General features: G+C 37.9%; 20 protein-coding genes across 33 annotated transcripts; 13 read left to right on the plus strand and 7 right to left on the minus strand.

Moving 5' to 3' along the window:
- Positions 1-1,041: 1,041 nt before the first annotated feature.
- On the plus strand, positions 1,042-7,098 carry LOC114145823 (zinc finger protein 709-like). Its single transcript, XM_028019450.1, has 7 exons — positions 1,042-1,198; positions 2,023-2,225; positions 2,309-2,401; positions 2,780-2,875; positions 3,329-3,439; positions 3,512-3,641; positions 3,725-7,098. The coding sequence occupies exons 1-7, from the start codon at positions 1,186-1,188 to the stop codon at positions 5,599-5,601; spliced, it is 2,523 nt and encodes an 840-aa protein (XP_027875251.1). The 5' UTR covers positions 1,042-1,185; the 3' UTR covers positions 5,602-7,098.
- A 2,308-nt stretch (positions 7,099-9,406) lies between these two features.
- col6a1 (collagen, type VI, alpha 1) lies at positions 9,407-44,478 on the plus strand. Its single transcript, XM_028019449.1, has 35 exons — positions 9,407-9,737; positions 10,551-10,680; positions 11,984-12,184; positions 12,271-12,430; positions 16,527-16,640; positions 16,725-16,745; positions 17,193-17,213; positions 17,304-17,348; positions 17,430-17,483; positions 17,610-17,654; positions 19,649-19,675; positions 19,756-19,782; positions 19,882-19,926; positions 20,016-20,069; positions 21,403-21,465; positions 21,550-21,612; positions 21,694-21,747; positions 22,447-22,482; positions 22,574-22,636; positions 22,881-22,943; positions 25,090-25,152; positions 27,494-27,556; positions 27,640-27,690; positions 27,785-27,820; positions 27,937-27,999; positions 34,450-34,515; positions 38,717-38,752; positions 39,095-39,131; positions 39,251-39,259; positions 39,348-39,481; positions 40,581-40,678; positions 41,600-41,786; positions 41,879-42,050; positions 42,158-42,187; positions 42,727-44,478. The coding sequence occupies exons 1-35, from the start codon at positions 9,653-9,655 to the stop codon at positions 43,344-43,346; spliced, it is 3,036 nt and encodes a 1,011-aa protein (XP_027875250.1). The 5' UTR covers positions 9,407-9,652; the 3' UTR covers positions 43,347-44,478.
- Positions 44,479-49,852: 5,374 nt separating this feature from the next.
- Positions 49,853-69,885, plus strand: col6a2 (collagen, type VI, alpha 2). 2 transcript variants are annotated; one of them, XM_028020460.1, is made up of 33 exons: positions 49,853-49,943; positions 50,021-50,091; positions 54,169-54,281; positions 54,365-54,486; positions 56,278-56,421; positions 58,062-58,430; positions 58,510-58,530; positions 58,620-58,685; positions 58,769-58,867; positions 58,957-58,983; positions 59,137-59,163; positions 59,258-59,302; positions 59,396-59,449; positions 59,528-59,590; positions 59,680-59,742; positions 59,820-59,873; positions 59,960-59,995; positions 60,090-60,152; positions 60,268-60,330; positions 60,437-60,499; positions 60,573-60,635; positions 60,716-60,766; positions 60,856-60,954; positions 61,033-61,095; positions 61,183-61,218; positions 61,306-61,351; positions 61,436-61,588; positions 61,675-61,769; positions 62,450-62,631; positions 62,740-62,918; positions 63,039-63,077; positions 66,180-66,514; positions 68,919-69,885. In XM_028020460.1, the coding sequence occupies exons 3-33, from the start codon at positions 54,206-54,208 to the stop codon at positions 69,183-69,185; spliced, it is 3,063 nt and encodes a 1,020-aa protein (XP_027876261.1). In that variant the 5' UTR covers positions 49,853-49,943; positions 50,021-50,091; positions 54,169-54,205; the 3' UTR covers positions 69,186-69,885. The 2 variants fall into 2 exon arrangements, with proteins under 2 accessions (XP_027876261.1, XP_027876262.1); XM_028020461.1 differs by lacking the exons at positions 66,180-66,514; positions 68,919-69,885 and adding an exon at positions 64,415-64,994 and having other exon boundaries at positions 49,880-50,091.
- A 729-nt stretch (positions 69,886-70,614) lies between these two features.
- On the plus strand, positions 70,615-75,951 carry LOC114147218 (D-threo-3-hydroxyaspartate dehydratase). 2 transcript variants are annotated; one of them, XM_028021818.1, is made up of 10 exons: positions 70,615-70,745; positions 71,089-71,235; positions 71,442-71,571; positions 72,790-72,940; positions 73,386-73,566; positions 74,065-74,183; positions 74,271-74,397; positions 74,505-74,567; positions 74,652-74,757; positions 75,616-75,951. In XM_028021818.1, exons 1-10 carry the CDS (start codon positions 70,630-70,632, stop codon positions 75,703-75,705), a joined length of 1,230 nt encoding a protein of 409 aa, XP_027877619.1. In that variant the 5' UTR covers positions 70,615-70,629; the 3' UTR covers positions 75,706-75,951. The 2 variants fall into 2 exon arrangements, with proteins under 2 accessions (XP_027877619.1, XP_027877621.1); XM_028021820.1 differs by having other exon boundaries at positions 70,682-70,745; positions 71,073-71,235.
- Positions 75,952-76,672: 721 nt separating this feature from the next.
- On the plus strand, positions 76,673-83,433 carry orc2 (origin recognition complex, subunit 2). 2 transcript variants are annotated; one of them, XM_028021503.1, is made up of 15 exons: positions 76,673-77,061; positions 78,545-78,703; positions 79,375-79,458; positions 79,583-79,663; positions 79,756-79,787; positions 79,875-79,935; positions 80,417-80,739; positions 80,832-80,941; positions 81,108-81,240; positions 81,314-81,410; positions 81,482-81,628; positions 81,710-81,881; positions 82,784-82,845; positions 82,958-83,076; positions 83,159-83,433. In XM_028021503.1, exons 1-15 carry the CDS (start codon positions 76,992-76,994, stop codon positions 83,240-83,242), a joined length of 1,734 nt encoding a protein of 577 aa, XP_027877304.1. In that variant the 5' UTR covers positions 76,673-76,991; the 3' UTR covers positions 83,243-83,433. The 2 variants fall into 2 exon arrangements, with proteins under 2 accessions (XP_027877304.1, XP_027877305.1); XM_028021504.1 differs by having other exon boundaries at positions 79,878-79,935.
- A 2-nt stretch (positions 83,434-83,435) lies between these two features.
- On the minus strand, positions 83,436-86,815 carry cfap410 (cilia and flagella associated protein 410). Of its 2 annotated transcripts, XM_028021505.1 has the most exons (7): positions 86,589-86,815; positions 86,450-86,468; positions 86,305-86,351; positions 85,769-85,998; positions 85,205-85,355; positions 85,030-85,126; positions 83,436-83,895 (listed from the first exon to the last, which is right to left on the minus strand). In XM_028021505.1, exons 1-7 carry the CDS (start codon positions 86,663-86,665, stop codon positions 83,734-83,736), a joined length of 783 nt encoding a protein of 260 aa, XP_027877306.1. In that variant the 5' UTR covers positions 86,666-86,815; the 3' UTR covers positions 83,436-83,733. The 2 variants fall into 2 exon arrangements, with proteins under 2 accessions (XP_027877306.1, XP_027877307.1); XM_028021506.1 differs by lacking the exon at positions 86,450-86,468 and having other exon boundaries at positions 83,724-83,895; positions 86,305-86,333; positions 86,589-86,814.
- A 122-nt stretch (positions 86,816-86,937) lies between these two features.
- rpl37a (ribosomal protein L37a) lies at positions 86,938-89,698 on the plus strand. The gene is made up of 4 exons (XM_028021507.1): positions 86,938-87,088; positions 87,711-87,839; positions 87,976-88,058; positions 89,536-89,698. The coding sequence occupies exons 1-4, from the start codon at positions 87,086-87,088 to the stop codon at positions 89,597-89,599; spliced, it is 279 nt and encodes a 92-aa protein (XP_027877308.1). The 5' UTR covers positions 86,938-87,085; the 3' UTR covers positions 89,600-89,698.
- An 888-nt stretch (positions 89,699-90,586) lies between these two features.
- Positions 90,587-94,081, plus strand: pecr (peroxisomal trans-2-enoyl-CoA reductase). Its single transcript, XM_028020919.1, has 8 exons — positions 90,587-90,727; positions 91,079-91,212; positions 91,320-91,485; positions 92,532-92,613; positions 92,703-92,799; positions 92,873-92,983; positions 93,245-93,356; positions 93,469-94,081. Exons 1-8 carry the CDS (start codon positions 90,616-90,618, stop codon positions 93,549-93,551), a joined length of 897 nt encoding a protein of 298 aa, XP_027876720.1. The 5' UTR covers positions 90,587-90,615; the 3' UTR covers positions 93,552-94,081.
- A 366-nt stretch (positions 94,082-94,447) lies between these two features.
- Positions 94,448-96,157, plus strand: ndufb3 (NADH:ubiquinone oxidoreductase subunit B3). The gene is made up of 3 exons (XM_028020920.1): positions 94,448-94,569; positions 95,343-95,471; positions 95,924-96,157. Exons 2-3 carry the CDS (start codon positions 95,344-95,346, stop codon positions 96,072-96,074), a joined length of 279 nt encoding a protein of 92 aa, XP_027876721.1. The 5' UTR covers positions 94,448-94,569; position 95,343; the 3' UTR covers positions 96,075-96,157.
- On the minus strand, positions 96,155-101,633 carry LOC114146640 (UDP-glucuronosyltransferase 1-1-like). The gene is made up of 9 exons (XM_028020912.1): positions 100,810-101,633; positions 99,917-99,980; positions 99,031-99,179; positions 98,617-98,744; positions 97,655-97,748; positions 97,424-97,549; positions 96,935-97,022; positions 96,619-96,838; positions 96,155-96,541 (listed from the first exon to the last, which is right to left on the minus strand). Exons 1-9 carry the CDS (start codon positions 101,350-101,352, stop codon positions 96,271-96,273), a joined length of 1,683 nt encoding a protein of 560 aa, XP_027876713.1. The 5' UTR covers positions 101,353-101,633; the 3' UTR covers positions 96,155-96,270.
- A 1,176-nt stretch (positions 101,634-102,809) lies between these two features.
- LOC114146642 (uncharacterized) lies at positions 102,810-108,531 on the plus strand. 3 transcript variants are annotated; one of them, XM_028020918.1, is made up of 6 exons: positions 102,810-103,064; positions 103,636-103,695; positions 103,811-104,250; positions 107,377-107,452; positions 107,529-107,624; positions 107,849-108,155. In XM_028020918.1, the coding sequence occupies exons 1-6, from the start codon at positions 103,027-103,029 to the stop codon at positions 107,979-107,981; spliced, it is 843 nt and encodes a 280-aa protein (XP_027876719.1). In that variant the 5' UTR covers positions 102,810-103,026; the 3' UTR covers positions 107,982-108,155. The 3 variants fall into 3 exon arrangements, with proteins under 3 accessions (XP_027876719.1, XP_027876717.1, XP_027876716.1); XM_028020916.1 differs by having other exon boundaries at positions 102,854-102,971; positions 107,910-108,531; XM_028020915.1 differs by having other exon boundaries at positions 102,865-103,064; positions 107,910-108,531.
- Positions 108,532-111,804: 3,273 nt separating this feature from the next.
- Positions 111,805-115,743, plus strand: LOC114146641 (C-X-C chemokine receptor type 4-like). Of its 2 annotated transcripts, none has more exons than XM_028020913.1 (4): positions 111,805-112,961; positions 113,054-113,256; positions 113,339-113,622; positions 114,780-115,743. In XM_028020913.1, exons 1-4 carry the CDS (start codon positions 112,923-112,925, stop codon positions 115,376-115,378), a joined length of 1,125 nt encoding a protein of 374 aa, XP_027876714.1. In that variant the 5' UTR covers positions 111,805-112,922; the 3' UTR covers positions 115,379-115,743. The 2 variants fall into 2 exon arrangements, with proteins under 2 accessions (XP_027876714.1, XP_027876715.1); XM_028020914.1 differs by having other exon boundaries at positions 111,806-112,961; positions 113,082-113,256.
- Positions 115,744-122,098: 6,355 nt separating this feature from the next.
- Positions 122,099-129,886, plus strand: mcm6 (minichromosome maintenance complex component 6). Its single transcript, XM_028021723.1, has 18 exons — positions 122,099-122,342; positions 122,482-122,628; positions 122,779-122,889; positions 122,962-123,049; positions 123,149-123,310; positions 123,386-123,551; positions 123,639-123,787; positions 124,772-124,922; positions 125,017-125,158; positions 125,246-125,387; positions 125,463-125,570; positions 126,828-126,983; positions 127,189-127,317; positions 127,605-127,769; positions 127,897-128,020; positions 128,963-129,130; positions 129,250-129,389; positions 129,498-129,886. The coding sequence occupies exons 1-18, from the start codon at positions 122,245-122,247 to the stop codon at positions 129,606-129,608; spliced, it is 2,457 nt and encodes an 818-aa protein (XP_027877524.1). The 5' UTR covers positions 122,099-122,244; the 3' UTR covers positions 129,609-129,886.
- A 1,075-nt stretch (positions 129,887-130,961) lies between these two features.
- Positions 130,962-155,656, minus strand: xrn1 (5'-3' exoribonuclease 1). Its single transcript, XM_028020850.1, has 40 exons — positions 155,398-155,656; positions 153,731-153,963; positions 153,357-153,454; positions 153,070-153,179; positions 152,881-152,991; positions 152,692-152,777; positions 152,490-152,577; positions 151,709-151,877; positions 151,410-151,477; positions 150,872-151,009; positions 150,576-150,760; positions 149,085-149,174; positions 148,781-148,937; positions 147,467-147,586; positions 147,204-147,373; positions 146,973-147,090; positions 146,662-146,757; positions 146,413-146,516; positions 146,159-146,293; positions 145,911-146,073; positions 145,470-145,583; positions 145,090-145,188; positions 144,896-145,011; positions 144,661-144,807; positions 144,346-144,435; positions 143,338-143,473; positions 143,187-143,243; positions 142,976-143,108; positions 142,819-142,888; positions 142,024-142,216; positions 141,873-141,944; positions 141,712-141,795; positions 141,429-141,509; positions 141,169-141,306; positions 140,539-140,674; positions 140,294-140,457; positions 140,089-140,202; positions 139,873-139,978; positions 134,378-134,559; positions 130,962-134,285 (listed from the first exon to the last, which is right to left on the minus strand). Exons 1-40 carry the CDS (start codon positions 155,470-155,472, stop codon positions 133,944-133,946), a joined length of 5,088 nt encoding a protein of 1,695 aa, XP_027876651.1. The 5' UTR covers positions 155,473-155,656; the 3' UTR covers positions 130,962-133,943.
- A 1,420-nt stretch (positions 155,657-157,076) lies between these two features.
- Positions 157,077-170,510, minus strand: cop1 (COP1 E3 ubiquitin ligase). Its single transcript, XM_028021599.1, has 20 exons — positions 169,815-170,510; positions 169,641-169,700; positions 167,860-167,957; positions 167,484-167,548; positions 167,272-167,391; positions 164,305-164,373; positions 164,123-164,182; positions 163,927-164,006; positions 163,709-163,766; positions 163,470-163,584; positions 162,360-162,495; positions 162,060-162,203; positions 161,248-161,356; positions 161,040-161,121; positions 160,528-160,644; positions 159,824-159,941; positions 158,878-159,002; positions 158,624-158,784; positions 158,433-158,477; positions 157,077-158,049 (listed from the first exon to the last, which is right to left on the minus strand). Exons 1-20 carry the CDS (start codon positions 170,117-170,119, stop codon positions 158,032-158,034), a joined length of 2,085 nt encoding a protein of 694 aa, XP_027877400.1. The 5' UTR covers positions 170,120-170,510; the 3' UTR covers positions 157,077-158,031.
- A 7,178-nt stretch (positions 170,511-177,688) lies between these two features.
- On the plus strand, positions 177,689-246,730 carry pappa2 (pappalysin 2). The gene is made up of 27 exons (XM_028020911.1): positions 177,689-179,754; positions 183,661-183,893; positions 184,731-184,958; positions 185,121-185,719; positions 194,778-194,926; positions 195,978-196,117; positions 197,345-197,498; positions 197,769-197,961; positions 198,805-198,938; positions 202,732-202,914; positions 203,670-203,973; positions 207,476-207,604; positions 207,706-207,791; positions 212,384-212,580; positions 214,928-215,038; positions 218,012-218,147; positions 218,311-218,485; positions 218,965-219,030; positions 219,106-219,202; positions 220,330-220,507; positions 221,859-222,072; positions 224,597-224,765; positions 224,853-224,985; positions 225,716-225,834; positions 228,755-228,826; positions 238,766-238,864; positions 245,717-246,730. The coding sequence occupies exons 1-27, from the start codon at positions 178,797-178,799 to the stop codon at positions 245,810-245,812; spliced, it is 5,352 nt and encodes a 1,783-aa protein (XP_027876712.1). The 5' UTR covers positions 177,689-178,796; the 3' UTR covers positions 245,813-246,730.
- A 909-nt stretch (positions 246,731-247,639) lies between these two features.
- On the minus strand, positions 247,640-595,741 carry astn1 (astrotactin 1). 6 transcript variants are annotated; one of them, XM_028020860.1, is made up of 25 exons: positions 595,297-595,741; positions 532,750-532,931; positions 512,792-513,042; positions 512,510-512,652; positions 509,245-509,394; positions 500,943-501,092; positions 499,099-499,248; positions 493,284-493,451; positions 481,676-481,760; positions 480,078-480,152; positions 476,282-476,419; positions 468,149-468,299; positions 444,549-444,715; positions 439,915-440,109; positions 426,088-426,215; positions 404,212-404,316; positions 395,356-395,544; positions 297,951-298,228; positions 296,812-296,945; positions 296,162-296,313; positions 271,865-272,000; positions 267,115-267,215; positions 260,818-261,001; positions 250,203-250,470; positions 247,640-249,673 (listed from the first exon to the last, which is right to left on the minus strand). In XM_028020860.1, the coding sequence occupies exons 1-24, from the start codon at positions 595,604-595,606 to the stop codon at positions 250,233-250,235; spliced, it is 3,960 nt and encodes a 1,319-aa protein (XP_027876661.1). In that variant the 5' UTR covers positions 595,607-595,741; the 3' UTR covers positions 247,640-249,673; positions 250,203-250,232. The 6 variants fall into 6 exon arrangements, with proteins under 6 accessions (XP_027876661.1, XP_027876663.1, XP_027876662.1 ...); XM_028020862.1 differs by having other exon boundaries at positions 247,640-250,470; positions 500,985-501,092; XM_028020861.1 differs by having other exon boundaries at positions 247,640-250,470; positions 499,099-499,245.
- Positions 595,742-621,476: 25,735 nt separating this feature from the next.
- brinp2 (bone morphogenetic protein/retinoic acid inducible neural-specific 2) lies at positions 621,477-826,569 on the plus strand. The gene is made up of 9 exons (XM_028021397.1): positions 621,477-622,234; positions 712,517-712,972; positions 744,449-744,639; positions 745,787-745,968; positions 754,989-755,094; positions 769,194-769,430; positions 819,783-820,005; positions 822,251-822,557; positions 824,217-826,569. Exons 2-9 carry the CDS (start codon positions 712,584-712,586, stop codon positions 825,036-825,038), a joined length of 2,457 nt encoding a protein of 818 aa, XP_027877198.1. The 5' UTR covers positions 621,477-622,234; positions 712,517-712,583; the 3' UTR covers positions 825,039-826,569.
- Positions 826,570-969,027: 142,458 nt separating this feature from the next.
- klhl20 (kelch-like family member 20) lies at positions 969,028-982,098 on the minus strand. The gene is made up of 14 exons (XM_028021285.1): positions 981,975-982,098; positions 979,817-979,871; positions 976,615-976,872; positions 976,377-976,485; positions 975,920-976,126; positions 974,812-974,970; positions 974,461-974,555; positions 973,940-974,055; positions 973,607-973,790; positions 973,342-973,485; positions 972,975-973,108; positions 972,592-972,800; positions 972,392-972,498; positions 969,028-971,601 (listed from the first exon to the last, which is right to left on the minus strand). The coding sequence occupies exons 2-14, from the start codon at positions 979,837-979,839 to the stop codon at positions 971,517-971,519; spliced, it is 1,830 nt and encodes a 609-aa protein (XP_027877086.1). The 5' UTR covers positions 979,840-979,871; positions 981,975-982,098; the 3' UTR covers positions 969,028-971,516.
- Positions 982,099-984,276: 2,178 nt separating this feature from the next.
- Positions 984,277-989,207, minus strand: lhx8a (LIM homeobox 8a). 2 transcript variants are annotated; one of them, XM_028019832.1, is made up of 8 exons: positions 988,900-989,207; positions 987,365-987,466; positions 986,983-987,104; positions 986,333-986,553; positions 986,088-986,191; positions 985,574-985,669; positions 985,084-985,264; positions 984,277-984,794 (listed from the first exon to the last, which is right to left on the minus strand). In XM_028019832.1, the coding sequence occupies exons 1-8, from the start codon at positions 988,972-988,974 to the stop codon at positions 984,718-984,720; spliced, it is 978 nt and encodes a 325-aa protein (XP_027875633.1). In that variant the 5' UTR covers positions 988,975-989,207; the 3' UTR covers positions 984,277-984,717. The 2 variants fall into 2 exon arrangements, with proteins under 2 accessions (XP_027875633.1, XP_027875632.1); XM_028019831.1 differs by having other exon boundaries at positions 987,308-987,466; positions 988,900-989,201.
- Between the last annotated feature and the right edge of the window lie 18,986 nt (positions 989,208-1,008,193).

Raw genomic sequence — 1,008,193 nt, forward strand, 5'->3', positions numbered from 1 at the left:
AAGCAAAAAACCTCCACAAGTGTAGTCACAAAGACGAGAGAATGGTTTCAGTGTACTGTGGAAATGTTTCTCTGTGTCAGCCAATTTGAACGCATACATAAGAACTAAAAGTTGTAGTTCTGGCATTAATCTTAGCCAGCTTTTATGGATTGCTCAGCCCAGAGAAAGGCCATGCAAGCTATTCACATTTTACAGTAGCCATAAAGTATAATACCAGTGAAGACCCGTTGAAGAAGGAATAAGAATTAAAACATGACAACAAGGAGAAAAACAACAACAGAAAAAATACGAATCAAGTCCTCAAATGAACTCTGATGTCACCAAATTCATGTGTATGTACAGCTTGTTTTCTGCAGGGTACATTTTAGCTTTATTCAATAATATTTCAAGCAAAACAAATAGAAAAACTGATCACGACATGTTTTGTGGATGAGAAACTATAGATAATGTGTGTTTTAAAATATCTGTTTGTTACAAATTGCTTGCTCACGCTACTGAAATTTGTGTTTAAAACTGAATTTTTAGCACTGAATAAATTAAAGCAAAACCCTTGGCAATATTTTCTGGATTCATTAACATGTAAATTATAAATGAAATATGCTACAGTATATTTCAGTCGTATATATTTCAGCTCAGGCTGCTACAACTGAATGCTCCTGAGCTGGGTCAGAGGCAACAGAAAACACAGGTTGGTGCGTACTGCGGCAAAGAACAAAAGCAAAAAACCTCCACAAACTATAAACAGTCCCTTGTAAACAGTATATACAGTCGTCCAATGTACCTTGAAATTATACAAATTTTATCTAGAAAATTGTACTCTGGTCATATTTTCTAAAGTGCCTGTACTATACTATTTAAATAGTGGCAATTTTCATTTATATCAATTCCAAACCTTTAGCATACATGAATAAAACATTTCATCCTGTTTCGCTCGGTGTTCTCTTTCGGTTGTCCCGGAGAGCTGTGTTTGTCATTTTGACCGTGAACGTGTTCTCCGCCGGACTGCCCTGTAAAGCAAAACAAGCGCCACTCCGCCAGCCAACGCTCTCTTTGATGAACTGCGCGTTTCAGGAAGAAGTTGGCGCCTGACGCTGCGTAATCGGGTAGCTAGCACGCTAACCGCAACTATGATAGATAATCGCTTGTGTTGATTTTTTCTCTTTGGCGTAACGAAATAAATACAAAATGAATGATATGGGTAAGTATTACCTTTTGCAATTTAGCAATATTAGCTGCTTTTGTCTCCGTTGTGTATAGCCGAGTTAGCTAAATCGCAGGATGAGGCGAGGTTTAGCAGGCCTCGACTAATCTCTGGAACAAAAATTGTTTTGCTCTGCAATGATCCGATTTGGCTAGAGCGCTCGTGGCCTTGAAGCTAGCATGTTAGCATTAGCTAATGCGTCATTCTGGGCACCAACCACCACTCTGCTTAACAAACTTAAATGTTTTTTTTGTCGCTTATGAAACTCTGCACAACTTTAGTACTTCAACGACCCTTTGAAATTATTTGTTAATTTCAGTGGCGTTGACAAACATTTAATGAACCAGTTAGCGGTCTGCAAATCGCACTTGAAACAGCTGGTACAGAGTTATGCAATTACAGAACCTACGAAGCCTGAGTTTAAACTGCGCAATGTTGCCTATGCAAAATCAGAGTGTTTGTTGCCTTTGAAAGTTTGCATTAAGTCAGATAGGAGGCTCGAAACTGCACGGAAACCTCAGAATAAAGTCACTATTTTTTAGAAAAGCTTAAATTTGGGTTGAGCGATAGTTTTAAAAAAAACAGTGTTGATTCACACTGTAACCTTCACTCAGCACATGTGACCATCCGACCTCCTCCAAAAACCCATCTTTTTAAAGCTGTAGCACAAGCTGCTATCTCTGTTGAATTAAGTGAACGTTTCCAAGCAGACACCCTTTAAATCCTTCTCAGACTTTAAAGATGCAACTTGGTGATCTATACATCTTAGTTCTAATCCTGTTTTTAAGTTTGTTTATATGAATCTACTTCTCCCCTTGAAGAGTTTAGTGTCCCCCTGTCCTCGCTGGCGCTCCTAGTCCCACCGCTCCGTCTGATGTCAGCAGTGATGTGGGAAGTTGTCCAGCAGCGAAACATAAAACACTATGGCAAACTGGAGGAATTTGTTTCCATGGTTACGGATGCGGTCCCTGAACTCATGAGCAAGCGAGAGGGGAGACTGTTGTCCTTGGGCCTCAGAGCAAGGGTAAGTGAAACGTTAGGCTGCACCTTACAATATATATCGAATAATACTCCCGACAGGCATCTCACAAACTGCATTGACTTTAGACAACTCTTGAGCTGTTGCGTTCTGAACACCCTGAAGATCTCAAGGCTGTAGAGACTCATCTTAACCGAATCCGATCCTCTTGCTTGGAAGAGGTAAGGGATGCCCATACATTTCTTCTTATTAGTTGACTTGTCTATTAGTTTAACACAGAAAGTAACTTATGTTTAGCTTTAAGGTATATTGCTTTCCTCTTAGTATTTCAGCCCTGCAGATGTTGTCTTAATATACTTTTTATTATTATAATGGAGATTATTGACAATTTCCTTACAAAACAACCGTAGAATAATTTGGCAAGATGGAAAAATTGATTTTAGACGAAGCACATACAGATATCGGTTGTTAAGTTTATGGATCGGACCAACACAGATATGTTAAACAATAACTACATTTCAACTGATACCGATGTTAATGCCAATATTTTGTGGATTACTAGTTTTTATAGCTGATCTGTGATCTGTTTTTTCCTCCAGACGAATGATCCTGTAATTGAAGCACCAGAAGCCAACTTCATGAAGCTTGTCCAAGGCCTTATTGAAGACACTGATGGCAGGGAACATTTTCTCAAGGTGATTTGTGTGTTGGAATAAAATTGTTACAAGATTTAAAACATTTGAAATGATTATAAGACTTATACGACAAGCCCCCTCGCCCCCTTTTTTTGTCATATTACAACCAGTATATTAGACCAAAATGTTTTGTACCCCTGGTAAATTTTGATTTAAATTTATTTTCATTCAGGGTGACAGCAAGGCCTCAGCAAAGCACTAAATTACAGGGATTTAATCCATACACCTTACTTACTTTTCAGATTTATAAAAAAAAATTTCAACTACATATCCTTGTTTTTTTTTGGCTGTACAATGATGAGCTACTTTGTGTTGGTCCATCATGTTATGTCCCTATGGCATGTGTTAAAGTTTGTGGCCATGTAACAAATGTGTAAAAGTTAAAGCAGTATTAGCGCTGTCAGTATTGTCCGTACATTAATATGGGAATGTCCTATATTTTCTTTGGAACAGAATGTGTTTCCTGTGGAATATGGCCCAGACTTTGACACAGCACTAGAGACTCTTGTTTGTGAGTTCTTCACAAGACTAGAGGAGCTTCTGCCAATACCAGATTTCAAACAGGTAAAAGATTGTCTTTAGAAGTTGATGGAGCAAATAAAAAATGCACCATAAACTTATCATTTCTATTTCTAGACTGCGACTTGGATCAGTGCCGCCCCTGCTGTCATAGAAGAATACATGCAGTGTGTTTCAAATGGAGATGACCTTAAATTTTTACTCCAGAGCAAACAGTGCCATGGAAAGTTGGCAAAGGCCACTGTTGGTGAGACTTCATGTTTTCTACATATAAGGTGTTATGTATGTCATCAGTACATAGTAAATTAAACGTTTTTATTCATTTTTCAGCTCCTTTTCAGTCAGAAGATCTCCTGATTCCGTCACTGTCTCTCCCTCCATCTCTGGAGGTGGCCATCGCTTCCCACCCAAGTGCTTGTGATGACGAAAACACAGATGTCCAACAGATCGTCATGTTCGACGAAGAACTTTCCACAAACCCTTCCACTTCCACAGACTTTTCTGAATCGCCTAAAAGGGCCGATGGCGCTTCATCTCCTCGCCGGAGGCATCAGCCAGGAGTCCACAAATGTCCTGAGTGTGACAAATGCTTTAAGCATCACTCTGTCCTCATCGAGCACCAGCGGCTCCACAGCGGCCTGCAGCCGTACAACTGCTCTGAGTGTGGGAGGGCGTTCCGAACAGCCACTCTGCTGGCTGGTCACCGGCTGCGGAAGTGTAAAAACGCGGCGTACCTTTGCATTAAATGCGGCAACAGCTTTCCCACTTCCCTGGAGAAGTTCCGACACCGCTGCCCGAAACGAAGGCGCAACCACGACTGCGTGCAATGCGGAAAGAGCTTTCCAAAGTCCAGCGGCCTGAAAGAACACCTTCTAACTCACGCCCAAAACCGACTTTTTAAGTGCAGCCACTGCGGTGCCGGCTTCTCAGGAATCGGCGACCTGAAATATCACCAGCAGGTGGATCACGATAAACCTTATCACTGCAAACAGTGTGGAAAGAGCTTTATCTCGTCCAAGTCTTTAACCAAGCACCAGCAGCGGCATGAAGAAGGCGGTGATATGGAAACGGTGAAATTAATGGGTGGAGGTAAACATAGCAAAATTGTCCCTGGTCACCGGACTTCGTCAGTGTCTCTTTCCTACAGGAAGATGTCTGTTAAAGCCATCTACGGCGGGGGAAGGGTCACTCATAATTGCCCGCTGTGTGGGCGGAGCTTTAAGTACCGCTTCGAGTTTCTGGAACATCAGCGGTTTCACACGGCAGTGAAGCCTTACAAGTGCTCCCAGTGCGGGAAAGCCTTCCGGACTGAAGCGCATCTGTCTGGCCACCGGAAGAGGAAGTGTAAAAATGCTGCCCACATCTGCACCAAATGCGGCTGTCAATTCAGATCCTTGCACGAACGCGTTCGACACCAGTGCGTGCAGCTGTTGACCAAATACGAGTGCTCCCATTGCGGCAAGACCTTCAAGATGGCCCACCTTCTCAGGAACCATCAGATGAGCGAGCACCAGCTCCCCTACAGCCCCAACCACCGCTTCAGGTGCCGGTACTGTGACGAAACCTTTCCCGGCATCAGCGAGCTCAAGTACCACCAGAGGGTGGACCATGAGAAACCCTATCAGTGCCAGGAATGCGGCAAGTGCTTCCTGTCCGAGAAGTGCCTGGCCAATCACGAGCTGCGGCACAATGACGACAGGCCCGAAAGTTGCCTGGTGTGTGGCCGCGGCTTCAGGAACCGCTACGACCTGAAGCAGCACATGCGCACGCACACAGGAGAGCGACCCTACCAGTGCACCCACTGCTCCCAGTGCTTCTCCACGGCGGGAGGGCTGCGCAGTCACACCAGGGTCCACACAGGAGAGAAGCCACATGTGTGCCCCGACTGCGGGAAGGCCTTCTCCCAGATGGGGGCGATGCGCACCCACAGACTCACTCATACCGGGGAGAGGCCTTTCAAATGCAGCATTTGTGGCAAGGGCTTCACAATGGCTCACAAGGTGACAGTCCACATGCGCGTGCACACAGGGGAGCGGCCGTACGTATGCTCGCAGTGCGGCAAAGCGTTTTCGGACGGCAGCGTATTGAAGCAGCACATGCTGAACCACTCGGGAGTCAGACCGTACCACTGCCAGATCTGCCCCAAGACCTACACATGTCTGAACCACCTGAGGAGGCACCTGAAGAGTCACTCAGGCATGAACTGAGGCCGGTATGAAGGCCAACAATGCTGAATTTGACATTACATTTCTGCACTTGTTCGGAAAAACGGTACACAAGTTTGTGACTAACTGAGCCAGCAATACATATTAAAGATTGAGACTTTATGGTTTTTGAGATTGAAGTGCAAATGTCATTTTTGTCTTTGTTGCCATGTAAATGTAAGCACAGACTATTACAACCAGCACAAACAAATGTTTTCACACCTTATAAGCTTTGTTTTTTCTGTCTGTACATTTTCCTAAGCTCTTCCAGAACTAAGGAGGGGGGGAGATACTTTTCTAAACTACTTCAGTGTCTGATTTGTAAAGAGAAACCTGATCTGTATTAACACAATTCTTATTTGTAACTATAGGAGTCCCAGTAACTCCGAATGTAGGTTTTCAGACGAGCATGAGGCTGTACGATAACCAGTGTAGCTAGGTAACCAGCCAGCAGAGTGATAGTTTTGCATGCATCCAATGAGTCGTCATCTGTCGTGATACTGCCAGATTATTTCATAGACATTGCAGTGCATTTTATTGTGGACCATCCAGCCACCATACTTTGGCTGATGTATATGTGCAGAAGTTGTAATATTGGCAGGAGTGTTTTTGTTTTTTTTCCTTTTGGGGAAAGGGCTTGTGAGACGGATGAAAGTTGTCCATTTCTAGTTATGTTAGATCATTAATACTGAAGGCATAATGTAAAAATGCTAGCTTTCTTTTGACAACTATGCTTTATCTGTTTGCTGTGGAGCTTTTTGTATTTGGTTGTTTTTGAGTTCCATATTAAATTAGTTTAATTGTTTTATGCTTGTTTTTTCTTTTCCTTTCTGATCTACTTTCGAGATGAGATGAAAGCTTGAGAATCACTGTATCCTGGTGCTATAGTAAACTGTTAGTCTGGTCGGGTATAACGCTGCAAAGTTTGCACATTTGGAGATGCAAATTCTTTCGCAAAGTAGCTCAAAGTCAGTAAGATTGGAAAGTTTAGGTCTTTTCACAGCTTTTAAACTTTGACTAGGCCATTCTAACACATCAATATACTTTGGTCTAAGGCATTCCAGTTTAACCCCTGCTGTATGTTTAGGGTTGTATCTCATAAACTAACCAAATTGCCTCTGCTATGCAAGCACATTCCCACAGCATAATGCTGCCACCACCAGTGACATACGTTACTTTCCGTTACGTATTGTGCTTTTTATCTTGCAACTTTTTAAAACCAAACAGTTTTTTTAAAATTTTTTTTTTAGATCAGCTAAATAAAACTTGTTTGGAGCCACTAATGTTATGACTTTTTGAAAAAGGAAAACTTATAATTTTTGATATCTTCTGATAAATGAGAAAAGAGTTCAGGGGTGTAAATATATACTTTTTCCAAGACTCTGCATGAGGTTTACTTACTGAATGCCATCAGTAGATGGCAGTATGTTGCCAAAAAGTATTTGGTTGACCTATGTTCTCTATGTTTATTTTTCTGCACAATAAAATAACTGTAATGAGTTTGTTTTGTTTTTTGGGGAAATTATTCTGGACAATTTCCTGTGATTAACATCTTTGGGTTTTGTTTTATTTTTCTTACCTGCAGTTTCCAACTCTGTGCCAGTAAGTGTTAATACTAACCTTTCATGTTTTGCAGTTTAGTTTCTCTGTCCAAGCTTGTACTTAGTTTCATCTGTGATCACTTCTGGAGGGCAACCTTTTGAGTCACTTCCCTTTGGCAGTACCAATCAACACGGGATTCACAGGGAAGTGCATCTGCAGACGATGAATGTGGCGGTGAGCTAAGTACTGCAAGATGTTTATATCTGCAGACTGGAGAGACTGGCTGCCCCAAACTGCATGCCTTTTCCCTGACGTGGAAGCGTTGCAAATCTTGTCAGAAGATGAGGGCCCACCGAAAAGGTTAGGCACACTTTTACAAGATATTGGTTTTTTTGCATTTATGGTATATCTTAATTCAGAGGTCATTTGTTGTGGATTAGTTTAAAGACAGGAAATGCAAAAATGGGGAGTATTCCTACAAGAAACTGCTGAAAACGGGGGTGAGGGGAACTGGCTCAAAGGTTTTGTGCATTCCTTTGGATTTTTATGGAATAACGGTCTCATGCGTTACGCGTTACTGCATATGAAGAGCCCCACAGCTGCTAGAAATCCTGCAGATTTACTACGAGAGCCTGCAAAGAGGGATGGATCATTACCAGATGTCCCCGTCTTCTCCCACCCCTCTTCCCGCTTTCCTTTCAGTGATCTCAGTGGAAAATCTGATTCCAAGCCAGACTTTTTCCTACAGTCCCACACTCAAGAGCACAAACATACGCACATATGGCAACAGCAATCATTCAGCATCCAAAGCCCTCCCCTCCACTTCAAACCTAACACGCCCACGCCTTTTTTTTCCCCCCTCCGCACATATATTCCAATTACTTCCCCCCAAACTAATTTCCAACATCAACACTTACAGAGCACTAGATGGCGCTGTGTCTCTTTCTGATTACTTGTTAAACATAGTACGGATTCCACACCCCTGTTGCGCTTACTGTTATGTTCAGGTCAAGCCTAGACTCCAAAGTGGGGAAAAAAGAAAAAAGTCTACACCCACTCCATCTTCCACAAGAAACCAGAGCGTTTCAGCAGAATGAGAAGACAAAATGACTCCTTGATGTTTTTCAGCTGTTTCTCGTTAAGCCTGATAGATCCTGTTCCAGTGAGCATCTCTCTTTTTCCCCCAGCTTTGCAGTTGGTGTTCTGCATAAGCCATCCATGTAAAGACATAGCTGTCATGTAAAAGTGGAATTAAACCCAAATTTCAGACTGACAAATTCAATTTTCCAAGTACATTAAAGCTTTTAACACTTTTTATATATACTTAGCTTCTGTGTTGAAACAGCTCCCTGAAAACTCGCATCATAGTCGCTGTTTGGTTTATTTTATGGCCTGGCTACCAATCCCAGTGAACTCCCATGTAAAGATGCCACCCAGTGTATTTTCTGTTCACTAATATTAAAAACTCTGCTGCTACAGGTTCCATCTCAGTTTTTTCTGCAGTACCTTTAGTTTTCTCACATATGTTTAGTTGCAGTATGTAGGTAAGCTCATTTTTGAAGGAATCTGATCAAAAACCTAAAACAAGAAAAAAAGGAATGTTCTCAGAATAACTCTTAGCAATTACTTCATGCCCTGTAATGTCGTCAGAGGTCTCTGTGGAAATTTGTTATTTGGAGGATTTATATTTATTAATAGCAACACATCAAATTGGATGATAAATTGTCCCACTAATTATTGCAATAAACGATAATATTATTTTGAAACCATTTTCAAATAATTTGTAAGACATAAAGGTAATGGCATATTAATCCAAGTTCTCCCCCTTTAATTAAAGAACAATAGACTTTAATTTTGTAAAGGACTCTAGAAGATATTTTACATATCCCAAATAAAACACAGCAATCAAAAACAGTACATAAAACAAAAATAGAAACACACACACACACAACCAAAACTATAAGTAAAATGATTTGTGAAGTGTCTGTAAACAAAATTGCCCTTCAAAAATTAATAATCAAAATGAAAATTGTCGAGCTAATTTGAATGGATCGTGCGATTAATTGCTTAAAATCTCTGTTATGTCACTCTACAAGTGACAAACTGTGTATAAAGGTCGATTTTACAGAAAAATCTGCCTGGCAGCTTCAATGAAGTTTGCTCATTTCTGAGGAAAGTGTAGACTTTTTCTCCCCCTGCGCGCTCTGGCGCATCCACACCCAGCCATCCTCCTCGCGGAAAGCCTGGGAACTCCTCCTCCTTATCCTCCCTCACCCACACCGTGCGCTCCTCTGGTCCTCTGCGCGCTCTGGCTCTTCGCCCCGGACAAACTGCGGCGGGGGGAGCGCTCGGTCTCCAAGAAAGTTGGCCTAATTCTGCGCTAAAGGAGTCCGAATCCCGGGTCGGGGAGGTTCGGTATTTGGTCGCTTTGTGGGGACTTACAAATATCCCTGGAGCGTACCGGAGCGTCGTATGATCGGGTTTTCGGGTTGATTTTGATTTCAGCTTAATCATGGAGACGCTCAGATGTCTCCTCGCGCTGCTGTGCGCTCTCCTGGCTGGAGCGCAAAATCAGATCCAAAGGTCCACCTTTGCGGGTAAGTCTGCTTGAAATCTGTTGCTCTGAACTCAAGATGTCCTGCTTGGTGTTTTAGACTGTCTGCTGCATGTGAAGTTTAGCTCACTATTGTCACGCTTGCTGCAAGGTTAGGTTTGCTAAACGTAACGGATTTTTTAAGATGCAACATTTAAAATTAGCTGCAGAGTCGCAAAAGCATCCGAGTGACCTTTCTGAGGGGGTCCGTAGAGTTTAGATCACGTGTCAAACTGAAGGCCCGGGGGCCAAATCCAGCCCGCCATATGTTGTCAGTTGTGGACTTGTATATTATTTTACCAATAAAATCAAAGAAGTTTTCATCTGTATGCTGCCACATTGCATAAATGTGAAAAGATGTTCAATATTATTTAAGTTTAGGATTAATTTTAATAACATTTTAACAGGGGCAGTTTTATCATTTTAACATTTTGCCAGAACCGTCCCATTGAGGACATTTGTGGTCTTGATATGGCCAAAGTTGGAACTGCAGATTTCAAGCCCTGCTTTAGATGTTTGATAGCAGAGTCACACCTGCTAAAAAACAAACAATGCTGAAAATCTGCTTCAGTTTCTAACGTGTGATGAAATCTTTCTAAATGTGACACAATAGCTCAATGAAACACAAAGGGATGCTACGCTATATAGGCTGTTGGCCTGCAGGCTTTCCGCGCTTCAGGCCATGTCTGGCCTCAATAAACAGCACAGAGAGAATTAATTACTGTTTTATTCCGTCTTCTAAACGTTCACATTTTTCTGCTTTTTAAAAAAATGTCTTCTTTTCATTGGGTGATATTTGTTTTGCCCTGTGAAACAGACTGTCCCGTTGATCTTTTCTTCGTGCTGGATACATCTGAGAGCGTCGCCCTCAGACAGAAGCCTCCCAACTTTTATATCGACCAGATCAAAGAATTCACCAAACGCTTCGTAGATGAGCTCAAGGAAATGTAAGACAAACACACAAACACACACACACACACACACACACACACAATGGGACCACAAGCAATACAGAAAACCAAAATGTCACCATGGAAACAAGGTGAAAATATGGCGAAATCCTTTGATCTTTGTATTGGACCTGATTAAAGGCCAATATTTGGCCACGCCCACCATCAGGAACTCTGGGCTCTATATGGTTGCAGTGTTTCTGCCCCTAAATTTTATAATAGCTTAGCAGCTTTATTCTAATTTATTTGGCTGTTTTAAGGCATCACATTATTTGTTATATGTTACATAGCAAGGTTAAATAAATTGTAAGCACCATGAGAGATGGATGGGGCAGCGGCTACCTCTAGCCCACTAGTCTGACACTCAAATGTTCTTAAGTTATAAATCTTGGTTTATTTGTCACTTTTTTTTTACACTCTCCAATGTTTTTGATGCCCTGCACACCACAGCCCCCTTCGTATATGATGACAGCATCTGTATCATGCTCTTAGATTTATTTCTACATTAACTGCATGTTTTATCTGTGAATAGTTTATATTCAAACAGTCGACATAATCTCACCTGCTGTTGGTACTTGTTTGTTTTTTGGGTTATTGTATGTAGATTTCACATTTAATTATTCAAACTCATGTTTATTATTATTATATAAATTGTTTTTATACATTTTCTCTTTGTTCCAATGCAAATACAGTTTCAAACAGGGCTGGTCATGTTGTTTGCTCTGCTTGCATTTATTTCTATTATGCCCAGCTAATACAAAAAATCATTTTCCTTCTTAGACTAATACCCAAGCTAATCTAATCTGATCTAATATAATCTACAGTGATATTTAATGAATTAAAACATCATTCAGAAGTTTGCTTTTTGCAGTAACTAAAAGATTATTTTAGTCTGACAAATAGGTCTCATAGGAGCAAATTCCAATTTATAGAAAATTACTGTAATCTAATCTAATTAGATGCATTTAATCTGAAAAACAAGCCTCATTGGAACACATATTCTAATTTACAGGATTGCACTCTAATCTAACCCAGTGTAATCTAGTCTAATCGAATCTAATCTGATCTGATCTAATCTAATCTAATCTATAGTCATATTCAAGAAATTACAACTTTATTGAATAGATCATTTATTTCAGTGACTTAAAAGATACATTTAATCTGAAAAACAAGCCTCATTGGAACACAAATTCTAATTTACAGAATAGCACTCTAATCTAATCTAATCTAATGTAATCTAACAAATGTATGTTCCCTCTCTACACTCAGTCTCACCTCAGTCTCCCCGTCTGTCTTCCAGGCGTCACCAATGTGACCGCACCCTGATGTGGAACTCAGGAGCTCTGCACTACAGCGACGACGTCATCCTCGTGCGAGAGCTGAGCGACATGCGCACCGATCGTCAGGCCCTGAAGAACGACATAGACCGCATCACCTACATCGGCAAGGGCACCTTTACCGACTGCGCCATCAAGAGGGGCCTGGCGGAGCTGCTCGTCGGGTAGAGGAGACATGACATGCACTACGCCTACGCTGGAGAAGATGACGCCTCTGGTCGTATCTGAGCGTGTGCTTGAACTGTTGCAGGGGCTCCCACTACCATGAGAACAAGTACATCGTGGTTGTGACGGACGGCCATCCCATCACCGGCTACAAAGAGCCATGCGGAGGTGTGCAGGAGGCCGCAAATGAAGCCCGGCAGCATGGAGTTAAAGTGTTCGCCGTGGCCATCTCACCTGACCAGGAGGTACGAAACACTCACACGCAGCCAGAGTCAGTTCTACACGAAACACTCCTTAACCTCCGTACTTTATCTCAATATCTAATTGAAATACACACCTCAAGTCAGATATTTACTCACACTGTATAAAAATAGATTTTTCTCTCACTGGTTGTAAATCAGACTAAACATTTCCTGTTGTAACGTAGTTAGAATACTCACAATTATTTCTGTTTCTGTCTACAGACGTTCAAATACACCAAGTTTCAGTTTCTTTGTATCCCAGAGGGAAATTAGTTTGCAACAAAATACAAAAAGCATAAAACATCCACAAAAGACATTGCTTTTATTCTGTTAAAACACTTAGAAGAAATAAATCATGCCGTAGTGCATTAAATGCGTGGCGCTCTCCAGATTCAGTTTAGCCTTAGCTCTCACACGCTTGGAGTGTATTTGTTGGAGCTGGTCTTGCTTCACTCCAATTATCTTTCTTGCCACATTAGTGAGCCTCATCAACCTGTTTTTACTACACAAGGTAACTAAACCAAGCCACACAGCAATAACGAAGAACAAATTCAATAAAATACAGTCAATAATAACTTTAAAAGAGTTCAGTTTAAAGAAGAAAAAAAAAAAGAAAATCTTTGCTCTGCTGAACCTTTTTACACACTGCATCCATGTGTGATTCAAAGTTCAGCTTACTATCAGTAATGGTCCCCAAGTATTTGTACTCTGTTCAATTTCGACTTGCAAGTCGTGAATGACTGTTCAATTGGGATTTCCGAAAGTCGATGGACATATCTTTGGTTTTAGATGCATTAATTGACAAGAACAAGGACTTGCACTAAGCTGTGAAGTCCTCTACTACAGCGCCATGCTCAGTTTCATCATCATTTAAGAGACTCATTGTCACAGATTATGCCTTATATGGGTTAGGAAAGACCTGAGGATGATGGCATGCCTCTGATTCACATTCACAACATTTGAGTTAAATGAAGGGATTTCTTGGCAGGTATTTTAAGGCAACACCTCAAACCTGCGTGACATCATAGGGAAAAACAAATAGCCAAGATATCAGGAAGTGTATTGTGTGTCTCGTCAGGTCAGGTCTAATGGCATGGAAAAATTCAGCAATCACAAAGTTCAGAAAGGAGGTGGATTTTGGATCCCAATGATGTAAATGTGTTTTTGTGTTCAATGTGTGCATCAGCGCCAGAACAAAAGCAAAAAAAAAAAAAAGTGTATCACTTAAATGCATCTGATTTATTTTGCCATAAGAGGAAGATTTTTAAGCTTATGTTGACATTTAAAACTATGCTTTGTGAACTTTCAGATGGTCTTATTTTGTATTTATTAAGTTTATAATTAAAACTACATAAAATAATGATTTATTTAGTTCATGTTTATGCATTTTGGAGAGAGACACTCAGTTTGTGCAAATACTGTGGAAAAATAGCCTAAAACATAAAGCGATATTAGACGTGGTATGGCTGTTTCAAAGCAGTTTTCCTCACAACATTGCGGTTGATTTAGGGTTTTTTCTGTGGCATGCATTCTGGATCAATGTGGTGAAATCTTCATGATAACCTGTTACTAGCTGTGATCAGTATAGAGGGATTAATGAATTTTTTCTATTTTATTTTTTGTTTGTTTGTTTATAGTTAGTTAGCGAAAGGAGTCCCGGGTCGGGGAGGTTCGACCAGTTATAGCCAGTTAGCAATTTGCAAAGCATATTTAACAAAATGATTCAAATAATTACAGAGATGAATAAAGAATTAACTCTTGATTAGTTTTTCTACAGATAGGATTTACATGTTTCTGGTACATTAAAGAACTAAAGTTCACACAATGTGGGAAACCTTTGCTTCTTGAGGCCATGTGAACTTTGCAAGGCCAGTATGCACATTAATGATAGGACCGTTTCACAAACTCATAAACATTTCCTCAATGAGGAGAACTGTGTTGTTTATCTGTCTGCAACTCCACTTACATTGTGAACTGAGCTATGTGGTGTACCAAAAACATTTTTCACTAAATCGTATTTGTCCATTACAAAGACGAAATGAAGATAAGAGTGAAGAAAAGATCTGAGAGGTCTGGAAGGCTGATAATACAGCAGAACTTTAATGTATTGTAGTACTGAGCTGTTCAGTTATCTATAAATTAACCTAAGTCTGTGAGCTACTGGGAGCCAGTTAAGGACTTTAGAACTGGTGTGATGTGCTCTAACTTCCTGGTTTTAGTGAGAACGCTTTCTGAATCAGTTACAGTTACAGTCTGCTTGTTGTTTTAGGCAGACCTGTGAGGACACTGTTGCAGTAATGAAGGCGACTAAATGTAAACGCATCAATTAGTTTCTCTAGGTCTTGCTGAGACATTAGTCCTTTAATCCTAGAGATATTGTTCAGGTGATAGAAGGCCGACTTTGTAACTGTCTTTATGTGGCTCTGAAGGTTCAGGTCTGAGTCCATCACCACACTCAGATTTCGGCCCTGAACGGTAGTTCCTAGTTGTCATAACTAAAGCTGTGTGCTGGCCTTAGATCGTTCCTCTTTAGGACCAAAATAATAACTTCAGTTCTGTTTCTGTTCAGCTGGAGAAAGTTGTTTCACATCCATACATTGATTTTCTTTTCTAAGCAATTGTTCAGTGCTTTAATGGGTTCATAAAACTTGGTGGTTGTAATGTAGCTGTGCATTATCTGCATTACTATGCTAACTAATCTCATAATTTGAGCTAGCGGGAGCATGTAGATAGTAAATAAGAGGGGCCCCAGTGTTGAACCTTGGGGTACCCACGAATGTGAGTTCTGCCAGCTCTGATGAAAAGTTACATATTGACATGAAAAAAATTCTTGTAAGATTCAAACTAATTGAGTATTGGACCAGAGAGTCCTACCCGACTCTCCATTCGTTTCAGTAGTACGTCATGGTTAACAGTATCCTTTGGCGCACTGAGGTCCAACAGAACCAACACTGTGGTTCTTCCACAGTCTGCATTTATGTTGATGTCACTGAACGCTTTAACGAGGTCCGTCTCAGTACCGTGGTGAGCCCGGAAACCAGACTGGAAGACGTCAGAGCGGTTGGTCTTTGTTAGGAAGTTGTTTAATTGTTGAATGGAAGACTGAAGATTGGCCTGTAATTCTGCAGGAGTGATCAGTCCAGATTGTTGTCTTTTGTTATCAGTGGTTTGATAACTGCTGTTTTTAAAACCTGGGGAGAAATACCTCAAAAGAGGGAAGAGTTTTCTGTCTGAATCAAATCTGGCGCAATGATAGGCAGAACTTTCTTAAGGAAAGCCGTAGGAATGATAGCAAGACAACAGGAGGAGCTGAATTGATTTATAATTTCTTTTAGTTGTTGTTTTGTTTGCTTGAGCCAGTAGAATTGTTTCATTTTTTCCAGATTGATCTGGAAAAAATCATGACATTGGTAATGGGGCTTGATATTGATGTACTGACAGATAGTATAATAAAAGTTAGCAAATTTATTCCAGGTCCTGGCAGAGTGGAGTTAAATAGATATTGTTAAGTGGACGATTAACACACATTTTTCTAACCATTTATTTCTTTTCCTCATCACAATGTTCCCATGGTTTTTTGAGAGCTTTAGAAACTAACCCACTAAAAATATTCATATATTATGGAGCTTGAAAGCAGAGAAATTTCATCCAACAGGTCCAATGTATTGTTAACATGTAGAATTTGCATGTATGGCACTTAAATTATAATATCCCACCAAAAATTTTATCCAGGCTGTCGATACACATGAAAGTGCATAGATTTGTCGATATGTTGGACAAATCTATATGCACTATATACTCCATTTCCCCTTACATATGCAATGATGTTTCATTTATTTGTATTGTGTGCCATATTGATTCTTCTCTGAGGACTACTTCAAATGCAAATCTTACTGGTGCAAACAAAGTACATTAATGAAATTTTGATCTAGATTGTACAAATTTGATCCAAACTTTCTTCCTGCTGTGTAAACTTTTCTACATAGAAGCTAACACCGGAAGAGTCTCATTATAGTTACTCTATAATCACAAGTACAGTTCTAGCAGCTCGTTTAGATGTAAAGGTAAATAAATGTCTTTGTCGTTTTGGTCTCACCAGGACACCAGACTGTCCCTCATCGCCACAGACCAGAACTACAGGCAGAACTTCACTGCTGCGGATGAAACCAGATCAACAAAGATGAAAACTATCCGAACCATCATCGACATGATTGTATGCTTTATTTGTCATTATTTCCTACCCTAATAAGCTGAATTTAAATCGAACTAATCAACTTCTATTTCTTTTTCTTCACAGACAAATGAGACAAAGGATGTGGTATGTTTTTCTGATAACATCTTGGTTTAGTATTTCTAAACATTAATGCTGTTCGTCTCTGTAGATTTAGATTGTAGTAGTCTAAAACCAGGCAGCCACTAAACACAACTAGCTCCTGAGGTTCATCCTTTAGCGTGCTAGCTTAAATCTGCCTGACACATTCTGTAGCCAGCGAGGTAAAGTAATCCATTTAAGGATTGTGGTGATTCTTGTCAGTGCCTGGACCCAGTCAGGCCTGCCCAACTCTGACACTGGCAGGAAGCAGGGAATGGTTGCTAAGGAAGTGTGTATAAAGCTGAAATGACTAAGAAAGGCTAATTAAGATGGCAGCGATAGCGACTGTTTTGGCTTCTTCTCTCCTTCCCTTAAAGTGACGGTTACATTGTAGACATCCAATGTTGTTTACCAGCCTCTTCCTGTTTTCACATTTCTCTTCTCTTTTTGCAGTGCTGCTCCTTTGACTGCAATGTAAGTATCCGTGCTTTAGTCTCCCCCCAATGTGAACTCTTATCTTTGTCCTGTGTTGTATTCAGCGAGTATCTTTGTTGATAATTGCAGGCTCCTGGGGGGCCAAAAGGACCTGATGGGGACACTGGCGCCAAGGTGGGTCGTCTGTCATTAGAACAGAAACCAGTCGAAGGCATAAAACGTGAAAACTCACAATTTCCTTTTCTCCTTCTTCAGGGAGAGATGGGGCGACCAGGAATGCCAGGAGAGAAAGGAGATGTTGGCGCTGTGGTAAGTCCCTTCCACCTTCTTTCATGACCTGCCAACGTGCCTGCCAGATGAGGGAGATGTCAGCACATTTTCCTGAATCTGTTTGACCCCTTTAGATGAGGTAATTTGTGTATCTCTTTGTCACAGGGAAACATTGGTGATTCTGGTCCAGTTGGTTACAGTGGGATGAAGGTAAAGTTCATGAAGGAGAGACTTCATAAAGACTGAAATAAACACTTTTAGCATTATGATATCAGCCTAAGAAACTTTTATTTTAACACCATTTCTTCCTCTTTTTTTTTTTTTTTTTTTACATTTCATAGTTTCTGAATCTATATGAGTGACTTGTTGGTAGATTTGGCTAATTCTATTGTCTGAAGCTGGATGAAAGTAAGAAGTCAATGTTTACCTTCAGATGCTTGTAGACAGCTAAAGATTGATGTGTTTTCATGGAATTGTGCAAACAAGGAACAGCAATTAACATAAACCATTAAAAAAAAATCATTAAAACCATTGCAAACAGCATCAGACAGGCTAGCTAGGCTAACAGCTAGCATTAGCACTGAGTCATGTTACAGCTAAGTACAACTAACAGTTTGCATTAAAAGATTTGTTTGTTGACAGTTAATGTAATTATATTCAGTTTTTCCTCCATAATGTAACTTCCTGTGACATCAGAATGTCAACAGTGATCATTTTATTTGGTTCAAATCAGTTTATGTATGAAGGTAACATCAGCTTGTTACATGGAAATGTAAGCAGGTCAACTTCATTTCAGTTCAATAACGTCCCATTATATTATAAATCAGTTCACAATAGTCAGATTCACTGTAATTACAAACATTTAACATTAGGGGTGTAAAAGTGCCTTCAGCTCTTTATACCGCCTGGCATTGGATCCAAAAGACAGAGACGAGACAAGGTTTTGGTAGAATATGTGGAAAAAAATAATTATCCGATTATTGGTTCTTAAAAAGAGACTTAAGGTTTTGCAAATGAAACTTTTGAGTTAAGTAATATGTAGAGTATTGCAGTCCAGGTTTGATATATAGTACTGCAGTTTTTACGACTGTCTAATTCAAAGGTGGCGGTGCTCCCAAAAAGAATTGAAAATGCTCCCGTCTGTGTTCGCCAATATTGGAAAGATGAGTATAGAGGCTCTGTTTTGACTACAGTTATCCACTTTAAGTTTGATCAGTGTGTTCCAAGTGTTTAAGATTTTGAACCAGATATGATCCAACACAGTCTAGACTCATTAAAGAACAGTAAAATTTAACTTAACCAGTAGAAAGCCTTGGAACCAACTTTAATATTGTTAAGCTAAAAGCTGAAATTCTGGGATAATTTATGTCCCAACATGCGACCCAAAATCACACCGCAGTTTTTATGATTGTCTAATTTAATAATTTAAAGGTGGCTGTGCTCCCAAAAAGAATTGAAAATGCTCCCTTCTGCACTATAAAAGAAAATGTTTTGTTGTGGCTAAAGTAAAAGTCAGATAAGTCAATTATTCAGCCAAACAGTAATAATCCTTAGTAGAATATGACAATTTCAACGCTTAGGAACTATTCTGCCTTGAAACAAAATGCCATTTGGCCTCCATTCTTTCTTAAAGAAAACTTTGTAGTTAAATTTTGAAATTAATCTAAAACGGTTAAAAAGTTTGGTTGGTAAAAAAAAAAAAGAAGTTTACTCGAACCAAAATGCTGCAGCTAATGGAAAAATTGAGTTAATGACAGTAGCCTTAGAAATCTTTGATTCTGTCTCATAATATTTTTGCAGGAAAGATGCAGCTTGTATTGCAGCTCCTGCTCAGCAGGAGCCACATCCTTTCAAACTTAGATAAACTGTAAAGCTTAAAGCACCACGCAACCATACTCGTATCTGTAGCTCATAATAACACATAATAACAGTAACTGGACAGCGCTTCATAAGAAAAGATTTGCTTTGATGTGGTGTTTTAATATGTAGAGCCGTAAACTATCCAAATCAAACACTTCATTTCTAGTGCAGGACAGTAACATCTGAATCCGGTTTTATTACGAAGAAATATGGTCCAGATCTGTTTTATTTAATGGCAAAACATTACTACATTTTGATTTAATTAGTTAGTTACAGGATGTTTATTCCTACACTTGGAGAAGACGGTATGATGGCAACACTGATGTGTGTTTCTGTGCTTGTAGGGAGACCGCGGTCCACGAGGAGACAAGGTACTGTCAGATATGATGACTCTCATCGTTTTACAACATCCTGAGCATGCTCAGTTCTGATTCATGGTGTTTTTCTGCAGGGCGAAAGGGGGCACAAAGGCTTCAAGGTAAGCTCATCCTGAGCGTCTTACCTTTGATCTGACGATGTTTTCTAGCTGTAAAACTCATTCTGATTTCCGTTTCTTTCATCTGTTCTACCTTTTCAGGGTGACAAAGGCCAAAGAGGCCTGGATGGAATCGATGGGCGTAAGGTAGGAGTGGGCACAAGCCGCCGCTCGTCCTTTTCCTGTCTCTTTGATGATTGCGTTCCAGCACGTATTTCTGTTTTCATTGTTATCAGGGTGAAGCTGGTTTCCCCGGCCTCCCCGGCTGTAAAGGCGCTCCCGGATCAGATGTGAGTTTAACGACTTGACCCCAGAGTAGTCCTGTTGTCATGGTTTTGACTTGTTCTCTCAACGCATTTGAGTCGCACGTACCAGATGGTTTGGATTGCAGCCAATAGGGAAGAAGCAGAAATTTCCCTGTACCATCGGCAGCCCATGGGTGTTGGCCAACAAAGGTTTTGAAATCTCTGAAATCAAGATAAGCTCAAAATAGTTGTGATTGTGATTAATAATTAGGAATTGGAGGATAAATGATACAGAGACTGAGATATGAAAAGTATGGTGTGGGTTTGTATTCGGGTTATTTTACTCTAGTAGCCCAAAATATAATTTAGTGGAACCAAATACCTTCAGAAGTGGCCTAATTATTAAGTGCACTCCACCAAAAGAGTAATATGATGTCAATATAAATCCAGCTGTTCCCCAAAGGACTCGGGGAACATCTGTGTTGTTTTAGGAACACAGCAGATAAACAGGACCGAAGTTTAACCTTTAACCTTACATGGTAAGGTTTTTGAGGTGACAATAAAGGGGTTAAAGCAGGGCTAGGTCATAAAACAACAACTAAGATTTGAGTCTCTCATTGAGCTCTGTTTAATTTTTCATCTGAACATGGAGAGAATATAACTTTGGCAGTTACTCTCCTAATTGCACTGACTGAACAAATTACTGTTTTTTTTTTTTTTTAGTTTTACATGTTTGACCAAGCTTGTGAAATTTAAGTTTGCTGTACTGGTGCAGAGTTATAAAATTAATTTATAATTCAGTACATTCATGTTTGTGTTTACAAAAAAAAAGAAAGACAAGAAACATTTTAAGTCAATTAGGCTCCGTTTTTTTTGTATTGGATCGGTATTGGTCGATACTACACCTCCGATATCGGAAGTGGAAAAAGTGGATCGGTGCATCCCTAATATCAGTATTAAATTAAGCTGGAAAACTTCATTAGATCAGACCTCATTCTGAGAGATTTGAAGGACTGCATGTGCAGTAGATGCCTGGGACACAAATACATAAACGCATGCAAGCAAACCGCTTCCGGATCCGCCCGAATCCCCTGCTGCTCCTTTTGTTTACCGATTTGCTACTAGCCACAGTTTCATGTTCAGGAATGTCCCTTGCGTCTGTCTCCCATACGGTCGACACGCGCAGAGGCCCTCGTCTCTTTGATCACGCCTCTGTTTACATTTTCTGCTGTCAGACTGAGTAAATGAAGCCATACGGTCTCGCTGTAAACAAACTTGCACGTGAGCTTATGTGATCATCCAAGTGCAGCGGACCACGACCTCGTTTTGGCTCTGTCTGCCGTTCCCTGAAACCGTCTCTGTGCTGTTGCATCTCCAGGGCCAGCAGGGAGAAACTGGACCGAAGGGGGACCCTGGCTCTTATGGAAGAAAGGGGGGAAAAGTGAGAGCTGGTTATTTCTCAATGATAAATGTCTCAGATTTCCTTTAGGTTGTCACTTTTAAGAATCTCGGGTTCCTCTTTTAGGGAGATCCAGGAAGAAACGGCGAACCGGGACGCCCCGGAAACTACGGATCTCAGGGACTTCCGGTGAGTCCAGAGAAACGCTGGAGCGTGACAAAACGCCGAGCTGCTGCTGTCACACTTATCCAAACGTATTCTCTGTGACAGGGCGAGCCGGGCGGCGCCGGACCTACAGGAGACAAAGGAGAGCGCGGTGACGACGTAGGTGACATCACTTCCTCCCAGGGCTATAATAGCTTTGGGTTTTAGTTTAGCAAAACTCGTTATAGTTTTGTCGTGACTTTTTGTTCAGTTGGCTTTTTTGAGTGTTTATTTCTTATTAGTTAAATAGCCTATTGTTTAGTTTTACTTTAGTTGTATTAGTTACAGTAGTCCTTTTAGTTTTTTCATAATTGGTAAATTTTTAGATGGAGTATTGTATTGTGATCATGTATACATCGATCAACAGAAGACACGATTTTCAAAAAATGTATTCAGTTGTTGAACAACCAACAGACTCTGGTGTTTTCTCCCAACTTTTGCCTTCGCCATTTTATGGACTAGCGTAGCGTAGCATAGTCCAAAAAATGGTGTGGCCACTCCTTACTCCCCCTTACTCCAGGAGGAGTAAGGAGTGTCGTAATTTGCCGACAGCTGACGTAAACTGCTTATGTGAGAGGGCAAGGGCAAGAATAGATTTATATCTATTATTTCAGTTTAGTTTAGTTAGTTTTGTAAACTCATGACGTAGTTCCAGTTAGTTATAATTTTCCTCCATTAACTGTCGTTTTTATTTATTTCAGTTAATGAAAAATGTTTTCTCAACTCCAGTTTTAGTTATTTCATTAGTTACCCACGACAGCCTTGCTTCTAACACAGCCTTCAAATTCAGTTAGTTTCCTGTATTTCTGTGTTTTTCAGGGATCACCCGGATCGGACGGCGCTGATGGAGAAGGCGTTAGTAGAATTAATATCGTCGTGAACTTGTGAGTTTTTGCGTTCCAGAGGACTCTGAAGTTTACCCGAACGTCTTTGAAATCCTCCACAGGGACAAATCGGAGAGAAGGGGGAGGAAGGTTCTCGAGGAAAACGAGGCCCGAGAGGAGAACCCGTAAGTTACTATGGCGACTGTAACGAGGCGGGCAAAGTAGCATCCTCGTTCCGGATCGATGTTTGTAATTTCTGAGAGACTCCTGCGAAACGCGGTTCGGCCACTGAGCCGAATCAACAGCGAGCGCGGCTGACCTCTACCGAACCGGTGTTTGTAGAGTTCCCTGCTGATGCATCTTGTGGAGATCGGATCTATGTGTTTTGTTTGCATTCAGGTCTTTTAAGGTTGTTCTCTTTCCTGCCAGGGGGAGCCGGGACCACGTGGAGAGCAGGGGAGAGAGGGCTCAACCGGTGCCAATGGAGAGCCTGTAAGACTCAAAAATAAGCACAAACAGAAGTCACATGCATCCTAGATGGGCCACCCTCTATTTCTTTGTTTTTTAGAATTTTTTGCTCACTTAATGGAGGTGGTTGCCTTCCTTACTTTGTAGAGCTGGAGCTCACGAGTTTTATGCTCACTCCTCCCGTTTCCCGTCCTCAGCGTTCATCTCCTCGCTCACTCTTTCCCCTCTGACTCAGTTCTTCTCCACCTCCTGGAGCCAAACCCTCACTACGGTTTTCTTAATAAGGCACCAGGCAGAGCAATAATAATAAGACATTACCAGCATTAGCCGTGGTAACTACCGTGATGTAAGAAACTCTTCAATGGCTCTTTTCACTGGGCCTCCTTCCCTCATTGGAGCTTAGTAACTACTTGGCACCTGAATGGTCTTAAAACATGGAACATCTGAGTAGCAGGGGCCGGCCTCCTCCTCCTCCTCCGCTGTAAAAAAAAAGAAAAGAAAAACTGAAACCGCATTTATGTTCACACCCAAATTGGTTTCTGCTCTGATTCAGGACATTCCTTGTGTTGAAGATACAAGGCGAGCGCTACTGAATGCTGACGCCTGTCGTAATGAATCAGTGAATCCCACGATAGATTAAAACGAGCTCCACAATTTCCATTTGCATGATTTAGTGTTTTTCTCTTTTCTCTCTCTTTCTACCAACAACTGGATGACAGATGTCTTCAGTCTGGTGCTTTGGCCTCAACTAGACCTTTTTTGAAGGGCAGTTAGTTTACATATACATTAGTGTCCATTTTATTTGTTGTTTTTATTTATTTATTTTGGATATTTAAATCATCTTCCAGTTCCAGTGTTAAACACTTGTTAGAATTTAAAGTCAATTAATTTTTGAGAGTTATTTTATTGTTATATCATTATCATTATATTACTTGAAAATGGTCTCAAAACAACAACGCTGCTGTTTATCTCAATAATGTCTGGGACAATTTGTTGTCCAGCAAAGTTTGTTACCGTGACAGCCAGATCATATGTGGAGTATATCCACATTAAAAACACAAGTCGGAAGAAACAACATAAACAAAACGGTTTATTCCTAAAGTCACCTCCTGGAGACTTTAGGAATCAAAAGAGAACATAAGTTGTATGATTATTCCAACGTCTCTCTGCCCGGATTTCTAACCAAACGGCCAGACAGATGTTTAAAGAGGAATGGCAAAAGCGATTGATTTTAATTGAATTGAGTTGAGTAAAGTATATTAGCAGTGGTTGCCAACAACTGCAGTCCATGCTACGGTGGAATATCAGCTCGGCTGCCAGGAGATTGAGCTGTTAGCAGTTAGCATGCTATGAGTCATGGGGTTCTCATACAGCAAGCCAATGAGTCAGAGGCCTAAACAGATTTGTTGCAGGACTGGCTGCTTCTGGAGAGCCTCCATGAACCACAGCAGCACCATTCACGAGATACTTTGCATTATTTGAGCTGCGTTTAATTTCCCCTTTGTGTCAAATAAAGTATTTTTTAATTGAGTTGAGTTGAATAAGGAGAGGAAAATGTACCAATGCTCCTAGTCATTACTGAGCACCGCAGGCCAACCACAACTGATGGTGCTAGACTAATTTACAGCATTGTGTTAATCCTGTATGTACTCTAACATTTTCAACAAAGATTCATTTGTTGTTGACGTCAAAAAGCTCAGTCTTAGTCCTAACTAAGAAGTGTATGCTAGCAGGGCAGAAAATGCTTTGTCCTGCCATCACTACACACCAGTTGGGATCAAATCGTTGCTATGGTGACCCCAAGATGCCACTCTCTGCTGCGGCTCTCTGGAGGTTTTTTTGTTTTACCTCCAGTTGTAAACACGACTTGTACTTAGAAGTTTTTCTATCTTGCTTAGAGTGCCAGATGAATATAGGTTAACTTCTCAGATCCGGTTGCCTCAAGACGTTTTCATTTCTCCCCCGGTTGCGCTGTAGTCGCGGGGAAGTTTAGATGAACAGCTAGTTTCTTGCAGCTATTTTTGGATTTATGAAAAGCACACATCTGCTCAGCATGAACAGGATGTTCTCCTGAGAAACGGGTCTGTGGGATCTTTATGTTAGCTCTCCTCGTTGTTGTACACAATTAAGCTGTTTTTCATTTGCTAAGTGTTTTCACTGTGGTTTCCAGGGTGAACCAGGAAGAGGCGGCCCTCCTGGCTACAGGGGAGACGAAGGTCCACCAGGACCAGAGGTGGGTCTCGTTTACTGTCGAATTCTTAAAAGACGCATCTTCTTCTTTCTCTTGGCTGAGCCTGCTTTAACCTATATTATTTATTTTGAGTATAGTTTTATAATCTGCAAATTTACTTCAGTAACTGTACTTAAAGAAAAGTTTAGATTTCAGAAGTGTCGTGTTGAAAGAAATTGATTTGGAAAAATGTTTCTTTGGCCTGATTTTACTTTGTAATTTATATGAATTATTTTCAGTTTGATCTTTTAAAATACCCAAATTTCTGTCAGATTATGTAATCTTTAAATATTAAATGATTGATGTTTTGGTTAGTTACTCCATACTTCAGTAGCCTTTTTACTGTTATAGCACTTTTTTACTCTTACTTGAGTAATTTCTTTTATGTCTACTTTTACTTAAGAAAAATATGTTTAAGTAGTTCTACTCTTACTTGACTCACCTCCCCACAATAACAAAATGAAATCTTGTTTTCCCAGGTTTTTGTTCATTTATTTAAAAATATATATATATAGACTTCCAAATAATAGATATATAAATATTCACACTTTGAGCTCCACTGATCAGCACTGAAACGCTTCTGCAGCTTGTTCACTACGGCAAATCCAGCCGCCTGAGGACGACTTGGAATTGAGCACTTTTGTCCATATAAGGTCTTGCAGCAGAGGGGGGTGAAAGAGCGCAGAAATCAAGCAATATAGTCAAAGGAATTGTGTCCAGAGCCCCCAGGTTGTTTCGAAGCTTAAATCTGTGGAAAAATACATAGAAAAATTGGCAGCATTGATTATCCCACAAAGCCATTTATTCCCCATTACTTGGAAATAAAAGTGTGGAACCACCAGGAACCTGACCAAGACCTGGCCGCCCAGACAAACTGAGTCATCGGGGAAGAAAGACCTTGATCAGAGAGATGACCAAGAATCCTCTGAAGCCTTAGGAAGGACTACAGTGGAGATAGGAAACCAATTAGAAGATCGATCATTACTAATGTCACGTCTTTATGGTAGCGTGGCCAGCTCTGAAGTATCCAAGGGAGCATTCACACCAGCCCTGGTTAGTCCGCTTTAATAGAACTCTAGCTTTGTTAACGTCACAGTCTGGCATTAGCGGGAGATATGGCTTGTGGTCTTTTACGAAATCCTATAACTGCTTAAATCTGACACCCCTCCATTTGTGTTTACATTTTGTGAAGAAGGATGTTGCATTCAGTGTCTTCTTCTGAGGTTTTTGTGTCATTTCCTTTAGTGGATCTTGGTGCAACGCCCCCACGGGTGAGGAGGTGAACATGTTTATCAAAGGGTTTGGTTCATTTGGCACAGTGCAGTGTGAAAGCGAACCGCACCAGCTGAAAATGTAACAAATCTTGCAATTTGGTCCCCAACTGAACCGCTCCTAGAGCAGTCTCCAGTGTAGCTTGTGCCTTATCTGTGCCTTCCCTACTGAGTTCCTCCAGACTAGCAGCAGCAGCAATTAGCAAACACCTGCGAGTATGCTGAGCTCATTATACTAACTACTGTACATCTCGGTGAAATGCTCCTAAGAGCAATTTCAACGGCTTAATGGAGAACTGTTGTTGTGATGACGTTCTGAAGGCAGAGTGTCGGAAAGAGAAGAAGCTTCTTAAAGAAACAGAGACCCAATTTCAGGGCTCAGATTAGAAAATGAAATTTCTTCATTTTCACTATATAGTAACCGAGGGTAACATAGTTACTGCTATAAAATGGCACCAAGTGCCTGGAAAATACATAATACCGCCCTTTTAAATGATATTAAAAGATGTTCTCTAAGTCAACAATCGTCTGAAAACAAGCTTTCACTTTCTCATTATGACCTAAACTAACTCACTTGTAAACTACTAAACAGCTTAATCATTTGCAATCTGACTCACTTTGACTGGAGTTTGAAAGAAAATTCCACTCAAACTGCTCTGAGGATCAGTCGGTCCGTAACGTCACAAAGTGTTGAAAAAGTGAAAGAGTGTGAATACCTTCTGAAGTGGCCAGAGCTCGGTTAATAAGGCTAACGCATAAAAACTCCAATTAAGCTAAGTAACCTTGCTAATGTCGCTGCAAACTCTCAACACTCCTTATCCCACAGCCTTACATGCCAGGACGTTTATCAGATTGCAGTTTCTGAATTTTGCAAAATGTTTCTCCACTTCAAAAACAGCATGCTAAAGATTAAAACAAGAAGAGCCCATCAGTGTTTGTGCTACTCTATTTTAAAAAGGCGGCTACAGGGTTTCCTTGTGTCACTTATGTGATGATTGTTGAGAACACATTTCAAGAACTACTCAAGATTTTTAACATCTAGATTTCACTCTACCTTTGGTTTTATCTCCCAGGGGCCCAAAGGACCGAGAGGAATCAAAGGTTCAGCAGGGGACAGAGGCCCAATAGGGGAGAGGGTGAGTCGGGGGAGATTGAGGCAGAGATTAAACGTCAGCCGTCCGTCGTGGATCGTGAAAATTTTCTGTTTGCTTTATTTCAGGGAGTGCCAGGTGAACGAGGAAATGGCACTAAAGGCTGTCATGGCTTCCAAGTAAAACTTTGCTCATTGATTTTGTGCAGCGCTCATCTGGTGTGTGCATGAGAACGTTATAAATATTTCTGATTCTCTGTATGTTTGTTTATAGGGCTACCCCGGGGCCCGTGGAGACGCTGGCGAGCCGGTGGGTCGACGTTTGCACTCGTGTTTTAGCTGAATAATTCAACAGTGTAATCCACACGGTGGTAGTTTGTGATTAAGTAAAGCATTTTAGCTAACCTCTGGAAAAATTCGCTTCAGGGTACCAAGGGAACTCCCGGACCCAAAGGGGATGATGGAGATCCTGGAGATTCAGGCCGAGATGTGAGTTAGCCTCATACTTTTTTTCCCTTTGTGGACTTTTTTCTTCACTCTGGCTCTCGTTTTATCTCGTTGGCCGCCGCTGCTGACAGAATGTGAGTCATGTTACTTGATTTATTAAAATAAATAATCCTTGTTAGCCTCCTTTATTACATATAGTGAAAATAAATAAATACTGGGGTTTTTTTGTATTTAACTTGCCATCTGGCTTTCAGCTTTTTACTCATACTTTGCATACTTCATAGTTATTGTTATTTTCGGTGTCCATCCGTCTTGTTTCCACACAGCCCTTCTGTTCTGCAGCTGGGAATCCTTTTTTAGGAACAACTGGACACTTTTTGTGTGAATCTGTGCGCCATTAGAGCCGACGGCTATGAGCTGATGCAGCTGTGTATATGCCGTCGTCAAGGACACCAGGAAATGAGCGGCGGCGATGGAGCGTCTGCATTTCTTTCCGAGTGTGTGTGTGTGTGTGTGTGTGTGTGTGTGTGTGTGTGTGTGTGTGTGTGTGTGGATCACGCAGCTTACATGTTCCAACGCTTCAACCCCTCGTTCAACTCAAGTGGGTTTACAATAAAATTACTGCATATCCCGGGTTTCAATGTTGCGACATGGAAACACTTCCGCATGTCTGTGTTTTTCTGTCATCTGTACCTTAGTGCTCCGCCCTGTGATTTACAACAATCACACAAAGTCAGCTTTAGATTTACAGGACTTCATCAGTTTACATTTTTCCCGATTCGAGAGCTCTCCTTGTAAGTCACCTCTTCTTCCTTGTAAATACCAGTCCGCTGCTGATTTTTTTTTTTTTTTTCATTTTTTTGTTTGTGAGACGGGAAAGCGTCCTCAGAACTTATAAGGAAATCTGTAAAGCTGTGGTTATGATCGTTGGTCTTTTCACACAGTGGAAGAACAAACTGTTGGCTTTTACGCTGACATTTTAGGCACCCTGCGGTCATTGCAGTTCACACTTTAAACAGTAGGTGTCACTGCGAAGAAAACTGGCCTGTGTTACAACTGGCAGCAGAACAAGAATCCAGCAAAGCTCCTGCCTATCGTTAGTATTCGTACAAATACATGAAATTATGCATAAAATTAAATTTACAAAAAAACCTAGATAAAAACTTCTCAATTTTTAAATGGGGTATAATCGTTGTGGTTACTCTTTCATCTAAAATAAGGGTCTTTGTTTACAAATACTAACATATTTAAAGATTTTGTCAGCTTTATTTCTATGGATGGAGAAACTGAGCAATCTTAAAAGTTATGGGGCATATCAGTTCTTCCGATTTAATCAACTATTCATGAGACCGTCAATGACAAATATCATGACTAGCATGATGATTAGCATGATTAGGTTTGTCTTTTACAAATGAAAAAGGCAAAAAATTATCAAGGGCTTAGAAAAAATGTTCACTTCTAAAATATTTTTTTTAAATGTTTTTCTTTTTTGCAGTGTTTCGTGTGGCCTGTAACAAATCTCACATTTATGCTGCACAAAGTGTCCCTTTTCATACGTGAGCATCCAGCCTCTGAAATGTCTGCGCCCGCCCCTGCTACTCATACTGAAGCTCCCTAATGTGCAGAAGCATGTTTCATGCACTTTCAGTCTCCAAGATTGTTTTTGTCATGTTTTTGCAATCAAAAAAAATCACAAAGAATGTTGTGGTGCTTCTTTACAAATTATGTATTTATTCATATATGTTCCTTATTAAACCCCTTCCAGAATCTAAATACAGAAGAAAAATATGAAAATTAACATAACAAGCAGACAGATTGCACGCACAAATATTAAATAGCTCGATTGTTGTTACTCGCCATATCGCTCACGGTCTACGACTTAACATCAGGTAAGGCTGAGTCAGCAGTGTAGTAGAAGTAAGAAATACTGCCACCTGCAGGTGGGAGTTACCAGTCACTTGAAGCCAAGGTGTTTGACTATTTTTGCAGAAAATTTGCAATAAACTCACAATTATGCATTGCCACAAAAAAAATGCGAGGATCTGTTGATTTTCCATGAATTTCCACGATTGCAGAATCACACAAAATGGAAAGGACTGTACGTATTTTAAACCAGTAACAAGCAGAAAAAAAAGCATGGCCTAAAATTTAACCAATCTGTTTCCACATGCTGAAATATCTAGAAATGAAAAACAAAACAGGAAACTTGTAAAATGACATAAAGTGCATCATCTTAACAGAAGTTTAGCATTTTAACAGGTTGGTCTAAGAAAGTCAGGTGTTTCTGAAGTTGAGGTTTCGGTTTAATAGAAACAAAATGTACAGTACAGGACTCTCTAGTTAAAGTTAAATACAACCAATTTAAGGGAGGAGTCGACGTTTCCTGTCTTAACTCTTCGTCAGCCGTTTCATCTCTCTTGCCGGTTATCAACTACCAAGCCGGTTCCTGACTGAGGAATCAGTTTGTTGCTTCAGGTCATCCGAATGCTTTATGACATCTTGTAACTTTTGTTTTGATTTTCCAACCGCTGCGTAATCACTTTCTGCTTTCAGCTCTCCAAACATCGAGATGCTGAGTCTGGATTGTTGGGAGCAGATTTATTTTGAGGACCTCTTGATCTTTATTCATGGCAAAGTTTACTTTGGGAATTCTAAGGAAACTCTTTTCTTTGCATCGGGAGCAACCTGACACATGGATCATATCAGGATTCACATTTACCATAGCGCGTAGGATCTCTTCTTCTCTCAACAGATGGTTTCCCAGATGTCCCAAACAATCAGAAGATTTTCTCAGATAAGAAAAACCTTTTCGAGAGCAGAAAGGGATTCTTTCCATGGCTGATGCTGAATGCCTCTCTTTGGAGTTAGCTACTGAAACAAGAGGATGATGATTTCATCATATCTGTTCTTGTCTTATAGCAACCAGTCTACACCTGTTCCGATGATGTGCTGGAATGAGGTCGTCTCATTTTGTGCCTTAATATATATATATACATATATATATTTAAAAAAATACTTTTTGCTTTTACACTTCAATAATAGAATATTTCACACTGCGAAATATTCTAAAAGCAATGCTAATTGAACCCCAAAAAAATCAAAACCACGTATTCTTTGAAAACAATATTTGCCCCAATCAGCTGCGGTTTTTGCCCCCTTAGTTGGTTCTATTGAAGTGGCTCGTCTGTTTTAGCGCATCAAGGCTTAATTGCTGTATCTTTAATCCTCAAACACCAGAGCGCTGACAGTTTTTTTTCTTTCAACAAAGGAAAAATAAAGTATAATTGCGATGATGATGAATAGGCCCCTTCAACTAGATACTTTGTTTCTTTGTCTGCTGCTGCAGATTTCCTAGTCGGCCTGTGAATGAGTTCTCAGTGGTGGCCATGTTTTCATTGTTTTCAAAGGAAAACTGTAACCGAGTACATTCAGTCAATTGTTTTATTTTTCTAAAAGATATTCTACTATTCACAGCTGTGAACTCTACAATAAAGGGTCTCATGAAATAGTTTTAAGATATGCTTCTGCTGCCACTTTGTACAAAGCTTTACACAAGCAAACCTATTCTCTGAACTTTTCCACATTTCACCATGTTACCGCCACAAGCTTCCATGTTCCCATTGAAAAATATTCACTTGTTAAAATGGTCTAGTGAAAGTCCAGACATAGATCCAACTGAGAGTCGAAACTTAATGAATGAATGTTCTCCAGCCAGGCTTCCAGTGAAACGTGGTTTGATAAAGTGTTGGCTCAGAAAGGCTGAATTTAAATGTGTTAATTTTAAAAACCACGCACAATTTTACTTCCACACAACAATTTTACACTCGTCTGCGTTGGTCGGTCACAAAAAATTCAAAACACAAAATAAAATCTGAGGTCATGTGACAAAACATTATAAAAAATTAAACACTTTTACGAAATATAGTGAATTGAAAGGGCAGTATTATGTAAAATCAACTTCTCTTGCTTTTTGCTTTACATCTTACAATGTTTTTACCAAATCAAACACATCTGGAGTGTTGCTTTGATTCTTTCATGTAAGTTTGAGAAATTCTTTAATCTCCCATGGCAACCATTCTGGGTTGCCTAAACGCTTGCTCTGACAGAACACAGCCTATTTTCTGTGTACAAGCTTTCGCATTACAGAGTACCACTCAGCTCCTTCAGACTAGCCAGCAGCATTTAGCAATCATCTGGTGGGACTGCACATCTGCTGCATTATATGAGCTACTTCTCTGTGAAACTGGTAAAAAATATTGCAAAGGGTCAAAAGAGGAGCAATGTTATGCTGAAGGCGCAGTTTCAGAAAGAGTATGAACTTCTTAAAGAGACAGAGGCGTTAAAATGCGAAATCAAATGTCTTTTGTTATCTAATTATAACAACTGAAGGTAACATAGTTGTTTGGTTGTGCTCTAAAATGCCACTACGTGCCTGGAAAATACACAATGCTGTCCATGTAAAGTACGTTTCTTCTGCAAGAGTAGATCGATGTTAACTTTCAGTTCGGGTACTTCGCTGCGAATCCGACCGCAGACACTTAGAGATGAAGGTCTGCCGGGCAGCCGATCATCCGGCTGTGAGTCAGCGAGCGTGACGTCATGAAAATCGAGGTCAGGAAGTGTGTGTGTGTGTTTGTAGCTGTGGATGATGTAGCCCATGTTCTTCACATCGCCGCGTTTGAAGTTCACAATCTGCAGCGATTGAAACCACATGTGATGTGTGAAGACCTGCGTTTTACTGTTCAAAGCTCATGCGCATCACGGAGGGGGTGTGTGTGGGTGTGTGTGTGTGTGTGTGTGTGTGTGCGGTTTGGTCGCCAGGTGATCGACATTACCTTCTCCGTCTCCTCTTTCTCGTATCTGTCTGTTGTAGTTGATGGTTGCAGTGTGGAGCAACAGATCTGCCCCCCTGTGGAGGGGGCGGTTGGAGGGGTTTAGCACAGATCAAAGAGCAGGAACGTCACATAAATATGTGACTTTGCAGAAATGGAACTGGGGGATTTGGTTAATTTGGTGGTCTTTAGTGCACAGACTCCCAGCCCTCATTTACCAAATCTCTAAATGAAAAGGCTGCATTCAACATCATGCGAAGTGAACCTTTCAAACAGACTACATCACTTTAAAGACGGCAAGCTGCGTTAACTCTGCAGATGTTTGGAGTCTTGGAAACCATTTGAAATTCAACAGGGCGATATGTTTTCGATTAGCACTTGTGCCTCGCTGCATAATTCCCAGCTTCTTTTGTAAAACCATATAAACACCAACATTTCTTCTATAATGTTCGAATATGGGGGATAATGCAATTAAAGGATGAATGTGTCTTCTTTCCGGAGCTTTTTATTCTGGTTGCAGTTTAGCAAAAAAAACAAAGAAAGATTAGCCGCTGCAGCAGCTGCAAATGATTTGACTAGTCCCTCCACCTGCAGCTGTTCTATATGAAACGCTTTTGCAGTTTTCAGATTGGCAGAACAAACTAAAAATGTTATTATATTACTCTCTCCTCCAAGAATAAAGCATTTTTAACAAATTTTCTGGACGGCCTGACCGGCTGCAGTGCGATTTGAATTTGTTCCACTGAATGCTAAAGCAGCCAAATTGATGTATTATCCTCTGTGAAACAAGCGGGTCTTTATGCTGTTTGGCAACTTTTCTCATTGCAGCGCCTTGTAAAAGTTTTAACACAATGGGAAAATATTTTCCATATATTATCACGCTGCAGCCACATACTTTGTTGTATTTGGACGAGATTTTTTTTGTGCTGTATTTAGCACATAACTCTGAAGGGAAAGGAAATTGATCAATTGGTTTTCTTTTTCTGGTTAGTGAGCCTGAACACACAGCCAGAAGAATTAGAAACATTCTACATCCGATCTGATGGAGATTGAAGCTGTTTTTTTAAAGAAGATGATTCACAATTCAGTTTTTTTATTATAGTTCTATGAATGCATTTGCAAGGCACTTCTTTATATTTGTAGAAAACATCATGTTTTATTGGATCGTCCTCTCTTATAGGAGGATCTTCACAGTGGCACAAATACCCACAACTAATTCTTAGCTTTCATGATTCATTTCCTTTCAACAAATGTTCTTCAGAATCATATCCAGTTTTTTGGGGGGGGGTTTGTTAAACTCTTAGCAGAGTAGTCTTTAAATCTACTGGGTTTTATTCTGTGGCATTGACTATGTCAAAGTGAAACATGTTTTCATGCTGGCAGTAGAGCCTGAACTTTAAGACTGCAATAAGTGGAACTTTGTATGATCTTGCAGATGATAAAATAATCCTGGTCAATCTTCTGCAAAAAGAAAAAAATCTACGGAACAAAACTGTCATCCTGCGATGAAAACTGTTTCACATTACTGCAGACCGCAACTGTTTTTTTAGCAACAGTTCATAACAAGACTGCATTCACTGGAGAAAAAAAAAAATCTGCTGCCAACTTTTGAATTGATGTCAAGTTTTGTTTTTTTTTTCTTTTCTTTCTTTCGTTACAGAACAACGAGCTAGGGCCTCCTGGACCCAAAGGGGCCAAAGGTCACCGAGGGTCTGAGGGGAATCCGGTAAGATTACGCTGAACACTGTTCTGTGTGCGTGAGTGTTCAGGAACTTTTTTCTTGATTCACGCATGGAAAAAATGGCAGTTTGTGTTTATCATTAATACACGATATTAAAATGTAAAACAATTTTTTTGATTTATGTGATTGACTGGAAACAGTCTGTCATGTTTTGCCGAAGTCTAATGAAAAATATTGTAAAATACACTCTTAAAAAATTCTGTTTTTACATTCACAATACAAATACAAATTTTAATTCCTAACTTCAAAACTTTTGACTTTATGCATTTAATACTTAATAAAGTTGATGTTTCATCCCTCACAATAATAAGACCAAATAAATTCATCTTTTTCATTTGCCAGCTTAAAAATTCAAAAAGTCCAAACATGAATTAGTTCACTTCTTCATCTAAGTGAAAGTCCTCTTAAAATGTTGACACTCATTAGAAAATATCACTATTCATCAGGGCCTGTTGAAAATTTGTAAATTTTGTGTACAAAATCACCAGAGATCCAAAACGATAAAATGGTGATGGGGAAAAGTAACCAGCACCATCATATTATCTTCATTAACAATGAATCGAGTTTATTTGTGTAGCTCATTTCAGCAACAAGGCAGATCATTATGAAAACATAAAATCATCATAAACACATCATACAGTCACCAATTGTCAAAACCAGGGACATTTTGCCGCATTTTGTTAATCGTCAAAATCATCAATATACCTCAAATAAGTCGGTCGATGTTCCAAAACCTACTCCAAGCTGGTGAGTTTTTAAGTTTTGATTCATAGGCCCTCAGTGTTTCAGCTGTTTTCCAGTTTTCTGGAAGTTTGTTCCAGATTTGAGGTACATAATGGCTCCGTCCTGTTGACTGCACTTACATATACAAAATGTTTCATTTGGCTGAATTTTAAATAGCCTCTTCTGCCTTAAATGCTCTTGTTCTCAACAGTTACGAACTTTTGATCTGAACCGCAACGTGAGCCGCCGTTTTTAACCGTAGTCTTTTTCAAGACAATACAAGCTGGGTGTTGTCCCTTAATAACATGGCTTCCTTTGAGCAAATTGTTACTTGGTAAAACCTCCTCTCGCAAAAATTAACAACACCATCTCTGTTATTTTTGACTGTTCTTACATGGATGACGGTCAGACATGAATGCCACAAAGTTTCTTTCCTCATTTGCACCACCTGCATGCCAAGATTGTGGAGCTCAGTCCTGCGGGGTACATATGTCTGCATCGCAGGTATCTTTAAGTTAAGAACAGAATTTTTTATTTCTTTTCCCCTGCTCTTTCACAAACCTCTATCATCAACCGTAAAGAAAATCCTGCTGACTTTAAACCAATTTGTGCCAAAATAATAAAAACAAAAACCTTCATCTTCCGACTGCTTCCTGTCGTCTTCTTTGTGGTTTTCGCCAGCAGTAACGCCCAGCTGTTGATTGCGTGACTCGTGTGACGCAAAAAAAGTGTTTCCATTGCAGTTCAGCAAAGTCAGTCTATTTAGTTACGGCTGAAAAACCTCCACATCTTAACACAAAACTTTTTACCAAAAAACAAGAGGTTTTTTTTTCCAAATTGTCGCTTCCATTGAGAGAATTTATTTTTATAATTTCAATTTTATAACTAACGGAAACGCAGCAAGTAAGGAGAGAATATTTATGCAAGAGGCATTCAGACTAACATCAAAAACATAGTTTTGAAGGAGAGCAGGGCATATTTTGAAAAAAAACCCCAAAAAACTATGATGACGTAAATTTGAGAAAGAGCAAAACATTACATTTGAGTGAAATAAATGAATCCTCTTGAAGTGAAAAGCTGTCAAGTAAAGTCATAATTCATGTAGATAGGCAGTGTGCTGGATGTGGCTAGCATGACCAGCAAGGCCTGGAGTTTTAGCAGGGAAGGAATCAGCCTTAAAAATATGTACTTGGGTTTCAAAGTTTAGGCTTAAAGCCGAGCATGTATTCTGACAGAAACAGACGTACACAGAGGTAACAGTACCAACATGTGGCACACACACAGCAGACAACAAGATCCCGTCCCAGAAGACAAATTAGGGACAGGACCCCAATTTTCTGCATGACGTATATAAAGCTGTTCCCTTTCTGAGCAGAACCCTGCTTTATGTTGCCAAAATGTGCTAAGCTCACTTTAAATTAGTCATAAATATAAAATATTCACGCATAAAACTGTTAGCAATAGTGTTAATGAACCAACAGTCAAACAATTAAACTCAAGTTTTGTGGCTGTATTAAACAAAATCACAATTTATACTGTTTCTAGCTGAACAATGAATAATTGCATAGAAACGGCTCCTAGAGTGGATCCTTGAGGGTGTCTTCAAAATACTGAATATTTCTGTGTTTAATTGGCCTTATCTACTAGCAGACATTTTCGTCAGAGACAGTTTTATGAACTGAAAATGACTTTCTCAATCACGATAGTAAACACAGTGAATTCCCGAGGAGCTGCTTGTCTTAAATCACACACAGGGTTAGAGTTGTGCAGCATTCAAGGCGTGTCCATGAGTTATGGCTCAGTGTAGCCCCATGAATTTGGCAATGTCCAAATATGAGGCTTGAAAATAGTACATTACAAACCAAAGGGGACGTCGGTGGATATAAACCCAAATTTAAGAGCCGTGGATTCCCGTGACCTCGATAAATGACCTGCGATGTATTCCTGCCCGTAGCCATGAACTCGGCAGCAACTGAAACGATGAGCTAACGTTAGCTAAAATAAGAATAATAACATCACATGGGATAGTACTGAAGGTTTATAAAATAAAAAGCACTTTCCCTGCTAGAGTTTTACTTTTCAGTGTAGCCCGACTAATCGATTTTTCTTTTACAGAAGAGAGAAGTTAGTAGTAAGTGGCATTTTAAACCCAATGTTTAAACTTACTGAAACTTAATGAGTTGAGTACAATATTTGGAAATGTATGTACAAAGCATATAATTCTTATTTTTTTGTTCCAAACATTATGCAAAACAGATTTGTAAAAACAGAAATAAAATAGAACTTAAAAGCATTTCAATTAAAGGTGTCTTCACAGTTAGGTAAAGCAATCTAAACATCTTTCTGCATTTAAAATACATTTTAAAATCCTTACGATGAAGCCGTCTGTCGTTGAATAAGCTGGTGTCTTTGAAAAAGCTCTTGAATTCAAGTTTTCTCAGTTGAATAGCCAATAGGTGGCAGATATTACAAGTTTATGCACCTTTCTGCTCCCTTGCATTTATGATTTCTTGTAGTTAAATGAAGTATTCATAAACTAATGAAATAAACTACAAAAAAAAAATCTGTTAAGTAGGAGGAGAAAAGTTATCCACCCTTGCTTGCAATAAATGCCATTACGTGTTTGCAATAATTCTCTGTAAATATTTAAAATTCCTCTGGAGGAATATTTGCCCAGTCTTCTCAGAAGAGGGTTGTCTTTTGTAATTTTGCCAAATTCAGATGTAGACCTGTTTCCTGCTGCACAAGCAAACTGTGACGTTTCCCTTCAGGATTTTCTGGTACAGAACTGATTTTATGAATCCGTCCATTACATCATGTCGTGATTTAGCGAACCAGAATGAATCTGTAAGAGGGAAAATAGCAATTCACATCCTTGCAGCGTAAAATGATGTAAAACGCCAAAACAACCCATAAGTGAACTCTACCCTTTCGCAATCCTCTCCCTCATTTTCCTGCCTCCTTTTTTCCTTCCTCCTCTCCGTTTAGTATCTATTCTACATGCTGCATCGGGCCGAAGTCTGCATCATGTCCTCGTTTGTTCCTGTTCCTGTTTGTTCCTGCGCGATGCGCTGGCGTCAGAAACGAATGCCCTCAAACTGAGTTTTAATAGCTGCTAAAGCAAAAACACATGGCTTTCCCCTGCAGCTGAGTGAAAAAGAAGAAACGCTGCCTGCCGTCGTAAACGTTTGGGAGATTCAAAGGTTGTTGCAGGACGACGGCGAATGCGTGGGCGTGGATGTGGCTTCGGAGATGGTGGGAATCTGGTTCGCAGTCACATGGTGCGGCGGTTTTCCGAAGAAACCCCGAAAATAAAAAAGATTTCTTGCAAAACTTGCTCCGTCATCCTAAGTCAATCCAGACACTTTTTTTTTTATTATTTGTTAAATAAACCCAGACATCTGTCGGGGGGTGTCTCTATCATTTTTCATTGCTCTTATTTTCTGTCTGTTTTTTTTCCCAGGGTCCTCCTGGGCCGCCTGGACCACCAGGAACTGATGTGAGTATCAAAAAGAAAAAAGCTCTGTTAACTTATTGTGAACTCTTGACCTCATTCTGGCCAGATGTGAGAGGACCTTTTGAATTAATTCCTCCTCCAGCCGGTGCTACTTTCGAATCAGAACCTGATATGATACGTTCAGTCCAAGCTCCACATTTAATTTCCTGAGCTCTAAAACCCGTCCAGGTCTCAGTCTTCCCAGCACAGCATCGTCATTGTCATGTCCTGTTTTTCTTTCGGAGGAGTTTGAAACTCTCTGGGATCTCTGCCTGTGTTTTGAATTTGAATGCAATGTGACGTGATACGGCCGTAGCCTAACCCGCTCTCCGTCTCTCCCCACAGGAATGTGAAATTCTGGATATCATCATGAAGCTTTGCTGTAAGTCGGAGGCTCGGCCTTCACGTTCGCTCGTCTCGGGTTGTTTCCTGCTTTCTTCTTCTACGGTGAATAACGTTGACCTTGTTTCTCCTTTCTTCCCGCTTCCAATCGCTTCCCAGCTTGTTGCGGTGAGTTTGGAAGTTGTACCTTACATCTTGTTCTCGGCGGGCACGTCGCAGCTTATTCTTTATGATTTTATGTGTGTGTGTTTTTCAGAGTGCAAGTGTGCCTCTGTGGACCTGGTGTTTGTCGTGGACAGTTCGGAGAGTATCGGTTCAACGAACTTTGCTCTTGCCAAAGATTTCATCATCGCAGTTATTGGCAGACTGATTAAAGACCATCAAGTGAAGGTAACACCTTTGACCACGCATTTGCAAATCCTCCGACATAAAGAAAAACAGCTTCTAAAGCCCCAAAAAATCAACTAGGCAGTGAAGCGGTGGCAGGTGTTAAATACTTTCAAAATAAAAGAACATCCCCTTTGATTCCATCCAAAAATTGTCCCATTTCTGTTGGCTTTGCTTTTCGCGTTAAGTAACATTTATGTTTTTAATGGGGTAAATATCCTTTATTAATACTTTTCTAAATGATGTACAGAATTTAGTAAAGTCTGTTTACATGTGGAATTGGATGATTTGGACCAGGACCTCAGAGATATCAGAATTAACTTGGACTTGCACTTCAATTACTTGACTTGTACTTGTCCTGAAGAGATTCAAGACTTGCTGTATTTCCCCCTCAGAGACTTTAATACTTTTAAAGACATTTAAAGACTTTAAACTTGCCTTGGATTTGGCACTTAAATACTTCAGATTTTACTTAGATTCACTCCTGGGAGGAGACTTGAGACTTGACATGGACTTACCTTATCAAGAGACTTTGAACGTTATTTGGATTTCCTCGTAAAAGACTCGAACCTGCCTATTAAACACTTGCGAGTTGATTTTCACTTTGAGATGGATTTGCCTTTTGAAAGAGTTGAGATTTCACTTTTAGTCTGCCCTGAAAGACTCGAGGCTCGACTCGGATTTGGTAAAAATGACACATTTGTGGATTTGACTCACATGACGGCATTGTTTTCATATTTTCCGTTTCATGCCAAGCCTCAGTGGGACACCCTGCATCTGACCTTTGTGGAATAAGTTGTTTACATAAGCCTTTTCAATGACTGTTTTTCTGGGGTTTTAAGAAAAAAACAAAAAACTCTGAGGTCAGATGCTGAAAATAGAAAGTAAGAATGAAACATTGTGCTGTTGTGTTTCTTTTCTTTTGAGAACACACTCTTATGTCTCTCCAGTGACTCTCCGCTTCCACTTTGGATGCAATTAGTCAGGAAGGGTGTGACGCTGAAATGTTGACAGAGCAAAATGAATGCTTGCAGACACGACACGCACACACACACAGAGTAGATCAAAACATTCATTCACACTTCAGTGTTTTCCTTTCCAGTTCGCGCTGAACGAGTCCACCGTCAGTGTTGTCCAGTACAGCGGGTCAGATTTCCAAGAGATCATAAAGCTAACGACCAGCCTCCACGAGTTCAAACAGTGAGTTCACAAACACACAACCAGATGCTTCCCGCCTTTTCTTATCACTCAATTTGTGGCTTTCTGTTTGACTCCGCGGTTTTTTGACTATTTTAATTTCCTGGCGTCTTTCCTAATGTGAAAATGAGCAATTTTAGCATGTCACACTATGTTTGTTTTCTTTCTGAGAACGGGATGAGTTAAGGTCTGTCCTCAGTTAGCTATGTTCTGCCTTGCTAAACATGCCTAGAAATTTGTGGAACTGGTCCTAGAGTATGGCTAGCTGTGCTGTGTGCAAACTTACATTCAAATCTTAGCATGTATATAATATACATCTCCAATGATCGAGCTACAATTTTTAACCTTCGAGGATTCACTGACGTTTTTTCCATAACTTTGGATGCATATATGTAACTAGAATAAAAGCATTTTTGCTTCATATTTTGCTTTGGAATTAAATTTGACATAGTTTTGCTTTCTGAAAGTTTTTGACAGGCATTTTGAATGAAATGGAGCAAGTTGTGCCAGTTTGGTGTATTATTTTGTGCTTCCAGCTGTGTTTCCATTGACCATAAAACTGCACAGATTGGAATTACGATCTGGATGAGGTTGTTTTTCAGCCGTATTGAAATTACAGGATTTTGCTAAACTGCAATGGAAACACGTTTTTCTCATCACACGAGTCACGTAATCTACAACGCCTTGTCTTATGAATCTTGTGTGCGGCTAAAATCAGGTCTCTTTCATTTCCTTGCCACAGTATCAGCTTGTCGTAAGCAGAAACCTGTAAAAGAGCAGTTTCGTGAGGACCGAACGTTACTTGAAACGGCTTCAAATAGCTTGACGTGTTTCGTCACGTCAAGCTGCCGTTGCTTTTGTGAAACGCCACTGATCTTGCTGATGAAGCTTCCTGGCGGAAATGCGTGCGTTTCTGATTTTCAGGGAGGTGAGAGACATGCCCTGGAAGGCTGAGGCCACTTCCACAGGCAAGGCCCTGGAAGTTACTATGAACACCATGGTCAGAGAGATGAAGAAAGAGAACAAAGTGGTTCTCGTCCTCACTGATGGACGCTCTGATATCATCAGAGACACGAGTCGCCTCGATGTGCTCTGCGGACACGGTATCATGGTGAGTGAAGTTAGGTGACACCTGCAAGGTGAATTTTGTACTTTCCTATGTTCTTATTTGGTTAACCGTATGTTTTCTTGCCTCAATGCTAGGTGGGCAGTTTAGGAATTAAGGACTACTCAGGTCGCGAGCCCAACCAGGAACAGCTTCAGTCTGTGAAGTGTGCCAACGACCCCCAACCAGACTTTCCCACTGTCCTGGATAATTTTGGTGTTCTGCTGGAGGACAGCTTCCTGCAGAATATCACGGCCAATATCTGTCAAAGTACAACACGGCTAAACATTTGCAGCCATTTATTTCATACGCTATATATATTCCGAAATGAGTTTTATTAAACGACTGTTGCTTTTTTGTGTGTTTGGTTTTTGCAGCAAAGAGATGCCCGGACTACAAATGTCCGAGTAAGTTTTTCTCATTTTTGTTATTTCCTTTGCAATACTTCCACAGTAGGGTTCAAAAGGCGAATTTATTTTTCTCCTCAAACTTAAAAGTATTAATGGAGATTTTATGATACAACACCACAAATTATTGTTTTATTGTGAAGCGGAAGGAAAGGGGGCCTTTTAAACGCTTTAACAAGTTTTGTTCTAATAAAGTGTGGTGCGCTTTTTGTGTTCTGTGCTCTTATGCAAGAAAATAAAACTCATTGAAATCTTGGTTCTACTTCTGCCCCAAGCAAACATGTGGATGAAATCAAAATTCAATTTTCTAGCATACTGTGTGGTGGTGGAGAAATTACTCTTATAATTACCCTTAACCCACTATACCTCTCATTCCGTAGCAGTTTCATGCTGTGGAAATACTTTTTCCTCAGCAGAGACAGGGATGCTGTCCGTTCAGTCAGTTATCTTTCTTTTCCGTCACGGCGCCACCGAAAGCATCCATTATCAAATGTTTTCCTGATCGTTTCCTCTCTTGTTTGTTCTGTTTTTCACTGCAGTCAACTTCTCTCAGAGCACCAACATTTTGATGTTGATGGACAGCTCAGCCAGTGTGGGCCAGAAGAACTTTGAGATAAGCAAGGCCTTCGTCAAGCGCCTGGCCGAACGTTTCCTCACCGCAGAGAGAGAGCGAGGCGTCGTGGTCAGAGTGGCCGTGGGCCAGTACAGCCAAAGAAGCCCCCGCTTGGAGCAGCCTCTGACCAACAACTACACCCAGCTGGCGTCTAAAATCGAAGAAGCCCAGTTCCAAAACGAAGGCACCGACGTTCTGCAGGCCATGCAGTTCGCCATTAGCTCTCTGCCTAGCCGCGGCGACGCGTCCGGATCCAGGAGGAAGCTGGTGCTGTTCTCTGACGGCCGGTCTCAAAGAGTCACCGGGGCTGTCCTGGAGAAGCGAGTCCGCGAGGTCGCGGACGCCGGTATCGAGGTCTTCGTCATCTCGGTGGGAAGCCAGGTCAACGAGGCCAACCTCCTCACTCTGGTGAGCAGAGGGCAGCAGCAAGACATCAGCTACGGTCAGCGCCACCTGTTCCGCGTTACCGACTACCCGTCCCTCCTCCGCGGGGTCTTCCACCAAACCGTCAGCCGCAGGGTCTCTTTGCCCCAGAGGGTGAACTAAAAAGGACGTACACGCTTTAGATCTTTTAGACCAATTATGAATATTCAGTCTCACTCATTTACAGTACACTGTGTTCAAGTATGTTTGAAATCAAGAGAAGGTAGTGTCGGATAAATGTAAATATGTTTTGAGAATGACTCTTTTACTTTGAGTTGACCCTCCAAGGCAGACTATCTTCGTCTCTATACACCACTATTCGATGAATCTGACAGTACACGGATGAAATCTTTCTGCCTTGAGTTAGAACTCAAAGTAGAACGGTCCAAATCCAAAGGAGTGTACTGTGATCCTGGAGAGTCGTCAATGATAGCCACATTTTTGCTTACTCTACTCTACGTCTGGACCGGTTTCTCCTCAGGTACTCTGTACTTCTCTAGCACTCTTAGCTTTGACTTGATTCAACCAATGAAACTTCAAACAGAGAGGCTTAATTGAACCCTCGCTTTGCTCTCCAGGACCGGAGCTACTGCTGGTTATGGTAAATGTTGGAGCCTCGTTCAAATGTGTTCTGCCACCATAACGCAAATTTAAAGAGAGCAGCCCTGGTTAGGTCTGGTTCCTGGCTGACGTATCGCTTTGTTTTTTTTTGTTTTAATTACATCTATTGGAAAGGTTCATAGGGAAAAATGATGAAACAGCACTGTGTTGGAAATTCAATCACCCACAAAACAGCAGGATGTGGCAGTAGACGGGCCCCTTTTTTTAACTGGTACTAGCGAAGACAGCTAGACTCAACATGTGTGTGTGCAAATTCTTGGCTGGTTGTTTCATCAACAGTTTTGCTGGAGTCGATGTGTTTTCTGGCCTTTTGGGACAAACAGCAGCCTAAACACACACACACACACACACACCAGTGAGATAGAAAACATCTGTCACACTTAAAAGTTGAGAAGAAACCTGAAGGGCCTCAAGAGGCCCCTGGAGGCCCGTCTCAGCTGGCCCTCATGCCTGCTGGTTTCATATGATTTACAGTGACCAGTGCTACTGAACTGTTGTTTTTATCCACGGTGCTATTACCCGCTGTGTATCAGCCTCTACACAAGCTGTCCAAAGAAGATATTTTTTAAACTGCAAACACAAAACCTCTGTGATGTTGCAAGATCTCTTCCAATAAAGGTTGTTTTACACCCAAGTCTTTCTGCTCGATTTGTTTCTGTACCACTATTGAAGGAAAACGGTAATTTAAGTAAAGCAGCTCTACCATCAAATCAGAAAAGGCAAGTAAAAAGCAGACTTTTAGTGCAATGTAGCACATTAGTTTAGCTCTTTCACATGGCGGTGATTTCTGCAAAGATTAGAAAATGCTGACAAAGTTATGATGGTGACTTTATGTGTGACCATTTTTACATAATCTAAATAAATGTCTGCATATGGAATATAAACATTGACCTGCCTGCATCGCGGAGAACAGGATTTCATCTTTACTGTAAAAAAAACTTCTGTTTAAGTAATTTTGTTTATTTACAAAATAACTTATTTATAAATGATAACACTGAAGTAAACTTAGAGATCATTAAAAAAAAAAAACATCTGTCCATTTTCCATCAAAAAAAAGACATGTAATTCCTATGATATGATCATGGATGGGTGGATGGATGGATGGATGGATGGATGGAGTGTGGGGGGTTAACATTTCTTCCATCATCTGATCCCAGTGGAGTAGTAATTTTCTACTTCTACAGATGCAGGTCAGCCACTTTTATAAGTCCACTCATCTCACTTTTCATTGTTGACCACCACATTATGATGATCGGAGTTTAGATTTGGTCAAGTTGTCTGCAATCTTTTTTAAAATGATTTCCACATCTTTCTTTCTAGAAGAGCACTTAGCATTTTGAGAGCTGAATCATGCAGTAAAAAATAGCTATGATGTGGTGGGTGATGCCCCAGGGTTCTGTCTTAGGGCCTGTTCTGTTCCTTGTGGGTGTATTTCCTTTGGGATGGATAATTATGCTTGTTAAAAAACATTTCCTACTTTGTGCTACCCACAGAATTTTATGAGTGTTTTTTCCCCTGATCAACTTCTTTACTAGCATAAAGCAGTGTGACAACCATCTACAACTCCAACAAGTAAAAGCCCCAAATCTTTACCCTTCATAGGAGCTTCCTCTCTGTCAAGCTCTATATTGAGTCTTCATATGGTGTTGAAATGTTCAGAACCCTGCTTTAAGGTTTTTATCTCACTCTCATAAAACGCATTCAGTGAACCAATTTTGGCATAACTGTACTGGTTAGTTTATTACAGTACAGGGAAGCTAATAAACTAACCATCCTAAATGCTTCATGTTGCATATATGAAGCAACATATGATAACTTAGCCCTGCTATAGTTGGTCTATCTTGGATATTAAACTTTGAGCTCATCCTTATTGGGTTTCCCACTGGGATATCAATGAATGTCTCCTTTAGGTAAAATGGAAAATCACGTCCACGTTTCACCTGCTGTCTTGGCCATTTTCAGCCTCGGACTCACAACAGCGGGTATCTGCCTGTTAATCTCCCTGCCTGCAGCCTCGTCTTAAAAGACCAATTTCAGGGTTTCTGCTTTGCATCACAGGTGACCTCTCTTAACTCTTGTACAAATGCCAAGAAGAAATTCCTCCCGCGGAGATAAAAGGTGTTTTACAACACAATTAGTACTCCTGCATCATTGTTTTTGCCATTCAGATTTATGTAACTGCAAATATAAATACAACATTTGATTCTCGGCAGGACACATGCTTCATATTACACATCAGACTGGAACAACAATCCTCAACTGCAGCTCTCGACTTTTCTCCCTTTGATCTCGACTTTTCACTCACTGCTTAATCTGGACGCCATGCAGATGGTTCGTCTGCACTCTCTTGATTCATGTCTTCCTGCGTCCGTGTTGTCCTTAAAAGCAGCTGACGGGGCCCCCAAATCCACTTACCGCATCGGCCTCTGCGTTATGTGTTTGCGTGACTGTGCACATACTCGCGCACGGGTGTGTCCGCCTCGAGCGCCGCATGTTTTCTGTGCGTGATTTACGCGCGTATAAATATAAGGTCCGCGTGCATGCGGCTCGGTTTCTGAACAGTGTGAGTTTGTTCTTTTTCAAATTTGCTTTGGCTCCGCCGCGGCTTTTCCTCGTAATTTCTGTTGAACGAAGCGGTTGCGGCGAAACTAAAATCTCTGAAATCTTACTCGACGTCCCAAAGTGCAACCCTTTTCCTGCAAGATTCTCTGGAAATCACATAAGCTTGCCATATGGATTTGATTTTAAATTTGCACGTTGCTGCGCACAGACTGATGTGAGTGCGTGCGTGTGTGTGTGTGTGTGTGTGCGTGTGTGCGTGCGTGCGTGCGTGCGTGTGTGTGTGTGTGTGTGTGTGTGTGTGCGTGCGTGTGTGTGTGTGTGTGTGTGTGTGTGGTGCACTGGAGATAACTTCTCCCAGCTGTCTTGTCTGAGCAGCATCCACATCTGGAGAAAGAAGCAGCAGAAAAACAGGGTCAGTGTTAACCTAACCGAATGTTTCGTTCAGCCATCTCGATGTTTTTAGGCTAAACGTAGATTCTCCGATTCAAATTTCACCCATCGCGTCCGTACAAAGCAAGCATCAGATGTACAAAGAACCGCAAGGTCGCGTTCAAAAGTTGTTGCTGTGACTTGATCTGTGTGTTAATTCTCGTTTGCTTGTGCAATTTTCTGCCTGAATCAAGTCAAGCTTTTGAACATCTTCAGTACAATAGGAAAAAAAAAAAAGAATGCTGTTCTGGCAATATGTGCAGAAACGAGATGTTTATATTTCTGGAGCTGGTTCTGCAGAAATCCCCCTGCTCGTCCTGGTTCTGCAGAAATCCCCCTCCTGGTCCAACTTCTTCCCGTCCTTCCTTGGACTGAAACACTATTTAGCTCCATGTGGAAGAAATTAATTTAAAAAAAAAGAGAAAAATTAAATTTAAAAAAAACTAATAATAAAGAGGCTGTGTGTGAGAGAGACAGAGGGAAGCAGAAGCAGAAACTGCTTTGGGAGGAAGGTCATTCCTATTCCGTGAGTCACCGCTCCCGGAGAGACCAGAACACCCCCTTCTTCTCTTTGCCCCCCCATCTCTCCACCTCCGCCACATCTCTCCATCCCACAGCGCTCAACTCGTCTATCCTTCTCTTTTTAAGGAAAAGCCCTTCCGCAGCACAGATAGAGAAAGGATCTTCACGGTAATAACTCTGGTTTGCATCTGGCCTTCTTCTTCTTATCCCCTTTCCTGTCTTAGCATTTCGTTCTTTCTTTCTTTTTTTTTTCCATCTCCGCATTTGGCAAAAAAGCTCTCTGAAACTCAAGGCTGAGTCAACCTAGTTCACACAAAGTTTTTGTTTCTTCAAGCATTACATACTATTTCCATTTGTATTTTAACCTTTGAGGCACACAAGTATTCACACCCCTTGAACTTTTTCAAATGCCATGCTGGGGAAAGCTGGTCATAGTTGCCCCCTGGCCCTCTGCCCCATTCACCCACCTTCTTCAGATTAAGCAAAATTGTGTCAAACAGTTTTGCTGAGTTTGTGCAGCAACATTTTTTGTTTGCGCCGCCATTTCTTAAAGAAATTGATAAATGTTTCCAGAGGTCGTCAAAGGTCAACCAGCCGGTCCACATTTACAAAATCAAACCATTTTGATGTCAACAGACTGTGCTGCAAAACATTTTAGCTGCACAAACGCAGCACAATTAATTTATATCAGCTTCGTTTGATTTTGTTAATGTCACCTCTGGACACTTTAAAAAAATATATTTAAAATTGTAACAGCACAAACAAAAAATGTTGCTGCACAAATATGAAGCAATTGATTGACACCTTATTTTTTGATTGATTTTGTAAACGTGGAGTGACTGGTTGACCTCTGATGACCTCTGGAAACATTTATCAAGATCTTTAAAATGATAGCGGCACAAACGGAAATGTTTGCTGCACAAACGTTTGACGCCAATTTCAATTAGTTTGATGAGGGCGACTTGATGGTACTGTGGGAAGCACAATAAGACATTTCTGAAAACAAAATTGTCTAAGGCTAAAAAGACATCAGTCCAATCAGATATTCAGCAAGATAGCGACTCTAAACCTATGGCCAGATCCACACAGCATGGTTTAGATCAGAATATCCTCATGTGTTGGAGTGGCCCAGTCAAAGTCCAGACTTGAAGATCTCTGAAGAGACTTGAAAATGATAATGTTCACAGATCATCTCTGTTCAGTCTGAGAAAATGCCAAACATTTCATTGTTTTTATTTATTTGTTGCTGCTGTGGAACAAAATCTGAAGACGGCTTGGTATAATCCAAAAGCTGTTTGAAGGAGCTCGTGTGTTTTCCAGCCACGTTGTCCTATTTTACAGTGCAATCAAGTAACTATATTACCTTCAGTTGTTGTAAAAATGCTGTATATATGTAAAATTTATTGAATTTGGGCCTCTGTCCCTTTAAAAAAAACTCTTGCTCTTTCTGACACTTCGTCGTCAAGAAGTCATAACAACGTCGCTCCTCTATTAACCCTTTAACAACGTTTTCACCAGCGTTGCATTGAGAAGTAGCTCCTACAATGAGCTCAGCAGATGCACAGCTCCTCCACCTGTTTGCTAATTGATGCTGGCTAGTCTGAAGGAGCTGACAGGGTACGGGCTGCTCTGTTGCTCTGTGAGGAGGAAGCTTGGAAACTGGAGCTTTGAGCCTGGTCTCATAAAGCAACAGCTGACTGGTTGCTATGGAGTTTAAAGAATCAAGGCGACAGTCCAAGTATGTGTTTGATGAGGGAACAACATTATAACATGATTTAAAGCTAAAAAAAAAAGCCCCTTTAGCCTTTTTGCTCTCTGGGCCAGATGGTTACGACCTTCGCATACATAATTAGCAAAAGTCAAGCTAAATAAAAGTTCAGCTGTTAAACTGTTCATTCCTCTGTGCAAATTCGCCAAATTTCCCAACGCAAACAGGAATACCTCCCACTATGGGCACAATCATTCAAAGACATGGTGGGGGGAGAGAACTGGTGCACCTACGAATGTATAAACATGATGAGAAGGCTCATGGTCGGGCTGTAAGTGTTTACTCCGGCTGTAAACTCCCCTTACTCTGCCTACTAATCACAAACAGGCCTCCAGACCCTCAGGCATTCATGCGCATGTGTGTCTTTATGAGTATTGAGGGCGTTCAGTCTGTTCTCTATCCTGTTCTATACGACTTCGATCCCTCCACATGTTTGAGATTAAATCATAATAACAACAATAACAACAACAATAAGTCCATCCTAAGCATTCTGCATCTGTCCCCCAGGCTGGTCATGTGTCCACGCCGTCTGATGCCAAACGGGCATCGTAACCCGGTTTGAAGTCAAATCCGCCCACGAGCGCAGACTGCAGCGAGCGAGCGGCCCTTTAAACTAGCTGACCATTGACGGTCCGCGTCCGCGCGTGCACGCGGGCTCCGACGGAGCCAGGGCGCCCCCGCGCGGACAGCGGCGCACACCGTCGTGTGTCGCGCGCGCTCCTCGGAGGAGGGATCGGGACTTTTTTTTTTTTTTTTTTTTTCTGGCTGGGGCTGGGACCGGGACGGCAGGGCGAAAGGACGGCTCTCTGCTGCGGGAAGTAAGCGCACATCTCGGAGCTTTTCTTTCCCGCGTTGTCCTCCAGAATTCCTCCCCTTTTGGTTTTCCCTCCATCAGCTTTTCCCTTCTGTGGAGATGAGGACATAACCAGCTTTGTGCGTAAAAGTTTGAAGTGCCCAACAGTCCAGGTAAGCTGCGCTCTTTTACGCACAACAAGCCCTCCAGATGGTGGTTGTCCTTACTCTTGCTGTATCTGAACTAATGTATATCTCATCTTCTTTTAATGAAATGTAACCCAAAACTTATGCTTGATTAAAGTTTGATCTGAGCATCCGCGGCCTCTGAAAACTTCCAAACTTTCTTGAAGCTCAGTGTCACGCTAGTTTGCATATTTGTTTTTGCGTGATTTTCGCTTGCGCAGTGAGGTGACTGGATTAGGCTCCTTGGAGAAGAGGGAAAACATTTGCAGGAGCGACTCCTCTCCACTGCGTGGTTTTCTGTCCGCGCGAGGGCGCCACAGAAATGCGCGTGGCCCCCCTAATCCGTTAGTCGACAGTTAAAACACAGTTAAAGGAGAGCTAAGAATGATGAGTAAGAAAACGTCCTTTGGAAAACGTGTCTAAAGTGATTATTTCTTTCCATGTGGGCTCAAATGTTTAGGATTAGTTGGTAGGTTGTTTAATTGCAGATCCTCGAAGCCGGATAGATAATTATCCTGTGTTTTCTCCCTCTAAAGTGGCAGACATTTTGTTTTTCGTGAGGGTTTTGAGGTTTTTGTAAATTGCATAAACTCAGTGACTGTCACTTACTTGCTGTAAGTTGCTCAGATTCGTGTATAGTGACAAATAACAGGGACACGGGAGGATAATTGTTTACATGTTATTTCTGCTCCCCATCTAGAGAGCAGCATTTAGTTTGGGCTTTTTGTGGTATTAAAGGACACTGCATGCGACGTTTCAACCTTTGGGTCACAGATGGTTCAGGATTTGGTAGGAAGCTAAGATACAAACACCTAAAGACACATCCGTTCACTCTTTCAACCGATACAGACTTTATCCAAGTCCAGCTGTCCAGGAAACAACCATCTGTCCAAAGTGAATCATTGTGTGGCTGCACCGCCATTTGATTTTGTGTGATTATCTGTGCAACGAGGCGATATTTCTTACATCTAGTGCAGGGGTGTCCAAAGTGCGGCCTGGGGGCCATTTGCGGCCCTCTGTGGGATTTTGCTCGAGACAAGAGCAAATCTGACCTGCAGTTATAGGTGGTTGATGCAGATGGACATTTTTTAGGACAACATTTTTGCATTCATTTTAATTTTGAGGCAACTAGAATCAAAAACAGCCGGCCTACTTTTTCCCAAAGGTAAATTTTACTTCTTTTCAAATTAAGAAAACAATCAACCTGCCAAAAATGTTAAACTGTGGACGTTTTTTTTAATATTTTATAGCTGCAATGATTCACAGATGAATTTTCTACAAAAATCCAACTATTTTCTTCTTTTTGATAAAATCGAAAGATTTTAGATTATTACCAAGCAGACAAGTACAAAAGGTTAGTTCTAAAAATCTTATGCAATATTTACAATCTTTAAGACCCCAAGCGCCTTCTATTTAACGACTTTGGCCCTCATGGCAAAAAGTTTGGACAGAAAACTTTTTGTTAATGGTCCAAACTGTTTTCCCCAGAGGCAGTGGAGGTTCCTTCAAGATTGTCACCTGGGAGAATAAAACTAACATCTAATCCAATGCAGGGCTCACGTTCCTCAGAGAAGGTCAGAGTTCATGATCCATGATAAAGTTCCAAGAGCAAAACCACTTTTGTTTTTTGGCCACATTTGCCACAAACCTCTCGATGATCCTCAAGACATTTGTGGAAAATATTCTGACGACTGATGAGAAAAAAGAAAAACTGGACCCTTTTGGAAACTGTGTGTTCAGTTACATCTGTTCTAAAACTTATACAGAATTTCAGAATAAGGTCGTACCTACAGTCAAAACATGGTGACGGCAGTGTGATGGTCTGGTGCTCATTTACTGCTTCTGGACCTGGATTACTGAGTTACTTCATGTAATTGTTGGAACTATGGATTGTACGTGAATACCTTGATCAAACTCATGGTATTCATGAGTTAACAGTAAACCAAGCAACCTTATGTCCACCTCTGATTGGCTAAACAAAAGCAAAAATGAAGGTTTGAGTGATCTAGCTGCTGCTGCACGGCCCACATTCATTCCAAGCTCCTCCCAATTGGGAATATTAAAACCTTTCTACATAGAAGAGTGGCCTAAAATTTGTCCAGTGCATGAAAAACTAGTTGCTCGTTAGCACAACGCTACGCTTTGTTTAGCTACTTTCCTTTTAATAAATAAAATAATGTAAAAACTGCCTTTTTATATTTACTCCGGTTGTCTTTGTCTCATATTGCAATTAGATTGATGATGTGAAATATTAAGAGTGGGGTGGGGGGGGGGAAAGTACAGATTCTATTTTTTTTATATTACAGCTCTTTCTATCTATACAAACTGTGTTTAAAGGAATTTGTGATCAGGGTATACTCATCCAGTCCAGTGCGTGAGTCCGCTTTAGTTTTGTGATTCTCCTGGCTGCCTCAATGTAAAGCCAGGGTTTCTGCAGGTTTCGCCAACTCAAATTCAAGACTTTTTAAGACCACTATGAATGAAATTTAAGACCTGTATCTCCACAGAAATGAACGAACTTCATCGAGCCAACTGGCAATAGATTTGCATTTGCCCTTTTTGGCTATAGACACAAGGAAGCCAGCTAGCTAGATAGCTAGCAGTGTATGTTAGCAGTGGATTATCGATAGCCTCGAGTTAAAGAATACAATGAAGATGTCTTCATGCAACTCAAACTTTTCCCAGACAGAAACGTCCCATGAGAAAAAAAATGAATATAAAATAGCTATATGAAATTAAATAGTTTTGCCACGATGAAACTTAAAACCTGTGAATAACGTATTTAAGGCCAGCTTATTTGTTTTTCAAAATCAGATTGCTTTTATTGTTGTATAGAAGCTTAACAAAATGTACTTCAGTACAACCCATCCAAAGAAAAACAAACAAAGATAAGGAAGACAGGTGACAAGGGCTGCAGTGAGGGAGGCGCTTAAAAAAATGAATTTAAGGCATTTTAAGGCTTTACTTTTAGATACATGAATTTAAGACTTTAGAACGTTCTGAAAGCGGCCCTGATGTAAAAAAAAAAAAAAAAGTTTCCAAATATATTGTAAATGTTTGAGTGATTTTAAAAATCTCAAAAACATCCAGCACACATTTTACCGGGTTACAGATTTTAGAGATTAATGGTCTTCCTTAAGAGAAATCCATGAAATAGATTTGGCAGAAACAAATTACATACCAACTTCAATGTGTACATCCATTACTGACTGGATATGCAGATAAGTAATACAAACTCTTTCTTTCAGCACTTGAGTGTTCCCCCCAGTGTTTCCCAAGCCTGCTCCTCAAGGCATGTTGCCCTTAATGTTTTAGGCGTTTCCTTGATTCAGCACACGTGATTTCAATTGATGGCTGGTGAACAGGTTTTTACTGAACTACAATAATCTGAATCAGGTGCGTTAGAGGAGAGATACATCTACAGTTAAGCATGCAGAGCAGTGTGCCTTGAGGACCAGGGTTGGGAAAACGCTGTCCAAGACCATAACGTACAGGTTAATCTGACTGTGACAGTGATGACATCCCCTAGGGGGCAGCAGACTTTAACTGACTAAAAACTAATTATGAGGCTGTTGGCTGCACACAGGATCAAATTCATCAAAAATATGTAGCTGTAATCAGTTTACTTTTGTGTAAACAGCCTGTAAATAATATTTTCCTACGCTGAAAGCAGGATGGCTGAGTGGATTTCTACAGTTTATAGCTGGAGTTTGGTAGTTGCTTCTCATTTAAGGCTTTAATTTAAACTCTGTTTTACTGGTGTGCAATGAAGTCATTAATATAACTAATTGTGTGACAGCCATTTTGTTCTCTCTGCCATTGTTTGCTGGATTTTTAATCTGAAACAGTTGACTCAGAGACTAGATGAAATCCTGTTCAGAATGTTATAGACAACAAACTAACGCTCCATGACTGAAACAAAGCAAGTTTCATTTGTATTTTAGCAGTTTGCTCCTAACACTTTACATTTTAACAATCTGCCAGCCTGGATAGAGCAGCAACGTTTGTGTCAACTCATGTGTGCCTCGTTTCTTTTTTTCTTTTTTTCCTTCTTCTACGTTTTAGACAGCAGGACAAGAAGAAGAAGAAGAAGACGAAGAAGATGCTGGCGTTTGAGACCGTCGTGCTCTGCCTTCTCCTCGGAGCCCTGACTCACGCCGAGAAAGTAGACTGCAACCGTGAGTGCCACCATCTCCGCGGCAACAGCAACAGTGCAACACCAAGCACGTTTTAACCACATCCGCTGGTGTGTTTCTTTCAGAGAGGAGAGCATCTAGTCAGGTCGCAGATGAATGTCCCATACACCTGTACTTCACCATAGACACATCTGAGACCATCGCGCTGCAGGAGTCGCCCCCTGGCGCGCTGGTGAAAAGCATCCGGGTGCGTCTTTTATCCACTTGTCTTATAGAGCGACTGAGAGGGCACGGTTCTGATGGTTAATAAAGTTTAGTCACAGATATAAAACATAGGAAGATGTTGCTGCTGTGGAGGCAGCACAGTTTAATATACTGCTTTATGCATAAGCTAATCCAGACTGTTATGTAGCTCAAACGGGGAGTTGGATCCTTGTGCAGAAATGTGGCATATTGATCATAGAGATAACAAGGTTGCCATGGTAAATATTTGATAAGTAATTTGTGCTAATTTGTTGTCAAAATGATCTTAACTTTTTTTCTGCTGAGGAATTAATTAGACCTGGCATTGAAAAATGATGGGCATTATTAGATAAATGAACACGGAATGTCATCTATGAAACACACAGAGGTCAAATTCCCTCTGCAGTTCTTCAAAACGGCAAAGACAAGAAAACATGCCGTTCCTTAAAAAAAGAAAAGAAAAAAAAAATGAACTGAAAATTCAAACTTGTCCATGTTTTCAGTCAGTGAAATGAAAAATCGTTTTCAAAAAATCCAAACTGTGACAAACAATCCTGAATGAGGAGCCAATTTTGCCATCAGGGAAAGTTAAGCAGGACCGTAAGGAAGGGAAAAAACTTCCCAAAACTGCCTTTCAGAGTGAAATTATGCAGCTACAGTCCAAATTAATTTGAAGGCTTTTGATACGTCTTGCAGTAGTGAATGTGCTGCATAGGAGAAAAACGACATCTAAAATTATAATACTGTAGAAAAGCATTAAGATACTATTGGATATTGACGTGGAATGAAATTAGATCCACAAAATAATACTGATTTTATTTTATTGTGAATCAAATGATGTAATGCATTCTTAGTTTAAATCACAAATAAAAGCTAAGTCAGTGAGAAAATGTAACTGGGATTTCAAAATCCTCATCAGAAGAGGTCGTGGTGATTTGATAAGTTGTTGAGAATCGGAATAAATTAAGTTGAGGAAATAAATTTAAAAAATGACAAAAATTGTTCGCAGGCTTTTTCTACTGTACCAGTGAGCAGTGCTGTCGACTCATGAATCAAAGTCAAATCAAACGTGGATGTTTGGAAGCCAAATTCTTGTTTGCGTCCTTATCTCTAAGTAATTTCATCTTTTCGTTCGTCTTTACAAAATCACAACTTTTAGTATCCTTGTTGATAAAGTGAAAGCCTCAGAGTAAATGCATCTTCCAGATGCAGTCCCGCACACTAAATATTGTCTCCAGATTTCTTAACAGTGAATAATAAAGGTTTGTTTGACCTCTGTGTCCGTCCTCCTCACAGCTGGCATTCCACGTTGTTCGCCACAGTTCCCGTTTTGCGATCTTTTTATGTATTACTCTCTCAGCAGACACAGCCGTGTGAACGTCATCACACATACTTGACAGGCATTTTGAAGGCAGGGTTAGGAAATAGGACAGATTTTCCAGTATAAATGTACAGTATGTTGAAAAGTAGACGCTGGAAAATGCCATCATGCTACAGTTGGTAGCATTGTTAGCTCGCAGCTTAATAATAGTTAACTAATTAATGATACACTTTCAGATTTCTGTTTTCAAGTGAGTAAATCCCCAACTGTTACATGTGAGTTTTCTGCTATATTGAACGCACTTGTTCCCAAAAGCAAGAAACTAAAATCCACATCGAGGCGGATCCTCGAAAGCCGCAGAAGTCGTGTTATGCGTTTCATTTTCACCCACTTTCTATGAGGCATGAAAAGAAACATTGTTTACTCTTTTCACCCTGTACTGCAGCATGATGTTCTGTCGCTCCTTCTCCGTAGTTGTTCACGGAGCAGTTTGTGCAGCGATTGAAAAATGAAGAGATCCGGGGCGGTGTTCGAATCAATTGGAGTATCGGTGGACTGCACTTCTCCCAGACTCAGGAGATTTTCAGCCCCATCCAAGGAAAGGACGGGTTCCTCTCCGTAAGACCCACATGCACACGAACTCACACAGGCCTGTTCCACAAGTCTCCATTCACATTTGTTTAAACGTTAGAAAGCCATGTTGTGTTAATGTGGCCTATTGACTGCATCCATGTTGAAACTTCACGTAAACACAGATGTTGCTGATGTCAACATTAAAAGTTATCTCTAGCTGCTGTATGTCAATGCAGCAGTTTGCTTGTCGTGTGTTTTAAGTTTGAATATTTATGGTCGCAAACAATAAATAATTTTGTTCATTAGCTTCGAGCCCTCTCGGACCTTATGTTCACATTCACGTTTGGGTGGTAAACACCTAAACATGATTTACATTTGTTTGATGTTCCATGTTCCAAAAGGCTCAAAGTTCTCAAACATCTGCACCGAGGTCAGGAACTTTTGAACATATTTGCGCACTACACTTACAACAACCTACAATTATATATACAGCTGGTGATTTAGAGCCAAACTCAGGAAAGGCTTCCTTTCACAAATCTGTGTATGGCCTAGCCAGGTTCTCCCTCACGAAAGGTATTTTATTGTTTTTAAGCACTTTGTTGTTTAAGTAAAGGTTAAATAATAGTAATGCGAATAATTATTCATTGGTGGCTGTTAGGGCTGCGTGACATTAGAAAATGTAGCGATAATATTGGTAAATATTGCAGTGATCAAATTAATTGTTTGTGCTTCCGTCACTTTGTGACCTTTGGCATTTTGGGCACTAACATTGGTGCCCAGTGTGTGCATCTATTGCCATATTGTTCAACTAGCTAAATACTACATTATAATACATGTAAAATTTGAGTTTGGGATATATTAGCCTACAATTATTACAGTTCCAAGCAGTCCTGTGCTTTATGAAATTTGCACGCACTGGTATTGTGATGACGTGATATTTGCGATATATTGTGCAGCCTTAGAGATTGCATGTTTGAAAGACGGCTTTATTGTTGAGGCTTCCTTGATTGTGCTTAAAAAAAGATATTTGAGATGAGTAGCATTAGCAGGAATGGAGGTTGTTGGAGTACATTGAACTTATTATCATGTTCAATGAGATGATTTAATGATTTCAGATGGACATGCTCAGCAGCAACAACTGAATAGTTTATGCTAACCGACCCAAAGTGGCATAATCTTTCACATCCAGCTGATATAACCCAGGATGAACCCCTGCTGTCATCCTGTTTACTCCACAGTCTGACCCTATCTACAGGAATGTTGCATTTAAAGCTAAGATTTTTAATTATTAGCTAATTTTAGTGAACCTGTGGACATTTTAACCCCAGTTTCCTGTTCTTAGCTGACAGGAAGGTCTCCTTTCAAGGCTTTCCATTGCCATGCCTTTCCGCTTCAAGGTTCAATGTGTTTTGCATTCTGAATTGGTAGTGAAAACTTCTTAGCTATAATGATTGACTATTTAAGCTCATTTTGAGCTCCAATCATTTGAAATCAGTCTGCCCATCCTTCTGCACCTCTGATATTTTCCTTTGCTTGTTCCCTTCTCTGTCAACACGAAAATCCCAGTCGATTAGTAGTTTCTGAAATACTCATGGCACAACCTGTCTTGCACCATGTATAACACTGAAAGTAGTTTTTAATAATGTTTTTCCACTTTGTGAGGATCCGCTTGTTTGTCTTACCAGGATCTCGTGAAAATTGAGAATTACCTTGGAGGAGGCACCTACATCGACTGCGCTCTCCGAAGAATGACCGAGGAGATGATGCGTGGATCCTCATCAAACGTCACACCCCTCCGGTTCGCCGTGGTCATCACTGACGGCCACGTGACCAGAAGCACGTGTCAAGGCATCAAGGTGAGGGCGGAAGAAGCGCGTGATAAGGGCATCAGGGTGTTTGCCGTGGCGTCATCGAATAAAATCGAGGAGACGGGACTGAAAGAGATTGCCAACTCCCCGGCGTCGGTCTTCAGGAGAGACTTTTTGGCTGTGAACCTTACCCAGGGCAGACCTATCATACATACCCCAACGATGGACCGCATTATCAAGACAATGGTAAAGCTCAAACATACGTAACACACAAATGTAATTGTTTGTAACTCTTGGGCTTACATTTTCTTCTTTTTCTTTACAGAGACATATGGCGTTCGTAGACGTAAGACTGGACTGTTACTAGTACTATCTTTCAAATATCTAAAGTAGGCAGTTATGTCCTTACTCACCGCTTTATTTTTGCATCATTAGTGTTATAATGTATCCTGCCTGGAGACAGAAGGGCAAGCTGGTCCAAAAGGCAACAGAGGACAGAAAGTGAGTTTTCCATATACACACTCATGATCTCGGCATATTTCAGCCGCTTTCCTTCGCTAATCATGTTGGACCTTGTTGACCAGGGAGCTAAAGGAGACAACGGTGAAGCAGGACAAAAAGGTGAAAGAGGTCGCCCAGGAGACCCCGGCATTGAAGGTCCCATCGGTCAGCCTGGTACTAAGGTGGGAGGGTCTCACCAACTGGATTTTAACTGAGCTTTGACTAGTACTAAAATTTTGTGAAGTGGTTTTCCTTTTTCTTCTGTTTATAGGGTGAATCTGGTCCAAAAGGCGAGAAGGTGAGACTTCAACTTGGTTTTGTTGGGATTCAAAAGATCCTCTTGCTCTGATAAAGATTTTCAGGATTCAGTCTGTTGATGCTGATGACATTTAAGGTTTGGCAATAATAATTATTGGTAACCATTTTTAAAAAAAAATCTGTCTCAATACAGGGAGAGATTGGAACTCAGGGCAAAAAGGTACGTTTTGCTGATGATTTTAAACTCGTTACCTATTAGTACTGGTTTTCAACCAGTCTCAATTTCTCTAACTGGGTCTGTTTATTGCCAATAGGGTGTGGCTGGTATTGCAGGACGTAACGGAACCGATGGACAAAAGGCAAAGCTTTTATCATACGGCTTGTCATCTTTTAAAACTACCTCTAGAGTTCTTTGGTGACACACATATTTCGCAACCTTTTCCTACTTTCAGGGCAAAATTGGACGGATTGGTGCCCCAGGTTGTAAAGGAGACCCAGGCGACAAAGTATGACATTTTTCATCATCTAAGATCAATTTGAGCATCTTTATAGTAAATTTATGATCAGAATCAAATGGTTTCCAGGGTCCCGATGGTCATCCAGGAGATGTCGGCGAACGTGGTCCTCCAGGAAGTGATGGGGAGAAGGTAACACATTTGGTTGTAAAAAAAAACAAAAAAAAACTTTACCTCTCACTCTTGCGGGTTACTGTTAAAAACTGCCTCATTGTTTCCAGGGTGACCCTGGGCGCCCAGGAAGAGCTGGTCCCCCTGGCCAGTCTGGAGAAGGTGGACCAGAGGTAAACCAGAGAAGTACAGAGAAAGCAGATGTTTCCTGTTGCAACTAATAGCTTAAACTCTGATGTTTCATTTGCAGGGAGAAAGAGGAAGCAATGGATCACCTGGCCTTCCTGGAACTAAAGGAACCCCTGTAAGATGATTAGGACAGATGAGTCAATTCAAACCCAATTTGTCCAACACAATGAATGGTTGATCTGTATATGTTTTGTTTTCTAGGGACTCCCTGGAAGTCCTGGAAAACGAGGCGAGGAAGTAAGAGCATCCAGAATATTCAGATTTGTGTGCATGTTCTGTCTTTGGAAAGCCTGATGGCCTTTCTTGGCTTTTGTTGTTTGTTTGTTTTTAGGGAAGAAGAGGAGACTATGGGCCCAAAGGCGAACCTGGACTAGATGGTACCAAGGGAGATAAGGTAGGTGTTCACGTGGCCATTTGTAAGAACTTTCTACAGAGTTTCTAAAGATTTTTGTAGAACTTTCCTCCCATATTGCAGCATCCAGATGAAGACCGATGTGATATCATTTCAGGGTGAAATGGGACCAGAGAGCTTGAGAGGAGTCCCCGGAGAATCAGGAAGCAAAGGTGCAAAGGTAGAAAGACCCATTTTATTAGATGAAGGATTGCCTGGTCAACGGTATATCCTCATTAATATACTTCAACTTTCAATGTAACTTCCATTGTGTTTTATCTAAACAGGGAGACACTGGCTTGCCAGGACCTAGGGGACCACCAGGAACTTCAGGGGAGCCTGGAAGAAACGTAGGTTAAAAGTCGCATTGACGAATCATCTCAAGAAATCCCGAGATGCCTTTTGACGCTGTTTGAACTTTAGGGCACCAGAGGAGACCCTGGTGATATGGGACCGAGAGGAGAGCCTGGGCAGCCTGGACCAAAGGTTACCAGCAGTAGATTTGTCTTCGTTCACAGTGATGTCATTCTCAGTTTACTTCATACGTGTTTTTACTTTCTTGGCAGGGAGATACTGGAAGACCTGGCTTTAGCTATCCTGGACCAAGAGGAGATCCAGTACGAGACATAGGCACTCAGAGATCTTCAGCCTTCCCTTTGTTGTCTGGTTGGTTCAGTTGACATGGATTGTCTCTGTTCATTGGTAGGGTGAAAGAGGGGACCCAGGCAAGCGTGGGCCCCCTGGCAGCAGAGGAGACTGTGGTCAAAAGGGAGAACCTGGAAATAAAGGAACTCCAGGAGAGTCGGTAAGTAGCTTCAAAGATGCAATTATAGATAATGTTGTACTTAACATCTCAGCTAAGTGAGTCCTCTGCCTTCATCAGGGTGAACCAGGGCCCACAGGGGAACCAGGGCCAAGAGGACCAAGAGGAGGTCCTGGTCGTGATGTAAGTCAACAAATAAAGTTAGGCACCTACAGTGGTATTCTTAACAAAACAGTTTCCAAAATTAATTTAAGTTGTCTTCCTCGACAGGGAGATCCAGGTCCAGAGGGGGATCCCGGGCTTAGTGTGAGAACACATCTAATCACAGTTTTATCAAAGAATGAAACACAAACTGAGCGGTTTTAAAGGTCATGATTGCATTTTCGCCTGCAGGAATGTGATGTCATGAACTACATCAGAGAGACGTGTGGCTGCTGTGGTGAGTTAATGACAAGGGTAGAAGCATCTAAAACCTCTGTTTTACGTATATTACTTATTGGTTGCATTATTTTTAAATCTCCAGACTGCGAGAAACGCTGCGGAGCCGTGGACATTGTCTTTGTTATTGACAGCTCGGAGTCTGTGGGACTCTCCAACTTCACCTTGGAAAAGAACTTTGTCATCAACACCATCAACAGGCTGGGATCTTTCGCCACAGACCCGCAGTCTGAAACAGGTTCAAATGTCAAAGTGCAATGCCAAAACTTCCAAAAGGGATTGTGAATTGAAGCACTCTAACAAGAAGGTCCCCTATTTTCACAGGCACAAGGGTTGGTGTGGTACAGTACAGCCACAACGGGACCTTCCAAGCAATCCATCTCAATGACAGCAACATCAACTCTTTGACGGCGTTTAAGGTTTCACCGACACTGGAACAGAATAAACACTGACGTACATTACAGAGAAGTTTATATTTAGCGTATAGAACAGATGGCTCTTCCATTCTGATGGCCATATGTTTGATTATGTAAAGCTGATCAGGTCTATTGTCACATGTAGCTGAAGGAAGTTCAACAGAGATCAGATCTGACACCAGATTCATGTATCTCTCTACTTTGTCTTCAAGGACGCCCTGCGTTGCTTTTTTGCTTTCGTGTTACTTATTCTTGATGCATTACTGAAAGCTCCAACAACACTTGAGGAGAAAACATCAACTTCAATTCTCCAACGACTTAGACAATATAATTAGAAGTCTGTTTTGATGGATCTACATCTTAAGAAGGAACAAACTGAGGGTAGGCCATGGATGGATTCTACTGAATTTGGGCTTTTTATTGGACTAAAAACTGCTGAAAAGATTTTAAGCTATTTCACAAACCATCTAAAATATTACGTAACGTTTGGAGGAGATGTTGTCTTAAGTATCACCCAGTATTCCCAAACATCTGGAACTGGATTCTACGCATCAAAACCTCTGAGGCCCCTTATGAGGCTGACAGGGATATAAGCACATGTTACTTTACTAAACAACGTGTAGCTTTTTGTGTCCATTTTTAACAAATCCATTGTCATTGTCCTCTTCCCCCTTCCTGTCCAGGAAGCTGTGAAGCGGTTAGAGTGGATCGCAGGAGGAACCTGGACTCCATCTGCTCTCAAGTTCGCCTACGACCACCTGATCAGGGACAGCCGCCGAGCCAAAGCCAACGTCACGGTTGTCGTGATTACGGATGGACGCTTTGACCCAAGAGACGACGACAGGCTGCTGCCTTATCTGTGCAAGTGCGACTGCTGTTCTGTGTTTTAAAATGTGGGACTGTGACTTTGCATAAAAAGAGTCTTATCGCAGAGCTTGTTTCTGCTTTTGTTTGTATCGATCCATGTGAGCAGTCACCCGGGTGTCGATGTGAGTGCCATCGGTATCGGAGACATGTTCGAGCAGGTCGAGGAGAACGAGAGTCTGCAGAGCATTGCCTGCCAGAAGGAAGGCAGAGTGATGGGAATGAGACGATTCGCAGACCTGGTGGCAGAGGAATTCATCGACAAGATCGAGACCGTGCTCTGCCCTGGTAAATCACACAGCAGATCAATACTACGTGTACTGCATGTCTACTTAGTGGAGAGTTTATAGATTATATTGTCAATGGTAAACTATAAACTGTTTGTTATTGTTTAATTTTTTTTCTCAGATCCTGCCATCATATGCCCTGACCTTCCATGTAAATCAGGTAAGACCAGTTTTATTCGATGCTTCTAGGTACGGGGAACCTTGTGGGGTTTTTTTGGGTTTTTTTTGCAGGATTGGATCAGTATTTCATTTGAAGGCTTGATTCCGGTTTGTTGCGTGGAATGCCAGTGTTTTAAAGATTGATTATGCAGAGTGATATATTACAAGTGTTTAATGTCTGTTAACATTTAGCATTATGGGAAACTCAATTTTTCAGAAATGTTAAATATTACACATAGCATAGAACTCTTGATCATAGGGAAGACTGCTTGTTTTCCTCTCTCCTCAAGCAAGGTAAACCAGAAAAGGCCATTGCTGAAGAGCCTACAGAGTGTTGTATCCAAGTACGGTAATGGAAAGTTAAGTGGAGGGAAAAGGCCTAGAAGAAGAAAAATAGTAAACCAATAGGGACAATCACAGCCTTTTTGTGTAATATACATGTCATCTAAGAAAAAAAGTTTTGCTTTAATTTAATATAAGCCATAATCATCTAAATTAAAACAAAAATATCACTCTGTTGTGTTTAATGAGTCAATATGTGTGAATTCTACGTTTTGAATTAATTTACAGGATTCTAATATGCACCTGCGCATGTGTATAGCTGTGTAGTTTGCCAATATGTCATTAAAGCTGCGGCTCGTAACTGTAATAAAGATATATGTTTTTTACATATTTCTTAAAACTGTCACCATGTCATGACAGTATAATATGAGACAGATAATCTGTGCAACGATCCAGCTCCTCCACCTCCTCGCAGTGCCGCTGTTGCTGTCTGAATAAAATACACAGTTCCCGAATGAAAACAACCAATCAGAGCCAGGAGGAAGGCCTTAGTGCAGTCAATCAACACGTGAACGCGCTCATGAATGTGCGAATGGTGGAGAAACAACTTATTGTTACAGAAAATCGTTTGTCTGCTGTCATCGGAGGCAGCTTTAAGAATTTTAATCTCTTTAGGGCCATTCAGGCCAGCAGAGGGCACTAAACAGTTGCAAAGTTTGTTTATACCTCTGCCTTCTTAGGCCTCAAAAGGCATAGGATGAAATAAAAAGGGTTTATTGTCAGAATTTGAAGGTATTTTATGTTTCTCAACTTTAAAACAGAAAATTGAACTCCTGCAAACGTTTAACTTCTGTTTTTTCAGCGTAACATTTGGAACGATGCTCATGTCTGCTTTCATTGCTCACATTGGTGACTGTTGCATTGTTCAGATGTGATTAACTCGTTGAGCTGTGAGTCCTTTTAGACCAACTCGGTGTGCCTCCAGCGTCATAACTGGCTCTGTTGATGCATTCGTGGGACCCCCGCCCACAATGTTGTTCCACCCACTCGTTGCAGGAGGGGGCGTCACTCTGGGGGAAGCCCCGCCCCTCTGGAAGCCACTGGCCGAAGAAGGCAGCCCCTCTTTAGTCCCCACCTCACTGGAGAGTGTGGCCGGCCTGCTGAGCAACCTGAAGAAGCAGCAGTATGGGGTTGGCATAGCAACCATGGCGTACACAGCCCAGAGAGCCAAACTCTCCCAGGGAGTGGACAGGGAGCAGTGGACCAAGCTGTTCATCGACTCATTTAAATATGTCTATGGCGACCTTATGGGAGACCCCGAGAAAGCCCTGGGGCTTTGTTAGTGCTACCGTGCTAACCATGCTACCTCGCCTCAATGACCTTAACTAATAATAAGCTTGCTAAAATGACTTGATTTGTGTTTAAATCATTTTTTTTATTCTGCAGGTGCAATATATGTACAGGCCAGTGAAATGAACTGCATGAAGCTTTGAGAGCAAACTTGTGTGTTTTTGTGCAAATGTGACGAAGGAAAATAATTCAAAATGTAGATTAGGCTCTCTCTCCTACGACGGCGTATTAGGGCCGTTGTAGATGGGGGGGGGAAGACATCAATTTCTGGCAAAAAAAAAAAAAACTGTGACATTTTCTAATACTTATTTTTTAAATCTAAACATTTCCTAAAGTAATTTTTTCCCCCTTTTGATACTCAGAAATTTCCAAGTTGTCTCTAGCAAAATTCTGAGATTAATCTCAAAATTTCTGATTTTTTTCAGGGAGTGAGAGGAATTTTTCACGTCAAAATCGGAAATTTAGTCGTTTTTTTCTAGAAATTGTCTGTGTTTTTTACAGCAAATTTTCGACTTCAATCTCAGAACTTTGCACACTTGAGACTAATCTGAAAATGTCTGACTTTTTAGCGAAAATGTCCTCCTCCTCCTTTTTTTCCATCTACAAGGACACTAATATGCAGTCATAATGCGTTTTTTGTCTCCCAGAGAAACATGTTCATCTCGTGCACATAATATTTTTTGTTTTTTGAGCATATTAGTTGAAAGCTTTTTTGAGTTAAAATGGAAAACAGATGTCATCCATTTGATGGTGTCGACTGTAGACCCGTTCATGTTACTTTTGCACAGTGGCCCTGTGATGAAGCCTCATTTCCACTGTGAATCATGAGCTTTATGAATCACTCGAAATGTTTCCCTACTTTTTTTTTCTTTCTTTTTTTTTTTGCTGTTTTGCACATATCCATAGTTACAGCCTTTACTTTTATTCCCTGTGAGTGTTTTATGGTGGCTACAAGTAATTACACCTGGAAAATATCAGATCTATAAATACATTTCACATTATTTTGTATATGAGTCAGAGGCTTTGTATGTGTATGTTTGGTTGATTTGCTTGGCTCGGACAGAGACGGAAATATTGTACATTATACTCCTGGCTGGTGCATGACTTTTACAGCATGTGGCTTGGTCTATGAAGTTTGATGACTAGAAAGAATTGACCACCTTGTAGCTTTAACCAAGTGTTACTTTACCAGCTCCTTGACTGCACCTATCAGATGTGAACTATGTTGTTTTGAATAAAATGGAATGTAATCAATCTTTATGTATTGGCAAGAAATAAAAAAAATAAAAAAATGGCAGAGCAAACTCAAACGGCACTGTTTTTGTTGAACGTTAATAGCCTTGATCGACGCTGGCGTGTAAAGAGTCGTTGCATGTTATTGTATTTTCTCAGCCTCAGCTTTTTGAACATCTGCGCTCCAGCTGTTGCTGACTGAACACTATGCTGTGTGTGTGTGTGTGGGTCTGTTCAGAGCCAGCTGTGGCTAGTTGTGTGCAGAGGCCGGTGGACGTGATCTTCATGTTGGACGGTTCGGAGAGGATGGGCCTGGAGAACCACCGCCGGGCCAAAGAGTTCATCGAGAACGTGGCCCGCCGCCTGACCCTGGCCGACGGCCCGACCGATGACACCAGGGCCCGTCTGGCTCTGCTGCAGTTCGGCAGCGCAGGAGACCACAAAGAAGAGTTCCCGCTCACGCATAATCTCACAGTCATCGCGGATTCGCTGGCATCTGTGAACTATTTGGATTCCTCATCCGCTTTGGGCAACGGCATCATCTACGCTGTAAACAATCTGGTGATCAGACAGGTACTGTACGATCTAACAGTAAATTTGGTCTAACAATCAATCATTTTCAGGAGAAATGTCTACCTACTAATGTCCACATTTATTGTCCTTTGTGATTCACTTACATGTTGCTTTCACAAAAGTTCCCGGTTTCACCTAAGAATAGGGACTCTATGCGTGAATTCACAACATCCCCGTTTGGTCCGCTTTCATCACAATCTGTTTTGCTTGCCTGGAAACTTTGGTTCGTTTGGGGAGGTGTAAACGCGCAATCGGACTCTGATGCGGATCAGAAAATTGAACTGTGGTCTGCCTACAAACCTGGGTCTCGGTTCGGTTGACCTAAACAGTAGCGTGGTACGAATGTGTGGATGCAAGTGGACCGGAGACCGCTCCAAAAGCAGGAGGAGGATGGTTGCGCAGGGCATTCTAGGTAAAAGCAATCAAAACAAACATGAGAGTCTCACACTCGTGGAAGAAATGGCTTGTGGCCTTTCATCAAAGTCAAACAAGAAATCCTACAACCGCTAAAATTTGACTACATTTTTGTTTACGAGCTCAGAAAATGTCCATGTTTTCTGAGATTAATCTCTAAATTTCTTAGTATTTTTTAACAAATTCTTGAATTTCGGATTTCAGAAATTTCCTTGTTTTGTCTAGTAAATTTCTAAGATTAATCTCAAGTTTTTTGGTAGAAACTTTCTACCATTGTAGACAGAAAAAAACTATTTTCTGTCTACAATGGTACTAATAGGCCAAGAAACCTGACTTGGACTTTGAAAAAAAGAATTTGTTTCTGCTACCAGCTAAAGGATCAGGGCCGGCCCAAGGCATAAGCAAACTAAGCAGCCGCTTAGTGGAGCTGATTTTTTTATTTTTTAGCAATAATTCTGTCATTATAATATCAAAAACGCACAATATCATCATGAATAATTTGATTTTACAGTAATATATATATTTGATAATGTATGTAGAAATGATTCTTTTATTGATAAAAAGAAAAATAATAAATTGCTCTTGGGGGCCCCTAGTGGTCGCAGTAGGTAACGCACGCTTCGCCGGTAACATGAGCTGCTGTCAGAGCGCATCCAAACGTCCAAAGCTCCGGTCAGAAGTTAAATAAGCAAAACAATGTCTCAAAAAAGGACTTATCCTTCAGGGAAGGAGAAAGGAAAGAAGAAGAATGGAAAAAAGCCAAGATAAAGGTTTGTTTTAATGTGCCTTGGTAATGTAATGTAATGTAAAAGATTTGTAAAGCTGCTAATAGTAAATTTGCTTGATAGCAGCCTGGAATGGTTCAACAGCCAAACATTTATGCTAGGGTCTTTGTGTTGGTGTGAAACTGAGTTTAAACTTTAAATGAGCTGATTCTCATGGTTGGCTGTGTATTTCTGAGGTATTTTGACTTCAAAACGACGTGTTTGATGACGTTTGATAACAATAATTAAAACTTCTCAATGTCTGACATTGTCTAGCAAAATGTTTTGACTACATAGCTGCTACATGGATGAGCTGCTCTAGGCTGTAGTTGGGGACATGTTGTTTGCTGCTGAGGATAATCATTTTGTGGCTAAAAACATTATTTTTACATCAACTTCTAAATTATGTGAAACTTCTGTTCAAATCATTTGAATGCACAGAACAGGCCAGTACCGGTACCGGTCCACATTCCAGGGGAGAAAGACTCACCTGGTATAAATTACATTTTTATCTATTAGAGTAACACTTAATAGAAATTTATTTAATCAAAGAATGTCATGAATATGTGTGTAGGGCTGCACCGATTGCAGTTTTCTGGCCGGTCCCTGGCTACCGATTTTGGCTGATATGAATTTTTTTGTCTGAAATATCGCTAAATGTAAGAAAGTTGGTGAATTGGCAACAGTGGGGTGAATGTTGTTAACTGCAAACGTGCAGACCTGACCTGGTGGGCTGGTCTGTCAGTCACAGCTCTCACTGCAGAGCAGATGGGCTTCACATCTAAGTATCAGCCAATCACGATCCCCCAAAATTAAGGAAATCGGCGCCCAGAAATCAACTGGTTGATGAATAACATCATGAACTGTATCCTATAATGGTAACAGCACTACCTAAGAGGCAATAGGTTTATAGCAGGTGTGTGAATGATCTAATGATCGGACTGCTCATTGCAGCCAGTCCACATTGTTAGCAGAGATGGAGGGCCCCAAAACCACATTTCGCATAGGGCCCCATGGAGGCTTGGGCCGGCCCTGTACAGGCTACATGATTTGCTAGCTGGTGAATCCTGTCATTGCTGCAGTAAATTGTCTTCTGTTTGGACCCAACATTTTTACAAATTGTGTGATCCATGAAAAGAAGTTACATTTATTTTCACCTGTGTTATCCCTTGCGGTATCACTTTCTCTCAAACACCAACCCCCCCCTTCCGCTTTTGCGTTTGCAGAGTCAACGGCTATCCCGACGCAACGCTGAGGTGGCCTTCGTCTTCATCACGGACGGAATAACCTCCACCGACCAGCTGGACGAGGGCGTGGACGCCATGAAGAGAGCGGAAGGCGTTCCCACGGTGATCGCTTTGGGAAGCGACACCGACGAAGAGGTGCTGCGCAAGGTGTCACTGGGAGACTCGTCTGCCGTCTTTAGGGGCGACGACTTCTCCGTGCTGGGCAAATCTGCTTTTTTTGAGCGCTTCATCCGCTGGATTTGCTAGTGAGAAACTGCAGTGCTCTGCACAATAGAGTTAGACGCCATTGAACGACAGAGGGACCAGCTCCTTCAGTGTACATGTAAAACCCATGCAGAGGCACCAGATGTAACTCTGTGACCATTATCATTCCTGGATAAAAAGCACTGAGGTGGCTCTATATTGTGTTGTGTTCGGGAAGAAAATTTGCTTGCAAAATTGAAAGGAGCCTATTCAGGTCCAACTCTTAACACACTTCCAGAAACAATGTGTCCATTTACATGTCTTGTCAGCACTGCTACAGTAGATGTGCCACAGGAGAAATTTGTGATTATTGAGTAGTAACCAAGCACACTATAGGTTTTACACAGTTTTTTTTTTTCTTTTTGGTTTTGTTTTTTTTTTTTTTGTATAATATTCAGCTTACAGGAACAAACTCTTATCTGTCATTTTCTCTTTGACCCGAACTTACACACACTATTTCTTAAAAGGTTAGTATTTACATTAATGGTGCTATCTGGGATGTTCTGAAAACATTGTCTTTAACTCACATTGTACTGTTATTTGTATCATTTATTCTGGAGATAAACAACAACAAAACTAAAAAAAAACACTAAATGTTGCTCTGACTAAGAACTGTTCCAGATGAATGCCAAGCAGGTACAGACCGAGAAACGATAACATCTGTCTGCAGAAAGTTCAAATAAAGACCAAAGTGTGACCCCAACACTGTGTTTTGTATTTGTAACATCATTATAATGTGTAATTTCACCATCGTTCCATTTCATATTTCATCCTGCCGAAGTGGTTCAGAGTATAAAATGAATGCAGTTAGGTTCTGATAAAGAGGCCTTGTTATGAGAGAGACAGGAGAACATACAATTTAATGCTTGCTGATGCTCGTAAAACTTAACAGCTTTAAAGTACTACAATAATCAGCTGGTCAAATTACAGACCTCCATCTCAAAAGCTGAATTATTTTATAATTCTGAAATATAGCAGGCATTCATGCAGGATGCATTGTTGTACCATTGTATTATTTTAAATATATTTGGATTTGTTTCGAAAGTTGTTTTATCTGTTTTATTGCGCAGCCTTAATTAACCCATCTCAGAGATGTTTGATGATTATTTGTCCACACGGGGGCAGCAAAGAGCAGACTGTGAAAGCAACACTTTTTCTGTCGATGTAAGTAATATGCAGCGCTAAGCCTAAGAAAGAGTTATGCAAATAATAAAAAAAAAATAATAAAGTACGAAAAGTATAATATACATGTATATATTTTTAAAATCTGTTTTAAAACTACATTTCAATTACTTTATTATATACAATTATTCAAACAGAAAGTTATTTAAAATAGAATACCAGAATTTTTATTTTTTTTTACTATTCAAAACATGCGGTCGTAATTATTTTTTATTTTATTCAATAATTGAAGTAACCTATAGGTGTATGGACACATGAACCCAAAATGAATGAACTACAAATGTTTCAGAGTCAAGTTAGCGCATTTTGGCCCCTAAAGGACGCCGTAGCCAAGTACACTTTCGTGACACAGCGGTGTAAAGAGATCTCTACTTCTGAAAGGTAAATCTTTTGTTTTCTGCACAGTTATTGGTCCGCCTTTGTTTTCGTGGTCAGACGCATTTTGTTCAAGTGTAGAGTTACCTAATGCCCACTGGCAGACTAATAAAAACTTCTGAAAATCATGAAAACAGAAGTTAGTTTCCAGGGAGCAAAGTTCTATATTACACAATCAAAGGCAGGAAAATGAGAACATAGAAAAATTTAAAAAGTTGCATGTCAGCATATTTCTTCTTGAAATACATAATTCATTTATTTTGTACCTAAACAAAGACACCCCTTCGACGTTACTTGGAGCAGCCATGCGTAATAATTAAATTGCATGCAAAGTCTCCAGTTCTTCCAGTATGGAGGGGGAGCCCCTTTCGGCCCTGTGCAGCCCTGCTTTGGTGGTGGATGTGGACAAAGTGAAGAGAAACGCGCAGAGGATGATGGAGCGCTGCCACCAGCTTGGAGTCCAACTCCGACCGCACATGAAGACCCACAAAACCCTGTATGGAAGCGCGCTCCCTGACACTGATGAAGCCGACGTTTCCATCAGGGATGCTATAATAGGTGTGTGTGTGTGTGTGTGTGTGTGTGCGTGTGTGTGCGTGTGTGTGTGTGTGCGCGTGTGTGTGTGTGTGTGTGTGTGTGTGTGTGTGCGTGCGTGTGTGTGTGTGTGTGTGTGTGTGCGCGCGCGCGCGCGCCTTTCTGCAGTGAGTGTGCTGACATCATGACAGGTGGATCCCGGAGGTGCATTGTGGTTTCCACCATGGCAGAGGCCACTTTCTATGCTGACCATGGCTTTGACGACATCCTCTATGCATACTCTCTTCCCTTTGACAAGGTACTCTCCAAAGAGGCCTCCACACGCCATTATACTGTAGTTGTTATTATCGGTATTGCAATATTTACATTCCCTTTCATTTTATTCCCTCTGTGGGTTTTAAACACACAGCATCACTTTCTAAAAATGACTTGTGAATACTGTGAACATTTATAGGGTCAACAAATCAATCATTTCATTAGCGATCTGAATATTTATGCCTTAAAAAATATTTGTTTTGGGATTTTTCTTCTTTTAAACGGCTGAAAATTCCTTATTATGTGCAAAAATCGTTAACCAGATGTTGAAAAGTCAAGTTTATCTACTTCGAAAAAGGGACCCGAACTCTCAGACTTTCATTTCCTGGTAATTTTATAGCCATAATACCAATATATGCCCAAATTGCAACTTTATGCTTGGCATAAAAATTGCTAATTTGCACATATCCCTGCTGAAAAATCAGATTTTGTAGCAAAAAATATCTTTCAAGTTATTCTTGTTCAGTTGAGAGGGCTCAATAACTCTGGTTTGAAGTTGAAGTTTTTAAAAATAAATCATTCATAATTTTCCGTCTTCTTCCCATTTAGACACTGTTGACTGTTGATCTGTCACATATAATTTCAATGAAACACGTTAAAATTTGTGCTTGTAAAGTGACAAAATGGGAAACGCTGTTTTGTCACAATAACAAATTTTGCAGGACGATAAATTGTCCTACAAGTCATTGCGATAAAAGGTAATAATATTGTTGTCTTGAGACCATTTCCAAGTAACGTAAAGCTTAATAATACCAAGTACATGCTGTCAGTGGATCAGTAAACTTCAGTTTCTAACACATATTTAACTCTGGAAATGGAAAAACACTTTAAATGTCCAAAATAAAGAAATAAAACACCAAAAACTTCAAATAAAATTAATTATGAAGTCACTGTAAACAAAACTGTCCTTCAAAAAAAAGGAGGCTGGTTGAGACCAATGCACCTGACTGAAGACTTTTGTCATCTAGTCTTTGGTAGAAAGAGAGAGAGACACAAGAGAAACAAACAATCACGCAAATGGAAATGATTGAGCTTGTTTCAGTTTATTATGCGACTAACTGATTTATTGCTTATTGCCACAGGTTTGGGTGTAAACACTTTTGCAAGTGCCTATGTTGCAGACAGACTTTTGCTGCATGAACAACCCAATGCCATACAGAGCCTCTCCAAGAAACACCTGGCTAAACATCTGTGTTGGTAGGTAGAGCGCTGTGCCGCTCTGTCAGAGAGACTGGACCTTTTCCAAGTTCTGCTCGACCATCCCGACGCTCTGGAGCGGCTCAGGAAGAGGCCACTGAAGGGCGGCCGGCGGTGGCACGTGTGGCTGAAGCTCGACTGTGGCAACGGGAGAGGTAAGCATGCTGGGAACGCTGCCAACACACAAAATCTTCTGAACTATTTTTACTCTGGTTTCTAGTGCAAATACCTTTGTACGCTCGAAATAAGACAACGCTATCTTACAAGTAACTTTTCAGCAAAACATAGTAAATAATTCCTTAATATTGATAGTAATAACTAGTTCCAATGGGAGATTATTTCACTTATAACATGAGAAAAATACCTCGTTAGACGTGTCATAATCTTCCGGTGGAACTAGCACTTGTTTTTAGTCAATATTAAGGAGTTATTTATTTAAAACAATCTCCTATATCTTGCTGAATAGTGACTTTTGTTTTATTTAAGATATTTGCACTATAAACTAGACCAAAAATACCTGATCAAATTTAGTGATTGTTCAGTGAAACAACCCCAACGCTCCTGATCGTTCGGCGGCTGTGAGTTTGCTCTTTGCTGCAGCTGGCGTCCTGCACTCGGAGCCCGAGGCGCTCCAACTGGCCCGGGCCATCGCTGAGGCGGACGGCGTGGAGCTAACTGGGGTGTATGCCCACTGTGGGAACACGTACAACTGCGAAGGGGTGGAGCAAATACAGGCCGTCGCCCAGGAAACCACCAGCTTTACGCTGCAGTTCATGGAAAAGTAAGGCAAGAGTTTAAAACGGAGGTTAAGACTGATTTGAATTTAGGAAGACTTGAATCCCCAGAGTGACAGGGGTGTGTGTGTGAGGCTGAATGTTAGAAAAAAAGAAAATATTGAATATTTATAAAAGATTGCTAGTTCCACTGGCAGAATATTTGACTTATAGAAAAAAAATCTTGCTACCAGCAAAATAATCACCCCGTGCAACTCGTACTTTTTAAAAATCATTAGTAAGCAGTTATTACCTTCAGTCAAGCTTCAATATATTGCTGAAAAGTAGTTTGAAACTAGTTTTGTTTTATTCCAAGTGTACTAAGACATTAGAGCTGGAAACTCTCTTTAATTTTTATGTTTTTGCTGTTTGAATTTTCTTTCAAAACTTACCACCACCAAATTGCTGCGCTTACAGCAGCAATTTGTTATTAAATGTATTTATAATGAAAGCTACTTTGACAAAATGTTATTTTTCTTTTCTTTCTTTTTTTCTTCACCTGGCAGATTGAAGGCTGTTGGCATCAGCTGCAGGTCCAGCATCGGCTCCACCCCCTCCTGCAGTCACCCCGTCCCGGACATGGGAAAACTGAGCGAGGTGCATCCTGGAAACTATGTCTTCTACGGTGGGTTAAGTTCATGTCGGTGCATGGTGGCTGGAAAAACAAACAAACAAAAATCATGGAGGATAAGTTGTTTTTGTTGGCTTTTAGACGTCCAGCAGTCTGTGATTGGCTCGTGCGCTCTGGAAGATGTGGCTGTGAGGGTTTTGACGAGGGTTGTAGGACACTGTCCCCATAGAAACCAGCTCCTGATCGACTGTGGATGGACGGGAATCAGGTGGCTTTACGAGATCCTATTCTGTGCTGCTTTCATTTGAAACTGCAAACTAGATCCCTTTTCTGGTGGAAACATGTCCTGTAACCTTCTGACATTGTTCCTCTCAGTTTGGACGGAGCTGGAAAGCTTCCCTCTGGATATGCTATGATCGAAGGCCATCCAGACCTCAAGTAAAACCTGTTTCCACTTTCTTTCTGGTCTCCAAACTAAACCAAAGTGTGACAGGTTAACTAATTAAATATGTTTTCTTTTAGGTTGCTGTCTATGACTCAAGAGCATGGGAGAGTGGAGCCCATCTCAGGTCCACTGGACTGCAGCAAATACCCCATAGGCTCTCTGCTCACATTGATCCCCTATCATGTTAGTGTTGTTACTCTGTTGTGACTGATAATCAAAATGGTTTCTTGTGTCTGTAAAGTAAAACTTCCTCAAAGGTTCTACACACTTTAGCTTCTCCTTCTGCAGTACTCCGACTAACTTAAACGCAAGCAATTATCTGTTTTTTATTTCTTTGGTTGTTTTTTTGTAGCAGAAAGCAGGTATTATGTATTATTATGTCTCCCAGCACTCAACAGCAACTAAGGAACATTTACTCCACTACACATGCATACAAGAAGTAGCACACCTGATCAGAGGGCTATTGACAGATAAAATATATTTTATTTTCTAGTTATTTGGTGCCCCGCCCCTTTCCGATGCCGCCACGGGCAACTGCCCATTTAGCCCATATCAAAAACCACCACTGCACTTAGCATTTAGCAAAGATGCGTTAAAAAAATAGCAATGTTTGCCTTCTTATACAGGACCACAAAACTTGTTTGACCCTTGAAAAACAGAGATTTTGTAATATTTTTAAAACCATTTACATAAAATTTTGTTTTATTGTAAAAGTTGAAGAATCAAAATAATAAATTTTATGATTAGTGCTTATTTTTATTCAGGTCCATTTTTATGTTTATTTTGGTTATTGATTTATTTTTTTTTTCACTTTGATTTGTATTGTCAATTGGTTGTTTTTGCTCTAGAATGCTTGATCATTGCATTGTTTTTCTTATTAGTTGTTTTGCTGGGGACTTATTCAAGCATACTTACATTATTATGTTAATCAGTATGCATTTCCCCTTTTAATAAATACATTTTTGAAAATAAATTTAAGCCACAAAACAGTTTTCACTTTGCACTATCTTCCTGTTTAATTGTCTTCTTCTCTCTTTGCAGTCGTGTGCAGCAGCCGCGATGCACCCCGTGTACCATGTGCACTCTGAGGGTCGCCTGATGGGAAAGTGGACACCCACCCGAGGGTGGTGAACATCTGTCCAGACTTTCATTCGAAGAAGCAGGAGATGAATCAACGTAAAGAAAACTACAATTATAAGAGAGGGAATATTGCATCATTCCTTATTACGTGGATAGATTGCACAAATAAAACTTGTGAGCTGAGCAGCAGTGGAAGCCCTGTTCACTACATGCTGCCTCTAAAAGAGCAGTGGAAATGTGGGGTTGAAGACTGTCTGATTTCTAATAAATCAAAATCAGAATGAGTTGTAAAAGTAAGTTGTTCTGTGATTATTTCATCAGTGCCATTACAGCTCTTGTAATGGCATTGTAAAAGCATGAATGTTATAATATACAGCATTGTGGAGACTCTTCTACTATCTGGAGGAACACAGTTATTTATTTGTTGCATTTCACTTAAAACGAGCATGACTTGCTGAATTTGTCAAACAAAAAAGTGGATGAGAATTATTTTTAATTTGGTTATAAGTAAGCATAATTCTGTGAGATTTAAAGACTCAAAAGACTTTAAAATTTTGGACATAAGTGATATTTAAAAAGAAGACCTTTCTCGTTTATTTATTTCATGTTTTAAATTCAATTTGTAAAATCTATTTAAAATTTAATTTGAAATAAATAGCATTCCGCTTTTAAAGCAGAATCTTAAAATTAGCTGAGCGTTTTTAAAATGTTGCTTGAGAAAATAAAAATTATTATCTAATTACTAGATATTTGAAGAAAAAGAAACTGTCGTGTCTCGTCATTTAGTGAGCATATTTTCGTTAAAGACAAAATAAATTGTGTTTATTGTTAAACTTTTAACTTGCAATAAAAACCATATCGATTAGTATTCTAACGCTGTATACTTTAAAATCAACCGAAACCACATTTAGGAGCGAAATATAGATATACAAGCTTTACTTTGAAGTGCAACTTGGGAAATGTAGTTTTGAGTGAACCCAGCGTTCTAATTGGCTACTGCCTGACCTTTCGCTTGTCACGTGGTTTAAAATCTTCAGCAGGATGGCGCGAGAACTTGTCGCACCGCAGCACAGCTAAAAATATTTATTTTCAGTTTAGGTTTTTTTTGTCTTTAGTTCAAACCCGTTCGCGTCTGTTTAGCAAACTCAAGTAAGTCGCGTTCGGTTGTCCGCATTCTCTCTAGGAGTTTTATTTCTCCGTGACACAGCAGCCAGAGAAAATGTGACTTTTTACTTGAAAACCCTCGTTAACGGCTAAACATATCCAGGACAGCTGTTTATAGCTGCGTGGCTGCCGACGCTCTCTTGGTGTGTTTTTGTTTGGTTTTATCCTAAACAATGAGTGTGTTGGAAGTGAAGTTCATCGGGGATGGAGATGTTCTGGAGCACATCGTGGACAAACAGGAGGGTGAGGAGCTCTATGTTTTTTGCACTCTAAGGAATATTTAATCAAACGCTTGAACGGCTTAAAAAACTTTTTGAATATGTTGTGGTGTTCCTCTAATAAAAAAAAAAGGCTAAAGAATATACATATACGCTCAGAAGTGTTGAATTATCTGCCCCTCAGCAACTTGCACTTTGATTCTGACATCATTTTTGCCCAATATTTAAACCAGTCTTCTTGGCACAACTGGTGCACTTTGTGTACATTTTGTGCATTCAGTCCAAAATCAATTAGCATGTGTGTTTGTGATTATTATCCTCATGGAAACAGCCACCTGATCCACATGTTCGTGATGAAGCTAGAAAAGGAGAAAAAAAGACGATTTGACAGGAAGTATCAAACCAGTACCACTGTTTTAGTGGTGGCAGCATTATACTGTGGAGATGTTTTGCAACCAGTGGCGAATGAAATGATGAATTTCCATAACTTGAACTCAAATCAACAGTTGGGCTGGGCGATATGGCTTAAAATTAAAATCTCAGATTTTTTCTTTTCATACCGGATTTTATTTCAATCTTCTTCTTTTTCTTAATTTTCTCCCTTTCTTTTCTATAAAAGAAATAAATTACAGAAAATATTTTCAAAAAGTAGCTTTTATTTCAATCAACTCGTCTTTGAGTTGCATGATGATATATTAGGGGCAAGCTACAATAACGTTTTAGTCATATTATCAGAAATAAATTCAATTTTATCACAGAAAACATATTAAAACTGAGAAAAACTGTGTTTTAATGAGAAAAAAGCTCAAATTTATTTATCAGGATCTGACGTAAACAACTAAGTTTGTGTTCTTTCTTCAAAATGGGCATTTTAAAATATTAAGTATTATGTGTAAAACTTCTACCAAAGAACGACTTTACAAGATGCTCAACATTCTATTATTTTTTTTATTTTTCTCATAGAAATCTCATAAAATTTGTACTTTATTCTTCTAACATTACAGCTTTATTCTCGTAACACTTTGTCGTACAACTTACAGAGAAAGTTATTGAAATAAAAGCTACTTTTTGAAAATATTTTCTGTCATTTGTAACTTCTTACTTATCAAAGAAAGCGAGAAAAATTGTGGAGTTGAGCCGAATTCAAAGTCCAAATCAATAGAAGCTGTAAAACAAGCTTGTTGAACAAGATGGCCGCCCTGGGCGTGTTGACATCACTTAAGTACGGAAACCCAAGGAGTGCATTGGTGGGGGAGATAAATCCAGATTTTTCCAAATACAAAATTTTCCAAAATTCAATTAATTTTGGTTGATCTGTCAGGAAAATGAACCCAAACAGGCTTCTGAACTCGGTTCAAAATCAACAAAGCTTCTGGAACAACCCATATTCAACCCAATTGAGAACTTGGGGGACTGTGTTCAAAGAGCCTTGAAAAGCCACCAATTCAAACGGGCTGCACCAGTTTTTGCCTCTGACCTTTTGTCTGTGTGCGCTGTGCCTCAACAAGGCGTGCAGAGCAGCGCCGGCGCCGTCCAGAGGATGGTGAAGTTTAAGAGCCCAGCTGGACGGAAGGGACACCTAAAGGATGAGCAACTGGATCAGGAGGAAAGCGGAGTCTACGATCAGCAGGGCTACATCCGATCTCTGGGAACAGAGAATAATGAAGGTATCGCACTCGGCTTCTTTTTCCAGACTTAACTGGCTCGTCTGATGACGACAGAGGCATAACTAGCTTTGTGTGCACAGAATTATTACTTTTAGGAATAATTGCTAGGGCTGATACGATTAATCAGATAATTGATTCATCATTAATCATTCTGAATCAATTATTTAAATAATTTAATAACCGATTACTCTAACACAGTTAGAGCAGTAATTAAGCCAAAACTGTACAACATCTTTTTAGTATCTTTTGCTAACTATTATTAATCAGTTTGTCGAAAAATAATCAGCAGATAATTTCTGCACTGTATTGATGAGTCAAGTTGAAACGACTGAGCTTTTCACATGTTAGAAGTATTCTTTTAGCTGTAGATGCATTCCTTGCTCCTAATGATCAAGCATTCACTAAAGAAATGTTATTATTGCATCTTAGGCAACTTGTTTATTTTCTGATTTAAATCAGGAATTGAATTATTTGTTTGTATTGATATTGTATGAAAAAGGCTTAAGTTAAAATCTGCAGAATGTGCTAGTTTTTTTTTTTGTTCGATTACTCACGAGAGTAATCCATAGATTAATTGATTACTAAAATAATAATTAGTTGCATCCCTAATAATAAAAAGAGAAATTCTTACGTAATGCAGTTCTGTTATTGTTTTTTTGGTTCTGCTGAAGATGAGGATAGCCTCTCCAGAGTGGCGGGAGCCTCCATTTTTACCTTCCAGAAAATCAGACGTGGCAACAGCATGGCCAACACTGGTAAGATCTGCTGGTTTCCAGTAAAAGTGATTACATTTTTATTCTAATGTTTTTGTTGAGCTGGATTTATCACGTTTCATAACGGACGCTTTGGGTTATACGTACGTCTTATTGGTGAACGCAGCAAGCGAGCTCGCTCAGACTCCGGGGAAAAGTGTGAGCTTCAATCCGGCTGAACCCGGCACCCCCAAACGGACGGGCCGACGTGAGTCCAGTACATCGTCCCATCACATTTGATCGACCAGATCCTGTGTTTATTTTAAGATGATACTTTTTTCTCTCTCACTCTTTGACTAGACCGCAAAGGCGAAGCCAGGACACCACAGAGGGTAGGGCCCTAAACTCAAGTCTTAATTTAACATACGCTTTGAGATTTATCTGGTCACTTAACCAGCTCTGGTTTATGGTTCTGAAAGCAGATCAAGAAGGTCCAGTTTGTCTCCACAACGCCACACAGGCTCAGAAAGAGACTAACAAGTAAGCACAGCGTGTTTTATTGAACTATATAATGGTGCCTTCTGAAGGTTTTCGCACAAAAACTGACATCTTTCATGATTGCCACGTGAAATTCAGACTTCAATTTGTTTCATTGATGATTTCTTGTGATCAACCAGCACTAAGTAATGTATAAATGGGACATTGAACAGAAAATAAAAGCTTATTTTTCCCTTCTGAACCACCACCACCACCACACATCCTTAAAAAGTCTTAAATTCATGTATATAAAATTAAATTCGTCTTTTAAAAACGTAAATTGACCTTAAGTACGTTAATCACAGGTCATTCATAATGTTTCTTCAACTTCACACTTGTACTCTGTGTTGTGTTGTTCCGTCTCATCAAATCCCAATAAAATACATTTAAGTTTGCAATTTGACGAAACCGTGAAAAAGTAAAAAGATGTGAATTATTTTTGCAAGCATAATATGTAAATATGCCACCATTTGGATGTTTTCAGCGCCGAGCCTTCAGTCGGACAGCGACAGCGAGCTCTCGCCGTCTGACTCTGAGGAGGATGGAGAGGAGGACGAGGAAGAGGATATTCTAAAGGAGAAACAGAAAATAAATAAAGAGGAAAAAGAGATCCAGAAAAACCACAGAACCCCTAGGAAAGGTTCATCTGCAGCTCTCTATAAGACTCCTGCCAAGAAAAACAAGAACACACCCGAACCCGTTAACCAGCCCGCCATGACCGAGGAGTACTTTGAGGCTCACGGCAGCTCCAAAGTTCTGACGTCAGACCGGACCCTCGAGCGCCTGCACACCCCTAAACTAGACAGGGTAGGTTGATCACATTCAGGGTTTTAAAACCTAATAAATGTTTAATTATGGCTAACGTGCAAACTGATTTTCTGTTTTGTATTTTTCTCCAGGAGTCTTTGGCTCGTCTTTTAGAAGGTAAACCGTCCTGTTACTCAAAGGAGATCCAGGAGCTGCACAACAAACACAGACAGCACTTTACCAAATGGATGTTCCAGTTACAGTGAGTGTGACTCTCATTTCTGACGTTTTTCCTCAAGGTCTGAGGGTTATCAATTTTTTATTTTATTTACTGTTATTGTTATTGTTGATCTTGTTTTCTACATATTGTTTTTAAAACTTTAAGAACAACTTTTGTGTTGAACCTTCATACCTTATTCTGTGTGCAGGTTGGGGTTCAGTGTGCTGGTTTACGGTTTGGGAAGCAAAAAGACTTTGTTGGAAGACTTCCGGGTGTCTCATCTGTCTCAGGAGATCCACCTTGTCGTCAACGGCTTCTTCCCCTCCATCACTCTCAAATCGGTCCGTATTCGAAAGAGAAAGAAAACACCTTATGACTTGTTTAAAAGTTTAATTGCAACGTGATCTCTTTTAGATATTAAACGCTTTGACCTGCGAGGTTCTGGAGCACCAGGGAACTTTCTGTACGCCCTCAGATCAGATCCACTTCATCGCTCAGATACTCAAAGACAGTAAGCGTGCTTGTTAAAGTGCTTTCCTCTCAAGTCGGACTCAACTCACATTTCCTCCCATGTCACCACAGGCCCGGATCTCCACATTTACCTGCTGATCCACAACATTGACGGGCCGATGCTGCGCGGAGAGAAGACCCAGAGTGCACTGGGGCAGCTGGCGGCGCTGCCAAACCTGCACTTAGTCGCCTCTATAGACCACATCAACGCTCCATTAGGTGGCTCTTAGGAGGAGTTTAGCTAGTAGCATTGATAAATGGGGTTTTCTTGTGGCTAAGTGGTTCCTGTAATGTTTCCAGTGTGGGACCAGTTCAAGCAGAGCCAGTTTAACTGGCTGTGGTGGGAGTGTGTGACGTTCCAGCACTACACCGAGGAGACGTCATATGAGAACTCTCTCCTGGTGCAGCAGACGGGCGCGCTGGCTCTGTCCTCCCTCACACACGTGCTGCGCAGCTTGACGCCCAACGCGAGGTAAACTGTTTTAAAGACCTGATAAGTTACTTATTTATTGAGTGTTTCCTGTGAAGTAGTGAACGGGGAATTTATCAGCAAGAATGTGAGGTTCAACTCAGTTTTGTGCCCCTAAATGTGCATTTGACCTGTTGTTCCAAATTCAAGTTTGGGTTTGCTTCAGATTTCTTCTTATTCAGTGAAATTTGCCATCATGCTTACAGCCGCAAATATGGAAAAAGACAATATTTGATTAAAAACTCCTGAGAAAGTAGAAAAACTATAGAAACTGTTCATTGTTTTATTTATTTTTTGGTTGAGGCATTGGATGTTTGGACAATTATTCACTCTGGTTTTAGATGCTGTGAAGCTAAAAAGAGTTTTGCTCATACTTTATTACTTTTGGACAGTTCTTGTCTGAAATTGTGTGCCATTGTGTGTAACCATGGCAACAAGTCGTTGATTTTACAACTTCTTTTTTAACTTTTGATAAAAGATCAAGGTCATAAATTCTATCAAATTTGGGAGCTTTTATTGTTTATGTAACACAATACATAAACATAAACAATACGTAAAAGGATTTGACTTATCATATATGATGGAAATCCCAACTAAAGGACAGTAACATTGATAATGTTACTAGAGAAAAATGAATTAATGAATTAAGACTAAAGTCATGTAGTGAATTCCCGACTTAGGGTGTAAATTAATTGCAAAGAGTAGGTGGAGAGGTTGGGGTGGAACTTTAAGTTTTTCTTGTTTATGTTTTAATACATAAGGTTTGAGGTTTTAGTTTTGTTCCATTTTGTTGTGAAAAACTTTAAGTTATGGGAGGAGGATATATATATATATATATATATATATTTTATTTTTAATCAATACTTTTATTAGAGTTCATCCACTCATTCCTTCTCTTTTTGCAGAGGAATCTTCAAGCTGTTGGCGAAATTCCAGCTGGAAAACAAAGACAATCCTTCCTACTCAGGTACGCACTCTGGTTCAAAAGCTCAAACTTGTGAGCAGTTATTTTTTGGGGGGGGGTGTAATTTTCACCTCACCATTTTGATGATTTAAACATTTCATTATGCCAAATGCAGGCTTGTCATTCCAAGACTTCTACCAGTGCTGTCGAGAGGCCTTCCTGGTGAACTCTGACCTCACGTTGAGGACTCAGCTGACAGAGTTCAGAGACCACAAGCTGATCCGGACACGCAAGGTTACTTTCCCCAACTTTACTCCTTGGAAAAACTCTGTTTTGTATTCCGTCTTTAATGTATTCTTTGTTTGCTTTCCAACAGGGCGGAGATGGAGTAGAATACCTGATCGTTGCTGTGGAAACGAACACGCTGATTGATTTCTTAGAAAATGAGGATGATGACTGAAAGGACAAGACTTCCAAATCATGATCTGCAATTTTCCTGCAGTTGACATGAACTCATTCTGATAAATGGCACTAGTTTAATAGTTGTAGCGTTAGCTCTGAATGCACCATTGCACTGTGACATTCACATTATGGTTAGATGTGCAAATTTTTTTCAGCGTTAATCTGAATCAATAAAAGCCACCGTGACTTAATTTATTGCTGAGCATTATTTTTAATTTCAAAATAGATATGCGCATTAAACAAAAAATACATTCTTATGTTCTTGCGAGGCGTGTAGTCATGCAGTGGAACAATAGAATTCCTTAATAATTTGGGAAACCAGGGCCACAAAAATGCGACGTGGCAGTGAAATGAAATCAGAAACTGTACACGTAAACGAGCAGAAGGTACCGGGAGGCGACGTGTGTGGGTTTAGAATCCTGAGATTGGTGCTGGATGTGGGAAAAGAGGGGAGTGGGATATCGTTCTGAGTGCATGCTGTGGATATAGTTAGTGCTGGATCTCTGCAGTTTTCTGAGATGACGATCTCTGACCGTCTCCTGAATCCAGTGTGTAGGTCTGCAGCCGGTTCTGCGTGGCGGTGTGCACCACGTGGAGCTCCTCTTCATCCAGGTCCCTCAGCAGAAGCAGGACCGCATCGAGGATGTGGGTCTGAAAAAAAAAAAAGCACAGTACCTCACTTTAACGGTGGCTTAATAAGCATCCCTGATCGGGTTAGGATAGGACTATATGTTATACAAAACATGTAAATTTTTTGTAACAAGACTTTAGTCAGGTCAATTCTACCTATTTTGAGCTTTCATAATGAGTTGTTTTAGGGCCTCTTGTCACTTTAAATCGAAGTAAGCTGTTGCTTAACTCAAAGTTTACACTCGAACATGAAAATGACTACAAACAGACATGCAATTATACAACTGTACATCTTTGGAAAGCAGAAGTGGAGCCTCCTTCACAACCAACAAGAATGCAAATAGTTTCTGGACGGTAAGTCAACAACAAAACACTTGTCTTTTCTAGCAGAAGTTACAATCCAGAGATTTTTAAAATAGCTTGTTTTCCAGACACCAAAAATCGTTGACTTATTACCAAAAACAGGCTGGTTTTTTTTTTTTTTGTTTAGTGCTAGGTGTTTTTTTTTAGAAGCAGTAGGAACCCAAATGGTAGTAAAAGAAATGTGCAAAGTGTGAATTTTGCGTTGTACGTCCTCTTTAATCTCCTGGGCTTCCAGGGTATCCACGCATCCTTAAAAAGTCTTAAATTCATGTATACAATGTCTTAAATGGACTTTTAAAGAAGCAAGTTGGCTTTAAATATGTTACAACTCTTAAAATTTGTTGTGGTGTGACTCGCACATTCTATGTAGTCTTGGTTTGAGTCTGTGACTCAAAGCGGTTGAGGCTACTGGTAACTAGCTGCTAATATACTCCTACTAGCTAGCAAACCACCTATATTAGGAGGAACCATTGCCCGGTTCCTGCAGTTGAGACAGAGAAGGAGAAAAAAATTAGCTAGCTAAAAAATGGAAGCTGGTGTAAGTGCAAATTTATTGCCAGTTTGGTGGACATCCTTCATCTTTGCTATTAGATCACTTCCATATTAGACTACTTTCATTCTGTGCAAAAAAGCTTGGCACTGCAGTGGTTAAGGCTGTTTCTTTTGTACATTTCTGGTGTGATACAAGTCTTAAATTTAATTCATAATGGTCTTAAATTTGAATTGGTGAAATGTACAGAAACCCTGGCTTCAGTCAACGGGTACTAGTGGGGTGATGCTTGCAGATGCTACCTTTTTCATCGTTGGTTTCTCCATGGTGGATGGAGAGGAAAGAGAGGAGAATTTGTCTCTGGAGAGAGGCTTCATTCCCAGCTCTTCTCTGATTTTGCTAACAGGAGAAAATTAATTTCAGAAACGTCTTCATTCGCAAAGGTTAAAACGGTTGTGAAAAGTCACAGAAACCTACTTGGTCTCCTCCATGTTGTAGTTGAGTGCATCGTTCTCCGTCTCTGCATCTGGAAGGCCGTTGTTGGGAAGCTGGTTGTGGATGTTGCCGGTGGGCGTGCTGACCTCGTCACCTTCCGTTAGAGCGAGTGCGATCTCTTCCTCGGTTACCACTGAACACACAAAAGGTCAGACAAGGGAAGTGCCCCGCATAAGTGTTCGCAACCTTTGAAACTTTTTTCTTTTTACCTCCATTTTGTCACATTACAGATGCAGGTTAAGCAAAAATCTGAAAAGTGTGGCTGTTCAATTTCTGAACTGCCTTCAGAAATTGTTTCGCCCAACTGTGTGTAATTTACACATTTACTCCTACTAGCAAGGAGCATACAAACAGTTTTAAACAATAACTGCAGAGAAAGGTCGATACAAAACTTTGATTTTGTCTTGTTTACAATGAAAAACCTTGAAGTTTTCTGTTGTAACCTAACAAAATGTTGAAAAGTTCAATGACTATTTTTACTTTTGCGAGAACTGTGTGCGACCCAGCTACTCATGTTTCTGTGCGCAGGAACATGACAAAAATCACCTTGATTGTCGAGCTTCTGGAGTCGAGGAAGGCAACGCAGCACGGTGAGCCGATACCGACTCGGATCGGTACCGCAACAGGGGTTCTCGGCCAACCACAGAACTCGGAGGCGCGTCAGCGGACGCAGATGACAGAGCTCTGACAGTGTAGGAATCATGTTCCTCCTCAGGTACAGTTCACTCAGAGACAGACAGCCAGCCAAAGCGGATAGAGACAAGATGTTGTTCACACTGCAGCGAGAGAAAGCACTGTAGTAAGCGGATCATAATAAATGGTTCTGGACATGTGATGGAACGAAAATGAAAACGGAGGTGTTCAAAAAGAACTGATCTGTCCCTCTATGTCTTATGATACCTTGAATAAATAACAATTTACAACAAAACAGTAAAACAAACTTTAAAAATTACCATGATGTGTTGTTTTAAATGTGACAAGTGATATTTAAAGTGAATTTGGTTGATTTAACAGAAAGGCCTGGTTCATAACTTTAACAAGAAGGTTGTGGAGAAAGAAAGCAAAGAGTTAACTTGACCAACCTGAGAGTCAACACTTCAATGCTGGGCATCTGAGAGAATATGGAAATCTGAAACGAGATACAATTCGATGGAGATGATTGTTTTTTTTAATTACGTAAAGATCAACATAATTTACTGAGGTATCCACACAACTTTGCGTACTCACGTCAGTCAGGTTGCATCCCCTGCAAAGCAACACAATGTTAGCACAGACTCAACACATGGAGCTAGTACATCTTAACCAACACGGGTGTTAACATGTAAAGAAGGTGTAAATTAAAGATGCGATCAGTTCAAGCTCCTACCAGCAGTTTAGTTTCTTCACGCTTTCCAAGTCTGAGGCCTTAGCCTTAGCAAGAACAAGTTTCCGTGTTAGCTTCATTGCCTATCGCCTAAACGCCTTAAAAATTAGAAATATTGTCAATGAAATGTATATTGACAAACAACACAGGTTGCTTCATGACAGCGTCAGCGAAACATCTCAACTCCGCTGTACAGGGAAAAGCTGGCGTCTTTAACATTAATGCGCATGCGCGTTACCAACAACGCGTCCTTGGTTACTACGGCTTAAAAGAAAAGAAAACTTTAACAATTTTTTTTGTCTCTTTTGTGAACCCCGCGTGCTATTAAATTCCGAAGTAAATTATTTTAAATAACCCTAGTTTTGTAAATATTAAAAGCGTAAAATTAGTATTTGTCTTGACTAAACACTCAAAATCCCACAATGCCGTTCGAGCAACTGCAGTAAATCGCGCTTGCGCATTAACCTCTCCCTCTTTGGACCTACGTCTCCGCTGAAACGATGGTGAGCCTAGCCTGCTCCTTTCATAATCTGAATCAATCTTATGATTCTAGGGGTGTAATCAACATTTTTGCCCCTGCTGAAGTTTTGTGGGGATCATGATTGCCCGTCCAGAATATTATTTGTGTTTGTTTGGTGGTTGTATCGACTGTAAACGCGATGTTTTTCGGAGCCATTGACACAGAAATGGCTGCCGCCTTAGCTTTGCTCATCAAACCAGGCCGGCTAGTTACATTCTATTTAGCGACAGCTTAACGTCAGTCCCTAGAAGATAGCTTCCTCATCTTTTCAGAGGTACAATAACACAATAAATTACGCGTCACTGTTTAAAACCCGGTCTGAAATGGCCGAGTTTAAATGAGTGGGTTAGCCCAGTTATGAGAGGCTCCTAGCCTGTATGAATAACCACTGCAGCCCGTTTAGTCCAGTTTCAGGGTGCTTTGACTTTTCTAGTCCTAGTATTAAGCTAATATATTGTATATTGCAATGTATCGAACTTGCATAGGATGAACTGAAAACGCGCGTTACCAACTAATCGCAGAAGTTGCATGAACCCTGCTTATCACATTGAAGATGGTACATTTCTCCCCAACAATCGTTTTGTTTCGTTGTCTCTTCCCCCCAGGCCAAGCGCACCAAGAAGGTGGGGATTGTTGGTAAATATGGCACGCGTTACGGCGCTTCGCTGAGGAAGATGGTGAAGAAGATTGAAATCTCTCAGCATGCTAAATACACTTGCTCTTTCTGCGGCAAGGTGAGTGTGTGGAATCACCGAAAGTCGGGGTTGTCAACAGAGTAAACGCCTCTGGGATGGCATCAGTATAAATTGTCCAAAGTGGGGATGGTGCACTTGGAGGACTTGAAAGCATTCTTGTGCTCTTTATTCACAGACCAAGATGAAGAGGAGGGCCGTTGGCATCTGGCACTGTGGGTCCTGCAGGAAGACTGTGGCTGGTGGTGCCTGGACGTACAAGTATGTAGTTTCTCTCTCTCGGCTCTTTGCACGTCTTAACTCAAGTGTCATTTGTTGGAACCTCACAGCCACGATCTGATTCTTTTAGATGGTTATTAAAAGAGAAAGCTTTTGGGTTTATTGGCATCAAGGATGGAAGGGAACTTTTTTTTTTTTGATTAATAAAGAAGTGAATGCATTTGAACTTTAAAGCCATGACAATATCACACATGTTGTTCATATTCCTCATATGAAGGGCGCTTAAATTATTCACACGCTGTCCTCAATTTTGACCGCATGCGCAGATTTAGCTGGATGTACTTGTGTGATGTAAATGACAAAGTTATCTTTATAGAGTGATTATGTTTATTGTAAAAAAACAAACGGGTGATTGTAGGGCCGGGCAATGAATCGATTTTTGATTGATTACATTTTACATATTAGGGCCAGAATGATATTCTGCTATTTTTAATTTAATGATGAGAATAAAGTCATACTAGTGCAAGAATGCCGTCTTGCAACGATTGTCAAAATAATACCAGAAATCCAACACAAAATTAACATGAGAAATGTTGAGCATCTTATGAAGTTATACTTTGGCATACGTTTCCCATATACCATATATAAATACTTGATCTTAATCAGCACCAAATGAATATCAGAACAGGGCATTATTTTGTAAATGAGTGTATTTCTAAGAAAACTACACGGACTGAGTTGCTCACATAAATCCTAATAATTCTAAGTATTTTTTTTGTCATTAAGACAACTCTTTTTTGTTTTGTAAAACTTTTTCTGCTTTTATTCTCGTAGTTAAAAATTCTCACAGAAGGAATGGTGGTAATAAAAGCTAGTTTTTGAAAGTTTTCATTTTTATATTTCATATTCTTTTGGGAAAAAAGTGAGGAAAAAATTAATTACAATCAGATCTGGTGTGAGAAAGTGTAAAAATTTTTCCTCTTGATGTTTTTTTTATCCATAAGGCCCAGCTTTAGTTGATTGGTTTTGTTTTTGCTATTTGACATCTTAATTGTTGAAAATTCACCCATTTGTTTGCAGAGCTCTCAGTTCGTACCCTTATGTGACCATTTCATGCCAATTTACCTCCATGTTGCCTCTTTAACCAGTTTTATACCAATAGGATTGAGCATTGCATTTGTTATGGAATATTATGTTTTTTAAAGATTTGATATTGACCTCAAGTTGTGTTTCTTATTATGTCACCCTTTTTTTATTATTTGTTTGTGTCACACGTAACTTCAACTCCTTGTAGATTAATTTTAAATCAGTTTAAAATATTCAAAACTTGGTATAAATAAAATTGTGGTTGGTACAAAATGTCCAAAATATAACAGTTTTAACAGCGAAACTGTAAAAATATCAGCAACAGTCACATCAGCGTTTCTTTACGCTGATGGACAATAACTGAACAAGATTCATAACCTGGATGCTGAAGGTGTTCAGCATTTTTAATATCCGTCTTTTCTGTTTCTCGCAGCACAACGTCCGCTGTCACAGTCAAGTCTGCAATCAGGAGACTGAAGGAACTGAAGGACCAGTAAACCAGAGCACAGCTGCTGGATTTGGGACTTTGTTTTCTATTATTTCAGCCGAACTAGACGTGGCCTCAACATCAAAAAAATAAAAGTCTGGAGCGGAGATCCTTGTGTCTTTGTAATGTTTGTGTTCTAATGAAAAACTTGTGATGGCTCCTCTTCATGAACAATGCTTCACTGATTAAGAAGAAGTGTGTTAGCACAGCAGATTTTAAATTGAAAGGTTGTTGTTTGAATTTTCAGGATTGAAATGATAGATGGTTTTGTCTTCAGTAGTCTTTTTTAACCAATAATGTTGGAGTAATTAAGACCCTAGTAGATGAACTGCTCAGGCTGCTGGATCAATTTAAAATCTGTCAAATGTAAATGGTAAAGTTGGTGAAGACAATCTGTGGTTCAGTTGTATTTTTTTCCCAGAGATTATCTCTTATAATATCACGATAAAGTGTCAGTTTTAACAAATATGTAAAAAAAAAAATAATTTCTTTAAAAGTTAGATTCTGCAGCTTTAAGGGATTTCAAGTGTACGGAATTAGTTTTTATATGATGAAGTTTGGAGGGGATCGATCAGCAGTATACTAGAAAGAAATTTAACTAATTTGATATTAGTGGGAAAGATCAATGTTAGTGAAGTCTGGCAGGACAAGTTGACCCAAAAACGTCCTAGTGAAATTCACTTTTTAGTGATCTCACCCGGTTTTTCTTTTTGTTCAACTGACCAGCAGGTCTGTCAGGTTTACCGATTCTGATGTTGGAAAAATGTTAATTGTGCTATTTTACTCTTTCACACACTTTGGTGAACTGCTTGCAAAACAATATTTAAATCGTGACACTATTAGCTTGCGGTGCTTCATTTAGTATGAAAAAAAATAATGTTCATTCAATTTAAAACCCTTTGAAAAGTTCATCCGAAGCCTTAAATGTCTTCAAAACGAAATGGATGGTTACGGAGTGTGTCCGGACGGGGGCGCTGTTACCCGGGTAAGAGCTGCCACTCCAGCTGAGTCCTAGCAGAAACCAGCATGGCGGCCTCCAGTGTTTTGCGACCGGGCTTGTTCAACCACAAAGTAGCGATAGTGACCGGCGGAGGAACCGGGATCGGTAAAGCCATCTCTGCGGAGCTGCTGGAGCTGGGTGAGACTAGTTCTGTTCTTTAAAAAAAAGTTAATTTTCTTTACTTTTAATAAACTCAGCTGATATTTCAACACCCATCTAGCGACCACCTCCAAATGAACTACACTACAGATACATGTTTTTAGGTAATAATTAACCTTGAATGTACCCTATCACTCTAAGTACGCACGTGCAGTGCCGTTGTTACGTAACACCTTGTTTTAGTCATATTTAACAGAAGAAGAGCACATTAATTTTAGATTCAGAGGCATATTTACATAAATATAAGGACTTGTCGTGACCTCGCGGTCACTTGCTGATCATCATGTCTCTGGTGACCCCTCTGACCTCCTGCTGCTGCTCTGTCTGCAGGCTGCAGCGTGGTGATCTCCAGCAGGAAGGCAGAAAGGCTGGAGGCAGCGGCTCAGCAGATGAGGCAGAAGATCCCCCCCAGTAGCCCTGCTAGTGTCACCACAGTTCCCTGTAACATCCGCAGTGAGGACGAGGCGAGAGAACATGTTCAGACCTCTCTGCTTGCTCATCTGCTTAGCAGCACGAGTGACTGCTTTAACTGGACTGTTGCATCTTGGTTTGTTTTGTTTTTTTGTGACAGGTGAAGGCTCTTGTGTCTTCGGTGCTGAAGCGGTATGGTAGGATAGACTACCTGGTGAACAACGGAGGGGGTCAGTTCAGCAGCCCGGTGGAGAAGATAGCCTCCAAAGGCTGGAAGGCTGTGATAGACACCAACCTGACTGGAACCTTTTACTGCTGCAAGGAGGGTAAGTTCAAGTCAGGCACCTACAGGATAAATATTATTGGGATTGTATGCCATTGGGGTGCACTGATGAATCGGCTCGATTTCCTTAATTTTGGAAGATCGGTGATCAGCCGAAACTTACGTGTGAAGATGATCTTAAACACCGATTTTATCTACTACCTCGGCAAATGTCTAAAAGTCAGCCAGTGTCCCCTTTTACTCTCCCATTAGAGCAGTTCGATTGACAGTCTGCAAGTTTGCAGTTGTCAATAGGCGCCTCACTGTTGCCAACTCATCAACTTACTTGCTATATTTAGCAACATTCAAGACAAAAAAAAAATCAGTATCGATCAAAATCGGAATCACAGGTCAAACTTTTTAAAGATCTGTAATTGGCGATCGTCCCAAAAACTGCAATTGGTGCACCCCTAGCTGCAATTATCAGTCTAATCAGATAAAATAAAATTTAACATTTTGCAGATTTTTCATCTCGTCACTTAAGTCATTTTTATACAATATTAGAATTCCATTAATAGATGCAAATAAACGAACAATTCAGTTCCTGTTGATTATTTTTTGGATTACCCGATTAATAATTGGTTAGCAAAAGGTGCTTAATATGAGATTTTTGTTTTATGTACAGAATTTGAACTAAGTGAAGAAAATTATGCCACTTGAAGAGTTCTATGTAGTACATTTAGACAAAGCTTAATTTTTTTTAAATCTTAAATGCAAAATCTATATATTTTTTGTACAGTTTTAGTTTAATCTTGCTCTTGTTTTTATAGTTTTTATACTCCATTTAACAATTGATTATTTACTAAATTAGTTGACGCTTATTTCAAAAATCAATTTATCCCGATTAATTCGATTAATCGTTCCTGCTCTTAATGTGACGGACCATGATAGAGTAGAGTGCAATTGCAAAGTAGATGAATAATTACAGATTTTTGAAATCTGACAGGCATGACAAACATTTGTTTTATTGTGAAAATGTGCAAGGCTTACAAATACTTGTGTCAAGACTCTTAAGTTCTCTACATCACCACCCCATGTCCTTTCTCTCAGTCTACACAGCCTGGATGAAGCAGCATGGAGGAGTGATCGTCAACATCATCGCTGACATGTGGAAAGGCTTCCCAGGCATGGCGTAAGACGCGTTCACCAACAAACTGACTAACGATGTGAAAAGTTTCTGCACGCTTCCTGTTACGTCCTGCCATTGCCTCTCGCTGACAGGCACACAGGAGCAGCGAGGTCAGCTGTGGATAACCTAACCAAGACGATGGCCGTCGAGTGGGCATCCTCAGGAGTCCGAGTCAACGCTGTGGCACCTGTACGTGAAGCTATGAGCTGAGCAGAGTCTATGTTTTTGTGCTGCAGTAACTGGGGTATTTGTTTGGCTTAAGGGAACAATCTTCTCCAAAACTGCGATGGAGAACTATAAGGAGCTTGGACCTCACCTCTTCAAGATGTCCGTCCCATTCAGCCCTGCAAAGAGACTAGGGGTGCCAGAAGAGGTGTGTTACTTTTTAAAATACAACCACAATCGTCAACAACTATTGCTTAGGGTAAAGACATGTATCAAAGATTGTGTTGGAATGCACAAAAAGTCCAATAAAACTGCTAATTGAAGACAGAAATCTATCAGCCCAGAAAGCTTGTATTATAACTCATGTTATAAAAACATCCATCCTACAATGTATTTAAATTAATTTGCAGAGATATTTAATTACAAAACCTTTAAAGCCATAACCTCCCCCGCCCTTTTCTCCACTCAGATCTCCTCTGCTGTTTGCTTCCTGCTGTCTCCTGGTGCCTCGTACATCTCTGGGGCTACCCTGAAAGTGGATGCAGGACAGAGTCTTTATCACTCCCTGTGGGAGATACCTGGTAAGTGCAGCTCGTTATCGCAGCCACACTTAGATTGTCAACCTTCTAAGATTGTTTTTCTACGATGCACTTTATAGTGCATCTGATTGTTTCTGTGTGTTTTTTTGTGCAGAGCACAGCTCGTGGCCCGAAGCTCCACAGGGGGAAAACCTGGACGCTCTGAAGGAACTGCTCAAGACACAAAGCAAACTTTAATACATTCCAGAACATGCAAAGAGCAAATGTTTAGATGGCAATTACCACAGAAGTATAGCCACAGCGGTAAAACACCAGACCCTTAAGGATTGAACCTAATTTTTTATATGTGGAATGTGAAAATTGTGTGCAAATTTGTATATAATTAAGTAGCAGCATGAGTGTAACTTTTTGTTGGGAAAGATATAGCAATAAGATTTGAAATGTGCTTAAAAATATTTTAATTACCATTTTCAGCTGTTTTGAAGGTAATGCCATACTTCTTTTTACTTAACACACAAGTGCTTTACAAATGGACGTTTCGTCACTAAACACTAAGAGATTGAAAAATGTAAACCATAAAATATGGGTAGTCTGCCCTTTTACCTGAGACTAAAAATTAGTAATGTAATCTGTAATGTAAGTATTTTCATGACCTAGATAAGGATGGGAAGAGGTAGGAAAAATGTAATTTCCTGATTTACTTGCTTATTCAGTTTTCTAGCTGTGACCATACATCCATCAATAATATAAATTTCATCCATATTTCAGCTTGACCTCATTATCAATTTTTGTTAGTTGGATTGTTATGGTATATTTACACATTGTAGTGAGAGCTAACTATATGGAGGGATTTTTAATATGTGTAATATAGTGACAGTATACAACAAAATCTATATTTATGTGTTAAATCATGAATGATAAGAATTTTACTTCTCATTTTATCCTAAACAAGAATAGTGGATATGTGGACATACAGTAAGTCTCTGTACAGATGCTACGTTGGTAACCAAGTAACATCGATATATTTTTGGTGGAGTATACTCTAATGAAGGTCAAATTCATTTTTCATAAGCAAAGTATTTATTATTCCAGTAAATATATGTAAACCTAATCACATATTACGTTATGCGTATGCTCGCGCTTTATGAAAACGTTGGGCTTTTTGTCCCCAACACTTCGCCGTAATTCTGCCGTCAAGTGTCGCTGATTGTCGCAGTCTTCACTTCAGCAGCAGAGGTCACAACAAACCGTTCAGGTACACCTATTTATCTTTTTTAAGCTTTACATTATACAGAGTTTTCTGTTGCCATATCTCGGGTTGCGGTTCCACATTATTATCGCAAACGAAGCAGTGAGCTAAAACAGGTCTCAGAGTGAATTTGTAACATCATAGACTAATCTAGCTAGCGTGCTAGCTGAGAAAACACCGACTTCTATCAGAAAGAGTCCAGCTATTAGGTTATCTAAAGAAAGACATATTAACGTAAATAAGTGTGTTGTATGCTGACATCGATGTACTTTGATACATTACAGTTGTGGTTCCTGTTGTATCACATTAAAATGGCCTCTTTTCAATTTTTCTGCTAAAAACCTGTAGCATCAATAATATGGCCAGATTTACACTGGTATAATAAAACATACATAATTAAGTGGAAAGGAAAAATAATTCAAACTGTAATTTAATTAGTTTTATTGACGTACATTTTAAGCTTCACTAAAACAGATTAAAAAGCATCTTCATAAATCATGTCTTGGAAGAACGTCACCATACGAAGAGTTTCTAATGAACGTAATGAAATTTGTGAATGTTGTACAGCTGCGGTCATAGAAGAGCACAAAACATGTATAAACCCAGCATTTTAACCATGTCTGTGAAGCTTTCTTCTCCTTGTTTTCATTATTTATCTTAGTTACGGTGAGTTGTACTAAACATTTACAACCGCAGATTTGATTTATTTTCTGAAAGAAAACACAAAGAGCATTTGAAGCACCAACAAGATGAGGACTGAGAAACATTTTTGCTTTCAGCATGGGAGGTGATCACGGCCACAGCAAGATGTCCATGCCGGACTGGCGGCAGTGGAAGGTGGAAGGAACCCCGCTGGAGTTCACGCAGCAGCGACTGGCAGCCAGGGGCCTCAAAGACCCGTGGGCACGGTCAGTATTTTTACACACATGCACAAATATCTGAGGGAAGTAAGTAAATTAATTACGGTTCAACAACTAAAGCAACAAATATGAAAAATAAAAAGTTTCAACAGCCCATTGAACCTTTAAACTAATATTTTAAGGCAACTTTTGATTCAGTTTCAGCATTAAGTTGTCTTGTGTTTACACCTGCCATTGATTGCGCTGACTGTGATTAAACAGAATTGACAAGGTGTCTGTGCATCCTTAGAAAGTCTTAAATTAATGTTTCTAAATTAAGGCCTTAAGTGTCTTAAATTAATTTAATATATTACAATTAGCCTGTAATATGGGCAGAGTTTCCAATCAATTTATCAAAGTCTGATTTTTATGCTGGATAAATCTGCCATATTAACAAGGTTGCGTTTGTATCCAAGGTGATGTCTGACTGTCTTCTCCCCTCTGTCTCTGTCTGCCTGCAGCAACGAGGCATGGAGGTATTCAGGCGGATTCGCGCGCGCGGTCACTCTGTCGGAAGTTCTGTTCCGAGGATTTAAATGGGGCTTCGCTGCGTTCACAGTCGCTCTGGCAATAGAGTACACCATGTTTCCTCCAAAGAAAGGCGGACACTGATTCTCCTCCCTGGAGCCAGTGTTATGTAATTTGATCTTATGATATTCTGCATTTTCAGTTTAATAAAGCTTCTTTTGATCACCTTTATGGATTTATTTTTATTCTTTACGGTGTTTAAAATCAAGATTTTACCACAATTTTAAAACTTCCTTTCACCACACTGATAAGGATGGAAACGGAGAATTTGCAGCTCCACCTACTCTTGCTTCCTCTTCCTGCTCAGTTTCCTGAGGCAGAGCTTCAGACATTTATACGTCAGTGCCACAAAAACCAACAGCACGGTAGCTAGTACGGCCATGACGTCCAGGCTGTGGTACTGGAACCAGTACAGGTCATGGAAAGCAGGTCTGAGGTGTTTCGCTCCTTTATGTTGCATCACAAATTCAGTCCAGAACACTGACAGATCCAGAGGGTCGATCGGCCGGTCGTTATGAAGAGCCGAAAGCTTCCCGATGTTCTCCTTGTACCTGAGCGCACACACGGGGATGGAACAGGTTGAACTCACAGCTGAGGTGAGGAATGTTTCAGCTGCGCCGCCTCCTACCTGGTGTCATTGATGACCTCGTTCAGCCCCTGCAGCAGGGATTCCGTGGTGAGAGCGGTGATATCCAGCACGACTCCGGCTTCTCTGCTCACTATCTTGTGTGCGTTGTCGGGCTGCTCTGCGCTCAGTGGTACCATCACCATGGGGACGGCGTGACACAAGCCCTCAAATGTCCCGTGTGAGCCGGCGTGAGTGATGAAAGCTCGAACTCCAGGGTGGGCTTGGAAAAGATATCAAATTATTTACGAAATTAGATGTTTTATATGCCTGAGCAGTGATATGTCCTCCTTCCAGATGTTTTAGATAGATTTCCTACCTAACAGGTCGTTCTGAGGCACCCATTTCATCATCTTCACGTTGTCTGGGATTCTGTTTGGAACCTTGCCAGTGTACCTCCATATCACCTATCAAAAGTGTTAATAGAGCTTTTAGTTTGGAAACCTTGAAATCACCTGCAGAAGTATTCACACCTACTGAACGTTTTCAAAATCAGTATTGCGTGATTCTGAAATGAAAGGAAAATTCTGAAAAGTGTGGCATGCATTTGCTTTTCAGTACAACTTGTTATCGTACCAGAGAACAGCTGGTATTAAATTACATTGAGTTAGACTCAAATAGATCATTGTAAAGTATGTGTAATGTTGTAAATAGTGTTTCCTTTTCCATTTACTTCACGGTTTTGCATTTTGTGTTGGTCTGTGTCTTTAAATTACAACATGACAAAATGCAAGCATATTTAAGGAGCATGAATGGTTTTACAAGGCACTGGATGGCTTTATATTGTTATCCACTAGTGTCCTTGTACCTTCTGAGGAATCTGGCTGAAGGCATCCAGGAAGGTAGAAGTGATGTCATCTGGCAGCTCTGAAACCATGGTGCCCAAAGTGAACACCACGAACCCATGCTCGCCTGATAACCATGACGCCAAATCCTGAAAACACACACATCAGAGCTTCTTAAGGTTTCTTCTCACCCAGAGGCGTTAAGTTAAGGAGGAATGTCTGAAAAGGTTTGAAATTTGGTAAAAATGTCTCACTTCAGGAAGAGGGTTCCTCACTTTGCAATTGATCCCACCGACCAGGACAACGTTAGGCATGAGAGGACGGGGAAACTCCAGCGTAAAGTCAATCCTTATGTGAATAGAATTACAAGAAAATTCACACACATTTCTTCATTGTTGTCTAAGCCTTGAGGCCTCAGGGAAGGATGACCTTATGTATTTTGGCTCAAAAAAACAAACAGCTTATCTTTGTTTTCTGAACAAATTATTGTTGTGAGCTCTAATAAGATGAAAGGAGACATCCAGATTTTTATGAGATATAAGTCCTAAAGTCAAGTTTATAGGAGAACCGGCCCGAAGGATGTTCAAGTTAAGCAGCTACATTTATGGCCTCAACACCACCAGAGGGCCTCCAAGAGCAACAAGCTAGCATGATAAATATATATGTTTAAAATAACATATATATTTATATGTTATTTATAAATAACACATAAGTGTTATTTATAAATAAATAACACACTAAATGCTGTTACACATGAAAACACAATTTCCATATAATTTTTCTAGATGTTACTCAAAAAATAGATTAATCTCTTCCTGCTATTGGCTGCTGCCACTGTTGGAGAAATATAAGATATTAAACTTGATGACTTGTTTACTGTAAATTTGCTGTTTATCCGCTGATGTTACTTTCAAATAATGTGGCAATCCGTATATCAAAATATATATATATATATTTTAGTTTGCTACTCCTGTAAGATTAAAATCAACAGTTGTAATAACACCGGCATGATGTAAGCTAATTACAAATGAGGCTAATAATAGTAGAGATGTTACAGATGTAGAGTGGCTTATGAAGAATAGACCACCTGGTGTCGACAGATGCTCAACATCAGGGAATCTGTATCCCCCTATATCATCACAACCATAGTAGTTGTGCTGATGAAAACAAAGTAGAGGAAAAAATAAGATAGAAAAATAATCTTATGACATCCTACCTGAGCAGCCAGATAGCGGACTCAGCAAAAAGCTCTGCCACGCTCACCTTCTCTTCCAGGAAGTCATAGGCTATTTGGTCAAAGTGCCAGTACATCAGCCGGCAAAACAACGGCTCCAGTAACGCCACCTGTGGGTCAGAAACGAAGCCGGACAATGGCTATGGTGTACAAACCCTGGCATCATAAAATCAAAATGAAAAATTGTGTTGTTTTTTTTTGTTGTTGTTTTTTGATCACAGAGTTGACACAAAACTTTTCAACGGACACATTTTTGGTCAATTATGAAATTGTGTCCAAACATTGCAAAACTACACAGCGTTAGCCTAAATTTGGAGGTTGTTTTTTTGCTTATACTAAACATTTTTGATTCAGAGCTGGAGGAGCCATCTTTTATTTTCCACTAGCTGTACTCACCAAAGTGTTGATGAGTCGCTCCTTAAAGCTCATCCTGTCTGTGAATCCGGTGAAGAATCGAGGCACAAAGGAAGGTGGGGAGGGACAGCCTGAAGCCTTCATATCCAGAGAGCAGGGAACCCCCCGCAGTAAGTTAATGGTGGGGATACCTGGAAGTGATTTAGCACAGACTGATGAGAGGGTACACACGATTCATACACTGCTCCCTGTGGTGGCTCACAGAAGAAAATGGCACTATTTCAATTCAATACTTTATTAATCCCAAAGGGAAATTAAATAATATTATTAATAATAATATGTACAAAATTAGAGATTAAAGTACAGATTTGAAAGAGTACCTTTTGAAAATAGGTACTCTAAAGTAAACATACTTTTCATTAAGCCTAGATTTATGTTTTTGACAATTTTTTTGGGTCTGAAGTAATATTCTAATCTTAAATGTGTTTTTATTAGCTGATAGCAGAAACTCATGATGCTTAAGAGAAATGAAGGAGCTAAAACATGAGGTTTTTATTTAACTAATCTATATATTGTGTTTCACTTGGTGACTGAGTGACTGAAACCAATGGAGCTTTACATATTATTCTGATTTAAGTAATCTAATCCATTAATTGTGAAGAAAATAATTTACTTTCATTAGGTACAGAAAGAAAGATGGAGGGTTATTGGGGATTGTTTTTTTTTTTCAAAATGATTGAACCATGACTTGCATTCAAAAAGTTTAGGCGCTTGTTAGAATCCTCGGCTGCCTCTTTATGTTGGCTTGTAGTTTTGTGATTTCATGTTAGTTCAAGTGGCTTTTTCTGTGGTGGAACTTGTTAAAAAGTGTGTGATCCATTGCATGGAAGAACAAATCCACCACCTAATCCAAAGAGGGGTAATTTACCTAGCTTGTGAGCAATTAGCAAGCCTGTTGGGACCATTGGGTCAGTCAGAACTGCATCGAAGTTCTATGAAGGAATTGAGACAGAAGGAGAGGAGAAAAATACTCAGTACTTTGTGTTGGATTTTCACATAAAATACCTTGACGTTTGTGGTTGCTGAGGCATAAATGCCTAAAAAATGTAATCGCAGAAAATAAATGGATAAAAAAAACAACTTGTTTTTTACTTGCCGTGAAAACAAGGAATCCCAAGCAACATACGGAAATATTCCTTGAAAATATTTGTTCTCATGCGCCTGCACTGCATTTTCAGAGGGTAGTTCAGGCAACATACCAGATAAAACTTAAGCAAAAACCATATCTTTTGTGTATAATTGTAATGGAAAATTTTATAATGTGCTCCTCACCCCTCTTCTGCTGTAGGTATTTCTACATAGTCTTATCATGAGATTGGTCAAGCTGCACTCACATAGACCTCTCCAGTGTCATATAACAACAGGGGATCTCCTTGATCCTGGAGACTATTCTAAGTGTTACTTCCCCAATGTAGAACTTATCTGCCCTCTTTAGCATGAAAGCACAACCCCCTCTCCTTAACAATGGACAAATGGCAAGACCATCTGTGTTGGGCTCCACAGAATCCCTGGTACATCACTATCAGGGATTCACACCTCTAGTCCAATCAAGTCTCTCTTCTCTGACCAGAACCTATAAAAGGAAGCCAGATCCACTGTTAGTCAGAGCAGACTTGACAGACTCCTTTGTCTCTATATTTCTGTTCTCACCTTACAAGGTTTTAATAAATTTCTTATTTCTTCTCATCCAGACTCCTGTTAAAGTATTTTTTTCCACAACAATAATCTAAAAATCTATCCCCGTGTTGTATATTCACTCACCTGCTGTGCCAGATGAGAAATGAGGCTGGAGTTGAACAGAAGACTCTCTGCTGTGGTGTGAATAAAGCTCATAATTTTCTGGATCTGACCGAATCGCTTCTTTATCTTCTCCATTAAAGGCTGTGCCGACTTCTCCAAGATGTCCTTGTGTGAGGCCATCACAAAATCCATGTAGTCCCGGCCATAGGGAACAGGATAGGTGATTGTATCATAGTACTTCCCTGGACCCATCCGTATGCTGAGCTCCGGAATCACCACGATGACCCTGTGTCCACGCCGACCCATTTCTTGTGCGATGGCTTTTATGCCCACCCAGTGGCTCCCATCCATAGGCACCACCAGCAGGTTACCTAGAAATCCTGAAGAAGAGACGCTTTTTTCTAGAATGGTGTCGGTTTCTTTGACTTTGCTTGTCTTGACAAGCTTGGGAGTCTCTGCAGAGTCCTTTACTTTCCCTGCAGCACCTCTTCCCTCCACAGCCATGCTCAGGAGGAATAATACCAAAAAATATGCTTTCCTCATTCTTCGACCTTCCTTCTTCATGTATCGCCAATGAAAAAAAATAAAAACAATAAAAAGATTTACCTTAAAACCCTTCTTTCCTCTCCTTTGAAAACAAGTGTGAACTTTTCACGCCCTTTGCTCCTCTTCCTACTGGAGCTCCTCTAGGAGTTACAGTTACAAGTGTTCAAAGTCCTTAACAAAAGAAAAACAATGATCTCAGTTTACTGTAGTCAGAGGTCAGAGTGTTGGTTCTTTAGGATTTAGATACTAAGTGATTACATTTCTCCTGTTGCTGATGTTTCCTCAGCCAAAGAACTGAGGTAAGGTTCAGTGGGCGTCAATAACGGGGTTCACGAGTGTTTACACAAACTTCAGTAATCTCAATCCGGAGAAAGTTGTGGAATTTGCACCATTGATACTGGACCAAGCCAGCCTTTCCTCTCATTGTGGAACAAACAAACAAACATGCTGGTGACCATTTGAAAGAGCAACCTGAGCAATTTTCCCCTACTTTAATGTTGTTTCTATGGTGATAAGATCCAGGTGAAAGATCAAATCAAATGTATTTACTGTATATATAGAAATCTGTGAATGACTGAAAGATCTTCAAAATGTTGATTTTAGTTTTTCATTTAGCAAAGGTAATTAGAAATGTTGTTTTTGCACACTTTTGATAATGTTATAGTAAAAACAACTACAATACATTGTAGAGAAATGGATCTTAGAGAATTAGTACTGTGAGACTTTTTGTTGATTAGGTTGCAGATACTTTAATAAATAGAGTAATAGATTTCTCTATCAGATAAATAATACTGACTAAAGGTTGACTTGTACCACGTGGTTCTGTGTTAGATACCGAACTGTTTATGTATGACTTAGTTTTTGCTTCCATTTCAACAAATTTTGAAATCTAGATGTTTAGTAATATATGTTCAGTTGAGAAGGAAATCAGAAGATTGCACATTCATTGCTCAGTTCTGTTTAGTCAGTCTTTTTTAAGTTTCTAGCCTCGTCAGTGACTATTTAGTAAAGATGTACACACCAAAAACACTTCCAAGGATACCTAGGAAAAACATGAGATAAACAATGCTATATCTGCCGATAGTGTGTAGTCAATTTATTATTCTATTGATCATTTACAAAACCAGTGCACAGCTACTACAACTACTACCAACGTAGGACAATTATTGAAGAATTTTGAATTAATCATGAAGTTAGAATGTGGCCAAATTCTGGGGGGGGGGGGGGGGGGGGGGTCGACTTGACAGAAGGAACCTTAAAAGTCTAATATTAGAATAGACTTATTATAGAATAATCTATATTTTGGTCTCATCCAATATAGGTAGAGACAAAAATGTGGCGATTGACGAATGTGAAATATAAGATAGCTTAAAAAAAAACCAATGACCCAGTTAGGTGCAGAGAAATATGTTTAAAATCCTTAAATCCTTCTTAAAAATATGAAATTACTTCACCGCTATCGCTCATGGCCAGCAGGTGGCGGTGTCATGGAATTCTTCTCTGCCATAGAGGAAGTCTGGATAGAAGTGATGGCTCGTGATTGGCTCATCGGAGTTCCTTGCATCGCCTCGCGCACCTTTCCTCCCGACTCCTAGTAGATGAGACGGAGAGCTGCACATTCCAGCGCGAGCCGGTGTGTAAGCGCGGTTATCTTCCTCTTAGTTTTAGCAGGCGAATGAAGCAGCTAGGAGCATGTCTGAAGATGACAGCTGTGAGGGAAGTGAGCCGACGTGAGTTTAAAATCCCAACACGGTTCAGTAGAGAGCGGCGAACCTGGCGCCGTGAATGTCCTGTTTGTTTTTAGCCTAGCCTGGTTTCCCCCTTGGTTCAAACTTTAGCTGGAACAAAAGTGTTTATTTTCTCCAGGAGTTGAACGTTTTCGATCAAGACACGGGAGACTTTGCGAGTCCCGCTTAGCTTTTTTGTCGTTTTGTTTTTCGTCGTTTTATAATATAAGTTAATTTCATGCTGTTTAGCTACAGTTTCTAACCGTGATCCTCCTGCTAATCGTTCATTGGATACATTGATACATTTGCCTGACAAAAATGTATCCTAAAACCTGATGCAACTTAGACGTCGCAGGTTGTGAATTTTATTTTCATTTAGTATCATAACATATCAAGAGTACATATTAAGTCAAGAAAATATTGATCTTTTCTGAAAACTAAATTTCACAGGCTGCCTATTATTGATGTGATGTCAACAATAAGGGAAAGGAACACCATGTTTTAGCTAATCTGCAGCTGTAATATTTCTATATCTGTCATGATTATTATTATTTTTTGTCTCCAAATATTGCAGGTATGATACAACTGACTTTGACGTGTCTCACTCACTGTCCATAAAAGTTGAATATTACAGGTAAGCTGGTAGGATTTTGAAAGGAAACACATAAAAGTCCTTACTTTTGATTGCTCATCCACAGGGAACAGCGTAACATGTGACCGTGTAATTAATCGCTGTTGCTCTTTCACAGATCATTTGAGTACACCCTGAATTGGACAACGGCCATGTCTCTCCGACGATCCTCCAGACTAAAGTTCCCCCAGAAAAGTCCTGCGCCGGACGAAGATGTCGCTCGGCCTCGCGGTAAGACCCGGAGAGGAAGGATGCGGTTGGAGGAGACCCATGCAGATGAGAGCGAGGGGAGAGACATCATCGACCTCATCGCCAGTAATCCTTTTGCCAAGGAAGGGGCTGCGAGGGAGGCTGTTGGCACGCTCAGTTATGGACTGGATCAGTCAAATGATGAAAGTGGCTCTGAAAGCAGCAACAACAGCATAGATTCCGGTCCGTCCAATCTGTGCTATGATTACAGAGGCGAGCTTTACAGTGACTTTTGCTCGGCTTGCCACAAGCTCTACGAGAAGGCTAAAAGGTTGAAGACGCCGATCAGAAGCAAACTTCTAGATAACGGTTAGTTTATTCGTGCAAGTCCTATGCTAAGAGAAATTAAAAAGTAAAATATGGTGTAAAAAGTTGTGGATGAGAAAATAGGAATGCATTCATGGTTTAATAGCATTACCAGGGTTTTCGACCTCCCCCCTGAAGTCCTGAAAGAGTCCAAACTGACGACTCTGATGGCTCAAATTAGCATCCCTTCTTCAATTGTAAATGTGGCCATTGACTGTTAGGCCAGAAGGTAGGAGTGTGAATAGTCCATGTTGGGGGTGGGTGCGATCTATGATGGAGGCAGCTCTACAGTAGACTCTCCTGTAGGTAGTGCTCTTCAGTTTAGTTTTGAAGCATACATGAAGTGTTTTTGGAGAGATGTTACCTTTTGCAGCTGATCCATGATGTTGTGCTGCATTATCCAGGTCATTTTGCCAAATGTACATAGAGTTTGCAAAACATACAATCTGTTTCAAAAAATATGCAAAGGTTTTTCTAAAAGAAATTAGTAATGTTTTTTTTTTAAATAAAGCTAAGTGGGTTTAAAATGACAGTTTAGAAATAAACTAACCAAATTAATTGTGTTGATCCACCTCAAAAAAATCATGCAAAAAGTGTAAGCAAAAGAGATCTGGGAGACTTTGCACATGCAAATTTGCATGCAGCCTTTTGTGCAGTGGAGGATAAATAGGTGACTGCTTCACCTATTTAGTTCACAAGAACTAATGGCATTTATTTCAGTCATTATCTTGCGGGGGGGGTGACCAAGGTTCCATCACTATGTGACAGCTGGTCAGCAAACCTGGCAAACCCAAGGATCATTGCAACTATGGACCGAAACCGCTTCCAAGGCATCATGCTTTGATGACATGCTTACACGCAGTGAGCGAGCGGAGACCGATAAGTTTGCTGCAATCTCCGATGTTTGGGGATTGTTTGTCACTAACTGCATCGCATCCTACAACCCTGGTTGACACATCACCATTGATGAACAGCTTTTTCCATCAAAGACTCGCTGCTGTTTCCTGCAATACATTGCAACAAAACCGGACAAGTTTGGCATCAAGTTTTGGGTGGCTTGTGACTTGAAATCAAAGTACATCTGTAATGTCTCCCCATATCTTGGCAAGGACCCCAGTCGTCCCAGCGGGGAGAGACTGTCCGAGACTGTAGTGATGAGGCTGATGGAACCGTTCATGGACAAGGGCAGAACTGTAACCACGGACAATTTCTTTACATCACTGTCACTTGCACAACGACTGCTTAGCCAGAAAACCACTATCCTCGGCACGGTCAACAAGAGACGCCGGGAAATTCCTCAATCCGCTAGACAGATGGATCGCACTAAATTCACCACTCAGGTGTTTTCAACCACTGGTGCCACGCTGACGGTGTATGCGCCCAAAAGGAAGAAGGCCGTTTACGTTCTCAGCAGCATGCACAGCGTGGTTGAGACTGAGGATACCACCAAAAGGAAGCCAAACACGGTCACACAATACAACAAAATAAAGTGCGGTGTGGATGTGATGGACCAAATGGTGCGGGAGTACAGCGTGCGTGCAGGAACACGGAGGTGGCCAGTTGCGGTGTTCTACAACATGATTGACATGGCAGCACTGAATGCACATGTGCTTTATCAGGCATGCATTGGGGTGCAGGAGAGACGGGTGGACTTCCTGGTTGAGCTTGCAAAAGAGTTGGGTAACTCTCATGTGAGTGAGAAGAAGGCACACAATGAGAAACTGCTTCGGCAACAACCTTCCACACCCAGCTCAGGCAAAAGGGCGAAGTGTCAGGTCAACCATCGATGCAGGAACAATTGTGCAACTGTGAGATGCGTTGAGGCCATTACCAGGGTAATGGCCTTATTTACAGAACAAAAGCGCCTGTTCACACCTGCTTATAGGATGCTAGCTAAAATCCTTCAGGTCAGTCGACCCGTCTCTGGGCTAGAATGTTAAATGACCCTTCTCTGGTAATGCTAGTTCAAACATAGGAACTCTAACACTGCTACAGAGTTTTTGGGGCGGTTTTTATGATTATCTGCTTACCGTCAGTGAAAACATGACATTTCAAATTTTAATATTACACCAGATAAATACAATTTTAAATACAGAAATCCTGGCTTAATGAAAAGCATGTTTAATACTTTATCTTAGATTAGATTAGAGAAGCGTTTCCTGAAATTAGGGAGGGAAACCGTTTCCGTGACGTGATTTACATAATCATAATCATTTACTGAAATGCGAATTTCCCCTCTGAGGATTAATAAAGTATTTTCGTTCATTCATAATCTCCAATAACTCCTGGAAAAAAACATCTCCAAGCAGAACAACATCCCCCCAAAGCGCCGCCTCCTTACACTCTTCCCACAATGCTTCAGGTTGTCTCGTCAGACTCGCTCACATCTTCAAGCTCGTCCAAATGCTATTTTTCTGATAAATTAACTTCCAGGTCAAAAAAGATCATCAGTATTGGTCATATTGTTGTGCCTACTCAATAGGGCTGCATTTAACAATTATGTTAGTTATTGATTAACTATATTAATTATGCTGGTAATTGATCCGATTTTTAAAAGTTGGCACATTCTAAAGTTTTTTTAATTTAATCACTTGTGCCTTTTTTTTTTTTTTACACAATATTAGCAATAAATCAAAAGATGAAAATAAACAAATAAGCCAATTTTTTAAAAATTAAAATTAAACAAAGCTAGGGTAACCCTAACCCTCTAGTGAATTAGAACCAGGTGAAGCCAACACTGCCACATATTTACTGACATGTATTTTTATCTTAAGTGCAAAATGTACATGTATGTTGTACAGTTCTGGCTTAATTATTGCTTGAATGTGTTGTTTCTTTCAGTAAATGCCCTTTTTCTGAGTCTTTGTAGTCCAGTAAGCGATTTAATTGATTACTAAATTAGTTGACAATTATTACAATGATAAATTAATCACAATTAATCGTTTCAGCCCTAGTGCGCACCGTTATTTATCTGAATAGCTATGGTCATGGTTCATCTCATCCTCTTTATTGTACATTTATTCACAAAAAAACTCTTATTCACCATAAACTTTTAAAGAAAGCCTCTGCAATAAGAAATATCTAATCCCCCATCTGACATGGACTCTTACGGTCAAGTTTCTCTTTCAGATCCCAAGTCTCTGACCTGTGACCAATGGGTTCTGATGAAAAGATGGAAGCCTAAAGGACAACCTGGTGCCAGACAGTAAGATACCTGTAGGTGTGTTTAATAATAGCTGCTGCTGTTCATATGCATGCTTATATTGCCTGTGTCCTGACAGGAAGTTGTTAAGTCACATTCAGCTGCATGATGGAATCGTTATGAGACGAGGAGACCAATCCTCACCTTGTTCGAGGCCGCACATTTTCCTCAAGAGGTAAACTGTGTGCTTACCTGTTTTCAGTTTTTGTCATTTTCATGTAAAAAAACAGTGACGTATTAGGGTCATTGTATTAAAAGGAACAGTAAATTTTAGCCCCCCAAAATTCTTGAAAGAACAAGGATAATGTTTAAAAAGAAATTTAATTTGCTAGAAAAGAATTTTCTTTAAAAAAGCGTGGAAGAATTTCAAAAGTTGAACAAAAATTTTTGTTTTTTTAGATATAGCAATTACATGCCGTCATATAAAACAGCTTCACATGTGATATTCCGTCCGTGCCAGGAACCTGAGACGGGCCAATTCCACGGCAGAAAATCAGAAGAAGAAAAAGAGGAGCAGGGGGACGAGGGGTAGTTCTCAAGGTTCCCGCGTTGCTAAGCAGAAGCGTCTCCAAAACAACAGTCTGCACCAGCACACAAATACAAAAGGCAAACTCGGCAACCCGAACAGGTTGTCGACCATGCCGAGTTTTTGCAGCGACAGCGACCCCGGAGCTCAAATAAGTCCAGAAACGGAGGGTTGTTCTAAGAACGGTGTGACTGAACTCGCTCCGTCATCAGCGGCCCTGAAGGCCCCAGCATCAGCGGCGGTCCGAGCCCCGAGGAGAGCACCGAAGAAGACGTGCGAGTTCAGAGATCTTCTCGTTCAGCTGCGGGGGAACAGCAGCATGATCGTCAGAGAAACATCCTAACAACATGGAGGCGTCCGTCTTTATCGAAGCAGATTATTTAAACTATTTTTTGAAGTGTTGGGTTTGCTACTCTAATTCTGTTGGATTTGTTTTCGTTAAATTGTTGTTGCAGTTTCATAAACTTTCACATTCATTTATTTTTTGTTTGCTTGTATTGAATTGAAATTCCCATGCAACTTAACTGTGAATAAATTAAACATTTTTACCAGTTTATCTTTTGCATCTGTCTCTGTAGTGCGACACCCGCCACATTTATTGCCACCTGTGATAAAGATGTTTAAAAAGTCTTTATTTAGATTAATCTTTTATTACTAATTTGAGCACAGTTGTGGAAGTGGATGGCTGTGGGCAGAAAGGATCCTGTAGCAGTCAGTGTTGCTGTTGCTGCATAACAGTTCTCACAAGGAAGATGTTTGGCATTGTTGGTAATTTTCTTGATTTTTATGAAGAATCCTTCTTTGCACAGTCATCTCCGCAGGCACCAGTCGGCTGCTTCTGTTCAAGAACAGAAGCAGCCTTTTCTTCTGCAAATCTTGAAGATTAATGGTATAAATATTGACACTTTGTCAATATTTTGTGTCATCTCTTTTTACTTTGGACGAATGAAGATTTTGTGTCTCGTGAATCTCAGTCAGACTTTGTCAGTGTTTTTTTGTCTTTTTGTTTAGCCTTTTTTTGAAATAATTTTCTACATCAACCTTTACCACCAGTAGATGTGGTACTTTTTTTTTTTTTTTAAAGGAAACTTATTTGTTAAATCCAGCATAAGATTACTTGCTAATGCAATAGATCTTTCATTTGAAGACTTCACACATCTTTACAAGGTGTGACCTCAAAATTAGGTACACCAAAAACAAGGTGTTTTTTTTTTTTGTTTGTGCAAAGTTATCTTGACAACAAAATTCAAGGAAATGCCAATCATAGAACAAACATGTTTATTGTGAATGCTTAAGAATAGCACAGTGAAGTATACTTGGATTTTGAAAGCATAAAGAGAAGTGTAAGACTATGTACATTAATACTAAAGCGTATACTTGTACTTTGGTATAGGCTGTTATTTTTTAACTTATTTCTGTCACAAAGTACTGATACTGTACTTAAAATATCTTGATCCACATACAACATAAGCTGATGCCATTGACTCATGTCAGAATAAGTTTTTCACTACAAACTGATTCCTTCAATTTCTTCCATATGATGTTTTTTGTATCTAACTATACGTCAAATGTTTAAGCACTTTCAGCCATTTAAATATAAATATTTACCTTTTTTAGGACATGCAGGCCACAGCTTTTCTTATAACTTTTTAAAAAGTGTCCTAACCATCACACTACCATCATGGTGTTATTGTTTTATATTTTATTTTCTGAAATGCTATGTTAGTGTTACACCAGATGTAACATAAACCAAAACTTTCATAACTTTCACAATCAACTGCTTCTCAATGATACTATTTTCCTAATGCTATTAGATTCAACATATTGCATTACCGAGAATGCAACGGCTCTAATTTTATTTTTTTTTTAACTAAGCTTTTCTTTTATCACATCAAACGGTAGTCTTGCTTCCAGCATTTCAGTCCACTAGGTGGCGCCACCTTCCAAATACTGATATGTTTAATTCTTTGTCTCACCAACACAGAGGTTCCCAAAGTGTGGGGCGCGTCCCCTGGGGGGCCCAGAAAATCTTTGGGAACCACTGCACTAACAGATAACAAGTAATTTGTTGTGTTGAAAGAAAACTGCAATTATTTTTTGGAAACTTCTGGGTTTAATCAAAACCAGCAATTTGCCCACTTCTCCAGTTGCTGTGATGGCCACAAAAAAAAAAAAAAAAAAAAAAAAAAAATCAGTAAGATGTTCCAAATAGTAGAAATATCCTTTATTGTCCCAGATTAGGGTGAATTCACAAGTTTATCTCCAAAAGGCAGTTTTTGTGGAAAAATAAGTAGGATCAAAAAAGTATATTTTTTATTAATTTGCATGTTTTTCCCAAACAGCCAAGCAGTGGTGTGTTTAGGGAGATATTTTGGAGCAGGGAACATTGAGGAAGGGTGGGGGGGAAAGTGAGAAGCAGATAAGAGGCCAGGGGGGAACGCTTATGACAGTTTTCTTAAAGTTTGTTTTGGAGTAGACTCACTGTTTACTTATGGGTTAAGTGAATTGTTAGAGGATGGAGATTTCCAGTCAAAGCAGAGTCAGGAAATGTGTCTGCAGAGACACTTGAGTCTACATCAGATGCAGATGGGAGATAGGAATGCAGTCCTTTATTCAAATAAGCCGTTTAAAGACACGATGTGGCTTCGGACATATCATTTAAAGGATGTTCTTTAAAATGCCTGTGATTTTTTTTACATTTTTTTTTAGAGTTTGAACGTCTAAAAGATCTATCCTGACCACAGCATCACCATCCACAATGACTGAACATACTTGGATGATACACAGAGCATTCAGAAAGTATTCACAATGCTTTAGTTTTCCCACATTTTGCTATGTTACAGCTTTATTCCCAATGTCATTAAATTAATCTCTTTCCTCAAAATTGTACTCACTAATATCTCATTATGACAACAGAAAAACAGACAACCAAAAACAAATACACATTTGCATTCGTATTCACAGCCTTTGCTTAATACTTTGTTTATGAAGTTCAAGACTGAGCTGTTTTCACTGATCTTCCTTGAGATGTTTCTAAAAGATGGAGTGAACCTGTGGTAAATTCAGTTGATTGGATTTGCCAAAGTACACTCCTGTCCATATGAGCTCCCACGGTTAACAGTGCAGGTCACAGGTCAAACACCAACCATGAAATCAAAGGAATTGCCTCAAGACCTCTGAGACATGATTCTCTTCAGGCACAAATCTGGGGAAGGATCTGGAGACATTTCTGCTGCTTTGAATGTTCCCATGAGCTCAGCTGCCTCCGTCTTTGGTCGATTTAAGAAGTGTGGAACCAGCATGACTCTTCCTAGAGCTGGCCGTCTAAATTCAGCAACCAGAGGGGGAAGAGCTTTAATCAGAGAGGTGACCAAGAGCCCAATGGTCACTCTGTGAAAGCTCCAGCATTCCACTGTGGAGAGAGGAGAACCTTCCAGAAGGATAATCATCTCTGGAGCAATACACCAATCGGGTCTGGATGGGAGAAAGGCCAGATGAAAGCCACTCCTTAATAAAACAAAAATGGCTGCCCATTGGGAGTTTAACAAACAGGCACCTGAAGGAATCTCTGACCAGGAGAAACAAAACAACACAAACTTCTGTGGCCGATAAGAGAAAGACTCAACTCTTCGGTGTGAATGCCAGGCATCATGTTTGGAGGAAACCAATTCTTACAGTGAAGCATGGTGATGCCACCATCATGCTATGGGAACTGGCAGACCAGTCGAATGCAGTGATATACAGAGCACATCCTGGATGAAAACCTGCTCCTTCTTGACCTCAGTCTGGGGAAACGGTTCAATGTCCCGCAGGACAACGACCCAAAGCACAAGGCCGAGATCTCAAAGACTTCAGAACCACTCTGGGAATGTTCTGGAGATGCCAAGCCAGCCCAGAGTCCAAACTTAATTAATTGAACATCTTTAGAGAGATCTGAAAATGCCTGCACAGATGTCTCCATCCAGCCTGAAGAAGAATGAACCAAACTGGCCGATGATGAGCTAAGCTGGAGGCATTATATTAAAAAAAAAAAAAAAATGTTGAGGCTGTTTTTGATGTCCAAGCTGGATGAACAAAGTCTTAGGCAACAGATGTGAATACTTGCATAAATGTGATTACTTGGCTTTCTATTTTTAATAAATTAGCAAAAGTCTCAAAAATCATTGTCATAATGAGGTTTTGGTGTGCAGAATTTTGAGGAAAGAGAATAATTTGATATGACTTAGAATGTGTGTGTGAATGCTCTTCGGATTGGACTGTATCTACCAAAACTTCATGGGAAAAGTGGTTAAGTGTTTTATACTTACAAATGTTAAATTAGATCAAATTCCCTTCAATTGAACTGTTCCCCCTTAAGTGAATCGGTTGGCACAGTCCGTCTTCATGAAGTCGGAGCTTAAAATCAGAGCGCTCCTTCACTTTTCTCTTGGAAAGGTGACAATCTGATGCCAGAGACACAATCGTGATGCTTCACTGGCAAAGATCAGAGCAGGTCCTGCAGCCTGCTGTTTACCAGAACGGACCAGAGGAAGTCTGATAGTCATCTCACAGGATGTAACACTATTTTTTCATCAGGGGTCTCAATATCTCTCTCCCTCTCATGCATGTTCATTTCTACATGCTTTCATGCATCGTGCAAGACAGTGACGCACGTAAGGTTGACTTGTCCTGCTGTAACCCAGCAACACACACACACACACACACATTTTGTCTGCTTCTCAGCAGCGGTCTTTCCTATTGCCAATTGACCCTGATGATTACAAGCCAGAGGTCTCAGGGGCTAAAACAATTCAGACACGCACATGGTATCCTGTGATAGATCCAGTATTAACACCTGACACCTCGAAAACAGGAAAAAAGCCAGCAGACAGATGCTTTGGGGTGTTTGGAGGTGGAGCATGAGCACGGCTATAAAAACCCTGAGAAGGAAGTGTTGGCTTCACTCTGATGAGAAGGGAGACCGCCTCCATTATGTCTTACTATGAGGTAAGCCTGGCTAAGCTGCACACCACAACTTTCAGAGAACTCTCACAAATCTGGGAATAAACCTTTCTTCATCTTTTATCATGTGCCTTCAGCATGTCTACCTTGACTTCAACGACACAGGCTCTGGTTCTGGCTTCTGGGACGACGGAGAGAACCTGGAAGAGTCTTGCAATGTGGAGCACGGGATGACCGCCGAGCTTCACCGGGTCTTCTTGCCCGTGGTCTACGCCATAATCTTCGTCTTGGGCATAACCGGAAATGGTCTGGTGGTCGTGGTGTTGGGCTGCCAGCGCAGGTGAGAGAGGACAGGAAAGCGGGAGCAGGTGCACTGGGAGATAAAAATGAGTGCATTGATCAGATTCTCTCCATGCCTACAGGTCAAAGTGCAGCCTGACAGACTGGTATCGCCTCCATCTCTCTGCTGCCGACCTCCTCTTTGTTCTGGCTCTTCCCTTCTGGGCAGTGGATGCAGCTTTGGATGACTGGCGCTTTGGAGGGGCCGCTTGCATCGGCGTGCACGTGATCTACACCGTCAACCTGTACGGCAGCGTGCTCATCCTGGCGTTCATCAGTCTGGACCGCTACCTGGCAGTGGTCCGAGCGACCGGCACAAACACCGGTGGGCTGAGGCAGCTGCTGGCACACAAGGCGGTGTATGTAGGTGAGTACCAAGAAGCAGATCGGCATTCTCCTTTTCACCCTACTGAAACCAGAAGAGACATCTGAGGTCATCGTCCAAAAGATAAGACAAGACAAAACGACAGACATTCATAAAAAGATTCCTTGACAGATTTTCTGACGTTTGACTTGTTAGATGAAAAAGTTTCTGTGGGATGCCATTTGTAAAGCTAAACTGTAAAAAAAAAAAAAAAAAAAAAAAAAAATCACTTAAATTAACTGAATATTTAGTTAGCAAAATAAATATTCAATTTGGAGCAAAATTTTTAGTCTGAAAACTAAATATTTAGTTTGAAATTTAAATTAATATTTAAGTGTTTAAATATTTAATTTGTATGTAAATATTTAGTTAGCAAAACGAATATTTAATCTGGAGCTAAATATCTATTTTGAAAAATACACATTTTGCTCAGACTTTAACATTTAGTTGGAAGCTAGATGTCTAGCTTCCTAACTAAATATTTAATCTGAAAATATTTAGTTTGGAACTCTGACATTTATTAATGTAGGAAATGAATAATATGGTGAAAGTATTACTTGGAAAAATAAACACCCACAATTTTTGTTCGTATGACCAGCTAAATAAACCAAATTATTGCTGTTATTTTTTTTCACTGTGCAACTTTACAAACGGCACCCCTTAGTGAATAAGCATGTTCACGTCATAAGCTATTAAAAATCTTGGCAGACACTGATGTAAACAGTTACATGACATGAGCATATATTCATATTTTACACATGGCGCTAGGGCTCACCATCTACCAACTATCAGAGGAGTTGAAAACAAAACTAAACAATACGAAGCTAATCAACATCCTCCTCCTACTTCCTGTCGTCTCCTTCGCTGTTTTCGCCAGTAGTAACATCCGGCTGTTGATTAGGATGCCAAGAAAGTGTTTCCATTGCAGTTTTACAGAATACATTTATTTCGACATGACTGAAAAACCAATTTTAAATTTTTTATGGAAAAGTGTGAGATTTCTCGGAAATGCTTTTTTCCATTAAGCAAATTAATTTGAGTAATTTCAATTTGCACACTTTCAGGGTTAATGGAAACGCAGCTACTGATGAGAATGGTGCGATGATCCACAAACCCAAACGAGGTTCTGAAGCCTAATTTTGTCCTCCTCTGCTCTACAGGTGCTTGGTTGCCTGCTACCCTGCTGGCTGTCCCGGATATGATATTTGCCCGGACTCAGGAAGGCGGAGAGGGCGCCACCGTGTGCCAGCGCTTCTACCCCGAAGAAAACGCTCCCGTCTGGGTGGCCGTCTTTCACCTTCAGCTGGTCCTGGTGGGGCTGGTGATCCCTGGTCTGGTCCTTCTTGTGTGCTACTGCGTCATCGTCTCCAGGCTGACCCGGCCAGGCCCGTTGGGGGGCCAGAGGCAGAAGCGGCGGGCGGTCAGGACCACGATCGCCTTGGTTCTGTGCTTCTTCATCTGCTGGCTCCCTTACGGAGCGGGAATCTCCGTGGACGCGCTGCTGCGTCTGGAGGTCCTGCCCCGGTGCTGCAGGCTGGAGGCGGCTTTGGGCGTGTGGTTGTCTGTGGCGGAGCCCATGGCGTTCGCGCACTGCTGCCTAAACCCGCTGCTTTACGCGTTTCTGGGGGCCGGGTTCAAGAGCTCGGCCCGCAGGGCCCTGACTCTGAGTCGGGCCTCCAGTTTGAAGATTTTACCCCGGAGACGCAACGGGACTTCAATGACACCTGAGACGGAATCCTCCAGTTTACATTCCAGCTAAGGTCTCTCCGAGCTGCGCTGTGTTCTGTACATATTATGTGATATATGTAAGAAAGTTTAAAGAAATTATGAGAATAATGAGGTGCAGTCTGCTGGTCCATGACTTCTCCTTCTCTGTAGAGTTTCACTTGTAAATATTATTCATATACCTGTGTTTAGTGGCGCAAAAAAAAAAAAAAGGACATGCACCATATCCCTTATGTAAAATGATTTCTAGTCAGTATTTTCTGTATTTAACAGCTGTTGGTGCATGATGTGATCTATTGCACATGCACTTTCTACACTTCAGAAAGTGCAAAGTTGCGCCCCTGTCTGTGTACACACTGTAGCTTTGTACATGTTTCTAATAAAATATACAAAACCAAGCAATGAAAGCGTGTCTTTTTTTTTCTTGTGTTTCTTTTTTGTTTGTGCTTCCTGGTTGAAACTGATTGAATTCCCAGTTGCCCATTCAGTCTTTCACAGATAACAAAAATTCTCATAATACCCATAAAAAGAGTCCCTGTCCTTCCAGAGTCGGGTAAAGTTATGAGGAAACACATTTATAAGAAATACCAAAAAGTAACAGGAAATGTGGAAATCAAAACTAAGCTTTTTTCCTGCCTGATCTCCCATTGATAGCTGCTCTTATCTCAAAGCTTCAAATCCCTAATTGCTCTTTGGAAAAAACTTACGTTGTGCTTTACATAACCTGTGCCGTGAGGCAGAACTGGAGAGTCACAGCCGGACATGCTAAGCTGGATAAAAGCGTGTTGCACTGATGATGTTGGATCTCATTGACCATCGTCCATCCCTTTATGTTACTTGGTTAGCACTGAGCTGCATGGCATCTGGATTCACTGAAGCAAGGCTTCGAGAATTGAAACCGTCCCGAGAGCGGGTGTGTGATAACCAGGTGTGTTTCAATCGCAGTGTGTGAAACCGAGCTCGGTTTGTTTTGATGATATAAACAGTTTGCCTGTTCTACGTGGGAGAGGAGGAAAAACGAGCAGGTCAAAGAGGTTGGCTTTTTCCAACACCCCAATGCGCACACATCAACAGGAGAGCTTCCCACATTTCTTACTTCCACTTGGAAGTGACAGAAACAGAAGCTGGAAGTTCCTGTTTCCTGATGAGACGAGGAGGAGGTGATGAAGAAGAGAGTTGTGTGAGAGAGGAAAGGAAAATAAACCACATCGTGTGGAGATGCTGAAGAGTCGGCTGTCGGAGCCGAGCCATGAATCACCGTCTACATCCAGGTCTGAAGTGGATCGTATATCTACAGAGCTGTATGTGAAAAATACACTTACCTGGTTTTTGGTTTGCCATCCTTCCCAACCCCCCGTCTCCCATCCGTCATTGGACACATTCACGAATGCATAGGCAGAAGCAAAAACACACACAATTCCCTTCTATTCATAGTGTATTCAAAACAGGAAAGACTTCCTGCTGCTCATTTTAGGAAAAACAAGCAGTTAAAACAATTAAAACGCTCCGAGCAGCTCTGCTCTCACCAACACAGAGAGTTGCTTCACTAAACACCAGTGACTCTGAAAGGTCCGAGGCAGCTTCGCCAATAATCAATGTTATAGTAGAAAGTTTTAATAAGTTGGATTTTTGCTTTTTAACTTGACTAAGAGGTCATCAGTCACCTTCTCGTTTAAAGAAAAATGTTTGATTAAAAAAAAAAAAAGAAAACAAAGATGCTACACAGTTTGAAAAAAACAACAACACAAAATACAGCAAATTATTAGTCAGTTTTACTATCACCTATTAGCTTTGGTCAACGAGCATCTGGAACGGGTTTCAATCAGCCTTACAGCCTTATTGCAAATTGTTCTTATTTCTTTGCTTCCTTACAAACTCCACACAATACTACATCATGACAAAGTAAACTTTTTCCCCCCATTTATTAAAACATGTTAAAACGACAAGAATAAGTGGCCTAATTGCCAACTTCCTACCAAAGAGAAACACTCACACAGAATTAAGCTCCCACTTCCATGCTGTACACTAAGGATAGCGTTAGCCAGGTGATGGGCCGTGTTTGCTTTCCTCTAGAAATAAGGTCATTAAGATCAAATTTTTACATTTAGCTTCTTTTGGTCTAACAATCTTGTGCGGTAAAATTCAAGTGGGTTGCTTGAAGAACCTGATTAGTGGATTAGGCGTGGAGCGTCTTCTGGAGGGTTCTTCAAACTTCATAAAGGAGCACTGCAACTCTGATTTGGTAATGATTCAGTTCTTGGTCAACATCTTTCACCAAAGTCCTTCTTCTTTAATGATGCAGTTTAACTAGGCAGCCAATTCATTTCTAATAAAGAAAGCAAAGTCCTTTTCAGGGCTGTTGGTAAAGCCAACGTTTTTCTTGCACCTTTTTTTTGTGCTTTCATACAAAGTATGAGCTGTAAGTACTTATTGAATGTGTTTAACTTCGTGTTTAATTGATGCTTTAATCTACTGCTGCATTTTGCATTTACTTTATGTTTGTGGTTTTATGAACACACTATAAGATATGTTTTTAAATCTCCCCCCCGCCCCCTCTCTTTTTTAAGTTTTTTACATAAGCAAGACTGCTGTAACTAAAACAAACCGTTTTTAATGAGTTCCAAGAAAAGAGCAAATGTTAGTACATTGGATTATTTGACAAACTACATACAGTATTTCTCCATAATATATTCAAATGACTTTGCTGTTATTACTTGGAAGCTAAAGTTGTTTTTCTTTAATTAGCAGGTCAAAATGAGGCCAAATGGCATTATCGGGTTTCTCCCTCAAACATTTCCCTCTTTCCTCCCTTCTGTTTTTCTGCCTTTGCTTTCCTACACCAGATTTGATGAACATTTTTAACCACATACAAAAATTAAGAAAGAAACTACGCTACAAGGCACAGGAGTTTTCAGAAAAGTCCTTGCAACTGTCCTATTTCAGGCAAGTAAACATGCTAACAAGCTAAGCTAGCAGTTTGGTAACACATAAACAGCAAGCTGAATAAGGAAAAAAAAAACAATGCTGAAAAGTTGACAACAAAAAGCAAGGAGATTTGACATGTTGTTTCATATTTAAAGAAAAAAATGAATGTAAGGAAGCCAATACTTCCATTAGCATCATGTTAGCATCCTGTTCTTTCGTATTATTCAGCAAAAGTACTGTAACCCTACTGACATGTTAAAGTACCATCATACAGCATAATGTATCACTGATACAATAGACAAATGATTTCCTTTCAGAAATTAATACAAATCACTCTTTTTGCATATTTAGAAAGAGGAACAAGACTTTGTATGTATTTATCAAACTTAAAATAATTTATCTCAAATAAAAATTAATTACACATAATCAAGAATGAGTTTGATATAATGTTAAATATATAAATACGTCTTGAAGAATTCTCAGTGGCATAAAATTGAGGACCAGAAAGACAGCGAAACAGTTCGTCTGTCGTCAATGTTACAACCCTTAATTTGACTGAGTTTGGTTTCAAATGTAGTGCAAAGAAGCACGTCACCAAAATAAAGACAATGTGTCACAGCCAGAACACAAACACATCAGGAAACAGCCTCCTTTAAACTTTTTTTTCCCCACTTCTTGTTCATATCCTGCCTTTCGTGCAACAGTTTCTTCCCATTGTTTTATTTTTCACCTGCTTGATCTGGCCCTGATGGCATCAAAAGTTCCATTTGTCTGGACAAGAAGGTTCAAGGTCTGTGTAAGTAGTCCACTATTTTATCTGTGCCTAAGTCTTGAACACTAAATGTTGCACTTTATCAGTATTTAGCACCGGATATAACTAGCTGGCGCTGGGTTCGGTCTATTTTACAATGCACCTAAAGAACTCTCCAAAAAATTGGTGATAAAACTCCTTTTTGGTTTCTTGATTTTTCTCAAACATTCTTCTCCCCACCACTGCAACAATCGTGGCAGTGCTGGGGAGTGTTTGTGGGCTTTTGTGTTTTGCCTTACAGATGGTTGGGTTCCCTCATATTCATATGAGCTGAGCTTCCTGTTGCTGAACAATTGTGGGAACACCAGAGGTCAAGACAAAAGAAGAAGTCAAAAAGGGGAGAGAAACTGGGCTGAATCCAAATGGTCTACAATAACTTCCTGCCTTGTTCCTGGCAGGTCCATACAATGTGACAGGTGAAACCAATAGCCTGGCAGGGGTGACTGAGTTGACCTCAGCAGGTGTAGGCATGAGAATTGTGTGAACACTAAAATAGAGATCAATGAGTTTCAGAGAAGAACTCATGTGGTGCAGGGACAGAAGGCTGCAGAGAGTGAACAGAGGCCAAGTGGGATATTTTTTCTTGTCCCTGAAATCTGTGCAAATATTCTTGAGCAAGGCACTGGTAGCTGCCTTTTTGGGAGGCTGAAAAGAAACTTGACACAGGATTGTTTTTCATCTTTCCATCCATTATCCACAGTATACCCCCTTATCCTTGCATAGGGGCTGTTGCCTATCACCAAGGGTCACTGGTTTTTGAGAAAAATTTGCCAGTCCTTCACAGAGCAACGTAAAGACATGCAGGACAGACAACTATCCATTGACACAGTTACCCCCAGGGACAATTTAGAGGGGCCAATTATACTACTATGCATATTTTTGGACAGTTCGAAAAACCAGAATACCCAGAGAGACTCATGTGTGCACAGGAAGAAGCAAACTCAATGCACAAAGGTTCTGATAGGAATTTAAATCCAAAACCTTCTTGTTACACCATCTACATCACACATCTACACCAGTAAGCAACCAATTTGCTTTTTATTTGCAGTTAATAATTAGTTCACTAATGGAGCTAGAAGAGCTCCAAATTTTCTTACTTTTTTATCAACTAATTGTTCAAGAGCACATTTCCTTTCTTATGTACTTCATGCCATGTTGCTGCCATAAATTTTTAAAGAAGCCTGTAGCGAAAAATTTTACAGTGAAAGGAGTTAAAGTCAGAAGGTATTTTATCTTAATGCAACTGACTATACTGTGTGTGTGTGAGAGACACAGGCAGCTAACCATTATGTGGAAACCAAAACGCTGCTTTGTGGGTTGTATTGCATCAAATACTCAAAAACTAACTAAAATAACTTTATAAAGTTTATCGGGATTTTTTATTTTCAACTGTAGTGGTTGCCTTAATATCGAACAGTCAGGAATTAGCTTAAATATCTCGTCACTCGTAACATGAGCTATCGACGCCATCAAGCGGCCGTTTGAGGCAATTGCAACAACAATATTTTTACGGTCCCTCAAAAACAGAATAGATTAAATTATTTTAAATTTTTGTCGTTTGTTTGCATAATAGTGCACATAAAAGAGTACAGTCATGAAACCTCACATCATTTATATAAATTCTGTTGTGGTATATCATAATTATTCAAATCTCATAAGGTCCATAAGTCTATTGTGCTATTGAAGTAGTTTGTTTGTGTGATTGTTGAGCAGCACCTTTCTTGTTTGCATCATGTCTAACTATTTTTACATGGGTGTGCACATCCACCCTGAACAGATTGGTAGGAAAAATATAAAGTGGGAAAATTAGTTTGTCAATTGGAGATTACAGGACAAGTTTTAAAGTTATTTTAGGACCAAACATTTCATGCTTCACAAGAAACTCAAGCATAGGGGCCTCCCACTGCAGCATGTCAGGCCCACATTTCTAACCAATCAATCACATGCACTGCACATATCACATGTGAAAAAACAAATGGTAATGTTTTCAAAAAACAAGCAGCAAGAACTCCCTTAAGAGGGAAAACATTTTCGGTCTTTTTATCGGTTCTGGAGAAACATCCATTTTCTCTAAAGCGTTTGTGTCGTGCCATAGTTTCTCAGAACTGCTGATGACTGTCTTCACTGTGCGACGGTGCAGTCCTGGCTGGTAGCTGCGTTTTTAAACTGTGCAACATTTCTGCAAGCCGTGGCTTCAGTCGAAATGTGTTTATATTAAATCAGTTTCTGTATAACTAATGGCAGCTTCTTGCACCCAAGAAGCTGGTGTGCCAAAATTTTAATTGGAAGGTTTTTCAATTAAAATACATTTCAAAAGCTAAAAGCAATGGCTTGATATGAGATCATTACTCTTTTTTTTTAAGATGTGACATATTATTCATTTCAAGCATGTCTTAATATTTTCAGATGGTTTCATATTACCACACATGTTAGGTGAAAAACCATTTTAATTATTACAAAAGTTGCTATTGTGTGTGTGTGTGTTTGTGTGTGTGTGTGTATTGTTCAAAATTCCTGACTACAAAGCAGTACATGTAGCTTTAATTTTATCTTCAGGGTCAGCAAAGTCTACTTTAAACATGCTCAATTTGTGAAACGCAGTTATTCACAGTAAATAGCATCACAATAGCTTTACTCTTGATCATTTAATGTTAATGCTGACATTTACTTTTTAATGGAAAATTAAAATAAATGGATGGATTTCCGTGTATTGCTTTTAAATGAATATTCTCCAAAGGCACTGGAAGCTAATTGCTAGTTTGTTCCTAAGCCATTCTGAAAGCTATTGTGTTAAATAAATATAATAAAACTTTAACACTCATTCACTTATTTTTTAACACGTTTTTTGTTTTTTTTTTCACCATTGAACACCAGCAGGAAACGCGCCGCGGTAAAAACGCAGAGGAACAACCCGTCATTTGACGTTTCCTCCTCTGTTTGGCTACAAACCTGGAAAAAAATTTTTTTTTACAAGGCGGCTCCGATTGGCCGATAGTGGCGCGCCAAACGTCACGTGGTCTGACTTTTCGCGCGAAACAGTCCTCTGTTGTCAGCAGGGGAGTGTGCTGAAGGAACGGAGGAAGAGACGAACCGTCCGCTGCGGAAACTTCCTCACATTGTGCTTCTTAAAGCCTTTTTGCCTACAGTTTTGAAGGTGTTGCGTCATGGACGTTGCCACAGCAACCGCGGAGAATGCCGGGACGACCGTGAAGGACGAGCTGGCTGAAAAATGCCAGAAGTTGTTCCAGGCCTTCTTAGAGGAGTAAGTGGAGGATAAGATGAGGAGTAGGCGCTGCATTGTGTGTGGGGCTCTCGCTTGGTCATAATAACACGTGGTGTTCGCATTTGCGACGACGGAGGCCTGGACGGCTGTATTGATGAGAGTTTTATGTTCTGAGCAGGTTTCAGACCGGGGATGGGGAGGTGAAGTATGTGCGGGAGGCCGAGGAGCTGATCAGGCCCGAGAGGAACACCCTGCTGGTGAGCTTCCTAGACCTGGAGGGCTTCAACCAGGAGCTGGCCACCACTATCCAGGAGGAGTACTACAGGTGAGCCAACATGGTAAAGCGTACATTCATTCACAAGCTACTGGATTGTAACACAACGGAAGCTGAAGGAGCTGGAACCACCCGCCCATCTGGAGCAGCGTCATCCACCATCACAACCCCAGACTGATCCAGGTCTTTAATTGCTTCCAGGGTGTATCCCTTCCTCTGCCGGGCTGTTCGCAACTTTGCCCGGGATCATGGGAATGTTCCTCTCAACAAAGAGTTCTACGTCGCTATTGAGGATCTGCCCACCAGACACAAGTGAGGCACCGTCCAGTCCTCAATCACCTGGTTTTGAGGTCAAAGTGTATTAATTAACTCTCTGTAATGTAGGATCCGTGAGCTGTCCTCCATGCGTATTGGCGCCCTGGTGAAGATCAGCGGTCAGGTGGTGAGGACGCACCCGGTCCACCCTGAGCTGGTAAGATGACTCGTATCACTTTGACATTTTTCACGCTTTGACCACTGACCTAAACGCATTTTCTGATTCCTGTGTGTGTTTTTGGGGGTTTTTTTGCAGGTGAGCGGCACCTTCCTGTGCATGGACTGCCAGGCGGTGATCAAAGACGTCCCCCAGCAGTTCAAATACTCCCCGCCGACCATCTGCAGGAACCCCGTCTGCAACAACCGCTCCCGCTTCCACCTTGACACGCACAAATCCAAGTTCATCGACTTCCAGAAGGTAGCGTGAAGGAGGTTTCGCATTCCCAAAACGATTCCCAGCCCGCAGGCGTCTGACACGTTCTCGCGCGTGCAGGTGCGGATCCAGGAGACGCAGGCGGAGCTGCCTCGAGGCTCCATCCCGCGCTCGCTGGAGATCATCCTGAGGGCGGAGGCCGTGGAGACGGCTCAGGCCGGAGACCGCTGCGACTTCACGGGGACCCTCATCGTCGTGCCGGACGTCTCCCAGCTCAGCACTCCTGGTATGGGTTAAAACCCAGGTGGTGAAGCACTTCTAATATCACCGTGTGGACTTTAGTGACCGCTTTTTATGGGTTTAATCTCTTTAGGCGTGCGAGCAGAGACCAGCACCCGTGTTCCTGGACGTCCTCAGGGGTTGGAGTCGGAGGGACTGAGAGGACTGAAGGCTCTGGGAGTGAGAGAGTTGTCATACAGACTGGCCTTCCTGGCCTGTAATGTGGCCCCGACTAACCCACGAGTAAGAAACACGCACTTCAACTAAAATCCTCACTAATAATGTATTGGTGTAGCTTCACCAGAGTGTCTGCACTTCCTTCAAAAAGTAGTTTTCAGTCTTAAATTTAGATATCTGAGCTACAAAATTTTAATAATAGATTTCATTATAAAATCTATTACTATTATTATGTATCTAAAATGAAGGGCATAAGATGAGTTAAATTCATAAAAAAGAAAACACAACTTGGCCTTAAATATGTCAATCACAGGTCTTAAATAAATGTTATCATTAAATAATGATTTAATCTTGTATATGTAGTTGTTTTTTTTCTCATTGGACTTTTGCCAGGCAAAAGTTTGTATTGTTCAGATATCTTAATTGCATTCTGATTCTTGAGGCGCCTGTTAAGTAGCTGCTAATATATTGTCGCTAATTAGCTAGCTAGCTTTTCTACATCTTTCAAATTCAACTCAGAGATGCTTCATTGATCCCAAAGAGAAATTAATTTTATGGGTGGTTGGTACGACACCCATTAACGAATGACAAAGCCGAATGTTTTTCAACTTTTGTCAAAATTTTACAACCACGAACGTCATTGGTCGCTTGACTGTTGGTGTCTTTCATAGCTTTACCAGGTTGTCCATGCGTCCTTAAGAAAATCTTAAATTAAGGCCTTAAGATTATTTTAAATAATAATAATAAAAACGTTGCCTGAAATACATTAATCACAGGTCTTAAATAAATTTTATCATAAAATTCCCAATCTTGTATATGTATTTTTTTCTTTCTCTCTCACGGGACTTTTTTGTCTAGCAAAAGTTTGTCTTGCTTAGACATCTTCAGGCTACTGGTAACTACCTGGTAGCATATCCATGCTAGCTAACTAGCTTTTATCTTTTTTGGGGGGTCTTAAATTTCATTCAAGGTGACATTCAAGGTCTTACAAAGTCTTAAATTTGACTTATGGAAATCTGCAAACACCCCGTTCACCTCTTGCTGTTGCAGTTCGGAGGGAAGGAGCTGCGTGACGAGGAGCAAACGGCCGAAAGTATCAAGAGCCAGATGACGGAGAAGGAGTGGGAGAAAGTGTTTGAGATGAGCCAGGACAAGAACCTGTACCACAACCTGTGCACCAGCCTCTTCCCCACCATCCACGGTCAGACCTCCAGCCTCCGCCGGGCCTTTTTTTTTTCCCCCCCCCCTTCCAGGCTTCTGACCTTTCAGCTGACTGCTTATGGTTGATGCTTAAGGGAACGACGAGGTGAAGCGCGGCATCCTGCTCATGCTGTTTGGAGGCGTTCCCAAGACGACCATGGAGGGAACCTCGCTGAGGGGAGATGTCAACGTCTGCGTCGTCGGAGACCCGAGTACCGCCAAGAGCCAGTTCCTCAAGTATGGAGCGTGCTCGGGTGAAAATACGTCGACTCGCCCTTATTCAGACTTTAACCGTCTTATGTGCCCGTTTGTGTGTTCGCTCAGGCACGTGGAGGAGTTCAGTCCCAGAGCGGTGTACACCAGCGGCAAGGCCAGCACCGCCGCAGGTCTGACCGCCGCGGTGGTTCGTGACGAGGAGTCGCACGAGTTTGTGATCGAGGCCGGAGCTCTGATGCTGGCCGACAACGTGAGTTGGCGGAGTTGGCACGCATCTCGTTGTCCTTCGGCGGGACGTTCTGTAACGGCCCGTGTTTGCTCTCAGGGCGTGTGCTGCATCGACGAGTTTGACAAGATGGACCTGAAGGATCAGGTGGCCATCCACGAAGCCATGGAGCAGCAGACCATCAGCATCACCAAGGCTGGAGTCAAGGTGACCCACCCCTCAGACGGTTCCACATTTTCTCGCAGTAGGCGATGAATTGAAATTAGATTGGTTTCCATTCTAATAAATATTTTTTTGAAGGGTTTATAATTTACCGTATTTATATAAAAAGTGTTTTTTGTAAAAATTTATTTCAGTTTTAGTTATTAATTTTGGTTGTGTTTTATTTTCCATATCTAAAATATCTTCCAGCTCCAGTTTTTTATTTTATTTTATTTTGTTCATTGAGAAAGTATACTTCCATTGTAGTGCCATTATCAATATATTACTTGAAAAAGGTCTCAAAACAACAACATTATCATTTATCGGAACAACGCATCGTCCACATAAATTTGTTTTTGTGACAGGCCAGGGCCCGGTACCACCGTTTGGCCAACATGTAAAACCTCACTGTCAAACAAGGCAGTGGGAGCATCATGCTGTGGGCCTCTCTTTTTTTTTTTTTTACTAATAGCAAGCACAGGAAATCTGGTCATACTTTTATGGGGAGATTAAGAATTTCTAAAAAAAAAAAAAAATTAAACTGAACACAAAACGTAAATCTGTTTTTAAATAGAAAAAAAATGTATTGCCTAAAAAAACTTATTTTAGTGAACGCTTGATCAGATGTAGCTTAAAAGAAATACTTCTAAGCTCAACATGAGAAAAGCTCAGCCATTTCGGCTCGACTTAACATCAGTAGTTAATTTTTGACTTTTTCGTCTAATTAGCCTTCTGAAAATGAGAGAGCAAAGATGCTAAATATGTTTGTTTTTTACAGAATTTGAACCAGGGTAAGCTAAAGCTAAAGCTAGGAAGAGTTCTGGGTAGAACATATTCAGAGAGACAAAGAAGGGATTTTGTCTTAAATGCAAAATTTAAGTTTGTATAGTGTATGCTAAATTACTGCTGCTTGTTTTTTTATTGTTTTTAAGCAAATGGCCTTTTTTTAGTCTGTATTCTCCAGTTAACAATTAACTGACAATTATTTCAATAATCGATTCTTCACAGTTAATTTGATTAAACCCTTCAGCCCTAGTGTGGAGCTACAATAGAGACTCAACGATTCAGATTAAGTGCTAAAAAACAAAACGGTTATTTTCCTTCCATTTTCAAGTTTGCATTTTTAGTCTCTCACCTAAAATACTTTGTGAACTGAAATGTTAAAAGTATCCCCCCCCCCAAAAAAAATAAAAACCTGACGTAGAGTAGAGGAGTTTGGCTGGAAGCGGTTTCACACTCGTCCTCGTCCTCTTCCCGCCGCAGGCCACCCTGAACGCCCGCACCTCCATCCTGGCCGCCGCCAACCCCGTCAGCGGGCGCTACGACCGCAGCAAGAGCCTGAAGCAGAACGTCAACCTGACGGCCCCCATCATGAGCCGCTTCGACCTCTTCTTCATCCTGGTGGACGAATGCAACGAGGTGCGCCCTCTGCTTTTTGCCCTCGGTTTCATCCTGTCCATGTTTTTTTTTTTTTCTTCTTTTTTAAATTGCCTGTTTGTTTTTCAAGCTGCGGTGTTTATCCCGTCTCTCTTGCATCCTGTTTCTTCTGTAGAAGAAGAAGAAGAAGAAGAAGAAGAAAAAAAGAAAAAGTCGTCTGATCTAATTGACTGTTGTGTATTCCCAGGTCACGGATTACGCCATCGCCAGACGCATTGTGGACCTGCACTCCCGCGTGGAGGAGTCTGTGGACAGGCTTTACTCTCTGGACGAGATCCGCAGATACCTGCTCTTCGCCCGGCAGTTCAAGCCCAAGGTGGGCGGAGCCTAGCTCCTTCCGTCATCGTTTACTTCTTGGCCAATTGTAGAAACTATACAAACTCCATGTATCATGATACATGGAGTTTGTATAGACGTTGAGTCTCTCTCTGTGTCTGGTGTAACAGTCTAGCAAACGTATTCAGGGAGAAGTTGCACTGCTAACTTAACAGCGGTCTAAAAAAAGTACTAAAATCTTACATTATGTAGGCTTGGGTCTATCGTTAAAGTCGGTCTAAACTCTACTAAAGATGCTCGTCGTCTCTGTGCCGCGTTCCAACGTAGATCTCCAGCGAATCGGAGGAGTTCATCGTGGAGCAGTACAAGCGTCTCCGTCAGCGCGACGGCTCCGGCAGCGTCTCCAAGTCCGCCTGGAGGATAACGGTGCGGCAGCTGGAGAGCATGATCCGCCTCTCGGAGGCCATGGCGCGCATGCACTGCTGCGACGAGGTAACGCGCGCAGACTCGCTCGAAATCTCTTCAGGAAACATTCCCACCCCCTTTTTTTTTTTTTTTTTCCGTGCGTTGTCTAATTTGCGTGAGCTCCGCGGTTGGCTCTGTCTCTTCGTGCAACCAGGTGCAGCCTAAACATGTGAAGGAAGCTTTCCGTCTTCTGAACAAGTCCATCATCAGGGTGGAGACGCCCGACATCAACCTGGAGCAGGAGGAAGACACGGAGGAAGAGCCCCAGCAGGAGGATGGTACGGTCAATAGTTCAATGTTTCTGTGGTGGGTACACGTTGTCCCCAATCTGCTGGTTGATTGAACAATTAGATTTGGTATTTTGTACTTTTTACCTCAGTTCAAAGCCTCTAAACAGGGATTTTTAAGGCAGAAATATTTAGCCACACTGCAAAACGGTCTTTGCTAAACAAGTGCAGACTGTTAAGTTTAGTGGAAGGAAAAAGTGTGGTGTAAAAAAAAAAAAACAACGTAGTATATTTAGGCCGATCACAATTCCAAATTTTACTGGACGATAAATTGTACCAGGAATTATTACGATAAACGATAATATTGTTTTGAGACCATTTCAGTATTAAATGTTTGAAATCTTTGAAAATGCTTGAATTTCACATGAAACCGATTTGTTCAAAGTGAGGAATATTTACTATTCCTAATGGTTCAATGACTTATTTAATATTATTAAAATTGGAGGATTTTTTTTTTTTTGTTAAATTAGTGTTTGGTTCTCAGACCAGTCAGGTATAGGGTGTGTGTGAGAGAATTTTCAAAATATACAATTAATATTATTATTATTACTTTTTAGCTCATCTTGTTCCTGCTATGTAGGAACAAGATAATATAATAGTAATAAATTATGTTATGTAGTAGTGAATTTAAACTCTTATCTCCAACGCGTGGTGCTGAGAAAGTTTGAAATCTTACCCTGAAAATTAATTAACTAATAAACGTACATTTTCTACAGAGCACATCTCACTGCAGCTGGAAGACGTCTCCAAAATAAAACAAAGACGATAAATAAAAGAAATATAAACCCACACATAAATAAAATCCATTAAGAAGTCTAAACAAAATTGCTCTTGGAAAAATTTTAAAAATAAACAGAATCGAAAGTATTGAGCTCATTTTAATTTATCGTGTGGCTAACTGCTGGAGTATCGTAACGTGTTTCCCCTCTGTAGGCGACAACGTCCCAAACGGAGTCAACGGCCACGTGAACGGAGACGTCGACGGCGTGAACGGACACGCGGACCTCGGCGCTCAGCCCAGGGCGTCTCTTCGTCTGTCTTTCGCCGAGTACAAGCGCATCTCCAACCTGCTGGTGCTGCATCTGCGCAGAGCAGAGGACGGTGAGGAGCGCTCTGTCATATTTAGAATAAATGATTTATTCTACCACGTCTACCTCCAACACACACACACACACGTTGCTCATCCCTATGTCTCTGCCATCTTTTAATTCATAATGTAGCTGAAGAAGAGGAGGAGCTGAAGAAGACTGCGGTGGTTAACTGGTACCTGAAGGAGATCGAGTCGGAGATCGACTCCGAGGAAGAACTCATCAACAGGAAGGGGCTGATAGAGAAGGTCATTCACCGGCTGGTCAACTACGTGAGTCAACTTCTTACTATTTTAAAAACATTTTTAAATCTTGTCTCAACTCTGAATTCTGGATGGATGACTTTTATTTTTGTTTTTTTGTTTCCCCCCCCCATTCAGGACCACATCCTGATCGAGTTGTCTCAGGCGGGGCTGAGGGGTTCAGAGTCCGAGAGCTCGGAAGGAGACGGGGTCCTGGTCGTCAACCCCAACTACATCCTGGAGGACTGAACGACGTCGGGCCTGTTTTGCTGACGCTTCTGGTCGGAGGCTTCCAGATGTTTGAGTTTGTCTCTGCTGTACAAAGATGAAGTTTTGACTCGTAGCAAAGTGAGATGTTGTAAATAAACGCTGCCCGTTGAGCTTTTCTGAACTTTGTAACGTCGAGTTGCGGAACTGTATGATAGACAAATACCGACACTTAAAACTTGTTTTCAAGCTGTATTATTATTACTATGGTATGAAGAGTGAGGAATATTGGTTCAACTAATAAAATTTTCTTAAACTGATCCGTCTTGGTGCATTTCAGTTGTCATTGGAGAGTTTATTTGTAATTGATTTGTGTTGCTGCGTCAGTGCAGCGTGGCATGGATTCTCCACTGACCGTTGTGGGTTTTGGTCAGATCAGTTCACTGGCAATAGTAGGAGACACTAGTTTCATTATGCTGTGTTCTGGTTGAGCTCGGAACTGGAAAAATCAACTGGAACGCCCTCCTAATTTTTGACTCAAACAAATTTTGGATGTTTCAAACTTTTTTTCTAGCAAATTTTGAACTTTTCAGACATTTATAAAGAAAAACTTTTCTAAAGAATTTTGACAAAAAAAATTTCAAGCAAGTTTTGGCCTGCTCACTTATTTTTTAGTTTTTTTGTCAAATTCTCAAATCTTTGTGAATTTTGTTTCTGAAAAAAAACCCAGTCAAAAACCCATTTTGTCAAATTTCTTTTCTGTAATAAATTTGATTTCTCAAACATAAATGTTAAGGGTAGAAAAAGATATACTTTAAAAAAGGTACGTTTCTCAAAACGAAATTTCTTTGAACACGTTTTCACTAATTTACTATTTGACTTCTCACTTAGAATTGACTTCTTAAAAAAAATTGTTTTGAGAATTTTTTTTTCAGTTCGAGCAAACGAAACTTAAAATTTTCTTTTGTAATTTTTTTTCATTAAAAATGCCAAGCAATTTTTTTGACAACCTTTGAGAAACTTCATAATGTGGTGTCTTGGTAAGTCCCACATGAAGATACCCTTTCTGTTATCTTCTGACCTCAGTTCCTCACCTTCAGCAGACTGAAGATCCTTCAATCTAAATCAACAACTGACCTTTGAACTTATGGAATCAGACGAGAGCCTCAGTGATTAGACAACCTTAAAAACTTAACACCTAACAGGGAAGTCACATTAGGAGTTCACTTTTTGTTTTTAATCAAACTGAGAATTTTCTACACTTATTTTTTTTCTTCCTCCCTTTTCTTCAGATTTGAAAAGCATTAGCAAATCAAATCACTCCTTAAAAATTATTTTTATTTTTTGGCCTCTATATGACATGACAAAGCAAAAAGAACATACAAACAAGCCATATTCTAACAAAAGTTTTGTTTTTATTAAATGGATATGTACAGCACATCTTAATCATGAGAATTCTCTACTTTGTTCCAAATCTGAAAAAAAAAAAAACCCACAAACACATAAACACGGGGTGTGCTTTCAGTTCCCGAAAAGTTTCCAACGTCCGCTTATTGCACCAGAACCTAAAGACTTCAGTCCCACGTTTGACGTTCAAACGTTACGAGAAAAAACGGGCAGAGAAAAACGAAGGGAAACCCTGGACCAACATCTCTGAACAAAGGCAACCCAAAACGAAGTTGCTCCACAAACGCTTTCGTCACAAACAACCCAAAGGCGGACTCTAAAAATCCTAATAAAATCCATGATTTAGAAAGGAAAAATCTTTAAAAACAGACTAAAGATTTTATTATGACTGCGTGACGTTTGATGTGCACCAGAGGGATAAAGCAGGAACTTCAACACGGCGTTACAGAAGCACAAGACCCTCGGGGGGAGGGGGGAACGTACGGTTACTGACGCGGTAAGCGGTGAGGCTCCATTGAAACCCATTCAACTTTACGTCTGGGTCAATTCCAATACCTGATCAGCAGAGCGGGTTCTTTTCCCCTGATCCACTAAAATGTCAACCCCCCCCCCAAAAAACTAACAAAAAAAACAAAATAGCAATTAAAGTGAAATTAAAACCTCTAGGGAAACAGATACTGTGTTCAGAAATGTTTCCCGTAAGAAGAATAAAATCCTTATGGAGCGATTCCTCAACAAATGTTGAAATGTAAAGAAAACAATTCTAACAAAGTTTGATTCTTTATCCATATGTTTTTTTTATGTTAACCCAATGCAGGGATAAAATCATCCTAAAGTGCACACCTTGATAAAAATAAATCGTCACTAGGCGACAATGCATGAACTGATCCATTTCAACAGGTTTTAGTTTGCAGCTGAGTAAAGCCAGATTAATAGTGAAACAATATTTTTGGTTTTGTAGTAAACAATTCCAACAAAGGCAAAAATGAAATGCCAAAAATTATTTTCAGTGCGACTCCTGATGGGAGCCTGTACTCCCAACAGGAGGATTCAGCTTCTTCTTAGATTTTTTTATTTTTTTCATATTTAGTTTTATTATTTGGCAGTGTTAAAATCATTTTTAAACCTTATAGTTTAAGAAACAGAAGAGTGTGGGACAGCAAAGCTTAAAAAAAACAACAACCTTAAGACAAATTTTGAAACATCTCCGTATGAAAGATCTAGAATGCTTATCCAACCTTAAGCTCCTCTACAGCCAGAAAGGAAAGAAAGAAAGAAAAAAAGAAAGCGAAGATCTCTGCAAAAATCAGGAAACCTAAACGACAGACGAGCAGACAGTGACGGGGAAAATTGCCGGAAAAAGCAAGCGACGGAGGCCGCAGCGGAGAAAATCTGAGCCAAGATTTGAGGTCCCTGAGAAAAACGATCCGGGTTTGTTTGCTGGAGATTTCCCTGAACCGACGGGATTAAAAGCGCGCTGTGACCTGCGGCAGGGCTAATGCGAATGACCCCTGACCCCCAACGATGCAGTACGGTGAGGAGGACTGAGTGGAAAAACCCTCGCTTCACTGCAGCACATTTAAGTCAGGCTCTCCCTATGGAAGCCCAAATGTGCCACAATTTCCAATCTAGATAAATCCTTAAATAATAGCATGTCCTTTAAAATTGAAATCATCTATAGAAATAACTTAATGAATGTAAATCCAACATGCCGTTAGTAAGAATATTTACAAAAAGGACGTAATATTGAATAATAATTTCTGGTTGCAAACTTTAACATTATGACTTTAAGGGCAGATGTGGAGCAACCACTGCTTTTCACAATATAATCTGACATGCTGTGAAGATGAACCAATCAAATGTTACATTAGCATTATATCAGATTGGAACAATTAACTAAAGAAATATTATAACTTTAAAATGAATTTCACATTTAAATATGCATTTTTCTTTACACATTTAAATAATTAGGAGCATATTTATTTGTTTATGAAATGCAACTTATTTCCCCAGACCTCCAATTATAAAACAAAATAAAAAATTATTTAAAGATTTATTTATTTAGTGTATTAAATTGTGGTGCTGGCCGATCAAAGCAGGTCGAATAAAAATCAGTGTCCTGCTAAAGAAATACGAAATTACAAAATGCCCAAATCTCAACAGGAAGAAAAAACTAGGAAAAATGACTTGTGTTGACTAAAATGCATATTTTTTTTGTTTTACGTTTTCAAGGCAGTGTTTTACCTTAGAGATCTTTCTGTAAATTTTCCCCCTGAGGGAAATTAATTAATTAATTAATTAATTGCAGTTACAGTGATAAAATTAAATGGGTTTTGTCACTTTAAAAATGCTTTTAAAAAAAAAGAAAAAACATTAAAGTGCACCTCTCCTTGAAAGAGCAAAACAAAAGATTTTAATGCCCTTTTAAAACTAGATCTTCAGGACGCTTTTTTAGACGAACCTCAAGTTTAAATGTCCCTTCAGATGTTTGCATGTGTATTTTGATAAACCCAAATCTGTTTGAAATATTTGTAATTTACTTTAAAAAAATCCTGTCTAATGATTCTTTCCTCTATAGTTGTGCCGTACATTCCTAATATGTTAATGAAAACAAATTCTGCCTGCTCAGTCCAATATGTGAGGTAAAACTGATCCTCAATGCTATCTTACTTTAGCAAAGATATACATATAAAAAGAAATCCTACAATTGCAATAAAAGATCTGCTCAGCTGCCTGTTAGCTTAAGACATGCTGGGCATATCTAAGCTTAAAAAGGCATCTCAGGGAGATTTGCTGATTTCATCTGGATCGAATTTTAAAAGGGAAAAAAAATGTAATTCCATCACCCGCTTTCTGTTCTAAAATGGCAGAGAGACGATGATGAGTTTTTGATTCAAAGAAACAACTTAAGAAAAAAAAAGATACGTTTTTTTTTCTCCCCCCTCCAGCATACAGAAACACAGACCCAGCTCACTCTGATACTTTAGTCGCCTCAAAGTTAACAGCTAACTTCCTGTGCTTCCTCTTGGAGGCGGAGCTAGGGGCGTGACCTGCAGCGGGCCCGCTCTGTCTGGGAGGCGCGTGTTGGACCGCCATCTTCGTGGAGACGGCGTCTGCCGGGCCGGGGCTGGACGAGGCGGGGTCGCTGTTGGCCTGGTGTGTGTGTGGCTGGTGTGGTTTGCTGCTCTGTGATTGCGACTGAGCAAACCTCTGGGCCTTCTGGGATTGGTTCTTGGCAACGGTTTGGGCGGCGCTGTAAAACTCTCTGGTTTCCTGGTTCTTCTTGTTGGCCGATGCTCGTTTTTTAGTCACCTGTATCAGTTTGGAGTAATGGAGGGAATGAACCGAGGATGAGGGTTATACTTAAACGACACAGAAATACTGAAGCTTTTCTTCCAGCTCACCTGTAAGGGGATGAACTGGTTGTGTGACCCAACGTGTAGAGGGTTGGGAGACGGTGTGTGGACGGCGCCGGGGAAGGTTCCGGGTGCTGCGTAGAACGGCTGGGTGGGGTGGCGGTGAGGAGGCAGGGTCATCCCCCACAGAGGGGAGGGGCCGAAGCCCTGAGAGGACAGCAGCAAACCACCTGGACAGAAACTACATTTCTCACTTATGTCTTAAGAGTTTTTTGGTTTTTTTTATAAACTGAGATTTTAAATGGCAGACCCACACAATGCTAGAAAACACAAGACTCTCACAAAGACCAAGTAGCACAGCAGACAGTTCAGGGAGAAAGTTATGGATTCGTTATTTGACAGCATTTTTCAAGAGGTTATTTTCAAGTCAGAGCTGTCTGAACATTCTTTCAGCCCAGGATCCAGCCATGGTCCCGGTCCCGGTTCTAGGCTTGGTCCCAGCCCCCAAAGAGCCCCTTCAGAAATTAAAAAAATCCAACTTGGCAACCAGTTTCACAACCTTGTCCGAGCCCTGGTTCTATGCCTGGTTCTAGGCATGGACCCAGGCGTGGTTCCAGACATGGACCCAGACCTGCTTCCAGCCTTGATCCTGATCCCCAAATAGCCACATCAGAAATTAAAAAATCCAAGATGGCAACCAGTTTTGCAACCTGGTCCCGGCCCCGGTTTTTGGCGTGGACCCAGCCCTGGTTCCAGACATGGACCCAGCCCTGTTTCTAGTCCTGCTTCCAGCCCTCTTCCCAGACATGGACCCAGCCCTGGTTCTAGGCCTGGTCCCAGACCTGGTTCCAGACATGGACCCAGCCCTGGATCCAGGCCTGGTCCCAGCCCTGGTCCCAGAGATGGACCCAGCGCTGGTCTCGGGCCTGGACCCAACCCTGGTTCCAGACATTTACCCAGGCCTGGTTCCAGTCACGGACCCAGCCCTGGTTCCAGGCCTGTTCTCAGCCCTGGTTATAGTCCTGCTTCCAGCCCTGGTCCCGCCCATTCTTCCAGCCCTGGTCCCAGCTCTCTTCCAGCCCTGGTCCCGGCCATTCTTCCAGCCCTGGTCCCGGCTCTCTTCCAGCCCTGGTCCCAGCTCTCTTCCAGCCCTGGTCCCAGCTCTCTTCCAGCCCTGGTCCCGGCCATTCTTCCAGCCCTGGTCCCGGCTCTCTTCCAGCCCAGGTCCCGCCCATTCTTCCAGCCCTGGTCCCGGCTCTCTTCCAGCCCTGGTCCCGGCCCTCTTCCAGCCAATATTCCAGCCCTGGTCCCGGCCCTCTTCCAGTCCTGGTCCCCGCAATTCTTCCAGCCCTGGTCCTGGCCATTCTTCCAGCCCTGGTCCCGCCACTCTTCCAGCCCTGGACCCGACCTCCGAACTTTTTAATTCAGAAATTAAAAAATGGAAAAAATGCAACAAGTTTTGCAACTTGGTCCCGGCCGTGGTCCCAGAGATGGACCCAGCACTGGTTCTAGTCCTGGTCCCAGAGATGGACCCAGGGATGGACCCAGCCCTGGACCCTGCCCTGATTCCAGTCCTGGATCCAGCCCTGGTCCCTGCCATGGCCTGGCTCCAGTAATGGTTCCAGTCCTGGTTCCAGCCCTGGTCCCGGCCATGGACCCATCCATGGTTCCGGAGATGGACCCAGCCCTGGTTCCGGAGATGGACCCAGCCCTGGTCCCCGGAGATGGACCCAGCCCTGGTTTCCGGAGATGGACCCAGCCCTGGACCCCGGAGATGGACCCAGCCCTGGTTTCCGGAGATGGACCCAGCCCTGGACCCTGCCCTGATTCCAGTCCTGGATCCAGCCCTGGTCCCTGCCATGGCCTGGCTCCAGTAATGGTTCCAGTCCTGGTTCCAGCCCTGGTCCCGGCCATGGACCCATCCATGGTTCCGGAGATGGACCCAGCCCTGGTTCCGGAGATGGACCCAGCCCTGGTCCCCGGAGATGGACCCAGCCCTGGTTTCCGGAGATGGACCCAGCCCTGGATCCGGCCCTGGTTCCAGACATGGATCCGGCCCAGGTTCCAAGCCTGGTCCCGGACATGGACCCAGCCCTGGTTCCGGAGATGGACCCAGCCCTGGTTCCGGACATGGACCCAGCTCTGGTTCAAGTCCTGGTCCCGGCCCTGGTTCCAGACATGGACCCAGCTCTGGTTCCAGACATGGACCCAGCCCTGGTTCAAGTCCTGGTCCCAGCCCTGGTTCAAGTCCTGGTCCCGGCCCTCTTTCAGCCCTGGTTCCGGCCATTCTTCCAGCCCTGGTCCCGGCCCTCTTCCAGCTCTGGTCCCCGCAATTCTTCCAGCCCTGGTCCTGGCCATTCTTCCAGCCCTGGTCCCGCCCATTCTTCCAGCCCTGGTCCCGGCCCTCTTCCAGCCCTGGTCCCAGCCATTATTCCAGCCCTGGTCCCGGCCCTCTTCCAGTCCTGGTCCCCGCAATTCTTCCAGCCCTGGTCCTGGCCATTCTTCCAGCCCTGGTCCCGCCACTCTTCCAGCCCTGGACCCGACCTCCGACCTTTTTAATTCAGAAATTAAAAAATGGAAAAAATGCAACAGGTTTCGCAACTTGGTCCCGGCCGTGGTCCCAGAGATGGACCCAGCACTGGTTCTAGTCCTGGTCCCAGAGATGGACCCAGGGATGGACCCAGCCCTGGACCCTGCCCTGATTCCAGTCCTGGATCCAGCCCTGGTCCCTGCCATGGCCTGGCTCCAGTAATGGTTCCAGTCCTGGTTCCAGCCCTGGTCCCGGCCATGGACCCATCCATGGTTCCGGAGATGGACCCAGCCCTGGTCCCCGGAGATGGACCCAGCCCTGGTTTCCGGAGATGGACCCAGCCCTGGATCCGGCCCTGGTTCCAGACATGGATCCGGCCCAGGTTCCAAGCCTGGTCCCAGACATGGACTCCACCCTGGTTCCAGTCCTGGTTCCAGCCCTGGTCCCGGACATGGACCCAGCCCTGGTTCCAGTCCTGGTTCCAGCCCTGGTTCCGGAGATGGACCCAGCCCTGGTTCCGGAGATGGACCCAGCCCTGGTTCCAGACATGGACCCAGCTCTGGTTCAAGTCCTGGTCCCGGCCCTGGTTCCAGACATGGACCCAGCTCTGGTTCCAGACATGGACCCAGCCCTAGTTCCAGCCCTGGTCCCAGAGATGGACCAAGAGATGGACCCAGCCCTGGTGCCCGGAGATGTACCCAGCCCTGGATCTGGAGATGGACCCAGCCCTGTTCTCGGACATGGACCCAGGCCTGGTTCCAAACATGGACCCAGCTCTGGTTCCAGACATGGACCCAGCCCCGGTTCCAGACATGGACCCAGCCGCGGTTCAAGTCCTGGTCCCGGCCCTCTTTCAGCCCTGGTCCCGGCCATTCTTCCAGCCCTGTTCCCGGCCGTCTTCCAGTCCTGGTCCTCGCAATTCTTCCAGCCCTGGTCCCGGCCCCCAAAGAGCCCCTTCAGAAATTAAAAAATTGAAAAAATGCAACAAGTTTCGCAACTTGGTCCCGGCTCTGGTTCCAGACATGGATTCAGCCCTGGTTCTAGTCCTGGTCCCAGTGATGGACCCAGCCCTGGTTCCAGTCCTGGTTCCAGATATGGATCCAGCACTTCCTCCAGTCCTCCTTCCAGTCTTGGTTCCGGCCCCCAATGAGCCCCTTTCAGAAATTAAAAAAATCCATGATGGTATCCAGTTTCGCCACGTTCCAGATTCGTAGATGTCCAGAAAGGCATGCCCAATTTTCTGAAAAATCGTTGTTGTAGGTGTCTCCTCCAACAACAGGGTCTCTTCTTGTGTGGCATTCTTTAAGTCTTGTGCCACCCTGGATTTCGTTCTGTCCATCTTTACTTTTAGAGCCACGATGTCCTTGTTGGAATCATTATTTTCTGCTTCCTGCCATTTAATTTTTTCTGTCCTCTCTCTCAACAAATTCATTGCCTTTTGTTTTGAAAGGTCGTACGTCCGAAGAAGGAGCACATTATTTCTCTCCATGGCCTCATGTTTGGTTTTCCATTGCTCTACTTTCTCTGTGTACTTTTTCCAGGTGGGTCAAAATTGTCAAATTGAAAATACTCCAAGGAAGACAATTAAAACTAAAAATATAAATGTTTTTTTTTTGTTTGTTTGTTTTACTTACAACTAACAATTATAAGTGTTCTATCGAGTATTCTGATAATTGAATCATTAGATTTTTTTTTTAAATGCCACATTCTGCACATTTTTCACTTAACAGTTAAAGGCTATTTTGTGCAACATTAAAAATGCAAATTGGGGCGTGTCATGGTGGCGCAGGGGATAGCGCAACCCACGTTTGGAGGCCTTGAGTCCTCGACGTGGTCATCGCGGGTTTGATTCCCGGACCCGGAAATATTTGCCGCATGTCTTCCCCCTTCTCTGTCCCACTTTCCTGTCAGCCCACTTTCATATAAGGGACACTAGAGCCCACAAAAGACCCCCTGGAGGGGAGAAAAAAAATTGCAAATAAACGAATTAATTCTCTTTACAAATGATAAAATAAACATTTTATTGCTAAAATGCACTACCAGCATTCCTTTAGTGTGCAAAGAATGAATATGCGCAACAAAATACTTCAGCTTTATTATGTGACAAGCTCAATGCTTTCTGCTCTACTTAGCTTCTATACAGTGTATGGCTGATTACTTTTATGGATTAACCAATCAATAATCGGATAGAAAAAGGTGCTTAAAAGGAGATTTGTGTTTACAGAATTAGAATCAGTTCTCCTCGTTAGTACAGTGGTGCGTATCCCCGCCTGTCACGCGGGAGACCGGGGTTCGATTCCCCGACCGGGAGTGAAGTTTGTTTCAGGTCCCTCTTGAAAATGAGATCTAGATCTCAACGGGGTTTACCTGATTAAATAAATAAAAAATAAAGGAATCAGGAAAAGTTAAAACAATGCCATTTGAGGAGTTCTGGGTAAAACATTTTACAGACAAAGTTTTTTTTAATTTTTTATCTTGAATGCAAAATGGATATTTTTTTGTACTGTTTGGCTTTTTGATGCTTTGAGGTGCTGTTCTTCCAGAGAACGGCCTCTTTATGAGATGACAATTATTCGATTACTACAATAGTTGACGATTATTTCAATAATCGGTTAATCCGATTAACTGGTTAAGCCCTAAGAAAAACAAAAACAAAAACATGCAGAACTTCAATTAAGTTCTCTGACTGTGGATAAAATTTGATTTCTAAATCATACTGATCTGAAAAAAAACATAGGAGTTCTCTCAATTCCTTTGTTGGGCTGATTTATTTATTTATTTTTAACTTTTGTCCAGATAAAAAAAAAATAAAATTTGTGGCAAAGCAACAACTGGATATGGGTAATTCTTTCTTCAAAATAATTGCTAAATTTAGCCAAGTTTGCCCAAGTGTGGCTGTGAGGATTTTCCTAGTATATCAGAATCTCTAACATTTAAACACATAAGCAGCTGTCTGTACCGAGGCTCCCTGCCTCGCACTCTAAGATGCAGATGATAAGAGCAACACACTGACCTTGCTGGCTGAAGACTGGCGGCATGGCTCCCATTGGCGGCGGCTGCATCTGAGCTATCCCCGGATATAGGTGAGGAGGGAGTGGGAACCCAGAGCCCAGAGAGTTCTACATGTAAACATGAAGTCAGACATATTGTATGTTAAGAGTATTAAAACATCCCGGCACGTAAAACACTGAAGTCTGAGATCTTCTTCAGTAAATTGTGAAGCATTTACCAGTCTTTGGAGGGCAAAGAAGGCAGCTTTCTCCTTGGCTTCATTTTCTGACTGACACTGAGGTCCGTGAATCATTAACCCATTGGACAGCTTCACCTGACACACTACCGGACCCTTTGGGGGACAAACAGTGAAGCACAACAAGTTAGATCCCAAAGTGAAACGAGTGCCGGATCTAAGATGGGGAGCTGTGAAACGGTGTTACCTGTCGGTTGTGGATAAAACTGAAGTCGGGCGGGGCCATGCCCACGCCCACGCAGAAACAAGCCAGCTCCGACACCTTCCCGCCCAGGGCAGCATGAGCAGAGGCAGCCGGCGCTGGAGAGGCCAGCGTGACTGATTCCCCAGGAGGGTTGTTTATTGTTGCAGCTGGAGGGGAGAAGCGTACGACGAGAAACGTGTCAACGTGGATTCCCCACTGCGCTGCCGTGGAGACGTGCAGCTACATACCCAGCTTCTTGCTTGATCGCCTTCTGTTCTGCTGCTGGCCAGCAGAGGGAGCTGCGTCTACAGACTCCTGGGATGTTGGACTTCCTTTTCCAGCGCCATCAATCTTCAGCATCTCCTTCAGAACCAGGGTTCCTTTCTACAAAACCCCACCCCAAAAAAAAAAAAACTTATTCAAACTCAGGCTTTTTAGTAAACTGCAAAAACAAAATCTTAAGTATTTTTTTGTCTAGTTTCTCATGCCAATGTCTTAGCAAACGTGACATAAGACAAAACTAAAGCAAGATGCAGAAGCTTGATTTAAGTAACTAATTCCTTAATATTGATGAAAAAGTGCCAGTTCCACTGGCAGATTAATTTATAACAAAACATTTTCCCCACGGTCTAAGTTAATTTGTCTACCAATAGAAGATGCACTTTTTCTTCAATTTTAAGGAATTAAAGGAATTATTTAATTAAAGCAAGCCTCTATACCTTGCTGAAAAGTTACTTTAAATTAGTTTGTCTTACTTGAAGTATAATAAGATATTTGCACTGGAAACTAGACTAAGATGACTAAGTATGATTTTGTGTTTTTGCAGTATATGACTATTTTTATCATAAGGTCATGCAATCACAACCTTCTGTACATACCATGGCGAAGGACTGGGGGGACAACGGACCATCTGACTGGTTGCTGGGTTCCTCCGGAGGGGCAGGAGGCGGTGGCGTTTGCTGGTTGCCCTGGGAGATCTTTAGGTTTGCAATGAGATCCTCAAACTCAGTGGTACCCTGTCGGAGCCAAACAGGAGAACGGTTAAGCAGAACGGATCGTTTTGGGTTTTTTAGTTGTTGGTTTTTTTTAAACATAATGGAAAATAAAGATGTCAATAGTAGTTTGTGTTCGTTTGAACCTTATTAGCTGTGTTCTTTGGAGGGAAGAAGGAGTTGACGTCTTCATTTTTCTTTAATAGTCTGATGCCACCGGCTGGAATCTGCATAAATAAACAACAGAGTGTGTTTCCTTCTTATAGAGCATGTGTGTCAAACTCAAGGCCTGAGGGCCCAAATCCAACCCACCATAACTTTGTATGTGGTACTAAAGCTCCTAAACAGAACAGTTGTGTGCTTAAGTATAATTTTATCCATCAAATCAAAGCAGTTTTATCTGTATTCTGGCAAAACAAAGGCACTAACATCATTGTGCCAGTGAGCTGGAGGTTGGCTGGGACAGCCGGTCTTCTGGAGCGATTGCCACACGTTGCTGTACTCCTCTTTAGACTGGATGGAGACACAAACACAAGGCTTTATGCTGTTTTAATCAAGCTGATGTACACGAAGCAACATGTGGTACTTACCTTAGCTTGTTGGTGCTGGTTGGGACCTTTAGATGGGGTTTTGTTACCCTGAGACGCCACGGGGTTCTTGTGCTGCAGACGAGGATGTGCAGCGGTTAAAATTGAGAATTACTTCATCTCGCATAATGTCTCCAGTCGTTCCCTCTCTCACCTGTGTGGGTACAAAGGGCGAGCGAGGCGAGTGATTCAGGCCCGCCAGGCGCTGCATGCTGAAGTTGGCGCTGGTGGCCGGTTGCGGTTTGACGATGGCGGTGAGTTTGTGAGAGCCGTGGTCCAGCCGGGTGCCGTGGGACAGGTTGATGAGAGCGCAGGGAGGGAGGCGGTAACCGCGGGGGGAGACACACCTGAGCAGAGAAACGGGACGCGTTTTGGTCTCATCTGACCAGAGCAACGCCTGCCTGCACAAGCCTGCTGGGAAACTTTATCACGTCTGGCTGAGAGTTTAAATGGCGTTCATTGAGACGCTCAAAACTTCGCATTCTGTTTGAAATGCCTCCATGTCTATTCCTGAACACGGTGCTTCGATTCTTGGTCTTCATGATGTTTCCTCACTAATTTCACTGGAAAATTAAACTAAACTAGGCACAGGTGTGCAAAAGAGTATTAGGGCCACACCAAGAAAATAAAAAAATAATTTATTACAATAAAGTCATAATATTACAACTTTTGTTTTAATTCTTGTAATATATAAACTTTTTTCTCATAATTTTATTTTGTACAATTTTTTCCTAGTACGACTAATACTCGTACAGTTGGACTTAATTTACTCATTATGATAGACGCATTATTAATAGACTTCATGAATTTGTGATCTCTGGTTTTCTCCTGCCTTTCATCTCTGCTGAGAAAAATTTTAGAGACCTGAACCAACTTGTTTTTTCTTAGCTTTACCAACATCTTTTGAAACAAAAAACCCCCTAAACAACCTAAAAGCACACCAACTCACCTGATGTTAAGACCTCCAGCAAATTCCTCATCAAACAGAACCTCATAGAGAACCTCAGCCTCACGGTCCGCTGAAAACACAATGATTGATGTTCTTGAAGTAATATCCTTTTTTTTGTGTCTATATCTAGATTATATGTAAAGTTGAGTGCTTCTACCTCCTTTAATGCCGATGATCGTCCCTCTGTGTCCCAGCGGGACGGTGAAGCTCTCCCTGATGTTGACGACTCTGTCAAACAGCCGGTACTCGGCGTCGGGGTCCGGTACCACGCCCTGCTGCTGCTCCAGGGGCTACACACAAGCAGCATCGCATTTTATTCACCGCATAACAACCAGCGACGCAACAAACTAGCAAGAGGCATCACTGACCCGAAACAGGAGATGAGGCTTGACCGTCACACGGACTTTCTTGGTGCTCTTCTTCACCTGAGGGAGGAGAAGTTACCGTGAGACAGATCCAGCCAGGACAAAGACAACGCTTTGTGATTAGAAGGAGCAAGTCACAGGATGAGACTCTCACCTTGGTCTTTTCCACGGCTTCCTCGATCTTCTCCACAATGGCGGAGTCCAGAACCTGGAGGTCACATGACGCCCTGCTGGTGGAGCTGACTGGATGACTTTTCAACCAGGAGGTGATTTCAGCCACCTTCTCCGCCCTGTAAAAGGAAAGCAAATAATGAATACCCTTACACACGTGAAGGAGTTAAGCAAGAAATGTTATTTATGGCGTGCATCAAGCGTTGAAAAGGAAAACACCTTGGGGAAAACAGATATTTCTACAGTGAAATCTCTACACTTCCTGCTGCAACATGAAGACAAGAGACCAAGAACCAATGTAGAAACGTTCCCAACAAAGAGACATCTAAGTCTTAGAATGAAAAATCTGAATCCATTTAAGACTTGTTCAAACGTATGTTTTCAGCAACCAGTGGGAATGCTGGTAAATTTCCTCAACAGAATTCCATTGTCTCTCTGTGGAGGCATCAGCTATTTGGACTTCAGAAACTGTTTGGTTACTGTGTGGTTGTTGGGTTTTGTTTTGGCAGCAGAATATAAGAAAAACAAACCACATGCAATAACTCAGGTGAATTAGTACAAATAAGTAAACAAAGACTTGAGTCTACAATGTTGTTGAGCTTTGGGGAAAAATTGAAACAAGTTGAATCCTTTCCATTCCGACGTTGTTTTATTGTAAAAACTTGAATCTGGATGAAAAACCTGTCTGCACGCAACTGTTTCTGTTCCACAACTTTAAACAAAAAATATATAAAATATATTAATGGCAAGTGGAGAATGAATGTGATGTATTTTTATTCACGGCTTATATTTTCTACTGTCCAAGAAATTCTTTGCGTTACTGAATTTGCTCACATTTTGAGATATCTGATCTAACATTTATTACAATGCATTGATCCAAACATGTAGCCTGGAGCTTAATTTAGCTCCTGGCTTCTTGGGAAAGAGAAGGGGGAAGTTCGACTCTCTAAACGTCTGGTTTGTTAGGTCTGAATGTTTTCTTTGTCCTCACCCGTTCTGATCCGCTGCCGGCCAGATGTCGTCTTCGTAGAACACGTCGTCGTGACTGTTTCTGGACACTGCATCAAAAACTTCAGAAAATCTATGACAATACAAAAAAAAAAAAAAAAAAGTTGAAGTCAAGAATGGGTATCTGTTCGCTTTTTGACACAATGAAAACAGATGCTTTATCCAGCATGACGGCACAGAATGGAGCCGGCCGATAAGTGGAGCCAATCTAAATGCGCCATAGAGTCAAAATCTGCAGCCAGGAGTTTGACAAAAGAAAACTTAGCAGCAGATTTAGCGTAGCAAAGAAAGATTGTACCTGTCCAGGTATTCAGCAAGCAGCTCCTCCACAGCAGCAGAGTACAGCCACTCTTTCTCCGTTCTCTTGGTGTACCCAGGAACCTCCTCGTTCTTCTTGTTGAACTTCAGGTTAAGCCCAACGTTAGCTCTTTGCTCTCCGCATGGACTGTACACATTGAAGACGTATAAAGTATGCTCAGCACAAGAACAAAGATCTGTATTTGAAGCAAACCAACAAACATTCAGACACAAACTTCTTCTTGGAGCCCCGACCGATGAAGATGCTTCCCGAGAAGCGGGAGACGAGGTAGCTGCTGACGCTGAGGCGGGAAGCCAGGACGTAGCCTGGGCAGTACTTGACCGAGTATTTCTGGAAAAATTCACATAAACAAATGAGGACGGACGCCCGTTCCGTGATTTAAAGCGACACGTCTTCACAGGGTCTTACATGCTGATTCTGGATTAAGTGTTCCAGCTGCGGCTCATGAGGCACGCTGAAAACCACCCGTATCCGACCGTCTTTGATTACATCTTGAGAGTCTTGAACCTGAAAGAAAAGTTTAAAGAGCGGCTGGTGTTAATTCGACTAATACAACCCAACTAGCATCATTAAAGGGAGTCTTAGAGATTAGAGAGATTGTGATTTAAACAAGCTGAACTTCAGTTTACAACAAAAATCTAAAGTAATGGAAAAAAAAATAGTAATTGGATTTTATGGTTTGTTTTTATAGGCTATTTGCTTTTTTTTCTTCCTTTTTTGTGGGCCAAGTACAGAAGCAGAACTTAGGGCAGATCAATGATCCAATCCCTTAGAAGTTGATGACTCACCTCTCCCATGGCACCATAGTAAGGGCTTCCCACCATGAAGACTGTCGTTGATGGAGGAAAAAGTTCATCCAAACTCTTAAAGCAGGTCAGATACGAATAAAAGGCCTCGATATCCTGAGAATGAGGGGAGAATTAACGTTATTTACAGGCTACATGAATTTGACGTCCATGTTCTATTTGAAAACTGAACAAAGAGTAACCCTAAATGATTGCTATCAAGAGCAAGAAGTGCTGAAAAGGATATCTCAACTTCTTATACGTAGAAAAGATATTTGTGGGGAGTTTAACATACGACGCCTTGCAGCATCGTCTGCTGAACAACTTTGGTCTGAACTAAATTCTTGCACAAGTAGGATAAAAAAATGTAAGTTGTGCTTTTGACTAGAACTGCTGCCTCAGTTCTGACTGGCGCGTTATTTCACTGTGTTTGTATGCAGGTACCTTAACCACAGTCTGGTAGGCGAATGGGAGAACCTGTTTGGCCCACTGTTTCTCCAGCTCCACCACTCCACTGGCTTTAGGGACATACTTCCTTCCTGTCAGCATCTGACCGTACAAAAGCACGGTTGTCTCGTTCACTGCGATGCCTTTCCTTTTGAAGAAACTGAGGAAAAAAAAGCAACTTTAATCTAAGACAGACAAAATGAATCAAAATGAATTGTTCTGCTTTATTGGTAAGCACGAATTACTGTTCAGTGATTCCCTGGACATCCTTCACCCAGTCCTTCTGCTCTTTGTCAGACAGATAAGATACTTTAGTGGGTGGAGGACTGGACGGCCTGTCATACACTTGTTGGACTCCAGGAGGCTCCTCTAGAGCAAATCTGAAAGATGGGTTGCAAAGTTTTGGTTGCTTTTACTAATTTTAATTTTAGATTTAACAAAAGATAAATGAGGAGGGGAGGCATCTAAAAATGCATTTTCAGAATGTCAATATTCTCACTTGGTTTCTCCATCCGATACTGCAATAACACGAGCTTCCTCTAGATGGGGCCAGTTGACAAACACAGGCTTCCCCAAAAGGTCTGCAGCAACATGATCACATATCTGCAGATATAGAGAAGGAAAAAATAAAATAAAACAGTGGTTGGATATGAAAACAAAGATCGTTGCACAATTCTCTAACACAGAGGATTTCTGTTCTTAGTAGTGACCAGTTCGGGATTTTTCAGACACAAAAACAAATGCTCACCGTTTCCCCATCCTGACTGGGAAGAATGTCCAGAATCATGTTTTCTCCTCTGCTGCTCTGCTGGAACACGACCACTCCGCTCTTCTTCTTATAAAACTACAGGCAGTGAATGAGAAAATATCAGAAATAACAGGAAATCGAAAGAAAAAGTATTCGAAACCTGGATCAAACATGTCATACTTGCAGAGTTTAAATATTTCTTTCAGAGCTGAGAGAAACTGAAACAAACCCTTCTTTATGGACCTCAGATAAATGCCAAATTTGAGCTGAAGTAACTCTAGATGGTGCTAAACGTCAACAGGCTCCCCCACCTTGTGCTTGATGTGGTGCAGAGTGGGGAAACCGCAGAAGTATAAAGTCGAGCGGTCGACGCGCTTGCTGACGTGGTCTGATGGCACATGCCAGGCATCCAGGGGGATCAGGACTTCCCTGGAACAGTCGAAGAAATTCCAAGTCACAGGGTCGACATTTTCTGAACACCCTCAAAAGGTATTCAGCTGTGGCCTTTTCAGAAACTGCAAGGATAAAATGTGTAAATGTACCTGGCATGACAATGGACGATGTTTGGGAAGAGCTGCGGCAGGGAGGAGGCGTATGTGAAGTCCATGTCTGAGTCGTAGGAGTACATGGCGCACTCTGAGTGCCGGTTCCTGGCCTTCTCTTCCTTCGTCAGTTCGGAACTGAAAGGCTCCATAGCTGCTAAAAGGCACGTCTTTTTCACAAACGGACAGACAAGTTAATAAGTTTGACTTATGGCCTCAAGTTCACTGTGTGTGTGCGTGTGTGTGTGTGTGTGTGTGCATACCTCGTCTATGAATGGAATGAGCACCACAGCTTCCCACTCCTGCTGCTTTCCATTGAGGTCAGTTTTGAAGTCAAGAGGATAGTATTCGATAATGGGAGAGTTTGGACTGGTCATCAAGTCCTAAAAAAATAAATAATAAGAACAGATTAACATCTGAATTTACTATTTTACTGTTCCATACTTTCTTTTGCCCATTTTTATACTATAATTACAAAAAAACACTTGAACTGCAAGCAGTTATCAACAGATTCTAAGCCCTTCCCAGCAAAATATTAGGCATTTCCTACAGGGTTCAGACTTCAAGCAACAAAGAACAACATCTGTAAAAGGCTTTCAGTAAGAAAAAATTTCAAAAATTAAAAATACGTTTTAAACGTCATTAATTGCTGAACCTGTAAATCCATCAAATGGGAGACATCTTCAAAGGACATAAAAACCTCTGTAAATCCACAATAATTTCAGTTCAGTTCTCTCCGTTACTGAGTGACATATGTTAAAATAATCGGTGTGAAACTGTAATAAATGAACAAGTAAATAAACAAACATAGCAAATAAAATGTTTTGTTCACATATTTTTTCATATATGATCCACTGAGCTAATTATTTGGAACACAAACCATCCTGGACTGAAAAAAGAAAAAGGCTGAGCCGTCTTTAAGCGAAACTTCAAAGTTTCCCGCAAGACGTTTCATTTATAGGCTGCATGAGAAAGTTTTGTGTTTCAGCCGTAACGAGAATGAGGACAAGGATTTCTCTGTGATTCATCGCCACACGCTGACAGCAGCATTTTTGGTGGAATATGCACCAGACCTGGGGGAGAATATGATGTAATATCCTGTTCTCTTGTTTCAGTATATACCAAGGCTGCATTATTTTGGGTCCAATGTTATTTCAAAGCACTTGTGAAGGAACTTTAAAGTGAAAAATCTCAAAAGGAAAACTTATGTCAGGGAGCTCTTTTTTTTTTCTATAAGGACTATTGCATGAGGCATTTCATGGGTGTGATGTTCTGTAAGTTTTGGGGGAAATGTTTGTGTCTGAACAGCTGGCACTTATTAATTATAGCATGCCCATCTGTGTCTAATTCAGAAAGCCGAGTTGTAAATGTTAGAATTATATTCTAAATATTATTATAGTCTCGCTTCAGTTTTATTAATGTTTCCCTGTGTCAACTCTGTGAAAACCTTTGTACTTCTCCTTGCCCCATAGCCAATCAGTGGGTGGAAAAGGCGAATAAGTGTAGTTCCTTTATACGTCCACACGGCGCGCCTCTGAGCATGCTGATAGACTTTGTGTTGGTGTTTGAGTAGTTACCCTGTAGCCCTCTGGGAGCAGCTCCTTGCTGGCAGCAGGCAGGACAGCCAATAGCTGTTGGAAAGGCATGAAGGGTTTCCCAAGGTCAAAGGTCAGCTTCAACTCTGATATGTTTCGGATGTCAGACAGAAACGGGGCGTAGTGGAAAGGATAGTACCTGCAGAGGTGTGCACATACATTTAAACCTTGATTTCAAAATGAAAGTGAGATCTGTTTCCAAAACGTGAAAGAATGTCAGTGAAACTCAAACTCAGATTAGAAATAGTTGCTGTAGCAACCCTCACTGGATGGGAGATGCACTCACCAGCTCCACGACTGAACACCATGGTAGTAGTAGTGAAGAATCCACTGGATGCCTTCCACATAGCATTTGGCTTGCTTGGCGAGAAATTCACTGCAAATAATTGGAATCAAAACGTAGCTCTACGTTACCAATAGGTGAGAACTGGTGAAGTGATCAGTGATTTGACGTTGAGTATGTCTGGTAACTATTGTTCTCTGAGCTTGGTTCATTCAGTTCTGTGCCAGTCAGAGATAGCATGCTGTGCTAGTTTAAGGCAGCACGCAGGTGGGCACGCATTTTGCCACGCTCAGGTGGGCAAATATAATCTGAACAAAGAAGAACTGCTGACAATCACCTATGCTCATGGTGTCACTGAACTGTCTTTGGTTAAATAGCGCCTCGTAATTTATTTTGTCAATAAGAGGAAACACAAAGCTGTTTGCTCCATTTAAAGGAAGCTGCCACACAGGAAGCTGTTGTATTTGGGTTTTATTACCAGTCTATTCCACAAATCATGAAAAAGCACAATGATGAAGGTGGCTTTCAATTCAGAATTAGTTTAAGATGTATTTTTTAAGTACAACTCAAATTTAAGACTTTGTAAGACCTCTTTAAGACCATTATCGACAGAATTTAAGACCTGCGATCAACATATTAATCACAAGTCTAAATTCAGGGCATATTAAAATGTCTTTAATTTATTTTTAAAACATTTCAAAGTCTTAATTTTGGATACATAAATTTAAGACTTATTAAGGATGTATGGCCACCCTGATTTTAGATCTGATTGATGTGCCACAAAGCTTTAAAATAGTCTGAAAAAGCCTGATGTATTCAACAATGAACAATTCTTTAATGCCATTTAGCATTTAAACCACACTCAACTAAAACCCTGGAGTAAGAAAGTCTCATTCACAAACAAGTAGTGAAATAGAACAAAGTTCAATTTGTATGTTTTTGTCATGAGAAACTAAAAAAAAATTTGTTTCTCATGACAAAACTCATAAGAACTCAATAATTTGAAACTCAATAATTTGCCCAAATTCTTGTTTTTATATCCATAATTAAGAATAATCTGTTTTAACTGGTTGCACAACCTTTCCTCCAAAACATTAGAGTGTAGGTCATGTGACTGGATACAGTTATCAAACGCTGCCACCTCTGATACATATTTTCACTCTGCTCAACCCTCTGGCACTTTGTGCTGCTGCGCCAGCATAAAAAAACAAAACAATAGCAGGTGTGTTTGGAGACACCTACACAAGACAAACCACTCTGTAATTTAGCTACAACCAACAAGCTCCTAAAGGTAAATAAACTGAAAGCTAAAACCAGGCAGAGGCCATTCGAATTCATTCTCACACTACTTTTAGAAGTAGGAAACATAACTATCATGTATCAGAACAAACACAGTTCTGATACATGATAACTATCAGTATCAGAAGTATGTTTCCAAAAAGAAAAATTGTGCTTGCCAACTATTAAATTGTGAATTATTTGAATGACACTCACTCAGACACCACATCCACGCCCATCTTGGTCATATAGTATGTCCGTTTGTATTGTCTGAACTCTGTTTCAAACATCTCATCTTTTTCTTCCTCCTCCTCTTCCTCATCATCATCTGCCATGTCTTCTTTTTCTTGTTCAGTCACCTTTTCCGATGAGGTCAAGGTGGTGAGATGAATAGAAGAGTCCTTTAATTTATTAGAAACAACAATTTGGAGTGAATATTACAAGACTTTTTTTTTAAATTACCCAAGCTAAGAATCAAACATGGCAGTTTCTTTAAATTGCTGCTTTCCTACCTTCGTCTTTCTCCCAGCTCGGATCGCCGCTTCCTGCTCGGCTGCCAGACCGGCCGACTCGTTCAGGTATTTGTTGCCGACTTTACTCTCGAACCACTTCAAGTCTACAAACACCTCGCTAAAGTGTTCCCGGTCAAACTAGAAGGATACAGAGGAGTGACGGGAAAAAAGCAAACTTTTTATTCAAGATTCCTTCACATTTTCATGAATAAAAAGGGAAAAAAGGACATGGAAAGAAAGGGAGGAAGAATAGAACGAAGGAAGGACGGAAGCAAAAACGGAGAAATAATTGAGGGGGAAGGAATACAGGAAAGGGAGGAAGCTAGGATAAAGCAAGGATGGAATGAAAACACAATGGAAGGACATTAAGAAAGACACAAATGCGCAACAAAGGGCACAAAAAATTTAAAGGTATGAGGGAGGAAAGAAGGACATAAGGGTAGGACTTAAGGAAGGAAGGAGAAAAAAAAATCAAGATAGGAGGAAGAAAAAAAAAAGGAAAAAAGGAATTAAAGGCAACTTTTTGATGACTGCTTACCTCAGAAAGTTTCTCCAGGTATTTCTCAAAATTTCTGAGGTTTAAGTAGCCATTCTCATTCAGGTAACCTACAATTACAAAGAGATTTCTGTTTTAATCAATGAACAGTCATCATGACGTACGAGATAAAGAAAGCATATTGCTACATTCTGATGTCAGTGTGAATGGAACATTCAGAAATTAAAGCTACACACACGTGAAGGGCATTATCAACAACCGGACAGACTCTGGCACATGCAATCAAACATGTATTATGTAATATAATTATGAGTGTGTGTGTTTGTGTGTTAGTGCCTCACCCCCCAGGCTGGGTAGTACACTGACGTAAGTTTTGTACAGCAACGGCAAAGCATCATGATTAATGTGAAGATGAGGGAGGTGAGGAATGAAATCATTTCCTACAAGGAACCCCATTAAAATCCAGTCGTCTATTATTCGCTCCAGATCATAATCAGAACCCATATGATGCTGAAAAACAGTCACAGACACAAGAGTATAGATTACAACGAGTATAGAGTGTACTTCAATAGATGACTTGGCCATCTTCCTCTCTATGCAGCACTGTTTGTAGCTCTGGAACATTTTCTACACTTAAATCATCTCTCAATGGTTTTCTAAAAGTTTTTTTTCCCTTCAACTAAAAATCAAAAATTGAAATGTGTCAAAGCATAATCATGTGATAAAATGGCCCAGTCAAAGTCAAGATTAGAAAGTCACTGTCCATCCAACCGGACTGAACATGAGCTATTTTCCCAATGGAAAATGTGCAAAAAATAAATGTCTACATGAAGACATAAATATATTTGAAAACTAATTATCCATCTCCTTTCTACTTTGTGTCAATCTATCACATGAAATTTAAAGAAAATAAAATTTGTGGTTGTAACAGAACAACAGAAAAAAGGTTGTCCTCTAAATAAATAACTTTATTTAGAGTCATTTATTTTAACTCTAAATAAAATGTTTCTTCTGTCACTGAGGGGACATAAGCTGTTTGCATTGCATTTGGGGTTAACCTCAGAATGTCACTTTTCATGTAAATGTACCATTTGGACAGCTTTGTGTTTAAGTGCATCACACCTTTAGCTCTGAGAACTCGTAGTCGATGTACTCCCTCATCAGAGACAGATGCAGCAGGTGAAAAGTCGTCTCCTCTGGAGCCGTTATTCTGGAAGAGAAGAGAAGAAACAAGCTGGGATTAAAACACTCGATCAAAACAGCCCAAAAGAACAGAAAATGAATACAGAAAGGAGAGAGAGAGAAAGAGAGGAAAAAAAGGAACCTTTTCTGGGATTTTTTTCCTCCAAAGCGGACTTCCTCTCTGAGCAGGGAGAAATTATGCTCATGACTGGTTAAACCCAACATGATCTACAAAGAAAAAAAAAAGGGACAAGATGAGCTTCAAAAGGGTTTGAGAAACAAAAGAGTTTGAGAAGCTACATCCTTGCTTTTACACCAATTGAAAGAGTACCAGGTCAGCATCCAGCCCATACAGGCAGTGTCGGGTGTTGGGATCATGATTCGGTTTGGCGTTCTCAGAACGGATAAACTCCATGATCTTATGTTCTCCTTCACCCGGTGTCTAGAAAAAACCCCCAGAAACTTTGATGTCAACTCAAGCCATTGCTAACCTTACATTTAAGCAGCAGCCAAAACGTACCTCATGACCCGACAAGAAGACTTTGACGTTTTGCCACAGCTTGTCTGTAGACACCTTGTTGTGGACAAAGTACTTGAGCTGTTCCTGTAGTCTCGCCATAAAATCGGTGCCTGGAAAAAGTTCGGAAGAAAAACTGTGTGAAAATTGTTCCGCTACGGGAGATTGGTAAGAATCACACAAGACAAAAGTCTTTAAAAAAGTCAAAATTAAGACAACAAGTTAGAAAATGACGTTTGTTTTTTAAATAAGTAATGTTTACAGTGAGGAGAGCTTTAGGCCAACCCTACCAGGAGTGATACAGTTGGAGTCGAAGCGAGCTTCTGTTGGAAGAACCTCTCCTTTGTCCAGAGCCTTTTTAATCTTCTCCTCTGCTTCTTTGGCGGACCTGGACGCAAACAAAAAAAAAAAAAGAGGGAGTGGTCAGACTAACAATAACAGGCTGAGTCTCTGCTTGTATCTAGATGGATTTCATCTTTATAATACAAGCGGTAATTGTTCTATTTAGGCTACTGTAGTTCATTTTTAATCTTATTCAGGTGAGATGAACTGAAAATAATCTATATTTGTATCAAAATAAAAAAAATGCAAACAAAACAAAAAAAAAAAAGAGAAAAACTACAAAAATATACAGATTACATGCATTGACCTCATCCATTTCTACCTGAATCTGCGTCCTCTCTGCTGGTTCATCTTTGCCCTTGGTGCCACACCATCCACAGCCATAAAGAAGACCTTGCGTGGCTTGATGATCCGAAACAGTACCTCCAGGTAATGGAAAATGTCCGCAAAGATCTTCTCCTCGGAGATGCGAAAATGGACATCTTCGTCATTTGGGTGAGAGCACTGGTGGATGATGCCATTCATGTCCAGATAAAGGTTGTCAAATTCTGGAATCTGCAGGTAGAAAGAAAATATTAAGTCAGTAGCTCATGGATTTTTAAAAACACTGTCAAAGTAAGTTGTATGAATATGTATTTTACTGGTGACATAATATCACACTGACATTTTTTTGAAAAATCCAGCCTTTTCAGTACATGTCTTTAAAATGAGAAATTATATATGTTTGGAATTGGTCATTTAGTTTGATTTTTTTCCAAGTTCATAAAAAATGTCTAGGAGTTTTCATGCAGTAATTTATAACATCGTATTTCCATTGGATGTGAATATAATCCTAACCCAAACAGTCGCTCTTCAATACTGCAAAAACAAGAGAACATGCAATTTAAGTAAAACTGACCTAATATCATATCTACAGGAGCAATTCAAAGAAAGATAATCGAGGACCAAAAGTTATTCCATTTAATTAAAGGAATGTGAATTCGGGGAATGCCAATAAATAAATAAATTTAAAAAAAGACAAAATCTGCAACATTTATTCTTATAGAAATCCACAAAGACTGGAATGTTGAGGAAGACAAGTCAACCTTTTGGAGCTTTCTGTATGGTTTTATATTTTCAGTCTATTGAACACTACTGGAATTTTAACCTAGACTGCATTTAACGTTGACATTTTTCGTGGGGGAAAATTCAATGGAACAATAAAACAATTTAAGTGCTTTTTGCACATCATTTAATGGGGTGTTTATAAGTGCAATACCCTGACGGTGTGTGTTATTTTTCCAGACTGTGTCCACTTTCTAACTATTTCATTTTCATTTTACAGTAGATGCTTTTCTTCAAGGCTCACCAGACAAATCATCATCCATAACAATCAGCAAAATTAGCGGGAAATGCTTTAAAGTATAAAATAAAGCTGTCAAGGTTTTTCTTTTTTACTTGCAGAAGACTATCTGATGCAATAAGAACAACACTGATGAAACGACAGTAGAAAAACTGAAATACTACGCCGAGTCACTGATGTGGAGCGATTTAAGTAGCCCCACTTCACCACGAAATGTGAGCTAAAACAATCAGTGCTGTTTACACAAATGCAACACAGCGCAGTGTTTCACTAAAAACTAAAGTTATTATTATGCTCTGCCCCTTGCCACAACTTTATGTTGCCCGCTGCTATCGCGATACTACGGTCAGACACGTCAAATGACTGAGTTGTTGTTTGGAATTGTCTTGCTCAACAATCATCCGAATTACAAGTTTTAAAATATTAATTTTAACATTAAGTCAAACCGTGCGAGGAAATAAACCAAACCAGCTCATAATTAGTGAAGGAATGTGGCTAATGACCTTGTGTCTGTAATGTGTTCAGATAATACATAAACTATGGATTGTTTGGAGAAATAAGAGCCGTTTAGTGACAAAGAAAACACAGAGGAGCTACGTGGATTAAAAAGTTTCGGGCCGCCGCAAACAGCTAAAAGCTTTGCCTACCTTGTGTTCTTTGACAACTTCACTGAGACAAGGATAGCGTTCAGAAATCCAGCGGTAAAATTTCGGCACCCCCATCTTTACTAGCAAACTTTGAGCTTTTGTATGAGCAAGGCAAACAGTCGAAACTGGAAACGAGCCGTTTGGGCACGAACCCGACCAAACAGAGTGAAGGTTTGATAAAGAATCGGTAAAACTCGCTCTGTTTTGTTTCCAACGGCCGCTAACTAGCTTGTTGTCCGTAGTCCGACAGCTAAACTATTCCGACTGTGCTCGGGAAACGAAAGTTCCGGGATCATTCGTCCTTACCTCGATTACAGAGAAATGAAACTTAAAATACAGCTTTAAAAAAATAGTCTTGCAAAAAACCTTGCAATTACAATCACATGTTGATGTCTTCTTCTATGTTTTTCGTTGGATCCAACTTATATACTTTGTGTTGAAGTCGTTCCGTTTTTAACTTCTTGGGAGTTTAATCATGCAAACATTTCCTGAAGATGTTAAGTTAATCATTTAATTAATTTACAATTTTTTATTAACAATAACCAGAGAAATTATTTACCCGCTTCCAGTGTTTTTTTTAAATCTAGTAAAAAAAAAAAAAACATTCTCAAAATAATCTAAAAATAAATACTATCTAATGTCAAAGTGAAAGGTTATGTTTAGACCCACTGTCACTTATTTAAAATGAGGTCAAATAAAAGATGAAGTTAATCATTGCATAAATACTCACTCCTTTCAAAGTGAGTAACTTAATTTAACAGAAATCCAGCTAATTGATATCAGTAGTGTAACAGTTAAGGAGATTGTCATTGCCTGAGATCAGCTGTTATGATTGTTGTATAAACCCACATCTGTATGGTAGGTCTGCTACAATTACAATATAACTCTTGGTGGAAAGAACATTACATGGAGATGGCCACAAAATATTTCCTACACACTGAGCATCCATAATGTTAATTTAATTAAAGGAACATGAATTTGCTTATAAGCACATATTAATGGGAAAAAAACCAATTCTGGTGCATGTGGAAAAAAAAATCATTTCCCAAAACAAAGAGCAATCTATCTGATTAAACTTACTTACCTATATAGATTTTAGATTAGAAAGCTGTGATCAAATAGATTTGTTTTAAAGGGCAACTGAAGAGAAAGTCAAAATCTAATTCTCTGCTCATTTTCAAGCTACTTTCCAAGTTATGTGTGAAATTGGCTTAGAGAAACATCCAACAGCTGGCACAAAATAAATTTCTTCCCAGCAGGTAACGAAAGCCCTGATCTCTGTGTGAAATGCCAAGGAGTACAGATAGAGGTGAAACTATTTTGGGGGTACTGCATAGAAATCTTCATTTGGGTAGTTATAGATCCAATATCTCAGCAGACCCTCCTCGTAATTACAAAAGCTAATGTTTGGATTAGAGAACTAGATTAGTCCATTCAGAAGCCACACATTAACTCTCAGTGTTTACTCACTATTATCACAGGAATCTTAAGAAATCTACAAACCCAGTGTGTACTTCAGATGTTTAGCCAATGCTCTCCCTTTGCAAGACATCTGCCGCGCTCTTCTTGACAGAGAGTTGCGCCAGGACTATGGTTAAGTCACAAACTGGGTGAAGGACCAGCTCCAGGGTGATCACTCACCATTAAAATAAAAATAAGCAAAGGAATTAAAGAAGAGGTTGTTCTGAAATAATTTATTCAGTTATACAAATACAAAAACACCTCTCATTCAGTCATAAAATAGGTCTTAGTGGTGCTTCTTCAATCCCCTCCATGTGACTTAATGGATTATCACACCACAAAAACCGACAGCAGTTCTCAAGTTACAGTGCCGCTCAGTTCAGGTGATAGGTTGTAAGCCTACAGTACGTGAAGAAAGTTTCTGTTGCTACTTTAAAAGAACTAAAACCGATTCTGCGAGGTTATTATTTTTCTTTTTTTTTAAAAAGCAACAAACAGCCCGAACACAACAAATATTCCAGTTCCACGTAGCCAAGCCGCCTTAGATAAAGGGGAGGCTTGCTGTGATTTTTGACAAACATGTGAATGAAATTCAAGTTATATTTATTAAAACTGCTTTTTCACCAATTTGGCAAACAGAAAAACTACATAAAACAAGAGACACAAAAAGTTAAACAATGATGGGTAATAGGGTAAAAGTTTTCTCTGAAGACATTTCTGCATGCCGTTCTGTTTTGTGCTTTGGCCTTAAAAGAAAATGCACCAAACGGGTAACATTTAGCTGGATGTGCTGCTGAAAAAAGAAGCTCAATTAAAAAGCAAAAATAGAAAGTTGGATTTGACCTAAAACAATAGAGGCGTTTTACTTAAGTAAATATAATGCTGATAAACGGGAAAAAAAAAAGCTTTCTTCAAAGTCTCCTTTGGCTTTGTGCCTCATATTCGGTCCCTGTTTTATTGCAAAAAAAAGGAATCACCCGCTTTACTGACGAACTGGTCCCGAGTTTGTCCTGCTGCCCGAGAAAAATAAACCAAACTAAAATTTAAAATTAAAATAAGAGCAGATCAGTTCACTGCTTTAGCTTGGCAGGCAGCCTGAGATCTTCCTACATCCATCTGGTCCTTCCGCCACACAGGGAAGCAGTTCTGAAGTCCATAGAGATGGTCAGATTTTCAGACGAGCTCAAGCACCTATGGGAAGAAAAGCAGTGCAGAGTTACTTATTTTATTTGTTACATAACATTTGTGAAAGTTGTACAATGCTAATACAGAGTAAAGACAGGAAATAAGTGAAGTTTTTATTAATTATTTTATATTAAAAATACAACAAAACACTTCAGATGGGGCAAATAGATCTCCAATTACACAAAACTAAAACAAATGCAATGTGAGAATGAGGATACATTCAATTCTGGTCAACGTCTGGTTTGCTTTGCACTTCCATTTGGGAATTATATGAAACTTTGTCTACAAACACAATTGAATGCTAAATCCTTGTACCCAGCTCCACTGAACTTCTCAAATTTCCCCAAGGTTGTAAAAAAGCAGAGCATGAAAACGCTCTGAACACAAACCTTGATTGTTCCTTGGCTGTTTGCAGCAATTAGAACATTTGATTCCTGTAAAAACAAACAAACAAAAGAAAAACTATTAGAGACAAGTTCAGTACGTTTCGAAAACATTTTCACTAAGAGATTAAATAGAACAACAAGTTTCACAAAAATCCCTGCAACTAAAAGATTCTTAAATGTTGTCAGTCACTCACTCCATCTGGCAGCGCCCTCCAGCAGACGGCACTGACAAACTCATTGGTGTCGTCTTCCTTCTTGTCCTTGTCCAGGACGCTCTTAACTGTGTCAAACTTGAATGTTAACAGCGTCTTGGAAAGTCCTTTGTAGTACAGATACAAAGAGTTGTTTTCGCTGCCTAGTAACGGAAACAAAACCACAAAAAGAAAATGTGATACTTAAATTTACATATTTTGCTCCGTAGAGAAATAGTCAATCGTTGAATCGTTACCACAGGCAACATAGTCTCCATTGGATGCCAAGCCAACAAAGTTCTTCTCGTTGATGTGACCCTTGAAGGAGCGCAGGCAGTGAGGTTTGTTGACATTCCATAACTTCAGCTGACTGTCTGTCGACCTGCAGAACACAACAAAATAATATGTGAAACGAGTCTAAACTGGAACATTTTTGGTAGTTAAAACACGTCAATTTGTGTTTTCTAAAATATTTTACTACTGGCTTGATTCTCATTCTACAACTGGTAACTCAATAGATTTCACTGTTTCCAGGTGATTTGTAATTGACTCACCGGGTACAACGAGCGACAAAATGGAGCTTAAAGTTAGTAAACTAAAGCCAAAATCGGCAGAAGTTACACTGCTTGCTCAAACTGTGGTCCAAAAACAAAAGCGGTAATATCTTAATTAAAATATGTCGGGTTTACTTTGGGCTCGGCCCTATAATTAAAGCTGATTAGTTGGGTCCGATCGGGCTCAGACACAATGTGTGCTGGTTTTTATAGGCTTGATCTAAACTAATGACGCTAACAGATGGAACTCAAATTAACTTGGGCTGTAAATGTTCAAATGTACGACATTTGTAGGCTAATAATTAACTGAAAATACATCATTAAAGAAATTAGCAGCCTTTCCAGTGTTTTGGGTTGATGTCATCAGTGAAGAAACCAAAAAGTGAGCCATAAATATATATGCCAGCAAAGAATTTTAATTATGTCTACTTAAAAACATACTAGAAGCATGACCACAGTCTCTAATTTGTGAATAGTGTTGGAGGAATTAGCAGCACCAAAAACACCAAGGTACCAAACATTGAGTAAAACATTTATCTTAGACATTACTGTAAAAATAAAATAAACATACTATATATATATATATATATATATATATATATATATATATATATACATATATATGTATCTGAAGATAATTCCAACTTACGCAGAAACTATCTCCTCTCCATTTACAAACTTGGCATAGGACACTGCTTTCCTGTGGCCTTTAAACACCATGATTGGCTGCTTAGTGTTGCGTAGATCATAGTAATGCACACAGTGATCTGTTGGGGAGAATAACACGAGGAGGGTAAAAAAAAGAAACATCCATGAGGCAGCGAGTGGTGTGTTGTTAAGTTCTATTCAAAAACCTCAGAGGTTTGTAGTCATAGTAAAGACGTGGTGCAATGTCCCGGTGGACCTGAATTGTAACAAGAAATGTTTTTCATCATTGAAATATGTTTCTTTTAATTGATTGGAGTTCAACTCCTGCTTGGGCAAGGTCAAGATTTTCTTCTTTTTTCTTAGTGGACCTCAGAGGCACATTTTCCATGCCGGTTGTTTTTGTTCTTTAATGCTAGTGAAAGCAAAGACACTCAATAAAAAACTGGATATTTATTATGATTTCTACTCTCATTTGAGGCTGGTATAAATGTTTGTCTGGACCACCAAGGAGTGTGTGACCACAGAAGAAATGTATCATTCTTACAGAGGAATTAATGTAGTGGGAGGTGAGAACCACAAAAAATAATACATCAAATCGAAAGAGAAACAAGTTTAAACTTGACAGCACAGAACAAACATGTGAAAGCAGAAAATTAACTGAATAAAAATTCATTCTGGTCCACAGCCGGCGCAGGATTCACTTACCTGCACAGCCGAAGGCCAGGTGATATCGGGAGGTTGGACTGAATTTAACACAGCACACGTTAGCTTTAGCCTCGATGCTAGCCACAGAGTTGTCAAGATTGGTTGACCACAACTTTACTGCAGAGGAAAATCAAAACATTACAAAACTCTGGAGGAATTCCTTTTTCCTGGAAGTCCAAATATTTGTTCCAACACAAAAATGAGTTTGAAAGGTGTGCCATTTTAATTCAATTCACCCATTTGTCATCTAAAATATGGATGGACTGGCAACCTGTGGATGTACCCCGCCTCTCACCCAATGACCACCTGAGATGGTCTGCGTGCCTGGAACCCCTCCAGGCACTGATTGAGCAGATCATTTCTGGGGCGTTTTCAAGGTCGCCATATTAAAAATTCACAATTTTGGCCACTCAATTGTGCTCAATTAAGACTCCAGGTTTGAAACTTATGCAAGAGAAGATGTAAATCAAACAGATGGCCACCTTACTATTATTATTTATGTTTTTTTTTACCTTTAGCGTCATCAGAACCGGAGGCTAAAAGCTTGGGGTCCATCAGATTGAAGTCGACACTCCAGCATCTTTTTTCATGTTCCTGAGAAAATAAAACATTAAACTTTATAAGATTGGCAAAAAGTGCATATCTACCATTCTAATGACGTGTAGAAATAAAAGTATGACGCCCACAGCTTGGCATAAGCAAGCAGTGGAGGTTTCACACCTGGTAGACTTTGGACCTCTGGCCGGTGAATCCGTCCCACAAAATGACGGTGCCCTCATAGTCGCTGCTGGCCAGAAGGTTCTTGTGATAACTGCTCCAGCTGATACAGCTGCAAAAATAAGAATAATATTAATAAAAATAATAATAATGCATCAAATTTAAATCACGCTTTTTAGGATCCTCAAATGATTTACAAAAAAAACACAAACACAGAACAACACAAACATGATTGAGAGCACCTTTCACATTGATATTCAGTTAATTGCTGATATGCTATTTGGTACTTGAGCCTTTTGTTTTGTTGTTTTTAGAACAAATTAAATCTGCTTTTAGTTTTGGCTCTTACTAGTAAACATGACAGCTCACAATTAGGTTACAATATTGTCTGATTAGTAATTAGGTCTAAAAAGAAAAAAAAAGGGGCATCATGTGATAGCCAGTTATTTTTATTACAGAAACAATACCTACAGCATGCATTTATATCCTAATCACATTTCTCACTTTAACTTGTGCATTTTATTGGGACTTGTAATTGATAGTAATTGATTAATCAATTTTATCAGTTAATCAAATTTTAGGGTTTTGAAAATTAAATTTTTGGAACGTTTTGGATTTTTTTCCACCATTAATACATTCCTTGTTTTTCCATAGTACAGAGGGATGTCAAGGCAGCCATCTTGTTTGACAAGCATGTTTTACAGCTTCTATCCATCTGGACTTTGAATTCAGGTCAACTCCACGACAGAGTATTAGAGTCGCATAAATTAAAATATATTTACATCAATTTAAGATAAAACCTGTGTGCCACTCACCTGATTTTGGAATTGCAGGTCATTTCATTGACGGGATAGTGGATGTCCACTGCATCCTGGATCACAGTTCCATACTCAAAAACCTTGATCTTTTTGGTCACACCAGCGATGGCGAAATAGTCACAGTCACGGTCAAACTCAATACTGAAACACACAGCATGCAGTCAGTGACAGCCAAGTTCGATTTGGTCAAATTTCTTTATGAAATCAGATCATTTTGGTGCAGAGTAAAAATTGAAATATTGAGAGATTCACTACAAAAATCATGAAAAAGTGTAGTAAAGGTTTTGTTTTCTGTACCTAGAGACAATACTGGAGCCGTTATAGAGGTCACTGGCGTAGGAGAGGGTGGCCAGCGGCCGCACAGTGTTGTAGCGAGTGAATTTGGACAAACACTCCATAAAATCCTCCAGCTGATTCAGGTTTCTGCCCTCATCTGAAGAAACCGACACCCAACTTCATATTATATTGCACTTATACATTGCATGTATTTATACATAATCCACTCGTGTATTAAGTATTAAGCAATTACACTGTGGCCGCCTAATCACTAAATGTGGTAAATTTTTAAAATTACATTTCCAAGATATGGAAAAAAAATGGATGTTTTGTTTTTAATTAAAAATGTGAATGATTTCTTCATAGATATAAATTCCATTGGCATCTCATTTTGTTTATGGCCTTTATATAATACACACAGACTGGATATTAGTTATATTTCTGGCGGATTTAAAGTAAATATTTGACCAGACATGTTTCTTCTGAATGCAAGCTAAAGAATCTGTGGCAGAATCCTAAGATTAGGGTGATGGTAAAGAGGTTTTTCAACCTGGAAGGCTTGAAGCTCATCCCAAAAGATTAATTGTCAAGAACCAAAATGGAAACATGGAAAAAAAGGTTGGCACCAACTGTCAGAAGAGCTTGATTACTGTCATGCTAAAAACAACTTTTCGATTGTTAAGTGCAATGGTAGTCTGGATCAGTCTTCCCTCCACTGTCTACAAACTACCCAGAATGCCCCAGTCCAGGCTTCTCTCCATTCTGTTTTTAGAATCAGCTTTAAGCTTTTTGTAGTTTTATATGGTCTCACTTCACCATATTTATTTTACCTACAAATCTTTAACCAACTAGGCTCCATGAAATGCTAGAGGATCTAAACAAAAACATTAAAGGCAATCTAGCCTTTGTGGTGTCTGTGGAACACTATAGCACCACAATCAATGCTGAAAAGTTATATTTGTTATTTGAAAATGTATAAAATATTAACTTAGCAACAGATGTGGCCTTAAAATGACCCCATGGATGTAGTTTGCTCTTCAGTGTCAGCAATGAGGCACAACCCTTAAGCATTTTATAGCTAACTGCAAGTATTTAACCTCTTTAGCTGCAACCTGCTGATTTTTCCCGTACCTGTGATGCGTGACATTTTGTTGGAGAAGTAGCACTGCTCCAGATCCTCAAAATGAGCAGTCAGCCTCTTTCTTCTAGATGCCAGTGTGCTGTTATACCAAGTCTGTCGCTTCACCTAAACACATCAGTCCAGCAGTTAGAGGTTACGCAGGAGGAAACTTGGGGTTATAAAAAAGACCCTGGCACAGCTTCCACTCACAACTCAGTGCTAATTAACAGACTGAGCGTGTGCTACATACTGGAGTTGTTGCACCAAATCCTGGCGTTTGGTTGTAATCTGGAGGTTCAATGATACTGCTACATAAGAAAAAGGAAAATCAAGGCTATAACACAGATACAAAAAACTCAATTTCATGATTATACCAAGAGAGTTTTAGTTATGATAAAACCAACATTTTATAGTAAAATAATTTCATTTTCTGTACGTATATTGACAGAATCCATATATCCGCAGTACCTGGGGGCTGGAGAAGGAGCCTCAACATTAGGCACTGTGCACTCTGCCTCCATCGTCGGGGAGGAAATCCCACTTACATCCTAAATAAACAAAAAATAATTATTTATCTCAAGTTTTTTAGTGATTTTGACGAGAGGGCTGTTTCTGAAAAACAATAAGGATGATTATTGATTGTAGAGAAGCTCTGTTTATTTACCTCAACACGCTTAATGTCTTCTTCAAGGAAGTTTAGCTCTTTCTGTAGCTGATCTAGTTGCTGTTGATGAAACCGAAAACACTAAACTATTCAGACTTTTTATATTTCGTGACATCTTTTTTTTTGTTGTTGGTAGACATGTAAGCTTTAATATATGTATATATTTTACAGAGCAGTCATACCTCTCTCTTGTTTCTTCTTGCTTCCTTAAGAAACTCCATGAGGATCTGCCTCTGAGCTGCTTGGGATTCCTAAAGCAGGTAAAGACATAAAGCGCAATCAAGTAAAAGCAGAAACACATCAGTTGATGCATAAACAAATTTTGACCTTTTCTTGTCAGAGTGGCAAATGGCGTAGAAAGTTAGATTAATATTTATAGCAAAGTAAATATTTTGGAAAAGTTCAAACTAGACATTACATGGTTTGTCATTGCCTGACAAGTTATTTTTAAATTTGTGGACGGTTTTTAAGTGTGAAACGAATCATATTTGTAATATAATTGTTTTTGTTTAAATTGTAACTAATGAGCAAAATAGGACAACAAAAAACAAACACACCATATATTATGTGACATATTAGACATTAATGCTATTTAACATTTCTTGGGGTTTTTAAGTGCCTTGTAATTTCAAACTATCCCATGCAGCCATCAGAGCTTCATTATGTTGCACAGCTATTTGTCTGAAGTGATTGTAGTGACTTAGTTTGCTCTCAAAGTGTCTCTTTGAAACCAAACATCTCCATGTTGATTTAATGTGAGGGACATCTATCCAGCCCCATTGTGACTAGTTCAGATTCAGGCTTGCAACAATAAAAAATCAACTACAATGTTTTCACGGAAATGAGTCTTTTGTAAGAAGATCCTCCCAAACAAGCAATGTTTTTCAGACTCTAATTTTAAACACCGAATGTTCATAATTATTTACGGTCTGATGGAAGAAGAAAAGCCCACTTCAAAACAACAACAGTAACAATCCCAACAATGATGTCAGTGTTTGGGGTTTGAAAACATCATCAATTAGAGGTTATCATCACAAGGTTAAATTATAATTCTTATGATCATCTAAACAAAATCCCAGTAATGATAGAAAACCTGCTTACACAACATAGTTTGTGTAAATCCAACTTACTGATTGTGAGACAGTGATGATGTGACCAAATATAAATCAACAGGATGCACGCAACTCCTACTTCCCTTTTTTCCCCCTCATACAGATTGAGAAAAAAAAAAATAGAAGGGGATGTAAAAGAGCTTTGGACCAAGGTTTAGTGGCACCACTAAGAATCAACCTCTGACCTTTTGATAAAACCACCATGTTGAACATTACACAGTAAAGAACTCACATGATTGAAAAACTCCTGACTTTTGACAACACAGCCTAACAATATTATAACTTTGAAGCAACTAAGAGCTTTTCATCTTTGGCTAGAATTGTTACTCGCCTCGATTCACCATCTGGATAAAAAATGGCTGCATCTCCGCTTTTCGACAGAAACCCCTAAAGAACTTTAAAAGGTAAGATCTGGACAAATTACACAAAAACTGACTCCTGTTCATGAATCTTCTTCCATCTCTTCTTATTAGTTACAGGGGCAACATGGTTAGCTGCAAGAAAGTTGGTCTTTGATCAAATGAGAACATTTTGATTGATTCCATCAAATTCTACTTTAAACATAATCTATGTTGAAGACATAAGGGGTTCTTCCAAAAATACATAAGAGAAAACATTTTGCCACTGAAGAACTAATTGGAAAAGGCTCTGAAAGTTAAATTTGGCTCAGTGCCGTTTTGAAAGGAAATGTACATAACTGTTTTAACTGTAATTTTTAACAACCTTTTCAACACAGAGCACCTAAAAGCTTTATTCATTTTTACTCAATGAATAAAGTGGCACCTTTACATGCCACTTTATTAGATATTATAGCAAACTACATAAAAAAAACTAATACCAGTGCAGCAGTCGTCGGGACCATCATGATCCATATTACTTAAACCGATTTCTTATCTCTGATTTTATAAAAAAAATTATTTCGATGGTTATTCTCTGGATCAGCGGTGTCCAAAGTGCAACCCGTGGTCCACTTTGTGTGGCCCACCGCCCCACTTCAAGATGAGATTTTATATGACAAATTTATATGTTCTTGAATGAATAACATTAGGAACACCAAGTATTTTTAGTTTTTTAGCCATGGCTTTGGCTTTTATAGTAATATTACAACATTTATTGCCACACACATCCAGCAACTTTTTACACAAAAAGAGATTTGGCTAAATGCAGCAAAAGTTTCCAAGTAAATTTCTTGTTTTTGTTGCCAGAAAAAGACTAAAAACATTGTGTAGATTGAACTAGATCTGTACATCTTTCTTTCATTCTTTATTATTGAGCAGGCAAAAAAATTAAATAATTTTAATCAATAGAATAATTCTAAATGAAGGGGGCAAAAATACTATGGCCCATGAAAACTTTCAATTTATTAATTTTGGACTGTGAAAAGTTTGGACACCACTGTTTTAGATGGCGAGCAGTGCTTGGTAATTTTAGCAACTCCAGTAGCAATGCTGAATCATGTTAGTTACATAAGTTGCAATTTAAAATATTCTGTGTAACAATGATGTTTATGCCTGAATTTTATTGAGCAAACATAAGTCTCTCTCTGTGTGTTAAGATCCTTTAGAGTCAATTTAATAGTTTGAAGCAGAAGTCTACAAAGTAAGCTGCAGTACCGGGATCCTGTGTGCTTTAGGCATTTCCCTGGGTTAACACACCTGAATTAAATTAATGCTTTTTTAACAGGCTTCTGTAGAACTTTATGACACACTGAGTAGTGATTTGAATCAGCTGGATGGGGCCTAGGACAGGAGACACCCTGGTTTAGACAATAAAAAAACAACACTTCTCTGCAGGTTTTATGTCTCTCAATAAAACTGAACATCCATTATGACACCATTATACAGCAGATGGAGCTGTACCCATAAAGAACCACTCCTGGATTAATTTAGAGATTTTTAAGACTCACATATACCTTATACTTAATATTTCTACGAGTAGTCAACAAATATTCTCCTGCTGCGGCCTTATAGCTACACCTATAACCCATTGATCTGTTTATGAATTCAGAAAGTCCTCCTCTTCAAAGATTTTACTTACTGCCTCCAGCTGCTTTTTCTTCTGAACCAAAAGCTCCAACATCAGATTGACATTTGCGAGGTCCAAGTTTTCTTGATCAGGACTCAGAATATCCTGGAAGACCTGCCACCGCGGCCAGTTCTGAGGACCAGAGGCGACGATCGGAAAGGAGAAAAGTGATATTTCAGAGGCAGTGAGAATTAAACTAACAAAAATAAAGACATTATACTCACAGGATGATCTAACTTTAGTCTTTTTTCCTCAGACCTTTGTTTCTGTTTAAGGATCAGTTCATTTACTGAAAAACGTGGGATAAAATGATAAGAAGAAAGGGGGTAAAAAGAGAAGAAATCAATTGTAAGAGCATTAAAAAAGAAAAAGTCATGATGTGAATTATCAATAATGCAAAGTAGGGCTGGTTAGTAGATGTAACATACTTCATCTAATTTGGTTATCATTTTTTTTAAGTTTTAGTATGAAGGTGACCTTATACACAAAATGATAATTGAACAATTGCACAGACTCACCCTATTATGCTTAAATTTTAAAACTACAAGTACACATTGTAACTTACAGCTTTTGCTAAAAATGGCAACTCAAAATACCTACCAAGAAAGTTAGGGTACAGCTGATCCACATTATCAACAATATAGTTACACTTGGGACATCTGTTGCTGTCTTCCAAGCTCTGACGAATACATTTGAAACTGCAGACAAGAGAGAGAAAAAAAGGGAATTAAAACAAAACCAAACAAGAAAACAGTGATCTGTCAGGTAGGGATGTAGCACATTATAAATTTTGTTTCTGTTGAGTACAGAAAATGTCAACAAATTTAAAGATAATATCGGGGGATATATTTTTTTTCTACTAACAAAAGGAAACAGGCAATGAAAAACACAGTAATACAGTAAAACTCCCTCAAAATGTGCTTTAAAAGCATAACAGTTCAAAAAAACTGCACCAAGTAAAATAAATTGCCCATTCTGTTTTATGTACATCTGGGTTGATGACATCATAAAAGGCACAAAGAATCAAGAGGATCAGCTGGGAAGGTTGGCAAACATTATGATAAACAAGTGACTTTTGACGGATTTAAAAATAGATTCTGAAATGACAGAGTTTCATTTGTGTTGCAAGGGCTTCAACCTTATATGAGCGAATCATAAGTCTAACTCATGTGATCCCAAAACCATAATGCATGCTGCTGTAGATGGCTGGAACATACTGTGGCATAACAGTGACCATTTTTGAATGCATACCTCTTGGGAATAAGTTTATACTCATAAGTTTATACTCCCAAGAGGAATATAAACTTACTCCAGATTGACTTTTTTTCAATCTGGTTGTTTTCAGTCTACATTTACCACTCAGAAATGTGAACTAATCCTCCTTTAGCTATCCCTGAACAAGTCCTAACTGCTCACCAATGTGACTTAAAACGTTTTCCTTCTGGTGTTGACTGGATTAACAGTGACGGTACAGGCTATTCTGCAGTCGCCTGCTTGATGGGGCTAACAGGTAGCACTGAGCTCATTATACGTCTGCCTTACTGATGGTCATTTTATTTTGATAGAAATACAAGATGATGCAGCAGTCCAGCAGCAAGCATTGTTGAGATGCTTTGCGCAGACCATATGGTTTTTCTAATAGCTTGGCTCAAAAGTGATGGCTGAAGATCTTTGGTAATAAAAACTTGATATTCCAGCCTGGATTTTTTTCACAAACAGCTTCTATGAGTTTGACTGCAGCCAAATCTTCCTAAAACCCGCACCATGCTCTCACATACACGTTACAGTGTAAAACTGCAGTTGTTACAATAAAATCGTGGACAGTCAAAACTTTTTGGATACAACATTTGGTAGGTTTATGCATTTCAAGCACCACAAATTTTCATTGTGCATGCTAAGAATACATCCGGCCACTTGGACGGACTTTCACACCTCGAATGGATTTTAGTGAAAATGTTGGCAAATGATAATCATTTGCCAACATTTTGCCAATGCAATATTCCAAATATGCCTACTGAAATACTGCATTGAGCACAATGTAATATTGTCAATGCTTCTGTGCTAGCTGGAAAGAATACTAGTAAACATCTTTAAAGGATTAGTTGATTAAAAAAAATCCCCCTATGCACTGAATGCATAGGGGGAATGAAAACTGCCACCAAATGGGATCCATCAATTTATCTGCCTAAGTATTAGGCACTGTGCTTTGGACGCACTGAGTTTAATAAAAAAAATTAATAAACGATAGATACATACTCTGATACACAGATTGGGATAATCTTGCATTTCTTCATTTAGTCTGAGTGAATTTGAAATGATTTTTAAAATGTTTGGAGAGTAGCTGAAAACCCTCCGACCTCAAATCAAACTTTAACACTTACCAAAAACTGTGTCCACACTTTGTCATGTGAGCCTCCTCTATCATTTCGAAGCAAATTGGACTGAAAAGAAAAAAAAAACCGGAGAAAAGTTTTATCAAAACTCAGATGTTAGACTTACTTTGGATGGCAGTCCCAAACAGAAGCTTCATGCTAACTTTTGAGATAAAAACTAACCACACAAAGTCGTTGCTTTTATCTTCGTATGAGTTCAAGAGGCCGTTGTATAGAGGTGCCTGATGGAGGGACTTCTTTCTGCTGCCTGAGGACGCTGAAGGTCTGCTTGTTAGGGAAGCGAAGCTGCCTGCCTCGTTTGTTGCACCCAGAGTCCGGGACGGCACAGCATTCCCAGTAGCGGGCCCATTGCTCGTAACGGCATTGCTTCCACTGCCTCCAGTGCTGCTGCTGCTGCTGCTACTACTGCTGGTGCCAGGCACTGAACTTGCCCCACCAGCGCTCTGCTGCGGCCGGCTGCCAGACATACTGAGAGGCCGTTTAAAGGAGAGAAAACAAACACGCCACCAAAATGCTCTGCGCTGCCGTTCAAAGCATTCGGACAGCGCTCCTTTTCGGTTGCTTTGGTAGGTCTGCAAGCTAGCTGGCTTGCTTCTTTGCTAGCATCCTGGGAAAAAGCAAACAGTGGCCAAACATGAAGCGCGTTTAATTCTTCTCCGCCGTTGTCTGGCTCCCGCTTTTCATTGACGACGTCTCACACAGTCAGTGGTTTATAAAAAAAAAAACAAAAACACACCAATACTGGGACGGACATTAAAATAAGCTCAACTGCGTTGTCCAGGAGATTACCCGGCTAGCTACTGTTAGCTGCAGAAAGTGATCTCTTGAGTATTTTCGACTTACCTAGATGGCCGTTGTGCGTCTGAGTTTTTCATTACCGCCCCCTGGTGGCCAGGAAGACTGCAATAAGTTTTCTCTCTGTACAGTGGTTCTCCGTGTATTGCTACACGGACTTACGTTGTAAAATAATAATCAAACAAAGCTTTTTCAATTTGGTGCGAGATTTTTTCCGAAGAAAGATAAAAATAAAATAATTGCCTCTATATGTTTGCCTGAGGATCTTATTAACCTATATATTCCAAGGTGACATGGATTTTGATCAGGCTTGACGGGGTGAAGTGGCACATATTGGTTCTCATGCATTAAACCTATGTAGATAAATTATATGGGGCAAATAAGGACAAACTCATACAAAGCCAGTTTTTCAGCTGATTTCCTACCAGTTAACAGGGTTTGATTCTCAGATTTTCTAATGCCAAGAAATGAATGAAAAAGCTATTTGTTCGTGCTGATCTTCATTATCGTTGCTGCTGTTTTGCTAGTAATGCTTTTGAAAATAATCTTTATGATTACTATTATCACTGTTACTCAACTCTATTAATCCCAGGCTAAAATAAATTGAATATATGCTGGATTTATTTTAGCCTGGACATTGCTACTACTGCTGCTGCTGCTACAACTGCTTTGTCTCTAAACATTCAGTCCTGTCTGTAAGTTTCATACTTTTTGTGTTGTCCTTCGCTGTTGTTTTTGTGTGCATTTTCAAATTCAGCAACTTTTATCTTCAAAGTTAACTTTGAGTTTTAAACAATGTCCACTCAGTGTAGAATTATGCATATAAGCTCTGAGCAATACGATAAAAATATCTCAACTGGATTCCTAAACAGGGATACTGAAATATAATCCCAACAAATTAGGCCTTTACATTAAGAATATGCTTCAAATCAGATACCAACTTCATCATCATCAGCAACATTTGGATGCTAATAGGAAACAATAAACTTTCATAACTTTTTTTTTTTTGCCTTGAGGCAGCCCTCAGCTATTGCTGCCCAGAGCACGATGCCATACAGACCATATCAAAAACAGCATTGGAATGTAGATAGGGACTTGTTGGGATCAGTATCAAATGTATTTTTACATTTCATACTTCTTTAATTGTCTGCATTTTTATAGTTTATTATAAAAAAAGTAAAAGAAATCTTAACAACAATGTAATAAAGCGAAGCCTAACTAATGACAAAATTTGAATAGGCCTAATGATTCTTTACAGATTGATGGCATTTGTTAAATTTGGTCATAAAGTCAACCAGTCATCTAAAGAATATGATTCCAGCAGAATATGCATGGAATCAGCTAATCTCTAACTACTCCCAAAATGCTCTGAAAAAACAATATTTATACTGTATTTCTAATCATCCAGGTTAAATGTTTGTTTTCTAATCCAGAATGGCATCTTTTTTTTTTACTGCTGTGAGATAAAGCACAAGGTGGTAGGTCTCCCTCTCAAAGTCCAGTGAGTCGTGCGCCAAGAAACACAGGGTTGTGTCTTTCAGGCATCCACCTGCAGCTCTGCAAATAAAACCTTAGAAGCGTGCAGTTTATCCCGCCCGCTTACTTGTTTTTCCATCATTACCTCCACTTGGACAAACAAGGGGGTACTCCACGACGGCCTGCGCAGCCTGGATTTTCCCATGTTTTTGTTTGTGGAAGAAGTTTATATGTATCAATATGGAGCTCAGTTGGGACATAAAATACAATTTTTTTTTTTTCAATAACAGGGAAAAAGCAAAGTGATTTTGTTGAAAAGGACCACCGTGCAAGACATTTTTCCTGATGCTTCTTTTTAAAAAATTTCAAAGGCAAGTCTTAGGAAGCAGGAAAAAACATAAAAAAGTGAAGTCTAAGTTCCATATAAATTCAAGCTTGTACAGCAAGTGTTCCTTGTTATTTGTATCCCTTGAATGCCCCACACATTCAGGAAACTGCCTCTGATTCCCTTAAGTATAACACCTGCAGCTCTATATGTATGCCGCATTGCATTTGTCCACTCCCTCCCTTTTATTTAATAGTTATGGTAACTGAAAAGACTACCCTCTTGCACAATTTTTTTCTTCTAATTTCTCCCCCCTCCTCATTTTTCCTGCACATCAGCCTGGATTTTCTTCCACCGGGTCCCCCCTCTCTTTTGTGTGGGAAACCAGGGTGCGTGTGCGTGTGTGTTTGATGAATTTGTGTGGCAATGTGAACATTGTGGAGCTGGAGGGTCAGCGGTCTCGGTGAGCTGGATATTACAGAGGTAAGAGAGAAATGTGTGTGTGTCTGTGTGTGTACGTGAAAAGGAAAGTGAGAGAAAAGGGGGAAGACAGAGAACAGGCCTCGGGGTTGTTGAGGTCATACGGACAAGCTGAGATGAAGGATAATCTGCGGAGGTCCCTTACAGTGGGTGGTGGGGCCCCATTGGAGTTCACCTATTCAGACTCTGCACCCCCTTCTATCTCTCTCCTTTTTTTTCTCTTCTAAACTTTCACCTTCAGCCCCCTATTTTTTTTTTTTTTGTCACCATCTCTTATTTATCCGCCACCCGGCACAGTTGCAGCTGGATTTCAAAGCTACGTTTAGCAGACAGATCCCTCCGTCAGGCAGGCTGGAATTGAGGAATTCCTGCCTCCCAGTCTTTAGGAACTGTTTTGCCCCTTCAGGGGCCCCTGCCATAACTGCCAGCGGCCTCCTCCTCCATCTCCATCTCCAACCAGGGGCCTGTTTGCAAATTGAGCCTGACAAAAAAAAAAAAAAAGAAGAGAAGCAGGGTCTGCGGGGGGAGAAAGAAGTGGCAACATTACAGAGGGTGTACAACAACAACCACCTACACTCTAGGAGCTGTGTTTTTGTCATTTAGCTATCACTAGATAGAAGAAGGATAGAACAGAAAGTGAGTATTGGATCACCAGATGAACTTATTCACATGACCAGAGAAGGAATTTGCAAACAAATAGGGCTCATGGGCAGAAGTTTTAAAATAAAATCCAGAGCACAAAAGTCTTTTGTGATTTATCATACAGGAGCCAGCTGATAAAAAGTAATTCATCTATTCAAAAATAGTCAAAATCATTAGTTTGTGTTTGACTTAGCATGCTGTCAATCTAGAAGAATGGGTTAAATGGGCTACCAAAGAGTGTGTTAGAAAGAATAACCCGTCATCTGGTTGAGTAAGAAAGTAATAACTGCTTTGTCATTTTGTACCTTTGTTTTATGGTTGATTTCCTGCACTTTGTTTTTGGTGCAAAGTGGTGCTGTTTGTAACTTCATGCTCGTGTCAACCTTTTATTAATTCACACCCCTCAGGGGGATGTTTTGTACCCACTTGTACAACCAAAGTATTTTTCTATATTTAAGTTTAAGTAAATGTGGGAATCTAGAAAGGGAATGTGGCTATTTGACATTCGCATACAAGGAAGAGGTTATTTAGGTTTCATCAAGGATCATAATCCATTTGTAAGGGTCAAAATAAATTCCCAAAATAAATGTCAAAGGTGTAAACAACAGCCTTCTAGATCATCTAAAATTGAATTATTGAGACTTGAGGATATGTCTTATTGTCTATCTTCATGATTCATTTAGACATTTATAATGAAAGGTCAAATGCGCCATAATTTAAGTATGTTCAAAATCGGTGCATTTCTGTTCAAAAACAAAAACTTCAGCCCCAGTCAGGATTCAAACTCAGAACCCCAGACCTTGTTGATGACTTAACAGCTAACAACTGTGTACTAACAGAGTTAAAAGAGTTAAGAGTTGAAAGTTTTAATTACAAACAATTAAACTTAATATTTGCTTGTTTATATCTAATACATGATTAATTCTTTGGTCATAGTACGAATGTTAGCTAGCACTAGTTAGCGTGAAACAACAGTAAACAATCATCTAAGGTAGGCCTAAGGAAATTTTTCTTATAGTTTTAACTAAACTCACTTACACAACTGATGTCATGAACACTGCTATAATAGCATCAGTGTTCATGACAATTTTATATTTGTTATATCACGGTCTGTTAATTGTGTTCAAAATGGAGCTATGTGAAAAATGAGAAACCTTCCAGTTTCTTCTTTTAGGCCACAGTGTTCCCCCTCAGTGTTTGGTTAAAACTGCCTAACTTCTGTCCCAACAACATAAACTCAGAAATACATCCAGCAGTCATTACTGGGTAAGTACACCTGTCTTTTGCGTTAGCATGTTGGAACTAGCAAGCTTATCTGTTTGCATTACTCAAAATACTGATAAATTGCAAACTGTCTGTCAGATGTTTTCCTCCTTAGTTCACGGTTTTCTTCAAGCATGAAAACTGCAGAAAAAAACCCAATGATCAAAGGCTGTCATTTCATTCTTTTGTGAAACCCCATTAAACATCTAACATGGACAGACTCCATGTCATGTTCCCTTTAGATCCTTTTATTTGATAGTTTCAGTGAATTTTATTTTACCGTTAAAGCCGTTTATTCCTCCATCTCACCCTGTGCTACCACTCTCCGCTCAGCTGGGTTTATTTTCATCCTGGATCGTCCACGAAAAAAATAAAAAAGGTCTGCTTAACTGGGGTAGCATATTTTGGAAGAAAGCTTTTCATGTGCAGGACAGATGTTGTATCTGCCTGAGTTGTACCGCCACAGAGAGGCAAACCAGGAGAGAGGGATAGAGTTAGATTAAGAGAACAGACAAACAGGAAGAAAAGACAAAAGGTAGAACAGGGTTTTGGGTGAAAGAAAATTGCAAGCCCCCTTCCATCTCTACTAGAGCCACCTCCAACAACATTCATCCATTACATGCCGACAGGGGAGCCTCGGATTACTCCACTCTGTGCTTAAATGCATTTTGAGAAGGTATTTTTCATTCCTTTCAAAGGTGTGTGACTTTATAAAACTAGGATCAATCATGGGAAACCTTTTGGGACCCCTAGAAGGTTTTGATCAAACAGCGAAACGGAATGCCAAGTATTTCAACCATCTGCACTTCGACTAACAACAGGAAAACAATGCGCACAGAAATAGAGTGATGCAAACAGGATGAAGTTCTACATAACTAAATATACCAGATCTAAGAGTCAGGTTTTTGGATTCAAATCCTTCCTATTGACTTCGAGCGTAAGTGAGGGCAGTGTTAAACGGCTTTAACTCAGAAGGAGACAGGAACCTACGGAAAAGCATTACAAAAGACGTATGTTTTTGTTTATTATGTAACTCAGACGCCGGTGAAATAGCATGAAGACAGTGAAGGAAATCAGTTATCATTTTTCAAAATTAAAGCACTAATATTGAATTGAAAGACACTAAATCCTGGTATACGTTTATCATTCAGATCTTATTTTGCTCATTGAATGAATTTCTACTACTAGCTACAGACCACTTTCACTTAACTTACCGGTATTTCAAAATCACCCTTTAAACAAAGTCATCCCATCTACCCGTGAGCATTACCATTGCGGAGATGTATCATGTTAAATTGTCAAGTTTAAAAGCCACATACTTCTTTTCACTGTGTTGTTCCACTGGTTTAAAATCCTCTGAATGAGCAGTCAGAAGAAGTGACCCAAGATTTTCAGTTTTTTATAAAGAATGGAGTAACATACCCTTGCCCCTGCCCCACTTGTTGCTGTGTGTTTCACTTTCCCTTCGGCTACAAGACAAACGAATTTGGAACCCACACATCACTCATCAAGCCGACAGACTGACTCATAAACCAGCTAAAATCAACTATTACACTGTATAAAAACAAAAGGTATTTTCTTTAAAAATGATTACAATTGCGCTTTTATCCCTATAGCGTCAATATAACCTATGCATCAAAATAACAATACATGTTTCATATGACATAATACTTAATATGTTATGCAATTTAAAGAATGTTGTATATTTTAGTTCAATATAATTATGTATTCACCCTAATTATGGGATATTATTACTTAAACTTAAACATCATATACTGGCACATGTCTAGTCCTATGCTACATTAAATTGGTCTTGGAACAAGCAATTATTAACCAGTTATTAGAACTGTGGCTATAACATACAAACATGCCCCTCTTAGTTTGAAAGCATGAAATTGAGAAAAGTACATTGTTGCCTCTTGATATTGCAAATGGTAGTTAGGACCAAAACCATAAGCAAATTGTACTAATTTTGCATATTTCAACTAGAACACTCTACTAGACTAGAGTGACAAGACTTGCAGTTCCAAGGTCATCATTGCTTGTTGAAAACTGGGAAACCAATGGGATTTGCTGTGTGTGCCTTTTAATGAACTGTAGCGTAATAAGCAGATTATACTGGTAGAGTTTATATATCAGGAGGTGAAACTGGATTTGTTTATTCCTACTTATTCTGATTCGGGATCGAAACTCAGAGAAACTGCCTCCCGAGCATCCTGTCTCTTTTGGTGCTTGTTCAATTTTATTTTTTTAACCCTATTTTGAATTTGTTGTTGTTGTTGTTGAAATAAACCCCATTTTAAACTTTCCTACCTTTGAGTCCAGGTCTGCTTGCTATCTCTAAAGGAAGAAAACAGTAGGTTTATGAGTGAATATACATTTAAGATCAGCTTCAGAGCAGGTCTCTTTCTTTTATAAGATCCTTTTATGATCATGCTTTATTTTCATGTCTTTATTCTGATTCCCTGTGAAGCACGCTGGTGTGACTTGTTTATGAATGGTGCTAAATAAATAAACTTCCCTGGTCTTATGGCTTGTTGCCTTCATCCCTTGCCTCATCAATTTAATTCTGTGTCCTAAACAAATCCAAGATGTTCAGCAAGTGTCAGAATCTCATTACATCACAAAAACAAAACAAAACAAAACCAAAAAAAAACAAAACACCCGGTGTACTGTGAAGGACTGCACGGTGGTGAAATCTGCGCGTCTGGATCTGAGAGGTCTGGATACTTCTACCACCGGATGATGATGGACGGATGGGTGGATGGATAAGGTCAAAGACAAGAATGATAACTACATAAATAAACTTTACAACCTCTTTCCTGTCTCCGCTCTGGATCAGAGGGATGCAGAGGCGGTTTAGCGCCGCATGGGCAGAGGAGAAAAGGAGAGAAGAGGATTTCCCTTGTAAAACTTACGTGAGAAGGCGAGGGCAGAACCCCCCCCCCCCTCCTCCCCCGATCCCACCTCCACCTCCTCCTCCTTCTCCACCACCACACTTCCCCTACCGGTGATGTCAGGACGGGTAGGGGCTCCCTGATAAAAACCTTTGGACTCGAATGAGGAAGGGTAAGTGAAAAAGAGAGAGAGGGAGAGACAGAGATGGAGTGAATGAAGGAGGATATTACTACTACTGCATGGACCGGTGCAGCAGCACTTAGACGCTCTTTGGGTCGCACACAGACGCACAGCAAAACCAAAAGAGGAGCTGACGCGCAGAAACCGAACTGTGATTTATTGGACGAATAATTTTTTTTTTTGGTATCCACTCTTTTAGAAATTAAATAGCGCTTTCTCAAAAAGTAGGGTGTCTATAATAGGGGCTGGCATTGCATCCCCCTCCCCCCTTTTGGAGTTTGTTACTCGGACTCACCTTGCAGGCATATTGTTGGAGCGGGACGCACAAAACGTTGGCATAATGGTCAGGTAAACGAGAAAGGGAGTAGCATATTTAAAAAGAAAAAAGAAAATAAAAGAGAGAGAGATCCAACTTTGAATGAAATAGAATTCAATCATTTGTCAGTGTAACTAGGATTTAAAAAAAAAAAAAAACAGCATCTGCAGCTACATTTTCCTCCGCAATAAAATTATCCTGTTGATTTTTTGGGACTCTAAATCAGCCCGGTGACGTCTTTATGGTGTGGTTTTACTTGTGGGGCTCACTGAACTGTTAAGACGTTTATTTCCCCTGACTACTTGTAAACAAATAGAGAATTAGAGGCTTCACATATTTTGCAGAGCGGGCTTTACACGAATAGGAAGGAGGCAAAGTGCGGTCTATTTTATGTAATGCAAAGTGCAGAATTGAGTTTCAGCATTTTACTTGGCTCACCTTACTGAACGATTTATTGTAAACTTGTAAACCTCTTAAACTTTCAAATTTCTAGTTTGCTGCTATTTGTAAGTATTTAGAGGACCTTTGATTTTTAAATCGTTTTAAATTAATTGGCAGCATTGGAATGCACTGATTCAATATACTTTATTTCTTTTTTTAAAATCGTAAATCTTTTTAAAGCAGATTAATTTTACTTACAAAAAAGAAAAAAAAAACCCGCAACTGTTTAATTCCTGAGGAAATGTGGACAAACGATCCACTGTGAGACCTCTTGGAAAGAGGTTTTAAACACTATTTCAAACAAATCCCTCTTTAACCTCGAGGCAAAATGTTGTTGATCAGACTACTGCCTATTTTCCTCGTCGTCATCACAAACACGTGGCTGCTCAGCCCGGTTCGCTCCGATACTCTCAGCCGGCACAAGCGCTCCTTGGCCCGCCGGGCAGACAGCGAGCTGTCCAGGATAGCAGCAGGTGAACCCTGTTTCGTCTCACCGTCCCGACTGAAACCGCGCGTCCTCTTCCCGACGCAACACCGCCCTCCAGCGGCCCTACCGAGGACGTCCACGAGTCGAAGAGCGCGCTTCACCGTTAAAGGCGCTCGAGAGGTTTGTCCCGGTGGGTGCGGGCTTGACACCGAGCTGCGAGAGGTCGCTCCGGCGCGGAGAGAGCACGAAGGCAGGGGTGATACCGGTGACCTGGCAGAGAGAGTGGGGGGATATCCGACATTATTCGACCGGTTTTATGAAAATAATATTCGAAACGACGAAAGGGAGTCAAATTATGTCAGGGAAGATGCCCCACACCCTCCCGGGAGGTTCGGTGTTAAAGACACCGAGGAGAGAGTTTCTTCTCGCTTTAGGGTTTCCCGCAGCGTCGACGTGAAGAAGCTTCGCTACGAGAAAGAGGACAACGTCAGGTGGGAGAAAGTTCCTCCCGAGAGCTCCACAGTTCACAGGGGGCTCCAGGTCCCCCACAGACTGAGGCAAGATGACCGAGATGGAGACAATCAGTCGTCCACAATGACCGTGGCGGATGCTGTCGCTACGGAGGACTACTCTGGGGAGGTGGAGGAGGCGGATGCAGCCGCGGACTCCCCCAATAACAGCTGGGGAACCACATTGCCAAGAGTGCCCCCTTCCTGGATGACAGCTCTGTACTTTAACGAGCACCGGGAGCAGCTGAAGGTGAAACTGGCCGAGGGAGTCGAGCTGCCGCGGGACAAGTTCGGCTTGGAGCTGTGGGTGAAGCCAGAAGGCGGGCAGAGCAACCCGGCGGTCATAGCAGGTGGGTGTAAATGATAGCCATCACTGCATCACTGCTCATCAGCTATGTAACACTGCAACGTTTTGAAAACGCTATGATTATTAATCTCCCCTCATCCAGCGTCTGGATGTTCAGTGACAGACGCATGTTACCAACAGCTTATAGAAACAATAAATATGTGGACTGATCCATTCAGATTGCTCCAGGAAAACAATCATGTGTTTGGTGTGCAAAATATTGGCAATATTGATGAAATAATTAGACTGTTTTTTTTTTTAACTTTGTTAATCTTTTTAATATAGTGATAAGTTGCCAAACATTTTCAGACTGTTGAATCTGCTGTGGGAGCCTGCCCAGTTTTATATGGGCTCATCAACTAGAAGTGATGACACAGAGTTGAATTGCAAGAAATATGAATTTACAAGGAGGCAAATTAGAGCCGCACTGATGCTGTGGTTCACATTGGATCGGAAACGCTGCTTTTTGTTTTGTCACATAGATGCTGTGACAAAACAGTTTAGAAATTCTTAATGGGTTTTGGAATATTTTAGAAGCAATTTGTATGTTAAAGTTTATCACAACTCTAAAGACTCAGCTAAGAAGACAGCATAAGCACTGTGTGGTGCCTATACTCGTAAACTATGAAAACACATAAAATTTGGTCATCCCTGCACTGAATGATCACTGCTGAAGGTGCTGAGTAACTCTACTTTGGTTGCTCAGCCCCTTCTGGTATGTCATTCTCACTGTACGAATACCACATGTGAACATATCCCAGTTTCACAGTATCTCTGTATTTATACAACATTAAAACATAAATGTGTAACATAATCCAAACAATAGCTAATTCTCCTCATGACAAATAATATAAAGTCATGATTTTACTGTCTCCTATTCATGTTAAGCAATTTTTTCCATTAACACCCTGCTAAATTTAACATTCAAATTAAAATAAACATACTAATTTAGTAAAATGTTTAACTTTTATGCTATTCTACTGTTGATTAAGTCGCATTGAAAATTTGGCATGTAACAGTATACAAAAATAGGTTCAATAGATGCCTTGGCTCTTAAGTCATGATTGGTATGTTTTTCTTACACTTTAATCAAGGGAAATCATATTGTTCTATTTCCAAATGAAATGTTAAATGACTTGGTCCCCTAAGCTCAAAAATTCAGTTTGTGTCTCACCTACACATCCTTTCCATACCTTCTTTTACTGAGCACATTAAAAGAATTTGACCAGCAGCTAGAAATACACTGATCCAATGATCGCATGACGACAAAATATCTGTTTTTTTCCCAGCATAAAGAATGTGCTGTATTTGAAAAGCTGCCCCGCTTGACAGACAAACACATACATCAACCAAATTAAAAAGGATAAAAGCGCTAGGGTGCAACACCACAGCTGTCTTGATAGGGAGGGAGACCACAAACTGTTACGTCCGCTCACATTTACTCTGATCAAAGATCCTGTTGCATTACTCAACTATTTTCCCCTCATTGCTTCCTTATGTTAGAGCAACATTTTACTGTGGCACGGGCTTTTCTCTTTGTAGTGTCCTAAAGGAATATAACAAATACAGTGAAAAACAAAGTCCTATTGTTTCTGGCAGACATGGCACTGACACCAGTTTGACTTCTGGTGAGCCTTTAATGATGAGCTTGTTTCGTTATTTTACTCGACTCCCTAGTTTCTTTATTGATCTCTTCATAAGTTGTACACAGAGCAATTCACAGCAGAAACCTGGGTAAACACTGAATTATTAATAGAGGTGCTCTAATCAGAATTTGTTGGGTGATGTCTGATCTCTGCTTTTTCTAAAGTTTTGTCAGATAATGATTTTAGCAGTCTAATTTCTATTTAATAACAAAAAAAAAACAATATTTAAAGAACAGCATCTATTTTTCTTTCATAAGAAGTCATTACTTACATGAAATAATACAAATGCCATGATAGATATTGCATATGTGAGAAAGCAGTAGTTTTAAAATAGGATTTTACTAATATTTTAAAACAAGGATTAAAAAGTTATAGTGTTGACACTACAGACCAGACAATCAGCCTGCTATGTTAGCAATACGAGGTGAGTGCAGCTAGCATAAGTACAACAGTGGTTCATATTTACAAGCAACTGTAGGGGTTTACTTCAGTGACTTCCAAAATCACGTTCAGCATTTTGAATGACAGAGATACAAAGCTCCAGAAGACAAAATGCAGTAACTTTGCTGTGTTCTCTTCAGCCTTCCTGTTATTTGCTGAAAGTCTTGCTCTCTCTTGCTTGCTCAAGTTCTAATTAAACCATAAAACTTGAACATGTCTTACCATTCAATTTCCTTCGAAATACCTTTCTATATATTTGACTATATTTTTCATTAAATGTGTAATATACCAACATTTCCAATTAATTTGACCCATTACGATATTTTAGTATTGATATGTCAGTCTTTTTCAGCTGTTAAACCTAAATACTGCTGGTTGTCATATTTAAATGGATAAAGGTCACCTGTGACAGGTATAAAAAGACTAGTTTATTTTTATTTGAAGCACAATTACATAAAAAATAAATATATTTCAAATCAAAACTTTAGACTTCACTTTACTATTAAGAAGCTTAAACAATTCTATGTGAGTAACTATTTTGAAACGAGCCAAAAACAGGCCAGAGCTGGCCTTCTCTGCACATCTTATTGGATGCCAAGGGTGAATTTCAGAGTATTGTTAAACTGCTAACAACGGCATATCATTGAGATAGTACAAACTAGATTAATATACCTAATACTGGAACTGAATATAAATATTACGAAACAATCCTTCTTAGCAAACATCTCAAACTGAACACTACAGACCTTGCAAGTAAACAGCTGTCAGACTCGGTTAGGATCAAGCTGGTGAACACAGCAGAACATTTAGCAGCAAAAGAACCTGGATTTCCTTTGAGAGTTGGAGCAAAGCTAATATTGGAGTTGCTACAAAAAAAATTAGCCCCAGCTGCAAAATGTGTAAATAGCCAACTGTTTTCTAACACGTTCGCCAGCGATTTGTGGCCCACATCCAAAATAAATACAGCTTTAAAACATCAGCATCTGATTTAGCTCAGTGTAATAATCATGATAATGCCTGGTAGTGCAAATGTCTCTCAAAATTAAGAACACATTTACCATAAACTCTGTTGTTTTTGCAAATAAAATGTTCTCATCTGGTGTTGCATGAACCACTTAAAAACAACACCCACTTCCTGTTTTGTGCTATTCGATATTACATCCACAACACTGTAAAACAGTTTAACGCATTTTTCCCAGGAGATGACCTAGATGTCTGGTCATGCAAGGCTAAAAGTGCTATTTGCTTAAAAGTGCCGTTTGTGGCACTGACCACCACATAGCAGCACTCTTTGGTTGAGTACACTGTAATTTAATGGATTTTATACATCTAATTAATTAAATTTATGGCAGCTTTCTAAACTAGCTCAGATTCATTGGAATATTTTACTGCAGTTTCCCCACTTCATACAATCACACATGCATACATGTTTAAGTTTATGCCCATGCGTGCACACGTACTGCACTGTGGAGGGTGAAGGGGTTCCCTGACCCTTCCCTGTCCCAGTTGTTTGACATCTGGGGAGCAGATGTGTGCCTGAGACTGTTGCAACAGCAGATGGAAACATCAAGGCCTTGGTTTGGCTTAGTTAGAAATCCCTGTCTCTCTCTCCCTTCCCTGCTGCCTTTGACTCTGTGTTTTCTATCTTTCCCTGTGACTATATCACTGCCACTGTGCAAGCACACTTTCATTCCCTCAGTCCCTAAGTGTAATCCACTGGAAGATGGTTGTTTGTTTGTGTTTACAGATTTTTCCTGTGGGAATGGTGCCATTTACTTTCTGAAGATTCTTATTAAGTCCAATTACTTTTCTCTGCATCTCAGGTGTATTTGACAACTGCTCACATTCACTGAGTGAGAAGGGCTGGTCCGTTGGCATTCGCACCATGGAGCCAGCTGGCACCAAAGACGCGCGGTTCTACTTCACGCTTCGCACAGACAGAGCTGTGAAATCCACCACCATCTCCAGCCACCACCGTTACCGAGCTAATGCTTGGACGCACCTGATGGCCACATACAATGGTCACAACATGACCCTGTATGTTGATGGGGCTAAGGTGTGTCACATATGGGTTTTGAGCATTTTGAAAGAATTATATAAATTTGATAATAAGTCCAAATTTGTGTTTTCAATTGTGCGTTTCACGCTTTACTAAATATCTCTCTACTTCTTTATCAGGGACAAGGAAAAACATTTTTAAAGTTCTTTAAGCTTCTGATCACTTAGAAATGTTCTTTTTTCTATTTTACCAATTATTTGTTATTTTTAGTCTTTGATGTAACAGTGAGTAGTTCTTTGCATAAACTATTGCAGTGTACAATGTTAAGTAGGGTTGGGCGATATGACTGAAAAACACAGCAAAATCATTTAATATTAGTTGATATCAACAATTATTGATTGGTGTTTTGTTTTAAATATTTGAAATCCAACCAAACTGCGGAAAGCCACAGGAAACTGTGACTTTCCTGTTTTAGTCACAGTTTTCATTCCACACTGTTGTTTATTTTTAAGCAGTTATGAGGCAAAGTGGAGAAACTATGCAAGTTACACAACACGTTGTTGTTAGGTAGCCAAACAGCAAGTGAGTTAGTTGATGCCACTCAAGAGAGGTTGAACAGCTAAAGTATTTCCTCTGTCCACATCCCTAGAATGCTGTGCAGTAACTGAAAGCCAAAAATTAGCACTTCCTTATGTATGATGAGTGTGCTTAAACTTCTGGCCAGAACTGTATGTAGCAAAGACAACAACATTTAATAAGTAAGATTACAGAGTGTAGTTCTAATGTGTTTCTCTAAAAATATGTAACCCAATGTTTCAGTATTTATGTGATGTGGAATTAAAAGATAATAATCCTCCACTTTTGGAATGTTTCCTTTTTCTTTATTTGTCTTAGATGGGAGAAAGCAGCCTCCAGTCTGGGGATCTCTACAGTCCCTTCATGCAGACCTGCAGAACTCTGTTTCTTGGGAGTAAACAATCTGATCTTGGTCAAAGCTTTAGAGGCCACATTGGAGGAGTGATCCTGTGGGGCTATGCTCGCTCTCATCAGGATCTACTAAAGCCACCGCTTCAAATCGATTTGAATGAGCCAGTTTTGGCAATGTGGGCGGATTTTACCAATGTAAATAGCTTATATTGTTGTATTTCAGTTGCAAACGGTCAAGTCTTTTCAGCAATCTAAGAAGCTAAAGCTAAATTTGAATTTGCGTTGAATTGATTTGAGAATTGTCTCATACAGCACTAAAGTTTTGGCAAAATGTTTACAATTGCATTTGTTTTCAAGGTGGAACGGCTTTGGAGCCCTTACAAAACTGCCCTGCATCCAACTGTCATCATTACTCCAGCACCAGAACAAGAACTTGTCTCATCCTTTCTCCCACCAGCATGTGGCCAGACACAGTGCGACAACACAGACATCATCTCTGGCTACAACAACAACTGGCAGCTCCGGACACCCAAACGCATTCGCTACCGGATTGTCAATCTCTCGGAAGATGACGGTGGGAATCCAACAGTGACACCAGAACAGATCCAAGTTCAGCATCAGGCTCTACGTGAGGCGTTTCAGCCTTACAACATCACCCTGGAGCTGAGCGTCCACACCGTGAAAAACTCCAGCCTTCGACAGAGATTCATCCTCAGCAACTGTCGAATTGGCAAGATTGGGAACCGGCAGTGCGATCCAGAGTGTGACCACCCAAGGACCGGCCACGATGGAGGCGACTGTCTCAGACTAGGGTACTGTTACAACTGGAAAAGGCAGGATGGGGTTTGTGACATGGAGTGCAACACCATAAAATTTGAATATGATGACGGAGACTGCTGTGATCCAGATGTCACGGACGTTTCTAAGACCTGCTTTGACCCTGAATCTCCTGACAGGTGAGGTTAATGAGCGCTTGATGGAACATAAGTATTGTAGGAAAGTGATCATTCCCTGTTTGTCACAAATAGGCAACAGACAAGTTAAAGCAAACCAAAGAAGAAACCTAAATCACTAAAAGCAACACAAGGATCATAAAATCCAACAGAATGTAAACTATTTTGGTGATATAGTTATACTCCTTAAACTTTACACATTTTGTCAAGACACATCAATATACTTACCTTGGAATTTATTTTGTAAAATGGTTTACAAAGGTTTTTAGAAATAAAAAAAAAAAATCACAAGTATTGTGTGCGTTTGCATTCAGCCCCCCTTTTCTCTAATGCTCCTAAAAAATCTAATGCTATTCTACTGTTTCTAGTAATCTAGTAAAAGTCACTATATCGACAAATAAAATCCTCCTATGTATAATTAAATCTCAGTACAAATAACTGCTGCACAATATTTTACAAGTGTATCATTATTGTATTATAGCCAGTAGTATATTAGGTGATGCTTTTTGTTTAGTGATGCAGAAAAGAGAGCATTAAAATGTTATGTTTAAGGTAATCACAAACTACAACTAATATGATTGACAGCAAAAATATGCAACTTAAAAAAAGCACTGTTGAGATGGAAATACTGAATTTGATATTCCAAGGGTATTAATACTTTTGCCAGTAGATAGTATGAACGAGTGTTAAAACTAAACAGACAGACAATCTGGCAGAAAGGAGAGGAGAGGAAACAAAAAAGCCTGTACACTTGGAGATGTAATCAGCTAAATGAAATCCAGCTGTAAACAATCAGTAAAATGAAACCTGGCAGAGTACTAGATTAAACAGAATGTGCAAACACTAGAGCTCCACAACATATAAAAACAGGAAATAAAGTTAAATACAATTCAGGACATGAACAAACTACAAAAACTGACAGAACACAGAACAGGAGTAAAATAAAAATAAAAAACACCCAAAAAGCCAGATTTGAAACCGGAACATATTGATTGAACATGACGACATCAGAATCCAAAACACAAAATTCAAACCAGAACACCAAGTCTATATACCATGACAATCTCCCCCTCGCCTTATCAATTCATTCTGACAACAAGAACATTAAAATAAATATGCACTTTATGGTGGAATTACCTAGAGATAAAAAAAAAAATCCAACTCAGAAAAAAACATTTTTCGCAGAGGTTTTCTTGTGACGCTGTTTCTCCTCTTCTTCGTTAGCTTACTTACTGCCTGCGTCATAAACAGCTCGACACGATACATTTACAAACTGGAACTTTCACCTTCTCAAGTGGTTGTAGAGAAAACCCTGTGGAGTGTGAATGGTGGATTAAGGTAGGCCAAAGTACACAGTTATTTTTGCTAAACAACTCCAGCAGCAGCCCTGCTGCCTTCCATTTGCTCTGACAGACAGACTCATGGAGAGATCCAAACAGCTTGCATGGAGTCTCAACATGAGGTCTCCAGCCTGGCGCTTTAAAGACCTTGATTCAGGTTCTTAATCCAAATTGTAACCACAGGTTTACTACGTGGCTCTGGGAACCAGCGACAGACTTTAAAAAGCGACATATTTACTCTTCAGTGTTTGAAGTTAACAGAAAGTGACATCCTTATGTACTGTTGGCTAATGTGTTTTGAATGAGGAAAAAATGAGTTATTTTCCTTAGTAAACTCTGGCTGAATTAACGTCCCAGTATCTACAAACAGTCATTATATACACTCATAAATTCTTTTAAACACTGAGCTGGTGTTGATTTACTACTTCAGGCTAATAAGTTAATATTATGCAAATATGATTTACAGACTCGCTGTCCAAATGGTTTAGGATGAACACAGTGGCTTTCAAAAGGATTCAATCACATAACTGTGTTACCTAAAGTTGTCTAAAAATGCTCTACATATCAAACATAACTTAAAAGAAATTTGTCTTTGCAATTTGACGCCTTGAAATTGGCCAGGCTTTTTAAGAAGCTCCTGAACGGCTGCCACGGGACATTCAAGGGTTCCTCAAACATGCATGAAATATCAAAGCAACAAAAACTCTTGTATCCAGTTATGTTTTTGATGACAGAATAACATTATAATCTGATATAAAGCTTAGAAAAAATAGGTCCCTTTTAACATTTTCACATTCTGTCAAACAAGATTCAATGTATTTTATTGTGATTTTATTTGAGTAACCAACACAGAGTAGCACATAGGTGTAAAATGGAATGAAAAAAAAACATGACTTTTAAAATTCTTAAGAAATAAACACAAGAGTGTGTTGTGCATTGTTTCAGTCCTTGTCAATACTACCATGTTAAATCGCTTAGGGTTAGTGAGATGGGATATATGGTCAATTGATTCCTACTTGGATATGTCTAGACATTGACTAGGCCATTTTAACACTTGAATTTACATCTCCACCTGTCTGCTGGGTTCTTAGTTTCTTTGGGATGCAATTTGTTCACTAATGTTCTCTAGAAAATCTTGAAGGCCTTCCCAGAACAATCTGGATTATTACTCAGATTAAATCACACAGACGAGGACTCTATATACTAATTACCTCATAAGATGGCTTTCTGTGTTGGATTTTATTTGTAGATATCAGAAAAAAGGACGCAGAATAAATTTCAGCGAACCATATTTTTTAGATTCTTATTTGTAAAAAGAAATGAAACCATTTATCATTTTCCTTGCACTTTGCATTTATGCACTACTTTGTATTAGTGTGTCACATAAAATGAAAAACAAAACACACACAATAAAAGCTTTAGCTGCATGGCACTCTGTGGTCCATTCATATCTATTTTCTCGATGATTAACATCGATATAAGATGTTCTGGCTTCTTCTTCCCTTTTCTTTGTTTCTCTTGACAGCAGCAGGAAGTATCAGGGAATATCTTGTCCTTTTCCTCAAAAGAAACACAGCATGCTTCTTAGTTTACCTAGCATTCAACTTTTTTAATTTCACCAATAGATAAATCTAAGTCTTAAGTGAGGAGAGCTACCTCTGGCCAACAGATGGAGACTGTGGCTGTACTGTGCAGTTTCCCAGGTTTGAATTTCTGTAGCTTTGTGAATGTAAAAAAAAAAAATCCTGGAAAAGAACACTGTGCTTACTTGTTCTGGAAGACCCAGGTTAAGGGTTTGGTGGAACTTGGATGTGTGTGGCCTCATTGCTTGGCCATATGCAGGAAGTTCTTTAGGCTTGTCCTAAGTAAATGTTAATTTATGTTTCTCTGTCATGCGTTTGGTGGATATAAGCAAAAGGACAGGGAAAGCACAGTTGGTAGTTGTAACGGTCAGATGTTCTCTATCGCAGCCTACGGTTTCTACCCTGTTAGGACATGGACGCTAATAAAGTAAGTTGGACAGCAGACAATACTGTGCTCTGGTGTTATGCACAAACTTTCAAATGTTCCTTGGCTGCAAAATTCTGAAATGTTGATTCATTCTTATTTTAATTTGAAGGTTTTAGCAAAAAACCCTGATGTTAAAACAATAATAGGAAAAACACAAGATCTGGATTACCGGATTACTGCTTCTGCTGTTCAGATAAGAAACGCAAATGTCAGAAGTTCCAGTATGTGTGCACTTCAATGAAGCGGTGAAGCTCCAGCTGAGTTCCTGTCTATAAGTTCCCAAACCTCCATTAAAAACAACATAAATGACAAATACTCAGGAGACCAAAGTGTCGTAAACGCTGCAGGTTAGCGGTAGTGTAGGTCTCCTTGAAAGGTTCTGAACCCAGCCGGTTGGAAATGCTTGTATGTGCGAGTCCCTCGACATGCCGGTGCGCATGTGTGCATTTGTGCTCCTGGATCACAAATCGAACTTTCTCAGGCAGAGGGAGATTTAATGTGAGGATGACATTTTGCTGGCATTTGAAGAGCAGTGCAAAGCATTTTTCATGTTTGGGATCTGCGTTTTTGATAACTCCCCTCCCTGCGTCCCCCCTGAGCTCCTAGCCGTCTGTTCTGATTGTGAGACCCAACTTGCTGTTGCTTCTGGAGGTGCCAGAGGATTCAAAAGCCAGCTCCTGTCACAACACAGATTTGTTGTTGTGAGCCAGTTCTACGGTAATGGCCAGGTACGCTGCAGCTTCTGGCAGCACTGTAAAGGAAAGGTGGTGGTTGGGGAATGGGAAGGGAAGAGAATAAGGCAAGAATGAAAAGGCAGGGCTGAGGATAAAGGGGTCATTGTGGTCATGTTTGTTAAAAACATGCCCAGGATTTGCTAATATTGTTCAATCAGCAATTGAAGCGTCATTGAAGGCAACTCACTTGCAACAAGATTTCTATTCTATTGATTTATATATTAATTCTGTTTCTGCTTGCTGTCACATTTACATATTTCAAATCATAAAACAATTCTCCAGACAAATACAATTTCATCAACGTCCGCACTTTTAAATATTTTTTCGATTTGAAAAATGCACAAACAATAAAAAATATACATCTTCATTACCTCATTTGTTTTTCCAATTTTTTAAAAAGAAAACAAACTAAATTAAATGTGGTGACAGGGATCATGCATGGTTCTGTGGATTTTAAACCCAGGAGGGGGCAACATAAGCAGAGCACAAACTGAATCAATGACTAAAAACAAAGACCAACATCCTCATCACAGATGCAGTCAGATCAGATCTGACATTTTCAGTCCCTTTAGTCCAAATTGAATACATTTATCTACTTTCACCTTGAGTGAATAGGACAGGTTTTCCTTTATGAATATATAATTCACTGTGTGAATCCAGCCATCAATGCTGAGTAGCTCAGTTATTAAACACTTTTTTTTTTTTTTTACTGTTCATTAACAAAATATAAAGTAATTTTTTATCATGTGCATCCCAGTGGTCCAGAGTCCAGTCTCCTATTTGATTTCATACTTAAAGCACATGTTTTGGCCAAATATATTCATAATATGTTTAATGTAGTTTGATCCAGTGATCTTGAATAACTTGACAACTCCAAAAAATATGGTAGTGATTGGCTTTTGTGGTACTTCAGCAATTTTCAAATGAAAATCTTGTTTAGTAAAGAGAAAAAAGCCATCCAATCCAGAATATGCCCTTTTGTGAAAACACAGTATCCATCCATCCATCCATCCATTTTCTAATGCCCTTGTCCCTCGTGGGGTCGGGAGGGGTGCTGGTGCCTACCTCCAGTGAACGTTTCGGGCGAGAGGCAGGATTCACCCTGGACAGGTCGCCAGTCCATTGCCGGAAAACACAGCACTCCTTTTAAATTAAAATGATTGACTGTGATGAATTTGTACTAAATCAGTTGAATAGTTGAATGAAGTAAGCCAAAACATCACATGACCCAGTCTAAAGAAATTCGGAGAATAGACGAGAAAAAAAGTCATTGACATCTATCTACCATTTGTAATTGTTTCAGACTCCCTCAAATCACAGGGAGTTGGAGTCCCAGAGCTATTATCCAAAAATGGAGATCATCTGAACTGTATTATGGCTCCTCCTAGGAATGGCCAGTCACATTTCAGCACAGCTCAGATCAAGGCTTTATTCATTATATGTAGAGTTTGAAGTGATTTTGGTATTGTTGTGCTGTTCCAACAACCAATTGCATCAAGTCTCATCCGATTTGGAGGTAGCCTTGTTTATGATGACATTCACTTAATTGGTGTCACAACTAAACTTAGCACCTTATTTAAATGACTCTTGGCATGTAAATGTGGACAGATTTGAGGAGACCTTGAATGTGTCAGTGTCAGAGCAAAAGCTGCTTCACTGGTGTTCCAGTAGCTTCCAGTTCAGGGTAGACTTTACCCTGTTGGGTCTCTGAATTATTCTTAAACATCCTGACAGATTTCCTTTCATCTGACAGACAGCTTAGGTTAGGGTGCACCAAGAATTTCAGAGTGGTCAGATATCCTGCCAATATTTATCTGGAAGCTTGTTGATAGCTACAACCACCACATTGTTATTCAAATCTCCAAAGGATATTTAACCAAATATTGGTAGATGTGTGGTGAACGGCTGCACTGTTGCCTTTCAGGAAGGAGACTGGGTTCAAATCCTGGCCAGACCTTTCTCCAAGCTCTTACAGATAAAAAAGTTAATCTTGTAGAACTTAAAATGAAGATTTGTTTTTGATGTTGGACTTTGTACAGGAGAAGAAGAATAAAAAATCATCTGGATGCAAATCAATCATGGACATGTCATGACAGACAGAACAGCTTTTTAGTTTGTAGAAATATAGCGTTGAAATTTTTGTTGAAGCTTTTATACAAGTTTATTTAAACAATGTCTCTTTCTTATTAATATTATGTTTTTGCCTTATTACAGCATTGTTTAAATGCAGATATAGTTAAACATTTAGGTATATAATATATAGTACAGTAGAAGGTACAACACGCTACATTTTTTCTTGTTTTTCCACAATGAATGGATTTTGATGCTTTACTTAGTGGCTGTGCTTTTGCTGACTTGTTTTTTATATTTATAGCTAGGGGTTTCACTTCACTCATGCAAACCTATTTATTTTTGTGACTTTGACAGTATTCTTCCTTTGAGACCTCCTTTCAGTCTCAGAAGCTGAGGAGTTGAGTCTTTAGTGGTCAACTTTCTGTTCTTTGTAATTGTGTGGCCTGCAGTGATGGATTCTGCACACAGCCTCAGCTAAGATCTGCTTCAGTAGTACTGTGAGAGCAGAGGTTCCCTGAAGCATCCTAAATCTTAAACCTTATTTATATAGGCTAGGTGCCAGAGAAAGCACATTCTTATTTACTGTGCACCATATACGCTGGAGGAAAGATAGTTTTAAAAGAAGGGCTACATGTGCAAAGGTCTTTGCTACTGAGAAACACTTTTGGTCCAGTTTGGAGGCGATGCACCTCATATAGCATTAAATTGTCAGTGTTTGGGAAGAAGAGGATTGTTCCTTATTTCATTCATTTACCTCTTTTATATATAAACTAACATTTCCTGCTGAAAGATTAACAGAAAAACAATAAAAAAGACTTCAGAAGAGTTTTGAAATATTTTGGTTACTGTTTTGTTCCTTCCAGATTGATACCCATAAACAAACCATTATGTACAGTGATACTATTTCAATTTCAGCATGATTCCTGCAGTATAACAACCTTGAATAAAAAAAAGGCCCGAGACGAACTCATTGAACCCAGGACAATCCCGTTGAGCACTTTTACCTCAGCCTGATGGTGCACATGTTCTACCAACTGAGCCACCCAGTGCTTTGATTTACAACAAAAATGTGAATGTAATTGTTTAAAATATATATCTATATTTTGATGCAGCAAAAATACACACATAATAAATATTTTAAGAGGGTGTAGAATATCTGAATATTTGTCATTCTTTTCTTTATACGGCTGCAGAAGTCTAACAAGTTGATATTAGCTTGTTAAATAATCGGGCCATTCCCAGTGGGGGATGGCAATTTCTGGTAAACTTCATAGCGTCAAGCTAGAGAACTGCATGGATCACGGCCAAACGTTAGTCGCTGGGTAATATTTAAAACTGAAACAGAGCCTACGCCTCCAGCAAGCAATCAATTTTTTATGGCCAGGAGTTCAGACCCTCTTAAAAACGAAGCGTAGAACAGGAAGCTGGTTTTTGCCAGGCTAGCATTGCTGCATCACTCTAGGTTTTAAATAACAGTCAAAAACAGTCATATATTTACTGTGAAATGTCATACCTTTGAAATCCTTGATAGCAGTAACTTAATCATGCCTATTTCACACTAGTTTATTTTCTCTGCAGTAAAGTGTTCTCATGAATTATCTCATGAGTTATTAAAAGTCACCCATTATCAATACAGACAGTTTTCATGCAGATGGTAGGTCCATCTACACCTACATATTAAAAAAAGAACTCATACAAACATTCAGTCATGTTTTTTTTCTCATATTTTTAAGCAATGTGACCTTGTGCCACACCAACACATCAGCCATGTGCATTAACACCCCTCCATTAAGTCAAATAGTTGTGTTTTAGCATGTGGTACTCTCTCTAGACATCCATGGGAGACTCAGCTAAAAGCCTTATCTCTCAGGTATGCAGGAACTGGGTCATTGGTGAGACTTTCTGCATGACTCTCAGACCAATTTTAGAGCCTTCTGGTGAAAGGTGCAAAAGCTTTCCAGCTATGAAAGCAAAGAAGAAAAATGACATGTGACATCACTCAGTTGAGGATAAACAAATTCAGCCTCACACATCAAAGTGCCGCTGGAGTAATTTATCACTGACATGAAGAGAAGGATGTGGGAACAGTGGGCGGTAGGGAGGAGATTGCAATGGTGTGAAATAAGCTGCCCAACTCAAAACATCTATAATTTGAAGTTATGCTGTGAAGAGAGATATATGCTGATGGATTGATGAAAACTATCATCTGCCATAAATCGCCCCTACATTAAGAGTACAACAAAAGTTTCTACATCCAAACTCAAAAGGCCAAATAAAATCCCCTTGAGCAAAAATGTATTTCAAACACTTGTATTTTGTTTTGTATCCATGTTTGCCTGTGGGTTTTAGTCAGTCTTTATACAGTGGAACTAAAAATTTTCTTATTTTTAGTTAGCACAATAATCAAAATGTTTTTTTTTAAATGTTTTTGATTAAACCTGGGTTTAATCCGGTAAAAGGCCCTTTAAGATGAAGACCTGGGTCACAAGGGTGACATCATTTTTTATTTTTTATTTTACAATAACAGGTAATATCTAAAAGTAGATGTGCTCCAAACTCAATTCAGATTTTTGATTTACAAAAACTACTGATTTTGTTTTCTGAAAATGATAACTCTTGACTTAACAAGATAGCAAAAATAACAAAAACACAGGAAAGAGTACAGAGTCTAAATCCACCACTACTGTCCTCAACATCAACATAAGCAGTGATTCTAGTCTAAGTACTTTTCCAAAACTTTGCCTCCCATATATTTTGTAGCCCAACATGTCTTTATTATTTATGTCTACAGAAAATTTACATATAATTGTCTTATTGTAGCTACAAAATATCTTTCTGTCACTCACCAAAATCCTTTAGTTGTGTTCTGATTATACAGGTTTTCTGATCTTTCCCTTTCTGCAGGGCTTATATGAGTGTGAAAGAACTGAAGGATGAGCTAAACCTGAGCGGCAGCGACACACTCAATGTGTTTTTTGCCAGCAACTCAATGCGAGAAGAGCTGGCAGGAGCAGCAACGTGGCCATGGGCGAAGGAGGCTCTTACACACCAAGGTCAGTTACATAAGTAAAACAAAATATCTTGAATGTGGCATTCATTTGCAGTTCTTCAGCTTTGCAGGTGTCTGTATTTGTTTTTCTCCTTCATAATTATGCTTTAGAAATGTTGTTTTTTATTTTGTTTGTTTCTTTTTTGTAATCGTTCATTAAACATGTTCATTACCCCTAACCCTTAATGTTGTTCTGACCATCTTTGAAAAAAGATGAGCACAATGAGCTTGAGTGGCATCATTTTCACTGAAATGTTAATTCACTCACTTCTGCATAAATATGCACAACATATTTATGCAGAAATACTTCTTTGTCGTCATTGCCTGCCATAACTATGCAGTACACGACACTCAATCGGGGGACCTTATAAAAATAGTTGGCCATTCAAGTTCAAATTAATCAAACAGTTTATATAATAAATTATTTCTGGCACGGCTGCAATCTCTATTCAAAACTTGTTGGTGAAATACAAAACAGGCCATCTGAGAAGGTTTTGTTGGCATGTTGGGAAAATCTGTGATTTCTGTGTTAATATAGGTATCAGAAGATTTGTTGATTTATTGATGGAATATATTTAGTTTCAGGTCTAATTCGAATCTTAATAAAACCTTTTTTGATTTATTGATTGTAGTACTCAGGTTTTGCATTATCCCTGATTGATCTAAAAACTCATTGTGTTAAGTGTTTTATGATGTGACACTCAGTTGAATGAAAGTTACAAAACATAGTTCACAATTGGAATCTGTACTCATCATAAATCAGCATTTTCTGTGATCATTTTGCTTGTTTGGCTCTCCGGTTATGGCAATTTATGAGTATTTTCCCATCCTCAACAATTTCTAAAGTCATGAAATGGTTTAATATATTTGTGGATTACCACAAAATTAAATTTATTCCATCTCCACAAATAGTTGATGTATATAATAAGATGTTGCACACTTGAAGCTTTATAGTCTTTTTTCTTGTAATTTTGCTGTATTTGAAATATGGAGTAGTTAGAAGAACTGGCTTTCCAAGAACTTTTTCAGTTCTACATTTCCTATCCCTTGCATAGGTGGGATGTTTCTCAACCCGTCCTACTTTGGTACAAAGGGCCACCAGAACACAATGATCCATGAGATGGGGCACATATTTGGGTTGTACCACGTTTTCAAGGGGGTGAGTGAGCGGGACTCCTGTGATGACCCATGTCAGGTAAGACAGATCAATCCTACTGTCTCTGATGACCCTAGATAGGCTATGCTGTAATTTTTTTTCATGGCATGTACTGTATAAGTCGATAATCAGCCTTCTTAATTTGTTCCTCCATTACTTTTTTACTTTCTTCACTCGTTCCTGTGTTCCTTCATTCCTTAATTTTGTACTTTCTTTGTTTGAAAAAATGAACTAACGAAGGAATTTTCCTCTTTCCTCCCTTAATTTGTGTATCCTGGAAAACATTGGGAATTTGACATAAAAAATATTTAAGAAGTAGGCATGCACCGATATGAACAATTGATTGGGATCAATATCTGATATTAATATTGCTGTTATTGCTGTTATGGCAGCACTGAAAAAAATTCAAAACCACTGAAACTGCTTCTCTGCTTCAGCTAAACATCCCACTATGAGGGAACAAGATGGAAGTAAATATTGGTTATATATATGTCAGACTTATCGAACCGATACTGATATGTAAAAGATTGCTTAACACTTATACAGATGTTACTACTAATATATTTAGTATGAACACTACAGTTTTTAAAAAAATCCTTAAAACTAGAGATGCACCGATCTGATAATATCTGTAACGGTCTTGATATTGAAAGAGATTCTGGATCAGGTATTGGTGACAATGTGCCTGATCCATAAAGGTAGATCTAGTCAGTGTAATTCTATACATTGTGCTCTGATTGACAAAAACAAAAGGTTGACTACCTTGATCAGACATGTGTGATAAATAATAAAGCATGACATCATTTTCAGTTCCTTTATTATTTATTTTATGCAAATAAAAAAAAGGAGTATTACTCCTATATCAGCACAGACTGAACAAATTGAAGTTGTTTCTACATGTCTGACTAAGCTTGTGAAGCTATTGGTGTATTTAAATGAGCTGTATTAGTGCAGCATTAACAAATGAAGTTGTAATTCAATAAATTAATGTCTGTTTAAAAAAAGAAAGATTTTAAGTCAATTCAGCACTGTTTCTCTGTATCAGATTGGTATGGACTGATACTAAGCCTCAAATATCTGTATCGGTATTGGAAGTGAAAAAAATGGATCGGTACTTCCCTAATTAAAACTGTAATTCTTATTTACCACAACTTGTTACACCCACTCTGTTGATAGTATCATTCTATAAATTCTTTGTTACTTAAGTCTATGTTTTTCATTTATTGCCACCACATGTTCATATTAATCTTTTATGTGTTCTGGCAGGAGACAGCTCCGTCTATGGAGACAGGAGATCTGTGTGCCGACACTGCACCAACCACCAAATCCAAAACCTGCCATGACCCTGAAGCTGTCAACGATACATGTGGATTCACCATCTACCATAACACGCCTTACAGCAATTACATGAGTTACACAGGTAGATGGAAGGAACAAATGCGTATAACAAAAAGCGCCTTATACGTAAATAACATGTGGGTTATGCATTTTTGCGCAACATTTCCTGCAGTCCAAAGTAATTTTTGAGCCTATTACATCTAAATAGAACCTGTTGTCATTTAGACCTGTTGTCTTTTTAACAAAGATTTAAAAAATGATAACATTTAGTTATTTAAAATGTGTGTTTGAATCCTATGTTGAATTTTATTCTTAAAAATGTACTAAGTCTCTTTCAATCTCCCCCCATCAGATGACAACTGCACCAACCACTTTACTCCCAATCAAGTGGCCAGAATGCATTGTTACCTTGATTTGATCTACCAAAAGTGGCTGATGGACAATCGCCCTGCTCCTGTCCCGCTTCCCCCCATGGTGACGGGCCAAAGCACCAACTCTGTGTCCATATACTGGCTCCCACCATTGAGAGGGTCACTTTTTCAAAGGTATGGAGACTTTATGTCATAGAATCATCATTTCTGAATCAAGCTTGTTGCTCACGTTCAGAAAGAATTTTTATGGATATGATAACTATGCATTTAAACAATTTGGGAAAGCTTAGATTGTATGGATATGTAATATTATGAGTGAATATTTGAGTTAAATAGAGGCCCACCTGTAGATGTATTTAAAGGCAACACCTCAAGCACACTTTTTTCCATATATGATATTGTTGAAAAAGCTAAAAGACTACATCTAAATATTTGATAGTCAAGATATTATAAAGGAAATTATAGACCTACACAAGTCTGAGTTATATTATGTTTATGATAAAGCAAGTTCATGATCCGTAAGATGATATCCAGAACAGTTTGAAAGGCGATTCTATCATAAACAAAGAACATACAGTATACTTTAATATTTGAATTTTAAGAATGTCTCTCATTATATTTTCATTTAGAAAATAGAAGCAACTTTGCTAATTCTTAGTCACATAAGAGGCTTAGTTTGATTTAATATCAGTTTAATAAAACTTGTATTTTTTAATGTAGTGTATGTAAATATTACATTTTTACTAATCTGGGGCCAAGAGAGCCATTTTAACCTGTGTCAGTTTTCAACAAAGTATTACCCACCACAAACTAAAAATGGATCATTTTTAAAAATATTTTAATTATAAAGGAGAAAATCTGTATACAATACTCTCAATTTGCCTTGTCAACTAGTAACTAAATTAATCTATTTATCATCTTCTAGTCAAATGACTATTGTATGGCTCAGGTCACTCCAACTGTATTGTTGGCCCAATATTCATGTAACACGTAATCAAAAAGTGTATGTCCTCTTAGCTCCTCGTTTCGTGTGCCTGGCATCGACTGTGGAGACTGCGAGAAAGACGGCGTCTTCCACCAGTACGCCTTCCAGGCCTCGTCACCGCGCATCTGTGACACGTCAGGCTACTGGACACCTGAAGAGGCAGTGGGTCAGTCAAAATGATGTGTTTGGGTCATGAGTGTCTGAGCAGCGGAGTCGTGTCTTTTGAACGTGTTTCAAATTCACGGGCTGATAGTTGTCATTAAAGGTTAATAGTCTTCACTTCACAGTAGGATTATAAACAATGCTGGAAATGAAAAATCACCAGAGCTTCATCAAAACAGATTGTATTTCCATTTTTCCTCGTCCAAACAATGCAGGGCTGAAAAGAAAGTTTATGTTGCTAATGAGGCTGATGGTTGTTTCTATTAATCTTTCCACTTTTAAACTACAGTTGACCAAGGTAAACACTTCCTCTGTTGTTTTTTTCACTGTAGGTAGGTATTAAAAAGCCAGGAATGTGATAACACCAGTTAAATTTCTGCTTCAGTCTCGTATTTCTGTAGAGCAGGTCAGTTTTTCCTCACATTCACACACTCTTACACAATCACACGCAGCCTTGTCCTTGTAAATTCTAGGTGCGTGCAAGGCTAATAGCTCCTGGAAGAGGAAAAAACATAAAATCATTAAATGATAATAACCCTCTGCTGCAGACCTCTTGCTCTATGTCTGTCTTGATTTGGCCAAAATGAGAACAAGGACTCTAAAAGGGCATTACCTTGCAAAAAGATTCAAATGTCTTGAACTTTTTCACATTTTACCACGTTAAAAACAGAAACTTAAAAAGTATTGTATTTCAGTTTTATGTGATAAAATTGACTCTGATTCCTCTAAATAGATCATAGTACAATCAATAATGTTTAGAAGTCATCTTCTTATTAAAGACAGTCTATTTGTGTGTAATTTAATCTTAGAACTTGAACAGCTTTTCTGAGAAGACCACAGAGGTCTGACAGAGAACATTAGTGTATAAGCAGCTCCCTGAAGACTGAGAAATACAGCCTACAGGTCAGAGACAACTGAAAATCTACCAAAAACATGACTGCCCACAAAAAAAAACTAACACACGGGGCAAGAAGAGGGATAATCAAAGAAGCAGCAGAGAGGCAATGATAATTCAGTAGGAGCTGCAGACATACATTCATGACCTGGATGTGGCCCGAAATGAAAATGAGTTTGACACTCCTGGTATAAAGCGTCCCAGTCAAAGTCCAGACCTAAAACATATTAAGAATTTGTAGCAAGACTTCAAATGCAACGTTTAAAGAGACTATTCCATTCCAGTTGGACTGAATCCATTAAAAAAGATGAATAGACAAAGCTCAAATTGCTAGAGTTGCAAAGCTGGTAGCGACATACCTCAAAAGGCTTGCAGGACGAGAGACCTCACGGAGTATGAATACTTTTGCAAGCCACTGTAAGCATCTAACTGGGATAATGTTTGCTTTTCAAACAAAAGGAGCTAATACAATGTGTCTGTACTTCTAACTATCACACATCTTGGATTTTATTGTCCCAATTATGATCTTTTCTTTTGTGGAAGTATGGTTTCTTTTAACATGACAAATAGGGTGAGAGAAAGGAAGGAAAAGGAAACACAATCAAATTAAAAAGACACAATAGGGAGATTGGAAAAATAAAATAAGCAGAGCAAAAAAGAAAAGAAATATAAAACCCAAAAAACTGAAAGTAGCCTACAAACACAATAACACTTTTCTTCTCTTCCATGGAAACTCTACCCAAATGTATGGAAATCCTCTTCTGGAATTTATGCCTTGAAAACAATCGGCAAAGAGAAGCAGGGGATTACGGCTACCTCTTTTGCTGCAGGATCATAATGATGATAAAGAGTCAATTAAAGTCTTACACTAAACAGAGGCATGCAGGTAACTGGAGACAGCCAGTCTGTCAGGTTTCCTCACTTCCTTTCTACTGTGTCTCATAAAGACAATGTCGCTTAAAGTACCCACTGGGATGGCTAACATGATCTGCAGTTTCAACTGTAAGAAAAGAGAATAGTATAAATATAACCCGTACAAAGTGTTGTCTGTGTTCTTGGCTCACTTGAGTCCATTTTATGCCTTTTATTTTAATGCCTGGTGTCCTGTTGTGATGGAGCATTGTGGTTTATGAAGTAAGTCGAGTTCCTCAGGGCTCTCAATAAAAAAAAAAAAAAAAAAAAAAAAGCCCTAAAAGGACACATAGCAGGCTGAGCTCAGGAAAACTGTAGTTACATAAAAGCTCGTTCAAACCCAAGATTGCTTATATATGTGTAATATAAATGTGGAAAAAAGCTGGGAAATTCATGTCTTCCAGTTTCTTGCCATTTTAGTAATGGTGTGGATACTTTTGAGATTCATTGTAGCTTTTTTTGGAAATGGAAATACTGTTTTTAGTCATTCTTTGGCTTGATATTGTAATCTTTGCTTAGATCCAAACTTTTCTTTTGAATAAAGTTTTCAGGTTGTTCATTTTCACAAGAACTTGATCCTATTTCCAGTTTAGGTTAGATTCCTCTCAAACCGCATGTTTACCTATTCTGAATTTGGAAATTCTGCAGACCACGAAGGTAGCAGAAAGCTCATTTACTTCAAACCAGCCCCTTTTAGTGTGGTTATGGAATAGTGGGTTTTATTATTAGCTAATTACTTTAGGAATTTTATTTAACCCGCTTTGGTTGAACTTGGCTGCTTCCAAATCAAGAAAATGGATAAAAACCTCAAAGGAACTTGACTTGACTTACATGCTGATATAGGAGTTTTGAAAAATAGGAGGTGTTAATTTTATCAATCAGTCAGACCAGCTTTATCACTGTTAGAATACAAGATAATAAATGCACAAAACCATAAACGTCCAAAAAGTGTGTTTACAGATCCAAATACTGCAAATTCATGTCTTCTCACTTCAATTTGTACTATTTTTATTACATAATTTACATAGAAACTTGATTTTCTTTTTAATTTATTTTGATTTTACAATTTATGCTCCATGTTATCTGGCATTCAGGCTGGGAAAGGAAATGAGATTCTCAACTGGATAATCTTAACTAAGAACACCGTGATTAACCAGTCCGCAATATTTATTAAAACACTGTTAAGCTGTATAACTTCATCTGACTGCTTTCATGTAAACCAGAAAACACTTACAAGTACAACCTTTATGGTTTTATGTGCATGAACATCTGTGTTTTTTGAAGAAAGCTTCATTGTTTTTCCTTGAAGTCAAAATATCTGTTGTTGTCTTGGGTTTACTGTGTTTGCAGTTCTGATGCTACAAATATGTAAATACGTTCAGACAGGATATAACTGAAAGACATATTGCCAGTAGCCTCATTTTATGTCAATATAGAAAGAATATTGGTCTATTTCCTGTATAATTTACTGTAGATTTTAATTTTGTGAAATAGCTTTATACTAGTACCTATTTCTAATGTCTTAGTATTTAAATTCCAATCACACGCTAGTCAGTTTTTATGGGACAAAGAGAAATTCCAGTTACAAAACCCATAAACGAATTCAGGTTAAGGTCTGACAAAGAAACTCTCTCTAAGCACTTTTGCATTTTAATGATGCAGAATGGACACAGTTATTGGAAATCTTCTTTTAGGTTGCATACACTATATTCATGTACCTTAAGCACTTCTTATACTTGTCACATCTACTTCAACTTGCTTGTCAAAGTTTTGACCTTTAACATTTTTGTGTTTTGGAAATGATGTTGTGAAAACTTTCAGATTAATAGACCAACAAATAAAACATGAATCATCTGAAATCCAAATAAAACCAAGGGTTTTGCTTGCAACAAAACAAAACCTAGAAAAACATCATTTGATTTGAAGACTTTTTGGGAGTTATTGTAAGCTGCATCTGCGTGTTTCTACATTACAATGTTTCTGACCTCAGGGCCGCCAGATGTGGAACAAGCTTGCGAACCCAGTCTCCAGGCCTGGAGTCCTGAGCTCAGCCTCTACGATGCCAACGTGACGTCGCCATGCCCTGAAACAGAGGGCTGCACCCTAACTCTACGATTCCTGCACCCTGTCATTCCACACAGACTCACACTATGGGTAACCTATACATCCACGAGTAAGTGTTAGCGGATAACTAGCATGTTCAATTTCTGTGGTATGTTGGCTCCACGTCTAGTGACTAATGGTCAATGAATTATTAATACCAATGAATCAGAGTTTAAAAATATACGCTCAAAGACAAGTAGGTTACATTTTCTGCAGTAAAGATTTTACATGAATACATGACATTTAAGAGTGATTTTACACAAACATGCTTGACGTTTTTTTCTGTGAAGTCAACAATCTTGACTTTACTTGCAAATCTGAATGTTTTTCAAAAACATGAACATAATGTGTGTAATTTCACTTATCTTTTAGTGTTTTTAGAAATTTCTTTTAGGATCTTGTAGTTTCCTTTCAGGGTGAACTTGCTTGTATAATGAGACCTAAGTATGCTGGTAGTTGGTTTGAATGTTGACATTTTAAGTGGAATCCATTACCAGATTTAATTTGTTGTAATTTTCTTTTCAAAGGAGATAGCAGTTTTATTCTTAACGTTTTTGCTCACTTGTACTTTAACAATCAGGAGCTCACCAACCAAACTGTCTAAGATTTGAACTGTCTAAGATTTTTTTTATTTCTTTACAGAAAATTTAATTTTCTTCTTCTATCTTTTATACTACTGGAAGTGGTCAGTCTTTAAAAAAATTCTCACACAAGCACATGGGTTTTCTAGTTTTACACATACCTGCAATAATAGTTTGTTGCTTAAGACAAATCAATGGCACCTAAATAGATGTGTTTGTCCCCTCTTCTCTTCATTCGCCCCAGACAACCCTTCCATATCCAACATTGAGCTGATTACAAATGCGGGGAATAGCATTCACCTCGGACCACAGCATGTCTTCTGTGACATGCCCCTAACATTGCGCCTCGACACCAACAACGCTGCAATATCGGCCGTCAAACTCTCCACGTTTGATGAGAAAATGGAAATCGATGCAGCCATGTTGTCTTCAGGCCCCAGCAGCTCTCTTTGCTCTGGCTGCCAGCCTGTGCAGTACCGAATTCAGCGCCAGCCGCCGTTTACCAGCAAATCCCCTCCGCCTCAGATGGGGCAAACATTCACAGACAGGTAACGGCTCAATGTTGGCTCATCCAGCAGGGTTTACCCAACCTGATTCACTAGAAATGTTTGTTATTTTATAATAAGTTCTATATTGGGTGTATCCAAAGATATGTGGAATAAAAAACGAGGACCTGCTGAAATCAGAAATTAAATGCATGAGTATATATTCCCCGTTTCTCACCTCTCATTCTAACCAAAGACTTCAGCATAATTTATTCGTCTGTTATGGGTGAGACCAGTCCAAAATAGTGTAATTTTGGAGCTGGAGCAGTTCTAGTATGATCCAGATGCAAAAAAGTGGTGAAATCAACCTTTATTGAAGTTTCACAAATCAGAAAAAGGTTTCACAAATCACAAACATGGTTATAAATATTCTTCTATTAGTTGAAAATAATCCAGTCCAGGTTTGAAGTGTCTAGGTGTTGTAGTTTTGGAATTACAGCAGATCTTGTGTGACCGACAGGAAAAAAAGGGTGAAAATTGCCCTTTCTACGACCTTCTCTCTGACCTGTCTGCTGTGTCCCTGTTCTTTTCATGACACTATTAATTTGCTAATGTTCTCCAACAAACTTCTTGGGTCTTTTCAGAACAGCTGGTTTGATACTGAGATTAAATTACACCCAGCTCACTCTATTTAGGGACTATTGATTGAGTGTATGTGGAAGGGCAATTTCTTGCTTTGGATTTTATTTAAGAGTATCAAAGTAAAGGGATCTGATTTTTTATTTGATTAAAAATTTAAAATTAAATCTTTTTAGGTCTTTAGGACATTTCACTACTTTTAATTTCTGTCCCATTAAAATCCCAATTGAAATAAATCGAAGTTTGTGGATACAATGTGTCAAAATGTGAAAGGGGTCAGGGAGGTTTGAATACTTTTGCAAGACAGCATATTTATAGAGTCTCTTGGATGAATGACTTGTTTTGCAAAAGATAGCCATGGTGCTTAACGGGAAATACCAAAATACTCTGTCTCCTGTTGCCAGTAATGACTAAGGTTATATGATTAGCTATGAAATATTAGCAAAAATGTGGAAGAAGTGCCAGCAGATAATCTCACACACACATTATAGTCTGACATGCAAGTAGCTCACGGGAAAATATGAAGAGAAAGGAAAAAGATATGGCCGTAAGCAAATTCCAGTACGTATCTGAGTGTATGTGTCCTCAGATCTACTAATCTGTAGACATGTCTTTTAAAAGTGTTTGGGTCTGGTTCTGTTTAAAAAGCTCAGAACACAAATGTTTCCAACACGGGGATGCCGTGTGTAGCTGATCCAAATCTGTTTCAACAGCCATATACTTAATCAAAAGCTTGCTGGAGTTTCAGGCTGACTTGAATCAGTTTGTATCCTGTCTCATATTGCGGGGTGTCCAAACGATTACTGGAATCCAACTACAACCACCGCAAGCTTTGCTATTTTTTGTTTTTTCAGGAAATACCCTTCACCCAAAAATATCTGACGTCTCAGCTGCAATACTTTTCCATGCATTCAAAGCTGGTATAAGTGTGTGGATATGGCATCTGTGTCACATGATTGCAGATCTGTCAATTTCAAATGTGTGTTCTGAATTTCTGAGAAGCTGTCACCGTTTTAAAGGGCAGGCGAGATGTTAGATGCACATGGCTTCAAAAACAGCTTATTTTTCACAGAACACGTCTCCTATGTTACACAAGCTGCATCTAAGTGCAAAAAGATGCAAGGACCGGTGGGAATTGAGTTATGTGGGACTGAAGAGGGCAGAGAGAGGTTGATGTGAGGAGAAGGGAGAGCAACAAGCTTGAAAAATAATGAGAGTGTGGGATAGTGGAAAGAGAGGGGAGGAAAACAATGGCAATTAGAAATGATACAGGGAGAAAGGAAGTTGTTAAAGAGACCTGTCGACAGAGTGCTGGGTATTTTTCCTTTTTTAATTCCTGCTCTGAGATCACTTTTTTTTTTTACATGTATTGCAAATTAAAGTATCAGAGGTCACTGAAAGAGTCATGTCTCGAGTCCAGCTAAAATTTATGAAGGAGTTTTATCCTTTATTAATGCAGGCAGTTAGCTCGTCGACACATTCAAAACATATTTTATTGCATATTCGAATCCAAGTTATTTAAATCTATGCTGTCTATATCTAGTCTTAATCCAATAATACATCAAGGTGGAAAAAAATCTCTGTTAAACACCCCATTAGAGTGCAGTAAAATAACACATTAAAATTGACCAGTATGACATGTTTTCTTAAGGGTTATTGCGTTACATTTCTGACTTGGATAGATGGGTAAAAGTGACTCTTGTGACTTACTTGCTAAGCTGTTGAATTTCTGTGTGTAACATAATTCAGTGCAGTTAGAGTTAATTGCAAAACTTGCTAAAAAAGTTGATTTCCTGCTGCAAAAACCTTGCTTTGAACTACTTATTTGTGATCACCTGCTTAGACAGCATTCTGGGAAGATCTGAGCACAGTTTGCAGATCATTTCACATGATTCAAATATGATGTCTGGTTATATTTCAGAGTGTTTGTTTGCTACAAACACCCTGAGTGAAAATGTTTTTTAGTTTATGTGTATTTTTCCTACAACCTCAGCCTGGTAGTTTGTCCCAAATCAAAAGCAAATTTAAACAATCCGTCTTTATTTGTTGAATAAACTAAATAATCACAGTGACTGAGGGAAAGTGGCATTAAAGAGAAGAAGAAAGATAAAACCCTGTGTAAAATAGTGTGAAGTAAATGTTTCAGTATTAGTCGTTTTGTTCTCATCCATTATTAATAAAGGAAACTTTTTAAAAGATGACAAACAGAACTCATCCTCAGATATTGGGGTTTGTGACTTCAAGTTGGTTTTAGATGCAGTGTATTTGTGTCAGACAAAACTCTCTTTATAGGCACTGCCCACCAAAACAGATCAATAATCATGAACTGGTGTCTCAGTACTGTTTGGCTTTAAGGACACTGTACACTGCAAGGTTACAGTAACTTTCACTTTTACTGCTGCGATACCAAAACCTTTTATAATCCAAATGACTCAGACAGACAGCATTCTTTGGGAATAGAAGAAAGTTTACTGCCTTCTTGTACAAAAACAAAATCTGGCACTGAAACCCACACATTGACATTCATTTTATATATTGCTCTGTAGATATGATCAGTTCATGCCTCGGTGCAGTTACAAGTCTTACTTGTTTAAAGAAAATAGCAGGTGTACACGTTTTGAAGATTAATCCAGCGCCATGCAAAAGTATTCACACCCCTAGAACTTAAATATTACAATCACAAACTGTAATGCGTTTTGCTGGGAATTTATGAGTATTTCAAAGTATTTCCTATTTGAAAAGGCTGGTGTCCTGCAACCTTTGGGTGCATCCTAACTCTTACTTCACCATTTAGCATTAAATATCATTGAAATTTGTGGTTGTCACATCACAAAATGAGGAAAATGTTCAAGGAGGACTAAATTTTTCAACAGGAATGTGCAATATTTCAATAGATAGTTTATTTGCTCATTCCTATGTTTTTCAGCTCTGTTATGCAGGGAGTGAAGTACCAGTACACAATCCAGGTGGAAACCGGCCGTCTCCTCAGCTTCCCCTCTGCACCTCTTGTCTATACACCTGGACAGACCTACTGTGGGGACGGAGCAATACAGGGGTCGGTGCTGTTCACTTGCACGAACTTTGGTGACCGGTTGAGTATTTCCAATAGAGAAACAGTTGGAAATGTTGTTGATGGTGTTGCTTCTCCCTCTGCAGGACAGAGGAGTGTGACGACAGCAATCTGTTAGATGGCGATGGCTGCACTAAGAAATGCATCAAAGAGATGGGCTTCAATTGTGTCGGTGTGTACACAATTCAGAAAACACATTATTTTGTATTGCGTCTTTCAAAGAAAGTGTAGCCCTTTTACGATGTCCCACATTAAAATTGCCAACCTCGGTCGTACATATTAAACTTAAGCAGCATATAAACTTTCAGTGTGAAAGAGTAGTCACTAATCTGCCAAAAATCTCTCATTTGTGCACGCAGCAGCGTTTAGTAAAAGCTATCCTGCCAATCAAATTGCATTTACAAGACATAAAAGCTTCTGGCTTGAGTGGATTCCACAAACCATTAATGCAACATCACAGCAACATAAGGGAAAACAGATGAGGCAAGGGGTAAAATAAGCAAGATTTTGGTTTAACTTTCCATGGTTTTCTTTGAAAAGCAATCTGACATTAGGTTGGCTAAGATACATCAGAGAAAAACACTGGTTAGCTTGAAAACACACAGCTCTGTCTACAGTCAAACGTCATGTTTCTTTATTAATGTTGGTGTTGGTGTCTCTTTACTTCAGATAAATGAAACTTATGTTTTCAAAGATCAACTAGTGAGTTTTATCAGTTTGTTGCATAAAACAGCTAAAAATAATAACTTTGTTTTCAACTTTCATGTCTTATCTATAAAGAATATTTTTTACATTTTTGTAAATTATGCAACTTTTTTACCCTCACCAGGTTGCAACTGAAATAAAAACCGAGGCTTTTGTCTGACATTAAAGTCAGGGCATGTCTCTATCAGCTTTTCACATCTGCAGACGGAGCTTTCAGGTCATTCTTTGAAAAATAGCTGCAAATTCTGAGGCAGAATCATTTACAGGATATAAAAATGAAAAGTTTAAACCAAGTTTCGAGGAGGTTCTGTCACAAGATTTTTTTTACACTATCTTGTATTATGAATTTGTTAACAATAATTCTCTCTGGCAAACTAAGGCAAACAAAAAACTCCATTCTTGATAAGATCAGACATTAGGCTGAGTGAAACAAGTCATCAGCCTCTCTGTCGTACCATTTTCCTTCTCAACAGATTTAAAATTTATCTTCCATATCAAGGTATGTCTGCCCAGATGCTCTCCTTTTGCCAGACGCTCTATCTCATAAATACTTCAAAATGTTACAGTCTATGCACAGATCAGCTGAGATCAAACAGCACATTGCTTTTATTTCAAACTTTGTGTTTGTTCCACTGGCAACTGGGCGATAGTTATTCATACATTTTGTAAGGCATTATTTTATGAGAGCTTGTTACAGGACTGAAAAAAGGAGTGAACAACACTGATCTGAGCTATTTTATTGCAGCTCTAGCTGAATGTTCAGAGCTGTTGTCATGTCGGAAGTTTAACCTCCTCCTACTGCATTGAGGGAAGTTTGCCGTGTTACTGTCTTGTCACCCGTATTTTGCTTGTAGGTCAAAAAGTTCAATATTGAACTAATCTGGTCACAGCTTTGTAACCTACATGGTTTGTGACATACTCCAAATGTATCGTCTTTGTGACTGGAGAGAAAAATTTCAGATTTTTGGCAGATTCTGCAATAGTCATTCGCACCGAAGGCAATATTCTTCTACATGTTTTAGCTGTATGACAGAAGGTGATGTCTTTAATACATAAATATTTATAAAAACCTATGATTTAGACTGACATTGATATTTTTGTAATGACCTCATAGTTAGGAAGTTCCTGATTGCAGGGATTAATCAATAATCTTTCTATGTATATATTTCTTTAAGCAGTTTTTAGTTATTGAAAACATGAACAGTAAAGGTTTAGTATGCCTATCTTTAAACATGTTTTTAAGCAATAATTCAATATCAAAATCTGGAACCCCTTATAAGTAGTTTGTTCTGGATTTGACTGTCCTATTGTCCAAAAACCAACTTGGTGCGTGTTCAAGATTGCATCTTATAAAGTTTGTTAACGACCACTTATTTTGTTGTTATATACGCAGAATAACAGTCTAATTTTAAGGGCTGTGTAAACCCCAGGTCAGGTGGTTGAAAAGCTGTAAAAAGTACCAAAAGCATGCAGCAAAACAAGTCAAAAGACAAACAAATATGCCACAAAGAGTGGTCCTGTCATCTGTGAATCCACCACAAGACAAAAATGCTTTGTCTCCACCCTCATGCATGCAAACAGACCACAACAGAAGCCTCACGACAAAACACAAAAGGGAATTTAGCCAGAATGCTTCGAAACCCCAAGGCGGAAAACGTTGTGTTTATTTTTTACATTAGGTCATATTTTGAGTTTGTCTGGAGTCATTGTTTCTGGCAAAGAAGCAGATATGAAAGATTACATTCCAGATAAGATCAGACATTAGGCTGAATGAAACAAGTCATCAATCCCTCCCTTGTATCATTTCCCTTCTCAACAGATTTAACATGTATCCTCCATATCAAGGTATGTTTGCCTAGACGCTCTCCTTTTGCCAGAAGCTCTTTCTCATAAATACTTCAAAATATTGCAAAGACTATGTACAGATCAGCTGAGATCAAAGAGCACATTGCTTTTATTTCAAGCCATGTATTGTTTCCACTGGCAGCTGGATGGTAGTTATTCATGTATTTTGTAAGGGCTTATGTTACGAGAGCTTGTTACAGGACTGAAATTTCCATCATCCAGTGAATTTATTTGTCAGGGGGAGAAAAAAAAAAAGCTGAGGCAGACCCACCAAACCTCCCCTCCCGTCGACCACCGTCTCACAACAAGCCCTGCCATGCCGTGACTGAAACTATTACATCTCCTGTTATACAATAAAAGACATGACTAGGAAGAGAAAAAATTGGCAACAACAGATTTTTGCAAATTGCAACTCTTAAAACCAATTATTCTGTTTAACATCTTAGTCATAGAAAGAATATTTGTTTGGGTTTTCCTTTACCACATTTGTTTGATGGCGTTAACTCTCACTATGCTAGTATCCGTTCGTAGATTAGAGAGCTTTCTTTGACTTGTGTCAAAGTATCTTCTCTGTACTGCATGCCTACATATCCCGAGGTATTAAGAGACACATTAGTGTTTTTGTCTCACTGTCTGACATTAAATTGGACTAATCCTTTTGTGGTTTTAATTTCTGTCAATAGGGTTTAGAGAATCCTTTGTTTTTTCTTTTTTTTTCTTTTTTATTCTGAACTTTGCAAACATTTCTTTAATGTTTAGCAGCACTATCTACAGTTGCTAAACTATAAATGCTCAGCTATAAATGCTAACCTGTTTGACTTGGGCGAGATGTTAAATGGTAAATTGCCTGTACTTGTGTAAATCTTTATCTAGTACTTTACACCACATTTAGTCATGCACAAATTCATCCCCTGATATTTTGAGTATTCCCCTTCTGACTGTAGTTTGGCCTATTCCCTCTGACATAGTTGGTGTAACTGAGTCAAGCTTGTTGGCTGCCTTGCTTGCCCACAAATGAAGAAAAGCTTTAAATAAAAATTATTTAATTAATCTTAGCTGACTTGTAACAGGAAAAGTTTAATCTGATTTAATGTGAGACATTAAGAAAAAACATGTTTAGTGACACACTGAAGTAAAATGTTTTATTTCAGCAGCTTACAGCTTCTCTCATACCATTTGTCCATTTGGGCTACCTTTAAGCTCTTCATTTCATAGCACCTTGAAGGTGCCTACGTTTCCAAGGGTTGAGCAGTATCTTAGCTGCTACAATTTTCTTTAAGACAGATCTCTGATCCCATTTCTGGGACTTCCTAGAATCGATTGTCTAGGAAACAACAGTTCCAGTGACCATTGGTAGCAATGAGACTTTTGTTTTTGTGTGCGTTTTCCCTAATATCTCTGTTGCTTAAGATTTCTAGATAGGTGTGTCTCCTATTTTTTGTGTCTAACAACACACAGTATTTTACTGGTTTTCCATCACGTGTTTATATGTCTGAATTTGGAGGACCTGAAAATTGTATCTCCATAATTCTCCACCATTCTTGGTCTACTGTGGTTAGTAAATATGTTGCTCAATATTCTAGCCACTGACACCTTGCCCAGATGTGGTACCCTCCAGACTCTTTTGCTCTTGCCCTACGGTTGTGGTATTTTACTGTCTCAATTAGTGCCTCTTTTCTGTCCTTGGTCCAGTTTACTCTAGGGAATTCTCAAAAACTCTGTAAAGAAATCAGGTAGATTTCTGTTTTAGACACAGAGGAATGTAGTTTCTTGTGACTCATTTTGGTTGTGAGTCCTTTCAGAGTACAATGCGTTTCTTTTAGCATTAATGAGTAGTTTCATTTCTTTTCCCACAGACACCCAAGGTCAACTGAGGCGCCTTCAAGATTAAAATAACAGGCTAGGTCACCGATTAAGTTTCCTTTTATTAATATCACTGGTTACTGTAATCTCTGATAAAGAACTGAAGTCAAAGTTCATGTCTTGCCGTAATTTGCAGTCTGTTGATACCAGAGGCACAGTTTAGTTGGTGTGGCTATCATGTGGAGTTGCCAAAGAAAATACCAAATAGATTTGCTCAGATTTGGTTCACTGACAAACAGATTTGGATGATAGTCCAACAGTGGGAGAGAAGCATACACCTTGCCAGATGAAAAGAACAGGCTGTGTATTCTTCCATAAATTGTCTTCGCTTTCTTTTCTCTGTTCCCTAAGGTGAACCTAGTCAGTGTTATGTCTTTGACGGCGACGGCGTGTGTGAAGAATTTGAGCGGGGATCAAGTGTGCAAGACTGTGGTTACTTCACACCTTTGGGCTACACAGATCAGTGGGCTTCCAGTGCCTCTGCTTCCCACCAGGACCCCAAACGCTGCCCTGCAGTCACTGCCACAGGGGAGCCATCCCTTCCCAAGGTATAAAATAGAAGGCAGAAATTGTTCAATTTCTGATGTGTGCAAATCCTTATGCAATGGAGGAGCTGCAATCGGAAATAAATAATCCTGAGAGTATCCTTTTTTATAAAAAACAAAACAAACTTTTTGTTTAGATATCAGTTTTCAAGAGAAAACACAGTGGATTTGTAAAATAAAAGATATTTTACTGCAAAGGAGTTGTCCTCATGTAGAAATAAAATCTATATAGAACAGCTTGACATGTTTTTCATTGTTGCTATGGAGCAACTGTGTTATTGTGATTTGAAAGGAAAATGTGTTTGTCAATTTGTGAAGGCAATTTGCATTTACAATCTGCTGCAATGAGTCAATTTTCACAAATCCATCTTTACATGCAGAGCGTCAGTGCATAGCAATGTTCAAGTCTTACTACAGATTCCTAGTTGAACTTATGATGGAGCCATTGCAACACAGGAAATGTGTTTTGCTGTCCTCTATTCCATTCGAACTCTGGGTGTACTGTTATTATCCTGATGGAAGTTGAACCCCTGTCCACATTTAGACGTTTGTTGAAATAGTAACAAGTTTTCCTTCTGGCTAGCCCTATATTTAGCTAAATTCATATTTCTGTCAGCTCTGAATAATTTCCTTAGTGCTGCTGATGTAAAGCCTCCCAAAAGGATGATATTGCCACTACCATGTTTAATGTATCGACAGTTATGTAAATATTGAAAAAACATAGTGTTTATAAGAGTTACATACATTTTTTTTTAACTTGCAGTTTTTTGCCAAAATGTCACACATAAAACAATGCACCTCCAAAATATTATTGAGGTTAGGTAAGTTTAACAGAGGTTCTGTTGAAGTAGCACACAAAAACAACCTCCAAGGTAGTTTTATCACAAAAGGATTATTGACCTCAGAGTTGGCAAAGAGGCAACGTTTTTGTACCACAGCGTTTGTAAAAGAAAAGAAATGCAATAAAGAACAGGAATCCAAGAGTTACGAATAAAGTCAGCGTGACCTATCAAATCCTACCTTATAATAAAATGCCAAACCCTTCTGAACTGTGATTTCTGTAATTGAGACTACTGACATGAAGAACATTATTCCATTAACAGCTGAATATGAAATATAAACAAACGTTATTTTGGGCCCGGTTTGGATGATGGATCAAATCTAGTAATATGAGCTCTGCAGCTAAATATCTGGCCAAGAATGTGAAACAAAAGTAGGCCCGCAGTAATTAAGAAGGTAACATTGTGAATGAAGCCTGGTTTAGCTGTGTTTGATAAAAAGTATTTGCTTATTTACAGAGCCTTGCAAAATCCTTTATGCCAGCGTTTCCCAATTCCGGTCCTCAGGCCTCCCTGCTCTGCATGTTTTAGATGTGCCTCTATTCCAGAGCAGCTGATTCAAATGATTGCATGACCATCAAGTGCTGCAGAAACCTGTTGATCACCCATATATTCAATCCAGGTGTGTGGCAGAAGGGAAACACCTAAAACATGCAGGGCAGGGGGGCCTGAGGACCGAAATTGAGAAACGCTGCTTTATGCCATTGGACCTTTACACATTTAGTCACTTAATCAATGTATTTTATTGGGACTTTATGGGATAAAGTGACTAAAAATTAGCACAAAATGGTGAGGTAGAAGGAAAATGATTAATTATTTTCTAAATTTCTTAAAAATAAACCTGAAATGTAACCTTAATCAACCCTAAGTATAACCCAGGAGAGTCATTTGGCTTCAGACGTCACACAATCATGTAGAGCCACTGTGTACAGTTGGACTCTACAGTGGTTTCATAGATTTGATAGAGGAAATGAGGGAACAAACTGTATCATGAAGATCAAGGAATATAGCGGACAGGCTATGGATAAAGTTGGGGAGAAGTTTAAATCTGGGTAAGAATAAATAACTCAAGCTTTGAACAACTTATAGAACTGGAGAAACTAGATATCCAAAGCTCAAATGAGAGAATGTGTCAGTAGGACAACAAACAAACAAACAATACTAAAGGGCCTTTTTCTGTTAAGATCAATCAAAGTCTAAACATTCATTTAAGATAGTTTTAATACTTCACTTCTGAGTGAAATACTTTAGTACAAATTTATATTTGTTAAAATGTGTGTCTATTTTCTCTCAATGTCACAATTCAAGAATACTTTGCTTAACATTGATGTTTTTGGTTGTAAAGTGGCAAAATGTGAAAACATTCTGCGGGTAATGAATATATATGTACAAAGATCCGGGCTTCCAGTCGCAGAGGTTTGCAAACATACTCATTGAGAATAAGGGCATTTTAAGGTGAGTGAATAATTTGCTTATTTTCTCTTGTGTCTTATTCTGTCTTTTGTGTGAAGCTTTGTAGTTTTCAGCACCTGGAGGTGAACGACAAACACGGTGATGCCTGGTTCCCATGCACCGCCCAGTCTGACACAAATAACGGCCTGGAGCACTCTTACTGGATAAAGGTATGAGCATGTTACATGATTACCCATCCACTGAATAACTGTGGGTGGCTAATCTACCTCTAACAGCTTTCCACTGTTACAATAGACTGAAGGAATTGTTGGCTCAAACTTCTGTGCACGCACATATTTTTACAGTTCTAACAATTACATGATTCATACCATGCCTTAGTAACAATAATTGCATATTTTTCAGGTCAATGGTAAATCGCGGGTTCTAATGATGTGTAGATAATTAGCAGTCATGACTAACTCCCTACTTATTCTCTATTTACATTGTGTCCTTGTATTTCTTTGCTCAGAGGACATTAATCATCTGAATCCCTTTAGTAGCAATCACTGGCTTTGTATTAATAGTAAAAAAAACCAAGTGTTATATAATTAACTCATTCTTCTTAATTAGAGAACAAAAAGTTTCCTCTGTTTTTCCAATATGGACAGATGAAAGAATAATTGTTACAAAAAGGATCAGAACTGGATCTTTAATCATAATATAGTTCGTCTTTATAATTCGAATCCTTTTATTAAATGCTGGGGGATAATAAATACATTACTAATGAATATGAATACTTCAAATATAATACAGATTTTTTTCTCATTAAAAAGGCATTAATGAATAAAAGGTACTTGTTATATAGACAGAAACTGATTGAACATCATGCTCAAGGTTTTATTCAGACAGTCCAGACCCTTGCAGACGTATTCCAACTCCTTGAAATTAAATTGAACAAACCTTGTTTTTCACTGTGCTAATGAGTCCAAAGCTTATTTTCTAGATGAGCCTCTGGCGTTAGTGTAGCTGCTGAGCTATCAGTTAGCTTTATGACGAAGCAGCAACAGAAAAGATGGAAATTTAAGCTTGTGAAATTGGCTAAAGGGGTTTGCAGTGGCTCAGATGTTCGGTTTAAATAGTAGTCCTCAGAGCTAACTCAAAGCTTTCTGAAAGTCCAGCACCTTCTTAATCAACAGTCATATATCAGACTGACTGAGGAAATGAGGAAAACAAGAAGCTACATGACTTGCTGTGATTCTAAGTACATCACAGGCAGGAGGAAAGACTGCAATTTGTGAAGGAAGTCATAAGAAGTCCTGTTTGTAGTTTGCCACAAGCCATGAGGGGACAAAGCAAGCAGTTGGACAGAGATGCAGTCGCTGGATGTAATGTGGCATATTTGAGTTGGTTCATGTAGATGAAATCGTTTATGAAACTATTTTCTAAATGATGGGGTGGACATATTTATTTTTATAAAGATCTGACTACGAGTATACAAGGCCTAAATCTTAGTCAACTGTAAGAATGAAAAGTCACAGTCAACATCTAAATGCAATTAAGAATCTATTACAAAACTTGAAATTTTATGTTCTTTTATCCTCTCCATTTAATATGGTCTATTTTGCAAGGAATTAGCAAAAATATGAGTTTGTAGTTGTCCAAATCTGACAGAGATACAAAGAGTTTAAGATGTTATTGCAGTAAAAGTTCCACAAATCTTTGATGCTGGGAGACTGAATGCAAATGAATGCAAAAACCTTTGAGATCTTATTTGTAAGGTAACAGTAAAATAAAACAAACAAACTGAAAACCATGTATCATGTTATCACTTTTCTTTCATTTCACAGTTTTGGATCACTGTGAACTCTCACGACTTTGTCTGCTCTTCTCTGGACTGCAGGGTCCAGAGAAGAGACTGTTTATCCATTGTCTCATCATTTCCACTACTTTGTTGAATGCCTCCTCTTTCCAAAAACTGCTCCTTTTATATGGAGGCCCTCTTTATCAGATACTACCCTGGAGGCTCAAGGCCATCTTGAAAATCCTTTATTAGAGCACCTGTGTCTGCCAGCAGCTCTCCATGAAATATCTCCTTTTCCTTTAAGTTCCTTCTGTCTGAAGGAGCTCCCTCGTCTAAAATTTCGGGTCTGGCTGTCTGAAGAGCATCCCTCAGCCTTTCACTCTCATCTTTCTCCACCAGCTCTATAAAAAGAAGCTGTCTCAATTAGCTGCGTTTGTTTGGAAGAACCTTTGCTTTTCTATGAGGCTCTTAACATTTTCTGAAAGTAATACGCTTACTGAATTCCTTTGAGGATGACACACAAAGTCTGTTGACTTCAAAAGGATGAAACTCCATGGTGTTTTCAGAAAGAGGAGGATTAAAGTCAGTTTTAAAGTATTTCTGCCATATTATCTTGTAACTCAAAGTAATCTATGCAGCTAGGAAACTTGATTTTGTTTGGCAAACCTCATTGTGTTGAAAGATCCAGTGATAACCTGCTCACACCAAACTGTCACGGCATAGTGACAGTTTCAACATATATGTAAAGAAAATATGTATTTTTTTTGCAAAAGTTACATACTGTAGCTTTAAAGCGAATACATATACAGATGCATTCACCATTCATAAACGGATACTTAAAACATACTTATTCTAAGTGTCAAGTTTTATCAACTTTCATAAGTCAAGTATCAATGAGAAACATCCCATATTTACATTTAATTTAAAGGTATTGCTAGTAGGGCTGCACAATATATCTGGACATTTCAGCTTAATATATGTTAAGAGTTTTGAAGTTGTATTTTTCTTTCTAAAGCGATATTTAGCCAGTTGGACATAATCTCACGGCAGCAAGAGCTCACATGGGACATAAATGACATTGCCAAAAAGTCTAGAGGACACATAGAGTAGGAAGCATAGATTAGAAGGAGAGGAAATAAAAAGACAAGCATATATCACCTGATATCGTCATTGACATATTTACCAATATTATCACCATCAGGATTTTCTAATATTGTGAATCCCTCATCGCCTTGTCAATAAGGCTTTACTTATCTTTACCAGCAGTGCCAATAAATACGTTAATTTCTGCATAAATAATGAACACTAGACCCACATCTGATATTTTAACCAACCAATCAATTGCTAATGACTTATCTCTACATGGTTTTCTCATCCTGTTGTGGTTGTACCATTGGACCAGGTGGGGTTCCTCCATCCTGGTGTGGCTGCTTCTGTTATGGTTTACTTGGCCTCGGATGGTTCGTGGTCTGGGGAGTCATGGAGGAGGACAGTCACCATTCTCCTATCTGATGCAAACGGCAAAAATCACTCATTAGGTGCAGATCTTTATTTTAATTTCTTTTTTTGCATGCTGCATGTTACAGTTGAGCTGTTGTGTAAGTCTCCAAAGAGAAACCTTAATTATATTGTATTCCTGGGATTAAAATCAAACCGAAGCATAAACCGGCACATTCATCTGAAATCCCTCCGTCTACCCAGGCACGCACGTCCCCTCATGCTACCGAAACCCACTTGTGGTGAATGTGACTCACGATCTCTCTCAGCCATTCTTCCTCACATCCACTGTTATCCTCCTCTTCTCGTCGCCCTCTGTGGCAGTGAGAGCGGTGGCTCTGAGGACCTCCTGCCACTTCAGCACCTTCGCCCTCACCGGGTGCGCATCAGAGGGTGGGCTCTCCCACTACTACCTACTTAACACACAAACACACACACAAAGAGTTGTTTCGTACACCTATTTGGAAAAAAAAAATCAAAACTGTTCTAAAATATTTGAAATGTACAAATCCAATAAATACAGATAATTTCGCTTTCTTATATGTGAAAGAAAGCAAGAAATACATTGTCAAAACATTGAAAACCAATAAATATAATTATAAAAAAAAAAAAAAAAAGATATGTGAATATGAATCCTGGCTACAAAAAAAATCCAAAGCAGAAAGGTTTATGTAATACAATGCATGTATATCACCCTGTAGATATACATATATCCTTTTTATAGATCTGTTGTCCAGAACCATGGAGTTTCTGACTGATCTAATTTAAAGAGACAGAAGCAGGGCTAGAATGTTTTGTGCTTTTTCTGCTTCTCATTTCTCCACTTCTCTCTATGTCTTCCCTTCACCTCTGCAACAGTTGTCTGCGGCAGCCTTGTCAGATTGACAGCTGCAGTCCTCCACAGATGAAGCATGCCTCCATCAGGTAAAACACTGAACCTTTAGCGAGCTAAAACAACAAACACAAGGACTACCAACATACCGGCGTTTGTCTCTGTAGGTGTACAGGTGGAGGGGAAGCCTCCAGTTGCTCGGTGAAGTGTCACCGTGGTTACAGCATCACTGTCCTCAGTGGCAGGGGCACTCCACCACATCAGGTAAAATCCTTTAAAGGTCTTCAGACTTCCAACTTATATATTCAGTCATCCATTTTGATACCAGCGACTATTAGCTAGACTTTATTTTGCATCTAAATGCTGAACTGACCTAAGCCTGAAGTAGATGACGAAGGTTTTTAATGATTTGTTTGCAATATTTTATTTCTTTTCAACAATTTATGGTGGATCATTTGTTACAAAGCAATTTTGTCACTGGAAATCTGTTCTGTATCATTCTTTACACCATTTTTTTTTACTTGACATTAAAGCGGGAATTCTCAAGAAAACAATTTATAAGAGGAAAAATATTATTTCTTGCTACTTCACATTGATTCCTCCAAACATATTTCTTGTTACTTAGTCTCAAACTCAATCTTTGTCTGCTCTGAGCAGAAAACTTGTCAACAGAAATCACTCATGACAGACGGTGTGTATTTTGGAATAGGGGTTTCTTTCATCATCAGTCAATGTTGATGTTAAACTCACTTCACTGTGGATGGTCACACTGGTGTTCAAACATCTTCTGGTCCTCAGCCTTTGAGGGTCCTAGAATCTTCTGGAACGTCTTACCCAGTTTCCTTTTTTTTGAGTTGACAGCTTGAGTCAGATGAATTAAACTTTAATACAGATTTGTGTTCCAAACCGCAATGATACCAAACACATATCAGACCTGGAATAGATAAAGCAGACTACTACTATACCTCAACTACACAGACTTAAAAGTAGTCTGTGCCGGGAAACCAACACACTTTATGTAAAGACGAGTGGTCAATATTTTGATCTCTTCAAATGTATTTGAAATTTTTCTGCAACTTCATAAGAAACATTTATCAACATATCGATGGGGGTTTATTTATGTAATTGAGCCTGAATGTATAATCCCTAGTGTGCCTAATTCATCTTTTTTATAATTCATCGAAGCTATTTATTATATAATTATTCCAACCTTTAAAAAGGAAATGGGTTTTTAAAAGCCCAAGATAAACAATCATTTGAATGATGAGTGAATAAACTTCTGCCTGAGACTGTGTTGCTTTTTCTGTACTTGGTTACTCGTTAGATGTTTTTTTTTTGTTTCTGAAGAGCAATTTTCTTCTTTCTTCATCGTTTTCTTTCTCCATTTCCAGAGAACCACAGAGCTGGAGTGTTTTCAGGGTTCCTGGGATCGTGTTGTCAGCTGTGAGCCTGTGGACTGTGGCCTTCCTGATCAGTCTCATGTTTATCATGCTATATTCAGCTGTCCTTGGGGAACAACCTTTGCCAAACAATGTTCCTTCACCTGTGGACCCCCAGCCATATTACAAGGTGACAGCAGGGTTTATTGCATGAATTCATAAATAGCCCTGAAATAGTTATTTTTATGATATTACAAGACATTTATTGTGATATATTGTAGTTAAAATTATGTCTTATATTACTAAAATTCAGGGTAACCCCTGACAGAAATATGTACACGAAAGAGTTGATGTTGCAGTTCATCATCATGCAAGTATGTCATATTTTTAGGTTGAAGACAACTGTTTGTTTGTCTACTTTGTACTGCAGCTTCCAAAAAGCTTGAGTATAATAAATATGCAAAGCCAAACCTGTCTGCTGCAGGGAAAAAGGTGTCATTTACAAACACTTTTAATTTATGGCTGGAAAGTCACTAGAACATGTTGCTCTTCAGAGCCATTTCTTACGTCAACAGAAGAACTTTATATTGCAATCCATAAATATGTAAAAATACTTACAATTTTGGCTTTTGGTTCAAGTAAACACATTTAAAGGTCATCATGCATCATTTAGCAGGAATGTTTTCCAGATCAGCTTCTTATCAACAAAACAACCGCATGACTTTTATGTAGTTTGTGAAGTATATGTTGCCATGTTAAAGATCGAGTACATTTTATAGAGCCCATAAAAGATTTTCAACTTTAGATGTGTTAAAACACTCATGATTAATAAGGGCGAGGAAACAGACCTGAGCAATTATAATTCTACACGAAGTTAGCACACTTTGTTGGGTCAGAAGTCAATGACTGATTTTATTTTCTGAACTTTATTGAGTTGTTAATGTATAGCTCAGGGTACGTATGGGGATTAACGTGCTACAAAGTGCCAATATTTTCAGCACACCTTGGATGGTTATGATGTTTTTCAGTTTTTCTAAGCAACAACATTATGCTTTTTTTTTTTCAAATAATGTAATGAAAGTCTCTTATTTTCTTTAATCTTAGTTAAAATAGCTGCTCTGATAGTCGAAAAACATCCCAGAAAACATGCAACGACTCCAACGGTTAAGAAAATTCCTTGTACTTGTACTGTATTTACATTTATTTTTCAGGTATTGAGGTAGTTCTGCGTGTAATTCTCTAAACTAAAATCAGTGAAGTTCAGTCTGTGACAGAAAGCATCAGGCAGGAAATTATTTTTGTCTACTTTACAAACAGATACGGTCATAAAATAGTGGGAAAATGAATATAATATGACTACACATATAAAAACCACAAAAAACTTTACCAACCTGTGACAAAGGTTTAGAGGGAAACGTAGAAATAATAATACAATCACGTCTTCTTCTTCTGAGATCTTCCTCCTTTGGACTACCCGTCTTGTTGAAATTATCCTCTTCCTGTTCCTCCTTCTCTCCATCTTTTCTTCTCCCACCCCCCAGGTGACAGTGATAGGTTGGTGTGTTTAGAAGATGGGCTGTGGTCTTTCCCAGAGGCCTACTGCAAGATTGAGTGTCCGGAAGCGCCTAACATTCCCAGTGCCAGACTTCTCACAGAGGACTGTCTGGCTTCAGGACACGATGTCGGGTCCTTCTGCCGATACCGATGCAGCCCGGGCTTCTACGTGGTTGGGAGTCTCAAAAAGAAGAAGCCAAAGTAGGTAGCTTGAGATGGAAGTCGGTTCAGGGTTTGGGGAGAATGCACTTTCACTTACGTGGGCTTTTTTTCTATACACTTCATAATTTGTCTGAGATATATTTATCAGTTTCAAAAGCTGTATATTTTGTTTCAGAATTTTGGTAAAATGAAATAGAGTTAAGGCTTAATGACACTAGCATTATTTTTGCAATATTCATTGCACACTGCATATTACAGTTATTGTTTTTGATTTACTGCTTCTAGGAGCAAACTTAAAACAAACAGTTCAAGGTATGGTACCTTTTTGAAGGTACGGTACAATTTAGTATTCTGTACTTGCCTAATAAGAAACATCCAACCAGATGTGCTTGCATGAAATTGCCATAAAACTATACATTTTATAGATTTTTTTTCATCACAGTTCTATTTAGCAATGTCAAAAGCCATTTCTTTATGTATCATTTAATTGGTTGGTGCTTTTATGAGTTACTCCTTGAGTAAACAATTTTACAACCCATGATGCTTATTAATCCAACATGTAACACTGAACATGAGCAATCATTAAACAGCCCTAAATGGCATTTTACATTTTTACTTTAAAAGGTAAACCATTATTAACGCATATTATAACACATATTTTTGCTTTGACACAGTGCAGACAGGAGATCTATTTTGCTGCTAAATGGGAACAGCCATGTTTTTGTTGTTAAATCACCAAAACTTTAATCCAACAGTCTTGACTTTGTTAAAATAAACCTCAAGGAATCTCAGCAGGCTTTTATTGCTGCATTTAATGGTGCGTTTCATATTCTATTTTGAACATGCGATGCAGCGTGGTGTTCATTCAGTCAACTTTTTCTCAGAATTTCACACACAACTTCAATTTATACTGAAAATTTAGAGCCTTGCAAAAGTATTTAACCCTTTCAGCCTTGAATTCTTGTGTAATTTATTGGAATTTCATGTGACAGACCAATACAGCATGGGGCTTAGTGGGTATCACTGTTGCCTTGCAGCCTGTGTTCAAATCCTGGCCGGGGTTCTTTCACCCCATTCATGCGTGGGTTTTCTCTGAGTTCTTTGGCTTCCTCTCTAAGTCCAAAACCATGACTGTTTCTTTAACTGGTCTCTATAAATTGCCCTTATGTAAGAGAGTGTTTGTGCATATTTGGCAGTCATGTGTTGCCCTGTGATGAACTGGCAACCTGGTCAGGGCAGACCTGGGTGACAATGGTTCATGAGGTTCATCCTTTAACTGGTGGGTTGCCAGTTCGAGCCCCCACTTTGTCTGTCTCAGGTAAACACAGTCAAAGCAGTAATTAAGTCAAAACTGTACTTAAATTATATACATTTTGCATTTAAGGTAAAAAAAGCCCTCATTGTTTGTAAATATATTCTACCCAGAACTTCTTTTGGGTCACCTAGTTCAAATTCTGTAAAGAAAATCTTCTATTAAGCACCTTTTGCTATCCAATTATTCATCAGTTAATCCAAAACAATTTATCTACATTGTATTGATAAATCGAGCAGAAAAACATGAGTGACAGTAAAGGAATGCTGCTATTGCATTTTAGGCAATAACATCGTCTATTTTCTTAACTTAAAAAAAGAATCAAATTATCTATTTGCATTTTTATGTATTTTTCATATTGTATAAAAAAAGGCTAAAATGTAAATCACAGTATGTGCCAACTTTGTATTTGATCGATCATCAAAATAATCGACAGAATAATTGATTACCAAATTAATCGTTAGTTACATCCCTACTCTGTACTTGATAAAGTGTTAATCACCTACTACCCAATTACCGCTGAAGTTAGGAACCAGTCCTTTGACGACAAGGATGGGTGGGTGGACCTTATTAATAGTCACTAATTTGGAAGAGTGAATATAATCCAGCACTGATAATTTGAAGGTAATTAGTTGTGCTGGATTATAGTTAGAAATTGTGTGGTCAAAGCTGAAGAGGTTTATGTGAGCAAGTCGACCTACAAACCTGACACAGTTACAGAAGTTCGGTTACATGGAATAGCCCAAAATGTCAGCAGACTGGTGTCTTAAGCTTGTGCAAGAATATCCTGGGTTTATTTGACTCTAATGATAAAGTTTAAAAGTGAATTCTGGCAAATACAAAGGATATGTTTGTAAACTTCTGAATTGGAAAAAGGAAAAAAAATAGCTAATGACTGATTCATTGGTCTGGCATTTAACTCCTAAAATAGCTTAGGTAATCCTAACTACCTAAGTGGTAGTTAAGTTTGTGGGTTGATGATGATATACAGGGCTGGTACTCTCCCAATCTGGTATAGACTAATTTTTAGATTTTCAGTGTATGTTTTTAAGCTTTTTGTCTACTCTTTTTTTCTTCTATACTTGCTATAACATTAATTACCCTTTGGAACCCAAATAAACCTGAACTGACCTAACCCAGGACAATTTTGGTTTGACTTCGAGTCAGACAGCAACAAAAATATATATGTGACTTTTTATAAAGTGCATGTAAATATTTAATTTCAAGAACATTTACTATTGCTCTCTGTAGAAAGTACTTCAAATTGGAGTGCTTGGAGGACGGACAGTGGGAGGAAAATGCCTGTGAGCCAATATCCTGCCCAGCTCTTCCGGATGTCTTCCAGGGCATGTACACCTGCACCAATGGCCTGCGCTACAACACCCGCTGCACCCTGCAGTGCCCAGATGCCACAGAAAATGTAAACTACTTGTCTAGTCAGATGAAAAGCAAATGTTGCTCTTTGTAGAGCATTAATTGTGTATTTTTGTGTCTTTGATTGTTCTAGAGTGAAATTCGGTGCACTAAGGATGGTAAGTGGACGGCAGAGTTTACTATGTGCTCCATGCTCCAGGGTTCATGCTCTGCTCCCCACAATCTCAACTACGTTGAGTACAGCTGTGACCAGGGGATGAATATTGGTGAGTCAAACCAGATCTTAAAGCTGCATGTGTTAATTATTACATAAATGCACCTAAACAAATTAATTCCCTTCAAACAAATGGTTTCTTACAAATCACTGTTTCCGGACTATATTTTTTGTTTTAGAACAGCATTTTGTCAATACTCAAGTACCTTTGTTCTGACACTTGAAGTACTTCCAGTTTCCTGAACAATTCCTGTTTCAGATTTTAAGTAATTAGCCAGTACATGCTATAAAAACTTCGTCCAGATTCCATTATAAATATCAGGAGAAAGAAAAAGAAAATCCATGAAACATCTGGAAAGATAACTGTTTTGATAGACTGGGAGACAAGAAATTTTGTGCAGAATCATAAATCAGACCTGACAAAATCTGATATTTAAAATCAGGCTGGATTTAGAATCTCATGGGCATCAAGAAGTCACTCCTCTTAGTGGGCCAGCAATAATAGTTGAGTTGAAGTTTGCTCTTTCAAGTGACCACAGAGTAAAACAAAAGGAAGGGCGATGGGGACGATGCCTCCTCCGGGTGGTAGGTCTTGTTGAGTTAAGTGAGATACTTAATTTTCTCTGAAGCATAGATTCATTGATATTTTTATTTAATTCATTTTTTACTCTATGAATTCTGATAATTTGTCAAGGTAACATACTTGGAGAATTACTACTTTTTTCGGCAGCATTATATGTTTTTGTACCTGAGGAGAACATGACCTGAAAAATGCTTTCCAGGCAATATGTGCTACCCTACATGTGTTGCTCTGGACATGGTTCTGAATGACCCGGTGGTTCTGTCCAATGGTACTACACCTGGCACCTTGAAGCACTGGATGCAGCCTACCACAGTACAGGTGAGTCAGTTTTACTACTGAATCTAATTTTGTTAGCCTGGTAAAAACTGGCCTCTTGTTCTACGCTTTTCTTCGTACAGAGGGTCTGTGCGCTTTGCTATTGAGTAATTACTGCTTGGTGGAGGCGTGGCGTACATAAAGTGCAATTTTGATGCTATGAAGCTAACTGGAAATCGCCTGCACTGTAAACAATCCTCCATTGTGAAGAGCAAAGTGCTGAGCTGAACAAATGTCTGGTAATGGTAATTCAATATGTTGGAAGCGTGACCAACACAAAACAAATGCTAACAATATCACTGTAACAATCAATACGAGCTAGGAATTGTTGCTCTTGATTTTCTTTTTTTTGATATGTTAAACTTTTACATTTTTATTTTAAGCCTAAAAACACAAACTGTGTTGTTCTTACTCGGTTAATCTCCCATGGCCTCAGTAGCTCAAGCTAGAATTGGTCCATCTCCATATTGTGATATTTCTGACTTAGGCTATGCAGAATTTACATCCAGTGCATTTGGAAATAGATTTGTCCCAATGTTTACTTCATTCTATTTATCTTGAGGTTAATGATTTTGTTTTAAAGCAGAGGAGGAGAGGGAACAAAATGCTGTAAAAATCAGTAAACAAATCTGACCTAATTTGTGTCCAAGTATATTTTTCTTTATTTCCTAATGAAGCTGGAGATGGTAAAACAGCAGAGCTAGTAGCTTTTTACTGGTTTAAACAGCAATTATGGGATTGTGGTTTTGCTACCATTTGGAAACTTGTGATAATTATTACTAAACTGTGGTTGTTTTTGCCTGCTTGCTGCCAAGCAACTTATCCTGGATGCCATGAAAGTTGATCCACTGACAAACAGGTCTGACTTTCAAAACACTCATCAGAATGAATAATTCATGCAAACATCTGGTGCTCTGAACAACATCAGCAGCGAGGAAACTGTGCTCAACCCTAACTTAACTTTACTGACAATTACCAAGTTTGTTCACAACATAGATAATGGAGGTGAGAGACAACAAACACAACATAAAATTATAAACTTTTTGTCCAACACAGAAAATGCATTTGATATCAACAACCACTGTGCACTTACGTTTAAGATGATTATTTTAATGTTGCAAGAGAAATCTATAAAGCCACTAGCAGATGTCTAACTAGTTTTCTCCCAGAATTAATTATTTAGCCCTGACTTCCTTATCTGTCCTTGTACCTGACCATACAGAGCTCTAGATGCTGCTTGAGGTCTACCCTCCTTCCACAACCCCCACTACTCCCAGGGCTCAAAAATTGGACGGGAGCAAATGGATACATGCAAATATGTTTTATATCAGATATTAGATTTAATCCTAAAGAGTTTTCTTGAAAATACTTTAATTCCCCAGTGTGCCGGCTAATCACATCATAAAATCCATCTCGTGTGTGTAAATGCTTGTTTGATTTAGTTCAAGTGTTTTTGTATTACTGGAAATCATAGGGAGATAGCGTGGGTAAACGTTTCAGTTGACGTCAAGTCTTTTAGGAACTGCACACATCTCCAAAACATACAGTGTATACAAGTGTGCGAGAGAATGGAATGTCAGGTCCCGGGTCTGAGTTGCTGCGCTTGTTTTGCTCGAAAGGAGGATCGTGTTACCCAATATCATATCTGAGAAATCACTTCTGCGTTGATGTTGTTGCATACACTGCTTCGCTTTTGCCTCACATTTGGGTGGTCAGTCAGCCAGCCAACCTGTTTGTCCTTCTGTGCCAAGGTTAAATACTTGCACTTGCACTTGAGGTCTGATTACTTACGCCATATCTTTGGCGCTGCTTAGCGATTTCAAGGCATTGTGTTATCTTGAAAACTTCAGAACCTGGTCTTTATTGCGATGTCAGGCTGCACAGGAAAGTCTCCGGGGAGGATCCAGTTTCCTTATCCATATTTACTAGTCAATCAATTGTCTACTAACCACCTTGTAATTTACTGGGGTCAAATAAATAACTCACATGACTGTATCCAGTCATGTGAGGTAAAATCTCTGCCTTACAAAAGTTCACAGCAAAAATGTGGGGTCTTTATTCAGTTGAATAATAACAATAATAATAATAAAAACATTGATCTTAATCAAGATTGTACCCAAGCTTTGTTAATTCCTCTGTGTTAAAGTCATATAACCAAGGCTGTGTTTGCTTACAACACCTTGCAAAACCATTCAAACACTTTGTGCTGCCATCAAGACATTTATCTGAATACATAACTTCATAGGTTTGAATAAATAATTCTAAAAATGTTTCTATGTTATTAAAATGATCACAAGTTGTTTTGTTTCGATAAACCAGCAATGCTTTATGTAAAATACTGAATATATGAAAAATGGATACTGGGAGTGGAGGTTCACATTCCAACAGAATAACCCTAAGCCTTTTGCCAGAGGGATTGTTTAGATCAAACCACATTCATGTGTTAGAACAGTCCAGTCCAAGTCAGGAATTTAACCCAATTTATAATTTTGCAGCAAAACTTCAAAATTGAATAAGGGGTGGTAAAAGTATGCACTCTGCACTTTTCAGATTTCTAAAAAAGGTTTGTTCTATATCTTATTTATACAGTACTTTGTGTCAGTCAATCAAAATGCAACATATTATGAAATATGTTGCATTTTGTGGTAGGAACATGACAAAATGTCAAAAGTGTAAAGGAGTTTGTGAGGCACCATATCTACCAATAGCTATTCCAATACAGATATTATAGTACTGCTTGTACTGTAGTAAATCCTTGTTCTTAGCTGTATGTCATTCCCTATTAATGCCTCTGGTTGTAACTGTGAGCATCAACATGACAGAAAATTATGTGGACATGTGCTGGTGATTAAATGTTGTGTTGTTCTCCATAGCGAACCCTTTTAACAAATACATTTATACGCATGTGGATTTTTTTTTTTAGAGCATAATCTGCACCGGGATGATGAAGTGGTATCCTGACCCTGAAAACATCCACTGTATCCAGTCATGTGAGGTAAGAGCAACAACAGAGGAGGTTTTGGACGAACAAAATCCTTTTTTTTTCTTTTAAACTATTCATTTGCCCACAAAGGCCAACACTGACAGAAAACAATGTTCCATCCAAATTTCAGTCTCACCGAGGTTTTAAGCTCAGAACAGTATCTGTTTTAGAATAGACTGATATTGTTTTGCCAAACACAATGATTCACTGGAGTGAAGTGTGCCTGAATTAGCATTTTTATCTTCTCCTTGTCAGAGATGGGATATTTATAGAGACCCGAAAAGTGGAAAACGAAAATGCAATAAAAAAAGAGACTACTTTTAATTTTTCTTGCGTCTATCCACAGTAATGTGGAATTTATTATTTAATAAGTTAGATTGTCAGTTTCTTTGTTTACCTTTTCCTGCTCTCTTCATACTGTTATGTAGAGTTTTTTCTCCTTTGTACAAATAAGCCACTTTTAGGAATAACCTCATTAGATGTTGTGGCTCAGCCAGGCTCTTCCAGTAATACCAAACATGAGGCAAAACACGCTCCATTCTTGTTGTCATCACTACTTAAAATACCGGAGCCAGTGTGCAACTTGGTTCATATTTCACAAAGAGAAATCTCATGCTGAAACCGATACCCTCGCACTGCACTTCGCAAAAATCCTTTTAAAATATATCCAAAGAGCCTTTCTTCCAGAGAGTCTAGCCTTTCCAAATGTTGCCTTTGCCTGCCAAGCCTAATGAGTTATCTGATAAAAGAAAATGAATCGATTACTGGATTAGGTTAGATTTAAATTAATCATTCATCATGACGCAATGTTTTTAAATCTCTATGTTTTGGTTTAGGTAGTGTCAGTGTTGTGCATGCTGGAGCTCCTCTATAGGGAAAAGGATAACCTCCTGTTGTGTGACTCTGGTTTCTAAGAAATGTTTGGATATTTCTAGGAAATTCATTTTTCAAAAGTCTGGGAAATGGGTGACAAAACTTGAGTACTTCGAGTAATCCAACTCTTTCTGTTGTTCGCCAATCTGTCCGTTCGTCCATCCACCCTTTTTTACATGTTCATTCGTCCTTCTACACGTCCACCTATTCGTCTCTATTTCAGTTCACCCAGCCTGTCCATCCATCCAGTTTACCTCCCCTCCATCAATCAATCCCTTTATTCATTAGTCCATCTGTCTATTAATCTGTTAATCTGCCCAGCTGTCCTTCCGTCTATCAGTCCTCACTATTTTGGGATTTTCTCCTAAAACTTGCACAGTAAAGTTGAAACTGGGTTTGAGAATAAATTAACTATTTGCTGGGGAAAAATAGTGTTACAGGAATATTTTTGTAAGAATAAAGGTACATAAAGCCAATTTGAATTCAGTATATCAAGTGACATCAGTGAACATTTGCCCAAGTTACTAAGCGAGAAAAGCCCCTCCATCCACTCTACTGCTGAACAAGGAGCTCACCAGGCTGCTCACTTCCTGGAATGAAGCACCAATCTATGTATTACTGGTCATTTTAAATATAGATCAGTAATTTTATGCTGTTATTTTATTTGTACTATATTGTTAAAATAAACTCATCAATAAATCAAACTACTCAGCTTCTTGAGTTGGAAAACATTTTTTATAGATACTTTATTAAATATAAAAGTTTTTTTTTGGGTTAGAAGTGAAATGAATTTAATGACACATAATTTTTTTCCTCTCAATATTTTCATGAGCAGGATAGAAATCACGCTTATGCAACATACTGACGTATATCACTGTTAGCAGATCCTTCTGTAGAAACAGCAGGTGTATAAGTAGTATTCTGAGTTAAGCGCTGAAATTAAATAAGGACATTTGACCCTGAAATCTGAATCAAAGCCTAAAATCAGAACGGTATTAAAGAACAAAAATATTTTAATTTTGAATGTTCTGTTGCCCATAAGTTTCACGTGAAGCCTTTGGCTTGTTTTTGACAGAATCTGTAACATTTGCTTATCACGCCTTTTAACAGTGACATTTTAGCAGTAAGTGTAAATCATCTGAAATCATAAATCCAGGTAGTTTTGATTTGACATTCATCGTCTGGGTTCAGAGAAGGCTGAAGCTATGAATGGAACACATAAACTGTTGATGTCTCACGGCATTAAAATATTCGTCATACCTGCCAGCTCTACATTTTCCCTTCAACCTTCCCATGAATGTTGCTAGGCAAAACAATTGCTTAAAACCCACTCCTCCTTTACAGCTCCGTAAATTATACCGGACCACATGTGTTGCATGTGATCTGTGCCAGATCTCATCCAGATGCCGTTGCTCCCTCTCCTTCTCTTGCTGTGTGTCTGGATCCACGTTGATAGTGTGAGTCAGCTCAGACTTCTTATCGGTCTTTGTGCGGCAGCCAGAATTTGAAAAAGCTCGACCTCTTAGAAACGGGCGTGTCAGAGAGAAAAACAACAAAAAAACCCAACAACATTTGTTTTGATCCAAGAAGTGTCTTTGAAAATGTGTCTCGACAATTGGAGCAAAACAGTGCAACACAAGAGAGTAACGGTGAGCCAATTAAATGCATCAGCTTCGGCATCATTTGACAAGAGGCATTTTGGCAGAAGAGGTGGATAGATGGTTGGTTGCCGCTCGGTTGATAGTCGCTGTGCTGACACCTTCATCACATCGTGGAGCCCTTTAAAGTGACACTGACATCTGAATTCAATTACAGCTAAGGAAATATTGAAGCACAGAGTGAAGCAGAATTACTCGCTTCTGAGATTGTCCGATTCACCTGGCAAACCTCGGCTCTGTATTTAAGTGTTTGTTTTAATTCTACTAACTTATTCAGATTCAAATCTGAATAAGTTAGTATTCAGTTTACTGTTTTTAAAAAAGGCTTATCTCAAAGCAGTCAGAATAATACATTTAATAAATAGTAGTGCTGTGTTCAGAGCATTTATTACAATAGAAGAAGCCCAGTACTTTGCTGGCTACTTCTGGCCACATTTTTTTTTCTTTGGACTACTATGATTATGTAAATACCTCACCAAAAAACTGCCAATGTGTGTTTTGTCCTGTTCCTCCCTGCGAAAAGAGATTTAACTGTAGTAACCACCATAAGTATAACACCAAAATGCTGCTGTTGTTTTTTTAAGTTGTGTTTCTTGAATAGGCTGTTTACGGATGGCACAGCATGTTTTAATACAAAGGTAGCAACTGCCAAAGGAGTAGTAGAGGGCAGTTACATACCTTTTTAAATTGTAACCACATATTTGCATCATCTGTTTAACCAGATTTTTGTTCCAATATGTGGCACGTTTTGGCAGTGTGATCTAGACTGTTTTCTTTTCCCGCCCGGAGCCTAATATCCCAAAATCGTCTATGTTAGTCTGTAGTGTGCATTTCAACTGTGGGCAACAACGCTGGGTTGTTTATATAAATCACATCTGCTGATGCTGAAAGGGGCTGTCCTACTGTAGGAGTGTTGCTGCTTCAGTAATAAAACAAAGTCCAACCTAGAAGTCCAATTATTTACAATACAACTTTCTAAATTGGTCTTGCATTCAGCTTCTGTCATCTGGATAGGATGGTGACTAATCACAGCAACAGCAGAGACCAGGATCAAAACTGTGAAATCAGACTAAAACAACATTATTCTGTGATTATTTCAGTCCGATTATTTGAGTTATGGTTTGAAAGCAAAATAAAATCAGTCCAAGCTTTGTAAAATGTGCAACTAGCATTGATTTTTATTGAACTCCACTAGTCCTGACCACCACGTGTCATAATGATTTTTTTTCCCATTGCAAAATGTATAAACTGTTACTCTGTCAGAGTGATTACACTTTTTAACATCTCTAGAGTAACTCCAAAAGAATTTGACTGACACAAACGTCCGTGTTTCTTTCCAGAGCGCAACAGTAATCGGAAATTATGTGGCTTTTTTCCAACCTAATATCCATTAATGATCCATGGAGATAATGGTGGATTTTATTTCCAAGCTCCAACTTAAAGAATTTAAAACCCTAAATTAATTCCTTTTAAGGATTTGTTCCACACCACAGATGTCCAAAAAAAAGTTGGCTGCTTAAAATCTACTAAAGTTAAATTAACAAAAAGTGTATGGAAGTTTAAAGTGATGACTGAAACAGGACACAGAGGAAAATTAAGCCATTCTGAAATGCTTATAGAGGGAAAACACTATAAAATTCCAACCCGATATCTCAGCCTGAATAAAAAGGAAAAAAAGCTCTTCCTCCCTGCCAGAGCCTTTTTCTGGGTAAATTCCTACCTGAATAATCTGATTATACCTTGGTAGATGCAGCAGAAAAGAAGGGAGGCAAAGAGGGATTCAAGAAAGTTATCCTGGCTCCCAGAAAAGATTCCTCCAGTCAAAGCATGTCTATAGATCATAAAGATTTCTAATTAAAGCCACAGATCACAAGTGAGTGAATTAGGTTTATAAGCCCTGATTTATTGTGTTAACTAAGGTTAATCTGGAATGTTCCTGTGCACAGAAAAGAGTTAGTGTGCATTTTATAATAAAGTTTGTAATAAAAAAAAACAATGCAGGTGTGGGATTACAACCAACAAAGAAAATAGGTTTAAGAGTGATCATCGTCATAGAGACAATCAACCATGCACACACTGAATAACCTAAACATAAATCCCACTCAGCATTTTTCTTAAGTGGTTTCCATGAAGTCTAGCATTTAATTTGATGTTTAGTTCTGTAGTTGTGCTAACACTCAACAAGCTCCTCAAGTTTCGCCTTAATTGCGCTTATCAAGCTGAGCTGCATGGTTCAAGTCTCAACTCCCCCTTTCAAAATTACTGATGCGTTGCAAAGGCGAGCAAAGCTTAATCTTTAACTTAAATGATATTTCTACATGTCTCTGTTCATTAAGTGTTTCATATATTTTAATCTTTTTAGCTTTCTTTCTATCCAGCAACCCAATGGGATCCTGTTTTGTTATGAATATCTAAGTTTAATAATGTGTAAGGTAGTTTGTTTAATATTTAATAAAAATTACACAAATACTGTTAAAATATTATGATGTGCTTTTTTTTAAAGCCCTTTGTGTTGTAGAATGGCTCGCTGAGAAAACTCAGGGTGTTTTTTATTATCAATTAATTGTTAGGCGATCGATAAAATCGGTCAACTTTAGATTAACTTATTAACCGGTAACCTGCATCTCTAATTTCTACAAATATATACAAACCTGTACTCATTGTCCTTGAAATGTGTTTAAGAGCTGTGAATACTTTTTTAAGATGGAAAATTCTCTCCGTCATAAGCGCACACACCTCTGCACACAGTTTAACAAAATAATAATAAAACATAGGCTCTTAATCATGTAGGGAATAGCAAAAGAGAAAACTATTTATTATTATTATTACGACAATGACACGTGATGGCTTGATTCCATTGCTGGAAGCAACTTGACAGAATGTCTGCTGCATAAAGAATGATAGCAATTCTTGGTAGGAAGAAACATATAGAATATATCACCGGTGGAGTGTTCAATAGAATTCCGATTAATGTTTTGCAATCTTTTGACAGGTGATGATGATAGAGCATATTCTTCTTGAAAGAAACGGCACTGAGAAGAGGACTACTTATGAAAACTAGATGTGAGGTTGGCTGCTGCTTTTGTCTCTGGTTGGAGGGGAGTTATTGTGAAAAGATCGCACAGAAACCAGCTGGCCTGCTGCGTGCAGTTCCCTGTAGCGGCATCACTCTTCACAGTTCTGTGCTTGCCTGTGTGATATGGAGGGCTGGAGGTGGCAAAATTACAGAAGTAAAAATATCATAAAACACACACACCTTAATTAATTAGCTAATCAATTAACTACATGTATAATAAAACGATTAGAAACATCATTGATTCACTACTAAATTCTTTACTACGGTACATTAAATGATCAAATACATCAATACATTACATTAAGAAAAATTCAATAAAATAATTAAATGAAATAATTAAATCCATCTTTTTAAATAATGAACTTAAACAACAAAATGTCCTTTTAAAGAAAACTTTTATTTTAAAATATATTTAATTATTTCGCCGTGTTTTTATTTATTTCATAGCTCCTGTGTGAGCGCAGTAATAAAATAATTTAAATGATCAAACCTAGTCATCAGAGTCAGTGGACTTAAGTTGATCCTGTGAAATTGATTGCTTTGGTTTGGTGTTGTGTTCATGTTGTGAACATGTTGTGTTCAAACGTGGCTTCTCTGACACTGCAGGACTTGAATGCGCTTTGTCCTGAACTGATGATGCGTTTTAGACCAAGCCATGGATTTAAAAGTTGGAGTTTGTAGTAGATGAATTAGAACAGTTTATCAAAGTCATTGGAATTATTTCTGCTCTCTGAAACCACCTCGAGCCCAGAGTGATTGCAAATTTACAAGAAGTACTTCAGCTGTTCTCCACCACACTACTTGAAACACTTTCCAGGTGTTGCATCAAATTCTGTGACCAATCCTCTTCTGTGATCGCAGAGAGCGATTGCATGCATTGATTTGCATGTAAGTATTAAAGAGGTCTGACTTTGTGGAGTTCGCCTCAAAGCTTCGTCAATAAAATGCCCTGCCTCTCATAGCAACTCTGGACAACTTTTTGAAGTTCTTCCGTCTTCGACTTTGAGATTCAGAAGGCGCATATTCTTCTTGTTTGCTGGAGTTTAAAAAACAACTAGATGCATTACTGCCATCCAGTTTAAGGAAGGTGGAACAAATTTCACCCAGAAAAAAAAGAGTAAAACTTCCTTTCAAACAAATAACTTTATGTCGAAAAGAAAAATCTAGTTTCTAGAATCTAATCTATTTTGTGAGAGATTATTTGTGGTAGTATCTTGATAGTGCTTAGCTGCTAATGCTAGCATTTAGTCAGAAACAGGGCGATTAAGTAGATTTATTTATGCAGTAGCTATTTATTTAGGAAAGGTAGGGGATTTACATCAAATCAGGAAATCTGCAGAAATCTTTTCAGCAGCAGCTTCTTTCCATCTTCACCAGTTGCCTCTTTAAAATGTCCCCATCTGCTCACTAAACACAACCAAAAGTATATTTTTCCTCTATCTTCTGCATTTATTTTAAAATTATTGTAGAAAGAAAAGTTTTTAAAAGCCTTTCATCATCGAAATACATGCACTTTGGGGGTTCTGTGGTGGCGCAGGGGGCAGAGGGCAACTCGTGTATATAGGCCTTAGTCCTCGTGCCTGTAGTTGCAGGTTCGATTCCCGGCTTGGCGATATTTGCCTCATGTCTTCCCCGTCTCTCATAACCCTCTTTCCTGTCAAACTACTTTCAAATAAAGGCCACTAAAGCCAACAAAACCTTAAAAAAAAATACATGCACTTTAAATATGTGTGCAACTGACGACAAAGCCAAGCACAGCACATCTACGAACTGCCAGTCACCAGAAATCATTGACAAAATGTAACAGATATTGAATGTATCTCTGCTTATTTATAAAGTGCTAGTATCAGGTCAGCTAAATAAGATGTGAAAAGGCTCCTGTACCTAATATACTCTGAGTAAATTGATTTATGATATTGCTCATGCAGGCTGGCTAAAACCAGAAAATATTCTGCATCTTCCCAAACACACAGACTGCAGTTTGAAGGCACTCAAGGTCTCACGTCATTAATCAGTTTACTCAATGTAATGTTTTCATGCACTTTAGATTTTTCATACATAACATCTCACTGTCTAAAGGACCACCACAGGAAGCATCGAGCTACATACTAATCAATCTTAAGCATTGCAGTTGGCAACTGTCTCCTCTTAAATACTCTGGGACCGCAGCTTTAGTTTATTCTTCCCTGCAGCAGCTTTAAGAGACCGGACAAAGTTAACAGTCTACCTGATTATTTGTTTCTGGAATTTCCTTCTGAAAAATGGGCCCTTGGACTATAAAGACAAAACATCAAGTTCTAACAGTTCTGTTTGAGAGCTTTACAGATACTTTATTCCAAGATAAACTCAACTCCTCTGAGGGAGTTTATAATATACATTTAATGAAATAATTTGCCCTAAAAGGTGGAAAAGACACAGTGCCTCTTAGTAGTCTTAGTGTTTACTTACACTAAGACTACTGCATTTAAACAATGTGGAAAAACCCAGATGATAAATACCTTTGTGTGGTTCTAATAGGTTAACTCCCAACTTTTTGAGTTAGATGGAGGCAAACGTGTTAGTCTAACACTTCAAACACGCTGCCGTCTTGAGTGATATCATAGGAAAATCTAAATAAATATGCCAAGGAATCATTAGAAGTCTGAGTCATCCGTAGGAACAATTCCCAGATGCCAGAAGGTGCCACATTCATCTGTTCAAATGTAAAATATGCAAGAACAAACACCACTGAAATGTCCACCGATCATACCGCTCAGGGAGGAGACAAGTTCTGTGCCAAAGATGTGCATGAGTTTTGGTGTTGAATGTATATTATATCAACCAAATACCCAAGCAATTCACAATAGTCCGTTTCTTACCACCTTCCATTTAAGGCTTGGCTTTTACGAATCACACATTAATCTTCAACTATCCCTGAGCCCTTTTTCCTCTTCAATAAAACCCTCAAAGACGATTATTAGCTAAAACATTTAGCGAAGAGCTTCTCCTTAATGGATTAAATCCACTTTCCCCTCTGTCTCTATTATATTGATGATCTCAGCTCGACCCGAATGTGTCCTGCTCAAACATTAAAAATGAAAAATGATAAGATTTTCAAATAGTCAACAATTTACAATGCAGATATACAAAATAAATATGGCATTGGTGTTTTTACAGCTCAAAATATAAACCATCTGGCCTGGATATTGACTTTACAGGGTACACAACGATCCACCAAGGTACTACACTACAATTCTGCTAACAAGCAGCCTTGACTGTTTTACTGAACGGCAAATAAGGCCAGGAGATATTGAAGGATGGCTGCAGAATATATGAGGAGGCCAAGCCAAAAATATCAACTCGAGATCCCGGCAGTTCTGCTGGAAGAATTTTATACAGACCTTTGTGGCCTGAAAGCTATAATTCATCCATGCTACCACTTTCCTTAAGATCTTCAGAGGACGGATAAATGTTGGAGATATACTTGGGATATAAGGGGTGACTATATTTCCTTTTACAACATCCTCCACTGTTATTGGCATCCCGGCAGAGGCCGTACCAAAGGTAAGTGGCTATGCTGGGTCTGGACATGATAAAGCAGTAGATGACATAACCTAAAATATCACTGACTTTTCAAAACCTCTCACTAGCCCTCAAGCAACTTGGAATCTGTGCTTTTTCACTCTTCCTCTAGACTTTGGGACCTTGATTTCCAAGTTGACCTGAACGTTTGGTTTATGAAAGGCAAAAAAAGGAAGATAAAGGAGCAAACATAAGCACTTACGTGACTCTGTGTAATCTGTATGCAGTAGGATCAAACCCAGTATTACCGATCAAAGAAAAATAATTTTGTAGAGTAATGCAACTTCAACATGCGGCACTTCTTTATTGTTTGTGACTACATCTACTGTTGCAGTGAAAAAAATGATTTTTTTGTTTTACTGCCAGACTTAAAGCTACTTTTATTGGATTTACGTCAATCGCTGCAACTTGGTTTACTTTGCTTAGGAAATCAGATTTTTTGTTGAACAAACATCCAGGTCTGGACAGAGGTCACTGTTTGTTTTTCATTGGCCACCCTGTTAAAGCCACCGTTAAACTCACAACAGATTTTCAGATATTTCTAATTATGCAGCTTGGATCAGACTTGAAATACTCTGCGTTTATTTTGATCTGTCTCGCTGACATTTTGTCCCAAACAACTTAATTGTATGACGATGTGAGCAACTTTGAGAAAATCTGTTTCCTTGTAAAGTCTTGAGTCATGGTTTCATCTTCTGCCCTCCCAGCTTTTTGTGCTGTGTGAGGGGAGAATGACAGTTTGCAGGAAGATTGTCTCCTGATTCTTGTTTTTCTCCTGTTTAGCCTTTCGGAGGGGACGGCTGGTGCGACACCATCAACAACCGGGCCTACTGCCAGTACGATGGAGGAGACTGCTGCTCGTCCACGCTCTCCACCCGAAAGGTATCAATTTCCCTCCCTTTGAACGCTGTCAGATGTGTTTTCCATCAGATTCTTTGGACGCAGTTTAGTATTCTGGAATCATTCTGAAGCTTAGATGCTTAAGCTGCATTCAGACTCAGATTCTTCCTGTTTACAGTTGTAGAAAAGAATTGGTTTTGGCAGGAGTGCTGTGCAGGAGACCTCTGCTAAGCAAATAAACACAGATTCATGTTAGTTTCCTTTCTCCTTTTAGTAGCTGTGGCTGTTTGGTCTGTTTAATGTGCTCAGAAACAACAGAGCAGACTTGCTCACATTGTAAAAACACAAGTTTGCACCTATATACAACTCCCTGCTTCTGATTTTTCTCTCATTAAAAGCTGCATAAGGAATCTAAGAGATATGAACTGACTGTAGAAGGTTTCCTTTATGGTTCTGGCATAATACGTTTTAGGAAATCACTGGATGTTTACTCACTAAAGAAAGTATCTCATTGCAGTAATTGTGCTAAATGGCTACTGCACCTATTGGGTGGCTAAGAGAAATGGTATGAATAATAATGAGTGAGTCCAGGTGAAGCAGCGCAGGAAACCACAAGCCATTTGTTCCTTCAGCTGCCCCTGGATAAACACATTTTTCTTCCTATTTTTCCATGCTTTCATGACAACGTCTCTCCCATGTGGACATTAGGGAAGTCCACCCTCCTCCCCCAATACTTCTTTTTAAATACACCCCCTCTTTGGCTAGTGTACAACCACATATTCCCTTATTCGGGGGGCCCTGGCCGTTAATTCGTACGGCCTACAGTTGGCCGAACCTCCGCTGTCTCCTTCATGTCCGCAGCACGCCATGACTCACTGGCAGCTCCTTCCTCAGCCGAGCAGGAGTTCACCGAGTCTGTAGCTGCCGTCATAATAAATGAGTTGCCAGACTGCCACTAACTGCTTTTATTTTACTGGAGTACAGAGCGGGAGGTGGTGGTATGAGGGGAGGAGGGTTCTAAGTGTGGGAGCAGCTAGAGGTGTCTGACGCTCTGCGGTTTTCTCGGCCACTGTTAAACAGTAGCTCAGCAAGCGGGGGTTGTATTTTGAGGAAGTAAGCTCAGTCGGCGGGAGAGTCAGCATCCTGACCATCACTGCAGCAGCGCTACAGAGCAGGGGTTGGGACCGGAGGGGGGGGGGGGGGTTGGTGGGTGTCTTTGCAAAAATTCACCGTTTCTATGAAGTCATGCAGGTTTCACTCCAGGTTGTGTCATTTTTGTTTCATATAAATCTCAAACACACAGATGAGGAATTAGAATTTCTACTACTGTGTCTTGGAAAATGATTCTGTCCATCAAACCCAAAAGAAAATTAAATGTACCTAAATGATGCAGTAAACCAACAAAGTGGTGAATGGATGCTTCAGTGGAATGAAATAACAGGGTGGTTTTGTGTACATATTTTAAATTCGTTCAAATCCATTTACTCTGATACCCCTAAATAAACACAAGTTTAATTATATGCGAATTAAGAAATAAAATCCAGCTTTTTGGTGATGAAACAAGATCACGAGACCAACAAACGAAGGATTTAAGTAAAAATTGTGGAGAATTTGAAAGCAGGGTTAGCTTATCAAAAATATCCTGAACTCTAAGCATCCCATTGAGCTCTGTTCAGTTTGATCATCTATGAATGGAAAAAGTATGGCAAAAAAAGACCTAGTTAAACATGGCCATAACCCTAAACTAAATGGGCGGACAAGGAGAGGAATAGTTAGAGGAACACTGAAGTTGCCCATGGAGGCTTTGGAGCTGCATAAATCCATAATTTGAAGGGGAAAATCTGCTGACAGTACAGTTATGAGTTGTGAAATCCACAAATCAGGCCTACAGATAACAGTATATGTGGAAAAAAACCTAGCATTGCACAAAATCTACACTGTGAAACTCAGTGATGATGGTAACGTGCGGTGGGAAGGTTTCTCTTCAGCAGGGAACAATGGAGCTTAATAGAGGACAGTCCTGAAAAATAGTTTGAAGCTGGAAAACACGTCTCCCTAGACAAAGACGGTAAAAATATGGGTGGAGTTACAGGGTTAGATTAAAGTACTAAAACGGTATAATGGCCAGGCCTCAAAACACGTTTCAATCTGCAATAGGTGGTTCTACGAAATATCAAATCAGTGGAACTGAACAGAAATTTTTATCTGTAAAAACCTCCATAAAACACACTAAAGTTTGATGTTGAAATCTGAAATGATGTGTAAAAGTTCAAGAAGTACAGTTTTTTTATTTTTCAAAAGGCATTGTGTGTGCTCCAAGTTCCATGTTCTTTGACTTGTTAATAGGAATCTGTGTGTGTGTCTACCAAAAGAGACAAAGCAGCAAGGTATGAGGGGCCGTTTAGGACAAAATTTACGTTTTGTCTCTCACACACTACCAAAAGGTCTCGCATACTCAAACAAATTACATTTTGTCTCTCACACACTACCAAAAACTCTCGCATACTCAAACAAATTACATTTTGTCTCTCACACACTACCAAAAGGTCTCGCATACTCCAAAAAAATAGCCACGCACACTCCAAAAAATTACGTTTTGTCTCTCACACACTACCAAAAACTCTCGCATACTCAAAAAAATTACATTTTGTCTCTCACACACTACCAAAAACTCTCGCATACTCAAACAAATTACATTTTGTCTCTCACACACTACCAAAAACTCACGCATACTCAAAAAAAATAGCCACGCACACTCAAAAATTACTCACGCACATTCAAAAAATACTCAAATTGCGTATACACACACTACTAAAATGTCACACACACATTCACAAACGTTAACTTTCTCGCTCACATACACTACTACCAGCTCGCGCACATACACTACTACCAGCTCGCGCACATACACTACTACCAGCTCGCGCACATACACTTACTACCAGCTCGCGCACATACACACAAACGTTAACTTTCTCGCTCACATACACTGCTAACAGCTCGCTCACATACACTACTACCAGCTCGCTCACATACACTACTACCAGCTCGCGCACATACACTACTACCAGCTCGCGCACATACACTACTACCAGCTCGCGCACATACACACAAACGTTAACTTTCTCGCTCACATACACTACTACCAGCTCGCGCACATACACTACTACCAGCTCGCTCACATACACTACTACCAGCTCGCGCACATACACTACTACCAGCTCGCGCACATACACACAAACGTTAACTTTCTCGCGCACATACACTGCTAACAGCTCGCTCACATACACTACTACCAGCTCGCGCACATACACTACTACCAGCTCGCGCACATACACACAAACGTTAACTTTCTCGCGCACATACACTGCTAACAGCTCGCTCACACAAAGACGTTTATCTCTCACATACACAAGACTAAAGTTGAACACACACACAGTACTAAGACTCGTTTTATGAATGTGTGAGAGCGAGACTCTTTATGAATGTGTGAGAGCGAGACTCTTTTTGAATGTGTGAGAGCGAGACTCTTTTTGAATGTGTGAGAGTTGTCACGGAAGAGGCGGGGCATAATTTTTGGATCAAACTGCGCATGCGTAGATCCTAAACTATAAGTTTCGATTGTTGACTCACTGTATGTTCTGTTACTTAGTATATTTGTGCTTTTAAATATATATAGAACGTTTAACTTTCTTGTAGATTAAATGTGCTATAGAAATAAATGAATCTGATTGATTGATTAAAAATAGCAAAATTGCTGTAGTACAATCTGTCCACTGGGTGCCAGTATTACAGGAATTATTAACCGGCGCCAACTAGTGCCGAAGAAGAAAGAGTTTGCTATACCGAACATGGCTAACTCTAATTGTTTAAAATGGCAGCTGCCTGACCAATTCTCTCTCGTTTCGAATTAGAGTTAGTTACTGGCACCCAGTGGACAGATTGTACTACAGCAATTTTGCTATTTTTAATCAATCAATCAGATTCATTTATTTCTATAGCACATTTAATCTACAAGAAAGTTAAACGTTCTATATATATTTAAAAGCACAAATATACTAAGTAACAGAACATACAGTGAGTCAACAATCGAAACTTATAGTTTAGGATCTACGCATGCGCAGTTTGATCCAAAAATTATGCCCCGCCTCTTCCGTGACAACTCACACATTCATAAAGAGTCTCGCTCTCACACATTCATAAAAAGTCTCGCTCTCACACATACATAAAACGAGTCTTAGTACTGTGTGTGTGTTCAACTTTAGTCTTGTGTATGTGAGAGATAAACGTATTTGTGTGTGCGAGCTGTTAGCAGTGTATGTGAGCGAGAAAGTTAACGTTTGTGTGTATGTGCGCGAGCTGGTAGTACTGTATGTGCGCGAGCTGGTAGTAGTGTATGTGCGCGAGCTGGTAGTAGTGTATGTGAGCGAGAAAGTTAACGTTTGTGAATGTGTGTGTGACATTTTAGTAGTGTGTGTATACGCAATTTGAGTATTTTTTGAATGTGCGTGAGTAATTTTTGAGTGTGCGTGGCTATTTTTTTTGAGTATGCGTGAGTTTTTGGTAGTGTGTGAGAGACAAAATGTAATTTGTTTGAGTATGCGAGAGTTTTTGGTAGTGTGTGAGAGACAAAACGTAAATTTTGTCCTAAACGGCCCCTCATAGCAAGGCTTGTTTGGTTCTCATTGCATGCAAGGCCGACTGCTTCTTATTGAAGCGCTCTCGTCATGTGTGCTCTATTTTTCAGTGTGTTGCAGTAAACAGTGGGAGGTAACTTTTACATGCTCAGAAACACTCAAAGGACTTGGCTTTTGTTTGTGTGCATGAAGCAACAGAACCCCATCCAACGATTGTTAGGAAGCTTCAAAAATGGAGTGCTCTTAGGCTCACTGCAAGTTGGCATCCCTGAATCAGAATGAAACCGTTAGAGAAATATTTAACAGGAGTGCCAACTCATCTTAGATGGCACTGCTGGTGCCTTCCTGCAGCTTGTTAAGAGCCCTCGGTGAAACCGCTCCACACCCGACCATCAACTCTCTCGCACTCTGCAAAGCGGGCGCAATTAGCAGCGACGTTCATTACCCTCCACCTCGTACTGCGCGCCGTCGTCATCGTTTTTTTCCTTCCTCTGCCTCCCACTCCCCTTTCCTTTTTCCCAGTCTTCCTTCCACTCCTTTTCTCCAGGAGCAAATGTTTATATTTCTTGCAACAGACTGCTTCACGGGGCACCAGAGTTTATTTTGCAACCTGTGGTGATGGCTCGCTTCCTAGACGAGAGTGGGCAGCCTCTTGTTGTTGATTCCTAACATGTGTTCATCCGTTCATCTCCACGGTGGTGCGCACGTCCCTCCTCCTCTCCCTCCTGAACGACCGACAAGGCTCTCTCGCCGCTCAACGGCCAACGTCTGATCATTTGATGTGCTCTTTATCTGCCTTCTGAGGGCCCTTTGAGCTCTCTTTGAAGCCGTGAGGAGAGGTGACGAGTACTGAGGTCGCTTACCTTTCAGCACCAGCACAATGCTGCGCAGTTGGTCCAAGCAAACGCGGTTTTTATTGTCTGGTTTTGCCATTCAGAGTTTTGCTCCTTGCAACAGTTGAAATGTAACAACTCAAGTGGGAGGCCCTCTTAAAGGCTAATCTTATTCTCCGTATTTCACAACACTTTCACTTGTTTTGTTTTGTTTCCCCCTATTTACAGGGCGTCCATGCATTCTTAAAAAGACTTAAATTCATTTATCTAAAATTACTGCCTTAAATTTTTTTAATTTCATTTAAGAAAATGTTGGTTGGCATTAAATATGTTAATCACAAGTCTTAAATTTTGTTGTGGTGGGACTATTTAATCTCATATTCTATGTTGGGTTTTGTTGTTCAGACGTCTGATCAGACATCTTCACTCACTGTGCCATGACTGAAGGTGATTAAGGCTACCTGTAACAAGCTGCTAATATTTGCTTGCTAGTATATGGCTCATTAGCAGCTAGCACATGGGTCTCTAGCTAGCTAAGTGGTTAGCTAGAGACCCATGTGCCAATTTCATTCTGAGAGAAGCACAAAGCTTTTGCCAAGAGCCATAAAAAGACCCCAGCAATTTCACAGTTTTGGTCCCCTGCATTTCTTTTGTACATCACTGTTGTGGTCTGGAATTTTATTCACAATAGTCTTAAAAAGTCTTAAATTCCAGTAGGTGAAAACTACATAGACCTTGTACGGAGTAAAAAAAAACAAGCATGGTGCTGTGTAAAGGTTTTTGCCCCCCATTTCTTAGCGATTTCAGTTCTTTTTAAAATCACATTTAATGCTCCATATCATCAGACAGGAATATACAGACAACCTGGGAAAATACAAAAAGCAATTTTTAAATAATTTATTTATTACGGAAAAAAAATCTATTCAAAACTCATCATGGCACAACCTAATAATTTACTAGTTATAATAATTTAGTTAATAATTTATAGTGCCACTATGACATTTTCTTGGCAGAATTGTTTTAATTCTGCTCCACTGAAGCATGAATGGCATATGCTTCAGTGACTGGCCTATTTTAAAGCTTTCAATTTTTATAAGTATTGAAATTTGGACTTGCCCTCTACTTCTCAGATTATCTGTTTTGCTGCATAACCCAATTTGAGCTGAACTAAAGATTGGTTTGGATAAAATTTTTCCCTTCGTGTAAACATTCAAAAACATCTATTCGGATTTAGTTGGGCTACCTTAGTCTGATATTTAAATCCGTTTGCTGATCTGAAACGCTCGAGTGTGACAAAAAGACAAAAAACAGGAGACATCTGTAAGGAGGCACGCACCTTTCCAGAGAACAAGAGTTACAGATCTGAATCTCTGAACCAGGACTGGGAATTCGATTAGCAGATCATTCTGTTTGTTTACCGACAGGTCATCCAGTTTGGAGCGGACTGCAGCGAGGACGAGTGCACTTGCCGTGATCCAGATGCCGAAGAAAACAAGAGCAAAGTAAAAACCTTGGACTGAAGAGGTGGAACCGGTGGAGGAATGCAATAAGATGCAGAGGTGAAAGGAAGCTGAAGTTGTCTAAAAAGTCGAACTGCATCACATTCACCACGAGTTAAAAAAAATAAACCAGATGTGTAACATTTCTCAATACAAAGATTGTGACTAAATGCCATTTGTATTTCATTTTCTTGCTAAGCTGCATCCAATGAGTCATTACATCGAATGACATCCAGACATGATACGTTTCCTTGCTCCTAGCTAAGACGTAAGAGATTAGAAAAGGTTGTTTTGGAGATCAGAACCCAACACACTGCAGCCCTCCTCCAGAAATAAAGTCATCATAATTGGATCAAATCACTTATGAATGAGCTCAAGTACGTTTCTGGATCTGATTAGAGTCGGGCCGCTCCTCACGGCTGAAGGCTACTGGAGAAACGCATGTAAAGACTAACGTGTATAGATCGTATATCTGCATCATCCAGTATATCCCACAAGGCCACCTATAAGCCAAACAGGTCATTGCTATATTTATATCACTGTTCACGTTATGTTATTGTGCTACTGTATTATGCAGCTGGGCTTCCCAAAGCAGCAGTGCATGGACGTGTGTCTAGTTGCTCAATTATGACAGTTATTAGGTCTAACTGAACATTGTGTAATTTCAGATATTGACTGTAAACACATTTATTATCCTCTCTATGCTCTTATCAGTACCACTGAAACAAATCTGCACATACGGTGAAGGTGAGATGAACTGAAGTGTAAGGCCGTCCATTCACTCAGCACAGACTTCATCCATATCCAGACACATTCTGGTCTCAGTCACCAACCAATACGAGGGAACACATCAGTACATAAGATCAATTAAAGTATATTGTGATATTTTACTGTACTTTGTACTCAATATAATAAATTCCAACTTTATACAGACCTGAATCATGTCCTGTTTGACTGATATCTCTGTTCATAAAGGGGTTTAGGTGATTCATGCAATCATATTAGAATACTTTACACTACTTATTAGAATACTTTGGGTTTCTTCTGACCCAGACAGTACGCATGTGAGCTGCTGAGAAATGTAATCTGCATAGAATGACAGTCTTTACATTCTTTTACATTTGTTTTGCTTGTACTTTAAAACATGCATAATTGTCTCAGGTATATATATATATATTTAAATATATATTTTATTAAATTCACTAATTGCTTACAGAAGCCACTTAAATAGTAAAAAAAAAAAAAGGTTGACATGTGAAGGCCTCTGAAGTTTGTTACAACACATTGAACGAACAAACGGCATCATGAAGACACAGGAACACAACAAACAGGTGAGGGATGCAATTGCAGAAATTGAAGCAGGATTGCCTTTTAAACCAGTGTTCACTCTTTGAACATCTCACTCTGCACCACTTAATCCAGCATCTGGAAATGTAACAACTGCAAACTAACGAAAAAAGGCCGGTCGAGAATAGCGATCATCATCATCATCATATTTGAAATGCCATTTGGAAAGCTGACATGCTATTGGCTGGCGTTTGATAAACAGCCAGACCAAGAGTGCTGATTGGCTGTAACCCAGTTTCCACTGGGTATATTAATGCATTTTATATCTGGTATGTAAACTATTAAAATAGGATGTTATCATAGTTTTTGGGATTTTAACTACGAACCCAACAAACACGATGGGTCCACTGTCTAAAATCTCTGCATTGCAAATTGGGGAGGGAGTAATGAATCATAAAATGCTTTGTAGAACCCAATCAAATTTGACATTAAATGTACAAAAATCTGGCAACAACGAACTCTCAGAACCTGGATAGTTATACATGACGCACACAAATCCTACGCATTTTTCAGGGGTTATTTTATTTCAATGAAACATTTGAGCTGCAGTCTGAGCACTGAGATCAGAACTGCAACAACAATTAGCAACACCAGTCTCAATTCTGTCACAGAAAGCTGACAGTTAAACAGGAGCAGGAATATCTGCAGAGCACAAATTAAAGATTTGATAGACAAACCATTAGTGCTGTGAAAAACTTCATTGGTAAGTGTTTTTTTGCTTAAAGTAGCAAAGGTCAACATGAAAACTCACTATGGGACACATATTATAAACAGGATTTCATGCAGATCAGAAACATTTTCAAAGATAAAAACAGATTTCTGATGTTTTTTATTTTCTTTTAATAGTCCTTAATTTCACCCCAAACTGCTCCAAAAGTCAGTGTTCCCAAACTACAATCATATCACTCACAGGGACAAAATCAGTGCATTAATCTTGCAAAAACTACAATACACAGCTTATATGTAGGTTCGTTAAGATATCGACTAAAGCACACATCAATGCCGTAAAATATCACAATGAGAATATTGTATATACAGGAGTAAAAGATTAAATCGTGATGTAATTATGTATTACTATCTATACAAAAATCTACAGGCATTTATTTTAGTATTCACACATTAGATTTGTTAAAAAGAAAAAAAAAATCTTTTTCTGACATCAATCATCGACATGGCCCTCAGACGTATTATTAAAATGAGAAACGAAGTCAAAGAAAAGCTTCAGTGTAGTTTTACTGCTGGTTAAAATTGATGTTTGAACATTAAAAGGATTAAGAAAATACAGTGTGAATTTTTTTTAAAGTTATTACTGAAGTAAGTCAACACGGCTTGGGTTTGAGTTATTTCAAACAAATAGTTTACAACGGTAAATAAGTATCAACACTACATTCAGGTTATATATATGTTGTTGCTAAAACTTCATGATAATGTTATGTACAGTGTAAACCTTTTTTTTAATCTCTAAAATAGCTTCACACTTCTTCCATTTACTTTGTTTACCTTTCTACCAGCATAGTTCAATACAGAGGCCCACCAAAGAAAGAAAATTCTGCCCAGCGACAAATCAGGACAGTATCAGAAATACTGATGCACCTCAGTGGATTAAGTCGTCATTAAAATGCCTAATTATGCACCTATTACACAAATGCAAAGATATTTTAAGTATTTATTTCCAATAATTTTGATTAGTTTCATAGCTTGAAGCGGCAATATCTAACTTTTACAAAAGCTGCATGTACATCAGAGTGATTGACAGCACTAAGACCCTCCTCCTCCTGGCTCTGATTGGTTGTTTCTGACCGAGCGGTGCATTTCTGCAGATAGCAGTACAACCACAGATTACCTGTCTTATACTGTCACAACATAGTGACAGTTTTAACAAACATATACAAAGCACATTTTTCATAAAAGTTACATGCTGCAGCTTTAAAGCTAATGAAATCTGAAGACGGGAAAATCGAACTATTATTTCATTTTAAAAAAGTTATATTGTGTCTTACATAATAACAGGGAAAACTGCTGACTTGAAAATAACCCAGCAAGAAGCTGCTGGATACAGCAACAAATCAGGACAGCATCAGACATACTGATGCATACAAGAGGCCATATTATTGGCGTAATGAGTGGATGAAAAAAATATGGTGATTAAAAGTGAAGAAAACAACGGGGGTAACAACAAGCGGATGATGAAGCAATGCCAAGCAGAAGCAGAAAGATGATGGGACAATTTAAAGACGCCCATTAGAGCAACCTGGACTTATTTAAACAGAGCCAAAGGCCGACTGCATCCATGTCACACCTGACCAACTATTGAATGCTTTCACTGTATGGTACATGGACACACATTTTTACATTTTGCTTTTAACACTCTGATTTTACTGCTCTTATGTCATTTTCGAATCTGCTAAGCAAAGAAATTTGGGAATTTCATCAGCTGTAAGCTATAATCATAAAAATGAACATCGAATTCATTTGTTTCAATTTTCAAATTGAATTACTGAAATAAAGAAACTTTTTGATGATGTCCTAATGTATTAAGATGCATATGTATAATACTCTACTCTATATTAACTTCTCAAGTGTGATAGCTCTAAGAAAAATGAACTTGTCTGTTTTGCAGCTAAAAGGAATGCCATAATATAAATAAAAGTTATCTCATTGTTTGGTAGGTGCTAGCCAACAGCAACACTTTAATTTGGATCAAAACTGTTGTCTTAGGAGGATTTAATATAAACCACATATCACAGTGTGGACCTATCTAAGTTCAAACTTGTAGAGGAATCTGTTGCTATTCCTTTAATTTAATCATAATAGATTTCTTTAATTTTAACTCTTCATTAGAATAAAGAAGTAAAGTTTACAGACTGACCAAAAGCTCAGGGACTGGCAGGTGCTACAGAGCATTGCTAATGACAGCTAATGTTATTAGTACTTTGTTTCTGAGTATCATTAAAGGTAAATGGACCAGATTTCATTTCAAATAATGTGCAGCACTTAGAAATAAGACATGAATCTCAGCAGCTTTTGTATGTAAAATTTGTGTTTTCTTGAGAAACTGTGAGGAAACTGTGCTGATCCTTTTGAAACCAAACCTCTAGAGCTCTTTGGGCTCTCCGTAGTCGTTGTACATGACAGTGAGTGTCTGTTCGTCACAGGCCTTGTGTACGTCCTGGCCCATCTCGGACCAGTTGAGCCCAAAGGCTTTGGTGTCGGTGTAACGGCAGGACAGGAACTTGAGGGACATCCGGCGAAGGCCAATCTTTGGCTCCTGCAGGAGGCCCTTACACCACAGAGAGAGCTCGTCCAGCTGGGAGAGGATGAGGCCCGCCTTCCTGTTGGGGCAAACAACATGGAGGCTTTAAAAGCACGTATGATTAAATACATGAAGATGATGCATGATTGTCTAAAAATACTTAAAAGTAAATGATTTAATCATTTCGTTCAACACAAACCAAAGGTTTTTGGTTTCACTAACCATTGATGTATTTACAGGAATTATGGGAAAGCTTGCAAATCTAAGCACACAATTTCAACTGGGAAAACGGGGATGGCAGCGTCCTGCTGTGTGGGTTCTCCACATGGCATCGTGACTAACGCAGGTTGTGTAGAAACATCCGAGCAAAATCTCCAGAAAGCAGCCAGGAAATTTTTCCTCGAGCGTAAATGAATCTTCCAAACGGACACTGACCTGAATCACAGCACCAGGTTAGTTACAAAGTGGCTTAATGACAACAAAGTCAATGTTTTTTTGAAAGGCCTATGTCTAAGTGTCATAGAAAATTACTGATCAGACTTTGAGCAGGTTTGCAGGCAACAACCAAGTTGACTTACAAACCTGTGGAAAGACAAAAATTGATTCAAACAAGTTCTGGTTTATAAAAGGAAATGTAAATGTCTGAGATTGAAAAGAAAAATTTAAAAACAATCTTATTTTTATTTATTCTGGCCTTCAGCTAATGGAATAAATGCAAATTTGAGGGCATTTGCCTTTTTATACAATGTAAGTTCCTGATTTTATCTGTATATGCAAGTTTGACTTTTTAAGCTAAATTACTGAAATAAACTTTATGATCTTCTACTGCATTGTGATAAAGCAGTAGAGTTTAATTAGACCTATGACTGGGCGTAACCTGGTAATCCCACACACATTACTAACCCGTTGGAAACACCAGATTGGATTTTATTTTCCATTTGTAGCCGAACGGCAATGACAAACGCAAAAACAAGTCAAACTGTCCCGGCAGGATATGGTGCCATAATTTGAATATGACAAACAGATACCACCATCGTCAAATTGTGAATTAAAAAAATAATAGCGGTTTCAAAAAAAGACAAATTGCTGAATTTTTGCTAGTGGTAAAGACATTAACAAGCGACTGGGACATACAAAAAAAAACAAAAGCCTTCTGGTTTCATGTGCTGCTAAGCTGCTGACAGGCTGAAACTCAAGTTGGTTCATCCATCAGACTGCGTCCCTGATGCTGGTTTATAAAGACATGGCTGTCTTTGTACAACCTGAGACTAGCTTCCAACCACCGCTGCTTCCTCCCTGACGCCGCTCACTGGGCAAGCTGTACAGTCGGGGACACTTTCCAACTTCCACCCTAAGCTCACAGCGGCGGGCTCAAGCTCTGGGTGGGAGTAACTGCAGCTAAATAGTGGAAAATGAATGAAAAGCTACATTTCTAATGGTAAGCGAAGAGCTGGCCGTGTGAAACCAAACGGCTCTAATGCCGAGGGGACTCTATGAAATGCTTGAAATTGTCGTTTGGCCAAACCAGGCCAGCTGTAAAATCATCTCCTGTGGAAACATGATACACAGAGTTCACATAAAGACATCTCACAAGACTCTGGGCGCAATAAATAACCATTAAACCTGATGCAGTCTTTTTTGGCCCGCATGGCGAACTCTTGTCAGGTGTTTGTCTAAGGTCAGGAAATGGCAGCGAGAGAAGATTTCAATCATTCCATGCACAGTTTCTTCTTTTTGTACAGCCAAATTACTAATTCCACATTGCAACATTTCCACTCTGTCATGCCACAAGTCTGCGGGGCGCGCCAGAGCCACCAGACGTGCAACACATCAAGTTACTGAGCAACGCATGCAGCTCGCAATGTGAAGATATGCACTGCAGTCACCTACAACGCTTTGGAAAATAAAACACATTCTCTCCACTTAAGTGTTTTCACATTTTCTCACATTACCACCAAAACTTAGTATTTTGTGATTACTTATAAAAAGGAAAGCGAAACATGGTTTATTCAGATATTTTAACTGAAAATTAAAGAAGGATGACATGCTGTGTGAAAGCTCTTTTGTTCATTCTTCCTTGCTACTCATCACATCATCGGTTAGATCAGATCACGTGTCCATGAACGTTTTAAGTCATGGCACAGATTCTGAAATGTACTTTCTTCTGGCCTTTGACTAGACAGTTCAATGATATAAATATTCTTTGACCCAAGTTGAAGGGTTAGGGTAACCCTAAACTTCTCTTCTTGCTGAAGAAAAAATCTCCACACACCATATTGCCAAAAAAATCTTCTCCAAAACCTTTGACTGAAATGGAAGTTTAGACATTCTTCTACAATTCTCTCTTTTTTTTTTGCCAAGAGGTTGACCTGCAACCTAAAGGGAAGATGGAACATATTCTGAAGCAAGCCGCTTATTCCTTTTTTAGAGCAAACACAGCTGATTTATTGAAGACATCTTTCAGAAAATGAGCAGGAGCGAAATCTGAAGGGCGATTTGTTGGCTGTAGCTTTTTAACTACCTCTGTGAGGGAAGAAAAGGACACTGGCTAAAGCTGGTCAAAACCAGTGATGCTTTTGAAAAGAGCAAGACCTGTATTGGTGGAAACAGGAACAAGTGAGTTTGGTCCGAGAGAGGAAAATTGCATCAATGACAAAGAAAAAACTTTACAGTGAAAGAGTGACGGTTATTTGCGGGGTTTCCTTTAGAGCTTTAAAAGCTAAACAGAACCTGAGGCTGGTGAATGTTATCAGAGACTAGAGAAGACATGAACTCCATTTTAGCAGCCTTAACAACTCTGATATGTAGAAAGGTATCAATGCTGGACTTCTTTAAGGTATGAAGCTCATCTTTTTTCCCACCTTTACTCAACCAGCAGACGGTCGAGACGCAGGGCACGGATGGAGTCATTCAACCATGGTTCTGAGTGGGTTTTTACGTGCCTGGATCTGAAAGGTGTAACGGAGTCCCAAATATTAGCACACAGCAAACTGAAAGGAGATGAAAACTCCTGGGCATTATAATCTCTAATGCTATCCACTGTGAGAGACGGCTAGAGGACGATGAACACAAACATCCAGACGAATGTGCGGTCGCATCAGTTCAAAACGAGCGTTTGGTACTGCTGTATCCGCTTGCTGCTAATGTTCAAAGTGGGCAGCCTAAGCACAAAAAAAAAAAAAAAAACCCCGACAACCTCAAACTGCATCACTCCGTACAATAATACGTGAGATATGTTCTGGTTTGGATGAACGCTTGATCTGGATCTGAACTCTGTTGTGGAATAAAAGCAGACATCAAAAGTGAGCGAGAAAAGATGGCTTTTATTTGTAACCGGTGTCTGCCAGTCACTGTGGCAAGCTAATATCCGCTTGTCAAACTCACACTCGCATGATAACCCGCAAATTTTTTTATTTTTTATTTTTTCCCTCCACTTTTGCATTTTGCTGAGGACTGCATGGTGGCGTGTTGGGTAACAGTGTTAAAAAAAAACAGTTTAGATCTCAGCTGGAGACTTTCTTTAAGTTTCTACAGGTACTCCAGCTTCCTCTTGCAGCACAAAACCATGATTAGTGACTGAATCTAAGCTGGATTTGTGTGAACAGCTATTTGCCTCGGTATGCCTGTGTTGACATGGTGCTCTATCCACGTGGTCAACTGTCTCTCTTGACTGCCGGGTGGAGTCTTCACTTCTGCTATTAAAACCTCACAATGTGTTATCGCTGCAAAAAAAAGTGCAACCTTTCCATCACTGTTTCAGTCACACAGGTAGCTTCAATCAAACCTACCAAGTTTCATTGTATCTGTTAGAAAACTGCAATTCATATTTGATCCAGTGAGTCACTTGAAATAACAACTGCAGATTATATTATGCTTTCGTAGCTGATTTTGCAGAATAAACAACTTTAAGTGTTGAAGTTTAATAGTGTTTAAATACATCTTTAGGTTTAGATGAGCTTTATGTCCCGGCAGATAAAGAAGTTGACGATGCCGTCCGGTTAGACGGCTTGCCAGCAGAAAAGAGCCCACGTTGAAACTGTCGTTCGTATCATTTTCCCTTCTTATAATCCCAATACTATACCACAGATTTCAGCGGTCTGAGGAAACTGAGATAATTATTTGCTTTAAATGAACAAAAAAAAAATTGTGGTTTGTTATGCTTTCATTTGTCAGGAAATCACAGAAACACTCAAAAATAGCAACGGTTGTCATCATAAATCCTGGTGCATGTATAGAAGCGGAAAATATTTGTGTGGCTGATAAAGCACGGACCTAAAAAGAAAAAAATGTAACCAGGCCTAAAATTTCATGCAATTTTGACTCCAGAAAATAATAGAGTAGGGATCTGTCCTCTGCGCAGTCCTCTCTGTACAAACAGCACGAATCCCCCGTTCCACCACATCCTAAAGGTGCTTGATTGCATAACGGTGGAGGTCGTCGGAGTACAAGCAACTCATTGTCGCGTTCAAGAAACCCGCTGGAGATCATGTCAGCTTTGCGACATGCTGCATTAATCTTCTGGAAGTAGCTGTCAGACTTATGAGCTGCTGCCATGAGATCGGTTCATTTATCATTTCTGTTAACAACCAATTGGACAAATGCAACGTTGACGCCGAGCGCGTTTCATGGATGCTGGACCTCCCGTCTGGATGCAGTACTGGTGGAGTAACCTCAACAGTATTCCTCGATATGAACGATGGGATATTTTTATTAGGCGGTCGAGTATATAAATAATTCTACATTCTCATCGACTCTTTTGTATCGTAGAAAACAATCAATCACAGCTGAACTAACAGCTAGGAGGCACTTGCACATTGACTATGTGGGCGTTTCTGTCCTTCATTTGGCTTAAAAAAGTCTAAAGGCAAAGCAAACAGTCCGCTGTGATTATGATTGGGATTTTTTTGAAACTGTTTCCAACCATAACAACATTTATTAACGCAAGTTTAGCTGATTAGAGAGATTGTAAACCAACAACAGAAAGAAAATAAGCAATAAAATATCAAGTATGTTTCAATTTATCAAGGCCAGAGAGTCCAACCAAGGACCTGGTCCGAGCTGAAAGAACCAGGGTTGAGGATTTTCTTTCAGCCCTCCCAAAAACATCTCGTATTTCTAAGTCAACAGCCAACTATAAAATGATACATGCTCCCTTGGCGATGACAAGCTCTGGCCCTCAGAGGAGCTTCAGAGACGCTATGGTTTGGGTTAAAAACACGTCTGGAAAAAAAAAAAAAAGAAGCAGCAAAATCGTACTGTGCAAAATGCCAAACAGTCTTGTCAGTGAGATTTGATTAGATTTTTCTTTTGGCATATTTAAATATCTGAAACAACAATGAAACAGCTCACATTTTTTATTCCTTTGTAAATAATTCTCAGTTTGCTTATAGCAATGTACATTGAGTCAGTCTGTGCTAAATCTCTGCTATCTATATTTGGACTTGCTGATGCAAAATCTGTTTTCCTTATCATTGTTCCTGACAGGAAACTTAGGATTTCTTTGAATAACACAGCGGTATTATTCAAATACCTTTGTGCATGAGGTCGTATTCCTGTTTACTCTCTGTAATACGTCAAATATTTGCTGGTTGAAAAAAGTGGTAATTTAAGAACTAAGCAAAAAGAAGTACAGTAGCTGAAGAAGATCTTCAGGAAAACATCCACTAATAATTAACAAAATTTGAAATTTTTAAAGTCAGATTCAACATAAAAATGATGACAAACCAGGATGAAAACTAATTACAAATATTTGCATTCTATACATACAGTATGTCCAGTACATCATGATTCACATCCTACTGAACTCAAACGATAAGCCTACATGCACTTAGGAAAACCGTTGCTTTACTCACATGTCTTAATCATTATTGAGTGCAAATGTGTTTAAGATAACAGCCAATATTTATTTATTTTTTTGCCAGATATACAAACATTTTGAAACTTTGGCTGTCTGGTGGCTCCTTTAGTACCTGTGTAACTTCCTCCTTCTCTACGCCTTCATAAAATTTTCAGTTTTTTATATCACTTTTTAATACCTGCTGCTACGTTGTTTATTCACTTTTCACTGAATCCACTTGACTTGTTTGAAATTTATCATACGTGGTGAGGTTTGCATTTGCGAACCTATGATGCTGAAAGGCGTGTTTTTTTTTATGATGACTGATAACAGAGCGCTGGAACCCCAGCGTGTCATCAATCTCCTCCCTTACGTGTCTGCCGTCAAACCGTGAGTTGTTTTCCTTCGTCTTCTTGGCAATCATACTTGGTGTTTGAGCATTCAGTTTATTAGTAATCTTCTCCTCTTTCCCCTGTAGGCAGACATGACCTAAAAATGAATAAGCAATGAGTCTACTGAGGAAAAAGAAGCTATTTTGTCTTAGCCTTCTCATCCTTTCCAGGTAAAAATGGCTGCCACGCTATCACTAAGGCGCTTTGCTGGGGAAAATGATGATGGGGTGTCGAAAGAATTTCTGAGGATTTACATCAGTTTGCCTTTCTTAACAATTGCTGTAAACAAGATAAGATAAAGTAAGATGGTAACTGCCTCAGGGATATTTCTAAATATGTGCACCTTTCTCTTCCACTTTATATTTTATTTTCCACACACATTTATTTCTAAAAAAACCACAAAAAACTAAAGGAAATAAACAGATTATTAGATCTTACGACAAAAAAACCCCAACATTTGGAAATCAGACAAATTTCTGTTTCCAGACAGGTCAGATCTGTAGGATGTGGTGGCGTAGATTTGGACCATATCCATCTAAAAAAAAATCTTGACACAGCTTCATCAAAGGTTGGGAAATTGATTTGTTTCGTATTGCATGAGGCGAAATGTTGCTAATTTAGGAATCTAGGTCCTTCGATGTTTGCAGTAAGATGTTGTGCATATTTTATAACCTTGTCGTGGCGAACGTAATCTCTTCTGCCATCATCTGTTCGGGTAGCGGCATCAGAACCAAGGGCACAAAATGGCTAAACAAGCTATTAAATAAGGTTGATTCTGCTGTGAAGCCGCAGGAGATTAGTGTGCAAAGAAGGAACCTTCATAAAAATCAAGAAAATTATGGACAACCCTGCGTCTGATCAGAGGCTTTTTCAGAACCGCTGTAATACAGACCACTACAGGAGACCCTTCCACAGCCATCACCATCTACAATAACTCTTTGAAGTGGTTTGGACAACACGAGTTTAATATGGGATTAATAAAGTTTTTATATTTTTTATTTTAATGTCTGAATTGAAGTTGCATAGCTTCACTTCCAGAGTTCAAGCTGATCTCAGGATTTCTTTTTTTTCAGAATGGGACACGCATCAGTTGCGGATGCTTTAGAAGCCAGAAACATTGCATGACTAATAAATTTGCTAAAAATGCTCTTGGCAGTATTTTGGTCCTGACTCGAGTCCAAACATTTATCTGCTGCATTTGTTTTTCACAGCAGTGAAATAATGTCAGAGTCATTAAGAGACTGACACCGTGGGGTGCTTGTACGCAGTGAAACTGTTAGGCCATTAACCTCTCATCTGGCCTGCCTGCTTGTTAAAAAATAACCATGTGTAGCATTAAGTCGTTTCTCCCAGCGAATAGGGAAAGTCTAATGCACATTTGATGACTTGGCTGAGCTGAAACATGTTTATGCTTCCTTAGTTTGTTGTCAGGCCTTACCTTGAATGCACTCCTCCGGGGTGCTTGTATTAACATTAATCACTGCTCCCTTTAACCAAATTGTGTGGTTGTTAATCTAAGTGCATTTTAATGGAACACATCAGAGGAAACTCCCTCTGCTACATTAACCTTTTCCAACATGGTTCCTATTAAAAAAACAAGCTTTCATTTTAGAGTGAGGGAACCCACAGAAGCAGAGAGAAACAAAAAATTAGGGGAGCTTTCGCTAATCAGATTCACCTGCCAAAGTCTGTTTATTAGTGGATTTTATGTCCAACACATGACTCTGTTTAGGAAGCATAACGCGGCGCTTTCACGTTCGCAGTGTTTGTTTGTGCTTTATGACTGAGGCGCTCTGAGGCTTGTCCTGGCTGGATGCTGCTTCGGTAAAAACGGTGATGTCACAGAATCTGTTTTCCAGCCCGTTTGACAGAGTTTCCTCCTTAAACGTCAATTTACACAGACAGCGGTCATGAAGACGCAGAGACATCTGCACAGTGTCGAGGATCAAAACAAAGAGTCGGACACAGCACGGCTTAGAATGAGCTGACGTAATGGAGATCTGACAGTCGGTGGGGTATGTTTGTAATAACGCTGGAACGAATTACAGCTTGCTTTGAAAAATGAAATGGAAATGCTTTGGTTCAGATAGGATTACCTCTGTTTTTGCTCTGTTTGGATCTTGCTCTTGATTTTGAAAAAAAAAAAAGCAAAAATAAAAAAAGCAAAGAAATCAGATTTTTGTTTGATACACACACTGGAGCTCGTGCGAGCTGATATTTAGCATTATGACACTTCTTAAAGTCCCTGATGAGTGTTCAGACGTAATGAACAAAAACAAAGTTGTGTACAACCGGGTTCCAGTAACCCTTAAACTCATTCCTGCTGTTAGGATCAGTCTTTTCTCGGCTTTTTATTGGGAATTTATGTGGTAGACCAACAGAGAGTAGCACACAGTTGTGTGGCAGAAGAAAAAGGATAATTTTCTTTTTTTTACAAATGAGAAATCTGAAAAATGTGGCATGCATTGGTATCCAGCCCCTTATGGTCAAATGTCAAATCGTTTTCTGGCATTAACAGGTTTTCCCTCCAATCATTGTCTCATAAACTCAGCTTCCTTGGCGATGGTGTGTTCAGATATTAATTTCACATGTAAGACAGAAAGTTCATTTTTGGTCCCATCTGTCAAATTACCTTCTTCTTGTACACATGGCTTGTGTCAAACTACAAACAAGAATTTATTCTTGCCAGGACGAGGATGTCTTGATTAATTTGTGGTTGTACTTACATTTCTTAACAACGGGGTGAATGTGAGATATTAGACATTCGGGATATTGTTTTAGAACGTAAACCCTACATTAGCCTCTCCACAACATCCCTGGTTTGCCTTGTGTGTTGCTTGGTTTATATGATGCCATTTGTCCATTTATGACTTGGGTGAGTTCGGAAAGCATTTGTTTTTATTTATGGGCATCAGGGAATCGAGGTTTGAGTACAAATCCATGCAAGACTTACTGTATTTTTGTGGAAATGAAAACTCTTAAATACCACAAGTAGTTTTTCTTCTGCTATTCAGATTTGTCATATCTCATAAAATCTCAATATAATATTTTGAAGTCAGTGATTCTAATGTGACACCACATTGTGACAATTCATTATTTAGGAGAACCTACTTCATGTATTAGCAGGACTTGTCATCCAGATTACATTGGAAAGCGCCCTTCAGCATCTGAACGTTACACTTAAAATAACTTTATTGTGTGACCAAGAGGCCTGGTGTTGTGCTGACCTTCCCCCAGATATCCAGAAGATGTTCTACCTGAATTGTGAGTTAGCTCAGTTAACTACTGTCAGGATAAAAAAATTAAATAAATATTTGTGGTGGGCAGAGTAGTTAGACTTCGATCAGATCTGCCAATGGCAGATGTCAAATCTGACGAAAGTTAATCAAAATCAATCAGTTGTTTAACTTCTGGAATCAGGTGATTCGGGGTTTAAGGTTTACACAGTTCTAGGATTCAATGGCTCATTACATTGTTTAAGGATCAGCGGCACTGAAACCTCACTTCAGAGCAGTGCTTTCACCAAACTGTGATCCAACACAGACGCTTGTCAAGTTGCCACATTTCTTGGCCAATCTCCTTGGCGAGTTATGCTGTTACTGTTCAAGGCATCGTTAGTGTCAACTGCACCACTCAGTGTGACAGTTTTGTTTGTGGGAGGGAAACTCATGGCTGAAAAAAAAACAACAAAACAGATTTTTCAACTATAATCTACGCATTAATACAATGGCTCAGTCTTTAGGTATTCTTCAAAAGTCTGGCTCAAGACAGATCCACACCACTTTGTATGGTTTCTGTTCTACTCGCATATCAGCGATCAAGTTGAAGTTGATGACCAATTTACTGGTGGGAATGCAGTATGTCTGATCTGTTTTGTGTCAGAGAAGAGGGCATTTAAGAAACGTAACATGGGGGCCCCACAATGGGCTGCCACCTTATTGTAGTGGAAAGGTTTGAGTGTCTTGATGATCCTAGAAGCTAAGTTGTCAGGTGGGTGGGTGGGTGGATGGATGGATGGAACAATGGGCTTTGTTTTTCAGTTACTTTTCCTATACATGTACAATAGCTATCCAGCATGAAAAGAAACAAAACAAATGAATGGGTTACTTCTTTAAAAAAAACTTCTTAAGTTTTTGTACAGCAGGGAAATAAAGAGAATCATGACTCAGGAAAAAAGGTAAGAAGAGAGCAGCAGTACCTCGGTCCCAGCTCATCCTCACACCTCCAGGTGAATTCTCCAAAGCTCTCGTAGCGCTGGTTGTAGTGGTAAAGCACGCGGTGGAGTGTGGGAGCGCCCAGGTCCATGAGAGTGTTGTAGGCAGTCTGCTGCTCTTTCCCGCTTGTGTAGCCGTTGAACAGATTGTAGATCTTGTCCGCAATTTCTAAAGGAACATATACAATCTGAAGTCAAAACAAACTCTAACTTACTTTGTCATCAACATGTGGGATGTCTAATCAAGACCTTAAACTGTCGGTATTAGATTCAAATGAATGAAATCAAATGATTTATTTTCCCCTAAACATTAAAATGATGAGAGAACATTTTAAATAGTTTATCTAAGCTAAGATTACTATACTTATAAACAATTATGGATAGGCAAGACAAAGATGTCATGGTAATGTTAAAACACAATATTTCAATCAAACGGAGGCACACCTGTGGATATGCTTTAAGGCAACCCCTCAAAACTTGCCGTTTCTTTGTCTATCTGATCATCTATCCAAACACAAAGAGCATAGCACAACTGCAAATCTACCAAAATATGGCTTCCCACTTAAACTAACCAGCTGAGTCAAATACCACCTTAATTAGAGAAGCAGCCAAGACTTTATAGAAGAGTTGCAAAAAGAAAGTCATAAGCGGATCCCTTTAAAGTTTGCAACAAGTGACGAGAAAAGCAAAAAACAAATCACCCAACATGTCAAGAAGAGAGTCATGCTTGTCAGATTATCCCAAAGCCCTAACCTCAGACTCATAAGCAAATTGCAGGCAGAGTTGAAAAACTGTGCAAAGCAACCAACAGTGTATTGAACCATTCGGTTTCAACTGTATAAAACACATCATCTTTGATGATAATGTGTTTGTATCAGGGGTGAGTCTCAGTATAGGCAAATGTCTATACTGAACAATGTAAATAAAGAGTTATAGAGTTTGTACGTTTTCTTTTATTAAATTAATGATGACAGTAATAACATCGACAGAGTTTCCCTCTGTGTATTATAAGCCTGGTGGGCCACCAGGATTTACTTGCGCCCCCACCAGGCTTAGCATTGCTTGTTTATTTATTTGAGTTTTTTTTTAAATGTTTAAGAATGTTAAGTTAGTGTTTAGATATTACTAATGTCTTCTAATTACACATAATAAACCAGTGATATTTTAAAATTTCCTGTCAACTTTAAACAGTTATCTCAAAAACATGGTGGACCACTGGATGACTGCCCTAGCGCCCCCACCACTGGGGTTAGCAAGATTTCTGGGGGAAACCCGGCATAGGGGTTGATTAAAACAACTTTAGACTTGTTTCCATTTAGCCTTAAAGGAATGGCAGTCTTTGGAAGTTTTGAGTAGTTTTGTAGCTCTGGGTCACTCAATATGTTGCATTACAAGTCATGCAATATTTTAGACAGCAATCAGAGTCTTCAAGAAAACCCAAATACAGGTGAAATCTTTACCCTGTTTTGGTGTTTTGAGTAACAGCCCTTTGAAATACTGAAATATTCACATACTTGTCCTATTGTCACATCCCAATCTTTATCTTTCTTGTCATATGTCAACATATTTTCTGAACCATTGCAGACAACTGCAAGACCATTGCCATTGGCCTTGTAGCCTATTCTCAGCAATCTGTTTTTTCGTAACAGAAACTACTATGCTTCTAATTAGTTTATTTTCCTTAAAGCAGTAATGAAGGTACTTTTAGACACTTAAACACTGAAAATGGACTAAGATGAGTAATATTCATCCCCATTTTCCAGACTTTGAAAACACCATATGTGGAAGGAAACTTGGTTTCTGATTACATGACTTTGATGTAAACTTTAAAGATTTAGTAATGTTTTGTTCTGTTTTAAACAGTTAATGTTAAGCATTGTTAGCAACTCAATGGCAAAAAGAAAAAACAATAAAGTTTAAGTTCTCAAATAGTGTTTATTCCAGTTTGTGATCCCTGGAGTAGCAGAGATCATTGCGAACACCCACAATTATGTTTAGTTTTCAAAAGCCTGTCTGGATTTTGTTTCTGTATTTCATTAGTGTTGCTGTGAAGCTCTTTCCTTTTCATACTTCAAGCCAACTTTTAGATCTTCAGATATGCAGCAGACTATTTTAACGTGCAACTTCCACTAAGAACACCATTTGAAAAAGCATAAATCATTGTTCAAGTTGAAGTTGGAAAGGCTTTTGCAACTCGCACAGATTTTTGAGCTTTTCATGGCCTGTCAGGCTAGCAACTTATCCCCTCTTCTGGATGGCAATAAAGTCACCCAGTACACTGGAAGTATTACGTTTCACACCATTTATACTTCTCCAGGCATTAGAATTAACAGCGTAAGCCCAGTAGGATCACACTTCAATGAGTAACGCATTTTTGTAATAGCTGATTAAAATCAGCAGCCGGATCCACAAAAACATCTTCGCTATGAAGCCGTTATTGCTGCAGAGGGTAGGCAAGGATTCCAGCTCTTTAATTTCTGAGATGGGATGATATATATATATTTTTTTATAGTCAATATCCTCACGGAATTGTAGGATACGGTGACCATAAACAGTCCTGATCCAGAGAGGAAAAACTATCTGCCTGTGACTTTATGACTCACTCTATGAACTCACATGACATCTACTTTGTGAGACACTGAGAAATAGCTCCAAACAGGCAGGAATTAATTCATCTAATAACATAACTTTTGAGAAGTATTTAGTGATGCATTTGGTCACTCTATTTTCATGCTCATTACAATAAAGGTTCAAGTGCCTTGCATAAGAGTTCATGCACCTTAAAGTTGGACAAAATTATGTCCCATTGCAGCTTTAAACTTAAATATGTCTTACTGGACATTTATGTGATATATCAACTGAATGTAGAACATATTTGTGAGATAGGGGTTTATATGTGTGTAATTTAATCTAGAAACAAAGCTGCTATGAGATATGAATATAAGAGAAAAACCAGTATTGAAAAGACACACTAGGGAGGGAGGCAGTCTGAAGCGGCTTTATGCTGTAATGCAACATCACAGAGCGTTGTTCAATCATCTATCCACACACATAAAGAGCATAGCACAACTGCAAATCTACCAAAGCATGACTTCCCACTTAAACTAACCAGCTGAGTCAAATACCACCTCAATTAGAGAAGCAGCCAAGACTTTATAGAAGAGTGGCGAAAAGAAAGTCATAGCTGTAAGGTGGTCTTAAGTGGATCCCTTTAAAGTCTGCAACAAGTGGTGTAGGAGAACAGCAACCATTGGTTGAAGAAGGTAAAAAAGTCAGCCTTAGTGTCGGCTGTGCTGAAGAGGTTCGTTTTCCAGAAGAAAAATTAACATTGAGCTCTCAATCGGTGGCCCCTAAGCACCGATTCTTTCATTATCCATACCGCTTTCTCATAATCACAAGAATACCACCAGATGTCCGTTTAAAAAAAAACAAAAATCACCACTTCTGGAAACTTTCTGCTTTCACTTTCGGAACAGCTTGCTAATTGTTACTTCCTCTACATTCAAAGCTTAGGTGAAAAGAAAATAACCCCTCCATACTGCAGTAGGGCAGAGCTCAAATCATGGCACCGGCAGCTACCGTAGCACTTTCGGTGACAGCTGCCACGGGTGCCACAGGCTGCCGAGACCTCATACTGGCACCTGCCTTGGGCTGCCACGCCACTTCCGGTGACCGCTGCCTTAGGTGCCATGGGTGCCGAGACCTCATACTGGATGTTGTGGATAGCCGTAGGGCTGGATCACATGGTGTTGGTAGTGATTGTAGATCACCTGTTGCTCAGGCCCGGCGGCATGGGTGAACATTGGGGGGCTGCTCAGCGACCTTGTTTGACAGTCGCTAATACTGGCACCTGCCAAGGGTTGCCGCGGCACTTCCGGTGACCGCTGCCTTAGGTGACACAGGCTGCAGCGATCTGCTACTGGCACCTGGGACGGGTGCCACGGCCCAGCAGCACAGGGTGCCAGACCAGCCAGTGGTCTGCCGCAACCCGGCACGGGGTGCCACGACCAGCTACAGCTTAATAAAGGCAACTTCTTGCTTCCTTGACGTATGCCACGGCTTTTGTGTTAGACTGAAAATTAATTATTTTGTTTTGAACCAAAAAAATCCAAATGCATGCATCCATCACGGATTTGGTGACATGTACCGCAGCTTCTGTGTCACATTGAATATGAATGAATTAATAAAAAAAAAAAAAAGAAAAAGAAAGAAAACATCGATTTTTCCTCACAAAAGTATCGCATTTCCTTTTAATTTTTGCATCCCCTCACAGTAAACAAATATGCCCTTGGTCTATTTTGGATACAGTCATAAATGTCAATTTAAAATTTCTAATATACACATTTAAAGAGCCTCAGTGAAAACATGTCTATACGTATATTAACTCTGTGGTGCAAAAGAAACTAATTGAAAATCATTTTATTTACTATGGAAGTGTATTGTACAAACATGACTGCATAAACATAATACTCATATTGTATGAACTTTTATGGACTTTATGGACCCGCAACTTTATCTCTATTATTTGGTTAAACACACACGCTGCAGCTTACAACCATGCTTGTGTGTGTCTGTCGCCTGTTATTCGTAAACAGACTGAAACTGATTAGACTACTCTTTGGGGTTGCGGAGAAAAGCTAAATTCGCGCTACAATCTCCTTCACTTGGTTCCTAAGGTTTGCTAAGTGTAGCCCAGCGCTAGACGGTGAATGTAACTCTGTGTCTGTTCCATTTGTATGACATGTATGGGTTGTAACATTTCATGATTTTCGGCATTAAAAAAAGTGCTTGTACACTTAACCAAATCTAATCGATTAGGTTAAGTGTAAAGCCAAGTGTACACTCGTCCCAAACTCAGGTTTTGGTCGCGTCCCAGAAACTTGTAAACAGACGTGGGTGATGCACAGAGATAAAAATGATTGAGCTACAACAGAACGTAATAGTCTGCGCATTCTGAGCATCCCCATCCTAAACAGAATGGGACTGCACAGAAGGAAACGTCTGTGCGGATGCGTGGGCGTCTCTAAATGTGTGTGACTGATCGTCTGGCACCCTGTGCTGCTGGGTCGTGGCACCCGTCCCAGGTGCCAGTAGCAGATCTCTGCAGCCTGAGTCAGGTCGCGGCAGCCCGTGGCACCTTATGGCAGCTGTCACCGGTAGTGCTGAGATAGCTGCTAGTGCCACGACTCGAGCCTGCTGTCTCTCTCAAACTGTGCTACAAAAGGGAAAGAGGGCAGTGTAAATCAGTAATTCAAAGATAAATGGACATAATTTGTCTTCATTCGCCCTTCGCCCTGTACAATAACAAAGTGTTTAATTTGCCAGGGGACTGCAGCTCTGATGGTTTCCAATTAGAAACTGCATTATGAAAGCAAGCATAAGCATTTTGAACAACAAAAATAATTGCACTAAGATCGTCTTACCAAGCTGCGAGCGGGATTCTTGATACGTCTATGACACAACAAAAAGCAACAGAGTGCTCACTCAGAGCCACATGAAATGTAAAAAAAATGCCCATGGCTGAGCTCTTGATATTTTTGTTTACCAAATAATTCTGTGGCGAGATTGATTATTTTTGTTACACATATAGACTTTCGACTCATCCAAAAAATTCTTTAAGATGTCCATTGGAGCCTCTCTGGTTTATATCAAATAATATTCTGATGTTACAATGACTCAATTAAAGGCCAGACCTCTATGGAATTGAGAACATTGGCAAGATTTGAAAACTGATGAATCTAAATTGTCTGAGCTAGATTTATTTTTCATATTTAGGTGTGCAATGCTGGTAAATTTATGCCCCAAATATCTTTTGCATCTTACCTGCAGTAGATCTTGATATTTTACTGCATTACCTTTAGTAAGCTCTTCTGTGTTCTGTGAAGTATTGACTCAAGTGGGATTGAAGACAAATATATATCACACTGCCTGAGATTTATATTGTAAAAGCTGTGAAAACCAGAAAAGTCCTTTCCTTCCGTTTTACAACAACAGGCTACTTTTTGCTTCATCGTGTAAAATTAAGATAAGGTAAATAAAATGTTGACGTTTCGAGTCAAAATGTGAAAAAGCCCCAGAGGTGAGAATATTTTTTTACAAGGCACTGGATATTCCTTGTAAATATCCTGTGTAACATATTGGATAATCAATATGTTACACAGACCCTAACTTTGACACACTGTAAAAAAGAGGGAAAAAAAAGCTTAATTGCCCAATAATTCACATGAAAAACAAATTCGTCTCGGCGAGCTGGTTGTGAACCCATTCGGCCTCATTTCTCACCCTGCGCTTTGACATCATCCACAGTCGGACACGGAGTCTTGATGGTGACCTCACTTGGACTGGAACGCCGTCCTGTGTTGTCTACAGCCCACAGACGGAACCTGAAGACATACAAACAAATTAGGTGCACGGAGATACGGAAGTACGCGTGCAATCAGCTGTTTTGCTTTATGGGTTTGGACGTTTTCTACAGAACAAATCCTGTCTTACGGGATTTACAGTGTAGACTTCTCTTGTTCTTTTCATTTTATTCTGTTAACAACAACAACAACATGGTTTCTTGGGGTTCACTGACAGACAGTGCCAGCTGGTAATCTAATAAGAGCCACATTTTGAGCCTGTATGGTTCCGTCGCAGCTTGCTCTTTCACTGGAGTGTTTCCTGATTGAATATCGCCACCTTGTAGCAAAAACGTAACTTGCACAGTAGAAGACTGAAAACAAAAACTACACATTCCTTTTATAATTTGACTGATTAAACATCCGTTCAACAAAGACAGAGGATCTTCTCTTGAAGCTTTCAGCTTTCATAAAAGCATTGCGCGTATTTCTCTTCACGTCATAATTTTGTTGAACCAGGCACCAGCTTGCTTCAAGCTTTTTTCAGGTTCCGTTTGTATAAGAAATATAAAGAGTCTGCAGCAGCCTGAGAGGGATAAGAGTAATAGTCTTGGAGAGATGAATGAGCTGTCAGCCAGGATAAAAGAGCAGGATACTTGCGGATGTTGAAAATAAGAGCATGTGTAGCGGCTAATTCAGCCCATATACATCCAAACTGTGTGCTCTCCCTGTTGGCCTCTTACCCCTTTTCTTCGAATTACTTTTCATGTTCAAAATGTTTCTCCCCGTGTTTCACCTTTGTGCTTTTTTTTTTCTCCCCTGTTTTCTTTCGTAACCCCAAAGTTTGATTTAAGATCTTTTGGCTAAACCTCTTATCCCCTTTTGCTATTCCCCAGTGTGTATTGCTCCCCTTTGCTGCAGTGTGTGTGGCTTCCTTTCTGGCAAGGATTGTGTGAGATAAGTGTGAACATACTTGAGAGAGAATCTAAGTATCCGGTCTTGATCATGGCATCACATGTTAAAGCTTTTTTTACTCTGCTGACAAACATATGTAGGAAGAATAAAGAGCCATTTGGGGAAAAAAATAGTAGTTTTCAGAATTTTTTCCTCAAGTTCCCCTTTCTTGTACTTTTATTATCTTGTTAAATAGTTAAAAACCAAAAATAAAGTCAATGCTAACGTATCTTACATCACAATTAACATAATATTTCAGATGCAAATCTTCATTTATTACATAGTGGATTGCGCTGAGAACAAAACAACATAAAAATGACCAATATAAATCTGAATTGTTATTCCAATAATGGTCTGGATTTAGAATCGTACTCAAAAGTGGAAAAATCACATCACTGACTGATTCAGGGTCAATGGAAATTCCTCAAGACAAGTCAGAATAGGGCTCAGTAGTGTGTGTGGCCTTTATGACTTCCCTACAACAACTGGACACGGTCCTGATGAGGCAACGGACAAAGTGGAGTTGTTGGATGGAAGAAAACATTACGTCCCAGATGCACTCTATTGGGTTAATGTCTCTGGGAATGAGCAGGCCCGTCTACAGCATCAATGCCTTCATCATGTAGGACCTGCTGACACTTCAGACAAATGAAACCCAGCATTGTCCTGCAGCAGAAGGAATCCCCGGCTCACTCCACTACATTATGGGTCTCACAAAAAAGTCTGAGGATCTCACCCCGGTACCTAATGTCAGTCAGGGCATCTCTGGGTAGCACGTGGAGGGCCATGGGGCCTTCCAAAGAAAAGCCTCCCCACACCATTACTGGACCACCGCCAAACCAGTCATGCTGAAGGATGTTGCAGGCAGCATAACGTTCTCCACAACGTCTCCAGACTGTCACGTCTGTCACATGAGCTCATTGTGAACCTACTCTCTTCTGTGAAGAGAAAGAGCCACCAGTGGTGAATTGGCCAATCTTGGGGTTCTCTGACAAATGCCAGTCGTTCCGCACAGCGTTGGCTTGTAAGCACAGGCCCCGCTCATTGACGTAGGGCCGTCGTGCCACCCTCATGGAGTCTGTTTCTGACTATTTGAGCAGAAACGCACACATTAGTGGCCTGCTGGAGGTCATATTGCAGGGCTCTGGCAGTGCTCCCCCTGTTCCTCCTTGGACAAAGAAAGAAGAGGTGGTCCTGCTGGGTTGTTCCCCTCCTACTGCGGCCTCTACATCTCCTGGTATACTGGCCTGTCTGCTGGTGTCTCTGTGCTCTGGACCCTGTGCTGACTGACAGCAAACCTTGTTACAACTTGCAATGATGTGTAATGCTGGATGAGCTCCACTGCCTGAGCAACTTTTGTGGGTTGTAGACTTCGTCTCATGCCATTTCTAGGTCAGAGAGTACTGATAACATGCAACAGTGACCAAGATGTCAGCCAGAAATGATGAGGACAGAGAAATGGTCTGGGTTCACCACCTGTAATGTATGTTTGAGGAATCCTTTGATTTTCCCTAGCAGCCATTCAGGGGTGCTGAAGCACGTGCACTCACAAAGGGCCACCTATTTCCAAAAAAATAAATAAATAAAAATAAATAGATAAAAAAAATCTGCTTCTCAGTGCAATGCTCCTAAGAAATGTTGTAAACAACATATTGGAGAAGCATTGCTGTGTCAGAAAGAGCAGGAGCTTCTTAAAAAGACAGGAGGTCCAATTTCAAGGCATCAAATTGCGAAGAGAAATATAACAAAGCAGTCAAACTGCTGCAATTAATGAGCCAGCATTTTTGACTTCTTCACATACAAATGGTATTTTTTCTGCAACCTTTAGTGAGTCATCATCTCTACAGTTAATGTATAGGCTGATCTATGGAGGGCATTAAAGAAGCTACTTTCAGCTACAGTGGTGACACACATGCTTTTCTGGCAAGTTACATGAAAGATGCTGAAGTTTCCTAGAAATGATGTGTCATAACTTAGAACTTTTTATTAAGAAACCTCTAGATATTCAGTGGTGCTGTATTGACATAGAGTCTCCTCTGCAACTGTTGACACCACTGATAAAGGTGTGTTAAAAATTAGACAAATTTGTCTTTTAAAGCAGATTCATCATCTCACTCAAATTTCACCTCCTATCTAATCAAATGTTTTTATTTTTTATAAATAAACAACTCAGTTTATTTTGTCACCCACACAATAACCACAATGGGATGGAAGGGAATAAAAAGGTTCAAAGGTCACTGCAGTCAGGAGGGGCAACATTAGGTCACCAAGTCTGCACCACAATCTTTTAAATTGCATCTGCATCTAGGTGTCATGTCAGAACCATTTCTGTCCTACCATTACAAACGTAAACATGGAACAAATATTGAAGTGCACCTTATACTTATTTTTGAGCATGAGGAAGAAAATGTGATGATGTGTTTCTGTTTCTCCTCTGAAACAAACCTTATTGGACAGCTTTAGCAGCAATAATTCTTTAAAATGTTACATTAATATCTACTGAGCTAACCAAACCCTGGGAAAACTTAACAAGGTAATGATGAAAACATAGTGATCAAGTCAAGGCAAAGATAGTTTACCAGATATAAAATAAATCTTTCTTCCCTGGTTATCTCAGTCCCCAGACCTAAATTTCATAAAGAAACTCTGTAGGATAAACTATAGAGATGAAAGTATAAAAGCAGATGCAGGACTCATGGTGAGCTAGAGAGATTGTGGAAGCAAGAATGGTCAATAAATTGCCTCTCTCAAATCTCGTAAAATGTTATGGAAGACCAAACAATGTCTTATTGGCTTAAAGAGTTTGCTAATAATTGTGGAACCAGTGATTTTTAGAGGAAAATGTTTTAAATGTTAGACTGCTTCCCTGTGTTTCATGGGTTCCTATGCCAACATAGCTGACTCAAATGGCTGAATTACCTTCTCAGCATGTCATCAAGTTTTCCAAAGTCCATTTACTTCAAGTGTGCTGACACAGGGAATGATCTAAAACATGCGAGATGGCATCCCTTGAGGACTAACTGAGGACTCTACTGGGCACTGAGTAAATGGTTGAGGCTACAATCTGCTTCTATTTCCATTTTTCAGAATTAGATTATCATATTGCAATTAAAGAGGCTTTACAATGATACTGGGGATACTGTGTCACCTGGATTTGCTTCAATATAGCCAGCATCTAACAAAAAGCAATCTTCACTTTTTCTCATGTGGACCAATTCAAAAATTAATTATTTAAATTTTATACTGTTAATTAAGATGAAAACCTTTTTTTTTTAAGTAAATGATACTTTTTAAAAAGCGAAGACTTTTCAAAACTCCCCATTTTACATTTTCCACATATTAAAGAAACCAAGCTGGTAAATAAGGCAAAGTGAAAGTATTTAAATATCTGTACTTCCTTTCTTACTTAAAGCTAAGATTAGTGGCAAACACAGAGAAACAAGTTCATTTATTGTACTGGCTAAAGCTAACTTCTGTCTGCTAAAGCAATTTTGTAGTCAAAATTGTTTTTATTACCAAATGAAATGATATTTGCAGTCCTGTGGGTTTATATTCACAGCAAATAATGGCAATAAAGACATCAGTAAGGCCTGATCAACTTCACCAGAGCATTTCTGAGACACTGCAGCACTTCATTTGTGAATTGCACTTTAAGCTTCCATCAATGGCAATTTATGACACTTTGAAAAGCAAGTGTGTATTTTTCTTCAGGCGTTGAGCATGGAGTGTCAACTCACATGTATGTTGCATCAGGTTCCAGGCAGCGAATGATCAGACTGATGGATGAAGACAGCAGGTTTGGGATGTCCCCCAGCATCACACACGGAGACCTGGCCCCAGACAGGATGTCATCCACAAAGCTCAAGAGGGTTTCTGTAGAACAGAGAATGAATGGGTTAATGCCTTTTTGGAAAGACTGCTGCTTAGACTGTGGTTTAGCACCTTTTGCTACAATATTAATAAACAATGTTGTGAACAGCTTTTTTTACCTGCTCTGATTCTACTTTTTGTTTAGAGTCAGTGTTTCAGATCATTAGACAAAGATAATTGAAGTAAATACAAAAGACGGTTTAATTTACTACGGAAAACATAGCTTTTCAAATTAACCTGTCTATGAGACGAAGTTATAGCCCCCCACCTAATACTTAGACAGCAACTACTGACACCAGACATTTGCAATTACCCGCAATTAGTTTTTATTTTCCATTTCCTATGGAGGAATTACGTATGTCCTACTTTTCTTTTTAGATTTTGAATAATGGCTCAGTGTGGCTGGAAATAGAGGAATAATCATTTGAAAACTGCTGTGCATCTACACAGGCTATCTTTCTTCATTTTGTTTGATGAGCTAAAATATTCAAGGGTGACAAAAATATTTTAAAAAGTAAGAATATGTAGTGAGGAAAATACATTCTCTTAACATCTTATAGTGCAGCTATGTTGGATTTTCTTGGTCCAGATTTAAAGACTAAAAAACGTGTTCATGTTCAGGCAGAATCATAGTTATAGTTAAAGACATTGTAAAGACAGGGGAACCATGCTTTGATATTGACAATTAAACAGGAAAGGCATTCATTCCAGTCTAAATCCTTTCATATTTTTTTTGTCAAAACGACAACATTTTCTTACACTCCTCTAATCTCTTACCGTTCAATTATGTCATAACTGGACATGTCACATACCAAGTGAACAAATAAAGAATATAAATACTCTGTAGATTTTGCAACCTCAATAATCTCAAAATAGAAATATGGATATTATGAAAAATACATACAAATATTAGCATTATATAAGCCCTTCATGTGCAGTGTGTACCAGTAAGGCATATTCCTGGAAAGCATAACGCTGTTTCATTGTGTAAAGGTGTAGATGACCAAGGTGACTGACTTTGATTTATTTTATGAGGGGAGAAGAAGTCCACCGTTACTGCAGCTTCTTTCTTCAAAGGACCTCAGGCCCGCTTTACATGAAGACTTTATGCACCGAATAACCCGATCCAGACACGGTCATTGTAAATCTGAGATCTGCAATGATCTGTGTCCCAGAAAAAACCCCCCAAAAGGAACATGGCGTTGAGGATCTCTCTTTATTGGGTTTAACTCGTACCTCCCATTCACACACTTTCAGTTTATTGTTGCACACTGGTGTCCAAGCAGATGGTGGATCCCACTTCCATTGACCCATTCAGGAGTTAAAAATAAAATCTCTGCTTCTGCTATGGCTACTACTCCTGTAATCATGTAACTATGTGTGGGGAAAAATATAAAATATTTCAATATTTTACTGAAAGTTTCTGCCATTTATTTCTATATCCAGACATGTTCAACCTATCTCTGTCCATCGTTGCAGTCACTGCATTTTAGGGCTAATGTGTTTTTAAATGCTCTATTTTTCCTAAAACCTCACCCTCCACTCTGAATGCTATGCAATTAACAAAAAGGCAGTTTCATGCTCCGCAGACACTTCCCGACGTCAGATTTGAAAGTCGGGGAGTTTTGAGGTTAAACATCTGCGACGTTTAACCTCAAAAGCACAGCTGAGCTTTACTTACACTCTGTCCAGCACTGTGTAATCGTATTACAGCCACTGCTGTAACCAAATACCTTTCCTGCTGATCTGTTATAGCACTGTACTGCAAAATGTTGTTTCCCTCCACGCTTAACAGCAGCTTTCCAACACTGTTCAACCAGTGTTGGAAAGCTAGGAAGGGGGATTGCTGCAGAGCTCAGCTCTTCCTGTGCTCTCATTTACTTGGACTTGAATATCTGTTATTTACAAATGAAAACACTACCTCACTCTGCATACCTGTTTATATTCCACCTTGTGAATAAATGCATAAATCGTTCTAATCCTCAATTTGTCTTTAATTAATTGACAATTATTTATTTATTTTAGTGTTTCAAACACTAAATAATATTAAACACTAATACACAGTTGAAATATTTATACTCCTTTAACTAATTTTGAACTCATATTACAACTACAAGGTTCATGTTGGGGCTGCACAGTGGGCGCAGCAGTGAGAAGGTCCTGGGTTCGATTCCCGGCCCGGGGTCTTTCCGCACGGAGTTTGCATGTTCTCCCTGTGCATGAGTGGGTTCTCTCCGGGTACTCCGTCTTCCTCCCACAGTCCAAAAACATGACTGTTAGGTAAATTGGTCTTTCTAAATTCTCCCTATGGGTGAGTGTGTGTGTGCGTGGTTGTGTGTCCTGTCTGTCTCTGTGTTGCCCTGACTGGCGACCTGTCCAGGGTGACCCCGCCTCTCGCCCGGACCGTTAGCTGGAGGTAGGCACCAGTACCTCCCGACCCCACTAGGGACAAGGGTATTAGAAAATGGATGGATGGATGGTTTATGTTGGTATTTTCTGAGATAAAGATTAAAAAGCGCATCATTTTTAAGTGGAAGAAAAACAAAAAAATTTACAATACTTTAGAGATCCACCAAAACAGCAGTGTGTGTGTGTTTGTGTCTGCTGGGTTTGGACAGCTAGAGACTGAAATATGTGTCACTTTTTCTTTGCCAAATACTCAGTTTCACTCATACTGTATGGACAGTAATAATCACCACCAAGCTTCACCATGTGGATAAAGTGTTTAGGTCTATGTGTAGTGTTTTTCTAGAGATACCGTGTTTTGCATGTAGGCAAAACATTTTCATGTATTTTCTGTGCTTTCTACATGGCTTGGGGTACACAAGATTTCTTGTGACCTTTTTTATAATTTCTTTCTTGCCCTAATTCTATAGAGACTAGACTTGAAGTTTGTGGTTGAAATGTAACAAAATGTAAAAAAAAGAAGTTAGAAGTTCAAGGTGTAAGATCATTTTCATCGCACACTATTATCTTAAAAATTAAAGATAAAAGAAACAATTTTTTGAATATCTGCTGCATTTAAAAAAAGATTTTGCATCACTACATATCCATCTCAACAAAGACGCATAAAGTTGCACGGATTCGGGGGAAATACTCTTAGAAACAGTGAAGTTTGTACTAAAACAATTGTACTAAAATTGTTTTAGTACAATTTTGTCAACGACCCAAAGGAAATTGCTCAAATCTAGTTTGATCAATAAAAATCAGGTAAATGCTTCTATGCAGTGTTGTAGACCATATTTTGTCTCGGACTTGACCGCATTTGGTCTCGGTCATAAAAATAGATTAATAGTAAATAAATAAATATTGTGAAGAAAAACCGTTTATTTTTTCAACATTAAAAACGTTTGTTAGGATTGTGTAGAAAAAATGTTGATATCTTTTATAACTACAGCGTTTTGTGGTCAATATTATTTCACCATTTTATTAATGTAGGTTATCAGTTTTCATAAGGCTTCCTATCAAGCTATAAGAATGATAGAAAACATGCTAACAAAATACCTCAGACCTGCAGCCCATAGGCGGTTCTAGACACAGGCTAACAGAAGTGGCTCTTTGGTTCACTTATATATTAAATGATGAAATATTGCCCTGTTTTTTGTTTCATTCTTTAATTGTCCTGTAGGCAGCAATTTATTTACATGTATGGACATTTATTATTATTGATACTTTAATTAAAGATGAGTTGTACAAGTTTATGTCATTGGGTGAGGTTCGGGGCGGGGCGCCGATGACATGTTCTCATACACCTCAGAAAGGATGTAGTTGTGCCCCTGCTACAGTAGCTATTATTATTTTATTTTATTATATACATTGATATAGCAAATAAATGTGCCAAATGACATTTGTCTTTGCCATGGGCTAACCTCTGTTGCCAACCCCCAATCTGTGCTAAAAAGCTTCTTTCTACTACTATATAAAATATACAATCTTATTTTGTACATTTCTGTTGTTATACAAGACTTAAATTTAATTAATAATGGTCTTAAAGAATTCTTTAAAAGCCATTTGTGTAACCACTTGTGCTAAAAATCTACATTTGCCAATTATTACTTTCAGCAGATGAACCTCCAGCATCTCTATTACCTTCTTTTCAGGGGTTTACAGATGCTGCTTTTGACACACACAGCTAGCTTTGTATCCCTTGCTGACACCCGTACATACATCAGAAGGCCAACTCGCCCCCACGGCGTGGATTTCACTGCATAGAGGAAAAACCAAACCTACGAGTATGAAAGGTGTGCAAAGTGAAGGTGGTTCTGAGGTGGCCATCCCTGAGTATGCTCTGCACAAGCAATGCTTGTCTCTGTGTATTTATACATATCTGTGGTGTATGTGTGTGTGTGTGTATGGACTGAGGTGGTCGGTTTTTCTTAAACAGGATATGCATACAAGCATCCGAGGGTTCAAGCAGTCATGTAGTATATGCGGTGAGTGATGGGAGCTTCGCGGTGGTCATCCTCTCGTGTCACCATCTGGTTAACAAGAGCCATGGAAACATAAAGAGTGGGAGAGTCTGTTAATAAAAAAAGTGTGTCCAAGCTGCCAGAGGAGGGTGTTTACTCAGTACTGAGGACTGTCAGAGGAGTGAAAGCCATAAACATGGCTGGAGATTTAAATGAAAAGTGGCATTGTGAAGCTTTGAACCACTTAGTATATTAATTGGAAAGCCTGATGGAATATCCTCTCTGTGGGTATGAAGGTGTATTTTAACCCTCATTGGAATATACCAATATGGAAACATGCTAAGAATTTATTTCAGTGTCTGAGTGAGAGCAGCTTGCAATGGACAAACATGGCCAACAGAATGCTGTTATGGTAGAGAAAATGCAACATCAGCAGTTGGGCTGTGATTTATTACTGTGTCACATATTGGCATTTATGGGGCAGAAATTAGTACACTTTTAACTCTAACATGAACAGGAGTTGATCTTAATTCTTCTGTTTAGATATTGTTGGTGGTTGCCCTTCTGAAAAGTAAACTGCCTTTCAGGTCTTAAACTGGACATATTATGTAAAATTGAGATTTAGTACATTTTTATATTTCTATTTGGGACTCAACTGCTTGTAAAAGCAGCCCAAGAACTTAAAAAAAACCCAGTCATTTTGAGGCAACAAGTAATTTTTTTGTGTGTCTGGAAAACAAGTAGCTTCAAAAACCTCCTGATTGTCACAAGCAGTGCACTGTTACCTAGCAACCCCAGCAAAGATAAAGTGTATTTTCTTCCGTACGTGGCGTTTGGGATATACGCAATAAAAGTCAAATTTTTATATAAATGAGTTTCATTCATTTGGATATGTCTCAAGACATGGGCTTTACTACAGTTTTCATTGTGCAAAAGCTTTCCCTAAGCAAGCATGTTTCACTTGTGTGATTTTACGACACTGGCTGTTAACCAGTGATAGCTAGGAAAGGTTCATGCCTCCCTGTAAATGTATATATTTTAAATGCTCAGTTGTATAAACTTTGACCAAAATGGTAGAATCCCTTCATTGGGGGTTAGATTTACTCCCAGCAGCTGCAAAGAGCAATAAAGATGCAGCATAGGGCGGGGTTAGTGATTTGATTTTTTATGCACTTAGTTGTTTCCTACTGTATGATCACTGTGTTGACAGAAAGGAAAACTAATATTGGCTGGCTATCAATAACTTTAATCAATGCCCTTTCTCTTAAAAGAGTGACTCAAGTTGCAGGAAGCACCGAACAGTTACCGCTCATTGTTGCCATGTGTCCACTAAATGATAACTCATGATAACATCTAGGCAATCTAGTGAATACATTGTTTTTGTCCAATTTATGGGATTTATTAAAAATATTTCACCAGACTTTTCTGTAAAAACCCAAAGTAACTTTAGACATATTTTTGTTGTCCATGGAATTATGTATTTTGTTGTAAATCATCATTTAATAACAATAAAATCGACACCCCCAAAACCAAAGTGTCTACATTCACATGCTTCTGGGGAAACCACAAATGGCCGTTTTTCACTGGTACAAACTCGGTGTGGATGGACTTGGTTATGGGCTTCCTCCTTTAGTGACGTTGACATGGTACCAGCCCCTTTTTCTGTCCCAACTCAACTGGGATTCCAAGTGTACCAATCAGGCTGAAAATACGATGTCAGAAGACTGCCGGCCACTGATTGACTGGGGGGAGTCAATGATTGTGTCACAGAAACGACTCCCTTACAAGAATCAGTCCTGGCATTTGTAAAAATTCCCAAAGACGACAGAGTGCATTTGGCGTTTTATTGAAAATGACAACATTGAAAACGACACAACGTCCAGATTATATGACTTTACTTTTCAGACTCTGAAGCTGCCCTGGTAGGACGAACCAAACACATAGAGGTGGTACTTGGCTATGAGGGAAAATGACTGGAACCATGTAGAGTCGAGTAAAACTAAGTTGAGCAGTGCTGGGACAGTACAAGGGGAAAAGGGGCAATAAAGGAAACAACTGATCGTGTCTTTGGTGTATGTTTGTTTGAATTTTCTTGTTTTTTTTTTACATTTCTTTTCCTCCTTGAAAGGGGTTTACTTGTATTCTGTACATCTGCAGCAAAACATTTGAGTCATATATTAGAGGACTTCATGGCAGAACATTTGGAAGAAATAAAACTCATAGAAGTTTGTTTAAAGAACCAGATAGACCTGTAATGACCAGATTTTATTATAAATGAGAGTCAAACGAGACTAATAACACTGTGAACACTGTGTGCTGCCATGGCATTTATGGACATGACTCACCCCAAGCGGGATAAAAAATGGACACGGACTGCATTGATTGTTGACAGACGAAGATGAAATCGATCCTGGAGGTAAATCAGAGCAAACCTTTCTCTCCCAAATTCTTGTCGACTAGACCAGCTTGAGATGGTTACTACGAATCTCAAAAGGGAGCGCTCCTTTTATTGTATTTTCCTCCCTAGGGTGGTGAGGTTCTCACAATCAGTCAGAGTTTTACTTGCAGTAGACAGTGGTCACAGCAACCTTAGTCTGGGAAGGCAGGGAGGAATTGTGTTTCAGGCATATAGAATGGCTCTTCATCAATTCTACAATCCATCCTCCCATTTTGTCCCCATGTGTTGCCGTCTTGTGTCTCTTTTCTACTGCCATTTTGTTATTGTAAATATATCATTTTGTACCCACGTACCACTGAATTTGTTTATTTCCTTTACTAATTAAGTATTCTTAATGAAATAGGGAGATAGTCATTACATTTTCAAATTACTTGTATAATTTAATTCAATTTAAAATGATTTTCAAAAGACTTCATATTAAGTCCTACTTGCATCATTCTTATTCCCATAATGGACCAGTTAATTCTCATGGATAATAACAGATTATGACCTCTTATCTAACCAAATAAAGTCAGACCTATTAGGGTTACCAGCAGAAACATAAATCCGCACCCATACCTCGGCCAGTTTTCCTTTACAGTTGTTTTATATCCAATTTCCATGTGTTCCCCAACCCTCAACATGATGAAAACACCAAGATTCCTCAGATTAGGCTACCTTCCTTCATTCCTCCATGGCCCACTTCTGATGCTAATGTTTCCAAAGCTGCTCCTTCCAGTAGTAGATGGGGGTCACCTTTCGAACCCTGACTGGTCTGCAGCCCCATATGCAACAAACTGTGATGCTCTGTGCACTCTGACACATATTTATCTTAACGAGCATTAGCTTAACCTAACTTTAGCAAATAAAGTGTAGGAACAATCAAAATTTAGATAGTTTTTTAATGCCATTACACATCTCCTGAATACTTAATAAATAAGCTTGTTGCGAACTATTCCACAAGAGTTATGGATTTATCCCTTCAGATTTTGTGCATCTTCTACCAAAAATGTAAGACGGAAAGAAAATTCTAGATTTATTGTCAGCCGAAGTGTAGAAAAAAAATATCAGTTTCAATATGTAAAATGAAATTCTCTTTCTGCAGGGTTTAGATTTTATGAAGATAGATATGAAATGACAGCAAGAGACTAACTTAGTGAACAGATGGCTTATATTCCCAAAACAGTTTCTGAGGCATAATTTAAATTAAAAAAAACAAACAAAAATACTTGGTTATGAAATTTTACTAATGTACACTATCAGACAGCTGAGCAGCTGGCAGAAAATGCCCATTTGATAAGAAAATGTAGCGAAACATTTTTGTGTAAAAGCATGCATTTCCCAGGTTCTGAAGCAAAAAGAAAAAAATGCATTTGATTTCTGGATTGCAAGCCAGCCAGCTTTCCTATGATGACACTGGTAGGATGTTAAAGGTTCAGCTGGGAAATGTTGTAAATCTGTCTAGTTAGCAAAATCAGTAAATCTGCCTAAGGCAGGAAATTCTGTCTTGATACTTCCTGAGTGAGGAGAAAATACTTTAAGTAGCCGCTGTAGGAGACATGGAGACTGTTGAATGTTATGGACACAAACAGGCACCAGGCAGCTTGTTTTGGACAAGAATTGTGATAGCAAGAAATATTCCATGTGCTGGATGTATTTTACAAAACTACTAATGTGTCATAATTTTTTTTACTGCTTACATGTACCGTGCTGAGTAAAAGCATCTACCCTGTTATGGACATCCTCTGTTTTTTGTTACGCTAGAATGTTTTCATGAATAATACTTTACAATCAAAAAAAAAAAGATAATTTGAAGAATATTCATGACGCAGTTTTGAGGGGATTTCAACTAAGGGGAAAAAGTAATCCAAAAAAGTAATGGGGCCCTGTGTAAAAAAGTAATTGGCCGATTGGCTATTGGTTTTGCCAATAACTGGTGGACAATTGGAGGGATTTTTGATATGAAAGTCAAAAGATAAGGATATGATTTTCTTTTCCTGAAACACTGTGTAAGTTTTACATTGGAATAAGACTTAGATCTTCCAGAAAGTTAAACTTTGTACGTGTTAGTCCACAAACTGTTTCCAGCGCCTCCTGTTTGGTTAGAGTCTTGCTGTGATTCATTAAAGTCCCAAAACTTGAGCTGTTCCTGAATTTTTTTTAATTCAGATTATGCCGTGTAGCTTTTTAACATCTTTTAGCTTTTTTTTATGTTGTTGCAATTGGGTGTAGTAAAAGAAATTCATGAGGGCTATTAACTTTTCCTATTGGGTCAAGTCAGTTTGAAAAGCTTCTTTCCCTCAATAAACAAAATCCTATTTTTAACATAAATGTGGTATTTACTCAGGCTATGTTTATTAATTAAAATATATTTTATGATCTGAGATGTTTAAGTGTGATAAAAAGCAAAACATCTAAGAAATCTGTTTCTCACAGGATTGTATCTCTTGCTTCCTTGTACACCACTATAATCATGTCCATAGATTTCAAACAATGCATAATTTAGGTTATAATAGGATTGTTTGGAGTGGAACATTTGTCAAATTCTGTTATTTAGGGCTGCCAATGATGCAAGTCAAAAACATTAACACAATAATCAATTTGTACCACGTTTTATAAAAATATTTTTTTCTGATCACAGGAAGGAATATTTTAAAGCCACACACAGCCTGTGAAGATCCAGTTTTACAGATGCTCAAGAACCATAACTCTCAGGAACTTGTCATTCAGCTGGAGTTGTTTACCCTTGGCATTCTTAAAGTATGATTGGCTGGAAAGAATCAACAACTGCCAGGAGACTGATTTGAGTTATGGAATAACTTTTGAAGTCGTCCCTGCTTTCGTCAGTTGCGTGTGTGTGCGTGTGTCCTAGACACTGCTGTTTTTCTCTACTCCTTAATGGAAAGGACAGGTGCTTTAAAGATGATCATGTTGGCATTGTGAAATCTCGACTTGTATTAGACATCAGGTTCTTTTATATGGAAATAAATTCACAGTGCACCGAGTCTCTTTCTTGCATGGTTTTGATTAAAGATTGTTTGTTTATGACGCAAGCAGTTATATATCCTACAAAATGGGCCACACCACTTTCTTATAAAAAAAAGAAAAAAAAAAAACACCCAGTTGATGTTGACCTGCGAAGAAAAACATACATCCATGCCAAAAATGGTAACACAATGTTCCCCAAAAATGTTGCGCTTATATTTCAAAATTTGTTGATCGAATTTGAGAACATTCGCTTGGGGGGAGCTACACTAACAGTATGGTAAATTTGATTAGTTCACTGTGTCAGAGCAGACATGCTCTACAACAGGAGGAGAATTGGATATTCCCCTCTTGCCATCATTGACGTCACAAAAAGGACCAAACATGCATATACGTATCAATTTGGAGGTGTGTGCGCTTCACCTGGTGGGGCTCTGTTGCGCAACGAGCGAATTAAGAGGCATTAGAAAAGTGTATTTTTTTTGGAGCATGTGGGTTGTTGGTTTTAGGCATTGAATGAAATCTTGCATGTTGCAGTCAGGGATGACAGGAACAATGACCACAACAGTTACTGTTCCAAAAGTGTTGCAATAAATCAAGTAACTCAAAAACTATCAGCTCTGTGTGTTTGTGAGTGGCTAAAGCATTAGCATAAGGTCAGTTCACCCACTCCTTCAAATTATTCATGGAGGTCCAAACCTGTACACAGCTGTACCTTTATCACCGCTACCAGGCTCCATCTTGGAGCAACCAGGACTCAGATATGCTGATATCATTAATATTAAACCCAGATGGAGATCTCCCATGCTCGATTGTTCATAGTTGAGTAAATGTAAGTGAGCAAAGTTTATTTATAAAGTGCTTTTTACAGACATAAAATCACAAAGCGCCGTACAATAAAAATCAACGTTAAATTATAGAGAGAATAAAACAACCAATAGGAGAACAATAAAATCATTTGTATCCAGTGGGAGCACATTGCACCCCAGAAGATCTCTTTATGGTCTGTCTACCTTTTTAATGTTTTCTTTTTGTTGCTAGGCTAGTAACCACCCCAATTTTCTGGATGCACTGCTGTAATATATTAATTTTTGAAAAATAAAAGAAAATGAGTGATGCCTCCTGAAAGAGGAGGCTTCATCTACAAACCACAACAGGTCCTTTGCTTTATGGCAGATGGTTATTGAGGACTGGAAGTGATTCAAACTGGAATAAAATATATATTTATTATCTCTGAAATATATCCAGTTAACACTTTATTGGCAACGAACATTCAAAGCAAACAGGGGAGTGTTGTGAACCTGATGAACTGAGTGGGATGAGCGGGTGGAGCGGGGAGAAAAAGAGCAACTGAGAAGTTTACGGACCGCACACACAAATGAACACATGGTTTATGCAGCAACACACATGTTTTGTCCATAAAAGTAAATGCCAACGCTTAAACTCTCGTTTGATTCTCCTTTTGTTTTTCTTCCAACAACAGGTTTCACAAAAGACAACCTGAGAATTTAACCACTTCTGCTGCAGCTAGTCCCAAGGAAACTGCTCACTTGATTAAAAGCCCCCTCAACCCATACACACCGCGATATGCCCAACTGGCAGCAAAGCTTTAACAAAACCCATCTGGACTTGTTGATCTTTATTTCACAGCGTCACAACATTCAATCATGGATAAAGTCTTGAATGCTACTTCTTGGCACGGCAGTACTGGTTATAACCACTAGCAGTCAATCATAATTGCCCACATGGGCAGGAGCGCTGGATACAAATAAGTCATTTTTGGATAGAGAGAAAAGAGGAAACAAAACAAACTGTCTTGTATTTTCTCTTGATGTCACATTTAACACGCAGGTTTCTGAGCTGTATTTGCGTCATCGCTGGGTGAGCTGCATCTTAGGAGGGCCGCTCAATTATTTCAGACTTTGACCAAAGCGCGTCTGATCGGTGGACAGGGTTACCATGAGAAACATTGCACGCTAAGCGCTCATGTAGCCAGATACATCAAAGCCCCTTGGAGCTAGCTGGATGCAATATTTGAGAGCAGAATGTCTAACTTAGCAGTCATACGCTGTAAACAATAACATAGTAACAAATACATTATTTTCTAATTAATCAACTGACCTCTGCTCCCAAAAGGACAATTCACACAAACAACTTCCTTAAATGCTTCTGGAGAGATGGAGATGTCAGTCAGCTGCTTTTCTCATATAAAAGATATGCTTACATGTCTACAAACGTGTCCACTTTACGCCGACCTGCTGCAGATGTATTATTTCCTTGTGTCAAACAAAATCTTGGAATCACTTCATTCAAATCACCTCATCTTTTTTCATTCTTTAGCAAACCTAAAATGATTCCTCACACGAACAATATCTTTGGAACAAAAAGCCTGTAACCCCTGTAAACTCCCTTCGTCTGTCTATGTAACAGTTTTGATTGTGTTCTTCGTGTTGGAGCAATGGTAAAGTCTTACGGTGCCCCCATCTTTTCAGCCCTAGCAATGCAAGTGCTCTTTACAAAAGGCACGTTTTTGCTTTTCTACAATTAGTTTTCTCAGTCAATTAAAAAATAATTGCGGACTTTAAATCTGAAGAGGTTAGAAAGTAAAACGGAGATTTCGGTTTTCTGTGGAGAAAAATTGTGTGAAAAATTGTCCGTCAAATGATAGTGTGCAGCTTGTAGAAAATCGGACCGGATTATTTTTACCTGTGAGAGCGAAAATTGTCAAGAAGCAAAGTTTACAAATAAATGTTTGTCAGCAGCAACCACAGAATCCTGGATACTCTTCAGACAGGTGATCTTTCTTCCTTCTCTATAAACCTCCGGTATAAGAAGGGTGCAGAAGTAACATAAAACAAACCGTTTTGATGCTCTCTAGGAGGTCGTCGCATTGGAAAAAAAAATCTTGATCATAATGTGGACTATTAGAACTGAACCAGACACAAGCTGCTTTAATGTAAAGGGTTTTAATTAGTTTAAAGAAACAGTGCAAGAGGGTTTGATTTATCAAAGCGGGTTTGCTTCTGAATCATACATTTTATCCTTGAAAATGCCTCACCGTTTTTTAATAAAGTTTTCAGCAAACATAAAACAAAAATATTTCTCCTCTCTTGAATTCACAGTGATATTTGAAACAGAGATGATCTGTGCCGGCTGCATCGTGTCAGTCAGCAGAGGTATTATAAGGACAAGAAAGGAGTACATTCACATATCTGTGCATTAGGTCATTCATGAGTCTCTAATGGAAAAAGCATTCTTTAAGAATGAAGCATCAAGTTTTTACCATGATAAACATCTGTCATGGAAACAATACTGAACATAATTGTGGTTGTTTTAGACAATTAAGATGCTATCTCTGTTTTGCAACAGAATTGCAATTTTAGCACCAGAGTGATTATATCCTTTGCTCTCTGCATAAACTATACACAGTTCTCCTAATCAGAAATTGGGTTATATAAAATAAAAGTCCTCCTGGAAGCTAAACTGATTTGGCAATTTTGTTAACAACACAGTAATAAAACAATGTTGTCTCTTTAGCTAATGAAATAAATAAATAGCTACCTCTTATTACCGGATGCTTACATCAGAGGAAAGCATCTTAAGAAGAACATGCTTGTGTATAAAACGTCTAACATTATACTGTAAAATTTCTGCATTCTCTGGCTGCCCACGACTGAAGCATGCAACAGTGATCCCTACATGAACTAGAAATATTTGCCTGGGAGCAGCGGCGCACACAGGATTTTCAACAAGCAATGCCCGCTGTAGAGAAGGGATCTGTCAGCCATCTGCTTAGGTTTTTACAGTGAGGTTTGGGAGTCCGGTTATTTGGAATCTCTACATGAAGCTCAATAAGATGAATGAATCCAAGAAAAAAATAAAATAAAATCACAATCTGTGACCAACTTTATAGGTCAGTGCAGCGTTTTCTTTTTTAAGCCAAAGATGTCACACTGACACGGAAATAGCCACACGCGGGCCAATGGTCGACGAGGGCCAGAGGTAAACAGTAGAATGATGGCTTCCTGGGATCAAGCTAGTGGGGATAAGAAATGGAGGAATTAAATGTGGAAAACACAAGGATTTATATAGAGACAGACATGCAGTGAACTGTTGTGATGACGGGCAGCAAAAGTACATGTATCAGCCACAACATAAGACAACTGGTTTGCTTACTGAGGTGCTGATTTGTTCATTTATATTTGTCTTAAGATGAAGGGCTATTTTGTTATTGACTGCAGGCATGGGATGGACCAATGAAATTTCAGGAAGCAACGGTAAAGGTATGCTTTAGCTGTTTGGTTGGCTAAAACATGGTTTATGTTTAAAACAAACTGCTGAGAAACAATTAAGTTTAAATGATGAAAATCATCAACCTGCCCTGGTCAATGGGAAAACCTGTCGTATTGGTGTCTCATCCTGAAATCAACTCCATTTCAAAACATAATACACACAGTGCACATTTCACATTCAACTTAGGGTTGTTCCCTAAAAATACAAAGGTCAAATGCACAAAGCTGTTATAGGTGCTACATGTTTGCTAAGAGTTTTTGGCGCCTCAAATTCTGAAAATAGACGCAGAAGCAGTGTACTTAGCTTTAACAAGTAAACAGTGTCTTTTGGTGCCAACACAGTTTGACAACCTGTAGTTCTGTAAATTTAAATAAGCCAAAGCAAACACAGGCCAAGTCTTTAGCTAAAATGTATTTGTGTGCTAAAATGATAAGTTTTAAAATAAGGGAGGACTAAGGAAAACAGCAGCCTGTTGGGTTGTTGAGTTTACAAAAAATAGATCAGGGATGTTACTCTTTTTGTTTGTTACATATTTAAACAAATCATGTAAAGCGTGTTTAATAACTGTGTTGCTTTTAAAAAAATTCCATACACAGAATATGATAAGAGCATAAAAAGCAACTTCTAATAAAAATCAAAGACAAGGCAGTTCTTTTTTTATCCTGATATTATTATACAAGTAATTACATTTACAGCATACTTTTACAGGCTGTAAATAATGATTTAATAGTCTGAGCCATGTTTAACAGCAATCCAAGCATTTCATATTTTATTAAATAGTTAAAGGAATGTAGCAATCTGCTGTATTCATTTGAACAAACTACTACATTATTGTTTTATTGAGATGTCAAGAAGGTTCTGAGGAATATGCTGTAAGGTCATGACCTAGACATCCTTGCAAAAGTAAATATAGGAGTAAATTCAAAAACTCCCTCCTGTATATCTGGTCTGCTTCATAAATCCAGTGCAGAAATAAAACTAAGAGTGACGGCAAAACTGTTGCAAAAACGCAAGTAAGATTACACTGCTTCACAAATCACCAAAACGAAAATCTATCCATATTTTAAATAGAGTTAACTGGTTCACTGCTTTGCTTCTGTTTGCCTCGGTGTTACTGAGAAAACCTGTTTGTGGTAAGTGTGGCAAGTTCAGCTATTCAACACAATAACTTGAATTATGATGTTTTGGTGTTGGTCAAAAACTAAAGCGCAATCCTACAGTTAACCTCTAAACTTTACCTTCCAAAAGAAATTTAGGGTCGTAAGAGAAGAATCACATTTGAGTACCCAAAATAAACAGACCACAGACTGTTGTTGCTTTCGCTGATCTCCAAAAATTTCAATTATAAGTGACCATTACCGTGTTTATTTCTTGAGCCGCATGGACATGAGCGTAGGGACTTTTGATCTCCAAAGTAAAGTAAGAACGGCTGTGAAAGGTGAAGCAGTGGCAGCTCATTAGACCCGTCTGCTACGACGAGGAACGCGGTTCAAGCTGGGCCGACAGAGCTGTCTGTGTATAGATAAGAGAGCGGGATGTAAACAGGTGGGCAACGTGTTTATTGACAGGATTTAGAGTACCACTGACCCCTGAGCAAACCTTGCCCTCATTTGGCAATGAAAGCACTTCCGTCGCTGGACAGCATCCAGCTCAGGGGGATGTTTGCTTTCACTGGCCGAGCTCAGTGGTGCCCGGACTTAAAGCAGACTTCCAACTCTCGATGGGTCCACACATCTGCTGGGGACCCTGCATATTCGTGAGGGAATGTCTGCGCTTTCGCTATGATCTCACCTTGTGTGCCTGAAGCTTGTTAAGGGAGGAATTACTGCGCAAACAAGCTGTTGTCGGCTCCAGACCCAGCAGAGTTCTGGACTCTGTGATGTTCAGCTGTATCTGTGCAGGCTTACCGAACGTTACTTAACCTCAGACAAGAGGCGAATATACAAAATGCAACTGTGCAGCTGTCAACAAGGATAAGCCCTGCATGGAAACACCGCACCTCTCAGGATGTTTTGTCTGAAACATCTGCTTTCGATGAGGCTTCAGAGAAAGTGAAGAGATATTTGCTATTTTATTCATTTATTTACGTTTTTTTTGCTTCCATCATTGGTGATTGCTGATGTCTCATTCCCATAAGTGGAGGCTTGAATTTGACTGACCTTCTGGAAATTAAATTTATACAAACGTTTATGGATTACCAGGACAAAAACATGATTTTTCAAAATCGAGGAAGATCAAACATTTTCCATGAGTCATGGCAGCAGAAACAAATAATTCATTCTGCACAATGAAACAATATCCTTGCTTTGTCATAAAGCCAATTGTGTTTTTCCCAGTACTGATGTGTAACATGGTAATAAGCCCTTAATTTAGATATTCATAGATTTATTTTATTTACTCAAAAGAATATTGGAAGTTTTTCTGTCTGACAGACAGTCTGTTTTCTCCCTTCATTCCTAATATGTCTTTAGTAGGATACATATTTACTCATTGTTGTTTATTTTTAGACACAAACACCAGTGAACTATTTATTCTTAGGCTTTAAATAAGGAACCTGCAAAAACAACTCAAATTCTAAGAAAAGAAACAAATGTGATTGGGATGTATTAATTGAAGGACAGATAAGTTAAGTTAAATGAATGGATCTGGACTACTCTGTAAGTTGCCCATTGTTATATGGGTATTTCTTCAGAATCTGGAATAAAATAAAAAAAACTGCAACTTTCCGGAGGATGAAGGGCCAGACTTAAGGATTGTTTCTGCTTGGAGATTATGATGAGGTTGCAGAGAAACAGCGTTTGTTTGTCAATGTTCTTGTTCAGGAGGGAGACGTGTGGGGAACACAATTTGGATGTTTTTGTGCAGAAGAGAAAGCATTGGTTTAAACTAACAGAGACAGAGCAGAATGGGTATGTGTAAAGTGGGTGTACACATGGTTTAAATGCTTTGTGGTGCAACAACACTTAAACTCCTCAGCGAAATCTGCAGCAACGTCACAATCAGCCACTTCAAGAACAATGAGTTGTAACAGCACCAAAAATCAAGATGCGAGTATGACATCAAAAACCATTCATCTAAAAGAAGTAAGAATGAAGTCAAATGGATTACCTGAGAGAGTGACAGTTACCAGATTCCCACATAAAACTAATTTCTAGACTTTCGCCATCTCAAACTCCTAGAGTTGTGAATTGTGGCAAAAAGGAGAACATATGATGGGTAGATGTATGTATGTATGTATGAATTAATATAGTGCTGCATTTTACTGAGCTGTAAAGCCTTCCAGCATATCTATCCATCTATTTTCTTACACCCTTATCCCATTGGGGTTGGGACGGGTGTTGGTGCCCATCTCCAGCTGTCAATGGGCGAGAGGTACAGGGGTACAGGGCAACACAGAGACAGACAGGACAAACAACCTGTCAACAGCACCCCCCCCCCTCCCCCCCACACACACCTAAGGAGAATTTAGATAATCAAATTCATCTGACAGTCATGTTTTTGGACTGTGGGAGGAAGCCGGAGTACCTGGCGAGAACCCACCATTGCTTAAATTTGTATTATGATGATCTTAATTTAAAAAAACAAGAGGATCACAAATGGCATGTTTCACTATTCCGAATCACTAATATTTATCTGAACACCTTCAATATGAGGAGAAGCCTCATACACATTTTAATGTCAGTAATAATTCAAACTTTTTAAAATTATTTTAACAAAATTCTAAAACATCAAAAGACTACATAACACTGATCTCAGAAATTGCTTAACTTTTTCTCTAGGTATTCCAGCATTAAAATTCAAAGCTGATCACATTCACCAGAGGGAAGCTGGCGAGTGATTGTTAAACAGAAGTCCATCTATTCCCGCTGATGGATTTTCTCTGTCACCTATCTTCATTGGGAATTCCATTTAATCTGTATCAGCGCACCGCACAGTTACAACAATGCCTGTTAAAGCATCATTAAAGACGACAGAGAGATACCACGACGCATCAATCATAGTTCTTACTCTTTCACGCTGCAAAACTCACCGTAAGTATAGCCTCTACTCTGAAAACGGAGGTTTCTAATAGCATGAGAGCTCCTAAAGAGCGCTATGTACAGCAGCTTCAAGTAGTCACGACTATATGTGTGCAAGCTGGGTGTATACATCATCCATTTGGTATCTGGTTTGACCGCTGATTCACCTTACCTAGATCTTTTTTAGAAAAATGGACAGCTGAGGAAGACAAGTATACAAAAAAGGTAAGAAAGAAGGTTTTTCCTTCTGTCAATGAACCTTAAAAAAAGAGAGGCACGGTTAAATAAAAATGAGTCGGTTTAAAACTAGATAACTTGCTTGAGGTAAGAACATCAGGTTGAGAAAAGCAGTAGAATAGAAAGGTAGAAATACGAGGGAAGGCGAAAGAGGATTATCTGCAAAGAACTGAGCGCTGGCTCATGCAAAACCGATTTTGTTAGATGACAGAAAACAGCTGAAATGAAAACCGTTGCGTGCGGCGGGCTTTGCAAGTCTTTCCATCTCTTTTGAACGCCGTTGCTGTCTCTCGGTCTCCTTCTTGTCTTTACTGTTGCTTAATACACCATACACACCCAGCCATCTTCGCCAGAGCGCGCCGTACAATTACAATTAATCATTAGCAAAAGAATAAAAAAAAATAAATCAATGTATAAATAAAAAGTTGTCGTAAAGTTTTCTGCTGTACGTTTATTTTTGTTTGCTATCCGGTTTGAAAATAGAGCTGAGCCACGCAAACCAGATGTGGACAGCTTTCGCTCAGCGCAATTAGACCTGCGCTGTGCAATTTCACACATCACAGACTCCAAATGGCAGTGAGAGGGAGCTGTTAAAAGTTTTGACAACCTCAATACCCCGAAGCTATGGAATGTTATTTTGTTAAACTGTGTAATTCTCCAAGCCTGTGCATTATATGCCTGTCTATTGGGTATGAAGGAGGGGGTGATTGGTTTCAAATGGTTTAGGGAGTGTAACTTTTCTCATGAGATTAGATGCATCTTCTCTAGAAGAGGAAAGCGTTTGGACACTGAGCAGCAAAATGAACAAGCCGATTTTTAAGCCTTGTTTGCACCAACTCAAATCGTTTCCCTCTCTTCGATTTTGGACAGCACTTTTCATTAAGGTATAACAACGTATTGACGGACAGAAAACAGAACTGAAACAACTTAAGGATCTTCGATTTTAAATGAGCCACACTGCCGAATGTATCTTCAAAATAAAGATCTAGGGAGCCAGAAACGGGGAAGAAGTAAATTGCTGCAGACCAAAAAGTAGGACTTTAAAGGTACGTTCCTGTTCAGAACGTACTTTGAGACAATGAGCTACATGCACATAGAAATTTCTATAAAAAGAATGCTTAAACAGCGTAAAGGGCTTTAAGAGTCAGCTGTTTTAGCTCCGTTATGCTTTTCTTGAAGTTAAGTTAAGAACTCACCAAACATGTCAAGTTTGATAAAATGCATCACCAACAAAAAAAAATTCCAAGCAATGGTTCAACAAGCGGTTTGCTTGTAAATTTCCTCTGATAGTTAAGATGCTAGAATGCCAATGTTCAGGGTGAGTTATAGCTAGAAAGTCATTTAAAATTGTTCCTGTTCCTAACAGGACAGCTGAATTATTTTTTTAGCAGGATGGCAGATTTGGAATCTGGCATATTTAACCAATACACAAACAAGTCTAAAGTAGAAAAGCTCAACTGCACTTACATGAGTATTTATTTGGTATGTTATATGTTGTGTAAAGTATGAAAATAAAACATTATTAGAAGAGAATGTTCTACAGAAGGTACAGAACGCATAAACTACGAGCCATTCAGGATAAAGTTTATCTCATTGACTTCTCGGTTTAGGCAGTGGTAGTGGTTGTATGCACTTTTTAAGTTTTCAATGGAGAAAGCTCTGATCCTGAGGATTGCAGACCCAGTTAACTTAGTGAGGACATATGCAATGTGCTTTAGGACCACAGCATAGCAGTCAGATGAGCATCATGACTTGGAGCTGACTTGCATAAAAAAGTACTACAGTTTGTTTTTTCGTCCTGGTGAAATTATAGATCCCATGAGTAACAGCTGGGGACATTTATAGCAGAAACTGTCCACACACTAATAATGCACTGATGCACTTTTGTTCTTTAACCAGCACCCCAACACTGCCCCTGACTTTTGTGGATAGTGGTCCAGGAGTCAACATCCTTCCATTTGAATAGCATAACATGCTGTGGTGCTGGTTGATCACCCAACATCTAAAGGAATATACTACTTCACCAATCCCATCCAGACAAAAGGAATGGAAATTTAGTTTTTTGTTTTTCACAGAGATGGCAAAATCTTCTTAGGTGCTTAGGGGACATCATATATTTGTATATAATGGAAACATTTCGGGGCAATAGTAATAGTAATAGTGTTTTTACCCAAGTCACTTAACTAAATTTTTCTAAGGATTTCACATGAATCTTTGATGCTTTCAGAGAATAGAGAAGAAATTATATTACGTAATTTGAATGTATCCTAAAAATTAATTTATGTCTTTGTTTTGTTGGCTCTTCTGGCCTTTATTTGAGAGTGGTCAGACAGGAAAGTGGGTAATGAGAGAGAGGGGAGACATGAGGCAAAGGTCATCAGGCCGGGAATTGAACCTGTGATGGCCGTGCCGAGGACTAAAGCCTCCTTATGTGGGTTGTGCTCTACCCCCGTGCCACCACAGCACCCCTTTATGTTTTTGTTTTTTTCCTGTTATTAGGTAATCACAGTCATTGATTTTGGACTAAAGATGTAACTTCAATGTGTTAATCAGCAAAATGGTTTACATTTTAATGCTAAGGGAGCTGAAGTTAGGTAGACCAGCCCATGATTGGCTGAATGGAAAATATTCTTTGACTTTTTCTGTACTCACTCTTGAGAATCGATTTTTTTATTTATTATTTTTTTATTATCTGAAAGCCACCAAGTTCACCTTTGCAGTCATTTGTAAAACATTCTGCAGGCTAGACATTTAGAGGTCAAACATTCATGATCTGTAGAACACATTAACATTGGTCAATGCAAATCATTTTGCACACAAAATACTCTTTATGGCCCAGAAAGGATTGCTCTTAACTTGAATTGAACATTATATCAGGGAACAACAGCTTGAACCTAGACCATCTGCTGCTTTCATCTCAGTGTTTATCATTCAGACAACAGAGATTAGAGGATGGGGGGAAAGAAAAACATTTCTATTATCAGGGAACCAAACGCAGAGTAATAGTGAGCTGACAGACAATTTATTCAAAGGGCACAAAAAAAAAAATCAGTTCCAAACTAAAGGTCTTATTTGCATTTAAAATGATATTTCATACTTACTCATCAAAACACCCCTCCCTCTGCTCTTTTGGATTCAGTGGCCCTCTAGAACTCATAACAAATCGCTTAGATGACAAATGTTTTAGTGTTTCTGGGCTTTCCTTCTATATGCATGAATTTACAAAGCAAAGGAATGAAAAGAAAGCTGATTTTCTAAAAGTAAAAATTAATTACACGATAGCAAAGAGAGCAGCAATTCAACTCGGCTGGCTATGTCAATATGTTTTTGTTTATTTTTAAATGTCTGGTTGTGCACAACTAGGGCATAAATTGCTGGTATATAATAAACGTCAGAGCATTTCTTTCATTAGAAATATATTTTAAACTCATTTTCTGTAAAGAATTTCTGTAAAAAAAAGCTTTGCTGGCCAAACAAGGAGAGTAAAAATATCCTGACAACACTTTTTGTTTTGCTGTATTAACACTGTTCACCACACTGGCTTCAATCTACATTTTTGATTACCATTTGAAAGACTAATCCTTATCAATAATGACATTAGATTGATAGGGCAATATATTGTGTAAAATGATTGGATAACCTCTACATATTTATGTACAACTTGATTCTAAGGACCATCACCCCATCCAATTTAGCATTAGAGGTTCCAATAATGTCACAAATAAAAAAATGCAACAAAAAGGAAAATTAAATTTGATGCAGCATATGTGCTTGTGATTCGCACATATGCTGCCAAATTTCAATTTTATATTAATACAGATTTATATATCGAGATATCCGACGTAAATTCTTTGTACTTAAAAAACTAGTGTCATGCTTTTTCTTTTCTTGCCATGTTTGTTGACGTGTCTGCAAATGTGAGACTAAACACCAGGAAACAAAACATATGTACAAAATACCAGGTCCGATTGCTTGTGATTCGCACGAGTTTTGTATATTGTGTGTCCATCATGATGTAGGGTTTAAATTGTCTGTTATGTACTTGCACACAATGAGCTAATTTTCCTGTTATGCCTATTTTGTTCCTTACTCCCAAGTGATTAAAGTTTTATTAGCTTAAATGATAAGAAAATAAGTAAGAACATCTGCATGGAGTGTCAGGGGAATTGTAATGTCATTCAACTTTTGATAGCAGAATTTCTTAAAGTCCAAAGACAATATGTTGCAGTGTGCCTTAGCGGGAAATCAAATTATGTTTTGTTACAGTTTTAGATGTGTAGAAAGGAGAAGATGGAACTGTATTTACCTTGTTTATCCTGAATATTTTAAAATCTAGAAGAGATTGTGCTATGGGCTTTTAAGTGCAAATATGTTGAATTAATCAAATATTGCCTTAATTATTGATAATACAAATATGTCAATGTGACATGAGAATTTTTTTTTATTGTTTTAAGTTTTCATCACAAAGAAAGTAGAGATCCTTGGAACCTTAACTGCTAAACCGTTCCTTTATTTTCTTAGGTTTTTGTCTAATACAGCATCCGATTTTCCTTTCTCTGCATTCTGAAGCAGCATTATTGATTAATAATCCTCACTGTTCTGACACGTACAGTTTATTCTCTCATTACGCTACAACAAACTCTGGTACTCAAGGGGAACTGCAGCACTGTGCATTATGGATAGGATCATTACGGCTAAAATAAACTGTCCCTGTTTTGCCAGTTTCTGCTCATTTAGGGCCGGCCAAGTATCTCTGCTCTCTGTCATGGGTAGTTACACACCCTGCTGCTGGTTCACTGGCTAGCCATACAGCTTCCTGTTTTCAGTGAAAACACGAGGGGGAAAAAACCCTCAATAGTTAAATCCATATAAATGAGCAAGAAAGTACATGTACCCCATTAAAAGAGAAATTTGGATTGTTTTTATAGTAATAATCAGAACACATTTGTTTCAAATTAGGTGGAATTTCATTGTTGGTCACAGATCTGTTATGTTGCCATTCCTCAACCCGTCCAAAAAGAATAAAATAAGAAAAAAAGCAAGATAATTCCTCCAGACACTAACAGCAAATATATACAAAAAATAAACGTGCAAACAGCTTTCAAAAAATGTTACGAAGTTGAACTCCTGTACTTACTGTATGTTATTTTTTTTATTATTATTGATGTACACCATCTTGTGGCAGCCTTCAAAATAACAATCTAAAACAAGGCCTAAAGCAGAGATCTATAACCCGTCACTCTTTAGCCACTCGAAAATGAAATAATTCAGAAATGAGAAACATTTGAAAAAACAGAAAGAGAGTGGAGGTTAGTTTTAGCATGTTAGTTTTAGCCTTTATATATACAGTATATATATAGGTCACAGGATGTGTTACAAACATTATATTTATTATCGACATAAGTGAAGTGTATAAACATATCCATCTTTTCATTAAAGCGTATTTATTCAATGAAAACAAAGTTATCCACTTTAAAAAGTAACTTTTAATTTTGAATTCAATTTTCTGTCAAAACACTTGGGCAGCAGGGGTTGATAAAAAGGTTGGTTTTGTAGGTTTTGCGGCTCTAGATGGATTTTATTTTGTAGGAGTAAGAATAAAAATGGATTATTGTATTGAAAAACTTGCGAACCCCTGTGCTAAAGCAAATGATGGTGCAATTTCTACTGGATTTCATGATTCGTGTCCCATAAATAACTCTCGCTGCATCCATGGAAATATCAATATACCTCACAATCGATCCGCTGGTGAGTTTTATTTATGGCCATTCTAATGCGACGTACCTGTCTCAAGTTTAGAGTGGTCCGTCCTCTCTGTCACCTTCTCCTGGCTGATGAGGTAATCAACGGTGCGTACCCCGATTGGTGGCTCTGTGTGGTTCCACTCCATGATGACCAATGAGCTGCTGGGCTCATAGGTGTAAGACAGCTTCAGCCTGGTGACAGAGGGACAAACACGGAAAACGGGCGCCGTCGTGAAGCATCCTGTCAACATGGCGACCTTTTACCGTAGCCGACAGCTAACATCATCCTTCCTGATTCACACACCTGCGAGCTAAATAAAAACACAATCATAAACACTGCTGTCGAAGAAGAAAGTCAGGGATTTTTCTCTCAACGTCTGATTCGCGCTAGAGTTGATGTTCGGCATTACTATACGAAGCACCAAGAATTTTGTATACACAGGTTGCCCTGGCAGCCAAACAATATACACCAGTTTGTTTAATTGAAAAGCACACCCTGAGCGGACAGGAGGAATAAACCATTGATCGCTGTAATGGTTGGCTGCAATTAAATATTGAGTATCCACAGAAGCTGATTGCTCGAGTCCACGCTGGAAGGAGATTGATTTCTGCTGGTAAAATGACAGATGGCATTTCTCACATCCCTTCCGAATGGGTTGAACTGAGGTAAGGTAATGTTATTTCACTAACATGGGTTGAGGAAGCGGGGCGCAGGTGGGCAGTCCATCTGTGCCAAACGCGCTGGAATCACATCGACACCAGTCATCAATAACGTCGCCTTTGCCTGAGCACCACAGCATGCTCATCATTGCGTCCTGGAGAGCCTACAAGGACGAAAAGCCCAGGATTAGTAGCAAGGCAAACACAGCTTTAACTACTTTGTGTTGGTCGATCACAAGAAAATGAATTTAGGTTTTCGGTTGCAATGTGAAAATATACGAATACAGCTTGTTTGGAGTCAAACGTTTACTTGTGTTGAAAAAAGCATAGCAGGTGATTGCAGGAGCAAATTTGAAGCCCAGTTGCACTTACTAAAAATCATGTGTAAATATGTGAGTAATTTAAGAACAAATGACACCTTTTCTTATAAATTGTGCTATCGTGGGCAGTAAAAGGAAAAAAAACATACAGAAATATTCAATCAAATTGGAGCTGTTGTGTTTTGTCTTGGTGAGTGTCTACACCAATAATTTCGGATGTTTCCATCAATAGCAGCTGTGTCTGTCCGACTGAGCTTGGCGATAAAGGCTCTTAGACATGTACAGCCCCATATCGACCGCCTCTTCATCCTGCAGGAGCAGAAGCTTTTTCGACGTACAATATTGATGGAATCAAATAAGTCACAGAACAGCATGGCGGCCCCGCGGCATGGCATGCTTTCCAAAGAGCAAGGTGTGAAACTGAAAGAGAAATACTTCCCTGGTAGGTTCTTTGTGTTTCATAATAAGGGCTTAAGGTTTTGGATGTCACACATACTGTTATCCACATAGAGAAGGCTGCGTAGCAGGGAGCCAGCTGACGGACTCTGTGCGGTTTTAATGATCATGCAGCCGTCCTCATGCCCGGATTATTAAATGCTGTCTTTAGGCATAAAGTTCCAGCTCAGATTCAAAGGCGTGGAAAAGCCTTTGCACATCAAAGTGGAAAATACAACAATTTGACAGAAGTAGGAGACCGTGAGGGCAATTTTCTTAGACTCTGGAAACACAAATCAATTTCTGGAGAGAATAAATTTGAACTTAGTGGAAAAATAAAAGTTGTGCAAAATAGGTCTTTTGAACATACGGCTCTGTGAAAAATCTGAAGAAAAAAAAAAACATTCCACAAACCTGATAGGTCTCGTTGTTGGACACTAATTCGTAGATGGGAGCAGCTTTGGTGATCTTCAGGAGGACGGGTTCAGACTGCTGCCGCCCCTGTGCCGCCCTGGGACTCATGTGGCAGAGGTGGCAGGAGCGTGGGCACTGGCCCTGGCTGTTGCAGTCCATCCTGACACCGGCTGCCATGCGCTTAGCGCCCGTGTCCAGAAGGCTGGCAATGTATGCTGGGTAAGTCAACGTCCTGGGCTCCTTGTCCCGCTCCTCGGACTCCTCTGAAGGGGAGTTACCTGAATGTGCAAACAACAAGGTGATATAGATTAAGGGCAGAATTTTCATGCAGAAGGCTGAGAAGAAAAGTTGGGGGCTAGGGGAATAAAATACAGCAGAACTGAGGAAATATTTTTTTTGTAGCACTGTGGCAAAACTACAAAGCATTTATATATATTCCTAAATTCCCATATCTTTCTTTTGGAGTGTTTTATTCTTTCTGCATCATAGACAGAATACATGAGTAGGGGTTTAAATAATTGGAGCTTTGTGTTGTGTCTGTGCTGAACAATGAAATGTTTACGCTGCGCTAGATGTGACTGCTTTATTGATTTTATTTCTTTTCCTTTCCTCTAGCTCTGAGTTTAGAGTTTGACACACACACACAAAAATACACCAGCAATAACGTCAAAGATAAAACATAAGCCACCAAAGCAAAAACCCTGGCTTTGCCTTCCAATTTATAACACATTAGAAAAAGCAACATTAAATTTAGCTCTTCTCCAACAGATAAGATGAAAATTAGATTAATAGGGACTTTGTTCTCTAGAAACTTTAATCAATTTCCTTTCAGCCCATTTTAATGCAGGAAACCTTAATTTGACATCCAAAATTGAAAAAAAGAAGATGTAGACATCAAGGAAATGTATGCATACTACTGAGGATATTCCATAAATGATGCAGCAATTGTAATAATTTGCCGAGAACCGTTCTAATCACAGTTTCTCTGCCAACAATAATAAATACAGCTGATGCTTCCTCTTTTTGTTTTTAACAATCCATTAACAGAGACCTATATTTCACTTACATTTTCACTTTTACAGTTAAGCCCACAATGAGATTGAATAATTTGAAATGTGCCCGATTTAAAAACAGGAAGCCAAGAAAATACAGAGGTGAACCAAATAAAGTGAGAGACATTTTCTCGTGTATATAGAGGGAAGGGAGGTATTTTATGGAGTCTTTTTAGCTTTACATGAATTTATTAAAATAAGAGTCATATCAAGGTGGGACTGGCTATGAATTATTGCAACCGCTGTGTTTTGCTGTGGAATGATTATGCAATATAAACTTCAAGGATTTGTTACTTACAATACACAAATATGAATTATGGTGAATTTGCTCCAATCCACTCAGGGTTAAAATGATAGAAATCCTTGATTATATCTGGTTCGTTGTCTGTTACTGAGATCCTTCGGGCTTGATTTTAAGAGGAATTTCAAGGTATTTTCTCTTCTACCATTATTTCATCCACTTTGTGCAATGTCAATAGTAGTAACAAAGACCTTAAGAATAATACTTGACTATGGACAAATGTTTGTTTGCTCAAGTCTCCAATAAAGCCTTTCTCCATTTCATTTGTCCATGTGAGCAGCTGAAATGTTCAGTCATGTTTGAAGGTGTGACTTTTTTTCTTAGCACCAGCTTCTTCCTTGGATGACACCCTTTAAAATGGCATTAAATAACTTTAATAAAAAATATGATTTGTATTATTTGTCAGAACTGTCACTATGTCCTGATAGAATATGAGCCACATGATCTGTGAAAAAAACTGAGCTTCTCCATGTTCTCTCAGTGGTCCTAGTGCCATCTGCAGAAATACATCGCTCCCAGAAACAACCAATCAGAGCCAGGAGGAGGGTCTTACCACAGTCAGTCATGCTTGTGTACACAGCGTGCTTGTACACAAAAAGAACTGTTTAAATACTTTGTTGAATATCAAGTATTTCAACAGCTGAAACTAAATTTCTTTTCAGAAAAACATCAAACCAAATACAACTTATATTCAATGTGTGAGTCAAAATAATACGGTCAAGTCTTTTAGGGATTCTTTGTTACTATAGATGTATTGGCATCATTCACATAAAATATTTCAATATGAACCAGTAATGACCACTTATATAGCAAATTATTAACTATTAATGTAGAAAAGAGCAGAGCTGCTTCATCTTTGTTTCAAATCCAACAAACATACAAACAAAAAAATAAGCTAAAGTTGGAAGCATTCTGGATTAAAATCTCAGAGGTTTTTCTGCATGGAGTTTGATTGTTCTTTCTGAATTCTGGCCTCCTGCCACAGTCCAAAAACTTGACGATCAGGGAAATGGATCTCTCTAAATTATCCTTATGGGTGTGTGTGTGTGTGTGTGTAGTGTTGTATGTCTTGTGTGTCTTCATGTTGCCCTGTGACAGATTGGTGATCTGTCCAGTGTGTACCTCGTCTCTCGACCAATCACTGTTGGAGATAGGGACCAGCCCCCCTAAGAAAATAACTGGATATATCCAACAGATAGATGGATGGGTTGGAACAGAGCAAACCTAACAACCAAGAACTGTGCTTTGCCATACTACATGGTCATAAGTTTTTTCTGCTGCCTTCAAAGTTATTAGGTGAGAAACTTTAAGTGAAAAACTCAAGTAAGCATATCCAGCCTTGAGAACAAGAACCGAGAGCAAAGCCAACCCTGACGAAACAGATCAGTCTGTGTGAAATCAGTAAAAGACACAGGAAATGGAAATGAAGGAGTAAACAGTCGGGACATTGAAAGAAGCTGCTGATACAAAAATGAACAAACAATCACACCCAGCTGTGGAACCGTGAGGGGAAATGAATGTTTCTGGGGATCGGCAGAAAAACATAACATCCTACAAATATATACCAACCTAAGAAAAACCACATTAGCTCTGCCAAATATAGCATAGAGGGAGAAAAATATCCATCTGGGATATTATCAAAACATCTTGTATCCAGTAATATTCTGCAAGAAGAGTCATTTCATTTAAAAGATACTGTATATATATATATATATATATATATATATATATATATATATATATAGTTCTGCTTTTGAGAAATGGAGGGTTGTGCCAATCACAGGGAAGGTAAAAAGATCTGACTGAAGTTAAAGAAAAAAACCTTTGCAATATTTTAGAAAACCTGTTTTGAACTTTTTGTTACGTTTAACAAAAAGTTAAACCGTTTAAAAATGTAAACAGCTGAAACATTGACATAAAAAAACTGTTTTGTGAGAGCTACAACGTTAATAACCCTTTGCATCCAAAGACTTGAACATTACCATGAATGTCTGCGCCCTTGCACCTCTGACCGACCAAACTTTAATCCATCCCTGTCAAGCTGGCTCACTTCTTACTAATCAGTTCTCATCATTCCATCTTTACTTGCCACCTTTTTGGCAGACGGAAATTAAATGTGGCAGTTTTATTAGACCAGGCGAGAGCCTTGTAGGGCAAGGAAAATTGGCAATGATTAGTTCAGTTTAGTTTTGGTTTGGTTCAGCAGTGCTCACTGTCAACTCAGACTGCTGGAGGATATTAAAATGGATGAGCGGCTTGGCTCGGCGACACCCGTTGACTCGACATACATAGCAAATAATCACATTAAGTTTGCTCCACCTCTGAGCAACTTGAGAAATTAGAAACTAAAGAAGAAAAGCAAAGATTAGTGCCTTTTAGAAAAGCTTCTACAGCGTTTTTTTAAACTTCTCACACTGCACCCACAAAAATCCATGGTTTAAAGGGTTTTTATGTGACATAGTAATGCAAAAATAGTGTAAAGATGTGAAGTGGAAGAAAAATGTTACATTGATTGCAAGGTTTAACTTCTTTATTCTTGCTGAGAAAAGCACCATGACGCTACCATCACAATTCCTCAAGATACAACAGATTGAATTATCATGTTGGTTTTTTGTGTTGATTCGGTCCATCACATAAAAAAAACACTAAATATTGAATTCTTTCATTGTGACAAGACATAAAAAAGTTGTGTTTTTAAGTTTAAGGGACATGAATAATTTTTCAAAGCATTGCGCTTTGGTCAAATTCACTTTGCTACAAATGGAAAATTGAGCTTTATATCTGATATATAAAGTACCTATATAAATGCTATTTAGTATTCTTTTTTATTTTTACCACAGAAGAACTTAGTAAGGATGTTGCTCCCAGAAATAACAAACAATTTGTTTTATTAATCCAATGCCAGCTCTATTTGATGCAATCAATAGGCTGTTTAAAAAGGGAAAACATCAGCCAAAAAGTATCTCAAGTTTTCTCGTTTGTGCTGAAGCTTTGATTTCAGGTTTTGGTCATGAGGTGTTCCAACTTTGGGCCGCAATGAGAAAATAATAAGGCACAGATAAGCTCTGAATTATTCATACTTTTAATGTGTATTTATATCCATTCAATCAAGAAGTTTGTTGCTGACACTAAATGAATAAAACAGGGATCCCTCAAAGGATAAAACTTTTTAAAAAAGGCATAAAAAGATTGGAAAAATATGTATTAGTTTATAGATGTTTAAATTTTTTAAAAATCACAAGCAATTTATAACTTTCTAACTAATTAACTGAGAAGTCTTTATTGGTGTTACAACATTAATTCTCTTCACATTTTTGGATTTCCACTGGTATTTTGACAGAGTTTATTTAGACCTCTAGAGTTTCTGCTAGAGGCTTGAATAAAGTCAAATTGAACTTTGGATCAACAGGACAGCAATGTGGATTGTAAACAACCAGGGAACAAGTAGAGTTTCTTTTTCAAGCCGTTGTTTTGCACATTAAAACTCACCAACACAGAGAAAAATCATTTCCAGCTATGCTACAAATGTAGATTATATTTAGGCTCAGTCATGTATCCCTTAGGGAATCAGTGGAGTAAAATAGTTTGAAGAGAGAGGCACAAAAAGAGCATTAAAGTTTCTCCTTACACACTGTGACTGCTTTATGAATTATAAATTGGGTGATAAAGCTTGTCGAAAATGAAACATTATCTAGATTCATTACCTGAAATATCACAAAAGCTAGAGAGTGGAATGATTATGAGAAAATGCATGCCTGACCTTTAAATGCAGGGATGAGCTCATCGCCAACAGGGAAAAACATAACTCTACTTGTGCCTGAAAGTGAAGGTTAAACCTGGTATTGTGCGGCGTAGGTGCATGAAGTATTGGCAGGACTACCAGTTCCTTTACACCGATATTTGTATAGGAGCGACTTAGCTTGTATAACTTAGATACAAGCCTCAGGAAGGAAACCTGCTGATATCAAAATGAAAGTTCATTTTTGAAATTGGCAGAATTGATTCAATTCTTATTTTTCACACCTTTATGAAGATCACATTCCTGAGAAAAAAATTATTTGCCTCCTTACAGATTTTGTATTTTTATGCTTCAGACAGTCATACAAATTTTAATATTAAAGATAACCCGAGCGAATACATAATTATTTTAAATTATTTCATTTCTTGATGGAATAACAATCTGCCCGCATGTGAAAATATGACTGTCCAGTTGTTAAAACTGTGTAATGTGGAGAATCATCCGTTCTCCATGCTACGTTCTTGACGTATGAGGTTGAATAAGAGTCAGTGAGTTGAATTCATGAATTCCATTTATTAATATCAAAACACAGCTGGTCCATTTCTCATGCTACCTTTAGGAGGTAACAGACAAAATGGCACCCAAGAAGAGTTTGTGATCTCCTTTGTTAGCCTTTATCTAAGCTACACCCCAAACAGGGTGTTCCCTTGTGTGTCATTTGCATTTCCTAACATGTCATTTCTTTCAGTTTTAGTATAGCAACTAGCTAAAAGAGATAGAAGGAAAACACAGAATTTATTTATTCTCAACAGTAATAAATGAAATAATCAAGGTCACAGAAAAACCCAGAACATCTAAAAGCACTGAAGGTGCCTCAGTTAAGGTAAGTATAGTTCATAGATGAATTATAAGAAGGCGACGTAACAAAATAGAATGCATTTCAGAAAAAAAAAAAATCTGCTTTTTTTTCTCTGAAATTTTAAATAGCTTTTTTTGCATTGCTGGGATTGCATTGTTGATTCAGGACCTGTGCCACTGAATTTGATTTAAATAATCTTGAAGGAAATCCATCAATTGGCAATGTTAAACTCAACCACTCATTGTCCTGTTGGTAGTGCAACAGGACAATGTAAGTATGCCTCTGAATAGCTTAAATGGTTTAGTCTAAGTATAGGCTCGACTTAAATACAATAGAGACAATTTTTCACAACTTTCTCTGCTTTTTGCATGCTAGAAAGTCTCTCTTCTTTGTTTGATGTCTTTCAGAAGAGCTTCAGGTCCTGGAAGCTGCATTCACACATGAATCAAAGCAACTAAACAGCTGTCAGCTTCAACACTACAAGAGCTGACGTGTGCTTTTTTTTTTTAAAGCTTTGGACAAGTTGTATATTGGTTTGAAGAGAAATGATAAGACAATAGCCCACAAAAAGGAAAAAAAAATGCATTTAAAGGACTGACAAAGTCAATGTCTCACCAAAAACGTGACAAAAGGAAATGGAAAGGAAAAAAACAACACCTCAATATAGTTCTCCTAGTTTGACCTATTAGTAATACAGTCAATGTTTGCTAAACAGTAGCTAATCTCATTCCTTTTCTGTGTGCTGCACAACAATTTTTAATATTTCTATTAGCCTCTGAAACATTCACTTGCCAGTTTCAAGGCAGTAAAATAAAAGATGCCCAACAGCACTTGGCCTATTGTTGCTTTTATTAAAAAAGAAAATCTCAATAATGCATTATGGTTTATATTTTCATTTTAAAGGGCTTTACTACAAATAAACAGTCATCAGTCTTTTGCCTCAGCCTGCTTGTCCTTGTAGAGTAACACAGTGATACACAGGACAAACAACCATGTAAATACACACATAATACCTCAGGGCAATTTAGAGAGACCAACCAACCAACAGAAAGGTTTTTGGACTTTGAGAGGAAGCCAGCCCAACCTTTCATTCAATTTCATGCAGAAAGACCAGGAATCAAACCGGCAACCTTCTTGAAGCAAAGCAACAGTGTTTACAACTGCACCACTGTGCATCCATCTGATAAGCATAATTAAAGGGAAAAAAAAGTTAAATCTCCAAACTAGGCAAGGCAAGGCAAGTTTATTTATATAGCACTGTAAAACAGTACCACTGACCAAAGTGCTGTACAATTACTAACAACTAATTGCTCACGCAATCTGTGTTAACCATTTATCTGTAATAGGTTAAACACTGACTACAGATAATCTGTTAGATGTTGTGACCAATTAGATTTTATCAGCATGTTGAAAAAGTTTGAGATTTTGTTGACCTTACAAGTTTAAACGTGAACTGATAGCTGTGGCTTGCCAGCAGCAATAACTTTAACTAATTCATGCCTAATCACAGTTTGCAGATGGTAGTATAGAAATGTAGGTTTATCCTGACAGAAGTGGTAAACATGACCTTTAAGACCATCTCATACCTGATGTGTGTCAGCAAACCAAACCCACAGAACTAACTCACATCGTGAGCAGGTTTTTGTTTATCTGTGTGGGTATAAAGTTGGGAATTCGGGGCTCTTTTGACCCAAGTTCTATCAGGCCAAATGACTCATCAGCTCTATGGTACACAACAGATGGAGCTCGGAGCTATTCAGATTCCTATAATACCACTCTATCCACCCATTCCACCCACACTCGGCGATGAGATCCATCTCCTGCTCATCCGCCACTCAGTGACTCAAGTCAGTCCTTCTGTTTACAAAAATATGCTTTCAAGTTACCATAAATTTGTATGAGAGAAGAGGAGAGAAGAGAAACACATGGAAGGAAGAGGATAAAGAGACGTTTAAGTACGTAATCCTCACTTGTTGTTTGTGCGAATATATTACCGCTTTTTGGAGCAAAAGCCCTCATTTCCTGCCTGTTGCAGCCTCGCAGAGCCTCGTTATACTGCATTTCATCAGGCCTCTTTGTGAAACATCGACTCCTTAAATCACTATTCATCTTTCAGATCAAAGCACCGTGACTTCAGCCCTTGACACCATCAAGCTCATTTTTAATGCCGGTTTTTTAAACTAAATGCCTCGCTTGACACCACTGAAGCTCCTTCTTTTTTCCCCGGGTGAACTCTGCTCTCCTCCGTCCTTTTGGGAGTACCATAAATGTAACCCCAATGAGCTCAGTCAATGAGAAATGCGTCGACATGCAGCCACTAGATGGTGCTAGTGGATCACTCATGCAGCCACAAAGAGGGGAGAGAGGGGACACCGACGTACACGCTCCATTATTTAGCAGACAAAAAAAGGAGGGCAAATCATGCCTAACCTTCTAAACGTGCCTGGCTGAGATGAACATTACATGGTTATGGAGCATAATCATGAGCTCCCACTGATCTGAGAATGTTGGAAATTAGGGCAGGCACTGGCTTAGTAAATGGGAAAGCAGTGAGATGGAAAGCTGCATATAAAAAAAAAGAAAAAAAAAAGAGAAAAGCTTTGGACAGATCGTTCCAATTGTAAGTATGAAGAGAGACGATAAACAGAATTAGAGGCAGTACAGAGCAAACTGAAAGAGACACAAGACAAACAATGTGCCTCTGCTGTTTGTCGGTCTGTGTGATACGTTCTTAACTCCCCAAACTACAAAATAGAATACAGCAGCATGCCTAAGCAAATCTGTGTGACAGGCATATCTTCTCAGATGTGCCGTGCAGTTGCACTCCGTTTGTGTGCATAAATGCATGTTCGTGCAACGACACTTTTCGTAGGAAACCAAACGCAGCTTGTACCCGATAATTCACAGCAGCGGGGTGACACTCTGCCAGCTTCCAGCTGGAGCAAATTGTGAATATATATACAGTATATATATATAAAAAAAGCTGTGCAACTTTCTGGGCGGATGAAGGGCCAGACTTAAATTCACCGGGATTGTTTCTGCTTGGAGGCTTTGAGAGGGAAGGAGGTGGCAGTAGAACAGCGTTTGTTTGTCAATGTGCTTGTTCAGGAGAGAGGGAGAGAGAGGTGCAGGAAACACAATTTGGATGTTTTTGTGTAGGTGAGAAAGCGGTGGCTTAAAACGGCTGAGACGGAAAGGAATGGGTACGTGTAAAGTGGGTGTAAGCATGATCTAAATGCTTTGTGGTGCAACAACACTTAAACTCCTCGGCGAAATTTGCGACAGCAACACAATCAACCTCTCCAAAGGCAACAATGAGCTGCAGTAGCCCAAGAATTAGGATGGAAATATGATATCAAAAAACATTCATCTAAAAGAAAGGAGTGCAGCCACTTGGATTTTATTGTTCGGATTCCCCACTTCAAGCTAAATTATACATTTAGATCCGCTTTAGAGACCCAACAGGTAGTAATTAACCTGAAGGCACCAACCTGAAGTAGTGACAGTTACCACGGCTACCATTCACCACACATTTTCAGACTTTCCCTGTCCCAACTTTCTGGGCATGAGAGTGCTTTTGGATGATTTAACAGGCAAATGGATGGATGTGTGTGTAGATGGAAATAATAGATGAACAATTTGAACTTTTGGACAGTAAGATATGAAATAAAATCAGTGCAATTAATTTTTTCAATCTTATCGAGATCTGGAAAATACCTAAATCCATGCTTCATTAGACTGAACTACTTAGCTAACCCTAAGCTAACCCTAAGCTGTACACCTGACCCCCTCAAAGTGCTTTGTTGTATCCTTCAATGCACCAAACTACTGTGCTAACAGCTAATGAAAGTGGAAATCATCTTTATCCTTTCAATGAGGATTTGGGTATACAGAATGAGTGAAAATAGGAGATCTGTTGACGGGGCAACATTGTCTGTTTTCCAGCCACGTAGAATCATTTTATAGCAAATCCAGTTACCTTATGTTGTTATACAAATGCTATATCAAATATGACTTAAAAGAAAATTGACTTTGTAATTTAAAGCCTTGAAATTGGACAGTCCTGCTCCTTCCAACACTCTGCCTTCAGGACGTCATCACAACATCGTTCCTCTATTAACTAGCGTTAAACTGAGAAGTAGCTCGTATAATGAGAACAGCAGAGGTGCAGTTCCACCTGGGGTTGGGTTGCTCTGTGAAACAAAATCTCAGAAGCCTGGAAACTGCAGCTCCGGGGAAGAGCTTCATCCTCGAAGGCGGCACTTTGTGCCACTAAGCATTTTGCGCAAAACTCAAGGTATGTTTTTGATGAGGGAATAACATTACAGCATGATATAAAGATAAAAAAGGCAATTTTACATCATACTGCCCCTTTAATATTTTCTTTATTCATATTTTTACAAAGAGGAAAAGACATGAAAGGATGTTCAAAAAAATTCAGTGTGTCTACTTTATTTTCAAATTTTAGTGACACGTCAGGCATCTAAATTATGTTCACAATTTTTAAATATGACGGTGTAAAGCAATTACTTTCCAGGTCTATTCTGCTGAGAATAAAAGAAGCGATCAGAAAAAAGAAGGATGGAAATGGATGCAGCTTAAAGTGCAACAGAGTATAAGGATTCTCCAGCCCCTGGCACATTGCAATATTACCGCCCCAGTTTAGCTGTAGAGTGTTTTCAATCATTTCCATCAAGACTGCTCACGAGGGTGCACAGCACTTGGCAGAGGTTCTGTGTCTGAACGCTGCTGACTGATGTGTAGCACAGCGTCAGGAGGTCCGGGGTGTATGCTGCAGGCCAGATAAGTTAAGTGATCTTCTGAGCCCACTGCAGTGCCACCTGAACTGATGGCGAAACACTCCAAGTGAGCAACGATGCTCCGGCTCACTGATGATCTGTGCTGTTCCATAAAGAAGGAAGGAGAGAATTTGGATCAGTTTTGCAGACCTTCGTTTCTATTTTTGATCTACAAGTGCCAGTATCTTATAGAGGACGCATCTAGATGAGTCTGTAATATCTGTGGTGGATTGTAAATGATTTAAGGAGAGTTGGCAGGTAACAGGAAACTGTTATACTGTGATCCCCACCACATTGCCTATTTGCTATATAAAGTAATAAGGTGCGAAATAACATAGATGAGCATTCGGATTTTCTGCCACACTTGCTCATCTCACTGGAAGAGTTGCGGTCCAACTAAAAAGTTAGACAACGTGAATCTGTTCAATAGTGGTTGTGTATTTAATTAAGTGGTCTCAACTCAACTCTGTCTGGAGTTCTACTTGATTGACTATTTCAGTGTATTGTTTATAATTCTTTGTTGCTTTTTGCAGCTATCATGACCCATGATAAGTTCATCTTATTGGCTTAATGAACTTAATGAGAATTAAAAATGGACACAAAAATAAAACACATCAAATTAAAAGAGAAACATAAACATAAAATCAAACAAACAGTGTTTCTCCAGTGTTTTAAAAGAAAACAGGAACTTTAAGGTGAATTCTGTATTGAATGGTGTCAATGTAAAGAGATCAGAGTAGGTGCAGCATGGGAAAATTTGGGGTTCCAGCTGAGCAGTTGCATTTTGGATTAGTTTCAAAGAAGTTTTAGTGCAGAAAGTAACAGCAGAATTACAATAACCTGAGAAACAGAAGCTTGAAATCCATCTCAGTATTAGATATTTTAGTATCTTGTTTAACAACCATTAATGGATGAAAGCAAGAACGACACACTTTTGACAAATAGGCCAAGAACAGAATCCCGCAGAACACCAAGCTTAAGGATGATTAAAAAGAAATTAAAATTAGGCGCAACAACCAAAACAGTTAAAGCATAAATAAAAGTTGACCCATGCAGAGATGTGCAAGAGATGCCTGACAACATTTCATCGTCTGAAGGAACACTTAATGATGTAATGGCATCATTACAGTAGACCATCTGCTGCGTCCGAGACTGATCTGGCCTGGGGTAAAACAACCATTAATTATTAAAGTACTTACATTTTTTTTTTTATGTTGGCATGAATTCAAAACTTCTTTCAGGTCTTTGCTTGAGACACACAGGGAAATGTGTAGCGATTCTGTTGTCACTAGAAATTTGATGCTGCAGGCTTAAAAGATCATGCCAGAATAAAACTGGGTGGTTTGTGGATTACTCATGAAAATAAGATTGTTAGAATTGATGTGCTTTTACCTGTTTAAGTTTACAGATAGTTCAGACACATAAAAAGATCCCAAAATTCAGTTTGACTGGAAAAGCTGATATTTCAATGAGAACAAGATAGAAATGGATGGAAAAGATTCTTCCAATAAGTGTGGGAAGATTTTTAAGATTCATTTTGGCATGTAAAAAAAAAACAACCTTCTCACTACCAGACATGGATTAACAGAAAAATGAGACAGAAAATATATTGGATTACATCATAGGCAGAAAACCAGCCAAAGCAAATCTCTCCTGAAGTTCTATATTTCTTTAATGTGACAACACATCTGCAGCTCCACAGAGGCCCTTTCAGCAGGGCAAAGCCCTTCAGTCTGCTCATCCAAACCGCCAACATAACCCGACATTTAAACACATGCACAGAAGTTATCTGAAACAGTATCTGACGAGGTTCACTAAGCCTTGATGAAAGCTTTATGTCTAAAGCAGTATGTGGCGCATGAAGTGCTGTTAGTAGAAGCTGTTTTTCTAAGTGCTGATTAGGGCTGCTGACCGCGGCCTGACAGTCCCATTAGTGACATCTCCTTCATGGGCCGGGAGGGGACCCGGCAACACTGTCTGTCCGTCTGTCTTTCAGCGCCGCTATCTGCGTTCATCGCTTTCACTTATTCTGCCTGCTTTCACCCCTTTCACACATACTTCCTCTGGGTTTCTCATGGCCTACAGTGAGCATGGAAATGTAGCCATTGTGTCAGATGTTACATTTCATCCTTTGTTCTCATTCTTTTTTTAAAGCTTTTGTTGGCTCTAGTGGCCTTTGTTTGATAGTGAATTGACAGGAAAGTGAGTAATGAGAGATGGAGGAAGGCATGCGGGCAAAGGTCATCAGGCTGGGATTCGAACATGTGACGTCCGTGTCTAGGACTAAAACCTCCATATGTGGATTGTGCTTAACCCCTGCGCCACCAGAGCACTCTGTTATTTCACATCCTAAAATCAAACATCAATAGTACTGCTGATAATTGGAACCATTTGCAAAACTGAAAAAACATGCTTTGATCAAGAGTATGTCGACATTCAGTGTGTTTTAGGCCTGCATCACACTATATTCAATACATTTTCTTTAAATGCATATCCTAATTGTGAAATCCTTGTTGAAAAAATCTGTGTTTTATTTTCTCTCAGACACAAACTTTATTTTATATTTTAAGTTTAATCAAATGTGAAGGAGCAGCAGCTCTACTCTGAGTCCCTCCCGGATGACTGAGCTTCTCACCCTATCTCTAAGGGAGAGTCCAGACACCCTGCAGAGAAAACCCATTTCGGCCGCTTGTATCCGTAATCTCGTTCTTTCGGTCATGACCCAAAACTCATGACCATAGATGAGGGTGGGAATGTAGATTGACTGGTAAATCGAGAGCCTCGCTTTTTGGCTCAGCTCTCTCTTCACCACGACGGACCGGTACAACGCCCGCTTGACGGCAGACGCTGCGCCAATCTGCCTGTCGATCTCCCGCTCCCTTCTTCCCCATTCGTGAACAAGATCCCGAGATACTTAAACTCCTCCACTTGGGGCAGGACACCCCCCCTGACCCGGAGAAGGCACTCTACCCTTTTCCGGCTCAAGACCATGGCCTCGGATTTGGAGGCACTGATCCTCATCCAGGCCGCTTCACACTCGGCTGCAAACCGCTCCAGCGAGAGCTGTAGATCACGACCTGATGAAGCCAGAAGGACCACATCGTCTGCAAAAAGCAGAGATGAGATCCTAAGGCCACCAAAACGGATCCCCTCAACACCTTGGCTGCGCCTAGAAATTCAACTAGGCGCAGCCAACTCTCACCGGAAATGAGCCCGACTTACTGCCGGTCATACAGGGACCTGACAGCCCGTATCAAAGGGCCCGGTACCCCATACTCCTGGAGGACCCCCTCAAGGCTCCCCGAGGGACACGGTCGAACGCCTTCTTCAAGTCCACAAAACACATGTAGACTGGTTGGGCGAACTCCCGTGCACCCTGCAGGACCCTGCCAAGGGTGTAGAACTGGTCCAGTGTTCCACGACCAGGACGAAAACCACACTGCTCTTCCTGAATCCGAGGTTCAACTATCCAATGGACCCTCCTCTCCAGGACCCCTGAATAGACCTTGCCAGGGAGGCTTAAGAATGTGCCCCCCCTATAATTGGAGCACACCCTCCAGTCCCCCTTTTTGAATGGGGGGACCACCACCCCAGTCTACCTATTCAGGGGAACTGCCAAAAACTTTTTGAGCTAAATGGAGTTATTTGAAACTGCAAAAGCTGCACTGTGAAAGAAGTGTGGGGTTTAATTTCTACCTTGTTTCTCCATCTAGCCTCATCCACTTCTTGTCTCTTTGCCTTTTTCTTCAGTATCTCTCCTCATCTCCCCCATCTGCTGTCAGCCTACAGCGCTGTGGGTTTGCTGAGAGATGTTAAGAGCCAGGAGTGATTTATTACTTTTTCCTCCTGCATGCTCCATCATCAAATATTACACCACTGGCTCCTTTTTTCCTCATAGATCTGAGAATCGTTGGAGGCTATAATTCAGAGCACTGTGAGCTTGCCTGCAACTAAAGACTAGTGTAATGTAGTGTAGCAAAAATGTCTCTTAGCTGATGGTGGTCTCATGTATGTTTCTGTTGCACTCTGTATGTAGGAACACCTGGAGGGCTTTAATGAACCCAAGATCCAGGAGAGAGACAACTGAATAAGGTGTAATGATGTTAAAAAAACTCCTGGTGGTGGAGGAATAACACAAAAGAAGGACTTGGGGAAAAACAAGCTTGTATTAGTGAAGCAGCTCTGCTTGACACTTTACAAGGCTGACGTGGTGTCACAAAGGAGCTCTTAGCCTCATTTCTCATTCTTCACAAGATAATTTCTTTCTTTGTGATTTGATTCAAGAAATATAATCTTATTTCCTCCATTATTGCCATCTCCTGTAAGGACCTGTCAATTTGATTTTAATTGACATACACTTAATTAATTCATCGTCCATGCCGTAGTTAACAGCATGGATGCTGTATGCTGTCACATACAGCATCTCTACACTGTATGTGACAGAGGCAGAAATGCCATAATAAGAAAAGATAATTTCCATTTTCTATGCTTCACATTAACCATGGGTCCGAACACTTTCCCATGGAACTAAAACAAAGTGATTCGCTCTTACATTATGCAAACACACCGACCTAACAAGGTGCTGTTAGATAATTACATTGGCATGGAGAGCTTGAACAAAAAAACTAACAGGAGAATCCTCTCTCTCTCTCAGGTGTGTGAAGAAGCAGAATAGTTGGAGTAGAAGTACAATTATAGGGAATACTTTTCATGCTGATGATCTCAATCATGTTCTTTTGTTGTGGCATTTAAAAAAAAAACTCTTGTAAAAGGAAAGGCATCTGTAAAAGTGACATCATTTTTATTTTTTCTTACTAAAGTTCCAACACTTGCGAGGATAAAATAACTAAGGAATCAAAATTTAATTTACAATACGTACACAAATGTGATTAAAAATGCATAAAAAGGGGGGCGCTAGTGAGCCAAGATGGAGTAAAGACGGATATTTCAGAGCTCCTGCAGGCTTATTAATATTTTCGCTTTAAAAACCACAACTGCTCACTAATTGCGACCTAAATCGGGTTGATAAAGGTGTTGGACTATAAAGAATTCCGTTCCAGTGAACGTTACTTGTTAAATGGCGGATAAACTTCGAAAGTTCAAGTACGACGGTAACACGGCAAAGCTAACGGCTAACACCAGAGCCACGAGGCAGCGTACTCCAGAAGGCGAAGACCCACAACCCAAGAGCCCTGGTATGAGTGAGGAGTTGAGAGCCGATATCCTAACCTCTATAGGAGGGGAAATCTCCAAAATTATAAGGGAGGAAATGAGGAGTGCGCTGTCTGAAGAGTTCACCGCTCTCAGAGCTGACATCAACGCAGTGAGGGCCGAAATAGCCAGCAACGCCACCGCCATCCATGCAGAAATTACCTCAATTAAAACGGACATTGAAGACGTGAAAGGTGGACTGTCTACATGGTCTGATGAGGTAAACACTCTGCAAACCACCGTCACCGAACTTCAGAGCGAGCTGGTTAAGATACGGGACAAGTGCGAGGACATGGAGGGGAGGATGAGGCGCGGAAATATCCGCATAGTTGGCGTTGAGGAACAGCCGAACTCCGCCGAACCTAAAGAGGTTTCAAAAATGATCAGAGAAGCGCTGCAGATGGACCGGGATGTAAAAGTCGATCGTTCACACCGAACAGCAGCTCGGACGAAACCAGGAGACGGAGAAAGACCCCGTGTGATCATCGCCAAGCTGCATTATGATGGAGACGCCGCTGACATCCTGAGGAGAGCCAGGGACAAAGCCCCGCTGACCTACCAGGGTAAAAGGATCGCCATCTTCCCGGATTACACCACCAGTGTCGCCAAGGCGCGCGCCGCCTTCTCCGATGCACGGAAAGCTTTACGGGGACGGAGCGATGTGCGCTTCGGATTACTTTATCCAGCAAGACTCAAAATCACATACAAAGAGGACAGTAAGGAGTTTCGGGATCCCGTGAAGGCCATGGACTACATACGGAAGACCATCCCCGCTACAATAACGGGATCTGAAACTGCTTAAATACTAACCGTGTTTATGTTCGGCAGTGCCACTTATCTAAACTGGTACGTTTGAAAGGTGCGTAACATTGTCACTTCTAACCTTGTTAAATTACTAAGTCATAATTAGTCATAATTAAGTTGTATTAATATTACTAGTAGATTTTACGTTGTGGTTAAAGTACACATACTTATGCTCTCCTGCAGGAGCCTGAACTTCCACACTCTTTTTTTTTTTTTGTTTTTGCACACATCCAACCCTTTTTCGGTTGTGTTTGTTGCCGCTTTTTACAGTGGCTAGGGACTTAAACCCACTACCTTGCATTTTGTTAGCAATGCGCATTTTTAATTGTGTTTTTTGCGTTTTGATCCTTCTGTTCCCCAAGGATCCTTTTGCATCAAAAAAAGCAGAGCATTTGAATCTTAGTTTTGACAATATTGTACAGCAAAGCCTTACTATTTTTAGTTTATTGCATCATCTTGGTGTTCAGCATCCATGTTACTCAAGTTTGGTTCCATCCGTCAAATGGCCGTCTCTGCCTCCAACACAATACTACCACATATATATTTTTAACTTAACTCAGTTATGAGTACACTAACAGTAACAAGTTATAATGTGAGGGGTTTGCATAGTCCAATCAAAAGAAAAAAAGTATTGCTGCAACTTAGACAATCAAAATGTCAAGTAGCACTGTTACAAGAAACACACCTATCAGATGTAGAACATACAAAATTAAATAAGTCTTGGGCTGATAAAGTTTACTATTCGTCACATTGCTCTGGCAGGAAAAGGGGTGTTGCTATATTAATACATAGGCAAATTAACTTTACTGAAACGTTAGTACATAAGGACAAGGAGGGTAGATTTATATTGGTAAATGGGATAATTGATGGAACATCAGTGTCCTTTGTAAATGTCTATGCCCCTAATGAAGATGTACCAGGGTTTATTAAGTCAGTTTTCAATATGATTGCAGAATACAGCTCTGGTCTACTGATTATGGGGGGGGATTTTAATTGCGTAATGTCAAATATAGATAGGCACCCAGCCTCTCGAACCCCTATATCTAAGATGGGTAAAATGCTTAAAAATATGTCTGTGGAAGCTGGATTAGTGGATGTATGGCGATCCAAATTCCCAAAGGACAGAAATTTCACATTTTACTCAAACCGGCATGCATCTTACTCACGAATAGATTACTTTTTTACTGCCAAGGCCGAGCTACACAGAATTGAGGATATCACAATATTGCCCATCACAATCTCTGACCATGCACCTGTTACCCTCAAGTGGAATATGGGATTGACACCATCATTTAAGCAATGGAGACTTAATGCCTCCCTTCTTAATGACAAAGAATTTGTTGAATTTGTTAAATTAGACCTCAAAAATTATTTGGACATAAACAATACCCCTGAAACATCTCCTATTATGTTGTGGGACTGTGCAAAGGCCTATTTAAGAGGTAGCATCATCTCCTACACGACAGCAAAAAAAAGACAAAAGGCAGCCAAACAGAAATATTTAGAAGATAGAATTCGGGAACTGGATCTTCAACATAAAAAGACTAGAGCATCCAGGATTCTGAATGATTTGAATACATCACGCAGAGAGCTCCAAGATTTACTTTCAGAAAAGATAGAAGGTAACCTTTGTTTTGCCAAGCAACAGTATTATGAAAATGGAAATAGAGCGAGTAGACTTTTGGCCTTTCGACTTAAAAAACAACAGTCCTCAAACGTAGTTCAAAAGCTGAAATCGGGCAATAAATCCATCTTAAAACCGAAAGATATTGCTGAAACATTTGCAGAATTTTACAAGGCTTTATACCGAGACACTGACACTTGCGGTGATGAGAGTAAGATAGCTGACTACTTACAAAATATAAATATTTCTGAATTATCCGATATTGTAGCTAAACAATTAGATAAGCCAATTCAAGAAGAAGAAATTAAAAACGTTATCTCATCCCTTAAAAATAATAAGAGTCCTGGTCCCGACGGTTTCATAAATGAATTCTATAAATGTTTCATAGACATCGTTACTCCACTTTTATTGGAAGCATACCACTTTTCTTTAGAAACTAAAACAATGGCGCCATCCTGGTCTGATGCCACAATAGTTGTTTTGCATAAAGAAGGTAAGGATCCCACTGATTGTGGGTCATATAGACCATTATCGATGCTTAATGGGGACGTACGCATTCTAACTGGTATTCTGGCGAGACGATTAAATGTTATAATAAATCAAATCATACATCCAGATCAAACTGGATTCATTGTCGGGAGGTACTATGGAAATAATCTGCGTCGTTTATTGAATATTATGTCTCACCAAAAAGAAAAGAAAACTATGACAGCTGTAATATCTTTAGATGCCCAAAAGGCTTTTGATCGCGTGTCATGGAAATACCTTACTCAAACATTAAAGAGATTTAAATTTGGGCCCAAGTTTATAGATTGGATACATACATTATATTCATCCCCACAAGCGGCTGTAAGAGTTAATGGTTTCAGGTCAGCAAGTTTCAAACTGGAGCGCGGATGCAGACAGGGCTGCCCTTTGTCACCTCTTTTGTTTGCAATTAGTATCGAGCCATTAGCCCAGCTTATTAGGGACAATAATGAAATTAAAGGGATTTTGATTGGCACAGAGGAACATAAAATATCTCTTTACGCAGATGATGTACTTCTGTATCTGTCTGATCCTACATCATCAATACCACGTCTGAGGGAAATGATTTCTGTTTATGGACATTTTTCTGGTTATAAAATAAATGTTGATAAGACTGAGGCAATGGATGTCAATAACAATATTCCACTGGGGGTTAAACAACAGAGCGGCTTCAGGTGGCCAAGGGAGGGCATTAAATACCTAGGCATCAATATTTCTCTCTCATTAAATGATTTGTATCATGCCAATTACAGCAAAACACTGGATATAATTAAAAATGACCTAGAGCGATGGTCAGCATTGCCTTTGTCCCTCCTAGGTCGCATTGAGACCATTCGTATGAATCTGTTACCCAGATTATTGTATTTATTCCAGATGTTACCAGTTGGCATACCAAAGTCCATGTTTGTTGAATTGGATAAAATTATATCAAAATTCATATGGCAAAGCAAGCGCCCTCGCATAAAATACAAAACACTACAAAGAAGTAAGACGGAAGGGGGCCTCAATCTTCCTGTTTTGAAATACTATTTCTGGGCAGCTCAGTTAAAGCCTCTAATTTCATGGATCCAACAGGATTCTCAAACAAGATGGCTGAGCATTGAGCAAGCAAAGTGCTCAGTACCATTAAAAGTATTGCCATTTTTAGATATCCTAGTAAAGGATCTGCCATTGTGGACTAAAACCACACTTAACATTTGGAACAAAGTGCGAATTTCTTTCAAGCTACCAAGAGGTTTGTCAATATTAACAAGCATTGGACATATTAAATCCTTCACACCCAATTTCTTAGACAAAAAGTTTTCTAAATGGGCTGAACAGGGGCTTACATTCCTTCATCAGTTGATTGACAGGAACAATCTTATGTCATTTGAAGAGTTATGTAGGAATTTTCATCTCCAGAAAAATGATTTCTTTAGATATTTACAGTTGCGTTCTTTTTTGTCTGCACACAGGGACTGGGAAAGAGTACTAAATCCCACACCAATAGAAAACCTCCTAATCCATTACCAGAAAGGGGGAGGAGATAAAAAATTGATAACAAAGTTATATAGTGTATTCCTGTCAATGAACCTTAACAAACCCACTTGGACAAAACAAAGATGGGAGGCAGAGACGGCCAAAAAAATCTCTGACGAAACATGGGAGGAAGTTTGGACTGAGGCACATAGAGTTACAAACTCAAATACGTGGCGGGAATATAAATGGAAAATTATTAGCAGATATTTCAGGACCCCAGATGTAGTTTCCAAGATGGATCCTAAAGTACCAAGCTTGTGTTGGAGAAACTGTGGCTCAGCGGTCCCCAATCATACACACATTTTTTGGTCATGCCCCAAACTTCAAAACTTTTGGGATGAGGTGTACAGGGCTATAAACCAAATCTTCCCGGAAGTTATACCAAAGGATGTTACAGTTGCGTTACTTGGTATTATACCAGATGGTTTGCAAGGACGGACCAAAGTATATCTGTTAAATATCCTTTTTACAGCAGCCCTGAAGTGCATTACAATCAGGTAGATGCAGTTGGAGCCACCTTCCTATGACTTATGGATCCAAAAAGTAAGGGAATTGTATAAAATGGAACAGATAACCTATTCATTAAGATTTCAAAAAACCACTTTTAGTTTGCGCTGGGGGCCAGCAGAAGCTCTGTTGATGTAAATAAGCCTAACAAGTTTGTCTCTTGGCATATGGTGTTTAGCTATCCTGCCCAAAATGTATCTTTATTTTAATGTTGTATGGTGAGGAGTCTACAAATGTGATGCTGAGGTTGTAAGATATCATGCCAAGATGTTTATTTTATTTTATGGAAGATTTCATATTGTCAACACTTGTGTTATGTACCATTGATGTACGGCTGTATTATTGCTCTGTAAAATAAAAATAAAAAATGTAAGTTCTAAAAAAAAAAAAAATGCATAAAAACACTGCCGTCAGCTGGGACCTTTGAAACAAGGCTGGGTGGATCCATGTTTTCATGTTTCAACTTCTGACCTTACTATCTGAATTTCATCTGTGAAACATGTGTTTTTAAGTATTTTTAGTTCAGCTGATTTCCTCTTAAGGGCTCAATTTGTTTGCAAGTTTAACTGTAGAATACTGCGCACATGCTCACCAGTGAATATTAACTGTAACTATACACTGTCCAGTTTCTTCACTTGTGGTGTAAAACCAACACAAAAGTCCAAAACAAAAGGAACCAAAACCAAAAAGAGAAAAGACAACAAAAGCTTTACTGTGATAACTTGTCTCACTTTTTTAAAACATATGTTAAAGTCCATTAGAAAATGTTTTATATTATTTGCCTTCTGTGTCTGTCTGTCTGTATTTATCTTCCAAGCCAACCAAACACTAAATAAAAGAGGAGTCAGGAGTTTTATCATGTCCACTCAAACTTTCTAAAAACCAACTCTAAAAAAAAGGAAAGAAATATTCTGTGGTCTGCTGTAGTTCTGTTGTTTCAGACATATAATTAACCAGTCAATCTGTTATATCTAAAAAAGGAGTTCTGAGTTGTAGCATTTTATTTTCAATTTAATATTAAGCACAAGAGAGATTCTGTTATTTTAGAATAAAATACTCTTGATAGCTTATGTGTTTTAAGGCTTAGTTGGGAAAAAAATTACTTTTTTACAATGTAACTTATTCAACTTTAAAATAAATTTCCACAACAGCTTGTGAAAATTAGTGTATGAAAGGACTATGGAAACGTTCCACCTTAAAAATACTTCAAATGGAGTATCTACTTAACATTTCTTTTCTCAATAAGTCCTGAACAAACTTAAAACTTAGTTCCATGTGGAAAAAAAATCTCTTTAAATTCAAGTATTCACACTTCTTTGTAGAGAATATTTTTTGCCCAAAAATGTAATTGTAGTTCATGCTCATTTTATTCATATGACATTCTCGTGCTTTTTATAAAATGACAATGTACTGAGTCCTTGTAGAGGTGATGTGCCAGCTCTCAATAATAACCGTGCACTTCAGCAGGTGAAAGAAACATTTCTCACTCTCCACTATTCCACCAAAATAAATTTCCTGCCAGCAGAAGTTCCATTTATTCCCCTAAAAGACAAAATGCCTCTGGCTTTGACAACTTATGTTTATGGCAGTTCATAGCAGGCAAATTAGCTTGATGCCGCAGGTGCAGCGGCATCATCAAGGTTCCTTCTCGATTCAAAAGAAAAAGAGAAGCGAGAGAGAGAAGAAAAAAACTCATTCCATTCCTATCCAAGTACAACTTGAGGCTATCACCTTGGACATGCTTACTGCACTAGAAATTCCTCTCAATCAAGCTTGTTGGTGTGTTTCAGAGAGTTTCCACTGGCTTGAGAGCGCCTAACACTCACATACACCCCCCCTCACGGGTGGAAAACATTCACCAATGAAAGGTGAGGACCATAAAGGTCGACCATGCCGTGGGGATTTCTCTTTTCACACCGATAAAGATCAATTTGAGCGTTCGAGGCGGTTGGTAATAAGATATAAGATGGTTGTAAGGGGACTTGTCTGCCAAAAATCTATAGCAGAGGCCATCCATTTTACCCTGCCAACTGGGAGTTGGAGTGAAGACTGGACAGCCTGAGCACGCGCACACACACACACCCATGCACACACACACACACACGTATGTTAACACAAGCAATGGAATATAAGAGCTTTACACCTGTTTCTATCTGCTCAGGGATTTCTTACTGTGGAGGTGTGAGTTTAATTTTATACATTTCCTCCATTTTTCCTTTTCTTTTTATCTCCTACATATTAATATTTTTGCTGTTATTCTACTGTGGGTGGCCAGACAGGTGCAATTTGGTTGGGCCCTTATCTCTTTAAATGAGACTGGCAGCTGGCATTTTTTCCCCCCACTAACAGATTACAAAAGAAGCGAGGCAGAAAAAGTTTCCTTCACACTGCTTTTATCAGACATGGCGCTGACCTTCACAGCAGGGTGTCAGACTGCTCCAATCACTAAAGTCTCACCACATCCAAACAAGCTATGGAAAAGATTGAAAATGGAGAGTAAAAGTCAAGTGAAAGTCGTCTGACACGCATGGAGTTTGGTGTTATCGTCAGAATATTCACTGCTGTTACTTCATTAGAGAAAATGTCAAGCTGTTGCAATGCACAGCCAAAATAAAACTAAAAAACTGATAGGACGGTATGAAATTCTCTCAGTATTTTTACACAGTAACCTTGAAAAGTACCACAATTTTATGACATCATGAGATCGACAGAAAGATTTATGAACAAATATTATAATGTGATCAGATTATTATTAAAAACAGAAAAATATAAACTGCTGCTTCGTTTAGCAGCAGTTTACTACTGCTAAATGAAAACATACCGATGATTACAGTTGTAATAATGCTGCCATCTCACACGCAAGCCTGGAATAGATAATACAAAAAAAGTTTCTTCAAAACAACTTAATGTGTAATTTTTTTTAAAGTTATTTCAAACAAATATTTGTTCAGTGTAGTAGATTCCTTTCAGCAAGCTGAGTGTTCAGCAAACAGGTGGGGGAGAGAGAGTTGCATTAGTCTTTGCTTCATTCACCCACTTGAATGACTTTCACTATATAGTATAACAAAACATACTAACATTTTAAAAACAACTTTTTTTAGATTTTTCATAGCTTGGTGTACTTTGATCCTGGAAACTGGCTTACTGACCAGTGCAGGAAGCTTTGAACAATGAACAATCTATCTGTGGACAGTTTTCATGTTTTCCTTGGGTAACCCATGGTTACAAAAGTTAGCTGGTTAGTATGAAATGTACCTTAGATAAAGCTACATGGTTTTACAATATCACGGTATTTTCACAAACATTTTAAAACTACATTTATAGTATGATTTATTTCTAAAAATATATATACTGCTCAAAAAAATAAAGGGAACACTTTAAGTGTTAAACACCTGTTTAAGTGTTCCCTTTATTTTTTTGAGCAGTCTATTATCTTTGGTGATGTTTTGATATTTTAGAAGATCTAACTAAACAACAGAGTATAGAAGAAACTTAGAAATACATTAAAAACTCTACAAAATTCTGCCAATGATGACATGAAAAAGCATAGATGTAAAACACAGCTGGAAAAAGAAAGACTGAACAACTTAAGACTGAAGGCTAACAAATGTCAAAAGCTGATTAGTGAAAGCACAATCATTACACAAGCATAATCATTGAATTCATGCAGTTAATCCATATAGCTCCAATTTACAACAAATGTCTTTCTCGAGGCACTTTGCAAAAACAAAGTTTTTATTTCAGGGAACCCAACAGACTGCATCGAGTCAACAACATAAGACAGATCACACATAAATACCCTGAAAACAATGGAGTAAAACATGTTTACATATAAAGCTTCATATTCCACAGATTATGACAGTCTGCTGCTAAATGATACAATGTATTAAAGACTAGGATATCATAATAACATCTTGATATTGATAACTAGTGAATGACTATTATAATTTTTTCCTACATTCTAAAAAGATGCATATTTGATTGGTGGGTTACCTTCAATTGTCTTAGGTTTCTGTGTGTGCTTGAAGTGTTTTCTGTCTTGTACAACTTTGCTGACCTAGTTAGAGTGGACCCTGCCTCTTGTCCAGTGACCGCTGAAAACAAACACCAGCTGCTCTCTCACAACCCTACAAGAATTAAGCAGGCATACAAAAATGAATGAATGGAGACTTATTCTATTAGATCTACAGATCACAAAATATGTGGCAGTCTCCAGACAAAATCAGCAAATCTTTATCATAAAGCATTAAAAGATCTATCATAGTAAATGTAATTATTTATGAGGTTTCTCTTTTTGAACAGTCTAAAGAGAGAAAAATTATAGAAAATAAAATAGAACATTTTGATCCCAATACTTCATAAATTTTACTTTGCAGGAAATTGCCCACAGCACTGGCAGCAACGTTTACTTTTCAAAGCACAGGTCTCCTTAAGAGAAAATTGCACTCAGTTTTATCCAAAACGCTGCAGCTGTGAAAATAAACTTCAAAGCTGTTAGGGAGGAGAGCCAATCATACCTGGTGTATGTTTTTATATTTTTATGAAAGATGTAGAAGCACTTTTGGATTTTATCAAAACTGTTCAATTTAAGAAATACTTTATTTACTCGTTTCAAAGCAGAAAATAGAACAATTGATTTATTGTTGTTCCGATTGAAAAAAAATAAAGTTTGTGTAAGTTAAAAGCTAGCAATTTACCTTAATATTTACATTACTGGATTTATTTTTTTCTGACTTTTCATATGTTTTATCCATTTCACTTTATACGATGTTCTCTGATTTTGCTGCAAACTATTTACAATTAAACTAAGGACAACCGATTAATTTAAATAAACTGAATTAATACCAAATATAATTTATATATTTGAATGTATGCACTCATTATACACTTACAGACCTCCATAGGTTATATTTATATTCAGCCATCCAAATTATTATTTAATTATGCATTTTGAGGATAGAAAGAGACTGTAGCAAAGGTTTCCATCTTTGCCAAAACAGTTTGTTAGCTTTCCTTACTATGTTTCTCCATCACATTAACATACTGATGGAAAAAAGTAATTAAAATTAAGTTGCTTTATGATTAGATAATAGAAAACATTGACTTCCCCTTTAGAAGTCTTTCATAAAACCAGACTATAAAGACTTAAAATAAAACACACACACCCCCACCATGTCAGGTATGTAAAATATCACTTGCATAATAATTTGAAACATGGTGTAAAGCATGTTATGACTCTTTCACAGTGCTATATGCAGTATATGGTATATAATTTGTTGTATAATGCAGCAAATTATACAGCAAATTATTTACTTAGTTGATGTCGAATTCCTGGTGATTTGCTGCGTGTCAGGAAATCACCAGGAAGATATTTTCTACCTTTTAAAACTTAGACAATACTCCCGATTGGCAAAGAATTCAAGTTTGCAAAATGGAAACGGTTACAGTAGGCATGATTTCTAAGGAGAGATTTGCAAACATGGGGGTGCTGAAATCCAGTCAATGTAATTATTCAACTTAGTACAAGATTTGTGTAGCTTTAAAGAACATAACCCAGTTGTCCTATCGTCACGCTGCTTAGCTACAATACCATTTCACCTGTTGTCCTTCCTTTGTCTAGTTTTGGTAGCTACTCACAGCTTTAAGCAGACTATATCACCAGTAATCTTGGTACCACAGTTTGCATGATCTTCTACAGGCTCAGACTTTTATAGTTGTCCATTTTTCCTTTTCCTATGACAGCAATTTCAAGACCTGACAGCTCAAGTACTACATAATAATTCCTGTACCCAGTGATTGGTACATTTTAACAACCTAATGAATGACATTCACTTCATTCCAGAAGTGGATTTAATTGAAGTTAATGGGTCTGTAGTCTTCCAGCACTTGAGAAAAAATAAATTTATTATGTCTATATGACCTATCTGAGAAATCCCCTGTCTTTTTAGCTGTCTTAAATCCTTCCAATCACCTCAATCAGACACTTGTGTTGGAATATTTTTCGTTTTTCAGTTTGACCTTTTTTGATTTCTATATTAAAAGAAATTAACTGAAACATCAGCCGACGATGAAAAGCTATACTGACTGATTATATTTTCAAGTCATGAACTATTACAGAATAAATCAAATTTTACTGAACAAAGTTCCCCATGAGAACAGTTTTATTTTCAAAAATAAAGAACTCAAAATGCACTGTTCCAAATTATTATGCACAGCAGATTTTCTAAACATTTTATGGATTATAAAGAACTGCAAACGGTCATTCTTTGAATGTGCAGCATTGAGTGGTCACATGTACTAAAATCAAAAGCTATTTCAATCAAAAACATCTTAACAGACCGAGTTACATGTTAACATAGAACCCCTTCTTTCATATCACCTGCACAATTCTTGCATCCATTGAACTTGTGAGTTTGTGGATAGTACAATATTTAATCTTTATGACACTTAAATCCAATTTGCATAATGATTTGGAACATGTTGTAAAGTGAAAATAGTGGCAAAAAAAGCCAAAAAAAAGCCCCTGTAAAAACACAACGAAAGAAACATTTCAAGTATAACTAACCTACCTGTGAAAGAATAACTAATTTTATTAGAAATAAAGGTAAGACGGGCTGTAGTCAGGATGAAAGAAACATTATTGCCAAGATACACTTTGTCACCACATATTTTTTTTTAACACCCTCTCCCATGTTTTGAGAATGTAAACTACCTAAGCAAGTTCATGTAAAAGTTTACATCTTAGGATCCCATTCATCAAAAAAAGTACTAGAAACCACAAACATGATAAAAAAAACCAAACATGTTCTTTGAGTTCCTGGGTTTTACATAGAGCACAGTAAAACTTATCTAGAGCTCACAAGGTTCTAACATTGGCTTCAGCCTTTCCACACACAAAGCCTCACAACCTCCATATGTCCAACTAACCAAGATCGAGATAAGAAATTAAATAATTTGTCCTACAACTGCAAGCCATGTTGGGTGGGATTAATCCTTAGAGGAGCAGTCTTCAGGAAAAAAGTTTATTGTGTGTTTGAAATCAAAATGGCAGACCTGCTACATAAAGAGTTTTAGTAGATTGCTTTAAGGTCCATCACATGTTTTCTGTATTTCTCCATCGGTGGTGAAATTTTTAGTTTTCCTCTGCTGAATATCAGTTTTTCAAGGAGTCCATTTTGGGAGGTGTGAAAATTCCCCATTGTCACTATCAGCTCAAGACTGTTGGTTTGGACCAGAGCAAGACGCTCCAGAGCTATCTTGAGCACACACACAAACATTTACACACTCGTGGATGGTAGCCAAACCAGGAGTGACTGACTGCAGCCGTTATCGCAGACATATCTCCAGACAGCGGTTATCCAAATCTGTGCACTCTGCTTGGCACAGCAACTTACCACAAGCCTTTTAGACACACTGCTCTGGACAGATGGATAGGAAAAGGGGAGAGGTGGGTAAAAAGAGAGAGAAAGAGCGAGAGGAAGAGCTAGATGCAATGCATTACCAAAGAGAGATGGATCGAGCAAGGTTTGGGGGTGAGAAATTGTGAAGAATTGGGGTGAGAAGACAGGAAGACTGGGAGACTTGAGCCATTTAGATGTGCCATGATGGAGGCTGGACTAATGAAAGTAGATGGATGTGGTTGATGGAGGAGCAGACATGCAGTGAGTGAAGAAGACCAGACAGATAATGACATGTCAGCGTTAACCTGCCCTACTTCAGGAAATTGGCCCTGACCCAATGTTACTAAGACGACATGAGATTGTTCATCATAACATGCAACGCAGTCACCAGGACAAGATTGTAATGCGATGCTTTCAAAAACATTTCTCCTAAAAAAAAATTGTTCATGCTACAAGAAGGCCAAGAATATTTAGTTTGGACCTATCAACAATGAAGATGTTGCAATAACACTTTTCAATAACAGATTTTGAATAAGAGATGATCAAATGCAGTTCTAATTAATTTAAACCATTTGACCATTTGGAGGCAAAGGTTTCAAATGACCCATCTCATTAAAATTTGTCAGTTGTTGTACAGTGGACACTGCCTTCTAGCACAATTTTCACAAATAATAACTAAATTATTTGTGAAAAATTACCCTACTTAATGTTTTATTTTTCCAAAAATATTCAAAAGAAAACTGCTGGGAAGCTGAAATACCTCGGCGCAGTGCAACTTATCACACTATTGGCTTGGAAAGCACCCAAAGGACCACAATTCCTTTTTCTTGGTGCTGATGTAGATAAGTAGATAAGTAGAAGCTTCATTTGAAGCAACTAAATGGGCTCTCATTTATATAGTCATGTGACAAAAATTGTATTATCTCGTTTGTAAGGAGGCTTCTTCCTCCCCTTCTTGACATGAGGTTCAGGTCAAACTATCTCGCACAGAAATCTGTGTGATATTTTGTCAAATTGGTCTAATGTTTGTGGGTTTCTACATTTTTTAGACATGGTGTGAAATTTTGTACATCTGTATGATGCTTTAGAAAATGCCTAAAAAAGATTGTCAAATTGGCCTGGATGGAAAATGCAAAGTTGTTGTCGACAGAGGAGACTGTCTGCAGGAAGGTGTGGTGCTGTCTCCATGACGATGCGGTTTACCTATATGTTTAGGGCGTGATGTATACTGAAGCGTGGTGTATGTAAAATACTAACAACTCGCAACCATGTGACCACACGTCGACTGTTTGACTTTGGATAAAGTATCAGATTATCCTTAAGACTGCAGATGCTAGCTTCTGCTGTGTGCTGAGACGTTTCCTAATGTGCCCATTAATGCGTGTTAAAATATATTTGGTGTTTAAACAATTGAAATGGGTAGCTGTAAAAATTTGTAGAAGGGTTCTCATGTACATGTGGATTTGCGTAATTTGCAGAAAGGTAGTGGTGACTAACCCCCGTGAATTTAGGGGGTTTATGGTACAACAATAAAATCCTCTATGATGCAACACGTGTGGTACCTCCTCCCCACTGACAGGGCATGCCAGTAAGCAATAATAATAATAAAAAAGATCAAACAACTGATAACTTTCCCCCCCAAAGCTCTTGGTGTCATTCCAACTTGTGGCCACCTGGGCAGTGAGGCATATCGGCCACATGAAAACTGCTATAAACCTGCTAATACTGCACAATGATCCCAATTTATTGGGATAATTTGTTGGTTATTGTCAGTTAATCTTTAATCTTAAGGTTGATGGTTGGTACATTTTACCATTTCATGTCCAATGTTATCAGAAAATACAGAAATTATCCAAAGAAAATATTAACAATTTGTCACAAATGCATCTTAAATGTTAAGAACTGAACTTAAAAAAGTTGACTTAATAGTAAACCTCAGTAACTCAACACAGTGGTGTGATCATGTCAGTGTGGATGGAACACTCCATGTCTATTTTCACCATTTTCAACTGAGCCAAGAGGTTCAACCATCATTTCAAAAGTCTATTAAGTGCTCTATCTGTCTGCCCTCTTAGTGCAGCAGTTCTTGTCTGAAATGTCCGTACCCATTCACAGACTTACAACCCTAGTCATCATCCTTCCTCCGCCACACTTTGTAAATCCATAGTGTTTTTGGCTTTCATTCCTATCTTCTCTCTCTCTCCACTCCTGTTCCACATCTCACCTTTTCTCACTCATTTTGTATTCCTTTTCTTTTTCGTACCATCATTTCATGGCCTCTGTCCTCTTTTCTTCCACATCTTTTCCTCCACAATCAACCAGCAATTGTCCATCTCTCTCGTCCTCTCTCTCTTTGTCTGTGCCATCCTCAGGCACATACACACACACTCACACCCCTCCACGCACACACCTGTGCAGCAATGAAAGTCTCGAGGACAGGTATATATATTTAATACATCTGTAGGGATTGGTCAAAAACTTTCCACTTTGTCAAACCGAAACAGAAGGACGTTGGGATGGTAATGACATGTCACATTTGCAAGTACACAGACACTTGAATGGAAGTAAACATCTTAAGCCTACACATGCACCGATCCCCAAGTAGTAGTGATGCAGCTGTCATTCTGTTCATTACGGAAGAGAACTAACTTTGTTGGAGACATGTTTTAAAGCAAATGACTGAACTCTGGCACCTACAGCCTGTGTGTTTTTTATTGAAAAGAAAGTTTCATAAACTGTAGAAGTTCTTTTCTCATGAATGCCAACAACAACTGTTCTAATTTCAGTGTGTCTTTTATGACAAAATTATGTGTAATATAAGCATGAGTACATATGAGGTGACAAACATTATTTCAAAGTTATTCCATTATAAAATGTCAACCTTAGAAATCAGTAATTTACACAAACATGCACTTTTATCTAGATATTTGTATTTAGAATAGTGCTTTACTGATTAATTTAATATTTTATTCTGTGTCATTGTGTTTTATCTGTGTATCCTCGTTTTATCTGTGAAGCAGTATAACATTTTATCTGTGAAAGGTATTATATAAATAAAATGTACTTACAACACCCCACACAAGGACAGATTTCACCCACACACATTCAGATGTCAGACAGGAAATCTAGCAAAACTTCTGGAGATCAAACATGAGTTTAGAGTAAACAAACATGGCCAACAAGGACGAAGTAATGGCAATAGTTTGCGGACTATTTTCGAAAATAAAAAGACATCTCAACCAGACTTTGCAGTTGTTTTGTCTTCTATATTTTGTTTTTTCCTCTGTTGTCTTTCAACTTTCTTTCTGATTGGCTACACATCACATTTAAAAAGTTGTGTTCGTTTGTCCTCGGAGGGTGCGATATCAGGCCAATACAGTCCCCATATTCTCAATTTGAGATCAGAGTTGTCCCAAGATGCTTCCAGTTAGAATGGATCGCTCTTAACACACCACATGTAGCATGAACATCTCATAATATTATCTTTAGAGCCATCATAGTCATCTGAGAGACCTTAAGGTTGTTGAAAGGGGAAAATCCAATCAAAAATTATCATTATCTCGCTGTGTGAACCAGGCTTCAGCCACAAAAAGCCATGGGTAAAGAAGAGGGCCTTTCACAGTGTTGCATCCTAGAATATTTGTGTGACTATGAGAGGAAGAAAAAAATTTTACAAGAAAAGGGGACAACACAAGTCTTGCAAAGCAAAGTCTTAAAAATTTGGGGAAGATACACAAGCTGTCTTATCGTGGGTCTTAAATATAGAATATTATTTAAGACCTATGACATTTTTTTTTCAGAGAATCCATATGTATGATCTTAAATGTCAAAACAGATTGATAGATCTAAATACTCAATATTTGTCACTTTATTTTAAGAGTACAGCATTGTAAGTTAAATTACTGAAATTATGGTACTTTTCCATGAAGGATTAACATTAAGACACACCTGGGCTCTTGGATACTGCTTGGCATCATCCTAGCAGCTCTTTTAAAATTCCTAAAGAAGAGAGCATACATGCTTGAAATTTTAAGATGTGATTTTTTTCAGTTTTCATCTTCTTCTTTCCTTCATCTATCTATCCTGTCATCAACGCTCCCTGAAAATCCACTCACTACAGTCCTGTGAGTTGGGGGAAGGTTTGTGAAGATGAGAAATGAACATCTCCTGTCGTTGAATTTGAATGAGAGACCCAGAGAAGACACACCTGTACTTGAAAACTGTACTTCTTGTGATGTATATGTGAATACCTGCTCTCATATAGTCAAGCTTTTTTAAAAATTATTATTATTACTACATGCTTTTGCATGAATGTGCACGTCTTTCAAGGACTTCAGATAAAAGGCGAACATCCCATGCTGCAGTGACCGCAGGTGACAAGGTGTTGACATGTCGTCATTACTTTCAGTCAGGCTGGGTGGATTCAGAACAATCAAATGATTCCTGGGTGGTTTAACAGTTGTCCTCTTTGTTTTTACTTCCTCTTCACAATGTAACAACACAAAAGGTAAGTGCATGAAGAAAACTTGCTCATGCTTGAAAACTGAATTCAATACCTGTTTTGCAGTAGAAATATTTCAGGGCTAGTAAGACTGCAGCTTAGCTGGAAAATAGGGTTTATTATTGGAGTTTCTTAAGTCCCCTCAAAATCAGATTAGCTGTTCACAAATAATGGGTTTTTAAATGTGTCGGTGAGTAAGCTTTGGTTTCCTTATGCTTGCATACTTCCCATTGACCGTCCAAACCTTTACTTGTGTAAGATATGAGGATCTAATTAGCCATGTAATAACTGCATGGTTCTGTAAGCATAGCGCACATTTTGGCCTTTGGAGGAAAGTTACTGCTCTCAAAAAGCAAAACAAAAAAAGTATATGTAAGGCAAATGGAAATTTGAGACATTAATTTTTAGTGGCCTGTATCAATTGGAATAGATTTGAAGGTGAAAGTGCTGTGGGAGAGAAAGTTTTTATTGATGTGGCTTTCACTTATTTTCCGTTTGTTTAACCAAGAAGCCTTGTCAGGTTGTCATGGTGCTAAAATGTGGAACTCAGCACCAGAGCAAAACTGTGTGCTCTGCTTTTCAACGTAAAACACTATAGAAGATTGAATAATTATAAGTTCAAGTCAATAGACAAAGTTCTTCTACTGTCCTTGGTGTTTTTTGAAAACATTGTGAACTCCTGTAAAAATACCATCATGATTGTAATAAATATAATTTCAGTAAATACCGTCAATCCATGGTGCCTTGAAACAGTTTTCATGCCCCCCCCTTTTCTTGTGCCACACCATAACGTCATCGGACCTCAGTTTTTGTGATGGAATTTAATTATGTGGTCATTTCATTTATGTTGTGGATGGAAAATGACACATGGCTTTCAAAATCCAGTTAAAAAAAACTACTAACAGAACTTAAAAAATGTTAAAGCTCATTTAGACTGAATAGATAGAAGCTGAAAGTAACTTTCAGATTGATTTAGGTATGAACTTTGAGCCACTCATTATCTAAACCTTATATCCACAGCTTTAGACATCTCACAGGACAAAAATGGACTCTGCAATACATCTCCCGAACGCTCTGACTTGATTCTGTTTGTTCACTAATCTATTCTAACAAATGTCTAAGCCCTTCACTGAAAAGATGTATTTGTACAGAGATTAAATTACACACTGATGGATTCTATTTAGTTTCTAAATGTATTATGTTGAAGGATATAAGAGAATATCAATGTGTGTCACTCTTCATATTTTTCTTTACTTTGAAAACCATCTAGGATTTACGGCTTTGTGTGTTATGACATAAACTAAACGAAATGAAGTTTGATGCAATAACGTGACAAAATGAGAAAGGGGGTATAAATATTTTGCAAGAGCATCTATATACATTACAAGTATATTTTTTCATATCAATATATTCATAGATCATCATAGATATATCACTGCAGGCAACCATTTACAGCTACTGAAAACTGAGCTTATAGCATTCCAAACAAATGATTGACTTTGCCATATTCTTCCTTGGATAGATTCACTACCTTTCTGTAATGGCAGCAGGCAGAATAAGCAAAAAAGTTTACTTCATTAAAAAAAAGGAGCAGGTAAGACAGCACTTTTTTTAAGCTTGCTGAGGTGTCATTTTTAAAAACGGCAACGGTTATCTAATGAACCGACAGTTATTCGAGTCTTCCACAAACTTTAGCCTTTGATTGATTGGGCTACATGTACTGTATGTGTTATAAATATAGTCGTTCTCAGATTAATGACATCTCAGTGGCAGTCTGGAACAGACTGTTCCACTGGGGCCCAGAGATAAGCTTCTGGGTGCATGAGAGATCATCAGCCTCAAAGGTTAACTAGGAGGGTGATGAAAGCTTTGTTATTTGGGTCATATCGAGGGTAGGGCCTAAAAACCAAAGTGCTGTCAGCCTGAGAGTTGCAGCAATTAAAAACATGGCACAAACTCTTAAAGTGTGTGTGGTGACAGATGGGAAAGGGGCAAGTACTAAGATCAATTAATGTAGCAAAATATCTACTGCTAAATCAACATTTTATGGATATTATGTATTTTTTTCTGAGGTATGAAATGATAAGAGTGTGTGTTATCTACAAGCACAAGAGCATATTAAGGAAGGCTTAAGAAAAAATGTAATGCTGGAAGAACAGTGTAAATCGTCTAATAGTTGTATATGATTATTCAAAAATAAGAAACAAACTAGATGTAGTATTCTGTAGTCAGTTTGTACCTGAGCAAGTTCAGCAATTTCAAATTTTTACAAGCTGGTAATAATTTTCATAATCAATTAAAGTCAATTATCCATTAAATAAATATTTTTCTGGATTGAAGGCAGGATTTTATCTCATCATTGTAATCGGCCACTCAAAAACAATCTGAAGCCGCTATTGTTTTCAATCATACTCTGTGCCATATTAACATTCAATTATTGATCATAGTGGTTAAAAAAAACCCCACCCGAAAGAGTTGGGTAAGAGAAGACAGAGGGATGTTGATAGAAGGAAGCAATTGCATCACAAATCTTTACAATACTTAAAATTTTATATCTGCATTGCATTTACATAGCCTAAGATGATGCATAGATTTATTGCAATAAATATAATAAATAGATTATGCACTGTAGACAGTGCGTACTGTCTGCATACTGTTCTTGTGAACTCACAGTAAAATTGACTAACTCATGTACAGCCGGCTTATGGTTTGGTTCATTATCTGGCAAGAAATGCGAAATATGTATTAACTTTCAAGCTTCAAAACTGATCTGTTACATTTAGGAATATTTGGATGAGCAGATATGTCTGTTTAACCCATAGCTTTTACCTTGCTAATAATAATTACATATACACATAAGAAATCATGCAAGGACCAATACTGACAAATTCCAAATGTCTTGTACGGTCAGATTTAAGGACTCATTCAATAATTGCCTGTCATGGTATTTTAACACATCTTACTAATCACATATAAATTAATTTCATTCTGCAACCAGTAAAGGACAACGCCATCAAACCCAACAGCATCTACACTTAACAAAGGTCACATATTTGTTATGTACATAATAGGTAGATCATTTGAATGTAGTAGAATTCATAGAAGACGACATGAAAGGTTAATATGACAGCATTTCTGTCTTATCAAATGGCTGCTTTCTTTTAAATGCCAGAGCTAATGGCTCTGGCAACTTTTTCTTGGGTATTTCCATCAGTGGGCGGGAGGCCTGCGGTTCACGCTTTTTGTTAAAGACCTTTTGAAGTGTGAAAATTGACTAGCACCAAATGGAGTCAGAAAGAATCCCCATCCCACCCACTGAACGTACGAAATGCTGCACAGAAATTTGGTGGCTAGGATATTGTGGAAAACGAACTTTTTTTTTTTTCCTCAACTGACTGAGCATGCTTACTGTTTCCCAGCAGCCCTTCTATTCACAATTACTGAACTGAGCCATTGCAGGGTAATTGCTTCACTCAAAAGTGCATCAGTGGATAGAAAGGGAAGGTCATTGTAATAGTTCTGATATTTCCACTACATAAGCTTAAAAACAGTAAGTAACAATGGTTATTTTAATCTCAGCTGACCTTAAGAATAAAATTGTCTCTTATCGTTTGGATATTTATCCTACTGTCATAGCTAAATGCCAATATTAGGAACTGAGTTGAAAAAATATGACAGATAATATGAGGTGGTGAGTCTATCTTGTAAAAATAAGAAAAAAAGAGCAAATTATACCATTGTACAATCTAGACTAGTCCAATAATTAAAAAATGTTTGTGGACATTTTTTAATTATTAAAAAATTAATGGATGTCAACTACATTAATTAATTAATATTAATGGATGTAGTTGACTGAAAATTATATTAGCATGCCATTATTTTAAAGGAGTTGCATTGTGGATTAGTAAATTAAGCAAAGTAATATCAGGCAAAGCTGTTCCAAGGTTATATTTCTCCTGACTACAATGAAACGGATGTATAATTTGTAGCAAGGTTAAAACAGAAATGAAACATGTAAACTTGATTTACTTTTTTTTCCTGAACTCTCTCTCATGTATCCAAAGATACTTTATCTGTAAAGTGCTATAAATTACACATGGCTTTGCTTCAACCTACAATTTTTATAACGGAAACACAAAAGAAAAGTACAGGTTAATAGGAGACAGACCACCAATGTAGAGACATGACACCGGGGATTGTTTAAAAAAAATCATAAGGTAAAATGGAATGGAGTGTGAAAAAGCTGAACGGCATGCGTAAAAGGAAAAGTGATAACTAAGGGGAGAGATGAGCCAGGGGTAGATGAACCAGGTTTCCCCAACAAAACAAAAAATGAGCAGGAAGCGGGAGGTTAATAAGCAGCGCGAGAGGGAATAAGAAGAGGAAAGCACTATAAGAGATGAGGAAGAGAGGGGAAATGAGCGTCTCCCTAAAGCATGCCAGTGTGTAAATGTGAAAGACTTAGATACCCTCGAGCTTCTTTTACTCTCAAGCCTCCCCAGAGAAGCAATTAAAGAAATTAAGGTAGAACAATTCACCCAAAGGCTCTGGGTGTCTCTCTTGCTGTTTAATCGTGCTAATCACTTTTTCCATTACAGCATAGAGACAGCAAGAAAGGAGAAGAGAGACAGCAAGGAGTGAAAACACAGGGCTAGTGTGTGAATGAAATGGACAGCAAGGCAAAGGCTATGACAGAAAAAAATAGATAAAGGAGAGATTTTAGAGCTTTACACAAATGCCATGATATGCAGAGTTGACGAACATATTACCCAGTTATTATATTAGGGGTAATATGTTGTTCTCCTCGAACAAAATCGAGGAGATTTTGTTCTGCTTTTGTAGTTTTTGAAGGGGTGATTTTATGTCAAATTTACTTTTTAGGAAATACCCGGTGGAACTGCGTTATACGAACTGCTTCTCCATTCAGTGCTCCTGAGAACGGTTGTTAATGGGATAACGACAAGCAGGGTTGTGATGACACACAGTGTCAGAAAGAGCAGGAGCCTCTTAAAGAGATAGAGCCTAATTTCAAGGTGTCAAATTGTGAAGTAACATTTCTTTTAAAGTATGTTTTATAAACAGCATATTTACAACAACAAATTACCTCTTGCCTTAGTCATTTAGCAGAGTGTAGCGTTAACCTGATAATTGTTTGTATAACAGTAGCAGCTAGGATAGGTAGCAAAACACAGGGCTAACCAATATACTGCTAGTTCTAGTGCGGGTTAATTTGTTTGCTTGCTAATTTTGCTATTGTTCAGTTGGTGCAAGAAAACTGTGTTTATATTTTTACCTTGTTAGCTCACGCTTCCCCTTACAATTACATCCTGGAAATTAACTTTAGCACAATTTGATTAAATCTCCCAAACTGACAAGTCCTGTGACTAACAAAGAAAATACCTTACAACCACAACAGAGGAGAATGAAAAAGAAAAAAAAGTAACAAAACAAAGACACAAATACCTTCCAGCTTCCAATCTACTGTAAAACCTGAGGAAGCAGCATTCAGCCTCCCCAGCCCTCTAACCACTCTCCTCGAGAACAAATATCTGAATTCTAATTAGGCCCAATCAAACCAAGTGCATCTAACACTTACACTAAACGAAGCTCTATAAATAGAATGGATCTTTTCTAATTTAGGTACTTGCTCATGAAAGGCTTAGTAGCAGTGGCTGAACTCCTTCCCACCGTGCTGGAAGAAACAAACAAATTAGCCAACTTATATTAAAGCAAGCCTGCTGTGCACGACAGGTAGCTATTTTCAGGTTGGATTTTTGTCTCTGATCTGAAGCTGGAGATGCATTTTCCTGAGGAAGTCATGCTGGTTTGTAAACTTAATATATATTTTTTTTGCCACTTTCGAGGAGATTTTGTTCTGCTTTTGAAAGTTTTGAGATTCTAAAGCAGGCTATAAAAAGTTACAGCTCAAAAAATGTGAATATTGCTTAAAAAGTGCAATCTTTCTCATCAGTCGTCTAAAAACTGTCAAATAGACAGTTATTACACAGAGTAAAATATTTCAACCTTTTATTTTTTGCTACTTAAATGAACATGGCTTGCTGGTTAATAAAATCAAAAATTCAGTGTCTCCGACAACTACCAAAGTCACAGTGGACCAACAAAAACGGATATTTAAATACAAATTTCAGGCTTCTGAAAATTATGTATATTTCTATACACACATACACACACACACCCCCACACACAATACTTGGTTGGGCCTCGTCTTGCATGAATTACTCCATCAATGAACTTTATGCGATCTGCTTGTGGCACTGCACAGCGCTCTCTAAACAGCTGGCTGCTTTGGAAAACAGCCTTTGTTGCTTACTCTCTATATGGAGGGTCTCGATGACGATTCGCTGCGAAGCTGTCAAGTCAGCAGTCTTCCCCATGTCTGTGCAGGCCATAAAACCCTCATAACATTTCTGTTTAAAACCGCCTTCTTAAATTGAATCATCAATGTATACATTACATTTTCAATCGTATTGTATTTCATATAAATGCATATGTACATTGTGTACACATAGAAACTACGTGTGTGCATTTGAAGTGCAAAATGGATATATTCAGCTTACTAAAGCCGCCTCTCTGATGTCAAGTCGGACTCTGACGGGTTAATGTCTTGTTTGGTTCTACAAAAGTTTGGAGCATCTCTATTACAGTCTGTTCCTCACTATTATGGGTGTAAATAAAGGCAGGAATGTCTGCGTGTTATGTTTGCAGAGACACTCGGCAATGGAGAACCTTGAGGCTGAGGTTTTAATTGATTTTTTTTTTTTTGTCCCATAGAAATTTCCTGCTGGCTCTAACATAATTAATACATTGCGCTAGATATATAAATATATCTATTTTCTAAACCTTTTGGATTTAGGTGATGTAGTCGAAAGATGTAAAGCAACATCCGTATATGTTGCTTTGTTTAGCAGAACATTTCAAACATGCATATCATGCCAAACTATTATCATGTAGTTCCGAAGTCTCACACCGGTCGCCACAAAACTATAGATCTAACACCGTTGACCGGAGCTGCGCCGTTTCTTCATTGCATTGCGTTCTGCGAAATCACAACCATTCCACTCCCAAAGTTGATGCTTATGCTGCTAGTGCTGCTTAAAATTAAACACATAATTGCACTTCTCCACACTGTGCAGCTCTCTGATTGCAGATGCCCTGTCCGTTGTTTGCAGTGACGTAACTCACTGGTCAGTCAGCGAATACAAAGGTAGTGAACACACACTTCACTATCCTTGAAGTCAGTACAAAAAACAAAGATGAGTCACACCAGGTCTGTTAATGTAGACCCTGAATTTGAGTGGGACGGACTGGGACATATGTGGTTAAAGTCTAGTGGAGGAGCGACTTAAAGGGACTTTGAAAAAACAAAAAGTTTAAAGAAGGTAAAACATTATGCTCAACGCCTTCAAACACAGCTTTTGTTATAAATACAAGGTATTATGTTACAGAAGCATTTTAGTTAATCACTCTCTGCGGAAAGACGGCTGAATCTTACTATGACAATAATGCATTAATCAGCTTAACTTTGTAGGACTATTTCCAGGAATTGTATATTGTGCATTGCTCTGATGTCCACTTATTTTAATATGATATATTTAGCAAACATTCTCGGTGCTTCATAAATAGATAGTAGTTTAATTAAGCAAATTAAATGCTTGCACACAGAAGCGTCCCTTTTTGAACAACTACTCTTCTCAAACAAAGACGCTAATCTGTGAATCTTGAGCTTGGGCTATTTTTTTTTTGTGTTATGTAACCGTAGTCTGTTAGGCCTTCACTTGTCTTTACGTTTATGCACATTTCAAAATTAGTTTCTAAATGGCCTCACACTCTATCTTCCTCTGCTCCTCAAAGAGCATGCTACTTTTGATTTGTTTTGTATTTATAAGCTCAGAATTGGAAAACCACTTGGCTCCCTCAAGGGCGAAGCACTCTGGAAACCTTTGAGCGCAGTTTCATTGTAAACGCACAACACTTTTCAAACCTTAATTCTCGCCCTGCGTCTGGGATTGAACAGTTGAATCACAAGTCTGTAAACCATGGCGTCGTTTGATTGAAGCAGGTTGTTACCAAATGAGCGCGGAGACCAGTTTTCCCTCCATTCGTCTTCTCCATCCATCCTCGTTTACGAACCCCTCACCCCCCGCGCTTTTGAGGCATCCCCCACCTCAACATTACTCCAACTCCTGAACCAAGCCAATATTAAGACTGACTCTTCAATCCCGGACGATCGATGCTGTCACTTACCGACAGAGTTACCCCGCTGATTACAGCGTCCCTCAATTTACAGTGCTGCTGGTAGAAGTGGAGTCAGAGGAGGAGGAGAGTTTGAGGGCTTATTGCTAGATGGGGTGGACTCCCTGCTTGGCCGGTGTGGGCATGTGATAAGCTTCTGTTGCCTTCAGGTGCAAATGAGCGTGAGAAAATAACTTCATTGCTTACTGTGCAATGATTTTTTTTTTTTTTTAATCATTTTATCCATGGATGACTTGGAAAATGACACGGACAGCAGGGCTTCACACATTGCTACTTCTTCACAAGCCGGCTGACACGGTAACTCAAGATTGTACCACAATGTCAAAGAGCATTCTGGGCAATCTCATGTGGGGTGATAATGAGAAATACACTTGGATTAATGCTACGAGACCTAAGAGTAAGATCTGCTAATTGTTTGAATTAATTAATTAAGAAAAAAAGAAAAGAAATTTGATTAAGTTTGGAGAAAAGAAAGCAACCGATCAAAAGAAAATATACTGCACATTGTAATTAAAACAACCCCACCGCAGTCTGTCTGTCTATCCATCCATCCGTCCATCCATCTGCTCATCCATCCATCCTCCTTCCTTTCTATCAGGGTTTGTTATTGTCTGAGTCTATCTTCATTAGCCATCTTAATGAGTTCCATTGGAACTCATTTGAAGCTGCTGATTAGATTCCTGCTAATAAATTATGTGTGTTCACAGCAGGTCGCTGTCTTTGTGCGAGGGCAGAGTGGGAGTCTTATTGTGCTCATGTTTGCTAGGATGTGGCACAAAAAAAGGGAGAAGAAAAGCAGGATTTATTGCCAGTTTCAGCGGTGAGAGTTTGACCAAACAGAAGTAATAATTGAATTAATGCTTTTTGTGCGCCCAGGGTGATCATGTCTGATACTGTTACTTCTGGACAGATGTAACGCATTACTTGTTCTTTTTTTTTGTCCTGCTGTACATTTTCAGAGCTGTCAAAATCATTTGTGGAGCCCTAAGCACAAATTGATTTGGGTCCCCACTTCCAGTTACATCACCACTCCTTTAAACCACCAAGACTGCAAGGACATATTTTGCAAACAGTATCTATAAATTTCTTGTAATAAACACAATGTCTCACTTTGTTAAATTTTATTTAAAAGAAATAAATAAATAGCAGTGATATATTTTTCCCCCCTCAGACTCTTATTTTGTCTAGCATTAGCATCATTGGTATATTTTACTGTATTTTCAGTGCCATTGGAGACAATTTATTTGGTTGCACTTAAAATCATACAAGCAAAACTGTTGTGAGTTAACTTGCAGCTACTGTGGCCATAAAATATGACGTCAGCACAGAGACAAACAGCAAAGATCAATAGCAAATAAGTTACATTAAGTTGTGATCCAATTTGAAATCCTAAAAAAATATTAAGAAATCTTAATCTGTCTAAATTTGCAATTAATAATCCTTTGCAAATATAAATGTAGCTTCTTTTGTCCCATTAATTAAATCAAAGTTCTCATGTCTGCATTGAGAGTGAATTTGAGTGATCATGGGGGACCCAAGCAGTGATCTGTATAAAATGATAGTGGCACTTGTTAATTTAAATATTCAACACATATGAACTTTGTCCTGGAAGCCAACCAATATGTCCAGGCTTGTTTGATATCTGGATAACAGATAATCATCAAGCATATCATAAGCGTTGTATTGCAGCAAAGAACAGCAATGTTGCATAATCCCTTTAATATATATTTTTTCTGCTGAGAACTAAAATCTGAATGCCCTCACAGATCAAGAATCCGTTTTCCCTCTTATTGATCCCTTTAATGTTAACTTTAAGATACATTGAACCTCAGCGTAGCAGCAGCCAGTTATTTGCAATATGAATTTGACAACTCCCTAGTTTGATATAAAGCATTGTCTCACTGCAATAGCACCTGGCAGTGGGTGGAATGTATTTGATATAAAGTGGGACTCTGTCATTCAAGTGTGGCGTATTCAAAGTAGACAAATGGGCAAGTGTAATAATACGAGTGTCTGGCACAAGGACAGAACTGTGATTTCTAGACAGCTGGGTCAGTACATCTCTATTTCTCAAGCTCTTGTCAGATGTGTGCAGACGTCATGCATTTCTTTGAGGAAGTCCATGGAAGCAAAACTGGTGAGCCACCTAAAGGACCAAGAGTGACTATGACTCACTAATGCATATAGGTTAGAGAACGGTGGTCCTAATAGAAATCTGTCAGAACACACGCTGCATCACAGCCTTTTTGTAGATCGGTCAGGGTACATGTACCGATATATGTTTACCACCAAAAGCTTCTAAAATGAGCATGTTTCAACTGCAATATGCCCCAGGGAGGAAGGTGACCTTTTATTTTAAAACATGTGGATGGTTGTATTCACGCAGAGTGAATGCAGGACATCGAGATGAACTATTGGGAGGAAAGCAAACTGGTTTGCTCATCAGTCCAGTCGTGGATGCTACTTTGACATTTGCCATATAAAACTCTCAATGGCATTGGCGTCTTTGAGTAGAATAATGATGACTGCATTCAGAAAAAAGTGCTTGAAAAGCTTTCCATGGAGTGCAGCAAAATGCTTGAGAAGTTAATTTGGTCTCTGTGTTCTGGAGATATAAATCTAATTCAGCATTTATGGGTTGCATGAAATAATTGTCAAAATCTGCTGCCACCTCTGGATGCCAGAATTTAAGGTTTAATATTCATACTGTGAATTATTTTCAAATTTAAAGTATTGTAGTTTTTCACAGAACATTATATATGCTGAAAATAAATTACACATAGGCGAACTCTACTAACTATCTAGGTAATTTCTGAAGGTTGTTGTAAATATTAAATCTTAGGTTGAGTTAGAGAAATGGATTGATCAAGAAAAATCCTCCCATTGTTTTTAATTTTTACAGCATAAAAAACCACATGTACAGTTTTGTAAAAGAAAAGTGATTTATGATTCTGGTGTTAGCAGATAGAAATAATACAGACCCAAAATTAAAAAATTTAGCCTGATTAGGAGAAGCATTTCCCTTCGTCTTTACATTTATACTTTACTTCACGTTATTTTGTTACATAAAATGCCAATAAATTCACCAAAGTTTGGGGTTGTGACAGTATGTGAAAATGTTCGTATTCCAAGGATATTTTTGCGAGACAATGTAAGCGCTGTTATTCATGCAAAAGAAGAACAGCTTGACATGACGGCCTTCTGGAACACATAAATACTGCTTGGGAGTGTGTACCCTTTAAAGATATGTGAGGGAGGATGGATCCAGTAGTGAGTTGCTGGATGACAGTGAATAACACTGCAGCAACAGCAGTGCCAGGATGAACTGCTGGGCTAAACTAAACTGGGTCGACAGCAAACACAGCAGCTCAAACAGCAGTCTCATCAGGGTTCATGAAGTTTTCATAAAGTTTTTTTTTCTTTCCCCTTCAGAGCCTTGGAGATTCTGGATACCTTTGTATTAGACCTCTACCCGGGTTCTGGTTTGCTCCGATGTACTTAAGCTGGCGTATAGTGATGCTGTTTCAACTGTACAGTATTTATTTTTATTTTACTGCTAATTTAAAAGGGAGGCTGACAGTATTTGTGTTGCAGTCTTTATGCATTGAAATGTCAAAATGTCTTTTTGGTTCCAACAAAAACTAGATTTTATTCCCTCCCTTGTTTTATAATCTATTCCATTCAATAATATTAGGAGACATTCGATTTGCCTGAAAATGCATTGCTAGGTATACTTTTCTTTTTAATGAGAAAAAATTAGAGTTTTGAAATTTACAGGTTTTTGTTGGTTAAACTGACAAAGCAGTCCAAAGACAACAACATTGTTTTCCTGGTAATAGAGTTAGATTCTCCTTCAATAATAAGGGGACAACAAATACAACTTTACTACAGATGATTTTACTATTATTTTTGAATTGTGCTAAATTACGGCTATCCAGAGTATTTCTTTTGAAAGTAGTGGAATTAATTAAAAAAGGAGCTCACACTGTTTATTTGCCCATATTCCAATATCTCAAAGCCACCCTGGTGGTGGTAAATACGTAGGGCACATCAGCATTATCAATATTTAATACCTATAGAGACCAGTGCACAGCTGGTTAGGAAGACCCTAATGTGGCTCTGCAGGGCCTGAGACACTACAAGTATTTCCAAAGCAGACTTGTTATTTATTTATTTCAATAGGACTAGAATTTTTATTTTGTTTTGAACAGCTTGCATTAGTTTGTTCCCAGCAAGTGACATAAAAATGAGAGATAGTGCTGCATGCAATATGAATGCGAGCGGCGCTCATATCAGTGGTGTCACCCCGGCAAAATGAGGCCTATTCTCTGGGGCCTCTGAGAAGCTCCAGATACAATTTTCAAGCCACAATAAGAGTCCTGATACGGGCCACGCTATGGTTGTAGATAATATGTTTTTCTTCAGTGTAAAATCTTTAGCAATATGTTTATCTGTCCCACGCTGGGTTGCTGCATCTACTCCTTTATAATAAACAAAATGCTTCTTTTGTGGACTGCTTTGACCTGTGTCAACACATAAATGAGACATGTCTTATTTTGTATTGAAATCATTTTTTTAACACACATATTAAAAAGGTAATAAATCCTCCTTATTGGATGAATTTCACAAACCGATCACAGTATTCCTGAAGATTATAATTTAACTTAATGAACCATATTTCTGGTGGCTTTCTTAAAAGATTATTATTTACATGTTTTTATTGTTTATTTTAAAGCAAATATTTGATATTGAGTGCAAAAAGGGGTTACGTTCATATGCCAAATAATTTTGCAGCTAGACAGATATTACATTTTCTCTGTCACCACTGGACTGTGCAGATCAAAGTAATTACTTAACTCGCTATATAGTTTTTTTTATAGAACTACCAGTAACTGTGAAAGCATATTGCCTTCTTTGTCATTTTAATGCCTTTTCAGCCTAATGAAAAAGGGTGGCTTCTATTCTGACCACAGGAGGTCTAAAGACTAAACAGTCTGCTGCACTGGTGGTCATACTTAAATGTTCACATTTACATACTTTCCTATCTCACACACACTTTTCCTAGTATGCCCAAATCATTCCTGATAGCGTGGAATAACATGAACTCACTTGTTATGAGTTAATAAAAAGGCTCATACATTGCTACAATTATTAATCCTCTTAGATTACTCTTGTCCATTACTGGGAAATATATCAAATATATTCGAGACGTGACAGTATTGTTCCATGTGTAATGTACAAAACCTACGGCAATACGGCAAAGCTTCTCAGTGGAGACTCATTTGGGCTTATCTCTTCAAATGCCATCAATCACCACCCACCCATAGGGAAATTGCTAGAGTGCAGAGTAACAAAACACAATATGTGTTAGCTCTTTTAATCACTGGTCACATAACAGTGACATTTATGCTTATATTTGCACTATACTGCTAGCTCTTATGAGTTGGATACAACCTGTGATGACCAAGTCAAACTTTGCCGTTAAAAAGTTATTTGAGTTATTAAACATTTTATTAGACATTTTTGTTAGTCACTCCAAGATATGTTGACATTTTAGAAAAGTTCAATAACTGTCAAAAAATAAATCAAAATGTTTTCTATGACCTAGTTCATTATCTTATACTTTGACTTTTTAAATCAATAAACTAATTAATGCTGATTGTGTTGCAGTAAAAATGATTACTATGCAGAACAGCAACATATGAATAGTATAACAACACTGATTAATTAAAAGACATTTTATTTTATGGTCAGAACACTAGAGTATCTATTCTGCCATAATTTGCTGCACAGGAAAACAATGTTTTCGCAATTCCTCTGAGAATTCAAACAATTTTGCAAACTTGTAAAAGTTTCCTCCTCTACCCTGGACCTGCTGGTGTTGCTCTTTTCCAAAGGGATTTGCTTCAATGCCTCCTTCTGCAGTTTTGCAGCTTTTTTTAATGCAGGGGTCAGGGGGCTGCACCATTGACTGGTTTCTAAGGTTATATATCCATACTTCCAACACTGGCAAGTTTATAGATATTCTGAGTATCTAGTAAAGTATTCTGTCCATTTTGCCTAGGTAAATTTATTGTTAAATATTTTCTTGACTGTTTAACAATGACTTGTTTATAGTATAGTAGAGAATGAATAGTAGAGAATGAAGGCATGTAGAAAAAATCTAGTTCTACGGAATGGCTCCAGTGGTTTCAATAAGTTATTTTCATATATAATTTTAACATTTTAAACACTGATTATACAGAGAGGATCGTTTCACTTGACTCAAGTGGAGAATAGGTAAACATTTACAACTCATCTATATATTTAACATTTGCAATAGTGGCATATTTAACTTTCCAGATGGATCATCATTCAATCTAACATAAATTGCAATGTACAGTATTATCTACAATTTTACTAAGTTCCAGCCTTCCCTGCTGGCTTTATGAATAGATTTTTAAATGATTAATCATGATGTGCTAATCAGAATGTTTTGTTTATTTGTGTCTCCTTCTAAGAACCATGCTGTTTCTAACAGATTAGTACCCACCAAGAGTGTGTAAATAAACTAAATGATCTCTGTTTCAGAATGCGACACGCTGCATGATTTCTCCACACTCCCTAAAACATGCACAAATATTTCTGATTACTTGCACTGTGGAAAACTAAACTGAGCTCTGTGTATTACCTCCTATTATTTGTATCAAATGTTTTCCCTTTCACATTTGCTGGAAAGAAAGAAAAAACAAACAAACAAAGCAACTGACTTGACTTTAATTGCTCAGATACAGATGGGAATTTCCCACGTGTACAACAAATGCTGAGCACAGATCACTGTAATCTAACAGGTAAAGAGGTTTTCTAACAGAAACAACATCAAACTAAGTGCAGGTGTGCAACATAAAACAATGTTGATGCGAAGCTACTTTTTGAGTGATGCTGACAAAGTGGAAAAAAGTTGACTTTGAAAAATGTTTAACTCAGACTCAACATATTTTACATGCTACATTGTTAAATGGAAAGGAAGACATCTTGCACAATTCTCTTACAGCATAATATCATCCAATACCATAGTTTTTTGTTCTACATTCTATATAGAACAAAACTACATAAAATAGATTGACAGAGGTAAAGGAGACTTCCTGAAGAGGTATATAGAACAAAAATAAGGTGCTCAACATTTATGTAAAAGGTCTCTCAAGGTTTCTCCCAACCCTTAGTGGATTGGGAGAAAATGAACAGTACAAGCCCCAAAAGAAGAAGATACTGAGGCAGAGTCGTCTGAGGTTGCAGAGAAAAACAAAACGTGGAGAAAAAAAAGTAAGACTTAAGCAACAGCCAAAGAAAACAAAGAGTACTTAGTAGCCAAGCTACTGCCTTCCTAAGCATTTCCATTTGATTCTCATCTCCCTTCACTGCTCCGGCTGAGATTTCTCCCATTGAGGTTAAGTTCTTGAATCTCAACCAGGCCAATCAGTAAATAGGACGAGAAGTTGTTTTAACCAGGCTAACTTACAAGTGAAACTCAAAAGATAATTGAGCTCCTTTACTGAATTGATCAGAGAGAAAGTGGCAGGATACAGTTTCTACTAGGGCTATTTCTTTTATGTACTGTGTTTCGTAGAGACATTGTGGAAATTCATTACCATACGTTCACTTTTTAAAGTTGGAGCATTTGACCCGTTATAGGTTTCTGCATATTCCAAGATTATATGACAAGATTTCATCCGTGCTGACTGTAGGGATTACAAGGTGAAAGAAGGTTCATCAGGTCACGCATTGCACATTAAGCTCACAATAATTGCGATTTTATGTCAGTCAATTTTCTGATTTATTGAGTTTTATTTCCGCTGTGCCTCTAAACACACACAGATGGCAAAAAGATGCTGTAAATGTTGTTCAACATATGTTGACTGCGTTGGACACTACCTAAACGCATCTGATAAAAAAAAAACAAAAAACTAATATACTGCCAAGTGCAGAAATCAGTAACGGCTTTTATGTTTAAGTGGGTGGATTTTTGATATATGGTCAATATGTGAACATTCCCTTGCATTGCAGGTGCATGGTAGCAGATGCAGATTGATTTAATGTTGATTCACAGCCGGATGTAATTCCATGAGTACATGGTGTAATGTGTTGGAGTGAGTGCTGAGAGCTGCAGATGCTGCAGGTCAGAGCATTAGCAGGCAAACTTCATGCTGATAAAGGAATGGAGGAGGAGGTTAAAGCATTACAGGTGTAGAAACAAACAAACATGTTAAGTCGATCATTTTCCATTCTGTACAGAAAAGTTCCGTGTAGAAAAGTTTATGCATACTCTTATGTTTAACATTTACAGAGCTAAAAGGTAAAGTGTAATTATAAATAGATGGAATTAAGTGAGTTTTGGAAGCCAAAACTCTTAATTTTCACTGCATTTTCACTGAAGATTTTATATACATTTTTTAAAATCAGATCAATTTATGATAGTTAAAGATGTACAAATCTGTCCGCCAGAGATTTGAATAAATTTTATTTGATTGGCTCTGAAATGACAGTTTCCCAGCCGCTGAATGCAACATCTCAAGTCAAACACACCAACCACTGTCATGCACTTTGATGCAGTTTTTTAAGTTTAGATAAAAGTTAAGAGCAAATGTTCTGAAGCAGAAATGAAGATTAATATCTGTTCCAACGCATCTCTTCCAAGTAACCTGCAGTACATTTTCAATTTCCTAAAAAAATCCAAATATGGAATTGAAAGTTCAGATCTCAAAGCAAACCAGAAATCTGTGTTGCACAGAAAAAACACAAATCTTTAACTCTAGCAGCTTCCAACAAAAAGTATTGTTGAGTTAAAAACGCATGAAAAATTTAAAAGTGAGCCACATGAGATATTTGTATCCTGTACCTGCTTCAAAATCTGAATGTGAAGCTGGCAGCAATTTTCCAACCTTTGACCTAAGCCTTTAAAGTCTGTCCAAACCCCAGAAACGTCAAGATACATTAGGTCAGCCTCATGTTTCTATTGATTTATAAACTTATGAAAGTGTGTATAAAACTTACATAAAAAACTTTATGCAGGCTTTCCATTAAACCTGTTTTATATTTACCATGAAATCATACTGATATATCAAGCTCTGCTTGAAAGTTTACAAAGCTGCCAATTTGCCAGTAGCATATTAACAGCATATTTAATCAACTTCATAATTTACTAAATGAGCTGACTGCTGATTGAGAGAAATCGTTTTGGTCCTTGGAAGAGATTCTTTAGTCAGGAGCTCTGTTGTAGCTCAACAATATGTTGACTGTTTCAATCTCATCTTTTTACACAAGCAATTATTTTCCACAAAATGTGTTTATATGTGTGGAATATTATCCCTCTTTATTCTGCTCTTACTAGAAACCCACAACATTCATGTAATGTAAAGTTTACATTACATGGTAAATTAGTCAGGCTTTCTGCTCGGGTAGTATGCTTCATCTTTTAGTCATGCTTGCCAACTGTAATTCTAAAACATTGCTACAAACATGAGTGATGGATGGTGTTTTACTTTTTACTTTCAATGCAGTGACTATTTTTTTAATGTTTTTTGTAACTCTGGTCAGATTTGTCTATCGAAAGTACTGAAAAAGGACAATAGCCTGATTGCAGCCAGCTGACAGGCTCTTTAAAGGCAAAAAAATATAAAATAAATAAAAATCCAGTAACGCCAGCCATTCTTCTGTCATCTCACGAAAAGGATTTTCAACTGTATGAGTGGTATAATCCAAAATGTGTGTGTAGTGTAGTGTGTGAATGTCCAAATGAATAAATCGCTTTGGATGTTTCTGACCTGACCTTTGCATCTCTTTACATAAAAGTGGTTTAACATATTACTGGACGGAAGAAAAACACAGGGTATGCCCTTAATCTAGTCATATTTATCCTTATTATTAGTGACTAAATGAGGCATTCAGGGTCGGAGCAAATGCTAATTTCTGACATCTGTTTGTATTGCACGATGGGAGCTCCAGAGGTCATGGAAATACACAAGATTCTTAATGGTTCAATTCAAAGCCCACCCTTCTGAGACTGGATGCAGGGAATTGAGTTATAATTAGGTAAGAGTGACAGCATCTTTGAGGTAATTAAGCAGAAAAGGCTGATGAAAATTCCCCCAGGTGGGCAGGGAGGAAGAAATGGCAGGAAGGAAGTGCTTTCGAGCCTGGGATTAAAAATGATTATTGGGAGCTAATGTGTGAGAGCGAAGAGTGAGGAGCGAAGCGACACCGACAGAGGCAGAGCACAACAACACGCCTGTGGGGTTCCTCCCTGTCTTATTTGTCATGCCTATTTGCTCTTCTGTTAGCGTTGCTCATGCAGCCTCAAAGCAGGGCCACCCACTTCAGCTCAGATACTTTATGAAGCCATAATAGCTAGCCATGACAATATGCATCCAATTAACAGGCTTTATGTGATTAGGAAGCCTATCCATTCATCTAATGTGATTCGCATCATTACCGGATGACTTCATTGGGAAGATGATCTGACTGCAGACAGGCGCAGGAGGGAGGGGTGTCTCATATGAGGGCATGTGTGTGAGAGATGATGAAAGCTCATTTAATCAGAGAGCCGAATCCATACGATGAAGGAACCAATGTTTCCTCCACCCAATGATAATGATTTGAAAGGATAAAACCATCTAGAGCTATAGCGCTGAATGAAGGAAGGCCATTTCAGTGTAAGGCATACACGATGCTGTCCGATCATAAAAGGGATAGGCTTTGAATAGCCTTTAAAAGCCTGTGAATGATGTTGCATTTCAGATTTGAGTAGCTTGTAAGACTGAGGAGCTAAGAGAGAAGCTTTCTAAAGATAACACTTTAAGGATTTATATTGGAAAAGAGAACCTTAAAAAATGGAAGAACCAAAGTGCAAAGTCTTTTAAAGTTTCCTACAACCTGGTGTTTGAGACTATATACACTGATCAGATTATGACCACTTACAGGGTAAGTGAAAAACACTGACTTTGTCTATATTACTGAACCCATTTGTGGGTTATATTAGGCAGCACCTTTTTACTCTCAAAGTTGATGAAAGAAACTGTGCAAAGTTTTGAGCAAGACTGACAACAGGGAAATATTGATTACCACTAAAGGTGAGAGCTTGATCACTGTAAATGTTCATTTGCTAAAATATCAACATGTATTAATTCAGTTTGTCTGGGGTGAACCTACAACAAATAGTTAAACTTTGTGAAATTGTTAACTTACACTCATTAATGTAAGGGCTGTGGCCTTTTTCAGCAAGACAAAGAACAGTTCAATGCCAAAAAAATAATTAAGATGTATTTTAAACTGAATTTAGACTTGTATATGCTAAACAAATACTTAAATATTACATCAATGTCTATTGTGTGTAGTCGTTATATAATGGAACAACAAAATATTGTATCTGTACCAAAATGTACAGGTTGTCTAAAGCAGGGGTATCAAACTCATTTTGGTTTTGGGCCAAATGAAGATCATGAATGCTCTTAAAGGGTCGGTTGTGCCAGAATGTATTGACAGAATCTGTCCACAAACTCTTAAAATATAAATAAATTCTTAAAATTAAATAATAATATTGAACATCTTTCCAGTCCCTCCAGGATTTTGTGTTTGTGGTACTAATTTGAAAATATTTGTGATATTTGTGCAAATATTTCCGCAAATATCACAAATGATGATAAATGCGACATTTTATTACTCTCTGTATCGATTATAGAGTATAATCTGACATCAGTTAAGGATGAGGCAGCTGTTTAGTACAAATCAGAAAGTTTTTGACAATTTTGGAGAAACATCTGCAATAAACTCCCAATTATGTATTGGTGCAAAAAGTGCAGGGATTTTGAAATTGGTTGAGTTTCCATAATAATTCTCAAGAAAATGGAGCGACTGATTGATTGAAGTTGGCAGTAAACAGGTAAAAACTGCATAGATTTGATTGATGATGTAATATTTAAGCACACTTGTGTTTAGTCTAGAATCTAGAGGGCCACATAAAATCTATGACGGGCTGGATTTGGCCCAAAGGCCTCGAGTTTGACACACCTGGTCTAAAGCATCCAACAGTTAATTTTGGGATATCACACATACAATATTTTTCCTTGTATAACTGCACTGAATTTGTAGGTTGGGACTATTTGAAATCACATGTTCATCAGTGTTAAGGTAATAAAACATTTTCTTTCTTTGTCAATTTTGTAAGCCATTTTCTGAGACATTGCAGTTGCTTCCCTGATTTGGTGCAGAATTTGCTTGGGAGCGTTAAACACACTCTCCACAGGTCAACAGGAATACACAAGGAGACTGACAAATGGAATATGATGACATACAAGGCAGCAAAATAGAAAGATGAATGACTTTCTTCCATCTAATCATCCACGTGGCCAGCACCCACATTCACTGCCAAACAGGCAATAAATTTACTGAAATGAGCTGCAGATGGTAACCTGAGCTCAGTTACCCGGCGAATCACACTGGAAAAGACAAGCTGAGGTCAACGCAGTCAGCAAAACTTCTTCAGAAAACACAGAAAGTGAACAGATATGACTTTTTGTTATTTAGCCTTAGAAAAATGATGCTTTTTAGTCCATATCAGGGTCCGGTTTCCATGCATTTTGTCTATTCTACATTCCTGCTGGACCGATCTTATTAGTGTGACGCTTTCTTTCAGTCAGATGGGATTTAATTGGTATATTGTTTCACAAAGGAAAAAAAAAAACATTCAAGCAGCAGGTCTGGAAGTCATTTCTTCTGATGTGTGAAAGCAAACAACATTTCAATAACAACTATTCTCAGGAGAAAACTATGCATTTACAGACCATGAGAAACAAAATGGCCTGTAGCTTTTGGACATAGATTCTAGTATTACATATATGGATGCACACATCATATCAAAACACAAATTAGAAACATATATATACAGTAAAAAAAAATTAATCCATTGCCTCATAAGCCAGGGAAAATTAATTTTAGAAAGAAAAACAAAAAAAAACCTTTAAAAGAAGTGGTGAAATTTGACTAGGCGCTGGGCCAGATTGACATTTTCAAGGTAAGATAATTTTAAATAAACACACCACAGCTTCATAGTATTTTTTAAGCTCTCATATAGAACATTATGCTTGTCTGCTTAAGCCATTATTTCGAAGTGCAAAGGAATGAATAATAAAATGCTGTATTGCTCTGGATAACACCCAGCCCCCTAGGTTAGTTGGCAAAAACTAAATATTATCACTTAAACTACTTTGATAAAGTGATTGCGGTTGCTACATCACCATTACATTTTAGAAAAAATAACTTGTAAGCGTCTGCAGGTTACACGTTTTAAATAAACACTGTTATTTAAAACTTTTAACTGCTATTTTGTTTTTGCCTTGAAAGAAACTGGTGTATTTCTTAATTTATTCATAATGGTAGGATGTAATGCATCCTACCATTATGATGCATTTTTTACAGCAGCTTAGCTGTAAAAAAAAACCTTGTCATCTACTAAAAAAATTCAAGACTCAACATTTTTTTAATTAATATTGACAAAATTTCTGTTTCATTCTGTTCATGTAAAGTTTTATGTGAAATCCATTGCTCTTAGATTAGATTTATACGGTTAACCCTCCCCCCCCCGACCATTTTAAATAGCAGGACATTTAGATTAAAAGCCTAACTAAAACATATTTATTTGTGAAATAATAAATGAAATGCTGCTGGAAAAGCAATATTAAAGAAGGTCACTGGTCTTTGGGTGTCGGAGAATGTGTTATTTTCACACAACGACCTGAGTGAAACAAGATCAATCCCTTGTTAAGGAAGGAAGTAATATGTTTTTGAGTTGTAGGACAATAACTAGATTCCATATGTGGGATTTGATTCAGCTACACCTACAGCTATTATAAACTAATAGCCATATATGTATAATACTTTGTAACCATGTCATGTTCCATGAAGTTCTACTCTTCTTTTTTCTTTTTAATACAGCATTTAAAAACATAGAATCACTGATGGAGAACTTGTGGCCTTGCTGTTGCCATATACGCACAGCAGCAGCTGCATCTTCCTGATTAATGCAAGGACACACCCCAGGGGTACCACCGAGGAAAAATATAACAAAATATCCCTGAGCAAGAGAAAAGTAATAAACACACATACACACGCATATCAACAGTGCTATGAAACACTGCGCGCAATCAAGCCAGTTAGAGCCTTTATCTGTTCCCCTTGTAGTGAGAGAGTACAGCCTGTGGATGTGTTAACAGAGCTCAGCCTTAAGCGCTACCTTTCACTCAGTGTCAGTCATTGTCTCGCCTCTTTTCTCTGTCTGTCTCCAACAACTGTCTTTTGCTCTCTGCCTCCCTTAGTGCTGCTGGATCTCTGTCCTGCTGCTTCAGTCTCTGTCACTTTTCTCTCTGTGTGGGTACTCATCTATTTCTGTCTATCAACAGCCTTTGGGTGTGGCTCCGTGCCAGCTGTTGGAAGACATTTTGTGAGAAATATTCAGCGCAGCCCCCAACCCTCGTAATCAACCACCCACCCATGCCCACGCACTTTTACACATCGCCAGCCCCCACTGCTAACGTCTGTTTAAATGTTAATCAATTTCTCTGAAATTGCCACTGTCCTACTTTTGATTTTTGTACTACTGCTCCTTACTCTGAAAACCCCAACTTCCCTGCTTTTTCTTTTAATTATTTGTTTTTTGACACGGACAACGAGGCCTGCTGCTCAGGGCGATCTTCCACCATGGGACACGTGTGAACCAAAAAAGAAAAGAAAAAAAATTTTGAAGAATTTTCAGCTGTGCTGCATGTCCTATCAACAGGAATTAGGCACCATGTTCTGTTGTGGATTCTGAAGGTTGGTGCCAAACTAATGGGTTAATCCACATCTTTACAGAATCTGTAATATCACTTATACTAAGGGGATGCTGCACTCTTCTAACAGTACCTCTAGAAGCCCCTAGAAGAGCAAGATAATTGTATTTTCCATGTAGCACCAGATCAGAGCAAAGGTCATTTGAGGTTGCCCTTCCTGAAGACAGCTTGTCCTTTTATTAAACAAACTAAAGAGGCTTATGTTACACGTCAGATTCCCACTGCAGCATATCATGTGTGTTTTGTGTCACTGAGAGCAGACTGCCGCTCCTGTGTCAAAACCTGAGTACTTTACATCATACTGTTTCTACAGCTTAAAGTGCTGTTATGCAGATGCAAGTGAAAATGTGAGCTTACTTTTCTGCAATGACAGAGCAGTCACTTGGCATTAAGTATGACAAACTGATTTATTATTTAATTGTGGGAGGATCTTTAAATCAAATATTCACAAAATCACTTTCTGTAAAAAAAAAAAAAAAAGAAACTAAAAAAGTCTAGTATAATCCATGGATTAAGTCAAAATTTCATTTCATTTTATCTCTTGACTTGGAACTGAGGTGAATCTATGAAACAGCTGGTTCACATTTTTAACAGACTGCCAGTGTGTGTGTCTATTAATCACAATTAAAATAAAAATGAATAAATGGCATAAATTACAACAATTATCAGTGTAATAATTGTTGTTTCTTAATACAAGATCCTACATTATGTTATACATTTAGTTTAGCATTCTTGTGTGTTACTGTGAAACTGAGAAGAAAGTTGATCACCTTGAAAACCACAATTGCTTGCAATGTTTCTGCATTGATCCATTTGCACAAGAAAAAAAAAATAAAATTCATTTTCAGTCCCATTCTTCCTACACTCAACTTGCAACTGTCTGGATTTTTCTCTGTCTCCACTTTTACACTCTGGACTAAACCTAATTTATGTCCACTTTTCAGCTTTATCATTTTGTCCAATCTCCCTCAATCCGTTCTTTTCTTGTTTACCAGAAGTTCTCTAAGTGCACTTTCTATTTTCTCTCATCCCTCCACCCTCCCTCAATTTAATGCGTTTGTTTTTTTGAATTGTCAAACCTCCCCTCTCCTGTGAACCTGCATACACGCACGGGTGAGGAACAACATAATCCTCTACCTTTTTTTTTTCTCCACACACCCTCACATACTGGCTCACGCCTGTGGCATACAGATGTAATCACCGAAAGGACCAGAAAAGGTGGACTGAGTGTGGATGTGGAGGCCAGTGGAACTCTGACAGATTTGGTGTCAGTGTGGAGAAAGGATGAGCGAGAAAAAAATGAAAGAGATTGTTTGGTTTGAATCCATGGTGTTGGGATATTTTTTTCCCCCCCAACTGTGAATGGGAGCAGCCAGTGGATTCTCATCACACCCAGTCAGACAGTCCTCCAAATTCCCAGAGTTGTGGCCACTTGGAGAAATATTAGCATATGGAGAAGAGGTACACACCGAGAGGAACAACAAGAGAAAAACTGAAAGGGATTTAAAAAGAGCGCAATGCAAAAGGATTAAAGAAGAAAAGAAAGGAAAAAAAAACAAACGATGGAGAGTAGGAGGGGAAGTCAGTTCCAGGATGAATGCCTTCTTGAAACATTAATAGCTGACAGAATACCATTAAAACAAAATGTTGACATATGGTATGGAACCAGGGAAAAAAAGAGAGAGCACAGCTATCAAAAGAGCCAACACACCTGGGATATGCAGATAAGGAGGCAGGGCGGATGGGATGAGAGGAGGAAGGATGTAATTTAGAGGAAAATATGAAATGAAAGCTTTAGAGGGAATCGTCTGTACCTAGATGCACGAACAGAGCAGAAAAAGCAGAGGTGTATTGAGATCTGCATATTTGACGGTAAAAGTCCTTCAGCAAGACTCAAATTGTTGGTAATTTAGAGGCAATTAACCTAATTACAGCACCCAGAGGATCGAGGCCCTAATGGAAAGATTTTTAATCACACAAATTCACATCCTCTTTAAAAAAATACAAAAATTAAACATGAGGCAGAGTTTTCATACAATTTATCAAGATCTTCGGAAAGTTAGGAGTGACTAATGAAGTTTGGATTTTGAGTTCAGAACCGTGCAAAAGTATTCACTTCCTCTGAATCTTTTTCACATTACAACTAAACTTTAACGTAAAATCTATTTAGATTTTATTTAACTGATCAACACAAAGTAGGACATGTTAAAAATATGAATATATTATGTTTGGTTTTGTTCTCTCATAACCAAACATAAAATATAGCATGACTGTTTATTTTTCTTGAAGTCTATAGATTATTTTTAGAGAACAAAAAAAAGGACGAAGACCATTGAACAAATCATAGCAGTCAGAGACAGAGATTATATTAAATCTTTTTTGTCATGGCAGTTTCCTAAGGATTAGTTTATTTGTACGCAGATTATATTTTCTTTTATGCAAGACACACCAACAGGGGATCAAACAAAAGATTGGATCAAAGTTTTTTGCTCGTACAAACTGTAAAAAAAAAAAAAAAAAAAATACTTGCACAAAAATAAAGTATGAACATCCGTTCCATTCATCTAACCTTTCGACACACAGAGACACATTAAATATTAATCAGGTCTCATTTAGATACCTGGTCATTTAGCTTAATTATTCAAGATCCAAGGCAGACAATCATTCCCACTGCTTTTTCAAAGGTCAATAAACAGCAGCTCTACCTCCGGTTACCCAGTTACTGATGCAAATCTTATTACAATGTACATCGTTTTAAACATAAAAGTTCACCATTGCGGAGTAAAGGTAAGTGTGGAGGTTAATTTAGCAGCTAGTGCTCGGAAACCTAAGACCATTATTGTGCATTTCAATGAAAAGAAATGATAGAAAAGTGAAATTCAAAGAGCAACTGATGAGAACATCCAGACTGGAAGGACGATGTTATAGGTCCAGTGTGGGAGGAATAATTGCAGAATGATTTTTCTCTACTTCCGGGGGGATTAATACATTTGGCTAAGCCTTAACTACAGAATGACTTAAATGCACCAAACTACTAGTCATTCCCCTAGGAAGCATATACAGTATTTACAAATCCAAGGCCGACTAATTAGTATTTAGCGTACTCAGTTGATTAGGTAATGTCTTTATTTGCTGTGTTTTCCATCTTATTTTCATTCCCATCATAACCAGGTAGGTACTGTTGTTGCGCAACACCCCCCCCCCTCCTTTCTGTCTCTACTCTCTCACTCTCGTACTTCCTCTTCTGAGAGGGGAGATGTGCTACCAGCTCTCCGTCTAACGGGTCCGTTGAGTTTCCTAAATCTGCTGGGATTTACCCTGTCCAGAACTGAAGTAAACTCTGTTTAAGCTGGTTTCGAGAAACGATTCGCCTGGTTATCTGACGGCCTACATCCAGGTGTCCCACCCTTCTTCCCCCTGTGAATTAGCCAGACTGAGCAGCCTACAGCCAACTAGTTTCACAGAGCACACCTGTTAACGGTCGCTCGTTCTCTATTTTACAACGTGCATTTGTTATTGAACCAGGTAGGTTTTAGTGACTCGGTCGAGTCCCAAGGATGAGGTTTTAAATATGGGCTACCAGCAACCTAAAAACATTTTCCACCTCTTCCTCTCCAGAATCAAACATCACAGCTATTTTACAACCATCAAAGAACTTTAAGGTGACTCATTAACTGAATGTCCACAACATCTTTAGATTTTCTTTATGCTAAATATTTTATTAGTAAGGCATTTTTGCAAGGGTCAGTACAGCTTAATTCAGTAGCAGAAATAATCAAATAAGTAAAATCAGTCATCTAGTCTATCTTTCCCTACTGCTGACACTGAGAACTAAAAAAGGGAACCTTTGAGAGAGACGGACGGAGTTTGGCGTCTCGAACCCCAGACCTGGCACGATGATGAAGAAGGTGTGGCAGCAGGAGGAAGATGTTGATCGGCGAAGGCCAGGATCTCCGCAGGTCTGATGAGCCTCCTCTCCGCATGGATGCTGAGGTCACACAGGACTTGGTGCTGGCAGGAAAAAAGGCACCAGTTCTTCTTCCTTGTCTTTGTCTTCATCTTTGTCTTTGGGGTCTGAACCCAGCCGATGAGAGAAGTGCGATTCGAAGCCACAGATTGTGGGCCAGACGGGTTGGTCTCCATGTGCAGGACAGTCTCCGGCTCCGTGGCCCCGGCTCTTCTTCAGCTGCAGAGTTCTTTGTCCATCTCGATCTTGGCTCGAAGCTGCCCGTAGGATCCAACGAACGGTTCCTCTTTTGCACCCACCTTATATAGGGTTTATCTGTCTGCTTAGACAGATGATCTCATATCCGTCACTGTCTTAAGAGACATCATGTCATGATGTCTGTGCCAATGTCTCAGGGCTGCTCAACCTCCTGTTTCCATATAAGGTGCTGATCATCTCTGCTCTCCTGTTAGTTCCCCTGTTTCCCTTCCTGTCACCTTTCACCTACCATCTACCTCCAACATATCAGTGATGTTTAATTGCAGTTTTATAACCTTTTACACCATTTCAAGTTCAATGTCAAAATCACATTTATATCACATTTATTTTCTTTAGCTTCTCTGATCTATCATTCATTTATGATTTTATAACCATAACTTATTAGTTACTCTTATTATGATCTTAATGTGAGTTATTACAGATGTTTTTCTGAAAAGAAACCAAGAATAATACATGATTCTAATTATTTACTACTAAAGTTACAGTTACTTGTTTTTCTTGTAAGTGTTCTCACAAATATAAGTGTAAGTATTATTACAAGTAAATCAATATTAATATAAGTATTTTACTTTGAATCTTATCAAATTACTCAAAATGTTTAGATTTAATTTTTTTAAACTTTCATGCTTTAAAATAGTCTCAGCTATTTTTATAAATCTGCAGGCTGGAAACTTCCTCTTTTTCCAGGAAACCTGCTTTTCCTGTTTAATGACTCTCTCTGACTGACTATGATTTCTTATGATTAGATAGAAAAAAGTAGAATTAAAGCAAAGTTTGCATGAGACAAAAACAACACACACAACTAGATTTATTTTATTGACACTTAAGTCTAATGTTGGGCCTTGATGTCACTTGAGTGATTCATTATAAAGATAACTTTATTTATTATTACTGTTAAGCTAACTTTATTGACACTTAAGTCTACTGTTGGGCCTTGATGTCACTTGAGTGATTCATTATAAAGATAACTTTATTTATTATTACTGTTAAGCTAACTTTATTGACACTTAAGTCTACTGCTGGGCCTTGATGTCACTTGAGTGATTCATTTTAAAGATAACTTTATTTATTATTACTGTTAAACTAAAATCTCCAGCATGGGGAAGTGGGATGAGCTCGGATTTTCTTGACAGTACCAAGTCTGGCTGGTGCTCTGCTCATTAACATTCCCATCTATCCTCCTCCAGCATTTGTCCGATCTGCGGCCCTCTAGCTGTGTTCTGTTCAGAAGCAGGCTCATTGGTGTGAGAAGGCAATTAATCAGACAACTTAATGGGCGATACATGGCTGATGAGGTCTAGGTGTAAGTTTCCATTTTACACTGACAAATGACTCGCTAACTTAAATTGGCTGTTGTGGATGTAGGGTTGCATACATGAAACAATATTGCTTATTTTTGGTCAGAAATAAATGTATGCTTTGAAAAAAAAGTCATGATTTTAGAATTGTAAGTTTAGGTCTCTTCATAAAATATTTAAGCAACACAAGTTGAGATATTGACAAAAACAATATTTCCAGTGACCCTTTTATTTACTTGCATATCTGTGAAATATGGAAGAATAAATATTTGTGATTTTAAACTTATTGCCACATATGATATTAAAAGTGCAGTTGGCCTTTGTACTAAGTAGGACAGACATTTTGGCCAATTTTTCTTTGGGATACATCTCAAGCTCAGCCAGTTTGAATCCACATAACACAGATTCACAAATCAATTTAAGTCTGTGCTTTGAGTCTTTAAATATTTTGATCTGAATCATTCCAATGTAGGTCTGGTTGTATATGTAGGGCCACTGTCCTTGTGAAAGGTGAACTTTTGCTTCAGTATCAAGTTTTTGCAGACTTTCATTACTTTGTATGCAGCTTCATCCTTGTTCTGACTAGATTTACGGCTGTAGATGACAAAGAATAACCACTGCTTGATGTTGTGACCACAAAGTATTAAGGTGACTGTGATGTGTCTAGGGTAATATGCAGATTTTGTTTTCCACCACTCAAGTAATTTTGCTTGTAGAGCAAAAAGTGCAGTATTGGTCTCATCTTACCGAAACACGCTCTTCCATATGTTTCTCCTACTGTCTCCTGGTTTTTGGCAAATCGCAATCAGAGTTTCGGTATTTTGTTGCATTAGATTTTATTAAAGAGGGCCAGAATGACGGGGGCTAAGAGTAAGTACACTCCAAATTTTTCTAATTTTTATTTCTAAAAATGTTAATATTTTACTTAATTTTCCTTTCACTTAATTATCTGCAACTTTGTGCTCTTGTATAACATGCAATTCCAATCGAGTAAACTTAAGTTTGTGATTGTAATCCCACAAAATATGTGGGTCAGGAATATGAATACTTTTACAAAGTACTTTAGATTTAGAGATCAGTTTATTTGCAAGTTGACCATAAACCACAGCTTCAAATTCCAATGAGAACAGACAGCTATGACTTTGCAGAGCTCTGTTTTAAATTATTTTTTTATTACAGGCTTATTACTGTTATTTTATTACATGCTTGTTTGTGTAATTTTAGCTTTTCCTAAACCTTCTTAGCCTAGTTCACAGTTCCTGTCGTTTCTGTTATGCTACAGCAACCAGAAAACATTGTCCTCTGCAGCATTCAGTCCTCATTTTTCACTCAAACAGCAAATATATTCTCACAAATGGTTAACAACAAAAAACAACTTGAATGGAAATATGAATGTTACATTGCGTCTTGTGCTATACATCATGGCCTCTTTTCATCAGAACCACAGAATATGTACATGCTGCCAACAGATTTAAAGTGAGCAGCCCAGTTGTCAGCGTTCAAAATCTTTGGCACACATGGTGCAATTTGTAGCATGTACAGTTCATCACAATTTCCTCCTAAGCTGTCATTGATCATGAAAAGTAGAACAAGAAACAGGAGCAAATGTCAAAAAGGGCCTCGCAGGGGAATAAAGAAATGGTGTCAAATTTTAGATCCTCGCGGCAAACGGATGAAGAGTGTCAGATCAAACTCCACTAGTCTGTAACAAGGGAGAAAAATGGGAAGCAAGGTGAGACAGAAAGATCTTTAAGATGCTGTTGCAATGCTTGACGTGGAACTGTTATCAGTAACGTAAGTTTATGTCCCCAAAAAACTGAAAGAAGAATTTAAAGTAAAAACTGTGTTGTGTAGTCTCATAGTGAGAACTCATTGAAATTTTCTTCTCAACTCTTTATTAATGCTGTGGGTTTTTATTAGACACCTTTTCTCAAAAGAACACAGCCTTTTCTTAAATACAAAGCTAAGTGAAATAGTGTTTACACAGATGATGTGAGGAATGATGTCATTTACATAGAGGAGCTCTATTTTGATTTCTAGGAGAAACTTCAATTCTTAGCAGCTTGGTAAATAATTTAACTTGAATGTCTGGATTTAACTGCTCTGGCTGAGATTCAGATAAAATGCTTTGGAAACTGATTTGAAAAGTCAACAATTTCTTTTTCTGTGGTCAACAAATGATCCTCCACCAACATTTGCTGTGCTGATTTTCATGAAAAAAAAAAAAAATCACAGAAAGGCTGTAACATCCACACAAGCGTCTCTTTTGGCTTTTTAAACGATTCACAGTTTATGGGTTAAGACATGGAGCCTCTGAGAATACATGTTTTTTTTCTTCCCTTTTTGATACCTACGCTGTTAAATAAATACCAATCTCACAATTGCCCCATGATTTACTGTATGTAGGTAAGATTAAGAACTAGACAGAAAATTAGAAGAGAAAAGCCAAAAACCTTCCCCATATACTCAACAGTTAAGCATACAAAAAAAATTCTGAGAATGAATGTGGATTGGAGGATGAAATCTTAGCATATCCCTTTACTGATGTCTTGCTCCAAAACAGATTATTCAATTGCAGTGGGAGAACAGGTAAGAAAATGGAGAACACTTTAGATATTGGACGGTAAGTTATTTAAAGCCTGTAGCAACAGCATTCCTGCAAATACAAAAGCAAAGCTTTGAAAAAACAAAACAAAACAAAAAAATAGGGTGTCTTTACAAGAATCCGATGTCAGAGCACAGAATTTAATAAAGGTAAAAATAGTTGACCATCAATGACTCACTCCGCTCTGGCATAAATGTTCTGCAGTTGCTTCCCGCAGAGAAAGGAAAGAAAAAATTAAAAAGGATCAGGCCAGGAAGTTTTTTGAACTTCTTATAATTCAGCAAGGCTAATGTTTATTGCCTGTCGGTATTCTCAGAGCAAAGTTAAAAACTTATTTTCAGTGAACACATGAAAAACAACACTGTGCACTCCTTTGAACAAAACTTCCCACACATGCAACAAAATATCCCACGTATGTATCACACGTATGAACAAAGTAAATTAAATTAGGAAATGGGCAACTGGTCAGACTGCTGCTCTCCACAACACCTACAGACATGATTCATATGTGTGAGGTGTGACTTTCCCTCCCTATATATAAATAAAGAATCAAAAACAGAACCTTTCAGAAAACCACGACTTTATTTTAATTTAGTGTTAACTATCAAATCAATATTTATGTTTGTTTCACAAATTAACATTTATCAACTTTTTCTATGCTTAAGTCAAAAATAAAGTTGAAGTCCACCGTGCAAATAGTGAGTGGCAACACTTCCTGTTTTTGAAGGAATTGTACATGCAGGTCATGCCATCTTTCATAATACCTTTGCTCCTGTGAGGTTTGCGTGTGTGGAAGTTTCTCAGACTGTGCAGACATGGAAAGGTTTGATCTTTAAAGCGGAACTGAACCCCGCGGATCTCGAGCACTCATCATAATTCCAGAGGTGGGGAAGAAACCCATTAAATATGTATGCATTGCTTGTTGATTTTGCACAGAAACCTTTGGAAATATCAAACAGACAGACTTTGGCTGTCAAAGAAGTCAGTTTACTGACATGCATTTCAGATCTGGACTTTGTGAACTTCCCAAGCATGCGCATGCTTCATACTGGGATTTGTTTGTTGCAGTTAAATTTAAATTCCTCACTTACTGCACCACATATTAGACATATAGTACATATTCATCGTATTTATTTAAAAAATTTATTAATTTTGTCTCGAGATACTTTGTGTGTGATTTTTTTTCTTTTTGCACATTAAATTTGGTAAGTTAGCTATGACAGAAATACTTAATCTGGTATGTATCCATTGTCTACGGTCACTGTTTTATGAAGGAAAGAAAGAATACCAGTCATAGAATACACTCACTCCTAAGGAAAACCTAAAGAAACAGTCACATTTGGGCCGGTGGGAAGAAGCTGGGGTATCTGAAGATACTCTTCTATGTATGGGGAGAATGTGCAAACTCCAAGTAGAAATAGCCGAGGGCAGGATTTGAACCCACAAGGTGCTAACTATTGCACCAACACGCTGCACAAAGTGTCTACACCCAGTTTTGTTAATCTCCACAGAGGTCTTCAGTAAAAGGTAGAAGACTTGAAGTAAAAAGAGAAACAAATTGATGGAAAATTACAAATGCAGACTGAAGTTTATGTTGTCTTATTTAAATCGAATCATCTTTAAAGATTGGACATTCTAGAAAATAGAAAAAATTCAGCATGTTTGAGAAAGCAGCTTCTACAAAACTTACAAAAACAACAATTGTATTCTCTGGAGGTAGTATACTCTTACCTTAGCCCTGAGATTTCCAAAGGGCTGTCAAGTTTTCCAAATGCAGCGAGATACAGGTTAAAAGTTCAAAATAAAAAAAAAAAACAGCCTAACTTTTCTTTCAGCCTTCCTGATATCTCTCTCTCCCTCTATCCCAGCCTGGATAGAATGCTCTAAATAAACGTTTCTATGTAAATACCATTGACATCTTTACAGCTCAGTCTAAACATACTGCTACTAAACAAGGCTAACTTTAACTGGTCTTCACTCAGTAACTGCATCCACACTAAAAATGCAGTTACTGAGTGAATTTGCAACCTGGTAGCACATCCGTACACAACAAACAAGCAAAAAAAAAAAACCCCAACAAAAAACAAAAGGAAGCAACAAGACATTAAAATCATGGTTTAGGTTAGATTAGATATTCAGTAGGTAGCAGTTGTTTCCCACACTAAAGGTTGGTGAGAGTCAAAAGCAATGAAGCAAAATTGTGCACAAAAATGTGAAAGAGCTCAGTTCAGTACCAAATCTCCCTGGGGGACAAAGAAGTTGTCCTCTGACTCTTATGTGCAAACAAGAATTTTTTTGTGTTAGTCTGAGTACAACAAATCCATTCCTCTGTTCAGCTACAAATAGGGTGCTTTGACTTTTTTTTTTTTTAAGCCGATCACAGCCAGAGGGTGGAAGTAAAAGTATAAGCCCCATGTTTGAGTCAATGACAAATGTCAAACTAAATCAAACAACATACTTTCAAAAAACTGTCGCCGTTTTTTCACACGCACACGCCCGCACGCCCTCCCACACACACAGATATTGAAAAAATACATTTCATCCACCATCTTAGAGCTCAGAGTTTGAGCATTCAGTCCAAGGCCAGACAGCTTGTTAGAATTCAGTGTGGCGAAGTCTTATCTAAAAGAGATTGAAAACATGTGGACAGACAGCAGGGCTTGGCAGAAAACATTTTAGATTGTCATAAGTCATGTGGCCACAAGGTGCCACAGGGTCTCTTTAATGTTTATCAGAAAAAAAAAACATTCAAGGGAACAACAGATTTGACATACCACATCAAGAATATACAGTCACGAAAAACCCATGGAAGGCAGCAGCATTTTTAGGTCTATATGGGGCCCAGACCATGTAGTTTAGAATTTGTATATTAAACTGGTTTTTTTTAAATGTAGATAATTTTTTTTCTGGCTGCAACAAATATTAGCTCCACTGGTAAAAATGCGTTTTTACAAAAAATTAAGTTCAGAATTGATTTAAATTGAAGTTATGGTAGGCAAGCCCCTCTTTTCATGCAGTAATTTAATAACAAATAACCAACCAAAAAATATGTTCCTACACAGGACTTTTCTATTCTTCACTTAATACACGTGTTTTGAATTAAATCGAGAATTATTCTCAGGTTGCATTAAAAGATGCATTTATATCAAAAAGGCTGCTAATTTTGAACTAATATTTATAGAAGGAAGTGTTCATCTGTCAAATTAAGCTGGTACATTACTGTTTATGTCACCATTTCATTTTTACTGTTACACACAATCATTAAATATGTAAGATGTTACATAAATATAAAGCTTGGTATCTGTCATGGCAGAGTAAGGGTCGAATAAGAGCTCTCTCTGTGATGTTGAAAGTGGGTTTTTCAGTGAAATGACAACTTGATGGGATGTTTCATGAATGTCTGTTTGTCTGAGAGAAAACCATTGCATCAGATCCTGTTTGCAAGCAGCTGGTTTTTGCTCCACAGCATATGGTGGGGGAGTCTTTCCCAGTTTGTCAGCAGCAGATTCGTAAAGAGATGAACGGCAGCATTCCCTGTGATGATTCAGAAAACTAATTTTAATGTGTTACACATTCTAACATTGACATCTTGTTTTTTTTTTAGAGAGAGAGCAAAGTTGGCAGCACTGTTTATCTTTTTGCCACATGTAGAATTCAGACTACTGAATATAATCATGTCTCAATACAATATATAAAGTTAAAGTAAATGTCCTTGACTACATCAAATCCTCAAATTAAACTAATATTGTGATAAAACTTAGCGGATGCATAGTAACAACGGCTCATATCGTCTCCAAAACCAGAGCATCTCAGAATGTCACGTTGATAAAAATTTTTTTAATGTAATATGCATACAGAAAGGTGCTGGAAACAAAAATGCAATGATTTCTGGTGGGACAGCAACAAATAATAGAATAAAATTCATCTTATTGAAAAAGCATTGTGTGTTTTCTTTAATTTTGTTCCATGTTGGTCTTATATTTTTCTAGAGCGAGGTGCTCAGTCATGCAGTGCATTCCAACTGTTCAGGTAATTGTTTTTAAGACGGCCAAAACCGATGGGCTTTACACTGTACCTTCTTGCTGCGTTCATCATTTTTTCCCCCCAAAAATGCAGCCTGGATTTCCCCCTTCACTTTGGCTCATTTTGAAATTTGACAGCCTGCTGTGCGGCACAGCGGAAACAACACAGAGAAATTTGTATCGAGGCTCATTGCTGGTCACACCCAGTGGGTGGGAAGTTTGGGTGGGAGTGGGGATTCTAGGTTGGCCGGAAACAACATTTTACAAGTTCTCTGTTTAATAATACCAGGTTGACCGAATTCTTCCAGTTCCTTTCAGCTGCACAACATCCAGCCGCTAAAGTTCGAAGCAGATCCAGAATCTTCTCTGTAAATTCTGTTTCATGTTATTAGCTCCGAACGCTAAAGTTAGGACACCTGTAAGTGAAACAGAAGTTCTTACTTTGGGAGCTAATAACATGATCTCAGCTCATGTTGTTGCAACTGTCTAGCTAATGCAGTGATTTTAAAGAATAATATAAATGATAAGAAAAACAAAATAATAATATAGTTTTAAAACACTTTTCAAATTGTTTCTTAACAGAGCTATCCATAGATTAGGGATTAGATTATAACCACCTGCCCCATAGCATGTTGGTCTCATTTTCTCTGCCAAGGCAGCCCTGACCAGTTGAAGCTGCGCGGCAGGCCCTCCATGGATTGAACTTGCTTGTTAAGCACATCTCACAGATGCATGCTGGGATAAAGATCTGGGTTTTGTAGGCCAAGTGAACACTGTAAACTTATTGCTGGGCTGCTCAAACCATTGCGCAGCCCATATATATTGCTTTGTGGCAGAGTTCATTATTCTGCTGCGAGAGGCATTGCTGACCCCCTGTCCTTCCTGCAACCCTATGAGACAAGCTGCAATGCACTGTGTATTATCACCTAGTTCTATTAAATCAACATTAAAAGGTGCAGTGTTTAACTTTTATAAAGAATTTTTTTTTTTACATATTTGTTAAAACATTACCATTTCGTGAGAGTATGTTATGAAACAGGCAATCTATGAAAAGATCTATCTCCTCCACCGCCCCCCTAAGCTAGCATTGCCATTTGAAGAACAGCATCGCTTCCGACCAAAAAGAACCAATCAGAGCCAGGAGGAAGGTCTTAGCGCTGTCACTCCACAACATTTACTCGCTGTTATGTAAATGTGCTAATGGCAAAGAAACAACTTACAGTCTGCTGTCATAAGTGGCTATGCTAACTAACCTGAGCGTTCACAACAAGATCTGCTGTTGGGGAAAAACTGTAGTGGCATCAGACAGCAAGAGGGCCTGGGGTTGAGGAGCGCCACATGAGGTTGTGACTGACAGAGCTAAGACCCGCCTCTGGGCTCTGATTGGCTGTTTCTAGCTAGCACCGAGAGGAGCTCAATTTTTTCACAGTTTATCTTTCTCATACCATGCTGTCACGACATGGTGACAGCCCCAACAAATATGTAAAAACATAAATAAAGTTACATACTGCAGCTTTAATGTCCACTTATTCCCAACCTGTGTACTTTTTTAGGATTTAAAATCCACCTTAAGCATTTTTAATGCTCTGTATTTCTTTTTTCCTGTTTGACAAAAACTAAATCTTAAATTTTTCAACATAATACACTTTTGCTGCAATATTTCACATTGAAACGATGAGCCAGAAACTGTCAGAAACAATCAGTATAATGCCAGAAGCAGATGTTGTGTGAAGCAGAAGTTGAACCCCAAAAGAAAAAAAACCCTAAAATATATGCATATATAAAAATGAAACAGGATGACTGATACAGCTTATGAAGCACACAGAAGGACAAAACAGAACAATGAGGAGTTCTCAGGCTACTCCAGTATTTAATATTCATAAATCAATTGAAATGGATTTTGGCTGCCCCCCTCCAGGCTCCACTGCAAAAATACAAACTCAAACTGCAGGTACTTAAATGTGCTTCAGTGCCTTTGGCCTGTAGGGGGCAATTTAGCAGCACAGCACCACAGTAAGAAGAACCACTCGTGTGGATGTGTGTGTATGGTGACCTAAGGCTGTGATATTAGAAGTGGCCGAACTGAATCCAGATTTAATTCAGTCCCTGCAACATGGAGATGAAAAATAACAAAGAGTGGTTTGGTTGATCCGGCCTACTAAACGAGAAATCATATAAATGAATGGATTTTCATCAACAAATTAATTGGTACCTCAAATGGAAGTGACATTTCATATACTGAGGGTCTTTCCGTCTATGTCTGCATGTGCATGTTAGGCTTTTGTTCTTGTCTTCAATGCTGCCATGCGGTGAAGATTAGTTTAGGTGGGTTTATTTAGTGTTTTCATCAAAAGACCAATGAATAACTAAAAGGCCCCTATCTTAATCACACAAACGTAATGGAATTTGGGTCTCAGTTGGGGATGCGTTTCCTTTGATGAAAAAGAAATATGGGTGGGAGTTACTGTAAGGCAGCGCAGAAGCTCCATGGAAGCTCTGGCGCAGCTGCAGGAACAAAGACATGATGATGAAAATGGAAGCAGTCAAAGAGATTCTTACCATGGTGCTCGGAGCTTCCTGCTGGGAAGCTTTGGGATTTCTTTTTTCCCTGCTAGCCTATATGTCCCTGGTAAAGACGAACTAACAGAATTATGCATACAAGTTACCTAGAAAATAAGCCCAAAGCACAGGACCTCGAGTTTGCCAAGTTATGTTAATCAAAATGTTTTTCCCCTCGTCCCAATATGAGGGAGCGAAACCCGCTACCCTCCACAGACTGCTGATAAATCTGAACGAGAAAGGCGTTAGTGCCGGCCTGAGCAAACTTATCTCCTCAACGTAATCTTCAGATATCAATTTTTGCCAGACCGTTATGCAAAGCACCCAGGTGATTTCCCACTTCAGCTCACAAACTCCAGTTTGTTATGACGATATGAAGAGTGGCAAGCTGCGCCGCTCATATGGTGTAGAATGATCTGTCACAACTCCTCATAAGCAAACAGACTGTAACTGTAACAGATCTAACTGATCAGCTGCCAACACATTCACGCTTTTGGCTCGTATGGTAAGTATGATGCAGAAAGCTACAAATAAGGAATTGAAAGCACAATGGTTGCTTTGCTCAAACAGAATTATGTTAAAAGCTTCTACTTTGTGTGCCTAACAAATGTAATAAAGAATCATTCATTTATTATGCAAACTTAAACGAGGTTAAGAGAAAAATAAGCACATTTTCAAAGTGTTGGTTTTAATATCTATCCACAGAAAGTGACTTCCAAAACACTTCAAAATATGGAAATTTGTCCCATTTTATTGTCTTATAACCTTAAACCTCAGTGTAAGCCATGCATAATTGTGAAGAGGAAGAAAAATGGGTTTCAAATAATCGGAAAAGTGGGGCGTACATTTGTATTCAGGTCGTTTGTGTCAATATTTTGTCCAACCAAATACGGCTGTAAGTGTCTGGGGTATTTCTCCAGCTGCCTCCAACCATGTGGCTGTTTCTCTGCTTAATGCTCTCTTTGCCTGGTCTGACAGTTTAGTTGGGCGACCAGATATTGGTGTGTTTGCAGTTGTTTTGTGCGTTTATGGAAGTTGGATCGAAGAATGATTTTTAGGATGTTCATTAACGACCAATGAATGTTTTAAACTTCTCATCTTTCCTAATCTGTTTAATAAAGCCGTTTATCCATTAATATTCTTTTCAAGAAAACCTTTGAGATTATCAATGAGTTTCATTCATACAAACATTAAATCACACACAGATAAACCTTATTTAGTAGTGACTTCTGAGGCCAAATGGATGTACAATTTGTTTTTGTTTTTTAGAGGTATCGGAGTAGAGGGAAAGGATGCAAATTATGAATCGGAAGAATGTTATTTGTAAAAATTTAAACCATGTGTCAGTGTCCTTCTCAATCCCACTTATGCACTACTTTGTGTTGTTTTCATAAAATCAAGAAAAAATACAAAATAGTTTGTGTTTTAAACAGATGGGAGTGTAAAAAAATGTCAAGGGATGAGAATACTTTTGTAATGCACTGTGTGTGCGTTGCCGCACATTTATTCGTAAGCAAAGTCGTCCACTAAATCGAGTTTATCACAACAAATGATCTGAATGAGCACTTCATGCTTCACTTTAGCATTTCAGTATAATCAAAGAGCTGGAAAAAGTGCTGCTACAGTGTTAAGCAAAATGCAATCGAGCAGATGTTCTCTTAGATCAGTTATTTAATTCTTTTTTTACATAAATGAATTTCATATTTCCTGTAAGATGGTACATCAGGAAGTATGTTTAAACTCAGCGTGGAATCTTTACTGATCGACTGGAAATATATCAGCTGTGATGAGATTAACTATAAATATCAGCAGATCTTTCACATCCTAACTGCTCTGTTAAAGTCTGATTGGCCAGCAGTGTAAACAGAAGACGGAATAAAGGAGGAAGAAGGGTAGACAAAACAAACTAAAGAAATCGAATGCAAAGAACAGAAAGTGGTATATTCTGTATATTTGCATCAATGCTCATAATTATAAGCTTTTATTGAATAATCAAAATATCTGTTATGTAAAAAAAGAGCAATAAACTCATCTTTTTTCAGATGAGCACTAAGATAATAAAAGAGGCTTTTTGTTCTGATTCAGAGCTTCTGTAGAATAGTTTCCTTTTTTTTTAAAAACATGATGGATAATACCTAACGTGCTTGTTCAATCCATGGCTTTGGCTTAGACATTCCTAGTAATCATCTGTCCTCAGGATTCAGTTTTGATTCAAATAAAGGAATATTTTAATGCAGTATAAAACAAAAGCAGAATAGCCCACTAACATTTACTGACATGTGACATAACTTGTTCAGCAGAGACATGTGACTGTAACTGTGGTTTTATTCTCTGGTACTACTGACCCTATGGTTTAAAGAAGTCATCAGTTGTAGACTTTTTGTAACTTGGATTTCATGCGTTACCAGTGTTTGCAGGTAAAGTTGCTCATTTTCAACTTTACACTGTGGAACAACGCCGGTACAATCTGGCCTTGAACAACTGCAGTTACTGGATTACTACTAGTGTTTTTTTTAAAAGCAGGAATTGAGTCAGTAGCTTTCTAGGATTCTGGAATGGCAACAGAATTCAATACACTCAAGTATATAGCAAAATAACCTACAATTTCAATGTTATATCTTATAATAAAAAGAAACTCGGAAAACTGCACCCCAGGTTAATTCTCACTGGTTCTGCCCAGATGAAAAAAAAATGGGCCAATGTGTTATGCCATTGTAATACCCCAGAGAAACAAAGTCCAGGATGAAACTCAGTTGAACTTACAATAAGTTTTAAATTATAAAGAAAAGGTTAAAAATATTCATATGTCTTATGATTTTTAATAGCTGTGCCACAATGATTTTTTTAAATTCAATATTTAAATTAAAATCCAGATTATTCTATGCCAATAAAAGTTTAGTTTCTTTTAAGCCTTTTTCACATGGAGAATCACCAACTGTGGATCTGTAATGACTTCAGCAAATTCAGTTTGAATGAAAGGTGCCAATAAAGTCTTGATTTAGGAGATTATCTCCTGTTACTTTAACAAAAGCTTCCATTTCTACTTATGCATAATTCCCAGCTTTACGTATGTTAATTTTACATCCCTCCTCCTAAGGTATGCCAATGGAAATGCCAAGGTAGATTAAGAAAAGGATCAAACAAAGTCAGCAAATGTTCTGCATCTCTGTTGGACTGATCCGTCCTTCCACCCTCACAACTACGGAGAAACTCACGCTCAGTTTATGAATACATTTGGATGCCTTTGCTGAATGTGCGTGTCGGACACGAAGGGCTACCTTTTCCCTTCCATCTGGTACAGAATCACAAAACCTGATGGTGTCGTGCTCAGCTTACTTTACAACTCGTCAAGGGATGGGATGAAACTGGCTTTATTTGTGTGTGCTGTGAAACATGTGAAATCTCCCAACTGTCACAGTCGTGCAGTCACATATGCAAACTCTCTCACAAGCTCAAGCATGTACCGGCTACATAGTCTGCGCCAGCTCCGAGGTTGGAAGTTTTCTTACTTGTATCACAGAAGCAGAAACTCAGCTGCTCGTTCCCCAGGGCAGAAGACTGATTCCCCTGCTTTATTTAATAATGCAAGAGGAGGAGACGAATTTTTATGTTTTTATTGTGGAAACAGGAAACAATCGACTTGCAGCAGCAGCAAAAAACGGAGCGGCTAAGTTTGACTCAGTCTAAGATTAAAATCTTTTAAATCCATGACAAAAAAACATCTGAGCAAGGAAGCAAGACCTTTTGAGTGAAGAGTTCTCAAAAGAGGTGAAGACGGTTTAAAATCAGCCACACACACACGGTTCTCTAACACACATGCATACAAACATAAACAAATCTCCCCGAGCGGCACTGTCATCACTCCTCATTTCCTCCAAGGCCCACAAGAATCAGTCGAATCTGCCACACGAGTACGGAGGCAGGCACATTTACACAAAGCTGCAGAAACACACATCATCATAATCTACTATCTCATCCCATTTTCCATGTGACTCATCCATTATCCCGCATTCTATACCTTCAGCAATTTCTCACCCGTGACCATCTCCATCTCGGGCAACAAAAACTCAGCTGGAGCGTGAAGCCGTTTCCATGTGAGCGGTAATTAAAAATACTTAGAAACTTGAAGTGAAGTCCCAGTCTTTGCTCCAAATGTAGGCAAAAAAAACAACCCCAAAACTTCCCAGTGAGCTTAATTAGCATGTTTCCAGGAACAGGGTGAAAGCTTTGACAATTCAGCAAAAATATTAAATCTATTCATAGTTTGTTAATGTCAGTGAAAGGGCCTGAGTGGTAACAGCAGAGTGTGAACAGGAGCCGTCCACACATGTACAATCTGAGGAAAGTCTTATTTATAAGCGGTTGGGCGCCATTTACCGCCTCTAAATAAATATTGAGAAAACTAATGCAAATAAGAATTTGATATTTCAGAAACGTCAAGGGTATAATTTTATAAGAGCCAAAAAAGAGTCAAAATATATATTTTTTCCCCTCTTTGCTGAAGGCATTATAAATAAGCATGTCGATATGTGTATGTACTGGATATTTCTTTTTCTCCTGAAAAAGCAGCATAAAGTTAATTGAACAAGCAAATGAAGGACCTTTGGCAGTAGACCATCAGAGTAAACGCAGCAGATGGAGTTCCTTGATGAGAGAGAAGTGTTGGGACTAATTGGCATGAATCAAGATCTGCTTCATTACGGATATGTGCCTTATTGATGTGTACAGAAATCATGTTAAAACCTGAAAACAGGGCAATTCAATCACAGATCCCATCTGTCAAACTGATACGTCCAAACTTTAATGTATAACACATTGCACTGTAAATCAGACAAAGGGGTGTTCATTGGCCTTGTCAACAAAACTCAAGAAAAACATGGTATTTTCTTTCCCTTTTAGGGAAATCGCTCAGCAAAAAGAGACTTTTTGAATTTCAGGCCTGGTTGGCTCATTCAACCAGGGTAACATTAATCAAGGTCTTGTTGTTGGGTTTTATTTTTCGCTTTTCAATCAAACCTACATCATATTTACGTAGATGGAAGGTAATGTTGTCTTTTCTATGCATTTTCAACAAGATTTGGTTGGACTTTTTTGTGTACAGTGCAGAAAAATCTCAACACCAAAGTATTTTAATAAGAAAGCCAGCAAACTCCAATACATTATAAAATAGAGTACACGTATGAGTCATTGTCCAACAGAGGAAAACCTTTATATTTACCCTTTAACACTCATTCTCACTTGCTTGAACACAAACTAGCTGTGATCAGTATCATCGAACAGTAAGTAGAAAGAAAAATAAACCTAAACATAACTACTTCAAACCTGTGACTGCTTTGTCCTTGACTTTACTACGTCAGCTAGAAAATCAGAAACAAACAACTCAGCTTCAAATCCATAGCAAAGGACAGACAAGAATGTGTCTGTCTTGTTCAAAACACAAAACCTCAGTGAGCTTCCAAAATAACAGTGTGAGATGAGAAAAACCACAGGTACAAAACATCTCAACACAAGCCAAGCTGGATGGTGTAAACAATCCAGTGGATTGAGCGAGGCTCAAGAAGTCATATATGGGAGACGAAACAACCACATAAAAAAAACACATTATACAACAAGTCAACTCTTGTTCTCTCCAATCAGATCTTTGAGAAAAGGCACACTCTGGGCTGTTATGTTGACGATTTGGACAGAAACAATGGATGTCTGCTGAAAATAGAACAATGCTAAAAACAAAACACTGAAAATGACCATTGGGCTCACCATGGCATGAAATTTTATTCTGCCATACCGAGTCACTTATTACAAACCTGCTACCACTGCAATTACAGCTGTGAGCCTTTTGAGGCATGTCTCTTCTAGCTTTGAATATTTAGAAACAACATGTTTTGCCAATTCTTTGCAAAATAGCCTAAGCTGAGTAGGAGGGTGTACGTTAATGTTCCATCATGAAAAAGAAAAACCTCCAGTCTTTTGGAGCCTGTAACAGGTTTTTCAAAGGATTAGCCATTATTTAGCTGCATCTTCCTACATATTTGCCGTGCCTCCTACATGGTTTGTGGTAAACTTTGAACAAAATTCCTGCAGTTATCATTTTCAAATAGCTGTCTTCTTGTCCATAAAGGCAATATTTTTTCATTGCATGACTACTGCTCCAGAGTCTCTGCAGCTCCTCCAAAGTTACTCTGGGCCCCTCAGCCCCTTGTCTGATTAATATTTCACGTGTTAGTTTTGATAAATGTTGTTGTCTTAGCAGATTTGTTGAATGCCATTTACATTTTGTCATCCATTTTTGGACAATTCTAGATTGAACAGTGCTATGTTCCGATATTTAGAACTTTATCTCAGCCTTTTTTCCCCTTGCACTATACACCTGAACATTATTTTGTTTTAATGTTGCTCTATCGCATACTTTCGCAAAGGACTGTACAAGTCAGTTCTTGATCCAAGCTTTAGGAAGGTTGATCAAATTATACCTAACAAACATACAGCTAAAGCATATAACATTTTGGACAAGTCGGTGAACTCTCAAAAGACAAAAAGCCACTTTCACAAAACATCTTATGGTGGGATTAAGGTGCCTTTTTCGCATCGCCTCGTGCTTTGCGAAAGGATTTCCAATTCGGCGAGGGGAGAGTAGACGTCAGCATGCCTCTGCAAGGCCCCTGACTCACCAAGCGAGGAAGACATAGGCCCTAATCGGCTGACTTGTACAAAGGCAATCTGGCTTTGTGGGTCAACAGAAGGATTAACAAGTGTAAACAAGTCTCAGAAATAATTACCGATGAGAAGAGTAAGAAGGTTAGGGACAGAATTTAAATTTGAAGCATTTTCCCTGCCAACAATAGGATCGCTACACCGCGTTCGTCAGCCGTTATTGTTTTGAACAAAATGATTGGAAGAGACTTGAGACAGATTTTATTTGTAATGCAGCACCTCATGTCATCACAGTATATTTGTTGTAAACTAACAACTATATGAGACTTTTTTATGAGTGTCCATTGGGAGCGCAGTGGTGGCTCATTTCTGTAGGTTTATAGCGGAAATGTTTTGTGAAAGTGGCCAACAACGCTCACAGGACGGGTAAGAGGGTCATTGAGCTACATCTGACTTGTGTGACAAAGAAAATAAGATTGTCAACATCAAAGAAAGCATTTTATATTAATTTGTAACATGATTAGTAGAAATAGTAGAATCTACTAGGTTGCTCAATGACAACCTGTGTAAATAGAGGCAATAAAAGCCTAATTTCTCTTCATAATTAACTGCAACAGGACAGTGAGCTAACTTGTAATTAGCTATATAAAATGATTTACTTCATCAGCCTTATTCTCTGAACACCACAACACGTGAGCAGCAGATAGCTGCAGCATGTTTGCTATCGGCATCAAATCTGAGAGGATTAGGAGAAGCTCCTGTTACCGAGTTGTGTAGAAGGTTTGTGTAATTAGCTGTAATCTTGTTTTCCACTGCTTGAAAACAGCATATGGGAAGGAAATGATTGTTTCAGGTATTAGTCAAATCCTCAGGTGTTGGAAAGAAGCCTCGGTGTTGTTAACAACAATAATAAAAGAACTTAGAGTACACATAATATACTGTCCATGACAAGAACTCAAAGCTTTTTCTAAAAAAAAACAAAAAAACATTTGTTTTGGGCTTTGATCCTAATGGTCCTTCTCAACTCTATCAAGGTTGGTTATTAATAAGCAACATTCTGTTCTGGTTATTTGTTTAAAATGAAAGAAAAACATCCATACTAGCACACATGTGAATAATAGGGGTTTTTCTATCTGAAACCAGGTAGCAGAACAAGTATTAAACATCTGAGTCTCTTTCCTGATGTCTTGCAATGACATTGACAGTGAAAGAGAGATTATATAGGCTGCATAACTCCTCCTTTACACTGATTTCCATTTAGGTAAGAGGAGGAAACACTAAAGTGCTTCATTCATGAAGCAGGAGAAATGTTTTTTTCTGTGCATTTTGACAATATGCAGTTCTAGTACTGCAAAGATTTCAGAGTAATTGAGATTATGCCCGGCATGATAACTTGAGTGATAATACCAAAGTTTCCAGGTATGAAAAAAAATCTATAACATGAACTCATTTTCTTTCAAAAAGAAAAGTAACAATTATTGTTCCTGTCAAGAAAAACAAAGATGACCTCATTCAAAATCTCTATTGCTGATTAAATTTTATTGCATTTTAAGCACATTTTAATGAAGTATTGCACAGATAATCAATATTGGCAAACGCAACTTTAATGTTTGACTGGCATCAGAGACTAAATAAATCCTGAGCGGCATATCTCTGGAAATTACACCCAAACAGCTGCTCACAAATTTATCAAATGTTATGTTCAAGTCCAGGTTAATTTTTGTTTTATTAAACTCATGCAGAATGCCATCTCTGCTTTAAGTGTATCTGAACATGGTTTTAGCATCTGAAAAACATGCATCTGCCCCCGTAAAATCCCACTGACTCTTCATTAGATCAACGTATTCACAACATCTTTTTGCCTCACAAACAGTGGGACACCCATGCATGCATGCACACTGTGTAAGTGAAAAGTAAAGTGAAATTTTAAAGCCATAAAGGTCAATAAAATCAGAAGTTGGAAAGCATTTTTTGGATTGATTTTATCATTGATTGAAAGTGGCTAGCACTTGACCTACACTTTCGCCTGGAATAAAGCCTAATTCTGGCTCTACCTACAATGTTGTCTTTTAAAAGCACAAGAGAAGACTGGCTGCGGAGTGCAAGTCGGAAAGCTGAAGGCTGCCAGTAACTTGATTTTTTCAAATGTGCTGAAAAAAGCTGACAGATTGGAGTTTAATCACACTGCCAGACTGGAAGTGCAGAATAGCAAGAATGTGTGAAAAGAGCCCAGACTTGGCAATATATTCTACTGTGAAGCACACCAAGTATGCTGATTATGAGGGGAAGAAAATCAAATTACAGTATGCAAATTAGATTAAAAGTAGGTAATTTATTTAGAGTAAGAGAGTTGATGGATTAGCTTAAAGATGCATTTGTGCAACTGTTCACTATTTTAAATTGAAATTTCCAGGGATTTGTTCTATAACTAGTCCTTGCACAAGCTCTATTTGTTAGGATCCTCTATCAAAAACCTTTTGACAGTCATGTTTACACACACTCCATCCACAGATTTTGGACCAGATGGAGGACAGCTCCTCCTGGCACCCCGTCTTACAAACAATCCCTGAAATCCACAAACAGGACATGGAATCCAGACTAATGAATTGCTGCTGCCAGTTGCATTTCGACACTGATGTGAGCTGTCCACTGAGTATGTGATTACACTACATCGAGTGACACAGAGATTTTTCCATACAATGTTGGTCATGTCTTTTATGATTTTCAGTTTAATTTAAAAAAACTTAAAGTGGGGGTTATGATTTCCCAGTTAATCCGTAAACTCGTCTAAATGTCTTTCCCAAATAATTTCTACTGTAAATAAATGATGAAGCCAACTTAGAGATGATTTCATACTTTGCTTCAAATCCATCTTTTTTACACATTGTCTATACTTTGGCCCTTATACCTCACTACACTTGTGTATTCGGATACACTGGCTTGTATTTGACATATCTGGATATGCTGCCTCAGGTAAATAACACTCTTGCGGTGTCGAAATGTCAGATGTCCAGAATACCAAGTAAGTTCACCCAACATAAATATGTTATGAAGAAGCTCCGGCTGCAGTGATGAAGATTTTCTCGCCTTGACATGTCAAAAAGTTAAGAGTGTCTCCATTTGATGGCAGTTAAACACATTTTCATCACTTGGAAGTTTTCATTCGCAGGTGGTTAGGAGATCAAAATCTACGGAAAGAAAATATTGGTAAAATGACCCAGCCCTGCGACAGTAGAAAAGTGTGTTTTTTTTTCATTGTGTCCTATATGCATGTACAGTCAAAAAAATAGCAGTACAGCAGCAAACGCAACACATACACTGCTATAATCGGGAGAGGTGATGATAGCTTGGTAGAATATTGTTTTTATCATTAACGTTCAACCGACTCAGTTTCAACAACAGAAAGATGCACAAACAAGGTATTTACTGGCTGTTTCTAAGTTTTTAAGTTCTTATTTTATTATAATTTTTCATTAAAATATCATCATCTACTTGGTTTTAGCCAAGTAGCCATCCTAATAAAATGTGCTTTCAGAATAAACAATATAGATGTTAAGATAAGAAAGTGTGAGGTTTAGGTTTTGGAAAGAAGGTTTTAAAGTACAAATAATTACCTGTAATCTGAAGTAATCAACATTGTGTGTATTGCTAAGAGATCATTTCACAACAGTCTTTTTTTTTTAGTTACCATAATCTTTAAATTCCTTTTTGACCATTGCAAAACAATATATAGCACTAATATAGCACTGATTTCTCAAATGGGATTGTTTTTTTTATAAGAAAAACCTAAAAGGAGCATGAAACTGAGGTACAATTGCCAGACTAGTACTAATCCTGCAAAAGAAAGATGAATCCTGGAGCATCAAAACACACATATCTCTGCACAGTGCCTTGATTGGTAATTAAAATAGCTCAAGACAGGCAGCAGATTACAGAGCTGGCAAAGCTGCTGCTTTTAGACATTTGTGAAGACACTGGGGTGTGATTGTGGATTTGCCACTAAGACTTCTCATCTGACTTTATAGATATTCTTCCAAATGTCCTTGATATCTCTCTCTCTTTCTCTCCAACTCCTTCCAGCTTCCCGTCTCTCTGTAGACAAGATATTTCTGTCACATGTCCTCATTAAATCATAGACCAGCTAGATTTTTTATTTTGAGAAAATGCCTTTAAAGGAAACCTATGCACAGAGACAGTGACAGGCACACGCACACACACTTTTGTTACTGAACGCATACACTACCCACTTAGTACACACAGAGGGTTTATTTAATCTCTTGTTAATAAAAAGAACATGGCGGAGTCCAGCCTACACAAATCCCTCGAGAAATTAATGTTATTTGAACAAAAAGCCAATTTAACAATAACACTGAATTTCCTCATCAATATCCCATAAAAGTCACTCTCATTATGACGAATGATTTTTGTTTGTGTACAAACTCAATAAAGCCGAACCGAGGATGAAATAACCTGTGTTTCCAGTTGTCGTAAGTCCAATAAAAACACCACGAATGTCTTTTCCTCGAGATCATCAACAGTAATTATATGTGATTAACCACCGGAAAACTCAGACAGGCGCTGAGAGGAGGCTTATAGATGGGAAATGGAGTCAGAGCAACAGATGGGCCATGTTGGCAGGACAAATGGTCCAATTCCTCATCAGTGTTAACAAATTTGATGGTGCTAGAGCAAGATGGTGGTCGTTAGAATCAGATTGACTAGTGCAGATGGGGGAAGGGCAGGGCAAGTGCTTTGTATGAAACTCACATTCAGAAATCTGGATATATGTGCTGATTCCTCCATGTAGTGTTCACTGGTTTGTTGAAGTTTAATTTTCTCAGACTAAAAAGCAACAGATTGAACCTTTCGACTGTATTTATTAAGGGTCAGCGCAGTCGCATTGTACCAGGACCAGTGATACCGAGCCGCGGGTAAGAACCTTGTATCAATGTTACATTGGTGTGTTATGTGTCGATGTAAGGAACATTTCAGAAAGACTTCCTTGGTGGTGAAAACTTTGGATGTTTAAATCTGTGGTCAGATTAAAACTAGCAATACAACATAATATTAGCTGGTAACAAAATTAAATAATCTGTAGCATGGTTGTACCCGACTAGTGGAACGCAGGTCAGAATCGTAGAATTTAAATATGTTTCCGACGAGCATGCACCATATGCAAGTGCTACAAGGTCAATCTAGCAACAAGTTGTTACTTTAAGATGTATCAGTGTTACCCACAAGAGATCTGCGATTTAAAATGTTACATGTTTAAACTGTTCAAACCTAATCAAAATCATACCAAACCAAACACAAGTCCAGTTTTAATAACCTTTTATTTTTTTATTCCTAATCTTTGTGATAGCTTTGAATAAAATAAAACATTTGTCTGTTTTTTTTTGTTAAATTAGCTTTATTGACATTTTTGCACGTCAAAAGCACCTTTCATTCAAGAACCTCCACTGGTTCAAATTAGAATAAGTTATGAGTGAACATACATAAAGTATCAATAAATTGATATTTGGTGGGCACTTAGTAATTTATTTGCCATATCATTTATATATCTAATCCAAAATATTGTTTAATTTTTTTATGTATATTGACATGTGGCATAGAATTAGAAATGCTCAAATCCCAAAAAATTTATACTTGAAGAGAAATACAACAAATGTGCTCACAAACCAAAAATATGTGTACATTTTTATATCCTGTAAATCATCTTAATCACAAAGGTATATGGTTGACCATTATGGGTAGGGAATGTATGAATAAAACTTATTGTGCACTAATTTTAAAAGCCTTTCTTGCTTAATGTTTCAGAAATATCGCAAATTACTGTAAAGACACTCAAAAATATATTTTTAAAAAACCTCAACATTTTAATAGATGAAGACTATGTTAAATTATTTTGAACAAAGAACATTAGCCATGGATTAGTACACATATAAAGGCACACAATGTGTAATTTGAATTAATAGTACAATATACTGTAAATCTGGCGATGATTTCAGTAAAAAAAAAAATGTTGTGAAAAATGTCAAAAAAGAGCTTAGTTTCGCACTTTTAAAAATGTACTTAGTAGATATAAAAAACAATTTTCATGTGGATCTGCTGATGAGCATGGCATGAACAAAACATTAAATAAAAAACAAAAAATAAAGTGGAGAACAGATTATAAAAAGACCAAATAAAGTGTGTGCGTGTGAAATACAAAATGTATCGCATGGAATCGTTTTGAAAAGTGGAAGGTAAACAAGCAGAGAAAAACAAAACAGAAGGACAAAAAAAACGCAAAAACACATAAAAATGAAAATGAGAGTCAATGTGTCATGATGTTCATTTCTGGCAAAACAAACGGTAGAAGAGAGCCTAGCAAAGTCTGGCTAACCTTCTGCTGCTCCCTCTCCTCCCTCTTCCCCCCCGCGTTCCCACCAAGGAGAATAAAATGCTTAAATCTCATCTGTGGGATGACCTTGACTGGCTGGGAGCTGAATTAAATTTCTGCGAAGAAGAGCGAGGTATTCAAGTGGCAAGAGTGAAAAGGATCATGTAAGGCATGATTGGAAAATTCAAAGCATCACTCGAAGGGCGCAGATACATAACGGATCACAACCGCCTTGACTGACGGTACCACAGCAAATGTCACTCCTTATCACTCATGGTAATTCTACTGGATGTTTTATTGCATTTGCTGTATGCATGAAAAACAACAAGAAATCTAAAAGGATCCAAATCAAAAACACTGGGCATTAAATCTTGATAAAATATCACAACTTTTATAGAATGTCAGTATTGAGAGACTTTTTTTTAAATGCAATTTATCGGCAATGCAAATGTTGAGGTCACTGAGACGATGATTTAGGGAAGACAGTTTCTGGGCCCAAGTTATCTCTATCAATAACCCGACTCTTACAAGATAAAGCTTTCCTATATTTAATATATTATGTTTCTATTGAATTATACTCTTCTAAACCTGCTGTTTTGCTGAACAAGTGAAAAAAACACCCATGCCCCATTGATAGCAGATTATAATATGCCCGTACTTCTTTTGTGTGCATGTGTGGGAAGGATTTATTCAAAGTCTCTCTGTCAGCACATGAGCAGAACTGCCTACAATTTTCTTTTGAGGATATCATATATAGTATTGAGTATTTTAGACTGTAGATAAATGGTGAAGCAATCATATCTTATATATTAAATTCTATACGTCTTGCTATATTTCATTCTTTTTGTCTTTCAGTCAGTTATTCTGAGATTATTCATGCCTCTAATTCCCAATGTCGTCATGCTTGACAGCTTATGAAAACCTTCAATCATCATTAGAGTAGTGTGTGGGAAATATTAGAAAGCTGGTGAACACTTTTGTCCTCACAGCGGAAGATTTTGAAGCAGGAACAAAAATGGGCAATTGTAAGGATTGAAGTGAAATTAATAAGAAGAAATTGTAATGACTAAATGACTTGGTCAGAGTATTTCTAGAACTGGAGCTCTTGTGGAGAGTTCCCAGATTGCAGTGCACAGTATCTATTAAAGGGGATCAAAAAGGAACAATTATGAACCAGCGACAGAGTTACGATCAGATAAGTTCAACAATTCATGTGCAGAGCAAGGTCGGTGCGATTTGATCCGACAGAAAACCTATTGTAGCTCACATTATTAAAGATCCTAATGCAGGTTCTGATGTAAAAATGACTACATATTGCGTTGAGATTTGTTGCAAATGGGGCTTTATAGCCTCAGACTAATTAAGTTGGAAATTAAATTCTCTAATGGCTGACAGAAATTGAAGGATGGGGATGTCTGTAACCTTGGAGGTTACAGACATCCCAAAAAAAGGCTACAGAACCGTCGAGCCAACACATAGTCGAAAAACAGCGCGATAATAATAATAATTAATAATAAATTTTTAATTGTCTAAGGAAGCTTAATTAAGGACTTTATGAATAGATGTATGTTTGGTGCTTATATTAAATTCTAAAAAACTAGATTGTACAGACTCATTTGATGAGGGAGAATATTATTGAATATCTTTCAGTACCTCCATCACTGAGTGAAAAACATTATACAGATTAAACAAAGACTGATGTTTTAACACTTTTATTTCTCTTTGTCATGATTTTCTGCTAACAGCTAAATGAAAACATTTAAAATAAGAATATCAAATCAATAAAAAAAAAAAATTTCCAACAGAAACGTGGGCTTTTAAAAGTAAGTTTCATACCAGCTGGAAAATTGTTATTTTCAAAAGGTACTATTAATCTAAAAAATAAAACTCATCTGGGCATGTATTCTAATTTGTTGAATATGACTGTAGTAAATCCAAATCAGAATTTGTTGTGTGTTTTCAGAATTGCTGTTTACATTTTATTTAAAAAGTACAAGATGCAACAACTTTTTCAATAACAAACTAAGAATAGTAAGTCATATCAATGAAATGGAAAATGGTTGTTTTTATAATTTAAACGGCGAGAGCAACAACAAAACACAACATTAAAAAACGAAGGCTGAGCTTGGGACTACATTGCCAAAATGACAACCTGCCTTTGATTTCGTCTACCAGAAACACTGTTTTTCTAGGCCAAAAATGCCTAGAAAATTATGCCATCCATCCATTTTCTGTTCACCCTTGTCCCTAATGGGGTCGGGAGGGTTGCTGGTGCCTATCTCCAGCTACGTTCCAGGCGGGAGGCGGGGTACACCCTGGACAGGTCGCCAGTCTGTCGCAGGGCAACACAGAGACATACAGGACAAACAACCATGCACACACACACTCACACCTAGGGAGAATTTAGAGAAACCAATTGACCTGACAGTCATGTTTTTGGACTGTGGGAGGAAGCCGGAGTACCCGGAGAGAACCCACGCATGCACAGGGAGAACATGCAAACTCCATGCAGAAAGACCCCGGCCGGGAATCGAACCCAGGACCTTCTTGCTGCAAGGCAACAGTGCTACCAACTGCGCCACTGTGCAGCCCTAGAAAATTATGTACGTAATTAATTTTTAATCCAATGTTCCAATCAAGTTTCCAAATATAAAAATACCAAATAATAATAAAAAAAACTCTAAGACTCTAAGCCACCGAGGTCTGTGAGGATGTAGCCCTGTGCACCATCCGTTCCCAAATGAAACTACATGCGTGGCATTATCTTTATCTCAAAGAGCTGTAATTGCAGGTGCAGGAAAAATCTGTGAAGAATGTAAATGAATTGCTGTTTCTCTGACTTCACACTGGCTCTTACAGCGTTGTTATTAGCTTCTGCAGCTGTTAATTAATTAATTGAAAGAGCATCCTGCTGGCATGCAGGTTGACGCTTTCTGTTAGGCTGACTGCATTTTTAATCAGGACTAATTATCCATGTGTGTGTTTGGGTTGTTTAATGGTTAAACATCAGGGTAGGTTAGTGTGTGAACAGGTCCAGAATAGTGCACCCATGCCTAAGCATTGGTCTGATACCGGAAGGTAACATTTGTTTGCGACATATGAACTTTTCCCCATTTTGAGATACTAAGTCCATGATCTTTTTTATGGGGTTGTATGAAACAAACCTACAGAAAGTATTTCACAATTTGGAAGTGGATAGAAAAGAATATGTTGTTTTTGAAATGTTCGGCAAAAAAAAGGATGGGATGATTTGTATTCAGGGCTGCATGGAGTTGCAGCTGTTTGCTTCGATTCTTTGCAGCAAGAGGATCCTGGCTTTAAATCCTGGCCTAAGGTCTGCATGACTTCTCCATCTTTTTCCCATGTACATGTGGGTTCTCTCTTAGTACTCCAGCTTCCTGGCCACAGCCTAAAAATATGACTTCTAGCTGAATTAGTCTCTCCAAATTGCCCTTAGGTATGAGTGTGTGAGTACATTGTTGTTTGTCCTGCATGTCGCTGTGATGACCTGTCAAACTGTTCGTGCTGCACTCCGTGTCTTGTCCTATAACCACTGCAGATAGGCACCAGCACCACTTATCCGTGAGAGGATTAGTGACTTTAGACAATGGACGGATGGATTTGTGCCCACATTCTTGAGTCAATACTTTAGAAAACTATTTTTTCTTCAACGATAGTATTAAGTTTATGGGATCTGGGGTATCTCTCCTATTGTTGCACTTCCACTGAAGTTTTGCCTTGTCTCAAAATAACTTAAGCTCAGTCACACTGGGTGGGCTTTAGGGAAATTAACAAGCATTTTAAACCGGTTTTACAGGTTGTTTAATATAATATTGTCAATAAAATCATGTAGAATTTATTTATGGATACTTGATTCTACTTTGTTTTTGTTATTTTAACTGTCTTGCTACATTTCCAACTTATTTCCTTTCAAAAATACTGTATCTCAGAATATAATTTAGTGCTTTGGATTGTCCAAATTACCTAGAAAAAAAACGCAGTCCAAAATCTTTTTGCAGCTGAATCAATGTTTCATTGTGGGGACGGGATCAGGGTTAGCTTTCCAACAACAAAGTGAACAGCTGTCTCTCTGTAGATGTGTCTGGTAGAGGCATACCTTGGAAAGATTTGAGGCTACTATTGCCATAGAAACCGATTCTGCAAATTAATTATCAATGGAGCATGAATAGAAATGCAACACATTTTCCTTCTTTAAAAGAAATATACAATTTTTCCTCTTAAACTTTAAAATTCTGCACCACTTTGTGTTGTTCTACCTAATGAAAATGAACATTACAAAATGTGGAAAAATATATATTTTTTCTCTCTAGGTAATGTAGATAGACGATACGATTTGAAAAATGACATCACTTGGTTGCTGCAATGTTGTACAGCTTGTACTTTGGTCAGATTTTGCTTTTCCCAATAAAAGTTTTTATTTACATGTTAACGTTCTTTTCTCATCATTTTGCAAGGTTAACATACACACCATACATCAAATTGTAAATTGTAATGTAAAGCCTATTTTGTAAATTCTAAAAGTAAAAACAAACAAAAGAACACGTTGCATTTTCTACTTTCATATACTGCTGTTGCAAATGAACAACACTATTCTTGGTTCTACTTTTTCGGTGTCCGATAACCAACACTTCCTGGAACAGCATTCAAACAATCTGCTTCTCATCTTCGCCTTCGAGTTAAGCTGCTGCTGCAGTTCCCCTTCGTTAAACGTGATGAGCTGGATGAGATTTCTCTCTATCTTTTTGCAGCAGAATTGCACAAGGAGGGAAACACAGATTTTTTCCAAATGGCCACATGGGCCAAAAACAAAAAAAAACAAAACTTTTGAATCTAAATAGATAACTAAATGCGCTAGGAAGGCTTTTTGTTTTTTGTTGGGGTTTTTTAAACAGCCATAAAAGTGGATACATTTCAGGACAGAATTTTCTGAGTTAGCAGACATCTGCTGCATGTCTGTCTGTAATTGTCTAGTGATTGAACAAGCAGAGGACATTTATCACCCTGTCTTCTCTTCAGGCAGACAGAGGACATCTCCTCCAACACCTTCACCCACACCTCCCCGGATCTTCTCTGTTGCCTTCGTATAACAACTTCTCTTGTGTTCACCTCCTCTCCACAGCTCCTTCGCTGTTGGTTCTCCTCCATGTCACACCCATTTTCCGCTATTTATAATCTGCTCTCCTCAGCTCTTTTTGCAGGTCTCTCCAGCCTTTTGTTCCCTCCCTTTTGGAAGTCTCCTTTCTTTCCAGCTCTCCAACAATCACCTAACAACTTTTCGTTTTACCCCTTCGCGTGCACCACTTCAGCTTCAAGTCTAACAAGCTATTTATCCAACAGCGTTTTGCTGACTTTTAAGGGGGATCTCACGACAAAAACTGTTATCTAAATTTATAAATCAAAGCTAATAATCTGCTTACTAGAAAATTTTATTGTGCTATATTTTCCATAGCTCATTACTTTACTGGCAGGTAGCAGAAATAAACTAATTAGCAACATTAAAGGTGGTAAAAAAGCATTTCCACACAACAAATTTGAATAAATTCACAAAGCCAAAAATTACACGCACACAAATACCTTACAAGATATTAAATGTGGACTTTTTAAAACACACGATTTATTATTGTGTTTAAAACTTTTGTGACACTAATTATATGGATTAGTGTTTGAACTATCTTAGTTCTGTTTCCCCTGATTGCTTTCCACAGTTGACACTAGAGACACACAACTCATTTTACTAGCCCAGCAGGAAGTCTTACAACCCCATTACACATAAGAAAGAAACAAAATATGTTTTCATCATTTAAGAAAAGTAGCTTGAGCAAGGAACCCTTAAAATAAAATTATATTTAGATTTCACTATTATTGGTAGAAAGGAGGAACATTTTACTCCAATCTGTAAACAAAAAACAAAGCAAAGTAAGTATGGTTGCCACTCTTCGATCTTTCTTTCATTACTGAGGTACTGATGTTATTTCACAGTTTGGCGGCTCCCTGCTTCATTTATCACTATAGATGTTTTTAAATGTTTCTGTTTGAAGTAGTCATCAGCTCTACTCCTAAAACTGGATTATACGGGGTGTAATGTTGCAGTGTATGTTTTTATTTTCTTTAATGCTTTATGATATCTAGGGGTTATGCTGATTTTCTAATTGTGCAATGCAGGGGTGAGTTTAGGTCACAGAATATGAATTAGCGTTGCTAGTAAAAGACCTCAATATATAAATATCAGGAGGGGTGAGAGTTACTCACCCTATTCTCCTCCGCTGTAACTCTAAGGTGTCCCACAATTTCAAACAGCTGGGTTTTTGTCCAACTCACATTACAATATCTATCTCAGGTCAGCACAGCTACATTGTTACAACAATTCTGAAAAGTAGTAAGTTTGTCTTCTTTAGAAAAAAGAAGTCACTATTAGAAAATAGTCCAATGTAGAACCATATACAACAAGCAATCAATACTATCCATTCATCCATCCATTTTTTAAACCTACTTAATCTTGTTCACACTCACAGCAGTGTTGAGGGTCATTCTAAGGGCGAGAGACGGAGTACAGCCCAAGTTGTCAATATATAACAGGGTCAAAATATTTTAGGTTCCATGTTCCCTTAAACAAATTACAGCAACATTACTATAGAAAGTGACCTTCTTTTTGGTCAAGGGATATTAAGATAACATATTAGCAGTTCAATAAAGAATATAATTATATAAATAAAAAAAAGGGTTTTGCTCCAATGTATAAAAATTATTATAGTGAAGCAATTCGGGCTTGGCATAAAAGTAAGAGGTTTCAGCCAGTTTCTGGGTCTATGCCTGAATATGTAGAATATTTATGTCAAACTTTATTGCCTAAGGCTAATGTTTTACATTTTCTAACTCTTTTTTTTTATTGGAAACACGAATCAGCAAACAGAAATAGGAGATTTATAAATCATACATAACATATTGTGTCACTTCAGTGTATTAGACACTACTTGCAAAATAGATTTGCAGATAAAAAAAAGTTTCAATCGAGATTTTTGTCCATCTGGGAAATGCAGTTATGTTAGAATGAAAAATCTAATTTATACTTAGTTTAATACTTAATTAATTCTTAGTTTGTAGATTTCTATTAAACGTGGGACACAATTAAAAATGGATTCTTTGTGCAATTTGTTTCTGTCTTTTCCAATTCTTCCACATTAAAAAATTCTGAAAAGCTTCAACTGGAATCCTTTAGAAACCTTAAATATTTATGTGCAAGCATTTCTGTTTACAAAAGTCTGAATGACCACAAATCAATAGTTTCATAAGGTGAAAATCGGTGAAAATCCTTGTTCAAGGCTGCTGCCCAAATTTTAATTTAAGCTCTCACAATGGACTGTCATTTCTGTTTAAAATACTAAACACAACTAAATTAAAAAGAACAGTCCAGGTTAACAGAAAAAAGGTAAACACATTCATTTTTTAGTTTCAGGTAGAGATGGCCTATGCAGTTTTGTATTGATTTTGTAAACGTTACGTTAATATGAGTGACGGGTGGCAATCCTTTAGTTTCCCAGTAGAGGTCTGTTTTCATCTCAGAAATATTTTCAATCAGCAACATTTGTCTTTCTTATAAACCCAGAAAAAGCGTTAGTCTTCTTCCAGCTATGGGTGGGGAGGAGGAGTGCTGCAATACGTTACGCTCCATACAAGCAGAGTGCTATATAATCAAAACATTCTTTAATTTCGCATTTCTCTGACAGTTTTACAATTAACCGAATTTATACTCTAAACGTACTAAACCAAAGGCTACCATGGTGAAATATTTATAACCGAGCATGCCGTCAGGAATTAGCAGCGTAATTCACCGCTGCACCTCGGCAGGGCGGGTGGTGTTGTTCCGAGGTGTTCGAGTTGTGTGTGAACTGTCTCACAGGTCAGGACCGCCACCATATAATTTCTGCCACGTCTTTTCAGCTCATCTTCAACACGTTCCCCACGGCCCTTCTTTTTGTGCTACTCTCTCTTTTCCTGAAGCAAAACTTTGTTGAGTGCTTTGCATTAAAGTGACAGGCCCTAATAGAATAAATAAGGCGTCTATTTTTACCTGGCTTCTGGCAGGATGATCGTTACACCACACACCAGCACGCAAAGCTGTAACGGAGGTTGGTAAAGAGCTGACACCTGGCTCAGTGGGGAAGGGCACTGAGGGGGTGGAAGGAGGCCATGCTGATTTAGTTAATATAAGTAGGGAGTACAACAACAAAACTGGGAGCTTCAACTCTGAGAGGCAGTGCTGACTGCTCTGTTTACTTCAAACTTTTTTGCTTGTTGAACAATGCGTATCAGCATTGTTTTTTTTCTTTTATTTTCTCTGACATTTAACAATTAGGCAAGCTTTATAATGTCACTATCTGCTCGCGAGAAATGTTCCAGTTTAAACTCCTGCTGGAGAGTTCTGACATATCTCCAAAGTATTTGGAGCTGTTCTGAGGCAACCGTGGTCTCTGCAAATGTTCAACGACAAGCCACTCAGTAAGCATGGGAAGAGGCAAAGTAAATTAGGCTAATCATATTCACATCCAAAGAGTTTGGAAAACCGAGTTGCCCTATTAAGTGGTACTTTCAAGAAGTCTGCAGAAATTTCCTGGTAGACTTTTATCTACCCACATAACCCTTAATGACTGGTCTCTATCTTACAAGTGAGAAAATTACCCTTTCAAAACTTTAAGTACTATGCCTATTATGACCCTGTTGCTTATTTGCCTTTATTTTCAATAGTGTATCAAGACACAATTAAAAAGGCAAAAATCTGTCTTTTATTTCACATATGCAGTTATACATTAAATTAAATATTTATACTTTGAAAGAGAAAAACAATACATAGAAGATCTATATATGTGCAACCACTATTGTTCAAATAAAATTGAGATTGGTTAGAATACTGTAAGTACCCATATTTTTATTTTACTGCAAAGTAGTTCGGTCTGGAATGTGTCTCATTTTGTTCATCAACGAGACAACCCAAGGGAAACAAGAAAGTGACCTCTTGGCAAAACTAAAACATCTTGTCCTAATGTAGCAGAAAGCGTTGGATTCCACACTCTTGATCCCAATAAACATTCACTATTTCAAACAAGACTCCATCAAAAGCAACAAAACACCAACATTGTCCTTTTCCCCTTCTCTTGAACTTTCCATTTAATCAAATGATCTGGAAATGTGTATGCTGCTTGGGAATCTCAAAATTATTTTTCCATATCATCTGTGAATTCCACTTAGTCATTCTTTTATTTCCCCATCACGTTTCACACCCCCACTACTGCACACCTGCAGACAGGGGGGAACAAGTGGGTCAGTTGGATGAAGGGCCCAGAGCTCGGCCCCTTCATCCATGAAATTATGGTGAGTATTTTTTTAAAGCCCTGTTTGTAAAGAAAAACAGAAACAGAAATCTACATATTTAACAGACATAAAACCTTTTCTTCCTAATTGTACTTGCAGTAGTGGGGAACAGCGCTCCCCTCCCAAACACAAAATGGTTCGGCTGTTGCTACAACTTCTGACTTTAAGTTCATTGAGCAGCTCTAGTAAAGTATAAAATGCTCTGTGAGCTGCAGGCAGAAAGAGGAAAACATGCAGCCTCAATCTGTCCCTCCGCTCTGGATCAGGCAGCTTCTCCATCACGTTGATATAAACAAACAGTATCAGGTCTGTCACCTGAGGAACATCCCTCAAACCGCAGATACAGCCTACCTCTGGCTCGCACTCCGATACACTGTCACCTACAGCGGCTGTTCTGTTGTCTCTCCTATCCTTTCTGTGTTGTCTGCTGTAATAGAGCTAACAAAATTTGCACTTTCTGTCAGGCACGTGTGTATTTGTGATCGAAAGTTATAATTAGACCAGGAAAATTTTGGGAGCCTGGGAAACAATGTTGGTTGCACTGTTTTGTAAGTTGCTCCGGATTGACATTCCTAGCAGACGAGTTCTCACTGCTCCACCTGTGACGAGGACCTGTGGCTGGAGGTGGACAGATGTGAATAAAATGAAGATACTGCTGCAGATGCAGAGCATCAACTGCTGAAACAAGAATCGGCCTCTGGCATTAGGAGCTCAAATCCAAACATGTCACTCAAGCAGAAGCCTAAAATATCAATGATTTGGACTGCAGCATGTAAAGCATGTAAAGCCACAACTACCACAATTCAATAATTTGAAAAGTCCCAAAACCTGTACTTACGTATGTAAAAGTTTTGATAAAGATGTAAGTTAAAGTACTTACTAACTTTAATGAAAAGAAGCAGTAATTTAGTAATTTACATTATTTCAGGTTCTTGTTCTGTAGCACAGGAATGAAGAAAATTTTTTTTTTTTTTTATTTTTTTAAATACATTATGTTTTCCTGTTTTGTTGATCATGCTGCCTGACATTTAATAATGTCAGGCAGCATGATTTAAACAACAGATTTAAATCTATATTTAAATTGACAGAATACAGTTTATTTGTATAAGGGAATCAGAACAACAACCCGGAACTGTAATTCTGGGTCATCTGAAGACAAGGCAGGGTTTTGATGAGAACGACGTAGTACCAAAGAACTTTCCGAACAGATTACAATAACTGAACCTCTAAACAGGAGCTGCCTACAACAGAAACAACTTTCACTTTAAGTGCAGTTTCTCAATGTAATAAATTGTCAAAACATGTAGGGAGCAGCAGCGGCTTTCATGCTATTCCTGTCTGATCTCTGGCGTGGTAATTGAGGTCATGTGTCTGACAATAGGAGACTTACATCAAACCCCAGAGCAAAGAACAAAGTGCCATTAATCACCAGGACAAGGCATCATGACCAAAAGTAGACGAGGACACACACTCACACACACGCCTACTACCTGACCGTGGTTAATGAGCTATGGTTGTGTCTACACAAACATGACTTCTACAGGAATTGTAGTGTGTGGTTTTCTGGTGCGTGGTTTTCTGGTTTATGGCTCATTAGGAAACAACAGATTTAAATCTTTATTTAAATTTACAGAATACAGTTTATTTGGGTTTTTTTGCCCCCACCAACCAATCTCCAATGCATCAACTAAGTTATAAACCATTGTTATTTCTAATAATGATTCTTGCAAATGTCACTTTTAACCATGAATTTAAAATGATTTGAGGTCGACAACCTCAGGTCAAACACATACATGGTTCAAAGTTGGGAAATCCTCTTTTTCTTGTTATGTTGAACACAAAATTGACAAGCAGGCCCACTCCAAAAAGGGACTGGTCATGTCGGTGACCCAATCAGAAAAGAATCAGACAAAGATCAGCCTGGCTGCCCCCTGAATATGGAGGCAGGAAGCTGCAGTCAGGCACATCTTGTATTTGGAGCAAAGGCTGGGGACATGGATCATCAAACTCTCCTGTGAGCTCATTACTCCCTGCAAAAGGGCAAGATATTTCCAAGATGAGGAGAAGAGATTAAGAAGGATGACTCTGATTTCAAGATTTTGCCAATGGAATCAATTTTGTTTTCCTCAAAACAGATGGTTCTGAGCCAAGCTGAAACACTTATCCACTTTGATTAAGCCACTTCGCATCTTCACAGCTCAGTGTAATCGCTATGCTACCATTTGACAGGACAAAGGGGGATTTTCGACAGATTTCTGCCAAAATCTTAGACTAGGAGACTCGCAGTATCGCATAGACAAAATCTGATGTTTTATGTTCTTTTAACATTTGACCTACTAAATACAAAAGATTAAAAACAAATTATTCTTTGTTTATTGCTTTTTTAAAACTTGTTTTACTTAGCAGGGTGAGAGCATCTACTTTTAACTTACCTCAATTCGAAAGGCATTGATTCTCTAAAGAAAACAGCCTTGTAAATAAGTTGCTGGAAACCAATGAGTGCATGTTTTTCAGCTGGTGTTTTCTCCTTCACCCACACGTCACAATTTAGAGATCCTAGACAAGTGCATTCTATTCAAAACCTAAATTTGAATATACTCCTTTTATTTTGAAGGAAACTGTTTGGGTAGCGACTTCAGCACCTTTGTGTGTCACAATTTTGGTTCGTGCTACAGAGGGATTTACAACAAATGTTTTAACAATGCTTCAACGTCTGTCTAAGCGCTGCACAATGTTATGATTGCAATATAGGCAGGCACATTGTTAATGCTGCAAATGACCTTCTGAAATGCTATGTTTGTTATTTCCAGTTCTGAATTCACACTTTGATGCCAGCAATTATTTAGCCTGGTGTATTGAGCCTCCCTTAGGCAATAGCGTTGTATATATCATAGGTCAAAAAGAGAACTGAACACGATTATTTTTATCCAATGTCCAATCATTAATTCTATCATTAATCTCATCATTAATGGTGCTAATCTGTTCATAAGAATATTAATTCTTGAAGTCAAAGGTAAAGTGTCACTGTTTGTGTAGAACAGACGGCAGAGATTACAACTCCTTCTTTTGACAAATGTTTTTTTTTTTTGAAAAAACTTTAAGTAAGATTTTATGAGGTTTAGTTGTCACTATTGTATGTTCAACCTTATTGTTCAACTGAAATCACTAGATATGACAAGCTAATGAGAATCTGTCAAACACAGTTTAGGAATATTTAAGAGAGAGAGAAAACTAAAGTTATATCTAACTGAGAAGGGAACTGTACACTTTTTTTACAATTAGTATGATTATTATTTTTAAATGAGGCTATTAGAATGGTTAGACTTACTCAATTGTTATTGTGAGCAGTTGAAGATAAATAGGCAGTGACATAAAGACTCTTTTTAGACAAAGAAAGCTAGAGGAGTAAAAGGGATACAACAAGAAATCCGCTGGCATCAATGAGGTAAAAATGGCTATAACTGTCTCTGCTCATAAGTGAGTTAGTTTAAAGAAAAAAAAACCCTCAAAAGAACAACAACCAACAGAAGGATACATCATATGGCTGACATGTACTCACAATACAAGGAAAGCGGAGACATTGATTCTTTGATTGGAAAAAAACTTCAAACCCAGTGCCCTTTAGTATGGCTTCTTCAGATGTAATAATGCAGAAATTACCTCAAAGCAACACTGATCAATGACCACGTTGTGGCATAACTGTTGTGTGTCGCAAACTGTATCTAGAGTAGACAGCACACCACAAAAACATGTTTTGATCATGTCAGATAAAAGAAGTGCTGACAGGCCTGGAGCTGCCGCCTACTGAACATAGATAAATCGTTACGTTAAGCGAGCCACAGTTAACAGAACTTCAAGCATCATAGCAGACAAGAAACGTGGACTCTGATCATTAAAGATAAGTTGTGTGCTTGGCTACGAAGTGTGATCAAAACCACAAGGTTTTTTTGTTTGGTTTGTCTTTTTAATCTAAAATAGTTGATACATAAAAAAAACTTAAATACATTGTTTGGTAGTAAAAGTTTTGTCTAAATGACAACAGTTTTGTCATTTAGAAAAGTTGTTAAGTCACACATACGGTGAATAATGAAAGAGTTCTAGAGGCAATATGGTAGCGAAAACCTCAATTACCTAAAGGAGCCAAGAGTTTTCAGCAGGCGTAGCATAGTTTCGGATATTTTCAGATGAAAATATCATGCAACATACAAGGCCAACTCCCTGTTTAATCACAAAACAACAGCTTAGCACTAGCTTTTCTATTCCTTTTAAATCACATGCCAACACAAACTTCATTGTCCTACCTTTGCTGATGTCCTGGTACTCCAGCCACAGCTGTCTCTGGACTTGTTTGTTGGGGTACCAGATGGTACAGGACTCCTGGAAGCCATAAACGGCCTCCTGCACATAGTGGTTCCCAAACTCCCTCAGGATCGAGACAAAGTCGCTCCTCTGCGTCGCCCCGTCTAGAGAATGGATGGCAGAGCTGAAAGCTGGGAAGATGGAAAGCAGATGTTCAGCAGCGGTTAATATAGTTACATTTATAGTTGGTTTGTACTTATTGAAAATATAGAACCAGGTCAGATTTTGTATTTCGAAATACTGATTACAATTTTTTTTTTAAAATAATGGTAAATCTTACAGGCTCAAATGAAATAATTATTTAACAACTTCAATAGGATACAGTAAAACAGAAAAATCAGAAGCAAAATATCTTGCCACAGATAGTTGTGTGACATAAATGTTTCACACAATGACACATTTCCACCAAGGTTGGATGCAAAAGCCTCTGGGCTTTGGGGCTAAACAGTCAAGTATTAAGCCAAAAGAAGTCACCTGTCCTGATTGAGAATATATGTTGCAGCTAAATTAACAGTAACTTACATCATTCTGACTTACTATGATAAAGCTAGAAGAACGGCATCTAGATCATCGAGGAACTAATCTCTAATAATATCGCCTACTTGAAGAACACCGCTAAGACCATGAAACAGATCTATTAAAGACTGCACTTAAACCAACAAACCCATCTATCAGCTGTGACTGTGACAAAGCAGCTGCAAAATGACAAACAGCAGAGCCCTGCAGTGGACAGTGAGGGAACCTTGGAGATCACTTAGATTCACTCTGTTCACACCTGCACTCTCCCCAGGATTTGTTTCAGAGCCACAGAAGGAACAGGGCACTGAACATTTTCAGATATTTCTCACAACCTCTACATTAACCTTTGACATTTGGTTTAACTGTTCATGCTGTCAGACAGTAGTGCAGCATGAAAAGCAGAACCAAACTGCTCCACAGCCTTGTGCCAAAAGCTGTTCTAATGCTCCTGTACTCTACTGCACCCATTTCATTTGATGGGTCTATGCTGTGTTTTTACCTATTTGTGTTTTATTTTTTTAATGTTTTTCTTTTTTTTTAATGCAATGCGATGGACCGGCGACCTGTCCAGGGTCTACCCTGCCTGTCGCCCAATGGCCACTGGAGATGGACACCAAGACCCTGCAAGGATATGTCTGTATGACATCTTGCATGTTATTGTTTACAGCTGGAAATTTTGCACATGCGCACAGCGCTGGAGAGCAAAAAGGCTATTCTTTTACATACTAACCATAGTATGTAAAATTGCTGCGGTAGAACAATTTTGTTAACTAAATGAAACCTGGAGATGTGGGTATTATTAATTTAGTGCAGTGCACCATTGCAAAGGGAAAATAACGCAGATAAAGCATTGAAGAACAACTCAAAACCACATTTTTCTCATCATAACTGACAACATTCAACACCAACAAACACTCATTTAACACACAAAGAACAAAACAAAACACCCAGTCCGTAACAATATTATGTTTTTATGCCTGGTGTTTATTTAATATGTGATCGCTGTGGTAGATTAGCTACCACTGCTAATCTTACACTGGTGGTTGATTAGCCAATCTAAACACCTGATCTACTGATGATCTGTCAGAGTTGGTGTTTAGGTCACTTTTTAAAAAATATATTTTTTAACTGAACCAAAACACAGTGAATTCCACGTCAAATCTACATGCTCAGGTCAAAATCAAACAAGAATAACTGAACTACCTCTCTCTCCCTTGCCACTTTTTTTCTAAAACATTTTCCTGAACCCATTATCTAGTTGTTGTAATTAGTAGCAAAGCACTGTGTTCCTTTTTCTTTTATACATCAGGTGTACATTTAAGATTTAGTGTGTCATATTGATAACTTAACAGCTAAAACCAATGGTAGTGATTGTCGGCGAGTAGCTATTTTGCCCTACAGCAAGGAGATGGGGCCGGGGTCTTGCACACGTGAAATCACACTTCAACGGATCCATAGGTAATAAAAAGATGGATCTGAAGATAGGCTTTCATCTTCTTTAATGCTGTTTGGCAAATTAAAAATATAAGTCAAATAATTACTTGATTTTATTTAAAGTTTTAATAGTCAACTACTTCAACATCACATCTTTCAATACTCAGTTACTGTTAATACAGGTAAACGGATGAAGACATGAGCAACAGTTTTTGTTTTTTTAACTCCAAGTACGTTTTAATGTATTCCTTTGATGTCATTAGATGAGGGATGAATTTTCCCATTTAATCCAGTTTGTCTCAGTTCAGCAACTGCAAAGAGGTATTTATTATCAGAGTGGTGATGTGGAAGCTGATGTCAGGTGTTTGACACCAAGCGTCTTACATGGATTTAAGTGGACATCTGAGTCATCTGCTTACTATTCATGAACTCTTTCAACCAAAGAGTGAGGATTATCCGCACTGTCCACTCATGGATATGGACAAGCTCGGGTTCACATTTAGAAGAAGATGGAAAAATAAGTAAAATGTCATACGTTTGAATCTGTTCAAAGCTGAAGCTGTTTCAGAAGCACTATGTGTATCACAACCTAGTTTTGGAACATGTATCCAAATCTAAAAATATATATATTCCATTCAATCTCACACAGAACATAAATCAAATGATATGGATCTGGTTCAATGCAGTTCAGATGTTTTTATCTACCTGTAGTATCATCAAGTTTTTAATAGGATACAGGAAATTTAATTTGTGGCTAGATTCTTTTTTGCACATTAGTTCTCTCCTGGCTAGAGCTATTAGCCCTAAAATAGGCCACAGTCTATTTTAGGAGAGGTGCACAGTTTACTTTTAATGACCCTTATGAAGACCAAGGGTTCAGATATAAACACTTTGCAAACCATAATTTAAAATCTAACATATGTTTTTTGAAAGAATAATACAAACCGAACACACAATATCCACAATAAATACTGAGCAGCTGAAAAGAACAACTTTAGGAATGCAAGTTAAATTGTACATCTTAAGTTAAAACAGCAATTGTCAACTTCATAATCAACAGCTTCAGTTTCTTAATTTTAGTTTGCCTTTGTCTGAGGTAGGCATCCATAGGACTAAAAGCCAGTTTAGCTCAAAAATTTTGAAGCTAAAGAATAAAGTAATTTTGTTTTCTATGAAAAATGTTAGAAGATAGAGGCAGACACCTTAACTTGTTCTTATCAAATTAAATATACCGGTAACTTAATTGGATGTTGAATGTTGATTCCAAACACCTCTTTTGAAGGAAAATAAAAATAAGTTTTTTTTTTTACAACTTAGTTAAAAAAAACTTTAATAATAAAATTAGATGACGATCTTCATACTTTTTAGATTATTATTATTACTATATTATTATTAGCAAATTATTTTATCTGGACTTTGAGGGCCATTTATAGTGAAAGTATAAAAATTGATATGAAGGCCTCTTAAAGTCCAAGTATTTATTCTTCAACCTTATAAAACTCAGGATCTTCATTTCCTCGGCTGACAGTCTTTAAGGCTCTTCTTCATCATCACCTTCCTCCACAATTGGACCTGTCTGCCCTCCAACGCACTTCTCTCCACTTCACTGGCTCCAGTCCTCATCGCTCAGCAGTTCCAAGCCTTAAACGCCTTCATTGCTCCATATCTATTGTATCAATACATCTTTTAAAAATTCTCTAGTCTCCTGGGAGTGCCTTGCATGTGGGTCAAAAAACTAACAAAAAATATCACATAAAAAGAAATGGATATTTTTTTAACGCAGACGAGCCCTCTTGGGTAAAGTATACATATATATTCGAATGAGATACCAACTCATCAATTTGAAAGTCTGTATCAGGTGCTAAAAGCTATCAAAACATTTGAATTCCATTATGAATATGGATTATCAATAATCATTGAGTAGTTAGTGACATCAATATGTACAAGTGCTTTAAAAAGTAACATCTTTTTAACTGGTAAAATTGTCTGTCATACCATTTCTCTGGTTTACACAGACCTTTACTGATATGGATACAAAAGAGCCAGAGTGTTAGAAGATTATTTTGATTGTGAATTACACAGTGTTTCCACTCCCCCACCAGTGACTGCACTCTGCTGGACAACTGAATAAAAGGCTTTAAGCAGTTTATTCCGGCTTAAAGGAAAGAGAAATGCATATAATTTTGAATATTTTCGGGGTAAAAATTTAAGTTGCACCACAGATCAATCTTATAAAGCTAACAGCAACTGGCAAACTACAAGCAGCACATATGCTAATCTCTACCCAAGCAGATAGCCCGACTAATTAAACAGCAAACTTAAGCCTCTTATACGCTCCGTGTTGCTCTCTAGAGAACAGAATGGCAAAGTAAGGATGACATTCTGAGCAGTAAAGACAGTAAGCACTAATTCTGCGAAAGTAAAGAACAATATGTAATATAAAGGGTCAACAAAACATTCTAATTTTAACAATACTTTATAAATAATAGAAATATTTCATGTTTTTGCCACTTCAAATTAAAACATCTAAATCTTATTCTTGTTTTTGTCTTAATATGTTTCAAAAATCATACTAGTGTAAAACAGTATTTTTTTTTCAAGGTATCATACCACAAGAATCTACCTGCACATGCATCAGGGCTAAAAACTACATTCTGACTTCTGCCTATAAAATCCCAAACAATTTTTTCCACAAACAAGAATTGAACACCATAACAATCTTCATAATGCTAGTTGGTTTACATCACTTTATCCCTCCCTGCTGAAAACAGGATATCACATGTTCTAAGAGGTTCTTTTTCTTTGACTCACTTAATCGTGGCCAGGTTGAAACCGTGATGACAGTTTGAGGTCATGTAGTCCTGACCTTACAGTATCCTAATCTTTCTAATCTCCCTCCATCAAACTGGACAATGGTGTAGCTCAGTGTCTCCCTGGTTCTCCAGGGTTAGGAAAAGTGCCCTGCATTTTTTTGCAGGGCTGCATGTTTTGGATGTTTGACTCCTTTGACACACTTTACTACAATTCTGGAAAAGCCTGTTAATCTGCCATCAATAGAAATCAGGTGAGCTGAAGCAAGAAATCATCTAAAATATGCAGGGAAATGTACCTTCAGGACCAGGGTTGGAAAAAACAAAACAAAACAAAACAAAAAAAAAACAAGTTCAGCTCCCAGGCATACTGCCCAATATTGGACCTAGTTTTTATTATAGAAACAAAATGAGTAAAAACATTTTTTAAAGAGTTTGAAAATGACAGCAAAATCAATCAAAAGAAATGATTGATTTAGTTTGAATGTATATGAACTAATTGCAAAATAACTAATCAAGAAATGTGTGTTTTCACAAGCTAAGAGTGTGCTATCATCTGATTAGAGATGAGTGAACTCAACGAGGGGGGTGGAACAAGGACATAAAAGGCATGCGGAGATATGTTTCAAACGCTACATTGATCAGACTATAACAGAACGTCCATATGCTCAGTGAAATTCTTGCTCAGCAAATATTGGAAAGCAAAACTGCAATAGCAGTTTATCATTGTGATTTTCAGGGGAAGCAGTATTAATATCTCACAGCTCACGCTTCACTCGCTCTAACTTCTCCTCCAAAATTAAATTAGGAGGCTGCTGAAGTGAGAGACAGAGAGCATAGTGAGGATGAGAGATGGGGGCTTTGCTATCAGATGTAAAAATCAGTAGGCTCACCCCTCCAGTGCCTGTTGAAATATGATGAGCTAAAGTGGGAAATGGGACTTAAAAGAGGAAGAAAGGATGGAGGCTTTTGAGTCGCTTCTGAGGGAGGAGAAAATAGAAAGTGTATCCTCGGCAGACATCACAGCCACTTTCAAACCAGAGCAACACCACTGGAAATGCATTAGAGGTGTCATGGCTGTATTTAAAGAGGAGTGGCTGCACTCATCAGGTGAGAAACTATTTATGAGGGATTTCAAGTTTAATTTTCCACATTAAACTCATGGAAAATTAGGATTATTGAAAGATATTTACAGTCAGTCTGAATGACTGAATGCAATATTTCAGAAGATCACATATTATCAAAAGTCGTACATTTTTTCTTCATAAAACAAGTTTAGCAGAAAGAGACGTGTAAGAAAATTGTCATCCCTGACATTTCAGCTGCTAAAAGAACTTACTAAAGTACTTTACTAAATCCCAGTCATAGTGACCATCTTTACTGACGGGATGATTCGATCTTACAGAGAAAAAGCTTTAAAATACATGGCAGGTGATCAGATACAGTGAAAAAACAAGAAAATAATGAATGTACAATTGTTTATAATTGCCTTTCAAAGTACACGTCATTCAAGTCAACGATCAATTTCCATTTTGACATGAAATACTGTACAGTATTTTTCTTTTTTTACCAACTTTATGTTGTTTTTTTCTAGCTTTATTTAAATAGACCTTCTGCTACAAGAACACTAATGTTTTTATAGTCATATGAAATTAACTGCGTCCCTAATTGTTTATACCATTTGGGGAGACATTTCAGGGAATCTGTGTCATGATTTTCTGTAGTTTTGTGGAGAGATCCATAAAAAAACAAAACAAAAAAAAAAAAAACAGTTAACTGCCAAGTCACTGAGCGCCCTCCTCTCAAAAGTTTTATTTCACAATTTATTTCAAATTTGTGAAATAAAAAAATTGACTTAAAGTTCATTCTTTTCTCACTATATTTCTGCCTTGAGAGTGTGGTTGTGGTAGCTGGTGTTACACTGTTATGCTGCTATGTCTCTAATCAGCTAGTCTCAGCATCGTGTCAACTCACATCTGAGATAAATATTTGATGTACATGCTTTCTACTTCTAAGAGCTCACTGGATGAGTATCACTAAAGTGCTCCAAGAAACAACAAATCAGCTGAGTATAGTTTAAGATTTTAAATAAAAAATTAAAGAGGTGTGATATGTGATGTGCTTAACTTTTCTTACACTTATGTGAAATGCATCGACTACTACAAATCTTTGGTTCTCTGATGCCATGTGGATTTTTAAAAGCTCACATAGGTGCAAGATATCACCAGGTTGACTTGTTTTTAATAGATGAATGGCCAGTGAGAGCACATCTTCTGTTTTGTGACATGAAACATGAAAATACCAATGACTATCCTGCATTTATTTAAAAGAAGAGTTAATTTAAGGAAACAGCTGAGCCCATACAAACGTAAATCCAGAGCAAAACCACATTGATTGTTTGTGCTTTTCTTTATAGAGAGACACACTGCATAATCAAAGCAGCAGGGAAGTGCAAAGGGAAACTTGAATAAAGAAGATAAACTTCAGTGTTCTGTGGGAAATCGCTTTAATGCCAGTAATGACAACTGATCTGGAAAAAAAAAAAGTCTTTAAGGGTGAATTTATTTTTGACACAGGAGATGGCAAATCCCATCCCACTTTAATCATCACTCATCCCACTCTGACACTTCCACAGCTCCCTTCTATTATACAGTGTATAAAGCTGTTTGAAGCACCCATTTCCCCAGGCACAGCCTGTTGTGTGTTTCTATTTGCTTTTCTTGTGAGGCAATAACCTTACTTTTAAACTTTAGCACCCCATTACCAAGCCCCGGGTTCAGCACATCATAAAAAGCACCTTTTTTATGTGAATCTTTGCTATTCAGAGCAGGCTTCCTCAGAGAAAGAACATGTTTATGTAGTTTAATTTTCATTTTGGTTAGACACATTACTCTTTTGCCTCTAGACAAGTCAGATATTAAAAGGTATTAAGACTTATTACACAGTCAGGTAAGGAGCTGCAATTGTAGCTGCAAGAGTAAACAGATGATGTGCTTGCAGCTTCATGTCCCTCCTGTTTGATTGTGCGCAATGAGAATATTGTGGTTTTCTTTTACACTGACGCATGCAGTATTTTCTTTTATTAACATACATTTACCCGCAGCCTGTTTCCACAATAACTGTGATAAGTGATTTCACAGCTACATTGAATATTTAGGGACAAAAGCAAGGCTAAGAAATGTTTAAATGTTGTAAACTGTGACCACGTATTTTATCGTTGTGCATTATAATTATGTTGCTCAGAACAGGTAATGTAATAGTTTGCTGGACCTACATTTAGATCTCAAGAGTTTATGTACATTTTTTCATTTAGCTGTGAAGAATTCATTTTAAAAACAGTCCAGAAATGCCATGTGTGATCAAAAGAAAGTGGTGTATGAGTTCCGTCATTAAAATGAAAAATAAAAGAGCCAAGCTTTTGTGTTCAGAGGCTAACCTTGACGTGGCTTTTTAGTTATGATGTGTTCAATAATTTATGACTGTATTCGTCTGTGCAGACTAAAGAACATTTTCCTTTAGCATTTAAGTACAGTAATTACATTTATGTTATTTCCTCCATCTCATTCTGCCTTTAAATGTATTACAATATTTAGATACTATGAATAAACAACACTCTATCACCGCCTTTAGGTCCATTTTATACTGTAGCACATGCAATTTGATCTCCAGCTAAAATCAATGGCAAGATTTTAATTTAAATCAATGCTATCTAAATGGCACAGTAGCAATCAAATGTAATGGTATTTAATATCATGCTGCACTATCCAAATGTTGTGTCTATACCAACAGAGAGTTCCTCACATCAGCATGCCAAACGCATGCTATATAATTATGCACAATATATAGTGCGCAACTGTTTAACCAACTGAAAACACTCGTAAATTGTAAATAGAGCATTGCAGATACATAATTTATGGATGAAACAGAACTTAATGTTACATAAAATGTTATTTTTCTCAATCTCAGAATGCTCATCTACATGGCAAAATAAACAGTGTGACATGAGCTTAGTAATAACCAAACTGAGTGATCTACCTTGAGACAGGACCCACTGGTTGAGTTTGACATGGTACAACACAGAGCGCAGACTCCAATGCTGGACAAGGGGATAGCCAGACACCTCACTGTAGTTCACCATACCTGTAGGATTGAAAAAAGAGCAACAGAGAACAAACATTAACATAGATACAGTTCCCTCAGAGCTATACAGTTGCAGGCTTTAAGGTGGTGTTCTTCCCCATGAGTAAATTCAGCCGGTAGGGTTGAGGGGGGAATAATTTTCAAACCTTCAGCTCAGGATTAATGTTTTATTTTCTGTTTGGTAGTAGTGGTGGAGGTTGCAGACTTCAGTGTTAGATCAAAGGTTGGACCCACATTTTATGTTTACTTTAAAAGATGACATGAGACATAAACACGCAATAACTTAAGAGTTGGATCATAGGGGAACGCCATCAGGAATTTAACTCAAGAAACAAAAATTTATAAGATTATAGTAAAATCTATTGAGAAATAACGATACAGACGACTGATTAGACGTAATGTTGTAAAGTTAGATATAAATGAAAGATCAATGTATAAATGCATTTAAATTACACTCATAAACAGTCGTACCCTTTGAACTTTTTCCAATTTTGTCAAGTTAAAACCATCAACTTTAGTTTTATTGGGATTTCATTTAATGTCAAGTTTTCAAATGATTTAAAACCTCTTTTCCATTTCCCTAATGACTGACCAGATTCCTTGTTGAAGTGCTCTGCACATAGTTCACAATTTTTCAATTTAGGCTTCACCTGATCTCATACTTTCTGCCAAGTTTGTCCCTATGTCTTATGGTAATCTGTAAAATGGACTTCTCATAACTTTCTTTCAACAGTGACTTTATTCTTGTGAATCTTCCATAAAATCTGTGCTTACCTAATCGTTTTTTGTCAACAGATTCTCACCCGAGCTACAGCTCCTGTGTTACCGTGGTTCTCTTGGCTGAATGCTCTGTAAGATTATCTAGAAAGCCACATGTTTGGAGTGTAAAAAAAAAAAGAAGTGTAAAAATAGTGCAGCAGTGTGTGAGGCATCTCTTGCCATTATTCCACAAATAATCTTGCTTTTAAATTTTCATCTCACTGCACTGGAGGAGCTTCATTAAATCCCATTTGGGTTTTGGCTTTCAATTCATTGTTTTTTTATCTTTTGTGTTATTGTTTTTGTAGCGTCCCCACTAAGACAAAAGTCTATAAAGACTAAAACTGACATTGCATTACCCGGTCCGAATAAAACAGCAGACGGCAAAAATTAATGATCCATAATCATGTGGAGGAGTTGGCAGCATAAGAGCTGCTGCGCATAACTCTCTGATGAGATGGTAAAGACCAAAAACAAAGCAAAACGAGCAAAAGCGTGGATATATTCTACTGTATGTTTTAAAGGGTGAGCTGCAGTCTTTTCTGAAATTTTTTGAAAAAAAAAAAAAAAAACATTTTATATGATCCGGAACAAAAATATGTCATTTTTATGTCATTGTCGACAAAACTTACTTATAATACAAAAACATACTGCTATACTTTTATAGGGAGAGCCACTATGCTTCCTTTTAAATAAGTTAGGATGGTCTATAGGCTAAACAAAGACTTCTGCACACTAATCAAGGATGCAGCAACAGTTTCTGAAAGCTAAATTGACAGAAAATACTTCCTGGAAAATACTTGTCTTTTCCAGCAGCCATTGTAAAGCGCATACAGTCATAAAACCAACTGATTGTCACGTCATCATAAGTCGACTTTTGAAACGGCTCATTGTCCAGACACCAAAAACCATCAACCTATTGCCAGAAAATGGCTGCATGGTTTTCCTAGAAGCAGTAAAGACTCAAATGCAAAAATGGGCCAAAAAGTGAATTTTGGATCATAGTTCCCCTTTAGCTTCAATAGATAGTTCAGGATGTATAAAAAAAAACTGATTTAGAAGCTTATTAAAAAATATTGTAAAGGGCTCACTATATTGTACTGTAGGTACTAAAGTTACAAAGAATAAAAACACTTCACAACACTCAGAAATAGTGTTATCTTATATTTGATGTTGCCTTTACACGGTGTTCTTTTACAACCCTGTATATTATCTGTATTGATTTGGTCTTATTTGACAATATTTTCCCTGCTGAAATCAATAATGCCTATCTCGTCAGCGCAAAGAGGTGACCCATGTATAAATGTTTTTTCATTTGGATGCACTGCTCAATCTTCAAATATTATACAAGCATTGTGCCACTTTGACCAACGACCTTATAAAAATCAAAGTCAACGGCGTATGAAACACACCCCGCAATGCCACACAGCAGAAACAGCAGCAGAAGGGAACTAAGAGTGTTTAATGACAAATAATTCAAAGTAAATACATAGAACATAGACCCTTATCAAACATTAAGAGTAGTTATTATAAAATACCAAACTTGTGGAGAATGCTGAAAATATATTTAAAAAATATATATATTTCAATGCAACATTTATTGTATGGCTTAGCGAATAATGATGCTGTCAGCTGCAGGAACAGGCCCTTAACATCACTTTTATCAAACCATAAGCACAGCAGCAGAGTATAAATCATGTAGTCTCCCATGGCAACTGACAGCCGTGTCATGCTGCAGCAGTGGGATTACGGCCATATATCACTCTGACTGCCCCCACCGTGTTCACAATCACATCCAGAAGGGATCTGAATGATGCTGGTGGTGGAGACAGCAATCCTCCAACCACAGAAACGGAAGAAGGGAAGGGAAAAATAGATGAAAGGAAGCAAAAGATAAGAACTTTGTGTGTATGTGCATTTTAGAGATTTCTTTTTTTTCTGGGTGTGAGTGAGTGAGATAAATCGATATGTGAGGCATACTGAAAAGCAGAGCTTTAAAGATACATGGGCCATGTGAAAAAGTGAGAGAGAAACGAATGATGATGAATAAAGAAAGGAAGATGTCTGCCATTTCCAGTGATGGGTGGTGGTTTGTGCGCGTGTCACAAAAATGAAGATGCATCAGTCGCCGGCAGAATGAGAAAGGAAGTATTAATGTTTATTTTTGGGAAATTAAATTTGCTGAATAGATGACCAGATAGATGAAAAAGTTTCTATATATTTATATATATATATATATATTAGTTATATATTTGAGTTATGAAGATCACAGAAAGTACAGAGAAAGAGAGAAAAAAACAGCAACATGTTTTGTTGATTTCCTTATTTTTTTCTGCAACTATCTGTAAAATGATAATATTTTAAAATATTTTATGCACTCCTTTGGTTATAGTTTTTGCAGATTTCAGGTCCCTTAAGAAAATGAAAGAATCCTTTTCATAGAATACATCGGGGAGGTCATGCTTCTTAAAAGTGTTGGACTGTTATCAAGAATTTGCATATATATAAAAAAAGTCAAATGTGTCCAAGTTCATATTTTTTCTTACAAAATTGCAGAGTATATTAAAGCTAAATAAATAATAAAAAACAATGACAATAAATGTACCCAAAAGACTTAGGAAAAACATTGTCTATTTGGTATTAACTCACAAATTTTAATTTTATTAATCATTTTATTTATTACCTGTATTTGAATCAAACCACATTTAAAAACATAACTACATATTTAGAGAATAATACAATTAATGGTTTACTTTATGGCCTTTATTTAAAGACACCCGAGTAGTGGTACATTTTTATTTTTTGATTTTGAAAAGTATATTTAATAATTTTTTAACAAGATAGAAATAAAGTAAAATGCTTTAGTTAATTTTGGAGAACTGCTGACATTGTTTAGAAGTATTTAATTAAAAGAGTTGTAAAATCTAATTTTATATTCCTAATACATCAACTGTGACAGAGATTTTAATGTTGAACTTCTTATAAGCTTGAGTTTGAACTGCATGACTGAAAGGACCTCATTAGGACAAAGACCTGATATGTAACCATTCAAGAAATGATTGACTCCTGGGAACAAGCTTATAATTACAGAACCAGTTATTAGCACAAACCTCGGAAAGAGTGTGTAATTATCTCAGACACTTATGTAAAGGTTTAGATTACCATTCTAAGTCAAATGAAAGTTGGACAAATTCTGTTAACACTGCTGCTGAGGAGCCAGATCTAGTGTGGCTCTCTCTGGAGGACACGCATGCTCTTAACAGACGCAAATCAGATGTGAACATACATGGGAAGCGCGTAACAGTTTCTCCGCAACACCGCTCTGAAAATGCAAGATTTGGCAGAGGCCTGACACCACCTATGAACTTGATGAATAAGGCTCTAAATGTGATGTTCCTGCATTGTCCTCACCTTCAGGTACATACATTTATCCCCTCTTATGGGAAATGGCTCCCCGGCCTGGTAGATCTATTCGCCAGTGTACAGAAACTGAAAGCACACCACTACATAAGCTTCCCATCCCCATCTCCGCCTCCTTTAGTGAAAATGAATAACAAGCCCCAAACACATACAGTAGCACAGCATATTCTTCTTCTTGCTGAAAGGCCTTGTCTCCCTTTTAGCCCTGGGGTACTCTGCTCTCATTGTCTGACAGAATGATTAATTTGACTGAACTTCACTTTGCAAACATCCCAAGTTCACTTTCTCTCCCTGTACAGCTGCTGGCCGAGCCTCAGACAGAAGCAGCGTTTTTAGGGCTGTGTCCTGCGTGACAACTGATTCCTTTTGTCGAAATGCAAGGCGTAGCAGTGTGAACCGTGTGAAGAAAATGATAACAGGCAACAAATGAACAAGTATTATTTTCTCTTAACTGGACAGAACAAATATGGTTGTCATACAACATCACCATAGCATCACTTCAGCATCTTCTCTGTTTTCACACCACAACATTCCAGTTGGAAATGTTTAGGGAGTCTCAGCTATTTTTATTAGTTTCACACAGTTTTGCACAATCACATTATTCTGTTAAGTTCTTTGACTTGTTGCGTAATTAAAGTAATGAGCGAGTGTCAAACAGGTCATTGCTTTAGGGTTTTTTCAACAGCTGGGGGACTGAATATGGCAATAATGTGTTAAACATGCCATCAAAAGCCAGCAAATACTTTAAACAACAAGGTTAAGTTAAATGTTACATGTTTTAATTTTCCAGGATACAGTTAATTTTTTTAAAGAACTTAAATGTAAAAAATAAATGTAAAATGTAATTTATAGTATTTGTAATACAGTCTTATCTGTTACAAGTTAGTTTAAACCTTTTCACAGACTGAAAACAGTATGGATCACAGAAGGTAAATAAAATATGTAATATGATTTTCAAAATCTGTTTAAATAGTGTATAATTCTTGCTTCTAGATTCTGTTTAACAAACTGTGGATAGACACACCAATCATTATAATGTTGCTTATTCCTTTTAGTCATAAGAGTTGAGGGGGCTTCAGTGTTTAGCCTGTAGCTGCAAATGTGTCACGCATCCTAGTTTTGAAGTAGCAAAAACACTTCTGATAAAATGTTCACCTTTGTGTGGCCAAAAGCTGAAAACTTGACATGCAGAGGCAAGCAAAGCAAATGCTACCGGTGACACAAAATATATGTCTGAAAAACAAATATCGATTAATATTACAGAAATATCAAGAAATTGTTCCTCTTAGTTTTCTTCTGTGAATAACAGCTGGTGTGTTATTTCTACTTTTTGATATTTTTCTTTGTATTTTCTCATAAGCCTGCTCTTGGTTTCCTCACATCTGCCATCATGCAAATAGCCAACTTTCTTTCAGATTGTCCTTAATTTTCAATTCAGATATATACAGTATATATATATATATATATATATTTACCAATTTTACATACATTATACTTAGTTTATTAATATTATTAGAGTAGGAAATTGAAAGTATGAACATAGCACATTTATAATTGGCCAACATAATCATTAGTAAAGTAAGATAAACATTGTGTGTGAAGCGTTTTGGATCGAATGCTACATTTGGACTTTAGCTAGTATCTGTGACATTTACGTTCAGCTCAATATTGTTTGATTAGTTGATTCATTCAGTTGAAAGCAGAAGCAATTACTGATGAAAATGTGTTTTTGTGTACACAGTTTTGGAGTCATCCACCTTTCCTTCTCCAATGTAGCTGTGTGAGAAACAGTGAAGTTCCCAAATGTCAAAGTTTAGCGGTAGCTGCGAGTCCTCCATTTTGTGCTGCGATCACTTGTTAATGTTCCACTTCTTCAGAATGTTGCATTGCACATTTAGTTCCCAAAACACACACACCCACATTAGGCATGTGTTCAGGATTAAAATAACACTATTTGTTTGGCATGTGCACGTACTAAACCGTACCGGATGTTTTTTTCTATGAAAATGTTGTGCATCGTTACAAGTTAAAGAATGTGTCCTTTGCTGATGCACTTAAAAGTAAAGAGTTTTCAGCTTTCATGCATTTAATAAATAGAGGGAAAAGCTGTTTGTAGCAGGAACTGCCACTGGTCAGAGCCAATCAATGGAATTGCAGCCAACTGGTTTTTGCATCAACAAAAGAAGTTCTTCATAAAAAAGGGAGTGTGGTCGAGGAACTACTATGTCCTCAAATATTCCCGTTACAAAGGGAATTTTTATTATTTACTGAAATAATTTCCTTAGAGATAGTTTATGGAAAACGAGTACGCTGTAAATCTAAACAATGAGGAAGGTTGGTCTGAGTTTTATCCTCATATCGATGGGACAGAGTCGGTCTTTGCATGCATAGAGTGTAGCAGTTACATAAATCAAAACAAATTCAAATCAATATTTTAGCTCTCTGAGAAGTAAGTCTGCTGGGAAGTGAATCCAGCCTTGAGGATCACAGCTCAGTTCTCAAGTAGAGTTTTTCCTGTTTGATCTTGCAGATGTCTGCTATTTGTTTTCATCTGAACCAAAATAGGATTAAGAAAAAAAAAAAAAAAAAAAAAAAAGAAAAAAACCAGCAAGATGTGGAGAGGATGAATTCCTTCAGTTGTTCGGCACATCTGAATTGTCACATATCTTAGCACTTTATCAGTTTTTAAACTTTACTGTGCAATTAGGGAAAAGCCTCATTCTCAACATTTCACCAGACGTATAAACCAAGGCTGAAACCTTGACATTTAATCACTATTCATGGAGCTGCAGTTTAAAATAAAGCATCTATTAGAAGCAAGAAGTCTCTCAGTGAACAAGGCTACCAGAAGGAAAACAACGTCAACAGACTTGATAATGACTTAATAGAAGAATTTGACTCAATAATTCCTAAATAAAGGTCAACAGTGATTGTAATAAACTTTGATACATTTAGTCTGCCCTTTATTGGCCCAGGTTTGGAGAAAATAATTGCATTTTTAAAACGTGGAAACATTTTTTAAATAATTAGTTATGGAGATTTATTTTCCGTTTTATAATTATAAAAATCAACTTGCTTACATTACCAAACTTTAGCTGATAAGTGCGTCCATTTCAATGTGAAACATTTACAAATCAGAGGGGATCCATTCAACAGTGTCAAACAGAATTATGACACCTACATTTATGTGGGGATGATAAACAGGATAGCAGCGTTTACATATTAAAGGCGACTGTGCAGGAAAAATAATCTAAGAAAAGAAAAAAAAAAGTCAATATTACTTGTGATTTCCACAGGGAGAAAAGAGCAGGAAACTTAAGTCTCAGTCTTACTGTGGCTGTTCAAAATAAACTGCTTGGGGAATGTAAATTGAGTTTTCTTGTTAACATTTGTGACTCGGTCCCATTGGGAAGCCGGGCACAGAATACTAGACAAATGCACGGCTTGCCGAATCTTGACAGTGACAACACGGAGGCGAAGGAAACCACAGCTTGTCTAAATAGTTCTGTCTGCAGGTTTGGTGGGAAGTGGCTTGTTATTTTAGTCAAGAAAGTAATCTTACGGCTCGTAGAACTCCATTAACTAGCCACGTCTGTGCTCCATTTCACTCCCGGATAAGTCTGGGAATGAATGATTAACTTAAGAAGAAGAGGGAAAGCAGAAATATGAGGGGTTAACAACGAGACTTATCTAGTAAACCCATACTTTAATCGAGCAAGGAAACCACCTATGTACCACTGTTCTGCTCTTCTTTTGACAAATCGAATCAAATTAAAACTAAAACGATAAACAAAATGCATCTCTGAAAGATGAACAGAAATTAACGGTAAAGGTTAGGTCACAACCCCAGAGGTAATCTTTGGGTGATTATCCACAAAGAAAAGATTATTGGGAAAAAAATTAATAAATTGAAGGATTTCCTCAATTGTTCATTTTATTTTAAGTAAGGGCTGTATGTAGAGGTTTCATAATAATCAAAACAAAAAAAGGGTTATGGTCAAATAAGGGTCAACCAAAGGCCATTGTTTTATTTTTCTGGTTGTGAGTAGAGCACTCATTTCTAGATCTCAGTCTCTAGAGGCAAAAGTTGTTTTTTTTTAGCATTTGAGTTGAACAATAATAATAAAAAAATACATTAATTTCACTTTCACTTTATTACATAATTCAGCATGTTCAAAACTAAAATAAAACTCCTTTTATATACGGGCATAACTCATTTACATAAAAAATAAAAAATCCTAATAATTTTCAGAAATGTAAAAGAAATAGCTCCCTATTAATGTCAAAGTGGAACATGCCAATACTGAGAATAAAAATCACACCTTCCAACCTCAGATTATGGCAAATTATTCATAATTCAGCTCTAAGTAAGCGTGTCCTCATCTGATCCCAGTCAGTTTTTGAGGGTCGTGATCAAGGCATCTTTTAAATGTTTAAAATCTCAGCCCGCAATAGCTGTTAAGGTCTACTGTTTCACATTTCATCAGCTACACCTCTAGCAATACACGCTGCCACATACATTTTGCACGATAAATTTTTAACAATGTCGGTCTATTTTCTTGTCCATAGCTTGCAAAACCACTAAATTGTACAGACATTTTACTTTGTCAACTGAATGGGAGGTTTTCTACGTAGAATCTGAATTCATTCCTTTCACCAGTAGCGTTTCCAGTGACACGGCAGCGACTTCCATAATGTTTCACATGTACGTCCCAGCCAGAGGAGCTCAGTTACACACAGAGAGCCGTCACTGTCGGAGAGAACTGCACAAAGAGCAGCCGAAACACTGGTCACGATATTTTAAGATGTCCAAAGTAAAACAATAAATCTATTAAACATGAAAAAAAAAATGGTTCTGTAAGTTTTTGTCCTTATAAAATTAAGTGGAACCAAATGGAAACATCTGCAAGGCAAATTCTTGTTAAGCCAGGAAAAATATGCAAACATTAGTACAGTACCTCAGCATACTGTTCCAGATGTAACATTGTAGCTATTTGCATCAAGCCAGATATCAGTTTCAGAGCGTTTTTTGATGCAACACTAGCAGCCCAAGAGTTAACATATATTAAAGTAGCATATTAAACCTTTAAATCCTAAACGGAGCGCAGGCAATCCAGCCAAATTTGCAGCGCTGTAATTGTGCCACACTTTGCGCTATCTAAAAAATTTCCAATGGTTTCTGTAAGGGGAGACTCCAATATTGGGTTATTACGGTAATTTCACTCCCTGCCGTACCAGGGAGTGAAATTAACCAGTTGGGGACTATTAATAGATGGTAAATTGCAAAAATAACTGGCTAGATATTGAAAGCTCCAGTTGTTATGAATAAATGGGCAAATATATTTACTCACAGGACATTTAAAGATCTGTGTACAATTAAAATAAGCAAAAATATCCAGGCAGAGACTTTAAATTTAGGACATCAAAGCCCTGCAGAAACTGCTCAGAAAAAAAAATACAGAAACTGCACAAATGCCTATCTTTAAATTACTTTAAACTGTCAGAGATTTTTTTTACCCTAAATTTATGAAGTTCAAGTTTGATCAAAAATAGGACATAGTGATACATTTTTATAGTCCTAATACTCCTTTATATTCAATTTACAACTTCACATTGCAACCACATATGTGTATTTAAAATGATCTTTATGTTACATTATAGGCAGAATCTTCATGATCTTACTTACATAAAGCTCCCTGTCAGCTGTCGATTTGCTGCATGATTGAAGAGACTGCAGTGAAGTTCATGCAACTTTCATTTGAAAAAATTGGCTGGATCCACAACTGGAGCACTCGTATATTCATGATTATGTAATGCAACGGAGCAAGCTCTTCTTTTTGTCAGCCTACAGCAAAAGGGGCCCCATATTTTAAAGTTGTGCAATATTTATTCACAAAGACCTTTCTCCTGAGAGCCTTGCTTATAAAAAGCAATGTTTTCTGTGACTAAGGTGCTCTGATGGAAAAAAAAAAGTACCTGTTTAAGACCTTCGACTGTTGCCAGTGAATAAAGGAACCGGTCATCACTGAAGGAAAAACATAGGAGGTGATTCACTCCAGCTGCAGCCTTTCTTGATTACTGGCACCGATGTATAACATGCCTTAAGATAAATTTATATTTTATTGCAGGCGCATGTCATTCTCTTAAGTTTTTTTTTCATCTTTTTCTCTGTGCATGGTTGCAATATAGATTTGTCCTAATTTGTTAGTGTTTCAACTGATTTAAATAATTGAATGTTCTAGAAATATTTGTTACTTTAACTTTTTTTTTGCTTCTGTAGTTTTTTAATGTGCATTCAGTTGACAAAAGGCAATTTCTGCTCTAACTTAGAAATCATTTCACTTATCTTCATAAGGTTTCTAAATGTATCAATTTTATGACTTATTTTTTACAGATGTCTACTAATCTAACACTTTTTTACACACATAGAAACATCTACAAAAGTCTACCGAAGATTGAAGGAAACATCTTGTAGTGATGTAGTGCCTGAAATATAAGACTTTGCTATTCAAATGTCTTTACAAATTTTATTATTTATATGACTTATCTTCATTTATTTTCCAAAGCTGTTTGATTTGATTTGTACACCCAAACTTTTTACACTGACAAAAACTTTGAAATGCACATAATTATAAGGTGTAATGCATTATTAAGTTCCAAAAAGGTAAGTTAAACTTGAACCTGACATCTTAGATTACAAAGTGCCATCATTTATTCATCACTGACTAAGCCTTATGGCTCTAAAAATAAAGAAAATGAAGCTGCGTTTTATTTTTTTTTTTTAACATTGCTTAAAATCCCAGTGGAAATGTTCAGTTTAGTGGTATAATCCAAATAGGGACTTTTCTCTATTATTGAGCTTAAGATTGAGATTGATTATTGAGAAGGGTTTAAGTAATTTAACAATCGTTTGAATTAATTGTAAACTAAATTCCTTTTTCTCCAACTGTATTTCTTTGAGTTGGTTGTCTCATTTCAAACACACTCTTTGTTTGACTGAAAGATTGCATCTACTTCACTGTTCGTGCTTAAAAATGCCAACATGATAAACTAGACAAATCAAACCTAACCTCTAGAAAACCACACAAATAGGTTATCAATAAGTCAAGATGACATGATGATGGCTTGCCAGATGTGGTTTATGACAGCTCAAGGTGACACATCTTTAATTTTAGCTTCACTAAGGGATGAGTTAACGGACGACCATTACTGGCGATTTGGAATAGGATGCCAGACAAGTTTAGCAGGTACCTCTGTGCTTACGTGGCCACAATGCCATATGCTTCAACTTTAATTATGAGGGACTTGGGGAGAGAGGGACTCTGGGCTGAACTATGAATCACTGCCTCTCTGTCAGCCTCGAAAGCCCCGTTCTGCTGGAATTAAGGGGGCAGAGATGTCCACTTTGATCTCCCCCATCTAAAAATAAACACAACTTAAACAGAGACGGCTTACACCACAGTTTGTTCTCATTTAGAGCTTTTTGAACTAATTTAAAGAATTTCACTAAAAGTGAGTGAACTAAATAAAAACTAAGAGGTGATCATCAAAATCAATCCATCTATGAAGACTTTCTTTAGCTATTAGCTCAGTTAAAATTCAATCAAGTAATTGAATATTACCTACTGCAAAGTCTTTTTCAAGGAGAAAATACTTATAATATGCAAACTTACTTAATTTCGTTAAGTAGGTTTTCATATGAGTGTTTTTCTATAGTGATCCTTTTAATTGTTTCACTGTAGAATCCCTAAACAATCTGAAATCACACCAGACATTTGATGTTTATGCAGAATAATGTCCAGAAAAAATAGCACGTGGTTCAGCACAATGTTCAATTAATTATGTTTCTGAAAAACGTCAGACTCAGACGTTTAAGTTAGCATTACATAGCACCTGATGGTAATAAAGAACTCCATACAAATGGATGCAGGGTAAAAACAGATCTCGAGTGCAACAATTGCATGCACTCGAGACAAAGTTGAACAATTAAATCTAGTGTAGCACATTATAAAGGAGCTTTGATCAGGTCAGGTATAAAGGGAAAAAAAGGCCCAGTAAGTGATGGGGTCCAGTCGACCTTAAACTACCTCTAAAGACAAACAACCCAAACTCCACAGCCTCTGACAGAGACGCTTGTGCTGCACTTGATCAAAGGAATCCTCATTTATCCACCCAAGGTTAGACTCCAACCCCCCAAGTTTTATTTGGTCTAAAACAAACCTTCTGGTCACCCTGACTTCAGGAGGCCACAAACCAGGCAGGGACTCTCACCAGGAACCTGCAGCCTGAGCCTCCCCCCTCCTTTGATAGCATGCCCCCCCCGGCTGTATCAATTATCTCATCCAATGTTGTCAGCCGATTAACTGACGTTGAACACAGGAAGTGGATAGAGCAATTCCATGCAATTAATCATTGTGGAGAAATAAATTAAAACCCTTCCGAAATGTGATTACTATTGGCGGTATGGACTGAGCATTGAATTATAATTGAGCCTGAATAGTTATCTTCAGTTCTGGCTGAAAACAGAAGTGGCTCTGTGAACAGTGTGGGGATTTACACTGCAAGGCTTTTAGACACAACTCATGGAAAGGAAAAGCCGATAAGACGCCAGATTCAAACCTCCTTAATGCAAATAGCATCTAAGCTGAAATCGGCAAGTATGATAAAGGGGCAACACATGAACACAAATAGTACAACAGGGATTTAGGATCTTTCTAGCAATAATAATAATAAAAATAATAATAATAATAAAAATGTACCCAAAAGTCAAACAAACATAATACATCCCATTTCTTAAATACTGTTAATATTATCTATACTCTTCTTTCTAGCATTTGTTTTATGAACAGACAATTCTTTGACACAGCAGTGAATTCTTAAAAATCAAGGCAGTGTTGCACGCTCTTTTCTTAAATGGCTTTCTTTGTGTATATTACATCAAAGTTTTACTATACGTCATGCATTTGAGAGCCTCGAGTCATGTCAGACTTGGTTGACATTCAATGAGTTCAATGCAAGCTGACACTCAAAAGAGAAAGGAGGAAGAGAGGAAAGCACTTAGGAAATGAGAGTCATGGACAATGACAAAGCTGAAAACTATTCAATACCAGAAAATGATGTGACAGGAAGGGCTACAAGGGTTTAGCCTTTTAGTTTGAGGAGCTCTGCTAAAGTGCAGGGACATCACCGGGTCAATGCTCAGGGCGAGTCGACGTGTGGCTGCTCGCTTGTTGTCATTTACATGCGTCTTCAAGTGTGAAATGTGAGCAAAATAAGAATGTCTACAAAATCTCGCAATAGATTGCAATTGGCTGAGCCTGATTGATGTCATTGAACAAAAGGACAAAGGTATAGGAGCCAACATGTCAGCATTAGCTGTTTATTTTGTCTCCCAGGAGGGAGACAAAATAAACAGCTAATGTTTTATTTTGTCGCCCGGAAGGGGGGCGATGACAAAGCTGGTGAAATGATGGGCTGTAGATGCCCTTCGCCAACCTCTGAGGATGAGCAGCTCGGACCAGGAACCGCTGATAAATAGGCTTGTGGGGCGCAGGATCTTAGATGTATTTTATCATCTGTTCTCCAAGCAGCATAAATTAATACTGCATCCTGATGCTGAAGCATCCTGATCATGTGGAAATACCAGGAGGAACTTGAGTATTGTAAGTGAATGTAAAAAATATATATATCTGAAAACAAGCATTTTTCCCAAACCAGTTGAAAGTTAAAGGTTTACTTTGATATTTTAAAAGTGTTAGTACTACGTGATTAAGTTATAATGATAAACATAATTTACAGAAAAATATTGTCATTAAACATTTCTAAAATGGTTGAAATCTTGTTAAATTTGTAGTTGGATTATGTTTGTTGGCTTCTTAATAGAATAGAATAGAATATATTTTATTGATCCCCAAGGGGAAATTGTTTATTTGTTGAAAGCTACTCCATCTTAGGTAATAAACACAAAGTTAGTTAAATGTATATATACCTAAGAGTTATAAGTTAAACTTAAACTTGACAAACTTAAACTGTTACTGAATATTTAAAACCTAACATGATGCTTTTTGTGTGTTTCTTTGTGTTTATTAGTTTAGTTTATTAAAAAAAAAAAAAACAGCAACATCAAGATACAGAGATCAATCTTTACAAGACACCAGACATAAAAATGTACATATGTGTTTTATAATTGTGTATGCAAATATACTTTGTTTGCTTTTTTGTTAGGAATGAAAAGCAGATATTTTACAGAACATTAGTACATGTTCATATATAATTAGGATTAGTTTCTAAGCTTCAACACATACGAGAAAGAAATTTAAAAGTAATCAACCCTCATTTCTGGCTTTCCCAGCATTGTTTTGGTTGATATATTTGAGATGAAGACAGTTTATGGTGCAAGTCAAATGTAATATGTCACATGAACATACAAAGCTAAATAGCTTTAAGCTAATAAAGCACCAGATTCATCTTTCTACATATCTGGTATGGAAGCTAAACCAAACTGCAAATATTTGATAAATTATGTTAAAAAATGTTTAATGTTGAGATGCCACATATAATTTACATATATCCATATATACAACCTAAACCTGAAGTCATGCTTGGTTCATGATACCTGCATAAGGTATTCTTTTGTTTTTAAATTAGACTACATTTTGTTTAACATTTATTATTTTTAAATCTAGCCATTATACAATGAATTTTGGTCATGGTTTGCATATGGGTTCATCTCCTGACAAGATCTTAATAGCAGGAACTAACTAAAAGATACATTTTTAATATTTTTAGTTAGCTTTAACTGCTGCTTTAATTAGTTAAACAGCTAATTAGAGTCCAAAGCCAAAGTGGAACAGAAAATGAAATTGCCAGTGATTGAGTCTGCATTCACATCATCTCTTTATTTTGCAATTTTAACACTAAGGCGAGTTTTTACTTCGTCTTAATTCATATTCAACATTAAAATTTATGAGACTTGCATGAAATACTACTGTGAATGTGCATTAAATCAATATCGACATTGCATTTTTTGTACCTGCAAAAAATACTGGAACAAAAAAACAAGCTTAAAGTAATTTAGTATAAAACATTGTATAAAACATAAATAATAAAAAACAGTGGCCATATAAAAACTTCCATTTAGATATAAAAAATGATCAGATTATTTCTGTTTTGGATTACATGGTTTTATTAGCTTTCAAGGCTTTGGTAATGCTATTTTACTAGATCTATGTCAATAAATTTCATTATAGCTGCTATAAAGTTGAAGTTGAAGAACTCAAGACACAGATGATGGGACAGCTTATTCCTGCGTATAGCACTGGGAGAAGAAAATGGCCTGAAATAAGAGGTTGTAAGAGTAAAACCGATGAGCATAGCCCTTATGCATAATCCAAAAAAGAAATATAAAAAAATGCAACATTTCACACTTAAAACAAGCTAATAAATTTAACATTTCATCATCTGAAGTTCCTGTTGCTTATGAGACAAAACGCGATTATATTTAAGTTGACTTGAAACATTTCACTATAAGATCTCTTCGTCGAACCAAAGCAAACTCAATGCAGGAGTTATTCCCACAAATCTGACACCGAAGATCAGTCCAATGAGCCAGACGGCTGTTGTGCTTAAGAACCAACTCAAGAACGCGTCTCAGTGCTGCATAAATCAAAACCCACGCACAAGTTTCAAAGTAAATACATGCTGAATAATTTCTACAATTCGGCACTCTCTGAATCTCCACTTGCTTTAAAACAGTGGCACTGTACCGACCGCCTAATCTGCCTCTTCAGTTCCAACCTACATTCCTGACTAGAGGGCTGTTGTTTGAGCAGTTCGTCTTGGAAACCAATGGGGGAAAGAAGAAGGCCCCTGAAGGCATGACCTTCCCTCACTGCCACCAATTATATCAAGGCCTTATAAAATATAGATTATGTGCCATCTCAGTGCTGACATATCTAAAGGCTGGAAGCGCGGGGAGTGTGCACAGAGGCCACAGGCAGAACCCAAGGGGAGAGCAAGTTGAAAATGACAAGATGAGGAGAATACAGTAATTCAAAAGATGACCTTGATGGGAAAAACTCAGTCTGCTCTGGCAGAAAGAAGAATAAATAAAAAAAGAAGCTTAGCATGCTTCCAAAATGATTGGTTGATCAATTTATATCCAATCAAGGCTCTAAATATTAAAATACACTGATTACGGTGATATTCATTAGCTTAAATTGCATTCTGGACCAATAACCATGTATTATTAATGGATAGGAGCTGAGTTTGGAACAATTGGCATTTAACTTTCAGCATAAATGTCAAGTCAAATTCTAATAGAAAAAAAGTCTGAAGTTCACCCAACAGTGATTTCATACATTTTAGCTCAAGTGTCTTTTTTTTTGTGGAGGATGGGGCGCACCTATATTCAACCCACAAAATCCACAAAATGCTTTGTGAAAGGCTATCAGGGATTTTTTTTTAAATAAACGTCGATGGCGAGAAATCATATTTCATGGTGCGGTATGACAGAAAAGCATGAAGAATCTGAAAGTCTGCCTTTTCTTTTTTCCTTGCACACATATCCACACACACACAAATAACGTATCAGTGAACGTTGCACATCTCAAGAAAGAAAAAACCAAAACGTGCCACTGGAAGAATGCTTGTGTGATATAATCAGCAAGAATGCAAGATAAATTTCTTACACAAGAGAGCCTTACTTCAGAGAATTGGATTTTTGTCTTCAAGTTTTAATCAGCCACAAGGTGCTGGTAATATTCTGGAGTGTTGCAATTTTTATGCAGCTGTGGCATTTTGTTTATTACAGGTCAAAATTAAGAGTTGTACCAGGCAATGAAAACAAATTACAGCCAACTATTTGCCGCAAACACACTTATGTGCTATACTTTCCTTGGTGAAAAAAACCCATAAAAACATTCTATACATGTTTCAGTATAGTTGACTTATTATTAGTTTGATCAGTGGTCAAGATAAGTAATAAAGAAAAAGACCTATGAAATCATCATTTCATACTACACTGTATACCTGTTTTCTCCAAGTCTGGCTCCTGTTTGGACCAACTGTTAAAAATAGTTTTAAAAAACAAAATTTTTTCACAGCACTCATGAAAAGACTTCAGAAAATTTAAATCTACCCACTACTGGGAAAAAACAAAATCCCTGCATTGTGCCACTGTGTGGGGAATAAATAACATGAGACTGAAAGAATACATACTAAAATATTTGACATCTTAAAAAAACGAGTTAAAAGAAACCCATTCTTTTACCACACTGAATGGACTGGGGAATCCTGCAAGAAAGGCAAAACAACAAAAAAAAACATGAAGACTTGTGAAAACAGCTGCATAAAACTTTGATTTGAAACACCTAAAAGTTTATGTCAGTCATTTCTCCAAAAGTATCAGTCTTGTTCTACGTCAAAAAGCGAACTGGAATGGTTACAGTGAGAGACGACAGTTTTACCTTTAGCCTTCCTTTTCTGAATCTCCTCACACTAGGATTTTAAAACAATCAATCAGAGGCAGAGATCAGCTCAAGATGTAAATAATGAACGTGGCATTATAAGGGGCTACCAGGAAGGGATGTCAATGGATTAAGCCTCCTTTGCTGCCCTTTTAACCTCCACCAATGGATTCCTTTGTCAGGACTGTTCTGTTTTTTTTTTTTTCCTGAAAGCTCACCCAAAAACCTTCCCACAGATTCTCCTTCTGGTTTTTATTCTTTTCAACCAGTCTTTCAAACAATAAAACTTTAATTTCCCTTCCTACTCTCCATTGTCTGTTTTTCTCCTAAATTTTCAGTGTATTATCTCTCTCCTCTGGTAAGTTATCTCTCAAGTTCCATCTTTGGGGAAATCTGCACCGCTGTGCTGGGATTACCTGTTTTCCAATTAAATCAAGATGTATTTGCCTTTCAAAAGACTCTCTTTTCTTAGTCTCCCTCCCATTGGAATAATTGACGGAGGTCTCTGGCCTTGTGATGAATGACTTGCAAGTGGAGAGATGAAAAGAAAGATGAATGATTTCACCCCTGTGTGGACTGTAGTGGGGAGGAACAAGGAGTGCTGACATTGAGACAAATACTCTGACCAAAGCAACAAAACCTGGATGAATCAGCAAGGGACAGAGAGGTGCCATGTGCTCATCGCGGCTCAACAGACGCTCATCCTGCCAGCACCACCTCTGCGCGTCTGTATACACCACAGACAATTACCTGAGCCTTGCAATTAACTTCAGGCTTGGTGATAATGCTGATGGCTTGCCAGGAGAGGAGTGGTGGTGGAAGGAAGCCAGCCAGATAGGACTGGGGAGGATTGTGTTTGTGCACGCTGTGGATATGGGAAGGCCAAGAGAACAGGTGCGGTAAAGTGAGAAGATGCCCCAGGTGACTTTATGTGGACGGTGCAACCACTTTCCTAGCCAAGATTGTGAAGATGAAATAAGTTTTTCCACTGCTGCTTGCACAGTTCACTGTCAATGAGCTTGGAGATAGCAAGTATTTTAAAGAAAGAATTCAATGAGCTTATGAAGGGCCATCTGTTTCCAAAGACCAGTAGGTAAGTGGGGCGTAGAACTTTATATGCATCATATGTCCCTTAAGGGTACGATAAGACTGATGGGCAGTAGCACTAACTCAATTATAAGCATGTGTTGCCAACACAAAACAAAGACAAACTAAGGTTATTGTGTGGCATTCTGGCTTTTTGTGTTGTGTTGATTCACAACTTTGTTCTTTTGCAGTTTTGGCCTTTTGCACCCAACTTTTTCCAGGAACAGAATAGCGCTCCCTACCATCAAACATTTTGTACTTTTCAGGTTTAGAGGGAAGTTGCTTCAATACAACAAATGTTTAAGGAATGGCTTTTTTCAACCATTTTACGTTTGGTTTAGATTAAAATTGCGCTTGATAAATAAAATACAAAGGTTCTCCTTTGGTGGTGTGGCTAAAAGTAAGCATGGAAGTCTGTTTTATGCTTGGTTCAGTTAAAGGTTTTAATGACAAAAATAAGGTCAAAGGCAAAAAGTTATGGTTCTACATTCTTGTAATGAGATGCAAGAGAAAGTGGTAACTGCTGCCTTCTCAGGCTGTTTGCAGTACGAGGTAAGACTGCACTGCAAACACTAATGGCAATACAAAGTAAAAAAAGAAAAAAGTATCGACTTAATTATAAAACTAATCAATTCAATGGACAAAATGATGCAACAGATTCAACTTAAATACAATAATTGTGACTCAACATGTTTGTTGAGGGACAGGTAGGTTAGAACCTACCTGTCCCTTTGACGCGCTGATCAGTTATTTGTTGCTGACTAAGGCAATATAAAATTTCAATTCAGCTAAAGTATGTACGTAATTGTGAAACCAGGTTTAACCAGTTTCAAGAAGTGAAAAACCTCATCTGTGTTCATAATAAGTCATCTTTCTTTTTGTTAAATTTTCCGTTAGACCAATACCAATGCCACACCAATGAAAGTTGGTGTCCTGCATGTTTTAGATGTGTCCCTTCTGGAACAAAGCTGGATTAATGATTTGATTACATTCTCAGTGTCTTACCATTTTCTATGGAGGCCTGTTAAGGAGCCCTTTATTTGATTCAAGTGCACTGAACCAGGGAAGCATCTAAAACATGCAGGATACAGGCTCTTGAGGACTGGATTTGGACAGCTCTGCACTATAGTTTCCACATACTCACAGGTGTCAAACTGAAGTGCAACGTTTAGATGCATCTTGGCTTCAACATGCCTGAATCACATAATGAAATCATTGTAGACCTGGAATGCAAGCTGTGGAGGTAATTTAACCATTTTATTCAGGAGTGTTGGACCATGGACACGTCTACAAGTTGCAGGACATCGGCCCCTCAAAGACTGGAGTTTGACACTCCTGCTGTAACATCAATAATCTGTTTTCTTCTACCATAATTTAATAGAAGAGTAAAAAAAAACAAAAATCACAGTGACCCAAAAGTATGCTGCTTGCTACTGTGCTGCACTGCTGGATGGGCTGGAAATATATCTCAATTCATGATATTACTTTTGAGTGAGGCCCACGGCTGTTACATCCAAAGCCCAGAAAAGAGTCACTAGAGGAGAAGTGCTGCTGTGCTGGGCTCTGTTCTGTGTGCACTTCACACCCAGGGGCGATGGATGGATAAAAAGGTTTGAACTGAGCAGGCAGAGCTAGGGACCGAGTGTGGAAGATGAGGGAAATGAGGGCTCAGGGGCATGACAAAGGCAGATCCATTTAGATTAGGCGGCTTTAATATCCTCAAATTTGTCCAAGAAAAGCAGTTTGAGCTGACGCTGTCCCGTCTTATTTGATTGTCCATCACAGTTCAGACAATCTCAAATGATGTGGCTTTAAATTGCTACTCTGACAAGAACTGCATCTCTGCTGTTATTTGAAAAACTACAAATTGTACTCTGGACTCAGGGATTTCTAAACTGAGGCACTTTACAGCCACTTAATCGGGTGTAGAAAGCAAATCTAGCAGCCAGTCCGAATAAAGCACTCCTACGAAAAATGCTGAATCACTTTCATTAAGTTTAAGTCTCCTGGTGAATGAAGACAAAATGATTGTACATGTATGGAGTCCTGAAGAATATACTTTATTTATGAGATTTCTTCTTTAAAGACTAAATTTGCTCCTTAACTGAAATGTCGCAGGAAAAACAAATTAAAACAATATATTGTTCAAACTAAATTCTCTAAATAAAACCATCATTGTAAGTTTAGACTGTAAGTTTATGCTCAACAGAAAACATGAGATATCCTTATGATTCATACAAAATTATGGTATTCTGGAAATGCATGGCAAGCCAAGGAATGGTTTTATGTTTTTATTGAATCTAATTACAATTTTAGAAATGTAATCATTCATTCAAATGTTTTGGGTTTTTTTCATATTAAATTTAGTACAGTTTAGTAAAGTTACAACATTACAAAAAAAAAGGAAACAAAATAATATAGTTCATTCATAAACCAATTCATTAAAGTGTTCCTCCCCCTTCAAACATTTTTGTTTGGCGTTTTGTCATTTTCAGTAGCTGTCCACAGCTGATACTCTTATGGTCACATTCGTCTTGCAACCTGTACAATCTACACTAAACCTGTAATTAAAAAAAACAAAAACATGCCCACCTGTTATTAGCTGCTAAAAATATTACGGTTCCTTAAAAGTCATAAAGTTGGCCTATGTTAAATCAAGAAAATGTGTTTTTATTAAAAAGCAGCATAATTTTTATCCTTATTGTGGTTAAAAATGATATACCTGCTGTAAAGCAAATTGTAAACTTTTGTCTGGGAACCACCTGAACTTACAGAGTTGTGTGGTTGACCTTTAGAAAGTTGTCAGCTTCCTTCATAACTTGCTGTTCAACTCAGTGACCAATCATCGCATTGTAAATGACGGCCTAAATGTCACCATAGTTGTTCAAACACCTTGGGATCTTAAACATCTAGTCACACTGATTATTAAGCTCTCAAATGCAGATAACTTTTGACATATTTGGATTTGGAGCAGCCAGTGATAAAACACTGCAGTGCAGGCGTGAGCCAAGAGAGGAAACTATGGAATATGGTTTCATACCCGTCAGGTATTCTGGGTCAGGCACAGGGTCTGACAGCTCCTCGTGGCACTGGACCTCCGTTGGCACCGATGCCACCACCATGCCATCTGGGAGCTGCTGCTCAATGCCTCGGGCAAAGTTCTTCTGCCTGGTGAAAAGACCGACAACAGGAGGTTACTTTTTTTTTTCTTTTTCAGTGGACCAAGATGACAAAGAAGAAAAGAGGGTACTGGAAGAGGAGCATGGTAAGACATTGATATAAGAGTGGTTATGGGATAGATGAGATGGGGGCAGAGAAAGAACATTTATACTATATACAAACACTTTTGTCGTGTGCACATTAGTAGCAAAGAAGGTTAAATACAGTATTTCTGGGGAAAAAATGTTATGTCCTTTAATCTGCTTTATAGGCATTTTGACAAATGATAACCAGGTGGCCAAGGTAGCACTGATTAAAAAAAATCTAATTAGTTATGTCCAAAGCATGGAAGTGACTGGTTCTGTCAGTGTAGACGGACAAATGATATGCATTATATGAATACATGTGCAAAGATGTGTGAAGCCCAATCTTGCTCCACAGACTGGGTGACAGACTGTATATATTATTTGTTCAGTCAGCTGCCAGTGGTGCTGCCTGAGTGTCAACGGTGTTAGACACTTTGAGGCATGTAGAGGATTATACAATCAAAAATGTCAACACTGAAAATAAAATGTGTGAAATATTAATGTGTTTGCTATTAAAGGATGATAAACTTACTGGTGCTATTTTATTTCCCCTTTATGTTTGAGTATACTTCTGTTCTCTTTTAAACTTGGAGTACCTTTTTAAATTACTATATGTTAATCCCAAATACTTGTTGGTGTTTCAGATCAACTTAAAATAATTTAGAACTCACCAATGTAACTAAATACTTATCTTGCTTATTTTAAAAGGGTGTTATGAATATTTTATGTATTTGAGAGAACAACGTTATAACATAATATAAAGCTCAAAAAAGTTGATTTTACATAATCCATCCTGATCAGCCCCTTTAACTGACTGATGCGTTATTTACCAAGATGTTAGGTTTACGCTGTCTCAACCATTGTAAACCATTTTCTTGGGTTAGTGGAGAGACTAGAGTCGCTTAGCAACACTGGTGCTTCATGTAATGAGTATTCATGACCCTCCAGTGACCCACTTTCAGATGCAACTTTCTCCACTGACTTTTCATATTCCATTTTCATTCAATAGAGCACATTTGAAAAAAACCCCAAAAAAAAACAACCTAATTTGCATCAAAGTGATATACATGCACAATAATAAAAAAATGCAACAAAATAGGATTGGTTAGATAATGTATAAAAGCAGTGAATAAAACCCCAACCAGTAAACAAGTAAACACTGTATGCAAGTGATTAAACCAGATAAAAGACAGTTCCAGTATCATCTTTAACCTCTGTAGCGTTTGGAGGCAGCAACTGAAAAGGACTTAAATGTAAGATTAATTGATAAGTCTGCAAGATGCTGAAGAACAATTTCATGAAGACAATATAGATAGAGTTCAAGTCAAAGCATTATTTAGCTCTAATAGGAAGATGAATTTTGAAGGCAATAAAGTTAACACAGGTCAAACCCTATTTACAAGGACTAGCAATAATCTAAGCATTAAAAGATAAATATTATGTGGGCATAATACTTGAGACCTTTAAAAAAAAGCCCATAACATCCAAACATGTCTGACGGAGATGCTGGTGCTGCTGTATGCCCCTCCCATGTTCATAGATCTAACACGCCACTAGTAGTGACAGATGCAATGTAGCATTTTTTATGTCTAAGGTAACTGACATGCAAGCTCCTAAATGGATTAAAATTCAAAAAGACTTTAACTAGACACCAGAAAACAAACAAAAAACAAAGTTTACAACAACAACATCAGTGTCCTATTTTAGTTATTTTTACTGGCTCCATGCCTGGATGTAGGAATAGGGTTGGAATAGTGGAAAAACAAAGAAAAAGAAATCCACATAGGAAAGTTTATTTGTACTGCTACAGTAAAAAGTATTAAGAGTGTCTTCACTCACTATGTCTATTTTCTTTTGCAGTGAATGACTCCTGGTTGAACTCCCTAACGGGGCCCATTTCATCACCCCCACTTACGGTGCCGCTTAGGGTCACAACAAGGTTTCAAAACATAACAACTTCAATAAATCAGTGGCTTAAGTCCTTCAGCCGTCACAAGACCACAGCTAATGAGGAAATATCTTCTTCTTTTCTCCTCTAGGAAACTGCAGTCATTATCTTCACTCCAGGCTCACAACTTACAAATGCCCTTTGGAACCTCGTACTGTACATTTTTTACAAGTAATGTTTTATTGAATATTTCAGTTCAATGCTGCGTGAATAAGGATGTTCTTTCTATTCACTATAGGGTGAGGGAGGCTAAGACTGTATAAAATACAATACATCTTAGGAAAGAAGATGTGCCATGCTTGCTGTAACATGATTTACATGATCACAGTTAAGTTTGTACATAATAATTTGTAGCCGATAAATGTGCCACAAAGTTGACCAGAGAGTGAATAACTTTATCTGACTACCGTTTCATGTAGGAGAGGTTCATCAGAGGTTTTTCTGCAGTGGAAAAAAAAAGTGACTGTTGCCATTGGAAACCAGCTTAATGAGAGTAGTGAGACCGAATACAGACCATTACAGCCATAAACCTGAAGCCATGGCTTATAAGACATTAAACTGCCTTGTAAAGCTAAAGGGCAAGAGCGGTATAATAACTTTTTGCTGATTTGTAATTGGAGGTAATCAGTCTTGCATATTAATTTGACCCAAGCTGCTTATAAAAGTACAGCCTTAAGATTGTGTGCCTCTTCTTAATTGGACATTTTGTAAGGAAACTGTAAACAGTTTAAACCAATTTGCAAGTCGGTACCACAATCAAATACAGATGTGCACACGGATTTTGCATTTTGAAACAAAATCATTGACATCTATCAGTCTGGAACCATTTACAAAGCCATGTGAAACCCATTCTGCACAAATGCAGAAAACATGGAAAAGTTGTGAACCTTCCCATCACTGGTTGACCAACCAAAATTACCCAATGAGTACATGGAGTACTGGAGCTTTCTCTTGCCTCATTTAAGGTTGGTGTTCATGATTTATGTACAGTACATAATAATCAAAGACAACATTTCAGAGAAATAGTTTCCTTTGCATTTTATACTAAGTGTATGTTAATTGTAGGTACTCCAAGTGATGATAGTATTATGTCTTTGAACATACATGAGTGGGCAATTAAAATGCATGAAAGATTTTTCAGCTTCACACTCCACCTACTTCTGTTGTTAATATGTACTCCATATAATGCTTCGCTTGATTCATGCAGTGTTTGACGGGGCTGAGCTGCAAAAACAGCGCACACAAATATTTACAAAGCACAAAGTGATGCCTTTGGGAAAGTCACAGCTTTGGAACAACAGAACCCACAGACTGAAGCGAAACGCTGGTAGAATGGCCGTGTGCAATGTAACATTAAAATGCCTTTGAGATTTTATAGACACGGTGTAGCTGAGGGAGAAATGGTAATTAGAGAAACAAAGCTGTGTGTTGATCAGCCAGACTCCTTTTCATGCAGCCCAAACATCTTGACTGAAATAAATGTAAAATTACAGAGAAACAGGGAAGTGGCATATCCAGAAACAAACGCAGTAAACTATTGTAAGCTTTATTTATCAGCTCAGCGTCACAGATGACTCTGCTGGTGTGCTCGATTCCATAAACGTCTACTGAAGCCCCAGTGTTTGCCTGAGGAGACTGTAGCTAGTGGAGATTGGCTATCGCCCATATGAGGTGGATTTAGTAGTTAATAAACAACTCCAAGTCTTTGATATCTCACATTTTAAGTTAGTTTAAGGAAATCCTTTGCTTAAGCCAAAAGCCAGATTTGGTCAAATCATTATGTAAAAATTCATCAGTATTGGAGCAAAACAAAAGGGAAAAATTTCACATTATGTAGTGAGATACATGTATGTCTATTTGGGAAAAGATTACCAAATGAACGCTGGCCATTTTGTCCCTTTGCTGAAACCTTCTTTTCCAGTTGTCATTTTGTGTGTAACTTTAAGGATGTAAGTAGGATCTATCAAATCACACTACCTTGAGGCATTTAAAACCCATTTAAAACCGATGATTTAAGTAATTTTTATAATCTACTGATTACTCCTTATGTGCTACATGGAAATGTGGTTATCTGACTCCAATAAATAAAATCTGGTAGCAAAGGTCTCAAATAGTTATTTTGGTTTTTGTCATCAGTCATGGCCTCTCATATTTTATGCAGTTGACTCTTCCAAATTAATATTTGAACCACATTCAATCATAAAATGTAGTGCAAATACATGAGTGTAATTTTATGACTTAATATCTCAGTGTTGCATTAAAAATACCTTGCCTATTACATTCTTTTATTTAGTTTATTGGCACTTAGTAGAAGTAGGCTACAATGAATGGTAATTAAATCAAGAAAAACTATTTAATATTTAATCAATGTATACTTGTGAAAAATTATGGGTAATTTTAGCCATTTAGCATTAGTAAAATGTAGGGAAATTCTTATACTTTGATCCATTTTAAGGCATCGTCTTTTTGACAGGCTGTGAATCCCCATCAATCAGTGAATCTGTATTATTTTAGTGGTTCAGTGAAGAAAACAAGCACTTCCTAGTTGGCACTGTTTATGTAAATTGTGCCGTTTGACACCAAAAAGCACAGTTTGACTTGTTCCTTCCGAGTCTGCTTTTTGCTCACAAATGCGGCAGAGAGGGTATGAGAAGAAAAGGAAAAAAATATGCTCTCCTGACAAAAATATAAAAGAAATTTTAACAATAACACTACTATACCTGATGCTTTTACAGTGGCTTCACTCTAAAACTCTGTTCAAAAGGTGAAACTGTAAATGTTCAAATGTTCTTCACAGATACTGACTTACAGTGCATCCGGAAGATATTCACAGCACTCCACCTTTACCTCGGCACTTTAAGTGGAAACACTGAGGTGTAAAGAAGAGGCACTGAAATCAACCACGACTCCAAGAAAATCTTCTTGAATATACCTTAGAAAACTGTGCCCACATGTGACAAGGAAAGGTGGAAGATGACGCTAGTTAGTTTAGCTGTCTAAACTTACGTTTTTTTCCTGTACTATGCTGTATGACTCATCAGCTTGCACTGAAATACAAGTTATGTGTTGCTAAATTTGCAGCCCAAAGCAATCATAAACAAGGCTGGCTGGGATTTGATCATGCTGGAGTCAAACACCTGTCACTTCCTGCTGAAAGTATTTCTGCATGATTTCAGCTGTCATTTTAACAAAGCACATAAAAAGGGACTGTAATGACTGGATCTGGGTTGTTTTGCTGAAGATGGTGATTTTTTTTTTCCTCTTAGTAGCATGCTAAGTGGGACACGAGCTTGGTTCCATTCAGTGCATTCATGTCTGACAATTTTCACTGTTAATTTTGTTAGAGGATGACATGTAACATTTAACAACCATCTGGCACTGTGAAGATGTCATCATTCATTTCTCTTTTGGATGTTCACAGAACTTTTTCTTTTTTTTGTTTTTTGCAAAACTGCCAGAAGGCAGTGAAGCTTTTTTTTTTTTCTTTCTAAACAGGACCGGCAGAAAAGCGGGCACCTGTTTGATAAATTATTTGAATGTAAAATTTGACAAAGCACTTAGATGGTTTAGATTCATATCAGTCGTCCTGTCGCTATTGTGTGCTTTTCTTACAGTGATTCCCTCGACAACGAAGCTCAATAAGAGACAATTAAAGCTACTAGCTAACCCCCCTCCACCTCTATTAGTCTACAGCAAACACATTTTATGTTTTGATTAAGTGAGAGTAAATGAAGGAATTCCTCGAGGGTGATATGCAGGGTGTGGTGCTGCAAGCTAAAAAAAGATTTTGGAGTAATAAAAAGAATGCTCTCGCAAAATAGTTTGGGGGTTGGGGAGCTGTGTCAGGTAGGAGCATTGACTTAATCATTGATCCCAAGCAGCAAGCAGAATGAGAACAAGGGGCACTAAAATATTCATTAAAACCTGCTCTGAGCTTGTCGAGAGAGAGAGGAATAGAGAGGAGAGGAAGGGGAGGACAGTTAGGAGTAATGAGAGGAGGTTAGCTTTTTAACATCTCATTACGGGGAGTCCACCGGCTCCCACTGAGACAGGAAGACAGAAACCCTGTCAAAGCATTCTGTAATTTGAAGCCGGAATCACATCGAGTCCGCCACTCCCGAGATGTCACCCTGGTAGGACCTTCTTTCAGGGGGAATGGCTGAGTTGCCTCTCAGGTTGCTTTGTAACCAAAGTCATCCTGTGCCCCCACTTCCCCACCTCACCATTCTGCTCGCCAATGTCAGAAAATCAAATAAATAACCCTTTTTTTTTAATGAAAACAACAACCTTTCTACAAAGGGAGGTTGGGATATATTTCCCTTAGCAAAGACAGAACAAACATGAGAAGCGTTTCCAGGGCTGGTGCGCTTCAAAGATGGACCATAAGGCCTACTTCCTGGGGAGGGAGAATCAAACCAGCTCTGTGTGCGCGAGTGCCAATGCTCTGGAGGGATGGTGCTGAAAGAACTGTGACTGCGTGTGTGTGTTTGTGACTATGCATTTATGTGCATAGTTCAACATTCTGGCTATTTTGTCTTTGTTGGTGTCATGTCAACGGCCACCTGCTCACACCACTTGCTGCTTCTCCGTCAATCCTCACCCATCTCACATTTGACGCTCCGGACAATCAAAGAGAAAAGCACACTAGGGGCACAGAGCTGATCCACTGCTACACACCCACATCCTAGTACTTCCATCCACACAGACGCGCAGACAAAGAGAGAGGGCTATGTCCCAAATAAATAAAACATTACAAGGAAAAACACTGACTTTGACTGTTTACATTTTTTGCAGCTTTCTGCAGATGGGAATGGGATTTTGTTTGAAAAGGAGTTGGGGTGAAGAAAAGAAAAGGTAGGAGAGTGTACAGAACCAAAACGAAAAAGGAGCGTAAACAACAAAAAAAAAGCAATCGAGACTATGGAACAAACCCAGAAAAGTAAATATTGTGATATTTTAGAAGTGAAAGAAAACCATAAGAAATGGGAAACCTCCATCCAGGGTTTAACAGTATAAAATGTTGACTTCTTTTGTGAATGATGGGAGGCAGATGCTTTGTGCCACTCTTGCTCAGTGGGGTAGGGGCTTTTGAAGAGATGCCAGTGAAGATCACATAAAGACTTTCTTTCTCTCCCTCCGTTTCTGCTTCCAGTTCTCAAGGACAAACAGGGTTTCTAATCAGAATGTGTGTGAATGCTGTTTCACTTGCTTTTTTGTAACTAATGAAAAGTTAATACCCGTCTGCAGCCTTGCATTTTTATTATATATAGTGGCTGCAAAAAAAGAAAAATAAACTTTTCAATAAGCTTCTCTTAAAAGCCATTTAACTTGACATATAATATAGGCAAATATTGTACAATCTAGATGGCATATCTTTTAATGGGAAAATACAGTGAAAACACAGTGAATGTAAAAGTCAATGAAGAATTCACTGAAGCAATGAAATTTATACTCTAGTTAGTGTTGCGGAAATTAGTCTGTTTATAAGATCGCATTACTGTAGGTTATAAAATTAAATCCACTGTTGTCTTTAGACTTATATTTAAATGTTTCAGAAAATATTATTTAACATTTAAAAACTATGAACTGTGACTTCTTTTAACAAGATGTTATGGGTTAGTGAAATGTATTTAATTTTGAAATAATTTCTTGCAGTTCGTTCACAGAGATCAGCTTTGTCATTATTCTAAACCTAAAGCCAAAATTGACATATTGTTAGACTAATAAGTCAAAGTATCTGGTTGATAAATGAAATGGATTTTGTTCTCAGTAGAGAATTACATAATGATTGTTCACGAGACTCAAGTTTGTTAATTTGATGCCAAGTCGAACTTTGAGTTTTTAAACCATGTAAGTTACAAACTTTATTGTCTTGAATCCAAACTCAACTGGCCATTTTTGTGAGATTGTCATATGATTTTCAAAGAGCACAACAGAATGCTACAAGATTTCTCGTTTCACACAATAATAAAAATGTGGTTATTTTCCATCTTTATGCTGTTTTCAAAGCATACGAGTAATTTTAAAAAGAAGTTTCTTACATAAAAGTCTATATGTCAGCACGTGCAGTAAGCATATGCTGACGTTCGTCTGACCCATCAGTGTACAAAGGAATATAGTTTTGTAGATTTAAGAAAGAAAACTTTTTTAAAGCGGACAAATTTAACTGATGTCTGGTCACCAAATGCCAAGACAGAAAACGGATGGAGTGAGTGTTTCAGCTACAAAAATCCAACGTGCAAAAAACATGCATAGTGTGTTAAAGCTTTCAAGCTACTGCTTCCAGACAACATTATTTCTCACATTATCCACTGATTTCAATAAAATCTTCAAAATAAAAATAAAAATTCAGGCTGTAGACTTTTTCTCAAATTTGACATTTCAAACTTCTTTACAACTTCGGCTTCTCGACTGGCTTTTTTTCCCCTCTTTCTTTTATTTTTGTGTTGCTTTTTTATTATTATTTTGGTAAATAAATATAACTATGGTCAATAACTTAAAAAGAAAACTTCTAAAAAGTATGATGTATGCCTTTCTAAGATGCAAAAATAGATCTTTTATTTAGTATTTTAGTCTTTTTATAAGAGCATAAAGAGAATGTGAGGTTTTTATTTTTTGTAGCTCATCCAAATGAAATTTGAACACATCAAAAACATGGTGTGCTGGTTGTCATATTTTAGGAGAGCACTGCTATTAGGATTAATTGACATAAGCAACACTTCAGTCTTCTCAGCAGGAACCACATTGTCTGGCTCTTCTGTCTAATGGCGGGATCATGCCTCTAACCTCAGCAGGAAGCAGCAAGGTGGTGGGATTCTAATTTGATTTCTTTTTTGTTTTTTTTCCCCTTTTTCAAGAAATGTTGCAGCCTCAATAACTCCTAATAAGAAACTAATTCCATTTTCTGCAAACAAGTTACTGTTAGTGAATTTTGAGATACACATTCTGGTTTCAAAAGCACTACAAATTAAAGCTTTCTTCTTTTTTTCCAGCAAAAATATTTAGTGAGGTTTTCTAAAAAAAAACAAAAACCTGCATTTATTTCTTCCTTTAAAGTACTTTGTATTTCCAAAGAAAGAAATTATACGTAAAGCAATTAACTTTGGTGATTTGAAAAACATATAATGTACATTGATACCCTGAAATATATATAATAGCCACGGATTCAATTCTTTTTGAAAGCAAAATTAACATCCATCATCAACACCAGCTGCTGAGGCATGCTTGTGCCATTTTCCATCATTGTACGAGAGGCGGGGGACAGCCTGGACAGTCCACCAATCCACTCAGGGCAAAATTAACAAATCACTTTGTTTCTAGCAGCAAATGTAAAAAATCTAGACTATCTAGTTATAAATCTGGGTTAAGATGTGACCAAACGCATCTTATTGATAAAAAAATTCAGGTCATACATCTACCTTGCTTGTCAAACCAAGCGACACAACTGTTTAAAGCCGTCAACCTCAATTTATGAGCACATGTGAGGTTACTCTTTTATGTTTTTTATATGCTGGAAAAATCTCTAGAGGCGACGAACACGTTTATAATTTGAACCAACATACTTTCCTTCAGTCATCTACAGCACCTTTTATTACTGATTCCATGTTCTATTCACTATTTAATGTTTACTACAATTTAGTCAGGCATCTGATTCAATAAGTGAGAGCAACTGTGCATATATTTAATAGATACTTCAGTTCAAAATGGCTTAAAATATATATTTGTAATGTCACATTTTTAATCCAGTTTTATGAGAAAATCATTCTCCCAGGTTACCTTTAATAATAATATTTAACTTCTTTAAAGGGAAATTGATTTTTTTTTTTGTGAAAATGTAATGTGCAGGGTTTGATTTCAAAATATGAACTGAAGTTTTAACAAACGTCAAACCTCAAATGGATCTCTGGTGTGCAGCTGCAGTGCTCACGTTACGTAACTGTTGTCCATTTTACACACAAGTGTATATCTAGCTCAGTAAAATTTAATTTCAGCACACTGGCTCCTGGTCAGCCTTAATTCGTTTGCTGCAATCTCTTATAATTAGGTCTTCCATTAACCATGCCTCCCGATAGAGTCTCCATTCCTCTTCCAGCACCTCATCCGCACAGGAAGCATTTGGTGTTTGTCGAAGTCTGGCTCGGATCACGCTTTCCATTCAGAAGGCTCTTTCAAATAAGATCAGAGCATTAGAGATTTAGATTACTGATGATATTAACTTTCCTGCCTCACCCAGCCCTCTCTCTCAGAGACTCTGGTGGTGGATCCCTAAGTGGGTGTGTTGCCTCCGGCGGCAAAATCCATGCACAGCCCAAATTAAATTCCTGGGCCACAGATGCCTTTGCTGACCTTCTGGCTTCCTGAGTTCAGTGGAGATGATTACAGCATGCAGACAGAGATAATTAACCACCCTCAAAATACTTTCCACGTCAAATCAAACCCTGTACAAATTAGAAAGGATGCGCAGTTCAACTTGCATGGGTGTTTAACATGAAGCCTCAAGATAAAAAGTGAGGGGATTATTTTTTTCCACTATTTTCTCATGTGAGTACTTTCCTGAATTTTATGTTGCACAGTTGTTGGATGAGGGCAAATTCTTATCAGTATTCTCAATTTTTGAAGAAGAGATCAGGGCAAATTTGTCAAAGAATCTTTGCCCCAACGTGAAACTACTTTTACAGATACCGATTCGATCTGATATGTTTCCACATCCTGTGAAACCATTTTGCTAATGTGCAACCTGAAACGCATTCCACCCCGAGAGAATCTCAAAGGCTGATCTGCAGCCCCTGGGAAACCAACACCACTGTCGGCGATGTAAAAATCACTCACCAACATGGTTCATATGATACGTATTGCAAACCTGTGTTAAAAGGTGTTGTGCTGGATCTGCTTTATTTCCCAGGTATAAAAAAGTATGTTCTGTATCCAGAGAAATGTACAAATGCTTTATTCATCACAAATTTATCCTAAAAACATGTTTTAAAAACCCTGTGATTTGGTGCTCCTTTCAAACATATCACTATTTAAAAAATTTCTTTCAGACCAGTTAATAAAACCTTTACATTTAAAAATGTAAAAAAGTGTGGGATGTGTACATCCTCTTTCAGTGAATACTTTCCCAAACGATCTTCCTCTACAAATACAACCACGAGTCATTTTCACAACGTCACACTGAAAATATTTGCTCATCTTTCTTCTTGGGAAAATTTAATTTCAGCAGGAATGTGATTTTACTTTGTAATTCAACTTTGCTGTGAACATTTCCACAACTTTCTCCCAGACCTGTCTGCTGTGTTCTTTGGTCTTCCTCACACTGTTTGCTCGCCAATATTCTCAAGCAAGTTTCAGCGGCCCACACATCACAGCAATGAGTTGAAATTAAACTTAAGTGGACTTTATTTAGTAATAAGATGAGATCTGAAGACCATTTTCACACTTCAGATTTTTCTTTATAAATAAAACCAAAAAAAACCCAACAACAATGAGTTATCTACCTTCTGCTAAATACTTATGCACTATTTTGTGTTGGCCTTACATATAAAATCCCAATACAAAAACATTGAAGTTCCTCACAACAACATGACAAAATCTGGAAAAGTTCAAGGGATATGAATACTTTTGAAAGGTGTTGTGTTGAAAAGGAGGAATCTGCCACAAAGGCACACTTTTATTTGATCATTAGTAAAGTTTAAAATCACCAGCTCAAAGCTTAGGCGCAATGGGTATCGTAGGTCTCTCTGAACTACTCAGATTTTATTGACTGATATAGTCTGCAGGCATTACTCTCTGAACGTATTTTGCAAAGAGCTTGTACTAAATACCCTACTGAGATCGACATTTTTGGCATGTAGTCCAAAGATGAAACAAATTGCTGTTAAGGGATGTTTCAACTGACGCATTTCAACTTGGTGATAAAGTCGGTGATTTTTATTTTTTGTGATGCTGTGTGTCAGTCCAGTATCTGTCTTGTGGCCAAGGCTCTCCCTCCTGAGGACCCAAACATCAGGATCTAAAATCATTCTTTATACATCCCGAGTCTGATGTTAGTGACAGAATGAGTCACACTGAGTTCAGCTGCTGTTCAGAATCTTAAAACAGACCGTCAGCACTCTACAACCGTTTCAATTCTAGGTCGCCTTATAGTGAACCACAGGCAGGAAGCCATTAAGAATCCAGGACAACCACTGGATTGTGGAATATCAAACATTTCTCTGAGATTTAAGATTTTAAGAGCTGACAAGTTTTTCAGTAACAAACTGGGGTTAGAGATGAAGGCAATCCACTCTAATATCAGTATCAGATCTGTACTGGCAATGAACCGCCAGCTAAGGCCAGAGACTGATCTGTTAGCCTGGCTTCCTGTTCTCCATTGTTTATTTATACAAACTCATGTTAGATGAAGAATTTAGAAATGACGGCAGTTTGTAGGAAGACTTTGAAACAAAAGGAACAAATGACAGAGAAGCTGCTTACAGCTAGCAATACTAATCGGTAATGAAAGTTGCTAAAAGCTAATTAAAATTGGTCCTGTGATATGTGCTTGACTGATGAATAGGAAATCACTATTGACTAAACTGCTTTGTGTGACTTTTCACTATTGTTCAGGTTAACACATGATTACAAGCCTGCTCATAAAGAATGACCTTTCATAGGACATAATCTTGTTATGGAAAAACTTTTGTGCTGAAAGTAGTGATGTTTAAGACCATTTCCACAACATTTGGACTCCAGTGGCGCAAAAGCTATTTTTTCAAACTTCTGTAATGTTCTGAAGTCCATTCTACCCCTCAATCCCACCTTTACCTCTGAAGTCTGCATATAAATCCAGCAGCTCTGCAGGATAATGTGAATAAATGCATAAAAGGCTTGTTCTGAGGTGTAGTATTATTTCACAAACAAAAAGACAACTGAAAGTAGGTGCACAACTCCTAGCTGTACAGCTGGTAGGATTTGATGTTTTATTTAGTTTTAGCTGACAAGAGGACAAGAACAAAACACATTTTTTAAATAAAAGCATAGCTGTCCAGATTAGACTCCAGAAATTTTAGACTGGAGCATCTCTTGTTGCAATCTGGTAGCCGCTATTATAAATACCTCTGTTAGCTTTCTGCCTCCCATCACAAAAATAGAGGAAAATGGCAGAGAGGTACAGACACACAGACCTGACAACAAAACAATAAAATACTGGCTTAGACTCAATTTAAAATGAAAACCAATCAGCTAGCACAAAAACATCACAAATTGAAATATGCGTTATTTCGTTTTATGTACAGTGACTCGTATGCAACTTTTGAACTGTATGAAGTTCAACAGTTTCATAATGTGTCTGTTAGATTTGATGTTTCTTTTCCTTTTATTTGAGAAATGCTGCTATATTTCACTCTGTCTAATTTCCTTAGCTATTTTCTTATGCAGTGGCACATAGCCCAAAATTACATTTCTTATAGGACAGCAAAGTTTATTTTATCCTTATTTTATCTTTCATATACAGCTGCCACAGCAACCTATATTATCCCAGCCACCGTAGAGAGTTTGTTATTTAAAAGCAATCCATCAGAAAGATGTCAGCACTGTGGGAACCTAAACCCTAACCCCCCCGACTGTTTCCCTGCTGAGGCACAAATGGCAGGCAGTCTACCACAGACCACATTTCACAAACAGCTTTTGTGTTTACCTGAACGTGGCCTTCAGTATCTGACCAGAGGTGCTTTCCTGGGTGTGGTTGTTGTAACCATAGAAGAGGTCTCCAAAGACGGCCTGGTTGGCAGGAATGTCTGTCGCTTCGCCGCAGTCCACACCCTCAATACAGGACTCAGACAGAGGCAAGCATGACCTCCCATCAGGACCGCGCTTATAGTCCTCGATGCACCTGGAATGATTTCAGGATTGCAGAAAAGGGTTATCATTTTTTTAAGAGATCGTTATTTTTCCTACCAATGTTTATAGTAAAGTATTGAAAATTTATTTCATCTGAAACTCATGTCTCTAAAAGTCTCAAAGGATCCTCAAATAATCTACATTTGATATCTAACTGATGTTGTTTCCACATATCATCGAGCAAGACCTGCCATAAAATGAACCACAGAAAGAATAAAGCATCTAAAATTAGGGGAGAGGAAGGGTGAAGAGGGAATAATCATGTTTACTATATGGAAAAAGTTTTCAACTAAATATTGAATTTGAAGAAAAAGCTATTCCTAAGCACCCACAAGAAGTTGAGTATTACCCTATTTATGAGAACAGACGAGAACCAAATGTTGTTGCAACGAATTAAATGAAACGGCAGTCTGAATCACCCCCTGATGTAACATTAGTGTTAAATACTGTGTCTGCTCTGCAGCATGACATTTAAGTGAGAGATGACAATAGCTTCTGGCTTTCGAATGTTAAAGGGAAGTCAATGAGAAATGCTGGCGGCTTATGTGTGTAGATATGAAAAAAAAAATCTGAAACTTGTTTTACTGAGCCTTGCAAAGGTTTTCATACCACATGACTTTTTCATGTTTTTTTGTTGTGTTCCAACTCAAAACAACATTGTGTTTTATTGGGATATTATTATATAGAACTGTCATGTTGAGTGCAGGACTTGGACCAAAGTGCAGACAAGACATAGCAGCTCTCAAAACACCAAAATAATCAACTTACAAACAACACATGAACAAAAACACAGCAGGCTTGCGGATCCACAGAGCATGAAAATAAATTCCAGGAAGTATGACAGAGAAACCAGTGAGAATCAAGTAAGAGAAAAGTGGTTAAATACTGAGAGAGTGAAGGCAGCAACAACAGAAGTGGGCTGATTAGTTAACAGGTTGCAGGTGTGAGGGCAGAGCAGACAGAAAGACGGAGAAAGAATGACACCAGGGGGCGAGAGAGAGTAAACAGGGGAGCTAGGAAAATGAATGCAACAGTAGCCTGAACAGAGAAACGTCTGATTTAACAAAAATAAGAAACTAAGGAACACAGAGCAACAAATTAACACAACTACAAACCCAAAAACTCCCAAAACAACTGAGGATACTGACAAGACTAGCAGAAGTTGGTGAACAACTGAGATATTTGTGTTTCTTTTACAAGTAAAAATCTAAAAGTTAAATGAATAAATCCTTTGCAAAAATTTAGCAAAATTGCTTAACCTCTGGCTGATTGGAAACAGCACATCTGTGAGCATCAATTTTCAAGTCATTCCACAGACCATCTTTTGGATCTGAACTTTGACTGGGCCATTCTAAATATGTACAGACATTAATTAACCTAATCCATTGCATCAATTCTGGTTGTATGTTATGAGCCATTGTCCTGCTGTAAAGTAATCCTCCACCATGTCTTTTTGTAGCCTCCAACTGTATAATCCTCCAGCATCAGCTCTGGCCAGCTTCCATGTCCCTGCTTAAAGCATTTTTTCCTAGTTTTAGTGAGAATGCGAGTAGCTTTCTTGATCACCTGTGTTCTGTTGTTTTGACCTGGACATCTTAAGACACTTGCAGTTATCAATTTGACTGAGGATAAACACAAAAGGAATCATATCCCCACAGCGTGATGCCTTCTCCACCATGGCTGAAGTGATGTTGTGTGTTCAGGTTGATGTGAAAAGTTCATTCTTGTCTCAAGTGACCAGAGCTCTTTTTTTTTTTTTTTTACATATTTGAAGTGTCTTCTCTATGGTTTGTGGCACATTTGTGGAAAGCACAACTAGTTGCTCTCTAGATAGATTCTTCCAGAAGAACTGTGGATCTTTGAAGCCCCTCAGAAGTTACCATGGGACTTGTGTCTGCTTCTCTGAATAATGCATGTCATCCCTGGCCTGTCGGTTTATGTGGGTGGTCATGTTTTGATTGGTTGTACTAATCTACACAGTGTAGATATCTCTTAACATATGTGACAGGCCACGGGAAAAGTAGAAACAGAAGAAAAGCGGAAAAAAAACACTTACATCTTGTAGAAAATAGTGATTTTCATTTTATTTTTAATTTTTTTTTTGCAAAAATATGCAAGTTGATATCCTATTGATTGCAATGTTTTCATTGCCATATCATCTTCCTTTTTTATATTTATGTGTTTGACATCATCAAAAAACTTAGAATTTACACTTTCTGAATTTGTAAATAACTCAAAATGCCGCTCACATTTGTTCTACTGTTGTTGATCAGCTGAAAAATATCAACCCTCACGGCTCATGACACAACAGTAGACACTGAATACCTAAGCTCAGTTTAATAAAATAGACATCAATATTATATTATTTCCCCGAAGTCAATATGAGAGAAAAAAGTAAAGCCAGACTGATTTTAGTTTGCTGTCACTACAAGGTGACTGACTCTCTATATCTCAAAATGTCAGGTATAAGGAATTACAGCTTGAGCTTGCCCTTCATAGCCACTCATCTGTTCCAAAAACCTTTCACCAGCACATCATGACGAATGATTTTCTTATACCAACCATACATTTCTTTTAGATGCTACCTCTCTTTCCTCCCTAACAGTCCTCTGTCTGATAATCACGTGGCTGTAGAGGGGAGAAAAGATCTGCTGTAGCACATCATAAATATATATTTCCCTCAACTAAATACTATCTTAGTTAAGCACAACAAAAGTAACATTTTGTGGAGATGAAACTGCATTTTGAAGTGACAACTAATGTTACAAGTTGAGGGAACCTTATTCAGTCTGTGGTGTTCATAATCAATTTCTGAATTATGAACCTTAAGTAAATACAACAGATGGAAGCTACCTAATTGGATTGATGGTGAAAATGGAAGACAAAGCATCTCAGTTTTGTTGCAGCACTCTAGTAAAGGTGACATTTTATCTCAAACACTGTTCAGAAATATATCCCTTCAGAAGTGACAGTTTGATTTGCATCTTTATGTATGAAATACATTCAGTTCAGAAATTACAGTAGTACTCACAAGATGTATTATTTTTGTATAAAGTGCCAACTTATCTTCTTCAACCACCTCAACCAGACTTAATTACCTTAATTAAACTCTTGTTTTTAAATAATCTACATTAAATGTTTATTGCAAGGATATCTAGTGCTAGGTTTAATGGTTGTAAATTGTATTTTTCTGAGATAATTTCTGTCTGTGAAGGAATCCTAAGAAAATAACAAAAGACCTCCAATTGAAAAAGAAAATGTAAGAAAAAAAAAAGATAACAGAACATCAAAGCACTGAAACAACCATACTGAAGGATCACATACTGTATATCCTCATAGTTTCTTATTTCTCAGTATTTACTGAGAGTTAAACATGTAATGATAACAAAAGGCACAGTCCCAACTTGGTTTATGCCATGTACTTAGTAATGACAAGTGTCTTTATGTAAACATTCGTAAAACAGCCAAGTACTTTGACACAGTTCTGTTACAATAACACAAAGGCCTTTATCACCATGTTTTGGCTTTAAAATGTAACAAATAACTTTTTATCTGTTGAACTTACTTTCTCAGAAATAAAATAATGAGATTTATATTTTTATAGCCAGCATAATGTCCAAACAATTCTTTAAATGTTCCCAGCTGATTGGTACAGTGACAAGTATGCTTGAGTTTGTTTTGTTTTTTTTCTAATAACTTCATGGGTTTTTTTTTTCAACTTTGCATAAAAAGCTTTAATAAAATTTTGATTAAGCTCAATGTACAGTTCTATATTCCACTCTGTCTAGAAGTAAAGCATTTTACATAGGTTTTTTAAGGAAGCTGAACTTTGAGTTATCTTTTCTCTTGTGGCATGTGGGTCCAGGAGCCAATCTTTAAATTTTAGACTAGATTTGAAGCTTTCTTTATGGGCTGGTATTTTCTTTTAGAATAATTCAGTACTTACAGCTGGTTATATAATATTTTCACACACCCCTTTAGATAGTGTTCACATTTTTCTACTTGACTGTATTTAAATTTGTATTATCTTCAAAGTCACTATGTGAATTGTACTTCATGCAATAATAAATCTGCACATTTATTAAAACAAAGTGTTTTTAGAGCGTTTCTAACTATATTAAAATAGTTTTTTTGAAGGGGGAGTTTTAACATTCAAACCCCAAAGGTCCAGCCAAGAACTGGGTTTACAAATAAGCCCGTGGCTAGAAAACCATTTCAATATTTCATTGTTACATATTGACAATGTTACAATTTGTAACAATTGAACTGAAATTAATTGAAATGTTTTCCCTGAGTTTATGAAAGGAAGGATAAAGATTTGTATGACACCCTGTCTCATTAGTGATGACAGGACTTAAGATGACAGGTTTATGAAACAAATTAATTAAGAGTAATTACATATATAAACCGCTGACTTGTGTTGTTGCTTACCCACAGAACATCTGGATGTTGTAGAGGGTTGGGTCATCCTCTAGAGGGGCCAGCTGTTGGAGGCACAGCTGCTCACATCCACCGTTGAAGCCGTCAGAGCAGTCGATGCCAATATGGTGGTCATAGCACCCGGTCCCATCTTTCATTGGACTAAGCCCTGGAGGGCACTGTAAAAGAAATAAGTGTTAGGAAATGGCTCAGGTTAATATTTTTAAATCCCTGTGTCATTCGAGCAAATGCTCTCCAGCTCCAATGGCGATAACGGAGTGGCACACCTGTTTTAAAACACATCCAGTCCTTTAAAGACTAGGCCCTTGGTGTTAAATTATTGGCAGACGTATAATAAACTGAAAGGCTGTTTTAATACCTCTCCATGCAGAATAAACGAATAACACAACAAACTGATTTACATTCGATATTTGCTGAAAGTACGTCAGTAATGATAGCAACACATCCAAAATTTTGTTTTGGAATATAATGATCATATGTTATTTTTTAAATGAGCTTATTTTAATGACAAAATATGAATAATTGTTCACTATGGCTCAATTTTAGTAAAAACGCAGAATTCAGACTTTTATTCTTCACTGTAATTAATTACACTTTGTAATCAAGAGCCAACTCATTTGAAAATTACTCTGGTTTATCAGGAAAACAAAAACAAATTTGCACAGTATTTGTACTTGTAATGACAAAAGGAGAGAGATGGATTCTTTCGTACACTTACAACTTTTCTCTCTAATGAAAATGAACTTTTTTTTAAACTCAGAAATTAGAAATGTTATTTGACATTTCCTTGTTTAAAAAACAATCGGCATCGGGGTGAATTTATAAAAGAGCTCCAAGACCTGAATTCACCCCGGCTTTCCTGTCTTCCACAGCTTTGTTCAGAAGTTCCCATGATGTTTTTTTATAGACCTGTCAAGTCGACTGCACATAATAGTTTCTGTCAGCTAATACTTCAAAGGCAACTTTGATGAAGTACACTTTAACAAGGTACCACTGCGTTCACAATGGAGACTCGGCAATAGAATTCCTTCAAGCAACAACGTATCTGTGCTGGCTCATTTTGTTATCTACAGTAGTCCTACTGAATTCAGAACAAAGTTCAGGTGCCTCATTTGGCTTAATGAAGCTCACAGGTCTGCTGCAAAATCTTGTCTAATTTGCATTTATGTCAAGGTGCAGTGTAATCTGTTCTTTTCACACCAAGTGGAGGAAGAGGTTGCAACTTAAGTGTGCCTTAAGTTTAAGGCAATGCAAGTGGCTCACCATAATATGCAAAACACAGGAAAAAAAGTCAGAGAAACTAACAGCAAAAATTGCAACTTCAGATGTTGAAATATAAGAAGTTGGTACAGAATATTTAGATGCAGGCTCTTACAATGAAACTAAATTGAATACTCTTTTGACAACTAAGCGATTATCATTGTTGTAGAATAATTTATAAAATCAACAACAAAGAAAACTCCAAAAAAATCACATATGGTTGTTAACTTCAAAGAGCTTTTACATGGAACAACATCATGTCTTGTCATTGTCTTGGCGCACCAGGGGCCCTACAATAGCAGTTTAATACTGTTTAAAAGCCACAGTTACTGTCAGTATAGTTAACAACCACGTCTGTCCTTTCAGACATGTTTCCACATTCTGATGGCTACTTCAAAAATGATAATGCACCATGCAGCAAAGATTAAATCATCTCTAACTGGTTTCTTGTACATGGCACTGTGTTCAGTGAAGGCCAGTGAAGCACATTTATGATGTGGTGGAAAGGGAGATTTGAATCATGAATGTGCAGCTGCCAAATATGCAGCAACTGTATACCATCATCATGTCAACATGGATCAAGACCTCTGAGAAATGTTTAAAAAGCCTTGACAAATCAATGTAATGCAGAATTAAGGCAGTTCTGAGGTCAAAAGGGTGTCCAATCCAGTACTAGGAAGGTTGTGCCTAAAATTGTATGCAGCTGGTGTATAATGTGTGTGTATAATGTGAATACACCCCAGTGTGCACGACAAAGCAAGTTACTTTTTGTCAAATCTCATTTTTATCTGGCCAAGTTCAAGGCTCTATGGATACAAATATGGGCTGATTTACCCAAAAGAAAGGCCAAGTGTCATACACTGGTGTCATGTGGACACAAGTATAAGATCATTAGTGATATCATGACGTCTGAATTCACAGCACAGAAAAAGATCACTACTGCAACATTTGTATACCATGAACACAGATCTTGCAGTAATGGAGCCCATGTGCAACGCATGTAGCATCTCTAATTCAGCACTTAGGTCCAAATACATCCTTTAAAAAAAAGGCAATCACTTTGACTAAACTGGAACTCAAATAACAATATTCTGTAACCTCACATGGCATCAAAGTGCAAGTCAGATATTATGATGGAGGGCATAATGAATAAATATCAAATCTGTTTGAATGAATTACACAGAAAATAATTAAGCTCAGGGTTTTCTGTATGAACTTTTAAGAAAGTATTGTAAAAGGCAAATCATCTTGCATCAGTATTGGGAAACTGTTCTCCACAAGCAAATACGTTTTATAATTCAGTTTGTAAATTAAAATTAAACTACAGGAATACTCCACAATATGATATGTGACAGTTGTAGTCACTAGATCATTGTCGTGTATTTTTTGTATTAAAACAAATGGAAATTAGGATGATTTATGTTCAGTGTGAAATATTTGAAGACATGTCTAGGCAGAATGAGGCTGCAAGCTAAATTAGTGTTCTTTTATTAATAAACTGTTATTGATTTTGTCACTAAGCAAGAGAACGTCATGGCCAATACTTTATTGTTGGTGATGTAAAGAGCATATGAGATGTTGAATCTCCAAATATATCTGTGGAACAGTTTTAAAATTACTGGAACTCCTGTACAGTAGTTGGTAGATTTGTGGATATGTTTCTTACATGTGTTGAATATATTGACGAGACACTGGCCTGCTGCTTGCAATCTCAGGTGATTTATTCGTAACAAGGTTCTGACATGCAGGGGCAGCAGTAGCTCTGGGTTATTATCCATTTATCCAATAGGTAATAATCGCAGGTGGATAACCTGTGGATTGCTATTAATTGAGATTTTTACAAATTTCGTCTGTAATCCTGGCTCGATCACTGGTAATCTTCTGCACACATCTTGTTTAATTTACAAAATCACTGAAAATATTATCAGTTAAACATCATTGCTTGGCTGTTAGGATAAATGAGAATTTGACTAAAATGTAATTTTGTATTTTAAGATTTTGCACTTTAAAACAATGTTATTCTAAGAATTAGGGTCAATAATCCACTGGTTGCTATAAGTTACAGAACAGGAAATTAACAAGTCTTTCAAAAACCCTTAAAAAATAAATACTAAACTTAAAACAAGTAAATCTGGTCTAATTTTTGTGTGTTGTAACACATAGTACTTCTAACCACACTAGTAGCATCATATAAGGCTTTTGAGGTCTGCTGTAAAGAACAGCTTCCAGACTGGTGTATAGTCTCTTTTAACAACAAGCTGCAATATCTGCATTTCAGCCTCAAATCATCAAGTCATTCATTCATGGCAAGAAGTAGTTCTGACATTGTTCAATAAAGTTAAATGCCTCTCATGAATGAAACATATACATTAAATTTGTTTGCTATATCTTTAGGTGGCCAACAGGGATGGAAAGGTTTGGTATCAAAGTAATATAGTGATATAAAAGCAGGCTTTACTAAACAAAATCATAAAAAAAAATTATTTTGTTGTTTTCTCTGCTCTTTCATCCATTTCAGAATTACAGAGGAAACGTTAGTGAACAAAATAATAGAAAAATGGAGGAAGGTTTCGTGAAATTGGCAGAATGTAGATTTGCAAGTACTTGGGACAGCATATTAACCATCCACTGACACAAACAACACCGACACCATTACTCTTGGATCATTTAATAAGCAGACAGTGAGTAAAAGTGCTGTCTGTTATTCTGTGGAACAAGCTACCAGTACAAAGCCTTCTCTTGAAAACCCCTTGAACCACCATGGCTTTTAATCCCGTTGCTTAATGGAGATAAATTCCTGCAGTGCTTTTTAGGCTTAACTGAATCAGCTCTATGCTATTGCCAAACAGCAACAAATCCCTTTGAGAGGAGTTGGATAATCTTTGCAATTTTCAAATTCAGCTGATAGCTGATAGGTACGAGCCAAGACTAAAACTGAAAGGCAATATTCTTCCAGAAAGAGAGGATGTAAATACCTAAGAGGCTTTAGTCAGTAAGTCACAAAAGGTTTAGGTTAAATATTTAAAAAGCAAATAAATAAATCTGGTTTTGTTCTCATTTGTATGGGTGTTTTATCTATATGCAAGCTGTTTCGCCCACTCTCCATATTTGCATTGTGCTAAGTCACCGGTGATGCCACTTCTGAAGTAGACATGTTTCTAAGATTAAGATTGCATTTCAAAGAACTGCAAACACATTTCATAACAAATGGAGATTAAACAAAAGTAGAAATATAGTACATTTCAAATTACACATAGTGGCCATCTAGTCTAACAAAAATAACTAATGATTCACAGCTGTCTTGTATTTTGCTTCACACTTGTATTTGCATTTTGTTCATTTTAGTATTATTGTCAGAGATTTTCCATAAAACTCATTTAGGTTAAATTCTAGTTGTTTTTTTCTTGTGTTCTATTCTGTGCATTTTGCCTTAGTCTCTAGAGTTAGTATTAGTCTTTACCTTTCACCATTCAGTATTTTCCCATGTCCATTATTCATTCTTCTCTCACTTCCCTGTTTAGATTCTTCACCAACATTTCCACAGGCTGCTGATTGTGCTCACTTGGTTACCGTGTCAGTCATTTTCTCCTTCTCAGTACTTCAGCTCCTTCATTTCCTCAGCTGTTTTCACACCTACTGTGTTTACTTTGGTCTGAATCAGTAGATGAGTTTGTTAAGTTGTAACTTTATTTTTTTTGGGTGGCTCAGTTTATTTCAAACAATGAAAACTCCAAGCAAACCATAACCTGCTAATTTAAGTCTTGTGAAAATGTTCATTGTGCTTATTGGTCAGATGCGTCAGGAGAGGAAGAACCAAAAGTAAATCCAAGATGAAAATACGGTGTTTTTCTTTATATAATTCATTTGTTTTTATATACTACGTTGTGCAAAATTGAAGAAGTGTGCCAAATTATTGAAGGAAGATTTTTTTAAAGTTAACAAAATGTTTCAAAAATACCTCTTAAAGTCTTCACAGCTGCATGGGGCTTTATGCTTTACAAAAAGAGTTGCCACCATTGTTTAGTGTGTTTATCTACTACATCCCCTAATGCAATGCAAACCTGGCCAAGGGAAAGCCTTTGGCTCAAGCTTGCACCATACACCTGGTAGCTGAGTCGGATCACTATAAACGAACCACTCCAGAATTCATTTGAAACTGCACTGAGAGCACCTCCTCTAAACGTTCTCGGTACAGTTGATTTGGTCTGCACTCTACTGTAAAAACTGTGTTCACATCTATGCAAATGAACTGCACCAAAGAGAGACACCAACCTGAGCTGGTTCTAAATTGACTGAACACCCTTTGTTTCACTGTTGGAGTTTGCCATTGCTTCCGCCTTGGTCCCTCTGTGTTTTCCTCAGGTGCTGCCTGTCCCTCAATTTCTTCATTAAAATCTAATTTCATCATGCGTTTGTCCTGTTTGCATTTGGATCCACGTCAACAGTCCACAAAGACAACAACAAATGTTGAGCTTGTTCCTAGCGCACGCTGGATTGCCGCTTGCCACAGATCTCATTTGTGGTGTTCGTGGACAGGATGTCAAGGCATAGTTGTGAAAACAGGGGTATAGATTTGGAAAATCCAGGTCTAGTCTTTGTCTTTTTCAGATTATGCCATTGTGTAGAGATCTTCTCACAACAACAACAACCATTGACATGTAGTGGAGCAGTTTGCACCTTAGCGTGAAGCAGTCAGAATAAGAGTCGGGTCAATTTTTCCAATTTGCAATTGGAAAAAGACTGCTCCCTCTAGGCTGGGAGTCAGTGTCTCTGGCAGGCAGAGCAGTAAAAGTGTCTGTGGGTTCTTGTTCGCGAGTGATGGTATGGTCGAGCAGGAGATGGTAAAACAAAGGCCTTGTCTGCAGTAATGCAGCATTGCTCCAGTCTTTCACACTGAAGATAGAGTCGAGCCAAGAAGCAAAGCTCTCAGATTGCAGATCTATCTGCACTCTTACTCCACCACTCACATGGTGATGATCATAAAAAAACTGAGATTAGTTTTTGGAGCTACATGGGCAAGTTCTATAGGGATCTAGAGGCAATGTTATCCATTCATCAATTAACCAAATTAGTCATGGATGGATAGGAAATGTTGGTAAGAAAAGTTGGTGCAGAAATGTGAAATTACAGTAGCTTAGATAAAACATACTTGCTTCAATATATTGGATTACAATTTTCTTTACAAATCTTTTTTTTTAAATAAAGGTGGAGAATGATTTTTATAATGTAACTTAAGTATCTTGTGAGGACAAATGACCAATTAATGTATCCATTATACTGTCCTCTCACTGACTTTGACTGAAAAATATGACCATGAAATGTGAGAGATCAGCAATGTAACACAGACGAGCTCTGTAACATTTATAGCAAAATAGCTGTAGAAATATTAGGTTTATTATACTGAATTGTTTCACATAATGTAAAGACAATGTTTTCCTGAATTGAGGAAGAAAAAAGATTTTAAAGTTAAAATAGCATGTTTGTGCTTGTCTAAAAAAGCACTCTTGAATATGTGAATAGTTGGCGTATACTGAAAGGGGAAATCATCACCAAGGCATATTGGATTATTAAAGTCCAGCATGCTTGAAGGGTTTTTAATTAATTAAGACAAGCAAGTCACAGAAGAAACTTAAAACTGGTTAAATAGTTTTACAAAAATCTTGCAACTTTTTAAAATTGCTCTCGCTTTCCTGGTCTTCATTTCATTTTAACAACAGCAGGAAACTTTCTAAATTGCAACAAAAACATGGATCTCTATTATGTTGACTAATTTAACATGGATATGAAGTGCTAAAATTAACAACAAATCTGAATCTATAATTGGAAATATCATACATTTCTGTATAATTTCTGCACCAGAACGTTTTTACAAAAACTGTAAGAACTATTTTATAGAATGGCACCATTTTAAAACTGTACAATGGTGCCATGAACCTATCCATTTTCATCTTCCTCACCTAATGAAGACAACAAAGAAAACTGGACACCAATGGGGAAAATACACACTACTTATAAAAATAAACACACCTAAAGATGCACCAACTCAAACAACAGAGGTTCAACTCCCACAAACAGCAGAAAACGTAGGAAAATTAGAACACACCCAAGCTTCAATAGGACATGTTTACAGTTTGATTATTATAATGGGCATAAAAGAAAAAAAACCAATTTGTTAAATTTGTAATAATCAATCCTGAAGCAGCACTGCTAGGAACACTGACGTTTAGTGAGAAAAACCTGTGGTGATTTTGTAAAATTTTGTTCTATATTTTAGTTCTTGCAATTTATGTTCAGTTTAGAGTTTTTGTCTATAGTTTCTCTCTCTTTGTGTACCTTAGTTATTTTTTTATTTTGGTAGTCTGGTTCTTTTTTTGTGAACATTGTTCTAATCAGTTCCTGGTCTTTGACATTCTTGTTTGATTGTCACATTTCAGCTTTGTTTTTTGTGACATTCTCTTGTTGGGATACGTTTTGTTTGGTGCTTTGTTGTCTCTGTGTAACCTTTGGTTTTCTCAGTCCAGAAATTTGGTTAATTACTCTCACCCTTTTCTTGTCCCAACGAGCTCCCTCCCATGTATACAGTATATTCCTCCCTGGCTCTTTCCATCATTGCAAAATGTTACTTTTATGTCAGGAAGCTTTTGGAAGTTTGCACTATTTTTTCCCCTCCTGCTTTGTTTATTCCATGGGTAAAACATAATTTAAAGGTTTAAGGTGTTGATTTGAATCTTTTGTTTAATAATGTCTGTAATTGTGTGATTTGGTAGATTTAGAAACATGCTACTGCATCCTCCTGGAAATGTTATAGTGAAATTTTCTAGTTATAGAACTAAAGAGGGAACTTAAAGGTATGCTGACTGATATGTCCAATTAAGAACTGCTAGATATTTTTTTCATAACCTTTAAAGATGTATCTAGCCGAGTGGGGAAATGTGCTCTGCTCTTTAATGTTTTTTTTTTCACAGAGAAACGTGTCTCAAGAATATATATATACTGTGAGATTAGACAATGTGCTTTGTCAAAGGTCATCTTAGAGAGCTACGTTTGTAATTCCACTCTTCTGAGGAAGGGTAAGCAAATCAAAGAGATGGACGGCAAATTTAAGTTTAGTTTTGCCATTTTTGTTCATAGTCCCTTATCCTAGATGCTTTCGTGCACCTGAATTTTACAGCTCAGATTCCACAAACCTAAAGCCAAAACACGTAGAATTGTCATTACTGGCTGAATTGGCACTAAACATTCTTTTGCAAAGGTTTAAAAGTAAGCCAGGTATGGAACTAAACAAAAAGTTATTTTTCAGAAAACAACTTCTGAATTTCCACTTTTACAGTCTGCTACACTAATGAGACAGTGTTATTTTTTTTCCTAGTGTTTCATGGTTTAAGTTGAAAACAACTGGAGATCGCACCTCGCTATTAAAGATCTTGCATGGCTGTTGTGTCCTGAAAACCAAGAAAAGCAGTCTCACAGCTGGCTGTGCCTAATTGAGGCAGCAACCGCAGAAGTACTGATTCTGATAATGAGATTGACTTAATTGCCACAGTGTCTAGTGTGGTGCCAATTCTACAAAATTATGCTCCACTAAATGATTGATCAAATATGTTTCCTAGTTCCTATCAGAGGATGAATCATCACCCTTGTTAAATTTTAAGTAAAAACAGCATGTTTAATTGAACATCCTCCTTTTTTAATCACATATTCTCTTCAATTCTTTGTTGCATTTAATTTTTGTAATTTTAAAATGCAACAATATAATAATCCCTCTCAAACATTTGGGAGCAACATTGGGATTCCATAGTATTGAAAATTGGTTTAAGACAAGCACGTTTTTATGGGTAAAACACTACATAAATAAGTTGTGTTAATGACAAAATATATATATAAAAAAAATCAAATTCAAGCCAAAAGGGGGAAAAGTACTTGATGAACCATCTATGTTTAAACACACAACACCCAGGAAAATCCTGTGACCCGAGGAGAGAAAACATCAGTAGTGGCAATCTAATGTGCTCCTCTGGTCTACTTTAGAGCTGAGCTCTAGTTGTACATTTGCCAAGTATTGACTCCCCTCAACAATGCTTAGTATCCCAAAGTGTGATCCCAGTCAAGATTGGTTTCTGCTGCCGAAGGGGAGGTTCAGCAACACAAAATTAAACGACAGAGTGCTTTAGCCAGCAGCACCAAGTCCGGTGCAGTTCAGAATCATTAAAAAGAACTGTGCTGTTCAGAGAGGCATAATGTGCATCTTGTCATCATTTAGTTCTATGAAATGTTAAATTTTGTGTCCATTTTGAACTTGAATCATGCAAGGTTACTGTGGGAGCCTTGCTGATGGCCATCACAGAGCAACAAAAAAAGCAGCCAGCCAATGGTGTTCCTCATTATGGGTTATATATACAAAAAGAAAAAAATGTTTCCTACAAGTGGAAAGAAGATTAACCTCACTTATAAAAAGAAAAAAAAAAACTTTTTGTGAAGTGAAGACCTTTGCAATGGTTGTTCTTTGTACAATTGTGACAAACATAAGGTTGTCATTTTAAGAAAAGTGTTTTGTTCCATGAAAAGTGAATTTTAGAAAAGGGCACAGTTTGTTATTTATTTATTTTTTAGAACGCCACAAATGCTCTACTGGCTCAAAGTTAGTGGGTTAGTAAAAGTAACTAAACAATAGTGCAAAAGAGGTCAAATGAGAGTTTTCATCATTAGAAGCACAATTTTATCTGGAGCACAAACAAGGAATGACCCCAAAGTGTCCAGCATGGTCAGGCTAACGTCGACTCTCATCTTCACAGCCGTGTGACAAAAATCATATCGCTTTGTTGTTATACTAATGTTGTCCAACCCTTGTTGTCACAACTGCCTGGAGAACTTTTCACCCCGTTCTGCACGCAAAACTATTATGTGATTGGTCACAATTTCTTCGTCATGTTTGTTAATGTGAAAAAGTGCTTTGACAGCAATGTCGTCTCCCACATCTGTTGGACCAAAACACTGATGCACATAAAAATTAAAATGAGATTTTACAGCTCGTCAATTATTATTTCCTCCTCCAAACTTGTGAATTCATAATTGTCATTACTCTCTGTCTCTCCTCTTACTGTTGTAAACTACACATATGACCACGCACCCCGACGTACACTGCAGCGGAAGGGGTTTCACAAGAGCTCGGCACAGTGTGTCTTGTTGCCCTTGAAGTGTGTGTGTGCAAAAACAAACATCCTGCAACAATGTAACCACAAGTCGACTATTTGAGTTCGGGCCGAACATTCTTGGCCCTTAAGAGTCCCTAAAGACTGGATTGAAACGGTGGTACAATGTTAACAGGAAACAAAACATAGCTGGTGTTTGCAGTGTCTTTTTGAGATTGTCTGGGGTGCAGCGGGCTCTTTGTTATGCATGAGATCTGGTTTTCTCAATCATGTGTTAAAGCTGTTGTATACAGAGGGTAAAATCACACATATAGGCACATAAATAGTACAAATGGATGAAGGTCATACAAACACACATTACTTATGCAGTTATGTAGCCTACCTACTTCGATGCTGGACTCAGTCTTAATTTATTAGGTGAGAAAATAAAGGATTAGATCAATTACATTGGTTAAAATTCAAATGCAATAACCTAGGGATTAGTAGAACTGAATTAGATTGTGTGTAGCTGAATGTTAGACTTAATCTTTTTGTTTGATTTCCAATGAAGTTGAGTGTGTCACATAAAGGTGGTTGAGGACAGAACCAAATGCAGGTAGGCTGACAGCCAGTAATCCAAGCTACAATTATTAAGCTGGAAATATAAGATACATAAATTCATCACACCAAAATTGTATCAGGTGTACCAATTAGAAGAAGAAGTAATAACCTTTATTTTTTCAGAGGGAATAATGAGGTGTAACAGCAACATTAAATATAGGTAAAATAACAGCAGAAATGTTATCAAAAATTAGCAAAAACAGTGCAAATGACCGTGCAAATGTCAGCAGGGAAGTAAACATTGATTTTGTTGGGAGCAGTGATGGTTATAGAGTCTGACAGCTGCTGGGAGGAAGTATCTGCAATAACGCTCCTTTGGGCATTTAGGATGCAGCAGTCTGTCACTGAAGGAGCTCTACAGTTCAGTAACAACTTCATATATGGGGTAGGAGACATTGTCCATTACTGATGTTATTTTAGTCAGGGCCCTTCTGTCTACCACCACCTGCACAATTACAGAATGAAGATAGATGTTGGGAGCTGGAAACTAAGAGGGATGAGAAGCATTATTTGTGAGAGAATGCATTACATTAAAAATCTTAGAGTGGCTTTGTCATTTCTGTCATCTCGTATGTATTCCCTTGGTATTGTCTTGTCAGATGCTCAAAATGCATCTATGCTGCTGCGGTATGCTAATAAACCTAACAATGTGCTTTAGCACTGCTTATTGTCATTTAATGCTCTCTCTTATCATTATCAATGGGTTGAAACGACACTTTGGACAATGTCTTCAGTCAAACTCCCCTAACATATGCAATGCATGAGCATGCACACCCCAACAAACACACCCACATGCTTTCCTCACAAATAGAAATAAGTAAAAAGTAGGAGTAAAAAGTTAATCTCTGCAAATATACATTTTAAAAATATGTACCCTAAAATATTCAGATAATTGTAATTTGCACATTAGTTTGTTTTGTAAAAATCAAATAGCAAAAACAAAAGTCTTCAATATCCTACAAATAGCATCTGTTGGAATTAAATTGTCTCAATATTTTTTGACAGTTAGGTAACTTTGGTTTTGCCTGGGAACTTCATCAAGAGTCATTCAAAGGCAACAAGTTGGTTGCATAAGACAGTTTTGCAAAATGCTATTTTATTTGACATAAATTAGCTCCTTTTAGTTTTATGTACTTTTAGCCTGCCTGGATTCTGTCAGCTCTGCTACCAGAACTACCAGTAAACACTAACTACTTGAGAGAGGATGAATAAAAAGGCCCTACAGACCTGATGTTGGCAGAATTTTCACATAAATTGTAAGCTGAGCCACAAATGGTCTCCCAACTGTAGCAGCATCCAAGTTAAATCTAGAGTAGCACAGAGAGACTTGTCTTAGAAGCAGAGTTTAAAAAGAACCTCCCTGTCTCAAAATCTGTTTATACATCTGGCTGCACAGTTCAGGTCAAACACCCCAAAGAAGTAAAACTGTGTTTTATTTCTTCTGCAGACTAGAAAAATGAATCAAGTGAACTGAAATGCACATCTATGAACAAAACAAGTTCACTTTGAGCATCTCAATGCTAACTCTGCAATTTAATTTGTTATAATCTGGAACACACAAATCTCACTGAGGGATTACATACAAGGATGGGGATCCTATTATCTTGTGTAAATGAAGCATAAAAAGATAACCCCTCCCTGTAGCTTTTGTTTGTACCTTTTCCCTCTGTGGGCCATTCATTTTGGCACTATTCACATGAAAAAGGGGATCATAGATCTGTGACTGTTTGAACTGACTTTGCATGTGAGGAGGGCCAGTTACTGATGCTTGAGATGGCTCTGCAGTAAAAGAGGGAAAAAAAGGCTTTATGCTCTCAGGATTAAGCAACCATCTGTGAGAAAACAATGAATTTGATTGGACATGTTATTCTGCTTTCATGGCCGCCTAAATCAGTCTGTACCATAGCGTTCACACGCGATTACTTCCAACAGCTCAAATATCACTGTCCAATCCATCTTCCAAGAACAGGAAAAGAATAACATAACTGCAAAGCTACCAAGAGACGACCATTCCCCTAAACTGACACACTGAGTGGGTAGAGCACTAATCAGAGAAGCAGCTAGAAGGTCCATGACAACACAAGAGGAGCTGCGCAAAGTCCCTGTTCAGGTGGGAAACATTGATGACAGGACAATTGTTAACCTTATACTTCATAAATCTGACCTTTATTGAAGCAAAAAGAAATTCATACCTGAAAGCTGGTCCTACACCTCGAAAAACCCTGGTTAGAGCTAAACTTATTCTCAGTCTTCTGTGGAGCATCATATTTTCTTCATAACCCAAACACTATTCATTGTGTCAATCTTCAAACTACATTGTCATAAAATGAACACAAAACTCAAAGATACTAATAAAACATGCTATTGCTAGCAATGATGTGGGTTTGCATGTTATGTTAAACACAGGCTCTTATACACAAACTTTATTCAAGGATCTTGGACGTGTACTCATATCCTCCATCTTCCATCTTGGTGGCAATCTGTTCTGTCAACATCATCCTTGTTTTCCACCATTTTGCAGGGGAGACAAGTGACAAGACGAAACTAATTAATCTCACAATCATCCCATGATTATTACACTCTCACTTCCACAGGCGTCACACGCTGCTTCTCCCCAGGAGTGCAATACATCAGGGTCCACTCTCACTGCCGCCATCAGCCGAATCTCTCACAAGAGAAGATATTAAAACACAGACAGGACAGCTACCGGCGGCACCGAATCAGACAAGGTGTTAATTGATTAGGGTGGAATCACATTGCTGGGGCGCAGCCAGTTTACCGCCCTGATTAGACAGATGAGAAGCTCATTTATAAGCTCAACAGTCACAGGATAATTAGTAAAGCCCACGCTAATGTATGCAACGGAGGCTGAAAGTGTGCTCAATGCGGTGTTGGACAGGAGTGGGATGTGTGTCTGTGGGTGAAGAGCAACGGTTTTGCTCACTTGGTGTTGTATAAGTAAATGAGAAAATAATGACGCATTTTACTCAAAGACAACACCAATAAATCCTCAAACTATGATAAGGACAGGGACTTAATATGCCAAAAGATATTCAAATGCTATACACACATCTCCAACTCTGATTGGTGCCTTATAAGTTACTGTTGAAAAATCATCTTTCAGACATTACCTGATCCCTCCATCTCATCCATGATATACATCTGCTTACACTGAAGGCCAGCTTTGCATAAACAACAGAGTGAGGGGGAATTTGTGCTGTGTCTTCTATTCAATCTGTTCTTGCAATCTCTGAGTAATTAGCATTTGATTTACAGCAACGGCAGGCCAGGAGCTGACTTCCGGACAAGTTTAGCAAATGAAGGCAAACTCAGAGGAATGTGGCTGAAATCGATAAGCCTTAAACGGGATAATGAGGATGTGCAACATAAAATATACAAAAGAAACTAAACAGAGAAACATTTTACTATTACGATAATTCAGTGCAAATACTGCTGTGTGGAAATGGTGATGTAGAGTAAATGTGCATTGCAGTATAGTGGAAAGTGGAGCTCAGACAACCTCGGCAATGATTGACCTTCTAAAGAGTCGTGAATAATATGGTTTTGGTTTGAGGTTGTTACTAGAAAAGAAAAATTACACTACCTCTGTTCTGCTTATGCTGCTGTCACACAGAGTCTGATCTTGCTTTGTATGCGAAACCATATAAAAACATGTTTTACTTGTATAAATGCAGTTAGTAAAACCAGCCTATGAAGCTTGTGTATCGTCCTATTTTGTGTAGTGTGTGTTTATTGGAATGAGGAGTGTACAATTAACAGTATTTCGGTCATGTTTGAGGCTAGTACGGACCCAAATGCAGAGAAAAACCATAGTTTAATGGATGGCTTAAATGAAATAATAAGACCTGGAGAATGAGAACTGCAGAGAGATCAGGTGGTGAACGGAAAAATTCAGCAATGCATAATGAAAAACCAGGAGCTGAAATCCTGAAGGACAAAAGAACCAGATTAACTAATCAGAGGAAATATACATCTGTGGCAGGGAGAAAGCAAGGAATCGAACATTAATCGAACGCTAGTTTGTTTGTCCTACGACCGCTAAAATCTGTCCCTACTCCATTTTTGTTTACAATTTGTGAAGAATAAAGTGCTTCAAAGTCTTTGGATGGTTTAACACAGTGCAGTGTGAATGCACACCAATACCTGCTGAAAATGTAACAAACATTGCAATTTTGGTCCCCGATCAAGCCAAGTCTACTGGACTACCAGGTGTGAAAACGCCATTACGGAGAAGATTAATTAACACAGAGGGAGCTGAACTAAGTCCCAAATAATCTTCAAATTAAAAAAGAAAATGTCTGAGAATAATGAGAAATAGAATTAAATGTACAGAAACAACATACACAAATAAGCTAAGAATCTAAACACAGAGGAATAAACTCATTTGGTAACACCTTTCTAACAATAATGAGCACAGATGAATTGAGTGAATGTGTCAAGAGGCGTAGGATATAAATAAAACAAGAAAATTATCAAAGCACAAACAATTAAAGTATACCCACAAACATCTGTTTGTATTGTGAAAGTTCTACAATATCAGCTAAGTTATTGTATTTCTTTTGTGGCATTATTTTTTATTTTTCTACACTTCAGGACTGCCAGGGAACACAAATTAAATGCTCTATGCCCATTCTATGAGAGCCCCCAAGTAACTCCCTCAAGAGCCCCAAATTATTTTTTGATTAATTAAGTAGCTGACTTACAGAAAAAAAGGTCTTTAACCTTCATATTGTACGTGTGCATAAGCGTGAGGATGTTAGTGCTGACGTAAGTGCTGCTAATTTGTAACTAATTTTGGCATCCAAGAGCAGCAAGGGGGTAGCCTTGGCTCCCAGAGGCAGCAGCAGCCTCTCCAAACAGACACCAGCCATCCCCACATATGCCTGACACAGCAGCTGGTCAACAACAAAAGATCAGGAGGCCAAAGAGGCATAAGGAGAGAAGCAGGGTACCAAACGCCCTTACCCAATCCTGGTACCATGTCTCCTAGTGCAGGCCAAGCCTACAAATTGGTAGCCCCAAAACCACCTCCTCAGCAGCAGAACAACTGCACTCTGAAGAGGAGAAACTCACTCAAGCAGCTCTCTATTCCCTGGGTGGGCATCACTCAGAAGTGCCAATGCTACTCCACCTGACTGGACAGCCCTGAAAGCTGAGTGGCCCACTTCTAGGCAGGAATGACATTAAGCAATTCCCCAAACCCTCCTCACCCTGCCCCAAAAATAAAAGGTATTAACAGCGTAGATTTAAATCTGGTGTTAAAGTAGATTTCACAGGCACATTACTTTTTTCTGTTTAACCAGAAAAAAATATAACCTTAAACTCCATTCCATGAATTGTGTTGTTTGACACAAGTTTAGGCATTGGATTGTCACTAATCTGTGTTTCCCTTAGAAGACTTGAATTACTGAGCAGTTTATATAAAGTCACCGGGTACAGCTTAAGCTGTGTTTTTCTTTCCACAAACTTTACTTTGAGGCAGTTTTGTTAATCTATTTTGAATTAGTTGGACTTGGGAGTTCCCAGGATTTGTGACTGGCAAAGATACAACCAGGCACAAGTTTCTCTAGGAGCATTTTGAGTTAATTAGAGCCAGAAAATGTGGATTACAAACTTTCTGATGTCAACACATAAAAATAATTTTAAAAAATGTTGTAGGAAATATGGGCATTGGAATGTTGGCACTCTGCAGACAAGTTCAAAGAGGAAACAGTCCTCAAAGTTGCCAAATTCCCCAAACTTGATAAGCTACCTGGGGGTGTTGTTACCAAAGACTGGTAATTTACATTGCTTAGCCATAACCCCACCTATTGACAGTATGGCTGGGTGGGCATACAGACAAAACTGAGCTTTTGTCTGGCTTACCTAGTAAGAAATCTATTTTTTTTTTTACAGGGTTTTAGTTTGTGTCCAATTTTTCAATACGCCTGAGAGCTTCTGTCTTTGAGCTGTTGTCCAGGAGTTGCCTATGAACTCTGAATTTTATTAGAATTATACCATTCCTAAATAAACGCTGGACAGAATATGTTTCTCTGCTTACCAAGGAATGCTTTGGGACTCCCCCAGAGAAGCTGGTTATACATCTTCATAAAACATAAGTCCTTACTTATATTGTATTTACTTGCTGATTGCAAGAATAACCTTTGATATGGGTGCAGGGCATTACAAGAGAGCAAAGTTGTATAAAAAACTTCAGGGTAAGGAGACTTTCAAAAGAATCTGTGTGTAAATGTTGTATCACTCCCCGATCCTGGATAAGTGGAAGATAAGACTCTTGTTCCAAGATGTACCATTAGATGTCTGTCATGTATGTTAAGAAATGTCTACATGTTGCACATTAAGTGCCTTTTTATACAACAGGACTTGAATCATGCCTTGTTCCTGCTTTTGGCAAGGTGCGTCACATTTATGTTGTTAATAATATGTTAATTAGTTTAGTTTATTTAGTTGAGGGAAGAGGCTTAAATTCAGCAACCAACAACAACCGGCTTGAAATTGTCTCGTTGTTTTTCTTTGCTTTAGCTTTTAAAAATAAATTCCTGAAACATTTTAAATAATTCAACTTTGTATGTATATAAATTCACATTCAAACATTAAAACATATCTTTCAGCTGGAAGGTAATAAATGATGTTTAAAGAAAATAGATAATTGCACAACAGTTTCTTTTTTGTCCCCAAGCAACAATGCCTTGAGCTTTATTGATGCAGAAAAATATATATATATATATTTAAAAGCCACAAAAATGGCTGATTACATCTTGTTGAATATGCAAGCTAGCCTCTTTCTCAAGAGGTCTTGGCTTGAGTGTAAATGTTGAATTATTGTCCAAGTCTAAACTTTGAATCAGTCAGGCTTCTAGTTGAGTTCAGTGAACATTCAAAATGATTTTGAGGTGAAAACAGAGACATCGGGAATAAGCACACAGACTCCCTAGTGTTATTTTTTGCAAAGGTTTCAGATATATTACAGACCCAAATGCACACATATTACAGGACAGTAAATAATTAACATACAAAAGAAAAGCTTCTTGACACCTCAAAGCGCTGGAAAGAAATCTTTTCACCACTTTTCTTTGGATCCTTGTGAGACTAATTTCAGAGGAAAGAAAATGGATTTTTTTCCCCCCCTGATGCTTTTGGCAGGGATTTGCAACACACTGCAACATAAAGAAGCTGTCTCTTAGATAGATGGATGGCAAATGTGAAATGTTTTTAAAAGTCACCCTGTAATTATGTATTAAGAAATAATGTCACAACAAAAATGTGAGGACTGTTTTATGCTTTCCCACACCAGGGAAAAGCATGAAAAAGTGTCTCAACCAGGCAAAACAGATTCAAGTGCCTCCAAGACTTCAAAGGCTTGGCTAAAAATATCCACTCAGTCATCTCCTTGTATAAGATGGAAATTGGATGGATATTGAACTGCCGACATTTAAGTTCAGTGGCGCTGTACTATACAGGATTTCTTTGGCCATATCTCTCTGATGCATTTAAACCCAAGTCAACCTCCAAATGTGTTTGCAGCTGGACTAAGACAGAGGCAGACAAATTTGTGCCACCCCTGGTGAATGTGTGTATAGCACTTTGATTGTTGTAAAACAATTCATGCTTTAAAAAAGGTATAAACTCCAACCTTTGGGGAACATTATAACGCTAAGAAAAATGTTTTTACAAAAATGCACATGGCACCACCAACTCTCTGTTAGAGATATATCTAACTTAAGGATTTTTATTTTATATAGACTTCTCGATCAAACAATTAAGATATCAAGGCCGGTTTCGATCGGCCAGTGGTCACTAAAATGAATTAGGAAGAATATTTATTTGATCAACAAAAATGTATAATAAGAATGATTAGATTAATTTATGAAGATTACACAGGAAATATTAATCTAACCAAATTAGTTAAATTTAACGCAGTTTTTTTTTTTTACTGTATTTTATTCCATTCAGAATTGTTGTTAAATTGCCCTTTCATGAGTGTTAAAGCTCTAACGGAAATTTGACACTAAATACAGACTATCACTGGTTATTATTAGATTAAATTAACGTTACAGGCTATATTTATATCTGGAATGTATACATATAAAGATGCTGCATATTTTTTTAACCATTAACAGCTATGGTGTCGATTCCTCCCTTTGCTCTTCCTAAGTGAAAATGTATATATAAAAAGGACAAAATCAGTTAGGATATACAAAGCATAAATGGATATATTGCTTAACACATAAATACAAAGAACTTTTCAAACGCAAAAAGTCTGTCTTCCTGAATAATTTCTAATAGCAGAAATTATGCAGGAGTCAATCTCCTGGCTGACTCTGCAGGAAACAACCAGGAGATTTACTCTTTCCCATAGGAGCAGGTTGTGACTTCTGAAAAGCATCAGGAAAAAAAAGGTGATTTACTAAGCCATTTTCATTCAATGTAACTGCAGCGCTAAGATATCAAAAAGCAGAAAAACATTCCTGTGGGTTGAAAAATATACAATGAGAAATACTTTGTTAATTTACAGATAAAACAGATAAACTGCTAAAAGTCAAAATAGAGTTATGAGCATTGTAATGCAATATGGAAAATGTGTTTTTAATTTCATTCCAAGAATTTTGAATCTAATCAGCTGTTATAAGAAGTCTTCAAAAGTAATTACCTTTTTTAATACACTATAAAGAATCATAAATATGTTTGACATGGCATTGTTTCTTATTAAAATGTAAATGAAAACAGAAAGTTGTTACTCATATCATATGGTTTTATTATCTTTTAAAATATGCACATCACGTTTTTTGTCAGACACAAACATTTTGATTTGATTAAAATGTGTTTAAATCTCAAGCCTTCTGGGGTATGGATATTTTTTGGTTTAACTAACGGCATGCTTTCTGTTTTCATGAACAACAACACAGGAAACCCAGTTCAGTTAATATTTGCAAATATGAACATCCTCCCAAGTTTTAGGAACAAATAAAGTGAAGTACTCAAAACAAAAGCAATTAGGGTCTAAATGTCATTTTGCTACAGTTTTAGAATTGCTATTTGTATGGCAGCAGTTAGAAACATCAGGGGCAGATACATTACAATATTTTTGCAGGAGCTAAAATTTGAAAACCTGAGTTTGACTCGGTTTCATATTCTGAAACTAGATACATAGACAGATCTGCTCCTGAAATAGATTCACCCTGAGAACAATCTCGCTCCGTTTCTCTGTTGACGCAGTTTGCTTACATTTAAACGATTCATTATGCATGCATTTCATGGAAAGCTCACCAAAAAAAACATGCTAATGTGAATCACAGCCAGTCATTTGCTTGTCATTTTAGAAAACAAAACCGATTTGATTGATGCAGATTTAGTGAGAAAGTTAGTATCTGCATAAAGCTCGAGATCATCTTCGCAGGAGAAGAAAAACAGAAAATACCAACAAATTTCTCTGATGCAGAGCAAAGCAGATCAGGGAAGAAAGTAGAATGTGTCCTGTCTTCTTGTGAAGATTTAAAAACGTGCTTATATTGTTCAGATGCATTCAAGAGATGTTTATATTTGTAGCATACTTGCATGACCTACATAAGATAATTTTGCAGTCTGACAGTTTTACTTCAGTGAATGCTTTTCACCCCAAAAATAATCAGATGATGAGATACATTATTCCACTATAAAAAACTGTGGGTGTAAAAGCTTAAGTTTGCTGGATTTGTTTTACTTGCTCTGCTGTTCAGGTACCAATACGAGTGAGCACAAAAATCACACCTCAGAGTATGACAAGAACCATAATCTTTTGACCATGATCTTCAGGCAGACTTACAGATATTTTAGTCCTCATTATGATCTCTAAATACTATGTCTTTCCAGTTGCAGAATATAGTCTCTCATGTAAAAAGATACATACTTTTATTATGCATTATCACTTTTTTTCTCTCTCCATTTTAATTTATGAATATAAAATTTGCCTGTCAGATTAACACTAGAATGGCTTGAGTTAGTCCACTTTGACATATACCTATTTCGGCTTAGATAGTCCAACTGGCCTGAAGGATTTTATCTAGTAGGTGCTTTTGTTCAGTAAATAGGGCCATTACCTTAGAAGTACCCTGGTAATGGCCTCAACGCATCTCACAGTTGCACAATTGTTCCTTAGACTTCGACTTAGACTTAGACTGACTTTGTTGTCATTTTCAATGCACAGGGTGTATACAGAACGAAATTTGGTTGCATACGGCTCAGGATAATGTTTGAGGTTCCAATGTTGTGAGTAAAATAAAATACAATATAAAATATGAATATAAATCTAAATATAAAATATAAAGTGCAGGACTGACAGTAAAATAGAAGTTATTTAGCTCTGTACATGTGCAAGGTATGAAGTGGAGACCAGTTTTTGAGTGCAGTCCAGTTAAGAGTTCAGCAGTCTGATGGCAAGTAGGAAAAAGCTGTTTCGGAAACAGGTGGGCCTGCACCGGATGCTGCAGAACCTCTTTCCAGAGGGCAGCAGGGAGAACAGTCCATGGTGGGGGTGTGAGGGGTCACTGATGATGTTTCGGCCTCAGGACACGCATCCTGCATCGATGGTTGACCTGACACTTCGCCCTTTTGCCTGAGCTGGGTGTGGAAGGTTGTTGCCGAAGCAGTTTCTCATTGTGTGCCTTCTTCTCACTCACATGAGAGTTACCGAACTCTTTTGCAAGCTCAACCAGGAAGTCCACCCGTCTCTCCTGCACCCCAATGCATGCCTGATAAAGCACATGTGCATTCAGTGCTGCCATGTCAATCATGTTTGCCAGGTTTGCTGACCAGCTGTCACATAGTGATGGAACCTTGGTCACCCCCCGCAAGATTATGACTGAAATAAATGCCATTAGTTCTTGTGAACTAAATAGGTGAAGCAGTCACCTATTTATCCTCCACTGCACAAAAGGCTGCATGCAAATTTGCATGTGCAAAGTCTCCCAGATTTCTTTTGCTTACACTTTTTGCATGATTTTTTTGAGGTGGATCAACACAATTAATTTGGTTAGTTTATTTCTAAACTGTCATGTTATACCCTCTTAGCTTTATTTCAAAGAGAAACATTACTAATTTCTTTTAGAAAAACCTTTGCATATTTTTTGAAACAGATTGTATGTTTTGCAAACTCTATGTACATTTGGCAAAATGACCTGGATAATGCAGCACAACATCATGGATCAGCTGCAAAAGGTAAAATCTCTCCAAAAACACTTCATGTATGCTTCAAAACTAAACTGAAGAGCACTACCTACAGGAGAGTCTACTGTACAGCTGCCTCCATCATAGATCGCACCCACCCCCAACATGGACTATTCACATTCCTACCCTCTGGCCTGACGGTCAACGGCCACATTTACAATTGAAGAAGGGATGCTAATTTGAGCCATCAGAGTCGTCAGGGTGGACTCCGGCCTTTTGGCCCTGTTGAGCCGATATGGGAAGGACTCGAAAACCGAGCCATCCTAAGGTACCACATTTCGAGAGGAAAGATATCTGGAAAGGGCAGTAGAAAAAGAAGTTTTAAAGCTTAAAGAGCCAATCAAATACTTTGAAATGGGCTTTTTACCTTCATATTCACTGCCTGGAGTTCACTTACTGTAAATCTATGACTTCAAAATAAAAGTAAGATGATGGAAGAGATTGATATTCATTAACAAATGCACTCAAATATTTGTTATAGGTGATATTGATATCGTAATATCACTGCAGAAGTGCGGAATAAACGTGGGTCTATGCTCCAGACTTTAAATTCCATATCCCCCCATTAAAATTTCCCACCAGCTGCTCCACCATGTTTGAGATGCATCGCGAGTGAGAGAGAGAGGCATACAGGATCACATCAACACCATCTTTCCAGACCACCTTAAAGCCTCGACTGAAGTGCATCAAAGCACTCGAAAAGAAATTAAATTGTTGCGGGGACGGTGTCTGACAGATCATTGATAGGAAGTGGGGTGAGGGGTGAGGGATTTAAGGGAAGCAAAACACCAGCAGAAGGCAATAAGATTCTGCAATGACAAAAACGCAAGCAGTAGGGTCCCCAGCAGATGGAGAAGAAAACAAACCTGGCTGCTACATTTCCTGGTTGCTAAGCACCACCTTGAGGTAATGAATGTGCTGCCGGCCTAAGAGGCATGAGAGACGACGGGGGAGAGTCAAATAGTCTATTCAGAAACGCTAGAGAATGCCGCTTCACTGTGTGTCCTTGATGTGGGTCGCCGTGGATATGTCCATGAATATTTATGCAAGCAAACAGACTTAAACAATGATGACCAAAACAGGATATTAATGAAAAAAAAGGGGATCTGGTTTATAACCTTTAGAAAAGTGGCCAGGTACGTTGGCAAAAGATCAAAACTCCTCAAGGTTTGGATCTGCTGGAGGTTAAGGCAATTTTATCCTCTTGTGCTGCATCAGTCATAAGATGGAGTGCGTAGATTGTATACCACTCTGTAATACTTTGAATTGGATTCTTTTCTCTGGGGAAAGGTCATTTTTTTTCTGTGGCGGAATCTACAGCCGCCTAAAGGTAGAGATTTATAAAGAAAGATGACTCACCACACAGCCGGTGGAATCGAGCTTTCGGTCAGATATGCAGCGAAAGTTGCGGCTGCAGCCGCCGTTGTCTTTCGAGCAATCTCTGACGGGTCCGAAAGAGTCCAGGAGGACCTCCAAAGAGTCGAACGACGAGCTGATCATCAGCTCCTCTCTGCAGAAACAACAAGGAGGGAGAAAGCAGAGGTAATGTGTGTTATGTGGGGTATTATTGTCAGTAATTGAGCCTGCAATCTGTTGCACATGAAAGGGCACTGAAATGTTTCTGTATTCACCCCTGCATAGAGTTGTTTTAAAAAGCAAAATATGTTTGCTTGAGAATTTATTAAAAAACTTAAACTAAACTTTGCCACATTTTGTCTATTGGGATTCAAAGTGATTCCCACCAGCAATAAACCAATGCTCTTTATTTTATAGTACAAATTAAAGCACTACACCAGAGCAATATCTGATCAACGACTACATAAAATGAACTCCCATTATCCATCTGAACAGAAGGAGACTAATGGTACAAGGGCAATGTTCTTCATCTTGCTCAGCCATTTTTATGTCATCAGGTGGGAAATTATTACCTCTTTGAGTTAGACGTCTTTTGGAAATATGGAAAAAAGACACTCTGTTGGTTATAACTGCAAGTTTTGTTATTGGGCTAATACTATTACAAGAATATTTGTTTCAATCTAAAAGCTAAAAAATACAAAAAATGTGGCTCTTTAGCTTTAGAACAAAACATTATCAACTATGTACTTATTTGTGAAATTTAAGTTCACTTTTATTTAAGCCTCATATATGTTTTCTGGCCCAATGTATGTTAAGTTATAGCAATGGCTAAAATGGATCTTTGGTAAATTTTGCTAACCCCTGATTTTGCAGGAGAGTCATGTTGAAGAAGCTTTGTAGTTGTGCAACACTCCTTCCTTATTCCTTATATGATGATTACCTGAACTGTCTTCTGAGGACTGTTCAAAGCTTGGGATATAATTTTATAAGCTAATCTGCCAAAATTTTCCTGCAACTTTATTCATAAAGTGTCTTGTGTGTTTATGTATGTCCTCTCATGCCTCTAAAACCTTAACACAATATATCTATTCTGTGAATAAATAATACACAGGTTTGATAATAACACTCAGATAACTTCTGAAGGAATTTTCTTCACTTAATTTGATTAAGATGAATCAAAGTAAAGGGGGATGGATGCACAAACACTTTTACAATTTTTGTTCTTTTTTTATTTTGATAAACTAATTATTTTCCTTCTTCATCACAATTATGTTCTACTTTGTGTTGGTCTGTCATGTAAAGTCCCACAGAAATTCACTGTAATTTGTCTTTTTGACTAGATTAAAATTTAAAAAAAAAAAATTAAGTGAGATTATTTTTGTAAGGCACTGTACAACATAAAAGAACAGAAAAAAACATTAGAACATTCCTGTTAGTGAAATACGTTTCCCACCGGATATAAGAACCTTTAAGATTATCAATAATTAGGTGCAGTTCGATAATACAATTGATAAGTAAACTGTGATGGGATCAAACCTGGTTTTACACTCAATTTGATTAAATAAAATTTATATAAATGTAAGAAGATCTGACATTAGTGTCAGCGGTGTTGATTCATCCAATTATCTCCAGTCTCACAACACTACTGTCAAGAAAATGCATTGTAATTTTATTAATAATGAGGATCAAATATTTTTTAATTGTTTCATAATGCGCCAAAAAAATAATACCACACTAATGAATAAATGTCAAAGCAATGTTTCAATATTCATCCATGGAAAGTGCTTTGCAAAACCATCTTTTAAAAAATTGCAGTATTCAAAGTAGACAGTATTAGAGCTAACACTAAATGAATTTGATACCTTAACCTTTCTGGGAGCTTTCATTTAATATGAATAATTTTTTTTTATCAAAAACTATAAAATTAATAACGGACCCAATTAGATGGACAAGTTAAGTATTTGACATTGTTAATAAATAATAAAATAGACTGAAATATTTTTGCAAAGAAGTAGGTTTTATTTATATGTTGACAATTGGAAGAAAAAAAAAAAGCTATTGGATTTCTTCCCTTTCAAACTCAAATTGATGTTATCTTACAAAACCAATTTCTCCGTTTTTAATTACCTGTTGCACTGCTGTCATTTATACTGTGGGGACCTGTTGAAAGGAACATCGGCAGATGATGAAACCAACAGCAAGTGTGAATACTAAATTACTGAGGAACCCTGATAATAGCCAGGGGACCTCCACAGAGAGTACAACACAATTTACCACAGCCGCCGACATAAATCATTGATTAAAAGTTTAAATGATGACGAAGTAAGGCAACATTTATTATTTGGTAAAATACCCTCACAATGAATTGGTATGTCGTCTGAAGATAATATTCCTATTCTCAGAGCATTATCAGTATGAACAGTGATAACAAAAACCTAAAACCAAAAGTCTGATTAAAGCTTCTTGCCAGACTTTTTTTTTGTCACTTCAATTCAACTTACCTTAAAAGTAAATTTTGTAAAAATAGAAAAGCATACTATAGTTGTTTTTTTGTCAATTATTAATTCCAGGTTCTGCTTAAGTGATTTTCTTTATTCAAAAGGTCTGAATCAAGCTTGGCTGTGACTAGTTAAACAGAAGATGTGGTTAGATAATGACTTGGATAGGAATTGATTATTTGTTCGCATAGGTTTATATTTGTTTGGATAGAATAAATGAAATCATCAATTGAAAAATGTTTATGTATTTGTGCAAGTTATCTTTGGCTGATATTTAAATCAGCTTAATAATCTAAAATATTTAACGGTGAGAAATATGCAAAAAAATCCAGAAAAAATATGTTGTTGATAAATATTTCACGGTACATCTCCCCTTGTGTAATTTAGCCACAGAGTTTAAATAATTTAACAGTATCTTGTAAAATAATAATCAGAATATCAAATAGAACATGAAAGAAATAAACCACAAAACAACCATTTCTTTAAGAATTACACCACAGAGAAATTTTGCTTCAAAAGTCCAAATGTAATTTTTTTTCTTTAAATTGTTGATGTCTTGATACTGGGAGATGTTGAAGTTATTTTACAGATGCTGTATTTAAAAAAAAAACTAGTTTCAAGCTAATACATCATCAAAAAAGTGCAAAGAATACTTCACAATGTTTTTTGTTTTTTTTCGTTTCCCAAATTGCTTGAACTTGTGTGACACCAGCTAAACAATGGAAAAAGATCAGCGTTTGTTGTCACTTATCTCTCTGCCAGGAAGCAACAAAGTTACAAATGACAATCAAACACATGGGAACGCAGCTCAGAAGAACAGTGAATCAGCATGTTTCAAGAAGGTGTTAACAGTGTTTTTGTGAAGCCCCTGAGGGATCGCTGAGGAGAGCATTCATTAGATCACAGATCAGAAGGAGATGAGCTATTTACACAGCGACTTGTAGAAAGCTGCCAAATCAAAATAGCATGTTAAAAAAAAAAGAAAAACAGATGAAAGTGTGTAAACACAACGCATCCTCACTGCAATTTCCCAACAGAGAGCTTAAAAATCTTGACATCATAAATATTCACAAAAGGAATGTTTAGACAACAAAAATAATTTGTAGGTGTGATAAAATAAGATAAAAATGCATATTTATATACTTTCTAAGCTTCCCACACTGTGAATTTAGTTGAACTGTGAATCATTTATGTGTTTGATGTAACACATTGTCATACAGAAATAAAGTACAAACTTGTGTAAAGATGATATAGCTACATACAGAAAGTGTCCAACATGAATTTAAGCAAAATGAACAGAGAATAGATCGTACATAACAAAACTTGAATCAACAACTATTGATGAACGTCAATAAGGCTGTGCATTATAAAAATCATATATTTATATTTTTTCTTTCAGTACTTTATGCCTTTACACTCCACAGTTTCTTTATTCAGACTTCCCCACAGCGAAGACATATGTAAGAAATATATTAATACCAGTAATAATAATATTAAACGGGCAGAATAAGACTACCAAAGGTTAAAGGTAAAATTTTGTTGATTGTCAGAATTTTGAGCCATATTTTATCCTGACGGTCACAGGAATTTGTTAGATCTTGTGTAAAAATAGGGGGAAAAAAAGTCAGATCTGGAAGTACTGGACCAAAAGGAAAGATTGGAAAAGCTGCGCCGTATGTTTCAATGAAAAAGCTGTAAGATTTTTTTTCCCCAATTGTAGCACCTCTTAAGTCTGGTTAGACACAGACTGCCGACAGAGCAGCAGGAGTGAGCCAATGCTGGGTTGCACTGTTTGAAATTGTTGGATGATGATCTGCATTTTGTTCATGTTATCTTGATGAGGGCTTCACAGAAGAACATGTAATCTTTCTGTGAGAGCCTACAGGAGGCACAATGGGCTACAAATTAGGGAAAAAAAATCTAAAATCTTGGACATTTTCTTGTGATAAACCTTCTTACATCTAGGGCATTAAACTACATGTTGTTTTTCCCCCTATTATTTGTAACTAGAGTTCATCTATGTTGAAGTTATTACCAGGTGCCAAACTTTGCACACATTTGTTAACTCAGCACTATCACTTTTTAACCACATTGCTCTATTTGCTTACTTAGAAAACATTTTTTTTTTTTTGCAAATATTTGTTAAATATTTAATAATTTATGTGAGCCAGATTAAGACCCCATGAAAATGAATGTGGGTCTACCCTCCCCTGCTAGAAGACTTTTTCAAATCTACTCCTCAAAAGTCACTGTTTTGCAACTTTTAGATGCATTTCTGGTTTGTCTATTCTGCATGCATTTTTCTTTGTTTTAATAATTGCATTATATTTTACAGCAACTGCTTTTTCACACATGTTGCGTGACATGTCGAAAAAATCGAATCACTGACTTTTTAAAAATATTTTCTTGTATTTTATTTTCCACATAGAAGTTGGAACTGGCTGATATCAGTATCAGATATCACCAATGATGCATGTTTGCGTAGGCGTGTCTTGTTTTTGGGCCAGCTACCTTGGGAATGTGATATCAGATAAGTTCCAGATAAGATGGATGGACGACTGAATGGCTTGAATAAATCAGACTGTTTTGGAAGCAAAATGACACAATTCAGTCGAAAGCAGTTGATTCACATATCCTTTGCAAACAGAAGTTGGTGATTGTGTATGAAGTGCATGAGTGCTACTCAAATTTTATCTGAAACTGTGTTTATAAAATGAAACGGTGGGGCTACGGAGGTCACCAGATAAACGATCAAGCACAATTCAGAACATAACAACCATAGCATAGACGTTTGACATCTCGTTATTTTATTCAGCAGTTTTAATACCTATATGTGGGGGAAGCAGCTACTCCACATCGCAGTCACAGATGTCCCTGCCCTCATATCACCGTTATGTTTGACTTCTGATAGTTTCAAACTGCAAATACAAACTCCTTCATTTCATATCTTGAGTTGTGGCTTACTCCTAACCATCTCTGGTTTGGACACCAGTTTGAATTAGTAACACACAGCTGGAGTATGCAGATGAAATTTCTATGCACATATCTCAGAAATCATTTGCATCACGCTGGTGATGTATGCCCATCAACAGGCCCATACATGTATTTTCTCTGTATAATGAAGCCATTTCTTGTTTATGTTTCACTGTGCAGCACTTAAAAGACACAACTTTATGAATTGCCACAAAGTCACTGGGTTCAGCTTAATGAGACAAGTTCAATGACTCCAAGACTATATAAAGAAAAATCATTGTGTGTGAAAATAATTCAGACTCAGTGAGTGACATATTTATTTAAATAAAGCTGTGCCCTTTTCCCCAGTAATGTTCAGCTCTTCCTTTTTTAATAGAGCAGTTCATATTGTAACTACTCGGTTAAAAAAAAAGGACAGTTCATATTTTTCTCTTTTAATTTGCCTGCCAACAGTCCAGCTCACTGTTGAAATATCTACAAAGCATACAGCATTATCACATAGTTTTAAATGTACCATTCACAAAACATTTACAATTTAAATCAGGAAAAATATGAGATGAAATCAAATTATATTAATCATTAGAATTTCAAGATGAATACAGATGGAAGGACCAAACGATTACACAGGAAACTAAATAATTATAATGCATCATGGCACAAAGCCAAAATTATCTCAAATTGGTTGAGTTTACTGCAACCCAATGATCGTTCCAGTTCCCAACTTTCAATTAAATATAACATTTATGTGATGTGGAACGGGAGACAAATGCACAATCAGGTGACAAAAGTGCAGCAGCTACGTTATGCTCTTGAGTTGTTCATAAACATCTTTAGCATTTTTTGTCATCTGAGGGTGGCATTCAGATTGTTGAACATTGGAAATTGGGAGTTTGAATTTAAAAATTATCGAAACTGGTTTGAGGATTGATAAAGAATGTTAATATTAAGTTTCTGGAATGGATTTGCAAAGGACCTACCCTCAAGCTGGTTGGATTTTGTAAACAATGTATAAAAGTTGGGACTGAGAGGAGAGTTAGATTATTTAAAAGTATTTCTGCTAATTTTACCGAGAAGTGTTGTCAAATATCCAGCCAAAATTATGCCTGCTGGTGGTTTTAAAACCCATGTAGTCAGAGTGCAACGTGAAAAGACGCATATAACCAGATGCAGGTGTGGAAATGTGAAAATCCACAGTACAATCAACCTTTATGGAGGTGATTCTTTATTACGTCTTTAATTTGAAAAATATTCTGTGTGTCCCAGTTTACAGAATACTTCAGAGTAGTTATATGATAAAAAATGGATCTGTTTTAATGAAGTGGCAATGCAAACCTGCAGACTAGTGAAAAGAATTGGATTCTGCTCAAGTAATAAACAATGCAAGTTAATGATGCATTACCAAATTTATTACTAGTCTATAGTTGCATATACTTGCTGGAGTTATGACTAGTCCATTAATTCTGTGTGGACCAATGTAAAAAACGTGGCCTAGTTAATCCCACAGTAGATAAGAGGGTTATTATGAACACTGAGTGGGTTAAACCTTCCCACATCCATAGCTAAGAGATGACGTCTACGCTACATAGTTCTATATTTAGTCCGACTTTCCTTTAAAGTGCACCCTGTGTCAATTATCTGCAGGGCATACACATTGTAGCACAACTTGTAATTTTTCCAATGAAACCTAATATGGTTTATTGTATTGTATTGATATGTACAGTATGTCAACTCCATGTCTCACACTATAAACCGGGATAAAAAGGTCATTATATATTGTGTTTTTATTTAATGTCTAGTTTTCAAATATCTACACATTCTTCTATTTCCTCCCAGCACTGGGAAGATAACAGAGAAGTGGAGAGGAGCAAAAATGTTTGTAAAAACAGAGAACATGTTATCGACTCAAACCTAAATTTAAAGAACCTGATTAAGAGCTCTGGTTACATTGGCGTCCTGATATGAACATTTCTTGGGTCAACTTATCCACCCACTGGTAGAAAAGCAAAGTGGCTAAATAATTCTGCTGCTTCCCTGATGTCGGCTGGGTCCAATTTAACACTGCAGCTTTGTTTTGGCTAAGTTACTGCTCTCTTTGCAGTCTAGACACAGACGCAGTCGTTGCATGCAGAGCGGATTGTCTTCGGAGTTATGAACCATTTAACAATCGAAACACTGCTTCTGGCTTCAAATCACCAGCCAGTTCTTAGTTTTATTTTCCTTTTTTTCCCCCTGCTGCTTCTCCATAATTGATTTTGTGTTTGAACTCAGAATTTTATTACCCTGTGAATCATGACCACTAAGACCTCTTCATCAACAACAGTGCGATGATTAAAACTCACAGAAACAATAGTTAATAAAAAAAACAAGTGCAGATGAAGTTAGAATACAGAGCAGCGCAAGTCTCCTGAAAAGGGTAGCTGTCAGAGTTGACATTTACTTTACTTTATGCAGGATGACATGAAAGTATGATAATATATGTCATCATTTAAAGCCAGCAAATGTCTTTGTTACATTTGAGTGTGGTGATGATAAACTTTTTGTTATAGTGTAATTAGCAATAAGATCATGATGCTTAATGAAACAATTGTTCTTCCCATTGAAGCTTCTTTTGTCTCAGTTCCTAAAGCTATACTTAAGAAAAGTGGCATCTTTAAATGTCTCTCACCTTACGTCTACCGCATCCTCCATTACTGTCATATCTGTCTTGCATTTGGCTGACGGGTTGATGGCGAGCTCAGCAGGAGGGATGACAAAGCTTTTGCTCAGAGGAAGCCACATTCCTTCTCCCAGGGTGTATGTAAATCTAGAAGAAGACACAGTCACAGAAGTGGGCTTTTTAAAAGTGAAAAGAATGACATGAAGGCAAAGTGAAATAAAATGTTGCTTATGCATGTACACCTTGTGAGTCTGCAACCTTTGCAATCTGAAGAGACAATGTTTTGCCCTCAGTCTAGCTAAATAAAACTAATTTTTATAGTCTGCTCCTCACCTCTCTTTTTGCTTGGATAATACAAATAGTCTTATCATAGGACTGGTCAGCTGGTCTCACACATACAAACCTACAGTGTCATAAAAGACCAGGTGATGAATCCTTGATGCCCACAAATAATATTTACTTTCCTGTGCCCAAAGCACAATCAAAGCTTTCCTCCTTAACATTGAACACAGCACACTTCTCTTGACAAAATGCAAATGGAAAGGGCAGCTATGCTGAGCTCCACAAAATCCTCCATGCATAACAATTCACAACTTCACACCTATAGTTCAATTAACCCTTTCTTCTCTTTGTGGGGAAACACAACTGGCAAATTGCTGTCACCAAACCAACCGACCACAATCTGGCGAGAGCAGAGTTGACAGACTCCTTTGACTTTCCATGACGCTTGTCAAATGTTACATGACCTTTTCAGAGACAACTTGATAATCTACTATAGAAAATGTGTTGTTATTTTTGAAAGTGCTAAAATTGTGTTTCCATTTTTAGGTTTCAAAACAAAGAAGAAACAAAATATTTGTAAAAAAAAATGAATGGATACATTTTTACCTACAGGGTGATGATATTTCTGGAAAAAATTCAAGCACATAGCTTCCAAACTAATGGCAAGAAAAATAGATCTGAAAATGTATTACTTTCTTGTGGATATGCAATTAAATTATTCTGTGTAAGAGCCGAAACACTGCTAAAATCTGAATTTGTTATTATATTAGACCAGTAAGTCGTTCGGTATATTTTTAGCCAATATCAATAAGAATCATTCTGGAAGATTTGGAGAGTCACCAAGTGTGAATAGGAGAATGTGGCTTTTGTGCAAAAAAACAGAATTTCTCCACAGAAAGAAAAGGAAGTTTGAAAAATATTGACAGATTTTCTTCACGGGTTTTTAGATAGATAGCATTTATTGTCATTGAACAGAATTCAACGAAATTTCCATTGCAGCTCCCGTGCAAAAGGTCAAATATATACAGTATAAATAAGCAAACACACAATAATAATAATAACAATATATACAACTAAATTAACTAAAGGCACTCAACCACACCAAAGAAGTAGCAGCAGGTCCAATTATGGCAAAGTACAGATGATGTGACAGTGCAAAGTGCAGAACAATATGGCTGTGTGGGGGTGGGGGATATGTATGTGTGACTGCGAGGTTATGATATGTGTGGGAGGGGGGGGCGGCAGGGAGTAATGGCTCTGACGGCTGTGGGGAAGAAACTGTTTCTCAGTCTATTTGTTGTAGTCCGTATATTCCTGTACCGCTTGCCTGATGGCAGCGGCACAAACAGTCTGTGGCCCGGGTGGCTGGAATCCATGGCTATGGATCCAGCTCTCTTCTTGACCCGGCCTGTGTAAATGGAGTCCAGGTCTGGGAGGGGGCATCCCACAATGCCTTGTGCTGTTCTCACCACCCGTGTCAGTTGTTTCCTCTCCAATGCTGTGCAGCTACCATACCACACAGTCATGTTGAGGCAGAGGATGCTCTCGATCATCGCCCTGCCCTTTTGGCTCTTCAGCTGTAATCATTGCCACCTTGTCACAGGCATCCAAGTAACCAACCACTTAAGGTCTAAGATTTTTGCTTTGTGTTTACCATAGACATCAATATGGAAACCCTGGCCAAATGCAAAATCATTCCTACACATTACCAATGGTTGACATACACACGGGGATATTCTATGTAAATTTTAAAAGCCACCAAAATTCATTCTTTGTGGAACCAAAAACAACAAGTTGCATTAAAAAAAGCAGATTTTTAAAGATGGATGTCTTAATTTCATGAATCATTTCATGTCACAAATTGAAGTAGATTCGGAGTTATTTAATTTGCCTTTAAGCAAAATCATAATTTACTGCATAAAATGGTCCCTTAACAGAGGGAACAAAACCCTGGTAAAATGGGGCCACTCAGAGTTTCCCCCTGAGACACCAAAACAACAATGAATCTGTAAAAAACAGATGCCTGGAACAAAAACATCAAATATTTTTTTTTGTGTAACAATGGTATCATCAACCTTTCCATTCATAGCAGGTATAACACAGTATTTTAAAGTTTAAGTTAAACATTGTGAGCTGATTAACTTGAAATGTTGTATTAGCCTTGATGAATAATGCATGCCGACTTGTGCTACAAAAGACAGTTTTTTTTCCCACAAAATAATCATTTTTATGCTGAATACCTGCATTTCAAAAATTTCAATTGGTCAATTTGCATTTAATAAAAATGCAACCTTAGCATCTGAAAAGGGCAGGGAAATCAGAGGATTGTGTGAACTACCACTCAGTGCGAACCCAGAGTGATTAAACCACTGCAGAAACAAAACATTTAATTACATGAAGCTAATTAATCATCTTGTTTCAAAGTTAAGATTTTAAGTGGATCAAAGTGCAGCTGTTTTTTTTATTTAAATAAGGCTTAATTTTAGGAGTTTGCTGTTGGAACTACGTTTCCTAAAAGTAGTATTATTTTCATGTTATTCCTCAGGAAACAGTTGCCACATCTTATTTCACTTGCTCCTTTGGGACCGTGTTTGGCGGTGGAGCCGAGGTTCCCTGTGATGCAGGATGACGTACAAGGGTGACCACAGGATAAATTAGCTGCCACCTAACGAGCCCTGCTTTATAATGGACAACTTGGGACTTGTGCACTGCCGTACGACGTATTTGCTTTGCTCCAACAGAAACTGGAGGTGGAAAACACTAAGAGTCCTCATGAGAAAACATGTTGGGAGGAAAACATGTTTTCCATCCTTAGAGGAACTCCCTGTGGTTATTACTGAGTGGAAGGCAAGTGTTGTGTGTCTGAATGCTTGCTCTCAGCATTTATCTTCAGTATTTGTTCTGCCTCATTTTACTTCCTGTAACAATAATTTTGGTAAATAATAATATATGCTTAAGCAAACAAAATTGTGGATGCACTGCTCATTAAAACCTGACTTCAAGTAAAGGTAAAGTGCTGGATTATTTTGATAAAATGAGCTAAAGATCCAAATTGGTCAAATTAGGATAACCAGCTGGTTGTGGACATTTTAAAACCTTCGGCTGACTCTGGTTGATATGCCAACAGGGAAGACAAACCTTTTAATTCAACTTTGGATCTTTGGGCCATGTTCTTCTACCTGTTCCTGACAAACAGTGCTATCAGTCAGAGTGGTCTAAATGAGCTGAAAAGTTTTTGTTGTCATGAAACAAAAAAAGAATGTTCTGTTTTTATTGCTGATCTGCAAAAAAATAAAAATAAATAATATTGCGAAAGGTTAAAAAAAGTTTAATCAATTTTTCCTGGTTTTCCATGGTAATTAGAGCTGTTTTTAAATTCACAGGCTGCATGAACCTGCAGGCTCATAACAATCATCAATAGAGAAACAGTCGTAGATATATAGCGATACATGTTATTTGATGGCAGCAAAGCAGAATGTATAATGCAGTCAGATAGAAGTAAGTTTTGTGAAGTTCTTCTTACCTGAAAATGCGATCAGAGGGTTGTTCTCCCATCACAAGATCAAAACCACGCTGGAAGATGGTGTAAGGCCAGGGACTTGCAGGAGGAAAAAATAGATCAGACACAAAGACAACAAAGAGAGGAGAGAGCAAAACTGATTATTAGAATCAAAGTTGGAGAAGTGCAAATTTTTTTTTTTTTTTTAGAATATCCATCCTTCTTGTCCAAACTTTCCAAAATCTCAAGCCCTGCTTCTCTGTCTACCAGAGCAACATTCCTTCACAATTCACTCGCAGCACCACAGTGTCTTATGTGTAAATCAGCAGACTGAAAATGTGTTTTGCAGCAGCTGACATAAAATGTGACTTTGGCTCATATCTATTTACCAGGGGAGTGGATAAGAGGCGATGACAGAATGAGACAGAGGAAGGAAGACGCACAGTAAAAGCAGGAGATACAGATGTAGATGGAAGCAGCAGAAGCTGGGGGGAAAAAAAATAAAAAGGGACAAGCGGTGAGAGTGAGAAAAACATTGTGGGAATGAGACAGATGCCAAGAGGCAGAAGTGAGAGAGGGAGAATGATAGAGATTAATGGGGAGTGGCAGCTCTGGGACTTAACAGTCTGCAAAGTGAAAGCGCAAGAAAGGGAAGTGACAGGGGCCCGATGTCGTTTGGAGCAAACTCCTTCACCACTGTAAGCAAAAAGAACATCAGTAAGGAGGGGGAGCGGCTTCCATGCCATGGGCTACGATCATTAAACATTTAAGTCACCCATGGGTGCCCACTCTGTTACACAGTGACAGGGACACAGGAAGAAGACCAGAGGAACAAGAAGCAGAGATGCACAGTTGGGTGAGCTGAAGGAAATTAGCAAAAAAAAAAAAATGTATAAAATAATACAAACTGTGGTATGAATATAGTCAGAACACAAACGAAAATGTCTGGTCTGCCTGCTGGAAGTCATTTAAGTGTAAGAAATTAGCACAAGCTATTCTTTTCATTGCCACATTTACCCTACAGAGAGATTTTAAGTGGCTCCAGAACTCAGTGGCAATCCACATTATTAAAAAAAAAGAAAGTGAGCCTAATGGGGTATTTAGTTAGTCTATTACATTTCTTAAAAGGTATCCTGTGGAGTTTAAGCCACAAGTGATTTTATTTTTACAAGTTAGTGTTACAATGCAAGTCCCTATAGGTTCTGTGTTTTCTCATAAAAAAAATCAAATAGAAAAAAATTAGAGTGCACTGTATGCATTTTCTTTCTTCTAATATGTGACATTCCAATAAGCAGTAATTAATAATGCTGTTCGATAGTTTTGCTTATTGAACTGCAACAGACAACTTTTCCTTATATAATAGAAATTCAAGCCTTGCCTGGCATGTTCATCAAATGTTTAGGTGTGTGTCCGGAGCAAAATGCTTTGGTGAACCTGGAGTTCTGTTTCCCACTCCTGACATCGTACGGCATGTGGTCACATCGCACTTTGTTTTGATTTATCAAACCAACATAATAACTCTTGGTTTGATGGGGAGTATGATTCCTTTGTTGTCCCAATGTTCCACCCTGACATGGTAATGAGCAATCACAAATCATCATGAGGCAATTATCATAACTTACCCCTGATTGGGCCCCCACTCACTGCGGATGCAAAGATGTTTGTGGACCGGGTCCTTCATGTAGCCGTCAAGGCAAAAGCATTCTCCTAAAAACACAAAGGCGGTTCTTCAATCATTGTGTTCATTATAGTCAAGCCCTTTTCAAATCACCAAAAAAAATTCCCACTGCTCCTCTTTTGTTTTACTCCAAATATGATCCTCTTGAGGCAATTAGAACACTCATGATCATCTCTTATTCTTAATGAGGTAGTCAACATTGTTAAAAAAAACCCAAAATGCTTTGCAGTTTTCTTGCAGGAGCATGTGCAATCAAATCTTTCTGTACAATGCGGCTGCTCTCAAGGTGCTGAAAAATAGCCTGTAGCAAATAACATGAGCATGCAGTTCAACCAGAAATAAAATCCCAGATGGTAGCCACACTTAAAAGCAACTTATGGTTTCCTCCTCTGCTTGTACACAATGCAACTGGACCCTCGGCACACCACATGAAGCCCAGTCTCTGGCAATAGTGCAAGATATTCGGGCAAGCTATGCGTTAGCTTGAATAAACCCACAGTTGAGATAAAAAAAAGGCAGAACAGAGCAGACAATGTTCAAAAGAACCACCCTAACACCTTTACTGAGGCTTCATGCTAGAAGCCTCAGTGCAGTCGAACTAGTATAGTTAAAGCTGCATGTTTATCAGGACAGGGCTGACAAGTTCTATGATGGGGACTGCAGCTATATGCAAAGTGTTTTACTGACTTGATTTGTTGTGTGACTGTTGCACATCTCATTTTGTAAGGTTCCAAGCAACCGTTTCTGCTACGGGGTCAAAGTCCGTCATTGGAGTTGTTCTGAGGATAGTGAACTCAAATAGCAAGGCCCTGTGTGTTTGTGTGTTCCCTGTACTGTGCACACCCACAGAAGAAGGTTTTATTTTGCCAAGATCCAAGTAAAGCTCTAAGGTCATTACAATGACTTGGATTATTAAGGACTTTTTATGAACTGGGGAATATAATATTTTTAGCCAAACAGTTTTGGCAGCAACATTTATTCTGCCTGCTCAGTTAGTAAACAAGTTTCCTCCACTCTATGTGACTTTAAATAGCATCGTAGACACTTGTTGCGTTGAAGAGGCACATGCAGCATGTTAAAAAATCCTATATGTTGCAATGTAGGGCAATGGATCAAAGTTGTATCACTAGGTTATGTTTGCAATTGGCTCGAAGCAATGCCTTGCACAGCACTTTGTTTTTATCCTTTCCTATCATCTACTTGTGTGTAATACAAATTAGCGGAAATGTTGCTTTCATTAGCATCATTTGAGTTTGACTGAAAAGTGTCAACGCAAAACATGAGAGCATGCTTTTAAAAAGCTTCCAAAATGTAGGATACGATTCTGGATATATTTTCATTTGCCACTTTGCCATTTACCATCTGCTAAATGACAAAGTGGCAGCTAAGTGATGCTGCTTCTTTCCCTCCCCCTTTTTTCACATTACCAGAGGTATTGTGAAAATCTCAAAAACAGCAGTAATCTACCAAATATCACTGATACTGAAAAGCAGCTTTACATACTAATAGCCAACAATGAAACAAATTTTTGGACATTAATTCATTTACTCATGCAACAACAGAGCAACATGTAAATAAATCAGAACATGGACATTCAGTGAAGTCTTCTGGGAAGAATTAAGAATCTGGTTTGTTCCCCATTATGCATGATATACAGTATAGTATGAGAAGCTCCTGTGTGTATTGAGGAGAATGCACAACACTTTAGTGGCAATGGCTGATTATCACAGTGGCACAGATATAGTAGTTCTAGGTAGAAAGTGAAGGAATAGCAGTATACTGTATGTAACACCTGGGACCAGCACATACTGCAGTGGCATAGTTATGAAGTACTGAAATGAAGACTTTCCACACTGGTCTCTGCTGACAGTGGTGCAATGAAGTTATTACAATGGTGTTGACGACACATTGATGTCTGGCACGACTCTTGCTGCATCCAAAAAGATCTAAACACATCTTTGCGATGACTAAACTTATAAAACACCAGAAAATTACACCACCGGTCAGCTGTGATGGTTTGAGTAAATGAAAGAAGGACCTTTTGCATGTACTTGGTGTGTACATGTCTGGTTGAAGGAGAGAGCACAAGCAGAAGCTCATTGGGGTTTATAATATTGTTGGTCCAAATAAAAAACTGCTTCAAGAAACAGTTTTTCTAACATTTAAGGAACCAATATTAAAATGTGTTCAGTTAATCATTGAGGCCAAAAAGTTGCAGTAAATAGTAAAGCTTTCAGTGTGATTTAAACTTTACTTTTTGTACAATGACGGTTTAAGAGTGTTTGTTCCTAATGCTAATTAGCATAGAAGCTAAATGCTACTTGAGTTATTTTTCTAAGGAATCTACTTACTTGTGAGGCCTTGGACACCATTTCAGTGGAATTGTATTAGGATGTCATGCACCACTGCACATGACTGATGCTCAAAAACATAAACCCAGCGAGTCACTGGCAACTGCTGCTGAATCCCTTTATTCATGACCCCATGTGGAATTGCTGGACTGGACATAGAGATCAAATGATGCTTGTTAAAAGAGAGAGAGAGAGAGAGAAAAAAAAAATCTTGACCATTCAATACCTCTCCAAAGGGGACAAACAAAATATTCATGCTCTGTGTTGGTTTTGTGCTGATAAGTGAAACCTGTTAACAGAGAATAGCATCACCTTATTGTTGCGCTGTCAGCTCCTGGGAGAAAGACACTGACTTAATGTAGTATGATTGATGGAGTCTCATTCCTGGTTTAGAAAGGTTATCCAGGGTAACAGGTTTTAACATGATATTTTCTTGCTCAATGGGAGGCACGTGAGAAGCAGGGCCTGGGGTTTTATATACCCATGCTAATGGAAAGGTCAACTGTCAGTTTATGCCAGGAATTCACTTTTAGTGTTTCTGCTACTTATGCTAGTGAATAAAAAGCAAGACATTTCATTATTCAGCCTTTTTTTATTCAACATTGGTGTTTAATAGGGAACAGTTGTGCTCAAAAGAATAACTTTTTCGCTCCTGTACTTTGCTGTTAGAACTTTTGGTAGGTGAATAGGGGAAAAAAAAGTCCCATTCAAGATGAGTCTGCAAATAAACTTTAAAGCATGATGTAAGAAGCCTGGCATCACAGGAGCTCCATCTACAAACAGCAAGCGGAGCAATACACTTTCTGCACTTTTAGGAATCTTTTTTTTTTTTCTTCCAGTGTTATTTTCCTCTCACTATGACAGCATATACCTGCTGTCTTTCTCTACCTTTTTATGTATTTGCTACATCAGGATTTACCGCAGCAGGATACGCAGTGGGGGGTAAGTAGAGGACTCTCCATTTCAAGTGACTGGTTCTGTACGTTCATTTTCAGACAAAAACAAATGAAGTTCATATCCAGTTGAAACCTCATTAAATTTGTTTCAAATTATTCTGGACTTTATGACAAACATTATTATGTAAGCTCTAGGGTTGAATGTTTCTCTTTTGAGTTATTCTTATAATGGTTTATTTTCCGTTTACTGTTTTCATAATTCTACTACTTTCTTCCCCCATCAGGTGGTTGCATCTTCTACAGTTTTTATTAATGTCTCTTGCACAGTAAGTGAGCATGAAGAGATATTTTAAATTCAGGTGAAGATTTGGGAACCTTGACATGTGATTAATGGTTACAAGTTGATTTCATTGCATCTTTCTTGACAAGAAAAAAAATCAGTTTTAAATATCATCTGGGTATTTTAATAGGTTTAATGTTCTTACAAATTGATAGTCGATTTCTTGAAACGTATACCTGAAAAAAATGTGAAAATATTTTAGAAACTGTGACTACTTACTTTTAACCCAGAAAAGGATTTAGAACAAACTTAGAATTTAGCTCATTTTTTAGAAACTGTGGAGTATTCACTTTTAACCCAGAAAAGGAATTAGATTAGTCACTCTTTAGTTTATTTTATCAGGAACTGTAGAGTACTCACTATTTAGATGCAGAGACCTGAAGCCCAGAGGAGACTTTTGGATCAACATTGTTAGACTATTTTTAGACTCCTGTTCTCCCAACCCAGAAATAGAATTAGACCAGAAGATACTTAGTAACCCTGAACAGGAGCACCTAGTTTACATACTTTAGATCAACATTAGATTATTTTTCTTCTTTTGTTCTTTCCTTTGGTTTGTTATTTTGTTTGTATTTCCTTTTAATTTCTGTAAAGCACTTTGTATTGCCTTGTTGCTGAAAATGTACTATATAAATAAAATTACCTTTACGCTACTCTGGTAAATGGGCATAAAGAAGCAAGTAAAAAAACAAGTACAATTTATTTGCACAGCACTTTGAAGCAACACACTGTTGCAGTTTCATGCAGGAAGAGAATCTCAAAGTATCCAAAAAAAGTTTGATTAAGCAAAGCAGTTTTTAAATTAGTCTTAACCGTATACACATAGTAAGTTAAACAAAGCTATATTGTAATAGTCAAGTGTCATAGGCAAAAAAGCCTGCAGTTAAAGACTATGGGCAGTGGTGGCTTTACTCTGAAAGCAGGATAGATGTTATAGAGCCGGGTCTTTCAAAACTATGTAGCTGAGTGGGTTTAGGATCCCTTTAAATCCTAAAGATCCCTTTAAATCTAAAGATCCCTTTAAATCTGGGAGCCAGAGTGAAGAATATAAAATGAGAGTAATTTCAGAACACTTTCTAGATTGTGTTAGTCTGGCAACAGCATAATGAATAGCTTACAGTTATGAAAGAGATGATTTACAAAGGCTGGTAAGCAAGACAAAGAATTTTAAACTGAATGGCCCAGCTCTGTTTTGTAAGCACAATCAAACTGTTTATTCAAAGTTGAAATTGTCTATATAACTCCATTGCATTGGATTGATTTGGAAATACATTTCTGTGCATAAAATGGATTTGTTTGTTTCAAAGTGCATTAAGAGGAGATTGAGCAATAACAAAATAAGTGTGTTCCCCAATGCCACCTGATAATCAGTATTGCATCTCAGATTACTGCCTCAGATAAAAGGGAAGAAGCTCAGGTTCAACAAAGGATCAGATGCATGACCAATAATGTTTCCATCTTTAGAGCTTTATTTAAATTTGCAACAACTGTCTCACCTTAATACTTGTCTTCTTAATATCAGTTACCAGGGAATTGAAATCAGTACACAAAGCCATCCAGAAAACCTTTCAGCAATGCAATCCCTTACAGTATATAAAACAATCGTACATATTAACCATAAACTAAAAATCTGAGCCTTTACTTTAAGAGATATGTTGAAGAAACCTTTCCTAACTTTATTAAAAACTAAGCATATACACAACCAGATACTTTTTTTAAAGATCATCCAGTCTTTGCATTAGGAAAGTGTGGCTAGGATTATATTGTCATAATTTAAGTGCAAAAGTTGAAGTTTTTATTTTTATTTGTTGTAGAAAAAACTGCTTACAAGTCCAAATGCTAACAAAAAAGAATAACAGTAATGGGACAATAATTAAAATTTGTGGAACCCCACAGGTCAGAGTATTAGAGAAAAAGGAATGTTTTTGCACATACAGAAAAAGTCCTAGGAGAAAACCAGTCTAATGCTGAGCCAAATACAACTAAAACCTCGACACTGTGACTACCATTAGAATATATATTTTTGTCAAATGCAACTAAAAGAATGTTTCAGACTTTCAAAAAGTCTGTTACTGGGAGTTATTTTTGAAAACCAAGCTGATAAAGGTCACTGATCTGTAATAATCTACAGTGCTTAACAATGATCTTAATCTATTTTACACAAAGTTTATAATATCATACTACCAAATAGTCATTTTAAAATTGGACAAAAATGCAATAGAGCTGGACATAAGCTTGAGAATAAAGTTTAATACCAGTGGCAATTTTAGCAAGACAACAATGAGAATTGTGGTGCTGCGGCTAAAAAAAAAACAAAAACGTAGCCACACTTTGGGATTAACACTTTTTTCTCTTATTTTTTTATTCTATGTTCCACCTTATAAAGTGCATGTCATATTTAGGTCAGTCAAGCCTGGAAAAACGTGCAGATAAAAAATCCTTGAACTCACACACTCATGTGGGAACCAACAACTGTGCCACAAGTCTGTGTTTCTTCATTAGCCATTGTGTCACTTGGGCACAAAATTATTCAGCTCATCAAGCAGATGTACGCAAATTGATCCATTATGCAGTCACATTAATTTAGTCAGAATAGGATGATGTGATAACACGTGTCTCCAAAGACACAAAGTGTCCATGTGTACTTTTTTAGAACTGTCGCATGGGCTCCAGAGCAGACAGAGAGAGTAAAGAAATATGGTGTAAAGAGCCTGTGAACATCAGTGCCCAAAGCACCCAGGTTTAGAGTTCTGCAAGAAGGGAGAGAGCATGCACTGAAGCATCTGCTGCCTCTTTTAATGTTGTGCACGAGTAGCACTGATATGTCACAACCCATCTCTGTTTTCATCTGTATCTCCAGCAGCAAAAGAAGGACTCCATTTAAGCCATCTTTACAATCTTCTTGAAGCCTTCACATGCTTTTACATATTTCCATGCATGTTTTAAACCAGTGGTTCCCAAAGATTTTCTGGGCCCCCATATGGATTACAATAAAATCCCCCCCAAAAAAGAAAGAAAAAAAAATCAACTGGGCACACACATCGTTCAACCAAACATAAACCTATACACATATTTAGTTTTCAAACTCCACTCAAGTTTATTTCACACTTCAGGTTGCAACAAAACAAACTACAAACCATCTTTACAGTGAAATACTTCAGTGTAACAGTTTTTTTTTTATTCATCCATACCGCTTCCTGCGCCCCCCTGCAATGGCATTGCGCTCCCTCTAGGGGGCGTGCCCCACACTTTGGGAACCACTGTTTTAAACAATGTAAAGGGGACAATCTACAATTTAAGTTTAAACATTACAAATAGGTCTACTGAGGTTTTGGGGATGTGACAAAAAATGGGCAAAAATATAGAACTGTGTTCACTGAATTCAAATTTGCATAAAAAACAGTTTTGTGTCTGTTTCATAAGCTAAACAAACAATGTTTTGTGGATATCTAAAGAGGCATTGCCGAACTCATTTTAGGCTGGAAATAATGTCAACAAATGGGGCTACCGAGCATAGTGCTTGGAAAACTGCTTAGCAAGTGTTTGTAATGTAGAGGAGTGTGCTGGGAGCTGGCTGCAGCAAATGGTCTGTCGGTGCTGTGGGTAGTATCTATTAATGAAAGCACTCAAGGTTTCTTCATTAAAATGAACCCAGATGCTCATTGTGACTTTATGTGTAAGTGATCACTAAGTGATTATTAGAGCTAAATTACAGCAGCCTTCTAATTATTCAGACTAAACTTCATATTTTGTCCATTCTCACAGGAGAATTGCAAAACTGGAGTATTCCCAAACAGACTATGTATCTGATTCATGTATGATGTGAAGAAGTGAGGGCTGTGTAGGTTTCTATGTGCTGGAAAAATTCAGGAAAGACTCCAAATGCAATGACATTTCCTCCGCCCTAAGCTGAAAATCTTTTTCTATATCAATTTTCTGAGTGATACACTACCAAACCCCTTCCAAGAAATCATGTAAAATTGAAATGTATCACATTTTCTTGGAGTAATGTTTCCCACATTTCATGACTTTCTAAATCCAACTCAAGCCAAAACACTGAAGCAATGTACAGAGTCAGGTATAAACAACATGCCTGTCTGTTATTATTTATAGCGAATACATACCTGAAGCTGTTATAAAAATCCTAATTTCAGTTTCCCCCCCAAAAATTTTCCATCCAATGAAGAACAATTAGATATGCTCTTGTCTGATTCCATGTATTGCATCAGGTTCCCTACTAATCAAACTAATAAAGGACTTTTTTGACCTTTCACAATAAAATTCACCTTCAACAAGAAACTGTTTGCCTGCTTCTAACTAGTGAGCGCACTAGTTCATAAATTGCATGGCTTCCAAAGAAAAGTATCAAGTTTATGAAGCAACACAAAAATGTTATTTGTGAGTTTTGTCTACCCTTATCAAGAACCATGCTAAAATATTCAACAAAGCAAATTATCAAAGAATCTCAAAAAGAAACAAAGAGTAAACATGCCAGCAGCAGCCAAGCACTACAGCAAACTACTTCTTAAAAAACATCAATAGTCAGAGCAAGACTTTAGTTTATTGAAGACTATACATGTAGAGTCCGAAATATATTTGGACAAAGAAAGGGTTGTTTGGGATGAAATATGTGTTACTGTCAAGATAAAGAACAGAATGTGAATGCTGGCCAGGAGACAATCACACTAAATATTACTAATGAAAGGTAGTTACTTTTACTGCACTATAAAATCATTTATTAAAGTTAAACAGCACTCAATACTAAAAAAATGACAAAGAACTTGAACACTGTATAATCAGGCTTTGAAGCACATAACAAAAGTCCTAATAATCATCAACCCAAAAGCTTAAAGAATGTTTTTTGTGCTGTAAAGATTTTGTTGTTTAACTCAAAGCCAGGACTATTTTTATAAGCGAGAGAAAAAGGTTTTGTTTTTTGTTTTTTTGCAAGGACCGAATTTTACTCTCCACACCTCCACAGAAATAGAAAATGTGCAATTTTCAACACCTCACTTCGAAACTGTTGCTTATCGAACTAACAAAAATAGAGATGAAAAAAAGTCTAAACTGACATAAATAACTAACAAAGTAGGACTCGCTGTAGCACCTGAACAGTACCAGAATGTAAATTGTGAACTATTCTTCCACAGTAGCTACTATAAACAATCGGTAATTTAAGAATTCAAAGAAAGATTTTTTTAAGGCAGACATATTTTGAATTAATAATAAAATATTTTCTTATTCTGCTTTACAGGCTTTGCTTTTTGGTGCCTCTGAACTGGGAATATAAATACATAAAGAAAGGTGAGGAGCTTGTGAAACAACAAATGTTCCAGTTTTCTGTTTTAATAAATATATATGTACATTTGCTACACATGGCTCTTATTAAATACTGTATGTGAACTGTGACATGGTGGAGAATGGTAGGAATTTGGCTTGGCCTTGTCAAAGACTAGAGTGGAAACTAGTTTACTTCAATTACATTGTTTTCTGTGTCTAGGTTTGTGTTTGCTGCCCATAAATTGGACCCTTGTTAAGACTATAAGCGTATTGCCCTTGACTGCTTGTCACTTTATTTTTCACTTTCAGTGTTGTTTTCGTTTCCCACAAAATATCTTCTGATGTCCCATCAATCACAGCTTATTGACATGCTGCTGCTTCTCCTCATAGTTCACATGCTATTCATCATATTTCAGGCATGCCATCAAGTCTACTTATGCCACTCAATCTCATTTATCAGTCATCTAACTGTAGTTTATAAGTGTAGTTTTTTTAAAACTTTCACACTGGAAAAAAAAAGTTGTTTTTTGAAATTTAATTGTTACTTTTGTAAAAATCTGCATTTTAACTGAGCAGAATCTAGCAGCAAATATAGCTCAAATATCAACCAATTAAAATAAGGGTAAATAAAGACAGCCAAAAAACAAAAAAGTGATAAAAATGATACAATTAAAACATAAAGAAAAAAAAACTTAACAACTCTTATTTTGTTCTAATGTCTCCAGAAAAGATTCACCGTGAAAAGAGTAATGTTTGTTTCCATATTGGTAACTTGCTGTTCAAGAGAACTCAGTTTTCAGCATATACTGCATTTTATTTTGGTGGCAAAGTCGACTCCACGTTCGCCTGTATGAACTTATAACCGTGGCAGTAATTCACTAACTATTCCAACGAGAAACAGGAAGTTAGAAGTAGTAGCTAGTTCACTGTAATGGTGCTGAAGACAAGCACTCTTGCTAAATGTTAAGCCCACATAAAGCTGTTTCTAGGATCTTTCTTCTATATTCTGCAACTGTTAAGAGTTGTAAACCTTTTACAGTATACAGCTGTATAAAAGCACAATGCTACAATGCATAAAAGCATATTGTAGTACAGCTGAATGAAAAAACTGACCTTGATGAGCATTTAAAGGTATTCTAATATTTTCTTTTTATCTGTTGGCAGTCGGTCGTGAAATAAGAGCATCCTTGGTTAAAATAACATGGGATAGATTTTACCTTGAGAATCCATTAGCTACTTCATTATACTTACAGTAACACTTCTTAAAACCTTGTGTGCAGAGAGACTCTGAAAAGGGGAAATTATTGTATGGTTTCAACTTTACTTTAAAGTTCATTGCAATTCAAAGTATATCACTTCATGGTTTTCAAAAAAGACCTGCCACCATTGACAAATTTATGTCAGCAAATAAAAGTGTAGATCAGGGTTCTTCAAATTCATTACTTAAGGGCCGGTGTTCAAGTATGTGTCCTGCAACCTTTAGATGTTTCCCTGGTCCATCAAACCTGACTCAAATGATTGAATTCTCTCAGTATGTAAGTTATCTACACTTCTTACTAGTGGCCTAATTATTTGACTTAGGTGTGTTGATGTAGAGACGCATCTAAAGGCTGCAGGACGTCGAACCTGAAGGAGGAGCTCAAGAGCTCTGGCCTAGATTTAAATGTTTACTGTATCAAATTCAACTGTTACTCCAGTAAAACTGCTTTTCCACGTGTTTTATAAAAGTATTACAAAAGTACTGGTATGATTTAGCATAAACTACATGTACATTTTTGATGAAACGATAATCCCTGCAGACATGTTCACTCCTTACAATAAAACCAAGAAACAAATGCGGTATTCTGAAAAAAACATTTACAAACCAAAGCACAGAGTTCACAAATGGTCTCGTGGGGGACAACAAGGCAGATTAAACGTCTGACAGCTCCGTGTGTGAGTTTAATTCTCTGAATTTGCTGCATGCTTGGGGAGAAAGTTGTTTTTGTTGTTTTTTTCTTTTTTTTCAACAGACTAACAGCTCTGCTACTAAAGGAAACATGGTTATTGCACTTTGTCAATTATGTCAAGTTATGATGAACTAGTCTGTTAACAAGCTGATACTGTTCGAAAAACAAATTTTAATTTCAGTGTTTTGCAATTAATCATTCCACCATATAAGTGAATCCATGTACACTCAATTATGTAGATATGAAAAGGGTGCTCCAATGAAAACAAGGATGGGAACCACTGGCCTCTGACTAAATTCAAATGTCTGTCATATTGTACACTATATATGGTATCATAGACAAAGGTGTTGAAAAAGCGCACCCCTTACATATCAAATCAATAATTATTATGCTATTCAAAAAACATTTGTATACAATAAATTGAAGACATAAAACAAACTGTCTTGCTCAAAAGGTTTTGTTTTTCTCCAGAAGCAGACTTTCTATTGAGTGAGCAAGAATGTGGTTAAACTCCTGCACAACAAATTATTATTTGTTCACATAGACATACTGTACGTGCTCTCGTGAGTCTCACTGCACATTCAGGTTGGTCTCAGATATAACGACATTCCCACTATGTTCACAAAAATGTGGTTGTGATGGTACTTACAAAGGGCAATAAGAAATTCTCAAGGTTTCCATGGTAACGTTTCCGGTACAGAACAAAGCTAACGCTGATGTCGCACTCTGGACTAACCTGTCTCTGGGTCACACTGGTGCTCACAAGGATCCAGTAGGCGTCGACCACACAGCTCGTTGACCCAAGGTCCACTGGCATTCTGCTGGTAGTATAACAAGATCTGGGCTGGGTTGAGCCAATCTGAAGCATCCAACTGGCTCCCCTGGAGGAGAATGAACCTCGAACCTGAAGACAATGGAGCAAATACAAGTATGAAACACAAGGGCACACTGAAGAAAAATAAGTTGGAAGACTAGAGAAAAGTGAGGACCTCATGACAGAATGAAAAGATGCAACAAATAAACCCATCAAAACAGGATGAAGAAGAGATTGTTGATATTTTCTTTATGCCTCTTGGAAAAGCAACCATTACAAATAAAATCATCACAATTCCAAAGTCATATATATTTATATTATTAGGCCGCCCAATCTAGTCTTAGGTTCAAATACATTTTTGACATTGAGTGGTTGTTGCATCAATTATATCAACCAGAAAAGAGCTACAACAAAATCTAAAACCATATTTAAGGAGAAATCCCAGCTCTCCAAGCTTTGCAGGTTCTCTTCAAGCTGCGGTTATGTCCACTGGCACATTGTAGTGGGAGACTGATGTTGGCTACATTTAAATTATGGCCATCATTGTCGTTTTATGAGATCACAAACCACATGCATTTTATTTGCGATTGTGATAATGTCATTAACCAAACCCAGACAGACATTAGATTGCAAGTATATTTTTTATAGGAGCCTTAATTCCACAATGCTTTTTATGCGCCTACAGTTTTGTTTTAAACACGTTGTATTGAATAACTGTGCCATTACCAAATACCTTTGAGCACTTTCCTTCACAAAGCCTCATTCTCCTGATATAGTAGTCATTAACTACTCATTTACGACTTGACCGTCAGTCTGATTAGATCTGCTTTGAAATAAAGCAATGAATCAGCCCCCTGTTTTTGCTAATAAATGCTGATGAATTACAGTAGCCATACATTTAGTATCAGTATATTTAGTGTCAGCATAATTGGCCAACAAAAGCTGTAAAATCACTAGAAATTATGTCACCCTATCCTGGACATTTTTCAAGGAAATTTGATTGCAACTGTTGAGCACAGATTAATAGTTAAGTTCAAAACTTACAGATGCTTAAAAACACATAATCAGGGCACAACTTTGGATATTTCTGCTTATAACAAAAACCGATATAAATATAAGATTAGAATAATCATCACAAACTGCAAACAGATTTACAAATTTAATAACATAGTAGGTGTATCGAAAAAGCAAAAACAAAGTCAGTAAAAAAATATGCAAATAACTGCAAATTCTGAACTACAATTGTTGTAACTTGAATTATATGAAAAGTTTAATAAATGAGCAAGGCTCAGTGTTTTCTTTAGCCTTGGCTGGAAGACTTCATAATAGGAATGAGAAATAAAATGGATAAATGACTAACACTGCTAAGCAGATGACAAATGTTATAATTAACACATTAATTTTTTATGTAAATACATTTAATCAGTCAGTCAATCAATCAATCAATCTTCTTTATTATCCCCAACGGGAAATTGTTGTGCAGCACAGTAGGAAAAAGAAACAACCATTCTGACATAATGTATGTATGCTTAACAAGAGACAGAAGGATATTGAGTTATTTGAAATTATTATTGGAAGCTAATTTATCGTCTTGATTTCCAATGGAGTCTGAGATGGAAGAAGTGAATTTTTTCTGCTAAATTTTATTCTTCAGAGGTGAGGTTGCATGCACTGTTTAAAACCAAGTAGACTGGCATGAGTAAATGAGTAAGAAACCTGTGTTTATGTCAGTACAAATTATTCTATTAGTGCAGCTCACATATTACATGATCTACAGAGGACAATGGCTGAGATGCTGGCAACCGAAAAGCAGAAAAAAAAGCAACAAAAATAAAATCACTGAAAATCTTTCAAGAAACCAGAATGTTCCTTTCTGTGATTACATGTCAAACGCTGTATTATATTGTAAGATCATTTCGTTTGCAAGTCTCATAAACTTGAAATAACATAGGAAATGAAAGAAATTTAAAACGAATGGCGTACAAAACACATGCATTGTTTTGTTACTTTTCAACATGTTCCATGTATGGAACATGCTGGATTTAAAAATGTTGGCAATCCTTTGAAAAAGTCAGCATTAAAGTAAGAGCCTAGATTGTCTGGGGAATACACATAGATACTGCTTTTACAGTATTACCTCAGCAGACAATGTGGAGTTATGTTTTTAACCATTTCTCATTCACCACTAAAACTCAAGAAGCAATCTTTTGTCTTCTTAATATGGTGTAAATATTGTAATCTTATTGCTACACACAAATAATAATGTTAATTTACTAGTCACTTCTATGGAATATTATAATATCTTGTTATCACAGTACTTTAAATAACTCTCGAGACAGCCTGAGGCTGATCCACTTAGTTATGCTGCTATTGCTCGAGGCTTAAGGGGGCTCAATACTGATGTGAGCACCTCTCCTCCTGCTCTTCCATATTTTTAACACCCTGAAGACAAATGTACTGTAAAACAATGCCAACATATTGGTAGCAGAAAGTGTATTGTTTTACCATTTTTAAAATGCTAACTTTGTTTTGTTTTAAATAAGTTTAAAAGCCATCTTAGTAAGAAATATCTTTAAAAAAAAACAAAACAAAAAAAACTAACAGGTAATTAAAAGAAGAGATGGATCCAATCCTATTTTGATTACTTTTTTTAACCAGAAACTGACTCATTTAACCAGAAAACAAGCCAGGAGCCACCAATCTAGACAGGATGATATTATGTCAGTCATATAAAGTCATAGATTTACTGATCCCCCCCAAAAATGTAAAATATAGTCAAAGAATGTTTCTCAAGCATTTCATAAATTATCTTAACTTGTGTACATGTTAAGTCTGCTGTAACTTGTGTACATGCAGATTATTTAAACCTTAAATAATCTGCTTAGCATAAAATACTGAGAGAACACCTGAGCTCAATAGACAAGTAACAATATGCTTCAGTAGGCACAAAGCTAAATAAATAACAAAATGTTGCTTTTTTTCTGTCAGCCTTTTGTCTGTTATGGAGCATAAGGGACTGTTGAAAAACACAACAAGGCAGGAGTATTTATAACCCAGAAACACTGAAACATGAACACACAAGGTGTAACATCATTTCTGATAATGAATACTAATGAGTTCATAGCAAAAAGCTTAAATAAATTATAATGTTACTGAGTAAATTAGTTGTTTTTTTCTGAAAAAATTACCTTAATAAAGCCAAAGAACTAACAGAAACACCTTTCTTGGGGCTGAATTTCCAATGTTCATTCTTGAGATCCTGGCTGGTGCTGGTAGAATATATTATCAAACCATTTTATCCACTGAGCATCTATTCATTTCTGTTCCAATAGGAGCACCACCTTAAATTACTGCCTGTCCAGCTATTTAAGGTGGGCAGGCAGATATCATATTGTTGAACAAACTCATATCTCTTCATGTGCTTTGTCACATGAAAAGATACAGAATACATGCTATAGAATACATTATCTGGGTGAAGCATTTTTTATGCAACAATGACATTTTAAAAAGTTTGATGTAAATAAAGTGGCTTTACATTTTTAAAACTACTATAACATTCTGGTGGTTAAGTCTATCGTTGATAGGTTTCCTTTCCATCTGTAAAACCCTTTGTTGAGTCCCTGCAATTTTGTGTTTATTTTCTGTCTAGTCTGTTTTTCAACTCAAAACTTGAATTTTCTCATTTTGTGGTTGGCAAAACCATTCACCCTGTCCATTGTATCTCCTCAGTCCAAAAGGTTGAGATACTTAATAAAGGTTTCTATATCTGACACTGTTGTTCATTTTGAACTTGCCTTACCCAAGAAAGGATCCCCTAGTACTTTTTAAAAATGTATTAAGAAGTACATGTTGTTGTTCTGTGAACTCAAAAAAAAGTGACATAATACATTTCTCTGAAATGAAATATGAAGAGAGAAGAGTGACTCTACATTTCTGTGGTTTTCTTCAGTGAATCTGAAGGCAGAAACTTGCGCAGCTGTTGGCATTAATAGCTTCTTTCCCCAGTGGTTGAATCCAAATTTTTGTCTGATTCACCGTGACATGAAATCAGGTCTGATGAGATTGTGGAGACATTTATAGAAACATTCTAAATCGATCCCAGTTTTGTAATTCAATGCGCACAATCGCTATCTTTCATCTCCCTTTTCAAAGTTCGCTCCTTGGATGCCTCCAAGAATTTTAATAACACCCCCTGGCAAGCAAGTGTATACCACAAGGAAAGCTGCAGTACACCGAATCAAATCAAACCTGCAGATGATAGATGAGCAAGCGTAGTCAGTCTATAATATATCCTGACCAGCAACTCACTCCTGTGACAGCTAAAAAAATGCCAATAGGCTTACAGGAACCAGAATATGGAAACTTTTTCATTTTCTGAAGGTCTTACTTTACATCTAGATTACTTTGCAAAAGTACTCGCACCTCTTTTCTTTTTAATATCGTCAGGTTTTTTTAGTCTATTCCATTAAAACTAGTTAATATCCCTAAATACAATTATATGAAAATTATTGCCTTTTAAAATCAACATATTACTATTAGAAAGTGTCTAAATTTAATCACTGGAGGTTAGAAGAAAAAGGTTTTGAGAAGTTTAAAGCAGAAATTGGTGAAAAAAACATATAAGCTTTGAAACTCTCAAAGACAATTCAATCTATTATCTGCAGATACACAAAGACATGACAAGCTTCACAATGAAATTATTTATCAGAGAAAAAGTCAAGGTGTCCGGCATATCTCTGCAGAAGCTGCTAGAGATTCACAGCGTAGGCGGAGGAATCTGTGGTCAGAACAACTATTCATCACGCACTCCACAAATCCAGAATTTCAAGCTAAGTGGTAAAAAGTAAGCCACTGGTGAATAAAGTTCACAAGAAGTGCAAGCTATTTAGGGTATATGGCAAGAATGTGCAAGAAAGTGTGCTGGTCATATGAGACCAAAATATAATGGTCACAAAAGGCAATGTGTGCTGATGTACATCACATCACCTTCAACATGCCTACGGCACTGTGAAACATGCTGGTGGCAGTATTGGGCATTGGGGATGCTTCTCTTTGACAGAGACAGGAAGTTGGTCAGATTTCGTGGTAAGATTGATGGAGCTAAATCCAAGCAGAAAACCTGTTGGAGCCTGCAAGACATGAGACTTGTTGGTGGAGGCTCAACTTCCAGCAAGACATCCACCTAAACATGCAGCTGCAGTGGTTGAGATCATAGTATATTTGTTTTATGGTGCAGATCCAGTCAAAGAATAGACCTAAATCCCTCTGAAAATCTGTTGTGAGGCTTTAAAATTAATGTTGAAAGGTGTTCTCCTTTCAATCTCACTGAGTATTAGCTATCTAACAATGTATAAAAGGTGAAGAAGTTTTTGGTGTCTCTTTCAAGGGACTGTGTAAAAAAGTAAAAGACCGAACAGTGATGAGGAGATCTCTGTGGATGGTCAATGCCCTCTTGCCTAAATGAACCGTTTTGCTTCGCGAGTACATCAGTCATGTGGCGCAGCATAGGGAACCAAAAGAAAAAGTGGTCGACCTGGCATTTACCTTTGTCTTTGAGAGCAAAGCAAATCAGCAGCTCCCCAACAAAGCGCTGGCACTTGGTTTGAGAGATATAGAGAGCTGAGCTCCCTGGAGAGCGGCAGAAAAATACCAGCTCAGCCCCCCAGGGCTTTAAGCTTCCTTGGGAGTTTGTTAAGAAAGGCTGCATCGACAATCTTAGACTGGTGTAAAGCCTTACCGTCAGCTATGAGGTGCTCCGGCACATGTAAGATTACTCGGACTGAGAGGCTGCAGGCGAGGTGAGAGGAGTAAACCAGGCCAATCACGCAGCTGATGACACTGATCAGAGTCAGGGTGGTCTTATTGATAGGACTCCGCGGGGAACCTGCTGTTGGGAACAAATGGAATGGAAAGAGAGAAAGGAGATGGGAACAATAAACAAAACGTATATGAGAAGCAGTCACTTGTGTTTTTCTGGCAACCTTTTGGTAACATAAACATAAAGGCAAACAGTCACACACAAATACACACACGCTACTCACATAAGTTACTTTACAAACTGGCCTCTACCCACCGCACAAAAATGGGCTTAGCTCCCATAAAAAGGACCTTTGGATCAAAAAAATCATCACGCCTTTGGGAGCTTTAGACTGGGCTCGGTGGTATAGACCTAAGGTTTACCTTTGAAGGGTTTTTAACATCCATGCTGGGATGTGTGAGGAAAATAGAAACACACACCAAAATAATATTTTTAAAAAAAACAGCTTAGAGGTTGCTTTGCAACCGACCCTCTTTCCTGTGCTCCCCTTTTTTGTCAGAGTAAAATGCTTCCCTTATCTCCTTTACTCCAGAGTGCAACACAGAAAAGTGGTAAACGTGACCGCATACCCACAGGAGGTATGCATTCATCCACACGCACACCCCCACCTACGCCCATACACACAACAAAAACCACATAATGACCTTGAATATAGGTACTCAAACTTTGTCCAAAGCAGTTACTTTTACACTAACGCCAAAAATTCAAGATTAAATTGTCACTTTTAAATTACTTTAGCAGAGCTTGTTCTTTCAGATGCTACCCGAGGCTAGGTTTTAAACAAAGGCCAAATGGAACGCTGACCTTTTGTATTTTGCTCCAAACCAGTTGATGTAATCAAGTAACTTATCCAGAAATGGGATACAGGGATCATCTCACTTTGCTGAACCTTTTGTTTTGCTCTTTTATCTTCTGGCATTCTGCCCAAAGATTATTCTTCAGTTTTTAAAATGTTAAAAAAATAAAATAAATAAATAAAATCAGTCTCCATATAAATGTAGCTATTTTCGGAAAATGTTTTATATTGTATATGTGAGCAGGAAATGACAAGGAATAATTTCATCATGCCTCACAAATCAGTCTTTCCTCTGGATGTAAACAACACAGTTGGGGCATCATTGCTACCATCTTGTTCTAATTAAAGATGTTGGCTACACTTCCGGAGGCTTCACTGTGTACGTGACACCTGTGCACATGACGGGAGGATAATTGGCTTGGAGGCTCTGTAAAGGCTTGTAACGCCTTTTGACAGCAGCTATTATTTTGAGGGGATTGTTTTGTTTTGTTTTTTCTTCCTCCATCTCCCTTCCACAACCTATTACTGTACATCAAAGTTGCAAGGACAAGGCATGCTGACAGATAAAGCGTGCTCCACCACTTCACGTTGACAGAGTTTGCACAGGGTCCTCCTTAGAAATAATATTTGTCCGTAATATTATTTCAACACAGAGTGCTCTTCATATTGCAAGGTGCAACAAACATTACATTTTCCACCCCAATGGGAACCTCTGATCTCATGATCTTGTTTGATTTCCATCAACAAGATTGAATGCAGATGCAGTGAGATCAATTTTACATGCTCACAAGCACTCTACACATTACTGTGTATGTATACATAATCCCGGTACGAGTCGAATTTACGTGTAAACACCAATTTAGAACCATCCACTGGCTACATGTACAGAGTTTACTTGTCATGCGTCGTGGCGGTGGCAATACCATCAGTGGGATAAATTGTCTGTGGGTGTATGAGTCCTCCTTACCCCCAGAGCCCCACGCGCTGTTGGCGTTACCATTTCTCATACCTCGACTCCGGCGCCGACTGCGGTTTGGGTCAGTGTAAAAGGCCAGCTGAGGCTCGCTGTCTGCCTCCGTCCCAGAGTCCCCGTCTGGGTTCAAGAAAGTTGAACCCGCTGTTGGATTCAAACAAAAATACACCTCCAATGAAAAGGAAAAAAAAAAAAAAAAAAAGACGACTGGTGGGAGCTCGGTCCGCAAGATACCTTTTCAGTGACTGAAATGTAAGGGATGGCAGTCAAAAGTAAAAAAAAAAACATTTTGTGTTGGAATAATGTGCAGCTCTGTGAGTTGTTAAAAGAAAGAGAAGTGATTGAGTGGAGCTTCATATTGTGTCATTTAAACCGAGCCAACAATAATCTCAGTATAATGGCATTTACGGTTATCGCATGAAAAGTTAGATAAAGGATCATAATTAAAAGCAGATGCTTCTCGCACTGCAGTAGTAATTTTGGTATCTGATCAATAATTTTTTCATAAAGCTGTGATTTTTACTAAAGACAAATCCAATATAACCAAACAATGTGTTGTTTATGGACATTAGGATCCTAATGATATACAAGGAAAAGCTTGAAAGAGAAGTTTAAACACCTGTAGAAACTGGGGTGTACAGAGATATTGACACACACTGGTTAAAAAAAATATATAGACAACCTTCTCAGTGTCTCACTTTAACTTAGAGTAAATTGTTCCTTTAAATCAAAAAATTATTTAAATTATTTCCACTTTTCACAAGCAGAATATAGAGAATATATGAGGATACCAGGACATGCTCTTATGTTACAAAGTAAGTTGGAATACTATTGGAATTTTTTTTATTGATACACTCATAAATGATATGCCCAACCATCAGATTGTTTTCAAGACAAATGAGGTTTTAAGGTAGCACCTTTTAGATTGCTTCAAAGCCAGTGTAAACTAGGTCCTATATTATGTTCAAAACAAGTTCGTACAACCGATGTGTTAATAATCAATACTTAAAGTCCTGAGAAAACCATGGACTTACTGAAAATTTTAACAAGAGCACCTTACAGGACCCTTCCCCTTGCCAATTGCTGCGCTACAGCTCTCCATCCACAGTGAAGCCTGCGGAAAACTCAATAAATTGTTAGCATTTCCTGTAATGTTAGATTGCTTCTCTGCCATTAGCACACCTGTCATCTTCAGCTGGAATGACTGTGCACTGTGCAGGGGGAAGCGCATACACAAGCATGAATGACAATGCTAAGGCATTCCTCCTGGCAGATCAGTGTATTTCTGCAAATGACAGTAGGAATACTAGGCGCAGCCAGACGAGCTTGATTTTTTTCCACAAATGATCTGTTCCATATTCTACTGTCCCGACAGTGACAGTTTCATTAAATATATAAAACATTTTTTAAAATAAAAGTTACCTACTGCAGCTTTAATTGAAAAACTTAAATAAAACAGAATTATAAGTAATACGAGTACGGTAACTCTGAGTCCTATGTTGTCTTGTGTATGTAAATAAGACAAGTACATGTCATGCTCTACACTCATCTAAAACTTAAATCTCGAAGATACTTTGTTGATTTTGTTTTCAATTCTACCATTTGCCACAGCATTTTAAAACTGTACATCTTTAAATCTAAAACTCGGCTGAAAAGTGAATGAGGTGAAAATGAGATCTGGGGAACTTATGTATTTTTTGAGTTAGATTGTGTTGAGTAAAAGCAAAGAAACTACTAGATTAAAAATTTGCAACATTATACTTCAATTAGTTTTTTTTATTGTATGCCATATGATTAATGATGGTCATAATTTCCAGCGCTCAATTTCAGGGAAAAGAATTCCTGTATACTCAAAATGAAATACTTATGCTGCTGTAAAATGAAAATGAATTAATATATTTGTCAAAGTTAACTACTGTAATTATGTAAATATGTTGGATTTAAAAAAAAAGAAGCTAAAAGGAAAATAAGCAACATGTAGTGTAGCTTATCTTCTGTAGTGTACAGCTCTAGTACTGTCCATCCCTCGTCCACCAATCTTTATCATGTTGCACTTAAGACAAGAAGTTTAGATTTGGATAACTAGCTTTCAAGCAATTGAGCTAAATATATTCATCAGCAATGAATGGTGAAAAGCTATGTGTCACTTAACACTGCATGATACTTAACATGAAGATATTTATGTATATATAGAACTAGGCAGCTTTATACTTAGAGTATACACTGCACTAACAATGTTAATAATGCATTTCTTTGAGTGTGTTTTAATTGAAGCATTAGTTATGTTTACAGGGCATGTATCCAAAGTTGTTTACAAGTGCTTTTGGTTTGCACAACGTTAAGAAGGAAATTCAATAAAGCTTCATACATGTTAGTGCTTCGGTGGGATTTAAGTGATTTGCAAATAAAATAATTCTGTTTCTATATGACACGAGCTTAAAAATCCTGACCAAGACACAGCGTTTGATTAGACGAACAGAAAGTCTGCGAAACAATTGGGGGAGGAAATAGTTGGCAGCAATGTCAGTGTGCTAAACTTTGAACAGCTTATTCGTGACAGCAGCTTCATCAGCTTTTCAAGTTGTTGCTTTTAGAACAATATGCTCTGAAGATATGAATGTGCTGCATTAATATTATTGGCAGCCATGACTATCTACCAGCACAGATGTTAGCGTAGCTTCACTTCACAAGAGGAAAGCCTTTTGTGGTGACACCATTGTTTCAGCAGTGTTTCTCTCGACCGATTTAATAAACAAGCATTCATCATAGCACACTTTCAGTTCAGATACTGCTTTTGCTGGAAGGAAACGGCGTCCTCTGCATTTTTTCAAGTTATTGTCGAACCCTGCAATAAGAATGAAATCTGCATTTTTTTTAAATGGAGGAAAAAAAGCATTAGGATGAATTTACTGAACTTGGAGAAAACTATAACTAAAAGGCGAATGGAGAGATAACTGAAGTGAGGAAAGTTCTTGAATATAAGAGAATAACATGCAGACATAAAAAATTCTCGTTTGGTGTAGAAACAAAACAGTCCACTACATTTAAACTGCTATTCAAGTGGTTTTAATAAAACTGCTTTCCTATTACAAATTATCTTTATTGTTACTATGATTATTCTTAATAAAGCGGTTTTACCTAAAAGTACACTCGTTTATGTCTGCTCATACTAAAATTCACAGAATTCAATTTAAAAGACTTTTTTTTTTACACATTGCATTATTTAAATGTACATAAAAAGGATGACACATGGATAAACATTTAATAATTTTGATTTTCATGTTTTTGAGTGAACATTTACAATAATGTTGCAAAAATATTGTACTCAGGAGAAAAGAATAAGCTATTCCATTTTCATCATTGTGTCAAGACACAGATCAGGCTAAATTACTGCATATGAAATCCCTATATTTGACATACCTTGCATTTATTTATAATTATGAAATACTAATGAGGGATTCACAGTCTGGGCACACTTCTCTCGCCTACTCCATCACCTACTCATGTTCTCCCATTTGACAGCTTAGGTCCTTGAGATTTTGAGAAGTGACTCTTGAGTCCATTAAAAGTGTTGACATATGGAGCAAAGACAAGCGCCGGAGCATCTAAGACAAAACGAAAAAGCTTTAGTGCTTAACACACCTATCACACAAACAGAAAATGCCCACTGAGAACGACAATGCGTCTGTGTGCATATTTTAAAAGAAAGATGAAAACTGTCGAGTGGAAACCCCAGCAACAGAAACTCGAAACTGCGTGAAGCAGATCTAATTTCCTGCTTAGACAACCTCATTCCTGTGCAGCTGGCTTTGGAGACATCTAATTTGCATCTGGAAGCACTAAAATTTCTGAAAGGGGGCGTGTGTGTGCCAGTGTGTTGGCGTGTGCATGCCAAGCACCATAGATGGCAAAACCTTGAACTTTCAAACACTAAGACGACACTGTATCGCTGATACAGCAATTATAATTAATGAAAACAGTTTTTTCCCCCACTTCATTGCATTCTATTTGTGCATACTTCTATCACAACGTGAAAATTTGCTAAATGTAACTGAATGAATCAAAAGCAAATGTTTCTTTTATTTGTGGATAGAGCTTTGTTGTCAGTCAACTGAATGGTTCAAAGCCACCAGCACAGATAAAGAGCTTCTTGAAGCTCTCACAGACACAGCTAAAGAAAAAGTAATAAATGCGTTACAAAAAACATACAAAGAATCTCTGGGATGTTTTTTTAAGCAGGAGGTTGGCTGCAAAGACATCATTTTCAAGATTATGTGGATTGTGGTAAGAATGTATCTTAACTTTTTATAACATGACTAAATATTTTTCCCACAATTAGTTTCTCATTAGTCTTCGCTGAATTATGTTCAGGTAATCATCAGTTTAATTACACACATTTGATTTGACTGTGCGTTTACATATTTGTTGCTGCAAAAAAACACGTGTAATCATGGCCTTAGTTAGTTATTGGTAACTAATTCTGTGCTGAATAAGCATATTCTGTTGAACTTTAAAAGTGCTGAGGTCAAATACATGTTAAGAATAAGCGTAACAATGAGCTAGGTTTGATGACATGCAAAAAAACCCCCGCATGTTCTTTAGACAACAGTTAACTGACAAATATTGATGAGTCACCATATGAATATAGATAAAATGTACAATAAATTGTGTATCGAGAAAGATGAGGCAGCTGGTCACTTAGGATTAGTAACACTCATTAATTCACGCTCTTTTGCAAAAGCATCCAAAGTCCTTGGACACAAAAAACAGACAATTAAATGTATTTTATTGGTATTTTATGTGGTAGACCAACACAGAACAGCAAATAACTGAAATGTCAAGATAAGAATACGTTGTTTTCAAAATACCTTTCAAATACAAGTTGGAATAGTGTGGTGTGCATAGACTCTGCTTCCTTGTAAACAACCTTTTTTCTGCATATACAACAGCAAGTCTTTTGTTGAAGCGTTGCATATCCAATGACTAAATGTTTGCTTTTTTTTTTTTTTTTTTTTACAAAGTAGCTCAAGGTAACTCAGTCCTTCTAAGAGTGCTGGAAGACTATAAACATCAATTTTTTAAATTCAGTTTTGATCTAAACCCCTATATTGTAGCTCTGGCTGTGTGCTTAGGGTCGTGTCCTGCTGAAAGGCGAACCGCCATCGTAGCTTCAAGCTCTTTGCAGCCTCTAATAGGTTTTCTTGCAATGCATTCACCCACAGCTAAAGAAAAGCATCCTTACAGTCAGATCTAAGTCAACTTCTGAAGGCAACTGTCTCCTTTATACAGGATTTTCCTTTCCTTTTTGTAGGTGTATCAGAGTAAAGGGGCCCTTTTCCACTTCACATTATCAAGAACTTTGGGTTGATCTGTCTCATAACAATACACTACAGTGCATATTTTTGCTTTTAATTTGACACAAATTAAAGTTGTAAGGACATGAATATTTTTGCAGTGCACCTTAACTCAAGCGATCTCCCAGCAAGTTAGCTTGTTAAGTGTGTGGCTTTCTCATGCTAGCAATATCCAGATTTTGCTACCATTAGATGTGCGCATTGCTTAGACTGATTAGAAGCCCATACTTTCATGTGAAGTTCTGTACACTTGAAAATGAGATTTGTAATTTAACACTTTTCTAAATATAGTGTAGTTACTTGTTACACATTAGATCTTGGGCCTGAGCTTGGGCTTGGAACACATTTCTTAGTCAGAGCTGGACATTGAGAGTAATTAAGAAAGGCATGGCACCAGCAAGAAGGAGTTTCAAAGTCTATAAATCCAATATTGTCAAGAGGCACCAACTTAAACAGATATATTTTCAAAGAGTTATGAAACATTAAGAGTGGCTTATTTCTTAAAAAAAGATGTGAAGGTCTTGTATTTCTTGGTTGTGTTCAGAAAAGGACTAATTTGCTGACAACATTTTGTTGATAGATCGCCTGGACCTAAATGTTTCTTTATTCAATACATCACAAATGCCAGCTTCAACCATGTCTCTGAAAATGTGTTTCTCTTTTTAGTACCAAGTTGTACAGACTGGCAAAGGAAACACAAGTGTTGTTTACAGTTAATTCCAACCACACTGGAAGATTTCTGGGCATTGCAGGCTTAATTTTTCAACAAGGCCATTTGGAGGGGCTAGTAGCGCCCACTGTGGTTTTCTATTTTGTATTTTTCAAGCTTTCACTCTTTTTTTCTCACCTTTTATTATTGATTAAGAAGTATTACCTGAAATGTGTTTTAGTACAAATTGTCTCTTCTGAATCTGGCGTTGTTCTGTGCCAAACTGGACCCAAATAAATAAATTACAAAAAATTTAAAAAATAAAGGTTTCTAAATCCAAAAAGTCCCAATAGTCATGTTGTTGTCAGACATGATGCATAAAACATTATTTGAAGTGCTAGTGAAATAAATAGAATGGAGCAGTTTGCAACAAACTGCACCTCTAGCTGCCTTACAATTACAGCAGTTTCAATAACTCCATCTAAAGATGCTTTGACCTTTTTCATTTGCTTATCAATAAGGTTTGGATTTATTTGGGTTAAGAGAAAGTCACTATAATGACGAGTAAAGGTTAAGCTACCCAAAAATCTAACTTGAAGTCATTGATGGCTTATATCACTTATCCCTCAAATGTAAGCGTTGTCTTTAATGCGTGTTCCCCTGGCTGTGGTTACAAAGTATTGGCCTGGAAAGCATGAAGTGAGCATGAGTAGGGATGGAATGTTACAACAAAGTAATAATGATGGAAAACAATTCAAGTACAACACAATTGGCAATAAAATTACGATAAAAAAAATAAATGGCAAGTTTCACATTCACGCTTCATTCATGCAACATTTCCTTAGCACTTCAATGTTTTGAGAGCAATCATCAATTTAATGGCATGACAATCATATCATTATATGCTATAATTTCAACATTTTTCAAAATGATCTCAAGGTTATTACTTATCAACTCCTTTGAGTACTATAAAGTTATAACATTTCAATCCATTTGGGCATAAATATTGTATATAACAAGTGCCTGTGATCCTTGATAACCCACCTTGAATAACATTTGGAATATGGTATGCCTGCTGGAACTGCTTAAAATGATTTGGAAATTACTGAGCAACTCAAGAAACAAGTATGAATTCAGCATTTGACATGAACATTTTAGGCTAGGAACTGATATTTAATGGCTACGATCACTTGCCTTCAGTCATTATAAGAGGTCCCATTAAGTGCATGAACTCTTTCACATTTTGTAGGCTTTACAATAGAAAGACAACTTACTGGTACCACATTTTGTAGAAAAAGCGATGTTCAATTTCTACTACAGGACACAGAAAGCCATTTGAATGAATATAACATTTGTTTGGTTCATTTGTTTGTTTCTTGAAAAACTAACAGTTTAAAATATGTTTGACAGAGTTGGACAGTACTGTCCTGACGAATGCAAAAAAAAAAAAGAAGAAACATTATTGCGTTAAATATAGTTAAATTTCTATAGTTAAATTTGTACATCACAATGAAGGTCAGAATTATTACCCAGCATTTATTTTGATATGTTTACACATTTATTTTGAGTCAGTATTTTTAAGTACATATTTAATGTCTTTGCCACTGTACTAAATCCTAGACATACGTTGTCATGTTTTGATTTATGTAATTTATTCTACATTAAGGTAACAATATGTATATAGTAAATAAATTGTAATGATTTAAAAAAAAGTCCATGACAGCACCCATGTGAACTGGACAAGTCTAGCAAAATGAGGAGACTTCTTTAAGATTTACCATTTTACATTTTAAGTTAAAGAACAAAAAATGTGCTGTCACTCGACAAAAGAACAAACAAGTTTAACAGTTTTTTTTATATTTGTGATTTACAGTCTTGAAAATTCACCTGCTTTCAGCAATTCTTTATTTATTGGTAAATTACTATGTTTTGTAATGAAAACATTACAAAATGTTTCATTACAAAAAATGAAAAGCTTTTGTAATGCATTGGTACTCTAAGGTTAAAATATATCAAAGATTGCAGATTGCATAAAATGCACTAACAAGACAAGTTTTAGAAAGAAAGTAACATGAGGCGTAATTTGTTAGAAAACAAATCAATTAACTTTTCAGTAAAACGTTTTCCAACCCTAGTTTGACTACTAAAGTTGTTTTTATGAATCTGTAACCTTTATTACAAAATGTACTTCTTTCAAAACGATACACAGAACTTCTATGTATTCAGATCTTTACTTGACATCATCAGTCTGTAAAATTTTTCTGGCCTGGTTTATAGAAAACACGTGACTCACCTCTGGTGTTGCTGGAGAGACGTTTGCGTTGGCTGGTAGATGTGTTGTGTGGTAGCAGGGTGTTTTGCTGGTGATTGCTGTCCAATGGGCTCGTGGCAATAATGTTGTCCTTGTATTTGTTCATCAGGGCCAACTTGGTGTTTTCATTCACTGCAAACAAGTGGAAGGTAACTATAAACACTTCAAAATGGTGGTTTTGACATTTTTCAATGCCAGTTGTAGGGAGAGAAAAAGAAAAAAAATCAGTTATCCTACAAAAAAAAGGCATCCAGCTGTTTACTGAGTGAAAAGTCAACGAGTCTAAATTGAAGTGTGAGAAAAGCTGGCATGAAATTAAAACTAATTAGAAAAACTGTTGAAGCATATGTAAGACTCGGAGGAGGAAATTATACATTTCTGTAAATATTCAGACAAAGGCTTCAGCAAAAAGACTAAGTTGGTGATTTTGTAGAATTATATAGCAATAATTGCATGTTTAACTGATTGTTTCATTCCAACTAAGAGAATCCTTTGCTCACACACTCAATGATTCTTCATTAAAAGTTATTTATGATACACAAGATCTGTATATGTTACCAAAGGAGATGCAAATGTTTTTGTGCTTATGATGAAAAATGAAACAGATAAAAATACTGCCTCCAGCTGCGTAACAATGAGCCTTAAACAAAAATAATGAAGAATAATTGCTGGTGACAAACACCACTAAATATATTCATATCATTTTTCTTTACTTGTTCATGAAGGCATAAAATGATAACTATTCTAATGCCAAGGGTTATGGCCATTTTCCAGATAGGTCTATGTGTTTGTTTATTCAGTAGGAATTCAAATGTCATTTTCTCAGTGACCTCTACAGTTTTCATATGTATAAACATTCTGAACTTAGCCAGCGGCTAGTACCGTCTCTTTCTCCAGTTTCACGCGTTACCCATCTGAAATGCATAATGCAAAGGATTACTTTGCTTCCATTAGCTGCAGGGCTGGACTATTTGGATCTTAGAGGAGCAGTGTATGTGAGCACTTTCACCGTAACTGATCACTTAATGAGTCCAGCTAGTAAATTTGAAGCTTATTTCAATTCACAGCATATACCTGCCGTGGAATGGCTTACCGGAGTTGGGTTGATGGAGAAAAATAAACGCTCTGAAATGGATTCACCAGCTTGCAAAGAGGTCTCCTGAATATTTCCAATTTAAAAGGATTGTTTATGAGGAAAACAAAACAAGCATTTTCACGACTCAAAGCCAAATGATGAGCTGCATGGAAGACAAAAGCTGCATACTTTTGCACGACTGACATTTAACCAATTACTGTTGACCTGTGAAACAAAATAAACCTTTTTGTTAAAGAAGAAATCTGATCAAATTAATTGTTATTAAAAGTGCAAGATAGTTATTCTGATTAAACAAAAAATGTGACATTTTTCTGAATTAAAAGACATGTTTCCCTAATTAAAGTGAATGTTTGTGGCATCAAATTTGTTTATTTTGGTGTTGGTAATGATCCAACAAATGCACATTTGCATGTGAAAGACTTTTTTTTTATCCTTGGGCATTAATACTGTAATAAGAATATAAAACTGCAGCACTATTTCCTTTAAATAATAAATTGAATTGTTCTTGTCTGTGTGCATACACAAAAAACCTTGCCTGTACTGTACCTCTTACCCAAAAACCAAAAATAAAACACATGGGGTTGGAATTTTCAGAGATAAAAATTATGACATGTTAGTGGACTCACTTACTCACTCATGAAGAAAACTGAACTGAACAAAACAAATTAAAATCCCCAGCAGGAATGACAATGTGGTGAGGGGTTAGGAAAGCTATATTATTTCACAAAGGACTTATTTTTGAAGGGGAAAAAGTTCTCAATTGAGGAGGAATAGAGTTTAAACAATTGGGTCAGTTTGTTGCTATCAAGCTTTCTTTGAGAAGCTACAGTTGAGCTAACAGTCTCACAAAAAGAGACTAAAAGTTACAAGGACACTATTGAACGCTGCATGAGTGAAGCTGACATCAAGAGACATCAGGGCATCAAATAAAGCATGACTATGGTTGAGAAGTTATTGTCTAGCTTTTAGAAAAAAATGAAGGTACAAAAATCTCTGCAGTAAGAACTGTTCACTAAATGTTCATTCTGTCTAGTTTTTTTTTTTCTGCTTAGTAGTTGAATATTTTGTGCTCTGATCAGTTGTTGGCAGTCACACTCTGGTTGGTTTATTGGTCACGGGGATGGCGATTTGTCCCTACATCGTTGGTTTTCGGTTGGTCTTTCAGATCACAGCTGCCAGGCTAATCTACTGTTTTCACACTGAGGAGCCAAACTGCAGCATAAGCGTTGTTTTGGAGTTGGAGTGGTTAAAAGTCACTTGTACTGTTGTATTATGTGGGAGGATAGCTGTAAGGCTTGTTTTTATCCCGCTTCTCTGAAAATGGGTTTACAGTCTGAGTCATGGTTCAACACTTCGGTATAGGGTCAAACAATAATACAGAGATCAGGAACCTAATTTTAGATATCACAATTTACACCAACTACTGAGAAAATATACAGTGAAATGATTTTGAGGTCATATCACTGAGCCCTAGGTCTTAGTTGGGTAAAAAATACTCTTAAAATATTTACTTTTTTTTTTCAAAAGAAAATGCTACTTTGTTTTACCATATAAGATAAGTGGAACTCAGTAAAGGGATAATTTACTGTGTGTTTGTGTCTGTTAGTGCAAGAATCACCTCTGAAAATTGCAAAAGAAAAGCAATCAGGACCATCAATGCCAACACAAAGACTGTGGAAGGCAACTTTTAAAGGCTTAACAAAATGCTTATTGTCCTGATAGTACAGTACAATGTATTTTGGGGAGTTATTTAGAGAGAGTCATGCATGTCATAGCGAACAAAATACAGCATTGTTCTCTGTTTTTTTTGTCTTCAGTTTCAGATTTGCTGGCTTAGTGTATGATCATCTGCTAGAGTGAAATTGTGCTTTTTTTTCAGCTAATCTTTTATGATGAACTTGTACAAAAAAGTCACATTTTTGGAAAAGACTTCCATTTTGATTTATGTAATCAAAATGGAAGTCTTGCATCACATATAAAAAAGGTTTGAATATTTCAAAAAATTACAGGAAAACACTTTGAAGAACATCATGATGTTTGTTTTACATCTGATTTATGTTACAAAATGTTTCAGAAGAACTAAAACCTTTTTCCATGCTTATCCCATCTGTTCTGTCTTTTCTGCTCTGGTTGTTTCTGCAGTCTACTAACCCGGTGTGAGGTCCATATTATTCTTGTCATTGCAGCCCTGAAGGGAGTCCAAGGTACGGGTGACTTGACTGGCAAATTCCTCCCCGCCGTTCATGCACTCTCGCTGCAAATGGTGACGCAGGTCTGTAATGTCATACTCGTACCTGCAGATGAGACTGAATTCAGTTACCGCTCTAATATATTGACCTAACTTTAGATTTCCAAAGTCACATGTCTCTAGAACCTTTTCTAGATTCTAAAATAAGTCCCTCCTAGTCATATCTGAACCTGCTCTGCATGTACCCGTCCAAAATTGGTGTCTCCCGGATACTGAGGGTGCCACCAGAGTTTGGCCCCTGACCCCTGGAGTTCCTTAGACTTTCCCGTGCTTGGCCTCCCATCAGCACTGATGGGATGTAGTGTATCTCATTAGCCGCCTCAGCGCTGGCACTCTTTTGGGGTTGAGGGATGCGGCGTCTCTTACACCAGCGCCTGCGGGTGTACAGGATCAGGACGAGGCACAGGACGGACAGCAGAAGGGCGATCATCCCACCCTGATGGGAGGAAAGGGGAGAGTTTGGAGCAGGGGAGGTGAGAAGAAAACAGTGGGAACATAGTCAGAAAATCCAGCCAAGGCAAAAATAGATCAAAGTCAAACTCAGAGAACTGAAGCCACGGTTTACTAAAAGATTCCAGCTACAATTTAATGAATAAAGAAAAAATGTTTTAGGGCTGCACAATGGCGCAGTTGGTAGCACTGTTGCCTTGCAGCAAGAAGGTCCTGGGTTCGATTCCCGGCCGGGGTCTTTCTGCATGGAGTTTGCATGTTCTCCCTGTGCATGCGTGGATTTTCTCCGGGTTCTCTGGCTTCCTCCCACAGTCCACAAACATGACTGTCAGGTTAATTGGTTTCTCTAAATTCTCCCTAGGTGTGAATGTGTGTGTGGATGGTTGTTTGTCCTGTATGTCTCTGTGTTGCCCTGCGACAGACTGGCCACCTGTCCCTGGTGACCCCGCCTCTCGCCTGGAACGTAGCTGGAGATAGGCACCAGCAACCCTCCCGACCCCATTAGGGACAAAGGGTGAACAGAAAATGGATGGATAGATGGATAAAATGTTTTACCAGATCATAGTTAAGATTCTTAGTATTCTAGTTTTAAACACAGAGACTACAGAACATAACTTTTGAAATGATTTCTACCAAAACAGGAACAAGTGAAAGGTTTCAGCAGCCAAAAATTCATTGACCAATTACCTCAATAATAAACCAGCACCTTCAGCCTTAAAAGCAACAGTGTCACAAGTTGGGAAAGGGTAGATCATCATAATCATGCTTATGTTTGTCAGCTTGACACTAGGGGTAGATTCATGAACAAATGACTCATAAAGAGATGTTACTACAACAGCAACAATGTGCAATATCAAACTAAGTTTTTTTTAATAGCTCTTTTTTCCTAACACCAACAAAATCAATACGATCAAAACTAATTGTAATTTTGAAAAAAAGGAAATACTTATTAAAACAAATTTCCACTACAGTTCCTCAGACACTTTGAGGATGCAGAAGATAATTATTTCAACAATCCTACAATCAATTGACTTTAATCCTTATGAAAATGTTTTACAAGCTGAATTATCCAGGAATCATACCATCCATACATTCCAATTAAAAAGCAAGAGAAGTTAAAAGGTAACAGGAGAGGGAGAATGTTTAGTTGTTGGCTGCCTTATCTCAGCTGATGCTCTCCTTTACAAAGGTATCGTAGATAGACAGAATGTAGTTTCTATGAAGAAAGCAAAATACACAAGGGAAAACACAGTTACTAGTTGACATAACAGAAAATAATGTAAACTGGAGACTTGACTTAATTATTCTATTGTCTATGGCTTATCCTTGCAGGATCATGGGTATGCATATTCCAGCGGTCATTTGAGCGAGAGAGGGGAGTACATGCAATCCATCATATAGCAATGCAGAGACAAGTATATGTGTGAATGTATTTTTGTTTGTTTTGTTTTTGTCCTAAGGGTTTTTTAGAAAGACCAATTAACCTAGCCATCATAATTTTGGACTATAGGAGGAAGCTGCCATACCCAGAAAGAATTTACAAATGCACAGGGAGAATCTGCAAAAGTCCATGCAGAAAGACCAGAGGCTGGAATTTGAATCCTGGGCCTTATTTTTACAAAGCAACAGTGCTGCTAACTGTGGAAATATGAACGTCATCTGCGATGGTATATATTATCTCATTCCATATATGTAGCGTAGAGAGGACGGATAGCAAATGATTGGGTCAGGTCACAGGAGCCCTTCCATTTCGATGTTTTTCTCTCTGACTTAATGGCTTGTGAGACACTCCACGGGGTAAGGGGATATGGCGACATCTACACCCACAGAGGGCTGAGAGATGGTACAAGATGGACAGATGAAGGGCGATGAGCTTGCCCCGAGGACAGGCTAGTAGAGAGGACAGAAACTGAATCAGACAGAAACTGAGGAGGGAGTGAGGCAGCTGCAGGAAAGAGTAAAAGAGAGCTCTGAAACGGCGAGTCTAGAGTCAAAAGAATCCTGTCAAGAAGCAGGATATGGATCAAAGTCAAGACAGGTCAAAAGCAACGCCTTTGGAAACACAGGAGAATACAAGAGCAATTGTCAGCTTGATAATGTCTTTGCTGGATATAGGGAAGACGGTTCATCAAATGCATTGACCTATTCTGTTTCTAATGCCATTATTTGCATGTTTAAAGTTATTTAAATGATGATGTGGAGTAGAAACATGAAGCATGGGAGTAAAGGTATGTCTTAAGGGCATAACATTACCTGTTCAGCATGTGCAGTTTACCTCTTATGCATGCCTAATTTGATGCTAGCAGCAGGGCAACTAAATGAATAAAAATGAGATACATTGTGCAATTTGGAAAATGTCAAACAGAGTTATGAAAATGTCAAGGTGACAGTATGGAGAATCAGACAGCAGCAATTTGCCACTGGAGACTGATGTATTTTTAAAGAAGGGAATGAATCCCTTACCGCAGAAATGCCGAAATTATCGAGCAAACAAACCACATGAGTTCTCTCTTTGGCTAAATGCTAAAACTTCTGACTTTTAGGCTGGGCTATTGCAATGTCTTAATTTGTGCATAACATTCTCTGAAAAGCCCCCCACTGATCATACACGCAGTGCAGGCTCTGGAGAAAAACTAGAAGGAGTCACATGTCTCTGACTTGTGTTTTTTTGCTTGTTTAATTTACTTTTTTTTTTTATTGTTGTTGCAAGTTACATAAGACACAGAAAGTAAAACTTGGTTCAACTATCTCTCAGCGACTATTTCTTCATAAATATGTGTCCAAATTGTTGTCACCGACTCAGTATTTCTTAGCAAAAAGAAATGAATTAACATGCATAAGAAAATGATCTAATACCACTTTTTCATTATTTCAGAAAGCAACAGAAAAAATTAAGCAAACCATTACAAGCCTGATTAAAAAAAAGAGTAATAGCATGATCAGAAAATGATAACCAGGATTAAGTGAAACTAATTTATAAGGATTTAAATTAAAAAGTTACCAAATCAGATAATTAAAGGGGGTATTATGTGAGATGTACTTTTTTTTTTAGCTTTGTATCATGTTATTATGTTGGTCCCTCATCAAAATCATACCTGAAGTGTGGCTTTGCTTCTTTTATGCATTTTTGGGATTTCTTGAATAAACCCATGGCAAATATTTGGGGGAGGCCAAAAGTGCTGCAACAACTGAAGGTAACAGTTACCTGATTGGCACTATGTGTCTGGAAAATACATACTGCCCCTTTAAAAGAAAATTATGGAATATGATCATGCAAAATTGGGTTTTAATCAATAATATCCATAAGAGATCATTTTGCCCAAACATATTAAATGCTAAGCTTGAATAAATATGAATTTCCATTACTTATTTTCATTTAAAATTGCAAAAGGAGAGGCCTATTTGCATGTGTTGTTTGCTTAATCTGCTCTGTCAAGGACATTAACAAATGACTCTACTGTATGATATGGGCCACTTATGCAGTAAATCTGCATACAGACTGGCCAGAAAGGAGACTCGAGTCATTTGGTTTGCAATAATTAAATGTTCAGCTCTCTGTAAGTCACCGATAATAACCCCTATCGACATTCACAGAAAACAATTACTACACTCCAACTAAAATGGCTCTGTGGAAAAAAAAACCCAAAACATAGCACACAAAGAAACTGCATTTTTCTCTCTAAAAAGACTTAATTTTGAGAATATGTAAAGCCACGCAGAGATCAGATCAATTAAATTAAATAGAACTCTTTTCTTTGCATTAATCAATATGTACATTAATCAAAAGCTGTGTTAGAATGCTTTATTGAAAAGAGGTATAGTTCACATAAAGAAGTGCATTTGAAATACACACATTAGCCTCCATCAATTAATTCTTCACTACTGATTTGCATTCACTGAATAAAATACTGAATCTGAAATATCACCAAAATGACTCATTTTGCCGTGTAGGCTGCTGTATGGAAAAGCATATTAAGAAGCGAGAATCATCCAGTCGTGTCACATGTTTAAAGAATGTGGGTTGTTTTTAAAAGTAGATGTAGTTTGTATAGAGTGTGTATGCTGGGATCAAGGGTATAGATTTTACAGATTCAGAATAGTGTATATGACTTTAGCTGTGATATCCCATCTCATTTAATTTCCCCTCCATATTTAGGGATCATTTGACCAGCTGGGTATGTTATCACCAACCTCTAAGTGTCCCCAAGAGGTCAAATAATGATATGCTAGAATCTGAAACTTGCCAGCAGTTGGAGCCACACTAAACATTTATCATTCAGCATACTGTTGTATGAGATTAATTTCTATAAATGTTATTTCAACTTTTATTATTGAGTCATATAGCAAAACTTGCAGAAATGTCAAAGGCTCAAAAGTCAGTGGTGATCAAACTGCTTCAGACGAGTGGAGAACGAATTACAAAAGGTAGCATATCTTTATAGAACATTGATCTGCAGGGCAAATGTGAAATAGTTTGATGAGGTATTCCATCAGTGGCATTTCTGGGATATTTCTATTAATCAATTGCACTATACATCCAACCAAAGTAACTCATAAGTAACTCATAAAACACAATGTTAGTTTCAAAGGTTGCTTACAAGATGAGAGCAAGTTGGTGCTGACCAGGATATTTACAGGTAAAAAAGCTACACATTTCTAAGCTACAATATACGCTCCAAGTTTCAAAGGATATGAGTTTAATAACCACCTTGAATCAACACAAACATTTTTCTGATGTAGAGAAAGTAATGTGGACCTTAGTTATTAACTTGACAGCCCACTGTAACATGTAAGCCTGGATTACTGATCTATAATACCAAACCCATTCAAACATCATAATCCAAACATTGTTCTATTTAAATGAGGTCAGAAATCTGAATGCCACATTTGTAAATATAATGCCTGAAACAAGTTACAAAGCATAATGGACGGCTAAGCAGCAAAGCACATTTGTGTGTGTGTCAAAAGTAATACCAACAGCGAAGCCTGTAAGCCTTAAGACTTGGTCCCAAAACAGCTTTTTAACTTTATAGCAACCATTCAAAGATCTGTTCGCAACGCACTTGGCGACATTTTGGACATTGCTTATTTTCCGATAACATCAGCATGTTATCTAAATAAATAGTGTGAGACAAGATTTGCTCAAACTGAAGCAAAAGTTTGTCCTTACAGTATAATTAAACAACAACATGTACGTAGTCAACACAAAACCAACACCTGCTATGGGTTTTAAAATTGATTGAGAACACACCAAATGTTGATCATGTACTCAATGCATTTGCAAAAAATACAATAAAAACACTAATCTCATTTATAGAATGAAATATATTTGAAGTAACTGAAGAATAAAATAACTTTGCTATGGATGAAAATAAAAACAGACATTTTGTAGTTTGCCTTAAAGGTACATGAAATCAAAACTTTTATGTTACAAATTAAACATTGCTTTCAGTAAACAACTTTAGTTGTTTCCAACAGTATGAAATGCTACCAAATGTACAGATACAATCCTAAAAGGTGCCCTCTGTGACAGAAAAAAGGAGTGGAGTAACAGATGGTAAGCCCCCCACAAAGCCCTGATCTAAACATCAAGGAGTCACAAAGGGATTAGATGAAGAGAACAACCCTAGCCAACTCTACATAGCATGATTGATTCCAGTTTATTTGAAGGAAATCACCAAATGACCATTGGGGATATTTTAATGTATTTAATTTGATAGCATACAATTAAAAATGTATACAGTCTATCCTTTAAAAACATCATTATGGAAGTCCACCTGTGTTGTGACATATTCAAGTGTCTGCACTAATTGAAACTGATACATATCTGTGAAAAATAATCAATTTCACAGAGTCATGAGTGTGAAGGGATTCCAAATTAGAGCCTGAAGATGATCGGAGTCTTTATTATTCGGCAATATCTGGAAGGTTTGGATTTAACACTTGTTTGTCATTGTTGATGGCAAGGTGATTATGTTAAAATAATGTTGTAGCTGACATGACTGCAATGGTTTATCAGAAACTGAGCAATCAGATTGTCTTCAAACAAGCATATAAGAAGTTTCATGAAATCCTGCTTTTGTCAGCTTTTGAATTTGAGTCTTTAATTATTTCTTATTCACTTAAATGGATAGCAGCATGATTGGGTGCTTGTCCAGGACACTGGAATCTGCCGTTTTAATTTTGCAAAATTTACCAACTGTAAATTTCTTATGTCTAAGCAGATAAGCAGTATGTCAAAAGCTCATGTTTTATAAACAATAATAGTACTTATTAATTCGGTGTTAAGAGATGGCCGTTTTTTTCTAGTGACGAATTGCCACGAAGTATAAATCAGATTTTTACTTTTCTGTTTAACTTCTGTTTAATGTCTGTTTTATAATATATTCAACGCCAAACACAAACAAAAAAATATTTTCACTTTTCTGAAAAACTCACCAACTGCACAGTTCTTGTTAAGTAGTATAAGATTAATAATATTTCAAAAGAGCAGAGGAAATCTTATGTTTTTTGAACAATAACAATATTTGTTGTTAATCTGTTGCTAAGAGATGAGCGCGTTTTCTGGTACCCAAGAGCCACGGAGTAAACATCTGATTTTTAGTTTTGCTAAATTTACCAATAAAAAAAAAAAAAACATGTTCATTTTTATGAAAAATTCACCAACTGCACAGTTCTTGTTAAGTAGCATAAAATAAATAATATTTCATAAGAGCAGAAGTCTTATGTTTTTTTGAACAATAACAATATTTGTTGTTAATTTGTTGCTAAGAGATGAGAGCATTTTCTATTAACCAAGTTTAACGAAGTAAACATTTGAGTTTTACTTTTGCAAAATTTACTAACTACATTTCTTGTGTCTATGCAGATAAACAGTATTTCAAATAAGCTTATGTTGCATAAGCAATAATTAATTTCGTGGTTTTTTTTCTGGTAACAAACTGCCACGAAGTATAAATCTGCTTTTTACGTTTGTGTTTAATGTCTGTTTTATAATATATTTACCACCAATGACAAAAAAAACCAAAAACATTTTCACCTTTCTGCCAAATTCATTAACTGCACTTGTTAAGTAGTATTAAAAAAGAAGATCATTTAATGCTAGCTTTGGACAAAAAGTTTTGGCTCTTTCCTCTTTTCTCTCCCGAGTCCTTGGCGAGTGGCGGCGTCCTGCTAAAACGAAACAACAACAAAGCGTGTTGACGTCACAGATCACAGAGTTTAATCTCATACAAAGCAATGAACAACAAAGCTGCAGAGGAACAGAGATATGCATTTTTCTCATAAGAATAAAGACACACAAGGGGAAGACAAACGAACATAGAACACAGACAAAAAAAGGCAAAAATAGCGGCCGCTCTCTCTATCTCAGCATTGACCCAAATTTTATAGTGAGTGGGTGTTCCTTCAATTTAATATATGCAGTCAAGGCGTTCCGTTCTTTGACCAATTAGAAACTCCCTCAGGGACTCAGAAAAACTTGGAAACTCCCCTCATTATGGCAAAGATGTCTGGTTTTTGTCTAAGTAAAAGGGCGGACCACTTCGTGCTCATCTCTGTCTGGCACGGGCGATCTCGGGCGGAAGAGTCCCTGTTTTGAGATTTCCCAGATAACTCTAACGTCTATCTCCCACATTCCAGCTGCCGTTTCCATGGAGATGCTAATTTTATGGCCCTTGTATAGTCGCCTGCTTGTCTCGATCGGGCCATCTCAAAGGGTCACACAAAACCTGTTTTTCAAATAAGAATGCTTAATATTCCTTTACACATGTTGTAAATATTTTAGCACTTAAATAATCATTTTCCTTAACAGTAGTAAGTAGTGTAAGATAAGTAGTATTTCACAAGAGCAGAAGAAATCTGTTTTGAACAATAACAATATTTGTTGTTAATCTGTTGCTAAGAGACGAGCACGTTTTTCTGGTAACCAACTGCTACAAACTAAACATCTGATTTTCCATACATCCATCCATCGTCTGTACACCCTTGTCCCTACTGGGGTCAGAAGGGGTGCTGGTCCAGCTGGTCCAGAAACGTTTCAGGCGAGAGGCAGGGTACATCTGATTTTTACTTTTGCAAAATTTACCAACTGTAAATTTCTTGTGTCTAAGCAAATAAGCAGTATGTCAAAAGTGCATATATTTTACAAACAATAATACTACTTGCTATTAATTTGGTGTTAAGAGATGAGCGGGTTTTTTTCTAGTAACGAACTATCACGACGTATAAATCAGATTTTTACATTTGCGTTGAATGGCAGCATTTAGGCTAACGTTAGCATTTGGCTAATTTTAGCTTATACACTAATTTTAACATACTGAATTGAATAATTCCATGTTGCTCAACATGCTTGTAACTCTCCACATGCTATTTAGTACATTGTAGCTTACTTTAGCATTGAAGCTAATTTTTAGCATCAGAATGCTGTGTTCTAACCAACGGGCCCAATTTGGAAGGCCCCGTTTAAATTTCTTCAGATATTTTCTAGTATTATTATATAATTAACAACACTGTAAAAAAAAAAAACAAAAAAAAACAAGGAAAAGTTGGCAGAACTCAAAATTCTAAGGCAACAAACTTCAGGGCATTTTTAAGTTTAGAACATCAACTTAACTATTTCAGTTTTTCTTTTGAGTCTGCCAAGCTTTGATTCCTACATTTTTGTAACTCGATCAAAATGTATTTGTTAGAGAGTTTTTGGTATTATCATTTTATTTTCTTACTCTAGTTCACATTAAGTCTATAGATCTTTGTGATTTTCTGTTTAAAGTGTTCTCTTCTTTAAATGACCTGGAGGTCACTACTGTCTGTTCAACTTTACGGGAAATAGATAACACTGAGTTTCTCAGACTTTAAACCCTTTTGCAAGAACACCCCCTAATTTAGTAACCACCTGTGAGCAGTCGTATTTTGTTTTCTTGACAGTATTGACCGAGATTTGAACCGGGCTCAGACCTTTGATCAGATATCACATCTGGACCTGGGTTGTTAGATGTTTGGGTTAGAAGCTTTACGACCTCTGTTGTTTTTCCTGACTGCCCCCTTGCCTGTCCTTCTTAGACAATAAAAACAGGAGCCGTTGTAAGGGAGCCCAGAATGCTTTGTGGATTCCTCGGAGAAAAGGTTCTTAGAGCCTTCTCCCAAGAGTTCTCAAAGCCTTCTCCTTTTGCAAAAGCTACACATGAAATTCATATACGTTGTCTGTGGTTCTTTCTTTTATTTAGGTTCGAAAGGAAAATACCTATCAGTATTGACTTAAAATTTTAGGCTGTAAGAATTTTGAATCCCGAGTTTTCTAATCCACTTGAATGGACCAGTAACGTACAATTTTGCTGCACTAATGAAATTACATAATGATAATTGTCATGACATCATTAAAATAATCTTGATAATTACCTTCCATTAGTAAAATGTTTTCTAAAAGAAGACTTTAAAGCCAGAGAAATACTTTCATTAGCATATTGATGGCAGATATTTCTAATACGCAAGTTTTAGGATTTTTCAAAGTTCAGAGGTGAACATATCAATAGCTATTAAGCTAAGGTTTACCATTAAGCACGTCCACCACGTTATTCCTCCCCGAGTAAACTAGAATAGAAATTCCAAATGTCAAGTACCTCAAAAGGTTCTCAATCAAATAAACCTCAGTGATAAATGCAATTCAAAACCATCAACCCGCATTAGCACCCTTGAGCAGAGGCGGAAAATACAGGCAATACGGAAAAAAAAACAGTTTAATGTCAACATTAGTTGAAATCAAAGTGGGGACTAAGTGGACTGTGTTCTCTTATACTGCCAATAAAACTAAACCACACATCAAGGCATGCCTGCGCTCCAACCCCATAATCCACTTACTAGCGGAAGGGGATGATGTTGTAATGGCTCCTTATGACTTGCACTGCTGTCATGTAAGTCCAGATTGGAGAAGGCAAGAAATGGCCTTCCTCAATCTGACAGAGCAGACATTGTTTTAGAGCTGAGCTATCAATCTGTCACTTAGTTTGTGGATGTTAGGCATTGAAAATCAGGAAGACAGAAACATCTTCACTATCCATCAGCTATAAGAGAGCAAGAGGAAGGTTGTCTCTCAGAATACATCAAACCAGGCTGATTAAGTTTCATATCAGCCTGGTAGAAGGCTGATATGAAATACTGAATTCCTGATTTGGTATTACTGTGATTAATTTCAAGGGTGACGTCTACGTTTTTTTGTAAGTGTGCCATCAATAAATTAGATTTTTTTAATGTTCTGGTGATTTTTGACATTGAACAAACGTAAAAGTCAAAAGTCTATTTCACACACTTTCCACAAGGTTTCCTGCACTGGAAATAAGAATTAATGAGAGGACTGGCTTACACCATTTGATTCAATTTGGTGCATTTGATTGAAGCTAATACAGCATAAAACCAGACTCTTTGTGGTGATGAGATATTAATGTGAACTGTGTTATGGTTGCACATGTCACTGTGAAAACTGAAAATGGTTGAAAGACATTTACAGATCACGTAATATATTTAAATATATTTAATAAGATTAGGATTCCTATAAACAAATAGGGGCATGCTTTAGCTTGCAGAGTAAGGGCACAATACTTAAAGATCTTTAACAGGTCTAATGAGAAGTAAAGCAGCGGGAATGGGGACTGAAGTAGCGAAGTAAGTTGGAGGAGCAGAAAACAGAAGGTTTAAATTCTGTTTTCTTAAATTCACTTTCTTGAGGGTGATCAAGAAAGTGGTGTGAAAATTAGGAACAGAGAGCAGGTGGTGAGTAGTAACCTTTGAAGAATATAAACCACAGGAGGTAGTTCCGGCTCATATAAAAGGGACAAAAGTTCAAAAGAGAAGAGTCCATGTAGATCTAATTGCTATACTTAAATGAGTGTCATTCTTTGGCCTAGTCCACCGAACTAGTGGTATTTTGATACCTGGTTATACCAATTTCACCCATGAAAATTACTTTGTTCACACTTAAAATGAATATGCAAATTAAACTCATCAAAACTCACTTGGATGTCCCCACAAAATGTTTAAAGAAACAACAAATTCAGTTCCATGAGTCTTTTAAAAGCTGATATAGTATATAAATTAGAAATATGTAACTAAATTACATGTGATAATACTTTTAGAATGGAACATGTTAATGACGCATCATGTTACTTTTAAACAGGAGGTGAGACGACACCAAAGAGGGGAGCAGCAACTGTAAATGCACAAGTAACAGAGATTCTGACAGGAAATCAAAGAGACTCCCCGGTCAGTAATGCCTGCCAATGAGAGGTTGCGTTTTTTAAAACATCCATCACAGGTTTGGCTTTTAACTCATCAAATCACCACATCAGGATGCAGATTTTAGCAATTGACTCTCCACATTGTCAACGGAAAGATTTTAGCTGCATTCATTGCTAATGCGTTTAGTTGACTTCAGAAACACAGTTACAGAGAGAGAGAGTGCAAAATTTTAGAAGACCATGCATTGCCAATATTGTTGGCATATATTGCGATGACAAAAATCAGTTACATTTAATTCCCGATTTGTAGCCAAAAATGGGGTATTTTCCTGGAATGAGTGAAGCTGCTCCATATATCAGATGAATGGGAAAAAAAACGCTCTGCAAGCAGTGCAAAGAAAATATAATGCAAGTAGTTTATCTTGCTCTAAGGATCAATTTGCTTACAAACCAAATGTGTATTAATATATAATGAAAAGTAGAATATCAGTTATAGTTATTCGTGTGAAATAAAACTGATAATTACACTCGCCAAATAAGGGAAAAATGGGCAGAATCACAAACATTTAGATTAGTGAAGTAACAGTAATGGTCTGGTATTAGTCACTCTGCCATTAAGCTGTCTGTCCTCCTGGTACATTAGAACTGAGTAATTATGCAGGAATGAATAAAACAGTTGCAGAATATTCTTGTTGCCTTTAGACAAAACTGTTTGGTAACAAAGCTGTCGAACTAAATAAACGACCTTTTTTCCTTCATTTACATGCTGCACTAATGCAGCATGTAAATGAAGGAAACATTCCTGCTGTCATTTTGATGTTTGCTATTATCCACTGTAACGTCGGCTAAAACTATAAATGATAATACAATCATGAACAATAGAATAGCACAGTGGTGTGCTAATTAGACCGATGCCTTACAGCACGATCTCTCATTCAACTTTTGCTTCATATTTCTAGATTTCCATATGACAATTCTTTATTTTTCATTGTATGCTTTTATTTCACTTCCTAATTATACTTTCTTCACAAGTCACAGTATCACATAAACACACACTAGTCTGAGTGCATTTACGTTCTGAATGTGATATTGCTACAAACATTTAAAGCTTCAACTACTAACTTACAGAACAAATCAAAAACTAATTTTTATACTTGTCCACGGGTGACTAATGCATTTGGTTGATGAGTCAGCAATACATGATGTTTGCACAAATACTACTAAAAGTTAGAAACATACGTTAGAATGCCAGGACATTAATAGCACCTGAACTCTGTAAAACTATATGATGTATGGTTTTACATACCTCATATACAGTAGTTGATGTATGTGGTTGTTATTAACATTTACAACCACAGTGATTGCGGAATTGTGAAAAGACAGGAAGTCTCGTTCCCTGAAAAAGATGGTGCCCAAAATAATAAGATGGGATGTTTTTCTCCTCACTAGCTGAAAAACAATGAGTTAAATATACACAAACAACTAATTTTAACCATACATGTAGCTTCTTCAATTCACTAATAATATTTGAGTATTAAAAAAACCTATTTCTAATTTTCTTTCCATCAATCCATTGTCTTTGGCTTATCTAAGACTGAATCGGAGGGTCAACAGACCTGGAGCACCTTATATTGTGCTTACTGTAATTTTATCTGTTTTTGGTATTTCTATTTTTGCTGCTGTAACACGTGAATGTTTCTGATGTGGGTTTAATAAAGTACGTCAATCAAGCAAGTCAAGCAAGTCAATTTCATCCACACCAGACAACGACGGTGGGGAGATTTTTAATGCTGAGGGTCCAATAATACGACTACAAAATCTAGAGTTTCGTTCTCCGAGACCAAGTAAATAGAATAAGAATAAATCAAGAGAGCCTTCCTCTGCAAGCAAGATAAAAACATTCTTTTGTCAAACCCTGGTTCCCTGAATTCTGAGCTATTTCTGAAAAAGCAAGTTGTGAAGTTTGTGATGAATTTGCCTCCGAGCAACAAGTTTGCATTCAATTCCTGATTTTAATCTGTGAAAAGTTTGTAACTTTAACACAGATGTGCTTCTAGTGCTGGTAAACAAATGTGTTTATGTCACTGAAGAACTCCATGAATGTCTTATTTAACCCCATTAACATTTATTGATTAAATGCAATTGGCTCTTGAGATTTGACCTTTTGTTCCTCAGAGGTGAGAGTAACCACAGTGAGACAGCAGCTTCAATATTAGAAAACATCAAGAGGACAACACTGCTAATTCTCAATAGTTAGGCTTGAAGGGGGTTCTATATATGAAATTAAATTGGTTATAAAAATCAAGAACTGATTTTCCTTTTAGGAGAAAACAAGTCTGGCATCTTTTACATTTTAATAATATTCATGAACAGCCCAGGCAGCATATAACAATCCAGCTCCTACGCAAATGTGGTTCATTATAATCTTGCTGGTTGTTTTTTTTTAAGACCACGGGTGAAATCTCAGCTCAGAGCGGAAATGAACTGATGTTGATGTCACTTTGTGTCAGACTAACTTTTCCTCTGAGTTGTGGCGCTTTGTGTTTCTCTGGCTGATAGTTTGCTCTTGTTTAATTTGTGCAATGCGACTGTAAATAGCAAGGAAATGAAAAATGGCTCTGTTGTGTCAACAATGAACTCAGATAACAAAGCTGATATAAGAGACTCACAAAGAAAAGAAATATTCCAAATGCTGACATTTCAGGGATATTTTTAAATTTAAAGTGATGTTAAAACTACATCATGCAATGTTGTTAATGTAAACAAGTTAGCAGCAGATTATTTTACAAAAGATGATGTAAACATGGATATTTCAAAATCTACATTTTCACTCTTTTCAGTTTATTGTAAATCAACTAGTAGCTCATTAACCTGCTAACTATTGTAATTAACTTTAAAAGTATATAGTCAAACAAAACAGCTTTTTTTTTTACAAGTAACTCATACAGTAGATGGTAATTTATCAATTAAATAAAAGTATCAATGACAATATAATTGAATGCTGTCTTTTTCTATATTATTTGTTTATCTTCCTCAAAAAAAAAAACATGTCTACTCCAAAGATTTAGAAGGACTACATACAAAACCAGTGGACAGAGTCTTCCTTACATCTCAATGGGAAGCTGGTTTGTTTCACTCTGCAGACCACTCATCAGATGCTACTGCTTTACAAGTGGGAAGGGCTACATTGATTGAAGGTTTACACAATCAATGCGATCAATGCAGGGTTTAGAAAGGTTGCAAAGTCAAGATCCTAAGATCTAAGTAGTGTCACAATAACTATTTTCTCTTACAAAATGTGGGTGAACCAACTTAAAGAACCAACATATTTTAGAGTTGTAAATTGTTCTCTTAAGTTTTCTTTTGAAGTGATGTCAGCTTCAGTGATGTTTTTTTTTTTTTTACATATTTAAAGGATAGAGAAAAATAATATACATATCAACATATATGGTAAAGATCAGTTATCAGACATAAGAGCAATATCGATATCAGATATCGATACTGGCCCAAATTTTGATTAATACTAATGTATCACATGGGTCGAAAGACAATGTTGTAGGATTATGTACTTAAACATAAAACCGATTCACAATAGTGAGTGCATTTGTTTGGAGATATATAGTGACTTTAGTAAAATATTACTTACAAAAATGATATCCAGTCATGCTCTTAGAAATATTATTAGTACAAGCTAACAAAAACTCAGATAAAGCAAGTAATATAGTTTTTGTTTCTCTAAAAGACTGTATGACTTTGATTTCTTTTGTAAATCTGCTATCCTGGTATTACCAGGGTTTTTGCTGGAAAAAAAACCCCACAAAGTAAAGTCTTCCTGTTTCTTTTGTATCCACAAGGAAAACTAGAGTACAGAACTAAAGTGTAAGCTGATCATCTTTGAAAACTCTGTCACAGAAAATCGGAGTAATTACTTAACTGATGTATGTAAGGTGTCACAAGGCAAGTTGCACATTTCAGCAATTAGAAGAATCAAAGTGCTTTACACGATGCATGTAATCCATCTGCTCCCAGGTCATTTAATAGACATCTAGAAGTAGAAAACTTGAGCTACATTATATGCATCTTCAGTTGGAGCTGATTCTACAAACCAAAGCTTGTTTGGTTTTCATCATATCTTTCAAACTGAATATCAAGATAGAATACAGGAATCATGTGCATTAATACATTGCAGGTCTACCAGGAAAAAAAATGACAAGAGAAAATCTCCCACATGTTTATTGGACTTGCTATTGTAGCCACAAATATCACTTAAATGTATCTATTTTTTGATTCATAGTGTAGATGCAGCTTTTGACCATAAACGAACATTTAAAAAGAACAGCAGCAACAGGTACTCCATTCCTTCATCTAGTAAGTTTTCGCACTTAGATAACTACATTTCAGCTCGTCTTTCACTATGTTGCTGCCACAAAACAACATGATTTTATGGCCTCCAAGGAAAAAAAACAATAAAGCTAAAACAGAGTCGGGGGGGCTGGAAGGACACGTCAAATCTAGCCTGAAGCTTAAAAATATTAGGCAATCATATAATGTAATTGACTCGGTTTGAATGCCTCCATACTTTATGTGCTGATTGGATTGATCCATTGAGACCCTGCAGCAAAACAGCAGCTGATTAAAATTTGTAAATTAAAAAGGGAGAAATGTGCACAGCAGAGATACAATGCAGTTTATGAGTCTCAGTAGATAAACCAATCATGCTGCAGAAGAACAGTTTTTTCGGGGGGGGGTTGTGGTCTCAGTATGAAAAAGTTTTAGGTTCTATTTTTTAAATGTACGATTCCTGCAGAGTTTGAGTTAAAGTACACCGTGTGTTTGAACTGTCTCTGTCTCACCTGGTGTTGGTACAGACATACACAAGGTTAGTCATCTATTATTGATGACCGGCTGCAGCTGGTGGAGGACACTGTGGTCACCTTGTTGATGCGACTCTGAGTGGAGAAGTTTTGAACCATGTAAACATCTCAAAGAGGACTCATCCGCAGGAATGCACTGCAGCTTCATTAATTCAAATTAACTAAATGATTATTAACCTAATTCACTGAGTAATATTACAAATTGTCCAAAGTAGTCAATTAGAAATGTTTTTCTGGCCTCAGAACTAGACTTCTGTGTAGTCCATTGAACCTAATCTCACCCTCCCTTCCAAATTTGGCCGGTGACAAGGCTGGCTTGCCTCAGAGTCTTAAAATCCTGGGCATCTGATTCAAGCGATATTTACGAATAGTGTTATGACAGCCAGGATGCCAGATCAGACAGATTGTACAGACCCACTGTATTCCCATTCAAGATCTAGAGATAGTCTCCATGCTTTTAATACTTCATCAGTAAGTTTGGAAGTACTCAGTGATTTACTGATTGACTGATCCAAGAATGTCGAAATGATGAATAATGTACTGCAATTTTGATAAGGGTTTAAAATATTTTCATGATGATTTTTCTAGTTTGGACATTTTATTCATTTCGACACCTTTGAATATTATACATCAGCCAAAAGAAGTAACTTCAATGTGTCACTTTGGGTTCTGCCAGTCTATGTAAGAGCTTAGCTGAGTTTTTTCCCCCCTGTTTTAATTTTCTTTTTTCTTTTTGGTACAGTGCTACTAAAAATGCTCAGAGAGACCACATTTCTGTGTTCTGGATCCTGCAAGGTTGTCCAAAATTCAGTAAGTCTGAAGATGTAAAAACAGAGAGCAACATGTTTTTCATTTTATTTCTTTTTTATTTAAACATATGTTAAATTATACCACAATAGTGGGCCTTATTCTTGGAAATGATGCACCCATATACAGTGAGAAAGTCTAATATCTAGAGGGCTCGTACAGACAGCAATGTGGAAAAAAAAAAAAAAAGAGATGACATGAAGTTCAAGAGATCATGACCTAAGCAAATACCCCTCAGCATCAACAATCACAGAGTAGAGAGTCAATAGAAGTAAATTTATTAGAGTATAGAAATTTTATTAATCTAACTGGTCCAAAAACACTACTGTGATCATAAATGGGCACTTTGTGAAGAATTTGAAGCAGACAACCTGACAGAGAACAGTGAAGGGACGTGAAAATGTAATTGGAATACCCCGACCCTCTTTTCAGGATCTGTGTCCGCTGCTGAAGAAACGAGACCAGAATATTTTCAAAGTCTCTGGACACCCTCTAGTAAACGTTTTGAACTTCTGCCATCAGAAGAACAGTAGTTTCATATAATCAAAAGAGAACTTACTTTCATTTCCATAAGCTGTCAAAATTATAAACTGATAAGATTTGTTTTTTTCTTTCCCATTTTTATGATTTATTCGATATTGCAAGTTGGTTTATAGAGAAAAGACTAACAGATTGACAGAATGATTGATTTGATGAAAATCAACCTGCTTTAGTTACTGTACTGCAGCACAAAGACGTTTTATATAGCGAGAAATTATATGGCTGACATTTTGATGATCTGTCAGTTTGCTTTCCTGAACAAAGGCCCAATTTTATGTTGTGGCAAAGGCATAAAATGGGAAATGTCAGTCCAAAAGCACTGGTTTTGGTTCAAATAGTGACTTGTGACGCATAGTGATAAAAAAGAAAATACGGTAATCACTTTCCTGGGATGTCTGCACAACAGACTTCCCAGGACCTTTTTCCATATCCACAAGACGCCAAACTAGTGACATGGCTTTAGGATTTATAGGTCAAAGCCTCCAGCTGGGCAGCAGGCTGCAGCGCAGTCTGAGCGGCCCAGTGGTAGCACAGCTTCCATCTGTCCTTACAGTCTGCTTGTATGTCTTTGCATGCTAATCTTTCCCTTATTACACCTTCATCGAAGCACCTTTCTGGAGCCGCCGTCCCCCACAGTGCTTTAGGGGTGACGAATTAGCAGGTAAGGAACCACAAAGACGCCGACTCGAGGGTGATGGGATGTGAAATACAGATGGAGCAGAGAGCAAAGAATGTGACAGCAAATGTGACTACAGCAAAGTCAATGAGATAAGAAGCACTGTGCCTCCTATTTCCACTAAGAAATGTTTTCACTGTCCTTTCTCGTATGTCCAGAAGATGGGCGTTTCTTAGTGCATGTAGAGCATTTAGAGGACAAGACAAGGCCAGTTATTTGTCATTACATCTGAAATTAAATCTAGTTGGAATTAAATTAGGTCTGAAGGTGTTGAAGCGTACCTCCCTGCTTCTGTTAGCAGATGTAGCCGCTGGCAAAAATCTTCCAAAGCTGACTAATCATTTGTGTATGCAGATATTATAAGCTTTCAATGTCTGAAAATATATATCATCCATCACAGCATGATTGTAATGTCTTTGGGCAAGAAAAGGGCACTGAGAGTAGGTGTGGCATATCTTAGATCTAATAAATATACATTTCCTCGGGGTAAGAGGGGGGAAACGGAGAGTTCTAAGGATTCATTTCCTACTCTGCCAAGAGAGCTGATAAGGTCTGATACGGTGGGCGCATGCAAAAATCTACACTCAGCTACTGGATTTTAGTACTTCATAAATTCATGTCCCTCTATAATAATCCCATGTTTCCCTTACATCAAAAAGGTAAAGTTTACGTCAATTTCAGTTGTGAAAACTGCCCTTATTTGTCTCCATTTCTGCCTCACAATACTCTGCAGTTCCCTACAGAATGTTGCAGACACTCATCAGAGGAATAAAGTCATTTTATTTGACAATCTTTTAAAACCTAAAATCATATGAAGGCTAGAATTTATTATTAATGTTGAACATACACAGTTTCAGAATAACTGAAACAAGCTCAAATATATACATGTTCAATAAAATTTGGTAAAATATCTTTCATCAGATACAATATTTTTCGACACATCAAAAACTGTGGCGGCATAATTAAAGCAACATATCTGACCCCTCTTCCTACCCAAAACGGAGTTAATATTTGTTTTGGATTTGTTTTGTTTTGGTAATATTTGTTTTGTCAACCCTGACAAGACCGGCCTTAAAACAGTTTCAATTATTTTTCTTTAGGGTTCATGTGTGAGCCAATTCAAACGTTTTTTTACAACATGACTGACAAATAACAACATACTGATGACTGAAAATTAAATTGTTCAATTGCAAAGGCTAAAAAATAATCTGAGTTAATTACATGTATTTGATTTGTTTTAAAAAAGAATAAATATGATGACAAATAGGCATTTTAAAAAGAAAATGTGCATATTGAGATTTCTGAACAATAGGACAAAGTAAACAATGGCATACAGAAATGTTTTACAAATTTCTGGGCTTCCTAAAAGTGTTTGTTATTCAGGACCCAACATCTTTGTAGTTTTGCAGTTTTATATACTTGAAGTACTGTACAGTACATATGTCTGTTCCTGGTCAGATCAACCTAAAGTCTCATTTTGCATAGTAAAAACATAAAATTCCAACTTAGATGTCTAATAAAATTCTCATTATCATACTCTTGTGAGCTTCCTGAATAAAAATGTTTACCATCACAGAGATGTGGAGTATGCGCAGCTCTTCTTTCGTGGAATCGTTGGCCGGGTCTTCAGTTGGTTCGGGTAGGTTGACGCTGCCGTCCTGATGGTGGATGTGGAAAAGAAGTGTGCCATTTTCCAGCCACTGCTGCCGCCAGCGCACCAGAGGGATGTCCTCTGAGTTCCCAGAGATCTCTAACAATTACAAAACACAAGACGCAACAGATGAGAAACTGTCTGTTGTTGCAATGGTAACTGATCTGCACCAAAACAACAACAAAAATTATTTAAAAATCAATGTTAATAGTTTTTTTAAGCAAAACAAAATCTGGATTTTTTCTAAGTATATTACAGCTCAAAATTCAGAAATGTACAATAATGACTAAGCTTAGACATTAGAACAAGTCCATAAAAGTGTTAAAATAAAGTACTGACAGGATAAAGAGAAATTATTAAAGTTGATAGGTAGCAGTCAATCTGACCATTTTAAGTATCCAAAGAAATTGTGATAGGAATAATTCTAACTACATTGCAGTTCCTCATACATGCAGATAACGCTGCCCAGAAATGATCAATATGACCAAATTAAAACTGATGCCAGATGGATCTTTCCCAGTTTAGACTGTTTCAGGATTTGGTCTGGAAGTAAAACCACTCTCTCAGGTATAAAAAAAAAAGAACTAAGGTTAAATCTCACAGACAAAAATGATTAAATGGAGAGTTTATGGAAGCAGTGGAGCATGAGAAACACAGTGCTTCAGTCAAACCTCGATTCCCCAGACAATACCCTCCACCTCTAGTTTGTTATATTAGTGATGTATGCCAAAAACCCCACACAGATTGAATAAAGTAGAAACATTAAGAATGCATGACTGAGTTTTTTGGATGTTTCTTTGTTTTGTACATCACACTAAACTCATGAAGGATACTTGAAGGCGTGCACCAAAAGACCAAAGACTGAAATCCAACTGATACTTCCCAGCACTGAGGCTGAGCATACTGCATGTTCAACTAGTTTTGTGCATATTTGAGAATTTGGGGAGGTCAACCACAACAGGTAGTACACTGTTCATCTGGTGTGAATGGGACATTCATCATTTGCAGAAAAAGTTATTCTGCAGACATTTTTAAATCAATAGAGCCCATGAAATTTAGGATCAGATTTTAATTATGAGTGATCAAAGGATGCAACACCATCTTTACAAAACTACTAAACTGAAAAAAACAAGAAATAGGCAGAAAAATACATTATAAGGTGAATAAATAAGTGGACAAACAAAGCTAAAAACTGTACACTTTTATTTGAAGTGACTATCCGTTAAATATTTGGCATCAGTGAACATTAGTGAACACAGACTTTTAGTTTTATTATTGTTGGCTAAATCTAATATTTTCACAACAAAGATCTTAACTCAAGTTAACTTTAATGCTATTACATCATTTATTTTAGACAGTGTGAATATTTGTACTGCTGACAACTTACTATGGAAACGAGCACCACTCCAAGAGACAGTATCACTGAGTTTATATATAGAGCTGCTAAATAATACATCATATAACAAAGATATCAAAGCAGCATTGATGACCACAGTGGACAGCACAGATAAATGATGAACTGAAGGGCCACAGTGCATTAAAGAACCATCTGCCAGATATCAAAGTCTTTTACATGTTGTAAGAACAGCTGTGGTTCCTCATAATTTCAATCAGGACTGGGCTTGATCAACAGAAAAACAAAAGATATGTGTCCAAAAAGTTGCCAGATATATAGAAGGCGGCATTGGAAAGCTGCAGAAGAGTGTTGATACAAAGTGTGAAAATATCAATGATCTCCCATGTTGCAAAATCTACAACAAAATGAAAAACCTCGGAATGAGATCTATATATAAACACAGTCTAACCTTATGCCACACAAGACTTTTAAACTGATTACTACCCAGGATCTATAGCTGCAAGCAAGATTTTACTGCTGATCACAAGCTTTTACAGCCCACTGTGAAAAACTTCAGAGGCGAGTAGCACAGCATTTGCAGCTGCACTTTATGGATGCTCAAAGCTCAAAGGCTTGAACATATCCGTTTCATTTAACCTAAAAGGTAAACATACTGTAGTCATTACAGGTCAAGCCTGTTTGTATTCTAGATCTATACTGAATATATTAATGAACACATCAAACTCACACAACTAGTAATTGAGGGCCTTAGCAAATTCTAAAAACAGACATAAAACCATTTTTTTCAGATTTTAATTAAAAGCATAACTTGACTATCCCAATTTAGCCATATTGATGCCTCAGACATTAATTTCACTGGACTAAAATCATGTTACTTTAAGAATGTAATGCTCCAGCAACACATTTCTACACATCTGGTATTGTAGCAAACACAGCCACAAAATATTTTAAACATGATTTCTGGAATGTAGAAAGGCACATATTCTACAGATATTACAGCTGTGCTACTCAGATGTTGTAACAATGTCATGATAGTTAATTCAGGTAATACGTGGGATGCAAAATATGTAAACAGCACAACACGTTACATTTGATCATAAAGTACAGAGAAAGAAAAATAATATAGTGACATCACTAAAAATGTCAGTAATTTCAGACCTTTGTCCCAGTGTCGCTTATCCCTGAACAACGACAGGACATAATATTGCACAAACGTTTATTTTATTTTGGGTTTTTTTATGTTTGAACTCATGTAGAACCAATTTTTAGACGCTGCAAAAAAATCTGGGAAGATCAGAACGAGCTCTTTAGCAATTCCTAGTTTTTTTGTTGTTTTTTTTACTAGTGCCCATGTGCCTCATCCTAGCAGTTGTAATTAAGCTGGCATTTTTCCCCAATTTTGTTCTGCATGTCAAATATCACTTCATGTTACTACTTTTGTTGGCAGTGGGAGCATTACCATCCAAATTCTGGCACATAGCATGATAAAATGGTTCTGCAATCATTCATTAAATTTTTTATATTAGCATATAATATCATGTTCAAACTACTGTGTGTAAGTGTAGCAGCATAAAGCTTGTTATGTTGATGTGAACTTTTAATATACAAGCCTGAATGAAAAAAAAAAAGCTTTCCTTCTTCCTTCTGTGATTCCCATTTAAACCGTCTGGCAAACTGAATGCATTCGTTTGTGGATGGTCAACTTATTCTCTCGTCACCATCCATGTAAGCACTTACCTGCCTTAAACTATTTATGATAAAAGCTAATATTAATATTTTGTGCCCGGGCAGTACATGCATACAACTATAATTCAGTGCTTCACCTCACTGTGTGAGCATCAGTCCACTTTGTCAGACAACCCATTAGGCTGATTATTGGCAACAACAAAAAAAGGCTGGATAATGGCCAGAACCCTCATACAGATTATAACCTGTTTACAAACAAAAACACTTTGTTTGCTTTCACTAATACAGCGATGCATGTGTGCGTGGATATGTGTGTGTTTAAAATGGCGAGTTTAACAAGATTAGGTCTGACAATAACTGATGACCCAACGGCGCAGTGACGAAGGAGTTCCCTCTGCCTGTAAATAAGATTTAGGAGTCCTGGCTGGTTTTTAACCTAAATGCAAATCATGTGCCTCAATGTGACAGGGCACTTTTTTAAAAAGTGTGCTCGCTCTCCCTCGAGACTAGTTTGCCATGAGAGCTTGAGTAATGAGACCACCATTGTACTGGACTGCATTCAGTGCCACACAGCAGAGAAGAAGGGAAAAAAGAAAAGAAAAAAGGGATGAAGGCTAAGATGGAAAAGCACAAAGAGGAATTAGAAGAATGGTGGAGAGGAAGGGAAAGAAAACAGGGTGGCCACTTACTGCAATTTAAGTAAATCAAAAGTAATCTGATTACGCCGCATTACTCGTTAACCTCCCCTGAATGTAAATTTGCTGACCCATTTAGCCTGAAAGAGTTTTATTGCCTATGAAGTTCAATAAAATTACAGTCTTTGACATTTTGAAAGCCTAAACTTCAATCCAGGGATACGGAAATGGACAGTACCTGTGCAGAGGGTGGCAACACTGCACATTTTAAAATAAACAAGGTGGTTGACAAAAATAGCAAAATATACTTCTGATAGTTCTGAGTCTTCTTTAAGCAATGAGGGACAGACATTCAGGATAATATAAATATTTTATATATTTTTTTTAAATAATTCTTTAGGGAAAAAAGGATTTCTAGCCATTAGAATAATGTTTGTATTTACCAAAGGTAATAACTCTTGTTTCTTATTTGGGCTGTAAAATGGTGAAACAGGAAGATCACTCAATGTTCAAGCAATATATTCCCAGAAATAAACATATTTTATACGAATGTTCATAAATGTCAATTATAATACATAATGTATTACACAAAAAACATTTTAAAGGAGGACATTTCTAGCAGTTATGGTATTAATAAACACATAAATACATAAAACAAAATAGGGCATAAATAATTATTTTGACTGTGGTAGGAAGAAATCAATATTCAATTTTCCCATTGGTGATGAAAAACAAAAGACTTAAAGTTTAATGCTCTTACCCATATCTACAACTTTTCTGTCCCTTTACTTCATATGTTGGTTCTGATGTGTGACACTGGATGCCTGAATTTATTTTTTTGAAACCATGGAAACAAGGTTTCAATACATCATGAAACCATCACTATAGAAGCAAGTTCATAATACAAGGATATACTATACTGTCAGCATATATCAGGCTTCATATTGGAAATTTTTCAGAAAAGGAAATATGGTTATTTGAATTATGATAATGTAGAAACTCATGAAATGAAAACTGAAGTGCTGAATATCAAAGAGGTGACATTAGTGCAGGAAGCCCAGAGTCCTTTTTGTATATCACAGAAGCATTGAACTGAACAATATGTTTTATACTTACTATAACCAGAAAGATATTAATTAAATTCAATTAATTGATTTGATGGGTTTGTATTCTATTCTGTACAGATGTTAGTCACAGAGCAATGTGACACGATGTGAAGTTTTTCAAACTTTCTCTAAAAGAAAAAAGAAAACTTCTTCCATTATTATTAGTAGCACATCTTTAAATAAGTCAAGGAAAACAATGCTACCTTTACAGTCTGAAGGATTATAAACACCATCTAAAATCTAAGGCATAACTAAACCAGATGATATTTAAAATATAAATTTCTTCTTTTTCTTTTCTTCACCCTGCATATGTTGTAGAACTTGCATGGAGTGATTTCACCTGCATTCTACATTGTAACATACGTACATCTTTCCCTACTAACTGAGAGGGCAGATGCACATACTGATTTATGCAGCAAATATTTAATCTCATGCTGAGTTATTTCTCACCCGGGCAAAACCCAGTTTTACCCAGTGTGACAACATGCTGGTTGGGGCCATAATGCATTGTGCTGTGAATTGTAATATCGCCCCATTTATAATCAGCATGTAGTCTTCATCACTACTACATGCTAACAGATAAAAATAAATAAATAAAACAACAACAAAGAAACAAAATCAGATATTATATTATATGTAATTTTTCATTTGTAATCACCTGTTCATATTTGGCTAAACGTTCATTGCTCTACAAAACAAGTCAGATAGATCTGAGGTGACAGCTGCTCCAAACTTTCTGCTGGGCAATGCGAGTAAATATTCATCAGTGCAGACAGATCATCATCTCGCATTGCATGTGATTAGGTAAGTTTATCAAGGTGTCACTTCTGTGATATTTCTGTATTACTTGCATAAATCTTGAAACAATTTTGTATTATGTTCAATAAGAAAATGACATTGATTTGAATTATTTTGCACTTATTTTTCCTTACAAAAAAGACCAGCTGCTTCAAAGAAACAAACAGAAATTGTCTACAGACAGTTAAAATTTAAAAAGCTCAGGATATCTAGAATGCAAAACAAGCCTGCATGTTGGCTCTATGGCACTCACAAGTTAGATAATGAAGCATATGAGTTAGATTAATGAATGCTTTACATTACCACATTTTGTATATATATATATAGATTATCATTATACATGGAAATAATGCCTTATTAAAACCTATGAACACACATGGTGACAGCAAACACTAGAAAAGAAAAACTATAGTGCCGATGCCAGTTTTGAATATGAGCATACACAAGCAGCTGAGAATTTAATGTGAAGATATTGACCGAGACGTTCAACACTAATGAGACAGGCAAAGAGATCTGTTTAGGGGAGATCAGGAGCTAAACAACCATCTGAGAGCAGTGCTGTTTTTTGACGCCTGTTTACCCAGTGGGACAGGAGAGAAGCGAGGAAGAGACCATATGGCCATGAAACCGTGTGCTAGCACTGAGTATTAACAGCACCAGAGAAATGTGTTCTTCCTCTGTGTGTTATGGCGAAGAGTAACAATAGCCGAAGTCATTCTGTTCACACCCTCAGGCAGTGTCAGAGGAAGTTGGCCTCTCTAACTTCTCGTTTCACTGTGATATGTTAAAGGGAGGATAATAAAACAGGTGAGTTTGTTAAAACCAAAGCTGAGGAGACCAAGAATGATTGGGTTAAGTAAAAAGCCGACCCAAAAAGTAAAGGAAAATGCAGTCGAGATTTTGTTGGATTTCTAACCAAAATCCATACCTGCATAAGATCAATATGCAGCAAAATAATAGACAAGTTAGAACTTGATAGAAGTGTTCATATCAGTTAAATGATCCTGGTTCACATAAATATATTCATATACAGTCCTGATCAATTGTTGCTATGCTTATGGTGGTTCCAGTCAATTGTGTATGTTGTCTTGGTTTCCGACTGGGTTCAAGTTTACTTTTGTCATCTTCAGTTGTTTGTAAAAAGCTGTTTTTGTATGTAATTTTAAACCTGATAAATTACTGCTAGTTTTTAAACACTAAAATGTGCAGCGCATATGAAGCTTTCTTACAAACACAAAGATAAATGTTGCATATTTTAATATTACCCATAGACTTGAACTAGTTGTAAAATAAATTGTATCAAACAGAAATATTAAGCGTTACATCCAGCATGTTTGATGTAATGTTTTTAAAGGTTTTTATAAACACTGTTTGTTTTTAAGATGGTACATAAAGTTGGAAGTGTTACTTGAATTTGTTGGCACTACTTTGTAGCATAGAATGCTCATCCACAGTCATTAGCTTCTCCTGTTTCCTGCAAAAAGCTTCCAAACAATTCTTTTGCTTTTTGCCTTTTCAAACTGAAGAGGACCATGGAGAGTCCTTTCAGTACCATGTTTTAAAGTTTTAAAAATTCACTACCAGGTCACCATTTTGATTCTCAGCATTCAATGTTCAGGTGAGGCACTGAAACAGAGAATGGGCCAACAGTTTGTCAGCTGCATTGCCGTGCAAAGTTGTGTGCCAACTTGAAAAGATGAAAATGTCTCAGTTTGTATCAGTTTAAATACAAATGAAGTTTGTAATTGTGATTATACCAAAATGTTAATTATACTAAAACCTTACTTTATAGAGAGAAGAATCAGTTATAGAGACAAACACAAAATAAGAAGAATTTGTAAGGATGCATTGCGTTTAAAGCCCTGTATAGAGTTTTTTTTTTTTTTTTTTAATAGGAAGCAGTTTTTGTTCTAGTCCAGGCATGGCCAGATCATTTATCTTTTCTTTCAGAATTTCAAAAGCTCTGGCTTTAGGTGAAAGGTGTGAAAAGACAAACACAGGAACAAAAAGCCATCAAAGTAATTCAGACAAACAAATTCTCTCATGTCCCATAGGAACACTTCAGTCCTTGTTTTAAGGTGTTCTTTATTCAGCCTTGCCAATTTTCTACATGAATGAGAATGGAAACCAGAGCAATCAATCAAAGTTGGTCCATTTCCTAACGAGCTTCCCAGTGCGGGACTCTACACATTAACCAAGACAGGCGGCAAATGGTAATTTGTGGTAGCTTGGAAAGTTGTTCTTTTAAAATTTCATGTCGGATGATTATGCATGGGACACAGAGTGTAGGGGACAGGAAGAATAGTCCACTTCAAGGTGAGCCGAGATCACAGGAGGCTCTGCCAGCAGCTGCTGTAAAATACATGGGGTGCTGTTTGATGAGATTCAAAAAGACTGCCCCAACTTGGCTGTGCTCCAGTAGAGAAATGTCACACACCTTGCAGAGTTTCCGCGATTGCGATCACACTGATGAATCCTATTAAAAGAGCGAGGAGGAGCAGATGGAATGGATTGTTGCCAAAGATTGGAGCCTTCAAAACTGTTTCAACATGTTGTTAAGCTGTTTAAATAAAAGGCACTGAGGTGTAATGCATCACTATACAAGGAGGTAAACAAAATAAAGCTGGGAGTGCATACTCTGTTAGCGATTTGTTTGGTTCATTTAAGCTGAATTTACAGAGTGGAATAAGTAGCTGCTTACCTCTGCAAATACATAGTCCGCTCATGTGTACAGCCAGAGCTAAACGGGGGCTGCTTCTGAGAAGACCAATCTGTTATAAATATTAAGTTATTTCACACAGTTCATCTATTTATGATGAACACCTTTGCAGAACAAAAGACACCAAAAGATTCAACTTGATGATGAGGTGAAAATAGGTTTGATTCCAACTTTAAACGTGTTCAATATATGCAGAATTTTGTAAGCAGAGCAAATAAAGAGCACTCACTCATGTTGCTGTGAGTGAGGCTTGCAATTTGGGGGAGGTTAAAGGCGAAAAAAGTGCAGACAGCTGAAGAAGACCAAACCTCAGTGAGAAGGTTTGGGTCAGTTTCTTTTGGGTACGTAGAACTCTGGGTGTTGTTTCAATAACTGGGAGAGTTGCTTCAATCATGTAATTTCACTTTATTCAAAACTAAAGTGTATTACAAAAGACAGTGGGAATATGTCCCTCCCCATATTTGTAGCTGAAAATAAACAATGTGGTTGAATATGGTCCAGTTTGTTCATTTTCGCCTGTTAATCATCCCCAGTCTGTCTAACACTGTTTTAGGCCAACATTTCTCCTCGGCTCCAGATTTCTACACCACTCACATGCCAAGCCCACTTTGGGTGGGATTTACTGCAGCCAAGCTCCATCTTCCCACTTTGATTCACACATAAAACACAAAACAATGTTGACAGGAAACATAACTTATACCTTTGCAATAAAGGGTGCAGTTTCACTTGAAACATGTTAGCTTACCACTGGCAAATGTTTATAATATTTCCACAAAAATCACAGAAGGATGAGTAGTTTCTAAAGCAATACAATCACTTTCAAGAATCACAGATGGGAACAATTTGCACCTATTTTTGCATCAGGTTTCATTTGTCCTACGGAAGTGATCAAAGATCAAAAATAAAATAAATAAATAAATGTCCGCTAAAGCCGCAGTGAGGAGCTTTTATGAAAATGTATTTGTTAAATTTTTTTTTAAAACTATCACTATGTTGTAAACTATTAGATAAATAACCTCTTTCTCTCTCCGACTGTAAAAGACAGTGGAGTGATGCAATACTTAAAATTTTGAGATTTAAAATGTATCAGATTCTAAAAATACTACATGGTGTCCATATAAATATACTTTTCTGACTTATCACTATATTGGTATCAAAAACAAGCAGATATTTTTAGGTCTACCCAGTTAGTTTCACTTGAAAAGTAAAAGAATCTGGCACTGCGGCATCCTGATCATCTGCTCACTCGTCCTGCACCTCAACCTTATCCAGCTTCAGAATTACTACCAGTTTTCAGCAAACGTAATTTCTTTTTCCTCCAGAGTATGCACAACGCAGGGCTTTGAGAATCTGAATCATTTTGCTCAGGCTGAAATCTATATTAACATACATGTTGATATGGGTGGGACTCATCCTAATTTCAAGAAACACTTCTACTAAATGTGGACAAACATCAATGTAGAGACATTATCAGTTCAGCAAAGCTATTTTAGGATCAGATTTGTTTTTGCCTCTAGTTTTAGATTAAGGAGGACATGCAACCACAATTTTGCACATATTAAATACCTCAAAACAGCTTCATCATTTTGCCTGTTAGTATTTGTTTCCATTATCAAAAATAATTTGCATACTACCAATAAAACCCACTTTCATGTATGTTGACTTAATTCAACATGCACGTCAGTCCTCCCAAAGAAAGACTCACTGTGCAATGAACCAAACAAACACTTGAGTCATTTACCATCCTGAGACAAACAGCAATTACGATTTCTGTAATGTCTCATTGGTCAACCCATTTGTTCTCTTGTAGAAAAACAGTTTCAAGAAAACAACATAATCTCCATGTGTAAAAGATATGTTGTTGCTGGAAAATACCTTAATCCCAGTTTAATTGGCATCCAGCCACCATCAGCTTTCATGTGTTTGTTTATACCAAATGCACCCACACACATGCTTAGAGACTGTGGGATTTAACTTTAGAGTAGTTTGTGTAAAAGCAAGTCCTTCTTTATATTGTAGATTGATTGAAAATTTGTTGGGTTTTTTTAATACTTGCCTCATCTTTTAATGTTCCTCTTGTGAAAGGATGTTTTAATATTTTCCAGAAGCCTAGTCTGCCAATTTACCTTTCCGGTCTTCATAAGGACAAATTATAAAAGCCCTGTAGTCCTACTTGAGAAAAGAGAAAAAGTTTAATGGCCGAGAGAAAACGATTAAAATGACCCTGCTAGTAAAGTCACCTTGAATACTTAAACACAGTGAGGGGATTGCTTGGCTCTCCCCATGGGCAATTTAACATTCTTGCCAAGTAGCCCAGGTACCTCAGCATTGCATGAATAACAAGTTGTTCTTATTCATGTTGCTAAATAAATCCACTTTAAGAAAGAGGCTCATGACTCAATGACATGGCCAGTTTTGCAGATAACCAACTGAATCAAAAGGTTGTTTAATACAAAAGGCGGAGGGTAAAATTCACAAAGCAGAGCAATCTCCTCAATTGTTCCTCAAAAATCCATTTTCTTGCTTTCTTTCTGCACCGTTTATATAACACTGATTTGCACTAAATACATTTAGGAGCAAACCAGTCCAAAGACAGCAGATGGACTACAAGCGCAATACCATGTGTCAGAATTATAACAAAAGAAAAAAAATGCAACTACATCTTGTGTTTCTCACACAAATACAGATTTCATTTATTAGGAATTTTCTTATTAAACTCTTCATGTAATGCTTAAGTTTAAATTGCTACCCAATGGTAAGGTTTCTCGCACAAGTCTCTCTTTTTTTAAGATAATTTCTTTGCAAAAGAAAAAAAAAAAAATCACACTTCACAGGAAGACTGGCTCAATTTTATCTACTGTTAACAAATGTGACCGGTAGCTATTTGTACAGACAGCAGCACCATAGGTTGCAGTCATCACTTTTTCTTTCCCAGCAAAATTAACACCAGCCTTCTACCAGTGATAATTTTCCTCTGTAATCTGCATTATGCAAAGAGGTCTGGTCACGCAATTTGTTCTAGCTGTGATTTACATGAATATATATATAAATATGTGTAGACTTCCCCACAAATGGCTGAATAATGAATCATTTAAATGTTGGCAACTTGCATCAGTACCGAGAGCTGCTTTTTGCTCAGCATAGCTATTTTAGGAGCAGTTCGGTCTTTGTCTCCAGTCGCATATTCAGTACCATGAACAAACTAGTGCAAGTTTGCAAAAATCCTCACTACCAGAAAACACCTTTATACATACACAAGTGTACATTTTTTTAATTTTTTTTTTTTTTTCACCCTCAGAGCAGATATGTTGTTAGTTTTTGAGTAACTTTCCAGTTTAGACATTATGAAAAGCAGCACTATTATAATACAAATCCATGGCAGGTACCCAGTGTTGTCATGTTGTCCCTGTAATGCTGTTCTCTGTGATAATAGAGCTTCTACTACTGAGCTGTCAACTCACCTGTTTCTGATTAGCTCATCAAGTCGCCGTTCAAAGACTCTCCAGTGGGACCTGGTTTCTCCTGAGTCTACCACAGTAATTGATCTCTGTGTATTACATTTCAAGTTATAATCTGTTGTCTAACAAGTGTCTCCTTGCTTTTCCCACCAGTGTACCTCCCATAACCTTATCTTGAGTGTCCTTTGAAGTAATCTTCCTTACAACAAGCTTGGCCAAGAATATCTATTGTCATCTAAAGGATAGCATTCCTGGTTCTTCTCCTCAATTTTGCCTCCATATTTCACCTGGCTGCCCAGCATGGAAACAGAAAGAAATCACTCACTTCAACTTATGTCTGCTATAAATCATAGCCACCTGTGGATCCACTCTGCTCTCTGAGTCAGTAATCAAAATAACCCAAGAAAGATCAGAACCATTACCTTCAAAACATCAACTTCTCTTACATACATTGTCTCAAGACTTATTTTACCAAAATAAAACAAGAATCACTAACAGTACTAATTTTCTGAAGGTGAGCTGACATCAAGGTTTTCAAGACAGAAAGAAATGTGTTGTACATTCAGTAACAGTGGAACACATAAGTTAAATTTATCCTAACGAAGTTTTACTCCTACGGTGTGTATTGTTTGAGTTTAGACAGAAGAACAGAGCTGTGATTGACAATAGAAAATTATCTGACCTGAAACAATAAAGGGTTAAACAGTAAATCTAAGAATGTCATTCTCAAAATCAGTTAACCACTTGCTTGGGAAACATGTATCCTACGCCCTCTGCAAATTGACACATCTCAGACCTGGCAAGAAAATCTGTCCAAATGAAAACTACAGCCTGGCTTGACACAATGCGTCTTTAGGGATCATTGTTAGCATCCCTGTGTATGTCGCATATTGATTATTACAGTGGGTAAACATCGTAGCGCTTGATTGCTCAAGCGGAATGGAGCATGTGGCTTACACGGTGACCCTGAGAATCGTTTCAGAAACAAATGTGTGGAGAGTGCTACTGTTTCTTTGTCCTTTTGTGTCTGGTGCTTTTATCGGTGGAAAAATCCCACATGACATTAATTGAAGTCTTTCTTAGAATATGCTTATAAAAGAGACGGAGAAAGTTTAAAACTAGGAAAAACATTACACAATATAAAAACCCTGTTCGAGCAACAAACTGTCTATTTCAGTCACAATCAAGGAGTTGATCCTAAATGTTTTTGTAAGTTGAATGTTAGTAAATGTGATTAAAAGTAACAAAAAAAGATGGCAGAGGTTTTGGGTCTATGCTTTTAATTCAAAAGAATTTCCATTATTCTTTCATCTACAACACTTTTCTATGACTCTTGACATTTACCTAGAGCTTGACTGGCAGCATTAGTTGCTTAACTTGCCTAGCTTTTCCAAAGGTTAAAATAAAGTGATTATAAATTGATACATTTAGCACTGCACTATTTAGATCACGGGTGTCAAACTCATTTTTATTTTGGGCCACATCAAGATTATGAATTTCCTCAAAGGGCCAGTTGTGGCAGAATGTATTAATAAAACTACATATTAAACTGTTAAATATAGATTTATCTGTATTAAGAGTACTTCTGAAAATTGAATAATATTTAATGGGACCTAGTATTAGTTGTTTTGAGCAAATTAAAGCTGTGGGACAAAAGCTCTGTAATAACTGCCATCAATTTCACTGGAGAGCATGGAAAAATTTTAAGCTGGTTTTGTAAATTAACAATTCAATTTACTAAGTTAAAGCTATGCAAGTTAAGGGTACCTGCTGTATTCATTTTCCCCATCAGCTGCAGCTGCTCAGACTACTGCAAGTCCACCAAAAACACTAGAGTAAACTTTTGACTTTTGTAACAGGACAACATTTGAGCAATAGCGAATTAACCCTAGCGGTTTCATAACCAACTTATACGATGGATCACAAAAGGTGAACATTTTCTGAAGTGATTCCTTTCACTTCAGCAAAAGAAATGATCACTGCAATGAAGTGTCTGAACTGGAGCCGAGTACCTCATATTGATGTGTCTGTAATTTACAACTCAGTCCTACGTTACTCCATCAGTTTGATATAACCGTTTCCTTCTATTGCCAACAACGTCCAGAGCTTTCACGAGACGTACAACATATTTCCTGTGCAGACGTATTACCCTTTTATGTGGTGTGAGATGGATGTTTGACCTTCAAAAAGGTAACGCGATGCTCTACCCATGAGGAGAATATAATCCGCAAGCCTTGTACTGAGGTATTGTTTTATCTATTGAACTACATACGCTCCACTCTTTGTTATCCCACTTCAGTAAAGAGCAAAGACTTTGGAAAAATACTGTGATTTGTTTAATCCCTGACTCTGGAGCCCCCACAAAGCAGTTAGGCATGGCCATCCACTGGAAGACTGGCTTTAGACAAAACATCAATGGCGTATAGATTGAATAACAATGCAAGCTGCCGATTATTGCACACTACACACTCAGAAACACATGCAGGCTCAATATTCCTAACACTACAAGCAAAGAAACAGGCTTTAAGAAGCATTGACTTTCATACGATTAGTCATGCAGTTATGATGAAGTGTCCATTTTGCGACGAGAAAAAAAATAATTTTTTTTAAAGATTAACAAAGAAAAATTACTTCATAGTGTGCTGTTTATAACATAACAAATTTATCTTTTGTCACATTTTTGATGATTAAAAAACCCCAATAAGTAAATTTCATTAAAGAAGGAGAATGTTCTTGTGTTATAAAAGAAATGGCATGCAAGCACACTGATCTGCTTTTGACATGGTTCGTCTTGGATTGTAACCTGTGTTTTAGAACAGCATTGCAGTGCCACTGATTTGAGGTCATGAAGATTTAAAGAAACCATTTTATGTTCCTGACCGTTTTTATTCCACACACTAATGTAAAATGTCACCTGTAATTAATGTGTCCAGTGTAAGACTGAGAAGAAATGTTCCGCTGCATAATTCTAGAATAATCTACAAATATGGATCTTCCCTGGAGCCTCCATTGGAAATATTTTCAGATCGATGTGCATTTGTTAAATAAAATGAACAATATCTCTCTAAATAAACAATCTTAGTTGACCTATGGTCTTTTTTGTAGGACAGTCTTTTCATAATTTATTTGTTTGTTCCTACCTCAGCTACTTTGGGATCCTCAAAGAAAAAGAACGGTTTAAAGAAAGCAAATTTTTCAATTGATTACAATCTGCAAATGCCATTAGATGGTACTGAACCTTTCACAGTCTTAAAGGAAAACCTGCTGCAGATTGAATAATCCTTAGAATTTGTTGATTTTGCAACCCTATCAAAACCCCTCTATTAAGGGAGTAGGACTTTACTCTTACAACTAATTGGATCACTCACAGCTGGATTCTAAATGCTTTTCTCAGTTGTACAGAGTTCTCTCTTTTTTAAAAAAGTTATTCAACTCTTATGTTTGTGCATAATTACTGCATGCTCTTTGAGGAGTCACGCAGCATGCATTGAATGCAGCCAATTTGTTTGCCTGCGTACTCCGACAAGTAAATTAGCACTAAACACCCTGAGAGGTGGGAATGACAATCTATCACAACACTGTAGTCTGACCAGCCATATCTGTCTTACTCTGGGGGTGCTGCCGCCGCTGTTGTGTTTGCTGCGGCAAATTCGCAACATGCTGGGGCTTATCTGGGGCACACAGGAGGAACAACAATGAACTTATCAACATCCAGCCATTTGGCTGGATGTCGCTGCAACCCCACTATGCTTCCTCCGACCACGAGCCGGCTCCGGTTCACTGCTCCTACACACCAGCAGAACCTAATCAGGGGACAGTGAGCCTTTCAAACCATAGGCTCTGTGTTCGTATGCTGTAGAGGGAGGAGGTGGAGAAAAAGAAAAAAGTAGTTCTGCCAGGTAATATAAAAAAAAGGAATCCCAGAGAAAGAAGTTCAATAACTTTGTAAGGAACTTCACACATTCTACATCAACGAGCTTCCAGAGTTTTGATTGAAGCTCTGCACTAGCCCACAACAGGGCTTTTCTACTCTCTATTTTTTCTTCATGTTCAAATCAGTAACAATGCCATAATAATGCATACAGGTTTCAGCAGGAGGAATTTTGAGAGGTCAGTAGAAGAAAAAAAAAAATCTCTGGTAGACAACTCTAATACAAACAAAAATGAGATGAATCCCATTTCCTGGCTTGGAAGTTTGGGAAGCAGCAACAAAGATGAGGTGTCAGAGTGAAAATGAAGAATCAGAATCCCATACAGACCATTTCTAAAGGGTGCAATATGTTCTTATTTGCAGAATAACAAAACAGCAGGGTTACCTTTACACCCAGACAGAAACACTGGTCGAACTCAGTTACTGCTGCTGATATTAGCCATTTCATCACTATAGCTGAGAGAAGAGAGAAATCATGTGGGCTAGAGATGAGATACATTTCACACATTCAAGGCATTTTTAAGCTCAATATTATGGCTATCATTTGTGCTCTGTTTCTACAATCATTTAAGACAGGAGAGTAGTCCAGGTTAGATGAGTACATCTCTCGTCGTGTTTCATTGTCAATAATGACCCTATTATCCAACTCTTTTGTGCGTTCCAGCTTACTAATGCTGATCCCACTATGCTACCCTTTTGCTGTCCTGTCTAAGGGAATAAGCCGAGTGATCAGCATATTAAAAAGAACATGAAGACTTGCTTTTTGCAATCACAATATCTGGAGCAAAATGAAGGTGATTTTTAATAAGTGTGCATGATCTGACAGACTGTAATGAAAGCGAAGATCCGATGTTTTTTGTGCTTCAAGATGATCACAGTTTGGTTTGGCTTGTCTGATAGAAGAGTATTTTTACACATGACTGTGACAGTAAGTGTGATTTCTTTTTATGTGGTTTTCAAGGTTCACTGACTCTAGAAAACAGGAAAGCCCTACAACTCATTTATGTTATACCATCATTATAATTGCATTTTTGTATTCATTATTAATACAACCGATATGAATGAGAATGCATTAGGCTAGCAAGTGCCTCTTTACAGTCACCTATCAAATTATTTGTCTGACTATTATATTGTGGTAAAGAATCTCAGAAAATTGGAAAATGTTTCACACTTTTCATATTCTTAGTCTCTAATAGAGAGCACTTCCACGAATCAAGCCTTTGAAGCAGAAACCCTGCGAGTCAAGGGTGTTCATTACTAGTTGCTGAAAATGCCTTGCAACTTTTTAATGACAGAAATTCCTAGATTTCAGGTACTTCAGCCTTTTGATTTTTAATCAAAGCCCATCTTTTCAACTGAACAGATATTTAAAAGTCCATCTTTATTAAATGTACAATATCATATTCAGCTGTTGCTGTTTTTGCGCAACTACAGCACTGGCTACATCTCAAGGTGAGTATACCTTGGAGGAATGTGCAAATCAACAGGAAAAAAAAATGAAACTCACATTGACTGCAGTCCAAACAAGACTGGCTGATCATACTGCCCAGACCTTTACTCTCATCTTGTTTGAGATATATAATGCCTTGGCATGAGCTGCAGCTGCCCACAGGCTCTATTCAGAGATGAATGAGTCATGGTTATTTATTCAAGAGCAAAACAACTTCAATGCACAGTATCAGAAACTGAATCAAGATCTAACAGCCATTGTCTTAATCTTTTCTGAATATTATTAAGGCCCTAACAGTTTTCTGCTGACTTTACATCATCTCTTTAGTGATAATACATGATTATGGAAAGGAGGGATTGTTAGTTGTTCAATATTTTAGTTTAAAGTCTACAGAGACCCCAGAGTGCTGATACTCATCTGCAACAGTGGCTAATACTGTATATTGTTTTTGTTTGTGCTGTATCATGTAAATGGAAAATTGCTCTTCAAATACATCCAAAAAGAGTTGCACAGATAAGAAAAACGCAAACATTTCCAGGGGTTGGATAACAACTTATGGTGGTAACAGAGAATTTGCAATGAATCATGTCTCTGACATATATTCAAGTCACCATGCTGCTCATGCCAAGTTTCTCACTCCTAATCAGATTGATTCAGCCCATCTGCGCCATGCCTAATTCCCTCCATGTTTCACCTGTGCCGTGCACTACTGAATCCTTCTTTAGTCTCTGCTTCCCAGCCAGATTATTTATCACATTTGCCAGAAAACCAGTGCACCTTTCCCTGCACTCACGATTCTTGTGTCTGACCTAATCATGTCCTCGAATTACTCTTTTTGGCTTACCCACGGTGGATTCGGACTATTCGCACTGCACATCTGATATCCTGACGTCAACCCCCGCACCACCATGTGATTCTTGCTTAACCATCTTTAATGACCAGTGCCTGTTTATTCACCCCAATATTGGATTTTGAATTGTGCCTGTAACTCTGGAGAGTTTCAGTGTGTCTGACGTCTGTGGAGAATTGATGCACAGACTGAAGAGGATCACAGACGTGATCTTCCCTCCAAGCACTTCCTCGGTGGGGATTCAAGCCTCTCCCCTGAGCTTGCTGCTCAGTGACGTAACCATTACTGTAGCTGCCCTGTTCACCTCCCATTGATGCAGCTTATTCAAGCAAACTTCTTCAGCTTAACATTGTTATTTTAATCTCTAAATTGTGTTGAATTTCTGGGTCACCTGGAAGTTCATTAAGATCAAGTCACAGTGGTGGATCTGGACATGAATGCATGTGTCCTTATTTGTAGCAAACTTCATAGCTTTCTATAAAACACCTATAACAGACTACACCTACAGTCAACTGTTTTTTCCACAAATGTTTGTGTGCAAAAAAGATACTTCACCACAAGTGTTTTGAACCACAATTTCATTTGATTAAAACACATTTTTAGCCCCAATAATAAAAATGTCTGACAGAAATGTGAGAAGAAAGTATATTTTCTTACTTGATCCACAAAGTCACCATAAACATTTCATGAGCCTTCAGTGAATAAAACGTCTGGCATTCTAGTGTTCATGTTTATCTCTGAAATGTAATGTTTTACACTCCTTTGAAGAAAGGCACATGAAAAGAGAATTGCTTAAGGGTAAAAAAAGGAAGAAATATCCACAAATCCACAAAATTGAAACCAGGCCTGTGAATCAGTCTAGATTTGCTATAAAATTTGAATTTGGGGAACATTTTAACTGAACTTTTGCCTTCATCTGTATATTCTAATCTGAGTTTTATTATCTCAATGCCTTATCAAAGATCACTCAAAACTGAACATTTACTAACTTGAGGTAATCCCGTAATAATCAGTCTCGTAAGAATCTGTATTTCACCTTCAGTAGAGGCACACCTTGTCTAAATACGTTAGGAAAACAACTAAATCATGTGCAATGCTCCATCCCAGGATAAATTGCCAACAAGCATGTATTTGATGTTTGCCTTCTGTTCTGCTAGAATGATGCTGGCCAGAAACATGGCATTAACAATGGCTGCATGGTGGGATACCGCTACAGTAATCGCTTAAATACAAATACCCCCTACTGCGTCAAAGTCATTGACTCGTAACGCTACACTGTAATTAGAATGCAAAGAAAAGCATATTTTTCTAGAATTATTACCCTGATTTAACAAAATAAAAAGGGCTACATTTACACATAATCCTTATTTCTTGTTTTAATTAATCAAATGAGCTATACTTGTTAGAATATGGCATTGGATAGTTTTACTAAGCTTTGAACATGTGACTTTGTAATGCTTTGAGCTACATAATTTACACAATGAAATCAGAAGTCTACTGTTACTTAAATAAGCAAATGTTTGCTGAACACACTTCACTGTAACATATCCAATGTGTGCTAATGGCAAAAAATTATGTGTGACCACATTGTGCTATGCATTACATCTACCAGCCAGTTGGTGGCACTGACTGTCAGCTATTGTTACCTCCCACTGTCAATCCACGAAGCCTCATAAGTTTTACATAAGATGGTCGTTATAGGGCTGTGACAACTCGACTCTTAATGCTTTTCAGTCATTTAAGAAAACAAACATTAAGCATAAATGTTAAAACAACTAGACATGCCTACCTGTGTCAGAAATCGCTTTTTCACAAATATAGACAACAACAAAAAAACACATATATATATTAATAAACAGTATGTTCAAAATATTTGTAGTGCAGTTCAAGAATTCAAAATAACAGTTCAGAGTACATTATGAGCAGTCTCAGATTCCAGCTCGAAAATTTTGTACAAGACTGTTTCAGAGTTCTTTATGGTTTTCTTTTTTGAACGTTTTGTCGTTTCTTTTCAGGACTATAATCCAACTCTTTGAAAAGAAAAAAAAATCAAAAGGTAAGAGAAAGGAGAAAAGAAAAATCCTACCAACTCGCCAACTGAACTGATGGCGAGTTGGTAGGATTTTTCTTCTGTTCATTTGAAGGTGGGGAAAAAAACCTGACCTGAAAAGGTCCAGAACAAAAATCAACAACAATTCAATTTAATCACTTCAAATCAGTTTACTAGCAAACACTAAAAAAAATTAACTAAACAAGCAGTTCAGAAATCATATGGTGCTCCCAATGCAATATTTCTTAGGAAATTGCAGTTTTAGCCAAAAATGCTTCTTCCGGTTAGCATACCCACCACAAAATGAGTCAAGAGTACAAAAATAAAATCCAAAGTAAATTAGGCGTCATAGTCGAATGAGGCATACACATTATCCAGGTGTAATTTAATTATAAAGCTTTACATTAAACTTCAAATTTGAAAAACATTTTCTTACTGGAGTCCTGCAGTTGTGGTAGCAACGCAGCAACAAAGGATTTTAAATATTTAAACCCAAATACTGCTATAAATGCAAAAACACAAAGCTTACCACTATGTCGAGTGTGTAGTTATATGTTGTGTGGCAATGGATTCTGAGAAGCAATAGGTGGTTTATTCTGATTGAAACGTCAAGACTTCATGTGGCAGTCAAAACAGATGCCAAATCAATGCTAATGCCACCTTGTCAGCTGACTGAGTTGTTCTTCTAGTGATGGACAATCCAGGTACGGTTTATTGGTCATGGGACATTTTTTAGTTTCTTTTTAATGTATTTTAGTAACATGGATTACACTGTGCTTTGAGTTTTAAGAAAACTGAGGTTGGGGTGGCATTGTTACAATAAAAATAAAAATAAACCTTCATGAAGCCTAACAATACAATTTCAGCTGTTGCACTGAATGCTGCACTTGGTCTGTAATGTAATTGTTCCCCACAGAGGTTCTAGATCTCATTGTTATAACTTTAAGAAAAACAACCAACATAAATGTATAAACTTCTCATATTTAGAAAAAAAACTTGCTTCCAGTATGTGAGCACTATACAAGATGAGCAATTGTACATATCAAGGGAAAGGTTCCTTGCAGGTTCACTCCTTGGTTTTGTTTAACAAACCGCAAATGGAGAAATGTTCTACTCTGAACAGGTAGAAAGCAATAATTACTTTAATCCATCTACAAAACAAAGAGCTGAGAAATTATGCAAATACTCCATCTGTTGCTGCAAAAATGAATCTCTGACCAAATTAGCTCCATCACTGCAACTGAAGTCCCATCTTTAAGCCAAAATGAAAGCCAGACAAAAAAAACAAACTTTAGAGAAAGTAGGCTCTAAAGGGAGTCAAGTTAGTGAAAGACCAACAACAGCCTAAACCTATCAGAGCAACTTAAATGTTACAATTTTTTTGCGATGATAAAAAAAACAACATAAAAAAACTCTAGAGCATTTGAGAAGTGTAGAACTAGAAACTACAGAAGCCATGTCTAGGAGAAGAAAGATCATTTTAATTAAGGTTTTGGTACACTGTTTTAAAAAAAGACACACAAAAAAAAGTCTAAAAATATAAGAAGTACCCCAACTCTTAGAAGGCATTCACTGGTGAAGAAGCACGAAACCACAGACTTTACTCAGTGGGGAAACTAATGTGATGCTGAAGAGGCTGATTACCACAAACCAATGTATCTGCTGATTCACCATAGTCTGGGTGAGAACTTAGAGTTACAAATATTACTACCAGAAATCCATGACCTTTAGTAAGTACCATCACCTTCCTGTCAACTAGGTATTGTCAGCCTTAACTGTTTTATTGTACAGTCTGAAACCTCTTTACTATCCACACAGGGCCCCAGTCAGGGAGTTGGGGAAGGAAGAGGTCAACAGGCATGTGACATTTTTATTGCAGAGACATGTTTACAGCTATTGTATCAGAAAAGAATCTGCAGAGAGTCTTGTGTCTGACATCAACAACCACACATTACAAAGCAGGTCCAGTTAAAACCGTGTGAAATGCACTGATACCTAAGCTTATTTAAATACACTCGCTTTGAATGTCTAGGTTGCTAGAGAACAGCTTTTCAAGGAGATGTGAAAAATATCTTGCTTATAATAAATTGAATACGCTAGAAAATAGCAACTCTTATGGACAAAAAGGAAGCACTCTGTCTTTGCATATCCCATCTCAGTCATTTGCTGTCTGCAGGCATTGCTTCGGGATTAGCTCAAATTAGATTGAGTCGTAGCTAGCCAAAATAGCACAGGTTGTTATCTACCTTTTATGAGGAATGACAAATGAACTATTTAAACCAAGAAACTCTAAAAACCAGACATAATTACATGGGTTTGCAGCGAAATCATTTTGTGCAAACATCACTAACATGAGTTACCATCAGGAGCTGTTGACCGAGTCAGTAAGGGAAAATACAACACATCAATGTGGTAATAATTATTTTAAGAATATTTACCAGAGTCCATTTACGGAATTGGAAAGGGTAGCCTGTCAAACTAAGCTACGCTAGCTTCCATAGAGCTGCTCTTTCTGGTTTCTTGATTAACCAGTCATACAACAAATATACCTTTATGCAGTATAATCTAGCTTTTTGAATATAATTTGGATACCAAATTAAATGGGATCAAAGTTCACATTCAACACAGTTCAATTAATTTTTTTCTGACATTGAATTCCCTTTCCTGCAAGCACTTTGTTGATGAGCAGTTAATGTTAATTCATCACTTCATAACTTCATTTTGAAATGATGATTTTAAAAGTTTACATTTTAAAATACATGTAGATTCGGGTTTTAAGGGAGTTGCAGTTTTGTAGTTATATACAACATGAATAACTAATGTAATATAATGTAAAAAAAACATCAATATTCATTCCTACTAACCAACCAAATCATTTTAAGTTTTGACTCAAATAACTGTTTCCCCCAAATATATTTATTACAGTGAATGTTGGCATTTCCACAGACCGACTTTTACTGCTTATAAAAATATTTATTCATATTCACAATGCAAAGGATCTTTCCAAATCCATCCAAGAGTGAGGAAAACAGGTTCAGCTCGAATTCTTTGATTGTTTAATTGGCAGATCTAATATGCCACCTTTTCATCAGCAGTCAGGGTTTTGATCAGCAACACGCACAATGAATCTGTTTGCTCGACTGACCCACTGCTCGATGCATTCCTGATGTTAATATTCCTTTGAACTGAATGTCAGCTTCACCTGCACTTTACCAGACCCTCCCAGAGGGATCAAGGTGAATGTTAATTATTGCAGGAGAAAATTGACTTCCATGAACATAGCTTTTGTTAATTAAGAAAAAAACAAGTTGGGGTAGCACAAACTGCTCCAAACTCACAATTTAGCTGTTGGCATTTTCTGCCTCTTGTGAACACGGGTCATGATGTGTGCAGAAAATATTCAAGATTCACCCCACAAATTTTTCTTCTTTCCTAATTCATATCACTATAAGATTTAAATGCAAATTATACATCTGGATTTGGAATGATGTTGCATAAAGTTCCCACTTATGAAATGTAGATCTACTGTAGCTTCACTGAATTTAGATCCAATTTCAAAACACTAGCATGCAAGAATATATTAACAAAATGGTGAACAATAGTTAGACAATGAGCGATCACTGCAACATAAAGCACCAGCAGCAATAGAATTTAGTTCAAATGTCAATGAAAAAAGGGTAATACTAATCATACCACATATTTTTGTTATTTAAAGGGCCTTATCCCACTATTGTGCACATCTTAAATGTTTTTGTATGTTTGTATGTAGAATACAATTCTGACATTTACTTCCGACTCAAACTTGCACTGCAAAAAATTTATTAAAAGATTGTCAAATAAGGAGCTGCTATGGAAATAACCAAATATGCAGCTACGGTTGCCAGAAGGGGTCAGTGTAGCGAAGAGAACAAAAAAGTGAAAGAGATAGGGCAGCTACGGCTTCCTGTAATGAAGGAAAAGAAGTCTTACGAAAGCAGTAGTTCCAATATACCCACAGAGACAGAAGAACCAACCTCATTCTTAACAAACTGCTGATCCTCACCAAATTCTTCATCCACTCCTGTAAATGGGGAAATACAAATCCTGACTTTTCAGCCTTTAAAAACTTTCTAATGGGCAACCACTTCAGAACCTTAAAACTCATGAAAAACAAGCATGGAATACAGCTTTTGAACATCTATAATGATCTAAAATGTTTTGAGAACTAATGCCTCTTTGTCCTTCTCTGTTTGTTTTTGTTGTTCTGCTATCCCTCTGTTTGATGTCTGATAAATTTTATTTATTTATATTTTCATTTTACTTTTTTTATTTTATTATTTTTTAAATTGTCTTACAATTATATGTGTGCCTTTAGCCTGTAAGACTTGCTTTCTTCATGTATGTACATGCCGCGTGATATTGTACACTTGTTCAAAATTGTTTAATAAAAACAAAAAAGTAGTTCCAATATAATAATTCTGTCTGGAAATTTGTTGTTACGTAAATTTTATGTGAAATTAGATGACCATTTTGTAGGTGTTGAGCAGAGAAATAAAATTTCTATGGTGTTTTCTATTGTCAACAAACTGCATAGTGTGGCATGAGTCGCCCTCAAATGGTCCAAAAGTTTTATTTCAAATGGAATGCTGAAGTTGTAAGCCTGGTGTGAACATTGTTTATTAAAGAAAAATAAACAAGGTCTAACATGTTAGACCACTCCCATTGTATAAGGATAATCAAGAAGAAAAGATCAATAAAGGTGAAACACTAAAGCATTTTGAGGCTTCATTAAAGTTGCAGATTGAACTTAACTCCTCCCGGGAACCAGCCAAAATAAAACAAATGGATTCACAATCCTGCAAGATTTATTAAGATGCAAAGAGATATGCAGCAAGAAGATATTACAATATTTCAGGACTTGTTAGCTGCAAGCTAAGGTGGCTATGAATCAAAATTGTGTCAGCAGTCCTAGACCCATGCTGTTTCTTTACGATTCACCACTTGCTTAATCAGTTTCTGCGGGGATTCCCCAAGAACTACATAGATCTCATAGTTTTCTGTCCCTTCACCCAAGGGTGGAATTTCTGCTTATTCCATCTACAGCCAACAAAATATAGAACTTATTTTAATATAATATTGGTTTAGAGTGTACTTACAATGAGGAAATCGTAATTGCTGAAATCATTTGCAAGTCCTTGTTATGTCTTCTTACGAATCACATGTTGACAATTATTTCAACTTGTAAGTATTTTGAAGAAATTAGGCATCTTTGCTCTTGTTGAAGATAATGCTTATATTTCAATGCAGTCTCCTCCAGCTTCCTCTCCCTAAGGTACATTTCACTACAATAAGAGGAGTTGTTAAAAAAATGTTTACAAATAATTTTTCAAATTTTGAGGAAATTTTATGCAAGCTTAGATCACTTCAGTTTCATAACATCTCAGCCAACCAAAAATATATATTTAAAAAAAAAGAATGGACATTTAAATGTTTCTTAAATATATCACTGTGCACTTTAATTAAAAGTAAAATAGGAATTCAAGTTCAATTATGAGCTACCTCATGGACACATATCTAAAAATTAACTGTAATCTGAAATCACTGTAAAGAAGGCAGCTGGACCAAACATGACTATCGGTAAATAGTTATGTAATTCAGTTATTCCCTGAACAAACGATATGGGAAACTTAGTATTTGAAGCTGAGGGTATGTTAAAGCCATGCCTGACAGGTACAATTTTAATGCACCTGCAGTTACTGATGGCAGATTGGTACTATTCAGCACATTCACTATAAAGTACAAAAGATGCCAGAGACAAAAGAGGCTCAAATAATAAAATTTTCCCTTTATGTCAAAGCCAAGAGCCCTAATTTCCTTTTCAGATGATGCAGATATAATAACCACCCATGGGTTGATGAGATGTCAAGACTAATTCTGGATGTGACAAAGAACTATGAGTTCTGCTTTGATAAAAATTAACTATTTTTTTTTTATTTTCCCCCTGTCTCTGGACCATTATTTTGTATTTAATGTACTTTCTCCAATACAATACATTTGTATGGTTTATGATAATGCCTATCCTTTGTGAAACGATAACAGATATTTCCTGAATCAATTACCTCAAGCACAAGGTATGTACTTTTGTACTCTGTGGTTAACAGATACCCGACAGATGGTTTTTCTAAGAATAAAAAAGGACAATAAAAAACCTTACCTAAAATTTTACCTAAGGTGCTTAGAGGTTATGAGGGATAAAACAAAAACAGCTTTCTAAATTAAAAGTTTTTATGGCCCCTAAACTCTAAATAAATTTTAGTCTAAAACATCGTAATTTTTTTGTGAAGGTTTAAGTTTTATTTAGGCCAAAGCTAAATCCTTCATTGAAGCTTCAGCTGAACTACCAAAAAATCCTCCCAAAAACAAACAAACAAAAGAATAGGAGTAAGAATAGTTTGGCACATTATTTTGGAGAAATTAAAAATCAACATCTTTTCAAAATATTAGAAATATCCTTGACATGTTCAAACACATTACTGAGGACATAACTTGTGAACGTTAAAACTACTATTGAGTTGAATAAGTACTATAAAACAAAAATATAATCTGCATCACGCCAGAAATAGAAAAACTAATAAAATCACCTGGCAAAGCAAATGTTGTAAAACAATGTGCACTTTTCAGCTGCACCTAATGGTAAAGTCATGTGAATTAACACCACTAAAGTATTTTTCCAGCTGCCCAACAGTCCACATTTCTCTCCATCTACTGAGTGACAGGTGGCCAAACTTGATTTCTCTCTGCATCACAGCCCAGTCTCCCACGATCTTGTTAATTAAAAGAGAGCTGATCTTAATTGATGCTAATGGAAGTCAATAACGACCGTGAGGAACAAGTGCAAATGTGCTTGAGCAATTAACCTAATATTTACTGGCTTTAACTCTCAGGAGGAGCTGGCATCTATATGTCGACTCATACTGCCTGCTCTGAAATGATGTGCAGCTCTAAGTCAAAGACAGCAAAAAATTAGACTCTGTGCAAACAACTGCAATCATGGAAGAAAAAGCAAATCCAGGAGATTATATCAGGTTATATGAAATAAATTAATTGGACTCATTTAAGTAGTGAGAAAAATAGGGCCATGATGTGATAAAAAAACTCTGTTGTGGCCTGTCAGTACTTTGAAATAAAATGAGCAAACATAATAATCTGACATCTATTAGTCTATTGTTTCCTTTGTTGGAGCCAGATACATCAGTAAATGGCTCTTTTGCCCTTGGAAATGTAAGTTTAGTTTATGGTACTACAATGCAGCTCATTTTTTTCTTGCATTTCAGTTTTGAGTGGAGATAAGTGTAACCTTTCATAATATATTCAGAACAATATATAACCACAGAATGACCAAAACCTCGGTCGGCGGCTAACTGGTAAAGCTGACTGAGTGAAAACAGTGGTGGACAAAGAGCCTTTCGCTGTACGCAGCTTAAAGCTGACATACATAAAACTGTTACAGCACTGCCTGTTCCTGCTGTTGCTCGATGAATGGAGTATTTACAGCTCCACGTACACACACAACGTGTATACTCAGAGGTCAGAGACTGCTGTGTCTTGTTTTGGACAAGCTTCTTTGAACCCAATTGAATGTGGCTTTCAGCATCCAGGTGCTAGCATACTTCCGTCTACATAACAAAGAGGTGGGTCTGCTCTGAAATCTAAATCCTGATCCCAGAGGTGAGAACAACTACTAAAGTTCAGAAAATGACAGGAAATCTGTGCTGATGTTGCTTTTTACAGTAAGTATTGGCTGAAGCAAAATAAACTGAAGCAAAGAAACACCTGAAACAGGAAAGAGGTGCTTAAAGACCGAATTTGGGAAGCTCAGAGATGAAACTGATAACTCAGAATTCCCAGGAATTCATTAAATGTCCAACTTCCTCTTAGTTTTAGGATGTGGTTTCAAGATACTTTTTTCATCTTACAGGGATCGTTCTATGTACCAATTTACATTAAACTGGTCAGCCTAATTGACGTAAGGGGGCACTGTTGAGATATTTGGACAGACTCATTTTAAAATCAATTGAAATCCCCAAAACAACCGTAGGAGTGAATTTTATGCAAAGTTTGGTAAGTTTCTGAGTATGTTTAGGTACCAAAAAAGGCAATTAATTTGCAAAAAAACACATCTTGAAAAACAATAGGCCTTAACAGCAATTTCACTGCTTGAGCCTAAAGACAAATTCAGTAATTCTGGAAAAATAGTCAACAAAATGTTTTGGCCACAAATTTCATAGATTATCTTATTAAGCAGAGTGTGATATTGATTATATTCAGATTTATCCGAAGTTTCTATTTAGGGAGCATGTGTGCAGATCTGCTTCTCACAAGTGACACTGAATGTAGATGCTGTGGCTCTCTGATGGGCGAGGAACAATGACAGACTTGAAGCACAAACTCAACACCAGCAGCAGCGCTCCAATTAATTATTAATGCAGTGAGAGTAAAGGCAGCACAAAGAAAAAGTGGCAGACTTTAATCTCGGTTACAAACATCTGTGATAAGACAGATGTGGGAGCCAACAGTGCTGACACGGGATCAGCAAATTCAGCAAGCTACAAACTCTGAGGAGGTAGAAAATATGAGAACAAAGAACAACAAAACCTCAAGTCAAAGGCAAATTAGAAATTAGTTGATAACAAGAAAATATAACTACTATAAAACTTTTGAAACGGGTTCATTTATTACTGAATTTGTGAGAGGGTGGAGGTTTTCCTAGTCTGCTGTCAGCTTTTTAATGCTTGAATAAATTAAATGTCTCAAGTAGAATTATTTATTGTAGCAGTGTTGTTGTGCACTAGAAAATAAATGATATGTGACATTTTAATTAGTCTGTTGTCAGCATTACAACATTTCTACCATCAAGCCTCTTTGTTGTGCTGTACAAGGTCTCAAAGAAACAGAAAGGGTAAAAGAAAGACAGTGCGGGTGTTATGTACACCGCTTTGTATCACCACTTGCTTGGTAATTTCTGTCCAGGAGTGTTTGGCAGGCACATATGATTATGTTTTTTATTTGCTGCTCTCATAAAAGTTGGGTCAGAAGTTTACTTTCTGAAAATCAGACAGGCTTTGATTCTGCAGCCCCCAATATGCATTCAGTTTCCTCCGTTTAAACCATAAGAGAGGGGCTGATGTTAAAATGAAGAAGTACAATTTCATTTCTGGCATTCTAGGTATACACTGTAAAATAAATTCCCAGGGAAAATATTTTTATTATGTTTTGGCACCTGAAGTACTAAATTAAGTCCAAAAGTGATGCAGATTAGAACCTACTGGAATTTATATGGGTTTTTTTATGTTCAACAACATTTGATTGCATATTAGTAAGGTTAATTTCCTCTTAAAGTTGTTTACTGCCATTGCAAATGTCAAAACAGTCTCCTTACTAAACTCCAATAAAGTTAATGTGATCCAATAAAGTAAATATTTGAAAATAATGGTATTTGGTAGTTGGGACAGGCAATATGGACTCAACTTTTTAACATATTTAACAATACAATGCAATATTTCTTAAAAATCCTTCCATTTTATTGAGTCTGGGATTGTGCACTTTTCACTCAAAGTTCATAACAAATATTGTCATAGTGTTAGATGACAGTTCTAAAACCACGTAAAATATTTAGTAATCATTTGGGAATGTACTGCAACATTTTTTTACAACAACTATGTTGTCAATTAACAAATAATTAATGACTTGGATTGTCATTAATCCAATGATAATTGTGTGTTAGAATGCAAATCCAACAGAAATGTAATGGATCAGTTGACAAAAATCACAAAATTATCCAGATAAAACACCACAGACCCAACAATCATGACACTGAGCAAATGTATTTGTCAACCTTCTTTGGGGCCAGAAATAAGTTTTACTCCTAAAAACCCATCAGTCCAGAGCCTCGAGTATTTTCACATTCAGGATTTACTGTATTGCAGCACTAATGAGAAACCAAGTTTAACTTCTTGGAGCTAAAGTTAGAATTTCACTCCAAACTGTAAAACGTCAGCCATTACTGCAAAAAGTCTAAAATTCTTAAAAATTTGAAACTTCCAGAAAAGGGACGTCCAAGTTTATCCTGGAGAGTCAGTCAGAGTTAATTAAAGTAAGGGAAGACTCTCTTGGTTTTTAAACCATCTTTGCTCTTGAGGACAACGTCACAGAAGGAGCAAAGGTCGCAGAACAAAATTATATACTCTTTAGCACTGTGGTGTTTATGAAACTTTATAATGATCTCCCATGCTGTTCTTTAGGTTTTAGATGTTGGGAAGTTACTACAACTTCAGCCGTTTCTTATGACCCACATATTTACGTTTTTGGAATTTAGCGTTCTGTTTAGGAGGTGCAACTATTTATAGACCACATTTTTACATGGTAGAAGTGTATAAGTATATAGAGAGGTACTGCCACCATGATAAAATCTATTGAAACATGCTTGTATAAAGTTTAACTGCTGTTTTGCTTCCACATATTATATTTTTCTACATTGGGTTTGGTTAAACTTAACCACAATCACCGCTTGTTTGTCCACCATATGATTTTTGTCTATTTCTGTATGCAATTTCAGTGATTTCCAGTTTGACTAGACTCAGCAGAATTTCCTACAAATAATTGTAACTGATCCCATCAGCAAAAGTAATGTCATGGTAATATTTGTTTTTTTCCCTCATTCAAGGCCAGTTCAACAGCTCAATACCTCATTTACTCTTTAATACGGTTAATGACCTGGATCAAATTTCAGTTCTGCTCATTATGGAGCAAGATGCTCTTAAAACAGCAAGCTCTAAGTTTGTGCTTTCTTGGTGCTAACACGTGCAGCTTCATAATGAGCAATTTAAGTTCTGGAGAAGAGTATGACTCTGTACATGTATAATCCTCAAGCTCAGATCTTTGTCAGTTTCTATTGAAGATCATATCCCATTCAACTAATAGTCATAAATCTTTTTTTTTTTCCCAATAGTTCAAACTCAGACTGGATGGACAGTACCAGCTCACACCAATTCCCAAGACTTGTCACAGATGTCAATTTAGCTCTTTGCTCTTATTAGCGCATTCCAACACATTTTGTTGTTCTTTCTTCAATATGTTTTCTTAGTCCCTTCTGTTTGTTCACTGATGTTTTCTATCAACCTTTGAGGGCTTCACAAAAAGGCTGTTTTATATTAATCTTAAAGATCACGACTGCTGGTTAGTTGCCTCAAGCTGCTAATACAATTAGAACTGATAACAAAAACATATTATCCAAATGCTTTAATTTAAACTAGAATAACAACAATTACTTCTCTGTTTACAATATCTTAGTTGTTTAAATTTGACTTTATTAAGGACAAAGTTAAATTTAAACTTTGATGTTTGCTGTAAACAGTGAATTGGTCTACCATATAGATTAGTAACAGTGATCCCCCAAAAAACTAAGCTAAGTCTTTCTCTGAAATCTCAATAAATGGTATGAGAGAAAATTTTAGTGTACTAATCTTTAGGAAAGGTGACCTTAAATGACATTTGTTATGATCTGGCTTTAAATACATAAATAGAATTAACTTCATCATTTGATCAAATGTTGCCAACCCCTGTTATAATAGCATGACTTATTTTTCTACACAGAATATTTAATAATTCACTGTTTACGTTGGTTCAAACCTCAACACAATAAGGAGCTCTCAGTACAATTATGCCTTTTATTTTAAAATCCATAACAGTAAATTATAAGATTATAGTGTATTGTTCTCAGCCACATTTATGGATAAAGGTGCACAGAATGAATCCATAACCTAGATAAAAAAGAACATCTACTCACCTAATTTTGACATTTAGTTCTAATCATTTCTTTTATGCCCTGCAGGATATATAAAAACACTACATGTGCTACATTTTGCAATCCTCAGATATCAGAGAGCCATACATTTACATGTGATGACTGTGTTTTTGGCAGAGCTGAGAGAAAGCAGTGGCACCGTGCCATCAGCATCCAGTTCCCTTTTTATTTGTTTTACTGATTTCTAAGGGGTTGTTCTTGCCCCAAGTATAGACTTACAGTGAGGAAAACTACATAAAGGTGGAGCTTGCTGGGACTGCCTTTGTCAAAATGTTGTCTTCGGGCCAGTAACACAACTCTCATCCAAAATAATATTTACCATGCAACACATCTGCCTTCTGCTGTTTTTTGTTTTTTGGGGGGGAGCAGCCAAAGCTGAGCTTGCTCCACATCCATTTAAATCATGTCTTCTTGTCATCATATTGCACATATAAACTTACATTTGTTTCAGCCTTGGCCAGCGATCATCATAGAGACAGCTGTGACAGCCGTGCCACAGCTTCTTTTTAGCATTCCATGCAAGTTGCACATGATTCGTTAATTGTTCGGATTCATGTTTTCCAATTTTAGGGCAGCAAAGGATGAACACACCATGGAAAATAAATTATTATGCTCTCAGTGATGGGCCAGCATCATTTAATCATAGTGTTGTTATGCTTTATTAAAAAAACAATACAGCTGAATCTAAAATTGTTAAATCTGCAGAAAGGCCTGCAGATGAATGTATTTTCCTTTTCTTACTTTTCTTTGAAAAATCTAATTAAAAGAAAGGGGGGAGGATCAAACTAATTAAAAGGAAATCTAATCAAATGTCAATTTTCTAGCACTTGGGCTCGTTGTTCTATCAGTTCTTGTTTTTCACAGCTGATTTCTAATTTTACTTCAGTCCAGTAGGATTACCTTCATCTACTTAATGGCTTCCTGATTGCATGTCGAGTTCTTCTGTTAGCTTTATTAAAATTTTATTTCTGCAGTAATTAAGCAAAGCGGCGTTTCTTTTCTTTAGGGTGTTTGGGCTGCTGAATTCTACATGTATTAATTAAATGTGATGGTCTTGTAAATAAAGCAGAGTGTGGTCTAATTGCAATGTTGGCAAAGTGTTCACTAAGAATGTTGGAAGATTGTGTAATATTGATAAAGGTCCTTAGATACTTGAAGAAATGCTTTTTATGTTTTGTTAATAAACTGGTCTATAAAAATGCTTCCAACACAGCAGTCTGGAGTGGTGTTTATGGTGACAATGTACGGTAACATTTACTTTTTGTGAGCACATTTGTCCTCAGTAAGCTCCAGCTAACAGCTCTACCTAAAAAAAAGACATTTCTTCTTCCCCAAAAACACGTGGTCCATGAGAGGAAGAGAGGGAAAGCTATTGTTACAGTGCAGACAGCTTGTGTGAAAACAGCTCTGCAGAATGCAAATGCGAACGCTTCTCCACCACACACAGGGAAAAAAAAGAAAACGAACAAAACACAAACAATTTCTCAGCTTCAGTTGTAAAGACAGGTCATCTGTCTTCTTCCTCTGGGCCGAGACGATAGCATCTGCTAGCGCATATGGCACATGAGAAGAGAGTGGGTTTGTAAATCTAACAGAAACAATGACAACAAGGATGGAGAGTGGAGGACAAAAATCATATGCTGATTAGAAGCAGGGCCATACATCATTTGTGCTGACACTGTGCATGTGTGTAGGTATGAAAACACTGGAAAGTCTACTTTACTGCCTTCCAGAGCTCCTTTTAACTCACACAAGTGAAATCTTTTGTGAGAGCTGATTTTTTTAACATATATCAGATAAGCCATACTTAATTGAATCCCTCTCCTCCCTGTCTGACTAAACCTCTCATTGCACATGGGTACCAAAATTAACGACAGATAAGAATTAGAGAAGACATGTAGCAAAAAATAGACTCCTAACCAGAATTGGATGTTTTCTAAGTTTGACTATCCCTGACCGATGGCCAACTGCTCTATAAAATCCCATCTTCTCCTACGACGGCAGACACATCATGTGCAGTGAAAATAATCCTCAACGTATCTGTTCTGAGTTCTACTACCAGTCTGAAGCTATTTGTTGCATGTCTTACCCTTATTTCTTCACTCTTTTTCCTATAAAATTATTATTTTAAAAGGTATCTAATGCCAAATAAAAATCTTTGAAAAAAACAAACATCTCTTTCTTATTCAATGAACAGGCCATATGTAAGACGCTATTTAAAATGATGAACGTGTCTAATGACACTAAACAGGTAACAGAAAGACGAAATGGAGTACAGCAAGGTTGCTCTGCTTAACACTGTGAACTTTAAATGTCTGTCACTGAACAGAAATCAAATATAAGGATAAGATTTACACTGTTTTAGTATTACCATTACAAATCCAATATAAGATGTTAATATTAATTAAATTGTAAACATTAAATAATTGTATTTTTTTTGTCTAAAAAATAGTAAAAACCTGCATTGTAATGACATTTTTTTTCTCACAAGCAGCACAATACCTTTTCTGCTCCCAATAAAAATAACGGTGGACCTCTCATAAAACAAGGCCTTAAAAAACATTTTTATTGTAGCTGTTGTTTTGTCTTCTTATTTTTAGAAGAATAGAATAGAAGTACTTTATTCATCCCAGCAGGGAAATTACTTCGCAGTTACAGCATAGAGACAAGACACAATAACAACTACCACTGAGTAGTAGTAGTAGATAAAATAAAAAATAAAAAATAAAATATAAAATGCTATGAATTGTGAAAATATATTACAGTGCTTAAAGAGAATCAGCCAAAAAAAAAAAAAAAAAACTGTACTGGCAGTTTCACTTGAACAAAATCTGAGTTGGGAGCATATATCTGATATTTAAATTGGAGGGAAAAAACCCAGGCACAAAAGAGTATCTGGAAATAGGGAGGATGTTTCCAGATACATCCTAATGAGAAAGTTAATCAATCAGCTTTTCTCCCAGAAGATGTTTTTGCAGGGGATTCTTCGGACCAACCCTGTAAGATAAATAGTAATGGCCTCCACCTGTCACCGTACGGTGGCACCTACATAGCCTAATGGCCATATGTTTCGAGACCAACAGATGCTCACTTAACCTTGTACCACTGAGCCACAGATCCACAGCAAAGTCCATCACAGCAAAATGGTTCCTTTTCAGTAACACTTCTTTAAACCCCCTGCAGTGTTTAGACATGAGCTAAGGTAAAAAAAAAAAGAATTGCAAAATGACTTTACCTCTGCTATGTCTCTTGAACAAATAACATTATCTGTGCAACTCTGGCAGGAACATAAGAGTGGTGTCTGAGTAAAGCCCGTACGAGCAGATGCATTTGTTTCCCAAGGACAGTTTTTCCATCTTTTTTTTTTTTAAACTGTAGAGGGAAATCAACCCACCAACAGGTGAAATCTTTCATTAAAATGTGTGTGTTAGGTGTATTTTAGCAGTGTGCTTCATATTTCTAAGAAGTTGCCATGTAAAAATGTATGGTCCATTTTGGATGTTTTATGAGCCCTTGGGAAGACATTAATATGACAAAGAAGGTGACGGGCAATTAAGATTTTAAGCCTTTTAAATTAATGTTCACAAATGATTCCAGAGTTTAACATTGTAAATCAAGCTTTGTCATTCATAATTATAACGTACTTCCACAAAGCTTAAATTTCTAAAAATGAACAAATGACTGAGCCAGATACACAAAGATTCAAAGAATATTTTAAGAAATTACAAAACATTTGTTTATGAATACAAATCAATGAATTGTTTGTACAATTAGACTCACTTAGTCTAAAAGTTTGAAATTTGGCCCTGGTCTTTCACTTCTTAATCAGAGACCTAACTGTCTAATCTGTTCTATTAAAGAGGAAGGAAGAGCTTTGTTCTGCTTTAAATATTCATCTGATATATCAAAATTGAGTTAAAAAGATGTTTTACTTATGAGTAGGGTTAGAAAATTGATGGGAAACATGACATGACGACCATGACACATGGACTGGCTACTGGTCTCAGGGTATTTTAAAAAGTTACAGTTTAAGTTTTAGGGGCGTGCTGTGGTGGCGCAGGGGGTTAGCACGCCCCACATTTGGAGGCCTTAGACCTCCAAATGGGCTCGACTCCCGGTCCCGACGACCTTTGCCGCATGTCCTCCTTCAAAGATGGTGCCGGCTCAGCTGGCTGCCTGCAGACGCAGCTCCTGTCCTGTGTGTGTTAATCTGTGTATAAAAAATTCTTGCTGTAACTGCGAAATAATTTCCCTGCTGGGATGAATAAAGTAATTCTTCTTCTTCTTTTTCTTCTTAAATACCAATAAAGTGTTAAGACCATGTGACTCATCACATGGTCTTAAGTTACCTTGTCAAATACCAAGAAACTTGTGGCGTAATGATTGTTTGGAGTAAAATCACCCCCTCTTACATATTTTGACAGTTCTACACAAGTGGCATCTTCACAGAAATCTCAAACTAGGCTTTGCCTAAAAACAACATGGCAATGTTTTTGGTTAGAATTATGATACCAATATGAATTGCAATTAAACCAGATATCCCTTCCTTCATTGTGTCTTTTCCATCATTACATTCAAGTTCCAGTCATTTTTCACATGAAATATAAAAGTGATGTTCAGTTACTATGAATAATTATATACAACATCCAGAATTGTGTCTTCATTGTCAGTCGCGTGTACATTTATGATATCCACACTACGCCTTGCTTTTAAACCCCAAGTGCAATTGATAGAATTCTTGAAGGTCATATTAAACAGCTCGATCAAGTCTTCAAAAAATACTGTTTCCAGAAACTATTAACTCAAAGGCTATATTGCAACATGAAGTTTTCTAGCATCTGTCAGACTAAGACACCTCCTTGTTTTTCACTTACTCCGCAGAACTTAAATCAAGTTCGCACTGATGGCTATTACTTCTCCTAACCCGTACTGGTCTATTTCTCACCTTGAAGCCTTTACTTTTGACAAGACATTAATCTCCTATGGCCAAACTGCAAGTAGCTCAATACAGTTTAGATTTACTATGTTTCAAACCAATCTCAGTACCTTCAAACTGTTACAGTGATCATGATGCTGTTGCATGGGCTATTGTTTTCAAATGTTTAAAGAAAGATAGGTCTCCATGCGAAACCAAAATATTGATTAATAAACATTTAATCTCCCTTGGGATTCTGAAGAACTAACAAGTTTTCATTAGCAATTCCTGTTCTGAATTTTTGGTCGTGCCATTTGCTTATACCATGCACCAGTAAGATTTTTCATTGCAGTTTCTCCAACTAATGCAATATACATTCCATGGCTGAACATTTGGTAGTTTTAAAATACAGTAAAATAACACATCACATTTAATCAATATCACAGTTACTAGAGGTGAAATGGTACACAGTTCAGTACGTCCTTGGGTTTGAAGTCAATTTAACAAATTAAACGTGGCAAGAACAGAACTGGCTTAATGGACTGGATAGATGGATTTATTTATATTAATTTATTTTGGAGCAATTCAAATAATTATGCTCAGGGGGAAAAAAATCTAAAAGTTGTTCTCAAAGTAGTGCCTTGACTTTTTATTGTAAATTTAATGACTGACATTTTGCCTGCTCTCTGTACTAGCCTTACTTCTGCACAAGAACTGTCAGGATGCACATGAATAAAACATTCAATTCAGATTATGAGATATTAGAGCTGCAGCAGCCAATAGAGTCTTTCAAAAGGCTCAGCTTGAAATAGTGTTTAGGTAGTTGAGATTCATCAGTTTCGGAGATACCGAACATTTCAGAACGTCCAATCCAATACCTGGGTTTGGAGCAGCATGTTGCCAGTAGTTTTAGCTCCAATTTGACAGATAATCTCTTGGGGGGCAGCTGGGATTACTGTGTTCTTTTGCATGGTTTGTGAATAATCAAATGTCATGTCTTCTTAAATCAGTGTGTGTGGAGGTTCTATTGTTTTATACGGGATTTAGTATTTTGAAAGGAGGTTTTACAAAAAGATCAAGTTGTCAGAAATATTCTGAGAGTGTTTCTTAGTTTTCACACTTTTGGACCAATGTGCAGTTTTTGATGACTACATCTGCTGTTTATGCCCTAGCTCTTGTTGTTTACAGTCCTTGGTCCATAATCTGCTGTGTGTTTAGTTCTGAAGTCACATCTTCCTTAACACAGGCTGTGACAAGTGTAGCCATTCACTCTAGGATCAATATTCATAAATGGCAACGTAGATAGTTTGGATTAAGAGTCAATAAAATGTGTTTAATCCAAGTCTTCTTGAATTAAAGACTTTGATCTTCTGTAAAGTGACAGAGTATTTTTTGTTTTTTCCAACCTTCTTTTTTTCCTGCAATGGGAGGAGAGAAAAGAGGCTAAATGTTTTTCTTTTTTTTTATCCTTTCCACATGATTATCTGTACACTTGTCTTTTTGTGCTTGGAAAATCAGATGTTTTAGTCATGTTGTTACACAATGCGTTTGACTATCTGCAAACACACCAAACTCGACATAGTACTTCTATTCAATCTTGTGGCAGAACATTTTTTGACATTTTAACAATTTTTCTTGGACCTAAATATTTTAATTTTTGAGACCGGATTTGCTAATACATAATAGAAAACAAAGGCTTTGAGCTATTCCCTCAAATCCTAGAGGATGAGAAGTCTGCAGGGCTTAAAGGATTTAAACAATGCTTATGGCTATTTCCCTGTAGGAGTCTTGTGGGATGCATAGCTTGAGACATCAGGGCAAACACTGCAAGCTAGATTATTGTTACATAATAATCATAAGAACTGTGTTCATATATTTGGCATGACTAGAATACATTCCTTGTTTGCACTGATCACACTCTGCTAGTCTGATATTATCGCTTCATTTATGATCTTCTTGGACAGGATTGTGAACACAACTATGAACTAAAGGCTGCGTTGGGGTATTTAACAACAGTAAGAAAAACTGGCACCTTCAACTTTGAAATTGTAGTTTCTGACATAAAATTGAGGACTGTTAACTGCTTTGAGTTATAATCTGAAGTAAAGAAACTTTATTGGATACTTCAAGGAATTGGTAAAAATAGAGTAAACCAAAGTATAATAAATCATTCATTCATTTGACATTAATGTATGACTTGTAAAGTGTTAAATTTTTTCCTACTATTGGAATTTTACCAAACTTTTCGGCATGTCCCATGACTATAGTTTCAATGCATTTTCATTACAATTATAACTTAAAGTTTTCTACTGACTAAAATTTTTGCCAATTTTACTTTGTGAAGTACCTCAAATTCAGAGAGCTTGGACGGATAGTGTCTGTAAAGACTGATTTAATGATGTAGTGCTGACTATAGGCTTATGGTTGTTCTAAGTCTTTTTCAATCTCTAACAGGTTTTCTATGAGGACTGCAAAGTATGAAGCTCCATCCATCTTCCCATCAATTCTAACCAGCTTTTCTGTCTGGCTGAGGAAAAGTATTCCAACAGCATCTTGCTGCCACTAATGTTTTTCCACTGTCAGCATTGTGTGTTCAGGGTGTTAGTTTCCTACCAGACACAGGTTATGGGTGCAAGCAAAAAAGTTCAATTTAGTCTCCTTCTTTGACATTTTTGATGCGTCCGTTACAAACTACAGATGAGAAAATCTCTTGACTTTCTTTCAGGAGTTCAACAATCCTCGTACTCATCAGATGTTTGAAACACCACCAAGTGTTTACCTGTTGAAAAATTCTCACACCCAAATCGATGATCTCTGTAACTCATACAGTGGCTCTCACTGATTATGCCTTTGGCTGCCCTGTCCCTACAAGTAAATGGCCGTATCTTACTAGGTTTGCAGTTGTGTAACACTGCTTTAATATTTTCCACAACTTTATAACTGACCTTGGTGTTGTGTCGCTTGGTCAGCTTGTTTATTCATTAATGTTCTTTAACTAATTATGATGCCTTCACAGAAAAGTCGTTTTTAATACTGATATTAAATTACACAAACTCCAGATAGAAAGTAACTGTTGAAGGAGTTGGTTGCACTGGATTTTATTTAGGAATTTTCAATAGATAGATGCATCACATTTTGCAGATTTGTATTTATATAAAATATATATATATATTTCAAACATCTTGAGCCATGGGTAAAAGTCTGTTAGACACAACTGGTTGTGAATTGATAATTAAAGTAAAATAAGAGCAAGCATAAGAGAAGGACAAATCTGAAGATTCTCCTGAACCAGAGATGAAAGTAAATTTTGCATTTCATTTTGAAATCAAGGTCCTAGGTTCTGAAGGAAGAGTCAAGTGGCACAGAATACGTTACTAAAGGTCCAGAGTGAAGTTTCAACAGTCGATGATTGTTTAGGGTGCCATGCCATCTGCTCTTTCTGGTCCACTGTGTTTTCTGAAGTTCACAGTCAATTCAGCCATCTACCAGGACATTTTGGAGCACTTCATCCCTCTACTGAAAAGCTGTAGGCAGATGCTGATTTCATTTTCCAGCCGGACTTGGCACCTGCCCACACTCCCAAAGGTACCAGTCACAAGGGTGTTGTTAAATTAGAAAGCAAACTCCCCTGACCTGAACAACATAGAAAATCTAAGGGCTGTTGTGGAGAAGAAGATGAGACACCAGGAAGAAGATGAGACACCAGACCCAACAAAGAAGATGACCTGAAGGCAACTATCAAAGAAATCTAAGCTTTTGTTACAATTACATTCATTTTTTTTGATGATATGTGATATTCTGATTTTCTGAGAAATTTTGAGTTTTCTCTACCTGTAATTCAATCATTACAACTGCACAAAACACATATACACATATAGCCATCTTACAACTTGTTCTCTTGTTAAATAAAACAAAGTTGGCATGGTAAAAGCCGCAAGACAGATGATTGAGTTTCTGGTGGTTTTCCAAAAATCCAGCCACCGTCAAAGTGTACCAGAGGTGTCCTATCAAGTTTCCATCTGAAAGGGAGAGACATACCATCCTCCAGGTCAACCAAAGAATGTCCAGAGGGAGTAAATCAAAACTCTGAAAAGCTCTGAAGGTATGCAGAAACCATTGGGGGAGGCAGAACAGAAACAGAACTTGAACACAAAGCTCTGAAGTCTTTCAAGCTGCTGGGAGCTGGAGAAATATTATTACTTCTGAGTTACACTGAAGAAAAAGTTCCCAATGTACATTGGCAATAACCTATTCTTTGGCTTTCTCAGGCCCTTCTGATACACAATAATTCAAAGTTATGGAGCATGGTGCTTCTAATGTCTGATTAAGCGTAGTCTCTATCCTAATGTCAGCACATTCTCATAGAGCAAAATAGCATCAGTGGTGCAATATACCAGCCTGGATGTTGGTATATTGTTTAATTACAAAATGCATTGGTCTCAACATACACATTTCAAAACAAGACAGCTGCCTAATGCTTTGTTTTCTGCCCGTTGACACCATGGTAGTAAATTAGAAATGCTTTAGTGTTTGGGCACTGAGAAACACTGCATCTCAAATCTAATTACATTACCACATATAAAACAAAGCCAAGGCTTATCAGGAGCATTAGACTTCATAGTCCTGTATGAGCGGACCTCTACAGAATGAAGTCCGCCCGAGTATGTGGGGGGCCTCAAGTCTCCGCTTTGTACATTCATGGTGAAAAAGGAAGTACATTTGACAGTTTGGGAATTTAAAACTTGAAGTTTTTGCAAGGTTCTGAAATTATTCAACTGCAAAATCACAAAACTCCTCCTCATAATTCCAAGAAGATAATATTTAATAAACAAAGATGAAGGTATGTATAGCAGCCCCATCTCGTCCCCTGGAAAATAGACCCATTTGTCAAAACCTTGCAGTCTTTTCTGACCAGCCTGACTTATTTTGCAGTCTTTTTATTACCATCTTTCACTTTTTTTCTGTCCCTGCTGTCAGTTCTCATTCACCACCTTACAGCATTGTCTCCCTCTTCCATATCCTCATCTGTCACACCCGAGGGCTTTAATCATGAGCTTAATGTCACACCCTATTGAAGGAATCCCTGAAAACACAACCAGTCACATCTTTACTAGCCAGCCATCTCAAAGTTGAGACTTATTTTTTTTAAATTTTATTTGAAGACAGCAAATTGCAAAGTTAACTCAATGAGATGGAGCCATCCTACATGCAGGCTGCTCAACTATGTTTGCATATGCTAGCAAAAGCTGTTATATGTGATTACTGTGCCCTGAAATTATATTTTCACTGCCCAAACTTTTTTGCATTTGTTTTCATGATACACCCACATGACTACACCCGATTCTCATGTCTGAAGAGTACAAATTTTGCCCATTCTTCTTGCAAAATAGCTCAAAATTATCTAAATTGGATGGGAAATCTCTCAACATCATGTTTCGAACAATGGCACAGATTATTTACTGGATTATTTTCTTGTTTTTAGGGCTGGAAGGTGTACCTCCACTCTAGTCTCAAGACTTTAGTAACTTCTAACTGTTTGTATTCCATGAATACTTTGTGTTCAGTGTCATTCACCATCAGCTCAGATCAGTTTCTCCCTGTTGAAGTCAAGCATGTCCACAGCATGGTACTGCATGGATAAGCAAGGACAGTGAGAATGTTGTGTGTTGGTGATCTTTGTTTTTCACTACACATACCATATTTACTCTTTGTTACCTCTCTGATTATTGCCCTACTTGCCTGGGCAATCAATTTAGAGGAGTGGCTTTAAATTATGTTTTATACCCTAGTCCTGCTTCAACTTTATCTCTAAACTGCACAATATGTTCCTGATCTTAACATTTAATTACTGGTATTCTTAACATTTGTTCACTGCTTTGCTTTCACTGGATATTATATTGGGGTATTCAAACCAGGACTTCTGATTATTGTTTGTTTGTTTTTTTAAAGAAACCATTTTCCTTTCACTTTAATCGTTACACACTTCTTTGTTTGGATACATCTTTAAAAATCAAGTTAATTGGTTTTAATCAATTTGCTCATTAATTGTACAAAATGTGAAAAAGTTAAAGGACTGTGTATACTTTAGCAGGTGCCTATCTTCAGCAGTCACTTAGCGAGATGCCAGGTACACCCTGGACCCATCGCCATTTTAGCACAGAGGCACACAGGACAAGCTACCATGCACACAGTCGCCAACTCATAACTAATCTTAGAGAGACTAGTTTTATTTAAAACAATCAAAACTCAGTTGAATCTAGGTGAAATTTACTTGTCAATGCACAACCAGAACAATCACCAACAAGCTGCAGTTTAAAGCAACTAGTGTATGTAGCAAAGAAAACACATTTCTGTAAAAATCTGCTGAATAAAATGGTTCCCTTTTTCTAAGAAGAACCAAAACTACAGAAATCTGAAATCTGTGGCTCGTGAAAAGAAAGGAGAAGAGTAGCTTAGGAAGAAAATAATTAAAGGCTGCTGATTGATTTTACTTCAGCAGTGGGGAAATTAATCTCCATAAGCTGCTGATCCAACTAGGCCAGTTCAGGTTGTGGCAGCAACTTCTGCATGTCTTGCATCTCCTGAAATGATCAAACACATCACTGGGCACTGATTAGAGACTAGCCTCTTTTTAAACCACCAAGTGAGATTATGCCTACGGAAATACATTGCACAGTTTTTCAAGGCACATTAGAAATGTTTACATATCATTTTAAACGTTTCTATATTTTGCAACATTGTAACCTCACATTTCAACACACCTTATTAACTTGGATTTGGCACACCAAAACAAAATTATACAAAGTTGTGTATAATTCTGAATAAAATGTGAACATATTTAACACTGGAGTTTGTGATTGTAATAGCATAGCATTTTTTCAAAAGTCCAAGCAGAATTAATTATGAATTACACTGGAATTTCCCCCATGTGGGACAAGGTATTTCTATTCTATTTCATTCTTTTTAATCTTCTTTTCTATTGTTGGTACTGTATGGACTGCAACCACACGCAAAGTCTTTAGCATTCAAGAAAAAAGACTTTATGCTACAGTCTGAGTCCCCTGTCAACAATACAAGATTGTCAAGAAGACCAACTTTCATGCATCTACAGGAAGAAACACAGGGAGACTCCATTTAAAAATCTTTGAATAATACTTAAATTAATGTGTTCTGCCTTGAAAGCTAAACTGTGATTTGACAACATTTCTGCATAAAGGAGGAAAAAATACATAAATTCAAACATGTTTTCATGGAAAACTATCACTTCTCAAATGTCGATTGTAGTATGTAAGATTCAACTTTTGGTTAATGATCCATCATCTTTTGGTCTAAATGTGCAAACAAGTTGCAAAGTACAAAAAAATATCTATACGCTCCGACCTCAAACTCAGGATGTATGGATTTGGAAAGAAATTATTTGTATTTATTCTTAGATTTAAATATATACAAGATAAAGCAGCATTACTCATTTGTGATGTCCTGCTAAGCAGGTAAATTCCTGAAGTTCACTTCTAAGATGCATATTTAAATCCAGAAAGTCACAAGTAAGAGATTTTAAAGCTTCACCCACTATATGCCAGAATACTTTGCTCCAGCAGAGTCTTAGTAAAATTTAGGAAAAAATTATCCCTAAACCACTGTCATTGTCCAATTTATAACAAATGGGTCTCCTATTTTTACCATCCACATGGTTTATAGGTGAGAATCCCCTGCAGAAAGCAAACTGACAAACTGAAAATTCATGACCGTGTACATATTTCACCAGCTTAGTACTTATTCCTTTCACAGCCATCTACAGCAGCTATAGTGTCAGCCTCTGGCCTGTCTTGACATTGTATAAAAGAGTAAATTCCCCTGTAATGGTCCAGGCTTAAATTTCAAGATGCTATATCTGCCTTTGACACTGTCAGGTCAGGTGACACACCTTCCTGTAATATTGTGGAGGCAATTCAGGAAAATGAAAAGAGTGTAAGACATATGAAAGAAAATTAATTTATTTTGTTTGTTCCCTCCAGCAGCTTCTGTGACTGTATCAGGAGAAAGAAGATTCCAAATAAATAATAATACAGAACAGCATGTCTAATATCTTGTCAGGCATCAAAGTTGGAGATTAAAGCTTTGTTAGCCAACTTTTATTTATTCCCTCCCAGAATAAAATCAAACCTCACCAGAATATTTCGAAAATGTTCTCATTTGTAGCTAACCTCTGCATAAATTTTACTCCATGACTGAGCTGGCCTAATTAAGGTACAGACTGCATGCAAGGCTCAAAAGCTAAAGCAGAAGCCCTTCACTGTGGCAATGAAGACTCTGTTCCTACAACAAGTAATACTGAACAAACACAGCTCATCCTTTGACCAATCAGTTATAGTCCTGCATAAACAGCAACCTTTTCATCTTATTATCCTGTTTTAAATGGAAGAGAGCTCTTATGCAGAATATTACTTATGCACACCTCATAATGTGGTAATTTAGTTTAATTTAATGTTTATGCTAATGTGATGCAAGGTCAACACAGACACACAGGACAAACAACCACACATCTACACACCGACTCCTACGGGCAATTTAAATTGTGGTCAATTGTGCTAACATGCATGTTCATGGACTGCGGGAAGAAGTCAGTGTACCTGGAGAACATACGCATCGATGTGGAGCCACGAAAACTCTATACATAAAGGTCCCATGGACATACTTTAACTCAGGACCATCTTGTTGTGGGCAAAAGTGCTAAGAACGTTCATAAAATGACAGAAGACAATTTCAAGGCATCAGACACAGGTGCAATGCCAAGGCAATATTTAAATTTTTTTTAAAAAGGTTTTGTTTGGCTCTAGAGGCCTTTATTTGACAGTTGCCAGACAGGAAAGTGGGTTGTGAAAGAGGGGGAAGACAAGCACCAAAGGTCATCGGACTAGGACTCAAACCCGTGACAGCCGCGTTGGGGACTTGGGTTGAGCTTTACCCCTGAGCCACTTCCACACCCCTGAAGTCGAATTTCTTGTTGATTTGTACATCTACAGTATAGCATTTTCATAACAGCTGACCATAACAGCTACTCATACTTGTTGTCTAAAATGGCTCTATGTACATGAAAAAACATAACCCCCTCTTAGAAACAAAGACTCATGAATGATAACCTTGAGTAAAACTAAAATGATATTTACTCTTCTTTCAAAATAATGCATAATATGATAAAACAATTTAGCAGAAAAGTAATGGTTAATCTTGCTGAAATGCTTAAATGTAGTAACATGGTATTTATATACATCTATAGGTATATAGGTTGTTACAATTTTAATCATGTTATTTTAAGTAAAATAAACCCAACGAGCTACTTTAGTTCTCCATCTCTTGGAGAAACCCATAATGACATTTGTAACCTGGGAATATTGAAAATTGAATTAACTGTTCAATCAGACACATCATACATACTTGAAGAATACAAAAAAAACATTTATTGAAAAAGGCATCCGACCCAGAGTAACCCAATTAAAATTATTGTCCATCACCTATGACTTCCAGATTAGTGACTTAAAAGGCAAGAGGAGAAAGCCTGTGTCCTATTTTAGATTTTGACTGATGGATCATAGGTTAACATGTTTCTCTTAGTTCAGATTGACATAAAGTCAGGAAATGCCAAAGGAAGAGGATAGATGCCATTTGGTTTCTACAAATATCAATCCAGTGAACTACACGGTCAGCCAGTCTGCGGGGCCAGAAAAGATAACAGGTTTCCTCTTTAGATCATCTCTGGCACAACTCATAGCATCAATCAGGGGGAGATTTGTGTAGATATATGAAACTTTTAATTGAGGGCGGAAAATCTCTTACTTGTAGATGCAGGTGATCTATAACTATGCTCTGAATATTGTAAAAATGAGACAGAAGAAAGCAAAGTACCAAGAACTAACTGAAACTAAAGAAATGCATGTAAAAAAAAAAACTGATCATGAAGAATATGGAGTCACAGTTTGTACTCTGTGGTACCTGTATCATTTGTGATACTTGAGCTGGCTTTGGTGGGACTCAAAATTATATTTTATTAATAGAATAGAATAGAATTACTTTATTCATCCCAGCAGGGAAATTATTTCGCAGTTACAGCATAGAGACAAGACACACAACAACAATAATTGATACAATAATTAGTTTGATACTAAATAAACTCAAACTAATTATTTCAGTTTGAGTTTATTTATATAGAGCCAGTTTGGAACAAAAATGTCACCTAGGCACTATGCTATTTAAACCATCTAATTTATATCTAGAAATATCGGCAACAAATAACTGATGTTGGCTACAGCTAACAAACTTAAATTTCTTGAAAATAGTTTCTATTTTTATGCACAAATATCCACACGCATTTTGTGTTTATTTTTTAAAATTATTCTACTTGCTTGCAAATTTCTTTGAATTTGGGTGTGCAGTTTTAAATAACTGCCTTTTTTTTTACCAATACTCTACAGTCTCTTATTCTTTTTTTTATTATTTGTTTTGTTTTTTCATTTCTACCTTTTTGTGAAAAAGTATGCTTTCATTTTGCCAGTCACTTTGTTGCTGGTACACTTGAGTTTCCCCACATACGGACAATAAAGGGTATTTCTGTTCTCCAAAAGGAAAGGGCAATGGAGAAAATTCAAAACCTTTCTGCTGGATTTGAAGTGGATCACAGTGAATGAGGAATGACACTGAAAATGATACATGACACTTTCAAACCCCTATTTTCATCTCATTCTTTTTCTTTTTTTATGACAAAGCACAACAAACTGAACAAGTCCAAATTAGTGTGCTGATACTTTTTTTTTTTAAACTTGATATTTACCAAATACTCATATGTATGTATGTATATATATATATATATATAATTAATAAAGTATGACAAAGAAGTTTCTAAAGCTCCACATTGATGACTTTATAACCATTATAGATGGATGCTAAGATACTTAGTTATTGATATGTTCTGTTTATAAGCATGAAGTCAGAAAAACTCTGCAAACCTTTCCCATTCACATTGCAGAATACTCCCCAAACATATCAAATATATTTCTGCATAAGTCTTTATCATACATGCAATTTATTTTACTTTGCCAAACCACCTTTTTTTTCCTTTTGATTTGACATACAGCAATTATAACAACAAAGCTCAGACTGAAATTGTTGCACCCAAAATATTCTATGGCATCACAGGAATTCAAATTGCATCTGCAGAGTTCAGTGACACATAAAAGTAACCATCCCTCAAAAAGATATGCCTGCTTTAATGTTGAAATGCCTTTGAACTGATGTCCTTCTTGTGTGCAACACCTTTCCCCGTGGTTGAGGAACTGACAGATCGAGGCCAGCCTGCAGTGACAGTGGCAAATTAAGATGTATTGCTTTTACCAAAATGATGAAATCAGGACATCGTTGGGGGAAAACCAGAAAGCGTGTCTGGTGCTCAAGACTACACATCAGTACATCTGTACATATTATCTTTAACAGACACCGACCTTTGACAACATCAGAAAAGCTTTTTAGCATTCTCTTTTGCATAGGGATAAAATATACGAAGTTGTGTGTGCATGCATTAAAATTCTGATTTAGTCAATTAGTTGTAAAAATAAAATAAAATAAATAAAGATAGGCTCCATGATTGGTTCATGGAGTGCAATAAATTACTCCACCCTCACCTTAACACAGGGATGAAAAATATTCCAAGGCAGCCTCTGAGTGTTTGTCCACCTCCAAACCCTCTCCCATGGGCCTCTGTGAGCCTGCATATATATTAAAGTTTGCTTCTGCTTTGATCGCTCCTGCATTAGCTTCACATTTTCCAAACAGCAGCACAAGTGTTTTTTGTAGCATTCTAACTTATGGCAAAATGGTTTAAATAGCTGAATTAGGACAAAAAGAAAAAAAAAGTTGATTTGTTACTTTATTTCAGTCTTTACTTATGGAGAAGCAGGTAAAGACTCATTTTTAAAACTGGCTGAGTAAAATGTCCAATGCAGCTTAGTGGTGGTAAATAATGCCTTTCAAAATTAGATTAACTAGCTTGCACAGGCTCATGATGGGATGATGATGCTTAAAATGCTATACACTGGTTGGCAGCAGAGTTGAGCTTTTTACCAAGTTCATTTCTTACAGAAGAAAGTAATGCAGCCAATTTGAAGAAACCACTGCAGAGCTAGTACTACTTTACAAAACTGAACATTTCCTTACTGCTTTCCTGAGCTTCCAACTGCTATGTTACAGACACAGGTAACATTGTGGTTAAAGCAGTAGATACACAAGATCAACCCTCCAAAACTCTTGGGTTTCCCATTAAAAGATGCCAAGTGCCATCATCTGATGTGCATAATGTACAGTGATTTTAGCCCGGTGTAGAAATAATATTTTATACTATTTAGTGTTGTAGAAAAAAGTACCAAATAGGAACAACACAATTTCTTTCATTTTACTAATAACTACTTAATATACCTTACTATTTTTAATGAGCAAGGTTCCAGGTTACATTTATAATGCATATTTAATTTAAAGCAATCTACAGTAATCCCTTGATGGAAATGTTATTGGCAATCAAAAAGACAAACCTCTATATAAGCACTCTTTTTGTTCTTCTTTGCCTCGTCACTTCTAAGAAACAGTTGACTCGCTTTTTTTTGCATCACAAGAAGAAAGACAGAACAGGAGGGAGGGTAAAAAATCTTTAAACTGAAAATAAAATGTCCCTGAGCTGAACAGCATTTGATGATTTGGTTTTTGATATTTTGATATTCTTTTATGAACGTCGTTACTCAGAGATAGCGGCGCATTGTGAAGATAAAGGTGTCACCTTAAACGCCCCCCCCCCCCCTCTTCCTTCCGTCCTTCTTGTCTCTTCCTGCTGTCGCAATAAAAATGCCACCTTTCCCTTGACGCTCTAGCCTAAGCGCCTGATCAAATCACCATGGTAACTATTTACAAGCAGTTACATGCTCTCCAATCTCCCTCTTTCGAGTTTTCTTTCTCTATCTGTGTTTATCTCTTTGCTCTCCGCTGGTCAAATTCCTCCTCGCACATTATAGTTCTATCTCCTTACCCTGTGCAAACACAGAGACAATCACTGACCTCTGGTGTGTCTTGGGATGAAACTTTTCTCCTCAGAAGTGTCAAATAAAAGCAGCCCAAAAAAAAGCCCCCAAAAATCTGGACGTATATTTCTTGTAAGCATGCCATGCTTTACTTTAGTTGCACTATACACTCACTCAAAAGATTTTACCGTCAACCGCTGAAGTGATTTATAAGCAGAAAAGCAGTAGGATACAACTTTAATTTTGTCAGATTTTTTTTCATCCCAGCAGAAGCGTCTTGCGCTTTTGTTGGAGTCAGAGTTTGGCTATAAATAATTATAAAAAGTTCTTGAGGGAATTATTTGCAAAACTAGTAATTTAGACCCAAATGACCAAGGCAGGGCACCACTCTTATCAAGAAACTAGCCAAAAAGTTCAGTCTCAGTGATTTAAAACACTCGGCTGAGAAGACCTAGGTCTTAAAAGAATAGATGAAGGTGTAAGAACATAAATAGCTGTGCAAAGGTGTGGTGCGTAATCGTGGACCGCTTTGGCCCTGCTGGAGAACATCGCCAGTTGAAGGATTCGGAGTGAGCAAATGTTCAGAGACTATATTGATCTGCTGGGACATGTTGATGGTTTATTATCCTTCAGATTGCCCAGAGTGCTCATGCTGGGTGCTCTCTGTAGAAGTTAAAGAAGGAGCCATGCGTTATTGGTGCTGGTGCAGCTGGAGCTGCAGACAGGTCAAGACAGTCATCCCTCAGTGGAGCCATGCCAGCTTTGTGAATGCGCCTTTATGAATAGAAAGCATCTCCATTCTGTAAATGTGTGACTTATATGAGCAAAAGTGCCTAATTAATGTAGTGGCACATTGGCCTGCTACAATACACAATTCCTTAATTTAGAATAAACTTCTACATTCCCTAGTCACTGCAAAGGACTCTCTGACACGCTGTATGTCTTCAAATCCTTACTGAACACTTTGCTGTTCAAACAATTTCCACTTGGATTAATCAACACTGTCTTTCTTATTTCCTCTTTGTCCTATTTGGTTTTTATTTTCTTGTAAAATGCAGTGCTATTACTTTTTGTGAGATGACCTTAGTGAGGTGTCTTAAAGGGACACTTTTAAATATATAATCATTATTATTAGAACTACTTGTAGTAATACAAGCAAGGACTGTTGTCATGGTTATTGCGACATGTGGTGGCAGCCTGCCAGGCTTTTACACTACTTCATATATGAATTTATGGGTGGCGACAGGGCAGACCAGCAGCTGCGCTCCATTTCCCACAAAGTGGGATGTATAAAGGAAAGCTGCGCAGCCACATGCATGCGCATGATTTAATATTTCTGAATTTTTTTGTAACTCACTTTTCAAAATTTGACCCTACGCCATGTTTTAGTGTGAAACCTGCGTACTCTTTTATACATGAGGCCCCCTAGAGTTTCAAAAGTGGCCCTTTTTCTGCCTGCTGGAACTTGAGTCAACGCAAAGTTGACAAATGTTGATAAAACAGTTATCACACAAGTTTGCTTTCAGTCCTTCATGACTAGATGTCCAACAAATGTTATGCTATGAAGTTTGAATTGTGATTTTCTCCCATTGTAAAGCTGAAGTTGATATTTGGGACAGGTTTTCATGCTTAGCAAATATCTCAGCTCATCCATTTATTTTGCTTTTTTTCCCAGCTATTTTCTTCTCCATGAAAGAGTGTTATTCTGGTAGTGACTTGTGAACATATGACTTTATCAAAGTAATCCAATACATTAACTTTTGAAAAGCAGCCAAGAAGCTCTGCAGGACTATATAACAAACAACTTAAAAAGCGGTTTCCACAAGAAAAAAGCTGCAGCTGTAATTTACTTGTGATAATAACAAGGTCCATTAATTTGGAACTCTAGACTAAGCTAAAGTCATTAGTAAAATGATCCGGCTGTATTTATCGATTGGTACATTTGTTGATGAACTGCAACAAAGTTTTTCTTTTCACATGGAGGATTAATTCACAATACCTAAGCCAATAGATTACATAAAAGTCAGAGCTCTATTTAATCCTAAATATATAAATATTGGAATAAAAGGTTATAATAAGTATTTACATAACTTAGTAATAGTTCTAACCACACTAACTGAGATATGTATATTTCAATAAACAAATAGATTAGTCTAAAAAACTGATTTATTTTTGATTTCATGTTTCTCCAAAGTCTGTGACAAACAAAGCCATGTGTTTTGGTTACAAATCTACTTTCAAAAAAGAAAAATAAATAAATAAAGATTAGCAAAACTGACATTTTCTGGTAGACAAGTATTTGTCATGCTTATGTAATTCACCTACGTTCAGCAAAAGCCTCTTATTCAGCACAAAAATCCAATTAATATACGGGTTGTGCGCTCACTCAACTCAGCAAAGTGTCTCTGGCACCCTACATGTACAGTGATTAGATGTCTCTGTAACATATTCATTGTGTCAGAACTATATGAGGGAGGATGGGGGGTTTGGGTTAATTGCTCCAGGGGGCCCAGCACCAGCCCATTGTTTCGCACCAGGGCTTCATCTCCTGCTGAAATTTCTTCTCAATAATAGAAACCACAATTACTGACTAGGGCAGCGGAGCTCTCCTCACCAATTATTGATGATGGTGATGATTCCTCCCCAACAATTTTTTTTTCCTTTTTGCAGTAATGCTACAAGAAGTCTCTCCAGAATGCTTCATGCCTAGAGCAGTACACCTGAAGATGAAGAATGAGATGAGAGGTCCTCTCCATCTCTTCTTTCAGTGCTTGGGAGTCAAAGCATTCGGTTTGGTTTTATAACCCAATCCTGCTATAAACTTCTCTACAATCTTTTCCCTGGCCTGTCAAGTGTATTTCTTGGTATTCATTATGCTATTTGTTCACCAATGATCTCAAACTAACTTCTAAGGCTTTGACTGAATAGCTGGATTGAAACGTTTTTATTAGTTGCACTGGATTTTATTTAGTGGTGTCAGTTGGAGGGGCAAATACAAGTGGAGTCCACTCTTTCCAGATTCTTACTGGTAAACAATTGTGAAACCAAAATATTATTTTCATGTCAAATGCAGTTTTTCTATCACAAAAAATCCCCCCAAAGCACTCAAAGGTGGAAAAAAGGGATCAGTTTCAGTGGGCTTAAATGATCCTAATTATTTTTTACTAAGTTAGTTAAAAGAGAGTAAGGAATAGAGCAATATATCCTGCTTTAATTCAAATGTATGCATTAACAGCCTCAAGCATGTGCATGTGTGACAAATATGCCTAGTTTGTATCACAGCTGTAGAGCTAGTTGTATAGTTATGTCAGAGGTCGATTCATTGTCTACTAATTCAAGGTGACACATCCTATTGGAAGAGGATTAATAAGTCTTAAACTTCAGACCTTTGAATGAAGCAAAAGAGCAGCTTGTTGAGCTCACAATTATGTCTGAAAATACTTTTTGTTTCTATACACCATACCTTCCCAGCTATAAGCAAATGCATTATGGAGAGGAAAAAAAACAAATATAACTCACACTGTCAGTCACATTCATTTCTAAGTTGGAAAGACCTTGTCTATGTTCATGATAACATGGATGTGTAAAGTAACATGCTGTGCCAGTAAACTCTGTGAGTTTATTGAAAAGCAATAAACTTTTCAATAAAAGTTTATTGAAAAGTTGAATAAACCTTTCAATAAACGTTTATTTTATAAACGTTTGGCATGGATGTCTGGTTGACAGTTTCTGAAGCACCAATGTTCATGCTCTGATCATAGTGATCAGGAATTATTTCTCTCCAGTCTGGCATAAAGTCTGGAAAATACAGTATTATCCATGTGTTTTGATATTAAACATATCCAAAAAACACACACAGACTTAAGGTACTTATTATAGAAACTTCAGGTTCACTTCAGGACTTTCAGTATGACTAAGCTGGGTTACTCCTTCATTTAGGACTTGTCATCATTGTTGTTGAATTTGGAAATAAAATCTGCTTCAGAATAGGTCAGGAACCGATCGTTTGCCTGCAGTCTCAAACAAATGATTAATTACAATTTTCTGAATCAATTAATATATTTGCATGCAAAGGGTTCAACATAAAGCCATGTAAAGGTGATGTTCAAAATTAAATGTTAGTGAGAAGATTGTCTAGACTATGTAAGGTTAAAAATGTGTACTTTTTTTATGCTGTCAGTTGGAACGTAATCTTTATTAGGATCATCACGCGTCAACGTCTAAGAGACACCTTCCATTAATGTACATCCTATGAGGGAAGGGTCGAAATATCAGTAAGACACCAAGTTGTTATTCAAAATAATGAAAAAACATAACTTAATGCACTCTAAATGGAAAAAGTAAAATAAAATGCAGACATAAATGTCAGGTCTGTAATGATGTAGTTAGAAAATGGGTTTTTTTAACGGCTGGAGAGCTTATTTTAATGTGAACCTGTTCTGAACCACTTCTCCTCAAGCTTCCCGGCTAAGATGAGTAAACCACTGACAACTGACAGAAAATACAGCACGAGTTTCTCCCAGAGGGCAACTTTATTACCTCACCTCCCACACAATTTATGACACACCACCAAAAGGGTAAATTTCTAATAACATAGCAGGGCTTCTCTGACACTAACGAGTGGCTGCAATCCTGCAGCCATTATTTACTGTCAGTCACAGAATCAACCTTTTTCAAATTGCTTCTTAGATACTTTACAGAGAGGCAATTTAGCAAGAAAATGCGAGCCACCGTAAAGCGAGGGAAATGCATGAAATTCAAATCGCACTAGACAACCTATGACCAGAGAAACCAGCGGCACTTTAAATGATATTTTTTTAAGAGGTTTGTGGTGAATATAAACATTAAAAATTTCTTAAACAAGAATTTTCTTTCTCTCAATACAAGAAATACTGATTGGAAGTTTCACCTTCACATAAAGCACTGAAAATCCAGCTTAAATAGTGTCTCTGAGGTCATCAACTAGTCTAACTGCAAAGGATTAGCCGAGTATGGGCCAGACTGCAGCTGCCAGCAGAACAGGCTGCGGGGAAGTAAACTGCTTGATAAGCTGTAACTTTATATTGAGCTGATCGAAGTGATCTGACTATTGCATTGGCAGGGTTAGTCAGTGTCTAAAGCACCTGGCATCAGTGTTCTTGAAAGGAAGCCTCTAATGTCAGCTCCAGGCAAAATCTAATTTCTGTCATTCACCAAATTCTATGTTTGAAACACTAAAAGCTACTATTTGGTAAGAAAATATTAAAGATTTTTATGATCCACAGTACAAGGCCACATTCTTGCAATGTAAAAGAGAGAAAAAAGAAATGTTTTCCATTTTTAATATGAAATTGAAAAACAAAGAAAGACATAAGAGTATGTGGATTAACAGAATTTCATTCTTCAAAATTATCACAAGACTGCGTTATGGTTTGGTGATACCAAACTAACTTTTGGACCACGGTATAAGATATTATTTGCCACCAGAACACCAGAGGACTGTTATGAAACACTGCGGCATACTTTGGGGACGCATTTCCAGATGGATTCCAGTTTTATATTTTCAAGCAAATGGTAAGGTTACTTAAGACCCGAAACATTCAGGTATCTGCCATTAAGCTGGCAACAGCAAGGCATTTTGTAGTTCATGCATTTTGTATTTCATAGAGTGGGAAAATATGGCAAAGATTTGGCTTGTTCCTAGATTTTTACAAAATAACAAATATTGTTAGGCATATTAGTATGAGGATGTGAATACTTATGAAAAAATTTATTTGTGCGTATTTCCCTCAGGTTTGTTTTTAAATTGATACCAAATATATGTAGCATGCGTTCTGCAGTGTGGCTGCATACATGACCGACTTTGAATGAAAACTGTACATGTCAACCTTTCTGGATAGAAAAGGGAAAAACAATGAAGTAAATAGCAAGGCATTTACTTTTTTGGTTTCATTACTTTTTTTTTTTATTTTCAGCGGCTTATCTCTTAAATTCATTGTCATAACTAGAAATGAAGCTGAACTTACTGTACAGTGCAGATTGATTTTTACCAGTTCTGCGAAAGACCTGCATCGAACAGTTAAAAGATCAATACATGCACCAATGCACATTTGCAAAAAAGGCTACAAGAATTTAATGCTACAACCCCTGCTTAGTTAACAAAAAACTTCACATGGACAGCCAGATTTTAGCTGTGGGTAAAATCCGGCTATACTAAAGTATAGCTGTGAAATTATACAAAGACTCTTTTTTTTTGTATTTTCAAAAAGTTTAATATTTTGCTACTGCAGTGTAAGCAGTACAAAACATATTGATCTTCCTTCTCTTTCCCTCTGCAGCTGCCATAAACAGTATCAATGGATCCATTTGTGTGCCCCGCCTTTACGTAAATACCCTGAATCAAACTGTGTTCATGTGTGGGAGGAAAAACATTTGCTGGACTTTGAAGTTTCTTAGTAAATGGCCTTCTGGCATGACTGCAGATTTAAGCACTACAGTGAATAGTTTTTGGGTTTTTAAAAAAAAAAACAACTTCAGGCAACAAAGTAAGCTAATGTCTGAGTTATTCTTGAATACATTTAAAGAATGACAAGACAAGATCAAATTAAAAAGTGCTATACAAGTGTAGCTGGACTCCCTCTATATTTTCTCTGTCAGTGTTGTTCAAATTGGCTGACTTTACAGATGTTGGCACTTGTTATATTCTGTTAGACACCTTGTAGGCTCATGAGGTGACAAAAGAATATGCTTAGATAAAAACGTAGAACATTAATCAAAATGAAGCTTTGGCAGGCACAACAATAAAGGAAGGGCTAAGTGTGAGACATAAATCCCAGCATCCCCAAACGGCAGCAACAACAAGGACCTGAATGCTTCCAATCAAACAGCATTGAGCCGGCATCTTATCGTACCGGTTTGAATTTAATTAGTGCCCTTTATCAACACAGTCACACCATGCTGACCTAAACTGTTTTTGTTTCCCGCTAAGACACATACAATTGAAATGAACACCGTGCTTTATAATTCAAAGCAGACACCCCTAAAGTCACAAAGGAGGTTCTGTGAAGCAGCAGAGGAAATCAAGCCACAAGCAAAAATAAGAAAAAGAAAAGAAATAAATTAAAGGCTGCAGCTGCGCCACTGCTGGGCGGCTGGGATGCTAGTTGCACCATGAATGCATTATCATTAAAAGTTTTCTGTCCCGGAGCAGAAGGCAACCCATGGAAATGTCAGACACAAATTGAGGTTCATTAATATTCTGCACAAGCCCTAAGAGATCCCTCTACCCCATGACGCTTTAACTGTTGTCTAAATTAGGCCTTTGAATGAACTCTTCATACTATTCAGATCTGGTTGTCTCAGGTGGAAATGCTTAATAAAATGGCAAATATCCTGGATATTCATCATTTGAAACCATTCCCCCATTTCAATTGTGTGTAAATACAGAACTGGAAACATTCTATTAAACACAAATTGTAAAGCAAATAAAGTTATGCTTAATTTCTACAGCTGGTGTTACATCTGCTGACAGAAAAACATCCTGACCTTGAAATGATTTCTTAATGGGTGTGCACACAGTAAGCAACATCTGTCAAGGCTTCATAAGGTTGTCATCTTTTTTGTTATCTTTTTGTTTTGTTTCTGTTTTTTGTTTTGCAATTCAAGTGAGCCAACAAGCAAAGTTAAATGCAAAAAACAAAAAAAAAACTTCTGCAGCTTCTATTTTCAATTATATTAGTGTAAGAAAACACCCAGCTCTTTGGTGCTCAAAAGTTAAGCCTAGAAAATGTCAAACTTATCTCTTCCAGCTCAACTGCAAACAAACTTTAAAAGCTGTGATATGATATTCTGCAAAAGGAAAAAAAAAAAGATCTACAGAAAATTCTGAATTTAAAGTTAAAATTTCTTTCTTTTTTTTTTAAATTATGATAAATCAAACAACAAAATATTTTCACATTAAACACAGTAAGAAACAGTGATTTCACAGATTTTAAGCATGTAAGGTGAGAAGAGAACAGGCCTCAGAAGGGATCCCTCCAGAGGTCAGAGGAATGGAGACAGAGGAGGACAGACCCCATATCATGATGGAGAATATTCTGTTAAGTAGGACTTCAACCACTGAAGCACTGCTCCCTGAAGGGAGTAGTTACAGCTGAACCAAATGACTGATGAGAACTGGATGGTCTACAGCTGTTCTAAGATCCAGCAGAACAGGTTTTTTGGCATCAAGTGACAAAACAAAGTTTTTCTGTAATTTGAGTGTTATGGCGATATCTGAAGCCAGATTGGAATTTCTCAGGCAAGTTTTCTAGAAAACACTGGAGCTGAATAAAAGCAATCCTTTTCAGAAGTTTACATAAAAAAAAGGTCAAATGGGACTTTAACTTGAAAAGGCTGTTTTTTTATAAAAAGAAAAAAAAGAGGCCTAACCACAGCATGCTTGAAAACAGATGGGATAAACCCTGAGCTTTAGACAGCCCTTAACAAACATCAGGAAACAGGCACCAAAGGTCTGTTTGAGCGTCTTGGAGAGAATTGCATCCAGAGGACAGTTGGTAGGTCTCGTCTGTTGAACCACCTCAAAGAGGTGTAGTAGCAATACCAGCTTGAACTGATCAAAGACAGCAGAGATCATTGGAGGAACATGTAATTGGACAGCACTATATATACAGGCAATGATCTGTTTGATAGAGTCCATGTTGCTAACAAAAAGAAGAAAATCATCACAGGTAGACTCTGTAGCAGTTTTTAAAGGTTTGGTAGAAAAATTAATGGTAGAGTGAATGGCACTAAATAAAACCTGCAGTTGGTTACATGTGGTGGATACTAAATACTGAGATTTAGCCTGCTTAACATCATTTTGATATTCACAAAGACAGTCTCTCAGTAACCCCAGGGACACATGAAGTCTGTCTTATTTCCATCTGCATTCTGCTTTTCTGTTTTCATGTGTAATGGCCCGGGCTGTATTATCAAGCCAGAGATCTGGCTTGATATTTGTAGAAGTCTGCTTTAGAGGAGTGATGGGGTCCACACTCTTTATGCAGATGTACTGAAAAGACATGACAAATTCCTCTGGACACAGAAGAATGTCCAGCCTATCAATGGAGTATAATTCACTGCATTTACAGGCAGCAACAAACTATCCTGCAGTGGAGGAAGTGATGGAGAAGTGCAGGGAGCATAGGTTTTATCACAAGAGGAGTGGACACATTTTCAAATATAATGGGAAAGTGATCTGGAATACATCTGTCTCATATCTCTATAGTAGATACAAAAAGGCCATGTGAGATGATTAGGTCTAGTGTGTGATCATGTCTATGTTTGGGCCCTTACACTGATTGAGACAAGCCAAAGCAATCCAGAAGGTTTTGAAACTCAATGCCAACTGGTTTCAGGGGCTGCAAACATGAAACAATAAAGTCACCACATAGATAGAGCCTATCAACAGTTCAGCTAGCTATTCTGAAAGATCTGATGAAATTCTTATTATATTTGGTGAACAATATACATATTCCACCACAAACAGTCAAAGCCGCTGTAGTATCTTAAAGACAATGATCGGCAGCTCAGGTCATGATTGAACATAGCAGAGAGACCGCCTCCATGGCCAGACACTCAAGGTGTACTTAGGTAGGAGTAGACTGGTGCTCAGAGAGAGCACTGTTGTCTCTGAGCCTGGGTTCAGTCAATAGGAATAGATCTAAATGGTGAGTGGAGATGAGATCGCTCAACAGAAGAAAGCTTCTACTTGTAAGCGATCAGGTATTAAACACACAGCCGACTAAGAAGGTGGAGATTCTGTCATGTACGGCTCCATCTCTGGATCCTCACAGGGCAGCAAGAGACAGAGCCATTGCCAGGGCTAACCAGTACAAGCCACTTATAGCAATGATTCTTCGAGAGCTGGAGATCAAAGATGCCAAGTTCCAAAGGTAAGTCATGCAGTAGATATCTATGATCAATAATAATGTTAATAATGGCAAATGACTGCACACCAGAAACAGCAAAACACCAAGAATGGCAAAAGGGCAGAACACAAATAATATTGAACTCAGAGAGGTAGAGTGCGAGGCATCAACGAAGGTGCCGCTTTTTTGTGTTCAAAGCAGTGTGGTGTCAAGCCATTCAAACTTTTAGAAGTTACCAGTACAATTGTAAACTGCTAAACTGGAAGCCAGTGAAAGGCTACCAATACAGAGCCAATGTGGTCACACCTTTTACTTCCAGTCATGAATTGAGCTGGTGCATTTTGCAATGGAGCAAAACATATAAGAAACCATTTCAAATTACAATGCTTTTTTGCCGAATCCCATCTGATGGATTCAGGTTGCTACATTTAAACATGCTGTAAGGCTTTCAACAGATGCCTGAAAGGTTGAAAATATTGCAGCAAAATGTTTCATATTTTTTTCAATTGAGCTTTTTCATGGAACTCACTAGATTCACACATGTTGGCGGGCTTTTGTAAAGCTCAAAGTCAAGAGGTTTCCATACATAGTCAGCTGTTAGCAAGTAGTAAAGCTAAACAGACAAGATGCTAAAAAGAGCTTACGTAGGAATTGGTATTAATTATTATTGACCAAAACCCCCCAAACAACTGAATGTTCTACACTCCATGTCTTCAGGTCAAAGACTTAAAACCCCAGATACTGAATGCCAGCCAAAAAGAAAAATAGTTTAATACATAATGTGGGCTTAATGAAAAATAGTTTTAATACCTATTTAACTGATTAAAGTGAGCAGCAGACTTTTAGTACAAACTATTACTTCTTTAATAGGGATGACATACTGAAACATTGTACTATCATACATAAAAACAAATGAATGGGAAACATCCAAAACAGCAACACTCAAAGTCAACATTCAGATGCAGATCACATGTCCAGGCATACTGGAACAAGTCCACACCCTGTTAAACTCAAATAAAAGATATGTTTGATGAACCTGAACACAAGCATAGCATAGCACACTTCCAGAACACTTACAATTAATATTTAGAAAGCCCCAGGCAAAGTCCTTTGGTCATAAAGCAGAAGAAAAACTTTCAGCAAGCTTGGCCCACACATTATTAATCAGCATCATAAACAAACTATGTTGTGAGATATGTTGTATACAGGTAAATGGCAGAATAAAACAAAACTCAAACCTAAGTAAATAACCCCAGATTAGGCTCCTTGTTTGTTGTGTCACCTCTCTAGCGCTTATTGCCTTTGCTTCGTTTTGTTTTGTACAGTGGATGGTTGACTTCCGGTTTTTGATTTGATGAGACAACTTCTGTATATAAGTTATAGAGCTTAAGGACAGAAAGACAAGTTGCAACAAAGTGTTAAAAAAGTATCTTATTAGCGGCCCCATTGATAGAGGCACAAGGTATGTTTATTTTGTAAATAAGTATGTTTCTAATTCTGATCGATTGAAATTGTGAATTTATTTTATTGTATACAAACTCTAGGGCAGTGGTTCTCAAATGGGGGTACGCGTACCCCTGGGGGTACGTGGAGGTACTGCAGGGGGTACGTGAAGCTTTTCAAAATATCTTTAAAAAATCAGTAGGCTCCTCATAATAAGTCTTGGGAAAAATTATTTTGTAAAAAGTTCAATAAAATATAAATGTGTGTTCATGCACTGAATTTTATATTCAGTATTTACAGGGTATTTACAGCACTGTACCTCTTTTTTATTCCAAAAATGTTTTGCCCATGTCAGGGGGTACTTGACTAAAAATATATTTTTAAGGGGGTACATCACTGAAAAAAGTTTGAGAACCACTGCTCTAGGGTATAGTTTTGAATTAGAGTTGAGATTTTTAGCGGTGAAAGTTAAGATTGTAAGAGCGTGTTTTTGTAGCTTACACTGTCTTTTTGTGTTTGTGCATGCAGCTTTTACGGTGAAACTCATGGTTTACGTCCAATAAACCTGGCTGTTCATCAGTAAAGCCACAATCCTTCATTTGGGGATTGGGGTGTACTGCAGGTACTATCCGGAGACAGAGCTGCAAACTGTACCGTCAGCTGAAATTCAGAACCATGGACAGCGGATGTCAAACGTTTTAACAAGAAACTTTAGAAAACCCATGGTAGCTCAAAACACAAACACGGAATTACCCAAATAATACGTCAAACTTCAAACACTAGAAAGTTGCAGTGAAGTCAAAAAAGTTTGCTTACAAGTATGCTTGCGCGTTGACTAAACTGCTTAGTACAATCGTTTTATAGTAGAATCATGTGATTACTTTAACAAGAATTAAGAAATAGACTGAGCACTAAAGTTTTGCTTTTTCTTTGTGGTGTAATATGATTCAATTCAACTCAAGATGTGGATATATTGCTAGCACAACAATGCTATTCGGCCTGTTATTGCAGTAAAAAGCTCAGTGTCGCTCTAATTATTAACAGCTGCACGCTAATGAGCAAACAACGAGTAGGTGGCTAGATTTAAAAGCTAATAGTTTCTGTTCCTGTGGACTGCTCTATCAACTATAACACATAAAAAATAAAGAGGACTGCACTATGTAGCCAGGCCTGAGCTAACAGACAGATGTTCTGTGTAGTAACAAAGACTGAGTGGGATTTAATCCATTCAATTAACCGCTAATGAACCACGCTGCGTGCACCCCGTCGCAAAACTCACCTAGGACGAAGAAAGGGAGCTCGGTGTTTTCCAGGTCGTCCACCACCACCACGTCTCCTGGAAAATCATTCCTCACGGAGAATAGCAGCTTGGGCTCCGAGGCCGACGGGCTGTGCATGATGCTCAGGTCGTTCTCCCTCAGAAACGGCAGCGCTGACACGGTGACGCTCTTCATCTTGCACTCGCTGTCCTGGCTCTGGTCTTCGTCGCCGTTCAGACCCCGGACCGTGGTGATTTGGCTGGCTAGAAGGAGCCACAGCAGCCCCACAAGCCGAAGCGGCGGTGTCGGCTCCATGTTTAGACTCGCCATCTCCGTCGCTCCTTTTTCCCCCCTCTCTCCTCTCTCACCCTCCTCGCGGTTTCTCTTGCCGACCTGCTTGAGTCTCTCAGCGCAACGCTGGAGAGAGATGCGCTGCACCAGCGGGCTCTCTCAGTGTAGGAAACAAGCGCCTCCTGTTTCTTGCCTCTGATCAGTCACATGGTTTTTGTTGATACATAGCTGGGCATCGACTGTGTGGCTGTTTGACTGTGTTTTAATGCTGTTGACCCCCTTATTGTAATTGATCGATAAACTGTCTAAATAGCTCTGTAATGGCTGAACATGGATTACTAACTGTGAATGCACCCAAAGTGCCCTTAAGGCCCCACCAACAAAAGCATAATCATTTTTAATCTAATTGTGCATTTGCCCTCTCATATGAATTTGCATATCATAACCAAGGGACACCACTGGCATTTTTAGCAGTATGCCTGACCTCTTTTATTGGGTGGATACTAGACTGGTGCATGTATAATTGCCTAATTGGTGATTCAGATGCACAAACTGATTGCTACAACTCCCTGTACTCTGTCAGTGGCTGTAAGATCACAAGTTGTGCTGTTTTTTGCGAGTTGAGAAGGCTACATTCTGTGCCCAGAAAGGTTAATACTTCAATTTAGAGCTCACCATTGCTCTGTTATGATTCCCTTTTGTAAGAAAATAGATATCCGTGTAATGAAAGTCAGTCCAAGAGTAAAAGTGTGAAAAATTAAGAGAGAAATCATGTTAGTCAAGTCTACATGATTTAAAACGGCTCAAAATATATACAGTTATTCAGCAATTTAACATGGGTCTTATAAATATATATATATATAAGACCCATGTGCATATATATATATAGTATAAGCACATTCTTCCAATGTGAATACAGAAAACACTCCTAAGTCAGGCTTTTAAAATTGCCTTCAGATTTCACCAACAATCACATTTGTTTTTGGTTAAGGTTTTCTACCACATGTTGTACTGAAAACAGGAAATTCTCTGTAGTGAAACTAGAACGAGTGATGATCATTGGTATTTTGGGTTTTGGTTTTTCATTGGTATTTGTGTTTTGAATCACTTCTGGGTTTCTCATTACTTCCTATGTCGTGTCATTTCAAATCTGTGTTATTGTTAGGTCTTGTCATGGATAATTTATTTTTATCTGTACATTATTGTTATTATGGTTTTGCTGCATTAGTGAATTTGAGTGTGTGATTTCTCTCTCATGCCTTGTGGTTTTTCCTCTGTGTTTTGGTATGCTCTCTTAGACTCTCGATTTTTATTTCCATATCATGTTGTTTCTCATTTACCTCTGCGTGTTATTATTCGCCTTCATTCACTCTCTCTGTTTGGCTCTCCTTCACAGCTGTTCCACGTCCCCTTGACTAAGCTCACGTGAATCCAACACCATTCTTCACGCTTGCGGCAGTTCGTAAGTACAAAAGCTAACTGGTTTTTCATTGTGCATTGCTGGTTCCTTCTGTCATGCTGCTAAATATCCTTGTCCTGTTCAACTCCTGTTCATTCTGTAAAATTTTCAGCTAAATAATGTATTCTGCTTCCATGCTGAGCCCTAGTTCTTGTCTGCATTTTGGTTCTACTCCTAACTCACGATACATGACTGAAACAACAACCACATACAAACTCCACATAAATTCCACTGGAACCAACATCCGCAGAGCTTTTCTGCTTCTAAATCCCTTGACCGCTTTGTCGACCACACGATTGCAATTTGGATTTGGACACAAAGCCGTAAGAAAAGAAGATTGCATTTTCTGTGTCACTACTGTCCCTCCATTTAATATTTAAGCAGCTCTGTCTCCTGTTAACTTCCATTTCACTCTGTCCTCATGAAAACTGTTTAAAAGTCCAAAAATAGGACAACATCAAAGCCAAAAGTACAACAAAATGAAAGTGGACAAGTCTTAGCTGCTTAAAGTAAGTATTTTAAAACCAAGCTGGTGTGAGTAAATAGAATAAGGGAACTAGTTTGTGTGTGCATTTATTATTTATGGATTTTTGATTGTTCCTGAAGTTGCCAGTTGAGGGGAAAATTGTTAAATATTTTACAATGTACAGTATTTTTGTAAGTGTTTGCTTCTGGGTGTTTTTTTGCCCTTTCTTTAGCCGTGGCGCTGTCCTCTGTTGAAAAAGCCAGAATTTCTACTCGACACTCAACTGAGGGTGAAGAAAAACTTTCTGGTATATTGGTTTGAGGCATGAGGGGAACTTTTGCTAAACAGTAATAGTTATTCCAATGTATTTGTGAACATCTGCAAATAGCACTAGAACATTTTGTCCAAAAGCTATATAAAAACCAGACCTCTGACCCTGAGAGTTACACTACAGTTAATTTTTCTTCCAGGCGTGCTATAGTGCAAAATAAGCTAAAATTATTCCTAAACCACTTTTTACTCTATTCTAGAGTTAAATGTGCTAGCTGCTTACCATTTATTACAAATGCAATTGGGAACAAGACGTGCAGTCAACCTGTAATAAGTGCTAGGTGGCTTTTAAAAGCAAATACTTACACTTTTCCATCAAGGATAAATTGGAGCCACACTGATTAAAAATAAGCCATTTTGCAAAGCAATAACTAAAAGATTACGGGTTTCATATTTGTTGCAGCTGATGATTTTTTTTTAAAGCATGCGTGTTGTTTCTCAAGCTTCAAAAGGATAGCTCAAAAATCTCTTAGGTGTCTTTTATCCCTAAATCCTGACTTTGTTGGGTTGACTGTATGTGAAGACATTTTTTCAAGTGAACGGGGGGGGAAGGGGAAAAAAAGAAAAAACTAATCCGATAAAAGCAACCGTACTGTCCCGACTTCACTGGGGAGCTCATTCTGCCAAGAACCTTGGCTAAGATAAGCCTCTGTGGAGTCCACAGAGAAAAGCCAGAGCCATCCAGAAATGGAGGCATCTAACGATTACAGCAGAGGGTTTCAGAACTGAGAACAGCAGGCACCTGGACAAGAATCCAGAATTCATAGGAATTATGTCTATGTCTATGGTGGGTAATTTTATATATTTAGATTTTAGGTCAGATGTTGAAGTTTGTCTACTTCTAATAGCATGAGCAAATGTATGGCAGCAAAAATACAAGTTAAGGGCAATTCTTTCCACTTTCTATCATCTGATATTAGGTGCTACTAAAATGTAGCCTAGAGACAGGATGATTCACATCCCACTCTCACAGTGTTCCAGACCACAACCTAAATCTATTGATTTGTTGCCTCAGGCATGGTGTTTTTCTTTTAACAATATGAATATGAATGCAGAGTTATAATCAGAGTGGCTGAATAGGCATAAAAACATCATACAGGAGTTTGAGGCATTGAGCGTTGGAGCTTCACAAAATCTGTCAAGCAGGATTCCCGTATTTAAGACAAACTCATGCGGAGCCTGACAGTGTAATACTAATTTCTTTTTTTTTTTTACCCATAATGTCCTCATCCATTTTGTTATACTTATTTCAGATTTTAAAAGAAAATTGCATAATAAAAGCAGGAGGGCATTCTGGCTGCTGAAAGGAGTGAAATAGAGACTGGATGCAAGAAACACATCTGCCACAGCAAAATATCATTAGCAGTCTTGCTATGGGGCATAAAAAATACCATTTTGGTGCATATACAAAACAAACCGCTGTATGACATGGTTAGAAGTAAACACATTGAAAGTAATGCAGATTAGCAATAAAAAAGTACTTTTTTTTTTTTTTTTACAGTAAGCCCTTTCTGGCACAACAGTTTTTGTTGTCGTTTTGCATTAAACAAAAGTACTCCATGATGCAAATAGATTTTCTTCTGAAGTCCTTTTACATGAGTTTCTCCTTACCAGACTCCACTTGTTGTTGTTGTTTAAAAAAAAAAAAAAAAAAAAACAATAAATAAAAAATGAAAACACATTCTGATCCATCCAATTCACATGTTACTTTGTGTTTGTCAAAAATGAAAAAATAAAATAAATTAAAGTAAATTAAAAGTATGGATAGGAACACATTTGTTCAGTAATGTTAATTCTGTTAGCTTTGGATGACTAAGTCTCATTTACAGAAATAACCTTCGAGACAACAGAGAACTTCCTGCCAGTCCCTCCGAGTGGCAAGTAGTTCTTGTTTGTTTTTTTGTGTTTTCCTGTTCATCCAATGGTATCTGTATCCTGTCAGAAATGGCAGAATTATACTAGCTGTAGTTCTTTACTTATTTATAAGTGGTAGTAAACATGGTTTGAGGTGTTGAAACTGTCCTTCAGGCTGAAGCTGCTGTCTGTCTGCAGTGTCCTTGATTATGAACTTGTCCTGCTCTTCTCCTCAGGGAAATCTGATCCCAGAGTTGGACTAGGAGCTGCAAAAAAAACCAAAACAACAAAAAATTGCAGTTTATGAGCTTACATACTAATGTTTTATTGTTTCATTTAGTAAATAAATATGTATTTTAACTACAACATCTACACTTTTTTGCAAATTGTGATAACGTTTCCATCTTCATTACAACGTGATTAAAGGAATATGATGTGCAAGGTTTTTACTATTCTTTGAGCAGCATAGCAGATGTTTTTTGTAATTATGAGCTTCAAGTCAGAAAGAGAGACAGACATAAGACAATGAACACAAGCTCAAAGAAACCATGTATGAAAGCGATTGCAAAGTCTGGCAAAGATAAAACCGTTAAAGGTCTGCTCTCACAAGTTCTGAGTCGCAGCCGATAATCAAAAGCGGTGAAAAGGATTGCGGGGAAGGGGAGGACTCGGAGGGGGGAGGTGGCAGCAGAAGAAAGATAGTCAGTGACAGCTGAGATGCAGAGAGTGAGCGGTGCAGAGGAGACAGCACATACATCAGGGGCTGTGACTAGCAGGTGCAGGGAGGGCAGACCGAGGGGCTGATCAAGAGAAAGATCTCACTGTTTAATCTTCAAACTCTTCCCCGTTGCCAAAACTAGCGAGGATTCGGCCCACCGCATGGCTTACCCTGTGATCAGGAGCAAACAGATTCATCTTTTCAGCTCCTTCGCCCTGCACCCTCTGCGTGGGCAGAAAAGTTGATTACAGCCGGGAAAAAAAAAAAAAAAGTCGTCATGCTACTGTAGCTCCAACAGCTGGTTCCAATCACGCCGCAGAAGATACAGTTATAGCCCTTTGAAACACTTGTCATATGATGTGAACGTGGCACTTCAGACAAATGGGGTGAGATTATGCAGAGCCTTCTTGCTAGAGGACTGTAAAGCCCTTTTATAACTCTGCACACATGTTTTTGTGCATATCCTTGTTAGCTGTGCATTCTCCACTCCATCCTCGGCAATAATATCTACTTAAATATCTCCGTATTCAAAAGCAGAACCGGAAGTGCTAAGAGTTGTCCTCAACATCAAAACGGTATTTTGTTTTAACTGTATATATCAGAAGGGCGAAGGCGTAGGTCTTTTTTCCCAACACAAGCAAATTGGGTGTACCTGAACTCTGCTGTTGTGCCAGGGCTAAAAGATCAGAAGGTCTGGCTAAAGTTGAACGAAAGTCAAAGGGTGTGGCGGTTTTATAAATCCACTCTCAGCCGATCACATCAGTAGTCTTATTGTTCTGCAGCAGCTGTGCCAATCATCGCAGAGCATGAAGAGAGCAGCTTAACTGAGGGAAAACGGGGATGTGTTGTACAGAGCACTATGACCTGAGCATAACACTGCAAATCTGAAAGCAGCTGTAGTAGGGGTTGTTATTTGACTCGCAGCAGCCAAATAAAGGGGAGTGAAGATAATTCAGATTTATGTTAAAAATGTCAAAAGTCAGCTCAGGAAAAAAAAAAAAATTCCTGAAATATTTGAGCAAGATTTTCATGCAGAGTTCTTAATCTTGCTAAATATTTGGGCATTTTTTGCAAACCCTAGACCTGCAGCTATGTAGCTCTATTCATTTGATGAACATGAACCACAGTTTGTAAAGATTTCACCAGTTCAGGTGAATCCTAAGTTTCTTATATCCATCTTTCGCTTGTTTTAGCAAATGCAGAACCAACCATTTACATGGCAGAAACACGATCCATTCAGGCATCTAGACATGGATCATAGTCGTGGAGACGGAAAATTAGATCATACACAATCGGTTGACTGTGAAAACCGCTGGAACGCTGTGGCAAGGCAAACAGACAACCTAGCATTAAGATGAAGACTGAGGTGGGTGTAAATACTCGTAAAGGAGGTGTTCTGCTGAGCTACACCGCCAGTCATAAGCCACGACATAATAATGCTCTTGTTCCATGTTGCATCTTTGGTGGATTTTCTTTCTACTTCTTCAAGATGTAACTTTCTTCAATGGTTCAGATGCCAATGAGAGTGCAAATTCTCTTCTAGTTTTCTCATTTTGTTCAGAGCATGTTGCACCATGTTGAATATCCTAAGTTTCTGGTTGACAGCGCTTCACAAGAAAAGAGTTCAGTAAGCGCTATTTCAAATAAAAAGCCATTGTGTGATGAAAAACTTTGACTACCTGAAGAAAAATGGGAAACTTTGAAGAATTTTTGCATTTCAATTGGAAAACATCATTGATTGAATGTGCCTCAAGACGTATTCATATTTGTTTTGCTTTTGTTCTAAAAGATTGCACAATCAATTGTAGCTTTTCTCTTAGACATACCGGCAACTGTGTAATGTCTCATTTAGATAAATCAAATTAATACCTGTTAATCTCTTGTGATTTAGACTGGGAATATTTTTGTTTTAGTGCAGTGTGAATGTGGGATGTTGCATTATAGTAGCAATGTTGAAAAAGCTCCTGGATACTGGATCTAATGTACGTCAATGAATTTCATGGATGATGACGGATAGCTGTCCAGGCAACACTTACCGTTAGCAAGACGGAGAATAACTTTGTAGGAGGTAACATAAACATTTTTATTTGTCTGCAGAAGTGGAGCAACTGCAATCAGCTTCCAACCTCACTTGGGAATGCTAGGCAAAAATATTTAAACCAAAAGTATTGGAACTTGAGCTCTTTCTGCATGTGAGCTGTTCATCTCAAATCCAATCTTAGCTGTAAGTAAGTATATTGTGCTAATAAGGATATTCCCAACTAAAGGAATATTACCGATCTTTTTTTTACGCTACCCTGCAAAAGTGTTCGTACTTTCAGAGTTTGTTTTACATTTTACCACATCACAAAAAAACCAAACAAACATCAGTGAGACTTTTATAGGACTCTGGAGAACTTGACCACACACTGAGGAGATAGTGTGTTGGACGAGGGTCACATCTAGCAGTTGCAGGACACCAGCCATTGAGGTCTGGAGTTGAGGATCCCTCAAATCATGTGCAGTGCCTATAAGAAGTATTCACCTGCTTAGATGTTTTATGATTTTATTGCTTTTACAAATCAATCAAGATCAATTTTTTTTTTTTTTTGACAAAACCACTTAATATCAAAGTGAAAACTGATTTCCACAAAAATAGGTAACCTGCATAAATATGAATCAATTTCACATCAGTATATAGTAGATGCACCATTGGTTGCCATCACAGCAACCAATGTGTGGATAAGTCTCAATCAGGCCTCAATCCAAGGAGGTGAATCATTTTTATAGGCACTGTATCTTGTCCTTCCACTACTTTTTCTGTTGTTCTTATTCTTCTACTTTAGGTTGTTCAATCCTATGTAATCTGAATGATTTCTATAAAAGTTTGAGGCTGTACTGTGAAAAAGAAAAAGAAAGTCAGACGCTGTTTTTATACAGTTGAAACCTTTTGAATGTCCCTTGGCCAGAATGTCATCTTCAGCCATTTCTCTTGGAATATTCCAGCTTCTGGTAAATGCATTGCTTCCAGGAAAACCAGAAATGTTTTGCAGATCCAACTTACAAATGAGAAAAAAAATCTGCAGCTTATTCCTTCATCTTTACTGACAGTGAACATTTGGAAATTGGCTTTCCAATTGGCTTTCGAAGATAGTTGGCCGATCTTTCTAACTTTGATTTCAGGATTACACTGCAGATGAGTTGGTTATTGCTGCACTCTGCAGTTTTGTAAAACCACAGAATCAGGAGAGCTGGTTTTACATGAGATGCAGAATTACATCTGCTAAACAGAGAGGGAATTTGTATTACTGCAATCAAACTGCTGCGTTTTTTTGGTATTATTTATATATTTCTACATTTTTATGTTGATTGATTGCTTTCTAGTCAGTAATTTTTCCATCTAAAAGCTTTTTCTCCTAGCCCAACCATTTTTCTACCAAGGCCTGTAAAGAGCATAATTGCAATGGTTACTGAGACTCATTTGGTCATAGAGGTTATTATGAGAAACAGATAATATGGAAACCCCTTGCTAGGAAAATATTTGAGGAGATTTTCATAGTCGAAACAGTTAAGCAGAAACGACACGTGCTGCATCAGCAGTGCAGCTGCTGCCGATCCTATTTCTGCACTACTCCGAGTCCTCCATCTTCATTTCTTGACACCGGCATTACTTTGCAGTGAATTATTCTTTGGTGAAAATCTGCTTTAAAGGTGAGCCGCTGCTGTGTGTCAACAGTACTCACAACAACCTTTTAGCCAGCCATGACAAGCCCTAGCCTCTGTGTTATAGGATTAAACACAGATTACGTTAAAGTGACTGCCCTCTGACTCACTCACTAAAAAAAAGGATTATTTAATAATCTTTTTTTCTGCCTGAGGTGACGGGAAACATATCTAGTTGACCTGTCAGTCCTGTTAAATAGGATTGTACAGCTGTCACACTTAGAAGCTAGATAATCCAATGTTTTGTTTTTTGGTGAAATTTTCAATAAGGAAAATAGAATGGATTGGCTAAACTAATAGAACAAAAAAAAGCTTGCTCAGTGAACACGGCTATATTTCCAATGGCAACTTTTTATTGTATGATGATTTTGCCAAAAAATACACATTAAAATGTACTTACATTTAATGTAAACAGTCTTAAAGGTGATTCCTCCTGCTATGTTTCAGCTAATTAAATGTATGATTTCATATTCAGCTGTTACTCAAAATGAACCATCTCTGATTATAAATGGCTATAGATTAAAAAAAACATTTGTTTAAAGATCATATCTCTAAAAAGAATAAGAACCAAATACTTTTCTTTTCCACTACCACAAAAAACAGAGGAAATTAATTTCAAAGGTATGTATGAACTTTTCCCTGTAATTACTTTTTCCAAAAGAAGTTCAATGTAAAAACTAATTCCTGTGTGTTTTGTGACTGAGATATTGAGATAACAGAACACCTTTTTTCCAATTGCAATTTCAGTGATGTTTTTAGAAAGATTTCCAAAACTGTGTTTTGTACAAGAAATCTATTCCACTTTTAAGATTTGATATAGCAACATTTGTTCTTCTAACAAGGGATGGAGAGTCAAATATTATATTAATGATTTAAACCTCTGGATAAATTTTTTATTCACAAATGAAGCTTTCAAAAAAATCACCTACATTTTTTACATTTTTCAAAGTGAAATAACTTTATTTAAGGCAGTGCTTAAACATTGCAACAACAAGAAAACGGCCAATCTTTTACGAGTGGTTCCCAAAGATTTTCTGGGCCCCCTATGAATCACAATAAAATCCCCCCCCGCCCAAGGAAAAAAAAATCAACTGGGTACACACATCGTTCAACCAGACACAAACCTATACACATATTTTGTTTTCAAACTCCTCTGAAGTTTATTTCACACTTCAGGTTGCAACAAAACACACTACAAACCGTCTTTACAATGAAACCCTTTTGTGTAACTGTTTTTTTTTTTCATTCATCCATACCGCTTCCCGTGCCCCCTCGCCCCCCTTGCAATGGCCCACACTCTGGGAACCACTGTTTTATACAAATGTGATAATAGTTTAATTTAATATTTAAAATTCATCTTTGTAACATTTTCTTTTTACTTTCCTCACAGTTAGTTTGTGCGATGAGCCTTTTTTTGTTTATGTTTTTTTCTGCTCTGTTGATCATAAACCTTTTTGTTACTGGTGTGTGTGTCCCTTGTCATACTATTTCCTTTAAATTTTCAATGAAGACAATAAAAAATACATTGACATATTTATGGCTTTTAATACACAATGTCACAGGTGGCGATGAATTTTGGCTAATATACCTCAATGAGATCTGCCTGGATGCAGGCTTAGCCGAAGTGCGTATCTAGGTCCCAAAGGGGGCGGGGCAAAAGACAGATGTGGATAATTGGGACACACTATTCACTTAAACCACTCAGCATTTGAAGGACACAAGGATGAATCAAATTAATATTGCCAGGGCTGGCATCTATGATAACATACGTTCTTGTTATTTGTTAAATAAAAAACTCTCCAGATGTTTAATTACTCTGAATAAAATAATGTTCCACCTGCTTCTTCCTATAGTTGCCTAGAATTTTGGACCACTTATCCTGACAAAACTGATGGAACTCTATCAGATTTGTAGGCACTTTGTGACAGACTCTCAAAAAAACAAAACAAAAAAAAACGTTGTCCTAAAGCCACTTTTAACTGATTTGGCAGTATGCCTAGGGCTGTTATCCATTTAATTCCCTTACTGATCCTTTAGGATCCCGCTTTACCATTTTCACATGAGGTTCTTTCCCAATGATGCCATGTATACTGCAAAGAGCACCAGTACTTTCTACAGCAAAAAAGGAAAAAAGCTTTCACCTTTGCATTTTACATTTCTCTGGCTTGCAAGTTTCAACCGATTCTCTCAAAATGCAGCAACAGTTGTTATCACTTAACAAATTAAACTGATCAGATTACAGGGAATCACTCCTAAAATAATCTTGTTCCCGTGTGCAGCTGAAAACTGAAATCTGGCTTTTTATACTGGGTTTGAAGAAATGGCTTCTTTTTTGCTGGGCGACCTTTCCTTCCATGGTGGTATTTGCCCAGTTTCATTGTTTTATGACACTCTATAGCTGGTAAAAAAAAAACAAAAAAAAAACATTTTTTGCACCAAATACTCTTTTACACAGCAGCAATAAATATTGATCCCTTAAGTGCACACTTATAGTTAGACATTCCTTTCCTATTTCAGGTTTTCCTTTATACTGTATAGTTTTTGTACTTTTGATTGATGGCAACTGTTTTTATCTGTAATCTATATTTTGTAAAGGTTCTCTGGAAGAAAACAAAAAAAATTTATCAGTGCCTGCATCCAGGCACCATCATTACAGAGTACAGTATGTGCCATGGTTTAATATCACCGACAATGATCTGATTTACATCATAAAAGAAAAAGAGAAACACCGTATGTTGCTCCAGCAGCTGAAAATTATGTTTTGCTCTTTGCAGAAAATATCCAGTTTCTGTTCCGAGGGAAAATGCCTTGCATAAAAAGATCGTATCATTAGAGGAAGAATTCAGTCAAACATATCAGGCACAAATAGCCAAACTCTCAGAAAGATCAGTGTGAGTTCACAGCTGAGATGAAATAAAATTCGGAAAGCTTCCGATGCTGAAAAGACAGAGCGGGCTTTCACGGGAAGCTGTTCAGTCAAACAAAAAACAAAAAAATGTTTTGTGTTGTGATCAGAATCCAGATTTGGCAAAAATGATAAGAATGACAACATGACTACAAACCATCCAATTCTTCTCCCAGGGCTTGTAAACTTGTCAAGTGTTCAGGTCGCCTCTCATAGCTAAAATTAGACCCAAGGCTCTTCTGTCAAGCAGTGTGAATCACCTCCAGGGGCTTCCTGTCATCCTAACTTACATGTCCATATACTGCTGGTACAATGATGCCACAAACCCCGATATCCATGTTTTCTCACGGGGAATCAGACTTTCATTCGCAGGAGTGGGAATGTCTGTTTTTGTACCTAAAAATTTTCCCGGATGTAATTTTAAAAGAATGCAGTACCTAATTGCTTCTAAATTATGGACGGTTGTTGGAAAATTATGCAATGAAAAGTAAAACATTTGGTTATTCCTCCTACTTGTTTTGTCTTTTGTGTGGTGTGGAGCTTAAGAGGAGAGGCACAGCACGAAGGATCACAACTTTGGGATTATCAAACAAAATTGAGCAGCAGATAAGTATTGGAAAAATCTATAACAAATTTAAAGCTCGTAGACATAAATGGTTAGCAGCAACAGCTGTCGTCTAACTTTAGCAAAATGGCAATTGTTTTAGTTTTTTAAATTGCTATAGAGGAATTTTGGATCACGATTTAAGACCTGCTGGTGGGCAGAGTCCTGCTTCGTAGCCAAAGTGCTGAGTCATGAGAATATTTCCCAAAGTACCTGCATGGGATCAGTAACTTTGTTTATCTACTGTTCTTTAATTCCTTAACATTAAGTAGTGATGTGTTGCATTTGGAGATATACCAGCCAGTATATCAGGTCATACAAAAAATGTATCATTTCCATTGGTTTGGCAGTTATGCAGACAGTTAATTTAAGACAATTACTTTCTCACATAGGACTAAGTTGATATGGATGCCTTTTATCCACAAATAAAATTATTATGCAATTATTATATTGTGTGTCTGAAGTCACCCGGTAAACGAATTGTAAGGAAAATTATGATTTGTCTTTTGATCCAATAAGGAGCAGAACAAAACACAACCATTGAAAAAAAACACCTATTCTTGATAATACGGAGTGGAATGGATTCCCCTGTGATGGACAAGGGATGTAGTGTCCATAGATCCATTTACTGATATGAGGTACTGAATATCATTGTAAAGTACAGTAAGACTGTAAAATGGACCAAGGCCACATTCAGCCCAGCAGGTTCTGTCTGTTGCATGGGAAAATATTGACTAATTCCTCCATCTATCATTTCAAACCACATCATAACCATTTGTGTGTAATACATATTGAATGTCTACACTGCAGCATTCTAATATTGCAATGGTGTTTCCAAATCGATGAATGATGCTGCAGATTGCACAGCAGTGGAATGATTCATCACCTTCTGCTGATCCATTATGAGATAAAAAGCATTGATTAAAATTCAAATAAATCACATTGTACAAATATTACGTAGCTAACAAACTATAAACAAATGTAATACCTTATGTAATTATGGCAGGATAAATCTCCACCGGCAATCATCGTGTCAGTGCACCGTGCAACATTTGAGCACTGGATTTAAATAAATCAATGAAAAAGTTTAGTTTAGACAGTTCGAATGAAGAAAAAAAAGAAAGAAAAATAGAAGAAAATATTATGCAGATTTTAAGACAGAGCAACTTTTACCTTTGGTCACATCCTTGACCTGTTTCTTGTAATGCCAGCAGCCTGGCAAATTGTTTTTTTTTTTTATTTTCCCTCCTCTATCAAAACCGACACCAGCCTTCCACAGATGGGGATTTTTGCACAATCTGCATCAGTAAAACAACTTTAACATGCCGCTTGAGCATTACAAAAAGATATGTGCTGCACCCTGCCCAGGATCTGTTTCATTACTTTTCATCCTCTTCCCTGGTCCGTGAACAAACTAGTCTTAAGAAAAAATGAGTGCAATCGCTAAGGACCTCATAATTGTAATGCTTTATTTGAGTCAATTACGTATTCCATAATTTGAAAAAGGCTAGCTTTTTCTTTACCATTCTGAGCATGCTCTTTTGCATCAGTAAGGACTTCAAAATGGATTCAGATTAGAACTTTTTTTTTTTTAAAAACGCTTAAAGGTAATGAGAAACTGCATAATGTTAATAGTAATAAAAACGTCGCCTTTACACATCTCAAAAATGTAGATCCAAAAACATGGTTTGCTGTTTGCCATCTTTTGATGAAGTTGACATGACTCCCTGAAAATAAGGGAGAGCTTGTGTTTTTTACACTTATTAAAGAAGATTGAGATGATTAAATGAGTTAGTCTCTTCTCAAAGTGAGTGAAATGACAGTTGAAAAGGACAGCTTGTTAAAGTTGTACACGCCATGCTGTCTTTCCGTCTCCAATTTGACCTAAAACCTCAGACTTGTGTGTAAGCATATAAAAGCACTAATTCAGCTCTCTAGCTCATAGTTGTTAGAAAAGCTTTGATCCATCTTGCCAATTTAAGAGGCTTTGTTTTCTGGATGCAGCTTATGCAGCTTTATATGCAGCCATATATTTTCTAGAAAGTTAAGGCTTTATTCTCTGGGCACTTGCCGTATGTATATGACAGACATGATTTTCTGCATGATCTATGAAATGACACTTGATAAATGTTTAAATAGTCATGGGAGAGTGTTTTTTTTTCTTCCAGTCATTACTAATTTATCAACACGTGTGAACCTTCGCTATTCTTAAAAACAGTTTTCTTCCACGATGTACAACGAGACATCTCTCACTCAGTCCCCAGTTACTGTGACATGTTGCAGAGCTCGATATGCATCCATCTATCTATCTCTCTTTCTCTCATGCAGATCCTTTTCCAGAAAATGCAAAACGATGCACAAGGACGAGGAAATGAGGCACCTGGAGACTGCTGCGAGATCGATAATTACTGGAGGGATGTGATTATAATTAGCTTCGTGACAAATCTGCTCTTTCAAGATTCAAAGATTCAATTTATTTATCACCGTACAAGTCAAGCTTGCGAAAATGAAATTGCAAACATGGAAATGTTTGAAAGGGGAGCAAAAGAAAGCTAGGCTGCGATGGACTGGGGATCTGTTCGCCTCTCACCTGTTGACCACTGTTGAATGGTTTCTAACAATTAGATAATTGCAGAGATTACAGTTGTGAGCAGTGGGAATAACACCCTATATCAGATAAACAATTTGAATTCATTGTTAAATTCTAAAAGAAAATCATAATTGAGCCCCAAAATGCATGTGTAGATTACTCTTAGTCACATATTAGTGAAATTATTTGAAGACTCGTTATTTTTGTTGTTTAGTTTATGCTTTTTGTCTGTGGCATTTCACAGCATCACTTTTGTGTCATCTCATGTATGTATTTTGTCTTTTGCATTGTTAAAAGGTAGAAATTAAATGGAAGGCTTTTAGCTAGAGATGAAGATTATTCTTTTTTGTGTCACTTTGTTGTGTTTAAAGTTCACATGCTGTTGGTTTTACAAACAAAATAACTTGCAGATCCTTTAAAATTAAATATTGGTTTTCTTTCATTGAATTTTAGGACGGGAAACATTCTCTGACTTCAGCCATCATCCCACATCAGTCTTTTTCTCCTGATCCTGATCACTTCTTCCATTCAGCTACAATTTCTGTAAAATGCCCAGCCTGTCCCATATCTTGTCTTTGGTCAAACTAAAACTTTGGTCTCATAAAAATTAGGCAAAAGGAATGCATCTCACTTTTTGTTCTAGTTTTTGTAAAGCTCACAAATTGACAAAATAAGTTCTCGCACTGATCACACCAAACAGAAAGAATGCAACATGTTAATGATTCTGGAAAACACTGACATAATTTTCATTAATATTTACAAAAAACTTCAGTGCACTGCAGAGTTTTAAGTAAGTAAATCCAGTCATTCCCTCATTCTTTGATTCTTTCATGCATGTTTGCGAAATCCTTTAATGCTCCCTAACGCTGCCTTTTTCACACAGCTCCTCCTTAAAGCTCCTGCCTCATACAACACCCCTCGCCTGAGAGTCGCCCACTCAGCTCCTTCGGACAAGCGGCGCAAATTAACAAACACCTGTGGAAACTCATCATACGAGCCACTTCTCTGTCCAATGCTGGTAAACACGTTGCTAGAAGCTTAATAGAAAAATATTGCTGTGTTGAAGGCAGGGTGTTGGAAAGACCAGAAACATCTTAAAGAGATAGAGGCTCAAATTCAAGGCTTTAAATAGCTAAGTCAATTCCCTTTGCATCATGTTTGATATACACAGAATTTTCAGAACAATTGAACATAACATAGTTACTTGATTGTGCTATAAAATGGCACTTTGTGCCTAGAAAATACATCAAACTGTCCGTTTACACACCCAAAGCTACAATTGTTTAGTTCAGAGCAAATTATATCATAGAATGACATTATGTTCATTTTTAAAGGTTTTAGGAAGTTTGTTTAGCATATGAGCTATATATCTATCTATCTATGTATGTCATGAGTTGAGGTGTAGATGGTGAGGCAGAATGCTTGGAGACCCAGGTAGAGGTGAATAATGATGATTTAATGCAAAAATAAATCCAGAATAGCACAGTCCAAATCTCTAACAGCACTGCTGAGCGGAACTGAGGCTCAGCACAGGTAGCAATAGAGAACACGAATGGACTAACCTGACACACGGCAGAACAGACGCCAAATAAGACGAGGACCCGACAACGACACAGACACACCGGTGACACTAAATACACAGGAGGTAATCAGGGAACGAGACACACCTGGGAGTAATCGAGGGGAGACAGGACAACGAAGAGACTCAAGGACACCGAAAACTCAGAAATAAACACAGATCACGACAATCTATCTATCTATCTATCTATCTATCTATCTATCTATCTATCAAAATCAGTTTGTAGAGGTACATGATGGTACAGACAAAACCCATAGCATTTGTAGACATACTTGCAGCAGAATCTTGTTCTGATTCAGGTGGGCTGAATATAAATTTGCAGCACCCACGCATTATTTATTAATTTTTTTGCCAATTCACAATTCTACACTTCCTTGTTTTGATCTATCATATAAGGTCTCAAAATAAAAATAAAAAATCAAGTGAAGATTGTGGCTGTAAAGTAACAAATGTGGAAAGATTAAAACGGGTATGAATGCTTTTCGGAAGGCACCGAATCAAGTGCTTCATGTCTCCTATGCAGCAATTTCCTTACATTCTACCTGCATTGCTACATTTTACTTTGAACTAGTTTTCTTTCACTCTGCCTGAAAACTTCTCAGAAATCACAGCAAGGCAAAACAGTGTGAGAAAAGTCTTTCAAGTGGTTTTGCCCTTTGTAAAAACTTGCTTAGTCCCAAAAGAAACATTTTCCCAGCTAATAGAGGAGGGGAAGAAAACAAATAGCTAGGTTGAACTAATTACTCTAGGAAACCAGCCAAGACACCTCTCTTTGTGTGCTTTTGCTCTCTCTCTCTCTCACTTCTATTCCTGCATATTCTCATCAGTGACACCCACCTCTACTTTAGTCGTCTTGCTCCCTCTCTTGAGACGCGCCTGCTGAGAGCGTTTCTGCATGTCAGCTTTTGCAAGATGAATGGTCGACATCTGCCAGAGAGCCTCGCTGGACATATTACCTAAGACACCAAACAATAACCTCCACGCACACACACGCCTGCACATGCCCACACAAGGAAAAACACACTGACACAGAGCGATGCTTGGCCTTAAACGGCCTGCCAAGACCTGACCTTCTCGTTACAACCATGATCACCCCCACGGGGTACAGGTGACATCTGGCTAGGTAATGCGTGTGTGTGTGTGTGTGTGTGTGTGGGTGGGTGGGTGTTTGTTTGCGTGTGCACAGTTTGCGATCTGTATTTTATCCTCGCTTCCCCACACGAAAGTCTCATCCATGTATTTATCCCCGTGTCTTTTCGCCTGTGAGTGTTTGCAAGTTGGCGTTAAGTCCAATGCCTCAAGGAGTCCGGGCAGCATCAGAAGGGCCGGTGCGCCCCCAGAGTTTGACCATCTGTGCATTATTGGTTGTCATTAAGGTTTCTAATTCAGAGGTGTCTTGGGGATTAGCCAGACGAGGGCAGAAAATGCCATTACTCTGTTCCTCCTGCTGAGCTGCCGTGACCGTATTTACATATTTATACACCTTAATTGTCTTTGCCTCGCTGCCGTGACATTGAGGCAGCCGGAGTTCGGTGTGAGAGAAAGACAAAGGAGGGAAGAGTGACGAGAACAGAGCGACTGCACACAGTTTGCTCAAATTCTGTTGATCTTTGAGTAATATGTCACCGATGAAGAGGCAAAAGAAGTAAACGCAAAGGAATAATGGAAACAGCTAAAAAAAAAAAAAGAGGTCGTTTGTTATTACGATATGAAATGTCCATATTTTGCTCCTTGTATTATAACATTGAGCTCTTTAGGTTGAATTGCTTAATGTATTCCTTAACAGTATAAATCTACTCAGATACTGATAGTAAAGAGGAAAAAATATGTTTGGCATGTTTTGACATAATGAGAACTCTCCTTGAAGCTTACTTATTTCCCAAAAGTGTTTGAGAAGCACATCTTTTTTTTCCCCAACGTGATCTCAAAGGGCTTTGATGCAGGGAGGTAAAACTGCTAACTTTTTTAATTTAAAGTAAGCATAACTCCAAACGCTAATCAGTGTACATATACTGCATATCAAGCAAAACTGGAGTAGCTGAATCCATATTTCTGGCAGATATAGATTTAAAGTAAGATCTTCACCAAAGTAAGAGTAAAATAACAGCAAAGACCTGAAAAAGTGCAGTCTAGATTTATATAATCTGTAATGCCAATGATGAGTTTTCCATTGATCTTTTTTAAAGGGTGTAAATAATTTTTAAGATGCCGTTTTTAAAAATTTATTTAAACGTGCTTTTTTCATTTCTTTTTTTAAATTGAAACTCAGTTTGTGTTGTTTTATTCTTGTTTGAAAGATGTCTGTAACATTTAAAAGCAATGTCCTTGGCTAAATGAAAATACCTTCAAATTTAATCTATCAAGTGTGTGAATACGTTTGGCATAATTAGATTTACTAACTGGACAGCAAGACATGTTTGAAAAAAAAGAAAAGAAACAAAGTCGGATGGATATTTCATGTTAGTCCAGTAGGAATCAAAAGCTACTTCCAAGGGAGTACAAATGTAAAGTATTATTAACTTCCATAAATACACTCTTAATTTCCATTTTTATTTCAGATACATTTTCTGATCAGCAAACTGCACTCAGATCATTTCAGACCTTGAGCGAACTCTCTCAGGCTTATGACAGTGAGAATGCAGGCTGCACGGGATATAATGATCAATATCTATAGCATTGTTACTTTTACTGACAATTATTTATAGCTGTTTGTAGTTTAGATGACTGGCACTACACCTGTGAGGTAGCATTTTCAGGACATTTTCATCATCAGTCCATCAAGCCAAGCCTTTTTTCCCCCTAACTTTTTATGGGATACCTTTAGAAAAGCCTGAAGTCTTTTCATTCTGTACAGCAGTAGCATAAAGCTGAATTAGATTTAATTTTTGTTTGCTTTATTAAAAAAATGGTAATCAGAAGCAGAGGTGAAAATAAGGTTCTATAGAAACTGTAAAGTCAAACTAATTTGATGCACAAAACAAGTAGATATATTAATAGTCCTCTTCTATGAGGCAAAAGAAAGAAGGTTATTTCAGTTGGTAAGTGATTACATAATAACAATATGTAATTACATTATATTGTATTACACTAGCCAACCATTATCCAGTAAATACTATTGCAGTTGTTTCTGTGTTCACTCTTTGGCAGCATCTCACTGTCAAAGGAATTTATAATCCAAGAAAGATCATCAAACTCTGCCAAGATAACTCAATGGAAGTTGACTTTGTGACTCTGCCCACAAATCAAAACTAATTCAATATTACATTTCAGAGAGTCCAAACAATGTTAGAAAAGGCAGTGAGGGAAATATGTCAGAAACACCAATTGTAATGACTGAAGCTGGGCAGTAGTTGATACTCTCAATCTGGGAAAACAAAACCCGGCTTTAGGGGAAATATAGTGACACTCATAGGGAACAATTGACTTTTGTAACCCATTACTTTGTCAACTTTTAGCATATAGATAATTGGTGTTAATAAAATCAAACTTAAAAAGTTCTCATTTTGATACCAGTTCAAAATTGAATAAATTTATTTTCACAGCTCACCTTGTTGTAATATTTTGGACTTTTATTTTGTTATGCCATAGAGCTCCATTTTACTTTAAGAGACCCACGATAGCTATAGACTTTATTGGAAATTAAGTAAAAAATATTGTCAGATGGACATTACCATGTTGTTTATGCTACAATGCATTCTGGGTAAATGACACATGCTAGGTCCAGTTGTGCTAGCTCAGTCAGGCCAAAACAGCAATGAGTAACATTGTTAACCCTTTCCTTTTTGAACCAGAGTGTGTTGAAATTGATGGGAATGTAAAAATCACCAGGGATAATGAAGATGAAGAGGACCAAATGGAGGAAGAGGAAAGAGTTGGCTAAAGAAGTTGGTGTTTGTACTGCTTCAGAAATGAAACAATGCCACATACCTCTGCTTTGACCTTGTTATCTGGTAAGTAGTTGACATGCTCTGTTACACCAGTTTAGGTCTTCAGTCCATTGTCAGATTCTCATTCGGTACTGGCGTCAGTGGCAATAACGCTTCCATCCAGCTTTACTTGTCTGATATTTATCCAAGCATCTTTTAGGTTACTAGCTGGCAGAGGGGTTTAGGTACTTCATAAATAAAAACTGTCCACATGGCAATTGTTTGCAGCTTGCGAGGGTAGTGACCACCTGTTAGATCCTTCATCAATTTTGCTCGTACAAATGACTCAAAATCTTATGGAGAGAAATGTTGAAAGCACAAATGTGGGTTCTTCGGAAATTGCATTTGGTTCTTTCTCACTGCACTCTTTTTTTTCATGTGGGAAGCGATGCTGACTCACTGTCTAAATTTACGCCGGTCAGATGTAACATGATAAACAACATTTCAGGTGAAGTTAGTCTTCCTGTGTTTACTCTGTAGATTCCAGTAGAGAATGGATCCAACTGCGACATCAACCCAGCATACGTTGCGCAAGGGAAAAAACGATGACCTCCATGGGTAAAAAATATAACAAAAGATGTAATTCTTTTTTTTAAATGATTGTGAGTTTTTCCATATCACAAACAGCAATTTTTTAGTAAATAATTTTTTAAAAATGGATTGGGATTTGTTACTTGCAAGATAGGATAAATGTGAAAGTTAGCAAATTTAGGATGAAGTGATGGATAAAGAAAAAACAAAAACAGTTTATCCAATCAATGCAGGATAAACTGGGTGAAATGAGCCACTCGCAAAAAGGTCAATAGCCATTATAATTGCATTTTTTACTTTATCAGTGACTAGAAACTGTAATTGTGTCACCTACTGACTATTATAACACTATTACATATATAGCTGGAGTTTCAGTGACATAGAAAGAAACATTGCCTTAGATAAATAACACTACATTATCACGTACTGATCCGATACTGTGGAATATTATGCAATTTGATCACCTGCAAAGCCAAGCTGCTTAAGATTCATGTAACTATGGCCAGTTAATCTATAAATATGGGGGGAAAAACATAAAATAAAACAGTGAAATTAAGGTAATTTAATTGGACCTCATAAGTAGACAAATGTAAAAACTCTTTTTTTTTGATGGAGCAACATACATGTGGATTTATTTTTTTCTGCTGTGTTTTCAAATATACCTATGGAGATTAGATCATCACTGTTGAAAGCCTTGAAAATGCAAAGCAACAGTAGTGTCTGTTAAATTTAAAATCAAAATAAATAAGTACAAATATCTCAGAAATACGTAACTGAAAACAGAAATGATTCATGAATTATACTTGTGGCAGAATAGTTTTAAAGCAGAAACAGCTTTTAAGAGTTGAGATAATCTTCATGTTTTCTGCCTATTTCATATTCATTCTGTCTCTCTAACTTACACACACAGATACTAACGTACACGCTGACAGTGACAGACAGGAATGGACACCGCCTGTTACCTTCATTAAATGCAGGAAAACTGGGACCTTGTCTGCTGGAGAAAATGTTCTCACACAAGAGACATGTCATTATTCACTGACCTTGTAAGCATATCCATGTCCAAGCATGAGCAGACACAGAATGCAAGATTTGTCCAGTAAATAATGGGATATTTTGCATTGAGGTTCGATAATTATATATTTTTATGAAATGCCAGAGACTGCTTGGTTGCCTACGAGTTTTTACAAATGAGATTAGAAGAAGAAGAATATAAATAAAAATTAGCACCCCACAGGCTCAGACTTCTGAGGTGACGTCAGGGGGCTTTGCAATCACAGCCTTAGGGGGAAACCATGCTTTGCCCGAGGCTCAGAGATTCACAGAGTCACTGAACTTTTCAAATTATAAGACGTTCTGACTTTATTAGCACAGCAATAAAATAGTTGTCTATTCTTCTCTTCGTCATATTTTGTTACCGGGATTCGCATCATAATTTATATTTTGCAGTATCTTTCATGTGTTACTCACTTTTGTCTTACTTACTTAAGTCTTAATAGACTGGACTTTTTAGGTGCAACAAATGCAGTAGTTTTCACAGAAAATAATCAGGTTCCTGGGCAGAAATTGCAAATGAGTGTAGAAGTGATTCTTATTCTTATGTGTTTTCTTATTGTTTGATAAGGAATTGAAATCTGTTTTGATTACTTTCACTTGATCAATAAACCCAGAACAGTTTGGAGCAGAGAGGGAAACGGACCATTTGTGTTCAGCCTGACATTATCTTAAAAGCTTGTCTGGTAACCTTTCTTTGGTCCCAACACTTAATTTTAATGCATAACATATTTCATTCGCTTAACCACAGTGCTATAAAGCCAAGCCCATTGCTATTTATAGCACTGTTAGAGGAAGAAGAGCGTTTCTAGGAGACCAGCATGAGCTACCATTTAGGATAAAAAAAAAAGACTCCATGCTTGATCAGAGAACCTGGTGATTATGAATACAATATTAAATTTGGAATGGATGGATGGAATAATAAATCAGCAGACAACTTCACTAATTTTGTCCATGTGTTCTTATTGGTTATACAAGTTAGAATTAATTGACAATTTTCTCCAATCCACACATAGTGGAGTAGCTGCACACACATTCAGAGATATATCCCCATAAGTTAATATACTATGACCAATATTTTGTCAAACGTCCTTTAGTAGTTTTTTTTTTTGCTGTTGTCATGAACAATCTTGTGAAATAATTCTGACTGAAAGTTTGACCAACTGACTGCAGAATTGGTTTAGCCTTTTTGTTTTGGTTGGTTTCCTTCCCTGGACTGCACTTTTAGTGACATAGCCCACAAATTGTCAATATGTGTGAGGTCAGAAAGTTTTACTATTAATGTTTCTTATGCAACCCCAAACCAGTGTTGATATGTGTTTGGATAATTGTCCTGCTTTGACATTGTGTCACAGATTTAAACCATTTCATCCAAACTGTTGCCCTCTGATTAAAAAAAGGAAATTGCCTAGGATGTTCAAAAACAATAACCAAAACTTTATCCAATCATAAACCAGAAACTGCTGCTAAACAGTGGCATTTCTGACAGTGAATGGAGTTTTTACAACTCCAGCTGCAGCTAATACAAAATGTTGCAGCACAGATGCTAACAGCATAGGTGATAACTTATGTCGTTTTCCTTGCAGTAGGTCAGGCATAAGTGGAAGCCGTCTTCTGCTTAGCCCTAGTGCTTGACCAGTATCCATTTAATATAGCATAACATTGTTTTTGGACTGTACCAACTTTAGCGGACTAAAACAACCTTTTGATAAAATATGGGCTCCATGTCAGGTAGACGCCATATTACGTCTACCTGACTGGGCCATGGAGAGCTTCCATGACACAGGTAATTAAAGTTCTTTATGTGTGTGCACACACAAGTATGAAGAAAAGCAACCAAAACATGTTGCACCTGGGATCTATTTCAGTGCTTCACAAAGTACCCCCATATGGCAGTATTCAGCTGCAGCAGAGGTAAAAACAAATAAGAAAAGACACAGAGCTTTAGCTAACCCACCGAGTGGGTGCCGTACCTTTTAAATCCCTTTAACAAAGGAAATACACATTTTGTGGATTGCAGTGAGCAGCTGTCACCACATCCTCGCTCCTTTTTCCAAGCACAGCCTTCTATTCCTGACGACTCTGTTTTAATCCCTCGTTTGTTTCGAGGATAGGTGATGGTGGAGGTATATTGATAGGCACAGGAAAGACTGATTCCGCACTGAAATCCCCAAATGACAACACACATGTAAGCTTTCTCAGCTTATAAGGTAACACAGTGTAATGTTTTTGCTTCTAATCCGACTAGTGTTGCCAGCTGTTCCCGTTGTGCTTTAACTAAGGTGAAAGATGGACAAGAAAAGGACTAAAAATATCTGACATTCTCTACTTTCTGTTGTTTCTCGTGTGCAGATCTGTTCATAGTTGATTTTTCCTGTTTCCAGTTGTCATCAAAGTTGGACTGTAGGTAAAAAAATTGTCTGGTTTGACAAGTCTTGTTTTCAGCCATCATTTAAATGGCAAGGACAATAATTTGGTATACACAACATGAATGCATGGATCCATCCACTATTGTATCAACGGTTCAGGCTGGTGATGGCGGTGTGATACTGTGAGGAGTATATTAATGGCACACTTTGAGCCCCTTAGTACCAGCTGAGCTTAATGAGAAAGCTGCAGTCTTCTTGCTGATTCTCCAATTTGAAGGGACTCTTGGAGATTCATTGATGTGAGCCTTAAAATAGCTGGAAACAGGTACTATTCAGATGAAGATGTCTCTCAAATGCCTTTCTAGATTAAATGCCGCGTGGCTCGCAGTAAGCATCTCATTCGGCTGTGATGAATGCTACGTGTAGCTCTAAGTTAACCAAGTTCATACTGAAACACTCCCTCGAGCACTATCATCCATCAAAGCCTCTCCCAGCAGCTGTCAAGTGATTTTTGTGCGCCTTCCCTTTGCAACCATGTGTGGTTGTGGCACAACAATATCCGGCCTACCTCATTTGCTCCCATTAGAAAGGCGGCACTGGATTTTTTTTTTTTCCTTCCTTCCCTCCCGATGCCCCTGGGCATCATATTCAGCATGCTCTTCACTCTCCAGCCTTCCTTTGACCACTTATTCATTCATCACAGCCTCACCGAGGAGGCTGCTTAGCTCAAAGACAGTACATTTTTACAAAGAGAAGTGGCCCACGCAGGCAAAGAGACAGACATACTCAGACGGAATAGTATGACTATGTGCTGCGCAGTGGGAAACGATGTCAGTACGAATTCAGATTTGCCGGAAGTCACAGCACATTTGCAGCAGAAAAACATTGGCTAAAGTACTGATAGTGAATTAGAGAGGAAGAAAAGGGAGGGAAGTATCTTTGCTTTCATTAGACGACCAGCTAGCCTTCTTTCCTGGCTTGTTTTCTGTCTGCTCACATTCCCCAGGTCTTTCCATTTAGAGCCTTGGCTCTGTTGATATAGGTAAAGTTTTATATTGTGAAGGTAATTTTCACAAAAACAGAGGGAAGGAAATATTCATCCATTCGCCATCTGTACCCATGCACAACGACACACACACTCACTCACAGGTAGACCAGTTAACAGTTGTGTATTTGAACATACACTCACATAACAGCATGCTTTGTTGTTCATGACCTTCAGGGACTTGACTTCATAATTGTGGGTGGCAGAGACTGATAGATGCTGTCAAGCCAGCTGTTTTCCCCACGGTTGTGATAACCATAGTATACAAATAACAATTTTTGTATTTAAACCTTTTTCTATTGGGCCTGTGTAATATTTACATTGTTCAAGAAACAATATTAAACAAATTTAGCCATTTTAAATAAATTTGTTAAGTGGTCAAATTTAGCAAAAAACGAAACCCTTGAAACGCACCACGTTTTGTGTAATGAATCTTTTTGAATTACTGGAAAAAAAAAAAATCATATTTTTGATTAAATTCTCGTCTGCACCGGCATGGCCTCTATATGAAAAAAAAAGTGCTTAATTTCTTCAAAATCTGTTGCAGGAATTTCGTGGAAGAGGTCTGCGTGTGGGAACAAAAAAAAAGTTATGGATGAAAAGCCACTTTCCAGGCAAGCAGAGTTGTCCGTCACTCTGTCACTCTCTCCTGTTCTCCGGATTTCTCATTAATACTTGCCTTCAACTCCATCCGCCCTCTCCGAATTTTCCAGCCAATCGCTGCATTGGGAAGGCGTGGCTTTCCTACAGAAAGATGAACAGAGATTGTTGAGGAGAGAGGAGAAGAGAGTGCTGATGGACCGAGACGTGTTTCCCCGCCCCCCGCCTAACTCCTCAGCTTCTGGGTGAACCAACGCAAGGCTCAACGCGTGAACGAGTGACCATGGCGCACAGCGACCTAAAATAAATTATTAAAAAAAATATATATTTTTCACACGAAGACTGGGAGGAAGATGTTTACTTTGTAGATACCTGCGCGTCTCTGCTCTGGGCTGCAGGTGCGCTTCATCCTCTCTAAAGACAGTTGCTTTGGCTGGGAAGGAAGTGAACGGAAGAAAACATCCTCTTGGGATTAAATGCCAACCTTCCAGACTACAACAGACTTTTTTTTAGTTCTTCTTCAACAGTAACATTTGACTCAAGCTTTGTACATTCGCGAACTGCTCCAGCAGACTGTTTTCAGAGCGCGGATTACACAGGACGGTATTGCTGCTCTCCCAACTTCAACCGCCTTCTCTACACTCACTTCAGATTTTATTTTTATTTTTATTTTCAACACGCCGAAGATGGGGACAATGCCCGGATTAACGCGGCTGTTGTTCACCCTACCCCGGGTTAGCGGGGAAGAGTGAGGAGAACGGAAAGAGTGTGGAAGTAGGAGAGGAGAGGAGTCGGCAGCGTTTGGCTGCCGTCCACTTGTTCGTTGGTGCATTTGCTGCTCGTGCTCTCAGACCTCCTTTTTTTTTCTTTCTTTTTTACTGGATTCACGGACAAACAAGCAAGGAACGCACAGGGAGGACAGCGTTCACACCCTGGGTAAGTCTGAGTGCGTCTCAGTGAACGCGGATGAGTGAATATTAGAAACAAAAAATAAGGTTTTTTGGGGGGGGCAAGAGGGGGATTGGGGGGCAGCAGTGGGTGGGGAATGTGAAGCCGCTGTGCGTTTTTACGCGTTGCGCATGGCCAGGTTGATATGAGCAAGAGGATGCAGACTAGATGTGGTCGGTGACGCATGATCGATTAGACAAGCTGAGACAGGGCACAGCTGAGAGTTTCAATACGGATCAATAATACCGGGCGCTTGTTTTGGCCGTCTCAGCACTGTGAAGGAAGGTCCGATGGAACTTGTTTGGCTTCAGATGTCGGGACGGAGACAACGCCGTGCACTTGCAGATTCATATAATGTAACGCGCAGATCCCTAGGGAAATGAACTGGACGCAGCTTATTGTACTGTCTTGATCATGACGTGTTCAGCTCTGTGATTCCTTAACTTCCCAATCATATCCATCCGCGTGTGCGCCCCGTGCACGGGGCACCGGAGTCTTACTTAATGTCACCGTCCATTACCCTCTGCTTTGCTTCATCTCACATCCATGTGTGTTGTAAGCCATGAATGCCACCCTGTCTCCCCGCCTCGCTCTCACCCGATCACGTTTCTCCCCGTGTATGTTGCCCGGCTTCCCACGAAATCTCCGAGCCTTGTAAGCGCAAGCCTTTATAACCTGTCAGATACTTCTGTTGAGTCTTACACATGGCTTGAAAGGAACTCCTCTGAAAGCGGGAGCTTTCTGCGTCAGGTTTTGTTCCGAACACCCACCCTTCACTGAAGCAGACCTCCTTTGCCTCAACTCAGCTTGCCAGTAAGAGAAGTCAAAGAGTTGATCTGTGCATACTGCAAGGCTTAAATATACCCACAAGCCAGGGGATGTCACTGTTATCTGCAGCCCTCCATTCATTCTAAGCCGTGCATTTCTGAAAGGAAAGAGATGTCCTGACAATATGCATATCCCGGTGATGTACAGTAGCTCTGAGCAGGATGTAAATGAGAGGCTGAGTGCCTGACACTCTGAACTCTAATGACATATAGTCTAACGCCAGGCTCACCGTAGATCCGTGCCGACATAAGGACTAGATTGCAAAGATGTTGAAAGCTCCAGGCAGTGATGGAGGCAGATGAAGTATCCATTAGAGGAGGTAATAAAGTTGGAGTGGAGGAGTTTCTACAAGGCAAACTAGGAAGCAGAGTATGAAGCAAATGTTTAACAGCATCTATTTAAACAACAACAAAAAAACTGCGAAAGCTCACTTGTTGTTAAGAGTACAAACATTCAGTACAGTGAAGTGTGGATATCTACAATCTCTTTTCTACAAAAAGTGCATCACACATTTGTATTTAGACAATACCTTGCACAACAGATTTTTAATTACTACTGTAGTGTTTTTGGAAAACCACTTTTTCCACAGTTGGCAGGAGAAATTTCTGCCCATTCTGCTTTACAACAACAAAAAAAAGGAAATGTTTAAAGGCATCATCCTGCTGGAAAGTGAACCTCTTTTACGGTTTTATGTCTTCTACAGCCTCTCACAGGTTTTCTTTTTGTTTTCTGAATTGGCCTGGATTTAACTGTTACTTCACACGTTTTAACATTTTATTACTTTTTTTTTTAAATGTGAAAAACCATTTGCACTGGACTCTGGTATTTGCTAGGCTTAGGGACCACAACTGCCTGTAAAGAGTGGAAATCTGCAAATACTTGAGACTTCCTCTGAAAATAGATCATCGATTTATATTTTTTAGATCATAAATCAAATTTTCTTAATTTGCATTAATGCAGACAGTGGAAACAGACCATCGTCCTTATCTCTGCTTTTGGATTGGGTGCTCTGCAAACGCCAGCCAATAGCATGTCAAAGAGCATTGTTTAATAGGAAATGTAATTTAAGTATGTAAATGTAATTTTATTTTAAGGGTTTTTTTTACACATCTTTACCAGGGTACCAACAAAATGTGTATCTTTTATACGATGAAAAAAACAAAAAACAAAACTGTGCTGGCTTTGACTAACACCAAAAGTTAAAAGCCAACATTTAGATTGACTTTAATTTGGATTGGTATGTGTGTAAGAATTCCACATAACATGATGTCTTCCTGATTGTCTTGGCAAGTGTCCATAAATGCAGATTAAAAACATGGCTCAAGCATTGTTTTGTTTTTTGAAAAGGCGTATCTGAAAACAAAAGCTGAAAGTTTCACACAGAGTAATCCGCACTTCAGATTTCTCACTTCCCCCTCAATACACACTTACATAATACCCAAGATGGGTATCGAATCATTGCCCACAGCCATGCATTAGTCCACACATTACACTCTGTTATATGTGCAGAAGGTGAACTTTGTTGTTTTTTTCAATTCAATTTTGTTGCTGTTTGGTTCCCTGCTTGAGAGTCATAAATCCATGGTGGGTGGAATAAAAAACGATGATTCACCTGTTACTGTTATGGATTCGCTCAGCATAACAACATTTGGGTAGTGCAGTCAAACAGAAACCAAATCAAACTACCTTTCATTTTGCTCTAGACCCTGTGGAATATATTTAAACCCCTTTGACACGACTCAGTCTGTACCTTTAGAGCTGATGTAGCCAAGCAAAAGCAAAATTATCTGAGATGAAATTACTTTCACGCTCGCATAAAGGCCCAGCTGCTACAAACCGGCCTCAACAGACTGGTTTATTGTAGACTGCTGAAGGCTTGTCTCTTGGAGATGTTAGTTTGTCATCCATTATTAGAGATATTTTATGTAGTGCTCTGCTAAAAAGGTTTTTCTGGAAGGCATGTGGAGAGACGGATAAAGGTCCCGTTTCAGAACAGCGCTCCTCCAAAAAAAACATAGTGGAACTTGTTTTATTTCTTTCTTAATTTCTTTATTTCTCCCTCACAATATCATTTAAGAGATAGTACAATTAGGACATTATTATGCCGACCAAGATTTTACTCAGTAATCTTAAAATTTGAACTGGATGAATTCCTCTTCCTGCAAGGATCTCGGCACAGAGGTAAATCCGCTAAGCACGTTGCAAAGATAAATGCTGAGTGTGTACGCTCTTTAGTGGTTGACTGAAGTATGTGATATGGTTCTGCCAGGACATTGGGAAGTACAGGAAATGTAGCCTTTTTAATAACTAACATTACACTGCACTTTTAGATGAGGCAATAGCCCTCTAATGTGAGTAATCTTTTTCAACGTAAGTAGTACACAGCATTTTAAATCACGGCTTGAGTGGAAGAGAAAAATCGCAGATATAGCGTTTGGACTTCTGTGGGTTTGTCAAGTTGAGTTGAGAGAGAATATGCAATTTTCTCAACACTTTAAAAACGCTTTCTCTAACAACTAGTAATTGGCCAAGCAAGCATCGAATTTAAGCGCCAGTGCTTTGCCGTGCATCAGAAGAGCCGATTCCGATGGAGTGAGAGCTGGCTCCCCACTTTTTCCTTTTTTTTTGTTGCTCAGCTCTCACTCTCAGTAGCTCTACCCTGCTGCCTTGTGGCCAGTCTCATGCGAGAATATGAGATCACTCAGTTATGTGAATATAAAGAGGGGCACAGTCAGGTGAAAAATCTGTCCATCCAGTCAGTAAACAGTGGTGAGGAGAATGCATCACAAAAACTCATAAATATAACTGACACCCATAAATAAAGGGGGATAGGAGAGCATGGGACATAGCTTGGTTCTGTTTTGTAGATGTTTCTACGATGTTTTGTTGATATGTTTTTATGTCAAAGAAAAATGAAAAGTTTGAAATAGTTTTCAAGAATAAGAATTTTTAATTTCTTAACAGAAAAAAATACAAAAAGTTTGACAAGTATTAAGCTTCTCATCAAAACACTATATGCAATAGGATTCATTAACATACAAAACATTAATATTTGCATAGCTAAGATAAAATATGGGGCTACAGAGGATAATAAATTAAGAGCCACATGGAAGCCAAAAGACAGAAATGAATTTTAATATTTCTGCAGCCATAAACTTGACATGAGGAATACAGTCAATGGTTATATTCTGTCTTATTTGACTTGGATATTAAATTACATTGACCTTATGACCAAATCTTGAATCAAATTGTGAATGCGGACATAGCTAAAACTGGCTTTTGCTAGCTAAAATATGGATGTTTTCTTAAGTAAACAAATCTTTTCTCTAGGGCAGTGTTTCTCATTTCTGGTCCTTTTTTATTATCTTTTTTTTTTTCTTTGCATGGATATGAGATGTCTTCTACTTTTTCCTGGAACAAGACAGCATTTACCCTACAGGAAACCTTACCTGTGCAAAATTTAAGACAGGGACATTTTCTGCTCTATTGTATGTATTACCTTTACTTGATAGCAAACCATTGTAAGCTTTATAGGAAACCAATAAACCTTTATCAAGTCTCCAACGCAATGTTTTATGTACAATATACTGAGATGTGATGGAGAAAAATCTTTAGGCAATGTTCTTGAACTGCACAGGAACTCTTCTAGTAATTGATTATTGATTGATGGAGATACAGTAGCTCGGTATCTCTGTGCACTAATACGGTTTGTTGAGGTGTTTGATGACAGAAGTGATGCAAGTCAGCGATCCCAAGAGGCATAGAGTAGAGACCAATTCACTAGATTGTCTCTATAAAAAGAACATTCTTTCTAATATGTTGCAGACAAAATTGTAATAAGTTAAAATCTGAATTTACACATCATATTTCAAAGAAAACTAAAATCAACTAAGCCTCATAATTGCATTTCAATTTGATATTCTTTCCACTTTGTGAAGTTTTGTTATCTGAAGTCATCTGACATCATAGTGAATTAAAAGCTTGCCTTATTTAACAGTTGTTACACTTTTTTATAGCAGTTGTAGTAGTGGGTACGTAATTATTTATACCTACTGCTGCCAGAATACTAAGCTTTTAGAACTTTTTTAGTTTTGTGCGAGTAGATAGCGCACCCCTAAGGGATGTTGGGGAGCAGGCTTTAGGAATTAAACCATAACTCCTCCAGTCTACACTGGCACTCCTCTCGTGGTGATACTTGCAGATGTACCTGGCTTCAGTGGGCAAAACTGTGCTATGAACTCAGTGTGGAACATGAAACATGGTTAAACCTTTTCTTATTCCCCTTGTTCTCCGCCCCGTCTGTTCTCATCTTTGTACATCAAAGTGCTTGTCTCTTCTTAAAGCGAAGTCTCAAGCATCCCAGTACAGGCATAGGAGGAGGGGATGCGGACAAACATCCCCTCCGAGTGAGCCGGAGAGATGCTCGATTGTTCCCCGTACATACATTAATCCTCAGCCAGGCTCCAACATGAAGTACAGCCGTCCAAAGTCTTGCTGACATTTCAATCTAGACAGGGGGTGGGGAGTCATGGGCCCTTTGATTGTTGTATGTTAAACATGCGGTGAGGGTGTGCTTTAAAATCTTTTCTCCTATCCCCTCTGTTTGGAAATAAAAAAATAACCTTCCTTTTTTTGTAATCCACAAAGTGCCCCCACACCCTCTTTTTTAATATGTTTATAAGCAGCTTTCTAATAGTCTTATGCACTAAGTCACTGAACAAATTTTTTTTTAAAAAGTGTCTCAATGAGTTTTGAAAATCAGTTGAGGGATTTGTTCATGCCCATATGGCTAAAGGAAATTGTTTCGCAGTCTTGCGTTTTCAGGAACTTAAAGGCACAAAATAGTTCACTTTCCATCAATTTCTGCCACTCAATGACTAAGAAAGTGGAAATGCTCTCTTGGATTTGTTTATCATCTCGAAGTGTGCAGCCCTATATCTAATAAGGTCTTTTAAATATTAAAATAAATCTTGTTTTTCTTAGTTTGCCATCTTCCTCGGGTCTTTTCCAAAACTTCACAGGACGAAACGTCTGTTTCGATTTAATATATTTTTCATTCATGCTCAGTCGAGGCATAAGAGACATGATATAATATACAGAGCTTTATGCTTTAGAAAGGGTTACATTGAAGGTCTACTGTGTATGAGGCTATTGAGTTACCAAGGTGTCTACCCCTTGGTAAATCTGCTTAAATATATACATTCATACATAAAAGTTAGGGACTAAATAGGACACTTTTTCCTTAAAATGCACAAACTTTGAGACAATTTTGTATGACTATTGATAAAAAGAAGAAGAAGAAGAAGAAAAATACGGATTGCATCTGCTTTGCTTCACCTTGAGGGTAACTAGGCTCTCTAGTCCGCAGGGCAGATTTATTGCAGTAAAAGCACTTACTTAGGTTCTCCAGAAGAACCAGAACCGATTGAAATGAAAACCACCCTCTGAGCATGAAAAATCTGCCTTTGATATGCTCATACACCATGCAGTGTTTACCCCTTGGAGTTTTACATCTTTCCCTCCATCAGTGAGGATCTTGTTTTTAATAATCCTTCATAATCAAAAAGCCAGTAAAGGAAAAAAAAAAGAAAAGTGAACTGTAAAATGGAATATATGTCGTGCAAATTGGAAGCACAAACTTTTTACTGGATTTTCTTTCATAAAAAAAAGACATGGGATGGTTTAAAAAAAAAGCCTAACTAAAAATAATAAACAATGGTTATTTATTGCTCTAAGAAAAACATTGAGTCATGTTTGCTTCCTCAGTTCGCCATGTCTGTCAGTAAGATAAACTCTAAACGGATCCACATTTACATAAAAATGTAGTTCAACTGTGCCTTAAACCTCAGGTATGAGTGATGTTGAGTGTAAAAACCAGGTTTTTGTTTGGTGCTGTAGGAAGGAGCATTAAGGAATGGAAAATACTCTCAGCCCTCTAGCAGTTTATTTTTATGAGTTAACTGGTTCTGCGACCTCCGAGGACTGCATGGGAATCTTTCTCCACTCACCTTCCATTCATCCAATTTCCCCTCAGCCTCTCTCGCCCCTTTCCTGAAAATGATTAGGAAAGACATTTAGTGGCGAGAAATACAATGATCATATGTTGCGGCATTGATCTGCGTATCGAGCTATATCATCTGGATTCATTGGCTCTGACATCCAAACTCGCCACATTGATTTTTACTGTTGCTGTTAAAAGGAGATTTACCCCGATCCACCCACCACCCACCTACTCTTCCTGACAGATTCACATTCAGCCGTAAGCCAAACAGGTTATGCTGCAGAGGTGTACTGATTCGCTGACGCGTTGTATCACAATTTATGTGCTAAGTGCTTGTGCGAGCATTCACCTGGGTTTGATAACATAAAACGGGGACAAAAGCAAGTGCTGCAGGACCTCCATCTTCAGGACTACTTCTTATCTAGAATGCCTACTAAAAGTGTTCACATCCATTGCATTTTTATTTTTTTTCACATTTTTCATCAGCGCATTTGTTGCCAGAACACAAATAGTAGCGACAAATCTGAGTTTTAAAAGAGTGGCAAGAAGAAAGGCGTTGTTGAACGAGCCAAAAATCCACACAGTTAGAACTTGGAATCTAGAAAAACTACCGTAGGAACTACTTTTTAGACTCCTTTTCTCCCAAACCAGAAAAGGAATTAGACCAGAGGATACTTACTTATACTTATCTACCAACCCTGAATAGGAGTATCTAGTTTATTTACTTTGGATGAACATTATTAGCTTTTTCTTCTTTTGCTCTTTCTTTTGGTTTGTCATTTTGTTTGTATTTCCTTTTAATTTCTGCAAAGCACTTTATATTGTCTTGTTGCTAAAAATGTGCTATATAAATAAAATTACCTTTACCTTTTACCTTTAAGTTGTAATCTGACCAAACTTTAACTATTTTACAAATGTGAATTTTTGGATGCGCAAAACTGGTAGAGGAAAAACAAAGATTCTGCAAAGTTCTGAAACAAGGACATCAATAGAAAGGCGCACACACACACACACACCCACACACAAAAAACTGCTTATCTTTCTGCTTCCACTTCCTAATTGTGAGCTAGATTTCAATCACATGAAATGCAATTTAAAAATAATACTTGTGGTTGCAAAGTCACAAAATCTATAAAAAGGCAAAGCAGATGAATAGTTTCAAGGTAACATTTGTGCTGTTTAACACTGTAGATCAGGGGCAGATAATGTGAAAACTGAGCAAGGAAAAAGATTAGGTCAAACAGTATGAACCTCCAAGCATACACCGGCCTTACTGCTGTCTGATGAAGTCGATAGCTTCAAAGTAGAAGGAGGTACAATTTGAATACTAAAAACGTATCACACAAATGCTCTGACCTAGCATACAGCATCATCTGACTAGATGTCATGACAGCTTCCTGTCCCCACAGGAAGCATCCTTACATACCGCATGTTGGACGATGAGAGATGTTTAAGCAATGGAGAGAAATCATTGCAACAGCATAAAAAAAACAAAAAAAAAAACATAATGCAAGGCATGAAGAGATCTGAATGAGCAAAGAATACAAATTGTGAAGAGGAAGCACTTTCAGAATAACAATAAATTAAATTACCAGTGCGCTCTCCAGTTCTAAATAATAACTCTTTAGAAAATCAGAGCAAAACAATGCAACTTTGGCTTTTTAGCATCCTTTTTTATTATTAATGATTTCAGTATTTTTTTTTCTCCCTCTCTAACTGGTAACACATTAACCCTCTGGGCATGTGTCAGGCATTAAACAGCTGACAAAAAAGTTTTGTGGAAATGCTGAAACATGTGCAGTCTCTGCAAAAGAATCAGCCATTTCCCTAAGGAGACGGTAGTGAGAAGAATGGAGCAAAAGCAAGGCTGGGCTGGATAATAATTAGAGCTTGATAAACTCACCAGAAGCTAAAAGTTGTTTTTGTAGGGGAGAAAAAAATCCCTTCCACGGTTTGCTGTCCATGTCTTAAGTGAGCTGTTTTATTCACCAAAGTATTCATATCCCATCATTTATAAAACTGCATTGGTCAGACAATTTATGGACAATTTAAAATGACCAACTTTTGTAAAAGGAAATAGATTTTTTTGTTTTGTTTTGTGGATTGATTAAAAGACAGAAATGGTCATAACATCAAAATGATTCAGTTACAGCACTATCAACTTCACAGAACATTTTTACAATGAAATCCTTCAAGATGTAGAGCAGAGGTATTAATACGGAAAAAAATGAAAACTATAGTGTTTTGTTTTTTTTAATCACACCTGAAAATTTCATACGATATTAAATTTGAAATGATTTTAGGCAAAATAATTTCACAATGAATGATAGTGCTTTATGACTTAATGTTTGAGATGAAAAAGCTTTGATTTATGGTGCGGTCTTTGCTTGGTAAAAAATTAGCTCATTTACTGCCGCGCATGTGATTACATCAAACCTGTGTGTGAGTGACAGAGCAATTGATGTTGCACAGATGTGCGATTAAATTGGATTTAACTAAAATTTCAAAAGGAAATAATTGCATAGCTGACAATTTATATTTTGTAATCACATACATGCAATTAGTGCTGTTAGCATTACTAACAGCAAGACTTTGTGTTTATTGTTTGTAGAGTTAGAAGAACATTTCCTTAGTCATGAGATTTTCAAAAGACTGCAAACATTTCCTAATCTAGCATGTCTGAGGACTGACAAAGTTTGACTTTTAGAAAGGATTAAACAAAGGAACAAATCCACCAAGCCTGCATGAAATAATTTTTTAGAAACCTTTACTTCTCTCTGCTTTCTGTGACCTAATTTTTAATACCTCACTGATACTGAAAAAAAAAAGCTTCCTAAATATTTGTCACTCGGTGGCAATTTCCACTTTGAGAGTGTTGCTGTCAGCATGACCTGGTAACACTGATGTACGATGTGTTCACTGATCGAAAAATGATCGGAAGATTTTCAGCCCACTAACAGCGAGCCATCAATCACAAATGGTCAAGCATAAAATCAGCCAATTCTGCTCACCAGAAAGTCTGTAGTAATGTGACTTTGGTTTCTTGTCTGTTACTGAGAGGTGAATTTTAATGTTAATTAAAATCAAACTAATTACAAACTAATTTCAGGGGTTTTTTTATACAACGCAAGTGTGGCAGTGACCTTAACAACACTGATGAACATCAAATATCAAATGCTACAGTAACGTTCTCCTCAGAGTCAATGGCTTCCTGTCTCTTTCAATGTATCCTGGTTATCACAATATGAAAAGCCAGGTTGGCTATGTGCATGGCATAATGGAGGCTTTATGCGAATCATAATCATTGTTAAAACTTGAACACCACCAATAAATCATCTCCTTTTGCCTTTCTCGTATTGTTATGTTGCAGTGTGATGCATAACGAGCTGAAACGCCTCCGAGTGAAGGGAAAGGAAATGAGTTCCAAATTAGTGCGCCTCTAATAATCCCAATTTGAGGTGTAAGGAGGCATTTTTTTTCTCTTTCATTGGCTTGATGTCAGTGAAGTTAAAACTTCGAATTCATCTGGCTCACTTAGCATGCATGACCGCATTTTCAATTCGTAAGAAGCTTCCAAAGCACCGTCTTACCCCACACTCCAGATCTGAACTTGCGCGTTTTGGTTGACGAACTCAACATGCCTTTTTAATTCATTTCTGTGTGAGTTTTAGGGAAAAGATTTACATGGATGATCTGATGCATTTTTAATGTCACACTGGGAGAATATCTCCTCTTATTAATTTTTTCTTCTTTTTTGTATAATTCTTTCAAGCCTCGTCTTATCTACATTTACACTTGTGAAATAAATAGGAAGGATTTTGATCCAAATCAGTATTTATGAATAATAAAGCAGTTGGGATGGAGCTACAGGCAGATATTTGAGAAAGACTGAGTTAAAAATGCTGCTCTTAAACAAACAAACAAACAAAAAAAAAAGCAGAGCAGAGTTTTAGGCAGGATGATGAATTTTTATCTAGTATTCAGTCTGATGTATTGTAACATACTGTAGAATGCATGAGCCAACGCACTTACACACTGTTTATATTAGGTTTATTTGACTACTTAGATAAAAAATTATTTTATGTTGCAGCTAATGAAGTGGGCACAGTTTCCATGGAGACAGGAGTCGCTTTGATTTACCGTGTTTTTGACTGTACTGCTTCCAGTATCCAGATGTGCCACACCAGAGGGCTCAGTGGCAGCTTTTGACCTGGTTTTTGCCTCCCGGGCCAAATAAAATGTGAAACTGATGTGGTCCTAACATGTCTGCCGTAGAAACCCCTATATTTTTTATACCAGGGGCTCTCCGAGCTGCTTGTGTTTCCACTACTGCACTGTGTTCATAGTGAGACTTAATGAGGTGAGTGCTTCTACTTTTTTCTGTTCTTTTCTGTGTGACATAGTTTAACTGTGTGTAAAGTGGGACTACTCAAGTCTTAACAGCAGGAACTGTAAAAAGGTGTGTTTGTCTTTTCAGAATGCACATTTGTTGCAAGGTGGCATGGTGGTGCTTTGATAAGCAGCCATGTTTACATGAGCAAAAGTCCATGATCGGATTGAAATGTATTCGGATTAAATAATCTGAATGCACACAACATTAATTAATTCAATTATGATGTGCTCCAGGCTTTATTCAGAATAGATACACTTACGTGCAGAGTTGTAAAATTTTGGTATAAAAAAAGCCACAGAAGAAGTTGTACTTCCATCTGTACTCAAGATAAAAACAACCACACGCAGTGTGTTCGTTTCATTCCCTCCAAGTGCCCAGAATGGACCCGGCGACAGGTTATAACAATGGCTGAGATGTTACTGCTCTCCCTAATTGAGCCACACGGTAAGCAAAACATGCCGTTGATCTTCAGGATTCAGAGGATGAGAGAGCGGGAGGAAATAAACATCCTTCAGAGTTTCGACTATAACAAACCAGATTGCTTCCCTGACATGGCGTCTGGCCAATGAAGGCGAATATATGCCACAGTGACATAGAGTATACATGCGCTGCCAGGTCAGTTTGCCACAGTCACATCAGAACAAGCGTTCACATGCACTCCGTTCGGATGATCAATCAGTATACCACTCCTCTCATTTGGTCTACAGTTTCATTCCAAAGGAGCTGAATGAAGTCAGAATATTCTGATTGGTGCGTTTACACGACACATTTTTATTCTGATTTGCTGTTTATTTCAGTTATTTATGTCCATGTAAATGTGCCTAGTGTTGTGTTTCTACAACAAGACTGCAACTTGTTGTAGAAACAAGTTGGTGGTGTTAAGAGTAAATGCCTTGCGACAAACTAAGGATTTCGGAAGAGGTGAGAGTGCATATTCATGACTAATGAATCATATCGTGACTAGTTGGAACAAGTGCCATTATAAAACTTTTGTACATATAAAACATACCTCACTAAGAACTTTATATTTCCTTCAAACATACTTTAAGGCCCTTTAGTGTTTTGGGTTTCAAACATATTACTTTACATTCACCCAGCAGCCAGCTATTGCTATTTGGGCTGGTATGTCACTGTCAAGAATTACTTAAGGAAATATACAATTGTTTTTGGCTTCTTGCACAGTCATGTAGGAATGTTTTTTATTATTATTATTTTCTATGAAGATAAATGTAACCTTGTATGAACAGAAGGGAATAGATGGCTTACTATGGAGACAAATCTGCATAACTAGCTGCTGCACAGACAGAGGAGGCATGGGATGCGGTGTGCTTGGAGATGGAGGCAGCGCAGCTATTAGCCAAGCGTGATTTAGAGTTGGCCTGCAGTAACAATATACCACTACTTTTCCTGCTAATGTAGGAATAATTTAACTCCTTTCCTTCTAAATTCACTTACATTTTTGATTAAACTGTTTTTGTTTTTGTTGATATCAGGTTTAGCTTGGAAATTGCCATTTGAGTATAGCACTAAGAAGCATTTGCATTTAGGTATTTAGTATAAAAATTTGAGATGTAAGACGTTATTGAACATAACACCTCGTCTTCAAAATGGAGGCAAAATGGTTTCAATAAGATCATTGGTGTGTGTAGAATCTTAATCAACATGCATTATTACATTTCAACTTTTAGTTTTTTGGTTTAAGGTCAACTTGGAAGGTTGTCTCTAGTGGTCAAACTGTCAGTACACACACAGCTTGTGTACCTGAAAATGAGGGCTCCTGGTCATTTGCTCCTTTGTGAATTCATGTCCCAATTTTGTACATAGACAAAACTAATGTCTACTACTTCCATTGTGTACCTGTCAAACAGTGTGCTTAAATCCCTATATCCTCCAATCAGGAGGAGATTACGCTACAAGTCAGCCACTCAATGCAATTGGCTAGGTCACATTAGATGGGTAACTTTCTAATTAATTTGAACAATATACTGAATTTGACTGTAATGTTTAATACATCAGATCAAATTAGAATATTTGCTATTGACTTTGAAGCTGTTTGTGCAATTGGACTGACAGTGTTTCTGTATAAAAACTGCATGTTTTTTCTTTTTTGTTGTCTACTTGAGATTGTAAAGTGTAGTTTTGGCTTCATGAACTATTACACAGGTTTCAACCTTACAAACACATAAGATCCTCACTGGTAACGCTGGATTTTCTTTTACTGGAGGTAGTTTGAAACTTGGTGAGAACACCGTGTGGTGAAACGTCCTTGAAAAAGTCCTGGAACTCTAAATTACTGTGGATAAAAGCATTTACCATATGAATATAAAGTCAAAACAGGTAATAAATGTTATAGGGAGGTGATTTAATCTAATTTAATTATAGCATAACAAGGTCAGAAATGCCTCGGGGCAAATGTGTTTAAATCAAATTGTTCTCAATATGCTGCTGCTGTATTTAAGACCTTATCTTGGACCCATTGGACCCACTTGGAAATCATTGTACTTTCCTTACTTGCAGTAACAGAAGTCATTCCAAGTTTGTGGCATTGCTTTCAACTTGGCAACATGAACTGATCCTGCAGACAGAAGTGATGTGCCAGCTTCGCTGAATAGCTTTAACGGGATTGGAGCCTTGCCTTAACAGTGACGCACTAAGCCAGTCAAGGTCACCAACAGCATCACATAAAAGCAGACATCAGTCCTTAATGAAGTCATACATCACGTTTAACATGTGGTTGAATTAGAGAATTCATGGAGATTATACAGATTATATTATCCACATGCATTCTTTATCTGAGCTCTGATGGCCCGCAGGCTGCTTGATTGTTAGTTGTAAGGGAATTTGCCGAGATTGACAGGAAGCAATCGGTGGATTGAGAGAGATGATAGTGAAGGGCATGTGATGGGTATGAAAGGGTTTGCCCTGTTCGGCGTACGCAGGCAACGGCAGGGCCAGATTTAGCTGTAAAAGGGAATTGTTCATCCAATGATTTTTCTTTGTGTGTTTACCCTAATATGGGTTCCTGAGTATGAGCATGTGCTTGGGAAAATTTACTGTGATTGATAGAGAGGCTGAGAGTCCTCTAATAGATGAAGTTATCAAAGCAGAATCCATCCTGCTGCATGTAGTGGTGTTTATGCTACTAGCAATGAAATATTGAAACTTGTGACTTCATTTTCCTTATAAGGAGACGATGTGATTTATTTTTTTCTTTAGAAGGTCTATTAGAAAATTGCTGTGTGTTATTGCTTTTCTGGTCTTATTACCCTTTTGGTCACTTTCTTTTTTTTCTCCTGTGGATATTATTTTTTGTCCTTGAATATGAAAGTTGATCTTTTTGCAGCCTCTCGTGTATTTAGAGGTGTTGGGTTTGAATAGAGATAAATCGGATAATCTGTGAGAACGCTAGCAAATAATAGCCGCGCTTCATGGTGCGCGTGTGTTTTGATGTGTAAATCTGTATTATTTTTTTTCCCCCCCATTTAATTTCATTGTAATATGGGTCTTGTCCAACGTTTAGAGGCACAAATAAATCACATCTGACTGTGCTTGCAGAGAGCCCCGGCTTATCTCGGGGTCATCTCACAATCACTATTTAATGTTTAACTCCGAAGCCGGCATTGATATCAGCAGCAGATAAAGTGGAATTCCTTGATTGCCTTGGTCAAAGAGGCTTCGGTCGCCGAGAAAATGATTTATTGGACACGGGGCAGTCGGTTGAGATCAAGCGAGATCGACGAGCCTCCGACTCACTCTCGGGCTAGGAAAAAGCTGCCGCTCGCCCAATCACTCGCAACAACGGGGCCCTTGTCACCACGGTCGCTGCTTTTTAATTGGCAGTCAGCAGACAGAGAGTAGTGCGAGGAGGTAGAGAGGACTGAAAGGGGGGGCTGACAGGTCAACAGAGAGCTCAGATTGCAGCCCATTACTCAGGGAGAAGATAGGAAGGGTCGGCTCGAGTGGATGGTCAGTGCAGCACTGATTGTGCTACTCAGAAAAAAGTTTCTGCCGGAACGCACGAAAATGACTCCACGGCGATCTCTTTGTGACCATAAAAAAAAAAAAGAAAAGCGGGGCAAGACCGAATAATAAGAGCAGAAGAGAAAGTCGACAAAATTTGCTCTCGAGATCGAAAGCGATGCCATGCTAAATACTGCTGGCTGAGAATGAGAAAATAAAGCCTGTAAATTAACCCTCCCTTCCAGTGTTTTCGTTTTAATAACTCGCAGGCCAAACTGCCATGCGGCACAGAATTACAGCTTGCGAGATAATTGGAAAAACATCCGAATGTGAATACTAGGGTAGCAGAGGAACTGGCATTATTCATGAGGTGTAGTCCGAGTAGTGTTACAAAGAGGGATGAGGCTGTTAAAATAAAAGCTGACCTCGGAGTAAACGGTCATCATAATGCAGAAATCAATATAGGGTTGATAAACATGTATCCTAAAGAATAGCTAGTTATGCATTAGCGAATTGAAAGCCTTCTTGGATAAGATTTGTAGCTTGATGGTGCTACTTTGTCCAGAACTGGTCAACAGATCCAGAGGTGATCAGATGAAAATAGATTTATTTTCCATGAAAGTACTAAATTAATATGTGCTAATCTCCTGATAAAGTTGTAGAGAAATAGACTTATAAATCAGCACGTGGTGTGATTTTAGTTTTGCATTATTGAGAAATCTAAATTTTGCTAAAAAAAATGGCTTTCTGTAAGTCAACGAAGACAAATTTCCATGCAGTTTGTTATTTAGACTGGCTGCCGGTCTCAGTAGAAACGGGGCCGATACATCGCTGTTATTCAGCAGTTCCAAAGTCCAAGATAATTAATTATAGCGAAGTGAAAGGATAGTTTGACAAATGTTTAGTGTTCACAGGTCATGGATTGTTTTATAAACTCTCTCGCTCTCTCTCTGTATATATAGATATATATAGATATATATCTATATATATCTATATCTATATATCTATATATATCTATATATAGATATATATCTATATATATCTATATATAGAGAGAGATGCTTCCTCTATTTTTGCCTTGTTATGGTGCCTAAATAATTGAAAATATTTTCTGAGCAGACATTTAAAGTTTCAAATTATCTGGAATATTGACTTCAGGGCCGTCATACCGCTCACAGTCTTACCCTTATATAATAGTTGTGTGCTGAATCTAATTCTGCAAAAGATTTTGTTTTGATGTATTTTATTTCAGAATCCCAATAGTGGGAAATAAACGGTAAATGGCCGGTACTTGTGTAGCGCTTTATCGAGCCTAGAGGACCCGAAAGCACTACTGCATCGTAGCCACATCTGCCCTGGGGCAGACTGACAGTAGCGAAGCTACCATGCACAGGCGCCTCTAGGTCTGACCACCAGGCGAGGCGAAAGGACACAATAAGTGAGAGACAAAAAGCAGGGGTTTGAACCATCAACCCACTACTTATAGGACAATTTCCTACCTCCTGAACCATGCTACTATATTAAAGATTTCCAGGTTATATACATTCTGTATGAAGTAAATTTATCACAGCAGAAAATATCATATTTCTATTAATCATTTACCCTTGAAAGTTGGTCATTTAAATAATAAAACACAAATTAGTTCATTCAGTTCTAACTAGTTAACTCCTTCAGTGTAGTTTCCTCTTTTTTTGCCTCGTTATGGTGCCTAAATAATTGAAAATATTTTCTGAGCAGACATTTAAAGTTTCAAATTATCTGGAATATTGACTTCATGGCTGTCATACCGCTCACAGTTTTACCCTTATATAATAGTTGTGTGCTGAATCTAATTCTGCAAAAGATTTTGTTTTGATATCCACTCCGTTTGGTTTTCATGCGGCACACTGACTGAGCTTTAGGAGTGTAAGAAAGGACAGCAGAGGAATTAGGGAAAAAATTGAGATTTATTACTCATGGTTAATTAAAATCTCTGTAAGAAAATTGAAATGTTCCTTATAGATTACATTTTTCACCCGTGGCCGGTTTTAGAGAAGAGGGAAGCAGACTATGACCATCTTGTGATGTCTTGCATGTAAAAATGTGTTTTTTTTTTAGATGTAAAGGCAAATTCTGAGGTGTTTAAAGTACGCCTCTCATGATCACTCTGATGCACTTGTTTTTGTTTTTGCAAGACCAAGAATAAACAATGAGACAAAAAAGAAGAAAACAATATTGTGCTGTAATGCCTCCATACACACCTTATCAATTAATTGAAATGCTTTTGCATTCAGACTTGACAGCTGATTTATGCAAAAGGAAATTGAGACGTTCTGAAGATCATTTTGAAGCCGAGTAACTTTTTTTTTCTCCCACACCGGAAAAACACAGTTCCTGTCATAGTCCATTGGGGGACTCAAATTATTCTAGTAAGAAATCTGATTCCAACAATCAGTATTAAAATTTCACAATGAAAAACTGGAACTTAACTGGTTAGTTGATGGAGATGTATATGTTTTGGCAGCAGTTGTTGTTCTAAGATAATTGAACTGTTCTTTTTAGCTTTGAATCAAATAAAATGTGAATTTATTGGATAGATATTTTCTCTCGTCCGGAATGAAAAATGCTCAATCTTTCTGTGGATTCCTGAATAAAATTAGAATTAAGTTTTTTTTCATTTGGCTGTCAGTCACTTGTTTAGTTTCCAAACCAAAGCTCCTGCTTCACAGCAGCCTTCGTTCATCAGCGACAAAATGGATTTGTGTGCAGTCTCCTCCATGTCAAACAGAAAGAGGGATTATTGACCACTCATCTTTGCACAATTCCTGATAATCCAGATATATTTTATGCTCTCTTCTCCTCATCTCACCCCAGTTTTTCCAGAATTTGGGTTTTTGCATAATAAAGAAGGCTTTTTGTGTCCCTGCGAACCCAATTTCTCTGTTGATTGGCTTTATGTTTTGGACTATTATCAGTAACCATAAAACAATTAAGAGAGGAAAAAACGGATTATATCATAGTCCTTCAAAATTAAGCATTAAATGTGCTTGGTCTCTTGGAAAAACTGTGCAGGTATAGAATTTAAGTTAACTTAAATGTTGCAAGAAAATCTCTAGGGGATTCAGTCCTGATATCAAGCAGAGTTCCAGGTGATCCATTACACTTTTACTGAAATTCAAGACATTTTAAGAAGGAAAATCGATTAAAAAGTGAGTAGAGCTGGTGAGGCCGTCCTAGGAAGTTGTAACAATTGGATAGGCAGCTTTCAACATGCATTAGAAGATATCATAGACCCCTGCTGTTTCTGTGTTTCTGTCTTTGCCACTGCACGTCAGGATGGATGTGTGTCATGGGTCTTTATCTGTCTGGGGTTCACTGACCTTTTCTTGCTTTGTTACCATCAGGGATTACCTATTGATCAAAGCCTGCAGCTACACATGGTAAAATGTAACTGCACTCTTCTTCATTTCTAAACTTCGCAAATCTGGATCTGCTAATCAAAATTCTCCAGGCCTTAAAATTAGGTGCATTTGTTCAGTGTCGAACACAAAACAAGGAAAATACATAAATCGAGCCAAGAACTACATGAAAACAAAGGAACGGTGCTTTGGAAAAGATTCCGAATGTTATGGTGGTACATACCAGTCAGGTCCTGTATTCTAAATGTGGCTAATGAACTGATCATTGATGTGAGCATCTCTATAATAAAGCAGTTTTGGCAGCTTGCTACTTTGGATCATTCACTTGAGTGTTACACAGCATCAAAGTGGAAGACATCAGCAGTAATCTGAAGGATGTAGTTATTGCTGCCCATTCTGAAATTGGTCTTAGAACCATTTCAAGAAAAGAAATGTCCATTATTCTACAGTGAGAGATGTTTCTCACAAATGGAATAAAAAAAAATAAAAATAAAAAAAAAAGCTCTCCAATGGAGTGGATGTACCAGAAAGTTCAGCCCGAGGTCACACCTTGCAATATCACACAAAATATTACAAAAACACAACAGTGAGGTCTCAAACTGTATAGCCTGTGAGATTGTTTCATAGTTAGCTTTGTACTAGTGGGAGTAGGTCTGAAGGTGAACAAGCATAAAAACAAAGCTTATGTGCAACACTTTCCTATTTGACATGGCAGAAAATTTTAGGTGTTTTGACTTTACAGCCCAAAATTGTAGTAGCTATTTTCATTGAACAAAAATGTTTCTGATAGGAAATGATACTGAAATCTAATGATAGAAAAATAATGTAAAAGCAACGTCAAGTCAGAAAGGAAATATACTTTTTCTTTATGTTTTATTGACCAATTTAATTTAAAATTAGTCATATCTTTCTCAATAAGAATAAATGGAAAAATGTTTTTTGCAACAACAGTGATAAAATCCTTCTATTAATTTCTGACCAGCGCTTTGTCTGCTTCCACTTGCAGTTTGGCATCTAAGTTGCAGACATGAGTCTCCATCACTGACCTGAAGACAACATGTCAGCACAAATAACTTATGACATCCAAGTTCATAAGGTGATGGCTTCTGACTATGGCTTTTCTTTTAGCCAAAAGACCCAGCAGTAACAAAGTTAACCAGCAATTGCTCTGGATAGTAAAGTATGATTGAGTCAAATGAAACAGTTCATGCGACTGTTAGAACTTACTTCAAATTGGGGGATGAGCTGAATCAAAATTATATATTGGAAGACTATGAATGTATTAATTTCTCTTTAGACTTTAGATGACTGTACATGTCTGTAGATGTCTGTAGTAGGAATATTTATTATACAGACAAGAGCACTCCATTGGCAAAGCAAAGGCAAAATCCGGGGCACAGTAAGGACGTTTGCCTCTCCTTGACTAAGGTAATGAGCATATTAAATGTGAAAATGGGTGTGCACGTCTCCTTGACCAGGTTGATAGGTGTATCGGCTCTCAGAAGGTTTTAAAGTTGATGAGAAGGATTGAAGTGTGCAATTTGACCAATGGACTGAAGAATGGTCGTTAGAGGAGTCAAAAACACCCACCCACACACTTTCCCCCACACTAAGACACAAAAGTAGGAGTGTGTTAATGAAGACCCGAAGCGGTGATTGATGGGAAACGCGTCCCCATCCCTTATTTATGTTTTTCAAGTCATTTCCTCTTATTGAGCAGCTAATCTTTAGTCAATTGTTGGCTTCCTTCAAGGAGGAGAAGTCAGTATTCATAATAATGAATCGTGTGATTGTTATTGCTTTTGTCAAGGAATTTACAATATTTGGAGCCCAGGGTTCTCGACTGCCCTCATTGATACATCAATCTTTACTGTGAATCTTCCTGACAAAATATTGACCTAAGTATCTGCAATTACGGCTTCCAGTGTGGTGTTATCTGTTTCCTACACTCCGACAGCTGAAACTGCAGTCCTTCCTTGCTCTTTTGAAATTTCTCTCTTGCCCTGTTCATTACTGTTGAAACACAAACGTAGTTTAGCTTGTAGCCTGTGAAAGAGTCGAAACACTGTGCTGCACAAGTGTTTTGTGTGCTAAATGTTTACCTAAAGCTAAATAAAATTCTGTCACATTTTTGTGGAGGAAAACAAATGAAATCTTAAACAAAAGGAAATGTTAATGGACTATTTGTGAGTGTGAATATGATGCCGCAGTAGCCACAGCATCTGCACACAAAAATATTACGCTCCACACTAAACACCATATAAATCTCCTTTAGTACCATTCAATTTTAACTTGGCTTTGATGCAATTGTTTTTGTCATTGAGCTTTTAAGCTCCTGATTCATAGCACACTATCACGTGGAGCTACATCAATAACGGCAACAGCAGCAATATATGATATGTTTGGATTGCATTTTGCATTCTCATAATAGTTGAGCACACATTGCCTATAAGCAAAAACAATTTTACTTATGTTTTTTTTTTTTTGCTACATAATATATGTATATTTGTGTGTCTTGAAACAGCCTCCGATGTAGAGTAATGCTTTGAGAGGCTTTATACAATCTGAAATTGAGCCAATATAGATTCATTCAGAAAACCAGACTTATCAAATCTTTCCTAAATGTCCAGAATGTTGAAATAAGAAAAAATTCTTGATATTCAAGTCTGGAAGAACATCGAATGTCTGAGATAGAAACTTTTTGGAAGCCATGTTTATGCAAAGCATTAAATAATCCAATCATACTAATGTGATGGTAATCTATTTGTGAAACTAATTTTTCATGTAGTCTACAGTTCTTTTTGCAGGTCCTTGCCCATCACCATCAGCTGCTAAAGTCAGTCCAAGTATAAAAAACTATAATACTTAAAAACCGTTAAGATACAGATGTTAAAAACTTCAACATTTGTTGTCACAGACAAGTTTTTTTCACTCGCTAACTTCAAAGAAGACCAGCTTGCATCCCTGAAATTTTTTTTTCTTTATCTCACATGCAGGAACTGCTTAGCAGCTATTGTATTTTACTTTAATCACTTACCCTTCTATCAGAAATTTATATAGGGAAACAGAAATTGCTTAAAAAAATCTCAGCCCTTGCTTAGTATTGAGGATGAAATGTGGAATTTTTACAGAAATACTTTAGAAGAGTGTGCAAGGTCGAAATACCTATAGGAGGCAATTTATATGCTTTTAGCATCTAAAGTTCTGGCAATGCTATTCTGTGTCAAAGCGAATAAGAATGAACCTTTTAGATTTTATTAAAATTGGATGTATCCAATATGTGTTGGAAATGACTAAAATTAACCGCAAAACAAAAATGTCTATAAAAGTTGAATTGGAGCTCCTCTTGGTGTATTAATTTCCTGAGGCAGAGAGAAATATAGAGTGCCACAGAGAGAGTGTTTGAAACACATGGAAATAGCACATTAGGATCCACTACTGCAGCAACTTTGAAGTAACATTTTGACAAAATGGAACTACAAGCCATGCATTTTTAACTACGTTACAAACCTGTCAGACATTATGTGAAAGGTTAAGGTGAGTATATCGTCTCTACGCAGGCACACCTTGTGTTTTACAGGGTAAATACTTCTCTGCAAGATGTGCTACATATATACATTAAAGGTTTCAGGTCGATGAATAGCCCACTAAGAGCAACCCCGAGGCCCTGACATGTAGAGGAGATTTATGCAAGCTAGAAACAGAGGTCTGATTTGCTGATGTGGAGAAAGAATGCAAAAACACTTTGGGTGGTTTACTGTTTACAGCTTTAGACGTGTAATGACCCTTTTAATTCTCAAGGCCTCTGCACCTATAATGCTTGCTATTAAGCAAGCAAGTAGAAAATGAGTGGAATATTGAATATTTCAGTTCAACTGTGTTTTTTTTTTCCAGAACCGTGTCCCTTGGGGTTAATGTTCAGCAAATGTTTTACTGAACATTTTATGTCTCCCTATACATACATATAGTGATGAATAATTGTGAAATTGAATAAAATCGAAATAAAAGCCAAAAAATTGTAAAATGTATTTTTTTTTTAATAGTTTGGACAACTGCCCTTATCTTCAATTTCAGCTGCAGTTCTTGCGAAGCATGTCTCGACCAGCTTCACATATTTGTGTGTTTGACACTTTTTCTGTGCAAAATAGTTAAAGTTTGATCAGATTGGGTGGAGGATTTGAAACTTTGAGCTTCGCTGTAAACTGTGGGTGCAGTTTTCTGGCTGATCGCAGATTACTGATCTTCAAGAAGCCTGATCTGTCAATGCTGTTTTTTTTTTTTTGCTTTTGTTTTTGTCTGAAATTATGCTAAATATGGCAAGAATATGGCAACAGTGGGGTGATTATTGTTAAATGCAAACGTGCAGACATGACATGGTGGGCGGGTCTGCGGCTCATTTTTAGTCTTTTTCTAACTAAACTATGGAAATCAGGGCTGATTTATCGGCTGTTCAGCATAAACTATTTTGTCCATCAGTATGTTTTGAATAATCTTTTTAGAAAGATTATTCTAAGGGTTAAGGTTAAAACAAGGTTATTCGTGGCAGCATGGTATGATCTGGACATATCATGCTGCCATGCCGGTGGCAGCACATGATGTTCAGATCATGTGCGTTTCGCATACACATTTAAATAAAAATAATGAAGATCTAACACTCTGAAATAATGTTTATTCCACTTCAGTAAACACTTTATTTTGATTGCAGTTTGTATTCAGAAACCGCAGTTCTTTGCTCCTTTGTCATTTATGACAAAGGAGCTTAATGGGAGTTCATATATTTGCATGTCACTGTACTATGAACTCTATATCACCACTAATGCAGATAATGACAGCAGACAAGATGGTATTTATTAATTTGATCTAAAAGTGTTTCTGGCCACTGTCTCATTTCTACTCTAAGTGGCCTCTGTGTCACAGTTTTAGTGAAGTGTAAACAATGAATCCTAATGTCTCGACGTTATCTGGACTGTCGTTCACCCTTTTCAAACTACCTTAAAGTTTGTTTAAATTATTTTGCCGAAAATGATCAGAGAGAAAAACAATTTGCATTATGCGATAATTAATTTGACTCTATCACTTACGCCACCGTGGGTCTGCTCTTTGTCTCAAGCTGTACTTCTGTCAGTACATTTTTATCCGCTGCCATCTTTCACAGCAAACACGCAGACAGAAACAGATTCCATGATTCCTCCCCGTCTTCCTGTCTCTCTTGCTTTCAGTCACTCGGACACTTTTCACCAACCTCTCTTTGCACTCTCGCCTTTCTCTCACCATCTTTCCTCTGTCTCCCTGCATGGGATGCGGCTCACAGACCGTGAGTCTGTTTTGACGGCCTTGCATTCTGCCAGCGGCATGTCAACTTCAGCGTTACCCCCCATCCATCACTGCCTGCTGCGGCACCTATATGCATTAAATATCAAGCCTTGTGGAAGGGGGACGAGTCACACAATATGCTCTCTTGGCAGGTCTTAAGGGGGATCTTTCCCCGTCTGATGATTAAGCTCAGTTCCCATTCTCTTATGAGGCTAGAACAGTTGTCGAAGCGGAGAGAAGCAGCTCTAGGAAAAGGGTTTATTATTTCCCCAATGTAAAAGCATCATGGGAGAGTTTGAATATTGTATTATAGCATAGTCACTCCAATACACTTTGGCTGTTTTTGGGGACATTAGAGGAGGTAATAAGAGAAGCACAGACTTTCATCAGATTAGCAGCACTGCAACGCTAATGACACTTCTCAGGCAAAGGTTGCAATTCTAAGCAAAAGCATTGTGCATGCAGCTGAAAACAAATATTAACATGCACTGCATGAAAACAGAACTTTTTTCCCCTTCTTTGTTTGGTATAAAATCTGATGAAAATTGTGCTATGCACCATAATAACAAAACATTACTTTAGGTATTGCTCTATCTCTGTCTTCTAAGTCTGAAGTTGACCTACATATTTTAGGATGTGGTAAAATTGCCTTTTAAAGTGTATGACTTGGGTCAAAAGCCTTTCGCAGTAGTTTGCTGCAGGGTGCCACATAGCTCAGTGGTAGACCAGGTGCACCATATGCAGAGGCTGCAGTCATTATCGCTGTTGTCCCCGGTTTGATTTCCGGCCCCGGGTCATTCTCTGCATGTCTACTCCTTCTCTCTCTGCACTTCTTCCTGTCCAGCTCCTAATGAATAAAGGTCACTAGTGCTACAAAAAAGAACATCTTGCTGGGTTTTTGGCCCATTCTTACTGGTAGAACTGGTAGAACTCAGACGGGTTTTGGAGGCTACCTTGCTCACGCACATCTTTTTAACCGATCCCATAAATATTCTATGACACTGAGATCAGAGCTTTAGGACAGTAACTCTGAAGCATGGATTTGATATGCTGTTAAGTCATCTTGCAGCTAATTTTTAAACTTGGTTTTGGGTCTTTCTCTTAAGTGCTAGGAATAGAGTTAGTGAGATGTTGCTTTAACGTATTCACATACCGGTCTTTGCTCTTGAGTGCCAGGGCCTCCTGAAGCGAAACACCCTCCTCACTTGTTGCTGTTACTCTTGCACTTTGCAGTTGGAATGGTGATTTCTGCCTTTCAGCCTTTTAAATGAATCCCTCCACAACACACCTGAATCAAATAACTAAATCCTGTCATCAACATGTCATTCATCTCTGCAGTGGCCTGGTAGAAAGGCATTCATTTGATTCAAATGCGTTGGAGAAGGGATGCATGTGAAAGTTTCAGAAAAGTAGCTTTCAAGTCGTCGACGTGGCTACCGCTGAGGTACGGTAGTTTCATTGTAGATAACGAGACTCTTAACCAGCTTCAGCGAACATTATTCTGAGGTCACAGTCCTTTGTTCTTCAGCTGATATGCACATTTAGCTGATTATACTTACACAGAGATGTTTGAGTAGAAAATTGTGGCACTTTCAGGCATATGGAAACTGTATGAAAACAGATGAACCAGCCTTACGGAGGTCCAATATTAGTTTTTCTATATCTTGCCTGATTCTTTTTCATGAAGAAAAAGAAAGAAAGCATTGAAAGAAAAAAAAAAGTATTGTAAGAAAAAAAGAAAGTGTTATATGTGAGGTGTTGTTTTAAAACATATGCATAGCTGTGCCTCCAGTTAGCTTAAATGTTGTAAATTAAACTCAGGCTTAAAGCATAACTTTGCAAGGTGGGTTTTCCCAAACTGTTTAAAGGTGCAGGAGTCATTCTGTAAGGTAACTTTTGAATTTGAAAAAATAAATAAAATATAATCAATACAGTTATAATTTGGGGTAAACTTTGGTAATCCCAGCTTACCTAAAACTGAAATGGTTTAGGTAAGTGTGTGAAATTTTTTTACTCTTTTTTATTGTGTACGTAAATATCTGGTTTCAACTGTGTATCTTTAAATTGGCAAGCAAAAAATTAAATTGTGATGATGACATTCCTGAAACACAGCATCTGATGCATTCTCACACTTGAATGATACAGACAGCTGGGCTTTATAATAGAGCTTTCAAGTTGTGATTGGATCTGTGCACTTTCAGGCTTACGCAACAGTTAGTTAAACCGTTGACACTTCTACAAATTTCTCCCGCTGTTTTGCTTTAATATTTTAGATTTTAAGAAAGTCGCTTTTTTCACCACTTGCAAATACGACCGTGGCATCTTTGACGGTTTAATATGACACATTTAGTGGTTTGGAAAGGTCCCAGGGTCATAAAGTAAAACCTCGGGGGTTGATGTCAACTGTCAAGCTGAAGAGAAGAAAATAAAAGGGGCTTTATGAGCCACAACCTCCATCGTGGCAGCTGTGGAGAAATTGCTAGTTCACAAAATGTGAGCAGATGTCGCTCAGCAGATGTAGTAATTCTGTTTGTGCTACTTTTGCTACTTAAACTTAAATACTTTTTTTTCCCCTTTTCATCTCTGCTAATTATAGGTTGACTGTGAGTTGGCAGCAGCAGCTTCAATTGAAGCTGTCGCAGCTCTAAGCTACACAAATGCTCAATTGATGCTGGAGGTGCTGGTGCCATGACGGCCAGAGCGCATGAATATTCTGATCCTGACCCATCCTCAATCACAGTGTCAATCCTTTCATCCATCCATCCATCCATCTTCTTCCGCTTATCCGAGGTCGGGTCGCGGGGGTAGCAGCTTCAGAAGGGAGGCCCAGACTTCCCTCTCCCCAGCCACTTCTTCCAGCTCCTCCGGGGGAATCCCGAGGCGTTCCCAGGCCAGCCGAGAGACATAGTCCCTCCAGCGTGTCCTGGGTCTTCCCCGGGGCCTCCTCCCGGTGGGACGTGCCCGGAACACCTCACCAGGGAGGCGTCCAGGAGGCATCCTGACCAATCCTTTCATTTCTTATGTAATTAAAGTACGATGGCTGATGTAAATGTAGACCTCCACATTGCTAGAGTATATATGTGCTTTTAGTGTAATCTGATGGCATCCTTACAATTGATCATTTCAAATGGCAAAACAGAGCAATAGGCTGATGCCTATATCAGGCACATTAGCGATTAGGCTTCATTTGAGTAAATTTAGAGTGAGGTTGAGTGGAATCTGGTTAACCCTCCACCTTTATCTGCCATAAGGAGAAATATTCTCTACCTATAACTTAGGTTACCATTCCAGGTTGTCACAGACTTTTTGGACATCTTGAAAAATTTGACAAATGCAATCTAAAAAAAAGCCACATGCATTTTATTGAAACCATTTAAGTAAGACAAGCATTCTTTAAAGGTAATGAACAATAATTATCTTTTGATTAGTTAATGACCTAATAATTAATCATGTAAGATGTGGAGTGCATTTCTGTCCGAGGGACCCAGTGAATTGGTTCAACACTTAAATGACAGTGAGTAAAACAATTTTAATATTTCATCAACCAGAGAGGCACTTTTCTTCTCTGGTTGGATTTCCTTTGAAAACAGTGTATTGCTAACGTGGGAATGATTCCTTGTTTGTCCTTGCAATGTTTTGGAAGTTCTTAAACACAACGTACAACACTTTCCTGCATGCATTTTTTATGTTGCATTGATTTATTAAACAATTTTTACTCAAAATGAATACAGTTGTTAATGCATTGAGTGGGTTTGCAAAAAAGGTTTCAATATTATCCCATAGCAATCATAACAACTGAGCACTACATAACAGAACACTGGCCAGTAGAAGAAAAAAAATATCGATCTCCGAATCCATAAACACATTTAATAGACATGTTCATTAGTTATGCACACATTAGCCAGTCCATGCATTCAAATATAATATCTATGATTTATGTAGGAAATTGAGTGCCAGATTTTCAAAGAAGTTCAAAGTTATTGTGTGGACGGCTGCAGGGATGCAGTTCACATTAGTTATGAGGTACAATGGGTAACCAGACAAGCCGGAAATGAAACCTTGTGTTCATGAAACTACACTGGACACATTTTAGGTAACTTTTTACAAATGAAAGACAAGACAACCCACTGTGCAATTGCTTTGAAGCAATCCAGTTGACTGGTCAGTGAGATCATAAATATAGGACTCACGAAAAAAAAAAAAAGAAGTAAATACTCAGCCCTTTCGCTCCTACTTTGACTGCCAGTGGAAATGGATTCATTGTGCTGATGCAATCAGTGCATACATTTCTGAGACAGATATTTGGAGAATATTACTTAAAGGAAATAAAGAAAGTAAGGTAATACTATTGCAACATATCATGTCTATGTGTACTGACCTGCCACTTTATTAGGTACGCCAAGTCAGGTTCTGAAGAAAACGTTAAACTGAGCCATCTCTCGGGCTTACGACGAATGGTCCGAAAAAGAACAAATATGTTGTGAGCAGCAGCTGGTATCAGAAATGAATGGGCCGACTGATTTTAGACAAATAAAAATTGTAAGCCCAGCTATGTGGAATACCATCACCACGACACATTGATGCGTTGATTTGTGCCGATGAACTCACCACACTGCATGCCACTCCTGTCAGCTTAAACAGAAAATCGGGGCTACGATTTGCACATGTTGACCAAAAATAAGACAATGACACATTGGGGAAAAAAATAAAAAGTTATCTGGTCTCCTGAATCTTGATTTCAGCTACAACATTCCTCTGGTCTTGTCAGAATTTGGCATGTGCAACATAAAAGCTTGGATCCATCCAGTTTTGTATCAACATTTTAGGCGGGTTGTGTTTACCAGAGTCCAACCAGCTGGGTGTACCTAATAAAGTGGCCAGTTAGTGTATAGTATGCCAATAGGTAAACAAAACATTTTCATGAAATAGGTCTCCTTTCTTTCTCTCTTTGTTTCTTTCTTTCTTTCTCAGACAATGAAGGTGCAAACACAGTTTAATTTCTGTTCCACCTAAGTGTATTAAATCTTTTTGGATCTCACAGGGCTGTATGCAAAGAAAAGTCTAAAAAGTGTGTGTGTGTGTGTGTGTGTGTGTGTGTGTGTGTGTGGGGAAAGCATCAGAGGTTTCATTCTGTTATCCTCCCACTGGTGTGACGTGTTCACTTTGGAGACTGTCTTGCGAGATAGATCACCAGCTTGTCTGACAGTTCAAGGAGTTCAAATATTTGACACTCGAGTCAAACGTTTTCTTCAGGTCTGTCACAGAGCTCTGAAGAGATTTGTCATTCTTAGTCCTTGTCAGACAGACACAGGCTGTGAATGGGGGGCTTCTCTCAGACACGCTGCTTGTGAAACAATGTAGCGCTGTAGCTGTGCATATACTGTAGTCAACAGCCGAGTTTTCTTTTTTATACAGCTTAACAGCTCCCCTATTGGCAAGCCTTATTGTTGCAAACCCTGGTTATCCAAGAATCCCTGTAATTGGAAAACATAGCCGTTCTAACTTTGTATGAAATTTAATTAACTCCTGAATGGATTTTGTTATCACATCATGCTTGGTATTGACAGCAAAATCACCTTACTGCAGGTGTGCTATTGTTTTCAGTTAAATGGTTTTTTGCAATCTAATGTCATTTAAGATCTTAGTTCCTTCAAAGGCTCTTTGGGGATTTGGGATTGTTTTGCTGTACGTATAATTTAGTTTTCTTGTTAGAAGAAATTGAAAAATATGATTTTTTTTTCCACACAAAATGAGCGAGATAAGGGATTGTGTTGCCACTAGAATAAATAGCAATTAGTCTATCAAAATGTATTTATATGGCTTTGCCAAGTGCCTTGAGATGGCATTTATTGTGAATTGGCACTATGTAAATACATTGAATTGAATTTATTTGAGGAAATTATTAGCCACTGACAGTGGACACAATCTTTTACAAACTTTAGGGTAGCATTAAGCAAAAATTAAGAATATTTGATGGATGCTAGCTTCCTTTTTCGCCTTCCTTCTTCTTGCGGTAGAATATACCAGCAAGTGCAGCCCTAAAATGTTTTGAAGTCCATGCTTGTGCAGCCCAGCAGCGCTGTATCCCTGTAATGATGTAGCTGAAACCTCTCCTGCTGACATGTCCTCCTGACTTGTTCCTCTCTACTCACTTGTGCTGCACTCCCTCTGTCTGTGCTTTTCACTTTCTCTCCTCATGCTTCCTCATCTATGATCTTCCTTTTTTCTACCACCTTTTTTTCCCCCCTCTTGTTTGCTCCTTTCCTGTCGCTCCATTCTCTGTACCCTGTCACCTCTGTTTTAGCATGGCTTAGCTGTGGCCTCTGAGCCTTCATTACCCCATTGTTGTGCAGCGGGTACTCCTTTGGACCTGGCGTCGCTCGGGGATTAACGCTATCTCCATCTTTGTCAGCTCCTTATCTATTTTCTGGACTCTTGAAATAAAGCCCTACCAGATGTGTGATGTACTTTAGATTAGCGGAGGCAGAAGGCAGGTATGGAAATCCTTTGCTGATTAGATGCCCTTCTTCAGTCAGAGGGAGATGAATATAAACCGTTGCCAAGTGTCTGAGAGATACACTGGTTCACTTTAAATCTTAAGTCCTGGGAATGGAGTACGGTTTGATATTTTGCTTTCCATTTTTACCTGTATGTAGTTATTCATAAAAAAGGAAATACTTCAGGTATTCATCTGTGAGGCATCAGTACCTGCTAGTGATGGGAACCGTCCAGTTTTCCCACAATTTGTTCTACATGTTTATTGGCTGGTTAAATACTGGAGAATCAGTTTACTTCAAAAGTGAAATTTCTTCTTTTTTTTTAACCCTCAAACATTTTGAGCAAACAGCACATTGTTTGAAGTACTTTATTTTTTTTATTTTAGTAAATGGGATAACAAATTTGGCACCAAAAATCCTTCCCAAAAAGAAAAACTATTTATAAAAGTGGAGGCTTTTTTTTCTTCTACTTTTCCAGCCAGTGTTGAAATCCAACCCTAAAGCTATGAGTTGTCTATCAAGAGAACAGGGCAACTCAAACTTATAAAAAAATGGGTCTCAATCATAAATATAACAGTTTATCAAATAAAATTTATTATAATAGCTAACACTCACTTCATTATATGAAATTATGTACTGATGGCAAATAAAGAAAAATAACACTGCATCATGTTATAGCGAAATCTTTAACCTTGAGATCTTGTAACATTCCTAGTGTGTGTCACAGTCCTTACAAAGGTAATCTGAGTTGGCACGTCACACCTCATAAAAAATTTGAAATTGGGTAATTTATAGTTATGAATCCTACATAAAGTTTGGAGGGTCCTTTGACTGTGCTTTGAAATAAACATTATATTCAACTTCTGGTTATCTCACCATAACAAAAATACAAAGCAAAGCGAAAGGGAAAAAAATTGGTTAATGAGAATGCCATAAAATATGTATAATATGCTCCCTCAAAGCGGTTGATTGGTTTTCCTCTTGCTCTTTTCTTTTATAAAAAAAAAGTCAAAAGCTTGAAATTATTTTGTTACTTTAGTTTCTTTGGGTGAACAATGTGGGCAGCATGTGCTGATTTAACAAGTAGTTCACAGAAAAGGTTGGAAATTACAGCTTGGCTGCAAAGTAAACAGCTGCCGTTGCAGCAGGAACTTGTAGCTTGAAGTAGATTACGCATTTAATTTGAACATAGCTTTTGCATTGCCACGCTAAACAGTTGTATTTCTTTGAAGATTAGACCGTTTCATTTATGAACTGCCTATAATAAACAATAAACTTGCTAACCTTTTGGTTTAGCTAGTGGAATTATGGTAATAATTTCACCAGCTAAACCAGAAATAACCAGAATTATTTCTGGTTGGTGAAATAATTCAATTCAAATCTAGACCACTTATTTTTTGGGGAAAAAAATACATATACATAAATTGATTGGGGGAAAAAATACATATCTTATAATGTTATTTTTATCAGAAATCCTTTAGTGAACAGAAAAATGTTCACTAATCTAATCTTTAGTTTTCAGAAAATTTATTTCTCTAATAGTGAGCTTTGGAGTGAGTTTTTATTATTTTTTTTACCTCTCTTATCAGATGTCTAACAGTGTGTGATGGTGTGCGGTAGTGTAGAACAAGTGTCAAGGAAGGTGGTAGTCAGACAGCATCAGCAGACGTTTCGCATTTCTTCTCGGTGGATTTTTTTTCAACTACATCTTCATTTCTGCCTGCTTTCTTAAGGAAAAGGATGCAGACTTGTCTTACAGTTTTTGATCTCAAAGCTCCCAGGTGTCAAAATCCTACTGGTGTTACACAGAAACACACCATCAGCCTTTATTGCTAGAAAATAGGTTAATGAACAATCAAACAATACAGTCTAACCAGGGATGAAGCTATTAATCTGATTTGCAAACTCCTCCACAAAACTAGATGGTTTACAAAATAAAACACTTCATACAGTGCAAATGGTTACTATAAGAGAAGAAATAATAGTATCCAAAATAGAAAACCATTTCACCCCCATTCCTCACAACACACACAAACACACACCCCGCCAATCTCCAACTGTCTGCATTGAAGTCACTGTTTGGATTCTAACTGCAAAGTTACATTCCATGAATTTCATTCGGTTCTTTCCAGATTTAGTTCTCACTTCCCTCCCTTTTTGTAGATAATACAAACATACTGTATATGGTAACACAATTTGAAACTTGTTTTTTCTGTTGTTCATGATAGCAAAAGCAACTACAGAAGACAGCCTGATGGAAAGAAGAAGACATGAGGGGGGGAAAAAAGAAGCAGAGAGGGAGAGAGGCGACAAAAGTGTTCAGCATCTAAATTGAGGGCTCAACACATCTGGCGTTCGAAACACACAAACATGGTGTCTTTGCGCATATTTTACACAGACAGCAAGGATAAGTGGTTATGTGTTTCTATTTTCCCTTTCAAAAACTTCAGTTTCCTCTTTTTGTGGGCTATATGACTCGTCTGCCTGCCTTCCTTCATGTACAGGCAGACATCTGCCTGGTTAGGATTAGGCACAAAGCAAACTGCGATTTAATGGCTTTGGCAACTGTCTTTGCTTACATCCTAACAAAGTTTGCAAACCACCTGCGTTTCCCTGTTTTTGGCAAAATCTGAATCAAGTCTAAAATGCTTTATTTTTTAATGTTTTTTACATTTGATTATCCTGAGTGAGCCGTCTCTTTTGAGCCCACAACTGGCTTACTGGGCTCATGGACAGGCCCGAGCAGATTACTCTATTAAATGAAGACATGGAGGAAAAGGGGCTCAGTTTACGGTCATCCTTAAGCCTCTGCTCTGCTCTGTTATTTTAAAGAAGGTACTGAGGGGAATCAAATGGGCAGATTATCAGGAGTAGTGAAGGAGACAACTGCTGCTCACCATTAAGCTGAAACAAACTCCGTATTGTGGTTCAGATTGGAAGTTTGAATGACGGCGACTCAAACGGTTTCAGCTTTGGTGAGAAGTGAGTAGATATAGAGAGATTTCAGATACTTCCAAACTGGGAGGTGTAACAAGAAAAGAAAAAAAAATCTTGGTACCAAGTTAATGAGAGTTGAGAGTTTTGTAAGATTATACAAGCTTATTGATGTCATTGCAGTATTTAAGTTTGTTTTTGATGACATACATGCACTATAGGTCTGGACATAGGCAGTATTTTTTTAAATAAATTGACAGATTGAATCTTTATTACATAGGAAATTGGGACTCTAGATACATGTGCAATAATGCCTAAATCATTGGCGCATTCATTTGTGGTGCATTCAGGAACGAGCAGAAAATTTAAGTTGTCAAATTCCAGAAGGGAAACAATTAAACAGCGAGTTAGAAAAAAAATCTAATTATTGCTTAAAGTACAAATTAATAGCACACCTTATACAGTAATGTGAAATAGAAGATATTGACAAAAAAATCCCTGACCTAAATGTGGAAATAGTTTGTATACCCAACCTCCTGAGAGCTTTTTGCTGAAATAACTTAAGTGAGACACTTCTTGAAGCCAGTCTCTGGCAGTCTGGAAGTCTCTTTTCTGAGAAAAGAGTAGCCCACTCCTCACTTACAGCGGTGAGATTGTTGATGTTTTTCCATGTAGGACCTACTCACAGACACCACACAGCTCACAATGAGCTCAAGATGAACATTGACTTCGAAAACCAGTCTTTGGTGGATTTACTGGAATGTTTTGAGTCATTTTCATGTTGCCGGGTCCAGGTTTATTTCACCTTTAATGTTTGCAAAGCTGAGGTCACATTTTTTCAGTTGTCTGCTTTAGTAAAGCAAACCGAAGTTATGACAATTTGACCTCCATGCTTCACAGTGGGTATCAGAATAAATTTTTTTTGTCAGTCCCTGCCCTGGTGTCCAACATAATTTAATTTTTGACTCATCAGCCCAGAGAACACCATTCCATTCCTGCTGTGTGTTTGTGTTCAGATTGGGAGCCTTTAGTCTGACCTTTACATTTTAAGTGGGAACCAATGTAAACATTTTCCACATTTATTCCTCAATAGAAAGAAAAAGCCTTCTTATTGCATTTTAAAAATCACTTGAATTTTCAGGGTTGTTGCGATTTCGATTAAACATCCGTATTTCCCTTCCATGTGGCCACGAGTTTTGATGCATATCTTGTGCTTTGCAAACCTTGATTTATAATACAGTTTGATTTTTTCAATATACCACAGAAAGATCTACAACAAAACCCCTGACTTTAATTAAAAGGTTTTGCCACAATTTAGATTAAAATGAAGTTTACTTTTCCTTCTCTTCTTTCATCCTTCATTCTTTTCTTTTGTACCTTATTTTTCTTCCTTCCTTCATTTCAGTCACTGGAAAATAAGCACTGAAAGCAGCAGTAATCATTTTTTTATAACATGACATGTTATTGTGAGGGCAAATAAAGAATATTCTTTCGGATTGCTCTTTGTTTTTCTGGCACAATATTGGCTGGCGTCAGGCACCTGAGGACAGAAACATTCTTGAGACTCTGCTGGCTGTTCAGCCAGTCCTCCAACTCTTTTTGCAGGCTCCAGCATTGTGTCTGTTGTTGTTGAATGTCTTTGTTCTTCTTGCTTTATGTGGACCTAATATTATGCACATTCATCTGTACACATTTTCCCAAAAGGGCCTGTGCAAATTCACAATGGCATGTAGCAATAATATGAATCAGAGCCCATAACCTGTTTTTCACTGCCTATTCCAGGTGTCATGCCTGTGTAAATAAGTTAAGTCTGTCATGTCCAAAATACTAAACATTACATGTGGAGACATAACAAATTCTACATTCTTGAGTCATGCTTTCTATTTTAAAAGAATATACAAGTTTGTAATCAATAATAATTACTTTTGCATCAGATATCTGAGTCATATGAACTGAATTCACAAATTATTGCCCATTTTGTGACAAAACCTCCTTTAATGGCCAGGATTTGTGCTTACAAACATGCATGAAAATGTGACATGATTTTAAAGAAATACTGTACTGATAATTTTGTTTTTCATATCTTTAGAAAACTATGAAACAAGAACACACCAAAAACATTTTCTTGGACTGCCATACACATTAAGAGACTAGATTTTTTTATGGTCCAGCTCTGAGCATAGAGATCCATTTTGACTGCAACTCTCAACATTTCTCCTACGGAACTTACTGTACATTCCCAGAGTTTTTTATTTTACCCCGGAACATTATTGTGTGCATTTACACTTTGGGGTAAATTACAGTTCTTGTTGTTTAAATTTTATTCACAAATAGAGGATTCTGTCACTGTCAAAAATGAAAAGCAATTTTTTTTAGAGCAGTTACATTTTACAACTTATGTAAAGTCACTCTATCCTCTCTAGAACAGCAAAGTTATAAAAATGCAGGCTTGTCTCAGTTTTTGAAAAGATTAGAAGAGAGGAAAGAAGAAATGGATTTAGTCTATATTACAGTGGTGTTTTTTTGTTATTGCAGCTTTATAATGATTAAAACGTTCACTTATCCTAAAGGAGCACACAAACCCAAAACTTAAAATCACCCCAAATTTAAAATAGTTTGATGATACACAATACTTGAGAATTTTTTGGTATGTATCTCAGAATAGAAACGCTGGTAAACATTTTAAATCGTACCGGTTTAAATCCTTAAAAGTGCCTCTGACAACTCTCTTTCTGAATCCACCGAAACCACCGGAGAGATGAAATCCACTCTTCAAACGATCGATTTATTATTATTTCTAATAAGGTTACTTTATTTATGTAGTGTGTAAGTAGATGTCAGCACTGTGAACACCATTTAGTTTAACAACATTGACCAAGTTTAACAAATAAGAAATGCCAAAAGATACCAAAGTAAAAGCTTTGGAAAAGCTTTCTTCATCGGAAATACACGTTTATCGGTTAATTTCCTTTTTAAACTCACATACTGTGTGATTTAGCGCATAGGTCTTTCACATGAACCGAAGCCTAACAATGTTCATGTTTCATATTTAAAGAATTGATTTACTATGGATCTGTCATAAATGCTTTGTATTAATAATGTTAATAATTAGAGAGATAATAGTTTTTGGGATGCTTTGTAGAGTAAGTGTCTGTGGAGAATGCAAGAATATGTTCTCTTCTCATATTAATCCTCTCCCTTTAATAAAATGAAAACAAATAGAGCAGATTCTGCAGTAGCCGCCACCTGTCCACAGAAACATGTTTACCTCTTCACTTTTTAAAAGTCTTATGACAGGATCAACTAAGTGGCTGCTGCCTGTAGCATTACCTTTACTGCACAGTCATGAGGGTGCCATTGATCCTCTGACCTACATCTCAGCAAGCAGCGGAAAAAGCCACAGGTTTCTTACAAATCCACTAGGGCTTATTTCAAGTAAACTCTACAGATATTTATTTTTCTCAGCAAACTGTAGATGATGGGATGTTTTGACATTTCTACATTGTAAAGATTATGCACATAAAACAGCCTTATTACTTTCAGTCTATAATGCAAAAAACTAAATAATAATTGAAACGCGAACTCCATCGCCTCGTCCTCTGAACAAGCTGATCAAAAATGCTGCGCCGCAGCGCTTCTTAAATTCAGTTCAGACATGATGTGGTGCTCAGTTTAGATTATGTACAAACAGTCAGGGATATTGAATTGCAATAATTACGAAATAATTCATTTTGAGCAAATATTTCACTGAGAGAAAGTGAGTAAGGAAGAAAAACCAAGGGCTGGATAATAATAGAGGAGATAATTAAACTCTTCTTTGTTGGCGGTGGGCAGAATATAGCAGTATTGTTGCGGCAAAGATCCTTAACTACCCGCATGTCTGCGTCAGGCTGGCTTAAAGGTCAGGCTATTGTGTGAAATTAGCAAAGACAGAAAGGTCATTGAGATTGTTTCTGCCTAATAGATAAGACCTAAGGCCTTAATGGGCTCATGTTTTGCCTTTTTATCTGCAGAGGATAATGCAGAAGAGCTAGCCCTTTTGTTTCCAATGAACCGCCTCGTGCAAACACACACATGCAAACGCGCATACTCAGAGGAAGATTTCCTCATGAAGCAACAAGCTTAGAAATAAAACCACATGCTTAATCAAAGAATATGTATTTTTCCCTTAAAGTTTAAGGGAGAAAAGAATTAAAAACACAAATTATTGAATATCAGCTCCGTGTGTATTGTATCTGCATGCATTTGAGAAGATTCTGAACCAGTTTAAATATTTCATTATTTTTAGACAATATTTTAATGGCAACATAAAGAAACAGAAAGTAATGGCAAAGTTGTTTTCCTAGGATTATTTTACCTTTAAAATCCGTAATAGTCCCTTGAAAAAGTGTGAAATTTGCAGGTCTGACCACAAATCTTGATTGGTGGATGTACACAAGTCTGCCAGAACTACAATGCCTACAAATGCCTACTTTTAATTAAGCTGTATTTATTTTTGAAAATATCTCGGTAAGTTTTATTAAGTTGGCAAAAACAAAATATCTGGAGAGTAAAATGATTATGTTAGCCTTGTAAGACTGCAACAAATTTCTGTTTTGCACCATTGCTTCACATTTATTTCTTCTATATATAATTATTATATTTAATCTAAGAGCCAAAGAAAGCATATTTCTTTATGAAGCAACCCTCATAAATAATACAAAGGGTTGCTAAATAGAGGAGGCAAAATGTGTTAAAAGCACAAGTTTACATGCTGTTTTTCTCCAGTTTGGAAGTGTTTTTTTTCTTCTCCACAAAACGAAAGAGTAAACAGTTGACTGGACCTGATCTGCTTGGTTTGGCCTTGAGTTATGTATGGCTCTGCCTGTGTGGCACTTAAGTGTTGTAGACCATTTCTGAATGAGACCAAAGCAGTGACCTCTTAAAAGTATCCTCAGTCCATCCTAAGTGTGTACTTAGCATGTCCACTTGTGATCACATCACTCTGGCAGCATGTTAGAATAGTAGCACTGCAGCAGAAAACATGATATATTAGATGTAATAGCAAACGTCTCTCAGCAAATCTCCACTGGCAAGACACACATCGAATGCTCCTTCTGTGAGTTTTGACTGAATGTGTCTGAAAATCCAAGAATCTCTTTCCCTACCTTAATTATTTATGAAAAAAAAAAGTTTCACCACCAGAAGACTAAGTGTTTAGTCTTACTGCAAGGTTAATCCATGGATTAATGCTAGTGTAATACAGGTATATTTAGGAATTTGTACCAGTTACCATTAATCTTCTTATCTAAAACAGCATCAGACAAATTGCGGAGCTGCTCTGCTGTGAACATGCCTACGTCTCCTTGGAGACATGATCTATAAGGATTTGTCTGATTAACAGTGGAAACCGCAAGTCGATGCAATACATTTGCATTCTTTTTCATCATCTTATTATTATATATTTTTTAAAATTTTTGGATGAAACCTTCACTTATATACTCCTGATCAAAATTTTAAGACTTGTTGAAAAATGGCAAATCACATTTTGCCCTATGGAGTCTTAAGCAGGTTCTAAGTAGAGCTTCAAACTGCAAAAAATAAGAAATGGGAGTGAGACCACAAAATATTAAATGAGCAATTGACAGGGCCAGTTAGACATTGTATTGATATTGGTAATATCGATACCAATACTTATACTTTTTTATCATTTAGGTTTGATATATATTCAAACTCCTGACCTTCAGGTGTTTTTGTAGTTTTTCTTTTGTATTATTTTGTGAAAACTTGGGACATAATTTGGATAAAGTTCAAAGGGATCTACAAAATGATATACTTACATTATAAACAGAAACAATAGAAGAAAAAAAATTGTGTGCATTTTTCCCTTAACGTGCAAATGTCCACCGGGGACTGATTGGCTCCGTTCACTTCTTCTGCTGCTATTGCTAAAACTACAGGCAGGCTACAATTATAAAACAGTGCAGAAAATTGACGTCATTGTTCACAACTCCTGCTTCAACCGGAGAAGTCAAGCTCAATGGGAGAAATCCCAGACTGAGCACTGAATGGAGATGAGAATCAAGTGGAATTGGATAAGAAAGGTTATGTTTTTCCCATTTCCCCTGAAATATCCCTGAAATTTTCTAATTGTGCATCATGAGACTTTGTTCTTATCTTTAAGCTGCTAATTATTATGGTGTTGTCAGTTTTAAGTATTATAAAAAAAAAAAAAATACCGCTTCACCGAGAGATGAAAAATAAAAACATTTAGTTAAAATGGCAAAAAAGTTGTTTCTATTATTTCTCGAACCATGCTCCTAAAAAAGGATTTTAAAAAATAGCAAATTTGTTGTTAATTTGTTTGCCATATAATCCCTTGCTTCTTTTTTATTTTATTTTTCTTGCTAATCCCTCAAGAATAACAATAATCTGTCTAATCTGACTTTTAAAAGTCATCAAGAAAAAACTCCCAAATGAGGCAGACTAAAGCAGTTTAATTGGAGCATGTTTGTGATGAAGTGGGCGCCTTATTTTCCTGTTTGAATATACCTTTAATGTCCTGTTTCTCCAGCAGAAGCCCAGCAGAGAACATAGATGTCTTGGCAGCTTCCAGCTGGAACAAAGCTGTAGCATGAAACTCGGATAAAGGTGTTCTGTAGCTAAAGCAAATTGCTCAGGAAGGGCTCCTCAAATAAATGACGGCAAACCTATGTAAACACACACCTATCTACCCTTGACTAGGCACCTCCATCCTGTACTGTCCACAGATATACATCAGTGCTCCGGAGGCTATTTTAGCTTCCTTAATTAAAACAACCATCGCTTCTCCAATTTCAGCCCATTAAGGGGCTGTAAATCTAGCAAGCAGCTCTGACAAACAGCAATTTACACACACAATGATGTAACCTGCCTATACCGGCCTTGTAGCCTAATGAATAAATCAGGCAGTCAAGGGGTGGACCTAGGGTGGAGGGTGTAGTGTGGTGTAAGCATAATTGAATCGACATGAATTCCCCTTTTTTCTTTTCTTGCATGGATTTTGCAATTTGAAGTTGCATAGCAGGTGGTAATGGAGACTTATGTATTAGCATGAAAGGATCATATTCATGCATATGTATGACTTTTGCAAAGTTCCATTTGTCTGACAGCGGGCATCGTACTTGACTGAAGAATGGTGAACAAAAGAGTGTAAGGTTTTCTGGTTCTGGTCTACAAAACAAGATTTTTGGTGTTTTGTGACATGCTAAGTTACAGGGGGGACTGGCCATTTCTGTGCCACGGTATTTTATTAGGGGTTGTATAAGTGTAACCACTACATAATTTAATTAGCAATAAATTCAGTAGGAAAGTTACTTTTGTTCTAGGGTCACACAGGAGGATGATAAGCATACAAGTTTTAACAACTCAAGTTTATTTTTCTTTCCCCACAAAAAAAATAATAATCTAGGTAACACTAATTACCTTAATAAAATTAAGGTATAAAACTTAAATTGTCCACCCTTATATAAAAATATCAAATTAATATATTGAAAAATGAGGGTAGTTTTTTTTAACAGTAGCTTTAAAGCTTATTTCAACAAAATAAATTACATATTCCAGTTAATCCTTCAATATAACAGTTCAGTCAGTCAGTTCAGTCAATGTCCACATAAGTTGTCCGTTATGAAAATGTTCATGAACAAATAGTTTGTGGAATAAAAAGAAAAGTTTTGGGGGCCCGCCTTTTTGTTCAATAAGCTTATCTGTTGTCCACGCAAAACATCCAGCAGCACCAGAACCGCACCAGAACCTCCGTCTTTCCAGGCTTCAGTCCGAGTCACAAAGATGGCGGCGGATCCCTCCTGGTTCTGGAACCACTGGTTCGTTCATGTATCGGTCGTCCAAAAAAAAACCCAACCTGCATGCAGAGCGTTAACCGATCATGCAGGTATATGGAAATCATAGAAATCTTTCAATTACTTCTCAGTGAAAACCAAATTAGCGTCTAAAATAAACCAAAAACGCTCCGTAATAAATAAATTACTTAATAAACATCACTTCATCATAAACGGTCTCATTTCACAGAGCTATGCTGCTTACAGAGCGACACTTTATACTCCGGTTGTTTTTTTCCCCAGTTCGAAAAACACTGAGCAACGTTAGCTCCAGCTAGGTAGCCATTCTGCATAAGTGAGCAGCTGAAAATAAAACAACAGACTCACCGGAGAAATCTCAGAACAGAATGTACATTATCCAGTTCAAAATAAACAGATTTCTTTCATATCGCAGCAGCACTTATGCGTAGTAACTACTCTACTTCTGCTGAAATGTACTTAGTAGTGATGTGTCGGTCGCGAACGATCCGGCTCTAAGAGCCAGCTGTTTGAAGTGAACGATTGGAACCGGCTCCACAATGGGAGCCGTTTTAGGATCCTATTTGGGAGCCGGGTTTTTTTCTACAGTATATCGCTGTCTCTCCGCCTCCCTGTCGTTGTGCTTGTGCTCTGCAAGTGCCAGAGCCGATCGTTTTTCCCCACATTGTTTTTTTTTGTCCTGCGGTGCCTCGCTGTCTCTCCCCCCCTTCTCCCTCTCCTTGCGCGTTTTGCTCTTCTGCCAGTGCCAGAGCGGAGAGTTTTTTTTCCCTCGGTCGGTCCACTGCCCTCATGTCAAGCCTGTGCTCCACACATCTGACCAATCACACATAGTTTAAATTGATAATGTGGCGGGAAAACACTGAAAAAAAAGTTTATCTCCACTTTTTTTGTGGAAACGGCAGGCAATTGGCCAAGCTGTATAACGTTCGTCGGCAGGTGTTTATGTACAGACACTCAGTCAGCGGTCAAGAAGCACGACAGAAAGAAGGGGAGTCAGTGTGAGAACTGAATAGGTGAAAATAAATGAGTGACAGAAAACGGAGCAAGATTTGGATTCATTTTAATGCTACATCAAGTTCCAGGGCAGAGTGCAGACTGTGCAAAGTCAGCATTTCCTATCGTGCAGGCTCGACAAACAACCTGCACATGTGGACATCACACGCATCGGTATTGCTATAGCATTGTTATGCGGCATTTTTACTCATCATAAGTGCTTAACAATGTCAATAATGAAACAAAATATTATAAAATTAGGTTTAAGCTATTAATTAATTAATAATGTCAAAAATATATATGGGGAGCCGTTTGGGAGCCGAAAGAGCCGGCTCTCCACAGTAAGAAGAGCCATTAGAGCCGCATCTCGAAAAGGAGCCGAAAATCCCATCACTAGTACTTAGTCTGCATAATCTGCCGTTTCTTTTTTCTTCTTCTTTACTCTTCTCTCGTACCGGCACAGGAGAAATATGGGTCTAGTGCCCTCTACAGGACATTCTAAAAACTAACAAACAAACACATTAAACATACAGACAGGTCAGCATAGTATATGGGGGTTGCATAAGGATAGTATATTAATTACAAAAATGTTTGTGCTTCTTAATTCTGGGACTAATATATGCAGTTCTGGTAAGTGAGAAGTTCACAGTTACTCATTGGCAAGAATCTCATGTTTCAATTTTTGATTTGAAACCTTTTAATAATTGGGGAGAACTAATAATGCAACATATTTTTTTTATTTTTACAAGAGTGCATTAGTTTTAAGTTATTGTGGACAGTCTTCATTCCGCACACGTTAACAAAAAGCATACAATTTTATATATACAATTTAATATTTATCGGTGATGTATGTGGGATCTAATTGCAGTAAAACCATGTTGTAGTTTCTGTCAAAATACTGGTTGAACATTTTAATTACTCCTATTGGGCTTGCTAAAATTGATTGATTTTAATGTTATGGACTGATCAGAGTTCATAATTTGTCAATAAGGTTAACATTGGGACATTTAAAGGGATCAAATCTGCTGGAATCCTAGTTTCAGCTGGCTAGCTGTTAATTTGAGGTGAAATGGAAGAACTTTGACATAGTCGTCTTTCAATATTCCACTCTGAGCCATGAGCCGGAATATCTGAAAGTGATGAAAACGCTTCAAGCATCACCATACTTGAAATTTGGGTCTTTATATTAAAAAAAAAAACAAAAAAAAAACTTTAATTCTTCTGAATATTCTTTTCTAGCCAATTTGGTAGAAGAGATTGATCTTCGTCACAGTTTTCAGCCACCTTGGAAGGGGTACTTCTTGTTTCTTAAACACCCTCAGTCTGTGCTGATGTAAATCTCACTTGCCTGTGGACAGTGACACATGTGTTACAGCAGGTTCCAGTTGTGATGAGCTTGAGTCTTGGTAAAATTGTTATGGTTTATCAAAGATGAAGCACTGTTTTGTTGTGAGCTGGCTAGATCATTGTGAATATATAATTAATTTAAATTCATCTTTCGAGTGTATTGAAGACAGGCTGTTTTAAACTCTGCTGCTAATTAACAATGCATTGGTACATTTCTGTCATCACTTCTGCCTATCATAAAAGATTGATGAAGATGTAAAACTTTATAAACCATCGTTTAAAGATGGTTTATAAACCATTGATCATATTACACTCCTGTGTGTAATATGACCAATGTTTTATTATGGTGACAATCATACAACTCAAAAGACATAAAATGAGTTCTGTGTTTAAAGGTTTTCTTTGTCTTAGAAAACAATAGGAACACAGTGGGCTTTACTCCTGACAGTTGTTAATATATGCCAGACTGTAAGCTATTTTTGCTGTGTGACATTGTGACTGTTGGGCCTCATCAAGTTTGGTAAAGTAAAATCATTCATCATTGTGCTTTGTGCTGTTCTCGGGCAAAAAAGTAGATAGGCGTGGCTTTTGTCATTACAAACATCTATCACACTTCCCATCATAGAGTGTAGCTGCAGCCATCTATCATGGTGAACCCGGAGAGTCCAAATACCCAGAGATGTCATGATTAATGAATGATATGCCCGTCAGGTTTAGGATGTGTATATACACAGTTTTAACTTAATTCATAAAGATGTGTGTGGGTGTGTGCCTTTGTGCCTGTGAATCTGTGCTTCCCGTTAGTGAAAAGGCGCCATGTTGGATATCAGCCACAAACATATATATAAATATACTGTATATATACTGTATATAGTTCTGCAATTATATTATAATACTACTTTACTCTTCCACATCCACCATTCCTTAGTTTCACTTAATGAGAAAAGCTAGATTGAGCTCACACTCTTGAGTTACCAGGACTACAGGGAATCCCAAAATGCATTTATACCATGCTTTATTGAAAAGTAACAAGTAAATACATTTTTCAGTTGTTGCGATCAAACATCACTGGGGATAAGAATAGCTGTTGCTTAAGAAATCTGTGTAGTTGCTCAAACAGCAACGTGTATTCATTGGTCAGTTTTTAGTCACCATAGCAACCGTGGCACAGTCCGATGGCGAGTACTGGTTTCCACCACTATTTCACGTTAAAATCGGGAATTCACTGAAGCTTCGGGATATAGGTTTCACTGCAGAACCACCAGTTTATCTTCTGGACAGATAAACCTAGCCTTTAGTACATCTTTGTGGTTGTGTGTGTTGTGTATTATGGGGCCCAGAGCAAAGGCCCCATAAAGTCTCTTACCAGGTAGCTGGCTCCCTTTATAAAAAGATTTCTTATTTACATTTGCAACTACACACAAACAGAATGACAGACAGAGAGGAAGTAAAACCTTCACTAGAGTCTTTGTGGAAGCCAGATTTTGTAAATCAATATTTAGAATCATGACAATTATTACCTTTTTGTTACAACTTTGATGTCTACCCTTCCGATTTATAAAATACTGTAAAAAATCGCAATCATATTATTAATAGGTATTAAAAATAAAATATTAAATAAAGCAGTAAAATGGTATTTATAAGAATATTCAGTCATATGGCCGGTACTCTTTTCACAGACGATTGAAACATTTTCTTGTTTGGAAGGAGAAAGTAAAGTAAAATGCTCCCTGGTGCAGAGCTGCAAACCTCATGTTGTTCCATTATTATCAATATTTCTAGAGTTACATTGGTTTCATTTTTCCTATATAATACTGCTAAACCATATACACTCAAGCGCACATGCCAATACATAAATTTAAAAATAGCATAAAAGCTAATCGATAACACAAACTGATCCTGAGGGAGCATGTCCTGAGGATATATTGTACTCCTCTTTCTCAGATTGTTTTCTCTCTGTGTGGATATTTTGTTCCTTCACAGTTTACTAGCAAGAGACAATATAGAAAACGCCCCGTAAGCTTAGATTGATGTAATTTAAATCCAATTTTAAGGCATCTAAATTGGCTTTGTTTTGCAACATGCTCAGTTATGCAATGACTATGTGTCTCTAAAAGTAGAATAGCTTTTTGTTGACTCTCACCTGAGAGAAAAATCTTTTTTTCCACACCCCCACATCCACAGGAAAAAAAGACTCTTCTTGCAATGTGGCAGTCCAGGCTGGCACCTCATAACTCCAAACAAGTGAGCTCAGTGTCAGAGTCATGTTGCCCGAAACAAAAGAAATCCACATAACTGGGAGTTAGTTGTCACAGAGGACATTTTGGGGAGGCTATAGGCTACAGTGGCAGCTGATGTAATGCAGGACGGATGGATAACAGGGGACCTATCAACTCCCACAGTTTGGAGCGCCACACTGAGTGTATGTGACAGACTGAACAAACAATCTCTGGATCTCCCTCATGTGTTTATTTCACCCCCAACACCTTTCCCTGCTACACCTTTCCTCTTGGAGTTTACACGGTGTGAAATGGGCAAATAAAACAAAAGATAGCGGCGTGTTATTGGAATCTAAAAATCAATCCCTGCTGATTGCTATTTTTACTCTAAATTACTAAACCAGCTCCACGAAGAAAACAAAGTGCAGCCTCCGTGTCATAAAAAAATATATGAAGTTGATACCTGAGAGAGCTAAGTGAAATAATGTTGTGGAAAGCCAGGCCTTGTTGGAAGGAGCTGATTGGATGAAAGCTAATGAAAACATAGCAAACATCTTCATGATGGAGTTATAAGGTGAAGCTGTCAGCGATGACATGCTTGGCTTAACTCTAAACACCATGACAAATTATCCGTCATCCTGAAAGATGTTATTGGAGTGAACTTAATGCGGCACTCTGGGCTGATAATGCTGACATGAACTGTATTATGTCTTATTGTGTCTAATTATCTTGATCTCAGTCTTGTCATTTAACTGAAATCTGACACAATAAATAAATAATCAAGCCCTCAAACCTTTATTCTTAAACCTGCTTGCACAGTAAAGATGTTTTACAATCCAAAAAAGTATTATATTAGTTAGACCGAAACATTTTATTTATTTATTTTTTTGAGGCGAAGTGTTCTAGTTCCCTGGGATTTAAAGAAGGGTCATTATATTGTTTCTTTTTTTGCCACAGTAGTCTTTCATTTAGTTGTTGGTTTAGTTCTCACCTTAAAAATGGACCTGAAAGGGACAGAATCACATTTTGTACAGGTTGGATTCACATACATCATCCCCTCAAGCCGTTCTTTTCCTCGTCTTTTTGAAATCCTGGAGCCAGTCACATTGTGCGATCCTAAAAGGATCTCTAAATTGCAAGTCACGAGCTATTCCTGGTGAAAGCTTCGTCAGCAGTCCTGTGCTGAGAGCACTCCCTGATGAGCCGGGTTATATTGCTGATGCTCATCTTCACTGCAAATTACTATCCCATGTTATAATTCTCCTGCTCTGCTAAGGGGGCAGCAGAAATATTCTACCTCATTTTTTTTCTTTTTTCAAAACACAATTTCCCATCAGCTTAAGTTGCAAGACGGTATAATGGGATGATATGGATACACGAAGCAGAAATCTGAAATCATCGCTGATAGGGCTATAGGACATTGATCTGCGATGGAAACTGAATGCTGCTGTTTGCTATGTAAGTACACTACCTTGCAAAAGTATTCATACCAGTTGAGCTTTTCAGCATTTTGTCATTTCCTAGCTACAAACTTTAATGTTTTCATCAGGATTTTATGTACTAGAACAACAAAAAGTAGTGCATGAACTTATTTGTGTTCTCTCTATTTTAATAAATATTTTTTTAGATCTAACTTTTGCTCCACTTATAGCTTCAAACTCTTGAGTATTTGTACTTTACACGTCTAAAGACTGAACTTTTGTCGTTCCTTGAGAAATATTTCAGTGAAAGTCAGATGGATGGAGAGCATATGTGAATGTTATTTTTCAAGTCTTACCAAAGACTATCATTAGAGTTTAAGTAAGGACTTTGACTAGGCCATTCTCATACATGATTATGTTTTGATATGATCTATGCAGCATGATTCTGCCACCACCATGTTTCAACATTCAGTATGTGTTTGACATGTTTTGCAGTTTTTATTTTTTGACCGCACAAAAAGTTGTTAATGAAGGATAAAAAGGCAAATCTGGTCATATTTGACTTCCTTCCAGAGGTGTGACCAAGTCACTGTGTTGTAAGTCTCAAGTAAGTCTCAAGTCTTTGTCCTCAAGTCCGAGTCAAGTCTCAAGTAAAGACAGGCAAAAGTCGAGTCAAGTCTCAAGTCAGGAACCTTTAATTTCAAGTCATTTCGAGTCGTTTTTATTTTATTTTATTTTTATAATTTGCAATTATACATAAAATTCAAATAATAGACCATTTGTTCGTTTTAAAATATGTATTTATCTCAAATGATAGAACATGTGTAGCTGAACACAAAGTATAAAAAACATTTTTAAATTGGACCACTTTATTGCCCAGTTCTGTTAAACTTGATATTCAATAAAAAAAGAGGAAAATGCTGACATTTCCACAGCACAATACAAAGAACCATAACAGCAGTTTTTTCCTCTTTTCTCTGACCTGTCAAAACAATATATTGTCAATATAATTTCCCAACGTAGATGTCTTCAAATACACCAACCATCCTTAGATGATACTAGACCCGGCTCATCATCATGATGGGACAGAGAGACTCTGTTCCCTGTGTTCAGGTCCAGAATCTGCTTTCTGTTCCGGCGCCCCGCTCACTATCCACCGGCTTCCTGAGCTAACACGGTGCACATTATTTGTGGAGGCATTTGAAGGACCGGATTTATGGTAAATAATCACCAATTTAACCCGGAGTACACATGCTAACACGAAGTTAGCTAAAGTCAGCTATCTTACAGCAAAAGAAAAGCGCCACCTACCGATCTTTGTGAAGCTTCAAATGCCGGACAAAGTTGGACGTCGTGGCATCTCCATCCGATATTCTCTTCTTGCATGTTTTACAAGTTGCAGTTCGTTTTTTTAGTCGAAAGTTCATAACCTACGTAGCCAAAAGAAATTACTCGCGGAAGCATATTCGAGCGGTTATTTCGTATTTCGTTCCCTGAGCTCTGTAGCTTTGCTGTGTTTTTTTAAACGTCCAAATCCTGTTAATTTGATTGGTTGTGCTGCAGCTACGTACACATACATACATAAGGAGAGAGGAAAACCATAGTGACGGTCTGCGCATATTGATACGGAATGAGTGACATTAATTAATGACGCCACTTTATAAATAATGTGTTTTAAATTTTAAGACTGAGTAAAAAATATCAAGTCTTTTCAAGTAAACAGCTTCAAGTCGAGTCAAGTCCCAAGTCAATGGCATGAAAGTCAAAGTCAAGTCCGAGTCTTTGAGCATTTTTTCAAGTCAAGTCTCAAGTCGTGATTTTAACGACTCGAGTCTGACTCGAGTCCAAGTCATGTGACTCGAGTCCCCACCTCTGCTTCCTTCCATATATATCTGCTGTAGGCATTGCTTGCAGCAAGCTACAAATGGTACCTGTTGTGGTTTTCTTTTAAATCAAGGCACTGTTCTTATCCACTGTGGAGTGCCCAACTAGAAGTCTTCCTGTCAACTGATTTTCCCACCTGAGTTGTAGATCACTGCTCTACATTTTTATACCTGAACAGTTGAATGTATTTTTTGGTTTTCACTAAGTTGTTTGTTCCCAAATGACCTTTAACAAACCTCTAAGGCCTCTGTTTATGCTAAGAATACATGCCACAGTAGTTGCTACTGTGGCATTAAGTCATTTGGTGACTTCTTAAGTTATTTTATTGCACTGGATTTTATTTGGGGCCTTCAGAGAAAAGGGGGGTGTATACAAAGACCTGCCTCAGTTGTCATCATTTATCTGAAAAACGTCTGAAGATGATGGATCCCATTGTTTCCACTTCACTATCATCCACTACTTTGTGTTGGTCTATCTCATAAAAATCCCCCACCCCAAAATACACTGAAGTTTGTGCAAACTGTGAAAAAGTACAAATAATTTGGCACAGCAACACATTATAAAAATATTACATGTGGACTGGTGGGTATGGATAAAACAAGATTAATATTTTAACTTGGCTGTTTTGATCTAAGGCAAGCTGTAATTACTCTGAGATTAATTTCGCAACTTGCATGATGCTTAACTGTAGCTGCTCTGAAATATTGATTACCACACACTTATACTCACAGAACTGAGGCACTAAAGTTGCAATAAAAATACAAACATCAATATTTGAAAGAAAAAAAAACAACATTTCATTCTGTGACGGAAAAAACAAACAAAAACAAATCAATATTTGACCAGGCTTTGCTTGGAAGCACTAACAATCCTCCTTCTTATACATCTTGAACAGAAAGAACCACAGTCCTCTTCTGTATTTAGTCTGTCTGTTGGGGCCATACAGTACCATCTGCTGTTGGGCTGTCCGTCCCTCCTAAGGCTGGAGAACAGCTCTTTGATTCTAAAATGGCAGAATACTGTTTGCACACATAGAGCACGCCTTGAAACAGAAAAGTGAGGACCCTCAGAAGTTGTGTTCATACCTGCTGGTGTGAGGGCAAAACTGGGGAGTGAGGAAGTAATGAAAAAATCAGACTGTCCATATGCATCGCTCTGCGCCGTTCCCTGATATGTTTTGTTTGTAAGAACACCTGCTGCAAGATGGCAACCTGGAATGAAAAACATTTTTCTTTCTTTAAATTTCCAACCCGACTTGTCAAGCCCTAGCCAAATGTGAACACCTGCTGTCTTATGAAAATAAAATAAAAAAAACTCTTCTGGTCTTGTTTATGTTCTCCTCTAATCCCTTTGGTCGGTTTTATTATTTATGAGCTCACCTTGTCATTTTTTATGATTTACTTTTGCATTTTAAAGTTTTTGATGTTTTATTTTCCTGGATGTTTCATGTTATTGACATCCTGTTTGTCTTCTTCTTCAGCCTCTGAGACATTCTGGCATTGTGTGCTGATTACAATTAAACTGTTGGCGATTAGTCACTACTTATTGGGCATATTTCATGATTTCCCTTCCTCACTGCCCAATCATTATATTAGTGCTCACCATGCCAACCATATCTCCTCTTTCTTTTTCTTGCTTTATCAGCAGCTTTAGTTTCTTGCCTCTTTCATTTGAGGCTTTTTTGTTTCAGCTCATTTACCTTTTCCACTTTCTGCGTAAGACATAGATTAGACACTTTTTACGAAGCCTTTAGTTGTTCCTTACACTACTGTCTATCCATCTCTCCGTCCATCCATTCATCCATCTTGTTTATCCCAAGATTGGACAAGATTTGGGATTCGCTTGGGACACGTCATCCACCCATCAGTTTCGTTGTACTTGCAGTTAGAAATGTACTGCTATGTTTGTCGTTTTCTTATCAAGCGCGTGAACAACACATAAAATTACTAAATTTATGGTGAAGCTAAAGTAGAAACATAATATTTAACCTTTAAGATAATTCTTCTCCTCTAATTAGATCACCTTGTACTAAACGTGTGTTTTAAAGGCCATCTGGGAGATTTTTGGTGGCTGTTTCTGTTTCTTCTATCAGCATTAGATGGCCACATATTCCTGTTGACATCTGGCAGAACGTGCCAGCAGTTGACTCTCTTGCAGCACATCAACATAAAATCCCATAAAACACATTGCAAAACATAAAACGGCATTAAAGACTTTTTATGACAGTGTTTAATGATGAAGGTCAGAGTTAAACTACAAGAAGCGTTTTATAACAAAGGAGATTTTTTATTTTATTTTAGATGTGTTACTTTTTTAGGTGGTCTTAATCAATTAAATACATGGAATATTACTGCCATTGAATTATCGTTCCGGTGGCACTTTACCTAACTGGTGGCTTAAAGTGTCCTCAACATTTATTGGTACCTATGGTACAGAAGTGAAGAGGAACTTGGGGGAAAAAAAAGTTGACCTTTGTCCCTAAGCCTGGTGTTGGTATACAGGATCTTGAAGTTCATTTGTAGAGTGGAGGGTGAGTTCTTGTTATCTTATACCTTAAAGGCAACGTGAAAAGCTTAGAAACCCAGGTGGAGCTCCTGTTCCTCTGCATTAAAAAGAGTCAACTCAGGTAGTTTGGGTGTCTAATTAGTTTCTTGGGTGACTCTCTTTTGAGGTTCTCAGGACACACTTCATTTGGAGGACACCCTGATACAGACTATGGACCTGCTGAAGGCACTAAATGTCTCTTCTGGCCAAGGAGCATCATGGGAATGCCCAGAATGCGCTATATAGTGTTATTTGGGGAATGTCTCTGGGCTGCTCCTAGACCTGTTACCCCAGTGACTCAATCTTAGATACAAGGAGGATGAATGAATGAATGAATGAATGGATGGATGGATGGATGGATGGATGGATGGATAATTGCCTTCATTTTTACATTTTAATTATCCTCCTCAGTTTGTGTGGTGGCAGAAAAAAATAGACAATACAGGTAAGTTTTGAAGTGTTGCCGTTTTCTAATGGCCAATTTCTGACTTACCTCTTTCTCATTATTGAATAGTTACTCAGAGAACTGGAACATGAAAACCCATTCTATTTATGTTCGAGGGAAACAGAACCTCAAAGCCTGGCCGTCTGCTTATCTGCATCACACATTTCACGTAGGGCACTCAACTTAAAAAAGCACCCACTGAGAAAATTACAGGAACTTAAAGTTTGTATTTTTCTAAAAATTCTTATATTTTAACATTCAAAGTGGGAGACAATTTGCGTTGACGTTTCACATTCAGTTGTATCTATATTTTTATTTTTATGAAAGTCCTTCCAAACATACTCGATAAAAAATAATGCTCATTCCTAACCCAAACAACACTATTTGCTTCCAGTGTGTTTGTCTGTCAAGAAAACGTAATTTTAGACAGTAAATAGCACAATGGGGCTATCTCTGACCTCCAGCCGCACTAAAATCTTCTCTCAAGCCATGTAGGTTCAGCCATAACCTTTGGGGCTCACTTTCAACTACTGTATTACTCTCAAGTTAATATGAGACTGCCGTTTAGAACTCTAATACTTCCTGTGGGCAAACTTCACCATGCATCTTCTTATCAGCGGGGTGCGAAGGTTAAGAAGAGTTTTAAGTGAGGCAGTCATTAGATTAGGCAGAAAGAAGATTCAAACCGAACACAAATGGTCAGCCCATTTGAAAATGTAGGCGGTACTTTAGATGTCCTTGGAGAAGCTTTTTGACTTCTACAGTTTTTTTTTTTTTGCAGGGATTTGAGAGGCAGGCAAATAGAGCCACAAGGCAAAAAAAAATTGGTCTGAAAATTATGTTGCTTATCCATTGCGTGGATGCTTAAAGAAGATTCTGATCATGCCTTTGGATATACATTCAGAGGGCGAAAGGAATGCGTCTGATGTAGAAAGAGGAAAAAAAAAGAAAAGAAATGAGGGTGATGGCCGGAGCCAGACAGAGCAGAAAGATGAAGAGAGGAAAAGGAATTTCAAGGAGAGGGAGGCAGCTGACAGATACAACAAAATGAGACTCTGCCATAGCTTCTGTTATCCTCTGATTCATTTTTTGTAAACTTTTTCAGCTAAGGAAATTAATTTAAAACTTTTAGCCCATGGGGTGAAACTAAGTGGTGCCTCAGTGTTAGAGAAAGGACTGAGGCCATTCAACTTCCTTTAACATCCATGTCTAACTGTGGAGGAAAGCAATCACAGTCTCTGTACTCTGAAGCTGGCCTGGAGAATTACAGCTTCCATTAAAGGAGAGTTCAGTACCATCTCAGCTGTTGCCTTTTAATCAACTAAGCTTTTTATTTTGAGAATCAACCCTTAAAATGACATTTCTGGATTTCTTAAATGCAGTATTAAATTTTGTAGCAAAGTAGGACCTCCACGTTTGAATCAAAAACCTTGTATTTTTAGACAGAACAATATGAAATTTTGCAATCCTTTTCAGTGTAAGTGTATTCATGCATACTTGACAGATTACTTTATTGTGAATATGTGGAAAAAGAGAGAAATCCTCAAAATTTTACAAGGCTAACCACTGGATACGAGTACCTACCAAGGTAAAAAAGTGGTCCAAACGAGTTTCCTCTGCTGGGTGTTTGGCAGATTTGGAATATTTATTTATCTTTTGCTTTAAATGAGAGCTAATACTTTGTGCTGTGGTATTTTTACTCAATCTTATCATACTGTCATACTTTATTTGATTATGTATGTGTGTTGTACACAGAGGAAAGGCGTCCCTTACTATACGTTTAAAATGATCTTGTCAGGAGACTCCTTGAGATTACAGTTTAGGCAAAACTGTTTTTTTGCTGTAAAGCACACAGACTCCTTTCTTCCCTAAAATATTGCTCAATGCAACAAACAACTGCTGCTATAGTGCTCTGGCTGTCCTCCAGCAAATTCAGCCCCAGTTTGCTATTTGTTACCCATCCGCCTTCCCCACCGTCCGCCTCTCTTTGTGACTCTCGCTCTCTCCATAGGCATGTCTCATTGAGCATCAAGAACAGAGAGGTGTTTGTTTCTGGTTAGCTGCTGGCTGCATCCTCCCGAGAGGCTCAGCTGTTTTGTAGAGATGCAGGACACATGATTGGAGTTGGCATGGCAGCGTTGCCAGGGGCACTGTGCCTGCAGCATCACGGTCCCCGTTCCTACACTCAGAGAAGTGGTGGTAGCCAAAAAAAGCACAGTGTCTTCACCTGGAGGTGTGCAGTAATATGAATAAACACATCGTCTCAGGCCTGACATGCTATTTTGCCTGTTTATATGTTTTGCAAAACAGCATTCACGGCACGTTGGCTCACCAAATTCATAAGGGTGATGCATTACTTTAAAGTTATCACCTTTTCCCCGTAGCCTGCGCCCTCTCTTTGTTCCTTTTCCTCTCTGCATACACCTCGAGGGTAGGAGTTGGCATAAAAGCACTCCTCTGCACCCACTGAGCTCCGCTGCGCCGCATCCAGCCCACCTGCTCATAATTATTTAACACCGTCGTTTGACGAAGCTAGAAATAGTTCACGCCAAAGGCCTGGAAACATCTAAAATGCATTTGTGCTTGTATGGATCCAAAATAAGTTGTGAATGCACTTATCCTTTATGTAAAAATATTGATAAACAAAGAGAACAATTTATTAGAGTTGCACACTTATTTCATTCAGCCAGGTAGGAGTGAATACAATTTTTCTGAAGATAATTTTTTTAAGTACTCAATAAAGCACAGCCATGTCATAGCTGCTAAATATACAGAGGCTATTACAACCTTAGGGAGCAGAAGTAAAGTGATGAAGGGGCTTCATTTAAATGACTTCTGTCTAAGTAAACCAATCAAGTTGACTCTATTTAAAACTCATACATTCAAACAAATGAAGCCAAAACAAGAGGTCTTAAAGACATTGCTTTAAAGTACTAGAAATTCAGTTTAGGGATCAAAATCAAACCTTCAGGTCTTGTACAACAGTTGTCACCTCATGTTGTGCTGCTCTGCTGGCAACCGCTGCACCAGGTGGTATAATAAAAATCCTCTTGTTTTCCACTTTAAATATGATTCAAAGACGTCTTGAATGTTGAATGTTGATACTCTGGAAACCAAATCAGTGCGAAAACAGCCCTTGAAGTGTCAGAGGAAATATCCCCAAACCTGATCAGCAACCTGGGATTGTTGACTGCATACAAAAATGAGGTTTCATCTGGCCTATGTAGTTGGAAATGTACATACAGCTCTGGAAAAACTCCATTGAAAACCTCATGGTTATTCCACCAAATATTGAATTCTTAACTCTTCCTGAGTTAAAACATTCATATTGTTGTTTCTAAACGAATATAAACTTGTTTTCTTTGCGTGACAGCACTGCATCTTTTTTGTTATTTTGACCATTTCTCATTTTCTGCAAATAAATACTAGACTTTTTATTGGATTTTTGGAGACATGTTGTCAGTAGTTCATAGAATAAAAGAACAATGTTTATTTTACTCAAACATATACCTATCAAAGGTAAAATCAGAGAAAACGATATATGTACGTATTTTTTTATGTTTTCTGCAATTGTTTAATTTTCCAATGAGGCTACAAGCTGTTTGTCTTTTGAGTCATGGAGTCGTCTGTGAACTCAACCTCAGCAGAATTATTCCACGCCTAGATACATGCTGTGTAATGACACTGATGTGTCATGTTGGAAGGAAAGATGTCATCTCTGAAAAAAATATGAAAATTATTAGCATTCAATCTCAATTATTAGCATTCAATTTATTAGCTGAAATTAAGCTGGTGAGGTCGAGTACAAAATGTGCTGAACACATTTTATTTCCCCTGAGGTGACGTGTGATGAAATCACTGTAATAAGTCTAAAATTGTCTACATAGTTCAAACAAGATGTTTTTTTTTCAAAGGTGACTTGGAAAAAAAAAGTTTTTTTTCTGTGCTTTGTTATGAAACTAATTTTCCATTAGCTGAAGCCTCCTAACCTCCTGTGAATATAACACCTGAGCTTTTACTTCGGGGGAGATGCCAGCAAAGCTGTCTGTCTCTATTGGTCTGTCAAGCCTAACATGTCCCTCAGAGCTGTTTCCGTGGAGATGGGGCTGAAGTTAAAGGGAAGCAGGGGGCTGTGTACTCTCTGAAGCTCACAGAGTGTGCAAAGACAGTGCAAACAACTGGCCATTTAATGAAATAAGGGGCCAAATGTGTATGACCTTGAAAGACAAGAAAAAGTAGGATTCAAACTTCATTAAATGAAAAATCTTTGACTGACAAGACAACTTAAAACTTGTGAATGCACATTTGTTCCTAGATCTTTGAAGCGAATGAAAACTTACAGGGAAAACTGGTTTAAAAGAATGAAACTTGAATATAAATTAAAGATGGGAGAGCAGCAACTGAAATGCAGGAGGTCCAGACCATCCAACGAAAACAAAACCTGAACTGTGGCGCAAAACCAGTAAGTGGGGTTTGGCTAGATAGTATAGAGTACAGGAAATACTGCCCTTAAAGACCATTGACTCGCCCTGGTTGCCATTTCTATGTTGAGGCAGCGGAGGCTGTTGGCAGCTGCTGGATGTAACAAAGTACTTTGTAATCTGACTTTGTTACTTTTAAATTCAAGTAATCAGTAAAGTAACTGAGTTACTTTTTCAAGGAGTACTCAGTAAGCAAAAATCAAGTTAGTTTTTCAAGATAGCTATAGCATGACTGTATATATAAGCTATGAAATTGGTGTTTAAAGATTTTCTGTCAGGGATCAACATCTCCAAACAGTTAAGATTTATTGTAAGGTTGCATAACTAACAAGAAAAATTAACAAAGACAACAAAAAGGCCTCCTTCATTTTTAATTTCAGCTGTTGAATGTGAGATAAGGCAGTATCAATATCCTTAGAAAATTACATCAGTCCGCACGGAGGACAGCTGACCCAATTTCCCACAGACATATTCCCTCTGTTCAGCACTGCAAACGTTTTCTCTGTAATCCATTGCCCTGCTCGGTGTGGCCCATTCTATTTTCTCACCCCATCCCTGCTCAGTTTAGCTCAGCTCAGGGTCATTAGAGTGGAATGAAACCCATGTACACAGCCACTTTCCAACCATATCACTTCGAGGAAATGTGTCGTCAAATGGCACCATCTATCAGAGGGTCTGGGGAGACGTTCAATTGTTGGCATACTGTGGATTAAGTAGTTCTAACAATGCTTTTTTTTATCCCCCACAAAGCTGCTTAAAGCAGAGAGTAGTTCAGGTTCATCAGTTTCTCACATTCTTATGTCTGTGATGCAGAAAAGGCTTTTTACTGATTTTTAGATAAAACCCTATGAACATTTTTTCCACCTCAGTTGTACCATTTTTTTTTTCCAGACTGGCAATGACCACCAATTCTTGCAGGCAGTATTAAGTAACTTAGGATTTGAGTTTTTCCATGTGTTTATTTTAGGTTCCTGTGTCTTTTTGAGTCTCCGTGTTGTCCTGTTTACCCCTTGATTGTTCCCAGATGTGTCTCGTTCCCTTATTACCCTCTGTGTATTTAATGCCACCTGTGTTTCTGTGTCTTTGTCGGGCCCTTGTCGATTCTGTCTCATTCCTGTCGCATCTTGGTTTTTGTTACCAGTGCTACCAGTGGTGAGCCTTAGCCTTTCCACTTAAGCTGTGCTGCTTAAGTGGAGATTATTTGAGATTATTTGTGCATTCTTCACCATTAAACCGTCATCATTTCTCTCAGCAACTGGTTCCACTGCGTCTGCCTCACCACCTCAGACCGCAGTGTCATGGCACAAATATCTGTATTGCTTTCATTCTATGTTCATTACTATAGGAATAAGATGAGCCATGCCTGCTCGTCTGTGTTTAATTAATTCAGAGAACTAAACAGAACTATTGTACCATTGATCCACAAAGCTTAAACCCAGCAAAAAAGCCAATACATGTTTTATTGATCTAAAAATAGTGATAAGGTCGTTTAAGTCTAGCATGTACTGCTAAAACTAGGAAAACAGAGTGGAAGATTACCTTATTAGTAATTCTCTGTTTAGTATTACCGCACTGCAAGCACTCCCGATTGTAGATGCAGCACCCATGATGAAACCAAACCTAGTAGAGGGTTTCTCGGATAGTTCCAGGGGCCATGAAATAAGTTTGTTGAAATTGCATTGGTCACTGATGTGCATTAGAGTTTATCTGACTATAAGATCAACATATAAAAATGTAGGTTTATGCTGCTGGCTGCCTTTTCCCTCCCACAGTGAGTCAGTAGAGGATTTGAGTTTGCACATGATCAAGCTGGAAGTCAAATTAGGCCCTTGCTGTGACTTTGACATGAGGATTTTTTATTTTATTATTTTTTTTACTTTGCTGACAGCATGTCTCTTGAGACAACTACATTGCTTATTTATTCAAGTGGTCCAACATTCAGTTCTGGATTGAAATAATACTTCAAATATCTGACAATTAGCTCTTATGCGGCACTCAGCATGTCCACTTCACCCAGAGGACATGGCTGCATCAACAGTCAGCATGGAAAGTGAGTTTGCTCATTTCATCAACGCAGAAAGGAAGCTGTATTTTGCATAAATCTGTGAAAATTACCACATTTATCAATAACAGATTCCCCTTGAATATTGAAAAGAATAATTAGCCTTCCTTTTTTTGTTTGACATTGAAGGATGTCATTTTTTCAGTAATTGTTTTCTTACTTCACAGGAGAGACTTACAAATATTACCTAACCGGGAATGGATATAGCTGATTTGTCAACTTTTGAATGGCGGTTGAAAACAATATGGTGGTATTGTTATAAATAAAGTGAGATGGTACTCCGACTTGATTTCTGAATAAATACAGATGCACAATGTAAAAAATTGCAACCATTATCATGATTAGACTGTTTGCAAAATGACAACTGTAAATACCTTCTTTCATGTGAAACTTGATAAACTACAAGATTGGGCTTTAAAACCATATCCAGGTGAACTGTAGTTTAAAAAAAAAAGCTAAAGTACTGCTTTTAATGCTGTCTTTATTTGTCTTTGTGTAGTAAGAGTGAACCTCCTATTTATTACTTTTCTTGTGTGGTTATTACTGTTGTGTTGGGGTGGATGACAAGGACAAAAGAAGGGAGCAACACAAAGTTTATGGTAAAAGATCGTTGATGACGATTAGAATTAAAATCTTTGGACACAAAAGCCCACCTACAAGATGTTTCAGAGAAGCAGTGACTCACACACTCGAGCTCTAGCATGGGACAATAGATTGCTGTTGAGTCTTATGTCAGCATAACTGCCCATTTTGTGAAAAAGGATAAGTATCGTGTTGTGTTCTCCTGATGACAGCCTTGACTGGTACTCACATTGGTCAATAATTGAATGAGCTGAATGATAAAGCAGCAGTGTAACAGCAGATCCCAAAGAAGGATGTAATTACAGATGAAATAAGACCTTGGACCTTTTGTTTACTCATCCGTGAGGTTTACTGTTAGTTCAGATTGTGCAGAGGTCATTTTATGTCAGTTATCTATTTATAACTGCATTGTCGAATTATTGTCTCATCAACAATGCCTTGTGTTAATTAGGCTAGTGTAAATCACAGGTTTAATCCATAACTTTGCCATAGTGAAGCTGCATCTCCCTTGGTTTTAGAAAATCTAACAATTGAGGCCTAATCTGATTAAATTTAACCCCAGCAAAATGGAGGTATAACTAAAATATAATCAAAGGTTGAGCTGCAGCAGTTCAACCTTTTGCTAACTCATGCATTTTGTACCCAAGCCTTGCCTTTTCATCTAAACCCACACCCACTTTGTATCTGTAAACCAACGTGTACTAATGTACTTGATCACAGCATATCATTTTATTTCTATTGGTGGGATTTTGCAAAAATTTCACATTATTTAACTTAGTTGTATTTTATTTTCTGACAATTTCATATCAGCATTTGGGCCAGCCAGCTCCTAAAACGAGACAACGTGACCCCTGATTAAACCAAAATGACCTCTGACCGGTATCACTTACTATAGACACATAAATCAGTCGCCTCACTGCAGACTATGAGAAGCTTAAAGACAATTACTTAATAAAATCAGTTTTTAAAGAATACCATCACCATAAAAGATGCATAAACTCTGTAAGATGTCAGAATGCTCATATTTGTACTTAAAAATGAAATTGATTTGGCTCATCAAAGGAAAAATACAAAAACAAAAGGCAAAACCGAAAAGAACAGTGTCCAGAATTACGTTTGAATGATGTATGTGTACAGATTAATTTAAATCTTTATAACCTAAACTTTAAATTAGCCATTGTTTATTAGCTTTAAATTATCTCTCTCCAAAGTTAGGAAGACGCAGTGACAGATTTAATTGTCTATCTCGAATAAAAACCAAGGTTCTACTTACCCACAGAAAAAAACAAAAAGCAAAGATGTTCTATGAATGCGCTGGAGTTAAATTGGACCAATTTTCATCTAATGTCAACCACTAAAAAAACTTCAACATTTCCAGGTCATGATTTTTCTTTTTATTCCAGTTGCAAAACAGCCAGCGAGAAAACGGCAGTATATGAGTAATTTGCTTGACAAATGGACCTCAGTAATTGCTAAGAGCACAGAGAAAAGAGACAAAAGACTTGCAGATAGTTGTAAAAAGAATTGAGAGGAAAAGTGCTCAATTATCAACAAGGTTATTTGGCTTTAAGGCTCTAAGAGTTACGTATAAAAAGCTTGGAGGAAATATGCATGTGTCATATTTAGTCCACATTCTACCCAAAAACGTTCTGCTTTTGTTTTTTTGCTTTATGTAAATCTGAAAGAAAAGTTTTTGGTTAAAATGAACTTTAACAGTGTCTGTTCATTTGTTTAGCTAGTTTGGCTTGTCTTCCCTTCTTAAAGGTGCCTTAGGAACCCAGTCAAAATGCTAAGGCTAGTTAGCATGGCCACCGATAATGGCACACAAACAGCTTTCCTGTAACAGTAAGTTGTTCCTTGAGTAGTTTCTGTGGCACAGGTACTGCAAGAGCCAGCCAACACATGGCAAAACTCAATTTTGTGTATGTGTGTGTACTTGAAATGCTGGAGCCCAAATAATTTCTTTAATCCATTAGTGACTGGACTTTCCCTTAATTAGGAGATGGGGCTACATATTTTCAAATTTAAGGTCATTTTGCATGTGCAATACATAATAGACACATTTCAAAATTGAAGAAGAAATTAAAAGATAAAGACAAAGGGTTAATCAATAACAACAAAGCAGATAATAACTTTGTTTCAACATTTCTGAAACATTTATAGTTCACATTCAATCTCGGTGGTAAAAATCCATTTATGCGATGCCCAAAGAATATCAAACATGTTTGATATTTGCAGGTCATGTTCTATATGAGCTATTATGTAGGCTGCAGTCTGCCCAGTCTTCCTGCAGAAAACATATTCTGGCTTACATATGTTGTCATTATGATTTCAATTCTATGCTGCAATAACATGTAAAACAAAGTTTATACTGAAGCCAAGTCTTAATGTCAGTAGGACACATAAAATTAGTTTGCAGTTTTACTGGGCTGCTGAAGAAATCTTTCAGTTTGTTTGTGAATGATATTGCTTACTGAGAGGGATGAGCACATCTCTACCAACCCAGGCACCAAAGGGATATGTGGTTATTTAAGGTGTCTAGACACCAAAATCAACCTTGGAATGACATTGTTGGTTTGATAAAGGTGTATGCTTACTCCTGGCTATTCATATGAAAATAGAGAAATATAACGGTATTTATTTTATAAGAAAGTTTGACTGATTTTATACCTGTCAATTTGAAAAAAAAGTTCCATGTGCCACTTAAGTAAACTTTTTTTCCCCCATTACAAAAATAAATTAGTCTGACTTATAACCACCTAAACTGCTGATGTCATTTATTCTATTTGTCATTCAGAAGCAAAATGTAAAGAATTTATAATATTTTGGGCAACAAGCTCTTGAAAACTGTTAAGTTCAGCAGGACTTTCTTCTATGTTCTTGCTCAAGTTTCTGTATTAAATCAAGCTAACAAATTAATAAATGTTACAAGCAATGATCTCTGTGTAGAAAACACTATTTACACACACAAGGAGATAAGAGAACAAAGGTTACGAAAATTCCATTGAAGCCAATCAAAACATGGAAAATACCAGTTTTGGGCAAGTTTGTGCACACAAAAATTGCAAAATTTGTTTATTTACTGAAAATATGTATAAATATTGGACTTATTTTTCATAAAACTGGAGTGTTAGATGCTTTATTTCCACCATGAGAAAAAAGTAAGACACTTTGGCTAATTAATAATGGGAGCATTGCTTCAAATCTGTTACTAAGTGCAAGCAGCTGGGTCTTTTTTTTATTTTCTCTTTCTGAATGATTGCATTGAACTGATGTTTCTGTATTATCATGGGATAATTTTAGTTGTGATTTGGCCCTATGGAAATGAGCTGAAATGAATTGCATAACTAAAGATGCAACTCTCAAACTAGACTCAAATGTTGCTTAAGACATGGCATTCAGGTATCCCCACATTATAATTGTTTAGCAAAAATGATCCTAAAAATCCACAAATGAAATTACATGTTGAATTTAATTAATTGGCTAGGTTTATAGTGAATCACAAACCTTCTCTTTCTCTTTTATGCTTGCTCTACATCTTCGAGTCCGCCTGACTGCTAACCTTAACTGCCCTTGAGTTAGGCAAAGTAGGAGAGACAGATGTGAAAAGAACAGACCTTAGAAACATCATTCCGTTCTGCAGCAGCACCATCGAGTGGATGCACATTGTAACCTGAGGGCCAGGAGGAATAAGACCGTAACAATAACTCATGCACACACCTCACGTGAACCCACACTTAAGACATGCACAGCAAAAAATAGAGGCCAGGCTTCTGAATGGATCAGGGCGAATTTACTTGAACATCAGTCTCTAAAGTGCTTGTAGGTCTACAAGCTAAAGTATGAACTGCAAGATTAAAAGGAATACGAAGGTTTGGTTTTTTGAGTTTTTTTATTTTATCTTTTATCTTTTAGGATCAGGTTTTATATGTGTGGCAGGCAGAAAATTGTACAAGGTCTTTACACATTTGTGCAGAGAAGTTACTTTCATATTGGGGATTTCACTAATATTTCCAGTCTTATTACACTTGGAATAAGCTGTATATTGACAGGCATTTTCATGACATTTATCATTACAAACTGCTAAATTACATAATCTATTTCTCCCCCCCAATAATTATTTTTCTGCTAGCTTTTCCTTACAAAGGTACTGGTAAGAAACTCTCTCAAACTAGGGCCAGGATTTTAATGCGTTAAATTTTATTGAGCAATAAATGTCCATGACCTTAACAAATTGAACATTTTAATGCAATTATCCTGTTTATTTTTTCCTGAGGCAGAACCTTTGTATCTGTGCTTTTCTGGTATGAAATATTTCTTCAAAGAAGTTACACAAATGATCACTTGAAAGCCGAAAAGGTATAAAGGCACTTTCCACCAATTCATTTTAACCAATAGGTTGAATAATCCAATAACAGCTTAAAAACAATATACATATTTTTTGGTCTATTTATTCAGTAATTTAGCAGCAAAATGGTTTTTGAATTTAAAAATGTTTCTCTTGTTGACATACTGTTTTCAGTTAAAACGCAATAATTTCAATTAATCACATACCCTGCAGTGCATTGACTAGTGACTGTGTGGACTTGATAACATTTTTTAAATGTTATGTAATTAATTATACAGTTAAGAAAATAACTAGGTCCAGTTGTATCTGTGTATCCATGGGAAATGGTATTTACATAACTCCTTATTGGGAAAAATATATTCAATAGCTGATTTAAGTTAAACAAAGATCTGTGTTACCTACAGTAAATGGTTTGGCACAGTTTCATGGACATATGAGTGGCTGCGCTGACACTTTATGGCCGTGGAATGTCAATGTATTGACTTTGCTAACCCAGATACTGCTGTAATGCTTCATTAAACTAATTGTTTGAGAAGTGGTGGGGAACTCTCAAAGGGCGTCCCGCGGCAATTAAAAATGCATGCACTCACACAAATATACACTCACCTACATACAAGCATATAGTCAATGAGCTCTGGCCTTTGAGAGCACTGCCGAGTGATTTTTAAAGCAGTGGTTGGAGCAGTTTGGATGTCTGTCAACAGATGCACACCTATTGATCCTTTCTGGTAACCTTCAACCCTCACGCATCTTTCATCCCACCGTACTGCATGTACATTTCAAACACGTGTGTTGCAAAAGAGGCATTAGAAGTTTACTGATTAAAGCTGAGAAAAAAAAGGTCATAGGTGTTTGAAGCACATGAGTAAGTGTGATTACAGACTCAATACAGCATGTTTTAGCAGCATTACAATATAATATGGAAAGATCTTGCAGGGTTGTTTGCTCATGCCCAACCTTGACATTGTCATATATGTAATCATCCTATTATTTTGTCTCTTAGGTGTCATTATATCAAAAAGGTTCCCAAAGACAATATAATGCAATGGCTATGCGGTGCATATAAATGGGTAATTGTGTGTAAGAAAATAATTGAAAAAAGCCAAGGTTGTTTAGAAATAACTTGCATTAAAGATACACTTGACCTTCTGAAAGCACTTACTTTCAGGGTGGTCAGAATTTTATGCTTACTTCATTATTAAGCCCACATTTCAGGGAATGTTAATGTGTTACCAGTGAAGGACAAGAAGCAAATGACACAACAGTGAATGCTGCCACATCTCTAATACTTCCTTTATATCAAGGTGAATTAACACCTAAGTTGTTGTGGGTTGGTCCATTTGGGGTTGTGTGAAAGTTGATGCGGTTCCAACCAGAATTACTTATTTGCATGTTTTAATCTTGATGTTGAGCCAACAGATGCAGATCCCAGTGCCAAGTTTTTTGCAGCTTCTTAACAACTTTTATTATTCCAGTTTTGTCCTGTTCTAACTCCATCCATCTGGCCATTAACCCTGACTTTTTTCTCAGTGTCCATAATAAAGGAAAGAATCCCTCCACTATGATGATGCCCCCATCTTTTATTGCGGGAATGTTGTCTTAAAAGTTATATGCAGTGCTAATTTTCGACAAGGTACTTTGTTCAGAAAAGTTTAGATTTTTATTGCTATCACAAGTTTATCACAAGCCTCCTTCAATGGATTGTGATAAACTAATTGTAATTGGTGGCCATGGATTTGTTTAGAGTTGTCATGGTAAAGGGAGAGAGCCACACTTTTCAAATGTTTTTGAAAAAAAAGCATATGTACTTTTAGGTTCATCGTTACACACTACTTTATTTTCTCCATTTCTTCAGACAGCAGTCAAACTTGAGTGAAGTGTGAAAAACAAAGCAGCATTTGAAACAGTTCAAGTTCAATAGTTTTTGCAAGACACTGTGTTTCACATTTAAATGTGCTTGCTGTGGCCTTGTTTGCTATTCTGGAATATGCTTACTCCTTTATTGCATTCACTTTACTTAGCAGCCAACATACGCACTAGGTGCTTTTGTTCAGCATTCCCTGAATGCTGAGCACAGGACATCGTGAGGATGTCCTGTGCTCATCATTATGAGTACCTTGGCTTTGCATCTGTGTCATATAGCTAATCATGATAAACAGTAAATAACAGGATGTCCTCCTGAGCATTAGACCTTTAGCAATGCACATATTGTACAACAAAAATAAAATAAATCAAAACATATTCCAAAGAACCTCATTAGAAATTCGAATGAGTTGACCTTGTTGATCAATGTGCATAGATGTTTTATAAGGGAGCGAAAGCTGCACAACAGCTGACAATACAAATTAGCAGCAGTCACATTAACAGCTCAAGATTGTTGTCCAACAAAAAGCCCTCAAGCAGCAGTCATTTGTGTTTGATTTTAAAACAATGTGCTTGTTGCATATGTTCTTAGAAAGTACCAAAGTTTGATTGATCGCCAGCTGGTAATGAAATGCAGTATCTTGCTAAAGGATTTTATCTATTAAAGGTTTTCACATTTTGCCACATTTCAAGTAAACAATCTTGAATGAATTACATTGGACGTTTGTGTGTACCAACACAAAGTGGGGCATTACCCCTAAATAAAATCCTGTGCAGCTGCCAGTTTTACATGATTACAAGTTTGTTTAATGTCACAATTCATGATATCAAAATTCTTGTGGGCTTTCCATTTCATAAGTTAATTTTGTCATCAGTTAGTATTGTGTATTGCTGGGGTTCTCTTTTTACTTATTTTCTCTTCCTCCAACAATATGTGCAAATCAAGGATAATATGATTCCCAAGAATTCAGTGATGATGGTTAAAGAAGAAAAAAAAAATGCTTCAAAATGTTTAACTCTAGATTTTCCTCAAGGTGAAAGCCGCAGATGGATAATTTCAGTATTCACCGGAGTCAAATCATACGGTGGTCTGCAGTGTGTGATAATGAACTGCGAGACGAATTGAGCTTGGAGAGAATCAGTAGGCCGAAGAATATGGAATTACACGTTTCTGTCATTGCTGATAATGTTGATTGTGACCTTACATTTTATGACTATAATTTCAGCCGCGGTTTCTGATAACACAGGAAACACTTGACTGACATTTCTCCGTGTTTGTGTCAGCCCCATTAGATTCATGATGATTGGAGATGGGTCATGTTTGAAATGATCGCGGTGCATAACGTGGAGGTGAAACGCACCCGGAGACGGGGCCCCTTTTTTTTTTTTTGTATGGCTTCTGCTGCACACTCCCTGTTTGGGAAAATGAAGCGCTAATGTTGCAGCCTGGTGAAGCAATTACAAAACCTCTTCAGGCATTATTGAGAAGTGGCACAGCTAGCTAAATAGTTTTCTATAGGAATCACAGGCGGGGGAGAGGTGCAGATCATTAAGGAATACGGCTCAATCTATCTGTGTTGTAGCTGTAGATACATTTCCTGTGTATGTGTGAGGACTGACCTAGCTATACATTCTCACTGAGAACCAGGAGACTGAAGTGCATCTGTTCTGCTAAAGTAGTACTTAAACACATTCCAATGAACTGATATAAGATGTTAATATGCTTTTGTAATGAAGGGTGGTTGCCTAATGGTTTTGGAAGGGAAAGCAACCGTCGGTCATGTTTTTTTTTTCCCCCCTCACTCTGCGTTGCTAGTTATTTTATTCAAAGAGTACGCCTGATGAATCTTATTAATTTGCCTTGAAATGGGCCTTGAGTTGTGAGGTTGAGTTTGTGCTAACCTCACAAAATCTAACTCGGGTCCAATTTAACCATGAAACATCAATTACATAAATATATAGATGCTCCCCTGACTCCTACCCGGCATGCAAATGCTAGAGCATTTCATTACATTCAATTTACTGGTGTTAAAACAGGAGTGACACATGTCACTGGAGGCGTCCGACAGCAGAGAGAGAGGGCCGTTTCTTTCCATTTGACCTTGATTTATGTAGCAACTCGGAAACCAATGCATTCCCAACAAAGACCATATTTTTGTGAGGACAGGGTCAGAACTGCTGTGCCCTTTCATTATTATTTCACGTGGTAAAAGTTCAGGAGGATGATACATGCCCCCTGGCATCCGGCACCCCCACACAGAATTAAAACAATGCAGCACTTACTCTAGTTCTTGGCCTTCTTTGCTTTAAATTATGTGCAGGAACCTGTAATATTTCCAGGTTCTTCCTCTGCTAAGATTCCTGCTTGACATGAGTGGCAGTGAATAATGAGTCTGCAATAGACCCACGGAATGGGTAGCATTTTTCATCTTGGTTCAGAACAGATCCAAGTTTTAGAACTGAATTACACAGCAGATGTTACACAGCTTATGAAAAACCCTTCATATAAAGGTTATAGGAGAGGAATGGGTGTTTAACACACAGGACACTATTGAGTTTTGAGGTCAAAATTATTTTTAGAAAAAAAAAAAAAAGACAGACCACTGATGAGATTGAAACCTGTTCCTACTGGTGATATATATATATTCTTTCTTTTCTTTTCATTTTTCTACCCAAAGGAAAGTAATAGAGAAAATCCCACTCCATCTATCTAGGATGTGGTGGCGGTTATACTCATGGCTTTCTGTGTAAGACAGCTGTTTTTGTATGTTTAGACATTACGGCGCATGTAATTTTGGGTTTTGAACAAAAATCCTCACTAACAGTCAATGAAGTACACATTCCTAGCAGTGGCATCATCCCACAACAATGCGTTCGTATCGAAATTCATTCAGGTTCAGTCCTATCCGAATGTAGCAATTAGTGAAGTTGGTGAGGTTTGCAAGGTAAGGTTATGTTTTGAGTTCTAGATATTCTAAATCCTTACTATCACTCTACTTTCACTTTCTAAAAGACTGGCAACCTTTTCAGTTTGACATTTCTAGAAATATACCATGCTAACTTACAAAGAGTTACACAAGGAAGCCTTGCTTTTGGATTAAAAATGCCAAAATATTTTCTTTGACAGCTTTGCGTGCAGAAGTCCAGGTTAGGATCTTAGGAACTTAAAATCATAGAAACATTTCCCTGAAAGATTTGGGATTGTTGATATGTTCATAACAAATCTCATAGTGTAATTTACATAACACTGGTAATACTTAATGTTTTTTTTACCAATGTTCCAAGGCTGTGAAATGATTTTATCCACAAAAAAGATGGAAAAAGGAGAAAATTCTTAAATTAGTTTTTATTTAACTGTGTTTTAATTAGATGCCTAATATGTCAGGCTTTAGCCCAATGTTCCTGCTTATATAATACAAATAAACTTCTGGTCTTGCTCCTTGTTGCTCCCTACCTTTCATATAACTAAAGCCTTATATAATTTAATCAAACAAAAAGCCTTTATGCTGATATAATATGAAGCTTTTCGTCATTTTGCATAATTTCAGAGGTCAGGCAAAGAGACTTGTTTGATTAAACTCTGATCAAGCAGCTGTAGAAGAGAGTGCTGAATGAGCATAAACATGACAGTTTTAAAGCAAACACTCTTGCCTCTAAGGCTGCCAGACGGCCCTTGGTTCTCCACCTGCCTGCTCACCACTTATTGAAGATGAATGAGCTCAGGGCGGCCATTACTTATCATGTGAAATGGACTTAAAAGGGATGGGATAGCCCCTGTCAGGGTAAATGTGACCAATCACCATAAAGTCAAGCTCATTTAAAAAGAGATCCATTATATGTTTAAAAATGTGAACCCCTAATGCACATTTGACTCTGTAGTTAATGAAAAACGGATTTAAATCCCCGAAGTCCTGTAAAAGGTTAAAAGTCAAGGCAATGATCGTGAAACAGAAAATAATAGGAAATTTAAACCTTTTCTGCTCAGTCACAATGCAGAACTTTATGTGCTAACAGTGTCCAGACATATTCAATAAGAAAGAGTTCCTTTCAGAAACTCTTTCATACATCAGATTTAGTCATTCAAGAACTGAACACCAAGTAGAGACATCTATTACCTAAGCAATAAAAATAAGTCTTTATATCTGCTCATAAAAAAAGAAAGTGGACATTTTGTGACTTTTAGAAAAGAAAGAATTCAAACACTTAAAAATCATTGCACCTTGACCTCCAAATATTACTTCTTGTCCTTACTGCTCTACTAATGAACTCTGATTTGTTGTCTCTAAGTTATAACATTACCTGTCTGTAAATTGCTATCTGTAAAAAAAATCCCTGATTTCCAGAAGTAGGGTGTTCCTGCTGCGTACATTAGTGCTTCATTGTGTCCAAACAACATCCTAATGGACTACATGCTCATCTACACCGTGTTCCAAATTATTATACAAGTGATATTTTCTCAGATTTTCTTAAGTGATCCAAATGATGGTCAGTATGATTTTCAAGTCATAAACTATTACAGAATAAATCAAATTTTACTGAACAAAGTTCCCCAGGAGAACAGTAGTTTTTTTCAAAAATAAAAAACTCAAAATGCACTGTTCCAAATTATTATGCACAGCAGATTTTCTAAACGTTTTATGGATTATAAGGAACTGCAAACTGTCATTCTTTGAATGTGCAGCATTAAATGGTCACATGTACTAAAATCAAAAGCTATTTCAATCAAAAACATCTTAACAGACCGAGTTACATGTTAACATCGGACCTTCTTTCATATCACCTGCATAATTCTTGCATCCACTGAACTTGTGAGTTTGTGGAAAGTTTCTGCTTCAATTTCTTTGCAGGATGTCAGAAAACCTTCCCAGAGCTGCTGGTTTGATATGAACTGCATTCAGATCTTCTGCTTGAGGAAACTCCAAAGGTTCTCAATAGGGTTGAGGTCAGAGGTCAGAGGAGGATGGTGACCACACCATGAGTTTCTCCCCTTTCATGCCCATAGCAGCCAATGACACAGTGGTATTCCTTGCAGCATTCATTGTCATGCATGAAGATGATTTTGCTACTGAAGGTACGGCTCTTCTTTTTGAACCATGAAAGAAAGTGATCAGTCAGAAAGTCCATCTACTTTGCTGAGGTCATTTTCACACCTTCAGGGACTCTGAAGGGGCCGACCAATGATTCTCTCCCCACGATTTTGGCCCAAAAAATGACTCCACCACCTCCTTGCTGACGTCACAGCTGTGTTGGGATGTGGTGGCCATCCACCACCAATACACTACTGCGTCCATCTGGACCATCCAGGGTTGCACAACAGTCATCAGTGAACAAGTCTGTTTGAAAATGAATCTTCATGTACGGCTGGGCCCACTGCCACCGTTTCTGCTTGTGAGCTCTGGTTAGTGGTGGCTGAATAGCAGGTTCATGCACCTCAAGCCTCTGGAGGATCCTTCACCTTGAGGTTCCAGAGGCTCCAGCAGCTTCAAATAACTGTTTGCTGCTTTGTAAGAGCATTTTAACAGCTGCTCTCTTAATCCGATGAATTTGTCTAACAGAAACCTTCCTCATTCTGCCTTTATCTGTTCAAACCCATCTTTGTTCTGAATCAGCCACAAATCTCTTCACAGTACGATAACGCTTCAGTTTTTGTTAAATATCAAATGTTTTCATACCTTGTCACATGGCACTACACTACCTGATGATTTTCGTCAGCAGAGATCCTTTCTCTTTCCATATTGCTTGAAACCTGTGGCCTGCTTAATAATGTGGAGCATCCTTCTTTAGTAGATTTCCTTTAATTGAGGCCACCAGACAAACTAATCAACCCAACTCTCTGAAATTAATTATAGTGATTCGAAGAAAAAATGTAATCTTTATGACACTTAAATCCAATTTGCATAATAATTTGGAACACGGTGTAAACTATGATGACATTTTTACTTATAAGCTGTCTCTTGGTGTACCAGTATGGCATTAGACCTTTAGCAATGTTTCATATTTGTTCCCCTTTTTGCTTGAACCACCTTAAGTAGATCTTGAACTTTGACCAGGGACATGCCAGAAGCCCTTCTGCTGGAAGGCTGCTTTGAACCATCCATGCAGTTATCAATACTAGGCCTTTGGCAAAGTATCTCTGATAGGTTTATTTTTGTCCTACCCTGCAAAGAATCAGCCAGAGACAGTGATTAGTTTTCTTTTCTTTTCTGCAGAACAGGAGAATTGAGAACAGACGCGACGAATCGCTGTCAAACACTGTCTGGAATCAATTCTGCCAGATCTTTCTTTGCATTTCTCTTTATTGTATAGAAAAAGGAGGTTGGGCTTCTTCACACAGAGAATTGACCAACCGTCTTTACATTCTGGAACCGCCTGTGGACATGCCCTCACAAGGGCATGTGACTGACCACAACTAATCAATTACATATGGAACTAATAACACATGAATGTTTAACGTTTTTAGCTTCCAAGCAAACATCCTAAACAAAGTTAATAATATACTACAAAAGATTAATAAAGTTCTGCAAAAGAAAGAAAAGTTTAAGTAAATATAAAAAGAATAATAATATGAGAGTAATAATATAAAAAGAATAATATGAAAACAAAACTTGTAAAATAAACTCATAAGTAAATAAACAGGAGGATAATTTTTCTAACAATCTCAATGCCTTGGGTTTTCCTTTTTTTCTGCCTCCACCAAACCAAGCTAAATGAAAGAATGTTCTTTTAAAACACTACAAGTCAAACCACTGAAAGTTACTATTGTTATAATGATAATATTTTATACTTTAGAAATCAGTGTATGTTGTTCGGTCTTGTTTGGGTATATGTTGTGAAGAAGATTACATAAATATATGGCACTAAGGTTACAATTTTAGATATGTCTATTGCCTAAAAGCAAAAAAACATCTAATACCGTTGAGAGCAGCTTTCATGCACAGTGCTTTGAATTTCTGTATTTCTAACAACCGGAAGGGAGTTTTTGGCTTATGTAGTAGAACAGTTTGAAAAGCAAAACAACAGGAAGTCCAGCTGTCTTCTTTTCACAAACTTAGGACTTTGAGATGTCTCTGACAGATTGCTTGAAGCGTGAGCATGTGGATTTGATCTTGCTGTTTTCACAACATTTACAAGCTTCGACATTCCTTGCACAAACACACCCTGCCTGTTTAGAAATAAAGTATTTAATCAATAATTATGTTTTAAGCTGTGGTGCAGAAGGTTTGTTTTACTGTCCTACAATAACTTCAATCCAACTATTTTCAGACAATCTAGATATAAAATCCCTTTTGTTACATTGTTTATTCTGTATGCGGTGTTACATTCAAAGCTGCAGCTGATTCAATGATGCAGCTTACTAGACCAGACGGTGCATATTAATGGGTTGTGGAAAAAGATGTCAAAAGCCATATTTGGGGCAAAGCTAAGAACGCTCCTTTTGAGCATATAGTGCCAGGTCTTACAAAATACAAACTGTGTGAAGGAATCTCTAATCAATGAAACAGGTCTCTCTAGTAAATGGGATCTTCTTGGATCGCGACGAGACAATCTGTATCAATACAGGTCAATTAAAACAAGTAAAATATCCCAGGCTACATATCTTAAGTTATAGGCTTAGTCGAAGTGCATTAAAGCATTAAAAATCTTCCCACTTAGTTGTCAGAAACAAAGTAAAGCATTCATGCATCTCAAACGTCCTTTTAAAGAAACACTTCCCAGAATTATTCAGTTCAGTATTTAAGGTTTTTTTTAATGTTTTGAATTAGAAATGATTAGTTGCAGTTTAAGCTCATTAAAATCAAAAGCCGTTTAGTGCAGATAAATTAAGTACTGGTGCCATCTTTAGCGTTTTTAGCAGCTAACAGTTAACCAGTTGTGGTTCTCTCAAATCTTTCCCATGTTGCCTGTCACACCGTCACAGATTCTTTCTTCTACGCCCAAAATGCTGCCGTAAAACTTATTAAACATACCAGGGATTTCTGTGTTTTTCTTGCCAAGGCATTCGCTAACCCTATGAAGATGAATATTAACCAACACAAGAGGGTAAGTCAAGCGCTACTTCCTTTTTTTACTTCAAAATAAGAGTCTCAAACATAGGTGTCAAGTTTGAAGAATGTACCTTCATATACGAGACTCATAGTAATATCTTAAACTTCTTTCACCAGATGAGGTGCTCATGGGATAAACCTTTATTACAAACTGAGAAATATTGGGGGGAAAAAATAGAAGAGCCTCACAATAACTCCACAACAACCCAGCTATTAAGTACTGAAACATGAAGAAGGGCTTAAAATAAAAAGCCTAGTATAAGTTCAATATGGCAATAAATTTCCCATTAGAATTTTTCTATAAACTTGGACTAATCTACCCAGTCTGTAGTTTCTGCTGTTGTGAAATTGTTAGATTTTTACTACTTGATAATTCACAGTAATGTGACTTTTTGTTTCAATTTCTATCAATAAATGGACATACTGACATTCTAATAAATGAAACAACTTAAATTGTCATATTTATTTGCAGAATGTGAGAGAAGTGTGGCGTTTTATGAGCGTAGACTGAGATCATGTGTAAAGCAGTGCTTTCCATTTCTGGCTGTGGCTTTTCCATGTATGTCTGATTGTCAGTGAGGTTTGTAACGACTCCAAATTATCAGTACTAAACAGCTTGCTGTATGTGTATCTATGAATTTCTGTCATATACAATAGAATCACAATGATGTAATTATGCCCATTGACAGCACTTACTGTCAATTTGGGGTTATTGGCAGATGGCAGAAGTGACCTCACAATTGATTATTGGCTGCTGCTGTCCAACTCTGCAGCTCATGTCCCAAATGAGTCATAAAAACACTTTAAATACTACGGTGTCACGATTCAGATTCTTTATTTATTTATTTAAACATATTGCAATTAGACCGGTGTCAACTTGAAATTGTCTCAGCTGAAACTTTTTTGCTGCTATCTAATTATCCAATCCCTGCTAATGACACACACACCCACACACACACACCCCCACACACACACAAACAACAACAACCAGACACAATAAAATAATTGCCCAAGGTCAACCTGAACATTTATCAAGCGATAAATATAGCGTACCTGTGGAGCTGCTATCACTTATTGTTACTAAAGCCCTCCTGTGTGCGACTATAATTTCCACATGCCACACACCAAGAGTTGTGCATCACCTGCTACCTCGTTAATGGATATGTTTGTTTGTCAGATTGGCCTCTGCTGGTGGTATTGTTAGGAATCAGCTTTTCCATAATAATGTGTCACTCTAGCCATTATTACAGTGACACTGTGCCCAGTTTGTGCTTTTGGTCAAAGCCGTTTTGTCAGCGTAATATTGGGAATAATCTTTACAGCTTCATTTAGGCCAATGCTAATTGCATGCCATCCCTATGAACCTCCATGACCAGACTGGAAAGCATAATGACCCACATAAGGCTCAGTGCTCACTCAATTATCTGCCAACTGTTTTGTATATGTTCAGATTTTATTCAGCTTGGCAAGATTCTGCCCGGAGCTTGTTAACATTGTTTGTGTCTCAAACAACACAGAGTATATTTAGCATCAGCTTGAGGCGATTCAGTAATTACCCGTCATGATAGTGCCATCTATGTCATGACATTTGAATTCAGCAGTTATTCCTCCTCTGTAACCTAGTACAAATGGATAAAAAGTTCACACTTTTATTTTTCCGACAGCTAGCATTTAAGAGCTGGACTCTACCAGCCAGCTTTATGACATTTGGACTTTAACTGCTTAAACTTGGTACAATAATTAATAATAATTAAAACCGGCTTTTAAAAGTATTATTTACAGTGCCTTCCAAAAGTATTAAATTATTTGCAAGTATTAAATTATTTGCATATTTTGTCTTGTACAACTGCTAACCTAACTGGATTTCATTGATAGTTTTAGTTATAGATATTCAGCCTCTCTAAGCCACTTTAGAGAACCAGCTATTTCTGCACCTGAAAATTAAAATCTTTGTAGCTGTGGCTGTATGTTTTGATTGTTCCTCTAGAATATGAACTTGATGCCCTGGTTACAAATCTTTAGCAGCCTGTAGCAGGAGTTTTGTTTTGGACTAGACTCCCATGTTTCAAATGGCTGTAGATTAATCCACCTTGCTTCTGCCAAACTACAAACAAGATTTTCAATAGCTTTCGTTCACTAAAGACTTTCCGTTTTGAAACTCTTCCATTAAGGCCACATTTGTGGTGGGCATGTGTCACATTTGTCAGGTCAACATATTCTTCTGCCAAAGATGTAGATATTTTTCGCTCTTTCAAATTTTTGTTGTAAATAGGTGACTTCTCTGATAAATGCTCTCCTTGCCCGGTCTAAAGGTTTTGGTGAAAAATCAGGTCTTTTGATGTTTGATGTTGATGTTTTCATGTTTTGCTGATGAATCGAACAAAAGCTTACAAAAGCTTGGCGCGTATTGTAAGCAAAGGTTCTCCGATCCTAGTCCTCAAGATCTACTGTTCTGCAGGTTTTAGGTGTGTCCCCTTTCTCTTTGCAATGCTGTTTCTTCCCTGGTGTTCTCTAACAAACCTCTGAGGATTTCAAAGAACTGTACTTACACTGAGATTAAATTTTATAAAGGTCATTTCTTAAACATATTAAATGCGAGGCATCAGAGTAAAGGGGGAGAATATTTATGCAGGGTAAACCTGTTAAGTTTTTAGTTGTAGCACATTTTGAAAGCAACATAATTTTTCTTTCAAAAACATTGCATTGTTTTTTTACATCAAATCCCTGCACAGTATGTTTGAAGTTTGTGTTTGTTACCCAACAACATGTGGAGCGTTCACAAGACAGAGGTTCTTGCAAGAACCTGTATGTGAAACACATGTTTTTGAACAAGTCACTGTTTTTTAGTTTAGGCCAAACAAAATCCTTGGAAGCATATTTTGCTTTTTTTTTTTTTTTTTTTTTGTTCCGTATGCAATAATTAGCTGTGGATATTTCTATTTTTTATTTTCAAAATCAAGTAGAATAAGAAAAGGAAACAGTATTAAAATCTGGGCAACCCAAATAATTACTCCCTAAAGGTAAGAATAAAAACAACCAAGTAACAATTTTCTCCTGGTTTGGTGATAAAAACATCTTCAAGAATAATGAAGAATAATGAAAATTACAGTTTTTTTTTCTGCTATTGTTTGGCTACATTGTGAGAAACTGAAATCATTCCCTCACTCCATAAAACATACTGTGATTTCTACATGTAGCTAATTTGCCCTAGAGTTTTGCCTTAACCCCTACATTTCTTTTGAGTGACAAACTTTGCTTCATTACTGTGACTTAGAAAGCAGATTATTCATACCCTGGAATCTAGTGGCATAACTGACTCATGTATATTTTAAACATAACCTCAGGTTTTCCTATATTGCTGTGTGTTAGGTAGCACCCCCTGAGTCCTTTCAATTACCCGAGTTTGCTTTCTGCTGCTGCCGGCAGAATATCAAGTGAAGCCCAGCTGACTCTGTGTGGACCTATTAGGAAAGGATTAAACTGGCTTGCAACTAATAAAGGCCATGTTTCTGTATTCGTTTATGGACTTTACGAGGCAGCTTGAATAATTACCAGACCCATCGATGGAGAAAAATGTGGATGGGAGAGTGAAAATGGATTAAAAACAAACAAACAAACAAAAACAAGGAACGTTAATGTGGGAGTGGTGGAATGGTGATGCATGTAGAAGAAAGAAGAAGAAAGAATGGGTGACAGAGATATAAAGACAGGGAGTGCAGAAGGACCTTAAAAGTTGTGTTGAAGAATACCTGATAATGAATAAATACTATTGCACACTGTAAAGAATGACCTTTAAATACATTATTTATTTAACCTCAAATAAACCTTAAGTAGAATAATGTGCATCTAATCAAAATATGGCTGTGAAACAAGTTACTAACATATATGTACCTCTGGACGTTGTTATGCTGATGAATGATCCAACCTTTCATAGCACATTAAAATATTTAAATCGGTAACTTTATACTACCTGTGTTTTACAAAGATTCAATGTTTTGTTTTTTTTGCTCAGGCACAAGAAACTTAAATAGTTTATTCAGTGGACGGCTGCTATTATTTAAAAATGGTCCGTTTATGCATGCTTTGTTCATCAATGAAATGTTCTTTTTAAGACCCTTGGGAAAACTTCACCTAATGTCTGTATTTATAGCTGAAAGAAATAGCATGTTGAGTATCTAAAGAGCCCCTGAGGCATCTCTTCTACACTTACACAGTGTTAATTCTCTGAAGTAAAATGCTGTGTTTCTCGCTGCACAAAGGGAGCGGCACATTTGAGAAGGCGTTTTGACATTTTATTAGCTAGTGTGTCATTCTACTTACTATTTTTATTTTTATTTTACATAAATATTTGGTATTGACAGTTTTCCTTCTTCAATATTCTTATTATCACCGATAGAGTATTTAAAATGCTAAAATATCCTCAATAGGTTGACAGTTTTGCTAATTACCAAAATGGCTTTCCAGATCATATATATTGATATATATATATATCAGCTTGTAGCTCTTTGTTCTTAATTTATATTCTTCTGACTGTTGAATATAAGTAGTCTTCCCATGTTTCTTTAAATTTCTGTTGATTCTGGTTTTCAGGGACACATTTAATTTTAAAACCAGGTTTTAATTCCTTTACTTATGTTGTTTTGTTTGCTTTATTAATTCAGGGATTGCTGTTTCTTAAAGATGTTCTTCCTTTTAGTGTATTAAATAATTAGCATACCTCAGGCAAGGTCGAAAAAGTGTTTTTGACAGCACGTAGTACCATTAATTTTTCAAGAATATTTTACTTGTTCAAAGTGCTCATAGTTGCCACACGCAGAAGTCAAAGCTAAATGGGAAAATTTCAACAATCTTGAGAATTTGAAAACTTTTTCTTCAAATTTTGATTTTTACATAAGAGCAAGTAGGATAAATTGTATCCAAGCGCAGATGTGTTTAACTGGGTGTCCAGTTCGGACTGGCTGAGGCTTGCCGCGCAAGTCAAGATGTTTAAACAAGAACCTGGAGCCTCTGTTTGTGAGCAAAAGTAGCTTTTACTGGCTTCTCAAACACCAGTGAGTGGGTGGAGCATGTCTTGGCTAAAAATGTCTTTCAGCAGTGGATGCGGTTGACAGGCTGCTGTTTACTTAATTATTAGCTGGTAGAGATGTTAACAGGGGTATTGATGATCCTTAATTGACCATATGGCTGTTTGTTTGTCAAGCTGGAAATTGGCCAGAGAGCACACTGATAGGACCTTCACACGCACTCACATGTAATGTGTTGTGCAAAGAAACTTGAGCGTACACACGCATGCATACGAAAGGCCCACTTGACATATAATTTGCAGTGCTCCTAATGCTTTACCACAAGGCATCAGCTTGTCTCAGAACATTAATGACATTATGCTGCACAGATTTTCTTGCTGACCTTGCTGCTCGATAATTTGGACGTGCTTATGTGTTGTCAGTCGTGCATGAAAGAGTTTCTACCACAGTCCATGGTTGCCGCCACCTGCTTGTTCAAGATTCACCCTCCAGGTGCTGTTAGCCTGTGAAAAGCCAATTAGATCTGCCTTTAATCAGATGCAACTCAACACTCTTTTTATTGTTCTCACTTCATTAATGCAGTCACACTTTTTAATCCTTAGTCCTTTTTCTTTACTTGGACTACTAACAAGTTTTTGTTAAAAAGCACTCAGGGTTGAGGAGCCCTGGCATCCCAATTGTCTGCGGGGTTTTTTTGTTTTTTTTGAGAGAGAGAGCTTTATGAATTATTGAGAGACACATGCAAGAGTTAGCTCACATACCAGGATCAACCTTTTTTTCTGCTTTAATCATGGAGTTGTTGTTTTTTTTCCTCCTAGTTTTGCGTTTGTCAACAAGGTGCTTTAGAAAAACTCTCGGCCAGCCCGTAGGACCGAAGGCGGAGATCAATTGATGCGATTCAATCTGGTGCAAACAGATTGCTGAGGTCTGTAAGATGCATGCTGGTGCTGTTCTGCTGAGCCCAGACAACGTCGATGTAGCAGATTTTATGATCCATCCAATCTAATCAAGCTGGTTTTAGGGTATTTACTAAAATTGTTTCTACAAATTACGAGATGTTGTCGATAAGTCTTGTTCAGGATTTAGGTTGTGCCACTGTTTTTTGTTTTTTTGTTTTGTTTTTTCTTGACATTTCAATACAGTACCAAGGAAATTTTTATTTATTTATGCAAGATTAAATATTTGCTTAAGCATTGATCATTTCTTTTGAAAGCTTATTTACCAATCTTATGTCAGCCAACTCCTGATTGGTGTTCCAGCTAATGTGGGTTTAGCTCAGTGGAAAGTTTTTTTGTCACGAAATGCAATTCAGCAAATTTTAGTTGGAATTTAAACGTCTGTGCTGAGCTGCGTGTTTTTCTTTATTTTTAAAATTTTTTATGGAGCTTCTATCAGCAGATGATCTAGTTTGAACTGGAGCTGGTAATCTTGGAAACACTTTCACATTAAGGCTGCTTAATTATGAGAAAATATATATGTATATTTTGGTTAATATTAAATTATTTTGCCATTTGGTCATCTAGATATATAGATATGTCATATAGATTGAATTTGTTTCACTTACAGAGCTACATTTATTTTCTCTTTTAGCACATTTCTAAAAAATATTTTCTAAATGCTATTATTGTCAATGTAATGTTTTTGTGACTTAGTGTCGTACGGTTTATTTAAACTTTGCTAAAAAAGGAAGGAACCAGTGTTTGGGTAATCATTTCTATTGAAGTGACTCTTCTTGGCAACAATTTTTATGCTGATAGAAAATCCTGTATTTTCCTTTCCTTCAATGGTGGAAAGAAAAATACATTTGTGCATTAGGAAACATATTTAAATGACAAACCATTGTAGATATAAAAGGCAGAGGACATTTTGATATTAATTTCACATATTTTCAAGAAAAGAAACTTGGATGATCTTTGATGTCGAAAAGATATACATGTGCAAAAACAAAATGACCATTTCCTGTGATTCTAAGCATAAATTATGATTTAAAAAATGTAATATTTTCTGACAATTTCATAGTTAGTCATTTGTGAAATACAGCAGAAATAAAGTAATTTGTGGTAAAAAAAAAAAAGCGCCACATTTTCTCTAAGACTGAGGTGGTAAAATTATGAGATGGACATCTGGATATTTTCTGAAGTATAAATGGTCCAGGCTCTTTTCCTCCATCAGAAGTCAGTATTTGAGACTCAATGCAGCCATTTTCCAGATTTTTCCTCACATTCTGGATCCTGTTTGAGGTGCTGTGTTGTTTTTTTTTTTCTTCCAAATTTCAGCATTTATGCCGTGGCTACCCTGGAAATGCTGGACATTTCAAAATAAGAGCACATGAACTCCTCCACTTACAAGTGAACGCGAGGCATTCTGTGCCGATGTGAGGAAAACAAATTCTGTCAGGGATAACTACCTTGGCACGACACCAGCCAAAATGGAATTGGATGTTACATCATGTTGCTCGGTTTCATTAGCAAACCTTAGCATATCATCTCGGAGTTCTCCAATGTTCTCCATTTTGCCCACTAAACAATTTGCTCCTCTGAATTTGTGAACCCAGTTGATTCATGATATGACGCTAGTTAGAGCAAACAGGGCTCAGGAGGGGGAACGCTTTGCTATGACTGGTCATTAAGGTTGGAGGAGACATAGAAGAGGGTTTGTGCGAAACAGATGGGAACGCACTCTGCCAAGCACTGCACTACGAGACCCACTCCTCAGAGACAACTTCGCCCCCTCGTTTGAAAATGAGAGCATCAAATATAAAAAAAAAGTATAAAGAGCCTAAAATAAAAACAGAATAAAAAAAAATATCTAAAGTTTATGAAATATGTAAACAAGTTTTACAAAAAAAAAGTCTTTTTTTGTAAAACTATTTTTGTAAAAGTTTTCATGGTTTTGTTTTTGTGTATGACACAAAGTGTAATATGGCAAAAATTATTGCAACAATAACAGTTTTGCTGTTGATTTAATTGTTTTGTGATTTTTGGAAACCAAAAGCAATTGGTCCAGATCATCAATTATATTGATCAGATTGATGATATTTCATGGCACTAAATAAATGAAAAACAGCTTATTATGCTAGCTGTTGCAACAAAGTCACCTTAGTAAATGTTCATGCAGGGACCTCTGCCAGAGAATGGCAGAGGTCTCTTGCTTCATATGCAAACTGAGCCTTTATCAAAATGTAAATGCTGCCTCCCTTTTGTCTCTATTCTTCTTTTTCCCGTTCTGTTGTCTCATCCGTAACAAGACTGCTCTTTTACTCTTAACCTCCTTGCTCGTTGCTGTCATCCTGTTTTGTTAATATTAATTCTTTTCAACCAGTGTTTATCCAGCTCTCTCCCGCACCTCTCTCTGTCTAGTCTCGATGAATCTAAAGGGGGCTGAGAGCAGGTGTGCAGCTGGCTGACTATTGCTGCTGACTCTCATAACATCATATTGAAGGTTAGTGGCGAACATATGGGGTCGAGGAATACAGCTGGCCTCTAATGCTGATGGACTTCCACCAGCTCTAAATTCTGCTGCAGGTCCAGGCCAGGTGCTTGGTAGCATATGGCCTTACAGAATCAAAATTTTGAGCGTTGCACCAGTGCATCTTCTCTGATTTCGAGACAAAGCAGGAAAACGCGTGAAATAAATCCAGGAACGATTCTGAGCAGTTGTACTTGCAGCAGCCAGATTCCGGTGCATCTCTCTTTGGCACAGAAAAAAAATGAAGGTGATAAATTTCTCTGACTCAGGGAAAAAAAATAAAATAAAATTGGACACAGGCCTACTCTCATAATTCTTGCCCTCCCAAGAGGTGCAGCAGTGACTTGAATAAGTCTGTAGGTCAAACTATTTTTTATCTTACCACTTGGCCTGGTCACTCAGCAGCTGGGTGGGAACTTTAGAGAGAAAGTTCCTGTGCATTCATCAGAGAGATCCCTTTAGTTCTGTATAAAAACTCTTCTGTCAATACATCTCTTCGTTTCCCCACCGGTTCTCTTTTCCAACCTTTTCTATGTTTCTCATTTCCCTTTTTTTATCCTTCTAGCCTCTCCTTTCTTGTGCAAGCACAGCACAACCTCTCTTTTTCCTGCTAAGCCCAGGAAAGGCAAAAAGAGAAAAAAAATCCAATAAGCATAAGTCTCAGCTTTGCGTTACCCTGTCGTGTCTGAGATGTTATTTAAGCGTGACATGTGGTCGATTTTTCCATTCCACCAGGATGCCCTCGCACCACTGTGCGAACATCACCTCTACCTCCCCTCCTTACCTCTACTGCAAAGTAGATTCAATATGAACATGGCTCCTTGCTTTGGCTCCTGCCTTCCCAGATTTGGTTGGAGGAAAAAGGGTAAATAGGCAAAGGGTGTGTGTGAATAATGCAAGGCGAACATTAAATGTCAAGACTAAAAATTCACTATTTCCCCCTATTGTCTTGCTGGCATTCACAGCATGTTTTATGCATTTTATAATTAGCAGCGAAGTCCCAGAGGAGGGAAGAGGAGGAAGCGGGCTGCTATTGCGAAAGCTTGCTTCTGTAAAAAAGCTATAGAAATGCATTTATAGACTACATTTTCTAGCCTTTTGAAATTGAAAACATTTATTTTTCTGTTTATTTTACATCCTGTATGCCTTAATTTCTAGACATACCTTCTAGGGATGATCTGGTAACTGGCATCATGAGGTATTAAACTTTCATGAAGTTGCAGTTTGAAAGTCATTATACTATTGTGTCTTTTTATTGGCTTTTGACCCAGCGTGAGAGGAGTCATTTTATTTGTCAAGTTGTGCATTACATCTTTTATGTGTTTGCTTGGTTTATGTTTTTGTATAATGTCCATTCAGTCAGTTTTTCGATTTTAATAGTGCTTATAAATAACGTTGGCTTGGCCTGTGGCAGGTTATGGCTATGGTTTAACAATTTGAGGTTTCCGGGGATTGATCTAGTTCCATTGACCATAGAATAATACAACATTGCCCTGCCCCCACATGTTGTGCATTGATTGACAGTTGGCTGAAAAAAGCTGAAAACATAAATTCTGTAAAAGGTTCTAGTAAAAAACAAACGAACAAGAAAAAAAACAACAACGTGTTTTTGGTTTGTGTATTAAGGTGAAAATAATCTTCAAATCTCAGCTTTATTATAAAAAAAACCCCTGTGGATTAAATATTTTCTATACTGTATTTTAGCAGCACTAGCAATACATGATGCTATCCTGCTTTGAATGAAATCAATCGATTTTGAAAAGCTGCTATATAAAAATATTTTGACTTCTTGCTGTGCTCCTGTGGTGTTTTTAAATCTAGGTTATTATACTGTAAAACTCCCTTACTAGCCTTGCTTCCTACTCACTGTGTTTCAAGGTTGTAGAACAAGCATTTAGCATTCTGTCACCCATTCCTGTTTTAAAGATGAGCTATGGTATAAGAATATGAACAATGTAGTACAGTAGCTACATTTTTAATTGTCTTCTCTTTTGGTGGCGGAAGCTAACAGAGGAATATGGCAGGAGTTAGTTGGTCAAAGTGGGACAAATAAAAAAACAATTCTCTAATGTAATAATTGCAGTGATGTAAACCTGTAAACAATTATTACGATTGCATTGAATGATTAATAAGTCTACGGTTATTTACACTGACTAATCCTCATGCAGCACATCTAATGCACAGCATGTCTGGTCAAATTACCTGTCTGGAGGAAAAGCAGAGCATAATAATAGTATTCACCTAAACTACTGTAAGAAGTTTTATTTTGATTTTTTACTGCCGCTCAGTGTGAAAGTTTTCATCAACAAACACTGCCGGCGGAATTGAGTTTAATTAAACTTTTACTTTGAGTGTCTCAAGCTCACAAAGTAACATCCAGTTCTGCTTTGCGTGGTACACTGGGAAATGATTGGTCCACAGTAAAACTAATTGAAAACGAAGGCTTTAAGGGCACAGCAGCACCATTTGCTGAGAGGCTCCAAAGCTTTTCATTGTCTCCTTTTAGCAATATGTTTGTTAAGCCAGCTGAACCACACTTCCAAAGAGAATTTTAAGACTTTCTCTTACTGTCTGGCACAGCAAAACCAGGTTTGAAGTTTTTTTTTGTTTTTTTTGGTATTTTCAAATGAAAATCTTACAATAACAGATCAGGGACTTCAGTGGCTGCACTAGATTAAAACTCTTATGTTCTGGTGAGTTCTCTGGTTTCCAGAATATATGTCTGTTTATCCTAAAAAAAAGAAAAAAGAAGTTCTTGAAAGGCTCAATGATCAGCACATGTCTCAATCATTTAAAGTACCTCACTTCAAATGAACGTGCTTTTTAAATGGACATGAATCTAGTCTATTCTGTCATATTTTTGTGTGTGCTTGTAATATTTAGAAGCCATCAAGTGTTGAAGGATTTATAGTAAGACTACCACAACTCACCAACCATTAACTGCTACCTACAGTAAAGTTGGCTTAAATCTGTACGTTTCCAATAAAAGGTCATTTAATTGTTCTCAATAGTAATTAGGACTGAGGTTCAGGACTTGTAGTTTAAATTTGTACAAGCTTAGTATTTAAACTTGACGTGGGAAATTTTACAATGAACTGAGTTTTATTAAATCTTTATTTGATCATGAAACAAAACAAAGAACAACAAAAACAACAAAACAGCATCAGATGCCAGTTTCAAGTTCTTCTGGTGAATTTAATTGTTAGTCTGACATCCATCCTCTTTCTGGGCTTATGGCAAATTGGTAACACACCTGCACTTAATTAGACAATACCACAATGTAACAGGTCAAACTAAACAAGAAAATCTAGACAGAGAAACAAGAATAGGATTATAAATCTTAATTTACAAACTCACCATTAGTAAATGGTCTGCACAACGAAAAGTGTAGTACAGGGCAACTCAACAGGTAACTGTAAAGAAAAACAAACAATGCAATACAAAAAAGAAAGCCCTCCATTTAGTAGAGCACTGTGATGCAATCAGTGACATCATCCAGCCCTTAAAACAGGAAATGCTGGGCCGGCCCCTCCCACCTGCTCAGGCTGTTTCATCTGATAGGAGCAAACAATAGTGAGTAAACAAGAAAAAAAACAAATAATTTACCATAAATATAGCTTGAAACAAAAGAAACGTATTCATTAGTGATGGTGAGATGAAGCCTCATGAGGCATTGAACCACTTGAGCCAACTGGTTCGAGAAAGGGTTCATTTCTTGAAGCTTCATGTGCACACGAAACCACCTACTGGCCAGGTGTATAATCACAGCCAGCTGTATCTTAACACGTGTGATGCATTGAATTTTTGTCTATTATGGCTCTTGAGAATGACTTCATAAAAGGTGTAGGACGAAATCATTTGTCTACATAAATTATGTATACACATGTGTGTATAATAAAATATTGTTTGAATGTATTCTCTGTGTGTAATTATTCCCAAAATAGTAGTGTCATGTGATATGGCATGTTGTGTAATAATGTTTTTCTGTAACTCTAGAAAAATGGCCTGGGCTTAATCAGGCAGAGGACAGTGAAAGTGCTTGTGGAACTAGGAAGGGGTAGTGAATAGGCTAATGCTTGTGTAACTTGGATGATTTCATGCATTTTTATTAAGAAACAACAATTTCTCCACAGTTTTTGGTTTCAAACGATTTCTCTTTTTTGACACTACATGGATGAGGTGTTATTATTGTACCCCAACTCCTTGGAGCACAATAAACACCTCACCTTTACAGAAAATAAGAAACAGTGAAAAATACAGTTCCTCATAAGCAAACCTAATGCATCTGCAAATGTTCAGTTCACCTTACTTTGTTAGGGCTTATCAAATCAAAATGTTCCCACATAGGAGAAATCCTCCTCTTTCTCGCTGGCTCCATCATACTCCTATCCTGTCCTCACGCTCCTAAATCTCCTATCTCTATCTATCCTAAACTCTCCAAACACCAAACTAACTGTCTCAAACTAAATAACCACTATCCAAACTCTGCTATCCAAACTATCAAAACTCTATCCACTCTCTCAACTGACCGCAACTCGCCTACAACAACCCACATTTTGAATGGAGCCTGTGGGGTTTTTAAAGCTGTCAAACCCCGCGCCAAACTCTGAGCCACTTCCCGAAGCAGTCACGTGGTACAGCCGGGCAGCGAGGCTTCGGACGTCATCGTTTTCGGCTCCTCCCCTAAATCAAGCAAGCTTCGATACGCGCTTTACGGAAACGCCCCCTCCACTACTCGACACACGCCTCGAAGCCTCGGCACATCACGTAACATCACTAGTATTCATCCAATACGTTTGATGAACGTATTGGATCAAACGAAGCTTAGTTAAGCTTCTTTAGTTAACAAAAGCTTAACTAAAGCTTCTGTTAGCTTTGACCAAAGCTGGCAGAAGTGTTAGCTTTAACTAAAACATATACATAGATGTAAATTGCAGCATAATGCTAAAACAAACAAACCCAGGACAGTGAGTGAAGCTAAGGTGCAACAGCAATGTTTGAATTAAAACATTCTGACCAACTGTAGCAAGATTAAATGAATCAGAAATAAAAAAAAGGGACAAATGGTAAACACAAATTGCACCACTTTGTTACATTTATGTCTGTTATGGACTAGGAAAAGTAAGGAAGGCATAGTTTATCATAGTAAGTATATTCAAACTTTGACACATTTTGTTATAAAAACAATAAAATGTTTATTATTTCTCAAAGGTTAGAGCTCAGATTTCCTCGTCTTGTTCTAATGAATCCAAAATTGTGTATCGTCTTGTGAGATATCAGCTATCTAAAGAAAAGTCATTTTTATGTTGGAGATAAACTCCTGCATTTTAGTGCTTCATTCAACTTCATATCATGTAGTTAGGAGACTTATATTAGGGCAGTAAGTCATACATTTGTATGTTCTTTACAAGAAACATAACTAGCTGGAAAATGCAGAATGTGTTCTAAAGTGGTGCCTTTTTTAAAGAACTTAATGTATAGAAAATGTTTGAAGCTTGTTCAAGATACAATCTGTATTTGAACACTTTTTTAATTTTGTGCCAGACCGCACTGGACAATATTGTTCATGTCCTTTTCAGAAGGGGCAGAACTTATTTGCTCACTCTTTAAGAATGTGATTTTCCATGCAAAGAAGCCCTTATCAAAAATGGGGGTGTTATTCATAGCTGAATTGCTCTGCAAATGATTCTCGCCTGTGACAACATTCATCAAAATGAGACATTGCATAACCAAAGCTGGTACGCTTTTAATTTGCGCCAGTTTTACCTCTGGGCAGCGCAACACATACAACAGCATCAAAATCCCTCTTCATCAAGGTTGGATCTGGCTTTTAGTTGCATAAATACGTATATTCGTTTTAGATGACTTCCCTAATTACCTTTTTAAACCAGAGTACTCTCACGATGCATTTGGCGAAAATTAAAAATGCACCTCCCTGAGTAGCATTTTTCTTTTCTTTTTTTTTCATGTCTGAGCCTGCATTTATCCACCTGAAATTAATTCCCTAATTTGTTTGTAAGATACACAGGGAATACTGGAGATCCCAATCCACTTAAAGCATCTTGTCTGCTGCTTTACATTTTTGTTCTGAAATGCTGATTTGTCCCCAAAGAGTCCTCCCTGCAATCCTGCTAGTCATTAACATTGAAATGAAGAACGAGTCTCGGCTTTTCATGAGGGGTCTGTAAAATTCTGTAAAGCGTTCCTGCAGTGTGTGTGTGTGTGTGTGGGTGGCTGTATGCGTGTTTGCTTTGGCTGTCTAATGAAACCAAGATTAGAAGGAGGGGAAATTTCATGTTCAATGCTGAGAATTCACACTCAGACGATGGTGTGGCTTGCACTGCTAACACTTACTGATACGTGTCGAGGCGTTTGATGACATGCTTGTCCAAACACACAAATCAAAAAGCTGAAAGCTGCCTGGCATGCCACAGTGGTGCAATCTCAAACACTCATCCCTCTGTGTATTATAAATGCTACTCAGTCTATTTTCTTTTTTTTTTTTGTTAGCTTTCAAAACCTTTTGATGAAGTCATTTCATATTGATCCTCTTGAGGGTTCCACAGTTGTTCTAGCCTTGATTTTAGCAGATATGTGATTTTTATACGTAGACAATATTTAATATAATATTTTATCATATTTCCATAATAGCTTTTGTATAATACAACCATCACAAACACATCCTGGACTCTCAGGTTTCCTCTGGTTAACAATACAAGTGTGAGGTAGAGTGTGAAACTGACAGTGTACCTTATTTATATAAAAGGTTTTTGTTCGTATCGGTACACACTCAAACTTTTGTTTGTGCATATTACCTAAAACAGAAATGCAAAATCTTGGCTTATAAAGACCAATGTATCCTTGGCTTGTAAAACTGTGGGACTCTTTAAATTATATTGTTTGACACTATAGGCATATTCACAATGTTTATTTTGATAATTTGGTTTACTTTTAATGTTCTCTGACTGAATTAGTGAACACTATCTTTAGGTGTAGTGCCCATTATGTAACATTTACATGCATTGATGTGAATATTGTAGCAGCCTTTGACATTTTTTCTTACATATTTCAGTTATCAGGGTTTTTGATTAATTAAATCTTTATTACTTTCACAAATAAGCCAGTCTCTTGACAGCTCTAAATATCGTACATGCTCCAAATCAGAATAAATTTAACCGTCAAGGACTTGTATGCTTCCAGAGCACTTTGTGCATTAGTTACTGAATAAAGTAATTAAATATCCTGATAGAAAACTGTTGTGTACAGCTTCCAACCACTTATTTAAGATTGAATATTTGTCTGGCAATGTACCACACAACAGATGATTTGTCACAAAATATCTGAAAAAAGCAATGCAGTCTGAGTACGGTTTTTTCTTTTGTGGTGCGTTCTTTTATTTTTATTATTCAGAAGTCAGACTGAGTTTCCTGTTGAAAATATAAGAACACCCACTGATTCTCAAGTTTTATCTTTAGAATCTATATGTTGCTCTGTCAGGTAGATTATAATGAAAGCTACACCTATATACTAACTATTATCACTTGTGATGAGTTTTCTTTCACTAAGCCAATGGCAAACATAGTTCAATAAAATTTGTCTTTATGGACATGTTTCTTTTGTGTTTGAAAAATAATTTTTTTTAAATTTATTTGTTACCCACCACGTCTTGCATCACTCCCACATTTGAACTACGACTTCTGTTTTTTTAATATATACATTTATACACACAAATGTTTGCAATATCATTAAATGGCAATATTCTTTCCTGCTTTGATTATGTTGGAAATTTGTTTTAATGTCATCATCTAATCAGAAATTCTCTTTTACTGAGAAAACGATTTTTAGCTTGAGCTGATGCCTTTTTGAAGAACTGTCAAGCCCTTACATGTGCATTTCAGAATGTTATAATTGTGTCTAAATCATGTTGAAATTATGTTCTGTGATTTCAAAAGTTATTGATCAAAGTGATCTGAGATTATTTTTGCATCTCCTGCCTCCCACTGTTTAGTTACATACCTAAAGATACTGCAATCATTAAAGCAGTTTTGACAATCTGTTTCGCTTGGTCCTAAACTTTGAAAATTGACCATATTTCCTTTTTTTTTTTAAAAGATTTAAAGATTTAAAGATTTTATTTGACACTAGAGGCCTTAGTCACCAAATCTTGTGGTTTGTTTACATTATTAGGGGTGTTTTTATGCTACTGAACTAATTACTTCTGTCACAGTTTTGTGTCGACTTGCTCTGTAATTTCTAATTTGTCTGTGCAGTTCATGGCAAAGTGTTTCCACGCCTCTTTACTGAAAATTAAAGATTCCTATACACAGTGAACATTTTTCTGCATGGTTATTGTGAAGTAAATTTTTTTTTTCCCATCTCTTTCAGGTCTGCAAGAGGTGACTGTTAGAAGAAATGCCGGTCCCAGGTGCCCTAGTACATCATCACCGGGACCATGGCAACTCCTTTGCCAATGACAAAAAAGAGGTGCTTCCATGGCTTCGCCAGCCTTGCTAGATGGTCGGCATCCTCCTTGATGCTCCTATGGTTGCCTTTGGTGTTGCTATGGCTGCCGTGGCCTGCCCAAGCTGAACAACTGGCCAGCGGGGGACCGAGTGGAAAGGCGCTTCATGGTTCCCTGTCGTCCCCAGCATCGTCGTCGTCATCCTCCTCCACCTCCTCGTCCCCGTCCAGCTCCTCAGCATGGGGCTTCAACACACGGCAGAGTGGGGGGCAGCTGGACTGGCTGCTGTCAGAGAAAGGACCTTTTCACAAATGCCCGGAGTACACGGAGTTCAGAGAGAGGTTCCAGCAAGGGTTTTCTACAAGATACAAGATTTACAGGTGAGAGGGGGTGTTCATATGTGTGGCAGAATGCACTTAAGATTTGGAAGATCAAAAGGTGGAGCAGAGAGTGGCACTCTGCCTTAAACCTAAGTGTGGGGTTTTGTGTCTCCCTGTTCAAAGAGCTGCTTACCCACCATTTTGACTTGTGATCTCTTGATATGAAAGACATCCACTAGGAATCTCTTGTCACAAGACGCATATGTTTGAGTTTAAGGTATAGATTCGTCTGAAGTTTTGTTTGGGATCAAAGCATCTGAGAGAGGTAAAATAAAAAAAAAAGAAAAGAAAAAATAAAAAGCATAGAAACCTTTATTCCTCCTTTTAGCTTACTGGACATTGTTAAAAACATCTATAGAAATGTTTTTTCTCCCTGAAAAGTAAAATCCATTTCGGTGTTACTCATTGTGATTGTTCAAAATAACTTTTTTAATCAATTGGTAGCAGCTTTAGGATGTTATGTGTGCTAACTGAGAGCAGGTCACTGTGTGGGTCGCCTTTCACCTTCCATATTCAAACTAAAAACAGAGAGTAAATGAGTTTAACTCAGCTGAATGTTAGCTGTAGTCGTTAAATCTGCTACAACTGTCTTTAAGTTGAAATGTTTTAGAACATATACTTGAATTTTATTCCTTCTTTTTACTTTTATTTTTTTCTCCCATGCACTTGTGGATTCTTGACACTTTAAATCAAAAAACATGGTTTGAAAAGGTCCTTCGAGTTGCTTTTATTTCACAAATGTAGAGTCAATCTCGAAATTTGTAAGATATGTGAAGAAAATGTAATTTCATCTGCAGGAGTGATCCATCTACAGCTGTGAGAAAGACTAGCATATTAACGCTGGATATGCTAGCTGTGTACACACACACACACACACACCAACACATGTATATCACTGAGTGAAAACACAATATATAGATTAATTACACACAGGTGGATGTTTGAAAGCCCTTTTTTCTGATAATTATGAAGATTTTTTACTTACCACTTGACATTTATAATTAAAATTTGCCCTCAGACCAAAAAGGCAAAAAACTTTTTAAATGGAAATGTGAGCAAAAGGAAACATGTTTCATATAGCTCACACATTTGCTTGAAGGTTGTTATTTTCAAAAAGCACTTTTAATCTCACAAACCAGCCTCATATGAACACATATTCTAATTTACTGAATATGACTATGAACTCTTTTTTCTGTGAATCACATGGTTACTTTGTCCTGAGCCCTCAGCAGGTCAGAGCTGTAAAGATTCTGCGTGTGAACTTCTTATGAGGAACGGTAGATTTGTTCACGCTGATGTTGAAACTGCAAGTTGTGCCACTGTTATGGCCTTTGACTCCTAAGATGTTTTTTCCTAATTCATCCCTATGAGCTCTGCAGGATCACACTGAATGTAGCGCAACCCTGACCTGTATGACCGAAGAACTTTTTATGAGCACAGTTTACAACTTGCAGTATACCATCACTGTCCTCAAAAAGAGCTGAAGAGCTGCAGTACCTATTTTACCACGCAGCAAACCAAAGCAAATAATTAAACACAAAGTGAAAACAAGTCAAGGTTTCCTGTTTTCTACAAGCATGTCTTTGACATTCCACACCTACAGACATTTTATTAAGTTTATCCTGTCTAATATATTAAACACAATCAGGTTTCTTTTCCCATGACACAAACCTGCTGGTTTGGACTTTGCAAGCGAGCACTGACATGTAACATTTAAAAGTGGATGGAAGATTTTGTTTATGTTTGTAGAAAAGAAAAAAAACCTGAATGGTCTTGGTAGCTTTCAATGTTTGCAGCATGGCAAGGAAATACCACTGGAGATGTTTTCTATAAGGCACAGTGAAGAAAACTCCATTGTGAGCTTTCATGGAGTTTCAGTTCTTCAGCTGTGGAATAATGTCTTGGTGTTTCAAATTTAAAAAATGGCACTTCAAATCGTATAGAGGACTTTCTCCAGAAGAATAACTTCTCTCTTTTGGACCATCCTGCATGTTCCTCTGATCTAAATTCAACCGGAGGCATTTGGAGATGGAAAGCAAGGCTTCTTTTCCTTATCAGTGTACTGGAAACACAAATGGGCTTGTCTAAAGGAGTTGTTAATGGGGCAATGAGAATAACGGGGCCTGAGTCTTTTCACACTTGTAGTTCTGTTTGGGTTGTTTTAGCGTGAAAGTCTTAATTAATATTTTGAGCATCCTGTTTGAGTTTAGAAGATATATTCAAGTAAATACCCTTACTATTTGTGTGGTATCTTGCCAGATTGTCTTGTTTTTGCAGTTTGAAGCTCAACTTACAACATATGATCCTGCAGCACAAAATGCAATGACTTCTAAGTTTTTCTTGCCAATCTAGGATTTAGGCAAGAGTATATAATGACATATCAGAGATTTGTGGCTATGTTTTTGGTATTTTTTAATTTTTTTATCATAGCTGTAATCATATTTAAGAGCTGTAATAAACAACATCCAACTTCAGCATTATACTCCTGCAATGACCAGCCAATAAATATTTATATGAGGAGACAAAGTGATCTCCCACCATGTGTGACAGAACAGTTGCTGTAAATCATTATCTGCATTCTTTGAATCTTTGCAAGGACTGCTCTAAGTTGCTTTTTATATTGACAGCATGTTATATTTTATTTTTATTTTGTCTACAATTGCTACTCAGTGGTGGTTGTTGTGTGTCTTGTCTCTATGCTGCTGTGACTGCGAAATAATTTCCCTGCTGGGATGAATAAAGTAATTCTATTCTATTCTATCAGCATATTAAAGACAAAATGACTTGGATTCAACATTTGAACTGTTTTTAGCATCTTATAATGGTGAAGAACGCAGTTAACATTACCAGTTGCAAACTGGAAGCTCTGTCATTATTCTCTGGAGAATGTATACCTTTATTCCACACATGGCCTCTTTGCAAGGTGCTAAAAGTGGCTTCAGGTCAAATTCAAATCGGCATCCAATTTGGCCCCAAATTGACATCCTGTGGCAGCCACCTGCCTTACTGGAAAGATTTGAGTATGAAATTACCAAAACTGCCAAACTGGCCAAAAAAAGGGCCTAAAAAATAGAAAATCCAAAAGGTGTGAAATGACCAGCACCCCATAAATTCAGTGAAGCAAAGGTGAGGCTGATTGGAAAGAACCCCCTCCGGATGCCATTGAGTGCGCCCACCTTCAGGACTCTACATGCGAGTTTCATGAGAGTGTCATAAGTGACATGTCGAAACATGAACATGATTTCATGTCAAAATCATGCTCTGTGATTTCAAGAACATGATTTAAATGTTCAGACTCTTTTTTTTTTTTTCCACCTTCTGCCTCCAACTACCTTTAGCAGCACTCTTGCTTCCAGCACTGTAGGGTCATAACTTTGCATACGGCTTTTTTTTTTTTTAAACGTTTTTTATTTTTTAGTTTGACTTCATTGTTACCCTGATGTAGAATTTGGTTTGATGTGTAACAAGGTTTCCCTTTACTTACAATTTACTGCTGATAGTTTCATTGTTTTCCAGCAATTGTTGATGAATTTTATCCTCTTGATTTTTATTATACAAATGTGTACAGAAATGATCCTGGTATGTGGAAAAGAAAAAAACAAAACATTATTTTCACAATTTCTGACTGGACATAGCTAAAGGCAGTGAAGATGGAAGCACATTAACTTGCACTTCCACCCACATGGGTTCATTCTCGCACCATACACAGCCAAAAACATCAGATCTTTCACTAATGTCTTCAGTCTTTGGGTATGAGCCAAGTATTATTGAGCTATCTGTCAGGACAGTTTTGTCTTACAATTAAACGCAATGCATTTGTGAGACATCATCTCACTTGAAGGGACAGAAAGAGGGGAAAAAGAAAAAGCTAAATTTATGTGCAGTCTCACACAAAGCTTGACACCTGACCAACTTGTTCTCGGCAACCTGCAGGGGGATCTGCTTCCCACTAAGAAAATGTCACATAACACATTTTAAAATTAAATATTTTTTATTTTATTTTAAGGTTCTCTAGTGCTTTTGCTACCCTGCGTCTAATCAATATTAGATCAAATAGTCAAAAATGCATCAAAAATTGATACTGATTACTGGTATTTATTGAAAATAGGCAAAAAAAAAAAAAAATATATGTCAAATTATTCCAGTATTTCAAGAAAAAAAACAATAAATGTCATATATACAGTATATTATTTATTTTTTACATATATATTTATAGATTTATTTATTTATTTTAGCCACAACTTAACCACCACTTAAGAGGAGAAAGGAGACGCTGCTGTTTTCAATTAGGTCTCTTTATTGATTTCCACTGATGGTTTTATTTGGCTGCATGTCGCTCTAATGGTCGCTCATTTGGGTCAAAACCATCCAGAAAATGTGAGTGCTTTTTGATAAGCCTTATTGGGAGGATAGTTTTCCGAAAGGAGTGGATTCTGTGCTTAGCATGGAGCGTCAGTGTCTTGAGGCTGTGAGCTGGGTCATTTCTAAATGATGCAGTGGAGTCCTGGGTCAGGTCCAGAGATAATGGCCCCTGTCACAATTATCATTATTCTGAAAATGGTAGCAGATGCTCACTCTGTTTGCTGAGGCTGCAGTTGGAATTTTTTATTTCCTCAATTTAAACTATATTATATTGAGATTTTTTTTTTCCTTTTGTCATTTCATTCCTCACCTTTCCTGCTCCGTGGAAATAGAGTACCCATTTTTTATAAGGGACATCATAGACGGTTCCTTGTTTACAAATGTAGACGTGAGCGTGGAAATGACACACTTTCTTTTGTTTTTAATTTTTTGCCCTTTGATTGTTCCAGCTGCTGACTGAGTGTATTTTCAAAGACGTGCACTTCAATCGATCCCTTCTGTCTAGAGTCTCCTTGCTGTCAAACGCGACATGAAAACGGCAATGTTTTTCTGTCTTCATCCATCTCCCTTCTTCACTCTCTCCTGTCTGCTCTTCTTTTCTCTCTATGCCTCAAGTTAAATCAAATGGAAATGACAGCATCACTTACAGATGGAAGGGAAGAGCTACGTAAAATGACAGGTGAAGGTTATGCGACAGATGTGGAAATAGTGACTCCACTTTTATCAGCAGGACACTTTGACTGATTTCCTTTATCTCAACTTTGACTTTGGGAGTTTTAGCAAAACGCTTTCACTTATGTATGTATAAATTCTGTTTATATAGGCCTAGATGATGAACAAACAAGTTGATATTAACATAAACAATTTGCATTTGTGTCACAGAGCTGCTGCCAAATATCCCCAGCTTAGGGATTTTAATGCCTTCTCTCTCCAGAGGCAACATGTGAGTCATCCGAGGTTTAGATGGTATTCTTTTTTTAGTTACGTTGCCTTTAATAGTCTTTATTTTATTTTTTCCGCCTCTTTGCTTACCTATCTCTGCAACATTCAGAATAATACAGTGGTACAGTAAAGTATTCACATCTTGATAATATGAATGAGATTAGACTGTCAAAGTTGGTCTACTTTTCAAAAGTAAAGTTATTACTAAAGTTTTTTCCCCCTTAAATTTGTACTCCTCTGTTTTGGTTTGCTGCTACCATTGCATCTACAATTCAATCCTACAGCGAAGCCAAAAATGACACTTCAAAGTTCACATTTTAGAAAGTTTCACGAGAGAGAGAGAGTTCATGATTTATAGTAATGGAGTAAATATCAAAACCTGATTTTATAGCTTTGAACACCCTAAAACAAATATGTTGCTGAATCAACTTTTGGTTTGATTTTACTAATCAGTCTTCCTAGGTTTACAGTGGAGCCAGGAGGTGGAAACAAATACTTGGAAATGCAGGAAGTTCTTAAAAGTATCTAAGTTGGGCCCGGTATTAGTTATCCCCTCAACCAATTTAGCGTCAAAGCAAATTTTGCCACCCTGTTTCACTGCTGAAGATTTTGTCAGCAATTATGAGAAGGGATTAATTAGTGCAAAAGAGGCTTGACATTTTATTCTTGCATACCTTCTTTTTTAAAATTTAGAGGTAAATACCTATACTTTTCAAAATGTATACTTTTCACAAATTTTTATTGTCTTGAGAAAGTCCAGTTTTATTTCACATCAGTGAATAAAAATAATAAATAAAAATCTGACAGGTATGAATAATTTTGGACAGTCTCTGTCTGGACTATGGAATAGTCACAACACAACTATTTCCAGGTCTGACTAAAAATCCCCCAAGACTTTAATGCAGAAAGTGTTATGTTCCTTTTAGTCCTGTGGACTAAAAGGAACATAACACTTTCTGGTATGAATGACATTAAAACGACACATTGCATCAGGGCCTGAACACTGTACTCATAGTGAAACATTGCAGCATCACAATCTAAGAGTTACTTTTCAATATTTTCCTAAGATGGAACCTTTGTTTTTGTCAGAGTTGGTGAAACTATGAATTTTCCAAATATTAGTCAGTTTTAACCCTAAACATCCAGGTGTTTTTTCTGGAAGATTCTAGTTTGATAGTCAAATAAACAAGAGAATGGTTTCAACAGAAGAAAATGTAACAATAGATGTGGGTAATGGCTGCCCTGGCTGAACAGGTTCATTTTAGAAGCAATGCTATGCCATTTGCCCCAGCTTAATGTCAAATATAAACACTGCTTATTTATACAGAATTACTCAGAATGAAAGAAAAAGGTGGGTGATGGAAGGCTTTTTCCATTTTTTTGTAACTGTAAAGAAAATGTGCAATATAGATTATCAAAAAATGAATGACCCCGATTGAATAACTCATTTAATTACATAATAGTGGATTAGACGTTCTTATAGCTATATGTGCAAATTTGTCCTTATTGTATAAGGACAACTTATTGGAGTCGCACAGTAAACACTGCCACTACATGCACTTCCCTCTTGTGTCTCTAATTGTACCCAAGTGACCTCTCTAATGGTGATATCTGATTATCATTAAGGAAAATAAGTGCTGTCAGGCTTTTCTCTGCTGTAACTTCCTACAGGACTAGAGTAAAATTGTCAGCTCTCATTAGCTTTTAATCAGGGGTAATGATGTGACTACATAGAAGCAGCACTTTTTTTAAGCCATCCCTAATCTGCTAAAGCCTTTAATCACATCATCGCATAACTCACACCGTTACATGTAACAATGTTAAACAAGCTTTAAAAGCCGTTAAAGTTTTGTGTTGCGGTCAGTGCGCTCTCAGTGTCTTCCCCTCCTTGTGGGAGTGCTAAGAGAAATTTATATCCCAAGACACTATTGTTGGATTGTAGGCGGGGTGCCACTTTTGCATCTGCATGTATATGTGCGTCTCAATGAATTTGTGAAATAATCAGAGAATCGTCAATAGGAGATGAATTGAATTTTACAGCTCTGGTGTTTGGACTTGATGGCTGCCCTGCAGATGGTCATCAACTTGATCCACAAGTGGGATAAGCCATAAAAACTAATTGTTAAAGAAGCTGGCTGTTCACCACATGATTTATCCAAACATATTATTGAAAAGTTGAATAGAAGGAGAAACTGTGCCAGAAAAAGGTGCACAAGCCACAGGGAATAACTGCAGCCTTGAGATGATTGAGAAGCAAAGTCAATTCAAGATGTTGGGGAATACTCGTGAAGAGTATACTACGACTGAAGTTAGTGCTGCAAGAACCACACTCATAAAAATATTCAGGTCGACAGCTGTTGCATCTCATGAGCCAGAGATGTCTGTCTAGGTTTTAGGTAAATGTTTTACCTACATTAGGTAAAGAAGGACTGAGTAATGTCCTGCTTTCAGATGAAAATAAGTTTTGCATTTCATTTAGAAGTCAAGGATCCAGAGTCTGGAAGAAGAGTGGAGAGGCACAGACATTTTTCTCAAGGATAAAATATATGTCTTAAAAAAAATCCAATAATAATCATCAAGCTTTAATCATCTAAATTAACAGAAATAAATCTTTAAAATAGATCACTCAGAATGATAAGTCATCAGTCACAATGAGCGCCTCAGCTGAGATATCTTGTTACTTAATACAAGATATCAAGTAACAAGATAGCTAAGATATTAAGGCATTTAAACAGATCAGTAAAATAGTACTGCGTCATTTTGGATCAAAGAGGAAATGTGACTTAAAGCTATGAATTAAAAGGAGAAGGCTACAATATTTAAAATTTAAGGCATTTTCAGTCTTAATCCACACTTTTCTTATAATGCTACCTATTTGCATACTTATAATACTGCTTCACAAGTTGCCAGGGGAAATTGTCCAGGGTGAACCTGTGTGTCTCAGGACATCACAGAGACACAGGACAAAACACGTAAGCACACGCACACCCCCTCACACTAACCCTAACCCTCACACACTACTCAACCTTCTTGCTGCAAGGCAACAGTGCTACTAACTGTGTTACTGTGCAGACCTAGAATCAGTGTATCCAATATTTTTCTTTTTTCTTTATTTTTTACCTTTAACAATACAGAGGATATAAAAGTTCTACAGAATCATTTTCCAAAGCGGAGTTCATGGCCTTTCTGGACTTTATGAGCCTTTGCATACACCAGAGGCCTTTGCATACTCCAGACGTTCAGAGATACCAGCTGTTTTGTATAATATGCTGTTTATGTACATGCAAAGCTTAAATAAAGTGAAGACCCACAAAGAAATGTCTATCAAGCAAAAATTTGGAGATTTACTGCTCTTCTGCTATTTATTATTTTATGTATCCCTTTTTACATTTGAAATATGAAAATCTAAACCTGTAGATTATCTGCAATTATTCAACCCTCAGTGTGAATTAAGTTCTTGGTCACAATTTCCGGAGTACTTATTCTGATTTCTAATCATTCTTAGCAGAAAGCCATGTTTCCTGGTACCCCTGTTGGCAACCGTTGACACATTTTTTTTCTACTTTTGTTTCCCTGCCATAAACAGGATTTGCTTAATATACAACATTGAAAAATGTGTAAAGTAGCGAGGTAAGGCCTCTAATTTTACAATTGGTCTCTCCAAATCAGATGCAAAATGCCGCTGTAGTTTCCAATTTATTCCACCGCTTCATCTTTTACTTATCATGAGCACCATTTTGTTGTGATTATCTGCTGTAAACATGATTCATGAGGCTTGGGATCATTGTGCTGTTCAAAGGTTCAATGACCTCCAAACTCCAGCTTTGTTATAGATGGCATGACATTTTCTTACTGGATTTTCAGACGCTTGATTGAATCGGTTTTGAATCACTGTGGGCATTGTACGGTATTCAGCATGTATGTCTTCCTCCTCCTTCAGAAATACAGCTGATCATTAGGAGCAAAAAACTACAGATTTGATGTATCACTCCATGGAGATGACTTCTGAACCTCTGCAGCTTACTTATGTAGTTGAGAGTAATTTGGAACTTGTTTTTCTTAGGTTTTTGGGTCACTGCAAAAAAAAAAAAAACTGGTTCCAAACTGCACATCAAGCTTGGAGTCCTTTGTGTAAAAACTGAAACATGGGTTGCTGCTACCAATAAGTCTTGTGGTTGGTCTTTTGCAGCCAGTAGAGGAATTTTAACCAAATGTTTCTTTAGAAATCCAACAAGAGTCGTTGATTATTTTCTCTGCCATGTCTTCCTAGACATGACAGAGTCTACCTAGCAAAAAACAGTTGCTTCCAACTGTTTTTTTCTTAAACCCAATAAAATATGTTCAATAGAAATAGGTGATCAACTATGGCAAACAATTATCTGAACCATTTTATAATTACTGTAATTTAAAGATTTTTAAACAATCTTGGCATTTAACAGGGTTGATGTAGACAAAGAGCATCAATAAATCAGAGAGTCCTGAAAAAGCATAGTAATTGATGCGTTGGAGAGATCAATTCATTTCAGTTCAAAGCTGATGTCATCTGCTGAATCACTTTCAGTGATATCACACTGAAGATTCTCAAAGGCAAAACCAGTGTTTTCATTATTATCTCTCCAAGGTTACACAAATGATTACTTTTTATTTTTTTTGGCATTTCTTATCAGAATTCCAATGGCTCTTGTCTAATTTTTATCTCTCCCTGTTCTACTAGAAATTGTCTGAAAACAGAGTTTGGGTGTAGTGTGTTTGACTCTGGTTAGGTGTTTGAATATAGGGTGTTGGGAGACAGACAGTGGGTTTCTTCTATGGTCAACAACATCAGAGACATAAAGAGCTTAGCGTGGACACAGCAGCAGGGCAGAAAAAGGGCCTGTGGCTCTGTGATGGAAACAGTCAGGAAGTAACAGGCTGCACAGCACGATACATTTTCCTGATGAGCACAGTGTTTATACCTTTGTCTGTGTGTGTGTTCCAGCTGACCAACAAAACTCTTGTAAATTTCCATAACACCTATTTGGGCTGCCCACTGGGTCGCCACATATAAATATACCCACAGGTTTGGGGTTTTTGTAGATTTTGGAGTTTCATAACAGGACAACACAAAAGAGGTTCCAACTGCTGCATAAATTACTGCTGCTTTTTATACAAAGTCTGGGTTTGAATGCACAAAGGGAGGAGGACTTTGATAGGAGCACAAATACAAGCATTATAATCTAAATAAAACGTGCACATATGAACAGCATTAAATATCACCCAATTGCATAGTTACAAAATATGTCATCTGTGTAATAATGTGACAAGTTAAAGAACTGTCAGCATTGAAGCAGACAGCATTTTTATTCTATGAAAATGGTCCATAAAGTAAAAAGGTTTTCTATTAGGGATTCGGACATTCAGAAATTACTAAAATAGAAGACAAATCTTATAATTTGACTTTTGTGTTTGGTGACACAAAAGGAAAGTTTACAACTGATGTAAAGGAGATTTTTCAAAGCCTTTTTTCCAGAAACAACTTAAGTTGCTTCTTGGGGAAATGTCACCCACTCAGTGCATTACTACACTGTTTCCCTAATCTACATGTAGTGCTGCAGAGAAGTTTTTTTGTCTGCAGTTTTTCATCAAATTATTGACTTTGTAAAAAAAAAAAGCAATATAGGTGCACAGTTGCATTATCTCTTTTATGTATAGTTATGAGGAACCCTCTTTAAATATATTATTATTTTTATTATTAAAGCAGTAACATTTTTTTAAAAAATTGTAAACATAACTGAGACTTGTTGCACAGAAATTATAATAAAAATCCTATTTATAAAGGAAAGACTCTTAATAAGCTAAAAATATGTTCTCATTCAGTCAGACAGCATCATTAGATTCATCCTGATTTACTATATCACATCAAAATTAGAATTTCAGTTTTTGTTAAATTGCAGACATAAGAAAGGATGTGGGATGGGAAGAGTAATAAAAAGATACTTTAGCACAAACATAAAATTACAGCATAAAACTATAATAAATAAATGTCCCCATCCATTCCCTCAATAAATATTCTGCTTTTCATGTATCGATTATGTGTCAGATTGTGATATGTGCATTAAAATGTATATCATGACCATATATTGTGATAGAAATATTTAAAAGTAACCATTTTATTTTGTATTCATTACATTCTCACTTCATCATTAATTAACATCAGGAAAACGTAGGAATGTAGAAATATTTGTATTCCTGAGTTTTTTTTCCCTCATTTTTTTATTTTTATTGTATTATATGTTTCTTTTTGTAACAGATGTTAGAGAACAGATCAGAGCACACTTTAATTCCCAACCATCTTCAAAATGTTCAAACGTAGTCAAATTTTGAAAAATTATTACCTATTTTGCAACACTGTACTCTATACTTAAGATATATAAAATATACTTTATTGAGCCACTAATGTATTTCCTAACCATCTAAATGTTTTTCACTCGGTTCCTGCTCATGATAGATTATAAGGGGCTATCATGATGTATTTCAAAAGAAAAATGATTCAACTTTAAGAATGTTGACAAGAAGTGTAACTGAGGAAAAATAAGTTCTAAGTAGTTTTTCATTAATCTCCAAATTGGTTATTGATTTACATTCAAATACAGCAAAAAAATCAATGAGTTTTCATTTTTCACACCACCTTATGTGTCAAACTAACAAGTTTGCTGACAGAAAAATGATCAAGCAGGTTGGTATCGATTCTTAAAGTTTAGCTTATGCCAAGATGCTTCAGTTCTTTGTTGGTCATATAATTGTGATATTGTAAACTTTCAATAATCTGTCATTTTAAATCATTGTAGGCCTGAGGCCATGGAAGAGAGGCAAAAAACTTTCATTTTCACAATTTCTCTATTTCTTTAAGTTTTGTCCAGCCATGATAAACTAGAACTGTTGTGAGTTATAATGCAATACAGGATTTTATATCATTCTTTACCTATAGTTTATGTTGAAGCAACAAAACCTCACCTATGAAAAGTCACAATATTACTAGTCCAGCACTAAAGTAAACTTAGTATGTTATTTTATTGTATGGCCTTACTTCATAAAATATCCTATTGTGATGTGACAAATGCCTATTCTTAAATAAGTCAGATCTTTATTGGACTAAAAAGATCCTGATTAAAAATGACACATTACAGAATAAAATACATTAAAGAAGACACTGTAGAAAAAAAGCCTAGCTGTTTTATTGTTTATGAGACAAATCATTGTCACGTTTAGTTAATTTTCTCCAAGTAATGAAACTCATTTTAGGGAATTCTGTGGTATTTCTTGAGGGAGCAGAGTTTATTTTATTATCCAGTGATGTCGTAAAACAAGTGGTAGAGGGGAAAAAAAGTCTTTAAATATCTGCAGCTTTGAAAGGTCACGCAAAGCGCATCAAATTTCAAATGATGTGACAGATTTATTGCAAAATAATAAAAAAATCTGCTGGCTTGAAAGGTGACCCTAAACTTTGCAGCTTTTATCCTCTCTAGGAGGCAAATTTACAATAGATCGACTTGTAACAATGGCCACTAATTGCTTCTGAGAAACTCACTGAACATTTTATAGCATTGCCAACTGTTAGGCACCGACTCTCATTTTATGTCAGCTACAAAAAGTTTGGTGTCAGCTGCTTGTACTCCTTTGGTGTAAGAAACCGAGACAGCAATACTCGGTGATTTGGAGCACAATGCAATTTGCGTACAGTATGTGCTTTGACAGTACATTTGTTTAGATTTGGCGGGGGAAAAAATGTGAAACTTTAACTTGTGCTGGGAAGAAAATTACTTTTGCGTTTGAGAGGAAGATAACTAATGAGTGACTATGTTTCCTTACCACAGTTTGGGCTTCATATAGGCATGGGCCGATTGTCAAGGTATACAGAGATTTACAAAAGTTCTTATATAAAAACCGCAGAAAAGTTTTTATAGTGCAGTTTCTATAATTATGAAATAAGAGCAGGGTTTTTTTTCTCAGCCTATCGAAAACAGGTTCCTATGTGTTTTGATATTTACAGAAAATATTTCAGCTGTTTCTCATTTTAGTAGACATAGACAGTCGGGAAGAAAAATTAAGAAACACAATAAAGAAGCTTCCATCAACAATGATTTTTGAGAGAGAATGCTCATTGAATTGTAGTTTAGTTATCCACTCTCAGTGGACATTCACATTAATGCATTTTTGGCATCTCCTCAAACAACATGGACGGCAGGGCAGGTGATGAACTGAAACGCAGAGTAGATTATCTGAATGAATGGTTTCTGAGCAAATAGTTAATAAAAGACTGGAAAAACTGTTGATGAGAATGTGGTTTATTTAATCCTCGGGACCAAACTTGATGCCACTGGATTTCATTTGTGTTTGCGTGTGTAACTCCTGATGTCAGAGTTATAAGTTATGGCTAGGAACTACAGGATTTTTTTCAGTGCAATAATGTAACAATATTCAATCTGCTATTCTTTCAATTTAACACAACAGCTCAATAATTAATGACAGCTGACTGCAAAAAGACTAGATTTCAGTCATATTAAAATGTCTTCTAGAGTTGTTAAGAATCTGAATTGGGTAAAAGTGGTGTCAGCAGGCTGTAGCTTTCTGAAAACCACAGATGGGAAATTGGCTACTAAATTCTAATTGGTGCAACTCTAGTTTGTTTTGCTTAGCTGAACATTTTCTTTCTGAGTTAGGAATAATGTTTATGTTGATTGAGATATTTTCAGGAACAGCAGCCACTCAATGTTCTGCTTTTTAGCTTGGACAAGAGAGTTTTTAACAGCTGTGCCTGCTCCCATTATCTCTGATGCTGTTTTTAATAGGGTTGATCATTCATTTTAAATGTCCAGCAAAAATTATTTTGTTCTTTTGATACTGAGAAACTCTGATTGGAAATTTGATCTCTTCTTTTCGTAAGAAGAGAAAATCAATCATCAATTTTCTTTGCCTTTGATGCATGGTCTCTGTGATGCTAATACAAACATGAATTTGCTGCATAATGCATCCGCCACTCAGATATATCATTTACTTTCGATGATACACAAACAAATCTCTAGGTGGAATTTAATTGGTAACAGAGAAGGCAGATGGCAAAAGGATTGTTTTGCAACTAATTGTGAAATGCCAGACGGAAAAAAGCAGAGGTGTGACCAAGTCACTGTGTTGTAAGTCTCAAGTAAGTCTCAAGTCTTTGTCCTCAAGTCCGAGTCAAGTCTCAAGTAAAGACAGGCAAAAGTCGAGTCAAGTCTCAAGTCAGGAACCTTTAATTTCAAGTCATTTCAAGTCGTTTTTTTTTTTTTTTTTTTTTTATAATTTGCAATTATACATAAAATTCAAATAATAGACCATTTGTTAGTTTTAAAATATGTATTTATCTCAAATGATAGAACATGTGTAGCTGAACACAAAGTATAAAAAACATTTTTAAATTGGACCACTTTATTGCCCAGTTCTGTTAAACTTGATATTCAATAAAAAAAGACGAAAATGCTGACATTTCCACAGCACAATACAAAGAACCATAACAGCAGTTTTTTCCTCTTTTCTCTGACCTGTCAAAACAATATATTGTCAATATAATTTCCCAACGTAGATGTCTTCAAATACACCAACCATCCTTAGATGATACTAGACCCGGCTCATCATCATGATGGGACAGAGAGACTCTGTTCCCTGTGTTCAGGTCCAGAATCTGCTTTCTGTTCCGGAGCCCCGCTCACTATCCACCGGCTTCCTGAGCTAACACGGTGCACATTATTTGTGGAGGCATTTGACGGACCGGATTTATGGTAAATAATCACCAATTTAACCCGGAGTACACATGCTAACACGAAGTTAGCTAAAGTCAGCTATCTTACAGCAAAAGAAAAGCGCCACCTACCATCTTTGTGAAGCTTCAAATGCCGGACAAAGTTGGACGTCGTGGCATTTCCATCCGATATTCTCTTCTTGCATGTTTTACAAGTTGCAGTTCGTTTTTTAGTCGAAAGTTCATAACCTACGTAGCCAAAAGAAATTACTCGCGGAAGCATATTCAAGCGGTTATTTCGTATTTCGTTCCCTGAGCTCTGTAGCTTTGCCGCGTTTTTTTAAACGTCCAAATCCTGTTAATTTGATTGGTTGTGCTGCAGCTACGTACACATACATACATAAGGAGAGAGGAAAACCATAGTGACGGTCTGCGCATATTGATACGGAATGAGTGACATTAATTAATGACGCCACTTTATAAATAATGTGTTTTAAATTTTAAGACTTTGAGTAAAAAATATCAAGTCTTTTCAAGTAAACAGCTTCAAGTCGAGTCAAGTCCCAAGTCAATGGCATGAAAGTCAAAGTCAAGTCCGAGTCTTTGAGCATTTTTTCAAGTCAAGTCTCAAGTCGTGATTTTAACGACTCGAGTCTGACTCGAGTCCAAGTCATGTGACTCGAGTCCCCACCTCTGGAAAAAAGTTGCGATCATTAGAATGTCGGGGCAGATAAAATGCCTCAAGAAAATAAAAAAAAGAAGACTACAGAGTTAAGGTTGGTATGCATGAACAAGGAGGAACGGAATAAAGAAAAAGGGAAGACTATTGGGAAGAAGAGCAAATGGAATGGATTAGGAAAGATGGATGTGAGCAGCACTTTGTCTGGCAAGGGGCAATAAAGTTGTACATTTGTGTGGGAGGGAACATGGACGATGGAGAATAGTTTTCCAGGTGTGTACAACATTTAGGTTTATCATAACCAAGATGACTGAACAAGCCACCCTGCAATAAATCTGGCATTAATGTGCTGTCTTAGTTCCATTTTGTTCCACTTTTGTCAGTTTTGTTTCTCTTCCCCTTAATTTTAGTGAAATTAATTGCGTTTTGTGAAGAAGCTGATAGGGGCTGGACCCACAAATTACCACTTGTGTCTATATTCAGTTGTTGTTCCACTGTGAGTGTGGAAGACAAATTAAGCATATGGAAAAGAGCAGATGGTGGCCAGGTCATTGTTTGGAACCAGTTAGTTCTAACACAGTCTGCTGTTTGGCAGAAAGCCTGAAATTTGGCTCACTGGGAAGTGGTAAAATGTTGGGACCACCCAAAGCTTATGAGGCATAAAGGACACTACAAGGTCCATTATTTTTGGCAAGGTGTGTCTAAACAGTCTTGCCTTCCTTCTGCTTGACTAAAATGCAACTCTTCATCTTCTAACTTGATCACACTCATCGCTCTTGTGCTGGCTGATCTTCACTGGTTCGCTGTGTGCCAAAGGATTTATTTTAATATTCATTCATTTGTTTTTATGTCTCAACGGCCTCGCTCTACCATTTCTCGCTGACTTGCTGCACTTGTACTCTCCTTCACGGCCCCTGAGGTCAACTGTACCAAAAGTGAAGCTGAAGCTCAGAGGTGATCAGGCTTTTGTATTACAGCAGCTCTGAAATTATGGCTTGTTTCTCCGTGTTAGCTGGGATTTTTCTCCGTTTTCTTTTAAATCCTTTCTGATTTCTCATCTTGTTTTCTTTCTGACATTCAATACGATATTAGTTTGTTCATTTGTGTGCATGTTTATGTTGTCTGACATTATTACTTTATGTACAATTGTTCACTTTTCCTCTTTTTGTATAGTCAAGCATTTGTCATCTTAAATAGGGTTTATGCATAAACTGGTTCAGATTGGATTGGAATCTGATATGAAGCCCATCTACTATATGAATCTACAATGGGATTCTGTTTTTATGGGAATATTTCATATTTGAGATGTCATCTCCTGTGATATTTAGCACCATTTGATTTGTAATGTGTGACCATAGCAGATTTCTAGATAGGATCTGGGCATATTTATTTAATGTACATTGATTCATTAAATAATTGTAGGATTAATATGTCTTCTGGGAAAGAATGTGGGGAAAGTGTTTTCCCACATTCCAGCTCTGAAAAAGTGTTGTAAAAAAAAAAAAATACACATTTGGAAATATGTATCCCAAATTTTGCATTTCTATTTCTTCATAAACCAACTTTATTTGTCTGTCCCTTCTGCTCTTAAGTCCATCCATCCACCAGTTCTCTCATTCCCTGTATTATCCATCCATCATCATCCATTCATCCTTGGAATTCTGAAATTATTCTTAATATTAACAACTTAAAAGTTTATGTTCAATGTGAAATAACACTAAAATTTACACTATGTAGTTTAGTGCCACATTACAGATGTTTTTTTTAAAGTCAAAATGTTCTTATAAATTGTTTAACCAGTAATCTGATGAGCTTCTAACAACAGATTACAGCAAGAACCATGTCAAACTAGAAATTGAAACTTTGTGTCAGAAAAGTGTTATTTATTTTTTTTAGTACTGTCGAGGGCAATCTCTAATAACTGTCTTATTCCCTGAGTCTTTGGTGACACCGGGGCCACAGACAATCTTCACCTCATACTAGTGAACTGGAATTGGATTGTAATTGGTCCTTGTTGCCCACATGCGCGCACATGTCATGCGTGCAGTATGGGAAATTGCTGGCAAAACAGGCTCCCAGCAGGGCGAGATTGACAGCAAGCTGTATTTATGAAGTGCCACCACATCTGTGTATAAACACGCACTGATTCAATTATTTCATCTCAGCTGGAAGAAAGGCACAAACAAACTGGATTCTTCTACATTCTGCCAATTTTCCATTGGGAAATGACTACAGGGCAGAACTGTAAGAGGCAAAATAACCTGCATTTGTATGCTTGCCTCTCGCGTGCGCTCCCTTTCAATTTAGCAGAAGTCAATTTGAATTATAATGCAGAGGTTTAGTCTCTATTCACAAAGTGCAGGGTAAGAGTTGTTGGTGGGGGATGGATGTCGGAAGTAGGAGAGCATGAGGATCCTTGATTTGTCTGCCAGTAATCCCTGATCTCATTTGGGTGAAATTGCCAATTTTGCAACAAAAAAAAAAAGAATAATAATAACAACTCTCTGTTTGGTATTTGTCTGTAAAGTAAATTTATTTTCTTACCTAGCAGTTAAGTTTTATGATTGAGTATATTACAACGGCAAAACGGCAGAGAGAGGATGGGCAGGACGTATAAGGGGGGAGTAATATTTGATGACACACAAACCAGAGTTTGATTAAGATAAACAGCAGGGATACAAACAAACATGCTATTGGGGATCAGTATAGGTTCACTTCTAACAGTTATTTAAATAAAATTAAAATCTGCACAGAACAGTTTGAAAAAGAGCTGCTGTGTGGAAAGGTTTAAGGTGTGAGCTTGTCTGAACAAGTTTTTTCTACAAGCTGTTGGCAAATAAAAATCTACAATAAAATATCAGCAGTTGCACTGTTCTGCGTTACATATTATTACTCTTTTTTCTCAACAATAGACTACCGACAACCAGGTTATATGGAAATTATACAGCACAGCTGTTAGTAGCCTTGCTATGTTTCATTAGGTCACATTTTTATGACATGTTATACTAGCTTTTTGAGCCAATACTGAAAGGAAAAGAAAAATGTGCTAATTACCTATACTGTTGTTTTTTTTATGTCATTAAATACATCTGTGTCAAAGTATGTGTCCCACCTAACTATCTCAAATCTACGGACAGATCTATAAAAACTCTGAAAACTTTTCCCCTGTGTGATGCAGGGATCGCTATGCACATCAATGCGTAATCTCCCTTGTGTAGTAGCAGCTATGAATAATGCAAGTGCCCATATAGCTGTGGCTTCTCAAATATGTATTACTGCGGAGTGGCAGGGAAACCACACAGAGACAGGCTGAGCACATCTCAACAAATTAACACTGGCAGATCACTTTTTATGTCAAAGACACCAGAGATGTTTAATCTCAGTGTCTTTCAGAACAATTATTCAGCTGGGGAACAGACAAATTGAAGTCTCCTCATTTGAAATGGATTCGTTTTAATGCAGAAATGGTTATCTAACGCTGAAGTGATAGACTTCGTCCCTTTTTTTTTTTTTTTTTGTAGCCAGGAGAGCTGGAAACAAAAAAATTAATAAACTCCCAAACCTAGTTTTTTAGGGTGCAATGGAAATAGGACATATCAGCCTCCTGTCTCTCCCTCCCTCTCTCTTTCCCTCTCTCTCTCTCTCCCTCTCTCTCTCTCTCATGCACACACACATACTCATGCCGAGGGGAGGAGATGGGTTATAGCACAACTCTCAAAATAGCTGAGGGAAATGTAATAGGGAAACCAAGGCATTCATCTCCCTGATTTCACCTGTATGGTCCTGATAAATTAAGGCAAGGAAGTAAATTTCAGAGCGCCTCGCACATCCTTAGAGTTAACTTTTGTCAAAGCCAAAGTAACACTAGAATACACTTGATGGGATAGATTTTGCATGTTTCGAACCAATATGCTGTTTCATTACGAACCAGGGCAGAAATGCAAAATATCATCAGGGTAGAAAAATTGTGTTTGGAGGTTGTTGTGCTGCTGCACTTTTACTTTAAACGTTCCTCCAATCAAGGAAAGAACAAGGGGCCTGTCCTGCCTTCAGCAGCACATTCTGATTAAACAGCAGTAATTCTTTTGAAAACTCCATGTGGAATGATTATTCCTAAAAGACCAAACATTTTTAAGCTTTCTTTATGCAGTAACCAGTCATGTGTATTGCTGTAAATTTCACTAAACATTTTTTCACGTTAGCTATTGTTGATCACTCACATCTGCAGTGTGTATTCTCAAAGATGTAACCCGCAATGCAATGTGTTTAAGCAAGGCACTTTTAAGAATGCCACTTCTGTGCCAGTTCAATCAAGAAAGCTGTTCACACACTCACCTTTTATTTTTAAATAGCAAACTTTCTTCATCCAAGCCAGCAGGCACTTTTAAAACTGGTTCTTGATATATTTTGCATGCCTCAGGCCCTGTCCACACTAATGTAGTTGATTTTGTGCCTTGCTTGGATCTCCCATGCAAACACAAACTGATTGCAAGTAATTGGTGGGAAAAAGTAAGACTTTTAGTAACTCTGTAAAGATTGGGCATTCATGTGGATATATTTGGACTGGAAATCCATTGATTATTAAGAACTAAGACATAAAGGCTCATTTAGCACAACTCGACTGCTGCTTTAGATGATTAAAGCCTCAAACACAGTGGAGGGATGTTTTGGTCTAACTACTAGTAACAAATCTGGCCAATAATACTTTTCTCTCCCAGTTTATTTGTTAAAACACCACTTGACTGGGTCAAAGAAATATCAACCATCAAAAGTTCTTAGTTTATAGTTTTTATAACCCAAACCATGTTAGATACCAGATGCCGGGTTGCTTGCTGTGCTCTGACTTTCTCAGTCTCTTTACCAACTGGGAATTCACACAATCTGACTTCCAAGTACAAATATAATGCACTGTAAGTCGTAGCAAAAGTTAGAGTAAAAAGCAGTGTTTGGTTTACCCAGAAATTGAGCATTACAAGTGTAATTCTCTTTCTACTGCCTTTTTTTTTTTAAAAGAACAACATATATATTTATAATTTAAGGGAGTAAGTGATAAGATTTTTAAAAATAATTTCAAGCATCTCACAATCTTTTTCCTGTTGAATTACATTTTAAAAATTAAATAAATTGAATATTGATTGATATTGTTTGTGTTAAATTAGACCCAAGAGCAAACAGTACATGGGTAAAATTCCCAACCTCAGGCAATGCAGTGTTTTAGGCAGACTAGAAGGCGTGTACTGGGGGAGAATGTGTTTATTTCACTGATGAGAGATGTGAGATTTGACCAAACAATAATCTTTACTAAGTAATTACTTCTTTTAAGGTTCCCTTTTCAAAGCTCACTTTATACAGATTACGTCCTGCTTTTTTAGTGAATTACGCAGGATTTGCTCTATGTCAAATCTCAGCAGTGTTATTGATGCGTTAATGGCATATCGAGTCTCAAGGTAGGCAGAGAGCTTAAATGTAAAAAATGTCAAAAGCAGCTGACGGAGACACCCTACCCAGATCTGCCAGCTTCATAAACAGGCAGGTGATGTCTTCTATAAATTCATGGCACACTGAAATATTCACATTATCGAATGGTGAATTTGTTGACTTTCTCTCCATAATATTGACTCTAAAATCAGCATGCTGCATTGCTGAAACTTTTTTTTTTTACGGCAGATGATGTTTTTGGTCCACATAGTAATCTCTATTAGTCCCTTCATGTCACAGCTCCCATGTGCTGTCATAATGCCATCGCTGGTGGGGTCTCTTGCAGTGAACGTCTAGTTTAATTTCTTACAGGAGAGGCATAATGACTTGGATGGGAGCATCTCAGACATCATTAAAAATCATGCACTAGTATTCTTCCTCCATGCTGGGTTGATGGTCTATTTCTAGAGGGTCCTTGCAAGACAGCAGGGAGTTTTAATGAACTCGAATCCCAGGACAAGAGAATCGACTTCATGATTCAGCTCCTAGGGTGAAAAATTGAAACGGCTCTCGCTTCAGAGCAGAGCCAAGCTTCTTTTATATGTAGTGTTTGGGAGTAATAATCCTGTGGTTGAATGTTTGACGAGGCTGTTTGAAAAATGTTATGTGCCAATTTTCAGGTTTAGGAGCCATATGTACAGTTCGACCTCCGTGCTGAGTGCTGTGTAACAAACGCGGACGTGTCAGTCATAATTTTAAACTTGCAAACATTTTCATTTCGCAGCTTTTAGAATTAATCGAGTTCATCTCAAGAAGTATCTCGAAATTTGATGTTTTATTCATTCTAAGCTGCTGATGTTGCTTCTTTTTCAGAAGTGTTTGTGTTTTCACTTCTTAGCTGTGATAACCAAGTTCCCTTGAGCGTAATAGTCTAATAAAAACACACATCCGATGAGGCAGCTAAAAAATATCACCTGTCCTGCTCACCAAAGCTCATTTCCATGGAGGATTTGTTGTGAACAATGAAGCACAATTTTTATGGAGAACCTGAAGGTTGTGCAAACCCCCTCCGCCCGCAACCACCAACTCCAGAAATAGTCAGAAATAATAAGTGGGCCACTTCTTATTAATAGGTAACACTGTACCTGATTCAGGTGATGCTGCTCGTTATAAAGTTTCAGCTCTGTTCACTTACAACACCACAAACTTCTCATCATGAGTCACAGCTCCGAACAAACAGGCTTGTAGTGAACACGGTGGGAGAGGGCACAAGTGCAATTCCCACTTCTGTGTGTGTTTCGTTCACATTTCCTCTCTATGGCTTTGTTCCATCAAAATTCTTTTAGAAATTTGGATCTAGACCAAACCACAAAGGAGTCATGATAAAAAAATTAATAAATAAAAGGGTTTATCTATCTTTATTTTTGGCTTCAGAGGTGTACATACTTTTCATTGAATCTTTCAATGTTCTATTATGAGAAAACATTCAAAATCTATTGCCACCCTGGTAAAAATGTTAAATGTTAAAAAAAGCTGTGATTCCTTGAAACTGGAAAGTTTTTAAAAAGACCAAGCTTTAACTTGAGGGCATTTACTGGGAAAAAAAACCCCAAATGAATAAATAAAATGTTCTTACTTTGACTGAGATGACCTATGGAAAAAGTTTACAGTTTTGTGCCTGGTTAACCACTGTGTTGCCATAATGCTTTGGATTATTATCTTGTTAAAACACCTTCTGGAAAAAAAAAAAAATCTATTTACTGGTAGAGTCCACAAGATCTATCGCTGGGAGAATCCCCCAGAATCTTTTGGTATTTTATAAAGTCCATGATATTATTCACACTTACAGATTCCCCGAAGGGACATAGAGGAATGTTTTCTTTTACATTACCTAACAACGGTTTTACATTTCCATGCAAGACTTTTGCAGTCCCTTGCAATATGTTTTATGTTTCCTCGCAATAATGTATTCAAGATTATGCGACATCTTGAACACTGAAAGTCTTTCTGCTACAATACAAGGTTTTAAAGGTTTTTCTATGTGCGTTCCTTTTCTTTAGGATACAAATGCACCACTAACTTATTTGCAAAGTACTAGAAGCAAAATGGGTCAAACTTGGGCTTTCCATCTCTACTCAAAGACATAATCATGACATAAACTTTCTGTAAGGAAAGGAAGAAAGAAAACAATATATCCAAACTATTTGGACTATTTTTGATTTATTTTCATGGTATAGTATCGCCATGTGACAGTTTTGGTTGTGTCTTTTCTGTGTTGGTAGTCTGAATGGTTAATAAAGGGCTGTTTTCATACAGTTCCATCTCCACCTTGCATAAACCAACATGAACATGCATGGATTGATTTTCAACCAGTTTTCTGCACTAAGGAGTGGAAAATGTATAAATGCATTTAGACATAAGACAAAACACATTTTGAGTGAGGCTCTTTAAAGGTCAGTGTGCAATTTTAAATTGACATTTATCACTCTGACTGCATGCAGAATAGACGATGGTGTAGTTCAAAAACTTATTGCGAGGGAACATAATATTTATTGAGAGGAAATGCAATACTTTTGCTAGGTAACAAAATAAAAAAAATCCTGTCATGTCCCCTAGAGGGCACCTCTCTGCTCCGCTGCTGATGAAGTCTGGGATGTCTTGTTTTTTTTGTTCTTATAATTCTGCATAATTCACCATGCCAATATTTGCATGAATATATAAAGCCTGTTGCTGTTAAGCATTTTCGCTTACGTGTCTAACACGTCCCCATGACAACTTTATGTTGACTGTTATCATATTGATGTCAACTTTGAAACAAAATGAACTCATAAAGCTCTTATTCTCAAACTTATCAGCCCGGTGACACATGAAAACCAGTTCGATGTGAACACTGTTTCCACTGGGTAGTTCAATGTGTGACACCAAGTACGCGGTCATAAAAATCTATCCTTGCGCGGACATGTCCGGCGGACGTCTGCTTGGTGTCCGCGCGGATCTCTGCGGACTGAAGTGCGCCCGAGTATGTTGGGGCCTTAAGGAACCACTCCCGGCTGCAAAGCCTTGTATATTTTTATATCTCCCTTACTGTCCTACTCACTATATGAAGGACTACTGAGACAAATATGAGCCCTCAGCCAGCCACAGGCCAGTGGTTAAAAACAATAACCTCTCTGTCATGTCATATTTATGCCACAGGGAAACAAAATGTTATGGCTTACTAATAAAAACTTCTTGCTAATAAGAAGTTTGTTGTGCATCTTTACTAGAGGTCAGCCACAAATTTGCATCAGAAATAATGAAATAAAGGACTGGGCTATAAAATACTTGTGAAATTAATAATTTTAAATAGAATCATGCAAGAATAGAGAATAAGCTCACTTATGTAGTTTTTGTTTGCAGATGCTGATCGTAGACCAGTATTGAAAAGGTGGGCAATCAAGAAAGAAAAATCTAAAAAAAAAACAAAAAAGACTAATGGCAGAAAATTCAGAAAAAAATGCTTTCTGATGCGTTTTCTGGGTTATCTTTATCTGAAGGAATATTTTTAAAGATATATTTGAGGAATGTATGTATGCACATGTACGGTATACTATAGCTAAGTGTCAATTTGTCCTCCATCTTTGGAATCAAACCTTTGGGGAAAACAATAATAATTTTCTCAAAAACACAAAAAATGATTAATACGTGATGCATTCACCCCTACGACCATCCATTTATATCATCTGATATCTGACAGCTAATGACATCCAGGTGTTGCTCTTTCCAGCTCTGCTGCCAGGAGGAGTATCCAAAATAAATTTCTGCATAGGTTAGAGATTCTTTTTCCTTCATTTAAAAACTAAATTTCCTCTTCTTCAGCAAAAATGAGTGCCAGAGCTGCAGGTGCAATCAGCGCTGTGCTAAAACCTTTTAATTAACACAATCTATCATCATTAGCCAAGCGGTCAGCTAGCAGCCCCACTGTTAACTCTTAGGGAACGGAGCGAGGAGAAAAGTAAATGATGCAGTGTGCTTCTTTGCTTTTCGGGCTCGGTCACCATCAGTTCCCACATTTGCTGTGCTCACTCATTGCGGAGCAACGCTGAAAACACATCAGTCTACATCAGCACCTCTAAATCAGTCCACGTCTACTGCCATCCTGTGACTTGCAGGACTAAATACTAAGCTGCAAGTAGTGCTTGCCAGTGCATGCAATGAATTGTACTTGCCTGCATCTGAATGAGATTAACATTTGATTTAAAATATTTGGAATTAAATACTGCTGGAATTTAAAGACTTGGTTTCCCTAGCGTTGTTCTGTGCCTCAAGTATGTTTGTTCACTAAAATTCACCAACAACAATCTCGGAAATTCACAGAACAGCTGTGCTTACACATATGAGAGAAGACATTGTGCGTCTCAGCTACACAGATATGACGCATTTGGTTGATATTTGCCATCCATTTATATCCTCTGATATCTCACTGATATTCAGCCAAGAGCTTTTGAGCATAACACTTCAGAGTCACAAAACATTCACATCTTGAAGGCTCAGGATGTTATCACCTGAAGCAAGTTAATGTTGTAGCAAAATCTCCAAGGTTAGGTAAGGATTTTTTAAAGTGCCTTGGGGAAAAGCAGTTCTTTCAGATAAGGTCAGTTTTGGTATGTGTGTTGTACCCTTCACCGTGTCACTTTTCTTCCACCTCACAATTGTGCACTCCTTTTTGTGCACTCCTCTAGCATAAAATCCCCCTAGAAATATTTTGAAATTTTTGGTTGCTACTTGACAAAATGTAAAACAATGAAATCGTTAGATACTTTTTCCAGGCCCTGCAGTTGCATTAATCAGTCACTCAGGGCTAGTTCCAAATTGACATGCACATAGCTAACTAAACAGTGTGCTTGGTTTAAAAAAAAAAAAAAAAGTCAATGTGTGGCTGCAGCAATTATTGCAAAGGTGATTCAGAGTCTGGAGGGGGTTGAGAACAGGAATTGTTTCTGTAGAAAGAACAAGGTGCATTGCTGCACCATGGCCATGCAGAGAAAAGTGTTTTACAAGTGAGACATCTTAGACTTGACTGGAAGAGTAGAGTACGCTGAGAATGCAAGCAGAAGAAAAACTTGTGAAAGTAAAGGAAGGATACGTGTCTCTGGACACAGAGTGAGAAAGAAAAGGTTGCCTCTGTTCCTCTTGAAAATTTTTTTTCTTTTCTTTACGTCTTTGCCTTCCTGCTGCAAGGTGCGCCCTCACACCCATTTGAGGCTGACTCATTTGCACCGCCTTCTAGACAGAACAGTGTGGCCGGAGCTCAGGGTAGCCTGTACTAGGGTTGTGCTGCGACTGTGCAGCTGTGGGCAGACCTTAATTGGCACATTAAGAGAGAATGAACCTCCTAATGAAGCACAAGTGTGACCATATGCTCCCGAGGCCATTCCTTCTAAGGACAGCTTTGTCACGCTCTGTAGTAAATGGTAGCAAAACTGAGTCCTTCTTTGAAGGCAAGCATTTAATGCAACAACGAAAAACTAATTACAGCCCACTGCTGTCTTTATTATAGTACTGCCTGAATGATCCTATTCATATTTTCTTTATAATATCAGGGAGAACAGGCCTATTGTATGTTTCTGAGAAGCTGTCAACACAATAATTATGGTACTGTGTTGTCTATAATGGTAAACTTTTGACCGCAAAAAAATAGCTGCTAGTAGGGAAACTGTGACAATGATACACTACATTTATACCTCCTCCTGTGTATGTTCTACTGTGTGTATAGGCAAGAAAGTGCACTCATGGGGGAAAAAAAAACAGTGTTTTGTTCCAGACTACCGGATTCATAACACTTATATCCAAAGTCTGTTTTGTTTACACATGCATGTAGATCAGGGGCTTAGCTTTTTCAAGCTAATCTGCTAATTTAGACATCATTTATAAGTCACATTATCTTGCCTTGAATAGCAGCCTACAGACTGTAGACCATCAGTGTTATGCACTGATGAAAGCATGGTAATTTACAAAATATTTGTTCATGTGTTATTTTTAATTATTAATTATATGGACACATGATGTTACTCTGAATACACCATAAAACATGGAGGTGAATACACTGTGTATTCACTAGTACATGCACATAGCCATATATATATATATACGTATATTAGAAATTGTGTGTACATTTTTTTGTCATATAGTAACAGAAAATGCATTCCCTGATCTCATCAAATCCAAAGTTACAGCTATCATCCTATCTTTGAAACTTCCTGAATTTGATAAGGTTTTTTTGGGGGGGGGGGTTGACTGGCAAAATTGAGCTTGTTGCTGAGCAGGAAGTGACTTTGTCAGGATCTTGGTGTCAAACATGAATTTTTTTTAATGATTCATTAGTTGTGGTCTCAGCTCAGATTTAAGTGGGTATGATTTCTCAAATATGTCTCAGTCAGTTTCATACTTTCACCTTGTGTCTTGGCAATGTACTTATGTACATTGCCAAGTTTAATACTCGAGTAAATTTAGGAGAGAAACCTGTTAGAAATTCTCTCGAGGAATGAAAGAGCTAGGAGTCCATCCAGCCAGATCATGGTCTGTCATTTGTGGATCTCTGGTATGGACTCTTGCCATAGGAGGTCAGTCAGTAGGTGAGGGTGACATGGGGCAGATTTTTTTCCTTACTAAACACATCACCTGCCCCCCCCCCCCCCCCCCCCCCCCCCCCCGAAGTCAAACCAGAGAGATGCTTCATCCTCCGAATCATCCACAATCTGTGCCCCAGGTTTTTACTTAATAGCCCTCTTGCAGTCATCTTTTTGGTGCCGAAATACACTCGCATGCTGTGCCTCATGTTTTTCAGGTTGCATCTTTACACCATAATGATCATTAAAAAGAATTCTGTGAAATATGAAAAAAATATGTCCTTACTAATTTGTGTGTTAACATGTAGAAATACCCATAGCTATTTGGCTTATGCTGCAGAAACAGTTATGAAAAGTGTGAGAAACAAGTAACCCCATAATATTATGCAAGACATTTGAATAATAATGCTTTATTTTTTTTCCAAATAAACATGTTTGTGGGCATATTGCTTTTCATCCTAAGATGTTATTTGAGTGCCATTACACAATGAAAAATGACAAAAACTAAGGTTTGAAGGTTCGAGAATGTAAAAAATACATTTTCCTTATTTTCTAATAATTACATGGAAAATTACTGGTCCTTGTTTTCTACACTCCATTCTTGAAACTGGGATCATTAATCTGATAATAATTGTATCAATAATGATAATGCTGTGAAACAAAAATGTGATAAAGTTTGACACATTTCTCATTACCTTTAATGGCTCTTTTAAAGGTCAATGCATACAAGAACAGATAAATTGCCAGACAGCAGTTGAAGGAGCTGCAACTAACTGTGTACTTTTTTATGATTAGGATTTTAAAACTAGCTCAGAACTTTTATGTTCAGTGGTATTTCTATATTAGATGAGACCACTAAATGAGCTACTGAAGCCGTTAATTCTTTACTTTTTCTTCAACCTGAATCAGTTTAGTTTCCTTGATAGATTCTTTTTCTTTTACTCCAAGTTATAAGAAGAACGATAAACTTCTTTCTGACCAGGACATTTCATACTTCATAACAGCTCAAGTGATGAACCACTGGGACGTTCTCAAAAAAGCCGCATAATGCTGGGCGTGTCGTGGTGGCGTAGCGGTTGGCGCGACCCATATTTGGAGGCCTTGAGTCCTCGACGTGGCCGTCGCGGGTTCGACTCCCGGGCCCGACGACATTTGCCGCATGTCTTCCCTCCTCTCCTTCCCCGTTTCTTGTCAGCCAACTATCATATAGGGGACACTAGAGCCTACAAAAGACCCCCAGGAGGGGTAAAAAAAAAAGCCACATAATGCTAAAGACTTGAAATAAGTTTAATATTTAGGTTTTAATTGAATAACTTTAAGTTTTTAACATTGCTCATACTAATCATTTGGCTAGTCAAACAGCAAGAGCAATGGAGTACACAATGGTAAAACCTAATTTGCTTGATTAAAACATGCCCCCAGGGGTAACAGTCTGGCCTCATTTATTAATTAGAACATTAATAATTTATATTTTTCTTAGTCAAATGTGAACAGATGACATTATAAGTGAGACTGGCTGAAAAGGCTGTTTTTGTACACTAAAATAAACTTCACCATTTGTTATTAATATTATTTTATTTATTTATTTGGTGTGGGAAAAGTTTTTGATTTTGAGGCCAAACTGAGCTTTAGATTTATGAGTTTAAGGGAGTGGTTGGCATTCAGTCTGAATCACAAAACATCATAAAATGCAACCAACTACTCAACAGTTCTGAATATTTTAATTTATGTCTAAAATTCTTAACTCTCCTTAGTGTTTTTTTATTATTAACACTGTAGTGAAGTAATGTGCATTGTTTCCGTTTTCAGTTTTTTTCTCCCTTTTCTTTAGTATTTTGTTATGAGTCTTTCAACTGTTCTGCTTCCAGTTTTATTACTGAACTGCAAAAACTGGTTTTTCACTAAATACATGCAGTAACAATCACTCCCATCAACTGAAGAAGAAAAGGCTTATTTGCACCTCGTTTTGTGTCGGGTCCCAGGTGTTCTGTCTCCAGCCACAATCACAGCAGATGCAGAAAAGATAAAGAAGTTACTACTTTAATATTATTACTCTAATTAACACATAACTCTAAGTTCTGACCCCTGGAGCCCATATTTGGAACTTTCAGAACATTTAACAGGAGGAGTCTTATTAATATTGCATTTCTAATTCAATAGATGATGCTGCATATTGTAAAAAGCCACGGAAGAGAAATTTGTTCATCTTATTCACTTAGGGATCAAAAGCATCTGCTAAAGTTAAAAAAAAAAAAAAGTCAGATTTTTAATTATGTAGTACATAAATGCAATAAACTAATAGTATATAATTGCTGCTGTAAACAAAGCAAATCATAATACACTAGTAATAACATCACAGATAAAAGAAAGCTTATATGTAATTATATCCAGTGAAAGTGATTTCATAAAGAAATGGTTATTGTTCTTGCTGAAAGATCTTGGCTGCTCACTCCTGAGCCCCATATGTTTGACCTCCTCAACGTGTCCCCAGTGTAAGAGCCCAGTATGGTCCCATGTTTCACCCCCAGCAATAATACAATACAGACTGAGTGTAGGTTTTGGAATTAGAATTTGGGAATTGCCAAATATATGACTCTAAGCACAACTCATGCTATTAACTTATAGGCACAACTTATGAGACTTTTTGGAGGAACCTTGATCTGTTTTTAGGGGTTTAACTGCTAGGTATTACTTTTTTTTCACCCACACAATTATAACTGGAAAATTAAAGCAGTTTTGGTTTTTGAAAATCAGAAGTTGTTTGTGTTGGGTGAAATGTGTTAGCATTTAGTCACCAGATGAGGCGCCCTTTCCCCCTTAAAAAAGAATTCATCAATTTAATTCACAGGCTAAAACTGAATTAGTCCATAAAAGTCCTTCAAATATGTAAATCAGCTGATCATGTTTGTGTTACCATAATGATCATAGCATTTGCATTTCCAGACTATTCACATGCAATGTTTTTCTTTTGTTTGCTCACATTAAATGTACTTAAAAATCACCTTAATGTTGCTGTCATTCACATATCTCGGCCAGAAAACAAAAAAACGCCTGAAATTTTAATGGGAATTTCTTCACTACAATTAAAGTTTTGATTGAATCCACCCTTACACCACACCAAGGTTGGTGTTTCTCTTTACCAAAACTTTGATTCATTTTAAGCATATACTCTAGCAAAATCTTTACTCACATCATTTGAAGGCAGAACTTCTGCTGTTTTTCATCTACACTTTACTCTGTAATGGTCAGAGAGGAAATTATAATTGGCAGAATGCATTAAGGAAAACTTTGGACTTAGTAAATAAAATCAAAACAATGTTCATGCTTTTATTGAGTAACAGAATAAACCATCTGTTTTCTATACCTTCTTTATCTAATTCCCATTTGCTTTGGGGCTGGTGAATATCTCCAGTGGACAATAGGCGAGAGACATGGGAACTTCTGGTCAGATTGGCAGCTTTTTGCAGAGTAACTTAGAAGAAAATTAGATTGATAAATCACATGTTGACACTAGATTTGAAGCATAGACACCAAGTCAGGTATTCTTTCATCTTCCTTGCTGAATGCAAATAGAAAACTGTGACCGCTGTCTATGTAGACTTCAATTACATTCTGCAAAAGAGTGATTGTGTAGGTAGGTCCTGGGTTGTGGCCTGATCAAGTAACAATGGAACACAGTGTGTATTCACTTGTAAATCTGTTCATACCTGCAGGGAGTTCAGCCACTGGAAGGTGAACAGCTTGGCAACAGAGAAAAGAGATTTCCTCAAAGCTCCGTTGCCCTTAGCACCAGAGTTCCTACGCAACCTGCGGTTACTGGGGCGGCGGCCAACCCTGCAGCAAATCAACGAAAACCTCATCAAGAAGTACGGCACCCACTTCCTGGTTTCTGCTACCCTGGGAGGTAAGGAGGACCTGCAGGTGTTCATTCTTAGAAATTGATGGGACACACGAAGATAGAAGAGATGCTCATTTTAGGACTTGTTGGAGTGATATCCTGTGTCAGTGTGCCACTGCAGACAGATGGAAAAAGTAAGCTAGACCCACACCTCATACCCTGAAGCATTTAAGCATTGTTATTGCTTGCGGTGGTAAAATTCCCCTTTTCTTTCCACTGAAGAAGACACACACAGCTGTAGAAATCTATAAAAAAAAAAGAAACAAAATGAAATGAATAAAACTCTTGCTCTCTTGACCAGCTATATGCTGGAGTTTTTTTCAGCCTTCACCCCTGCAAAGTAAAACAGAACAAAACAAAACTGATATTGCAAATTCGTGTAATAAAGCAGTAGAGCTTTAAAATGCTCTCTTTTGTCATTCTTAATGGAATAGCAGTATTGAAATGTTCAACAAAAAGCTACGTTTTTATGGTTTATTGTTTAGCAATAAAATTATTAGGTGGCTGGTGCATATTTCCAGCCGTTATTGAGCGAGAGGCGGGGTACACCTTGGGCAGGTCACAAGTCAATCACAAGGCAACACAGAGATACAGAACATGGTGTTTGTTTGGATGAATGCAAATACATCATGAAGTAAGTAGAAAAACTTACTTCATTGTGTCTATGTGTGCGTAGCATATCTACATTTTACATAGTTCTCACACCTTTTGGACTTTTTGATAGATTCTTAATATCATGCTGCTCTGAGTCTAACATTAAAGACAGATATTTCAGAATATTAGTGTTCAGTTTATGGCCAGGTAATACTCAGCTACCAGTAAGCTTTGACTTGTTTAAAACCTCTCCAGTTATTGGGTTCCAATAGGCTTAATGGCATTGGTTAGCTAAACTGGGAAATTCTTGTGATATTGCACGGATATAATAGAAGTATTTTGATTTCATAAGGTGTGCTATACTTGCATTCAAGGATAAGCATTGCAAAATTAGTCTCATTATATTCTTCCCTATATAATTCTGTAGAGATTTACAAGAGTTAAACCTTAGATCTTAAAAACCTTCCAAAATACTTGAATGAAAAAAAAAAGTATTTCCAGGGAAAGTAGTAGCTTCTGTAATCAGGCACAGATGAATAAATTGATTTTTGATTCACAGGAGAAGAGTCTTTAACTATTTTCCTGGACAAACAGAAGCTAAATAAGAAGTCGGAGGGCAACAGCAACAGCTCTGTGGTGTCCCTGGAGCTGCTCCATCAGTTGGCGGCGTCTTATTTCACCGATCGGGAGAGCACCCTGAGGCGACTCCACCACCTCCAGATTGCCACCTCTGCCATTAAGGTACTGCACTCATTTACTCAGCATGTGTACTTACAGTACAAATCCAGATGCATAATGTTTGCTTCAGTGCCCTGCTGAAAAATGTCTGCTTCAGTATGCTGCTCATGCACTATAAAGCACATGCAAATGCAGTGTTTATTTGCTAAAACACACACTTTTGCGGTTTTTAGGATTAACAAGCAGCCAGTTATGAGGGTAGAGAGTCCAATATCAACGCTCCTATAAAACTCGTCTTTGCGGTTACATCTTTGTGGTGCTGCGTCTTCAACAAATACCTTCAACAAACAATCATTTTTAAAGATTATTGTTGCAGTGCATGGTTTCAAGGTTCAAGAGATTAAAAAGAGTTCAAGGAAACACCTTTTTTTAATCTAAAGTGGCAAGTGTTGATTAATGACACGGTTCATGCACTGCAACTCTCAAAGGGAGCACAGCTTCGCAAATGTCAACTTTCTCTAAGGTCTCAAAGGGAATTGTACACATTCACAGATACATATTGTACCCTATTACACGCCGTCTGGAATAATTTCCATTTGTTTTACTGCAAGGAGAAACTGTCAAATTAAAGGTACGGCAGCCTTTCAAGCTCAAAGGTGTCTTTTTCCTTACCGTAGCTGCATTACTTCACAGATTTCAGTTCAGAGAATGGAGATAAAACCTGAAATGTTTTGAACTACAGTACTAATTTTAAGAGGCACAGTTGATTAAACCTTTACTCAAAATACAGAAAAAAACCCAACCATTATGTCCTTTGTCTAACAATAGATTGTCTGATTCCTTTGGTGTCTAGTGGCAAAGAATAACCAAGAAAAGCATTTTTCACATATCTGCTGGCTTTTCTGTGGCGACAGCAGGTGTGTGGGTGGGTGGGCCATGCTTCTCTTCATCAACTTAAATAACAAATCTGATTGAAATGACAAATAATTGGCTTGGTGCCAAATTTATATGAAGCCAGTATATCATAAGTATTTTGTCCTTGTAGTCTCCACTTGCTGAAAACTCTGCAAGCAAAGGTTAGATTGGCTCTCAGACCATTTTTGTTTCCAAGAGCCCCTTTAAACTGGAGTTCAAAGCACTTGATTGCTCTCCAATTAACATTCAAATGTTTGGATAAAACCGTTTTTATGCTGGACTCAAAATGAGTAATTTTACCCTCAGGAAAAAAAAAAAAGTGATTTTTACATTGGCAATAAATATAACTTTAATTTTAATGCTTAAAGAAAGGATGGGTGAATATTATTTTCATAAGTTAACTTATAAAAATGCTCTCTTGTTGTAGTAATTACAACAAACTCTTTTAGCATTTTGGGGGAAATGTAAGTAATTATCTCACTGCAGCTAAAATGATTTATGTTTGCTAGTATGTACACTAATGAATGCACAATATTTCTCTCAGTACCGATTGTCTGTAGTAAATTAAACATGGTGAGACACAAAAATATCTTTGATATGTCTTGAACAGTTGGCTATGTTCTTCAAAGTATTGAGTTAATTTGATCAGAATTCAAAAACATTTAATGTGTCTAGCCTTTACGAAAGCAGGGGGAAATTAACATAAACAATAAATATATTTGTATAAGCCAGCTGGGGTCTGAAGATCGAGAATTGGTATCTCTTTGCAGAGATTTATAGCCCACTGGAGATTCCACAAATCTGGCCACTATGTGGCATGAAGACAGCCAGCAATGAAACAAACCCTTCAGAAATGCTGTCTGCAGTTTGAGTCATGTGTGGAACACAGGAAATATGTATGAAGAAATGGCTTTGTTTAGATGAGACGAAAATTTAACTTTTTGGCCTATATGTAAATGTTAATGAAAAGTACCAACACTGACAAAGTATTTTCTTAAATAGGGGAAGGGAATCTGGTCAAAGTTGACGGTGAGCTAGATACAGCTAAATGTAGAACAATTATGGAAGGGAATATTTTAGAGGACAGAAAAGACTTAAAACTAAGGCAGAGGTTCCCTTTTCAGATCTGTTGGGAGATTTGGAAGTTGGTGAGCAACCTTGCTCTCTGTTCACTGGGTTCCAGCTATGTTGCAAAGAAAAATTGGCAAATATGTCAGTTTTTAGATTTACTCCCCTAAGAAGAACGTAGCCCTAAAGATCTGCAACTAGTCCCTCTTCTTAGATTATTTATAGAAAACATTTGAAAACCAAGTTTTTTTTCTTTCAGTTCACAAGTAGGAGCTCTTCTACTGTATGTATATATATATATATATATATATATATATATGTATATATATATATATATATATATATATATATATATATATATATATACAGTATGTCGTATCAAAACATTCCCATTTCCTCATTCTTATTTATGTTTGTGGTTATAGAAAGTTCAAGACATATTGATACTTTTCCAAGGTACGGCACACATGTACTGGAGTAACTCACAGTTAGATCTCACCCTCAAGTCTGGTGCAAATATACATAACACTTTAACAATATTTAGTGACTATATACCAGATGTACCAAAGTCACATTTTCTACTTTATTTTTAGATTTACTCCCCAAGTACAATGTATTGGTACAAATGTATCACTTGAATTCTGAGTTACGTGATAAAAAATTAAAAAAAATTAAAAAAAGGTTTTGCCACTACAAAAATTACAACCAACTGGTTAAAAAGCAGAAGGCAGGTTCTGTTCCAGCTTCTATTTTTATAGGAATAATCTTCAATATCTGTTTAGTCTAAGCTGAGGATCTGAGCAAAGGGAATTAATTTGTTTGAAGCTGGACTCATCTACAAAGCAAGAGGAAGAGAAAAATAAATATAGAGCAGAATTTAAAACTGAAATGAAGAAAGGCAAGCTTGAAATTGCAACCATTTAATACATCTGGACCTTAAAGAACAAAATAACACCTAAAATTAATACTTCAGAGAAAGTTAAATGTGAGTAGATTTTTGAGGGGAGGAAAAAAAACACATTTTACATTTTCAATACATTAAGAGCAAATCTGGAATAAACAAAAACATATGAAAACTGGATACATGCAAAGACATAAAAGCCCTTCAAAAGATCTCCTTTTATACCTTCCCACTAGATGAAAATGTCTAGTATGTGGGCCATTTTCAACAATGTATTCTGCTATATAGACTCATCACACAAGAGGAAGCAGCACTGAGTGGGATGTACTTGACCTGCGTCCATGTTTTTCCACTGGGCTTTGTGTCACTGCAGCACCAAGTAGGAGGTTGGAGCAGAACATATCATCATTCTCTCCACAAACAAACCCCGGCTACATATCCATTTAGAAAACATTTTGCGGAGAAAATATTTTGTGTTAGAAACTCAAAAGAAGTCTATTTTTTATTGTTTTTTAAATTTGCAGTGATTGAAATTCAATATCAGCAACTTCAAAATGATGCCAAACGCAAACATTTTAAACAATATATTCCAAGAACAAGATAAACACCCAATTCTCATACAAATAATGTAGTTTCATTACTGCATCTCAATATATTTGCAAACCGTTGAGCCTCTAAATGTTTTTCATCATATAAAAAATCAGAATTGGTTTAATAAGCAAAGATTTTGATTATGAATTTCAGCGTAGCAGATTATGCAAGCAAAAAACAGTAAGCTTTTTGGACAGGAATAAATGGATGCAGCATAGTCAATATAATTTCCTGCAAAAATAGTTTTTTGAATTCTTAATTTTCAATAATCCTACAATGTTTTAGTCTTTAATCCTTGTCCCTCAAAACGCTCCCTACTGTCTGTGGTTCTTAACATCACCCCATCAGTTAAAATAATATTAAACTATATATTAATTTAACCAGTAGTAAACAAAACTGTGAGTAATGATGGAAACCCATTTGGTTTGGTTCAGTTCATTTTTGTAGCCACGATCCTATTTCAGGTCACTCCTAAATACCCAATAACAGAATCCAATTTGGACCAGATCTAGTTCAAATGACAGAATAAGTATAGCAAAAGTAGACAGGATGTCATTAAACAAGTAGTGGTTTCATTGTAGCTGAAATATATGCATCCCATTGTACTCCACAAGTAAATCTATAATCTTTTAGGGATGTATGAAACAATAGATTATTTAATAGAAGATGTAACATATCCTTTCACAGCTTTATATGTCTAAATAAGATTTTTAAATTCTACTCTAAATTTAAAAGAATTTGGAGAATCTAAAAGAGAAGAAAAATGTTAATTGGTCTTTTAGCAGTTTATTAACATCTGTCCAGGTCCATCCTGCCTTCCTACTAATAGACCTCATCCATTAACCAATAACTTTAAAGCATTTCTGGTTAAGTTGTGGGTAATTGTGGAATTATTCAAAATCACCAGGCATTTAATATAAACATAACTGAATGTTTACTTCACCTGCAGCCTCAGTCTGATAGAAGCAGTGCTGCAATAAATAATTCAAATGTAATAGAAGGAAAAAACAATCTCACATCCTCTGAACTGTAAAAACGCAAAAAAAAAAAAAAAGATAAAAGAAAAAGTTTATGATCATTCACGCTACTGAGTGATCATTGAATGTAAAATATTCCAGGTTGATTGATCCTTTCATTTAAGAGATCTTTGGAGTTTGGAGGCAGCTCTCAGATGAATTGTCATTGAAGTTCCTCTCGGGAGGTACTGAAAACCCGATGTGTACTCAGCATCGGGCTTTCAGTACCGATGCTGAGAGCACAGCTCAAAGCTCTGATGCTTTATGGTCCCTGCAGACAAAGTGTGTTGACTCAAAAATGTCTTGCTTGGAGGAATAGTTAATATGAATAAATTTTGAAAATTAATATATTGGTTGCATTAAGTAGTATCTATTTTTATCACATTTTCGCAAGGTGAAACATTATATGTGATTAGTTATTGAACGTTCTCCAACTTAACAATAACTCATCAGTGATTTGTGTTAGATGAAGCATCTCTATTTGTAAAACTTTGACCTGCCAATACTACTTGTAGCTAAACTGAATTATCTTAACAAACTATAATAAAAGAAGATGTAAGAGCAGATCCTTATTAACCCTTAAGAGATGGGGCCCATTGGAACCCCTGAGCTTTTTACTCTGCGCAGTCCAGCAGGGTTGCACTGACCCTACATGCGCTTTTGTGAGTGTTTGTGTGTGTGTGTGTGTGTGTGTGTGTGTGTGTGTGTGTGTGGTTTCGGGCACTGGCGGTCTTTTGGGACACACCCGCTTCCCTGCTGTCAGACTGTGACATTTGCCGCCCTCCTCCTGAGCGTTGTGCTAAGACAGCCTCAGACGTTGCAGGAATCAGGGCTGCAGATAGTCCTTTTGATAGCTTTACGCATTGACATTGCCTCTAACGTTCACTATCTGTGTTTTTTCAGTGAGAGAGATGACTCTGTGCATATTTTTTTAATTTTAATTTTCTTGTCAGATGCCATAGATAAAAGACAAAAAAAACAGATAGTTTTGATTCTTAAGTTAACATACCAAGTAAGAAATATGATATATTAATGTTTTTCAATATCAGATAAACTAAATTTACATTTATCTTCGTGGATGTTTGACTACAAAAAAGAAACACAATAAATGTTTTTCATGCGCATGTTGTATTTAAAAATAAAATTCATAACTTTTTTCTTTTTTTGATTGTTTTCATATATCAATTCTCATTTGAAAATCTAATTAACAAAATATGTACAGATTGAGATGTCTCTCTACACTTTTACACTGCCTCCACCAAAAGTTGTTTAGTATTGCCAGAGAGGATTTTGAATATTTTCATGTTTTCTACCTATTCAGATATGCAGTTCATCTCTCAATTGAATTTTCCATACAGCCTTTCAACCACTTAGGTGAAAGTAAACAGGCTCTCAAATGACATAACATTTATTGCCAAGATGTGTTGTTAGAACGTAGAAATCTTTTATTAAATACAATTTCCTTTTTATGCTCGGTGTGGTTATTAAAGGCAGAAACAATGTCACACTGTATCAGTGAGACCTGCTGTAATATATGGTTTTAATATTATTTCAAAGGTAAAACCCAGTGACTTACAGTTACTAAATTTAAACAGCTGTTTTGACATGTATGCTCTAGAGCAGTGGCTCTCAAATGGTCAGTCTTTTTAGTCACCATAACCACTCAGTGACAAAATGATTTGAGTCATGTACATTTTTCAGTCATTTTTGCTCAGAATAAGAGCCTCAAAGTCTAAGTTGACAGATGAATGCTCAGGAGATTTTTACTGACCAAATGACAAGGCAAGAATACCGGCTTCTTACAATGGATCTGCGCCAGAACTGAGAGAGGCTTACCCTCTCAAATTTCAGTGGGTACGAGTGGATATGACTATTTCTGTGTTGCCTCCAAAAATGTGGTGTCTTCTTTTGTGCCAAATGATGGGAGTCAACTCACAGGAGATTATCACCACCTTTTGTAAGGGTTGTGAACTGATGAAAGTCTTGAAAATTTCCATTTTTGACCAGATAATAGGCCATGACATACTGAAACATTACAAGCCAACATTTCCAAACCCAGCATGTTCCATGATAGACCGAGGCTTAAGGCTCAAAAGCAACAACTTGGCTGATCCATTTAGGTTTTATGTCATCTGCTGAAAGTCCTGTTCTCTCACCTCCGTTCAGTCTGAATAAACCCAAGGCTTATCTTGGCATAGAAAATATAGTTTCCTTTTAAAAAGATGATTACATCTTGTTCCCCTGTCTTCATTTTTTAGCACCACTATAAAATAGAAATAAGCTAACAATAAGTGTACTTCACTCAGCAACAACATGAAGCTGTTGGCACTCGGTTATAATGAAGTCACTGGCTGGAAATGTTGATGCAAATTTGGAGATTCCAACTGGCCAATCACAGGTCAGGGTTGGGGAAAAATGCCAGACAATTGGCACAGATAAATGCCAGTGAACTTACTTGCTTTGCTAAATGTTAGCTGCTAATTGTGAAACCTTGAACAAAGAACATTATCTAAACAGTAAATGAAAAGTCCTCACTGCACACCATGCAGTCTTGGTCTCAAACACACTCAAATTGTTTCACTTTTTCAGTGAGGTGATAGTTTCATTTAAATTCTGCTTTATGCATCTGACAGCATGGCCCTTTCAATGCAAAATTTGCTTTATTTTGTGTTTAGTTGGAAGAAAACAATATGTAAGACTGAGCTGTGAAATACAAAAGGTCAGTCAGTGTGTGGAGGCAAGGGAAGGGAGGTGGTATGAGACATAATCAGACCCTCAAACTAATTTGGTCGTTTAGTTTGCAATGAGGACCAGATTTTATAGTTAGGCTATCAACATGAGGAAAGCTAATTCAATTCAAACAGATAAAACATTTTTTTTGGATGATTAATAAAGAGTATAAGTCAAACGTTTTCCTTTTTCCATGACACAATTTTAGAACCACATCTGCTGCTTAAACGAGAAGCTAAGAAAAAAGGCCTCTTCCTGTTTCACACATCTTCTGTTGCCTCATGCCTTTATCTCTGTTATCTTTAACTCGATCATGACACTCTCTCTCCTATTTTTGTATATATTTGACAGATTTTTGAGATGTGTATCACCCATACTGCCTTGAAGGATAACTTCTATTTCGTTTGATAATAGATGCAATCTTAAGGCAAGCAGAGTGAGAAGATACAAGCAACAAGACGGCTGCACAGGCTGCATCTTTTTCCAGATAGGCCACTTAGCTGAAGAATAGCTTTGCTACAGGCCACATCCATCCGCTGACACTGTGCTATTTTGAACACTCACATAGGAAATGAACCATTTGTCATATTCATACTTCTTAGTTTTGAAAAATCTTTTTTTCTCTCCAGTTCTTGTGTTCCTCCTATTATTCACTTTCCCTTCATGCACTTGACTTGTGTCTGTGTTACTCTGATTATTGTTTGATCCCCAATTAGCCACCATTAGCATTGCATTTGTATGAGAAATCTGGGACAAAACTGTTCATATATTTTCTATGATTCTCAAGAATTGATATCCAGGTCACCGGTTTAAGCCAAATAAATATTTTACTGGTCTTCAGTGCAGATGTTTCAGCGACATCTGACATGGACATAAATTTATTGCTATTCCCTCGCAACAGAAAATGCTGCATCCTACTTGTAGAGCAACTCTTTGAGGTTTTTGTTTTGGGGTTGTTATCACAGTCAGTGTGGGTGAAGTCCACGCATGGAATAGTTTCAGTCAGAAATGTTTTTGATGAGTTTCAAGAAAATCGTCTGAATTTGCAGTATTTCCAGGAAGCTACTTGTCTGTTGATGATTTATTTATTTGGCAGCAATGAGTGTCAGGATTCATTTGAGAAAGATTAATGGAGACCTTAGACTTGTGATTCTTCATTAAATATGGAACATAATGATAATCATTGAAGAGTATGTTTCAGAAACCAAAGAGTTCTAATGTGAATTTCACACTTTTTGTCAAAAATGCATGTACTATATAGAACATATCTAAACAGACATGTTTCACCAAACTTGCTTAATTTTTTTTTGCAATTTTCTGACTCAAAATAAAACTATTTATTGGGGAAGCCATAAAGTTTTGAATAAACCCTTTATGTAGCTTTAAATCCATGGAGCCACATTTTAACTTGCACAAACCCCCAAAACAGGTAATTTTAAGAGTGCTTGAAATAAAACAGACACAATCATGTTTATCCTTAAGCACAAGCAAATCATTGTTGAATGCCAGCTTACTCAGTATAGCACTCCTTCCTTCGATAAAACCGCTTTAATGTTAATTCATAAACATGCTTCTCTCCTCTCTCTTCTATTGTTCTCTATATAGCAGCCCACACATTGCAGACAGCTGTGGCTGCAGGTGTTGTAGTCTAAAGCAAAAATGCTAGATTGTTTTTTTTTTCCCCTGCTCTCAGAAGGCTTTACTTCATCTAGCCTACTGCTTGCTGTCACAACTGCCAAATGCTGTACTCTAAGCCATCAAAGACGGCAACAAACATCTCCCTTGTTTATTGCTAACATAATTGTAACACATTCAGCACATATATCGTTTGTGATGTTAAATAGATCTTCTTTTTCCTCCAGGTAACGGAAACAAGAACAGGTCCTCTCGGCTGCAGTAACTACGACAGCTTGGACTCCGTTAGCTCGGTGTTGGTGCATAGCCCAGAAAATAAGATCCACTTAAAGGGTAAGGCCCCACAAACAAAAATACACTCACATACTGTACGTGCAGCTTAATGCTGTAAGCATGTGCACACAGCCTCAACCCTGCAGAGAAGCTCCACTGATGGAATAAAATTAACCATACACACACAGAAATTCACCGCATCTGTCCATCCCACCTGCCTGCCAAATGTCTCACCTCTGGTGTTGTTGGCTTGGATGACCCTTTACTTTACGCTGCAGTAGTTTATATGTCTGTTTCTGCCTGACTGGTTTTCAGTCTCATAGGAAATCTGTTATTTTACCAGGCTGCAGATAGCCCAGACCCACGCTGACCTTAGCTTAATCCACCCAAACCCGTCTACAAAACTCTGTAAACAGGTAAAACTCCGGTGGTTAAATCACTAAATCATATTCTTGTTTATTTGCATTCATGAGAAAATATTCAACAAATGAAATCAGGTGGTGGTGGGTAAAGAATTGAAACATTAGGAGAATAATAAATTGCCTTGACTTTTTTGTTAAACAGAGTGTGACAATGGCCGTCTGCAGAGGCAAGCCTTTATTTATCTTGCAAATAAATAAAGGTCTACCAATTGCAAGAACATTGTAGTAAGTACAATAAAGTACCTTTTTTTTTTGAAAGAGTAATCCAGAAAAAAAGGACCCCTATTTCAAGGCCATGTTAGCTTGAACAGTCAGTGTCTGGTATTCTCTTCAGCAGACAGAATATGAATGATTTAAAAGCACTGTGAGATATTTCCAGGTGCTACATTCAGGGAACGTCGTTCCTGCAAATGTCTTTGAAACATCATCGATTTTCTATATTTATGTGAAGGGTTTTTTAAAAACAGCTTCACTGATATAAACGTATGTCAATACACAACACAAATCTTAGTGGTAAAAATTTATTGACAAACTTGTGCTGCATTTCCAGTCAATTCTGCAGTCTGGTGGTTATTCTGCTTTACTTTGAGAGCTTGGGAAATATCTAAAGTGGGCAGCATTTTCTCCAAGATCATCCTGGAAACCCATTTTTAATAGATTTTGGTTTCATCGTTTTAATAACTCATTACCCCTCATTTACAATTATATAAAAATAAATACCTTTTTGTTTATGCTGTCAAAAAGTCGAAATTCATTACATACATATGTATAGATTTAGTTATTTAGTATGCAAATCATTTGGACATAACTGGTAAAAGGTGGCAAAGTGATCCCAATCTGATAGTTGATAGGTTTAGACTTTGCATTGATTTTCATTTGTGAAATACATAATATGCCACTTTGGCTGCATTATGGTTGGAAGCAGTTTCAAGTGAATTTGCAACAGTATTAATCAAGGTTTATTTGCATTGTAAATCTCATAGGTGGAACCTAAACAATGTGCTTTCTATCTATCTACTTAGTAATTGTCTTTCTCTTTCTTTTGCGGCCGGGTTTGTCTACTGCAACACAAATTTGTGATGCGAAAACAAAAACAAAACTTGTCTGGAAGGATTTTCTAACCAAAGCTAATTATTCTAAAGGTCAAGAGGACAAGTGATAAAAATCAATTCAGCCTGAAACTGAGCAAAATACATAAAGTTATCTGGAATCAGGCAGTTGTCTGTGATCTCCATGCATCTAGCATGTTTTGGTGTTGGTTTAACATCTAATATTGATGGGAACAAATTTGCCTTTGATAAGTATTCAGAGAGTTCTTAGGATGCGTCCACTCAATTATTCATACAGACACATTTCCATATTTTATTTACTGTCTGAACTCCTAGCATGTCGTTCTGGAATTGAGAGTTCAAAATGCCAAATGCTTTTGTCACGAAGTTACAATTGCAGGAAAAGAAAAGAGCGAGAACAATGTGGTGGCTTGATTTACACAGTAATATCCTAGTTTCATTTTTAATGGAGTCCTATTTACTAATACACTAAGCACATCTCCTGCTGGTCTCATAATAGGAACCATAATAGCCAACAATAGAAAAAGATCCTGTTGAGGTTAATTGCAATTTTATATGCACACATATTTGAAAAAAAGCATAAATTAGCCAAGTAAAGGAGGCCAAATGTCTCCATTAAAGGAAACGTTATCATAAGCTTAAAGGTAATATGACAAATGTGTCTCAATAATTGTGCTATGATTTACCTCTGGGAAAACTGATGAATCCATTTGGATTTTTGTGATGTAGTTCATAATGGCATTGTCTAGGTTATTAGAAAATCCACACTTTCACTGTGTGAAGAGGGAAATGTTTTGCATTGTCAGTCCTCGAATGCTTTCATCACTTTGAGGTCAGAACTTGGTGAGGGGAAGGAGTCGGACAGCAGGCCTTCCTTCCTCTTTTTGCTCACCAAGTAGTCCTTCAGATGTTGGCCCTACATCACAAGAATAATTTCTGTGATCACAGCTTGTCTGCCTGCTAGTGCTTCACAAGCAACTGACGAAGGTTGTTTTTTATTATTATTATTATTATTTATTTATTTATTGCAGGGCTTTTCCATTTCAGAACCTTTTGGTCTAACTATAATTTTAGGAAAAGACAGACAATCTTTGCTCAGAATATCAAACTTACTTGTGCCACTCTCTCATCTTTCTGATTCCGCTTTCCACAGTGGTTTTTACCACTTTAAGACTTTGTTCTGGAGGCAAAAATCAAAACTACTTAAACAAATAGAACTGGCTGCCATCTTGATGGTAGAGGGCAAAGAAATTAATGGAAATATCTGCTTTTATAAGACTTAAGTTTAGTCTGCAATGATGTATTAAAATCAAAACACTTTAACGTACCAGCTTGTTTACATCACCAATAAGAGCTTTCTTCTGTCAACAGCCACTCTATTCACATCCATTCTCTTTTTTTTAATTATTAATGTACTCTTGAAATTTTAGCCATCTCTCTGAGTTCTGATGAAGGCTCTCATTACCATCTATGTCTTGCACCCAAACACATCCAACAAAAAAGTAGGTACATACCTTTACATAAAGAACTTGAAAAAATAGTTATAGAGTTTTCAGGGACTCATTTCACCATGTTTTACACTATTGTGCAGATATCAACCAATTATATACTTTTGTCAATTTAATAATTTTTAATAACAATGCCACACTATTCTCTAATTTCTCGATAAATTTAGCGTTGGAAAAATAAAATGTTTACAGAAAAAAAGCAGCAAACACAGTCCAAAGTTGCAGAGCTATCTTCCTCGGCTCACTCACTGTCCTGTTGCACCATATCACATAATATTCATTTAATTTAATTTGATAATTTCAAAACATATGGGTTCCAACTAAATAATTTAAAGCAGGAAACTCTGATTTTATGCTGTGTGAGATTGCTTAATCATTCCTTTTTTTATTATAACTGCAAAACAAAAAAAAAAACTTAAGACGTGTTTCTGTGATCAGGTATCAATAATTTATATTAGGAACAGAGAGCCGTCATCATTGCACAGCTCTGTAGGTGGAAAGAATTTCACAAATATTTCAAAACAAAGGCAACCTGACAAAAATGGTATTAACTATTTCTAGTGCATTATGTTGTTAAGCAAAATTATTGCAGTTAGCATAGTGAAAGCAGTCTCTTTATTTTCCCTGCAGAGAACGCAGAACCTTAATTCTGAGATTTTCAACGTGCTGTCGTTCTCTCGTGGAACATTCTTTATACCTCTCCAGTTCTTTTGAAATTTGTGAATGAATCAGTTTTCAAATCCTCTCATTATCATCAGGTTTCTTGACAACAGGAAGTCTAAATGTTGCCTAGGTGAACGCTGTAATGAAAAAAATATTGATGGGGAAAAAGATTCGATATCGAAATATGATTATCCCCTCCAGCTGCCTGACCCTGTCATTTCCTCCTAGAGATGCCCTATAAAGTTATATTGACAAGCTTTGACCCAGAATAAAAACGAGGCTAAACATGTTCAAAACCTTAAAGTTTTTACTGTTTGTCCTTGAAGCGGATATTAAACCTTAAGTATCACAGATGTTGCTGAATAAATATCAGTTTTCTCCACAAAGTGAACCATAGTTTACTTTTCCACTGCAAGGTGAAGTCCTGTATCTTTGTGTCCTTCCTTCTTTTCTAAAACGAGAAATATTATTAGTTTGAGACCCAGGTAGACCGTAGGTATTAAGAAAGGTTAAAGAAGTGAAAAAGCCATGTAGTGGAAAATTAATTAACACCGTTTTGAAGGCTTTGTTCACTGTCTGACATATCCATTAAAAACCGTGTGTAGGTTGTTGAGTGGGTCGTTAAAGCACAACACTTCTCAAATTCTGTAACAATAAATGAAAAAAAAAATGTCTTCAAACTCTTTTGTTTTCAATTCTGGGGAAAAGAAATCATAATTGCAGCTGAAAGGTGCAAGTTTGTCCCCAGAAAACGAACAGAAGTGTTTGTTCTACAAATATGAGTACAGTTTCAAGTAAGAAACGTTTAAAACAAAAACAAACTAAGGATCTTCAGACTTCATGTCTCGGGTAGACGTTTCATTCTACAAATGCAATAATTATGTTTTTAAAAAATGTTTTACATTGATTTTGTAATTAAAAAAAGGGGAGCCCTACCAATTACCATGGGCAAACAAACTTTTAATCCTATTTTCTCTAATTAGCTTGATGACTTCCATTTCTGCCCTTCCAAAGCAATGGTCCCGGGAGCCAAGTTGATCAAAATTTGGTTGTAAAAGCTGTTTCTAGCCCAAATCAAGCCAGCACTGAGGTATCAAGTCTCCTAAGAAATAATTATGGCAGGAACTTAGGACTATTTTGTATCAGTTCACTGCACAAGATAAATTTTAATTAGATCTTGAAAGTCTTCTTAATGTGCTTTAGAGAAAAGGTCACTGTGTGCCAAACTTCTTAAAGTATGCTTCTCAGTGGTTCTTAAATTCTTTCAATCGTTATAAATATCATGCGTCTTTACGCCTTTTTTTTTTTTTTTAAATATCTGTGACAATTATAAAACAGAAGATTCTGTCTTGATTCATTAGGACAGAAACGTCCCTTTTTCCTTGGTCATACGTGTGCACGCCTGTTTCCTTTTTGGGAATTTTTCTGTTATTCACAAGGTTGAGAAAAGGAACCAGAGCCTGATACTAATGCAGCGAAGCCTTGGCTGCATGGTTAAAAATGGCTAAGCCCTTGTGCGAGCGATTGTTCTAAAAGACACCAGAGTTTGACATGTGCTTAGTAGGCTGTTTAGAATGCTGTATGCTGCATATCAAAGTCTTAAGATCAGAGAAGAAAAACCCGTCTTCTAATTTCGTGTCTCTCCATGAAGACGCAAGCTGATTATTTACTCAAATTAAGGCTCTTAGTAATGCTAACTGCAGCACAATAATTATAAAACAACACAAGAGAGGCTTAAATGGCAAAGAAGCCAAGTGTCCTTCCACGCCAAAACTTGCCTGGGACTTTCCTCCAGATATGGAGGAAAGTTTCATCCTCTGAGGAAAAAAAATCTGAATAGACCTGGTGTCTGATAACTTTATTGGTGAGACGAGGAAATATGGCAATAAAATATGTTTTCTATGTAGCACACTGGAGAACGCTCTGTCTTAAGAGTGTTTCATTATAGGGAAACAACTGAAAATGCCAAAATCTAAACATTTTTGTATATATCAAACTGCAACTTGCTATAATTAAATACCACCGTGGTTTAAATGTGTTTGGTTTAGGGGTAGGGCTCCTCAGTCTTTCTTTTTGTTTTACTGTAATAAAGACTACTTATTCTTCTCCAACACCATATAAAGTTGTCTTCGTATTTTTATCCTGCAGTCAAAGTGAAGCTTTCGAAACAATATTCCCCAATCCTCAATTCCCCAATTTTTATATGTTTTTGCAATGGTTATTACCTTCCAAATGAAACCTTCCAAGTTATTAGCTATGGTCCTCTCTTGTGTGTGTTTGTGTGGGTGGCATACTTTGAGATGCATGCATCCAGAAACCCATCAAGAGTCTAGTAAAAGTCCAGTAACAATAGACAGAACTGTGTGGGAGGAGGCGGCAACTCAAAATATACCAGTTGGTGGAAATATTGGCTGACGCACAAATGTACAATCTCAAAACTAAGGAAAGTGTTCTAGCTCTCAGCACTGTACGTCATGTTACCGAAGGTTTGGTGAAAAATTCTAATGGAGAGCAAAATCTGCTCTTTGGGGCAAGTGTAGGATGAGTGCTTATTGAAACCCAGTGTCATAGAAGTTAGAATCAGGCAGTACGTGTGATTAATCCCTGGAGAGATGACTGATGTGGCTACTTCTGACAGAAGAGAGAGAAACATCTAGATAATTGTTAGGTGGGTCTAATTTTTCTTCACAAATGCCTGATTTTGCTGGTTAAGACACAAGTTCCCCGTGTACTACATCCAGCTCACAAGACAGAACAGCCCACGACAGGTTCATGAGATGACAACGTTTTAAAAATAACTTTGGAAAAACTAAGAATCTCCTTGTTTTTAAAGAAAGTAATATTTTAAAAAATCATAAACTGTGTTTCAGGAATCTACAATCAGTCTTGCAACTTGATCAACTGCAATATCTGGCCTGGCCACTACAGCCTAAGAGAGACTATAAAACTCCCATATAGAGGGTGTTGCCAAATATACACACGCACACACAACGCGTCTTATCTTGAGGAGAAGAACTTTTTTTTTATAAATACATTGAAATGATATCTGTTTATTTTTTTGTAGTAAACTACTTTTGGTGGCATTAACACATTTAATTTTCCCTACCCAAACATACTTGTGATGAGGAACAACACAGTTATTGCCAAAATAAAAACTGAAACAAAAAACAATTGACTATTTTCCATATCAAATTAGGCTCAAATCTCAGATGTATGATCATTTTCATCTAATTTTCTTATTATGGTTGCACTTAAGATAATATGTAACAGCCATATTTGTAAATATGTTTTTTAATTTGGATTAACGTTCAAAATAGACTAACCCCGAATTCTCTGTTGTTTCATGCTGACCATTTGCCTTTTAGATCGGCGCTGAACAATGGCAGCCCAGTTGTCTGAGCAGTAAAAGGATGAGTCTCTGTCAGTGTCGGTAGGAAGCCCTGTTAGCCTCACAGTCACCGAACAAATGTCTCACAGTTCGTGTCACTATCCTCTAAACATACTGCGTAACCTTCCCATACGGTCGGACCGTTCTCCGCATTGGTGAATGTTCCACTGATGCTGTGAAGTTGGGGCTCTGAAATAGCCAAGCAGCTTTGTTGTCTGTGGCAGGTCAGCGGTGTTTGTGACTCTTTCTGTACAGTAGAGCCGGTCATGCGGCGCATGTAGCAATGTCTTTATAGCAAATCCTCATAAGCAGTAAATAAATATCACCTCTTTCCACATGGCCAGCCGCTATCTAAATATACTTTATCCTTTTTTGAGTGTGAAGTTGAAAGATTGAAGGTAAATTGTGGGGTTAAGCTTGGGTTTTTGAAAATCAACCTTATTTAAGACTCCAAGAATGTTGTTTTGTTGGATATAGATATTTTTTTTACCCTCAAAAATGCAACTTTCTCTTATATGCTGTGAGTTTAAGACTTGAGATATTGATGAGAACAGTAGAGAAACTTCATGATTAGAAGTAAATACGGCCAAATTTTTCTTAAATGTCATCTTTACAACTTTAGTAGGATACGGTTCAGGGTATTCACAGATTTTCTGTAGAAAGTCTATTATCATTGTTATCAGTAATTTTACTCAGATAAGAGTTGCAATACTATATAATAAAACTACACAAGTGAAAATAAAAAGTACAACTTAGTAAAGGCACTCCTAAATGTGCATATTCTCAAAAAAGGTAGGCAAGTAAATGTAACTGAGTAAATCTAACTAGTTACTACCTAGTCTAAGCTTGAGCAATTTTGCAAAAAGGTGGGAAAAAGTTTCAGGTTGAGATGTATTCTAAAAAAGTACTTGCAGCTGTAAATTCACTGACTACATGAGTATACATGTAGTATTAGTTCATCAGAGTGAATAAGTGGACAGAAAGATAAATTATTTTCCTTCCACTTCACTAATTTGTGTTTACCCTTCACAGTCATATTTACTGTATGCAAAGAATATATACATATTATACGCTTTGCATGCTTTAGAAAATATATAATGTAAAGTATATAAATCTTTACATTATATACTTTAGAATTTGTAGTTGTTGAAAAAATCTGAAAAACTTCAAAAACTTTGAATAGTTTCAAAAGATTCAGTGGATTCCTATTTTTAATAACCAGTGACTTTTAAAGGTATGGATCTGGATTTAAATTGTTCATAGTTTCGTTAGGGTTTTGCCTTCTACTTGTTTTATAACCATACTGTTATAAAATTAAACCTACTGAAGCTTTAATAGTATTGCCCTTTTCTATTATGACAAATTAAGAATAAAGCCATTGCAATATTTAATTTAAATTGTTCAATTGGTTTGAGAAACATGTGGACTGAAATAGTTATATTCTCTTACAATAGACAAGCTAGTATTTAATGTTCCATTTCAGTCCACTTGGAGTCCTGTTTTGGAAAATGCTCGTCTCTTAACACAGGCTTGCATAAACTCAAGTACGAGTTTATGCAAGCACAGAGACAGACGTGCAGGCCCACTTTTAATCAGAATGACACCATTGCCTGATGACAGCTGCAGGGTGGCCTTCATCCACCACAACTCCCCCCTGCAGCTCCATAAACAGGCCTTTAGAAGTTTGCTGGAATTCTTTCAGTAGCGAGAGCGAGGCATGGGGACGGATGCCGCAGGACACTTGTGAGCTCCTGCAGGGTGAGAGGTCTGTCAAGTGGCTCCCTTTTGCTTAGGTCTTAGTTTGGGCAGTCACTGAAACAAATACTCTGCACACAAGCTGTTTCTGTACACTGCACTGTATGAATCATTCATGTGCCGCTTGCATGCCAAATTTCTCACTGGTCCCTCCTCTGACATCACAGCTCTAGATGCCTCGACAGTAAAGGTTTCAGCAGACGAAAGATATAGGGAGAAATAAAAAGTGAGCCAGATAAAAGTCTATCTGGTGGGGAAAAAACAGTTTGTGGCTCTGAAGTCTTTTTACCCTTTAAACTGACAGACCTGTTGGATATAGCTCCCTCAGCTTTACACAGGGCCTTATCTCTTTGCAGCATTACAGCTTTGCACTTTTCATACATGCACATTGTAGTGGACCCTTTTGTGTACAAGCACAAAACTATCTCAGGAGAGCATAAAACAGCTGAGCTGAGGTAAATACGCATTCCAGCCTGTGCAACAAGTCAGCAGAAAATTCAAGTCACAGTCAGAGGGAAGCGTTACGACCAAGGAGGGAAAAGTCAGACAAAAAAAAAAAAAGAAAGGATGAGGCTTAGTATGTGACACAGGAACATATGTGCCATTGTGAGTACTCTTGCACACAAGACATTGAAGCAAGACCGATGCAAAACTCTCAGGCCATGAGGGCAGGACAGCAAGCCAAGGGTACCAACGGCACGTCCTGCAGAGACAAGAGTGCATTCCAGTGCAGCGGACTTAGCTCTCAGCAAAGCAGAGGCTTAAAATTAACACACAGTCACTCAAAGACATGCACTGATAACAGAGAGGTAGTGATCATGGGGTGGGTTTAAGAGCTTCAAATTGCCCAAAATGAAAAATGTGACCTCTGCAGGGGATTGAGAGATGGAAAGACAGGGAACCTTGGGGCTGCTATTTCTAGTCCAGTGGAGTGATCTAAATCTGGGGGTGGATGGAAGCAAAGTCTCATGGGTAATGGCCCTAAAAGCCCCCATCAGAAAGAGGACACCCACAGGTTTTTCATGGTGGTAACTGGGGACCTGGTGTGATAAGGAGAGATAATACTGAAGATTAAAAGCAAGTGATGGGATTTTTTTTATCACTGTTTCAAGCCCTGCTGGAACAGAGGTGTACCACTCAGTGCAGTCTGAAATGTTCCAAGCATTTGTCCTATTTGAAGCCTTTCTTTGGGTTGGATGAAAAGACAGACTTATATTTTACACATATATAAACCTGCAGATGGTTCCAACCAAACAGCATTTGCAAAAGATTTCATGAATTAGTTTTTCCATCAGAAATTTGTTCAATAATAATCTGCTGCTTAGCCCAGGCGTCAACTCTTGGTTCATTTTCTGCAGGTAGTTAAACATTGAAAATATCTTAGTAAAGATAATTGATGGCTGTTTGATTCATTACCAGATTAAACTGGTTTCTCAGTTGTTGATATTCCCTTTATACAGAAACATGTAATTAATATGTCATCAATTTTAGATTAATTAGAAATTGGACTGAAATAGGTAGCAAATTAATCTGGAACTCGGTGAAAGGGTAGCCTGGAGGCACAAAGATGAAAAGATGAAAAATCATTTTCTGTCTTTATTTTCATCTCTTTTCTATTCTGGAAAAATGAAAAGATTTTGGAAAACTGAACTAGCAGCAAGGTTTTTTTTTTGCTCAACATCCTTCAATTTAACATATTTTCTAATTAAACCAAGTTTGTATATTGTTTGAATCTGTGGAAATACATGTTTGAAAATAGAGAACTCCTTTTAGTCATTGCTATAATTCTTATATTGCTTTTGCCAGCAGTCATTCAAGAAACCCAACAACGTTTAGTGCATTATGTGTCACTTTATTGTGTAAGTTCACTGAATTTCAATAATTTGTAGAAAAAGTAAAGAAAGCTCCAACATTGCATTTCTAGAAATCTGAACCTGTAACAATTTTAGAGAGCTAGGAAAACCCACTGGCAAAATAGACATAATATATGCTGCAAATAGGCATCAGGTTAATGAAATTTGCATAAAGACAACAATGTTGCAGAAATGACTCTATAATCTTTACCTCATTCTTCTAATATGTGAAACTAGTGGAAATTTACTCACCTCTGAATGTCAAATGCTTGGACATCTTGATAAAGAATTTCATCTAAAAGATTAAATTTGTTTCTGCATTTTACTGCAGAACGATCAGCAGTGAAATGTTTCAGTACAGAGGACTTGACTCTCAGCACTGCAGAGAGAGGAGGCAGGTTGGTGACTTGATTTTGCCAGAGGGAATATGTAAGAGAATAAATCAGTCTCACTAATCTGCAGTTCTGGAGAGGAAGCTGGAAAGCTGCATAATGTCAGAGAAGGTGGATGTTGGGGAACTGAGAAAGTTAGTTGAATCATGTGGAAGAAGAAAGTCCTGTTGGAGTATATACTCATCTTGGTTAGTCAAATTTTCCTCCATGAAGATCACAGGTACTACTTCACAACTAGATCCACAATCCAGCAACGTGGTTAGAAGTCAGGGAAAGGTCATACATAGAGAGGTGAATGTCAGAATACCTCGTAAAAAGGAGCAGGTACGGTTCGGGTGGGTCGTGGTCCAGCCATCAGAAAGGTTGTAGAGATCTGTCATGGGCGAGGCGAAAATAGTCCAGAGACAACAAGGGCAAGGACTGGGCAACTACTGGCACAAGAAAGTCAATAATCTGGCAAGGAGGCAGAAACTGAGGAGAGATCAAGAACTTCAGAACTTCAAGAACTTGAGAAAGGTAGACAACTAGGCTTGGCACAGGTGAACTGAATGAAGCTGATGAGCAGAGATTTAACTTGGCAGGTGGAGCAGAGTAACACGGAAGCATAAAAGCAAGATCAGAATAACATGGAGAAACATGAAATATTATCGTTTCAGTTGATTTGACCGCTTGGCTCGCTGATAGATGATCCAGAAAACAATGACCTTCCATCCTAATAAGGTCAGGTGGTCTTTAGGCAACAAAACGCAAAAATGATATCACTGATCGCTCTCTCCTGGCACAGTAGCCACACACCCATTATTTTTCCAATATCTGCATTATAAACAGATCATAAGTGACACACATTCTTTATAGATGTGACAGGATTTCATGTTTCACCAAATGCGCCTAATTACTTTCAGTCTGACCCATATAAAATGCATTTTTAGATGAGTCAATATGCAGAGCAAGAAAAGAAACTGCATGACAGCAGCTTGAAATTTAGGGCAACTTACAAGTTGTGTAAATTTTAAATACAAGACTTGTTATTTTTAAGAAAAAAATGGCAATAAAATTTAATCCAGACTGACTAGTCAGGCTTTTCCTCCTCCTTGAATTTTGAGGTTGTGTTGTCTATGACCACAATGTACACAAATATATCCTCCAGCAGGAATATTCACAATGTGTATGTGCAAGACTGTCCTTCACGGTACATTAAAACATAGTTTAATTTAATCTCCATTTGATTATTACAGTATATAACTTCTACTTAAGAAAAAAAACAACACAAATCCATAAATCAGCCTTTTAACCCATACGAGCCTACCACAGCATTCTTATTTCATAAAAGCTTGATGGTGTTGTTGGGCTTTATGTCACTCTAAGTGATATAAAATGGCAAATCGCACCCGAACACATTCCAGTTTGCATTTTTTACTCATTTTGGAAAGGCAGCCGTGAGTGTCATACTGATCACAGCCAGCTTTCGGCTGAATACTGATGTGCTGCCGCAGTAACGACACGTGTGTCAAAGGTGAAAAGCAGCAAGGTGAAAAGAGGATGACTCACAGGCAAGTACCCAGCTAACAGCCGAGCTGAATAATTTGTGCTCAGTCTACACTTTCATAATGTTTAAAAAAAATAAAAAATAGCCAAGTTGGACAGACAGGGCCAATTTTGTATAAAATGACAGTGCAGCCAAGTGATGCTTCAATGCCCATCCAAACTTTTCAAAAGGCTGCTTGAAAGTTGCCTTGGATGCGACTTCAATTGTTTGACTGTGGTGTAGAGTTATATTTAGCATTATGTTTTAGTGGCTATACCTGTTTAGCATTTATGTAACACAGTTGTTCAGACTCCTCCACTGATGCGACATTCATGGATGTCGCTCAGCACGTTGTAAAGGAAGACTTGTTATTTATTAGGAAACTGATTAAAACATCCAGGCAGCTTTCTGCAAGTCACTGCAAATTATTATATATTCTGTGCTGACTTTCAAAACAAAACAATCTGTTTTATAATAACACAATTTATATGGAGATTACTTCTAATCTTATCAGTACAATTAGTCCATAAAAAATAAAAAAAGAAGAAAACAAGCTGAGGCACCATCAAGGTGGGGATAGAGTGAGATAATGACTTAATCTGGCGGGTTGTTTAGCTGTCTCTCCCAAACCGAAGAAACTTCGTGAAGAACTGGAACTGTGTGTGTGCACATATACACAATCACATGACAATCCACCCACATGCACACCAACTAACCCACAGAAAAGTAGAAAAAGACCTCAAAGCACCTGCCAAAGCATAGAACATGGAAAATGTGACTAATTACATTACTTTCCATGCCAGTAAAAGAGAAAATACCAAAGAAGAGATATGCATATTCATAGCAGGGCACAGTGGGACTGACTTGGCTGCCGAAAATCATCCAGAAAGAGCTTGTGAAGTGAAGAGAGAGGCTGCTTTTGACACAAATTAACAATTATTAGACAGAAAATCAGTGAGACAGGAACGGACCACAGACAATTTCTGGAACACAGCGTGAGCTTCACTCACCATGCTACCTGCTGGTTTCTGAGAGATGTCAATCTGCAAACACATCAGCTTCTGATGTGGCTCAATACACAGTGCAGTCAGATCTTGGCACTATAATTAGCATCGCATGTTTTAATACAATTTAAACCACGAAAGCAGCAGCGGAAATGTAACATATTTTCAAGCTGGCAAATTGATTCCAACTTTGTTTCCCACAAGTTAAGCATGTAATTTCTGCAAAAGCTACTAAAGCTACTGAGTTAAAACATCATGCAGATGAAATTGTAATTGTTGCTTTCCATTTCATTTTTTAAAAAATGGTTAAATATTCAGGAGCAGTTCTTAAAAATGTTTTGCTATATCCATCCATTTAAGAATAAAAAAATAAAATAAAATCTGACATGATGAATCATGGGAATCAAAATGTCAAATTTTTTCAGCTCCCTGCTGCGGACAGGATCACAGGATCATTATCCTTTAAATAAATAAATAAAGCTGAAATAAATCAGCTATGTTAGGAATGTTCTTTTTCATGCTGAAATTGCAGCTTTTGCACTCTCACACACATTTGTTTTACCTTTGACTTCATGTCAGGCTTGCAGGATGTCCTGCCAGAGTTCCTCCGTGGGCGTTTTGTGGAGGCGGCCCTCAGCTACGTGGCCTGTAACTCGGAGGGTGAGCTGCTCTGCCGCAATAACGACTGCTGGTGCCGGTGCTCTCCCAGATTCCCAGAATGCAACTGTCCCTTTGCTGACATCAAAGTAATGGAGGAGAACCTGGAGAAGAACAAAGCATCCTGGAACAACTTCAATCAGGAGTTCATGGAATCAGGTATGTGCAGGTGTTGTTTTCAGGCAGTCTGCTAGGCAGATTTTGACGACGGATAGAAAATGATATTTATTGGTGATTTGATTTGGTGTCAAAACACATTATTGTGTTGAAAAGCCAGTTTTTGGCTTTTCAGCACAACAGGAAATCTTTTTTAAAAAGTCTATTATACTTTAAGAGCTTGTACCAATGAAATACTTTTGCTGCCTCACAGTTGACGGCAGCTAAGGATGAGCTGCCGACTGTATTGCATTACATAAATAAGGGAGTCGAGATGTGGACAGCTGGATAGGGGCCGTGTTGCATAAGTTTGTTTAATTCGAGTTTCAGATGGAGCAGGTGGGATGGTGATGATTTATTGAGCCAAGCTGGAGGCAGCTTGTGCACGCTACCACTGTGTTTATACAGAGTGTACCTGTGAAGTGTTTTTGTGATTACGTTAATGATAATTACTCATAAAATAAAGCGACAAACGGAGATGATTAGTGATAACTTACTTGGTTTGTGGCTCACTTGATGTCATTTTATTCATAAAGACACAATATATATACTGTATATATATATATATATATATATATATATACATATATATATATATATATATTTTAGTGGTACAAAGAGCAAAACCTCATTTATGTTTCAAGTAATTTGACGAACTTAGATTTGTATATTCTTTCTTTTTTCTTGGATATATTTTCAGATATACCATACAATTTCAATTGAGCTGTTGCTCTTGTTTTAGATAAACTATGTTTTGTATTTTTTTAATTTTTATTTAAATGGTCTTGTTTTATAATTTGACTTTCTTGAACAACAGTGTCTCATACAATGTTACCTCAGTTGAACGTCATGTTTAAAAAACTAAATCTGACTTAATTTGAATCAGTTTTAATTCATTTGCTGTCATTTCACAATCAGCATAAAGTACAATTTAGTTCCACAGTTTCTTTGTGATCTTTAGCCCATTAATGTTTGACAATAAACCATAATAAGGAAAATTTAAAAAGTAAGAAACTAAGTACTGTTTCGCTTCAACAAATTACGTAATTCCCTGAACACAAACAAATGAAGAACAGTAGAATTAGATAAATAAAATAACTTGTGTTTCAGCCCCAGTTGAGCATTTCCTAAAGATAAACAATGGATTAGATCCGGATTGACAGATCATTTTGTGCAAATCTGGATCAAAGTTTGAATTTTGAGAATCTCTGGCCTAGCAAGGAACACTGCAATTGACATTTAATTGACAGAGTAACACTACACATTCAACTTTTTGAAAAACAATTTTTAAAGCATGTACATGAATGAAGCTTTGATGTCCTTTTTATTTATTACCTTTAAGCCCTTTCATTGTTATAGGGTAAAATCTAGCCTAGCATCTTTTTGACGTTTCATGCTTGAAGCTGGTGTACGGTGAACTTACCCACATATGGGAAAAAAGTAGACGGCATCTGTCCGGATGAAAGTTGTGCCTCAGCATCGCTGGGCCTCCCTGCTAGAGATTATATCAGGTGTACAACATGCTGGGCCGTTTCATCAAAACTATCTACCATAGAAAGAATGGCACAGGTGTGTGATGTAACGATTAGCTGCGCTGCAGAACAAGTCGGGCGTCGCTCTCTTAATTGGTTGACGATTTTTTGGGGGGGTTTTTTCTGCTTTGCCACATCTCAACACATTACCAGCTCACCTCTTAATGACTTGGAAGGTGTATGCAGGATTTAATTGGAAACAGGTTTCTGGCAGCTTGCCTCGCTCTTTGCGAGCGTATTGTGTTTCCCTGTAGAGCTCAGGTAATTGTGTGCGAGCCGCAGTTTGTGCAGGAAAACAGTTGCTGAGTGACATCAAGAGAGGTAAATAGGCTTTCTGTGCATTCATTTAGACTCACTTTGACAGCACTTGATTTTGCAAAGTTGCGCTTTTGCTCGATAATAAAACTTTATGAAGATGCACAAGCGGGGTGTCAAAGGAAAAAGGGCAAAAGCGGCTCGTGAATCGTGAGGCACTTTTCTCATTGCGCTGACGTTGTGGATTTTATCAGTAAGCTAGCTTTTTTGTTGTTTATCCAGAAAATAATCCTGTAGTACTTTCAGAGGGTTGTGTTTGAGAAGTGAGCTGAAAATGTCACAGCAGGCAGAGGGACAGAACAGGCATACATTGTATTGCCAGAGGCATGGTTGTGTGAAGAAGCTCATCAAAGTTTAATCTAATTTTTGGGAGCACACAAGTTACAGTTACGCATTCACACACTAGCAACAGCTGCACATGAGAGAAATTGGAATGCAAAATGATTGCAAAAAGATGGCAAAAGGAAATCTACATAGCAAATGTTTGAATTTCTGAGTTCTGTCTATTGGTTTTCCCTCCCTCTGTGGCTCCTTGTTTCTGTTACTGATCAGACAGTGCAATTAGCATTTATTAGATCACCTGGTAAAGATTGGCAAACAGCTTTATTTGTTTTTTATTTACCTTCTCTTGGACCTATGATGCCATCCACTCTTTCCAGGGCCTTAAGAATTAAGATAAACGTTTTTACTGGGCCTCTTTCACAATTTTCTTGTAGGTTTGAGGCAATTTGTATACTCGGACAGTAAGTAAGTCTGTTTTATTTTCCAGTAAAGTTGTTTTTGTTTTTTTTGTTGTTTTTTTCTAAAATATGTTGAAGTATTCAGTGTGCTAAAGACTGTGTGTATAAGAGCTGGTTTAAGTCTCTCACAGAGAAAGACAAAAAGTCTAAAAACAGGATTTGCGAAAGTGAAGAAGTGAATTTAGCACACAAAACTTGGCAATTTAAAAGTAGATTATCAAAGCCAACACCCAATGTACAAGTAACATTAAAGCTGTCTGCTGTAAAGCTGTTTTCTTTCTCGGTAGAGGAGGCGATGTTCAGTTATGGGAGGCAAGATGTCTTTGAAAGGTGTGAAAACTTCAGGAACATCACACCTTTGATTCTGTGAAATTGGTAACCAGGCCAGCTTTCGGAAAAGAAAAAAAAACAAAACATTTTTGAATCCATATTTTTAGTTTTATTTTTTATTTTTTTGTCATAATGCTTTTGTAAGCTTTGAGACAGTGTACTAAAAATTATAACAACATCTTAAACTTTTCACATTTACATTATGAAATACTGGTATCATGCACATAATTTGCTGCAATAATAAATCTTAATGTTAATTGGTTTTGCGCTAATGATGTATTTAATGTATTAGAGTTCTTTAGACAAGGGCAGTATTATGTATTTTTCAGGCAGATAGTTCCATTTTATAGCACAATCAAGTAACTATGTTACCTTAAGTTGTTATAAAAATACTCTATATATCAAACATGATTAAAAAAAATTAGACTTTGCAATTTTGATACCTTGAAATTGGCCTCTGCCTCTTTAAGAACCTCCTACTCTTTCCGATACTCCATCTTCAGCATGTCATCACAACAACGCCTTTCCATTGTTAGTAGGATTGTTGGGCTGAGAGATAGTTTGCTAATTGCTGCTGCCGCTAATCTAGTGGAGCTGAGCGGGGGAGGCTTGGGGGAGCAGCTCGGCTTGGAGACTGCAGGGAGGAGCTTTGTGGAAATAGGCAGGACTTTATATGAGCAAGCAGTTAGCAACCCCTCAGGAGATTCAAGGACTTTTCAAACACGCATGGAAGAGTCAAACCAACACTTCAGATATGGTTCTGATGAGGGAATATATTTAACTTGATGTAAGGCTAAAATAAAGTCGATTTAACATCACCTCTCCAACCTCCCACCCTTTAATAACTGAAATTGAACTCTGCTGAATTGCATTTGGTTGCAGACTTTTTCCACTTTCCTAAACCTTTATTCAGAGTCAACGTACTTTCCTTGAATAAAACCACACAAAACAAGATGAAGGGAACTGATGATATTAGTAATACTTTGGACAAGTTCAAGTGAAATGGCACAGGTTCCATTTTTATGTTTATATGGCAATAATTCTTGGCTAGAGCAACACAAAGTCACAATTTAGATTTGATTTTTATGTTTGTCTTTTGCCTGTTTTTTTTTGTTTTTTTATGACTATCATGGATCAGAGGAAACTTTGCAGAGGAAAGTCACTTTGATCACATCATTAGCCAGCAACTTGGAGCTTTTGGTGCACCAAAATCCAGTAATAATGAATTCTAGGGAAACTAATGGTCCTGCTGTTGCTTTTAATCTTTTATTGACTGACCTTAATGCCAGAGTTTGTTTCAAAATAAACTACTTCTTCATTTTCATTTCCAAGAAGCAACCAAAACCACTTTGCGTTATGTTTCATAAAGATATGAACAGAATATTTATCCATGGATTAATTCACGGGATAGGATTTTCTCACATATCATTTCTAACCATGATTAGAAATTGCATTTTTTTTTTATTGTAAAGAGAAATACAAAAATTTATTACAAGACAAATTTGCATTCATTTTTAATAAAATGTCACAATTAATGATATTACTATAAAAATGTAGCAATGATAAACAAATTCTAGAACACCGATTATTATAATTTTAACACTATTAATAAAAATCTAAAATCAAGGCCTGTTAATTCAAGTCGTTTTCAGGTAAGTAGTAATGTCTTGGTAATTGTGCAAAATGTTTTGACCTGTTTACTGTAGTATAAAAACAGCAATAAAAAAGACATGTGGTTCTCCTTTAGTTTCATGAGGGAAAAGTGTAGTTGCCTTCATTCAGCCGTCTGACCAGCAGTGTGCAGCAGAAGGTGGGTGACGGTCAGCATCACAGAATTATTCTTTGCTCCATAACTCAAGAAAAAATTTTTTTGCCATGTTTAGTGGCATGGTATTATCAAATTAAATCAAAACAAAATTGCTTAAAATGTACATTTGAAAACAGACGATGCTGAGCAAAGGTTTGTGCATAAAATTGTTACTTACTAAAAATGTAAGCTGTTAATAACTTTAAAAAGCATTACATAATGACTTACTGGAATAGAATGATGGATATATTTTTTGTTGTTTCTAAACCAAACAGTACCTTATTAAATCTTTGGTGGACTGGTAACCAACATATGCTAAATTAAAATGAGTTAAACAAGTTAATGTGCGTCAACTCCATGCATCTGCAAACCTCCAGAGTTGATCTCTCATAATGAAATTCAGATAGCGGTTAGAATTAGCACATCAATACCATGTTAGATTCGACATGCAACCCATTAGAGTGGGTCTTTGAAACATTAACTCGGCTCACACGACGAACAAGGGTTCTCAGGCACTGAGCATGAGGAGCGTGAGTATAGGATGTAACTAACAAATTAGGTAACTCATCCATGAAACATAAGACGGAGCCTCTAGGTAATTAAGATTCAATTCCCGGCTCCGAGGGTGGGCAGGAGGTGGTGTTAGCTTCACAGTGAGAAGGAGACGGAGGGAGGAGAAAAAGAAAAAAAGAGCTTTCCGTCTCCCTCTGTATTCACTTCATGTTGGTTATGGGAAGGTCTGGTCATGTTAATACATTTTATTTTTCAGTGTTTTGAAAAGCTTTGTGCGTGTTCAGCATTCATGCACACACAATAATTTCATTAGCGCGTTCACATCCGTGTGGTGATGCTTTCGGATGAATGCATACAACTAACCCATTAATGGTGGCTTGTTGCCCCATGAACTGTTTATTAAAAGTTATATAATTACATAAATAAAAGTGAGTATTTTTGTTGGCAAGATGCATTAGAGTGAGGGGGTTTCCACATTTTCTATGCCTCTGCATAATCAAACCTAATAAAGGTTATTTTTTAACATTTTGCATTATGATACATATTATGGTGAAATTAGTTTGTTGTTCTGGGAGAAAAAGCATAGAAAGCCTTATTGCGAGAGCTTACGGTTCAAAACTTATAAAAAGGCAACCATTATACAACATTTTTAACTAAATTTGCAATAGATTTGACTATTGCTGAAAATAAATGGAACTGACACCTTTATTTTAATTCACACTTGAAGTTATTCTTAGATTTCAAAAACTTTTCATTAGTGAAAAGTTTCTTTCCCTGAGCTAAAAGTTTGAAATGATTCTTGGTTCAAGTTATTTTATTCACTTGTCATTATACCATATTTATCCTCTCCACACATCATGAATCAGGAAGCAAGGTAAAAGCATCTATAAAGCATAATGACAAAAAACTGAGCCATGAGTGGCATCGTGGGTTCATCAAGTTCCCATAACAACAATCAGACACTATCTACTTGCCAAACATTTTTTTAGAGGCAAGAAGTGGATTTGGTGTGAAACTAAGGATAATTACACAAAAAAGCATCTTGTTTGCAATGTGAAGCTGTTCTAATGTGCCAGTGAACCTTGTTAGAGATCATGGCAAATGACCACATCAACGCAGAAGTTTCCATCTTCTCTGACTGTCCTTCTTATCCAGGACTAGAATTATTCCTGGATAAGAAGGACTAATGTCTGGTTAGACATTTTGCTAACCAGAGTACCAAAATGTGCAAATACCTCTAATAAATGTTATACAAGGGGTCTGCAACTCTTGACCTCAAGTGTGACTGTTTTGTAACTTTTGGATGCATCCCTGCTCCAACACACCTGAATTACCTACTTGGCATGTCAGTAAGTTTTCCAAAGGTCTGGTCGTAAACCATTAAGTTGATTTGTGTGTGTTGAAGCAAAAACCAAAAGATGTGAGAGTGTTGCATATTTCTTACACAATTTTTGTATAAATTCGTGTATACAGTATTTGCAATAAATGACATGTATTCTAAGTTATGCAGCTACCATAGAAGATGATTTTATTTTGAGACTTCTCATATCTTTATCAAGATAAAGATATGAGAAGTCTTTATCTTCTCATATCTGTAAATGTGAGGACTGAGATTATGTATGTTTTGAAAGTTTTCACTTCCACATTAGTTTTAAGTTTAAACTTGAAACTTCCAACCAACTTTTATCAGGCTTTTATAATAAGCTCTGCAGCCTCAGAGTCATTAGCACTGTTGTAAACTCTGGTTCTGTCAGAGTTTGCTTGCATAAGGAGAAGTTGAGACCAGCTGTTTGTTACATACTCCTGCTCATTAGTGGACTAATTATAAAACAGTCCATAATGACCATGCAAGGATAGGTTCAGACAAGCATTTGAGAAATGCTGCAAATGTGTGCGGAGCTGTTGTATCTGGTGCTTATTGTCATCAGTCGGTGTTAATTGGATGTTTCTGCAACTCCAACATGAGATACAGATGTCAGGCAGGGAAAACTGTTAACAGTATGACTGTTAGGAGAGATTGTCAACATATGCATCAGTCTACAACTGTTTATGTATTAAATACCCCAAGTAAACTTAGTTTTATTTTTACTAGCTTGAAAACCAGTACGTGTCTGTGACAGGATTCCTAAATTGGTTGTACAAGTTGGTATACTTCTGTTAAAAGGCCTGTTTTTTTGTATGTTGTAATAAAATGAGACCATGAATCATTTCATATGTTTTGGATATATGTCCTGTATTATTCAATGTAAAATAAACAAATCTTTCACAATACGATATGCTAAAATTAGAATACCCGCAGAAGTCTGCTTGCGAAGGTGGACAGACTAATATTTAGTTGAAGGCCCTTCAGTTCTGTCCAAAAACACTTTATTAGTATTGTTCACCTACGTATTACCCGAGTGATTATTTTACAGATAAGTCGTACTGACATTAAATTTCACACTTTTTGTTTTCAGAGAAATTATTTGCATTGGATTTTCATTTGATTTGTCAGACTAAAGAGAGTGCTGAATATAAATGAATGCAACACCTCCAAGACTCTTTATAAAAAAAAGAAAAAAAAGAAAAGAGAAGAAAACGTTAAGAACTAGGTACTACTTCCATTTTAATTCAGATTTCCACACTACTCCTCCATGGGCTGCCACCTTATCGTGGTGGACGGGTTTGAGTGCCCCAATGATCCTAGGAGCTATGCTGTCTGGGGCTTCATGCCCCTGGTAGGGTCACCCAAGGCAGACAGGTCCTAGGTGAGGGACCAAACAAAGTGCAGCCCGAAGACCCCAATGATGAAGGAAAACCTTGGACTTGGTGTTCCCTCGCCCGGACGCGGGTCACCGGGGCCCCACTCTGGAGCCAGGCCTGGAGGGGGGGCACGATGGCGAGCGTCTGGTGGCCGGGCTTTTACCCATGGAGCCCGGCCGGGCTCAGCCCGAAGAGGAAACATGGGCCCCCCCTCCCATGGGCCCACCACCCGTGGGAGGGGCCAAAGGGGTCGGGTGCACTGTGTGATGGGTGGCGGCCAAGGGAGGGGACCCTGGCGGTCCGATCCTCGGTTGCAGAAACTGGCTCTTGGGACGTGGAATGTCACCTCTCTGGTGGGGAAGGAGCCGGAGCTAGTGCGTGAGGTCGAGAGGTTCCGGCTAGAAATAGTCGGTCTCACCTCAACGCATGGCTCTGGTTCTGGAACCAGTCTCCTTGAGAGGGGCTGGACATACTTCCACTCTGGAGTTGCCCAGGGAGAGAGACGTCGGGCAGGAGTGGGCATACTTGTTGCTCCCCATCTCGGCGCCTGTACGTTGGGGTTTACCCCGGTGAACGAGAGGGTAGGATCCCTCCGCCTACGGGTGGGGGGACGGGTTCTGACTGTCGTTTGTGCTTACGGGCCGAACGACAGTTCAGATTACCCACCCTTTTTGGAGTCCTTAGAGGGGGTACTGGAGAGTGCTCCTCCTGGGGACTCCCTTGTTCTGCTGGGGGACTTCAACGCTCACGTGGGCAACGACAGTGAGACCTGGAGGGGCGTGGTTGGGAGGAACGGCCCACCCGACCTGAACTCGAGCGGTGTTCTGTTGCTGGACTTCTGTGCTCGCCATGGATTGTCCATAACGAACACCATGTTCAAGCATAAGGGTGTCCATATGTGCACTTGGCACCAGGACACCCTAGGCCGCAGTTCGATGATCGACTTTGTCATCGTTTCATCGGATCTGCGGCCGTATGTCTTGGACACTCGGGTGAAGAGAGGTGCGGAGCTGTCCACTGACCACTACCTGGTGGTGAGTTGGCTCCGGTGGCGGGGGCGAAAGCCGGTCAGACCTGGCAGGCCCAAACGTGTTGTGAGGGTCTGCTGGGAACGTCTGGCGGAATCCCCTGTGAGACGGAGCTTTAACTCCCATCTCCGGCAAAACTTCGAACACGTCCCGGGGGAGGTGGGGGACATGGAGTCTGAGTGGACCGTGTTCCGTGCCTCCATTGTCGAGGCGGCCGATCGGAGCTGTGGCCGCAAGGTTGTCGGTGCCTGTCGCGGCGGCAACCCTCGAACCCGTTGGTGGACACCTTCGGTGAGGGATGCCGTCAGGCTGAAGAAGGAGTCCTATCGAGCCTTTTTGGCCTGTGGGACTCCGGAAGCAGCTGATGGGTACCGGCGGGCGAAGCGGCATGCGGCTCGGGCGGTTGCTGAGGCAAAAACTCGGGTGTGGGAGGAGTTTGGAGAGGCCATGGAGAAAGACTTCCGCACGGCTTCGAGGCGATTCTGGTCCACCATCCGGCGTCTCAGGGTGGGGAAGCGGTGCAGCACCAACACTGTTTATAGTGGGGATGGTGTGCTGCTGACCTCTACTCGGGACGTTATGGGCCGGTGGGCAGAGTACTTCGAAGACCTCCTCAATCCCACCAACATGCCTTCCACTGAGGAAGCGGAGCCTGGGGACTCTGGGTTGGGCTCTCCAATCTCTGGGGGCGAGGTCGCCGAGGTGGTTAAAAAGCTCCTCGGTGGCAGGGCCCCGGGGGTGGATGAGATCCGCCCGGAGTTCCTTAAGGCTCTGGATGTTGTAGGGTTGTGTTGGTTGACGCGACTCTGCAATATCGCATGGACATCGGGGGCAGTTCCCCTGGATTGGCAGACTGGGGTGGTGGTCCCCCTGTTCAAAAAGGGGGACCGGAGGGTGTGCTCCAATTATAGAGGGGTCACACTCTTAAGCCTCCCTGGCAAGGTCTATTCAGGGGTCCTGGAGAGGAGGGTCCGTCGGATAGTCGAACCTCGGATTCAGGAAGAGCAGTGTGGTTTTCGTCCTGGTCGTGGAACACTGGACCAGCTCTACACCCTCAGCAGGGTCCTGGAGGGTGCATGGGAGTTCGCCCAACCAGTCTACATGTGTTTTGTGGACTTGGAGAAGGCGTTCGACCGTGTCCCTCGGGGAGCCCTGTGGGGGGTTCTCCGGGAGTATGGGGTACCGGGCCCTTTGATACGGGCTGTCAGGTCCCTGTATGACCGGTGTCAGAGTCTGGTCCGCATTGCCGGCAGTAAGTCGGGCTCGTTTCCGGTGAGAGTTGGACTCCGCCAGGGCTGCCCTTTGTCACCGATTCTGTTCATCACTTTCATGGACAGAATTTCTAGGCGCAGCCAAGGTGTTGAGGGGATCTGATTTGGTGGCCTCAGGATCTCATCTCTGCTTTTCGCAGACGATGTGGTCCTTTTGGCTTCATCAGATCGTGATCTGCAGCTCTCGCTGGATCGGTTCGCAGCCGAGTGTGAAGCGGCCGGGATGGGGATCAGTGCCTCCAAATCCGAGGCCATGGTCTTGAGCCGGAAAAGGGTAGAGTGCCTTCTCCGGGTCAGGGGGGGTGTCCTGCCCCAAGTGGAGGAGTTTAAGTATCTCGGGATCTTGTTCACGAATGGGGGAAGAAGGGAGCGGGAGATCGACAGGCGGATTGGCGCAGCGTCTGCTGTCAAGCGGGCGCTGTACCGGTCCGTCGTGGTGAAGAGAGAGCTGAGCCAAAAAGCGAAGCTCTCGATTTACCGGTCGATCTACGTTCCCACCCTCATCTATGGTCATGAGCTTTGGGTCATGACCGAAAGAACGAGATCGCGGATACAAGCGGCCGAAATGGGTTTTCTCCGTAGGGTGGCTGGGCTCTCCCTTAGAGATAGGGTGAGAAGCTCAGTCATCCGGGAGGGACTCAGAGTAGAGCCGCTGCTCCTTCACATCGAGAGGAGCCAGTTGAGGTGGCTTGGGCATCTGGTCAGGATGCCTCCTGGACGCCTCCCTGGTGAGGTGTTCCGGGCACGTCCCACCGGGAGGAGACCCCGGGGAAGACCCAGGACACGCTGGAGGGACTATGTCTCTCGGCTGGCCTGGGAACGCCTCGGGATTCCCCCGGAGGAGCTGGAAGAAGTGGCTGGGGAGAGGGAAGTCTGGGCCTCCCTTCTGAAGCTGCTACCCCCGCGACCCGACCTCGGATAAGCGGAAGAAGATGGATGGATGGATGGATGGATGGATGGATGGATGGATGGATGGATGGATGGATGGATGGATTTCCACACTAGTTTGTAGTGGATTTTTATAGTTGCAAAAACACTTAATAAAATACACATTACAAAAGTTGAAAAAAATATTTAGGGATATATTTTTTCTTTTCATGTGAATCTATGTGAATATTTTGACCAGGGTATTGAAAGTCACATTATATATGGGAAAAAAATTGTTGTGCGCTGATTTGGTTGACAATTCCAGGATAAAGCATCTTCATACACCATGTTCACACATGTTCATGTTTTTTATATTCCCCCTCATTCCTCTGCGATGAGTGAGACCTTAGTGAATGCCAGCTCCGAATCAAAGCTGTCTGCACTGATAAATCACTTTAATCCATTGGCTGCCCTCAGACAAAACCTCAGTGGTTTTTAAAATTTCATTGCTGGCATTATTGAACTTGCTCCTTCTGCTGTGCAATCAATAACATTCATGTTGTCAACTCTAAACTGTGTGTATTATGAACGTTTAGTGCTGCATTGTGCTGCTCCTCCTGCTGTGTTATACCTTCATATCAGTAATAGGCAGAACTGCTTAACCATCATCTCCTCATTATAACTGACAGCCACATGCCATGCCCGAGGCTTTTCCCTTCCCCTCTGCGATTCCTCACCTTCTCCGCTTTGCTTTATAGGTCTCCTCTAGTCATTTTGCATTGGGTTACAGATTGGTTAATTGTCTGTTTGTCTTCGTTATGTCAGTGGAAGAAAAAAACTAAACGTCCCCACAAGCTAACGAATCAGTGTCGTAACCGGTACCACCCACAAATAGTCTTGGCACGGGTTCCTCTCAATGCTATCAGGACTCCACCGTTTTGACTGTCTACCCAGTTTTGCTTTTATGGTTCTTATAAAGCAGGTTGTGTCAGGCTGTTGATTTAGCGCATGCACTTCCTGGATTTCTTAAGAAAACAACACAAGAAGGATTTTTTTTTTTTAGTTCTAAAGATGGATTTCAACTTAGCTAAAGACTTGGCAGCCCTTTCTTCCACCTTCTCATCTAATTTTCTTCCTTTGTTCAACGGCAAAGATGTTTGGCAAAGGTAGTCTCTGCTTCCTCCACATTTCTTTCTTGGTTTATTTTTCTTATTCTGCAGAACATCTGTCCTTTTTTTTATTTTTTCACATAAACAAGGGCAGGCCAGAGATATGTAGCATGAAGCTTTTGCTTCCTAAATTCATAAGCAGAGAATCTGGATGAAAGGTTTATTCATATATTCTGGTTTGATGGGAGAACGAAAACCTTCACATATGTTTAAGAGGGCGACATGAAGTCTACCCAGTGTTTACATACAATGAATAATTTTTAAAAGCACATAATCATTATGTTGTAATACTTGTTGGAAAAATAGACCTCAACAAGATCCTCGATATCTGAAATTATTACATTTAGTGAAAACTACATTCAAGTTATTTGCAAAACATGCAAAAAATATTGCATTAAATGTATTGATGATGCAAATATTGAAAGGGTAAATGAAATAAAACTTTCTTTGTGCGATGTTAAACCATAAATATGCTAGAAACCACATATGCTTGGGAGATTTTGACTCAGAGCTTTGTCGTCCTGTGGAGAACAAAGTACATCCTCAATCAAAAAGCTTTTTATCCTTTATAATGTATGTTACTTTTACCATGTTTGAGTTACTGTGCTGACGTGTGGGGAAGCATAAAAGTAATATACAAAACATTAACTTCAATACAGATTCAGGTCCTCAGTTATGAATCCCCATATTTTGCAGTCAGCTAAAGACTGAATTTATAATTTTTTCCCCATTAAAAATTTAACCTATTCTGTCTTGACATGCATATCTAAGATGGAGTTATACAAGAGAACTGCCTCCTGCAAAGGTTTCCATTATTTCTGACAGGCCAAATATTAAAGGAATTTGATAATAATACAGTAATCTTGCTTGAATGTGAATTTGCATAAAATTACAGATCACCTGGACCACTTTTCCAATTGAGTAAGTGACTAAAGTTCTTGATATAAATCGTGTGTATTGATTTACTTCCCTGTGCAAAGACACAACGATGCCCATATTCCATAAAAGGGTTATATGTTATCCCAGTGAACTGAAGGGCTTGGTGTATCTGAAAAAAACTGCAGGCATCTGATCAAAGATGTGGCGTCCCTTTATTATCATTCAACTTACAATTTTTGATGCAGCAAAACAATAATAATCAGAAAATATCAAATTTAGAACTCCTTTCTGATAATACAGTTGCTACAACTACTGAACTACTGCAAACTATATAAAAAACACATGTTCTGCCACATTCTAGAACATTCCCACCCATTAAGGCTCTGATAGGTTGTTGTCGACCATGATTGACATGCAGACCAGCCAATCACGGTTCAGACAAGCCTACAAGGCGAAGTCCAGCGAAGCTGTGGTATTTTCCACAGCCGCCCCCAAATTGTCTGTGATAATTTGCAGCTTGGAAAATATTAACTGAAGATCAGCCCTTCATTCTGGAATTTCTGGAAGTTTTACTAGACGTACTACAGGGCGAATATAGTTGCGCTCTTTGACCTGCACTTCAGCTGTGCGGATTCTTCCGTCTGCTCCAGGGAAAACCGTTTTTATCACTCCAACAGGCCAAAGAGCTCGTGGTAACTGTGGGTCTGCTATCATCACAACGGTTCCAACTTGCAGGTCTTCAGAGTGCTCTTGCCACTTATTCCGAGCCTGGAGTCCTGGCAGATAAAACTTTAGGAAATGTTTCCAAAAGTGGTCAGCTAACACTTGACTATATCTCCATCTCCTCCGACCAGCAATCTCTACTTCTGGGTATTTAACTTGAGGAAGAGATGGGTCTAGCCGCCCCATCAACAAGATGTTAGGAGTGATAGGATCTGGGTCAGCTACATCTGCTGAAACATAACCAAGTGGTTTGGAATTAAGTATTCCTTCAACTTCCACCAAAAGTGTGCGCAGCACCTCCTCTGTCACAATTTGGGCCCCCAAGGTTGTCGTGAGGGCCGATTTCAGGGATTTAATTTCCCTTTCCCAACACCCACCGAAGTGCGGTGCTCCTGGAGGGTTGAATCTGAAGTCTATTTGTTGACCAGCCAGTTGTTCCTGGATTTGTGGCTGAAGGCTCCTGAATGCCTCGGTCAGTTCACGTTCTCCAGCTTTAAAATTTGTGCCTTGATCACAAAGTACTTCATAGGGCTTTCCTCTCCGTGCTATCAGACGTCTCAGTGCCAACAAGAACGAGTCGGCATCAAGGCTGGACAGCAGATCTACATGCACAGCCCTTGTGGTCATACATTTGAATATGATGCCCCACCGCTTCTCATGTCTTCTGCCAACTTTGATAATGTAAGGTCCAAAGCAGTCTACTCCAGTAGAGTAGAAAGGTGGTTTGAATAGTCTGAGTCTGGATGGTGGCAAATCAGCCATTTGGGGAGCAACAGGTCTTCCTCTCCATCGTTTGCAGCCAACACAATGTCGCTGATAGCGCCGAACAGCCTCCCTGCCCCGTAGAATCCAGAATCTTCTCCTTATTTCAGCAAATACCCTCTCTGGTCCTGGGTGGTGAAGCTCTGCATCAATATCCTTAATGATTAATTCTGTCACAGGATGACGAGAATCGAGTACGAATGGGTGGATAGAATCCTCTTCAAGTTCAGAGGCACGTCTCAAACGGCCTCCCACACGAATGAGTTCCATGGATTGGTCAAACTGTGGATCCAAAGGATACAACCGACTACTAGGTCCAACCGTTTGGCCTGATTTGAGCTTAGGAAACTCAGTAGGAAAGCTGTCCATTTGGGTTTGGCGCAATATTTCGATTTCAGCCTTTCGATAATCATCTGCTGTGGAGCTGCCAGAGGTGTGAGCCGCCCCATGAGCACGTTTCACTGTCGCTTCTACAAGATCCCTGAAAGTTTGGTACTGTGTAACCCCAGGGATGGTGGAGTTTGGAATGTTAGAAATGGTTCCACAAAATGATGAATGTTTGAGCTCCTCTTCGCCATCCATGGTGGAAATTGAGGGCATGAGCGGCCATTGATCGATAGGATCTTGAAGAAAGAGAGGCCCATGTGTCCATCTGGAGACAACGGCTAGTTCGGTCAGAGTTTTTCCCCTGGTTATGTCATCAGCAGGATTCTCCTTTGATGGCACAAAGTGCCAATCCTGGGCTGAAGTCAGCTCCTGAATCTCTGCCACCCGGGTCCCAACAAACACCTTAAAGTGGCATGACTCAGACTTTAGCCAAGTTAAAACAGTGGTGGAGTCTGACCACAGATAAACCTTCTGTATAGGTATGTTGAGTTCAGTCTTTAGCACATGAGCTAACTGTGCACCTGTGAGAGCTGCACACAATTCCAATCTTGGAATGGACAGCTGCTTTCGTGGGGCTACTCGTGACCTGGCTGCTAGAAAAGCAATTTCCTGGATTCCATCTGGAGATTCTGTGACCATATAGGCAACTGAGCCGTATGCCTGTTCTGACGCGTCACAAAATATATGGATGTCTCTTTTGCTGTCCGGTAGATCTAACTTTTCCGTGGTGTAACATCGAGGTAAAGAGATCTTCTCTAGGTCGGGCAGCTCTGCCTGCCAGGTTTTCCATGTCTGTAGCAGGTCCTCGGGAAGTCTTGGATCATCCCACTCTCTTTTTTTATCCCAGAGACGTTGAATGACAATCTTAGCTCTGGTGGTAAAGGGGATAATATAACCAAGGGGGTCATACAGGCTAGCCAGAGTTCTGTAAATGCTTCGCATCGTCACTGAGAGGTCACCAGTAGGAAGATGTTTGTAATGCAGCAGATCTGTAGGACAATGCCAGTGGAGTCCGAGTGTGGATTCAAATGTATCAAGCTGATTCTGATTTATCCACAAATTGCTGCTAGTTGATCTGGCATCTTCTGGGAGATGACTGATTACGGATGGCACGTTGCTCGCCCATTGTCTTAGATCGAATCCTCCCTCAGCCAGGACATCTCGAAGTTTATCAACTAACATCTTTGCCTCCATTTCTGAACTGAAACTGTGGAGACAATTGTCCACATAGAAACTTCTTTCAACTGCCTCTCGGATGTCCTCTTCAGGCCGGCTGTGATCTTGAACATGCTTTTGCAGTGCATAAGTGGCACAGCATGGACTGCAGGTGGTCCCAAAGGGGAGCACCTGCCACTCATAAACACTTGGCGGTTCCTCCCTTTTTAAGTCCCTCCAAAGGAACCGCAACAGTGGTTTGTCCTCAGGGAGAAGTCTCACCTGGTGAAACATTGCTTTAATATCACTAGAAATGGCCACTGTATGTTCGCGAAAGCGAAGAAGCACTGCCAGCAAGGATGGGCCTAAAGTAGGACCTGGTAGGAGTAGTTTGTTTAAGTTTCTGCCTTGATATTGGAATGAACAGTTAAAAACTACTCTGCTTTTATTGTTGTGCTGTACCAAGTGATGTGGGATGTACCAGGCTTCATCAGATTTCTCCACTTCTTCAGGCTGTAACTTCAGTATGTAACCAGCATCCTCCAGTTTCTTCATTTCAGCCTTATATGTTTCTGCTTGATCAGGATTTTTAGTAAGTCTCCTTTCTATGTTTCTGAGGAGTGGAAGAGTTGCTTCAGGAGTAGCATGCAGAGGTTCTGTGCCTTTAATGCGGAGCATTGGGGTAGCATATCTGAGTACTCCACCAACTTGAGTTCTGACAGTCTTTTCTTGAAGGGTGCACAAAGCCTCACTATCTTGTCGGGACCTGGTCACTTCCTTTGTGCTCCGATATGGAAGAACATCAAGTTGCCAGAGCTTCTCAACTTGTTGATGCAACTCAATGGTGGGAGACTGAAATGAGATGAAATTACATTGTTGTGTGTCTGATCCCGGTTTCACTCCTTCCGCAGGGCCCTGTAATGTCCAACCTAAGCGAGTCCTGACTGCTGCTGGGCCACCTTTACTCCCCAAGAGGACCGGTTCCATGGGAGTGATTAAATATGGGAAGTCAGATCCAATCAGGAGAAGTGGCTGAACCGTGTTTATCGGTTGAAGTGGTAAATCTTGCAGATGTTTGTATTTTCTCTGAAGAGCAACAGTGGGTTGACTGTGTTCTGCAAGGTTTAAAGATTTAGCTGTGAAAGCCCGGTTAATCCAAAATGTCTTTGCTGGTTGAGCTAAAGGGGAGACAGAGAATGAAACTGCATGGCCATGGATGACCCTTGAGTCTTTTTTCACTGTGTGGAGAACAAGAGCTTCAGCTTCCCCTTCCAAACCAAGCTCACGTGCTGCACTGTGGAGCAAGATGGATCTCTCCGAACCATCATCCAGAACAGCGAAGGCTTCCATACTTTTGCTCCCGTTACTCAATCGGACCTTGACTATTTTCAGAAGAACTTTACGCTTGGTTAGAGAACGTCCAACATAAAGTTTGTCATCCACACTGCTTGTTAGACATGCACCCACAATGGTTCCCTGGTCTGGGGGTTTCCCCTTCTCTGCCGTCTCCTCTTTTTCCTGCCACTTCTCATTTACATCATGTAGTATCAGCAAGTGCCTACGTCCACAGGTTTTACACGTTGCCTTGAGAGTACATTTGGCAGACAGATGTCCTCTCCCACAACGCCAGCAGCGGTTATTTGTTTTGATCCACAGCACTTTCTGTTCCTTTGTAAGCTGCTGAAAGTTCTGACAACCGTTCAAAAAATGACTGGAATGGTCACAGTAGGGACAATATGGTTTATTCTTGACATTCTCAGTAGTAATGGCATTTTGTGTCAGCTCAGAAACCTTGGTCTCTCCTGATTTCCCAGAACTGAGCAGTAATGCTGTAGTTCTTGACACCACCCTTTTGTCCTTTTCTGTGCCTCTTTTCTTTTGGCTATCTCTGACAGGAGTACAAAATCTGGTACTATCTTCATAAACCTGCATTTCAAAATCCAGCCATTCTCCAAGATCATACAGAGTTGGAATTGGAACCTTACTTGGATGCACTCTTCTTCTAAAACTGCTTCTAAGCTCGTGTGGAAGCTTGCTTAGCAATCTGGAAACATGAGACCCACAATGGAGTTCAATACTACCTTCTCTTCCTAGTTGCTCTAACATGCCCAACAGAGAACGTATCCGTAGTGCAAACATGCGAAATGCTTCCCCATCCCCGCTGCGTATGTCTGGTCCATCCATCAGTTCTGCTATTCGTGCTAAGGCAAGCTGATGTGGCTGGCCAAACTGCATGAACAGGGCATCCATTGTGTCGGTGAAAGGATGTGGAGAGTTGCAAAATGAATCTGCTATCAGGAGAGCTTCTTCTAGCTTGAGATGATCTGTTAGGACCTGATATTTAAAATGTTCAGAAGCACCTGCTGGCAGAATGTTATCAAGAGCAATCCTAAGCCTGGAGAACTCACGTGGGTCTGGATGCACAAAATAGGGTATAGTTGGAGCAGGACCATTATATGTACTTCCATGTTTAGGTGTTGAATGTGAGCTTTGGATCCTTCTAGAATCATAATGATCTTCTCTTTCAAACAGAGCAGAAGCAGAAGAATCTGGGTGCTCTAATCTGGAGATTCGGGATGTGACTGACCTTCTCGGAGCTGGCACTGGAGGTGTAAAGGTTCTCATTTTCGCTGAACTTCGTGGCGAAGGAACTGGAGCTGCTGATAGGCTTTCCGACACACTCTCTTCGCATATTTTATTTCCATACCTGTAGCCTCGGTCTGAATGATGCACACGCTTCTCTTCGTGAGGGCCAGTAGACTCGTCTCTTATACTTGCTGAAAGTGAATAATGCTCTACGTCTTCCCTCGCTTTCTGTAGTGTGCGAATCCTTGGCTTTGGGACAGGAAATGCTGTCGAGTATACATTATGGGCTGCGGGTGCAAAAGAGTTATCTTCAGCCTCGCTTGCTGTGAGTTTCTCCATTTTGTGTTCCATCACCTTCAACGTCTCCAGGACTGTGGACAGCTGTGCTGCTGTTTGTCGCAACTCCTGCAATTCCCTCCTCATCTCATTGTTACTGTGATATAGATCATCTCTATCTCTTGTGAGCTCCAAAATAGCTTCACGTTGGCACTGATTTTCTTTCTGTAAACACTCCTTTTCTCTCTCAGCTTCATCAGCATCCTCCCACTGATCCATCATTCTCCAATGGTTAGGACTAGGTTGCTGGCTAATGGGTGCACTGCAATGATCTCCAGCATCTGAATCGCTGATATCAGATAAGAGCATCTGTGCTCCAGAAGCAGGCTGATGCACAGGCTGATCCAGTGTATAATCTGCCGTATAGCTTCGTGGACGTGCAATTCGTCTGGGTCTTACCACGGGCTGCATCTTGGGTTCTTCTTCTCTAACTGGAGTGCTTGTCGCCATGTCCTGCAGCATTTCCCAAATCCGGCTCGAAGGACCACAATTGAACTGAAGGGCTTGGTGTATCTGAAAAAAACTGCAGGCATCCGATCAAAGATGTGGCGTCCCTTTATTATCATTCAACTTACAATTCTTGATGCAGCAAAACAATAATAATCAGAAAATATCAAATTTAGAACTCCTTTCTGATAATACAGTTGCTACAACTACTGAACTACTGCAAACTATATAAAAAACACATGTTCTGCCACAGGGCTGCACAGTGGCGCAGTTGGTAGCACTGTTGCCTTGCAGCAAGAAGGTCCTGGGTTCGATTCCCGGCCGGGGTCTTTCTGCATGGAGTTTGCATGTTCTCCCTGTGCATGCGTGGGTTCTCTCCGGGTACTCCGGCTTCCTCCCACAGTCCAAAAACATGACTGTCAGGTCAATTGGTTTCTCTAAATTCTCCCTAGGTGTGAGTGTGTGTGTGAATGGTTGTTTGTCCTGTATGTCTCTGTGTTGCCCTGCGACAGACTGGCGACCTGTCCGGGGTGTACCCCGCCTCTCGCCCGGAATGTAGCTGGAGATGGGCACCAGCAACCCTCCCGACCCCATTAGGGACAAGGGTGAACGGAAAATGGATGGATGGATGGATGTTCTGCCACATTCTAGAACATTCCCACCCATTAAGGCTCTGATAGGTTGTTGTCGACCATGATTGACATGCAGACCAGCCTATCACGGTTCAGACAAGCCTACAAGGCGAAGTCCAGCGAAGCTGTGGTATTTTCCACACCCAGTATTTTCACTTAAAACTGTATTAATAATGCAGTCACTGCAGGTTTGTTTTAGTGGGACAAGCAGGTAGACATATATTTCTAGACTTGTGTAAGACAATTTTCATATCCATTGCTATGGATAAGGATAACTTAGATGATTTTTAGTTGGGACAAATGTTTGGTTTATAGTGGGTTATAAATTATTGGATTGTGTCATTGTTCTTAGTTTATTAGCTATGTGCTCCTGTAATAAATCTTGCTTACACATCCTTTGCGGCATTTTTTAATTAGGGGTAATACAATTAAAACTGTTGGAAGACAGATTTCCAGTGTCTAAGTATATCCTAGACAAAAAGCTTCCTCAGGATCCATCAACAATGCCAACCTATTATACCCTCACACACATTTCAGACTTAATTCACCTCTAATGGCTTTGATAAAGCCTTTACTGAATTGCGCTGTCTCCATAATAATGTTATTCATCTACTGAGAGGTACAAGATTGGAGTCTTTTATTGGCAGACTTGAGTGAGTGAGCGGTGAAATACATCAAAAATCACTAATGAATGCTGTCTGAACACATAGATGAGTTAAAAGCTTTTCTATGTTTAAGTCAGGAGATGTTTTCCAAAGGAACATAAATTAAGATTCAAAGTTTGCTGATTATAATTTAAAAAGGTATCAGCAAAGAGTAGCCTTTCATCTTCCCTGTTCCCAGTTGGTGTGCCATTATACTTTATCATGTTTTTTTTTTCTTTTTTAGTTAACAGTTTTTTTTTTTTCTGATACTTTGTCAAATTCTGGCTTTTCTTTTGTGATCGATTGTCTGGGCTGATTAGCCTTGTTGCAGGTTAATAGGCCAGTGATATTAGTCTATCGGCTTAAGGTGAAGTTTTCATGTAAAGGGGTAAGTGAGATGTGGTGTAATTGTTTTTAAAACTAGACTCCATTTGTTAAAAACCTACTATATGTCCTATAACCTTGACAATATTACTCTATATAAATTAATGAGACTGAGAGAAACATCTCTGTGAATTTCCTTTTTTTTTTAAATTGAGTAGATATAATAACCTACATGAGTAGACGTATTATTTTAAAACTGATTATGTGATTATGTTACCACTGCAGGAAGAGTAAGAAGACACGCTCGTTTCTCTCCCTTTGAAAGTGGTTGCCACTGGCAACAGGCAGATGCAGTCAGGGTGGGTGGATGCTGACTTTTCACCTGACCCGCCGTGCTCTCTGCTGCCTCCATGTCAATAGCTTTTCTACGAAACCTACCCACTCTGCAATTGACATCTCCGACCGAACATAAGATAAAGAAAGTTGTAATTTTCCAGGGTGATGATGATGAACAGAGTCAGAGCAGATTATCCCACCCATCAGATTCACAGACAACAGAGTAGCTTCAGCTGATGTGTCTTTTCTTTTAATCATTAGGTGCCCTGCTTGAGGCTTTTCCTGGTCTTTTGGCACAACTGAGCAGCACGTAGGAGTTTTATGACAGTTTAGCTCAGTATACCTGACTCCAGAGGGATCTGCTCACTGTTCCCACAGTGTAAAAGATATTTAATTGCCTGTTTGAGAGTTTCGGGACTGTCTGTCTCAGCTTTGAGCCGAAGTCTTACATTTTATTTTTGTTGCAGTGTGAGCAAACACTGCAACTTGCACTCCATAGTCTGGCTTCTCTTTATGTGAACTTAAATGTTTGTCAACTGATTTGGATTTAAATTATGTTATTTTTGAGTGTAGGGGCCAAATGTGTTTAAAATTCTTCCCTGAGTGAAAGAAACAAGCTAAAAATACAATTTGTTTTGTTTATTTCTGTAATCAGGTCATTTTTTAAAATAATAAAATAACTGTTTAATTTGAAAATAAATAAGGAAATATATGACTGTTTAAGGTTCATCTGTTTATTTTTCGGCTTCAACAGCTTTCCACATAGTTTTCACAAATTTAACAGCCTGTAGAACAGGTGCAATGTAAAAAGATCACAGTTCTTAGACTTAAGATGGAAGCTACAGACTATTCCTTCCTTCTAATCATCACCATTTATTGATCATACTACATAAAGGACAGCTGCTCACTGTTTCCCAATCATCACAATTTAGAGATCATTTTTCTTAGTGTGAAGGTGTTACAGAAATACACACTTTATAACTGTGATATTTAACAGATAGTCTCTGAGCATGGTCTGTGAGCACAGGTGTAAGTCTATTACTGCTTCACAGCAGTTTGGTTGAGAATCACACCTTCGGATGTGCACAGGCTCCTCCCCACTTCACATCATCACAAACAATATCTCTGTCCAATTACAAATGTATCTAGAAATATTACACATGCTTTATAGCTTTTTCAACAAAATATTAGCATCGTATAAACTAAAACTTTTTATGAGGCAAGAAAAAAATGTCGTCGTAGTAAACTGATAACATTGTTACAAACTTATTTGATGTTTAAATATCTTATCAGTTTTTGCTGGGTGGAAGATAATAGAAACATTTTACATGCATTAATGTATGTATTGTTTATCCCTCTACTTGACTATGTTTGAGTTAAAACTAGAACAATCATATTTTATTTTCTTCAAATACCTGTTTTAATTGTATCTATGTTTTTTCTACAGCAGACTGTTTGGGTTTTGTAATTGTCATTACATCAGTTGTTTTCCTTCAATGACTGAATATCATCCTTGCTGTTAAAATCTCATCCAGGCAATTCATGAGTGCAGTTGCCTCACCACCATTGTAAGTGTGTAAAAGCCAGATGTTGTATTTACCTGCCACTGTTAATTAGAACGTGTGAAACTGGCACATTGGCACAGTGAAGAATCTAAACATGTTTGCTGATTAACCCTCCTCCAGTGTTAGCGTGACACTCAGAAGGAGCATGGCAGATGTCACGGTCGGACAATGGGGAAGCGATGGGGTTCCAGTCAGCCTGAAATCACATAAAAAATACTGGTAAAAGCGCACGCGGGTCAGTATGACCCTACCAGGACCACGCACAGGGTACAAAAAACTTAAGGAGTCCAATGGATCCCGGAGGACTGCAGCAGGCTTAAGTTATGTGCTTTTAATATTTTTAAAGACAAAAATAGATCATGCCTTGCAAAAAGTATTACTCAACCACTTTCACCAAAAACTTTGTTTTGGATAAAACCACACAAACCTGAATCTGCAAATCCAATTTCTTTCTCCATTCTTGAGTATTATCTGTCCTTTGATATAATGAGGTGGTGTTGAATAATCTTGCTGTAAACAATGTGCTTAATTTTTGTATTCCAGTGCTGCTGGTGGAGATGAGAAGTCGGATGAATGAGATTCAGGAAACCCGTTAGATGATTCAAAAGAGTTGAAGCAGGTTCACCTTTCAGCAGGAACAGCCTAACTGTACAGCCAGCGCTGTAATTGAAAACATCAAATCATGTTGGAATGACCAACTAAAAATCCAGACTTAAATCCACTTGACAATACTGCAAAGCATTCCTGCACTGAATAGCTGATGATGACATTTGTTTGTTAATTTGATACAAAGGTTCTTTCAGATTTATCAGATTTCAGACCAAAACTTAAATATTAACTGCTGAATGAGTAGCATCATTTTTTTTTTCTTTGTTTGTTTTTTCCTATCTGCCGTTTTTGCCATTTCAACCTATTCCATTTGGCTTTAAACCCTGCAAACAGAGAGCGGCCACTGGTCACTGCTAAAGTGTTACATCAAAAACCAGCAGGAGAGAAAAAGCGCTTAAATGGTCTTGTCAGCAGGGGATTAATGACTGTGCAGAGAATGTACATTTCCTATTTGTGGAGCAAAATGCACTTAAGCTACCGATCAGTGAAACGGCACAGCCACTGTCATAAAGTTTTGTCAAGCAGCAAGTAAATATAGTTTCAAATTGCCTATAAGTTGTTTCAATATTTTTTAGAAGACATTGTTCCTTTCGACATTGACAAATTTCTCAAAGAAAAAAGCCTAAAATTTCAGTGAAGTGAGAGTGTAGTTTTCCCAAAATGTTCTGACATACAAAGTTGCTCGAAAATTCAAACACACAGGAGAAAAAAAAATAGACATCCAGTCAAAGTCTACTGTTCATATTTATATTTCTAGCATATCTTAGAAATAATTTATGGAAATTGCAAAGAGTAAGTTAACAATGTAGTCAGTAATCTTTAATATAATCATTACATTTTGCTATTCATATTTCATGTACTGAAAGCTATCAAAACTCAATCATTTGTTTGATATTTTTGCATATAAACAATACAATTTATATTTTATATGTTCGCTTCAGTTATTGACTGAGAATACGTCCCAGGCAGGCTCTGCGTCTGACCACTAAAGAAATGCATTTGAAAGTGAAAGTAACAATCAGATGTTTCTAATTATCAAACTTGTCTAAGTAATCATCAACAGTTGTGGCCATCTCTATAAATGTGGGAGTTTTGGCAGCTTGGCAGACCTCATTTAAGATTTTAAATTTCACATTGGAGAGTATGGCCAGGTTTCCAATAAAAAGGCTTTTTCCCTCTAAAAATAAAGTGGCCGCACGACTTAGGCTTGCAAGGCTGCATCTGACTGAGCACCAAGACCTTTGGAACAATCTCTTTCGAACAGATAGAACCAAAGTAGAGATGTTTCACTGCACAAAGCTGTGTTTGGCTAAAGCAAGACGGAAGCATATCAGGACAAACACCTCATACTGAATAAGAAGCATGTTGAAATCATTATCCCTCCACCACCATTTATAGAGTTGACTTAAATCTAATTAGCAAATTATGAAGTCAAATTATGTCTGCCTGCTGAAGCTTGGCCCAGACTGAATCATGATGCGGAACAGTGATATGATCCCCAAATCAAAACTGTAGCAAAGTGTCTGAAAATGAGAAAAGGTGTTGCAATACCTACTCCAGTCTAAGTCCAGAGCTTAACCTCATTCTTGTACACTCGAGTGGGACCTTGATGCATTAGTTGTCATTTGGTAAACAAATATTGATAGGCATTTCTCCAGACTGTCTCTAGAATATTGTTTGTTTTGTTAATTACATAATGTATCACCCATTTCCTGTTTAGTCCTTGACCATGACAGCATACTAGGAAGTGTGTACTTAAAAGTGAAACAGGGGGACACTTGGAGGACAAGCAAAGATCTGATTTAAACAAACATTCATAAGTGCATCATCAACCAATGAACAAGTGTGACTTTTGGGAAGCAAATTAATGAAATGAACAGTGAATGAAGGCTAAAAACAGAAGGCATAGAAGTCTAATACATAGACAAATTTTTATTAAATATAATTTATTGTATGTGAAATAAGAGATTGCTTCATATCTACTAGTAAGGATAAAAAAAATATCTAGACGTTGTTTTCGTACCTCCAAAGACTTCATCAATTGGAAGGGAGACATCCGTTAAAGGAGCTCAGTTTTCTTTTGTCCTATCTTGATTTTGCCACACCCAGGTTGGTAGACGGCCCGTAGACATCATCCCCCAGCTGACAAATGGCCAGGCAGCAGCAGTTCTCCTAAGGACCTTGCTCTTGTGCAGAGGAGGTGATAGCGGAGGTTCTCTAAGGCATAACCTGGTAGCTATTAATTCTGTTAACATGTGTAGGGAATAAAAATGATGTGATGGAAGAAAAGGGAGGGTAGTAAATCAATGAGGAGAGAGAGCAGAACAAATTGAGGGAAAAAAAGAAGAGTGGAGGACTTTAAAGTAGACAAGATTAAAAAGAAAAAGTCAGAGGAAATTGGGGCGGTGCAAAATGAAAAAATGAAAAGAGAAGAAATTGTTAAAGATTTTCAGGTAATAAAGGGCCAAAAGTCCAGAAAGGAAGATGTGATAAAAGAAAGGTAATGGAAGAAGAAGAAAGGACAGTGACAAAGAAAAACATCACAGCACTAGATTTTGGTTAAGACTTCATTGAAGATGTGAGCTTTTTCTTTTTTAAAATTGGCAATATCTTGAACTTTAAGGTAAAGAATAATAGCATGCTTTGTGTGTGTTTGAGCAGTGTTGGTTTCGGTGTTGAGTTGGTTTACAGAGAAGCATTTTCATGCTACCCACCTGAAATCTAACAATCTCTATAAAGTGTAATTACACTATTTAAATGGATCTGCTGTATTAACCGAGTAACTGCTAAACTCTGGCGACTTCAGGTGTCTATGACTGGTGTTAGCTGAGATCTCTTGCTGCTTTCAGTGCCTGATCAAAGCAACCAACCAACCTGAGACTCAACACCAAGGGGAGTTTATCATTATGGTGTTAATTGGTAAACATGCCCTTTGAACTTGACAAGGAAGGATATATATATATACATACATACTGTTGATTATATATTATACAGTATATATTATATATGTGGGTTGTATATGTGGATTTTCTTTGTTTGTTCTTAAAGTATGAACATTTTGTTCTGAGTCAGTCCAAAGATAAACACGAAGAGGCAGAAGAACAGGCACAGTTGCAAAAACGAAATGACTTTGTTATTTGTTAACTCATAGCCTGGCTAACAGGAATACTGGAGACAAAAACTGTCAAATAATCGAAGATGTTGGACAGAAAGTCCTCCAACTGTCAAATGAAAAATAAAAAGATGAAAATACATCTGTTGGTAGGTAAGGAAGAAAAACACAAAATTCACAGGTAAATGGTTCAGTGTTGCATAACACTAAAAGGTGATATATAAAAGAAAATATCTACCAAAAGAGAAAAACATCACTGGTTGCCACAAGCACGAGATATAATAGTGCATCACAAATGTTGTCTCACTGATATGATACAAGCATTTGGGTTTAACCCCACCTACCCAGTGAGAATCCATCTGGCAGAGGAAACGCTCTACTGAATATGCGAACCGTAACGTAGCATACCAAAGCACAACCAACTGTGCCTTACTGCTCAAACGAGGCCTGATAGGTTCTTTAAAAATTGGAAATGCTAACAAGCTTCCATCATGTCTATGGTAACATTATGGACTATTTGTCCTCTGTGAAATTCTTTGGGCCTTTAAGGCTTTTCTGTCATCTCTGTGGTCTAAAGTTTCAGCCACATCTTAACCACGATGTTAGTTCTGGAATCTGGCTGGACCGCTTCGTGATGAGAGAAGAGACCTCAGATCAGAACTTTGTGAACAATTTCAGAATAACTTCAGCTGAAATTGGAAAATGACAAAACAAAGCAATTTTAATGTGTTACATCAACTCGTCCTGTTGTCTCCTGTTCTCTCTTGAAGCTTGAATGGACTAGACATGTTTTAACATATCACCAAAAATACAGGTGACTCTTAAATAGCTTCTGAATGTCTCTGTCTCTCCTTTAACGTTTATTTTTAAATGTCTTACTTGTACTGAAAATGGCATACTTTGAGATTTTGTTCCTAAATTTTTACTTCTACACTGAAATCTGTAGTTATTGTGAGCTGGTGAAAGATTGGATATGGTGCCCTCACTAATCAGAAAAAGATTGCGGTTCCAGGGAGTCACAGGTCAGGGCCACTCAAGTTGAAAATAGTGGGATTTCTGTGTCATCATTGGCTTTATGTCTGTTTTTTTCTTCTTTTTTTTGTAAATTCTTGTTTCACTGAAAAGTTTAGCTTTGACAAAACCAAAGACTTCTGCACTGATGTCTCAGTTTTCTGTGGACTCTTTAACATTGTCTTTCTTTGCCACAGCCATCTAAGATACATAGATTATTACAATGAGTAATAATAACCCTAATAATAATAATAACCTAACCCTGATGAAAATAACTCCTCCTGGATCCGCATCCTTGAGCAAACCTTTGCCCATCACAACTTTTTTCAACTTTACATCCAAATGAGCTTTTATAGCTTCTGAGAACTATGACCAGAACAAAATAGATTGTGCTTTGTATTTGGAGAAATAAAGAAAACATATGTAACTCCTGTGGTTTTTTGGGGAGGGGGGGTTATCAGACTCAAAAGCAGGCTTTTCATATTGCCAAAGGTGCAGGTGATATTGTCTAAACATCGCAATGGAGAAATTGGGCAGCAATAAGACTTTGAAAGAAACGGGCGTTCTGCAGAAGAACTTTGCCTGGGGCTGAAGTGGACCTTTAAAAAGTTTCCAAGCCAGCCTTCATATGCGAGTGCAAATAAATAAAGTTTGCTTATATTTCCAAGTATTACACTTCTATTTTCTTTTTTTAACCTATTTAAACAAAGTGTGACATCTGTGATGCCAAATGGATTCCTTGTACCTGGTCAGAATTACAAGTTCTACATGAGCAGCGCAATGCCTGTGGCTCCCTGTGTCCAGCAACTCCTGGGTTTGCCTTCAGTCATTCACACACTGTATAAAGGCACTTTGACACCGTGGGGTTATTGTTTTCAGACGCCTGAAGCATCTCAACTCCATAGAGTCAAATAGCATCAGTCAGTCTCCTAGGTCTTTTCAGATTTCCACCCAGCAGATTGTTTTTTCATAGTTGAATTGGAATAAAGCTAGGCATCAAAGTTATTCAAAACTATCTGCAACAACCTGAAATATATAAAGTCTTCTATACATTGTTAGTTTTTGCCCTGGCAAAGACTTTTTTCTATCTGTAGAAAAAAGAAACTTCCATTATAAATCTAAGAACATAAAAGTGTGGATTGTAAATACTTTCCCAGACACTGTCGCATCAACCATCATTTTATAGGAGAGTTTTTGCTCCTCTCTAGTTTGACACACTTAAACCTATCAATGTTTGACCTATGATGTAACAAGGTGGAATTTGCGCCTTCTTGTCAAAACCAGAATCTCATGTAAGGCTTCTTTAGTTGTTGCTAAAACTTGTAAAGGAATCTTATTATTGCAATAAGCATTAATAAATATTATTGAAATGTTAAGATCAGCAGAAAAAGGAAAATGTAAAAAAAAAAACATTTTGCAAATAAATGGGCTTCTCTGAACCAGAGTTTATTCATTTAAATTAGCTCATAATACTATGACTATAAAACTATAAATTATCTATTTTTAATATGGGTAATCATTCCTCTAAAAGTAGCAGGGTACACAATACAATAGATGTTGCATTATTACTGAATTACTTGGGAACAAAAACATGCCATTAAATAGTTATTATGGAAGGTTTGTTATTTGAGACACTTCAACAGCTAAAGAAATAACGAGATAATGTAAGAACATTGTGGCGCATTAGTGACTAGTATGTTCATCACGATGAAGTTAGTATTTATATATATTACAATCACTGTTATTAAAATAAACACAACTATGTGGTCTGTAGTGTCAAAACAATATCAATGCAGAAAGACTGGTGCAAGTGTTAACAGGATGTAAGCTCTTTATGAACAAAAACACACATTTACTCAACAATACTGTAACCTTGTTGAAGTAGAATGCAGTTTTTATAATTATATACTTATAATGATTGTAGTTTCTCTGACAGAATGGATGAAGTGGATATTTTTATTCCCAATGGTGAAACATCCTCTTATCTAATATTCTAGAATATTTTTAAAACAGTCTTGTGAGCAGGTTTTTTGAAGTAAATTATTTTGAAGGTTCATAATTTCACACAAGCACAATCATGTAAAAATGTCTTAAAACAACTTTGACCTTATGTTTAGAAAAAAAAATGTAACTGCACTCTTTATTTGAGGTTAGAGAACCCTTCATGAGTTTGGAAAATATTCTTTGTACAACACAATTACAACAGTGGCAACATACAGTCTAAGGCATTAAGTGATTAGCAAGTTAAAAAACAATAAATTTTAATGCACTGGAAATATTCAATTAAATAATAACTCAGAGAGATGATACTAAATGCAACTATTCTCGACATGGTTACACGCAGATGATTGACGGACCAAATTAGGCAGAAGTAGTTCTGGCTTAGTTTGTCATTCTTTTTGAAAAACTTACAATCATCTGGCACTTTAATGCTGTTAAGTGATTTCTAGCTGCTTTTCAGACTGGCTGAACCAACGCTGTCCTGGTGCTAAGTACCGTTCTCTCTGGAGACTCAATTAGACACATAGCCAATCAAATATCATTATAACACAACGCATGTGTGTTCACTTTTTTGTGCACTTGTGTTATTTTATCTGTTTTTAGTAACAACTCCAGCTGTATATTATAACACAGAAGGCCTTTAGATAATGAGGTGCTCATTAACGGCTCTACAGTCAGGAACAACTGAACTTTTTCTGTTCCAGGTTTCTTTTCTTTTGTAAATGAACCTTTACAACAGCTTGAGAGTTTGATATGTGGCATAGGTCATAGTTTAGAGGAATGTAATTTATTTAGACAAACATCAAATATCATAAGATCAAAAATCATTGATTATCAATTTCAGGACTTGTGCTTCAGCCTCATCTTGAAACTCAGGGGTTTGCACCTTCTCAGTACAATAGCAAGGTTTTTAATAACTTGCTTAACAAAAGACTTTCAAGTTATGCACAAATTACCAACCGTTTAATGTTAAATATAACGTTATTAGAATTGTAATAATGTTCTCCTTTAGCAACAGTAGAAATAATTGTTGCCTATCTGTCTTGAAATAGTTGATTATATTATAAGACATTTTTGTTTTAATTATGTGACTGATATTCATTGGATTCAGTCTTAAAAGCCAGAACCAGCCCTGATTACTGGCTGACATGTCGACTCAAGAAATCAGTTACAAAAAACTTGTCTAAAAAGGAAAGTAGACTGGAAGATGTCAAGAAGCAAATGCATTAAAACCCCAAACAAGCTAAATTTCGAGACAGATGAGAAACAAAGTCATTTGTTTCTCTGATTACTCCAGAATTACTCAAAACATTTATCAACAACCCATCCAGCAGGTAATAAATGACAAGTGGAACAACATCTGAAATATTGCAGTTCTCACTTGCCTCAGTTAAGGTTAAGAAATGTTTTATCTATATGAGAGCTTCTGGATGAAAACCACAGCTCACTACATCATATGCCCAAACTCTAGTTTCATCAACAAAAATGTCTTTTGGATTGTATTTGATAAACTGACAAAAGTAGGGGTATTAAACTTTTGTTTAATTCAGTCTATCTGTCTGGTATAAAAATTGATTTGAAAACTTGTAATTAACTATGTCAAAAACAAGCATAGTCAGTCTGAGTTTGCAGATTCTTTTTCACAGCAATATAGTTGCCATTATTTTAAATATCTGAGTTTGTGCTGTAAATGAACCTTCACTAGAGAAACTTTTAAATGCAGTCAAAACTATATGATCTTTTGTATAATGTCCTAAAACCTTGACCCGTCCCCACCAGTTTAGCCTTGCTATACCCTAATGAGTTAGTAAAGTGCAACATTGACAAACAGTCAATCTGTTGCTTATCTCTTGCATCCAATGTGCTCTCAGTGATTGTATAAGAGCTTGGCAACAAATGATCCAAAGTTTGTTAATTAGACTGCAGCCCACTGCACATTTAGTCATCATTTAGAGCCTTTCCCTCACCCCCTTTGCCGGCATGGGCCAAGTCTGTTGAAGAATCACTGTTTCAGTCAATCTGTAATCTAATTTAACCAGAGAACTGGCCGACTGACTGAACAATTAGTATCCGTTTACATCCACCTGTAACTAAGTCAAGCAGAGCAGGAGTCATTATGACTGGATGATCAACTTCTATTTAATACCAAATGACCTGAGATATTTACAGCCTCCCATTACTCTTCTCAGCAGTAACATCTTATTGGAAGGAGATAATTGGGAACAAATCTGCTGTTCATAAATTCTCAATGTGCTCTTCATTAGGATTTTTTATTATATCTCCCTGTGTAAAAGGTTAAGTGTAGGAGTGGAGAGATGCACCTCAGCATAAGTTGCCAGTTTACAGCGGTTGCCAAACCCCTCGGAGCAATCTCTATTTCTATTCCTCTCTCAGCCTATCTGTTTTAATCTGTCTTTTCCCCCTTTGACTCTTGAGAGCCGGCGGGGAACAAAGTCATTCCCATAGCCTCGGTACAGGAAGCTCAGTAGAGTCTAAGCCTCATGCAAACAGTGCCTATCTTTACTTTACCCTGAGCCACAAGTACCTTTGACATCTTACAGTGAGAGCCTGGAGAACATCTCTACGCTATCCTGTGAGAACAGAAGACCGCTGTGAAGTTGCACAACGATGTTTTCACCTCTAACTGTTTATCTGCTTGCTGTTGGAAGCTACACCGCAGCTGTGTCTTGACAGGCATTGTTGAAAGTAAGAATAAAATGATCAATAAATAGAAGTGGTGTTTGACACTTTACCGCAGAACTGATAGGAGAGCTGTAAACTGAATTTGTCATGTCTTTGGTAATCAAGGGCTCCTGTAACATAACTGCTTACTGAATACCAGGTAGGTGTTGTTAGAAGTCTCTTATGAAGGGAAACTGTGCTTTTTTGTGAGTCAGAAAAAAAAAGGCAAGTGGGAATTTGGTGCTGGCGAGATGGATGTGTCACGAAACCTTGTTATCAAACCATAGACACATCAACACTGTTAAAAAAAATCATCTGTAGACATCAGATGCATATAAAGAGAGAGGCATAGCCTATTGCGTTTAGATGAATAGCAATTTAAAAACACAGCTTGTATGGATCAAAAGGTGAATTCTCCCAAGGACCAAAGACAAACTATTTTCTGCAGGCTGAATGAGAAGAAAATCATATCCTTCACTTACAAGGAGTCGAGACAAAAGCACTCCTTCTATCACAAAAAAAAGTAAATATGCATGCCGAAAGATCTTAATGCCAAACAACTTTAGAATCATTGTTTTACTGTCTCTTTTTTTAACAAATTGATAAAATCATTAAATCAGTACAGAAGTGCAGTAAAAAAAAATTCTAAGACTACCATCATGTATTTCCAACATCAGGTATCGTCTCTTGGTTAGGATTCAGTAAGTGGGAAATAAGAATATTATTATTTAAAACTAATTTTCTCATTGGGGAAAAAGCTAAAACAAGAAGAGAAGAGACATCTATTAAACTGGAAGAATTATGTGCTGTATCACTCTGCAATGTGGTCTAGAATAACAAACCTGCATTGGAAAATTTGCTGATTGATACAATTGTTATTGATTGTCCTTTATGCACCAGCAACTTGGCAATATTATCCCTTCACACTGGAAGTGCTGGAGTTAGTCCACTTTGACTCCACTTTGACATTTACCTATGCAGTCTAGAGATAGGCCAAATGACCTGAAGGATTGCTTTTGTTCTGTAAATAAGGCCATTACCTTATAAGTACCCTGGTAATGGCCTCAACGCATCTCACAGTTGCACAATTGTTCCTTAGACTTAGACTTAGACTGGATAATGCAGCACAACATCAGCTGCAAAAGGTCACATCTCTCCAAAAACACTTCATGTATGCTTCAAAACTAGACTGAAGAGCATTACCTACAGGAGATCTGATCTCCTGTTGGTATCATAGATACCCACCCCCAACATGGACTATTCACACTCCTACCTTCTGGCCTGACGGTCAACGACCACATTTACAATTGAAGAATGGATGCTAATTTGAGCCATCAGAGTCGTTGGTTCTTTTGGCACTGTTTCAGTAAGTCTGGGGAGAAATCAAAAACCTAGTACTCCTAGTGTTCAGTGATGGTTCTGGGTTAAAATCTCAAACAAGCACCCAGTTGATGCTAAATTCTGTTTAGGTTTGGCTAAACAGATCACTTCTCCTCAGACTACGTGAAAACAGGAGGTTGTGCCAATTCACAATTATTTTTTTTTATTTCCAAACGGCATGCGTTTCTTCCTTAGTGGCTAAGTTGGTAGATTAATTTTACTTTCTGCTACTGCAGGAGTGAAATTACCGAAATAATTTCACGTTCCCTTGGCTAACCCCGTATTGGCTAGAAATCGCAACGTCTCCCCTTTCAGAAACCGTTGGAATTTTTCAGATAGCACAAAGTGTGGTGGTATTACAGTACTGCAAATTTGGCTGTGTCGTCACCAACACGTTCAGCCTATAAGGGTTAATTGGTTACTCTAAATTTGCCCTTAGCTAGGTGCGAGTGCGTCTATGTAGCTATGGTTGTTTGTCCTGTTTGTGTCTATGTTACCCCGTAACGGACTGATAACTATATATCAGTTTTCCAGTTTTACTCTCCAAAATGAGTTGAGTATGACCTCAGGGTGGACTTTACTCCAAAATTGCTACTGTAATGCCATGCACACCATCAGCAGGTGGAGATATTTAACCAGACTGACATGTTTGAACTTATTAATTTCATCCAGTGAGCATAGCAATCATATGACATGTACAGAAAAGATACTTTCAAGAAAGACAATTAACATGTGCCATAAAAACACCGAGAGTGACAGAAGATGCTCATGTTGATTGAGTTTTGTATGATTGTGCCCCCCGCCTTTTGAGATTATAGATTTTTTTCATTCCACTGCTATTTTAAATAATTTATTGGTGGTTTCGATGCTTTTGTTCTGCTGGCACATTAGGTGTTTTTTTTTTTTTTGCATCGATTACTGCAGGCACACATTTTGGGCTACTATCCTTTACTTTCTGATGTTTACATGTAGACTGTTGAGTATGATGAAAGAAGGGAATCTGGTAAACAGACAATCCAGGATACATTGATGAGAAGCAGCTCTACAACCTAGGAATTATTCACCGTGCCTCTCTTTCACCTTAGTCTTTCCAGCAGGTTTTCAGCTGAGTCACTGGAGTAACTTCAAGGTTAAATTCTGTCTTTCCCAACTTTATAAAGAGACATGCACTTCTTTCAGCTTGGTTTCCTTTTTTGGGTACTTCTATTAGGACAGGTACATGCCCATAATAGTTTTGGATATAGGAAACATGCTTGCAGCTGAAAGAGGGAGCAGGTCACATGATTGGACTGCAAAGAAGTTTTCCCGGACATGCACTGGCTTTCAGGGAGCATAGCTGTTAGGCAGTGTCAGTCAAACTGAATCCACTTGGACTGGAGTGCAAGTCACCTGTGAGATCATCTCTGCCTTTAGCGCAGTGCTAAGAAAAGCAACATCCAATCGGGAATTTTTTTTTTTTAAAAAGTCTTTGCTAAATGACAATGTTTTTTTTTTGTGTCATGGAAGTGTGCTGAAGTTCTGTTGATGTGTAATTTTTGCAAATGTTTTCTTTTTTTATTATTTTAATGCTTGCAGAAATGTTGGCAACAGCTCAGTTGGGTTTAATTTGAAGAGAAATTAAGCAGTAAACTGTGTTTTGGGTCAGAGTTGAATGGATATTTTTACGTCACAGTGGACAGATCACCTGCTGAACTACCTTGAGAGATAATCTGCTGAGCATGTTTAGAGAGTTAAATCTGTACCAAATTGGGAAAGAACAAACAAGTAACTTTTTCATGTTTTTTTTTAAATGGCTTAATAAATACATTTCTTGGAATTTTTCTGAATGTGTTTATGGCTAGAAAGATTTCGGAAACACATAACAACCATACAAAAGTGGGAATCTGGGTGACTAAAAAAACAGTATGTGACGTAACCCTGTTGGCAATAGTCTGTTTTTATGGACTGGGCTTTGCTAACCTACACACAGAGGAGCCTGTGGTTAACGCCAAAGGTGTAAAAATCTAAACAGAGCTCTCCTGTAATTTGGGATCATTTGCAGCATGAGCGGGTGCACAGATAAAACCCATCTGTCTGGAGACAAATGCAGCAATGGCCCATATGGACTCCTTTTGCTAAATGAGACCTGGGGAGCGTTCAAGGTTAATGCCCCTTTATTAGGCATGGGCATCAGACCCTGCAATAGATTTCCTTTTAATGTAGGAGGTCTGTATGCTAATGATTGCTTTACATCTGTAAAGTAGATGTTTACTAATGCTAACCTTTGTTAATATGAGTTTAGAATTGAAGCCCAATAGACTTCTTTAACAGTTTTACAACCTGCTGTCCATTCATAGCCATAGAAATTGACAGCCTTCCTTAAGCTACTTAACCAAACACTTCATTATACACATATGGATGACTGATAAAAATGCGCTTTATATTTAGGAGGGATGATTTTTCAGATAGTTTGACTAAGAAAAATGATGGTTACTTATTCACTTTGAAAAATAGCAGTACAACAAAACAATGGGCAGATGCTGATTTATTTATGTTTCGTGGTTTTAAGATTTTGGGGTTTGCTGGCTCTAATGTCTGAAGATATTTGGCATTGAAGCTGATGTGAAAATAATTGTCTTTAATGCCTGATGCGCTGAGTGAGCTGAAAGATCATGAAACTGATGTTATTACTTTTCAAAGTAATTTTAAGATGGGTACAGGAGATCTCTCTATTTTTTTGTTGTTGTTGATTGCTGATGTAAAAGATGTATTGTGTAGGGCTGGAGAATTTTTTATTTGTCCTGGGAAAATCCTCCTTGTTGAGCTCCTCGGAAGAATAGCAACATTTAAATAACTCTTGATGTTTCCTGGGGAAACAGATTGATTGTGTTTTCCAGCTCCTTATAAAGTTGGTGTCGAAAGATGTCAGCATTGTGTACATGAAAGACATCTCTTTTACAAATGCCACAGGGTCCTCTCCAGTGTGGCTGTGACATTTGAGGGGATGGATCAATGAATAGAAATATAAAAAAGAGTTTATTTAGTCGGACCCTTTCACACTTCTACTAATACACACATGTGCACCCCGACTAACACACCAAAGCAAGTCCTGCATGACAATGAATCCACATCCTGTTCATCACAATAGCCTTCAATTTAATAGTGACAACCTAGACTTTGCAGGGAATAATACCCTGACATGTCACATCTTCAGACAACATCTTAATCGTTGTGCATGATGGAGTGAAGCGAGCCAGCGATGTTCAGTCTTTCCTGAGCAGCTGCTGTTAAGATGTCCTTGAGCAACCTCCAGCTGCTCTACCGGAGCACTTCAGTGGCCTCTAGTAGAAAGCAGAGGTTTTACTTGGCCGCTCTCAGCGCCCAATCATGTGGGGCTGTATTTTCCCTGTGCAGATCCCTGATGCGTGTAACTTAGCAAGTGCGAAACAGACCTGATGGAAAAGTGCATATGCCTTCTGTCAACCCCTGATGCATAAATTGGGAGAAAAGGAGGGAAAAAATGATTGAGAGGCTTACCCCTCAGGTGGACGCTGCTTGAAAGTAGCTTGCTGGATATTAACGACTGACCTCCCCCTCCCTCCATGTTCGCCTAAATCCATTTTCCATTTCTGATCTCTCTGCAGTACTCAGGGAGGTACTTCATCTTCAAACAGCAGTGCTGAAGGCACTGTGGCCTCCTGTTGCGTTGGTTTCTGCCAGGGCTAGTAGAATCTGACCTAGAGGATTAAACGGCACCAAAGCAAGGAGGAAGATAAGGGATTTTTCTCACTTGCAACTGATATATTATGCAACATATCGAAGACTTTAGGGTATCATGTGCTTACATTGACTTGTTGTGGTAATTATGTATGAAAAAGGGCCAAATGTTATTACAATTGGGAGAAAAATATTGCATGTGTTTATCATAGAGTTCAAATTGAGATGTGGACTACATTTAAATCATAAAAGTCTAAGAAAAGTTCAAAATCCTATTAACGTTATAGGATTGAAAACTTTAGTTTGCAAGACATGCTGTGTGTACAAATTTGTATTTCTAAATACAGATGATTCTTTTCAGGGAAAGCCCCATAAAATATTTATACAGCATGGTTTGTTGTTTATTCAGATGCAGAAAACTGCTGTTTTTCCACATTATGGTCCAAACTCAAACAATTTGTAGCTGTTTTTTCTAATTATCTCAACATTAGATATTTATAGTTGTATTTAATGCAAATGCAGACTCCCCTGTGCTATGTCTAAATTATGGGAAACTCAGGCTTGTTAAATCTGTGAAAGAATTAAATTCAGTTTTCTATGTCGGTGTATGAAAAAGGAAACAGCTAACACAAGCTCTTTGTTGAGAGATACTACTATACATAGGCCTGTCACGATAACAAATTTTGCTGAGTGATTAATTGTCTAAATAATTATTGCGATAAACGATAATATTGTTTGAAGACCCTTTTACACTGATTTAATAGAAATTACGTAAAATTTCATGCGACTTCCTGCCAAAGATAGATACACTTTATTTTCAAAAGAACATTTAACACTGGAACTGATAAACAAAATAAACAAAACAACCGAGAACAAAAATAAAATGGATTCTCAGTCTCCATTAACAAAAAATTTTCTTGAAAAAAAACTAAACAACATAAAGCCAAAGTGGAAATAAATACTGCATTCAACCAAAAGAGTGCAGATTATGAAGTCTGTATACTATGTTGCCATATAGCAATAATTAGATTCAAATAGATAAAATGGGCACATCGACTACATGATGTATTAGCTCACACTACACGATTTTTTGCCCCGATTTTCAACAACAATCGGGCTTACAACAATCTTAGAACGTTGGTCGTTCTAAGATTGTCGCTTACGATTTCGTAACCGATCATCCTGTAGTGTTTGGTGTGTTACGGAAGATCATCGTTGCCACGCTGATCTAAATCAGGGGTTTTCCCCGACTGGGAGCTTAACGCAGCCTGTTGAATGTGACAGGTAGCCAATCAGAAAGTGCGGATTCCCCTCCGAGCTTTCAGAGGTGAAATTACAGAGGGGAATCCCAAATAGCAAAGTCCAGCGGACATTGGAGATGATATGTGGAAACAACATTAATGTTTAGTCAACATTTCGTGCAAAGAGTACAGAAATGACAAGGGGAGGAGTTGGAGCAAAATTGCTACCGCAGTTGATAAACCCGGTAACTTTTCAGCTGTTCTTCGTTAACGTGACGTAAATAGGTTATAATGATTTTTATTCAGTCAGGACTTTACACTGACACTAGCCACATGCATTGCAGGTAGATTGTAGTAAAGCATTGATTAATGCCTGGTTTTAAAATTAGTTCACTGAACTTGTAGCCATTATTTTGTTCCCATTGTTGGACACCACACGGCAGGAACGAACCGAACGAACCGTTATACTTAGAATTTCTGTTGGCTAGTTTGTGGTCTCTCAGGTTTTAAAAATGAGCCGACAATCGGCTGACAGCTCTAAGATTGTGTAGTGTGCACTGGGCTTTACACTAAGGAAATGAGGAAGGGAGGAGTCAGTGGAGAGCACCGGAGTTGAGCCTTTTTTCATCCATCATCATCAGAAGAAAAAGAAAAAGGCCGGGAGAAACGATTAAGCTGATAATTAAAATGAGGTCAATAGTTTTAATTTATTGTTCGATTAATTGATTTATTGTTTATCGCGACAGGCCTACCTATACATATCCTTTAAATGTCCTTAAAGTCACTTGTTAATTTTACCATGCTATTTTAGATCCTCTCAATCCCAAATTGTCTTATCTTTAGAGTCTACGTTGTTTTAGAGGCTTTTATTTCCTGTAGCAAGGACAAGTAGCAAGCAGAAAAAAGAAAATGCTGCTCAAACTGACAGGCTAATCAGCCATCTCATAGCATCAGCTGACATTTAGTGAGTCACATTTAATTATGCCTTACACACAGACTGGCACATAGCACTTTGAAAATCTACCAACTTTTAAGCAGGCATTTGTCACTGCGCTTCCATTAGTTGGCAAAGGTGGCCAGAATTTCAAAATCATGTCAAGTGAACACATTTTCTGCTTAAATGAGCTCTTCTGTTTTATGTGGTCTCTCGTGCCAAAGGGAGCCATTTGTGCAAAGCGGATAAATATCTCACTTAAAATAAACTGCTCTTTTCTACTTTGTCTTGTTTGCAGATTTATACAAGGTTCTAGACATAAAGAAATTTACCACATTTTGTAAATGATCAAGTCACTCATCACTACTCTCGCTAACCTTCATTGTCAGCCTCATAACCTGCAAGATTTTTAAATAAAGCTACAGAAAGATTATTTTCTTAAATTCTTTCTGCTTACATAAAGCAGTGCCAGGAGTGCCTTTTTATTCTGGGCGTTGCAACATTTTAAATACAAATGAAATAAAGAATCTCTTTTTCCTGTAAAGATAAGTTGCTACAGATCGATGGCAGCTGTTTTTACTGTCCTTCCGACTCAGAAATCTTTCTGGTCTTATACCTTGCTGCTGCTTTAAACAAAAAGGAAAGTTGTGCTCCGAGTTCAGATTGATCTTCTTTACAACTTACCGAGGGCTGAAGGTATAGCACTAAAGAGCTTTTTTTTCCAAGTTAGGATGACCCACAGGGGTCCACTAACAAACACCCTGGTGGCATTATTTCCCGTGTTTTGTGCCTGCGCATATATTGGTTTCACAAACTGAAATGAATCCCATTTCTCACTTAGACGATAGGTTTGCGATCTTGAGAGTGGATCTGTCACATATTTTAGGATTTGTGTGCTTTACTCAAACACACTTCAGTTTCATTCAGTTGATGCAGTGTTAGTGCAAAGGGTGGTTCTATTTAGGGGCGCTTTTTTTTGTGGCACAGAGTGACTATTTTTCAAGTGGGCAAGGTAAACTTCCCCTGCAGCAGTGCCTGACAGGGAGCGAATTGGTCTGTCATTTGTTTCATTTGTATTCCACAGAAAGTTGGAGCTTAGTGCTTCAGGTAAAGTCTTTGAATGAGAGCTTTTGAATGGGACTGACATGGCAGAACATCAGCAGGGACAGGTCATATTTTTTCCTGCTTCCTAAGAAAGAGGGGATGAAAGTCTAACACAGCAATATATTTCTGGTTAAAAGTAATCGTTATCAAAAAAGTTTAATAATTAATATATACATATAACAGTTAAGCTAATCTGAATATTTCATGCTTTATTAAAATTTCATTTAAAAAAAAATTAAATAACGTTTCCAGTAGTTAATACGTTTTTCTGTGAAATTAATATTAAACCAGAGGTCTTGTATGAGCTTTGAAATGTATTCACACTTTTGTCTGTCAGGAGGTGGCATGAACCCGTGCAAGATGCTTCTCCTTCTCTAAAAATACCACAGTATCAAGAAAAAGCAAGTCCTTAACCTAATCCTAGAGCTTAACACCCAACAGTCGTTTGTGCTACAGCTGAAATGACATAATATGCCAATTACTACAATTATAACAGTTAAATTAATGTTTTTTCTGATACATACAGATAACCACAGGTAAATTTAGCATACGTTTTGAAGGGGTTTTGGGACAAACTTTCTTACTATGGATAAGTGGCAATGTTTCAGCTTCCCATTCAAAGTCATTTGTTTTTTGCAACCAGTAAAACACTAATCAGACTGGGTAGATTGGATTTTCTAAAATACCTCTTGATTTGACAGGGTGTGCATGAGACTAACATGACACCGTCATAAACGTGACGCAACACCTGTTATGAAGACGAAGTTTTCATGAAGTGTAAATACTGACACTTTTAATGCAACTTTGCATGAAAAGTGAATTAAGTGTCAACTTTGCCTCATTGGGTAAATGATACTTTTAATGCAAAGTTGCATTAATACTTTCATTAAAAGTCAATTAAAATGGTCAACGTTGCATTAAAAGTGTCTTTATTTACCGAATGACACTTCATGACGTTGTGAACATTCATGAAAATTCCTTCATGTTAATGACAGCTGTTATGTCATGTTTATGGCGGTGTCATGTCAGTCTTATGCACACCCCTTCAAATAAAGTGTTTCCATCCAATCTATCTTTCCTGTGATCACTGGACAAATGTGGGATCTATTTTTCACCCAGTTTACCAGCAGTGCACAGCAACTGGCGGTGGAGTGCTCTCCATTACCATTTAATCCAGCACTTTTCTGGTAGTCGAATTACCAGCGTTCTGTTTCTAAATATGCAAGGGTAGATGTATGAACATTTCATTTTGTCTTTAATTTCTAACATAAAAAAATGTGTTTTAGGTAAACTGTGAAAATAGACTAACCTATTTCAAATGATACTGCACAGTCAAGGTTGTGTGATGTGTGCACTGCATGCTGTGCTGAAAAAAATAAAATAAAATAAAAATTCCTTTCCACTGCCTTCCACCACTCTCTCCATGTGTATGTTATTTTAGTCATCAAATTTCCATTTGGAGTATTATGTTCTAAAAATGTGAAATTTAGATCAACTTTTGATCTACTGACTGAGCGAAGTGCAAATCAGGTCAGTTTAAAAGGCAGCACAGGCTGCAAACTTCTCTCACAAGTCAAATTTTATTATTACGTAGCTAAACTTGTGGTGTTTCAAAAATGTCAATATTGCACTTATTATAATACCTCCCACAGAGTGGGAGGAAGTATTTGGCAATTACTGAGTCAGAAATCTTGACTTTTAAAAGCTGGCATACAACAGCAACAATAACATAGGATTTGTAAAGCTCTGAAAGATTGCATGCAAATCTTTAAAAACAGTTCAAATTGTAATTAATCTGCTGATGATGAATACAGTAGTTCAGCATTTGGTTACTTCTAAATTTACTAAATGTTAGTATAAGGACATGACCGAGTCCTTTTGTCCTTTTAAAGGATTTTCAACTATTTACATAAGATGAATTTTCTCTAATCTTAAAACAAAATGCTTTACTAGATTAAGAAGCAAATGTAGTTAGAGCATATCATAATAGTCTCTGAAACTGATTTTTTTCTTTTACCACTCCTTTCAATCCGATCTCTGACAGAGTCCTAGATATGTGGGCAACAAGAAAAAGGCCAACTTTCTTGTTGCTGTTTGTGTATGACAAAGGCAATTTGGTGGGAAACACTTACATAAAGCTTTTGTTTTGTGTAGCAAAGTCTGCTCTTTTGAAATCACACTATGCACCTCCCTCAATTTCCATTGAAAGCGATTATTTTGCCGTCTGACTAATTCACAAAAAATGAAAGTCAAAATACCTCATAACTGCCGTCTATGTTAATATACTGAGCCACTGTTCTAGGAGATAAACCAATTCACTCACGTGTAATTAAACATGCCTCAAAAACTACTTAAAGCTCCGTTTCAAATAAAGAGGATCTAACGAATTTTTTTGGGGGGGGGGAACATAAAAATCTCACTGTTAACTGTTATGTGAGCAGCAGTGTCAGTCATGTATGATGGGTAGAGCTTTTAATGCGTTACAGACACCTTGAAGTGATGGAGATTGCAGCTTTGTCGACAGCTCTGGACCCTCTGTTTTCCACTTCGCGTCCCCCAGCTGGCAGCTCAGCAGAATAAAATAGAGAGAGATAGAGTTTTTGCCACATTTGCCTGAAGACATCCCAACACCACCGTCATTTTGTCTGTGCAATCGAATTAAAAGCACATCGGAAGCATTATAATTATTGAAGTTGCTGTTGCAAGAAATCATCAGGGACTTAATGAAAGACTCTTCAGTGAGATGTGACTGACAGATGAATACACCACGACAATGGCAATCAAGATGTCTGAGACACAATTGTGTTGGCTGGGAAAGAATTGTCAAACCATCACTTCTGATTCCAGCTATCATAGAGACGGTTTGACAATGGTTAGAGCTTGTTTACATTTATGGTAAAAAATGTATTTAAAAAGTCAGGACATCTGATTCAGGTGAGAGCTGAGTGTGTTAAAGATTAAACTGGTAAAGCCAGTTTGTGTTGAAATGCAACACGTGCAATCTAGAATACAATTGTCCATTGCAAGATGGTAACTGGCAAATGCCTGCTGATGTGAGTGATGATTGATCACTGTTGGAAAGAGTGTAGCATGGGTTTCAGTAACATTATCAATCCAGTATCTTTGTAGAATTTAAATACTTTTTTTAGTAGAAGAGCATATTATATGGAGTGTATTTGTCATCTACAAGCATTTTCTCTTATACCATGACATGTCCAAAAACCTCTGAGGCACCCTGACTTGATTTGAACTCAAATTATGAACAGTTCAGTTCTAGTTGCATGAAACGTTTTGCTTAAAGCCGCCCATTTTCAAATGGCCTTGAAATACACAAGAATTTGACAAAAGTAAGATGAAAAACACTGAATAAATTATTAAAATAGCAGTGCAATAATCCATCATAAATATTTGCTCAATATCTATTTCAAGTCTACATTCAACAATAAAACATGAAAAAAATCAAAGTCATGGGTTTTCCAGTAGCATTTGTACTATGTTTTTTTTCTTTTTAAAGGATGAATTATCAATTTGTATTTGCAATTTAAGATTATCTCAGAACTTTGTTTGACATGTTGTGGCAAGTCTTGCTTTCATATTTATCCACCATTCTAGTTTCATCTGTTGAAGAAAAAAAACTGTTCTAGCCACGTAAGATATTGCCAACCAATGTTTTCAATTCTAAAGTGTCATGAATAGTTTGGACCCTGTGGTGGTGCCTCCTTATTTACACTAAACAAGTATGGTTCTGGCCATTGAATTATATATTTCAAAATGACAAGGAAATATTCAATTTCGTGTAGGAAACTTAGTTGTTTATTTGGCTTTTGGGGATTCTAAAATCCCATTACGATCTGTTCAGTCTACTGATTTTTTTTAGAGAATTTCAAGGCAACCACCAGACTTCTGCCAGCCAGTCACTTAGCTGCCATCTCCGCTTGAAAATGGCATGAATCATTTACTCAGCACCGATATTAAGATTTCAAGGCCGGGTTGTCGCCCATTAGGGAAAATAACACCCCTGGCTCTTTATCTGATAGATTTTGAGTGGGTAAAATTGACCATAAATTTTGAACATAGTCATAAACGTCAAGGAAAGGGTGGAAAATAGACAGACAAATTCCTCCTGCCTAATGACACTGGAAATGATTACTAAAGATGTGTTAAATGGAAAGAGAGAGTTGAACTACGGGATGTAAAAGAGGGGAAAAAAGTAAATTAAAACATAAAATAGAGAGGGGGTTGCTGGATGGTTGAAGAATGAAGGTAAATTCTCTGAGTTCATGAGTGATTGAAAGAATTTAAAATGAGTGAATAGCGGAAATGCAACATGGATCACACTATATGTGTCTGAGGGAAGAAAAAAAACTGATTAACCCTTATGAAACGGCACCAAAACACTGGCCAATACATTACATAAGCCTTGCTAGCAGTACGGTTAGACTCCCTGTTTTTTCTTCAGAAGCAATTTGATAATCTTACCTATATTGACATGAACTGGGGATAAACTTAATTTTAGAAGAAACTTTGATCAGATTTTTGGGTAAACGAGTCAAATACAACACAATATTTTGTAGTTGGACAGTTTTGTCTTTTGTTCTAAGAACAGAATGTACTAGTGTAATCTGTTTATTGTAATATGTCTGAAAATTAATCCACTTTACGTTTCAGATGTTTTCACTGCAGTGGCTAATTGCTGTGCGTCCTGGGAAAAGCAGATGTGCTTTTTGCATAATTTTGTTTAGATGTCTTGAGATTCATTATTTCATCGACAGTTAAAGTTTTTAGGAATCTAAATAAATTGTATTCACATAGAGTACTAAATTTCACTCAAAGATGTACACTTCATTAAAATGGAAGGATTTTAGATGTTTCAGTGTGATGTGGTTTGTACTATAAAGTACCTATTTTTCATCTAGCTTAACCAATTTTCTCTTCAAAATTGCTGAATTTTCGCATTTTCCCTTTCAAATGCTTGGCAATGAAGCCGGTGAGGCAGCAGTGAGCTGAGCCTCACCTGGGATTGATCAACCTCTCACTAACTGCACTGGCTGCCATTGTATGGGAGCATGTTCCTCCTGTCTGTACGTCGCCAATAAAATGGTTAAAAAACATTTAATATATGAATTGATTTTCCATAATTTAGCTTATGTATATAATGTACAGTGTTTTTTGTCACCAACTGTGTGTGTAACGTGTTTCCTGTGCTGATGAGCGATTAGAAACGGCAGAGAACAGATTCGAGGGGAGGCAGGCAGTTCTCTTGCCTCATGGCAGGGGGCGCTCATGATCCCAGACATTATCAATCATTATCAGACATTGTGACTCCACAACTGCAGAGTAAGAGACAGTAACAGCGAGCTAGCCCTGGAGTTAGCCATACAGTAAAGTTCAGCGATATATTTATAGTTTTCTCCTCTTACCACAGCAGTCAGTTATTAATAATCGCAAAAATAAACATTAAGCCTAAAACCATACCACTGCAACAGACTGAATGTCCTGCTCTTTGTGTGGGAAATATTTCAGTGTTTTTTGTTGGGGGGTTTTGTGGCGTTGTCAGTTGCTATGGCAACGAGTCTGCGCATAGCTCCACTGATACAGAGAGCGAGAAAGAAGTGGTTTTGAGTTGTACTTTAACGATTTTCCCCTTTGCTGTGGAGCACAGCACAAAATTAATAATATCTACATGTCCAAGTTTGATTGAGTTAACGGAATTTTTCTACGGCGGCAGCGCGGCTATGGACGGCATGTAAAATAATTGTCTTTTTGCCCTCCTGTGTTGTCCGCATGCACAAAATTCCCTTATGTAAACAATAACAAGCAGGTGGTCTGCATTTGTATATCTGATTATGATTAAGTCAGTGCCTCGCCAGCATTGCACCTCGCCGCACGTCACTGATTTCAACATTGATTAGGGAAGCTCTGACAAAAACTAGATGTTTTTAGAAAGCAAGACAAAGCACTGAAGAAGCTGCAGGAATTTTCATGGTTGTGTCTTAGCAGTGACACTTCTGTAGTCTTCAAATGTCTGGAACTAAGAAGTAAGGTTATATGACAGACAATAATGGGAAAATGTGTTATGGTGTAACAGAAATTAGTTGTTTTTTATTTGGCATCACAGTGAGTTCAGGTGTACATTCAAATCAACAAAAAGTAGATTTCAGCAAAGACAAGTAAAGTTTTGGAGTGGCCTAGCGAAAAAATCAATGGAATTTCCTAAAGAAAACTGTGAATAATGTTTGTGCCTACAAGCTGATAGATTTAGACAACCTTATGATAGAGCAATTCAACATTAGCTAGTCAAAATGTGGCGTGCTGATAGACTCCTTCCAAAAAAAACCTGAAAACTGAAACAAATGTGAACACACCGTGGAAAAAAAATAAAACATCCTAGTTATTTATTGCATGTTCTTTTTTTCACATCCTTCCACCACCACATATGCTTGTTTTCAGTAGAATTGAACAGAATACAAGGTTTCATTCAAGGTTACAGTCAAAGTTTTGAATTATTACATATTTTCAAGACACAAAAACTTTAATTAAGCCATGGCTATGTATACTCTAAGATCCATTATAACCTTGTCAAAAACTGTGCCTATTGGTGAGCAGCATAACTTATACAATATTTTAATAGCAGTTTGCTTTGACACAGAATTTTAAAAATGGTCTGCAATTTGTGTCTTGTCACGTACATGGTGTTTTTACAGCATATTTAAGTAATTGTTTTTTAATGTTTCGTGACAACTGTGAAAGTGAAGAACTAAAAGCTACAAAAAGTAGCCTGCAACAAAAGCATTAATTTATTCAGTCAATGAGAAAGTCAAAACTGCACTTCTGACCTTAAGCAAGGAGCTGACAAATGGTTCTAGAGAGATATCAGGAAGCCAGGGAAGTAAGGCAGGAAGCAAAAGTGAACAAATTCGAGCAAGCTGAGCTAGGAAACTCAGGAGAGAGACAACCTCATCTTGTCAAGTAGAGCACAATCACAGAGAGGGAAGGAGGCAGACGAGCACAAAGAGAGGGATGGAAAGAACCTGACCATTGGTCATCTGGGATCACTGAGCATTGTAATAGGCTTGAGTGTTGTCAGTCGGGCTCAGCGCAGGTCGGCTCGGCTACGGATTCCTCCATGCCAAAAGCAGCGCATGGGAATAGGATTCCCCAGCAGACCCAAGAAATCTGAGAAGGTCTCTCATAGCTGGCTCTGGAAGAAAGAACATTTGAAGTCTTCATAACTGGCATGCTATGCATCTGGTGCCTCATAATGAAATGTAAGAACACCTGGTGTTGAACTGATGTGTAATTCATGTCATTGATTGCTCCCGTGTAATTTAGTGCAGCTATCTTTGTTTATTGCAAATAAATATTAAATTTGACCCTTAAAATACTCTCTCACTGCCCTTGACAAAACCAAATACTCTCACATACTTTCAAGACAAAGCCAATTCTGCAACTTTTTATGTAGTTGTTATTATACAACTTATCACGACTACTGCGTTTTTAAACCACAACATATCTGTGTTTGAAATTATCTTTCTCTCATGTATCAAGATGGGTCCAGTTCAGTTTTGGCCAGTGTATGTTTTGCTCTTATTGCACTTATTTTAAGAGATTTTTACAACCAACAAAGTTTTTGGAAGGCTCTTTTTTTTGTTTTTGGAGGTTTCATAAACAGCAGACCATCTTATAAAAGATCTTACAGCTTTGTGAAATAATCTGATTCAAATTTGGCAACTGTAGTTATTTCAAATGTTGAAGTAAAAAGGATCAAATGCAATCTGGACTCTTAGAAACACTGACACAGCCTTTTAATTTCACTTCAAACCAAAGACTGAGAATCAAATACTAACTTTGTGCAATTTAACATGTTTTTGTCTTCAAGATCACGACACTCTGGGCAATGAGCCACACTACCTATATCATAAACTGTGGTAGCAAACGGGCTTTTAAACAACCAGACTCAACTGAGAAGACTTTGTGTGAGTTCGTCCCTGCATACAGGAAACACACAGGGCAGCATGTATCTATGCTCTGAGGCCTCTCAGCTGGTCTCACACAGATTTAAACATACAGTATCATGAAACGGCAGGGGATGAATCCTTGATCCCTGGGACTAATCCTGCTGTTTCTATCTCGCACTTATCTGGATCAAAGCTATCCTCTTTAATATCACCCACCGCCTTTCTAAACAAAAGGCAAGAACATCAGTGCTAGGTGACAAAAACATCCTTAGTGCATAACAGTCCTTACTTCACAGCAATATATCAATCATTCATTTAAACCTGCTGTATCAACCAAGCAGACAAAGCTCTTTTTAAGTTGATAAATTTGTGTCTTGATATTTGTGTTACCTATGTAGTTTTAATGCCATTCTTTTACATACCACAAGCAATAGTTATTTTGTAAATGTTTAAACAAGAAAAACAATTGGTTCAGGAAGCATAACCTGAAATCAGTCAAAATCTAATCTTATAAAAGCAATGGAATAGAATATAATTTATTTTTATCTAAAGGTTGTTTAGATACAACCTAAACAACACACAGTAGGTAGATTCAGGTATATTAAAATGTAAAAGGAAATTATAGCCCACTTATTATGTAATTGTCTATTTCTATTTATAATATATACTTCTTAAGCGTTTATTTGTAAGCTGTACCTGAATATGAATGTATTTAATTCAGTTAAATTACATAGGTATAATTCACTCACGAAAAAGGCATATTTTGACAAATTTTAGGCTCTGTCAAAAATCTTGAATTTTTATATTTTTGTGAAATAAAAAGTTGTAATCTGCTGCTGCTAACTTTGTTTAAAACTAGTTCATTTGTGAACAATATTGATGTCTTTGTTAAAGCAGTAAAATATGAGCGTTACTGTCGCCCTAGAACAGCCAAATTTATAGGAGCATCTGCGTTACATTCTGCTTTTTTATTTTGTTTTGCTTTTGATTAACACCTGCTGTGACAGCTGCAGAGTGTGCAGTAAATTGTATCAAAGGACTGTTTTCCATTTTGAAGGGGACACCCAAAGCTAGAGGCTGACCTTTTGCTATTTTGCTATATAGCTTTATTGGTCTATTCAGCTTGTGATTATGGGTGAACTCCTAAATTGTTTGGACTCATAATGAAAGATTTACAACATAAATGGAAATGCCCATCTGCGTGTGACACCAGACAGCCATTTATCAAGCTTTCTAAATGACAGTGTTGGCAGTGATACCACAGTGACCGTGATGAAACTCTAATAGTTAGCTGAACGAGAACACGCGCACATTAAGGGGCTCGTGTTTACCTTGTAAATCCAATTTATTAGCCGAAAACAGCTTTTGTATTTTCTAATGAGACACTCAGCTCTTCCAGCTCCTCGTTCCACCAGTGAAGGAATCGAAGGCTGGAGGGTTTTGACGGGCTCAAACAGGCTGTGTGAGATCATCTAATTTCCTTCTGTTGTCTCATTTATTTTTTACGCTCTTCCTGTCTCTCTTGTGTTCCCTTCAGATGAATTCAAAGCCTTCCTGAAGCGGCTCCCCACTGACCAATTTTTAAATGTGTCCACGGTTGCCAAGTTCTGGTCAGGTGACCTGCCCCTCCAGAAGCGTTATGCTCAGCTGGAGGCCAGCACAGTGCTGGCCTCGGGAAAAGCCCAAAAGATAGTGAGGAAGCTCTTCACCCTGAGCAAACGCTGCCCCAAGCAAGCCCGCATAAGTCTGCCTCGAGAAAGGTAAGCAACTACGACACTGTCAGCAAATAGACTAAAAGATTACAGTGTAATTTGTTACAACTAAGAGCTAATGTTCGTCTTTTAAATCATCTTTAACTTTTTCTCTCTTTCATTTTCTTTCTACACAAAGAAAATGTGTATCGGGTGATACACAAGAAAGAAAATTATGTTTTTCTAACAAATACAAATCAGCATATAGGTGTTTGAAGCCTATATTTCCCATGTTAAACAAACATATATGAATAGATTTAATATCAGCGGCATTTAATTTCTCAAGCGAAACTAAAAGATTAAGCTTTCTCATTGTTACTTTTAAGATTTTCCACTACCTTTGAGACTTTGTATAAGCTTAAGATGCAAAGAAGAATAATTAACAGACAGACATTTGGTGTGTCAGACAAAGCTTTAATAATTCCCCTTCTTGTCACTTCATGATGATGCTGAACAGTCTGCAAAAAGAATGCTGCATGAGTCATCAATTAAAATCCAACCCAACATTAAGTGGTAGCCTTTTTTTTTATAAAGCATCTACTTGTTTGAGTTGTGATTTCTGCCCTGTTTGACTTCTTCTCCCTGTGCCAAAGCTGTAGGAAGAAGAAATAGGTTTTTCCTACTAGACTAAATTTCTTGTGCCATCTACTGACATGTTTCCATTAATTAGCCAAATAATGGCCTAAGTCTTTTTTTTTTTTTGCCTAAAACATTCTTTAGAATGAAAGACGTGGGATTTTTTTTTGTGCCAAAATCACTTTTGGCACAAAAAAAATTACTTAGGCCATTATTTTAAGAAAGTGATGATATTGAACATGTTGCCATTTAACTTCATCATGGCATGCTGCAGGGAACGCAGTAAATTGCCACATTAGTTATTTGTCTTGTCACCATGTCAGCCCATTTCTATGTGGAGCACATTAATTCACAAACATTAAGTACCACAATTGATGCCCCCAACACTCAATTAACTTTAAATTAACTTTAAATGCAACATAAACCGACTCGGTTTGAAAAGAGATATGTTATCCTGATATAAAGTTTTCTTAAAGTTTTCCTTTTCAAATTATATTTTGGAATAATTCCATTGTGGATAAAGACAGAATATGGAAGGCTGTGAAAAGAAAAGAAAAAGTACAGAACAAGGGTCTCAAAACAGGAAATTGGATATGATCGAGCTGGAAGGAAGCAGAAACAGTAGGGAAGCATAACGGGCTGGAACACACTGATCTGGCAAAGAACCAAGCATACTGAGCAGATAATATGGGGAGCAAGGTAATGCCCGACACAAAACCAGTAATTGCCAATTAGAGAGTGGTGTGAGGCAAAGAAAGGATGCAAAACTAGCTGGAAGCACAGCAAGTCAAAATATGACTGGGTTCAGGAAAACCAAATTTAAGATCAAACAAAAAGAAGTTAACTAGAAAATCAAGCAGAATTTTAAATAACAGTTGTGAATGATAAGAAAAAAAAGTTTTGTTTCCAAATTCTCTGGCTTTTGTCTACAACTTAACAATATGAGTATAGATGCATTTTTCCCGTCCATATGCCCAGTAATATATCTTTTATTTCAAAATTAGCATTATGACAACAGATATTGCAATCTGAACTTTTTTACTCTGAGGTACATCGGCTTAGTCATTCTATGCCAGTTCTATGCCTAACCCTGTTTGTTTTAGACAAATTTAGTTCCCCACTTGTATTTTGTTGTTAGTAATTAAATACCTGAACACAGAGAATATGTTAGCACATTTAATGCAATGTGTAACTAACAAAATAAGTTCAAAATATACAAGGACAGAGTTCTTCCAAACAATGATCAATTGATAGTCAACATCACTGGGAGTAAACAGAAGAAACAAGAAGATCAAGGGACAAAGCCGAACTAAATAATGACTCAAACATCAAAACACAAGGATCTACTAATATTCAGAAAGTTGGTTAGATGGTTAAATTAGTCTGGCAGGCAATTACTTTGTGCAAGAATGCATCATTTACAGAGAATATCATTCTGTGTGTGAACAATTGAACAAGAATTTCAGAGGTAAGTTAATTTTATCGTGAGATGCATTTTAAATCTTATCATAGAGATGAAGGATAACATTTTATTAAATTTGCACATTTAACTTGCATATATATGGTGGTGTAGATCTGAACAATGGTACGTGACTAAAAGGGTAGTTGACTACTGACAGCACTGCCAGACTTTTCACACAAACCTTTACTGATGTGTCTTCCTTCTCCTTCCCAACAGGCCTGTTGGCTTTTGGCTGGGTACAGTTCAGTCTCTGCTCTACTGCAATGAGCACGGAGTCCTGGGAACGTTTTCCGAGGCGGCTAAGAGCTGCACATGTCCGGTGGACCAGCCCACCTGCCAAGGAGCAATCCCATGTGTTGTGGGCACCTCTCCCAATTCCTGCTCCCAGTGTGCCACCGACAATGCCACCCGATGCGGAGCCTGTCACCACGGCAACTTCCTCCATCTCGGTTCCTGCCGTCCGAGCGTTGGAGCCTCGCTAGACCATTATCTGAATTTTGACCTGGACATGCCAGATGCTGAGGTTCTCGGAGCTTTTAATTTCCACATTTATGCAAATCCATTAAAAAGGCAATGTTAGACAAAAGATTGAATTCTAAACAGATCATCTGCTAACATTTGAGATGTCCCTAGGAAACTGCACCAAGATTACATGCTGTGTAGCCATCTACAGGTTCCTGGCATAATTATTGAATATACTAGATATACTAGCCTGTCATGGTTTCCTGGGACTGACATGGTTTTAAGCATAATCCACAAATTCTGAAATGGTTCAGGGTGGAGCTTTGGTAATGCAGTTCCAGGGGACTGCTTTATTTATTCCGAAACCAGTTTGGATGTGTGTTGAGTGTCATTGTCCAGTTGCATCCAGGTTTCAACCATCTGACCTAAACCTTAACCCTTAAAACAAAGGACTGTGGTTTGGATGTTCAGGAACAACACAGGAACCACCAAGGTTCGAACCTTTGAGGAGAGGCTTGAGCCTTCATATTGAAACTACTGGCAGACATGAACTGAGCAAATAGTCACCTAGGAAAAAGGCACTTGCTTCAAAATGGACACCTTTAAGCTAGCCTTAAACTTTTTGCTGCCCACATGGTGAACCCAAATGGTGTCTGGAGAAAATATTGTCATACAAGGCAAAGACTAAGAGATGCTTACCACAACATGAAGCAACAGTTGGAAGAGGCTTGGTGAGGCTGTCAAACTAAATACACTGTACGAGCTGCCAAGCTTGGTGATATACGTTGTACTGTTTCACAAGCTTGGAAACTGTTGCAGTGCAGAAAATGGATGGAGTTATAGAGAGGGAGGAACACCTCCATGGTGTTTTCACCTTCCCCGTAAGCCACAATGTATATGGTTGAAACCTAGACATATTAGATACTCCAAAAGGGTAAAGATCACAAAGACACCTTTTGGAATGGATGGGGCATCCTAAGATCAAGCTTCAGGACTGACTCCAATCTTAACTGTGTTCAAAATGTATGGGGCATGTTTGAAAGGCCAGTCCTTGTCAGGAACTTAAATCTAAAATCTTTACCAAACAGAGCAGATACAAGACTCAGGCATAGATATGCCAGAATCTTGGTAACAAAATAGGTGTAATGACAGTGTAATTTCCAAAGGGACATCTAACCAAACTATTAGTAGGGGTTTATGTTCAAACTGTAACCATGTATGGATTAGACACAATCTGCCAGAAAATCAATGGGGGGGTCACCATTTTTTTTTTTTATTCAAGTTGTCAGTTGCATTATCATTCTGGAAAAAAAGTTCAATTTTTTTAGAAATTGTGACTTTCATTGAATATGTAAGATTTCCAAAGGTATATTTTATACTATGATGTTTCTGAGACCTTTTCCATGAAGACAGAGTCACTAAGGCTATGAAATGGTCACTGGATCAAAAAGCACGACCAACAAGTAAATCAAATGCTTTTACTCAAAACCTTCTTAGATTACAAAAATTACTCCAAAATCATTTTTACTGTTGTTAAGATTAGAAAAATTCAGTTTAAAGGAAGGTTTTTGGAAGTTCATGGTGACTTTTAGTTTCTTTACATTTTCCATATTTGTGATTATTTTCAGTTAAGCTTAGAGAAATACAACTTCAAAGTCATATCAGAAAATGCACCCTTTCGTGTAAGTGCGCTCTTGCTTATCTTCTCGTTCTGTCCTAGGTGAAGTACTTGCTTCAGCGACTCGACAGCAGAATTGAGGTCCATGCCATCTACATCAGCAATGACGTCCGCTTGGGAAGCTGGTTCAATCCTGCCTGGAGAAAAAGGATGTTACTTACACTCAAGAGCAACAAAAACAAATCCAACCTCATCCACATGCTAATGGGTATTTCTTTTCAAATATGCTCAACTAAAAATTCGACACTGGAACCTGTGCCTGTCATTTATGTAAATCCTTTTGGGGGCAGCCACTCGGAGAGCTGGTTCATGCCCGTGAATCAGCCCGAATTCCCTGACTGGGAGAGAACTAGACTGGACAGCACTCCCAATGCACAGTGTTACAACTGGACACTGTCACTGGGAAACAAGTGGAAGTCCTTTTTTGAAACAGTCCACATCTACCTACGGAGCCGCATTGTCACGGACGATCCAACGGTGAACGAAACTCTCTTTTATGAACCTTTGGATTTGGATGATCAGACGTCAAACTTGGGCTACATGAAGATCAACACTCTGAAAGTCTTTGGATATAGCATGCACTTTGATCCTGAAGGCATCAAGGACCTGATTCTCCAACTCGACTACCCCTACACGCAGGGCACACAGGACGCTGCCTTTCTGATGTTGCTGGAGATGAGAGATCGGATTAACCGTCTGTCTCCACCAGCTCCGCAGCCACTTGACCTGTTTTCTTGTCTGCTGCGCCACCGCCTCAAGCTGTCTGCAGGAGAGGCGGCACGAATCAAGGATTCTCTGCAGATCTTCAACTCCAAACTCCCTAATGCTTTTCCGGAACCTGACCTGGCCCAGCTTTGCAGCTAGCTAGATTAGCACTCTTGGTTCAGGACTTTTACTGCACCCAGAGTGGAGTTGCTGCTTCATGGACAATCCTATTTCGGGTACACAGAAGATTAACCTACTCTGAAGTCTTATGCTGGGCCTTTCTTTTCTTTCACTTTTTTCATTGGTTGGTTGGTGCAACTTGTTTCTTCTGTAGACTCTGCTTTACCAACCGGATGTAGTACTTTTGCTATTACTGCCGTGCTTTTGGTGAACTCTCTGACTGGACCAGGTCAAGCATCTTATCTATTCTCAAAGGTCTGTTTTTTGCTGTTTTTTGTTGTTTTGAACTGCAGAGATAGTGTAATCTCTGCCATTTGATGTTGGGAAGAAGAACTTTAGAATGGAGTTGGAAAAATGTGTCAGAAGAAGAGGATTTTCCTTTTATAACTCTATTTTCTTTGGAAAAAGAACAATCGGGTTGGGGATGGAGGGTGGTTATATTATCCATGTGGTGAATAAGTTATGTTATGCTTAACAGTTTGAAATTTGATAATTCTGACCCCTGCTAATGTCTTTGAGTATTTCTTTTTAATCCACATCTTCCATTTTACCTGGCATTTTAAAACATATATCTATTATCATCCAAATGAGAAGCCTGTTAGTGATGTTCTGTTCATGGTGGTGTGTCTGTGCCAAAAGCAGATAAACACATTGGCAATCTGAGTGGAAAAAACATTGGCATATGCTGTCTTTTCTTACTCTTTTAACCCGAAAGTGACAGAAAGAAATCACATGACGTGATAACAAGGGGATCTGTGGATGTAGTGCTGTAAATAATGCTCCATTTAATTCAAGATTGTGGACAAGTGCACATTGCTTTCTAGATAACCGAGTAAAAGACCAAAAAAATGTTTATAACAAAACAGACTCATGCCTTATATGGAAAGTTAATGTTAAAACAAGAAGCACATTTAATTTCTGTGTTTGGTTTTGAAGCAAAAGGTTGTTTCGCTTTTTGTATTTCTACCAGGACAGAACAACAGACAGAATCTCCAGAGTATGTGATAATGTAGCTTTTCTATGTACAGCAAATGCCAGTCACATTTTCTGCTCTTGTTTCAATTCAGTGTTGTAGAAGATTTTGAATCACTTTTCACAGTGCCCACCAGTACTTGCACTATGTAACTGTTCTGCAAAATCTCCAGTTATACAAAATCTCTGTAACTGATGGACCTTTTTTTTTTTTTTTGCTTTGAATATGGTTTTAAAAGTTTTAAACAGTTTGGTTTAGTCTCATGTTTTTAAGTCGGTATTTGCTTTTTGTCAATCTAGCTTTCTTTTTCTTCTCTCTTTATGTGGGTCACAATTCTGCAGCAGTTATCACAGCAAATGCACGGTGAGAAAGTTTATCTCGGTCAGTGAGGGTCCCCGCCAGAGTCGCAGACTTACGAGTAAGACACTTGATATGATAATACATTTACTTTGCCAATTTCTCACAGTAAACCATGTATGTCATTTTCAGCTGTTCTGTGCTCAGCTTGCTAAAGTAAAAGCAAAGTGTTTTATCTACTTTGGAGTTTGTTCTTAATTTCCAAAAAAGAAAAAAAAAAACTGCTTTCAAAACTTTCTATAACTGCCAGGATTAGAAATGTTGTTTATTGGCCTCTGGCTCAAGATAATACACGTTACATTTCTACAACAATCTAGGAAAGCAGACAACGAGTTCAGTTTTTGGTTAAAAGTTGTAATTCATATATTCCCAGTCATAAAAATGAAACAGAATATAAATCTCAACCAACGTTTCAGTTATTATTCAACTCCCTTCTCCCAATGTAAATTATAGAGAATGAAAGTCAAAACAATAAATCCATCTGCATCTCATTAAACCTCACATCACTGGACAACCTCTGTTTGTGAACATGTTTCTCACCTTGTATCCTGTCATATCTGACAGCATAACTCTTTGTCGCTGTGCCCCATTTTGTGTAGCGGGTGGATATTGACCTGAATATGGTGTGATGGGTCTTTTGTTGCAGCCCAGGCGGTCAAATAGTGAATATTTCAGTTAATCTGAGGATATGTCAGAACGCACCCTGTTGGAACAACATTAACTATTCGGCATGTCGAGGTAAGTGAAACCTTGTTAGTGCAGACTTGGTGTCTGCAGGTTTATTGCATCAGATTCAGTAGTATCTTATCAGAGCAATGCTGCAACAAATAAGCATTATTTAAATAAATGCTACAGAAGTGTAGGATATGTGCATTATATATCAGATCTTTAAGGCGAACAGCCTGTCTCAACAGGAGATCAAATAACATATTAGACTTGTGGAAAGGTGATACAGGAGAATTACTCGCTGTACATACAGCAACATATCTTCATATACCATTGAAACAAAAGGGAGACGAGCCATAGAGTGATGAGGGTGAGTGTTTGAATAATTAAAACACAGAGAAATTTGTAACCATTTCCTCTAGCTGTTTGCAGTTAGCATGCTAACTTGGCACATTTAACAAATTACGCAGAATTTCCTATTTTGAACTGTGAAGACGTTCAGCTCGGGTCTGACCTCATTGCCAGATTAAAATTTCAACTGGCCAAGAAAACTAAAAGCTTTCAAAGAAATACTGAAGAATGTCATAAAGAGCTTTTTGTAATTGGCATCAATTTATTCTCTCTATATATTGATATATGTGAAGTCATCTTCTAGTGGTAGAATGACTTGATTCTTCTAGTCAAATTAGTCAAAATTATTTCTCCCAGTGATTACTTATCTGATAAAATTAGTTACCCCAGGAAATAATGTTAAAATAAATATAAGAATAAGTCAATATTTCAAAACAGCTCTTTGGAACAGATAGATTTCTACTATGTGGTATTATCTGAATTACAACTGATAATATTGCTTTAAACAAAACCACTAATTGGCTAAAAAGCTGCTCTCCTTGACAGTTGGGCTACAACCGACCGTCTGATGACCTCTGCTTTTTATTGCAGTGCAGATTATGAGTGGAGACTAATCACTTCTTGTGCTCATGAACATACTAAGCATGACTGTGGCTGACATTGCAAGATCATCTTTAAAAGCAGTTACTTTACTCCTTGAAACAGCAAAAGGTCATTTTTGCCGGAGTTGCACAAGTTTGTCAGTATTTTCTTCTAAAAGAAAAACCAAGAAGTAATCTGCAAATTAAGCGTCCGTGTCACTTGCTAAAAACACGTTGTCCTTCTGCTCCATTTTTAAACCTAATGAATGAATAAAGAGAAGCTTTCAAGCTTTGTTTTTCCACAAGAAGTGGAATTATTTATTTTTGTACAGTAAAATTTGTAAGACAGATTTATTAAGACATTTTCATTTAGAAATCATTATTTTTCAGGTTTTGTTAAATAAGTTGGTGGTTTTTTAAATGAAACTACAGCATAATTGTTTTCATGGTATTACAATATCAAATTTAAGAAATTCCAGATGAATAGATTGTCTCTGTTAATAAGTTACCTGTTAATAACTTTTATTTGAAGGTTGTTCTTTTTTTTATTACTCTCATTAATCCTTAATATATTCCAGTCATTTACATATTCATAATTCCGAACTAGGCATAATCCTATATCGCATGTACCTTAACAGTACACAGATAAATGAATAAAAGCTGATTATTCCTACATTTTTCCCCCCCTGTGAACACTAAATCAATGCTGCAGGTATTTCATATGTGGGTATTTACAGACCTGATCAAGCACACATTGAGTGTCTGTGTGGGTGGGTGTGCTGACAAGCATGACTCTGAGGTGTAGGAGGCACAGGGACCAACTGAGGTGCGCGTTAGCTTCAACATACTGAGCGTGTCCACTTGGTGAACTATTATCATTCATTAGAGCTGGCTGTCAACCTTCCACTCACTCTCTCACCTTTTCTCCAGCTCTTCTCTCTCGTAATGCCCTTCAGCAGTCTGCTAAGAGCTGTCATTCTGTCAGCCTTCCATCAGCCTATTGATTCACTGATCTTTGTTAGACCATGGGCAAATGCTTGCATGTCTATTTTACTATATAGTACCACTTCTTTTCTTCTTTTTTTTTTTACTGACCATCCACTACCTGATGGATTCTGCAGCCACAAAAACTCAGCCAGACTGGAAATAAACATTAGTGGTGTTGCATACATTGTTTTAAAGAAATCCTTTTACAGTTTCAAAAATGATTTTTAGACTTTGAGACCCTTTTATTTTGCTTACTCTGACTTTGGCTTCATTTGTTCCCCAATTTATTCAATAAAAAAATACCTTAGCATTTATGGAATGCTGACTTTTCCTTTCCTACTGGAACTGTTGGCTCACAAACACTAAGAATGCCTTTTCAAAGATCAGGGGGGATGACACAAAATTTGTTATTTCGAAAAACAGAAAAATAAAAAGAGGAGCTTTGTAACTAAAACAGATATATTGGATTGGCAGGTTTCAGACAAAACATGTTCTATCGAGAGAGCAGAATGGAATCGAAACTCAAGCAGGAAGTGATGTGAAAAGAACAGATCGATATGAAGAACTGAGTCCAGAAACTTACATAAATGGAAAGCCAGGAAAGGTGCACCAGCAGGACCAAGACCAGAAGAACATGACAATAACAACAAAACAGAGGGAAAGTAAGCAAAGTAAGCATGACACGACTAAAACATTATAAAGAACATGACACAACTGAGAAAAATAACAGTGGTGTGAAAAAGTGTGTGACCCCCAATTTTTGAATGTTTGTCACGTCTCAGTGTTTCAGAATTTCAAAGCAATTTAAATATTAATCAAAAACAACCTCTGATGTAATCATATTTAAGAAAAACAAAAGATACCACACATACCACCTGCTAAATAGCCTCACTTATTAGTTATATAAGGACATTTTTGCCAACATACATTTGGCTGTCTTTCTTGATTTAATGAAGACTAGGACTGGCCAACCCGAAACAGTCATGAAAACAATGAAAACAATGACTCTGGATGGTCAGTGTTTGAAAGTGTTTTCAGTTCATCTTTTTGAATATTCATAAACCGACAACACAATTAACATCAGGAACGTATCAAGGCAACAAAAAAATAATCTTAAGCAGGATGTAAGTCACTTTGTATTTTATTTTATTTCATTGTTTTTCCGGGCACCACTGATTGGTGGCTCATTTAAAAGTTCCACAACTCTAACATGTCCTTTTTTAAATTCTTTTTTAGTTCAGTGAAATGTTTGCTTTCTTCTGATAAACCAGAACTATTCACCCTAAAAATATTTTTTGACAGTAGGTAATAAACTCTGCCTTCAGCAAGCTTTTGATTTGATTCTTTCTTTGATACATTAAGTGCATCCAGCAGCAGAGGCAGTGGGACAGTTACACAAGATGAAAGAGCCCCTGCTATGTTTTATCACAGGTTGGAGGATTTTTCACATGCAAAACTGATGCAACACCCTAAACGTTATCCCCACGGCTTTCTCTCTTCTTTGAGAATTTCGCCATTAAAATTGTTTTTTTTTTTTAAAAAGAAATGTTTTTCTTGAACTTTTTCATTTCTGCTTCCTCTTTCTTTAATAGATGATGTGTTGAAATTTTCAGTGGGTGGTTTATACACTTGGGGCTAGAAAACACAAGTGAAGACCAGCTTATTTATAAATTGAAACCGTAGAATCAATAGAATACATACTTTCTTTTTCCCATAGCTTTGTGGTAGTTTTAGTTTGTTGAGATTGCCTCGGACCATCTAATTGTTTTAATTCAGTGACACACATTCAATACAAGGTATTAAACCCGCAAATTTTAAAAACTTGCACTGAACAGACATTGTGTTTTGTAGGAGCACAAATAAATATGTACTCTATGGTAGTGATGTGAAAGGAAAGTTAAATGATCAGACATTTTTACATAAGGAGGAGTTTTGTGGAAATAGGCGGTGCTTTATGAGATAAAAGGTAAGGCAACCCTGAATGACTTCAAGGGGGATTCGAGGATTTCTCAAACATCCATGAAGGAATCAAAGCTACACTACAGATATGTTTTTGACCAGTGAATGACATCATAACATAATACAAAGCTCAAAAAGGTAATTTTTACATAATGCTCCCCACCTTTAATTTGGATTATAAAACTTTACAGCAATAATAACTTTTTTTCTGCTGCTGAAGTGCTCCAAAGTCCTATTTTACCTTAGATTTTACTTTTGGCTGACCCTCATTCCTCACATATATCTCTTGCTCTCACGCTGCTTTGTCACTGAGAACAAGAAAATGAGAACAAGCAGTCCATCTCTCATTTACTGGGTTTTGTCCAGTCCAACAGAGGAACAAATGCAGCTCGACCGTTGAAAAGGCTCATGCTGGTTTTGCCAGAAATGTATCAGAACACAAAGTCCACTGTAGCTTTTTCCTGCACCTGACAGCATGCTGCAGCCAATGTGTTGACTGAAAATAAAAATGAGTCATAATGGACATGTCCAGAAAACAACACATTCATATTTTTTCATATTGTTGTTCACAGCATGTAGATGGCTGGGCACAGTGCATCACTTACAAAGATTGTAAGAGTTTCTTTTTTTTCTCTTTAATTTGGCTGAGTAATTTTCAGATTTTTTTCAGTGGATTGTACTTTTATCTCTGCTCAAACTGTTAAATGTTTTTTAAAATTAAAATCTGCACCTCAGATGCCACATTGTGGAGTCGATCTTGTTTGGTCCATTTTAAAATCTGGCAGCAAATTGGTTTTGTGCAATTTGCTAATGGTAAACCTTAGTAATGTTGAACAGCCTGACTATTTTTACACTGCTGGACAGATTTTCCCAAGCAAAAGTTTTATTCAGCAAAAATAACTCTCTCTGCAACAAGGAAGGAAGGAATTAGAATGTACTGGAAAAAATGTCCAAACCATTTGGACTGTTATAACTAAAGCTCGGGACACTCATTGACAGTTGTCACAGATTTAGAAAAGATTAGGTGTTCAGATTAACAGACTGGTTTTAGAGTCCCGACTAAAGGGCCAACGGCACGCATGAAACTCTAGAGGAAAATCTCATGACGACGACATTTTGAAGAAACAAACATGACAGTTGGGGGCAGTAACAGAAGATAATCTCAGACTCAAACACAGATTATGTTTCTGTTGCACCACCTTATGAAATGAAGATCTAGCAGAAACAAGCAAACTCAACAGTGACAAGAGAATGGGGAAAATGGCATTTACTGTAGAAGGTAATGAAAAGAACTGACAAGAAGTAAATGAAACTGGCTGGCTTTTATCTGCTGAGGAGATGTTCTGTACCATGAAACAGAATGTCATATATCTGAGAGAAGATCTTAAAACTGACTAAAGACAGAAATTAATACAGATGGAAGTACAAAGAACTCAAGGAAGAATCTAGACCGATAGGCAAAGAACAAACCAAAGAAAGCATTAAGAATTACAAATCAAAAGAGGGAATGAAGGAGAGAACAATTTGCAGGATAAAAGTAAATTCACCACCCAAAAAACATCCAAACACAAAACCAAAGTGAAAAACATAACATAACATGAAAACCCATGGATCATGGCACACTGGAGTTTACAAAGCAGCTAAATGTGGAATATTGTTTGAATGAAGCACATTATCTTCTAGTTATTCTGCACATCTCTGGAAGATAAATAAAGTCCTCAATCAATGACTGCTGCATAATATAGGCACTTAATGTACCCATATTTTTTCTGTTTGCTTTTTGAGAGAACGGTAATGTTCACATAAACGTACTGATCTAAAAAAAATCACGTAAAGCAAAAACCTCCTGAGTTATCAGAATATAGCGTAAAATGCAGTGACTATCTAAAAGACGTAGCATGGCTCCATCCATTTTGCTTACCCACTTTTTTCCCCTCTTCCTCTTTCTTTTGGTTTGTTTTTTTATTTGTATTTCCTTTTAATTCCTGTAAAGCACTTTGTATTGCCTTGTTACTGAAAATGTGCTATATAAATAAAATTACCTTTTACCTTTTTTTTTTTTAATCCACACATCTAGTCGTCAAGGGGCAAGAAGTAGGGTACACAATTTACGGTCCAACAGTCCATCACGGGTCAACACAGAGAAATACAGAGCAAACAACCATACATGCACACAAACAGGCCAAAGAGCAATGAGGGGTTGCCAATTAACCTTACATTGACTCTATTGGACTGTGGCAGTTAGCTGAAGTACCTGGAGAAAATCCAGGTTTGCAATACGGCAAAATGCAAACTGCATCCAAAAAGACCCTGGCAAGGATTCAAACACAGGACTATAACAACTGCGACTGCTTAATAATTAACTGTAAACACAAATCATAAAGCAACGTCGATGAAATCTTATATTAGTTGATTCAAATTATTGGGAAGTTTTGAATTTCTTCCCAGTAATATATATATATACATATATATATAAAATTTCTTGTGTGAAGAACTTCAATCTAGTAAGCAACGTAAATTCTGACTGACTGAAAAGTGAATCATTTTTTTGATATGAGTTCTGTGTCTGTTTCGCTCAGTAATCTGATGTATTGTAGTTTATCCAATGACGATTGTCGTAAAAATATTCCAGAATCCTGAAAGTGCCATCAGTCTGACACAGACTTGTCTCAGACTTTTTTGTCTTTTTTTTTAATGTTTTTCATTTCGTTTTCTGTTAAAAAAAACTTTGACCAGTACATGCTGTTTTTCAGTCTTGGATTAGTTAGCCATTTTCGGGGCGACCAGCTGAGAAGGATAAACTTGGTTCATAGCCTTCTGTACAGTCTGGCTCAGGAGAGTCCAATGCTAGAAGAACGATGTGGACTGAGGTGACTCAGAAACTTGAGAGTTTAATTGTGTCATTGTGTTAGGTACACTGCAAAAACACAAAATCTTACCAAGTAATTTTGGTCTAGTTTCTAGTCCAAATACCTTAGTACACTTGAAATGAGACAAACTAACTTAAAAGTAACTTTTTAGCAAGATAGGCTTGTATTAAATAAATAATTTCTTACTTAATATTGATGAAAAAGTACTTGTTCTATTGGCAAATAAATTAACTTTTAACATAGGAAAAATATCATGTTATAAGTAAAATAATCTGCCAATGGAACTATAACTTTATCATCAATACTAAGAATTTCTTTACTTAAAGCAAGCCTCTATTTTTCTGAAACGTTACTTTTAAGTTAGTTTTGTGTTATTTCAAGTTTACTAAGATATTTACACTAAAAAGTAGACCAGAAACACTTGGTCAGATTCCGTGTTTTGCAGTGTAAGAGTTTAGAAATGTGATTGGTCTGGCTGTGTGGTTGTGCAGTTAGGTCACCGCAGATCTGCAACAAACGAAGTGCTTAGCTAAGTGAAGTTAAGACTGTTGTTTCAAGGGAAGCCTAAATAGTCAGCGGTTAAAACTGTGTGAAATGGAAAGCATGATGTTTTGATGTGTGCTTTTATCAGAGTTTAAAGGCATTTTTTAATCAGTTTTCTTCAATGTGCTGACAAGAAAAAAAGCTCTCTGCAACTCCACTGGATTTGTTAGGTGACCTTGTCTGTACTTAGTCAGATATAATGAATGTGTTTGCCAAGTGACCCTCAGGAAAAAGTCAGTGGAGGAAAAAACAATTTTTAGATAATTTTGCAAGCTGTCATGTCCCTGGGAGAGACCCAGAATTTAGCGATTTATCAGTTGTTGTGCCGCTGATGCACTTGCTGACTAGCTTCCCTCGTAACAACACGGTGGTTTGTCAAACAGGGTCAAACAATCACACACCTTTTATTTGAAATTCCGCCTGACCCTTTTGCCAAACATGAATCATTTTTCTGAATACACTGCTACCAATGTAATTTCAAAGTAATTTCAAACCTTCAAATGCGCACAGTTATTGATGATTGCGTCAAATGACCTAAAGGCACTTGGAGTTTGCAAACTTGCATGCACACGCCTGTCGTTTTCGCCGACTTCAGCTCATTAAATTCAAAACAGTCTGACTTTCAAAACATCATAAATCAATTCAGGACTAGTAGCCCAACACTTCTCACCTTCCCTTTCGCTCCCACTTTCTCTCAACGTTATCTACCCTCCATCACTCCCTCCAAGTCATCTCCTACCTATTGCCTCATTTGCTCTTTCTCTCTCTCTCCCTCCCTGCGTGCGTCTTTGGGAGGTCCAGGAAGTTTGCAGTATGCAGACTAAATAGTCCTCTGATGGATTAGCTGTCTCTTGCAGGCCTGAAGATTAGCCCAAGGGCAAACCCACTTCTGTTTTTGTGGGTGCCATGTTGAAGATGAATAACTTTTTATTAACTCAATTCAGAGTGACTCCTTCCACACCTCATTATGGGAAAACAGGGCAAAAGAAAAACAAGCACCTCCAGCTGGCCAGCGTTTGCTCTCTCCCCCACATCTCTGTCACACTCCCTGCCTTTCTGCTCATCTCTAGCCTTCCCCAGCTGATAAACTTGCAATCTGATGCAATGTGACACTGCACATTTGGTTCTTGTTTTGCGCCGTGACAACTCAGGAAATTGACTTCTCGGTTTACAAAAACACCTCTGCAGCCTGCATATTAGAGGACATTTATCTTGTAATAAGGAGCAAAGAGTAATTGAGATTTTGTGATTTCATTATCTAGAAGCACAGGACTTTTTCTTCATGCAGTGTTGGGTTGCATATTCAAAGCAGTCACATTAGGCAAGTTAAATCTGACTTTCTTTTCGTAAGTTGTGTTGAAATCCTTTGTGGTTCTTTTCTCATTTTCCTACATTACAACCACAAACTTCAATGTATTTATTCAGAATTTATGTACTAGACACATCTTTTAGGCTATAGACCTACTGGATTTACACATTTATGGACTGAAATAGTCGCCAGATTTTCAAGCCAAACATCTGTTGGAAAGTATCTCTTAACCTTTCTGAGAGTCCCAATTAAATTTTAGTCTGGACTACAACTTGGCTCTCTAAATATCAACACAATTTGAACCTAATCTTTTCATTGCAGCTCCATCTGTGTGTTTAGAGTAGCAATCAGATAAATCAATGTCCAGGTATTTTGTTTTTTGCTTTTTGTTGTCTGCTTTCAGGATTCCTCCATCCCTCTTCATATTAACTGACTGGCTTTTCTGTTAAAGAAAATCATCTCCACAGCATAATTCTGACACTCCCTGATTTGTTGTGGATGTGGGATTGTCAGGGATATAGTTAGTTATTCATCTCACATGTATTTTGCATGTGGGGGAAAAAAATAAAAAATTCTCATCTGACCACAATACCCACCTCCGCATGTTTGTGATGTTGCTTACATGGTTTGTGGCCAGAGATGTGAAATTGACTAACAAATCACATCTATTGAGCCGATGTACCATGTATTTTTCAGGTGCATAGTGCTACTTTATGGCACAATCAAGTAACTTTGTTACCTTCAGTTGTTATAAAAAACAACTGTAGGTGTCAAACGTGACTTAAAAGACATTTAACACCTTGAAATTGTCCTCTATTGCTTTAAGAAGCTCCTGCTCTTTCCGACACTCCGCCTTCATCACGTCAGCACAACAATGCATTTCCATTTTGCTGGTGGAAGCTGAGCTGGAGACTTCGGCTCCAAGCAGGATCCTTGTGTAAATAGACAGCAGCTTGGATGAGCAAACATTTGGGGATCTGTGAATGGTTGCCATGGGAGAAGGATGTTTCAAATTTGCACGAAAGAATCAAAGGAACCCTCAAGGTATGTTTTTGACAAGGTATGTTTTTGACAAGGGAATAACAATAGAACATAATATAAAATGTATAAAAAAAAAAAGTTAATTTTACACAAGACTTCGATTCTGTTGTGCTGTTTCACACAGGTGGACAAACTCCTTTGATGCTTCTCCAATTGAGAAAGAGAACAAGCACAAGGTGAAGTGCTCAGCAGAGAGCATATGCAGTATTTATTTTACATTCAAATATTTTGGCTTGGCTCTGAAAGGTATGTTTGATTTGGTTGAAGTGGATTTTATTTAGGGGTGTCAGAGTGATTTCACCTCCAGGCAACACATTTAAACTTTTTACTCGGAAGATATGTTTGAAATCCTTTTTTAATATCCTTTTCCTGCCACTTAAAAATTATAAACCACTCGTGTCCCTTCACATAAAATATAAATAAAACCCATTTTGGTTTTAATATTAAAATTTTTTACACTTTTCCAGTTTAGGGTTTGAATAATTTTGTAAGGCACTGTATGAGTCTAAAACCAAAGGCATTTATCTCTTGGTTGTGTTTTCACCTGAGGCTCTTCCGGGCACATTCAAAATGCTTTCTACCAAAAAAAGATTCAGCAGCTACCGGTTTGTGTGTGCTTGTTGTCAGAGGAGGTACAGAGGAGGAAGTAAAAGGGCATCAGGGACCTTGCTAAAAGAGAAGCAGAGAAAGTGGAAAATAATAGATCGAAGAGGAAGCAAAAGTCTGCTGTCAAATCCCTTTCCATGCCCTCTGTTTCTTTGAGAGAGATGAGCAAAAGCACAGGTCTTGGTGTCGATGAAGACGGGGCCCAGGCAGCCACAGCATAGGATGCAGACCAGCTGAGCAAAGGAGGTCAGAAACTGCATCAGAAATTGTCAGGGGAGATTAACCGGGAAGTGCAGAGGCAGTAGCACACTGTGTCCACTAAGTGAATACAAAACTTGTAAGGAAGAACCCTTGGAGAAATGTTCCAGCCCACACTCGTAATAAATGAAAATATGGCTGTACATTTCAGTCCGATTTATATTTTTGAATTTTAAAGATTTTCTTGAATGTGTAAATCCAGACCTGTTTGTACTTCAAGCAGTGAAGGGGTTGGAAATAGGAACAAAGCAGTGCAATCTTCTACATGATACACTTTTAGGAACTGTTAAATGCCTGTTGGTGAAAGAGAATTACCTAAGAACTAGTTTTCTAATGTTGAGTGTTTTTAATGGACAGTGAACAAACTCACAGCAGGTGTGGACTCCCGATGTTTCCTCCAGGGGTTTGTTTCAGTTTAAAATTCGAAAAGCTGCCCCTGCAATCAGTTTCAGGGCGAGAGCTCAGCAGGAACTCGTGACTGTTTTATAAGCTTTAATTCTCCACACAACGGAAAAGGTAAGACTTGTAATAGCGGTGATACGGTCAAATATTTGGTCGTAAAAGTGGCTGGACAATAAATAATGATTTCCTTAAGCAGAGAGACATTTAACCTTTTATTTTGTCATTTGAAGAACTACTACTAATGTAATTAGTCCTGCATGAAGCGTCTGTGTTGTAAAACAAAAAACAAAAAAAGAAATAGGAAAAAGAAAAAAAAAATTAGGACGCTATTTCCTCCACATATTCTGCTGCTTTCCACGGTAGCAGCTGTAAGAATTGTTCTACTTGTGCTTTTCTAAAATGGGTAGAGTGTGTGTTCTTTTCCCCATTGTTTCCTTAGAAGAACTCAGATATTGATTAAACTGTCTAAGATTAGAGAAGTCGTACATATCCGCAGACCAGGGGGGAAAAAAAAAATCTAAATTCCACATATCCAATTCAGGTGAGGCAAAGGTAAAGGTAAAAAAAAAAAAAAATCAAACCTATAACAAAGACTATATCTTTCAAATTCACTGTGTTAAAGTGTCAGAGACAAAGAGGCAACAGGTTTAAATGGGGTTACGGAATGTGACCAAAAAATATTAAAGTGCACTTTTTTTTTGTTTTGTTTTGTATATATTTTTGATGAAAACTCAGATGAAATGGTTACCCTATGCCCCAGAGATTGTGCACATGTCAAGCTCTGAGATCTGTTATATGCTGGTAAAACGGCCAATTTCCTCAGTGATGCAGCAAAAGATGCAAGAGTAAAAAAAAAAACAAGGTCGAGAGCTGGTGGATCAGTACATGACTAGCAATACCCTTGAATAATATGCAAGCCTACTTATAAACTTATACTTATAAAGTATAGGAAAATCAACATAACTCAGACAGGGTGGGTGAGAACTTAGGGACAAAAAATTTATAAATTTTATCGTTTAATTCTTTTTCTCGTTTTCTCATTAAAAGATCTAGAAAAGCCACCATTCCTAAGAAATAAGATAGTAAAATCCCAGTTTGTGAGTAATGGAGTAACAGATTACAACACAGATTATTAAAAACAGCAGAATGAAGACAGTGGTAATGATGAGTGGACCTGTTAGTAGAATAAAAATATTAAGAAGTCAGATTTCTTTTTTAACTATTAAGACAGCCATAAAGCACATTAGAACACAAAGCTGTTGAAAAGACCAAAGAAAGGTTAGTGAGGTGTTTTTTGTCACCTAGGTTTGAAAAAAGTTTTAAAGTAGACATACATTATATATGAATTTGTAAACTTATTTTTAAAAGTAAGAGAACTGACCTAATGTAATGGATTATGCTTTATGAAATATTGTATGTATTGCCAGAATTGAGCGTGAGGTAGGTCCAATTCTAAGCCTTTCTTTCTCATTTTAGTGACATTACTGATGACTAGTGCCTCATAAAAAACACTTGTCTTTTGTCTGCCATAAGACATTTATGTAAACAGGAAGACTGAGTGATGAAACTCAGAACGAAAAACTAGCTCACCAACAAAGGGTAGGATAGAACTGGCAGCAGACATGTCCTAACATCAGCACTTCAGACAAGAGTTCATAAATCAGCTCTTTATATCAAAATTCTGAAAAGCGACCACTGCTCAGGGACATTTGAGCGGGGAAATAAAACCATATAAAGAACGTTTCTGCGAAACATAAAAAAGCAGGATGTGTGATTTCTATCAAGTGACTAAAAAACATTGTCTCTAAATATGTTTCTCCTTCTGAAACATGAAACAGGACGAACAACATTGATGTCTACTTACAAAAAAATGAATGAAATTACAATAAAAAGTACAAAAATGAAAACTTGTCAGTTTTCAGCTTTGAAAACTGACAACTGAAGTCGGTCAAAATGGCCGACTTCTGCTGAGACCTCATGCATGATTTCACAATAAAAGTTGCCGTAAGAAGCCCCTCATCGCCATATGCAAGCATATCAGTATTATTTCTTTATTCATTTACCTTGAGATAATAAAAAATTTAAAATCCTGAGCAAACATTGGGTTCAATCCTCCTAGAGGTAAATAACACTGGATGAAGTCCTATTTTGGTATATTTAGGTGAGGTTTTGTGCTTTTGTTTGTTATTGACAACTGAAAACGTTTGCGTGGCTGCTGCACATTTTCACAGCAACTAAAAAGTTTTACAACAAAGGTTGTAAATGTTAAGCACCACACAAGATGAGCGCAACCTCACAATTTCTAGAAGTTCACTTGGGACATCACACAATTAAATTGTATAGACTATACAATCTACTACAAGATTGGATAGTCTATTATTGCAGGATTTTATAATGTGGACTAGCAGTATTTGTTTATGCATTTCATTTAAAACAGTTAAACATCAGCAAACACAGCTGGAAAAAATAAAAGAATGCTATGCCAAACAATTATGTATGTCTAAAGTGTCTTCTAACTTATTCAAATATTTTTGTCAGACGTGAGCCTTTTTTTATGTTTATGCAAAGTGGATGCACTTACAACAGAAATTGGAATGAACTCTGACTCTTTTTTCATAAATAATTTTGGTAGCAGCTCAGCTGAGTTTAGTAATGGAGCTTTTGGCTCCAAATCAAAATTATTCCCAAGTACCACTTGAAAGTTGTTAGTTTACAATGTTTTAAAAGATTACCAGGTCCTGAGGACTCATCATGATCTTGTTCAACATATAGATTTTTTTCAATAAGCAAAACAAAAACCAATTCACTGTTTGGTCAGCTGTTTCAAATAAGCTGCAACAACTGCATGCTATGATTTCAATTCTGATTAAAGCACGAGTGTCTTGAGTGGCAGATAAAATATTGCTTAGCTCAAATTGTGCGAATGAATAAGCTGTCTCCTCGAACATAACCTAGAAACAGCAGGCCATAGTGTAATTATGTCATCTGTTTTACTGAGTTCATACACGCATGTGGATTTTGACTTGGCATTGTGTCTCTTCTCCTTCCCCCCAGCGCCATTTCATCAGGAAGTGGTATAAGCAATTAAAACTGATCCATTGCTGTAACCACAAGAGAGTTTCTGTTTTACACAAATGCCACTTGTATGTTCTCTTTATTTGTGAAAACATATTTTTGTATTTTTCCCATGGTACCGTTCATGCTAGGATCACCACTGCACAAATATGTAGAAATATGAATGCTAACCACCTCCTTATGATATTGTAACATATTATGACGCGATGTAAACTCAGCTCTCTCTTCGTATATGAATGTGAGCTCTCGTTCTTTTTCTTTCCCTTTCTCTCTCTCTTTTTCTCTGTTGATATCTCTGTGTATGTGTACTTGTTTGGTCATTGTTCTTAGAACCATTTCTTTCATATTTACTAACCTACTGAAGACCAATAAGCCTTGTGGGGTCAAGGCCGGGTCCTAATATGGTGGGCCGCCCTGTTTAGGGTTAGAGGTTAAGTTTAGAGGTAAAGTGTGGAGGAAGTTTTGGTTAAGGTTAGTTTTAGGAATTGACTAGAAATTATTATTGTTAAGGAAAATGTTTGGATGAGGCATATGCAGTTACTAAAGTGAATGGAAGTCAATGCAAGTCCTAATATGGCTAGAATTACAAATTTGTTCATGTCAGCATTTATGTGTCACAAACAATAAGTAATTTAACTTTTCGTAGGTAATGTGTGTATTATCTACCTGGATGGATTCAATATTTCATCCAGGAAAAACTTGGTCAGCAGTGATAATGTTCTGAACCTGCCTGCTTTAACTTCAATGCTACAAGACTCTTCTGTGGCCTTACATTATTTTTATTTTTACATTATTTTTCCATCTTGTTTTTAAACTCTTACCCATACAGCCATCTAAGTGCCAACCCCAGCTAAAATGGAGGTAGTTGCCCTATCTTTTGTTATCTGCAAATTGCAAGCTGTTTATGTGACCTACTTATGTGCTGTTGTTGCTTTAAAAGTACTGAAAACTGCACAAAAGAGCACAGCTTGACAGATATATTGTTAGCTTAATACAATCATGATGGCAAAGTACAGGCTGCTGATGTGGAATAGGGCAGGAACAGGAACGACTAAATTTGGATTCCTGATACGTTCCCATTTCCATTATTTGCTGTTAGTTGAACTGTTAAATTTATGTTTTTTCTTTTTTTTCTCTCCATAGAAGCTGCATCTCCTCTGTCAGTCTGTTTGGCTGCCTATGAGCTTCACGGAGGAGCTCATAGGCTGAGTTCAAGCTAACAACAGCAAAATATTCTCCCTCTCCTGCTATTAACGTTTTACTTTTCATCAGCATATAAAGTGTTTATTGAAATTACTTTTTTTGCAAGGTGCCTTGAGTTGACGTGTTGTGATTTGATGCAACACAAATAAACTGAACTTGAAATTTAATTTAATTTAAACTGTTTTGGGGGTGAATATGTTCAAGTCTAATTGCCAAAAAGTTAAAGTAAAATTGTCTACATGTCAGTCATTGTTAATGTAAGTTTTATTGATTTTATTGTAACTCTGTATTTCTCTAATGCTGTTTCTATGAATGCTTGACTAAATATTGTTTCCAACCTTTTCCTTCTTAATTATCACCTTGTTTATAATAATATGTAAACTAGATTTTTTCAAAAACCTGTTCTCTGTACTGTTAACGCTGTATGTATTACAGTGGTATGAGCCCTTCTAGAAGCGTGAACATATATAACTATTGGTTTTTGGTGATAGAGGGAACTATGGATCTCTTCAAACCCTCGTTCCAACAATTTGCTTCATGTCTCTCCTCTTGAGACAGACCATTAACATAAGGGGAGGGTGGAAAAAACAGAAACGACTGAGAGAGTGAAAAACTAGAGTTGAGATTTTCTTAAGCCTGGTTGCTTATTTGTTTTGCTGGAAATACTAAAATGTTGCTCTTCTGAGTTTCGTTGGAGCATTAAAGAATATTATGAATATACATGAACTAATCAATAGCTGTTACACGTACTTGTGCCAAAGCAGCGCTCTTCCATTTTCAGTGTCAGTTCTGATTTTAGTTTAGAAATGCATCACAAGTCCGTGTTAATCTGGAATAAGATGTAAAGAGTCCTTCCTGTTATCGCCGACAGTAGTAGTGAAGTATGAAACCGCATCAGCAGGAAAAGTCAGCGCTGTATTGTTAGTAGCCTAAGATAACAGCTATGTTATCCAGCAAATTTGTTGGCAAGCATTTCCTTCTGCCTTATCATAAACGGCGAAGGACAATTATCATTCTCAGCCTGCCCCTGTAATATTTTTGTCATAAGGGAAAGAGATTAGCAGCATGCCGTTAATACCACAGCTGCTCCCTGACACCCCATTCTGTTTGTTTACTTAGCATGTCTATAAAAATTATCAATTAAAATAATAAAGCCTCACAGTCACAGAGGACAAATCTTTGTGCTAAACATCTGCAAAATGTTTATTTCACCTCATATAATAAGCAAACTTTCTAAAATGATGCAACAGGCAGCTCCGGATTGTTCAGAGAGTTGGCTGATTAGTCGCCTCTCTCTCAGTCCACCATGTGTCCCAACACATTTATACTACATCTGGTCTGTCTCTGAAAAAAACATTTGCCAAATTCTAGCTGTAGCTCTCCTATTTGCTAAGTAAGTAGCAGAAAATAAGCGTGTATGCACATATATTCAGTTCCAGCTCAAACTGAATGACAACATTACATGGTTCAATAATTCACAGCTCAAAAAGCAGTTTTTATGTTCTACGACCCGATGTTCCAATACAATCTGATTTATCAGACTGTACGCGTATTCATATACGCTCCGGCATGACACAGAAGAAGAACCAGGAAGCGAGTAGACGCTCGCCCAAGAAGAGAACACTCACCCAAAAAAAATTTATTCCGGTTCAATCCTTGCCATTCTGCGTGAAGAGCCTTCAGCATTTACTTCACTTCAGTTAATTACATACTTTAACTGCAGTTGTTATGTGTTTAAAACTTATTAATTAAGAGGGAAGACGGATAAGTGGATCTTAAATTAAAATATTCAAGCACAAATGCTTGGGGAAAAATATTTATTTTATTATCTCCCAAGGCAAAGTGAACTTGCTACTGAGGGGTCCCCATAAAAGCTTTAATTTTAACAGAGACTATAGCTTTAGAATTTTAACACATTTGTTTTTTGTAGAAAGAGAGAGTTTATTGAATGTGATGGTTTTAGCAAAGCTGAATTGAAAGATTTTAAAGTTACAATTTAATAAAAAACTTTACTTTGTAAAAGTGCAAATTATAATTTTCCTAGATTAATCCTTTTGTTACAATTTCTGAAATATGATGCTATGAGTTTAATCTTTGTGTTTGAGCATGGTTTGTTCCCAAACACATCTCAGCACATAATAACCAATTATCAGTGACTGCTGTTAGGCAAATAAACCTTCTCCCAAACTCCAAATCTGTATTGAAACTAGTGGTGATGATGTTCCCCTAAATCTTATTCTATCCATACCACTGTGGGTTAGCCCTGCAGATCCACAGCTCTGCACATCCCTCTGCTGAATGCCACAGACAAACAGGGAGATTTAATTTATGTACCACTGGTAGGGACAAGGCTTTTCTGTTTTGTGACTACTGAGTTTTTAATAAGTGCCACAGAGGCTATTTGTTTCCGGGCTTTATGGGAAGAGTTTTTCTGATCGTCACTCTTCAGTGTCAGCAGGCTGACCCCGTAGTGCTTGGTCACATGTTTACAGATCTGCTTGACTGGAGAGGAAGAAAGGTAGAGCATGCATTTCATATGATATAGTTCGAGGCATTAATGTTTCTGTGTAACTACAGGGAGAGTGCGACAGCTACTCTGGGGGCTAAACTGTCCACCCACTAAACCATTGGCCCACTGGTGAAATCCCTGGTATCCTGTATGCCAGAACCCTGTCAGCGGAGTTTCAACTCGTACGTAAGCAATCTTATGGAGAAATATCATGAACAAACCCTTTTAAAAAGACCGTAACAGTGAGGAATTTGGATTGTCCTGTTTGTTTGTTGGTTCTCTCTCTTCCTGTTTTATAGCTGCAGGTTCTCCACCGGGGGGCGCCGCAAAGACCTGGATATCACCAGAGGGTGGAGCTCAGCAGGTGTGCTCCTGGACTGCTGCTTATCAGATCATCAGCAGGAGGAGATGAGATGCCATACACTCGTTGCCTGAGTGCTATCCACTGTGGTAGCCCAAGTCCTCTGTGTTTCCTTGTGCTCCTTGATCCTCCGCAAAGTCTTTGTTTATCATTTCATTGTGCTTCTTCCTTCATGGTTGCCTCTGATCTGCTAACTCTGGACTCGCTGCCCGAGCTTCCCTCGGACTTTGTCGCTCATGATTCACTTCTGCAACAATCCTCCACGCTTCCACCAAACCTCCACGCTCCTCTTCATCATCCGGATCCTCCAGCAAACCTACCTGTCCGCCCTCCAGTGCTCTCTCTGCAGTCCTGCTCCAGGTCCCGGTGTTTTGTTCTTGCTCATCCTTCCAAGCCTCCAGCTTCCTCAGTGCCGCTCAGCTCCAAGCCTCATCAAACCACTCGACCAAGTCACTACACAATCCGACATCAGACTGAAGCATCCATCTTCCTCTTCTCCAGTAAGCTCCTTCCTTCATGTTCTCCATTAATTCTCAGTTGTCAATTTTTCTCCACTTGCCTCTCCCATTTCCTCACAGTGTTACTGTGTCCCGGTTTCCAGCACCACAGACTTTCATCCCTTCGTTATCTCACTTCTTGTTAAATAAACCTTTTAAAATGTTGTCTCCTAAGAGTGTTTGAGCATGCGGGTCATAAATATACCTAAAAACATGACAACAACCAAAATATCTTTTTCCTTCTGAATTTGAAAAGTAAAAGTATTTCTCCTGACTTTTCATGTGAAGTGCTCTTTCTTACTGTCTCTGAACACTTTATAATCATCTCCTTTGGCTTCTTTTTTGACATACTCATAACATGTTCAATTTGTGTTCAACATTGCATGTAATATACTCCACTTTACTGATGTGTTGTACAAAACTATAATAGTATTTTGTTATGTTACCTAAAACCAACAAATAATGAGTACAAAGCTGTCATTTTACAAATTCTGTTTTTCACCACAATAAACAAAAGGATATATGAACTTCATTTAGAGAAAATCACAGATTTCCCACAAAGGAGGCTGTAGTTTTAAAAGAGGGAATGCCAGAAAATGTCCTGCTGAGGACTTGTTAAACTGCCTGTGAAATGGATTTCAGAAAGAGACAGTAAATATGTGTGTGAAGCAGAGAAGGGAAACACACTTGCACGTCAGTCTTTTCTCCAACCCAGTGGTTAAGTGTTTTCAGGTCTTTATGATTTACTTTAATTTTAAAAAGTCCAGATGCAATTGTTAAATTTCCAGGTTTATAAGATTTAAAAGAAAAACATAATTTTCTTACATATAGACTGTATTTAAAAAAAGTATGTAAGGGTCAGAAGAAAATTGGTAAAATAAGCCACCAAATAAAAATTCTTTCATGATGTCAGTCTTTGATTTTAGTTTATCAGCATCCCAAATTGTGACTCATATTTGCCAGGGCAAAAGTTTTGCCATGGAAACAGTCTTCAAATAACTGATTGTGATACATCTGTTGTCCATTTGTGTTTTCATAGATCCCACGAATATACAGCATGATTTAAGTTTAAAGGTGCAGTATTATGCTTCCTTCAACAAGCTAGAATAGGTCTTTTTTGCTCTTGGGCTGTTTCTAGAAGCAGGAGATGTCCACATGGAATTACAGAAACACTGAAAAAGTGAACTTTGCATAATAGTGGACCTTTAAACTCTGACTAGGTTTTTCAAAATGTTTGCTTTTCCTCCTACGGTGTTCTTTTGTTGACTTACTAACTGTATTTCCAGTTTATTCACTTCTTACAAAGGTTTTTTCGATAGGCATGGTGTATTACTTTAGTGATATGAAGCCTAGGTGAAAATTCAAACTGGAAGACTCTTTTTCCCCACCAGGACCTGCTAATTGAAGCGACCTGCCTATAGACGTTGGCCTATCAATGCTGGACGAAGCCTCGTCACGTCCAATCACCGTCCAAGTCCCAGCTGATAAGGACCTTCACCCACTGTGTCCTTCGCTCTCCAGCCGAGCTCAACCCGCCACCACCTCTTCTCCTCCATTCACCTGGTCCTTAGGCCCGCTCCCTTCCTCAACCACCACCACCACCAGTGCCGGGCCCCTGGGGGATGAGGTTCCTATCGGCATCGGGAATGCTCATCTGAAGCCTATTGCTAACGCTGCAATAACTATTATCCCCAGCCGGGGCCTGAGCACCAAAGACTTTAATTCCTGTATGTCAATAAACTCTTCTAATTGTCTTCTTTTCTCCGTCTGAGTCTCTCCAGATTGAAATGCAGTGTTGTTATTTGATTGCATTTTTGTTGTTATTTTGCCAAACAAATTTCAGTTTGGGTTCAATCAGATCATAACACATTGTGCCACAAGGTTTTTGGGAAATTTTAGCTGGGCCTGGGTGTTTTCTTTGAGAGGATGGGTTTTGTCTTGGAGCCTTTCTTCATATTCCCGAAATATGAACAAGACAACAGATTGTTGTCACGCAGAGTGAAGAATAATTTCTTGATAGGACTGCTGCTCTTGCAATGCTCAAGTCAGTATGTCTTGTGTTTTCATCAACTTTTGATCAAATGACCAGGTTTCATAATTTTAGGGTGTGCTCACATGTGCAACCAAAGTTTTAGGGCTTTATTTTCCCCAGCTAACAGTTTGTTTTTTGGCTGAATTTTGCAGAATATTTGTGTCATTGAAGGTGGAGAAACTTTAGAAATTATTTATCATTCCCTCTATTTCAATAGTAGCAAATGCTTTAATGCTTTTGTCATGAGAGCTGCAGAGAACATTCACATCTAACCAACCATGCCATAACAGTTTTTACAATATTCTATTTTTTTTTTCTTTTGCCACACACAATGAATTGTCTACCCTGAAGAGATGCATAACTCCCAATACAAAAACAAAGCAATATATTTGCCAAGAGAATATTTTACCCCTGGGACAGAGCTTTGCATTGCATGCAGTCATGTGAACCCAACAGTAAGAAAAAGCAAAGGATAGCATTCAGAAAATTACCACTGGCCATGAAAAGATTGAGAAATGAGACTTGCAGAGAGAGAGAGAGATGGAGGGAAGGGGGGATCAATAAAGTAATCTTTAGTCAAAGACATAGCACAAACCCCGTGCTCAGGATTACTCAGTAAGGGGCCATTACATGGAGAGGCCAGCAAAGCAATTATGAGTCTTGAGAGGAATTGACAACGAGATCCCCATAGGGAGGAATGATAGCTGTTAAAACGACAAGAGCAGTAGTCAGTGTGTTGGTGCATGAGCATGATGGAGGAAACCAGTGATGAAATTTCAAACAATCATTATTGTGCCCTCCCATCTCCTGCTTCAGCACAATAACTCCACACAGTCCGAGGCTTCATGCTGCTTCACACTATCTCCCTATATGATTGTACCTGCACAGATAGCGTTGCACCTTGTGCTGAAGTTGTCCGTGGTAATGCTCTACCTACTTAAGACAATACTTCATCTGAAATGTGCAGGAATGCTGTTATTAAAGAATTGTAAACCAAGGATCAAAGTAAACAAGATAAAAATTATGAATAAAATTCTAGGATCCTTGTTTTCTAACTTTTTGCTACCTGAAATCGGAAAGACACAGAACATGAACTGTAGATCATTTAGCGTTTATGGTTCACGTGTTGGGTGCAATGCTACAACCACAAAAAAAAAGTTAATTGGAATTTATTTATTTATGTGATAGACTTACAAAAAAGTAATAATGAATTGTGTAAAGAAATTAAATTAATATACATAGTACATTTCAAATCTGACCACTAGAAGTACTTTACTCATAAGCCACATTCAAAAATGTGCACACATTAATACACCTCGGGGTTTTGTGCCTTGCCACAGGGCAAATCAAAAAGCGACAGCAGGAAGGTAGAATCTAACCTAGAAGCTGGAATCAAACCTAAAGGAAGGAAAATAAAATCTGGATAGAGTGGTATGCGTTGGAGTTCTGCCCTCTTTTTATCTGACACCATTAAGCAGATTCCATTGCAACCAACTGCTTTTAGAAATAATTAATGATTAGAGTCAGGTTGTAAAACCAAACTTTCCAAAGCTCATGCAGCACTTTTGAATCCATCAGAAAATGATAAGACTATGGCACAACTGCAAGCATACCAGGCCACAGCTGTCCAGCTTACTTCACAGGCAAAGAGAGCATTAATTAGAGGAGCAGCAAAAAATGTCTATTGACATGGCAACTGTTAGCCTGGCAGTGCTCAAATCTGGCCTTCATGGAAGAGTGGGAAGAAAAAAAAAACATTGGCTCAGTGTTGATATATGGTGGTGGCAATGCTTCTCTGTAGCAGGGACTAAGAATCCAGTAGGAGTTGATGGGAAATAGATGGTGCTGGAAACAAGCTAGAGGAAACCTTGCTTCATGAAAACCAGTGGAAACTGGAGCACAGGTTCACTTCTAACAGTGTGAGATATAAAGCTGAACCACAATGGACCACAAGTCGTCCCAGACTTAAACCCAGATTAGGATAATGTTCAACGTTTTCAGTGAAAAAGAAAATCAAGGGCTTAATAAATTCAAGTTCAAATTCATCAAGTCACATCTATATTTAATCTGGTACTCAACATAAATATGTTATATGCATTGAAACTGACCCATGGCTTCCTGTACTGAAACCACTAAAACCACAAGAGCCAGGATTCACTGGAGCAGCTGCTGAATGCACCCCAACGTTTCGCTGCTATCTCTATTTGAAGTCAGATAAGTGAAAACACTGACACTTTCTCAAACTCTTAAAGCCTCTTTGGTAGCAGCTGCTTGGGTCTTGTAAGAAATAATAATGTTGAGAAGCTGGAAGAGTCTGTCAGTGATTAAAGCACCACCAAGTGACAAATGCCAGACAGAGAAGAGACTGGCACCCGAGAATGAAAGTCAAGCAGCACTCACCGCCACTAGCTTCATTTAGCAAGCAGTCACATGTTTTGCTTGGCAAACCCCTGAATATGCAAATAGTAACCTTTTGGAAATGACTGGCATTACCCTTGCCATTAGCATTTCCTGGTCACTTTCTGTCATCACAAAGTTAGAAAATAGCTTTAATCACTGCTAACCATTCCTTTGCCTTCATCTATCCACCCAAATCCGTTTACTTCTAGTCGTGGTTGTGAAGGGGTTGGTGGACAAAAGCCAGGGTATGTCATTTTGTAATATTTTGAATTACATTAAGAAGTTTATGCTATTTCTCCACTATGAAAGATGATCATGGCAGCATCATGCTGCGGGGATGATTTTCTGTGGCAGCAAGTGGAAAGTTGGTTAGAGTTAACAAAAAGTTGACTAAAGCTAAACCGATGTAATCCTGGAGGAAAACCTGATTGTTTCGGAATCTTCCAGAAGATTCAAAAATGACTCAAAAGGAGCGTTCAAGCAACATCCAGTAGTAGCTTTCCCCATTGGCTTCATCTACAATCTCATACGACAGCATTCAATATGAAAGTTTTGGGGGGTTTTTTGCGAAGGAGTAGTGGATTTCTGAAAGTGTGGAGCAAGTTTCAGTCATGATTGACGAGTGTTTCTGTATTAGTTTTCTGTTTGTTTTCATTTAATTTAGGGGTTTATAATTGCCTTTAAGGTCTTGCCATACTCAGTTCATTTCTCTGTGTTTACTGCTGTTTCTACGGTCCCTAAATATGCATGAATTCCTTTGTGATTAGTTTCTGACGTATCTCCTGTGTTTTTCAGTCGGTGCATTTTGATTTATTCTCTCATGTTAGTGTTACGACTTCCCCCTTTTTTTTTTATTTGTAAATTGTTTTATTTCTAGTTCAGCTCCCTGTGAACTATCATTGTTAAATAGTCTCCACACCTCAGTCTTCCTGCTCTCACTCTGCCACAGTTCTTCCACATTCTCGCTGATTAAATTCGCCAGGATCCAATGTCATTTTTCAGTATTTCTGCTCCTTGGTTTCCTTTGTTCAGCACTGTGTTTTTCTGATGTGCTGTCCTGGTTTCAAATCCTGATATCCTTCCATATGTCCTCCATGTGAGTTCAATTCTGTTATTTAATGATGTTTCATCGCACCATGTGGCTCCACAGTCCTGTCTGCAATTTTTGTCCTGCTTTAACGACACAATTTGTGACTGTTTTTCTTGTCCCCATCAAATATTAAGATGTTTCTATTTCCAGATAAACTATTACTTTGTAAATGGAAAAAAATATAGAAGAAAGAAAAGCAATTCAGTTAAAAAAAAAACTGTCAAGGCATGTTAGGCATGCTAATAACCAAACAACACCTCCTTTAAGAAGTGAAATGAGAAAGTATTGTCATTATCTACTATCACTTGCTTAAAACTGTCAATTTCTTGTCCATGTAATAGATGCAAGTCTCACATTTGCTCATCTGTTAATTGCTACTGATAATGACCTTGAATATTTTTCTATTTTTATGGCTCCAAATGTTTCACTGTCTTTTCATTTTTATCCCCCAGAATTCCTCATGTACATTGTTGCTCTGCCTTTTCTTTCCTGTTTGCTGTCAAGTGTGATTATATACTTCGTTCTGTTTTCTTTTGTATCCTTCTATAAGTTTTTCATACATTAAAGTTGGTTTTCTTTGATAACTAAGGGTACCATTTTCCTTCAATTTACTTGGATGGAAATCTTGTTATTCATGTTGGTCTACATTTAGAAGTTTATGTGACTCATAAAATTAAAACAGTGTTCACAACAAACATTGTCTTCTTTCTGAAAGGACACTATGCACTGACAGTTTTAATCTTCCTTGGTATGTTGCTATAAACCCAAAGGGGGATTTTTATTTTATTTTATTTTTTGAGGAAAATCAAGCTCTATAAAATTTTAACAATCTTTGTTGCTTTTGAAATGATGCCCTTTCTTTAGTGCAAGTGTCTCAGGACACGGGGAATAGATTTCAGTGTTACATATTACTGATACATATTACTTTTGTCCCTGTGTGAAAACAAAATTTTTGGAATACTTGAACTGACTCTGTTTGTATTAATTAATGAGGAAGTATGTGAATTTGACATTAGTTGGAGCCGCTTCAAGCATGCAGTAGTGAATAACTTTCATCAGGACAGACAGATTATCTGCACAGAATGTCAAGAGATTAAATAAGAGTTGTTGTTGTCATTGTGTCGCATGAGTATTTACATTAAACTTCTGCATGTGTGCCTGTTGTCACACGTTTCTTACCTACCGCAGTCTATTGTCTTATGTCATTGCAGTGCAAGGCGTTCACCCAATAGTGTAATGGGGGGGTATTGCTGAGTGGCATTATAGATTAATTTTATACCCTCACCAGCAACTTTACTAGGCACATCTGTTCAAATGCTTGTTAACACAAATAGCAAAGTGACTAATCACTTGGCATGTAGACACTAGATGTGGTCAAAATGTCTTTCTGAGCATCAGAATGAGGGGAAGAAGGCAGACTAAAATTACTTTAATTGTGGTGTGCTTTTTGGTGACAGACAGGCTTGCCTGAGTATTTCCGAAGCTACTAATCCACTGGGACTGACACAAACAACCATTTCCCCAGTTTACACAAAATGGTGCAAAAAGAAGAAAACATCCAGTGAGCAGCAGGTATTGGTACAAAAATGGCTTGTTGATGTAGGAGGTAAAAGAAGAATGAGCAGTCTGGTTCGAGATAACAGGCAGGAGCAGCTCAAATAAGCAGTCATTCCAAACAAGGTATGTGGAATACAATCTCTCAACACATATTGAATCTTAAAGCAGATGGTTACGGCAGGAAAAACAACACAGCAGGCGCCGCACCTTTCTGCATAGAACGGAAAACTGAGGGTACAGTTTTCACCATTTCAGCTAACGTGGACAAAATTAGATTGGAAAGATGACTCCTGGTCTGACAAGTTTTTACTTTCAACTGTATAATTCAGGTATATAGTACAGACAAAGCATGAATCTGTCTTGCCTTTTATAAACAGTTTAAGGTGATGGTGTGGGTATGTCTTCTTGGCACACTTTAGGTGTAACAACACCACATAACCCATGTCCATCTGTGATAAAAATGCAGGAATTCTCTAATGGCTAATTCCTGGAGGATAACGCAAAATGTCACAAAGTTCTCATCGTCTGAAGCTTTTTTTTGTGTGTTTTAACATGGCATTGTGTTCACTGTACTGAAATGGCCTCCACAGTCCCCAGACCCTGAAGTACCTTCATGACGGGATGGAATGGGAGAATCACATCCTGGACGTGCAGCCAACAGATTAGCAGTAACTGCTTGATGCTATCATGTCGATAGGAGCCTAAATCTCTTGGTAATGTGTCCTACACTGTTAAATCTATGCCGTAAAGAAGCAGGGCGTCTCTGAAAGCAAAAGGAAGTTTGCACTAGCAAGGCGCTTGTGCCTCATATAGAGGCCAGTGAGTGTTCACTACATCTGGATGTGTACAATAGATCCATTCAGTCCAGGTGCAGGCCGCTGGAATGCCATCTTTGTTAATACCCAGACTGCAGGCGGTGGAGGGATGCACAGAATGTGTGTCATTTGGAGGTCGCATTATTGTAAGAAAACACAGGAGACGGATCACTAGTGCAACACTGATAAACTCACCGGCACGTTTACACCCACAGAAATAAGAGGTGTAAAATGTGTTTGGAATCTGGCTCCGAGAACAGAATAACAATCGCAGACTTATATTTCCCAGGAGGCTTCGATGATGCATGCAGCTCACAGCTTCAGCACAGGGCTGCCCCTTCCTACTCTATGTTTGTGTGATATATTTTGCTGCACTTAGGCGGTGTGAGTGTACACATTTGGGTAATTGCATTCCCCTTCTGCTGCCTGCTCCCAGTAGGAATGAGTGATAGTCGTAAAGGATAGCTTTGAGAAAATGGTTAGCGTCAAAGTGTGTTCCGGAGACGTCTAGGTTGAATTAGAAGTTTCCCATAAATTATCAAAATGTTTTATGACTTTCTCTCATGGTTTAATGGAAAGAAATGAGGTTTTAGTAGTGAATGTTTCACTGAATTGTAATAAGTAACAATTTTTGGATGTCAGCTTCTTTGGGATTAACTAGGGAGTAAAATAATATCGTTTAATAAATCACTTAAATGTTGTGACATTTAAATGATTTTTGTTGTGACATTTTTTCCTGTTATTCTGATTGCTTAAAGCACTTTTAAATTGTAAATAAACAAATATATTATGAGCAAATGGCAAGCTGGAGCAAAATTGCACATTTTTTACCGTTGATTTCCAGTCGAGGAACGTCTGCATCAATCCTCAGAAGCCGCAGTCAGTCTGCAGGTAAGTCAGAACAGACAATATTCTACTGTGAGACGAGGTAAAGACTGGAAACGTGTTTCAATTTTTGGAGCCAGATCTGGATGCAGTCAGATAGTGTGCACAGATCACTGACCCAACTGCAAACGTGTGATGCTACGACATTACGAACATGAATGGAAAACAGCAGCTGGCATAAGACAAGCTAATAACAAATTAGAATCACACGTTGATAAGACAAACAAAAGGACAACAGAGAAATACTTGGACACTCAAAACAAAACCACTAGAAATAATCAAGGGCCTTATTGAAGTAAACCAAAGAAAGAATATAATCAACACTATCCAAATCATATTTAGATGACCATCAAATTTAGCATATTTTTAATCTAAATAGAAATATAAGTCATTAGAATCCTGAGAGTACTTTCAATTAACACCATCTACTGCTGTGTTTGTTTCCTTTAAACTGTAGTCTACTCCAGAGTTTCTATGAGAATTTGATGCACTCTGGTGACTCTAGTTGGTCTGAAAAATCCTGTAATCTGTGATATAGAAGCTGTTTTTGTTGCTAAGTGTGTGTCACTTAGTCTTTCAGTCATGAACCAAAAAACAATGTGAATACATGGACTGTATAATCTGACCCCCGCTTTAGAGCTTATCTAGAAATATTAGCAACTTCACTGAATGCCTCTTGTCTTATAAAACTAGAACTTTTTAGCTAAATGATGCTTAGATTAACATGGTCCACAAGTTAAAATATTTATCAGTTGTTTTTTTTAATTATTATTTTATTAAACAGTTGCTCCTAAACCTTTGCTGGTTCGTCATAGATATCTCTATTGATATGTCATGTCTGCTACATTTATGCTCTAACAAAGACTTGGTCACAATTTAAACTCCTGACACACAGTTGAGAGGTAAAACTAGTGAAACAATTTTCCTTTTAGAAAAGTAACTTCATAGTTTAGTGATGTTTCTGCACTGAAAAAATTTAAAATTAACATGAACATGGATCATTTGGAGATGTGGATCTGACCCTCATGCCATAAGTGAAAACCTCAATGAGCCTCTTGACAGTACAAGAATAAAAAGCTACAAATCTATTCAAATTAAGTTCCAGTTAAATGCTCAGATATATACTTTTGTAAAACTGCAATGAGGTTTTTCTGCCTCGCCAACCAAAACCCTTTCCTGCATTGTAAGACAGAAAACTTTGATTTCTTGAACAAATTTTGGAATACACATCAGCGTTACAAGCTGGAATCAGAACTGGTTTGAAGTTCTTTGGGAAATAGTGAGTAATTACGAAATTCATTACAATGTGAACATTAGACATCTCGTTTACAAGTCTTTGCTGTCTGTGATCATTTTATTTAAAATAATGGGGGCGGGCGGGTTCACAGCAGCTTTCTCAGTACAATCTGACATTTTCTTGCCTCCTAATATAAATAACTAATGATATCTCAACACAGAAAGGCAACACATTTTCTTCTCTACGTGGCAAATTGACTAGTTCTGACTGGTGCATCTCGATATTTCGCTTGAAAGGATTATTTCTATCTGTTTTAGAATAAAACTTTCTGTCCAGTTTTCCTTTTGTCAGTGAGTTTGTCAGGAATACATCGTACTGGCCTGCTGACATCATTCTTTCCACTCGAAGGCAAGATTAATTTTAAGATCTATGCAGATGATTAAAAATTTACAGCTCCACGGTCCACAGGGATTAAAATGTTGCAATTTACCTCGGTTTCCCACAGGAGTTCACCACATGGCAGTCGGTGGAGGGGGCATGATGTGGAGGGTCTCGGCTCTGACCTATGAAGGGAGAACGTTGGAGGAATGCTGCCTAGGAGGTGAGAAACCGCCGATATGAGATTGTGAAATGAAAATGAAACATTCATGCAAATTAGTTGTATTTGACAGCATAGCCACTTGAGTTTTGAGTGAATAATAGCATCGAAGCAACACACTCCATCCTCATTTCCATATCTATTTCAGGTCATCAGACTTCATATGTATTAAAATGTGCAGTAATATACTTTTGACCCTGCGTAACTCAGACCTTTGAAACTTACAGAGGCTTCACCTTTCATCAAGTGCAGTTCAACAAAATCAAATCCAATCAACAGCTGCAGTGTGTAATTAAACTTTTTAATTTGTAACACGATGAAACAACATTATTAAAAGTACTTAATCTCTTTGTGGCTCCACCCATCCCATTTTCAAACATGGGATAAAAAATGTTGCTCTGTTTCCATATCCTTCTTTATTAAGGCTGACTGGGAAAAGTTAAAACAGGATGCAGCTGATAGATGTCAAATAATGTCTTTGTGTTACAAGACTGATTATCAAATTATATATATATATATTTTTTTTTTCTTGATATAACTTGGATTTTTTTCTAGCACATTTGTGACTTTCAAACTCATAAATTTCCATGTGTTTTTCTGGAAAAATTCTAAGGTTTTACTAGCAAATTTTCAACTTTTCAGACGTTTTATTGTTTGTTATTTCTAGAAAAGTTTTGGGTGGAAATTTACTACTCCTTTTTTCTTCTATCTACAAAGTCCCTAATATGCAGTGGTACATTTTTATATCTGTAAAAGTTCTTTATGAGAAATGTTTATCTAACACAGTGAGGAATTAGGTACATCTGTGTGATTCTTATCTAAATAACTACAGATGGTAAATGGACTCAGCTTATAGCGTATTTCCAATCATTTTGACCAATTGTAGCGCTTTCCATTAGAATTCCATTCACACACACCAATTCACAGATTGCCAAGCAATTTGGGGTTAAGGACCTTGCCCAGGGGCACGCCGACATGTGGCAGGAGGAAGCTGGAATCAAACTTACAATCTGCCGACCACAAGCCGATTACTCCACCCACATATCCATAGTCACCCAGGAACGCTGCAAAGATTAAGTGGCTAAAAAAACTTTTTCTGGATGGAAACTGAAACACTGTCCACTGAGGAGGCTGTCTGCAGAAGGATGTGGCACTCTTGTTGTGGTCGTTTCATAAAAGCAAACAGGAGGATCCAGGAAGGGAGAGTGAATCCTGTCGGGTAGGATCCTGATGTATACTCTACGCCGTTTTATGAAAGGTGTGTGCAAACACAAACAATCCACAACCACATGACTGTGCGTCAACAGTTGGGCTTCGGATTAGATGTGTGACAGCCTTTAGTCTCCTGCAGTCTGGGGGTTTGGTTGTGACCTGAAATATCTCCGGATTATAAATCAAACGCATTCTTTAATAGGAGAATATGTCGCCTCAGACAGAGCTGCACTCTGTGTCTCACTGAACATAAATTCTTGCTCGATGATGTGAAATTAAAACAAATTAACTTAAAAGCCACCGTTAACTCTTTCAGTGACAAGTGGTAATTTGTATACACTATGGCAATTTGGAGGCAATAACTTTAATTATTTACTCAAATGATGGACACAAAGGATGATCCACACATACTTTCATTCCCTGATTACCTTACTCAGAGCTCGAGTGCAAGTCAAAATTGAAGTCTTCAATTGTGACAAACGGACAACTTGAGCCTGCCTCCGCGTTGGACCACAGTTCCCATCTCTGGGATCAGGTTTTGAATTATAAGCCCACTGACACAAAGAAAGTTCTCTAGTGTAGGGAAGGACAGATCTAAATATCAAAAATTATTCAGCTCTACTTGAGTGGCAAAAAAAATAACCAAGCAAAAAACTAAAAGCTTTATTTATCAACCCGAATGTTATGTGAGTTTAAATGCTTTGATGTCTGCCTCCCCACCTTCATTTTATTTATTTTCCCATCATATGATTTGCCTTTTGAAGAGAACAGCTCTTCCTGCGGTCATGCTTTAAGATAAAGGATTTTACTGGGGGAGTAAAAGGGAAGGAACATGTCAGGAACACTGCCGGAGTGCAGCTCAGATTTCCGTATCTCCTCAACATACAAGCGCAAACAGCCCTGCAGAGCTTCACCGGTGTTCGTCATCCAAGTGTGAAGGTGTATTTCAGTCATATTTGTCTTGTATGCAAAAAAAAAAATGTTTTAATCCTGACAAAGTATGAGGGAAAAAACAGTTTCTGTATCAGCATGATAATGAGGAGATGGAATGAGTTCAGTACCTTATGTGAGATTTAAATTAATCTCCATGTAGAATGCAGGAGAGGCTGAACAGAAGAACATATTTTCTTCCTTGCCTATAAGTCTCTCTGCATACTTTAACCCATGAAAGCATCTCTACCTTGAGTAATAGTTTGATTTGCAGCCAGTTCTCTCACTTTGAAGTCTCTCTTGAATGCCCATAATGTGTATTTAACTTGTTAAAGAAATAATGCACATTATTTCAGCACTTCACCTAAAGATATAAATTTGCCTGTAACTATTCTGTAATGCATTTTTTCTAATACCTTGTAAATCCATATAAACAAGAAATAAAGCAAAAAATATATATAATTTTAAGCAAAGAACGCCACAGTGCAAGTAATCACAATTCAGTTATTTGTATTTCTTCTTCATTCCTTTATTTTTTAGAAGAGTATCACAAGCTTTACCAGATTTAATTTTCAGTATTTCAATCTTCAGTGAAAGTTTTCTAATCTATTCTCCATTGTTGAGCCGAAGAGAAAAAGATTTATGCTCATGTTTACAACTTGTTCTGCTTTATGGGCACAAATACTTCATTTAGTTTCCCTCTGTCTTCAGTACAGTTGACCAAATGAGCTTGAGGTCTCTCATATTGATCTTTAAATGGATGGAGAAAAGCCAATTGCCAGTTGGTCAATTGGCCAGTCTTGGCTCTATCGGATGTGTCTGTACTGATTACAATCTGAGGTCAGGAAGCACCTCCAACTTTCAGTCCCTTAAGTTAGCAGGGTTGTTGAAAGATTTGAAAGGGGAAAGAAAATCTGGCCTTACTTCAGAAATACTTGTTCATGGGAGCGTATCTGGGCTTTTTTCCATAAATAAATAATGTGGACACCTGAGTGATGTGTTCTGGGTTTGTATCTGCCAAAGGATGAAGGTGAAGTTACGCGACCTCCAAAAAAAGCGATTTTCTTTTCTCTAAAGGACTCAGTAAAACTATTCAGTCTACATTAAGATGGATGAGATCATTACACAATAAGTCGTGTGACTGTGATTCAAAAGAAGAGTGACATTCAAGTGTCAATACTTCCTGTATTTACAGTCTGGTGGACTTTACCAGTATAATTACTGCTTATTTTGATAGATAACACAACTAGCATTGTATTCCCTTACATTACACAAACTGTAGAGTAAAAAGATGTTGATGATGATGCTACAGGAAATTCAAAAACATAATATAACAGGAAACAGAAATGGTACCACATCAGTCATCATAATAGAGAAGTTGTTTGGTATCTTGGCATGAATATCAAAGAAGAACCTGGAGAGAGTGTAGATCAACACAGCTTAGTAGAAAAACAGAGAACTGATAAATTGAACAAAAGTAAAACACACAGATCTTGATTCTACCTGGTTTGTATGTTGTGTTGTTAAGTTGTGCTTGGCTAAAATTTTCTGTATTGTGAGAAATCCAATATTTCACAGTAACAGGCATTTGCATGGAGTTTCTATAGCAAAGGGTTATATGCTACCTTTTGTAAATAACACTTCAGCATTGTATTCCTACACGTCTGATACACAATTTAGTCAGCAGGCCAGGCTGCCACTGGATCTAAGCATGATATGAAATTTATAAAAGTCCTCTGCATTTATGGCAACAACCAAATATGGATGTTACTTTGTTTCATGTAACACTTTGCAGATGCTCTTTGTTTTTACACTGCTAAAGATTCATTCCTCTTCAAATGAGGAGACATTTCAGACTCCTCATTCCAAGGCAAGCACAAACAAAATGGGCATGAAAATGGACACAAATACTTCAAAGTCATAAGAATTCAAGCTCCTCGAAAAGCAGATTGATTTCATTACATGTAAAAATATGTAGCTTTTTTTTAAATTTATTAACCAACATATAATATTTCTGGATAGAAAATGCCATAGAAGCAGTATGGTGGACTAAATGTACTCGAAATAAATAAATCAAAAACAGTAACACTGAAAACGGCCTCTTCTACTCACAAATAAAACCCACCACCAGTTTTATCAGCCCATTATCCCAAATCAAACCATGAACTTTATGAGAAGAACTTCCTGCTGTTTAACATTTTCTCACTTATTTTCAGGTGTATTTTAAACACAGCCTTTTCTGTATTCTGCCCATTTCTAAATTCCAAATAATCTCCAGATGCCCTCTGTGGTTTTTGTTGCTCACACCATCATTAAAAAGAGACTTGCAGGAAACAAAGGACTTCTCTGGAAGTTCTGATGTCTTTGCACCATTAGATCCATCTTTCTTGACGACATTCTACTGAGGTAATTTTTTATGGGAGGACAATGTCCACAAGTTTCAAACATAAGTTTCAGATGATATATCGCTGCAGATAGAGGCAGATTAAGCAAGAATACAACTGTTTAGTTTGGTTTTTGTCAAAAATTAAAAGCGATGTAATTTAGAATAACTAGACATATTTTAATATGGGCTACTACACATGGATTATTTAGATTTAAGACCTTGTTCAAATTGTCACATTCAAATTGATAAAAGAAATACACTGTGGCAATTCTCTGACATGGTTGTCTTTCAAATCAGAGTATGGGGAAAATGCTAAGACATAGAACAGTATTAACAATAATAATAATGTCAGGTCAATGCAGCCATCTTAAGGAGTGGGCATGAGTCCTAGGTGGCTGCATTGACAAGTTTTAGATATGGTAGACTTCACTAACTTTATGTCTTGTTATGGGACATCATCAGTTGCAGATTTCTTTCTCAGGTGGGTTGTGCCACCAGAAGCTGAGAAAAATTATCCTCGTGCTCCATGAGAGTGACATTACTGCCACGCTTGTGTAGCTATATTACACATCCTCTGCAGGTAATAAGTTAAACAAAAAAGTAAATTTACGTAAAACATTCCGATTGTTATTTCAGTTTTGAACAAAAATAAATCCTTTTGATGAGCTAAAACAGGATTTTATTTATTTTTTCTGATTTCCATGTCAAACATTGAGAAATGTCCAGTGCTAGTTCCATCTGTCTATTTATCTTCACATCACTCTTCTCCTGCAAACAGAAAGAGATGCTTCATGTTCTGATGAATGTTGGTTCTACTGGGACTTCGGCCAATGACCTAAATCCTGGAAGTAGATTTATTTTGGAAAACAAGGACAGTGAGTGAAGGACAAGTAGACCGACAGGAGCAGCCTGATGACCCCCATTTTTTTCTTTGACTGTGTACGCCCAGCTGTGCACTCACACTAACAAAGCATGAAAGTAATTAGTCTTATTTAAGGTCAAGCTGCCTTTGGATGACATTTTCTTTCACTTTTATGTTTTCTAGTTGATCTGATTATTATCAGTGTTAGGTTCATATATATATATATATATATATATATATATATATATATATATATACTGGATAGCTCAATAAATAAGACATCAGTATATCACCCGAGAGGGCAGGGGTTCGAATCCAGTCTGGGTCCTTAGGCAAGACCCTTCAAGCTACTGCCTACCTCATACCATGAGAGATACTAAAATGCATAACATGCCGGCTCAGACGTCGCCCGGCCAAACAAGGTCTGCGTCAGGTGTTGGGGAACCAGAGCTGGTTGGGCTACTGGAACAAGACGGAAATGGGCGAGAGATGAAAATGTGGATCTGTTGGAATACTACTGGAATGTCTAGTTACTTTGAAGAAACTAGAATATAAAGGTATTTTCAGTTGTTTTACATATTTCCACATGTGTTATTCATAGTTTTGATGCCTTCAGTGTGAATCTACAATGTCAATAGTCATGAAAATAAAGGAAACTCATTGGATTAAAAGGTGTGTCCAAACGTTTGGTCTGTACTGTATATATATATATATATATGTTTGATTTTGATTTTAGCAATGATTAAATTTTTTTTAGTACTTTTATTCAAAGCACAAGTTTACACATTTGCACATTTGAAATAAGGGGAGCAGCTGCTCCACTTGCTCCATTGTTCAGACATAATAAAGGCAGCGTCAACAAAAGAAGTTGTTTTTTAGGCCAGCTGCTAAAATGTGCTTTGGCAAACTTTAATCGGCCTTCAACAGGTTTTTAGGGTGGATGTAATCACTAGTTAGTTTGGTAATGACTTAGCATTTGCATCTCCTGAGTATCTCTTTAAACTGAAACCAACAAGATTCAAAGAAATTCTCGAGTTTGATGGATTGATATGAGAGTGTACTTCAGTCTCGCGCTGTCTCAGGGATTCCCTACCTACTCTCAAAATTATAGTACCAAGTACCCCTTAAAGTTTCCCAGAAGACACCTCTGAGGCAGGATCATGAAGCTGCATGTGTGCTGGATTATCGATCATTCCCAGGCTTTGAGGAAGGATGAGAAAAGGAGAGGAAGTGGAGGTATCAAGCTGTGCTGCCACAACAGCCGGGAGAGCAGATGTGAAAGGGGAGCAAACAGGCAAAAATTGGAGGCACAAGTAGAATACGACACCTCCAGAAAAACATATTCTTCCGCTCTCGGGGTAGCTAAGGTTTGACTGAACTATGACAAACAGGCTTTGACAGAGAGGTCTCAAAAATCTGAGGCTTTAGGCTTAATGAATCTCAGTCACTAAAAGTAACTCTGAGAGCCTGATAATTGCCTTACACTTGGCCATATTATGTTAAATAAATTTTTTTTTTTAAAAACTACAAAATTATGACTGGTCGGAGGTTATTCCTCATAGATGTGACGTGTATGTGTCTAAGTATTATTATTCTGATATACAACCTTGAAAAGCCCTTGCTGGTTGTTGTATTTGCACTGAGGAATTAGCTGGTGGCCAGAATTTAATGTTTTACAGCTTGACGAGCCCTGACCAGAGACCATCTGGTTGGAAGCTCAAAACTTCAGAATCTTTTTAGTTTGTATCAAAAGCTAGCTGCTAACAGGTTGTGCTAAAATCAAAGTATTTCTGTTTGGAAGTTTTTGGTGTCGGAAAAAGACTGAAAGGTTTGCTGTCTTCAATGTCATCAAGGTGTTTAAAATTAAATCAAAGGAGACATAAAACTAGTCAGGAGCTGTATATGTCATGTTTTGGTTACTCAAGCTGTAACATAAAAAATAATAGACACTCTGCGTATTTCATTCAACAAAACTAAAATCTTTACGGCGCGGAGAACTGTGTAAGTCAGTATTTTCAGGGTTGTTTTAAAAAGGTTTCAAACCTTGTGATGAAGCTTAGAAAAGTGTCTGCAGATGTTGCTGTCAAGATTTACCCAAGCTCTACTCAGCACTTCAAAAAAAAAAAAAAATCGTCACATGTTGCTAACTGAGAAACGCAGTATATTACAGTTTTAAAAATGAAAAGAAAGAAATAAAATGATGGAATGTGGAATTAAACTTAATTGTAATTCATGTATTCGTTGAACAAAACCACCGTTGCACCTATTGCGACTTAGTGGCAGAATAATCAACAACTTGTTTGTGCCTTCCTCGGCACCCTAGAGCAAGCTTCTACGAGCTCACTATGTGCATTTAAAGTCTCACAACAATATTTTTTAGCTCAGAAAATGTGGTCCGACTTATACCGTTTAAGCTGGTAAATCTTTTTCATCTTTTAAACAAATACAAACATGTTTGCTTAAAAGATGAAAAGATTTACCAAAAGGTGGCAAGAATGCACACACTGAGAAATGGGGTGGTGAATGGATCACAAAAACATGATCTTTTTTAGTCAGTCAGTGCATCACACCTAAATTAAGTTTGTGCTCTGCAGCCTATCAGTGAGAAAGAAAGGACATCAGAGAAAGCACAAAAGAGAAATCAATCTTTTTATAAAATACATCATTTTTTCTTCTCCACACAATTCTGGAGGTGAGTTATATTCTCAGGGGAATACCCACAGAAACTGATGTTTGCAGTTCCTAATGCTAGCCATGCTAATTACCAATACAACTTGAGATGTGCACTCCATAATCAATTTTTTTGTAGCAGCAAGCATGGAAATTATCCACTCCCGAATCAGGGAGGAAGTGACGAAAAACAGAAAAATATAAACACTACAGGAGTCTTTCAAGGCCCTGTAATTGAAATGAGTGCGCTTTAAAAAAAAGTCAGATTTCTTTTAAAATAATAAGGCCATGTTTTAAGGTAATTTCTCTTTCAATCACATGTGCTTCTGCTCCTAATATAAATACTTCAATCACAGCAGGAAGGCTTTAGAAACATTTTAGGAACACTTTGAATGCAAAATTAAACTCAGCTAGAATCGTTGACATTCAGGTCAAAGCTTAACAAATCCAAAGATCGAAATGGCTTCAGTAAGCTTGGATCGAAGCACTTGGATTAATTGTTCTCCAATCACATTAAGCTCACCATTTTGTGCGTTGGTGACATAGATATCAGCATCTTACCAGTCACTGGCTTCAATGAAACATGCTGATGGCAACTGTTGAGATATTGATTTTTGTGAGTTCCAATTGTTTATTTATTGATTTTCGTAGAGTGGATAAATTACAAGCTGCGTACATTATCAGTGACTTAAATGTGTAGCTCCAATTGTTTAATAATGGGTTTGGTTGTAAAGGTCTGCAGTGATATGCTAATGAAGAATTGGCAAATTACCTTCTATTGAGCACTGCTACTTGGCTGATGTGAAACAAGAGAATGTGAATTTAGGAACTGTGAGCACTTAAAGCTAACTCTCTGACTGGGACACAGGTTCCACTTACTCCTAATCTGAACCCAGATAGTATTTCTTACTGTTAGTCTGGGGGTTGCACCAAGCAATCTGGGCTCAGTCCAGATGCTTTTGCTCCTTCTTGTAGACTCACTGTTTAAGAATATTTTCAACAGTTTTCTTAAAATAACATGTTTTGCAAAAAATTTTTAAAAACTGTCAGTTTTTTAAACTGTCCACATAGATTTCCAAGATATTAATCTCTTTTGAGAAGATCGCTATTGTAAATGTTACACCAAGATGATTCAAAACTGACTGAAATGTGTAAATTGTGTTGGATAAAGGAATCTGCTCCAAACCAGAAGCTACATCTTATAGTGAAAACACATTGCTTGGCGTTGTAAGTAAATAAATGAGAACAGTATTGTGGATGGCTACCATAGTACTGATGTGGTTCCTACATCAAAAAGTTTATCAGGAAAATGATAGGAAAATCAAATCTAATCACAGTTAGAGGATGATGAACCAACAAACTGTACAAAATCGTATGTAACTGTGTTTTGAAACTGGGGTCCATGCTTTGCTACATCATCTGTAGCTGTTTCAAGATTCAACCCACTTGCATCTGCCTAAGAAGATCAAACACTAATGTAGGCTGACTGGTGTTTTTATGCAGATGAAAACATCTGGACACTGAAGAACAAGAAAAGTATGTGACACGTTGATATGAATAGGTAACAGATGGTTAATTAGACAGACGTTAAACAGCCAGGAAGAAGCATGAATATAAAAGAGAGGAATGCAAATATATTTTTTGTCAAATTATGTCTAACATACATTACTGTGTAGCTTAAAATAGTTACTGGACTGTGTCTGACTTTGGGCTGTTTAATGTACCAGTGTAGCAGCTGGCAACAAAAGAAAGAGCGCTTAGCCGTCACTACCACATACGTAGATCTGGGTACGAAGGAGCAGCATGCAACATCATATGTCCATGAAGGAAGCACATGACTGTTTCTACACACTGCTCAGGTCAGATATCACTGAGGAGTGCATCACACCAGCCCTTCTGTAAGAGAAAGCTCAGTGGAAGAAAGAAATATAAGCACCTACTGTGAGACCTGTTTGTTTCATATTTGTGACGCAACACAGCAAAACAAGAAATGGCTCACAAGGACAGAAATTAAATCCATCAATTTCTGAGAAAATAATGATTTTCTTTGCTAAATATGCGAGTTTAAGTCTTGGTGAGACCACCACATGGTTTTAAATAGTAGTTTCTGGAGTTTAGAAATGGTAAACGTAGCATTTCAGTTCAGCTTGTTTAAATACTAAATCTGAGCAGGAAGGCATTTGGTTATCCGTTATGTGTGAAAACTTACACCTGACTTACATAGCAACTTTGTTTGGCTATTAGCATGAATTTGATGGTTTCAGCCAATAAGCCGCACATTTGAAAGGACCACATGGCTACTTAACATGGCCAGATAGACAGATAGATCCATAACTAGCTACAAATGTCATCAGAGAAGAAAAGCGAATTCTCTACATGGGACACTGTAATTCAGCCACAAACCTTCCCCAGAGTTAATGTACAAAGCGTGAATAAATTCCTTAGTAGTAGAAAGAGGGTCACAGGACAAGAGAAAAACTAAACATCTTGAAGCTGACAGGTGTACAGTCTTTACTTTGGAGATGACAACATCCATCAGAGAGATGCTGAAGGAAAACGACACACGCCAGGACCACCTATACGATCAAAGATATTGAAATATGCAGGAATCCTTTTCAATAACTCATGGCATGAGTTTCAGAACTTTTATGGTTTTTTATATTAATTAATTATTATTTTATCAGGATAAAAGACCCATTAAGATAAAAATCCTCTTTTTCAAGAGAGTACTCTGTATAACGCAAAATAATTTTTTTGTGAAATATATTCAAGACTTGGAGCATGATATGATTTGATGGGTCTTCACCCAAAAAAGCCTCTAATTTCCACTTAGAAGTTCTAGTTCAACTGTGTCTTTTTCAGATGTTTGCTTTAGACTCAAACATCTGAAGCAAACATCTGCTTCGGATGTTTGGAGATCTGTCATCTCCATTAACAAATCTTGCATGTCTCGTCCCCGTTTCCGGGCTAGTACAAGCCACGCCAAGCCAGGTATTACACAAGCCATATCGATGAAAGCAGAGTGCATTTGTTGACTGGGCTTTGACTAACAGAGAGCATTACAGTGTGTATTCATGAGTATTATCTCCAAATTAGAGCTGAACCGGACATTAACTTGTTAGAGTTAGACTTGACAATAGAGAAGCAGCTTTTGTTTCCTTGTGCAGCTGGCTGGTGTCCTAACAGACATTTTTAACACCTCACTGGACCAAGCCACAGTGCCAGCCTGTCTCAAAACTGCCTCCATCATTCCGGTGCCGAAGAAACCTCAAGTCACCTCTTTCAACGATTACCGGCCTGTGGCACTGACTCCCATCATGATGAAGTGCTTTGAAAGGCTGGTAAAAGAACACATCGTCTCCAGACTCCCCTCCACATTCGACCCGTTCCAGTTTGCCTACCGCCGAAACCGCTCCACTGAGGACGCTATCTCCTCCACCCTACACCTGAGCCTGGCTCACCTGGAGGAGAAGAACACTCATGTGCGGATGTTGTTCCTGGACTTCAGCTCAGCGTTCAACACAATCATCCCACAGCATCTGGCAGGAAAACTGGGACACCTGGCCTTCAGCACCCCCCTGCGCAACTGGCTGCTAGACTTCCTCACCGACAGACCTCAGTCAGTCCGGATCGGACAACACACCTCCGATGTCATCACCCTCAGCACAGGCTCCCCTCAGGGCTGCGTCCTGAGCCCTCTGCTGTTCACTCTGATGACACACGACTGCGTCCCCAGGTTCGCCACCAACCACATCATGAAGTTCGCGGACGACACAACGGTGGTGGGCCTCATCAGAGACGACAACGACCTGGACTACAGAGAGGAGGTGGAGCCGCTGGTGGACTGGTGCAGAGACAACAGCCTGATCCTGAACGTTGACAAGACGAAGGAGATGATCGTCGACTTCAGGAAGAACCGGCCCAGCCACGCTCCACTGCTCATCAACAGCTCGGCTGTGGAGGTGGTCAGCAGCACTAAATTCCTGGGGGTGCACATCACCTGGACTGTGAACACCACGTCTCTGGTCAAGAGGGCACAGAAACGTTTGTATTTCCTGCGGAGGATGAGAAGAGCACACCTGCCCCCGCCCATCCTCAAGACGTTCTACAGAAGCACCATAGAGAGCATTCTCACCAGCTGCCTCTCTGTGTGGTGTGGAGGCTGCAGCGCCTCCGACTGGAAGAACGTGAGGAGAGTGGTGCGGACAGCAGAGAGGATCATCGGGGCCCCCCTTTCCTCCATTCAGGACATTTCATCCCAGCGCTGCGTGTCCCGAGGCCGAAACATCATCAGTGACCCCTCACACCCCCACCATGGACTGTTCTCCCTGCTGCCCTCTGGAAAGAGGTTCCGCAGCATCCGGTGCAGGTCCACCAGGTTCCGAAACAGCTTTTTCCCACTTGCCATCAAACTGCTGAACTCTTAACTGGACTGCACTCAAAAACTGGTCTCCACTTCATACCTTGCACATGTACAGAGCTAAATAACTTCTATTTTACTGTCATTTCTGCACTTTATATTTTATACTTATATTTATATTTTATAGTGCATTTTATTTTATTCTGGAGTAACTTCATAACATTGGAACCTCAAAACATTGTTCTGAGCCGTATGCAACGAAATTTCGTTCTGTATACACCCTGTGCATGCAAAATGACAATAGTCTAAGTCATCTTCCACTCCGTACGTCAGTCTTTTTACTGCTGTATGTGTTTTCAGCCAATCCCACATAAAGGGGAGATTTGTGGAGTTGAAATTACAGCAAAGGGTGGTTCCACAAAGAATGGCTTCTGTGAGGTTGAAGAAACCATGCACATCATACTTCTCAAATTTTCATCTGTATAAGAAAATGATGGCAATCATTTTGCTTTTTCTCTACACTTAAAGAATATAAACTATTTTTGCTTTGGTCTTCGTCCGAAATCAAAATAAAACACATAGAATTTTGTAGTTGCAATGCAGAGATGTTCAAAGGATGTGAAAATGTTTGCAAGGCACTGTATTAACATAATTAAACAATTAGGGGATTTAAAAAAAAAGGGCAGCCAAATTTAATCTAATCTGCAGAATGTGGAACTGATGAATGATACTATTGGGAAGCTGCAGATGTCTTGTATCACGGAGATTTTCACCATAAAAGTTCATTAAAAAAAAGTTTGCTGCAGTTATTTCTCCATGTCACATCAGCAGTGTCTTACCTTGCCCCTGGTTATAGGGAGAGCAAACTACAGCACCAGCAGCTGCTGCTCTTTCCGACTTTCAGAGGATATATACTGAGGATGCAGGAGACCCAGTGGAAGATAGACAAAACAAATAGCTTGAAAGTTTTCCTCTGCCCTCCAACTGGTGTGAAAAAAAAGATAATGCAAATGAAAAAGTGGCCTGCTGAATGATGATTAGTTTAAACCCAGTTTGCGGCAAATCTGTTCTGCATTGACAGCAGTGTTTCTGCTTTGCTTGTAAAATTAGGGCGGAGCAATTCTAATCTGACTATTCAACACCTTCATGTTTTAATAAGCTTAGAATTGCCTTTATCCTCTTTTCCTAAACCTCCTTGCTGACAGCTCAGCGCTCCCATCCTACATGGGAACAGCAGAATTTTATTTTATTTTTCTTTATCCTGCAGCATTTTATGTCTCCATGCATTCCTTTATTTTTTTCACTCTGCTGGAACACGCATCGCTGCATGCTGTTGTGACAGATGCTGGCAGTTGTTTGTTCAAGTTTTATTTGACTGCAATTTTCTGCTCTGATTGGTGAAAAGTGGAGAGGGATTGTTAACAATCTGAGGCGTTTACAGTTGGCAGTTTTGACTTCGGATTGCTATTTCAAGGAGAAAGACCGAATCAGTTACAATCATTCACTTAGTTTCTAAAATGGAGTTGCGGTTTCATTTGACATCTTAGTAAATTGGGCGTATGCGTAGTTTGCTTGCCACTCTATCTCCACAGTGTACGATGAGAAGCCCTCTAATTTAACAATTTCTCTGCTATTTTAAATGATCCCCTATGTAAAAAAATAATAACGCATCACAGTAACATTGGTGGTAAAATATTAAATAGAAATGCATGCTATCTTTATTAATATCAATCTGAGTTCATACAGCAAATGTCTGAGTTTGCAAAGCAACAATTTGACGCTCTAGTTTTTGCAGTTTAATTTTCCTTTTTTCTCACATTCTGTAAAGTGAAACTGAATTTAATAAATTGCTCATCTATATGTTTTGATTTGGAATAAAATGAACCTTGTTTCTATTCCACTTATGCAAATGGAAATAGTAAAGACTTAGGGCATTTCGAAACACACTGCAGTTATTTTCAACAAAACTGCAAACACAACTGCACAACCACAAAGTGAAAGAACTGTTCCCTGGAATAAAGAGAACATTTCGACAACTTTAGGGCACAAATTTCAACATTCAAGAGATTTATATTTTTATAGGAATATATACTTTTTTCTGCTTTTTACCTCTTTATCTCAGTTTTTGTTTTGCAGCTGATTGAAGAGTTGCTTATTATACGAGGCTGTGATGTTTACTCTTTTCAATTTGATGTGAAATGTTTTCTTTGTGCTCCGTTCTCAAGAACTGGATGTTTAATTTTAATTTTTTCTGAATCAAATATACAGAGAAGCATAAAGAGAAAGAGAAGGCTGGTAATAGAGGCCAAAGGCTAACCTTGGTGTTCCACAACGTGTTGCTCTGACATGCCCCTGAGTGGCAAGGCGTTCAACATGGCTTCCACCTCCTGCTGTGAGATTTGGAGCATAACTCGTGAATATAATTAAGGCTGATGATCTCTTCGAGGCTCTCTGCAACCTATTAAAAATGAGCAGACCACACAGATTTAAATCTGGCCAGAAACTGAGTTTCTTGATGTTCGTAGATATGCTGGAAATATCTATTAAATAAATATTTTAATAAATAAATAAATATTTTAATTTAAAATAAATATTTTAAATTTAACTTGTGGAAACCCTAGATAAATGAGATTTTGTTTTCCTTGTTAACATTTTATGCACAGAGGAGATTTTATATTAGTGCGTCCTCTTGGACCTTTAAATAGTTTGTCAAGTTAAATACACAAACTAAAGTTTATTACTTAGACTTGATATGAATTTCTATTCAACCTCATTTACTCTGGTAGCCCATAAATGCATCCAATAAAGCCAATGGCCTGTAGAAGTGACATGATCTGCAAAAACGGCATGTTATTATTTAATTTTCCTTTGAGATTAGTAAAGAATTTTTTTATTTGAATTTGAATGCAGGAGTGCTGTGGTCAGATGAACTAAAATTAAAACACAAATGAACACCTACATATATTTACAGTTTTATCGTTAGAGAATTTTGAAAACCATGTGTCACTTTTTTTTTTCATTTTCAGAAATCAGGGAGTCAAATGGCATTACAGTATACCTTCCCCATGAAGCTCATATAAACTGTATCTTTCACAACTACTGCTACAATTCTCTCTTTTTTTCCTAATCCATCTTCTCTTATATTGTACAAGAGAAAAATTAAATTGGTAGTATATGTCAACAGCTATTTGATTACATTTTGTCAAACTGCCCCCATCAGACCTAACTCCTCTTTCCGGTTCTATCAATTTTACGTACTCTCCCTCCCGATGGCGCGTTTCATTTTCACTGTTTGCTCTTTGAGCTCCCAGATTGCTCCGTCTATTTGCTTCCTTGGATGAGTTCAGTTTCAAGAACAGGAGCTCTGGTGGATAAGGGAGAAGTGTGTTAGCTGTTCCACCCCATCATCTGAGCTTGTTTTGGTTCAGCTGAATCCTAGTGTGTCTGCTTAGAAGCCTTTCTCCCATCTATTCAAAAGCAATACCGGGGGAATACCGATAGACTCTAAATTCTTTTCCACTTTTCCTATTGCTCTTGCAATCTAATTTTTGACTGGTTGACTAAGCAGAGTCCAAGAACTCGAGGGGAAACAGCTAAACTCATAGAAAAGTAAAATAAAATAAATGCTAAAATGTTTTGGGGTTTTTTCTTAATAATCTAAGTATAAGCAGTTTATTTCATCTGAAATCCTGTCACCGCCTGATTTATATATATTTTTTAAAAATCTTTAGCCATTTAAAAGGATGAGATGTAAAAAAAAAAAATTAAAAAATCCTTAATCTGGCCCTTTTATGTTGAATGGCACATCAAACACTAATACAGATGCACTCTGGTAAAATGTGCACATTTTCCGGGAGAGTTTTATTTATATATATATATATATATATGAGCATCATCTGTCAATGGGCATGTCAAAGTGACCTTTTAAGCTTTGAATGGGAAAAAATGTCTCTGTTCAGTTTGAAAAACAAAATTTTCCATTCCAATCTCATTGATGGTTTTTGATTTATGTTTCTGGTAAACCTCATTACTGCTTGGACCTTGAGGTAAGATTTGGCCCTAAAGAAACATATTTAGAGGTAATGCAGTAAGACTTTCTTCACCGAAAAGACGAAAGGCTGAAAAAAAAAAAAAGAAAGAAAGACTGCAGAGGCAAAGACTGTAATGAGTATGGCCTCTGTGGAAGGTGACAGCACAATGCATTTGAAAGAGTGGTCAACATACAGTAATTTCACATACAATAACTTTGAACACAAAAGTACACTGGGGAACTTTTTATAGTGTTTGAAATAAATGTAGTTTTCAGTTCACGAAGAATGTTTTATAAAAAGTTTAATCAAAATATATTTTTGATAAGATGTTCACATTTTTTTGAACTATATAATGAGAAAACCTGAACCACAGTCGGGTCAAACCATGTGGAGCACTAGACAAAATTATGCTCATCATAATTGATTGATTGATTGATTGATTGATTGATTGATTGATTGCCCCTACTGACTCTCACTCCCTACTAAGCATATTAGGAAAACCTCAAAATATTGCAAATGCCTTCTCAGGAAAATCAGGTAAATTACTGTATACTAACTTGAAGAGGAAGTCGTCTGTTGAAGAAACAAATATGGTTTCTTCCCTGGAAAAGATGTCAGTGTGAATATACTTACTTGAATTCATTTTTGGCCAATTTCAAAATTAAAATGTAGTCCTTCAAATGATTTCATTGCTTCTTTGAGGTCACAAGATTTTGATCATTTCAAAATATTTGTAGGGTATATCCTTTTCAACATCCTTCTCTCCATTGTCTTTTTATGACTCTGGTGGGGTCATTAAGCTGGTGAAAAGCTTTAAGAATCTCCCATTTTTTTTAGGAGCTGCAAAAACATCTAAAATATTAAGGCTTAAAGTATTAAAAGTCAAAATGTAGGTCCTCAGTGGAGCAATGATACTGTGCAAAGAAACTGAGATCAGGAGTAGATTAGTTGAGCTCATAGCCCAATAATAATGGTGGAAAAAAAATGACTTCTCAAAATTTTTGGCAATTTCTTGAGTTGGACAAACAATTTTTACCGTGCTTGTGGAAAGTAATTCAACGACAATATTTTTGATCTCATAGTTTTGGCTCTACCTGAAACAAATTCATTTAGTTTCTTATGGTAGAATGCATACTCTCAATGGATGGGAACATTGATTTATTTTGACAGTAGCTGTGTTTTCATTGACCATAAAATTGCAACTTTACAAAATGTTTTTCCGACATTAGCAGAATATTGCTAAGAAATATTTGTAACGGAAACGCAGCTAGTGTTTCTCTTCAGGTCCACAACAAATGCCTTGAATCCTTCATTTTGTGAGACTATGCCTAAAATATGAAGTTTTGTTCATCATTATTCCCAAATTTATGGGCGAGTATTGTTTTCTGAGTGCCTGTCAAAATATGTCTGTTTTAATGTCCATCCATCCAGACATACATGCATATACATAATCTAAACACTCTATACATTCACCCCTAAAAGAAAGCTATCTATTACATTTGCAATTGTAAAAGTGATTTTTTTCTCTCTCTCTCTCTGGAGTTGAAAAACTTTAAATCAGGCTTGAAAATGCCAGTGCTAAATTACGTCATGATGGAGAGATGTTCTAACAAAAGACAAAAATAACACCCTTTTTACTACAATACAGCACATTTTCGTTTGACCACGGTGAAAAGTCTGAGAAACAAAGCCGACACTTGAGAATTGTTGACTGTGTCTTTTCCCGCAAAGAATTTTTAAAAGAATCCATGTTGTTTTCAAAAGTTGATGCGAATTTTAAGACTGCAAATTTGCACATATAGGAAAGAAACCAAAAATCTCAAGACATGTACTAAGTCACATACACACTATAAAATGCTGGGGGTCCAGGAGCACATCCCACACATACAGAGGCAGGTAAATGTGCAAAATGCCCAGGGCCTTCTCATGAGTGGAGCAATAGGTCAATATCATGCTGGATAAGACTGAGGACTCACCAAGACAGACTCAACCTGCCAGAATTCACACTTTTCCCTTGTCTATCTGCTTTCCCATCACAAATTTACTGTAGTGTGCACACAGTAAGGATTAATTTTGGAGTATTTTGTTTTCTATTTCAAGGAAAGATTCCTCTCATTTTCTCATAAAATACTCTTTTGCGTTTAGAAAGAAACTGGGTTCACAATTTCACAGTAAAAACACTGAGTAGTTCAAGAAAAAGGTTCTGGCTTCAAACATTATTTCCATAATTTTCCATGTGCGGTCCATATTAATTACTGATTGTATTATTGGACTGCCTTGGGAGCTTCAGCGTGGTGCTATTTTTTATTTAACAGTGTTCTAACATTTATCACTGATTTCATTCATGGTACCAGCAGGGCTGAAAAATGTTGGGTTTTTAACGACTGTTAGCAAAATACATGCTAAAATTATTTCCATCCTGTTCCGCTGATTTGCACTACGGGATGCAGATTGCGAGACAGAGTTGGGAAATCTGAGCATGAAAGCTCCAGCGCGAATTGATCTGATGCCAGTGGGGAGACTCACTGGCATCCAGAGCCAACGAGCTATTTTAGTGCATTCAAGCTGACATGTTGAATATTGTCTCCAACAGGGAGAGGAGGCCTTGTGCTTGGGCATGAGCCATCTTATTGTAATTGCTAACAAGCACATGGACAAAATCCACTTGAGTGATTGGACTGATAAACTTTGTACCTCTGTTGTTGTCAGAGCAATTACTGAGACAAGCAACAAAACGGCCGGCCATCCCTGGAGGAATCTAAAGTATGAGTAATGGGGTAAATCTTATTATGTTCTGGCAGGTCAAGTGCTCAGAAATAGTACCAGTTCAACATATTTTTTTCCTTCTTAATGAACAGCGACACATACATGTCTGCAAACGGTTGTTTCAGCAGCACCGAAACTTTGCTCATTTTAGTTGGAATTACACACCAGCAAATGAGCAAAGTTAAAACTTTGCAACTTTCTTCGTCTAAAATGCCATGCATCAAAAGTTGTGAACATCCATCCATCCATTCATTTTCTAACACCCTTGTCTCTAGTGGGGTGGGGAGGGTTGCTGGTGTCTGTCTCCAGCTAACGTTCCAGGCGAGAGGCGGGGTCACCCTGGACAGGTCGCCAGTCTATCGCAGGGCAACACAGAGACAGACAGGACAAACAACCATGTACACACACACCTAGGGAGAATTTAGAGACCAATTAACCTGACAGTCATGTTTTTGGACTGTGGGAGGAAGCCGGAGAACCCGGAGAGAACCCACTCATGCACAGGGAGAACATGCAAATTCCGTGCAGAAAGATCCCTGCCCGGAAATCGAACCCAGGACCTTCTTGCTGCAAGGCAACAGTGCTACCAACTGCGCCATTATGCAGCCTAAGTTGCGAACAAATGTTAAAAAGAAAAAAAAACAATCTTCCAAATCAAACTTCTAGAATTTCTGCTATTTGAACAAATTAATTTAATTATCCTTATAAATTATAAAGACCAATGTCACTAACAAACAAAAAAGACCGATTCATTCAGTCTTTGAGGTGTAGCAAGTAATTTGTCATTTTTATGTATATCAAGATACCAAAAAAGAAAAAAAAGTGCATTTCTTTTCTCAGGAGGATATCAGTAATGAACAATCTTCCTACAGGGGGATTTTGCCTTGGCAATCTATAATTTGACTGTGACTATATGCAAGGGTTGACATCAAGATATTTTTTGGCTTCCATTTAAAACACATATTGACAAGTGGGCGTCTAAATTTTCCCAGCTGTGGTCTAATTGAAAAGCTGAAAATGTATAAAAAAGCATAGTGTGGAAAAATATTTTTGAGGAAAAAGCTTGTCTAAACTAAATTGCCAAGGTCACAGCAAGAAAAAAGGAAAATGCTGATGAATGCGTTGCAAGTAGGTAAGTGTTCCCAATAGGGTAATTTTTATTTTGAGTGTTTTTAGAGTTGATTACATCCACTTTTGCTCACTGTGCCATTAAAGCCTCGTTGTCTCTTTGTAGGCAAAGCTGCACAGACTCAGGGCTCTGTAGGGTCTTTCACTTTCCTATATCACAAGAACTGAAAAACCAAGCCTATTGAAATGTAAAATAATTCTGATATAACTCACAGATATTCAGACATTTCACAAGCATCTAACCTAAAATCGTTTTTTCTTTTTTTTGTTGTTGTTGTTTTCTGGAGTTCTCTAAAGACATCTGGATCTAGGAGTCTTCTCAAAACCGAAGTCAGCATAGTCAGAGTTTTGTATTCTTTTTCTTTCGTTCATTTTCAAGCATGGATTGTAGTGGCACAAACACTCCCAGTGTGTTTCCCGCTCCTTTTGTCCGTTTTAGACATGAGTTTTTCAGTTCAGATTAATTGGTGCAGGAAGCCATAGTGTTGTGCATATGGCATCCGTATAGCTGACATTTTCTTGTACTTATTTCCTGACACGAAACCTTTGCATGATTCATTGATCTACAGAGAAAAATGATTTGTTTTTATGTATTGTGAGTGGCAGTGAAACACATTTTCAGCTGCTTATGTTTTTTTTTTTAAATAATGGCATTGGGATTTGTGTTGAAACTAATGTTAAAGTGCAGTCAAAGAATACGCTAAAATTGTGGCCACTTTATTTGTTTTTCTTTCATTATTTTTGCTGTATTCCCTCATTTTCCAGCTCTTGTCTTTAGATGCAGTTATTGTGTTATAGAGCTTTAAAAAGTAAAACATGTAATCTTCTCAGTTTTTGGTTTAATGTTTAATCATATTTAATGTTAGAGAAAAAATGTATCTTTATCCAAAAAAGATGTATTACAAGTATATTTTAAAAATTTTATGTATGTAAAAATCTGGTTTACGCATTATTTGACACTAAATATAAGCTCATTATAAGTAAATAAAAACTTCCTTCTAAGTCTTATTAAAGACGTGACAAATAGGTAATTAGGTTCAGCTGCATGTATAACCCTGATATGCAATGAGTCAGAGGGAGATGGATACTTATCATTTCACATACCAGACAAATACTGCCATTTCTAAGACACAATCGTGTCTTGTAAATATTTATTTATGTATTGACCTTGGTTATGTTTCTTTGATTTCAAAATGTCAAAACAAAAACAGTTTGAAGAACTGCAGTTCTTAAGATGTGGATGTTTTATAAAGTCAAATTTTGTTCCCTCCAGAATGCGTTATGAGTGCTCTTTGCATTACGATGCTTTCTTCCTCTTTCAAACAAAGTATCCAGCGTGGGAACACACGCTGAAGTGTGAAACATCCTATCATCAACTGCTGCAGATAACGAGTACAACTTTCTCCTGCTTGCCATTTTGCTCAAAACTTTTTTTGTGCTAAGTTTTGGTGCTGTTTTCCAAAAAAAAATACATGCTGATCATAAACTTCAAAGAATTCCACTTCACATCGATAATAAATTTCAGTCTTGAAAATATCTTCTGGATTACATCAGTAAGTGGAAATGTCCTATATATGATAACTTGGAAAGATGGAAAATGTACAAGAAGCATTTCCCTCACCGTTCCCACAGGGGTGAAACTTCAGAGTAGTAACATTTTGAAGAGTCTCCAAGTTTTGAGTCTCAAATCTCTAAGAGTCTTTTGTACCCATTAACACCCTGGAGATGCAGCACTCGCAAAGTTTTTCCTGTTTGGTCAAGTGCCTGCAAAATCAGTAAAATTGCAAATTGCTCAGAGTTTATTCAGAGTTTCTTAACTTTTTCTGTAGCGCTCATTCTTTTAAAAGATTTCACTAATAAGTCATTTTTAGTTTACAGTTTTAAGTTAAAGTTTGTGAATCATCTTTGACAATATTACTATTTTAGCAAATCTCAAACATTTCACCACTACATTAACTTTAAACTTGCTAAAACACAGTAGACCAACACCATAAGATGCCATGGCTCCCTATATTATCACTGACAAGGTAAACTTCACAAATGACCACAAGCATCTTGAATTCTTTGCCTCTCCACTTTTCCTCTATTTTCTGGGAACTTGTTCTCAATGAAATGCCAATTTTACTTTCACCAGAAAAAGGACTTAGGCCGACTAAGTCCAGTTCTTTTTCTCCTTAGTCCAGTTCTTTTTCTCCTTAGCCCAGGTAAGATGCTTCTGATTTGTCTGGTTCTTAAAAGAAGACATTTGACAGTTGTGGCTGGATCTATTTGTGTAAGCTGGCTCTTGAAGCACCGACTCCAGCCACAGTTCAGACCTTGTGCATCTCCTTCAAACCTTGGAATTAGCTCTTCACTTTCTTTTCAATCCAACACTTATCCTTGTCACTTACTTGTACCTCACATATCCCTATTAAGCTTTTTTAAAAATGTGTGCGTACAGAATCCTAAACAGTCGTGTTCTTGAGCATTGAGCTTTTTTGCTTACTGTCCCTGTGGAAAGAATTGATGACCATCAAGTGTAACTAAAGAAGTCTTCTGCATGGTTATGTGGACCATAACATATTTACAAGATGACCTTCCTGTTATTTTTACTGATCTGAAGTAATATTCTAATTTTTAGAGAAACATAGTCATCAAAATGAACAAAAAAAAAACAACAACAAAACATTTGACACATATTACCCCTGTGTGTATCTTTAAATGTGGTTGTAGATAAACTCAAATACAATTAGATGTACCTGCATTCGGACTCAGATTGAAGAGCCAAAGACACTGAGCCAAGATTAGCGTTTTCTTTTCTTTTGTTTTGTTTTAAATGGAAAGTCAGAGACTTTATGGAGCATGAGGTCCAGTTACACAGCTGACACTGGTCGAGTATTTGTCAGGCAGGTAAGTTGTGGCTGGACATGTTGCTATTGTTCAAGAGGCAGAACAGTCACCTGAAGGTCAATGAAATTCATGGGATTAGAGATCATAGTACTGTCAAGCTGCACAGACAAAGTATGACTGGAAGAACAATGAAACAATCATTGAGATAAAAATCAAAGGTGTGAGCAAAATGAGAAAAGTATCTGAATACACCTGTGATAGTTATCACCACATTCAAAATACCAGTTATGAGGAAAACAAACTACAACAATTATTGTTTGCATATAGGATACGTTTAGTTATGGAACTAAGTTGATCTTGCTCATGGATAAAATCCATCCTTGTGAAAACCAAGTGTCTTCCTGTCAGTACAAAATGCAACAAATAAGCACCTGAGAAATGTTAACTAAGCAACAGCCACTTATTGTAGCAAGAAACGTTTCAAACTTGTACAGAGCATGTTGTTGTTTTTGGTCATGTTCATGCAGATAAACTCCTGTGTGAACTCCGCAAAAAAAGAAAGTGTAGGAAGTTAAACAACTTTCAGCACTCTAACGTTAATCAACAGCTACACTTCATGTATTATGTTTTCAAGATACGGTAGCATCATAAGGTAAAGTCATTTTCCAAGCAGCATGTTTTCTGCTAAAATTCTTTGTCCCTATCTTACAGACAAGTCCCTGCAGACACCTATAATTATAGCATTGGCGCAGGAATAAATTCAGCTGTTTTTTTATCCTCTTAGCAAACTCTTAGAAGTGTGTTCACAGACACTTGTCTGCAAAAGCCCTGTGAAGCCTCAGACGCTTTACACTGCAGGGTTTGTGTGTGGGTATTTCTGAGCTGCAAGGTGAAAATTACAATTTACACCCTGTGTGTATTGCAGAGCTACAAGGACCAGTAGGTGGGATGATGGCAAACAGAACATTGTAGAGACAACTCCACAGTTTACATGGAGCCATATGACAGACAGAACTGCAGGCACAAGGTGTTTCACAAAAACATAAATCATTCCAGGCACAACAGGACCAAGTATAATACAACACTTATAGCAATTACAGGAGTTTTTGTTCCTCGTCTGAGCTTTGTGGAAAAGACATGTAGGGTTGAGTAAAAACGGCAATCGGTGCAGCGTGGTGCAGGCCTAAAGAAGTCAGAGTATCGAAGTGTGTTGCTTTTGATTTGCCATCTCTTCAAAGTTTAGGAAGATGTTAACCAAAACATTCTGCAACATGGAAGTGATGAGAGTTTTGCTAGATTTGAGTAGCTCTATCTGTATAAAGATACAGATAGAGCAGCTGTTGAATGTTACTAATAAAGTAAGGTGCAATCTAACTTACTTTTCAAAATGAAGTAACCAGTAAAGTTACTAAGTTACTTTGGAAAGAGTAACTGTTTCAATCTGTAGTCAAATTATGTTTTCAAAGTAACTGTGGCAACACCGCATGTGACCAAGCAGACTACCACACCCTCCAAGTCTATTCAGGAGTACCTTGCCACCAATCAATCAAGCAATCAAATGTTTTTTGTATAGAACATTTGAGCAACAAGGCATTTTAAAGTGCTTTAGATCATAACAAAACAAAAACAGAAAGTCATGCAACATAAAATCCACATTCAGTTTAAAATTTGCATGAGCTATTTTTGTCACCATCTGAACAATAGTACCACATCATCTGCAAAACACCGGGCCTGAGCTACTGCTCGCAATGTGGACCAGGCTCTGACACCAATTGTACAGAGACCTAACAACCAATTCCAAAGTGTCTGATATCCCGGACTAACCCCCACAAGGCCCATTAAGCTAAGAAGGTACGTGTTATTTTACCTACATGGGATTTCTTGTGCACTGCACACAGATGGAACGTCTCTTTCCTCTTGTCCTCTCACAGTCCATAAATCCTCTCCTCTCCTGACTGTAACACAGGGATGTTACACTTGTGGATTTTCAGAATAATAACTTCATTAATCTTCCTAAATGATTATCAGACAGCCTCCATTACTCCATGTTTGATTATTGCATTCAGGTTCATATGTGATTATTTTTTTATTAACAGAAAATGACAGTGGAAGCAGGCTATCAAAATGCAATAAAACCATTTTTATCTCTCAACCTATTTATTATTTTTTCAAATCACCCACTATTTTTTGATTGCAATGAAATACAAAAAAGAAAGAAAAATACCCTCTTGAAGTTTTTCTTTTAGCACATGGCCAAATGAGCTAGTGGTACAATTTTTTCTTTAGGTGGAGCACAGCCAAACAGTTAGCAAAAATTATTATTTAACACATAGATGCATATAACTACAGCATAAACCTAATTTTATTGCAAGAAATGTCTCCGTTTTTGTGTGTGTGTACATACACACAATTTTAACTTCCTCTCTATTTTTTGAGAAAAAACAGCAAATTAAAAATTACTATACACAAACACAAGTAAGCAGATTGTCTGTCATTAATCAGCCACTAAAGGTTTCTGTCAGGAGCAGGGATTTTTTTGCGCTCTGTTGTGTTTCTGGCATATCTCCAACTTCACTTGGCCACTACAACTTGAGTAACAACAATGCATTGCGTCTGAGTGTGTAAGAGAGTTTGAAAAATGTCAATAAATGCCATTCATCAATATAACATAAGGTCTTTCTTGAATTATTTACCCACAAAGAGCATTGAAACACAAAACAAAGACTGCACTGAAATCCTTTAAACATTCATACTGCGACCAGCATGCTGGAGACAAGGGCAATCACACTGGACAAGTTAGATCAGCGAGACCAGTGTGACTTTTTTTTACAGAAATGTATCATAAAGAAAACATAACTTCTAACGAAATAAGTTAGGACTAAATCAGTGAACACTCATAGTATATCTGCAGCTGTAAGAGAATCTATGACAGTGAAACATAAAAAATCTGCAATGTAATAAATGTGGTTATAAGCCTTTGAGTAAGTAATGAACAACAAAATCTAACCTAACCTTTTAAAAAAGACTCTATAACTGCTCATAAGTTTACTTACTGACAGAATAGTGGACATGAAATTGTAGGCCGTCAGTACTGTGTTTAACCCAAATGCCCATAGTGAAGAATTAATGTCTGTAGATTCAAAAGATCAAGGTCAATAAAACAGCCCTGGGCAAAGAAGACTTTCTAGTCCGTTGCCTTTCTCAAAAAGTTAAAGCTGTGATGCAACAGCAGGATCGGGCAGCAGAAAAAAAAACCCTACAAAGGTACATTTAGAAATGATAACTTTCATTTTTTCATTTAAACAAATTAGATATTCCTAAGGTGAACATTTAAAAATTGATCAATGCAGATTTCAAAATTTGAGCATGCCTCCACTGATGTACTCTTGCTGTGCAAAGGCATATGCTTGAATCTGTCCGGTCTGATCAATCTTCATATTCTAGTTTCTCTTAGCATAAATGGAGTCAAATATTTTATGTCCTACTGTATGAAGATGGTGAATGTTACTTTTTGCTGTGGTGTTACGAACTTTTATTCAGTTTCCCATACTTAATGATCATCTGACCATCTTGGGCTGAAAGTCCAATGTTATGTACAAAGTCTATTATTGCCACCAAGTGGTCTAATAATTATTTGTTTACATGGCGTCTCTGCATTGGGATTTTATTGCCATGAAATGATTTTGACAAGTCATGCTGCGAAATCAGACAGGAAGGCAATACTGAAACGTTCTTGATCTACAGTTTCTCTGTATGCCTTAAAAACTCAAGTGCATATGCAATAGTGAGACCAGAATATAAGCCATAAAGCTATGGTACTATGAAGAGTAATAAAACGGAGAAGGAAGGAGAACATTGGAACTCTGCATTTCCCTTGGAAGTAACTTTTATTAGCTTCCTTTCTCTGCCTTGAAGGCAGAGCAGCTAAAAACTTTACAGATAATAACCACAACTTTTATATAAATACTGCTGACATTTGACACTTCACTGGTTCTTGGGAATTAAAGCTCTTTAATAAAAAGCTTAACAGAAATAGAAAAAAAAACTGTGTATAAAAAGAGATGTGCTGTATTTAGAGTGTTTCAAACTGTACTCCTTAACCAAAATAAGATGTTCCTATTTCTAATCATAATCCTCTTGTTTTCTGAGAATAATGAAGTACTGTGACTGAATTTTAAGACCTACACATATACAAAAAACACACAGTTCTTAGTTTATTTAAATATTTACAGAGCAAAGGGAATTACAATAGAAATTCTTAAATTATAATTCATAAACATTTTAATGCAGAACTGTGTCTCAAATTTATCATCTGAGCCCAGAAGAAACCCCCCCTTCTTAATTAAATGATAAGATCTGTGCTAGATTAACAAAAAATAAGACAAGCAGTTATGAGCAAATAAGTTTTAACGTTTTGGAGACGTTCTTTTTAAAGTGTTTACATTTTTATTGCGTAATCTAAAGATCAGGATCTGCTTAAGTTGTTTCATCTTTTTCTTCAGAATCTCTGTTGATTAGATCCGTTACTGGGGAAGCTAACCGAGTGAACCCGAGTGCAGACCCAGACAGACACGGGACGATAAAAGATAACGGCGTAATTTACGGACTGAACAGGTGCGCATATTAAGATGAGACGCGAAGGGGTCTTGAGCAGAGGAGTGGGTGGTGTGTGTGACGAGCAGGTTTGAAGCAGACCTAGGTCCTCAGCTGAGACAAAAAACAAGGCAACTGCAAAGGAAAGACATGACTACAATGAAAAAGCACGGCTGCAAGAAAAAGCTCAACATAGACTTTAACACATTTTATCCACTCAGACAATCAGACTCACTAAGTCTGAGGCAAAGGGTGCTTTTAGACGAACAAGGCCGAGGATCTGAACAAGGAGCCACATTTCTTTTGAGGTCTGAAGTGCAGAGGAGGCTGAAGCTTTTTGCTTCCGACTGACTCTGCTGATCCAGTTTCTTAGTTTGAAAAAATGTTATTGTTGTTTTTTTTTTTTAAATCTGGGAAGACTATAAAAGTTATGTCATGTGTTCCCAGTTTCAGAGAGGTTAGAAAAAAACTTGAACTTTGGAAACCAGCTTTTTTTTTTTAATCTAGATGTTAACATAAATAAACATTTACGATAAAAGCAGGTGAATTCAAGTGTCTCTATTTGTTTGCTTTGTTTTGGTGCAGATAACCATGAATGCACAGCCTTTGTGACTGAATATGACCCAGCTTCCTGCATCAGAGGTTGTTAGGATGGATGGAAGAAAACTGGAATAAAATAATGAAAGATGATTACAGACTGACTTCATTTTATCATAGCTACGTTTTCAGAAGAGAGAGAACTATTTATACTGCAGTATACGTAGGTTGGAGGTGATTGAGGTGAATCCGGGTGATGAACTTGTTGGACTAAATTTTATTTATTTTTTCTTTTCTCTGCTGGAAGAAGAACAAGTAGCAGATTCACTTAGATCAAGAATTTCGTTCCAATTAAATTAGCCATTGTTAGTGGTTTGTATTATGTTTCTTTTAAAAGCAGTTCATTCCTTAAGGTTCCTTTAGGACATTGAAAATGTCTACCAACTCATTTTATTTCTAGTAGAATGATCTAATTGCTGACCTCCTCCTACTGATTTGGGGATTTCTTCAGTTTTCTAAAAATCATGCTATGATGTCTAACTTTCCTAGACATTTATAATCACTTAGGTCGGGCTAATGTCTCAAAAAGATGCTGTTGGTTATATTTCTAAATACTTTTCTCAAAAAATATACTCAAGTGTTTCTTCCAGTTTAGTTCAACTTCAAGCTTTCTGAAAACTCAAGTTTTCCAAAATCTACTGATCTCCACATATCATTTTACTGAAAAAAAAGGAAAAACATACTCTATTTAAATAATCAATTAGAAACTCCTTATCAATATTTTGACTATATCTGTTTAAGTGTGGGTTTTAAAAGTCCTTTTTTTTGCCATAGACGTCTACTTGCATGGAAATGAATTTATCAGAAAGCAGATGTGCTTCGGGTTTGCATTAGTGCGTGACTGGTTTGACCTTAGCTTACTGCCTTTAGAAAAAGAGAAACTTCTTTCGCAAAGCTGAGTATCTGACTGAAACACAAACCCTTCAAGCGTGCAAAAAAGTTGAGATCTGAGTCTGAATATTAAGACTTCAGAGTGTTTATTGTACCTTGCAGTGTTTCGTAGCAGTCAATGTTGCCTTACAGAAATACAGGAAATTGTTTCATTCAAGTCACAACTTTATTATTTGGTTGTCATAAATTGTTTGCTGTTCTCCTGAAATCTTAGGCTGTATATTAATTCCATGGCTAATTGAATTTTATACAGAAACTGTTATGTAAGCATAACGTTAACTCAACACCAAATTTGATTGGATATGAATTCTGTAGATAAATGTTCATACTTTGAAAAACTGTGAATTTTGTAAACAAAACATATAGACCAGACTGCAAAGATATCCCTTCAGAAGATAAAACTAATTTAATTTGAGCAGTTAAATTAAGAAAAAAAAAAAAACTTGAACATTGAACAAGTTTAAAATGTTTGCAAAATGTTAGCACATTTTGCAAAATGTGCAAAAATGTTAATGTGCTAACATTTATTTATGTATTAGCACATTATTCTTTTAATGAACATCTTTGTTCATTAAAACAATGTACAAAAATGTGGAGTTCAAGCATTTTTTAAATAAAATTGGTAAAGTTAGCAACAGAAAAAATACACAGTTTTAGGTTTTGGCTTGTTTCAGATGGAAAGGTCATAACTTCAACCTTTCCTTTTAAGAATAATTCAAAGTGGATATATTGCCTATATCTTGTGCTATGATGATCGCATTTTCATTTCAAAAACAAATCATATTTTCTACTTCATGTAGCTGAATATTGTCTTCTTATCAGCATCTTAGCAGCAATGATGGCAAATTTCTGTATTGTGTTTCAAATGGCTTTTTCAGCTGGTTACATCAAGAGCCTCATTTTCTCCACACAAGAATTTACTTTAATTATATTTTAGCACATTATTATTTATTGATGCTTTCTGAGAACCAACAGTTCGTTCCAAATATGAGAAGAAGACATAAAAGGTGGGAGTGTCTAAAGTGTGTCTTAAGTATTTTATAACTTGGACACAGTAATAAAATATTAAAAATGCCAACACTTCTAATATTACATTTTCTTCCCCATATTCAGATCACAAATAAAGCCAAAGTTTTGGAATTATATCGAATCATTTATGCTAATACATAAAGATGATCTAGGATGTAATCAAAGTTTTAAGCTCAAACAGGAAAATACATTTTCTCACAAAACTTCTTGAAAGCTTATGTACTTTTCCAAAATTTATTGTGAGATTCCAGGATTTCTAAGATCTTACATTACTTTCTACAAAATATAAATACATTTAAATAAATCCAAACAGATAATGTCCACTGGCTAATAAAATACACAGAGATTGAGCAAAAATACTGAAACATGTAATTCACTGTAATTTATTTTTATTGTTTTTCACAGCTCTTTAGTTATACCAAGATTAAAAAATGCTGGGTTTAAAAAAAAGAAGAAATATATTTGAGTTTATGTTTACACTACGTTTTTCCATTATTAGAAGCATCAAATATAAATACAGAGAAACATAAAGGTAATTAAGATTACATGGATTTACACTAAGTGCCCTTGTAAGCCCTCATGAATCAAACCTCTGAACATTTGTAGGAGTTAAAGTTCTCACCAAAATAATAGTCCTTGAACAGAAAAAAAACCCCTGTAATCTAATCTATTGAGTTCTGTATAAAACACTTTTCTTTAAAGCATTGAACACAATTGTTCTTTTTCATCTAATCAGACTTTCACTGCTCCTCACGCCACACAGCCTGCTTTGATTCTGAAAATGTGCAGACCTGTTGAACTTTACTGAACTCCTGTCCACACTTTTACACACTGCTCAATAAGACTGCTTTTGACTATCAACTAATGCCATGCAGCAGAAAACAGAAAATACGACCGCATATAATACAAAATAAAAACCACATAAAGGGAAAGAAGAGCTCAGACGTGAACACATTAGTCGACTAACAGGTCGTCAAACGTTCCCCGAAAGAAGGAGCTGGTTTCAGTAAATGTCAAATCTGCTCAAGACAAACAGAGAGCACAGCCGGAGTCGTGTCAAATGGAGCCTGAAAATATTAAATATTTCATAGTCTCTCAAAATAAGCCATGTATATTACAGTTGATGGAAGTGCAGTTCCCCTCATTAATCCCAAGAGGAAAAAAATGAAGTGACAGTGTCGAGAGCTGCTGGTAAGGAGCTGAAGCACACTTTTTTTTTCTCTGTTGGTCTCCTTATTGCTTTCTACAGACCTGTTGATAGTGCAGATTACAGGGTTCTTATTGTCCTGCAAACCATCATTCATAGGATGTCTGCAAATCTCTAGTTAAGCTCAGGGTAATGGACAAATCACCCACGGGAAGCAATACTGGGTTATAGCTTCGCCAAAACACAATTTACATTAATAATGATATGCATGCTATCAAGCATAATGAAAATATAGCCTATTTGTGTTAAGCCTATAAACTGCAGTCAGGAGAACTACTCCCAACAGGTATACGTTTTGTGTCCTTGTGTCTGTTCAAGAGGTAAAGAAAAGCAGAAAGGAAAAACAAAAAAGAGGAGCATAAAAACCAATGTATTCTTTCTGAAGGCCATTTTGAGTTGGGATTCAATGTGTATTTCATCAAAGAATTATTTTCAAATTCCTCCACTGGTAATTTATTTTTAATTTTTTTGCTTTTGTTACTTGCTTGAATGATGAGTTGAGGGGGATTCGATGGAGCCTGAGAAGATATTTTTTACTCGGTACACAAGCAACTAAACTGTAATATTGGTAGGAAGAAGTACGATTCTTGCCATTTGCGAAAAGCTGTTTTATACCACTGTCCAGGGGTGAGGTTTCAGGGGGAGCAACAGATGGAAGGCAAAATTGTTGAGCATGGTGTATGTAGGATTACATAATGTGGTGCTTCATTAGATTATATAGTAGGCTGCCCCAGTCATTGTTGACCCGTGGTTGCTGTTGAAAATGGACTAATTAATATAACTGTTTGTATAGCACTTTAAGAGCTAAGGAAGCCGCCTGAGTAATGTTTGCTGTGATTGGTTCTGAGTAATGTTTGCTGTGATTGGTTCTGAGTAATCTCAAGCTGCTAATGAGAGCACATGTTCAGTGTTAGACAAGCAGAAAGTTGAAGAAGTTGGAGATTGCTCAGAGCTGTTGTATCAGAGACTGAGAGCGTGTAAATGAATGACAACCACTCTCAGCTCAATTAAAAAACCAAGACCGGAAAACTCTCCTCATTCTTTACCGGATGCTCGTGGTGGCTGTACTGTTTAAGGAACTAACACACAAAATAAAGGGAGCACAACAGTTGCTAAAAACTTTACAAGACATCAACTGATTTTAGTGACATAGTGGGTGAATAATATTGAATAAAGTGTTGTACTACATGACTAGCTTTATTTTCATTCTTACATTTAACTTTATGACACACACAATTACAAGTGGATCGTCCATATTGTCTCCAAGTGTATTCTGGGGAAAGCTCGTCACCAACCGTCCACCAAAGTCATCATCAGTCACTTGGCAACAAATGGCAAACTAGCTAGAGCATTTCTACGGACTAAGTTAACATGAGTGGAGCTCCATAGAGCGGCAAAGTGAAAAGGGTGGAAAAAACAGAGCAAGGAAAAGCCGAAAACTGGACGCATATTTTGTTCCTTGTCTTGTATTGAACCGGACTTTTTTGTTGGCAGCGATTCAGACCCGCCAAAACTGCCAGCCCAGCGAAGGAGCCGGACTAGTTACAGGTAGCAACTCTGACATTATTCACAAAGTGTGAGTTAACTGTAGGCTGGTTGTAAATTGTATCAGCCCAGCCGCTGAGCTTACATCCCCTTTTCTCTGTATTAGTGGTTGTTACAAAGAATATAAGATAGTCGTTGTTGTTGTTAATTTTATTGCCGAGTGCTTTTACACAGATTTAGACTGTAAATTACTCTATTTACAGTCTGGTTAAACTGTAAATAGAGTAAAAACAAAACATCAATACTTAGTATTGTAGAATTCAACAAACAAAAACTTAAACAGATTTATTAGCTAGGCTTGACTTGACTAACCAGTTATAAGGCAAAGTTTACTCTGAGAATACTTCGTCATATAGGCTTTCAAATATCACAGTGCAGCAAACACAGCTAGCATTTGGCTAATTAGCAAATTCAGCAAGAACAGATAACAGATAAGAACAGATAACAAAAACTCATCTCCCCACAGCTTACAGCATTAATAACTCACCACGTTGGGCAACACTCACGAACGCCAGTAGAATATGATTTTATGGTAGATTCAGCTTGTTAGCTTCAGCTAACGGCAGTCTCGGTGTATTACTGGCCTGCCGTAAGTTTCTTCTCTTGTTTTACCTTCCGTACCAATGCAAAACAACTACAGAGCCCCCTAGCGGTGATGTCAGGGACTGAAGGCTGAGTTGTAGTCGATTTCAACGCTTCGGGTTGAGCGTTTTTGAGCCAAGACAGCAGTATGGCGTTTATAGTTAAGGTTTACATCAGAGCCGCCTGAGAGAGCATCTTAAAGAAGGTCGTCCAGTTTGTCAGAACGGCGGCGCGCGCGATCCGCGCCTTATTACAAACATCCAGAGGTGCACGAGGTGCTGCGACACTCTGCGCATGCGGGGCGTGCCTCTGCGTGCCCGGTTCAACGCGCGCTGCTGCGTGCTGGTTCAACGAGTCAACCAGGCAGCTGGAGTGTTAAAATGATCCGAACCCATCCGCGGTTCTGAACTGATTTGAATTTGTGTCGTTTCATCATTAGTGACCAGCAGCCTGATGTTTCTGTTGTTCTCTTGGTTTGTTGTACTTCATGTCAGATGGATTTCAGAATGACAGAGTCTCTCTGTGGAGGTGAAACTTGTAAGCTCCGCTGTTGCGGGCATGTCCATGTTATAAAGTTAAATTATCATGAGCTTTATTATTTGGGTATAACGGCCGGTCATTAGCAACCCCCACACCCCTGGTGCCACTGTCAGTCGGTTTTTGAGCTTTAAAAGTCACAGCAAAAACCAACTCTTTTTTTTTTTTTATTGTAACACAACACATACAATCACTAAATGGTCTGCTTTCACAAAAGGGCTGAACTCTATCTTGAATAACCACAGGAACGGTGAGCTTATCACAGCGCTTTGTGATGGGGTCCCCTGTAATGAGAAGGGCCTCTGAAGGAGTGCAGTAAAATCAGGAAGGCAAAGAAAACTGCTGACCACGTCCTTTGCTGCAAAAAGCAGCTGAACTTGCAGCTGGCCCGTCTCACACCCTCGGTATCTGCTCAAGTTTCCCGTCCTTGCCGGATCCACCACCTACTTCTCCGGCTTACCAAGCCGAACTGCATTTCTCAAAGATGTGCTTCTTTGTAGCCGCCTAGAATCTCCCAGCGGGTTAACCTTTCGAGACTGAGCTGAATTATCTCTTTTAATAAAATATTAACATATTTTATAAAGAGATGTACTTGTACTGTGTAAATACGGCATTTCTCAGTGTTACAAAGTGGTTTGTGAATCTTGATGTTTTTTCAAAATCTTACTGTGGGTCAGATTACGTTTGTGGACAAATCAGATTCAATACGTATGGAATGTTTTCTTTTTGCTCTAATCACCTCAAAGAAGCACTTGCTGTATTCAAGGATTGATTGGAAGCTGGTAACAGGATTCACAACTTCCCCCCCTCAGTGATTGTCCCATTATAACGTTTTTTTTGTATTATTATTTTAAAGCATTAAAATAATAATGCTTATTATTTTAATTACACATAAGTGCATGTTTTCTTATTTTTGCAGTGAACTCAGTTCGCTTAAAAGGACAGACCACTGGTTCACTGAAGGAGCACTAAGCAACCACCACTTGCTCCCACTGCCTTGGACAGTTTTTTTTTGTATTGTGCATTAAAATGAACGTAGGCCAAACCATAACTGCATTTATGTCTTCTTCAAATAATGATAGAAAGGAAATAACACTTGAATCCAATCAAAATCCAACGTGCTCGTGGCTCTGTAAAGAGCAGAGAGCATGAAGAACGTCTTAAAATCAAGTGTTTTGGGGAGAAACTTATGCAGCTGCAAAACACCGCAGAATACTTTATAGGTTTTCTTCCAGGGCCATTCTTTTCTTTCTTTTACATTAATTGAAAACAGTGTTTTTTATTGTTTTTAGTGGGTAGTTTTCCATTATATGTTATTTTTTAATTTATTTCTTTATTTTTATGTGTTATTTGATGGAATCAAATTATGTATTCAGTTCACTTAAAAAGTTTTTATGTTTAGAAAGTGGAATTTCATGCATTATTAATAAATGTAGATGTGATGTAAATCCCTGATGCTATGTCAGAGTAAGGTCAGGCTGCTCCAAAGTAAAGGTTTGCTAACTACATTATTTTACAGTTATGATGCATAATTTTTTCATATATTAAAATCCACGTCACTTATATCCATTCATTCATTGTTTTTACTCTTTCGGGGTTGCGAGGGGTCTGGCGTCTATCTCCAGCAGTCATTGGGCAACAGTGTTTAAAGTCATTGTCATTATGTAATAAAATGTGTTTTAAAATCTATTATAATTCTAATACAATAAATATTTTATCACTAACCTCAGGATCCGTGGTCAGGGTTAGGATTATTATGGTAGGGCCTTGGGACTCATAAATAAGAATTTGTTTTTATAACTCAGCTGGTTAAATAAAAAAATGACATGAATAAAACCAATTCACACATTTTCTTTGATGTTTATGATTAACACATGATGGGAGATTACTTAATTTTAGCAGCCATGCCTCATTATTATTACTGTTAATGAACCTCAACATAATTAGAGTTAAATAAGCAGGAGCAATACCTGTTATGAAATTGGTTGACTTGTTACAATATCCTCAGTTATGGCTACATCTGTTTCTAGGGAAAATTGACAGAAAAAAAAAATATATTATTTGCTGCACCCATCAGTTTAGAGAGAGTAAAATATCAGCAAAATATACTGATCACAACAACATTAGAGAATAACTACCTGCAATATTTACTCCTTGGTATTGCATGTGGTTTGTGTTTATTAAATGACTGGCATAACAAGCATAATTTATTATGTGATTAAACATGCTATGTCGCCAACTCGATCTGTCCGACTCTATTAAGCTTTTTTTCACAGATCTGATGTGTTGACCTACTTGGGCAGCATTTTGCTCAACTGTTCACATATGATGCTCCACACAAATAGAGTAGCATAAAATATAATGGAGATTGTATATGTAATGGTGCGTTCACGCCAAGCGCGTTTCGAGCGGCTAGTGCTCGAAACGCTTCGTTTTTGAGAATCGTTTTGAGCATTTGACGCTTTGAGCGCATCCATCGCATCCAATGCTCCACATAAACTTTGACTGTAAACCAGACGCGACTGACGCCCAAAACGCGTTTGGTGTAAAGGCACCTAAAGTGAAAACACGCGTCGAACTTAAAGCGTCAGATGCGTTTTTGATGCGCGTAACGCGGTCACTGTGAACGGACCATTACTCAGTACACTGGAGAGGAGGGTATTTGTTTTGGGAACCTCCGCCGTGTCTGGGATATAAGTAATCTGCTCTAAGTCTCAGGGACTGCTCGTTTTGTGTATACTTGAGATTCTTGGGTATCAGGATTGAAAGTGACAGAAATGCATTTTATAGCCTCTTTAAGTTCTCTTTTATTAAACACTGGTCACTCTTTCTTAAGGTTCTGAAATGCTTTTTAACTCTTGAATATTGCCAATTTCAAATTGTAAGAAAATCAACTAATAATTTAAAACCTAGCGTTATATTTCCCTATGAAGAAAATTCGTCTAGTTTTAGAGTTCAGCAATGATCTTCACTCATATCTAATGCCACCAAAACCTGAAAAAACACTAGCGGTATCACCGGGTCCAGCAAGAGGAAACACATTACTCTGTTTTTTAAAAGATTTTAAACTCTGGCTGACCTATTTTAACATTGAGGATTGCCTCCGGGGCACACGCCTGACCTTTTACAGGCCTGAATGCAATCGCAAGTCTTTTTTTGCAGGGTCAAGTCTGGTCATTCCTCAGAAAAATAAAAAGTAATATGGTCTTTTTTGTTTGGGCCTTTTTGCTGTGGAATAACTAAGAATATCAGAGCAGAAGAAGTCTGTCTTCTTTTTGATAATTTTATTCTGATCGACCAGTTTTTTATTATTTGTTAATGTGCTGAACCTTTTTGTAATTCATTGAAAAGCACAAGCCATTTTTTAACTGTCTGAGACTGGAATATATTTTTTCCTCATCTTTATGTGACAACGGTTCACTAATTAGATTTTTTTTATTCAACCGAGCCAAATTGAATGCAACTATAAACACGTCAGCTTTTAATGGCAACTACATTTAAATGTGTCCTTCTAATTTTAAGAAATTGTGGCCTATGTGGGACATCGATGGCAGGCTGGCATGACCCTCGTTTGGTCCCCACCAGATTCTACTATAATTATCACACACACCATCTCTACACACCACTGTAAACACACGCACTCTCCTACTCAAGCACTTGTGCAAATAATCCAGAAGGTTGAAGGTCCTACAAACAGAGGTTCATGCTTTATTAACCAGATGCATCATGTCAGTCAAGTAATTCACATACAATCTCAAGATCTCATTTTTGTAGAAGAAAACGTCTTCATATGCTAAATGTTGCAACATGTAGAAAAAAGAGATAAGTAGAAGATTAAGGTCAATGTAAAACCAGGAGACATATTATTCCTGATGGTCTGTAGGTGTGAAATGTGATCCATTTAGGTCATAGCTACTGTTGCCTAGAGTTACTAATTACATGACATTGGTTTTTATTAACTGCTCTGATTTGAACAGTCATTATGGCTTCTACAGTGTACAAATTTAGACTATTTATGATCTATTCAATATGAAATAAAGACCTATTTTTGAGCCTAGAAGACAGTCATAAGCCTATGATTGTGGTCTGTGTGCATAGAGTGAATATGACATGACATTGTTTTGCTTCTTCTGCAAGTATTTGGTATTCAGTGAACAGAGATTTTGTTTTTATGACTTTTATCACAAAATTATACTTCAAACCCTTGGCAGAGTTTCCAAAATGGATGTGGTGTGTGATCATTTTTAGTCCATTAACTCACCATGAGCCTAAATTATCTTAAATTGCTTAAAGCAGCATGAGAAACAGGACTGCAAAGTAAGTTATACAGCAGTATGTCAAAACTAAGACACCCACTAAAATTGATCTGCTGCAGGGGGCAGACATAATGGAAGTAAGCAGTTAATATCTTAAAGAATAATGAAGGAAACTGATCCTGGAAATGTTTTCATCTCTTCAGTAGCTAACCACAGTTTTAATGTAAACTTTAAATTATAATTTTGTAGAATACAATTTAAAGAATTAATGTTGCTGTTTGTTAAGGATGCAAAACTAACTATAAACATGAATGAATTCTTAAATGTATGGGAATGTTTTTGAATTGTGTTTGTATATCAATAAGAGCTCTGCAGCAATTTAAAACAGTAGAAATGCAAATGTATATATTTGCAATTCTGCAGACCAAACTCAAATCCTGAACCTTTTCTGCAGAACAAACAGACTTTTGTCTGTGGAATTTTTTTTTTTTTACGAACAAAGGCTGTTTTTATTTATTTATTTTTATCTCAAATGCAAAATGTTTATATTTTTGTACAGTTTTGGCTTAACTGCTGCTCTGAATGTGTTATTCTTTCAGCCAATGGCTGTTTATTGAGTCCAGTTAATGATAAGTCAACTAGATTGGTTGGCAATTACTGTCAGTAGTCGATTCATCGCAAATAATTTGGTTAATTTTTTCAGCCCTACATCCTAGCAGGACACAGTAAGGTGAAAGTACTACAATTTGTTTATATCAGTGTATCTAACTTGTTCGTCTAAAGAGTTCACTTGCAATCTGTATGGCTATAAAACAGAAAGAGTGGGGAAAACGATGCAGCATTTGAGTCCACAGTGTTAGAAAATGATCATCATCCTCCTCACTGTTTGCTTTGGCTTCTGCAACCATGCTAGCAATCAATATGTCTCAAACATATAAGGCAGAAGGAACATTCCCTCTGTTCGATTTGTATTCCTCAGAGAAACGTTTATTATTCTGAGAATTTGTTAAAAGTCCCTCGTCCAGCAAAGCCGACAAATCCCCAGAAAACAAGGATCTTTGTCTCAGTCCCTGTTATTAATAATTATTCCAAGGGTCTACTGCCAATTATTACAAAGCCCTCTTACTCTTTATGTTTTATATGCAAAAAATACAAAAAAATATATTTTTGGAACTTTTTAGTGTTTACTTTTTAAAAACTTTGAGTTTTGATGAAATTCTGCAGTTGAAAAGTTTGTTTTGTTGATGTTTTATAATTGTAGATTTGTTGAGAAGGAAATGAAAATCTGGCCTTTCAGTTTATAAAGTCAGTGTCAAAAAAGAGAGAAAGATGCGAGTATAGAATAATTCGAGATTTCAGAAACATACGTCTTTTGATACTCTCATTTTGGAATAGCAAACATTCAGGATGCTTTTTTCGAGGACTGGCATCTGCTCAACCCAGAGTATTTAAAACTAACAACAGTAGAAAACTGAAAACGACTTTACTCTTGAACGAAATGATAATCTAAGACGTTGTCAAATAAAGGTTAACTCTTTGATAATAAATTTGTTCACATTCTCTCTTTTAAACCAGATGTTTGGACAATATTCATGTTAAAAGTCTCCTCACATTTCACCAGATACCACACCATCATGTTGCTCAACACTTTATGAATACCTATCTCATTCAGTGCAAAATAAATCATCTGTGTGTGTGTGTGTGTGTGTGTGTGTGTGTGTGTGTGTGTGTGTGTGTGTGTTCACGTGTGGAATAACTGACAAGAATGCAATTCCAAGAAATTCTCTACTTGGGTAAATATTTGGGTGGTGACTTTATCTTGCCTGATCATTTCTGAAAATGAAAGTTTCCTCAGAGGATCCCCTGACAGTTTCTGAAGTCAGTCCAATTCCCATAATTCCAAATGTACTTTCTCTCGAGAGTGGAGCGAAAGGTTACAGTGCTCCAGATTTGAGTCACAATAATCGGACACAGAAATTGTTGTGTACATAATCTTTGCACACACAAAAAAACATGGCTGGATGCAGTTTGTCCTCCCAAACTGTCACACTAAAGCAGCCGAAGCATGAATTACAGAGAGGAAGTAGCTTTTAACATACCCTGCTATTCCTAATACCAGTGACAGCAACTTTAACTATGACATTATATATATGTATATTAAATACATATATTTGAACAGTCTCTTTCCTGCACTCAGTCTTGTTGGAAGACCAAAAGACCATTTTGTCCTGAGAGCAGCTAAGTTCATGTGATCTCATGTTATACATCATGATATTGTTCTGTCTTGACAGCCTTTGCACTCACTTCTACAGAGCCATTTTTAATTTAATGTCAACATGTAGAGATCGTTTTTTATTGAGATACAATCTTAGTAGACAAAACTGAAAGCAACAGGTCTTAATGTAAATCAACATGAATTTTTTCTTTTTCCTTTTGTGTTGGACTGACAACCGTTCCGCAATGGACCTCGACCAGTGGAGATGCATATGGAGAGTAAACAAGGAAAAATGTAACAATATTAGTAATAACCATTATCCTCCTTCTGATTATAACAGTTAATCTGTAACAAAAAAAATGACCACAAGCTCAAGCAAATGTTATGTAAAAATGTTGTTGAGTTGCTGACGTGTTTATAGTCAAGAAATACACTTTGTGACAGTCTGAGTAGCAGCAGCAACTAGACAATTTCCTGTCCTCTTATTTCTATAAGCCATCAGTTTCACATTATGTCAGTTTTCACATTCTGTCATAAATTGCCATCATGAAAACATCAGTAATAGGTGTTTTGCTTTGATCAGTCAAACAGAAATAGATTGCACCTGTCTTCTCCAGAGAAACATTTTAATGTGTTGACTGAGGTGTGACCAGAGTTTCTTCTAACTTGTTATGCCAGTCAGTGGAATGTAAATATCAATGGATCGTGAGCAGTACAGCTGAAACTAAATGCGGAAAGCAAACCTCAGTTGTGTTTTCCTAATAGGTTATTTAATGAAGATTTCAGAATTTCCAGAACGCTCACACAAGGCAAACAGTGTGAGTTTCAATTATAAGAGACCACAGGAAACGAATGCTTCACACAGTTTGTCTTTTGACTGACAAGATAATGAGCGACTCTGATGGTGTAATGACGGTGACAGATGTGTGAAGGCCACAAAGTTATATAAAACTTTTAAACCATGAAACTGTCTGACCTCTTGAGTATTACGGCACATAAAACAATCCTTTGGAAATCTTTGCATAAATATAATAGTAGAAGGTAATTTATCTAGCCTTTTCTGACTACCATAATCTCATCATCTCAAACCACTCTACACAGTGAATAAAAGAGTATGCACTCCACTCCACATTAAAACTGTACACAGTTTCAATGCGAGTCTTCGGATGAACTGACAGTGTCCAGGTAGGAGATGCGTTTACCGTTCTAGACGTTTTTGCTTAAACGCTGAAATTATCTGGTTTAATTATCCAACACAATTTTGCAAAGATGCAAAACCTCCAAGGGTTCCTCTTGCATATATTGCAATGCCTGCGATGCAAATATATTGTTTTTCCTTCATGCTGTCACAGAAAAATAATGGTTAACAACTTCTATCAAAATGTAAATAAAATAAGACAATTAGGTACAGTGTCCTTAATTGTACTAAAGTTTTTGATGTTTTGCACACACTTTCAAATTTTAGATAAAAGTTTGCATAAATCAAAAATCACAAAGAAAAGAAAAAAATGTAAGAAAAAAGTATTATTCTAATTCTAATATTGTTGTTGAACATTTAACACTGGATACACAACATATTGTCCATAAACATTTGGAAACTATGAGGTAAATTAAAAGATGCACTTTGTAGCAGCTTTAATGGATACAAAGAACCAATGAGATTAGTTTCCCCATCAGATCATCCCACTGATCATCAAGGTTAATGGTGGTGAAACACAAACAGTTCTGTGACGACCAAAATCTGTCTAATGTAGACAATGCAGAGCAAAAGGATGCTCAAACTAATCAGGTATCTCATAGGCCTAATTTTCAGGTTTTTGTTAAATGGAATGAAACATTAATTAAGATGAAAATGATAAAATTATTCTCTGTGAGCTCAATATGGCAATAACACAAAGCCTTCTCTGAAGAATATATTTTTGTTACAGCTTACTTGCCTTTTACTTGAATCACTTCTTAGGACTTTTTGTGTTGTCCAAAGAAAAATCTGAATATTTTTTTTCTTGTTTGACATGCAGGCGCAGTGACTCCAGCTACTGGTTCAACACGAGTCGTTGGATGTTTTCGCTTAGTAGCTTTTCGTCATTTATTTTCTTATTTCTCATTTTCATGAAAGTCAGCATTCTTGTCAAACTTTTAATTTATTTACAAAATTGTTTAATACATTATTACCTCTATTTGGTCAGGTTGCTGCACAATGTTTTGTATTTTTGTGTTTCTATCATGGATCTAAAAAGTCTACAGATTGATGGTAAATGCAAAATTTTGCGATTATGAAAAGAATTAAACCATGGTAAAACCATCTGAGTACCTTTCTACAATTAGTGTGACTTATGACCTAAAGGATTCAACTGAGAAACAAAAAGAAAATATTTTAAGGGAGAAAATGAAGAAATTAAGAAAGCTGTAATTATCTGGTCAGACAAGAATACAAGCCAGTAAACTAACATTTGTCAAACCATTTCTGTTTCAAATTGAGCTTTTTGGATACACAATTTGTGACATGAAAATTGAATAATAAAGTCCAGCTGTCCCAGAAGGATTCTCTTGACATTTGCTCATAATTTGCAATTTAAAAAGGATCAATGGGATATTATTGTGCAAAGGTACAAACCAGGAAAAGGTTAAAAAGAATCATGGTATGTTAAAAATAGTTCATCCAAACATTATTTACAACCCTGTCAACTGTAAGCATAAAGTAATCTTTTAAATTTACCATCATGTTTCCTCTGTGTGAATATAAAATAATAGCGGAGTGTCCAGCCAGAGTCTTAACTTGAATCCAATGGAATCTGAAGGAGGAGCTAAAACTCAGGGTGATGGTAAGGAGATCTTCCAACCTCGGAGCTCCTCATCATAGATAAATGATCAAAAACCTGATGCTCCCTTCACATTGTTTCAGAGATTATTTATTTTTCTATCAGAAACGATCTCGGTTGATTTTAAGTAATCATCAATTGAAATCAGGCAGGTGTGTAAATAATTTTGAGCTTAACCGTATAGCATAGCAGAGTTAAGACATTCATCGACTGGTTAATTGCTGAGTTCTGCATGTGGCATCAGTATTCTCTATATGCATGGACTTAGAGTTCTCAACAAAAAAGAAAAACATCTACGCATCAATACGCTAAAATCTCCCAGAACCTTGTGAGAGAATCTGTTATGTTGTGATGGAACCAAACTGGAACTTTTAGACACAAAATGTAGGTGGAAGCATCTTACTCTGGGGATATTTTTCTCCACACTGAACTAGACTTTCTATGATGATATAATTATTAAGGGTTCTAAACATTAGACACAACTTTCCACTAAAAAACTGAACACAAAGATGTAATTTATGTTCATGCGTCCAAGACAACAAAAGAAATGAATTCTTTGCTCAAGTGTCAGGCATTCATACCCCTAAAAAAGCCAGTGCGAGCAACTGCCTGTAGTAAATAAGCTTCACCTGTGTGTAATTTAGCCTCAGTGGAAATCCATCTGTTCTGTAAAGAACATTAGTGTTCATTAGTGAACGATCAGCATAGTGAAGACCTGTGAACGTTCCTGACAAGCAAGCGATGAAGTTGTGTGGAGGTCTATAAAATAATATCCAAAAATCTAAATTCTTACTGTCAGCTGTTCATTTAATCAGCCAAACATAAAGAGCACGGCATACCAAGACATAACTATGTAGCTACATTCAGTGATATATCTCTGTTCATTCAATCAGGCATCACGAAATTGTTCAGATCAAAGGGTGGGGATAGCCCTGGCAATGTCTAGACCCACATCAAATTAAGAATTTGTGACAAGACTCATGAACTGCTACTCATGATCTGACTGAGTTTGAGCAATTATGCAAAGACAAATTGCCAGACAGTTTGAATACCCTTTGTTAAAAAAAAAAGAGGTAATTTAATGCTAGCTTTGGACAAAACGTTTGGCTCCTTCTTCCTCTTTAATTTTTCCCGGGATCCTCGGCGAGTGACGTTCTCCGTGGGCGACGTGCAGCGACGGCGTGCTGCTAAAACGAAACAACAACAAAGCGTGTTGACGTCACAGATCACAGAGTTTAATCCCACACAAAGCAACGCATGAATCAATTAACAAAGCTGCAGAGGTACAGAGATATGCATTTTCTCATAAAAATAAAGACACACAAGGGGAAGACAGACAAACATAAAACAAAGACAAAAAAGGCAAAAAATAGCGGCCGCTGTCTCTCTCTCTCTTTGCGCTGACCTGGAATTTTTTATACTGAGTAGGTGTTTCTTGAATTTAATATATGCAGTCAAGGCGTTCCGTTCTTTGACCAATTAGAAACTCCCTCAGCCCTCAGAGAAACTTGGAAACTCCCCTCATTTATGGCAAAGGTGTCTGGTTTTTATCTAAGCAAAAGGGCGGACCACTTCGTGCTCATCTCTGTCTGATACGGGCGATCTCGGGCGCCAAAAAGTCTCTTCCCCCCTCGGAATGTAAATTTTATTGCCTTGTATGTCAGCGGGGAAGGAAAAAGGGCCCTGCTTTGTTTGAATGTCTGCTATTCAGCTGAATTCCCAAATGCTCAACAGAAAACTGTATTAAGCACTAAAATTAATCATTGTTTCTTAACACCTTGTAAAATACTGTAAAATGATATTGTTTTAACAACACCTCTCTGCTGAATTGAGCTTTTCAGCTAAGGACAACATCTCTAGCAGTAGATTTGAAGATTTGAGAAGAGTTACCAGTTCACACTCAGTACATATGCTCAAGTATGTACTCCATTTGCTCATGACATGCAGGTTTGAATACATATCACAAAACTTTGTTCTATGCAGTAACATCATAACTTTCATATTTATGTAATCAAGAGCAAGGACGATGTTCGTTTCAGTCCTGGGTGGAAGATATATATATTTTTTCCCTTCAGGTTTTAGTGCAGCTAAGCACCTGCCTACATTGTGATCTGAACCCTGTATCTGATATTTTAAGACTGCTCCACACAACACGCTGGCATCTTACCATTCACCTACTTGTATACTTTAATAAGCTGAGCTTGCTTCCATGAATTCCTCCAACGCTTTGTTGGCAGCGGAGCAGAACATTTTCTTCCTTTTGTGGGTGGTGCAGATGCAGCCAAGCAATGTCCTCCATTATCCGCCATGACGACTGAAAACGTTTTCCTTCACTAAGATCACAGTCCTTTATGCTTGTATGGGAAGCTGTTCTGAAGTGATGTCAATAGCCAAGCCTCTCAAGGTCTCACCTTAATTTTTTAAGATGAGCAGGGCTAAAAATGCAACAAAAAAGTTTTATAGTGACTCCATGTAAAGACAAAGTACAATAAATAGATTTCTGGAGTTGAAAAGCTGCTTTGTGCTTAGTGGATGTGTTTTTCTCTAGAAGCATATTTCTGTTTCGGCTTTCAATAACAGCCATTTTGTTTTTTTATGAAAGGTTGTTCTGGACCACTTGTACTGAGAGAATTAATTTATTCATCCTGACAGATTCAGGTGTACAAGGATGGTGCAGCAGAAGACAGAAACAGATGTTTAATCAATGTGTAATGAACACAAGGTCAGAGTGTTACAGGTTGTGCAAAATTTGCATTACATGAGTAAAATGAAAGCTTTTATTTAATGACTCGCTTTAGAGTTTCACTGTTGTTGTCTGTGGCTATGTATCACATACTTTTTATGCGTGTAAAAGAGGGCATCCCTTTTTTTGTTTGTTTTGTCTTTTTGTTATTATTATTATTATTATTATTATTATTATTATTATTATTATTATTATTCTAATAAAACCCTCTGGAAACCAGAGTGCTAAACTTTGTGAAAGGTTAAAATTGGCAGGAATGATTTATCATTTCTTTAGTTTGTGAAGAGTAAAGAAAAACAACTGTGCTTGAATATTGCTGTTTTGTGTTTCCTTTCAAAAACAAGGACATTAAATCAAACAACTTTGTAACTAGTTTGGCCGTATGCTTTTAGGCCTGGGTGTCCAACATCAGTCCTCTAGGATCAATGTCCTGTCTTTCCTTAAAGTGTCTTTGTTGCCACACAGCTGGTTCAAATGGCTCAGCTGCATCCTCATTCTGTCACTTGAATAAAACCATCATTTTATTCAAGTGCTGAACCAGAGAAAAAACCTAAAACCTACAGGACATTGGCCTTTGAGGACCGACTTTGGGCAACAGTGGCTTAAGGTTATTGTCATTTTGGAAGATCTATTTGTTCCCAGGCTTTAAATTTCTTGAAGTTTTTTCAATCCTTCCCGATGTTCTTTCCTCATGATGCTACCTGTTCCTGATTTGGTTGCATTTTACTTATATTTTGTCTTTTTTTATGTTGCTTTTGGGAAAAAAGGTTTCTTCATCTCTGAGTGGCCTTTGAGGCCATGTTGGTAGATGATGGATGTCAGACACTCTCTGACCACAAGGATTTTTCAAGTTTCACCTTCGAATTTTTAAAATATCCTTTGAACACCACTATTAATTTAAATGAGGAAAAACATAAATTTCAAACTTACTTTGGTAAATGACTTTTACGTTATTATTATTCTACCTGAGACAATGAAATGTACCCTTGTGGATTTTACTTGAAATAAAATTTACGTAGGGTATATTTTAAATCAAGTGTTGACCTAAAGTATGTCCTCAACTATGACATCAAAAAACTTAAATATTAACTTTTAACCTATCCTAATGCATCATGGGATTCCCAAATTGGTCAAAGGCATTTCCGTTTTAGTGTATGTAATCTTCTGACTTTGAAGATAATAAATCATCTACATTTTTATTCGTTCCTCTATGTTTTAGCAAAAAGAAATCCATTTGAAATGGGCTGTGTAAATATAAAATTAGCCTGAGACATGCAACCATCTACCAAATGACTGCTGTTACTTTTGCCAAAGGAGATAACCCTAGGCACTTCAGGGAAGGATGTTGTAACTGTTTATTGGTAATTTTTGTGTCTCCTGTAATTGTCAAGAAACTGGGCTGAGTTTGTGAGGTGGGTTTTCTCTCTGTTTTGGAGCTGCAGGTCTCAGCTGGACGGTGGAGCCCAGCAGGTGGACTCTCCCCACAACTATTATTCATCTGGTCATCAGCAGGAGAGTAGCAGGAGCTGGCTGCCATACATTCACTGCCTGAGTGTTAACCTTAGTGGTAAGCCAAGCCCTCTGTGTTTGCTACTGTTCCCAGTACTTCTCTGAGCCTTTCTTTATTTCTCTCCTTGTTTCTTTACTTGCTACCTTAGCTCTCCCAGGACCTCCTCATTCAAAATTCACTTAAGCACTCTCCTGCACTTCTGGCAGCCTCTACGCTCCTTTTCCTCACCATGTTCCTCCTGCGAGCCAACTTTTCTGCCATCCAGCGCTCACCCCATCTCACCGGCTCAAGTCTCATGCATCATCTCCTAATTCTCGGATCCAAGCCTCCTGCGCTCTTTTTTCATCTCCATTGAACCTCTGCCTAATATCGCCAAGCAAACCAACAACAACGGATTCCACTCACTCCTCCCCGGCATACTTCACCTTCATCAATCAGTAATCTCCTTCATCTCCACACCTTATTCATCGCTCCGCTCACCTCTTGCCTTCTGCTCACAGTGTGTGTCCTGCTTCCGGGTCTCCGGCACAACTGGACCAGCAGCCATTCATTACTCTACTCATTGTGAAAGAAACATTTTAAATATTTTGCCTCCTGAGACTACTCAGCCGGTGGGTCAGGAAATTACCACAAATGCATGTATGTAGTTAAATTACCTTTTTATTCAGAGGTAAATAAAATCTTGGAAATCAAGATGTAAACACTTAAACATTAAAACATTTTAATGGTGTGTGCTAACTTGTTTTTTTTTTTTCAAATGATTGTAGATTTTCCTTACATGTTATACTTCATCATGTAACTGCTAATGTTCTTTTGTTTTAAAAAGCCAGACCCACATTGCCAGTTTTCAAGATTTTCAAACTCGGTGATATTCAATTCAAATTCAAAAATACTTTACTGATCCTAAAAAGATGTTAAATATTGTTGCAACTCATATTAATTAAAGATTGTTCAAAGACTTATCCTAAATGCTGATAACAGTGGGCAGGAAGTGTCTCCTGTAGCAGTCTGTGTCACAGGGAATTTGAAGAAGCCTCTGACTGTCTTGACTGATTATTCAGCACACATCCAATGATCACAATCCAATCAGAATCAGTTTTTCTATTTTTGATTTTATTTATCTGCCTGCTGTTTGTGACATAGTTCTTTAACATAAAAAAGCAAAAGACAAATACTCTCTAACGTCTAATTTTGGATTTACGGCATCAAATAAAAATTCACCAAAAAGAACCTGGACATTTTCTTCAGAAATCCTCAACCAAGATTTGAATCTAAAACGTTTGGGTATGTTGCATCAGTTTAAACCACTGCAGTTCCTCTCTTAGTGCAGATCCTTTATTTTGTTGGTTTTTTTTAATCAAGGGATGAGTCCTGTCCATCTTCAACGTACTCTGAAGTGTTACAGGAAAGAGAGAAGCTAGTTGAAACATGCCAATTTTGATTTCATGCTAAGCAAAAACCCTCAATATATTTCAATCTTCTTTTATTGTGCCCATTTTGCCATTCATTATAACACAGCGGAGCTCAACGCCAGAGTGCAGAGCACCTTTTACTTCGAGACCTTGAGGAGCTCAGTGGGTCAGAGTCCAAGAGCAGATTCTATCTTTTTCCTTGGAGATGACAGAAGAGAGAAAATGTGCCTTCCTGGGCAGAATGAGGCGGAAATTGAGGAACACAATGAATGTCCTTGAGACAAGTGAGCTCTGCACCAATTTACTTACTGTTCAGAGGAGAACATCAACAACCGACGTGTTCCTTAGCAACTGACCATTGTATGTATGTATGCGGGGGTGTGTGTAGGGGTGTGCGCGTGTGTGTGTTACTGCACTCATTGTTTTTTTTTCTTTAATGTGTATTTCTATCTGCTACTCATTTATGATTCTTTGTGATATTATTATGTTTACAAAAAGTGACAGATAATCAAATATATGATGTAGGTCTCGGTACTAGAGAAGCAATGTGCACCCACACTTGTCAATTTTGATTATTTTTTAAATTTCCGTTCAATAATGTAGATGTTTATTTAGATTATTTCATCACTATACAGACTGTTCTTCAATTATTCAAGCCTTTGTTCTCTTATTACTGGTTACCAGCATGCTTTGTTGGTATTTTCTATATGAAAACTTAGGTAAACTAGAAAGTAAGACTGTTTTTTTCTTTGCTCAATGTACAAGATGGCGTCTTTGTTGTTGTTGCTTCATTTAAAAGGAAAGAAAGATAGTCTTCTTAAGGAGATGTCTGACCAATTATTAAGGAGACAACCACATAATCACACTGACTGATGGGGAGTGTAAAGTTATATTTTGGAGACATACACAGCTCTTTTCTGCTGCTGGTTCTTCCTGTTGAAAGAGAGTTGCTTGTTTCCATGTAAGAGTTTGCTGCTAAGTTAATGACTCAATGCAATTGGCTGGGCCTCCTTGGAAAGAAAGTCTTATTGATGGCACAATAAGCTAAATATGACTGCATTGTTTTATAACCATTATCGAGTAATTGAGTGTTAAACCATATATGATTAGTTTGTATTCGTTCAATCCTATTATAAGAATAAGAACATGCAACACTTTGGTTTTGGATACTGAAAACCTACAGAAATCATTCTGAAGTCTCAAAAAAACCCTGACGTTCCACACGATTACATTTCCTCATGTTTAGACCAACTTAATTCACATTTTTTGATATGTGAGCATGGCAAGATAATGAACGGTGGGAAAGCGGCTTAACCAAAAGTTTGTGGTAACAAAACACCTTAAAAAATAAATAAATAAAATCCCAAATCCAAAACTAGAGACAGAGGGGCAACACTTCCTCAACTGTACAATGAGTCATCACCCTTGACAAGGCTCATTTACCCCAGAGATTACTTCATCTAATTATTTTCTCTTCTGGCTTCATCACTAAACTTGAACTGTAATTAAAAGTTATTATGTGATTTAATGTAGTTTAAGTCTCTATGGGAAATTGAGATCATAGTTAAAGAAATTAAACCCTTTCATGTCAAGTTAGACTCATTTCAGGGGAAACAGCTTCCTGTCTAATTTTGTTGGAAGGGAGCACGCATTGTAAGAATAACACATACAACAGCTAGTGTTGGAAAACATTAGGAATGTAGAAATCTGTCTGCATTCCTCCTTCACCTTCACTTTTTGATTTAAACTTTAAAGGCGCACCAGCAGGGAATGTGTGTCACAATTAAAGTTTTACATACAGACAATTATCAGGCATCCTTTTTAACCGGCTCATCAATTATCACCCTTATGCACTGAGAGGGATACATGCGGTTTTATAGGAAGTGCTGAAATAAAAGCTGTTAACTCCACAGGCGACCAGGGAGGAAGACTATTGCTCATTCTTGTCTATTCTGACAGATTTTCTTTTTTACTTTTTTCTTCCATGTTTTTAAACTCAGTCTACCAAAATCACGTCATACATTAAACAGACAGATGAATTGCTTAAATAACAGTGAGAAAAACTTAAGTTGTGTAACATCTGGCACAATCCAATAATTTTTTTTTTTAGCTTGAGTTTTCAGTTTTGCTAAAGGTGGGTGTGAGCGTTAATTTTTCTTTCTACCCTTACAAGCCTTCCGGGGCCCACTGCTGAGAAGCATCCCAGCGGCATTATGCTGCTACCAACATTCTTCATGGTGTGTTTGTGGTGACACTTGTCTGATGACACTAAGAAATGAGACCAAAAGCTCCATTTTGGTCTCATCAGATCAAATAATTTTCTTCCAGTTCACCACTGACTCTCCTACAGGCCTCTTGACAAACTCTAGTTGAGTCCTAATATAAGTGGCTCTCTTATTGCCACTCCCCCATAAAGCTTTGTCTGGTGAAGAATGTAAGCAACAGTCCAGAGTCTCTCCTGTCTCGTTTGCTGAAACTTTTTAAGTTACTCCTGGCGTCCTCTCTCACTGGTTTGTGATCTAAATAGATTCACACAAGCCAAATTCCTGCCCCAACTCTAGCAAATGACTTCTGCATGTTTCTTCTCTTTGTAGCATCGTAGTTACACTCTGTTTATTTATTTGCTAACACAGCAGGCCTAAAACAACAGAAAAGGGAAAAAAAAACAAAGAAAAAGGGAGAACAGGTAGTGTAACCTTTTGCGTCTGAGATGATGAAGCCTGATATGTGTCAAGTCAAATTAAATTTCACATCTGGTCAGAGTTATTGAAACTAACTCTGTGAGCGAGTAATAAGAAAGTTATTATTAATAGAAAGGTTATTCTACAGGGAAATATTGTCAGAGCTCCATTAATACACCTCAGATCTCAATTTTAATCCATTTGTGCCACAGAAATATGGGAGTGTGCCATTGCAGGCCATGATCTTTAATTAAAGGAGTCAATGAGTTAACATTATTAAACTTTATTTTGAGTGCTTACATTATTTACCTAGCTTAGCAGTTCATTGGTGGATAAAACATTGGATCCTCTGTCTGAGTTAAGATTAAGTTTCACAAAAATGCAGAACACACAAAAATGTAATAAAAAAATAGGTGGGAAATAGATAAAATGTATTTCTGGAAAGTACTTTTCATCTCCGTGAATTTATGCACCACACACCTTTTACGTAAAAAAAAGAAAAAGATTTCAACAATCTTCTTCCTTTGGAAAAAATGTTTAATGAAAATAAATGTGTTTTGGAGGCTCAGGTGAGCACAGAAACAGAAAATGTGACTTTTATTCATTCCTCCTTTTTCTATTTCTATATCCACACAATGTGAGGAGGGCTGAAGGGGAGAGGTGGCTCGCTTTATCACGCTGTCAAAGAATAAACATACAAGACGATCTCTCATCAAATGAGTGTTTTCTAAATAACCGACAGCCCTGCTATACTTCTCACTGTGAAAAATCTGTGACAGCATGATAAAAATGCTTTATTCTTTTCCTTATTGTTATAAGTTATCTACACTGCTGATGATAAGTGGATCAAGTGCGTTTTATTAATGGCACCTGGCTGCCACCTCTCCTCTAAAGCACAACAAAGGTAACAAAGATGGACTTATGTTTTGTTGCTGTTGTTTGTTTTTTTTGCTCTAATACCTGATGAGTAAGTGATATCCAGTCTGTTTTTGTGCAATTCAAGTCAAGATTTTAATAGTTTTAAATTATATAAAAGACCTTATAATTTTTATTCTGCCCATATGAGCCTCTTAGAGCAAATTAGATTATGATTTCATTTAACCATGACTGCAGATATGGAAATATCTTGAAAAAAAACAACAAATGAATGATTGATTGAGTTGGACTGCGGTGGACTGGCGACCTGTCCAGGGTGTACCTCGCCTCTCACCTGTTGACAGCTGGAGATAGGAACCAGCGACCCTCACGCTTGGATCAGGGTGTAAGAAAATGGATGGTTGGGTGATTGAGTTGGATTTAAAGTATTAACTTTGGCAAGCCAGCAATCATCTGAATCAAAGTATGTATTATGAATTAAACAAAATAATATTTTTATAGACCTGTGTAACCTATGTCCCCTTACAGCAGTTCAAGAATGTATAAAGTCTATTGTGAACACAGAAGAGTCAGTGATGTGGCATTTTGAGAAAGAAAAATGAGATTTGCGTGTGCAAGTGGTTTTCAGGCCTGGTCCTCACAAACTAATGTCCTGAATGCTTCAGATGTTTTCCTGCCACCACACACCTGACCAGAAGAAGCGGGTGATTGTCTTCTGCAGCTCTTAATGGCATGCTGAGGAGGTAATGTATTCATTTGATTAATTAATTTGAAGGACATTGGTTTCTCAGGACTAAGATGGAAAGTCACTGGTCCAAAATAACAGAGAAAAAAAGCTGACTTTACAATGTGCTCCTGAGCAGGGAAGGTGGGATGACCCAGGAGTCTGGAAATCAAACTCTTATTTCTTCAAGTTTAGTAAATATTTTTAAAAGCATGCTAAACGAGCTTTATTATTTTGTATCTTTGTAAACAAAATTCCCTCAAAGGACCACTGGTAAGATTATTTACAACTGGGATGGGAGATGAAAAGGGGAATACGGCCACTTTATGTTTCTGAATAACAGATCAATTTGACAAGAAGGCTCTTTGTTTAACTTTTAAATTGCAGCCTCACTTCACTGAAACGCATGATTCAGATAATTTTATAATTGCGGATTTTGCTTCACTTACCATAAAATTGGAAGTTTTCAGTTGAGCTCACACCATTATTCACTGAGTTTCACACAGTGAAAGCAGGCTTCCCACCTTGAGGGAGGTATGCTAAAAGTGTCATGCCAGATGAACAGAACGCAGCTGGTTCTTATCTTTGCAAATTCTCTGCTGACTATTTCACCTGCCAATTATTAAATCAGCTTTCATTCCACATCCAGTTCCATTTGCGTGTTCCCAGGAGTCTGCACTCACCTGAACCCCACGCCCATTCCCCCACCTGCTCCTGTTCCCCTTCCAAACATACGCCGAGTTGCTGTACGTTCTATCCCATTCAAGCAGTGATAGTCCAATATAACATCACAGAGTTTTGAGATAATAACATTTTCAAACTACAGCATTGACATAACAATGAAAGTGTGATAAAAACTAAATGAGTATTCTATGGTGCAAATTAAACTAAATAAACTGTAGTTAATGATGCTGCCTTCAATCAGCTACATCCTCTGAATGTTTTTTCACCTTTGAGAATTCTATGTTTTGTACATTTAAATTTAATTTAATTTAATCTAAAGTAAATTTAACTCATATTTTAAATTGTATAATTGAAGCTGCAATGAGTCAAAAAACAACACTTTTTCATATTTGATAAAACTGCCGCTTTGTCCTGACAGTATGAAATGTAATGACTAATAGGAGAAAAAAAAATTCAGGTCTCTCTAGCAATGTGAATCACACTCGTGTACGCGCTGCTGAGACATTCACCGCACCGCATGTACTGTTGTGACACACAGACCAAAGATTTTGAGTTTGTCAAACTTGATTTTATAAAACAATATAATTTTTTAAGGCTTTGTTTACACTACCTACATATCAACGTCGGTCTATCTGTGTATCCGCATCTAGTAAAAATTCAAACAGAACATATATTACATTTCTATTAATGGTTTTGATATTGCGTATTGAAAAAAATGTGAGCTGCAAAAAGGGATTCATTGTTTTAGAATATTTCCATTTAATTGTGTGTGTAGAAAAAAGTGGACCTTTCAAGCAAGGAGCAGAGAAAGAGTCATTTCTACAATACTTTTAATTATGGTACTCATTAGATAAAATTTTCTTGAGTTGAACATTTTTTAAATTTTAGCAACACTTTTTACTCTTAAATCCTCGTGATAATGGAGTCTTACACCTCATAGCAATTGTGTCAAGATTGTAGGTGTTAGTATTAGTATTACTCTTCTCCTAGGCAAACTAATGACATCCAGTCCTTATTTCTAAACCCGATGCACATCTTAAAACCAGCCTGGACGAGCTACTTTCCCCCTCCCCAACCCGACCCGGCTTAACATATTCTGACCTTCTTGTCTGTGTGATCCCGTCAACATCCTCACGTCGAGCTGAATGTTCAGGCATAAAGTTCAAATTAGAAGAAAGAGTGAATAGGTGAGAATCTGGGAGAGCCGGCATGGGGTGTTCTTAATTAGCTGCTGATTCACGGAGAGACAACCAGAAATGGAGGTTAAGGTTTGAACAAGAAAATCTGCTCAAAGGCGAGGTTTATCAGCCGGACTCAGAAGTCTTCTCGAATGGAGAGAAGGAAGGTGTGCTCCTTATCTCTGCCGAAGGTCAGCTCTTAGGAAGGAAAATATGAAGCGGCAACCAGACACAGAGGGATTAACTCCAATCCTAATTATGGACGCTTGCAAATTATGTCCCAGCCAATCAATGTGGGAGGTCACAGTAATTCCCGTTTGTGTCACAGCAGGACATGAAATGGAAATTGGTCTCAAAGATACTTGGGAGGCGACTTCCTGCATACAGCAGCAAACTGCAGAGAGGAAGGCCATGTTTTAATCATCTGTGTAGGAGTGACAGTAATGAAATTCACGGTTCTCAGTACACTCAGAAATAATTTATGTACAGCAGATCTGAGGTCGGGTGTGGACATAATGTTTCAGAGAAACACTGAAGGGGAAGCAATAATTAGACTCATATTTTTGGACAGCACTTCAGGTAATGAGAAAGACAGTTTTACATTTTCTTGGGGTTTTAGTCTGAAGTAAGCAGATATATAGTATTTTGCCTCCTTACACTGACCCTCCGTACTATTTCACTTCTCATCCACGAACGACCAGGAATTATACGTTGGCTTGTAAAAGTATTTAAACCTGTTGAACGTTTCCACATGTGTAACTGAATGAAAAATACTCCATAAATACGCAGAAGAAGGAAAGGGAACCACATCTTATCTTTTTTGTTTTTTACAGATAAAGACCTGGAAAGAGTCTTAAGTTGCTTTTCAGCTTTACCCCGAGTCATTACGTTGTACAACCATCTTATTGCTGCAATTACAGATGCAAAAACAGACTTTCCATAAATTCTTAATTGGTGTTGGGTCACGACTTTGATTGGGACACTCTGACCCCTTAACACACTTTTATGTAAACCATTACATTGCCACCACCATGTCAGCAGGTGGTGTGGTGTGATGTCTTGGTTTTCTCAAAGATCTGACCTGTTTCTGTCATCTGGATTACAGTCTGCTGAAAGCTGGAGGTAATTTTAATGAAGAAAACATTTTCAAAGACTAATCTGCTGCTCTGCTGGCTTAGCAAGGAAAGAGCAGGACTTTTAAAATTTGCAGCCAAGTAGGGGCATCTTCATTTTTATTTTCCAGATTCCTATTAGTTTCCCCTCTACAACTGTCTGCAAAAAATAAAAATGCAATTGAAAATAAAGGCTATGTAGCGTACTTTGATGCACAAATTCTGTTTTAACACTTCATTAAAACCTCGAACAAGTGCTTCAGTTTGTCAAAAACAATTTAAAGAAGAAATGTAAGTTTCAATATGACGGCAGGCATGAACATAATAAGCCCCTGGAGGGGGCCCAAACTATAGTCCAGGAAGATTTAACTCCTTCAAAATGTAACATATAAATAATGTGAATTATATAAAGTTAGATTAATTTAGCTGACATTATAATCCACCAATTTAAACTGAAGAAAGTCAAAATGTCTAAGCTGGTTTTAAATATCTACAATATGTAGGCCGTTAAAATATTGAACTGAATCCATAAACAGACACCCCAAAAAAGCATCCATTAGTGTTTCCAAGTATCCTTACAAACTATAGAAATCTACATCATAAATTGATTTTAAATTATCACTGAAATAATAAAAAAAAAAAATCAGAAAAGGTGCATTTTGCTTATATTGTTATTTAGTATCCCCTTTCAGACATTCATGCTGCAACCCGGGCTCCATAGCAACGACTAGGCATTACAGTCCTGTAATGCCACAGGACTGATGAAACATCTTTATGTTATTTGTTTATATCAATTTTCATTCTAAAAGCCAATCCAAATGCTGAGCCATTACAAGCGGTTCTTCAAAACAAATCCTAAATCAAAAGCATTATGCTGTCTTCTTCACAGAGTCATTACAAGAAGCCATCTTTTAATGGGGTTTGTGATCATAATACAAATAAAATCAAGCCAGACCTCATTTGAGTGCAAATGGTAGACACCACTATGCACATTAGCTCCTGATTATCTGAAGTCACTGCAGGCTGTGGAGACACACATGATCCGCCGGTGTTGCCCAGGATTATTAATGGTGTAGATACTGCTCTTCAAACTGCGTTTAATCTAAAAAAGTGATTGAATTTCAACTAAGTAATTAAAGCAAGTAATTTGAGGAACTACTTGAACCCTATATTGGGGCCAATTATTTGTGGTGTGCTGAAACTTGTTAATTGAGGTGTGAGGAAGGCGAGATCCATTATCACACTAAACCGCCAGCATTAATAAGGTAGCCAGAGTTACATGATTATACTGCTGCCGGCTTCTTCGCACCAAATTGAAATTTTGTTGATTCTGGAGCTGAATCCTGCTTCAGTGTTTCATCGCTCATTGTTATGGTAATAACTTCACCGTTGTAGAAAACTAAATCTTCATGACATTGTCATAGTCGTGAAATCAGCAGAAGTCAAACGAAAGTTGTCAGGATTTTTGGATTATGTCACATTCACCGTCTTATTTTTTTCTGGTGGTTCACTGTTGTTTCATTTCCTGTTTTATTTTGAAAAGTTTGAACATTATTTGTTTTGTGTAATTTAATTTGCTGTCTGTGTTTCCAGCTTTATGATTGACAAGATAATGTGACTAGAACTTTGAGTTTCATGTTTTAGTCTGTTTGATTAATAAATACTAACAGTCCATAAAATAATTCATGGTTGTTAAGATCTATGAAGGCATAATATCTGGAATCACTTGACCACTATCAGAATCTTATGTCGGCAATAAAACTTTCCTCATTTTCTAAGTAAGAAAAAAATACTTTTTTACTAATCAGTTAATTAAGTCTTACATCCCCTCAGTCAAGATATCAAGCAATTTATCCAAATCCTAACTGCAGACAGGCATAACGATTGCCAGTTACTGTTGTTTCCTGGATTGATTAGTGCTTCACTGCACTGAGTTTTGCTTCTGCTTAATTTCACTGACTTTGGTAGCTCACACACTTTGGTGGCCATGGCCAACTTGGCAAGTAAAGATTGAAGCGCGGGCGCTTTAGTGCATGCCGAGCAGCCGGGAAATCACATCCCAGATCTTGACTGCTGCAGCCAGCCAAGCCTAACAAATATCCAGGAAACACACCTTGCAATGTAAGAAGAATGCCGTACCATTTCCCAACCTTCTATAGACACCAGATAATAATTCAGAGATTATATTTTAATCCTATTCTACGCGTCGGCAGAAAAGGAAACACTCTTATTTAACGTCAATGTCTGTTTCAAGTATTCTTTGAAGAATCTTAGCACTAGCAAATGCTGAAGAGATGAAATTCAAAGCACTGAATCATTTTCAATCTCACACAATTCAAGTTTATATTGGTATATTTTAGAAACAAGCTTCCTACTTGGACTTTGACTGCAGCCTTAATAAGGATTATGATCCTCCATTCTAGATCTGTTGTCATACATAATGAGACTAACTGCCTGTGAGACGGAGGCGACACTGAGAATTGCAACCGACTTTTCATAGAGTTGCTGCGCTCTGATGCATTTCCCCTCAGGAACCTACAGTGGCTGCTGAGGCCATGATGTGATTGCTGCTGAGATCATTGTGGAAACAGCGCGCCTCGCTACTTAATGTGAAAGCTGGCTGTGCTGGCCTTCACATAACCCACTGTAGCAGGTTCAGGAGGAACAAGCAGAACTGCTGCAAGTCACCTCTAATGTAGCATAGCAGAGTCTTACAGCGAAGGAGCATGAAGATGAAAAAACATTTAAAAAATGGAGTATTCTGAATGCATTTTGTTGCAACATATGAAATGCACTGATTAAAAAAAAAATGTCTTTGGTGTAATATTTCAGTCAAAGTGACCCTAATTATTATTGTGCGATTGTCCAAAAAAATGTGCAGCAATAAATTGTTATAGTTGTGTATATTTATTTTGAAAAGACATCCCAGTAATTTGTATTAACCACCAGCCTTCTGTCAGCAATAATACACCTCTAAAACTAAAAATAGAGACGCACCTCTCGGGCCTTTGCAGCCATTTTTTCAAGCTCCAGTATTTGTAAAGCTTCGACTTGCTGAAGAGTGTCTCTACTGTAATGGAGAACAATAGACTTTTTTAGCTGTCCAATATCCTATTTCTCAGTGAATCGTTACATACTGTATTTTCCGCACTATAAGGCGCACCACATTATAAGGCGCACCTTCGATGAATGGCCTATTGTAAAACCTTTTTCTTATATAAGGCGCACCGCATTATAAGGCGCATAGAATAGACGCTACAGTAGAGGCTGGGGTTACGTTATGCATCCATTAGATGGAACTGCGCTAAAAGGAATGTCAACAAAATAGTCAGATAGGTCACTCAGACTTTATTAATAGATTACAAACCAGCTGTTGCTTCCTCCACTTCTGCACCATTGATTGTTCATGTTAAATTCTCTCTGCTGCTCTATGGGCTCTTGGCTCCTCAGCTTCTGCGTTCGGGGAAAAGCGGCTCATGAGCCGGTCTATTAAAGATGTCATTTTACAGTCGGTGTTGGCAGGGCTTGCCAAAGCTAACAATTAACGATGTACATTGTATTTGTAAGGCGGGATCTAAAGCCCCATCAAGCAAACTGGAAAAAGGTTTTAAGATGTACATATCGTCATACATTCATGGATATGAAGGTGAGTCTTACTTTAAAGTTCTTTAAACTTCGTGGCTAACATTAGCTTTAGCTTGTGCTAATAGGCAATATTCTCGGACATTTTACTAATACAATTGTACTATTTAAATATCTAAACATTCTTATTCTTTCTAACGGACAATGTTCTTACGTTATTTTGTATTCATTTTTAAGTTTATTGCTTTAATGTGTGTTTTTTGTCGTTAGTGTCAAACAGAGACCAAGTAACGGGAGATTACGGTTGCTTCCGTAGCACGAGGAAGCACAAGAAGCCCCATAACTTTTGGTTATTGTATTTTTGAGTTCAGACATATTTAATTAAGAAACCAGAGGTGGGGCGAGTAACACAAATTTTAAAAAGAAAAAGGTTTGTTGCGGTGTGGATGCTTACCTCGTGTAAAATCGGATGTCATCATCAGACCCTGCGAACCTTTGTAATCCGAAGGTAGAATGGATTTTCAGTTCTTCGATCTGGCTTGTTAGGGCTTTTATTTCTTCTTTTAATTTCTGGTTTTCATTTATTACCATGTCCAGGCCAGCTGGTTCTGGGACAGAGCAATAATCGTGATCTGCATACGTGCATTCCACAGGCGGATCAGCTGCGCCGCTGTCCGGCTCTGGCCAGCTCACTCTTTCCCATACACTGGCTCTTCCAGGCTGAACACAGAAGTTGTTCCATTGAAATAGCACAGGGAGGCTCCTTTTTTTACCATTCTTCTCCCGCCAGGAGTTTTAGGCTGAAGAAACTGATCTGGAGGGAAGTGAAGGCTGCAAACTTTGCTATGCGATGTTAGCTTGAAGTTGTCCCGACGAATATTGACGAGCCATCCTCTTTGTAAGTCAGGATCGCTTGGAAATCCATGAAAACTTAAACGACTGTTATATTTAGCAGACGCTGTGCACCCTGGAGCACAACAGTGTTCATGGTATTGCTTAAATTGCCTTTGAAATACTAGTTTATCTTTCCTTAGGTCATGGTCACTCAAAAGGAAAAAAATGAGCCGTATTTGCGCATGCGGATGTGACGTCAGAGCGGCAGGTGCAAATGGACTGAACTTCTATAGCGCTTTTCCAGTCATTTTGACCACTTAAAGCGCTTTACACTACAGTCACATTCACCCAGTCGCACTCACAAACACACACACATTTATACACCAATACGCAGATCGGTAGGCAATTTGGGGTTAAGTGCCTTGCCCAGACACATCCACATGTGGCAGGAGGAAGCTGGAATCGAACCTACAACCTTCTGATCGCAAGACGACTATTCTACCATAGAGCCACAGTCGCAAAGAGCCCATAGGAGCCATTTTGGGGTCTTTACAAAAACCCAGCGTGCACCGCTGGCAACATCAGCGGCTGCTTTCCCCGTTTCTTCTCCTACGGGGAAAATGAAGTCAGCGGCTGCTTACCGTAGTTGCGAGACCTGTTGTGGCTCAATATTGGTCCATATATAAGGCGCACCGGATTATAAGGCGCACTGTTGAGAAAATTGAAGGTTTTTAGGTGCGCCTTATAGTGCGGAAAATACGGTAAATGTTATCTGAAAGTAACTAGCAATTCATAAAGTACTGGATTGTGTAGTTGAGCAAATCACTTAAATTACTAACAAATTAGTAGGCAAAATAATAAAACTCATTGCACTGAATGGCACAATTCTTGTTGAGTGACCACTGACATGCATCGTATAACAAAAGAATCATCTGCATATTCAATGCACCCATGATTTTCTTGCACTTCGTTCTGATATCCATATGCTAATAGTGTGGCTTCATGTCACTAAATTAAATGGCTAAAATGTTTGAAACACGTTTGTTTTTTGTTGCAATTTTCCTTAGTAATGTAAATATGTCCAATACAAGCATTACTTTAAAAACTACAGAATCCTCATCAAGAATTTTTAGCATCTTGTCTTTGCCACCTATTCATTTATCCATAATATCCATCTATCTATCATCGGTACCCACTTGTCCTTGTAGGGTGGAAGTGACTGCCTATGTCCAGCAGTCATTGGACGAAGTCAACAATATTTATTTTTCACAGAAAAATCTCAAAATTTCCATTTCCAGCTGTTTAAGTATCCAGTCTTTTGACTACACAATAGAAACCTCAGATTTCTATCTGAGGTTTCCACCTTTATATATAAAGGTATAATATACCTTTATCTGTAAAGGTATATTATACCTTTTGATAAAGCTCCAAATATACTGACATCTGCTCCTGCACTCTGGCTGTTTTAAGATGATTTACCGGAGAGTTGCTTTAAAAAGAAAAAATATGACTCATGTTTTCTCTGTAAGACTTTGATGAGTTGTACTCTTCAATTTAAGAATGACTGTGCACATTTACTTGTTCCAGGAAGAAGTTTATTTTTTCCTCCATCCCCTACTAAGGCTTTTTTGTTGTTGTTGTTGAGTTTTGACAGAGGATAGGATAACCTTTAAAAATGTTCAGAAGTTAATGGACTATGGAGAAGGATCTGCATGGACAACTACTGCCAAAGCAGAATCATCAGTTTTAGAGCTGTCATGCAGGAAACAACAACAGATTATTCCCATTAATGTCCATCCCTTGAATAATATGAAGGGTAGTCAAATACTTTTTGTCTCAAAGTTTTTGTTTGAGAAGCAAGATAAATGGGAAAGTAAGACGACCTGAGGAAGTTTAACAAGGTCTAAATTATGATGGGATACATGACTGCATGAGAGCAAATCCAAACTGCAGATCTTGTGAGTTATTTCTGGTCTGTAAGTTTTAGCATCTATGCAAAGTAGTCTAAGAATGGAACAATGATGCAGTAGTATAGACATCAACCAAAGCTGATTAATGCAAGTGGAACATATAAGAGTCTCAAAGTACAAAAGAAGTTAAAATTGGTTCACATTTAAGGTATCACAATACAAAATGCATCACAGTTTGTTGCAAATGGGTCTGCACAGTGAAAGCAAAGTCACAAAGCAAGTAATATCCACCGTACACCAACAAAAGAACAAACAGATTTCTTGGCTGGGTCTAAATGCATTGTTCAGCAGAGGAACACAGGGGACCAGGATGCAATATAACAAGCCAGAGGAGACAATGGGATGTTTTGGGAAATTGCTGTGAAACTTTGGCTCCATGTACTTTGACATCTATCAGCTAAGTAAGTAATGCACCCTCCCACAAAGCAAAAGGACTTGATAAGGAAATTATATAAGGAGCATACGTTTAAGGTGTCAAAGGCATCCAAATTCCTCAGATCTCAATACAATTGAGACCCAATCGACAGGCTGGTTAACCGAATAACATTTATGGAGCCAACGCCTCTCAACTGACCGGGATGTAATGCTAGCATCATGGCGTCAGATACCAAAGCACATTTCAATGCTGTTTAGGCAGTATAAGGTTATCATGATATGTGCATGTGTTTAACATAAGTGTAATGACAAATTTATTAATTGTTGCTTTTTTAAACAACAAACAATTTCGAAAAGTATGAACCATACCTTATCCTGCAAATGGTAATTAAGTTATTTTATTTCAATGCACCAAGGAGTTATTTGTTAAAAGAATGTCTCACTGTTTGGTAGATGAGCTAAATAGTTGCTTCACCTTACCACCAGAACTTTCAACAAATTTCCCGTGAACTTCTTAATGATTCATGCGGGGCTCATAAAATTCCAATGGCAAATTTATTTGAAATTGTATTTTTATTTGGCATAATTTCCCAATAGTCTTTCCTCCTTTGCACTCTGGTTATGAAAAGTCAGAATCTGTAAGAGGGCTTGTGACTGAGGGCTAATGCTCACCATCATTTCAATAATTTAAACTCAAATTGGAACTGCTTGCTGCTGCTCGTATTCTAACCCCTGTGCTTCATTTTCTCAGTAAACAGTCTACTTAACTTTCAGTCCATGCCAACATTTAATGGATGCACATTCACCACAGGGAATCAAACTTGACCCTAGATGTACATTTGCTCCCCCAGTTGGAGGCAAATAAAGTTTATTCAGCAGCATACACTGTGCTAAGGCACCTAGACTTTAAAATGAGGACAGCAGATCGGGATTTTCTGACACTAGGTAAGAAAATAAAACAAACTAAAAAACATCAAGGATACCAAGGTTACCCAGTGTAAAACAAGCACTAAAATATAAATATGGTTGTGGAAAGCCATGAGAAATATTGCTTCAATTGAGAATTTTGGTTCATTCTGTTGCTTTGCTCGTGTAATAATCTGCCATTGTGTTCAAATAAAAGTCGTGCTGATTCCTGAAACAGAAACAAAAAAAGTCTTCCAGGTTACCTTTAAAGCTCATGAATTTTGCTAAGGTTTCAACATGCACCTCGCCTATTCATGAGTTCACTGAAATGGGTGCAGCTGCTATCTGTGTGTTTGTAGCCTGCAGCAACATGGACTGATTTGATTCGAATGAACTGTGAGGGTTTAGTTATCCACAGGTAGCAAGTCAGTTCAGCATGTTCGAACTCTGGCTATCTCCAGAATGTGTTTGTTAGAGTGTGTTATTCCAAGAGTGTGTGTTCGTGCGTATGCGTGTGTGCCCTAATCTTTAAATCACTTTTACCTTCTTGCAGAGCCCAGATAGCCCTGCAGAACAGTGTTTGGCATTTTCAGAAGTTGTCCAAACCTCCTTAAATCCATATATTGGCAGTGTTAAATACAAGAAGTTTAATATCTAAGAGGCAGAATTAGGAGGAAGTTATTATGTCAATATTTTCAAATGTTAAGCAAAATCAAGGATTAGGCCAGCTAATATGACTTCACCCATTATGTTCCAGGGAATTAATGTCATTCTGGAAATAGGAAGAACCTTTCGTGTAAGAATTATTAAAGAACAATTTGGTGCAATGTAATGTTTTGCATGGATCATTTACATATATAAAGGCATATCAAGATGTGGAAAAGTTATGATGTGAAAGCTGTGCTAATTGCATCTGTTTCTAAGAAATATATAACCTCTTGTATGTGTGTGTATATATGTGGGAGAGGGAGAGAGAGAGAGGGGAAAGAAAAAGAAAATAGGGTTAGGGTTAGGGTTGAGTGGTTTAATTGTTATAATTGAGTATTAATGGGTTAGGGTAAAGGATAGGGTTAGGGGATAGGGTAAGGGTTAATTAATTTTTCCGGGTTAATTAAGAAGTCCGGGTTTTCAAAGAAGCATTCTCTAATATCCACCCTCCAATCACTCCCACAATCCGAAATAATTGATTTACACATATAGTACAACAATAATAGTGGCAATAGGTGTCCTATTTCCAAAATGTAAAATTAAGAGTTGTTTATTTTGTTAGGGCCTCTCTCATTAAGACCTCCAGGTCTAACCGTGTCCAGTCGCCTTATCCACAGTTGTTCCTGCAGCCATCTTTCCCGTTTGGTCCAGTTGGGATTATGTGCTAATGGTCTGGCCCTCATGGAGTCCACTCCATGGGTTCGGAAATGATGAACTATGGTGGTTTCCAATTTTTTGTTATGTTTTATGTTGGATTTGTGTGCGCTTAGTCGCTTCACCAATGTGTTCCCGGTTTCACCTACATATTGTTTCTTACATTTTTTGCACCAGATCACATAGACTATGTTTTCAAGTCTCCATGTGATTTTTGGTGCTATGGACCAACGTTTATTGTTGTTTGTGCCACGGATGAACGGTTGGTGGTGTCTATGGGTAGGCCTGTGGCTTCGGCTAAAGTTTGCCCGGAACAAAAGGTCCTTGAGGCTTGGATTTTTTTGAAATGCTGAGATGATTCGCCAATTTTGGGTGCGTGACAGTTCCTTTTGTAGTTGTTTAACGTTATTTCTAATGATCCTGTGACTTTTTAACGTGAACTGTGAGAATGGTCCGATGAGTGGGATTGTGTGTAGGTTTGTGTTTGTGTGCTTGTTTGTGTTGGTGTCTTTGGGTTGAAAGACTTCTTTTTTAATTTTTTGGAGGAGGGCTCTTGGATATTTCTGTTTACGTAGTGCTTGAAAGAGTGTTTGTGTGGCCTGGTCTCTATCTGTGGTGTTTGAACAAATTCTGTTAAATCTGGTGAGTTGTGCTTTGAGGATGCCAGTGAATGTGTGTTTGGGGTGGAAGCTGTGTTTGTGTAAGAGTTGATGTGAATCTGTGGTTTTAAAGTAAATTTTGCTGTCCAATTTTCCAGTTTTAAGAAAGTTTTCTCCTTTAAAAATAACCGTATCCAAGAATATTATTTGTTTACGGTCCCATGTGAGTTTGACCTTGATAGATGGATGATGGTTGTTTAGGATGGTTGTGAACCGCTCAAGATCTTCCCAGCTGTGGTTCCAAATGCCCCCGATGTCATCTAAGTACCTATAGTAGGCCTCCGGTAGTTGGTTGCTTTTCTGGAAACATTCCTTCTCCCATTTAGCCATGTATATGTTGGCATAGGCCGGGGAAAATCTTTTGCCCATTGCCGTACCCTTGGTTTGTAGAAACCATTTACTATCAAATATGAAATCATTTCTCTCCAGGTTGATTTGGAGGAGTTCCAGAATCGAATCATCCGGACGGTCTGGGTCCGGGTTTTCAAAGAAGCATTCTCTAATTGCTTCAAGGCCCATGGATGTCTCTATGTTTGTGAAAAGACTCTCCACATCCATGGTGAAAAGAAGGCTGTCTTCTGTGACAGTATGAGTAGTTACTTTTTCCAAGAAATCATGGGTGTCCTTAATGTAACTCGGGTGTTTCGTTGCAAGTGGATTTAAATAATGGTTGATTAATTGTGCCGAGCCATATGATTCACTCCCACAGTCCGAAATAATGGGCCTGCCCTTTGGGATTCAATTTGGTACAGTCCAATCTTTTGTTTCTTTATGGATTTTCGGGAGGAGGTAAAAGTATCTGGGCCTGGGTGGTTTCGTTCCAATCAAGAAAAGAAGTTGCTTTTGGTTGATGTGTTTGGTCGTGTGGAGTTGTTTAAGTATCCTAATAATTTCATTTTGTGTTTCCAAATAGATAGGTTCTTGTAGTGGTCTGTAAAACTCTTGGTCCTGTAACTGTCTCATGACTTCAAAACAGTAGTCATCTTTATTCATGATGACAATAGTCGATCCCTTGTCGGCCGGTTTGATGATGATAGAGTGTAAATTTTGTAACTCCTCAAGTGCAATTTCCTCTTCAGAGGTTAAATTGCTCGTTTCTGGTTCAATCCCCATTTCCTGATCTCGGTTTTGTCCTGTTGTATTAATTCAACTATGTGGGGGTGGATCTTGTTGATAGGAGGTTCCCATTGGGAAGGGGGTAGAAAGGGGGTTGGTTTTTGATTAGTTTTATTTGTATTTTGGAAAAAAATCTGCCAATTTAATTTTTCGGTGGTATTGTTGTAGTTGGAATTTCATTAGTTCTCTCACATTCGGGAATTTGGAGGTGGATGGGACAAAAGAAAGTCCTTTGGTGAGTAATTTGATGTGTTTTTTCAGGTGAAATGTCGGGGAAAGGTTCAGAACGCCATGTTGGATATGTAGCTGATCGGTTTGTGTGCTGTTGTTTTGAGTTGTTCCAGGTTTCTTATCTTGTGTTACCAGGATGGTCTTACCGCTTGTTTTAAACGCGCCTTCCCAGTTTAAATGGTGGTTCCAATGTTCAAAGATTTTTTTGTCCCGTAGAAATTGTCCAGTGTATGTTGTCGTTTTCAGTGTGGAAATCTGTATGTGAGATCGGTGCGATGGTGTGGTGGTGTAGTTTGTTGCAAATCAATGTGATGGATTTATTAATCATGTTCAGATTTTGTTTATGTATAAAATTTAGTTCATTTGAAATGTTCAGAAGAGGAATGTAAATGTCTGCAAATGGGAATGTGTCCTGTGTTGTGTTAAGAAGAGAAGTTAGGAGTTTTTCTATTGATGCTTGATTGTTGTGGTTCCTATTATTGATGCCGAATGATAAAATGATTGTTTTGATAGTATTGGAAGGTCTAGTGTTTCGAAGGATATGTTTGGCATGGTTGAATTGTGCACCAGGATAAATATCGATTTGTATGCTGGGGTTGGTTAGTGTTGGTATTTTCCTCAGGTTCGAATCCCCCAGAATTAGTATTGGTTTGATCGGTGTGAGACTCCAGTTGGTAAATTTCTTTCCATAATGATTGTGGATGGTCAATAGGGACTTAGTCTGAACTTTTGTAGGTTTCAATGAGGTTCTCAAAACTTCCTCCAATGTTATCTTGCTGGAGGTGGAGGGAATTGGATAAATAGATACATAAATAAATAAAACAATAAATAGATAGTAAATATTACCCTCTAGTTATGGATATATATACACACACTCATAACCCCTAGGTAAACACATATAAACACACACACATATATATATATAACCAACAAAACCAAAGTGACCAAACGGGAATAGAAATTTCACCACGCAGATATTATTTTTGTTCTTTGTATTGGTTTAATAAAAAATCTAAAATCTCAGAATTGATTAGGAAAGAAACTTATTACATATTAAAAGAGAATATACAATATAGAACAATAACAGGAGTGGAGAATTCAAATATTTATAAAACAATTATGGCAAGAAATATTAACATCAATTTATTATTAATCACAATAAAGTATAGGATAATACAATATGAGACAATTAACCAAGAAATAAATTTCAATAATATATACAATAAGATAGAATATATATAATAGTATAGAATAAATTATCCCAAGAAAAGATTTTTAATTGTTAAAGAAATTATCAAATTGGTGGACAGTATTGAAAGGCAACTAGCTTAAAACAATTAAAGAAGGTGTGTTGTGAAAGGAAAATATATGTAGTTGGTCCTCAAAGTAACTGGTCTAAAATTATAATATGATCCTCTAAAACCATATGATATAAGAGATAAAAATTAACCTTTATTTAATTTTTCTTATTGAGGAAAAAGATTTTCTGAAAACAAAATTGGAGGAAATAACGGTCGTTGCAAACGGTTGGCCCAGGGTTGGTTTCAAGGGGGAGATTATATTTTATTTTATTTTTTTTAAATATTAAAATGTTTGTACCAATTAGCCTGATATTAACTGTTTTAGTAACGTTGTTAACCTTTGTTCGGCAAAACCGCTCCGGTGTTAAGAAGAAGCTAATTAACTAAATTTTAGAATCCGCTCATCAGTGGTGACTGCTGGATCAACGGACGTTTCGGACGTGGTTACACCATACGCCCTCACCAGCGGTGGCACCCGAGGCGATCAACTCCCGGGTCAGATTCTATGACCAATCTTCAAGTTAATTATATTGTAATTTTGTGCCAGGATAGAGATTCAGGGAAAAATCGCCGTCTATTCGTTTATGCTTTTAAGTGGAAGAATTTTAAATTATTTTTTAGTATTCCATTTCATTTTGATTTCCACTTAATACAGGGTAATACAGGTCATGTGTATTACTTACGTGGACGGATGTAAGCTTTTGAGATTCAACAGAAAGTTGTAACAACTCTCCGCTGATATTTGTATCAAGTTGTGTCAGTTGTAGCGGTCAATTTCCGGTTGGAACGGAAAGGGCGACGGAGAGAGGAACCGACAGAGCGGGGGAGCATAATCGCACACGCGACTAAAATGGAACCGTGACGTAGTGTTAAGAGATTAAAGGTGTATGTATAAAAGATGAAGTTGTGTAAATAAACCAAACAATCCCTATATACCCGTAAATACATGCGACTTCATAGTCATATAAATAACCAAACATATAAAATATTTGTTGATCTAAATATATTCGTATATGATTATATATATAGAGAGAGAGATAATAAGGTACAAGCTACTGTATATGTACCATAATAATACTAACCATAGATAAATAATATATAGAACTACATACACATACATGTATATACACTCATACATACATACATACCCTATCCCAAATGAACCAACCGAGAAACAGATAATTATTCATCATCAGCCAGCACTACATAAACGAAAAGTTTGGTTTTACAGGACTAGAAACTCAGTGCGATGACTTTCTGTTTTTGGCAGTTTCGAAAAACTCAAATGTGACTAAAGAGTCATCTCCCATGTTTGGAGCAACTCAGACCACTCACATGGAGGTTTTAATTATGTTCACCAACTCTCAAGTGTTCGATTCAATTTGGCCCGCTGGAGCCTACCTGGCAGTGTTCATGCTTGAGAAGCCAATGAAGGATCAAGCAAGCATTTTAGCTCTAGGGATTTATTCCAGTTAGTGTACACTATCTCCTGCTGTGCAGGGCTGGGCAACTTATTAAAAAAAAAGTTAATCAAAACCAACATTATGAATCCTTAGTCTGTGTTTGGTCCCATGTTTATATTTTGATACAACTCACCACATGGGGTCTTGTTGGCATTTTTCAAAGAGGACCATTTAATTATGAAACTAATCACTGACTGTTCAGTCTGCCAGTGTCTCACTGAGTTGGCCCACTGGCTTTAGACAACATGAGACAGAAGAAAACAAAGAAAATAACGGTGCCGTGTGAGTGGGAAAGAGATTGTTTAGGTAAAGGATCAGTCTGAACTGCAGTTTGCTCAAATTAATTATGCTGTCTTTCAAAGGGGATTGTGTGTTGTGTTGAACAGCAAGTTGTTGATCAGAAGGAGAATTGCCTTAATATAATTTAAAAGTCTCCTTTAGGTTTCCTAATGGAAAAAGAAGAAGAACGCTTTCGGTAATCTCTTGCTTTACATTCGAACACATTTCAAAATTTTCAAAATCCACTGCAACAAATTACCTGTCTCTATTTACCTTTAAATTGTATTTATAGACAATCAATGTATAATTTAGTATGAATACAACTATCTTGTGAAGACCTGAGAGGTTTGTTAGAGAACAATGATGAACATACAGCATGAAGACCAAGGAACACAGCGGACAGGTCAATGTAATGGTGAAGCTTAAAGCAGTTTGGCTGTAAAACAATGTCACAAGGGATATTTCATGATTTAAGAAAAACAAAGAGCTGTTTACACTTAATTTAAAGCTAGCTTGATGTCAAATAAAAATGTAAGAAATACATTCTGTATTTAGTAGAATATATTTGATACTAAATTTGTTCATGATCTGATCGATCTAAAAACAACAACTGGTGTCAAATCTAGCCTTCTGTTCCAGAGTTGGGCCAATTAAAGGCCGTTGGATCTAGAAATCTGCTGTATAGAAGATATAAATTGTATTTCCCCTTCTGTTATAATGAGATCAAAGGAAAACAGAGGGAATGAGCTAACGGCTTGCACAAGGTAATGAGGTGACATAGATAGGCAGGGATGAAGAAGACTGAACGTCTTAAGGTGGATTGTAACATTTATTAACAAGATGTGCCTCCATGGTCACACTAGCACAAAAAAAACATTCTGCAGCCAATGTAATTAATACATAATGTCATACATCATAGTTTCCATTTATACTTTGTTCAATCTAACAACTTTCCAAACACATCAGACATGATTCACTTTACCACCAGACTTTATACCCCAGGGCTTCTTTCTTGATCTACACTGAATATGAGCAAAACAATTATTATTTTTTTAGACTTGAGATGTAGGACTTCAGGAAAACTTCAAGATGTATTATGAAAAGATGTATTCTGCAGCTCTACACCAAAAAGACCAAGTTAGCTCTTTTTGCAGCGGCTGCAGTCTTCAAACAGCAGCAAACGTTCACTGAAGACACTGTAAGGATGTGATAAGAGGTACATTGATTCCAGAATTGGGAAATTATCGAGCAGCAAAAGTAAAAAACAAAAATATTGTATGAGCAATAAAATAGTGCTATGCAAAAATGCACATATATATTAAGTCCAAATGGAGCAATGGTAATGAGCAGTGACCAGTAGTAATTAGACTTAGATACTGTAGAGGGTAATGGCATGTGGCAGGAAAGATTTGCCGTTTCTGTCTCGTCAACAGCAGAGATGTAGCAGGTTGTTGGAGAAGGTGCTCTGTGAGGGGCAGCCAGTAAATGCAGGGAACCGCTTTGACTTGTTGCGAAACAAGTCTTCCAGCAGCTTTGCTATTTTGAGAGGGAGAAAAAAAAGTGTAGTATATCTGTACAGATAACACTATACTACATTTTAAATCAACGTAAATGAATTTGTGACCAATAAGGTCAATGGCTAGTTTCTCAGAAGATAGATAGATACGACTCATGAAGGAGCAGATAGAGACTAGAAGTTTGCAGTTGTGAGTACCTTGTATTTATAGTGAGGAAAGTTATATACATATTTACAACAGTGACAACATCCAAATGGCCATATAAAAATGCACCAAAGAGAAAAAGCTAAATTTATCTATCCCACAATTCCATCCTTAATGAACCCACACGCTTCAGTTCATCCACCCCAAGCTGGGGTTGGTTAGAGGTCCCAAGCAGATTACTAATAAAGTGCTTGGTGCAGTGCAGGTCATCAGCTGACCAAAGTCAGATCAGAGTGGGGACAAAATTGTTCACTGGCTGCAAGGAGCCTCCTACCATCCTGGCAGGAGAAGCAGAAGGCTTCACGCACCACAAGCGCAATCTTTCTTAGGCTCTAAGCCTGGACCTTCAGCTCGCAATCAAAACCTGGCCTGAATAATAAAACAGGACCATTTTCTCAATATATACAATCAAAATATTCTAATGTGCACACAAATTCATTAAATGGCCCTCTTTGCACTATAAATAATCCCAAACAATCATTTTCAGTCAATGTGAAATTTCAATAAATATAAAATTCAATATAAATTACATTCATGAAAAAAATCCAATAAATATGTACCATATAATTTAGTTGACATAAAATGTAAAAAACCTAATCTAAACAAGTGCTCAATAATTACTTGAGGCACCTTATTGTTATCCAATTAATTGTTCAAGACTACTATGGGCATCTGGATTTACATCGCAGTCAATGATCTAGCAGCTGCACAAACACTCAGTGACATCAATGAGCGAACTGCTAAGTTACAATCAGAAATATCTGCCAATTCCGCAGTTTTAACTCACATAAATGGGTTTTTCCATCTCCTTTTGGCTCACAGTAGTTGGCTCCTATAGTTCAGCACATTTATGTGAGCATCGTACAGAATTAAGGAGAAAAAGTGACGATACTTAACTGACCTGCAGCTCTGCTCCTCCCAACGCGTCCTAATCTTTCATACTTCCCCACTCCAGCTAATATACCTAGCAGATAGGCTGCGGTAACACATGTGACCCTGATACTCAACAGCGATTGGCTGTATAGAAGTCTCGCGAGAATCTCTGACATGTCCGGGAACAGCGCTGGATCCATCTCCGGAAACCAGGGCTGGGTCCATGTCTGTAATCAGGGCTGGGTCCATCTCTGGGACCGGGACTAGAACCAGGGCTGGATCCATGTCTGGAACCTGGACCGGGACCAACTTGCGAAACTGGTTGCATTTTTTCAATTTTTTAATTTCTGAAGGGGCTCTTTGGCGGTCGGGAACAGGACTGGAAGAGGGCCGGGACCACGGCTGGAAGAATGGCCGGGACCAGGACTTGAACCAGGGCTGGGTCGATGTCTGGAACCAGGACTGGGTCCATCTCCAGAACTAGGGCTGGGTCCATGTCCGGGAACCTGGGCTGGGTCCATGTCCGGGAACCAGGGCTGGGTCCAAATCCAGGAACCAGGGCTGGGTCCATGTCCGGGAACAGCGCTGGATCCATCTCCGGAAACCAGGGCTGGGTCCATGTCTGGGACCATTGCTGAAACCAGTGCTGGCTCCATCTCTGGAACCAGGGCTAGGCCCATGTCTGGAACCAGGGCTGTTTCCATCTCCAGAACCAGGGCTTGGTACATCTCCGGAAACTAGGGCTGGGTCCATGTCTGGAAACCAGGGCTTGGTCCATCTCCGGAAACTAGGGCTGGGTCCATGTCTGGAAACCAGGGCTGGGTTCATGTCTGGAACCTGGGCTGGGTCCAAGTCCGGGAACCAGGGCTGGGTCCATGTCCGGGAACAGCGCTGGGTCCATCTCCGTAACCAGGCCTTGGTCCATCTCCGGAAACCAGGGCTGGGTCCATATCTGGAACCAGGACTGGAACCAGGGCTGGGTCCATCTCTGGAACCAGTGCTTGGTCCAGGACTGGAACCAGGGCTGAGTCCATGTCTGGAACCAGGGCTGGGTCCATGTCCGGGAACAGCGCTGGATCCATCTCCGGAACCAGGGCTGGGTCCATCTCCGGAAACCAGGGCTGGGTCCATGTCTGGGACCAGTGCTGAAACCACGGCTGGCTCCATCTCTGGAACCAGGGCTAGGTCCATGTCTGGAACCAGGGCTGTTTCCATCTCCAGAACCAGGGCTTGGTCCATCTCCGGAAACTAGGGCTGGGTCCATGTCGGGAAACCAGGGCTTGGTCCATCTCCGGAAACTAGGGCTGGGTCCATGTCTGGAAACCAGGGCTGGGTCCATGTCCGGGAACAGGGCTGGGTCCATCTCCGTAACCAGGCCTTGGTCCATCTCCAGAAACCAGGGCTGGGTCCATATCTGGAACCAGGACTGGAACCAGGGCTGGGTCCATCTCTGGAACCAGTGCTTGGTCCAGGACTGGAACCAGGGCTGAGTCCATGTCTGGAACCAGTGCTGGGTCCATGTCTGGAACCAGGGCTGGGTCCATGTCCGGGAACAGTGCTGGGTCCATGTCCGGGAACAGGGCTGGGTCCATCTCCGGAAACCAGGGCGTTCGGTACATCCCGCAGCGGCAGTTCTGCTTTCCAAAAGTGGCTCACTGGGCAGCTCGCCCCTACAGATGGCAGTAGATGCCACTGGGGGGGCCACTGGGGGCGAGACTGGCGAGCCGGCCTGCCCCCTTGGCCCAGGGTCCTAAGCCTACTGACAAGCACACGACGAGGTGGAAAGCCCGCACAATGTCAAGTTTGATCATGTTCTCGGCGCTCCCCCAGGGGCCGTGATAGCGGCAGCAGAGGGAGAACTTTCTGGGTCGTCAGCACCAGGATGCTTGGGGGATAGCGTCCAGCAGCAGAGGGAGAACTTTCTGGGTCGTCAGCACCAGGATGCTTGGGGGATAGCGTCCAGCAGCAGAGGGAGAACTTTGGGGGTCGCTGGCACCAGGAGCCTTTGGGGCGCCGACGGCAGAGGGAGAACTTTGAGGGACACCGGCACCAAGAGCTTGAAAGGAGTGTTTTTCCACTGGAAAATGTTGTCAGGTAAATAAATGATTTGTTAAATATTTTTATTGTAAAACTTGTGTCTGTCCAGTGTGTGGTGGAGGGGTTGGTTCAGGTTGACCATGAATAGCAGTTTTGTTTTTTCAGTGTCCTCCCCTCCACCACAGTCTCAAATGTCTCCAGACTTAGCTCAGTTTTCAACAGCCAGATTTGACCCACCATTGTTTTGTGCCAGTGCAAGAGTGAAAAACACCAACAGAATGTACATATGTGGCCTTTCATATATAAAATCATCCACTTCTCAGCTAGTTGATCTAATTTACACATATGTTTCGCTGTTAGACTCAACTAAACTCGCAGTCAATTCATTTTGCACATTCTGTGAGTGCCATATCAATTCCACTTCCTGCCCCTCTTCTTAGCACTTGCAGATCTATTTTTGCATATTATCTATTTTCTCACTGTTAATATAGTTAATATCGCCATGTAGATTTTACTTTTATTAACACGTTTTTTCTGGCTGTGGGTGCCAAAACCTAAAATATGATTTCTGTTTTCACACGTCTCTAAATATATTCATAAGCTTTAAGTGAATCTGTGAAATGTTGATCACTGACTTTGGTTTAACTATCCTATGCTTTTCATGTGTTAAAGTAAAACATATTTGTATGAAAATGCTGAGACAAATAACCATGTTTATGAGGAGGTCTTGATGTGGTGCGAGGAAGTGGTCCAGGTTATCAAACAGGACAAGTAACAAAGCTTCTGGTGCATTCAGTGTGTTAGGAGGAGGTTTGATGGTGAGCTGACTTTAGCTTAGAGCTGTGGAGAGTTACTATTGTTAAACTTGGGGTTATTCTAACTCTTGAAGCATTTTTATTTTGCTGCTTAGGGATAAATACAATTTGTGACCGGTACAGTCATGAGAGGTTTTGTTTGTATTTTGTTATTTTGTTCTGTACATTAGAACTAGTTCTAATTATAGCAGTTTTTGTTTAGCTCCTGCCAACCAGTCATTTAAATGCTTAATTCAAAGGGACAAACTAATGTTTAACACAACTGTGCTTACATAAAGTGGCCCTAAACCTTTGCCCTGAGTTTAATAAAACATTCTGAGAGGATAATACATGTTTCATATCCATCAAATGTTAATTGCCTGTTTAATGATGACCTGCTCAAATAGCTCTGGGAAAGTGGATGGAATCAGAATATCCATTATCTTGTGGCCCATTATCATTTATCTGGTCCGTCTTTACCAAATCATTAATCTGAACCTTTGCTTTAACTTTCAGGTTACCAAACCAGCAAGGGATACTGTACCTATTGATACTTACTGCCACGTAGAACAGTCAAACAGTAGTTATACACATCAAACAATTATAGTTGACACAAAACACAAAGACTCTTATGAACTTTAGCACAAACTGTTGTCACTTGTGTGTGCCAGATAAAACCACTCTGCATGTGTGCACCTAAATATTTAAAAGAAGCGACTTGTTTGATCATTTTACCGTCTCCTGTATAGACATCACCAACTGTTCTAGGGTGCAGCACGTAGCTTAGTCTTTTTAATTCAGATACATGTGATACACCCCATATTTTTAGCCATGTGTAAACAATATTTGAACTTGAAACTATTTTCTGCTCCAATTTTAAGCTTACCAGTAGAATTATCCAGGTTATGCTTGCATTACCTGGTCTTCGTTCCAAGTTTAGGAACAAAAACCTTTTTTTAAATTATTTTATTTATTTGTTTATTTACTTGTGATAAAAAAAAAAAAAAAACAAACCTAAATGCCCCCGCACTCCTTTTTTTTCAACCTTCCATAGCGAATTGATTATACTTCTTTCTTAAGACCGCTGGAGATACATTTCACCATTCTCCATTCTGATTTAAGCTGCTGCTCTTCTTGTGTTCACACAAAGCATGCTGGTCACTGTTGCAAGCCAAAGACCGCAGCTTGTGGCTGCAGAATTATGGGTATCTATGTTTCCCTGTCATGGCAGGCTGGCTTTCATATAGAGAAACCTTCCACGACGATTAGTATACAGTCAGCGAATCGAGGGAAAAAAGGCTGTTCCCTTACATGGGTCTCTGACTTTGCTCAGCTTAACTTCCCTGCAGGAAGAAATCAGCCACGAAACCTAAGCCGACAACAATGCATCAGCTTTCTTCATTAATTGCAAGTTTTTTGTGCAATAAAAACACATAATGGTTTGTTGAGATCAGGAGTGAAGAAAGGCATTAAGATAGATTCAAGAAAAGTAGTTTGTTTTTAAAACAAAGCAAAAAGGAGATGGAAAATTGACCAATTTTAACTTTCTTTAAAACACAGATTTATAATTAAGGATGGACTGGTGAATCTGTAGTAGCATAAATTAATGTAATTAAAATTAAAAAGCCCCATATAAATTAATAAACATTAATTTATATGGGGCTTTAAGATTTGAGAAATCCTGGTAGAAAACCTGAATCTGAGTTTGTGGTTTAGCTTACTGCAGGGATCCATTTCTCAGCATTCAGCCAAAGTTACAAAGAAAGGGTTCAGATTAAATCATACTGATGTATTAGAATTAAATATTAAAAATCTAGACAACAATAGAGATGAGAATTTGAATCTGAATGTAACAACACTGCAGACTTTTCAGATATTCATTTGTAGAAGAAAGAAATTTTGGAAATCATGTTTTAATTAATTGTCACTTTCTATTAGCCACAAATTAATCACACTGAAATCTGGGGTTTTAAACAAAATCTGTAAAATGTACTAAGAAACTATATATACTGCAGCAACATGAGCAGCGCTTCTGTGATCGGGGTATGAGGGCGTTGTCTCTGTGCAGTCTATTTGCTAAACTGGATATTTTATTCGGCCCTAATAGCAAAACATTTGAGCAACCTTCTACTTTAAGAGTGGAGTGTGGGACCAAGAGCTGCACCAGTGCAATCAGGAGTTTATCCAACAGTGAACAAACAGCCTTTCTAGAAACCTCAGCTCCAGACTTTGTGTAGCATCGCAGGCACATGGCCACAGTTCAGCAGCTGCTTTAATAGTACCCCATGAGACACCAGGATAAAAATGGTTAATTGAGTGCAGATTCTCTTAATTAGGGGGTTTCTCCCAATTACCCTAGACTTCATATCATCAAGTAATTTGATGCTACTCAAAAATGGGTCAAGGGGAACAACAACTATTTAAACTTCCTCTTTAAGCAGAGATTTGTTTGCAGTCACCCTTCAAACAAAGGGATAAGAACTGTCCAAGAAATTCACTTATGAATTTAATAATTGCGGCGTTGTGCAAAAAAGTAAGTTTACCCCCTTGAATTTACTCTGTCAACAAGCTATTCTTGAAGCTGAGGTTTCACATGCACTAGAAAAGCATCACATAATGGGTCGGGTATATTGGTCACCGATGTAAATGTTTGGTCAATTTGAGACATACGTCTGGACCTCTTGTGCTTTTTTTACTACAAAGTTTTTACTACAAAGGTACATTGAAGTGAGCCATACTCAATATTGAAACTCCTCTGAAATGAATAAATGAACACTTCCCAAATAACCTCAATTTTTATTTTACTTACATTTCATACGTTGTTTTGTCAGATGTTAAACTCTTACCCAATCCAGTGTCTATGGTGGCAGATTCTGAAATACTTCAATGCTTTGAAACAACACCACAGTCCAAATTCCTTAAGTCTTGGCACCACAATATCTTGCTATATTAAAACACACACACAATATTTCTTCCCAAAATAAAGTCTGCCTCATAAAACAGTATCTATTTGCACACCCCTGCTGTTATTTGCACAGTTTTATTTCTTGTAAATAGTCTGTTGCTGCTTTCTGTGCTCAAATACTCACATCTTGTACACTCTTTTCAAATTAACCTACTCAGTCTCATATTTCTTGTAATTTGAGAATGCTATTTTTTATCAACTGCAGTGTTACTTTACTTACGTTGTAAAATTTTGCAGACTATGCATTTTCTTATTCCTATTTTTCTGTTTTTATTTTTTTAGTTTTTACCTTAGTTTGAAATTGCATGCTGCCAATAAACTTTATTGTGCTACTGCTGCTACTCCTGAATTTTCCCACTGTGGGAAAGGATATTACTATTCTACACTATTCTATCTAGCTGTTGTAAGTAACTCTAAGCTATTAAATTGAGAAGTGAAGGTGCTTGCTTAAGCTTTACATCCTCTAACTCTTTTGAGACGCTTATTTTCAAGTAACAAAGGGAGAAGTTCTCGAGTTGTGCTGCTGTGTTGACACAGTCGATTAAGACTGCTGGTATAACTGGCTGACAAGCAATGTAGATGCCTCTACTACTTTTATATAGCTCATATAAAGCTGTACAAGTTACTGTATGTGGGCAACATACTGACTGAGTGATAGATTAAAGAATGTAAAATGTAGCCGGGTGGTAAATTTTGGTTGAATAAGTGTACTGTTTCAAAGTGTTGATTTTCTTTTATATTACAGTAGTAATGCTATTGAATTATTTTGGTTCAGTTATGTCATTTTATTTGTTTTTTACATTTAAATATGTGCAGATAGTTGGTCTCGAGTGCTGCACATTTTGACCACCAGAGAGCAGTGTTTCAAGGTGATTACTGTTTCCCAAGACGGGGCAGGAAATGCATCTTGTTGTCTTTCTGTGTTGCTATGCTACGTGTTGAAGGTGGATGTGAACTGTTCGTGTTTTATCTGCGGGAGACAGATTTGGCAGAAAATCGGTAAATATATACATCACTTGTTGAAATATGTCGGTACATTCTCATTTATGTGATAAGCAGTCAGTATTTTAATGAGAAGGTGTGTTTCAGAAACGGATGGTTCAGGGAACCCGTGTGTGCGGTGCAGGGCGGCCATTTTCTGCACATGACAATAAGACGTCTGATCGTGGATGTGCTCCAGCATCAAGAGTGAACTGAGACGTTACCGTGGAATGTAAGTGTTGATAAAATAAGCCATATCACAATTACATGTGCTCTAAATCAGTGTGGTGTAATGCAGCTCTCTGTGTTTTGTTTGTGTAGCCAGAGGCCACTGCCGTATTTCTTTTCTTGTCTTTTATATACAGTGATCCCTCGTTTTTCACGGGGGTTACATTCCCAAAAAGAACCCGTGATAAGCAAAATCCGCGAAGTAGGAACCTTTATTTTTTAACAATTATTATACAATGAAATACTCCATAATACATTTAAAACAAAGAGCAAAACCTTTTTTACAGGGTCAAGCATTTTTTTAACAAATAAAAGTATTGTATAAATGGGGGTTTTTTTACAAATAACTACTATACTGAAAAATAATTATTTTAATCATCAATACGAAGTGAAGGCTTCAAATTGCGGAGATTATCACCGCCCCACCACGACCAGAGTCATTGGATTAGAACGAAAAAAATTATTATGAAAAATAATATAAAGTGCAGTTGGACAAATAGTGATTCACTTTTATTTCACTGCTTCTCCTGACTCCGCTCTGTCGGTGTGTTTTTTTCGAGAGAAGAACATAGTTATCCGTAGTTGTTGTTGCTCTTTTTTCTTCTGGGCAAAAGAATTCTTAGAAACCGATATGCCGCCATCGATTATATTAAATCTGGCAAGCTGTTTTACGTACGTCTACATACTACCCGCAAAGTTATTGACACACAGGTAGAGAAGAAGCGGAGAGACTGTTTAGGCAATCAGAATGCAGAACACAATGCACGATGCAAATCCACGAAGCAGCGAGACCGTAAAAGGTGAACCACGAAATAGCGAGGGTTCACTCTATTGTATTTTCGTTTTTGTGCATTTTCTCTGTTATTTTAGAGATTGCCACATTTCAACAGTAGTTACCTACTGTTTGGTACTCATATGTTCTGATTTTTGAACAAAAGTAGGAAACAAGACAGCTTTGTTTAATCTGTCTGAACTGAAAATAAAATATACTGCACATTAAGAACCCCAGTTATTGTGTCCTCTGAGGCTAAGTAATTACCGGGCTACAGAAATATATAGAGGGACATCAGGGATACTTTGGTATTGGACAAGAGAACCCAACCTGTCAGCTTAGAAAAATACTTAAATACCGTATTTCCGCACTATAAGGCGCACCTAAAAACCTTCAATTTTCTCAAAAGCCGAGAGTGCACCTTATAATCCGGTGCGCCTTATATATGGACCAATATTGAGCCACAACAGGTCTCGCAACTACAGTAAGCAGCCGCCGACTTCATTTTCCCCCGTAGAAGAAGAAGCGCGCGGTGCATTCTGGGTTTTGTGTAAAGACCCCAAAATGGCTCCTATTAAGAGACACGCTTACGACGGAGAGTTTAAGCTCAAGGCGATCAGTAGAACACGGGAATAGAGCAGCAGCGAGAGAACGAATCAATGGTGCGGAAGTGGATATATATTGTGATTGCACTAACGTTTGATTTACCGTAACAGTACCAGACTGTTTTTTCCGTGTTTATTGAATCGAGGAAAAGTTCCCCTCCACTATATGTTATACCTTGCTGTTGTTAAAAGATAAACTGTGTCACGAAAATACCACGCCACTTACTTTACCTCGGGGAAAATAATACAACAGCTGTTTATTCATTTTGGGAATGAACGGAGTTTTCGGAATGCTGGTTTGTAATCTATTAATAAAGTTTGACTGACCTATCTGACTATTTTGTTGACATTCCCTTTATCGCAGCTCCATCTAATGGATGCATAACGTAACCCCAGCCTCTACTGTAGCGTCTATTCTATGCGCCTTATATATGAAAAAAGTTTTAAAATAGGCCAATCATTGAAGGTGCGCCTTATAATGTGGTGCACCTTTTAGTGCGGAAAATACAGTAATTGAGAAAAGTGTCTGATACCAGAGAAGTTTGAACATATAAACATTCATGCTCAAAACTGTAGGAATGTGCTTTAGTTTCTGTCTGTCTTTATTAGTAAGAATACGGATAAACTGAATTATTACCCCTGGATAGTCTTGTCTTTCAGCGTGACAAAAGGAGAATGTAATTTTTAAACTGGTTCACTTTCAATTCTAATTGATTCTAACTACATAACTTGTCTCTTTCAGTATTGAGGCGTGATCTCTGTACCCACTTTATGTCTTGTATCCGTGGGTTTAGAATTTTGTTATAGTTTACACACCTTAGCCAGGCTTATCACTACCTGCTATCAAATTTACTTGTGCTAGTTTAAACTTAAAAGCTTTAGGGATTTTAGCTAAGAGTATTTGAACAGCGAATCTTCAGAATTGATAGTCCACTATTGCAGTTCCCATTGAGAGTAGGGCCTGTGTAAACCAAGACAATTTTATTCCTCCACATATCATCTCAAATGAACAGCTATCGGAGTGGAAGATACAGCTTAACTCTGGCACACATGATGCTTCAAATTTTGGAAAACAGATACAGTATAAAGAGAAGAGGGATGTAAAAAAAAAAAGTTTACCAATAGCAATTAGATATTATGGGATTATCAATCAGTGTGGCAGAGAGCAGCAATTGGTATCGATAACCTTTTACAGTGCGGTGTAATTGTAAAGTTACACAGATAGCAATTAACATATATCTACTTTGAAAGCAATGATTCTACTTCTTTGTGCAATGACAAATATTTGTAATGTAATTAGGAAGGAACTTCCGAGACACTTTAGAAAATACACACTGGTCTACACACATTCAGTAAAACGATGCAATAAAAGGCTTTACTACTTGCAAAGGTTTATAATAAAGCCAACAATGAATTTATCTCACAATCAAGGGACAGACTTCTCATCAATAACGCATCATCCAGATCTTGAGTGAGAGATGTTTCAGCGGTCATACTCACCGCTGAAACATGCAGGTATTTTATGGAAGACGAAAAAGAATAACAAGCTAGGTTCACGTAGTTCTTGTTTAAATGATGACATACATACAGAGTGGATTAACAGAGTAAAACACCGATCAAATAAAAGTAGCATTTACATGCTGGGAACAAAACTAAAATAGAATTTATTCAAACACAACTCCAAAAGTTGTTGTAGTTCAATATTTTTGACACTCGTTTCATTTATCAGTTAGATTTATTTATGTTAATTAACTGGGTTAATTGTCTGCAATTAATTCATCACAATTAATCACATTTTAATCAAAAACATATTTTGACAAAATAATCACCAATTATTATTATTATTCAACCACACAGAATTTCAAGGATGTATTAAAATATTTTTGGCATAACATTACAAAAATTAAGGTTTGAAATATTATACTCTTTAATTGTCTATAAATTAATTTTTTTACTTTTTTAAAGATATTCTTTTTAAGCTGCACTTAGTACATTGGAGGTTTTCGTAGGGGATTCTTATACTCCTGTCTTCACATTCTTAAAAGAAAAAGTTAGCTCAGTATCTTCTTGTAAATAATGAAACATTTTTACTCTGTAGTGGTAAAAATCACCAGCAACACTTTAGTTGTCCTGCTCAAGAGAGCTTCATCAAATCTGTTCCCACAATTTCTAAACAGAGATTTTGTGAAAACCACAATGAAAGATGTGATTGCACAATCCTTACAGTGCTGGAAATTCCTGTTACTGGCTGTGATGCCATAAATCAAAACCACATGACCCTCTAAAAGCAAACAGCACGGCAGGAGCTCATTACTTGCCTCAGGGTGAGAAATACCCTTCTGAGCTCTTGTTAATCCAAAATTAATTGTCCACTGAAATCAATTACACTGTCTGACCACAGATGCACTCCACAGTGATGGCCAGTAGAAAACAGATAATGAAATACACCTTGAAAAGATGTGTGCTTTAATATTTAACTATTAAAAATTTAAACTTTTGTATTTTCAGTAGCCCTTCAAATGCTTTGACACTCTGGCTTAGCTCTCAAATATGCCATGTTCTGTGAATTTCAACAGACATTTCTTCCGAAATTGTTTTTTTTTTTTTTTTTTACACTTTTCCAGTATTGACAAGAACGAAATATTTTTCTGAATAAGATTTGATGTTTTTTTTTTTTTTATGACCTCGCTGGGCATTTTCTCATGCACCCCAGAAGTCTGAACATGGTGTCCAGATAAAGCGTGTGTCTGCTGGAGGCTATGAGAGTTAAAAGTCAGTCCATATCAAGACTGCCTATCTCTGAAGAAAGGAGTGAAACAAAGACACTGATATGATACAAATCTAGAGAGCTCTGGTGTAACTTTGCCATTTTTCATGTGAAATATGAAACTTACAGAGCTTTGGACACAACTGCATCAAATTCAGACAAATATGGAAGTAAGAATTTAGATTGGGGGGAAAATATCTAAGTATAAACCTAGATTCAGCAGTAGCAAGTTTGATCATTTTCAGCCTTTGAGCCAAGTGTGAGAAAGCAGGTTAAATGAGTTTAAGTGCAGAACAAAAGGCTTATGATGCTGGATATTGATTACAGTGAATATGAATAGTGCATGACTGCCTGCTGGTGTGATGATTTTGTGGATGGGAAAGGACTAAGTAATGATAATTCAGTGCGCATGCACATATACTAATCACATCTAGATTCTGTCAAGGGAATGAAGTGGTCAATATTTCAGACTTTAATAAAATCTTGATGGGCCTATGGACAGTTAACGTACATAAAAAATGTAGAGTCTAATGTGTCTGCTAACATCTATGTAATAAAAAAAGGAGTTCATATCAAGTTCCAAAAACATATTTTATTGAATCTTTAATGCAGAGTACTTGTATTATACAGTGTAATCAATCATTTAATGCGGACACATGCTGGTTCAGGAGGAATGATTTTTGCATATTTAGTGACTTGATGCAACCGGCTGAGGTTCCTTGGAAAGCAAAAATTTTTCACTAACAAACTGAACTTGACTGCATTGGTGTACAACTAGTATTAAATTGGAAAATATCCAATAGAACTGGATCGAATGGACTGCTTCTTTCTAGAATTTGGACCCGTTTGTTTTGCAAAGTGAATTTTTTAATTAATTAATTAATTTATTTTTTTGTGTGTGTCTGAGTTGGCACTATATAAATTAACTGAATTAAACTGAGCAACTGGTTCCAAACTCTGAAACAGCATCCTGGTAGAAACACACATCTGTTCAGAATCATTGCCTCATTACTGCATTTTTCATTCTGTTAATGTACACCACATAAATATACCCAACAAATGCATGTTTTCCCAAAGACAAGCTTCAGCATTTCACGGTGGCTGCATTAGCACAGCGAGTGGATTTCAATGGATCTGTGAGGATTACAGCATTTCTATGGCACTTTGTGAGGCTCAGTAATACGTCAAAACAGACAATTTCTTCCCTTTTCTTTTTAACAGCAACAAAGCCTCCTGTGTTTCTTTCTGTGACCTGCTCCATCAGGGAACAGGAGATTGCTGTTTTCTGTAGCTACTACAGATATTAATGTGTATAAATTAGAAATTAATATAATATTTATAATAATGTAAATATCTTTAATCTATTCTTATCTGCCTATATTTGGTGCTATATTGAATAAAATTTAACAAACACATTTAAATGAACATTCTTGTTATTTGTACAAAAGTATGGGGTAATGTTAATCTAAAGCATATAGTCAGTGTTTTTACCAGGCTAACAAAAAGCTTCAGACGGATGTTTTGTGACAGCTTGCTGTGTAATCCTGACGCCTGGCTTGTTAATGCGGTATTTCTCCATCAAAGTTCTGCCGTCAAATGGATTCTGAAGGGGAGATTTTATTATGGCAAGGGAAGGGTGAATTCCTGATTCATATTCACCTCAGTACATTAAAGCAGATCAATTCTGCTTAAAGGGATCTACCCATCAATATGTATCTGTCAGAACCATTTTCAAAGTAGCCTAACATCAGTAGTTTACAACGAAGCCTCAAACTTCCCCAGTCCTTGAACTCGGTGTCATGAAACTCTCTTCCTTTATTAAATGAACACAAGGTGATGGATCTCACTTTCGCTATCTACATAACCGGCATTTAAAGTCCAGAAGCAGTGTTTATCCACTGAGAAGAAATTCCATGCAGTCCACAAATATGCGCAATGTCAAAAAGCGCCAGGCTTAGATCGCACTCAGGAGGAAGAAGAGCGCATAAGCTGAAAGTCAAATACGCCATTTACAAAAACACAGTCATAAACCGACAACAGATATAGCGCACAAACGGCTTGTGAGGCCTTGTGGCAGCGTACACACCTGAAATGAAGCTGACTGACGTCCAGCCTGCGGTGATAGCGTAGATTTACAGCCCACCTCTGGCAGAAATTTACGATATTGAGTTTGAAATGTACAAGGTACTTTAATGCACCTTCAAGGATTAAAAGCTAAAGCCAAAAATGCTTCTAAAGTTTGTAGCTGAGGCAGCAGTCGATCCCAAACTCCGACCAAGTCTGCCAAGGCTGAGACAGATCGATGAACAAGCTGTGATTTCATAAGCTGAAATATATGTGTGGGTGTTTAAAATAAAGGCCATCAGGAGTGATTCAAGAGCTTTGTGTAAATACTAAGTGGCTCACAAAGACTGTATTAAAGGATTGAAGGCTTTTACAACTTATTGTTCACAAAATTGAGCCATACGTGTTTTTTTTACATGGTGAAGTTAGGAGAATATTTTAAGAAAAGTATGATTTTGATTACTGTAAGAGTACAATTGTCTCCTAAAAAAAAGCATATACAAGTAAAGATGTGTTTCTGCGTTCGCCCCGTCATGGACTCCGGGGCTCACAACTGTTTAGAGGCCAATAACCTCTGGCACCGACCCGGTTCAGGACCCTGCAAAGATTGAGCTGGTGTAGAAAACAGATGGACGGACAGAATTTGATTCCAGGAAACATGTAATAGTAGGAAGCCAGGGTTTTGATATTTTTCAAAACTATGTTGAACAAAACAAAACTGAAGAATTATCTACCTAGCTTTTTAAGAAGAAGTACCAAAAAAATAAAGATTAGCTGAGATCCAGCAATTTCAAGCATGCATAGTGGCTTCATTCACAGTTATTGTACTTCAGTTATATATATCAGTGTGCTGTCGGTCTGAGCTTCCCCATCAAGGAGCAAAGTTCTGACAAACGCAACGCTCCAATTTCCTGTCGTACAAATTAACAGGGCAAAATGTTAATCAGCTGACTGCTCAGTCAACAACTAAATAGTGACAAAGGTGAATGGTGGAGCCAGAAGCTGACTATTAGAGCAGGAAAAAAATAGTAACCCATAGCAACCCACTTTGCTGCTATAGTTTATCACAAAAGAAAATAATCTCCAAAATTACCAGGAAGACTGAAATTGCATTGGGCTGCCGCTGAATACGAGTTAAAGGGTCAGGTCCTTGTTTTCACTGTAAAAACTATGTTTTGTGTGCGTCGTATCCATGTTTGTTTTGAAGCACAATCTTTGATTTGTCCCTCACCAGTTAAGTTTATTTGTGTCAACATGCAATTGATAGACATGGGAGCACAGTTTGGCACACCGTAATTATAATTTTGTTGATAAACGTAGATTAGATTAAACGAATTTCTCTAAAGAATTCCAAGCTAGAGACGTAAATCATGGATTTTCCCACTGGTGCGCGGTGGGCTAAACTATTTAACTCTTGATTAACACCAAAATAGCCAGTGATTATGTTCTGAATATGTTGTTACTATACTGACCACAAAAGAAGTATTATAAATAGAAACGGTATATCCTGAGTAAATGGCTTTTAAACTCATGAAATATTGATGATTTTCTTTTTTTGTAATTACCTTTTAAAATTTGGTGCAGAAACTAACTTCCCATTATTTTTTGCGTGTGCTACTGAACATGCTTTTGTGTGACAACTGTGCAGTCTGCCTCAATCCTGTCATTGCCATACAAGCTGATGGAAAACTGACATGCCAGACTGACAAATAATCATGCCAGTCCAGGAATTCAATGACAGACACACAACTGTCACATTCTAATGAATATTATTTAAGAAAAAAGAGATGGTGAAAATGGTCTGTCTGGCTTTAAAATATGACATGTCATGTGGCAATTTCCTCTGAAAAGTTTTTTTTTGAAAAGCTGCTAGAAGACAGATAACAAAAATTACGAGCATGGTGTAAAAAGCAACATCTCTAGATATATATGATATGCTTAGCACTTTTCTACAGTTCACTTTCCTACCCGACATGATTAGTTTGGAAGTAACGTACAGAAAACGGACAGATTTTATGTCTTTTTCCCCAACGTACAGTTGTTTGCTGTCCAACAGCCTTTGTTGCATTTTATGCAAAGAAATGATTTATGGATCTAAGTGTTTTTCTGTTTTTAATTGCCAAATTATGCACAGCTAAAAACGCAACAAGTATATATTCCATATAGCATGTGGTAAATGTACAAGTGCAACATTTTCATTCTTCATATTATTGAGGAAAAATGTATTTAAAACTTTGAACAAAATGTTTGGCTCGGCTCTTCCTCAACACAGCCGGGTTCTTCTCGGCGAGCGGGCCAGCTGTAAAACGAAACTAACAAGGCGTGTTGACGTCACAGATCACAGAGTTTAATTCATACAAAGCAATGAACAACAAAGCTGCAGAGATACAGAGATATGCATTTCTCATAAAATAACAACACACAAGGAGAGACAAAAAACAAACACGAAACACACAGACAGACAAAGGCGCCCAACGTGGAGAGAAAAAAGATGGCAAAAACTCTCTCGCGTGCTCCGTGTAGTAATCTTATATCAAAGAGGAGTTTCCGTATTTTAATATATGCAAAGAAGGCGTTCCGTTGTTCAACCAATCAGAGACCTGTTTTCGGCCCCAGAAAAACCCCGGAAACTCCCCTATACAGCTCAGAGGTCTGGTTTTTATCTCAGTAAGAGGGCCACTTCGTGCTCATCTCTGTCTGGCACGGGGAGAGGCGCCAAGAAGTCTCTTGCCCCCTATCGGAATGTAAATTTATTACTCTGTCTTCAGCGGGGGAGGAAAAAGCCCTGCTTGTTTAAATGTCTGCTATTGTCAGCTCCCACATGCTCAACAGAAAACTGTTCCAAATAAAAGTGTTGGCTATACCTTTACACATGTTGTAAGTATTTTAGCACTTAAATAATCATTTTCCTTTACAATCCCCCTTTTGAGGTCTGAAAACAACAGACCTCAATAAAAATCTAGTAAGCCGCGCAATACACAACCAAAAACCGTACTCTAAAAGATAACAGAGAGAAGAAAAATCAAAAAATAAAAATTAGTACGTGTAGGCTGATTATATAGCAGTCCCCTTTTTCAAACAAACCTCAAGGGTAAAAAAGACTTATCCTTTCCATAAAACAAAATCATCATAATACAACCAAAACACAGAACAAACAAAAACCCAAAATATGAAACAAAAAAATAAAACAGGGACATATACAGAAAAATTAATAAGAAATGCTCTGCAACTTAAAAGACAACATTCATCACAAAATTACAATCCGTCAAAATGAGAAAGACACAAAATTACAATCTGTTGCTCGCCTTTTTCTGTTTTTTTTTTTATTTATTTGACCTTAGAACCCATAATTTATTTTCAATTTGTTCAGATGTTTTATTGTATCAGGATTCTATCTTTCAATAACCTTCCAATCTTTACACTGCGGGTCACACTAACTGCTGTTATTGCCTAATTTTAATAATTTAGTCCAGTTTAACACATAGGGTGTTCTAAAAACCGGAAATTTAGCACCACGAGACAGCACGAAAAATACTCTGCAGGGTAATTTCTGCTTCTACTTGGCATCCAAGTGAGAAATTCTTGCTTATTGCATCCACATACAGAGGTGCTGTTTACATTCCCGTTGTATTAAATGACATAAAATACCAAGTGGTATCCTATCTCCAATCCCACAACCTTTCACACCAACATGAATTACACCACAAACGAAGACATACAACACAAACACAACACATCTGGCCAGTTTTATAGTCAGTCCAAGTGTCAGTCCGTCCCCATTATTTTGTCAAATTGCAGTCTAATTTTAAATTGTACTGAAGCTTCAGGAATTTGCCAATGTTTTGTCAACATGTTTCAAGATTTAATTTAATTAATTTCAACTCTAGTTGTCAGGAACCTGTATTAAATATCGTGCACGTTCACAAAGAGACATGTCAAAATTGTTCAGCAATCAGTCATTTCCCGTTATCCAGTGGTAGTATTATTTACTGAACTCGCCTCTAGGATGTTGCGGAAGTAAGAGGTCCGGCAACCCACCATCCTGTCCAGCACCAGGTGTATAATAAGGGCACTGTCGAAGCCAGTGTCCCAGCTCGCCACAATAAAAACACATGTGTCTGCGTGTCCCGCCACGTGTACCTCTTCCTCGCACCCCCGACCATGCGGGAGCTCCTCGTCTTCCCCCACGCCAGCCTTGAACGCCAGCAACATGGATGTGCGAAGCCAGTTGCGCAGCCGCAGTAGGGACTGGAGGCATAACAGGAATTAAACGAGCAGCAGCTGTTAGCATAGCTGAAGCCTCTCTCAATGTTTGTGTAGCTTCACCTAATTGAAGCTGTAGTAATCGTGTCGTCAAATCTACTTGCTCATACATATTAATTAAAGCAGCAACCTGGTCTCGCGAAGCCAGACGACATGACCGATCTACAGCATCGTTTGTCAATTCAGCATCCATAATAACTTCACAATAAAACGCAGCAAAATCAATGCAAATTCACACAAACAGCGCTATTCACACAATGTAACACTCCGCTTAAACACACAGCCAGCCCGAACTCGCACACGCGCACACACACGGCCACGCACGCAGACACACACTCAGACACACACGCAGAGCTCTGCACACACACTTCACACAGAAGAGCAGCTAGCTGCAAAAGCACCACAAACAGACAAACACAGATAACACTAAACAGAATGATAGACAAATTAGAAAAACAGAAGGAGAAGGAAAACAAAAATACAAAGAAGGCGCCGGCTAAAAATAAAAGATGCAACATCAAAGCTTACCGCAAACTATTTAAAAGTGTACCCCACACTATTTTCAAAGCTTCCCGCAAGCTATACCAAGAATTTACCGCCGTCGGCCTACCGCAGACCTGTTTAACTCAAAACAAAAATACAAACCAAAGCTTCCCGCAAACTATTTAAAAGTGTACCCCACACTATTTTCAAAGCTTCCCGCAAGCTATACCAAGAATTTACCGCAAATTCTATCCGTAACAGTCTTCCCCAGACTTGTCTATCAAGTGTACCACACACTTAAACTAAATTTTAATACACAATTTCCTTTCTATTTGGAAGTCCAAGACTAAACGTTCCGGGGAAAAGAATAACGACTAAGAAAAACCCAGCATTTACACAATAGGGTAGCAAATCCTATGTTTGGAACCGCCACGATCCTCTTGTTTCACGTGTATTTTCAATCCAATTCCTATACAAACTCTTTTACAAACACAATCCCTGCATCCCTGCAGCTCCGAAAACTCCGCGTGGCTACAGCTGGCACGCAGCGCTACATACTACCAAAGCGTAAGCAAATAGTATCTTACCGCAGGAAGCCGAGCCGAACCAGACCGATCCGCCCTCGCCAAGAGACGAGCTCCCAATTATTGAGGAAAAATGTATTTAAAACTTTGAACAAAATGTTTGGCTCGGCTCTTCCTCAACACAGCCGGGTTCTTCTCGGCGAGCGGGCCAGCTGTAAAACGAAACTAACAAGGCGTGTTGACGTCACAGATCACAGAGTTTAATTCATACAAAGCAATGAACAACAAAGCTGCAGAGATACAGAGATATGCATTTCTCATAAAATAACAACACACAAGGAGAGACAAAAAACAAACACGAAACACACAGACAGACAAAGGCGCCCAACGTGGAGAGAAAAAAGATGGCAAAAACTCTCTCGCGTGCTCCGTGTAGTAATCTTATATCAAAGAGGAGTTTCGTATTTTAATATATGCAAAGAAGGCGTTCCGTTGTTCAACCAATCAGAGACCTGTTTTCGGCCCCAGAAAAACCCCGGAAACTCCCCTATACAGCTCAGAGGTCTGGTTTTTATCTCAGTAAGAGGGCCACTTCGTGCTCATCTCTGTCTGGCACAGGGAGAGGCGCCAAGAAGTCTCTTGCCCCCTATCGGAATGTAAATTTATTACTCTGTCTTCAGCGGGGGAGGAAAAAGCCCTGCTTGTTTAAATGTCTGCTATTGTCAGCTCCCACATGCTCAACAGAAAACTGTTCCAAATAAAAGTGTTGGCTATACCTTTACACATGTTGTAAGTATTTTAGCACTTAAATAATCATTTTCCTTTACAATATACACAACGAGTTTTCCTTTTATTGCATGACAAGTTGTTCAGAATCAAAGTCAGCACTCATTCTCATTATCAACTTTCATCACTGACATTTCAAAACGTTAACACCATCACGTTTTACACTTTCTGTGAAGCACGGCTAATATGCAGTCATTAAACGTGCCTTCAAAGAGGTGCATCATAAACTGCAACATAAATCAATAATATTACAGCTCACACGTGTAACTTGCCTTTTTTTCTTTACAGTTCACGACCTTTTGTAAATTGCTTGTAGTTTTAAGTAAATTAACTGCAACTGTGTAGTTCAAATAGGTTTGTCTGCACTGCTGGGAATACAGACATAAAATTTAACATTACCTCTTACAGCTTAAGATGTTTCAAGCAATACACCTTTCACTTTTGTCACATTTTGTCATAATGCAACCTCAATTTCAGAAGAACCATCGATTCCATTTGTAATTGTGAGATTTTACAATAAACGCATTAATCAATTGCTGGGTTGTACCTGATTCTGATTCTGTACGTCTACAGATGGAAAAGTTTGGCATTGTTCTGCTGGAAGGTGACCCTCAAGACTTCAATGCCTTTAGCAAGTTTCCCTGCTGTGTATTTTATACCATTGCACTCTCCTATCCACACTAAAGGAAATCATCCACACAGCATGATGGTGCAGCCACCGACGGTATAGTCCATTCAAGTGATGTGCAATGTTTTATAGTCCCCAAAAGTCAATTATTAGCCATGAAGTTCATGGCTAATATCAATTTCTCCTCTAGAGTTAAACCCTTGGCTGCTTCTCTGAACAATGTTTTCTTGGTCCAGACTGTGAGTTGGTATGCAGTCCACACTTTTTAGAGTTTCCTCTTTCTTTTTCAAAAATAGACGATAAAACCATGTACCCTATTTGGTTCCATTCATAATGTTGCACTACTTTCCTGCTTGTTTTGTCCACTGTATTTTTATGCTTCCTTCCACTTCATTCTCTTCAGGTTTTATTGCAACTGCAGTTTCTCACCCATCCATCCATCCATCCAGCCATTTATATATGATATGATATGATATGATATGATATGAAACATACCTCCAGCTACAGCTATTTTTAAAGGTTTGCCTGTGCTACATTTGGTCATGTTTCAGCTCCATTTTCATCCATTGCAACTCTGAAACGTGCGGTACAGGTAGCTGTCAACGAATAAGCAGCATCTTCCCATCTCTGACCTTAATTTCTGAACTATTTCTGTCCTTGGTACAGCCAAATACAGTTATATCCTCTGTGACAGAAGCAGAAACACATGCGCCTGCAAACGTTTCAGTGTAGAAATGATTCTATAACAAAAATTTGCACAAGGACATTACATGAAAATGTTCAAATAGATGTTAGGAAACAAAAGGACCACGGAAGAATAAAAAGAAATTCCACTTTAGTTGTAATATATTATCATAAACAATTAATTGCAAGTGCTGTACTTAAATCTGAATTTTGGCTCGGTGTGTATCTAAGCATTTTAATAAGCCATGAGCTGTTGTTCTTCTGAGCTTGTATTTATAATGCTTTGCAAAAGCATTTCCCCCCTTCCAGATTGTTTTTTTATGTCACACTTAAGCCTGAGTAAATAGCAAGTAGAGCTTTCAAATTAAGATTTAGCTGGTGTGAGTTGTATCTTTGTCTCCATAACTTGTAGCTGCACCTGTAGCCTGTGCTTACGGTCACAAACGAATGACTGGACAATCTCCTATCTGGTGGGGAGCAGAGTTTATGGCGCCATCATTTACTGCAAGTCATCTGGATTCTGAAGCAGCTGCAGACCATCACGCTACAACCAGCTAGCTCTTTTTTGGGAGGAACTAAGGATTCAGGTCCAATCGGAAATGCACTCCTGGCGCAAAGCTGATAGAGGTGAACAGGGAAGGTTCACCTCTGTGCAACGTCTTCTCCATTTGTGGATAACGAATCTCGCTGCGTGAGTCTCAAGGCATCAGAAATTGCTTTGCAACCCATTTCAAACTGATAGATGTCAATGATTTTGCTTCTTGTCAGTGTTGAAATTTCTTCCTGAGAGCAGGATGGAGCGTGCTGTGCTTTGAGATCTCGACATGTAGCCAGGCACATTTTAATTAGCTGAATCACTGAGTAGTCAACTCAGGTTTCTAAAAAGAAAATGTTTGTCACATTTAGTTCATAATCTAGGCGAGCATACTTTTTCACACTGGTCTGGATAGTTTTTCTTACCGTTCTTTTTTATAAACTCACCAATCACACCACTATTACTAAGTGAAGTAATTCATTTTAACTGTAACTCTAAAAGCTACTCCATTGCAGGCTCTACATGTACACCTACTGCTTCTGCCTTTTAGCTTTGTTTTTGTTAAATACAGAATGACGCCTTCCAGTACGCCATTCAACGTTGTTCATCTGAGATTGTACTTCAAAAGCTTGAAAGGACTGAGCTGAATGTTATACATTTTTTATGTTCTGATAAATGAAACCTGACACCCGAAGAAGACTGAACAGTGTTTTCAATACAGCTGCAACTTCCAACATGAGCAGATCCAATACAAGAACAAGTGTAGCCTGAGCTGAATCAAAAGCACACTGATGCTTCACAAAGCCTGTCTTCTTATCTTTCTCTGGGGTTGAATGGCTTTGATTGCAGAGGTCTTCATGCAGTCATTATTGATGTCTCCCATTTCAGAGCACAAGTCATCTGAACTCTTTCTTTTTTTTTTTTGCACCCTCTCAGACCGAGCAAAAACATACCATTGTCTTTTCCATCGCTTTTCATGTTTGTGGTGTAATTTCCTGCAGTTGACTCCGTTTTCCAGCCAGCCCCTGGAAGGGACTCTGCATTTTCTACAATAAGCAGTGACCCAGGGACATGAGAAGAGGGAGGGGGAGGCTCGTGAAATGTGCAAATGAAGGGCGCAGCGCCTGCAGTCAGCAGTAAGATTCATATTTCTGTTGCTTACGCACACACACACACAGTGATATCTATATGCAGTCTGCATGCACGGGGAGATAAACATGCTACCTCCTCCTCAGAGTGGAGATAGAAAGGCTAAGTGTAGCCCTATTCTCCATCATCATTCAGCACCAGTCGGCGTGGGTTGTTTCCCCCTCTCGTCTTGTCTCTACCGACATTCTTTTTACGTCTCGTGTTTTTCTCCCGTGATTTATATGAAGAATTATTTTTGATCTATTATTTTACTTTTTTATGTTTGTCTGTTGTACTCGGTGCCCTTCAAAACTACATTCCCTTTGAACTTTTTTTCCACTTTGTCATGCTACAACCACAAACTTTATGAGTTCATTGGGATGTTAGTAGATTGACCCACACAAGGTGAGTGTATTAGTCGAGTTAGGTTTTGTGAAAGCATCTCCACTGTAAACCCCGATGGTGGCAGCAATATGGTGCAGGGGATGCTTTTCTTTAGGTGAGATGGGGAAACTGGTCAGAATTGATAACCCTAACCCTATGCCTACCCTAACCCAGAGCTAAAATGAATAAAAAACTGCATAAAACTTGTGTATTTAACCTCTAGGATGAGAATGGCCTTAAAAATACAACCAGCGCTAAAATGAAATGATTCAGGACAAAGTATATTGATCAATTCATGCATAAATGTGTAAAAATAAAAAAAAGACAACCTTTGAATTGAGGTTTGCCAAGAATACTCGGTACAGTTTTCCTTCTCTAGATGTGTGAAGCAAGTAAAATATTTAACTACTTTTTGTTGGTTTGCTACAGAAAATCCCAATTAAAACTCAAGTCAGGCCAGTAGCTGAAAGGAGGAAAATGTGTTAGCATTCAAGTGGAACGAGCACTTTTGCAAGGCTCAATAATCAAAGTTGAAGTTGCAAAGTAAAAAAAAAAAAAACATTAAGTACCGCAGTCCATCTCCAATGAACAAAGGCAAAACACAATCTCAGGTTGTATACTTTATTTTTGTCTACTTTACCAAACCAATTCACCAGGATCAGCAATCTAAACAGACATCCTCAAAAACCTCTGATCCACAGTTGCTAGTAAACCCAAGTGTTGTCAAGTCAGCCTTGTCATAACCTCTAACCAGAAGCCTTAAAAAAAACCTCAAGTGACTCCTTTTGATTCAGATGAGTAGTTAATCTAATCTGACATAAAATGACTGAAGATCCAGTTTCTTGTCAGAGGAAACTATTTCTGGCCACTTCTTTCATTCATTCAGTTTCTGACTTTATGTAAGTGCTTGAATAAAGACAAGTCACATCTGACAAATCACTAAGATTTTATAATTCCCTCAGTGTCATAGCAGTTCTTCTTGGGGTTTTTCCTCTCCTAATCTCTGCTTCTGTGATATCAACATCCACTGAAGCTATCTCAGTTTCTAAAGACAATTTCTGCTGCATATAACTAAAGGTAGCAAAAAGAAATTCTTCATAGCAACAGAGAAAATGTCAAAGGTTAACTTTATGGCACTGATCACCTTTGACACCTTATCAAACTATTGAAATCAAATTATGCAGCAGCAAGAAGAGTGTATCTACTACAACACAGGGGGGCCCCGTCTCCCATTGATCGTACACCAAAATATGCAACAGCAAACTCATTCTACCTGGTGCTCTTACGCTGCTGACGTCGCCCTGGGCAACAAGCCATAACGCCGCTGTCAAAAACCACTGAACAAATGCAACACATAGAGACATAATCAGTAATCTTTTGTTGTAAATCCAAAATTTAAAAGGAAGAAAACATAAGTCAGTGTATATGCATTATTTTTAAGCTGTTTAATCAATACAGCCCACAGTGCTGCATCTGGTTTCTTTTTCCATTATAAATCTTCTGCAATGCAATAAAACTCCATGTCTGTCTGCCGGTGAAGCAGTGAGTGATGACTGCCGGAATCACAACAATTTCAAAATGTTATTCTGATATTTCGACATCCTTTGGCTGGCCCCTGACCTCATCCTACTGACTGCCACAGGTGTAGGACAAGCTTGTGGTGATGTCTCTGTGTTTGTATCCTTTCTTTCCTGTTAATGAACATATCCAAGGAAGACACAGACAAATACAACAATAACGCATCCTTGTGAACCCGACATCTGTTACCAAAAACTGTGGCTCTCCTTTTAGCTGGTAGTCTAAATGCTGCCACGGCAACAAACCTAAACTAATGAGCGTACTAACTCCCACAAAAGGTGAGAGTTAGTACTCCTGTCCCAGCTGTACGAGGAAGTATAAAAGTCCCTATGGAGAGAAATTAAACTTATTCTTCCTAATATTTTTCTGTTATTTTCCCAATCTTAAACCTGTGTATCACTCCTTTCCCTTTATGTGTTAATTATTAATCTACAAATTGACTTGTGTGTACTAGAGTTTTATTAAGTAGTGTAAATTTACTTAAATTAGGATCACTTGTGAGCAACTTTTAATCAGTCTCTAAGACTTTGGAAGCTCATTGCCGTCTCTTGCACAGTGTCGGCTTTACACTTTAGAACGGTCTCCTGCAGGCGGGTCAGTCCAATTTCTGCTGAGCTTCCAAAGTTTTTTTTAGTTCACTTCTCTCAGTGCAATAAAGAGTTCCAGTCTCCCGCCTCGCTCTCACCTAATGGCAGCTGGAATACTGTTTGGGCCCTAGGTGTCTCGACAGAATACACCTGCTCTAAAACAGTTGTCTAAAAAGCAGCAATGAAAGTAACCATTCCCCATGAACTCTATTCTGCTGTGCAGACAGGTCGGGGATGTGGTTCAAGGTTAGGTAATAAACAGTATCTCAACGATTCGACCTCTGACAGAACAATCACTCAAATCTGGAAGGACTATGGCATAATTGCAATGTGCAGCCCGCCATATTTATCCACTTATGGATGAATAAATATGGCTCTTATGGAAAATGAAGTTTAAAAAAAACAAGTCCTGTTTGCAGGTTTGCTACAAGAAATGTAGAGAAGACAGAAGAACATGAATCTTGTGAGTCAGATGAGTCCCAAGTTAAACTTTCTGGCCTGCATGAAAAACACTTTGTGCTCAGAAATAACTTTCCTTCTATTGAACCTACTGGGTTCAGCATCACGATGGGGGAGAAGCCCTCCAGCTAATCCAACTTAGCTTGCGTTATTGCGAAAAGGAAAGTGGAAAAAAATGTTTTATCCCCAGACGTGCAAGGCTGGAAGACTCATACTCTAAAACATTTGCAGTGACAATTACTGTGAAATGAAGTTCACAGAAAGTAGTTACTTAAGTGGGGTTGAATTCAAGTGCACGCCACACACTTTAGATCTGTACTCCTGAAGTTATTGTAAAAATCTTGTGCCATTTTCCTTCAAGGTACAATTACGCACTCAGTGTTAACCAATCACAGAATTTTACAAAATGTTTGAGCTTTGGTTGGATGAAAAAGCTCAAGTGCTGTAGGAATACTTTTAAAGCACAGTACCAGATGTATATTTTTATATAAAAGGTTTCGATGAGCGCCTTTGGAAAGTAGATTTCTTTTACTGTTCGAAGGTTGTTTTGTTTGACGTTATGGTTCTTTTTTATGAGAGAAAGATACATGTAATGAGAAACACAGCAATCTGTTTCTTATCTGTACAGAACTTTTGTTTGTGCTGGTACAGTTTGAAGCTCAAGACGCCAGCGCTCACCTGCGCTATATTTAACATTCTGATTTGTTCAGTGGGAGGAAGTTATGACACTTGTTCCATCTGCAGGGGAAACAAAGGCAGAAATATCTGCTCACAACCTACTGGCTGATTAAACTAAAAGATTTGCAATCAGTCGTTAATCTTAATATCAGCATTTTCCTGCGGAGCTTAAGTGACTGAAGCAAGATCTTTTTCTAACAAATATGGTATACAGAAGGAAAAAAAAACACTTTAGTGTTAATCTGGAAGATTGTTTTTTTAATGAGAACATACTGACTTTTATCCTCCAACGTCCATGCAGACAGAAAAAGCCAAGCATTTAGTTTTCCTTTCCAAATCTCATTGCTTGATGTCCAGTGATGTTTGATTGATGCTATGAATGAGAACGGCTGTCAAACCACAGTGTAAAAGCGACACAACGCTGAGAAATCAACACTCACGCTGCGCTCTAATACCCAAAATTCCTTAATCCTTTTTTTTTTTCCAAAGCATGGACAAACAAACAAATAAAAAAACCCAACACATCTTTTTACAGCGAACAAGGCAGGCTAAAATAATTACTCATGAATCTGTGCCAGACGATTAGCACTCGGCCCTGAAGCTACATTGCAGCAGCCTAACCCTTATGGCATTGTGAGACGGCGATCTGTGGGTCTGCAAGCTTCCTGTATGAGGTCTTTACCGTATGGTGGGGGACTGTGGTGGAGCACTCTTGAGAAAAGTATTTAACCTTTAACTGCCTCCTCTAATGTCACTCTGTCCCAGATAAGGGCCACAAGCAAAACATAGGAGAAGCAGGAAAAAAAAAAGAAAGAAAAATACTGTGGAGCAATGATGCCCCCATATGGAGAAACGGAAAAGAAAAGAAATGAAATAAATAAAAAATAAACAAATCCTTCTGGGGACACACATTTTCTGAGTCGCATTTAAACTTGTCGACATCAATATATATATATTTTTTTCTCTCTTTTTGGTTTTTTAAAAAATTTATCAGCACAAGCATTGTTCAATAATTTGACAGGAAAGAGAATGGAAAGATGTGCAGCAAGTGGCCCAACACCAAGAATCGATCTGAGAACATGAGGGGTAACATTTTCTGCTGCTTCTGTATGCCTCAGACATCTCAGCTTGATCCATACCTTGCAATTGTATAGCTGAAGATGTTGTATTTATAAAGCCGTGAAGAAGTATTCATTCCAATGTAACTTTTACAAATTTGTCATATAAGTAAAATATAACTTTCTGGCCCACATTTGCGGAAAACTAGTGCTACACATCACCCTACACCCAGCATTCCTAGCATAAAACATAGTGGTGGGGGCATCATGATCCTTCCAGCAGGATAACAATACTAAACAGACAGACAGATGTACAGCGGATTGAATTATATCAAAGTTGATTTGTGTGCTAGAATGGCCCAATCAAAGTCAAGACTTATGTTATATTAAGAATCTACGACAAGATGATTCCATGCATCCATTGACCTCTGGTCAGTAGTAGATAATGAGTTCACCAAATACTTCATCTTATTTTCTGCTAAATTTGAAACTTTAAAACTTACTCCGAGCAAAGCAACGGTTGTCATTCTATTAACTGTGGCAGTGCTGCAGTTCTGCACAAAATGCCTGCTTCACTGGCAGCCATATCAACACAAAAAACCCTGATCAAAAGCTCTTCTTAGAGCAGCTGTATAATAGATGCAATCCATCAGATGTTCTGGAAGCCAGGTGGGGATCCAGACACATTAATGTGACGACGCCGACACAAATATTAAATCTCACCTAAGAGGATTTAACTTCATTCCTTCAAAAGGCATATTGTGTTGTCTATTCGTTAAATTTATTTGGCAGGAGTTAAAACTTTTAAGGAAAATGTAAAATGTATTGATTGATTCGGTGTGGCTGGGCCAGCATTTTTAGTCTTCTCAAACTATGGATCAATGTTCCTTAATCTTTAATCAGTTATGCGCCTTGTATATAAGATTAAATGGAAGAATTTTTAAATGATTTATGATTCATTCATACATCCATTTTTACAACACATTTTTGGTCCATTTTTTGGATTGGCCCTTTTTGTGCCTTGCAGCAAGATGTTCTTAGGTTGAAATCCCTTTCTGAACAGAGTTCTCGTGATGCATGCGTGGGTTCTCTCTTGGTACTCCTGCTTCCCTCTACAGCCCGAAAATATGCATGGTAGGTCAGTTTGTGCAAAACTACCCTCAGGAGTGTGTGTGTGTGTTTAGTAATGTCATTCAGTCCGTATTTCTGTTTTGAGTTATTTTTTATTGGACATGATGTAATAATCTAACTTTAAATGTCACTTTTTCATTAACTCTAATAGGAGAATCACCACAATTAACAGAAATATAGGTTTTCAAACATCCATCTGTGTGTAGTTAATCTGCATCACTCAGTGATAAAGTTCATGAAATAAATGGCCATCCAATTTTTTTAATCATTCTGTACTTCACCCTTTATTTGATATATCCCAAAATACAGTTAAACATCCAGTTGTCACTAAAACCCAACCATTTTTAGATGAAACTGCATGTTTCATTTGTGTTTTATATAAATATAAATTTATTTCCAAGACAAAGTAAGTGATTATAAAAGGAAAACAAAGTTTTTGATATTACACTTGTGCAAAAAAAAAAAAAAAGCAGTTCATGGTATTAAAGAGGAAATTTATTAGGTTAGCTTAAATTTTGGAAACAGCATGGCTCTCTTTTCCTCCTGTTAGCCGGGTCCCGAGCGGATGCCGTCACGGCTGGAAAAACAGACGGCGAGGCTCAATGACGTCACAGAGATACAGAGTTTAATTCAATAGAAAACACCGTATGAATTTAACAAGAAAACTTCAGAGTACAAAGAAGTACATTCTTTACCTGAGACAAAAGAATTAAAAGAACAAAGGATCCTTTGGAGACAGCTGTTGCTTAAAAGCATAACAGGGCAGCTATCTGAATTCTTATTGTTGCGCATTCCCTTTTTCTAGTGAAGGCGTTTCTCTTTGTTAATATATGCAAATAGGGCGTACCTCTATTTTGACCAACCAAGAGCTACCTTGGAAAAAAACTTAGACCTTCCCCTGAGTTTTAATGACAAATATCAAGAGTCATTTTAGTTATTAAAGTTATAAGTTATTTTCACAAAACCTATCTTGCTCCTCTGCAGTCAGCTTCTCCAAAGATTTGACCCTTTGCTTTATCACAAACAATAATGAGATAGAAGTCTTTTTCAACCTGTAAAACATAACATTTAAATCATTCTCTTTTGATTCCGATATTGTCATAGTTAGTACATTTTCAAATACATTCGATTTACTAGATTAGTACTTGTAGCTTGGGTAATATACTTTAATCTAACACACTATTGCTACCAATATTAAAAAGGTGTATCAGAAATTAAACCTTAAGTGTTCCCAAAATTCCTAAGTTGTGATCAACTCCAGATGCAACTCTGAGCTCCTGGGAAACCCCCAACCTCTGACCTGTGAGCCGGGGAAGATATTCTTTATGGCCTACTAATTTAAAGCCTTTCAAGAGCATAGTGTTTTATGGCTGCTCTAAGTTACAGCCTTGCCAGGAGAATGTTTATCTCTGATCGTTTACCTTGCATCAGCTTGTCCAAATAGGAATGTTGATCTACTTAAACGCACATGGCATTAGCTTAACTATATTAAACAATCAAAAATAGCCATATTTCCTTAACAATGGACAGTGCAGAAGACATGTTACCCGTCATCTTTAGTTGCACACACTTCTTAGCTGACTTTATGCACACACACACACGCCCACACGCAAATCTCCTCTAGGAACATCAGAAAAAGCTGCGTCAGAGAGAAGAGTGCTTTTGTCAAGGCAGGAAAGGAGATTTCTGCTAAAATATTTACAGTTAATCTCGTTGTTTTGTATCACATCTGACATGTGACAAAAAAAAAAGAAAAAGATGTTTGCCTTCATTTGTTTTTCTCAACAGCTTAGAGAATTACAAAAGGAACACAACACATTTGCGAGAATGACGTCCAACCAAAGAACAAACATTCACTGGAAGTTTGAGGAGGACAAAAGTTATTTTAAAAAAATTGGAGATGAAAGTGTTTTTCTGGAAATGTTTCCAGTGGTTTGAGCTGCAGGAACAGAAGCAGAATGGCTCTAGGTGTCATGTAATCCCTAAATACCTCCAAAGATGTGCGAAGTGCTTTGACCTTGGGTCACGCTTGTTTTGATGTGGCAGAACGAGCTTGCTTCACCTCAGAGGACACTCCTGTCAAATGTGTGGTTCCTATCTGGTCTGATGTGGCACATCTGACGTGTGTGTGTGGGGGGGTGTTTGAGAGAGGCTCTACGCTCTGACCAGATACATTTATTGAAGTTCTTTCCTCCTTTGGGGACCAAGTGGTGCTCAGAGGTTTCATCAGGAAAAGCTGGCCATCAGTCAGATTCTAAATCCATTCATTCAACCTCGGATCATTCGCTCTGACTTGGCCACTTGGTCCAAGATTTACTCATTTATTTATGTTTTTTACCTAATGTGATTTTGTTTATACATGCTGTTTGTTTGATTTCCAAAAGATTCCTTGTTTATTCTATTTAGATTTTGCAAATATCATATTGACATTTTTATCCAAATCACGCCTGCTGCATGCATAGCAATGGTGCTACTTTGTGTTTTTATGATATAAAGCACATTGGAATGCCTTGTTGCTGAAATGTACTATACAAATAAAATTTGATTGATTTAAGCCTCTGGAGATTGAAGCCAATAACAAAAAGTAGTTTTCTGAAAAATCGCTCCTCCATCCATCCATCTTCTTCCGCTTATCCGAGGTCGGGTCGCGGGGGTAGCAGCTTCAGAAGGGAGGCCCAGACTTCCTTCTCCCCGGCCACTTCTTCTAGCTCCTCCGGGGGAATCCCGAGGCGTTCCCAGGCCAGCCGAGAGACATAGTCCCTCCAGCGTGTCCTGGGTCTTCCCCGGGGCCTCCTCCCGGTGGGACGTGCCCGGAACACCTCACCAGGGAGGCGTCCAGGAGGCATCCTGACCAGATGCCCCTCAACTGGCTCCTCTCGATGTGAAGGAGCAGCGGCTCTACTCTGAGTCCCTCCCGGATGACTGAGCTTCTCACCCTATCTCTAAGGGAGAGCCCAGCCACCCTACGGAGAAAACCCATTTCGGCCGCTTGTATCCGCGATCTCGTTCTTTCGGTCATGACCCAAAGCTCATGACCATAGATGAGGGTGGGAACGTAGATCGACCGGTAAATCGAGAGCTTCGCTTTATGGCTCAGCTCTCTCTTCACCACGACGGACCGGTACAGCGCCCGCTTCCTCCATTTCTGAACAAGATCCCGAGATACTTGAACTCCTCCAATTGGGGCAGGACACCCCCCCCCCCCCCGACCCGGAGAAGGCACTCTACCCTTTTCCGGCTCAAGACCATAGCCTCAGATTTGGAGGCACTGATCCCCATCCCGGCCGCTTCACACTCGGCTGCACACAAAATCGCTCCTGTGCTTGCAAAACAAAAAAAAATAATTTCTTATTAGCTTAATTCAACACTATTTTGTTATAAAATTACAAAACTGTCCTGCTTCAGTGCTTGTAACAATGCATAACTCGATCGATTTAGATTGCTGTGACTTCTGGGTTTATCATACATTGTAAACCAAAGTCCATCCTGCTGAAAATCGGTGCTGTATCACGTTTTTATCGAGTTGGATAAAAGCCTGAATAATAATTATTTTTGTTCTACTTTCACAAGTTGTTAGTTGGCTGCAGTAAGCCACATAGTTTTCTTGCACCTCAATATCCAGATGTGTGGTTGGCATTTATGTTTCACATGTTTTCCGCCATCTATAGGACTTCCTGTCAGTGTCGACGACACTTCCAAGACGGTGTTGATTAAACACCGAGGTGTTGGGAATACTTCTGCCAATATGTACTCACACATCATGTATGTGGTTCACAGACTGTCTATTTGAGGGCGATTTTTTTGTTGTACAAGAAAACTGCTTTTGAATGTGGCAGAATGTCACCAATGAGACAAAAATACAAATGTGCTCAAAAACCTAATATGGAAAAAAAAGGTTCTTATATAAATACTATGTATAAATACTAGTGAGTGAAAAATAGTCTTATGCGAAATTTTAAAAGGCAATAATGCAAATGTGTTTTTGGACTTTTGTTTTTCTTAACATAGGTGCAGGGCGGTGAGTGTTCACATCCTCACTGATGATTTCTACTTTTGCATTTTATTTTATTTTTTTGTCACACTCAAAACTTCAGACCACCAAACACATTTTAACACTAGACAAGGATAACCTGAGTGAATACCAAATTAGACTGTAATCCTTTTGGAATATAATCATCCATGAAAGCAGAAAAAGAACAGTGGAAAACCTTCTCCCCAGTGGACACATTTATATTCATTTTGCCTTAACAATCCATCTGAGATGCTACAAAAGAAGCCAGAACAACATCTACAGCACTGCAGGTGTTGTAAATTGTAAGTTTAGAACATTTGGAAAAAGTTGTTTTAAAATAATGTATTTGTCTAAAGCAATAAGTAAACATAAAAGGCAGTTTTTTACATATCCGACCACTTCACTTGTTTATTTCTATTAACTGTTTTCTTTGTGATTCACTGTCACCTGAGGATGTAAACTGTGCAGCATGTGTGTGTGTCTCCTTGCAATTTAGATGTTATTTCGTAATATACTATTTATGCTATTACAAAATCATTCCTATAACAATATAATTCACCAAAAGGGCATTTGTTTGTACAATTTATGAGCTCTATTTAAGGATATTGAGTCTTTTACTAACTGGAGGAGCCTAGTTACCATGTCAACATTTCATTCGTGACGTCCCGTTGTGTTTATCTAGATATGTGATGTCAAACTTCCCAGAAGTCACCTAAGATCACTTTCCAGTTTGCGCCTTTTGCCTTCGCACCACTACGATTAAATCCATTTTCCTAATTTTCCTTCACACTCCACCAAGGATGTCATCTTACTAGCCGCTCAAAAGATCAAAGCACATGATAGAGAGATGGCGGTAACTATGGAAACCGGTTGTGTGTTTTGAAAAGCTGTCCATTACCGCTCAGAGTTCCTCTTGCTGTTCAAGGAACACTTCTCCCACTAAAGCTCCTCTGCCTCCCATCAGGAGGCACAAAACCATAAATCACAGCAGCTTTCTGCTGAGCTAAATGATGACAGACAATGCATGCTTTTAAGCTTCGCTGCTGAAAGATTTATGTGAAAAGGCCTGGAGGATTCCGCAGGTAATTTCTTCACACGCATCTGCCCTGGCACAAGAAACGCTTAAAGGGAGTTAAGAGCAGGGGGTCAGAGGTAATAAATCATGCACAGTTCTGATAGAAAGTATCTAGAAGCTGAATATAAACGATGGAAAAATAATTTGGCCCTCATGAAGTGACAGATGTGAGATAACTGTTATTCATTCTTGTGGGAGGTTTTGGGCATGAATGGAGCTTTAATATCTTAATTTAATACGGGACGCAAACTCAGAAGAGCTGGAGTAATCAAACACAATTTACACAAGCGCCTCAGCAACGGCTCCACAAGGCCGGAAATTCAGCAGAGGTCAAAGAAACGATACCGAAGCCATAAATCAAGGTGGCTATGGATTTGGTGCCCACAAAACAAAAGGAATTATCAGCAGAGAATGACAATCTGGCAATAAGAACAAGCAAAATGACTGATGACAAACATTCCTGTTGGTGCAATAGCCAGAACGCCACATAAGAGCGGGGAGCTAGCAGGGCGATTTTCGAAACGTATCCTAACAATTTGTTTTTCCCTCATCTTAAGCATAAAGAGCTTAGAAAAACAGAATGGGATTTATTTGAAGGATTCAGTAACACAGTTTGACCGACTTACATCAACATAAAACTTAGCGACACAGCTAACATAATGAATTACCACACAGAAAACACATAGACTCGCGAGGAGACTTTTTTTTTCAAAAAAGTAGCAGAAGAGGTCAAGCAGCCTGTGGATAAAAGGCGGCACTCTCTACTCTGAGATGCTGGTACGGTCTGCTACAGACATTTCCTGAAAAGTATAAGACCAGTACAGTTCTTTTTATCATCGCCACAAGTTGTGAAGTCCTCCACTGAAGACATTAAATATGTTTATTTAATTGGCCACAACAGATCAAGTTCTCATCAATGTTGAATTTTTCTACTAAAAGTTAGATGAAAGTGTATTTTTCTTAAAAAATATAAAGCTGCGAGTGAGCAGGTCTCCCAGAGAACAAAAATGTTATTTCAGACACAACACACTATTTCAGTAACACACCCATGAATCACTCTGTTTGTAAAACTACTACGGAAAAATAATGACACAGATGTTGGTGGTCATTGAAAGGTACTTTTCCCCATGGCTCTTCACCCTATGAAGTCGCTGAACATGCAATGTTACACATGTAACATTTTCAGTAGTTGCACAAAACACAGCTTTCTCCGGTAAGGTGCAGGTTTTCCCTCTAAAGGTGCATGCACATTTAATCCTGTAACTCCAAATTACAAGCTAAAATCAGAAAGTCTGAGATAGTTTGACTAACATTTTTTGTGTGTAGTATTCGCTAACTCAATGTTTCAGTTATATTTAGATAGGCAAACCAAATATGTTTGCAAATTCTGCCACCGGGGGAATAAATTTGTCCTAACCACCCAGGGGTCAGACACAAAGTCAGATTAATAACTAGCTTGGGAATCGTGAGTTTTGTAGTGAGGTTGTGTTAGAAGATTATGAGTCATTTGATACCTGCAGTCTATTGGTATTTCTAACAGGTATAATGTAGTTGGTCCTGCAGGTTAATTGCTATTACAAGAAGGGATGAGTCTAAAAAGATCCCTGCTATCTTGAAACAAGAGTTTCATTTTATGAGAAAACTATTTCCGAAATCTTCATGTCAAGTTTGCATTGGGCAGTAACTCCAATATAGACTATAATTCTGTGCGCAGGGAGGAGAGGTAGGAAGAAATGTGCCACTAAATATCTTCCAACAGATGCTAAGAGCAATACACAACTTTCACAGTCAGAATTTCAGCTTTAGACACTCTTGTTGTTTTTCCAACTTTGCAACTCAGAGAATCCAACCTCTGGGTGCAAGAGAGAGAGAAAAAAGAGAGTCATAAATGAGGACTTCAAGAGACTTCTACTCCAGGTAGAAAATGATGTGCTCATAATTTTTCAACAGGGCTTCACTCAATGGCTTAGGGGCAAGACGGGGTTCTAATGTTCAGAAGTAAACACACTAATTATGTTGCCCAATAAAAATCCTTAGAAGGAAATTGATGAGACGTTATTAACGCTACAACTAATCAGAGCAAAATGCTCGTTCTCTTAAGGTGTAATGAGTCACTTTAGGTCAGTCTCTTTATGCATTCATGCAAATGTGCGACGGAAAACTCTCATTAGGTCTGGTCTGGCCTGAGGTTTTCACAAAGCGCCCCTCCCTACTGGCTGGTGTGTGCAAAAAGGATATTTGAATGGACTTTCTGCATAAACAACGTTTATGATTCTGGCCCCTGATTTTGTTTTATAATGTGCAGTAGAGAACCCCTGGGATGAGTTGGCTGATTGGAGATGTCTAATGCTTCTGTGTGTGTGTGTCAAAGCAGTTTAAAGACTTTATCATCTGTTTACCAAGGACAGAGAATGTGATTGGAGTCCAAATAATGAATGTGCTCCATCATCCTCAGCCATAATGGAAAATAAGTGGCATGGTATCAGGAGTCAATTCTTTTGAGAAAGATGATTAATCAGTATTTTTGATGGATTTTTATCCACAGGCGAGGCAGACAAATCGCTGTAAGCCTTGAATCAGGCTGAACACAAAACTAAAGCACGTCTTGTTTACTCTCGTCTGGTATCTGAATAGCAGAGCATGAACAGAAGTTGGTGCATCATGTCATAAATATGATCTGCTCCTCACAAATGTCTTCTCTTCTGCACAACATTAAGTTTTTATAGTTGCTAAAGTGTCCGTGTAGTGTTAGAAAACGCATAATTACTGGAAAGAGGCAGACTCGTTCATATCGGAGTATTTTCATCTCGGAATTGTAGCATGCAAATGGTCAAGTGTGATGGCATCACCAGTGTAATAAAATAAAACATATGTATCTTGTCCCCTCGCAGGGACAAGCGGGAGAAATTCAAGGCGTTGAAGCGAGGCTTGCCTTTGAGCTATATGTTAACGTAATTTAAAACATGGGCGAATATGTGGTCCAAAGAATACCGGAGGAGCGTAATGTCATTGGTTGGCCTTCTGCAATGTTAACAAAGAAAGATTAGACACATTCTTTTTTACAATCCCCAAATGCCACATTAGATTTTATCAACTGAGTTAGATTTGTTTCTTATATTCAGTACCTCCAAAGTAAATTTCTTCTTTATCATCAGTGCTGTCTCAGACTTATTACTAGCACTCTGTCTCAAAAATCCTGAGGAGAGGCCCCTCCATAATCAGGATTTCATGATAATCAACACTCATCTCACAGTGACCTTCATGATGCTCCTGAAAAAAAAACGGTGGTAAATTACATCACATTACTTTCAGTATACTTTCAATAATTCATATCTGTATAGAATTTTCTCTATTAAAGTTAAAGTTAGAAAAATAAAACATTATAATTCAGGATTATAGTCTTGTTTAATAGACAGATATGTGTTGTCCCTTCCAACCAAACAGTTGAATTATGTAACAGAAATTTTAAAACGTTTTATAATTGTGTTTGAGCTTGTAGTTGACAAGAGTTATAATTTCCATAAACAGAGTCAAAAAATTTAGTAAAACGGATTAAAACTATGCACACTGAAGCAAAATCAGCAGGACGGAGTTACATATACAGCACTACCAAACATGAACATCAACATTATCACGTGACACAATTAAACTGACTGGAAATGCAGTTTGAGGCCAGTAACTTGGAGACATAGTAAACCGGCACCCTTTCTATTGATTTAAAGACACTCTGTGGTGAGCCCGGTCCACCTTTGTTCCTCCAACATTATTAAATAACCAGCTGTGACAAAGATTGTGATCTAAAAGACCTCAAATTCTACCTGCATTAGAGTACATGTTGTCATTTCTGCTCGGACCCAGCGTGGTTACTCTAATGCACACAGCTGGGCACCAGCACTCCCATTTTTTGCAACAGCTGTGTTGCTGTAACGCGAGCCGTGAAGTGCTTGTCTATAACATGGCAGTGCAGGCGAGAACATAAAAGTCCCAGTATAAATCTATTTTGTACTGACAATAATAAGGTATCTATTTGCACAAGATTTCAGTCTTGTGTAACAACAGTTGCATCAAAGTCCTTTGCAAAAAAAATATATATAAACAGTGAATCTGCTTTTGATGTGTGAGAAGATATCCACCTCCAAAAGTTCCCTTTATGTTAGAAAAGTACATTTAGAATTATTTATCTGCTTTGAAAAACAATGATAAGACACTGAGTGTGATTAATTCATGGTTCACATGTTGAAGGCAACAAAATTTGCCTTTTAAGCCGACTGCATTTTTAAAATCCCATCTACAGTGGCAAAGAACAGAAAGCAAGAACAGAGTTGGTGTGAATGTAATTTTGCATTTAGATACCCTACATTACAAAGCCGGATGAATAAACATAACCTTTTCCCTCGTGTCAGTTCATCTTCAGTTCTTGTATCCTCTGTGGAGGGGCTGGTCAGGAACAGGACAGAGTGGGCAGCAGATTGTATTTCTGGATCACTGTTTAGGTTAGAACTTCTTGCGAGATGGTGAGAAAGCCCCAGTGACACAGCCATGCATTTGGAGTATACACACAGCTGCAGCGTCGGGTTCCAGCTGAGGCACAAACCAATATAAGTTCATTTCAGATTGTTTGGAGATGTGCCCAGGGCAAAGGTTTCATAGCTTGGTGTATATTTTAGAGGGTGGGTGATTCTTCTGAGACGGACACAGTGAGCAGGAGATTGTTCAGCGAAGAACAGCCTGCAGCCTCGGGCTCAGTGTACATTTATGAGACAGTTAAGGGAGAAGGATGGGATGGAGAAATAAGCAGCACTGAAAAGGAAAGAGAGCCAAGAAGCAGGGATGTGTGAATGTTTGCTTTCCTTCAGATGAGTGGGAGCTTGTAGGTGTGTTAGGAGTCTGTTCGCACAGCCTTTGGGGCACATCATATATAGAAGCCTATTACCTTTCTCTCATCCCTGCTTACTTTTCAGGCCAGTGCATCGTCGAGTCATAGGGGCTCTGTAAATATACATCCACAAGACAGAGAAAGGATGGATAAACAAAAGTTTGCGGTGAAAGCTAAAACCATCACCAGCCCTAAGTATTCACATCTCTTCTTTTTTATGGAATTTACTGCAGGCCTGAAAAAAATCAATGACTTGCTCTTAAAATCTACTCTTTGTTTAAATGGACTTATTTTTCCAGTTTAATTTAGACCAACACTGCAGAGTTAGGAAAAGAGGAGCTTCACATGATTCTGGAGCCAGAGCTATTGAAATAAAGGCTATTTTAGCAACCACAAAAAATGTATAAAAATGAGCAAAGGCACTGAAGATAAGAAGGAATACAATATACAGTATCTCTGCCCCAGGTATATTGATCTACTTCTCTCTGCTAAACTGTCCATCATGAGCCCAACTGTGTATTATAAATCAATGCAGCAGCAGTGGATAAAACTTTGGGATTTTTGCTCATTTCTAGTTTGGTCTGTTATGCATTCCTACTCAGACAAGAAATACTCTAATACCAGGACTTGATAGTACAGTTCAGAGCTGATGCTCAGGAAGAGCGAGGCAGATGTCACGGTCAAACAGTGGGGAAGCAATGGGGCTGTCCCATCAGTTCCCAAAAACACAGAGGGAAAAATGAAACTCACATAAGCGAAGGTGGGATCAGGACCGCACACATGGTAAAAAGCTCAGGCAGGATCCACTCGAACCTGATGATTATCTCACTCAATGTTTTTTGGCATATCAAAAGAAAAAACAAACATCATCTTCCTACACCAACAAAATGCAAGGTATTTAAAATACAAGCTGATGGGGGTGTAGCAATGATGATCGTGCTTCTGGTGACGAGACGAAGCTGGTTAACGACTGTAAGTCAACCCTGTCTAATCACTGGATTACTTTAAAAACCAGCCAATTTAGCCAGACATTTGACTAGGATTTACACTGGCATTAGCATTTCCCTTCATCTTCTTATGCATGTTTATGTCTAATTTTCCTCTCTCTGGTTTTACATGCCCATGTTCTTATGTTCTTTACTCTATCTTGTACAGCACTTCTTTACTATGTTTGAAAAAAAAAAAATAAAGATCTGTAATAAATAAATTCTTTAACCAATATATATATATATATATATATATATATATATTCTAGCTGGGGGAAAATATTGAAAATGCATATTTATTTTCTGTCATTCAAACTCTTCGTGTTTTCATAAAAACATGTCCTTGTTGGTTTATGATTTTTAAAAAATGGCAAAGAAATGAACAAAGCCAGAGGAAAAAGCAACAGTTTAGAGGGCATGATGCACTCTGGGCTCATATACATCTGATAACATTTTCTCTCAGAGGTAAGCTTTTAAATTCTCAAACATGATCAACAGAGTAATCTTTTAACCGGCACAAGCTATAATAAGTCTTTGATTCAAGTACACAAGTATTAGTTGTGCTGAGATCTATCACAATGACATTTTGGTGAAAGTGAGATGTAATCATAGACCCAGATAAGAAATGAAGAAGCTTCATGTTACTGAAAACAAAATTTAAAAGAAAAGGGAATTTAAAAGATAATGAGAAAAAATTTCAGTCAGTGAGAATAGAGCAGTTTATTAGCCTGTGGTAAATAATCTGTAGAGAAAAGAACTGAACAGTAAGTGGATTTCCCAGGATAAAACAGAGACATTTATGAAGTTTTAAATAGAACAGTTTCTTTTGTGAGGCGACCACAGTTATTCAGACAGCATTTTGTTTTGTTAAGCAACTGACAGCATGAAATATATGTCACAACAACAAATATACACGTATGGCATGCTGCAGAGCCCATCTTCAATGTCGGCTTAAAACAAGAAAAAAAAAAAACAACCCAAAAGACAAAGAGGCAGGAAGTGTTTCGATTCAAAAGTTCAAGTGAGCTTTCAACAGCATAAACGGCTGGGGTTTATGCTGAACACCTGCTTGAAGGCCAACTCTACACGTCAACAAACCGCTGAATTTTCACATACATTCAGATTAGGTCCTTCTCGCACAGAAAATTGTGTTTAAAAATAACTACACGTGCCTGCATCCGTTGCAGTTGCGGGCGTGTTTGTGTGTGTGTGCGCTGGTTTAGCGGAACAGAGAGCAGATGAACTGTGTGTAACAGAGCGAATCCCAGCAAGAGTTTCTCATAGATGATTCCAGCTCTAAAAATCCTGAAATGTCTCATTTCCAATTTAAACTTTTGATGATATTAAGTTCCTCTTTGAAATAGAAGCCTCCCCCAGCTCCCTACAAAACAAGTTTTAAAAGCAAAAAGATTAAAACTGGAACACAATCACAGTGCAATACATGTAGCCAAACCGCTTTTCTCATCTATGCTGGTTGTATTTCTGAGATCAGAGACTCCTTTTGATTTAGTGTAACATACTATTTCTCCAGTAGGTGGCGCCACTGTTATCCGCAACTTCAGTTAAAAAAACAGCAAAAAAACAAACAACTAAACAAGGAGCAGACCATGGTTTTGTGCCATAAAATGTTATGGTTGTGTAAACCAATATCAGAACCTTTAGTGCTACTTTATTCATCACTTTTACAGAAACTTGTTTTAACTGCATTTAGAGCAAATGTGTTGAGCACAGACTTAAAAATAATGCAATACAGTTTCCGGATAATGGAATTGGGAACATTATGGATCTAAATGGAGATGGATAATGGTGTGCCTGAATGAGTCTACGGTAACCCAGATGATCCAAAAGAAGGCAAAACAATGGTGTCATTTCTTAAAATTATCCATGTTGGTTAGATTTTTCATGCCAAGCACTACAATCCCCCCCCCCCTGGCAACTTTAATGTTGCAATTGTTTTACCTTATTACCACACCAAAAGGGAAGAATCAATTCTGACACTACAGACTTATTCTTCAAGTCCTACTGTTTTCCCCAGAACAAAACTATTCAGCGAACCAGAGGCATACTGCTGAATCAGGTAATATAATCCTTCATTAAGTTTTCTTTCAGTCAAATGCAAATTATTCAACAGCAGAAATTGCCTGTTTTTATTTGCTAAATATAATAGTTTTGGGGATTTTTTTTTTAGGTTTAAGAACAAAAACCATCAGCAATTTAAGGTAAACTCATTTCAGACTTTGATTTTAAAAGTGGCTGCTTACTTATCGAGGTAAATTCAAACATTTGTCATCTGAGACAGATGAGTTGTGTGGGAGGTACTTAAACTTAATGTTCATGTTAAATCACAGTTATTATGCCTTTAAGATTCAGCCATGGAATTACCTAAAAATAAACAAAAAAACCAGTGACACTATTTGATGACCTTGGTTTCTTTTCATTCACCAACTACACCGTTTTAACTTAACTCTAGAAATGGTAACAGTTACAGTCCATTTACATCGTCTTGCCTATTGCATCCAACTGTACAGGCCTATAACAATTTATTGTATTAAGTTTCAATCCCGCAAAACATGCCAGAAGCTGTGAAGCCACAGCTGAGGTGCAAGTTTAAAAACTACAAGAGACTAAGCACAAATTCGCTCCTGACAGTCGTGTGCACCGTTGTCTCTTGAAGACAATATTCTGGTGACTGCCGATTTGAAAAAAAAAAAAAAAAAAGTCACTTTAGGTTGCCACGGTTCTTACAAACTTCGTCTAGCGAACCAGTTCTTTCTGACACCCTTGTTCCTCTGGAACTTGCAGATCAGATTATGTCCCTCCGGAATCAGTGATGTGCGTGGCGTGCTCCATCTGTCACACATGCCGATTCAAACCCAAACAGTGAGGCTTGGACGACGAAAACTCCTTACGCTTCCGTCCAAACTGGAAGCTTAGTGAGGTTCTGTAAACTTTGCTCCCTCTGCAGTTTGCAATGAGCATGGTTGATCAGAGAAATAATAAAATCAAAACAGCCAGGATGAACTTAATGACCTCCGAGTGACGCTTGGGGATGAACCAGAGTTCCAGATGCTCACTCCCACGTTTCTCTTATCCTTGTCTCTTTTAGAGGCACAAGAGCTGCTTAAATATCCATCGAGACGTCATGAGAAGTGAAGGTATGCGAGACGAGCGACGCATGAGGGGGGTGCCGTTACCATATGTGAGATTCACAGTGAGTCATTTTGATGACACCCACTCCTCCGCCTAACCGGCGGTAGTTCATTCCACCGTGCAACCTGGAGAAAAGGTGAGAGTGTACAAACACCAAGTTGACGGAATCAAGTCACAGAAGACATGATGATGTCAGTTGAATAAAAAAATAAAATAAAATACAGCTTCTTGCAAAAGTAACCTTGATTTTCTTTTTACATTTTAAATGCTAGAAGCTTTAATGCATTTTAATTCAAGATAGAATTAAAATAGCACATACAATTATGTGCTACAAAGTAAAATTGCACATCACTCAAACCACACCATCCCCACAGAGATAGAAGGTGGGGGCAGCGTCATGCTACGTAGATGCTGTTCTTCAGCAGAAATCAGGAAGTGGATCAGTTTCATAAATACCTTTGCAAGGAGCTGTAATGATGTTGCTATATCTCCCAATTTGTGCCTATCAGTCCATCAACAATCACAATAAGGTTTAGCCACAACAAATTTTTCTTTGTCTTCTGCAACTTTAGATCACCATGTGCTTTAGATGGCAAAGCAGGAAGCTGCATTCAGATAAATCATCGTAGGTGTGAGCTGCATAGACAGTTTTATAAAACATCCATGTCATTGTTTGATACTCCAAACAATCTCCTGCCTACAAAGGTTTCCATGTAAACTCATCAAAATTGGTTTCTGGCAGGCTTAATCCGTTCTCTGACGGCAAATTTAGAACTCCACTTAAACATCAGTCAGATGAAATTTGAATTAAAACTCAAAACAAATAAAAAGACATTTACATAATGAAATCCAATATACATTTTTGACAAACCTACTCATTTTTCTCATTTTAAAGATGAAATCAAAAAGACTTACCTCCATGTGTTGGCGTCCGGGTCGTATACTTCTATAGTTTTTAAATATGTTGTCCCATCGAAGCCACCTACCGCCATCAGCTGACCATTCACTACTGCCAAGCCCACCTACAGACACACATTTACAGCTTTGTATCACACAACAACAACCCAAAGTCATCCAGTGTTTATTAATTTAGTGGTTTAACCACAGATACAGACCCCACTACGTCTGGACGTCATGGCAACAACTGGCGACCACTGGTTGGTCCTGGGGTTGTATCTCTCTGCGCTGCTCAGCTCTGTGGTGTCGTCCCTCCCCCCAACAGAGTAGATCATGTCCTGGTAGACCGCGCATCCGAGGTGCTTTCGTCTCGTCCCCATGGGAGACACCGTGTGCCAGCGGTTTTCTTGAGGGTTGTAGCGCTCCACTGATGACAGAAAAATGGACGGAAATAGAATGGTATTGTTTCAGACGGTAGAAACAACAACATTTGTAGCTTAGTAGCTTTTAGCAGTCTGGAAAAGGTTTTTTTTTAATAAAAATGTATTCCTGTTGTAGCTGTTGAAAGAGGTTTATATTGCCTTTTTACGAGGTACAGTACCCGTGTTTAAAGGAGATGTCCCATCAGACCCTCCTACAGCATAAAGAAATCCTCCCAGCACAGCGACAGCTACACCAAGCCGCCTGGTGCTCATTGAGGCCACACGAGTCCACTTGTTTTCCTTTGGATCATATCTAGAAGGAAGTTATGTTAAGATACAGTTAATCAATTACACAGTAAATTATTTCCGGTAAAATAAGAGATGAGGCAAAGTCAATTTCAATTATTGCTTCCAATTCTCATTATACAAACAAGAATGTCTGTTTACCTGCAGGAAATGAGAACAACTACAAGATTAAATATTTAATAAAGTGTAAAAAAAAAAAAAAAAAAGTAAACTGAGCTCAATTTATGCACAAGGGCAAACCTTTCAACAATGTTGAGACAAGACACTCCATCTTGTCCTCCGACAGCATACAGAAATCCACCCAGCACAGCGACACCCACGCTGGTTCGGCAAGTGCTGGTGGGGGCAACGTCGCTGCTCCACTGGTTGGTTTTAGGATCATATCTGCACAGGTGGAAATCAAGCGTTGGTTTAAAGAGAATTGCATCCCTTCCTTCATCAACCTAAACAATAGTATTTCGGGTGATCGGCTTGTAAAGAGAGCATGAGCAGTTGTCGCACCGACCTCTCCACAGAGTTGAGATACGAAGAGCCGTCGTGACCGCCCACCGCATACAACAAGTCGTCGAGGACGCTGACGCCGACTCCACATCGCCGTTTGCTCATCGAAGCCACCATGCGCCACTCGTTAGTCTGCGGGTCGTAGCGCTCCACGCTGGAAATGGCGTCTCCGCTGCACCAGCCACCAACTACAGCATAGCATAAAAAGAATGACTCAAACTTGTACAATGAGGACCTAAATACTAACATTTTATAATTTCACACATTAACAACATATCAAATACCGTGAGAGATAAACAATTGCATTTCGGGATATTTTTTTTTTTTTGTTCCTGACCTGCAAAAAGAACTTCTCCGCATCGAATGGGTTTCCGAGGGCGGGTTCTGGGGCCCTGCATCAGCGGCCGTTCTTGTGGAAGCAGAAGGTAGTTTTTGGCCTCATCAACCAGGTCTCTGAAACAGTGGAGAAATTACATCATGTCTCTGTTTATTTTATTTTCCTTCAGATCAACGGGAATGTACAGTATAGTGATGTGGAAAAGCGTTTGACTGCTTCCTGATTTCCTAGTTTGTTTGTTTTTTTGGCACGTTTGTCACACATGTAGGGTTTTCTTTTTATCCTACCATCTTCAATTAAAAACTCAATTTTGTGTTTACTTGTGTGGCTTTCACTAAAGCTTAAATTGGTTTGCTGTTCTGAAACACTGAAGTGTGACAAACTTGCAAAACAAAATAGGATATCAGGATGGAGGCAAACACTTTTTCACACCATTGAATATCTGTGTTACAAAAGCTATATATTTTGTCAAGAAATATTAATAAAAGTAAAAAAAACAACAACAAAAAAAAACCACCCACCTGCATTCTTCATCACTTTTGATCAGGGGGTCTGAACCAACGGTCCCAACCAGAAACTTAGGGCTTAATAATGGCAAACGTACATGCTGCAGAACCTGCAGAGAAAACATTAGGAGGCATCATGCATCTCATCTGAATATCAACAAGGAAATAATGAAGCACATATGAAGCCTAAACATACTGAAATGCAGACATTATTTTTGAAATAATAAAACAAAAAGAAATGCAGCAAAACTACCAGATTTATCTCAGGATAAAAACCAACTATCAGACGCTTTAAATGATCCAGAACTTTCTGAAATGCCACTCGCTAACTGCACGGCTTCCTGCAGTAACAATATTCCAACAAACCTGGGGCAGCTGGGGTCTGCGTTCCTGGATGCTGTATTTCACCCATGTCATAACGGCGTTAAAAACCTGCTCCTCGCTCCGCACATTCAGCTCATCGCTGGAGATGATGTCAATCAGCTGGTTGGCAGGAAGCAGCATGAACTCCTCACTTTCCATTACCTGCAATCACACGCAGAGGAGAATTCAAGTCTCAGTGAATCAGCTTTGATTAGTGTGAGGCTCTGAAATAATTTCAATCTTGAATTTACATATTCAGTTACCATTTTAGGATTTGACATGTTATACTTCTCACAGTGAAGTAAAGACAGTGTGTGAAAATCCAAACAATAAAGGCAGCAATGTCTTATAGGTTCAAGGACCTAAGAAATGAACAGCAGCACCAATCATGCATCATTATTAAATTACCAGGACACGTGAGAGCACCACACCGGAGGCAAACCACTAGTTTCTATAAATGTTCTTTTTTTTGTTGACTAATTGAAATGGAAAACAGACACCTATATTCAATTCATTCATTCATCAACAGAATTAGTCTCACAACAAGTCTGTCATTGTAATTATTGGAGTAGAAAAGTCAAAGTAACAGTTTCTGAATTAAACATTCAACATATTTCACTGTAGACTCTAGCAAAGTCAGAGACATATTCTCTTCTGCTGCTTCCCTACCTTATGATTTTTGCAGAGATTCACAACAATAATAATAATAATAAAAAAAAACATTAAGAAAACTGGTTGAGGAGCTATTTGACCAGATCTATTCTACATCTGCTTGAAACAGCAGAAATAATGATGGTGTATTAAAAAAAAAAAAAAAAAAGACACTGAATGCTATTTCTGTACATTTGTATTGTGGATGTTCAGCAGATAGTTTAAAAAAAGTATTTTCTCCTAAGTGGAATCCAGTCCTCTATAGCTCCCATGAACTTGTCCTCCTCTTTAAGTAGAAGGAGTGATACCTCCGTGGAGAAGATGTACAAATCTACATCACTACTGTAATGTGCTACGGCTCCATTAAAAGTAATTTTCTTGGCAGAGCTTAGGACAGGATCAATACAAACAACAACAGCAAATTTAAAAGCGCTTTTCCTCTTCTTGCATCTGTTTTTACCTCCTGAAAATTATGCTGTGTGAACTTGTCTGCAATTCGCAGCAGTTCCCGACAGGAGTGGGTGTCGGCAAAGGCCCTGATGCCCAGACAGTTGGATGGATCCAGCTGTCTCTTTAGAAACTCGCAGCAGGCCTCCTGGATCTCAGCCAGCTGGAGAAGACAGGCGGCAGGAAGCAGCGTCTGGACGTTCCCCTCCTCCACTGTCACCTACAAGGCCAGACACGAATAAGGTTTACATATTTTTTTCCTATCAAGCCAACATAGGTCGGGGGTTTTCTAGGAGATAAACTCTCATAACTCTTTTATTTAAAACCTAATTCAAACTAGTAAGAAAAGAAGCCACTTTAAAAGCTATCTAAACTCAGAAGAATAAACTATAAAATCTCCAGATTTTCAGCTTCCACCAGCATGTGTGCGCAAGTATTTTTGTATCGTGAACAAGCGCCGTCCTTCCTACCTGTGAGGTGTAGGCAAAGTCAATGAGCAGCTCCATGGCTCGCTCATCAATGTCACGGATAACCACTTCAGTCTGCCTGCTCTCTGCCAGCTCCCCAGTAAACATCGCCCTAAGGAGACCACCGAAAAACAGATTCAATACTACTGAAGCCAATTCTCAGGACCTCCAGATCTTTGACCTTTAATTTAATGGAAAACGTGCCGGGGGGGTGGGGGGACCGCAGAGCGCCTTCTCATACCTAAAGTACGGGCTGCAGGCGGAGAGGATCACACGATGAGCGTAAATCTTCTTGGCGCCCACCACCAGCACCACGTCGCACAGCTCCCTGTGTTTCCTCAGTAGATTGATCACTTCCAGCGTCTGCCGTGGGTGTTTGTCCGATATGTAAGGCATGCGTGCTGGCTGGGGGACCCCTTCAGGCAGCTTGTTGGGGTCCCCCAGGGTACAGCGGCTGGTGATGTCCATTCCAGTGGCGTCCTGACGTGCGCTGGTGGCCCTTTGATTTAAAAATTTTAAAAAAAGGAACAAATTTGAAAGGAGAAAGAAGAAAAGCAGAATTACAACTTGGCATCCTAATTAATCGATTTTATTTTGCAACAGAAGGACAAGTTTTGTTCTTTTGTCTAACCTGGCAGATCAGGAATTGCACAAGCAGTCTGGTTAATTCTGTCTACCGTGAGGCAATTTAGCAAAAAAAAAAAAAGATTACACATAATTATAAATGTAATGGATTTTTTTTCTTCTTGGAACAATTTGAGTTTTTATTAAGATGTTTTGTCTGATTATGCATGATCTTTAATTTTAAAAAATAATAAGTACACCATAAATCACATAACCTATTTCTACAAAATTAAGTAATATTTTACAGCCGTTACTCAATAATTCAAAATTTTGTAGCCTGTTTTCCAGATGTATTACAGCTCTCTCCAAATTCTGAAATTTCATCATATAAAGTCAGATGTTCTTCTGTTAATCTGAAATAAATTTACACAAATTAGAAGCTTGAAGTATAAAAAAAAGCAAAGCTTCATTCAGTGACGGTTTGGGCAGATGAAAATGAAAGAGCTGAAATTAAACTTCAGCTTGGCACTTTGCACAGGAAATGCAGGCCATCAGGTTTGGAATGACACAGCATTAATAAGCACAACTTAATGGAGAAAACTCTAATGACTGAAGTCCTCTACAGCTCACCTCACTTTGTTTTAACTGTGTATCGAATCCAGTTGGATATTTTATACCTCCATGCTCCTAAAAGTTCCCCCCCTCCGAATAGATGTGTCCATTCTATGCTGTCTCTACTGCCACTGCACAGACCTGGGCAAATTCTAAGTCAGCTGAACCAAATATAGTGAAGTCGCTGACCTATACATGTAGCAGTCAGTGTAAACGTATCCACACCAGTCGCTTACCTCCGTGTGTCCCCCAGATCTCTTTAGCTCCGAGAACACACAGTCACTTTGATGCCGGGTTTCACTTCAGATTATGTTCGCAGTGCCAGTCAAAGGTCCCTGACATTTAAACATCCATTTCAACAGATGTCACTGCGGTCGGATCTCACTTTGCTTTACATATCTGTGCAAACCAATTCTGTTGAGCCACGGGCAGGTAAATATTGATTCAGAACGAATGTGATTAGAAAGTTTACCATCCGACGTTGGATGGGACAAATTCAGTAAAGGAGGGGCAATTCTGAATTGCAAGTTAAATTGTGCTGTGTGAAGGGGGCAATATTTACCAAAACACATTGCAGACATAAGTTGTCGTTTACAGGCTGCACTTATGCTTAGAGCACTTAGTGTTGCTGTTAAAACAACTCCTTACATTGTTGCAATAGTATACTCCATGATTTGTTTTTTACCGAGTCATGTCATACCCAGAAACGTCAATGTATTTTATGACAGACTAACACAAAGTAGATGAGATTTTAAAAATATAAGCAACTGTCAGCTGACTTGAATAAAAATGTTAGACAAATTTCACCCTGGACAGGTCGCCAGTCTGTCGCAGGGCAGAGACAAATTTTTATTCACCATTAGTTGTTCACTTGGTTGCTTCTCTGATAAATGTTCTTTTTTTTTTTCCTGGCTCGTCAGTTTAGTTGGACAGCAAGGTTTAGACTTTGGTCTTACAACTCTTTCCAATTCCAAGTGATGGATTGACCACTGCTCTGTCAGATGTTTAAACCTTTTTTTTTTCCTGGAGCTTAATCCTGCTTTACTCTTCTTTATAAGTTTATCCCTGACCTGTCAGACGTGCTCATTCGTCTTTACCAGCAATCTCTCTCAATTTTTCTGGGGCCTTCAGAGAGCAGCTGTGTTCTCTGAGTTCACTGAGTTCAAATTACACACCAGTGAATGTAATATAATATGTTACGGTGACTGTTAAGTAGTTTTATTTCTACTTCAATATTATGATCACCTTTACAATTCGACATTTGTACTTTGTGTTGGTCTATCAAATAAGACTCAGTATATTGAAGCTAGCGAATGTGAAGTGACAAGATGTTATAAAAAAAAAAAGCTGCAGAGATGGAAACAACTTTGCAAGGGACTGTATCTACACTCAGTCCTAATCATCCCAAATAAAACAGACCTCCAGAAATACATCTATAACTTTAAAACATTATTGACCGATATTAAATATATAGTGGTATTCCACTCTCTTTGGCCAATTAACCTTTGTTGCCTCTTAAACCTCATGCGCACGTGGTAATCCAACAAGTTCTTTTTTCAGTCATGGTGATGGCAAAAGTTTATTCATAGCACATGGGCGTGTGTAACCACATTCCTGTTCTACTTCAACCCTCAACCAAGTGAATAAGGCTGAACGATATTAGGAAAAAATTAAATGTGAGATAACGTTGGTGATTGTTGGGATAGCGACGATACGACTTGCAATACACGAGGAATTAAAAAGGTTTTACTGTCTTCCTGCTAGCAAGCAGATCTCAATAAATGAGCCTTTCAGATAGATGAGTCGTCTGTCCAGCTACTGGAACAAAATAGGCTGACGTCTGCTGTTTTGCATTGAAACAACTTAGTTGTAGTTTGTTAATGATGTGTATTAAACCACTTGTGTCACTGACTATTTACCAGGCATTGAGAGCCTGAATGCTTCAATATTTAGCAAATATTTATGGAAGTTCTTCACTTTATATGTATTGCATACACTATTATCACAATAATGCAATATGGAGACAAAAATCTTTTTAGTTTCACTCCAGAGTGTTAAGCCATTAAATTTTCCCCCATAAATCAATTATGGCTAATATGTCTGAATAAGTACCTAGAAGCTGTTTAGAATTGTCAGAACTATGTTGGAGATAGTAACAATGATTTAAATCTTAATTCTCAAACTGCATTAATGCAGTTAAGTGGTCTTCAGACAGGGCTCTAGAGTCCAGAGGCAACAGAAAAATAATTATGTATATTTACACCTACCTGCGCATTGGCTTTGTGTCCATGCACTGAAGAACAATATCTGATTCACGTCGCCCTGTAAAGACAGCAGAATAAATCACAATCTATTGTTCATCAAGGCTCAACATTTTTCTAAAACGTAAATGCAAATAGTTTCTGGATTTACATTTTCTCTTGGAAACGCATGCCATCTTTTCAATTCTTTTTTTTTTTTACAACCCTTAAGAGCAGGCCTTTGTAACGTAATGCTATCAAATTCATCTCCATTAAAAAAAAACCTTCCTCACTGCGCTCGTCATCTGTTGAGCACATTTTGTCGTTATGACATGTCATGTTCAGCATTAAAATCCTTCTTTACAATTCTGTTGTTGCATCAAAACAATATACACTGCTCAAAAAAATAAAGGGAACACTTAAACAACACAATATAACTCCAAGTAAATCAAACTTCTGTGAAATCAAACTGTCCACTTAGGAAGCAACACTGATTGACAATCAATTTCACCTGCTGTTGTGCAAATGGAACTTTGTACAGAACAAAGTATTCAATGAGAATATTTCTTTCATTCAGATCTAGGATGTGTTATTTGAGTGTTCCCTTTATTTTTTTGAGCAGTGTAGTTCTAGACAACATCAGCAGCAGACACACAAAGTCCAGTCAGATCTGGTCTTCATTGAAATATAAAGCCCCAAAAACCTTTGCAACATTTATTAACTGCAACGTTAAACCAATAACAAGGAAGTTTGAAGCGTTAATATTTAGCCACAATATAATGTTTTGTTCATAAACTACCATAAGGCACTGCCGTAATCATCTTAAAAGTGGCGTGCAAATTTAAAGTTACAGCAGACTGACAAATGAAAGACCTAATTTGGATGAGTGTATATTAAGGATGTTGTCTATAGCTCAAAGTATTTCAAAGTATGGCACCAAGAACAGCAGGAGATTTGTGAATTTCTGAATATTACAGAAAATTTTCTTTTTTCAACCACAACTAAGGCATCGTAGCCTCGTAAAAACCAGCCCCTTGTTTTATGCTTTGCTTCGTACAGAGCGCTTAAAAGAGATGAGAAATTGCAGGAAGGCAATGATCGGGCTGAAGACATCTCTGAAGAACAACATTCTATCTCTTTATGGTAAAAGAAAATAGTGAGAATAATTTTAAATGGTAAACAAAACTCTGGTAAACTTTACTCTTGCCACTACAACATTTGTTTATCATGCTAAAACAAGGGGAAGAATAAATTGTTAAAATGTCAACACAGACAACAACATAGACATTAATCTTGTCATTTCATCCATTTCTTTGTGTTTTAAAATCACTTACAAAATGCCCCTAGTATCAATTAGTCATAGTTTAAAATTCTGTTATAATGTATCAAGGTACTTTAGGGGACATTTATAAAAATGAATTATATCTGAATGTAAGCAGTATTTGCATTGTGTACGTTTATGAAATAACAGTTCATAAACTCTTCATTTATGTATAGCAGTTTTTATTGCTCTCTGTTTGCTTTGTATGTTTAGGACCACAAAGGGAAACAAGTCAGTCGGATTTAGCGCATCTATTACCTCATTGCAGTAATTTTACGGAACAAGCCCCCTTAGAAATAAGATAGAAAAAAACCCATCTACATAAAAAACGCCCAGTAATACGAGATGCACTTTTTTTTTTTTTTTTACCGACAAACGTAGCTAAGCTAACACAGGCTAACTACTAGTTTATCTAAAATGCGCACAACAAAAAGCTATTCATGAAATATCGGTCATTTTTAGACTGCACAAAATGTTACTGAATAAATATGGTTTGGGTAACTATCTAACGCCAATGTTTCTCTTAGAAAACTAGAATAAACGAAGCAACACTTGCTGACGGACGTTGATCAACTTCCCAGTGTTTGGGAGGCTAAAATTAGGAGCTAGCGTTATAAAAAGCACTTCATGTCGTCACTGTACAGGAGGCCACTTATTACAGCGACATGATTTGATTGCTATTTGAAGCAGACCTTTATGAGTTAGCTTACAAGTTCATGCATATGTGGCCGTTTACGCCTTAGCTATAGATTAGGACAAAACCTCACTGGATAAACTGTGAGCCCAGGTTTGTATAAGCCGATGTATACACGATGTAAGGAAAAAAATAAAATCAGAGGTGAGTATTTTTAAGAGAAGGTTTACCTTATATTTCCATCCCAATGGCTGAGAGAGAAGTAGCCTCGGAAGATAGTGTTTACAGTTCCCAACTGCTGGTACCCGCTGAAGCTTTTCCTCCTTGTGAACTGCGCATGTCAAATGATAAAACCCCGCTTCCGGGTATGTTTTCAAAATAAAACTGCGAGATTACGTAATCTTTTCCAAGCATCAGAAAACAGTATCAGTGAAACATACACGAAGGAATATGGAGGAATGAGGTATATATATTTTACAATAAAATGTGGTCATAAAGCATTTTTTTTGTCTAAAATGTGAACATTTCTTTTAAGATAGAAACTTCAGTACTCAGATTAATGTTTTACTCTCACCATCCACCAGAGCGCGCTGATTTCCATGAGATTTCTTTACGTAGTGTTATAATTTTTATTTTTCTCTCAAGAACCTAAGACAACAGACTCTCCCTGTGTCTATTTTTTTAAATCATAGAGAAGGAAGAGATTTGGAGTTACACAAATAAGTCTCACAGACGAAAAAGAAAGGTTTGTGTTACATTACAATTAAAATAAAAAATAATTTGTTTTTCCAAATCTTTTTGTCTTCCTTATTCTTTTTTACCTACATGTATGACAGCGGGCTCCTTTTCAGTTTTTCGTTATCCACCTTCAGAAATAAAATAGTGTTGCTAAAACATCGGTCAAATCTGTACTTTATTTACTGTTGCAGTCTTACTGTATTTTGTTGGAATTTTATTGACCAATACAAAGTGATACAAAAATGTGAAGTGTATATGGCTTGTATATGGTTACTAAAAGTTTTCAAAGTTTCAAAGATCTGTTCATCTACTATGAAAAACTGCCACATCAAGATTTGTCCTGAACCTCCACGGTCTCAATTTTTTTAATTTTTTTTTTTTTTTCTTTCTGTATCTTTACCTGTTCTGTATTTCTAATTTGTGGTGGTCCATAAAATGTCATGGAAAATATACAAATTGATTTATTACATTTTATTTTACTTATTTATTCTGTCATATAAAATCATATCAGTTCCATGTGATTTTTGATGCATTGGATGTAATCAACTAAATAGGTTAGACACTTTTAATATGCAAAGATTTAAAAAGTCAAGGTTATTTTATGCCCACATTTGCATGTTTGAGACCATCTTTAAGAAAACAGCATGAATTCTGTTTACATGAACATTTAGTGCTTTTCTTTAGCATTGTAAAAACATTTTTGTCCATGCAATGAGATATGTAGTGAAATGGATGTTATGTCCACCCACTTATTACTATAAAGTTTTGATCATTCTATCTGCCTTTCAAGTTCAATCACAGTGAAAGATCTGATTTTACATTTTTCAGTAGTTTTTCCCGGTGTTGACATAAGTGGTTTGTTTTGGTCTTACAGAATACTACATGCTTGTAAGATTTGCTGTATATTGAGTCATTTTTATCAGACTAACACTTGATATCTTAACCACAATTTTTATGACTTGATTCAACTAAGTATAACATGTATGAATATTTGGTAAATATTTCTGAATCCAAATTAATCTTTAATAAATTAGTATTTACTTTATTATTTAGCAACAGAGCCAATTTGTGACTTTTAGTGCAAATACATTATTTTCACAACTGCATTCTTAGGGGAATTTAATTTATAAAAACAACTGATTTGATTAAAAAAAACAAAACAACAAAAATTGTATCCCAGTATCTCTGATCCAGTGTAAATGTCATTAAATTCCCTGTATGATTTGTGATGGCTTGAATACATGTCACCTGCTAAAAAAAGCTTTTTCACATGGAAATGTTTTTTTAGCCATTCAGCTTTTGTTCTTCAATTTGCACACTTTAACATTTTAGGAACTTTAAATCTGGATGCATAGACTATCAGACAGGGCTGCGCAAAATTAGAAATTCAATAACAATACTAAGTAATGTGATGAAAAGACGTAATAATTTGTGACGATTTTCTTTTCTTCCGCATCCATGCGTCCATTTCTCTGTGACATTTATCCTTTTAAGTGACGTCATTTGTGTCTGTTGCAAGAATCTACAGCCAAAGAGCCTGTTCAACTATCTGAACATTACATTAATATATATAATGCAAATATTTGACACTTGGAATACATTAGCCAACAGTTATAGCACACTGAAACAATCTTTGCCAAATAAACGGAGCCTAAATTTATTGTTCCATTAATTGCTCCTGCATTGTGCAGATCTACAGTTTTAAAAAGAAAAACAGAAATGTAATTTTCTCCTCCTGTACATTCTCCAGTGGTTTCAGTTTGTAGTGCGATAGTCCAATAACTGCTGACACAGTTTCAATACGAAGAAAAATCAAACCATTTAATTTCCACATTGTAACTGCTGACATTCTCTTTACATTCTTAGCAAAAGCAAATGCATACAAAACTAAAGTAATTTTATATTCAATAACAAAGTGCCAGATTTCATATATTTTGATAAATTAAATACACAAAAATTCATAACATACATATAAACAGAAGTTTCATCTTGAAAACATTAATATTTTAACAACTTCTCATGTGACTCCATGAATAAGTTAAATTAATTCATTGACTTTACCAGTTTATTCTTTCTTTCTACAGTGACCAAGTGATATTGGCAGTTTAGTGCTCTTATCTTATACGGTAGTTACCCATTCACCCCTTACACATCTGTAAAGACATTTATAAACAAATAACTGATTTCCACTAGAGTATCTCTTCAACCTCAGACTCATTTTCTATGTAATGGTATTCAGGAGTGGCTGATTGGGAGCTGTGTCAGTGAATTTGACATGAGCGGCTGAAGCAAAAGTTGGTCCGGAGTTTGAACTGGAAAAGTGAGGAAAAAAAGAAAACAAAAATAAGTCAAAGAAAGCAGATTTAACTGGTGTCAACTTAAGATTTAGTAAGCAAAAGTGTCATTTAATTGTGATTGGCTTTTAATTTGCCAGATGTGGGTGTCAAGAAACAATACTGTTTATTTCAAATCAATAAATATTAGCCAAATCCAGGAAGAGGAAGACCATCTTATGACATCCGGTTAAAACAGATAGATCTGTTGGCTGTTTTTAGCAGTAGGAGTTTAGAACAGTGTTGAGGGTTTGCATAGCTTCATTACCTTCCATATAAGTCAGAGTAGTAAGAAGTGGTGTGTCAGGAGAAAGATAGGTTGTATATTGTAGATCCTCCATCGAAGGTGGAGTAAGCTGAGTAGGACCAAGTGATGTCATCATGGCTGAAGAGGGCTGAATTGGGCCAATGTGTTTCTTTTGACGAGCTCGACAATTCTGAAACCAAACCTGAAGCCGGGAAAATAAAGTTTATTACAGGGCAAGACATGTAGTTTGTTTTTGTTTGGTGTTATGATACTTTTCTTACAGACATGCATGTTTGTATCCTGTAACTTTATTTTGTTGTAATTCAGTAAAACAGGGAAACTTACATTTTTAATGCACAAAACATGTAAGGCTACAGAGCCTAAGAACTAAAACACATATAATACCTACTTCATTTCAAAGGTCAACATATTTTGAACACTATATTTTTGCAAATATATCCAACATCACAAAGGCCAGAATGGTCATTTTGAATATGTTGAATAAAATTACCTGAATTACTCTGCGGCTAAGACCTGTCCTCTCTGCCAGCTTCTGCAGAGTCTGAGCATCTGGGTTATTATCTTTAGCAAACTGGGTTTGCATCACCTACAGATAGAGTGACAGAGAAGGTTTTAGTAAACACTTATCAGACTTTATTGAATATATACAGTTAATCTATTTCCAAAATGATCTGCAGATACATTAAAGGACAAGCTAGACAGATCTCTGGGGCTTGTGATTTATAATACCATGAGAGACTTCTGTTTGCATTCAGTATCACCAAGAAAGAAATGCTCTGATAAAATCTGATGCAATAATTCAAATCTCCACATTTTGTGTGGACTTGTTGCCGCTCCCAGTAAAAATATTTGGGATAATTAAAAAAAGAAAAACAAAAAGAAAAAAAAATTTCAAAATGTCTTAATTGAAGTAACATTTTTAATGGATGAATCGCAACAATTCTTAGTTTTTCTCTATGCATGAGAAAATGGTTTAGGGAACCACAACTTCCAGGTCAAAGTACCTGTAACTGGTCAGCAGTGAAGCTGGTCCTGGCCCTCTTTGCTGGTCGGGGAATTGCACTTGGATCATCTTGGTTGGCCAGGTCATCGTCCAATTTTGGTTGCTCTTTAGAGGAAGACACAGCAAAATAGATCAATTGAAGGGAAAAAAAAAAAAAATATATATATATATATATATATAGTATTTAAGAGAATAAACTGTTTCTCTTAACTTACTTCTCAAGCCTAATCCCATTTGTATGCTCACCATTCTCCTTAGCACGTTTGAGATTCTCCATCATTATGTCATAGTGACTTCGACAGAAGACCCTGTTCTCCACCAGTCCACATTCCTCTCCAGTAGAGAGCTGCCGCTTACATGAGGAGCAGGAGAAACACGCCAAGTGGAAGGTGCTTCCTCTTGCACGACGCACCCAGTCAGTAGAATGGATGTTCCGGCCACAACGTGCACAACGAGTGCCATACCTCCTAAATGAAAGAAAATAAGAAGCGAGGCAAATGGTTGAAATATTTAGCCATGTTAAAATGTACACATAAGATATATTTCACTTTTAGGCTTTCCTTCTAGACTGTTAATCAAGGAAACACAGGGACTTATTAATATTTTAGCAGCTAGGTTAAAAACAACAAAAATTTCAGCACTGTTTGCTATGATTACTGCAAACTTGTTTTTCATTGGACAAAAACATTAAAAATACAAACATTAGGCCTTGATATTTTAGTCACTTTAGTTTTCAACATGCAATTTAAAATTTATAGGAACACAAATCCTGTCTGCTGATTATTTAAATGCACCAAACACATATTTGTGACTAGTTTAAACATCTCTTTGTTTTGCTACTCAAACAATATTGTTCAATGAAATTCTGAAAACAAAGACTGCTAGGACCAACACACCTGAAGTAGTCAAGTTTGCAGAAAACCTGCTTGTCTTTCACATAACAGCTCACGTGTCGCCCCAGTGACGTTTTACATACACTGCATGCGAGACATGTCATGTGCCAGCACAAGTCGTTCACCTGAATGACGGGAGAGGAGGGAATGAATGACATTTGAAATCAACAGAAGCCACACACTACATCCGACAGGAAAGAAAATACATTCGGTTGGACATACAAAGGTTGGATTTGTTTGTTTAGCAAAAATAATTCACTACTGATTTTTTCTAGGATACCAGAGATGTCAGTATCAGCAATGATGACAGTGAAGGAATGATTCGGACCTTGAGAAGGTATCTGTCCACAATTTCTTGCCCACAGGAGGCGCAAGCGATCTTCACCTGGTGGGATGTAGATGGAGGGACAGATGGCAAGGAGGAAGATGAGAGAGAGGAAGGAGAGTAGGAGTCTTCTTCAAAAATATCATCAGCCCCAGAAGAACCCTGTTGGTGACAAGTAATCACAGATTGTAAACTTTGACTACACAATTATGATACAGAGTACTAACTTCTTTATGGGGTGGTAGCCACTGAAAAAACTGAAGAAAGTAGTTTATTTTATTTGATGAGTGTTCTGATAGTTTACATTTCTTGCACTCCTGAAGAAGCACAGCTTAAGAAAAATTTCTCTGATGAAATCAAGAACAATTTTATCTCCAGAATTGGAACCATAACAAACAGACATTAGGAGGCAGAAACTAAAGCAATCTACACAAACCCCACACTGACAAAGGAAAACACAAAAAAAGGAATTGTGTGAAAATATGTATCTGTATGACTTTAAAGGCTTACAAAATATATTAAGACAATTCAGAATTGAGAAATTTTCAAAAATATGCCATCATTCTCTTTAGCAAAGTGGGCACATATTGTATGCTTCAACCTGACTAGCTGAACGATTCAGTTGTTGAAGTCATCATATAAGTGAATAGTTAGAACCCAAATCAATTTAATTACTGAACAAAATCTTTTTTTAATGTCTATATTCAAGCAATTTTATTGAGTCAGTTTATTTAAAAAATTGGTTGTAACTAACTTACCTCCTGTAGCTGTTAGATTTTCATAGCTTCCACCCAAAAAATTTTTATTTCTATCCAAATAAAATGAAAGCATTACATGATTTTCATTAGCCTAAACAAATAATCCAAAGATGGAAAGTTTAAAACAGCAGTTCTTTTGATAACTTGAATAATTAAGACTTTTCAACTAACCCTGTTTCTGCTGTGTTATTTTTAAAATGAAATAAAAAGCAATGAAGAAGTCTCCAAAAATTTACTAAATGTAAACGTGCTTATGGCATTTTGAACTCTTTTTTTCCTCCCCAGGACTGTAATTTACCCTTTTTAATTGACTGATTAATTTCTACTTATGTTGTCTTACTTTTGACTTTTTGCACAATTTTAAATACTAACCCAATATATCAATTGCAACTACGATTTTTTTTCCTGTAGCATTTTAAACACCATACTCCCAAAATACTCTGCTTAAAAAGCTTGATGAAGTGTATATGAGAGAGAGTAATACTGAAATGTATATAAAGTAGCCTTATCGCTTCATTTACATACGTTTTCATTTTTAAAACAAGCTTAATAGTTTTATAGTACAAGTTCTTGGAGTACAATTAAATTAAAACAGAAGTCAGAAAAAGTTAAGAAGCAATGCTGTTTATCAAGTATATTGTTAGCCTAATTATCTATAAAAGTAAAGCAAAAAAAAAAAAAAAAAAAAACTAACTTAAATATCTGCAACTTTGTGTGATTTTTCCGGAGCACTGGCATGCGAGCCACACAGTCCGTCTTTAATTCCCCTCTCGGTCTCTCTCACCAAATATATAGGGAGAATTGTTGTGCTGTTAATTTGATATTGAAAACACCTACTGTGTCGTAAAAGGCGTTTTCCTGGTGCAGCTGAGAGAAAATATCCTCCTCTGTGAATGTGTCTCCCTCCGACATGGTGTGTGTGCCACAAGTCCAGAGGACGTACCACCCTAAATGAACATGTAAGCTGACGTCCTCCTAATGTTTCCTCTGTGACCTGGTCGCTTACATTAATTAATAACGACCCATAGTGGAAAACGAAAAAAAAAAAACAAAAACAAAAAAAAAAACGTGAAAGTGCTTATTGCTGTCGTTTATTAACAATACGTAAAGGCCATTGTTTTGGTTGAGACATTGACCATACAAACGGTACTAACTTATTTCTGTTGTTTTTTCATTCCTATTATTATTATTAAATTTTATTTTAACCAAATCTCTCTTTAAAAATGAGAACTGGCGTTCAATGAACTGGTTCACGCACACCTGAGTCTGATTATCACTGATTATGCTCGAGCACGCACGTGCAGCCAATAGCAGGAAGGTGTGTTCACTTCTTCTTCTTCTTTTCTATTATGGCCAGGTGTGTTCACCTGGTCAGATTGAACATTTAAGACGTTCTGTCATCTCTAACCCTATTTGAGTGCACTCTTCGATCCCGGAGATTTTGTATATCTGTTTACATGTCTTAGTATTTTAACTTATATGTCCTTTATGTGAATGTGAAGTCACACATAAACACCTATAACTTACATTTGAAAACACCAACGTATTTCTACGTGATATTTTGTTACTGAAACAAAACAATAGCAAAAACTTTAAATAAACCGTAATCCTGCCCATTAATGTTCTTGACGTAAGGTCCGACAATATTTGTTCATAAAATATTTTTATTAAATAGACGTTTAAAACGACAACATTCTTTTTGAGAATGCAGTGTTTATGTATTGGCCTTTTTTTTTTTTTTTACTGGTCATTATGGTTCGCTTTATAGCTGTTATTTTAGGTTATAACAGCAGAGTTTTGAACTAATCACTAAATGTCTGGACGGCGCAGTCAAACTATTAATAATACGACAACGACATTCGTAGACTGTTCTCTTATAACAGCTATTAATTTAAGAAATACAGAAAAGATAAAAATGTATGAATTGAACATTAATTGTGGCACAACTCGCTCTATAATTTTCGACATGCTTACCACGCTGTTAGAGTTAAACATTTTCGAGGAGCATCCCGTTCCGGCCAGATGTTGGCAGCAGGCAGAGGCCGGTTTTCTCCTGTGACTTTGTACCTGACCTTGTCTGATAACTGCCTGTCCAAGGCGCTGTTTGTTGAAGCTATAGTCCGTCAGGGTCCCGCTTATCGACGTGACTTCCACTTACTGTTTGCTGTAAGAGCTAAGATGTGTTTTGTCTTGGGATTTAAAAAAAAAAAAAAAAAGAGAGAAAAAAGTGCACCTCCTACTGTGGGGGCCTGAGCCCGCCTTCAGTTTCACATTTACAGTCTTCCCATCATAAGGAGGGAAATCAAGACTTTCTGTTAAGATGTTGAGACTTTGTTCCCCCCACTCTTTTGCTCAAATGTTACATTGCATTGTAGAGAAAACTCCAATAGAAGTAATTTTATCTCAAGATTGTATGGGGCCAAAAGCTGAATTATTTGGGACATGCTTCCGATTAAACCTATGCCGCCTGACTGGACAATAGCAAGGGCTTCACAGGGACCTTAGGTTTCGAGGGCCTCAAAAATAATTAATTAATTAATTAATTAATTAATTAATTAATTAATTTATTTATTTATTTATTTATTTATTTATTTATTTATTTACAATATTTTTATTTGTTTTCAAACAAGTGAAAGCAAATATCACCGAGGTGTTTTTTAATTTGTTGGTATTTCCATAGATAATGATCACGTCACAGCCTAACCTAGCTCTCGAGAACATAAAATGTGCCAAATATTATCTTTAATTGGTTTGTAATTACCTTTTGTTTATTTCAGTGACATGTATTAAAACTTTACATGCTTTGGTTTATTTTTGGGTGTGGATTAAGATATTCCTTGGAATTATTCTGGGTTTTATGATGGTTTGTTTTTATTTAAAATAGATTATTTTTGGAAAACCTCTATTATTATGTGCATACGACTTAAAAACACTTAAGTTGGTGTGTATTGTTTTACATCTAGATTTATCAACATGATTCACGTATTTGATCTGATAATCTTGTGTTGGATGCAATATTTGAATCCACACTCTGAGAGTTAGAGAGTGGGGACTGCCTTTCTCTGTTTGCAAAGCATCTAAGAGCTCTGCAGCATTATGACGGAGGCTGGTGCAGATATTCAAAGTTAAACTTTAAACTTTGATAGATGGCTTTCTTCATAGAAAAATACTTCTCATACCCCCAAACACACAAAAACATATAATCATCCTTTCCTGTGCGATGCAATTAACTTAATATGCTCCGTTTGACTCTTATCAGCATGTTTCATCTTTTCCTCTGCTGCCACCAGGGACCTTGTGAAATAGCACAGGTCTCAATTTGGAGGCTCAATTCTATTTATTTAGACATCCACACCATCTGACTCTCATCAGAAAAAAACAGAAACCTGGCTACATTTTAATGTTATGCTACAGAAGAGCAGTAAAACAATTCCTTGAAGCTAAAACTATTTATGGATGAATATTTATAAAGAACCTGATAAGACAAATCTTTTTCTCACTGAGATAGTTTATGTTGTTAAACAAACAAACAAAAAAAAACAACAACATTGATGAAACAAGAAATTCAAATTAATTTCAGAAACAACCAGCGCTGCATTTTTCACAGTTTTAAGAACTGGTGAATTGGATAATTTTATTGTGAAGCTCTGATGAACTCATGTTTCAAGTATAAAGCTTGAAGTAAGTACATGACAGCATTTTTCCCTGTTTTTTTTTTAGATGGTTACTTTATAAGAATTGAAGTGAAGACTATTGCCAATTAAAGAAAGGAGTCCAAATGAATGAGTAAAAGCAAAAAATTAAATCACTTTGTGAATAGAGGCAAGAAGAAAGGTTGGGAATCCCTTTGGGTCTTATCTGTGTTTTTGACATCCAATACCTCAGGCCCCTCTATAACTGGCCCTATAGGATGAAATTTAGTTGACCTCAAACAGAAAAGTGTGAAACAACCTTTAAAGCCAATTTAAACACATTAGCACTAAAACATATGAGCTAAATCGGAGGCTGCAAATAGACAGCAAATTTTACATATAACTTATCAAATCTAATATTGTGCAATGAAATGTTTTCTAGAGCTGACAGAGTGGAGTGGTTAAACTGTAAAGCCAGGCAAGTGTAAAATTTAAACAACAAAAGAAAGATGTCTCCCTTTTCCTACATGTTATATGTAACTTTTATTTAACACCAATCATCTTCCCATCAAGTCTGACATGTCACTGTTGACACCAATTTTGCCGCCATGTGTCACCATGTGGATGATGCGCTCCAGGTTGTCTGAAGTGACAGTTTATGTAAACTATGTAACTTCAAATATGACAAAAATTTTTTATAAGACTTAGATGGACTGTTTTTTGTTGTTGTTGTTGTTGTTTTTAGCTTGCTGTCTTCTGAAAGCAATTAGCTCAACAGAAGTGTATTCAGAGGTGCCAAAGTTAATTCCTGAGTAACCAAATTTAAACATTTCTTGTCCCAGCACAATTATGGACTACTATATGTCAGTCTTTCACATAAAATCCTTTTTTAAAAAAAACAAAACATCGTCATTGGTGTGGTAACATGACAAAACAGAGATCACAGACTGTTAAAAAACACAAAATATATGTGTAATAAAACATGTAGTACACATTAAAAACTTGAAAAAGATGTTAAAATGACAATTGTGTGCCGACATATATGTAAGATAGTGGAAATAATATAATAAAGCAGTGTTTGACCTACATTGGGTGTGCCTCAGGAAAAGATGATGTTTTTAGCTCTGATTAGAGTTTCTTGACATGTCAGGTTTTCAGGTACCTGGTTAAAGAGCAGAGCAGTGTAGAAATCACATGCTAACTCTCCTGGTTTTGTTCTGGTCCTGAGAACAAAAGATGAGGTGATCTCTGATGACCAGACAGGTTTAGTTGGTTTACATCTGATCAGCATCTTCGGAATCAAGGTTTATGAACCAGAAAGAAGATCTTTGTACAAACTGCAACATAGTGAAGTGAGTGACATAACAACTGGTATAATGTTATCAGTTTTCATGAACTCTTGATGCTTTTACAAAGACCAGTCAATACATCATTACAATAATATAACCTATTAAAACCATAAGCATGCATCAGTTTTTCTGTCCTGTGTTAATAGAAAACCTTTCATTCTGGCAATGTTTTTTTTTTTATGATGGCAGTAGGCTGACTTAGCGACAGACTTTATTTGGTTGTTAAAATTCATTATCTTCTCATAATTATGCATAGATCTGCATCAGTTCTGTGCTCTTTACTCCCATTGAGGCTTAGAGGAAGTTGAAAAGACAATGACTTACTGTCTCTGTTCCATCAAGTTGGACAAAATTCTGACCCACCCATTCGTGAAAATTCTGGATTTCTCCAATAGTTGGAGTCATTTCTTAGCAATCATAAGTTTTTGCTTGTAACATCCACTTACTTTCATGACTTGTGCTTGTAATGACTGTTAAAAATAATACCAATACCAAAAAAAAATAAAAATCTTTGCTGTTTTCTAGACTTTAAACTGCTTATCACTATGATGTCAAGGTTCGTGACCAGTGGCGGTGTTTGTTTCTGGGTTTGGTTTCCCTCCTCTTTAAAAAACAAAAAGAAACATCCTAGTATCCTGCAAACACAGTTTTGTTTGCAGCAGTTGCTTTTAGTTTGGTCATGACATGCAGCGGCTTATCTCGCTCTTTGAAAGTGTGACAGTACGGGTGTGTCAGCGTCTCCGTGGGTGTGTGTGTGTGTGTGTGTGTGCTTGTATTTATGTGGAAGTGCATCTGAGATCACTAAGTTGTTAGGGAGAGTCACTGGTGAAAGATTGGACTTGTGTGTGCGCGCTTTCTCCTCTGTGTGTCTTTGCCCAGTGCAAGCTTTCCCTTGATTACCTGAGCTCTGATAGAAAGTGTGTGTGGCAGTGATGGGTTTGAATGGTACAATAGAGCATGAAAATGGGGATCGTTTTACTCTTCACAAATGACACAATAGAAAATATTAATTAACACCAGAACTCCAGCAATGTTACTGGGTTGCTTACAAAATCTAACTGTAACTCCTCTTAGAAGCTGTCTATTTTAAATGTGCAATATCTCTTGTTTTCTTTACCCTTCACTATCTCCTTTTTCATCTCGGTGCCAGAAGCCCATCACCATGACAACCACAGTAAACACCAAGGAGTTTTGGGTCTTGCACTGCCATAAAAAGTGAAACTCCAGCAGGGCCTGTTTGGATGAGAAGCAGTACCACATCTGGACTACATAAGCTTCAGTGGCCAGTGACATTAGACTTCTACGCTACACAGTGACACAGTCGGGACTGAAAGGAGAAGATGCAAAAAAAAAAAAAGCTTCAAAAGAAATACTTTTTGTTGAAGATTGAAGGAGATCATGTCCACTTCTGGGAGATTGCAGGGTAATCCTAGATCAGAAGGGAGATGTGCCCCATTGAGCATGTTCTGTGTCTCTCCAGGGTCTCCTTCCAGTGACATGCGTTGTAAGACCTCCAAAGAGAGCCACCAAGGATGCATTCCTATCAGGGTAATGATTACCAACTCTGCTTTTGGAGACTATGAGACGATAATCTCCAAAGGAATCGTTGCATCTTTTTGGGGGGGGTTGGAGGAAATATGATCAGCTGGGTCTTTGTTCATTCCCCCTCAGCTCCCCTGAGCCCCAATGAAAAAAAGCTTTTGTACCTTTTGATTCTAGTCTCAATATAGTCAGCACATTGCAATGCAATATAATTGAAAACAACATGATTTTGCACATCTGTCCACTGGGTTTACAAGTGTTTGAGCTGACTAAAAATTGTTTCTATAATGTTATACCTGTTTTTATATCCTTTTGGGTTTTTCTTTCAATACTAACCTTCATCGAAAGGATGACGGTAAGAGTACACGACAGCAACAAGGAAACGTGTTTTTTTGTCATTTGTTACACTACTAGAAAAACATTCCTTTTAGTCGTAAAACTCTAAGCGCCGGTTGATTTCCCTCCTCTTTGTTTTAAGGTTTTGCTCTGATCACGAGAGCGCAACTTTATCTTCAAAGCTGGGTCTGTCAGCTGACTGACTAACAGTTAAACAAACTCCAGTCTCTTTTAAAAGCCTGCTGTTGGTGTTGACACAACACTTTCATCTCATTTTTGTATTTTCTCCTGGCAAACGCACATATGTTACAGTAAAGAGTGCATGCTGGATTCTTTCTCGAGCTTTGCTGAAGGATCCACAACAGACATGCAGTCCAGTTAAAAGAAAAAGGACCCTTTTTCAAGTAAAGGGTTTTCAGGTTTGAATTGTTCTGCAATTACCTGAACTTAAACCCCTACCAAAGAATACATCACTGATTCCTCCATTTCATTATTTTTATTCTGAATAAAGAAGATGCAGAATGACCAAGTGTTCTCCCAAAGCCTTTAAAGACTCTAATAACCAATGAGGATTGATCCAGATCTTTGATAAGGATAACAAAAACCCTGAAACACAACTGTGACACCTTTTCAGTTTTGTTCTAAGATACAGCTGCTTTTGATTTGGCTGAAGTCTAGTGAACTGTTTTGTTATTGATGTTATAAAGATAAGAAATTATGAATCCAACATATTGCATTCAATGCTCTGATGGCTATCTTTCTTTAAAATCCACAGTTGACATGCTATATTCCACTGAAGAGATGAGTGTGGTATTCCTCCTCACCCTCAGCTTGGCACCTTGTAAAACGTGACCTGGAGATCAAAAGCAACGTCTGTCAGCCTGCTGACTAATGCTGCTTAAATCCAAAAGCTTTGACTCAGTTCTGTTATTAGGAAGCTTTCATCACTTCATCTGCTCGGACACTACTGTTTATCAAATCATATCATAATCACAACAAACTCCTTTGAATCTTAAAGTGGACTTCAAAGGTGTAATAGGCATAGTTTTGCCTGATTCTTTTCTTTCTTTGTCGTCCCTTGATGTCTTTACTTACTACATCTGCACTTTCTTCCGCTGTTAATATTTTCTGTGCTTCCAATTTCCTTCCTCTTTTCTCTTGCCCTCTCCTTCTTTGTCTCATTCATTTTTCTTCACCTCATTCACCACTTGGCTTCACTTGCATCTCCCCCTCTCGGCCCTCCGTCGTCTATCTGTCCCTCCATCTCTCCCTTCGGTTCTCTCTGATATGTCTCTGGGTTTCCTGTCCTTTGTGAAACTCTCCTTTCTGTCACATCTTGTTTTCCTCATTCTGTCCTGTTTTAATCCAGTGCCCGCCCCTTTGTGCAGCAGAGTCACGCTATTGGAGGAAACGGGTGAACAGTGGCTGCTGAGTGACAGGCTATTCTGAGCCGACCGTGGAGGTAAACATGGGGAGGTAATGGAGGTAAACGTCCGGTTGCTTGGCTGGGTGGTGCACAAACAATAGTCCAACAGGTTCAAGCTGGACGGTGACTCAGTCACAAGAGTGTGTGTGTGGTGCCTGAACATATTAAATATAATTTAAAAAGTTACTTCTTGGGTCGCTGCAGAAGTTTGATGAACACATTTAAAGAACTTTTTGATGGCTGACTTAGTTTCGTCTGAAAACAGGCCACTTGATTGAAATGTTGAATTTTACCTCCAGTGCTCCTTAATTACAATAAACACAAGACTTTCTCAGAAAATGTGACTTGTCAACAAATACTTACCAGCCACTTTGTTTATTTATTGCTTAACACCAGTAACCACTGAGACAATCACATGACTGCATCTCAATGCATTTAGGTACCTAAAAGTGTTCAGGATCCACTTAGCTTCAGAAACTGCAACAAAGGCCCAGGATTCAAAAGATATGAACATAATGTTACTTGGTGGCGCCAGGTGAAACTGCGAATCCCTGACAGTCACGTTTACAGAGACTGGCGTAAAAAAAAATCATCTCCAGTGAGCTGCAGTTGTTTGGATAAAAATTTCCTGGCTGATTGTTTTGCACTGCTTGTTGCATATTGAACATATGGCTCTTTCAAGTGTTTGCTTTTAATTTCTTATTACTCTTTATATATATATATATATATATATATATATATATATATATATATATATATATATATATATTATTTTGTACGAATTGGACAATATAACGTCCCTGTGGGAAATCAAAAACATAATCTAGAATCTTATTTTTCTCATGGTGTTTCAGCATTCTCTCCAAACAAGCTAGGGCAACCAGGGCTTTCAAGCTGGGTGTGCATGTGTGCGTGTATGGTTATTATGGGATTCATTTTATACTTCTCAGGGTGTTTATGTTATGTAAGCTGCAGATGACAAAACCTGCGACCAAAGATAATAAGGGCAGCCTTAAGAACTTCTTTCAGTATCCACTTTAATCAGAGACAAGTAAAAAGATAGCACTTAACAAAAATAGAGAGAAATGTCTTCAGATGTTTCTGTCAGCCAAAACAATTCTGTCAGTCTGTAGGGATTTTAGGTAATAAATGTCTATCTCTCTTGTGCTTTCCTCTGTAGGACTTTTAGGATTTTCAAAAACCTCTGAATTTGCCGGTTGGTTTGATGGATTCTCCTAGGTCAGACCATCTACTTATCTTTGTCCTGTTTTGTTTTGAAGCTTTCTTTCCAGCCCTTCATTCCATCGTGGTATGATAATTTTTATCTATGCGTGCAAACAGGCAGCAGACTGCTACTTTTAAAAAAATGTAAATATGGGTCCTGCTAGCATGTGTGTGGTTCTACATTTGTGGTGTATCTTTAAAGTGGGTATTTTACATACACACACATGCGCCCGCACACGCCTATAGCCACACAAAACATGGTGCCCAGTGGGATGTTTTGCCTTTTGTATGGGGTATCGTGATGTTACGGCTCGTTACACTTTAGGAGATGCATGTGAGATCAAAATGAAATGCATGTTTACACCAGAGCCACTGCAATATTTCCAGTCATGTCAAGTAAATCAAAAACGGTTCTGGGTGCTTAAATCAAATTGTCTAATTGGTGTAGCGATGGTGGAGCAGAAGTAGTTTTTGTTTGTTTGTTTGTTTGTTTTTTTATCTTGTGGGCTAATATGTGCGTTGGTCAAAGACAGGGGTGTCCAACTCTGTTCCTTGAGAGCTACTAATCTTCAACTTTTAGCTGAATCCCTTCTCCAACACACCGGAAACAAACAAATGGCTCAATAATGGGGATTTATATCAGTCATTCCATTCAGGTGTTGGAGCAGGAATGAATTTAAAAGTTGGAGGATATTGAGGACTGATTTAGGGAAACTGAAAGGGTAATTATTGTTGGGAGGCCACCAGTCTGCTTGGTGCCATTTTTCCTGTGCAAGTGTTGTTTGCAGAGAGACTTTGCAATTTTTTGATTGCAGTTGCTTTGTTTTGGCTTTTGTTTGGCGTGCAAAATGATGGCAAATCTATGACTGTGGCCGGTGGTGAACTTGCCCTTTGCCCTTAGATGGTCTGTTTCGGTCCATCAGTGTTGGGGTGTTTGCTAACTAATTTGGGGAGCTGGTCCTGACTTGGTGGAGTACAATCCACATCCTCCCACCCTTATTGTGGGCACACACACATCATACAACACAAACACCATTGATATATAGCAACAGGTGAAATAATATTGTTTCACAAATTAACTAAAGTAGCTCTTAATTCATCATGTCGCTGTGTGTGTGTGTGTGTGTGTGTGTGTGTGTGTGTGTGTGTGTGTGTGTGTGTGTGTGTGTGTGTGTTTTGCAACAATTTATGGAAGAGATTTTCAAAAATAATAGGTGTAATAGTAGTAGGACCTTCACAAAAGGCTGAGGTGGGTGAAGGTGTCAGTTTAAAGTTCATCAGTCAAAACCCCTTAAAATGAATCAGACATACTTTCTTTTCTGTGTCTGGGGGCGTTAAGTCACATGAGGCACACACACACACACACACACACAGGAAGTGTGTGAGGCCCTGTCTGTCTGGCAGGCTGCAAGATGATTCTCTGCTATTGGACCACTTGTTAATTTATTCACATTTCTGGCCAACATAAACCAACATCTAGAATTACACAGAGATTCAGACATGCGCCAAGTTATGCTCGCTCACATTCATATCTGTGGTTCATTTACGACCTGTAACTAAGATCAACCAGAGATCCTCATAAGACGATTACCATAATGACTATTGTGTGACTTATGATGGACTTAATGCTTTTGGTTGTGTGGCTGGAATGCATCAAATCCACACTTTTCATGCCCCAAAGCCTTTACTTTACACAAGTTCAGTAGAACAAGATCGTGGTATTCATGAAAACGGTGAAATGGGTACTGAATTTACATTTATGTCTGTGTGAGGGGGAAAAATGTACAGACTGTATTTGCCTTAATAGATTTACAGTTCACACTCCTGCAGGCAAATTCTATGCAAATGTTAGCATTTATGTGGCATAGTTAGATCCTGACTGGATTTTTGTTTATTTTTTTTCTTTGTAGATATGAAAAAAAAAAACAGAAGTCTGACCTCAGGTCAAAAACGTCTGGCACTCCACAAAGCAAAAGATGGTAAAGTAGTGAGGAGAAAAATTATAAAAACTGTGTGGGCAAGAGAAAGGGCTGAATGTGCAGTACAGCATTGTTGAACATTATTCCCAATTTTTGGCTGGGAAAACTGATGGAGTGCTGGGAAAATCATGTCATGCTTCAAACTTAAATCTACTTCTTCAGCCTCATGTGTTCTCTTTCGCTGTCGCAACACATCCTCTTTTACAAATCCTTCCATGTCAAAGCTGATATCTTTTATCTGGACACTTTATTTTTAATTTAAAGTAGAGTTTGAACCTTTTCTCATTAGCAAAGAAGAATAAAAATTGTGAATGCCAGTATTTGGTTTGATTCAAAGTAACCCCATCCCTGAAAAATTCCATTATATTATTAATTTTTAAAAAAGTGCTCAGTACCTTTTCTTTATAACTCCAAGTATATTTGTTTAACAGGGAGCAAAAGTGTCAGATTGTAGCGATAGCTGCTGCTGCTGTTGATGTTGGTGTCACTTCTGAAATTCAAACCACACATCAGGGCCCATGTTTAGGAGTGAGTGGATGGGAAGGGGATGCGGAGGGAGAAAAGTGTAGACTAGGGGTTAAAAGCAGACCTCTGAACCTCCTTGGAGTGTTTACATAGTGGTGGTAGGATATCCTGCTACATGATGAAATCGTTACTAACCTGCCTGTGTGTGTGTGTGGCTGTTGAGTGACCATGCCAAAGGTTAAGACTCTTTGCAGAATCAAAGTGATACTGGAGAGCAGCTCTAGACCCAGTTGGTGCCATGATCTGTGAAAAGGTGAACAGACAAAAGGCACTTCTCATAGTTTTGATTTTTGTTGTTTTATACCTACAAATAGTTACAGTCACTGTAAGTCTATGGGTTTGTTTCTAACCACATCACCAGCTTTACTTTACGTGCGAATTACGCAGATTTTATGTAAATTTCACAATCTTGTGAGAAATTATATTTATTGCTGCAGATTATGTGTCTACGCATTCACCGGGAAAGGAAAGGCAAGTTTATTTATATAACACCACCATCACAAAAATAAATTCAGTGCCGTGCATCAAGGACAAGAGAAAAATTTTAATAATCTCAATGTTATTGAGACTTAGAAATATTGCACAAAGAAGCACATAATGAAAACAGATTGAGAAGGAAAATTTAAATCCAAGTTTTAAAGTTCATTTCTGATCTTATCTTCAATTTCACACTTCAAACAGGCTCTTCATTAGCCATATTATTTGAACTAAATGTCCAATATGTGTATTTGAAAAATGAATTAAACCCTGATTTAACAGAACCAGCAGCAGAGTTCTGCATGATCCATACTTGAAAAGCAACTCAAAAATTTATTTCAACCTAAGACCATAGAGTGCCTTATAATATTAGGACTTTTATCCTTTTTATATACAAGAAGGCAGTACAGTAATCAAAGAGCTGGTGTTATTATGACTGATTTATTATTATTATTATTATTTTTACACTATTAGACTAGTAAAAACATTTTTTACAGAAGTCTGTCCTACTGAAAATAAAGGCATCCACTAGTTTTTCCATCCCGTTTTCATAGGTAATCCTTTTATTCTGGTTAGGATTTTAAGATGATGGTTAGTCGTTAGTAACAGACCAAAATAGCAAGGTTTCTAGCATGATTGGTTAAAACAATTGCATTAAGTTGGAGGAAATCAATTTATATTTTACACAAACATCTCTTGATGAAGTATACTGTTTAAAACTATATTTTGTCACCAACATGACAATCCCTTTCCATGTCAGAAAAGGCATTTGTGTTGATTTTTTTTATCAAACAAAAAATTTAATTTATTTTATTTGCCAAGCAATTGTTGTTAGTCATATAGTGATTTATATTTAAGATTTTATCGGTGTCTTTAGCTCTGACATACAATGTAATTTGCCCCGTCAGCCACAAACGTTTTGACGTCAGCAGTGTAACTCCATATTAGCGCCTTACTTTGAAAGGCTCATGTTGAACTGATCAAAGAAATCCTGTCAAGCTTTAATCTAAAACAATGTAAGCAAAGACCTCAAATCCTGTGTGTAACGTGTGTCTGGCTCTGTGACAACATTAAATTTAGCAACTATCAACTAATGCTGACGCATGGAGGATGTTGGTATTCCTCAGCTCTTTCTACAACTTTAGCCAACAGGAAAACCTCCAAAGTATTCATGTGCTCCTTTAATCTTCACTGTTAAACCATTTCTATTGTAGTATTTTCATATCCAATCAGAAGCACAACACGGGAAACGGCATTGGTTGCCGCAGCTGCTCTTACATCTTGCGCAAACTTGTCTATACAATAAAATGTATAACCTTCACTAATTAAGTACATGCATTTGTATTTATCTCTGTGCTTTGCACAACTCTTTAACTACTCCAGCTTAAATTGATGTGACTAGCGGGATGTCCAGAGCTTCTGAGCCAGGAGTGTGTGCATGAACAAAGTAAACATAGTTGTAGCAATGTGAATAGCTGTTTTGTTATTTGTGTTAACAAGCATTTTAACAGGTGTACAGGGAAGATTTTTTATTTCTGTACTGTGCTGTGAACTTCCAGAAAGCATGGTTTTATTTTTTAAATTATGCAACGGATATTTTGTTTATTTTCTATTATGTATTTAATGCGCTGCACAGCATAAATACAGCCTATAAATTCTGTTAAATTACATTTTAGCTACAGTCATTTGTAATGCAACATTTTAAGAGGGTTGTGAGTCACTGTACAGTACAGGTTGTTTCCAGTCATGTTTTATCGGCCATCAGAATACATTTCCGGTGCCCGTGTTTCTCTTGCACAAAGTCGGCATTACTGTTTGAAGGCAATACGAATGTTCTCCTTCTGTTTCTCTCCAAAGTAAATATGGACAACTTCGAGTTTCAAAGACAATAGCAGGCCAGCCTATGCACATTTCCTTCTCCCATCTAGGAGGAAATTTTATATTGTCACCCTCTGTCTCTCGTCTCTGTGTGTGTGTTCAAGTAATGTGTAAAAGTGGAGAGGTGCTGAAAGCCACAGACGCGAAACATATTCAACAATGTGGTAGAGGCTCACTCTCACAGACACGGAGCAAAAGAGGAAACCAGAGCGAATGAACCGATGAAAGACAGGGAGTAAAAAGCCGTTTTTAAGAGGTCTGTCTGACACACATCACCTGCGTGCACAGCCTTCTTCCATTTGTTAATTTAATAGCTGTTTTTTTTTATTCAGCTGAAGTGTAAACTAAGAAATGCAGATAAGGCCAATAGTGAATATATTAACTAAATGTGACAAAGTTTTAAACAAATATGGTTGATGGATGACATAAATGTTTTAACCCCTATCAATACCTAATCTCATTGGGGGGGTTTGTCTTTTTTTTTCTTGTTTTGTTTTTTTTTTTTCTTTGGGGGGGAGATCATGTTGTGATGGCTGTCACAGCTACAGATTTATATTAGATTGCTAATCCCTGTTGAGTCCACTGGGTGGTGGTATATGCACACATTTAGGATGCTACAGTAAATGGACTGTAGCATCCTAAACATTTTTGCTTTTACAACATTAACGTGTTGTAAAAGCAACACTCTGATGTGCCCCAAATTGTTTTAGCTACCTCTAACTTCAAGAGAGGAAAATATAATTTCACTTCTCCCTTGTTATCAGTTTGATTTATTTTGATTCTGGTCCTAAATTTAGAAAAACACGTGAAATGTCTGTAATCTGTTTTCATCACATTAAAAGGCAAGTCCTTCTCATCCATCAGATTACTTTTGATGCTTTCAGTGCTGGGCTCAAAGAAATACAAGAAACCTTTGCTCCCAGACGTTTACATGCGCTACAAAGAGGCTTCTCCTAATATTTTACACAATATTCACACAATATTCTACCACAAAGTGTTCACAGCCAGTAATCGCGTTAAACCAACATTTGGTTTCATGTGTTCCTAGAAAGAACCAATTATGATCCGTTTTCAGCTCAGAATTTATTTTACAATCTTTGGTATTTCTAATAGCATATGAGCTATTGTCTTAAGGTTTTCAAGGCTGTTGTGCCCACAGAATCATGGATCCTCCACCATACTTCAACATGGAGCTAAAAGAAATTAGCTTCTATTTCTACATCAATGCATATTTATACCTTAGTGAAACAGAAAATCATGGGTTACTTAAGAAGTTAAAGGAAATACTGATTAATTTTAAAAAGCATCCATTTCAAACAGTGCTTCAGTTGCATTTATTTTTGAATGAATTGTTTGAAATGCTGACATTTGCACCAGCACAGATTTGGATAAGAACTTTTTTCTTTTTCTTTTTTTTTTAGATTTTTCTCTCATTTAATAAATATAATCAAATTAAAAACAATTTGTTTACACTTCTACCAAGAAATTGGGCTATTGCAGTATAAGCTTGCAAAGTTTCAGATATTAACTATTATACAGTTAGAATAAAAGTATTTAATACCTTTCCCTGAAATCTAAATCAAGAGATTTAGAGAGTTCCATGATGTCTGAAAAGCTGTAGGTAAATGTCTCTGGATTGCATGGATCCATTCTTAAATCACGTTAATTTTGACCAGGAAGTTGTTTGCAAGTTCACCATAGCAACTAAATATAAAGCAGACTCCTTTACTAGAGCTGTCACACACATGAGGTTGAAACTGGACAGTGATTTTATAGTCCAAGACAATTCAACTTTCTTGTTTTCTTAGAAAGCACACTTTTCCTTTGATTCTGCTGTATGCAAATAAACCCTCTTGGAAAAAAACAGGACGTTTAAAAAGAAACAACCTGCTTCCCTGAGCAGGTTCCACGAAGGGCCAGTCTAATGTAGAGAACGAAACAGACGTGGACCAAGTTGTTCCACTGGAAAGGTTTCGCTTTTCATTTCAAGCAGTGGAAACTTTTGGATTAGTACTCACAATCAGTTCGCAACTCTCAAATCATATGACGTTGTATCATATTAATTATGTAATATCGATGGTTTGCCTTGGATTGTTGGTTTTGTCATGGATAAAAATATGCTACCAAAACATTTTCTACATGCATTTCTTGAACTCTTACTGTTCAAGTAGACAGATTTCTACTTTGTCTTGTTTTTCTCAATTGAAAACACTCACTAGAAAATGTTTACAGTTTTTTTTTTTTTGTCAGTTATTAGAAAACAAGCAGGATTATATGTTTTATATGACATTTACTACAATTAAAACTTTCCCGCAACTAAGCAAGGTCAGTTACTGCGGACAGAATGAGAAAGTCCAAAACCGAAGCCTTAAAGACGTTTTTAACGCTTGCCCAACATTTGCTTAATTATTTTATTGTCACATCCTTTTTATATTCCCCACTGATCTCCTGTTTAGTCTCCGTGTCATTCTGATTCTCTCTTACTCTGCTTGTGAGAGGATCTTTCAATTCTCTCACATACGTTTCAAAACCCAATTAAGCTGCTTGAAAGCTGCAGTAAAATCCCTGTAATACCTTTTATAGAATTACATAACATGTCATGCTCACAAACAGAAAAACAACAACAAAAAGTACGAAATTTAGAAAAGAACACTTTTATCTTGTCTCATGTTTAAAGCAAAAACAACAACAAAAATTATTGACTCAATAAATTAAACATCGGATCAGTTTATTTTTGTCATACATTTGATGCAGCAATGAACAATCAGTAAGAGCAGATTGTTCTTTAGTCAGTTAGTTTAGGGTCAAATAAAGTCCAAATACGGCTCTAGTCACATCAACTTTCCCTAAGCCACACCCATTGTCAACATGGCATCCTTCCTGCTGCGTGTCTCACCCTTCCTCACCCGCTCATTTCAATCTTACCCCCTTAAAGCCCAGACACCCCCCATGTAGCCTCTGCCTTTAATCTTCTGACCATCTTTAAACTATCTTCCCCCAATCTTCTTCCAAATGGCTGTAAGTGACAAGCTCTACAAAACACACGTTTAAGATAACTAGCGCTTAAGAGCAGAAAAATAAGCCAAAAACTTAACTACCATTTATTAGATTTTATAAGTAATCATTGGAAACGCCAGAAACTCCCATATATCAACCGTGAAACGTATGCAAAAGTAATTTATCATAGAATATGGCATTGAGGTCCTGTGCCTATTTGTGTCGGTCCATAAGTTAAAGGCTCAACACAGCAGGGGATGATTCTTTATTTGGGTCACAGGAGTGTTAGAGAGTTAAACTGGACTGAAATGGTGCAGAGTGAAGAAGAGAGTGATATCAGCTCCAACAACTGGTCTGTCACCCTCGATTCTGCATGCACCCACATCTAAAGGAAGTATTTGGAGATGTTGTCATTTAGCAAAGATCAGACTTTAATGATTCACCTTCAAGAAGAGGGTGTTTTCATGCAAACTTTCCATCCAATCTGACTGATCTTGAGTTCTTGCTAACTGTTTCAGTGGCCATTTATAGGCACAATTTTTGACACACCCTGAAAGACGTCCGACTGTAATTGCAATGAGGAATTTTGAGGAGTAAAAAATGAGCGAGAGGATTGGCGCAGAAAAAGCAGAGCGACGCGGAGAAAAGATGGATTGTGAAACAGACAGAGTTTTAGCTGGACAGAAACAGATATGCTGATGGGGAAAGACAGAGAGACAACCGTGCTGCCAGGAACATTACATAACCCTCTAGGATAGGAGTGAAGGAAGGAAGGAGAGGAAAGAGGATGGGAGGATGGACAGAGGAGAGAACGAGCAGAGAGAGGTGTTATGAATAAACAGAAGCCAGTTTAAAGTGGAAATTCGGCCACACCTATCTGCTTGGTTCAAAAAGATATGTTGTTCAGTTTGAGTGTGGGAGTTTTCATCATAAAACTGAGCTTTCTTTCAAAATGTTTAACCAGAGCAGAACCTACGTGAAGATCACAGCTTAAATACACTTGAGAGCTCCCACTCACTTCACCAATAAACTGGACAAAGTCATGAAGGCAGCCATGGGTTTTAGTACATGTTTACAGTACACACAATGTGTGAATTTTGCAGAGATTATAAACAAGGCCAAATCAAATCGAAGCCATAATCCATGATAATCCTATAGAAACCCCAACAGCCAGCAGGTCATCCAGCTATCTAGCAGCTCAACAGGGATCCAGTCAGTCGACTGTCCAGAATGGGTTTCATTCATTTTACTGCCTGAATAATAGGCCACTCACATGAAGAGTTTTACAATCCTACATTTGTAGGTTTCTCAACACCATTTATTTTATTTGCTGCATGGTGAGATTAATTGCTGTAAAGAGATATCCTCTAGAAAGCATAGTTTGTCACACTCAATTGGAAGATTTTAAAGGTTGCCAAATTCTGAGTAGTCTTTGGAGTGAGATAAAATGTGGGTCTATATATATATATATATATATATATATATATATATATATATATATATATATATATATATATATATATATATGAAGTCAGTGGAAAATATTTTAACTGGGATAGCACTTTCGATCACACATAAGAGAAAATAAATATGGCCTCTTGACTGGTCACATTGATATTTAATCTGGCTAAGCAGTTCACAAGATCAACATAAGCACAGGTTAAGAAGAGGATGATAAAATGACTACATGTTAAGTAGAATCTCAGGATCTTCATTTTTTCTTTCTTATAAAAATGTTTTGATTTTGTGTTTCAGATAACGTATTACTTTATTATTTGAATGTTATATACTTATTATTGCTGCCTCCAAAAAAAAAAATACTAGAACACCAATGAAGGGTACTATGTGTATAAAATTGTGTACAGTAGATAAAATCAAGTGCATGCTTAAACACAGAAGTGCTGTATGCTTGTACTTCCAATACTTCACTATCAGGGACACAGACACAGGAAAGGATGGCTCCAATTGCTCACAACTATATAAATAAGCTTATCAGGTTTGATTATCTTGTTGTGTGTAAAAGTGAATTAAAACTGAAACCTTATAGGGCTGTTGATCATCAGTATATCTGGAAAAGAAGGACTAAAGCATGACAGTGGCTCAGTGATGCTCTGGGTTGCTTTACTTCCTCTGGAATTTGACGCTTGTGGTGCAGAATTAAAGGCGGGTTCAACTTTCAGGAAATCCTGGGAGAAAACATTATGTTGTGTGTGAGGAAGCTGAACCTTGGACCTTTATTTAACTTTCACACAAGCACACCTTAAGAAAGCTTAGTTTAAGAAGTCTGGGAACTTACTAGAATAGCCATCATATTTCCTCAAATTAAAGTAGTGGGATCTGAAACCAGTCATTTCAACACTCAAGCCAAAGATTGGGAATTAACTGGATATCTTTGTTAATGAGGAGTGCAATGGAGGAGTAGTGTACAGGTATAATAAATCATTTTGAGACTCCAATAGTTATTGAAAGCGGTGTTTTGTGTTGAACTTGGAGAAACAATATGCAATATTACTTGTGTTGTATTATTTAATTTTTTTGTTTCTTTGTTTAGTTTATTTAGATCACCCAGTTTCTATATTCTACCAACACACCTATTTTTCCGTGGAGCTTAAATCATGTTGGTGAACACAGTTCTTGCACAGTTCTTAGTCTGACCAATGTGCAGACTATTCACATTGGTCAGTGAACAGTCGCACGTGGTTCAGGCGGTGTTGATCAGTATGTGTAGATGCAAATCACCGGTAGGATAGATTTCAGCTCAATTAT

Source organism: Xiphophorus couchianus, chromosome 6 (assembly GCF_001444195.1).
Source record: "Xiphophorus couchianus chromosome 6, X_couchianus-1.0, whole genome shotgun sequence".
In the NCBI taxonomy this organism is placed as follows: domain Eukaryota; kingdom Metazoa; phylum Chordata; class Actinopteri; order Cyprinodontiformes; family Poeciliidae; genus Xiphophorus; species Xiphophorus couchianus.

Coding starts and splice junctions, on each gene's coding strand:
- lhx8a (XM_028019831.1), bottom strand. CDS start 988,974: ATGTCGGAGGGAGACACATTCACAGAGGAGGATATTTTCTCTCAGCTG. Junction 987,105..987,307: donor TGGACAGATACCTTCTCAAG/GTCCGAATCATT, acceptor CCCGTCATTCAG/GTGAACGACTTGTGCTGGCA. Junction 986,192..986,332: donor CAAACGTGCTAAGGAGAATG/GTGAGCATACAA, acceptor CTTCCTCTAAAG/AGCAACCAAAATTGGACGAT.
- astn1 (XM_028020860.1), bottom strand. CDS start 595,606: ATGGCGAGTCTAAACATGGAGCCGACACCGCCGCTTCGGCTTGTGGGG. Junction 395,545..404,211: donor CCAGTGGGTCCTGTCTCAAG/GTAGATCACTCA, acceptor CCATCTTCCCAG/CTTTCAGCTCTGCCATCCAT. Junction 296,946..297,950: donor CCAACAACGAGACCTATCAG/GTTTGTGGAATG, acceptor TCGTCCTTGTAG/GCTCTCCAGGACGCAATGAT.
- LOC114147218 (XM_028021818.1), top strand. CDS start 70,630: ATGAATGAACTACAAATGTTTCAGAGTCAAGTTAGCGCATTTTGGCCC. Junction 74,398..74,504: donor TGTGGATGGACGGGAATCAG/GTGGCTTTACGA, acceptor TGTTCCTCTCAG/TTTGGACGGAGCTGGAAAGC. Junction 74,758..75,615: donor TCACATTGATCCCCTATCAT/GTTAGTGTTGTT, acceptor CTCTCTTTGCAG/TCGTGTGCAGCAGCCGCGAT.
- LOC114146641 (XM_028020913.1), top strand. CDS start 112,923: ATGAGAAGGGAGACCGCCTCCATTATGTCTTACTATGAG. Junction 112,962..113,053: donor CCATTATGTCTTACTATGAG/GTAAGCCTGGCT, acceptor ATGTGCCTTCAG/CATGTCTACCTTGACTTCAA. Junction 113,623..114,779: donor ACACAAGGCGGTGTATGTAG/GTGAGTACCAAG, acceptor TCTGCTCTACAG/GTGCTTGGTTGCCTGCTACC.
- ndufb3 (XM_028020920.1), top strand. CDS start 95,344: ATGGGAGGTGATCACGGCCACAGCAAGATGTCCATGCCGGACTGGCGG. Junction 95,472..95,923: donor CTCAAAGACCCGTGGGCACG/GTCAGTATTTTT, acceptor GTCTGCCTGCAG/CAACGAGGCATGGAGGTATT.
- pappa2 (XM_028020911.1), top strand. CDS start 178,797: ATGTTGTTGATCAGACTACTGCCTATTTTCCTCGTCGTCATCACAAAC. Junction 207,792..212,383: donor GATGGGCTTCAATTGTGTCG/GTGTGTACACAA, acceptor CTGTTCCCTAAG/GTGAACCTAGTCAGTGTTAT. Junction 222,073..224,596: donor CTCAAAAAGAAGAAGCCAAA/GTAGGTAGCTTG, acceptor TGCTCTCTGTAG/AAAGTACTTCAAATTGGAGT.
- cop1 (XM_028021599.1), bottom strand. CDS start 170,119: ATGTCTGGCAGCCGGCCGCAGCAGAGCGCTGGTGGGGCAAGTTCAGTG. Junction 163,585..163,708: donor GATTTGGTGCAACAACTCCA/GTATGTAGCACA, acceptor TGATGTGTTTAG/GTGAAGCGACAGACTTGGTA. Junction 161,122..161,247: donor AGAGGTCCAAAGTCTACCAG/GTGTGAAACCTC, acceptor TTATTTTCTCAG/GAACATGAAAAAAGATGCTG.
- xrn1 (XM_028020850.1), bottom strand. CDS start 155,472: ATGGGGGTGCCGAAATTTTACCGCTGGATTTCTGAACGCTATCCTTGT. Junction 145,189..145,469: donor ACTATGGTGCCATGGGAGAG/GTGAGTCATCAA, acceptor CTTTTCTTTCAG/GTTCAAGACTCTCAAGATGT. Junction 140,203..140,293: donor GTTTTATCCACAACCGACAG/GTAACACCGTTT, acceptor TGTCCCCCAAAG/GGTCCGGTAGTGTGTCAGGT.
- brinp2 (XM_028021397.1), top strand. CDS start 712,584: ATGGCAACTCCTTTGCCAATGACAAAAAAGAGGTGCTTCCATGGCTTC. Junction 744,640..745,786: donor GGTTTCTGCTACCCTGGGAG/GTAAGGAGGACC, acceptor TTTGATTCACAG/GAGAAGAGTCTTTAACTATT. Junction 769,431..819,782: donor TCAGGAGTTCATGGAATCAG/GTATGTGCAGGT, acceptor TGTTCCCTTCAG/ATGAATTCAAAGCCTTCCTG.
- cfap410 (XM_028021505.1), bottom strand. CDS start 86,665: ATGAAGCTAACACGGAAACTTGTTCTTGCTAAGGCTAAGGCCTCAGAC. Junction 85,127..85,204: donor TACAACATGGAGGAGACCAA/GTAGGTTTCTGT, acceptor TTCTCCTGTTAG/CAAAATCAGAGAAGAGCTGG. Junction 83,896..85,029: donor AGAAACCAACGATGAAAAAG/GTAGCATCTGCA, acceptor TTTTTTTTTCAG/ACCCACATCCTCGATGCGGT.
- col6a1 (XM_028019449.1), top strand. CDS start 9,653: ATGGAGACGCTCAGATGTCTCCTCGCGCTGCTGTGCGCTCTCCTGGCT. Junction 19,927..20,015: donor ATGGAATCGATGGGCGTAAG/GTAGGAGTGGGC, acceptor CATTGTTATCAG/GGTGAAGCTGGTTTCCCCGG. Junction 21,748..22,446: donor AAGGAGAGCGCGGTGACGAC/GTAGGTGACATC, acceptor TGTGTTTTTCAG/GGATCACCCGGATCGGACGG.
- LOC114145823 (XM_028019450.1), top strand. Junction 2,402..2,779: donor GATCCTCTTGCTTGGAAGAG/GTAAGGGATGCC, acceptor TTTTTCCTCCAG/ACGAATGATCCTGTAATTGA. Junction 3,642..3,724: donor GTTGGCAAAGGCCACTGTTG/GTGAGACTTCAT, acceptor TTCATTTTTCAG/CTCCTTTTCAGTCAGAAGAT.
- LOC114146642 (XM_028020915.1), top strand. CDS start 103,027: ATGTCTGAAGATGACAGCTGTGAGGGAAGTGAGCCGAC. Junction 104,251..107,376: donor AAGCAAACTTCTAGATAACG/GTTAGTTTATTC, acceptor TTTCTCTTTCAG/ATCCCAAGTCTCTGACCTGT. Junction 107,625..107,909: donor CCGCACATTTTCCTCAAGAG/GTAAACTGTGTG, acceptor CGTCCGTGCCAG/GAACCTGAGACGGGCCAATT.
- LOC114146640 (XM_028020912.1), bottom strand. CDS start 101,352: ATGAAGAAGGAAGGTCGAAGAATGAGGAAAGCATATTTTTTGGTATTA. Junction 99,981..100,809: donor TTTCTCATCTGGCACAGCAG/GTGAGTGAATAT, acceptor ATTCCTTCATAG/AACTTCGATGCAGTTCTGAC. Junction 96,542..96,618: donor GAGGTCATCAATGACACCAG/GTAGGAGGCGGC, acceptor GTGTGCGCTCAG/GTACAAGGAGAACATCGGGA.
- rpl37a (XM_028021507.1), top strand. Junction 87,840..87,975: donor CTTGCTCTTTCTGCGGCAAG/GTGAGTGTGTGG, acceptor CTTTATTCACAG/ACCAAGATGAAGAGGAGGGC. Junction 88,059..89,535: donor GGTGGTGCCTGGACGTACAA/GTATGTAGTTTC, acceptor TGTTTCTCGCAG/CACAACGTCCGCTGTCACAG.
- klhl20 (XM_028021285.1), bottom strand. CDS start 979,839: ATGGACACAAAGCCAATGCGCAG. Junction 973,486..973,606: donor TATCTCAACTCTGTGGAGAG/GTCGGTGCGACA, acceptor CCACCTGTGCAG/ATATGATCCTAAAACCAACC. Junction 973,109..973,341: donor TGTCTCAACATTGTTGAAAG/GTTTGCCCTTGT, acceptor ACTTCCTTCTAG/ATATGATCCAAAGGAAAACA.
- pecr (XM_028020919.1), top strand. CDS start 90,616: ATGGCGGCCTCCAGTGTTTTGCGACCGGGCTTGTTCAACCACAAAGTA. Junction 91,213..91,319: donor ACATCCGCAGTGAGGACGAG/GCGAGAGAACAT, acceptor TTTTTGTGACAG/GTGAAGGCTCTTGTGTCTTC. Junction 92,614..92,702: donor AAAGGCTTCCCAGGCATGGC/GTAAGACGCGTT, acceptor TCTCGCTGACAG/GCACACAGGAGCAGCGAGGT.
- mcm6 (XM_028021723.1), top strand. CDS start 122,245: ATGGACGTTGCCACAGCAACCGCGGAGAATGCCGGGACGACCGTGAAG. Junction 127,770..127,896: donor GCATGCACTGCTGCGACGAG/GTAACGCGCGCA, acceptor TCGTGCAACCAG/GTGCAGCCTAAACATGTGAA. Junction 129,390..129,497: donor TTCACCGGCTGGTCAACTAC/GTGAGTCAACTT, acceptor CCCCCCATTCAG/GACCACATCCTGATCGAGTT.
- orc2 (XM_028021503.1), top strand. CDS start 76,992: ATGAGTGTGTTGGAAGTGAAGTTCATCGGGGATGGAGATGTTCTGGAG. Junction 77,062..78,544: donor CATCGTGGACAAACAGGAGG/GTGAGGAGCTCT, acceptor TGCCTCAACAAG/GCGTGCAGAGCAGCGCCGGC. Junction 83,077..83,158: donor AGCTGATCCGGACACGCAAG/GTTACTTTCCCC, acceptor GCTTTCCAACAG/GGCGGAGATGGAGTAGAATA.
- col6a2 (XM_028020460.1), top strand. CDS start 54,206: ATGCTGGCGTTTGAGACCGTCGTGCTCTGCCTTCTCCTCGGAGCCCTG. Junction 60,500..60,572: donor CAGGGGAGCCTGGAAGAAAC/GTAGGTTAAAAG, acceptor TTTGAACTTTAG/GGCACCAGAGGAGACCCTGG. Junction 66,515..68,918: donor ACAATCTGGTGATCAGACAG/GTACTGTACGAT, acceptor TTGCGTTTGCAG/AGTCAACGGCTATCCCGACG.